This window comes from Acinonyx jubatus, chromosome B1 (genome assembly GCF_027475565.1).
Source record: "Acinonyx jubatus isolate Ajub_Pintada_27869175 chromosome B1, VMU_Ajub_asm_v1.0, whole genome shotgun sequence".
Classification (NCBI taxonomy): domain Eukaryota; kingdom Metazoa; phylum Chordata; class Mammalia; order Carnivora; family Felidae; genus Acinonyx; species Acinonyx jubatus.
The window spans coordinates 151769574-152923006 of record NC_069382.1 but is presented as its reverse complement, the minus strand read 5'-3'; the positions used below and the strand labels follow the sequence as shown (position 1 = coordinate 152923006).

General features: G+C 35.2%; 1 protein-coding gene and 2 long non-coding RNA genes across 31 annotated transcripts; 2 read left to right on the top strand and 1 right to left on the bottom strand.

Annotated features, from left to right (window-relative positions):
- The first annotated feature begins 209246 nt into the window (after positions 1-209246).
- LOC106971650 (uncharacterized) lies at positions 209247-239682 on the top strand. Of its 4 annotated transcripts, XR_008296304.1 has the most exons (7): positions 209247-209900; positions 210221-210371; positions 215252-215345; positions 217227-217451; positions 218036-218106; positions 235973-236047; positions 239413-239682. It is a non-coding gene; the product is annotated as an uncharacterized LOC106971650 (long non-coding RNA). The 4 variants fall into 4 exon arrangements; XR_008296306.1 differs by lacking the exons at positions 235973-236047; positions 239413-239682 and adding an exon at positions 220123-220725 and having other exon boundaries at positions 209249-209900; XR_008296305.1 differs by lacking the exon at positions 217227-217451 and having other exon boundaries at positions 209252-209900.
- A 72995-nt stretch (positions 239683-312677) lies between these two features.
- ADGRL3 (adhesion G protein-coupled receptor L3) lies at positions 312678-1130948 on the top strand. Of its 26 annotated transcripts, XM_053217295.1 has the most exons (29): positions 355325-361702; positions 362612-362643; positions 366050-366130; positions 490487-490555; positions 612887-613131; positions 632564-632767; positions 712266-712479; positions 794332-794441; positions 844944-845744; positions 892829-892909; positions 970638-970940; positions 973010-973113; positions 982310-982495; positions 985504-985542; positions 1002606-1002789; positions 1003709-1003831; positions 1010413-1010621; positions 1011613-1011789; positions 1033728-1033937; positions 1036956-1037176; positions 1048743-1048809; positions 1050873-1050964; positions 1068737-1068769; positions 1075575-1075601; positions 1078167-1078335; positions 1088998-1089123; positions 1096747-1096843; positions 1116138-1116266; positions 1122824-1130948. In XM_053217295.1, exons 5-29 carry the CDS (start codon positions 613077-613079, stop codon positions 1123621-1123623), a joined length of 4761 nt encoding a protein of 1586 aa, XP_053073270.1. In that variant the 5' UTR covers positions 355325-361702; positions 362612-362643; positions 366050-366130; positions 490487-490555; positions 612887-613076; the 3' UTR covers positions 1123624-1130948. The 26 variants fall into 26 exon arrangements, with proteins under 26 accessions (XP_053073272.1, XP_053073278.1, XP_053073269.1 ...); XM_053217297.1 differs by lacking the exons at positions 355325-361702; positions 362612-362643; positions 366050-366130 and adding an exon at positions 312678-313368 and having other exon boundaries at positions 970653-970940; XM_053217303.1 differs by lacking the exons at positions 355325-361702; positions 362612-362643; positions 366050-366130; positions 1116138-1116266 and adding exons at positions 312678-313368; positions 1120893-1120910.
- LOC113598830 (uncharacterized) lies at positions 895224-934497 on the bottom strand. The gene is made up of 4 exons (XR_003419573.2): positions 933906-934497; positions 912990-913100; positions 902651-902862; positions 895224-896025 (listed from the first exon to the last, which is right to left on the bottom strand). It is a non-coding gene; the product is annotated as an uncharacterized LOC113598830 (long non-coding RNA).
- Positions 1130949-1153433: the final 22485 nt, after the last annotated feature.

Sequence of the window (1153433 nt, the reverse complement as noted above, 5' to 3'; positions counted from 1 at the left end):
GTGCACATAAGTGGAGGAGGGCCAGAGAGAGAGGATGACAGAGAGAGTCCCAAGCAAGACTCATGCTGTCAGAGCAGAGACCAACTCAGGGCTCAAACCCATGAACTGTGAGATCATGACCTAAACCAAAATCAAGAGTCAGAGACTTAACCAACTGAGCTACCCAGGTGCTCCTGGAAAAACCCTTATTTAAAAACAAAACAAAACAACAACAACAAAAAAACATTTGAAAGACTTTCACTGCCTGATTTCAAGAATTTCTAAAAAGGTATTATAATCACACTGTGAAATACTGGTATAAGGAGAGAAAAATAATTCAGTAGGCCAAATAAAGTTCAGAAATGGAATTTGCAGAAAGTTCAGAAATGCAATGCAATTCATTGGGGAAATGGAAATCAACAAATGGTACTGAAACAACCGGATAAACATATAAAATGAGATACATAACAGGAGCTACCTCACACTATACACAAAAATTATTTTGAAATTGATCACAGACCTAACCCTGAAAGCTAAAAGTATAAACTCCTTGGTACATTCATGAGAATATCTTAATGGTTATGAAGTAGACCAATATTTCCTTGAAAGGACACTGCAAATCATAGCTATAAAAGTTATAAATTAGGCTTGATCAAAATTAAACACACAAATCTCTCTTGAAGTATAAAATGATACTACTTTGGAAAACTAAAAAAATTTGTCACCGACACTGCACCTTAATAATTTCACTTGAGTATTTACTTCAGAGGAATTAAGGCACCTGCACACATAAAAAGAGTTGCACAAAAATGTTTGTAGCTGCTTTATTCATAACAGTCACAAACTGGCAACTACCCAAATGCCCAGCAAGTGAATAAACGATATATGGTGGCGTATATAGACATTATAATACTACTGAGCAATTTACAACATGAGCTATTAATCCAGCCAATACCATGGAAAAATCTTTAAAATAATTATGCCAAACACAAAAAAGTAATGAATCATCATTGTGCTTGAATTATATATGCAATAAGAAGTCGGAAATGTCTGTGATGTAAATTCTCCTTAATTACAGGTCTACACAAGAGAAGGAGAAGATGACTCTGAAGTAATTGAGAATGTTCTTTCAGATCAGATTATTCAAGTACATTGTTTCTCAACTCTGCAATTATGATGTCATAGAAAGTATTAAAACTGCCGAAAAGAAGAGTAGAGTTATACATTTTGTTGTTGTTATTGCTTTCTCTCAGCATGGCAATACTTGCCAGACTTCTGCAGTGTCTAAAACTAATTCTGCCTCCTGAATGTCATTTAGGGGATGACTCAAGGGACATCTGTGCTGTTCTGCAGTTCTGAGTGCAAACCTGATGGTATTAGAACGTTGGGGAAAGCCAGAGCAGCCCAAAGAATCCTAAGTGTTGAGTTTGGAAGTTTTTGCCTTTCTTGCTGAGATATATATGACTATTAACTCATTTCACCACAATTCATGATTGGGGTGGAGTTTTTGTTGAAGGCAGAGGAAGGTGTGATCTACTTTGGCTCATGAGCCTGTGATTCTCTGGCATAGTTCTTATCACAAACCTAAATTCCAGATGGACAGTGTGACATTTTTATAAAAAGAAATGGCTGCTGAAGTTGGAAATAGAAGTCTCTAGTAAAGTCTTATTTAGTGTGTTCAGATTTGGGCTTAATAGGGGCAGCTCTGTTAGGAATGAAAACATCCTTCATATCTATTGTTTCCAATGTGTTCAGTATGACCTGAACTGGGTGGAGCTAGAGTTGATGTAAATGATTCTAAACTCCAGGGACAAAAGCTAACAAACAGGATCTTTGGATCCTCCCAGAGGGTCCACACAGAACATATTCCTCACTAAGATCGAAACTTTTCCTCGTATTCTGCCTGGTTGTAATAACTCTGAATAGGGATTGGAAGATCAATGGAGACTGTTTCAGGTATATTCTGTGGCTCTTCCTTCTGAGTTCGTCTCCCACTGAGAATCTTAATTACTCTTAATTACAGAAAACTTAGTCTGTCCACCATTCACTGTATTTCCCAATTGAAAAGCTTTATTATGTAAAGCTTCAGAGGAGGCCCACATAATCCGGAAATGTAGGCAATTATGACTCAGCTCTCTAAAACTAAATTCTTGATGGGGAAAAAAAAAAAAAAAACTCCCCTGGAAAGAAATAAGAACCAATGCTGCAGCTACCTATAAAATCTGGGAAAGTATGTTAAGTGGGTGTCCTTACAAGGAGTTAGATGGAAACACAAACTGTGAACACAATGGGGTTTGCTTTTGATTTCCATGTAGTTTTAGCTGTTGCTATTTTTAGCCCCACAGGTACTTGCACAGGTGCTGCATCAAGGAGCAGCTGAACTCGGAGGGGTCCATGGTTTACTAGAGTATATCGGTAAGAGTATATTTCATCAACAGAGCTTAGAAATTTCAAGGGCTTATGACTGTCAGTAGCCATGTTGACATTGCCCAAGATTGCAGAGACAATCGCATCAGTCTTCTGATGCTTCTCTCTGTTGTTCCATGTCCACTATGTCTTGGGAGTGCAAGGCCATTGTCACTGGTGAACGACATTCAAACTGACTTACTGGTTTTCTGCTGGTATTTAGACTTTGGCTTCCCTGTATTATTGCCAAAACACAGGTTTCTTCTATGTGTCCCAGTGTATTCTGATGTTCAAAATGACCTGAACTGGAGAGGTAGAAAAAGTGGGCAAAGAAGTCCATCAGGCTATAAAAGACACTTTTAACTTTATGACAAGGGGCTGCAAAAGTTCATCAACATCATCCTCTTTTTTTATAACTCAATCTAAAAACTTTATTCCTCACCTAATACAACATTCTACAGAGTTTTAATAATTAGAAACCTAGTGCCGTCTCTTACCAGTCTCAAAGCCTCTACCCCCCAGCAAACCTTAACTAAATTTCTACCTGTCCCTCCCCTAATGAAAATGTGACACAAAATGATCATCATTCTCATTCTTTCTGTTTCTCTCCCTTTCTTTCTCGCTTTCTGTATCTCTTACACACCTGCGCAATCCTGTTCAAAAAACTAATATTTTTTCTTGAATATTTGTACTACCGTAGCAGTAGCACCAGCAACATGGTCCTAAAAAAAGGTACATCTAGGAATATACATGTGAACACATCTCAATCATGTCCTTTCACTATGAAAATTAAGATTTTGCTCGGTTTTTGCACTTACAACACCCAATTCCCAGTGGCATTGTTCTGGTTTTCCTCAAAAGGTGGCGGCAAACACAATGCTATCATCCCTTCTATTAACTGCTCAATACTGTGCTGGGCTGACATAGTCCATGAGGGTGGGGATGGGGAATGGTGCCTAATCTTGGCCAGTGTGGATCCCATTACAGGGGATTAGGTTGACACTAATGGGCTTGATTCTGCAGCCTGTTCATCCTGTCTGCCAATAGTCAGAGTGAGCAGCCAGAGAACAGCACATCTGAGTGTCTGTGCCAAGACAACTGCAGGAACTGAGGCTTGCTGCTATCAGAGCCCCCGCAGAATGGAGGCAGAAGGGAATGCGGACAAGAGGAGAGAGGAGGCCAGCAGCAGGGGTCTCAGATTCGCCTGGCATGAAGAAGGGACATAGAATGTCAGGTGACGTGCTCTGCTGTCAGCGCTTCCTGTTTAGGAAGAGTTGATGCTCACTCAAGTGTACCCCTCAGGCTATAAAAGTTGGTTTACGGGAAAGCCCAGGATGATCACAGATTCAATAAATAATGTTTTCTGCTATGCTTAAGAAGAACTGTTTTCTATATTTGGTGTGTTACAGATAGATGGCTTTCATCTTTTTTTTTTTTTTCTTGGCACAAAACCTGACAAAGAGGTAGAATTTGTGCCCCAAATGGAAAGTTTCCTTCCACATGAAATTTCTTTGGTGCCAGCTGGTGCAGCCACAGCTGATATTCACTGCAGGTAATAAGAGCCGATTCTCAGAAGCAAAAACAAGGGACAATTAGGTCCAAAAGCAGTTTCTAAACGTCTAGTCCCTCAAACACACAAAGAGGTCACAGAATCATTGACAATATATGGTCCTTGATTTATTTTGTAAGACAACAAGGGGAGGCTTTTACTCAAAATCAGAGAACCAAGCTAATAGTCTCTTGATTGGAAGATTGGCACTTTCGTTTCTGTTCCTTAGATGTCTCTATATTGTCCCACCTGTTCAACCTTGTTGAGAGAGTTAAAACTAGCACACTGTCATGTTAATATTGCTTCAAATATTAGAAATGATCATTTCTAATCTCTTTAAAATATTTATTACGTGCCAATTACAAAGTGCTTCAAGTTTATTATTTTTGTATTTAATTTCGGACCTAAATATTTGCATATTACTTTAGTCATTTTCTTGAAAGTGCTATACAAATTTGTCAGCCTCTACTCAAATCTTGGTGTCAGTAATTATGCCCATGACACAACACTTTTTTTTCCTTACAATATCGAGGCTACCAGTATTATTCAAGGATAACTGTGTAAGATGAGGCAAAGTACCTAACCTCCAGGGACTAGCAATCCAAATGGGAATTTATGCTAGACTAATGGTTCAAAATATATATGTCTATACACACCTGAATACAGAGAGATGTTAAATACGGCTGAATTTGTAATTCCTACACTTGAGATGAGAAGGAATGAACACAGCCAACAAAAATTTAATGATGTGCCTAGACCCTTTTTTATACGATTTAATTTTCTTAATTATACACACTTAAATATTTACCAATGTAGCAATCCTTATCCCTCAAAATATTTTTAGTTAGATGACTTCCTATTTTTGCCAAAAAACGTATCATGTAAGTAGGGCGAGAATAACTATTTTACTGTTTTAGAAGAAGAAACGTTCAGAAATACATTCAGAAATATCCCTCAGTACCGATTCCTTTTCTAATACTGTAATCTTTTCATCATGTTTTCTTCTGCCCTGAACCCTTATTATCATGTCACTCATTACCCTTCCTGGTCTGCAACCAAGAACCTCACCGGGCAATTCAAGAATATACGAATGTGTGGCTAGAATGAGATCACTATTTAAAAAAGAGGATTTGTTTTGTTTCATTTTTAACCAAAGAGCTGAAATTTGTGCCTTTGGGATCCACATCAGAAGGCCACTTAACTCCTTCTTCCCATAACTCTAAGGGCTCTTTTAGAAACTGAAATATAGCCTGAAATATGCCTTACACATTTTAATTAGCCAGTGATTCAGTCCTTCTTTGTTAGTCACAATCCAGTCCGGATGTAGAAGTCGCATAAGCTATGTGAACAGAGAGAATTTCACATAAATAAGTGCTCACCAGGTATCAGAGAACTGAAAAGGAAAAAAGAAACATGGAGGTTTCAGGAAGTAGTAACTGCAGGAAGCTAGTGCTGACCCAGGGCCCGGAGAAGAAAAGGACAAGGTTGATATTACTAAAGTTTAGAATCTTGGCGAAGGGGCCCAGCGGGACTGTGAATCAGATCTCTGCAAAAGGATCAGGGTTCCAATATTATTGGAGCCTCAGAGGAGGAGGGACCCTAAGGAGTTGGGATTCAGAACTCTGAGAAGGATGTCTTTAATGAGACTGGTTCTGCTATTGCTGGAAAACCTGTAACTCAGAATTGGCTTCTTCAACTGTAGCAAACTGCTGCCTTTAGGTGAAGAGATGTTGCATAGTAATATCCTAAGTCTCTTCCTCCACCTCCAACCCTCTAGTCTCCCTGTGTCACCCCTACTGGCAGAACTTAACAGGAACCAGCTGGGAAAGGAGAAAACCTAGTTTCCAGGGTTTCAGCACCAGCTTTACAAAGCAGAGTATGAAAGGGTGGTTTGGAAGCTGAGAGAAAACAGTTTAGTAATTATCACACATTCAGAGGGCATAAAGAAGTAATATAGATCTTCTGATAGTTTATTTTGCCCGTGTTTATTCTCCCAATTTCACAGAGGGGGGCTCAAATCTGAAGGTGCATGTTTAAGAACACAAAATACTTATTAATGAATTTCAAGTGGTTCTCAAACCTGGTAAAACATTATTAACCCCTGAAGCAGTTTTTCTAAAAAATGCCAGGGCCTACTCTGGACAAATTAAATCAGAATTTTCAAAAGCGGGACCTAGATATTAGTTCCTTTGTTTGTTTTTTTTTTTTTTTTACTTAGAAGGCTATTTTCATGTTCAACCAAAGTTAGAAATTATTGGTAATAGTAGATCAAAAGAAGAAATATAGATTAGCAACAGAAATAAGACCTCAAAAATAAATAATAAATAATTCAACCTCCACAATAAAGAATTCAAAGTGTATACGGTATTATTTTTTTTATCCAACAAATTGGCTGTATTTCTTTTTGATGTAATCTTGTTTTATTTGCTGAATGTTTGAAAACAGATACTCTCATCCATTGAATTAAAAGTTAAAATAATATTTGTGAAAGATGTTTAGTTGTTTGCTTCAGGAGACAAACCTTCATTACATTTGGTCCAGAAATTCTACTTCTAAGAATGCATTCTAAAAATGTCCATTTATTTATTTACTTACAAAATATTACCGAAAGACTACTATGTTCTCAATGCTGTTATAAGATATAGGAACATGGCAGGAGACAGCAATGTCACTACTAATATAGGGTTTGTATTCAAGAAGGCAGAGGCATAAAAAATGCATAAACATATACATAATCAGATAATATAGTACTTTAATGAAAATTAGTTCAAATAATGGGTATAGAATGAAATTACTTTAGATAATAGTCAAGGATGGTTTCTGAGGAGCTGATATTTAGAGTCAAATCCAAACAAATCTGTTATAGTTGAAGTATAGGAAGAAGTTCAATGTGGCCAAACTCAACAAAGGGCAAAAGAGGTGAGAAAGAAAGTCAGAGTTACTCAGGAACCCGTTCAAGTAAAGCCTCAAAGGCCACAATAAGGAGTTTGAACTTTAATTCCAATGAGAAATAATTTGGAGAGTTTTAAGAGCAAAGTGACACAATCTACCTTTGGTTTTAAAATGTCACTCTCAGTTCTTGGCGGGGGGAGGCGGGGGAGAAAGGGGTGGTAGGTACAGAATTAGGATGACTGGTGAGAACAGTATTAAAATTATCCAGGTACAGGCCTTCTGGCTAGTTCAGTCAGGAGAGCATGTGACTGTTGGTCTTGGGGTCATGAGTTGGGCCCCACATAGGGTGTAGAGATTATTAAAAAATAAACAAAAAAATAAAATAAAGTTATCTGGGTGGGAGATGAGAGTGGTTCCAGCTAAGTAGTAGTTATGGAGATGTAATAAGTGGATAAATAGAAAAAATAAATTTGAGGAAAAGGACTGGATAATGAATAAGTAAAAAGGAAAAATACCTAGTTTTTTGTTTTGTCTTGTTTGTTTTAACTAAGATGAGATACTAAGGCAAAAAAAAAAACTTAGGGTGAAAAACTTTTAAATGCTTATTGTAGATTTTGTTTGGGAGCAGATGCCAGCATAATGGCTGGATAAAAGAATCTATCAATGTAGGGAGTAGATTATAAGTATGTATCTGAGGGTCCTTACCAAATAATGGTAATCAGGGATGCTAATAAATGTCCTCACAAGGTCACTCATTGGAAAGTTTTCTTTAATGGAAAACTGAAAATAATATGATAAAGATTAGTGAGGGAATATAGTGTAGATAAAAAGAGAATCAGATTGACTTCTGGTCTACAGCTACCATCACATTTTCTCTACTTAGACAAAGTTAGAGTCGAGTAACACCCTTGGGTGGCTCTGAAGCCACATATATGATTGTGACTAAGAAAGAAATCTATGTGGCTTATTAATGTTCATTCATGATCATATAAAGATTAAACAATGAATGCAGAGACACCCATGATCCGCAGGAAAAAGTTTTCTGTAAACACAACTATACTCCATATACTAATGCATCATAATTAGAAAGATTTTCATTCTTTCCGGCACATCTTGGTTGAAGTTATGATCCAATCAATAGCAGTTAATGTCACACTATTTTGGACTTTAAGTATAAAATATGGGCCCTTCTATTTGTTTATAGTTAGATCTAATTGTTCAATTCTGCCTTCATCTATTACTCTTTATTTGGAATTACTCGTAACAAAAGCTCTCAGATGAAAAGGATTCACTGTGTAAGTGCCAGTGTATATTTCCTGACACCAAGCAACAGACAATAGAGTTCTCACATGTGTTTTTGTTTTTTTGTTTTCTGTTTTTTTTAGCAGCTTGAAACAATGCAAATTTCTTATCTCACCTTTCTTGAAGTCAGAAATCTGGTTTTGGCTTGGCTGCTTTCTCTGCTCCAGGTTTCATAAGACTGAAATCAAAGTGTGGGCCAACGGGGCTCCTTGGAAGACTCTGGGAAGAATCTGCTTCCAAGCTAACTCGGGCTGCTGGTAGTATCCCTTTGCTCATGACTGTTTCTTCACTGGCTGTCAGCTGGGAGTCCACGTCTGTTCCCGGAGGCTACTTACATTCCTTCTAATGCTTTCCATGCAGTCCCTCTCCAGCAGTTGATTGAATTCCTCTCATGCTTCAGAGCTCTCTAATTTCCCTTTCTGACACATATCTGACCGACTTTTTTACCTTTCCCTTCTGCTTTCAACTATTCATGTGATTACATTAGGCCCACCCAGATAATTCAGGTTAATCTCCCTGCTATAAGGTCAGTTGATTTTGTTTTTTAATAATAGTAATGTAATTCACCTTTTTTTTACTTTAAAATTCACACCTGACCTCAAAAGTAAATTACTTACCAATTTGAAACCAATCTAGTCGAAGTAAACTCAATGACTTCTCAATTACACATTTCTAATGATTTTCTTTCAGCACATGCCAGTAGTTAGATAAGATTAACCCACATCTTAATGCTTATATCTGCTTTATTTTTATTATTCATGTGAGATCATTATTATTTAATTATTTTTATATGGATGTCACAGCATAATAATAAATATTATAAAACTCTAATATGGACCTCTTCATCAATGAGCTATTAGGCATACAAGTCTTTTGTGTCTCCTAATGTTTAGTAGGTGTGGAGGTGGAAATAAGTTTGCATACTCTCCCAACACTAACCAGAAACGATTTACGGTAAAATACCTTGTATTAGCCTTATTTCAGTCCAAGTCAGTACTAACTTTTCCCTGATTAAAATATCGTTACAGACTTTTAGAAAACAGTCCTAGGTCACATTTTCCTCCCTCTAAGCACAGACTTCTAAAGAAAATAAAGAGAATATATACCTCTTGCAGAGAAGCAACCTTCAAAATCAATAATGAATTAATAACAACTAGATAGTAATAGAAATAATGAGTAAAGAAATAAAATAAAGCATGACATATCGGAAGCAATTCAGGATGTAAAATAGAATGATGTTTCTTCTGATAGCTTTTTATTCCCCATTTTCCCCAAGATGCCCTAAATTAATCTTAATCTTGGTGAAGACAGTGGGAAAACAAGAAAAGAGAGAAGGACAAAGTGAAAGTTTCTTATATATTTGGTATAGTTTAGATGGCACAGAAACAGGAAAGACGGGACAAATTTCTAATTGTCCTATATTTGGAAACCTTGTGCATTACTGGTGGGAATGTAGATTGGTGCAGCCCCTATAGAAAACAGTATGAAAGTTCCCTCAACAAAATTAAAAATAGAACTACCATATGATCCAGCAATTTCACTTCTATTTATCCAAAGAAAATGAAAACACCAATTTGAAGAGATACATGTGTTCCTGTTTTATTGCAGCATTATCTACACCAGCCAAGATACAGCAGTAACCCAAGTGTCTACTGATACATGAATGGATAAAGAAGATGTGGTATATGTGCGAGTCAATATTACTCAGCCATAAAAATGAATAAAATCTTGCCATTTGTGATAACATTGAGGGACCTAGAGGGCATATATTAAGTGAAATAAATCAGACACGAGGCACCTGGGTGGCTCACTCAGTTAAGCAACCGACTCTTGACTTAATCTCAGGTTATGATCTCACAATTAGTGAGATCAAGTCCCAGATTGGGGCTCCATGCTCACTGTGGAACCTGCTTGGGATTTTCTCTCTCCCTCTCTCTCTATCCCTCCCCTGCTCACTCCTTGGTGTGCACATGCACGTACGCTCTCTCCTAATAAACAAACTTTAAAGAAATTTTAAAAATGAAGTTATCCTCCTTGTTTTTCAAATGAGCTTTTAAAAACACAATAGCTTCATTAAGTAACTTGAGGGATCATGCATTTTACTTTAAGTATCATATTTCCTCTAACTTAAAAACTATCTTTGTAAATGAAAGCATTTGAATTACAAGCAGTAAAAAAGAAAAAAAGAAAGAAAAATGACCTCACTATGTAAATAGAACTATCCCTTTCGTTATATTGGCCCTGCCTCTCTATCACATATCCAATATATGATAGTTTTCCTAGAGATACTTTTACATATTCTTCCACATACTAAATAAAGAATGAAAATTCTGTATCAATTGATTCAGAAAGGAAATATGATACTCTCTTCATTATATTCAAAATATTGAGAGATTATCATTCATGTATATGCACACACTATACACTAACTCTCTGAGCAGCTCAGTCCCACAATTCTGTAAAGTAATTCTTTTTTTAATTTTTTTTAGGTTTATTTATTTAGTTTGAAAGAGAGAGAACGTGCACACAAGTGGGGTAGGGGCAGAGAGAGAAGGGTAAACATATCCCAGGCAGGCTCCACACAGCCGGTGTAGAAGTCAAAATCCGACACTTAACCAGCTGAGCCGCCCAGGTGCCCCTATTAATGGCAATTCTCGTCAATTTTTCTGTAGTTTCGTAAAAATTCTGATTCACCACAGGGTTATGAAAACACTGTCACAGTTCTCTTAATGTAGTGTTAAAAAGTTCTTCATATCTAAAATACCCATAGAATGCAGAAAAAACTGCTTTTGGTGTTTCAGAGCTAATTTCACCAATTCCCAAACAGAATGAAACAGAATGACTGGGGGAAAACAATTCTTCCTTAACTAAGCATCAAACTCTTGATATTAAAAAAAGAGGTGGGGGTGGCACCTGGGTGGCTCAGTTGGTTGAGCTTCTGACTTTGGCTCAGGTCATGAGGTCATGATCTCGCTGTTCGTGAGTTCGAGCCCTGCCTAGGGCTTTGTGCTGAAAGCTCGGAGCCTGGAGCCTGCTTTAGATTCTGTGTCTCCCTCTCTCTGCCCCTTCCCCACTCATGCTCTGTCTCTCAAAGATGAATAAACATTAAAAAAAATTTTTTTAACTTAATAGAAAAAATAAATGACGTTGGTGGGGGTGCTGCCTGGGTGGCTCAATTGGTTAAGGGTCCGCCTCTGGCTCAGGTCATGATCTCATGGGTCATGGTTCAAGTCCCAAGTCAGGCTCTGTGCTGACAGCTCAGAAACTGGAGCCTGCTTCGGATTCTATGTCTCCCTCTCTTTCTGCCCCTCCCCTGCTCATGCTCATCTCTCTCTGTCTCTCAAAAATAAATAACCATTAAAAAATAAAAAGAGAGAGAGTAACAATTTAAGTAAACTTTCAACGCAAGTAAAATATTTATTTTATTCATTCACTTGTTGAACAAAGTCAGTAGTGACTACTGAGGTTTTTTCGGTGCACAATGTTATGGAAAATACAAAATAGAAGAAATGTCCTATTCTCAGTTTAAAATCTGGCTGAAGAATCAAAACAGTGGAACATAAATGAATCAACTGGAAAACAAAACAACTGACACCGTAAAAAATACACATAAATGTGTATGAAATATCAGATAAATTGTGGTTATCGCAGACTGAAATTCAAGATAAAATGATTTGGGGCAGAAGGAAATGTAATATTTATTCATTCATATAACCTACCTCATTAAGTACAATTTTGATGATTGTTGGATTTTTGCTAACCCCGGATAATACCAAACTGAATAGAAAGTAATATCTAATTTATACATGTAAACTAATTCTTTTTTTTAATGTTTATTTATTTTAAAGAGAGAGAGAGAGCAGGAGAGAGGCAGAGAGCAAGGGAGACACAGAATCCTAAACAGACCCCAGGCTCTGAGCAGCCAGCACAGAGCCCAATGCGGGGCTCAAACTCACAGACCATAAAATCATGACCTGAGCCAAAGTCAGATGCTTAACCAACTGAGCTACCCAGGCACCCCTTGAAGATACTTTAAATGAAAGAGATTTGTCTGGCAAAGCCCACTACACATATATAATATGGACTTAGTATGTATAATATATTATATGGAATATATATAATATGTATATAATATGGACTTGATGCCTTCCATTTTTCTGCTGCAAATTCACTACTGATATTATTGGCAATTCTTTCACCTTCTATTTTCCACTGATAAGTTTCCTTGTTTTGCCACCTTGAAATGGTGGCATCAGGAAGACATAACCATTGTTTTATTTGGATGTAATACATCATATTTCCATTGAGATATTTATCCATGGCATTTATTTATGTGTTTATCCATGGGAAATATTTTCACAGAACGTTGGGAAGAAACATTTGGGGGAAACATTTAGCCCCCAGAGCAGAGCTGCAATGAGACAGGCAGAGCCATTTTTCACAATCGCAATGGGAATGTATACCCAGTATATATATGATACTTGGAACACATAAACCTATGCCCAAACCTCCCTCTATTCCCCTCTCTACCCCTGAGCCCCCCAAAACCCTAGCATATTTATCTCTTTTCCCTTCTTCCCGTTTCCAGGATGTATGTTGCTTTCACAATTCTAGCTCAAACATTCCTGTCTCATTTAAGGGCTCAGTACCTAAGCAAATAAAGAGTATAAAAGAGTGAGAATCATAACATACTTGAACCAGTATGCTTTACTAAGCAAAGACGATATTCCTTAATCAGAAGGACTTCTAGTATTTTAACATGATTCAGAACAATTAGAGAATATCTTTATGCAAAGTGGAGATTATGAAAGAGTCGACACTTTATAACTCCTAAGTTATAATTTCAATACAATTTGGGGTTCCTGGGTGGCTCAGTCGGTTAAGCGTCTGACTTGAGCTCAGGTCGTGAGCTCGCAGTTCAAGAGCCCTGCATGGAGCTCTGTGCTGACAACTCAGAGCCTGGAACCTGCTTCATATTCTATGTCTCGCTCTCTCTCTGCCTCTCCCCCACTCATGCTCTGTCTCTCTGTCTCTCAAATATAAATAATAATTTTTTAAATGTTAAAAAAATAAAATAAAGTTAAATACAATTCAGGTTTCATTTTCTCCTCGAACACATTGTTCAGTACTATACACATACTTTCTCCTCATAATTATCTTAATAGCATTTCCTTTTCTCTACTTTACTTTATGGTAAAAATAAATTATGTAATACATATAATATACAAAATATATGTTAATAACTGCTTGTGTTATTGGTAAGGCTTCCAGTCAACAGTGGGCTGTCAGTAGTTAAGTTTGAGGGGAGTAAAATTTTATACGCAGATTTTGACCTGCATTGTTCAAGGATCATAGCCTTCAAAAGGGACCAATTCTGCCAACACCTTGATCTCAGACTTCCAGCCTCCAGCACTGTGAGAAAAGAAATTTCTGTTGTTTAGGCCAGTCAGGTTGCAGAACTTTGTTCATCAGTCCCACAAAACTAATACAGTTGGAAATATTCCCAAAATTGATCTCCTGATTCAGTACAATTCCAATAAATACCCCGGCTGCTTTTTTTTTTCTTTTTCAGAAATTGACAAACAGATCCAAAAAGTTTATACAGCAATTCAAGGAGTACTATATATCCAAAACAATCTTAAGAGGAACAAATTTGTTTCTGGTCTCAAAACATACTACTAAGGCATGCTAATAACAATGTGGTACTGACATAAGAATGAATATATAGACCAATGGAATAGATTGAGAATTCAGAAATAAATCCTTAAATTTTGGCCAGCTAATTGTGACAAAGGTGACAAGATAATTGAAAGGGGAAATACCAGTCTTTTCAACAAATGGTGCTCTGAAAACTGGACATCCGTTTGCAGAAGAATGAAGTTATATCCCTTCCTTAAACCTTATACAAAAATAACTCAAAATGGATCATGGAATCAAAAACAAAAGCTAAAACTATAAAACTATTAGATGAAAACGTAAGAGCAAACCTCACGGATTAGGTAATGGTTTCTCAGATATGACAGCAAAAACACTAATAAGAAAAGATAAATTAGATAAATAAAACTACATAAAAATTTAAAACTTTTGTACTTTTTTTATATTTAATCTTTTCACATGTATACATCTCTCAGATTATTTTTGATCATAGCCAAAAAGTTATTATGCACAAAAATATTTAATTACTCATCCCACCATCACAACATAATTATTTTCATCATAACCTCTAATTTTAGGTTTATCTATATAAGGGAAATTATGATACATGCAAGTCGATATTTTTGTTTTATATTTGCATTTATAGTATGTATTTTTGTCATCATAACAACTGTAATGAAGTGAACAAAGAAACAGAAATAACAGCCTAGTGGTTGGGTCTTTTTAATCATGTATCTGATAAAGGAATTGCATCTACTGTATATAAAGAAACATTGCAACTCAACAATAAAAAGACAAATAACAAATTTAAAAATTGACATTGAATTGACATTTCCCCAAAGAAGATATACCAATGACTAACCGGCATTTAAAAGATGTTTAACATTATTAGTCACCAGGGAGATTATATCAAAACAACAATGACATGCTACTTCACATCTACTAGGATGAAAAGACAGATAAGAACAAGCATTTGCAAGGATGTCAAGAAATTTGGAATCCTCAGACATTGCTGATGGAAATATATAAAGCTGTTGATGTTTTGGAAAACAGTTTTCCAGTTTCTCAAAAAGTTAAACATAGAGTTGCCATATGACCTAGCAATTTTACTCCAAAGTACACACTCAAAAGAATTGAAAACATATGCCAATACAGAAATTTGAACATAAATGTTAATAAGCAGCATTATTCATAATAGCCAAAAGTGCTAAAACAACACAAATTCCTGTCAATCTATGAATAGATAAGTGAAATAGGATATATTCATACAATGAAATATTATTTGGCCTTAAGAAGGAATGCAATTCTCATATTTGCTACAACATGGATGAACCTTGAACACATTGTGATAAATTAAAGAAACCAGACAAAAGGACTATGTATTACATGATTCTACTTATATGAAATGTCCAGAACAGGCAAATCCATAAAGACAGAAACTTAGATTAGCATCTTTTAGGAACCATAAGAAGGGAGGAATGGGGAATGACTGCTAATGTGTGATGGGTTTCTTTTGGGGGTGATGAAAATGCTCTGGAATTAGATGATGATAGTTGTACCACTTCATTAATATTCAACACATGTACATTTTAAAATAATGCAAGTGAATTGTACATTTTAAAATTAATAATTTTAACAATAAATAAACTCTTAAAAAATGCCAGCATTGGGCACTACTCCAGACTCATGAAATCAGAAGTTCTAAAGGTAAGCTGATTGTTAATTATTTTGGCAGCTCTTATATAAAAACAAAAGGTTACAAGTAGTTCACTTCCTCATAGCCAAATGCATAGGACTCCTAGCTCCATAATTACTTTGAGACATTTCTTTTCTATATGAAGATTATTTATTAAGTATTTATTTAAATTCCAGTTAGTTAACATACAGTGTAATATTACCTTCAGGTGTTCGACATAGGGATCCAACACTTCCATACAACACCATGTGCTCGTCACAGCAAGTGCATGCCTTACCCCATCACCTATTTCACCTACTCCCCCCCCCCCACTTCCCCTGTGGTAACCATCAGTTTGTTCTCTATTATTAAAAACCTGTTTCTTGGTTTGCCTCTTTCTTTCTTATTTTTCCTTTGCTTGTTTGTTTTGTTTGTTAAAATCTACACTGAGTGAAATCATATGGTATTTGTCTTTCTCTGACTTATTTCACTTAGCATAATACTCTCTAGCTCCATCCATGTTGTTGCAAATGGCAACATTTCAGCCCAAGTGTCCATCCACTGATTAATGGATAAAGAAGATTTAGTGAGATGTGATGTGATATATATATATATATATATATATATTTCATATATATATTTCACATATATAATTTATATATTATAAATATACTTCATATATTACATATATAATGGAATATTACTCAGCCGTAAAAAAGATTGCTGTTTTCATTTTAAGGGAGAAAAGGCTATAAATGCTCAAAAATGTTCAATTACTCACCATTCCACCATTATAACACAATTATTTTCATTTTAACATTCCTTTCAATCCTTAACCTTTTCCATATAAAGGATGTTATGATACACACAAATTTTTTATGTTTTCATTATTACATGATTATAATGTAATAAAATTAAATAAATTATCCAGTGCTAATTAAGGTAACAATACTTCAATGATAAAGATAATGCTAAAACTAGAATCTCAGTACACACAAATTTTCTTTCTGCTATTGACATTTTTTTTTTTTAAGACTATCTTCCAGAAGTGGGAATTTGGGGCTTTAGCATTTGTATGGTATTCCACTCTGCTTTTCAGAAAAGGTAGCACTAATTTTGTTTTAATGTTCGTTTGTTTATTTTTAGGGGGAGGGAGCAGCAAAGGGAAAGGGAAAGAGAGAATCCCAAGCACTGACACTGCAGAGCCCAATGCAGGGCTTGATCTCACGAACCACGAGATCATGACCTGAGTGGAAAGTGACCCAAGTAGTCACTTAACTGACTGAGCAACCCAGGCACCCCAAGGATGATACTAATTTATGTTGGTGCTTATGTAAAATTTTTTTTCACACTTCACAAGTGTGTCATTTTATTATGGCAATCATTTTTTTTTTGCAAGTTTAATGTTATAACAGTGTTTAAAGGTCAAATCTCTATTCTTGGTTGTGTTGTTGTTGTTTACACAGGAGTGAAGTTAGGCCCTCCTACAGTGTTACTCATCTAGTGCCAGATGATAATATGCAACCACAATAGTAGGTTAATTAAACTAGCAGTACTCCAGAATAATTTTTAATACCATCTGTTTGGGGAATCATCACAGCTGAACCTTCCAACCTACATACTACATTCACAAAACCTTCATTAATGGGCCACATTAAATTTATTTCACAGCCACCCTATGACATTCACAGAGTAGTTCTGAGTAAAATTATAAAAACTGTAAGGATCGATGTATCCTATAAATGATCTCTTCCCACTTAGTGGCCCTCTTTTCTCCTCACTCTATTTTTTATCTTCATTTTTTTATTATCACCAAATAAAACATTTTTTATAACACAAAAAATAATGCAAAAATATATAAATCTTTAAAATCATTTATCCATCCCTGCTATTCAGTCAAACCCCGACTTTATGATAACCAATATTAACAGTCTAGTGTGTATCTTTCAATTGTTTCCTTATGTTCATGCAAGCATATATTGAAATGTTTAACATCTTTTCTTTTTCCTCTATGACTCCTGGGACTCTCATAATCATTCCACAAGTTCCCACTAAAAAATGTCCTCCATTTTTTAAATTTACATGAATGACTAACCACTTAAGATATTAATCTCCCAGTAATAATTATTGTTAACAGGCCAAAAAGCTGTAAATAGAAATTAAATTCTGACAGCATAATTGCAAGCATCAGTCAGTGGAAAAAAGAAGATTGTGGACAGTTGGACTCGTGGAAGGGGCACTATGTAGCCTTCCTAAACCTCAGAAATATCTTTGAGTTCTTAGCCTTTCTTACATGTAAGGCAGTCTTTAAGCAATTCTTATTCGTTCTGGAATAACGATCTGGAAAGTTTCAGTTTACAGAAAGATGTTGATATAATCTCACATTCACATACATACATAGACATGTACCCAGTTACTCTTTCATCCATTGCAGAATATACTAGTCCTTGCATGTTGCTGAAGAGCTATACACGCTCATCAATGAAAAGTGTCTGTTGTTTATGCGTTGACTTTTTATATGAGGACAAACCAGGTGGAAAATAACATGTAATGTATTAAACAATAAAGATGATTATGAAATAATAGAAAATAATGAGGAAAGAATGAGGTAACACAACAGCAATGTTTAGACAACTCCTCTCACCCCAACTGCCCCAGGTAATATGTGGGAGAAAGGAATGCAGGCAATATCTAAGGTTTGCTTTTGTCTGGATCTTTGAAGTTCACACCTGCTTGTTATACCTCTATTCACTGAGCTGTAGAGCTTAATTGAAGCACTTACTGGGATTAGAGAAAATATAAAACTTAACTAGACTACAATATTAATATAAAATATTAAGTTTTCCTGTAATAAAATCAAAATTTCAAAATACCATTGGAAAAAAATACCATAGTTCTAGAAACTGTAACAGAGACAGTTTAAGTATTGAAATAAAATCTTACCAAGTGTCATGGGAACATTGTCAAGAAACTCTCAAGATAGATAATCTCAGAAGAGAAATGATTAACATTTCAAACATTCCTCTAGAAATATTTTTATTTATATTTCTTTGGAGAAGAGAGACTTCATGAGACTAATATTATTGTGCTCACATAAAATCAACATGAATTCTTGACATAAAAGGTAGCTGAGTTCACTTTGGTTATGCATGTTTACATTCTAAATACTGAAGCAACATTTCAGCACTGAGAGTCTATGATTTAATTTTGTGAATTACTTTGTGTATTATTTCTCTAAAATATTATTGGGTGTTTCAATCTTGCATCCATTTTCTTATCTCTCTTGCTTAACACAAACTTATTCTGTTTTAAGGAAACTAGTAGAAATCTTAGTCAAATAGGAAAGCCAAAGATGAAGACAAGAGAAACGGTACAAAAACCCAGGTTTGAGGGATGAAGTAAGATCCAAGACATTAAAAGTGTTCATGAAATTAGCAGCTGAGGATTTTGGAAATAGGTAGGAAGAACACAAACCAGAATAGGGTAATAGTTAATATTGGCGATCCGGAGCATTACAAAAGAGGCAAAAGAAGGATTTTATTGTCTGGCAGCTAACCGCCCTGGGATGGACCTTCAAGGTTAACATAGCTATAAAACTGGATTTCTATGTTAGATTAGGGCACTATTTGTGAATATCCACTATTAGGCTTACTCGACCTAATATTTTACAGTCATTAGCATATTAAAAATTGATCTATTATGTAATCTTTGGAAATGGGACACAAAGTATGTCGTAGAGGTAAAGGTTAGAGCCAGAAGATAAATCAAACATACATAAAGTGAGATATCTAAAATCTGGTACCTGGCAATTCCTGGGGCAGCATAAGGCAATTGGTATCTCAAAGGACAAAATGCAGACATGATTAAAGTTATCTTATACTGAGCATAAATATATATTTTACTCAATGTAGACAATAATAAATTTTCTTGAATATTTTTAGAAGTGAAAATGGTCTTAATAAAAATGTCATCAGATTATAAGAAGAATTAGAGAAAATAATATTTTTAAAACATGAACAAATTTTCTAATATTTTTTTAAATCAGGTATCAGATTTAAATATATCCTCATATTTTCGGAATGTATCATAAAGGTTTTAAATATCATGAATTGTTTTCCAAACAAAACAAATAAAAATATGCAGATAATCTGGTATAATTCTGCCTAAAATTAGTGAGTTCATGATTTGATGAAATATAAAATTCAACTAGAAGATACATGTCCACTGTCTTTATGCACAAAATTATTATGAGCATTAATGCTTCACAGGAGATATAAAAAACCATTATTTCCTGATAAAATATATGTCATTATCTAAATTTTAATTTATTCTGATCCATGGGAGGGAAATGAACACCCAGAGGCCGATGAAGAATTACAACAATTAGAAATGTTAAAGTTTTGACAAGGTTATTAGATTTTAGACAATAATGAATGGACCACTATGATGACAAGTATGATTTGTTTAATTTCTGAAGCAAAATAAATATTAATTATACAGTCCAATTTTTAAAATTGTTAAATATTTCTAGTTTTGATAAGCTAAAAAGCCTGCATATCTGAAATTACAATTTCTTAAGTTTAAAAGATTATTTCAAGAAATTCAGCTGTATAGCCTTTAAGAAAATAAGTTAACAAGAATTGCAGTTTAATACGGTTAATAAATAAACTGTATTTATCATACCAAGGAACTACCTTGTCACGCCTAGGATCAGATCTCAGTGAACTGATCTGAAATACTAAAAAGCAGTTGGTTCTTTTATAAAGGTAAACACTGCCCTTGACACTGCCTTAAGCTATTTGCTTAAAACTCCTTCTCTTCACAGTTAGGTCTAAGTAAGCCATAACTAACCCTTGTTCCCATTATCACAATTAGAGACGTTCCATGTAGTGAAAAGGGCACTGAAAGGAAATATTGGAGAAACACCTCAGTGCAGGTCATTGCTTATTATAAGTTTTCTGTAATGCTTTGGTCACATCACCTAAATCTTCAACTCCGATTGTTTTCATCTCAACAGTGAGTGAATTGGGTAACAGAATCTATTCATATTCTTCTAGCCTAACTGATAATGTACTAACTAATGAAAAATAACTGTGATAGACTGCTACTTGATTTAATACTCTATCATACATTGATGCTCCAATAAATCAACCAAGACAGTTGGTAGTAGATACAGTGTAATGTAAGACGTATGCTTAAACTTTAATAGTTGTTTAGTATATTTTAACTATATTCAACTGTCAGCTTTTGTTAGAAATATATAGCCCTAAACTTTTTTTTTTAATATCTAAGACAGAGGTTAAAAACCAACAGCCAATGAGTTAAACCTCTTTAGCAGTTGATGTCCAGTGTTCCCTGTGCTTAAAAGAAAGAATACATCATTTTTTTTAAGTTAAGAAACCTATGATTTAAAAAATACGGATATCCGAATATCTAATTTCTTTTTTAAAAAATGGAAGATTTAGGAACACTGGTCCGCTCATTAGTGGAGAGAAACAATTGCCTGTTGGTGACTAGCTGGGGCCCTTTGACGGGGAGCCCATTTCAGCCCCCACCCAGTCTCACTTTCTCACTTACTTTGTAGGCTTTTGTTTTTTAAATCTAAATCTATTTCAGAGATTCATCAAAGGACTGAGTTGTGAAAATAAAATGAGACTTGGTCGACAGAGAGCATTTCTTTGGGGAGAGCTATTCTTCAGGATTTTGAGCAGAATTCTTGAAATCAGCAACAGTGACTATTGCTTTTTGCTATTTGACTATACCTTTTGCTATATGCCACCAAGAAACATATCATCCTAGTAGTGTGCCATCAAAATGTCTTCCCCCAAATATGTGCAAACAAAAGGGAGTCTGCCTATTTTTTTAAATTTGTTGGCTAGAATATACACCCAAGCCGCATACAGTTTTGAATTGTAGCTGTAAAAAATTAGCTGCGTGAACAGGAACCAAGAGACAGACTGTGCACTATATTTCCTGCTCATATGTTGTCTCAGCTGTTTTGCACTTTACAGTTTCAGCTGAAGAATGTCCATTTATCACGTAATGCTAATCAGTTATCATTCTACTCTACATTTTGTACAAAACGTTGCTGGGAAGTCTGTTCTGGATTTGATGGATAGCCAGAATGGGACAGCATATAACCAAAAAAGGCATAAATACTCACAGATGTCTGGTCATACAGATGAGTTAAAATCAAAGAAAATTAGAGCTGGGTAAGACAGACGTGATCATAGAGCACATCAGGGGAGCATAAACTTGCTTTTTCTTCACCTTTCTCATCCAAATGGGCTTTCTTCTCATTAAAATAAATATTCAAACCAGAAGGTCTTTCATTTGTTTCCTTAAACTAGTAGGTTTTCCCCCAAAATGTAAACCCTGCATCAAGAAGACAAAAAGCAGAAATCCTTTTTATTACCAAGGACTTCCAAAAGCTGTCCAAATCTAAATTAGAGCATATGGTGCAAACTCCCCCCTCTTATATCCTTCAATATTCCCTACACCACCCCCTCATCCCACTATTGTTCTGGTTTGGGAAATCTGTTTGTATTTTCTTATTCGAGAGCCACTGAATAAAAGTCATTTTTGCTGTGCAAACTAATTGGCTAGCTAAAAATAAAGCAGTAATTTTCTGTTTTCTTATTCCATCAATGGTTTTGTATTTTCGTCAAGCAAAATCTGATTATTACAAATGTTTCTCACATATTAATTTTTATTGTTGAATATTATTATTCTCATATGTTGTTATCTGTGTGTCAGCCTTTTGTTTGTTTATTCCAGTGGTGTCCTTTTCACATTGCTTACCAACCATTACTCTTATAGCCACCTATGAAACTATTCCACTATAACTAGACTCAACCAGATCTTATTTCTGTATGTTTATTACTTTTGTCTATAAAAATAAGTATTGTTGTTTTCTTTCGTATTCCTTTCACGAGTAAAAATTTAAAACTAAAGAATGGCTGTTCTTTATTGTTTTGTTTATTTATTTTTGAGAGAGAGAGAGCCTGCACACACGCGCACACACACATGCATGCACATGTGCGTGTGCGCTTATGCATGGGGGAGGGCCCAAGAGAGAGGGGGACAGATGATCCAAAGCAGGCTCTGTGCTGACAGCAGCGAGCCCCGTTCTGGCTGCCAGCAGCGAGTCCCACGCAGGGCTTGAACTCAAGAACCATGAGATTATGACCTGAGCCAAAGTTGGGGGCTCAACTGACTGAGCCACCCAGGAGCCCAGGAATGGCTATTCTTTACCTAGAAGACAACAGTGGCTTTCTTCTTTGGCATCGTCCTGTCACATTGAGAGACTTCAAAATGCAAGGTAGATAGATTTTATTTGGATATTCTGTCATACAGTTAATTTCAGTTCACCCATAAATACAAAGTTGGCCCTCTTGAAGTTGCATTGTTTTTTTTCCATTGTTTGATTGACTTATAATATTTAACTAAATAGAAGATAACTTTAAAGTACTGCACCAATTTGTCTAACAAATGTCAAAAATGCCAAGATTTCAAATCAAGTGATGACGGCAATCCAAGGAAAAGGTTTGGTGATTAGGGGAGTTCTGCAGATTGAACTCCTCACACTAGATTTTTTAAAGCTTTTTTTTCTTTAAATGTTTTATTTATTTCTGAGACAGAGAGAGACAGAGCATGAGTGGGGGAGGGACAGAGAGAGGGGGACACAGAATCAGAAGCAGGCTCTAGGCTCTGAGCTGTCAGCACAGAGCCCGACGTGGGGCTCAAACTCACAAACAGTGAGATCATGGCCTGAGGTGAAGTCGGACACTTAACCGACTGAGCCACCCAGGCACCCCCTCACACTAGATTTTTAAAGGGCAGTCTGGTAACTTCCGCAGGCCATTAATAAAGACCGAGGTAAGTGTTGTGACAGAGAATTCTCAAAGTAATCACTTCAAATTGATGTCTTCAGAAATAATTTCTAAGAATAGATTTTCTAATATAAATTTCTCTATGTTTTATTTTAAGTGTGAATTGCTAGCAGGAAATTGACTTTAATTTATATGAGTATACTATCTTTCCAAAAACAAACGAGAACATCACATTTTTAAGCAGAAAAAAAGCACCATTCCTCAATTGAAGCAGCCCATTTCTCACATATATAACCACTAATTCTATTTCCATTTTTAATAGAATTGTACAGTTGTTGCCAATACATTTGCTAAATGAGTTAGTAAATAAAAACCAGTCCCCCCTCTTTTAAATTCAAATATCTAAAAAAAGATAAAGGGGAAATTATAAATTATAAAATGCTGACGTCATGTTCTACGTGGCAGTAGCAAACAAGAAACGTAGCAAATGAAAAAGAATCATATAAAAATCTAAAAAAAAATTTAGACTCATCTTTTCAAAATTTAAAATAATCATTTGATGATTTACATATATAACTCTAAGACATAGCCTGCTTCATTTATCCATCTAAAATTTTTATTTATTCAGTACACAAATATTGAGTAACTCATGTCTAATTCACTAACATGTGAAAACATGTTATTAGGACCTAGTATCCTAAAGTCAAGGCAAATTAATTTTAGCTTGATTTAAAGCCACAGAGAATATACCTTATTGTTCCCTGTTTGAGAAAGAATAGGTTTGGAGCAATCAATAATATAAATTCAAGATCAGTATTAATTCACTAGACCTGGATATGTGACCAATAAAGCCTAGCAACACAATTTCTTATGCATAAAGGAGTGCAGTTAACTTCATTTGTCAAAAATTGGAGGAAAAATAGATACCCCCAATGCTTCATAATAATGGTTTTTACTGTTTTGACAAACTTCTTAAATGTATTAATTCATCATTAATTTTGTTCACCAATGTTTATGGGACACCTAAAATATGGCATGTTTCTGTGTTAGCTGTGACAAATAAGTATAAAGATACAACAAACTACAGAGAAAGACAGAAAACAGGCAATGTCAGTATAAAGTGATGAATTAAGGGAGGCATCCCAGAACAGATGGGGGGGAGGGGCTATGCCTAGGGACTTCAGGATTTATCCTGAATGCAATAGGAAGGCACTGAGGGTATATAAGCTAGGAAGAAATTTAATACATTTTGTATTCTTAAAAGATCACTCTTAAAGTTTGAAAAAACGGAAAATCTAATAGAAAAACATAAGACTAATGCAAGAAGACCAGTTGGAAGATTCTTTCCAGAAATAAGATGAAAAAGAATTAGTGTCTGGAACTAAGGCCATGATTATAAGGATGGAAAGAAGTGATTTGATAGGAAGTAAGAGATAGAAAAGATATGCTAAAGTGATCAATTTGATGTTGAGGTCGGTGAAGAGATTAGAACTGGCATTGAGGAATCTGCACATGATTCAAATTCACCATATGCAAGACTCATTCATTTCCATGAATAGTCATCACATATATTTATAATTTCTACCAAATTTCTATACCAAAAATTATCTTACTAATGTGATATATAATTTATTCCTCCTCCCAAATTCAGATATTGGTCTACATTTATGCATTCATTCAGTTATTAACTTGTGAAGCATTTATTAAGAATTTTCTGAGTGTTCCACACTGTATTAAGATAAATAGGACATAACCAGTTGAAAAGAGATAGAAGAATGGAGGGAAAAGCATGAGCAATTGTGACTAGAGGGACCACATGTACAATGAACTAAAATAATGTAGTAGATTAGAACTGAAATTGAAAGGAAATATGATGCAGAAAGGAGCTGCTTGAGAGACCGTACTGAGACCTCTATTCAATACATTAATTACTATTAATCTAAGAAAAACTGGTAAACTTCAAAATTTTAAACAGGAAGAAAAGTAGTCCCATTACTATATTTGTGTTTTGAAAAGGTTATTCTGACTGTGGTGTCAAAAAATGGATTCGGGTTGCTAGGATATAAATAGGAGAGTGCTTTTTTAGGAGATATATTTAATGGTAATTAACAGCAGGATGATGAAATGAAAGATGCAGAGAGAAATAGATGAAGATATTTAGGAGATAAAAGCTACAAAGCTTGGGAAAAATGTAAAAGGAGGACAAGGGGAGTATATAGATTTCTATCTTATTCTGTGGATAAAAGTACCATTCATTGAGTAGGTAACATTAGAAGGGAGGCAATTTCATTTGGGGAAATGAAACTTCACATTTCTAAGGTTCCTTTGAAATCTACAATATGAAAAGTCTTCCAGACAATTGGATATGCATGTGTGTTCCAAATAGATTGGTATGCCAGACCTGAAAAAGGTAAGTGATTCTATTTTCCCTGTACAGGGGAAGATAATGGAGCAGGAATGGAGCAGAAAACAAAGGAAGGTGGAGTTTGTGAAGGGTAAAAAAGTAAGTTTTTAAATAGTTGGATGACTGAATTGGCGAGAGAAATATAATAAGGTTGACAGTCATTGTGGACGTAAGTATCACGCACTTCTAGTGGAATTTGTTTTCACTGGAATTTCTCTTTCCATGCTGGGATATAGACAACATATAGCTGGGTTCATCCATGGTAGGGGAGTTGTCACACAGGTATGGTTTAAAAAAAAAATGAGAAACAAGACATTTGGTATATTTGTAAGAGTACAAATGAAATTATGAACCATGGAATTTAATTTGGATAAGGAGATAAATGAAGAAGAAACCTGACATATTGGGGAAAAAATAGAATTATAAATGTTTTCTCATGATTCTGAGAAAGAGTTAAACTGGCAGTCGTAGAATATGCAAGGTGGAAAAGAGTGAAATCACATACTTAATTGTGAGGATAATGCATGTATAGGTGATGATACGGTTTAAAGTGTGAATGTGGAAGAGAGAAACCAAAGAAAACAAAGAAATGCATAGAGAAAACAGATTATTGGAGGGTGAGACATTGAGGGTGGCTTTGGAATTATTAAAGATGAGAATAAGTCTTGTAAATAAGGAGCTTACATTTTTGCTAAATAAAGAAGAATAATCAGGTCAGAGATTGTCAGTAACCAAGAGAAAAACATGATAGTAGAAGCTTGATTTCCAAAGGTGCAAGCATGAGTAGAAGGGTGTTATGAACTGAATTGTCCCACTCCCGTCACTAATTCATATGCTGAAGCCCTAATTACCAGTACCTCAGGATGTAACTGTATCTGGACATAAGGATGTTAAAGAGACAATTAAGGTTAAATGAGGTCTTTAGAGTAGGTCTTAATTCAATATGACTGGTGTCATAAGAAGCAGCAATTAGGTCACAGATGTCCACAGAGAGAAGATGATATGAAGAACCAGGGAGAAGACAGCCATTAATACGTCAAGGAGAGTGGCCTCAGAAGAAACAACTCTCCTGACACATTGATCTGGCACTTCTAGCCTCCAGAACCATAACAATAAATTTCTGTTGTTTAAGCTGCTCAGTCTGTGTTACTTTGTTATGGCAGCAAAGGAATATAGAAGAATTCAAGGAAGAATGGCCGGGAAGCAGCAATAGAGAGCTGCCAACCCCTATTCTTGGCCTTGAGTTCGTGGAATATCGTAAAAGAAATTACACCCACTTAAAAGAACTACAGAGAAAATTAGTTCTCAATAGGGGAAATGACCCTCAATATGAGTACCTTTCTATTTCCAATAACTAGAACTCAATTCCAAGAAAGAAAGCAATCAAAAGAAATCAAACTCTCCTCGCATGTGAGGTCAGGATATAAGCTGGTGTGCATCAACACTTCTAATAGACACTGCTAAGTACAAACTAAGTAGTTTAATTAAGTGCACTCTTTAGATCAATCCAGATTTAGATAGCCAGTTTAGATAGCAGCTGGTCTGGCATAGAATGAGAGAAAACCAACAATCTCCATCTTTCACATTTCTTCTATTTTCATACTGACTAAATCATGGGATACATTTAAAACAAACAAAAAATGTGTTATACATTCTCAATAAGAATAATGGGAAAGGGAAATAAAAGTGAACGCAGACACACTAATTGACCGGTGGAAAGACAAATTTTCTTAGGGGAAAGGAATTCTTAGATGCCAAGCTAGACAGACATGAAAAGCAAACAATGAAATACCAATTACAAATATTTTTAAAGAAGATTATTAAAAAAGTTAAGATATCTTAATTGTTTTCTTAGACCATGTGCCCAGGATTGAAGATGACTTAATAGAATGTGGAAAGATTTCATAAAGTAAATTGAACTGATTTCCCAAGAGGAAGACAAGATGAAGAAAATATTTAGGCTGTCCTGAAGGAAAGAGTTAATAATTGATGCAGTTGGGGAAACTATTCTTCATGAATGGGTCAATTTCTTTAGATGTGAATATATTTGAAAAAGAAAGCTAGAAAGATCAGATAAGAATACTTCAGAAACCATTTAGTAGTTTCAAAGGAATCAAGTTATTGTACCTGGGAAGGCGGTTCTGCCCTGTGTTTAGGGAAGGTGAAAAGAAAATTCAGGAAAGATTAAATCGACAAAATAAAAAAAAAAAGAAAAGAAAAGAAAAAAAGCCAGATGAAATCTTATAAAGTCTTTTATAAAAATCTATCTCCTGTGTGAAAATGCCACAATCAGGAAGAGGGCAGTGGGAAAGTGTTTCATTCTGTTTTATGTTGTTTGTTTGTTTGTTTGTTTAAATTAACAGATGATTTAGAGAGACCTCCTAGTCCTTGGCTCTTGAAGAAACTGAGGCAAAATATAGAAGAGTATGCTCAGGGAATAAATATCTAAACCTGAAACAAACAAACAAAATAATAAAAAATAAATTTTACCAGCAATATTTGTTCTTCCTGTCAAAAACAGAAAAGAAACATGTGCAATTGAAAAGTAGTTATTTTTTTTTTAATTTGAGCTTTTGGGAGGATTGGGGTTAATCGGGAAAATTGAAGAGTTAAGAAAAGGAACCTTGGCTTTAGAAAGTAAAGGAAGTCGAAAGTGTTTTCCTCATTTCTCTGAAATGACTCATAAAAGATACTATGGCTTGGAAAATTAAAAACTCTGAAAGGAAGCACAATATGTGGAGCAGCCAAAAAAAGGTATTTTTTTCATCCCCTGAGTTGCTGAACATGTAAGTTTAGAAATGTCAATAGCAGCACCTGAAATTCAGATATCTATTAACAATGGCTCTCTCATTCATTCAGTGAGGATCCCAGAAGAAAGTCTTCTCAGAAGGTAGCAGTGATAGTCACTATAGCACAGAACAAAAAAAAAAAAAAAAAAAATAGGGCATCCCATCTGTGTTGAAAAAATACAGACAAAAGCCTAAGTTTGGTCATGTGTGGAATTAAGGCAATTGATGTCAGCGGACTTGACTGCTACAAATGGAGAGTGCCCTATTTACAGTGTAGGTAGAAGCTCTAACACCAGGAAGCGCTGGCAATAAAGCCAGCTTTGGAGTGGGAAAGTGATGCAGAACGGTTTTTATTTCCTATTCACCCATGGGAATTTTGGAACAGTGAAAAAACACAACAGTTTGGAGATGAGAATTTATTCCCTTTCGGAATGGGAGGTTTAGCATATAAACGAGACCTTTGTTGCTGAAAGGGTTAATCGGTATGCACGAATTCAGGGTTTAACAGCTTTGAAATTTAATTTCTCTAATTATGAGGGGAATTTTAATTTTATATTATGATTTGTCTCTGAAAATGTAATAGTGAGGTTTAAGTCATGTTACATGGTATACATTGGATTTATTTCTGGGCTCTCAAGTTTTCTGGGGGAGCAAGACAGGTAGTAGGACTTCAAAAGTTGAAATATTTAATCCAATGGGGGTTAAATGTTCACCTAATATATAATACTTTTTGAATTGATATAATTAGTCTTATTAAGTTCTGTTTCAAAACTTCTGAAAAGTAGACTAGACCTGTTACCCATTTTTGTGTTCTCAATACATATATTTCTTATTTATATTTATATGTATCTATTTGCAACAGGAAAAAAAAATACTGGAAGAGAATGGACATCTTTGAGGATGTGCTTCTCTAGACCTTGGACATTCACTGGTATTTCAACATGGATTATGTGAAATTAAGTAGTCAATATTAAAGTATTTTTATAATCTCAGAAAGACAAGGAAAGGTATGTAGAACAAGTCAATTTATAAAAGGGCAAGAAAACTGAATGTTGGCTAGTCCTCGGTGAAGAAGAAAGAACTAAAAAGGAGATATATGGTGGTGTTAAGAGAAGCTTAACTATTGTTAAGCTTTTATTGTTATTATTATCATTATTATTATTATTATTATTAATTTGCCTATGTCCCAATTTTTCTTGGTAGCTAGGCTTACTATGTAAGTCTTGCAACATTCACAGTAACCCTTAACAAGCCAGAATGAAGAGAATGGACTCCTGGTATGAAAATAATAAGCTGGTATAGCTCTAACCTATATATCCCACACTAGTAGTAAAATTATGTAAATTGATGTCTTGCTCTTGTACCTGTTACTGGAATGGAGTATCCAATTCCTGGCATTTTTCTGATATCCAAAGTTAACACATGTCGCATCTGCAGGCAGTTTCAACAATAAAACAACATCAAGTAATGTAATTACTGCATTAAAAAAAAACTGAAAGAGGGGTGCCTGGGTGGCTCAATCGGTTGAGCGTCTGACTTCTGCTCAGGTCATGATCTCATGGTCTGTGAGTTCGAGCCCCACGTCGTGCTCTGTGCTGACAGCTCAGAGCCTGGAGCCTGCTTCAGATTCTGTGTCTCCCTCTCTTTCTGCCCCTTCCTTGCTCATGCTCTGTCTCTCGCTGTCTCAAAATTAAATAAAAACATTAAAAAAATTTTTTAATAAAAAAAGCCGAAAGATACAATTTAAAATCTTACAAAAGCAAATAAAACGTAAAAAAAAAAAACTGTCCCACCCAATTACTAGCTTCTTCTTACAGTTATGTTCTCCTTCCCTGTTTGTATCTTACTATCAAAAAAGTTCTATATCTAGGGGTTCCTGGGGTGACTCAGTAGGTTAAGCATCCAACTTCGGCTCAGGTCATGATTCGTGTTTTTTGAGTTCCACCCCGCGCATCAGAGTCAGAGCCTGGAGACTGCTTCATATTCTGTCTCCCTCTCTCTCTGCCCCTCCCCTGCTTGCTCTCTCTCTCAAAAATAAACATTAAAAAATTTTAATAAAAAAAGTTATATACCTTAAACTCAAAGCAAACTTAAACTATGTACTTGTAACTAAAAGCTAGCCTTTCACTTCCTGTGACTTCCATATTTTATGCATTTTCCTTTTTTAACAAGTGGCTTTCATTTGTGCTAAATGACTAAAATTAAGCTCTCATTATAAATCACTTGACGTGTGTGTGTGTGTGTGTGTTTAATTTAATGCATACAGTAGTACTGGGTATGTAAGATAAAATATTCTGTTCATCACAAGGCTTTTAAAAGCCACTGGCTCTAGAGTAAATGTTCAATACTTTTGTCTATATGGCAAATAACTTTGACTAGTGTTAATAAATGTTATAAATATCTTCTCATGAACTAGTCTTTAAATCTGCTTTACCATTCTAAATTGTCCAGATATGCAAAGGATTTCTTATTTGGAATATAATACTGGGTAACTATCAAGCTGCCTATGATGTAGCCAAAAAATACAAATAGTTCCACTTACCAAGGCCTCTCTTGAGGATTTTAAAGACCACAATTTGCTGCCTTCTAATTCTGGATTTCTGGCATAAAAATAAGACAACTTTGGAATGGGGGAGGTTTATAATCTATCTGTAAGGCTATTGCCAGAAAATAAAGCATATTCAATTTCATTTAACATTCAAAGTGGCATTGCTTTATGAGAAATTTAGTCTTATGAAATTATATGGCAATGTTTTGTTGAGTTTGAATCCTGTAGGAAGAGATCATTCCACTATACATTCATTTGTCTAATTGAATATTTTCCACTGACAGTCAAACTAAGATTATATTATTTGGCCAACAGCCAGATGTAACTTTTGAAGTATTGTGTCACATTCAGAACCCTCCAAGACTGCACTAAACTTATGAAGCCGAGTCTTGCAAGACTGACATGGGCTCAGGAAATCCACTGCTGAAACTTAATGACCTGTAGTAACTTCTGTGTTCTCAAAATATGAGCTACGTGAGTCTGGACAAAGCTATTTGCTGTATCAGGAAAATATTGTTAGAAGTACATTCCAATAATTAAAAGAAAGTCTGAATTTTTCTCTTAGATGCATATTCCTGAACATACTCATTGTACATACACATATCCATACCCATATTATTGGTGGAGTGTTACATGTGGTGACGTCAAAATATGTGTGTGTGTTTGATTCATCATATATTTTAAAGTATGCGATACACACACACACATATTATATATATATATATATATATATATATATATAAGCATGTACAAGCACAGATAATTCTGGATAGATACACTAGAACACTAGAAATCATTACATAAAAAGTACTCTGAGAAGTGTGACTGGGGAGTTGGGGATTTAAGAGAGAAAATTTCATTTTTCACCATATGCTTCTCTGAACTATTAATTTCATTTTGAGCAGCAATAACAATTTTATAATTGTAAAAGCTAGTTATAAATATTTACATCTGAGATTAAAGAAAAGATGTTATTAATCTTGACTTTAGATAAATATATAATTAATTTTCTATAAAAATCAAGAAAAATTAATTCCCAATAGAAATTTTTGTCATATTTACAGATTTAAACGTGCTCAACAAGAAATTCAGTCTGATTTTTTTTATGTTGCATATACACCCTTAATACAAATGTAGCTCTTTTTCAAAATTTTATTTGAATTTTATAGGCTATTTAACCCAGAGATCACAGACTCACACAAACAGTTAGACATACTGATGACAATGTTCTCCTGCTCTAGCTAATTTAGCCATCTTTTCTAACAGTGACGTAGTTACTTTTGATCAACACTGGAACTTTCATCCCTTGCAGAAGACTCACAAATGAATTAATGAGGGATCTCCAAGATCAAATTATTTTAAGTAGTCTAAGGACTATTACCATAAGAATCTGGCACAAGAGGGATAAATATGGTCTGCATTGGGCTACAACTGGTGAATTCCAGCAATCTCAAATCCTTTCATAAAATACCCTGAAGGGTAGGGTGCAGACAGAAGTCAGAGGGGTGTGCCATTATTTCATGGAATATGCTGTTTGCTTTAAGAGGCCAGTGAAGGACATAAAAATGATTTCCCTTCAGATAATCTGTGAAGAGATTGTCCAAAGTGCAGTGACAAGAACTGAAGAAGTGAGACCTCATGAAGGCAAGGAAACCAGACTCCAGCATGATCCTTTGCCACAAGGTTATAGTCCACCAAAACTCAACCTGGAAACTAACTCTTGTGGTAGACCCCAGAATCTCTGTATCAGGCTGGTAGTTGACTCTGTGATTAGAACATTATTTCCAACTAACAAGACTACAAATTTATGAACTTTCTTTTTTTGTTTTTTCAGAGAATCCCCATATAAACCTTATCTCCCTCCTCACGGTTTCCCCTATTGTTAACATGTACTGTGGTACATTTGTTACAATTGATGAATAAATACTGATACATTATCATTAGCTAAAGTCCACAGTTTACATTAGGATTCACTCTGTGCTGTAGTTTGATGGGTTTTGACAAATGCGTGATGTCATTTATCTACCATTACAATATCATACAGAATAGTTTCACTGCCCTAAAAATCATCTGCGCTGCACTTATCCACTCTCCCCTTCTCCCTCCTTCCTCCAAACCTCTGGCAATCACTGATCTTTTTACTGTATCTGTAGTTTTACTTTCCCCAGAGTGTCAGGCAGTTGGAATCATATCATATGTAACCTTTTTAGACTGGCTTCTTTCCCTCTGCAAATATGCATTTAAGCTTTCTGTGTCTTTTTATGGCTTAATAACTCATTTCGTTTTATCGCCGAATAATATTCAATTGTATGGCTTTGCCACAGTTTGTTTATGCATTCAGTCTTAGAAGGACATCGTGGTTCCTTGCAGATATGTGCACTTTTAATAAGTACAATTATCTTTCTGCCAGCCCTTCTGAGTTTAACTGGTATTTCAAGTGGGTGATCCACAGCTACATTATTCTTTCTTCCTGTCTTTTCTTGGGAAACTGAGTTATAAAAGATGTAGCTTCAGTTTCTCACATCCAATATTGCCTGTGTTTTCATTATCCTTTCTGTTTTTTGGCACCTTCTGAATGAAACGGTATCGCAGGATACACTTGGTGCTCCACAGACCACTTCCTGCATCTTAACACTTTATAGTCTATGCCTGAAATGGGGGTAGATCTGCTCCTAAAAGTATTTTCATGGAAAGAAATAGAATTCCTAATATTACCTTTGGCTTTACAGATTTAGATGCATCATCCATCTATGTTCATGGAAACCATAAAGACGAGTCTTAAACTTGGAGATCTTAAATCAGGAGTGTAGAATTTGGACCCCAAAAGTTCTGGGAGGGAGAAATAGAAAAAAAGAAACAGCATAAACTTCAAGTTTCTCATACAGATCTTAAATAAAAGAAGTTTGGAGCTAATAGCCCTGTGCAGAAAGTGGATCACATGATATTACTTATTTACCCTTTAAGGAATATATATGAAACAAGCACATATTTTAGCACCAGCCAAGTTCCTTAATAGATAAGATTCTTTTTGAAGGTATAGACCATTGTTAATATTGCTCTAGATATTTTATTAATATTAATATTAGTACTAAAATAATATTTACTAATTTTCTATGCAAATTAATTTATTAAGATATTTTTAAATTATTTTCATAAGTAAAGTTATATATTAATAGTAATGTCTTCATATCTGAATATTAAGACATTATTATAACTTTAAGTTTTTGTGTATATCTAACCTCTAATTTGAAATTTCTCACAGGATGATGTCAGAGAATTCATTTAATGAATATTGATGACTTATTTATCCTTTTGGTCTTGCATTTAAAATCTGCCAAGCAAGTAACAATAGCTTATATTTGCAAACTGAAATTTTCCAATTGTCAGGAAATCACAAAAATATTTATCTGTTCATATCTTACTTTTGTATAGTATAACTCAATAATAGGCAATTAGAGACAAAAAAAAAAAAACCCACTACAACACTGGGGAAAGGGCTGTGGTAGGCAGAATACACACCCCCACACACACACACATACACACACACACTCCACCCAAATAAGTGATAAAATCTTAATTCCTTGAACCTATGAACATGATACCTTGTATGGCAGTAGGGACCTTGTAGATGTGATTAAGTTAAGGATCTTGGAAAGGGGAGAGTAGGGATGCCTGGATGGCACAGTTGGCTAAGCATCTAACTTCAGCTCAGGTCATGATCTCAGTTTGTGAGTTTGAGCCTCGTGTAGGGCTCTGTGCTGACAGAGTGGAGCCTGGAGCCTGGAGCCTGCTTCGGATTCTGTGTCTCCTTCTCTCTTTCTGCTCCTACTCCACTCACGCTGTCTCTCTCTCTGAAAAAATAAATAAACAATTTAAAAAAAGAAAAAAAAGGGAGAGTATCCTGGTTTATACAGGTAGGCGCAATAAAATCACAAGAGTCCTTATCGTAGGGAGGCAAAGGGTCATAGTTTAGAAAGGAAGTGTGAAGATGGAATCATAGATGAGAACGATTTGGTCACAAGCCAAGGAATGTAGATAGCTTCTAGAAGCTTCAAAAAGCAAGGAATATATTCTCTAACGTCTCCAGGAGAGCTCAGCAATTAATTTTAGTCCCCAGCAATTAATTTTAGTCCCGTAAGACCCATTTTGAATTCTGGCCACCAGAACCGTAAGATAGTAAACGTGTTATTTTAAGCCACTGAATTTATTGTAATTTGTTATAGCAGAAACAGAAAACTAATAACAAAGAATAACAGCCTCTGCCAGTTATCTCCTTGTTTCCTCTCAGAATCATGGTCTACTCTATTTCTAGCTCTTTTTTCTCCAGCTTCTAAAGAAAGGTAGCCAACTAAAGGATGGGTGGGTGACTAGAGAGTGGGAGAAAGGAAGGATCCAAAGGACTCTACTCTCTGATTAAGGAGAGTTCCCTCCAGGGCATTCCTCCTCTATGATGCTAGCATCTTGCAGGATGGTTCATCCCTATTTATTTAAAATTAGAATTAATAATTCATACAGCCCAGAAAGATGAGATAAGGCACTTATAGATTTGTTTTAGTACTAGTTTATTAGCTGTCATATAATTGTATATATAATTATTTAAAAATCTGTAATTTTAAATAATTTTATAAATTATAAATTATATATATATATAAACGTAAATTATAAAAATTATAATCCCAAAATCAGATGCTTGTGCTACCTAATGTTGGATTTGTATAATTTGTTACTAGTTCTCAGCTCACATTTTAGCTTGAAATTTCCAACGGCCCTTCCCAATTGGAGCTGAGTTTTCACAATCTGGCCCATGCCATCTCCTTTCCATTGTCACACCACCTTTCAACAGACCACATCCTCCTCAAATTTGACTTGGCCACACTATCGGGCTAGCAGTCCACTGAACGTTACCTCAGCTTTCATTCCGGGTGTTCTATTAAGGCGATTGGTCTTAAAAGCTATGACACGTGCAATTTTTTAAAAAGATATAGAGATATTTCTCATATTATACAAGCTGTTAATAAAAGTCTAGAGCAAAATACCCATCAATCTCATAAAATTATGATAAAGTGATGCAAATGTGCCACTAAATGTTTCTTGATATTTTAATAGATAACTATTAAATATGTATTCTAATAGACATTTTAATAGAAAACAATGAAGAGCAACACCAGTTAAATTAAGAGAGCAGTAAGTCTGTAGATGTCAATGAGTTGTCCATGTCCTACATTTTTAAGCTTGTTTGCCCTGATTTTTTAAAATACTAAAAAAAAATTCCTTTGAAGTATCAATAATTTTTGAGTAAATTTTTATTCTAAATATTTTCAGAAATTTTTACAAAGGAAATATTTTACCAATAATACAAATGAAACATTTCTACCATATTTTTCTACCATATAAAAGCATTTTTTAAAAGTTAATATTATTTTATTTTTCTACTCACAAATGACTAATAGCCTTCCCAGATATGAATTAAAATTCTATAATATCTTCATAATATGGAAGAATGCATTAACTCACAGTCCAAATATGTCATCAACACCGTCTCCACTTCCTCTCAAAGTGAACTCGGGTTTCACAGTAGTATACTCTCACAAATTATTTTTTTCCTCCATAAGCCTATATGAATATATTACTTGCAGGCAAAAATAAAAGTAACATTGATCTATATTCAATTTGAGTCCAATTGGAAAAAAACCTCCAGACAAACAGTATTGCACAATTTGCATAGTGCTTTTGGAAAAGCAGCAGGATGTCCAAGTATGATTGAGATTGGTCCCCTAAATCACAAAATTACATCAACTCCAGGAGTTATGGTTACTTTCATCAGAAAGGTGAAAGTTGCCTGCTCAGTCAGATTACTTTCAGCAATATGCCAGAGCTTGTTGGCCATATGTTTCAAGTTGTAAGATGTCCTCTTAGAGTTATGGATGCAGTTTTGCACTCAGGAAAATGACAGATTTCCCTCCCTTGAAGACATTAACTTTAGTCCACTTTGTTCTAACACTGTGTGCAGACAATGAGAATGATATAGTAGTCCCCTGCTTTCTCAATGAATATAATTCAAGATGAGCCTATTGCTACATTCTCACATGGCTCCTCTTTGACCTGATGAATTCCAACTTACTCTCAGCCTTGTTTTCTACCAGTGTTGTCTCACTTATGTCACTCTCTTTCATTTCTTATTCACTCAGTAATAATGAATTATTCATTTGATAAGAAAAAGTATTATTTATTATTATGGCATGGTAGCCATATTAAATATACACTTAAAGTAAATATTAAATATATTTAAATATAAATATAAATTTAAATATAAATACAAGCTTAAAGAGTCAACTAAAAAACACAACTTATAACTGTTCTCATACAGAACACTTTGCACTGATAAAGAAAGTTCAAAATTTGCCAATTTTTTAATATCACAATGTACATTTATATATTAATCCACAGAGGTCTCTTTCTTTCCATCCTAAATGATGAAATTTTTTCTTTAATCCGAATGTACTTATCCTTTACTTACATTTTAGGTCTTTAATTAGTCATCCTTAAACGAATATGCACTTAAAGATTTCTTGACCCCAAGATCATGCCAGCTACCCAATCTTTCTATTCTACTTAAACATCTTTTTTTCTTGCACTATTCTATAAATTTTGCTTCTTTGATTCATGTCAATTAACAAATATATTTTACAAATAAAAAATGAAATTTTATTTCTTTACGAGACTGAAACAAAGATCTATCTCCTTTTCTTTTTCTTTCCATCTTTTATTCAAATATAATTAAAAAATGAAAATTCCATACTAAAGTGTGCAATATAATATTTTAATATGCATATACTCTATTTCTTTTTCTTAAATCATTTCTTTTTATTTATTAGTCCTTATTTTATTCATTTAAAATCATAAACAGCTCAAGAGCACAATCATATAGTGATTTCCCCCAGCAAGTCCTGTGTTTCAGCAGATAGTTAATAAATGGAGTATGACCATGATGAAAAGCAACCTTTAGAAGAAATATTGAGTCATCCTGGAGTATCAATTCATTTTATTCAATAAGTACTGAACACCTACTAGGTGTCAGGCACTGTCAGAGTCATGGTAAATATGGCAGAGAAGATGCCCCGCCATCACAGAGCTTACATTCTTACATTCTTGTTGTAGAAGACAGACAATGAACATAAAATGGATCATATAAAATCATGATGGAAAAAACAGCTCAGAGAGTAATACATGTTAGAAGAACATAAAACAAGATGTTGTGATAGAAAGTGAATGGGATTGGGATGCTACATTAATCTGAGGATGAAAAGATGCTTCTCTGAGAAGATGACAACTAAGCTGAAGCATGAATGATACAAAGATGTCAACTATGCAAAGACCTTGCAGATGAGCATCGAGATAATAAGAAAGCTAATAGAGAGAACCTAAGGCAATGTTTTTATTTTTTTTTTTTTAATTTTAGATAGGGAGGAGAGCATGAGTAGGGGAGAGAGGCAGAGGGAGAGAGAAAACCTTAAGCAGGCTCTACGCTCAGCATGGAACCCCACAGGGAACCCGATCCCAGGACTCTGTGATCATGATCTTAGCCAAAATCAAGAGTTGCTTGCTCAACAAACTGAGACACCTAGGTCCCCCAGCACCGTTTTCAAAACAGCAACCAGGCACAAGGCCAATATACAAAAATCTGTTGCATTTCTATATACTGATATTGAAGCAGCAGAAAGAGAAATTAAGAAAACACTTCCTTTTACAATTTCATCCAAAAAATAAAATACCTAGAAATAATTTAACCAAGGATGTGAAAGACCTGTACTCTGACAACTATAAAATACTGATGAAAGGAACTGAAGATGACACAAATAGAAAGATATCCTATGCTCATGGATAGGAAGAATTAATATTTTTAAAATTTCCACACCATCCAATGCAATCTATAGGTTTAATGCAATCCCTATAAAAATTTCAATGGCAATTTTCACAGAAATAGAATAAATAATCCTAAAATTTGTCCAGAACCACAAAAGACCTCAAATAACCAAAGCAATCTTGAAAAAGAGGAACAAAGCTAGAAGCATCACAATTCCTGATTTCAAACTACATTACAAAGTTATAGCATCAAAACAGACTCATACAATGCAAACTGGTGCGGCCACTCTGGAAAACAGTGTGGAGGTTCCTCAAAAAATTAAAAATAGACCTACCCTATGACCCAGCAGTAGCACTGCTAGGAATTTCCCCAAGGGATACAGGAGTACTGATGCATAGGGGCACTTGTATCCCAATGTTTATAGCAGCACTCTCAACAATAGCCAAATTATGGAAAGAGCCTAAATGTCCATCAACTGATGAATGGATAAAGAAATTGTAGTTTATATACACAATGGAGTACTACGTGGCAATGAGAAAGAATGAAATATGGCCCTTTGTAGCAATGTGGATGGAACTGGAGAGTGTGATGCTAAGTGAAATAAGCCATACAGAGAAAGGCAGATACCATATGTTTTCACCATATGTTATGTGGATCCTGAGAAACTTAACAGAAACCCATGGGGGAGGGGAAGGGAAAAAAAAGAGGTTAGAGTGGGAGAGAGAGCCAAAGCATAAAAGACTCTTAAAAAACTGAAAACAAACTGAGGGTTGATGGGGGTGGGAGGGAGGGGAGGCGAGGTGATGGGCATTGAAGAGGGCATCTTTTGGGATGAGCACTGGGTGTTGTATGGAAACTAATTTGACAACAAATTTCATATAATAAAAAAAATTAATTAAAAAAAAAAGAAAGAGAAAAAAAATCAGCCCACATCTTTGATGAATATGTTAAGCAGCTGCATAAACTCTGATCAACCCACTTCTGATCTCATTATTACAGCAGGAAATAAACCCCTTACTTTGAGCCATTGTTTAAAAAAAAAACAGATTCATACAGTCATAAAAACAGACATAAATCAATGGAACAGAATAGACATCCCACAAGTAAATCCATGCATACATGGCAATTAATTTATAACCAAAAAAAAAAAAAAAAGAATATACATGGAGAAAGGACAGTATCTTCAAGAAGTGGTGTTGGGAAAAGTAGACAGCTACGTACAAAAAATGAAACTGGACCACTATCTTATATCATGCACAAAAATTAACTCAAAATGGAATAAAGACTTGAAAGTGAGACTTTCAACCATAAAACTCTTAGAAGAAAACATAGTAAGCTCCTTAATATCAATCTTGGCAATGATTTTTTTGGATTTGATGTAAAACGCAAGGCAACAGAAGTAAAAAAAGTAAACAAGTGGAACTACATCAAACTAAAAAGCTTCTGCACAGCAAAACAAAACATCAGTAGAATGAAAGGATAACCTACCAAATGGGGGGAAATATTTGCAAATTATATATCTGATAGGGGGTTAATATCCAAAAAATATAAAAACTCATTTGGGGCACCTGGGTGGCTCAGTTGGTTAAGCGTCTAACTTCAGCTCAGGTCATGAGCTCATGGTTCATGAGTTTGAGCCCTGCATCAGGGTCTGTGCTGACAGCTCAGATCCTGGAGCCTGCTTCTGATTCTGTGTCTCCCTGTCTCTCTGCCTCTCCCCTTCTCGTTCTCAGTATCAATCTCTCTCTTTCTCTCTTTCTCTCTCTCTCTCTCTCTCTCTCTCTCTCTCAAAAATGAATAAAAACTTTAAAAAAACTGAATTAAAAATGGACAGAGGATCTGAATAGATATTTTTCCAAAGAAGATATACAGATGACCAACAGGTACATGAAAAGGTGTTCAATCAGCATCGCTAATTATCAGGAAAAGGCAATTAAAATCACAATGAGTTAACACCTCATACCTGTTAGAATGGCTATTACCAGGGGCACTTGCGTGGCTCAGTCAGTTAAGCATTCACCTTCAGCTCAAGTCATGATCTCGCACAACATGGGTTTGAGCCCCACGTCAGACTCTGTGCTGACAGCTCAGACCCTGGAGCCTGCTTTGGATTCTGTGTCTCCATCTCTCTCTGCGCTCCCCTGCTCACACTCTGTCTCTCTCTCAAAAATAAATAAACATTAAAATGTTTTTAAAAGAATGACTCTTACCAAAAATACAAAAGATAAAAAGCATTCATAAAGAAATGGAGAAAAGAAAACCCTTGTGCACTCTTGGTAGGAATGAAAATTGGTGCAGCCACTATGGAAAACACTATGGAGGTTGCTCAAAAAATTAAAAATGGAACCACCATATGATCCAGCAATTCCACTTGTGGATATTTATCTGAGGAAAATGAAAACACTAATTCAAAAAGATATATGCATTATTTACAATAGCATCACTATTTATAATTGCTAAGATATATTAACAACATAAGTGTCCATTGATGGATGAATGATCAACAAAATGTGGAAATCTATTTAGAATACTATTCAGCCAGAAAAAGAAAATGAAATCTTGTCATTTATGACAACATGGATGAAACTTGAGGGTATTATTCTAAATGAGACAACTCCAACAGGGGACAAATACCATATTATCTCACTTATATGTGGACTCTAAAAAAGGTTTTTTTGATTTAAAAAAAAAAGAGCTCATTTATACAAAAACAAAACAAAACAAAAACAGATTGGTGGCTGCCAGAAGTCAGTGGAGGGAAGGGTGTAAGAAAAATGGGTGAAGGGGGCAAAAAGTAAAATCTTCCAGTTATAAAACAAAGAAATCATGGGGAAGTAATGTACAGCATGGTGACTATAGTTAATGATACTGTGTTGCATATTTGAAAGTTGCTAAGATGGTAGATCTTAAAAGTTCTCATAACAGGGCACCTGGGTGACTCGGTTGAGTGTCTGATGTTGGCTCAGGTTATGATCTCATGCTTCACGAGCTTGAGCCCTGTGTCAGGTTCTGGTCTGACAGCTCAGAGCCTGGAGCCTGCTTTGGATTCTGTGTCTCCGTCTCTCTGCTCCTTCCCCACTCATGCTCTGTCTCTTTCTGTTTCAAAAGTAAAATAAACATTAAAAAAATAAAGTTCTCATCACAAAAAAGAAATTAGTGACTATGTATTGCCACAGATGTTTACTAGACTTACTGTGGTGATTATTTCACAATATATACAAATATCAAATCATGTTTTACACTGAAACTGATATAAAGTTATATGTCAATTATAGCTCAATAAAAAAATAAACGCATAAATGAAAGAAAACAGCAGCCAAACAGCTCTCCCTGAAGCCTAGGAGGCAGGGGAAGAGTGACAAAACAGTAATGATTTCACTTACATGTGGAATTTAAGAAACACGACAGGAGAACATAGAGGAAGGGAAAGAAAATTAAGATAAAAACAGAGATGGGGCGCCTGGAAGGCTCAGTTGGTTGAGCGTCCGACTTCAGTTCAGGTCATGATCTCACAGCTCCTGAGTTCAAGCCCCGCGTCAGGCTCTGTGCTGACAGCTCAGAGCCTGGAGCCTGCCTCGGATTCTGTGCCTCCCTCTCTCTGCCCCAACCCACTTGCATTCTGTGTCTGTCTCTCTCAAAAATAAATAAACATTAAAAAATTTGAAAAAAAAAGAGAGGGAGGCAAACCATAAGAGAATCTTAAATACAGAGAACAAACAGAGCATTGCTGGAGGGCAGGTGGGGGGGGGGTGGTGATAAATGAGTGATGGCCATTAAGGAGGGCACTTGTGATGAGCACTGGGTGTTGTATGGAAGTGATGAATCACTGACTTCTGCTCCTGAAACCAATATTGCACTGTATGTTAATTAACTGGAATTTAAATTAAAATAATAAAATAATAGTAAGAGTGGAAGAGTAACTAGGTAGGGCTCCTAAAAAGGCTTACAGTGCATAGTAAACAGTTAGGTTTATTCTACATGTAATAAGAAGCCTTCAATAAAGTGAGGTGACATGACTTGACTTCCTTTAAAAAAATCAATGCTTATTTATTTATTTTGAGAGAGAGAGGCACAAGCAGGGGAGAGGGGCAGAGGGAGAAAGAGAATTCCAAGCAGGCTCCATGCTCAGTGTGGAGCCCAACGTGGGGCTTGATCTCATGAGTGGTGAGATCATGACCTGAGCAGAAATCAAGAGTCAGTCACTTAAGGGACAGAGCTACCCGGGGGTCCCTCGACTCAATTTTTAAAAGGATCACCAGAAAATGAAAGATATTCAGGCAAGATTGAAACAAGCAAGTCAATTAAGAAGTTATTATAACGACCAAAAAGTTTAGTTATAAGAGAGATTGCAAAAAATGGAGACGTACAAATTATATTTCATTGCAATGCTCTTGCAAACTCTAAGTCGTCAGCACTGGGCTATATTACTCTCTACCTTTGAAGACTTTCATCAGTTAATATGTCAGTAATTCCTCTACATCCTAAATGAACCCTTTTTGGTTGTCTTATTTATCCATTTTCTTCCCAGTGAAACAGTGGAATACTTGTGTCATAAAATTATGTTTTAAAACTGCATCATCCTGATATAAGCATTTTGTCCTTTCTATAGATATATGGAGTCAGTTAAATAACAGCAAACCATAGGTTAAGAGCAATTAAAAGGGGAATGCCCTGCTCAGTCTCCGCTTTCAAGTGTGGAACTGCTATCATATCTACCCACATTTTAGAGCTGTGTTTGAGACCTGAGTTTATCTATTTTTAGGTGTGCTTCCATGTATTTCATACACAATTAGAACCCTGACTCTTCCTATTAAGCTAATGTAGTTATTATTAAATAGTCTTTTATAAAAAAGAGTATTTTCTTTTAAATTTGTGTTCTTGGTAAGAAATGGGTCTGAAAGCAAGATGGCGAAAATAGTTTTTTTCATCTAACAAACTGAAGATAATTGTATTGATTTAATGTGGTGACATCAAACTGAGAACAAACTGAGGGCTGACGGGGGGTGGGAGGGAAGGGAGGGTGGGTGATGGGTATTGAAGAGGGCATCTTTTGGGATGAGCACTGGGTGTTGTATGGAAACCATTTTGACATTAAATTTCATATATTAAAAAAAAATGTGGTGACATCATTATGCCTCCAAAACACAGGATTATTGGAGAGAATTCCAGAAGATAGTGGCGTAGGAGGACGCTGGGCTCACCGCGCGACCTGCTGATCACTTAGATTCCACCTACACCTGCCTAAGTAACCCAGAAAACCGCCAGAGGATTAGCAGAACGGAGTCCCCGGAGCCAAGCGCAGACGAGAGGCCCACGGAAGAGGGTAGGAAGGGCGGCGAGGCTGTGCGCGTTCCACGGACTGGCGGGAGGGAGCCGGGGCGGAGGAGCGGCTCGCCGGCCAAGCAGAGCCCCCGAGTCTGGCTTGCAAAAGCGGAGGGGCCTGACAGACTGTGTTCCGACAGCAAGCGCGACTTAGCGTCTGGGAGGTCATAAGTGAACAGCTCTGCTCTGAAAGCGGGAAGGCTGGAGGACAAAGGGAGGGAGAGCTGCTGAATCCCTGGATGACAGAGCTCAGTTTGGTGGGGAACAAAGGCGCTCGCCAGCGCCATCTCCCCCGCCCATCCCCCAGCCAAAATCCCAAAGAGAACCAGTTCCTGCCAGGGAACTTGCTGGCTCCGCGCACACCCAACTCTGTGCTTCTGCGGATCCAAACCTCCGGCAGCGGATCTGACTCCCTCCCGCTGCCACAGGGCCCCTCCTGAAGTGGATCACCTAAGGAGAAGCGAGCTAAGCCTGCCCCTCCTGCCCCCGTGCACCTTGCCTACCCACCCCAGCTAATACGCCAGATCCCCAGCATCACAAGCCTGGCAGTGTGCAAGTAGCCCAGACGGGCCACGCCACCCCACAGTGAATCCCGCCCCTAGGAGAGGGGAAGAGAAGGCACACACCAGTCTGACTGTGGTCCCAGCGGTGGGCTGGGGGCAGACATCAGGTCGGACTGCAGCCCCGCCCACCAACTCCAGTTATACACCACAGCACAGGGGAAGTGCCCTGCAGGTCCTCACCACACCAGGGACTATCCAAAATGACCAAGCGGAAGAATTCCCCTCAGAAGAATCTCCAGGAAATAACAACAGCTAATGAGCTGATCAAAAAGGATTTAAATAATATAACAGAAAGTGAATTTAGAATAATAGTCATAAAATTAATCGCTGGGCTTGAAAACAGTATAGAGGACAGCAGAGAATCTCTTGCTACAGAGATCAAGGGACTAAGGAACAGTCACGAGGAGCTAAAAAACGCTTTAAACGAAATGCAAAACAAAATGGAAACCACCACGGCTCGGATTGAAGAGGCAGAGGAGAGAATAGGTGAACTAGAAGATAAAGTTATGGAAAAAGAGGAAGCTGAGAAAAAGAGAGATAAAAAAATCCAGGAGTATGAGGGGAAAATTAGAGAACTAAGTGATACACTAAAAAGAAATAATATACGCATAATTGGTATCCCAGAGGAGGAAGAGAGAGGGAAAGGTGCTGAAGGGGTACTTGAAGAAATAATAGCTGAGAACTTCCCTGAACTGGGGAAGGAAAAAGGCATTGAAATCCAAGAGGCACAGAGAACTCGCTTCAGACGTAACTTGAATCGATCTTCGGCACGACATATCATAGTGAAACTGGCAAAATACAAGGATAAAGAGAAAATTCTGAAAGCAGCAAGGGGTAAACGTGCCCTCACATATAAAGGGAGACCTATAAGACTCGTGACTGATCTCTCTTTTGAAACTTGTCAGGCCAGAAAGGATTGCCACGAGATTTTCAGTGTGCTAGACAGAAAAAATATGCAGCCGACAACCCTTTATCCAGCAAGTCTGTCATTTAGAATAGAAGGAGAGATAAAGGTCTTCCCAAACAAACAAAAACTGAAGGAATTCGTCACCACTAAACCAGCCCTACAAGAGATCCTAAGGGGGACCCTGTGAGACAAAGTACCAGAGACATCACTACAAGCATAAAACATACAGCCATCACAATGACTCTAAACCCATATCTTTCTATAATAACACTGAATGTAAATGGATTAAATGCGCCAACCAAAAGACATAGGGTATCAGAATGGATAAAAAAACAAGACCCATCTATTTGCTGTCTACAAGAGACTCATTTTAGACCTGAGGACACCTTTAGATTGAGAGTGAGGGGATGGAGAACCATTTATCATGCTACTGGAAGCCAAAAGAAGGCTGGAGTAGCCATACTTATATCAGACAAACTAGACTTTCAATTAAAGGCTGTAACAAGAGATGAAGAAGGACATTATATAATAGTTACAGGGTCTATCCATCAGGAAGAGCTAACAATTATAAATGTCTATGCGCCGAATACCGGAGCCCCCAAATATATAAAAAATTACTCATAAACATAAGCAACCTTATTGAGAAGAATGTGGTAATTGCAGGGGACTTTAATACTCCACTTACAGAAATGGATAGATCATCTAGACACACGGTCAATAAAGAAACAAGGGCCCTGAAGGATACATTGGATCAGATGGACTTGACAGATATATTTAGAACTCTGCATCCCAAAGCAACAGAATATACTTTCTTCTCGAGTGCACATGGAACAATCTCCAAGATAGATCATATACTGGGTCACAAAATGCCCTTCATAAGTTTACAAGAATTGAAATTATACCATGCATACTTTCAGACCACAATGCTATGAAGCTTGAAATCAACCACAGAAAAAAGTCTGGAAAACCTCCAAAAGCATGGAGGTTAAAGAACACCCTACTAACGAATGAGTGGGTCAACCAGGCAATTAGAGAAGAAATTAAAAAATATATGGAAACAAACGAAAATGAAAATACAACAATCCAAACGCTTTGGGACGCAGCGAAGGCAGTCCTGAGAGGAAAATACATTGCAATCCAGGCCTATCTCAAGAAACAAGAAAAATCCCAAATACAAAATCTAACAGCACACCTAAAGGAAATAGAACCAGAACAGCAAAGGCAGCCTAAACCCAGCAGAAGAAGAGAAATAATAAAGATCAGAGCAGAAATAAACAATATAGAATCTAAAAAAACTGTAGAGCAGATCAACGAAACCAAGAGTTGGTTTTTTGAAAAAATAAACAAAATTGACAAACCTCTAGCCAGGCTTCTCAAAAAGAAAAGGGAGATGACCCATATAGATAAAATCATGAATGAAAATGGAATTATTACAACCAATCCTTCAGAGATACAAACAATTATCAGGGAATACTATGAAAAATTATATGCCAACAAATTGGACAACCTGGAAGAAATGGACAAATTCCTGAACACCCACACTCTTCCAAAACTCAATCAGGAGGAAATAGAAAGCTTGAACAGACCAATAACCAGCGAAGAAATTGAATCGGTTATCAAAAATCTCCCAACAAATAAGAGTCCAGGACCAGATGGCTTCCCAGGGGAGTTCTACCAGACGTTTAAAGCAGAGATAATACCTATCCTTCTCAAGCTATTCCAAGAAATAGAAAGGGAAGGAAAACTTCCAGACTCATTCTATGAAGCCTGTATTACTTTGATTCCTAAACCAGACAGAGACCCAGTAAAAAAAGAGAACTACAGGCCAATATCCCTGATGAATATGGATGGAAAAATTCCCAATAAGATACTAGCAAATCGAATTCAACAGCATATAAAAAGAATTATTCACCACGATCAAGTGGGATTCATTCCTGGGATGCAGGGCTGGTTCAACATTAGCAAATCAATCAACGTGATACATCACATTAACAAAAAAAAAGAGAAGAACCATATGATCCTGTCAATCGATGCAGAAAAGGCCTTTGACAAAATCCAGCACCCTTTCTTAATAAAAACCCTTGAGAAAGTCGGGATAGAAGGAACATACTTAAAGATCATAAAAGCCATTTATGAAAAGCCCACAGCTAACATCATCCTCAACGGGGAAAAACTGAGAGCTTTTTCCCTGAGATCAGGAACACGACAGGGATGCCCACTCTCACCGCTGTTGTTTAACATAGTGCTGGAAGTTCTAGCATCAGCAATCAGACAACAAAAGGAAATCAAAGGCATCAAAATCGGCAAAGATGAAGTCAAGCTTTCGCCTTTTGCAGATGACATGATATTATACATGGAAAATCCGATAGACTCCACCAAAAGTCTGCTAGAACTGATACATGAATTCAGCAAAGTTGCAGGATACAAAATCAATGTACAGAAATCAGTTGCATTCTTATACACTAACAATGAAGCAACAGAAAGACAAATAAAGAAACTGATCCCATTCACAATTGCACCAAGAAGCATAAAATACCTAGGAATAAATCTAACCAAAGATGTAAAGGATCTGTATGCTGAAAACTATAGAAAGCTTATGAAGGTAATTGAAGAAGATATAAAGAAATGGAAAGACATTCCCTGCTCATGGATTGGAAGAATAAATATTGTCAAAATGTCAATACTACCCAAAGCTATCTACACATTCAATGCAATCCCAATCAAAATTGCACCAGCATTCTTCTTGAAACTAGAACAAGCAATCCTAAAATTCATATGAAACCACAAAAGGCCCCGAATAGCCAAAGGAATTTTGAAGAAGACCAAAGCAGGAGGCATCACAATCCCAGACTTTAGCCTCTACTATAAAGCTGTAATCATCAAGACAGCATGGTATTGGCACAAAAACAGACACATAGACCAATGGAATAGAATAGAAACCCCAGAACTAGACCCACAAACGTATGGCCAACTCATCTTTGACAAAGCAGGAAAGAACATCCAATGGAAAAAAGACAGTCTCTTTAACAAATGGTGCTGGGAGAACTGGACAGCAACATGCAGAAGGTTGAAACTAGACCACTTTCTCACACCATTCACAAAAATAAACTCAAAATGGATAAAGGACCTGAATGTGAGACAGGAAACCATCAAAACCTTAGAGGAGAAAGCAGGAAAAGACTTCTCTGACCTCAGGCGTAGCAATCTCTTACTCGACACATCCCCAAAGGCAAGGGAATTAAAAGCAAAAGTGAATTACTGGGACCTTATGAAGATAAAAAGCTTCTGCACAGCAAAGGAAACAACCAACAAAACTAAAAGGCAACCAACGGAATGGGAAAAGATATTTGCAAATGACATATCGGACAAAGGGCTAGTATCCTAAATCTATAAAGAGCTCACCAAACTCCACACCCAAAAAACAAAGAACCCAGTGAAGAAATGGGCAGAAAACATGAATAGACACTTCTCTAAAGAAGACATCCAGATGGCCAACAGGCACATGAAAAGATGTTCAGCGTCGCTCCTTATCAGGGAAATACAAATCAAAACCACACTCAGGTATCACCTCACGCCAGTCAGAGTGGCCAAAATGAACAAATCAGGAGACTATAGGTGCTAGAGAGGATGTGGAGAAACGGGAACCCTCTTGCACTGTTGGTGGGAATGCAAATTGGTGCAGCCACACTGGAAAGCAGTGTGGAGGTTCCTCAGAAAATTAAAAATAGACCTACCCTATGACCCAGCAATAGCATTGCTAGGAATTTATCCAAGGGATACAGGAGTACTGATGCATAGGGGCACTTGTACCCCAATGTTCATAGCAGCACTCTCAACAATAGCCAAATTATGGAAAGAGCCTAAATGTCCATCAACTGATGAATGGATAAAGAAATTGTGGTTTATATACACAATGGAATACTATGTGGCAATGAGAAAAAATGAAATATGGCCTTTTGTAGCAACGTGGATGGAACTGGAGAGTGTGATGCTAAGTGAAATAAGCCATACAGAGAAAGACAGATACCATATGGTTTCACTCTTATGTGGATCCTGAGAAACTTAACAGGAACCCATGGGGGAGGGGAAGGAAAAAAAAAAAAAGAGGTTAGAGTGGGAGAGAGCCAAAGCATAAGAGACTGTTAAAAACTGAGAACAAACTGAGGGTTGATGGGGGGTGGGAGGGAGGAGAGGGTGGGTGATGGGTATTGAGGAGGGCACCTTTTGGGATGAGCACTGGGTGTTGTATGGAAACCAATTTGACAATAAATTTCATATATTAAAAAAAGAAAAAAAACGAAAAAAAACCACAGGATTATTAATTTATAGTTTTGTGGAGGAGGAAATCAATTGTTCATATGTAAACACCACCCATAATCTTGAAAATTTTTCAATTTTTTCTCAACCATTTAATTTTCTTCTGAGGTTAGTTTTTTTCTTTGAACTTATTGTTTTAGGGCAAACTGATAAATCAAATATTTGATCTTGAAACTAGCATGAAGTTTCCAACTTTCATTCAAATCATCCAATCTCATAGGACAAGACTGGGGAAAGGAGACAAGCCTGTATAATGCCTAAAGCCAAGACCCTCCCTGACATTCACAGTGATAACTAAACCAAAGGAAATTTCACAGTCCTAGGGATGTGACATTGAGTAGGGTGGTGCATTTGGGAACTAGGGACAAACGAAGAGGAAGGGCCTTTGTAGTGAAGGACAACACAACTGGATTTAGTTACAAAGCCCTAATGAAGGCCAGGAGTCCAGGTGGAGGTCAGTTCTAAGGAGCAGTAATAAATTATATGACAAGATTTCCATGGCTTCCTCCCTACTGCTGCAATAAAGAATTTGTTGCAGCTAAAATTCAAACAAGATTAAAGTATATTTGACCTTCTCTGAGACCCATCATCACCCTATTTTCCCTGTCAGATACTCAGAACTCAAATTCTTTCATCTATCCTTCCTGAGTGTTGACAGATGGGGAGAAGAGACATCCCCCATTCTTAAGTTCCAGTCACATGCAGATCTGGAGGAAAAAAGGACAGTAGCAACTACACAGAACTGCTTTCCAATGTGACAAACACACCAAGAGCCATCATCTGCCTTTGTTTCTGCCCTGAATTTTAATAAACAAAACTAAGAGTTTTGCTCATCCACCATGGTTAGTGTTGTATGCTCATTCTTCTGAAAGAAATGTTAAGAAAGAAAAGTCACAGAATAGGCTAATTTTCTGAATATGCCTTATTTAGAAGGGATTCTGGAATATGTCTGTGACTTGATTTCTGCTTCTAATTCACTCCTGAGTTGAGGGAAGGGGAAACGAATGCTTCAACTTTTCTTTTTCTCTGGTTGATGTCAGTGGGAAAGGAGACTTTATAAATGTCTACGGCAAATTAGTTGCTGACACAATGGTGATGAAAGTTGGTCTTGTTTTATGGCAATACAAAATGAGTTTTTAAAATTACAAAGCCAATATTTACTAATGGTAAGATATAGTACAAAGGTGTATATAATGTTAAATAAACATTCTCTATCTTCCCTATTTCCTTCACATGACCTCCAGTCACATAATGGTAGCCTTTAATAACACCTCCTAGTGTGTTCTTCCAGAATTTTGCTATGCATGGTCAACATATATAGGGATATTTTTCTATTTAAAGAATGATATTCAAAACAATACTTTGAACTTGTATGTTCACTGATAACATTTAAAAACATAAATGCTTCTATTAATTGCCAAATTAAAGGTTGCATTTATTTATAGCTGTATCAAAAGACAATTGTAAAAACTCACAAATTCATTGAAATATAGGTGCTTTCAATATTTAAAACTATTTATAAATTTCTTAAATTAGTAAATAATTGAAAGGAAAAATAAAAGAAATTTGAACTTTTGGCTCAGAAAATAACAAGGAAGAAAAAACAAAAATCCAACCCTTCACTCAAAATATGTCTATATATTGGCAAATTTGGAAATAAGTAACAATATGGAACTTTTAAGAGGAATATTATCTTTACTGGGATTGAAAAATAGTTAAATAGAGATATTGGCTAAATGAAGTGAGGAAAAGCTAATGACTCCATTGGTTAGATTCTCTTAGTCCATAAGTTACTCTCCAGAAATTTAAGTGTTTTGACAGGAGCATAAACTCAGCATCCTGCAGCTGGAACATAGTCCCAGGAGCAAAATTTACACACAGAATTTCTGGCTCACCATCAAGAAAACTTTTATCCAAATAAATCAAAGAAATTACAGTGCTGGAAGGGACAATAGAATTCCCAAAAGAGATATAGCCCATTCCCCTACATCGAGACATTCCATACCTTCCAAAAGCATTTACCTTCCTTGCTTTTAAAAATCACCAGCATCAGTAATTCTCCCATATCTTTGTGTGATGCAGTCCATAACCTCAAACCCTTATGGTTAGAATCGTATGGTTTTCTGGAAGTCTAATTGCAAATTATTTCAGCCATAATTCAGTCAATTCATCCTCCGCTGTTAATGAAAGAGAACGGAACACAACCTCGCAGTTCATTTAGTCTAAGAAGATTATTAGCACGTGTTAGTCTGCAATATTCTCTAGAGAAATATTTTTTCCAGTTTACCATCGTGGACCTAAAAGTTTTAGCAATGGTTTTGTAAAAGCATCTGCATTATTTGCATGTGCTCCGCACAGCTGGGTGAAAACACATTTTTGATCACTGTTCTAGTATCCCTTACATGGCAGGAAGCAGGACAGAGTGTATCAAATGAGAGATCTCATCCTTTCCCGAGCTCTGTTTACTCTGCGGTAGGGAAGAGGTAAAAGTCATTTTGAAATGTTTGTTTGTTGCTGCCCCCGAAGAAATAGGTTTGAAATAAAATAAAACAGCTGAAGAGCCTTCATTCTGAATGGAATGTGGATCTGTTGGTTCCAAAACAAAAATCTTACAGAAGGTCCTTAAAGAGCAGCCAAACAAACCCAGGAGGAAGAAGGCACAGTGGGATAAATGTGTGTTCTGCTAAAGGAAATACATTGAAAAACGGACTTGTAAGTGGGATAAAGCCAAGAAGAAAACAAAGTATTCATGGGTTGATTTCAGGGAATTCAAAGAAATAAACTTTTATGTGAAGTTGTAAATGAGCCATATGAAGGACCAGGGAAATGGAGAAAATGATCAAAGGAAAAAAAAAAGGTACCTAGGATATTAACCTTGCAGAAACAGCCTGTTTGATTTAAAGAACACACGAAAACGATCCAGAAAGCAAAGGCAGAAAATGAAACGGGGACTACAAAGGGCATTGAGATAGAGAATAAAAGGTTTTACAGATAAATAAAGCAGCAATAAGCTTATGAGAGCCATGGTTGCCTCTTAAGAAACCAAAAGACACCTAACTGGGTAATGGAACAGGGAGATAGCATGGGATGAGTTATCCCTCCTTTCTCCATCAGAAAGCAGAAGAAAACAGCTGAAAGTAGATTCATTTCTACCAAAGGCAATGAGATACTAAAAAAAAAAAAAAAAGAAACTGAGTGTAGCTCAAAAACATGTTAAGAAAACCAATTCTTAAGCCAGCTGAAGCTAGAAACCTAAAGAGACTACTAGTGATAGAAGAAGAAATAAATACTTGCATAAGCTGACTAGTCCTGGAAAGCCAAATGTTCAGTGGGTACAGTACAACTTCACATGGGCTAACAATTTTCTTCCATTAAACAGTAATATTTTTAGATACAGTATGAGATGTGTTAGCTGAATGAAATATAATTTCGTTTCTATTTGAAAGAAATGGAAATAAAGAAAAGGTTGATGAAAACATCATTTTTGAAGTATCCACATGACATAGTTTTACTTCAAATTTAGTACACCTCTAACATCTTGCACCACAGCAATGGTATAATCTCATGACAATCTGGAAAAAAAACTTAAATTATCAATATAGTTCTTGTAGAGATATCGTGGAGACATTCTTACCAAATATCTTTGCTAACTGCTTGCTAACATCATTTCTATTCTGCTAAATTGTTTAGAAAATTTCTATAAATATCTGAACACTTTCTGTTCCTCAGCATTCCACTTTAAATTCGCTGCAAAAGTAAAGACAGTCAACATTTTATGTCAGTATGGTGAGTTATATAGAAGCATATTCACACATTCATTCCTGTCAAATGCATACAGATGACCAGAAAGAGTTACGCAGTTAAATCTGAATAGCAATTGCAAAAACAAGAATAGGCAGCTTATATGCACAATCTCTAGTGCACATCTCCACATCCTCAAATTCTCTGTATCTGATGGCATTCATATTGTCCTTCTCATTTTAGAATTAATTTTCTACTTTAAATCCAGTGCTGTGTACAACGCTTGCTAGATCCAGGTCACTGAACCTAGATATGTAAGATTATCTCCATTACTTTGTATCCACCAGAAGGAAGAAAGGGAAAGAAGTTTACAGGTTCTCAAGTTATTACCCCTTTTGTAGATTGAAATTAATTTATCACCTTATTGTTACAACATACAAGTCCAAGAAGGATCTATTACATGGTATTCTCATATTTTAAAAGTGTCACATCAATTGTATTCTCTTCATGACACTATGAGAATACTTCAGATATATACCAGAGTTAACAGAAAACTTGAGGAAATAACTTTAATGTGCTCTTCTGAGTGTCACCTCAACTCTCAGTAGAACATTACCAGAATGAGTGGCTTTTCTTTAGTAATAAGTTTTACAAGCTATAGAGAAAATGTTTTCGATTGCAGCATAATTGTAATAGAAACACAGATAGGAGGACATTAGTTCTTTCATCTGTCAAACATGAATAATTTCACTAAGGCTTAGAAGTGTTGCACTCCAAGAGAAGACCTCTGTTGACCATTCAATCTTATATTATTTCCCATCAGTAAGTGCTCTATTAAGGTAATACGGTTTATACAATCTACACTGCAGCACAGTCTTGATTTTAAATTGATTCAATTGTATAATGCATACATTACCAGCAAAACAAGTATTCCAAAAGGGAAAGACTGATATAATGCAATGCCTTATTGATATAATTAACAACATAAACAATTTGCCCTGCAATATCTAACCATGCAGCTAGAAGAGTCTGAATATATAAACTGATCATCTTCTGTGATGGATGATGAGAATCTGATTTCTGCCAAATACAGCATTAATTTCAGTGCCAAAGTGACACATAGTGCCAATTCTTTAGTAATATTTACTTGACAATTAGCTATCAAGAATATAAAATGGTTGAGGAAGGTGTCTCTTTTTCAGTGAATAGTGTCATTCAGACTTCTCTGAATTTACTTTGCCTTTGAATCAACAAGTTTAACTCCACCTTGTAAATTAAATATCAGAAACGAATTAAGATGTAAGGTATCTTATTCTCATGTCTTTCTAGCCTCAATCAACTTAATAGGATACGACATAAGGCTGACCTTGTCAAATTACTTCAAACTTAGAGAGATGAATTTTTAAAAACAGGGTTTTTTTGCTAAAACTAGTTTATTTGCTATTAGCAAACTATTTAATATCATGGTGAAGAAAAAACAGTAATTTCTCTTGTATCTTTGCAAAGTATATCAGAAATAATACTATCAGTTAAAAAAACAAGGGCAATAGAAATTATCTTATTTTTGTATTAAATTTTACTTCCTTTCACTAGGTTCTAGATTACTCTTAGTTTCTAAAGATATATATTTAACTAAATATGTTATTAATTTTATATAACTGCTACCTTTGTACTGATTCACCCCCAAACAAGCAAAGCAAAGACATTACCACAGTTATCTTTTAAAGCCCATGCATCTTTACAGTGTGAAGAAAATACAGGGTCCAAAATATTTTAGAATCTGCCCAACTGATGTGTTTCACATGGTATGAACCATGTTTACCATGTACTCTGTGAAGATGCCAAATAGTCATGGACTGAACAGAGCAGATATGTTATTTTAATAAGATAAATTCTAAAGAATTCCTGTGATATTTCTAAAATTAAAATCACTCTCAAATGAGAACATCCTCCATTGCCTTTGACATTCCAAAGGCTAAGTTCAATATTTTGCATATGATGCTCAGCATATAAAATTGATGAATAGGAAAGACCATATCTGCTTTTAATACCAGAGGGCAATTATTGTGGAAACTCTGGTTGGATACATAGATAAGACTAAGAGAAAGTAGAGAGACACCTAGGCAGTTTTGAAAACAAATACTGAATAGTAAATACATATACAATTTAAACTAAACCCATAGAAAGTGTCTGGCAATGCTAATGTTTTCCCACAGCTTTGTGGTTAAAAGTATTCATTTAACATAGGTCCAACTTTAAATGCCAAACAAAGAGAGTGACATTGTTTCCAGATGTAGCTTTTAGCAGATCATGTCTTGAGTAATTAAGTGCAGTCAGATCTGAAAAGACTAGTAATTGAAGCAGCATAGAATACAATTTATTGCCAAATAATCCCAGACAGTAGGAAGAAAGTAGAATTAAAGTGCTTCAAACATGAGACTCCATGTTCTTGGAAGCTGATTTTATGCCTTGAAGTAACAACATTCATTTTCTTTTAATATGCAAATGCACACATGCATATGCACACACACGCACACACACACACACACTAAATAAATAATAAATGTATTTGACTTTAAGAGATAAGGGAAGTTCCTGGAAATATGTATCATTCACCCCCATCTTGGGGGCTATCCATTGCTTTAGTTTTACTTCGTTTTTATTTGTTGTACATATATATGATATTATTTAGGGCAGTTAATTGCACACATAATGAAAACTCTTTAGATGCCCAATTAACCCAGCCCTACTTAGTCCAAAGGACAGTTTGACTCCAAACATGAACATCATCAGCTCTTAGCTCTCAGCTCTGATGTGCTCAAAATAGTTTATGCCCATGTATAAACTGAACCATCAGAAATAGGACCTCAATCCATTAAAACGTCAGAAGATCAAGTTCACAGTGAGACGATGGCTACATTTCCAAGTGCAGAGCCTGCATCATTGTCAGAATCTTAGGATTATTTAGGTGAGTTGATTTACTAACATGGCAGCCAACAAGATTTGTGTTCTTGGACATTGATTTATAGATTGATTCATTGTGTGCCACAAACTGTAAATAAGGTCTACTTAGAAACAAAATTTCAAAAAGACCACTTTTCAATATCAAAAAAGCATACAAAAGTCCTCAAATGTATTATTTCTGTTCAGTAATGGATGTGAGAGCTGTAGGCCAAATCTGTTTTAACACATTCTTACTGGACTAAAGTGATGAAAATAGATTTTTCTAATCTTTATAACTGTCATTTCTCACTTTGATGCTTTTGAAAACACAACTGACCATAATATGTATAAGAAAAATTTTCCACTTTATTATACTCTTAATCTTTGCTACATTTTTATAATTAAATACTAATATCTCTCTATAAACTTCTGGGAAATCTAATCTATCAAAGGCCAATGTATTATTTCTTCTTATAGATGTAATGATTTCAGTCCAATTGGGCTGAGTCTATATTCAATTTTTTTTCACATTCAAAAGTATTGGGAAAAGGTTAAATTTTAATTTTTTCCTGGAATTTAAGTTTTGCCTGGTATTGTGGGCAAACCATATGCATTGTTTAAATAATAAATTTGGATTTGAGCATTTTTATATTTGTCTCTTGTACATAAAAGATGAAGAGGTTAATTCATACTTCTCAACACAGTAGCCATTACCTATATATTATGAGTTGAACATTGTAAGCAAAATGTACATGAGTGATATAACAAAAATTATCTATTAGAGTACATTTGTCAAAACTGTTAAGGAATTAAATTATTCATTTAGCAAAGCCTTAATTAAAAATGAAACAGCACCGGTTTTAGGCAAGAAATAGATAGGAGAAACATGATTTGCCCTTTATTTCTAGTATACTTTTGTTTTCATCTAATAGCGTTCCTGCTCTTCTAAGGGAAACCTTTTTCTGTACTTCAGCCTTACAAATGAGCATATGACCTAAGGCTGAGAGAAGACAAATATTCCTTAGGGAGGTTATTGGCTCAAAAAAGGCAGGTAGCCAATGCAGGTGCATCACAATCCTCCTTGGTCCAGTCCACCTAAGATATTCAATAAACTGTTTTTTGTTTGTTTTGTTTTGTTTTGTTTTGTTTCTCCTCATATTACAAGCTTGACAGTATGTAACTCTTGGGGAATGAGAGAATTTTTATCTCATCATGGCAATCAAGAGTGTCCAACAGGTGAGGAGAAAAATGGAACGCTGGTGCTCTTTGAGCCCTGGATCCAGGCATACCAGAATTAAATCAAACACTGATTTATCTCACTATGTGAAACAGTAAATGTCAACTTATTTTCTTTTTGTTAACTAGAATTGGGTTAATTTTTCTTGTAACTGAAAGAATTTTGACTTATACTAATATTAGAATATGTGATATCTAAATATCAGTTCCACATCTTAATTGGACCATCCAAAATTCCTTTTTACTTATGGCTTTGCTGATTACTAAGTTTACTGGGGGCTTCTTTGATATGCTTTTTGGGTGGGATACATTATAAGACAAAAGGAATTCACCCATCCCATAATAATTATTGATTGCTGACCAGAAGCCAAATGAACTACACCAGCGTGGCCTCCAGTTTCAAAGAGCTTACATTCCAGTGAGGAAGATAGACCAAATCAAAAACAAGCAAACAAAAAAAAGTACTAATTTTGTAAGTTTTATGAAGAAAACGTGAAAGAGCATATTTAAAGAGGAAGATCAGCAAAGATCTGTCTGAAACATTCATACGAAGGATGAGCTAAAACTCACCATTTGGAAAGAGGAGGAAAAATATTCCAGGTAAAAGGAATAATGTATGCAAATATCCCAAGGCAGAATAGAGAATGTCTTGTCCCAGAGCAGGAGAAAAATCTACTTGACTGGACACAGTCAGCAAAAGAGAAAACAATAGGAAAGATGATTTTGGAAAGCGAATGAGGGTTCACAAAACAAACCGGATTTTGAGGATCATCATTATTACTTTGGAATATTTTCATTCTTAGTACATTGCAAAATTATTGAAGATGTTTAAGCATGGAATAACATGATTAGATTTATGTTTAATAAAATCACTGCTGACACTGTACAGGTGAATTTCAGTGAGTAAGTGTAGGGATAAATGAGGAAAGTCAGAAAACTGTTACATAATCTAGGTGACAGATGATAGAATAAGGATCCTAGAATAAGGAAATAGTTGTGCTCTATAGGAAATATCTTGAAGATGAAATTAGTAGGATGTGTTGATAGATTGGGATCTTAGAAGACAGGGAAAGGACCTAGATTTCTAACCAATGTAATTATGGGGTTGCTGGTATCATTTACTCCCATAGATAATATGCAGAGGGGAAGATTCGGCGTAAAGAAGTATGTAAGAGAAACACGAGAGTTTTAGACACAGTAACTCGGAAGAGTGTATACTTACACTGATTGCTTACCAGAACCAAGTAAGCTCAATGTTTATGTTATGGTGAGGAAAAGGGATTCCTGAGCGACTCAGTTGGTTAAGCGTCTGACTGTTGATTTCTTTCATTCATGGGATCATGTTCATGGGATCAAGCCCCATGTAAGGGCTCTGTACTGGCAATCCATGTCTCCCTCTCTCTCTGCCTCTCCCTGACTTGTGCATGCACTCTCTCTAAATAAATAAATAAACAAACAAATAAATAAATAAACAAACATTAAAAAAATATTGTGAGGAAGATCAAAACAATACAAACAAAAACAAAAAATGAAATAGCTATGAATTTTGTAAGTTTCATGAGAAAAATTAAAATTTGTAAGAGAATGAGGAGTGGACAGGTATGGTGAGGGTCAAATTGAGAGACTTGGCCTGAAGATATAAATTAGAGAATCATCAGCATGAAGATTATGTTTGACTCTGTTGCACTGAGATCACACTAGAAGAAGGGGAACACGGATCAGAAGAAGGGCATAGAGAATGCAACAAAGAGACACTGAAAGAATAATTACCTTCTCACATGATGGCTAAAGCTATGCACTCAAGTTTCCCTGAGTTTCTGTCTGATAATTGAGAAAATGAGAGTCAAAAAGTAAACTTTTTTGATAGAGCTTCAGTCTATTCAATTGTATTTTCATACTGTTTAATCCTTGCCCAATTAAAAGGTACACCATATGTATTATTTTATTATTTATGCCTCTTTAACATATCAGGTCTAGATGAATAAGGTAGTCATAATTTGTCTAAGAGTTCCCAATGTGTGAGAGATCAAGAACCAAAACAAGAACTCTGACATCACACTCTAATGTATTCATTGCCCAGATTCCATATATTTTTGAGCAGTTTTCTTGCCTCTATTAAAGACAACTAGATAATATCTCAATGAGTAGTATGAAAGTTCACTAAGCCTTTGTGAGATACCACTGGTTGCTTTGGATATTTACTTAGGAATTATTGTGAATCATAGACTTAAAACTGATCGATGGCTTGGTTTCTGAATGTACAATAATTATTTGTGCACTTTTGGAAATATGACCCTTCTCACTGAGTGGGAAAACCACCATATATATATTGCCAGTATTGATTCACACTTACAGAATCTGTGCCCTTCACTTCAAACCATGAAAACTAAGGCACAGAAATATTGCAGACAGGTTTGAGAACGAGATTATATATGTGGTGAGAAATATATTTAACTTTACAATGTGTCACCATTTAAAATATGTATCATTTTAAGCAATACCAAGTTTGAACATAATCTATTTTATATACAAACCTATAATATCTAAGAGCCATTTAGAAGATATAAATACAACTATTATCCCATGTATATTATTATAGGATAAAATTTTTTTTCTTCCTTGAGATCTCTATCTTTCTATATAAGGCCATTACTATAATCACCTTTAGAATAAATAAATAGTAATAACTCGTCTTAAATGCACTAATTTGCTTTAGTGTAGAATTATACCACAAAAGCTTGATAGTAACTTTTAAATTGAATCACACATATTATAATTAATTGGTAGATTCTCATTATAGATAAATCCATAAAACTGAAGCTGAATTAAATTATGTTTTCAGAGAATGCAAAATAAGTTTTTTTGCTCCCATGATGTTGGGTGAGGTTTTTTTAAAGTACATTTTTAAAAGTGAAGCAGAAGATATTTGGGATGAATTTTGAGGATTTCTTATCCACCTTCCCCCTAAAATGAAACTGACAAATGGTAGGCAGTAATTGGCTATTGCTAAATTTGCAAAAAAAAAAAAAAAAAAAAAAAAGTTGATGATGAAAGAAGTTTTCACTCTTAAAAAAGACTTATAGAGAGTTGTGTTTTACTTAGGAAGGTGCCATATGTTATCACTCACTCACTTTTATTGCTGTCTATATTCTCAAAAAGTCAACTGAGACATTCCAATCAAGTACGTGACAATGATTGTATTTTGCACAAACATGTCTATGTTTTGTTTTCTGGTGAGCAAAATTCATAATTGTTTAACTCTCATTACACATCACCCAAAAGCTTTATCAGAGGTTAGATCTGATAAAACATGACAATTGAGTATACTAATATATGATGTCTATTCCTGAGCCAGATTCTGATTAACTAGAGGTAGAAAGGTTCTTTGATATGCATCCTGAGTACAAGACAATGTCAAAGTAAGTTTCTAAGGCAGATTAGATACTGCTATGAACACCAATATAAAATCCATAATGCCTTAAAACATTATAACAGCACACTGTATATTGTTTTTCATTTCATGCTCCTTAAACACTGGACTCATTTTCTGAGTCAATCTTCTTCACTCCTTTATATGCCTTTGGCAGATATTGTTTTTCTTCATGCTATTTACAAGCTGAATTTCCTTGCTTGTCTTTGAGATTCTCAGGTTTCCCACCCCCTTTGGTTTCCCTCTGTCTTATTTTTTTATTATTAAAAAAAAATTGTTGAATCAAGTATATTTGAGCTCGTGTAATAAAATGCCTTAAATATCTTGATCATAAATAGATTGAAACCTAAAATAATATATGAATATATTTTCAATCTATAAATACATTAATAAGGTATACATTTAGGCATTTATTCTAGATAGCATACAAATATATATCTATACATTTTGCCTAATTCATCTTTCTCATCACACTAACAAAGTTTACTTTAAATCTCTTATGCAAAATCCATTTTCTCATTTTAGTCTCATCAAAGTAAGCATTAATTATTTATGCTATGTTAATAATACTAAATTCCACCTATGCCTTTTGTTCCATAGCAGTATTATCTTTGAGAATTTTGGCTCATAACATGGGGTCCATAGGAAAATGCTAGATGCTGCTATAAGAGAGAAGAGTTTGCAGCAATTGGCACTTCAAAGCCAAGATGAAACCTTTTAGGGGCTTATCCAGAGTAGGTACTCAATGAATATATTATTATTATTATTTATTACTATACACACACTTTATGTTTTATAATACTGTGACAGACACAATGCATATTTTCAGAAAAAAAAATCCTTATATGTTATTTCACAAATTTTCGAAACTTTTTTGAAATGTAGAGGCAGATAATCTACCTTATCCTGGTCCTCTATTAATTCTCCTCAAGTGCAGGGACAATATCATAGCCAGAGAAGTATCTCTATCACCTAATCACATGACGAGTTACATGACAGTTCAAAATCAAATAAATAAATTTAATTGAGGATGCTAACACATAGGAAAAATAGTTTTGTCCATGGTCACACTGTTTAAAAAAAGGAGAAAGCCAGAAGGTGATTACAGAAGTGCAGACACCCTACCTTTCTCTCCACTAGACACCCTACCTTTCTCTCCACCCTACCTTTCTCTCCAGTTATTTATCTGTGGGGAATGGGCAGGAAGAATTCATTGCCTAGCATCTGAAAATATATATGTATCTCATGTCAAAACCCAAGAAAAATGTAAAACTGTGTTGTCAACCTAAAAATCCAAAGTTGAATGCTTTTTGTGCTGTTATCTCCTGCTAAATTAAGAATACCTTACCAAGGAAATAATTACTTGTTTGGGGATTTGCTTCAAGTTAATCAATCTGCTCCCAGACTAGCTGGCCAAGGATGTGTCTCTAATTGTGAAGCATGACAACAGTCTTTGACTCTACAGTGGACTGAAACTCTATGGCTGTATTCACATATCCAGTAGGGTCCATGCTACTCCCATTACTCACATATCCAGTAGGGTCCATGCTCCTCCCATTGGCCATCCTGGGACTGTTGAATTAATTAGAAAGTTGAAACACTAAGAATAATCACTCTTTCCATCACTCTTTGAACACACAGCTGTCATCAGGCATTAGAGAATCCACTATCCTATAGTTTATTTTCTTCTTATTCTTTTTGTGACTTCTCATTCATAGAAAATAAAGTTATTTACTGTTTTTCTTGCTCAAATTATACTTCAACTGTTATTGGTTGAAACCTGAAATTGACATTTTTAAGGGCCTAAAATATAGTTCAATCTAAGATGTTTACTTAGTACCTGCTGATTCAACACAAAGATTCACTTCATATCTTTCATACAGTCATTGTTACAAGCATACATCTGAAATTAGACTGCCTGGGTTCAAATTCTGGGTTCCCTACATATCCACTGTGACTTTGAGTAAAGTGCTTGATTTACTATGTGTAAATTTTTTATGTATCAGTTTGTTTTAAAATGAGAATAATAATAGTCTTTACTTCATAGGATTATTTTAAATATTAAATGAGTAAACATTTGTCAAACATTTAGAACAATACCTGGATTAAAAATATTTGTTAACATATGCGTGTGTGTGTGTGTGTGTGCATGCATGTGTGTGTGTGTGTGTGTGTGTGTGTGTATGTGTGTATATGAGAGAGACAGAGAGGGAGAGAGAGGGGGAGAGAGAGAGAGAGAGAGAGAGAAGGAGAAAGAAAAAGAGGTTACATATATACATATAATATGTAATTCATTTCCAGAGATATTAACCCCATTTGATAGATCTAAAATTGATAACTTGACGATGAATCAATTAACCTACTCATTCATCAAATTTATACTGACACTTTAAATTCTAAATACCATGGTTACTAAAATGTTTTTACAGAGTAGTGGTGCAGTTAAGATATGTATTTTTTAAGCTAATTTTATGAAGAATATGAGAAAGAAACACAAAAAAACAAAAAGTAATCTGAACGGCAACTCAGAAAAAAAATATTTTTAATGATGGGTACTGAAATTCATGAACTTTCTACTATCACACAATTGTCAGAATATCTGCCTATCTATATTTGGCACAATCTAAATGATTATTAAACAACACAGAAATCTGAGGGAAAATTGGGCTTCCTGGCAAAGGCCATTTTTGTAAACCATCTCTCTACATGAGAGCAAGGTCAAAGACTAGGAGAAATCATGTGGTGACATCCAAACTGTGATGTTCCAGCTTTTCTTTTCTTTTTCTTTTTTTTTTAGGATTTTCTTTTTAAGTAATCTCTATAGCCAATGTGGGGCTCAAACTCACAACCCCAAGATCAAGAGTTGAACACTCCTGTGACCGAGCCAGCCAGGTGCCCCTCTAGTTTTACTTTTCTGTCTATTCTGATTTATAACTATTAATTGAAATGAGATTTCTAACAATCTACACATTTACAAGCAGTGTTGTAAGGATCGAGTGAACATTTTTATTTAATTTGCCTTGAAGTGATCATTTTGCTCTAATTTATTAAACGATAAGGATGAACTCATATCTATTAGCTTAAAACAATAATAGGCAAGATTCTGGAAGAGTGTGTGGGACAAGAAACGTTGCTGAAACCATTTTTCGGAAACTATTGTCTACCATAGTCTATTCTCTGGTCATAATAATTTACATCCCCTTCATGTGCAAAATACAATGATCCCTTCTTCAAGATTCCACAAAGTCTTATCCCATTATGGTATTAGACTGGACTGAGGTCCAGGATCTCATAATCAAAATCAGTCCAGTTATAGATGAAACTCCTCAGGTATAATTTGTCTAGTACAGCTTCTAGAGAATAATTCTAATTGACCTAAAGGACTGTAATCTGAACAGACAAGTTATCTGTGCTCCACAACACCATGTGTCCCAACACACCATGGTTAGGCAAGCCATAGATCCTTTAGAGTTTTTTCTTTTTTCTTTTTGAGAGGGAGAGAGAGAGAGAGAGAGCGCGCGCAAGTGGGGGAGGGCAAAGAGAGACATGGCAAGAGAGAGAATCCCCATCAGACTCAGAATTATCAGCACAGAACTCTATGCAGAGTTTGAACCTTGAACCATGAGATCATGACCTGAGCCAAAATCAAGAGTCAGATGTTTGACTGAGCCACCCAGGAACCCTTAGATCCTTCTGTTTAAAAAGGAGAAAAATCTAATACACCAAGGTATCACAGGTCCATATAAATTCTGAATTCCATCTGGACACACATTGCCAGAAATGATTCTCCATGGCTCTTGGCTTTGCCTTCGAGGTTTCTTGTAGCTTCTTCTAAGGCATTCTTCATTTGTCATAGGAAAAAAAAATTGTTGGTGTTTGCAAATTAATGTGTTTTTTAGCCTGATTCCTACCTACAGAAGTTTGAGGACCCAAAGACATCTTTTATTTTTTTATTTTAAAAATTTAAAAATTTTTTAAAATATTTATTTACTTTTGAAAGAGAGAGAGACAGAGTGAGAGTGGGCGAGTGGCAGAAAGAGAAGAAGACAGAATCTGAAGCAGGCTTCAGGCTCCGACCTGTCAACACAGAGCCTGATGTGGGGCTCAAATCCTTGAACCCTGAGATCATAACCTGAAAGGAAATCAGAAGTTGGATCCTTAACTAACTGAGCCACCCAGATGCCCCTCAAACCAGCCCATCTTAAACTTACTTATCCTATCCACTCCTTCCTATGGAGGAGTCTTTTCCATAGATTCTTATGGGGGAATCTCCATATCTTGCCCACATTTTCTCCTTGCTCCCTCTGCCTCCAGACAGATCCTATGTGGCTTTCTGTGGTATGGTTGACCCACTCCTTTTACAAACTGTACGTATAACAATGTTTTCAATGACAGCCCTCTTTTGGCCTTGCCATACCTAAATCGTAATAAAATGTATATCTAAAAATCAGTTACATAACAAATCATATCAAAGGTAGTGACTTAGTTTAGCTTATAAATTAGTAGAAGAGCATGTGGGACCAGAATAGTGAGGAAGACATTTCTGAAAAATAAAATCACCCATACGGGTCACAATTTGAGAGAGAGGGGGGAAAAAAAAAACTAAACTAAACCAAATCACATTTCTTTATTTCTCTGTGCTGGTAAGTCTACAAAATAAGCCAAACCAGATATCTGTAATACTGTTAAAATTTGAGTTAGAGTAAATTAATTTAGTTCATGAGACACTCACTCCTCTTGTCACTACTTCATACACTTAATGTTTCCATTCTGGATGTTTTAGGCCACAATTTTGACCTGTACAAACGTGTTATGATTTGTATAGACTAGGAAAACTGCCCCTAGCCACTTACACCCACAAAATGGGTGATGAATAAGTTTAATTTTTTTTATTGAATCTTCCTATCAAATTATTGTCATATTTTATTTTTTAACTACCCCTATAAATTCACAAATACTGATTTATCATCCAACTTTGTAAGAAAACGGGATTCAATATTATGGAGTCTTTCTGATAATTAAAGTTTTCACCTCCAGTACCATCCACTCATTTATTCAACAGCTGAGAATAAACAGTGTATAAACAGTGTTTTTCCTTACAATTTGGTACCTAGGATCTTAGGGATTATCATAGATTTTTATACCAAATTCTAAATTCACATTGAAATTTACATATGTCTGATTTTAAAAATAGTGGTTTGATGCTGTATATTTTAAATTGAATTTAAATTAATTTTTCCTGTTGAGGCTGGGAATTGTATTCTATCTCTTGAAATAATCAAACATCCCCTGGGGGTATTGCAACAGCAATCAATTAAACATTCACAGAATTACTATTCTAATAAAATTCTAATTAGTTTCTATCTCTTCCTGTCTTAAGTGGTTGCTGGTGTTATCAAAGAATTATCTAATAGTTTCGGAGATTTTTATTTTTTCATATACTCAAGAAGAAATATCTGGGGGAAAGCAACGATCTGATTTGGCATATGATACATACTTGAGAATTTTACATTTATAAACTGTTTACTTTCAATAATGAATGTTAGAAATACCCATTTAATTTATAAGATTAGCTTATAAATTTGTAGCTAAGTGAAATAAAATTTAAAAGAAATTCAATAAAGTTGAAAAGAAGGCTTTTTTGTTATTATTTCTCTACTCAAGTCTGAAAAGATGGTAATGCAATACCTAAATGCCAAATTCCTATTTGGAGTGAATAAAAACACCTAAGGAGTCTTGAAAACATTGTAAGAACTCTGAGTTAAGTCTACCTACATACACTTTCTTTCATATAACGAAACTGATCGTCGCTGACCTGTTACTGGAATTTCCTGGTGGTATATGGAAGATTGCATTGCTGTTATTTTGAAGTATACCCCGAAGAGGGGGGAGACTTTTTAAACAACAGAAATCATTAATTTAATGTGTAAAAAATAATAATGTAGGCAGAACATGGAATACTGAACTCTCACCTGCAGAGAGTAAACTGAGAGAACATTCGGTATACCGCAAGTCAAGTCACGCTGAAGAATTTCACACGATGTGAGCTCCATAGAAAATGAGTGCAAATCATGAGAGCTGTGCAGAAAAGTTAACTTACCATGTCAACAGGAGAACATTTGTTCCTTTTATGCAGTATCAGCTTTGCTTCGGGCAATTCAATGCAGAGCAATTGATAAATCAGCATGTATTCAGGCACTGCTTTGAGCGAAGTATTTACATTTTTATTTCTGAAGCGGTCAAATGTAGCCTAATATATTTTAAAAGAAAAATCTCATTTCCACGTGGTTGGAGCATAATAGTTTCCTAATCGGTTAGAAAATTCTAAACTGATGATTAATCTATATTTTGAAACACAAAAGAAACATAATTAATAATAATAATTTCAAATTTTTTCTCTCACATTTTCTTGAAACCCTCCTTTTGTTATGGCTTTCTCGAAACTGCTCTTTCCGCTTACTGGATCTGTACTATTACTCTGCTGCCCTTCTTTTTCTCCACTGAATCTCTTGGCTCACTTACTTCAAATCCTCAAAGGAGGATATCTTTGTTTTATGTTGACATGAATAGGGACACCATTCAGGGAGGCAACTATATACAACAGACATTGTCTTTCAAGCAACCAACAGACAAAATCCAAAGATATTAAATTTACCAAAAGATTCAAAAATCCAACTAGCTTACTAAGTCTCATGATCATGTCAAACGAAGCACTCTTCAGACCCAAAATTAACATCAATCTAGGACTTAAGTCACTTTATATTATGGATTCATAGAATAATGTTCAGCATAAGGAGAAACTATTTCCTAAATTATTTATAAGGAGTCTGCAAAAACTAAAAGCATAGATATAAAACTGAGGATATGCAACTCAAATGTAATCATATAACTAACCTACAGCTGCAAGAACTGGAAAGAAACCAAAATCTTACACCAGAGACGAGATGGCTTTGAAAACAAGCGCAATGGAAGATATTCTACTGGCACGAAACCAACTTACTGCAATAGATAATCTAAAGAAATAACCACTGAGAAGTATGTCTCTACCAAAACTAGAAACAAGCACAAACTTTTGAAGCCAACTATTCCAGATGTCCACCCACAGGCACAGAGCCGCAAAATCAGATGGTATGACCTGAGTGCCAGAGAAAAACCTTAAAAAACACCATGAACAGAAAAAAAAAAGGCAGTTGATCTTAATGCCATACAACAGATGGCAATAAAATGTAGAAACAATTATTTTTCACACCTTGTGCCAAGGTTGGAGAGGAAAGGAGGTAAAAAAACATTCTCATTTGTGGTAAGAAAGTATATTGTTGTCAGGTCAAATCTAGAATATTCTGCGGTCCTTTTCAAAATAGATTACAACACTGAGAACTAAATATTTTAAACCAGATTATACATTTTAATTGAGCAAAATTATATACAATGAGGTCACATTTCTTTTCCTGTAACCAATACATTTATAGGATTTGATGCTGCTTGGAAAACCCTTTCTAAAATGTAACAAGTAACACAATGAGAAGAGAAATGTATGGAATTTACCGTATTAATGGGATAGATGATGGAATTTTTGATCAACATTTTACTTTTTTACTTCATAATTTTCACAACTTATTTATCACTCATCATATGCAGAGCTGAGTACCAAGATTTATGTTTTCCTCATTGTTCACTTCAGGTGGGCAATGCCATAACACAGGTGCAGATGGTGTAAGACTATGGAGGACCAGTTTTAACACCAACTTAGTGTCAGTTGGCAATATGGATTGACAAGAACATACAGCTTATTCATAATGACCCAGATTTAAGGAGTCCATGAAATCATTTAGTAATGCCCAGAGTACTTTGGCACTCGGATACTACCTTCCTCACCGGTTGGTATGAATTCAGAGAAGGCAAACTGATGATGATACTACTCAAAGTAAAATGAGAATAGAAAAGCATATGTATAGAACAAGTGGACGAACACATAATGCAGACCAAAACAAAATGACAAAGCCTTTTATCTGTTGCTTTGATTATGTGCCATTGTTTTCCAATGTATTTTCTAATTAGAGTGTAATAACAGGCAGTACATGAAGTCCTTCCTATGTACCACACACATTGTACGTGTTCTCTTCATGCTCATAAATCTTTCTGGAAGAGTAAACCAATGCTTACTGAGGTAACAAAAATCGACTAAAGCAACACAACCAATAAGCTTCATGACAGAAATTTAAAATTATCTACACGTCTCATTAGTCTAAGGAAAACCCAGGAAAAAGTAAGGAAGCTTCTATATTCCTAACTCCGAAATAATGAATGAGGTTCACTGTGTTCATTCTATCTGCAGCATGTTGTTACAAATCATTAAGACATCCAATGGGAATTATAAATTTCTTCCCAAATATTTTAACAGGTATCAATATCAATGATTTGTTAGGATACACATTATTTCAAAACTGAGTTTTTTCCTTGAACACTTAATTAGGCCAGATGGTTGATTCAAACGGACTGAATTTCTAAGCTACAAGGCAACTAATATTTTTATTATCAAAAGTATTTCTCTGGCAAAATAAACTAATAGTGATGCCCCAGAAATGCTGTATGTGCCACTAAATGGCTTATGAGCAATTTCATGCTGTAATTTTTTTTGTGTTTTTAATATGTCTTTGTTTATTTCATATTTTGACATCTTAAGTAGCTTTGCAGGTGTGAAAATAAAAAATGCCTTATATTACCAGGCAGGTAATATAAATATGTCAATAGGCTGATATCATACAACAAGGAGTGGTAGATACATACATCAAGGTGTAAATAATACTATTCAAGGTATTTTTTAAATCATTATTCAGAGCATTAATAATATAATATAGTGTAATACAATATTCATGCACATACAAACATTTTACACATTCCATTGGAATTAACCTCATTTTACAGGTGTAATATAAATAAAATGACCATGAATTAATTTACTCATTCATAAAATATATATTAAAATTTTACATTCTGAAGTCCATGGTTCCTGAAAACCCATCCAGAAATATGATTATGTCTTACATGAAGCTCCCACAAATAATTTAAGAATCTCAATACTGTACGGAAACTTCATTGATTACTATTTGGGACTTAAAGCATTATGCTTTCATTATATATTCTATATTTTATATAATGCTACAAGCATCATAAGCTCCCCCAAATTGTGACAACGCATTTAAACATTTAATTGATCATCTACTATGGTATTATGCAAAGGATCAAGCATCCGTAGATCCCTGTAATTTATTAACAATAAGGTGATTGATCATAAATATATTCTCTAAAATATAATTTGTTCCAAGAATAGAATGTCAGTAACTCTATTATGGCAATGAACAGAATGTATCAGACAATAATGAATAGCAAATTTTGAATGCTAAGGAAGAAGTAATTATAATCAACTAGTCACGTCCTACTAGGTGCTGTTTTACTATATATTAATTTATAAAGAATTCAGTTCAGAATAGGCAATATAAGGTTAGGAGGATATGATCTCCCTGTTGATAGCTCTAACCAGTAATTGAAGCCTGCTTCATTCTGTACCATCTGTATACTCCATTTGGTCATAGAACATAGAAAGCAGAATCGGACCCTTAAGCATAGATTAATCAATGCTACTCCATGGTCTGTCATAATTCACTGCAGTTACAAATTTATGGGGGAAAACTGGTATAAAATTACTCTTTCAAATAAAATACAAAGAGAAATATAATTTATAAATTTTAAAGAGTAATAGTGTAGAACCATTAGGGCCATTTCTGGCTTGTTAATGTCTGATCTCTAAATTATTGGGATATTTTTTCTGGTGTGTTGATTTTGTGTTTTTACGAAGTAATATTTGTTTTTATTTCCTTCCCCTTTCTTCCTCTATTTCCTCCCTCAGCTTGGATGCCAGACAATGCAATCAAGTCTGTTCATTTTATTAGCTGTGTTGTTGTTGTTGTTGTTGTTGTTGTTGTTTTCCAACTTCTGGTACCAACATCAGCTGTACAACAAAGGAAAATAGAAAAGGTATCTGGGAAATTGGCATTTAATCCCCTCTTTTGGAAAGCTCTCACCTACACCTTCACTATTTCTTACAAGAATAGTCAATTCTCTGCAAAAGCCCAGCACTTTTAACTCCTCACATGTACCCAGGACAGAACAGCTACTAAGTATAGAGTTTTACTTGGGATGTTGTGAGAGACAACTGCTCCCACTTGAGCTATTCAGAGATGACTGCAATTATTAGTGAGCTTGTAGGACTCAAGGAGTTGCAATAATGAAAGCACATTCCATAACAACTCGGAAAGTGAAAATATCAAGGAAATTGTCTTGCTCCCCCGTCCTTTCGAGCCCCTTGGGGATTTTTGGTCAAACACCATTCCTGCTTTAAAACATTCCTCCCACAGACCAATCACCTGGATAATTGCATTTCCACTCTGAAACATGTAAGGGGGAAAAACAACAAAAAAATAACACACAATGACGCATAGTCATTAAAAGAAACATTTTTTATTTGATTTCATATGTACCTTACATATTTCTAAAGGCCTTGGATCTTGAGTTAAACTGCACTGAGCAAGCACCTTTATTATCACCAGTTGTGTGTGTGTGTGTGTGTGTGTGTGTGTGTGTGTGTGTGTTGTCAAGGCACTGAATATGATAAACTCCAGTAGGTAGACTGAAAGGCAAAAAAATGAAATTTCTTTACCTTTTAAGTCTTGGCTGGATAACTATGAATTGAGAATTTATCTTTCCCACCCTAAAGAGGCATAAATAACAGTCCTGACAAGGGGAAAGTACACAAGACACCCCCTCACAGGCTGAATTCCTTTCCAGCAAGGTCTTCTTTGTGATTTTTTCTTTTTAGTCCAGGTGCAAGCTATTACCCTGTTTGTGACAACAAAACATGTGATCTTAGCCTGAATATTTACAAACGAGTACAGGTGGCATTACAAAATAGACTTTGGAATAGATATTAGAAAGCAGAAAAACAGCAGTCTGTCAAAGAGATTTGCTTCTAAATTGTTTTACTTACAGTTACAATTTTTTGTCATTCAAAGACCATATTTTCTGCCTGAAACCATTATCATTATTGTCAACATTATTGTTACATAGTATTATTTACCTTATTATTATGAAAATGTTCACCAAAGCCACCATCAATTGTTTTCATTATATTTACACAGGTAAAAAAGGAGTAACAATGTAATAAAATCTGATATTAAGGCAGACTTTAATGATTAACCCTTTTGCAAGGTTACTGACTTTGAATAGAGCTTTGCTTCCATAAAAATGATCTGGGGATATCAACACAAAAAAAGAGATAAGTATCAGAAAAATGATTTGAAAATGAGGATCAATCAGTAATCTAAATCCCTTTTATATCTCCTTTTATCTCATATTCTTCATCCATTGAACCATATCATAAATGTCATGTATAACAAACTGCCTGATGGTCTCCCTGGCAAATAGTCATTGCACTACAGATACTAGTTTTTTGAAGTCATGTAATTTTTCCCCCCAAAGAGTTATTCACATATATCTAACTTTGGTTTAAAAAAAACAATCAAATGTTCTTTTTTTAAAAAATTAAGAAAGGCCACAAAAAAGGAGACAATGAACATATCTTGGTGTTTTATAGTATTAGATGAAGATTATGTAAAACTGAATGTATAGTTGACCCTTGAACAACACAGGTTTGAACGGTGTGATTCCACTTATATGTGGCCTTCTTTCAATAAATGTATTTTTCTTCCTTATGATTTTCTTAATAGCATTTTCTTTTCTCTATCTTACTTTATTGTAAGAATACAGTATGTAATACATGTAACGTATAAAATATGTGTTAATCGATTGTTCGTATTATCTGTAAGCCTCCCAGTCACTAATAGGAATTAGTAGTTAAGTTTTGGAAAGCCTAACGCTATACTTGGATTTTTGTCTGTGCAGAAGGTCAGTGCCCCTAACTCCCATGTTGTTCAAGGTTCGGCTCTATACTGTCCAACTCTGACCTATAAATTTTTAAAATTTCTTTAGTGTATTGTATAAAATGTGGTTTTTTGAAGTTACAGTTTCTAATGGAAACAGTTTTGGGGTAAACATGTTAGAACACTTCGCTCTTGAATGTTTAAATCAACAGACTATACTACTAAAGATGGTCATATCATAGTTCATAAAACTATTTGTAAAATGAATGAAATAATGTAGATTAGTCCTAGACTCAAAAATTTCTTTTAAATTGTATTTAATTTCTAGCTAAGAGAATTGTTTTTGAAGATACTCCACTATTCCAAGACCATCATGCAACCTTTCAATATATCTTACCTTAAAAAACAACTTGCATTTGAGCAACTTTAAGAAAAATTATTTTTCTTCAAACACTGAAAGAAATCAACACTGCAGAACTCTTTTTATAAAATATTAAGTGAAAATAATTTTTAGGGCCTTGGAGCAAGACTCTTTAAACATAAATTTCCAAATTTTGTTATAGCAAGTAAACACTGAGTTTGAACTCATAAATAAGTAAATTAATTAGTTCAGTAATGTTTTTAAATTTTTGTTTAATGTTTATTTATTTTTGAGAGAAAGAGACAGAGCATGAGTGGGAGAGGAGCAGAGAGAGAGGGAGACCGAGAAATGGAAGCAGGTTCTAGGCTCTGAGCTTTCAGCACAGAGCCTGATGCAGGGCTCGAATCCACTAGTGGTGAGATCATAACCTGAGCCCAAGTCAGGTGCTTAACCAACTGAGCCACCCAGGTGCCCCAGTTCAGTAATGTTTTTAAAGATCAACAGTATTGTTTAATTTTAAAATGTCCTCGGAAGAGTTATTTATTCACTTTTTCACTATTTCTTCATTCTTCTTTTCCATAAAAAATATCTACCAGATTTTTTATATTTCTCCAATTGGTATGCAAAGAAACCTTTCTAAATTCACAGCTATTCAAAATTTTGAAGATCTGCTGAATAATGCAAGATGATAATGTGTTCATGTGTCTTTCTTATGATTTTGAAATATAAATATGAAATATATGGCTCATAACATCCATAAAAATTGAACCCAAATCAGGGGATAAAGAGTGTTAGTAAACTTGGCTAATTAGAAAGATCTTTTTTTCCATGATACTTAAATACAAGGAAAAATGTATTAAATATGTGATATTATAAATCATCTATCCCAAATGAATCTGATGACTAAAACATTGCATTAAAAGCTAAAATCAGAGACTATGACACTTTTTAAAATGTAGGAAGATTCCAACTTATCAAACTATAGTTAGTTCATCTATCAATAAATGAAATAAATCTCATCAGTGTCTCCATAAAGACAAAGACTATGACTTCCACTTAGATTTGTTATGTTTCTTCATTTCATAAATGCATGTGTACTACCCACAATTTTACACAAAACCACCACCACCTTTCACCATCTCTAACTCCCTTCTACCACTATCATTTTAAAAATACTTTAAGATGGGGTGCCTGGGTGGCTTAGTCAGTTAAGCGTCTGACTTTGGGGCAAGTCATAATCTCAACGCTTTGTGGGTTCCAGCCCCATGTGGGGCTCTGTGCAGACAGCTCAGAGCCTAGAAACCTGCTTCGGATTCTGTGTCTCTCTTGTTCTCTGCCCCTCCCCACTCACGTTTGTGTCTCCCTTTCTCAAAAATAAATAAGCATTAAAAAACATATAAAATAAAAATAAAATACTTTAAGAGACTATAACTGTAACAGAATTTTAAAAGAATATCATCAGTTGAAAATATCCACATTATCTGTCATTATTCAAGGATAATTTAAACAGAAGCTAATAGTAGCGTTATATTAATAACAACTAGAGGTATAAAATTATATTAACCCTAGTATATCTCACAAGGGAATTAACATTACTAATTCAATACTTTGGTAATACTGTAAAGATCATTGAATTAATATATGAATTATAAGAAATACTGATTATAATAAAAGTAAATCAACTACTGTTATAATTTTAGATTACTTGTAAAGGATGGGTCTTTTATGATAAATATACCCTTCTGCTATTTAGTAAGTTTAAACACTTCTCAGTTGCCTATTCGATGCCTTCTGCTATAAACTATTCTTATAATAATATTGACAAATTTAAAATAGTCACCATTAAAGTTACTGGCTGGTTGTGAGAATTTATTATGTGAAGTTATTGAATATATGATAATTCATCTATCTTTCAGTATTTTGCTTTATTTCAAAATTCATTTTCTCAGAAACATAAAGAATTTCCCCAATATGCAGAGTTTGGAAATGGAATTAAATATTTTTTTAAAAAAACATGGTAGAAAAATTTCATTATCTCAGTGAATAAACAAGCCATGGTAATAACTTGACATATGCTTGTATTGTTTAAAAAAGAAACAGATGGCAAGAATTTTTAACTCTATTCTTAATTAATGAATAAAAGTAGGAGAGTACATAAAGAGATAAATATTCCTTGATCTCACAAACTAGAAATATAAAACAATGACTGTGTTTTTTACAGATTGTTGAACAGCACATGTTGTGTTCTCGGTTACAGTCCGAGATCGTGCATTTTGTCCCTGTTATATAAGGAAAACCCCTTTCTGAGGTGAGGTGAGAAAACTGACAAATTCTTGAAGGAAGCAATGCTTTGGAAGTATTAAATTTAATCTGAAGAAGAAAATGACCTAAAATGCCTATTTGCCAATTTCTAAATTCATACTCCTACTTGAACAAACTAAAAACATTTCAACAAGGACAATGTATAAAATCTAGCTACAAAGTAAAATTATTTAATGATGTATATATACGTCATCTTCTAAATCAGCAGATTTAATATCAGTTAGCTTTTTGCTGCAAACAAACCAAACTTCGGGGGAACTCAGTGGCTTAAAACAACAACCTTTAGCTCACTATTCTGTAGGTCAGCTAGGACCAGGCACAGCTACGCAGTTCTTTTTATTTCAGCTGGGCTCATTCACATGTCTGCAGACATGAGGTAGTTGTGCTCATGAGGCTTAACTGACTGCTGCATGGAAGACAGGGGAGTCTGGGCAATGGCAATCTTATCATCCGGCAGGTTTTTGTTTCAGCCTTGTTACTGTGGTAGCTGGACAGGTTTTCCAGGGAGGTTCTTGTGTGTAAGGCATCTTGAGGTCTATGCTTAGAAACGGCACAGTCTTGCTTCTGCCACAGCCTCCAGTCCAACAAAAGTAACAGTGCCAACTCAGATTCAAGGAGTGGAGAAATAGACTCCAAAACATAAAAAGCAAGCTACAAAGTCATAGTGCAAGGAGTGTGGTTACAACTACAGAAAATTTTGTGGCCATTTCTTCTGTAAACTACTATGGTAGATTACACATGTTAACCACCCCATAGTGCATGACTGAATAATGAAGAGCAGTAAAAATTCTCCTCAGTAAAGTAACATCTTCATTAACTGGGTATGCTGTAGGTCATAGAAGTTGAAAATAGTTTGTGGTCGTTCTGTACTTATATAGATAGACTGCTTTGACTAAAATGAGTATTTGTTTGCTTTTTCTAATATTGTTATTGCATACCTTTTCTGCTGAATTTCAATTTTCTGAACTTTTAATATAATTCAGTTATTACTGAAGAATATAGTCTTTTATGGGAGCCTGGGTGGTTCAGTCAGTTAAGCATCGAACTTTGGCCCAGGTCAGGATCTCAGGGTTCGTGGGTTCAAGCCCCACGTCAGGCTCTGTGCTGACAGCCCAGAGCCTGGAGGCTACTTTGGATTCTGTGTCTCCTTCCCCCACTTGCACTCTGTCTCTCTGTCTCTCTGTCTGTTTGTCTCTCAAAAATAAATGAAAACATTAAAAAAAGAATATAGTTGTTCAAATTCCTTTTTCAATAAAATTTTCAAACACTTGTTTTATAGTAATTGATCTCATTGAATTATTTCTGGCCTTTAAATAGGTTTTTTTTCAGCCTAATTTTATCAAACTAAAAACATAAAATTAATAAGAGAATTAAAACTGATTTTATGTATATAAGTAAGACAAATTGCTAACAAATATAAGAAGTTTTACATTAAAAACCTTACGTTCAGGCAAGATTTCAACATCTATATTTTCAACTACATTTTCAACATCTATTCTTTTCTCTCTTCAGAATAAGAATGATTTGAATGTCTGTTTTATCCAAATTGCATCTTCATTTCTGCTGATATATTTCTGTAAAATGAAGAGGACTCTGATAATAAGTTTTAAAAAATAACAACTGGAAATCATCCCAAATTAAACATCTGCCCACATGCAACACATCTCAAAGAAGAGGCACAGATCTGTGAAGGCAGAAACAATGCAAAGATAATTAAATATAGAAGTAATTTTCATAGGAGCTTTGAAAATTTGGCTATATATGACAATGTAGACCTCAAAAGTATGATGGTAAATACTTGTTCAAATGCAAATGTGAAATGCTTTAGTTTAGAATGCGTGCAGAATATGGACTTGATTTTGGCTGGCATCCTACTTTGGTAGGTCCACATGGTAAATTAGGTTCAATCTCATAATTGCACTTGCAGTTAGCATACCAGTACAAAAAGGTCAATGCTAGGTTACTGTTCAAGCACAGATAAGTTGCAAGGTTTGATGGTCTCTTAGCCTGCTCCACTGTGAGACGCGATTAAAATTTCCACAGAGCACAGCATTATACAGAGCTCAATCAGAAAAAGGGTAATGCCCCTTTGAGGAGTTAGCTCATTTTCTTTTTATTGGTTGTAATGTGTGTGGTGCCAATCCACTGATTTCATCTTCGTTGCTTTAAAGAGAGGCTCATCTAAGTCAACATATAAATTAAAACGCAACTATGTCTACTGAGTTTTTTTGGATTTTGTCTATAAGAAATTTTAGTTATTAATCTATTTGTTTCATTTCATTGCATTGGTGCCTCACAGCTCCTATACCTGCCTCCTATACCTTAGAGGTGGAAGAAAAAATTTGAGATTTCAAAGAATCTGAAAATTCTCCACAAATGAATCCATTTGAACTTAACTCATATTAGGAGTGACAAGACTATTCACAGTAACTTTTAAGAGATATTATATATGCAGCCTATTAATATCATTCAGAAGTCCTCCCTGGCTACATATAAACAATTTGTGTGTGTGTGTGTACACATCAGCATACAAATCATACAGCATATGCCCGTTATCTTGCTCCTTCACTATAGTTATAGACTCAAGACTTCATCATTACAAATAAAAATCTTCCCTCTAATTTAAGCAACAATGTATTTCACTTACAATATCCGGGCAAAATAATATCTTTCTACTTGATCACTCCATTGAAGAAGTTGGTGGGTTTACATAAGTGAAGAAAAATGGCCTTAACATTAAATAAAACTATCTGAAAAACCCACATAGGAAAGTCAACCTGTGAGTAATCATTGAATATATGATTACTTTTTTTCAAAGAAATTGGAAACGTCAATAGTTAATAACCTTATTCCATGTGAGGGTTCTTATACTCAGAAGTGTGATTTCTCAAAGTACCAAAGAATAGAGCATCAAAATCTCCTGTCTAATCTCTTCACTCAGACTCACTGTAACAACAATTACAGTGATTTACAATTTAATTGTAATTTATCAATTACAATTGATAAAGGTTGCTTTATCAATGTCATCTATGCTTTGCTTTTGGCCAAGGCTCAGACTTACTTTACAGCAACATTACTTAACATAAAATACCAACTCAACAGCATCTTAATAACAAACAAGAGCATATTTAAGACAGAATATGTATTATTTTAGTTTCTAGAAATTATGATAGTCCATATTTTATTTTATTTCTTTTTTCTAAGTTTTACTGAAGTATAATTGACAAATAAAACATAACTTATATTTTAAATATTCATTTTCTCAAACAGGGAATGTTTTTCCAAAACATTTTAGAAACAGGGTCTTTAATGTTGAAATGAACTATATAGATAGTATCTCCTTGACTCTCCCATTCACTCTAGTGTTCCCTGATATATGACCTTTTATGTGTGCTTTTAGAAATCATCTGGGAATAGAAATTTATTATTTCATCTAGGAAGACCATGTAACTTTGTTTCAAGTTCTTATATTGATTTAATCTTCCTCATTTTAAGCCTAACCCACCATTAATAGTTCTGCTGTATGAAACCAGTCAGAATTCTTTATTCCTTTTCCACATGAACTTCTTTCCAAATATTTAGTAGTATATTAACAAGAACAATAATAACCACAATTTACTGAGCACAATGTTCCAGGAATGGTTCTATATGTTTGGTGCATATCTTTTAATGAAAGGCTAACAACAATCCTAAATATTAGACCCAGTTGCTAATGCTGTTTGGAAGATATGGGAAAATAGGGGAAAGATACTGAGGTTATCTACCAAAGGTTAAGTAATTTGCCCAGTGGCACTGGATTAAACCCAAGAAGCTTCTTGCACAGCTCTTCAAGCTAACTATTGTGCTGTAATAATACAGCTCTCATATTATCTTTCCTTCTCAAACAAATACATTTAATTAGGTCACTATATCAAGAATTAGAGCATCCTCACTACCCTTTGTATTTTTCTATTTATAAACTGCAGCTTTTCAAAATTGAATACAATAGGTCAGATGTGGTGTAACTGTGGCAGATCCGTGACGATTGATTTTCCTACTTCACCTAAGGACTATTAATGTAGTATTAATACTAGTATTAAGGTAGTTTAAGCCAGCAAAAGCTTGGGAAGACAATACTAGTAATGTTATTGCTTTAGCGGAGCCAAAGAGAAATACAAAAACTCAAGACTCATTCACACAAACTTTTGCCAATCAGATCTCCCTCTCTTTACTTTGTAGATATAACATTAAACCTACGTACAAAGCTATACATTTATACACAGTAAATTTGTCCCATTCACTTTAACCTGTCAAAAGCCTTTTGAACTCTGTCCTTTCATCCTGTATGTCAACTATCTTTTTAGCATTATATGGTTTATCTTATTGTTGTTATCATCAAACAATTTCTGTTCATCAATATTTCATTTTTGAGCTAAAACAATGTTTTCGGTCTAATGGTCAGCCTAAGGTTACTCAAATATCTTATATTTATTCTCACAAAAGCAGTCAGGCAAAACTTATTAAAACTTAAAATAGTTTTGAAAACTCATTTGCCTTTCAAACATTCACTTTCCATTAAAATTGCAAAGGAATTGCAAAGGAATTACTTGGTAAGGATTCACTTGCTTTCTGACTTATTTACCTATTTTCTTCCAATTTATGAGATTCCTAGATGAAGAACAAACTTTTGCTAGCAGAGAATAAATGTAGTTTCACTTATAAGCAGGAAACTCTTTTTTCACATGTGCTGTAATAGGAAAAACATAAAAGAGAATAAAGTCACCATGATTGGAGAAATTTCGCTTATTTTGTTGTTGCAAACTCTGCAGAATTCCCATTGGCACAGTCATTTTTCTTGAAGTCACTTGGAACTTCGATTGTTTCTACAGCTTCCTTCTGGGATTATTTAAAAATGCATATAAGAAACTTTAAAAAGCAATGGGAAAACAATTTAAACTAATCAGTGTCTTTATTCAGTTAGTATTACATTTCCAAAGTTTTCCTATAATACTTTCAGAAAACACATTCATCCTGGTCCAGTGATAATTCTTGGTATTCACCAGTTAGAGAAAGAAAAAAGTCAAATATACTACAGAAAAATATAGAATAGTGCAGGAAGACCAGGTTTTTATTTTATGTGAACCTGGAACATAGGAATTTCTTATCTGATACAGAGATCTGAAAAATAAGTGAAAATACAAGTTTTAAATTAATGTATACCAAGAGCAATCTATTCTTTGGTAGAAACTAGACTTGTGTAAAGCCTTTAATAATATAATTAAGAATTCAACAACGCCTCTCTATGTAATTCACAGCTCCAAATGTCTACAGCTCTAATTCTGACCTTTCAAAACCCCATTAAGCTATGTAAATACAGTACAAAGAAATGTGTACTGTGCATAAACAGTATTCTAATGTCAACCAGACAAGGACACATTGCCTCACTGTTGTCCCCAGTGCTTATAAGGACACTGTTGAGGCATTAATACATCCTTGCTATTGATTTGTATATGACAGATCTACCATGGGACTCATGTTGTGGCCTTTCTGTTCAATATGTGGTTCGAGGGTGACCCTTACTTATATTATTCTGATATATTAGACACATTGTGATGGTTAATTTTGTGTCACCTTGACTGGGCTAAAGGATGCCTAGATAGCTGTTGAAACATTATTTCTAAGTGTGCTTATGAGGGTGTTTTTGGAAGAAATTAGCCTTTCGTTCAGTAGACTGAATAAAGAGATGTGTCCTCACAAATGTAGGTGGGCATCATTTAATCCATTGAAGGCTGAAGAAACAAAAAAGGTGAAGGGAGAATTTTCTTTTTCTCTTAAGTTGTTGATGCCCATCTTATTCTGCCTTCAGATATTAGAGCCCTTGGATCTCAAGTCTTCAGATTATAAATTATAGATTTTATATTATAGATCAAACTATACCACCAGCTTTCCTGGTTCTTCAGTTTGAAGATAGCAGATTGTGGGATTCCTGGCATCCATACTTGTGCGAGCCCATTCTTATGCTAAATCTCCTCATATATATCTATTTATGTCTTATTGGATCTATTTCTCTGAATAACTCTAGCACAGATACTACAAATACTTTTAGCAGTTCAATGAAAATAATAACAATTAATTTTTTTTGAAAAGAGAAAGAAAATAAAACTTAAGGTCCAGGACCTCATATTAAATATGCGGTAGGAAAGTGCTTTATTAGTTTCCTATGTATATATTTTTTAAAATCCATAATATTCACTATAGAAACTAAGAAAATATAAATCACTTCAATTGCATCAACCATCAAAAATTTTCATTGACATTTTGGTATTTACCTTGCAAAGTATCATGTGTGTATATAGGGTGTGAATGCTTATATGCTTCCAATTATATAAACACATACCTAGGGGCACCTGGGTGGCTCAGTCATTTAAGCATCCGCCTTTGGCTCAGGTCATGATCTCATGGTTCGTGAGTTCAAGCTGCATCAGGTTTGGTGCTGTCAGCTCAGAGCCTGGAGCCTGCTTCAGATTCTGTCTGTCTGTCTGTCTGTCTCTCTCTGCCCCTCCTCCCTCCCCCACTCTCTCTCTGAAATAAATAACAATTAAAATTTTTTTCATTGACATTTGGTATTTACCTTGCAAAGTATCATGTAGGTGTGAATACATAAATGTTTACAATTATATATAAACACATATCTAGAATAAAAAGGAATCAAGCACTGAACACGTTTCAAAACTTTTTTTATTAACAATATATTGGGAACATATTTTATGTCAAGAAATATACTAAAATATCTACTAAAACATCACTTTGATGAATAATCAACATATTATTTTGTGTGTAGTCCAAATAAAACTCCTTCTTACCCATGCCTTAAGGCTTACCATGTTATGTGATGAATTTAAAAGAAGCAAAAGTAGAATTTGTTGAAGTCTTGGCAAAGAATGTAAAGAAAACACCACTTATCCAACTGTATTAGTTTTCAGTCTCTGTGGAACAAATTACTATATATGTAACAACTTAAAACAACACTAACTTATTATCTCATGGTTTCTGTGAGTTAGGACTGTTAGTTAGCTGGGTTCTATGCTCAGGGTCTCCAAAGCTGACATCAAGGTATCAACCAACCTGTGTTCTCATCTGGAAGCTTGACTCAGAAAATACCTGTCTCTGAGCCCACTTTGGTTTTGGCAAAATTTGCCTCCTTGGAGGTATGGGAGGGAGGTCTCTGCCTTCTTGTTAGCTGTTCTGGGGGTTACTCTGAGGTCCTAGAGACCACACATTGTTCCTTGACACATGATCCTCCTGGACAGTTCAACACCTGGTAGGTAATTCATGTCCTCAAGGCCAGGCGGAGTGGTCCTCTCCAACTTCTGTGTTTACCAGCCAGAAAAAAAACTTTTTGCTTTAAAAAAAAACAAAAAAACAAAAAAAAACAACTTACCTTGATTAGGTCAGGGTCAATCTGGAAATGCTTCTTTTTACTGTACAATATAACATAATCAGGAAAGTGATATCTCATATTCTCAGGTCCATATATATTCACAGGGAAGACATAATACAAGGGTAGGGTTGCTGGGTATAATCTGAGAATTCTGACTACTACATCAACATAAATGCGACCAGTAGTTGCTCAATTATTTGGAAATAAGTTTGTATACATATGCAACAAATAAGTTTATATCTGTTTGCAATTTTACCTAAAACAAAAATAATCATATTTATTCACCAACATTTTAATATGCAGGTATATTTATCAACAAATTATGCATATGGGGCACCTGGGTGGCTCAGTCAGTTAAGCATCCAACTCTTGATTTCAGCTTAGGTCATGATCACATTGTCCATGGGTTCAAGTTCCACACTGGGCTCTTCACTGACAGCACCACAAGTGGAGCCTGCTTACAATTCTCTCTTTCTCCCTCTCTCACTGCCCCTCTCCTGTTCATGCTCTCTCTTACTCTCTAAATAAATAAATAAATATAAGTAAATAAAATCACGCATATATCTAGTTTTGAATGCTTTCAAATGGAGAAAAGCTTATGACTCACATTTAAAATTGTAATCAGTATTTCCTTTTTTACCCAGATTTTTTTGAATTTATTATTTATTTTCCAAAAATTAACTGGTAGATCTATATAACAAAAAACATGAATTATACAATCTTGATTTTATAATTAACTTTTTTTTGGCCTGGATGAAAAAAAGCTTCGAAAATATTGCCTAAATGTTTGGAGAGGAAATGGAATTTAGGTTTTACAGTTAAAAAATTGACTTAATTGATAAAAGAGTGCTTTTTAATTATATAACTTAAGTTGGTTGCACATAACATAGTATTATGACCACTGTGATAGATTAAAACAAATATCTCTTCCATCTGGCCAAAGACCTCTAAAAACCTCCATTTCATTTGTTTGTTCCTGGCTCCTTGTCTCCCACTTTCTATTCTTTTCAGTCCTCTGTACTCTGTGACAGCAGTTGAATGATTTTTAGGTGTGTAGTTTCTATTTTACTTTTTTATGGTTTGATCATTTATAAAAACCCTCTTTTTCTTATTTGGTTTCTCCCAGCAGCATACTCTCCTCCTAGGAAACCCTCACCAACTTTGACCCACTACAAATATTTGAGCTTAGTCAATGTCAAATGACTCATTACTTGTTTTTTCTTTTTCTTTTTTCTTTTTTTGAAGAGAACCATTTCCCTAGCTATAGAATATGCAGAAAAGTCTATAAACGAATTTATTATTTATTTATTTATTTATACAATAAATTTATTTTTGTAGCTTTTTTCAGTTACTTATCTAGCTGCACTAATGTTAGTAAGACTCTCCATGTATTTCAACAGCCCAAGAATTCTGAAAACTAGCCATGAAGAATTGCAAGTTCTTACATAGAATTCAATGGGAACAAGCGACTACACGCTCTATAGAATACACCAGAGAATTCTTAGTAATTTCTGTTACTCTCAAGTCTAGTTTTTTATATCTCTACAGATAAAATGGATCTTTCAAATGCAATGGCTTTTGAATCATCTGCATATTAGGAATATAACTAAGTCAACTGTGAATGCAGTACAAGGTATAAAATTGTGTTACTATATGTATTGCAAAAATGAAACTTCAATCAAAACTGTTAGAGAGTCTGAAGAGTAAACTCGGGTATATTTTCCATCAAATTAAAGATGAGGGAAGAGACATATTTTACCTGTGATTTTAAGGCTAAATATATTTATGCCAAGTACCCCAGAAGCAGACCTTGATTTGAGGATCTATATGTAAATGACTTATAAGGAAATGCTCTTGGGGAAACCATTCAAGTGGTAGGGGAAACAAAAGAAGGAAGAACAGACAGGACTTCTGAGCCCCAGTCTCAGAATGGTAGTTTCAAACTGACCCTGCAGAGATATTCTGGAGTATAAGTTGCCCTGGAGTTGCCTGGAGCCAAGGCAAGGAGTCTGGGGCTTGGGTACCCCAGCTCCCATTGGCCATTACTTAAGGAGCCTCATCCAGTTGTTTTGGGCAAAGAGGCCTCTGAAGTGCAAAGGCAGTCCTCCTTAAATGTCTCAAGTTATTGAAAGCAAAAGCAAATAAAAGGGCACCTTCCAAGCACAGAAACATGGTACAAAGGAACGCTAGGGGATCTGGGGAAAGCATGTAAAACCATTCTTATTTCCATTCGAAGATGTAAATTGGCCAATTAAAACATTTTATACGACTAAAATTAGGCATACAGAATGTGAAAAATGTTGCTGAATATACTTTTCCAGTAACTATTTGTCAAACTTGGAATATATACGTATATGGTTTTATTCTCCCTCGTTTTAACAATAACAAAGTCTATATATCTACCAGAGACTCCAAAAGGGAAGATACGATCATAGTATGATTAAACTGAGAAACGCAAATCAGTAATGCTCTCGTGAAAAAAATTGGAATTGATCATTGTGATCTAGGGTCAAAACATTTCAATGCTTAGTTTCAGCTTGAAACTGAAGTACCCGCTGAGGCAACAGCAATACAGCAAACATATTAGATTCAGTATTGGCCAGAGCATTATAAATTTCATTTGCTTATTTATGCCTAAATTTTAAAATTAGTACCGATACTGTGATGAATAATAACACGAGATTTACAACAGGCTGCCCCCAGAACACCTTCCTGGTAATTTAAGTTACACTCTCAGACTTACATGGACCAAATGAACATAGGTAAACTCTGGCTCATTTTGACATCCAGAGCAAATTTGTAAAGGATGTGAGTGTGCGAAGGCATATTTGCATTCAGAAGGAACATACTGAGCCTAGGAATGGACAATTTATCTTAGTTGAAGGGAAAATTCTACGTTAGTAACTTTGGGGGGGGGGTTATGTTTTGGAATTTGTGTTTTCCTTTATTTCCTCTTTCCTCATGATTCCCAATACTCTCCATCCAGTCATCCTGGCCATTCTGTATTCTTCGCCTCAGGGAAGAGCTGTAATTGTGTATAGCAGAGGGTTGTCTCTTTCCCCCTTTTATGATTCCAATGTACAAGCTTTAAGAAACTAGAAAGAACATGACTGGGGGGCGGAAAAAGTTAATGCACAAAATATGGTAAATAAAATGTTGAATAAACGAGTAAAGGATGGATACTCAGTTGTTTTAAAATACAAAATTTGATTAATAAAATTTCAGTACATTACTAAAAAGTCTCAGAATCTATTGTCATTTTTTGTTGGTGTGAGTTCTGAACCTCCTAGCCACATTGTATTTTAAATAAAAAATGACTCAAAGTTTTCTATTTGCTAAAGTGAATACCCTATTTGTGTCATACATTTATATGCATACAAACATGCACACATACCTGTGTGCATGTGCATATTTAAACTTTGTACCCCAGTTAGAGAATACATATTATTCTCAAGTTCACATGAAATAAGGTCACAGATTGGCCATAAATACGTTCTCAACAAATTTCAAAGACTTGTCATAGGGATCACATTCTATAACCATTATGAAATAAGATTGGTGTGATGGTTAATTTTATGTTTCAACTTGCCTGGGCCACTGCGTACCCAGACATTTGGTTAAACATTATTTGAGGTGTATCTGAGAGATATTTCTAGAAAAAATCAACATTTGAATAGGCAGGCTGAATAAATAAAGCAGGCAGCCATCCCTAAAGTGGGTAGGCTTCATCTAACAGAACAAAAGCCTGAATAGAACAAAAGTCTGACCCCATCCCTACCAAAGAAGGATTCCTCCTGGCTGACTGTCTCTAACCTGGGACAGCAAGTTTTTCCTGCCTTCCCACTCAACTGAAACATTAGTTTTCCTGTCTCCTGCCTCCTGATTCACCCTGCAGATCTTGGGACGCGTCAGGCTCCAAAATTGCATGCGCCATACATACATCCGATTGGTTCTGTTAATGTGGAGAATCCTGACAATTAGATATTAATAACAATAAACTACAATTTTAAAAAATTCTTGTATATTTGCAAAATAAGAAATATATGACTAAACAATTCTTGAGTCAAAGAAGAAACCATAGTGAAAACTAAACTATTTAGAATGAAGTGATTCAGGCAATAGCATATATGAAAATTTATTAAATAACTGTGAGGAATTCCCTCTTCCCCGGGCATCAAAATTCATTATGGTGTAAAAACAGCAATTTTGTTTTCCATTTTAATAACCACACTTGAAGCACTTCATATTTCCTCAATAATTGAATACTGGTTTATAACTTCCGTTGCTTTGAAAAAAGGTAATAGTTTGTAACTGTGTTCCTATACTACCTTTTATCCCCTGTGTTGCCCCTGTGCCAGTAGATTGTAAATTGCCTGTTTCATGTATCTGTTTCTCACTAAAATAGGAGCTCAATGGACTGACAGTTAAGATTATTAATTACTCAACTTCTTTGTCATAGCACAGAGCACATAGTAAGAACTAGAAAAAACTCAATGGATTGGTTAGAACTATTTTGAAATTCGAAAAACAAAATATCTATCAGTCCTCTTGAGACAGTTGGGAGAGAAGCAGACCTGTAGAATATACTGAAATCAGTACCAATTTATGGTCTTAAATGGTTACATTCCAAAAGAAAGATATGGAAGATTAATGAAATAAATATCCAAGTTAAGATGTTAGAGAAAGAACAGAGTATATGAAGAGAAAGTAGAAAGAGGAAGATAGTAAAGACAAGAACACAAATAAAAGATCTAAAAGCAAAGATAAAATAAAGCCAAAACTTTGATGGGGGGGGGGGGAAGTATGATATTTGAAGGAATAATATAATATGTAAAAATTGGGAAAGTCTGATTAAGAAAATAGGAGAGAAGTAACCAATAAACAATATCAGGAAAACAAGAGTACATAGATACAGATGCAACAGAGAATACAAAGATAATAAAATGAGACTAACAATTTTGTGTCATTCATTTGAATACTTACATGCAATTACTAGATTCTTATGTAATTAAAACATCAAACTTTACTTAACACTATATCGTCCTCTAACAATTATAGACTCTGAAGCAAAATTCGCACACACACAGACATACCTCTAGCATCATATAGTTTGGGGGGAGGGTTCTATGCAACTTTAAAGAAATATGTCTTTCCATCATTATAAAAGTCTTCCAGAAAGTAAAAAAGTTGACCATTCTCCATTAACTTCAAAAGAGCAAAATCAGAGAATGACAGTAAAGAAAGAAAAACACAGGCCAAGTTGATTCAAAACATAGGTAGAAATTAATTTTCTTAAGCTGATAAACATTTATTACCAAAACCTTACAACAAATATTCTTAGTGGAGAAGTATTAAAATCTTTTACTTTAAAATGACAAACAAGTCAAAGATGCCCATTGATTCATCTATTAATTCATTTACTTACTAAAAACATGTTGATTAAACCTATACTAGGCATTCTTCTAGGCACTTGTGATATAGAAGTGAATAAAACAGATAAAGATACCTGATTTCAAGGAATTTACAGTTTGGCAGAGGAAAATAGAAAATAAACAGTAAATACAATTAATAACAACATAGATGTTAGAATCTGAAAATATTATAAAGATTTATAAATGTTATTTGTTTTTTTTTTAAGTAAGTTTCATGCAAAGCATGGAGCCCAACATGGGGCGAGATTTATAAATGTTAAATATATATGATAAATGTTATAATATGAAATATGAATGAAAATGAGGAAAAGTAAAGCAGATTAAAGAAAATCAGGAGTGGAAGGGTGGAAGGGACGTGTGTGATACAGGTTGTACCATTAAATAGGTAGTCATGCCCTAAATGTGAGACCTGAAACCATTACAATCCTAGAGAACAGAGGCAATAACCTCTTTGTCATTAGCTATCACAACTTCTTGCTAGATATGTTTCCCAAGGCAAGGGAAACAAAAGCAAAACTAAACTATTGGGGCCACATCAAAATAAAAAGCTTTTGCACAGCAAAAGAAACAATCAACAAAACTAAAAGCAACCTACGGAATGGGAGAAGATATTTGCAAACATATGTGGTGAAGGGTTAGTATCCAAAATATATAAAGAACTTATAAAACTCAACACCTGAAAAACAAATAATCCGGTTAAAAAATAGCCAGAAGACATGAATAGGCATTTATCCAAAGATGACATACAGATGGCCAACAGACCCATGAAAAGATGCTCAATAACATCACTCATCATCAGGGAAATACAAATCAAAACTACAATGAGATATCACCTCACAGCTGTCAGAATGGTTGAAATCTACAAGATAAGAAACAACAGGTGCTGGCAAGGATGCAGAGAAAGGGGAACCCTCTTACACTGTTGGTGGGAATGCAACCTGGTGCAGCCATTCTGGAAAACAGTATGGAGTTTCCTCAAAACGTTAAAAATAGAACTACCCTATGATCCAGCAATTTTACCCCTAGGTATTTATCCAAAGAATATAAAAAATACAAAGTACTAATTGAAAGGGATACACGCACCCTATGTTTGTAGCAGCATGATCAAACACTAGCCAAATTATGGAAACAGCCCTAATGTCCATTAACTAGCAAATGGATAAAGAAATATATATATATATATATGTGTATATATATATATATATACACACACACACACACACACACACACACACACACATGCAAAGGAATATTACTTGGCCATAAAAAAGAATGAAATCTTGCCATTTGAATGATGTGAATTGAGCTAGAGAGCATTATGCTAAGCGAAATAGGTCAGAGAAAGACAAATATGTGATTTCACTCATAAGTGGAATTTAATAAACAAAACAAATGAACATAGGGGAAAGAAAGAGGGAGGGGAGGCAAAGAGACTCACAACTATAGAGAACAATTGATGGTTATCAGAGGGGAAATGGGTGGAGAGATGGGTTAAATAAGTGGTGGGGATTAAGGAGAACACTTGTGATGAGCACAGGGTATTGTATGTAATTGTTGAAACACTAAATTGTACCCCTGAAACTAATATTATACTGTATGTTAACTGGAATTAAAATTAAATGTTAAAAAAATAGGTAATCATGATAAGCCTCATTGAGAAAAAGGTATTTGGGAATCATATGAAAGCTATGAGAAAAATGAAACAAACATCTGGATAAAAAGAATTCCTGACAGTGAAACTATTGTAAGACTTTTATGTTTGAGAAATACAAAGAGGCCAGCATGGCCAAAGCAGTATTCTAGACTGGGTTTCCCTGATATTAATCCCATTATCAAGAATTTTGATGCTCCAAATTTATTTGAGAGGTGATCCTGAGAAGCATGCAAAAGGATGGGAGGAATGTAAGGCAGAGAAACAGTGGCTGATAAAAGGTGAGTTGATGAATCTCGATTCTTCTGAGGACTAGCCCAGGATGCATCTTAGAATTACCAGCAAGAGAGAGGGAGGCAAGAATATTTATCCATTAATTTCCATACCTTATAGGTTAAGGGATATGTTGGTTGAAATACCTACCACATAACTGGCACTTCTGCTCTGCCCCTGCAGTGGACTCAGTGGTCTTCTGGCTGCCAGAGTCAGGCAATGGGCAGAGAAACAAGGGTCAAACAAGGCTCAAGACAAACAAATATTTGAAGAAAGATGGTGCTAGTGGGCATTTGAAATAACCATCACCATAGCTATAAATGAAGTCAGAGGTACACTTATGTGGTGTGTGGTGGGGAATCAACAGTGTCTGCTGCAAGCAGCAAAAACAAGGGGAGTGGAGATAAGGCGAGGGGAAGAGGATTAAGGGAAGGGTGATCTTATAGAGCACTGTACCTCTTGTAATGACTTGGCTCTTACTCTATATTCAATGCAGAACCATTAGAGAGTTGTAAAGTCATTCAGCTGTGTTATTGAGGAAAAACTGTGGGTGACAGAATGGGAGCAAAGGTAAGGGCAAACTTTTAGGAAGCCATTAAAGTAATCCTCACAAGAAATAAAGATGGCCTAGGCCAGATTGGTATTGAGCAATAGGAGAGATAAGGTCAGATTCTGGATATTTTGCATAAGGTGAAGGCTTTTTTCTATTTTAAATTGCACTAAAGGTTCTTTACATTAATTAGGACAAGAAAAAGAAAGACCTAAAAATTGGAAAGTAAATAAAAGATTCATCCTATATGATGACTTCACAATCTACATGGAAAATTCAAAATACTCTGGAATCTAATTATTGCAAATAACCATATCTTTGGCAAGATAGATAGTTAAGAGATTGGTACTTTAAAAATCAATTGCATTTCTATATATCAGCAACACATAATTATTTTAAAATACATCCTGTATATTGCCAACTGATGAGATATTTAGGAATATATCCAAAGGAAGATGTGTAAGATCCATGCAAAAAAAAATATATATAACATGGATTGATAGACACTCAAAGGCTATGGAGAAATATCTTGTGTTTATGGACGAAAGCATTAGATTAGGGAAAAGATGTAGAGTTACACCAAATTAATCTACAAAATCAACTCAATCAAATTCTAACAAGAATTTCAAATGCAGATCCTAAAATGTTTGTGGAAGTATAAAAAGAAAGAATAATTGGGACAAAGATACAAGAATAAAGTGAGGGAACTTCTCCTTCCAGATATCAAAACCTGTCACAAAGCGATAGTGTTTGAACATGTAGCGTTTGTGCCGAGAGATAAAAACTAAGCAATGCAACAGGTTAGAGAGCTTGGAACTGGGGAAAATATGAACATAGTATCCAGATTGGGAAGAAAGAAGTAAGAGGGGAGAAAGGAGAAGAAGAGATGTCAATAAATGTTGTGAGCACAATTGGTGAATCCATTTGAAAAAAAAAAGTATTCCTACTTCACACTTATTTAGAATCCATTTCAGGTGGGTTAAAGAATTAAGTGTGGAAAACAACACAGAATCTTTATGCATAAAACTATAGAATAATACCATTCTGATTTAGAATGAGGAAATCATTTTTAAATATGGCCCCTTCACACCATTAAAAAAAAAACCTATTAACTTGACTACTTAAAATCAGTTTGTCAAAAATACATCAAAGAATGTGATGCCATATAGTGCAAGATACTTGTAACACACATAGCTGACAAAGACTTAGTATCCAGAGTAAAGAATGCTTATGTATCATAAGAAAAAGACAAATAGACAAAATAGTCCCATTTCATATCTACTTGCTTAGCAAAATTTTAAAAATCTACAGTTGGAAAGGATATGAATCAATGGAAACACCTATACACTACTCATGAAATGCATGATGGCATTTTTTTTTGAAAACTCAAGCATTCACATACTCTACTAACCAACACTTTGATTCCAGGGTACATTCCAAGAAATGTATACTAAGTATACATTCACATGGATACTAAGACACATGTACAAGGTTTACAGAAGCACTAAAACATTGGGTTCAAAGTAAATGTCCATAAACAAGAGAATAAATTTAAAACTACAGTATTATACTAACACAGTGGCATACTATAGAGCAGGGATAATAAACTATAGCTACATTCAACATCATAGATGAACTATTAAAGCATAATTTGGGGATTAAAAATAAGTTTTAAAAAACTAAAATATATGCAAGTATGATACATTTCTTTAAAGTTAAAAAAAATAAGCAAAACAAAACAGTACTTTATTCAAAGTCTACTGATTTAAATGTTCATTCTATCAAAAAAAAAAAAAACCTTTGCAGAAACAGAATGAAATATTTGTGTCCATTGGCCTACTCAAGTTGACACATAAAATTGGCCACCACGGAAGTATTGCCAATATCATTTTATACATATCACATACATTATATGAAAAAAGCAAATAAAGAAAGAAAATGTGTTGGAGATTAAGGTGAGGGAGGGTACAATAGTTGAAAAGAAAGTGAAAGAAATGAAAGGGATAGTGAGAAGGAGAATTGTTAATGAGATGGGTCTCCGTCTGGGCTACAAAATCAGATGTTATTGGGGAGTATTGAAATTAACCCATGAATTTTAAGAGTTCAATATTTCCAACCCATCACTTAATCTAATATACTGTGTGCAAATTATTAAGCTCTCAGTGCCTCCATTTCCCACACATCAAATGAGAAAAATAGTAATAGGTTTTTTACTTAAGGGATTGAATAATTTGGTTTATTTAAAAGGTGGAAATAGCCAATACTAGGTACATCACTAGTGGGTAATATTCAATTGACCTTTCTACCCGTTAAATCACTTTTAATAAGGAGCAGGAAAATGAATCTACATCTATTTTATTTCATCACAATTTTGGTGTTTCTTTCAAATAATGATAGGGATAGAGGAGTGTATTAATTTTATTATTGTATATTTCATTATTTCTAAAGCCTTTGAGATAATATGCATTTTCTGAAATTTTTACTCAGTGGATAGTGAGCATGATTTTCTTCTGTGCTTGATATGACTGCAAATAGTTTGTGAAGTACTTACACATCAGCATAAACTAGAAACTAGAAAAAATATGTGAAAATATTTTAAGATACCCAGTATTTACGAAAGTTAAGTTTACATTTTTAGTTATATTACTGAATTTAATTCATTTCATAAGATTGATTACAGATATCTCTTTCATTCTATCCACCACTTAGGAAAATACAGCAAAGCTATAATAGTTATTTATCTATTAAAACTGATTTCACAATTAAATCAGGCAATATATATAAAGCCTAAAGAACAGTGCCTGGAATATGGTAAGTGTAAAATGTTACCATTTTAGTAAGATTAGATTTATATTCATACCCATATTCATACAGTATTTATTGTTGTTGTTAAATAGAGGTCTGAAGTGGTATACTTTCTTCATAAACACTATTTTAAGTCTTAGAATAAAAGGAAAGAGAAAAGCTTTTGACTTCCTTCTCAATCTGGTAGAAACCCTTCTACACAGAAAGCATTATGTGCCCACTAGGTGCAGAAAGACAAGGAGAAAGCCATAGTAACATGTTTCATTCTTGTTTGCTATGTGTGGTCATGTTTCTTCTGTTCCTTCTTATATCCTTGACAAAAAAAATAAAGAAGTTATAGCTAATGTGTAGGTAGTCACTTCCCATCACTCCATCTTCCAACAGATGCATATTGCATATGTAACATTATTATAGAAGTTTTGTTTCCTCACTTTATAAAAGAACCTTTTAAAGCCATCACAAAATAATAACCTAAGTATATAACTTTGTATTACTTAAATCCAGGATTCAGAAGGTGAAGATAATTTTTAAGATTTTATTTGAAAATGTGTATATTAAAAAATGTGGAGATAAAAAACTCACTTCTGTGAGTTTACGAAAGTTTACGAAACTTAACTTTCGTAAATACTGGGTATTTCCCCCAGAGAAACCACCAGTCTCAGAAAGAGTAGTCCTTATCCATTGTAAGAATGGTATGAAAAGAGTTTTCTCTCAGTATAAAAATAGTAATTCTACTGCATTATGGGTAATTCAGTCAAGTTATCGACATTAATAAATGGTGCCACCTGTGTGATCCTCTTTTGCTTTTAGAAATTGTTTTGAAATTCCCAATGTCCCTTCAGAGGCCCACTTGATATTTTTCCCCCTACAATGACACTGAGAATAAATTAAGCTGTTAAGAGAAGATTCATAATGAAGCAACAAAACACAAAACAGTTAAGACAAATATTTTATGCTCATTTTATTTCCCTTCATTAGTATTTAAAGGTCAGAAAAACACTTGTAATTTGGGAAAAAAAGAATAAAACATAAATGCTCGTCTCCTCTTGGTTTCACTTGGAAAAATATTAACATTTTTCTGAAATGTAAGCCCAGAAGCAATTAAAAAGAAATACTAATATTCAGGATTAATGTATGACATATTCTTCATTTTCAGTTAAAGAAATCTCGCAGTAAGACTCGCTATAATGCTAAATTAAGAGAATGGTAGGTTTTAATCCTTATTCTTAAACAATCAATCAACGCTCCTTAAAGTATTATTTAGAATTGAGGTACAGAACCTTTTACATGGCCCATAGGATTTGCATTCTAGGTGCTAACTCTTTATTATCTTACTCAAATAAAGGCCATGCAATCTAGGATCATCTAGTTAATCATAGAACTAAGAAGCTCTGATCAAAGTGAAGGTTCTTGTTTAGGTCAGGAAACTAATAATTCCATTACTGATTTTTAAGTTCATACCATGATATTGTTAATCTATTATCCCTTGTAGAACTGAAATCTGTATTTCATTTCATTTGGGGGAAATTTATTGAAGAACTATATCAATTAATACTGCTAAATACTAAATGAGGTCCATTTGAAATGGCCTGTTCCCCATAGCAAACACTGGTATCCCCAAGTTAAAACATATTCCTATAGAAAAGACTAAAATTTTAAACAAGTTTACAAAAATCACATTTACATGCTTCTTCTTTTCTAATGCACTAATTTTAAACTACCAATAATATTCCTGATACTATATTTGATGTAAAAGTTATCTGACAATAAACTACAGAATTCTACTGTGAGGAAAAAGTATACATTCCAAAGATTAACATAAGCATGATAAATTTTATTAACTCACAATCCCTTGGAATTTTCAATAATTTAAGAGGGATTTAAACTGAAGTTTACCTTAGTTTATCTAGCCAATCCTTTTCAGATTCTATAAATGTATGGTATGGACAAAATAGCTAAGGATTTATTTTAAATAATCAAATAAAAGGCCTATTTTCAAGAGTTTCTCAAGCAATTTACATATAAAAATACATTAATTACAATGTTTTCCTAGTTATTCATAAATGAAAGTTCCCATATGGTTTGTACTCAGAAAAATATCAGGCTAGTCAGTTTTTTCAGTTACTCCTGTTTGAGTAATTGTATGCATCTAAAATTAAAACACTATGTTTCCTTTAAATATTGTCTAATTCAATTTTTAATTTATTAAAATCATCTTTACTACCAAGAGGTGTCATTGGAGAGATAGTTATCAAAATAGTAAATAATATTTAATCTTCCTACGAGGACAGCTAAAAAGCAGAAAAATTGTTTTGTCTTTTAAGGACACTGCAGGTCCCATGTATTATTACTTGTTCTATACTGATGATAACTTTTTTTCAGACTTTTTCTCATGTCACTATGTCTCTTAGAAAGAAAACCTTTTTTTTTTTAGTGTTTATTTATTTATTTGGAGAGAGGGAGAGAGAGCATGTGCAGGGGGAGGGGCAGAGAAAGGCAGAGAGAGAGAATCTTAAGGAGGTTTCACGGCCTAGTGTGGAGCCTGACACGAGGCTTGATCTCATGACCATTGATCATAACCATGAGATCATGACCTGAGCCGAAATCAGGAGTCAGACCCTTAACCAACTGAGTCACCCAAGTGCCCTTCTTAGAAAGGAAATCTTAAATCTATTCAATTCAGAGGACACAAAGAACCCATTTGCAAACTTCAGCCATACCTATTGTCAGTGGTTCTTCATAACTACCCTGCGTGATGGTTACCCTGTGTGATGGTTAGTTTTATATGTCAACTTTTCTAGGCCATAGTGCCCAAATATTTTATTCTAGATGTTTCTGTGAAGGTATATTTTGAATGTGATTAAAATTTAAATTAGTAGACTTTATGTCCTCCATAACGTGGGTAGGCTTCATCTAATCAGTTGAAGGCCATAAGAAAAAAATTAACCTCCCCCACGAGAGAGAGGGGCTTCTGCTAGCAGACTGACTTCAGAGTCCAAACTGTAACTCTTCCTTGGGTTTCTAGTGTGTGGGCCTACCCTACAGAGTTTGGACTTATCAGTCTTCAAAACCACTTGAGCCAATTCCTTAAAATCTCTGCGCCTCCCCCACCTTTTTTCTTTCATTTATATACATATATAATATATATTATACAGCAAGAGATAAATACATCTTCATATATCATATAGAGATATTATATAATATATAACATATATACCATATATATAAAAATATATGATATATAGAATGTGTATGTATACACATCTTATTTCTCTTATTAAACATCTGTTTCCCTGGAGAACACTGACTATTACAATCTATAAAATTGGGAAAAACAAACAATTTGGAAAATGTTATTTTACTCTCCTCAGATGTAATTGTTTCAGTTAAAGAAATTATTTGACTATTTTAGATTGTACAGTCCTTCATATAAGAAGTTAATAGCACTGATTTTGACTATTACATATATAATTATTTGTAATTATTTTCAATATATGTAATGTTGAATTTTCATTTTACCCTGTCTTCTATATGGCTTAGCAGTTCTCTCTATAATCAATTCCATGACCACAATGTGAAAAAACAGTGGACTTCAATATTTTTATAATTACAAAATATCAGAAACAACTAAAATATCCAACAATAAGTGGAATGGTTAATTAAAATTTGGTCCTTCTATATGATGAAATATTACTAAATAATTAAAACTAATATTTATAAAATTCTTCATAAACAGAAAAATGTTAATGCACTATAGGTAAAACAGGTGTACTAAGATGTATATGAAGTACACCCTTAACTATAGTTTTAACTGTAAATATAATATATATATGAAATACAACATAAAGGAAATATGTCAAAATGTAAATAAAGGTTATTTCTAGATGGTTGGATTGCATGTTATTATTATTCTATTCCCTTTTATATTTTCCAGTTTTCCATAATAAACCTGTGTTGTTTTAATCATAAGGGAGAAAGTTCTAAGGTTTGAGCAAAGAAGACATTGTGTCCAATTTGCCTGGGTATGCTCTCAGCACAGCAGAGTTTCTAATATTCAGTAAATGTTTTTTTCATGATAAGAAATACATACACCTATGGGTCTTTAATAATATTGGCTATTAATAATTAATCTCTGAATCATGTCTGTTATCAACAGCATTATTCTCCTAGTCAACAGTACTTTATTATTAGGGTTTACTGTTATATGAAAAGGCACACAGAAGAAATCATAGTGGTAGGAGTAACCCTTAAATGGTCCTCCTTCCCCCACCCCCTACCCCCATGATTTCTTTCCCTAATCCACAGGACTGAGAATGGGAATTTGATGAGAAATAATGCCTATGATTATGTTAGGTTACATGGTAAAAGTGATTTTACAGATTTAATGAAGGTTACTAATCAACTGAGTTTTAATCCCAATGGAGATAACTCCATTAAGTCAAACAAAATCTAATCACATCAACCTTTAAAAGCCCAGAGTTTTCTTTAACTGGTAGCAGAAGAAGAAATTCGAGATATTGAAAGCATGAAAAAGACTTGATGTGTGCCATTGCTGATTTGAAGATGGAGGGGGCCACTTGAGAAAAAAAAAATAAGATTGCTTCAAGGAATAGAGGGTAATCCCAGGCGGCACGAAAATGGGGACCTCAGACCTACAATCCACAAGGAACTGGATTCTGCAGATGATCTGAATGAGCTCAAAGTGAATTCTTCCCCAGAGCATACAGGTAAGAGCTCAGACCTGTTGAGACTTTTCATTTCTGCCTTGGAAGACTAAGCAAAGAACCTAGTCGAACTTGTCCAGGCTTTTGACCTATAGACCCATGAGCTAATAAATGCATGTTGTTTTAGGGTACTAAAATTTGTGATAATTTGTTCTAAAGTGATAGAATCCTAATACACTAAAAAATTGTCCTTGTTTTAATGCAGAGGTTCCCAATTTTTATGATGTTTGTCATATGCTATGAGTAAGATTTTTCTGTGGTTATAAGACCCAAATGTGTACAGAATATCATATAAACATGGAGGATTCTTAAATTTTCTCCCACAATATTCGAAGGTACACAGAAAAATATTGTTCCTTTGTTCTCTAAATCTGACCTGATCTTCTGCCAGAGCCCATCTGATATAGAAGAAAACTTATTCCTACCACATAACAGTATTTCAGTTACTTCTGATTTTTATACTTAAAAGTCCAAGTCCCTCACAGAACTCTTTTAAAGTTTTGTGGGGTTCGGGGGGATCTGGGCGGAGGTGGACTGTCAGGTAGATGTTCCATCTTTACATTCTTACCTTTTCACTCTTCTCTTTCTCAAAGTGGGGTATATGTATATCAGGGGGCATACTTTGTTCTTATGACTTCAGAGTAGGATGGGTACTGGAATGCCCTGTGTCCTCCGGCTCCTCTGGTGTCTGAGGAGATTTCTTATCTGTCTGGCTACTGCTCCTTGGGCTAGAATCCCCTGCTGTCATTCATGGCCAGGGCTCTGCAAGGCTGCGTCAAGACCCTAGTGGTGAGCTAGGTCTTACCTGTATGCTCTGACTCATAAGGCCTCACCTCAGCCCTTGCCAATACTGCCAATCTCCTTGTGTCTGTTCCATGTGTTCCATCCAGAACCTAGAAAAGGCTACCCATCCCTAAACCTCTAACCCCTGCAGTAGGGTCATATCCTCTCAAACATTCCCAGTGGGAGCAGGGTCATGCTAGCATTCTGCCCATACCTCATCGTCACTTCAAGCAACTCAGCAAAGCTAAACCACCTCTCTTCTTTAGGCAAGAATGGTGAGTTACAAAATTTAGCTTTGTATGGCCATCTCCTAGAATTCCAGAGATGAATGTAGGCAAGGGTTCCTAACCTTGGCATTCCTTCAACTTATAGAACACATTTTCTCCTATACAAAACAAAGTGTGAAAATGGGATTTTGGGGCCCAGATTCTTCACTCCTTTTCTTACCTGCCTTTCTCCTCCTTTATCTCTCAAAATTCATTCCTTGGGGCCAAAAATGAATGGGCTTTGAGCTCTCTATCTACTGCTTTTACATCATACCTTCTACCATGGGTACCAAGCCAATAAGACTATTCATAAAGATGGAAGTTGTGTCTTCTCTACACTTAAGGACAATTTTCAGGGTAACCTGGGTGGCTCAGTGAGTTAAGCATCTGACTTGACTTCAGCTCAGATCACAATCTCCCTGTTCATGGGATAGAGCCCCACATCAGGCTCTGCCCTGACAGTGAGGAGCCTGCTGGGGATTCTCTTTCTCCCTGCCTTTCTCTCTAAATAAACAAATAAACAAACAAACATTTAAAAGGAAGAGCAGGAAAATTTTCAAAAGTTTGTGCATTGATGTATAGACATTGATATGTTAAGAAAATTTAGAAAATATCCACTCCAAGGTATTCTTTCAAACCTATTTTCTTGTGAATTTTTTTTGATTTTCAGAAATTAAACATTAATTCAATCTTAAACTTTGCATACTGCCACAAATTCCTGATCCCATCTACCCACTGTCTGAAACCAACAGAAGCTTCAGTTTAGCTAGATAAAAGTCCTTATAAATAGAAAGTCAAAAGAGAAAATCAGAATAATATAATCAAAATATCATATATATATGAAACACCATAAAGTTGAAAGCAGTCTCAGTGTAGATAAATCTTTTACTTTTCTCATCTTTGATAGACATTAACTAGTTACCAAAGTTGTAAAAAAAGATTTTACCTGAATCTTACTGTGTCACAGGAGGAAAACCAAATGCTATTTTACTAAATACTGTATTAGATGCTATAATGAGACATCTAGTCTTCACATGGCATTAATGACCTTATCAATAGTAAAATTTAAAGGAATTTTCCATGGGAAAACTTATGATTGGCTCAGGCTATGTCACCATAAAACATAAAAGGTCAACTTGGAAACGTCTTCCTTCTCCAATTTAAAGCAAAAGTAATATTTCCACATACCTGGAACTCTTTAAAACATCCAAGACCACCACTGTGGACAGAAACAATACAGCATCACGAGGGGCACTTCTTCGCTGATTCAATCTTGGCTTGTAACTAAATCCTAGCGTTGGATGAAAGGTAAATGCTTATAAATTAAAATCTGCTGGTTTTGAAAGCTTTCCTCATATATGTAGTATTTATCCAGCTTTCTTATAGAGACTTGGCTGGAAATATAAAGTAAGAAATGATCTTTTCTCTATATTTTCAAGTCTTTTAGTGTAAGAATAAAATAGAAGTATAGGATTGTCCTAATTTATTTTTAATCCTTTCCTGTGATTTATTATGTAGGACACTGGACACTCCCTAGAGAGCTAGAATTCTGCACCACAGCATATTCAACACTGCCATTTATTCATTTAAGTCTATATGTCTGAAATCGCAGTATCTGGTATTACCAGGAAGTTCTCACAGTCATAGAGAGTTTGCTAAATGGAAATTTCACTGTGTGGTCTTTCAGCCGCAGAGAATTCCACTTTCTATAGAGAAATGTCAGTAACAACTTAATTTCCTCCTGTTGTGTGAGCATCTTTTATCAACAAAAATGTTCCCAATAATCACATCACATTTTAGAACGTTGCCTTTGGTTTATACAGGCTGAGGAGTTAAGTGAGAGAAAGAGCAAAGGGAATTCGAAAAAAAATAATTGTGTGGTAAAGAGAGCTCAGTGACTACTAGCTGTGTATGAAAATGAAAAGTGTGCAGATTAACCGATCTGATACCATTTCTATTACTCTCATTTATTAAAGTTATAGCAAACTGTTTACCCTGCTGGTTAGCTCTTGCAAGAGTGACTCTGATCTCATGAATGTCAGCACTTGCTCTCCAGGTTTACTCAGCTTTCAGCACAGACACCTTTCTTGTCCAGCTCTTCAAAGCAAAGAAAAGAAGAAAGAAGAAGGAAAAAATCATCCAGTGGGGGATTACAACATCCTCCACAGGGAATCCCTCCTGAGATCTTCTGGCTGTAAGAATATGTTGAGAAGCAGCTCAGTGTTCCATAATCCATGCCGAATGTGACTGGAACCTTCTGTGCAAGGCAGGCCAAAGGTCACTCTGATGCCAACACAGAGCAGGAAAAAAATGCATATTTTGCATCTCTGTCAAATAGTTATTATCTATAATTTTTTACTGTCAAAACTCTAGTTCATTCTTTCCTAAAGAATTTCACATTTTGCCAGATTAATAACAGCAAGGCAAAATATTTGCCAAAAAGTATGTAGGCAATTATAATTTTGTTATTTCAATCCATGTAAAAAAATAAGTCCCAACCCCAAGAATGGGGGACTAGACTTTGGACTAATGTTCTAGGTAATCCCAGATGTAGATAAATCTCTAGAAAACTTGAGCAATAACTACCTTAAAGCAGAATCTGTGAAACTGTATTCTTATTCCATTCAGTTTGGTTTTTCTAAGTCTACTTCTTCTCAGCCCATTTGAGAGACTGTTTTATTACTAAAGCTTTGTCAGTCTAATGAGAGAGGAACAAAATAATTTCAGACAATGTATATGTATGAGATAAATGTAAGTGATTGGTAAATTGAAAATAGGATTTTTATCCAGTGTATTGAAATGTTACAAATTCTTTTATCTGTTCCTTGTGACCTCTATGTGTTTATTTCTCTGTTCCAACTGTTATTTCCTCACTCCAAACCTGCTTAATCTCTCACATTAAATGTTTCAATAGCTTCCCATTGAGAGAAATAAGAAGCTCTCCTCTCTGCTATTTACTCATTTACCATACCTCTACTCCAGCATCCCATTTAACTTTCTAAATATAGTTGTGATCATGTCACTTCCCTTTTGGAATTTTTACAAATTTTCACTTCATACAAGTCTGTTTTTTGCTTTGTTTTGTTTTTGAGAAAGAAAGAGAGAGAAAGACGCAGAGAGAGAGGGAGAGAGAGAATCCGGAAGCAGACTCCATGCTGTCAGCACAGAGCCCGACACAGGGCTCCATTTCAGGAACCGTGAGATCATGATCTGAGCCGAGATCAAGAGTTGGACGTTAAATTGAGTCACCCAGGCTCCCCCTCATTTCATACAAGTCTAAACAACTCACCATTCAAATACATTTGCAATCTCTGAACTATCCTTTCAGGCTCATCTACTCCTTCACAGTCACCCCCACTTAAAAACTCCTCACACAATTGCTCACTCCTTACCCAGATCCTAGCTTCTTTCATTTAACTTCACACAATCTTTTAAAAGAAGGGTACTTCTATCTCTATAGATAGGGCCTTTACACATACCCTACACCCCTAAAATGTCAGTTATCTTCTCACCCTCTTCCTCTTAGCACAAATGTTATCACAACCCACCCTGACCATACAATGTGTAATGTATTTCTCCCATGATTATGTCCACCTAAAAGATAATTCTTTGTTTGGAGACCCCTATCCCTATAGACTTTGGCCTCCTTAAATCTAGGATCTGGTCTTATTCAAGTTTTTTTTTTTTAATAGGAATTATAGAAATTTTGTAAATGTCCATTGAATAAAAGCATGTAAGTGTCTAGTAAACTAATATCTGCTATTATTTCCTATGGATTTATCCATCCCAAAATATTGATACCATTGATTCATTCTAAGGCAATGTAATCCTCCATTAATACCTGTGATATAATTGCTGATTCTATTGTAATTTCATCGATATAAATAAATTACAATCATACCAGCTGTGGTAAACAGACACCAGGGCTTTACTCAGATCTTATTATTCAATTATAAATGAATTAGGCTGAGATGATACAATACAGAGTCCCAGTTAGCAGCACTTTAGACTTATTTGTGGCAGTATCATATGGCTTTGCCTGAACAACATATTTCACAGGTCCTGAGTAATCATTAAGAACACCCACATGAAACAATGAGAATATATTTTATGGTTTCACATCTAATTCTTTACAAATATAAACCTGATCCTCTAGAGTATTAGCTTTTATAATCTCTAGTAAATTGGAGGAAAACACTTTTTTCACCCTCCTAGAATTGTACACCTAAATATCATCAGTTTATATGCATTTAAAAACATAGAGTTCACCTTATTAATACACAACAATGGCAAGGCAGATGGCAATAATTATTTTGTTTATTAAATAATTAATATGTTGTTTTTTTAAATCATTTTCTTGAGTTAACTTTAATTTATTCAAATTATTTCAAATTTATAACTAAGGATAAGATTCACAATCTTCCTCATTTTCTTACATCTAAAAAACGGATATCATCTGATGTAACTCTAAGGATTTTTCAACATATTAGAAATATTTAATAGGCTATTATAAAAGTGCTTTAGAATGCAAAGATATTGATTAAAAATGACAAATCCTTAAATGCTTACAGAATGACGAAGGATTTAAATTCTAGGAAACACAATATTCAAACAATTAAACATGGATTTTTTTTTCTTTTTCAAGCTTTTATTTAAACTGCAGTTAGTTAATATACAGTGTAATAGTAGTTTCAGGTGTAGAATTTAGTGATTCGTCAATTATATGTAATACTCAGTGCTCACCAAAAGTGCCCTTCTTAATACCCATCACCCACTTAACCCACCCACCCACCCCACCCCCTCCAGCAACCCTCAGTTTGTTCTCTATAGTTAAGAGTCTGTTCTATGGTTTGCCTCTCTCTCTGTTTTCATCTGTGTTCATCTGTTTTGTTTCTTAAATTTCACATATTTTTTTTCTTAAATTCCATGTATGAGTGAAATCATTTATTTGTCTTTCTCTGACTGGCTTATTTGCCTTAGCATAGTAATCTCTAGCTCCATCCACATTGTTGTAAAAGACAAGATTTCATTCTTTTTCACGGCTGAGTAATATTCCATTGTATATCTATAATACATCTTCCTTATCCATTCATCAATCCGTGAATACTTGGGCTCTTTCCATAATTTTGCTATTGTTGATAACGCTCCCATAAAAATCAGGGTGCATGTGTCCCTTAGAATCAGTATTTTTGTATCCTTTAGGTAAATACCTAGTAGTGTATTGCTGGGTCATAAGGTAGTTCTATTTTTAAATTTTGAGGAACCTCCAGACTGGTTTCCAGAGTGGCTGCACCAGTTTGCATTCCCACTAAGAGTGTAAGAGGGTTCCCTTTTCTGTGCATCCTTGACAACATCTTAAACATGGATTTTTTAAAGGCATTTTACAATCTATTTCAATTAACAACTAAAATCAGTGACAAAGAAACATAGCAAACAAAATTATGGTTCTATATTTTTTTTATTTCACTAGGAAGTCTCAACCAATTTTGAAAAACAAACTTCCTGTGTCACCTCTCAAGCAGAACATATTTAAATGATTATTTATTCCTAACCAACCCACAGCTTTTACAGGCCTATTGTATTTTAGTTCCATCCACCTTTGAATGCATTTCATTTTTGTAGTGTAAGGGAAAACATTTTAAATGAGAGGCTTTAAAATAAATGTATGTATTTAAATGTATCTAAATACATGTATATATAAAAATGAAAGAACTCTAAAATCATTATAAGTAATAAATAAACAAAAAGTAAGGAAAGATATCTGAATTTAATCAAAGCAAAAAATACCTTAAGAACAATGATCAGTAGTAAATAAGAGTTTGAACCTTAAACAAAATAAGATGTTAGACATTTCAAATGTGATTAAGCATTATCTATGCATTTGAGAGACCAGTTGTGTGGTCCACCTGTGTTTATTTTTTAAATTTTGTTTTAAATTTAGAGAGAGAGAGAGAGAGAGAGAGAGAGAGAGAGAGCATGCATGAACAGGGGAGAGGGAGAGAGATAGAGAATCTTTTTTGTTTTGTTTTGTTTGAAGTTTATTTTTGAGAGAAAGAGAGCACAAGTGTGAGAGGGGCAGATAGAGAGGAAACAGAGAATCCCAAGCAGGTTTCACACTACACTGTCAGTGCAGAGCCCAACACGGCGCTGGAACTCACGAACTGCGAGATCACGACCTGAGTGAGCCAAAGTCAAGAGCCGGACACTTAATCAGGCACTCCAAGAAAAAGAGAATCTTAAGCTGGCCCCGTCCTCAGCACAGAGCCCAGTGAGGGTCTCAGTCCCATGACCCGGACATCATGACCTAAGCCAAAATCAAGAGTTGGACACTCAACTGACTGAGCTACCCTCAGAGCTGAGCTCAGTCTGATTGAGCTACTCATTCATAAAAGTAAACAAAATCAAATTGTATTATAATTTCCATGAAAAAGAGTATATCTGCCTCAATAATTTTAACAGTTTGAGCAGGCCAACAAGAACCTTTCAAGTCATAGTAAGCTGAGTGGCAGAATTGATTGACTTGGTTATCATAGTTGAACACTTCCTATAGTGCACTTTATTCTTTAACCAATTTCATGTAAATTATATAAGTCTGCATTGTACACTAGAAATACTCTGATGTTTCTAGTATGCTAATATTTCTTATTTATTTCCCTCACAAGTGATTTAAAGAGAGACATTTTTACCAACAAAATTTTTCCAAATTTTTGGTATTGTAATTCAGTAAGACACTCGTTTTATAGATGGATAAAATGAGGGACATGAGCGAGGAACTACTTAACCAGATAAATTTGGTCAACCCTTCTAAATCTGGGAACCAGAATTCTAGGTTAAAGAAAGAGAGGGAAACTGTTAGGGCCAAGGTCAGCATAACAAATGGAAAGAACAGACAGACATATACATAATATGACATATTAATAATTTATATTTTTTGAGAATGAATTAATCCAAGTAATAGATAAGAATGAGAGGAAGCAGGGGCAAGGGGTAACTGAAGGTGTTGGCCTCCGTCATCATTTTGTATCAAAGGAGAGGGAGACAGGTAAGAATCAGATGAGACTACTTCAAAGATATTTCAAGTCTTGTCTTTTAGCGGGTGCAGTCGTTTAAGCCACTGACTCTTGATCTGGGCTCAGGTCATGATCTCAGTTTGAGATCCAGCCCCACATGGGACTCCGGGCAGACAGCAGGGAGCCTGCTTGGAATTCTGTCTCTCCTTAACTGCCCCTCCCCTACGAGGGGCACATGCCCTCTCCCTCCCTCGCTCTCTCAAAATAAATAAACTTAAAAAAGTTCCTTAAAAAATACTTGAATATTTCTAATTTTTTCCCATTTCATACATATATCACCATTGGCAGCACCTATCTCGTTCCTTCCCTGATTATTCCAAGTGTTAAAATATTTGCTTTAGTTTGGTTTCTTTCAGGGTGAACTTCTTTGCATGCTTCTTCTTCATGCAGTCAAGAACACTTTTAAATTAACTCTGTCCCAAGCTGGGATCTTATTCACCTTCACTTGCATGGGTTTGAACGGTCTGTAGTTCCACATTCATAGGATTCTGCCATTCTTGTTTTTAATTACATTCTTAAACTCCATTTCTGACTTATTTTTGAGAACATTTTTGAAAATAATAGCAAATGACTACTCATATAGATCCCCTGTCTAAATTTTTCCTTAAATTAGATTTATACATTTTACTTTAGGATTATATAATGATAATTTATGTGTTACGTGTTCTAATAATAAAATTATATATAAATATATCTATTTTTTTAAGATATACTACATTTTATTAATGAATCCCACAATGAAGCAAATAGACAGGAAATCCCAGTCAAGAAATACTCATTATAAAAATGTCCCCTTAAGAAACAACTATTATGAATGAAAGGAGTTGAAACAAGTGTTGGAAATGAACTGAAATTTGATTGCAGCTTTCCAAAAGGCTCTAGTATATTATTCCCTCCCAATTTCCATATTATTATCTTTTTAGTAATGAAATTAAAGGAAATTAAGAGTATGCTGTTTCTTTACCTTAAACGTCCACTTGAATACTCTCAGCTAGCTTGTTATTTATTATACTTCTTTAATTAAAAATGTAATGACAATAATAATATAAGAAAAATATTCTGAGTCAAAAGATTTGACAAATATTCCTCTACATGACTAAAATTTTACTGTGAAATTTATTATATCTATACTTGAACACACTTATTATTTTCTTCCCATCACGTATATTCATGAATTTTTTAAACAACGATGGAGTTCACCTTTGTGTCTAAAGCTTTTAATCTCAAATCTTCTCAATTTTAAAATGCTAATAATGACAACATGTCAGACACAACAAATTCTCAAATTCAAATTATCTATAACTGAGAAATTATTTGTGCATTGTTACCAAAATTTTACTTTTTATTTTAATATCCCAACATAAAAGATGTTAAAACTTTAATCTCAAACTATAGACATAGAAAATAATAAAAATGTTCATATCATACATAGTTCTGAGAAATATTTATTCAAACAGAAAAATGAAATTCTGCTTTTAAATATAACTATATGTAATCAAGACTTGCACATTTTAGTTAGCTTCTCACAAGCAAACTTCCACTGTACTTGAAACAATACTAAATAGGGATCAATGTTTCAGGGACATTGTTAATAAATAAATGCCTAGATTCCAGCCTGGTAAGAAATTTTTTTTTTAATTTTTTTTAACGTTTATTTATTTTTGAGACAGAGAGAGACAGAGCATGAACGGGGGAGGGTCAGAGAGAGGGAGACACAGAATCTGAAACAGGCTCCAGTCTCTGAGCTGTCAGCACAGAGCCCGATGCGGGGCTTGAACTCACGGACCGTGAGATCATGACCTGAGTTGAAGTCGGACGCTTAACCAACTGAGCCACCCAGGCGCCCCAGAAAATTTTTAAAAGGAGAAATTTTAAAAATTTTTAAAAATTGTTAAAACAAATGTGAAATTATATGCAGACATTGTAAACATTAAATATCCTTTATAGTTGAAAAAGTCTGGAGCAAAATTGGGTGTACATACATATGAATAGTATTTTTAACTTAACCTGCCTCTGGAGACTTTTATACAAGACAGATAACATAATTTAGGACAAACATGGGAAAAAATGGAAAATTTTCCTTCCTGTGTTTTTTTAAAGTTTTTAATTTATTTATTCATTTATTTTGGGAGAGAAAGAGGGCAAGAGCAGGGAAGGGGCAGAGGGAGAGAGAGAGAATCCCAAGCAGGCTCCACACTGTCAGCACAGAGCCTCATGCAGGGCTTGAACCCACAAACCCGTGAGATCCTGACCTGAGCCAAAATTAAGTGCTGGATGCTTAGCTGACTGAGCCATCCAGGTGCCCCTCCTTCCTGTCATTTTTGAAATTAAAAATGCTTTTGTTTTAATTATGTTTTTTAAAAAACAAAAGAATTATGTTACATAGAACATGTAATTTTACTGATGATTCTCATCCATAATTTTGGATGAAATTTGCCTAATATCTGCCTGATTCTGTGATCAAAACTGTTGATCATTGTCTATTGTCAAATTCTTAGACGAGAGTACCCTAACGTTTGGAAGTCAGTAACAATGAGGTTCAAATTAAGGTCATTTAAAATCGAAGCCAAGTAAAAACAGAAGTAACAGCATTAAAAAATTGAGCTGTCATGTATTTACCACTTACTAGGGCACAGACATTGTTCAGAATGTTTTACAAATAAATCTAATTTAAATCTTACAATAATCATGTGAAGTATGTACTATTTTTATTGTCCCAAATTTACAGATGGGGAAACTGGGGCACAGAGATGTTAATTAAATTGGTCTGAGCATACAACTAATGAGTGACTGATTGTAGGTCAGACCTAAGCAGTCTGGCTCTGAGCCTAGACACTATACTATTCAGTTTCTTGTTATGAAAAACTGCAGACATCTAGGAAAAAATAAAAATTGGAGTTTGCATAGGACTATAAACACCAAGCCACATATATTTTATTGCATATCATAAAATCTGCATAGCACTTTATCTCTCCCTCTCTTAAGGCACTTATTTCACTCCATCTAGTATTATAAATATTTTTACATAAATTTTTCCATGTAAGTTTACATTAAGACCCCAAGTTCCTTGACATAAAAACTGGGTCTGATTTTTTTGTATCCTCCAAAATCTCTACTAAAATTTTCTATATCCTTTAAGCATTCATTATTTTTGAATGATAGAACAGAAATCTCTCTCCTTCATTAAGAAACTGGATTTAAAAAATGTAGTTAACGCAATGCATAATACAGGTCTGGATTAAATCTTGCCTTTCCATATAATTCTCTCCATGACCACCCCCTCTCATTAAAAGTAGAAATAGATACCGACTCTCCCAATGACTGGATTCATTTAATAAAAACTGAGCAAAACTGAATATAAAGTTTCAACCTACAGTGATCTAATTTTACATTTTTTATAATTTTAATAACACAACTACTTTATTTAAAATTCAATATACTTGTACTTAATTACTAATTTCCAGTCTTTCTAGTTAAACTGGTAAAATGTTTTAGAAACCATAGAATGTATGCAACCATTGCATTTTTAGCATTTTACCATGTAAAGATAGGGAAAGAACTGAGACCAATAGCAGAGGATGACCTAGATAACAGAGATCAGAAAAACTGAACATGTTGATAATACGGTGGTAAGTTTTTCCAACCTTAAAGGTAACTAGGAAATAATAGGGAGTAGTAACAGAGAAGTAGTAGAAATTAGGGATAAAGATAGAATTGGCATTTAACCTCATTTGAATGGATAGCTGAAGAATTCAATAATGAAAGAAAAATAAATATGAGAGAAAAAATGAGAGAAAAGAGGAAGACAGATCTTGAGGATTAACTGTGCTTCATGGGCAGAGGAGAAGATATGCAAAAGAAAGGAAGATGTGGAGGGGAACTCACTGGCATTTTAGCATAGTTTTGGTGTTTTGTTTGTTTTTGAGTAAAGATCAGTTGTTGATTTTTAATTGAGGTATAGTTGACATAATATTACATTAGTTTCAAGAATAAACCATAATAATTTTATATTTGTATATACTGCAAAATTATCACCACAATAAGTCTAATTAACATGTCATCAAACATAGTTACAGTTCCTCGTGATGAAAACTTGTAAGGTTTACTCCATTAGCAACTTGAAAATATGTTTATAGTATTATCAACTACAGTTGCCACACAGTATTACATTACATTGCAATGACTTATTTATTTATAACTGTAAATTTGTACCTTTTTACTCCCTTCACCCATTTTGTCCAGCCCTAACCCCTGCCTCTGACAATCACCAATCTGTTCTCTGTATCTATAGCATAGGACATTTCAAATACTGTAGATAGTATAATAAGAAGTGAAAAGAAGTCTTCAGTTTTGGTGACTAAACAGTTCTTAGTGACAATAAAATAGTTTTATTTTAATTTGGGGAGCCAAGTATGGTTGATAAAGAATGAAGATTGTATGCATACTGAGAAAGAAAAAAATATATGTATAGATTACATTTGAAAAGAATGAATAGTGATTGAGTGGTGATCTAGAAGTTTACAAAGTTATGATTTAAGTACTAAAAACTGTTGTTAGAACTCCTAACAGAGGGAAAATAATTTTAACTAAAAAAAAAAGCCAAAAAACAAAAATGGAGGTATGAATAGTTTTTGAGGTGAAAGTCACTGTAGTTTTCTGAATATCCCCAACCATTAACCTATGGTATATTTGAATCTGAAACACCTTTAGAAATATCATCTTACATTTATGTAACATTTCATATTTTCCAAACAGATTTCTTGGCCCTCAAAGTGTTGTGATTCTCACAATAACTATATGAGTAAGAAGGATGATTACTGTATCTTTTCAAGTGAGAAAATATGTTCCCTGAGAAATACCATTTGACCCTGTAGACTTAGTGGTATTGCTTGGGCTAGAACTCATTACATTGAATCCTAGAGCTAATGCTGTTTCCATTAAGAGTAACAGGATTCAGGAACAGTTGCCTTCAGAGTTTATAACCAGGACTTGACTTCAAAAACCCAATAACCCAAGTATGTGTAAATGCAAAAAGTTAAGTATCCTTTCACCTCCAGTCTCAAGGGTATGAAGTGGTTCAATAGCAATCATTGGCCATTCGCTTTTCATTCCTTTTTGTTCATTATTTTATCTCACAAAACCATTAGTTGAGTTGATGTGACAATCTCTATTTTAGAGCAAAAGTAAACAGAATGAGTTATTTGTGTATGTTCCCAAAGCAGGGCAGTGACAGAACTGGCATTAGAATTGAAAAATCTCAATCCCTTATCCAGCTTCTTTTAATATGCACCCCTGTTCCTCACAAAATTAGTTCTATTTATTGTAACAGGTTTATTATGTTACAGTGAATATATAAATATATATGTGTACATATATACACATACACATATCAAATTGAATTATGTATTTTCAAGCAACTGGGAGGAACAGAGGTTCATTTTGCCCTCCTAATCATGCAAAACCAAGAACTGAAACAGATTTCCCTTCATTTTGTTACTTAACCAAATGCATCCTGTTCTGAACTTGGCTTTGATGTCCATGATGCTACATAAACTGTTAGATTAGCTAGTGATATACTTCACAGTAAGTGGAAAAAAGCATATAAATATGTTATATCTAAGTAAATAAAAGATAATTACAACTTAGATATCATCCATGATTTCAAAATATAAACAATGTGGGTTCAGATTGTCTGGTTCCTTATCACTACCTGGGAAAAAAATAATGACTGTAAACCTGCAGTACCCATGAAGTTGTAAGAATACATTGTGCAGAGATATCTACTGATTGTGAAATTAACTTCACGGGGAAAAAATGAATGTATATTGCACCAAAGACAGAGGAAGCATAAAATATATAATACTGCATTTACAGGATACATTAAATCTTATTGGATCAGTGATAAATATTTGTGCTTCAGCAGTTTTATTATTTTACAGACTACCTTCCTTGAGAATGTTCACAAAATACATGGATAATTTATTAATCAGTATTTAGATACAGTCATTTTAAATCCAGTAGCATGAAATGTGTGCAAAGCAGCCATTCTTTAAAAAAAACATTTAATTAATGGGACAATTTCCCATTCAAGTTATTTTCTCTGAATAAAGTTCTCTCTATACAGAGACAACATTTATGAAGGCTGGAAGGCCCTTGTTCAGAAAATGTGTACAAATAAAAGTTGTTTTGATATTAATCACATTTTAAAATACATTGATGTACACATTAAATACTGAAAAACAAGTTTTTATTACTTATGACAGTGAGATATTTGCACTTACTTCTTCTGATTCCTTAAGATTTAATTCTTTTATCATTATTATTATTGTTCTTAGTTCTTATCATTTCAGTCAATCAAACTCTACTCAGGTGCTACTGGTTCACAAGAATGTCAAGGAGCTATTTAACTTTCTGCTTCACACTCATACGGTTCATTTGGAATGATGAGAATGTGCTTATTATTTTATGAATGAATTATTCATTACTAAAGACAACACGATCCATGAATACAAGCAAGTAGTATTAATCAAGGAAGACTTATGGCCATAAAGGCATCATATTTAAAATCTTAAGACAAAGAAGAGGAAAATGAAAAATTTTTTAAATGCAATGAGCTGGAAAATGAACCAAAAAAATCCCTATATATCTTGAATTCTTCCTCAAGCATCTTATACAAGTCATGACATCTCACAAATCTCATATTTCTAAGGATTTAAATGCTTATTATGCCTCGATAACTATGTGGCCACTCTATTAACTAGCACCTCAGCCCCCCCAATCTTCAAAATGAATCCAGCTTTCTCATCTCTACTTCAGATTTAATAGACTCCCAAATTGTGATCCTCTTTAAGGCAGATTTTTCCTTACCAAAAAGGCAGAACAATAGCTTGAAATATAATTGGTCCTTGTTATTTAAAGAATCTTCTTCAACTCAAATAATAATATTAAATTATTAAATGGCTGAAGAATTTGAACACTGATATAAGACACTTGGGGTCATATTGATTTTATTTCCAGCCAGGATGATGATGATGATGATGATTACAGCCACAAAGAAACAAGCCATGAAAGCACTATACATATATCTTTTCTTGCGTAATACCAATGAGGTAGGTATTATTATGTATGTTTTCCCATTGAGAAAATAGTGGCTCAGAGAATTATGTAACTTCTTTATTATAGTACCATCAGTGTAAGACTGACTCAATATCTGAACCAAGATCTGTTTAAGTGAACTTGTATTATTTTTAATTTGCTGACCTAGTTTCAAGGGGCCATACTTTAAGATCAAATATAATAAATTAAATAATTGCATTTATCTTTGCTTCCTTCAAAATCCCACCAAAATGTCAGTAAAGGAGGGGGTGGAAAGCATAAACTCAAAAACACAAAAAGAAGAGGAGATAATATATAAAATAAGCAAATATTTGGAAAACAGAAAGCAGATTGAGGGTAATCATATGGCAGCTAGGAAAAAATAAATTTCTGTTAGAAAGCCTTGAGAAGATTAAGGCCAAAATATGAGTTAAGGCTAAAAAATTGATTAAAAACTTTTTTAAAAATTGAAAACGTTAATATTTTCCCCCCCCCAAATCCCTTTTGCTACATTTCCCATTTAGGCAATTACTCTGTCTCCACATAGAAGAGGACTCTAGTTTCAGAGAGATTGAACCTAAAAAAAAATCTAGTCTTGAGAACATGGGCACAGATTAGGGTGGTAGAAAGATGCTATTCTTGAAAAAAGAAGATGAAACATTCATATCTGAAACGGTTAAGTCCCTCTCAGGCCCACCCACCCCTCAAGCTCTCAGAATAGTTCCCAGTTAGTTCAGGCCACACCAACACTACCCAATCTTGCCACAGACAGGGGCTGGAATATTCTTCTTTGTAGTAAGCAACCAGCCCCAGCAAAAGCCCTTCAGTTACTGCATATTGGTTCCTCAAGAAATCACTAGTATTACTCAACCACTCTATGACTTTTCATATATCAATTCATTTGTTTCAAGTCTTTTATCTGATTGTAATAAAGCTGCTTCATCTCTCTTACAGTTGCTGCTTGCATGATACAGCTTTTCCAACCTTTTATTTTCAAGTATTTATATCTTTAAATTTAAATTAAAGTGTGTCTCCTAAAGACAGCATGTAGTTGACTCCTGGCTTTTTTGGTGCAATTCCATACTATCTGACTTGATTACTTAATTCATTCATATTTAATGTTATTGTAAATATAGATATACATTTATTATTTTACATTGTTTTCTATGTGATTCATATCATTTTTGTCCCTCTTTTACTGCCTTCCTTTGTGCTAGTCACTTTCTAGTAACATCTTAATTATTTTAATAATTTTTCATTATATTTTAGAGCTATTTTCTTAGTGATTGCTCTGGAGCTTACACTATCTATATCTATATCTATATCTATATCTATATCTATAGGTATATATGTATATATATATATCTATATATATAGGTATATATGTATATATATCTATATACACATAGGTATATATGTATATATATATCTATATACACATAGGTATATATATATATATATATGATAGATATATATACATATATATGATAGATAAAGAGAGAAATCTTAACTTCCAGAATTTACTTCAGATTTATATTGATTCCAGTGAAATTTAACAACTTTCTCCCTATTTTGTGCTATTATTGTCATACATATTCCTTACATATATGTTACAAACTCTACAATACATTAGTATAATTAGTACATTTTATAATTCTATATCTTAAAGGAAGAAAGAAGAGAAAATATGTAGTTTTGGAACTTGTATATTAATCTTCCTATTTATCATTTCTAATTCTCTTCATTTCTTCCCTGTGCAGTCAAACTACCATATGATGTCATTTCCTTGCTCATATAAAGCTTTGCTCCCACCCATCTCCTTTGTGCTGTTTTTGATAAATATATTACATTTATATATGCTATAAGCTGGACATAATATATATATATAATTATATTATATATTGACATTATATATATTATATATTTTTATGCAACAATTATATATATATATATATTGTCTTATGCAATTACTTTTAAATTGTTTTTTTATAAAGGAGAACAAATATGCAATTATACTGTTATATGTAATTACATAACTGCCTCTACTGATACTTTTTTGTGTGTATGTTGATTTGAATTACTGTAAAGTGTCACTTGCTTTCATCCCAAAGTACTTTCTTTAATATTTTTGTAAGGTTGAATTGCTAGCAACCAAGTCTCTCAGTTTGCTTATCCTGGAATGTCTTTATTTTATCTTAATTTTTGGAAGATAATCTTGCTAAATATGAGATTCTTAGTTGACAGTTTGGTTCTGTTTTTTATATTCATTACTTTGAATATGTTGAGTATGTTGCCCAACTGCCTTCTGGCCTCCACTGTTTTGGATGAAATCATTGGGATTTGCTTATATGCAACAAATTATTTTTCTCTTACCACTTTCAAGGTTTTTTGACATTCAGCATCTTGACTATGATGTATCTGGCTATGATTATCTTTGTGTTTGTTCTACTTAAGATTAGTTAAATTTCTGGATGTATAGCTTATTGTTTTCAGAAAATTTAGGGAAGGTAAGGAGACAGACAGTATCATGGGTGCTATTTTTAAAAGATGGTAAAGAAAGGCCAATCTTCGGATGTGCAGCTTGACCAGACATTAATTAAGCGACTGTAATTACAGCTTGTTCATGTACTCAGAGCTTCTAAACTACTTTGTGGTGTTTCTTAAATAGGAAAAGACAAAGCATGATACCAGATGTATTAGTATTATATTGTTGTGTAAGATACTATCACAAATTTAGTAGCTTAAAATAACATCCTTTAACTAGCTCACAGTTCTCTAGGTCAGAAGGTCTCTAGGCATTGCTCAACTGGGTTCTCTGCTCAAAGTCTCAAAAGACTGAAATCAAGGTATCAGCTAGACTGTGTTCTCATGTACACCTTGACTAAGGAAGAATTCATTACCAATGGTCAAATTGGTGGTTTCGGTGGCTGGCAAAACTCAATTTCTTATGGTTGTACAACTCAAGTTTTTGTTTTCTTATGGACTTAGTTGAAGCCCACTCTTAGCTGCTTGAGACAAACCTCAGATTCTAGCCATGTGGTCCTTTCTACAACAAGGAAGTTTGCTTCTTCAAGTCCAACAGAAAAATCTCTCTCCAGTCTGCAAAGAGGGAGTCTTTTATAACACAAGGGAATTTCATGAGTGACTATATTCTAAACAAAGAAATGACTATCCATATTCACAGGTCCCACTACAGCGAAAGGGAGAGAATTATACATGGTATATACACTGAGTGTGAGAACTTGCTTAGAATTCTGCCTGCAAAACCAAATGTTTCCAGATATTTGAAAAGCCTCTTGTAACAAATTCAGAAAAAGTAGCAGTGATTTAGCAAATAAAAGAAATTAGGAGAAATAGTGACAAATTAGGAAGCAAAAGAAAACCTCCAAAGAAAAATTTATAATCAAATATAGCTTTTCATATTTATATATGTTCATATATAACATGTATGTTACATACCCTATAATTATAATTAATATCCTCAGAGAGAAGAGAATAAAGATATCTTAGAAACTAAAATTGTAGTAAAAAAATTATTCAAAATCAATAGAAACTTTGAAAAGTAAAGGAAATTTTTAAGAAAATAGAACAAAAGAAAAGACAGATATTAAAAGAGAAAAAAAGAAGGGCGCCTGGGTGGCTCAGTGGGTGAAGTGGCCGACTTCGGCTCAGGTCATGATCTCGCGGTCCGTGAGTTCGAGCCCTGTGTCAGGCTCTGTGCTGACAGCTCAGAGCCTGGAGCCTGTTCCAGATTCTGTGTCTCCCTCTCTCTGACCCTCCCCTGTTCATGCTCTGTCTCTCTCTGTCTCAAAAGTAAATAAATGTTAAAAAAAATTTTTTTTTAAAAAAGAGAAAAAAGATAAGAAAATTAGAGGCACAATCCAGGAACCCCAACATCTAAATATTACAATTTCTAGGAAGAAATGAAAAAATTAAAAAGAAATTTAAAAAAGAAATAATAACAGAACATTTCCCTGAATGTAGAAAAAAATGTTTCCAAATTAAAAGGACCCATCCAAAACCCAGTTAAATAAATGAAAATATATTCTCAACAAATCATAGGATTGTGCAAATTTTGGGACTATGTTGACCATCCTAACAGATTCCAGTTATAAAGATAAAAACAATGTCACATGAAATATCTAGTATCAGAATGGCATAGAACCTATCAATAGCAACGCTAGAGACAGAGGACAATGGATGAGTATCTCTAATATTCTCGGGGAAAAATATTTGCAATATAAAATTCTATATCCACTTGAATTATCAGTCATTGGGAAAATAGAATAAAAACTATTTTGACATGTCGTATCTAAAAAGTTATAGCTCTCATGCACCACTTATCAAGAATCTAATATAAGAATCTAATAAGAATAAACCAAAAGAGGAAGAGATGATACCTAGGAATCAGGGTTCAACACTAGAGAAAAAGGAATTCCAAAAATTAAGGCAAAAAGAACTCTCAGAACAGTATCTATATTGCAGCCTAGAGAGCAATCTATATTGTATAGGTAAAGACCTCTAAGAGAGATATGTAAAAAAAAAAAACAAAAACACAAAACAAAAAAAGGTAGATGACCTAATGTGGATACATGGATTGATAGGAGCATTATAGATTTTCCAGAAATCTTGGAGTACATTAGTGACAGGTACACAGAAGACTGCACTCATCACCAAAAACAAACAAATGAAACAAACAAAACTAACTACAGTGGGGGTATGCATAGGGGCCACAGATCATTGTGATAAAGGTTGATCATACTTCACATACTTAACTATTACATACTGTAATCATACTTAACTATGTAGTCCACCTTTAAAATGAATATTAACTAGGGTGCATTTCTTAAAGAAAAGCTTCCTTGTGTTTTAAGAATGAAGTTGTACCTCTCTCACTTAGAGTTACAGTAATTTACCATTATCTTTTTAAAAGCCCAATGCCATTCATCCTCCATGCTGAAACAAGATAATTAATATAAACCCTGTTACACAAAATGCATTGACAAAAGATGGCTCCCTTTCTCTCTTTCTATTCTGTATTAGATTTTGTCACTCTTCTGCTTAATTTCCTGAATGGCTTCCCTTGGTTTTCAGAAACAATTTTCCAGTCTTTGTTTAGCATTCAAAAATCTCTGAGATTTTACCTCCACCTACTTTTAAAGGCTCATTCTGCTCTCTGCTCCCTATCCCCTACACTCACATCTCCAGTCACAGCTCCAGTAGCTGATTTAATTAGGCTTTGGATGGGTCCTTTTAATCATCACTAACTCTGCTTCTCTGTCTATAAAATTCTCACCCTTCCTTCAAGCCTCCATCCAAAATTCAATCATCATAGGTATTTTCCTGAATATTTAGTCCCGAATACCTCCTCCTGTCCCTTCTCCAATGGTTTCTAGCTCAATAAACAATATTGAAATCCAGTTTCCCAAAGTCTAAACCTAAATATTATTCAAGATTCCTTCCTCTCCTCTATACCCCATGTGAAATTAAGGACTAAATTCCATCAATTCTGACAGTATCTCTCCAGATCTCTTTTATATATCTCAACTGCCTGTCTCCATCTCAATTTATGACACTATCAGTTCTCCTCTAGAATATTACAGCATCCTGTGCTTTTATTTCCTTGTCTTGCCTCCTGTTCCAATCCATCACCCATACTGGTACTGGAGGGTTAAAGGGGTTTTATGTTTACTGTTACTTGAGAGAGAAATTTTGAACGGATTATATCTAGTCCTACGGTGGACGTGAAGCAAAGTTTTCCTTTCGTTAATCAACCACCACCAAATTGTTCAAACCTGTATTTTCTGCTCTGACACAGGGCTCAGTTAAAATTGTAAGGGCCTCTGTTTCTGGGTTCTTCTCAAGCAATGGGATAATGGAGTTGCGGGGAAGCAAAAGCTGTGAGGCAAATGCCACTTTGAATTGATGGCAAATGAGCTGCCCAATACAGATTTTAATTCTCTCTGGACAGTTACAAGAGTTGGGCACTGAATCAGCTTCCAAGCAGCTTCCTAGAACTTTGTACCTTTGCTACTCAAAGTGGGGTCCATGGAACCCTAGTAATCTCACTCCTGGTATCTTAGAACAAATGCATATTCCTGGGCTTCATCCCAATCCTACTAAGTTAAAATATGCATTTTAACAATAAATCAGGTGATACATATGTACATTCAAGTTTGAGAAGAAGCTATTCTCTAAAAGAGAAATTTTCTACTAATCCACAGCACCCCACTCCACTCCACCCCTCTTCCAGGAATAAATGTCATTCCTTCTTTTTCAGTTGTCATGGTTTCTTCCTCTATTCTCAGTCTGAATCTTCTCTACTTTCTGGAAGTGGAAAACTCACTCTGCTAGCACACATCTAAATCTTTGTGTCTGGAACTTTGGCCAGAAGCTTCTTTTGAATCCTAGCTTCTGTGCTTCCAGAACCTGTTAGTCATACTCATCAGAGTAATCTGGCAAGGGAAAAGGCCTTTGCGTTGCAGGTGAAAGAATTCTGTTAGTGTTAATGGGAAGCGAAACTCACAGTAAACAACAGTGTAAAATTTTGAAATTAATCCTGATACTGGAATATATTTAAACACAGATATAAGCGTTCTTCTCGACACAATAAAAAGCCTCAGTGGCAACCTGATGCTCTCAAGAAAGAATACATTACCTTCAAAATGGCTTGCCAGGTTATGTTGGACATTTATTATTTTTTGGCCCCAGAAGATTTTCTTCTGATCTTTCTCAGACCAACTATACCTCTTCAACTCTCAGTCCAGGTACTTCAGATAAAGCTGGTTCCATTTTTAGTTCCAGGGGTGGGCATGAAACCTAAACCTGGCCAATCTGAACATGATCAATGTGACTAGATAGTGACAGTCCTATGCCCCAAGCCAATTCAGTAATAATCACAGGACTTTCACTGAAGAAAGGGAGTTGGGCCAGATGACAATTTGCTAGTTTTTGTGGGTCCAGCCACATGCTGTCTCAATTACATTTCCATTTTTGTTTTTGTCTGTTTGTTCATAAACCTTTAAAAGTACAAAAGGCATTCTTAGCCTGCTGGCTGTCTTAGTCATTTCAGGCTGCTATAACAGAATGCCACAGAGTGGGTGGCTCATAAACAACAGAAATTTATTTCTCACAATTCTGATGGCTCTGAGTCCAAGATCAGGGTGCCAACATGGTCAGGGGCTCAAGAAAACACTCTTCTAAGCTGTAGATGGCCATTTTGTTGTTTTATCTTCATGTGGGTGAGAGTGAAAGAGAGCTTTCTGGGGTCTATTTTATAAGCATTAATCCCATTCATGAGAGTTCCACCCTTATAACCTAATCACCCAAAGACTCCACCTCCTAGTACCATAGCATTGGGGGATTAAGATTTCAACATATGAATTTGGGAGATGGGGAACACAAACATCAGTCCATAAAACCAGGCTTACATTAAAAGAATCTAGGTGGGGTACCTGGGTGGCTCAGTCTGAATTCGGTTCAGGTCATGATCTCGCAGTTCATGAGTTCAAGCCCCGTGACAGGCTCTGTGCTGACAGCTCAGAGCCTGGAACCTGGAGCCTGCTTCAGATTTTTGTCCCCCTGTCTCCCTGCTCCTCCCCCACTCAGCTCTGTCTTTCTCTCTTTCTCTCTCTCAAAAATAAATAAACATTTAAAAAATAATAAAAAATAAAAAAAGAATCTAGAATTGATTTGGCCTTCAGGCAATCCCTTGTAAGTGACCAAAACAAAAGAATTGTCTTTTATACTGGAAGGACACAGAAAGAGAAGATCCTGGTTTTGAGTTCAAGCTTCACATTGGGCATAGAGCTTACTTTAAATAGATAAATAAATAGATAGATAGATAGATAGATAAATAAATAAATAAATCTGGATTCATTTAGTAAATGCAACACTTACTTTTTACCATAATTCTAAAATGTTTTCCTTGCTTTGAAATTTAGAGGCTGGAAGGAAACCCCACATATTCCAAGTGTTCATCAACCATACGGTTGGATGTGTTTTTCTTTTTTGTAAAAATCACCCTCGGTGCAATGGAGTGCTGAGGCGACCAAATCAAGGAAGTAGCAGAAAGTTCTACTCTATGATACTCACAAACAAAAGGAGTCAAATCTCACGAATATAATGCACAATTTCAAAACAGAACATTAGCAAGTCAAATTTAATAATGTATTAAAAGAATAAACAATGGGGCACCTGGGTAGGTTAGTTGGTTAAGTGTCTAACTTTGGCTCGCTCATGATCTCACAGTTTGCCGAGTTTGAGCCCCACATTGGGCTCAGAGCCTGCTTGGGATTCTCTCTCTGCTCCTCCCCATTATCTCTCTCTCAAAATAAATAAATAAAATTTAAAAATAATAAGTAATTATTATCTTTTAAACCTTTTTACATTTCAGGGAAAAGAGACATGATGAATAGTCTCTTCAACAAATGGTATTGTGAAAACTGGACAGGTATGTGCAAAAGAATGAAACTAGACCACTTTCTTCATCACACATTGGAAGAGGTAGTATATAATGCAATGGAATATTAGCCATAAAAAGAATGAAATCTTGCCATTTGCAACACCACACATGGATCTAGAGCATATAATGCTAAGTGAAGTAAGTCAGTCAGAGAAAGATAAATACCATATGATTTCAGTCATATGTGAAATTTAAGAAACAAAACAAATGAACAGGGGTGCTTGGGTGGCTCAGTCAGTTAAGCATCTGACTATTGATTTCGGTTCAGGTCATGATCTTACTGGTCCCGAGATTCAGCCCCATGTGGGGCTCTGGGTTGACAGCACAGAGCCTGCTTGGAATTCTCTCTCTCTCCCTCTCCTCCTCTCATCCCGTTCTCTCTCTCTCTCTCTCTCTCTCTCTCTCTCTCTGTCTCTCCCTTTCTCTCTCTCTCTCTCAAATTAAACTTAAAAAATAATGAGGAAAGAAGAAAGAGACAAACAAAAAGACTCTTAACTATAGAGAACAAACTGATGGTTGCCAGAGTGGAGGTGGATGGGGGGAAGGGTGAAATAAGTGAAGGGGATTAAAGTTATACTTACATAATGGGCCCTGAGTAATGTATAGAATTGTTGAATCTCTATATTGTACACCTGAAACTAATATAATCCTGTGTATTAATTATATTTGCATTTTAAAAAAGGAAGAAAAAAGCAAAGAGACATCATGAGGCTACTTCAGAGGATAATTAATTTAAAAATAATTTAATTAAAAATAATTTTTAAAATAAACCAGAATATAAGAAGAAAATAGGAACAGCCCACAGCCAGGCTTCTAAGGGCATAGGACACCTTTTAGGATACTGCTGAAATCACAACCAGGAATTATTGGAAACTGGACTCATACAGAGGACTAAGGATGCTCCTGAGCCCTCACTGTGCTGTCATCCTTTAGCAGCAAGAATCCCCTGCTCATTTCTCCACTGCTTTTTTATTTCATTGACTCAGCTACCCTCTGGCCATGCTTCTACACTTCCTGTGCCTTGACTCTAACTTTCTTACAGTTTCTACTTATCATAGCATCGGTTGCCCATAACTTGTAATAACCAAAAAATGTTTAAAGGCTGGAATATATGACATATATCATGTTCCCAGATGATAAGATTAAATAATATAAAGGTATCAATTCCTGTCAGATATATATTAGTAAATGTAATACATTTGTAATGAAAACACAAGAGATTTTTCTTTTAAAATGCATGCATGTGTGTGTGTGTGCATGAGTGCGTGTGTGTGTACACGTGTTTATTCTGAAGTGTATCTAAAAGAATAGAGTGATATTAACAAAAGTAGTTTGGAAAAATATTAATAAAAATGAGAGAACTCTACCATGAGCTGTTAAAAGATATTTTAAAATTATAATTATGAAAGCAGAGTAGAATTATGGCAAAAAATATTTACAAGGCTATATAGTCTCTAAAAGCATCATCTAGTATCAATTGTGAAAAAGCATTAACATATTATTAATGAAGTATCACAGATCAATAAAGAGATGATGCTAAGAAACAAGTAATGTTGAAAAAACTGGCTGTCAATTAGGGAATGTTCCAAGTGTATCCTCACTTCACCTCAAACGCCAAAATAAATCCTAGCTAGATTAAACTGATAATATAAAAACCTATATAAAACCAGATGTTCACCTTCAATATAGGTAAATAAATGTAAATTAAAACAAAAAATAAATATCATTTTTTACTAATCAAACTAGTAAATATCTTTAGTAATAGTGATTTTTATTTTGGGGATAGGTGCTAGATATAGACACAATGATGGACTGAATTCAAAGTGTAATTATTTACAACTCTTTTTAGAAAGTGACTTTTCAGTATGAATAGAGAGGTTCAAAAAAGTCAGACCCTTTAACCAGAAAATTTCCTTACAAGGAACCAGAAATATGTACAAATATGCACGTACAAAAGTGTCCACTGGTCTACAATTAAACATAGATTTAAAAAAATTTTTAAGGGCACTTGGGTGGCTCAGTGGGTTAAGTGTTGGACTCTTGATTCAGCTTAGGTCATGATCATATGGTTCCTGGGTTTGAGCCTCACATCACGCTCTGCATTGGCAGTGCAGAGCCTGCTTGGGATTCTCTGTCTCCCTCTCTCTCTGCCCCTCCTTTGCTCATGCTCATGCTCTGTCTCTCACACTCACTCTCTCTCTCTTTCTCAAAATAAATAAATAAACATTAAAAAAAATTAGGTCCATACATTCAAATATAAAATATTACTTTACAACAACAGTACAATTCTTTTCTTATGACCAAAGTTATTAATAATTACAGATTTCTTTAAATGCTTACATACTCCTAAAATTTGTAAGTCACTCATAATTAAAATACTATCTTAGCAGAAAAGGATAATTCAAGATAGTTTAGTGTAATAGATTGAGCTTTCAGTTATACCATTTACTAGTTTGGGATTATTATACAAATAATTCTTGCTTTCTGGGCTCTGTTTTCCAGTAAGTAATGAGGGACAGGAGGGGAGAGGCTTAACTCCATGAGGGTTTTGAAGATTATATAAGACGATTATAGATGTTCAATAAATGTTAGCTCTCCTTACACTCTCCCAATTTTTTTCTCCAGAGATATATATCTAATAAAAACGTGTGTGTGTGTGTGTGTGTTTTCCAGTTGAGTTGTACTACTTTATATACCATTGCATAAATCTAGTTTTACTTAGATTAAAGCCCAGTTTTACTCAGGAGACATCTGAGACTAAGAAATATGGTGATTTGTCCGTAGTCACATAAGCACTAAGCAGCATATCTGAGATGAGGAGCCAGGTCTCCTGATTCTCAGTTTATTGCAGAGCACCCATGAAATATCAGTGCCAAAGCTGAGGTAGCCTGTAAATACCTGAATGCCTAAAGGACATCTTCCCACGTTTTAACAATTACCTTCTTGTTTCTGTTATCTGTGAAGCATCCTGACTTGGATGCGTCCCAACTTATTGTCTTAGTTCTGTTTTGTTTTAAATAGGGATTCAATATAAGGCCGGCAATAATAAGGCTTGCTCGCATTTGAAATGCAAGAGTAGATTTTTCTTGACCGTCTAGATTGGCTACCTTTATAAGGAGGAGACTGATGGTAATGGGAAAGAATTTATGCCAAAAAACCTAGCATTTATTTAAAAAACAGTGGGTGAATTGATCCCTACCAACGAAGAGTTAGTTTTAAAAATTGAACAACCCTAGGAATGTATTTGCTGAATATTTTAAAAGACTTTTTATGACCACAAAGATTATTACAACATCATCATCTTTGTATCTGCCTACTCACCTTTAGAAAACAGGGATATGAAACCAGAATAGATTGTGCTTCACTCTGCATGATTGTCCCGAGCTGTGTGGGAGAGCCGTGTGTGTTCTTTCTTGCATATCTTTGTGAAAATACATGATAGTGATCCTGATGGCCTGAGGAGTGGTGGGTGTTGTGCCATGTGGAGTTAGTGGTGTGTTTGTGGGATGGAAAACTGTAGGAGGCTGGTGTGATGTGTCGGGAACATGCATCAGTGTATGAGTTAAGGATGAGTCAAGTGTGTACCTCAAAGACAGCAAAATTTTTCACATGTGCTCAAGTGGGGCAAAATTTATTCTCAGTACACCTTGAATTATATTTGAGCCTGCCCATTGAAAAATTCATGGAATCACTTCCAGTATTATCTTTAGAGTTAAATATAAACCAAAGGTAGCCATGGTAGCACAGAAGGAACTGATTTTCCAAGATATGGAAGCACTCCACTTCTATCACTACCAAGAAAGCAAGCAAATTTCCTAATTTACCTCCCACTTAGAATCAATGCTGGGTTTTAACATACAGAGCACAAAAGAGCTGTGGAAAAATTCAGAATTTAGTAGGGAATTATGTACAAATTAAATGTTTAAAATTTGTTCTTCAAAATAGAATATGCCATGTGACATTTAGGTCAATCAAAAACATGCTTTTAATTATTCATTACTACTAGTAATTCTGCTCTGGTAATTTATTAATCAATGTATTACGCATTAATTGAGATCATATTAATTGTTGCTAGGTATACAAAGCGAACAACATGTTCTTCCAGCCCTGAACCCCTCTCTAAAATCAATGCATTGTCGGGTTTTTTTTTTTATTGCAGCCAGTGGACATTTCTATGCTTCTATTTCACCCAAAATATTAAAATTCTAGTTTGCCATCTGTTTCCACAACAAAACTGCAGATTCTTTAAATGATACTATATTTTTGTCTGTATGCTAATGCTAGTATAACATGTAATACAAGACAGACACTCAATAAATATGGGCAAATTGAGTTCATATAAAGTGAACATGCGATAAATGAGGTATGTAGAAAATATTATGCATGTAGAGAAAAAGGAAAAAGGAAGCAAGAAATTGCCTAAATCACAAAACCTGAGCCTTGATGGGTGAATAGCAGTTTGTAAGATAGGTCTTGTAATTCAAGTCATTTGTCTTCCCAAAGTATTATTGTAGCAATTCCTAACACATCTTGCTCCTATCTACAGAAAGAAGGTATCTGGTGGTAGGCTTTACTGGCTTTCCCAAGGAGATGGTTTCCTAGAAGGTATGGTAGCATTAAATCAACACTGAAGAACAACATAAACAGAATGTAAACTTATTTTTCAGCCATCAGCCACATCAAAGAGATGTTTCGTAACAAAATAAAATTAAAACTTTTTAAACATGGATATCCTAAATGGTGTTTTATTTCATTTTTCATTTAGCAAATATGTATTGTGCAACTACTGTGTCCCAGCCACTTTTTAAGGTCTAATGGGGAGAGAATTTTTCCAAACTTTTTTTTTTTATTATTTTTGAGGGCAGAGACTGTGGGCCTGGGAAGTGACATACCTCATTCAGGATAACAAAGAGGACACATTTTCTCCCAGCTTTTGATAGAAGCATTCTAAAAAATTAGCAAAAATTATTTCCAAACAAAGATAAATCTCTAAGAGAAAATGGATAGATGTTACAAACAAAATATCCTTTAACTTACCAAGATCAGTAGTTAGTTTTCTCTGATTTCCCTAAAAGAAAAAAATTATAACTGAAGTGTCAGAGAATCTCAGCACCCATAAGGTATATCCCCAAGGTATTCCAATAACTAGCCCTTGTTTACAAGGACTCTTCAAAGTGACAATTTAATAAGCATGCCCATAAGAAAAATCCCAAAAGGACATGCATAGGAATTGCCTGTATATACTGGTGTCATCTCAAATCATATAGTAAAACACTGCATGAGGTCCTTTTGAAACCAATATGCAATTAATCCTTATATAAGTCTGAGTTCTGGACCAGTCATGCTGAAGTCTCCTTGATACCTGGCATACGTCCATTTCCAGTTAATACGTATAAGAGTTCTGCCTAGAAAGCCATGCTCCATTACCTTTTGGCAAGTCAGCAAGAGTCGCCCATTTCTACTGTCTCCACCACAGGGGCTGAAAGCCTGGGAACTACATTTCCCAGAATCTCCGGGTTAATTCCCACCAACGCGAGGCATTCCTAGGAGATTTGGAAGGAAGAAGAAAAGCAGAATAGTCTTCACAGAAGTGAGGTTTTGCTGAAGACTCCTGTGAGTTACTCACCTCGGTTCTGAAGCTGTGATTATCACCAAGTAGTTTACTATACTTTCTTAAAACTTCTGAAACAATCCAGAAGCAATGATATAATTTCTCTTTAAAAAAAAATTGATTAAAAAAGATTTATTGAGAACTTATGAGCCAGGTACTGGCAAGGCTCTGTGGTTACAAAGTCAAGTGAACATTTCCCTGCCCCGAAGGAGCTTATTATAATTTTTTATAACTATCTGACTACAACAAAAGACTCAGACCTATGGAGACTGATCTTCTCTCATTTACAGATGGGAAGAAGAGGCAGTGCTGCTTTTGTTTTCACTGAATACTGAATGCAGCAATTTGATCCTGCAAAGCTGCCAAGGCAGTGCCAACTGTCTATGACAGCATATGGGGGTAGACAGACACTCACATACACAGACACAGTGATTTTGTAAGCCTCCTTTATAAGATACCAAACTAAAAATAAAAGTTTTCATCAAGACTATATTTTATCACGTTAAAATAGCCTAATTTGCCAGGCTGGGGAGAAAAGATGCCGAACCACTTCTGGCAGTTTGAAATGTGATCTAAATGTATTAGAGGATGAAATTTCTTTTGCCTCATGTACTCCAGAATCTCCTCACTGACTAGTGTTACAAGTAGCATAAAGAACAGAGTAAGAATGTTTATCATGCTCTTCATTCCTATGTGACTTTACCCACTTCCTCAAATCAGACTAAAGAAGACAATAATGAGGAAATGATGAACAAATCATTTAAGCCAAGTGTCTTTCATATGTAGTTTAAGCCATGATTTTAAAACTCAAGTGTTTATGATCCCAAAATACTTTGAGATGGATTCAGGATGTCAATTTTACTTTAAATTCAAATAGGAGACACAGTTGTTTTCATAAAAGATGAACTAAGATAGCACTACACTTTTGATGCTGTATTTTCACTGAAATCAATGAAGAGGCCAAAAGGAAACAGAATAATTTCCTTTTCATTTTTTATTTTAGTCTGCACATTTCTGTTAATAAAAAACCTTTTACTTCTACCCTTATGACACTACTTAAGTGTGAGTATTATATATGGAATAATTCATTAGGTTAACAAAGAGATTAACAATAATGTATTCAGAGCACTTGATAAAGAAACCAGGGCTCAAAATAATCTCAGCCAATATAAGTCACTGACCTTTTCAGAATATAAACTTTCTCTCTATTCATGGCTCTGTGGGTTCTCCACAGCCTTGCTGTAGCAAAATGTCTGCATTTTCCTTCTTCACCTTGTTAAGAAGGACCAAAACAATTACCTTTTAAATGAAGAGGCAAAGCTATATATACTAGAAATCTCAAACATATCAAGATGAAAATAAGTCATTAACAACAAATTGAAAACTATATACAGAGCAAATAAGGAAGTTCAACTTTAAGTTATCTTAAAAGAAACCTAGTGTTTTGTAGAATAATATTGGTAATATGTGATTACAGTGGAAATATAACCACCAAAGGCTGAAATATAAGAAAATGGAGTCCACTTCATGGCAATGAGATGGTTATAAATAAGGCTACCCTAGCCAATGCCACAAGTGCTCAGGATATTACTTAAAGGAATATCATGATCCTTCCAAGAAAGGCATGTCTTCAGTTTGATCCCTATATAGAAAGGGACATTAAATTGCTTATTACCATGCCTGAACTAGTGAATGAATGAGTGAATGAGTGAATGAGTAAATATAACACTCCCAGTCAATCCAAGAACCCACAGGATACAGAAAATAACAGCAACACAAATGCAGAACAGCAAACTCCAATTACAGAGAGAATCCATTCTTAAGTTAAATAGTCATAGATAGTTTGTAGGAACTGTCACAGGGAAAAATATCCATGGATAATGTTTGATTAAAACTTCATGCTTGAAACAAAATACTATCACAGACAAAAAGTATTCTGAAACCTGAAAATAAGAATCCTAAAATAATAGCAAGGCCAACTCACAGAGAACACTCAGCACTGCTGATTAATACCCTGCCTCCCGTCCTCTGGTGTTCATCAAATGCTTAGAGATTATTTTTTTTAATACAGATTTGTTAACTTGGCAAGTATATTTTGAAGAAAAAACTGCAGATGATTTCTCAGTAACCTCATCGTTACAAAGTCTTTCATTGGGAAGAACTGGAAGTTCATATCACAACCAACAACTATTTTTATTGTTGAATATTTGTACGCTTAGGCTAATGCATCATAAAATGTACAATGTTCTCATTCCAGAGAGAACATTCAATTGTATTTTCCTACTTTCATTTTATAACTGCTTAAGCTGAAAAATTGTTTCAAGTATTGTTTTAAGTAGTTCCTGCAGTGATACAATTCTACCTGACAATTTCAGTTAAAATTCTCACATTTAGAGTGTTAAAATGAGGTGAGCATCATCTCTTAGAGAATTCTGTCTTAGTCTTATTTCTATCTAGGTGTGATATATGTTACTAAAGAAAAAAATGTTTCCACCAGGCTTATAATGTAAGTCTGCTCTTAGGTACAATCCTGTGCATTTATATTTAATCTGTGTAGACAATATAATAGTTTCAATATAGTTTGGGCTGCTGGGACAGAGAGATACAGAAATAAGAGAGAAACTTGTTTCTCTTTTAAGTAATAGCCTAAATAGAAGCACTGGACTCTGTTGCAGAGGTTCTATGATGTCTGGTATCCAGACTTCTGTTGTATTTTCCCAAATCTGCAAAAGCCTTCTTCTGTGTGGTCAAGATTGCTTATGTCCATCCAGTGAAGAGAGAAAAGGAACAATGACAAGATGTCCCTAATATTTAAGGGTACAACCTTGAAGAGACAAGAAAAATTTCTATCCACATTCTATTTAATAAAGACTGGTTACATGCTCATATATGGCTGAAAAAAAGAGCAGAGAAATCTAGTCTTTATTGTGAAAAGCCATGCACAGCCCAAACTCAAGGCTTCTATTCAATGAGAGATGTCTTTGCTTTGGTTGCCCCGAAAACAAATGCTTACACAAAGAGATGATTTTAGATCATTATCTTAGAAACACAAATTTTAAAAATGAGAAAAGAAAGAAGAAAATCCCGGAATCACATAGCAACAATAAGCAGATTACTTCTGTAGGATTATAGTCTTTTAAGTACACTCGGAGAGATGATATGAAACATGCATCAGAATCACTGCACCTGAGGGGCACCTGGGTGGCTCAGTTGGTTAAGCTTCGGATTTCGGCTCAGGTCATGATCTCGTGTTTCATGAGTTCAAGCCCACATTTGGCTCTGTGCTGACAGCTCAGAGCCTGAAGCCTGCTTCGGATTCTGTGTCTCCCACTCTCTTTTCCCCTCCCCTGCTTGTGCTCTCTCTCTGTCTCTCAAAAAATGAATAAATGTTAAAAAAAATTAATAATAAAAAAAAAGAATCACTGCACCTGAGAAAGGGAGCCTGGGGCATTCCTTGAAGACCACTTTCCCATTGGACAAGGTTTCCTCTGAGAATATTCATGACCTTGTACTTCTTGGTTGCCATGTGCTATAGAACAAGCTTGCACCATAACCAGAGAAAGACTTTAGGCAAAGAGGAAAAGAATCCCCACCCTTGGGATAAGAAGGAGAAGCACACAGGGAATTTCATTGCTTCTTTTTTTTTTTAATTTTTTTTAACGTTTATTTATTTTTGAGACAGAGAGAGACAGAGCATGAACGGGGGAGGGTCAGAGAGAGAGGGAGACACAGAATCTGAAACAGGCTCCAAGCTCTGAGCTGTCAGCACAGACCCCGACGCGGGGCTAGAACTCACAGACCGTGAGATCATGACCTCAGCCGAAGGTGGATGCTTAACCGACTGAGCCACCCAGGCGCCCCATGGGAATTTCATTGTTAATGCATGTAATCCCAGGTGGGTCACTGGGATATGGGATGCCACCAATAGCCACAACAGGCAAAACTAGCATTCTTTGTGCTTCATTAAAATGACTTTTTTTAGTCATTTAGAAAGTTTGTCTCTTATCTGTCAATATTACAAGCTTAAAATTATAATATCAAAAGAACAACTCCTGCAAAATTTACATTTTATATGTCTTCTTGTGTAAAAACATATCTCAAAAAATTGTCAAAATACTACAATTTTTAGAACACATTCATATAATTGGCTTGAGTACCTTTTATATGGAGAACCATAATCATATTCTGTTCTGCCTAGTCAAATCCACCTATAATGACAATCATTTTTTAGAGCCAAAACTGCATGCTCTAATAGTTTTGAAAATATAAGACAGGGATGGTTTTTTAAAAGTTAATATTAATTATCCTGTTTCTATTATAGTACTCCCAGAATTCTGAACTGTACACATTAATATTGAGTTGTATTTCCCATCATTATAAAACACTTGAAGACAAGGTATTTGTCTTATTACCTTTCTAATCCTCATGGAGACAAATCTATGCATTGTTTATAATGAGTATTCAGTTAAGGCTTCCTGGAGTGAAAACATTCTCCCATTTTAAACTTCACTCACATCCAGAATAATGAACAAAAAGTCATAAATCCCATGCCGCAAATAGAAGTCACTGGCAGTGAATAATTTAAAAAAAAATAATAGTAAACAATAATAATAGTAACAAATAGAGAAAACAAAATTATTTATACTAGTAATACAATAGAGAACAAGTAATATTAAAAATGCATTTCTTCCTAACTTTTATCACTCAGATCCTACCCTAAAATTAGGACTTGGATGGAATTTGGTTTACTTAAGGACATGATATTCCTGGCCACGTCTTGAGAACAGCATGCAAAGACCAAAGATGTAGATTAATATTTGGTCTGAAATAAATTAGTTACTACCAGAAACTTAAATATCCTCTAGAGAATATAACAATGTATTGTATCAGAATCACAGAAAAAAATATTTTCTGTGAAGAATTCAATCCAAGGTTAAGTCCATCTTGAGCTCTATTCATATTTCATTGTCTAGAATAGCAAAATGACCTTTTAGTCAAGGAAGTAAGAGGACTCCATAGACCTAACACAATATCATATTCAACCTACAGTACCCATAAATTTCAAAATTTTTACATTTGTTTCTATTCCTAAAGTTGGCTATTTTTTTAAATCTTTATTTTTGAGAGTGAGAGAGAAAGAGAGAGAGCAGGGGAGGAACAGAGAGGGAGACACGGAATCCAAAGCAAGCTCCAGGCTCTGAGCTGTCAGCACAGAGCCAGACACGGGGCTTGAACCCATGAGCAGCGAGTGCATGACCTGAGCAAAAGTCAGATGCTTAACGGACTAAGACACCCAGGTGCCTCTAAACTTGGCTATTTTTAAATGTTTTCAATTTAACTCACATCTATTCTGCAATGTCTATAGAAGTATGTTTCAGGCCAGATTCTATATTGGAATCCTCTAAGGAACTTTTCAAAAGTACCTAAAACCTGGCCCCATCCCTAATCAAAATAATCAGAATCTCTTAGGTTGAGATACAGTAATCTTTTCCAAAGACTTTCCAGGTTATTCCAGTGTTGCAGGTATGGTTGAGACCTGTCAAACTGGATGGAAAACAAGTAAATGCCATATTATTAAAGTAACATCATATCTCATTACAACTACATGGTAAAAGCATAAGGATGCTATTATGTGACACAAGAAACTACTAAAGATGGGAATTTAGCATTCAAAATATCCTATGAAAAGGTAAAACACTGAATAAGATAGTGTAATAATAGTTGCTTAAAGAGTAGATCTTCAATTTGTTGATCATTTTCCTTGACTTATCTGTTATCTTACCTCTTCTAGACTGAATTATAAACTACTAACCTGCTTAAAGGATTTTCAACATAAAAGAGGAGCTGCACCATCAAAATGAATGAGGTAATAGTTCTTTTTTTCTTCCAAATTTTTATTTAAATTCTATTCCATTAACATACAATTTAATATTGGTTTCAGGAGTTGAATTTAGTGGGGCTGCTGGGTGGCTCAGTCAGTTAAGCATCCAACTTGGGCTCAGGTCATGATATCGCAGTTTGTGAGTATCTCACAGTCTGTGAGCTCGAGCCCTACACTGGGCTCTGAGCCTGGAGCTCAGAGCCTGGAGCCTGCTTTGGATTCTGTGTCTCCATTTCTCTCTGCTCCTTCTCCACTCACACTCTGTCTCTCTCTCAAAAATGAATAAACATTAAAAAGACTTTTTTTTTAAAAAAAAAGAGTAGAATTTAGTGATTCATCACTTACAGATAACACCCAGTGCTCATAACAAGCGTCCTCCTTAATACCCATCAACCATTTAGCCCATCCCCCACCTACCTCTCCTCCAGCAACCCTCAATCTGTTCTTCATGGTAAAGAGTCTCTTATGGTTTGCTTCACTCTTTTTTTTCCTTTTCCATATGTTCATCTGTTTTGTTTCCTTAGTTCCACATATGAGTGAAATCATATGGTATCTGTCTTTCTCTGACTGAGTTATTTCACTTAGCTTAATACACTCTAGCTCCATCCACATTGTTGCAAGAGGAAATAGTTCTAAACAAATAGTTTTTAGAAGTAATGAAGCAAATTCAATTATAACATACACTTTCCACTTTTTTCAAGAATACTCAAGATTTGGGGCACCTGGCTGGTTCAGTCGGAAGAACATGTGACTCCTGATCCCAGGGTCATGAATTTGAGCCCCACGTTAGATGTAGAGATTATTTAAATTAAGAAGAAAAAGAAGAAGAAGAAGAAGAAGAAGAAGAAGAAGAAGAAGAAGACTCAAGAATTTACCTAAGCAAACTAAAAATGAAACATCAAAATTATAGATGGAAATCTATTTTTTAATTAATTTATTTATTTTGAGAGAGAGAAGAAAATGCTCTCGAGCACATGCATGCATGCTTGAGCAGGGGAGGGGCAGAGAGAGAATCCCAAGCAGGGCTCAAACCCACAAACTGTGAGATAATGACCTGAGCCAAAATCAAGAGTTGGATGCTTAACCAACTGAGCCACCGTGGTGCCCCTATAGATGGAAGTCTTAATTAATATTTGTCTTGTAGATTTTTCTTCTTTCAAAATGAATAATTACATTGACTTATAAATACTAATAATTGTTTATAAACATCTTTTTTTAAATATTTTTATTGTGTATCCATTAAACTCAACTAAAATACATAGGTCTTTTACATGTTTTGAGATTAATCATAACTCTTCATCCTACATGTAGCAATAAATTATCTTCAGGTTCATTTATTTTCAGTTTAGGAAAGGATCCTCAACTTCCTCAACTATGTTGTACATGTGAAGCTACTGTAACATTGTCAAATATACTTCAATAAAAATAATAATAATAACTTCCTCAAGACTACATAGGAATTCTCAACAAAGAGTCTCAACACATTGTTATCAGTAGTAGTTTTGAACCATATTGCAAGTAATGTGTTATTCAGAATAAAATAAAAACAAAATTATGTTAATTTTCAGTTTATTTTCAGTTTTCTAGAACAAAGAACTTCTCACTCAAAGAATTTCTCACTCACACAAAGAATATCTACATTCATAAATTTCTTTCTTACCTCAAAGTCAATATTTTTTTTTATTTTAGAGAAAGAGGGGGGGGGTGGGGGAGAGGGACAGAGGGAGAAAGAGAGAATATTAAGCAGGCTCCACACTCCGCATACAACATGATGCAGGGCTCAATCCTACAACCCTGGCATCATGGCCTGAGCCAAAATCAAGAGTTGGATGCTCAACTGACTGAGCTAACCAGGCACCCCAATATGCTCTTTTGAATAACTGCAAAAATATCACATTTATGACTAGGATGATTAAAATTATGTGTGAGAATGTATCACATAAGAAATTTTCATTTATTGTGGGCATTTTGACAAAACAAAAAACCCAAAAATGTTGAAAAGTTCTAATATAAAGAATCTGTTGTAGATATAAGATCAAAAGCTATAGTTTCTGATAGTCTACTTAGCAATCTTTCTATGTGGACCAGTAAAAGTCTATACATTTTGGTGCAGCATCTTAAACATACCCTTGTAACAGAATGCTAAAATGGAAGCTTTAGGGGCACCTGGGTAACTCAGTCAGCTAAGCATCCAACTTTGGTTCAGATCTTGATCTCACAAACCGTGAGTTCGAGCCCTGCGTTGGGCTCTGTGCCGACAGCTCAGAGCCTGGAGCCTGCTTCGGATTCTGTGTCTCCCTTTCTCTGTCCCTCCCTGCTCACAGTCTGTTTCTCCCTCTCAAAAATAAAATAAAAACATTAAAAAAATTTTTAAATGGAAGTTTCAGCTGAGACCTTAAGATAAGAAGTGTCAAATACCAAAGTGAGATGTCAAACTAAATATAAATCTCAAAGTAGGTGGTGAAGAACCATTTGAATGAGCCTTAAACTCCTCACCAACAGTGAGAATGTAAGAGGGTTTCAAAGTTGTATAGAAAAGAAAATAGTTGTTAAAAAAGATTTTTGAAAAGAGCTTTCAGTTTTCTGTGAGTCAAAAAGAAAAGAAAAAGAAAAAGAAAAGGCCTGGAAGTTGTCCCTCTGTGTGGATTCTGTCCACCATTTCATCATCTGTTTACAATCTGATGATCAAATGTACTGGACAATCTGCCACCAGAGCTCTCCATGCCCACCCCCTAAACAAAGCTTTGAACTTGGATACTCTGTGTTGGACTCAGGGTTTGAAGGAAAGATCTTGCCCCTTCACCAAAGAAAATTAAATTGAATCAGTGGGAAACTTCGCTTTGAGCAGAGGCAGCAGTGCATATGGTACCATAATAAATCCCTATTACATTTTTCCTGTTCAATTGTGTTCTTTATTAGATAATAAAGACCATTTTATTGACTATTCACACCAGCTTTATTTAATGCATAATTTTGATATTCATGTCATCTAGAATATTAATGATTATTTTGAACAGGGTAGGGCTAAGGGCAAAGTCTTGTGGCATAATGTTAAATACATTAAAAATTCTTTCCAGGTTGGCCTTGATATATTAATCATATCCTCTAGGGAAAGCTTTTCAGCTACTATATGTCACTGATCATAACACCTCCTTTTTTTCACATCTTAACATTTCTGAAATCAAATAGTGTCTCATAATTTCTGTTGACCAGGCCATGGTCAATAGTGTAGTTTCACTGCCAGTCCTTGTACTAACATCAAAATGGGCAACATGAAAACTTACAGAATGGTTGACAGCTATTTAGTAGAAAGTTTTGGAGACAATAGTGGAGGACTGTTCTTTTTTTTTTTTCATCAAAAAAAATAATTTACTGACATGTAATATACATACAGGGAAGGGTGCATAATTATATAGCTTGATGAATTTTCATAGAGCAAACACATCTGGATAACCTGTATCCACATTGCATCAGCTCTTTTAACCATCACAACTATTCTATGTGGTATTGGAATCGATCTAAGGGAAGTCAGTTACAAATGGATGAGCTTGAATTTAAACTAATCCACCAAAATCCAGAGTTCTTGGTGACACTCGTAAGCATTATTTAGTGTTGATCCAGACAAATCCATATAATCATTGTCCACCAACCACATGTTATGTTTTTTGTTGCTTCCATTTTTCTACCTAGTGGAGGACTGTTTAATAAGTACTGCATGACCAGTTCTCTTGAAATCATAAAAAACAATACTGTGTGGAAAAACACACACCTCAATGACTAAGCTAAAACATGATTCAGAAGAATCTGAATGTGAAGACATTTTAGAGATAAGCGAAGAATTAATGTCATTTAAATGTTTGTTTTAATACATATATGAGTGATATATGAAAATTTTATGTCAAAAATTTGACTAATGAAACTCTTTCAGGAGCACTTAGCTCAGGTAATGATCTTGTGGTTCATGAGTTCAAGCCCTGCATCAGGCTCTCTGCTGTCAGCACAGAGCCTGCTTCAGATGCTCTGTCTGCCCCTCTCTCAGCCCCTTCTCTGCTCATGTTCTCTCTCTCAAAAATAAATAAATAAACATTAAAAAAACTCAGAAAATATAGTGTAATGCTTCCAGGGAATAAATGCATTTATTTTCTTTCTTCATGTTATATAATGAGGAAACATATAATTAATATGTTAGATTTATAATATAAATATCATATACTAAAATTATTATATTTATTATATCTTATTAATATAATGAAATATAATTATATAAAATTTTAACTAGCAATCAATATAAAATATACTATATAGTTATGTACAATAATATACTCAATTGTTGTTAATTACATTATATATTTTATACATTAAATTTTATAATATGAAGTATTTAATTAATAAATCTAACTTTGACTCTCAAAGAAGTAGGAAAAAAAGGCAAACTAAGTCCAAAGTTATCAAACTTCAGGAAATAATAAAGACCAGAGAAGAAATAAACAAAATACATACAGAAAACTAAAAGAAAAAAAAGAAACTGAGTTGGTCTTTTAAGATCAACAAAAATAATAAAACTGTAGTTAAACTAAGAAAAAAAAGAAGATTCTAATAAATAAAATCAGAAATGAAAGAGACATTACAACTAATACAACAGAAATGAAAAGAATTATGAGAATAGTATGACAACTATATCCTAACAAATTGGATAACTAGAAGAAATGGAAAATATCTAGAAACATCTCATCTATCAAGACTAAACCACAAATAGAAAATCTGAACAGACCAATAACTGATGATAAGATTGAATCAGTAATTAAAAGCCTCCCAAAAAAGAAAAGCCCAGGGCCTGAATCCTTCACTGAAGAGTTCTATCAAACATTTAAAGAATTATTTGCAATTCTTACAAAAATTGTAGAGGAGGGAATACTTTTGAATCCATTTTCTAAGGCTAGCATTACCCTAATACTAAATCCAGAAAAGGATAATTCATGAAAACTATTTGCCAATATCCCTGATAAACATAAGATGCAAAAATCTTCCACAAAATATTAGCAAATTGAATTCAACAGTACATTAAAAGGATCATGAATCTTGATTACGTGGGATTTATCCCTGGAATGTAAGAATGGCTCAACATATGAAAATCAATAAATGTGATACACTATATTAACAGAATGAAAGACAAAAATCATATGATTACCTCAATAGATGAAGAAAAAGTATCTGACAAAATTCAGCAACTTTTCATGATTAAAAACTCTCAACTAGGAATAGAAGACTGTATCAACAAATAAAGGCCATATATGACAAGTAACAGCTAACATCATAGAAGACAATGAAAATCTGCAAGTTTTTTAATAATATCAGGAACAAGACAAGGATGCTCACTCTCATGACTTCTATTCATATTAGTAGTGAAATTGCTAGTTATAGCAATTAGGTAGGAAAAATAATAAAAAGTATCTAAATTTGAAAGGAATAAGTAAAATTACCTGTTTGCAGATGACATGATCTTATATGTAGCAAATCTGAAAGACTCCACAAAACCTATTATAATAATCATATTTAGCAAGGTGTCATGAAACAAAATCATCATACAAAAATTAGTTGCATGTCTGTGCTCAAACAACTAATAATCTTAAGAAGAATTATATCTTTAAATGTTTATTTATTATTGAGAGACAGAAAGAGACAGAGGATGAGCATGGGAGGGTCAAAGAGAGGAGGAGACAGAGAATCCAAAGCAGGCTGCAGGCTCTGAGCTATTAGCACAGAGCCCATCGCGGGGCTCAAACTCACAAACCGTGAGATGATGACATGAGCCGAAGTCAGACACTTAACCAACTGAGCTACCCAGGCACCCCAAGAGGAATTATTTTTAAAGCACATTCACAATAGCATTAAAAAGAATAAAATTTTTAGGTATAAACTTAAATAGGAGACAAAAGATTTATACACTAAAAACTATAAAACATTCCATAAAGAAATTAAAAAAAACACAAATAAATGAAAAGATGTCCTGTGTATGGACTGGAAGACTTAATATTGTTAAAATGTTCATGCTACCCAAAGTGATCTACATACTCAATGCAATTTCTATCATTATCACAATGCCATTTTTCACAAAAATTCAAAAAAAAACATAAAATTCATATATAATCATAAATGACCTCAAATAGGCAAACAATCTTGAGAAAGAGGAACAAAGAGGCAGCACACTTCCTCATTTCAAAACATATTACAATGCCACAGTAATCAAAACAGTATGATACAGGCATAAAAACAGGCATATAGACCAATGGAATAGAAAAGAGAGCTCAGCAGTAAGCCCATACATAGATGGTCAAATGATCTTGAGCATGAGTGACAAAGACAACACAATGGGGAAGAATAATCTCTAACTAATGATGTTGGAAACACTGGCTATCCACATGCAAAAGAATGAAACCAGACATTTACACCACAAGCAAAAATCAACCCAAAATTGAATAAAAATTTAAACACAAGACCTGAAACTATAAAACTCCTACAAGGAAGGAAGAAAAGCTCCACGATACTGATTTTGGCAATAATTTAATGCATATGATACCAACAACACAGGTAACAAAAGCAAATGTAGATAAGTGGGACTACATCAAGCTAAAAATCCTGTACACAACAAAGGAAAAAAGCAATAGAATGAAAGGCAACCTATGGAGTAGGAGAAAATATTTGCAAACCTTATATCTGATAAAGGGTTAATATGTTGAATGTATAAAGAACTCCTACAACTCAGTTGGAAGAACAACAAGAACAAATATGAATTGCTAACGGGTGTTCAACATCACTAATCATCAGGGAAATGCAAATCAAAACTACAATCAGAAGTCACCTCATATCTTTTAAGATGGTTATCATTTATAAAAAATAATAAAGGTTGGCAAGGATGCAGGGAAACTGGAATATTTGTACACTGCTGATGGGAATATAAAATGGTACAGCTGAAATGGAAAACAGTATGGAGGTTCCTCAAAAAATTAAAAGTAGAACTAGGATATGATCCAGAAATCCCACTTCTGAGTGTTTATCCAAGAGAACTGAAAATAGATTCTCCATAAGATATTTGCACTCATTTTTCATTGCAGAATTATTCATAGTAGCCAACAACCTAACTGCCCATTAACAGATGAATGGATAAGAAAATGTAGTGCACATATACAATAGAAGTTATTCAGCCTTTAAAAAGGGAGCAAATGCTTCAATAATCTACAAAATGGATGAATCTTGAGCCAGTCAGTAATGAATAAATACTACATGATTCCATTTATATGAAGTATCTAAAGTGGCCAAACTCACAGAAGCAGAAAGTAGAATGGTGCCTGCCAGGGGCTAGGGGTGGGGAATATATGGAAATGGGGAGTTGCTATTGAATAAGTATAGAATTTTAGTCAAGCAAGATGAAAAATTTCTAGAGATCTGCTGCATAACAATGTGCATATGGTTGATGTTGTCCTACACACTTAAAATTTATTTAGAGGGTAGATTTCATGTTATGTGTTTCTTACCACAATAGTAAATAAATAAATTCTATTGTCTAAATATCCCATCTGTAAAAAATGGGATATGTATATGGGTAAATGTATACAAGGTCAATACATATACATCATAAATTTACTATGAGGGTTAATCATTAACATATGTAGAATGAATGGAACAATAACTGGAATGTTGTTAGATGATATTGTTTCTTTTTACATAAATTCAAAAATAAATAAAATATATTGATTTTTGTTGTTATATAAGTATCCTATTGATGTTTAATAGATATTGAGAATTGATTGACAATTATAAAGTCTAAAGGTAATGAGCCAAGAAGGTACCAACAATGGTATCATTAATTAAACCAACAGTAATATTTCCCAGTGTGGTAGTTGTGTGAAAGTTGTATGATGATATCTGGATAGTGCACTGTTCTTTCGTCATTATTAACCTTTGTTTTTTGAAAGCAACTGGCAAAAGGTTAGTACTATTATTGTTTTCTCATGCATAAACATTGAATTAAATTTGTTTTCTCATACCTAATATCAATTTCTTTAATAACACCCAATAATAAAGTGAGCATATTAATACCATGCAACTGTGCACCACTAACTGAGATTATGTATAAATGCTGAAATATGAGCAAAGATATTTGGATCCTAATACTATGATTTCCCCTACTCACTATATGACCTCAGGCAAATTATTTAAACTTCTCTGGGTTTGTTTTTTTCTCTGAGAGAATGAAGATGGAAAACTGAGGTGTATTCCAGGGCTAATGTTTTTGCCTAACTAACTTGAATACAACTATGCCTTCTTGTTTCTGTTTTGTGGCAAATTTCCATATACTATCACATTCAAAAGATAAAAGTCTAACCCAAAACCACTGAAATATATTCTTATTCAAATTTCTGAAAGACAAAGGGAGATGCGTGAAATGGCATGACACAGAACAATATGCTCTAGATTGTGTCTTTGCTATTTTCTGTTCCCCAATATCCACAATGGCTTGCTCAGGAACTCTCTCCTCTCTCTGACGCTATATTTGATTTCCAAAAATCTTTCCGCCTGAAACAACCTCTACTGTTTCTGCATTTTATTTCATTTGTTATACACTCTCTCTGCATGGATCCACATTCAGCCATATGTTGTATAGATCAACTTAGCCTTTTTAGATTTCAATCAATACTTTTTACCCATTATTGCAATCAGCCCCACAGAGCAAAGTAGGCAAACACTTATAACTTAATTCTTTTCCTTTTATCTGTATGAAATTCTCAAATGTTGCCAAAAATCCTCTGTGTCCCAATTCTGATCCAATCATGCATAACACTGAATATACCCAAGGAATATCCTTGAAAAGAGACTCACAGATTTGGCAGTACCAGTAGTGACATTACTGCCAGACCCAAGATGTGTAATTAATATGGATGACACAATGCTTCTCCTCTTAGGCAAAATGCTGGTTGTTGAGAGCGCATTGCAGATCTTGGCTGAGAAATATAAAATAATAAGTGAGTTAGAATTATACTTTCTTCCATTTGCAGGAGATTCTTACACTGTGTTTTAGGTCCAGAATAAGACACAGTCTTCTCACCAAATTGTCTTTGGAAAGAAGTTGAAAGATTTGTTACCAAATATCACATTAAATAAATTGCCAATAGTCTTAAAAACAATCTTCCTATCATTTTGCCTTCTTTTACTTTTATTTATGTGTTTATCAGAAAATAAGTTGTTTAGTTTTCATTACAGAACAGTCTCTAAGTTAAGAAATCACAATGATATGAAAAAACTGACTAGAATCATGTAATCATATTTCACGGAATAAGACACTGAAATGATACAGAAACCTATATAAAATATAGACTGAGAAGCCTGGGAAGATCACAGAGTGGAAGAATCCTAAGCTCACCTCATTCACAAATACACCTAGGTAACAGCCACATCAGTATAACTGACACAGAAAAGAAAACAAAGCCTATCAGAACATACTCCCCATAATTAATCATACAGAGGAGTCCACACTGAAAATAGTAGGAAGGGCAGAGTCCAAGCTAACCAGCAAGACTAACCACAAATAGGAGGGATACCACAAGCACAGAGAAGGGTGAAGAACAGACCCCACCCCAGACACCTCAGACATAGAGGACCTACACTGGGAAGACAAGTTCCTAAAACATTGGGGTTTGAAAACTGCAGGCGCTTAACTTCCTGAGTTTTTACAATCACTGGGCTTAACACCAGGAACTTTAACAATCTGTAGCCTCAACTCAGAAGAGCCTTAGGGCAATGGGAAACTGAGAGCCTGCCCTTAAGGGTACAGCATACCAAAACAACTCCACCAAGATACGGCATAAAAGCATCAGTTTAAAAAAAGAACCTGGAGGATAGGGAAGATTTATTTACAACTAACCTCAGAACTTGCAAAGAAGTGGCAGAAATCCTTAGGAGACTTTTCCAAGAACGAAAGAGCTGGTGGGCACCATTGCTCTCCCCTGCCCCCCAAACCTACATACTCAGACACCTACAGGAACTAGCATAAACACTCACCATTTAGATTGCTAATGCCATGCACCCCGACCCTATACTCTACTGCAGACTCCCCTCACCAAACTCACCTCACTCTTTAGGAGTTCCTCCAAAGTAGTACTAGATGCCTGTCATTCATCAAGCAGCCCCAGCAGTAGCCAGCACCATTCCAAAGTGACTCTTGCTCTGAGGAGAGAGGAAGATTAACACACACACCAGTACTACTGCAGCCCCAGCACTAGGCTGGAAGACATGTCTGATCTGACCACAGGCTCCCTAACAGACAGCCCTAACAGACTGGAGGCAAACATGTGGCCTGACTGCCAGCCCCACCCACCAGTGAAAGCCTCTCCAGGGACAACGCAAGGAGAACACCCTGCAGTTCAGTGCAACTGCAGTTCCAGCAAACAGGTTGAGGGCAAGCATTTGGTCTGACCAAGACTGGCTCTTAATAGCACAGGGACCAAACCCTGCCCACAACAGACAAAGAAGGCCATTGCAAATGACTGGATTAAAAGGCAAACATGGTTCAACCACGGTAGGGTGCATGCAATACACACAGGAGACACTCATGAAGCACCAGGTTCTGGTGAATGTGGGACTTTGCACTACAGGGCACTACAGGACCTCTTCTTCATAAGGCCATAGCTTCCAAGATCAGGAGACATGGTTGATTTTCCTAATACACAGAAACAGATATAGAGATTTAGACAAAATGAAGAGACAGAGGGATATGTCCCAAATTAAGGAACGTGATAAAATCATATCAAAAGAACTAAATAAAATGGAGATATACAACTACGCTGAGAGAATTCAAAGTAACGGTCACAAGATACTGGACTTGAGAAAAGAGTGGGAGATCTCAGTGAGATGTTTAACAAAGAGAAAATATAAAAAAGAACCAATCTGAGATGAAAACTCAATAACTTAAATAAGAAAAAGATACTACAAGGGATAAATAGTAGACTAGCAGGAGCAGAAAAATGCTTCAATGAGCTAGAAGACAAAGGAATAGAAAACAACCAAGCAGAACAGCAAAAAGAAAAAAGAATAATAAAAAATGACAATAGGTTAAGGGAACTCAGCAACATCATCATGAGATAGAGAAACTGAAAGGGCCTCATGAAAAAACATTGCTTTTTTTTTTCCCATTTCTAGAATCTATTCTTGCTAGGACCTGCACCCCACCATATACATGTCTTACAGTACTGATAATGTGTTTCCTTCTTGTAAAGGTCTAGGTGTTAACAACTTCTCTGGAGTTTTCCAGGACAATACATAACATCTAAGGAGTGAGTTGTCATGTATATTTTTCAAGACCACTGACTCCAGACACCTTGATGCCAAGATCCCTGGCTTCAAGGCATAAAGGATTTACAGAGTACACTTGGGCACTTGCCATGTTTTAGCCAGTTCCTAGATGCCTGAGAGGACATGTACATTAGACTATCTTCCTCAGTAAAACCCCAGACTCCAAGCAAAAATGGAACTCATTCTTTGTTCCCTTTCTGAGTCTCCCAGATATTCTGTCTATATCTGCTCTCTCTACATCTTCAATAAACTATTTTCTCAACTTCCTACCAGCTCACATTTAATTTCCATTCTACATGAATCCAAGGACCCTCTTGGCTGGTCCTATAAGGCACCCCTCTGGGTCCTCACACCCAGTCAGCCTACATCAATCAAGCATAGTAACATTCATATTATAGCGATCCCAGAATAAGAAAGAAAAGGGGATAGAAAATTTATTTCAAGAAATAATAGCTGAAAACTTCCTTAATCTAGGGAAGAAAACAGAAATCTAGATCCAGGAAGCACAAAGAGCCTTTGAGGAAAAAAAAAAAAAAGCAAAACATCAACCAAGGAGGTCCACACCAAGACATATAATAATGAAAATGGCAAAGTAGTGATAGAAAAATTTTAAAGCAGCAAGAGAGAATGGTTACCTACAAAGGAAACCTGAAAAGCCTATCAGCTCATTTTTCAGCTTTGTAAGCCAGAAAGGAGTAGCATGATATATGCAAAGTGCTGAAAGGAAGAAAACTGCAACCAAAAATACTCAACCCAGCAAGGATGTCATGCAGAATAGGAGAGATAAAGAATTTCCCAGGCAAACAAAAATTAAATAAATTCATCACTATATGCCAGTCTTATAAGAGATGCTAAAGAAATTTCTTTGAATGGAAAAGAAATTCACAGATATCTACAAATATAACCAAAGTAGTATATCAATCATTTATAAAACCAGTATGGAGGTTAAAGCACAAATGTAGTAAAATTAATTATATCTATAAAAATCAGTCAAGAGATTCACAAAATAAAAAAATATAAAATATTATATTGTATACATAAAACGTGTGAGGGGAGTAAAGATTTAGTGCTTTAAGAATGGGTTCAAACTTAAGTGACCATCAACTTAATATACACTGCTATGTGCATAGAATGGAATATGTAAACCTAATGGTAACCTCAAATCAAAAACCAGTAGTGGATATGCAAAAGTAAAGAGAAAAGAACCCAAGCATAACATTAGAGAAAGCCATCAACCCACAAGGGAAGAGTGCGAGATAAGAAAGAAACAGAACTACAAACAACCATAAAAAAGTCACAAAATGGCCATAAGCATAGACCTATCAATAATTACTCTGAATGTAAATGGGCTAAATGTTCAAATCAAAAGACACAGAGTGACAGAATGGATAAAAAAAAAAGAAGACGCATCTATATGCTCCCTATAAGAAACTCATTTCAGAACTAAAGACAACACAAAGTTTGGAAGTGAAGGGATGGAAAAAACATTTATCATGCAAATGGAAATGAAAAGAAAGCCAGGGTAGTAATACTTATATTACACAAAATAGACTTTAAAACAAAGACTATAACAAGAGACAAAGAAAGACACCACATAATCACATAATCATAAAGTGAACAATACAACAAAAAGATGTAACAACTCTAAATATTTATGCATCCAACATATGAAAACTCAAATACATAAAGTAGTTAACAAACATAAAGGAAATAACTGACAGTAATACAACAATAGTAGAAAACTTAAACACCTCACTTACATTAATGGATAGGTCATCCAAACAAAAAATCAACAAGGAAACATTGACTTTGAATGAAACACTGGGCTAGATGTATCTAACATATATTCAGAACAGCCGATCCTAAAACAGTAGAATACACAATCTTTCCAGGTGCATATGGAACATTCTCCAGAACAGATCACATGTTAGGCCTCAAAGCAAGTCTCAACAAATTCAAAAAGACTGAAGTCATATCATACATCTTTTCCAATCACAATAGCATGAAACTAGAAATGGGCCACAAGAAAAAATCTGGTAAGAACACAAATACATGGAGGTTAAATAACAACCTTCCAAGCAATGAATAAGTCAACTGCAAAATCAAAGAGGAAATCAAAAAGTTCATGAAGACAAATAAAAATGAAAACACAATGGTCCAAATCTTTGGGATGCAACATAAGTTGTTCTAAAAGGGAAGACGATAGCAATGCAAGCCTCCTTCAAGAAGCAAGAAAAATCTCAAATAAACAACCTGAACTTATACCTAAATTACCTAGAAAAAGAACAAACAAAACTTAAAACTGCAGAAAGAAGGAAATAATAAAGATTAAAGCAGAATAAATTAAATAAACACTTAATAAACAATAGAGCAGATCAATGAAACCAGGGGCTGGTTCTCTGACAACATCCACAATTGATAAACTTTTAGCCAGGCTCATAAAAAGACAGAGAGAGAAAAAAATCAAAAAAATATAATCAGAAATGAAAGAGGAAAAATAATAATCAACACCATAGAAATACAAAATTTATAAGAGAATATTGTAAAAACTATGTCAAAAATTGGACAACAAATTAATGGATAAACTCCTATAAATATCACCTCCTAAAACTGAATAAGGAAGAAAAGGAATTTTTTTTAAATTTTAATGTTTATTTACTTTTTAGACAGAGAGACAGAGCACAAGCCGGGAAGGGGCAGAGAGAGAATGAGACACAGAATCCAAAACAGGCTCCAGGCTCTGAGCTGTCAGCACAGAGCCCAATACAGGGCTCAAACCCACGAACTGTGAGATCATGACCTGAGCCAAAGTCAGATGCTTTAACCGACTGAGCCACCCAGGCACCCCAGAAAAAGAACATTTGAGCAGATCAGTTACTAGCAATGAAATTGAATCAGCAATAAAAAAAATTCCTAAAATACAAAGTCTAAGATCAGATGGTTTCACAGGTGAATGCTACCAAACACTTAAAGGAGAGTTAATGCCTATTCTTCTGAAACTATTCCAAAAAAAAAAAAAAAAGAGAGAGAGAGAGAGAGAGAAAGAGAGAGAGAGAGAAAAGCTTCCAAATTCATTCTGAGGCCAGGATTATTCTCATACCAAAACCAGAGAAAGACACTACAAAAAAGAAAACTACATACCAATATTTCTGATGAACACAGATGTAAAAATCCTCAACAAAATATTAGCAAACTAAACCCAACAATACATTTAAAAAAATCATTGACCATGATCAAGTGGGATTTATTCCAGAAATGCAAAAGTGGTTCAATATTCATAAATCAATCAATGTGATGCATCACATTAACAAAAGAAAGGATTAAAACCATGTGATAATTTCAATAGATGCAGAAAAATTATTTTACAAAGTACAACATCCATTCATGATAAAAATTCTCAAGCAGGTTTAGAGAAACGTTCCTCAATGTAATTAAGGCCACAGTGAACATCTTACTCAATGGTGAAAAACTGAGAGCTTTTGCTCTAAGATCAGGAATAAGACAAGGATATCCACTCTCACCTAAATGTGAAACTTGAAACCATAAAATTCCTGGAAGAGAACACAGGCAGTAATCTCTGAAATCAGCTGTAGAAACATTTATCTAGATATGGCTCCTCTGGCAATGGAAACAAACCAAAATTAAGCTATTGGGCCTATACAAAAATAAAATCTTTTGCACAGTGAAGGAAACCATCAACAAAACAAAGAGACAACCTACTGAATAGAAGATACTTGCAAATGATATATTTGATAAGAGGTTAATATCAAAATTATACAAAGAACTTACTCAACACCAAAATAACAAATAATCCAATTTTAAAAATTGGCAGAAGATCTGATAGACATTTTACCAAAGAAGACATATAGTTCGTTAATAGACACATGGAAAGATGCTCAACATCACTAATCATCAGGGAAATGCAAATCAAAACGACAATGAGATATCATCTCACACCTGTCATAAAAAATAAAGTGTTGGGAGGGTATAAAGAAAAAGGAACCTCATGCACTACTGGTGGGAAAGCAAGCTGGTGCCACCACTGTGGAAAAACAGTATGGAGGTTCCTCAAAAAATTAAATATAGGATTACCATTTTACCAGTGATGCCACAAAGAAAATGAAAATACAAATTTCAGTAATATATATGCACCCCTATGTTTATTGCAGCATTATTTACAAGCGCCAAGGTAAAGTGGCAACTCAAGTGTCCACTGATAGATGAATGGATAGATGAATGAATGAAGAAGTGGTATATATATACACAATGGAATGTTATTTAGCCTTAAAAAAGAATAAGATCTTACCATTTGCAACAACATGGATGCATCTAGAAGGTATAATGCTAAGATACATAAGTCAGTCACAGAAAGACAATACTATATGATTTCACTTAATGTGGAATTTACTAAACCATCAAAAGAAAGAAGGAAGGAAAGGAAGGAAGGAAGGAAGGAAGGAAGGAAGGAAGGAAGGAAGGAAGGAAGGAAGGAAGGAAGGAAAAGAAAGAGACAGAGAGACAAACAAAACAACACTCTTAAAAATACAGAACAAATTGATGGCTGCCACAAGGGAGGTGGATGGATGGATGGGTAAAGGGGATAAAGATTACACTTACCATTATGAGCACTGAGTAATGTATAAGCTTTCGAATCATTATACTGTATACCTGAAAATAATATAACACTGTATGTTAGTTATACTTGAATCTAAAAAAATAAAAATAAGTAAAATAAAATTTAGGTTGAATGACTATGACATAACATTTCACTCTCATTGGTAATCTGGTTAAAAAAATGTACTAGATGTACTACAAGTCGCAAAGATTTTTTCAAGACCTTTGATAGATATAGGCATTATTAATCTTAACTTTGGTTTAATCTGTAAATTTACCATAATTGCTCTTCAATCATTATGCACCTAAAAGTTAGAACATACTTCCAATCAATATTGTTATTCAATAGTTTGTCCTCTGCCAAATTGAGTAAACATATATAAAGTTTTCTAAATTGGATACTATTTTTTATTGTATGCCTACAACTTCAGACTTCCAAAGCAATAACACATACCTTCCTCCTGAAGTGTGGCTTACTAACCAGAAACACACACATGCATACACACACACACACACACACATGATTCAAATACCTATTTCCTGTTATTCCCTGGTAGCAACGCTTTTTTACTCATAATTCTTCTGATTAATTGGATTCCTTACTAGAATTATCTACTAATCAACCAAAAGAAAAATGCCACATAGCTATATCAGCATGTCAGTTCTGATACCCAACACTCCCCCTGGCTCTATTTAAGTGAAACCATTCCATTCACAGCTCCTGATGAGGGGGTAGTCATAGATGGCCATGACTTACTCAATTTGTCTTAGCTCCCTTGTGCTTGAATTAGAAACAGATATTTAATTCAAGTCCAACAATAATCTATAGGCTCACCAGCAACACATGATGTTGGGTGATAAAGCAAGATAAGTGTAATTAAGCTGATTTTCTCTGGCATTTGGGCTTGGAGAAAACTGAGCAATTGATGGAAGCTCCTAAACCTGAACAACTGCACACAGAAGATCAAAAAGTGTCTAAAGACAGGGAAGCTGAATCTGGGAATGAACAATCACAGAGAGCCAAATTCATGAGGACACAGACATTATGAGGTACCAAAAAGTAGAGTGGATACAAGGGAACAAAAACTGAGTCAAAAGCAGAAATAAGGAAAGAGGAATAAATGAGATAATAATTAGATGGAAGATAGAAGCCAGCTACTTAATGACTAGGGAGAAGATATATGCCCTTTGGATTTCTGTAAAAGCATCCTAACTGTAGCTATGCTGTTGTTGTCTTTGCCCACTAACATCCATCCATTCTCCATAAAACTGCTAGTGCAGTCTTTTAAATTATGCATCCTATCACACTTGAATATTTTCCTGAAATCCACCAAGATCTTCCTATTGTATTGAGAATAAAACGTAAGGTCTCATATGATCCACCCAGGTCCTACTCGCCAGCTCATATTATACTACCCTTTCCTCCTGCTCACTGAGCACCTGTACCTAGAATGTTTTGTCTCCAGATCTTTTCTTCAAATATCAGCTCTTCTGAAAGGACTCCCCTAATCACCCACTTTAAGGCATTCTCATGTATTTCCCAACCCCTCCGCTAGTCACTAACCCATCATCTAGTTTTATATTCTTTTCAGCACTACTCACTACCTGCAATTCTTACTTGTTTGTTTTGTTTGTTTGTTTGCTTGCTTACTTTACCACCTGCAATCCTCTTATTTGTTTACAGTTAAGAGCCCTTATTTTTCTCATCCAGGAGAATGTAGACAGAGATCTTGCCTGTATCCCCAGTGATTAGAATTTTGTAGGAACTCAAAATATCTAAGAAAGGAGAGGAGGGAGGGAAGAAAGAAAAAGGGAGAAAGGAAACATGAGGAAGAAGGAAAAAAGCTCTTCTTGAAGAAACCCCAGTGCTCCTTTGAAGTCTTAATCAGACTCTTTCTAGATCTTGTTTTTTCTCCGTGAGTCCTTGTATGTTCGTCGGTTCTCCAGTTCTGCTTTGTCTGTGAGTTGATAGTTCATATTTTCCTAGTAGTGTGATGAACTTGAGCTTTACATTAAACTCTCATATATATAAAATAGCTTGCATAAGTTTCAGTTCCTTCTTAATAAAAGAAGAAAAACCCTTATAGGCCTAGCAGTAATGGCCGAGAAAAACCATATTTAAGGATAAAATGACTCTACCTATTTCTTCACTAATCAAAAAAAAAAAAAAAAGATAAAATGATTAAATTTGTTTTTAGTTTCTATTATCCTGTCACACAAATTATTTCATCTAATTAAGGTTCTCCTTAATAGAAAAATATGTTCATGTTAAAATGTTTATACAGTATAGAAAAGCACAAAGAAAAAGTAAAAAATGTGTCATAACTTTGTCACCCAGTAAAGATCACTGATGTTTTTTGCACACATTTTGTTTGTTTGTTTTTAAGTTTATTTATTTATTTTGAGAGAGAGTGCACATGCAAGTGGGGGAGGAGCAGAATAAGAGGGAGAGAGAATCCTACAGGCTCTGTGCTGTCAGTGCGGAACCTGACTTGGGGCCCAGACCCACAATCCATGAGATCATGAGCTGAGCTGAGATCAAGAGTCAGACGCTCAACTGATTGAGCCACCCAGGCACCACTGTTTGTTTTTTAAAGTTTTTATTCAAATTCCAGGTAATTAACATATAGTGTTTTATTAGTTTCAAGTATACAATATAGCGATTCAGCAATTCCATACACTACCCGGTGTTCATCACAAGTGCACTCCTTATCCCCATAACCTGTTTCACATATTCCCCCACCTACCTCTTCTCTGGTAACCATCAGATCTTTCTCTGCAGTTAAGAGTCTGTTTTGTGATTTGCCTTCTCTCTCTTTGCATGCATTTTAAATAAAAATGAAATCATAACCTATATATTTATAACCTAACCTTTCAGTTACTAACATAGTATCCCCCATCTTTAAATATTCCTCTATACCCTTCCTTTTCATGTTTACAGTTTAAAAATTTTTATACAATATGAATAATTTTATATAGTTTGCCATTTTTTACATTTCAATACATTGGGATTTTCACAAATATAAATAATACTGAGATGAACTTCCATAAAATTAAATTTTATATGTGTCTACAATGTTTCTGTAGGATAAATCAGAGTTATTTTTGCCTTGTATTAATTTTGTCTTCTGAGTCAAAATCATACAATTATAAAATACTAAAAATTTAACAATCAAAATTAAATTGAATTACACTCATTGTTCAGAAAAAAGCAGGAGTGGGACAGAATATATGCAGACAACATAAAATAGTTGGCTTATTTTTTTTTTTTACAATACTGTAGAACAGTGCAGATATAATGACCAGGTTAGATAGGAGAAAGATACTACCTCAAAATATCACAGGAAACATTGGCAGGAACTTAATGAGATTATTTAATTGCTCGGGTCTTTTAAAAACCTACAGTGAGGAAAGATTTATAAAGTGAAGTTGCCAATCATATGATGAATTGACAAAATTCTTGTTTACAATCCTAGATGCCTTTACAGTTTGGCATTAAAAATAGTTTTGGGGCGCCTGGGTGGATCAGTCAGTTAAGTGTCCAACTTCAGTTCATGTCACGACCTCCCAGTTTGTGAGTTCCAGCCTCACATCCCGCTCTGTGATGCTGTCTTTTGGGATTCTCTGTCTCCTTCTCTCTGTCCCTCCCCCACTTATGCGCACTAAATAAATTCTAAAAATAGTCTTATTAAAAACTCTAAACCTTTCCATTGACTTACGATCAGTGTGTGTTACTTTAATTTAAAACTGAGACAAAAAAGAGGAGAATAGATAGAGGAAAGGCTTTCCTTTCCATACATTTTTCAAAGAAGCCTGCAGTTTGAAATCCCCTGGAAGAAGAACTGCCTCATGTATTGAGGAGAAGAGTCTAGGCCGTCTTTAATCAGAGATGACACAAAATCAAGACTTTTCAGGGCAATACCTACAGGAAAGGATAAGTATTCTGACAATGTCATTGTCTGCAAACATCTCCTAATGCCACCAGGTAAAAAACAATCACCATCAGCAGTATCCAATGCTTATTCAGCTAGTCATGGACCTGAATGACCCTTACTCAGATTTCTGCTACAAGATTTACAGAGGTAAAGAAGCTGACATTCAGCTGAAAAAGAAAAGTCACTAAAACAGAAAAGAAATCAAAATAGGATATATGATCACCAATAATCAGTCAATGATATCCAAAGGGCCAAACAGCAGGCAGTAGGTAGTGATCTTTCTACTGACGATTTTGGATCTTGTTATGTGTTATTAAAAGCATTCTTTAGATATGTAGATACTGCATGTGTATAGTTAAATCTCTGGTGTGCTGAAGCTACCCCAACGCTAATATTGACAATCTTTTTCCAAACTGCTTTTTTAGTGACATCACATTGGTAGCTAGGAACTGACCTTGGTGGGATTAGTTACATGGAAATTTCTTTTTTCCTTTTTTTTAGCATAGTGTCAATTGCTAACTTACTCAACACACTACTGGAAACCTAATTGTATTTTTGTGAATTACATACTCAGATTCATAAACTCTCCTGATGGACAAAGTATAAAACAATAAAACAGTCAGTATAAAACAATAAAATAATGTCACAGGCTATGGTAGCCAATGATGTTAGTATTAGGCCCAGAAAGCAAATTTTCAATACAGATCCTTCAATGAGAGCCAAAAGGCAACTTGATTTTGTTTGGCTACATCTCCTGCTGGAATGACAATTTATAAATGCCCTTTTTATAATTAATTTTATTGAGATATCCTCTCCATAAATATCCTCTCCATAAAGGGTACCACCCAATACAGATACCTGAGTTTTAATATATGTTACTCCTGTAACAAACAAGAAAATCAAGATATAAAACATTCCCTTCTCCCCTGAATGCTCCCTTGTTTTCTTTTCAGTCAATAATGACATCACTTCCTACTGCCTGCCCAGGCAACCATAATTCTGATTTCTAACATTATGAATTGGCTTTATCTATTCTAGAACATCACCTAAACAGAATCATACAGTAAGTATATTTTTGTGTTTGACTTCTTCCACTAAAAATAATATTTTGAGATACATCCTTGGGTTTTCCAGTATTTATTTTTCTTTTGTAAATAATCTTTTATTTGGAAATAATTCCAAATGTAGAGAAAATGTACAAGAATTAGAGTAATAACACAAAAAAATGGATACCTCTTACCTAGATTCACTTATTGACAGAATTTGCCTATTTATTTGACATTTATGTATGCACTCTCTCTCTTGTTTTATACATATATAAGATTAACCAATGAACAACATGGAGGTTTGGGAGCACAGTTAGGGGGTGCCAACCCTTTATGAAGTCGAAAATCCAAATATAACTTTTGACTCTTTAAAAACTGAACTATTTAGGCCCTACTGTTGACCAGAAGCCTTACTAATAATATAAACAATCAACACATATTTTGTATATTATATATATTATATACTTTTAAGCTAATGAAAATTATTCAGGAAGTCATAATGAAGAGAAAATACATTTTCAATACTGTAAGTAAAAATATCCATGTATAAATGGGCCCACACAGTTCTAACTTGTACTGTTCAAGGGTCAACTGTATACACACACACACACACACACACATAGACGAATACATATGTATGCACATATTAATATCTCCATACTTACATTTTATACAATATATAAAATTTTTCTCAAACATTTGAGAGGTTACACACATCATGGTTCCTTACCTATATATACTCAGTGGGTTATCTACAACTAAATATTCTCTACAAAATCACATTATATTCAGTAAATTTAACACTGATAAGATCCTCTAATAAAACTATCCCATATTCCAATTTTGTCAATTATGTCCTCTCAAGTATGTCTTTCTCTGCGATCTTTCCCTCCTATTTAAGATCCAGTCTAGAATCAAACTTTCCCCTTTTTTATTGCTGAGAAATATTCCTTTGGATGATGGATTTAAGTTGCTTATTCATTCTTTTGTTCAAGGACATTTGGGTTATTTTAAGTCTAAGGCTGTCATGAATAAAGCTGCTGTTAACATTTTTGTGCACATTCCTGTGAGAACTTATACTATCATTCTCCTGGATAAATAACAGTAAAATTCCTGAGTCAGAGGATAGGAAATGTTTAACTTCGTAAGAAATTGCCACACAGCTTTCTAAAGTAGTTGTACAATTTCACAGGCCTTAAAAAGATCTGATCATTCCAGGTGCTCCATACTTTCATAAACATTTGTCATTGTCAGTCTTCAAGTTTTAACAATCTAGAAAGATGTGAAGCATTATCTCTTTGTGGTTTAATAATTCCCTGATAACAAATCATGTTAAGCATCTTTTCATGTCTTATTGACCATTTTTATACTTTCTGTAATCTGCTCAAGCCTTTTCCCTTTATTTTATTGATGTGTTTTTATTTTTATTAATGATTTATGGAAGTTCTTTATATGTCACTCACAAAAGTCAAATATATGTATTGTGAATGTTTTGATTTTTATTGGAAGGGTATCTTTTGATTAGGAAAAGGTTTTGATTTTGATTAACTACACTTATTTTTATGTTATTTTCCTAAGAAATATTTCCTTAATCTAAGGCCTAGAATTTTTTAAAGTTTTAACTTAATATGACTAGTTCTATGATCTGTCATGAATTAATTTTGGATAATGTTATTCAAAAGAGTCGACATTCTTTTTTCCCCCATACGTATCCAATTGTTTCAGAAATATTTGTTTAAAAGCCTTTCCCTTTCCTCTTGAGATTGCATAAACACATTTAGTTAAAATAATTTGTATATTGTGGATCTATCTCTGTGCTTTTCTTACATTCCATTGATGTACTTGTCTGTGCAAATACCAATATCACACACTCTTGATTATTACATCTTTAAAATAAGTCTTAGAATTAAGTAATATAAGTCTTCTCACTTTGTTCATGTTTAAGATTGTTTTGTTTCTTCTGGGGCCTTTGCATTCTTCTATACATAGTGGCATCAGTTTATTACTCTCTCAGAAGAATCATTTACTAGGAGTATGATTGGGTTTTCATTACATTTACAGCTAAATTTGAGGTAAATTCACATCTTATATAGTGAGTCTTTTTTTATATATTTTTTAATGTTTTATTTATTTTTGAGACAAAGAGAGACAGAGCATGAGTAGGGGAGGGGCAGAGAAAGAGGGAGACACAGAATCCGAAGCAGGCTCCAGGCTCCGAGCTGTCAGCACAGAGCCCGACGCGGGGCCCGAACTCACAACCGGCGTGATCATGACCTGGGCTGAAGACGGACCCTCAACCGATTGAGCCACCCAGGCACCTGAATATAGTGAGTCTTTTAATAGCAAACATGGTATATCTCCCCATTTATTTGTTCTTTAATTCTTCTCTGTAATGTATTGTAATAGTATACAGTACTATTCAGTGTAGCAATGTGCTGTTGCTAGTCTACAGAAATACAATTCTTTTTTTTTTTTTAAGTTTTATTTATTTTGAGAGAGTATAAGTAAGGGAGGGGCAGAGAAAAGGAAGGAAAGGGAAAATCCCAAGCAGGCTCCATAGTCAGCACTGAGCTGCATGTGGGGCTCAGACTTACGAACCATGAGATCATGACCTGAGCCAAGGTTGGACACTTAACTGACTGAGCCATCGATGTGCCCCAATGCAATTCTTTTTTTTTTTTTTTTTTTTATATCATAGGGAGATGCTACATCCAATATTTATGCCCTTCATTTCTTTTTTGAATTACTGGACTGGTAGGACTTTCAGAACAATGTTGAATATAATGGTAAAAGCATATATCCTTGCTTTATTCCTGATCTTAGAGAAAGTGCATTATTGTAGATTATTGTAGATGCCTTTTATCAGATTGATGACATTCTATTCTACTAAATTACTGAGAGTTTTTGCTATCAATAAATGGTAAATTTTATCAAACCTGTTTTGTTTTGGCTGAGGTTTTTGTTTTGTTTTGTTTTGTTTTTTCTGATCATAGTGTCCATGTGATTTTTCTCCTTTATTATATAAATGTAGTGAATTACATTTTATGAATGTAGTTTAATGAGATAAAACTTACTTTTTAAAACTTCACAATATTAAGGGAATAATTCAATTAGTTTGATCAAATATATACAGTCATATATCAGCCACCACAATCATGATACAGAATATTTCTATGATCCCAAAAAGTTATCCTGTGTTCCTCTCCCCTCACTTTAGTCAAACTTCCACCCTTACTTTAGGCTCTGACAATCACTGACTGGTCTACTTTGCGTCACTATGTTTTCAAATTTTTTAGAATTTTGCAAATGGTATCAGATAATATAAAATTTCTGGTGTCAGGAGTTTTCCATTAAAATAATGGTTTTGAGATGGGGCGCCTGGGTAGCTCAGTTGGTTGAGTGACTTCAGCTCAGGTCATGATCTCACGATTCATGCATTCAAACCCCATATCAGACTCACTTGCTGTCAATGCAAAGCCCACTTTGGATCCTCTGCCCCTTCTCTCTGCCCTTCCCTCACTTGCACTCTCTCAAAAATAAATAAATGTTTTTAAAAAATAATGGTTTGAGAAAACACTGTCCTTCCTTATTGAATTGGCATATTTGTCAAAAATCAATTAACTGTGTATTTGTGGGTTTATGCCTTTCCCTTGATCTATGGTATCTTTACACCAGTGTCAAAAGAGTCTAGATGACTATCATTTAGAATTAATCTTAAAGTTATGTAGTTTGGTATAAAATGTTTCAAGTGGTATAAAATATTTCAAAAATATCATGTTTCTATGCATACTCATTTAGGATTATTTTCTTGATGAATTGATTTCCTTATCATTCTGAAATTTCCCTCTGTATCCTTGGCGGTATTCCATGTCCTAATCTATTTTGTCTGATATTAATATGAACACTCCAGATTCCTTCTGCATATATTTTTCTATCATTTAGTTTCATTCAATATTTTCCTTTTCATTTAATCTGTGTCTTTATGTGTAAAAGCGACTTTCTTATAGGTAACAGTTGGATTTTGCTTTTTTCTTATCCTGACAATTTCTGCCTCTTAATTGGATTTATCAATCTATATATATAATGTAATTAATGATGCGAGTGGATTTCAGTTTACAATCCTGATATTACTTTCCTATTTATCCAACTTGAGCTTTGTTCTTTTTATTCTTTGTGTTCTGCCTTCATTTGGATAAACGGAAGACTTAGGTGTCATTTTATCTCCACTATTCTCTTGCTAGTGATACTTCCTTTCTGTTTTGTTTTGTTTTGCTTTGCTTTGCTTTGTTTTTAGTGATGTTCTAGGGTTCTAGTAGTGTTCTAGTTTAATAAACTTGAAACATTATATTTCCATTTTCTTCTCCCATTCTTTGGCTCATATTTTCATAGCTTTTATGTCTACATATGTTATAATCCCCACAATACTTTCTTATTATTTGCACATTAGTCAATTATCTCTTAAAGATTCGAAAATCGGAGCACCTTGGTGGCTCAGTTGGTTAAGGATCCAACTCTTGGTTTCAGCTCAGGTCATGATCTCATGGTTTCATGACTTCGAGCCCTGCATCAGGCTCGATGTTGTCGATGTGGAGCCAGCTTGAGATTCTCTCCCTCTCTCTCTGCTCTCTCTCTCAAAATAAATAAACTTTAAAAAGTAGAAAAAAGTAAAGACTCTAAAATCATTTGGAGATAGTTTTTATATTCATTTTCCTTAACACTATTTTTTTCTCTAGGTCAATTTTTTGGCTGACATTTTTTTTTTCTGATAAATAAAATTCCATAACATTCTTTGGAATGTGTTTCAAATCTTCTAATTTTATTTTGTGTTTACTTTTGAAAGATAATTTCACTGGACATAAAATTCTAGTTACATAGTGTTTTTTTATTTGTTTGTTTTTAGCACTTTAAAGATGCCATTTTGTTGTCTTCTGGCTTCTGTTTTATGACCAGTCAAACATGACTGGTCTTCTTATTGTTCCACTATAGATAATATGGTAATATAGGTATATGGTACATAGGTAATTTGTCCTTTATTCCTCTGACTACTTTCAATTATTTCTCTGTATCTTTGGTCTTCTAAAGGTGACATTACTGTATGTACCTTTCTTTGTATTTATCCTACTTGAGTTTGGCTGAACTTCTTGGATCTGTTATTATTCAAATTTGTGAAATGCTTAACCACAAAGTACTAGCTTATTACCTTAATTTTATGGAATCTTAGTTGTCATCTTTGGTGGTCCTATTTTTATTTTTCTCTTAGTTCAAGTATCTAGCTCTCATCCTGGAATTATTTCTACTCAAAGGCATGTGTCACTGTGTAACCCACTGTAAGATTCCTACTGGCCGTAGCACTTATTACAGCAAAAAGAAAAGCACAGGGAGCCATAAGTGAAGCCTTTCTTTCTACAATGTCCTATCATATCCTTTTACTGATAAGGTCTAATATTGGGCCAGATGGCAAAGAAAAAAAAATTTTTGCAAGTCCAGTTCCAGCATCATAAAGCAGGGCAAAGAAGGATGAATTTTGATAACTAGCACAGATGGTATAATACTTTCTTAATTATTATAAAATAGAAAGAAAAGAAATCACAGTAATTTCATTTTCAATTTCCAGTCACCTGGCAGATCCAATCTCCAGCCTGTATCTCTTCATCCTAGTAAAACTGTTGTTCTCAGTTTAAATTCTATTTACTCATGCATCATACCGAATTGAGAAGTGCCTTGTCAGCCAGTTCCAATATCTAGGTCATCTGTGGATTTATGAGAACCTAGTTGGGATTCAGCGGAAAACCTGAGGTGTTCAGTAAGACCCTCTTACTTGGCAGGGCTTGAACTCCAAACTTTTCACCATCATCCCAGCAACAGCTTCCTAGAAAGTCTCACCAGTACACGAGTGCACAGTATCTTCCCGGGTCTTGCTGATACGCCAATAAACAGTGTAGTGAGTTGCTTCCTAGAACATTTTTCCAGAATCAAAATGGACAGTGACCTAGAGAATTTCCCTGGAACCCCAGTAGGTGTTTTCCCCCTCCCCGACCTTGGTCTGTGACACTTCAGGAAACCTCCTCCATCCAGTATTCCTTCTTACAAAGAGTGAATTTCAGCACTGCTATAGGTAGTATCTCTTTCAGGTTTGTACCTTCCTGTGTATACTCCCTCAACCTTTCACTTGATATTCCAATATTCTCTAGAGCTCTCTTTACCCTCTCTTAGTAGCTAGTCCCATTTTACAAATTAATAATTCTTTTCAAATTACTAGTTTGCTGTCTCCTTGAGGACCTGATGTCTCTAAACAACCTCAATGCAACATGAGTTAAAATGTTTAAAGAACCTTCTCAAATGATTCAGTTAAATTCGATTCCATTTAGGATTTTACCAGCTATGTTTGATGCCTGAAATGTCTATAAATGGAACAACAGTAAGAAATGTAGATTTAGTTATAATGGTAGAATTAGGGAGACATGAGGAAACACTGTTCACCCTAAAGCCTACACTCATTCTTCAAAAGTAGGATCTAAGAAATACAGTGCAGATGTTAATATGTGATGAGCCTGTGAGGGTAAGACATTTGCATTCTAATACGAAGTTTAAAAAAAAAACCTTTATTTCATGTAACTCACCACAGTCTTAAAACATCTGTATATAGTTGAAAATAATATGAGGTCATTTAACAAGAGACAATACAAAACTTAAAATCTCCACCCTATGATAAGTAGGCCTTCTACATGATTACTGATATTTCTTTTCTATGTGAACATGGGTTCAAATTCCTTCAAAGCCCATTGCTCTAAGTACTTGTTTTCTTCCTCACATTCCCTTTTCCAAACAATTCATTTTTTCCTCCTTCTTCACTCTCACTGCTGCTCTTTCTTTATGCTTGCTTGTAGTGGTGTTTGTTTTTCATTGTCAGGTGGAAACCCGGAGCCTGGAAAACTGGTAACTACTGGATTTTGTTTTACCCCCTAAGTACTTGAAGCAATGGATTCCTTTTCCACTGCTGAGAGGCCCTGAAACTTGGGAGGCCCGCTGCTGTTTGCTCTTCTAGAAGCTTATTGACTGTCAGTGACTCTGGGAACCACCTGCTGCGGCTAGGGAATGTGATCTGGCTTCTGCAGTTCCTAGTGAGAAAGTACTCATTTTCTTAATAATAAAGTGTTTCCCTCTAAAATATTATTGAAAAATCATTGCTACTGGCTGCTGCCCTTCTCAGGAAAGGGTGCTTTTCTTTTAGCAAGATACTGACTGATGTAGATAAATAAGCTTGATTTATCATATGGGCTTGCAAACTCTTCTTTACGCTAAGTGATAGCAACTGTTGAGTTAATAAATATTCTAATTGTTAAGCATATAAAGTCATTCCATTCAAATCAACAGGCATTTATGAAGTATCTGGTACATGTTTAGAATCATTTTAAAGCAGTAGTATTCATAATTAAAAAAAACATTAGGCCCTGGAGTCAAACTTTTGGTATTTGAAATTTAACACTTCTATTTACTACATATATATGACAGGCTGCCTTTGTAAGCCCCAAATTCTTCATCTGTAAATCGATATGACAGTATTAGCTACCTCAGAGGAGGAATACATAAGATATATCTCATAGAGTTATTTATAATTTTTATAATTTAAAATATTTTTTAAGTATTGGAGAATTGTGTGAAATTTTTCCTGCCCTCATAAAGTTTGCATGAAGGAAAAAATAAACAATAAAAGAAAATATAAAAGAATAAATCACCAGGTCCTATAAAATAAATTTTCTAAATTACAGCACTACTAACGTATGAAATGAAGATTTGAGAAATAGTCATTTCCTAGAGTTTTCCAAATAACTTTTTTTTTAAGTTGAAAGTGTAGCTTGGCATAAATAAAAGTAGGTTACACAAAAATAATTAAAATCTTTGAATTTTGTTTTATATCCAAAAGTTCCTGGTCTCCATAACAGCATATATGGATTTTAAAAAGTAATAGTCTATCATCTAAAACTCATGAGCCCTCAAAATGATCATTTTGTGCAATATTATGAAAGAAAGAAATAACAAAGTAAGAAAGTCTTGGTCTCTGCTTCCTTAAAGAAGTAGTGTCACTACCTAGTAGCTGAGCAAAACTCCCTAATAGGAAAACATAAAAAATTGGGGCACTTGGTTGGCTCAGTCAGTCAAGGGTCCGACTTTGGCTCAGGTCATGATCTCACAGTTCATGGGTTTGAGCCCAAAATCGGGCTCTGTGCTGACACCTCAGAGCCTAGAGCTTACTTCGGATTCTCTCTCTCTCTCTCTCTCTGTCTCTCTGTCTCTCTCTCTCTCTGCCCCTCGCCTGCTTGTGCTCTCTCTCTCATAAATAAACATTAAAAAAATTTTTAAGTACACTAAATTATATATGGGCTACATATTTGTAAAAGACATTTGTTAAACAATGATAATTTATGTTCTAGTGCTCTGTGCAATGTGTTTTGCTTCATTTTTGTTTTATTTTTATAAGTCTTAGCAGGAATGTCTCCCCTGTGAGCCAATTACCCTAACACTGTTTGCCCCTACCCTTCCCTAAATTTTGGAGAACGGTAAGTTCCCTGCCCAATTGTGGACACTTAGTAAACTAAAGTGAATTGAGAGGAAGCCATGATTCATTTACCCTACCAGTGAAATTGCATTTTTCCTGATGAATTTTTATTAATGACTACCGCTCCTGTTAGGTGACCTTGGAAATGACATAAAATGTATATAGAATAATGCCAGTTCAGAGGTAATTCTGTCACCTGACACCTTCCTGGGGTACAGTTCCTTGAATGTCTTGTGGGAAACTACTCCACCTTTCATACAATTTAAGTAGGACGGCCAAGGACTGGCATAAGACCTAAACCAGAACAATCAAAACCTCTCTCCTGAGTGTTTGTATCTTGAGCAGAATGACATGAGGTAAAACAACAACAATAACAAACACGCAAACATTAAAAAATGGCCTTTTTCCACCATCTAGGTGTGAGCGGTTGACTCCATTCTTGACCATGTCTTTTCACAAGACTTTCAGGATCAAGAGACTGCTGAACAAGCAACAAAATCAGAATCATCCCATTCCCTGATTGATCCAGATAAAAACTAGTAATGAAATCACATAAAGTGACACAAGAAGATGCTGAGGAAGACCTGAGCTGGGTCTGTAAGGAATTGAACACAGGATGGCACAAACATTTATGCTGTATCAAGGTCACTCGCATCTTACCATAACAAGCTCTAAAGGTCACCACTATCTGGACAGTTGGACATGTTTCACTAGGAAAATAATGAATTTTCTCTGTTTCTGCGTTTCTGTGCTAGTAGGTTACTTCGGTAATATGTGAGACCTTTTGTTTGGGGCAAAAAAGAAACCAATTCAAACTTCCCCAAAGAAAGGGATCTAAAGAGACTTTACTGATAGTTGACACTGCCCTAGTTCCTCTCCTGCCAAAAGCTTGGTTGTTCAGATTTTTCTGTCAATTTTGTGAGCTTCTCTGTGTATTTCAACAAGCTACTCTTTTACTTAAATTAGATGAGTCAATTTCAGTTACTAGCAACAAAAAAAATCCCTAACTCAGGAACATTTGTACAAAGAATATTTCTAACATCAAAAGAAAAAGAACACATCCAGACGCTTTTCCAAGTTTTCTAATCCATGTCCAATATAATGCAAACATGACAGAAAAGAATGATTAAATCCTCTTTATGGCTAAATAACAAGTAACATTCCATTGTGTAGATAGACCACATTTTTAGTCATAAATTAGTTTGTAAACATTTATATTGTTTCCACTTTTTGAGCATTATGAATAATGCTGCTGTCAATATTCATATTCAAGTTTTGTGTGGACCTGTTTTCAATTTTCTCAAGCATATACCCAGGAGTGGAATGGCCATGGCATATGGTAATTCTATGTTTAATTTTTTGGGGAACCACCAAACTGTCTTCCAAAATGGCTCTGAGGTCAATTTGAGTAGACAAACCAGTCTCTGAAAATGATGCTTACAAACGAGTTACTACCATGTCAAACTCTCCATGATATATTTGACCCTAAAATACTCCCAGATGACAGCTGTAGTGCTGCTAGAGTGTCTTGGTTCCTTTTTCTGCACCTGTCAGGAGAGGCCCTACTAATGAGAGACTGTTATACCCTATGATTGATCAAGTTCTCAAAAACAATTTTCTCTTCTTCCTGTTATGGGTAGTTCTGAATATTAGATATCTTTTTTCCCCATGGAGTCAAAAAGTACCTAAGTATATATGATTTCAAGTTGAAAAACTGGAGACAGAAATCAGGTATTGGCAGTTTATCCACTTTCACTGGTGTGTGAATTGTTAATATAAATGCAGGAACATAAACATTACTGCAAGTCAAAATGTTTTGATGAACAAGTTTTAGCACCTCAACTTTACAACAATTATAAATAAATGCGTTACATTTTTCTAGACAATGCTAGCATTTGGGTTTTTTTTTAAAACAAGTAAATTTCTTATTGGTGGGTTCTATACGGTATTTATAGCATTTTTATCTTACAGTAGATTCCTTCCATTCATTATATTTTTCTAACTGACTTGTCCTACATGTTTTTAACATTGTCTGTCTTCTGGTTCTATTCCTATTAGTTTGCTATGGTTTCAAGTGTATTAAACCATAAAAAAGACATTAGACAGTATGAGTATATCTTAGGATATTTTTATAACTTTTAACATTATACATTTAAACAATCAGAAAATTAGATTATAAATTGTAATTATATAGTCAATCTGAATTTTACTGAAGTGTATTTAATATTCTCCCTAACCCTAAGAGACAACAAATTATTCTAGCTTCTAATATAACTTCAAGTATAAAGAAATAATTCCCCTAAATATTTTGTTGCTAGATATTTTTGCATATATGCCATATCTAAATTGTGAGCTCCTTGGTTGTGAAGGCTGAGAAGCCAAGATGTAATATGATAAAGAGAGCACAGAGTTGAGTACGGGATTCCAGAATCGGAATCCAGAGTCCGTTTCTTACCACCTGAATAAATGTGGTCACAGACTCAAACCCCCTGCCTCTCATAATGCTCAATGAAATAATGTATGTAATTATACCTCCTGAAAAGATTGTTGGGGAATTGAATAATATGCTATATATAAAAATCATCTCAATGTTCAAAAAGTATGTGTTCTTTTCTTTTTTCTTTTTATAAACCTCAGACCATAGGACAGTTCCTTGCATGGTAAACATTCAACACAAAATGTTGAGGATGGTGTAGTATTCTTATAATTTTTTTAATGTTTATTTATATTTGAGAGAGAGAGAAACATAGCATAAGCAGGGGAGGTACAGACAGAGAAGGAGGCACAGAATCCAAAGCAGGTTCCAGGCTCTGAGCTGGCAGCACAGAGCCTGACACAGGACTCAAAGCCACAAATCATGAGATCATGACCTTAGCCGAAGTCAGACACTTACCCGACTGAGCCACCCAGTCACCTCTGTAGTATTCCTTTATATCACCAGATCTTTAGTAATTATTTTCCCATATATCCTCAAAGATATAGCAAATAGTTGCTCTACTTTACATATATGTGCTGAAACTACTAATGATTAAAGTCAGTGACCATTGTGAAACATACACTACTTCTTAAGAAAGAAAAAAAATACTTATTTCCTCACAAAATGTATAACTGTGATTGTCATTAATCCTGGTCCCTAATATTTCTTACTCTCCTCATAAGAACATGATAGAACTGTACTTCCCTTCCTTCTGGAAGTTAAATATGGCCACGTTTGGCCAGTCAAGTATAAGCAGAAGTGGTTTGAGTCTCTTCCAGGCAAAAGTTTGAAAAGCCAATGTGCAGTCCTCCATGGGCTCTTTCCCTCTGTCCTGACAGTAGCGTTTTGGAAGCAGTGGTTCTCAAGCACTACTTGTGCCATCTTATGGGATGTTTGACAATGTCTAAAGATACCTTTTTGGTTGGCACAAGCTGGAGAGTAGACATCTAGTTACCTGAATCTAGTAAACAGAAGCCAGATCTGCATGAAGTATTCTGCAATGCACAGGACAACCCTAACCTCTCCCTGGGGCAATAAAAATTATTCAGCCCAAATGTCAACAGTGCCACTGTTAAGAAATCCTGGCTTAGAGTAAGAAAGATTTGATGGTAGCTCCTAGCTATCCAGAAATGGGCAGGAAGCATAAGCAAGAAATAAACCTTAACTATTTCAACCCATTAAGAGGTTCAGATTGTGTGTTATCACAGCATAGCCTACCTTTTTCTATGTTTATTTTGCAATTTGAATGAAATGAGAACACAGTGCACTTTCCTGAGTAATGCTTAAATAACTTAGTTCTGGTATTTCTGTACTTAATAAACACTGAATATATGAGTGCTGAGATTAAAATTGAGGTTGAAATTTGTTTAAAATTAAAAATAAATTGATCAATTTAGATTTCAAGATAGGTTAGCTTATCTTTAAAGGGAAGTCATTGTTCATGAGAAGCAACTGTTTTTAATGCCTAATGTCCTTGCTCCAAGAAACCCAACAATCTAGTCAAATGTTTGGGGTTGTGGGTGGAGAAGGTTATTGCAATTTGCTTTTGAAAATAAAACTGCAGGTTACAAGCGTATTGAAAAAAAGTTGAACTTTATATCACTTTTAGTTTAGATCAGGAAGAGAGCCCGAGTCAGAAACCAAATTTGCCAGAACCTTTGGACTAGCCTCCAGAACTGTGAGAAAATAAATTTCTGTTGTTTAAACCACCCAGCCTGTAGTATTTTGTTATGGCAGCCTGAACAGACTGATAAACAATGATGTAAGAAAAAGGAACTAGATCCAGGAAATTCAATCTATAGAGGGAAAAAAAGACCTTAAAGAATTCATGATAGAATAAAGCAAACAGATCCAAAGTAATAATCGAAGAAATAATAGCTAGAAACATTCTTAAGCTAAAAATAAACATTAACTTGAATATTTAAAAGGTTCACCACTTACCAAGGAAAAATAAATGCATACATATATAAAATATTTTAATGAATAAAAAATAATTATGCAAATATCAAGAGAAAAAAGTTACCTACAAAGAAATAAAAAAATGAAACTGCATTCAAGTGTCTACTGTATGACAGTAAGAATGAATTAATCAATACTAAATGACAGTAAGAATGAATTAATTAATGTATGTAGTATTTTGAAGAAAAATTATTGGTACTTAAGAATGTTATATCACAGTCCCTAACATGTTTGTAGGGCATGTACTAATCAAGTTGGGCTCATGTTATAACCAAACACTTCAACATATTAAGATTTATTTCTCACTCACCAGCATTTTTTTTTCTGTGAACCACAGGCAGAAAACGTCTTGGTAATAAAGTTGTGATCTGTTTCCTTTTCTGTTTTCAGTTTGGGTCACGTAAGTTTTGGTTCTCAATTCTGTTTGTGCATTTGAATCACCCAGGAGACTTTTAAAAATACTTGGCCCTACCACATAACAATTAAATAAAAATCTCTGAGGATGAGCCATGGCAACCCTATTCTTTATAGTTCCCTTGGTAATTCTAATGAGCAGCTAGGGTTGAGGACTATTGCCTTAGATCAGTGGTTAGATCAGTGGTCCTCAAATGCTAGCATGTGTCAGTATCATCAGAAGGGCTTATTAAACTCAAAATGTTTGGCCCCACCCCCAGAATTTCTGATTCAGTAGGTCTGGGGTGGTGTTGGAGAATTTCCTCTTCGAACAAATTCCCAGGTGATGCTGATACTGCTGGTTTGAGACCATACTTTGAGAACACTTGCCTTAGACCAAAGAATGGTGCTTTTTGCAGTCCCTTACCAAGGTTTTAAAGAGTCAATCTGCTCTGATATTCTGATATTTTCTACAAAGTCTCCTAAATTTCTAGCCACAGGCTCAGAACCTAAGCACCAATATTTAACACATAATATTTTAGCCATTTGCTGAGGGGGGTCATATCACAAATTCCCAAATTGGCTATTCATTTTGCCTCTAAATTTTTATTATTGCCAATAAAGCCCAATGAACATCCTTAAACATATATCCTATTGCCTTGTGCAAGTGGTCTGCATTCTCCAATATGAAAGCCACCATTCACACATGGCTATTTACATTTAAATTAATTAAAATTAAATCAAATATTCATTTTTTCTGTCACACTACCACATTTCAAGTGCTAAGTAGCTCCATATGGCCATTGCCTACCTTATTAGTACAATAGAACATTTTCATTTTTAAAGAAAGTTCTGTTGGATAATTCTGGTTAAATGTTTGTTTGTTTTATTTTTAACTTGTTTCCTTCACCTGGGTGTGCAGCTAAACACATTTTACAGTCTCTTACTTTGAGAACTGGCCATGTCCCTATTATTTTCCATGAGTTATGAGGGAATAAAATGTCTCTTCTGGGCTAAGCATGGAAGCAATTTGTCCCAAAGGATTGCATGAACAGAGGGCGGGCCCTCTCCTCAAGCCAAGGTGGTACCAGGAAAGTGAGAAATCTGAAGGCCCTGGCACAAGCCTCCTGAGAAAGCCTCCCTGAAACACATTGTGGGATGATGTTCTCTTAGACTCCCGTCAAAACACAGTGTTGCTCAATGCTCTGAGGAAGAGCCAGGGCCCAGGTGGAACAAAGTGTCATGTAAGTATTCATGTACACAGATTGGGGAGCCAAATTAATTCAGTTGAATTCTGGTTCTGCTTCATATTAGTGTGTAACTTAGGAAAGTAAGTGAACACTTTATGCCTCACTTCCCTTCTCTAAAATAGGGTAATACCATTTTATCTTCCCTATAGTGTTGCTTAGATAGAAGAATGAACTACTGCATTGTTAAAACATTTAAAATAGTGCTGGACACATTATTAGACTTAGAAACAAGATTAAAAACAGTCTATGCTAGCAATTGCTAAGAAACAAAAACCAAAAAGGCAGGTCAATATTAAATGATCATGAGTTAGGCATTGGTTACTAACCATAGAAATAATTTTGCACACATTAAATATGATACATAATTATGTATATATAATTATATATGCATACATATAGAGATATAGATAAAATATTCCAGATACCATTCTAGAAAAGAGCAATGAGCAAAACAAAGAAAGCCTTATAATAAGAGAGATCACATTCTAGCATTTTAGTAGGGTTACAGAAAATTCACAAATAATATATAATATCAGGTAAATATAAGCTTATGAAGAAAAAACAACATAAGGTATAGGAGGTGACATTTGAGGAGCAACCTGAAATAAAAGAAGAAAGTCATGTTCAGATCTAGGGATAGAAAGAGCTGAGGAAACAGCAATAGAAAATCCCTGAGGCATTATGAGCTTGAAGTGTTCAGTGAATAGCAGGAAAATCAGTGTGGTCAGAATTAATTGAGTAAGGTGGAGCCCATAACAGAATGAGACTTCACAGATGGTTGTGGTCAAGACAGTAGAGTCTTATGGTCAGGATTTAAATTTTATTTTAAAACAACAATAGGATTGTTTGAGCAGAGAAGTTTCCTTTATCTGATACACAACTTTAAAATAAAATCTACTCTGGCTGCTGAGTCAAGAGTACAAATGGGAGGCTAGTTATGAAGCTTCTGTATATGAAGCATGTAGTCCAGGCATGAGATTATGTTGGCTTAAATCAGAATGATGGCAGTAGAAGTGGTGATAAGTACTCAGATTCAGAAAAAAAAAAAACAAAAACAACTTGGATTTGTGCATAAATCTATGATTTATAAGAGTGTTTGGCCTGAGAATATGGGTGAATCATAGAGCCAGATACTAAGATGTAAGAAGACTCACTGGTTTAGTCTTGTTATATTGGAACTTCCAAAGAAGAGTTTGGGACGCAAGTCTCATGCATAGGAGAAATGTGGGATGTTATATATTTACTGACCTTCATACATATGCTTAAATCTGTGAAAATACATGAGGCCACCTAGGAAGTTAGTGCAGACAGAAAAAAATCTAGCTGCCTGGCATCCAACCAGTTACTTAAGTATTTGCCACCCAGGCCTGGCTAACAAAGGCCTATGACTATTTAGTTTCTAAAGCAAATCCAAGATTTCCCAAACTCATGTAAATGAGGAAAAGAACTTCCAAATTGGTGTTGTCCACAGACAGGAATCTTTCCAATATCCCTCTGAAGAGTCATTATGGAGGACAGAGGTGAGGGGAGCTCCAACCATTTTTGCTTATAGGAAATATGGCTGCTCCCTTATAGAATTCACTCTATAGCCAGGGAGGAAATAATTTAGAGACCATTGTCTACTAGAATAAAATCTGTATCTTGGAGTTCTGATCTCTGCATGTTATATTCCATTTTCCCTGTTTCTAAAAGAGGGGTCTTACTGTATTTGTTTTGTGGTTTTATTTATCAGTTAGCACATAAATGGCCAGGTCATGAGCTGGTACATATAGACCTGATTAAGGAAAGTGAATATAATCCAGAGATTCTAAATGCAGTAACTGAACAATATTTTAGATAGAAGAGAGTAAATGTGTTTTCAGATACTCTTTGTGTCTATCAAAGAATGAAATATAATGAATATTTTTATTAATACCTGTTTGGAACTCCTCTTTTTCCCCCTCCCCCAACTTGTCCTTTTGTGAACTACTTCTTCAATTAAAAGGTATTCTATAACCCACCTGAAAAGGCTTAAAAGGCAGGCATATAATCCAGGTCTAGATTCATTTTGTCTATTCATTTGTCCACAGTGATTGGTCCAAGCCGATTATATGGTATCATATAGTCCAGATTCCTGCCTTGAGTTTTTTGTCTGAAGCAAGTGAAAAGGGTCCTTCCACTTAAGGTCATGGAGTTTTATGAATGTGAATTGGTGGCTAGTAGAAGCCATTGCCTTTCACTCCACATGGAAAAAGGTGTCTGATGTAAAAGGAAATGAAGCCAAGCAGTAGCAATATCAGATGAGAGGAGGCTAGATGGAGCCCCAATGTCATCAGACCTCTGCTTCTGGAGTCTGATATCCCCAGACCTGTTCTCAATCTTGAAGCTCTTTCTTTGAGCCCATGACCTTCCAATTTCATCACATGATGAAAATCCTTGTATAAGCAAGTTTGAGTTGCATTTCCGGAACTTGTAACTAAAAAAATACTCTTGTGGGGCGTCTGGGTGGCTCAGTTGGTTGAGCATCCAACTTCAGCTCAGGTCATGATCTCACGGTCCGTGGGTTCCAGCCCTACATCAGGCTCTGTGCTGACAGCTCAGAGCCTGGAGCCTCCTTCGGATTCTGTGTCTCCCTCTCTCTCTGCCCCACCCATGCTCACACCCTGTCTCTCTCTCTGTCTCAAAAATAAACATTAAAAAATTTTTAAAAATACTCTTGAAAAAGTATTAGTACAGAAACCCATTGTTATCACATTCAGATTGGAAGTTCCCAGGTGAGGATGCTGTATAATTCATATGCCCATGGATCACAAGAACTAGAGAGGTAAGAACGTTAGAGAGACAGGATGCAACATTGATTTCGGAAAACAATCCCTTGATCTTATTCTAAGCCAGTATTCCCCAACTAGTAGTCCCAATATTAGTGGTTTGCTTGAGGTTAAACGATATGCTACCAAAAATTATTTGTATAAGTTTAAACAAAGAAACAAGATTCTTTTCTGTAATATTTTTCAAAGCTTCTAATTGCATTGTAATTCTTGCTGTGGTGTAAGGCAGCCACCGTGCCGTCTATTCAAAGAAAACCGTATCATTTATTAACATCTCCACAGAACACAGTTTGGGAAATACTAGACGAGTTTTATGTTGTAGATAGGGAAAACTGTCCTTAGGAATCTTATTCTTATCGTATTCATTCTGATTTAAAGTCTTAGAAAGAAAGAAGAATGAGGCCAGAAGGAAAATACCATTTTTCCCCTGTGCAAAAACAGTCCCAGATAAGGATGCAAACCAATTCAGCCTAGATACCCAACATCCAGGTTGCTAAATCAAATCACAGAGAAGCAAAGCCCTAAGCCAAATAAACAAATATCTAGTGATGGAGTCACAGTGACTTTGACAGGAAAATCTGGGAGTATTTATGAATAAAAGAAATTTTCTAGTTCCAAAAATGACTGATACGCCTAGATTCAGCAGTCTATGGGTCCTAACTGATAGACATCAACTCTCTGATAAGTAGAAGTTTATTCAAGCTGTTTTAGGTGTTAAGGATCTTCTGATTGCTATATAGTTATGAAATGATAGTGATTTATGAGAGAATTGTGGTATCTTTAGCTTCCAGATTAATCTCAAAATATAAAGGAATCATTTTCAGTTTAAAGATAAACTAAAAACAGATTAAATCCTCTGCTCTCAACTGTTAGGTTTAGTACTAGCCTGAAAGCATGAAGATAGACTAACACCCTTGAAAATCCTTGTGATCAGTCTTCTTCTAAGATAAAATGCACTGGTATTTTGCTAATAATTGATATTCAGGTCATTTTTTTTTCACTTCAGCTCTGGCCAGTTTTTTAAAGTGATGAGTATTATTTGAGAAAAAATAGATGTATGCTTAGAACTTGAAATTGAAGGAATTAAAATTGCTCTAAGGTCCCAACTAATAAAATCCAATTAAAACAAATGTCCATATCAGTAGCTTTGGTGGAAACAAACCTAAAAACTGTCTGTGTATGACTGATATGTATAGGACCATAAAAAAACCTAAGTAGACCTAAGTTATATCTCATGGAAATTGGATTGTAATTTCCAAGTTCAAAAAGTGGAAATCAAATAAATTATTTAGAAAAAGATTTGATGAAAAGAAAGGTAATAGCAGAAGATAGGAAAATTATGTCAAATAACACTCAAGTTTGCAATGTTTAAAAGTACTATGAAAGTAAATCACAAAATATGGTAAATATCATTCATCAGGATTCACTATGGACCAGAAGAACTATACTTCAAATCATGTACTCTATTAGTTCTGAGTTCATGCATAATAAGCCATTTTTGGATTGCCACAATGACTTGCCACATATAACACAACATGGAATAATCTGAATGGAAGACAAAAGCAATTCAGTGACTGGAAATGCTTGTTTCTTATGGTAATTTACCACATTTCCCAGTCCAGGGTATAAAATAGAGACATATTAGCAATAAATTTTACTTACTCTTGCTCTGAGCGGCAGTTTCTCCAATTCTTGGCAGAATTTTTTCCAGTTATATAGGGAATGCCCCAGTAGTTATCTGCATGCATTCATGAGCAATTCTGCTCAGAAACTATGTGACACCTCCATTTGTATATTATTTGTTTTGATTTGCCCCTGGTCATGACTAACATCAAATCTTCCTTCCTGCTGAAAAGTGGGAAGGCACTTCATCACTCCTTTAGGATGTGCTCCATAGCCTGACTTGAGGATTCTTTTTGGGTGCTTTTTGGACAGTGCTTTTATGAGGAGTGGGATGAGAGAAGCAAGACAGAACAGGAGGGTGAAGGGGAAGCTAAGCAAGGATGTGTCTTAGTTGGTGACTACCTTCCTTCTGATCCTATAATTAAGTTCTGAAATTTAAATTTCACCATAAAGGTAGCCCACCTTAAGGCAAGAAGTTTCCCTTTTGAACACTCAATGTCACACAGTCATTGGCCAAGGTCTATTTGTAGGAAGTAGGGGAGGTGGCTTCTGTTTGGCCAATAATTCATATGCCCATGGATCACAGGAACTAGAGAGGTAAGAACATTAGAGAGACAAGATGTGACATTGATTTGGGATAACAATCCTTGATCTTATTCTAAGCCAGTATTCCCCAACTAGTATTCCCAATATTAGTGGTTTGCATGAGGTTAAACGATGAGGCTCTACCCTTTTGGTAGAAAGCGAGAGCAATGAGTTACCATTAGCCAACATTCAGAGCAACAGGAAGATGAGTATATGTGATGCCAAAGGAACCCAGATGAGGCACCAATACCCATTTATTGTATAACTCAGATCCACTTGTTTGTCACATTAAATGTACTTCATCTGAGCATAGCTTTTCTAGGATTCTGGTTAATCTCATTTCCATAACCCTTACAAGAGAAAGGTTAGTGGGATGAACTGCCTCACCTGCTGCTGTACCTGTTCCTAAACCCATAAGCAAAACATCTCCCTCTTCCATTACCCTTTCTACGTTCTCTTGCTCACTTTCTGGTGTTTCTGATTGTCAGAATTTCTTGTTTGCCTTGTGAGATAACCCTTGGTTATCATGCCTTTTTCAAACCATGGTTACTATACTTACCATTCATTTTGTTACAGCTATAGAGATGTCCCAATGTATAGTAGCAACTATGCCTCCTCATGATGATCAGGATCAATTATCCCTGCCAGTATGTTAGAGTCAACATACTCAGAAACAAACATTTCCTTGTTTACTGGTCTCCTAGTTTGAAGTGTACAAAGAAACCAAGTAGTATCTTTAGGTTTAAGTTTGGTGAAAATCTCATTGTGTCCTCTAGTGAGGAATCTCTGGATCCTTCTGCAAATCAGAATCTCAGGATCTATAGAGGCTGAAGTTGCAAAGATGAAAATCTCAAATTCCTAAATGGGTAATGATTAGAAAAGGTGAGCCACTCTTGTTTCCTAGACCTATGTATTCTAACTATTGGATACACAGCTCCATATAGTGTTACCTATTAGTTAATGGCTATTAGTTTCAGACGTCTTTGAGGACAGCACCCAAACAGCTCAGTGATTCATTACCAAACTGATTCTCTCAGCCAGCAGCTTTTAGATGGTGTGCTATGTGGATTCTATGGTTAGAGTTAACCACTACAACTTATTTCTAAAACATACATATATGAAGTCAGGGCAATATTCTACAAAATCCCACATTGTTCGGTCAGATACCATGAGCCCTTAAATAATGTTGTGGAGGGAGGAACTGAAGGGGAAAAAAGCAAACCTGGATCTGGATCTCAGATCAAGCTCAATCAGAAACATTTTCTTTTTCATAATGTGTCAAGAATGACATAAACCACTTGACACCAAGCCACTTAAGTGGTATCCTCAAAGAATTATGCTATGCTGGGAGCTCAATGTCATTCTTTGTTGTGGGCAGCTTGAATGTCCAGCCTTCATGTAAGGGAGCCCATGCTGCCAGGTCCATGCCTCCTTCACTGCCACCATAGGGCACTAGCATTAAGAAGGCCAAGGACAGAATCTGACTGATATCTATTAACTGAGAGATTTTGTCCATCTGGTTCTTCAATTCTTCTTCAGCAGTGGATGCTCTCTGGTGGGCATCAGAATATGATACAAAGCCTCACCCTTTGTGCTTACTCATTTGGGCCCATCCACATGTTTCTTTTCCAGACCTTCTTATCCCTAATCTTCCAATCTTGAACTTTTCAAGGCATTGATTATAAGGTAAGCAATTTGATACTGCTTGTGTGTCTGTATACACATTTTCCTCAGGCCATTTTTCTCTTCACAAAGAGTGGATGGGGTGCTACTCTTCAAAATGCAGTATAGACTTTTAGCCAATGGTAGTTGTATGGTGATATGTTCCTAGTAGTTAGAATACATGCGTCTGGAAACCAAGGTTTAGAAGTTGAAGTGACCCAGATGGAAAATTTGCTTCCAGATATCAAAGAAAGGAGTCACCATACTGGCAATAATTGACCAGTGGTCATGAGCCACTGTTCATTTGCAGCTGCATGCTAGGAACGATGAGGAATATGTTGGGCAATTCTATAGGTAAGGGACCATCTGTGAGATGAAATGAGATAACACATACAGCAACTAGGGAATAAGTGTCTGAACCAGTCAAGAGGAGCTGAGAGAAACACCAACAGCATCTACTACCCCCATTGCTTCCAGCAGTTAGAGAAAAACTGCTTTCCATCAGTTTATCCATTTCTGCCTGGTACGAACTCTGCTGCTAGGTATTGTTGCCATTTTGAGTGCATATTACCATCATGCCTCTTCCAGACAATGCTCTTTCCTGTGATATATCACCACTTCCACAGAGAACTGTCCCATCTGTGAACACTTCCACCTCTCCCTCTGAATGTTATACAACAGCCTCATGCAAACACTGCTGCCTCCTCACAATATACCACCAGTTTTTAAGGAATAACTGATTCTGCTGACATCTATTGCTGCTCTCCACTGCCAATATTATTGATACATGGGAGATCTTGAGAAGCCAAACTCCATTATGATCTTTGGTTACATGGGAGAGAATGTCTCTTGCTTTTTTGTGTCTCTTAGGGAAGAATTTAAACAGCACGGCCATGGTCCCCAGTGTTTTGCATTATGTACTCAGAGCTCTCTTGACTTAGGATTCAAACATGAGTTCATGAAAGGCAGGATAGGGATTAATTTATATGGCAAACCTTTATGAGTATTCTCAGCATCATTCCTTCTATTTGAAAACTGAGGATAACTCCCTCATCTCTTAGGAGATAATTCTTTCCTAGAAGGCTTCTCTGTCATACAAATAAGTTTCTGCAAGCTCCACCTGCTCAGTCTGTCTGTCTGAGATTTCCAGATGTATCTAAATCCCAAAAGTAAATATTGCTTAGGTTTAAGCCAAAAAAGTATATATAATAATTTGGCACATATTTTATACACTCAAGTGTCTTCTAAATCTAATTGTTTCATCTGTCTCCCAAGTCTGGTCAGAAGCCCACTGAAGACTGAGTTTATACCCTGAGCCTCCATGAATTTTCTCAGGCAATGCGATGCCATTAGGCCTCTCTGGGGACTTCAAACAAGGTTTCTCCTCTATGTACCCCAAACTCATTATTGTCTCATCTCCTTCCTAAAACAAATGCATTTCCTACTCTCCTTGTTTTTTCATTATATTCTTATGAACTACATTTTTATCATTTTTATTTAATTTTGTAACAGATGCAGATTACAAACAGCAGCAATGATTCAGAAGCTACCAAAAACAAAACCCAAAGGTTGTAAAACACATGCTGCATATGGTTTATAAACATTTTCATTTCCTAATTGTCTCTGTGAAGATCTGAAATGTTTGAATCATGCTTGAGGTTGATAGTATTCAACAGGCTTAAAATTGTTATTTTTTTAACTGCTTTTCAAATGTAAGATTTGCTATTACCTTATCTATCCATCTATCTAATTTTCATATACAGATGATCTTTATATGTAAATATATAAATTTATAAATAAATAAATAGATATAGATATAGATATAGATATAGATATAGATATAGATATAGATATATAATCTCTACAAACATTAAATCAATAGGGGCTCCTGGGTAGTTCTGTTGGTTAAGCATCCAACTCTTGATTTGGCTCAGGTCATGATCTCATGGTTCATGAGATTGAGCCCCACATCAGGCTCTGTGCTGATAGCATGGAGCCTGCTTGGAATTCTCTCTCTCTCCCTCTCTCTCTGCCCCTCCCCGCTCACACAAATGTGCTCTCTCTCTCTCTCTCTCTCTCAAAATAAATAAGTAAACATTAAAATATTTATAAAAGAAGATTAAGGCAATAATCTTCTATCTATAGATAGAAGATACAGATATCTAACTATATCAAATAGTAAGTAGTAGTCCCTGGAAAATAGACATAATTAATTTTTAGATGACTCTAGGTGTAATACTTCCAGTAATGTGTTTTCAAATGAACAAATACTATAATTTGGTAAGCAACAAAAGGAGCATAGTTTCTGGTATAAAATCTTTGGTTTTTTTTTTCAACGTTTATTTTTATTTTTGGGACAGAGAGAGACAGAGCATGAACGGGGGAGGGTCAGAGAGAGAGGGAGACCCAGAATCGGAAACAGGCTCCAGGCTCCAAGCCATCAGCCCAGAGCCTGACGTGGGGCTCGAACTCACGGACCGCGAGATCGTGACCTGGCTGAAGTCGGACGCTTAACCGACTGCGCCACCCAGGCGCCCCTAAAATCTTTGGTTTTAACTTCATGATATATGGTATTCTTGTGACTCAAAAATTATTAAATATATTAAAAAAAGAAAATAAGGTTAAATAATTTGGACTTACATTTCATCTCTCAACAATTTATTGAAAAAGATCAAAATGTATTTTCCTAGAGAGACATGTCATGAATATTTCTGGGGGAAAATAGATTAGAAAGCTCATGCTATTTTAGCATTTGTTTGAAGTCTGAAAATCTGAGTTCTATTTACAACTCCAATCAACATAATCAGCTAAGACCAAACATTTCGCTTATTCTTCCTGGAGTTTCTATTTGTGTACTATCAAATAATAATTGCTGTGCTGAATTAAAAGAGTAACAGTAAGTTCTTGAAGTAAGTTTGGTACTTTAGAAATGGAGCATGTATTACTGGAGAACGTGTAACATGGTGATATCGAGCATACATTCCACACAGTCAGTCTACCTAAGTTCAAATAACAGCAACAACTGTACAACTTTGAATAAGTTATTTATTGTTTCTCTGCCTCAGTATCGTCATCTACTAAGTAAGGAAACTATTATTACTCCTCAAGTACAGTCATTTTGAGCATTCACAATGTCAAAATCTATAAAGCTTTAGAAGAGTAATTGACACATAGTAAATGTAGTACATGAAATGTTTGTTTAAAAAAACTTTCAGGTAACTGTCAAAAATTTAACATTGCTTAATTTATATAAATGTCTAAGACAACAGAAACAAATCATCATTTTTTAAAAATATAAAATAAATACACCCATAGCAGAAACAAAACAAAAAGTGTACTTTTCTTGTTGTTGTTTATCAGCTAGTAAGCCATCAAGTATAGTGTTTCTGTCTCTGTAGTGGAAAGAATGGGTATACCCAAAGTATATGATTTGACTTAGATTTTTAAAAAATGGTTGAAATGGTGAAAATCAAATCTATATATCTTATCAACATAAATTTAACTTAAAAAGCACCATGGAATTCTCTAGGCTTCCTAAATAACTTCAAAATAGTTCATAGAAAATTTCAAGTTTTAGACATAGAAGAATCTGAAATTTTATTTGCAGCGTAGGGTTTAAAGTATAATTTTCTTGCACCCCTAGTACCAAGTATGTTAATGTGACTCTGTGCTGATAACTAGTATCTAAACATACGTGCTATGTAATTCCAGCATAGTTAACATACAACATTTTATTAGTTTCAGGTGCACAATATAGTGATTCAACAATTATATATTACAATGTACTCTTAAAACCAGTCACCTGGGGTGCCTGGGTGGCTCAGTCAGTTGGGCGTCCGACTTCAGCTCAGGTCATGATCTCACAGTCTGTGAGTTCGAGCCCCGCATCGGGCTCTGTGCTGACAGCTCAGAGCCTGGAGCCTGTTTCAGATTCTGTGTCTCCCTCTCTCTCTGACCCTCCCCCGTTCATGCTCTGTCTCTCTCTGTCTCAAAAATAAATAAACGTTAAAAAAAAAAAAGAGTGACAACTGTTTAAAAGAAAAAAAACCCGTCACCTATTTTACCCATCCCCTCATCTGTCTCTCCTCTTATAACCATCAGTTTGTTCTCTATAGTAAAGGGTCTGTTCTTTGGTTTGTTTCTTTATTTCTTTGTACGTTTTGTTTTTTAAAGTCCACATATGAGAGAAATCTTATGGTGTTTGTCCTTCTGTGACCTACTTCACTTAGCATTATTCTCTCTAGATCCATCCATGTTGCAAATGGTAAGATTTTACTCTTTTCTATGTCTGAGTAATATTCCAGTGTGTGTGTGTGTGTGTGTGTGTGTGTGTGTGTGTGTGTGTGTTGTGTGTGTGTGTGTACCACTTCTTTATCCATTCATCTATCGATGGACACTTGGGCTGTTACCATAATTTGCTTATTGTTAAGTAATGCGGCAATGAACAAGGGGCACATAAATCTTTCAAATAAGTGTTTTTGTTTTTGTTTTTTGATACAAATATCCAGTAGTGGCATTCCTGGATCATATGCTAAGTCTATTTTTACAATTTTTGGAGGAAACTCTACCCTGTTTTCCATAGAGGCTGTATCAGTTTGCATTCCCACCAACAGTACATGCAGGTTCCTTTTTCTCCACATTCTCACCAACACTTACTGTTTCTGGTATTCTGATGTTAGCCACTCACACAGGTGTGGGGTGATATCTCATCATGGTTTTGATTTGTATTTCCCTGATGATGAGTGATGTTGAGCATCTTTTCATATGTCCATTGGCCATGTGAATGTCTTCTTTGGAGAAATGTCTGTTCGTGTCTTCTGACCATTTTTAATTGCATTATTTGTGTTTTGGTGTTAGGTTGTATACATTCTTTGTATATTTTGGATACTAACCTTTTATTGGATATGTCATTTGCAAATATCTTCTCCCATTCAGTAGGTTATCTTTTAGTTTTGTTAATATTTCCTTTTCTGTACAGAAGCATTTTATTTTGATATGGTCCCAGTAGTTTATTTTTGCTTTGTTTCTCCTGCCTCCGGAGACACATCTAGAAAGAAGTTGCTGCGACCAATGTCAGAGACATTATTGCCTGTGCTCTCTTCAAGGATTTTTATGGTTTCACATCTCACATATAGGTCTTTGACCCATCTTGAGTATATTTGTGTGTATGGCATAAGTGGTCCAGTTTCATTCTTTTACATGTAGCTGTCCAGTGTTCCTAACATGTTTGTTGAAGAGACTTTTTCCCGTTGTATATTCTTGCCTCCTTGTCAAAGATTAATTGACCATATACATAATCATGGGTTTATTTCTGGGTTCTCTATTCTGTTCCACAGATATCTGTGTCTACTTTTGTGCCAGTTCCGTGCTGTTTTGATTACCACAACTTTGTAGTTTATCCTGAAATCTGGGATTGGGATACTTCCAGTTTTGTTCGTCTTTTTCAAGACTGCTTAGGCTATTCAGGGTCTTTGGTGGTTCCATACAAATTTGGGGACTTTCTGTTCTAATTCTGTGAAAAATGCTATTGGTATTTTGATAGGGATTGCATTAAAATTGTAGATTTCTTTGGGTAGCATGGACATTTTAACAATATTTGTTCTTCCTATCATTGAGCATGGGATATCTTTCAATTTGTTTGTGATGTGTTCAATTTTTTGCATCGGTGTTTTACAGTTTTCAGAATACATGTCTTTCACTGCCTTGGTTAAGTTTATTCCTAGGTATTTTATTCTTTTTGTTCAATTTTAAAAAGATTTTTTTTTTAATTTCCCTTTCATTGGTGTAGAGAAAGGCAATGGATTGATTTCTGTATATTGATTTTGTATCCTGAGACTTTACTGAATTCATTTATCAGTTCTAGTAGTTTTATAGTAGTGTCTTTAGGGTTTTCTATACAAAGTATCGTGTTATCTGAAAACAGTGAAAGTTTAACTTCTTCCTTAACCATTTGGATTTCATGTATTTTTTTTTCTTTTCTGATTGACTATGTGAGATTTCTAAGATGTCTGCTTAAAGACACATTTTTTTTTCCCTTTTCTACTCTAGTAATGGAGATGTATTGGTGGCTCCTCCAATAGCCATTTTTGTCTATGAGGCTACCTTGGGAATGGAGGTCATTATGCTGTGGCTGGTGGAGCAGAATGTTAGTAGGAGATAGGGGAACTGTCACTTGTGGAACCACCTACCCTGCCTTTAAAACTGCCTACCTGATGTCTTTAATTTTGAGAGAGAAATTAAATTTTGCATTAATTAAACCAATGACATTTTTATGTTTTCCTTATATGCAGCCAAATCTAGTCTTTGAAGAGGCCTACTCCTACAGAAAGAACATAAGCTGATTCGTCTCTTTCCTGTACTCAGTGAAATATGGAAAGATTTGAGATCCATATGGTATAGAGAGGAGCAGGGCAGGGGATATGAAATAAAGCAGGCATTATTCCCCTACTCTGGTCTGAAATCATGTATCTTAGCAAAAAGAAGTATTCTAGTGATCCAGTTCAAGTTACCCAGATTTGCTGCTTTGGAATTTAGGGGAAATGAAATTAGAAAATTTGGTTTTATTCCCTTTCCTTCTCGGGGTGGGTGGTAGGTATTTATATTTCTGGGCTCCTTGTTCATGAAGTCATTTAACATCTTGATGCCCCTTTTCCTCTCCATAGCACCAGTCCCGCCACAATTCCTTGCCTGAAACTGATTGGAGCTTTTGCATCTACTGTCCAGGAAGTGTCTCTAACAGTGTTCATACACCAAAGATGCCACAGCCTCCTTTGGTTATGATATTTGGCCAAAAAGTATTCCTTAATGATGGTAATATGTTATTAGAAAAGGAGCTGGGTGCCTGGATGGCTTAGTTGGTTAAGCATTGGACTCTTGATCTTGGCTCAGGTCATGATCTCATGGATCATGAGATTGAGCCCTGCATTGGGCTCTGCACTGACAGTTTGCAGAGACTCCTTGAGATTCTCTCTCTCTGTCTCTTTCTGCCCCTCCCCCACTCATACACACACACACACACACACACACACACACACACACACTCTGTCTCTTTCTCTCTCTCAAAATAAATAAACTTAAAAAAAAGGAAAGGAGCTAATTTTCAGTATATGTATAGAGTCAAGTTTTAAATAGCTCAGAATTGAGCAAGAAGGTTGAGGACATTTATTTAATTTTATTTTCTTTTTATATGGTGCAGTAACATAATGGGCTAATACTGAACATATCTTAAAGAGCCAATGATTATAACAAGGAGTAGATTTTTATTTAATAATCAAAACTTTGCTGATTTTCTCCACTGAACAAGATTCACCTTAAGTATGTGTTCCCAAGAAATAATTTCTAAAACTTATGTGGGAATTATAGGTCTAATCAAAATGAATAACCGTATTAGGTGAGAATATCTGGAATAAATAGCTTGCCCATTCTCTAAAAACAGTGATTTTAAATATTGCCAATATTGAGCATACATTTGCAGTATGATTTGTCAATTCCTTATCATAAACAATATTTTTATAGTTTTATTTAGCCATAACTAATGTTATAGGATTTCAGAAAGCCCATCAACGAATGGATCTTCTATCACACAAAAGACTGTTTTTGTTTGTCTTTTTTTTCCCTAGGAAAGAAGTAGTAGAAGCTGGAGAGAGAATGTTATTTCAGAGATATGAAAAAGGTCAGGCCTAATAGAGATGTAGTATTCACAGAAAGGATGAAACAGAATCACTCCATGTTCATAATTCAAGAGTTATATAAGTACTCACTGGGCTTAATAGGATATAGAAGTAACCCATTCTGAAAAATAATCTGTAAAAGAGTGGGTCACACATTGGGGAAACTCAAATTCTAATACAAGTGACCAGGAGATAGTCTTGAGGGAGAATAACTGAACTAATTTCCATATTTAAGGCTGAGAGAATATGTTAACCCTAGGGAAATGGTCTGCATAGAGTTTAGAAAGGCCAATCCAAAGAAAAACAGTTGGAATATTTATGTAGTGTTTCTCAAGGAAAATGGAAACTAGATCTGACGAAAGAAAGAGTTCCTTACACTCAATAAAATGCATGCTCAAAAGAGATTGTCATCCTATTTCATTTAAAATGCACTGCCCAAAGAGTTAACAAGCTAATATTACTAAAACAAAGAAGTAGGTGGGAGAAACGCAGCCTTTAACTTAATTTTATCCAAAGGACACACTCTTGCTTTGAATAACCATGTGTAAAAGAGTCATCCACATTAAAAGAAACTAAAAGCAAAATTATGACTAGAAATCAAAAAGATGTTTGGCAGGAGGAGAGTGAGAAAAAGTGTGTAACCACAAAAAGCAGTAACTCAGGGTAGAGAGTAGTATATTTTCAGTACAATCTTATCAGCATCTGTCTTTACCAAATCCTATTTCTATATCTGTCCTGGAGAGAGGAGAGAAATGTAATTCAAAAGATTATGAATGGAGTGCCTTAGATGTAAGAACAACTTACTCTCAAACATATTGGGTCCAGATTCATATATTAGACTATGAGAATTTGAGAGAGAGAGAGAGAGAGAGAGAGCGCGCGAGCGTGAGCGCAGTCATTTCCAAATAAGGACTGGGGAATGGGTTGAGGATATATGCTTTATCATGGCCGGGTAGGTAGAATTTCTCTCGGGAATATCCATTCGAACCTAACATGAAAATATATCACAGCTGCTCTAGCAAGTATTCTGATACTGAAGGGATGTGTGAATATTGTGACCTTCAGATCTCATCATAAATGTCTTAAAATATCATATTAATGATTAATATTTATATATGAGTTAGGGGAGCACGGAACCCATACTAACTAAAAGTCACTGGAGGGCAGAGTCTCATTCAGTCTTCTATTATCATCTGTGGTAGGCCGAATAATGGCTGGAAACTAGGAGTATATTACTTTAATAGCAAAAGGGATTTTGAGATGTAAATATCCTGGACTACAGCAGGTTGGCCCAATCTAATTACGAGTTCTTAAAATTAAGAACCTTTCCTGGCTCAGAAAAATAAAAGATGGAGGAGATGTTTGAAGAGAGGAACTCAACTCATCATTGCTGGCTTTGAAGACTGAAAAAGGAGGAGCCAAAGCATATGGGAGAACTCTAGATGCTGAGAATGGCCCTCAGCTGACAGTCAGCAAGAAGACGAGGATCTCAGTCCTACAACTGCAAGGAACTGAATTCTGGCAACAACTGGAAGCAAGGGAAGATTTTCACCCAAAAGCCTCCAATAAGTAACAGAACCTGTTAACACCTTGATTTTAGCCTAGTGAGACCTGTGTCAGGGTCCTGGCCTACAGAATTGCATGAAAATAACTGTGTTGCTTTAAACCTCTAAGTATGTTGTAACTTGTTATGATAGCGATAGAAAACAAATATCTATCAACAAATAGAAAATAACATTTTGTCTGACATCAGAAGTGTACAATACAAACTTTAATTAAGTATGAGTCATTTTCTCATTAAAGATAAAAGAAAATCTACTCAAGACCTTTTACCTCTCAAACTTAACCAATATTTACCAAAGTGTGTTGCTCAAAACACCACAGCTGACAGATACTTTGTGGTGATGGGTGCGAGTTATAAAATATATTGAAAGAAAGAGACAAAATCCTTATTTGATGATTCATAGTTCACACTAGCATGGTAAAGACTCAAAGAAATCCTACAAAATGAACTTTATAAACTCTATTCAATTTCATGTTTCTCAAACTTCTTTGACCTTTTTTATTCCCATGTTAAAGAAAATATCCTCTGGAAGAAAAATAAGGACAGCAAGACACTGCTATTTGCCTGGCTTGAGCCTCTTTTCTTTATACTACAGGAGAATCAGTAACCTTATTAGTAGAAAGCATAATAAAATGATCAACATATTTAGCAATTATAAAGGCCAAATGGTTAATAATAATACCAAAAGGATAATGTTCTGAAAGAGCAGACTGTAACATGGCAGGTCCATTTATTATTTCAAGAATATCCAACCACAAAATCATTTATCTTTAACTTTTTTTTTTGGTGACAATTTTCTATTTCTTTATATATGTGCAGAAATATTATTATAATGTCAAGAAGTTACTCACTTATAAAAAAAATCCATGCCTTTGATCTCACGATAATATTTTGGCATTAAATCGCATAATTTTAAAAGGTTGAGAATTTTATAACATCTCAAAAGGTGGTAATACTTAACCAAATGCAAGAGAAAATATTTTTTTAAGAGAGAGCCTGCAATCAGGGAGGGGCAGAGGGAGGGAGAGAGAGAATCTCAAGCACACCCCACACCCAACATGGAGCGGGATGCGGGGTTTGACCTCATGACCCTGAGATCATGACCTGAGCTGAAATCAAGAGTTGGAATCTCAAAGCACTCAGGCACCCCAGCAACAGAAAATATTTTAAAAATTTTCCCTATTTCTTTCCAGATGCCTGAGGATTTTTACTAGAAAGAAAAAGGAGTTAAATGATACAGACTCAAAATTTTATACTATTCTTAAAAATTGAAACATTATTTTTGCTTTAACAGTTATTCAACAAGTGGCCTAATGTATCAAACTGGAAATCAGAACTAAAATTTAGTCTCTTCTATGATGTGCTTCTTTACAATAGCCTTGCATTCTTCTAATGGAGGTTAGTATGATGGTAAAACAAAACTTCCAACTATAATTTCTCTCATTATTGGACTCATAGGGATTGATTTTACAATTCTGAATTGCAAAGCAAAAGACTTCTACTGTTCCTAAACTCCAAAGTTCACTTTGACAAGCATATTATAAATGTTCAATCAAATATTAAAAGTCAAGTTTCACTGAAGTCATTGTTACCCAAATCCCAGAATTCCAGAATTTTGAGCCCATAGCAATAATCAAATAGTTAAACACAATTTCAAATAAAAGATCATATATATGTGTATATATATACACATACATACACATATATATGTGTATATATATGTGTATATATGTGCATATATATGTATATATATATGTGTATATGTGTGTGTGTGTGTGTATATATATATGTATATATGTTTTATATTACAACCAAAATGTGACGATAGAACAGTTTTCATTTGTAAGTTGAAATTTTCCATCATGACTACTTCAGTTTTACTAAAGTCTGAAATTTCAGCCCCTCTTCTGACCTTTATTTAAAGTGTTGTCTTTACATACGAAATATATTAATTGTGGCACAATTAATCCATTATTTCAGCCAATATAACAGCTGATATCAACCACTGTAAGTCTGATGTAATCTACATCAATCATGAAAATGAATAAAATGGATGATATTGCCAGAGCCTGGTGTCATGATCAACAACTACTCAAAGACATGGCTGGCTTTGGAGATTTGGATGATCTAAATACTTATGCCTCCAGCCACATGTGAGCTAAAATTAAATTTTAGGAGTAGATTTGGGTGATCTTGAATAGACATTTATTTTAAGGTGAATACCTCCATCTTGTCATTTTGTCTAGTTTACTGTTTTCTTGTGTGTGTGTGTGTGTGTGTGTGTGTGTGTGTGTGTGTGTGTGTTAGGAAAGCCTGGTATATTCCTGCTCCTGAGAGCAGGCTATATTAATGGCTATATTAAGAAGAGGTCCTGTACTGTTTTGCGTCTGGTGATTCAGGAAGTGTTTCAGAATGTGTACTCTGTTGTTGTGTTTTGGCTGCTCCTTTCCTCAGGTTAGTCCTCTGCAGAGTTTCTTCTTGCCTGCAGTGAAGAGTGTTTGGACCATGCAGACAGTTATTTTAAACACCTCAAAAAAATATCGTCTAAGAGACTGGAATAAACAAATATAGAAATAATCCTTTTGACAAATAAAAATTATTAATATAACAGTTTACTTGTCTCTTATAAACTTGATAAAGATGATTTAAGGATATGGAAAGGTATTTGGGATAATCTTTAAACAAGAAAATTCTCCTCTCTCTCAGGTTTATACTCAAAACACACAAATAAACTGAGTCAGATAACTGACTGAGTCATTATGAACATCAAAGTTGAGGGAAACCATTAGACTTGCCCTTCCATCTCTAGACTCTACTCTCTCTAAACAAGGCCGCACTTCTGTGAGACCTAGCTTAGTAACCTTAGACACTATTTTCTGTTTTTCTTACTTGCATGAGAGGTAAAATTAAACTACTTGTTAACCATCAAGCAGGGCTCCTCTAGAACACCATGGAAATTGACTGCAACTGTGTGTGTAAGCCAATCAATATTAGCAGGATGTGGAGGTGGTCTACCAGGTCACTGGTCTACTGACTAGCTCAGGAAGGCTGTAGCAGGAATCTTGGAATGTGTCCTCCCTGATTATGTCAAGGGAGAGTCTGAGGCTTGTTCTACCATACTGGTGGAATGGGGCTAAACTAGGATTTACTATTTGTTGATGCTACTCTTGCATCCCAGCTCCTGATGATGCATGACATAGGAAGGACTAATGATTTCCTAATAAAGATATTTAACAGACCTCAAATTTTCAAGTTAGATTCCTGTCATTGATACATCTGTTTTCTGCCTTTGAAGGTGATGGTCAACAGTAGACTGTAGGGCACCAGTTTCTGTGAGTTTCCCCCCAAGAAATGCTTTCCAAAAGACTTGCTTTTTGTATGTTGGTTCACCATTCACTTTGATGCCTGACTTGCTGCTATATCTGAAGTACTATCACCTTGTCTTTATTTCTTGCAAGCTGCAAGTGCGCAAGTTAGATACCGTTTTATATAGTTAAAATAGAATAAAATTAAGAGAAATTTTTGATGAAAACACAAATCTTGCCAAGAAAACAAATACTGGCAATAGAGGAGAAAGAGCTTAAGATTTTACTGGCAAAGTGTAATTTTAAGAACCTGAAATTTCTCTGAAGAAATATTTAATATTGAGAGCCTTTCATCAGAAAATAGTATATATTCTCTTTTACCAACTAGGAGGCAAAATGATGTAGTCAAAACATCCCTGGATTATAAGTCAATAGACATAGATTGTGGATCTGACTCTGAAAACAAATCAACTATGTAACCTGCAGCAAGTGACATTCTTTCTGAAACTGTTGAAAAGAGACATTATAATAGAATGAGCAAGAACTGACATGGAAAATGAGGAGTATCTAATCCAAATGCATTTTGTAGCTTGAACTCTGAACCAGTAAATAATATGTATTAAAACACTCCTGTATGGTAAAAGATGGGCACCCAAATATTTGCATTTTAAAAGGCCCACCAATTCATAACAATGGTGAAAATGTTTTACCATTAAGAGTTCAATATCTATGTGTCCAGTGCTGAATGAGGAAGTAGATGAGGACTATAATACAAACTTCCCCTGATATAGAGTATATCTAGCAACTTCATACAACAAAATTACTTCGGAATAAATATAATTAGTACATTTTTAGAAACATAAAGGCAATACAGAAAATAGTCACTGCCTCTTCAATTATTAACTACCAAGTTTTGAGAAAATATTTATATGTAAGGAACTTTCAAAATGTGTTCGCTCAAGGGAAACACGATAAGACTATCAGCAGATTGTCCAGCAGAAACTTTGCAGTCCAGAAAGGAGTGGCATGATATATTCAAAGTGCTGAGAGGGGAAAAAAAACAAAAAACAAAACAAAACAAAACAAAAACCCTGCAACTAAGGATATTTTACCCAGCAAGGCTATCATTCAGAATAGAAAGGGAAAGAGTTTTCCAAACAAAAGTTAAAGAAATTCATGACCACTAAACCAGCACTACAATAAATATTAAAGGCGACTTTTTGGGTGGGAAGGAAAGACCATAGCAGCAGTAACAAAAGTAAGAAATACAAAAATAATAAAATTAAGGGTATCTATGAAAATCAATCGAGATTCACAAAGTAAAAGGGACATAAAGTATGACACCATATACCTAAACTGTGGAGTGGAGAAGGAGAAAGCATGAGGTCAAACTTAAGCAATCATCAACTTAATGTAGATTGCTATAAGCATAAGGTATTATATATAAACCTGATGGTAACCACAAATCAAAATCCAGTAATAGATATGCACAAAAAAATAAAGAGAAAGGGATACAAGTATATCACTAAAAAAAAGCCAGCAAACTGTTAGAGAAAAGAGCAAAAGAAAGGAACAGAGAAGAACTACAAAAACAACCATAAAACAAGTAACAAAATGGCAATATGTACATACCTGCCAATAATTACTTTGAATATAAATGGACTAAATGCCCCAATCAAAAGACATAGGGTGACAGGATTAAAAAAAACAAACACTCAACTATATGCTGCCTACAACTCATTTCAAACTTGTGACAAGTGAAGGGATGAAAGTAAAGGCATGGAAACACATTTATCATGCAAATGGAAGTGAAAAGAATGCTGTGGTAGCAATACTTACATCAGAGAAAATAGATTTTAAAATAAAAACTATAGGGGCGCCTCGGTGGCGCAGTCAGTTAAGCGTCCGACTTCAGCCAGGTCACGATCTCGCGGTCCGTGAGTTCGAGCCCCACGTCAGGCTCTGGGCTGATGGCTCAGAGCCTGGAGCCTGTTTCCGATTCTGTGTCTCCCTCTCTCTCTGCCCCTCCCCCGTTCATGCTCTGTCTCTCTCTGTCCCAAAAATAAATAAACGTTGAAAAAAAAATTAAAAATAAAATAAAATAAAAACTATAATAGGAGACAAAAAGGGATACTACATAATCAGAAAGGGAACAATCCAACAAGTAGATATAACAGTCCTAAATGTTTATGCATCCAACCTGATAGCACCCAAATACATAAAGCAGTTAATAACAAACATAAAGGAAATAATTGATAATATAATAATAGTAGAGAACTTTAACACCCAACTTTTATCAATGGATAGATCATGCAAAAAGAAAATCAACAAAGAAGCAGCGGTATGACACATTGGGCCAGAGGGATCTAACAGATATATACAGAACATTCCATCTCAAAGAGCAGAATTCACATTATTTTCAAGTGCACCTGGAACATTCTCCAAGATAGATCATATGTTAGGCCACAAAACAAGTGTCCACAAATTCAAAAAGATTAAATTCATACCATACATCTTTTCAAACCACAAAGCTATGAAACTAGAAATCAACCACAAGAAAAAATCTGGAACCACAAGAAATCAACCACAAGAAAAAATATATGAAGGCTAAATTACATGCTCCTAAGCAATGAATGGGTAAAACAAGATACCAAAAAGGAAATTAAAAAATACATGAAGACAAATGAAAATGAAAACACAGTGGTCCAAAATCTTTCAGATACAGCAAAAGCTGTTCTAAGAGGGAAGTTTATAGTAATATAGGCCTGCCTCAAAAAGTAAGAAAAACCTCAAATAAACATCCTTACACTAAAGGAACTAGAAAGACAAGAACAAAAAAAACCCCAAAGACAGCAGAATGAAGGAAATAGTAAAGATTAGAGCAGAAATAAATGAAATAGAAACTATAAAAAAAAAAAAAAAGAACAGCTCAGTGAAAACAGGAGCTGGTTCTTAGATAAGATCGACAAAATTGATAAACATTTAGCCAGACCCATGAACAAAAAAACAAACAAATGAGGTCTCAAATAAGCAAAATCAGAAATGAAAGAGGAGAAAAAAAAAAAGAAATGAAAGAGGAGAAATAACAACTAACACCTCAGAAATAAAAAGGATTACAAAAACTATGAAAAATTATATGCCCACAAATTGGATAACATGGAAGAAATGAATAAATTCCTAGAAACATATAACCTCCCAAAACTGAATCAGGAAGAAATCAAAATACTGAACAGACCAATTACCAGCAATGAAATTGAATCACTAATTTAAAAACTTCCAACAAACAAAAGTCCAGAACCAGAGGGCTTCACAGGTGAATTCTACCAAACATTTAAATAAACATTAATACCTATTGTATTCAAAAAATAGAAGAGAAAGACAAGCTTCCAAAATTCATTCTATGAGCCCTGAATTACCTTATTACCAAAATAAGATAAAAACACTACAAACAAAGAGGACTGTAGACTAATGTATCTGATGAACATAGATGCAAAAGTCCTCAACAAAATATTAGCAAACTGAATTCAACAATACATTTAAAAATATTCACCATGATCAAGTGGGATTTATTCCTGCGGTGCAAGGGTGGTTCAATATTGACAGATTAATCAATGTGATACATCACATCAACATGTGAAAGAATAAAAACCATATAATTTCAATAGATGCAGAAAAAGCATGTGAAAAAATACAACATCCATTCATGATAAAAACCCTAAACAAGTAGGTTTAGAGAGAACATACCTCAATATAATAAAGGCATATTTGAAAAATATATAACTAACATCATACTCAATGGTAAAAAACTAGGAGTTTTCCCTTAAGGTCAGGAACCAGACAAGGATGTCCACTTTCACCACTTTTATTCAACATAGTACTGGAAATCCTAGCACAGCAGTCAGACAAGAAAAAGAGATAAAATCAGTGAGGAACAAGTTAAACTTTCACTGTTTGCAGGTAACACGATACTTTGTATAGAAAACCCTAAAGACACTACTATAAAACTACTAGAACTGATAAATGAATTCAGTAAAGTCTCAGGATACAAAATCAATATACAGAAATTCATTAAATCCATTGCCTTTCTCTACACCAATGAAAGGGAAATTAAAAAAAAATCTTTTTAAAATTGAACAAAAAGAATAAAATACCTAGGAATAAACTTAACCAAGGCAGTGAAAGACATGTATTCTGAAAACTGTAAAACACCGATGCAAAAAATTGAACACATCACAAACAAATTGAAAGATATCCCATGCTCAATGATAGGAAGAACAAATATTGTTAAAATGTCCATGCTACCCAAAGAAATCTACAATTTTAATGCAATCCCTATCAAAATACCAATAGCATTTTTCACAGAATTAGAACAGAAAGTCCCCAAATTTGTATGGAACCACCAAAGACCCTGAATAGCCTAAGCAGTCTTGAAAAAGACGAACAAAACTGGAAGTATCCCAATCCCAGATTTCAGGATAAACTACAAAGTTGTGGTAATCAAAACAGCACGGAACTGGCACAAAAGTAGACACAGATATCTGTGGAACAGAATAGAGAACCCAGAAATAAACCCATGATTATGTATATGGTCAATTAATCTTTGACAAGGAGGCAAGAATATACAACGGGAAAAAGTCTCTTCAACAAACATGTTAGGAACACTGGACAGCTACATGTAAAAGAATGAAACTGGACCACTTATGCCATACACACAAATATACTCAAGATGGGTCAAAGACCTATATGTGAGATGTGAAACCATAAAAATCCTTGAAGAGAGCACAGGCAATAATGTCTCTGACATTGGTCGCAGCAACTTCTTTCTAGATGTGTCTCCGGAGGCAGGAGAAACAAAGCAAAAATAAACTACTGGGACCATATCAAAATAAAATGCTTCTGTACAGAAAAGGAAATATTAACAAAACTAAAAGATAACCTACTGAATGGGAGAAGATATTTGCAAATGACATATCCAATAAAAGGTTAGTATCCAAAATATACAAAGAATGTATACAACCTAACACCAAAACACAAATAATGCAATTAAAAATGGTCAGAAGACACGAACAGACATTTCTCCAAAGAAGACATTCACATGGCCAATGGACATATGAAAAGATGCTCAACATCACTCATCATCAGGGAAATACAAATCAAAACCATGATGAGATATCACCCCACACCTGTGTGAGTGGCTAACATCAGAATACCAGAAACAGTAAGTGTTGGTGAGAATGTGGAGAAAAAGGAACCTGCATGTACTGTTGGTGGGAATGCAAACTGATACAGCCTCTATGGAAAACAGGGTAGAGTTTCCTCCAAAAATTTTAAAAATAGACTTAGCATATGATCCAGGAATGCCACTACTGGATATTTGTATCAAAAAACAAAAACAAAAACACTTATTTGAAAGATTTATGTGCCCCTTGTTCATTGCCGCATTACTTAACAATAAGCAAATTATGGTAACAGCCCAAGTGTCCATCGATAGATGAATGGATAAAGAAGAAGTGGAATGTATATAAATATATGTGTATACACATATATGTGTGTGCATGTGTGTGTGTGTGTGTATACACAATGGAATATAAAGAGTAAAATGGAATATGAAGAATAAAAACTTACCATTTGCAACAACATGGATGGTTCTAGAGATAATAATGGTAAGTGAAGTAAATCAGTCAGAGGAAGAAAAATACCACATGATTTCACTCATGTGTGGAATTTGCTAAACAAAACAAAGAAAGAAAGAAAGAAAGGAAAGAGACAAACCAAAAACAGACTCGTAACTATAGACAAGAAATTGATGCTTACCAGAAGGGAGGTTAGTAAGGTGATGAATGAAATACGTAAAGGGTATTAATAGTACACTTATCATGATGAGCACTGAGTAATGCACAGAATTGTTGAATCACCGTATTGTACACCTGAAATTAATATAACATTGTATGTTAACTGTTCTGTAACTAAATAGAAGAAGAAAAATAAATAGATAAAATTTCCTCATTCTAAATCTAGTAGCTCTTTAATCTACATGCCATTGTTTTTGTAAAGAACTTGAAGGTGCTTCACACGATTCCTTTCATCCATTACAAAGCTTTAATTTTCAATAAAGGAAAGATGTCCAGATATGAAATAGCCATGTTCATAAATATTAATAAGTATGCCCAAATTCAGGATTTTAAGAAGAAGAAGAACACTCCCTGTAATACCAGTCTTAGTTTGACAATTTTTTTATTTTGTGTTTATTTTGTTTTTCCATCATGCTCTCTTTTAGAAATTTTTTTCTTTCGAGATTTTCCATCTTATTTATTTGGAGATGTATTACTTGGAGTTCTTATAAGTCAATGATTTTAAAACTTTATAAATAATAATAGCAAGGATAATTTATTTTTAGTTTAAGTTAGTAGATTATTTATTTTAATTATTTATGTGACTAATATTGTCACAGACCACTACCTCCCGAGAACTATATCAGGACATCTTATTTTGCTGACATGCTGGATTTTCACACAACTCTTTGTCTTTACTTTTAAACCAAGAAGGTGGAAGATGAATATAGTCAATGGTAATGGTGACAACCAGCATGAGAAGGGAGGATGCCCATGTATATGTGTGTATTCTTACAAATCTTTGTAGTTGTTAGTTATCATCTCCTTTCTCCCTCAGAATCACTCTATTGAACTCCCATTTCTATTATCCTGGCATGTTCACGGATGTTTCACAGACTGAGAAACATTGGGCAACAGTGATATATAGAAACACCAGTGTGGAGAAAAACAAAAACACACCCTGAGGAGGAGGACTACTGTCTTGTCTCGACAAGATGGTGGCAGCATAAACTGGTTCAATGTATCTTTAAAAAAAAAAACAATTCTATCAGAGTTCTAGATGAGTGCTCTGTCTCTGCATGCTATTAGCATATTTTTGACAATCCATGTTAACGCTCCTGAGCTATAGTTAAATGTTAGAAGTTCTAGATCTTTTTATCAAATTACATAGTATTCCATAAGTTTACAAAACATTCTGAAATATATTTTCATATGGAATAATCCGAGTAGCATTTCTCCAGTCTCTTTTTAAGTTAACTTTTTGTCTCAATTGAAGAGTGATAGTTTTACATTGTTTTATCTTTAATAGGAAGGGTATTTTATTCCAGGAAGACAGCTAAGGATGAATCACAGTCTTTTATTTTGGAAGATATGACAATCATCCTAAATTCCTAATTCTGTACAAATAAATAGCAGAGTTCTCAGAAACATATTTATCTCTTTAGAAGTATGAAACTGGTTGAGAGAAAAACAAATACAATTTTTTAAAACTCAGAGTGGGTTCATAACTCAGCATTTTATTTTAACTGAGAGCCTCTTTTCCCTATTTCTTTATTGGTCAACTCATTGGTTCATTTTAAGAAATATTGAGCACATTTGTCTGTACAAAGAACTGTATGAGATGCCAAAAGTAAGAAACAGACTTTATCTTTCAAAATTTTTACAGTCCTCTAGGAAGAAGGACAGTAATACAGAAAACTATAACATAAGATAAAATATGGAAGTACATACTAAAAATATTTCAAAATAATTTTTTAATGTTCATTTATTTTTGAAGGAGAGAGAGACAGAGCATGAGCAGAGAAGGGACAGAGAGAGAGGGAGACAGAATCCAAAGCAGGCTCCAGGCTCTGAGATATCAGCACAAAACCCGGCTCAGGGCTTGAACCCATGAGCCCTGAGATCATGACCTGCACCGAAATCAGATGCTCAACTGACTGAGTCACCCAGGCGCCCCAATACTAAAAATATTTTTAAGTGATACAGAAATGATTAAAGAAAATGGATACATTTACTTGGGTGGAATCATGAAAAAGTAACTGAAATTGTTCTGGAAATGTTGATGTAATTATGTTCTCTATAGATAAGTTGGAGAAAGCTTTCCAAACAGAGAATTGAAGGAGCAAAAGCTCAAAAGCAATAAAGGACTGAGTATTCTTATTCTATTATGGGCCAGACTTTGGGCTTATTACTGGCCCTACAATGATGAATATGAAGGAGTTTCTACATGATGGATTCACAGTCTGTTAACAATCTGAGAAGAGCAAGTAGAGAAGTTTCGTCATTTAGACCAGGACCATCCAATGGAGTGACAAAGTAAAGGATACTGAAAGCCAGGAAAGGAGATTATTTAGCAAAATGATTGTGTGTGTGTGTGTGTGTGTGTGTGTGTGTGTGTGTGTGTGTGCGCGCGCGCGCGCATGTCTGCTTTAAGCATGTGAGACACATAATTATAGTTGTGATTTAGGAAGATTAATTTGCTAGAAATAAATAATGTGGAGTTGGTAGAATGGAAGTAATGAAACCAGAGAGGAGTTTACTTCTGCATATTAAATTCACTTTTTTCTAAGTAAGGTTTTACATTTATCTCTCTCTCTTTTAAGTTTTTATTTCTTGGGTTCTGGCCTTTGTTTTTAAATGGGAGGTACAGGGAAGTAAGCAAGGTCTCTTGCCCTTTCTTCACTCACCACCTGCTTGGGCTTCTCTTATCATATAGCTTACATGGTCTGTCTGTTGCTTCTCACTGTTTATTCCTGCATCCATTGTTTTTTGTTTTTTGTTTTTTTCTGTAATCTCTTTTGTCCATGATGCCAATTCCCAGTACTCAAAAGCTGGTTGAATATATTACTGCCCACTTTCTGATCTTTAAGTTCTTACATGAATGTATGTTTCATTCAGGTTGGCAGTTCAATTTATTATAAGCAGAGCTTATACTGACAGAATCATATATTCAGGTCTTTTCATTTAAAAAATATATAAAAGAGAAGAAATTCTGGTGCCTCCGATAAAAAGGCTGCCCAATTACAAGGTGGGATAGGACCAGATGTACAAGTATAGAGGAAAAGGATCAGGAATCATAGCAGATAAGATGACAATGGGACACCAGTGTAGGACTGTAGTTAAGAAAAGGAACATGATAGTGGGATACATGATAGTAGGATCATAAAATGTAAGAGCCATAAGGTAATCAGCATTAATCAGTCCCTACAGATCTGGGCTTAGCACCAAAAGGAGTGTGATGACAGGGCCTGCCTAAGGCACAATTGCAAGGTAAGTGAATTTGGCTGCAGCAGCTGCTGACCAGTCTTTTCCACACCCTTTTCCATTGCAGTGATGCCCACCCCTTTGGTAAGTTATCAGTCAGCATGCCACCACCCTATGGCCAACCACCCTGGCACTACCTTACATTGCAATATCATCTGGCTCTCTGACTCTCTTTCTACCATCCTCAAAATTTGCAGTCAGGATCCCAGAGCTCTGATAACAGCTTTGGAAAAAGAATGTAGTTGTGTTTTCAAAGGACAGCTTGGAATAAGACTTAAACTCAATGTAATGTGACTCTGCAATGGTGCAATTTCAAACAATATGGCACGTAGTTCAGAGATATATTGGGATGGGAGATACAGTATTTCCCTTAGTAGTGCAGTATATATACATATAGCATAGTAGTATAATATACTACTGGCCTGTAGTATATTTTCTGTAAAACAAGATATTTTACTATTTTCTTACTCTATAAAAATATTTAAACCAAAACCTCATTATGCATGCAACTGTCTACCATAATACATAAATCTGGCACATAATATTTTACAATAGCTTTAGGTAATTAAATGGGTACAAAAACCCATTATTCATTTAATCTCAAGACATATTGCTCTGTACTTTTTCTCACTGAATTTCAATCTATTTGTTTCTGACCAGTTCTTTAAGTTAATAAGGATAATTTAAATTCAGAGTGCACTCTGCAGGTACTGTGCAAACTAACAACCCTATGTTGGGTATTACGAGCAAACTATATATGTATACACCCATATGTCAGTATGTATGTATATGTATTCATATATTCTCCTGTTTGAAATCCAAGTCATTCACTAAAATATTTTAAAACATTAAAACATATTAGAAAGTGGTTGGTCTCACTCATTCCTTTTTTCTATACCAGAAAATAGGACTGTATATATTGAAACTCAAAGCCACATCTCTTGAATTGTCCCTATTTATCTCAGCATATATAAAAGTCTTCAGAACTATATTTTGAAAGTTTTAATCAATATGATGATTCCTAACACATCAAAAGAAAACAGCTGAGGAATAAGTCTTTTAAATCCATGATCTTTTACAGGGAGTTCTATTTAAAGCAAATCATCACAAATAGTGTGCTTTCATCACATTTTCTACTAAACTCAAAATCTGCCTTCTAGATATGCACATTCATTCTTCCACAAATTGTTTATTAATATTTTTATGTACCAGTATAAATAAGACAAAGTCTTTGCTTTTATGACTTCTAAATTCTACTTGAAAGGGAAAGACAATGAAACAAAATAATGACTATCAGATGAGAATGGGTGCTATGAATAAAATAAAACACAGTGACAGGACAGTGAGCACATGATATGATAGCACTTCATATAGGAGGGAAGTAAAGGCCACTTAGAGGAGGTGATCTTTGAGGTGAAACCCGAATTTTGCCATGGATCTAGCTATGCAAAGATCTGAAGGAGAAGCATTCCATGCACAAGGAAGAGCCAACTCCAAGACCCTCAAAAAGGAACAAACTTAGGAGATCTGAAGACTAGAATGTAGACTGATGTAGCCATGGTGTAATGACTGAAGTGGCAAGAAAAAAAGCAATCAGAGAGAAAGGGGTTTGCACCAAACAATGGAATGCTTTTTAGGCCTGTTAAAGAACTCGGGTTTAATTCTAAGTTAAAGCAGAAGCCGGTGAAGAGTGTTAAGCTGGAGAGTGAAATTACTTTTTTTTAAAAGATGGTGTCATTGCTGTGTGAGAGACAGATTGCAGGGGGACAGGAGTATAGAAACAGGGGCTACTGGGAGACTGTAGCAGTTCTTTTTTTTTTTAATGTTTATTTATTTTTGAGAGAGAGATAGTGACAGCACACAAGGGGCAAAGAGAGAGGGAGACAGAGGATGCAAAGCAGGCTCTGCGCTGACAGCAGACAGCCTGAGGTGGGGCTCGAACTAACTAACGTTGAGATCATGACCTGAACAGAAGTCCGACGCTTAACTGACTGAGCCACCCAGGCGCCCTGAGACTGTTGCAGTTCTTAAAGAGAGTGTCTAGGTGGCTCAGACTAGGGTGGTAGTAATTGGGATGGAGAAAAATTCAGGCTATATTTTAGCAGTATAGAAAACAGAATTTGTTTTATATCGGGTTGTGTGACAAGGTAGAGAAAGGAATCAGATTTAACTCTAAATCCCAGTCAAGCAATGGCACTTACTCATACTTGTGACAAAGGTAAAAAATAATTAAAAACTAACTCATATTAAAGTCACTTGTTAAACTAATACTATTGGAAACAAGATTCCTTTCATTTTAATATGATAAAATTCTATTCAAAAATATTTGTTAAGTGCCTACTGTGTGCAAAGCACTTTGGTAAGACTTACAAATCTAATACAAAAGATACCAATCTGTGCCCTCAGTAATTACTAAAAATAGAAGACATATAATTAGCTGGAGAACTAATTTGTAGATAACACTTTCAAATCGAGTAAAACATTTATTAAATGCCTACCGTGAGCACAGCACTGCTAAGAATAAAAGGTGGTTATACACAAATGAAAAAAATGTGCCATCGGCAGCAAGTAATTTAAAAGCTAAATGAAAAACATAATTTCTTCTGGAATTAGCTACCAGAAATTGTAAAATATATATCTATCCATTCTATCTTCAATAAGTTGGGAATCATCATTACATCACTTTGGAGATATATCTCTCTACTTACCAATAGCACATAGCAGTCATATTCCTTTCCTTTCCCCTTTTCATATCACAGCTCAGCAAAACATGTCAAAGGGACTACAGCAATCAGCACATTGTGTTTGTCTTATACTTTGCTTGGCTCATGCTGTTTTAGGTAGAGAGGCTGCACTGCTAAATTAAAAGGCTATGTACTCACAGCAAGTGGGTTCTGATGACCTAAATGATTGGAAGGAGAGTAATTTGCTATGCCATCTGAACTCTGAGTGTGCAGAGCAGAGTTGTGCATGGGGCACAGTTCTGTGCTTTCCTGTGCATTCATGCATTAGGATTTCTCATTCCACATAATTAGTCACTTTATATTAAAATAATTAATAAGAAAAGGTTTTAGGATCTTGCATGTTGCTAATGGTATGTTGCCACCAGCATAAAAATGCTTCAAATATATCTGTGGAATGTGAAATGTTTTCAAATTATCATCAGACATTTTCATGGCTGGGTGGGAGGACAGCAACAAAGGGTTTCAGTTTTACAGAATGACTGAAAGTACGTTATCTGCTACGTATAATTGTAGGTGTTAAATGCCAATAGTCTGTTTTCACTGTGAAGAAACGTTTCGTATTATGTCATAGCCAATGAATGGTATGTTTATATTCATGAGGTTTGTGGCAAAGGTGTGTAGAAATGCTTAAGGAGTGGAAGTCCTACATATGGAAGCAATTGAAGGTCAAAGCCCAGAATCTTACAGGTGAAATCTATTCTCAGGGACTTGGTACAGCTGACTCCTCTCTGAGTTCAAATGAGTACCTAGAGGCTGGATCTGGCCCTCACAGTGATAAAAATAACATGTCCTCACACTTATGATGATAGACACCTGTTATTTAGACAATTTCTACCAATGGCAAAAAAATGAAAAGCAAAAATCCTCATTGCCAGCGCCTCCCTACTCACAGCTGCTTCCTTTCCATACTAATCACAGCAAACAGACACCCATCTCGAAATTGACCAGAGAATGCAAATGGAAATAAAAATCTTCACTAAAGCATCTGAATATGATAGCTGTCTGATGACAGTGCTGAGGAAAAAGGGGAAATTTAAAAGAAGAAACGGAACTGAAATGGAACCAGAAAGAGATAAAGTAAAAGTTTAATATATTTCAAATTAGGAAGTCCATCTTCAGATTTCAGTGCCCTGCGTGGATATGAATATAAAGTAAGAAAAAAATCTGAGCAGGATGTTTATCTTTTTCAAGATGACACCACTGTATTCACTTAACGTTTAGAAGAGCCTATCACGAGAAAGGAGAAATTATTTCTTCTTGTTAGATTGAACTGAGCCTTATGGAAATGATGGCATTTGTCCTGGGTCTTAAATAACCAAAGTCTTGTGCAGGAGAAAGATGGAAGAAAATAATATTGAATTAACAGCCCTTTCCATTCTGTGGACAAGTATGATCAATCCTATTTTGGTGAACGTCTCCACTAGGCCTGGGGAAGCTGCCTTCTAGACTCAAGGTTGTTTTTTTTCCTACCAATAGAACTGATCCAATCCTGACATCCATTGGCCAATTTTCCAGTTGCACTTACTTCTAAGTTATCTAGAGCCGTATCTTGTGGTTTAAGATTGTGCAACTCAGAAGTCCATCTGCATTTTCAACTCTCCTGAAATTGTCCCAGCTGAACTTTAAACAAGGCAGGTGTTCAGATGTTCTGCTGTATTCCACTTTTCACATTGGCCTTGTCCAGCTTATCATAATTTTAAACATTATGGTTTAATGGTGACAGATTGTCTATGTTCTAGGACCAAATTGTTTGCATTGGTCTTGTACTGTCACTTGATATTCACGAAAGTAGAAAGAACCTGGTGTCACAAAAACACAGATGATGAGAGAAAATAACTACCTTATAGATGTTTTGCTTAATATGGGGTTTACTGCATATTTGTGAAGGTAACTCGCAAGCTAGGAAATTCTACACAAATATAAGACAGTAGTTGCAGAAACAGTATGATGCTGTTGGCCTTCCAAAGGATAAACTAACCTTGAGCCAATTTTCTCTCTCATTTTCAATGATGGCATCATTAAACAATACAGATATCTCTATGTGGTGTTCATATGACTCATACCTAAACCCTGCCAACCATGAGTGAAGTTTGGTTGCTGCAACTTCTAAGCACATTCAGCTCATTGAGAACTAACTTACTAAGGTTGTAGTTGATAATATGAACTATTTTAACTGGGCCACTCTCTAACATCAGCAAAGGGAGCAAGAGCTACCTGCTGGTTCTAGTTACAAGCTCACAGAATGTCAAAGGGACCCGAGGGACGATCTGGCTGGCAGGTCCCAACATGCAGCTTCACAAAGTTTCTAAAAATTATGAAAGGAATTGGACATTTTCCATATAATAATAACACACATGGACACAAAAATAAGGTTTTTATTTTAATTATAATTATATATATACTATTGGGGAAAATAATAAATGTATTTTGTGAATTGTTATAAGTAATTATGAACTAATTTAGTAACCATTGTTTTGAAGCAAATAAAGCTACTAATTTTTTTAAAAATCTACTTGTCCCTTGTCTTATCCTCTTACTAATGGAGAATGGATTAGTGGCTAACTAATGGCTAACACTTTGCCATTTCTAAAAAATCAAAGATCGAGAGTTTACTTATTTATATATCCCTTTGAAGATTCTCATTTGGCTAAGGGACAAAGCCCAAACTCTTTATCAGACTGTATAAGACATTCAGTGTCCAAGTCCCAGCCTACCTTTCCAGCAACTTCTTATCAAGCTTCTCATTTTCTTCTCCCACTCATCCACCCACTCTTCTCAACCTCAACTCATACAACACTGCGTGCCTTGCAGCTCTTCAAAAATGCCAGGATATTGCACACTGCCTTGCTTTTGCATACACTGCTGCTTCTGCCACGAGTGTTCTTTCCATCTTTGTTTGCCTACCAAACAAACACCTACTCGTCTTTCAAAATTCAGCTCAAGCATTTACCTTTTCTGAAAAGTTTCCAGATCCCTACCTCCTGGATGTCCACCCCAGTGGAATTCTCACTCTCCCATCCAGGGTGTATATATCATAGTGCATCTCCCATCAAGCACATATCCTCATTTACAAGCCTGCTCTTGCACCCTCACTCCCTTCTACCCGCCTTCCCACCTCTGCCTTGTTCCTTCTGATGGTAAGGAAATTTACCATAATTATCTCAGGATCCCAAATACTAGCACCCTGCCATTCAGCATTTGTGCAAGAAAGGAAAAAAGGGAGGGAGGGAAAGAAGCAAAGCTAGAAAGTCCTGTCAACTCTACTTAAAAATATATTCCATATCTAACAGATATGAATCTAACAGAGCCTGAGCATCTCAGTTGCTACCACCCTCATCCTGGTCACTCTCATCCGCCCTTCTGCAAGTCTTTCTTGTTGGTCTGTCCTCCATACAGCTACCTTTGAAGTGTTCACATTTAACAACAACAGAAAGATCTTCACAATCCATCTTACCTCTCCAATCTCCTGTTGCATGGTACAACAATGTACTTAATTCAGTACCATCCAACCACACTGTTCTTATTCTTTTCTCACCAAGACATCAGAGTTTTCCTGTCTTGGGGCCTTTGCACTTCATGTGTCAAGAATATTCTTCCCCAGATCGTCACATGGCTGTTTCCTTCACGTTATCCAAATACAAGTTCAAATATAACTTGCTAAAAAGAAGTCCTTCCTGACAATCTGGGGTAGCCTCAATCCCAATCCAAAGACTCTTATTGTCTAAATGGAATGCATCACTATCTAAAGTTATCTTTTATTTGTTCAGTTATTTATTGCCCATGTCCCTCACTGGTAGAATAAAGATGAGCTTTGTCTTCTTTAATACTCGGTCCCCATGGCTTAGAACAAGTCAACGTGCATACTCTATGCAGTAAGCACTTAATACACATTTGTTGAAAAGAGAGGGAGAAAACATTATGATGCTGATATAGTCTTTATCTTTTTCTAGTTCACTTATGCTCTCATTTTCCCAGATAACTACTTCATGATATGTCTCTCCTTAAACCTACACTTCCTCTCCAAAACTGCCAGTGTCTTCAACTGCTCCTACCTCTAGGATACATGCCCTATCCTTAACTACTCTGACCTCTGGGAATTGACCCTATAAATTTGCCCAGAGTTTGCCAGTGGCAGTTTTCATCAGGATATCAAAGTGTCGAAGAAAGGGGTCATAATATCTCCCTGCTGCTCCCTTTCTGCTATAGGCTATGGTTCTACCATTTGCTGCATCCTTCCAAATCTATAGCTTACTTACTACTTCCAAATCTATAGCTCCACTTACTACTGTTTTCTCCCCTTTCCACTTTAGGCCTAAGAGTGAAACATCTTTCTGATGGTGTTTGTCTCCTTTGGGTTTTCCTTATATTTTCCAAAACATTAGTAAGGGTCTTGAACAAACTTAGATTCTATTTCCAATGTAGTCCAGACTAATGCATTCATCCCAGGCTGAAAATATTACTTCCAACTTCACTAATAAAATTGGGACACTCAAAAGAAAATTCCTAAGACCCACTCACCATGTCTAATTATCGACCAGCATTTGTTTCAATGTCCTCTACCAACCTGCCTGTGACTGTAGAGCTGCCCATCTGATATTGCCACTAGCCACTTGTGGCCATGGAGCATGTAAATATAGCTAGTATAACTGGAAAACTAAGTAATCTTACTTCAATTTACTTAATATAAATTTAAATTTAAAATTACTCAATTCAGTTATTGGTGATTTTAATTATGTCTGGAACACTTGCACATATATATACATATAAATGTGCTTTCAGTACATTTTTTGAAATCTAAATAACAATCAAGTATTTTTGATAAAAATTTAGTGACCAAATTAAAATGTTCACTATACAAAGTACACACAGGATTTTGAAGATCTTATATAAAACAAAGAATATAAGTTACTCATTAATAATTTTTGTTACTACATATTAAATTGATAATATTTTGAGCATATTAGATAAACAAATATATTAGTTCATCTGTTTATTTTTACTCTTTAAAATGTGACTACTGGAAAAAAAGTGAATTACATGTATGACTCATATTCTCTTTCTATTTGCATAACACTGATCCAGATCTAGTCCCTCCATACCTAATGTAAGTCAGTCTCTCACTCATACCCTAGCTCATCTCTTTTACCTACCTAATCACACCACTTTAGCAATTCCTTCTTCTCTATCCAAAATTATCAAATTCTCCTGTCAACTGGATCCTTCTCATGCACAAGTAGATATGCTGTTTTCCCCCTTCAAAAAACATTCTCTTTACTCCATTTCAACCATTTTGCTACTACACTAGGCACCAAAATTCCCTGAAAGTGTCTGTGTTAATGGTCTCTAATTCCTTTCCTCCCATTCTCTCTTAAACCACTTAACCCCTCCATTGCTGTTTTATTTCTTCCAAGTTTTTATTTAAATTCAAGTTAGTTAACATATAGTGTAGTGTTGATTTCAGGAGTAAAATTTAGTGATTCATCTCTTACATATAACACCCAGTGCTCATCCCAACAAGTGATGGGTGTTCCATCACCCATTTAGACCATCCCCTGCAACCCCATCCCTCCATCAACCCTGTTTGTCCTCTATAGTAAAGAGTCTCCTATGGTTTACCTCCGTCTCTGTTTTTATCTTAGTTTATTTTTCCTTCCCTTCCCCTATGTTCATCTGTTTTGTTTCTTAAATTCCACATATAACTGAAATCATACATTTGTCTTTCTCTGACTTATTTCACTTAGTATAATACACTCTACCTCCAACCACATCATTGCAAATGTCAAGATTTCATTTTTTTGGTGGCTGAGTAATATTCCACTGTATATATCACATCTTCTTTATCCATTCATCAGACATTTGGGCTCTTCCCATAATTTGACTATTGTTCATAGTGCTGCTATAAACATTGGGGTGCATGTGTCCCTTCAAATCAATATTTTTGTATCCTTTGTATAAATACCTAGTAGTATGATTGCTGGGTCATAAGGTAGTTTTATTTTTAACTTTTTGAGGAACCTCCATACTGTTTTCAGAGTGGCTGCACTAGTTTGCATTCCCAAGGACGTAAGAAGGTTCCCCTTTCTCTGCAACCTCACCAACACCTGTTGTTTCCTGAGTTGTTAATTTTAGCCATTCTGACAGGTGTGAGGTGGTATCTCGTGGTTTTTATTTGTATTTCCCTGATGATGAGTGATGCTGAGCATTTTTTCATGTGTCTGTTAGCTTTTATTAAAGTAACCAATTATTTCTATACTGCTTGCCCACTGGCCTATTCCAAGTCCTGATGTTAGTTGATCTACCAAATAAATGTGAAAAATTGGGTAACCCCTTCCTCCTACTATACTTTCATCCTTCTGATTACCATCAGATTATCTTGGTTTCCCTCTGGTATCATATATTGCTTCTTTTTGGTCTTTTTAATTGATCTTTCATCATTTTTCAACCTCTTAATATTGGAGTGGTCCAGGATTCAGTCGTTGGTCTTCTATTTCTCTACCTTCATTCCTTTGGAATTTGACAGCTAGTCTTGTGGCTTTCCATATCTTCTGTTTGCCAATGATTCCAAAATTTGTATCTTGATACCAGAGATTAATCTGAATTCCAAGTTCTATTTCTTACTGCCTACTTGACATTCTGAACTTAATTTTTTCCAAACTGGATTCCAGTCTTTTGGATTCCCATCCTTTGTGTTGCTTTGACCAAAAAATTCAAAGTCATTCTTCATTTCTATCACACAACAGCACAACAGTCAGGAAACCCTACAGGCTCTATCTTCAAAATATACCAAGAATTTGATCACTTTTTACCACCTCTACTTTACCATGTTAATCCAAGCCCCTATTATTTCTTACGGGGATCATTGCAACAGCTCCCTGTTTTCTCTGCTTTATCCTTTGCCCTCAACTGTCTAGTCTCAACACAGCCACCAAGATAAGCATGATAACAAGAAAATCAGATCTTGTCTTCCTTCTGATGAAGAAAACTTAATGATTTTAACATTTTGTTTGGAGTAAAAATCAAACTCTTAACAACAGCCAATGAACCTCTACATGATATGGCTAAGATCACATTTCCCATTGTTGTCCAGTTTTCTCTCTTCAGACACAACAGCTTCCAAGTTCTTTCTAGAGAACACCAGACATGCTCCCATCTTGGGCCTATGTGCCAGCTATTTTCTCTGCCTGGAACAATTTTCCAGATATCCATGTGCTACTTCCCTCACATTTTTCAAGTCTTTACTCAGAATTTACCTTTCCTAGGAAGGATTATCTGCCCCCCCACCACCACTTTAAACTATGACACTCACCCAAATCCTAACCCCCTTATCTTGCTGTTTTGTGTTGTCATCTCCTAGCACTTATCACCTTCTTACATACTATATGTTTGAATTATTTTTATTTCCTACTGCATTAATATGTACACTCCACAAGGTTAGAGATAGTGTAGCTGGCACACAGACTGTTTGTCAAATGATATGATAGCTCAACTTCTTCATTTAGTCTTAATTATTCAATTCTTAAGAGCCGCGTTTTCCAATGCAAATCAGGGGCCTAAGCTCCACTATAAGAAAAAAAAAAAAACACATTCCAGACTCATCCACTTGAAAGTCCTGGTACCCAGAGATCATGGTTTGAAGATGGTGGTGCTTTTTAAGTGCAAGAAGATAGAAGGCAAGTGATCTTATTGAGGAACTGCAGCCTACCAGTTGTCTTGAAGACTGACCAGTTTGCAACAGCAGCTCTTCATGAAGCCTAAGACTTTTACTCTGTAAAAGAGTTAAAAGTGACTTCTGATTTCTTCTCGTAAACAAACAAAATAGAAGCATAAAACTCCCCACCTTGAAAAGTCTGGGTATTATCTGGTCCAATTTCCTCGCACAGATATTCACTAGTAGCACCTGATCTCAGTAGTAGTCTCCCAATTAAGGGCTAGTCCCCTTATCCCACACTGCCTCATCTTATGTGCATGAGTGTCTATCTTTACATGCACAGACAGGGATTTTAAATGCAGATTATTGGTTAACAGACAGAAAACTTGGGTTTTTTTTTTGTTGTTTTATATATATATATATATATATATAATGCAGTTGTGAAGAAACTGCACATTTTCTTCCTGGGAAAAAATAATATTATGCTTCTAAGCAAGCAAGCCCACGTAAGCATATTTTACCTAGAACTTAGTTAAGTATAATATTAACGGTATTTCAGCACCTAACCACCATTTGTAAAAGTACCACTGTGGGAAACTGTGCACAAGGTCTTACTTCGTTGCACTGAATGCACCTCACTGCAAGATCCATAACAAAGAAAACCCCCCTGAAATGTTTCTGTTGTTTCTCCACAGTGAAGGTACATCATGGACAACACCATTGCTAGAGTGGAAGGGGCAGCATTTCTTGATAGTTGGGGAAACAGTCTTTAACAGGTTTGTTGTCAAGGTATCACCATTGACAGAGTAATAATTATTAATATGATTATGATTATTTCAAATGTTTATTTATTTTGAGAGGGAGAGAGCACGAGCGGGGAGGGGCAGAGAGAGGGAGAGAGAGAGAATCCTAAGCGGGCTCCACAAGCTCTCGGCGCAGAGCCTGACACGAGGCTCCATTTCACAAACCGTGAGATCATGAGCTAAGCCGAAACCAACAGTCAGATGCTTAACCGACTGAGCCACCCAGGAGCCCCTTAACTGCTGTTTTCCGTCAACTTTATTACCATTTTGTGTTTAGGAGTCTGCGAAAGAATAGCTTAAGACAATGCAATGGCTGTTCCTACCCGGCGGGGTCTTCAGGGCCATCTCAGTCGCCTTCTCAGCGCTCCAATTGTCCTCAAAGAACTGCTGAATAGGCCCAGAGGGCACTGCACGCCTTCAGGTGAATCTGCAACCTCGGACTGAGTAGCAGTAAATTCGGGAGCTGGAGCAGTTCAGTCACCCTAAAATTCCTCCTTGGTCACAGTCTTTTCAGCAGTGGTCTGCTCTTCCTTTTCTACCTTTTCAGGATCTCCGTAAAAGGAGAGCTGGAGCCTGAGCTCCCGCAAGTGTTCACAGGAGATGGCGCTGTACATGCGCAGAAACTCCGGGACCAGCATGCACCACATCAGTCCCACTAAATGAGCTTTTCCTCTCTCCTTTTCTCTCTCTCTCTCTCTCTCTCTCTCTCTGTATGTCTTTTTTCTCTCTTTTTTTTCTCTCTCTCTCTTTTTTTTTTTTCTTGCAAGAGACAGCAATGCCTGCATAGTGCCAAGAAGAGTCTGGGTTACACAGAGCAAAGGTAAGCAGGTTAACCTGAGACCTCTGTGGGAGCCTGGTATCAGCCCTGGGGTCAGCTACTATCAGAAGTTGCAATTCCAGAAAGCTGCCTGGATCTGGTTAGTGAAGATTCCAGGAACGAAGTGGCCAGCAACAGGAGTGGCTCCAGCAACAGCAGCAACAGCAGCAGCAGCAATTTTTAGCACAGTCACCGGCCAGTATTCCTGGACTGATATGCCACTGACATTAGCCAGGTTTTTCATGGTAACTTCAGGAGTTGCTCCCAGGTTCTCTTCAAATTTCTGATGCAGATGCCATCACTTTCCCTTTTATTCCATTTAGAAGTCAACCCACCTAACTGGATTCCTGCTGCAAGGAATTTGAGGACACCCTCCTCCTTCATTTGCAGAACATCAAGGGCTCCAGGGAGGGTGACGTTTCCCCTTCAACTTACAATGGGAATCCAGAACAATGCCATATGGACTCCTTTCTGGTTAGTGCAGAAATCTGCTCTTTTTATTCAAGGAAGAGAAATACGTACAATATCAACAGGATACAAAATTCCTGAGAAAGGATTGTTTTAGAGCCAAATAGTGCCCTCACTTCACATATGCTGCTACTCAACAAAAATATGTTCTCTAATAGTTTTTTTTTCCATGCTTTCAAAAAGAGGCAATTTCTTAGGAATAGAGTTAAGAATGTAAAAGATATACTGGATCTTTATTTAAGAAGCCATACTAAACTTGACTTGGCTTAATCGAGCTAGCTTACAAAATCCATAGAACAAGAAATGTTTTAATTGCAGACAAATTAACTTGGAACTTCAAGTGTTAAGATATATTTAGCCTATAAAATTTTGTAGCTCCTATAAAAATACTAACTAAAGTAAATCACAATACTAAAAAAAAAGATTCAGGCTTAGTAGATCTATTTACCACAAGATTTTTCACAATCACAATGAAAAGTTGCTATAATTGTCAGGATATATGTAAGAGGCATTTGGTGAGTGGTTAGGTTCTTAGATTTCTCCAATTGATAGGAAAGAATGGTGACAGTAGAAAAGCAGGACACTAGTGTATCATTTGGCTTATTAAAAGAAAAAAATTACTGCTTCTACTTAACTAAGGTGAGTTAGAGGTACTTTCAGAAACAAAACAGAAAACGTAAAGATTATGCTGCTTTGAAAAGATTTCCAAAGAGACTACATGTCTGCAAGATACTTGAAAAAATTAGAAAGAATAGTGAGGAGTTTAATATTATTTATTAGTCATATAGCTTGTGACCAATCACCCTAGTGAGGTTCAACACATGTTGATTCCTAAAGCAACAGTCTTTTCAAAGACTGGACAGCATCTAGTGTTTTTCCTTATCCCAAAAATGTTTATCTAATATATTCTAAGTGCAAGGTATTATTCTAAGTGCTGGGTAATGAACTAACACACTATATCCAGTCCCTGCCCACCATCGCCAAAAAAAATTAAAGAATAGGACATTATTTCTGCTGAGGTTCAACTTAAATACCTAGTGGGCCATATAAGACATGTAAACCAACCATGGTAAAAACAGTATTTGAAAGGTGCCTAATGAGTACAATAAATACTCCTCAATAGATGCTCCAAAGGAAGATGTGGCTAAATGAACAGGGAAAGATTAATGGAGGACAAAATATTAGGCAAAGCATCAATCCCACCATGGTCTTCATCAGCTATGCCCTCTTGTGACATGATGGGGAAATCTTAGGCTTCAGAGTATGAGCTGGCTTGGTTTGAATGCTGGTTCTGGTACCACTACCTGTGAAAGGGTGGTAAACTTCTTATCCTGTGTGAACCTACTTCTTTTAGTAAAGTGGAAGCAAACAATATCCCCATGCCTTTTTCAAATTTCTTTAGGGAAACAACTGTCCTCAGTTGGTTGTTTCTTAGCCCTTCCCAGTCTGGTTTTATTCCACATCTGACCACGGAAATCAGTACTCAATAGGCACCACTTTATTATTATTTTATGATTGTTAAATCCAACTGAGGCCTTTGAACCATTATCTTAATATTTCTGCTGTCTTTGACTCCCTATATGAATCTCCTTAAGATTCTTAAAACTCCTTAAAACTCTTTCCTCTCAGGTCTTAATGGCTCAACACTTGCAGCTATTTTCTTCAGTAGAAGTATTTTTCAAAGTGCAGGTCAAGACTCACTAGTGAACTCAGTGGGTTACCGCCACAAATTTGTGGCGTTTTTTAATAAAATAAAAGAGAATTGACTTGAAAACATCTGATGCATCACACTAATGTTTGGTGACATTTGTTTCATGGTGTGTGTGTGTGTGTGTGTGTGTGTGCACTCACAGGCGTGTAGATGGGTGATTATGCATGTGTATACCTGGCCAAAGTATGAAATGTATTTCTCATTTCAAGTCATGATGAAAATTTTGCAAGCCACGATTCTAGAGCCATTCCTTCTCAGTTTAATTTTCTAGTTCCTAATTTTAAACTCACCTCTTTGATATTGATTCTCTTCTAACTCTGTAAAACCCTTAATTATCTCTTTGCTAGTTCTCTCACCTGAACTTCCCACCCATCTTACCAGCTGGTTTTTTATAGATACCTAAACTCATTATAAATTATTGATTATTTTAACCGAGTGACAAGAAGAAAGTGACATGTTAGCATGCTTAAACTGACAACAGTATGAAAGACAGATTTAAAGAAGAGAGACTGGAAGCAGGACATCAGAAAATTATTGCTGTGATCTAGTTAAAGTGATTAGAGAATGAATACGAGTGAAAGGTTTCTAAGAGAAAACAGTATGTGTAATAGCAATTTCAGAAAGAAATATCTATCTATATATAAAGGTGGTGCATGGCAAATTTGATGCCAAAAATAAAGAATAAGAAGATTAGATTATTTTTCCAATGTTTCCTATCTGAAGATGAAGCAGTTTCAGTAATGATCATCTCCAGGGGCACCTGGGTGGCTCAGTTCAGCGTCTGACTCTGGATTTTGGCTTAGGTCATGATCTCATAGATAGTGAGATGGAGCCCCCCTCGGACTCTTGTGCTGACAGCGCAAAGCCTACTTGGGATTTTCTCTCTCTCTCTCTTTCTCTCTCTCTCTCTCTCTCGCTGTCTCTCTGCCCCTCCCCTGTTTGTGCACACTTGCACCGGAGCGCTCGCTCGCTCTCTCTCTCTCCCCCCCCCAAAATAAATAAATAAACTTTAAAAAACACAGAGTTTTAAAATAATAACAATCTCCAGTGACAATAATATCGTGTTTATTTTACTTTTGCACTAACAGGATACTACAGCTAAGCAGTTAAAAACCTTAAAATCCAGGGCACCTGGATGGCTCATTTGGTTAAGCATCTGACTTCGGCTCAGGTCAGGATCTCACAGTTCATGGTTTTAAGCCCCGCATCTGGCTCTATGCTGACAGCTCAGAGCCTGGAGCCTGCTTCAGATTCTGTGTCTCTCTCTGCTCCTCACCTGCTCACACCCTTTCTCTTCTCTCCCTCTCTCTCTCTCTCTGAAAAATAAATAAACCTCAAAAAAAATTTTAAACACCTTAAAATGTTTCCAGAACTAAGCCCAGTTGGTAACTTAATTTCTTTAAAATGTTGGTTTAATAAACAGTATTTTTAATCAAAAATAAATATATATTCAGCAAATTAGTTCCCCTGAAATTCTAGTGTTGGCTGAACCTCATATCTGTACTTGTATTACAATCAAACATACAAATAGGTCATATTTTTTAATTTTCCCAGTAGTTCTTTGTTTTATAAAAATTATAGTAAAAACAAGATATAGTAAAATCCAAATGTTTGGATTTTAAGTTCTAGATTTATAAGTGAAGAGATTCTTGTCCCAGATGGGTTCCCTTTATGTCACATTAAAATATCTCTTGCTCTTTTCTAGAAATGGTTTAACTTTCAAATTATGTGTCAACAACAACAAAATCTGTTATACTGTTGTATCAGATAATTAGTACCTCATTTTCTCTTCTTCAGCTAAAATTCATAAAATGCCCTCTAACTATATTTTAACAGGGTGAGGACACTCTAATTAGATCAAGACCTCAGCAAAGAAGACAGTTATGGATGACAGTTTGAGGTTTTGCTACTACCCTTCAATGAATCCAGCAACTAAAAAACTAAGGTCTACCTGAAAAGTCAATGAGTGCTTACAAATTCTTGCTTTCATTTTCACACCAGTAAAAGAGCCAATGAGATACTACTTATCTATTGGACTTAAAAATCAGAGGACCCTTCTTTACATCTGATTTTATCATTTGCTACTGATGTGGCCTTGAAGAAATCACTTAAACTTTCTGAGTCTCTTTTTTTTCACTTGTAAATAAAATTAATATATTTTATAATTTATAAGGCACTGACACATAAAGTACCTAAATAATCTTCTTTCAGGTTTTCTGCTGAAAAGCTCTATGAAACAAGCCTAAGGTAAACGAGACAGACCAGCCGTTTAACTACCAGTTACAGTAAGAAAAGTAAGGAAAGAAAAGTCTAAGTCCAGAGAAATGAAAGTGGCTCTTTGTGATAAAGGCAAAGGGAACATGGTCCACACAGTAGCTCAAAGTATGCAAGGTCAATAAATAAGACAGAAGAAGGAGAAGAGGAAGAAAAGAATGAATTTCATACAAATTGATACACTGTAGTAACAGGAAGCTGCATTCAAAAGTGCATAGAAGCACATAAGGATATAATTGGTTTTGCAAATAAGGGGTGCTACCAGGGGCATGGTTTCAAGCTGAATATGTAAGATTGTGTAAACTTATCGGGAATCATTTAGTAAAAACATGAGATTGTCAGTCAAATAGTAGGTAGACATAAAGTAGGAATGCTGTTGTTACATTTGTATCCAAGAAAAATGGCATTACAACACTGCTGATGGAATATTATAAAAGAATCATACAAACTGCATTCATGACTTGTTTCTTTTACTTCAGCTATGTATTGAAAAATGCAGAGTGGAGAATAAGCTGGAGCATAAAATATTCCATTGTCAAAATATCTTATATAACGTAAAATAGCAAAAGCCACAGAGGAAGGGAGTAAACCCAGGTTTGTGTCGGCCTCTCAAAAATAGAAATAACCGTGGGCACCAGGTCCATCATTCCACCAACACACTAGTCCATAGGGCAAGTTACTTTCTGATGGCTAGGTTCCCTCAGGAAACCTTTTTTTTTCCCCCTGAATTCATATCAAACAATCTTATCCCACCACTGATGGGAGGTTGCTAAGCCCTGGGAAATTCTTGGAGGCGATAATTCTACCAGTGTGTCTATGATTCAAAAAAATATATATTCTTTCTATGAAACAAGATGTCTTTTATCAAGCACTGTGAACTATAACTCAAACTTTCTTTCAGTTGAACGTTGAGTGAGCTTGGCTTCAAAGCAAGCATGATGAACAAGAAACATGGCTAGTGGACAAGAGGAGGAAACGAGGACCATATGAGAGAGGTAACTGAAAACAATTGATATTTCTCTAGGGCAAGACTCTGAAGGAGGGCACACTGTATAAAGAATAGTGCCCAAAGAGGCCATGTTTTTTTTTATTTTTTTAAATATTTTATTTACTTTTGACAGAGAGAGAAAGACAGAGCATGAGTGGGGGGAGAAGCAGAGAGAGAGGGAGACACAGAATCTGAAGCAGGCTCCAGGCTCTGAGCTGTCAGCATGGAGCCCGACACAGGGCTTGAACTCACAGACCTTGAGATCATGACCTGAGCTGAAGTCAGATGCTCAACTGACTGAGCCACCCAGGCACCCTGCCATGGTTTGTTTTAATAGCCACTGAAGATGGAGGAACGCCAACCAGACAAGTAAGGGCACAGAGTCAAAGTTCAAAGAAGCAGGAATGACTTGAAATCAGGTGTATAACAAAATCCTGGTATCAGGCTATGGAGTCGTTCAGAAGATACGAAACAGGTAATAACTATATCAGGAATAAGACATAACATATACTATGGCAATACCACAAGTAAATCAAAGTGTTATTTTCTTTTTAGGTAAGTAGTTGAAAAAAGTTACCCCCAGGCACAATTGAGCAAACTGATGAGGTCCATATGGAGAGTATAGATGGGTAAACATCCAGATACGATAAATTCATTTTAGGCATATCGGATCCTGATTGAATAACATCAAAACTATTTCTAGACCCTGTCACATTGGTGGGATGGAAATAACAAATGTGTTCCTGTTATTTGCCAACATGAGTTCAGGAACTAAGCAAGGATGCGTCTTCACATAAAGTGCAAAGAAGTCCACAGCTGAACAGGAGTGGGAGAGGCAGACATCACCACATATGTAACAAAACCTGTCCTTGTTCTGAGTCAACAAGATCTTTCATATCACATAAACCTACATCCAGAGGAAGAGAGAAAGTGATAGGATAAAAAATAGAAAATTCAAGATGTCTATTTTCTCTATATTTTTCCCACTAGAGACTTTTTTCCTAGATGAACTAAGTTTAGCCATTTAGTTTATGTCCCTGAATATATCAAGATCATTCCAGATTTATACTACTGATATTTCTATGTTATATTGTTTCTATTTCTCTTGTTAATGGACTGGGTTTTATTCAGCAATATTTAGAATAAGCAACTTGGGCTTTCAATGTCAGATTCATAGCATTCATACTAAATTAAGCAGTACCTTTTTAAAAATAAAAATGAGTTAAATATTGTTTTCATCTTGTAATTTACAAATTAAAAGCATAAAAGAAGTTAACAAACTTAGGATCATCTTTGAGTCTTGGGTCCTTAAATGGAAACAGCTATGAAATTGTTAGCCTCTAACAGGAATTGCCCACTGTTGATTGTGGTCATCTTCCTGGATTCTTCTCAATTTAATCCTGTTCTTCCCACTTCTTTATCCATGTTCTATTTCATTTCTCTTAACCACATTTGCACCACATTAGTCATTTGGTCTCTACATTTTGATCCTTCACTTATCTTCAAGGATTTTGACAAAGATCACTTAATTCTTCCCTCACCATGGCTCAGTCAGAACATAAGATCATCCTTCTTATGGATTGACTGTTTGTGTACCACCCCACCCCCAACCCTCCCATAATTCAGATGTTGAGGCTCTAGCCACCAGCATGGCTGTACTGTACTCCTGGAGTATAGAAGTAATTAAGGTTAAATGAGGTCATAAAAACTGGGCCCTGATCTGATAGTATTATTGTCCTTTTAAGAAGAGATGGAGAAAGATCACAAGCTTTATCATTCTCTCTCTCTCTCTCTCTCTCTCTCTCTCTCTCTCTCTCTCTCTCCCCCTTTCGCCATCTCCCTCTCTCTCTCTTTCTCTCTCCCTCTCTCTCTCTCTGCCCAGGCTTAGAGGAAAGAACATGAGGGCAAAGTGGCTGTCTGCAAGTCAGGAAGAGACCTCTCAACAGAAACTGACTCTGCCAGAACTTAGTTTGGAACATCTATGCTCCAGAACTGTTGAGAAAATAAATTCCTGTTGTTTAAGCACTCAGTCTACAGTATTTTGTTATGGCAGCCTGAGCCACACCAAGATGTTCCCAATATGCCACTTTTAAGCAAAGGATATGAGTTGGAGGTAAGAATCCACAGACAAAATGCAACTCATAATAATATCAGAAACCATCACTTGTTTGTACTCTCTTTATTACTAAAGGATGCCAAATCTGGGGGAAAGGCAATGCAAAGATGTATAATTAAAAGAGTTTTCCCTCCTTCAACATTGTAGTCCAGAGTTGACACTATTAATAGTGTGATGTTTATCTTTCTGGACATATTTTTGAAAGTCAAGAATTAAAAAGCCAAGTGCATTTCATAGTTTTCTAGTTCCTGCATCTACAAGAATCATTGGAGACACTATTTTACAAAATAGATTTTTGTGATTCACCTTCACGAATTCCGATTTATCAGATCTGGGGTATGATCCCGGAACCTGCATCTAAGCATCCAAGTAATTCTGATGATGTACTTCAAAAAGCACATTTGGTCAAGCACTAATTTAAATATTCTAGCTATTGGTTCTCTGTTTTTATTAATATTACTACATATTTTAATGTTCAGTTTCATGCATTTTTACCATTACTTAAACACATATTCATTTTATGACTTCTTCATAATATATTATTTGTGTAACAGTCTTTAAACATTTATGTTTCCCTTTAGAAAAACAGAAAATCATATTTTAATTGGGCTGTGAAGTTGGATGCAGGCCTACAAGAACTCATAGGAAAAAGGTGTTTCTCTATTTTATTTTCCTTTTTATTAGTTTACAGTCACCAATTACTCGTTTATCCCCACATTTTATGGTTGAACAAATCTGATCCCATAATCTCAAGGCATTCATAAAGACAGAGAGATTAGCAAAATAAAAGACAACCAAATGTGCTTTTTTCTCCTCCAATGAAATGTGAACTAGAGCAACTGAAGCTAATTGTGAACTGCCAGTGATAAAGAAAAAAAACACTAGAAATTTATTTTGTTGATGAGAAATAAACAAACAAGAAACACTCTGCTCCCTTGTAGTTACCATTAACAGTTTTAAAGCAATTAAAAAATAGTCCATTAAAGACTACAGGTGATTTGTAATGTGAGTTGGACATTGTTGTCATTGGGGTCAGTCAAGATAGATTTTCATTCAATTACCTACACATCTTGCCTCCCCAAGGATACTTGAAGGAGTCATCTATACCAAACTCCTCAGTGATTTTCAACTTGAAGTTCATTAGCTCAATGGCAGATTGATGTATTGCACTTAAAATACACTCAAATGTCATCTTTTTAAAAATCTACTAACACAGCCTTACACTATGGAGTTAAATTCAATCACTCAATTTAGCTTTTGGTTCTTTGGAGAAATTACTTTCCTTTATCAAATTCAAGCTGCAAGGCTGCCAGAAAAGGTGTTAATCATGTCATTCGCTACCATTAATGTAAGCTTTGTTTTTATCCAGTTCTCAGCTCACCATCCTTCTGCATCAATTTTTTTCAGCCAGAGTCGTCCACTGTATAATTACTTCCTAAGAGTAACTTATGTGCATTAGGAAGCATATTAAACAATCAATAAATATTTATTAAATGTCAGCCATGTTCCTGAAAGACCTGTGCCCTTTACTCAAAGAATATATCCTCTTATTGGCAAAATATGATTTTGCATACACGGAATTATTAAAGGAGCATAAAATAAAATTAAGTGTTAAATTATGTGGTTCAAAGAACTATATGCTACACAAGTTCAACAATGGAAAGAAGGTCAGAAGATTTAATCTGGGCTCTGAGGAAGGAGCAAGGTTTTTGCATTACGAAAAAACCATTACAAAAAAAAAAATGGTGTGAGCACAGAAAGTGAGCTCAGAAGCAAGGACTGTGGCCAAGGTGAGGTAGAGTGAGCAGTCAGCCTGCCCAGACTGGAAGCTTCATTTATTAGATAATATTCTAAAAAGAATTGCATTCTTGCTTCTTTGAGTTATTCACCTACAGATTTTTCTCTGCACTTCAATTTCAGTCATTTTCTACCATCATTTGATTTGCAGGATACCAGAGAAGACTTTAAACTCAACTTTGATTGTTTAGGCCTATCCCCTCCTTTTTCTTCAAAGGTTGGGAAGTGATGGATTCAACTCAATGTAATTAATCACTGACTGTACTTTATTATAACAGCCAGACATTTGTTAGGACCAAAATGCTGCATTGTTTTAAAGTAGAATCATTCCCTGTGAGAATTATGAATTGGGAACTATAACAAAGAGGAACTTAACTGAGAATATCTTAATCATAACTTAAATGAACTTACCATGGGAAGAATATATATATTATATATATATATTATATATATATATTATATATATGTGTGTGTGTCTATATGTATATATATATATATATATATATATATATGAATATTACATTTGGATTTGACCATCAATTCCTGTTTATCTAGGAAGTTGGAGAATCTCTTGTCTCCAATTTTTTTCACCGTCCTCTTTTTGAAAGGAGGGCTTGATTTATTGTACTTGACTTCTCTGCTCTTCTATTTCTTCTTTGGTGTCATTGTCAGGGTTTGTGGGGACCCTTGACAGTGATACATAGTCTAGTTAACCCACACATTTAGACTTGGTGACCTCCTTCAGAATCCCAGCCATCCCCCTTCCCACCCTCCTTCACAGTCTTATGTATTGTTTTCATTATGTGTATATAAGTGTTTGCTAAAAGTGTCGGTTGCCAATTTAAGCTATTTATTGTCTTCACTGCTTCAGCTGCTGCTGGATTTCTGAACTTAATCTGCCAAGAACTTCCGTGCAACACATGCTCACTGCAGTTTTCAAGTGATTGCCAGTTGCTGAACTCTTTGTACACGTTTGCAATTCATTGTGTTACCCCCTTACTGCTGTTTCTGGCATCTGCTCTGACTGCTGGATTTTTGGTTATGGAGAAGTTCAGCAATTCTCTTTACAAACTCTCTACCCAGTGGGAGGTGCTATTATTTTACTTTGTTTGGAGAAATTAGCTATTCCCCCAGGAAATCAAACAAAACCCTTGTCTTTTATACTTCCCCATTTTCTCACTCTGACTGAAGTTGAAAGGTATTTCACCCAGGGGCTACGAGGAGAGCAGAAACATTTTTTGTTTATTTTATTTTAAACACCAGACTCTCCACTAAATGTGGGTATAAACTCCAACTTCACAGAATTAAGATCTAGCTAATGGCTAATGTTGCCTGAGTACCTAAGTGCCAAATTTGTATGCTAAATATTCTACCCAATTTATTTTAATTAATTTCTACAACAAACCTATAAAATAAGCATCATTATCCCCCCTTATTCAGATAAATAAACTAAAGTTTGAAAGTTAACAAGTTTTCCCAAGTTAACAAAATCTGACATTTAAATATAGGTAGGCAAAGGTAGTAAAGAAACAACTAGATGCCAGTTTGTTTACTTCTGTATTACATTGCTTATCACCCCATCAACAACACTGAGGAAATCAACTTAGAGTGAGATCGTGACCTCCCTGTCCATGACCATTATTTTTTAAAAGGTAGGCAGCTCTCTTAGAGCTTAGGACAAGATGAGAATAATGGACAATGGACTTTACATTATGGGATGTATTATTTAGAAAAGGTACAGCTATTGTTACAAATAGAACCTCACATATAATAGAAGTTCATTATTCATTCACATAACAGTCCAAGGGGAGAGAGTTTAGGTCAGCAGGGTAGTTCCCAATGCTATTATTCAGGCACCAAGACTTACAGGGTTGGTCATTTGTAACATATGGTTTCAAATGTCCTTCTGGTCACCTTTGATTATCACCATTCAAGCCCAAAGAAAAGTGAGAAAGAGCATACAGGGGCATGTCTAGGAGTTTTCATAGCTTGCATCAGCAGTGACACACATTATGCCTACTCATATAGAACGCTGGAACCAACGTGAAGAGCATGGTTTCATGACTACACCTAAATGCAAGGAAAGTTGGGAAACATTGTGTTGTTGGCTGGCCATGTGCCCAGCAATTCTATCCCAATGGAAAAAGGGGGAGTAGGTTATGAGGGACATGGAGTCCTCTCCATCACAATCTACCTCTGTGATCATCAAATATCTGTATGCAGATAAAATAGACTCTATGTCTCCAAGGAGACAACTCACTGCATCCACTCCAAAGTCCAGTATCTCTGGAATGTGAAGTTTCCCCACCAGGGCTCAATGGGTTGTTTTGTTTTGCAGCACAGAGAAGTATCATAAAGGTTATCTTCCCCAAGTCCAGTCAATATACATTCATGAAGCAGGATAACCACAACAAAAATATGTGTTAAAAAAGAAAAAATACATGAAGAAACAGAAACTCTCTTCATTACTGGGAAGAATGCAAAGTAGGAAAGCCACTCTAGAAGACAGTTTGGCAGTTTCTTACAAAAGTAAGCATACTCTTACCACATGACCCAGCAATCGTGATCCCTGGTGTTTATCCAAATGAGCTGAAAACGTATGTCCACATAAAAACCTGCGTATGAATAATTCATAATTGCCAAAACCTGGAAGCAACCAAAATGACCTTCAATAGGTGAATGGCTAAACAGACTGGTACATCTATAAATGGAGTATTATCCAGGAATTTTTTTAAAGGAGCCATCAAGCCATTAAAAGACATGGAAAAACCTTAAATGCAGATTGCTAAGTGAAAAAGAAAGCCATTCTGAAAATGCTACATGCCATATGACTACAACTATATGACATTCTGGAAAAGGCAAAACTGGTGACAGTAAAAAGATTAGTTACCAGGGGCTAGGGCTGGGCCAGGGTGGGTGGAGGTTTGAAAAAGAAGGGAGGCATGAATAGGTGGAGCACAGGAATTTTTAGGACAGTGAAAAAGAAACTATTCTGTGTGATATTAAACTGGTGTCTGCAAGTCATTATATATTCGTCGAAACCCACTGAATGTACATTACAAAGAGTAAGCCCTAATGCACACTATGAAATTTAGTTAATAATGTATTAATATTGGCTCATTGATTATAACAAATGTACCACAGTAATGGAAGAGGTTAATAATAGGTCAAACTGGGGTGTGGAAGGCTTTGGGATGAAGGAACACAGAGGAAATCTCTATACTTTTAGCTGAACTTTTTCTGTAAACCTAAAACTGCTCAAAAAAGAAGTCTATTTTTCTTTCAAAGAGAATACTAGGGAATTCAGCAATCATAGTCCATTAAAACAATGCACTCCTACTGAGCTGGCATTGTATAAAACCTTGACCTGGTAATAGAAAGAATCCCCAGATTAGTTAGGATTCTGCTCTGTGGGAGAATGTACGTGTGTTCCTTGATCATGATATTCAGAGGCTGCTGAATTTGCCTTCTGAGAGATTCCTTCTTCTCTGCCACCCTCCATGGCACATTTGAGATGAACATTGTGTGTATGTCTTCCTTACAGATCAGAAAGTCCAAAGCTTTCTCAGGTGAGGCTTAAGATATCCTTAGCAGTACAAGTGCCTCAAAAATGAAGTAGGTTTTTGGTCTGTTTATTTCCTGTCCCATCCAAGTGTCAGTAGCCCATACTCAAAATAATTTCTTAGAGGTAATCCTTCAGCCTGTTTTTTTTTTTTTTAACTTCCTTGCAGGGTGTGTGTATGTGTGTGTATGTGCGTGTGTGTGTGTGTGTGTGTGTGTACACTTAATGATAGCTACCTTAAGGACATCTAAAATAATTGGGTAAGGAGTGCCTGAGTGGCTCAGTTGGTTGAGCGTCCAACTTCAGCTCAGTTCATGATCTCATGATTTGTGAGTTTGAGCCCCACATTGGGCTCACTGCTGTCAGTGCAGAGCCTGCTTTGGATCCTCTGTCTCCCTCTCTCTCTGCCTCTCCCCTGCTCATGCTCACTCTTTCTCTCTCTCAAAAATAAATCAACATAAAAAATCAATAAAACAGTTTTTAAAAAATAAATAAAAATAAATTAATTAAATAAAATATAGTTGGATGAGAAGATATCACTCTTTATCTGGTTTTTTGTTGGAAGGTTGAATACCTTCATGTAACTTAGACATTTTATTGGGCCTTTGCATTTGAAGCCTTTCTCAATCGTATTTCCTATTAGGGTTTCAGAAAGAAGCAGCTAGCTTCTCCAACCCCGTGAGGCCCTTTATCTGTGAATTTTCTCTCTCCCCGTCAATCTCTGTACACAAACCAGCCAATTCTTACAATATCTTACTTGAAGCAATGAATGGCAGCCAACATGTATAAACATTCTGTCTCTTTTCAACTACTACACCTAAAACTATATGAGCATGTGGTCTGTATTCCAAGTTATAGTTGGAGATGGTTTCCATAAATGCTAATGTTTTGCCATGATATCATATATTTCTCCAACTTTTTAGCCTGTGGCACCACTGCCCAAACATTAACTTCTGGATTGGTTACAATAGGCAAATTGGTTGAAACAAACACCAAAAATTTAGTGGTTTAAGAAATATGTCTTTTTCACATAAAAGTCAGAGTGAGGGTTACAGGCCAACTCTGGCTTTTCTCCATGCAGTCATTCAATTAGTCTGATGGTGACTCTGCCATTTCAACACATCTGAGTTCCAAGATCTCTCTGGTCATTGTCATACTAGTTAGGCAGAAGTAGAAAAGAACATGGCAAAATGTTCTGATAAACCAGGCCTTAAAATAAAACGCACTTCCATTCACATTCCATCAGAGACAACTCAGTCATATGTCAATATCTAACTCTACAGAAAGATGAAGAATGTATTATAGTTGACCAACCAGTTGTCCAACATTTCCAGTCCAGAGGAAAAAGGGAGAATACATTTTAATAGGCAGCAATATTGCACAAATCACAAAGGTCCTTAGCCTCACTGCAGTTAAATTTCATAGGATATTGAACAATTTATACCCCCTCCCAACCATACAGGAGGATGGAAGTCATCTACTTCCATGTCTGCCCACCCAAAGAGTCCTTTCATCAAAGCCAATAAACAATTTCCCTTCCACCTCACTTAAAAGTTTACCTTCTAATTTTCTGTCCCAGAATCTTTCTGTACTCAAGATAGTTGTGGGTGGGAAAGTTAATAATAAAAAAAAATACTCCCTTCCAGGAACAGACAAACATGGCAGAGCATAGTAGGGCATATTACCCTAACCATTTAGGTTCATTATGTGTACAATCAACAGCCATTCCCATGTTGCCCTTGCAGCCTTAGACTTTATACAAGGTCTTGCTGCAACAAGCAAAGATCAGATTTACAGTACATTCAGCCATCTTCTTTCAAAACAAAGTACCTACATCTACAGGAAGAATGAAAATCCATCTACTGGCAAATTGCAGTCCCCATAAAATGAAACTTGTCTTTCAAAAAATAATGATATTCGCAGAAGCATCATCCCTAATATTACACTTACTAGATGTGAGACCCCATTCAAATCGGTTTACTTGTATTACTTTCTTTAATCTTCCCAAATATTATTATCCCTACTTTACTAAGGAGGAAACTGAGGCTAGGAGACTTTCACTAACTTACACAAGCAGAGGCAGATTCAAACATTAGCAAACAGCACACTTAGCTGCATAGTGCAAAATGTTTTTATTCAGGTGAACAATTACATCACATTTTTCCTGAAGAACAATACATTATTCATAAGTGATTCTTGCTTTACATTTATGCAATTAAAGGCCCATTCAGAAGGTTTTCCCAGAGTGAAGGAACAATCAGCTCCAAAGCAGTCTTCAAGTCCTTACCCGTTAAAGAAGCTGCCTGTAGCTTTTTATATGACAGTTTTTACAGCTTCTACCTACCAAGATTTCAGAACACACTGTTAGAAAACCTTGCAACTGTAGAGAGTTGTACGATAGTGATTTTAGCTTCATCCCATGTAATATTTGAGTCATCTAAACCTACTGCTTCTAATTCTACACTTGCCAACCAACATTTTGATTATGACTTGGCTTCCCATGTGGTTCTGCAACAGAGAAGGACTGTGCTGATCAAAAGGATTTTAGAGCAGTTATGATTTCTGTGACAATACTTTCTTATGGCAAATTAATAAGTGGCTTAGATTACAATATGACTTCCCATGCAAATTACGAAGAGAGGAAACTGCAGCAATCATGCAAACTTGGATAGTCTCACCTGCACTAATTAAATTTTTCATTGAAAACCAATAGACCAATATTCTGGGATCTAGGAAAGAGGATTGAATGCACACACAGCAGAAGACCTCACTGGCCATTCTGTTTGGTTCAAAGATATTAGACTAAGAGTAAAAGAAAAGCAAAAAAATAAACAAGAAAAGAAGAGCAATGAGAAGACTGCAAATTAAGTCATCCAAAATTCAAATTGGACACAAATGTCAACAAGGAGAAACTACAGGATTTTAAGGAAAATGAGGATTTGGTCAATTAAAGAGTATATTTTATAATATTACACCACAAGAAAGGAAAGCTTTAGAAGATTATCAATAAGAAAATAATTTACAATTTCCTACATGATTATTATTCAGACTCAGGTGCTAAGAATAAAGAAATTGAATTTAACTGAAATCCGTGCAGGGGAAAAAAATAAAGAAGCAAAGACTAATAATATAAGTTTCATGTTTGAGAGCAATGGAAAAGGGGTGTGCTTCCAACAGTGTTGAAAATGTCAAGTGGGGAAAAAAGGTTCTGTTTTCTGAAAAGTTTTGTCTCCCTGTGTTCAGATATTGAAAAATTTATTCTGACAGATGTCTGTTGAACATCCATTTGAGCCCAGTGCTGTACTAGGCACTGGATAAAATATGAGAAAAATAGAAATGAAGCTTTGAATTCCATAAGAAGCTTTAACTAAGACAGTCTACATGAAGTTTTGATTATTATTGAGTAAATAAGACAGATACACATAGTTTCACGGTAACAAGACTGTAAAATGAGTGATAAAGATTGCAAGCTTCATAGATATTCAAAAAGAAAGACAACAAGGAAGACAAAAGTTGGGAGAAAATTTCATGAAGAAAAAACACTGAATATGGGTCCTTCACAAAAGCTTTCAGTTACCGGTATCTGAAGACACATAAAAAAAGACAGCTAAATTATGTAGCAATTGAAGGAGAAAGCTCTGGAACCATTATACCCTCCTCCCCCACCATAAACAAATAAATAAATAAAATAACATATGTAATTATATATATGTAACTCATGTCAAAATAATTGTGAATTCAAAACTTCTATTACTAAGAAGTAATGATAAATGACTGGAGATTCCAATTAGTTATGTTCTGACAACCCTCCAGGATTAAAAGTTTGCGGATGCTTATACTGGGTGCCACATTTGCTAAGACACGCATGTATGTTTAGAGAATCAAATAAAAACCATAGAGCATTAGTGGTAGAATAGCAGTCTTCCTTGGTATATTTCAGTTGTCTGTCAAAGTGAGACCAACAGAATTATTTAACATTTTAAATTGATTTCCAATATCTAAAAATCAGAATGTCTCAGCTAAATATTCAGATTCTCAGATTGCATATTTTAAAAATCCAAAGATTCAGGAACACTCAATCTGCTTAGTCTCATGTAACCAATTTACTCTTTCATTCATAGAGTGTCCCCTGAGCTCTGACCATGGGCCAGGCACCATTCTATATGCTGAGAATATATTAAAGAACAACAGCCAAAAAAAAAGGGAAGGGTGGTAAAGAAAGAAAAGTTTCCTTGATTTTGTAGAGACCATTTCAGTAGAAGGTACTTGAGCTAAGTAGTAGCTATCATTTTAAACACATAGCATGATGGGCCATCCTACCTCTCTGTGTTCTAATGGGAGACAGAGAGATAGAGAGATACAGAGAAACAGATTTTGGAGAAAAGTTTAAAAAATTAACTCAGTCCTTTAACAAGGAAATAAAATGAAATACTGAGATCCCTTTTATTTTTTTCAACATTTATTTTATTTTGAGAGGTGGGGGAGAGAGAGAGAGAGAGAGAGAGAGAGAGAGAGAGAGAGAGAATCTCAAGCAGTCTCCAGCGTGCAGAGCCCAATGAGGGGCTCAATCCCATGAAATGCAAAATCACAACCTGAGCCGAAATTCAGAGTCGGATGCCAAGCCACCTGAGCCACCCAGGAGTCCCTGAGATCCCTTTTATTTGTATGTATGTATGTATGTATGTATGTATTTATTGGACTTTTGTTTGTTTGTTTTCTTGAGAGAGAGAGAGAGAGAGAGAAGGGAGGGGGCATGGACAGAGGATCCAAAGCAGGCTTTGCACTGAGAGCAGAGAACCCAATGTGGTCTCAAACTCAGGAACCCTGAGATCATGATGTAAGCCAATCTTGACTTAGCCTACTGAGTCATCCAGGCACTCCATCCCTTTTATTTTTAAGCTGCTTAAGTCATTTAGATAGATTTTATGGTTCGCGGAACCCCTAGTTTTGGGAACTGTAGGGTTCACTGATTAAAGTCAAGATCTCCTACCTGTCAAAGATGGGGCCAAATCTGGATCTGAACTTCAGTCTGCTTGTTCTTGTAGTTCGTATAAATACAATCATGCAGGTATATACCCTTCTGTGTCTGGCTTCGATCACTCATCATTATGTTTGCGAAGTTCATCCACATTATTAGTTAGACATGTAGATCATTCACTATTATAGCTACGTAGTTTCCCATTGTATGAATGGAGCCACAATTCATAATCCATGATGGATTGTATTCATGATGGATGTGTGGGTGGGTTCCTGTTTCTGACTATTGAGAATAGTGCTACTAATTGACGGGGTCAAATCTGGATCTGAACTTCAGTCTTATTACAGTTTAAAACCTTCCCAAGAATTTCTACTAGTTCCTGCAACCTATTTTGTCATGGTTTTCTCTGCCCCCATCACACTGCATCCTTGAAAGTTCCATCCCTTGCCTTGAGACATCCTGGAAACAATTCAATCTCTTCATGATTCAATCTCTTCAAGACTTGAATAGAAGGCAAAGGTGGGATGGGATCTGTAATCTCTGCATCAGGAGCTCACTCTGCTGCCTGTAGGCACAATTCTAGGCACTGTGGAGTGGGAAGGAGTCAAAGGCAACCCTAAATGAATGGAAAATGGGCTTAGGGGATGCCCCAGCCTCCCCATCAAACTTATCCTCCAGTGGGACATCTAAGAGTTTCTAAGAGGGCCCACACTGGGGTGGATTCCATAGCAAAACATACTTATTAATGCATCTTTCATTGCATTGTTACCTTCCTTGTCTCATTTCCCCCTTCTTCACATTTGACTATAAAACCACTTCCCAATAAACTACCTTCACCAAAGGCAATATCTCAGATTCTTACATTTACTGTTTTTGTTCCTCTTTTCGTTTGCTATTAATTTCTGTTTTTCTGTTGTTTTTGTTGGGGTGGGATACTGAAACTAAGATGGTGTCCTAAATAGTGGTTATATGCAAGGGTTCATGACCATGACTTTGCAGCAGCTCACTGATTCCTCTTTCCTTCCCTTGCTCATCCTGTCTCTCCTATGCCTTTTTGTAGCGACAAACAAATCGTTTACCCTCTAATTAGCAGAACAGTCCCATTCATATCCTGTAGATTCAGAGTCCTGTTCTATTCACAAATGTTTACTTGGCTTTTTCCAAATAAATGTAGATTCTTTCCTAAGGTGGATTTGAATGCCAATTGTTAATTATTTTTTCCATGTTATTACAAATATTGGTTGCATAAAGATAGAAGGAAACAAAAGAGAATACACAGTTTGAAGCTGGGACTAATGTCTTGAGTTTCAGAAAAGCTTGTAAACTAGAAAAGCTTGTGGGTGATGCAAGGGGAAACCACCAAGTCAGATTTCAAAAACTTTTTTTATTCAAATAGCTGCTAAGTGAAAATGAGTGATAAAGTTAGGATTTAATCCGGAAAAGAACTTACCTGAACACTGACCATAAAGTAGAAAATAACTTAGCTCAGCCTTTCTGTAGATAGAAATGAAGCATAGACAAATGATTGCATGGCTCAAATTACAGGATAAACTAGGCTTCCTAAGGAGAAAAATAAAGGAGACCTTGAAAAATGCTATATGAGCTCATTGAATAAATTCAGACAGTATAGTCCTAATTTACCTGCTTCTTTTTATGCAACAATTGTGAATGGACCTCAAGATTCTTCACATTGGGATAAAAATAAATTTGTTCGTTTTCAATAGCATGCTAGAAATGTTTAAATGCAGAGATTACTGGGAAGGAATGAATTCCTGTTAAAAAAAAAAAAAAGGAAAGTTATGATTCCTCATCCTATAAGTTCACCTCCATTGACTGCCCCCACTACCATTCCTTTCTGGGTGGCAAAAGAACAAAAATGTTCAAACAAGAGATGGGGAAGGAATCTTCCTGAGCACTGTGCTGAGGCTCATTTTTAATTGGGAATTCAGAGTGTAAATGTGGTGTATGGTGAGCAGAGAAAAAGGAGCTACTTTTAAATACAGGACCCACCCACAGATGTCAAAATCAGGAAGAAGAGTACTATCTAAAATGCATTTTATTTATTTGCTCTGAAAGCACTTTTAATGACTATTTGACAAGCAACAATTATCTAGTTATGTCTAGCAACTTTCTGAATTTCATTATGGGAGTAAAAAATGCAATACAAAAAAAGAGTGGATGAGATTTGCTTACCTTCTAGAAGAAAGGTAACTAGGCTTCGGTGCAGATAAACAAAGAGTTACTTTCATGAAAAGAAAACAAAATCAACATCAGTGTGTGCCTGGACAAATTTAATTAATACAGTTTAAAAGGTAGATTTGGAAACTCCGTAAGTATAGCCTAGACACCGATGAGTTTCTTATATATTATGCTAATAATAGAGATGCACTTTGAAAAGTTTGCCAAAACAGAACAAATGTTAAAAACCACCCTTACCTTTTTGGCATATTACCTCCACATTTCTTCCTACAATAAGTTAAAGAAGCCCAGTCCTTGACAGCAGCCACATCTCAATGGCTGACATGACCAGGAAACCATCTATGCAAGACGAATGCTGTGCAAGCAATCTGGAGCATCTCCATCTTTCTTCCCTCATATCCAATCCATTTCCAAAATCCGTCACCTTAATTCCTAAGGATTCTATTTACTTCTCTCCATGTCTACTACCACCACCTATGTCCCAGCTGTTACCATCTCCTACCGGAAATACTGCAGTAGGCTTCCAACTTCCAATATCCTCAACCACGCTCACATCTTCTAACTGCATCTCCATACAATTTCAGAGCAATCTTTTTAAAAATATCAACCTGATTGTTTATCCCCAAATTTAAAATATTTAAAGGCTTTTGAATGCTACATGATGGAAGACAGAATTTCTTCATATAGCCTGCAACTTTTTTGGAGGCCTGTCTCCAAACTATGACACTAGTCACAGCTGGCATTGAATTCTCTTTTACTCACTATTTGCAACTGTTCTGGAGGTAACTTCCAGTTAGAAGAATAAGCCATGCAAACTCTAATCATATTCAGACACTGCTCATTCTAAAGTATCCCCCCTTTTTTTTAATCATCTTAATTGTTATATTTGGGAATGCAGAAAATCCTCAACTTACCATAGTTTGGTGATCCATGCTCAATGCTCCTTCTGGAATTAATTAGGTTCAAAGCATTTGATCAAGAAAGATTTATATAATGTATTAGAAATATTCAATTTTTAACTAAGGGTAAAGAAGGCTTAAAGTGGTAGTTACTCAAATCAAAATAATAATATCTTAGAATTTTAGTCTTTTGTGTTATAAAAGTTTTATATCTATAATAAATAAACTTCAAAAATGTCTAACGAACTTTGAGGTTATAGTAATAGTAAAAAGTCATAAAATTGAGTAACTTACAACACATTTGAAATCACTTTAAACTTCCAATTTATTCAATTTAAAATAAATATATATATATGTCTTATCAATAAAGTTATATCAAGGTAGATAAAAATCTAAATGGTTTAAACACGTTAAAGTCATATTTAAAAATGGTAATATTCTGACTAGAAACAAAACCAAGGTTAAAACACAAAGCAAAACACAACCTGAATGTTCTTGGAGAAAAAAAAAATGCCTTTTGAAATTTGAATTTGCACACTAAGGCAGGCAATCATATACAACATTGGAAAATCAAAGCTATCAAGCAAGAAAAAAGCTTTCCATTTCAAAATAATACTTCAGTATGTAATAGACTTTAAAAGAACACTTTCAGGGTTGTTAGGTCATTTTTGTGTCCTCTCTCAAGGGTTGTTATGTTGTGAGACTCTTTCCCAAAGAAATTCAGATATTTTATTCTTCCTCTATTAGAAGAACAAGGAAGGAAAAAGTCAGATTGGCCTACAACTTTTTCCAGAAACACACCATTACACCCATTCTTTAGTTCCTCTTAAGAATAGAAAGATCTAGAAGTAAATTTCTACTGTTTTTTAATCTAAAGGCATTCTGCATAGTAGATTCTTGCAGCAGAACTTTATTAGATGGTGGAAGTACTGAATGACAGAAAGAATTATCAGCATACTTACAAAACATAAAGTAATGCATTTGTCAATGTTTTTTGGCATTTTTTGTTCAATATAAATAGCAAGATCACAAGTTTGTGTGTTAAAGATAAATTAGATATATGAAATAAAGTGCAACATATATTAAGAAAGAAGATGTGGTATATATATATATATATATATATACACAATGGAGTATTACTGGGCAATCAAAAAAGAATGAAATCTTGTCATTTGCAACTAACGTGGATGGAACTGGAGGGTATTATGCTAAGCGAAATTAGCCAGACAGAGAAAGACAAATATCATATGACTTCATTCATATGAGGACTTTAAGATACAAAACAGATGAACATAAGGGAATGGAAGCAAAAATAATATAAAAACCGGGAGGGGGACAAAACATAAGAGACTCTTAAATATGGAGAACAAACAGGGTTACTGGAGTGGTTGTGGGAGAGGGGATGGGCTAAATGAGTAAGAGGCATTAAGGAATCTACTCCTGAAATCTTTGTTGTACTATATGATAACTAATTTGAATGTAAATTAAAAAAAAAACTAAATAAAAAAAAAAAGAAACAAAGAAAGAAATAGGATGTGAACCACGCCAGGCCAAGAAATAATGCCCTTACTAAATAAAGGCACAACATCTTCGGACTTAGTTAGCATGAACTTTCTTATATAAGCCATATGTAAAAATTGTTTGTATGATAGAAACTAAGAAATAATATTCCTATTAGAGATGTGAAAATTCAATTCAGAGTCAGAAACCATTCTGGTGTTAGCCTGAACTCTATTACATAAGTATATCATTTAAAAATAAACCATTTTCACTCTCTCAGACATTTGGTGTTCCCGTGACTAAGATAGTTTATGCTACCAAAGAGACTTTCTTATTTTGACAGACATAAAGTTAGCTTATGAGCCACCAAAAATGTTTGCATGTGACACTAAACATGTAAGCTTGCCATCAACACACAATGCTTCTTGGCCAAGGCCTTTACCAAAGTGCATAAACAAGTTCATAAGGGTTGATTGTTTTGCTGCTTCAACCGATTTGCCTGCTTGCCATAAAGAGTTCCAAAGTGCAACATCTTGAAGATATTCCTTATATTTAACACCACAGGAAACCACTTTGGCACTCTCAATTTGTTGAGATTTTTTTTTTTTGAAGTGGGGGCACTACATGGTGGAAAAACATGCCGGGGTTGTTTGTTTCCCACAAACAGGCCATCTTGCTGTGAGAAAAGGGAAGCTCCTATCACAAGCTTCTGCAGAAATGCACTGATTGGCACTCTGCTGACTCGTTGATCTTAAGCACAGCCAGCAGAAGCCTGATTGTAATTATACTTGTTCCTGCTCTCTATGTATACATCAGGTGCAGCGGGGCTCTCGGGATGTGCTGTTTAGTATCAAAACCCAACAGGGTTGGAGAGTTCCCCTTTCTCATTCACTGGTAGGCAAGGAAACACATTTAACATGGCTAAGTTGTTTGCAAGCCAAGTCAAACATAGCAGGGCTCATGATCGGAGCCTAGCCAAGTGCTCAGAGTGGGTGGTCAATGCACATTTGTCTAATTTAATTGAATGATCACAGAGAGCTTTAAGCTAAATTGGAGCTTTAAAATTTTTCCATTATAAGCGCCAGTTTTTAACACTAAAATATGGTGGAGGATTCATATTCTCAGAATGTGATTACCGGGGTCTTTCTGAAAATCTCCTGTGGTGTAGGCTAAGATTAGCATATGGGACCAGTATGGTCACAATGGAAACTTCTGCCATAATTTTTTAGCCCTCTTATAAAGGTAATCAGCTATTCAGTATCCTGTTAACAAAACCATTCTCTTTTTCAATTATCCAGTTATTTCTGTTTCTTACAACTGAGAATCTTGACTGATATCAGAGATTCATTAAGAATATTCCCGAATTTGACGCCTTTAGGCAATTAAAACAGAGAAAATAGATTTATGAATTAACACAGAATTGGCAAACATCGTGATATTAAAATATGACATTTCAAAATAATATTTTTAAATGACATCATAACACTAAAAATGTAAAACAAACATAATTTATTTAAAAGTCTTTTAGGGTTATCATTTAGCCTTATACAAAGATAACCATTTTTCAGAGTGCAGAGTGCTCCATAAGCATCTGGGAATAACCGCTCTAGAACAAAGTATATTCCTAACTGCCCTTCTCACCATGCCTCATAAACTACCATTTTATTTCATCTTTATTACCCCCTAATTTGTCTCCTTTTATTCCTTTGTAATGACATTGTAATGGATTTAAATAACATTAGTCTGTGGATAAACTAGGTTGGGAAAAATGGCTTAAAAAGAAAAGGATCCCCAAATCGATCCATAGAGGCAACAAATCTTTATGATAACCCAACTGGCCTTCTTGTTGAAACTGACAAGCTGATCCTAAAATTCATAAGGAAATGGAAGGGACCCAGAATAACCAAAAAATATATATTGACAAAGAACAACGTTGGAGGTTTTCCACTTCCTGACTTCCAAACTTACTAGAAAGCCACAGTAAACAATACTGTGTGGTATTAATATAAGTATATACATATAGATTAACAAAATAAAGTTGATAATTCAGAAATAAACCCATACATTTACAGTCAATTGATTTTCTACAAGGAAATCCAATAAAGAAAGAATAGTTTCTTCAACAAATGGTGCTGGGACAACCACATAGTCACATTCAAAAGAATGAAATTGAACATGTATTTACCACCATATACAAAAATTAACTCAAAATGGGTCAAATACTGAAATGTAAGAGCTAAAACTCTAAAACTCTTAGAGAAAAAAAAACATGGGTGTAAATATTTGTGACCTTGGATTAGGTAATAATTTCCTAAACCAAAACCATAGAAAAAATAAGTTGGATTTCATCACAATTTTAAACTTTCATGCTGCAAAGGATACCACCAGGAAAGAGAAAGACACCCAGAATAGGAGAAAACCTTTGCAAATTATATATATGACAATGGTTTATTATCCAGAACATATAAAAACTATTACAATTCAATAATAGAATGTCAACCCAATTTAAGAATTTAGCAAAGGAATTGAAGAAACGTTTATCCAAATAAGATATACAAATGGCCAAAATACACGTTAAAAGAGACTGAATCTCTTTAGTCATTAGGAAAATGCAAATCGAAACTAAAAAGAGATACACTTCAAACCCACTAGGATGACTACAATCAAAATATCAGACAATAAAAACATTGGTGGGGATGTGGAGAAATTGGAATACACACACCCTGCTGGTGAATATGTAAAATGGTGTGATCCCTTTGGAAAATATTTAGCCAACTGCACAAAAGATTGAATATACAGTTACCATATGACCATTCTGGGAAAGGCAAAACTTTAGGGATGGAAAACAGATCAGTGGAACCAGAGATTGGTAGTAGAGGTAGAACTTTGCCTTCAAGAGTCTGCAGAAGAGAATTTTACAGTGATGGAACTTTTTTACATAGTACTCTGGTGTTAGGTACATGACTCTTGCCTTTGCCAAGACACATAGGATTATTCACAGCGAAGATTGAAGTTTCTAGTTTGCAAATTTTGAAAAATCAACCAGGATGTCAGTTAATTGCAGGATGGAATATAGACTGTGACATAAAAAAATCTTATTAGATTACAAATATAAGGCATAATTTCACTGAAGCTAAAAAAAGTCAACATAAATAACTGTAAAACAGTGTTTTGATTAGATATTAAAGCTAAGGACAAAAAGAACTGTATACAACCACTGTTGTCTTGTTGGTAAATTTGTCTGTCAGGGGCAGTTTAGCAACTCTAAAACTACTTTACATGTATATAGGGTTGAACATATAATTAAATAAATTGTACATAGTGAGACCTAGTTTCTCACTGCCTCACTGAGAAGGAAGTTACAAATAAGCAAGGAAGAAAGGCTATAATGAACTTCATGGTGCTGTTAGTTTCAAAAATATCAGTATGAATTTATTTTTATGTTAATATATATACATACAGGTTCAGTAGATATGTGTATCCATGCATACATACAGGTATTTTCTAACTTTGTCAGCTAAGGACCTAAAAGTTGATATCCAGTAACAATAAGTACATCTCACACCCAGATCTTGGTTTCCAGATACCTAATTCCAAAAAGACTTAGAGATCCTTGAAGAAATGACTTGTTCTAAGGCTGAAATTGAGAAAATACAAGGTGAGCCTGGAGTAGCTTACAGTATAAAAAAAGTAAGAAAAGGCTTGGGGTGCCTGGGTGGCTCAGTTGGTTAAGTGTCTGACTTCAGCTTAGGTCATGACTCTATGATTCATGGGTTCAAGTCCCACATTGGGCTCTGTGCTGAAAGCTCAGAGCTTGGAACCTACTTCTGATTCTGTCTCCCTCTCTCCCTGACCTTTCCCTGATCACACTCTCTCTCTCTCTTTCTCTCAAAAACAAATAAACATTTTTAAAAATTAGAAAAAAGAAAGAAAGTAAGAAAAACCTCAAGAAAAGGAGACTGAGTAGGAGCCCCTGTCTTAGGGGCACAGATGTGAAACAGAAAGAGTTCCCAATAGCCAACCTGAAACGATTTCTGCAATACAATAAATAAGGATCATATTGAATTACAAACCCAAAGAATATAATAAATATTCATACACCCATGCTAATATAAATAATTGAATAAATAAATAAATGAGGAGAAGGAACAAATCTCTTTATGGAAAATTCCAATAACTAAATGTAGAAGGAATGAACAATACACAGGCAGTCCAGTGATGAATGCTAAAGCTAATAAGTAAACCTGTAAGCGAAACAGAATGTTTGCCAAATTTCAAAATATTTCCTCAAAAGTATTTATTAAAAATTGTAATGGTTTTTACCATGTGTCCACAAATGCATTGCTACTTCTCCTTCCAGATAGTGAAGTTTAATTACCTTCCTCTTGAGTCTAGGTTGGCTTTAGTGACTTGCCTGTAACAAGGGAAGTACAGTAACTTTACAGTGGAGAAATTTAGAAGATACCGCCTTAAGCAGTATGTTCGTTTTCTAAGACTATGGTAACCACAGAGTGCCACAAAGTCAGTGGCTTAAAACAACAGAAATGCATACTCTTCCAGTTCTGGAGGTTATCAATCTGAAATCAGTTGCCGGCAGGGCCATGCTTCCTCTGAAGTCTCCAGAAGAGAATTCTTCCTTTTCTCTTCTATGATGGTTACTACCAGTGTTTGGCATTCCTTGGCTTCACTCCAATCTCCGCCTCTGTCTTCCCATGGCTTTATTCACTGTCTGTCTGTGTCTATTGCCAAATTTTCCTCTTAAAAGGATAACAGGCATTGGTTTTAGTGTCCAACCTAATTTGTCTGACTTCATCTTAACTTGATGTAACTGCAAAGAGCTTATTTACAAAAAAGATCACATTTTCAGGTTCCAGGTGGATATGAATTTTGTGAGACACTATTCAACCCAGAACAAGCGATCAAGAATAACACCAACAATAAAAAGTCATATATCTTTCCACTAGATTTATAAGGGCTGATTTAATGTCTTTTTAGAAAATTCCTACATCTTGCCATTAGAGTCTGTTTATCATCTTTTCCATGTGGGTTGTCATTTTCCTGGCTCTTCACATGTTGAATAATTTTGAATTTTACTCTGGGCATTTTGAAAATTGTGTTATGAGACTTCGGGTCTTATTTTAAGTATTACGGATAATGTTGAAGTTTCTATGTTAGCAGGCAATCGACCCCATGGGGTATAGGCTTCAAGAACTGACCAACATTCTATAGGTTTTGGTTTCCTTGTCACTTCAACTTTTAGAGCCTCTACCATGTTATTTGGATCTGTTCTCTGTGTGTTCCACTCATTGCTCAGCCTGGAACTTGAGTGGGGGGTCTATCTCTTAGTTCAGTTCTTAAAGTTGTTAATACACTATTTAGGATTACATCCATGCGTATAGAACTCAGTGGTGAGCCCAACAGTTCATAACAAATTTATGTAGGTTGCTTTTTCAAGCTCCCTCTTCTCCATAAGTTCCCTTGTACTTTCCAATTCCCAAGGACTCTCCTTTTCAGTCCTCCATCCAGAAAGCTGGGGCTATATTTACCTCACTTAGCCACATAATTCTTGCATACAGAGTGGAGTCACGGTAGGGTGGAGAGAGACTCAAAGCTGTAAGGGTTGCTCCCACCTCTTGGGAACACAGTCCTTCTGATTGAAGAGGAAGTTTCCCCTCTCTCATTTTAGGCATCATTGTAGTAGTACTATCACGACTGTTGCTACCAAATTTCCTTCCTGCTCCCTAAACATGAAATAAGGGGCCCCTTCTAGAGATCTCTATATCGTTGCTGATGTCCACTTCTGGATAGCCAATGACTTGAATCCAAACTAGAAATAATGGAAAAAATGGTAAAATCACTACCAGTCCTGAGTCACTAAAAATTATTCTTGTTATTTTCCTTTCAGAATCCTCAAATTGCTGCTTAATCATTATGTCCGAGTTTTATAGTGTCTTAAGCAGGAGAGACAGGGTAAACTATGCTTATTCCATTTACCTGGAATAAGAACCACTATAATGAACAAACTAGAAATAAATACCACTATAATGAACAAACTAGAAATAAATAATAGAAATATATTACGAAAATCTACAAATATTTGGAAGTTAAACAACATATTCTAAATACACAGAGCATTCTAAATGCTTCAAAATACCCTAAAATAGATTTTTAATAAAATGTAAATGAAAATACAACATGTCAAAATTTGAGAAAAGCAGCTAAAGCAGTGCTTAGAGTAAGAACTATGCCATAAATATTCATATTAGAAAAGAAGAGGGCACCTGGGCAGCTCAGTCAGTTTAGTGTCTGACTGTGGCTCAGGTCATGATCTCGTGGTTCATAAGCTCTGAGTCAGGCACCCACATCAGGCTCGCTGCTGTCAGCCTGTCAGCACAGAGCCTGGTTTAGGATCTTCTGTCCCCCTCTCTCTGCCCCTCCCCTGCTTGCACTCTCCCAAAAATAAAAAATATGTATAATTTTTTTAAAATAATTAAAAAAAAGAAAAAAGATATCAAATATAAAAACTAGGTTGTGAAGGGTAGCAGAATATGCCACCCCCAAATACACCACTTTGGCATAGTGATTATTTTGAGCTGTAAGCACATGAAAAACAGTAAATGCATGGAAAGGTTTTCTCTGAATTCCCCTTATCTGCCTAAAGACAGATCCTCCAAAAGGAACTCTATTGTCAGAAATCCCTGCCCTAGGAGATTCATCAACCAGGAAAGATCCACTTCTTACAGGAGGGGAGACTAGAAAGCTGACCCCACATCCAGACAGATTTTGTCAAAAACTATCATAGTTCCCATCTATTCCTCTATGGACCTATTCGCCTTTCCTAAAAATCATTTACCCTCCCCTAAGACACTTCTCTTTTCCCTATTAAGATGGTAGGTATGCCTGAATTCTAAGCCAGCTCTTTGAGTGACTTATATTTTCCTGGTTATTTTCCTTATATACATAAAGTATACAGGTTAAAAACTTGTGTTTATTTTTGGCATGCTAATCTGCTTTTTATTACAGAAATCCCAGCTGAGAACTCGGAAGTGTAGAAAGAAAATTATTTTTCTTCCTTTACTGTTTTCACTCTCAGAAACTGGATACATAAGAGTTGAGTAAAACTAAAGCAAGGGGAAGGAAGGTGATAATAAAGACAAAAGCAGAAATTAATACAACTTAAGAGAGAAGAGAAAACCAGCATAACCAAATGTTTTTTGAAAAGATGTATAAGCCAACTGACTTGTTGCTTGGATCAAGATGATGATAGAGTAGAGATGGTGAGAAATAGTCAGATTCTGGATATGTTTTGATGGTTGAGCCTATAGGGCTTTTGATACATTAGCAGAAGGCTATGAGGAAAAGAATCAGGGATGTCTTCAAGGGTTTGGATCTAAGCCACTAGGAAAATACATTTGCCATACACCAATAAAAGGAAAACAGAAGAAGGAGCAGGTTTAGGAGGTACATCAGTCAAGATATGTTTTTTCTCTGAACATGACAGAGGAAACCATATAAAAATTACTTTAACATTATGTAAGTTTATAGTATAGCTCATGTAAAACAAGTCTGGAGAGAGATAATCAAAATATCATTGGAGATTCAAATTCACATATTTATGCTCTGCTATCCTGGCACATGTTTCTCCTTATCAATTTCAACTGTTATTATTCAGATGAGACCAAATCCAGTAAATATGTGCTCATTCAAGCTGAAAGAAGGAAATTCAGGCTCTCTTTATGGGAACCCTTTCAATTGTGTTAGTTCTCTTTAAGCAGCCACGCTGAAAGTCCCATGTAATAGATCCATTGATATCACATTGGTTAGAGTTAGATGCAGGACAAGCCCTTTTGCAAGAAAGGCTCTAGACAAAGTAATATCTGATACTGGACACTGATCTATTCAACTAAAACCATGGCTCCAGAGGGCACATGCTAAAAATTCTGTGGAATAAGAAGGAGAGGGAGATGGAGATTAGGAAATATACAGAGCCACATGGGGATAAAATATGGCAATGAGAAAATCTTGGAAATTCTGTGATAGATGCACACAGTGATATGACATAATGACATGAAGAACAGTATGAGAAATGTTAGCATTTGTAGTGATCCAAAGGCAGCAATCTAACAATCTAGCCTATTCAAAAAGCCAGTCAGATGGTCACAAACATTTTGAAAGAGAAAATTCAGGTGTTAAAGAACAGGATAGAAGTAAGAAAAAAAAAAAAACAGGCAAAAGAGTTTAAAGGAGAAGACAGAAGACAGAATCTGGAAAAATTATCTGAAAAGGAGCAGCAAAGACTCCACAGAGTGCTTGTAGACCAAGGAATGGAGCGGAAAGGAGAGGGGAACGGTAACTTGTACTAAAAACTTTGGTCATTGTTGCAAATCTAATTTCAATTATAGAACAGCTCCGATATACCATCCATGGTACAGATGGGACACAGTTACATCTTTATCACTAATTACTGGTAACTAACAATTATTGGTAATATTGGTAATTATTAAAGATATTTTGGTCAAGTAATTTAGCATAAGAAAAAAATCATTTCATTTACTTTTTATAGGTAGCATTGGATTTGAGAGTTTTTTCAGCCACCAAGTTTCATTTGGTCACTCTGAATGAATGGTGATACAATTTATATATTAATTATTGCAAAACACTGACAACTATCAACAAAGGCTGTGTTTTTATTAATATATTTTAACAAATAATATAGAAGGGATGTTGTATACATACATGGTAGTTTATTGATTCAATATATTTTTGTTTAGTACATGAGACAGAAAAGGAGTAACATTTTGTTATTTGTATCAATAAAGAATTCTTTCATTGAAGGCACATCTCATCATCCATACCAATGATAAGGGAATTCCTAAGAAGAAATCTATACAAATGTAGAATACAGGATATAGCTGGGCAATCTCCTTTATGGTTATTTCTTATTATTATTTACAAACACCTATATAACAATTGTCCAAAAAAACATTCCCCTTCCTTACTTTTCTTCTTTTCTTTAAGGAATCTTAACCTATGTGAAAAAAAAGAATCCAAAATATTTTACTTGCAACTATATTATTTGACCCAATGTTATAGAAATACTTAAGTTTTCATTGACAGCTTCCTTTCCCTTGTATTGAAACGAAGCTGCTGGAGAAATTATTTCTTGTAGGTTTGAAAATGATTGCAAATATCAACAATTGGTTCAGTAACTACTGGAATTATTGTTTGATTTAAATATAAACTATTTTATTGTTTTAAGTGGATCAAGGATAGTAACAGTTTTATAAGGACAGAGACTTTAAAAGAAATACTTCCACTCTTGTGGCCTAAAAACTGTCTGAATAAACCTCTGATGAAGGAGATTTATCCATAGTTATACAGCCCCTCTATAAATGAAGAATTGAGTCTCCATAATATAGACAAAAGGGAAACATGTAATGAAACTTGAGCAATGTATTAAAAAGGAAACTGCCCTTTAGAGATAATGGATCTATTCTCTACTCCATGCATGAATGCAACTCTCATTAACACTAATGGAAGTTACTCATGAGCATCAAGAAAATATACCTGGTATAACGGATTTCCAAAATGGGTAATGGCATCTAATCTATTCCTAGTATGGTTGCGTCTTTATGTAGCCAAACAAAAGTACCTCTGAAATTTGGGGATAGAGATAAGCATTTAAGTAAAGAACTTTGAAGTATTAAGAAACTCAGAACACAGCAGTACCTTTGCATGTTTTCTTCCCTCTCAAACAGCTTTTTCCTCAGGGTGCCTGGGTTAAGCATCCTACTCTTAATCTCGGCTCAGGACATGATCCCACAATTCGGTTCGTGAGATCAATCCCCACATGTAGAGCTCCACGTCCAGCTCTGAGTTGACAGCGTGGAGCCCACTTGGGATTCTCTCTTTCCCTCTCTCTGCTCCTCCTCTGCTCGCTCTCTCTCTCCTTCTCAAAAATAAATAAATAAACATTAACAAAATAATAAAACTGTCTTTAAAAAAAACTTTTTCCAGTCACAGTGATTTACTTATATTCTGCCACTGCATAGATTTTAGGAGACTGGTTTCAAACAGTGATGTCATCTGATTAAAACATCATAACCTACAGTGCACTACCACGATGCCTGACACAAAATTAGTGCACAGATAAGTTTGGTTGTTTTCCCAATTTCATTTGGATATTCTGTTTTGAAAATTGTCATGATATTAGCTATCAATAATCCAGAAAACTTTTTTTCTCTTCATCAAAGATTCCTGATTAAACATTACCTATTGATGTGTTGGTAGCTTCAGTTAGCTGCCTGAAAATTTTTTACTATAAAAATTTTAAAAATCAGATAATCACAACATTAAAGTAAATGAAAAATTTTTTATTAAGCAAGTTATAGATATAATTTACCTAATTTATTGAAAATAGTCAAGTTAGATATTGATAGAATATTCCAATATACATCAAAATAAAACGAGGGAAGTTCTGTTAACACTTCACCTAAATATCCTCCATGATTTCTGTCAAAAGTGTAATGTAAGTATTGAACACCAGTACTTATGTTCAGAAATACTTAAGGACAGGCTCTCTGTAGATCTGTTCTGTGTTCAACCATAGGACAGAAAAGAGTCCATTGTTTTGAAATCAGTTACTTCACAGTTCATGGTTTTGGTTTCTGTATAAGTAATTAATTCCCCAGTTAATCTAAATGAGTTCTTATCTGTTTCATGTATTGACATTTTAGGAGTTTTCTCTGATCGTTTCTCTGCAATTTTTTCCTACTAAAATTAAGTTTCAGACGGTTGCCAGTCACATTTCTTCTTGTTCAATAATGGGGATTGCTTTTGTTCAACATGTAGATCTTTCTTTCTCTCATTCAATCTTCCTCCCTCTCTCTCTCTGTCTCTCTTCCTCTTTCTTGCCTTTTGCTTTCCTCTTTGTCAACTGTATATAAAACTTAAGCATTTCTCCTCTTCTTTATTATCTAACAGGGTAAAACAAATTAATTTTATTGAAGCTTTCAAGAATCGTGTGCAAGATAGAAACCAAACTGGCTTAATGCTGATATAAACAACTTCATATTTTCCATGATAATCATATATATATATATAAATACACTACTAAATTTTTTTGCAAAAGATTCAAGCCATTACTTCTGAGATCTAAAACTTGAGAAATGAGAGAAAAATAGAGATTTTGACATGGAATGTATAAGCATCATAGATCAAACAAGTAGTAGGGGAAGCTGGAAAGAATAGAATTAGCATGACTGAAAATTTCCTATATGTATGACATTTGAAATATTAAGTAGTACTATCATACATTTAGGATCTCTTTGAATGCAAAGATCCTGAAGCTTAGAGAGATTTAGTAAAATTCCTGAAGACATATACATTATAAATAGTATATGTACATGTGCATACACACATATGGGTATATATATATATATATATATATATATATATCCAAAACTCTTGAATTTTCCACAGCTAGACAAGGCTGCCTCATTAATAAAATGGAATTTTATTTACCCAAAACTCCCTAGCCCCTGAGTAGGTAAGGCAAGCCAACGAATTAGAATGCTTTTGGTCTCCTACAATACTTCTAACTATATGCACCTCTAAACTACATGATCTATACACTAGAAAACAACTTTTATTTATTTGTTTGTTTATTTATTCATTTTTTATTGAGAGAGTGATACAGAGCACACGAATGGGGGAGGGGGAGAGAAAGAGAGAGAGAGAGAGAGAGAGAGAGAATCTCAAAGTAGGCTCCACACCCAGCAAAGAGCCCCATACAGGGCTTAGTCTCTCCACTGTGAGATCATGACCTGAAGCAAAAACAAGAGCCAGTTGTTTAACGTACTAAGCCACCCAGCACCCCCCAAAAAATATCTCATTTTCAAAAGTCTACAGTGGCCCAGTTATTTCATATTTCATATTGCATGTATATTGCTATTAATCCCAAATATAATTTTTTCAAGGGCATGTTTTCCCATTCCAATTCAGAAGAACCCTATTGGTTCCCCCATTTCCTAATATAAAATGAGGATAACCTGCCCTCTACCCTCACACAGTTGTTGAAGAATAAAATTTATGCAAAATCATCTTTTTTGTTGGAGTGAGCTATGTAGCAATTTTTCAGTCCCATTGTTAGGGACTGATCTATTCCAGCTGCTAACTCAGGAAAGGAAAGGTAAGCCCTGGAACGCTGCCAGGGCCAACTGCTCAGACCCAGAGAATCCCAAGGGGGCTGGACAAATCAAAAGCACAGCTCCTGGCTGGTTTTGCCAGCAATGTTGCCAAACCAACTCAGATAAACTCATCACAAGAGAAGCCTATAATTCAGGAGAGGAGGGTTTAGAAAAGAGAAAAGGAGAAATTTATTTCAGGTGCTGGCAGCCAGAGAAAGTGGCAGGCTCAAGCCCCAATAAACGACTGCTCCACCAGCTAAATGGACACCTAGGTTTTATAGAAAGGGTTTGGGGTGGTGGGCAGGGTATGTGAAAGAAGCAAGCAGAAAGCGTGTGATCATGAGTCCATAGGTGTTCAGCCCGGGATCGTGGGCAGGGAAGGGGGTGTGCTGGGTGTGGTCTCCTAGGCATTCTGTTGCTATCAGGACTTTTCTGGTCTGGAGGTTGGAATGTTCCTGTCAATGCAAAACATCTTCATCATGCCTCAAGAAAGTGTTACAGGAAATAAGAACAATGAGTTTCAGTTACAGCACCAGTTAAGTGGTCTTGTCTATTTCTGGTTTTAACTCTTGAGCAAGAGGGCTTATTAACACCATGACCTAAAATAATGCTTTACACATAATAACTCTAAATAAATAATTGAATGGATGATCTTTGACCTCTTGGTTCCACATACAACTCCAAAGAAGAAACACCATAAAAACTATTACCTATTACTATATTATAATTAAAAGAAACCATTTTTAGTGTTCTAAAAACAATATACTTTACACAGGTAACTATCATTCTCTTTACCATTTTCTTTATATACATCTGTTAATTTTGCATTTGAAGGGGCGCGAGGGCATAATACAAAAGCATGGGAAATCCCCAAAAATACTTGTTCAAATCTCCAAAATATTGTTAATAGTATTTATGGTCTTTATGAAAGTTAAATAACTTGTTTGTGCTTCAGTCTCCATAGCTGCAAAACTGGAGCTAAATATTTACCCCCATTGATTTGTTATGATAAAAAGGCACTGTACCTGGTACGTATTACACATAAAATAAGTTATTATTAGTTTATTGTCATCACCATCAACATGTTCAAGCCCATACAATGAAGTTAGAAAGAATTACTTCATAATCTACCATTTATATGTACAATTTACTGAAATGTGTTTTTTTAGGTGTGAACAATATTCGATAATTGATGGGCATTAAGTTCATTAGGGTGCACAAAGCACTAATTGCAGGGAACCAAAAGGATTCCCTAATACAAATGCCTCTCAAAATACAGAATTATTGTAATACCATCTACCGTAGTGTAGTAGTTCTATCAGCACACCATTACATATTTTTTCTCTGCAAAATCTAAATTTGCATACTCAAACGATGAATTTGTGCCCTTAGATGTTTAAACTGAATTTTTTTCTTTTCTTTCCTTATTGCTTTCCTTCATTTTTTCCTTTTTTTTCTTTTATCTTTCTTCCTTTTTTTTCATTTCCAAAAATTTAAACTTCATTCAATATTCCAAGAAAATGAAACATTTTGCTAAATTCCTCCCCTTATTTTGTTATTTTATTCTCTCTTTACCCAAACTCTATTTTTAAATCCCTTTACTTCCAAGAAAGTCTCAAAACTCATTCATTCTAGAGTATAAACATAAAAAGGCCAGATAAGAATTATAGTGATATTTGTGGAAAGGAGAAAGGTGTTATTTTACATTGGTTTAAACTAAAGTACTCATTCAACTAACAAACACCACCAAGTATAAAAAATTGGCCCTCAAAAATCTCACCCACTCATGGCTGGCTCCTGCCGAATTTTCATAACTGCATCTCTACAAAGTCCTAAATTATTGACTCAACACTTAAAGAAAAAGTATAACTGTCAGAAGCAAAATAGAAACACCAAAAGCACAAGAAATCAGTTACATAACTTTTAAAGCACACGTTATGAGTTTATTCCAAACTTTTTGTCAAGGTAGAATATTGAATATTAATAATAGTTAAAAAGACCCTAAATACAATTTTGTGTAAAGATCTAACACAGCTATATCCAAGTGATCCTTCCAAACTTTTTCTCCTTGCTCATATTGTATCTGTATCTCCTAAAAATAAGAATATTAGTTATATTTGCTTAGGAATCAGAAAAGAAAATACTCATCCTTTCATTTTGGTTCATATTTACCAAAGTATTACACCTTCATGTTTATTGTATCAAACCATATTCCAGTTAACACCTTAGCTATGTGCCCTTCAATCTTGGATAGATGTAATGGAATTCTGAGTATGTCTAACAGAATTGCCTTCTAGTCTATTCTCAACCGGCATTATATTACGCCATGTTTCTTTTCAGGTCTGAATAGCTAAACCTTACATTTGATAGATTAAAGCAATGCTTTTTTTTATTATTAAAAACACATACTGAGAAGAATAAACTTAAGAAAGAATAAAGATTGACTCTGTAAATTGGACCATAGAAAGTGCAAACCACAAAAGAGAATGGAGTCACATTAAAATAAGTATAATTTAAAAGTCAAATTTAAATATATGCAGAAAGCATATAAAATTGTGTGTATTTTAGCCATCAAGAACAGACAATATTATTTGCCTCCAAATTCTTAAGTTTCTTTAATGAAATAATATAATGTTTAAAATATGAGGAAAACCACTGTAAAAACTGAGTTGTGTTACTATGGCAACAGAAAACCATTCAACTAGTCTTAGGCACTAACGAAAGTGAAAATGAATCCTTGCTTCATGAGAAATAATTATTAAAGATGGATATGCACGATGCTAGTTACACTTTTGAGTTAAAAAATAGTGCAGTAATATTTAAAAGCATATTTCTTGCATTTCTTATAGGAACATTATGCTCTGAGTCTTTAGAAATAAACTTTTTAAAAATTAAGAAAACATAGCTCTAATTCTGGAGACATGTGATGTCTCTTGGGATAAAGATGGTAGATCAAAACAATTGATTTCATTTTCTGCTTCACTCAACATATATTTATTAGGCTTCTATGTCCTAGCACTGTGATGGGTACTGTGGATAAAATATTGAACAAACAATACAATCCCTATTATCCTGGTTACAAAGTAAAGTAGGAAAGACAGCAATCATTTAATCATATATATATATAGTCATGTGTAATCATAGGATCTTTGCATATGTTGTTTCTGCTGTCAGAAGCAATGGGTGGAAAGGAGGGTAGGAAACAAATTCTTGACATAGAGAGAATGTTTGGTGATTTCTAGAAACTGTTTTAAAAAAATCCGGTAGGGGCCCAAACATACACGACCTTCGAGACCAGTTAAGACTTTGGTATTTAGTCTGAAGGCAATAAAGAACTAGTGAGAGAAACGATTCAGAAAAAAATGAAATAATCATATTTTCATCTCAGAGAAAATTAAATTTCAGTTTTGTTGGGGAAACAATTATCAAAATCTTACAAAACAACAAAAGATTTGTATGTGAATGGCTGAGTTGCATGTCAGTTCCGGCTGCCAGGCTACACTTCAGCTCCCCACCATTTTTTTTCATTTTCAGATTATGCTGAAGGAGCAGCTTCTACTGGCATGTGTTCTTCTCATGGCACAACAAAAAGAGTTCTCGGCAACTGGCAATGTCCTAAAGCCTCTAGCTTTAAAGTGAAACAAGATCTCTTTTGCTCCAATGCCATTGGTTCCCACGAGCCAGATGGCCAAGACTTAAGTAATCTGAAAACCTACTTTATCCACTCAGAGGCATGGTAAACTACACGGCAAGTGGATGGGAGAGGAGATACGTAATTATTAGAGAAGGGAGAGTATGATTAGGAATAATAACACAATCTACTGTAGAGAATATTCTAACTTACCTACATATGTATGTTTAAATATATTCTTGTGACTTTAATAAAAGTATAAGATCATTGAGCAAGGTCATACCATTCTTAATATCACCTTTCTTGTTATTTAAGTATGAGGAGACAGGTGGTAGATCTATCATTAATGAAGCATTTAGAGGAAGTATTCAAGGATGACTACTTCAAGCAATAATTTGAAGACATCCTGCAAAATGTCATAAAATATGTATCTTCTAATAAAACAAAACAAAATTAAAAATCTTCTAGCTAATGGATTTTGAATCTCACATTGTGATTCATATTTGTTGTTTTGTTTTATCTATATCAAGCAATTTACTTTTAAAGGTCCCATGACCAGAATATCAGGGCTTATTCCCAGCTATTTGTGCCCATACATATCACAAATATACACAGTAATATCTCATGTAAATAAACCTTAAAACTTAGCCAACCACTTCCCATAAAGTAGTGCAGTTAATTGATGAACATAGTGAGGGTAATGATTTGGCATTTAAAATCTGAATCATATTTTATTTGAGAATTGATAGTTTAACTTTATTAGAGATAGATAACCAAAATATATGTGCTAAGGTAGTAACTTCATTTTGTACTTTTTAATGAAGGACTTTCTAAAGCCATAAACAATTATCTCTTTGCCACTGAAAACGCTGCCTAATGATCTGGCCTCCTGGAAATTTCACCAATTTTTCTGGAAATTCGAACACCTCCTGCCTGATCAAACTGTACAGGAATTGTAACATTTCTTAAAAAGTATCTTATTAATCCTAATAAATACTAATTTTCATAAGTATTATTTAATGGAAGTTTATATTCATTGGGTTTACCTTTTTAAAAGCCACTCATTTGTAATGTTAGTGTTCTTTTGCTATGTAACAAATTATTACAAATTTAGCTATTTTGAGCCATACAAATTTATTGTCTCACATTTTCCTTGGGTCAGGAATCTAAGTACAGATTAAGTTGGCTCTTGTGCTAAGAGGGTCACCAGGGTGGAATCAAGATGGCAGCCAGGAACTGCAATCCTGGCTATTGGCAGAATCCAGTCTCTTGAGGCTGTAGGGATGGAAGTCTCCATTTTCTAGCTTATTGGAGGTCAGGAACACTCTCAACTCCTAGAAGCTCTCCTGAGGACCTTACCAATCTCCCACCACCCCCTTAAGGCAGTTCACAACATGGTAGTTTGTTTCTTCAAAGACAGCAGGATCTACTGTTTGATTCTTTGTCTTAAGGGTTTGACTGATTATATCAGAATCACTCAGGAAAATCTCCCTTTTAATTAATTCAAAGTCAACTTATTAAGGAGTTTATTTATATATACAGAATTCTTTTTGCAGTATATGGTCACATAATCACAGGAATGATAGTCCATCATATTCACAGGTCCTTCCCACAATCAAGGGGAGGGGATGGAATCCTCAGGGCCATTTTAGAATTCCGCCTACTACACACAGTTATACTTTTTTGGTTGTTGTTGTTGCTTGGACAACTGGCCCTGCTGACTCACTCAACAATCTAAAATTGTAGAAATGAAATTTCAATCCACACAATTCATTAGAAGTACAACTTGACAATCTATACAGCTAGAAGGTCCTTAAAAAAAATGCTCACAATATATACCATGCTGAAAAACCTTTATAATTAAAAACTCACTTCACATAAACACATATTTAAACCTAAAATAATTTTATTATTAACAGTGAGTGAATCAGAGAGGTTTAAAGGGGAAGTAGGATGGGTTCTTTAATCATTTTACTCTCACAAGTTTCTCTAATTCAATCCTTCCCTTTCACTTACTCCCTTTTCTCTAGGGATGACCCTGGGCAAACATCAACACAGAGAATCTCTACTAGCAATTTTATTAATTAGTAAAAACCATAATCCTAGGGTACTCTGGGTTCCTAAAAATTGTGAACTACATTTTTAGTGAACAAGCAAACAAATCAATGAGAGTGAGAAAGAGAAAGGGAGAATATTGGCTGGCAACCTTAAATTTATCCCAACCCAATATAAGTCCTGAAATTTGTATTTTAAACTGAATGCTCAGTAAATTTCAAAAGTTGCATTTATTTCCCTTTGTTTTAAATTCTTAAGGCAGCCTTTATATATTCAAAAAATATGTATATATCTGAACTATTTTTTTTCTTTCATTAGATGTGTATAATAAATTGAATATATGAGGATGGAAGTTGATAAATGTTAAATGATGAAGGAAATTATTACCTTTAAACGTAAGTAGAAAAATCCAAAGGCTAATAAGGGCTTAAAAACCTGGACACCATTGGTGTTGCCATTTATTAGTAAAAAAATATATATCTAATTTCATCATGGTATACATTACAGTATAAATATTTAATTGTTGATCAAAACCACTCAAGGGAGAAATGGGTTTTTAGGTACATTCTTCAGGCAGATATAAAGAAGTGCTCAATTACCCAATTCAGTTAGAACTTGAAATCTGAACACTTTTGAAATTCATGGCCAATTTGAATGGATTGACACTAACCTTCTTATTATTCTGTAATACTTTTTTTATTGTTTATAAACTCCCTTTACTGTTATATATTTTATCCTATCATGAAATAATGATTCAGATTTGAAAATATGGAGATGTAAACCATAAACAATTAGCTTTACCATACTGGATAAGATAAACCTATATATATGTATATATATGAATATGAACAGAGATTATTAATCAAAATATAACTTAAAAATATAAGACCATTCTACCTACCAGACTGGCAAAACTATGAAAAATGTTTGGAAAAATGCACTGAAATTTCACTGTAACACTTTAATCCTAAGAAAAATTTAACAAAAAGCAGACTACCATTCATTTTACCAGAGAAGTTTAAAAGGTAAAGATAATAAAAGGATCTCAATTCTAAGGTGATCTCTTGCTCTGAGCCCTTGGGGACTGTATTACAAAAAGATTTCACAGTATCCCTTTAACCATCAATAAAATGAACAGATATTCAGAAATTTAGGAATTTATTCATAATTCTGAAAGTATCTTTGTCAGCTCTTCCTACAAACCATTTATACATCATTCTACCATTTAAGTTAAGAGAAAAAAATTAAGACAGTACAAAACATAAAATCATCTTAAAATTTTTTTTTATTCTACAAATTTACTTTAGCATAATCGATCTTTTGGGGTGTTCAGTTCAAGAAATTGTAACATGTGTATAAATTCGTGTAACCACCATAATGATCAGGCTTCAGAATAGTTCCATCGCCACCCAAAAAACTTACTAAGCTATTATTTTTAATCACAGCATGCCCTGACCCCTGGAAAATACTGATCTGTACTCCTCACTAGGGCTTTGTCTTTTCCATAATGTCACATACATAAAATACACAGTAGGTGACCTTTAAACGAAATGTGGAATGTTGGACAGGTACAAACAAGAGTAACCACCCCCCCCCAAAAAAAATCTTAATATAATCACATAGAGCTTATTAAAAGTAACTTTGTGGAAATGGAGCTTAGAATTCCTCTCGCAGGCTTAGAACCGAAGACGAAACTAGTCCTATAATATATGAGGTCAGAATGGAAGGATGGAAATGATGCCTTCTGTTACCAGACTAAGACAAGAAAATGTAAAGCTGTCCTCAAATTCACCTCTCAGGAATATTTATCTTTTAGATATGTCCTACAACTTTGGAATTTATTTTAAGCTGGCTGTACGCATTTCCCCCTTTGGAACACGGGGCACAGTATATCCACCTGTTAGGGTCAATTAATTTGTGAAAGAGCTCCAACAGCTTTGAGCAAAGGCTCTTTTCCATTTATTAAGGCATCAGAGAGTTGCCATATGTTAATTGCTAATCCATTTCTCACTTTGAATAGTGAGACAACAAAAAGACATTTTTTGCGCAGCATATTAAATTACTTTTTAAAATAGCAATGGATATTGCTCTATCCATGTGGGATAAACTTTTCCCTAAGAATTTCTCTCTTATTTCTGAACTTGTTTTCTCTATTCCAGTTTTTGGAGACAAAAGTATGGACAAAGTTAAAAAATTCTTTTAGGGGTACCTGACTGGCTCAGTCAGTGGAGCATGAGACTCTTGATTTCCAGGTCATGAGTTCAGGCCCCACATTGGGCCTAGAGCTTACTTTAAAACAAGAATGGGAGGGGTCTTTCAAATGATTTTGATTCATCTTTACAAATCGGTTGAAGTCATGGGTATAATAATTTATAATAAGGAACAACTCCAGGGGTGCCTGGGTGGATCAGTTGGTTAAGCGTCTGACTTCTGCTTATGTCATGATCTCACGGTTCATGGGTTCGAGCCCTACATCATGCTTCTGATTCTGTGACTCCCTTTCTCTCTTCCTGTCCCCTGCTCATGTTCTGTCTCTCAAAAATAAATAAACGGGGGGGAAAAAAGAACAACTCCCTAAATATTGGCTTATGATGAAAATCACATAACATTGTATCAATTAAGATATTGTTTTGTTAGCTAGACCTTTCAAATAGCAAATTATTGGAGCAGACAACATTAAATAAAATCATTGCAACTAGCTGGAGCTGTCACATCTAGAAAGTGATAAAGAAGCTTCCACATTCCCACTTGAATTCACGGTATTTTATTGGTTGTTGGATGGTTTCAATGACCACTTCGAACTCCATAAAAAAGTAAAGGAGAACATTTCCAAAGTGTTTAATTAGCTACATAAGGATCTCTATCCATTACAGATGTATGTTTAAAATAATTCAAGGATTAAAAAAAAGGAATACACATTTATTTGAATTTATACTTCCTATTATCTTCCCATTCCTTAATATAATATAGAACTTCAAAATCCATCAGTCATTATATTTATAAGATGGCGAGAATATCCTGATTCACATACTAAACTTCACTATCTTAGAAGGTTGCAAAGTCTTAACAATGAAAAGTCAATAAATAATAAAATAACAAAGGCTTGTCTTGAAATACTGTTTTTTGTTCACTGCAGATTAGAGAGCTGTCACAGAAAATTACACAAAGATAAAATCTGGTCCGCAATCTGCAAGGCCTTAGGAAACAGCTATTTTCCAAATAAATCTCAAAATATTATTTTTATTTTGTTCTTGAGCACTTCACACTCATGCTGCAGCTGGTTCATTTCTCCACTGAGGACAGTTAGACAATTCCTGTATTTTCCTCTATTGTATATTCTATTCCATAAGCTACTTAAGAAGTCATTGGCCTCCACGAACAACAATAAACATTTATTGAGCCTCAACTATGTGTTAGGTACTTTATTAGTCACACAGCTTAGAACAGAGAGTCACTTCAAAGCAAACATACCCAGTTAGATTTCCTACTTCCTATCTTTCTGAGGACTGTATCTAACCAACCACTTGGAGCAGTCATTCACAAGAAAAAATTTGTTGTTCATCAGTGGATGAATTTTGTGCTCCTGAAAATATGATATAGAAGAGTCAGCATTGCATCTGGGGAGTAGCTAAGGATTAGTCATCTGAGTAAGCAAATAAGGAGAGGACAGGAGTAAGGGCTCTGGCTAGGAGTTTATGGGTCAGAAAGGGAACTTGGTGTGGAATGAGAGTATAACGAAAGAGTACTTGATGTGATCTGGTGGAGAGAAAAGAGGGACCAATGCTATGCAAAAACATGGAGTGTTGTAGATTTACTATGTGCCACTCATTTTGTATTTTCTTTGGCTCTGTGGACACAACAGTTCCTTTTTACTTACCTCATATAACTAATATTTCTCTATCCACCCACCAACAAAATTTGTTCTTAAAGAAATATAACTTCCTTTGCTTCAAATTCTACCCCATTTGTCAAATGCTGGAAAAGAGTCAGCTAAAGATAAGACTCAATGCATTATATATACAGCACCCATAGATCCTGCCACCTTAAGGTCAGCCTTTGCCCTTCCCTTAAAGAAAAAAAAAATAGTGTTTAACCCAACTCTGGAAGTCCCATTCTCCTTTTGAGGATTTAGAATACCAGAAGAGAAACTAAGCAAGAGCCACCTTCTTCAGGGGAAAAAGGGAGAGAGTAAAATTTTAAATGTCTCGTTTTTCTTCTCTGGTTATTTCAGTTTTATCCTTGACTTATTTTTGAGTTTGGATCCTATTAATCTGTCTTTGCATCTAGTCGCTGTAAGCTCATAAAAGCAAATCACAGATGACAGCTAAGCAATGATTCAAAACCCACATCCTTCTCCAAACCCACCTAGCCTGCCTAATTGCACTACATACTCCTGCTTTCGAATTCATGATTCCTTATGGTAACTTCAATAGTCTTCTTCAAACTTCACCCTCCCTCAGCTTGTACACCCACCCACCCAGCTTGTACTGGTTTCCTAATAGACTTCAGCATTTTAGATGCTGGTGAGTCTCTACTACTTTTGGCATTATCTGTGGGCAGCAAATGGTTAACTCAGCAGTCTGAGTTACTTAGAAGTTGCACATTCCAAAACACAAAGGTCTGCCTTTAGATCTGGTCATGGGCAGCTCTTACAAGATAATCTCTGGACACACACACACACACACACACACACCAGTAAAAAAGTGCTTTTTATTAAAAGAAGCAGCAACATGAAGGGCAGACCAAAAATAAATATCCTTAACAGAGTGGCACTTAGGTTTTTTAAAATGAAATCTATGCCTCATTTTTGCTTTGTGTCCCACCCCCTCCTCCTTCCCCACCCAACTGTGGATCCATCTTTAGTTATAAAAGGTCACTTATTGTTGTACGATCATATGCTGCCCTGCCTCTATGTCTCTGGTCATTCTATTGCCTGTGTGTGGAAGATCTATCCTCCTCATTTCTAACTTTTGAAGTCTTACCCTTCAAGACTCAGTTCAAATATAACTTTTTTGATGACACGTGTCACGATCCACCAGTCAGAATCAGTTGTTCACTTTGTGCTGCTTCAGGCGTTCGGCTCACACTTTTATTACGAATTCACATTCTTAGGATTGTTGTTTGTATCTCTGTCCATCAGCTGATTAAAGAACAGGAAAACAAGTGTTTAAATTGTTTTTATATCCTCTAATTTGTGGTGGTGCCCATGAGCAGGTGGGTTTGTAGCCCCCTCTATATCCTTTTCACGCCTCCCAATTCCAACCTATCAATTTATAATCTAAGTAAAAAGCATAATTGTTATCCAAAAACAGTGTCAACATGAGTCTTCTCATCTCACTTTCTCATCAGATTGCAACCAATATACACAAACCATATGAATTTTTTGGAATCACTTCTAATTCTAGTGCTTTGTTCACAAGAAACAGTGTTTCAATTACATGTGATTGAAGGCAAAGGCCACCCAGTCTCTCTTTAACTATTCTCCATTGACCCACAATTAATCAACCTCCTAGTTAGATGGCAAGTTATTGAAAATTAATGTTTTAAGTAACAAATGTTAGTGCAAGACAATAGGATTAAAAATGTATAAGCATAAAAGTGAATTTAATTTGGGTACATTAATAAAATATATAATTTTACATATATGTCTAAATAAATAGAAAGAATTAAATAAATGGGTTATAAGTCGTACACAAAGAAATGACAAAGGCCACTTTTTAAAAAATAGCACATCCATAATCAACATAATTAGTTCTGTGACCATACCTATTGCTGTCTTTTTACAGAACTATGACTACCAGGTCACAACCAAATTTGTCAGCTGAATTCCAGCTGCAAAATTCATGTTTCTCAGAGATATATGAGGGGGAGAAGAAACACGGCCTCGTTTTCAATCCCTAGGTTGAGACCACAGTGTGGGCTGGAAAATGATAAACTTTAACTTTTTAAATGAGCTCGTTTTACGTGGCTATCACTTACAAAGAATAAATGTGAAGCAGTAACCGTGTATTTTCTGATACATTTCAGACTTCAGCCAAAGCTAGAAAGGGTGGCTGTAGCATTACAGAAAAAAATTTCCTGCCTACCAACGCATATTGCATACAGCTGTCTAAAATAATCTCATCAAACTGATACAGAGTATACAGTTACAGATCTTCATAATATAAATATTCACTGTAAGGCAAAAATGATCACATTAGATTTTTAATTTGATTTAAACAATCTATTTTTGCTTTTACTTTCCTATTTTTTCCCAAAAGCTGAAATGTATCCCATGACCTAGTAAAAAACAACATTTTCTAGTACATGTACGATTGGGATTTTATTTTACTTTTTTTTTTTTAAACTTTTAGTTTCAATCCTAAAATTGAAGTGGTATTTTTTTTAATCTTATACCTTTGTTTATTTTTTTTAATCTGAGTTTTTAAAATTTTAAACAATAATGTTCAGTCTTTAAGCACAAAGATGCAAAATACGGCGTTTAAGATCTCCAATGTCAACCCATGTACCTACTATACCTTCCTAGCTGAACTTTCCTCCAAATTGTACAATAGCAAGATGATTTAGTTATGTTGACCTCAGATTGCTGACTAGTTCAAGAACAATGTCTTTCACCCATAAGATGTATTAGTCACAGTACCAAACACTGTATACACTCTAATGTAAATCGACATAGTAACATGATTTAGGGGCACCTAGGTGGTTCAGTCACCAAGCGTTTAACTTTTGTATTTGGCTCAGGTCATGATCTCACAGTTCTTAAGTTCGAGCCCCACATTGGGCTCTGCACTGTCAGTGCAGAGCCTGCTTGGGATTCTCTCTCTCCCTCACTCTGTCCCTCCTGTGTGCGCTCTCTCTTTCTCTCTCTCTCTCTCTCAAAATAAATAAGTAAAAAAAACTAAAAAAAAATAGTAGCTTGATTTAGACACAGATATTTGAGTTCAAATACCAGACCAAACAATAGTCATGTCACCATGGTAAACAACTCGGAACTCTTTGCACCTCCCTTTCTTCATTTGATTTGTGATTTGTGATTTGATGTGTGATTTGATTATAATAGAGTACTTAATTCATGGAGTTTTTATGAGGATTAAATTAGTATCTGAAAAGTGTTACACAACTTGCAAGTGCTCAATAATTGTTAATTGGTGTTTTAGTTCTAGCTCTGTCACCAAATAATGTGGAACACCAGGCAAGTCATTTACTCTTAAGCAAAGATAATAGCACTTTCACGAACTGGTTATTAAGGATGCCACAAGTGCAAAATTTTAGTAATTTATGCATTAACTTAAAAAGATTTTTTTAATATAAGTAATCAATCTTAACGGAAATGAAGTAAACAGAGTTAACAATGTGCTGAAAGAAAGTATAATGGTAACTGGGAGATTTGAGAAGATAAAAAAAGAGAGAGAAAGAGAAGAAAATAAACCAAAACATTGCCTATTCCTGAGCTGGGAACTCGATAAACTCAGAATAGAATGTGTGACATGTACAGACCAAAAGTAAAAAAGTTTAATAAAACACAGAAACCTGGAAAATATTATGAACTTATGATAGGGTAATTATTTTAGAAAATGTAACATGATAAGTACCCAATAAATAATATGAATACATATGTATTCAAAACAATCTTACCATGTATGTATTTTTATCTCCAATTCATTAATTGGGAAACAAGTTCCAAAAATTTAAGTTTTTTACCCAAGATCCACAACACAACTTGAACAATGTTAGAGCTGGAATTCAAACGTAAGTCCTTGCCTATAAAGCCTGTGTTATTTCTAGGGTATTAAACTGCCCCTCAATTCCATGAAATCATATTAGAAGTGTGTCTGAAAGCAATGGCAGAAACTGAGGCTGAAACAGCCAATACATAAAGTGCCAAACATTTTAGAAAGATTATGTCTCTTTTCCATTAAAAAGAAATGAAATGTATGGTTCAGGTGGCCAGACAAATAAGTGGTAATGGTATCATCAATATCCTAAAGGAAGAAGTTGAATAATTAATTAACACTAGAAAAACATTAACAATGCAAGAGTGAAAAGAACTGACATAATCTTCTATAAGGTTGTATAAGGTTGACTTTGTATATTATATTTTATATTACACTATTATATATATATATGTATATATATATATATATATCAACTTGTATAGGGAATTCCAAAAATAGTTCTGCCACGGGCAATTTTAACCTTTCATATTGGCTTTAGAAGCTAACATTACACTTCTTATCCACTGGTGAGAAGCAAATTTAATCTATCATCCTTATGACACTCTGTGTCTTATACTCCCTATACTAGTGAAGATAGGCTTACTTCTTACTTGCTGTAGCCCACAAGTGTCAAAATTTCTGTAGCTTACAACAGAAAACATTTATTGCTCATTGAAAAATACCTAAAATGGGTTTTTCTAATCAGTGGCTGGCTCTCCTTCAAGCTGTGATTTGGGGATCTAGGCCTCTTCCAAATTGTGAATGTCATCTCTGATCTTCATTATTTGGCTTCTGAGATCCACAGACTATGCATCAAGGAAAAGAACAGGGCAAAAATCATACATGGGAGGTTTTGTAGGCCTGACCTAGAACTCTGTAGACTTCATACATTTCCACATTGTGTATATATTCCTTTGGCTAGAATTCATTCACATGGTTATACCTACCTACAAGGGAGGATGAAAAAGGTAGTCTAGTTCTATGCACAGGAAAAAGATTTGGTGACAAACTAGCCAGTCTGTCTACTTGAAGATGATACCTCATTCCAAAGTTCCACATATCTCAATGAATTGAGGTGCATTACAAACGCATCCCTCCTAAGACGCTTGAGTTCTCCCAACATAGATGTGATTTCTGTCATATGTGAGTCATTAAACAAGTTTGTAGGGTTTTTGTTTTGTTTTGTTTTTATATTACTTTTAAAAATTTCATCTTAAAGACAAAATAGGTTAAGAGTGTGATTCAGAAGCCAACATCACAAGTTCAAATTCCAACATGCTTACTTATTAACTTCCTGACCTTGAAAAGTTGCTTTAACTCTCTGAGACTTAGTTTACTTATCAATAAAAGAATACTCATCTTGAAGTACAGGTAAAAGGCTTGATTGGTATAATGTATATAAAGCTCTTAAATGAGTGCCTGACACAGGATGAGGATTCAGTAAATGTTATCAATTATCTTAAATACACATTTATTATCTATTTACAAATCTCATTACTTTTACTAAATCATAAATCTCCTGAGGGCCACCATCATGCCTTACTCATTTGGGACTCTATGTATTCTTTCTATAGTACCTTAGGAATATTAGGCAATCAAATATTTATTGGATCAAGCAAATAATATCTTTTTTAGTTTTTAATACAGGTTTCACACACACCGTCGTTTTCATCTGATGAAAATGATAATATATCAGGATAAAATATATAATGATGTTTCATATTCAGTTGCAAAATATTAAAATATGTTTATAGTTTCCTCATGATTTCACCCAGTTTAGTACAAAAACATCCACTTAAATGTATAGGGTGGTATTTATGATTGAGTTTTACCCTGTGTGCCCTTTATATTAACGTAAACTCTTGAACAGTGACCAAAAATCATTACAGCTTGATGTCTTTTCAGTAGCCAGAATGAAATGAATTGGTCTCAGTCCAATTCCTAGTGGACAAGTGTCTAAATCAAAAAACGCCACCACAATTAGCATTACTTTAGTTAATAGTTTTAACCACTGAGGTCAAGGATAAGCTGAATAATAAAATTTGAACTAATCTTGCAATGCAAATTGTAACTGTTTCCAAAATAAAGGTTAGGTAAGCTTGGACGGTTAGCTGTTAACTAGTTAATTCACAGAATAAAAGGGAGAAAAGTGCTCTAATGAGGCTGACTAGGAAATAATGTAATTTTATGAAACTGAATTTTCTTTAGTGGTCATTCATTTCCACAAACAACTTTACATTTTTTCATGAAAAATTAAATTTCTACCAAAACTAACAAGAATTTTCAACCTACTATTAATCCTGAAAATAAAGTTGAGAATCTAAATATATGCGCATTTATTTCACTCCCAAGTCACAATATAGACAACTCACAGGGAAATTTCTAAAAACAAGGAGAAACACAAATGTTCCCTAAGGTCCGCACAGAAAAGTAGAAGAAAAAAAATTCTTGGCTCCAAGGAACTTCAGCAAAGACTTCCAAGTACAAAGACTAAACATGTTTCTAGTAGCAAAAAGGTAAAAGCTGAATATTCCATCCCTTCATAGAATGATGGGATTTTCTATACTGTAAGGGAATCTAAACATTTTATGTTCACATATAAGATAATTAAGATTATTATAAATTGAGTTTATTTATCCAGAGTTATATAGTGACCTTCACTCTTCACATTGTTCTTAGTGTATGTGCTAACAAAAATCCATATGTATACATGCATGCATGTATGTATGTGTTCGACATTGTTCAAAGACCTGAGAAAAACATCAGTGAATAAAGGAAAACTCCCTGCCTTCATGGAATTTACATTCTAGTGATGGGAAAAGGACAATACATAAGAAATATATTTAATAATGCGATAGTACAAGGTCAAGGAGATCAGTTTGTGAGGTGATGAATTGGTTTGGTAGAACTGCCTTAACAAAGCACCACAGACTGGGTGGCCTACACAGCAGAAATTATTCCTCACAGTTCTGGAGGCTGGAAGTCTGAGATGAAGGATTGGTTTCTTCTGAGAGCCACGAGGAAAGTTTCTCTTGCAGGCCTCTCTGGTCGGCCCTCTACTTCCTGTATCTTGACGATATCTTCCCTCTACGTGTGTATCTGTCCAAATTTCCTCCTCTTAAAAGGATACCAGTCATACTGGATTAGGGCTCACACTAATGACTTCATGTTAACTTAGTTAACTTGTTTAAAGATTCTATATCCAAATACAGTCACACTCTGAGGTACTAGGGGTTATGATTTCAACAGGTAAATTTTAGGAGCTTTCAACTCAGCTCAAAACAGGAAAGGGAGTAAAATTGGCATTATTTAAAATGCCAAGTCACGAAGTTGGGTTTGAATGGAAAGGGGATGTTTGGGCAAAGTCATGGAAGGGATGATTTGTAAAACAAAACAAAAGCTACAACATTTTTGCAATAAAAGTTTGTAATAAAAACCAAAATTTGGCTTTAGCTTGGCTTCAGGAAGGCGTGAAACTCAGAACCCAGAATACCTCCAAGAACTTAGGCCGTCCGCACTCTGTTTATCACTCATCTCTGCTTCTCTGTGGACATCTGCTTCATTCTTTTCCTATCGACCTCCTCTCTCTGCTTGTCAGTCCACATAGTTGTCAAAGGCTCTTCATGGTTTGCAGTTAATACATAGCCTATTTTTAGTTTGTTGTAGAGATGTACTAGCTCTTCCTAAATGCTAATTCTAAATTCCCAGGAAAGAGAGTCCATTTGGCCCAGTCGATTGTGGACAAAGACCTAGGACATGTAGAACAAATATAGCTGCCCAGGATTCTTTTCTGTGGAAGAAAGATGAGGGTACAGCTTGTACCCATAATGTAAATAAATGACTCCAAAATAGTTTGTGACAGACAGGAAAGATTTTCTCCTCAGCTATTAGATACCACTTTTTTTTTCACTTTTATTTATTTATTTTGAGAGAGAAAGAGTATGAACACTTAAGCAAGAGAGGGGCCAAGAGAGACAGAGAGAGTATCCCAAGCAGGCTCCACACTGTTGACATGGAGCCCTACTTGGGGCTCATACCTACAAATTGTGAAATCATGACCTGGGCTGAAGCAAAAAGTCAGCCGCTTAACCGAATGAGCCACCCAGGTGCCCCTAGATACTGCATTTTTTAAAGAAACTTCATTGTTTCAGTTCTTTCTCTTTTTTCTACTCTTATACTTTCTTTATCCCAATTTGCCAATTCTGTGTCAAATCACTCTGAGCATTTCTTCTCTGTTGGGAAAAAATAGAAAGAGCACAGGAAAGGGGGTCATAAAAATAAGGAGAAATCTTAAGTTTCATATTCATACTCTCGTGATCTTAACCAGGCTCCTTTACACCTGGCATATATTAAAGCTCCTATCTCAGTATAGTGTAATTGCTTGTTAAGTAAATCCCCAACTATTTACTCAAAATTCATTAAAAATATATTTATTAATTTTTCACTTTCAGCCAGGCACTCTGATAAGCCAGGGTATCCAATGGAGGGAGAAGGAAGGGGGACCTGATACAGTATCTGCACTTAGAAATTGCTATAGACTGAATGTTTGTGTCCCCACCCCTCAAAAAAATTCATATGTTGAATCATACTCTGAAGCGATATTGTTAGAAGGTGGGGACTTGTTAGAAGCTTGTGAAAGTAGAACTCTTATGAATGGGATTAGTGCCATGATAAAAGAAGCTGAGAAAGCTCCCTCACCCTTCCATCAGGTGAGGTTACAGTGAAAAGAATACCATCAATGAGAAAGCAGGATCTTACCAGACACCAAATCTGCAGGCGCCATGATCTTGGATTTCCCAGGCTCCACAACTGTTAAGAAGCAAATGTTTGTTGTTCATATACCGCCCAGTTAGGATATTTTTTATATCAGCCCAAATGGACTACGGCAGAAATTATTACTATTTGCAGTTCAAATTTTTAATCTTCTTTACTTATCTCAGGAAGTTTGAAGCAGGGTCCTCACATGAAAGTGAAACAGAGACAGTGAAGACAGAGACTGTAAGTTTCTAAAGAACAGGATCTGAATCTTGCTACCTTAAGTGCTCAGGATTTCACATTTTTTAAAAGACTAAGTAATGATCTTCTGTAGAGCATATACCCCGTTCTCATATATTTCATTTATAAGCAACTCTTGAGGGAAATTTCAGACTAGATGGATAACAGAATGATTCTATGACAGACTAGTGGGGGATAAATAAACCAATGTAAAGGTAGGACTGTAACGTAATGTGAGAGAAAAACATTTTGGTTGTCACATACTAATCATATCATAGAATCTTTTAAATCTCAAAAGATGTTCAATCTTCGTTTACCTCTACATGGTTTACCAAAAATGTCATGTATGGTGATGATTTTGTTTTATTTTACCTCTAATTTTATCCTCCAACCTCAACATTTATATCTCTCAAATATTAACAATCCATTAATAGCTATCCCATTTAGGGTTATTAATTAGAATAAAGTTGGCATTTTGACTTCAGAGTTCAGCCTGTTTTCTTGTGATTCTTTAATGCGGTTGACTGCTTGCAAACATTTAAATGATTCCCCTGCCACTTGTCTATGTATTTAAGCAAATAGACTATTACAAGAACAAAGACCTACTTGGTTTTTCTAATTGGACAGAGGATAAAAGAAATCTTTTCCAGCTTTGTTTTATTTCTAAACTCATTTAGCACCAAGTGCATATCCACTTCGACTTTTTTGGAACAGGTTCATTATGAAAATGGTCTAATAATGAGTAGTTGGACCCAGAGTTTTTATACATCCCTAAGTGAACGCAAGCTTGTTTCTCATCATTTCTTTGTTTCAAAATTATGTTCCCTTTCAGCCCACCCTTTCTGGGGTATCTTCCTAAACGTATTCTCTTTTGTACTATGTTTCCTTTGATGTGAATACCTCGTTATATGTAGTAATTTCCATTATAGGTCTACAATATAAATTCATCAACTAATTTCTAGCTGTCTTGTTTTCTTAAATAACTCATTGACAATCTATAATATAGGTGCTTGTTCAAAATCTTATTACTCGTATGAGGGAAATATAAGTAAGTAAGCCTTTAAATAAATAAGAATATAATATATAAATGGTTTGTAAGTCTGAGGTTGAGGAATTCCAAGCCAAAGATGCACATACTTGTTTTTTTGTTTGTTTGTTTGTTTGTTTTGTGTTGTTTCATTTTGTTTTTTAGGGAATGTGACTCCAGGAAGCAGATCTGAGGAGCAGGGACAGAAAACATGGAAGGAGGAAAAATAATGTAAGATTGCAGGACCTTAAAAACTAAAGATTGGGACAACAGAACCTTCACTTCTATGTAAGTAAAACATGTTTTTGTAAAGCCCTTCAGTTGTCTTGTATGGGCTCCCAATTGCTGATGTTTGATTTTCGGGAATTTTACATGTTGGTTTTCAAACCATTGGTAGTTTGAAATTAGCCATGGTGGTGATAATTTATACCACAGAAATCAGCAAACACTCCCTTCAGGGCATTTATTTTTACCCCCAGAACACCACTCATGCATATTTTCATCTATTCTATCAGAGTCCACAGACTAAAGTGACATTTTGCCAATACAGCTTCACTGAAACACAGCTACACCCATTCCATGACTGGGTTTGCACAACACAGTTAGATGTGAGTAGCTGGGACATATATCACATGGCCTGCAAGCCCTAAAATAATTACTATATGCCTCTCTACAGAAAAAATGTTTTCAAGTCCTGTGTTAAATTATGCTGAATGCATTTTCTGCTTTGATATAATAGACCCCTACAGCAAGACTATTCGATTTACTTCTTTGTGTATCAATGTGGTAAGTAGGCTACCTTCACTCTTCCTCAAGTAAGGTTCATCCATATCTGTCCCAATCCTTACGCTTTGCTCTCCCTATGTGGGTATATTTCTTGGCTCCCTAAATTTATCTGACACTTATAGAAAGATTTCAAATTGCAGCAGATTTTAAGGTCCCAGACCCTGGTATAATCACATCTTAGAAAAACAGCATAACAAAATTATCTTTGTGTGTGTGTGTGTGTGTGTGTGTGTGATGGATTTTACTCTTTTTTCCCCCTAGCACTTTATATATATGTTTTGTCCTTTGTATAGATGCTGGCTTAACCCACGAATCCATTTTGGTCTTCTGAGTTTTGTATGATCCAAGGTCCCCACTATATCACCCATTGATTTTAGTATGTCTCTGATCCAGGAGAACCAGGGACAACTTTGATCTTCAAAACAATGACGGTAAGCCTCTTCTTCTTTACTTGTTTTCTAGAACTTTGTTCAACTCTATTTTTCCTCTTTTATTTCTTATGCCCATCATCCCACCACTAAAATAAAATGTCCATAGCTCATACATACCTAAAACAATATATAAAGCTTCTCTCTAAGTCTTGGGTCTTTCCTACATTTCATTATTCTCAAGGAATTTTTTTGAAACGTTATTTAATTCAATATTTGCATAACTACACTTATTTTTAAGGCACAGCTGTTCTTCTCCATACTTAACTGTTTCACTTATTAACTTCTAATCCCAACACTAATCATAATGGCTGATCAGAATTTAATAAAATTCAAAAACATGAGAAAATCCCTGAAGAATTGGATGCCAAATATAACTCCTGCTCATGATTAAAATTCATTTTATTTTTTCAAATAAATTTTGAAATTATCTTGATTCAAAATGCAACCATAAAGGCCAAAACTAAAAACATACCATTTGTTTTTATTTTCTTTTCTAAGATTTGGAATATCAGAAGAGTGTCACCTTCTCATAATTACCAGGAAAAGAAAAAGGGATGAGTTAGTTGTCTTGTTTCCATCATCAAAGCACATTTGAGGTGTCATATTTGTCAAAATCTTGCAAAGAATGAAATCCAGCTTATTCTGTTTAGAATAAGAATAGGATAAAAGTGAAACCTGAATATATTAGGCTAGCTTCAGAATTCTCTCTCTCTCTCTCTCATATCTCTATCTGTTGTCTCTGCTTCCCCTTCTATTGGCTTTATTCTCTACATGTAACAAAAATGATGTAACATCTAACAAAAACTTAGAATGTTTTTAACTTACATATTACCAGTTAGGCATCACAGAGTTTTAAAAAAAGTCTCTTTACCAGTAGCTCAAGAAAATGTGTCCTAAAGGTACTTTGATTGTCCCAGCCAATAAGAGCATATTTGTCTTTTCCTGACCTTACCAGTATGGCCAGAGGAAAATGACATACTGTGACTGGCGGGGACTAGACCACATGCTCTCACCTGTAGTATTTGAGGGAAAGGCAAAAACCTCAAATAATAATGAATTCTCTTCAAAAATACAAACAGCAGGAAAAAGGAAAAGAGGATCATTGTACCTACCAATCTCGTCCCTATGGACTATACACAGCTGCGTGTTCCTAATGTGAAAATGTCCACTATGATGAAGGTATATACTGACATGAAATAAAACTAAAAATTGAGCAATACTGCTATTCTCTTAAAGGGTTTGATTCATTTCAGGTGAAAGAATAATGAGTAAGTGGATGAATGAGTTTACATGGACTTGTCTTCTTTGTCCAACCTGGCCTGCATTCAGAAACTTCAAGGTCAAACTGAACACTTGTCAATTCTTAAAACTGATTTATTAAACTGGGTGTTGAAGTCACTATCTGCCCCACGTTTATCCGCACTCTGAAGCTGCGCCAGTCCCAGAAGAGCTAACAGAGATATCTTAGGCTTGAGAAATAGCCAAATTTGAACTCAACAGCAACATTGTCAGGATCACGAATGTTAAAATTTTTCTTCTAATATCCCTGTAAAGGGAGGAGGTCCTCATTTTAGGGCTTGCTTGAAACTTATGAATCCGTAGATATGGTAATTGTCTTGTTTTCCAATGACTTAAAATCCCAATCACAACAGATTTTTAAGACAATGAAATTTATTATTTAACTTGATCAACATAAAACATTCAATTACTTATTCATTCATTGAAATTTTTTTGCCATGTTACTTTGAACAAATCACAAGTCACCTTTAGAAAGAATATATTCCCCATTCTTCCTCCCATCACCTGAATCTTCACCTCCCATTTTCTCTCCCCATTCTTTCCAAATTCCATACTGAATACTGTGAACTAAATGAATCTATTTCATTGGTAAACACAGCACTCAATTTTAGCATTTATTTTATTAACTTGTAATCGTGTCTGTATGTATGTGCATTTCTCCATTAGATGGCAAATATGTTAATATCATAGACTTATTAATAATTATATGTCTAGCCCCAGGTCCAATGGAAGATTAACAATTATTCAATAAAATAATTCAGGTTATTTCCAAATTTTCAAATGAAAGCACCTGTTTCTGGTGTTTGGTATAAAATTATTTTTAATTTAGAAAGAATTGAAAGCCTTCTGAGGACTCTGAGATTTCTTGGTAATTTTAAGGGCCCTAGAGATTATTTCCTATGATTTCAAATTCAAAATGTAAGACTTCCTTTCGTTGATAGGTGTAAGAAATCATATATCTCTCTCTGTTTAGGATATAAATAAAAATTGTGTGTTCTGTAGATAAAGGCAAAAGTGAGGAGAGAGTAGAGAGAATGGTGAAGAGATGCCTAAGGAATCACATGTATAAACATTTTACATTTGATGGATGTTTACATATCATCATTTTGGAGTCAGTTTGATCCTGTGTGAAGTGAGAAGGAAAGATATTGTTATCTTTACTTAACAAATCAGTAACTGGAAAATTAGAAAGTTAAGGGACTAGGACAAGTTCATGAATCAAGTTAATACATGAGTTCAGCCTGTGATATGGAGCAAGATTATAATTACAGTGAAGTTTTCCAATCTCCTTCACTTATTGCATTACATTGGGCCAGAAACATCATCCCTTTGAGCATCATTTTTCTTCATTTGGGAGTAGGGATTAAATAGCAGCCACCTAATAAAGTCATCATGAGCAAAAGGAAAGAATACCTAGAAATAATTGTTCAATAGGAAGGATGGTTTTACAGCCAGCCTCTTTGGCTGTTCACTCTGACTTCACTATGTAAACCTGCCTGTTTAGAACGTGTTTGCCTAGAAGATGTCAAGCAAAAGTGGAAAATAACTGTATGTTGTACTTGCTAAGATGTAAAAAGAAGGGCATTAGAAAAACCTTTGTCTGCAATTCATTCTGCAGACCAATAAGCAGTGTTACTGCCTGGGAATGGTTTGATTTCCATGGGAGAAAGGGCTTGTGGCTCAAGATGATGAAGTAACCGCAGGGTAAGATGGGAAGAAGGAGAATATATGCACACTGAATACTATTTACCCATGAGACATTTGTAGAGAGGTTGACTGAAATATTACCCAGGACCTATCTTGGCCAATACAAGGAAATTTTTGCAGCCGCATAAAAATCTTCTATATTGAAATGCTGGTTTTAAGGACTAAAACACTAGATTAAAAGACAAACTTGATGTGATCTAATGCTGGTGATATGGTGCATTTTTCACATGTAAGTTGCTTGATATTTACAGACCATTAATATTTAAAACCACAAAGTTGTTCCAGACTTTTATATTAGGTGTGAGAAGAAATTGTGTGTGTGAGCTAAGTGTTGTATGAGCTAAATATTGTGAGGTTTGGGTTAGCAATGTAGACAATTTGTCAAAGTCCTCCCAGATCCATCAATATCACAACTTTCTATTTCATTTAATATTTGATGAATATAGACTTTAATTCATTCTAGTTCTCATTAACCAACAGTACTTCCATTTTAAAAAGAAAATATGGACATTTTAAATGTTTTTTCAAGTTTATTCACATAATTTGCTTGATCTAACTGGAAAATAAAACTTAATGTAGTAAATAAAGCAATCATCCTAATGTTTGTATTTTGATAGCAAGTAAACATGTTATTTACTTGAACAAGAGTATATACCTCTGAACTGAGAGGTAAGATATAATTTCTCACAATATTCCCTAAAGTCAAAGATGATCATTTGGAAGAAAATACAACTGAAGAACAGAAACAGATATTTCTGATATTATTATTTGAAAGACAGTGTTGGGTTCCCACTTCAATCTTGATAATGCAGTAAATTCTAGGATTTATAATGTTCAGATGCTCCTAGAATCTGGGACACATGCAAATCCAATCCGTCACAGATCATGTTCTTTGACCCTTCAGCTTCCCCCCACCAAACATCCCACCTTGTGCAATCCAATCCTTTTGGGCTGCAGAATCTGACACTGTGCAGAGAAAGATGTGAGGAATGGGAGAAAAAAAACCACAAGAAGCCAAATAGATACATGTAATAAATCTGAGGGGCAAAGAGAGAAGTCACATGGGCTAAAGTAGCATGAACAAAGAGGGATATTTTTTGATGTCTGGGTGGTGGAGGTAACTGAAACCCAGAGTAAAGAAGGGATTCTGACTCTGTATTGAGCTTCCATTAGATGGAGCTTTATCACTCAAACACTGGAATTCTTTGGACACATGGATCCAGCCCTTAGAGGGCTATCCAAGATTTCAAAATAATCCTCAGATAAAAATCAGTACGGCTAGGGATTTAGGATGATGATACAATCAAGTTTATGTACCTTATAAAGTTTAAGAGCCATTATGAAGATGACCATACGAAGTCAAGGATGTAAAGTTGAGAAAAATATCTATTTAGAAGTGGATATATGAGCCATAAATCCAAACAGATGTAGCCCCACATAGTCCACTACATTGAGAAAAGAAACCTATTCCCTTAAGAAGTGTCGAAAGTGAGAGGTGCTTTGGGTGGCTCAGTCGGTTGGGCGTCCAACTTCGGCTCAGGTCATGATCTCACAGATGGTGGGTTCAAGCCCCATGTTGGCCTCTGTGCTGACAGCTCAGAGCCTGGAGCCTGTTTCAGATTCTGTGCCTCCCTCTCTCTCTGCCCCTCCCCTGTTCACGCTCTGTCTTTGTCTCAAAAATAAATAAACTCTAAAAAAAAAAGTGTCAAAAGTGAATATAGTCTTTGCTTACCCATTGACAACACATCCACATATCTCCACATTCAGTTTCTTAAGAAATTGGAGTCCTTATTATAAATAAAAAGAGTTCTAAGTTCACCTTGCATGGATGAGTGGCTTCTTCTCATCTCTCTGTGGACAAGACCAAATCTTGTGGGGGGCGTGGGAGGGCAGGTGTGATAACAGAAGACTTAGAATTAAAAGAAACTTTGAAGTTTTTGTTCAAGTTATTTGCCTAAAGAACTTGGAAAACAAGCAAGAAATAACATTTTACAAAGGCAGTTAGATGCTGAATCATAACTGGAATATACTACAGACATTGAGTAGAAAGGTAAAAAAATTACAGGCAGAGAAAAGCCACCATTTTTAATTTGTTTTCAAGCCTTACAATGGGAATTAAAACTGTAAAAACTAGTACTTCTACAAAGACACTAACTCAACTGTAGTAGAACAGGGGTAGGCAACTATGGCTCAGGGACCCACTACACATTTCTTTCTTGTTTTTTAAACCACTCACAAGGGGTGCCTGGGTGGCTCAGTTAAACATCAGCCTTCTGCTCAGATCATGATCTCAAGGTTTGTGAGTTTGAGTCCCACATCGGGTTCTGTGCTGACAGCTCAGAACCTGGAGCCTGCCTCAGATCCTGTCTCCCTCTCCCTCTACCCCTCCCCTGTTTGTATTCTGTCTCTCTCTCTCTCAAAAATAAACATTAAGGGAAAAAAGTTAAGCCATCTATGAAAACAGTTTTTACTTTTTAAGTGGCCAGAAAAAACATCAAAAGAAAAATTATATTTGGTAACATGTGAAAATTATATGAAATTCACATTCCAATGTCCATAGTAATGTTTTATTGTGACATAGTCACACACATTCATTTACACAGTATCTGAGGCTACTTTCATATACAAGGCCAGAGTTGAGAAGCTGGGATAGAGACCAGAGGTGGCCTCAAAATCTAAAATATTTACTACCTGGCTTTTTACAGAAAAAGTTTGCCAACCACTTCACTAGAACAAGTATACAAGAGAATAGAAGACACCTCTGTTCATAAATGTACATTAAAACCAGGGGGAATGTATTCTCTCTCATGTACAAGCTGTATTAACTCTGGCAGTTCCACAAGGGACAGTTGAACAAGATGTTGAGGCTCAGAAGTTAAAATGAAAGCAATATAAAGAATTCATAAGCCCTATTGGAAACCATGGCTCTTTTGAAAATCTCGCAGAATCTTACTGTTGGTAATACAAATCAGAGCTGTAGAGGAAAATGAGGACAAATTAGAAGCTATCAGGAATTCGGATCAACTAAAGAAATTCCAACTTTTGAAAAATGGGATGAATCTGATAAACCAAAAGGGCTTTGTTTGTCTCTGGCTTTAAAAGATGAAAGATCCCAGATGGCAGAAATAAACAAGTTACCTGGTCTTAATCAGTGAACTCCACTAGTTACAGGTTAAGAACGGCCCTAAGAAGAATCACCATGCTTACTTGGATATCCATTCAGAACTCAGCTTGGACAGAACGAACCAGTTACACATTTGCACTGGTTTTCGCAAAGATCTTTCAGTGGTTAACAGCTATTCATATTGTTATAAAGTAAACAAAATTTCTTTCTCAAACTACAGTTGTGTAATACCTGAAAAGTGAGGGAAATAAATCATCAATAAGCCCCCTTCCCCCAACCTAAAATTAGAGAGGCAGGACTATGATGAACACAGTAAGGCTCTTCTTGCTACTCTTTCTGGAGTTTTTGCAGGTAAATTACACAGCACTCACCAAGCCTCCTCCTCCTCTACCCCCAGTAGAAGAGTAAAAAGAAAGGGAGTCAATGCATGATAGATTGTCAATAAAAGGATCATCTGGAAGTCCTATTTAAATATTGGATTTGCCTTTGAAGGCATCTGTGAAGATTGACCAGGGTAAATGTGTTAAAAGGGTGAAAATATTAACTCATAAATTTCCCAGTCTTTGTACCTCATTAACTAAAGAGAACGTACTGTCTCTCTACTTAGTTTCTCTGTGCCATCTTCTCTTTTATGCGGTGTGTCTTTGTCAGAATATTATGATACAGAATCAGATAATAGGCTGAGAGAAAGAAGAAAGAATATATGGAGTAGGAAAAGACCTTTTATGAGACACTAAGATTGTAGTGTCTACATACTATGTAGACACTAAGTCTACATAGTAAAAGTAATTAGAGACTGGAAAATAAAACAAAAAAGGTGTGCATTGATTAGGAGATAGTGAAAAACGTGGTTCATTATTATTTATTTACATTCAGCTACGCTGTGAGGTATTCATTGTAGACAAAGACAGAGTCCAAAGCAATATAGAGTAGGAGAGAACTGGGGAGAGAAGAGAAGAGTTGCAGCATTTAAGTAAGTGTCTGCACATCTATTTGAGTATAACCATAAATACGACACATCTGGAATTCTAAGATTCAGAAAGGTTATAACACACTTCTATCACATAAATCATATATTTAGTAGGTAACTGCTGCGTTAGATCCTTTACCTGGAATAATACTCCCTTCACAGGAGTGAAAAAGATCCATAGCCTAGGTGACCATCCAAAAAATTTCACAGCAATCGGAAGATTGTTGGCTGACCTGCATTCGGCATTCCAGCTCAAGCATTCGTTGCTTTCTGTGTTAGTGTTGACAAATGAAATTATTTTTCTATATCTTTTCCCTCTAATTTGTAAACATATACCTATAAATCCTCACTTTTAAGGTGATACAATGACTATTCACTTCTCTAGAAAAACAAGACTCAATTGTCTCTCTTCTCAAGAATATTTGACAGCATATTTGCCTATTATGCTCTAAAAGGGTGATAAATATAATCAATGCAAAGTGAAATATTTATGTGCACAATTCCATTTCTAATGCATTATCAAAATATCTGTTAACTGCACTTAAATAAAAATTTAAAATATTGTATTTCTTCAACCAGACGAAGAGTATGCCACAAAATCTTTAGAATGCAAAGACTAGCACTTTTGTGTAGCATTTTAATACATTGGTGCAGCAGCCTGACAAAATCCTCTCTAATTAGACCTTCTAGAAGTGAAGAAATAACTTATGCTGAATGATTGAATTTTTTTTTCAAATTGGAAAATATTGTTTTAAAAAGTGTCTTTTAAATATATCCTGCTACTGGATAGTAAGGGTTATTATAAGTGAAAAGCAAACATATCAAAGAGAATGACTTTTGATGAGTGGCAATTACTCCTCCACTGCAAAGAATTATTATGTCAAAGAATCAGCAAAGCAGGATCCACACACACTCATTCAATTCAACGATTATTTACTGAGTGTCTTCTTTATGAAAGGCAATGTGCTAAGCGTTCGGGTGCAAAGATGAGAAAACCACAAGCTAATGTGAAATAAATGTGTCCGTTTCCCCCCTGTGATACCAAATGAGCTATAGAGCTGCACTGAGCTAGTGGAGAGGGCAAAAAAATATGCTGCATGCCACATGCAGGTTTAAGCTGGACTTCAAGGATTGTAATTAGCTGTGATATGGGGGGAATGTAGGGGAAAAGCGAGCAAAAGTAGAAAAGCAGACAGGGTCTGACATAGGGAGTAGAGATGTGAATAGATTAGAAGAACTACTTCCAAAGACACTTCAGAGACTGAATTAATAGGACACAGAGCATTATGGCATAAGACTTGAGTAAGAAAGTCGAGGTTGGAAAGTTCTGTTTCGATATATCTGCTTGCAAAGTTACGTCCTTAAGTGACACTAAAAATCCGGGATAAAAGAAAAGTTTTCTGCATAAGGAAATCAATCCTGTTTTGAATATATATTATATTTGGGGCAACTATAGAACATCCAACTGGAAATATCCAGCAGCTTAATATCCTAGTTTCTGGACATAGGAAAAGCTTCAATCAATTATTTATTCAATAAATAAACATCAAGTAGCTACAATGTATTAGGCACTGTATTGGAAGCAGGAAGTGTAAACAATAATCCACATGAATCCACTCTTTAAAGACTCCCAATCTAATGGTAGAGTTAGACCTGTAAAACACCTGTATTTACAAATCAGTGTGGAACGTGGCCTCTTAAAACAAAAAAGGCTATAGAAGGAAATGGGAAGAGAGGGGAGAAAGAATTCCACCTGAGAAGAAGAGAGGGCTGGTTTCAGGATCAAGGCAGTGCTATGAAAAGGTAGACTCTGTCATCTTGTTCTTTTTGGCCAGCGTTCCTCTTTATAAATCTTGTTACATTCTGCTAGGAACTTCCACAGTGTGCCCCTCCAAGGCAATGTTTCTGCATTTAACATATTTCTACACCCATCTGTATCTGAACATCTGCACCTACCACTTGGAATGAAAGTTTTCTCATAAGACTAAAGTACGTAGCAGGATATTAAAGATATATATTATTTCCACTATAGGGTTTTTCCCTCTTGAATTCCAAAGTTGTCCATACAACTGTCTTTTGGTTATCTTTACTTGGCCTCAGACTTACGATATTCAAAACAAATTTGCTGGTAGCCTTCCATCCCTCTCACCTTGCATGACCCTTGCTTCTCCCTCAAGATTCCTCATCTCAGTAAATGACACCTTTGTTCTTCTGGTTGGAAGAACCAACCAGTCAAAAAAAAAAAATGTTGGAATCTGTTTTTCTCACATCTCCACATCCTCCAGTGGTCTTTCTGATCCTGCCCTGACTCTTGTGGGAGCAGTTAGAGTTGGGTTTTGTTTTTTCTTTTTTTTTTTAATATCCATTCTAGTTTTTCTTCAGTTTTAGCTTTCCAGTCTTCTCAGAGTAAAAGCCAGAACTCTCACTATAAACTATAAGACCCTAAAGACCTTTCTGATTTCTCTCTTGAATAACACCAGGCAGTCACTCACACTTCCCTGAATTTTTTCAAACACAACAGGCATATTCCCATCTCAGGGTCTTTGTGCTTGCTGTTTCCTCTGCATCAAATGTTCTTTCCCCAGACATCCCTGTACTTGTGCTCTCACATCATTTGAAGCTTTCCTGAGTTTCTTGTTTCCGGCAGAACCTACGGTGCTTACGCTATCTAAAATTTTAATCGCATCCTTCAATCTACCCTTAAGTTCAAACATTAGTCACCTGGAACCTGTATCTTGATGACTACAAGAAATCTTGTGCCTTCCACCAGTACTTCTGATACTCCTCATCTTCTTTGACCAGTAGATACCTATCAGTCCAAAAAGTCTTAGGGCTCTTTGACTTATTTCCACTACAAAATACAACCTTTCCCTCTATTCTTTAAATTACTACTCATCTGAGACTTTGAATTGAACATCCTAAGAGCTTAGAAATAACATAAGTCAAAATTCAAAATTAATCCTCAAGTCTGAAAGATCTCCTCGAACTGCATGTCCCTAGTGGTTGTCCTTCCTCTTTGCCCAGATTTGTCTCGATGGTCCTATAACTCACATTTAGTTAAGCTAAACTCCCCTTCTTAAATTCTGTATTTTCTAACTGCCTAAACTCCACATCCAGTCTGAGCCCTCAGATAATATAATAATTATTTGTACAAAGATATCCCTACCTAAAGCAATTCCATTACAAAACAGATTGTTTAGCTTCCCAGCCCGAAATATTTCTTTTGGCTTATTCTCAGTTTGTGTGTCTCTATAGAAAAACAGACTTAAATTTTTTTATTTACCTTACATGTGCATGACTACGAAGATTCTTTTTTTTCAATTTTTTTAACGTTTATTTATTTTTGAGAGAGAGACAGAGTGCGAGCAGGGGAGGGACAGAGAGAGGGAGACACAGTATCTGAGGCAGGCTCCAGTCTCTGAGCTATCCTATCGGTGCAGAGCCTGATGCGGGGCTTGAACTCAGGAGTTGTGAGATCATAACAGAGCAGAAGTTGGATGCTCAACGGACCTAGCCACCCGGGCGCCCCAGCTATGAAATTTCTTAAATGTGTTCACTTCCAGAAACAAGGGAGAGTCCACCACCAAAAATTTACAACCTCTACCCTTAGAGCTATTGAGAAATCAGAAAAATTGGAATTCAGTCCCAAAACAATGTATTAAATAAATTAATGTAAGCACAGCAATGAAAATTGTGGTTGTGTAAAGTGGTAGTAAGCCCTGAGGACTCTACAACTTAGTACCAAGGAGAGTGGGACCATAGATACCCTGAGACATTCAGAAATGCATTCAGGTTCCTGGAATATTGCAGCGCGACACCTAAAACAATTTTTGAAAATAAGTAAACTTTTTTGAGTGCTTATGTTATACAGATATAAACCTCACTGTCCAATGAAAGGTGATAATTTTAAATTTGAGCTGAAGTTGTTTTCTTAAAATTTTCACTTACCAAAACTTTCAGTTAAATAACAATTGCTTTAGGCTACATTTTGAGAATGCATGCTCAAACCTGTGGCCAGTTGCTTTGCTTAAGTGTTTTTGAATCTTCACAGCCCTCCAAGGTGTGTCTTACTTTCCTATTTTTTCAGATGAAGACGGATTTAAAAAAAAAAAAAAAGATTTAATGTCTTTACAGCTTATCTACTATACTACACTACTCCAAAGAGAGCAAATATAATAAACTGTTTACTTCTCTGATCCTTGCATTACCGAAGAATCCCATGAAGTTAAATATAATACAAGGGGGAGCCTGAAGATAATTATTGAGTGCAGACATATTAATTGTGAATATGAGACATTTTTATTATTCATCAATATTTCCCTTACCTTTGTCATTGTGCTTATATATATTTAATAGGCATGTGAACACTAACATTTCATTTTAACAACAGCCTGTCATCTGAATAATCTGCCAATTCCATCAAATGTGTTCTTACATTTATAAAACACAAAAACTATACTTTCTACTCAAATAAATTTAAAATACAATCTGTATTCATGAGGGTAGTTATTATTTAATTCTTACAAAAAGCAAAGAGAAGCTCTCCTTATTTCCACAAAGATTTTTGTGGAGGGTGAGGGGAAGAGGGTTGGATAATTTGAAGATTTTTACATTACAAAGTTCATCCACAACACAAAGATTGAGGAGCTCTGTAAAACAAAATTCAGAATGAAATCTTTCTTGAGATCTGAAGCTAAGAAAGTATCTTTTGTCTTAAGAATGAACTGCCTAAAGTACTTAGACTAGTATGCACAGTTGGTACTTAATAAATACTATTTTAATAATATGCATTGATTTAATGGTTTGTAATGAATTGCAAAAATGAGAATATGGGCATTTTCCACATATATCTGCTTATAACATTGTCACTTAAATGCTTTACATTAAGATTTATAAAACATCTTTAAAAAATGTTTTTCATGTGTGTGAGTGTTGCTTGTATAGTGTGTTAAAGTGCTAATGGGATTAAATAATTAATGTATTGATTTTTGTAATTGCCCAACTGCAAGCAAGCATTTGGCATATTTTCTATGAATAGTTAAATGCACCTAAAAATTAGATACTTATATATAATGTACTTAATTCAACTGAACTAAAAATGGAATTTAATTTTTTTTCATTATTCTTTTTTTTCCAATTTCTTCTCAGATTGATTATATGAATTTTGGAGTGAAATAATGTGTCAACTTGGTTAGGACTAGCTATTTAAAAACTTTAAAAATAATCACACTCAATACCCAGAAAACAAATAATCCAGTGAAGAAATGAGCAAAAGACATGAAGAAACACTACTACAAAGAAGACATCCAGATGGTCAACCAACACATGAAAAATGCTCAACACCCCTCATCATCAGGGAAATATAAAGCAAAACCACAAATGGGATACCCGCTCACACCTGTCAGAATGGCTAATGTTAACAACTCAGGCAAGAATAGATGTTGGTGAGGATGCAGAGAAAGAGGATCTCTTTTGCACTGCTGATGGGACTGCAAACTGATGCAGCCACTCTGGAAAGCAGTATGGAGGTTCCTCAAAAAATTAAAAAAAAAAGAGAGAACTACCCTACGACCAAGCAATTGCACTACTAGGTATTTATCCAAGGGATACGGGTATGTTGTTTTGAAGGGATACATGCACCCCAATGTTTATAGCAGCAGTATCCACAATAGCCAAAGTATGGAAAGAGCTCAAATGTCCATCGATGGATGCATGGATAAAGAAGATGTGGGATATATATACAATGGAGTATTACTCAGCAATCAAAAAGAATGAAATCTTGCCATTTGCAACTATGTGGATGGAACTGGAGGGTATCATGCTAAGTGAAATTAGTCACTCAGAGAAAGACAAATATCATGTGACTTCACTCATATGAGGACTTTAAGATACAAAACAGATGAACATAAGGGAAGGGAAGTGAAAATAATATAAAAACAGGGACGGGGACAAAATATAAGAGACTCTTAAATATGAAGAACAAATGGAGGGTTACTGGAGGGGTTACTGGAGGGTTACTGGGGGGATATGAGCTAAACGGGCAAGGGGCATTAAGGAATCTACTCCTGAAATCATTGTTGCACTATATGATAACTAACTTGAATGTAAATTTAAAAAAAATAAATTTAATTAAAAAAAAGAAAAATCCCAGCCCTTCATGTAAATAAGTGAACAAATGAGCAAAATCTATACATAAAACCTAAAAAAATAATGAAACCTAAATTTCAAAATAAATAAAAAGTTAAAAATTCTAAGGATTCGAAATTTCTAGTTGGTATATGTTACAGGTTGTGGTAGCAATACAAGATTTCCTCCCTCAAAATCTAGAGGAATGCCAGAATTAACATTTCCTTAGTGCAGAGTAACTCCAGAATTTTGCACATTTTCTAAAGAACATTAATTATCCTATTGACTGAGTTTATCCCAGTATGTCATCTTTTTTAAAATAGTTGCCTTCTTTCTAAATACAATTAGAAATATTTTTATTATTTATAGATGCTTCAATTTAATTTGGTGAAACTGAAAAAATGTTCAAAATCCCAGAGTCTCAAAATCCCAACGTGATTTTCATATGTATTTGATTATAAATATTTATTTTAAAATATTATAAATCTCGGGGGGCCTGGGTGGCTCAGTCAGTTAAGTGTCCAACTTCAGCTCCGGTCATGATCTTGTGGTTTATAGGTTCAAGCCCCATGTTGGGTTCTGTGCTGACAGCTCAGAGCCTGGAACCTGTTTCAGATTCTCTGTCTCCTTCTCTCTCTGCCCCTCCCCCACGTGTGCTCTGTGTGTGTCTCTCTCTCTCAAAAATAAAATAAAACATTAAAAAACATTAACCAAAATCTATAAAGAACTTACTAAATTCAACACCCAAAAAACAAATAATCCAGTGAAGAAATGGGCAGAAGACATGAATAAGCCATTTTCTAAAGAAGACATCCAGATGGCTAACAGGCACATGAAAAAATGCTCAATATCACTCATCATCAGTAAAATACAAATCAAAACCACACTGAGGTACCCCCTCACACCAGTCAGAGTAGCTAAAATGAACAACTCAGGAAACAACAGATGTTGGCTAGGATGTGGAGAAACGGGTACCCTCTTGCACTGTTGGTGGGAATACAAACTGGTGCAGCCACTCTGGAAAACAGTGTGGAGGTTCCTCAAAAAATTAAAACTAGAACTACCCTATGACCCAGCAATAGCAGTACTAGGAATTTATCCAAAGGATACAGGAGCCCTGATTCATAGGGGCACATGTACCCCAATATTTATAGTAGTACTTTCATCAATAGCAAAAGTATGGAAAGAGACCAAATGTCCATCAACTGATGAATGATAAAGAAGAGGTGGTTTATATATACAATGGAATACTACTTGGCAATGAGAAAGAATGAAATATTACCATTTGTAGCAACGTGGATGAAACTTGAGGGTATTATGCTAAATGAAATAAGTCAGTCAGAGAAAGACAGATATCATATGTTTTCAATCATATATGGAACTTGACAAACTTAACAGAAGACCATGGGAGAAGGGAAGGGGAAAAAATAGTTTCAAAAAAAGGGGAGGCAAACCATAAGAGACTCTTAAATACAGAGAGCAAACTGAGGGTCGATGTGGGTGGAGGGAGGAAGGGGAAAATGGGTGATGGGCATTGTGAAGGGCACTTGTTGGGGTGAGCACTAGGTGTTGTATGTAGGCAATGAATCAAGGAATCTATTCCCGGAGCCAAGAGCACACTGTATACACTGTATGTTAGCCAAGTTGACAATACATTATATTTTAAAAATTTTGCTAAAAACTCTTTAAAGATATTAAAATCTGTATAAAAATAAATGAATTAAAAACCAACATAACCGCATCTAACAAAACAAACATTCTGATATAGACATTAGCCTGGTCCCTGCACAAGAATGATACACAAATTCATGAAGAGTTCCATATTAAAAAAAAAAGAAAGAAAACAGCATTCTGATATGAGTTATACAGAGCAATTACCAAACCAAGGAACCAAGAGATATCATCTTTGTGAAATCACTTTTTGTTTAGTGAACTGAGATAATATAAAGGATTAAATCATGGCTCGCTATTATCATTGTAGCTAGAAATTTGTAACTCAAGGATTGTAAAGACTTAATGGGGATGTCTATTTTCAAGTGGAATGGAGCAGTTTGCAACACAATGCTCCACCTAGAACAACCAGAAAATCTGGATAAAGTGGAAAGCTCAGAGAGTTGTTTAGGCAGTGAGCATCAAGGTCGATAAATCTCCAAAGACAGAAGAACCTTGAAAAAAGAAGTTTACTATTACGATCGTTTTTCCCCTGGAGTATTTGTCAATCATGAGAAGGGCCTTGAATGTGACAGTATCATTCCTGTGATTTGGTTATGCAAAATGGTATGGTTGACTTTAGGAAAGAGAGATTATCCCTGATGGACCTGATTTAATCAGGTGCACCTTAAAAGGGACCTGGCTGTTCCTGGTGAGAGATTCCAGATGTGAGAGGTAATGAAGGAAATTCTCCTTTGCTGTGTTTGAGAATGGAAAAGGCCACAAAGCAGGGCATAGCAGACAGTCCCTAACAGCTAAGAGTAACCACTGGCTAGCATACATCAAAAAGTTGGGGACCTCAGTATTACAACTACAAAGAACTAGATTCTGCCAACAGCCTGAATGAGTATGAAAACTGATTCTTCCTTATTCAACCTTCCAGGTAAACACACAGCCCAGCTGCCACTTTGGTGTCAGTCCGGTAAAACTGTGAGCAGAGAACTCAATCGTGCCATGCCCAAACATTTGACCTACAGAAATACAACATAATAAGTGGGTGCTGTTATTCATGCTGCTGAATTTGTGATAGTTTGTTATGCAGAAATTCTAAGCAAAGACAGAAGGCTGGAATCTGATATTTATACTGATGAAAAACCCAAAGAACTTCTTTGCAAGAAGAACCTGAACAAGCTTTTGGTGGAAACTTTTGCAAGACTCAGGCCAGTCTCTGTGTGGGGTTGGAGACTACAACCTTAAGTAGAAGACCTCTGAAAAGCTGATCAGATTTTTCAGCAGGTAAGACAGAAGTAAGGTCTAAGAAAATGGAGTGCACTTTCAGTTGAAAATTCTGGAGAAACAGGGGTGGATCAGAAACACACTGGTTTCTGATCACTACAGGACTACAACCAGCCTCTATGCAATAAACTCCCTGTTGGATTAATGAGTCACTCTCTTCAACTAATGGAAAGGGTAAATCCAAGATAACATTATCTGGAATCTCTATATCCATCATTCAGTCAAACATAACTGGTCATGCCAAGTCAGGACCATGTGGTTGAAAACAACAGAAAAACAGTAAGTGATAAAGAAGATCCACCAGTAATTCAAATGTTAGTTACTTAACAAAAAGATTTAAAGTAACTGTTATGAAAATGTTGTAGAAAATAAATGAAAACAGTCACAAGGGTGCCTGGATGGCTCAGTCGGTTAAGCATCTCTGACTTCGGCTCAGGTCATAATCTCATGGTTCCTGAGTTTGAGCCCCTCATCCTCTGTGCTGACAGCTAGAGCCTGGACCTGCTTCTTCTCCTTCTGCCCCTCTCCTGCTCATGCTCTGTCTGTCTCTCTCTTTCTCTCTCAAAACTAAATAAAACATTTTAAAGTTAAAAAACACAAACCACAGTCACAAAAAAATAAAGTGAAGAATTTCATTAGAGAAGAGAGATATAACAAAATATTATTATATGGAAGTTATAAACTGAAAAAATACAATAATTAAAATAAAGCATTATAGCCTTCTATTATTTATGAGAAAATTAGCGTCAGAGTTTTTTGAAATGAAAAAAAAGACCAAATAACCATTACTCAGCCTATGTTGTTTTTAACTAAAAAAGTGTAACATGGACATTACAAAATGACACTTACGGACCAATTTTCAAATTCCTCATGACAAGTGGATCAACAGTTAATAACAGGTTAATAGTTATTTAGATGATTCATGTCCAGATCTATACTTGAGAAGAGTTTAAATTTTTGTTCTTCAAATCTGGCAAATCAAATCTACATTAACCAAGAGAATACCCAATCTTTAACATTAAAGTTACCGGAGTTCTGGAGGCACAAGAACTCCTATATTGGTAACGTTTAGGAAGAAGTCCCAAAAGTTTAAAGCTAATTTCTCTGAGGACTTCCAGTTGGAAAAAAAAAAAAAATTCAAGATTTATTTTGAAAGATACTCCTAATGACTACATTTCAAATTCATAAACCTTGTCACCAGTATCCTATATGAAATGCCTTTAATGAAATTCCCCTCAGAAATGTGAGAAACTTGGGGTACCTGTTTGGCTCCATTGGTTAAGCATCTGATTCTTGATTTCAGCTCCGGTCATGGTCTCACAGTTTGTGAGATTGAGCTCCACGTTGGGCTCCATGCTCACAGCATGGAGTCTGCTTAGGATTCTCACCCCCTCTCTCCCTCTTTCTCTGCCCCCCTCCACTCACACTCTCTGGCAAAATAAATAAATAAACTTTAAAAAGAAAGAAATGTGAGAAACTGAGAAGATTGTTGCCATATCTGGTTCAGAAGGAAACTCAGAAAATGCTTAACAATAAAGAAGCTCTGTGAAAATCATATTCTACTCCATCTAAAGAAACTCTGATCTTCATTTACATATGAGGTATTGATTCTACTTATATGCCAATTGTTTTGTTTGGTTCTTGAATATAACACTGAAGATTTTTTTCTAAATATGTGAATTAACTAAAATGTTTAGGAATACAAGAACAAGCATACAGTAAACTTTTTCTTTTTTCTTCATTTCTACTTTGGAAAATTTTACTTACCCAAAATGGTATCAACTTTCTTTTGAAAGATTGTTTTTTTATTAGTAAAAGCCTACTTGTTGCAGAAGTTTTGAGATATTACACTAATAATGGATATTATCTAGATATAAAATTATTAATGCCCAAATAAAAAGAAAAAATATGATGCAAAATTCCTTATTCTGGTTAAGAAAAATGTATTAATATTTAGTAATCAGAGGACCATAATTTTATTTTTTTCAAAAATCAAAAGCTTTTCTGTGATTATAGTTAACTATATCCCACAAGGTTTGAAACCTATTTTACATAATATAAAATAGTAAAAGCTATCACAATAATAAAATTGAAATCAAATACAAAATCATGTTGGAAATCATAATAACAAATGTAGGCTAGAAATATGTGGGATTATAGTAAATTGCTATGAAATAGTTAGATTATAGATTTATTCATATATATGAAGTATAAACCCTTACCTTTAAAACAAGCCAATATTAACACCTATTATTGAATATTACAGACAAGTCTCCTGAAATGGGGTAAAATGAATTCTTTCTGCCAATGCTTCCTTTTTTAGTAGTCATTAAAATGAAACAAACCTGTAAAACATTTAAGATCTGAGCTTTAGACGTCAATGTGAATTACCTTTTCTGAATTTTGGACCCTTTCAATAATTCAACACGTGTATTTATTTCAAGGTTGGTCAGTATAAAATTTCACACTGGTATGTGAATGGTTTTTATTTCTGAACTGGATCTTAAACTGTGTACTACAGGTGTATGCTAAAAATTACTTAGCAGAGAAAATCATATTGAAGTTTCCAGCTTCCCAGATCTAATTGCTAGATTGAGGAATGACTAACAAACACTAAATAAATGAGAGAATATCCAAGAACTCTTTACCCACATTTATCATGATTAAATATGGTTTATGGTTTATGTAACTCATGTCTGAGATGCCTGGGGCTTGCAGTCCACTTTATTTTGCAGTTGTCAAGGTGAAGAAAGAAATGACATTTTGGTTGGCTTGAGCCCCTGTTCAACACTTGGGTGGAAAAACAGTATTTTCTTGGATTCAGTTTTACATGGAGAATGAATTTTGGAATTGACAGATCTTTGTTCTAATCCTACTCTTGCCCCTTGTTAGTTTTTGGAAGTTAAAGAAGTTACTTTGTTTTAACCTGAGTTTCTTTTATCTGTGAAATAATATCCATGTAGGTAGTCATATAAATATGTATAAATATACATGTGTGTGTATATATATATATACATATGTGTGTGTATATATATATGTGTGTGTGTGTATATATATATATATATATATATATATTTTTTTTTTTTTTAAGTTCTTGGCCCTTAGTAGGCATTCGATAGATGGATAGATGACAGATACTCCTGGGTGGCCTGCCCCTCCACCCACAAGTGTCCTATGCAGTGATTCAAAAGAATTAATAGAAAACAATTTTAACAGTGTATCTGAAATATGTGTAAAATGACTAAAACTAAAATTCAGGTATACTGTGTCTATTGGAATCAAATCCCACAGTGTACATTTCTCATCTTGCTAATATACAAGTGTCATGATAAGTTTCTCAAAGGTTGCTTTCATGGTGAGCCCTCCCAGGCCTTGGTCCTGGATATTACTTTAGCTTAGGCACTCAAGACAATTTTGCCTGGAACACATTTCAGGCTTAGATGAAGGAAGCCTCTGTATTTACTCAGAACGTTCACTGATACCTTTGTTTCCTCCTCCCTGCTCATGAAAATTAGAAAATGTGATGCATCTGTAATGTGCCTCTCCTTGCCAGACACTTTCATCGCAACTGCCTGTCTTCACCTTCCATTCCCTGGGAAAACACCGATTTCCTCCCCCACTCTTTTTTTTCCCCATAAAATGAGGTATATGTGACTTAACAGGTTTCCTGGCCATCTAAAAGTAGAGCGTTCCTATGAAACCTTTCATAAACTGAAATGGCATAAAGTGAAAAAGCAATTACCATTAATTTACATGGAAAAATTTTTGAGCATTCCCAGAGACAAAAAATAACCTCTCTTAGGCTTTTCTGATACCTTAAGACGGGATAAACAAAATCAATCAAGATAAAGCACAGATGCTCACAGAAACAGCTCAAAGCTATTGGGGCTTGATGCTGAGATGTTGAGTGTAGTTCCAGGGAAGGAGCTTGGCTGAGCCACTCTGGCTGCTTGGGGTGCGCGCGCTGGCTCTCTAACAGCTCGCTGCAAACAAACGCTGAAAATTATTTTCCCTTTCCGCCTTATTTCATAAAAGTGAAAATTCTCTTCAGACTTCTTTCCATTTGTGGGAACAGGTACTAACAATGCAGGTCTTTCGTAGACAGGAAGTGGTATAGCACAAACTTTCAAAAAGTTGGGGACACCTGTGTTTTTCTTTGGGTCTGTATCTCCTATTTGAAGCTCATTTTCCAGACTTAGGATCCTTACAAAAGAATTACAGAATTCCTAGGGAACATCATGAATGTACTTATTGAAATAATGCTAAGACCTGTGTTACTGTGCTAAATCTGGCAAAAGGGGATTGAGTTAAAGGGTCAATGCCACCAGTAAAGTTTCCAGAATCAGTCCAGTCTTCCTCTGAACTCTACCCAATAGCAACTTATAACACGTTCAGGTCATATAATACTTGGCTTCATATTACAGTTTTGTAGGTACATGGCTTCAGTTGTTTGTTTTTTAAAGCACCAGGGACCAATATGAGGAAGAAGAAAGAGCGTGAACTTTGGATGTCACACAACCCAAGGTAAAATTTCAGCCTCACAATTACTGGCTTTGTGACCTTAAAATAGCTATCTTAATCTTGACTCAATTGCTCATTTACTGTATGACACGTACCCTCTACGTGTCCTGGTCTCCTCACCTATAAAATGAAGATAACAATATCTACATATATATTTTAATATCGTAGTGTTGTGATGAATAAATCAGGTATTTCATATTGTGATAAGAACAGTTACTGATTACAGTAAAAGCATCAATATTAGCTTTTATAGCAATATTAATAATTATATTACTAAAGTATATTATTAAACTCTCTTAAGTTTTAATTTTCACATGCTCTGACAGGTTTATAGAGATAAACAAGTAAATATATATATGCTATTCCTAAAATGCTTACAGAGTAAGAAAATTTAACTTCTAGTATTTTAAATTTGCTTGAATTAAAAAAAATGTCTTCTTACAAAAAGTAACTCAGGGTTCCTGGGTGGCTCCGTCCGTTAAGCATCCAACTCTTGATTTTGGCTCGGGTCATGATCTCACGGTTCATGGGATCAGTCCCCGGGCCAGGCTCTCTCCCTCTCTGCCCCTCTCCTGCTTCTGTGCATACACATGTATGCGTTGTTCTCTCTCTCTCTCTTTCTCTCAAAATAAATGAATAAGCATTTTAAAAACATAATTCTGGTTTAGTAAAAACAAACCATGCCTTTTCTCTGACATAGTTTTCAAATTTTCTCTATTTTAAGTATAATGAAAGAATATAGTTTATTCCATTTGGACTTGTTCTTCTTCTTTTTTTAAATATTTATTTATTTATTTATTTATTTATTTATTTATTTATTTATTTATTTTGAGAGAGAAAGAACAGGTGCTGAACCTGGAGCCTGCTTAAGATTCTCTGTCCCTGGGGCTCCTGGGTGGTTCAGTCGGTTAAGCATCCGACTTTGGCTCAGGGCAAGATTTTGTGGTTCATTAGTTGGAGCCCTGGATTGGGTGAGCTCAAGCCCTCCTCCCCCTTCCCCGGCCCAGGCTCTGCACCCTCTCTCTGTCTCTCTGCACCTCTTAGGATTCTCTCTCTGCCCCTTGGTCACTAGCATGAATGCACTCTCTCTCTTTCTCTCTCTCTCTCTCTAAAATAAGAAAAAAAAAAGATTCTCTCATTCTCTCTGCCCCTCTCCCCTGCTTGCTCTCTTTCCTCTCTGAAAAAAACTTATTAAAATATGAATTTGCATTCAATTAAATTGAATCATTGTTCTGAAACTTGTGATTTCAAAAGTAGTTACATTTTGTAAATAATTTCCAAAATCTCTTAAGGCACCTTAAAACTTTGGATTAATATTGAATTAATTAATAACCATTAGATACATAATTAATTTGTAAAATAGAATACTGAAAAATCAAAACCATTGATTAATACTCAACACATAAAGTTTATATATTTTATTTATTCTTTCTGTGCTATACAGAGATTGTATCTTGGGGTGATGTTAATGAATGCTCATTTTTGCCACTTCAAGAAAGTGTAAAAGGGATGTGTGACTATCAAAAACTTTATCAAGTATTTATTTTCAAAAACTTTGCAATCTGTTATAATAGTGTAACAGATAGTTCTCTATTCCACTCTTCAACCCACATAGCTTCCTCTGTGAGATAAAAGTTACTTGGGGTGCTTGGGTGGCTAAGTCGGTTGAGCATCTTTGACTCAGGTCATGAACTTGTGCTTCGTGAGTTGGAGCCCAATGTTGGGCTCTGTGCTGACAGCTCAGAGCCTGGAGCCTGCTTTGGATTCTGTGTTTCTCTCTCTGTTCCTGCCCCACTTACACTCTGTCTCTTTCTCTCTCAAAAATAAATAAAGAGTAAAAAAAAATTTTAAAGAAATAGAAGTCACTTTGTTAAAAGTTATAACTGATATGAGTGGTTGAGATCAGGCAATATAGTGAGAATGCAACTTTTTTGGTTTTTTGTGTCTTTTTTTTTTTGTTTGTTTGTAGGGAAAAAGTAATTTGTCCACATCAGGAGTTCTCAAACTTTTTGGTCTTTTCCTACCTTTATGATTGAGGATCCCCCAAGACTTTGTTTATGTGTAGTTACCCATAGTTACCACATTAGAAATAAAAACTGATGATTTTTTTTATTTCTCTGAAGAGAGTAATGATGAATACATTGCATGTTGACAGTAATAATATCTTAAAATAATTATGAAATTAGTTTTTACCTGGTGGATTCCCTAATAGCTATCCTAAAGTAATGTGTCACTTTTAAAATCTGAAAAAGCATAATGAAGAACAAAACTTGTATACAAACTTATTTATCTTGGATTATAATATTTCAATCTGAAGAGAAGCTATGAAATATGTTAAAATTTTAGCAATTTGTTCAATACTGATTCCTTGGTTTACTGACTAATACCTTCACCTACAATATGAAAGGTAATTGTTCACCCTCTGTGTTATCTGCCTACATTGTAAAATTCTGTGATTTAGCAGAAAAATTTTCTGTGCTTTATGCGAACTTTATTATAGCCTTGATTATTTAAATGGGGGGAAAGAAAGAAAAACTAAAGTTATAGCTTATCAAAGAACTAAGGTTCTTTTCAATCCTGTTATCTAAATTTTTAGTGCTATATTATCATTTTAATTAGTCAAACCAAGTATTATTTCTCAGGTACCCATGATCCTATCTAAACCAAATGTCCAAATCTCTCCTGAAACTTTTTTTGATTTCTGCCTTTCAAAACTCAGATCTTAAATGTAAAAAAATAAGATTAAAATTTCAGGATATTTTTATATCTAAAACTATCAGACTGTTTCAAAGGGTCCCTGGAAAACCACAAATATTAGCTCTTTCACTTCTTAAAGGATGCTAGAAGTACCTTAATTATATTAGTTTGATAGTTGCATGGGAAGAATTGTCAAATCAAAACAGACACTCAGACTTCCTTAGGTTAAACTGAGAGTGGTAAAACGTTATTAACATAAATATTCAAGAAAATTCACACTTGATGGGAAGCCTTTAGGCATTTGTTAATGCCCTTGCTTTCAAAATGTTTCAACCTTAGGGAAAACATTGATCAAAGCTCTTAAGAAAGAGTTTTTTCAAGTTTTCCTATATTTCTATTTTTTCAGAATCCTGTTCATGCTTTAATATTAGTCAATAATAATATAATGTCATCACTCATAGTTTTAGTTATTACTTAAAATGTTCATAGGCCACCTTCTTTCATTTGAATATACCATCTTCTAGGCCATTTGTTCTTAAATGATGATACCCATCAAATTTATAAAACTGTAGATGTCATAGGTCCTACTTCAGTGTTTATTTGATATTTTTTTGTATACTCTTGATACATGTGTTTTATTTCAGTATCATTATATATCTCAAGATTTTTTCTTCTACAAAAAAAAATAGACCACTTAAAAAAATAAAACAGTCAATGACATCTTTAAAAACAAACAAAAAAACCCATCAGTCTCCTTCAACAAAGGACAGTCTCAAAGCCTTTTGGAAAAGGACTGTACTTGGGACTTCAGACTATTGACACTTTAGGTAAAAGAATGTTGGATACACGCTTCTGACCTGACACTGTTTAGACCCTCTTTCTTTCTTTCTTTCTTTCTTTCTTTCTTTCTTTCTTTCTTTCTTTCTTTCTTTCTTTCTTTCTTTCCTTTTAATAATTTATTGTCAAGTTAGCTAACATACAGTGTATACAGTGTGCTCTTGGCTTCGGGAGCGGATTCCCATGATTCATCCCTTACATACAACACCCAGTGCTCATCCCAAGTGCCCTCCTCAATGCCTGTCTCCCATTTTCCACAGCCTCCTACCTCTACCTTCATCAACCCTCAGTTTGTTTTCTGTATTTAAGTATCTCTTATGGTTTGTCTCCCTCTCTGTTTGTAACTTATTTTTCCCTCCCTTCCCCTATGGTCTTCCGCTAAGTTTCTCAAGTTCCACATACAAGTGAAAACATATGATATCTGTCTTTCTCTGACTTATTTCACTTAGCATAATACCCTCAAGTTCTATCCACGTCGTTGCAAATGGCAAGATTTCATTCATTTTTATCACCGAGCAGTATTCCATTATATATATATACACACATACACACCACATCTTCTTCACCCATTCATCAGTTGATAGACATTTGGGCTTTTTCCATAATTTGGCTATTTTTTATAGTACTGCTATAAACATTGGGGTGCATGTGCATCTATGAATCAGCACTTCTGTATCCTTTGGATAAATTCCTAGTAGTGCTATTTCTGAGTCGTAGGGTAGTTCTAGTTTTAATTTTTTGAGGAACCTCCACACTGTTTTCAAGAGCTGCTTCACCAGTTTGCACTCCCGTCAATGGCGCAAGAGGGTTCCCGGTTCTCCACATCCTCCACAACATCTGTTGTTTCCCGAGTTGTTCATTTTAGCCACTCTGACCAGAGTGAGGTGGTATCTAGACCACTTTTCAACTGTGCCAGTGGACTATGTCAGCATTTCTAGGACTGTATGAACTGATGAGGGGAATTTTTATGTAATGCTTAAGCAGGGACTATTGTTCTATTTCATGAATATGTAAGAAAGGTTTGTGTGTTTTTTCTATTTGTTAAGCTATCTGAAAACCAGAACAATTCAGTAAACTCTATTTTGGTAAATTGAAATGCAGTCTCTTAAATGATACCTAATTCTCACTGATCACCAAATTGAGAAATTCTTACTACTTCTCCTTACTTTTTATGCAATATAGTTATTTACATAGGTTTGATAAGAAAGTCTTTCTTTTTACCAGATGTTAATAGAACAAAATGATTGTACAACCATAGTCTTATCTTGAGTGTCATATTTGAAAACAATGCTTATTTCATCAGACAGACAAGATGCTTTTGAGAAACAAAGGCTAGCTTTATTGTGAAGACAATGCTTATAGAGCCCTCCTGGGGAAACTGCCTGATGGCTGGTTTTCAGGTCCAGCCTAGCAGGTAGTAAGGAAGGGTACTTCCCATTAGGTCAGGAAAGTTTGGATATTTGGATCACTATGAGAAGACAGAAAAATCACCCAAATTTAGAACTAATTCAGGTGAAATATAGTGGAGGGAATATCATGAGCTTCATTTGGTCACCTTGTGATAGTACGTAACAAAAGCTTTTATAAGTCAAATTTGAACTGACTTATGAAACTTTCCAGAAAGAAGTTAACCTTGTGCTGTTTGTAATGGTTAAATATTATATGGCTCTTGATTTGTAAAAAGTTTAAGAAGGCCTCTGTGGTAAATTCATACTTTTAGTGTACATATACGAATAATCAAGTCAAACCTAGTGAGACCAGACTTATTTCATAATCAAGAAAATCTTTCTTGGGGCTCCTGGGTGGCTCAGTTGGTTTAACATCTGACTTCAGTACAGGTCATGATCTCAGTTTGTGGGTTCGAGTCCATCAGGCTCTCTCTGTTTCTCTCTGTCTCTGCCCTTACAGAGAGAGAGTCTCTCTCTCTCTCTCAAAAATAAATAACTTTTTTTTTTAATTTAAAAAAAGAAAAAAAAGAAAATCTTTCTTTGTGACTATCACAATTTTAAGATAAGCAGAGACTGTCAGGGAAAACTGTGAAAGACTTTCAAAGGTATCAAAAAAAATTGCCAACTGTTTTCAGTAGAAAACTGTGCTGTCTAGGGGCGCCTGGGTGACTCAGTCGGTTGAGCGTCCGACTTCGGGTCAGGTGACAATCTCCTGGTCTGTGAGTTCGAGCCCCGTGTCGGGCTCTGTGCTGACAGCTCAGAGCCTGGAGCCTGCTTTCGATTCTGTGTCTCCCTCTCTCTGCCCCTCCCCAGCTCATGCTCTCTCTCTCTTTCTCCCTGTCAAAAATAAATAAACATTAAAAAAATTAAAAAAAAAAAAGAAAACTGTGTTATCTAGAATACACCCTTCCAGGTTATCTGACTCTATCGGGTTTGTACTATTCATTTTCTTTAACCTATTTTATAATTTTGTAAATTGTAGAATATCAAAATACAGTTGACCCTTGAACAATATGGGTTTGAACTGCATGGGTCCCATTACACAAAGAATTTTTTCAATACATTCAGTATAGTACTATAAATGTGTTTTCTCTTCCTTATAATTTTAATAACATTGCTTTTTTGTTTACTTTATTGTAAGAATAGTGTATATAATATATGTAATGCACAAAATATGTGGTAATCTACTGTTTATGTTATCAGTAAGGCTTCTGGTCAATAGTAGTTAAGTTTTGGGGGGAGTCAAAAGTTATATGTGGATTTTCAACTGCATGAAGTTAGGGATTGTCAGCACCCCTAACTCCTGTGTTGTTCCAAGAGTCAACTGTAATGTGAATAATACTCGAGCATCGAAGTGCAAATTGTGTTTAGTGGATTATTGCTCTGTAGATATTAACCAGTTTGCCAGTTGTACATGTATTAAGCAAATTTATTTGAACATGTACCATAGGCCTTTATGGGTACAGCTCTTTGGATTCTTATGCAAACTGGTAGTAACATCTTACTGGTTCCCTCATTGCTTAGTGATTTATATAGGATTTTTGGCATGTGTTCATTTAAAATATAAGAAGTAGGTTATAAGTAGAATAGTTGAATAAGTAGAAGGAGGGTAAATATATTTGGATACATAGAAAGAAGATAATATACCTTCACAGGTTCAAGATAAAGCATCTTAAATAAAATCAAAAGATTACAAAAAAGATAAAATATATAATTAAGCCTTAATTTTGTACTCATTGATGCTATAAAGACAGAAGCCATTCAATAAAAAGCTTAGATTTTAAACTTGTATGTTGGCACATTTTATATATCTTTATTTTCCATAGGACTGCTTGGCCTACCTCTCAGAAACTACTTTTATGAGCACCATACACACAGTTTCATTGATTTAAATTGGTTAAAAGTCACAACGGTTGCATTTCTGAAGCTGTGTAAAAGTTCTGTCACCTAAAAAATGATATCTCTGAAATGAGAAAAATCAAACTCTATACATTGAGTAGTGCCCCTTGAAGATGGATTTCGAAAAACTGACAATCTTCATCAACCCATAAAATGTCATGTACCTGCTCTTGCCAGTCTCATGACAACAAGGCACCCAATGTAGAGAACATTTATAGTCTTAGGGACTGATAACCCATATTTCATGCAAAAAAGGGTTCAGTGGCAACTAAAATTGGGAAAGAAGATTCCCAATGAAAATTAGCATACTAGAAGTTGTGTGTATTCATAACATTATGTCATGCCTATGAAATCTTAATTAAAACAAAACTTTCCAAACCTATGTGAGGATTTGCCCCTAGAGATACCTATTAACAGCACATGGAATAATATTCCCCACAACAATAGTTTGGGGTATCTGTACTATGTCATAGGTCATATTTTAGGTTCTCACTAAATCCTTAATAAATTCTCTAAAAATTTAGGTATTTTTAATGATAGGTATTATAAATGCTTATAACAGAAGTATAAATATACACAAGAAAAAATTTAAAAAGTCACATGTAATCCCATTATGTAGAAGTCACCACTTTTAAGACTGCTTTTTTTTTGTTTGCATTAGTAAGTACATCTATTTTTATAAAAAAAGGAAAATCATACTGAATGTTCTTTTCTACAGCCTCTACTTTTCATTAGAATATTATAAACATATTTCTAGATGTTAGATATTCTAAAATACTTCTTTTGAAAGGGTCAGAGAGAAGCAAATGGAGAGAGAGAATCATAAGTAGGCTGCATGCCCAGCACTGACCCTGATACAGGGCTTGATCTCATGAACCCAACCATGAGATCATGACCTGAGCTGAAATCAAGAGTCGGACACTTAAATGACAGAGCCACCCAAGCACCCCTCTAAAACACAATTTTTAATGGGTTCATGATATTCTACTTACAAATGTACCATAATTTTATCAGTAAGTATTTAAGTTAGTTTCAGTTTTTCAATATCCTCAATTCTACTGTGGATATCCTCATGGTGATATCTTGGGTACATCTATAATTACTCATTTAGTATAAATTTCTAGTCCAAACATAGTAGATCAAAGAGTATGCAAAATTTTAGTGCTTTTGATCTGTATGCGTTTAGCTTTCAACCTCATTTGGCTCCTCCAAACTGAAGACCTGTATTATTATGTCTATATTTTACTAGCAGCTCTCTTTCTAGTTTTTGAAGATATTTAAAATCATGCCCACGCTCTTCAAACCTTCAACAGTCTTCATCCTCAGCCACCTGACTATATCCTTCTTTGGAGAGAAAATGGAACACACCAGCAAAAAAATGTCTTAACTTCCCTAGCTAAAATAATTCTACTTACTTATATCACCCTCTATCCTTTTCACCTTTCCTCGAATTAAAATATAAATCTTTGTCCCACATATTGGATTGTATTCTTCTGGCTTTCTCAGAAGACGTTCATGTTTGCTCAATTACCTGTTCTCTATTCTACATCATCAGCCTCTCCTATTTCTTCCCAATACATTCCCCCACACCCCCCCCCAAAGAAAACCCCAAAATTCAACACCACAGTCCACCCCAGTTACTAACTTATACTTCTTTTCTCTCCACAAACTTCTTCAAAATGTTGTCTCTACTTCCTGTCTTCATTTCCTTACCTCCACTTACAGCTCATTGCACCATAAGTGTGATTCACCTCCTTCTCTTCCACTGCTGTTGCCAAGGTCACGTTTTCACGTATAATTCTAAAGGAAACTCATCATTTGGTCCTTTTCTTTGCCCTCTCTTCAACACTTAACACTCTTGATTATTCCCTCTTTGAAACATTCATTTTCCTTGTTTTCATGAAATCATACTCTTCTATTTTTCCTCCTACCTTGCAGACTCTCTGATCACTCTCATTTGACAGCTTCCTTTACTCTACCCATGTTTTAAAGTTAGCTATTTCTCGAGTACTGCACCAGGCTCTTTTCTCTTGTCTCCTCTTTTTTGTTTTATTTATTTCCCATACAACATACTGTCTCTAAAATATGTCATCCACACTCACGACTTTGAGTAATCATCGACCTCATCTTTATCCTGTGCCAACAGGATAACTTTATCCTAAGTGACTAACAATTTTCATGTACCACCTATAACTTTAACGAAGTTACTTAAGCTTTCTCAACCTTAGTTGTCCCATCTGTAAAAAGGAATAAAGATTGTACATCTGCCGTGGGTCACACTATAAAGCGCCAGTGAGACAATTTAAATATTTTGGCACAGTACCTGGCAAAAAGCAAGTGCTTAATTGTACCCTTCATTAATAGTAATTCAAATAATTTTAGATTAAAACATCACAAAATTCAAGTAACTTGTAGTAAGAAAGCATTTGGTAAATAGAAAAAATTAAGACCAAAGTAATGAATTGATGTTTATACAAAAGACTGTATTAGTTTACGTGGCACTACCTGCAATAACATATGAACCTAAATTTTTAATGACCAACAAAGTAGAATTTCATTTTTCACTCATTTAAAATACAACAGGTGGGTAGAGGCGTTGCCCATTCATTAATTTATTCGGGTACTCTGATGGATGCAGATTTGGTAAACATACAGTTCACCTTCCAGGATTTTGCAGCTAGTCTTGCCAGATATTTTGCCACTGTATATCTTGGGTCTCCATCTTTCTAGCCTCTTACACAAATTTTCTTGCCATCCACTGACGTCTTACCAAGCTAAGAGATATATCTTTTAGGCTTTTGTTGTTGTTGTTGTTGTTGTTGTTGTTGTTACAGCTCTCCTCACTTCTAAGTACAATTTGGGTAATAGTTCTAGTAACACAGTCTGCCTAAGAGATGAATGCCAAAATCTCAGTGGCTGAACACAGTGAGCATATAAAATTAACATCACTTGTATAGTATCTTTCTCAACTTCTTGCTAAACTGTAAGTCAAGAAACATACATCAATTCTTGCAGTGTAGGTAATTAGTAACAAGCAGCATGACTTGGGTGAAGTTATTTACCTTTTTCCTGTCTGGGGTGGGGGGGCACTTTCTATTGCCACGTATTTTTCAAAGCACTTCATACCTATTAACTTATTTAATAATCACAAGGACCCTCTATTATTGGCCCTGAGTTACAGACAAGTAAACTGAGGCCCAATATATCTACATTCAGAAACACTGTCTTTCTGATGTAAAATGTTACCGATGATCTAAAAGTTAGTATTTGAAACTTCTTAACAAACCTTTTTGGCGGTGGGGAACCTTCACACATCATCACGTGTATCTCATGTGGTTACTTTTTAACAAAAGCCTTCTAATGACACACACTTTGTCACACTCATAGGTTTGGGTAAATGATGAAAGAATAGTAGAAAGTCCGACAAATCTTTAATCACTGCTTTTAAGACGCACACACATTTCTTTCATCTCTGCATAAAGTCAGTGCAGAAGTCAGCATTTCTCAGAAGTTACCCTGGGTCCAGCTGCTGGAGAAGAGCGTAGATCCATGTTAATGTCCCACGCCTTGTGATCAGGATGAAAGGGGCCATTCTAAGGTATCTACTGACTCCTTCCTCCAGCACCTTAGGTTACACCACCTTACGCTTTATGAGATCTGGAAAACACATGGGCATAATGTCTTTATTAAGTTCAGAGAATAATAGAGGAGCCAGAAGGTGATTTAAAGCCCAGAACATAGCATGTTAGGACTCTGGTATTCATCTCAACTGCCAGATTCAAGAATCAGTGAAATGTCAAATCAAGCAGTGACATCTCTGCACTGAGTGAAAGTTGCCACAAACACTTACTATATTGTATTCTCTACCTTGAGATAAAACATTAAATACATATGACATATGTAATACTTTGTGATATCTTGATTTCTGCATGATGCAAGAAAAAGTTCACTTTTTATTACCTATAAATAAAAATAAATACCTAGAATATATTGAATATCTTTCAAATATGTAATAATACTTACATAAAATATTGCTTTAGTAAACTATATATTGTGTATGTAATTCTATATTACTACAGTTGGGCCAGTATGGTTGTCTTTTAAAATTTAATCTTCATGAAACAGAAACTTACGTGTCTTATACACCACCGTATCCTCTAAGACAACTTTGTGCCAGGCACATACATTATATGACAATATTTATACATTTAATAAATACATATGACTGCATATTATTAACAGGTAAATGAGCTATAGAGAGGGTAAGTAATCTATTCAGGTTCACATGCCAGCATACATGTGTTTGAATTCAAGATTATTCCTAAAATAATCCAGTACTACCACCACTATAAAAAAAGGGGCGCCTGGGTGGCTCAGTCGCTTAAGTGGCCGACTTCGGCTCAGGTCATGATCTCACGGTCCGTGAGTTCGAGCCCCGCGTCGGGCTCTGTGCTGACAGCTCAGAGCCTAGAGCCTGTTTACGATTCTGTGTCTCCCTCTCTCTGACCCTCCCCCGTTCATGCTCTGTCTCTTTCTGTCTCAAAAATAAATAAACATTAAAAAAATTTTTTTTTTAAAAATGGGGAAACAGGTGACAGTGACAGCTAGTGCTCTGCAACTCACACAAGTCCCTGGGTCTAACCCTGAAGTGTGCCACTAGGAAACATGTCAGCCACAAAATTTGAATCACTGTCAAGACCCATATCTCTCTCCACTTATATCATAGGTATTTTTGTCTCCAGCATGGACCATGACTCCATAAAGAACAGACTTCATGTCTTATTTGTATTTGTTACTATGGAGCTAGTGTAGTGCCTTGTACATGGTAGAGATCCAGTAAGGTTCTGATGAACTGAATCAGAGAAGGAAAATATGTCAGTGGCACAACTAATTTGTAGAATGGAATATTCTTTTTATTGGATATGGCAGAATGTAAGTATATACATATAAACATATGTAGGTACATGCAGGCAGGCTGACCTAATCTACTATCAACATAGCGTCAAAGTCCAAACCAAACTAAAGGGCTATAAAAGCAATGTTTCCTTCTAACTTTTTAGAGAGATAAAAGAATTTAAATTGAAACCAGATTATCCTGCTGTGTGTTAAAGCTGGCAGTGGTGGGCATGAATCTCAAAGTAGACATAGATGCTGTGTTGTAAAAGAGACATTGAAAGGCAAATAGCAAGGCAAAAGCCAACCAACTAAAATATGGCACAGATAACAGAAACAGCGCAGACAGTGTTTAGCATTAATATAAATACACACCGGCACCTTCTATTAGACTTTCTTAATATCATTAACATGCATATGTGTGTATGTTAAACATGTGTGCATACAGGCGTGTGTGCATACATATACATAGCAACAGACAGATGGACAGAGAGGCTCATATTCAGAATTGGGGCTATCTGGCCAAGGATAACAAGACCTCCTGTGTAGATCTGGCATTCAGAAAGAAGGCTCCAATCTGGGAAAAAGACAGGCTGTAGAAAAAGTTTGACAAAATAAAGAAGTGCTCCATTCCTAAAGGACATGAGATACGAACACATGTTGTCAAGCACAAAAGAGTAAATCAGTTGTCCCAGCTACTCGAAGTTGCATACAAAGCAAGACAGAAATTAGTAACTTAAATTGGAGAAAACAGGGCAGAACCAAATTTGATGCAAAACTGATGAAATGTTTAGTTTTCCCACGTCTCTTTCTATCTCTTTCAGTCTCTTTCCTCATCTTTTTCTCTTTTTCTTACCTCCAAAAAGAAAGGGAGGTCTCTTACAGATTAAGGTCACACATGAGAAAACCGTAACATCATTTAAACAATGACAACAGACAAGTAATGATGGTAACAATAATCATCCCAGACAACGAAGTCTAGGGAAACTATTGCTATTGTGCACAAAACCAAATGCTTATCTTTCAGGCATTCAAAGCAAAAGGGAAATATAATAGGATACATCACTCTCAATAGGTAATAAGGCAGAAAACCAAATTATCAGGAAAGAGATATTTCCCTAGCTCTGAAATCTGAGAAGAAGCATTGCATGGGTCTACACTGGGACTTCTTTGAATCACACAGATAGTATTGTAATAAGTTCTTTCAGGAGGACCAAAAAAAAAAAAGAAGAAGAAGAAGAAGAAGAAGAAGAAGATATAAAGAAACTTTGGATAAGTAATGAATTCATAGAAGTAAGATAGAAAAAAATCAGCAATGCAAGTGAAGATGCGACATATAAGACTAAAGGAGACAGGCAGAAATAAATCATCACAAAAGGTAAAGAAGCACAAAGAATATAAAAGTAGTAGAATCATTTTCACAATTGACCTGGACATGACAAAATACGGATGTAAAAATGATATAAAATTCCATGGACCAGTATCTGTCACTGTAAATGTCTTCATTTTTCTTAGCAATGTATTCATTATTTTCATATAGGTCTCTCTGGCAGATCATTATGATTCAAAATTCTTATTTTAATGTAGTGGCTACTGAATTAAAATTTAAGCTACTTTATAAAAATTCATTATGTTATCTTTCAATATCTTGCCTTAAAAGCATGCTCCATTCCTAAATGTCATATTACTTTGTAGAGCTGATCTTTTGTTCATGTGAGAAAGAATGTAAGTTTTGGTATTAGACAGATTTAGGACTGAATTTCACCCTTTAACTTATTGGCTGTTTGACCTTGAGCGTATTAGTCAGCCCTGGCCTTTTTTAATTTATCATATGAAGTATATAATTCCTATATCTCTAAGTTGTTGTTATTATTAAGTGAGATCATGTATATAATGTCCCCAGCAAGTTTCCAGGCAAGTATTAGAGAAGTAGATAATGGGTCCATCTTCTGCCCTACTCTGACAGGGTTGGGACCCCATATCTTAAGCAGGTATATGAAACAGATACATGTCAGGTAGCAAAAAAGAAACCTTCAAAGGAAAGAATTTCTTAAATATTTATATAATGAAAACAAGCTTAAGAAAATCACCCCATGTCCATAGCTGTTAAATCATTTCACATTCAACAGTTCATTCATTGAATATCAATTCAATATGAAAAGCATCATTCTGGGTGATATATGTACTAAAATAAACTGCTCATGCTTCCCCCAACAGTCTAATGGGGGACAGACATATATACCTAAATATTGACTGTTAGTCAAGTTCCAAGAAAAACAAACAAGACTGCTGCCTGTAGAACAAATGGGAAGTTTCACAGTAGTTCCAGAAAGGGTAAGAAAACCACCATGAAAGTTCCTCATCAGCTGTAAATTAGAATGTTCTTCATATTATTAAATGTATGCAACACTGTAATGGTTTTCGTCTCCCATGAAATAACATTTCCTCTCAAAAAGGTTTTAGTGGCCACATTTTAGCCTAAGAAATTCATAAGTACCAAGATTCTTCAGTAAAAAATAAGCTATATTTTACCCCTGCAAGTTTAACTTCGGTTTTCCCAAATCAAATTGAAGGTCTGATCTCCCCTTTTCTAATAAATACAAATCAAATTTAGTCATTCTCTTATCCTTGCTCTACCACCTGAGACCCACCAATTTTCATGGAGTTTTTTTTTTCTTTTTTTTTCATTAAAATGAATCTCTGTAATATGGCAACCACACTAGTTTAGTTTTATAAAATTATCTTAAGCATTTTCATGACTTATTTCGTTACTTAGAAGATATTTCAATATTATGGTTTATTTCAAGCTAGCAAGATTTTTTCTTATAATTGTTTAAGGAAGTTTTTTTAAGTTCAAAAAAAATGTTCCTCATAGTATTTGTAATAACTTCCAGACAGAGCATAGAACTTTACAGAGCACCAAGAACAGATACAGAAGAGTAACTCCTCTAGCTCACTCCCATGGTTCCCAAGAGTTGTATAAAGTTGGAGTCCTATGGTTAGTTCAAAGATTGCTTAGGCTCTTAAAGAATTATTCTTGAAGTTTTAAGTATTCAAGTGGAAATAACAGTACATTCTAGGTTAGGCCACACAAACCTATTTCACTAAGGGAATGGCAAACTAATGGAAAATCAAAATGATATTTTTAGCCACTTGTATATTCAGCAAATATTTATTGAACATTGCTATATGCCAGGCCCTGTTTTACTTGCTGGGGAAATATCAATTGGTAAAATAGACAAGAGTCCTTGTCCTCCAAAAGCCTACCTTCTGATGGGGAAGCAGTTATAAACCCAGGGCCAAGTTATCCATTATACATGGGGCCTAATGCCCAGGATCCTTCTAGAGGTCCACAAAAATGTTTTAATTGTAATTTCTTTTAAAACCAGAAAAAAATGTGAATATTACAATAATGCATCCACCCTGGATCATATTTTTCTTTATATCAATGCAGCCATAAAATACAATTATAAATATTTTTTTAATGGAGGAAGAGGCCATTAAAGCAAAATTGCCTTGAGACCACAGAAGTCATACTGCAGATTATAATAAACTCAATGAAGAAGTAAATTACATGGTATATTAGAAGGTGAGATGGGGCATCTGGGTGACTGTCAGTTGAGTGTCTTCAGCTCAGATCATGATCTCGCAGTTCCCGAGTTCAAGCCCCGCATCGGGCTCTGTACTGACAGCTGATTCAGAATCTGTGTCTGCTTAGGATTCTGTGTCTCCCTCTCTCTGTCCCTACTGCACTCGCACTCTGTCTCTCACTCTCTCTGTGTCAAAAATAAATAAACATTTTTTTTTAAAAAGGTGAGAAGTTCTATGGAGGGAAAAAATGGTTGGCGATAGAGTGTGGGATAAGGTTGTTTGTAATTTTAAATAGAGTGTTAGAGAAAGCATCACTGAGAAGCAACATTTGTGCACAAATTAGTAGTAGGTTAGGTAAAGAGTGGTGCAGAGATCTCTAGGTGAAAAACATTCTAGGTAAACAGATAAGCAGATGCAAAGCCCTGAGATGGGGGTGTGTCTGGCAAGTGAGGAAGCAACAAGGAGGCTACTATGGCTGCAGGAAAGTGATCTCTAGGAGAGGAGAGGAGTGGAAGATCAGGCCATTCAGGTTTCAGGGGACAGACTGTATAGTGCTTTGCAGGCCACTTCAGGTTTACTCTGAGTGATATAGAGAGTAAGTGGAGGATTTGGGGCACTGCTGTTACGAGTTGAATGCTGATGTTCAAAAGTTATGCTGATGTTCTAGCTCCAGGTACCTGTGAATATGACCTTATTTGGAAATAGGGTCTTTGAAGATCTGATCACATTAAGATGAGGTCATTAGGGTGGGCCCTAATTCAGTATGTCCAGCGTCCTTACAAGAAAAGGAAAAGACAGAGACCCAGGAAGAATGCCATGTGATGACGGAGGTTGAGTTTGGAGCAATGCAGCTGCAGACCAAGAAATGACAAGGATTGATGGCCACCATCAGAAGCTAGGAAGAGGCAAGGAAAGATTTGATTCAGACACTCAGAAGGAGCATAGCTCTGCTGACATCTTGAGCTCCAACTTCTGGCAGAACTGTAAAACAACAAATTTCTGTTGTTTTAAGACACCCATTTTGTGGTACTTTTTTATAGTGACTCTAGAAAACATACAAGCATTTAGTTCTAACAGCATCTCTCCGGCTGAATGCTGAGAACAAACTATAGCGAGGTCAAGGATAGGAATGAGAAGCCTATCTTAGGTCAAGTGTCCTGGGAAGCAGATTCTGAGATAGAGGATTGCAAATAAGAGATGTATCTAGGAGTGCTCTCAGGAAAAATACAGGGTGGGCATGAGGAGGTGGGGGGGGAGGGGCAGGGGAGAAGGACTTAGGAGGAAAAAGTGGAACAGCAGTAGAGCCCTCAGGCACTCCAGTGGGGGCTCACTGAACCTGGGATGGTCCTTCAGAATCATCATGAAATAGGAAATAGGCCTATTATAAATACCCCTGTGAAGGTATTGAATACAGGTTGACCTCTGGGGAGGGAACAAAATCTTGAGTAAGATATCTCCCTTCAGCAGAGAGAGGGAAATACTTGAGGGACTCATTTGTGAACAGCCTACATTCCTCCAGCTGTGCAAATGAATACTTTGGTCCTAGGGAGAAGGACAATGTAAGGTGTTTCATAGCATCCCTGAAAGAGGTTATTACATTATAGAGGAGAGAGTCAAACAGCATGGGAAAACATGGGAAGTAGAGTATACACATGGAATTCTATGTGTGCAGATAGCATAGTTGTGTGTGTGTGTGTGTGTCCTAAGAAGGATCTTCCATTTGAACAGCACTCTACATTTATAATATATTTAATTTGGTAGCCACAATAAACTTGTAGTGTAGGTAGAACAGATATTTTAAAAGTTGCTTTAATGTTTATTTTTGAGAAAGACAGAGCATAAGCAGGGGAGGGGCAGAGCAAGAGAGGGAGAAACAGAATCTGAAGCTGGCTCCAGGCTCTGAGCTGTCAGCACAGAACCTGACGTGGGGCTCGAACTCACAAACTGTGAGATCATGACCTGAGCCGAACTCAGACACTTAACAGACTGAGCCACCCAAGAACCCTGGTAGGACAGATAATTTAATATACAAATTTTACTGATAGGGAAAATAAAGCCTAGAAATATTAAGTGACTTTCCCAGTACAGAGTGAGTCAGTGGTAAGAACAAAACTGAAAATACAGTCTTCTGAATTCACATCCTGAGCTCTTTGTACCATGTCATGTAGCCTAAATATCACTTCAATTATTTGGCAGTGATTGGGCTACACAATTCTCCATATTCTTTCACAATTTTTTTTTATTTCAAAACCACCAAAAGAGTATATGGCAAGAGCTGCATAGTTGCTTATAAACTTACATAGGTTTCTTCCTGGACCCAAAGTTAGAGTATATATGCCAACCTCCTTTACAGTTGGGTGTCACCATATGACTGAGTTCTTGTGAACAGAATCTGAGTGGATATGGTAAGGATCATGCAGGCCCATAAATAAAATGCTAAGAAACCTTCCCTCTTTTTGTTTACCTATAGTCTGTCCAGTACAACCTCAAAAGCTTTGTGTAAAAGGCTTATATATCACCCCCCCGGCTCCACTTTCCATGTTAGAGTCCTGACCCAGGATTATCCCAACCATTATAGAATCAGAAACACAGTATGCATACCTTAGTGTAAGATGTACAGTATAGATTTGGAATGTTATTCCATAACCTTTTATATAATTAATATATCTCACTACAATTTTTTTCAACGTTTTATTTTTATTTTTGAGAGACAAAGAGAGAGACAGAGTGAGAGCAGGGGAGGAGCGGACAAAGAGGGCGGCACAGAATCTGAAATCAGGTTCCAGGCTCTGAGCTGTCAGCACAGAGCCCAATGGAGGGCTTGAACTCACAAACTGTGAGATCATGACTTGAGCTGAAGTTGGATACTTAACCAATTGAGCCGCCCAGGTGTCCACTAATATATCTCATTTAAATCTAATATTAAATAATTTAAGGTAAGAATATACCAAGCTATTAGCATGTATACATTCAATCTCTTCACCATTTGTGAGAGAAATTGGAGGAAAGTTGTTATTCTATTTTTCTAATTGTTAAATCCCTGAGAGAGAGAGAGAGAGAGCGCTTGAAATAATATAAATAAATAAATAAATAAATAAATAAATAATACATACATACATACATACACACATACATACTTCAGATTTATACCATTCCAACTTGAAAACACACCAGATGTGTTTCATCTGGAGGGAAAATTTGCTCATATATAAAAAAATCACAGAAAAGTAATCTGAATATTCAGGCTTAAGTCATGTGGTCATCTGTAACAAATCATGGAGAGAACTATTTACAGTATCCAATTTGGCCTCGATCATGTGCCTTCCCTCTGTAGGCTGGGTATCAAAATGGACAGATCATTACCAATATATAAAGTGAAGAGGAAAAGGACACCCAAGGAAGAGGTATACTATTTCCAGAAGTGTGAGGAGAGAAATGACCAGACAAAACCCACTGATAACTACTTTTGGCTTCATCAAAAAGAAGAATGTAGTACAACACCACTAGGGCTATTTTCCAATTAAGTACAGAAATGCAGCTGGATATGAGGAAAGAAATAGAACCAGGGCCCAGAAAGCCATTCAAAATCTCTCTCTGCGGTTTATCTACATTCCTCTCTGTGAGTGTATTTTATCTTCTCTCTGCAACTTAGCCTTCTCATCTCTTCTGCTGGGTGGAAAAGCAAGTTTAACTGATGATAGAATAGTCTATATCTCTCCTCAAGAGTGAACCACCTCTGATTCTTGAATTAATACGGCAGGAAAAAAGGGTCACACCACAGTTTGGTCATTTACATGGCCAATTCAGAGAAAGAAACAATGACTCTCTGAACCCCAATTCCAATTTCCCTAGGTACAAGACTTGATTAGCTTGGTGATCAAGCAACTTACCTCCACCCTTCCATGATCCAATGAACTGCAGCTGAGGAGGGATCATCTCATTGTGAAAACTTGCTTTTAGGATCTCTACCAATACAGGCAGAGGGGTAGTAAGATAAACTTGTCTAAATGGTATATTCTACTGACTGTTTAGCCTTGAGAAAGTTATTATACGCTATACAGTATCGGAATCTTAGTATTATTATTAATAAAATGGGCCTAATATGTTGCTGGTTTCTTGGGAGGATTAGACCCATCCCATAGCAGGTGATGATCATTACTTAAAAGAAGTTATAGTCTAAAATTAATCGACTGAAAGAATTAGTCATATTTTATTTATTCTGAACAGAAAATGTTATCCCCTGGCTTGATCACTAATTAGATGATTTCCAAGCTCTAATACAATTCTTTAATGCTGATGATTTTTTTAAGTCGATCGAAATCATTAGCCCAGCAACAATAAAAAAATCAAACGTACTTTAAAAGCAAGAGATTTGCTAATGTTGTAAGGCTATTCCAAAGCATGCTATAGTATAAAATGATTTTGAAAGAGTTCAATTTGTTTTGAGCAATGGCTGCCTACCCTAGTCAAGGTGACTAATTTGAATTTGATGGCTCTCATTTAGATGTACAACTTCTATTAATATATAATCTTAATAGAATGATAGATATATTAATATTAATTGGACATAGTTTAATAGATATACCTTATGTATTTGATAGTATATATGATGTAACACTCACCTTGAATTATTTCATTCACCAAACATTTACTGAATATCTACTATGGGCCAAGTACTCTATTGCCAAGTAGACAACAGCCATTATTTTTCCTACCACGTCTCATTTTGCTTTTATAAGAAAAGAAGTGAGGTGTATGATTGAAGCAGATACCAGAAATGAGAAAATCATCTAACTGGGAGTCCTACAAAAATAATGTGACCAACATTCCCAGAAGAATAATGCAATATGTTTTCTATGAGTTCACCTTTCTGGAAAATCCAGTAGGCAATCTTAAGGGGAACCTAATTTCCTAGGTACCAACATAACACAGATTGCATGTTAGCACTATAACAACATGCACTTAGAAAAATCTCCCCTTGAGTACATCTTATCTGAGAATTTATATATAGGTGCAGAAGAAAAAAGAAGTTCTGATTAAGACTAACCATTTTAAAAATCTGACTGCATTCTTCAGGAAATTATTGCACAAAGTCAGGTTTAGGTAGCACGATATAGCAGCATATATGGCCTTGGATAGCTGCTGAGCTTCCTCCACCCTCAGGGATATATTGAGACCCTTTGGGTAGTATAGTCTGAAAAATTCTAGAGAATGATTTTGATTAGCCAAGCTTGGGTCAGCTGCCTTTACTGAACCAATCAACCATGGCCAATCGACAGGACCATATAGTATGGAAAAAGTCACCTCGCATGTAGGAACCATTCTTAGAGAAAGGGAAATAATTATGAGGTAGGTATCTACTCTTGGTGTCTACTATAGTCTTAAGGGAGAGGCTGACGAGCAGAACCCAGCAGAGTGGCAATTTTTTACAAATGAACAAAAAGTCTATTTCCTTCCTTTCGAGAACATGGCAGTCATTATTGATTATCTCTGGTTGACCATGATATTTTCATTTACAAAGTACAAGCATATTTGTCTTCTTAAGAAGGAGGCCTTAAGAAAACAGTGTTTGGTTTTTGAATATCTTCATATTTCTACAATCTAGAATCTAGACACTGTGATGTGCTTCTTTTAAGACAACTGTGTTTGTATATGTGCTGAGTACTTCTGTAAGAGCCAGTGTTCTATTACTAACATTTACAGTATATGGCTGAAAATATTTGGTGTTGAACCTAATTTGCAGCCATGAAAGGTAATTTAATTGTTGGATCTAAGGGAAGGCAATGGGGAAAGTTCCAAGAAGGAGAAGGAGAAGGAGAAGAAGAAGAAGAAGGAGAAGGAGAAGGAGGAGGAGGAGGGGAAGGAGTAAGAAGAAGGAGAAGGTGAAGAAGGTGAAGAAGGTGAAGAAGGAGAAGGAGAAGAAGCAGGAGGAGGAGGAGGAGGGGAAGAAGAAATAGAAGGAGGAGGAGGAGGAGAAGGAGAAGGAGAAGAAGGAAAGAAACAGAAGAAGCATCGTGTTGTTTCTTTCACAGTCCTCCAAAACTGACATGCATGTATGCAAACATTAGCGAAACTATGTCATAGAGTTCTAAGGAGACTCTTTCATTGGGAAGAAAAAAAAAGGATTTGGAAATTTTAGGATTAGTTAGGAGAAGCTGTTTTAAAAAATTATCTAGAGGTACCTGGGTGGCTCAGTCAGTTAAGCATCAGACTCTTGGTTGCAGTTCAGGTCATGGTCTCATGGTTTGTGAATACCAGCCCCCATCTGGCTCTGTGATGACAATGCAGAGCCTGTTTGAGATTTTCTCTCTCTCTCTCTCTCTCTCTCTCTCTCTCTCTCTCTCTCTCGCTGCCTCTCTTTCTGCCCCTCCCTCCTCTCTTTCAAAATAAATAAATGAACTTAAAAGAGTTTAAAAATAGCTAGATCTAGATTTACCTTATCTATATGTATAGATAAGCTTCCAGGTCTTGAAGAATGTAGAATACACAGATCCTCTTATGAGTTGAAAAAGAATAAGGGTAAATTGCTTGAGTCAGGAGAGAAAAGAAGATACCAAATTAGCAGGTCGATATAATCTGGGTAAGATTTTACAGTCTTTTAAATGGCCCTTTGATGTATATTCTAGGGAACAGAGAGCATCACCAGGCACTTCTTAGACTTAAGCTATCCCTTAGGGAAATCAAATAGGTTGATAGTCCATATATTCTAAATTTAAGTCAATATTCTAGTGAACCCAAGGCCTCCTAGAATTCTCATCATGCCATGGCATACTAGGAATCTGAGTACTATGATTTGCTACCTGCTTTGCAGATGTAAGTTAATCCTGATTACCTGGATTTGTCAGTGTGTCTGGGCCCAGTAGCATTTACAATATTAACTGTCCACTGATATTTGATCAGGTATTAGAGAGTATTTTTCTTGATGGCAGAGCTCAGTAATTTCAAATTTTTTGAACGTTTATATCAAGTTGAACCAAAACGTCACTTCATGTGAAGGGGACATTGTCTAGTGTCTGCATTAGCCATTCCGTCGGTTACTGAAAACCTAATGTATGCAAAGCTCTGTTCAGGGTGGTGCACACGGATAAGTTATAGTCTGAGGAAAAGATAAATATGAAAAAATCTGATTTTGAGTTGGGCACATGATTGCCTGAAGTAGTCAATGTTTTCCATTAGCCTTGTAGCTAGCTAAGTGTTACCATCTCAGCATTTCTGAGGATGAAATGAAAGGAGAATGGTGTGTGCAGCTCTAGGAAAAGGTCACGGGTTTGAGTATACCTTTATCTTCCTCCTTTTCTTCTTTGCTTTTGCAATGGAGGCATGATTGCTAGAACTGAAACTGGGAATAAAGGTCATAGGTGGCCACACAAGAAGATAAAGAAGGCATCTACACACAGGATGTTTTGGGGGGCCATAATAACTCTGGATCACCAACTGCTAGACTTTTCACTTGAAAAAGTAATAACCTTCTATCTTGTTTAGGTTGCTGTTATTTTGTGTTTCTGTTGCTTGCAGCAAAAATGAATCCTAACTAAAATAGAATGTATGGGTCATTAAAAAAAAAAATTTTTTTTTTTTTGCTTTAACCAACATTTTTCCCACTAACTAAATACCAATCCAATCAGATAAGAGGGCTTTTACTGAGCATGAAAAAACAAGATCTCTCTGAATATATACATACCTCACATACTCACTCCCCTTACATAACAATTATGACTGAGATGTATATCATTGTAAAAAATCCTTGTCCATACCTCTGTTTATTTCTGTAGAAGTTGTATCTGTAAATAGAAACATTGGATTAATGACATCCATATTTTATAAGTCAGTTGACATATATTTTCAACTTTCTTTCCAGAAAAATGTGTCAATGTATGTTATTAGCATAGGGGCATGCCTGTCTCAACACACTTTTTTTAGAGTTTAGAGTAGGCCCCTGTTACTTTTCAGCTAATTTCCTGGGCAAAACGTGAAACCTGGTAGATCTTGTAATTGCGTAAATTTTTATGTATGGGATTGTTTGTATAGGCAAAGCATCCTTCTCTACATTTATTGGTTATTTATTTGTGTTTACCTATTCTGTGAACAGATTATCTATGTTCTTTTCTTCACGTTCACCCTGTTGGGGATCTTAGTGTATTTATTAATTTGAAAGAATCCTTTGGTCAGCGAGTTTTACTAGTTATTAAAATATGTTCATATTGGTTATCCTATTTCATTGGATATTCAGCTTTTTAAATTTAGGAGAGTTCTTTTACACATGGTAAATATTGACTTTTTTCAACTTTAATAGAGCTAAAGTCAACTGTACCATCATATTCAAAACCCACTCTAGCACACAGCACTACCATGTATAATAGTTATCTTTGCTCAGTCATCATCTTGGATACTATCTTGTCCCTGAGAAAATGTTAAATATAGTTGTGTAGCAAATAAGGCACAGAATTTACTAGATTTTATTTTTCTAGAAGGTTCACCATAGAAAGATATTGGCAAGAGTCATGGATTTCTTGGCAATGGAGTAGGATGCTTTGTGTCTTAAATATAGAAGACTATGCTTATCAGATTGAAGAGGATTTGGAAGCATGAAGTTTGAGCCTAACATACAGGTAGCTGCTATAAAAGCTGCTACCTTGACATTTGATTAAATTGTATAAATATTTAACCTATTCTCTTCCTTTCCATGCTTTTCTTTAACTTATTTTTTACTCACTTCCCCCCCCCCTTTTTTGGTTCTTTCTTCCTCATTTTTTTTTTGTCTATAACTTTATTTGTGATCAATTCTTTGGTGAATACTTTCAATTACTTATTTGACTTAATATGCTTACTTTTCAGTTACTATGTTTCATATTTAATAACTTAATATATATAGTTTTCAGTTAATATATTTTATTTCTTGAAATATTAATTTCCATTTGAAATTTAATTTCTCTCTCATATACCTCCGAAACTGTCAAGATGTGATAAGATTGATTCTAAAAATTGGTCTATAGGTACCATTTACTTATATTTCTGCTGCTACCATTAATAACATTTAATACCTATACCATACCTTTCATTCCCATTTTATTATTTTATTGCTTTTCCACATATATCCATTTAGGAGATGAATTGGGTACTTTCCATTTTGCCTCCTTTACAAATAAGAGCCTCTTGTCACAGCTGGCTAGAGCCTACTATTTCCAAAATTATTTAAGTAACAAGTGACTTCAGATGTCAGTTTATATTTTCTTTATGTAATCGGGGGAGTTCATGGATGCCTTATTTTAGGCAAATTCAAGTAGCCTAATTTAAGTGTGTGAACATCTCAGTCAGAATCCAGCAATATCATGAAAGCCCTCTCCCATTTTTTTAAAGGAATTACAATGCAAAGTACTGTGGATACGTAGTAATCTAAGGTTATACAGATGATTAAAATTTGGAATTTGCATTTAAGGAAGATCCAATAATCTGAGGAGGCATACAGACAAGCTACTCGTTATTTAAAAGAATAAGAAGAAAAAAAAAAAAACAGAATGAAATGGGTGTTATCCTAGATATACCACCAAAGTCCTATAGGAATATAAGAAAAGGGGTGATTATTTTGATTGGGGTTGGTGAGAAAAGGTTTTTTGGAGCATTTGGCACTGGAATTGAGCTTTGAAGAACCCATGAGATTTTGATAGTCACTTGTATTGGGTATGGTCTGTTAATGCTAATGAGGTTTGGGGTTCTTCAGATGTACTGTGGTTGATTATACCTCCGAAGAGCTCTGGACGGGCATTAGACCCTTCTGAATATATACATTCAAATACAATTTGGATATAATGTGCTTGTTGAATGCATATAATAAATCTTACTTTCTCTCATAATTGTAACTCGAATTTACTGGTACAGAAAATAACACCTTAGTCTTTTTAGATCATGAAATTTTAGAGGAGGAAAAGACCTTATAAATTACCCGCTTAACCTTCTATCTTATTTATAAAGAAAGCACAAAGGGGCTCAGTAATTGACCAAGGTCACTCAGTTAACTTGAGAAGGCTTTCCCCACCATCAGAAGGCATTGCTTTGCAATCGGCACCTTTCTATATCCATTATGGTAATTTTTACTGACATTATGAAATAAAATCATGAAATCCCCACGTCCGATTATCAGAGGATACTTTAAAGTCTGCAGTGAACTTGCACGTTGAGGTAAGTTTGAAGAAACATAAAATGGACCAAAGGCAGAAAACGCACCGGGACTAGGTACCTGCATAATGAAAATATGGAATAATCTGCACCTAGAGAAGGAGAAGCTGGCAGGACTTTCATTCTGACGTTTACTCACCTGGGGTGGAGTGGAGGAAAAGAAGAGGGGCGAGAGTGCGAGAGGGGAGGGACAGAGACAGAGAGAAAGAGAGGTAGAGAGAGAGGGGCTGAGGTAGAAGCGTGCCTCAAAGCCGGGAGGAGATGTACCCTTTGTTTGACAAACCCTGAAAGGGAAGCCTCTTGTAGCAGCCCTCTCATTCCCACCTCCAAGCGTTTGCCGAGCTGCTAGGTGGAGTCCGCGCGGCGGAGCCCGAGTGCACTCCAGATCCGGGTTTTACCTGCCACCCCCTTCCCCCCGCGCGAGCCCCCTCCCCAGCTCTCCGCGCTCTTGGCGCTCGCCAGCCCGCGGCTCATTCTGGCCTCGGCTCGGGCCCCGGCTGCGTCCGCCGCGCGCAGGCTGCACGGCCCCGGCGCGCCCGCGCTCCGACCCGCTCTCGGCGCGTCGCCGGGTCTCCTGCTCGCCCGGCACCGCTCGCCCCAGTTCCCGGGAGCGGGGATGCAGATGCTGCCGCTGGTCCGGGTGGGCGCCGCCGCTGCCGCTGCTGGTTTTCCCCGGACTGCTCGTTGCCTCCGCTCCGACAGCTGCCGCTGCCGCCGCCTGTGACTCGCCCCCTCCCCTTTCTTTCTTCTCTTTTTTTGCCTCCGTCCTCTTTCTCCGGGTGTGCGCGCGCGCGGATTGCACGGTTTGCTTTGGCAGGAGCTCGCTCGTGTGTGCGCGTGTGTGAGTGTGCGTGTGTGGAGAGCGCCAGAGCCTTGCTCGCTCTCGGAGAGTCGAAGAAGAGAAAGAACCGAAGAGGCGGCGGCGGCGGCGCGGAGCTCGGGGCCGCGCGATGAAGCTCCCACATGCCCGCAGCTGCCCGGCCCGGCCGGCGAGCTAATCTGCCACCCCCCGGGCTCCGGGCTCCGCGACCCCCGGGACGCAGCCCTCGGCAGCCGGGCGCCCGCTCCGCCCGCGCGCCCCCACCGTGCACTCGGGAAGGAGTTTGCGTGGCCCTCGCTCCGGCTCTCGGCGCAGGTTGCGGGTGCCAGAGGAGACCCTCCGCGGGGAGAAAACCTCGGGAGAAGGAGAAGGGTTTGGCGGAGAAGAAGCCACCCCTGGCTGTCGCGGCTCCCCCTACCTATTCCACTGCTCCCTTTCCCAAGCGGAAAGGGGAGGACGAGGAAGAAGAAGAAAAAGAAAGAGAAGGGGGTGGGGTGGGAGAACTGGATATAAAGATCGGCTGGGGGGATGGTGGAAGATTTTTGGTCTCTCCAGCAGCGTCTTTTCTTGAGCGGCGGCGGCGGCAGCAGCAGCAGCGGCAGCGGCGGCAGCAGCAGCGGGAGGAGAAGCAGCCCCAGCTATGACTGCCGCATGTTAATAGCTGCCGCTTGGGTCTCTCGGCCGCTGCTGGAGACGGAGCCCTACTCCGAAGTTGTGCAACTGTGGACTGGGAGAGACATCTGAACCTTGCTCTCTCTTTGCTCCGTTTTTACCCCCTCGGTGTGTTTGAAGCGAGACAACGTACAGGAAGACAAATCTTTGGTTCTTTCTCCCCCCCTTCCCCTTTCTCCGTGGCTGTGTAGCAGAAGAAAGGGGGAAGGAGAGACTTTTTGTTGTTGTTTCTTTGGCTGGGGTCTCCACCCTCCTGCTGCTTTCTCTGCGCTGTGGTTATCATTCCTTGCGGCGTGTGGTGGGGGTGTCTTCTCCGGGGCCGGCCGGTCTTTTGCCCCGGGCTCCATGGCTGGATTGTGGAAACTGCACTCGGCTGCAGGTTGTTGAGCAACTGATGGGACGATCTCAGGGACCGGCGGTTACGAAAGGTAATTTATTCTTCTCACTCTTCCTAATAGTGGTGGCCCTGGCCCGGCGCAGGCGGCGGCGTCCGCGGGGCGGGCAACCGAGGGGGTGCGGGATTCACGCACACTCACCCACCCACTCACACAGTCGCCCTCACACACTCGCCCGCACGCACACTCATCCGATCGTGATGCGGGGCGGGAAAGGGAGCCTCCTGGCTGGTGGGCGCTGGGGTTTGGCACGGGTTCGAGTTCTTCCAGCAACTGGGCGATTTGGCGGAGGAGAGGGATGAAGGGGAGAGCAGACCCGGCGCATTCGCAGTCCGACACGCTGGGAGTAGGAACTGGAATTTCCACCCCGGGAATTCTCCCTCCACTCTCACCCCAGTGTCATCCCTTGGTGGGGGCTGAAAGCAGACCAGGGGGCGCCTTCACTCCGCTGACCCGGAGCTGGTGCCGTTGGAGGCGGGAGCGGGCTGGAGAGCAGACAGGGACCGGGTGAGAGCTGCGCTCTGGGGTGATGGGGACTGAGGGGCGGCGAGCTCACCGCGATCCTTCCTAGACGCCCGTCTGGAGCATCCATGGTGGCCGCGGTTGCCCAGGTCGCGCCCCTGAGTGGCAGAGCTGCGCTGCCTTTCCGTACCCCGCCCGTGGTGTCCCCTTCACGGCAGTTTGGTTTAGAGCTGCTTGCCCGGGCTTTGTTAGGAGGTTTTGGTTGGAAAACGCTGCTACTTTCGTGGGTGGCCCGGGGCGGCGCGGTGTTGGGAGTGGGCACGGGGCGAGGGACGGCGTTGCACGAATCGGGGCACCGGCGATGCCAGGGCGGGGTGGAAAGAGCACTGGTATCCGCGGTCGGCTGGGTTACAGGTAGGAGGGCGGGCGACCCGGAGCCTCCAGCGGGAGAAGGGGACACTCCGGCTCTGGGGAACGTAGGTGCCTCCGCGCCCCCGCCACTGGTCCCCGGCCGGAGCTCAAGGGCTGAGCGTGCCAGGCCCCCAGTTATAGGTGGGTGTGTGTTCCAGGGGTGGGGGCGACCTCTGCTACCAGGGTCAGTTGGCGGTGGGGTCGGCGTGTGCGTGACAGTGTGCGCGCGTTCCTGCGCGCTCTGGGGATGGCCGGAGGTATTTGTGGGGACGGCAGAGCCGATGCTAGTTGAGCTGATCTTGCTTATCGAAATCGCCTGGGATCCGCTTAACTCGAAAATCTGGTTTGAGGAGGCCGCGAGGCCCCACAGGGGTTGCGAGGAAGCCACACGGTGTCCCCTCTGCCCCTGTGAGGAGCACCTCCGCGAGATGCGTGGCGCGCGTGAGTCTCTGGTGCAGCGCTCGACGCACCCCAGATTGGCCCTGATGAGGACCAAGGGATAGAACAGTCATCTCCGGGGCGCATTCACATAGCCGAGTCCAGCCAGCACAACCCTAGTTCCTGTAATTCTCTGGTCACTTCCCTCAGTCTGATAGAAACCCGCGCTGCTTTATTTACGGCCAGAGATATCCCAGAAATTGGGCGAACTGGAGGTGTGTGAGCCACCTCTGGGTGTCTCCTCCCTGTGCCTGTGTGTGACCCTGCCTGCGGTAGTTGGGGCACATTGTAAACAACCGTGTAAGCACCCCTGCCACAGTCTCCTTTACGGCCGAACCTGCTGGTGTCTGTTGTGTTTACTTTCCTGGGTGGATTACTCATTAGGAAGTATAAGCCTTCTTGCACCTCTGATTTTACATCCTTCCAGCCAGCTGCTGGGGAAATGAGGAGAGGCATAGACTCTGGCAGGAAGGAAAAACTGCCTTCTGGGTTTTGCTCTGAAGTAAATAGGCGGTCTGCTAATTTAGTGTCATATGGGCTATCAACACTAAAGAATGTCGTTGTAGAATCTACAAAGGCACACTTCTTTAGTAATTTTTCACTTGCAGAATGCTCTTCATTTCCCTGTGAGATTAAACAGAATTTAGCTAGATTTCCCTGGTTTGTTTTTCAGTCTGTAATGGTACCAAATGACCCGGAGTTCTGGCGCCCAAGTTGTCTGTTCGTGGATTACAGACAGAATTGTCAGTTCTTTTATAGCATCACCAAGAGGTTTCCAGATAATTTGTGTAGGAGCTAAAAGGATATTTGTGTTGAAATATCTCTCAGCTTTGTTTCCCTCTTTTTTTTTTTTTTTGTCACCAAAGCAAGGGTTAAAAATGTACAAAGATGAATGGTTTTTAAAAAGTTAAAAAGCTAACCTGCTTTTCAGTTTCAGTAATGAAAAGCTACTAAATTCCTTAGTTGTAGATCAGCTCCGACTGCTTTGGTGTTTGGCACAAATGACTGTGTTCTATTTTGTTTTTAAAAGTATAGCACTGTAAATGTAAAAAGGGTACTTATTTTCCAGGTACTCTAATTCTTTCTTTCTCCTTCCTCCCTTCCTCCCTTCCTCCCTCCCTTCCTTCCTTCCTTCCTTCCTTCCTTCCTTCCTTCCTTCCTTCCTCTCTTTCTTTCTTTCTCTCTCTCTTTCTTTCTTTCTTTCTTTCTTTCTTTCTTTCTCTTTCTTTCTTTTGATCTTGACTTCTTGAAAAAGCTTAGGCTTTTGCAAAAAAGAAAAAAAAAGGAATAAAGAATCACTGATGCCTGATTCTGATTAAGTTCTGTTTTTATGCACGATTGCTAGTGGCTGTCATATTCATAGAAAACTTAGAGAATTGTGATTTAATTTATGAGGCTCTAGCTTCATACATTTGTTTGATTTCTAGGGGATATGGTTAAAGTCTTTACACTTGTAAATATTTCTGAAGATTAAGGGACACTTGTCCTGTCATTTCAGAAGATCTAATCGTAATGATTCCCAGCCCTTACACTAGAAGATTTGATCAGATCTGTTCTTTGTTTCCTAGCGGCCTGCGTTTGCTAGCAGTCATACATTCCACAGGTCCTGATGTCATTAGAACCAAGTCTGTCAGTGTATTGTGCTGTCTTTAGCTGAAGGTGAATGTGTCAAAGTGGTGGCAGGCCATTCCATAGCACTTTCATATCACTAAATAGTCAATAACCTGCTCCATTGGTGTGTATGGTGGCCTAGACTATTTCTATACACTTGGGGTGGGAGGAATGATCAGTATAAAGGTTTATGTGAACTATTTAAATATTTTAGTTTGACCTGTTAGGCTGTATCAGGCATCCCTGGCCTGAAGAGTGATAAACCAGCATGTGATTTGCATGATGGGTAAATGCTTTTGATGTCTCATTTTAAGTGGCTTGGTGTGATTATCCTTCAGAGTGAGAGCTCTCCTCAAAAACATGAATGGAAGGTTTTCTTAATGATCTTCTTACAGTTTGGAGATTTAAATATTCCTTTCCACAGGGAATAATAGCAAGTGTGAGACGTACTGGCTCCAGCTACTGTGGCTGGCATTGTTTCTAGTAATTAAGAAAGGCAAATTTTTTATGGTCTTGATTTGTCTTTGATTCTTTGGTGAGCTGTATGTAGCCTAGGAAATCCGAAGTAGGAGATTTAAACATGTTATAAAAGCAAAAAGGTTGAAGTTAGTCAAATAATACAATGCTAAACTGAATTGTTCTTCAGATTTCATTTGGACCACTTTACCTGCTGCTTGAAACTCTCCCTGAAAAGGGTTGCCAAGCAAGAGTGACAGTGACTGTTAGAAGGGGGGCATTTTTGCCCAGAAATCAGTAAGGAAAACTTATTGATTTTTGTATTTAAGAAGAAAGAGCAATTTTTGAGAAATGTGCAGCCTTAATTTAGCATGGTATGGATGGCTAGAGCAGTTGGAATTAGAGGGAGGTGATCTTAAGTTTTGCAAATGGCTGTTTTCCCTTGGATTTCTTAGATTTGCATTACATTCAAATATGAATTTGCTCACATAGGGAGAAACCCTGAAGACAGAGGCTCTATTGTAATTTAGCTTTTGTTTACATTGAAGGACATATTTACACTTAGATTATTATTGCATTTATGTCCTTTCTTTAATGCAAATGAATTTCTTTATCGAAAGTCTATTTTATAATAAAATATAAAGTAGAACATTCAAATGCAAGTAAGGTCCTCCTGACATTTTCCCGTTGTTGTCTCCATTTGTGTGTGTGTGTGTTGTTGTTGTTGTTGTTGTTGTTGTTGTTGATAAATGGGGAGAAAAATCCAGATTTTTCATTCATTGTGATTTTGGTATTGCTGCTTACCGGCCAGTTTGAAAAAGTAGTGTGAGCATGCCCCTAGATAGCGTTTATGAGTCCTAAGATGTGCATATATCCCTTCGAAACTCTTTAATGTCATGCTGACTATCTGTGTGGCCCTATAAAATTAATTCAACTGCATAAGTGGCCATTATAACTTTTTTCTTAGAATTATGAAGTGTGCTCATGCAGTAACAAATACATTAAAAATTAGCCATCTACTCAGAATTAATTGTGATTCTCCATTTGTTTTAGGGCACGGGTGGAAGAAGGAGAGTTCTTTCTACATTTGATCATAGAAGATTCTGTAGATCCTAATAATTTATGTCTTGCTTATGTCTTACTGACATTTAAAACAAGAATTTAGTTCTAGTATTAATGAATTTCTTTATCAGAGTGATTATATGTACACATTTGAAGAAGTTACCATTTGGTCCATATTACTGAAGAATCTAAATGGAATAATATTGGTGGTGATTCTTTTTTTTGTGAACCTTATCTCAGAGATGGAAAATTAAATCCCCCAACTGAATATTTCTTTCTGGTAAAACTTGTGGGTCAGTTATTTTGTAGAGCAGGTTCAGGGGAAGCTCTCTTCAGAGTATGTAAAAAGAAATGGAAAAAGAAAACATTTTTGTAACAATGCTATGATGTTATTTGCCCTTACTCTTATACTTTTTTTTTTTTTTTTGAGAGAGAGAGAGAGAGAGAGAGAGAGAGAGAGAGAGAGGTGGGAGAGAGGAAGACGGAGAGAGGAAGACGGAGAGAGAGAGAGTCTTAAGTAGGCTCCATGCTCAGCACAGAGCCCCATGTGGGGCTCAGTCTCACAACCATGAGATGATGACCTGAGCCAAAATCAAGAGTTGGAGGTTTAACGGACTGAGCCACCCAGGCGCCCCTTACTCTCATACTTTTACAAGTGTACCATGGAGTTTTCCAGAAGGCACATGATCTGTGATGACATCGTTGCTCTGATAGCATATGTCATGCGTGCTTGTGTATTCTTATGTTTTAAATTTTTCTCAGTTTACCTATTAGTACATAAATATTGATAGCTATAATCAACACAATCAAGTTGCTTTAGGTCATCAGTTTTTAAGCATGTGAAAAGGCCCTGGGACCGGAAGGTCTAAGAACCACTGGCGTTGGCTTTTGCAAGATCTGTCTCCTTGTCCTTACAAGTGTCTCTTCATCTGACCATATAAGGAGTCATCTAGGATAAGAAAAAATAAGTAGACTGTTCAAACTTTAAAAAGACACAAGTAGGTTGGATGTTTTATTATTTGACATTTTCAGTATTCTCTTTCCAGTGTAGAAAGCTTGTTTCTCGTTTTTTGGTTCCCAGTTACTGAAATAGAAATTTTAAAGATGCAGGTCTCCAGCCTGATTTGCTGACAGTAGCAGAAGAGTTACTGGGAATACTTAAAATCTGGGCCCTGGGTCTGGATATTCTGATATCTGGAGAGACAGAATGGTGTGGTGGTGAAGAGAAGGGACTCTGTGGTGTCTTTGCCTAGGTTTGATAACTTATTTGGCTTTGGGTCAGATACTGGATCTCTCTATGCCTCAATTTCCTGATATGTTTTTTAATGTTTACTTTGAGAGTGCAAGAGCATCTGAGTGGGAGGGGCAGAGAGAGAGAGAGACAGAGAGAGAGAGAGAGAGAGAGAGAGAGAGGGAATATCCCAAGCAAGTTCTGCACCATTAGTGCAGAGCCCAGTGCGGGGTTCAGTCTTATGAACCCTGGGATCATCACCTGAGCAGAGATCAAAAGCCGGACGCTTAACCAACTGAGCCACCCAAGTGCCCCATTTTCTGATATGTTTTAATTGGTCATAACAGTTGTTCCTGATTCATTGCTTGTTGTGAAGATTTAAAGGGAAAATATATGCAAAGTGCTTAAGAGAGTTCCAGGCACATAATAATGGAGATGCAACTACATGCTGCTGTCATTATTACTATATTTGCTGAGTCTCAGAAGGGTCCCAGAAAACTTTAATCAACTCCCCATGTGATTCAGATATGCAATTATGTTTCACCTCATTGCTTTAGAGTATGTCTGTTAAGTGCTCTTAAATTTGAAAATTTCATATAAAAGATAATCTTGGCTTTATTTTACCCTCCCACTTTAAAAGTCATGAAAAGTTCTGTTTTTGTTTGTGTGTTTTTTTGTTTTTGTTTTTGTTTTTTTTTTTACTTATAGTAAGAACTAATAAAACACCTTTCTTGGCTTAGGCTAAGTTTGAAGTTGGGTGGAGAATGAATACCCAATTAAAACTAGATTTCAAAGACCCTAATTGAATATTTATGTATCTTGGGAATTATTAAGGAGGAAATCACTTTTCTGAAGTGATATCAAGACGACTCACTGCACTCTTAGTCTGTTAATCACTATCCAAACATCACAACAGGCCATTTTCAGTGAAAAGGATCTTTGGGGTAATTATCTAATGTAACTCAGTTTGTTTGTGAATGGTAATATGCCTAATGAGTAAGGGAGGCTCCACATAGAGATTAGTTTTACTAGATGCTAAAGTTTGGTGAACTGTAATACTTTTGAATGACACATCGACATCTATGCAAAAGCTTTAGAGATCTATTATTTATAAATTAAGTACATTTGGGGGGAATATATTCCGTGGCTGGTTTAATTTCTGACCTAGGCCTGCCACTATGAAATTAGTGTTACAGTACTTGTCTTTTCCACTTTGGTTAATGCTGACAAGTGTTGTAGAAACTAAGTTATATTCCTTAGATGGGCATAGCTGGGCACTGTCCCTAATTATGAACTTCTCAGAAATGGCCTTTGGAATGAGAGGCACTTGAATACAATCCCCTTTCCACAATTTTCTAGCTCTATCATCTCTATCTGTAAAATACAGGTAATAAAAGCTACATTGCTGATTTGGGGAGGGGAATAGGAAGTAAACAGAAAAATACCTGACAGTATGAACACTTAATGAATGGTACCTGATACTGTTAGTTACAGTATTATTAGAAATGTCCTTAAGTGCCATTAGTAAGAAAATTTAGCTAAATCAGATATCATTTTTTTAATTGAAGCGTTCTCGATGAACTATGAAAATCAGTAGCATTTTCTTAAGCAGCTGAGAAAGGTTTCAGGGATCTTCTTGGCTTTCCCATGTTCTTTCCTTCTCTCCTTTCTTAACCTTTTGTTCAGTACCTATTTTTTAGTTTTTCCTCCTAATCTTTAAATGTTATACTCTGCTACTAATTCCCCACCAAAAATCATATAATCCTGATAGGAAAATATTTTTGACAGCCACCAAGTGCTGTGCCTGAAGATTGACTTTAAATCATGTATAAAATGAAAGTAGCAATTTAACTTAAGACATTTTAAATTAAACTCCTGATCATCTTTTCTCATGGCATCAGCAGCTCTTTAAGCTTTAACTGCATCAGGATTTTCTACAGTGTTGTAACCAAGTAAAGTCATCATCAACTTCCAAGATTTAAAGATTTCTATAAATTTAAAAGGTTTATAATCCTAAAGTTCCCATCCTCAGAAGATTGCTATAAATGCAGACGGACCCTTAAAATTCAAATCCCAAAATTGCTTTAGAGACCTGAAATATTGAAAGGGTCATAAATAAGTCCACGTTTTAGAAATAACATCTGTATGTCAGTGACAGTTGCCAATAAAAGACATTATTAAGGTGTGTGACTCCTACCTATAATTATCCAGCATTTTTGTTAAAGCGGAAAGAGTGTACCACAACATGGTAGGTGGTGAAAATGAATGGAAAAATAAGCTGAACGTTGGACAGCTGAGTTGCTAAGTTGTACCAGAATCAAGTGTTGTAAAGTATGACTCGAGAAAACGAAAGCCAAGTAGAAACGACACCCCCTTCTGTTTGATCAGCTTGTGTTGCTGTTTATGTGTCCCGCAGAGGCAGAGTGTGTTACTATTCAGGACAGCCCCAGTGGCTCCACAGTAGCCTGAGCCTGTGAGAATAGGGGAGAGACTCAAGCCCAGTTTTTGATGTTCTGCATGGGTGGGTAACCTGAATACTAAAATGCATTCCATTGACAGCTGACCCTGTAAGAAGTTTTTCAACAGTCTCTTGTTTTGTTTTGTTCTATTTTGTTTTGTTTTTTCCCTTTTTCCTTTCCTCAAAGCTCTTCCAAATACTTTTGAATAAGAGTAAATGGTCCTGACTGATGGTCATCTTTTTGTCTGAGATTTTATTGCTGGCAAGAGTGGAAGGGCTCAGCTGGTTTATGTTTATGTCTTCTGTTTTCTTCAAATTTTCAATGTTCTTGATTTGTCAATGACCGATGGTTGTTGTTTGAACCTTGACTCAGAATACTGATCATGACTTCAAGGAGTGGACAAAGAGTCTATTGAGAAATAGTTTTGTGTTAACATGAGGCATGTATGTATCTATAGACTTTCTTCTTTATATTGGCTTTAACTGTTCCGTTGAATTTGTTTATTGAGGTTTAATCATATTATTGAGTATAGTTGACTTTGGAAGAACAGCTCAGACACTGTTTTCTTTTAAAGTAATACACATTTTTTTGAGTTCCAGTTAAAGTTCACTTTAATTTTCAACAATTTCTATGTATGACAGTTAGATATTATTTAAGTCATTCCAGAATGCTGCATATTTTATCACATGTCAGTTGTCCTATGGACCTAAATTCAACATACAAGATTTAGTAAAATGAATGTATTCATTATTTCTCTTTTAATTGCAATGAGACCTCCAGCTAGCTTTAGGCTGAAATGATTAATTTATTGGGAGGTTATTGTGTTTCTTACCTAAAGAATCTTAGGGAAGAATGAAGGCTTATGTAGACATTAGAAAAAAAAAAACAGTACCTTGAATACCACTAGGATTCTGCTCCAGCTGCATACCCCTACCCAAGCTACTCTTTCCTTCTCTCTGCCCACTGGCTCCTTTCCCTTTGACCACAGTTTCAGGTAGATATCAAGCTTTAGATCAATCTACTGTCACCAGATTAGTGGAGTCAGTAAGGTAGTGTAGGTCCTCTACGGACAAATATATAATTTGCTTGAAGAAGGAAAGACTTAGTTAAGAGAGGGATTTTGTGCACCGAAAAAGTCAGTTAAAACCCAAATGAGACAGATTAAACATTAGGAAAATTGGTTAAGAAAACCTTTAAAAATGGTTTTTGTTCTCTTCCTGTAAGTGGCCAGGGTGATTGTGGAAAATGCTTCCCTACTTACTTGACCTAGAAAACTCAACAAACACATGCAAATTGGGGGATTCGAGTCTACAGGTTCAAGAACACCTGTGAAACTGCCTGAGTTGTCAAGGCTATGTATATCTGAAAAGCCACCAAATATTTGAAAGATGTGACTTTACTTAACATATGCTGGTCTGTCCTATGATGGTAGAGTTACCATTATACAATTTCAAACAGGGGCACTGGATACCAGTTTGGTGGTACATAGAGTGCTGGATTTTTGCTACACATGCTTCAAAATGCAGAGGAATACTGACCTTAATGTAGGTGCAGGTTTAAATGTAAATTATTGAGGCATTGAGCATATCCAGGTGAATAGAGTTCCCAAGATGTGCCATCGGACACAGAGCTCATGGTTAAATTATCTCATGTATGAGCTCCACCAGCCACAGTAAAATGGTCCTTACTGAAATGGAAAAAAAAAATTTTCTCTAAGCTACATGGAGAAAAAATTGTCCCAGAAGAAACTGAAGAAACAAAAACTTATGGCATGGGAATAAATACAGTGTAGGGGCACCTGGGTGGCTCAGTTGGTTAAGCATCCAACTCTTGATTTTGGCTCAGGTCATGATTTCACGGTTTCATGAGATAGAGCCCTTCATCGGGCTCAGCGCTAACAGTGTGGAGCCTGCTTGAGATTCTCTCTCTCCTCTCTATCTGCCCCTCTCCCCGCTTATGCTCTCTCTTTCTCCCCCGAAAACAAGCAAATAAACAAACTTAAAAAAAAATACAGCATAAAAGAAATGCAGATAGAAATGAAAGCAGAGGGGCACCCAGGTAGCTCAGTCTGTTGAATACCTGACTGTTGCTTTCAGTTCAGGTTATAATCTTATGCTTCCTGGGTTTGAGCCCCACATAAGGCTCCATGCTGACAGCATGGAGCCTTCTTGGGATTCTTTCTCTCCCTCTCTCTCTGGGCCTCCCCTGTGCATAGTTCATTTTCTCAAAAATAAGTAAAGAATTAAAAAAAGAAGTAAAACCAGAAAAGATGAGTTTGGAGCTATGAATCCACCCATTGAGACATATAATTATTTTACACTTGATAGTATGCTCATTATGACATGTTACCCATGGGAATATATGTTTAGTCAATTAAACCTTATGTTTAGAGCAGAATATTCAAAAGCATATAAAGTAAGACATTTCAGATAATTGAGTTAGGATAACTTTATTAGGTGTCTAAAGAATGCAGTGAAAATATACTTCAACCTATCTAATAATAATGTTATTCACATGACAGGCATTATTGAAAATAATGGATCCATTATTACAAAAACTAGAGTTTGGATAGTATTTAATGTGGACACTTGACCAGCTCAAATAAAATGATGCTTTAGAAGTATTATTTGTAGAAGTTGGGAAACCTCCTAATTTTAGCATTTTTTTTTATTCAAAATGGAAAGTTGTATTGACTTTCCATTTTTAAGTTCCAACTCAATATAAATAGTAATATATGGAGATAATTTGGAAGAATTTTAAAAGATTAGTATAAACTTAATTAGAAGAACTCCCATGTGACTTCATATTGTTGCATATCCTAGAAGAAGAAACAGTACTAAAAATTAGTAGGCTGTCAACATTGTATTTTTCTAAGTTGACATTATTAAGGAAACTTTGTAGGTATTTCTTTTTTTGTGTGCATTTGATTAAATGTGTGATCTTATCATGATGAAATAGCCTGCTGGGCTGCAGACAGTCGTGTTCAGAAATTAAATTTGCATAGAGCCTCTGAAGAGACATTTTTTCAAAAAATTTTTTGAATAGTGGATGATAGTGAGATTTGCAGTGGTGTGTATGTGCATTTTCTTCCTTAAATATAGGGAGTGTTGATACGGAGCAACAACACAAAAGTATTGGGGTATGAAAGAAAGCATTAGGTTTGTAACTGACAAATTAACCTACTTTATTACAAATGAATGAACTATATGTATGAGGGACACGGTATCAATGTCAGAGGATGATCGTCTGTCTGCTTTGTTTCAGTTATCTGGCTGTGTTAACTTCCTTTCCTGCTACTCTGTCTTAGCATGGTAGATGCTATTCTGGAATTTTGGTATTATCCAAGTGTTCATCATGTATGTGTGCTCTTTTGATTCTACTTGGGTGCCCATAATAGCTGAATTTTGATTTCCATTCATTCTTCCCAATGCAGCTCATTCTAAATTCTGAACAATCATATTTTAAAAAGTTTTTTTCCCTGATTATAGTACTTGCTCATGTTGAATACTTGTGAAATATGGAGATACATAAAGTCAAAATAGAAATCACCCAATATATCATAGTGGTATATCTCAATGTTCACAGAGATTATTTCACACATATTTTAGCTTGATTATCCATATATTATATCTATATATTATCTATATTTTATGTGTATGCATGTTTGTTTTAGTAGAATTGAGGTTCACCTATGTATACTGTTTATATAATTCTCTCTAATTTCCCAATGCCATTCCTTTTTTTGAAAGCATAATTTTTAATATTTCATAGTGTGATACACTGATTTATTTAAAGATTTCTGTATTTGTGTGGGTTGTCATATTTTGCTAGGACAAGTAATGTTAAGCTTGGCTCATTTTCTGATGATTTCTATAGCACAGATTCCTTGAAATGCAATTACTAGGACAAAGAGTAAATAATTACTATCTGACTTTTACTGCTTGGTTACAGTGATCCACATGTATGGTTGTTGTCTGTGCATCCACATGCATGGTTGTTGTCCTCCTAACTTTCTGGACATTCTTTCTTAAGAATTGTTAACTCTCGGTTGTGTATAGTTCATACTTACTAACTCTAGGTTGTTATACACAAAGTAAAGTTAGCAACTTGCTGTTCGGTAGTTCGTAAGAATTACTAACTCATCTATATCAATGTGTAAAAGCTGGGGTCAGTAAAATACGAATAAAATAATGAAATTTACTGGCCATTAACATTTTAATAGGACCGTGCCTAATGTCTTTGAATCTAACATAATATTAAAGCAAAACAGTATAATGAAACTGATTTATGAAGAATTAAGAAGTACACCATCCAATTTATGTCCTCATAAACTTTCTTAGTTTTGTTCTCTGCTCTGAATAGACCTCTTATCTCTTGAGTTCATCTAAAACATCAACTTGACAAAGCTGTCCTTTTCCAAACCCATATGGAACAAGAACAGTGGTGGGCTTGGTTTGGACTATTTTAAAATTTAAGCGGAAAAAGTAGAAGTAAATTGTCAGGAACCACATGTAAAGTAAATGAAGGTTGTCCATAAAAAGAGAAAGAGGTCAGTACAGAAAAGTAACTAAGCAGTACAGTGTGGCTTGCCATTAGTAAACATGCACTCAGATTTTGCCAGGTGTAAGTTCAATTAGAGACCTATCCATAAGAATAAGAGTTGGGTACAAAATGTGAGGTGTTCAGAGGCTCTAAGTAAAATGGAAGAGGAAAACAGCAGGTGTGTAATTCAACTTTTAATAATTTTTATAGTCATGACAGTACCTGTTAAGTTTGATTTTAGTAATTCACTCTTTGGTCAAAGGGAGGAACAGTTGTACTTTAAATAGCATCTGTGTGACTTCTGCCTCCAGTCCTAAAGATGTAAATATAAGGTATATTTCTAGCGATCAGATTGGTAACCAATTCTTACTTTACTTTCTATAATGTCTTTAAATCTGCACCAGAACATATTTATAGGATAGAGTTTAAAGCTTGACAAATAAGTGAACGTATAACTGCATGAATGTGCTTTATGGACCTAGAAGAAACAATTGAACATGAAAGCAGTTTTTGAAGTTACGGTTCCAAGATAAATTCAAGTACCACTGTAAATTGCTCTGTACCTGCATATGAAATCATAAAGGCATAGAAAGAATCTTAAAAGATACACCGTAGCACACTTTATTTCCTGAAAGTAAATATTAAATGGCTGTTGATTAGCAACTCCCCATTTGCTAATTAGTGGGCGTAAGGTTTTAGTTATGCAAGACGAGGAAATTCTAGAGATCTGCTACGATATTGTTAACTATAGCAACAATATTGTATCGTACAGTTAACCTGTTAACAGGGTAGATCTCATGTTAAGTGTCTTTACGACCATAAAGTAAAAGTTAAAAGAAATTAACTTGTCAAGGATTGAAGTGACCTGTCTAAAGTGACATGACTGGTTTATAACATATGCTGCTGTTAGTAAGGAATTTCTCGGTCCTGCACTTGAGTGTCCTCATTTCTGATTTTAGGCATGGAGGAGTCACTGTGTAGTTGGATCACACTGGTCCCATAACTTCTTTTGGTCTGTTTCATTTGTAAATTGTGGATAGGCCTAGGGGCTCTTTCTTACGAGAAACATCCACGAGGTAAAATAAAATGGTATAAAGCTCATTAGAATACCTGTGCTTGCAAGTTGCTATTTCAGAAAACTTTATAGGTAGTTGTATTTTTTTAAGAATTTTCTTTCTTTAAAAAAAAATGTTTATTTATTTATTTTGAGAGGGAGAGAGGGCACCTGAGTGGGGGAGGGGCAGAGAGAGAGGTAGTGCAAGAGTGTCTCAAAGCAGGTTCTGCGCTAACAGCACGGGCTGGATCTCATGAACCACGAGATCATAACCTGAGCTCATATCAAGAGTTAGGCACTTAACTGACCGCTCGCCCAGGAGCCCTGGTTTTTTAAGAATTTTCGCCTTACATCCTTAAAGGGCTGAAGAACAAGATTGCATGCGATAATAGTATATTGTAAAACAGTAAAATGTTAGACATTCTGGTTGTGATGGTTTAAAAAGAATTGGACGTAATGAAGATATTTTACATTCTTTAAAACTGTTAACGACTCTAAGAATATTATTTCAAATTTCTCTATATTAAGGATGCTAATTTTTAGCAATAAATCATTTTAAGATTTGATATGGGATTTGATAAAGTTCCTCATATCAGTTTTTTTCCCCTTATGTTTACATATCAAATGAATTCCATATCTAGAGCTTGGGGCCCAAGGTACTATTATCTTATACTAAGGCAATTTCAACATCTCTTTATTTATAAAGCAGAAGTATAATGTTGAATTATTGAATAATCAATGTTCCCCCATCTCCCCCCCCTTTTTAAATACCTGAATTTATTTACATAAAATTATTACACATTTTTTAGGGTTTAAACATTAATGTACATTTAGTTCCCTATTAAATAAATGATCTTTACTGAAAGTAATAAACATACATGAAGAAACAAAGAAAGAGAGTAAACTTGGGACTAACAAATGCATGATTTCCAAACCTCTGTCTTTAAAACCTTGTAAAAGTTACTTAATTTCTCCATGCCTCAGTTTCCTCAGGTTTAAAATGGGGATGAAAACACTTACCTTTAAGAGTTATTGTGGGGGTTGGAGGGAAGGGAGGGTGGATGATGGGCATTGAGGAGGGCACCTGTTGGGATGAGTACTGGGTGTTGTATGGAAACCAATCTGACAATAAATTTCATATAAAAAAAAGTTATTGTGAAGGTTAAATGAGACGATATACGTAAAACATTTAGCACATAGATGGCTTTTATTATTTGTGTTAATTTTTCATCTGTTGTTGAGGTTGGTATCTCCTAAGTGGGTCTGTATAAATTGTTCTGCTTTATTCTGCAGTTTTCAGAAGACCAGCTTCATTAAGGCATTAATTTTGTCATTCACTATATGTATATATGTATACATATATATATATATGTATATATTTGGTTTTTAATTTAATTAAATTTTATTTTTTTAATATGAAATTTATTGTCAAATTGGTTTCCATACAACACCCAGTGCTCATTCCAAAAGGGTGCCCTCCTCAATACCGCACCCACCCTCCTCTCCCTCCCACCCCCCATCAACCCTCAGTTCTCAGTTTTTAAGAATCTCTTATGCTTTTTAAATTTTTTTAAAATGCTTATTTTTGAGAGAAAGAGAGAGAGAGACAGAGTGTAAGTGTGGGAGGGGCAGAGAGAGAAGGAGACACAGAATCCAAAGCAGGCTCCAGGCTTTGAGCTGTCAGCACAGAGCCTGATGTGAGGCTTGAACTCATGAACCATGAAATCATGACCTGAGTTGAAGTTGGACACTTAACTGACTAGAGCCACCCAGACACCCCCACTATGTATGTTTGTTAGCATCAAATGTCTGCAGGATTCTAGCATTTATATGGGGCATAACATGGCAGAAACAGCCTCTGATTTCATAGCACTTGCAAAATCTTGGAAATAAAGGGGCATTAAACAATGCATCTATTATCATGAATTACTTAGTTAAAATTGTGGTAAGTGCTACAAAGAGAGTTACAGCAACAGGATCAGACCTTGTCTATATTGGAGGGTGGGTGGGATCTGGAAAGACTTCCCAGAGCAATTGACATTTGAACTGAGATATGAAGGTTGACTAGGCACCCTAGAGAGTATACTGGTTCACTGCTCCCTTCACATTCTGTCATCAGAAGAGCTCATCACAAACCCACACATGTTCCAGTGGAAGAGATTAATAGAGCTGCATAAAGAAAAGAAAATTGAGCATAGTTGTTTTGATTCGGCAGTAGGGACAACACATCTGAATTTTTCCTTTTACAGACAAAGTAAGCTAACAGAGAGAATATTTTAATACCAGTTGTCTGCCCATAATATTAAATTTCAGGATGATAAAATAAACTATCTGTTGACCATAAAGAATGGGCAGGTAGCATAGATCTGAGATGAGGAGAATACTCAAGATCTATACAGATGTTGAAACCAAGATTTTTTAGTTTAGTTTTGGAGATGTGTGTCTGTGTTTCTGTGCCTGGGAGGTTGTTTTACTCTAGAAGGTTGGTTTCTGTTCATCCTTATCCAATTTCTCCCCATCCTCATTGGCTGCTATCTTTTGTTCCTGAGGAATTCTGTAGAAGTGAGGAACTAGCTTTAGGAATACCAGTACTAACATTTGGTAGTGCTCTGGTTATTATCGCTTCCTTGTCAAAGAATAGCAATTGGCAAATTGCAATTGGCAAATCTGGCAAACAATTGTTAAGAGAAATGTGGAATTGTCATTAACTAAGAAGAGTATACTTTATGTATTATCTCTTCACTTCTAGAATTAAGCTTATTATTTAAAATTTGAAGGCTTCCCACAGTGTTTGAGGAGAAAGCTGATTTTATTGTTATTTAGTACAAATCATTTCATATTAATAAAATAATAGTAAAGCATATTTGAGAAAACATATTAGTTTAAGAGTCTGAGCAAAATGATAAATATGGATTAAGAAAAGTATCTTAGGTGAATAAATTTTTAAAAAATATTTTAATGTTTATTTTTGAGAGAAAGAGCACGCTTGCGGGCCCGCGCATGTGTGGGGGAGGGGCAGAGAAAGGGGGAGACACAGAATCCAAAGTAGGCTCCAGGCTCTGAGCTGTCAGCACAGAGCCTGACGTGGGGCCCGAACTCATGAACGATGAGATCATGACCTGAGCCAAATTCAAATGTTTAACCGGCTTAGCCACACAGGCATCCCTGCAAATAAAATTTTTAATAGAGAAGAAATACTATAGTAAGAAGACAGTAAATTTGGAACAATTAATCGCTTCTCCTCCATTTATCAATGTTAGTTGGGTGCTTCCTATGTGATAAAATTAAATGCAATTGTGATAGAGATGAAAAAAAGGGAAAATACTGAGTTTTATGAGAATATTAGGCTCAGGGATCTCAGCCACTCTAGATAAGAGGGTTTTTCATCCTGCTGAGCTCTGGATTATAAGTAGGAATTGGCCAAGCAGACCACCTTCTTGAAGAAGGCTGTTTCAGTCTGTAGAATAAGAAGGAGCTTGGTTCATGTGAGAGAAATTCAGAGAAGGCCTAGTGGGGGGAACATCAAAGACTGAGAGAGGTAGTGGCATGAAATCTGGCTAGTAAGTAGGAGCCCTGAATTCGCAGTTGTTTTTTAGGTTAAGTATTTTGAATTTTATCCTAGGAGCAATGGGAAGATATTAAAGGCTTTAAGCAGGGCAATAACGATATCAGATTTTCATTTTACAAAGGTCATGTTGGCTCCTCTGTGTAGACATAATTGGGGGAGGCAACAAGAAAAGGTTGTGGAGAGACCAGTTCTATGAGAGTCCATGCTTCTGCTGTACAACTGGGAGGTGTAGGACACAGCCTGCCTTTTTCTGGCATCAGTTGGGTCATGTATAAAGAAGAGATTTGCATTAAGTATGCCTTTTTTATTTTTAAAGTTTTTATTTATTTTTGAGACAGAGAGAGACAGAACATGAGCAGGGAAGGGACAGAGACAGAGGGAGACAGAACCGAAGCAGGCTCCAGGTTCTGAGCTGTCAGCACAGAGCCTGGCGCGGGGCTCGAACTCATGGACTGTGAGATCATGACCTGAGCCGAAGTCAGCCACTCAACTGACTGAGCGAGCCACCCAGGTGCCCCAGTAATAATGCCTTTTGACTCCAATATTCTGTACTCTAATTTGATTGTAAGGACACAGGTGATCTAAGTGATGATGATCAGTGGTTAAATGATCTCATCTAAACTTGTTACTCATTGTACTCCTGTTACTACCTATTGATATACTGGTGTAGTTATAATACTCTATCCCAATTGTTCAATCAGATGTATTTTTACCTGAACGTTAAAATTTCTTCTTTGGAGACCTAAAAGTAGAATTTTTATATGTTTGTATTTTATTTATTTTAAAAATCTTTATGTTTGTTTCTTTTTGAGAGAGAGACAGAACACGAGCAGGGGAGGGGCAGAGAGAGAGGGAAACATTGAATCCGGAGCAGGCTCCAGGCTCTGAGTTGTCAGCACAGAGCCTGATGTGGGACTCGAACTCATGAACCTCAAGGTCATGACCTGAACTGAAGTCAGATGCTTAACTGACTGAGCCATCCAGGCACCCTTAGATGTTTGTATTTTAAATGCTTCATAAAAGTCCTATGTTGGAGCTATAGTTAAGAGGGTTCAAACCACAAAGTTCTTGCATTATAGTTCAAGTAATATATTTATAAATTCTCATTATTGAAGTCATTCAAAGAGATTCCTGTTTTAATGACACATGAAAAGACTATAAGTAGCATATGTTTCTTGCAACTCTGCAGTGGTGTGATAGTCTGAGTGACAAATGCAAAAAATATTAATTGTGTATTATTAAAGAACATTTAAGGCATTTTAGCTTTTATCTTTTTCATTAATAATTTAAATATTTTATTTTTCCCTGTGCCTCTTCTAGTTCTCCTCAGCTCTTTGTTATATGTATTTTATGGCATTTATGACATCGTGCCATGGCTTCTGATTATTCCTTGTTTTGCTTTATACCTCTGTGGAAATATAAATTCATGGAAGGCTGGGGCTGCTTTCAGCTTTTCATAATCTGGAGCACCCGAATATGTAAATGAGGTTTGTGTTTTATGTTCATACGTTTCTTTTTTTAAAGGTGATGATATAGTGTGTAAGATAAAGCATCATACATGAAATGCATCTTGTATGATTAAAAAAATTAAGAGCCCATATTCTAATAACTTGGTTGTGTCTATGAGACTTAGTGATTTAGAACATGCTATAGAGGTGGATGAACTTCAGGCTAAACCTTGGAACTACTGTATGAGAGCAGGGTGACTTTGGGTCACTTTCTGAGCCTTGGTTTCCTCTCTGTATCATTGGGCTAATGATATCTATTTCACAGCAGGATTGTGAGAATTAAATTCATTCATATAATGTAGTGCATTGTCATAAGGTTTGATCATTACATATGAGAGTCAGATGGGAAATAGAGGAACTATCGCCCTTGCTCCATGTAGCAAGAAGGAGTGGAACACAGTGATTCAAGCCATCTTTTCTTTTTCGTTGCTTGCAAACTTTTTGTAAGATTAACATCATATTTCTTATCTGTTGCCTTCAATTTTCATGGCCTTCCATTTGGAATCATTTTGTCGTGTTACTTCATGTACACCATACTATCTTTTATCTCTGACTTATTCTGAAAAGGATGATTATCCAGCAATTTATGAGATACAAATGGAAGCCTGCACACTTGTAGGTGCTGTCAGATAAGAATGCCAGAAATGCCTTTATTACTTATTTCTATCCATTCTGTAGGCATACATACCTAATATAGAGAGACTATAAAATGCAGTTTGTCTGCAGTGTTTCAGGGAGGATTCACCTTCCCCTTTCCCTACTGCACCTTTTCCCCTAAATCATTTATTTTTAGAATTTGAAGAAAATTACTCATTTTAAAAGTGACAGTCTGGGGTGCCTGGGTGGTGCACTTGGTTGAGTGTCTGACTTTTGATTTCAGCTCAAGTCATGATCTCGCCATTCGTGGGTTTGAACTCTGCGTCGGGCTCTGTGTAGAGAGTAGGGAGCCTGCTTGGGATTCTCTATCTCTGCTCCTACCTTGCTCTCTCTCTCTCAAAATAAATAAATAAAGAATACAAGTGACAGTCTAAGAAAATAGTGTTATTGTCACAGGAATAATTCTTTCAGAGGACAGTTTATGAGCTCAGAGTCCTTTATCTTGAACAAACTTCTGTCATGTTGAATGAAATGATCGTTTCATAAACACATATAAGACAATGAGGGATTATAATGAAATAATATTCAGCAAATGTATTGTCACCTTCGAGAAAAAATATACAATTGACATGCATAATTAAAACAGTATAGTTTTCAAAAATATTTTCAAGGCAGGATTCTGAAAGCATTTGCAGATGTGCATGAACTAGGAGTTGGTGCCTTTTATATTTAGCCTGTGAGAACTTGCCCTTTAGGGATAGGTTTGTAATATGATGTCAATATTGTGTCCTCTTGAAGAACTGTTATTTCAGTATAGGATATTCTCTGTTCTCAAATTATAGTATGTAGAGGAGATACAATTTTAAACCTGTGTTGACAGCTGAAAGGACTTTTTAAAAGAACATAGAAAACCTTAGGTTCTTATTCTGGGTAACCAAATTTCTGATTTTACTTATAATCCTAACTGCTCTAAAAGTTAGTTCATAATTTTTCTATGAATTTTTGACTTAATACTTTCTTCTATAACTAAATTGTTTAATTTTTAATTTTTTTCTGAATGTTGTATTAAAAACAACTGTTAAACACAGTGTGACACAGTTAAACGTATTAAAAAAACTTATTTTGAATAATACAGGGTAATTGTAGCAAACCAGATGTTGCTAAGTTCTTATTTAATCAGAGTTAAAAAATATTCACAATATAGTTTTGTCTAGCTGTCAGCTTAGATAAATGAATCCATTTCAATCAGCATGCTCCTAGCGAGAAAAGGAGGCGATATAATAACATTTTTCCAGCTACATTTGTTGAATATAAATATTAATCTTCAATGTGGTTAAAACCATGCTGTGCCAATTCCATCATAACCATAATTGCAGAGAAGCCTTTTAGATTTTTTATTTTTATGAATTTTACTTCTTTTTATCCTTCTGGAGGCACTGAGTTAGATTCTACTTTTCATTTAGATTATATATCCTTGTAGCTTTGTGTTAATCTTATATCATCTTGAGGCTACTTGTTAAGACACTGTTGTGTAGTTTATTCTGCAAACATAATACTATCATATCGTCAAGGTTTTTTTTCTCCCAAACCTACATCTTTATCTTTACCTTTTTTAGAATCCGTTATAATTCATGAGAGAAAGTTAAATACTAATATCTTATATATTCCTTCTTTTGTTTATAGTGTTAGTTAAGAAAGACTGCTTCCAGAGCTGTACTGACTTCTCAGGAAATGGTGCATAAAGTGAGACACTTAAAGGAAAACAAAACCCAGACTAACAAAACAAAATAAAATAAGGCATAAAGCCAAAAAAAAAAAAAAAAAGTTAATTTCAAGCTCCATTAGAAATGCCAGTGAGAAGAATGGCAGGATATCATGATAGGTACAGGGACCAAACTTGTAAGGAATGAATGAGTTTACATATTCTAGTCATCTTATTGTGTAGTCAAGAAAGGTGGAAAGGAGAACTCAGACCAGAAAGTGAATAATTTCCTCTTAAGACAGGATCAACAACATTGCTTTTCTATCGCAATAAAAGTTTTGAAATTTAAATTTATATTGTTTTAGGGGCCTGTACACAAGGGGTTATATAGTAAGATGTTTGATATTATGGTTCTAATTGTTGATTTTTGTCATATGTATGAAAAGCTTGTAGAGAAAATTGCTGGCATAGTAGAAAACCACCATGAGCTGTATAATAATTACTGGAGCTAATTGATTGTTCCAGTTTACGTGGATGTTTGTCTAGGCCGTTTACTGAGGAAATACAGAAAATGAAGATTGAAGTTGGAATTTTATTTCTACCTCTAAGGGTAATTCTTAAGGATGAGTCTCAGATATTTTTTCAAAGTCATGTTCTCTCTCTTATCTTGGTTTTATTCATGTCCTCTTCAGAAAGCAAGTTTTGAAAGGGTTCTTCTTCACGGGTAGATAGGAAGTTGGTTGGAAGCATGTCACAAAATTCTCTTTAGAGAGAAATTAGAATGCTAAGGAAGGAGGGGGGAATCATAGGACTAGTTTTATCTCTTCTTGCTTTGATTATGGAATTTTGAGACAAGAGCAGAGAGCATATTTGACGAGCTGTCTCTTTGCAGCCCTAGATACTACCTAAAATATGAGCAGTGAAAAGACAGTGATGCAAAATTGTCCTTTTATGGATTGCTCATTGGTCTTCTTGCTTCAGTGAATTGAGTGAGGAGTGAAACAATACTCTTAGCTTCTCCTAGAACAGGGTGGTTTTGGATGTAGGTGTAAAACCAGATTGGTGAGTGGTGCTGTCAGTCAAATGCCTGCTTGTGTTTAAGATTTATGTCAACTTGTGGGTGTTTTGCCCACATGCTATGGGGTAACAACCCATATTTGATTTTTATGTTTTCCTATGGTGTGGGGGGTGTGTGTCTGAGTGTTAGTGACTTAATGATTGGGCAAAAGAGGTAGGTCATTTGGAGTTGTCCTTCTTATGTTGGCCAGTTTCTGTCTGCCTCCCTATGCCTTATGAAGCACAATAGAAACAACAATCTAGAAAGCAAGTAATCAGCTTCCCAGGGCAATGTTAACAGATTCCAGACTTTAAATGTATGATTTACGGGAGTTGCCAAACATAACATTCAGAAATCCAAATTCACAAAGTACTAGGTAAGTGTCTTTATATTTGTTAACCTCTCATCTTAATATTTTAATGTCTTGTTTAATTAGTCAATACCTTTTGTACTCATAAAATTTCTATAGTGGTAAATGAAAACTTACATTGATAATAACTTTTTTTAAGTTTATTTTTTATTTTTAAAATTTATATTTATTTTGAGAGAAGGAGAGAAAGAGCATGAAAGTGAGGGAGGGGCAGAGAGAGAGAGGGAAAGAGAGAGAATGAATCCTAAGCAGGCTCTGCACTGTCAGTGGGGAGCCCCATGCTGTGCTTTAACTCATGAACCATGAGATCATGACCTGAGCTGAAATCAAGAGTTGGCCATGTAACCCAGGTGCCCCTTGTTGTGGATACCTGAGTGGGTTCTCAAAGTCAGAGCTGATGGGAATTTCATGCCATTAACTTTCTTTATTATTACTCTTTCTTCCAGCTTTCAGAAAACTTTAATATGTTTATTTTTCATAGGTATAATTTTTTGGGTGAACTTTTAAATATCTAAAATGTGTTTATATGCCTTTATTTGGGTCTTTATTGACATTAAAATATATGTTACATGAATGTGGGAGACACTTTTTTATTCTTTTAAAACTTATTACAATTGTGATTTAGTAGTGGTCAGAAACTTTAAATGTGTGGGTTGACTTTGGTCCACAAATTAGAAGTTCCCAAATTATAGATTTATTGTTTTCTTACTAAAACATTGTGTGTTTGTACTTAGTTGAAGGAGAAAAAAGTGGACTGGGATTTCCAGATTTTCTCTGTTGGGAATAAAGAAAAGTTGTGTTATAAACCTTACTTTTTTTTTTTTTTAAAGTAAGCTCTAAGTCCCACATGGTCTTGAATTCATGACCCTGAGAGCAAGAGTCACATACTCTACTGACTGAGTCAGCCACGTGCCCCAAACCTTCCATTTTTTAAGGCCAGAAAAAAAGTGTATGCTTAAGCAGTGGTGGTGTTTAGAACGCATGAGAAGACGTTAATAATTCATAGTGGTCCCGTAGAGGTGCAGAAATGAACATACAGCTGCTCGCTTTAGGGACCCACCTTGAATCCTCTGCAGACCTGGTCCAGGATCAGCAGCCTGGCTAACTTCAGGGCTGCCCTAGGCTTGTGGTCATTTAGGAATCCTTGGGTGGGCACCTAAGTGAGTAATGGTGGGCTCTGGGGACCTGGGAGCATTATCTCACCGCCTTCTCTGATTAGACAGTGACACGTAATGATTTCTGACACCTTCTGTAAGTCTGGTGGAGCTTGAAACCGTCTGTATACAATGGGGGAGGGTCCTCCTGTTCATTAAACTTGATCTTCAGAATGTGACACCAGCCACCCTTTCCTGCATGATCCCCCAAACATTCTGGAGAATGGGAGGGAAGAGTGTCTCCCTTCCATGGTCTCCAGTCCTATCACTTCTAAGCCAGAATCTGCTTTGTATTTTATCCCTTGGCAAAAGGAGGGGGAAAAAGTCAATGTTATCATTTCACCCCAAGGTTATAACTCCTTCCTGGAATGTAACAACTTGCACTCTGCTGCTTTCAATGCAGCTGCCTGGTGGGATGGAAGGGCAGTCCAGTGATCCCAGGGAGTGGGAACAGCCATGTTCCTTTGGTATGGTGTTGTGACCTGTGCTGTTCCCTGAATGGTACTATGGACTCGTTAGTTCTCAACCGAACCCACCTTCCTGGAGTTTATGGCCCCAGAGTTGAGGGGCTGTGTAAGCCTGAGAATTTTAGAAGCATGTCCAGTTTTATGTAGCTACTGGGTTAGTGCATGGTCTTTCCATTTCTGCCCTTCATATTTCCATACTGACAGGGACATTATCCTTTCTGCCTGATCCTCTTCAACCTCAGTGCTGTCCAGGGGGCATTAACTTAATGCCATTTAACTATCAAGCAATGTGATTCACTTTGCAAGATGTACAAAAATCAGTTTCAATACCATGGTAAAGATTTATCTGTACGAGTAATTACAAATACCACCTTGTTATTTACTTTATTAAGGTACAGATTATTATATTTTGACAGGCATCTGTTTATTAGGCATCTCTGTTTTTACTTCCTTCTACTCTTTTAGTGACATCCAGTTTAATTCTGGAGCTAATCTTACTTCATTCTTAGAAGAAGGTTCATTTTCTTGAGGCTTATCAACAGCCAAAACTGACCTTTCAGTGACAAACTTAGCTCATCATGTTCTTTGGATTTGGTTTTGTATCTGTTTTTTTTTTTTTTTCCTGGCCCATGGTCACAGTGAATATTCCAGTGAATATTTTCCTGGTCTTCTTAATTTTTTTTTTTTTCATCACTGCTCTGTACCTTCTTGTTCTCTGAATCCTTTTCATAAAAACTCTGATGTTCTCATTTTTTCTGTAGCAGCCACTCAGAGTGCTCTCCACCCCTAATCCTTGTCTCCCCAAGAATTACCATTCAGAATTTATGATGACTCATCTTGCCATTACAGGTTAGTCACTTTTGCCAAGCTTAGATTTAGTTCTCTATTGTTCCTCTTCAGTTCAAATATTACCATAAACATTAACATTTCTAAACCCAATTACAATGCTCATGCTTCACATCAGACATTAGCACAAACCTTTCTCCTAGCTTTGTGAGGACTGCCTCAGAATCTATAGTTATCCAATTGGCTGAGATTAATGACTACCTCTTTAAAAGAAAACACCGTTAGTTTATTTTAGCTGTAACTAGACAATCTTTAGAATTTGGAAGAGCAAATAAATCATTTCATTTTGAAGTGTTGGAGACAGAAATCTTTTTTTGTTGTTGTTGACCTGTCTCATTGCTTTCCACAATGTCAGGACTCTCTTGTTTTCTTTGCATGTGTGATTATTTTAACTTCAGGGTCTTTTTTTTAAAATTTTTTTAATGTTTATTTACTTTTGAGAGACTGAGAGAGGCAGAGCATGCATGCGCAGGAGAGGGGCAGAGAGAGAGAGGGAGATACAGAATTTGAAGTAGGCTCCAGGCTCTGAGCTGTCAGCACAGAGCCGCAGGGCTCGAACTCATGAACTATGAGATCATGACCTGAGCCCAAGTCAGATGCTCAACCGACTGAGCCACTCAGGCACCCCAACTTTAGAGTCTTTAGTAGCAGAAGTGAGATTTTGATGTGAAGTGTATAGCAGAACAACATTCATTTTCTGAGACTCTTTTTAGATTCTGGACCATAGGAGAAATGCAAGTACCACTCCTGAGGTGAATAATCTCTGAATTAGGAAGTAGAATATATTTGACCTTTGTGTGTTGGCCTTCCTTTATGGGAAGACGGAAGAATGAAAACTTGGGGAGGTTTTCTGCTTCTACTTCAGATTACCTGGCAGAGTAGTTGAGAGGCACCTCAGGTGGGATTGCGGCATGAAGTTGTACTTTTTTTTTCTTTTTTAATTTTTTTAATGCTTATTTATTTTTGAGGGGGGAGGGGAGAGAGCATGTGCAAGCACAATCGGGGGAGGGGCAGAGAGAAGGAGACCCAGAATCCGAGGCAGGCTCCAGGCTCTGAGCTGCCAGCACAGAGCCGGATACACGGCTTGAACTCAAGAGCTGTGAGATCATGACCTAAGCCCAAGTTGGACGCTTAACCAACTGAGCCACCCAGGCGCCCCTGAAGTTGTACTTTCACCACGCTCTGGAGATGTTTAGGTGTTAGTTTCGAAAAACAAAGCAAAAGCAAAAACAAACAAACAAACAAACAAACCTGATGGAAAATGGGCACTTTACAAAATTCAACTCTTTTCTGCTATCTCCAGAGTTATAAAAAAGGTATATGAAAATGGAACCTCAGTATCTTCACAACTGAGATACTTACAAACTCACCGTGAGGGAGAAACAGAAACAGAAGATATACCCTACTGGGAAATCATAGTTGGCCTTTTTTAGATATTTAGAACTAGATTATTTTACAAACCTGTGCTTTGGGAGTAAGTTCTATATCTCAATGAGCATAAAAGCTTTTGTTTTACATTTTGTGTTCTGGAGCTTACCATTAATTACAGTGCCTAGCACAGAATATGTCCTTCATAAATGCGTGTTACATGAACGAAGGGGTGCAGCTTTGATTTGCCCTCACAAGGATATCTGCAAAGGTGACTTGAGGAATTTTTGCCTTTACTTTTGGCAACATATTTTCCCATAAAGTGTTTCTTATCTCTAAGAATTACATTACAGTCATAATGGAAAAGAGTGATCCGTTTTTTTAATTCTTTCCTGAGCCGAGCCTTGGAATTTTATAACTAATGAAACACAATGTTTTTCTCCACAAGTTCAAATGTAGCACTTAGATTTTCATTTTTTATTCATAGATCTATCTTTGTAAAACCTTTCTTTTGTCAAAAATCAAAGGTTAATAAGCTCTAATTGTTAAACACAGTCAGTAAAAGCTCTGATATGCTGATATTCTAAAGCTTTGAATACTTGAAATGGTCATCATTTGATGTTCTCTGACATCTGGACTACTCAGCAAGCTACTCTAAAATTTTATGTTAAAAGAAATGAGAATGTTCTTAAACGCTTTATTTTAGCTCAATTTGCAACAATAGAGAAAAGCTGTAAAAATAGTACAGAGTCCCCATATACCCCTTAAATGGCTTTTCATAATGTTATCACTTAAATAACTGCTATGGTCTGAATGTGTTCCCCAAAAATTCCTATGTTGAAATCCTAATGCCTGATACGATGGTCTTAGGAGGTGGGGACTTTAGGAGGTTGGTTAGATTGTGAAGGTGGAGCCCTCATTGATAGGTTTGGTGCTCCTATAAAAGAGATGTAACAGAGTTTCCTAGCACCTCTTGCCATGTGAGGACACATGGTCATATATGAACCAGGAAGTCTGACCAAACACCTAACCTGCAATGCCATGATCTCAGACCTTTAGCCTCCAGAACTGTGAGAAATAAATATCTATTGCTTATCAGTTACCCAGTCTCTGGTATTTTGTTGTAGCAGCCCAAAACAGATGAAGAAATAAGCATTAGTGTAATACCATGAACTCAATTCTACAACGCGGATCTTATTCAAATTTCACCAGTTTTTCCACTAATGTAGTAGGGATGTATTTATATGTGGAGGAACTTATAGTTGGAGCTATGTATGCTGAACAGTTATTGCCATTATTTGTTTTTTTTCCAAATAGTGGTGACAGAAGTTTGATCAGCCTCTTTTAATCCATGATGCCATGAGAATGATGTCCCTTTTTTCTTATCCTGAAGTACATATCTGGATGCTATCATACGAGAAAAGGAATACCCTACTAATGTAGGTCTTGTCTAAAAGCAAAGTGGCATGAAATGAACTTTCTGATAGTAGGGAAGCCTATATCATTACTATTTTAGGAAATCATTAAATATTAATGATGTTAACATTTGTTTGCATCCCCATTTAAATGATCTTTTCCAAAATATGATAAATCCTGTATTTCCTAGTGGTTGTGGATGTAGAATCAAGTTAAATATTCTAGTTTGAGGTTAGAACCATAATACTGTAAAAGGTAGGTACTTCATCAATCTCATCAGTCATAATAACCACTATTCTTATGGTAGAAGATAGTAGGTGCTACAGTGTAATTGTTCCAGACTGAAACAGGACTTGAGAGAGATTCTCAATAAAAGGAAAAGCTTTAGAGGGCTGCCCTGTTATCCTCTAGCCTGTATGCCTTGGCCCTGGCCGTCACATTCCCATACATCCTGACCCATACATTCCTCACTCTCATTGGTCATATTAGGCTCCCAGCGGTTTGCCCAGTAAGCTCAGCATTTCATGTGTTTGTGTCTTTGCTTTGGTGCTTATCGAAGCCTTGTTCATCTGTTTATGAATAATGCATAGTTATAGAACGGCCTGTGCCACGTGAGTTTTATAGATGCTGAATTTTTGAATTAAATCTTTCAAATTAATAAAGCAATGGAAACAATTTCTCTGGTCGCCCCATCTAGGCATTATTAGCCTCATAATGTTGTTTTGAGAAAACATGAATTTTTGGCTAGCAGAGATTTGTCTGATTTGAATTAAAAAACATTTTTTTTAATGTTTGTATTTATTTTTGAGGCAGAGCATTGAGCAGGGGCAGAGAGAGAGGGAGACACTGAATCTGAAGCAGGCTTCAGGCTCCGAGCTGTCAGCACAGAGCCCGACGCAGGGATGGAACTCTCAATCACGAGCTCATGACCTGAGCAGAAGTCAGATGCTCATCTGACTGAGCCACCCAGGCACCCCATGTTTGATTTGAATTTTGATGTATTCTCCTCTTTGGCCTTCAGATTAACACTGGGAGTATAGTTGTTGTTTTTTTATAACTTTTTTTTTCACGACCATATGTATAGTCATTTAATTTTGTAAATGGATGAAAAAAAGCCAGGCTAACATCAAAGGACTTTATAAATCAAAAATCTAAAATGTACTTAAAAATAAATATTTCAATATCTGATCTTCAAATGTTTCTAACTGTAAAGACTTAATAATGTTTGGAAGTCAGACTACCCTGAATTTAGGACTTGGCTTTAGCATTTTTAGCCATGCGACATTAGCATGTTCCAGAGTCTGGGGAAAATCAGGGATGCTAAATGGTACATACATCCACAGTATATATCTAAAGACATAATATATCTAAACAGCAGAGTGTTTGGTCCCTAATGAGGATTTAATATTAATTATTATAATCTTTAAAGAAGGCATCATTTTAGGATTTAAATCAGAGTATACTGTATGGAAATAGTTTGAGAGAGTATTAAGGATAAATTAATGGAAGTATCATTAGTTAGAAGTAGACATTAGAAGTTACATTATTAAAACTTATAGTTTTAAGTTACATTATTAGAAGTTAGAAGTTACAGTATTAAAACTTGTATCACATAATTTTGGTATTTTTGCTATTTTCATTTTAGATAAAGAAAAGATTAGTTAATTTATTTTTAAATGAATTTAGAGATTATTATAAATGTACTTGCTTTATCAAAATAGGGCAAGAATGGGCAGATGATCAGGCAACCGTATGAATAATGAAAAGTAGAGAGATGAGAATAAATTAGTAGTATGACAATGAGAAAAGGGGCAAGTTATACAATGGTGACTTTAATACATCTTCCCCTTATTACCATGGTAGTAAAGGTACAACCACAGGAGCATTTTTATTTTGCTAGGCTCCTGGAATAAGAATATTGTTAATCCCAAGTGAAATAATGCATGCAAATATGCTTAAAGAGATTTAACCCAATAGACCTTTATTTATTTATTTTTTTCACACAACCGTGCATCCCGAGGTGAGTGGTCCAAAACTAGTGCAGCAGGTTCATGGTGACAGTAAGACCCGAAACTCCTGTTCTTTTCTGGTCCATTAGCCTCATAATGTGGCTCTGGTATCGTATGTGCCCTGGTGGTCACACCTGGGATACTTTACTTTCAGCCCCTTACATTCCAGGCATTCCTGGAAGCCACGTGCGGAAGGACAAAATGTGGTTGGGAGGGTTTGGAACCAGTATTGGGAGAGGAACACTTTACGAGACAACATTTAGCTTATCTGTCTTTCATCATAAGACGGGCCACCCTACCTGCAAAAATGTCTGGGGAAGCAAGTGACGTTCTCATAATACTTTCTCATCCTGAACAAAATTAAGATTCTGTTATTTGGGAAAAGGGGGGGTGGGTGGTAAGCAACCTGTCCTGTTTACAGAAACCCTTAACAGTTCCTGCACATAGTGAGTTTTCCATGTTCGGTGGCCAGTCTACTGTCGTTATCCTTGTTACAGTATTGGGTGGGACTTCTTTTAAATCATGAAGATTAGTCCCAAAAATTTGATTAAAGTAGAACAGTACTTAGCAGAACTCTCAAATATTGTAAATATCCCTAATGTGGCAGCCCTTCTTTATCATTTCTGAATTTGTAGTGTGGGGTTTATTGCATAAGTTATTAAGAAACTATAATGAGAGATTTTTCCCCCCAAGTCGTTTAAACCTTTTCAATCCCCAGTGTGTTTCTTTTATTTGCATGTTATGTTTACAAAAGATGCATATTACTGTTTATCTCAACCGCCTGTCACATGTGAGTTTTATAGTAGTACAGATTTACTTACCCATTCCACAAAATATTTACTATGCACTAATGAGAAGTCTGTATCTTGATATGACTAATAATATATTGAGGCTTATCGAGCTTGCAGATCAGTGTCAAATATTTTAGTCTTAGGTAAAAGAATACAGATAGCCTCCTGGGGAAGAAGAGCAGGGTGGCTTGGGCCCAGTCAGGCAGGCTTTTGTCCCACGCAGGCATCCAGGCCATACAGGTGTTTATTGTGCCAGACAGGGAAACTGAGGCAAAAGCCCCGTTGTGTGGAGTGGCCTGACACAGTGAAGTTTGTCGGAACGATGTCTGTGAGGAGATGGTCCTAACAGTGTACAGGGCTGGAGCCAAGCACGCCACACAGTTTGTGGCAATAAAACTAAATCTACGTGACTTCTGTGGGTGGAGTTAAGCTGGGCGTACTTGCCGGCTTGTCTGGCAATAGGGTGGGGCAGAAACTGAAGTTAGAAGACATCCTATAATTCCAGGTGAGAGGGTTTGAAGAAGGAAGAGGCCAACAGAAGACTAGTGATTCACACAGGGAAATAATTTGTGGAGGTTGTTGGGAGGGGGTTGAAACAAAAAGCAGTCTCATGGTGTGAGGCCTTTGTTTTCTTTCTTCAGAACACTGTATTTTACAACCTCAATCTCATCTTTCCCTCTTCCCCTGGCTATTTCAGCCTTACCCTTCAGGGCTCCCATTAGACCTTGCATCCCCCAAATCTGGATAAGGTTGTCCATCTCCGCGTTGTCTTAGCAACTGCACTTCCTTTGCCACAGCAATTTAACAGGGCTTTTTGTAACTATCTACTGTTGTTCCCCCCCCTCCTCCTCCCCCCCCCCCCCCCCCCACACACACACATAGTATCTGTGTTCCTTCTTTTATCCTCTGGATCTATCTCACTGTCTGGCACATGGTAAATTATAAATACAAATCAAGCAAAAGTTTCTGTAGCCTGAGACATTTGCATTGTAATTCACAGTACCTGACTGAATGTGTATTTCAGCATATCCCAGTGAAGAGATACTTCGGACTGTGCTGTACTACTCCCATGCCAGAGTGAAACCACTAGCTTGGAATAAGGAAAGGAAGGACACTGTTTGAGAGAAGCATTACTAGATGGATAGATGAGGAAAATTGTAAACATAATGACCTTGTTTTAGTGGCTAACCTCTCAGAGCCCCAATTTCCTAATCTAAAAACAGAAGACTGGTGATATCTTCCACCTAGGATTGGTGTTCGAATTAAATACGATGATGTGTATGAAGCAGCAGAATCAGGCTTGCAATTGTCTAAGCGATCAACTGTTTTGTATGTATTATTTTACTATATTATATTATGTTAAGAGACTGACCCTCAGTTGTCATCAGGGCATTTTGAAAAAAACACAGCCAAAGGAGGCCATGCTGTATTGTGGGACTTTCATCAGTACCATGATTTACCCAAAGTTGTAGTCAATCAGGATGATTTTGTTGCCTCTGTGTCAGCTTGAATGTGGAGAGTGATGATGCCTCAGTAGTTCTGAATGTTGTTCTACTGTTGAATTACGTGCTTGAGTGTTTATTATTACAGACTTTTAAAACAGATTTACTTTATAATTAATATTAAAATTATGAAAAATCATTATTCAGTTTGCCTATGTTAATGAAATGTAAATATTCCCCAATAATAATAATAATAATAATAATAATAATAATGTCTTATATTGCAGTTATTAAGCTTAGGTTTTAAGTTCTTTAAGATGTTTAAATGCTTTCATTTAAATGCTCAGATTTTCTTTAAGTGCTCCCCTCCCTTTATACTGTATACTAATTTTTCTTCTTTCATCCATTTAGTTGTAAGATGTGCTAACTGTTCTTCCCAAGCTATACTGCTAAAATAATGCAATGTTTGTATTTTTTGACCCTGATAGAATATTACCTTTACCATCCAAATGCTTCATTTTATAGAGCCAGAAGTTGAAGTTGTTGGAAGGTTAAAATAACTTATCAGCAGGGCTTCTGGGTGGCTCAGTCTTGGTTAAGTGTCCAGCTTTGGCTCAGGTCATGACCGCATGGTTCGTGCATTCTAGCCCTGCGTGGGCTCTGTGCTGACTGCGTGGAGGCTGCTTGGGATTCTCTCTCTCCTCTCCCTCTCTGCCTCTCCCCACTCACATTTTCTCTGTTTCTCTTAAAATAAATAAATAAACTTAAAAAAATAACTTGCCAACATACTCACACACACTCACAGAGGAACAAGCTGCGATAACGAAGTCAGCACGAAGGCCACTGTCTTTGGCTCAGTTGAGGAGCCTCTGTGGCAGTGATCTCTCTGTTAGGGCAGGCAGACAGCTGTGGAAACTAGAGCTCCTGAGCCCTGGAGAAGGATATTGAGGAGTGTTCTGGGGGTGGTCCCTACAATATATGAGAAGATAGATGAGGTTAGTCCCCATGGTGCTGACCATAGGAATGTTCCAGGGTTACAAGTCTCACTTTCATCATAGATTCCTGTAATGCTTATTAACCAGTCATTAAGAGACAAACAGGTGAATTTAAATTATGTAGTCTGCACTCAACAATTACCCATTTGGGTACCTGTTCAGAACCAGGCATTAGTCTGGTTACTTGGGGTCATAAATAGACAACAGACAAAGATCCCTGCCCTCGTGAAACATTTTTGTAGAGGAGAGAATATATATATTCAATGTGTGTGTGTGTGTGTGTGTGTGTGTGTGTGTGTGTGTGTATAAAGTGCATAGTAAACTTAATAGCTGAGTCAATTCTATTGCCCTTGGAAGGTAATTGGTGTTATAGAGAAACAGCAGAGAAAGATACAGGCATTGGAGTGACAGGTTGGGGGGATTGAAGGCAGGTTGTCACACTAAATAGAAGTTCACGGTAAGTTTCATTGAGAAGATGACATTTGAACAAAGACTTGAAGGATGTGAAAGTATATAAGAAAGTTTAATCCAGATTTCTCTACAGCTTTTAATTGTATAGAAATTAGAAAATGAATACGGAAATGAAAATTATCACTCTACCTCTTGGGTATTGTAATATATAGTCCATAGCTATAGATATGAACCCTGTTCTGTAGGTAAGTAGTAGAATTTCAAGGACCTTTGTTAGGGAAAACTTAATTGACTAATAAGGAACAGGGCAAGTTTTACTGAAAGAATGAAGATGATAAATATAAATGACCTGCTTAGGCTAAGAATTTTATCATCCTCCTTCCACAATGAGAGCAGTCTTTTTGAGAAGAAAATATTTTTTCCTTTTGAAAATTAACGTTTCTTTAGTGTTACAGTAAGTTTATTATATCTTAAAATGTGTTTGGTATAATAGTTACTTAATATATTTTTAACCAGTTTTGGTATCCAGTTGCATAGGAAAGTAGTATGTTATCTGAGTGAATGCAAATTTTGCCTTCAAGGCTCAGCATCACATTTAAATTTTGTCTTGACACTGGAAGTTATAGAATGTCAGAACTGTTTGCTAATAACTATGAGCTCTAGAGCCACATATTCAGTATTCCATCCTAAATAACATTACTATGTTGTTAGTGTAGTTTTTTCTTATGGAGAGCCAAAACTGCTAAGTAATTCAAAAGTCTTGGTATGGCAAAATATGAGCCCGGTTAATAGTGGTGGATGTAGACAGCAAAGTGTCTTAATTTGTGACAGAGAAGAATATTTTAATACCCTTTGCTCAAAATTTTTGCTGTGGTGGAAATTGTGGTTTGGCCCATGCTAAACGGGCAAAGTGAGAATTATCTGTTGACATTTAACTGGGAAGAGAATTTTACAATATCAATAATTATATTCTGGTTTTAACACATATCGTGAATCAGGCCAGTCAACAAAAGAGTTTGTTGAAATTGGTTTGCTGAGGTTGTGTTAGGTGTTGGATCAATGTGGCGCTGATCTGAATATTGTGCTATATGCTGTGACAGAAAGAGTATGAACTTTTGAATAAATTTTGTGTGTGTGTGTATTGGTGTGATTTTGGGAGGAGTCAGAATAAATTCTGAGGATTAGAGTTAGAAAGATAGTAGGTATGAGCCTATTCCTGGGCCTTGACACTCTGGTGAGAAGTTTGGATTTTCCTGCAGTTAGGTGTAGAGTATGGATGGAGAGCTTTAGACTTTGAAGAGAGACCAGTTATACGCTTCTTGGAAAAGTATTAAAGACCCAAGGAAGCAGGAGCCATGGGAATGGTGAGAAGGGTGCTGATGTATGAGGACCTAAGGAAGTAAAAAATTTATTCAGGAATTGATGATTAAATTAGATAGAGGTGGACAGTAAAGCGGAAGACAAGATTGATTTATATATTGCTTACTTATAGTAAGGGGATATAGGGAAGTGTGGTGTCCTTTTATGAAAAATTTGTGGGAAAGTATTGCATTCAGTGTAGGACATTTCTTTCCCTTACACATGAGTATGGGCTGGATATAAGATCTGAAGTGAAGGGGAGAATCTGGGCTAGAGATACAGATTTGGGCATCTTTGAGTGGAGGCTGAGGTCAAGATTATGGATTGAATTACCAGGAAGAATTTAATGTATAAAATGTGGGCATTGAATATGGCCAAGGATAAAGTCATGGGGAAACTCCTAACATTGAAGGATGAAAACTAGAAAAGGGAAACAGGAAGGAATGGCCAAAGAGCTGGGAGGAGAATCCCTTCAGTTTAAAAATGGAAGCAGAGAGAATGTTTCAGAAGGTCTTGCTCAAACGTGATTGGTGACTTTGCCAGAGCAGTTTTAGTGAAAGGTGGTGGTGCCTGAGAGATGACTACAGTTGGTTGGTGACTGAATAAAGGGTGACTAAGAACAGACAGCAAGTTTAAATTACTTCCCCATTTGTTGGGAAAGAAAAGGGAAAATTTGGTGGTGTCCAAAGGAGAATTGTAGACATTTATGAGAGTTTTTTTTTCTTGCTGTCTTGCTCACTTGCACCATGAAGATGTGAGAGGCTAAAATGGTATTGAGTTCAGAAGTGAAAACGTGAGCAAAAGAAGGACTAACAACAAAGCAAGTTCCCAGAAGAGATGGCGGGGGAGGGAGCTCAGCTTGCTCCTTTGCATGTGCAGAAACAGTACCTACCTCATGACTATATCCCAGATAAATGTTCTCATTTATCTGGCCAAGGGCCTGCTAGTAATAGGCACTAAATAAATGTTAGATCCATTCAGCCTCTAAATCCACACTCCAAAAGTCAGCCTTATGGACTTAAAGTTTGCATTCTGTAGATAGGTATTTTTTTTAATGTTTATTTATTTTTGAGAGAGAGAGAGACAGAGTGTGAGCATGAGCAGGGGCAGAGAGAGAGGCAGACACAGCATCAGAAGCAGGCTCCAGGCTCTGAGCTGCCAGCACAGAACCTGAGGCGGGGCTCGAACTCATGAACCATGAAATCATGACCTGAGCTGAAGTCAGAGGCTTAACCGACTGAGCCACCCAGGCACCCCTCAGTAGATACATATTAAATGAAAGTATTCAACTTTTGTTTATGATATTGAAAAAAGTATTGAATTAGTTGATCTCTATGTCTTAATTTGCAACCCAAGCCCCTGATTTGGCTAATTTCTAAATTACCAAATATTTCTGGCACGTCATTGATTGAATAAAGCTTTAAAACTATCAGCTTATAGTTCTGAATGATAGTGCAGTGTGTTAGAGCTTGTGCACCAAGCCTTGCTTACAGAATTGAGAAAGACACAAAGCAAAAATTCCTTAGATAGTGAGATGAGCACAGAATGAATAAAGTCTAGGTGTGTAAAGCCATCTCAAAGTGACTGAATTGCTCCCTGGGCTGAAGCGCTTTGCTAGGGCTGAGTTGAAGTTTTACTAGACTTGAAAGAATGTGTTACTGCAGAGAATTGCTGGTTAACCGTGAATATATGGGAAAGGAATTCTCCCACTGGTGAGACTCACCACTGTGGCCAGATAGATAACTCGACTGGGTATGGAGGTCTTTAAATACTTGAGTCAATTGATTCCTCTTGTTTTGATTCCTTGCTTGACTTTCCCTGAAGTCTGCCTTTAGGGATGGAATGGACTGTTGGATGAGACCTCTAGTATCCTGGTCCCTATGAAGGTTATTTCTCCTTGTAAATTAATAAGTTGACATTCTGTTTATGTATCATCAGTCCCTGTGGGCTTGGATATAGTGAGTCTGCTCTTGACAGATCTTTATTTTATTTTATTTTTTCTGGATATACAGCCTTCATCAGTGTTTCTAAGTATGTGAGATTGAATCCTCACTCACATGCGTCAGTGAGGAAACACCCTGAGCTTTTTCTTTGGTGAACATACCAGCCATTTTTCTACTCTGCATCTTGGAGATAAAAATTTATATCACTCAAAGCTGTTCTTGTTCATTTTTTTTTTTTTGGTATTATATGAAAATAGTCTTTACTACATATGAACGTTATTCTAATAAAGCTTTTTAGGGGTTATACATATGATATAAGATTTTTGTGAGCATGTATCAATATTATGATAAACTATTTTTAATGATTGTTAGCCTTTGTTAGTGGAGGTCAATGTAAGATCTGTAGATTCATGTTGACTACCTTATTAAGTGTAAGAAAAACATGATAAATTAGAGTAATAATTCCTTTGAATTACAGTTGTCACATGAAGTTGTTATGGGAAACATATTTATTTCATAATTCAATAAAGTGAATTAGTGCTAAGTTTCCGTAGTGTGGTATATATCAAAACTCTTTGTCTGCCTGATGAAATCATTATTGTAAATCTGTCCAGGACTATGTTCTTCCTATCTTTTTAGATAAGCAAGTCTATGAATTTGACTTTCTATTTCAGATATTACTACATTAATATCTTTTTGCTGTACACATGAATTTACATATAATTATTTACTCATTTATTTTTCAAAATGAAAGAAAAACCTTACTTTACTCATTTACAGTTGTATTCCATCTTATAGTTTTATATATATTTTATTGTTGTTACTGACTTAGTAAGAAATCATCTAAGTTTATTTTCCTTAAACTGTTTTCTTTTTTTAAAAATTTTTAATATTTTTATTTATTTTTGAGAGAGAGAGAGAGACAGAGCACGAGTGGGGGAGGAGCAGAGAGAGAGGGAGGCATAGAATCTGAAGCAGGCTTCAGGCTCTGAGCTGTCAGCAGAGCCTGACGTGGGGATCAAACCCATGAACTGTGAGATTATGACTTGAGCCGAGGTCAGACACTTAACTGACTGGGCCACCCAGGCTCCCTTTGCCATCTCTTATCTATGCATATATCACAAATTTTAATTCTGTGGGTTGGGCTGTTTAAATATTCTTTGGCTAACTGAACTAGGATAGCTGCATTTTGCTCCACCGAGAGAGAGAAGGCTCCGGTAGTCTCCATTCTTTGACACAGGGAAAAACACCAAACGAGATGGGAGAGATCACCACCAACAAAATCCAGAAGTCTTTTGTCTATGACAACTTCATGAGTGAAGTCGAGAAACATGCTATTTTTCTTTGACCTGAAGTAGAACTTCAGTCTGCGCTTTAGATGTTCTGAATATTGATAAAGATCACAAAAAAGGAATCTTAGGTTAGCTTAAAAAAAAAAACAAAAACAAAAACAGCTGTAAAATAATTAATGCAGCTGGGCTTTTTTGCAGTTATTAGTATTCTGGAAATATCTCACTAAGTTACATTAGCTTTTTGAAAAGTCTGCAACATCTATTTTAAAAATCTGGTCAGTAATCACATCTCTAGTGCATTAAATGTAAAACAAGATCTCTTTAAGAGCCGGATAATACTGTGATATTGCATATAAAAACAATTATGTAGTGAAATGGTTAGGGTGAAATGAGGAAACACAGCGAAATACATCTCTGAGTAACTTTTGTAACAATGTGAATCTGTGTTCCTGAGGCATATAAATTGACACTGGCTCTTTTGCACTCCTGAGTTTGTGCTGAAGGCCTACAACTTTCTCCTTTCAGCTGATTGATTTTGAGTTTTTCAAACTGATTAATGTTTTCATTTGAATGGTAATGCTGACTTTGCAGAAGATGTGATCTTTTAATTAGCAGATGCTGAGATTAGCATTAGAGCTGAACAGTAATTAGCATTTGTTCTTAAAGTACAAGAGCACAGACTGAGTGCTGCAGCAAATAGGGCTCCGTGTTTTCTTCTCATTGCCTCTTTAGATCTTCTTTATGAGAGAGGCTACAAATTATCGATACTCTCAATCACTGTGTCACCAAAAACGTTTCCACAAATTGAAGTTTCACTTAAGAGCAAAGTATTTTCAGTCCCCTTTTACTATATGTGTAAACGTACGGTTGTTTTCAAGGTCTATCCAAATATTTTATACTGGAACATAAACACTAGTGAAAGGGTAAATTCTTATACTGTATGTATGTACATACATACATGTTAAAGCTATCTGTAAAAGTCATGACACTTGGTTTCCAGATTGTGCTGATTTCGGTACCACCCACTCTATTTCCAAAGGTATTTTGAGAATCAACTTAAGATCAATGAGCCCCATCTGGAGACACAGAGTTGCAGAGGTTAAGGATTGGGGTTAAGATGTAGGCAAACCTGGATTCAGATCCTTTCTATGCTACTTCCGAGAGCATATTATTTGATAATTCATTTTTCAGTGTTGTTATCTATAATTTGAAGATTGTAATAGAATTATTATAAAGATTAACACTGGTATTTCATTAAAAGCACCTAGGCTATGTTAATAATAAGTAACTATCACTGTTTTTAAAAACATACTATGTATATTAAGTAATATTCATTCTCATAACCTACCTTTAAAAATATAGAAAAATGATTTATTTATTTTAGCTTAGTTAAACTTAGCAAAGAAAATAATTGACACCTATAGAGTAACTAAATCCCCTTAAAATAAATATGTTCTCTTCTTTCAGACAGACAGGCTTTTTATATTATCTGTGAGCAGCATGTATGTGTGTCTCTACTTCCTCTCCAGAAAGCCCTGTCCTGTTATGTGTACCTATTCTAGTTCTTTTTTTTTAGTTAGGAATTCTTATGGATACATTTAGGTGTATCCATTTTTTTTTTGTTCTTGTTTTTTTGATATAAATGTTTTCTACAACCAATGTCAGAGGGGAAATGTCAAAGCATCAATGATAAAATATTCATATAAATTCAAGTCAGTTTGACCACATATACAATGTTAGGCTACATTTTTAGGTTGAAGGTAGAGACTGGGATGTAAACATGTGGCTGACTGCTTAATATATATCAAATTTCAATGTGATGAGACTTTAGCCAGTAGCATTTAAAGAGGAAAATTATTGCCGATTCCTAGTGCCCAGAGAAACATGGTCCTATAGAGATTCTTTTTTTTTTTTTTTTGGTCTTTTTTAAACTAGTGGTGACATTTAAAATAGCCCTACAGTAAGTGCATTTACATTTGTTACTATGGATGTTACTCTCTCCCAGGAGATATCAAACAGAACTCTTAAACTCTGAGTGAGCAGAATAATTGATGGTCTCTATCTGTATCCTCACTCTTTGCTGCCTACCCACTAAGATACAAAGGCAGAGAAAGAGTAACAAATGAGTCAAAGTAGATTTACAGGAAAACAAAACAAAACAAAGAAGCTGCAGCAAGGTATAATGCTTTATTTCTTTAAGAGTTTAAGTGGTGCTTGAATGTAATGAAATTTTAACATGAAGAAAAAGGAGGAGGATTTTCTTGCAGGGTATCACTTCTATTGAAAGTAGGGAAAACATCTGGATGTCTTCTTTAGAGAAGTGTCTATTCATGTTTTCTGCCCATTTCTGCACTGGATTATTTGTTTTTTGGGTGTGGAGTTATGTGAGAGGGAGGGAGCCAAAACATAAGAGACTCTTAAAAACTGAGAATACACTTGGGGTTGATGGGGGGTGGGAGGGAGGGGAGGGTGGGTGATGGGTACTGAGGAGGGCACCTGTTGGGATGAGCACTGGGTGTTGTATAGAAACCATTTTGACAGTAAATTTCATATAAAATGAATGAATGAATGAATGAATGAATGAATGAATATTTTTAAAAAGTAGGTAAAACAAAATGCGAAACTGAAGTAGAAGGGTTGTTACTTTAGAATTAGAAAATAGTCAAGAAATACATTCTTGAGAAAGAACTGGCTGTTTTAAGTTCATAAACTGATGTCTGTTTACTTGCATTTGTATTTAGTTGAGTGTCAAGAGATAGTAAGGCCATTGAATATTTGGCAAGCACTTTGGTTTAGTTTTCAGACCCAATTAATAGGAGTGTTCCCCCAATTGATCTTCGAAGATCTTTTCTTCTCATCTCTAAGCAGGACCTTCAGTTCCACAACTTTAATACAAAGAAAGGTTCATCTTTCAAATAGAGCTTACTTGGACATGTTTAAAACAGATGTAAAGATCTTTATAATTTTTTAAAAATTCTGTTAGTGCTGAAAGAAAATTTTGTTGAATAGGTGACAATTTTCTATGTTTACTACATATCTTATTAGCAAAATTTAGGAGAGTTCAATGGATATATGGAGCTATGTATAGATATTTTGAGAGGGATATACTCATGAGCTACTGGCAGTGTTTCCATAAATGCTTATTTCTTCTTAATGCATGCCAAAAGATGATTTTTTTTGGTTCATGCATTTACTTGTTTAGTGTAAGTTTCATGAGAAATACATCCATCTTATTCATTATAGTTTTATGCATAGTACTTGCTATAAATATTTGTTGAATGAATTAATGAAGGATTTTGCTGCAACTAATGATAGGTATGATTTTAGTCGATATTAACAGTACTTATTGAGCACTTAACTGTTAGGTCGTTATGTTCATAATTTCATTTAAATCATATAAGTAATGTTCTTTTGTACTTATTTTTACATGAAAATAACTGTATCTCTATGCACACATATTCATACCAAACCTATATGGTAGGATTTATAGTGAGAGTATAAATCTTTGATAATTCCTAGGAATAGTGTAATGAACTATTAACGGAACAAATATAGCGTGTGTTGGGCCTAAAGGGATAGAAATAATTTAGGGATGAGATGAATAAAGGGATAGAATGGTTCAATAAAGATGACAAAGACTTATATGACAGGTTTATAAATGTTTAGGGTAAAGGTTTTGGAAGAGGCTATGTCAAAATAGATATCAAAAGATCTTGAATGACAGGCATAGTGTTAGTATTTCATCTGGAAATTGGATGTCATGTAGATTCTTGAGTGAGGCATCAATATTTTGAAAATACATTATCAATGCCTTTTTTAGCCAGATTAATCTTTAAGTGTCTTGGAAATGCTTTTGAATGAAATTATTTTCATTATTTTTAGGACGCATATTATAAAGAAAAATATTTTTAATTGTGCTTTTTATACCTGATTGTCATAAAATTTGTAAAATTTTAATTAGAAATGTCCTCCCTTCTATCCCTGTCCATTTTTGTTTATTTAAAGTTAATGTATTTATTTTGAGAAGACAGAGACAGCATGACCGAGGGAGGGGCAGAGAGAGAGGGAGAGCTAGAGTGCCATGCAGGCTCCATGCTGCCAGTACAGAGCCTGACGTGGGACTTGAACTAATGAACCCCAAGGCCATGACTGGAGCGGAAACCCAGAGTCAGACTCTTAACTGATTGAGCCACCCCTGTCCATTTTTAACCTGGGACCTTTCTGAGATTTTAGTAAGCAGCGACAGATTTATCACGTGGTTGAAGCATAATGTATTGACTTTTCAAATTGTGTGTGCAAAAATGCAAATTAGATATACCATTTACTCTTAGTATCATTTGTACTCTCTTATTTTGCATAGGAGTGCACTATTAGAGGAAAATATGTTTTATAGTTCATAATGTATCTAAATATTAAAATTTTTTAAATTTGCTGTGGTATGTGGCATGATTTGCATATCAGAACATATCTGATCATGAAGGCCTTGCTCATCTCTCACCTTGCCCCCATTTTTCCCGAGTGACAATCAGTGATGATTTTATTTGCTTGATTTCCCGTTTAATATCTCTTTGTACCAATTATAGCTTCAATGTGGATGAGGATTGTGTTTATTATGTTGCACTGCTCTACCTCCAGTTCCTGCAGAGGACAGGCATGTAGTTGGTGTTGAGTAAATATTTGTTAAATGAGGTGAATAGCTGTCCTCCAGACCGATGAATTTGTGCTTCAGTGTTTTTTGAACACACAGGATTGTTAATTGCCACAAGGAAACCTGTGCATAGCTAGTAGAATGCTTCTGCAGTTTTCCTCTTTATTCTGTTATCTCATACATTGATTTATATTTGAAACAAAGGGCATTTGCATTATTTTAAATATTAAATCTCTTATCTACATGTAAGCATAAAATTAGGATTAATGTGAAATCCCAAGAAAAACCAGGGCCGGGGTTGATCAGTGAGGAGCTTTCAAATGAAACAGTTGCATGCATTTTTCATGAACATTAGAACTAGCAGTGCAGAAAATACATAGAATTCCCAGTGCACAAGTTATCATTGCCTGAAGGCTGTTGGCTAACAGTTTCCCCCAAACTGTTTAGGAATGTACTTTTATTTGTTGGGTAAATAGAATGTATGTGATGATTTCACTTTTGTAGACTGTCGTTCTCTTCCTTCTTCATAAATACGTTCTTTAATTTTAATATTTTAATATTAAGGAATATATGACTTTTGGAATTTAACAGTCATCAAATAGCTCTGTGCAAGGCACTGTTTAAAGGGTATAGCAATAATGGATTGTTTTAGGGTTTAAGGAGTTTATTGTAAGCTATAACCAAACTATAAGGTGCCATGAGAACATTGAGAAAAAACATGTAATTTCAACAAGGGAATCAGTTAAATGTTCACTGAAACAGATGATGTTATATATAAACATTTAAAGATGAGTATAATTTCAGAAACTGGATTAGTAAGAACACTGTGACCCCACTGTGTGTTCGGTGGAGAGAGTTGAATTTCAAACCAAGTGGGAAATCAACACAAGTATCAGGTAGAGATCCAATCATTTACTCTATTATTGTTAGGTCTCAACTAGAAACCATAGTCTGGACCCGCATCAAAAGGTTTTTCAAATACTTCTCCCTTTGAGTTAAACTTATCCACACAAAGAGAGAAAAGAGCCCTAGGTCATGGGCAAATGGTGACTTTTTACACATTTCTCTTGCTAAATTAAAGAATGTAAATGCATGGACTGACTCTGGAGGTCCTCCCTACCATGTAATTTCTGCTTCTCCCAGGGGCGGCAGTGACTAAGAAATGAAGAGGTTCTCTAATGTGTTTTTCTCTTGGGAGTAGAAGTTTCTGCATGAGAGGGCATTGGGGTTCCTCCTAACAGCATATATCTTAATAGAAACTGGCTTAAGTTTTAAATGATATGTACTTATAATATTCAAATAAGGCCTTTTTAGTTCTAATATTGGCTTTTGTTTAAAGGCATCATTGAGTTTCGAAGGAAAATTATTAAATTTCCATTCTAGTTCCTCTTCTTTCAAGGGCCTTTAAAGGGAAATCATGTTTGTATTAGTAGAAATCTTTGGCAAGTAATATTAAAAGGCTATTATGTCTGATTTGTGAATGAAACCCAAGGTTGATTTTAATACCATCATCATAAAATAAGTTAAAGGACATTATTGCACCATGCAATCTAATAAAGCTAACCACACTATTAAGATTGATTTAAATTCAATTTTACTTTACTAATAACATATTTTAATGAAACACTATCCTTGGACTTATTTTTTTTATACTGAAGGTAAATTTGTATTGGCAAATTTAAATACAGTTCATTGATAGAATGCAAAGATTAGGATTATTTGTTGCTATTCGGATCTACCTAACCCTCCCAATCTGTCATATTTTATAGAGCAAATATTTGTGGGTTATGGACTTCAGTGTGAGACCTTTGGCTGTGAAAGTTTATTAGCTGACTCCAGTTACACTGATTTATGTAGTTGTAAATATGATGAAAGGGGAGGGATTCCACATTACTGATCAGAAAACAGATTGGGGATTAGACTCGTATTTCGGGCCATCTTCGCTTTGGGGAGTATTTTCCTTATAAAAATGTTTTAATGATATAAACGCTCACTTGATAGAATAGAAATAAATAAAAGTCCCTTAAACAGAATCATAGAGGAGTTGCAGAACTTTTCTTTCTCCGTGAAGCTTAAATAACTATACAAGTAATAAATAAACATAAAACTGATGTTTCTCTTTCTCTCTTTAAATAGATGCATGCATGTGTAAATATATGAATGGTATACTCTCTTATATTATGTGAGTTTAAATCTGGGACAGTGAGAAAATAAAGCTAGCATTTAATCTTTTAGGGTTATTGTGCAATAACAAAATAAACTCATAAAATAGAGCCAAATAAAACCCATTCTTGGTTTTCTTACTCTGGAACCGATGTATCCTGAGTCGATAATTGGAAACACACAGATGGGATCAGCCTCCATAAAAACACAGACTGGAAGTTGGTAGAATGTATGGACTATGGTGGACATAGAATGATACTGGGGATGTTGTACAGTGTCTGGAGAAGTAGGCAGCCAGATTAATCCTCACCTAAACATTTGCACCTATCACCGTGCTATGACTTCACTGGATGACTTTTGCTCTTTCTGCTTGTCTATTCTTTTATTTCCGCCACTCGTCTTTGCTTACTGTGCCATGTGCTTGGTGTTCTGTTTTTTTTTTTTTTTTAATGTTTACTTATTTGTTTTGAGAGAGTGAGTGGGGTAGGGGCAGAAGGAGAGGGAGAGAGAGAACCCTAGGCAGGCTCAACTCTGTCAGTGTGGAGCCAGATGCAAGGCTCAGTCTCATGAACTGTGAGATCATGCATGACCTGAGCCGAAATCAAGAGCTAGATGCTCAACCGACTGAGCCACCCAGGCGCTTCCCATCCCTTTTTTAAATGAAAGATCGCCTGTATAGAGAAGTGAAGGGTTTGGTAAAAGGGGAAACCTTCCACATAATCCTCTCCTTACCCCCCTACTCTTCTGCAGATACTGGTGTGAATTGGGCTGTGGACCAGTGAGTGGGTAAGGGCAGTGTTTAGGGTCTGGTGAGTGGGTTAGGTCAGAGACAGCATCCTGGGCATTATTTGTCTTTCTTCTCATCCTCTTCTCTCTGAAGCACTTTCAATTTTGCTGTCCTTCTGCTTTCCTTGCCAGACCGTCAAGGACGGCTGAAGAAAAATCAAATAGACTCGTGGATCAGTGCTATTACACGTGTAAGGTGTTTACCCTCGGCAGAAGCTTGAGTACTGCTCCACAAATCCTTTCGCTGCCTCCCAATCAGCTCTCTTTCCCATCTATCATGCTTTTGTATTTGCATGTGCTGTTCTTTTCAGAAATACCTTTGTAAAAAGTTTCTTTTCAGATAAACCCTAGTCATCCTTCAAGACCAGCAGGATGTTACCTCAGTTTATAAAGCCCATCTTCCTCCTTCCCGCCCCTTCCTCCTACCCATCTTCCTATGTCTTGTTGCCAGCAGAGCAAGTCTCTTCCTTTTGTTCATTTTTTAGCACATCACAAATAGTGTTGTTGCCAGTGTTCATACCTTTCTCTCTCACATTAATGTAGGCTGTGTCCATGCTTCATTAATTGTTGTCAACCATGTGCCATGTACTGGGCTAGACATCAGTGCGGGTTTGCTAGGTAAGTAAATGCCCGTGAACATGTTATCGGTCTCAAAATGCAGTCTGCTGGAGAAGCCAGAGTCGTCATAACATTTGTCACAAATCTCTTCCTGTTTATAATTATCATACTTTAAATGTATCACTACATAGGAATAGCATTAAGTGGTACACAGATGGAAGGGTGAGGAAATAGTTCAAAAGGTAATCTAGTTTTCCTTTCAGGTAGGACAATGAAATACCTCCAGGCAGATGCCTGTTTTTGTGGTTTTTGTTTTTGTTTTTGTTTTTAACGGTTTCTTAGGTTCTAGGCTGCCATAATTTCTGCGAGTCATTCCTGCCAGTTTGTTAGCATAGCTATGCTACCACTTGTTTTAACTTTTTCTTTTCCACCTTCACCACCTCTTCCCTTTGCTACTGTCTGCTGCCTCCTACCTACGGCTCTTTTCTACATAAAATCTACAACTCTGTTCGGCTCTCATATTCGTCAGCCACCTGCCAGCTGTTGAGGCAACAGCTGATTTTTGTTATATGGTGAAAGGGCAGGGCCACTGGTTCACAGCTGCCAAGCTTCTGGTTCTTTTCCCTCCCCGCCTTGAAAACCCAAGTCCCTGATTACATAAAATAGCCCAGCTGCTATCTATCTTGTAACAGGTGATCAGGGAAGAGTTTTCTGTAAGATGCTTAATAGTAGGACTAGTCTGGGAGAAGCTAGATGGTGCCTGATAGAACTTCTGTCAAGCATCACGGGTGAGTGTAGTCATTGCTACATTGCCGCACATTTGGGACTCTTAAAGGGTGTTGTGTTTTGAAAAAGTGCAAACCTTCAGGACCTGGCTATTTGCATATGCCCAAAGTTGTCAAGTTTCACCATACTCTGAAACTTAAACAGGCACTTAGGTTGGAACTTAACAGTATTGGCTTTGAAGATCTCCCAGTCAGATACAAATTTTACTTGTTTTCATTTGTCTTATTTTTGTCAGTGTTACTGTTTTAATTGTGTTTTGTCCAGAACAAATGAAGATTCACTATGCTCAAAATAATAGATTTATGTAGCCCTTTTCCTGTGTAACATTTCAATCACAATGAGGTTTTAATAATTTTTTCAGACTGAAAAGTTTTTGTCTATTTATTTACTTATTTTTGGTAAGGGATCAGAATTGGGATGAGTGCTTTTGACTAGGATTACCTATTGTGTGGTCTCAAATTTTATCATGTGCTTATAGGAAAGATGCTCCATTTATAATCTATAGGACAAGACAAATTGAATGCTACTACTAGGCTATCTTGCAGGCAATACTATATGTGAAAATAAAACAATGTGACATGGAGATTTTTTAAAAAATAGTTTTCTATCATTTGGTTTAGTTTCAGATGCCCTTATGAGCACGTTGGCTTTCAGAGAATGATGAAAAGCAATCACTTTTGGTTTTAGCTAAATTTATTTAGTCAGTAAGTTAACATAAATTTATTGGGTTCCAGACACTGAGCTACATCCTGGGGACAGAGAGGTGAAGACAATCCACAACGAATCATCATTGTTTTCTGTATCAATTCAGGGGCACTTTTATAAGTAGAAATGTTGCCTGTATACTCTTTCCTATAGGCAGACCAAGATATATATGGTCATTTGTGCGCTGTAAATTCTAGAAAATATTTAGCTCTTTTCTGAAAGTTCATGCGGGCATTCACTTTTTGGTAATACAAGTTGTAAAACATGGTAGGTTTTTAAATATTGTCTGCACAGTTTGTGATGGGAGTTAAAATATTTCAAATGGCTTATTTTCCACCATATTTCCCACCTATTGCCGTAATTCACAGTTATCTGTTTCCCTGCCTCAGAATGGTATTTAAGTATTGAATCTTTTCAGGCAAATTTCAGTTAGTTGCAGGGGCTTCTGGAGGAATTACAGAAGAATGATTCTGCTATCATTTACATTCTTTATTTTTAATTTTTTTTTTTTTTTTTGAGAGAGAGAGAGACAGAGCATGAGCTGGGGAGAGGCAAGAGAGAGAGGGAGACACAGAATCCGAAGCAGGCTCCAGGCTCTGAGTTGTGAGCACAGAGCCCGACGTGGGGCTTGAGCTCACAAACCACAAGATCATGACCTGAGCTGAAGTCAGGTGCTTAACCCTCTGAGCCACCCACCCAGGTGCCCCTATCATTTGTATTCTATAGAGTTTTATATTTTACTGTGTTTTCACATTAAAAATCAGAGTGTATCCTCTCAACTTTTCTGCAATTTCTTATATAATACAATGATCCTCAAAGATGTCAATAATAGTAATAATAATAATAGTAATAATAATAATAATAATAATAATAGTAATGATAGTTGTCATTTATAGACATAGACAGTACATAGACAAAGTACATAGACTAGTACATAGACAAATATGTACTATATGCATTATAGTAGCCATGGAAGTTATACATTATTAACTTATTTCTACAGTTAAGAAAATTGAAGTTCAGGCCTTCAAATGCCTTTCCTGTTCCCTGGCTACTCAGGATTTGAATCCATATCTGCCTCTAAAACTTTTTCACTGCCTTTCTGCCTTTGTGTCTCTCTTGAATGAGTTAATCGATATCATCCAGCCAGTTATGGCTAGTGCTGCAATATCCAGATCTCGTGGAACATAAACTGGTGCATCATTCATTGACTCCTTATTCATTTGAAAATTAATGTATTGCATGCTGGCTCTGTTCCCATGATTATGTTTCATTGCTCACAGAGCTAATAGCAAAGAAACTGATTTGAATTGTTTATTAGTAAAACTTGAAATAAACATGAAACCATTCACAACGAAGTTAGTTTGATTTATCTTTTAGAGCTATTCTATTTACTGCAGACACCCCCCCCCCACCACCACCACTACCACAAGGAGGGTGTAGTAACTTAGTTTGAATGCCACTTAAAGTTTTAGAGGGGCAAACTGCAATATGTGTGAAATGCAGTGTTGACTCACTGAATCTAAACATTCTCATTTACTTGTCTTTGCTTCTTTAGCAGTTAGAGCCAGTGCTACTGTAGAGTAAATTTTTTTTGTCATTCTTATAGATTCCTGGATTATCTTCTAAAGCAGACCCATGGTGAGTTGTTGAAATGCTTCATTTCACAAAGTTACATATGACTAGGCATGCTCTAAATTGAAAAGTTAAATTACTATTCATGTAACATTTCGTTGCAAGTATTGAGTTTGATTTCCATTACTTACGAAGCAGCTCATCAGTGATTTTATTTCTATTGCCTAGTCCATTTATTGTTTGTTTAAAGTCCTTTAAAAAACACATTTCACTGCTATTTGATAATCAGTTGACTACACCACAAATACGGGGTTAATATTAAAATATTGATTATTTTACCTTTCAGTATAAATTGATTTGCAGTAAAACCCAATCTGACAAGATTTGTTTGTGGATTGATGACCGATGCGCTGCAATGGTTAATAGCTAGAGCATTTAAAATTAGCTATCTTAGATTTGTCTAAAGTACTCTCTTTTCTTTGAGACACTAACAATTTTTCTTTTACCAGCACATCTAATCAATTTCAAAGTGAAGAAAAATAAAGCCTGAGCCAGTTTTGAAAATTATTCCTCCTTGAAGTGTTCTGAGTGCTGGAATTTATTCTACAGTTCCAGCTAAGCAGGCTTCTAGACTGAAAAGAAGGGAATGAATAGTGTCTAAATCTGCTTTAGGAGAGAGCTTGTTTATCGAGCTACACCTCATTTTCCTTTATCTGTCACTGCGTAAATAATAGGTAGAATTTCTTGGTTGGTTGTATTCTACGTGCATAGCATAAAGCTTAGAGTCACTGACTGTAGCATTTCTGATTCTCCCTTAAGCTATCTTTTTCTTGCTAAGCTCCTTTCCCCAACTCACCTCCCTGCCTGCAATATGATCCAAACAGAGTCATACAGTTTAGACAATTATGGCCTTCAGTGCCAATCTTTAAATTTGTACATTAATTCTTGAAGTATAGGTCATTTGCAGGATTAAATAGAAATTACAGTAAACTAGACTATTAGGTATGCATTGATTTTTATAAAGGAGTTTTCAACATTTTGTTTGGCAACGTTTTTCTGGAAAGGTAATAGTAAGGATTTACTGTGTCTAACAGTTTTGTTTGGCAAGGAAACAAACCTTTTTCTGGAAAGGTAATACTAAGGATTTATCAGAATATCCAGCATATTAGGGGTCCAAGTAGTACAGAAGTTTCTTTTTTTTTTTTTTTTGCTGTTTTGGAAAAGAAGTTTATCAGTAGGCAATGAATCACTCTGTTTTGTCTTCATGATCTTCAGAGTCCAAGGCTCCTGCCTCCTTCATCCTGTTGGCTCTAACTTTCATTGTCAGGATCATCTCATGTTACAAGATGGCTGCTAGGGCTCTAGCTATCTCATCTACATTCCATGTTGCAGGAAGGAAGGAAGCAAAACAGGGAGGACAAAAGGAATGCATTTTTCAGCTGAATCTGTAGCCTTCCAGGGAATTCAACACAACACTTACATATATCATTAGCCTGAACTTAATAACATGGCCAACACCTAACTGAAAGAGTAGTTGGTAAACCTAATCACCCTTAACTGGGTGCAATTGCCCCATTAAATAAAATAAAAAAGTTGAAAATGGATTTTATGTTCAGCCAACAATTATGTTCAGCTATTCATTGTCCATATACGTGATAGTTACTTCTCCAATTTTCAGTTTCCTTATCTGTAAAAGGGGAAAGAGTGTCTTCTCTATGGTATTTGTATGAGGGTTAAAGGGAATATCGTACGAATGATACTTTGTCCTGGAACACAGTAAATACCACCATGGTTGTATTCTCCTTCTCATTTCCCTTATCATTATCATAACATTAAAGCAGTAGGAAGTCTCCAGGCTTTATGGACACTTATGACAGGATGATCCACATTAATTTGTGAATTACTTCACTTTTGGGACTAATCTGTGCTTTGTAACTGGTGTCTCTTTGTATTGTCTCTATTCTATAATGCTTTATACAACGTGGTTATTTCTATCTTCATGCCCTATATATAACTCAGAACTGGGGATTAGTCATTCTTTGAAGTGGAAGAAGATTAGCCACAACAGTGATTAATCTATTCTGAAATTTTGGGAACTACAGAGTTCGCTGGAACAATCAATCTATCTAAAGAAGAGCAGAAGCTCTTTAGTGAAGGGCTCTGTATGGGGGTCAGAAAAGTGCCGCCCTGGACAAGTCACATGGTTGTTCTCCTTTTCAAAGGAAGGATTGGATTGGCTAATCTCTGAGGTCCTCCGTTTTTAAAATAATATGACTGTGGGGATCTCATTTTCTTTAGATCTTTTAAGGTCAATTAGGTTCTTGTGGTGTTTGCTTCCTTTTATATGAAGACGGATAGGGAGGGGCTTATCTGGTGGGCTTTAAGGAGCCCTTACAATTTTACACTGTTGATTTTTGCGGTCTAGATGCTAACTTCTTTGTTTTCCTCTCGTGAATTCTAAGAATTACAGATTATTCCAATTTGAATTACTCCAAGTAGATACTCTGAGAATGAAATATAGTCATACTAACATTAATATTCTTTTTATTGCCATTTTAAAATGACTATGAGATTGATTGTACATTATTGTCCTTTATAGTAATACATTTTTGACATGCACTTTATGAAAGGAACTGTACTTGTTTTCCTAGCAAATGACCAGTGCTTTACTAATAAATAACTGACCTATCCCAAATAACTCCAGATAAATACTTGTTCTGGTGTTTGTTAGTTCTGGCTCCTTGGGAAGATTACTTACACTCTCAAAGACTTAGTTTTCTCGTCTGTAGAAATGGGAATATGTATTATACTTGTTTTATCGGTCTATGAGGGAGAGTTAAATACAATCATGAAAACGCAGTGTTGACAGTATATCTGGAGGAAGAGACTATTACAATTATTTTATTAGTAGTACTACTACTTCTGCTATTTTAGAAACAGGCTTAGATCGCCAGCTAATTTAACGAGGGTAATGGTCCATTTATCTATTGCTCTGTAACAGACTGTTCCAAATCTGATGCCATAAAACAACAACCATTTTATTATGACCACAGATTTTGTGGGCAGAATTCTGACAGGGCATCGAGGTGACCGTGTTACCTCTGCAGTCGTCTAGGGCCTCAGTCGGGAGGATTCGGGGTGTCTCAGGTCTGAGGACTGGATCATCTGGAGGCTCCTTCATTCTGGTTTCTGGGCTGTGGTGACTTGAAGTCTGTGTCCAGCTGGACCATTGACCACAGAACGTACACATGGCCGCTCCACGTGGCTTGGACTTCTCCCAGCATGACCGCTGTGTTTGGAGGGGGGACATCCAGAGGCGGAGTGTTCCAAGCAACCAGGGGGAGACTGCATGGCATTTTATGACCTGGCTTTGGAAGCCACATAGCGTCTCTCCTGCCAGATTCTATTAGTTGAAGCACCCACAGGCCCTCCCGGATTCCAGAGGAGGGGACATAAGCCTGTGTCGTTGCAGGGAGGTCAGAGATCTAGGGGTCATCTCCAGTGACTGCTCCTTGTAGAAGAAAGAAAGTTGACGAGGAATAAACATGATTTGGTATGAACATAGTTTCTTGGTAAATAATTCTCCAAAGTAGTGTAACTCTAATCTATTTCCCTCTAATAAGCATTAAACGTTTTCATCAATGGCCTAAAATCACTGTAAATGTAATCTTACCTTTTAATACTGCTAATCTTGGATCTTTACACTCCTAACACTAGGGTAAATCTTCCTTTTAAAAGGTTTAAAAGTCATTGTGGTTGTCAGGCAGGCATACATTATTTTTCTTACACAGAAGTTTTTCTAAGATTTTTATGAAGATGAAATTGCCTGTTTTTAAAACTTAGTACAACTACCAAGTTTACCATAAGTCCAGTATAAATGTTCATTAAATTAGAAAAAAAAAAAAAGCGCTTGTAAACCACTCTTAAAATGCCAAAAGGGGGGCGCCTGGGTGGTGCAGTCGGTTAAGCGTCCGACTTCAGCCAGGTCACGATCTCGCGGTCCGTGAGTTCGAGCCCCGCGTCGGGCTCTGGGCTGATGGCTCAGAGCCTGGAGCCTGTTTCCGATTCTGTGTCTCCCTCTCTCTCTGCCCCTCGCCCGTTCATGCTCTGTCTCTCTCTGTCCCAAAAATAAATAAACCTTGAAAAAAAATGCCAAAAGGAATAATAGGAAGCAAATAATTCTTATGTCAATATAATATTTGCCAATATTGTACCATTATGATTATCACCACAGTATTTTGTCAGAAGATTTGAAAAATGAAAGTGACTTGGATGAATTTGTCTTAAAGGTCAAAATCCATTGTCAACAAAATAGTGACTCAAGTTTTTTAATGGCCGCGGATGAACATTCTTTTTTCTAAGGTCTGTACTTACACTTATGTTTCGGATGTGAATATCTCATTAATTTTCCATACTCATCCATTATCTATTTGGAAGCAACAGCATATCATCAAACTTAGTTCTAATAGCTTACTTGTTCAGATTGTTGCACTTTGGATCATGATTTGTATTCCAGTTGTCTCAAATTAAATGGGCCCTGATAGCTTATTTCAAAACCTGGGATTATAGTACCCAGTGGTTAATGATACTATTGTTACCTTATTAAAAGGAAATATATTTACATCCAAATGACCATACTTTCTTCTGTCTGCTATCAAGACTGCTATATCGTTTGTATTTATAGTGATTTCATACTAGGAGCACTTTGCATTAGTAGGAGTCTAAAAATTCTTTGAATAGCCAGGGTAAAAATGCCTTTTCTTGATGCTTTTTCTCCTCTGAGTGAGGTGAGGAAACAGAGGTTAAAATGTGTCATGCCTATTTTTTTTAGTTACTTATTCTTAGTCTAAGCTGGTTATATGAGCAGTCCTGACAGTTAACTTTGTAAATCATTCAGGAATCTGACTGCTTTCTCAAAACATACCTGGGCCTTTAGGCAGAGTCTACAGGTGATTGCCCCTGGATGTTTGCCTAAAGATGATTTAGAAAATTGGTTGGAAGCTTTGCTGTTCCCCAGCTATCAAAAATTAACCTGCCAGAAATTTGCAGACACGGCAACATTATGTTAATGATTCTGACTCATGCACCAGACTTTTTTTTTTTTTTTTTTAAGCCGGCTTCTCCAAATTCCAAAGATTCAGCATTTATTATTTGGTAATTTACTTTTGCATTTGCACTATGAATAGGACAGTCATTACCAGCCTCCTTGATTGTCTCTAGGGTGTTGGCTTAGTGTATTTATTACAGGTAGGTAACCAGAGTTTTCTTTTCCAGTGGTGAACATGGTTCTCATTTGCTGGGAAAAAAGAGAGGAGAATCTTGAACCAAAGACTGAATGCCAAGAGGGACTGTTGTCTGATTTCCAAACAGGCCAGGGAATATATTGTGCTGTAGGATCCCCTTGTGTATTCATTAAAGCATCCTGACTGGGTCACAGGGGTGAGAGCACAGGGAGCTGAGAGGGGCCTAGCGTGTGACATGTCCACAACTTTGTTTATATATATGTTCAGCTTCGCTCATATATGGGGATATACATGGCTTAGAATATAGTCACAGCCTTTTTGTAAATTTATAAATTACTAAGTTCATTGCTAGGATTATTATGTGCTTTATAATTAAAGTAAGTTTCTAATGCTTTGAAATTTTACGTATAAATTAGTTCATTCTTAAATTGAACCAGATGATCTCCAAAGGCCTTTGTAGCTCTAAATCCCTATGGTTCTGTGATCCTGATTATTTTTCTAATATAAAGCCTCCAATTTTATTTTTTACCTTTACTAAATTCTGAGTGTAAACATTACCCTGATCAAAGTGTTACACAATGAAATAGCATTAGCAGTATTAATGGTTGAGTAAAGGAAAGCTTTCTACTGTTAGCTTTTCCTACTTTAACCACTTCTCAACCTCACTGTGCATTTTTTTTGTCTGCCCAGTTACATTTGTATTTATATTCAGAGTCAGTTTAGTCAGAGTGTGTAAGGATTTAGTGTTCAGTCCCACATTCGCTCCCATCACGTGGGAGTGTGGTCCAGTTCTTTAGAAGTTTGAAAATTCAGAAGCTTTAAAGGGCCAAGCAGAAATCCTTAATGAGTTAGGTATATATTGCTTAAGTGTTGCCAGATTCTCAGATTATCTTTCAAGAAGCCAGAAGCCCAGGTTTTATTGTTAAATACTCCACTTTCTTAGTGCTGTTTGAAATTACTTTAAAACTCCTAAGAAGAAGAAAAAGAAGGAATATGAGTGACTCTGTAAGACCAGGTCTGTTCGTTCTTTAATCTCCATTGTAAAGCCAGGCATGCTGTTCAGCTTCATGCTGATAGATACTCTGTTGTGACTCATTCCCCCAAATAGACTCCTCCCCTTGGGGGATCTCCACTCTTCACTGCTATGTTGTACGAGTGTGAACTTGCCCGGTAACTATAATTATCCCTGGATTTTGACAAAAGTTCCTCAGAGGTAGTTACCATGCCTATTAAATTTCTGAACAACTTTCTTGTCTCCCGAACTAACATCAGGTTCACAGGCATCCCAGATTGATGCTGACCCTCTGGTAATCCACATACTCAAAACTCTCCCTTTATACCGGTCACATTTCTTTCTTGTGGATCATCCTAGAATGTTTTCCCTGTTTTCTGATTTATTCTTTGTCTTTCAGAGTCATCCTGATCTTGACTTAGTGCACATCTCAGCACTAGCAGTCCCCTTCTTACTGTCATTTCATTACTGTCATATGTCCCTTCTTATCGCTGTTAACACTCTTGTACTTTTTACATTAATGTGAAGAATGGAATGGATCATGTACACAAAGTAATTACAAGTGTAACGTAAATATAGTGACCACATATTAGGTTAAAGAACAGGGCTGTGGGCTGGTATTAGAATGACATTACCTGACGGCTGAATCCATTTGTGGTTGGCAGTCAGGGTTGATATAGCCGTTGTTCTTGAACACAGACTTGCTCACTTCTGTGAAATTTTAAAGTGGAAAATTCCCAAGAAAAGAGCTTCTGGTCTGAAGGAGCTCATATGGCACTGAAATTATAGTATACATAGACTGGTGCATTAGAGTCCCTGAAGTGATTGAGCCGGTCCTCTTATGAAATGATTTTTGGGTTCTTCTCTCAAACATCAGTTTGATTTTGTCTGTTTTCCAGTGTATGGACGAGACTGTCATAAGTGATCTTGCCTATTGCCTTGTTGACACCAGTTAAACTCTATCCTCTGCGTTTCCCTGCCATACGTGTCTGATGTGTTCTGAAAGGATGATGTTATAGTCAGATGCCATTTTTGGTTATTTACTGTGAGAGAGATGTGCATTGTTGTCTTATGTTGTCCTGGGGATCTATTAAATGCATTTATTTTTTCACAACAGTGTTATGTAGAGGGGCTGTTATTACTGTTCTACAGTGGGGAAGCCAAAATATAGGAATGGAAATTACTCAGCAGATCACACGGGTGGTAAATTAGTCCTGGGAGGTTGAACACAGAGCTCTTACTTTTAACCACTGCACTCTACTCTTTCTCATTGGTTTCGGATAGCCCATGCTTAGTATTGCCATGCTATAAGGTAAACAATAATCCTTTTCTAGCACCACACACATCATTTCCTAATAAGTTGTTATGGAAGCTTTTAAAAGAATAAAGTAAAACTCTTCTGTCAATATTTTGAAGAATTTACTGTTCCGTTTCACAAACTGAAAATGCATTTGTCTGTCTGCCTGCAGTCTTCTGGCCCCACTCCAATCTTTTAAGCTCCTTCAAAGATTACTGCAGTTGTTGGATCTATGCTGCAAGTTACCTCTAAATAAATAAATAAATAAATAAATAAATAAATAAATAAATAAAACCAAAAAAACCAACACAAAAACAGAAAAACACAAAACTCTGGTCAGGTGGTCCAGGAGATGGGAATACTTCTCCAGCAGGTGAGTGTTTCTCTACATTTTCTTCAGCTTCACTTTTTCTTCCTGACCAGGTTTTCATCTGCTCTTTTCAGTCCAGTGGTCAGTCATTCTCTTTGATAGAGACTTCTGAGACAAAACGAACATTAGTTGTTTGGCTGTCTTTTAATTATCCTTTACTTTTTATACCATTCATCTCAAAATGTGTGCCCTTTCCTTCCTTGTTTGTGATTATTGCATGTTGCTTTAGATTACTGCAGCATTTTCTTTGTCTTTAGCTGGGAGAGAATTTAAAAGTAAATCGGAAGTTATCTTATCTGCAAAGCTGAGTAGACTTTACGAAAACCGCAAGAGTTTTCTCTTAGCTGGGACTGATAATTACCAACATTTTTTTTTTCTTCTGGGTATGAGCCCAGTAAAAGGAATTGACATAAAAAAATTTTTTTTAATGTTTTATTTATTTTTGAGAGAGACAGAGTGTGAGTGGGGAGGGGCAGAAAGAGAGGGAGACACAGAATTTGAAGCAGGCTCCAGGCTCTGAGCTGTCAGCACAGAGCCCGACAGGGGGCTGGAACCTACTAACTGTGAGATCATGACCTGAGCCGAAGTCTGACGGTTAACCCATGAGCCACCCAGGCGCTCCAAGGACTTGACATTTTTAGGAACATCATTTATATCTCCAGAGGGTAGCTTCTTTTGTTTGTTTGTTTTGTGGGAAGAAGAATTGTCAGTTAATGAAGACTGAATCAAACACAGGAAACACATTTTTCCTTTGCCAGTAATTCACTTTATGTTAATTTTTACCTTCCATCAAGTATAATCTGGGAACAAACTGGATTTGTAAACTCGAAGGATGACTGAGGACATCCAGGATAGAATCACATTTTTAAAATGCAAAGCTAGTTAAATTTGTAGTGCATTTGACTATCTGTAGTTATATCCTCTCATTTGTATTTATGGAAAAAGAATCTGTACCTTTGACAGACTAAATTTAATATCTTTACTATTAAAAATCCTAACACTTTTGGGATTCGCTTTCTTACTTTTTTGGGATTGAGGTCTTTTGTACACACACATACAGGTACACTTAAAACTACATTTTAGCATGTATTCAAACATGAAAATTTTAAAACAACATTTCTCAGCTGAACACAAAAGCATACTGAAAAATTCTTAATGTCCATTCCACAAACCTATGACAAATCTTGCCCATAGCTCTTAGCGTCAGTTTCATTGTAAAATATATTGACTGCTTTTACTTTACTTTCCAATATCTTGAATTTCTCAGGATTGAAATGCAGCATTTCTATTAGAGCCATATTCCCAGGTCTACCCCTGACACATTTGCCCTCCTATGAATAATATCATAGTAGTCTGCGATAGATCACAATGTCAAGAAACTGATCTTGGTCCAATTTTTAACTCTGCTGGAAGAAATAACAAATTCCATTTGCTTCCAGATTTTGGAGAGGAGAAAAAAGACAGTTATTGAAAATATAGTTTTAATGTTTACTCATGGTTTCTAATTAGTGCTGTTTATTATTGGTATTTTGTAAGCCATTATAATCTTTGGTAGCAGGTTTATATTGTGTGGGCCAGCAAACCTATTTGCTTACATTTACAGATGAGGTGTGTATTAAAAAAGATCCAAGTTCTTTGAACTTAAATTAGACACATTAAGGTAGGTCAGGAATACTTTAAATGTATATTGTGAGTTCCATTTTAAAACTTGGAGATAAGTATTAAAAGTCAACTAAAAAAACTTACTACTGCTAATATTTTGGTGTGTATGATTTGGTTAGTAGTCTTGAAGTTCAAATCAAAACATTGTAATGTTATGTTATCACTGTTTTCTGTAGTCAGCTTATATGAATTTATAAAAGATTATTTTACTGGATACTATTTGGGGATCCATTTTGCTTAATTAAGGTTGTGTGTGTGTATGTGTGTGTGTGTGTGTGTGTGTGTGTGTATACGTGCACTTTTGAGCAGAAGGCATAGTAGTTTGTGGGGGAAATGTGCATGTGGTCCCAGCTGCCTGTTTTTTCTCTGAGAATAAGAAGAGGTATGTGAGAAGGACATTTTAGCTACTGGTTCCCTGATTCCCCCAGGACTAATTTATTTTTATAAACTTTAGGCTGGGCATTAACATTTCTACCCCATCAAAACTAAATAGTAGTAATCCCAAGGGATCTTACTTCTGAGCGCTGAATGGATTCACGGACCAGGCCCCTTGGTAAATTGCAGTTGGGGTTCCAGTAAAAAAAACAAAACCAAAACAAAAATGAAACAACAACAACAACAACAAAAAACACTTCCTTATTACATCAGAGAATCCACAAATGAAGACACTCTTTGCTATACAAGCCACCATAGTTTTGGTACTGATGATTTATTTTCCATCTATATCAGAATCCTGTCTCCATCCATATTGCTCTTGCAATATTTAAAACTTACCAGGACCTCCTGGGATGTGTAAGCATGTGGCATATGTGACATCATCATAAAATGGCTCATGGGGCCTTAGGGTCAAGATTTTGATCTACTTCTCTAGGATGTGTGACTTTGGGGATGTTACTTTATCTCCCTGATCTCCATCCATATATACAACGGCCATGCAAATAGTACCCGCCTTCTGATTGTTATGTTAAATAACATAAGGCACATAAAGTGCTTAGTTCTGTATCAGGCATACAGTAAGTGCTCAGTTTTTTGAAAGCAATGAATTGTCACTGAGATTCTTGAGATGTTGTCTAACTAGTGGAAGAGTAAACCTCGAGTACTACTATGCATACTCATCCCTTGCAGCCCCCAAACTATAACATGAATACGATTATAAGCAATAGATAAGTTAACGACCTCAGGAGTAATATATCATTCATACATGTCATAAAAATAAAGTAACTCAGTTTTAGGAAATATAATTAGATACCTTTGAATATTGCAAGTGCAATAAAAATAGTCCATATATACTTTGCTTTCTTAAATCCCATATCCAAGATAAGAAGATACTAATGTGGTTTTACCTGTCTTTCCAAGACTTTAAAGCATTCCCAGATTTGCCTCATTAGCTCTTTTTTAAAAATAAAATTTATTGTCAAATTGGCTTACATACAGCACTCAGTGCTCAACCTAACAAGTGTCCTCCTCAATGCCCATCACCCATTTTCCCCTCTCCCCCACCTCCCCATCCACCCTCAGTTTGTTCTTTGCCTCATTAGGTCTTAATATCACTTCAGGCATGCCTCTCCATCAGTTGAGCTTATCTCAAAACTAATTCATGATCTATTCCAATAAAATCTCTGACCAGAATCTTCTCATTGCCACCATATTTAATTATTTTTTAATCAAGACAAATGGCATGACGATTTAATAGAAGACCGTCACTACTCAGAATTGGTGAGGGTTCTTCCTAAACCAAGCAACCAAGCAAAGCAGCCTAGAGTCTTTGCAGTTTTATCTTCATGGTGTTTGTATTGCCTGAAGTCTCACTGAGCTGCAAGTTAGCCTGACAAGCAAGTCTCACCACTGACATGGTGAGAGGAAGGAGGGAAACGGCAGTATTCGCTTTTCATATCTTACTCTTGTACTTCTTTTTTTTTTCTTTGAACATGTTTATATTCTAAAATACTCACTTTCATTGGAAATCTGTGTGATTCTATTATAAAGTGATGCAAATCAATGCAGACTCAAATAGGTTACCAAGATGTATGCCAGTGACATACTAGATTCTCTCTTTTCTACAATTTCAAAAATCATTACTTTATGATTCAATTTAGGAAACATTTGAATAAGTACTTCTTATCTAACACTGTGCTGGAGGCTTCCGGGATTCCTAAGGAAGTATAAAAATCGTTCTTACAATCAAGGAATTTCAAATTTAATTGGTGTTTATGAGATGTGTATGATTAAATGTCAAAATACATGATGAACATACCAGATACTAATCCCATATGAGGTCAGAGTTGGAAAAGATGAGAATAATTCAGATATTTGAAGATGGTTTCACTGAATATTAAACCTGTAAAGATAGGAAACATTTGAAGAATATTTGGAACTAACAATAGTTTGGTTTCTAAACTATATGGATGAGGGATAGATGAAGGCTGTATCTCCTAGCAAAGCATTTAGCCAACAGCTGTTTATAGGAAGAAACACAGGTGCACATTTCTGTCTGTTTTTTCCCTGGGCATTGCTTGATCTACTTGTTAATAAATAATGAAATGACTAGAGACAGTGCAGTGTAGTATAATTTATGTCAGAAGTAGAGTGTGATGGTAAAAACAAAGGCTTTGGTGTAGGTAATGTAGTTTTGAGTCTTATTTTTGATATTTACTGACTTTCTGATTTTGGAAACATTATTTAATGTCACTGAGTATTATTTTTTTTCATCCATAAATGTGTATTTCAGGGTGGCTGTGATATTTAAAAAAGGCGCCTTGGTGGTTTCGTCGGTTAAGTGTCCGACTCTTGAATTTCGGCTCAGGTCATGATCTCATGGTTCATGGGTTCGAGCTCTGCATTGGGCTCTGCTGACAACAGGGAGCCTGCTTGAGATTCTCTCTCTCCCTCTCTCTCTTCCCCTCCCTTGCTCATGCTCTCTCTCTCTCTAAAATAAAATAAACATTAAAAAAAAATAAAAAAACAAAAAAGTAAATGCTTAGCAGTTTCTGTCACATACTACACCTTGACCCAAAATGATTGAACTGTGACCTTATGTAAGAGGCTTGCTTAAGACCTTTGTCATCCGTGCAACCAAATCTAGTCTCTTCATCTGTATTTAGAGAAATATATCAATTTATCAAGGTCTTTTAAAGACTTCAGATAATTGGTGTTTTGTTTTTTTAATTTTTTTTTTTTAACGTTTATTTATTTTTGAGACAGAGACAGAGCATGAACAGGGGAGAGAGGGAGACACAGAATCCGAAACAGGCTCCAGGCTCTGAGCTGTCAGCACAGAGCCCGACGCGGGGCTCGAACTCACAGACCGTGAGATCATGACCTGAGCCGAAGTCAGACGCTTAACCGACCAAGCCACCCAGGCGCCCCTAATTGGTGTTTTGAAGTCAGCCGAAGTGATGTGTGGTGGTGCTGGGGACTACAGATTAGAGATCTTTGTTTTTTCAGGAGGTGGTTTACAAGCACAGTGTTGAATAAAAGAGACACGAGGTTAAAGAATCACAGTAAAGTATGATACAAAAGCATAATATAGTGTTCCAGTGTAGTATTTACAAGGGCTTTGTAACCAGCCAGGGAAGTCAAAGAGCATCTTCTTTGAAATGAAGTAATATCTAAATGGAGTTCTGAACGGCTCTAGGATTTACCATGCAAAATGGGAGGAGAAAAGTCTTTGAGGCAGAAGGAAACACAATGTATGAAGGTCCAAAGGTAAAGAGGATTATTCTTTCAAGCAACTGAGTTCAGTGAGGCTAGATGTTAGACTTCGAGGGGAGATAGAGGACTTAAGGAAAGAGGAGATTGAAGAGGAAAAACAGAGATCCAGGAAGGGTGCAGCCAGCCATGGTTACAAGTTTCCACTTTCAACATTACTACACATTGAAGGAATCAAGATTTCTGTAAAAGAGCCATCTTTAATGTGTAACAGTTATAAAAATTATTTTATTTCTTAGCGGTGCCATAGATTCTGTGAAATCTATGGTCTTTTTATAGCCACCTATGTTGTATGGGTATTTAGCCATCCAGGACTACCCTAATTATACATTTTTCCTTCCTATGTATTATGTGTCTTATTTTTTAATAAGGACCTTTATGAAATTCCATACAGATGCTGAGTATCTGAATTCTTCCTGATAACAGTAACTCTTTCAAGATTAGAAAGTAAGTTCAGTTTGGGGTCACCTTCTCAGGAGTCACCCCTTTCTTCTGTAATGCTAATTCTATTTTATAGCTGTTTCAGTTTTACCAGGAAGAAATATTGACCTCATCATGGCGTTATTTCTAGACTCCAATGTCTTGAAAAAATTTGGGCAACTTTTGCTTTCACATTCTCTGAACGGTCTATTAGTAATCACCGCTGTCAGATGTTCGACTAACCTGAGCTACTTGTTGCCTAGGCCTGAACTTAATTAAAAATCTCTTCCTTGGTTTCTTCCCATGACCTTTATTTTGGGCCCTCGTTTCCTCCTAATCATATTTGTTTCATCAGAGTCAATATTAAGAGCATTTACCTTGATTTAGAAAAGAGGAGGAAAATAGGAGTTGGAAACTTCTGTCTCCTCTGATTTTGTCCTACAAAATTACAATGCCACCTACTCACCAAGAATCGTAGACGCCTTACCTTCTTATTTTTGGATAATGAGGAACCCGTTCATTACCTTGATCCTGTGATGCACTACCACCATTCTCAAAATCTGCTAAAACTCAACCATGAAAGGACATGTCTTTTACAATATATCTGGACAAAGCACCAGCACCTCTGGTCTCAGCGGCAGTGCCAGAGGAGATTTACAAAAGAGTATTCAGATGGATTAGGAACTGTGCATGTTTAGATGAGTTTAGACTCTAGTACCAAGAAGAAAATTTCACATTTGAGATTTCTGAAAAATTTTGAATGTAATCTTGGTATATTTCGTCATTAGGAAGATAATGAATAGCTGAATTTAAAAGTTCAGCAAATGTAAAATCATTGCAGAAACAGTTCATTCCCAAGTTGCTTTATGCTATATTATTTTCTAAGTATAAAATATACAGTTTCATTAACATTATTAACTGTAATAATTGGAATGAGATTTACAATGTGTAAAATATTACTTAATAGAAGTTTTGTAGTAAAGATACCGCTAATTCTCCCAGAAAGAAAGAACTGAAAATAATGTATTAATTCACTTTGTCAGTAAAAAAAAAAAAAATTGAGAGGTGCCTGGATTGGAAGTTTGCTTGGGGTCGTCTCTCTCTGCTGGCAGCACGGAGCCTGACATGGGGCTCGAACGCACTAACCCTGAGATCGTGACCTGAGCCAAAATCAAGAGTCGGACACTCAACCAACTAAGCCACCCAGCCACCCAAAGTAATTATTCTTATAAAAAAAAAAAAGAGCCATTCCTAGGGGAGAGGAACCTAGTGATTGGTTCCTGGTACATTAAAAAAAGACCACAGTAGAGTCTGATCTTTATGGATTTTTAAGTTTAATTCTAGCCCTTCATTGTGCAAGAAGAATAAACACTTCTAAGCTTCTCCCATTTAGATGGCATGTCTTTCTACTGTGAGGTGGCAGAAAAAGCCTTAAATGATACATGGTGCACCCCTAGGCATGTAATGAGGCATTCAGTGCAACGTGATTATGACTATGTTACTTGGTCATTTTAAGTTCTGCCTATCAAAACTGTGGGCACAGATTTCTCAAATGAATCGACAAACGTTCCCAGGGCCAGGGAGACGTAAGTACTGGAATAGTGAGGAACAAACTGGCCATAAAGTGGAAGCGATGGATCAACAGCAAACGTAAAACAGAGAACTTCATAGTTGTGGAGAAAATAGCCTATGTGTATTTAACCATTTCAGGGAGATTTTCTTCATTTGATCCAGGTTTAAATTGAATTTCTTAGAAATAAATGAAAATTATTTTGAGATGAACTTGTTGATATCTTTGATTATCTGTGTAGTGTCTGCATGAAAGAATAAACACATAGATTTCAGGAACTTTCCATAATAGTTACAGATGCAATCAAACTGGCCAATATTGAGAATTACTGCTGCATAAATAATTGTGGTTGGTTTCTAACTTTGATTTTATTCAGTCTAATAACAAGTATTGCTCTATAGATAATTGTTGATGGTCGCAGACACTGATTTCATTCAATTAAGCTAGTAACCTTTTTAAGAAACTGCCTGGGAGAAAGCCAAGAATTCCAGTCAACTGATTTCTAGGGGAACTGAATTGAAATTGTCTTAGCCTAGAAAATGTTCCATGTAGGCCACAGCTGTGTTAATTAACCTTTTCCTTAAGCTACCCTCTACACACAGAACTCCAAATGGGCAGATGTAGCAAAGAACCATGTTATCTGGATTCAGATTTTGCTTAGAGTGATTATAAACTTGGAAAGACATGATGAAATATATTTGAGACGTATAATAAGAGTATGAAGGATGCTGTCTTTATAAATCACTTCAAAATTCTAATTTTCTCTCCCTCTCTTTCTTCCATTCTAAAAATCACTGATGTGTGTATTCAACAAAAGCAAAACCAGTGTGAATTACACAAAGATTTGTTTTCTTTATGTCAAATTATAGATCCATAATGATAAATGTTGTGCCTGGAAGACACTGAAAACCTGGTTAAACATACTTTTACCTAATGAAATGGACAATTATCAGAGTAGTGTAAATTAATCTATGACCAGTACTGCCATTACTGAAATTTTCCTTATCTTTTGTGCTTTCCAGAACAGAAAAGGAAAAAAAAAATACGTTGTATGGAAACCATATACTATGTCTGGGGGAAAGAAAAAAGCTTCTTTAAAAACACCACAGCCTTTGAGTAGGTATCAATACAAGTTTGGAAGGCCAAGGTCTTAGGTCCAACTAACAGTGTCAAAAAAAGGGCATCTTATGTTTCAGGGCTACAGCCAGTCATCTGTAAAGCTGTATTGTTAATCATGTTAGTTAGAGGCAGAAAAGTATTAGTGAAAATTCACAACCATCTGTCTCTACCTGGGAAAGATGGAAAGAAAAATCATAAACCCTTCAAAACGTGCTCATCTGAATGATCAGTAGTGGGTGTTATCTTTATATACAGAATATTAGAACTAATTTTCATTAATTGAATCAACTTGATTAATATTTTTGCATTTCTTGGAACTTAAGACCTACCAAAGAACAACTGGATAAAAACCATTCATGACATTGATACAGATAGTGGGTTTTAATAAGTGAAACTTCATCATTTGCTGATGATCTTTCTTCATCATGTTCACAGTTCAGAAGGTTATTTCCCACATCTCTTTCAATAACTGCCTTTTCCCTGGTTCCTTGGCGGGGCTGGCATGTACGGGACCATTGTAGGCTGTATCTTCCAGGGTTCGTGTCTACCCCTTGATAACACTAGTTGTTCCCTATCTTCCCAGGCTAAACAAAAAGAGAACAGTTAATAAGGTGGCTTTGAATAGTGGCAGAACAATGTAGCAGATATACCATGGGTTATAAACAACCTCTAATCTCTGTGGCCAAAAGCTCCAAGTAATATAAGATAAAAAGTGTAACATAAGGCGTTTTGTTAGGGGAAGAAAAAGGGAGATAATTGGCTAAACTGGACAGGTTTTGAAATTTACTAGCCTTGAACATGATGAAAAGTGCTGAATCAAACTGGCTTTTGAATAAAAGCAATATAACAAACTGTGGAGGTCAGTCAGTTCCAGTAAGTGGGAGGTCCTGGCACACATAATAAGATAATGTGAAAAATTAGCTTCAATCTAAGATTTTTGACCTTCAATACAGTTTCATTTGAACTTAAAAGATTAACTTAAAAAAATAATGATCTTCAAAGTTTGCATTTTGAAATTGATCTTTTCCTTAGTCCTTACAAAAAACACATTCATCAATGCACAGAAATATTTTGGGAAAATTATCCACAGTGGTGTAAAATTAATAAGGAATTCTAACATATTAATTTTTGCATCTTTACTATTTTACATCTTTAAGTCTTGCTATATTTATAGAATTTTATTCAGGCAATTACAATTTGATAACAAACTCAACGGTAGCTTGTACCATTTCAGGTTAGATTTTTATTTTTAGTTTTGTAGTGAGCCGGACAGTGATTTTATTTTCAGAGAGGTGCTCTGGGTCTCTTCCTTCAGGTCTCCTTTAGCCACCTTGCACAACTCTATCCAAAGCGTCTTTTAGACCCTGGACTTGGTTCTTTGTTTTTTGAGCTTTCAGGCTTGGTACTACTTACCACAGAGCTCCATTTTCTAGGTTTTTTCCATGCTTCACTACTGTGTTACCTTTTTCAATGCATTTAGGGATAATTTAGAAAGATTAAATTGTGCTCATACATATTCATAAGGCAGAAAAAAAGAGATGACTTTTATTTGGGGAGACTTTTAGAGAGTAGGAATTCTAGACCCTTAAGAAACATGCCATTCAATTTTAAAATTATTTCTGTTTGAAGAGATTTGTCACATATTGGTTTGATTGACTAAACACCAGTGTTTTTCGATAGAATTTGTGGACGAGGGATGTTCTGCAGCGAATCCTATGTTGAGGTTTGTAGTACATACGTTTTTACAGACTGTTATAAAAATATAGGGATAAGAATTTTTAGGAAGCACTTCTTTTTCCTGATCTAGTTATTTAGAATTTAATGCTTATCTTTATAGAATGAAGGTAGTTTGATATGTATACAAATTTAATCATCCTAAAAAATTTTATGTCTGACTTAAAAATCTTTTGGATCCAAGTGGTAGTAGTCCAGTAAGTAAAGTAAACTATAGACTAATATTAGTGCCTTTGTTCTTTAATAGTAAATTCATAGTAACATTATTGTAGTAAGGCAGTGGAGAATTAGTGTTTAGTATGATATTTTCAGTAATGGAAATGTGCAGGATTATTGCTCATAAATGAATTTTAATTTAGTTTTTTAATATTAGTAGTATTTAGTATATAATGTTGGTATATTAGTAACATATAGTATTTTAGTATTAGTAGTGTTTACTATTCAGTAGTTTTGCAAATATTCTTAATTTTGATGTATTGTGTGTATATATATATAAATATATATATAAACATTTATTAATTTATTTTGAGAGAGAGAGCATGTGTGTGGGGGGGGAGGGGAGGGGCAGAGAGAGAGAGGGAGGGAGAGAGAGAGAATCCCAAACAGGCTCCACACTGTCAGTGCAGAGCATGACACGAGGCTTGATCTCATGAATCCTGAGATCATGACCTGAGCCAAAATCAAGAGTCAGCCATCCAGGTGCCCCAGTGTTTTCCTTAAATATTATAATACTGAGCCTAATAGTAATTTTGGTGCATAAAATGCTATATTTTTAAATATGTTTAAAAGATTTAAGCAGACATAAATAAAATGTATAAATGAAAGCAGCTACAGTTCTAGTTGGAAAACTAAACTTTCAACTCAGTTGGAATATACCTATAATAACTTTTGTAAAAGCAAAATAAACACCTCCTATAATAAATTACTGGCTTGGGATATTTGTGAGTCATCAATCAGCATTTTTGTATTTTCCATGAGGGTCCCAGCTGCAGCTTAGAGTGAATAAAAGCCTCTGTCCCCTCCCCCCCAAAAAGATTTATCTGTTTAAAGTAAGAGTTACATAGAAAGAGTACTTGTAACACCACTGTACCATCACTGATCTCAGAGACTGGCCAACCTGCAGGCACCCTCCTCCCATTTTCCACTGTCACATTAGCCGTGGAGAGTTGAGGAGGCCAAAATTTGATTCATTTGCACCCAGAATGTCCCATTTCCTTATCCTTCTTTTGGTTTTAGCTTACCTAAAATCTACCCTCAGTGTTTCAGCACAGACTAGAAAGATCAAAGTAGGTTATTGTTAGCTTGGTAAATAAGGATGCTGTCCCTCTGTTAATAGCATAGCTCTATAAGAAGAAAAACAGTGTATCTGAAACTAACATTGTGTGTCAACTATACTTCAATGAAAGAAAAAAAGAAAGAAAGAAAGAAAGAAAGAAAGAAAGAAAGAAAGAAAGAAAGAAAAAGAAAAACAAAAGCGCCTTTTCTCTCTCATGTACTGGTAAACAAAAACTTTGAACTGATATTCAGTTAAAAGGCAGACTGTCTATGGACTGAATCTCTGTATCTATTTCAGAGAAGCTATTATATGTCTTAAATTGGAATAGGGTATGGAGTATTTTAGTTATCTGCACTTTTTTATTTCCACAATTTGATTAAAATATTGTAATTGTGCAATAAGTACACATGTATCTTCAAAGAGATGTTGAAAGCTTTAGAGAGGTAAAATCCTAATCAAGTAAGTTTGGGGGAAGTATATGAATATGACCTTAGTTTAAAATCTTGCCAAGGAAAATTTGATAATTCACTTAAAATTTATAAATATAATTTATATATATATATATATATAATTATCAGGTTGGCCAGCATACCATTTTTTATGATCCCATGTAAATGTATGATTGATTTTCTAAAACATATGAATCTACTTTTTAGATAATCTATAAAAAATATTTTGCTTTTATTATGAATCCAATTTATTGACCGATCAAAATGAAAAAAAAAAAAACGTATAGAGAGTTTGGGAGGAAAATATGTATTTTTTTTTTAGTGTTTATTTTTGAAAGAGAACACATATGAGCAGCGGGAGGGTCAGAGAGAGAGGAAGACAGAGGATCAAAGTGGGCTCCACGCTGATGCAGAAAGCCAATGGTAGGCTCAAACCTGTGAACCATGAAATCAAGTTGGACGCTTAACCAACTGAGCCACCCATAAGCCCCAGGGGGGATAATATATCTTGATTAATATTGCTTCAGATCTTCTGAAAGTTATTTGTATTTTGAGTGGGCAAAGTGAACTTCTTAATGTAAAAGTTATAGGCCCAGTATTCCAATTTGAAATAATTCTGGCCTTCCTCTGGTGAATTCATTTTTTCCCTCAGTTCAGATGCAGTAAACTTCATCTCAAGGATAGTTATTCCTTTTACTTTCTGATTAATCTTACTAAATCTACATCTTCTTGGACTCAGCCAATTTTGAGGGAAATTCTGTGGATCGAGGAAGATACTCATATATCTTAATTTCCTATGGAAATGCCCTCTGGAAAGTTTAACATAGAGTTGTTTGTAGTGTACCTTTTTAGTGCTAATAATCTACTCTTAAAGAGAAAGAAATGTCCTTCCTTTTCATTTTATTCCAGTTGTGTGTGACATATTTAAATATGACACATATTTGGAAAAAGACCTTAGGTAAAATTAAATGTTATACCTCTAATATATCACTTATCAATTTGGCAAGAGAATTTTTTTGAGAATCATTGCTACTACACTATTGGAAATATATGGTAAGAGTTTTTCAGATGGCAAAAACTATATTCTATAAGACTAAGGACATTTACTTGGAGTTTGGAGAGGACTCTTGGGAAAACGAATAATTTTGCCAACTCATTAATTATTTGCCCTTTTATAGTTAGAGCTTTAGGAAGTGAATGGTAAGTGATAGTATATCCACTGTTTCCTGGGCATTCAGATAGTAACTTGTTCAATTAAAAATTCGTGTTAGGTCAGACATAATGGATTCCTGTTGTTACTTTAGTATTTATTCAATGAAAGGGATCAATATTTGTGGCCCAAGGGAGCTACACTGATAAGAGACTCTGAAGTAAGTCTCTCTGTTCATTATAAACTTTTGGCTAGTCAGTGCAGTGTCTGCTGTATGACTAATATTAATTAGAACATCAAGGTGGAATGAGAATTCAGACATTCTTTTTCTCCCTTTTTAAAAGCACATATGCTTTATTGGTGCATTTCACATTGTCCTCCCTGTTCTCTTGTGTGTGCTTTTTTGAGAAGGGATTTCTAAACGAATTTGAGAACAATAGGTCTGATTTTGAGAAATTTAACTACATGCACTTGAACTCTGCACAGAGCCTATTTGTTTCCAGTTTGAATAGATTAAATCTTATCATGCTAGTGTGCAGACTGGTTGTACCAGAAAGGTAGGGAAATCATCATTCTTCATTATCATAGTCCCCTTTGCCAAGTTTTAAATGTGTCTGTGTTTAAATTTAATGAAACTGATTTGTGATTTTTCTGAAGCATGGCATTAAATAAAGCCATAATACAATCTATTTTGCTTTGCTACTTCAAGCACTTTCCAAATATGGCCTAATGCTCTATTCAAGTATTAATGTCATTTGCAGAACAAGCTGTCAGATTTGACTGGCTCTAAATTTGGCGAGAGCCATTATCTTAAAAATTATACCAAAATGCAAGTCTTTGCCATTCTTGGGCAAAGCCTTACTCAGACCATCACATTTAATATAATAGATGATTTATTAACTTGCCATTTAACTCATCTGAGTAAAAGATTTAAATGAGATCTATTTGAGAGCTGGCAAGAACTTTTACAAATTATATAGCTCTGCTCCCTTGTTTTACAGATGGATAAACTGAGACCAAAGGAAATTAGGCAGCATGCCCAAGTTAAATATCAAATTTTTGCCAGAAAAACCGGTTCTTCCAACTTGCAGGGTTGTTTTTTTTCTTTCAAAATATTATGTCTAAGAGATTGGTTACTGTGTTTATAAGACAATAATTGTTTAAAATTGTTTATGTAAAGCAATTTGTTTTCAGATACCAATTTGTTTCTAACTATCAGAGTACAAACAATTTAGACCCCTGGAGCTTGCCACAACAGTCACATTTAAAGGTCAGAATATGTAAAGGTTAAATGTTAGAGGCCCAGGAATAATAGTTACAGCTTCTAAGACTAAACTGAAAATTGTAGGCTCCTGAGTGCAGGGACCCTGTTTACTTCTGTATTTTCATAAAAGGCAGTCTTAAGGGTTAAAGTGCTCATAGCATGTTGTTGCATGACAGATTCAATTCTGTAGAGGGTGGGAATTTGAGAGAATTTTACATGATCAGCACCAATATTTCCCACACTGGAATCATATTGTTTGTATTACTTTTCAGTTAATGTTCTTAATAAGAAAAAAAATCTGTTTATGTGAGATTAGATATTCCTGGAAGCATATGTCTGTGTAATTATGAAGGTCCTAAGTAAGCATTTTAAGGAGGGAGTGGCGATTACAGTGGGTTTGCATGTAACACTGCATCAGAGGAAAGACATATACAACGCAAAGGCAGTTGGAGAGGTTGTCAGAAAATTAATGTTATCAGAAGCATGTTTTTATTATCACTGCCAACAAGCAGACGAAATGTAAGAATGGCCAAGAAATGCAGAATGTCCTGAACACCTGCCTCTGAGAAAGTGTTTCCTTAAATATGGAGTCCTTGCTATGTCAGAAACACCCGATTTTCGTTTCATGATTTTCCTGATCAGTTCCCTCATTGACCATAGTTATGTCAACACTTCATTTTGGAAGACCTGATGCTGTGGTTTCCAAATTCTTTTCATACTACAAATATGGGAAATGATAATATTTGTGTGGCACATTCATTCCTAGAAAACTCTGTCTCATAATAAACTGAGGAAACCTGTTGTTAAAGGAAGCGAGAAGAAAGCAGTAGCTTTTAGTAGACATTATTGAACGTCTCTTATATGAGAGGAACATTAAGAGACCTTCTCTTAGAAAACGCTAAAGATAGGTATTAGTGTTCTGGTTTTTTTTTTTTTTTTCCTATAAAATTGGGACGCCTGAGTGGCTCAGTCCACTTCAGCTCAGGTCATGATCTCATAGTTGATGGGTTCGGTCCCGACGTCGGGCTTTACTCTGACAGCTTGGAGCCTGCTTTAGATTTTGTGCCTCCCTCCCTCTCTCTATATCTCTCTGCCCCTCCCCTGCTTGTGCTCCCTCTCTCTCTCTCTCTTTCAAAAGTAAATAGATAAACATTAAAAAAATAATAATAATAATGCTCAGGGAGTTTCAACTGAGAAGTAATGGAACCAGAATTCAAATCCAGATCTTTAGAGTCTAAGTTAGGACTATAAGCTCAAATGCCCTTAGGAGCCAAGAAGGTAAATTGAAATTGTGAAATTTATTATTTGTGGTAAATCTTTGTTCTTCACAATTGTGTTGCATTGAATGTCTAAAGTCCTTGCCTGTCAAGATTTGACAGAATTGAATGCTACCCAGTTTTTCAAAGACCTCATCTCACATGAGTTTATATACTGTGGCATTAGGAGATATAATTACCCAAGGCTCAGAATACAGAGTATTGTTAAGTTTTTTAGTATTTGAGATTTTAAAATAAATGGGAAAAATTTGCAAAATGAAATCTATGCAATGTACATAGAACTTTTATGTACACATTGGTATGAAGTAGGTCTTTATAAGATTGATTTTGTAGCATTTAAGGAAAAAAATAAATTACTAATGGCTCAAATGGGTAAGGAAAATAGAGAAGCCTACTTCTTTTCTGATCTCGGCTGAAGGCAGCTGCGTCCTAGAGCTCACTAATTTACGGAAGAGTATTCACTGCTTTTGGGCGTCAGATTATTCAGAAGCAGCATTCATGGCCAGCCCAGAATTAATGTGTAAGTGACCTTTCTCAGAACTGGGACAGAGGAAAACGTCACTTATCATTGGAAGAGGTAGATTTTTAGATGTCATGAACCTCTCTTCTGTTTGCGCTAAATGGTAGAAGGGTTTCCTTTTCATAGATGTTCATTCTCATTAGAGAATGAATGGATGATATATAGTTCTATCTAATTCTAGATTCTTGCTGTTCATTTGTGTGATGTTTAATGCAAACCAAGAGGGAAGAAAATGATGTGTCTGTTTAACAAAGAACCCTTCAGTATGTATTAAATTTACCATTAGAGGCGAAATACATTGTTGTTTTTTTTTTTTTTTTAAAGTGCTTGATCTTTGTAAGGTACTCAGATAATAGAATGAATTCATAGTCAATTCCATATAATTTGTATATTTGGAGATTATTTAGAACAACTGATTTGTCTAAGTAATGGTGTCTTATAGGACATTAAAACATTTTACTTTCTCATAGAAATCTGTGCTTATGCTAAAGCAGAGCTTTTATAGAATTTTAAAACAAGCTGTGTTTTGAGATACTGACTGTTGAATTTTTGTGTGTCCATTTTTTGGATTTTTCTGACAAACTTAAATTTTTGATGAAAGCAATTTACATTCAAAAACATGAAGTATGTTCAGAAACTGTATGTTTTAAAAATAAGCAAAGGAAGTGAGTCTAAAAAAAGGCAGAGATAGGGTAACATCCTACATTTTTCAAATGAATTTAAAGGTAATTTGTTAGTAAGATTAATGTTGCATTCACATAAATCAAATATCTGTGCAAGCACTGTATTTTATATATTGCAGACTGTAGGGTAGATTTTACTTCTTGAGCATCCTTTTTAAAGGGAAAAAATGCAACCATGATTTTCATTAAGTGGAAAGTGCTCTATTCTAGTGTTTCCCCAGACAGCTAGGGACGCACTGCTGTTAAGAATACTGCTGTGGCCTCGGCGAGGACTCCATGATATGATGCTATACCTAAAACTCGCAGTGCTTCTGCTGTTCAATTGACATGTGAAATATTTAGGAGGAAAATTAAGTCTTGAATGATTTGAATTGTCAATCATATTGAATTCATTTTGATGTTTATGAAAAGGAACCTTCATTTAAAGTAAAAGTTATCAAGATTCTGTGTAATCAAATGCCCATCGAAGAGCATTCAGATTGGTGTGTAAAGTATATTCTACATAGATAATAAGTTGAAGGTAAATAAAATATCCTTTAAACTATTATGTGGAGTGATGTAGTATATTATACTGTAGATTCTAACATCTAACTGGATTTTCTTTCTTCTTCTTGCTAGCTATATGATTTTGGGTAAGTTACTTATACTTTCTTTTTTTTAATTTATTTTAATGTTTATTTATTTTTGACAGAGAGAGAGAGAGACAGAGCATGAGCAGGGGAGGGGCAGAGAGAGAGGGGGTGACAGAATCTGAAGCAGGCTCCAGGCTCTGAGCTGTCAGCACAGAGCCCGATGCGGGGCTCAAACTCACAGACCGTGAGATCATGACCTGAGCCGAAGTCGGATGCTTAACCGACTAAGCCACCCAGGTGCCCCAATTATACTTTCTAAGTCTTGATATTCTCCTTAATAAACAGGGAATAATGATTAAACCTACTTTGTTGTTTTGTTTTGTTTGGGGATAGAATGAAAAGGAGCATGTGAATGCTCAATACAGTTTCTGGCATAAGTGTTAGCTTTCTTATTTTTGTTGTTGCTGTTGTTTTTAAGACAAAGGTACATGTTGACTCACTCAGGACCAGATTTCAGTTTATTGTGTGGAATTTATTTGATTTGGAGTGGAAAATAAATATTTAAGATGACTCTTCCGCTTCTGAAGTTCTCTTTTCCTGAGTATGGTATTTGAAACAAACGGTGTAATGTAGTGCCTTTTTGCACTTGGCAGGGGCACTGTCCTGAATATGGAGAAAACCAGCCTAACGTCTTTACTCCATGCAAGTGTGTGTGGCTTAGTTGCCACTCTTGCCCTGAATATGCCCATCTACGGAGCCATTTCTGCAGAATTGTACAGAGATCCTGTACTTGCCCCACAATAGGCTTGTATAGAAAGGCCTTGTGACATATTTTGTGGCATTTAATTGTTTCCATCTGTTTCTAAGCAATGTTAAAAGACAAAGAGAAAAAGAGAAGTGCACTAGAAAATGGAAGTGTAGTTTTATAAAAGCTGTAGTAAAATTTTTGTCTGTTACCCACCGCCCCCCCCGCAACATGTGGCATGTGAGAATGGATTCCACACTAGTTCAAATTTACTAATTCTGTGTATCATAAAAACATTAAAGCCAGGTTTTAAGGCACATTTTCTCTTACTAATGTCTGTCCCCCCAAATGGAATTTCTGGTGCAGATCTTAATGACACTTTGTTATTTACCTAGTGCACATTTTAATAGGCATTTGGAAAATACTTACTCCCACAAAGATATCTGTCCGTAGGCATAAAGAATGTCATTTTAAGATAAATTGATAGAGTAAATATTAATGGTTAGAAAAATTGCAAAAATTCTGACTTTTTCAATAAATAATCTATTGTCTTCTGCAATCATGGTTATAATAAAGGATGCTAAAATGACCTTCATCTTGTAGGTGAATCTACATGCAACATAATAAATGAGCAAAGAATTAAGAAATCTTAAGTGCATATGTAGCAGTATTAGAGGAAGAAGCCACTGCGATTTGAATAACTTTGGCAAGAGAAAGTTAGCTAAAGTGTGGAAGGCTGAGAAATATTTGATGACAAAGTCCTGGCACGAGTGGTTTTTTTTCCTACCTTTCAACATGAAGAATCCCTAACACTTTAATGAGCAAATATAAAAATGATAAATGTGAACATTATTATATAAACCGCGGGAGAGACTGCCATCTCCAGTATGAAACTGAGGAGTTCCAAATTGTATCCCATTAGTGGAAGACAAGAAGAGAAGAATGTGTTATGAGCTTGAAACTATGTTGGCCCCATGATGCAAACATCCAATTCTCCATGACGCTGAATTTCTGTGAGGGCAGGACAGTTTATGCTGTATTTAGCAACTTGTACTCCCAGTATCTAGCCTAGAACTCCTCAGTTGATGTGCTGAATGAATATTTATCAGAACAAATGTTTAAAAAATAACATGTTTAGGATACATAATGTGTCTTCTTTATGTGTTTCTGTGACTGTCAGAGGTAGAGTGTTGGTAAGTTAAGAACAGCTTAGAAATCAGCTCCTGGCTTTGCACTAATTTTGTGACCTTTGGCAAGTCACTTTCTTTTTCTGGGCTTTACTCTCCTTTCTGGAGAACAGTGGTCTCGAATTGCAATGGAGTACAGTTCCAGCCTTCAGAGTTTATGTAAAGAGGGTAGAGTCAATTTCTGTACTGTTCCCAGACAGTAAATATTGTCCTTATAGCAGGAACAAAGTAGTTCTTCTTTGCTGTCAGGTTTTGTCTGCTGTACTGAACTTCACTCCTTTGTATTATCAGATGACTATCTCCTCTTTGTGCTGTAAGTTTATCTGAGGGTAGGAATCTTACCTTTATCAACTTGGAGTGATGCCTGTGACGTGTGTTTTTTTATACTAGCCCTAACACCTTCTTTAGTAACAAAAAAAAGTACCTTTTAGTAATAACTAAAAAAAAGTACTTCAAGAGCATCAAACTAGTGTGGTAGCCGGAGGGCTTCTGTTTTAATAGGATGTGCATATAGGAGTTTATGTTGATTAGGAGTAACTATTCTGTCACTGTGTTATCCTAAGGGAGCACTGGGTTTCTGGTTCTTTTCTCCAGGAATCTCAGATGTCCTGCGTGATCTATCCAGTCTGCAAAGTTTGTCTCTCCATGTTCTTTAGAAATTTGAAGTAGATTGTTTTAGAAGGAGCATGCATTTTTTAGTTTACCATAGCTCTCACTACTCCACATTGTTTCTGCCCAGCCCACTTGACTCATTTACATAACCTGCCGGGTTCCTGCCGGCCTTTGAGTGTTAACCATGTCTAGACAGGTCAGACTGGGCACTTGGTTACTTACATATCTAAAATAAAAGTGATGTCTGTTGGCCTCAGGGGAGATCCTGCAGAGTCAATTTGTTCTCTTAAAAATAGAAGTAGAACACTAAATACAGATTAAAGAAGTAGGCATTTGTGACTCTGCTTTTTATTTTTTTGAAGCATAAGATCTGAGACTGTAACACAGGTCAAAGACAGATGTTAGGGAAAAGACAATAAGCTGGCATCAGAGTGCATAATAATAAAAGTGTGGGCCAAAAGCAGAAAGATGGGAGAATTATTCTGGCAAAATGAGGAATAGTTACCTGGGGGCAAAGACTTTTAGACAAAGGAAGTTGATTATCCTATTCAGCAAAGCGATCCATTTAAATAAAGGTCTTGCTGCTGGGCCGAGAGGAATATATTATATGTTTTTTCAACATCTTCAGAATGTTGCTGTCCACAACAGAAGACCCCCCCCCCCCGCTCCCCAAGATAACTCTAGAGCTTAACCCTGACCTACCCCATTAAAGGCATGTCATCCACAAGCCTAGATGTTTTTACGCCACTTAACGATTTTCGTCCATACAACTCTTGGGTTCACACATGTAATGGTTGCAGCGCACAGAATGTATTGTTTTCATCTGCTATGCATTAACCTCTTTCTGACTTAAAAGAATAGCGCTCAGTTCTGCTATATGTGCATTTAGTGAATGTCTATTCCCAGTAATCATGATTTTATTCCAGATCTTGACTATACTTTTTCTTCGTTTCTAGCTTTCTGGGCTGTAAAGTATTTTGTTCTCTAGTGGGGTTTACACAGATTTGTTAAAGAATCATTTTGTATTACAGATTTTGGAATCCCTGCTGTTCATTTCTAATTCATTTTAGTCATCTGAGTTGGTAATGTGTAACCGAGCTTCATTTTATGTTGGGTTGCCTGTGTTCCTTAGACAGCCGCCCCCCACCTTCCCACCCCCCACTTTTTTGCAAGCTGGTAAATTAGTAAGAACACAGCTAAAATTTAGAGGGGAAATGTATTTTAATGTTTTTTTTTCTAAAAGATTTTTAAATCTTAGGCCTGTTATTTGACTTTCTTAAATTCTTGTGAACTTCATCTATAATATTGAGGTAATGCCCAATATACATAATGGATATTTTTGTGAAAATCAGATAATTAATGATTGTGAAAGAAAGTGGAAACTTTGAAGTACTAAACAAGTTTAAATTTTTATTTCTTTCTTATTTTCTAGTTATTAGAAAATAAATCCTTCAGGTTTTATGTATTTACTTTCAGAAATAATGTCTGAACTTCCAGCAAGTGTGTTTTGATGGTTTATGGCTACCTATGGGTGGGATTTATACTATATACATTATATTCCCTTTTAAATATTATGAGGGCCAGAGACTTGATTTCATTCTCTGACACTTTTGAAAATACGTCATTTGACCTCTTGAGCCTCAAGTTCCACATTTTGTGGATGATAATATAGGCCTGACCCACTTATACGGACTAGAGTTACGTATGTGAATCTCAGAATAGCACATGAATTAAAGTACTATAGTAAATGGTTGATATTGCTTTATTTTGATGAACGCAGGTGACATATGAAGTACCCAGCATAGGGCATGATCCTAACACCAGTGTTGGTTTTATTTTCCTCTTCTCATTAAATTATGGCATATTTATTTACTTGAAACACTATTTTTTGATCAAAGTTTCAGTTACTTAGATAGAGTCAACATCTAGAGTCACCCTTAGCATAGAATTGACTAGAATCCAGAATCTAGAATCACAAGGATATAGTCGAAAGAATGTTTAAATAGAAGTCTCAAGATCTTGAACCCAGTCCCAGAGCCACACCTAGACAGCTGTGTTGTTGAGAACAACTTACTTAACCTTTGTGGATTCCGCCTCTCTCATTTATAAAAATGGGATAATATGATCTATCCTATATACCAGCAAAGTCTGTTTTGGGGATCAGATAAATTTAGACATGTCAAAATGTATTACAGGTTCTATTGAGCTATAAAAATAAGCGATGCTATTGTTCATATTAGGCCAAGCAATGCAAATATCAGGAGGGGACACTTCAGCAGAAGAAAGCCAGACCTTCATACCTATATAAGAAGCAGTAAGGGCCAAACCCCTGAGGGAAGCCAGCCAAGTATTTATACCTGCTGGGTAAATTCTCAGTCGAAAGGCTTTGTGACTGTGAGCAGTCAACAATTTCCAAAGGACTGGTCAGGAAATTAAGAGAACAGATTAAAGTAAAATTGCATAATGATTCCCCAGGATCTTTAGATTTGAAGTTGTGCCACTGAGACATAGCCGATCCTTTCACTTCTTTGTTTTGTTTTGTTTTAACTTTTTTTAGACAGGTTTGTCTACTTAACGGTGATGGCATGGATCATGTTTATATTCTGAAAAGATGGTCTTTTTCATCTGCCCTTTCTCTTGCCCTCCAACATGGAGCTAAATTTTAAAGTTGTTTTTTTCCTCGGATCAGAAGTCTGGAGTTCTTAGCAAAGACAATTCATTAGCGAGTCACAAATGGAATTTTGGCTTTTCTAAAGCTATTAACACATATGGGATTTCTGGTAGCCTTAAGGGTTGAAAATAAGAAATGATGTCAGTTGCAAAATATCTTAGGGTGCATTGCAGTGATATTTCAAAGGGGAAAAGAAACGATTTATTAGTAGGAGATAGTTTTGAGCACGTATACAAAAAGGGGTAAATAAGAGCACAGTGCAGCATCAATGCCTAGTTTACTCCACAGGTTTTGTATCTCCTGCATACAGACATGCCAATGCTTAATTCATACTGAACAAAACTCCTTTAATAATAAGGTTCTTATGTGAGTACAGTTTAGTGCCTTAAACATGTGATTGTTCCAAATCTGTTCATGATCATAAAAGAAGAATATTTCAGACTCCAGCAGGTTGTGTCTGTCTAGACTGGTTTCAAAAAGGATATTGCATTATTTGATAATGGAAATTGTAAAATTTCAGCTTAGAGGCAGCTCCTTTTAAAATATAGATCTCCTGAGGGGAGCCTGGGTGGCTCAATCGGTTAAGCATCCGACTCTGGATTTTGGCTCACAGTTGTGAGATCCAGCCCTGCGTTGAGCCCCATGTCAGGCTCTGCACTGTCAGCCTGGGATTCTCTCTCGCCCTCTCTGTTCCTCCCCTGCTCACATTCTCTCTGTCTCTCAAAAAATATATATATAAGCTTTAAATATCTATATATCTATATAGATAGATATAGATAGATATAGATATAGATAGATAGATAGATAGATAGATAGATAGATAGATAGAGATATAGATCGATCTATGTGGACTGGGTGTTGAAGCCAAAAAGGTATCACTTCTGAAACTTACCTTACTTGTATGTAACTAAACTGCTCTATCAAAAACTGAGTCTTTGTTGACATTTCGGAATGTTATTTTGTTTTGTGTTCATTAGCTAAAAATGTTTGTTTCCTTGAACAAGAGTCATTTTCTCATAGCAGCCAGCTGACTATCTTCCCATTCATCCATTCAGAATACATTTACTGAGCATCCGATACAAAAAAAAAAAAAAAAAAAAAAAATTAACATGAGAGAATTTTGAGTGTGAGATCAAGGAAATAATTTTTGAATAGATGATATTTAAGCTCAGGACTAAAACATTAGAGCTAGCCCTTCATCTCTATAAGGCTGGATTTTTGATAGGTAAGGTCCCATCTATGACTCTATATGTACATGAGTAATACAATAATCTCCTATGTTTGGCTTTCCCATGTTTTTCCTCAGTTTGAGGACTTTACTGGTTTCTGCTGCTGTTTTTCTTTTCCTCCTTTTCCATCTGTTTTTTGTTTTATTACCCCCTACGCCTCCTCTCCATCCTTGCTTTATGACAAAAACAGTTGGATTTAGGAGATTGATGTCAAATGCGTTGTTCTTACATTGGTTCTTAATAAATATGTGATTATGGCCCAGTTACTTAACCTCTTTTGGCCAAAGTTTCCTCAACTGGAAAATAAGGATAGTTATGTGTTGTAACCACTAGAAGGTGATTAATATTTCAGCATTAAATGTAGTAATACATGTAAAAGGCATCTGAGAAGTATAAAATATGTTGGAAATATATGTTGTGATACATTCACCCCAGGAGGGGCTGATACTATTAGAGGAGATATAAACCCAGTTGATTTATTGCTCTCTAAAATAGTTTAAAGTATTTTTTTAAGGGAAAAGATAAATTAATGGAAGTAAAAGAGGTTTTTGTATAAGGTGTTGTTTCCTGTCCCTAATACACCTAATATACTGTGTTGCTCTGAAATACAGCACTTACTTTGGGAAACATTAGTGGGGATTAAATGTTGGATAATGTTAAATTAAAATCCCCTGTCCAACTTAAATTTTTTTATTATCTGAGATTATTTTTCTGAGAAAATTATTTCAGAGTAGATTGGCTTTCTAAATTAAAAAAAAAACTGTCACCGTTTAATGATTAAGATGGCATCCTATACCTCTTTAAAAGGAGGTAGTTAGCTAGAAAAGTCCATGTAAAGATGTATATTTTAATAGCAAGATATCAGAATCAATTTATATGTCTTACAAAAGGATTAATTAAATATATTGTGATGTATCCACTTGGTGGAATGCTTTGGAACATTTGAAACATTGATGCAAAATGTACACTTATTGACCTGGAAAATAGCTGTAATATTTTACTGAATAAGAAAGATGAGTCACATTATATGACCTATTTTTATAGTAAAACATACTGATAGGTATAATGTAGAAAAAGGTCTGGAATATTGTCTATAAAGATATTATATTTTGATAAGTCTTCTAGTAGTTTCTGATATCCTTAAATTTTTATGTGCCTTTATATCTGTCTAGAATTTTGAAAATTAGCAAATACCACTTTATTATCTGACAAAGCAATAAAGCTATTTTAAGTTTTTTTAAAAAAATCAGATAGGATTATTTGCCTAAACGGGGTACTATTCCAAAGACCAGTAAGATTATGATATTCAAAACTGAATTTTTAGGTATATCCATTGCTGCTATTTTTATTTTTATTTATTTATTTATTTATTTATTTATTTATTTATTTATTTTTTCATTTTTTTTTTAACGTTTTTTATTTATTTTTGAGACAGGGAGAGACAGAGCATGAACAGGGGAGGGTCAGAGAGAGGGAGACACAGAATCTGAAACAGGCTCCAAGCTGTCAGCACAGAGCCCGACGCAGGGCTCGAACTCATGGACCGCGAGATCATGACCTGAGCTGAAGTCGGCCCCTTAACCGACTGAGCCACCCAGGCGCCCCTATTGCTGCTATTTTTAAACTTTTTACCTATAAAGTTCCTTTTTTAAAATGAGTCTGACAATATTTCTCTGAACTAACCTTTTTTCGCCTCAAGAATACTATTTCTTACACATAAAATTATTATTCTAATGAAGAGCTAAACATGTTAAGAGAAGGTACATGTAGTAAAACTTATTAATCATTAAGACTATCTATGGGGAGTCGATTCCTGGATAAAGCATTAAGTTACAAACAGGTATGAAGGAAGGCAGAATCTAGACATCAGAGTCTTTAGGCTGAAGGATCCCCTCCCTTTGATTCCTTCTGTATGTCATAAGGCCAAAGAAGCAAAGGAAAGAGAGAGTGGGGCAAAGTAATTTCATTTTTAGATCTGGGCACATTGGCTGACCTTGACTGAACATTGGTTAGTTGTCCGGTTACAGTTTTGTGTACAACATGCCCTTTCTTTTAAATGACAACACCATAACATTGATTTGGGGGGAAAGTTTAAAGGAAGTATTAGTTTAGAAGAGTACATTTTTTCCCCAAGGCTTAGAAAATTTGTTCAGTTATTGTCAGTATCATCTTTCTAGAGTAACCACTGTGACTGTGTCTTCTGGACTACTTGTTTTGTTTCTCTGTGCTGGAAAGGCACTTGGCTTTTAGTTTCTGGTTCTTCTAACTTTGGGAACCACATCCAGTGGAAAATACAAATTTTTCTTTTTGCTCTCTAGACTTTAGGGTGGGCAGCTGCTTGCCTTCCGAATGTGGAACATTGTAAAAAATATATAATACAATAAAATAAAGTCTCTCCTAATCATTCATTGAGAGGAAGCTTGGGAATTATTTGCATATCTTAAAGTTATAAGTAGCAGGCTTCATGAGTGGTCTTAAAGAATGCCATTTATATGCCTTCATTCTTTCTCTGAACTACTGGTAGCTGATAATAGAATTTTTCATTTAAAGAGGATTTAAAAAAAAGGTAAGTCTCGTAAATTTAAACACTGTGTTTAATGGCTACTTTTGCAAGATCAAAATCTGTACTGGATAATGAGGTTTCATATCACATTTAAAATCCACATTTGGTTTTTTAAATTGATTGGTAATCGTTTTAATATTTGTGTAAGATAGTAAGAGAGTGCAAGTGTCTTTTGCATGTGTGATACTATAGATCGGTGGAAAGTTGGCTTTGGGATATGGGAAGTTAGATTCATAATCCTTTTGAATTCCTAACATTATATGAGTTCTTTGAGTAATTTTTTAGATGATTTGTGGCTGCATTACAGAGATCCTAACACTTGTCTTATTTAGCATGGTAAATTATTTTTTAGTTCCTATACTTATAATCTTTTTTGCCTAACGCATTGCCTAGAATTGTTTATTGTGGGTGAATATTGGTAGCAGATTTAAAATAAATAGCATTGATACAAATGAAAGTATGAAATTCTACAGTAATTCAGATTTGATATTGGTTGTTATACTCACGATTTAAATTTAACAAATAGTTGAAACCTGTTGCCCAGAGGTTACAACTAGTAGTTATTTCATTTATTTTTACTTGGCAGACTCGGAGTTTCTGTTATCCATTGAAAGATTTCAAATATGCAGAACTGCCTCCTACTGAAAAGCACACATTTTCATATTAGATCAAATCTTTTTTTTTTTAAGTTTATTTATTTATTTCGAGGGAGACAGACACAGCACGAGTAGGGGAGGGGCAGAGAGAGAGGGAGAGAGAGAGAATCCCGAGAAGGCTCCACACTGCCAGCACAGAGCCCAGTGAGGGGCTTGAACCCACAAAGCCACAAGATCATGCCCTGACTGAAACCAAGAGTTGGATGCTTAACTGACTCAGCCACCCAGGCGCCCCAAGTCTCTTTTGTGTAATCATGGTCCACCTACTTTTTTTTTAATCTGCACAGTTCCTTAGTGATGTGTTATTATGCCAAAGAGAACAAATATTAAGGAATCACAGCAAAAGATTATTTAGCAAAGTAGCTAATCACACTTTGTTAGGGGTCTTCAGTAAGACTATCAGTAACTGCATCACACAATGTCTAATAGAATTGCAAAAATAAAGGTATCCTCTGTTTTGTTTGCATTTATGTTTTCTTTGCAAGTTGTGACAAACGTATCGCTTGAATGTATTGGGATTATTAGCTTTTGCACTTAGGATAACTATACCTACCATTGGCTTGATGGTTAAAACTTAGCTTCCACAGAAATAGCCCTAAAACCTCAAAGTTTTTAGGGGAACTGTCTTCATTCGTACTCATGAATAGGCCCTTCATGTTCTTCAATTCCTGCTTTTTATTTCTTTACCTTTTCTTTTTCTTTTCTTCCTTTCTTTGTTTCTGTTTGCATCAGTTGCCTCAGGCACTGACAGTTTTCATGAGGTTTGCCCTTGCCTGTACCCTCAACTGTGCTGATCACAAATACTGTCACCCCTGTGGCCTAGAAAACGAGAGATATTGCTCTCCCTGTTTGCAACTAACTTTCAGAAATGGTACAGTTCTCCAAAGTACAGTAGAGATTAGACTCTAGTGGTTCAGACTTTACTGGTAAAGTTCAAGGATAACAAGGGAAAAAAACCCCAAAACAACACTTGGTAATTTACAAATGTTACAGAATCTCAGATCTCAAAGGCTTGCATTTGTCCTCAGGGTCTTCTAGTACCTACCTGTTTCCAAATACCTCGGACAGCTTACTCTCCACCAGGTGGAGTAGTTCTGGCACCTCACTGCCTCTAAATTCTGGCCCACTTTTGAGAGGGACATGTCCAGAGTCCGGAATGTCTTCTGACGTTGAGATGATTCATAGGGTTCAGGTCCATACTCTAGAGAGCTCTCTCCCTTTAGACTCATCAGCTCTATAACCATACCTGTTTGCATCCACAGTCACAAGGCTGTGGTCTTGTCCCCAGTATATAGTTGAACTCAATACATTCTGGATTGTTTATCATTGATAAAATAACCTGCCATCTCAGTCTTTCAGTGGCCTTTAAATTAGTGTGAGATGATGCTTATAGTCTGAAACTCCACATTTCCTGCAAGCATCTGCTTGAACAAGCAATATTTTTTCTGTGATAGCATTCCCCAGAAGTAACAACTCACCCATTGTCCAGAAGTAACAACTCACCATAACTTCATAACACATATAAAGAATATTAACTGATTTAAGAGGTATAACCAACTTCCTTAATCACTGAGACTACTCGCTTTCCTTCTGATATATCTGTATCAGTTTACTCCACTGCTTTTAAGTCTTCTACAAGGAAAAATGGGCAGTTGTTTTCTTCATATTAACCTAACCTAATAGTCTGAAGTCTGCACAGATAGGTACAGAAAATTTTATGGCAAATTTAACTGAAAGCTTAGTGCCTACTCTTTGCCAAGACATCTCACCGCATATCATTTTTGAGCTACATGGGAATGATGGATCCAGAGATACATCTTCTTTCTGTCTAAAACTATGCAGAGTTTTAAAGTTTATTAATCAGTATTTTTGACTACTAAGGAAATTGGAAGTTTATATTTAAAAAGAATATTTTGGTTTAATTACTATGGAAATTTTAGAAACCCACCTCTAATTCCTCTTAACTAAAGTTTGTCTAGCTGTCAAAATAACTGGGGGGGGGGATGTATCCCAAATTTTACATTGGTACATTCATTTATTGTATTGTGCAATGGAAGTCTTCTCCTTAAAAGAATTGTGTATTTTCCTTAAAACACAGAAACAGATGATGAAATTGCATCATACTGGGGTGGAGCAGGGTGGGATATCAAATTGGAAAAGGTATCAGCATATGTTGTGAATTAATAAAGAGATTGTTCATGCTTCCTTTCCTCCCTTCTCTCCTCTCTTCCTCCTTTCTTCATGTCACTTGAACTGTCCTTCCTCTCTTACTTCTCTTCATTTTTTGGTACATTTTACACATGGCTTTGTTTAATCTTTCTACAATAACTTGATGATCTTAGTATACAAAGTATGTATTTTTGAGGTGTTTGGCTATAGGTAGTTGTGTATGGTTTCTGGCAATGAAAGAAGAATAACTTAATCTTGTAGAAAAAGAAAGAAATATGACCTTGGCTTTATTTGGTATAATGCTTTAACCAGCCGGTATAATGCACATAAAAGACCGTATCTCTAGATGTTAATTGTAACAGAAGGTTTTCCCGCCTGTGTTGATTACATCAACCTTAAAAAAAAAAGATTGCAGATTTATCTTCTGAAGTAAAAATACAGAATGTTTGTCAACAAATGGGGGAGAGATATAAATGTTTTTAGTTCTCATTTACAGGATGCTGCATTGCATATATATGTGTATATGTGTGTGTGTGTATATATATATATATGACAGACTAAAGGGTGGATGTGTCTGTTTCTTGTAATTTGCTTATTGCTGGCTAGAAATAGTTATTTTTCTGATCTTAACAAATATGTTTTCTCAAACGTAAGATGTTTATCTGTACTTTTCTCCTGTTTTCTCGGCGATGCACCGAGGTTGCTGATGAATCCATTGACTTGACCCTCATGTATTTAAATTTTCCCTGGGCAGCACTGTTCCACAGTCACACTTTGCAAATTCCAGTGTTAGTGTCTTGCTCAGCGCTGTTCTGTGCCCCTTGGTAAACTCTGTGCTCCAGAGGTAGGAAAGCAGGACAGACATTCATTGTTGTAAACAAAAAAACATGTGTTTTCTAACCTCACTTTTAGCCTGTCCTCGTTTTAGATAGGGGTTTAAAGGAACCCAACTGGGAACATGGCATCATGCTAGAAATTGTTGCAGATTTTGTGAAGTGCGTTGCTCTTCCTGCATTCCAGTGAACTTAAATTCATTTTACATAGGACCAGAGAAGAATAGAGAGGAGATTAGTCCCCTTTAGGAAATTTCTTAAAATTCAGTTGCTTTTTCTTGGCAATTTTGACTTCTGCTTTCCTTTTGCCTTTTCCCATTTCTTTTTTTCTCCAACTCATGCAGAGAACTGCAGAAGGGTGTTTAATTCCCTCAGAATCCTTTAAAAAATGAAACTAGATCTTAAATGTATTAAAATACTTTGATTTATTCTGCTGTAAAGTTAATCCTCTTTGTGGTCAACTATTTCACAGTTTCTTGGCATGGGGATATATAGTGTATTTTTTAAAATACCATTATTTGAAACTTGATTTATCTTTTTGGCATAGATATTTGAACCCACAGAATAGTTCACACGCATCGTAATGCCAAATTCATGTCGTCCTCAGAAAACAATGGAGTTTGTTTTTTGCTTAGAATATAGAGTCACTTGTTTAGTGTTTTTTTTCTTTTTTCAACAATTAAGATTTTCACTTTGTCATGAAAGCTGGTTGGCATTGGCAATGAGAGTTTTAAAGAAGGTTTGATTTTGACAGCCTTTGTTTCTTTTGGAAGTAACATTGAAAAGTTTTGTTTTCTAGAATAGTTTAGAGCATTTGAGATAGTGACAGAAGTCATTAAATGAGAGAAGATAAATTCAGTCTGACACTTCAAGATGGTATCCATGTAACTAAGGCAAATTGGTGAATTACATATGATCACCTGGTGAATTGGGAACTATGCAAACAGTTAAATATAATAATTCAGTCTGACATGAATTTTTCCCTCTATTGTATTTCCAGATAAACTTAGTGGATGGTTGTAAATTCTTAATGTAAATTCATCATATTCATTGATTTTTTTTTTAGCAGTATGTTCTTTCTAGAGGTTCTAATTTGAATAAGATAAGAAAAAGGGTAAAAGAAAAGAAAACAACATGCCCCATAACTATACCCCACCCACACACACACTTTCTAGATGTATAATGTTGGTAATAATATTTCTTTTATTTTTAAAAAAAAATTTTTTTAACGTTTTACTTACTTTTGAGACAGAGATAGACAGAGCATGAACAGGGGAGGGTCAGAGAGAGGGAGACACAGAATCTGAAACAGGCTCCCGGCTCTGAGCTGTCAGCACAGAGCCCGACATGGGGCTCGAACTCACGGACCGCGAGATCATGACCTGAGCCGAAGTCGGCCGCTTAACCGACTGAGCCACCCAGGCGCCCCAATAATATTTCTTTTAAAAGTATAAAATAAATCTTTTTTTAAGTAGAGGTCACTAGTTTTATGTACATTTTCTTTATTTCAAATATTATCCTCTTACTTTTTCATAAATAGGACATTTGTGTTCTTTGACAATTATAAAGGTCAACAGCCACTCTCAAATTATTAAGACGAAAAGCAGCATCCAGTTTTACTTTCACTTAACTCATGTTTAATGATTCAACAGACCTGACAAACCTGGGGACAGCTATAGTAGAAATTTTCAGTATGTAGAGGAGACTATATTCTCTGTATGTCAGTAGAAAATACATTTGCACACACCAAAATAAAAGCAGTCCATATACAAAATATTTAGTTATTGTAGTCATAATGTAGAAGTTGACTAGTACAGAAGTTGCACTTTGATGACCATTTGTCCCCTTGAACATCTTAGGATTTTAGTAACAGTCGTCTACTAACATAATCTTCGGTGCTGTGGTCTTGCACCAAGAGTACGAATATGTTTGATGATGACATTAAGGTGACACATCCTGTTCCAGTATATTGACATTTCCATTTTAATGCATTATACCTGTCTATTGAGGATTACTTTAATGTGCTCTTGAAATATTAAAAAAAATTACCTGAAAAGACAAAAAAGAAACCACAAAAAACCAACTTTAAGGGAGGTAGACAGAGAGACAGAGAGAGACAGAATCTTAAAGCGGCGTTGGATCCCACAACCCTGGGATCATGACCCAAGCTGAAAACAAGAGTCAGATACTCAACCCACTGAGCTACCCTGATGCCCCTGATCTAACATTTTTTAAAGGTATTGTTTATAGCTTTACCTCTTTAGAAGAAATTGATAGTATAGGATTACGGATTAAAATTCTTGGTAACTTGAGAAAAACTTGTTCTCCTTGAGGAATATGTATCTTTTGATATATAACTTTAGTAAGCTATAACAAATTATTTAATATTTGTTAAATGGTTGAGGTAAGATTTGAAATACTGTAGTTAAGCAGTGATGATGAAAATCTGACCTAGATGACTTAATAAAATCTGTGAATGTATTGATGCAACTAATAAGTTGCAATTTTATGTCTGGCTTCAAGCGACAACTTTAAACATGAATCAAGAGGTATGATCAGGACCAGATTCGTCTTTCTCCATTTCTTGGTCCTGCTTCCTCAGTGTTCGCTCTCTAATTTAGTGATTCAAAGATGGTGCCCACAAAGGACTACATGCTTTTTCTTTAAAATTCTGATAAGAAAGAGGAGAGTTGTCTTCCCATACTGTTTTATAAGTGTCTTAGGATTAATGCCATTTGCTCAGACTGGCTTGATTTGGAGAGTATCCCTATCCCAATCCATCTGTATGGCAATGAGGATGGCACGTAGTAATTGGCTGATGTCTAGATGGATGTCAGACCAATTTCCCATTGTTAGGAAATTTGGGGTACTATTTAAAAAGATAATGGATGAGGGGGTGGCAACTAATAGATGTTCATTGTGATACTAAGTGTATTTCATTTTTTTGGAGCTCATGGACATTGAGAATATTGATAGGTTGAGAGGGCTTAGCATACGTTTTTATACTTTTGGACAGTGACATTCACACTCTTCCACTGATTTTTACGATTTTTTGTTGTTGTTGTTAATATGATTTCACCCATCCAGTGTATTGGGAAAAGTTAGTAGAACACTATAACTAGAGCAGAATATAATATAATTCTTTTAGGCCTCCCCTTAACACAGGGCTGCTTTGGAGAGGATCATTTTCTCAGTGTTATGTAGTTAATCGTGTGAGTGGGTTTTGCCGGGAGAAAACCTTGCTCTGTTTTTTCCAGCTGCCATGTCCCTCCCCTCACCAAAGGATGTTTTTACCTGGTCCCTAAGATATATTTATTTCAGCAAGTAAATCATTCTCTTTGATTGAATCATTTAGGGGCTTTTTGCTCTACACACCAGAAGACCAAGCTGGCAGTGGCCGTAAATAAAAGAACACTTGTGGGGCCCCTGGTTGGTTAGGTGTCCGACCCTTGATTTTGGCTCAGGTCATGATCTCTTGGTTTGTGCGATCAAGCCCTGCAGCAGGCTTTATGCTGACAGTGCAGAGTCTGCTTGGGATTCTCTCTCTCTCTCTCTCTCTCTCTCTCTCTGCCCCTTCCCTGCTCACACACACTCTCTCTCTCTCTCTCTCAAAATATGTAAATATGTTTTTAAAAAGGACATTTGCTTACTAAATACGAATTCCAAAATAAAGGGGTACCTGTGGTGGTTTGGCCTTGCAACTGAATCATCAAGGACCAGTCTCTTTTCAACATCCTTGCTATGTAGTTTTGTTAACTCTAGGTAATAGGATGGTTTTCGGATTATCTTGGCATCAGGTCCTGACATAACAGCATTCAAAGATGGAAATGGTGGATTTAACAAATATTTTTCTGAATTCGCCCAGCAAACTGCCTTTCCATATCATTCGCCAGAGCTAGGATATGTAATAATTCCTATCTGTAGGAAGATGATTAAGTAAGTAGGTTTCCAATACCTATAATGGGGATTGTGCCAGGTAGAACGTGACTGAGAATAGTTGGGTGACCAGTGTCTCCAACTACTGCCGAAAGTTAGGAAGAGACAGCTCCTTCTGCTTTGTGTAGACACATGGAAGTAAGAGGCCAGGTCCCCACTGAAGACTTAGTATTGAGATCCACCTTTTCTCATTTAATTCTTGTGCTTTTTCAGTGGTTCTGAATTTTTAGGAGAGTGCCATTTTAATAAAATACTTTATATAATAAAAACTCATCATGCTAAAGTTATTATATTTGTAATTTTCTTCACTCAGGGCACTAATAGTGAAAATACATTGGGTCAAACACGTTGGTTCACTTTTCAAAAAAGCAAAATGAAATTATACACGTATATGCACAATGCACCCATAGAATATTGTATACACCTAGAGATGTGTACATGCTTCTATGTATTATAGAAAGATACATTTTTACAATGTAGCCCAACTGAGGAATTCTTGTAATTTAAAATAACCTCATCATATTTTCCTTTCATTTCCTACTTGTCAAACTTTTCTCCTTTCATGGGCTTAAGTGGGCACCACTTTCTATATCTTTCTATTCCAATTACATGATCAGTGTAATCTATTAGGAAGAAACACTATATGTATATTTTCACCTATGGAAAATATTAGCATCTTCTCAGAGAAATGTTTACATTTCATGCCATGTTTCTGTTTCTCTCAGCGTGTGGCTATTAAAATACTTATCATTATATACCAGACGTAAGTAATTATGACATAGATAATTTTGTTTCATTGGTCACTTCCAACATTAGGAGACTGTTAACATGCTGAATAATAAATTATAGGGATATATATTATGGCAATAATTATCTTTATGACATGGTCATAACTTATACTAAGATATCCATTTAGAGATAAGTTCTAGCATAATAGTTTTTTTTCCTCATGCTATTAGAATCAGAACTTCTAAATCAGTTTTTTCAAACTTTTGAACAAGGCAAATACTTGGATGTTGATATACCAAAGATTGTCTCCATGACTGTTGTTTTTTTTTTTTTTTCAGATTAGATCAATAAAAAAAGAATAAAGGCAAATTTCACAATTCCAATATAATGTTAGGAGATAGTAATAGGGTACTGAAGACAAAATGTCAGGGCTAATAACTCAGCTTACCACTTACGAGCTCAGTGACCTTGGGCCACTTACTTTAGCTCTTTGTTCCTTGGGTTACTTTACTGTTAAATGGTTGTTATGGAGATTAAATGAAATTATCCACACAAGCACTTAGCATAGTGCTTAAAATATGGTAAGCAGTAAGTAACTTACCTCCTGTCACTATCATTTGATTTGTAAGACTTGTAGAATTGGTACTTAGAGTTATATTTTGAAAAATGGAAAACAAACAAAACTTACCTCCCTTTGAATTCCCAAAGTGTTGTGGTTCTTCACGTGTCCATTAAATATTTGATCTACTTATAAAAGGATTTTAACACTCTTAGGCTCCATAATTGTATATGGTCACCAAATTATATTGATTATTACCACGTTTTTGAATGTGCCCATTCTGATCAGCCAGAACGTTTGTAACGTTTACAAAGTTTATCTGAGATTAATTTAGCATAAATGACCTCTTGGAGTTGTCCTTTGTATTATCAGAACACCCAATTTGGCTAACAAAAATTTAAATAGTTAATTATGAAATTCAGTATTCTAATTATATGGCATTGTCATATAATTAAAAGCTTATTGACATATTTTATCTCTCTCATTATTCATCCCATTATCTGTCTATGCACACACACACATACAATGTTAAGGAATATAAGACTATATTTAACTTATTTTTATCCTGGTATGTAATTTTATTTACAATGAATTGGGCCTTGACCAAGTCGACCTTTGATTAATTTCATGTTCCTCAGTTGTAAACCTGTAGCATATTATTATTGTTTTAGCTCCAGAAGTTATATTTCTACATATAAATAATAGAACATATTATAAGCACCACATATTATAAATGAAATGTTTAAGAAATGAATGAGCTCTAAAAAATGATTTAAGAATGCACTGCCTCTTTTCCTTTAAGTCACTTAGAGTCCTAGTAAAAGTACTGATCTTGACTGAAAGAAGTTAGAAATTGGTGAAATAAAGCTCATTGTCCAGGGCATCTGGGTGGCTCAGTTGGTTAAGTGTCTGACTCTTGGTTTAAGGTCAGGTAATGATCTCACAGTTAGTGGTTTTGAGCTCCGCATCAGTCTCAGTGCTGATAGTGTGGAGCCTGCTTGGGATTCCCTCTCTCTCTCTCTCTCTGTCTCTCTCTCTCTCTCTCTCTCTCTGCCCCTCCCCTGCTGATGCTCTCTCTCAAAGAAAAATAAACTTCAAAAAAAATATTAAAAAAAAAAGATCATTACCATACCATTATATTTCCTTGTAAATAGGAATTGTGCTATATATTTTGAATTTCAAAGGCATAGTATTTCATCTGAGTTAATAAATGTGTGTGTGTGCATGCACATATTTGAATAAATGAATGAATGGTTAACTACAGAAGCCACACAATAACTTCTCATGGAAGATGTTTATGTCCTTATACCATTTTCAGTATATTAAAAAAATGGCTACTGTTGAGACAGGAATTTAAAACAGAGACATAATAAGAATAATATAATGACCATTTTCAAAATATTTACGAGAAGATTTTGTTTCTTTTACATCTAATCTGCATTTTTTAGGGTAGGTCTTTATGTTTTATAGTATGATAATTTTTGGTAGTTGGAAATACACTGCTTTGTTGAAAGCATCAGTTTTAAGCTCTGATGTAAAAAAAAAGGTAGTTTTAATTACCATTAATTTTTAAATCATGCAACTGAAAGAGGAAGAGCAAATATTATACCCTTCAGAGTTGAATAAATGAGATGGGAATGGTGTTTCTTCAGTGTCTGTGGACTGGTATAAAGTTTGTGGGGTCAAAAGTATAGAGCCACAATTAATACCAAAGTCAGCACGAACCTCAGTAAATAAACAGGTATAACTTATAGGGAGGCCAAAATCATAATTAAAATGACCCTAAGGTTTACTGAAATATACTCATTTTTCATTACGGTTGAAGTATAAAATATCATTCTGGGAAAGAAAGTAAATTTAATCTAGTTTGTTTATTTCAGTGAGAAAGTCTTCTAAATGTGATGACAAAAAACATAATAACATAGAATAGTGTCTGGGGGTTTTGAGGCTACAGTTATGATACTAGTAACATTTACTATGGCTTATCTGGAAAGCACCGCTAAGATTTGGGAATCAGATTATGGTTTAACTAGATGGCAAGCGTGCACATGTTTGTAATTATCTTTTGTTTATGTAAAAACATGCCTGTGTGTATATGTATAACTGTGTATCCATAATTTGAACATGTAAAAAAAAAACCCCATGAATTTCAAGATAGCCTGCAACATAGTCATTCATGACCATGCTATACATCCCGTGCATGGTGGTGTTAGAGTGAATAACATAACAGAGGGTCTGCTTGGGGGCTTTTCTTTGCTAAATACCAAAGTTAGAGACCAGAGTCAGAGAGAAAGTCCTGAACACTGGAAGGTAGCTGGGAGGCAGGGAATAATCTGGTTTACAAAGGTGGAGAGTTTTAGATGCTTTTTTATGGTCTCTTTCATGCCCATTCTCAAAGTACTCCCCGTCTTCAGATTGCACTGCTGGGAAGGCAAATAGAACCTTCTTGACCAATAAAACCAAGGATAATTTTAACAAAATGTGTACCTGAATGGCTTGACTATGTCATCTGACCCCTAATTTCCTAAGATCGCCTGTCCAATTTGAGGCTCCAGTGGAACAGTACTGGGGGACATCACAGGCTACTCAGGTGAACCATTTTTGTGGCTTTGTTTCCATCCCATCTATAGCTAGTTATCACACACTGAACACCCGCCTCAGCAGAGCAGCCATGAACAAGAAACAGAGTTGGTTAACTGCTGACACACATTATGTAGCAGCTGGAGGTTTTGTGAAGTAGAAGACACCAAAGTCAAACTCAAGTGCTGTAGTATCGAGGGGAAAAGAGCCATGGAGCTGACTCATCAGAAGGAAGAGTGCAGATAATTGGAGTGGAGAGAATAGTTGTGTTCCCTTTTCTTTTTTGTCCTTTAAACCACTATTACCATAGCACTTTGGAAGGGGTCTGCATAAAACATAATTTCTGCTAGGTTTGTATTCAGTATGTTGAATAAAGCCTTCTTGATTTCACCTGTAAGCCATATGATTTAAAGCAGTTGCTCAGACATTTCCAAAATTGATTTATTTCCATTTCTTCATAGTGATGTTAAAACTCTTCCTTTTCCTGTAAATGGAAGTAAATACAGACCTGAGGTACTCAGAATTCAGACTTACGAACTTATTTTACTTGTTATGATATACACAGTTGTGCTGTGTATAATATTAGCAAACACCTTACCTGTGTTTTCTACATCACGACGGTATTTGTTAATCAGAAATTATTAGATTCCAATAAGAATATTCTGATTAATGCTCTATCCATTGATAATCCTTGAAGAAAGTCACTGGATAGAGAAACATTCTGTTTGGTCCCAAATATTTGTTTACTAACTTTTAAATAAGTGAATCTGATTTCAAGTCTGTTAATAATTCAGATCTAAGAAGCAGTAAGCATTGAGGAGGGATCAGCCAATGTGGGATTAATTTTAACTCCTAGTTGTGTTACTAGAGCAAGTAACTAAGTTTCTTTCCACCAGTGTCTCCACTTGTGGATATGAAAAGCTCTCTTGTGGTGTTGAAGAATAAAACAGATAATGACTAGAACATACTGTAATTTATCAATTTCAAGACCTACATTGTATTTATATTTCAGCATATCTGAAATTGGATGCATCATAATAGTCCATGAGTTTAATTGGCAACATATTTTTTCCCTTAACGATACATAAAATTATGTTCTGTCTTATAATCAGAAGCAGCTTATATTTGTTGAAACATGGTTCATAAAGTGGCATATAAAATATATTCTGCCCTTTAATGAGAGGTGTCTTAATCTCTTTGAATATGGGAAAATGTGCACCATAACTCTGTTCGTCCCCTTTCCTTTTCTGTACAGCTAGTATTTGGAGTTATCAGACAATGTCTAATGTTAATGGCTACGTATGTCTCAATCTAGGCTCTTTTTGTGTTTTTCAAATTAAAAAATAGATAAACAATAAACATATTTGTAAATGTACATGTATATATGTGAATATACATGCTTTTTTATTAATAAAATATAGACCTCATAAACATAAAGCAAATAATAAACGTACTGAAATTTTTGTGACTGAACATCAAGTTAATAATTGCTATGATTCTGCTGAATCTATTTTCTTTTTTCTAAAGAGATGATATTTATTTATTTATTTATTTGTTTGCTTACTTTGAGAGGGAGAGAGAATGAGTGCATCAGCTGGGGAGAGGCAGAGAGTGAGAGGGAGAGAGAATCCCAAGCAGGCTCTGCACTGTCAGCACGGAGCCCAGTGTGGGGAACATGAGATCATGACCTGAGCTGAAATCAAGAGTAGGATGCTAAACCTACTGAGCCACTCGGATGCCCACCCCCCCAAATCTATTTTCATACCTCACCAAGTTTCCTGCTAAAGGTTTGATCACCATATAATGCATAAGAGGTTTCAAAAACTAGTTTAATATCTTTTTGGGTTTTTTTGTTGTTGCTTTGACAAATTATGTGATGAGGTAGACTTGTGTCAGAGTGCAGCAATGAAAATCAGACCCAGAACATGGCAGGTTGAGAGTCACAGGAAAAGATAAAGAAGGTAAAGTGATTCTTTACCTTTTTTTTTTTTACACAAATATCTCAGGTTAACTGAAAGTCTGGGGCTGGGAACAAAGACGAACTCAACTGCTCTTTCCTGGCAAATGCCTGCAAACCTAGCCCTGAGGGAGCTTTTGATGCCCCGGTTTGCCTTTCAGCAGGTTTGTAAATTCAGCAGATACATGAAATAAAAATTAGCAGTTGGAAGTTAGTGCGTTGCTTTATATTTTGATAGATAAATTGCTTAAGGATTTAAGATCCATCCACAGTGAGGATGATACATACTGTATTAGAATGAAGGGATTTATTTGGTCTTCTTTTTCCAGAAAACTGAGATTACTTCACATCAAAACAGAGAAAGTGTAAATAGCAAAAGTCTTTATTTGAAACTTCATTTGGAAATTAAGACTCTCATATTTCCAAAATATATTATCATTATAAGGTAAGATTTTGTGTCCCTTTATTTTTGGACGTAAGCAGCTTGCTTTCCACAAAGCAAAACTTGTTGAATTATGTTTATAAAATATTACTTTGTGAAAGTAGCGGAGCTCAAATATATAATTTATATGTCAATTCTTCAACTCATTACTTCAGAGTTACTTTAATTAAATCTATGCAATTACGAACACATTATTATAGTACATTTAGGATACTCATACTATTTGAAAACTATCACCAAGGTATTTCAAAAGGTAATATCACTTTTATAGTAGTTGGTATTCTCTCTATACCTCCTTAAGAAACTATAAACAACATCAAAACAAGAGAACAGTGTATAGCACTGTAATTGAGAATTGCACCACTATCCAAATTATTATTGATTTCTTACTCATAATTATTGAGCCACTTTTTGAATCTGATGTTATCTGTCATACTTTTTGATTGCATAGCTAACAGTTTATTTTTTAAAGCTATTGTTTTGCTTCTTAGATAAGTTGGATAATTTTGATCTGAGTGGCTGTGTTGAAAATCATTACTCAAGAGATCCCAGAGGTGTTTTTGGAAAGGAGAGTCCCTCTCTCTCTCTCTCTCTCTCTCTCTCTCTCTTCTTGGTGTTCCTTTAATTGAATTGAATATACTGCCAACCTAATCAATTTTTAACTTTGGCTCTATGCCTTATATAATATATGCGAAATTGCTTATTTTAAGCCTTTGTCAGTAGAATGGGAATGTTTATATGTACTTTGAAAAGCTGTGGAAAAAACAAAAATATTTAAGTTAATTTCTAATTTATTAACAGTGATGATAAAAATTTGCCACATTTTTCGTTTCTGCCTTGAATTTTTATAAAGCTTTAATTTATTTTTATAAAGCTTTTTTAAGCTTTTAGTTTTTATTCCTAACAAAGGACTTTTCTCCCTTCTTTTTTTAATTTGTGTCATATCCCTTTAATTGACACAAGGGTATCCTGGGGAAAAGGTGGGCTTTTGAGTGTCCTAGAACTCACTGAATTGCCATCTTATTTATTTATTTATTTTTTACCTTAGATTACCCCATTGTCTCATTTCTGATGTAGGGTATGAGAGGACAACTAATTTTTCCTCTACTCTTCTGAGTTCATGGATGAAACCCACGTGATAGAAGACGGGTCAATAAGGGAAAAGCAGAAGTTTATTAAGACATATACATAATTATACCTGGGCAATACCCAGGGAAAAATGAGTAACTCCCTGAGGGGGCTAATTCAGTATTCCGTACCATCTGATTAGAGAAGTTAGAGGGATGTAGGCCTCATAGAGGTGTAAGAGTCTAGGGAAGGCTATCCAAGATGGGCCACTTTGACATAAAGATTATTTTGAGTTAAAAGTAATCAAAACCCAGCAGATGCAGGAAAAGCTCTCTGCCTCCCCCTCAACTGCCTAAATTTACATTGGAAAGGAGAGCCTGTACCAGAAAGAGAGCTATTAATGGAGACTCCCCTTTGCCTGGGAACGTTATCTGCATAACAGGACAACCTTGTTTTTCCAAACATCTCTTTTCACCTTCTTGCTAATAAGCTTTCTCCTCTATGTGTCTTCAGACCCTGCCTCTCTCCTTAGCTCATATAAGCTCATGTTGCCTCATTACCTTTGGAATTTCATGTCTGTGTGAATTCCTGGTACATAGACCTATTACATTTGATTTTTTTCTGTTAGTCTGTCTCATGTCAGTTTCATTCTAAATCCAGCTAGAAGGACCACAGGGCAACGGAAGAGTGAATGACTTTTAGGACAGATGAATGGGCCGATAGAAAAATAGTTGGGAGGTGTGATAGTTTGTGACAAAGTTTGTTAGGGTGTGGTGTCTGTTTTTCACTTCTTCTCTTGTGATAATGGTCAGTCTTCCCTGGTTCACAGAATTCCCCAGGAGGCACAATGAGTTTCTTCTGGAGAATCTGTCTTTAGGTAGATAACTGGAGTTCAGAGAAAGCCTCTCCCTGCATTTGCTGTTTTTCATGGGCCTACAGCTCAAAATAATTAGTATTCCAAAGCAGCATATTTTGGAGTGAGATGTCCTAAACTCCTACAGTCGTATTTTAGGGTGGCATATTCTGCTACCCTTCAAGGGTTTGTTTTAATTATCTCAGGAGATTCTTATGAGGCTTAAATAAGATACCCTCTGGAATGGCACCTTTACCACTGTTTCCTCCACCACCAGAAACCAACATTAATATACTTACCGTTTGTCAGGCTTTCTGTTTTGTGTTTTACTTGGAGAGGCTTGTTAATTCTGTAGATACTCGTTTTACATGTATGGAAACGGAGCTTTAAGAAGAATCGGCACCTCAAGATCACATAGCTAGTACATATTATACCTAAGGATTTCAGTTCTTTTTTAAACATCTTTTTTTTACAATTTATGACACTTTCATTACAAACTAATTTGAGTGTACTTTTTTTTTATGTTTTTAAATTTATTTTGAGAGAGAAAGAGCATACAAGCGGGGCAGAGGCAGAGAGAGAGAGGGAGAGAGAGAATTGGAAGCAGGCTCTGTGCTGTCAGCGCAGAGCCCAATGCAGGGCTCAATCTCATGAACCGTGAAATCATGACCAGAGCTGAAACCAAGAGTAAGACACTTAACCGACAGAGCCACCCAGGTACCCCTGAGTGTATTTTTTTTTTAATGTTTATTTATTTTTGACAGAGACAGAGACAGAATGTGAGTGGGTTAGGGGCAGAGAGAGAGGGAGACACAGAAGCAGAAGCAGGCTCCAGGCTCTGAGCTGTCAGCACAGAGCCCGACCCGGGGCTCGAACTCATGAGCTATGAGATCATGACCTGAGCTAAAGTCGGTCGGCCGCTCAACCGACTGAGCCACCCAGGCGCCCCCCCCCACCCCCCGAGTGTATTTTAATGATTGAATATTCTTGAATTAATCATTAACCTGTCCATGCAAAAGTTATTTAATGATTCCTATTTCTATGTGCTTTTTTTTTTCCTTGCACAAAAGCATGAAGACATTAAGAAAGCTGTCATGAGACTATCATAATAATATTAAGGGGAATAGAATCAGACTAATTCCATTTATATCATGTTAACCAGCCTGCATTTGTGATCCATCTACCTTGGCACACAAGCTGCTTGTTGGATTGTGCTGGTAGAGATAACCCTTAATTCCTGTGTCTCCTGTTTGTGAATCATTTCATTAAACAAAAGCCTTTGAGTCTTCTTTTGTTGCCAAGAACAAATGGTTAGATTTTAGGAACTGTAGCTACTTTTGTTATTCACAAATTCCATAGCCTTTCAAAATTTATCATTCACATTCTCAGCTCTGCACACAATCAGTCATTATGTCAGCAGCTGCCCAGGGAGCCTCACTTCAATTCACTCAGCCAAATAATAACCATCAGGACATTGCTACATTAAAAATAATAATAAAATTAAATCCTTAAATAGCAGAGTTCTTTACCTCTGTAGTTAAAAATTAATTACTTCTATTTAGCAGAAATCCCATTGTACATTTTGACAGGGAGCAATATCTGTGCTGAAAATTAAATTGATTAGATTGATATGTTTTAAAAATAGAAAAGGTTATAAAAGGTTCCATTTCCAAATAAATGACTTCAAATGATTTATTGCAGGCTACCATAACTTAATCAGATGTCAGCTTTTGTTTTTGTAGTTCAGTGAGTGAGCAGTCAAAACTCTGTGACTATTTGAAGAATTATTAATTTTTAAATAATTTTAATGCACAGAATTAGCATGAGTCTTTTCTACATTGGAAACAATAAGCACATTGCCAGATTGAACCTTTAGCCAGCTCTCAAATATGTGATACAGTATATTTGTGATTAAATTAGAAAATAATATTTTAAGTTACAAGTTGAGTGTTCCCCTCCACCCTGCTCCCACACCTTGCCTTTCGTTCCCCCCCCTTTTTTCTATGGCGTTCCATGGCACATCACTGTTCAGAACATTGAAATGACACTCTACATATTGCAATCAAAGCATAAATATAAATACTAGTTTGTACAGCATCATCATGAGCCTGTGTCAGGGACACTTTCATAGAACTCATTTGTGTAGTGTCAGGTTCTCATTATCTTAAATGCCCTTGATCATGTTCTTTTCTACTGATGTCTTAAATGAAAGCCCATGTTTTTATCTGCATCTTCACTTAATTTCCTCTCATTCCAAAAATAAAGGAAATGAGATGAAATGCTGACTCAGGTTGTCAGTTTGCTGGCAATTTTCTTTTAAGTCACATATGGAATTAGAGGCATCAATCTATGCACAATGATGCCACCTTCTGCTGAACACTTGACATCTTTGAAAAGATTTGCTTTACTTTTGGAGTATGGACTTGAACAAATGAGGAGCTTTATATGAATTTGAATTCAGCTTTGACTAGATGAAAAAAGATGCATACATGAACTGACCTGAAGGCTCCTTTTCTTTTTCTTTGATGTACGTGAGGGCTATTGTTAAGAATCTGGATAATCCTCTTATAGGTTTATGTTTTATATTTTCTCAGTTGTTGACAAAAGCTTAATAATTAACAATTCCCTGTTCATTAGCAAATCCAAAATAATAGAGATAATTTCTTAAAAGTTTACCAAGAATATTAAGTTGATAGTAGAAAATGTATATGGTATCCTTTATTATTATTATTATTATTATTATTATTATTAACTTTAGAGTTTTCAATTGTGTTATTTAACATCAAATATTGTGATCCAGGTTTCTTTTTTCAGACAAGCATAGCAGAATGCTGAAAAGTAGATTTTTTCATAGATTTAAGAATATATTTAGCTTACATTTATTAATAATGGATAGGTCATACAATTTTCTTATGTTTATGTTAATGAAAGGAAAAAATGTGTTGAAATTTATCAACTTCTTAAAAGTCATATTCACTGAGTAACTCATTCTCACATACAATGGCTGTGTTCTATCTCGATGTGATCCCATCTTACTGGTGTCATGGCCTTCATTCGGTGTTTCAGTGCAAATGTTTCTAAAGGGTTACTAAGATTTTGCATATACTTTAAAATCTGCCAAACAACTGTACATGCTCTAAATGCATAAAACTTCCAAACATATCTGATACAGGATTAATATGAAACTGGAATGGGCCAGCTTAATGAATGCCAAGCTTAATGTACAATCTATTCTTTGAATAAATCATACAGGAAAATTGCAGAGTGTGTAAATTACATAGCCATCATAAATCAATATCCTTTAGATTGCTCTGCCTTAGATAAGGGGTAGCAGTGCTGAGGCCATGACATCCTTGAAAGTGGATGAGAGGAAAGCAGTTAAAGTGAGAGAGGAACACCCATTAAGGAAAGGAAATGCTCAGAAAATTATTATAAAAGTTGAGTACACAAATTACACATCCCTGGGCAGTGGTTATTTTATGCAGAGTACATGGATGAATGAGAAGGTTCATGCTGGTTTTTAACATTGACTGTTGCAGAACTAAGTTAAGATGTTTGAACTGTTCCTGCAAATTGACCTTAGTGCTTAAGAACGAGTTCTGTAAATCCTAGCATTGTTAGAGTCGTTTCTTAAAAGAGAGTTTGAACTCACTGATGAAGATGTGCATCATGGTCTCTGTTCTAATCTCTACTTGGTATAAGAAAGTTAACTTTCAAGGAGGGCACTGGTAATCTCTTAACTATTGCACTATGGATCATTTCATTGTTTTATTATAAAAACAGGTCTTGCCGTCCATTTTACGTGTGTATTGGCTAAAGGAAAAATATTAGCTAGCAATAAAAAGATCGTGAATTTAAAACAACGCTTTTGAAAATACCGTCTACACCGGCAGAACAAGTTTTGTGTCGAGAAGTGAACACTTTTTAAAAAGCCTTTCACAGGATCATATGAACTGCCAGGAAGTTTTGCCAAACAGATTTTAAGGGGGAAATCAGGCTATCCTAACTGTCCAAATGTTTTCTCACGTTTCAAACAAGCAGCTGCTGGGAGTTCCTGCCAGTAGTAAACCTTTCAGGCCGACTGTGGGCAGCTGCCAATCTTGTGTCAATATTTTAAATTCACTTACAACCATCCGAGCTGGTGTAAAAATTTCTCTTTCCCCCCAAAGGGCCAACAGATAACTGTTTGTTGCTCTTCCTGGTTTTACTCCCCTAGTGGTGAAATAACCAAAGCAGCAATTTTGGTAGAGAAAGAGAGATTTCTTTGAGTATTAGGAGTAAGAACAAATCTCATTCTGTCTGTTGGTGAGGACAAATCTGCAATAATAAAACCAATAATAACGATGGGAGAAATGTAACAACATGTTATCTATGACCAGTTCAGCAGATACCCAGGTAATGAATTTATTTATTTAGTGGTTATCACTAGAGTGTGTGTGTGCATGTGTGTGTGTTTTGTTTGAAAGAAGGAAAGTCCAGACTTTGACCTTCAGAAACATGCAGATCAAGATTGGCAACGGCACGAAATAAATGCCTGGAAATGAGTTTGAAGGTAGTTATTATTAAACGCTGGAGAATAATTATCTGCTTGAGTCTTAGATTACATTATAAAGATTATATCATGATCCGTGCTCTAAAGAAATTTTCTTTGAGGTACTTGAGACTCACCAGTGCATAGTATTACTGCAGACGTAAATTGAGAGGAAACAATTGGCGGAAGGTTGTGCCCGAGACCACATTGGAGGAGTCTGGCTTTCCTGCCGTAGGGGGATTTTATTTCAAAGCTGATAATAGGTAATCGTGGGGAAAGAACGATGAGGGGAAGCGCTGAAGGTATAGTAAGATGAGGGCGATGCGTAAGAGCCACTCATTTGTTGAGAGAGTGAGAATTTGCCCCGAGCTAAAGATAGTACAGTGGAGGCTACTTGCTAGTGGAAGCAGGTGTTTCAAAATCTGTCTGGTAGTTGTGTGTTTTTATCTAACAAATAGGTATTGGGAATTTTTAGTAAAATTTGAACAATATGTGGAACTGTGCATCATTTACTTCTGTTTTGAACAGTCACTGTCTCTCTTTTTCTTCTTTTTAAAAAATTTTTGTTGAGTGCTGGAAACAAATTCCTCCAGTCATGGATATTTAAAAAAAATTTTTTTTAATGTTTATTTATTTTTGAGAGAGGGAGAGAGACAGAGTGCAAGCAGGGGAGGGGAGGGGAAGGGAAGGGAGAGAGGGAGACACAGAATCCGAAGCAGGCTCCAGGCTCTGAGCTGCCAGCAGAGACCCAGGTGGGGCTCGAACCCATCAACTGTGAGATCGTGACCTGAGCCCACGTCAGATAACCGACTGCGCCACCCAGGTGCCCTCAGAGGGCACCAGAGGTTTAATTTCACCTCTAAAGTATGATGGATTTTTTTTATTATTCAGGTTCCACAACTTAATATATATCATAATGCATATTCAAATTTTTAAAATACCATTAAAAATCCTAATTCGTTATTTATGTTAGATTATGACATAGACCTACAAGGTAATGTGATTTTTAAAACCAAACTTTCAGAATCAGTGCAATTAATGCATATAAGACCATCTTTTAAAGTAGTCATTTTGGAAAACTACACATACTAGTGGTGAGGATATTGCTGAATCATTTTTGAAACGTCTCACTGGAATTATCTTTATAATCAGTAATGGATAAGAAAGTAAGTACTACTGTTTTGCCAAAAACTGTATGAACTATTTCTTCCTATCACTTCACACACCTGGCTTGGCTCAAAATGCATTTTGACTTTTCAAAAAAATAAAATCCACTCCCAAGAGACAGCAGTATACTATTAAATATGGTATAGATCTCATTGGTATCCCAAAACATTAGTGATTAATGAATATGAAAATGAGTTCTAACAGAAATGCTGAATTCAAAGAGGAGTCCCAATGTATCTCTTTTTAAATTAATTACAAAAATTGCTGCACTGTATACATTTTTTAAAGGCAATGTATAAAAGGAATCATATTCCTTCGTAAGTATACATGCTAATAAACTTTTTAAAATAAGTTAGATTAGTTTATAATATAAACTCATGTTATTTTCCAGATTTGTAACTTTTCAGTATGGAGATAACACACCAAACATTTGCTTCTTGGGAGAATAGCTTAGATACTAACTGCGTAATAGACTGTCAGAGCCTGGGAGACCGAATGCCTTCTTCAAAAGCCCAGCTTTAGCTTTTCCTAGCTCTGTGGTCTTAAGGGGAAAACAAGGCACCTCATTTTCCTGTAACTCAGTTTCCTCATCTATAAATCAGTCTTGAGGTGCATAGGTGGCTCAGTCAGTCAAACAACCAACTCTTGATTTCTGCTCAGGTCATCATGTCATGACCCATGGTGGGTTCTGTGCTGACAGTGCGGAGTCTGCTTGGGATTCTCTTCTCTCCCTCTTTCTCTGCTCCTCCCTTTCCCTCTTTCTGTCTCTCACAAAATAAATAAATTAAAAAAATAATAGTGTCTTTCTTATAGGTTGTTTTAGAAATTAATAATTTAGTACATGTGAAGTACTTAGAACAGTACCTTGCACATGGAAGATGTTACCTAAGTGTCGACAGTTAGTAAGGAGATACTGATAGATTTGAATATATCCAATCTTTCTTTCTTCCTCTCTAGCGAATTTAATATTAAATGGTCCTGTGATTTTCACCTGAAAGTAGGTGTGACATAAACTGATTATGGGAAAGTACTGTTACAGGACTGAATCTATCATTTTCTTTGATTGATTGCTTGGAGTTTTATACTTTTATACTAAAGACCAATTAATTAGATGTATACTCCTTTTACAGTTCAGGTAGCAGTAGTAAGTGTCTCAAACGTGGGATTTTTAAAGTTAGGACAGCTTTCTTTCTTAGGGTTTTGAAATAAATGATTGTTTTACAAAAATGTTTATTAAGAGAGAGAAAGTGAGTGGGGGAGCGACAGAGAGAGAGAGAGAGAGAGAGAGGGAAGGAGAGAGAGAGAATCCCAAGTGGGCTCCTCGCTGTCAGCACAGAGCCTGATGCAGAGCTCGAACTCATGAACTGTGAGATCATGACCTGAGCTGAAATCAAGAGTCGGATGCTTAACTGACTGAGCCACCCAGACGCCCCAGAAATAAGTGATTCTTAAACATCATGGTGAATTTTATGAATGGTTCCACAGACTACTTTGTATCTATCGTTTGTTTTCCTCATTTAATTCAATAAATACTAAAGAATGCACACTAGTTTTGCATGGTTACATAACCTATGCATCCAACAACAACAACAAAAAAGACATACTAAACCCTGCGGAAATCACAACATAAAGACATGTATTTAAACACAACGCAGACTCTTTGCACTCTTCCCGTCATTATGTTCAGCATTAGTAGATGATAATCGATAGGATGTTTTTTCAAGGGTGTGAACACGTTGGTTCTGTGCCTGGGGTCGCAGCTGTGGCTGCTGTGCACAGATGTGACAGTCTCTCCAGGTAATTGAGAGCTACAATGTTGTTTGTGGAGTGCTGCTGGTAATTGTAGAATGTAGCCCTCCTACTTCGCTCTTCTGCTGCATTTGCAGTAGTAAAGACTCCGTTGTGTGACTGGGTTTGCCTTCAGGTAATCGACTCCATCCTTGTTTCTCATTTTGTAGGGAAATACATTTGATTTTAATCCAACAGTTGTGCAACTCTCAAGGGAACACGCAGTGTACTATTGAGATGGAATCCTCTCCGCGCACTCCAGGTCATGACGGTTCCAGCTTCTTTGTTCGTATTATCGGATAAAGCGATTGAGTACCCCACTCTGCCTTTGGATTATGCCATTGAAAAACCAACTGTTAAATGGCAACAAAACAGTGAGGAGGCCCTTTAAAAAAACAAAAAAAAGTTCTGTTAAGCTTTATACCTGAAGTGTTTTACTTAGTGTATTCCCACTCAGTTTTATAGCATATGAATATTTTTTAGCTTCTGTATGCTTATTATCCCTTTATTATTTTGTTTGTTATAATTTTCAGATTTTCCTTTAGGAGAAGTTAATTGTGTGTATTATGTGTATGTCGTGTGTGTATGTGTGGCTTTCTTATAATAACGTGTGTCTGTGGTTTTCATTGTGTCGGTTTTAATCAGCTCCAAAGGGCCTTGGTGTAACTTCTCCTGGGTGCCTTCTCATTGATTTAAATCTCATTAATGAGTATTGCTAATACAGCGACTGCTTACGGAAATCCCAGAACGTTACGAACCTTTGACAAGGAAGGTCCTTCCCATCTTAAGAGAAGAATCATGATCTGCCAGTCCTAGAAAGGAATCACGTTTGATAATGTAGCACACTGGTGGTAACTCCTGAGTCTTTGCATACTACTGCTCAAATTTAGCAAAGAAAGAGTTCTGGGTTATATTTATAAGTCACTAAATTATGAGACAGGATTGAATTATTCAATTATGAAGATAAGATTGTATTGTTCAAAATTTTAAAAAGCTAGTGTATCTTAGCAATCTTAAACCTTGCGCCTTGCATAAACCATTTGTAAGAATAATTTAAGGCTCTTAATTCGTTGAAACAACAGATGCTGTAAATGATTTTTTTCAACCATTTTACTTTGTCTATAATAAACAAGATATACTTTTGTTAGAATACTTCAGTTTTGAGTATCTTCCTTTGAAAAATGAGTTTTAGGCTACATTTGGGCTTTCAGTCGTAGGACATATATATTAGAATTTCTACATTATTATATCCTAAGAGGACTTAAGTAGCAACTTGTATCTCTTCTAAGGAGAGTTTCAATTTGAAGTACCAAGAACAATGTTACATATGGTATTTTAAAATGGGTTACAGTATCAGTGAGATTTCTGTTTTCATGAGTATGGATAGTTGATGGAGGAAAACACTAGATTTGGGAGGGGCCAGGGCAAACTTTTTCTAAATGGTTAGTTTTTATTCAATTTTAGTGACTGTTACCTTGAGGAAATGTAGATTCACTCTTACCAGGTCTTCTGATTTTTGAAGAGAAGTAGGATATCTAGGTTTCTCTGTGATCTTTACTAGTTTTTAAATATTGCCTACTGTTTCAAACTTTTTTTCTGTGATTATTTAGTAATGGTTCCTGGAAAGAAGATGGACAGTATCTTTTCATAAAGTCTTTTGTTTTTCTAATTCTCAGATTAGCTTGAGTTTAAAAACATTGAGACTTGATTAAAATAAAATAATATGTATACCTCTTAAATGTTCTTTTCAGTCATTCTTGACAACCTTGACATACCTACAACTGTGTAGGTAGCACCTAAAACACAATTTATAACATTCTCAGGATGCCTGGGGGCTCATGATTTCACAGTTTGGAAGTTCAAGCCCTGCATCAATCTCTGTGCCGACAGCATGGAGCCTGCTTGGGGTTCTCACTCTCCCTTTCTCTGCCCCCTCTCTCTCTCTCAAAATAAACTTAAAAGATAAAATTCTAGAAAATGGGGGAAAAAGAAAAGTACGGAAAATTGACTGGAAAAGGGAACTTAGGAAACATTCAGGGGAGTTGAGAATGTTCTTTTTTTTTTTTTTAATGTTTATTTATTTTTGAGAGTGACAGAGACAGATCATGACCTGAACTGAAATCAAGAGTTGGACACTGAACTGACTGAGCCACCCAGGTGCCCCTAGAACTTTATTTTATTTTATTTTATTTTATTTTATTTTATTTTATTTTATTTTATTTTATTTTATTTTTAAATGTTTTTTGATGTTTATTTACTTTTGAGAGAGACAGAGACAGAATGTGAGTGGGTTGGGGCAGAGAGACAGGGAGGCACAGAATCTGAAGCAGGCTGCAGGCTCCGAGCTGTCAGCACAGCCCGACGCGGGGCTCGAACTCACAAGCTGTGAGATCATGACCTGAGCCAAAGTCGGACGCTCAACTGACTGAGCCACCCAGGTGCCCCTAGAACTTTATTTTAAAGGGTATCTGCCTTTATAACAGATAAAGCCCAAAGGCTACAATTTCTATTGTTAGTCTCTTGCTATAAAGCAAAACAAAACAAAACAAAAAAACTCATTCTTTTGGTCAAGTGAAGGAGGAAAGGGAAATAATATTTATTTAACACTAATTCTGTGCTAACCACTTCATATCCATTATTAAATTGCCATATACAAAAAATCTGCAGTTTCTAAAGCATCATTTTTTACATGCAGGAACTGAGGCTCATAATAAAACAATGACTTTACCCAATGTCTAACAATTAGTGGGCAAGACGAGAATGAAAAACCAGAATCATGGTTTTAAAGATTATTTTTCTATTTTTCTATTTTTTCATAAGCCTGGAAATGTAGTTTTTGAAAATTAATATGATAATAAAATGGTTATATATAAGATTACCATATGAGGCTGACAATATCTAAAAGGTGTAAACCATTTATTAATTGCCTAACACCATTCTGAGATATTATTTTCAACATTACATTCAAATTTATGAGGTAATATTGTCATCCCTATTTCACAGATCAGGAAACTCGGGATTAGAGATAGTAAGTGACTTGCCCAAATTCACATATCCAGTGAATCTTGGAGGTGGAATTTAAACAGTGGTCTTTAAAGACTGAGCTCTTTGTAAAACTATTTTACTTGTTTTATTTTTATGTTTTAATGCTACTAATTTTTATTTTGACAAAACTATTTTTGATGAGTTACTCATTTTATAACAAATAAGTTTATGAATTACAGATATCGAATAAGGAATATGACAATGCAAATAATATAGATGTTCATAAACTATGGGAACAATGTGGATGAAAGGATATATATTTTTATATAAACATAATATTTTTTTTAAAGAATCAGAGTACAATTAAGATATATAACATACTGTACTGAAAAGTGAGTTCTATAGTCCAGACACTGGATAATTAGCAATTTAATTTTTTATCCCATTGGTGGAGTGTTTAGTACAAATTAATTGTACCCTTCTGTTTCATTCCTGAATTAATTAGAAATTAAGATCAAACTGTTACTTTTAGAATCATCAAAGCTAATTTAAATAATGTGGATTCAATGAAAAAGCAAGTTTTCCAGCTACATCCCCCCCAAGCTGGTCTTACCTACCTATTTGTAGAGTCAGAAGCTGGAGAATCTAGATCTCCCTGAAAGCTAGCATAACAAGGCTTGTTCTAATGAATTTGGAGTGGGAAGGAAAAGATACTCCTGGGCGTGCAGGTCTGTGCAAAAGGGAAAGGGCCCAGAAAAACGGAGAGGACCCTGGCGTATGAACTCTGCTCTAGTTGAGTACGATTCACTGAAAACTAGCTTTGTACCAGTTTTTCCATTCCTTTGCGGGGAACAACTATGGGATAGAGAGAGCAGGATCTCCTCTCTGACCTGCTCCTAAGTATGGAAAGATTATGGCAGAGCACCAGCACTGCCCAAGATGGTGTCATGAGAAGGAGAGAGAAAGGGGCTCATCTGTGTTCATTGCTGCTTATGGCTTTCATATACCTTGAGGTTTCAATGTAAGTGACCTTAGTGTGTTTGCATATTTATGCTCTAGAATTTTTAAGACTTCGACAGGGGACACTTAACTCTGCTTTAACCCATTCACTCACTTAAGACTGCTGCTGCTAGTGTGTGAATTCAACCTGGCACCATAACTGCATTTGAGATTCACAATAAAATAAAAACCATTAGTGAAGGCATCAGTCAGTAATAAAAATAAGGTCTGCAAAACTTGTACTTTAATTAAAAATGGAGGCTGTTGAAAATGAGAGATTAATGGAGTCATAAAGTAGAAAAATGAAAATGCATATGTAAAACTCAATGGAATAATAGTTCTGAACATTTGCCTTGTCTTAAAAGGGTGTCTGAAATCTTACTCTCATCATTAAATTACAGTTCTGAAGGTCATGAAGCCAAGGAAGGAGAAATTCGCACAATCAACATTATTTAATTGATAAGAGTGTTATAGTTTACTGTCTTATAGTGGAAAGCAATACCATTTTCCCTTTCCATTTTATGTTTCCTTTCTTTATAATAAAAAGTAAAATATTCTTCTGTTATACTTTTGCTGCATATGTAGACACAAGAATACTCCTTCAGAAAATTTCAAGAGATCAGAATTTATTTTGAGTCATGAAAATGCAAAGCTTTAAGTGTTGTTCATTTCTAATTGATTTTCTAGAGGGGGGAAAATATGGAGGAAGAAAGGAACTCATTTCTGTCGATTATTTTTGCGGAAACCTTTTTGAATTCAGTAAAGTAAGACAGTTTGGTCTACTATGTGGTTCAGTATCTCAGGTCAGCACATCTGGTACTCTAATTTGGTCCTGCCACAGTTTTACAGTGGGGACTTAAGTCAAATCATTTACCCCCCCTCCCCTTTTGCATCTACAGATTAAAATATGAAAGAGTCACTGCTGGGATGTGTTACTAGCATCTTATCTACTCATTGTCTATATGTGTAGATTAGCAAGAGATTTGCTTCCACCATAACAGTTCCATATTGCGATGTAGCAGTGATCATTTATCGTGCTAAAAAATTTCGTCATTCTATGCACAGTTTTCTTAATAAATCATGTACACATAGCAATGTCTTTAGATAAGAATGATAATCTCATGCCTTAAAGAGGTTTGAAGGAAAGGGAAGACAGGTTGCTGGTAATTCCCTTAGTTCAGAGTATTGCTTTTTTAGGCATTTATGCCATTGGACCTACAATAGATGGACATTCTCCACAGAAACCTCACTACCACAGTCTTCCACATCCCAAAATGAAAGATCTGATTTGGTTGTCCCATAAATCATCTTTTCAAGAAAGCAAGCTGTTCTTGCAATATGATGGCAGATGGAGCAGCTTTTTACCAGTGGGGGGTTTTGTTCTTTGCTGCCAAGGATATTGAGGAAAGAAAGAATTATGCTAATTTATCTGTTTTTCTCCTTTGCAAGCAACTTTACATATATCAGGAACTCATTTTGGGATCTGAATTATTATTTTTTGGCATTTGGCACAAATTGTGTGCTGAATGTATATATACTGTTTAACCTTTAAACGTTAGATATGAATGCAATATACTGTTAAAGGGTCTTCTGCTTATTGAATTTCAAAAAGTCATGGGAAGGTTAAGGTCTAGAAAACATTCTAGGTAGTCTCACTGCCCAGTTTCTAAGATCATGTGCAGATTATGAGAGCTCTTAGAAAAGTAGAGACCTCCTTTCTCTTGGATAAAACCTAATAAATAGAAGAAAGTTTTTAAAAATGGGCCAACTCTTATTCCAATTAACCATTCGAAGATAATTTATTAAATGACCAGGCTTATGGAAGAATAGAGTGCTGAGGCTCTTTGTAAACTATACCAACAGTGTTGGCTTCTGTACAGATAGTTTTTCCATCTCTCCTGACTATACGACGGCTGCTTAGATGAAGAATCTGCTTTCTCTTTGTGAAGAATACCGATTTTCCATTCTTTGCCAAGGGCATGGGTTATTCCAGGGTGTAGTCAAGTGATCAATCCATCAGGACATATAATTATATCCTTCACTTTGGTGCCTTCAAAGAGAATATCTTGTGAGAATTATTAGTTTTCTCAAGCAGTCACACATGTATTGAAATTGCAAGATCAAATCCAAAATCCTTTGAGCTTTTTTGGAATAAAGATAGCATGTGAAAATGATGAGCATCCTCATTACAATTACTACTTTCTAAGAAATGCTTTTTCCATGCCCTCTAAGATCAGCTTATTTTTTTAAGACTTCCTTTGTTCCCTTTTCTTTCATCTGCTGCTTTTTACTTGTCCCACTTCAGGGGAAGATAATTGAATCACCTCAGGCTGAGTGCTTGTGGACCCTACAAATTTAATGCCTCTAAATAAATTATGCATGTTCCACAGGAGTTAGAAAGAGTGGAATGGGTATATTCTAGTCCAGGTTGTGACTTCAGATGAATAGTTAATATCTTAGCTGTCTTGTATTATTTTGATAGAGAAAGGATAAAGGATATCCAGATCTTAAGTAAGGACATTCTACTTTGTGCCAAATTTCAACTTTAGGTACATTTTCTGTTTTCTGAGCTTCTTACCCTGTTGAATGATGCTGACAAAAACAAAACAAAACACAAAAACAATAAAAAACAAAACGAGAAAACAACTACTATTTCTAGGGTATTATTCAGGATAATGTAGGATATATTGCCGTTAAAAATAAAAGTTTTGATGCAATAAAGATTTGTTTCTTGCTTCTAACTGATACGTATCAGGAGATTTTCTTGGATTACTTCTTCCCTAAATCAAGATTTGTAGACCCACTTTGCTTCCATTTTGTTGTTATTCCTTCTGGAATATATGACTCCTAATCTCACTGTGGTAGTACAAAAAGAGCTAGAAGACGAGAAGCTGTATTTTAAGGGCCATCTCTGCCCACAGTTTATAATGTGGTGAATGAGCTCCATTGTCTGCCCATAGTTAACGCTCCCATCAACTCATTTAACAAAACCTATGCTTTTGCCCTGAGAGCTACTTTCAAACCATATTATGCACACCTAGATACTTTAGGTTTCTTAGTGTTCATAAAACATTAGCAGAGATCTAGAAAGAGAACAAAGCTAAAAGAATGACACTATGAGACTTCAAGATTTACTATAAAAACTGCAGTAATTGAGACAGTAGGGTAATGGTGAAAGAATAGATAATTTTTTTGTTTAAGATAATGGCACAGAAAAGAGTCCACACGTATACCTTCACAAATAAGATCAACTCATGGTCGACAAAGGAGCAAAGGCAACTTAGTGAAGAAAGAGTCTTTTCAACAAATGGTATCGCAACAACCGGCTATCCACATGCAAAACGTACGAAGCAAGAAACACGTTCATCTTTCACACAAAATTAACTCAGTAAATGGATCAAAGACCTAATGCAAAACTCAAAACTGTAAAACTCCTAGAAGACGATGTAGGATAAAGTCTAAGTAAACTTGAGTTTGGTGAAGACTTTTTACACAACAACTAAGACACCATCTGTGAAAGAAAGCACTGGTAAATAGGACTTCATTAAAATTAAAAACTTCTGCTCTGTGAAAGAGACTGTTAAGAGGAATGAAAAGAGAAGTCATTATCTTGGAGAAAATCTACAAAACACCGATCTGATGAAAGATTGGTATCCAGTGTATACAAACAATTCTTAAAGGACATAGGAAGAAAAAACAATGCACTTAAAAAGCGGGCAAAGGATCTGAACAGATAACTTACAAAGGAAGATATGCAGATGGCAAAGAAGCATGTGAAAATAGGCACAGCATCATTGGTCATTAGAAAATGGTAAATGAAAGCAATGAGATACCACCACATAGTTCCTAGCATGATTAAAATCCAAAGCACTGCCACCAGACAATGTTGGCAAGGGTATGGAGCAACCGGAACCCCCATTCATTGCTAGTGAGAATGCATAATGATATAGCCACTTTGGAAGACAGTAGGGCAGGCTTTGTTTCTGGTTTTAAGGGGTTTATTTTTTTTAAAGTTTTATTTATTTACATTTAATAATCTCTACACCCAACCTGGGGCTCAAATTCAGGACCCTACGATCAAGAGTCTCATGCTCTTCCAACTGAGCCAGCCAGGCACCCCAGTATGGCAGTTTTTTAAAAATAATACTCTTGGGGTGCCTGGGTGTCTCAGTCAGTTATGCATCCAACTTTAACTCAGGTCATGATCTCATGGTTCGTGAGTTGGAGCCCTGTGTCAGGCTCTGTGCTGACAGCTCAGAACCTGGACCCTGTTTCGGATTCTGTTTTGGATTCTCTGCCACTCCCCCACTTGCACTCTGTCTCTCTCTCTCTCTCTCAAAAATAAACAAATATTAAAAATATAAATATGAAAACAATACTCTTACATATGACTTAGCAATGATGCTCGTTGGTATTTATCCAAATGAGTTGAAAGCATAGGTCTACATAAAAATCGGTAAATGAAGATTTATAGGAACTTCGTTTATAACTGCCAAAACTTGGAAGATATCCTTCGTTAGGTGCATGGATGCACAAACTGTGGTATATCCAGACAATGGTATATTATTCTGTTATTCATAGATAAAAAGAAATGAGCTATCAGGGCATTAGAAAACATGGGGGAGGGTCTTACATGCATATTTCTCAGTGAAGAAGCTAGTCTGATTCCATACTCTAGATTTCCAACTATGATTTTTTTTTTCTTTTTTGGTGGTGGTGGTGGTGGTGGTGGTTGACAGCTTTATTGCCTTGGAAGTAGGGGCAGGTGCCCAGAAGCTCTTGTGTGGGCAGCTGCCTCTGCCATCACAGGCTTCTGGCTGCTCAGGATGGCGCTGAGTCTGCGAATGGCAGCCATGCATAGATCTGGGCAATACTTCTTGCGGATCATAAGCCTTGTGGATCATAAGCCAGGCATTCTTTTTAATGATCTACTTGTGGGAGGTGGTGGGTTTTCGCCGGCCTCATCTCTACTTCATGACCACCACTACACCTTTGCTATCTGCCCATTGCAGGAGAAGGGGATGTGAGCCTTCCAGGCTATTGGACTCGGTGTTGTATGTCTGCGTGTACCTCTTGATCAGGAAGCTGGAGCTGTTGCAAAACACCATCCATTGCAGGGGGTCAGACATGGTGGCAGTTCCTCTCACTACCATGGCTGGAGACGGAAAGAGCCCAACTATGTGATATTTTTGAAAAGGGAAAATTTGAGAGATAGTAAGAAGATCAATGGTTGCCAAGGACTCATGAGAATGGGAGAAGGAGGGAAAGGTGGAACACAGATGGATTGTATGGCAGTGAAGCTCTTCTGTAGTACAGTGTAATGTTGATATATGTCCCCATAACTTGTTATAATGCATAGAATGCACAGTACACAGAACGAACCGTAACGTGAACTATGGCCTGTATTTAATAATTGATATTTGCTCATTAACTGTAACAAGTATATCACACTAATACAGGATGTACTAGTAGGGGAAACTGCATGTGTTTTGAGGGATGGGGTGAAGTAGTTATAAGGGAACGGTATAGTTTCTGCTCAATTTTTTTTTTGTCAACTTCTCTAAAATAAAGTCAACTGGTTAAAAATAATTTAAATACGACAGTCATTTCTCCTTAATCTAACAGGTGAATGTGTCTTTTTCTTTATTGAGCATGAACCCACCCCTAGCACATACTGACTTTGTGTTTTCTGAGCATATCCACCTTTTGCCTTGTAGTAACCTCTTGGACACTTTAACTTTTCCACTTGCTGGAGGTGAGGACTTTCATATACTGTTAGTTCGTTGCAAAGTGTTAATTTTGCAGCAGATTCTAGTTTATTCAAATCCAGTGGTTCTCAACTGGGGACAGTTTTGCTTTCCAGAAGATATTTGTCAATGTCTGGAAACATTTCTTGGTTGTTATGGTTGAGGTGGGGAGGCAATGTGTACTGTTGGGATCCAGAAAGAAGAGGTCAGGGATGATGCTAAACATTCTGTAAAGCACAGGGCAGCCTCCCATGGCAAAACAAACAAAAAACAAAAACAAAAACAAAGCAAACAAAAGCATTCACTCCCAAATGTCAGTAGTACAATGGTTAAGAAATTCTGCTTAGCCTTAGCATTTTTCACGCTTTGTTGGAAATGAAATCTATTACCTAATCATCTTCATCACTCATTAATTCAGTCATTGGATACTTATTAGGTAGCTACTATAATAAGAACTTGTAATTAATGTTTTTAAGTGCAAATACATACCTGGGGGCTTGATGCAACCTAGGGTATTAGGGGAGTCTACCTAATAAGTTGAGATTTGAAGGGTATGGGATGGTCAAAGTTGTAAGAGAGGCCTGGGGAAGGTGTGCACAGGGAGGAGTGTTCAAAACAGAGCTAACACTTTCTGAGACTGATAAGAATCAGGTCTGCCTTCTCAAGAGGAGGAACTGATCAGTTTTTACCTCACAGGTAGCTTACAGGTGCCTTGTCCCTGGATTCACACCCTTACTTCTGATTTGATATCCGGTCCATGGTTGACTGTGGACAGTATTTGATTCTCTACCCCAATTCCAAGACACAGAATTAATAACTGTGCTTTATAGGTCACTCCAAACCACTCAAGGAATCGAGTAAAAGTTCTAAACTAGCCACAAATACCCTTGTGGTGAGCCTCAGGATATTAGGCAAGGGCTCTGTATAAAGCCATTTTCCATGACGTTAGGGACTGAACCTCCAAAGACAGTGTTAAAAAGTGTTGTTCAATCATGATGAGTACTGACTAATGCATAGAATAGTTGAATCACTATATTGTAAACCTGAAATATATCATACTGTATGTTAACTATACTGGGATTAAAAATTTTTAAAGATAAATAAATTAAAAAGTAATTCAATATAAGCCTAAAAAAAAGTGTAGTTCAGTTAATCCTGAAGGAGGGACTGCGAAGGCAAGAAACCAGGATGGGCTTGGTTGAAGTCTTGGCTATATAGATTTAACAGGACACTTCCTCTTCTTACCAGCAGCTTCTGGAAATCCTGGAAGAAGAGTAAGGACCAAACAACATAATAGGAGCCAGACTTGATTGGCTTTATGGGCCTTTTGACTGCTGTTTCCTAAAATGCCATAAAACCATTTTTAGATTGCTCTCAGTCTTAGTAATGTCCTGAAGATGACACTACTTTTTAGCAAGCACACTGTCCAGTGAACTTATAGAATAAGTGTCTTGTTTCTCCCTATTTTCCAGATACATATCATGTGTAAAAATACAGTTCTGAAGTATCATACTTTACTGTTTCATTTGTAGCTATTTATTGAGAGTATCTATTTTGTGTCTGAACTAAGGCACTGAGACATAACAGTAAGTGAAAATTTATCCCTGCTCTCAGGAAATTTAATTCTATTTGGCAGGGGCTGAGGGGTGGGAGGGATGGACTGTGAAAAAAAATTATAAATAACTTATTGAATAGAATGATTTCAGATAGTGCTAAGTTCAATTAAAATAGTACAAGGTAAAGAAATGTAGAGTGATCTGGGAATGCTCACCTAGGTTCCATTAAGGACTAAGATTTAGAACGAGACCCAAATGATAAGAAGGAAGAAGCCTCTTGAGGAGCTGGAGGGATTGCAAATGCAAGAGCCTTGAAACAAATTTGGTTTACTTCAAAGGGGAAAAGGCCAAACTGGTTGGCATTTAGTATGGCAGGCCAAGTGGGATAAAATATAAAGTTAGAAAGACTAGGTCTGAATTACGTAGGGTCCTAAAATGCCACAGTTAGAAATTTGGATTTTCTTGTACTTTAAAATAAGTTTAGATAGTTAGAAGAAGGAGGAATGGTAGGTCTTACGTTTATATTGTAAAAAATCATTCTGGTTACTACATGGATAATGAACTGGGATAATGAGTTGGGGGTAAGAGTAAAAGGCAGGAATTCAATTACAATGCTTTTGCAATTTTCCAGGTGAAAGATAATGGTAAGTTTCTGGAACTGTTGTAGTGAACTATAAAAAAAAGTTAGTTTGATTCAGGATATGATTTGGAATTATTCCATTTAGTTCTGTGTCATTTTCATGTTTATAGGACTGTTCATCTTGGGATCATTTTAAATATTTGAGTACATTTTTTGTGAACGTATCAAGTGTCTGATGTATAATGTTGTACATCCCTTTCTTTCTCCCTCCCTCTCCCACTGCCCCCTTCCCCCCTCTTTTGAACTATGAAAAGGGAGGTAGACAGTTTTAGGCCATTTCTCTAATGTCTCTTACCCAAGATAAATTTTGTTAAAGATAATTAGTAATTAAATTCCTGACAATACAAAAATTTTAAAGTGTAAATGGATTTGTTTTTAAGTGTTTTTATTAAGGTTTTGAGACTTAACTTTTGGGAGTATTTTATTACCTGGAAAAGTATTAAACCCTGAAACTTGTAGAAATGAAAACACTGTTGACTTCTAAATTCCCTTACAACTCTGAAGTGGCGCCTGAGTGCTCAGTCAATTAAATGTCTGACTTTGGCTCAGGTCATAACCTCATGGTTCCTGAGTTTGAGCCCTGTGTGGGGCTCTGTGCTGACAGCTCGGAGCCTGGAGCCTTCTTCAGATTCTGTGCCTCCCTTCCCCCTTCCCCACTTGCACTCTCTCTCTCTCTCTCTCTCTCTCTCTCTCTCTCTTTCTCTCAAAAATAACTAAACATTTAAAAAATAAAAAAAAAATTAATTCCCTTACAGCTCTGAAAACTGTGGTCACTTTCTGGTTGTATGATTGTTTTGTTATCAACCGTGTGGCTTGAGCTGGAATGTATGGTTTTTAACCACATTAGTGTATTTCTTAGAGCTAAATTCGAGAGGGGATCTGGCAGACTACTCTAAGCTGCTGGTCCCACTAAAGAAGTAGCAATTATTTTAACTTTTTAAAATATATAGCAGATTTGTGGTGAAACCATTTGCAAGTACGCTAGTGGATTGAAGGCACTTTGACCCAAAGATTAATAGGAACCTCGCAAAGGCTTTTGCCGTGTCATTATTCAAAGAGTGGTTAGAGTACATTCATTATGTACTGCCAGGATCCTTAAGGGGTTTATAGGAGGGCTGGAAATGGATCTCTCTACATCAAAAGCTATTAACTTGTTTTTTTCTTCTTGCATAAGGGAGACATTAGTAGGCTTTTCTTTATGCATTGGGTTTGGTACTTTTTTGAAGGGCACAGTAAGTATGAATTGTGAAATGTGAATGCAGATTAGTGGAAAGCGAAGTAGCTTGTTTCCTGGTCATATTTTTTGGTTGCAGAAAGAAAGGCAGAGTGAAGATTGTAGCTTCTCTCCTTATAGAGTATGCAGGGGCTAGATCAGCCACTAACCTGTCACGCTAACAGCGTTAATAGCAAAATATCTTCTGAAAATCGTTTTTCCTCTTCTCCACCCTGACGTAAAACTTTAAAAAGAGAGCTATTATTTGGGGGCATTCTAAAAAGAAGACAAATAGGATATTAGTGAAAATAAATGATTTCTTCAAATTCACTCTACTTTGGAAAAAGATTGTTACAAGCAACACTGGACAAGGAGACCCTGGTTTTGCTAATGGGCCAAATTTTTACCATTTCAGAATTCCAGTTATCCAGCAGCCAGAGGGCCATTGTATTTGCCTTGCTGTCATGTCAAGATTGTTTAGAGGATCAATGGAGATAATGCTCGAGAAGATTTGTGACTCATGAAGTACTGTCATATCACCACAGTGCTTGTGATTTGAGCTATCACTCCTTTCCTGAAGAACTCACAACACACACACTGTGTGCTGCAATGTTGTCACTCTCTTCTGTGGAGTTGTCTCCTGCTAGTTCGCAGAATGGCAAAGATGCTCCGAACAGTCTTCAGGTTAAGTGTCATCAGGGAGCTTTGTCAGGATAGCAGCTTTGCACCACCCGATACACTACACCCGTAGGGCACACCATGCTCTGACCCCGTTATGACACCTCGAAGATTGTCCAAAGATGAAAACTCCTTCGGTTAAATTTTCCTGGTTGTTTTGCTTGGCAAATTTATTATTCCAGAGAATTGAAAATATTCTAAATAGGATTATTATGTTGACAGTCACAATGCTAGTGAAATCTCCTCTTTACTTAGCAATTACTAGTTATCAGATATTTGGCAGATTCTATAAATTACTTCTCTAATTTAATTATGATAGCCGTCTTACATTATTATGTTCCTTTTAGTTAAAAGAAAATGGAAACTTTAGAGATATTAAGTAACCTGTCTAGATGACAACTGGTTAAATGGTGTAATTAAGAACCAGGCTGCCTGGTTTTAAAACAAGCACGAAACTACCTTGCACTTCCTTTCCAGGGTAATTTTTTGGTGAACAATCTAAACAAAATTTTAGATAGAAATGTGGCATTTTTGGAAACTGAAAAAACACCAATCAAAGAAAATGTAATCTTTTAGTTTTGTTTCATTATGGGGAAAGAAAATTTCGGTCCTCTGCAATCACTTGGACTAAATTGCTAAGTAATTTGATAAAAATATGTACAAATATTTCTTTCTGTTGTATATGTCCAAAATATTTAAAATTTTTCTTTACCATTTATTCTGTTAAGAATCTTGGGTATTCTCCCATGTTTATACTTAGGTAAGAAAAGGATGGGAATATCTGGCTAATTCTTGAAAATTGACTTTATTGCATTTTACTGGTTTAGAAAATTTCCCCCCTCTCCCATAGGTTGCATTTGATGAGCAGTTCTGAGCATGCAAAGTGTGTAAAATTTAGAATCAAAGGGTGTAGATTCAATCCCAGTTCACCATTTGTGAGACTCATATATTGAGAATTAGTATATCCCACTGAGTTCAAATTTGGCCATACATAAAATGGGAGTAACTATTAAATTTTTTTTGTAATGTGTTTGAAAGTGCTTTTTAAACTATCAAATGCTATACAAATAATTTAGTTACATCATTAAGTGATAAACTGCAGATCCCCAGCAATTGCATAGGGTAAGGGGTTCCTGTCTGTATAATTCTTTTAAATTTTAAATATGAATGTACCAAAATATGTGCATGTGCTTTGCAGAATTGTTTCTCCTCTGCTATACACTGAATTTGGTCCCCTGCTTCAACTCATGTGTTGAAGCCCTAATCTTGATGTGACTGCATTTGGAGATAGGATTTGTGAAGAAGTAATAAAGGTTAATGAGGCTGTAAGTGTGGGACCCTAATCCTATAGGACAACCGCCCCCATAAGAAGTGAGAGGGACATTAGAGCTCTCTTCTCCATGTGAGGATACAGTGAAAAGTCAGGAAGAGAGTCTCACCAGGAGCCAAATTGGCTAGCATCTTAATTGATTTCCCAGCCTCTGGAACTGTGAGAAATATATTTCTGGTTGAGCCACCCAGTCTGCAGTATTTTATTTATGGCAGCCCAAGGCACATTTTTTGATATACTGATATACCTAAGGATAGTAGTAACAAATAGAACTAGTAGAAAGTCACTAGTAATAAGTTATACACACACACACACACACACACACACACAGAAAGGGAGATTGATTTTTTTTTTTTTTTTGACAGAGAGGGAGTGTATGCATGAGCAGAGCAAGGGCAGAGAGAGAGGGAGAGAGAGAATCCCAAGCAGGCTCCATACATAGCATGGAGCCTGACATGGGGCTCCATCCCAGAACCAGGACCATGAGATCATGACCTGAGCTGAAATCAAGAGATACCCAGCTGACTGAGCTACCCAGGCATTCCACGGAAATTTATGTTAAGGAATTTACACAGGCTGGAGAGTCAGGTTAAGAGTTGATATTGCAGTCTTGAGTCTGAAGGCTGCTTACTCAGGTAGAATTTCTTTGTTGCAGCCTGGAGGTAGAATTCTTTATTCCTTGTGAAACCTTGGTCTTTGCTCTTAGGCCTTCAATTTATTGGAAGGGGCCCTTCCCCCATATTATGAAGGGTAATCTGCTTTATTTAAAGTCAGCAGATTGTAGGGGCTCTTGGGTGGTTCAGTTGATTAAGCGTTCGACTTCAGCTCAGGTCAAGATCTCGTGGTTTGTTAGTTGGACCCCTGCATCAGGCTGTGCGCTGACAGTGCCTGCTTTGGCTCCTCTGTCTCCCTCTCTCTCTGCCCCTCCCCACTCACACTCTCTCTCCTTTTCTCTCAAAAATAAAAAAAAAAACAAACATAAAGTCAACAGATTGTAAATGTTAATCACATCTAAAGAAACACCTTTAGAGTAACATTTACACTGGTGTTAGGCCAAGCAGTTGGTCATTATAGTCCTCCAAGATGACATAAAATTAACCATTACACTGCTGTAACAAATTACTACAAATTTAGTGGCTTAAAATAACACAGACTTATTACATTATAGTCTGGAGGTCAGAAGTTTGGAATGGTTCTCACTGGCATAAAGCCAAGATATTGGCAGGACTGAGTTCCTTTTGGAAGATCTAGAAGAAAATTCTTTTCCTCTCCTTTCCAGTTTCTAGAGTCTGTCCACATTTGGCTCATGGTTTCACCTCTCTGTCTTCAAAGCTAAGTTTTGTTGCCTTTTCCCTGGTTTCCTCTCTTTCACTCCCTTGCTCCCTTTCTAAGGGCTCTTGTAACTACATTGGTCCACTTAGATAATCCTGATAGTCTCCTTGTGTAAATATCTGAAGTTTAGCATCCTTAAATCCATTTGCAACTTTATTTTCCTTTTGCTATGTAACATAAGATATTCACCAGTTCTGGGTTTCAGGGCAGGGACATCTTGGGTGGGGAACCCATTCTTCTGTCGACCTCATTAACCTATCTTTGTGGTCAAAGAAGCATATGCTAATTGTTGTGACTAGAACTTTAAGTGAAACCACCTGAATTGGCAGCCCAGCTCTTCTTCCTTTTAACTGAGCTCCTGGCAGGTGATTTCATTTTGCCCCAGTTTGCTCATCTGTAAATTGAACTCATAGTTTTTGAGAAGATTGCGTTGATACTTGTAAAATACCTAGACGTGTGGTTAGCATGTATCAAGAAATCTACTCATTTGTCTGTTACTTTTTGGTTATAGATTTCAATTTTAGTTGTTTAAGAGAATTAAAAGTAATGTAGGGGTGCCTAGGTGAGTTGGTCGGTTAAACATCCAGCTCTTGATTTCAGTTCAGGTCATGATCTCAGGGTGGGTCGGACCCCGCTTCAGGCTCTGCACTGAGTGTGGAGCCTGCTTGGGATTCTCTCTCTCCCTCTCTTGCTGCTTCTCCCCTGCTCGCACACACCCACTCTCTCTCAAAATAAGTAAATGTCTAAAATAAATAAATAAATAAATAACATAAATTGATTAGGGGGAAGTAGGTAGATCTAATAATGATCAGTTCCACAGCTTTTCTTTAGGTTTTGTGCAACCCAGGATAAATCTCTTTGCCTATTTTACATTATCTTGCAATCCGGAGACACTGTGACATATTCTATATATACACATGTACCTACTAAATAAAAGATATTTCATGCCTGGAAACGAAGCATCACCAGAAAGGTTAATGAATATATATTAAAATAAGTGCTTGAAGGAGGGATTGATTGTGTTCTGATGTTCTTCTGATTTGAAGGAGGATGTGGGAGTTTTAGAAACAGATAGTAAGGTAGGCTTATTATTTTAAAGAATATATAGCCCTATAATGAAACATTAAATCACCTCAGAAAATCAAAAGCAAAACCAGATTTGATTACAAACTCAACTTCAGACATAGGTTTGTGTGTATTGGTAGTTTTTATTGTTGGAAATGAGAAGTAATCTGCCAAATATTTCACCTGTTAGGACCTGGCAGCCTAACACACAAGTATGGAAATAGCACAGATGATATATCATCTTTATACTGAATCTGAAAATATTTACAGAACACTCTGGTGTGCATTTTTTAGATTTAAGATTTTGATAGCAATGGCTGCATATTAAACGTGTTTGCGTTTTTCTGTTTTAGCTCTCACAATTCCTGTCTGTGATAAATGCTGTGAATTTCGTACTTACATTGGCATAGTTAGGGAGAAGCTAAATTTTAACCAAGCACCTGGGTAATATAATCCATTAAACCATACATGAAATAGAATGTTAAATTCTGAAAGTTTCAAATAATAACCTTATTCTCATAGTTCTACTAGAATTTTTATTGTGGGAAACTGACTTTACAGATGAGTTCACTGAAATGCATTCCTTAAAAATAGTGTATACAAAATTTATAACAGATTTTGTACTGTTATTTTTATTTATGTTACAGTGCAATATTTGTATATTAACATATGCTTATATACTAAGGCAGAAGTACTACTGAAGTGTGAGTAGAAATAACTTTTTTAGTAGCTCAATAAAAAAACCATCACTTTGAAAGTTGTATATAAATTCTCATTTGCTTAACTAGCTTTTCCTTTTTTTTTTTTTTCTTTTAACAGATATTTATTTAGCATGTTCCAATACTAATTCTGGGTGTTAAGGACAAGTTAAAGTAGAAAAGATTCTGCCCCTATGCATCTTATATTCTAGCTTTTTCTTTGTTTCCTTTTCTTTTTTTTTTTTTGCTAACAAAATTCTTTATATTTCTTGGTAATTTAATGGTAGTCTTTTGTTACTAGATATATGAAATAAATTATAGGAGTAAAACTATAATAAATTATTATAAAAAGTTAATTTTCAACTACTGTGATCTAGGAGGAGAAGGGGGTCAGTGAGTGAAAATAAATATTGATTACTGACATATTGCAGAGAATTTTGTCCTTTTAGGAATACTAGGACCTGTTACATTGAAAAGTATAACTTCCATATAGGCAATTAAGAAAAAGTATAACTTGCATATAGGAAATTAAGAAACCAGGACCTAGAGAGTTAAATTGTTTGCCTGTGGTTGTACAAGCGAGGAGGAAGCAGGACCCTCAGCTGGGACTGGAAACCAAGTGTATTTCATTCCAACATAAATACTCTTAACCCAAATGAAACCTGACATCTTGGTTTGCAGGTTACCAACTCTCTTGAGTGAGATATTTCTGGTGTTTGTGTGCTGTTAATATGTACTGTTTTAAGAGGAATTTGAAGTCTCTGGCCACATTGCATGTATTATCACACAGAAGGAGTCCTCTGACATCACAACCATTATAACCTATTGGAATCCACATGAAGGTAATAAAACAGACTCATTTGTCTGCATCTCAGTGGGAATTCTAGGAAATCTGGGATTTGCATATAGGTTTCAAATGAGCACTTATTTGAGACTACCGTAGGTAAACATGTATAATTTGTTTCATTGTTGTAGAAAAAAAAATAGATCCTGTATAAACTGTTTTTAATCATGTAATTTAATTTTGAATCTCCATAAGCATGAAATAATTTTCTGTAGTTAAAATTTACTTGTAATCTTTTCTCCTTTATTTTCATATACCTGGAAAATTTTTGTCATTGTAAAAAAAAGTACATTTTGTTAATCTAAAAAAATGCTGCATATATAACAAAATCTTACAGGAAGCGTTTTTGAGTAGCAGCCATTTGCTATGAGCTGGGTGTAAGAGGATGAATTTGCTAATCTTTTTAGCAAGGAGCTAAATATGTGGCAATACATTCACTTTGTTTAAATGTTGTCTGAGACACATGAGGAAGTATGGTCATTTGGTATGTTTTATTAGATATTTTCCATAAACCATAATCATGACTATTTTAAAACTATTATAAAAGTTAGAAATCGAGAAGAATTTAGTTAGCAAACTAGTATTATTTCTAGCAGTAGCTAAAATTACTTATGTGGCAAAATCTACAAACCATTATTAAATAGATTTTATTTAGAAGAACTTAATTCTAATTAAGAATTGTTTTTTGCAACGTTGTTGTATATCCAGCTAGCCAATTATTCCAGTTAGGAATGTAATTAAAAAAAAAGAATTCAGAGTTTGATATCGGAATATATTTAGCCTGAGAATTGTGTGAGTGTTGGTATTGTCCGAGAGTGGTATTTTTTGCCAAACTACTTTTATATTTTATACAATAAGCTCTAAATTTAAACACACATTTAAATTTATGAGCCCAAACTTTGGAAAATATGTAAAACAGAAAGTTGGAGAAATAAGATACAAAAACATTTAATGCTCTCTTTGCACTGAAGGTTATCCACAGAAAGCTATATAGTTAACATAGTATATTTTGCTAAGCACAAGACTATTTAGCCATCCAGCAACAAAGTTTTTGAGTGAAATCTTTAAAAAATACTTTGAGGAGTTTCTCTTTCTCTTTGAGGTTAATGGGGAACAGAACCGTCATTATCAAAATTTGCTACTAAACTATTTCATTGTTGCTTTGAAGATAAAACAACTCCTGTTAAGGGAAAGAATACCAATTTGTATTATAAATTTAAGAATGGTTAGTGGGAAGGCACCTGGGTGGCTCAGGTAGTTGAGCATCCAACTCTTGATTTTGGCTCAGGTTGTGATCCCAGGATCTTGGGATTGAGTCCCACATGGAGCTCCATGCTGAGAATGGAGCCTGCTTCAGATTTTCTCTTTCTCCTGGCCATCTCCCCAGCTTGTATGCTACCTCTCTCTCTCTCTGTCTCTCTCTCTCTCAAAGAATGGTAAATGGGTAATTATACTGAAAAAGCCAGAGTTGTGTTGGAAAATTTTAAATTTCCTTTCTTTGGGGGAGCTTTTGCACTGATGCTTTGGGGTAAATTTTCAACGCAGTGTGTGTTAAGATTGAACCATGTAACTCTCATTGATGTTAATGGGAATCTCTGGGCTAAATCTGCTCATGCTGTGCTGAAAATGTACCCCCTAACGTTTGAGTAGTTTTGGGCTATCATAGATACTAAAATAAAGTTATTATGGTCCACAGTATAAATATATATTTAGATAGTTTTAAGCATATTTATTTGATACAGTGTTATGTGAATTGTTATATAAGAGCTCAAATCTGATACACTGCCTCCTAATATTGAAAATAGTGGTGTTTAATGAACTAAACTATATATTTTACTTCAAACAAGACAGAGATGCTGTGGTTTATTTTGACTTCATTTTATTCCATGCTATGATTCTGAAAAGAAGTCACTATGGGACAAAGTGAAAGCACCCAATGGATTCGTTAATGTAATGCCATATGTTAGGAATATTCTTAGATCTTCCTTCTTTTTCTCCATTGTCCTTTTAAAAAAATTTTTTTTTTAATGTTTATTTTTTTGAGAGAGATAGAGACAGACAGACAGAGTGTTGGTGGGGGAGGGACAGAGAGAGAGGGGGACACAGAATCCGAAGCAGGCGCCAGGCTCTGAGCTGTCAGTACAGAGCCCGATGCAGGGCTCAAACTCACAGACCGCGAGAGCGTGACCTGAGCCTAAGTTGGATGCTTAACTGACTGAGCCACCCAGGTGCCCCTCCATTGTCCTTGTTTTTAACCTAAGTACATCCAAGTCTTCAAAACATATCTAGCATAAGCCATACCTTGAGCTTTATCATCTTCGTTTCTTCATTTTGCTGGTTGAGGCAAAGAACATAAACATCCTTATAAATGTGCTCCTAGTTTGTTTTCTTTTCTATTTTCATACATGTTTTCTCATTCAAGTGCTTTTTCATTGCATTTTTTTTTGAATGCTGGATTTAGAGAAACTCAAACTTATTGGAAAGCTAATTGGTCAGATACTGACTATATTATATTTTGGTTTGGGATAGTATTATTTAGTTATAGATCCTTGTAACTCTGTCAATAGTCAATCAAAAACAACTTTTTTTGATCATTTAAGAATGATAAGAGAACTTTTCTTGTTTCTACTTTCTGGTTAGCAGATTATTCCACGTAAGAAACTTCCTAAATTTTGCTGTGATTACTAGTGTTATCGGCTTCTATACAAAGAGGGTCTCATGGGTTTGGTTTGTTACACTATTGAAATCTCCTGGTCCTCTTCCTGCCTTATTGTGTACTGTTCTTCATAGTCCCTCAAACTGAAAATTGATCTCCAGTCAGTAGTGTCAGTGATTTGACCTGCTCCGTGATCAGTCCTGCTCTGACGATGTGAATGAAATTCATAGAGGGAGACTTGATTACTGTCTCTGTTCGGACTGAACTCGTTGAAAGGGCTGTCAAGCTGCCTGAAATTTGGATGCTTTGGATGTTTGCCATAAAGAATTCTTTGCCCACCAAAGAGCTAAATTGAGCAGAGATGAAGGACTGGTGTGTATAGATTTCTTTTCCCCCTTGCTTCTGAACAACTAGAGGACAGGATACAAATTTAAAAGCTATACCCTTAGCATTTAAGTACAATAACTCCTCTATTCTTGCGTGTCTTCCTGTTGTGGTTGCAAATAACTTTATAAAATTAAATAAGTGATGTACTTGGAAAAAAAAAAAGAGCTGGTTAATAGAAACTCAGATCTTCAACAGTATGGTGTCATAGCTTGTCCCTGGTCTTGAAAGCTTATGATAGTAATGTCAGAGTTTCCTTCCTATAGGGATCAAACCACCCTTTGTTTGAAATGAAAAATCAGTCCTTTGGTCACTTAGACTTTTCTTCCTGTTCTTTCTTTTCTTTTTTTTTGTTTGGATTCTGATTTTAGTGTAGAAATTTGATTTTTTCTCCTGATTTATATAAAAAGAGAGGGATGTTCAATGAAAAGCCAACAATATAGAAAATTCTAGAAATTAATAAAATCACCTGATATTGATACACAAATGGATTTTGTTACATTTATTATTATTTTCTTAATGTTTACTTTTTGAGAGAGAGAGAGAGAGAGAGAGCACGCGAGTGCAGAGAGAGAGGGACACAGAATGAGAAGCAGGCTCCAGGCTCTGAACTGTCAGCACAGAGCCCGACACAGGGCTCAAACTCACAAACTGTGAGATCATGACCTGAGCCAAAGTCAGACACTTAACCAATTGAGCCACCCCGGTGCTGCAAATTTTGTTCAGTTTAGAGCACTGTTCTTCCAGATATCTCTCTCTGCATGTTTATTAAATTGGTGGTATTCCGTAAACTGTTTTTCTTTACTCAACAATATGTCATGACTCTTTTTTAAGATAATATATGTAGGTCTGTGTTCTATCTTTATGGCTGTACAAGATTCAGATATTTAGCTGATTTTCTAATGGTGGACATATGGGGGTATTTCCAGCTTTCTAATACCATAAACAAGGCAGAGGAATAACTATGTCTAATTCATTGTTTTGTGTCAGGATATAGCTATTTAAGCTGTCTGAGCACATAGAGATGGCTTAGAAGGGTATAGATGTACCTCAGAGAACCTAGGGATGTTCAAGTTTGACCTCCTTTAGGGCCTGAAATCAAGAATAAATGAATTGGGGTCACTTTTGGGCACATTTCGTCATCTTCGCTTCTCTTTGGCATCTGTTGGTAGTCTTTGTGTTGGGGTTATTTAGTGGAAGATGATTGTTGCATAACTATATGTCCTCACAACTTGAGATTGATTAACGTTTTCACTTTTATTTCCAAATTCCAAGGAGAGAAACAGTATCTGGTTGGCATTGGTCAAGGGGCTCTTGCTTTCTAATCAGTTAGGTTCAAGGAGGGGAGGAATACCGCAGATAGATGGAGCACATAGTAGGAGCCGTGGAGATAGTAGGTGTGCAGGCTTTCCGAAGAGAGGGAGTAATGATGGAGAGAATGCTTCTGCATGTATTTTTATGTTTGTCTTATTATAACTCTGGGATAAATACCTATATGTAAAATTTCAGGATAAAAGATGCGTATTGCAAATTTTAGCATGTCCAGCCAATTTGATTATCAGAAAAGTTTTTCCAGGAGGCACTCTTTCCAATAGTACCTGCAATAAATGCTCTTTTCCTTGGTGCTTACACCAACAGCCCTTGGTTGCCAGTCTTTTAACTTTGAACCTATATCATAGCCAAAAAAATACTACCAATTATGTTTCTATAACATTTATTTAAGGGGCACATGGTGGTTCAGTCAGTTAAGCATCTGACTCTTGATTTCAGCTCAGATCATGATCTCACAGTTCTTGGGTTCGAGTCTCACATCAGGCTCTGCACTGACATCATGGAGCCTGCTTGGGAATTTTTCTCTCCCCTTCCCTCTGCTCCTCCCCTGCTCATGCACACCCTCTTTCTCTCCTTTCTCTCTGCTCTTCCCCCCACTATGTGCACATATGCACACGCTCTCTCTCTCAAAATAAATAAACATTAAAAAAGTTTGTATGCTTCACTGAGACAGATAGGCACCCTATTTAAATTTCCATAAGTTAATTTTTCTGTGTCACTTTTGGCTCAATTTGTAGGAATTTTTTCTCAGTATTTGGATTATTAATAATTTGTCTATCATTGATTATAAATTATTTTACCACCTAGACTTTCTATCTCATTTATGATGGTTCTGCTATACAGGCATTAAAATGTTTTACTTAGCCCATTATTAAGCATAATGGAATTTTGGGTTTGAGGAATATATATACTACATAAGGCTAACTTTAGCCTTAAGTACTTAACATTGCTAGCTCTAAATTGCAGGTAGGTATACAAAAATGTATATAATTGCTCACAGAATTTAGTAGTCATTTTTCTAACTTGAATGCATATAATTTCAAATTGATCTTTCTTTCCTGGTTTGGGGAACTAGGAACATGGACTTTAAGCCAAAGGTGGGCACATTCATTGTTCTATGGGAGTGGGCCAAGTCTCTTAGACAATGTGGTTTCATTTCATCTACTGTAAAAGAAGACATTTGGAACTGTAATTTCTATAACTGTGTATTGAGTATCTATAATTTATCAGGCTATTTATATGTGCTTTTTATTTATTCAGCGTTTCAACTGCATAAGGTAGGCATTGTTGCCTGCTTTATATGTATGGAGAATCTGAGGTTCAGAGAAATGAACTAAATTTTCTTATCATGCTGTTCGTATATGATAGAACTGAAATGTGAATTTAGTTCTGTCAAAATGTACAACTGTCCTTTCTGTGATTATATCATATATATTATACTATATGATATATAAAAGTGATACAGACCTGTGCTCTATAAACTTGGTTTCTAATTGGGGAAGAGGATGTATTTAATGGATATTTGCCATCCAGGCCAATGATTCTTAACTAGAATAGTACCACCCTTGTAGCATTTGAAAACTCGCAAGAACATTTTCATTTGTCACATTGACTGGGAGTTGCCACTGGCATTTAGTGATTGGGACACAGGAATGTTAAAACATTTTGCAATGCCTTACTTCAGGCTCCTAGAACAAATAATTTTTCCCCACATTTGCTTTTGTGCCCCCATTGAGAGACCCTGTTTTTCCCTGTGATATACATGACGGTAGGGGACATTTCTTCTTGTTGTGTTATGTAACTGCCTAGTAAATGTGCATTGCCTTTAAGTTTTAGTCTTTCATTTCCTGTCCCGAAACCTTTCTAGAATCATAACCACAAATAGGAGCAGACATACTGATTGGGACAGTAGCCTTTACCACCATTTACTGTCTAACCCAGAGTTTCGATACTGGGCGTATTTGTTTGCTAAGAGACCATCCAGAGCCTTCGTGGTGTAATAGATTGTACATCATCATCTGCTCCTGTGATCTGATTTTTGTCTGTCAGAATATTTCACTGATTACTTTCTTGCTCACACTTATCTTCTGTTAACAACGAGCTACCAAGACAACTCTGCTTTCATGCTCTTTTCTGCTATGCTCTCGGGGCTTGTTCCTTTCTCCCATTTTTTTAAAACCTCTGTAGATCTAACCCATTTTTTATTTTTCAGTTCAGGTATATTCTCCTCCTGGAAGCCTCCCCTGAAGCTGGAGGTGTAGGGGTAAACGTTTGTCCTCTACAATTCCAGAACACCCTGTTCATTATGCTTTTAAGGCATTTACCAACTTTCAGTTTCCCGTTCTTGGTTCCCCTCTAGCCTGTAAGCTTCCTAAAGATAAGGAACTATGTTTATTGCAGTAATAAGATTGTATTTTCCCTAAATTGGAGTTTAATGAATGTTTGGACTATTCTTAATGAATATACCAGCAAGGTAAGAACCTTGAGAGTGATTTTGGAGTAAGCTGTCCTTGCACCAATTCTGACTATTCAAACATTGGCTTATGTCTTGGGCTTCTTTTCATTGGAATGAACCTTGTAAAATCTTAGTACGTGTCCTTTTCACAAAAGAGATATTTATATGGCTTTAAATCCATCATGGTTTTCTAAATCTATCATCAAGTTTGGCAGTAGACACATTTTTTTGGCTTAATAAGGCTAAATTTTTATTAAAATTTACTCTCTGCAAAGGCTTTATTCCAAAAAAAAAAAAAATCAAATCATTTGCTTTGAATAAGCAATTTAATCAAAGTAGAAGATAATAACGTATACTTTGCAAGTAAAGTAGGAATAGGAATTACACCCATGAATGGGAGAGAAGCTCAGTTTTATTAGTGACTTCTATTTCTATTTTGAGCTATTATCATAAATTGACTTACAAACAAACTTAGCACTGGATGTTGTATGTAAGTGGTGAATCACTAAATTCTACACCTGAAACTAATATTACACAGTATGTTAACTGGTATTTAAATAAAAACTTGGAAAGAAAAAAAAAGAAAAAAAATAATGTGGACTAAACCTTAAAAAAGAAAAGTTTTAATGGGCCCATGCCACTATTAGGAATGCAAACAGTTAAAATTCAAAAGTATAAGAAATCACTGAGAAATGGAATTTTTGGATAATTAAGTATGCTGATTTAAAGGAGCTTCAAATTTATGAAGTGTGAACTAGTTACCTAAATTTTTCACTTGTATTACAAATATTTCTAAAATGCTTTAGCACATTAATTTTTAAGTAGGGCATTATAGAGATTATATATCCTCTTTGATATGAGATCTTATAGTGCCTAAGGATCATTTTTTGAAATATGAAGTTTCTAATTATAATTGTGGGTTATGAATGAAATTATGTGACATATCTCCTGAGTCCAGGACCTACTCTGGCTACCAGCGTTTTAAGAATAATGGTTTATAATGTACTTTCTGGTGATTTATCTCTTTCTCTTAAAAATTGGTTACAATAAAAATAGAGTTTAACTTAGCTGGGGTTTGTTGGTAATTATGGTTTTAATGTGTCTGTGAAATATAAGCTCTTTTGCTGATCAACGCTAATGACCAAAATGAACTACGGAACATTAGTTCAAATAAGTAAATGGTTAGAGGTTGACAGAATAACTGAAAATGTCACTTAAATTAGTGAAGTGCTCTTTCCTGTTATGATATATATCTGAGTTTGCTTTTAGCTTATAAATAAATATATATACTTATATATGGTAGTAAGGAAAATTGAAGTATTCCACAATTCTCTTAAAATATTCTACTTTTTATATAATTAATTGAAAAGTGGATACATTTCAATGAAAATAAAGCTGCCATCTCACATTTTGTGGATTTTTGTCTTGAGAAAACCCACTATTCTATGTTAGGTCAAGGTTAAAGAATTTATTGTCTTTGATGGCCCTGACCATTGGATTGCTGGCATGGTGAAAATCCATAATGCATTAATGGGTGAACTTCTCACCTATGTGATACTTCTCACAAAGAAGTAAAATGATGAGATTTATTTCTTCTGCTTTGGGGAAATGAGGCAAGGTGCAAGAGTTAAAAAGCTGTCTCCTTACCAATAAACCACAGATAAAAATGGCTGGTTTGAGTCTAAGTCCTAAGCACATGAGAATACTTACTGAAGCTTTTTTTTTTTTTTTTTTTGTAAATGAAAGAGCGTATATAGGGAAATTTTAACTTTGGTGTAAGCATTCTAATATTGCTGACAGAACTATATCTTTGTGATAATTAGCTATGCTCTATAAGGCTTTACCACAGCACTGTAATGACTCAGGGGACATGATTTGAACTCTGGAACTTTTGAATCCTTATAATTAAAAACTAATGGGATTCTACTTTATTCAGTGTTCTATTGTTCAGGGTACAGGTAAAACATCACAAAATATATAGTATAATATCCTGGGAATGTACTAAATTAGAAGTTCCTCAATTTTATTTGAGACTGTCACTTCTATGGTGTTTATTCTGGATATGTTCTTATTTAAACATTGAATTTTATTGAACTTTCTGATCTTAGTATTGCCAAAACATCATTCAATACAAAATTTTATTTGCAAAAATTACATAAGAAATAGTTTCCATTGTTTGCAGATACTTTAAATGTATTCCTTTATCTGAGGATTAGAGTAGTTTTTCTGAAATATTAGGAAGGAAGGAAAGAAGTTCTACCCTTGGAACATTTTGTAAATTGCTTTCCTCTTTCTGGTATAATCAGGAAAGAAACTGAGAAAAATACTCTGTGTTGAAGAGATACTAATTATGTGTAGTAGAGTTTAGAAGGGTGAACGTTGGCATAAAATGAAAGTAAAAGGAAGCATTCTAAAATTAAATACCTAAAGCTTTCAAAGGAGAACACTGTGGTCACTATCGCTAAATGTCCTTTGGGGCAACCTTCTTTTCCTTAAACTGTGACCAGTTTCCATAGGTCTAGAAAATGTGCCTCAGAAGCAGGATTTCCTGAGCCATATTTTGAGACTCTGGAAAACCTTCTGCCTCTGTTGCTAGTTGGGTTTGACCATGTTAATCTGTTTAATTTTGATTAGGAACAATAAACGTAAATATGATTTTATACACTACATAGTTTTTAAAAAACTCTTTGACAAGACCATAAAATAATGTCTTTTTGAATTCTGTCAAGTTAGATTGGTGAGACAGCTTTGTTAGGATTTTTCTATTCACCAAATTGGATTTAGAAAGAGATTTGTCATCCTAATAGGTTAAATGAGGGCAAAATCTGGTCTTAAGTGGTATTCTATTATGACATTGAATAAAATATCCTAAATTCATATAGGAGGCATGCTATTTGCTTCCTCATTAAACACAAAAGAGTGACTATAATCAATGTAAATTTAATTAATAACTTCCTTTTAAAAATACATTTATAAACTATTTATGAAAAATAGAATTATTTACTTTTCCTTGGAAAACTTGCTTAAAAATAATAGGACCAGCTTATTAAAAATTAATGAAGTGTTGGGTTAATAACAGTTATTTATTTTTTATTTGAAGAAAACTTCTTTTAAAAACACTTCATGGAGAATTTATATCCAGGTTGTGAGGATGGGCTTGTCTCATGTAAATAGGGGATACCTAGAAAAGCACTGCTCAATGCATAGATTCCTTTTCATTCTGTTTCATTCTTAAAATTATTCAGCTTTTAAAGACATATCATGACTGTTTAAGATTATCCCTGTAATGAGAAATCACAGCATGCATCTTGAAAAATGGTTCTACTTCATCTTTTCTCATTCATCTCCTAGTGCAAATTATAAATGCATGAGTGCAATGTATGGCTATTCAGGTCAAATTCTCTTTCAGGACTGATGTTCCTGTTATGCAGTTTATCCATCTATTAACATCCTGAAATGTCAAAATCTTCATTTTTTTTTAAGAGTGGAATGTCAGTTTCTTTTTTTTTTTTACTTAGAGCAATTTACCCAGGAAAAAAGAGATTTGACAGTTGCAGCCATTGGGGCAAAGACTGGCTGAAAGGAGTAAATGTTCAAATAAGTATCAGAGTTCCCACAGTTTGTGTATTTCTAGGACAATGCATGAGGTAAAATGGAAGTACAGATAAAAAATATCCATGTATGTGTATAAAACATCTGATTCCCAAATTTCAGTTTTGAGAAATATTTCTTCATTCCTGTAAACACTTTATTTCAAACTCTGAAGGGACTTTTGTGTTCTGACCTGATGTATCATTGATATTGCATGAAGGTAGAGAAGTTTTCAATTAACTATTGTTTACATCTAAATATCTAATGTAAACTGTGATTAAATGTTTTTCCCTGATAATTAGAATTTTATTTATTGTCAGATTAGCAATAAGGAAACCAAGGATATTATGTATATGGAAAATAGGTTGGATAGAAAACAAATATTATAGATACTAGTAATAATAGAAAATATATGATATATTCTATAAGAACTTAATTGTAATATATAAAATGCATAATGTATACAACATCGATCTTCCCTTTAAAACAGTTCAAACGAATGTGTTAATTAACTTAATTGTGGTAATCGTTTCACAATGTACATATCAGATTGTACACCTTAAAAATAAAAATTTGGTGAGTAGTATTTAGATCAGTGCTGGACTACACAAGCTACATTTTCATATTGGCAGTCAAATCTAAACAAAACGCTCCCCCTCAAATCTCTGAAAATTCTCCTTTTGTGAGGAAAGGGTTTGGGATAGCTGTTTTTCTTTTCCATTTCAAAAATGAGTTGGACCTGAGAAATGATTTGTTTGTTATCCCTACTCCACATGGATTGAAAATACCTTCCAACATGCCCATGTTGTAGAATCCAATCAAGTCTATGCAGTCCTGTAAGGTCTGGGAAGCTGAGCCTCTGTTCCTTTCTTTTATTTTAATTCTCTCGTTAGACTCTGCTGACTGAGAAGGTCTGCCAGTTTTAGAGTTTCCCCTCTAAAAGCAGTGTAAGGAGCATGGAAGGTAGCAGGTTATTTTGGTAGCTTGTTTTCCTTGGAGTGAGTGGGTGAGTGCCTGTGTGTGTGTGTGTGTGTGTGTGTGTGTGTGTGTGTGTATTAGGGTGGAAATCGGGCTCATTATGCCTTTCAGTTTATTCGTTTGTTGGTCCCCTGTCAACCTGCCAGCCCTCTCTGTGGGATAACTGCCCTTTGTATAATAATCTGCCAACATTCATGGTGGTTGCATTCACTGTACCCATTCTACTGTGGAACTCCATTACAACTGGGGTTTGAATGCAAAGCTTCATGATATCTGGATATAAACAGTGTGCTGAGCCACAAAGGCATTCTTTGTATTTCTTAGTCTTCTTATAATCCCTAAAAAAATAGCTTTGAAGACAGGATTTTCTGGAAATGGGGAGGCAAATACACGCAAGTTACCCACTCTGTTCCATACTTTCATAATGTGATGTGTTGAGGGAGGAGGGAAGTTCCTAGTTTTAAAACCTGATTCATTTGTTAGGCTAAAGTGGGCTACATTTGAGGCCAATTTCCTACCTGCGGAGGTGTGGGTGAATTGGCCTTTGTTTTCCTGCAGTTACCTTCCTTGGCAGGTGGCCACATTGATTATTCTTGGCTTCTGCTTTAGAAGTGCCTCTCTGATCCTTGTAATCTCCTGCTTTGTCCACCGCAGTCCTTTAGAATTCTTACCCCTGAACTGCATTCTCAAAGGAAGAGGTGCCTTTGACCTCTTTATGGTTATATGGTTACCTCCTTTGAGTCTCCTTGGTTGATTGTCTCCTCTGTGGATGACTGAGGTGCTTTGGAGAATAAAAAAAAATGACAGAATCTTCAGCAGATAAGTGACAATTACAAATTAAACGGGCTTGTTTTCCTTCCCTCCACACCCTCACCCATTACTTTAGAGACAGAATTAAAACCCTGAGTTACGAAGGAAAGTAAGACAATCGGGATGTTACAGCAAGCTAATGAAATACTATGCCTCTGACTTTTATCATTCCCGGCCCCTCCTAGGGAATTTGCAGAGGCTTTGTGAAATTCCAGGTGCTTTCTTCCTTTTTTCCTCTTTTCTGTTTTGTCGAAATTTTGACTTAGATGGAAATGGTGCATTCATTTGTTCTGTACAAAAAAATCTGTGTAAGCTGAGATTTTCAGAGAATTTGTTTGGTTTTCATACAAGAAGTTCAGAAACCATAGCGGAAGGACACTGAGGAAGATTGTCATGTGTGGTATCTAATGTTCTAAATCATTCTCTATGCAGCTCTGTTCATCAACTTGGCTGACTTAACTATGTATTTCTAAATTTGATCACCGGAAGAACACTGTATGTATACACACACACACACACACACACACACACACACACAACTTTTGTATATATTTTTAAATATTGTACAGGTAGCACAATATATTTTCTATTCATCATAAAAACAATTGAATAACTACTAAGTGAAAGTCAGTGTAATAAACTATAATGGGTATTTTACATGAATGTAAATGCCTTACTCTAGTCTTAGGAATTTTAGGTAAGCTAAAAGAATGTAACAGTATTATGAAAGTGTATTTTACATGAAATCTTACCAAGTAATACTGTTTCCCCATGCCAGCAAACTTGACCCATGATCATTCCATGGGTCACACAGGCACTACTGTGATGTGATTAGATTCCTAATCTCTGGCACTGTTCTCATGACTGAGCACTGATGGTAGTATTAGGGAGATTTAAACATTCTCTTCGTAGGCCCACCAATATAGTATTTAAATGCTTTTCTGTCAGACTGACTCCCAACAGTGATTGATCCAAACTTACGCTTCATTCTAGCCTTTGCTCAGGACACTTCATTTCTCAGTACTTCCTATTAAACAATTATAAGAATAGTTGTAACTCATAGATATTTATTTTGAGACTTGGTGAAAACATGTGCACAAGCCCTTAGTACAGCGAGTCATAAATACTCAGCCTTCCATCAGTCTTTTTTTTTTTTATTTTATTTTTTTTAACATTTATTTATTTTTGAGACAGAGAGAGACAGAGCATGAATGGGGGGAGGGCCAGAGAGAGAGGGAGACACAGAATCTGAAGCAGGCTCCAGGCTCTGAGCTGTCAGCACAGAGCCTGATGCGGGGCTCGAACTCACGGACCGTGAGATCGTGACCTGAGCGAAGTCGGACGCTCAACCAACTGAGCCACCCAGGCGCCCCAACCTTCCATCAGTCTTTAGGTGATCAGGAGTGTCAAGGAAACCTAGACACTCTACAGACTTGTTGATTGTGGGTCTCAGCACAGTTTTGTTTAACTTAGATGTTTGTTAAGCTCAACAATGCAGTTAGATCTGTTTCTTTTATACTAAAGGAGATCTGAGAGATTTTTAAGTAAACACCCATGCCACCATCTTTCATTTCAGTAACTGAGAAAATGTATACAGAATAATGAATGAGCTGGTATTGGATTGTTTTATTTGATTCAGATATAAAATACATACCTTCTAGCCTCACTGTACTTTTGATGATTAAGTTATGGTGCCCCAACTCACAGAGGTTGAATTCATTGTTATTGAATAGCATCCATTTGATTATCATTTACACCACGTAAGAGGTTTTTCATATATTTTAAATATTACTGGGAATGTGAACTTTCTTTTATACTACCTTTAAAAAATATTTTTTTCTTTTGAATTTGTTTTAGTGAGAACATATAGCTACACAGATATTTAAATAGTCTTATGACTAAAATTGTCTTGCCCTCTGTATATTAGTATGAATTGGCAGAGATGGTTCCATAGTTTGGAATTGGTTCTGTATGATGATGGAGCCCAGGGGGACAATCTCGGATTTCTAGGTCCTTGGGTTTGTGAAGCTCAGGTTTTTTTGGAACCCGTCTGCTGCCAGCTGGCTTATTCTCAGAGGAGGTACTCTGGCAGGAACTCTTCAGGCAGATAGAAGCCGTCAGTTCGCTCAAATAACTGAAAAACAACATTATTGGAATACTTGTTCGGGATTTATTTTTTTCAACTGGCCGTGGCTGCCATGTAAAGAGGAGCGTGACATGGGGTGGGGTATCTAACTCGGCCTGTTCTGCACTTCCTTAAGTTCTCCATCTGAAGATGAAGTGCTTTACTTTCACACTGTGATGTGGTGATTAGGCTTGTATTTTAGACAGAACATGCATCAGAGCCATCATCACTCAGATTCAAACTAAATTGGACATTCTGCTCTAGGGAATAATTCTGCTCTACTCACATCTGACTGCTTGCTGTTCACCAGAGGGTAGCCCGACTAGCTCTATTAATCCTCATTTGAAAGTCCAGTCCAAAAAATCACCTTCTCGGTAAATCCTTTCTCACCTTCCTCATTCCCACCATATCTTCCATGCTTGTCTTTGTTATAGCAATTAACAACTTCTAATTGTTTTTGTCTCACTTTTGGGGGGCAAGGAGAGTGGGATCGGCATTTATTTCCATACTGTCTCTTTCTGTATAGCTTTATTTTTTTCAAATCCCCAGTTTAAGGTCAGGCACATACTAAGTGCTTAATAAAAGCAGAATGAGTTAATGTGTCATTTGGCTACCTCTTTGTATTGTAGACTTTAATATGGTGTCACTGGTGGTGACTGAACAATATTGCTTTTGTCCAGTTTGACAAAATGCAGTATATACCAGTTCATCTGTCTTACCTTATTTATCTTGCTCTGTCTGGAATATTACTATTCGTCTGGAGAATTATGCTGAACTTTCTCCTTTAAAGACTTTTTTATGAAGTTGTTTTTCACTAGTATTTAGCAACAGAAGCGGTAATAATAATGATACATCAGGAGCCAAAGGACTTTGTTTGTTGTTTTTTATAGGGTTTTTTTTCCTCCTTTGAATTGTGTCTGTGTGCATGGGGGTAGGGTGGGGTGTATGATGCTGGGAGTTATATTAGTTTGAGGAACCATAGTAACTTTGAGGCCAGAAATGGATTTAATAACAATTCTTTTAAAATAGTTTGCTTTTAAAATAGTTTGCTGGGATGTAACTTTGTCAAAATAACATTGATATTTTTAAGATGTATGTATATTTTGTCTTGTTTGGTATAATGAGTGGGGTGTGGGTCTTTTGTTCTTGTTTTATGTAAAACTATTTTATTAAGTATATAACCTATGGAAATCAATGTAATTTTGAGGAATAGCTATATTTCATATTTTCAAAACTATTAATCCATGGAGATATTTGTTAACATGGGAATATTCATATTTTTATTTGGGTAAATTTTATTTGAATAATTATTACTATAAGAATTTATGAATTCTTAGAAAACAGCATACAGGTGTATCAAGTTAAAGTATAAAACTCCAGCCCCTCCTGTTGCCCATAAGTAAATAAGGTAAATGATTTACTATGTATTTTTCTAGACTTTTCTCTGTATATACTGTGTCCTATATGGGATTGTGTATTTATAAATGAGATATTTCTGTGCATAAATATGGCATCTACATATAAAGCACATAAAATATTCATTTAAGAATTAAAACACAGTTGTTATACAGAATGTTCCCTCAGATGTTTTTGTCATTTCAAAACTTATCTTAGAAATATTCCTGTTAGTGTATGTAGGTTTCTTTTATCAGTTTTATAGTAGTCTTTTATAAACAAGATCCACAATTTAGTTATTCAGTCACTTATAGTTGGAGTTCTGGGTTGGTTTAAGTTTTTTCCTACTTTGAATATAAATACGGCAGACATCATGGTCATACCTATTGGTGTCTTGGTGCGATTATTTTGGGAGAGTATAATTGTAAAAGTGGAATTATAGGGGGAATTATGAAATAAATAGTGTTTTGCTAAACATTGCAAACCACTCTAAAATGGAGGTTTTTCTTATACATGCTTATTTTAAAACTAGGATCTTGGTATTTTAGGGCAAATACTTTTATTTCTGATTATAAAATAATGAGTATTCATTGTAGAAGTTTTAGAATTATGAAATGTTAAAGAATAAAAAAAAGGGTTTATATTCCTACCATCTAGAGGCAAGCATTGTTTTCATTGTGATATGTTTACTTCCAATCTGTATTTCCCTATGCATAATTTTTACTCTGTTGATAGCTCACAATTTTATCTTTTAATTTCCTATTTGGCATTATAATGTAGGCATTTATACCTGCATCATTAGAAACATTGAAACACCAATATGCTGATTAGTGGCCATTTTCTCCTTCATATTTCTCTTCTTTTTGTGATAAGCCATATTCTTTTGAGATTCTTGTCTCTGGGCTTTACCACCTTCTTCCTAATTGCTGAAATGATGAATCTAGTCATTTTTTTCACTCAGGAAATCTTCAAGGGTCAGTCTCATCAAGTCCTTAACCTTGTTTTCAGTAACTTCAAACAGCTGTGATTTTAACACGTCTCAATTTTTTCTTTAAATGTTTGTTTATTTTGAGAGAGAGAGTGAGAGAGATCGTGTGCGAGCAGGGAAGGGGCAGAGAGAGAGGGACAAAGAGAATCCCAAGCAGGCTCCATGCTGTCAGTGCAGAGCCTGATCAATCCAAGGAACCATTAGATCACGACCTGAGCCGAAATCAAGAGTCCAGTGCTTAACCGACTGAGCTACCCAGGTGCCCCTTAATACCTCTCAGTTTTGAGGCTTAACCATTTCTTGTTACTTTACCCCTCTGCTGTGATTATCCTATATCTTATCATCACCATGTATTTATTTCAACTTTCATAACCCCAAAAATTAGACCTAACCTTTCTGACTAGTCTCCTTTCCTCTCCTCCCCTTCACCCCTCCTCTCTACTCCCCTCCCCTCCCCTAATACATCAATATGTTTCATGCATTGATATTTTTTTCCTTATCTATGTTAGATCCCATATCGTCATTTTGCTAATAGCCTTGCAACTACACTCAAAAGCCTTGCTCCTTCTCCCTCTATCATACCAGCCTGGCAAGATGTCCTACTATGTGTCATAAGTGATATGTTGGGAGGACCCTGGCCAGGTCTTTGCTCTCTTGCTGACTAGTATTATAACCTTGGCAAGTTACTTCACTAATCTAGGCTATATAAATTGTGATGTTTGGACTAGATCATCATTTTCTAAAATATAATAGATGCTAGACCCAGATGTTACATAAAAAAGGAATCTCACAGTCAAATGAATTTGGCAAACACAGCATATTATTTCCTCTTACAAATTTACAGTGCATAATAACATCTTAAAGTCTGAGAATTCCTATAGGGAGAAAAAACAATTTAACATTGTTTATCCTAGCATTTCTCAACCTATTTGACTATGGAGCCTCATACACTTAATTCATATCTGCAGAACTTGACTTCAGTTAAACACACTTTGGAAGATGCTGGTCCAGATTATCTTTGGCATTATTTATTTTTGATCTTTAATTTCATGATTCTTTAATTTACTTTATATGCTTGTTCAGTCACCAAGAATGTCTAGGATAGATGCACTTCAGTATCTCCATAATTCAGTGAGATGGATTTATGCTATGTATCACCCACAAATAAAATAGTGCATTGACAGTGGTCCTTCTTTAAGAAGACTTTTTTAGAGATCAGCAGTATTTTATATGGTATATCAGAGAGAGAGAGAGAGAGAGAGAGAGAGAGAGAGAGACAATTCCTATGATTTATTAACTACAGCATGGCAAGTAATCCCTTATTCCACAGTCATCACTCAGGGAAAATGAAGGTTTCTTTAAGACCTTCCTTCAAAGTCACTTAAATGAAAAAGATGCATTTTTTTTGAAATGCATGTATATATAAGAATTGCCAATAGTTGCTTTGCATAATCTAGTGATTCTGATAGGTTACTTGAGTAAGTACAAGTTAAACAGATGCACGGATGTACAGGATTGTAAAGTTCAAAGGAAATGCAAACTTGATTAACAAAAGTCACTGTCAGAGACTAATTGTAATTCTGCAGCATATGAATCCTTGAATAATGTCCCCTAAAAGGTCAGCCAAAAGTCCTGCTTCTGTCTACTGTTCCCTTGAAGAGAGTTTTCAAATTTAGGTATTTCCTGGCATCATAAAAGTCAGAGCTATAAAGCATTTTTTTAAAAGTTTCTTTTACAAGTTAAAGCAACATGAAATTCGTGAGAATAATTGTTGAACCTTATTTAGTCATTAAGTAATAAAGAGATTTAGCTTTTAATTAAGTTAACTAAGTGTAGTAGTACATGTGAGTGAGAACTATATAAATTGTATACATCCCTTTTTTGTTTGCTCATTTCATTGTCTTAAATTTATCTTTTGAGAAAATATTTCTAAATTTGACCTTTTTTCATATTGATTTAGCATATTAAAGATTTACACCAATGTTATTAGTTATGCATTTTTAAATAATTATGTTCGTTTTATTATAAATATGGGATATAATTTCCCAAGAGCATAGCAGAAATAATGAATTAGTACTTAGACATTTTTCTAGCTCTAATGATTAAATGATTGCTTCAATAGTGTAATTTTTCAACTCTACATAATTAATGACTCTGAATAAGCAATTAAATTATGTTTAATTTTGATAACTGTTATGATTAAATAATTACATATTTTGTTATTTCTAAAAATTAATTGTTTTATCGGCTGTGATGTTGATTGAGTTCTCATTTAATTTATTGATTTTTGTTTTATAGGAAACATTTCTAAGTCAAACAAAAAGCCCATGTGATAGCATTGGGAAATCTGTTTATTGCATGGCCAGGAATAAAAACTCTGGTCTAAGTACAAGGGCAGTTATTATTAACAGATTCAAGAAATCTACCTAGAGGATCGTCATTATTGATACTTTCTGACAGGAAGTTTTCTGTGGCATACTACACTTTTGTGTGTCTTTTGTCCTCCTATAAAATGCTCAACATTTTATTAATGAGTTGAAGAATGACATCAAATGTAATTTCTCCTTATTTGCAGAGGACACTTACTTGGTAGCAAAATCATACATTTCAGAATAAATTCCAACATTGTTCTCTTCAGGCCATAAAATTTGCATGAGTTGAAGAGGTTCATGGCATCTGATTTCTATGAGTCAAGAAATCATCTGAGAAATTACTATATTGACATGAAGTGGGTTTGGAGCTACTCATGTAGATAAGACTGAGGGGGTTTAATTCATTTGACAGTTCTGATCGAGGGCTTACTGTATGTGTTGCTCGGGTGCTCCTGTACCTGCCAGGGATTTATAGTACCAGCTGAAACAGATATATACAAATGAGTGAAGTTCAATAGTATATTGCATTTCCTATGCATTTGATCCGTCAAAAGTGGCAGGTTTGCGTAAGAAAAGAACCAAAGTTATTTTAACCGTGGGCATCACTTTGGAAGTTTTAGGTTTCAGTTACCTTACCACGGTTTGACATTGTGGTGGTGTCATTAATGAAAATTAATCTTATCCAGAATAAAGCAGTTATGCTTGGTATTGAACAGAAAGAAACTTCAGAATGACAGCCATTCTTAGAGGTCCTAATTATGAAAAATTATGATGGTGAAGAAGTTCCAGATCATATTATATAAAGAAATGTAGAAAAACTGTTTAGCCTGAGAAAGAGTATAAATATTTGGGGGCATGACAACTTTGTATAGATGTCCTTAGATGCCATGATCCGTGCTTTACTATTCTGTGTCCTGTAACTTGTGAGAGTTAATGCAACTTTCAGAGCACCCAAAATTACATATGTGAATGTACAAGAAACTTTAAGCTTTTTCATTGATAGGTGAGACCTCCCTAGATTAGTAATGAGAATTGTTTTTAAATTTTTTATATGCCTTTCATTACATCAAAGTGAAAACTTCCAGCTTTGTAAGGGAAAAAAAAAAAAGGAGAGATAGCTCTTTTTTTTTTTTTTCATTTCCTGCTACCAGGTGGGAAGGTATATTAAATTATATTCCCCCCTCCCCGCCCCCTGCCCCGTGACTAAGTCACTTCCTACAGCTAGAGGAAGGTGCATTAGCTCTTTCAGTCCAACAGATATTGCTTAATGCATTACCAAACAGTAGAGCCCAGTGTGTTATTAATACACTGTTTTGGTTTTCAGTATATAACTCACAACTACTCAGAATGGTGTTTTGAACTATAAGTCCTTCGGTATGATGCCTGACTTCACTAGAAATAAAGCTAGTGCAAATTATGCCTGTGTTTAAACCCCGTGATTCATATTTATTTATTTATTTATTTATTTATTTTTAATTTTTTTTAACGTTTATTTATTTTTGAGACAGAGAGAGACAGAGCATGAACGGGGGAGGGTCAGAGAGAGAGGGAGACACAGCATCTGAAACAGGCTCCAGGCTCCGAGCTGTCAGCACAGAGCCCGATGCAGGGCTCGAACTCATGGACTGTGAGATCGTGACCTGAGCTGAAGTCGGACGCTTAACCGACTGAGCCACCCACGGGCCCCCTGTGATTCCTATTTAAAATCCTAGTGAAAGTAATGACTCCAGTCAAATGAAAGGACCTATGACAGACATTGGCAATTTATTAAGTTAGATACTCAAAGATGTTGCATATTCTGTGAGAAAAAACTGTTGAAGTTTTGTACTGTGCTCAAAACCAGAATCATAAGACAAGGAATTGGCCTGTTGATCAATGCTATCTTTTAAAATGAATCTTGACTTTGTGTATCTTCTATATGGAGAAATTGCATTTATCTTACCATGGTGAAAAAAGTCAGCTTGAGGTACTTTTAAAAGTACTATTAGAAAATTTATATCTTTATTCTGTAGTGATCAAAAGAAGCTGTATTCAGATTGTAATTTTTATTTCTACCTCAATGGATTATTTCTTGTCCATCATTTCTTAAAGACAGACAAGCTGACTTTTTAATGTTTCCCCATCATCTAAAACCAGCAGAGAATACTCTTAGATATTTTTGTACTTTTTCTCAATATGTAAAAAAAGCAAATATTATTGAAAAAATAGAAAATAATGATTACCAAAAAGAAGGCAAAGCAAGTCAAACTTGAAAATTCAGAGATAAGACACTCTTTATTTTCATATTCACATAGGAATGTTTTTAATCAAAATGATCATAATATGGTTATTTTCCAATGCATTTGGCTCTTCATTTTGCATTTATTTGTTATATTGTTTGAAATTGCCAGGAGGGTAATTTTTGAACGTGTATCAGGATACTAATCTTTTTCTTTTTTATTCAAAAAAGCCACAGCTTTCTCTTTTTAACATTCTGTAATTATTCTTCCCTGGGTACTTCAGTGAGATCGTGTAATAAATATTCTTTATTATTATAAAGCAGAGCTGTGGGGAGAAAAAACATGGCATATTCAAACGAGTATCCTGGTAGTACTACCAGAATAAATGTATATTCTTAAAATACATTAACAAAACTTATATTCTCTGAAACGTGGACACATAATTCTCCAATTAAACTTTTACAAGACAGAATTAAGGTTATTTAATGAGCAAAAATAAATTTCTATGATACAGAAAGCTTAAATGTGAGAAAAGGACTAGTCAAAAGTGTAAAATATGGTAGATATAATAATGAATTTTAAAACCTTAGTAAATCATGACTGCCATTTTATTAGACATTGTTTCATAAACTGGAAGACCTGGCAACCTGATAAATCTGCCTTTTAATATTCAGTGGTTAATTTTTTAAATCAATTATTCCTTTGTCTCCCACTGCACCAGTTAGCTAAATTTGTCTTAAGGAATGTCGAAATCTGGCGTAATGGCAAAGTAATAATACAACTGAAAGTAAAAAAAATCTAGACTTAAAAAGTAAAAAACTATTATTTTAAACGTTTTTAATATAATTTCAAAAGGGAATTTTGAACTGAAGTTGAAGAGGTTGGGAATATGGTTATTTAAGATATGTAGATTTAGCTGCCTTAACATATTTATCTTATTTCTATTAGAATTGATTATGGTTGAATGATAAGTAAATACGATTTTTATGATATTCCTAGTTATCATGTATAAAAAAGCAATGCAATTTTTAAATGTAACCAAACATTTTGAATCTTCTGAAATAGTAAAACTTGATAATAAACAGGCTTTTATTTTGCTATTTAAAAATATGTTCCATCCATATGAGGATTCTTTTCCTCCACATTTTTTTTTGTTGTTGTTGTTGTTTTTTGAGAGAGAGGGAGAGAGAGCACACACAGAAGGGGCAGAGAGAGCAAGAGAGAATCCCAAGCAGGCTCCATACTCAGCGTGAGCCCAATGTGGACTCTATCTCAGGACTGTGAGATCACGATCTGAACTGAAATCATGAGTTGACCGTTTAACTGAATGAGCCACCCAGGTGCCCCTCCTTCACAATTTTTAATATTAAAATTTTTTTTAATGTTTATTTAGTTTTGAGAGAGACAGAGCACGAGTGGGGGAGGGGCAGAGAGAGAGAGAGAGACACAGCATCTGAAGCAGGCTCCAGGCTCTGAGCTGTCAGCACAGAGCCCAACTTGGGGCTCAAAGCTGGGGACCGGGAGATCATGACCTGAGCTGAAGTCGGTCGCTCAACCAACTGAGCCACTGAGGCACCCCCACAATTTTTGACATTTAATAAATGTTCTCTGAATAAGAGAAAACAATAGCAATTTTAAAATGTCTCCATTCTACTGAGAACGATTTATGATATAATTTTACTTTTAAAGGTAATTAAGTGTTACTGTTTTTCTTTCAGTAATTATAGAAATTATAACACAGCAATAATCCAGGTTATTTTAACCACAAATCTCTTCTTCCTAAAATGACAAACCACAGTTCTCTATTTTTTTCTCTTTATAAGGTTCACCATATTATAAAACACAGTGTCCCATTATCAACTTTAATCAAGTCCAGACTCCTTGCTGGATCACACAAAAGGCTATAACTGCTTACCTCTTTTGACGTCTGTTAAATAATATTAGTACTTGATTTATAGGTTGCAATGAAGATTGAAGGAAATGATGCTTGCCAAGTACTAGTGCCTTTATTATGTAAAGTAAGCACTCAAAAAAATGTTAGATATCATTATTTTCCATTAAACTGTGGGGTCTGTGAGGCTTTTTTCTTTGTGATATTTATCCATGGCTCATAAAATTGTGCCTTATTTATAGTCCATGTTAAATGAATCAGTAAATGAATGAATCAATGTTTCATAGATGGTATTTTCACACTGTACCTTGCTCCTGCTTATTTTTGAGTTAGCCATCAAAAGCATAAACATTCACTACTTCTTAACATTTATTCTACAAATATGTATTTAGTAATCACTCAGGACCAGATCACTTTCTAAAGTTGTCAATAGGTTAAGATATATTTAGTTATTTTAGAAATTTATTAGTTTGACAGATACATGTTGAGTGCTTAATGCGTATGGACCGGGTATTGTAGAGACGGTTTCAGAACGGGTTCAGGTTGGAAGCAGGGAAACAAGTTGAAATACAATGCTGATAATCAATTAGAGAAAATTATTTGAGGTCCTGACATCCATGAAGCATGAAAACATATGTGTAATAGTTTCAGTTAAGAAAATATACCTGTCATAGTGCTTTTAGGATTTTGAATTCAATACTGAAAAGTAATTATGTAGTAGAGAGTATAATTTTTATGAAAAGATATGCTTCTTCCAAAATACTGTGATGGAGGATTTTCTTTCTTTGTAGGCAAATCTGGATCTTTATAATAACTGTCCTGTCAAAAGTGTAAAATTAAGGGTAGTGATGCAGTGGTCTTTCGGTTATTCCTAATTACTACTTTCATACATTGGGGCACCTAATGATTTGAGTGATATGTTATGAATTGAAAATTTCTGTGCTTGCTAGTTCTCAGACTTACAGCTGAACATGAAAGGAAAGAAACTGAGTCTCTTCATTCATTTGACTCGACAGGTGAAAAATCCCAAGAGAGGAATCTTCTAGGTTTAGCTGCTCTGGCTTAGGGAGACAGGCCCCTCACATTTCCCAGAAGGAGAAGTTGCTGCTGTTCTGGGCAGACAAAGTGGTCCAGGTGGTGTAACTTATCATTAAGATGTGTGCTGTTTTGAATAAGGAAGTAAGTAAGTCTGTGTGTATATATATTTTATGTGTGTGCATATATACCTATATATGTTTATAGTTATATACACACATATATAAACTTATCAAACTCTGCCATTTTACATAGTTTCTTTAAAATGCATTTTAAGTTTATTTTATGGATTGTTCCCACGGAAAACCTGGTGAAAAGCCTATTTAGCCTATTTAGTTATTTAGATATTTGTGTGCATATGGATAAAATATGTATATTCTTGGTTTTATCCCAAGGAGGTAGCTTTTATCTTAATAGGTAGCCTTATCTTTCAAACCATTTTCATATAAATGTGTACATTATTTACCTATGCATTTTCTAATAAATTCTATATAATTTTCTCAATTAGTCATAACTTTGAGGCAAAAGGAAAGCAGCGTGTTTTGTGTTCCCACACGTCATCTTAATGTTTATATGTAGATTGTGATGTTAAATTTGTAGGAAGATAATGGGCAAAGGAGGAATTTGATAGGCATCATTACTGGATATAATTAGTGAGAGTTACAAAATTTAAGTTAGAGATAGAAATGTCAAATTTTGTTTTGCGATACTGATTTGAGATGTTGTAGTTGTATTGAAAGAAATGAAAAACTTTGGGGAAAAAATGGAAAAGTATTTATAATTACATCAACAAAGAGGTCTGAACAAAATGTGTAAATCAAAAATGATCATCAGTTGCCATGGCGGTGGTATATTGATAAACTAGTTGAGGAATAGAAAGCCAAGAGAGTAAAAGATAGGAGGTGGTGATGATATGGCCAACACAGTGATGATTTGAGAAAGTAGATTACAAAGGCTCCTCTCCTCTCACATGTCCCTTCTGCTCCTGCTATATTTCCCAACATAAAGACCTTTCAAAGTTGAGAAGAATACTAAAATAAACTGGAGAGAAGATTAATTAATTGATTAACAATGTTTGAGAATTCCTTTATAAGAAAGGAAAGGGCAGATGCTTCTGGTATAGCCTACTGTTTGTGATGAAAGTATGTACTCAATGAATATTTGTTGATGGGGTTGACTAAAAGGCTAAGGTTCCTGAATGTCTTGTGGTTGTATCATATAAAAGTAATAGATAAGTCACCCTAACCTTGGAGAAAGCAACTTTATCATCTTTTCTTCACTCTGTACTAAACAATCCATTTCTGGAAACATAAACCACAGTGAGATATCACCTCACACTTTTTAGATCGGCTATTATAAAAAAAAGACAAGAAATAACAAATGTTGGTGAGGATGTGCAGAAAAGGGAGCCCTTGTGTGGTGTTGTTAGATATGTATATTGGTGCAGCCAGTATGGAAAACAGTATGGAGAATCCTCAAAAAATTAAAAATAGAACTAGTATATGATCCAGCAATTCCAGTTCTGAGTATTTATCCAAAAAAAATGAAAACAGTAACTCAAAAAGATATATGCATCCCTATGTTTATCACATAGGGATATAAAGCATTATTTATAATAGCTAAGAAAGGAAACAATCTAAAGCGTCCATCAATGGATATATAAAAGAGTAAAGAAAAAGCAAGTTCATAGATACAGAGAATAGATTTGTGGTTGTCAACAGCACAGGGTGGGAAGGAGAAATTGGTGAAGCGAGACAAAGGGTATAAATTTCCAGTTATAAGTAAGTCAAGGAGGGAATGTACAGCATAGTGACTATAGTTAATAATACTGTATTACATATTAAACATTGTTAAGAGTCAATCTTAAATGTTCTCATCAGAAAAGAAAAAATTTGAACTATATAGTGATGATTGTTAACTAGATTTATTGTAATTATTTTGCAATATATACAAATATCCAATCACCATGTTCTATACCTGAAACTAATATAATATTTTATGTCAATTATACCTGAACAAAAAATAAGCTGAGATTAACATTGGAAAGGTGCAACTGAGAAATATTCCACATTGTTAGCATAGCATAATATATAGAGATGTTGAATCACTATATTGCATACCTGAAATTAATATAACTTTTGTGTCAACTATACTCAAAAAAAGAAAATTCCACTATTGGAGGGAGTCTTTCTAGATTAAGAGACCATTAGTAACCATACGTAAGGGGCACTTGGGTGGTTCAGTTGGTTAAATATCTGACTCTTGATTTACATTCAGGTCATGATGTCATGGTTTGTGAGTTCCAGCCCCACATTGGGCTCTACCCAGGCTCTGCGCTGATATGTTGGAGCCTGCTTTGGATTCTGTCTCTCTGCACCTCCCCCACTGGCGCTCGCGTGCGCGCTCTCTCTCTCTCTCTCGCTCTCTCTCAAAATAAATAAAAATAAGCTTTAAAAAAAACATTTAAATACTGGATCTAAACTTTTACTGGATCCTTTTTGAAAAAAATGAACAATAAAACAACAAACTGGATAGTGGGTGATATTAACTAGTTATTAAATCAGGTGTAAAAATAGAATAATGGCTAAATAGAAAATATTTTTAGATATAAGTACCAAAGTATATATGAGTTAAAGGTCATTCTAAGTGTAATGATTTCAAAATACTTTAGCTTCCACTCACCCTCCAAAAGAGATGACAGAGTGAAGGTTTTTAGCAGTTTTTATGTGTAGCTGATGGCTATAAACCCATGCTTTGCATTTTTCTATTTACTTTTCTTGTTGGAATTAATTCTTTTAAAGCAATAAAGGTAACCAGTATTGTTTCCCACTTTCTAATACCACAAGTGGATTTAATAGTCTCATTTTCATTTTCATGGTAGAACACTTACCCAGCCATACTTTGCATTTGTGTTTCTCTTCTTTTCTCTCAGAAATGTGTAGTATATAACTAATTGTAATAACAAATATTTGTTTTTACTGTGTGCCTTGTGTACTGTAAGTGATTGACTTTGTTACCTCTTAATCTTCACAGCCACCCTATGATGCAGGTAATGATTCATTCCCTTTACATGGGGGAGCAAGCTGAGGTGCAGAGAAGTTAAGTGGCTTGCCTTAGGTCTCAAAACCAGTGGAGGATCAGGGATGGAATCCTTGGCAGTCTAGCTGCACTGCTGATGTTTTTAACCACTAAACTATGCTGCTCCTATCAAATAGTTTGTTCTAAATACCTGGAAGTTCTAAGTTAATTACATTACAATATAAAATGGACTTACAGGAACACAATTGTTTAAGGAAAAATTATGTTAAGAGCACTACAAATAATTATAGGAATAAAGGAAGGGTTTATTTGAGAAGAATTTTTAATGGTTGAGGTTGTTTATTCGGGAAATGGGGCACAATGGCATATATTATATACTTCGTATGGAGCCCTCTATTACGCGGAGATAAGACTTTTTTTTTTTTGATGTTGTAGTGACCCAAATAGAATACAGACTTTGAACTCTGACTCAATAAGCTATTGTAACATATATAAAATTTTTAAAATTATTAATCAGGAATGTGAATAATCTGCCCATTACCTCTGGGTTCAGAGAGGCCAGGACAGTGGGTTCTGAAGAAATTAGCATGATTTATTGGTACTTCCAAGTCTTATTCATTTCAATTTATCAGCATGACCTTGCTAAGACTCTTTAAAAAGCTTCTAGTGTTCACCTTGAGTTCTCTGTTCTGCCTTGGTTTGAAGAGTGGTATAGTTTTATGGCCTTTTTTCTCCTTTCAGTTTATATTTGCTGGAGTAGGTCAGTCTCTGGTTTCAACTTTTCCTTCAGTCTCAGTCTGAATTGATCGGAATATTTAAGGTCAGTGGACCAGAATAATTTGTCCTTGGCCCTTTTACTTAAAAGTAGAAATATAAAGCCTAGATTTATTTTATGAAAATAGGAATCTTTTTCATAGTGAAAATAGTGACTTCTTTTCTAAAGCGAATTCTTTTATTGCCTGATGGGTGATATTAGCTGAGATGCAACTAAGGTTTGACATTCTGATCTTAAAATTTGGCAAAATGAAATCTGTTTATTGCTCAAAAATGTGTCAAGTAAAATAAAATACTTTCATCAGCTGTAAACAGATGCCACAACTGTGTGCATTATATTATTAGATTGTTAGTATTGTGTTAATTTTACTTTAAGCCTCTTCTAAGAAGTCTTCCTCTGAGACATGTATTTCACTCTCCAAATATGTATTTGTACCCATAGACTATCTTTTTAAATAGTTTCTCAGTTCTTAAATGATGATAATGCAAGATCCATGCCACAGAAATTGAGCTGGTTCCTGTTATGTATAAGCAGATACTGTATTTGGTTTAAGAGCATTTTGTAGTTCTCAGGTGAAGGTATGTATCAAAATATGAAAACGTCCATTTTACCCATCTTTCTAAAATTGGTGATGTGAAAATTGGGTATTTTTAATTTGTAGAGGGTGTGTAACAGAGCCCTTTGTGGCCATGTCTGTTTAGACAAAGCCTGCCTTGGCTGTCCCAGCAGACCATTGACCCCACTATCTCCTCAAGATATTTATGTATAGGTGGGCTATGTGAGCCTTCTTATGGGAGTTGTGTATCTGGCAGAGAAGACAAGAAGTGGCAGGTTTTCAATAAATGATGATTAAATGTAGGGAGAATACATTATTTTGAGTATAGTCTTTTGGGTGCAGATATAATGTTCATGGTAATATTCAAGTTTTGAAGTAAAATCCTGAATCTATTAGTTAATTTGGTTCCTTTTATTAATTTAAGATTTAGTAATAATAATTACATTTTTGTCAATTTGGTTTCTTTTATTAAAGATTCAGTAATAATAACAATAATAATTTATTAATTATTCTATCCACACAAGTATATATGTGGGTGCTATTTCTGTAGGAAAACATAACACTAGAACATTATTTATAGAATGTGATACTTATGACCAGTGGAGAGAGGAGATTATATGAATCTGACCATAATTTTCTTTCTTTTATTCATGGTAAATTCCTTTTCTTTTTTCTAAAATTTTAAGAACATAAAAGCTTTTGCCCCTGATCAAATTACTTGCCTCTAGTATGTATTTTTATTGTTGTCTAGTTGTGTGATTATAGATTTCTGCATTCCAAAACAATGATATTGGAAGAGAGTGCATTTAAGCCTTAAGAAATATGTTACATAAAATTCTTTCAGAACACTTAGGCTACTTCAAATGCACTGTCTTCTGGTAGTTCATTAGTGAAATGGAACATTGTTTCTGTTAATGCAGTAAAAATGATTCCACATATTAAGAGGAAGAATCCAATATTATTTTTTCCTTAAAGAGGAAAAAATAGTTATGTAACTAATGGCCATCTACAATAGCTTTTTTCATTTCCATAATACTAATCATAGTTTTTATTTCATTTTTGTAAGCATTTTGTAATACTCTAGTGAAGCAAACACAATTCATTCCATGGGATATTCAACAAGGTCATTATATTAAATAGCTTCTTCAGTTTTTGCTTCTTAATTTTCTTTGCTTGGTCTCATTTTAAATGAAAAACAAACATTAAAATTTTCCTTGCAGTTTCTCTCCATAAAGAAAACTTCTTGCAAATCTGTTTTATTATTTACCATCAGCAGGAAAAAGACTCGTGTAAAAAAATAATCAATTAAAATATCATGTCTGTGAAATCCTGTCCTGAAAAAGATTTTTTTGTTTGTTTGTTTGTTTGTTTGTTTGTTTTCTGTTTCACACAACCAGTTGAAACATCAGGTATTTTTACCTCAGTGAACATTTTGAGGCTTTATTTCAACTTACTCCTTGGTATTTGACAGCTTGGTGACACAATACACTGCTTTGTATTTTTTTTTTTTTTCAGTAAAATGTTGGTCATATTATATGTGCAAAGATGATTGAATTAGTCAATTAAGTGACATTAATTTTAAATCCTGTCATTACAAATTCAGTCCATTATCCACTGGCATTAGCAAATTTTCAAGCTTATTTTATCATGTTAATGTGGGACAAGTAATGGTTCATAGCCTTCTTTATCAAGTGATTACATTTTCTGATATTACAGTATAAATGTCCTAAATTAAATTGATTTTTTTAAAGATCAATATGTATTTCAGTTTGTATATTATCATTAAAATAGTTTGGACTAAGAAAAATACTAAAAAAAATTTTTTTACATGTATTTATTTTTGAGAAACAGAATGAGACAAAGAGTGAGCAGGGGAGGGGCAGAGAGAGAAGGAGACACAGAATCTGAAGCAGGCTCCAGGCTCTGAGCAAGCGGTCAGCAGAGAGCCTGACGTGGGGCTCGAACCTACGAACTGTGAGATCATGACCTAAGCCGAAGTTCGATGCTCAACTGATTTGAGCCACCCAAGTGCCCCAAGAAAAAATTTTAAGGGCAAGAATTGCAGTACAATTAGAACTAAATAGTGCAGTAGAATTTTTTGTTAAATTGAATAACATCACATGTTGATATTTTTCCATTATCATTAATGTGTATCTGTGAAGGGATACAAAAAATGAAAATAAGAGCTTTCCACTTATAAGGTCACCAAATTTGAAAAATATTTAATACTATTTTACCATTTTTATATGTGTTTTAAAACAACTATACTGTTATATCTATCTATATCTAAACCTAAATCTATCTATATATCTATATCTATATATCTATATCATGTGTATCTATATCTATCTACCTTGGTTTCTTCTTTTATGTTGTAAGTATTTTTAAGACTTTTACACTTTTTTTCTTAAATTTTTTTTTTCAACGTTTATTTATTTTTGGGACAGAGAGAGACAGAGCATGAACGGGGGAGGGGCAGAGAGAGAGGGAGACACAGAATCGGAAACAGGCTCCAGGCTCTGAGCCATCAGCTCAGAGCCTGACGCAGGGCTCGAACTCACGGACCACGAGGTCGTGACCTGGCTGAAGTCGGACGCTTAACCAACTGCGCCACCCAGGCGTCCCTAGACTTTTACACTTTTTATATCAGGGATCGTTTCATTTAGGCATCAAAAGCCACCTGTGTGTGTGTGGGGGGGGGGTATTTGGCATTCATGACTGGCGAGCCTTTTAAAAATATACAAATATCGCAGTTTTCAGACACATGAAAATTGTCAAAAACCAATTAAACACCTTGATCTCTTTGGGAAGAAAGGCAAGAATCCAGAATTCATGGAGAAAATATTCAATATATACACATTGGAGCATTTCTATGAAAAAAGTTACTCTAACAGAAATTGGAAATAGTCCCTTACACATGACATGTGAAGGAAGTTATAATATTGCCAGTGGTTCAGGTACTGACCTTATAACTAGGGTGATTAAGTACGGGCAGTTTACTTAGCTTTAGTATTCTCCTAGTTATGCACAGGTATGCAGGTGAGAGTTGCTGACGGAAATTTCCTCCTTCCATCCTCTTTTAACCATCCAGCTTTAATCCTGACCATGTTCATGCTGTGGATCAAGAGATCAAGTCTTAGTTTTCTCGTCTTGGTCTTTCAGCAGCCTTCAATACCGGTCATCTCTTCCTTGAAACATTTTTTCTGCTTTTAGGGCACCACTTTCCTTGTATTTTTCTGGCATCTCTCTTAATTTTCTTCAATAGTTTCTCTCTATTGTCCCCAATCTCAGAGATGCCCAGAGCTGTATTTTTGCTACTTTTCTGTTTTCTGCCTATATTCTCTTCTTTGGTGATCTCTTCTAATTTGACATTAAATCTTATCTAAGTGGTGATTCCTCCCCAATTTTCATCTCTGCCCAAACATTTACAACAACTCTGGGCTCACCTACGTAGACACTTTGTGAGACATCTATGCTATGACTTGTAATAAATACCTCCAACTTACTATGTCTAATGCTAAACTTCTGAAAGGTTTTCTGAAGCTTTTATAGCCTCAGAAAATTGCAGTCCCTTCAGCTGCAAATGTAGAAAACATTGACTTCTTTTCCTCTCCCACCTCCTATTCAATTCACAAACAAATCCTGTGGGTTCTCCCTTACAGACATTGAAAATTCCACCTCTTCTCACTGCTTACCCTGTCACTACCTTGTAACTAAAATGCATCCTCACTCACCTGGATTATTGCCTTGTCTTTCTAACTAGTCCACCTGGCCCCTGTAATCTGTTCCCAACACTGTAACCACAATCAATCGTTTTAGAATGTGTCATGAATTGTAGTGTGCCCAAGATTTTCCCGTGGCTTTCTAACCCATGTAATAAAAGACAGTATGAATGATAGCCTACAAAGTTGTACCAAAATAGAGATTTAGCTCCCTGGTAGCTATCTGATCCCTTCCACCATTTTTTTTCCTTTCTCTACTCCAACCTGTTAGTCTCCTTGCTGGTATATAAAATCCTTTCACCTCTTGCCTGAGGGCCTTTGCACTTGTCCCCTCTGCTGAGAATGTTCTTGCTAGAGATAATCCACATACCTTGCTACCTTCATTCCTTTAGGTTTTTTTATTGAAATGTCACTTCTTATTGAAAGTTTCTTTTGTCATACTACCTAAAACTTTTAAATTCTTACACAGTTTTATTATCACTGCACACTATGAAACATACGCTATATTTTATTTAGCATGTTTTGTTATCTAATTCCCTCAAAGTCAGGAATATTTGTTTTGTTCATTGCTTTGTTCCCAGCACCTAGAAAAAATGCTTAGCACATAGGAGAGACTCAATACATTTGTTGAATTAGTTAAGTATTTACTGGACGAATGAATTTTAAATCCCTTAGTACATAATCAGTTCTTAGTATTCACTCTTATCCTGTTGTTATTTTCATTAATGTACATAGTATTATAGATAATACTGATTAATCATTTTCTGCAGTATTGATTTTCTATCTTGATCGGATTTCTATGGGAGAAATATCTTAAAAAATGACCTACTTGTACTCTTGTATCATAGGATGGAGGGTATTTCTTTCAGTCTTTTCAACAAAATGTATGAGAGGTAGGACATAACGGGAGATGCCTGAGGGCGATGCCAGAAGGAAATAGTCTATGCCCCAGGTGGCCTTGGGAGCTAGATAGTGCCATGTTGTGATGTTAAAGATTATAAATATTTCTAAGGCAACTTTGAATATAGTTTACAGTATTTAATCCAACATAAGTGCTATTTATTATGGGTAGGCATCTTAAAAGTGACCAAAATTATTAGAAAGGACGATACATGTGAAATTCCCAAAGAAATTGAGATTATTCAGCCTGAAGAAAAAAGGGCGATGGCAGCCTTCAAGTATATGACAGAGGGCATGGACCAAATAATTTTTATAGCTACCAAAAAGAAAAGAACAAAAGAAATTAAGAAATGGTCTTTAGCCCAAACTTCTTACGAGTTAAGAGCTGCTAAGTAGGAGGATGTGATATTAATAAAATTATCTTCACATGGTAGTTTTTTTAAAAGAAAACCTCTTTGTTGAGAAGCCTCCAGGAACTAAACCCTACGAGGGTTTTGGACATTAGATGGGTAAACATAGCTGCTGGATACAATATATTTCAATGGACTTTTCTCTCTTAGAGTTACGAATAGTGAAGGCTACAACCCTTCAGACATTTAATGCAACAGTTTTGAGGATATGGTTACTTTCAAAGCTCTTCCTCTAGAGGATTAGCAGCATGCAATTGTGTTATTTCATTCTCTAAACAATACTGTGAGGTAAACGCTGTTTTTATATTCATATTACCAGTGAAGAAACTGAGGCTAAGAGGTACTGTAACCCACCAAAGGCCATGAATCGAATATTCTGAAAAGGAGACCCTGGATATGAGCCCTCGTCTCTTCTTTCCAAGAGGCAGTAGAAGGTTGTGTGCTCCGCATGGTATGTTGAGCGCAGCTGCTTGGGTTGAGTACTCAGTGGCCCTTTGACTTCCTGTGACTTTTTAAATGTCATTGGCCTTCATTTCTTATGTTTGTGGAATGGAGGAAACTCTATTATCTATGTCATTTGTGTGGTGATGTGTGTATAAAGCAGTGCCTGGTATATAGCAAGTACTTAGTAAGTGGAAGGGGTCAGAGAAGAATAGCTACATATTCTGAGAAGAGAGAAGGAGCTTTGTTTTGACTGATTGCATGATTTTAAAAAGCTTTATTGAAATATTTGCTTTTGGTTTGAGTCTTGAAATACAAATAGCATTAAGCCAGTCGAAGAAAGTAGAGAGCAAAATGAAGTGGTTAAGAGCATGTGCTTTGGGGTTAAACAGGCTTGATTTGTAGTCCAGGCCCTGCCAATTATGAATAAATTTCTCGCCTTCTATTGCTACATCTTAAAATCAGGGCAGTAATGATAGCTACTTTCATGATGTTGTGAGGATTAGATGAGTCACTGTATGTAAAGGGCTTACAACCAGGCCTAGCGCATAGTAAAACCAGCTACTTTATTGTGAATTTGCCTGTACTTTAGGACAGATACTCTGAGAGCCGTGAACGGTATGAATTGGCAGAGAGTAGTGGGTATATAGGAAACTGACAGATTTCTATAAATTAAAAATTAGAAAAAAATGTAATTAAGAATACTGCAGTGTGATGTTGTTGTTGCTGCTGTTGTTAGAAATAAGCATAGGGGCGCCTGGGTGACTCAGTCGCTTGAACATTTGACTCTTGATTTCAGCTCAGCTCATAATCCCAGGGTCGTGAGATTGAGCCCCATGATGGGCTCTCTGTTGGCTCTGCGTTAAGTGTGGATCCTGCTTGAGATTTCCTCTTTCTTCTTCTCTCTCTGCTCCTACCCCCCCACTATCTCCCTCTCTTTCTCTGAAAATAAATAAGGAAAAAAAGCATACATTATGAAACCTGCATAATTGGTCATAAAATTGAAGAAAGAGATCCAGAAACAGTTAAAGGACTTAGAAAATTAACTGTGTGCGAGCTGAAGTAGAGAAGTTCTCGGAGGAAGGATGTGTTTTCTTTTATGATACAAGTGTATGTTTAAAAATCTCTTTTTATTTTATGTATATAAATCTATGTAAGGAAAATGATTACTTCCTGGACACTTCTGCTATATCTCAGTGTCTATTATTAATGCCTATTTCTCACTTTGTACAGCTATTGACCAATGAAAACCTGATCCTTTTTATATTTTAATTCAGAGCATAACATTTGTCACCAATGCCTCCTGAGTAGCTCTTACCTTTTCCCTGAGTTTAAACTCTGTATTATTGACAAACTGTCTAGCTTGAGGAATTGATATATCTTATTAGAACTTAATATTGAATGTGTTACTATAACAGTGGCTTCTCTCACAGTTTATTGGCATGAGTGGCGTTTGTCGTAACAGTTTTAGAGGAGATGACTGTGATAATCATAATGTAAGACTGGTGATTCCCTTAGAGATGTCCTAGCTTCCCACTCTGGTGAGGGGAATTTTAGGTTGTTTTTTTTCTTTTTTTCTTTTGACAGAAAGAGCATGAGTGGGAGAGGGACAGAGAGAGAGAGAGAGAGAGAGAGAGAGACAGAGAGAGAGAGAGAGAGAAGGAGAGAAGATCCCATGTAGGCACCACACTGTCAGTGCAGAGCCTGACGTGGGGCTCAAACCCACAAGTTGTGAGATCATGACCTGAGCTGAAGTCAGATGCTTAACCTACTGAGCCACCCGGGCGCCCCAAGGGAATTTTCGGTTTCAATTGTTGAAACAATTACCGTGTTTTTGAAATTGTATTCTTGAAAATGGTTATAGTCATTCTTTCTAAGACTATAGGCAAAGTTATTAGCCTAAACATAATTAATGAACTAAATTAACTAAATGATTATAAACTTGCTAAGAAGCAAAAACAAGTATATAATTTCATCTGAAACACTGTGAATTTTTATATCTAAATCTTGTATGATCTTTCTAAATTTTATATCTAAATTGCATATTTACTCCAAGACTTGAAGATTAAACTTCATTGAAGTAATTTCATGAATGATGTAATACAAAATATCGGAAGTGATTATATAATATTCTTCTTTTGCTTATTAATAAAAAATCCAAGATATCTATACTTCATTTTATCAGGTTTCCTGAGACAAAGGCCTCGATTTTAAAAAAAAGATCGATTGAATTGAAAGCTGGTAATATTTAGCTAGTTAGATACACATCAAAACCACAATGAGATTTTTTTTGATATTTGAAGAAGTTTTGCTGTTTGTTGCCAAGAATTTTTCTGGTAGTGTTACTCATCTCTTGAAGTGGCTACAGTTGTGAGCATATTGGTTATGATGCTCAATATGTGTGTCACTTATTTCTGTCTTTTGTGAATATTGTGGATGTATTTTTTCTTATGAATCTGCCACTTAGTAACTCTGTTGTGTTGAGAATATTTTACATTCTTTGTGCTGCAGATTTATCACCTATTGAATGATACTTGTGTTATATGATTTATAAATTATGATTTTAAAAATATGTATGTAAAATATCAACTATAACATTTAATAGGTTAAAACACTTGTCTATTTGCTAAAGACAGTTCTGTGTTTTCAGATGGATGACTTCTTTTAATCTTTTTAACAAACTTTTTTTTAATGTTTATGTACTTTTGAGAGAGAGAGAGAGAGAGAGAGAGACAGAGTGTGAGCAGGGGAGGGCAGAGAGAGAGGGAGACACAGAATCTGAAGCAGGCTCCAGGCTCTGAGCTGTCAGAGCCCGACGTGGGGCTCGAACTCACAGACTGTGAGATCATGACCTGAGCTGAAGTCGGGCGCTTAACCTACTGAGCCACCCAGGTGCCCCTTAATGTTTATTTTTGAGAGAGAGACAGAGTGTAAGCAGGGGAGGGCAGAGAGACAGGGAGACACAGAATCTGAAGCAGGCTCCAGGCTCTGAGCTGTCAGCACAGAACCTGACAGGGGGCTTGAACTCATGAACTGCAAGATCATGACCTGAGCCGAATCTGATGCTTACCTGACTGAGCCACCCAGGCACCCCTCTTTTAATCTTCTTAATAACACTTTAAGATAACTTGCAGTGTTGATTTTACAGATGAACAAACTGAGGCTCAAACACTTTAAGTTCATTGCTGCTAATATCCGAGGTAGAATTTGTAATCAGCACAGCCAGGCTTTATGGGCTGTTTATTATTACATATGTATTTTATATGTTTTATGGATTATTTGTGATAAATAATTGGGGGAGTGGTCAAACTGCTTAGTAATGGAATATCCTGTTATTGTGTGGTAATCATACACAAAATATGAAGTATTGAATATACAAGGCAAGATTTTGTTATGTTCATTTTTCATAAAAGCCTGTTGTGCATCTATGTTGCTATCAGTTCTTTTTTTTAATAGTACTTACCTCATGTTTTTAAATATTTAATTACACAACGTGTTTCCACAGGGCATTAAGTTTGTTAGAAAGCAAGACTTTCATGTTCTTTATTTTTATGCCACACATAATATTGCAATGTCTAGAGTAGAGTAGATTTCAAATAAATGTTGTAGAATGAATGAATGAACAAGTAAGTGAAGCCATTAACACAGATGGAGAATCTGAGGACACTCTAAGTGTGGGTTACCATGTGTACAAACAGTTGGTGTTACAGGTGAGGACAGGACATTTGAGAGATCACCAAAATTCAGAAATAATGGTAAAGTTACTGTAGTGTGATGTGCCATGGCCTTTTCTCTTTAATAGTGTCTCAATGTCATTATCAAGTTTTGAATAGCTGTGTTGTGATTGATATTATAATAGATGTAATAAAGAATAATCCTGCAACTATGTTCTTCAAACTCTTTTAGCAATTATGACGAACCTTACTTTAGCCTTAGGTTGAATTTCTAGAGGGAACATTAAGCAGTAGGATATTTTCTAAATGACCCCCTACCCACCCCCGCCCCCATGTTTATCTGGTAAAGAAAATGGAAGATGAGATGAGATGGGTATTGTTGGCTAACACCATTATGCTCAAGTCATAAAACAATGGCTATGACATTATGACTACCATGCAAATGCTACAGCCTAGGCATCTTCCTAACTAAAGTTGTTCTGAACAGAAACGAAACAAAACAAAGAAAAAAAAGCAGAAAACAAAAAAGGGAGATTGTAATGTTGAGTTTACTTGACTACTTTGGAGATCACAATGCAAAAAAAAAATCTTTAATGCTATCAACTACTCAGAAGCATAACTGGCTTTTCTAAGTTGGAAAATCTAATTTGCTTTAGCTCTGCGGAGCTGCTGAAGGGACCCATACTTTGGGAAATGGAAAGGCATAGAGGAGACTCTCAGCAAACACAGGCTATTTGATGTTCAAGATCATCTAAGCTAAAATACCTCAAAAAGAATCCTATCCACATATTGGAGGCAAGGAAAGTGTGTCGTCTCTGGTGCCATCCCTGCCCTACATTTTCAGGTGGTCCAGGTGTCCTTTGCAGGGATGCTGTTGTGTGTCAGGAACTCTTAGCTTTTGAATCAGCAGAGTTTTGAGGGAGTGCTTTAGGGCCATAAATCTAAAGTTGATTCTGCTTCAAAACTGAAAGCAATTCCAAGAACTCAAGCTCTGCAGCCCAGTATTTCCATTTCTAGCCTAAAATGGATAGAACTGTAGGACACCAATTGGTGTCCTTGGAAGTGGCAAATACTAACCAAAAAAATTAATTTGCCTTATCTTCTGAGTCTCTTCCTAAAATATCGGGAAAAAATTGTCTTTCTGTTTTGTATGGTTAGAACTCTGTATAATGCTTGCAACATGTTCAGTACACAATGAATGTGGATTGATGTGAGTAATGATGACAGGAAGAAAGATGATATTTATAGGACTTAGAAAAGTAATTATCTTAACTCTTCTTTTGAAATTGATTATAATCTTTTTTTTTTTAATTTTAAGTTCCAGTATAGTTAACATCCAGTGTTATATTAGTTTTAGGCATACAATGTAGTGATTCAACACTTCCATACATCATCTGGTGCTTATCAGGACAAGTGCACTCCTTAATCCCCATCACCAATTTCCCCCAACCCCTACCCTCCTCCCCTCTGGTAACCATGTTTGTTCTCTATAGTTGAGAGTCTATTTCTTGGTTTCTTTCCCTTTCTCTGTCTCTCTCTCTCACTCTCTCCCTCTCTCTCACCCTCTGCCTCTCCACCCACCCCGTCTCTCTCTCCCCTCCTCCCTCCCTCCTTTTCTCTTTTGCTTTTTATTCTTTTGTGATTGTGAAGCTCATTCACTTTCTCAACAAATAAGACTATTTATTAGATAACTGATTTGAACTAGGGCTCACAGCTTACAATTTGATGATAGCAATTTCATGATATGCTAGCTACCCTGAAAAATAGGGTAGTAGTATTAGGGAGGAAATTAAGACATTTAATTTAATTTAATTATTTATTTATATTAAAATTTTGTACTGTTTATTTTTTAGAGAGAGAGAGACAGAGTGTGAGCGGGGCGCAGGTGGAGAGAGAGAGAGACAGAGAAAGAGAAAGAGAGAATCTGAAGCAGGCTCCAGGCTCTGAGCTGTCAGCACAGAGCCCGACACAGGGCTGGAACCAACAAACCGTGAGATCATGACCTGAGCTGAAATCGGATGCTTAACCAACTGAGCCACCTAGACAGCCCGAAGACATTTTGTTTTTTAAGAAGACATAATGGTGTTTTTGTTGCTTTATTTTAAAACAACCCTTTTCCTGGGGCTCCTGGGTGGCTCAGTCGGTTCAACGTCCGACTTCGGCTCAGGTCATGATCTCGCAGTTCGTGGGTTCAAGCCCCACGTCAGGCTCTGTGCTGACATTCAGAGCCTGGAGCCTGTTCCCAATTCTGTGTCTCCCTCTCTCTCTGCCCCTCCCCTGCTCACATTCTGTCTCTCTCTCTTAAAAATAAACATTTAAAAAGATAAAACAACCCTTTTCCTTACAATATGTATAGAGTCAAAGGTTCTAGTTGTGTAGAAAGCCACACTTTTATGGATTTAAGTGGCAATAATTAGGCTAGTTTTACCATCAGCTGCATAAACATCAGTGTCTGTTGACCCACTGTAAAGGCACAAGTGGAATGCAGCCTGGCACGCTGCTGTCTGTGCTGAGTTTTAATAGTGCATCTGTAAGATTTTTCCCAGTGGAAAATAACAGGATGTCGCCTTGTAATTTTTTTTACTACTGTATAATAAAATATAGCCATAATAAATAGCATCTAAACAAATAAAGCAGATTTGGACTCAATCCATTTTGCCTTCATCACTTAGTATGGCCCAAGCTTTTAAGTAGTTGTGTACCCTAAATTGGCTTAATTGGATCAAGTTGCATTTGACTTTCTTTGCCTGCAGTGAAGTAGAGAAAGGTTTTCGTTTTATTTGCTATTTAATATTTAGGTAATATTTTCAGTATATTTGCTTGTGTACTCCATTGTGCTATTAACACAGTTTGTCCAGATTGTAATCTAAATCGTGCTTTGATTAAGTTAGTTGACCTCTTAAGCTTATTGCTGTTGTTTTGTGACTGTTGCTATTATTATTCTTATCCTTAATGTTGATAATTAAATATTTTCAAACCAAGAGTGCTGTACGTTATTAAGAATTTGCACAATTGGCTGTAAGTGTTCTGGCAGCAGGAATAATGTTTAATTCAGTTTTGTGACTATTAGCTAACCCAACTCCAGGTTTACTGTGGCTTTCTTTGCCGGATTGATTATTGAATGAAAATGGCTATAAATAGTTTTCTTTACTTGAAATCTAAGTATATATATATATAGTTTTTTATGCATTTTAAACTTTCATCCATTTTAAACAAATATAATTTAAATTGAAATACAGAATGTAAAAGCAGTTGCCTATTATTAGGGATTTTGTGAAGCAATAGAAGAAAGAAATTGATTTTACAGGTGAAAAATTATTTCAGCCAAGTTTTGAAACCTCTTTTCTGCCACTCTCCTGGAAATATCTTATTCTTCTTTGGTCATGATTTTTGGCAGTAATAACCATAGCATGCTATTCTGATAGTCATAATAGGTGTATAATCATGTAAGAGAAGATGGAGATATGACTGTGTTTTCTATAAAACATGGTCATTTAGCTTTAAATAGTATTTGAAGGAATAAGAAACACATTTATTTTCATTTATAGTTATAGGTCAAGTCATATTTGTGTATTTTATCCTGTATGAATCTGAGAAATTAACTTTATTTGTTAAGAGGGAAAGTGGCACGAATAGAAACATTTTTCTTAGGGCCCCTGTGTGGCTCAGTCGGTTAAGCGTCTCACTTCACTTCATGATCTCACAGTTTGTGAGTTCGTGCCCTGCATTGGGCTCTGTGCTGACAGCTCAGAGACTGGAGCCTGCTTCAGATCCTGTGCCTCTCTCTCTGCCCCTCCCCTGCTTACACTCTATCTTTCTTTCTCTCAAAATAAAGTTAAAAAAAAACCATTTTTCTTATTTTAACTATTAATGTTTCCTTTATATCTTCTGCATGTATACTTCAAAGTAAATTGGTCCTACTCAGTAGCCATGTAAACTATAATTTAGTACTAAATTTAAAAAAAAAACTTACTATTTTAATTCACCTAAGAAATTTCCCTTGTGTTAAATTCTTGTTATTCTGAAAAATACTGTTCTAATTGGATAGGCCTTACTTTAAAAAAATTGTTGAATGCTTGCAGGCAACATTTTTTATTTTTAAAAGTCCTATGAAGAAATATGTTCAACCTACCGCCTCCCCCCCCCCAAAAAAAGGCAACTAATTAAAAAAATATATAGTATACACTGGAACGATTGATATGGATTTACCCCATCATGGATATGTGATATCAAATTTATATGTGGGTTAATATACTCTTCTTTATATCTATGTATATATAGATATAAATAAAACAAATATGCTTAAAAAGTAATGTCCTCAAGAGAGGTGGATAAATTCACAAAAACATACACATATCCTTTATACTTTATCAAAGCTGTTAACTTTTGTCTTATTATGCCAGCATAATTGGACCTTATTGATTGATGTTTAGTTTGAGTTGTACATGAGTAAAACTTCAGTTAAATAGAGTCTTGCTTCGGGTGGTGGCCTCTTTCGGTACAGAAAAATTCCTGAAAAATCGAGGCAAACATCCACTCAATTAACGTGACAGAACTCCAGATGTTTGACAGTTTGAATAAGACTGTTTCCACAGTTCTTTCTAGGTACTTTTCAGTTTTCCTCAGATCTTAAGGTATTTGTGGTGGTTGTTAAGTCTGTTTGCTGCTTCTGCTTCTGATTTCTCTTTGTTAGAATACTGGAGAACATAAAGAATAAGTTTTGACTGAAGGCCTCTCTGTGAGTCAAGTTCACTGGATTTTCGTGCATTGTGAGATTTTTTTTTCTTTTTTCTTTTAAATATATTTCCAGATTTAGGGCTGTGTGTTAAATTGGTCTGATTTCCAGATGGTGGAGTCTCAGATAAGGTGCTTATTACTGTGTAATGTAGAGCATACCATTTTAAAGATTTCAGTACTGAAGATTTTCTGCTTGAAATCTTACACGAAGTGGGGAAATAAAGTTTCATGTAATGAACTATGGGCAATGCAAGAATGGGACAGAAAAAAGAGGAGAAAGCAGCGTAGCAATGCAATGGAAATCTGATATTTGATATGTAAACTAATCCCTTTTAGTTCTCCAGCTAGATTTTTTTTTCACTTGCTCCGAAACATTTCTTTACTTCTTCTTTCTGCTTTTTGATCCCACACCCTGCCCCCTGCACAGTTGGAAAGCCCCCAAGAGACTTTAGCAGAGGTCATTTCTCAGAAGCTTTTTAAACTTTGATTTACATCTATTGATTTTTTTTTTTTTTTTTTTTTTTTAATGACCAGAGGAATGAGAATTTTTGGAAGAAGCTTATCTGAGATTCAGTGTCTGGCTTGGCAATCCAAACTTTCTTAAACCTTTGAGAACACTTCATTAGACACTAGGTTCTCATCGTTAGTAATACTTAGGATTCTGGCATACTGGATTTTCCTTGGAATTGAGATCAGGTGACAGGGATTGAGAAATGGGAGATAACAATCATTTTTCTAGAAATGAAAGAAACTGTATAAATCTATAAAAATTCAATCATGAGTCTGTAGAAAATATTCAGTAGCACATAGGCACAATAACTTGTTTTTAGGCTATTTTCACTACATATAATAGTTTGAGATTAAGCTGTTTTATTTGTCTAGGTTTGCCACGAAGGGGAAGTACATTTTTGTGAACTAAGAACCTGATAATTAAGGATAGGATAATGTTTAAAGTAAAAGATGTTTTCATGTATCAGAATTGTTGTTTCTAGGCATTTTTGAAGTTCCCTGTTTAAATTTTGAACATGCGATAAAACACAACAAGATATAAGTAAAAAGGCAGATTTCAGTGTGTTCTACCAATAAATGATTATTTAAAAGGATGGAATGTAGGCACATTTTATTGTAAATGAAAATAGCATCATAGCTTCTTATTATAGAATTTGGAAACTTTCATTAGGATGCGAATGTGTTATGTGCAATTATAGTTATAACATAGGCACTTTTGAGGGGTAAAAACTCAGATTACATTGAATGATTGCTTTGTATATTGATAACATGGAAGCTGTTTCTCAAGCAGAGAAAGAAGACAATATGTTGCTGAGGAAATAATGTTCCTGGAAACCCACCAAGTCTTCTTAGAGCAGTGGCTGCATAGTCCTTACATAATATAAGCTAAAGCATCAGTTGTTTCATTCCTAGGCTAAACTCTGAGAAAGAGGTGTTTGTAGGTATGAAAGCTTTGCATTAGTTTTGGATAGCTGGTAATGAATAATGTCCCTGCCTTTTTGTATCTTTATAAGCTGAAGGAGTACAGAAAAAAACCACATTCCTGGAAGAATTACTATTCAAGGGTACTACCTTAGTCAAAACCTGTTGGGATGAGAGTTTTGGTTATGGATGCCATGGACTTCTGATAAATTGATTGGTTAATCAGGACATTGCCATTTCTGTGAGGGAAGAAACAATCTCCATCTAGGTGAATTGAAACTAAAGGAAATAAGTAAAAGGACTAATCTCTGAATTTGATCTTAATAAATAAAAAACTCTCTTCTATGAAGGCAAGGTCTTTGTATATACTGCTCTAATGCTTGATATTACCCAGTGGCAGGGTATATGGTAGACATTAATTAAGCATACTTCTTTTCCCTTCCCTATCCTGTCTTACCCTACTTTATCCTATGTTGTCTTATTCTAGGCTATCTTCTGTTCTCCTCTCTATGTATGTATGATGGCAGACTGTCACTATAATAAATGTTTTCCCTTATCTTGCATTAATTATAACTTCTTTTGATAGTCATCAAAATAAAAGGTAAAAAGGTTAGCCTTTTATAAGTGAAAATGTGTGTAATGTATGATTAAGCTTTCAAGATTATTTCTTGTTTTGGATTATCTGTGGTCCTTTCCCTCAGTTAATAAACTATTAGTTGTCGATGTAGTGCACATTTTTAATATCATTTATACTTTTGTTTGCTGTTCCAGAAAATATTAATTGTATTTTTCAGTGAGAAGGAGGGTTGTGAGTAATTTATTCTAATTATCATGTTAAAGATGAAGATACTAAGGGCTAGAAAAGGTAAGGGATTTTAATAACAATAAGCAGTAGGAATGTTTTCATATTACAGTTGATATTCTGATCACTGTCACACATTCTTTCCTTTCATTCTTCCCTTCTTTTTGCTTAGTTTGCATTTAGTTTGCTCTTCTTCTCTTTCTTCTCAGATGTTTCAAGCTATGAATTTACTTTTAAGCACTGCTTTAGCTGCATCCCATTAAATTATGGTATACTCTGCTTTAGTTTTCCTCAGTTGAAAACTATTTTCTAATTTCTCTTGTGATTTTTTTGCATAAGGTACTTATAAATGTTTTTTTTTAATTTCCAAATATTTGGGGATTTCTAAAAAAAATTAAAATTTACTCTGGTTTGGTCATACAGTTTACTTTGTATAATTTCTGTTCTTTTAAATTCATTAAGGTTTGTTTTATGACCTAAGTGTCTAGCTGGAGGTTGGGGTGAGAAATAACAGAATTTCCAGGCAAAAATACTACAGGATCCCCACAGTTCTTACCAAAAGAAGAGTAATTTTTCTGGCAAAAACGCTTAATTTATTGGATGACTGGCCAGTTCCATAATCCCGAAACAAACTGTTTTTGTCAATGTTGTCCAGTTTTATTATCGATTTAAAATTACAACCAAGATACCTTCCTTATTACAATGGCTTGCATTCATGGGGGCAGAAAATGATTTTATATGAAAATTTGACCCATTGAGGACTAGGCTTTGTACTCTTGATTTAAAATGCACCAGAAGTTTACAGATGTGTTTGTGCTCTAAGTCTTGAGGCTAATTTCTTTAGAGGATGAGACCTTCACACACTATTAGCATAGTATTCAAAGTATAAGTATAGTCGGCTAAGCTTCCGACTTTGGCTCAGTTCATGATCTCACAGTTTCTGATTTTGAGCCCCGCGTCAGGCTCTGTGCTGACAGCTGAGAACCTGGAACCTGCTTCTGATTCTCTCTCCTCTCCCCTCCCCTCCCCTCCTCTCCCCCTCCCTCACTCATGCTCTCTCTCTCTCTCAAAAATAAATAAACATTTAAAAAAATTATAAGTGTAGAGAACTACACAGCATCCTTGGTGCATGAACAAACCACTCTATTTGGAATAATCTGTCTGAGGAACCAGTCAGCAACCTCAGCTGGCTGATGCAGAAATTCTGTCTGGTAAAGTAGAGTAGTGTCAAAAAGGTGTTCGTAATAGAAAAGAATGTACTCATCTTGTAGAGGGTCTTGAAAACCAGACCCTGTGAAAAACAATAGGATGTTTTGTGGATCAATGTGCAGAAATCATCATGGGGAAAATGAGGTCTCAGATTATTCTGGCAGCTGTTTGCAAGGTAGATAAAACAGGGATAAAATGGCACTATAAGAAATAACAAGTTGTGGGGCGCCTGGGTGGCTCAGTAGGTTGAGCGTCCGACTTCAGCTCAGGTCATGATCTCATGGTCCGGTCCGTGAGTTCAAGCCCTGCATCAGGCTCTGTGCTGACCGCTCAGAGCCTGGAGCCTGTTTCGGATTTTGTGTCTCCCTCTCTCTCTGACCCTCCCCTGTTCATGCTCTGTCTCTTTCTGTCTCAAAAATAAATAAATGTTAAAAAAAATAAAAAAAAAAAAGAAATAAGTTGCTGTTTTAGTATTCCAAGTATGAGGGCCAGTGGTGACCACATGTTGGCAGGAGGTCAAACTAAGTGTAAAATGCTTTGGGATCTTGCCTTAGCACCATTACCTTATAACCATGATAATCTTTATCAGTGGCACATTTGGAAATAGAGATGAAAGCCAAATTTGAACAGTCTCCTGAGAACATAATGTGGTGGTACATGCTAATAGTTATTGATATGGACTGAAAGTAGAAGATATTTGAAGATGACTCAGACTAATAGGTTGGGAGATGGAAACTGGGTAGTTGGAAAATAACATCACAGCTAGAGAGACAGCACTGGAAAATCTAGTAATGGAGGTGGAATGTCATAAGTGTAGTTAATGTGTCTATATACAGTTTGACTCCTATTTTCTTATTTAACTTCCAAGTAATTTGAAATGATAGATATAAGGCTATATACCTCTTTTTACAGATAATAAAATTGTGACATCTAGTATTTAACTGTCCTAAAAATGATTTAAGGACTCTCATAGACAAAAAAAAATATATATTACCTTATAAGTAGTTTACTAATTCACTTTATTTTTTTTTATTCTCAGTTCTCACTGATCTTTTAAAACATTTTAGTGTCATCTTAGGCTGCAAACCATCTTTTACCTGACATTAGAATGATCTTTTTAAAGTGTGTTTGTACCCATGAGTTATTCATTGCTTCCTGAACCTTTATTGGACAGTTCAGTGGGAGATGTCACATAAATATAATTAATGCCACACAGACCAAGATAATAAAATATATTTTCATCTCAATTCCAGACTAATTTTTACTTGGATTTCCTGGAATCTTATTTAAATATTAGAATGTGAAGGTGCCTTCAAACCATAATCAGTGTTCTGAAATTCTGAGATGATTATTTCGTAAAGAATGCATTTAAGAAAGCCTGTTGTTTTTCATTGCAAGCATCCTCTTATCAAATATGGACAATAATAATCAGCACAATGCTATTTGAGAAGCTGGAGGGTATAGACTGAATTTGGATTAGTTGTATTCAAATTCTGGCTTTGACACTCAGTGTCTCAGAATATTTATTTGTGAAATAAACAAGGAAGTGTTCATACTAACCTCAGGAATTTTATAAAGGTGAAGACATAAAGTGTTTGAAACCTTAAAAAAATTAAGGTTAAATAGGAACATAGAATCTTCAAAAACATCAAGTGTTTAAAATTTTAAAATGTTACTAAAAGTGTTTGGAGAGTATAAAGTTTGTTTCTTTCTCATTCTGTTCCCATTCCTCAGCCACAATGTAAATATAAACTCTTTGAGGGCTAGTTTTGTCTGTTCAGTTCACTCCTGAATCTACAGCACCTAGAACTGTGCCTGGGTACTGGGTATAATATTTGATGAAGTAGTGGATGAATGGGTGAATGAATGAATGTTGTTCTACTTTTTAAACTTGCTATCTCAGAATTAGAAAATTTGCCTTGAACATTTATCTTTATTATGTATTCCCCTTTTTTAGTTAGTAATCAAATCCTTACCATTTTATTTTCCATTTTTGCTGTCTTACATATGTGCTTCATAACAAAGTTTTATCTAAAGTATGCATTAATTTAATTTTTAATTTTTAATTAAAGCTATCTAATATTCAGATATTTCAGATATTTCAGATAATTTGCAAAGCATAGAGTGAATTTCAATAACTGCTGGTGAATTTCTTTTTATGTCACTTTTGAATGGTGATGAAAATATAAAAATATAAACACACCAAATTTTCTATCCTTCCTGAGTGCTTTCCTTCGAAGTAGTCACATTGCTCAAAAATGATTCTAGTAGTTCCTTTTAAAATCCCTTTTAGGGGTGCTTGGTGGTTTAGTTTAGTTGAGTTTCTGACTCTTGATTTTGGCTCAAGTCATGATCTCATGATTTGTGACACTCAGCCCACATTGGGGTCTGTGCTGACAACACAGAGCCTCCTTGGAATTCTCTCTCTCCCTCTTTCTCTGCCCCTCCCCTGCTTGCATTCTCTATCTCTCTCCCTTGCTCCATCCCTCAAAGTGAATAGACATTAAGAAATAAAAATAAAAATCTTTTAGATCACGTTTACTTATTGAAAAAGAAATTTATCCTAACACTTCATGCTGATGGAACAGTATCATTTGATATGATTTGATATGACCTCTTCCTCCCTTCCTTTTGGTTTTCACTTCCCTTCAGACATGCACTCCCCTTTTCCTTTTCTGCGATTTACCTCAGTCCTGGTCTCCTTCATAATAGGAAGCTGTGACCCTGCGTAACTTTGTTCTTCTGTCCGAGTTGTCTACTAATTCTTAAATGCCTAAAGCGATATAACTGAATGAAGCACTGAGACAGTTAGAGCCAAACTGTAAATTAAAGAATCTCTGATCTTATGAACAAAAAGAAAATGGACCTATAAAGATAGTTATGCAGACAAACTCAAAGACACATATAATGGTGCATTTTTGTTCTTGGTCTCAATTTATATGAGGCCAATACAGACAGTTTCCAATAAATACTTAGAATTTTTTTTTTGTTTGTTTTAACTAAAATGAAAATACTTTGTTTACCCAGTCAGCATTTTTGAGGCCCTGTTAAATGCTTAGTTCTTTAGGAAGGGGTAATATCAACTGAAGAGGTAGTCACAGCCTCTGTTCTCAAGCAGTTGTAGGGGTTCAGCCAAATAGAAGAATGTAAAAAGTGGTATAGGATCATCAGGGAACATAGGACTGGTTCTGTCTGTGGTTGAGTGGGTTTGGTGCTGTTGGGGAGAAAGAACTTCATGGAATAAGTCATGTTTGGATTTCAGAATGTATTTCATTATTGGGGGAAACAAAATGTAAAGCTTGAGGATATTTCTAGGAGAGCCTGTGCTGCCATTACCCATGATCAGATGTAGAACATTAGTTAAGATTGGATGGAAAAAAAAAAACCAGGAAAAAAATACCTTACGTGTACAGCCAAGAATTGACTAAAACAATTGCTTGCATTTGCCTGTTCAAGTAGTCAAGTGTGCCATTCAAATATGGAATGAATTACTCTTATGGTATAAAACCTCACTAATTGGACAAATATGGGTGGGTATTCACTAGGAAAATATAATCTGAAATCCTCAAACAAAATATAATGCTTTTGTTAGTGAATATATTTACCACTAATTTGTTTTCTTACATATCTGATGGTAATCAATAGTGATTCTATGAAGAGCTTAATTTTAATTTTATGCTAATGAGTTTCTCCACATATCTAATTTCTTCTCCATTTGGGGACAAGATTATAGAATACATGTTAGATTTTGTCATTGTTTTGGCACATATATGATTACGTAGGCTTTTGCTAATAGCATATTACTACTAATAGCATAATAAATGCTAAGTATCATAGTAATTAACTAATGCAGCTGATGCTCATATAAAGCACTTAAATGGACTCACTAGAAGGTTCAGACTTTGATATGACCAGTGCAGAACCATTAGAAAATATTGAAATCCCAAAGAAAATACTATGAAAGACACTGCTCCTTTTTTTAAAATAAAATGTTTGCCATATTGATATTAGTTTAATAATAAAAGGAATAGAAACATTATGATGATTTAAAGAAAAATAAAGACTAAAAAAATCCCTTTAAACCTACCACTTAAGACTTATTTTTTTGTTTATTCCTTTCTATTTTTAAAATCTGAATTTGTTTAAATTATTATAATCACAGTCTCTGTGTATATACATAAATTCACAGAGCATGTATTTGTATATACTGATTAAGTGGCAAGATACTTGTCTCTCGTTTTTTTTTCCACAGCAGTTCTAATGATAAAAGTGATTAAATATATCCCAGGATCTTATTAAAAGTGTCTGTTGCAAAAAAACAAAAACAAAAACAAAAACCCAGAAAATTCTTAGAAATCATAGAATTTATTTTATTTTTTATGGTCTTTTAAAATTTTTTTTTAAATGTGTATGTATTTTTGAGGGAGAGAGACAGAGTGTGGGTGGGGGAGGGGCAGAGAGAGAGAGGGAGAAACAGAATCTGAAGCAGGCTCCAGGCTCTGTGCTGTCAGCACAGAGCCCAACACAGGACTCAAATCACAAACCGTGATATCATGGCGTGAGCTTAAGTTGGATGCTCAACCAACTGAGCCACCCAGGTGCCCTTTTTATGATCATTTTTTTAAATTTTATTTAAATTTTACTTAGGTAACATACAGTGCAATATTGATTTCAGGAGTAGAATTTAATGAATCACTTACATACAACACCCAGTGCCCATTACAAGTGCCCATCACCCATCTAGTACATCCCCTAACTGACTCCCTCCATCAAACCTCAGTTTCTTCTCTGTCCTTAAGAGTCTCTTGTTGTTTATTTCCCTCTCTGCTCTTTTCTCCCACTCTTTTTCCCATATGTTCATCTGTTTTGTTTCTTAAATTCCACATGAGTGAAATCATATGATATTTGTCTTTCTCTGATTGACTTATTTTGCTTATCTTAATCGATTATAGCTCCATGCACGTTTTTGCAAATGGCAAGAAGAAATCAGAGAACTTATTATAAAATCTTACATCTTCTTTTAATTAGGAAAATGTTTAAATTCCAATACCTACCAAATTCATTAATTATTCCCAATGTACATTACAGGAGATTAGATGGTTGAGGAAGATCTGTCACAGGTGAATTGAATTTCGTTTTTATACCTTGGCTCTGCTGCTATACCCCAAACATTGTGGGGGGAAAATACACTTGACCAACAATAAGAAATACATAAGTATACTCAAATAGTCCTACAAAAATAACCATAAAGTAGTACATTTTTGTCTAATCATGTACTGTATTTTTTTTTACAGGAATGTTTAAATGTTCAGTAAATTGGAGGAAAAGAACATGGACTTTTAGCTACTGAAGAGAAAATTAAGGTAACTATTGGATTATTTTTTGCCAATCATAATTGTTAGTCATTTCAGTGTATTTCAGTGAATGTTTACATTCAAGTTAATGTATGTTTTTATGAGGTTCATATTAAAAACTGTTTAATGAGCTGCTTAAATGGAACTTTATATATTTTTTGCAAAATAGATTGACATTTCTTGTGGACAAATATGTAAGTAATGTAGTTCAAAATATTTGCCATTGTGAGGAAGTATACTCTAGCTCTATGAAAAATAAATGTGCTATTAAAAATAATTTGTTACATATATTAATAACATAAATGATCTGCATCTTATTTAGCAAATCATTTGAAGACAAATAGGCCTTTATATTTTTTTTCAATATATGAAATTTATTGTCAAATGGGTTTCCGTACAACACCCAGTGCTCATCCCAAAAGGTGCCCTCCTCAATACCCATCACCCACCCTCCCCGCCCTCCCACCCCCCATCAGCCCTCAGTTTGTTCTCAGTTTTCAAGAGTCTCTTATGCTTTGGCTCTCTCCCACTCTAACCTCTTTTTTCTTTTTCCTTCCCCTCCCCCATGGGTTTCTGTTGAGTTTCTCAGGATCCACATAAGAATGAAAACATATGGTATCTGTCTTTCTCTGTATGGCTTATTTCACTAAGCATCACACTCTCCAGTTCCATCCACGTTGCTACAAAGGGCCATATTTCATTCTTTCTCATTGCCACGTAGTACTCCATTGTGTATAAACCACAATTTCTTTATCCATTCATCAGTTGATGTACATTTAGGTTCTTTCCATAATTTGGCTATTGTTGAGAGTGCTGCTATAAACATTGGGGTACAAGTGCTCCTATGCATCAGTACTCCTGTATCCCTTGGGTAAATTCCTTGCAGTGCTACTGCTGGGTCATAGGGTAGGTCTATTTTTAATTTTTTGAGGAACCTCCACACTGTTTTCCAGAGTGGCTGCACCAATTTGCATTCCCACCAACAGTGCAAGAGGGTTCCCGTTTCTCCACATCCTCTCCAGCATCTATAGTCTCCTGATTTGTTCATTTTGGCCACTCTGACTGGCGTGAGGTGATATCTGAGTGTGGTTTTGATTTGTATTTCCCTGATGAGGAGTGACATTGAGCATCTTTTCATGTGCCTGTTGGCCATCCGGATGTCTTCTTTAGAGAAGTGTCTATTCGTGTTTTCTGTAGGCCTTGATATTAATCAACCAAGAGTAAAATTGGAATTTCCTTTCTTCTTGAAGTTACCAAAGTACATTTCTGTAAGGTGACTTTGTAATACCTAGAACATAAATTATTATAAAAACACAACTTAAAAGTAGAAATACCAATTTTCTTACTCACATTAAATCATGTTCATTTTAAGTTGTTGATATAATTGGATTGATTATAAATTATTAAAAATTATTTTCAGAGATTCTGTACTTTTTACTTTAAGAGTACTGAGTGTTTTAAGATATGATATTGTACTCACCATTGTAGACCTTAATTTTTCCAATTAGTATTCCTTCCTTTAGATATTCTTGCCTCAATTTCTTTGCCACAGATTTCTTCAGCATATATATTCACATAGGCAAACATCATTTTCTGTTTCCCACAGTAGATATGATTGAATCTACTTTATTTGTATTTACTAGCTTATCTATACATTAACATATAAATTTTGCAGGCATTCTTTTACTATCTTGAATAGGAAATGTGGTTTTGCTACTTAGTGAAATTAGCCAAAAACAGGCTGATTCAGTCATCTTTTTAAAAATTCAGCCATGCAAGACTTAGTTGTGCTTGTTCTGGATATACTAAATTCTGGTGGGAAAGATAAGAAACTATGAGATTACTGTATTCATTTCACAAAAGTCCCTGACAAACTGTTAAGGAAACAGAGTTGGGAGCAAGTCACTTTTGCTGGAGGCCCTTGAAATCTTCATGGAAGTTATGAAGTCACTGAGGGGTTGTTGGAGCAGGGAAAGTGAGGTCATGCATTCCAAGCCAACAGAATAGCTTATGAAAGTGTACATAAAGGAGCAAGGCATGGCCAGTGAAAGACTGATATTTCTAATGTTGCTGAAGGATTACTCACGCAGTGGGACAATGTTAGGAGATGAGCAGGTTTGCAGGACTAGAGCTTAATTTTCCAGCTGAGGTGTCTCTAGAGTGCTTAAGGGTATTCGTAGGGTTGTGAGGAGAACGTTTCATAACCTCTTCTTGATACTTATTTTCATTAAGAAATGTAGGAAAGGGGCTCCTGGATGGTTCAGTTGGTTAAGCAACCAACTCTTGATTTCAGCTCAGGTCATGATCTCAAAGTTTTGGAAGTTTGAGCCCCATGTCAGGCTCTGCACTGACAGAATGGAGCCTGTTGGGGATTCTCTCTATCTTCCTCTCTCTCTGCCCCTCCCCCATTCCTACTCTCTCTTAAGCTCAAAAATAAATAAACTTTAAAAAAAGGTATAAGAAATAATTGAGACATTATAATATTTAACATAATGACTGCTACAGGCACCCATATATGAAGTTTCTAGAAGATTCATAGGGATTTTTTACAGTGTTAACTGATTGACAGGGTTTGCTTCATTGTTTTTTAATTGTGATATAATTTGCATCCCATAAATTCATTCTTTTAAAAGGTGTACAATTCGGCATTTTTTGGGAAATTCATGAAGATGTGTAACTATCACCAGCATCTAATCCAGAATGTTTTTATCTTTCCTGAAAAACACTTTATAACCCATGAGCAGTTACTCACTGTTGCCTGCTTGCTGTGTCATGGCCACAGATTTACCATAAAAAATGGAATCGTAAAATATGTGGCTTTTTGTATGTGCCCTCTTCATTTAACGTAATGTCAACTTTTACCGTTGTTATATAAATCAGAACACAATTTCATATCTGAATAATATTCCATTATTTGGGTATACCAGATTTTGTTCATCCATTTATTAGTTGTTAGACTTTGTTTTGTTTTTCCTATTTTTTGGCTATTATGAACAATGGCTGCTATGAATATACACAAGGTTTTATGTAGACATATGTGTTCATTTCTCTTGGGTATATACTGGGGATGGAATTGCTGGGTAACGTGGTAACTGAGTGTTTTAACTTTTGAGGAACTTCCAAACTGCTTTCCAAAGGGGCTGCACCATTTTACATTTCCCACCAGTCATGTGTGCCAGTTTTACCATATCCTTGCCAAAAGTTATTGTTATTTTGATTACAGCCATCCTTACGGAAAGCAGATGTTATCTCATGGGATTTTGATGGCAGTGATTGTTTCTAAGAATATGTTAGTGTACTGATTTGATATTATATGTGTTTGGATAAGTGTGTTAATTGAATTAATGTCAATCTTTAAAGTTTACTGTTTTTTGATAGAGAGTGTGTGTGCACACCTACATGTGGGAGAGGGACAGAGAGAGAGGGAGAAAGAATCCCAAGCAGGCTCTGCACAAATAGTGGGGCTTGATTCCACAACCGGTGAGATCATGACTTGAGCCTAAACACCGGAGTCAGACGCTTAAATGACTGAGCCACGCAGGCGCCTCAAATTAATGTTAATTTTTAACTACACAACTCATATTTAAACAGTTGATTTTACAGTGTTAAATACAAATTACAAATTACAAAATACAAATTACAAATTGAAGACTATTTGATTAATACATGCCTGAGTAAACAACAGCAACAATAACAAAAAACTGCACAGCTGATGTTTTCCCTCCTCCTCTTATAGGATATTTTTCAGATTCATTATTTAATATAAACATTAGTAATCTACTTAGATTTATTAAGGATAGTTTAAAACTTAAAATAATCAAGATAATCAAAATCAGATCATCATCATCATTATTATAAGATAACTAAAAATAATCAAAACCATGAAATAGGGATTTGTCTCTTAGATCCTAAGTGATTAAACTTGTCTTAAGGACAAATTTTGTTTTGAGTATAAGTTATTGGCAGAGCACAGCAACGTTAATACGAGACTTAATGACATCTGAAGCACAGATAACCAGGTTTTTCAGCAATGTTTAAAGTCATGTTCTGTTTAGTCATTTGCAAAGTTTCACTGAACATTGATAAATGTTTAGATGCTTTATTTGAAATTCCTGTAGAGGATGAATCAAATCATTGCAAAAAGCCTAGAACTTCCTGCTGTGGTCAAAATGGCTGAAATCACACATGAAAAATTATATGGGAAGAATAAAAATGTATTACATTCTCAGTAAATACTGTTGCAAGACAGCATTATGCATACTGCTTTTGTCAAACAAAATATTCAAACAAATTATGTTGTATGAAAGATTCACCTTAAAGTATATATATTTCCATATCAATTTATGATCAGTTTATGCCACTTTAGGATATTTGCTAAATAATTTTAAAAAATCAGGATTATTTATGTATAATTCATGTGTAGTAAAATTGCTCTTTTCAATGTACAATTTTTCTGTTTTGATAAACACGTAAAGCTGTGTTTATCTTGACACCAAAATCAAGATCAAGTACGTTTCTGTCATCCCTGGAAGTCCTCTTGTGCCCCTCTGTAGGTCCCACCTCCTACCACTATCAGCCCTGGGAACCTTTAGATTTATTCTTTTTTAGTAATGAAATAAAAAACCACTTGTGAGATGAAGCGGAGCAAAGAGGTCAAAATTTGAAGAGAGACACTATGGATGACTTTGGAGGTATTACTTACTCTCTCTGTACTTCAGTTTCCTCATTGGTAATATGGGGTTAATAAAATTATGTACTACATGTCATTTAAAATAGAGCTAGGTATATCTAAGCACTTACAAACACTAAGCACTTGTAAAATAAACTACAGTTTTTTGAGCCTTGAAGGACATACTGGAAAGGTCAACAGTACGGCACCTCTCGGAATGGATTTAACACCAAAGTGTCAAATTGAAGTTTTCAAAATAATAAACTAATTAAAAATAAGGACCGTTCAGAAACCTCACCCTCAGGAAACTTTTTTAAGTTTATTTATTGTCAGAGAGAGAGAGAGAGAGAGAGAATGCACAAGCCGGGAAGAGGCAGAGAGAAAATCCCAAGCAGCCTTCACACTGTCCGTGCAGAGCCGGACATAAGGCTGGAACCCACAAACTATGAGATCATGACCTGAGCTGAAATCCAGGGTCAGATGCTCAACCGACTGAGCCAACCAGGCACTCCATCACTCTCGGGAAATTTTGCTTAATAGCTCCATTCTTCCTGTTCCTTAGGCATAAATCCTTGGAGTGAATCTCAGGTTTTCTTTTGCATGCATTGCACATCTATCAGCAGATACTGTCTGACTACTTCTGAACCTCTCCTTGGATATTACTTTGGTTCAGATCACAGTCCCCTCTTGCCTAAAGAATTACAACATCCTTCACTTTTCCTTGCTACATCATTTTCAGTGTTCAGAACTCAGAGCCCTGGTCTACCTTCAGTCTCCTCTGCATTCCAGCTACCCTGGCTTCATTACCATTTGTTGAACACACAGGCTGTTCTACTTGGGAGACTTCGCATATTGCTTCCTCTGCCAATCGTCATTCTCCCCATGCTTATTTCCTAGGCTGTAACTATCCTCTATTAGGGCAGCCTTCCCTGAATATCCTGCTTTACTTTTCTCCAGATCACATATTACCACATGACAGAAAAATTTGTTTGTTATCTCTTCCCATTAGTTAATATATTCTAAATATTTTCTCCTGAGAGCATCCTTTTAATTTCTATTTAAAAAATTTTTTTAATGTTCATTTATTTTTGAGAGAGAGAGTGAGAGAGCATGGGGGAGGGACAGAGAGAGAGGGAGACAGAATCTGAAGCAGGCTCCAGGGTCTGAGCTGACACGCGGCTCTGGGCTCGAACTCACAAACCACAAGACAGTGACCAGAGCTGAAGTTGGTCGCTTAACCGACCGAGCCACCCAGGCGCCCCATTCTTAATGTCTGTTTTTAAGTGTCTTTTATATTGGGTAACTGGCCTTATTTGTGGATTTGGACATTAGAAAGGTAACTCAGGAGGCAATGTGGGTGACTGTGGCCATAGGCAGGAGGATTATCTGGGAAATACCAGGTGAGGCATAATGAAGACCTGGTTTAAGGCAACAACCCTGGGGACTGAGTAGTAGTAATATGTTTGAGACTATTTAGAAGGTAAGTTGGCAGGTCTTAATGACTGCATTTCAGTCGTGAGAGTTGAAGTCTCGGAATGTTTCTCAAGTTTGAAATGGCAACCCCATGGCTTAATGGTGCCATATACTAAACTTTAGGGAGCAGAGTTCTTTGTGTTTTGTTTTGTTTTACAAAAATAATGTTCTTTTACAGAAATAATATCCAGAACTAGATGTTTATTTTTATCTCCAGATAGGAGTGATCTCTACTCATATAACACTTGAACTGAGGGTCATTAATTATTGTCTCATTTCTTTACCATTTGTTTATAGAAATTAAAAAAAAAAGTTTTGGTTTGCCATGAGATTACATTTTCTAATTAATTTGAAAACCAGTCAGAAAGTGCAGGATGTAAGAACTGGCCATGGGCAGAGTAAAAACACATTAATTATTCAGATAGTCTTCCCTGCTTATTCCATTCTTGGAGATATAGTGGCTGTCAGAATCTGTCAGCTGTAGAGTTAGTGCCCTTCAGAATTTACATGCATAAATGGTGACCTTTGGAAATTTGCATAAAGATAAGTCTAGCATTCAAATGATAGCTGCCAGTCAGTTGAGCAAAGCAAAAGTTGTTAGCCACTGCTTAAACCACAGAATGGGCCATGAAGCAGTAGACAGCAAATGGATTATATATAAAACAATGGTAGTACATTTTTCATCAAAAATGAAAATAAAGCCTTTTTAATAGAGTTTTACAAAGACTAAATAAATTATAACCAAAAATTTAGTGTCTTTGGATGAGTAGTTTCGGTAGCCGTAGCTTTATTCACTAAACATTTTTTTAACTTTTTATATTTTGAAATGACTAAACTTAAATTTTAATCATTTAAAATGTTAGATTTTATGTAGTAAAGTAGATGTATACTAATTACAGAAAATTTAGTAAATATGACAAAGAGAGAATATTAATACGATCCAAAACCTCACAGCCAGAGGAAGCCATGGTTTACATTTTAGTGTAAATTCTTAGTTGCCTTTTAAATAAACAAATATACATGCACATATATGAGGATACAAAAATGTTTAAGTAATCTTTGCTGTCATCATACTACATTTTACTTATAAGTACTACAGAGATACATGCATGTTTATATAAGTCTTTTTGTATATAAGTGATTGTTCCCTCAAATAGATTTTCAGTAGTAGAATTCTAGGTCCTAATGTATGACTCTTTTTTTAAAACTTTTGATAGGTATTGTTAAAATTGCTTTTCAACTTTTACTTTCATAAGATCTTAGTTTGCTTGTTGTTGTTAGTTTGCCAGTTTCCTCACCTTCCTTTAATCATTTTTAAGTGTTATATTTTAAACGTCTGGTAAGAGCTTGCCATTTAGGAAATTAAAACGTATATGAAGCAGAAAAATAATTATGACTTAAAAATTCATTTTTTCTTTGATTATTGTTACAAATGTCAATTTCTGTATAAAATAACATGTCCTCACTTACCTCCCCAACAACCTACACAGAAAACACTTAAATTTTAGAACGGTGTTCAATTCCTAAAACTAGTAGAAAAAAATAATAAAAACAGAATTTTAAAACTTTGAGCATTCAAGAAAATTATACATAAATTTTCTGATAAGAGGGACTGATGATCAGAGCAAACACAGTTCATTCTTCATCTCCTGTAATTTTTTTGTAGTATGTCTTTACCTGTTTTAAACACCGTGCCTTTTCCTGCTGTGGCAAACAAGGCAATGAACACCATAATTTTTGAAAATACCTGGACATGTCCTTTAACTCAATACTTTAAAGATAAAACTAAAAGACTAGTTGACAGTAAACAGTATTGATGGGTATACAGCTGTTTCCTTATATAGTTAACCTTGAATATGGGTGATATATGGAAAGTACTAGTCCAGTCAAAACTCTAAGAGGATTATGATGTTCACGTTCCATTATTTCTTATTTTAATGAGTAAATCCTGAATTAGCAGTGGCCTAGACAGAATCCTGTGTCCTGAATCTTGTACTTGAACAGATCTTCATTTTAGACTGTTCACTACTGACTTTAATACATGGTGTATTAAATAAGATACAATAAAAAAGGTATTAAGATGATTCAAAAGAGATTGCTCATTTCTGCCTGAATCAGGGGTGCTATAAATATATATATTATATTGTATTTTTATTATATTATTTTATTTTATATATTTATTATATAATATATATAATAATATAAATATGTATATATATTTAACGTCTATTTATTTTTGAGAGAGGGAGAGAGAGTGTAAGCAGGGATGGGGCAGAGAGGGAGACACAGAATCCGAAGCAGGAAGCAGGCCCCAGGCTCTGAGCTGTCAGCACAGAGCCTGATGCGTGGCTCAAACTCACCACTAGCTTATGACCTGAGCCAAAGTCGGACGTTTAACTGACTAAGACACCCAGGTGCCCCAGGGGTGCTATATTGAATAGAGAGAGATCTGCTCTGTGCTACTAATATTTATAGGTTGGAATTTTATGCCACAGCTAAAAGCGAAAAACACTTCATTATGGGCTATTGAATTTTTTTTGCAGAAGAATGATTTGTTGATAATTTTTAAAATTAGGTATATACCTTTATATTTTTGATTGAGTATATATGTTTAAAATTACCCATTGTAAATATTTGAGGAATTTTAAAAAATGTATACACACATGCAGCTGTGACTATTATTTATCTCTGTATCTATCTCTGCTTATAGGTTTTTGTTTTTATTTATTTTTTTGTATGCTGTTCTTTGAGATTTAAGACTTGTGTAGAATTGTGCCTTCATCACTACAAGTATGGTACAAATAGTTTTATCACCTAAAAATTTCTTGTGCTGCCCCTTCTTAGTCATTCGCTGCCTCTGTCCGTTACCCATAGCAACCACTAATCTGTTCTTTATTCCATAGTACTTCAATCCATATTTTTAGCTTTTTCAGAATGTCATATAAATGAATCATACAGTGAGTAGTCTTTTGAGACCGACTTCTTTCACTTATCATAATGTCTTTGAGATTCATTCTTGTTTTTTGAATATATCAAGAATTCATTTCTTCTTTCCGGCTGGGCAGTATTCTACTGAATGGTTGTCTCACAGTTCATTTATCTGTCCACCTGTTGAAGAACACTTGGGTTGTTTCAGTTTTTAGTGAAAATAATGCTAGTATAAACATTCATATGTTGTGTGTGTATGTGTGTACACAAATTTTCATTTCTCTAAGGTAAATACCTACGAGTTGGATTGTTCGGTCACCTGGTAAGTGCATGTATATGCTTTTTAAATTATTTCTGTGTTTTATTTTGTCTTATTGGATTTTGTTCCTGTTTCTATCTTGTTTCTATTTTAAGTGCAATTGTTATTACTTAAATCAGTGTTGTACAGAAACTTGTCTTCTTCAAGTGCTAAGTTATTAATTTTGTAACACTAGTCCGATTACGTCAAGACCTGTTTTTATTGGTCTCTGAATTTAAGTAGGAAAAATGATGTGCTCCAAATAGAAAATGCTACTTTTATGATTTTTCCTTCCATGATAATTTTTACTTTTCTTTAGGAGTGTGTCTTGTTTTCTTTAGTAAATTATCCCTAAACAACTAACCACAAAAAAATAAAGCTTGGGCGCCTGGGTGGCTCAGTCGGTTAAGCATCCAACTTCGGCTCAGGTCATGATATCACACTCCACGAGTTCGAGTCCCGTATTGGGCCCTGTGCTGACAGCTCAGAGCCTGGAGCTTGCCTCAGATTCTGTGTCTCCCTCTATCTGACCCTCCCCGTTCACGCTCTGCCTTTCTCTGTCTCAAAATAAATAAACATTAAAAAATTGTTTTTAAAAATCTTAAATATTTCTGCACTGGATGCAATATTCAGTTCTTTTATTCTAAGTAAAGCTTATGTGCTTTTTACATAGAAAAGACCCTCACAAGAAAATGGTTTATAGTAAGTATTTAGAAATACTAGAAACTAAATATGAATTTTCACATTGTATATTAAGGATAGGAACCAAGTAGCCACTAAAAGTCATCATAAAAATTTTTAGTAATTATAGCAGACTGGATCAATATGTCAGAACACAGTTTCTATATGTATCCAGACCCCTTGAGTTACACACATTTTACAAATATGGTTCCTATTAGGAAGAACTCTGGATCAGGTTACCTTTACTGTAGGTCTGGTCTTGCCATTAACTTGCTATGAGACCCAGGGAACATCACATAATCTCTCTGGATTGTAGTATTCTCATTTGTCCAATTAGTGAGGGCAGCACTGGATTATCCATAAAGGACCTTCTTGCTTTACAAAAAATAGGATGCTGCAATTCTGTGATGGTCTTGGATCATTGAGTAGAAAAAGTCATTTTGTGTGTGTGTTAATGTACTTTGTCATTTGGCAAGGATATGTACAATACATTTTTAAAAACTTTAAAAAATATGTACGATTTTGAAAAACAGTTTTGGTGTTTTGAAAAAATCAACTGACTATTCCAGAAAGCTTGAATATTATACAATTATTAATTTCCCTACTGAGTTTTCACAAGTTTAATAATATGAAAAACTCTGGATTTTGTTTTATATTGAGTAAATATGAGTTAATGTAAGTTCATGTTCCTAGTTTTTAGTATTACATGACTATTTTATTGGAACCGTATTTGAAATTTTTCCAGATTTAATTAGAACTCCCCTTAATTATGAAACTTAGGTTTCATAATAAATTCTCAGTTTTTCAGAGTAAATATGCATTTTCTGAAACAATTTAAAGCTTAGATACTCACAAACAGGGGAGATTGATTAAAAACATCAACTTTGGCTGCATATGCTTAATGCAGAATAACTACTACTTCACAAAGTAATATATTTCCGTTTGTTTGTTTGCTTGTTTATTTATTTAAATAAAGAGAGATGGAGAGAATGACCAGGGGAGGGGCAGAGAAAGAGGGGGACAGAGGATCTAAAGTGGGCTCTGTGCTGACAGCAGACAGCCTGATGCGGGGCTCAAATCCCTGAACTGTAGGTCATTACCTAAGCTAAAGTTGGCTGCTTAACCAACCGAACCACCCAGTTGCTCCTGAAGTGACATATTTCAAAGGCTAAGGAATGTCATAAATCCTTAAGAGGAATGAAGATTAAAGCACATTACTTTTAATTTCTTTTTAAAGTCACTTATTTCATATATATTATATTAGTATCTGGTGTGTGTAAGACCTCTGCTGTGTTCTGGAGTGATAATGCTCTCCTAACTTAAAGGAAATAGGAAGTCCAGTTGGGGATACAGAAACATGTACAACTAGCTACTTTACAATATCCCAAGTACTATAGTAGAAGCATGAGAAAAAGGAAGGAAGTGCTGGTTGCATATGAGAAGGATTTTATTACTGGAGAACAGATAATGGCCACTCTAAGTGATGGTCATCACAAAACCAGAGTATTCATTAGGGAATAGGAAATACTGTGTTCTGGAGGAATATAATTTTTCAGAGTGATAGTGTTAGGTAGAGATACTTAAGAGGAAATTTAAGGACGTAGGAAGAGGCCCTTTTTATATTATGTATTTACTAGAGATCTAATTTTAAAGTATTATTGTAATACTGTTGTTTGAAAGAACACGTGTCTTGGAAGTATGAGCGATGCATTAAAGGTAGGATAAAACAATCAGATAAAAAACATTGCATGGGAGTACAAGTGCCAGCTACGGTATTCTGCAAACTGTTGGCAAATAGCAGAGCTCTCAGCATTGATGAAAGTTCAAATGATGAACTCCCTTCACTGCACTTTAACATAAGCCTTTGAAATATATATACCTTTAGAACTTATTTAACCCAAGGGGGCCACATTTTTCCTTCTTTAAAACATAAATTTTATACTTAAATAAACCTTTCTTTTATATCTTTTCAATCCATCTAATATACAGTCTATGTATTTTTTTTTTTTTTCCTGAGTCCTAAAATGTGTTAGTGGAAGAGAATTTAATTGCTTTTGCAAAAAGAAAGAAACAAATAAATTGGATTTCTTAGTTTGGCTTAGTGCTGCCTTCAATGTTCTGAGAACAATAATGCAATTAGCTAAAATGTTTATCCACAGAATTTAATTCCTGGGGAGTAACTTCTCAAATTGCCTCTTACAAGTGTAATGGAAGCAAGCAGTTGTTTTCTGGCTTTGTTGCCAAAAATTGTGAATGGCTAGATTTTTATAAAACTTGGTGGTGATGCATGTGTAATCATATAAAGTCTCCATTGTAAATTTGAAGAAACTGAATTTTGTAGACAAACACTTTTGTTACATTGTGTCTCAGAGTTCCCAGCCATGAGTGAAGAAATCCTCAGTGTTATTAACTATTCTACACATTAAGTTTTTAATAGGTTTCTTTTTCATTTCAATTTAATTTCATCCCTGATTAAATGCACTGAATTAACAATGGTTTTGGATTGTCAGTTTATGGATAATCTAGTGATAAGTTGTTGAAAATGGAAGTTTGACATTTATTCTGGGCATATATAAATATCCAAAGAAAATAGATGCTTTTGATTACTATACATTTGTCGGTAAATATTTTAGCTGCAATTCCCTCTGATACCACCTTTGAAAAGCATTGCTAATAGGAAAAGAGCAGAGGAAGTGTATTATAAAACCTTTGCTGAGTATATAGCTTCTGAAAAATTATCCTTGGGCAAACGGCTATACAGATCATTCTAATAACTCTGCTTCTGTACTGTGTTATTTCAGGTGCTTTCTAGCTTTACTGGACTATTTCTTAACCATGGGTAAAGCATACTAGTAGACAATAAATATAATAAAAATATGAAGATTATAATAGGCTATTAAATCCACTCAGCAAAATACCACAACAAATAAAAGCTTTCATTGAAAAAATAGCCAATTGCAACCCATTTGAAATAGATAAGAAAATGGTAAGATAGCAGATGTTTTGACTGGCACAGACTTCAGTAGAATGCCAGGCAATAAATTTAATACTGTAAAACACTTTGGAAAACATTGATATGGAGGAGAATAGCTCAACTATTCGTTTAGAAAAAGTAACACTAATAGGTATTTTTATTCCATTTTCTGAGAGCGCACATTGTGCTAATGCTAATACACAAACAGGGAATAATGAACTAATGGAGTCTTCACCAAACTGTATTCACCATAAATTGAAGACCACATGTGAATGGAGATCCATTTTTCAAATTGCGTTTACTATAGCTTGTTTTAGGTAAAAAGGAAAAAGCTTTATTTGTGAAGTTATCCCTCGATTGTGCATTTCACCCAAGTAATTGACACATTCTCTGTACATACAAGGTATCCGGTAACAAAATTCTTTAAACTTTAGCTGTAGCAGAAAATGAACTTTAACAAAGTTTAAAATTAATACAATAATATTACATTTTTCACATTATGTATAGTCATGTTTAATATATTTAAAATACAAATTCAATTATTAATGTTGGCCCATTTCTGCCATTAATGTTGTTAAAGATTTTAATTTACCCTCCTTGATAATGCCCTGGATCAACCAAACTTTGGTATTTTAAAACTTTTCTGTGAATATACTTATATCAAGTTATAATAAACACATTTGTCATGTCGATCTAGAAGGAGAGATTCTTGTTTTGACTTAGATTGGAAAACTATTGCCAATTTGATGGATTTGAACTGAGTTTTTGAGTATTTTATCATTCAAAGGGCTTTGATCTCTGAGAACATGTAGTATGGGTAAAAATCAAGAGTAACCAGCACACTTTTGACTTTCCCAGTCACTGCCTTCTCTGTCACAACCAAATAACTCATCCAAGAGGAAAGCCTTTATTGTTGTTATATTAACATAAAATGTACTTACTATAAATCCATGTACTTCCCATGAATAAATTCATGTACAAGTTGACCCAATAACATACATTCAGATAGTGCTTTGACTTTTTTTTTTTAACTTCTCATATTCAAATTCTTATCACTGGTTATCTGTTGTGTCTTACGCACTAGGAAACATAAGTTCATGTAACTTATTTAATCATTTATTAAACTTTTGTAAGGAAGATATCGTTACTATTACTAAGAGGAATGGAGATTTGATTTAGTAAAATAAAGATTTATATTTCATTAGTAGTTTTCAATATAATTGTTAAAATCATAAAACAATATATATCAATAATACAATTTCTAGTTCATTTTTATAAAAAAAGTCATCAAATCATTACATCATCACATAGTAATTATTGCAAAATTAGATAAAGTTATGACTATTAAGCACAGGCTTTTTTTTTTTAACTTTATTTTGGGAGAGAGAGAGAGAGAGAGAGAGAGAGAGAAATGTCAGGCAGGCTTCGCACTGTCAGCACAGAGCCGGACACAGTGCTGGGACCCAGGGCTTGAACCACCAACCATGAGATCATGACCTCAGCCAAGACCAAGGTTTGGCTGCCCAACTGACTGAGCCCCCCAGACGCCCCAGCACAAGCTTTTTCTTTCTTGCATGTTAATACAGCCTCTGTTTTATTTTATTTTTTCCCCTCTATAACACTTTGCTTTCTTCTCACAAACATCTTTGAATTTCAAAAAAATTTTACAAAAGAAATTAAGTAACAGGACAAATGTAAGTGATGCAGATTTGCCTTCCGTTGCTGCGGTCTGGTTAGCATTAGATACTCATAGTCAAAAAGATATCCAGAAGGGAAATAGGGCAAATGTGAGGATATGAAAATATGAGAGCACATGATTTCCACAGGTCCTGATTTTTAAAACCCCTTCAGAGACTACCTTAGTTCCCCAGAGAATTGTGTTTTTTTTTACAGCATCTTTCTTCTACCCCTCGATTTCTAGATAGCTCATACCTATGTCTTGACCAGCTTTTCCTTGCTCTTTTGCACCGCAGAGTTAGAATGGCAGTGTTTCTAATGCTCGTTGAGACTACGCCTGTTTTGATCCCTGTATTTTCTAACTGCTACATATAAGTACCTGTCTTGGGAAAATGTGAATAACCACAAGAGCTCCTAATCTCCCACAGAAAATTCGAAGATAGTAATTGGTCTTTTCAGGCTCCTAAGTGGTATATTGGATCTCTTCAAGAATTCTTTTTTTTTTCAAAGAAGTTATTTTAAAGTATATATTAAAGATTCTACTTCTCCTCTGCATTTTACTCCAAAGATGGTTGTAGAAATGGAATGTATGATTAAGAAATTGGTCAGTGGAGTACCATACCACACACATATTTTGAAAACGGAAGTAAATCTGGACTTTGTAAGTCGATGCTGTGATGAAATTTCTGGAGTAAATCATTCTTCACAATATTTTAGAAGTCTTTGTCACATCCACCAGCCTACCCTCTGAATGATGAAATAACAGGGATGTTAGTTTTGATGTATTTTACCTTGAGAAAAAGAAATCACTGAACAATGTTTTACAGAAAATAAAATCCTGAAAATTTGTCAGTGTCCTTTGTGATATGTCTAGGTATTAATTAATATTAAGGAACAGTTGAAGTGTGATAAACAAAGTAATTTATTAAAGAAGAAACAGCCTTTGAAACTCTAAAGATAGAAAATATGATGGTTTTAGCTTTGAATTTTGGATTTTGATTGATTGAAAATACCCATCTTATTAGGTCTAATAAAAGTAGACCTTTTATTAGATATCATGGGGGCGATAATTATTAGCCTATAAATATATTAACAACAAATGGCACCAGAGTTCAATTTGAATAATGTAATTTTTCATCGAGATAAGTTACTTTATCTTTTTTTCTCATCTTTTAGCACTTAAATACATGGCAAAGAATTTTATATTTAAAGTCTTCATCCAGACTTGTTTAGCAAGTTTAATTTGTGATAATCCTATCTATAAACATTAACTGATTCACTATTATGTAGTAAAATAATGTCTCTTTTTATACCTTTCTGGCTGACCACTCTACCTTTTGGGCTTCCTCTGTACTTTTATCCTCCAACTTCACCCTGATATAGAACACTTTTTTTTTTTTTTCATTTATGTGTTTGACTTGCTTGGTAAACTCTTGAAATATGAAATGACATATTTCAAAGAATCTTTCAAAATCTAATATTGATTTCAATAACTGAATCAGATTTGATGTAGAGAACATGTAAATAAAGGAATATGCCCTTTCTTCTCCTCTTCTCTTTTGCATATGTTTTTTTTTTTTTTTCCTTCCATAACTGTCTCCCTAACCTCTGTCTCCCTCTGCACATTTCCCCACCGGTCCTTTTCTCTCTTTGATTCTTTTTTACAGAAAAGGAAAGAATAACTTATACTAGGGTAACTTGAATTTATTCACATATTCTAATGAGAAATAAAAGTTCTGAATGGACCATTTATAGGACAGGACAATCCCTTACTTGTAAGTAGAGAGTATCCGGAAATAGAAATTGTCTACAGTCAGACATTAATAAAATTATTATTTATTCAAATGTCAAAATGGTATTTGAAATAAAACATTGCTTACTAAATAGATCTTTGCTAATAAATAACATTAAATGGACTGTGTGTAACTAGTGAATAGAGATGATTTTTTAAAATATTTTTCATTGGTAAAGGGCACTGCCGACTAGTTTAGCACTGACTTTGTGCATTTTATGGCTAAGATGTAATATTAAAAGCAGATTATTTCCAGTATAAAATCAAAATTTTAAATATCATAAATCATATATTAGACAATAATATAATAACAAAATTATTAATTTATCCCTGTTTCATCTTTTGGATCAATTCCATTAATTTTCAAGATCTATTTTACAAAGACTACATGTACTTTATATTTTTAAGGTATTTAGATTTGAAATAAAAAGTAGAAAAATGTCAGCTAATAATGGAAACGTCACGCTTTTGTAGTAAATGAATAAAAATGCTAAATGAATACTTCAGCCAGCTAGTACTGGTTCCATTACTGGATATATTAAGGATATCATTTAACTTCTAAGGGCCTCAATTTCTACTTTAAAATTTAAGAACATTGCACTTAATGAGCAAGGTATCCTCCTGACACTAAATGTTTAATATTTAAAATCTTCCCTCCTGCTGTGTAAACTCAAACTCTTTCCTTTGGTATTTTAGGAGTGGGGAGGAATGTCATTCATGTTTGCTCTTATATATGATAAGGTAGACAAGAAGCTCAGTCAGAATGACAGAGTATAATTTCCAAATTTAAAATGTTGTGTTGACTACTGCAATAAATTTATGCTTAGTTTTAAGCACAGGCGATGAGAACCAGAGCATATGATTAGCGCAAGTGTGCCCCTGAGACAATATAATTTTCTGCAAATCAAAATAATCAGCAAGAGAGCATATATGTCCTTACTGGAGTCCTGAGAATTTATCAGTTTCTATTAGCGTATTCCTAAAAAAAAAAAAAAAAAAAAAAAAAAAAGAAAAGATCCAGTTGGATTTTTAAATGTCCAATAAATAAAAAGGTTTTGCGTATGTAGTATCTTAATGATTAATATATCTAGAAGGGTTAATTCCATGTTGAGGAGAGCATTGTAATAATTACAGAAATGAATATAATTATTCCATGTGGATTTGAGGGATTAAAATGTCATGTAGTGTTTTATTGCCTTCGTATATTAGACCATTATAAAAAGCTTTTGTTCCAGTTGAACAGGCAAGCGAAATAGAGAATTTAAAAAGTTCTTACACTATGTAAGAAGAAAATGATACACTTTATTTTCTAGAGGAGAGTGGAAAGTCAACTAGAAATAATTCCTCTGTTTCAACCCGACATTTTGTCAAAGAGAACCATCACTATATATTGTCCACGAGATGCTCTGTGAATAACTGGCGATGTGAGGCTAGAGTAGTCAGAGCTTCAGAGCTTCAGAGCTCTTTATTCCCTCCAAACCAGTTATTGTGCTGCTAATTAGAATTGGATATTGGTAGTAGTGGAAATGAGGGAGACTATCAATGTTACTTTGTGTTAAATTTTAATCACACAAGTTAGGACATTCAGAATTATGGTTTCCATGGTGACTACAACACTGAGCCCTGTGTGAAGGCATTACAGTGGGGGTCTTTGATTAAAAGAAAGTAAACCAGAAGTGAAACAAAATGCTCCATATGTGCAGCTAAAGTTACCAAAAAAAAAGAAGAAAGAAAAAAAAAAGGGAAAAAAAGGTCCAGCTCCCTTGTCCTTAATTATATTTGCTTAATAGTATGTCACGTGTTTGTGCAGTACACTGAAAGGTCTGTTGTGATTCTCATGGGGCTTCTGTATTTTCATTAGGTTTCAAATGATTATTTTTATAGCACCTTTTGCATTTTTTAATGTATTCAATTTATTTTCATTTTTAAAATATCTGCAGAATCTGACTTTAGGGCCCTCATGATAATTCATATGGAAAAGAATTTTTTTCACTGGAAAACTTTTAAAATGCATAGAGTTGTAGTACTGGGTTTTTGCTTATAATCTTTCATTTTGAATATTTAGATTAAGACGCTATTTAAAGTTCCATTTTTATGAAGTTAATTTCATCATCAACATGAAAAGAATCCCAAGCAAGAAATGAGACTAATTCAGTACATGTAGAGCATTGGATCATAAAATGATTGTAAGAGTAAAAAGTAATTGAAGACACTGGTCACTAAGGGTAAAATGTGTTTGGAGAAGATTTTTTTGAAGAATATATTTTACTCAAGAATGGGGAGTAGGGGATTGGTGAAAATGGGTGATAGGCATTGAGGAGGGCACTTGTTGGGATGAGCACTGGGTGTTTTATGTAAGCGACGAATCATGGGAATCTACTCCTGAAGCCGAGAGTACACCATGTGCACTGTATGTTAGCTAACTTGATAATATATTTTAAAAAAAGAAGAAGAAGAATGGGAATAATTAAGCTGTTCTGTTAAATTCCTATCTCATTTGGGGTAGAAATGTAGTATTTAGTATATATGTTTCATACAATTCAAAAATATATATACATAAACATGAGTGAGAAATGTTTGTGCTGTAGGAACAACTGAGACCTGCTCAGATAAGGAATTTTTCATGTACTGTAGCAATGCTCTATTGAGCATCTATAATGGGCTTGTTATAAGTTTGTCATTATATAAGATACGTTTCAAGGAGCATATGAGCTAGCGACATTTTTGCTGAGAATAAGTAAAGGTAAAGACAAAATTTTTTTCTGTTTTCATTTCTAAGTATAGAAAGTGCTGATCGATAGCTCAGAAACTTGTAACATATATTCAAATAAGATTACATAGATTGTTTCTCTATTAATACTTAGTCATGGATGAATGCCAATGGGTCATACTTTAAAATCAAACACCATTTTATAGACCATTTGTCTGTTGCAGAGGTCAGCAAACTTTCTAGAAAGGGCCAGGTAGTAAACATTTTAGGCTTTGCAGGAGATGTGGTTTCTGTGCTTACTGCTGAACTCTGCTATTGCAGAGCAAAGGCAGCTATAGTCAGTGCATTAAAAAATGAGCAGAGCTATGTTCTAATAAGAGTTCAATAGACATTGGCATTTGAGGTTCATATAACTTACACATGTCCTGAAATATTTTTTTTAATTTTTTCCAACTATTATAAAATGTGAAAACAAAAACAAAAACATTCTTAGCTGTGGGACATACAAAAGCAGTGTGGCAGATTAATCTCTTGTTTTTTTAAAACCCTGTTTTTCTCTTTTGATTTTTGTTTTGTGTTGTTTTGGGTAGAGGCTATTTGTTTATTGACATTCAAAGTGTGTTGTTTACCTGAATGATAAAAATTAGTAAACACTAAATACTATGCATTCAAAATTATATTTTAAAATTCTATATAGTTCACATCGATCATTTGAATATTTGATGATCCCTTCTATTTTGAAACAATTGTTTAACATCATCTAAGTGGGTTTCATAGGCTTAATTAATAGCACACTTTTCACACGTGAGTGTGAGTTTTAATCAAATTGAGAGCTAGACAAGAATTTGGGTAGATTGAGGTCAAAATGTTAATAAGGGGTTGGAGAACATAGCTTACACAGATGGCTGCCGTGGGCTCCCTAATACTCCATCCCAGAATTAAGCACTTTCATGCTCATCGGGATACATATAATTCTCTCCGTGTAGGGTGATGCCAAACACACCTGAATCTGTGCTTTGCTTGTGTGTGCCTAACTGCCCACAGAGGAGAGAGGGAAAGAAAAGACCCGGGTATGCCATGTTCCTTTCCTAAACTCATCGGTTAGAGAAGTCATTCTTTCCTTCTAGCAGAATGAATCAAGTCTGGCAAATGCCTGAGAGTTATATTGAATGCTGTTATTTGTCTCGAAAAAATGAATTTAGGGGAAAGAGGTTTGTTTGTTTGTTTTCTCCTATCTTTCATCGTTCATTCGCATCTTATTATTTACCTACTGTATTTGGTCAGGTTGCCCTATCAAAATACCATAGTCTGAGGTGGCTTAAACAACAAAAATTTATTTTCTCACAGTTCTGAAGGCTAGAAGTCCCATCTCAAAGTGCCTGTCTGTTTGGTTACTGGAGACACCTCTCTTCCTGGCTTGCAGATAACTGCCTTCTTACTCTATCCTCACATGGCCTTTCCTCCGTACGTGTGCATGGAGAGAGAAATAGAGGCAGTGAGCTCTCTGGTTTCTCTTTTTATAGGGACACTAATCCTGTTGGATCGGGGCTTCATCCTTATGACCTTATTTGAAGTTATTTACTTCTGTAAATGTCCCATCTCCAAATATAATCACCTTGGGGTTTAGGGCTTCAATGTATGAATTTCAGAAGGACACATTTCCGTCCGTAATACCGACTCTTTACCAGCTTTTGTTCTAGTAGAGATAGATCAATCAGTTGATCACTAAGTTCCTGGTACTATGTTATTTACATCATATTGGCAGAGACAGACGCTACACAAATAATTTCATGAACTGATGTGTAATTGCAAACTGAAATAAGTTCTTTGAGGAAAGGAACAGTATTTTTGAGAACATTATAGTAATAAAGAATACATATGTAATGCATAATAAAAAAAGCTAACTTAGCCTGATAAGTTCATAGAAGGCCTCATGGGGCCTGGGAATGTTCCAGAAAAAAGCAGCTTGTGAAAAAAAATCCCCCTTAACTACAGGGAGCATGTTTCTGTAGTCTTTCCTACAGTTCAGATACTGTGAGAGGAATAGTACCTTGAACTTTTCCAACTGCAACTTACTTTGTGGTCTGCAGAAATACAGGATTGAGTCCACAGTCTATAAAAATTATTTAGTTGAATTTGAAACGACTTACCTGAAAAAGTTTAGAACCATATTTGACACTTCTTTATTCTCACATTTATAAGTATATTTTTCCTTAACTTTTAATTTAAGACTTCATTTTTTCTGAGTAGTTTTAAATTTACAACAAAATTGAGAGGGTGATAGAGATTTCCCATATACCCCATTCCTCCACACATACATAGAGGCCTCCCTGATATAAATATAAAGCTGCCAGAGTGGTACATTTTTTTAAACCAAGTGTTATCCAGTCAGAGTCTGCTTTATGTGAATGAAGGTCTCGGCGCTTGGATTTCTCAAGAGAAGATTTCTGTGGGGATTTGCCACTGGAATAAAGGCAGCCAGAAAGAAAGTAGCAAGCACTAAACAGTTTATTATCTCTCAAGGTGGGAGAGCTGGGGACATGTTCCTCCAGGTACAATCGGCCTCTCAATTGTTTTGGGATTGCATATTATTGGGTCTCTTTGGTCTGGGATGTGCTGTGACTTATAGTGGGGTGATCTCCAATGGACACGGTTTCCAATTACTTGGGAGACTCCTCCCATGGGTTGGGAGTGGCCCTCCAAGGTTTATACCAAAACTGTCACAACAGCCTTTCTCCATGGGGACAAGGGTATACCTGCAATGCAAATGTATTATAAAGAGTCTAGAGGTTACGCTGGGGCAGAGGTGGAAGAGAAGAGTGCATGTTACTCCTGTCTTATGATCTGTCAATCACAAGGTTTTGCAAGCCTTAAAGTCAGGATGTTGTTCCCCCAGGCTTCTGATGTGTAGCTTATTTATCACCATCCTTGCCTCAGGCTCATGTCTCTATCATTTCCCTTCCAGGACTTGGGACTCTGACTGGAAGTGTTCTTTCCATTGCTCATGTCTAGCTTCTGTGTAACACAAGGATGGACCTACATTGACACATTATAACTACCCAATATGCATAGTTTATCTTAAGATTCACTCTTGGTGTTGTGGGTTTTCATTGTTACAAAATCATACAAATAATATTGCTATCCTAAAGAAGTTTCTGTGCTCCACCTATTCATTTCTCCCCCAACCCACCCCTTGAAACCACTGATCTTTTGTTTCTGTGGATTGGAAGAATGTTTTTTATTTTTTTAAAAATTTGAGTAAAATTGGCATACGATATTACGTTAATTTCAGTTATGCAACATAGTGATTCAGCAGTACTATATGTTATGCTATGTTCACCACAAGTATAGCTATCATCCTTCACCATACAACACTATCAAAATATCATCGACTGTATTTAATGTGTGGTACCTATTATCCCTGTGACTTACTCATTCCATAACTAGAAGCCTGTATCTCCCACTCTTCACCCATTTTGCCCATCCACCACCCCCCCACCCCACCAAAATAATCAGTTCTCTATATTTATAGGTTTGATTGTGCTTCTTCTTTTTGTTTTTTAGATTCCACATATGAGTGAAATCATATGATAGTTGTCCTTCTGTGTCTTATTTCTTAGTGTAATAAGTGGACCTGTAGGTCTATCCAGGTTGCCATAAATGGCAAAAAGACTCATCATTTTTATGGCTGAGTAATATTCCATTCGCACACACACACACATACACATACACACACATGTACACACACACCCCTTCCCTACATCATCTTTATTTATCTGTTGATGGTAACTTGGACTGCTTCCATACCTTGGCTATGGCAAATCATGCTGTAGTAAACACAAGGGCGCATATATGTTTTCAAATTAGTGTTTTCATTTTCTTTGGGTATATACCCAGTAGTGGAATTGCTACAAGATATAGTGAAGACCTGTGCTCTGAAAACTATAAAGCACTGATGAAAGAGATTGAAGATGACACAAACAAAAGGAAAGATATTCCATGCTCATGGATTGAAAGAACTAATAATGTTAAAAGGTCCATACTACTGACAGCAACCTATAGATTCAAAGCAATCCCTATGAACATACCAACAACATTTTTGATAGAACTAGAACAAATAATACTAAAATTTATATGGAACAAAAGACCCCAAATACCTCAAGCAATCTTGAGAAAGAAGAACAAAGTTCAAGGTATCACAATTCCAGATTTCAAGATATACTACAGAGATTGTGGGAAACTGACCACTACATGCAAAAGAATGAAACTAAACATTCAGAAAAATAAACTCAAAATGGATTAAGGATCTAAATATGAGACCTGAAAAATAGAACTCCTGGGAAAGAACCTAGTAATTTCTTTGACATTGGCTGTAGCAACATTTTTCTATGTATGTCTCATAAACCAAAGGAAACAAAAGCAGAAATATTCTTTTGGGACTACATCAAAATAAAAAGTTTGTCTATAGTGAAATAAACCATTAACAAAGCAAAAAGTCATCCTACTGAATGGGAGAAGATATTTGCAAATGATATATCCAATCAGGAGTTAATATCCAAAAAAATACAAGGAATTGATAACCAGCACCAAAAAAAAAAAATCTGATTGAAAATGGGGCAAATGACCTAAATAAATATTTTTTCCAAAGAAGAAATACAGATGGCCAAAAACCATATGAAAAGATGCTCAACATCACTCATCATCAGGGAAATGCAAACCAAAACCACAGTAAGCTATCACCTGACCACCTGTGAGAATGGCTAGAATCAAAAAGGTAAGAAATAGGAGCGCCTGGCTAGCTCAGTCCATACAGCATGCAACTCTTGATTTTGGGGTTTTGAGTTCAAGTCCCATGTTGGGCATAGATATTACCTTAAAAAATAAAAAAAAAATGATAAGAAATAACAAGTGTAGGTGAGGATGTAGAGAAAAAGGAACTCTCACACACTGTTGATGGGAATGTCAATTGGTACAGGTATTGTGGAAAGCAATATGGAGGTTCCTCAAAAAATTGAAATGGCTTTAATATTTGTTAATATTGAGGATGCCTCAACTGAGTGTTACTGCTAAGCAGTGGAAACATTTTTCAATCCATCAATTTTTTATCACCACCCAGAATGAAAAATAAAAATTTTCATACTGTAAAAAGGTACTACTTATGTTTACTTTGTCCTTTGTAAAAAATGTCTGGTTAATATCAAAGGGGAAAATCTATTCATGTTTTGAATTATCAAGTCAAAAGTATCAGAATCATGATAAAAATGTATTAAATAAAAACCTTTTTTTCCTTTTTAGAACTCTAGTAGGTTAGTATCATCCTAATATTGAAAAGAATGTTTAAAACCATTTGTAATATTCATGAGAGTAACAGAGAGAATGATGGAATGTATCTAGACAACTGAGATGCAAATAAAGTTGTGGTGACTGTGCTTACATTGCACTCCATTGACCAGAAGTTTTTACTAGCCCTTTCCCAGGTCTGATCTTGGGAAGTTTTCATGGTAGCTACTTCTGTCTTTGAAAAGAAATGGAAATAATTGAAGAAGGAATGTAGATGTCAAGAGTCTTTGGAACCACTGCCCCTTGGCTTATTATGGAGAATACAAAAATAGTGGCAGATTAAGAAACAATCATGATTTTACAGAGAATAATGCTTGCATTCAGAAAAGAGACATAAAATTATGGGTTTGACAATTTTTTCCATGTATATTAGGAACTCAGTCTTAATTATGCTTGATATTATAGTAACTATTTACATTTCTTATGTGAAGGGCACAGTTCTAGAAGACATACTATTTGTATATTCCTAGCACTGATTCCTAATTGTACTAGTAGAATCTATGTAGTCCAGATACGTATCTGTAGTAATATCCAAAGGGATTCTTTGAGATTTGCAGTGACAATAAAAACTTTTGTTAAGACTGATTGCAGCATTCCTCTGGCATGAAGACAGTCTATTAAGTTGAATAGAATAATACACTGTATTCTGGTACATATTATTTATTTCAGTTGATTCAAATCCCCCATAATCTTGAACTAAAAACATATATATGTATATGTTTATGTATATATGTATGTGTATATATATACATACATAAATCGTATATATGTATATATACATACATACATAAAACATATATATGTATATATATAAACATATGTAAACATATTTATATTTAAATTTATGGGCAAAAATTAATACTATAAGACATAGATTTTTTTATTTACGGATCCAAAATGGAATTTAAATTTAGACCCTAACTTTACTAAATTGTTGTGTTGAGAGGCTTCTTTGTATTAAATGCAAAACATGTTTTTCACATTGCCAAATGCTAAGCTTTCTAAATAATTAACATTGCTCAGTGTCGTGGTCAACCACAGCAGAAGAAGAAAGCATTTTGATCTGTATAATTCAACATCTGGTTGTCACTGTAATGCTAAGCCTACCAGAAATACTCTTGCCAGATGTGACTTATGGTTGCATTATATTTTATTTAGTTCAGCAAAATGTATTTGAAGTCAGAAATCTTACCAGGAATAAACAAACCTCAAACAGGTTAAATATAATAGTTAATCCTTTTATTTCCTTTCTTTATATCTCATGAAGCCCATTTATTCACTGAAATAGTAAAAACATTCCTAATGAGAATAGTTAACATTTATTGTGAAAGCCCTGGACAACTGTTATTTACTTATATATATTTACTTGTTTAGTTTTAACACCAACTCTCTGAGAACAAATTCTATTTGTTTTTCATGGTATAGATGAGAAAACTGAGCAGAAATAATTTGTGAATGGTCGTCCAGTTACCATGCGGGAAAGCCAAGCTTTGAATTGAAACTGAGAACGAAATGCTGCACAATGCAGTCTCCATCTATGTTGCTCTGGTTTGTGGTGTAATTTTTGACCCTGCCTAAAAGAATAACTTGAATGGCTGAATTTCACAGGTCAAATAACTTAATTCTTGTGATATTTAAGAAAGGACAACAGTAATATGTATTACTGTATTACTATAGTAATAGTAATCCCTATGAATTACTAGTGCATTTTAAACATTCTATATATTATTAAGGGAGATAAATAAGGCAATATTTTATTAAGATTCTTTCTCTGGTGAACACACAGAATTTTTTACTGTGTTTTAAATCATAATATATTCTATGTATGTATTCTATATATTCTAATAAATCTGTATTGATAAATCACATTATTTTTTAAAAGTTATTTTCTTTTTAAAAAAAATAATATTTTTTTCAGAGAGAGAGACAGAGCACAAGTGGGGGAGAGGCAGAGAGACAGGGAGACACAGAGTCTGAACCAGGCTCCAGGCTCTGAACTGCCAGCACAGAGGCTGATGTGGAGCTCGAACCCATGAACCACAAGATCAGGACCTGAGCTGAAGTTAGATGCTTAACGAACTGAGCCACCCAGGTGCCCCTAAAAAAAGTTATTTTCATGTTTGTATTGCTTTAAGGTCTTTTTTCTTATTTCAAGTTTCTTGTTTATTAAAATTCAACAGGATAGGTAATGTGGCTGTTAAATCAGTGGAATTATCAACCCTTTGCAATATTACATTCACATTCATATTTGGAGAGGCAAGGGGAGTTCAAACACTTTTAACTATACATAATGTGTTTGTAGAAGAAAATATTCTTGCAACTCATTTGATATTCCACGTTAGTGAAAATATAAAACACAGTATTGTTCTTTAATAGGTGAGCTTATCTCCTATAATAGCTAAATGATGTCATTGATATTTCCTTTAGCTAATAACAGTATGCTGTATGCAACAAATCATTTCATGGAATGAAGTATCATAAAGTAGACCATGCGGTTTCATATTACAACTCAGATTTTTAAATAACAAAATAGAATGTTATGGATGTTATTTAGTCTGATTTGTATTGGTTTTATTTTATTCCTATGGCATTGTAAGCTAGGTAAGTAATTATATAAGTAATTCAGCAGGATTTGTGTACTTTGGTTTCAGTGATAAAATTTATGTTCATTGGCTAAATCTGATACAATGAAACCTTATAATTGTTACAATTTTGCAGAATATTGCAATATTTGCAAAAATAATTTGAAGTATTTTTTTTACAACCAGAAGCCATGATTAGAGCCACATGGAAAAACTTACATTAAAGAATTAAACCAAATAATATCCTTAAATAATAACCTGCTTTCATATTGCAGAAGTAGGTATGTCATTAGTTTTTCACATATTAATTTTCTCTTTGCTCAAATCAATTATGAAAGAATAGTTCTAGCCCTTTAAGATTTGGACAAAGTCTGAAAGTGTAATACAATAAATATAATAGTTAATCCTTTTATTTCCTTTCTTTATATCTCATGAAGCCCTCAAACTTCCTTTAAGGCTCCCACAACCTTTCTTTATTCCTGACTTGTTGATGGTGTCTTAAGAGTTGTCCACAAGAAAAAGGAAACCGGCAGCTGTGTAAATCAATTTTTAGTTTACATTGTATCTTGTTTTACCTTCCAAATGAAGCTCTATTACAACAGCTTCTCTGTCATCTTATAGAACATCTTGAAGGATTGGTAAAAGGCAATAGAGATTCATATCCCAAGAGAGGAAGGAGGCTGGATTAGCTCATATGTAATGGACATACTATACCATTAATTTCACAAATGTCTATTTAAATCTATAAGAATTCTTTGGCTTCTGGCTTGCATTCTCAGTATAAATGTATTCTATAACTGAATGAATGAATTCACTTGAGAATGAGTGAATAAATAAATAAAGGGATTCTTTTGTTAATCACAGACTCAAAATTATACAATAATTTTCCATAACACTATGTAGACAATATCTATGAGGAATGTATCTGGAAAAATAACCACCAAATATGCAGGATAGTGAGTCTGCATTGTATTTTGGAATAGGTAGTAGGGATGGGGGAAGGAGGGAGAAGGAAAGGAAAATAAGATACAAAAAGGTTAAAATCAAGAGCCCCAGTACTGTTTGCAAAATGGATGTAGGATTCTCTGAGATGTTTTACAAAATTTAACATCTAGTAAGGGTTTTTCTGTTCTTTTTTTTTTTTTTTTTAAGATCACATTAAATTGACTATTATACTCTCCTGTACGCTTTCTTTTTGTGGAGATTTTCCCTTCCTTTTGCCTACAATGAATTCCAAATGTGCCAAACTTATTAGCTTGTCCCTTATTTCTCCTACTGGGCCCCAGTTGGCCAATGAAAAGGCTATTTTAAACTACTGACCCTGCACCTGGGTATTTGCAGCCCATGGGGGTATTAGCTGCTGTCCATTTTTTCCCTGCTCTGCTGCTTATAAAGATTTGCCTGGTTGCAGTCTGTACAGAGATTAATTTGATCATTCCTTGCTTATGAGAATAGGTTACCAGAAGCCTCACATTTATTTTCCAGCTCTTAATGATATGGAGGACTGACTTTGGACTGAAGCATGGTTTTCTGTCTTAAGCCTTGTGAAAAGTCCTCTACTTACCAGTATTTAACTTGGAAATTGATTTTTAACTTAGATTACTTTATATAAAGTATAAAAACATCAATAATGATGCATTTTAAAATTCTTAAAACTAGTATGTATGGTTTTCGAGTGAGGTTCAAATCTAAATATTGTGATAGCCCGATTTTGTTTTAATTCTGTAAGAAAACACGGGAGTTTTTATGATGCCAAAGTGTTTGTATTGCCTCTTGCTATATCTAACATGCTATTAAGCTTATTTATGAGACTTTTTTAGTTTATTTATTTTGGGGGGTGGGGGGGAGCATGTGTGTGGGAGGGGCAGAGAGAGGGAGAGAGAAAATCCCAAGCAGGCTCTGCACAGACAATGTAGGAGGCCCACATTGGGCTCGAACCCACGAGATCATGACCTGACCTGAAACCAAGAGTTGGGCTATCAACCCACTGAGCCAGCCAGGCGCCCCTTATTTATGAGTTGTTTAAAGATATTATTATAGATTAATTTAAAAGTCAGCCATAAAAAAAAAAGCTGTTGATCCTTCAGCTTAAATATATTGACTTAAAGTCTAAGTAATAAAATTTCCTGTATTTGTCTTTTTGACCCTTAATAGGTCATAAGAACAGTGATTTCAGCTGTAAAATTCTGACAGTGGCATTTTCTATTTATAGACTGGGTCTGCCTGGTTCATGAACTGCTTTTCCTCTTATCTTTGTTTGTTTGTTTCAATTTTTGTTTGAATTTTTGTTTTGTTTCAATTGTTTCAATTTTTGTTTTTTTCTTTAAATTCTAGTTAGTTATCATATAGTGTAATATTGGTTTCAGGAGTAGAATTTAGTGATTTATCACTTACATATAATACCCAGTGCTTATCACAAGTGCCCTCCTTAATACCTATCCCACATTTAGCCCATGCCCCACCCATTTTCCCTCCTTCACCCCTCAGTTCTCTATAGTTAAGAGTCTCTTATAATATGCCTTTCTCTCTTTTTTCCCCTTCTCCTAATGTTTATCTGTTTTGTTTCTTAAATTCTACATATGAGCGAAGTCGTATGGTATTGGTCCTTCTCTGATTGACTTATTTTGTTTCACATAATACACTCTAGCTCCATCCATGTCATTGCAAATGGCAAGATTTCATTCTTTTTGATGGCTGAGTACTATTTCATTGTATATATATGTACCACATCTTCTTTATCCATTCATCAGTTGATGGACATTTGGGCTCTTTCCATAACTTCACTATTGTAGATAATGCTGCTGTAAACATCGGGGTGCATATATCCCTTCAAATCAGTATTTTTCTATCCGTTGGGTAAATACCTAATAGTGCAATTGCTGGATTGTAAGGTAGTTTTATTTTTAACTTTCTGAGGAATCTGCATACTGTTCTCCAGAGTGGCTGCACCAATTTGTATTCCCATCAACGATGCAAGAGGGTTCCCCTTTCTCTGCATCCTTGCCAACACCTGTTGTTTCTTCTGTTGTTGATTTTAGCCATTCTGACAGGTGTGAAGTGATACTTTATTATAGTTTGGATTTGTATTTCCCGATGATAGATTCAGCAAAGTTGCAGGATAAAAAATCAATGTACAGAAATCTGTTGCATTTCTGTATACCGATAATGAAGCAGCAGAAAGAGAAATCAAGAATTGATCCCATTTACAGTTGCACCAAAAACAGTAAGAATAAACCTAATCAAAAAGGTAAAAGAGCTGTACCCTGAAAACAATAGAACATTGATGAAACAAATTAAAGATGACACAAAGAAATGAAAAAAATTCCATGCTTATGGATTGGAAGAAAAAAATATTGTTAAAATGTGTACATACACTCCCCAAGGGAATCTACCCATTTAAAGCAATCCCTATCAAAATACAAATAGGTATTTTCACAGAGCTAGAACAAACAATCCTAAAATTTGTGTGGATCCATAGAAAACCCAAAATACCAAATACCAAACTTGAAAAAGAAAGGCAAAGCTGGAGGCATCACAATTTTAGACTTCAAGTTATATTACAGAACTGTAATCATCAACACAGTATGGTACTAGCACAAAATAGACACATAGATCAATGGAAGAGGATAGAAAACCCAGAAATGGACCCAATATATGGTCAATTGATGTTTGACAAAACAGGAAACACTGTAGCATCTGAGGTGTTTTTTTTTTTAATTTTTCTCTCTATGGTTCAAATTGGGCAATTCTGTGGTTGTTTCCTAAAGTTAACTGATTATTTTCTCCTTCCTATCCATTTGGCACTTGAGCTTATGGATTGAGTTTTTAACTTTGGTTATTGTATTTTTCTGCTCAAAATTTTCTATTTAGGGACACCGAGGTGGCTCAGCCCAGTAAGCATCCAACTTTGGCTCAGGTCATGATCTCATGGTTAGTGATTTTGAGCCCCCATGTCAGGCTCTGTGCTGACAGCTTGGAGCCTGGAGCCTGCTTCAGATTCTGTGTCTCCCCCTCTCTGTGCCCCTTCACTGCTCACACTCTGTCTCCCACTCTCAAAAAAATAAAACATTAATTTTTTTTTAAATTCCATTTAGATCTTTTCATCTTATGTTGTTTATGAGACTTTGTATTTCTTTGCTAGAATTGCCTTTTATCATTTGTTTCAGGTATTTTTATAATTGCTCATTGGAACTTTTTTGTGATCGTTGTCTTAAAATCAGATAATTCCAACATCTCTGTCATCTCAGCATTGACATTATTCAATTTTTTAAATTCGGTTTGAGATCTTACTGGTTATTCAAGTGAGGAATGATTTTCAGTTGAAAATTAGACATTTTATGTATTATGTTATGAAGCTGTGAATTTTATTTAAGTCTTCTATTTTAGCTGATTGGTTTGGTCACTGCCCCAACTGGTGAGGTTGAGTGTTGCCTTGCTCGGTAAGATACCATAGAGTTAGAAGTCCAAATTCCCCAATTAGCCACCATTAAACCAGAAAGGGAGCTTCTTACTACTGTTGGGTGGAGCTGGGATTCCCAGTTCTCACTAGTCCTCTATGGATGGGCCCCTACTTGGGAGGATTAATAGTGTTTTGTTACTATTCCCTGTGTGGCCTCCCATGACACCAAAGAGCAGTGGAGCCTCTGTACCTGTGAGCAGTGGTGAAGGCCTGTCTGTACTTCACCTCTGCTCAACCTACCCTGTAAGTGGGGCCTCATTACTGTTGGTTGGCAGTGAATATCCGGGTTCTCCCTGTAATCTTTACTGGTAGTATGGAGTTGGGTAATCATTGCTATTGCCAAGAGGGATCAAAGTCCAAACTTCTCACTGGGCCTTGTCTGATACCACCACTGTTGGGTGGGCGGCATTGAGGTGCTTTGTTATAACCTGGTGGAGGTAGGGCTATCAGCTTTTCTTGACCTTTGGTGGCATGGATAGTGGTGGGGCTACAGTGTTTTGTTTTTGTTTTTTGTTTTTTTTTCTGCATTGTTTGCCTGGGGTAAAGTGGTTTTTGTTAAAAGTTTTCTGAATTATTATGCTGCCTCTTTTCCTACAGCAAGTTTTAGTTGGACTTTTTTTGCCCATACCTGTTGGCGTTTTCAGGTTATCAGCTTCTTGTGTTCCAAGTCTGGGTTATAGAAGTTCAAACAAACAACAGGGAGGTCACCGCCACATTGTTTTTGAATCTGTAGGTCTCTAAATCATTTGCCTTATTCTTGCCACTCCTCATAGTCTTCTGGTGTTTGTTTTATGTGTAATGTTTTTAGTTTTACTTAGCTAGAGAAATAGAAAAAAAGTAAAATACATGTATACCTTCTTTCTTGGATCAGTATTCTCTTTACCTTATTTTTAAAGTTTATTTATTTATTTTGAGAGAGAGAGAGAGAGAGTGTGTGAGCCTGTGTGAGTAGGGGAGGGTCAGAGAGGGAGAGAATGCCCAATATGGGGCTCCATCTCATGAACCTTGAGATTATGACCTGAGCCAAAATCAAGAGTCAGACGCTTAATGGACTGAGCCACCCAGCACCCCTAACTTGTTTTTAGTAAGAACAATTCCAGATACCATTCTGATTTCAGAAAATATCAATTTGAATATATTTACTAATATCTGTAGATTCAGGGTTAAGGAGAGTGAATGGGTTATTGCTAATTTTTACTATTAATGAAAATTATTAAGATGACATGTTTTACTGATAAGTATCTTTGTGCATGAAAGACAGATTATTACTAAATTTTGTCTGAATAGATGGTTCCATCTATTAAGATACCAAGTAATAACTTAACAGTTATTAACCTAATGTTCGTTATACCAATCCACACCTTTGCCATTATTTTTTCATTAACTTTCACATTTTTACATAAACTTTACGTTGTTTTAATTTTATTTAATTATCTTATTCCTTCTCTTGAATTGGCAGTATTTTTTCTTCTTTAGTGATCCAGACTAATTCATTCATTTGACAAATTAATTCTTTAGACATTTTCTGTATGACAAATAAAAAAAAATCATATTCACCCTTTGTTTATTCACAGTTAATAATGGGTTGGCCTAAGTATGAGAAATTACTGTAGTTTTGCTTTTGTTAATAGGAAACTATATTTAAGTCTTATTTCCTTCTTTTACTTTATTCTTTCCTTTATATTGGGTTCTGGACCCTTGGAATAACAAGCCAAACAAGAACCAAACTTATTGACCTGGTGTATCTTGTGTCTTACTGATTTCAGATCAACTTATTAAAATTATGCATTTTCAAATAACTTCTGCATAATTGATAGCTATGTATGATTTTCCTACAGTTATTGTGAACGTTTATGTCTAGAGGTTCTGTTTTCAATTTTAGGTTAAACCATATTGTTGAGACTTGAATTCCTAATGTCACTGGGAAACAGGTCAGGAAATTATTTCGGAAGTCACTCTTTCACAGAAAGCAGAAAGCATTGCATAGAAATGGCAGGCCCCTGGGAGCTAACTTACCTGATAGAAGGGTAATAATAGTAAAACAAAAGCTTCCACCTGCCTCTGGTTGGGCCTAGTTAAAATCTATAATAAAGTTTCATAAACTCTTCAGTGAAAAATGCTTCACAAATATAAGAAAACGTCCCTTGCATGTTATTTAAACAGGAACTGCTAAGAATATTCTTTCTACCACTCAGTGTATGTTAATTATTTTGAGCATTGGAGCTGATAATTTTGCTTATTCTTTTATATGGTAAGTACATACTGCTCTTATTCCCAGAGAAGACTTTTATTTACTTGAATCTTTTATTCACCTCTTCTGGTAAAGAGATGAGTTATTTAAAGTAACATAATAAAAATGAGTATTTCCAACAATTGTATTGTTATGCTTGGGGTTTTTTTTTTTTTTTTTTTGCTTAACTGTCTCATTATTGGTTAACCAGTGTTTTTGCAGTTGTATTAAGGGAAAGAGAAGAGCGGAGATAGACAAAATACGAGCGTGGTTTGTTTTTTGCAATAATATATTAAATGAAAGAGTTATAGTTCTGTTTTTTTTCTGTTTTTTTTTCTTCTGGTTATAGGAGTTGGTATTTGTCATATAAAAATGTGTTTTTTTACTTAGTTGTTTATAAAAGGCAAAATTTGGTAAAGTTTAAAAATATAAAAATTTTCAGTTGTACTCATCAAATTAATATTAATAAAGTTTTTAGATTTATATTATCATTTCAGCCTAAACTCTCCAACCTTTTATGGCAATCCTAAGTAAATACAATACTTACTTAATCTATATCATAGCTTTCTGGTTGTTCTAAAAATATTTGACAATAATGTGCAACCAGTATTCTAAGTTGGCTTCTAAATTGTATCTGAATGGAAAGAGATGCTATATTTTTATACCTATTTCCTAGTTTTTTTCATTGACTTTAGAAAATATTTATTTTTAATAAAGAAATAAATAAATTTTAATAAATAAATAAATATTTTTAATATTTTTAGTAAGAATAGTCTTGAATAAAAAGACTAGAAACTTCAAAACTAGGTTTTTTGAAGCATATTAGTGGATGCTAACTAAACTTATTGTGATCATCATTTTCAAATTTATTCATATATCAAAACATTATGTTGTATACTCTAATACAAAATTATGTCAATTATATGTCCAAAAAAGTGGAAAAAATTTTATTAAAAGTCCTATACCAAGCAATTGACAGTTATATTAGCTTGCCTTTCATGTATTGATAATTAATTCATTCTTGAAGAATGTTATTTATTTATAAATAATTGCCTTACTTGTTTCTTTATTATTTCTAGTGGATTTTGTTTTGTTTTCATACAGAACTAAAGAGTTATTGAGGAAAGACAAAATGTGTTTCCATTGTAGTGTATCCCAAACAATTTTTGCAGAACACTTAATAATCATGGAAGCTCCAAATTTAGAAATTTATTACATAAAGGCCACAACAATGTTAAAAGTTTTATCACCTAGCACATCGTTTACCTGAGGTTGAGATCCTGTTCTTTAATGTTTGTTTATTTTTGAGAGAGAAAGAGTGAGAGAGAGAGCATGAGCAGGGGAGGAACACACAGAGAGAGAGAGAGAGAGAGAGAGAGAATCCCAAGCAGGCTCCACACTGTCAGCTTAGAGCCCAATGCTGGGCTCAAACTCATGAACCATGAGATCATAATTTGAGTCAAGGTTGGATACTCAACCAATTGAGCCACTTGGGTGCCCCAAGAAATGCTGTTTTTATAAAGATAACCTTCTAATGAGTAGCAGTAATAAACCAAACATAAATTTGGTTGTTAGTTGATCTCATTTTCCTCTATTTTTTGTAACTACTACTTCCTTTCACCAATAACTTCTTATTCCTCTCCTTTTTCTCTTCTTCATCCTTCTCATGAAAAACAAAACAAAATAAACTATTTATTTAACTAAAGTGCTTTTTCCCCTCTTTTTTTTTTTATGTAGCATATATCTTTGGCTTTTCAGATAATCTACTTGATAGAACCAGGGACATACATTTGAATAATATGGCATGACATTTCCCGAAGTAGAAAATCTAGATGAGGACATTTCTGCCATGTTCTGACATCAACTTATCATTCTTTCTTTTTGCTATTATTCCAATAAGGCATTGTAGAATTTAGTAGTAGTCTTGCCTTTTGAAGACTATTTCTTCCCTTCATTGGTCTCTTCTGTGGTTTAAACATCCATCAAAACTCCTTCATATTCATTGTTAAGAAGTTTAAGTTATTACAGAATGGAATTTTGAGATTATAACAAGGACTGATTTTTGCGTCCTTTTCTGTATGTGTTCATTTTTATAATAAGCTAAATATGTGAAATATGATACTGTATTTATAACGTGTTGATTTGAAATTATTGTTAGTATATTTTCAAAACCATAATAGTGACATGTCTGTATCAATTTTGGCTGAAGACCTATCATAGAAATTTTTTAAAACAAGTACATTTTTAGTAAAAGCTAAAACTTTGAGTGTTTTTAATATTTCTACATCTATTAGAATAAACCAATTAACCTTTAAATTTCTTTCAAAAAGCCATTGAACTTACTCCTCCCCCCCAAATTAAGGAATAATGACATCAGAAACTTAGTTTCCTCAAATGATTTCATTTAATTCAGTTCCAATTTGTCATAAAGAAAAGAAGATGGTTGAACACTAAATTAGATCAGAATGTGTAGTAATAATATTTAGAAAAATATTTTTGCCTACATGTTTGAATCTTAATGTAAATGACTTAGAAAAGTGGTAACAAAGTATGGGCTGTGGATTTATATGGTGTGCTCACTGCTGGCTTCCAGTGTGTGACAAGGCAAGGGAAACGTTTTTGGGAAACTTTTATAGCAATTTGTTATTTGTCTTACTATCCAAAATCATGAGCAGTGGACTTGTTTTGCTTCTGAGAGGTGGTATATTTTATGAAAGAATTGGTTTATGATAGATTGCATTAAAAAAAGGGTATCCTTCAGCACAGATAGTCTATAAGGCGCTACTTTAGAAAATAATCCTATTGTTTGGTTTAATTGTTTTCTGTATGGTTATTTCTGGGATAATTTAGAAAAGTCTCCCTTAATGTTAATTAAAATGATAATAGATGTTTAAAAATAGTTAAGCCAAGGGCGCCTGGGTGGCTCAGTCGGTTGAGCCTCCAACTTCAGCTCAGGTTATGATCTCGCGGTTTGGGAGTTGGAGCCAACTCCCAACTGGGGCTCTGTGCTGACAGCTCCGGTCCTGGAGTCTGCTTGGATTCTGTGTCTCCCTCTCTCTCTGCCCCTCCCCCGCTCATGCTCTGCCTCTCTCTCTGTCAAAAATAAACAAACATTAAAAATAAAATAAAATAAAAATAGTTAAGCCAAATTCCTTTTTTTTTGTTTTCACTTTAGAGGACGTGTGTATAAATATAACGGAGCATCCAATTTTGTGCTTAAATCGGGTCCATACTCCATAAATGAGGCGTATGGATTATGAACTTTGGTGAGGGAGATAGTTTTGGGGGGAAATTTTGACTGCTGAGTAGTAAGTCAAGGGGGATCATGTTGATTGTATGTTGGTGGTAGTGCAGTGAATGCTTTCAAGAGCATTTATTGAAACTTTTTTAAAAAAGAGACAGATTTTAGGCAAATATATCAATTAGCTGTTGAGTTTGGTCCAAATTGCTTGAAGATAGGATTTTTTATTTCTCCTAAGATGAGTCATTCAGACACAGGGTATGGAGGCTGATATGGTTTCATAGAAATAAGCTTTTCTTTTGTTCTTACATGTGACCTTCCTTCTCATGCTTGCAAATGGTCATTGGAGTGCCAGTCACCATGGTTTGGCTGCAAAAGGAGAAGGAGAAGAGGCAAAAGGCACCTTTCATCTAAGACTGCCATTCATTTTGGAGATTATCTAGGCATTGCACTCAACAACTTACTCCCATTTCATTAGAAAAAAATGATGCTTTGTATTCTTGCTTATCTGAAAGAGTGGAAGTGTAATTTCTCTTTAAGATGAGCGCAGGGCTTCTGCTGAAAGAAATGAGAGTTCTGTTAGTAAGGAGGAACTAGAGAATGGGTATTGGGTAATCACCCAGCAGTCTCTGCCATAGCAATTGTTTGATATTATGGATTTGAGCATGCTTCAAATTCTGAACATCTGACCTGCTTTTGTCTTCAAATAAGACTTCAAGACTTCAGATAAGACACTTTTTTTTTCTTTTTTTGGTCTTGCTAAGTGTTTTATTCTTTGATAAAATGATAGATTGATAAATTCTGCAAAAGAAAACACTTTGGTTTAAAACAGATCATTTGAATAGTGAAACAGTATTCTGTTCAGAAAATTAATATGGCCCAATCTTTGTTTGGTTCACTTTCCAGTAAAACGTTCTATTCATTCAGTTAATATGTGTTAATTAAAGTAATATGGTTCAGTACTTAATTTTATTAGCTGTGGTGAATATTCATACTTCTGAGGGGAGTGTAGGTAGCATAAAGTAAAATTTAAAGGCTCTAATACATAGGAAGCAAAAAGTATATTAATTTAATTCCTATATTATTACATTATTGACTATAAATAGAAATCCTGTATCATACATATGAATAGTTTCCTTATTTAAGGTGTGGTCTTATGGTGTTTGTTGGCTTTATAGTTCTCAAAATTCATAGCTTAGATAATAATTATTGTGTTTAGAATGTAGGTATAAGTCAAGCTGGTAGAGTTTTTAGAATGATTATGACTATATTGATTTTTGTATTTTCAGAGAACTAAAATATAATTAAATATTTTAAATAATATTTTTTTTCTTTTTTTTTTTTTTACAACTTTAGATCCAAATGGGTATGACTACACAGTTAAAAATGTTAAGGTCCACATTTCTATTCTCTTCTCTTTTTTTTTTTTTCTGTTATGATCTCTTTTACATTAGGGGACTTTGCTATGTGAATGTGCAATAGATTTACTAATCAGTAATTTTAAAACATTTTTGGCTTCTTTAAATACACATTGTTTGGTGTTTCTTCACAGGTATTTTTATCATGGCAAACTCTAGAATAATAATAAATATTTCACTGGACAAAAGTGTAAACATTAGTTCAGAATCTCATTTTGTGGATCAAGAAACAAAAGCATAGAGGAATCAAGGGTCATACCCAAGGTCAAAACAGGCACTTATTTAGTAAGGTGAATTTGAACTTCATTTTTCAAATATTTCTTTTTCTATCACCTGTGTCAAAAAAAAAAAGAAATTTGTGTACCAGGTAAAAAAATCCCACACTACTTATTTTAGAACGCTATTGGAAGACCTATATTCAAATTTTAGCTTCGTCTCTTAAGAACTGCATAACCTAGGGTAAAATACTTGTCTGTTATCAGTTTTCTATAAAACTGGCAAATGCCATCTTATTAACAAATTAACACAATTGCTGTGAAGATCAAATGAGATGCATGTGAAAAACACTAGATGTCTAATAATAGTGTCAACAAGAAGAATCATTTATAATTCTATGGCAGTATATTATTGCTCTAGTGCCTTATTCATTTGACCTGCTTATTTTTCCTACATTGTATGCAGAGGAAGAATGAAAAATATTTCTATATGCTGTGATGCTGAGTACAAGTAGGAAAATTTACCCTATGATTTCAAAACAATTTTATTTTGTATTTATTTTACAAATTAATTAAAATTAGTTTATAGTAAATATGATTTATAGTATCAAATAACTCAGTATTAGGAACATTAGTAAAGTCATCTGATTCTACATAGTTCCACAGGTATGATTGATAATCATGAGTCAAAATACCTTGATGGTACTGATTTTAGTATCTATTCTCAAGAAAACAAAAACATAGGGGCACCTGGGTGGCTCAGTTGGTTAAGTGTCCAACTTCAGCTCAGGTCATGATCTCACGGTTTGTGAGTTCGAGCCCCACATCAGGCTCTGTGCTGATACCTGGAGCCTAGAGCCTGCTTCGGATTCTGTGTCTTCCTCCCTCTCTGTCTGCCCCTCCCCTGCTCATGCTCCATCTCTCTCTGTCTTTCAAAAATAAATAAATGTTAAAAAATTAAAAAAAAAAGAAAGCAAAAACATAACTTGCTGGTATGTATATTTGTAGCCAAATACCACTCACAATTTTATAATTAGATAGGGATTTTTTTTTTTTTTAGTCATCATTAACTTGTTCCATCATCTTTCTTGGTCTTGAAAATACCTGTTTATCCTTCAACGTCCCAGTGAGAAACCACCACCTTTGAGAATCTTTTCCTGCCTGATCTTTTAATTTGTATAACTTAAAAAAAAAGAATTCTAGTGTAGTTAACATACAATGTTATGTTAGTTTCGGGCATGTTATATAGTAATCCACCAATACCATATATTACTCAGTGCTCATCAAGATGAATATAATCTTAATGTCCTTCACCTAAATGTACTCCTCACCCCTTAATTTACATAACTTTGATAACTTGTACAAGGAGATACTAGAAAATTTGTCCCAACAAAGGCAAATGTAGTGTGCTATTGTTTTGTATATTCATGTCTTTCCATATTTGAAGGAGAACAATCATCAGGTGTGTGTGTGTGTGTGTGTGTGTGTGTGTGTGTGTGTGTGTCTTGGGAGTCTTCATAATCTTTCATTTAAATTAACTATTAGAATTAAAATGGATCTATAACCCTTCTATGCAAATATTTATTTCAGTATCTCTAGAAAAATAACCAACCAGAATACCTTTAAAATGTCTGCCTTAAAACATTCTTAGGTATTTGGCTTATTCTAAGTAAGAAATGAGGTTTTTTGATTTCTAGTTTATTTGATTTCTCATCATGTATTTTCAACTAAGATTGTGACAAATATATGTTATTACTATACTTATCAATATGTACTAACATATTCACAAACATATCATGTTTATGCATAAACACAGATAAGATAAAATGGAAGTATTACGGAGCATCTTATTTATACTTGGTTATATTATATACTATGGTTTCCAAGATACTTTCTATAAACATGAAACAAGAGAAAACAAAATTAGTCTCTGTTATTTTTATGTGGCATATGCAAATGAATATTTCATGCTAATTTAAATGCTTTAGAATATCTAAGTCATTGATACTGTAAAGTTTAATAAAGTGTAGAAGGGGTATCACACTGTCTTACTGGTTAATAGTAATCTGCCAACACAGTTTTCACTTGCATAAAATTTTTCATTATGTGATTTTATTTTTTATGAATAGTTTAGGATTTCATATTTTCTTAATATCAGAATGATGCATAAAGGAACATTATATGCACATTAAGTATATAGACTTAAGAATAGATAGGTAGATGGGGTGCCTGGGTGGCTCAGTCGGTTGAGAATCCATCTTCAGCTCAAGTTATGATCTCACATTTGGGGGTTTGTGCCCCGCGTCAGGCTTTGTGCTGACAGTTAAGATCCTGGAGCCTGCTTTGGATTCTGTGTCTCCCTCACTGCCCCTCCCCTGCTCGTGCTATCTCTTCTGTCTCTCAAAAAATAAAATAAAATAAAACATGGGACACCTGGGTGGCTCAATCGGTTAAGCATCCAACTTCTGCTCACATCATGATCTCACGGTTTGTTGAGTTTGAGCCCGGCATCACGCTCTGTGCTGACAGCTCAGAGCCTGGAGCCTGCTTCCTGCTTCAGATTCTGTGTCTCCCTCTCTCTCTCTGCCACCCCCCCCTCACACTAGGTCTCTCTCTCTCTCTCTCTCTCAAAAATAAATAAAGATTAAAAGAAATAAATAAAATAAGACAAAACATTAAAAAATTTTTTTAAAGATCAGGTAGAAATTATGAGTTGCTATCTTGATTTGGCCAAAAAAAGTAAGTTAAGCAGATAACAGAAAAACTAACAATTTTCACAGTGAAATTTTAAGAGAAATGTAGATAAGACAAATTAATTTTTAGTCTTAATATAGTCTTAATATTAATATTAATATAGTATTAAATTTAGTCTTAATATTAATATTTAGTCTTAATATTTATTTTTTAGTCTTAATATTAGTCTTAATAATATTAATTTTAGCCCTACTATTGCTGAGAACTCTAAGAGGACTACATTTTATGAGTTTTGACATTAATTTTGGTGTGAGGGGTTAAAATTTTTTTGAAATTGAGAACTAATGGGAGTTTTGAGGTAAAACAATCTATAGCTTGTCTGAATCAGTTACTCCATAAATTTTACAATTTGACTTATCTGGCTCACATAGTATTTTGTATGGTAGGAGTGGAAGATTCTAAGGAGTCAGGTGTTAGAGTTGAGAGGCAACTATTCCAGTAAAACTATTAGAAAGGCAATGATCATTTCAGTTAAGAAACAGAATTGTTAAGATTCTGATAGGCAGAGGGAGAAGAGGAGGGGATGAGACTCAGGGAATAGCATGAGCAAAGTAAGAGGCCATGAACCTCCATGGCATTTCAGGGAATGTGAATCTAGTGTGGAGAGGTTAACAAGACATAAGCTGGAAGATATATTGTAGGTGAATTTTGAGAGTGATTGAATGCTATAGTCATATGAAGCCTACTCACACTTGATGAAAACATAGGCAGAGTCCATTTCAAATAGACCTGCCTGGCAGTAGTGTGGAAGATAAGTTAGGAGCCAAGCTTCACAAGAACTTTCAACTTCTAGAATTATAGAAATAAAAGGAAGGAGATGGTGAAAGGGGGTATTTTGTAGTTGGTTTAAAAGAATTCCTATGATTAGGTGAGGGTGAAGAATGTGGAAGAGGAAAGTCTCCGACATTGTAACAGGATTTGTAGCAGGGAAGAATGGAAGGCCAGTGATGCAATTGTAATAGACTGAAACCACGGGGACTCTAAGAGTTGGGGTTACTAGGAGAGGGTAATGGTTGTAGGATATTTAAGTTTTGTAAGACTTGCTGAAAATCTTGGTTGTGTCTGTTGTTCATGATGCAGTTGGAAATGCATTGTTTTGGAACTTAGAAGCAAGACCAGTGTTAACTTAAGAGTTGGGCAGGGCGCCTGGGTGACTTGGTTGAGTGTCCAACTTTGGCTCAGGTCATAATCTCGCAGTTCATGAGTTTGTGCCCTATGTCAGGCTCTGTGCTGACAGCTCAGAACCTGGAGACTGCTTCGGATTCTGTGTCTCCCTTTCTCTCTGCACCACCCCCAGACCTTGCTTGTACCCTCTCTCTCTCTCTCTCTCTCTCTCTCAAAAATAAATAAACATTAAAAAAAGATAAGAGTTGGGCACAATGTATATATAGTAGCAGTAAACCAAAGAAGGATTGTAGACTAAGAGCATGTTTAAAAATGCGACTTCGATGAACACTTCCATTTAAAAAAGTAATAGAAGATGAGGTGTCAGTGAAGGAAGTTGAGAAGGATTAATATTAAGTAGAGATTAGAAGGAAACACAGAAGGGATGGACAATGTTACAGGAGATACTACTGAAGACAGTTTTCAGAAAAACACTGGTGCCAATTGTTACAAAAGTTAGGTCTGGAAAGGAGCTGCTTCATGAACACACAGTTCCTATTTACTTACTTGGGAGCATAGGAAATAAAGGGAATTGAACCTTGACAATTTTAAACTGAGACTGAGCAAAGGAAATTGTGTTGCCCAAAGAAGTACTCCTAGTAAATGGCAGTGTAAAGACTCACATCCGTATCCAAGGAAACATAATCCTAATTTTTTTTCCGTTGTGTTATGTTGCCTTTCTAAAGAAGGAAATATGGGTAGAAAGCGAGCTGAAAAGTTAAAGGTGAAGATGAATCAAGCATACATTAAATAAATTGGGAGAGAGAGAAGGCACTTCGGCTGTAATCTTAATGATTATGTGGGTTAATAGATCATATATCTTTCAGTATATTCCAAGGTAACTTCATAATAGATATAATAGAAATGGATTTTATCCTTGCTGTTGTTGAAAGCTGGGAAAAATGACTTTGGAGTTTGATCAGCTTTTCCCTTTTATCTTTGAAAATAAGAGGTTGCTCTGTAAATTCTCTTGTACCCATTAAAAGTCAAAGGCCAATAAATGGTTAAAGACAGTTACTGTTTTGTAGGCAGTATGATTTAAGAAATTAGGGCAATAGCTTTGCCTATGTATTGGATGTTCAGAGACTCAAGTTATCATAAATTACAGTTCAGAAATATGAATTGGAAATAGTCATTTTAATTAGGAAGATACACTTGGAAATGAAGTAATTTTTTTAAGGTAATTTCCTTGGTGAGTGTTTTACTGATCACTTGAATTTATTTACCACACAGACGTCACAATAAAATAGGTATTTATGGGGTAGTTTTTAATTAGAAATAATGGCTTGTAGAGTTGAAGTGATGAATCATTTTATCCATATATTGGCTGAAGTGGCTGTGGTGAAAGATGATCCCATCGATAGCTTTGGAGTATCCTAACTGAACGCTTTGTCTTCTGAAACACAACAAAAACTGTCTAACATTTCAGTTGATATTCAAAAGCTCGACATCAACAGTGCGATATAAAGATAATCAAAATATTAACCTATCTTTAGAAACAAATAGGTAATTTTGCCTTTCATCATAACTGAAGCACTGTATAAATTAATAGAAAAATAAGTTATATGGCTACATATTTCTAAATGTAAATGGGATTGGAAGGGAATCAACCAACCTTTTCAAATTTATGAGCATGAGTGCAGTAGTCTAGTTGATGAGATGGCTTTGCAGGTATGAAGGATATGTCATTCAGAAGGACACATTGATTCGGGTTAGTTCTTTTCTGTTTGTTTGCATTTAATTATGTCTTAAAAGGATTGGTATAGAGAATAAAATATACATGAACTAGCACTTCTGATTTATAAAAAGTATACCAATGACATTTCAATTTAGAGTACAACCTCTGTAAGGAGAATAAGACTGTGTACATGCAACATGCATTAACAATATTGAATTCAAATGAAAATTTATTCCTATTTCTCATTCTTTTAGCCAAGTTATTTTATTCCTACTGAAATGTACATTTTAACATTGCTTGTACTTAAAACCCACAATCAATAAAACTGAGATATGAAAATACAACTTGAAAAATTTATATGCTGAATTTCATTCTTTTCTCATTCCTTATAAAGGTGGTATTTCTCAGTGTCCCTTAGATAATACAGAATTAAGAAATTGGATCTAACACTAACTCCCTATGCATATTAAGCTTTTCTTGCGAACACACCCCATATCTGATATGTTGATATCAGAATGTATTTCACTCAGTATTTTGTCATTGAGGATAGCGGAGGTTTGGTGACAACATTAAAACATTAAAACCAGGAGCTCAGGAAAGCCTCCAGATGCTTATTAAAATAATAATGAGCCTTAAACAGTTGTTTCATACTCAGTGTCTTTGATGTTCAAATAATCATTGATTGCTCATATCCATTCTCCTTCCATAAGTCTTGGCCTTTTCCCAAAAGTTTAAGCCATGCCAGTGTGCGATGAACTGACTCTCTAAATTTAAATTACTTGCCATTGTAATCACTATTATCATTGGTTGCGACCAAAGAAAAGAGGTGGATTGGGATGCAGCCTCTGTATGGTTTCTGCCGTTTTAATTTTAAACAGTCTGTCTTTGTGAGGAATCTGAGGTAAATTGCATGGACCATGAAACAGGATCTTTAAGGTGCTTTAAACAGTCCCTCTATAAAACAGGACCAATAGATATGAGGACCATCTGGCATCAGCATCTGTCCCCCTTCCCCACATTGGTTGCTCTCATTGGAGAGTAGAAGCTGCTTCCTTTGTCAGGGGAAGTGGTTATCTCTTCAGAGGCCACTCAAGGGAAGATGGCCTACTGAGGTAGAGGACAACTGTTTTTCCTGAGTGCTCAGTCTTAGGCAACTGGACCTGCTTGCTACCACTTCTAACAAGTTTCATGGACATTAAACTGTTGTAATTTTTTTTGTGTGGTGCACAGAGAGCAGACCTAAATATCAGCAAAATGAACTGGAAAAGGACAGATTTCTGTTGTACATCGTATCAGAAGTGTTTGGAATAAAACGAAAACCAGAAAATCTAGAACAAAGGCATTATAAGTTATTGTTGATATCAATTCTACCTTATCATGTACTTGTCTAATAGAATCTTATAATATTTTAAAAATAATTTAAGCCCTTAGTAAAATATATTATCAGTAAACTGTCTAAGTAACTATGGATAAGTTAATAATTGCTTTTCAGCTTTAGTTTCCTTATAGTAAAATGGGGATAAAAGTAGTTACTTCAGAGTTTTGGTATGGTCATTGAATCAACATGAGTGTTCAAAAGTGTTGTAGCAGGATGTAAGTTAAATATTTGCTATTACTTTTAAATCATTAATAATAGCACGGTGAACCTACTGGGCCTTCTTGTAGCCTTTTGCAGAATCACTTTCTTTGCTTGGCATATGTAAACCAATGAATTTCTCCCCTAAAGAATTAGTTCAAGACCAGATTCTTGATATTGGATTATTTTGAGATATAATTGAAATCGTACTGCTACATTTATGATTCTGTGATTATCATACATTTTTATTTGTGATAATTCTAAAGCTAAAAAAGTGGGCTCTTTTAAGTCAAGTTATGTCACATTAACCTGGTTGTGACAGTTTTGCCATGATATATTTCTTCTGTGCTTGTCCATTTTTAATGCATTTCATATCTATGTATTTCCCATCATGCAAATAAGAGTATAAGTCAGCCTTTAACTTTTAAAAGGCAACAGAAATCTGATCAGTAACGAGTATATTGGACTCTCTACCAATCCTAAATTAGTGTTGCAAGTGTCTCATTATTTATATTGTAATATTTTTCTTATGCTTGGTGTCTTTGGTGTTTCTGGTGCTTCATTTTGGCGTATAGTTACTAATTTCTTAAAGCACAAGATAAGCACCCTATAAAAGCAGTAGTCCTTGTAAGTGCTATTTTAGCATTTAGATGTAGATGCAAAATGTGTGGAATAGAGAAATGACATGATTATTTTCCTACATTCTAAGGACTCCTGTGTTTCATCTATACCACTTATACCTTGTATTTTCAGCGTCTCTTATGTGTATTTGTATCACTGCATTCTGGGCTCATTATATATAAAGACTGCATCTGGTGTGTTATTCCCCTTTCAATTGTCAGCCCACAGATAGCTTGTCACTTAGTAGGAATCTAATAAAAGTTTGTTAAATTAGTCAATATGTACACATTGGATAAGATGTTTAGATATTGCATTAGATGGTGAAATGTTTACAAAAGCATGACTTTTGATAATTTGATAATTTCATGGTTGTGAATATTTTTCAAATTATCAGGTCACCTCAGTGGCCTGTGTGATAACTTCTGTGTTGCAAAGTATGCTGGATAATTCCGTCTCATCTTACTTAAGTCTCAATATTAAATGTCTCACTTGTTCCTTTTTTTCTTTTTTTAATGTGATGAGCCAAGTTATGTCTCTTGTATTTCCTTTTCAGTTGTAAGTAATGCCATCTGATTATCCTCCTTTACCTGTTAGTAAATACCGAGTTTACCCTTTTGCTTTTCTTCCTACTTGAACTCTTACGTATGTTTTGTGAGTACCGACTCTATGCCACTGACTCACAAAATTTATGGACTTTTCTTCTGAGCTACAGACTCATATATTCCCGCTGCCTACTTGACATTTCAACTCGGATGTCTCATCATCTTCTCAAAGTTAACATTTGAAAAAAGATTTTTTAAAATTTCTCTCTGCCTTCCAAAAGCTGTTGCACCTACCAATCTTCCCCATTTTGTTAAATAAGACTTTCATCATGCGAAAAACTTGGGAATTTTTCTTGATGCTTCTGTCTTATCCCAGAAGCTACTCCTCCATCGGGTCCTATTAAGTAGACCTCCCAAAATATGTCTTCTATAGATTCAATGTTCATTTTATTCCTATATACCACTAACTTAGTACAAGCCACTTATACTTTTCTGATTCAGTCTCCTTATTAAAATATTAGCTTCTTATGGGCAGGGATTAGATATGTTTGGGTTTTTGTCATTTTTTTTAAGCAATTAGATCAGCACCTGGTCCAGAGGTATCACAAGATATTTGTGGAATGAATGGGCTCTTTGGGGTTTCCTGGAGGAACATCTAATACAATCACTGATAAATGATACCTTGATGATGACGTCTACCATAGCCAAGGTAGCAAGATTTGCTGACAAATCCTGTGTTAATGGACCCTGATATTATTTGGGGTAAATTCAGACGACCTTATTAATGAAGTCTTTCTGGAACTTTGACACTGAGATAAGTTTTGATAGAAGGAGTCGTGATTAAGATGAAAGCAGTGTTGCAAATACAATGTTTGTGCATGTCTTTAATTCCAAATATATGTTATCTAACTATAAAATTCCATGTATCCAAATAGTAATAAAATGATATTCTGATTTTAATCCTTTGTTTCTAAAGTCAGAATAGATAATGAACACAGAGAAGTTTTTTTTTTCTTTAACATCAATGAAAGCTTAATGATTATCTTGAATCCTGCTTTTTAAAACTTCTCAAATTTGAGATGTAGTAGTTTTGAATCAAGAAGTGTACTTAATGCTACTGCATTTAATGAATATTTAACTTCTTATTCATTGAGTAATTTCAAAATTAACTAAAGTTCTTCAGCTATGCCAGTTTTAGAGGTTTTGATTAGAGTTGATTTTAAAACATACAGCTTGGTTTAACTGATATAAATTGTAAAAATTGAGATTTGTAAAACTGAAGAGGTCTATTCTAATTTTTGAAACCAAATGGACTTTGCAAATATTTTCAAATATTAATTATTATAATTCACTTTTATAAAACTGATTCATATGGTAGTATGGACACAGATTTAAAGATATCAGTTTCTATGAGACAGTTTTCAAACATAAAATTGTAGAAAACAGAATTCATAATTCCATTTATTATAGATGATGAATTAAAAGCAAAGTAACCCACATTTTTAAATGGCAGAACAATTTTGCTTTGCTGTATATGTTGAAAATATTTTATCAGTAATACATATGGTTATATATGATTACAATATTTTGGTGAATTTTTATGAGTTGACCGTTTAAATTTTATATCCTTTTTGCAGATAGAACTATTTTTTTTTAGAACTATTGGTTTTTTATGGAGGTTGTAGTCCCTAAAATTAACGTTGCATCATTGACTTTGCCAATTATATAATTTTCTTTCATGATTGAAGTGTTGTTCATTGTTTGAAAAGGAGTTCATACCCCCTAATAAGAAGGAAAAATAACAGCATATATAAAGAGTCAAAGTAGGGGGTCTCTTTATAATCCTATGCTTAAATTTCAACTTCTGCCAGACATTTATGGATTCTTCATAAGTTCTTAAGTTGTACACATTACTATGTTTCTTGATGAATGTATATATGCTCATTTTCAATGTGAAATTAGAAAGGTTGGTTTAGGTTTAGACCTGGAAAGTTATTTTGTCTGTATTCTATTGTCTATATACTGTCTCATTCTGAAATATGTATTAAAGTTCATTAATTCTTACCATCTCCTCTGATCAACACATAATCCAAATGTTTATCTCTTACCTGGACAAATGTTTTAGCCTCCTGTCCAGTCTTTCACTTCCTCTGTTGTCCCCAGACAGTCCATTCTCCATAAAATAGCCAGTGAAATCATCCCAAAGGGTAAATCAAATCTCATCACTTTCCTGCTTAGAACTTTCAAATTAGAAATAGCTAATTAGAAAACAACAACAATAGGGGCACCTGGGTGGCTCAGTTTGTTAAGCATCCGACTTCAACTCAGGTCTTGATCTCACTGTTCGTGAGTTGGAGCCCCACATCCGACTCTGTGCTGACAGCTTGGAGCCTGGAGCCTGCTTTGGATTCTGTGTCTCCCTCTTTCTCTGTTTCTCTCCCACTCATACTCTTTTTCTCTCTCTCTAAAAAATAAATAAACATTTAAAAGAATTAAAACAAAAGAAAACAACAACAATTAGCTAATTCGTTATTTTGAGAATTCCAAATTAAAGTTATCATTGAGATATTAATCTTCCTTGTGTCGGTTTTATTTATTTGTTAGAAGTCATTTTTGTAATAGTCACCATTACAAAATTTTAAAGATCTCAAGATAATCATTTTTAATACCAGACTAAGTCAGATATTTTTAAGAATATTTCAGGATTCATATTAAAAAACTTTGGAACACTGGACCAGTTAATACTCCTTTCCATGTTGGCCTAGCCAAGCATGTCCTATGTATTACAGATTTCCCTTTGCAGGCTATTCTTATATCTAAACTGTACTCTATATGTATGTGTTGCAGTTTGTGTATTGTAAAATGTTGATCTATTCTTGGGCTATTTATTTATTTATTTATTTATTTATTTTAAACTTTATTTAGTTTTAAGAGAGAGAGAGAGAGTGTGTATGAGCGGGGGAGGAACAGAGAGAGAGGGAGACACAGAATCCGAAGTAGGCTCCAGACTCTGGGCTGTCAGCACAGAGCCTTATGCAGGGCCCAAACTCACAAACCATGAGATCATGACCTGAGCCAAAGTCAACTGCTTCACTGACTGAGCCACCCAGGCGCCCCAAGAACCATTTATTTTTAAAGAGGTTGTAAAACTTTGTTGTTTACATAGAATATAGAAGATGTCTTTACTAGATCAGAAAAATTCAATAGGGAAAATTAGATGGGAGAGAAGCTCAATAAGTATTTGAAAATACTCTTATTTACATTTGTGACATTCTTATATGAAAAAAATGCGCTTTGCATCTGCTTACACATGAATATGGATCTATACCAGCTTCATAGTATTTGTTATTTACGAGTGCCTCCATTTAAAAAAAAAATTAATGTTTATCTCTGAGAGAGAGAGAAGTGGGGGAAGGGGAGAGAGAGAGAGAGAAGGAGGGAGACAGAGAATCTGAAGCAGGCTCCAGGCTCTGAGCTGTCAGCACAGAGTCTGATGTGGGGCTCGAACCCATGAACCATGAGATCATGACCTGAGCCGAAGTCAGATGCCTTACTGACTGAGCTACCCAGATGCCCCATGAGTGCCTCCATTTTAATAAGGACAAGGAAATTGAGTGTTTGTGTACATATATGTGTTGTGTATGAATTCTTGTGCATCTGCTCTTTTGATCATATATGTGTAAACTCATATTCCAAGGTTTTTCATGTATATTGATGAATACACATACTGTTGTAATTATTGGATGTTGGTGGTAGGTCACTTAAGGGACAGAGTTACAGTTATTTTTTTAGGAACAGATAATAGTACAGTCTGTCAAGTTGAGACAAAATGAGAGAATGTGTCCATTTTATGAACATTTTCATCCTTTTGAGTTCTAGTGTGTTTTCTTTCCCCTACTCATCACCTTCTGTCTCTCGTGATTTTTAATCTTATTTTCTTAAAATACAAAAACTGAAAAGGAACCTCTTAATCTTATAGAATCTAGCATATTTAAAAATATGTACAAAAAGTTAAAGTACACATACTTCCTAATACAAAATATATGTAAATTCTGAACCTTTCATAATAAATACTTTTTATAATTTTGGGATTTATTTTAATAATTAAATTAGTATGTAAGTGTTTACAGACCTGGGGTACTCTGAATAACTTCATTAGTATGAAAGGACAAAAAGAGTTAATTTCATTTTACATATAATCAAGAGTAAGAGATGATGGGTACTGAATAAAGTTTATGATTTCAAATGTGAGTTGCTCATGTATAATGCAGTACTCTTGTCAGTACTGGTTAGTACATCCTCTTTATCTTCTAGGTCTTATCAGCTTTAGAATTTGTTGTTTGGAAGAATTAGAGGCAACAACTCTAATTCATTTTTTGCTTCTCTTTAAAATTTAAAGTATTTCCAAATTTTGACTCATTTTTGGAATAAACATTTATGGACATGCAATTTGATCAGTACCCCACCCTAAAAGAACATGATCAGTGCCCAGATCACTTCTTATATGCATAAGGTCGTTCTTATTCTTATGTGTTCATTGACTTATGCAGTCCATGAGCAAGTTACTGATGTCACTCTATTTTTATGTATTCCTGCTTGTGATGCATATCTAGCTGGACAGTTTCTTCTCTCAAAGAGTGCATCCTTTAGTAGATTATAGCTGATTTGGGAAGAGTGACTTATAAATATAAGATGTATGTACAAGGGACATTGCTGAAATATATAGGAGAACAATTAAATCTGCCAGTATTCACAAGGAAGCAAGTTGTAGGAAAATATGAGATGTAGCTTTGGTGGCTGTTCATTGCAGGTAGAGAAAATATATTAAAAGGCACAGTGGGGTAAAACAGTATGATGTTCCCCAAAGTTAAAGTATAGCAATAGATAGTCTTCCTATAATTGTCAAGATCAGGTGTCTGAAAACTCTAGTGGTAAGATTTATAGATGAGAAAATTAATACCTCATATAAAATGAACGATGGGATCCAAAGCCATTGTCCATCTACAGAGACTGTTAGAAAAATGTATCTAAATATGTAATACTTGGCATAGAAGAGAAAGGTCTAGGCTGGATACAGGGATCGATCAGCATATATAGATAATAGAAAAAAAATGTGTGATTACTTGAAATTTCCAGGAGCCTTGAACTTAACAGATCTTTAGCACTTACCAACTTTGTTTGTTTCTCTGTTTTTTTTTATACTTAGTACCCTGAGACTTATTTCTTTTATAACTGAAGTCTGTACCTCTTAATCATCTCTACCTATTTCACCATCCCCTTAAGCTCCCTCCTGTTTTTTTTAATCTGTAAATATCTGAAGATAGCACATAATGCTGAACTAAATAATTTTGATAGGAACCTAAAAGTCAGAAAATAGAAGATGGATTTATAAAAATATTATTACATATGAATATAGAAAAATCATATTAGAGGTAAAGAAACTAATGGGCAGTAGACCACTGATTCCCAAACTCAAATTTTGGTATGTTACAATTAAATTCTTTTCAAGGATTTGATAAGGTGAGTATACTACTATATGGAACATATGCAACATACTGAATGCTTTAAAAATCTTTGGAACATATGCTAAAAGTATGAAGACATCCTAAAAACCATCCATGTCCTCTTTATGACTGCTAAGTTTGTTAAGTAGTGGTCTTTAATGTAGCATAATATTACTGGCAATAAGGCAACAAGATGCTTTGCATTGTTTTCCTGTCAATGGCAATAAACTTGACAACTCTTTTTTTTTTTTTTTTTTTTCTGTATTCTTAACCTACTCATCTCATCCATCATGTTTTCTTCTCCATTTGCTCGGTAATAGTTTTATATGTGTGTTTTCCTATTGCCCCTGCTATTTGAGCTTCTGTTAAAGCTGTCACCTTCTAATTGTTGTGAATTTTCTCTTTTGCTTTTAAACCACATACTGGTCTCAGAATCTTCTCGTAAAATATCACTTTCATCATATCATTCTCCTCAGAAATATTGAATTACTAACGGATGCAGATGAAAGTCCATGAACAAGCTTCTTCGCAAGCAAACCTCCTTTCAGTAGAAGTTTCCCTTCCTATAAGGGACCAGCTCAGACAAGCTTAGTCCAGAATCCGTTCATGCTGTTTTCCCTGCTTGGAACTCTTGTCATCCTTCTCCATCCCTTGCCAAAACATGCCCTCATTGTCAATACTGTTCTTCTCCACTGGATATTAGTGGCCCTTTTCTCAGAATTCTTGTGACACATGTTTATATATGGAACTTAATCTTTAATGTTGTTAACAGATTTCCGTGATCGACTTCTTAGGCCTCTGTACCGTGTTTTCCCCAGCTACCTGGAAAACTCCATAGGGGCTGACAACATACCTTGTACTGCCTGGAATTCCTTATACCCAACATTGTGGTACCCATTGTCTTTTGCAAGCATTTTTCTGATGGAATGATAAGTCAAATGTGCTCCCAGTGAGGTGATGAATATGAATATGACAGAGTGGAAAAAGTTATGAATATTTTAATACCCTTCTTAGAAATTTGCATGCTAAAATGCATACAAAAATATAAAACTGTCCGTAAGTATTGAAATCACTCTGTCACTTTCACATTAATCTATTTAATTCCCTTCATGGTACTAAGTATTATCAGAAGAGGATCTATTGTCTGTCTATCTACCTCTCTATTATGTTGAATTTTTCTCTATTTGATATATAGGCTAGGTTCCATACGAGACTCTTTTGTCTTTATTGTGTCCTCAGCATCAGCATAGTATCTGGAACTTAATAAATATTAGTTGAATTAATTGATTAGCTAAGCAAAAATATGCAATGTTAATACCCTAAGGTCGACCCTACAGGTTATGTTACTCTCATTTACTGGATTTTAAATTAAAGGAATGATATTGAGCTAAAAATTATATAGCAAAATCAAAATGCTTGTGAAAATATCAGCAATTTATAATATTCTGTTCAATTAAAACTTGCTGATTTGGACTACATCTCATAAGGAAGCTTCTCTGTAAATCTCTGACATCTATTAACTCTGAGATCACTATACTTAGAAAATATTGGAAGAGTAAAATAGACCGTAGGAGGTTTAAAGACAGTGTTTGATAAGAGCAACGATATATTCTTAGTTTGCCCTTCTGTGGAGATCTAGTCTTAAGTAATGATTGAGAGTGACCCTTATAAATCAGAGGCGACATTTTTCTTGCTAAGGAAAGAGATATAAATATATTGGATGAATTTTTTTTTCTTTAAACAGCTTTCGTATTTTTCTTACGAAGATGACAGAAGTATAAATTTAAGGGCGCCTTGGTGGCTCTGTCGGTTAAGTGTCTGACTCCGTCAGTTAAGCACCTGACTTAGACTCAGGTCATGATCTCGCTGTTCGTGAGTTTGAGCCTTGAGTAGGGCTCTGTGCTGACAGCTCAGAGCCTGGAGCCTGCTATGGATTCTCTGTCTCCCTCTCTCTCTGCCCCTCCCCCACTTGTGCTCGCTCTCTCTCTCTCTCTCTCTCTCTCTCAGAAATAAACATTTAAAAACGTATAAATTTGAGAAAAAATATTCTACCTTTACTGTTTCTCCTACACTTATCTTGTACCTTTGACCCCTTCTTTCTATTTCATCCTTTTTTTTCCCCTTGCACAACACACATGGGTATACAATGTTTAATATGTCTACTTGTAATATGCAGTAAAATTATTGCAATTTTAGCTATTCCCTTCAATGATGTATCAGTCCTATACTTCTTTTAATATAAAGTTTATGGTCCTTGCATTTAGATTTTTTTTCACAGTTCATTTGGAGACTGACAAAGGTTAGAAAAGAGGACTTCGTAATTGGGCTGCTCAAGTCATGTAACAGGTGATACAAGCCTATTTATAAAACACCATCTGTTGTCTCATAGGACTTCTCAGATTTATCAGCCATGTTCAGTAGATTCCTTATAGTTTGTGAGTAGGTTTTCTTAAGAGAGCACAATGAGGGTGATTTTATAAGAACCTAACACCTGCAGATGGTAGAAGTGGAATTACTATTTGAAAGGTCGAGATGGAAATACATATAATGTAACACAGTATGTTGTTGACCAGCGATGTTCTACTCGTTTCTCCTGTCATGATTTGTATTGTGCTACATTATCCCTATTGTCATCGTTCCTCACCTTTTTCTTTTCCTAATATTAGTGGAGATGATCATGAGGATGACAATGGCAGCAGAACAATAATAGAATTACAGTTAACCTACTGAGGTCCTAATATATAATCAGTCATGTGCTGTGTAAGTTAAACATTTTGCATTTCATCTTCACAACATTCTAAGACTTAGAGAGGTTATATTAGTCGTTCAACATTGTGTAAATAAATAGTAGGACCAATGGCTGATTTAGGTCTCTTCAAGTGACTCCCTCAAATTTATTTTTTCCTGTTGTTCCTCTTCTTTTTGTATTTCCTCTCTGCTCTATTCTTGCTGTATCAATTTTCATTTCTTTGCAGATAGGTCTTAAAATTGATATCTGTTATTCAATCCCTGTCTTCTGACTTCCAACCTGTATCTCCAAATGCCTGACCAATGCCTCTACCTGAAAATGCCCTCGAAATTTCATTGCCTCCCTACCAATATTTACCCCGTATTCTTCTTGATTACTATTCTTGTTATCCTTTTAAAATATCCAGACTTAACATTCTTTTTGTCTCTATTCTCTCTTTCGATTGCTATCTACACCTAGGAGGCACATAATGTTGATTTTTATCCTGTTTGCTAGTTTGCTTTATTTTTCTATATCTGCAGCATCCCTCAGATGCATAAAATTCTTTTATACATCATTACTATTCAGCGTGTTCTAAAGCCTGCAAATAGCCCTACAAATTATCCTTACATGTTACTGCTGAATAATCTTTCTGAAATTATTGTAAAGACTCTTTTTATCCTGTAACAATCTTCATTGCCTACACATTTTACAAAAAGAATTAGAGGGCACGCTTGCCATCTTGGTATTCGCCATCACCATAATTGCATGTCAACAAGTATTGGTTACATCCAGAAATCTCCTTCACAAATCATAAACTTAAATCAAGCTAGACAACTTTTCATTACTTTTTAATATGTTCAAGTCCTTGCTCATGGCTCTTTTACCTCCCTGAAATGTCCTATCCTCCATACCATCCTCTTATTAACTGCCTTCCTGAATTCCATCAATCCCTGGTTCTGTTTAGATAACTTTTTCCAATGGGAAATAATCTTTTCCATGAATGAACAGGCCATACTTGATTCAGCTTTCCGTTTTCCATTGTAGATGTTCAATAAACTTTTATTGATTTGAACAAGCTTCATCTAAATTCTAATCTTGGCTACCAAGATATAATTTCATAGCTCTTAGTTCATATGAAGTACTATATTTGCTGGAATCATATTGATTCTGATTATGAGCAATTGGTTGGATATGCTTTTTCTATAGTATTACCACATTTGACTAGATGGTACGGTTCAAGATGTTCATATTATTCTTATTTAAATCTTGAGAAGATTTTTATGCTACCCAATGAATATTTTGAGCAATGGATTCAATTACTGGAATAATTTGAATTCCAGGGAGCAAATAGCTATCTTCACCAAAGCTACAAATACTTTTATTCCTTATCGAATAATACTCAGTTCATTAAAACATATTAATTCGATTATTTTGAGTTTGAGAAAACATTTGGAACACTTAGTCTGTATGTTACACTGCATGCCTTAGAAACAAATAAGACCCCTTGGCAGTACTTAAAATAGAATACCAGGCATTAACAAACAAAAATACCTTGATGTTAACTATAATGTTAGTTCAAATAAAATATTCGGGAAATAGGAGAGTTGGTTATTTTGCATGGGACGGTTATACCTGAATTAAATATCGAAGCATAAGTCTGAGTATAGGAAAGATACTACAAGTAAAGGGAGGAGTATTAGATGATTTTAGGAGGTGTGAATGTGTGTTCTGCTAGGGAAGAGTGAGTGGAGTGGGTGAGTGTCAGATACTTGGGAAAAACGATGAGAGGTTAGGCTTAAAAATAGGCTAGTATAACTAAAAGAGCCATTGGGTCCTTGTAAGCAGAGAGATGACACAATCATATTTATGACATTGCCAATCTTAGATTAGAGAGGCAGAACTGAGAGGGAGATCATTGAGCAACTGTATCCAGTAATCTAGGAGAGAATATCACACTTGGAGTGGGATAGGGAATAATGATGGAAGGAGGCAAGTGTGAAAGGGAAGAGAAAATCGTATTTAACTGATTGTGGGTTTAAAGGAGAGGGTCACTTAGATGATCATCTCAAACATTAGGTAGGTGATAATGCTACTAATTTAATAAAGCAGGAGAATTTGGGAGAGGGAACAAGCATAATGGATTTGTCTTAAGCTTATTAAATTCTTAGGCTTTTATCTACATTCCTTGAAGTCAAAACACAATTATTTTAATAATATATACTTGAAACACACACACACACACACACACACAACATAACCATCTACTTCAGATCTCCATTCCCAAGCATGGAAGGTCTATTTGTTTGTTTATTTTTTTAATGACTAGACAGAAGAAATGTAAAACATTCTTGTTCAAGACTGCTTAGGATATTTTTTGACTGAAATTCATTTTTGTCATAAATTATATTTAATGTGTCTTGTAAACATAAAATGGACTGGCTGTCTATAGCATTTTTAAAAAGAAGTTGAAACGGTCAGATACAAAACCATTTTATTCTAAATCTAGTGTACTGATTCTGACCTTTCTCTTGCCAAATTCAGCCAGCTTTGTATCAATGAAGTCACCCAGCTTCCTCAACTAAAGGCCACTTACTCTTTGTTTTTTTGCAACACAGTCTGTTTACCAGCAAATGAAGTAATTTCCAAATCCCATTGCAGCATACACAGCTATGTTCTTTATAAATATTCTATTTTTAAATGTTAAATGAAGATTTACAGGAACATATACTCTAAACAATATTTCAGTACTTGTTATTTAATCTTACTTAAAATATAATGGGTTTCTTTCTTTCAAACTAATTGAAGCCATATTGTTTTATCATTAACAAAGACGCTATTTATTATTTCTGCTCATTTGTAAATTTTTATTATCAAAGGAAGCCCTTAAAAATGTCCGAATAAAGTTAGCATACAAGATAGCCAACATTTAATTTTTTTTATCTTTCTTGAAATTTGAAGACATCACTAACCATATGTTATGTGTACTTGCTGTGATGGTTTTCCTTTACTCCAGTCCGGTGGTTTGGGAGTAATACACAAATTCATAACATATTTTGGCTTTCTGTACCTCACTGAAGAATCGCATATCAGTTTTTCAAAGGAAGAATAAGATAGAGATAAGCCATAACTAACTTCAAATATCAAAACTTTTTATTGTTATTCACTGAGTGTGATGGTGAGTACAAGGACAAATTCTATAAATTATGTGAAATTTATATGAAAAGCTCATTAATTCACTAACAGAAGATTAGATGGTTTCATTTTCAGTGGGTATCACTTTAAAAACATTGCACGTATATTTGATTCTCATTCCTGAGTCAGGGTGTGCTATTAGGTGAAAAATAATGATAGGAATTTATATTATCTAATGTCAGCAAAGGGACTATATTTGCTGGAATAAAAAGGCACTTCTTGTTCACAATATCAAATCAGTTCTATACATTTAAAATCAAAACATTTCGGCATGTGATGCCATTCTATTTTTGAAGGTATATTTGTACTATTCCTCACTTGGTATATTAGCTTAATGTAATTAATTCCTTGGATGAGCAACTTCTAAGAATATTGGAGCTCTGTCTATGGTCATAGGCCCTTAATACCATCCTCCCAAATCTGTCACTTCTTGAATCTCCAGCTTTGTCTCCTGTCCAGACTCTTGGATTGGCCAGTGGACCTCCCCACTCCCAACACAAACCATATTTGATGAATGCTATTTGTCTTGATATTTGGACCCCACCTCTGACTTGAGCTCACTTTACCTCAACCTGCATTTTGTTTCCTTACTCCAGTTTGTGTATGCCTGCTCTCTGATGTTTATCTCTTTCCTAATCTAATAAATTCCAGAGATCTTGTTTTGGGCACTACATCTTTCTATTTGGTGAATCTTGCATTCTTTTCATCATTTACTTTTGTCATTTGATCTTTTATTACAGATATCCCTTTGTGTCACTATTTCTCCATTCATTCAACCTTCACTTTGTTTCTTATAATACAGTATTGGCTCTCACCCACCCCCAGTGTGACCTGTATTGTCATAGATCATACCATGGTCATAAGCTAATCATGAACCAGATTTTATAGTTTTCTTTCCCTCCATAATCCATGGATCCTTAGAATAAACATTTTGATCAGATTTCTTGAACCTGAGAGGTGGGGTTGATAACTGACAAACTATTAAAACATGATGTTTTGATCATCATCAAATGATGATATTCCATATGGGATATCTTTTCATGTTTTAGATTCTGGATCTTGAAAGAAAACCTAGGCCCTAGTACATTCTTGATCCTGGCAGGGCTGCCTATAGGAAAAGATATATTCTGCATGTCCTGTCTAGGATAGTTGGAGGAAATATAGATGAGCATACTGAAAGTCACAGAAGATTTATCACCTATAAAGGCAAGGGTAATCTTGTTTTTGTTCAATCCCCACAATTTTGCTTAGTGGCATACATAGAATTGTAATATGTATTGTTTGAAATCACTAAAGGTATGTTGATAAAATCTTCCCCTGCTTCTTTCTCTGTTGTAAACAGCCAGGTGTGTATTTATTTAAGTTCTTATAGGTGTAGGATAGAACAAAAAATGTATTTGCTAGCAAATTATTAGCAATTGCAAAACTGAAAAAAAAAAAACAACTATTAAGAAGAAGTGGACAAAGGGACAATAATGAGAGATAAATACTTGGGAAATAATTCTAAGCAGGCTACTGGTTAACAGTGAGCCTGTTTGGGGAATTGGGGCAAGTTATTTTACCTCTCTGCGCCTCAGTTTCTGTCCTTATTTGTGGAGTGAAGACAGTAAAAGTACTTCATAGATTCTTGTGAGGTTTAAATGACAAAATGTATACAAAGTGCTTGGGACAATTAGCATATGAATCATTTGGTCAGTGGTACACATTACATCCTGTGGACTTTAAATTATTAGGTTGAAATTTGATTCACATATATATCATTAATAGCCTTAAAAGACAAAAGTGGCAGTAGAAGTTGTGTTCAGGGAAGTTGAAATTGGGCAGTGCCTTTCTTTTGCTAATTACTGAGGGTAGTTGGGGTTTTGTAGGTCAACATAATAAACTGAAGTGTTCACTTAATCACTTAGGTTTTTTTTTATTTTTTATTAAAGCTAGATTTTTCAGCTCACTTTGATCAATAAGCAAGATAAGTAAGGAAGTTTGATAAGTAAGAAACCTTGATTAATCACTTTTAGACTTTGGAGTGATATGGTTTGAATATTTCAGATGAGAAGATAATGTACATGTGGGGGAAAAAATAATCCACTGTTTTTCCGGTCTTTTTGAGTTCTTGACCACAGGTACCATATAATCTGACCATATAATCTGTAGAATATATAGTTTGCTAAGAATAATGGGGTATGGATGGATATGCTGCCTGTACTTTGCCTAAAATGGAACAGAAAGAAGGCATTTAAAAGCTTAAAGGATAATATTATTTTTGAGTTTTTCTTTCTCTCTGCTGGTGTTCCATTTGATTTTTCTCATAACAGTACAGTTTCAAAGGCTATAAACAAAATAATCACATGACATTTTTGGACAACATTTTTCATGTGTACTGCTTTCTAATATTTACAAGGTTGTCATGTACAGATGTACAGGTTGTTTACTGTCCAAGTCAAAGAGGCCAATGAAGCCTGAAACCCACACTCTGCTTATATTTATGAAGGCGTATACTCTAGTAGGGGGTAAGTATGCATGGATGGGAGTCTTTATTGAATGAATTTGCACAAACTAATCCTATAGGCTAATAGCAGCCCTGAATATCTGGGTCTAATGTTCATCTAATGTACAATGACAGTAAGCATTAGATAATATAATTACATTCTCTATCATAGATGTATTATGTCCTAGAGTTATTCAACGGTAGTTATAATTATTCTACAGAGATACTTTTACAAAAGAATATGACCCACCCTACACTCATCTTTTAATTATTCAGAACAAACTCTTTCTGGACATTTCATTATTCTTTTTATTAACTTAAACAAATGAAGATTGACTGTGCAATTTTAGTCATGACTTGAATTCATTATTGTAACTTAAACCTGGAGTTGAAGGTTGAGATCACTTTATCTCTCTATATTGCTCTAGATTAATAAGATATTCACACAAATAATGATAAAGGCCCTTGTAGATTGTTAAGAGAAAAAGTCAGATTATATGGGGTTAACGAGTGATGTGATTGTGAGAAAATGGAAATTATTCATATGTGGTTTCTTTATATACAAGGGTAGAAAAAGGAATTTAGTCAAATATGAAAAATACAAAGTAATCAATTTTTAAGTTCAAACTTTCTAGAGGGAGTAGCAATCCTATAGCATCCCTTACCCTAGTTGTGGATATATTGATTCCAGCCTTTTTATATACCCTCACTGGAGTTCTTATTCTGGCTCACTACTTGGTGGGTGTGTGTTTACTTTGTGCCTTGGTTTTCCAAAATACAAAACAAGAGTGATAATTGTAGGGGCCGTATACACTTTTGTGAGGTTTAAATATCATAAAACACATAAATAAGAACACAGGCACCTCGATGGGTCATTCAGTTAAGTGTCTGACTTCGGATCAGGTCATGACCTCATGGTCCGTGGGTTCCAGGCCCGTGTCGGGCTCTGTGCTGACATCTCAAAGCCTGGAGCCTGCTTCAGATTCAGTGTCTCCCTCTCTCTCTGCCCCTCCCCTGTTTGCACTTTGTCTCTCTATATCAAAAATAAACATTAAAAAAAAGTTAACAAAAAAAGAACAATGCTGGTCAAAATATGAACTGTTATTTTTATTTTTGTAATTATTTTTTAACTACTTTTATCATAAGCTATTTAGTCTTTCATCTCTAAATTCAAATCAATGCTTATTTTAATATTATTTCTATTTCCTATAATAATATGAGAGTAATATGTATATTTTTCCATCTTAGTGTTTACATTCAATTAAATTTTAATTTGAAAGTTTTAAGAGTTTTAAAAAATAAATGGATTAGGGGCGTCTGGATGGTTCAGTCTGTTAGGCATCTGACTTCGGCTCAGGTCATGATCTCACAGTTCGGGGTTCGAGCCTCGCGTCGGCCTCTGTGCTGATGGCTCAGAGCCTGGAGCCTGCTTCGGATTCTGTGTCTCCCTCTCTCTCTCTGCCTCTCCCCCACTCACACTCTGTGTGTCTCTCTCTCTCAAAAATAAACAAACATTAAAAAAATTTTTTTAAATAAATAACAAATGGATTAATGTGTGACAATTAACTGCTCCAAGAATTCATTCTTTCAAAGGAAATTATTACATTATCGCTACTTTCACAATCATCAGTTAGTTATTTATAATGACGTATATTCTACTAGTGCAGGATTATTTTTTGGTCTTATATTTTTAGAGATTTTGTAAAGCTATATCAAAATGAATATTTTTTAGAGATCTAGTGGTTAATTATTTAATTTCAATTAATCAATTAATATTGCCTAAAATTACATAAATATTAAAAAACATAAATATCCTGGAGTACCTGGCTGGCTCAGTCAGTTAAGTATCCAGCTTGGGCTCAGGTCATGATCTCATGGTTTGTGAGTTCAAGCCCCACATCAGGCTCTATGCTGATAGTGCAGAGCCTACTTGGGATTCTGTTTCTCTCTGTCCCTCTCCCTTTCCACTCCTATCCCACTTGTGCTGTCTCTGTCTCTCTCTCAGAACAAATAAATAAACTTTAGAAAAAAACATAAATATTCTATTCAGTGCAACCTTTGATTATACATATACCACATATTTCATGGGCGAGACTGCAGACACAAGTTTCTTTCAGTTTTAAGCCTTTACTATTCTTCCTAGACCCAACAGACTTGTTATTGACAAGCCATAAAACCAAAAATCTAAATAAGGCAGTTATTATTATTTTGGATTAGAATGTCACACTGCTTTTTCTAACAGACCTGCCTAGAAAAACACTATTATATCCTTTTTCTTGTAAGATTTTACATTTTCTAATATAATTATTAAGTATATTGGAGAAACACAGGTTGCCATGGATTAGTATTAATTATATTTACTGAAGGTGTTTAATATAAACATTTTATTTTTGTTGGTTTCTGGAGTCCTTATTTAGTCAGGTAAAAATTAGATACTCCCCCCCCCCAAAAAAAAATCAACTAAAGAAATTACATTACCCTGTTCTCTAGATGATGATAATTTGTGATGTGAGTAACTAAGGCCAAATTAGAGAATGTTACATAGATAGAATGTTATGTTCATTGTCCAAACTGGGTGTCTCAGTAGTGTGATTTGGGGCAAATCATAGGACTTTATTTGGTCTAGTTATTCTTTGAATACATAGAGTTTTCTAATCGACACAGAGCCCATTTACATGAAATATAATTATTTATATATTTTGGTTTAAGACTATTATGTTAATTATTTCTATTTTCCCTTTCTGTTTTTTTTCTTCTCTCAGCTTCTTTTAAATGCAATTATTTGTTATTGAAATCGAGGCTAAATAAAGTGACCTGATGGACAATAAAAGTGTTGATTATATAAGTACCTATGGAGTTGCACAATTATAAGATTAAAGTTTGATGAAATTATTTAAAATTTAATCTCAAGGTATAAATAGTTGAAAAGAAATTTAGTGACCACTTTGTAAGCTCTTACTGTTTACTAACTATTGCATTTATTATCTACTTTAATAGTTTAAATCTTTTTAAAGGGATAAATTTAGTACAAGAATAGTCAGACAATTATTAGAATTAAGTGGTGTGACTTCGGCTCAGGTCGGTCACAAGCAGGTCACAAACAGACCCTTGTAGATTTTTACATGACCTGAATATATGATAAAATTGACACTCGTGTGTGTGTGTGTGTGTGTGTGTGTGTGTAATAAGTATTTAAGAACTACTCCTCTAATAATTTGTTAGACATTTCTGTAAAAATGTATTGACCCCCTTTCATACCGTATGGCTAATGAATTATATAGATGGTTTAAAGATATAAATATAAAAGATATAATATTTTAATTAACAAAATGGGCCAAATACTACTTGCCTCTGAATGGTGAAGGATTTTATAAGCTTATGAAAGTTCACATGAAATGAAAAATGTCACAAAGATGTACAAACACGGTGCTGAATGTCATTTCAACAGTTTCTAGATTGATGGATAGAGTAGCTCAGATACTATCAAGGTAAATAAAAGAGTTTACTTATCTAAGAAATTAAAAACAAATGAAAAACTTAGAGCATTCTGCAAATATGGCGTAGAGATGAGAAATATTTTCTATTATAAATGGACATTCAAACTTTGAGCTCCAGTTCCTGACCAAAGGTCAGAGGTGCAGAAAATATTATCTGATTGCATGATGCTTACATTATGTCTTCCGAAAGCCTAAATGTAAACTTCAGGCGCTCTTTCTCTGTATGTATACGTAGTTTATATGTTTGAATTAGCCCAACACATAGCCTATTCAGGACAGATTCTGGATATTACATCAACTGGTTAGCAACCTCCCTTAATCTTTTCTGATCTCAATGAAACAAGAATAGGGCTCAGTTTCCCAGAAGTCACCAGGAAGGTATGGTAGCAAGCAGACTGGCTACAATAGACTAAGGTTAATATATACTGAACTCTGATTTTATATTACTTTATTTCCAAAGCCCTTGTCTTCTACCTACACAAAAGAAATCACTAGTAGTAATGATGTTGTATAGATTGTCCAGCTTCCCCCTCTTTAGTAGTAGTTTCCCCAGTTGCCTGGAGTGTGGCTGCATTAGGCTAACAGCTGAATCTCTCTGCAGGAATTTCTCTCAGGCAGGCTGTTGCCCTGTTCAAGGTTATATCTCTGTCCTACGAAAGTCTTCCTCCAATGAGTGGTCAATGCTGTGGTACCCAGACCCTCTCCAGTGCCTCATTCCATGACAGCCCTCAAGGGCCATCTTGCCTTGCAGTCTCCTGGGGAATAGGCTGAATCCTTTCCCCTTATCACAGTTCTGCCTTGTCTTCCCAGATCTACTTCCTCACTCTTGCCTGTTGTTCCCAGTAACCTCCCTACAAAAATATCTCCATCTCAGAGTCTGCTTTCCAGGGAATCTGACCTAGATCAATAGTCACATTCAGGATAATATTCCAGAGTTTGCAGATATTATCTCAGTTTTTGTTGATTCCTGGAAGAGGGAGACAGTTTTTCTTTTGTTGAACTCGTGATGGTAATGTTTGGGACTCTTTTAACTGTACCTTGCTTGGTGTTTGAAAGCATCCTTGACACCTCATAAACCATTAACAGGGTTTTAAGGCACAAAATATGTAAGTCTAATCCTGTATTTTTCTCATTATCTCTAACATTGCAGGCAAGTCTAGTGAATGTGATATGTTCACAATCCATTTTGAGATTTGGAGCATTTTTGGCATGCAAGATCTCATGATGTGCTGTCTTTAGAAACAGAATAAGCAAATGAGACAACTCTTATTTCACAAAATACCTGCAGTATGCCAGCATATAAAATAGATTGACAATTTAATTTTTTTTGATAGAGAATCTCAAGCTGGCTTCACTCCAGAGTCAGATGTGGGGCTCGATCCCAGGACCATGAGATCATGACCTGAACAAAAATCAGGAGTGGGATGCTTAACTGAATGAGCCACCCATGCGCCCTAGATTGGCAATTTATAAAGGATTTATTATTGTTTTCCTGAGTTTTTAAAATCTATTATATAGATTACTTAGGAAATATTCGTCATAAGTCTCATTTTCCAGTAGCTCAGAAAGACATGCATAAATCATATTATTAGAAATTATATACTACGTTATAATTAAATAATAAAGGCCATAACTACTTTTGTAGTTCAGAAGACTCATAGTGTAATTGGGAAAAATTCATAGAAGAGAAGAGACTAGCTCTGCGGTGAAAGATTTGGTAACAGCAATGCAAGAACGTTCTGAGTAAGGTCTGATAAAATGGAAGTAGGTTACGAAAGCTTTAGAATATTAGTCTGAGGACATTGCAATTTATTTTGTAGGTAGTATGAAGTTTTAAAGGATTTAAGAGATAAATAGCATGAAAATATATTACAGGTTAAAAAGTGATATATAAGATGAATTTGTACAGGAAGAGAACAGTGGAAAGACCATTTGGGAAGCAATGTCAAAGTAGGACAGGGGTCTACTTGATTATCATATTCTTAATCACGTTATTCAAAAAATTTACACATATGTTTATGTTTTATATCCATTGGATTGATTCCTGGGGGTAACTATTGACTTGGATTAGTTTATATTATCAGATAACTTTTAGACAGTTAGATATTGGCCTGTTGAGTCACAAAATAATCATTTTAGTTTGTAATGGATACCATATTGACGAAAATCAGAAAAATCACTGAAATCCACAGATTAAATATATTGCTTTCTTCTTATCTACATTGCCTCTAAGTTTATCGCAGGAGAAAATAAATTGATTTGGAAGTATTTATACTTTACAAAGCCATGTTGGTTCTACCTGGTACTTCATGCTTGGGCAGATAATTGAAATTTGATTTGAATTCACAGGTACACATCAATCTTTAATTTATAATTATTGTCCATTTCTTATATAAAGACATAGTTTTACCTCTGCCACACTGATTGAGGGACTTCTGTTAGCCTTCATTAACCCCTTCATCTTATTTAAAAAAACATAATAGGACACCTGGGTGGCTCAGTTGGTTGGGCAACCGACTTGGGTTCAGGTCATGATCTCACAGTTTGTGAGTTCGAGCACTGCATTGGGCTCTGTGCTGACAGCTCAGAGCCTGGAGCCTACTTCAGATTCTGTGTCACCCCTCTCTCCACCCCTCCCTTGCTCACGCTCTGTGTCTCTCTGTCTCTCAATAATAAATAAACATTAAAAAAAATTTTTTTTAAAAACATTATAATAGGTAGAAGCACTAGGGATAGTATCTAAAAGTTGCATAAGTACCTGCACACACACATGCACTATATATATGTGGATAAAGTATGCATAAGTAAAGATATATATATATATAGATATAGATATAGATATAGATATATGGAACATTTTATATATACACGTAGATATATATACAAGTAAAGATGTATACATATATATACATATATATCTCAAAATATCTGTATATCTCTGTTTACTTGAATTGCTTTCAAATTGCTGTCATTGTTCATTTGTTAATTTTAATTGAATTAGTATGCGTTTCCACATAGCCAGTATTTCAAAATTGAACAAATTATTTATTATCTGCATTTATATTTTCTTGTTATAGACTCTATAAACTTCACATTTGCTGAGAACATTACCTATTTCCCATAGAGTTGATAGAAGTAAATAGTATCGCTTTTCAAACTAACAGAAGTGTGATTCCAAACCAGGCTTGTATCTTCCTCATTCCTAGCTACTTCACTTAATTGTAAATAAAAATATTATTAAAAGTATGTAATTTATGTAAGCACAGATCATTTTATGTTACAGAGGTTTAAGAGGTAACTGAAAAAGTAAAAAGCCTGAAGTATAAAGTTAACAGAACTAAAAATTAACTCAAACTGATCATATCACTTTATTTTTAGATTTGTTAAAGAAAAAAAGCTTATGTTATATTGAATACTAGTCAAGAGTTTTACAAAGAAGTAGCAAAACTATGAACAATCTATGTCTATATAATCTATATCTGTATATATAATTAATTTTTTTAACATTTACTCATTTTTGAGAAACAGAGACAGAGTGTGAGTGGGAGAGGGGCAGAGAGAGAGGGAGACACAGAATCTGAGGTGGGCTCCAGGCTCTGAGCTATCAGCACAGAGCCCGATGCAGGACTTGAACTCACAGATGGTGAGATCATGACCTGAGTCGAAGTCGGATGCTCAACCAACTAAGCCACCCAGGCCCCCTGTAAATTTTTATTTTCAATCCTTTATTCCTCTGTCCTCTCCCTGGAGGGCAGAAATGTTGCTAGACATAAAGAAAATATTCATGATTGGAGTATTATTATTGGATATTTTTTGGCATTTAAGGCTAGATAAAGACAAAGGCTACTTTCTCTGATTTATCATAAATTCTGATTTCTAGAATGACCATAATTCTAATAAAATGGCAAAAATAAAAAGTGTATTTTAAAATTCGTAACCAGAACATAAATAAACTGACCTGCTTTGAGGATCACATATAGGTGACTTCATTTCACTTAAGACCTCCATGTTCACCCAATGGTAGTTGTGAATGGCTGACTCTTGAGGTAATGCTGTGGGCAGAGGGGCAATGGTCAGGCGCATTATTCCTTTATAATGGTTTGCTATTTTTCCTAGCTTTACCTAAAATCAAAGGAATACATTTAAATTTTTTTTTTATGTTTGTTTATTTTTGAGAGACAGAGTATTGGGGGGGAGGGGCAGACACAGAATCCGAAGCAGGCTCCAGGCTCTGAGCTGACAGCAGAGAGCCCAATGCGGGGCTCGAACCCATGAACTGTGAGATCACGACCCAAGTCCAAGTCAGACACTTAAGCGACTAAGCCACCCAGGCACCCCACAAAGGAATACATTTTACACTCTGTTTTTTTTCTGAGCTGTCCATTATCTTTAATTTTGTATATACAACACCATGGTAGCTAATATTTTGATTGGGAATACAAAGTTGTTAATGCTTACAGTTTTTAGTACAATATTTTAATCGACAATTCTGTGATTTGGCACTAATAAAAAATTCTTGAGAAAGTTACTTCTGGGATTTAAAATTGCTCTTAAGGAGAGTAACAGCTTTCTCCTTGCAATTTATAGATCATTTTAGAATAGCAGCTGATACGTAGACATTAAAAATATTTTGAAGTTTGTGGTAGTGAAAAATTCATTATTTTTACATTTTTTCTGGTGAAGAAAGTACTTTGGCATGAAAAGACCTCAAAACCCATGTCTAGACATATCAATTTTAAATAGCAATTTATCGTGAAGAACAATTAAAATAAGATATTCCTGAAAAGGGGATGAATATGCAAGATAATACAGTTTAAATTCATATACAGTTTGTAAGAAACATTTATAAAGGAGAAGTAAATGTAGTGTTGTTAAAAGAGAATGTATGTGGTTGAGTCTGGTTTCAAATCCTGGCTCTCCTAGCTATTTGATGAGTGGCCTTGGGCCAGTCACTTATATTCTTTGTTCCTCAGCTTACTTACATTAAGGATACTTCGTAATGGTGTTGTGAATGTTAAATGAGCTAATGTATATGTAACCTGCTTAAGAAAGGGCATGCCAGGAAGGAAAGCTTCAGCTATCATGGTGGCCTGTCTTTGAACTACAGTTCTTTCCGCAGCTCTGAATAGCATGAAGTTTTAATTAAACAACCGCCATGACTAAGGTTCACCTTAACTTAGCCTTGGACAAGAAGTGAAGAAAATTTGTGCCTCTGCTTTCTGAATACTGGTTTCACTGAGAAAGAGAGAAAGAAAAAAGGTATCTTTAGTAAAAATAAGTGCTTTTGGCTTTTCTTCCTTTTCCTTCCTCCCTCCCTTCCTTCCTTCCTTCCTTCCTTCCTTCCTTCCTTCCTTCCTTCCTTCCTTCCTTCCTTCCTTCCTTCTTTCCTTCCTTCCTTCCTTTCTTCCTTTCTTCCTTTATTTATTTTCTTAAGTTGTTTTCAGTCCTACCTTTCTTTTAGGATAATATTCAGATAACTTATAACATGACACAAGTGCTTTGCATTCTTAAATTTACTTCAGAAGAAAGATTTATTTTTCAAACAAAACAATGAGAATGTATGCAAATAGGATGAGTATTTTTTTGGTGAAAATATGATATATTAATACAGTGTGCTGGAGTGTGAAGAGCATGATTTATAACCCTAGATAGTTAATATGAATAAATCAAACATTACAATAGTGAGCTTATTTAGAGATTTAGAACACCTTATTTTGCTTATAGTCAGAATTTGAAGGAACAAGTGGTAGGTTTCTGTTTGTGTTCAAGTCTCTGTGTGTGTGTGTGTGTGTGTGTGTGTGTGTACATATATGAATATACATACACATATATGGTCTTTAGACTTTTGTCTGTGTAGACTCATATACAGATACTTTCTTTAAATCACAAACTAGACAATCATACAAATATTTGATAGGACAGAATGGAAGATATTTTTTTCTTCTGAGAGGAGAAGAAATGAGAGGAGTATCTATCTTTGGATTTCCTTTTGTTTAGAGCTCACATTACTTGGAAGGCATGAATGCCATTCACATTAGAAATCCTTTCTCGGGACACCTGGGTGGCTCAGTCTGTTCGTGTCTGACTTCGGCTCAGGTCATGATCTCACAGTCTGTGAGTTCGAGCCCCACATCAGGCTCTGTGCTGACAGCTCAGAGCCTGGACTGCTTCAGATTCTTTGTCTCCCTCTCTGCCCCTCCCCTGCTCACGTCCTGTCTCTCTCTCTCTCTCTCAAAAGTAAATAAACATTAAAAAATGAAAAATCCTTTCTCACTACAGATTAGACAGGAGAAATTTCATTATGTGGCTAGTAATATATTTTACGTTTGTTATAGCAAAAGCAAAGAACAAAGAAAAACCCCAAACAAAAAAACTCTCAAAAAAACACATTATAATCTTTTTTTTTTAAAGATTTTAAGTAATCTTCTACACCCAATGTGGGTTTCGAACTCACAACCCTGAGTCTGAGCCAGTCAGGTGCCCCCCCCCAGTTTACAATCTTAGAACTAAGTTTTTGTGTGTCTCCTTTTTGTGTACCTAAATAAAATAATGAAAAAAAAATGTGGTGGCTTGGGACATGAAAACTTTTAGATTTGAAACCTTTCAAAGAGGTTATTTCCTAATTCATGATGACTCTTTATTTTAAAAGTTTATTTTATTTATTTCGAGAGAGAACGTGAGTCTGTGAACAGTGGAGGGGCAGAGAGCGAGAGAGAGAGAGAGAGAGAGAGAGAGAGAGAGAGAGAGAGAATCCCAAGCAGGTTCTGCGCATGAAGTGCAGAGCCCAACAGGGGGCTCATTCTCATGAACGGTGATATCATGACCTAAGCCAAAATCAAGAGTCTGACGCTTAACCCACTGAGCTATCCAGATGCGCCTAATGATGACTCTTGAAGTAGGAAGAAGATCACGTGAAGGTTGGAGGAGTGCACAAGGCAGTGGGAAAGCAACTAAAAAAGTGAAAAAAGAAAATCATAATTTTGGAATATTTCTGTAGTTGGAAATGTTTTCCTATGATAAGGGTTACAGATAGGACACTTAAAACTAGAAAAAGTTAGAATATGTGAGAGCTTAGCAACATCATGAGGCTGGATGTTGAGGGCACATGACTCTAAATAATTCATTCATGTATTTTCCAATTTTCCTTAGCATCAGCCTTTTACTAGGCCATGAAATTGTAGGTGTGAAAAAATCCCAGAAAACATTGTTCTGCTTGAATTCATATTTGATTAGTGGGAAATAGACAAATATTTTTAAGTATAATAAATCACATTGTTATATATTAATAGTCTACAGCGATTTTACTCTGCTTCACCCTACTTTATTCCATCCCATCCCCAAACATCCCCAAACATCTCATCTCTTCTTATGCCATCCCATTTTATTGTATTCTATTCCATTCTACTTCATTCTATTCTTTACTTGATTCTGAATTAAGGAAAAATATTTTCAGTTAATACTCTACTAAAAAACCACATTCTTTTATATCAGTGAAGTATTTGAAATTAAATAAACCTGTTACTTTACAATTATATATAAAGCACTTTTGATCTATAACAATGTAGAGATGCGTGTTTAGTTATTTGTTCAACGACAGCAAAAAAACTTTTCACATAAGTGCCAGGAATTCCGTTTGTTTCATTCTCTTGGCCTCTACCAAGTTGTCTATTCATTCTTCATATTACTGATAATACACCAGATATTTGAAAAAAATATTATAAAACAAACATGAAAGGTGCTTAATGACCGAGCTACTTAACTGGTCTCTATTCCATAACTACTGTCTGTCGTGGCTGTGCAACTTAGGCAGATGAAATGTAAAGTAAAACAGCCCCTGGAGTTTTGGGAACAAATAAGGACAAACAAAATAATATGTGGTTCAGATAAAACTGTGTAGGGATACCTTTGGTTTTAGAAGAGGTAAATAGGACTTTTGAAATGAGGTGTATTGAGGTGGGTCTGAAAATATGTAGAAAAAGTTATCAGAAGGAAAAGTTGGGATTTCCCATCTTTTCATTTATTCATTAAAATTTAGTCATACAAATTTTATTATATGGTAAGATTCAGGGAGTTATATAATTCAATTTCTCTTATAAATTTCCTTTTGATGTTTTCCTCCCAACGAATAGCATTTATTATCTTGAGAAAAATATGTATACCCATGATTTTCCTTCTGATTATAGTCTTTATGGACCAGAATACATGTACAGTTTATGTCTTTTACTTAAATTAATATGTCATGGGGCATTCTTCCTGCTCTTAACTATTTTTAGAATGTGAGTCAGTGGCTGTTTCCACTGTTTGAAAACAAACAAAAACAGTGTCCTTTTATTAAATCACAGTTTGAAAATATAAATTTTCCCACTTTAATAATATTTTTCCAGGAGCACCTGGGTGGCTCAGTCAGTTAAGGGTCCTACTTGGGTTCAGGTCATGATCTTACGGTCCATGGGTTCGAGCCCCACGTAGGGCTCTGTGCTGACAGCTTAGAGCCTGGAGCCTGCTTCCGGTTATGTGTTTCCCTCTCTCTCTGCCTCTTGCCCCCCCCCCCATGCTCTGTCTTTCTCTGTCTCTCAAAAATAAAATAAACATTAAAAAATAATATTTTTCTAGATATAGAGTTATTTACTAGTTTAAAAAGTTAATTCTAGATATAGAGTTATTCACTAGTTTAAAAAGTTAATATTTTTCTAGATACAGAGTTATTTACTAGTTCAAAAAGTTAGGGATGCTTGGTATTTATTCTTTCACTTGGTAGTCTTTCTGCTTAACTTGGAAGATTATGGGAAATTGATTATTAAACATGAAGTAATAAAAGTTAAAGTTATTTTTATTAAATTACTTACCTACCTATACGTTAAGAAAAATGGGAGAGATTTTTAAAATTTAGAAATCTATCCATTAACTTCTTTTCTCTGAATACAATTTTGGTAACAGAATTCTCAGCTTAAATCATGTAACAGTCATGTTCTGCGGTAGCTAACTTTGAAAACCTCTGTTAAAATGCAAATTACATACTGTTGAATAATGGGAATTTAATCAAATTAATGGGGTTTTAATTTACATTTTTAATCCCTTCTGACTTTTTTCTTGCTCTTTGTGACTGATCAGATTCAGTATATTATTCTAGAATGAGTGCTGAACTGGCAATTAAGATTCATGTGTGTTTCCTTTGAAGGTCTGCTACTACATGCATGAATTTCAGGAAAGTCATTTAACATTTCTTATTTAACTGACTTGTAAAATGATTAGATTGGACAAGGTTAGAGTTTCTTAGCTACTTCTGAATGCCTTGAGTTTCTGTATAAAATCATGCACATGCACACACACATACACACACACATTCATACACATACGTGTGTGTGTGTGTGTGTGTGTGTGTGTGTGTGCTGTTGATTTTTGTCCTGAAGTTCCTAGTCTCCAAAAATAAATAAAAAACCACTGGGTTTTAAGGTCTTGCAAATACAGAATTTAGTCTTTTGGGAGGTCTTCAAATATAATGAAATGCTTTTTGCCACAAATTTGTCAACATGCTTTGTCAATGAGTTTACATATTTATAGACTGTAATTATCCAAAGCTAGATTGCATATGATAGTATTTCTTGTTTTTGTCATAATAGGGTGCTTTACACTATAAATTGAGACCACTTCTATTTGACTTGCATATGTTTCTTGGGAAGTGAATATCATTAAGTAGATATGTCCATAGATATGGTGTTTTAATTCATAAAAATATGTTGAAACAATTGTTAAATATCCTTAGTTCACTTATATTAACTCAATTTTTCCTTAATTTTTCTGAACTAAAAGAAAGTTTTTGCTTGATAATCAAAGAGACTTATGAAAAAGTAATAAATAAAACCTTTATTAGTAATTTTTGCTCAGAATTCATATAATTTGGGGACTAGAAATATCACCTCCAGTGACAGTTCTTTATATACTAAATATGTACTAGATATATGATTTATAAATTTATTTAAGACATGAACCTGATCTAATAATATTGCTGTCGACTTCCAGATGGTGATATGTGTTAGGAGAAAAGAATTAGGGAATGTAATAGAATAGGTAAATTCCTGAAATTTGATCTTCGATACCCATTTATTCCATCTCTTAAATAGGACAATATAATGCCATCTTGCTAAGAAACTGAATTTGCAAGGGCTTTATTTCCTTTTCAGAATTTTGTTATCTCTAAACATTTTTTTAGATACTTTGTTTTTTGAAATAGTGAAATTGCAATGTGATTTGTATGACACTAGGGTTTCAGAATTTCAGTTCTATTTAGTTTTGTAATTCCTGTGTATCACATTTTATTTTAATGGATTTACTACGTTTAAAATATCACCTGGCACAAAAACAGACACATAGACCAATGGAATAGAATAGAAACCCCAGAACTAGACCCACAAACGTATGGCCAACTCATCTTTGACAAAGCAGGAAAGAACATCCAATGGAAAAAAGACAGTCTCTTTAACAAATGGTGCTGGGAGAACTGGACAGCAACATGCAGAAGGTTGAAACTAGACCACTTTCTCACACCATTCACAAAAATAAACTCAAAATGGATGAAGGACCTGAATGTGAGACAGGAAACCATCAAAACCTTAGAGGAGAAAGCAGGAAAAGACCTCTCTGACCTCAGCCGTAGCAATCTCTTACTCGACACATCCCCAAAGGCAAGGGAATTAAAAGCAAAAGTGAATTACTGGGACCTTATGAAGATAAAAAGCTTCTGCACAGCAAAGGAAACAACCAACAAAACTAAAAGGCAACCAACGGAATGGGAAAAGATATTTGCAAATGACATATCGGACAAAGGGCTAGTATCCAAAATCTATAAAGAGCTCACCAAACTCCACACCTGAAAAACAAATAACCCAGTGAAGAAATGGGCAGAAAACATGAATAGACACTTCTCTAAAGAAGACATCCGGATGGCCAACAGGCACATGAAAAGATGTTCAGCGTCACTCCTTATCAGGGAAATACAAATCAAAACCACACTCAGGTATCACCTCACGCCAGTCAGAGTGGCCAAAATGAACAAATCAGGAGACTATAGATGCTGGAGAGGATGTGGAGAAACGGGAACCCTCTTGCACTGTTGGTGGGAATGCAAATTGGTGCAGCTGCACTGGAAAGCAGTGTGGAGGTTCCTCAGAAAATTAAAAATAGACCTACCCTATGACCCAGCAATAGCACTGCTAGGAATTTATCCAAGGGATACAGGAGTACTGATGCATAGGGGCACCCTAATGTTCATAGCAGCACTCTCAACAATAGCCAAATTATGGAAAGAGCCTAAATGTCCATCAACTGATGAATGGATAAAGAAATTGTGGTTTATATACACAATGGAGTACTACGTGGCAATGAGAAAGAATGAAATATGGCCTTTTGTAGCAACGTGGATGGAACTGGAGAGTGTGATGCTAAGTGAAATAAGCCATACAGAGAAAGACAGATACCATATGTTTTCACTCTTATGTGGATCCTGAGAAACTTAACAGGAACCCATGGGGGAGGGGAAGGAAAAAAAAAAAAAAAGAAGTTAGAGTGGGAGAGAGCCAAAGCATAAGAGACTGTTAAAAACTGAGAACAAACTGAGGGTTGATGGGGGGTGGGAGGGAGGAGAGGGTGGGTGATGGGTATTGAGGAGGGCACCTTTTGGGATGAGCACTGGGTGTTGTATGGAAACCAATTTGACAATAAATTTCATATATTAAAAAAAAAATTTGGAACAAAGTAGTTAGATACTCTCATATTAAAATTAAACACAAGAAATTGCATCAATAAAAAAAAAAAGAAATTAAGATGATAAAAAATCAAAGGAAGAAAATAAATGATGTTAATGTTTATTAAAGCTCCAAAAGTACATATAAATATATTAGTAGTATGTGCTTTTTCATCATTAGTTTGGATTGTGGAAATAAAAAATATCAGATGCCATTCAAAGATGAGTTTAATATTTGTTCTTAGCTATCAGTGCAGATATATCTATATATACCTATATCTATATCTATATAGATATATATCTCAGCTAGATATATTAGCTTTTATCTCCTTTTCGTATTTCATCAAAAGTTCAAAAATTCTTTCATGACAAATGAGTTTTAACAAACTAATAATTAAGCTCCTCATAATTGGTATAACTTATTCTGTTTGTATTTCTCATTTTTCTTAAAATTATTTAACTAATATTCAATAAAATACTAGCATTTTCTACTTTGAAAGTAGAAATATTGAAAGTAATGTTAAATGCATATAATTTCCCAATTTTTAATTTCTCTTCAGGATAGAGAAACCATCTTCATTTGATATGTTGTCTTTTTTCTAAGAAGATAGAAATATAATTTAATATCATCAGTGTTTAATTATGGATAAATACGATCAATTTGAAGGTGGTCTTAATTTGAAACTTACAGTAATTTGTGTTTTCAGAAGATCTGTCTGTGTGATTTCTGATAATATTATTTAACTTTTGTGTAGAACCTGATTTTCTGATTCAAAAAGAAAGTAAATATTTTTTGGAAAAAATAAACACGCTAGGGATGCCTGGGTGGCGCAGTCGGTTAAGCGTCCGACTTCAGCCAGTCACGATCTCGTGGTCCGGGAGTTCGAGCCCCGCGTCAGGCTCTGGGCTGATGGCTCAGAGCCTGGAGCCTGTTTCCGATTCTGTGTCTCCCTCTCTCTCTGCCCCTCCCCCGTTCATGCTCTGTCTCCCTCTGTCCCAAAAATAAATAAACGTTGAAAAAAAAAATTAAAAAAAAATAAACATGCTATTTATGAATAAAAACATACGTTCTGTGATACATATCAAGAATGAAAGCACATTTATTTTGCATTGGATAATTTAACAAACTAAATAGAAGATATAAAGAAAATTTCCAAAAGGACTAAAATACCATTGTACGTAACATGATGTAGATTGCACATGTAAGCTGTTTATTTAAAAAATCCAATTAGATTAAATTAAAAACTCAAAAAAAAAATAAAATATCACCAATAAGATATTTGTTCAAAAACATGTTAATGTTTTATGACATAATTGGTGTTAATATATTTTAGGGGTTCTGTTGAATATTAAAAACAACAATAAGACTTAAAGAGTAGATATTTTCTTCATATTCTATTAAATAATGTAGAGGGGAAAAACAAAAAAAAGCATATGCTCACGTTTTCAAAATATATAGTAGAATTTTTTTGTACAGACATTGCATTTTAAGCTATTCTTGTATTTCCATTTATTATTTAGTCAGCAAATGTTTAATGATATCTGATTAAATACTCTTTTAGGTTCTTGGTTTATATATGGCAGTAGAAAAAATACTTTACTGGAATGCATATTCTACTGGGATAGGATAAGCAAAACATTAGAAATAAAATAATATGCATTCATTGAAAAACGATATGGAGGAAAATATGTTACAGAGCCCTGCCTGTGAGTTATAAATGTGCAATTACTAAACTGAATGGATGAACTTTATATTATAGCCAGAAATGAATTTTATTTTATCATATTTAGGTCATTTTTCTAGTTCTATGAATTATCTTTATAAATTTGTCATACTAGGAGTGCCAGGTGGCTCAGTCAGTTAAGTGTCCGACTCTTGGTTTAGGCTCAGGTCATGATCTCATGGTTTGTGAGTCCAAGCCCCTCATAGGGCTCTGTGCTGACAGCATGGAGCCTGCTTAGGATTCTCTCTCCCTCTCTCTGACCCTCCCCTATCCACACCCTCCCTCTCTCACATAATAAATAAACTTAAAAAAATAAAAATAAATAAATTTGTCATATTAAATATTAAGGACACATTTTATTGTTAAATTTTAAGTCCATTCTCATTCATGACACTAAATTTTTATGCACTTATCTTAAGAACCAGTAAGGACTTAAAAAATTATGAGAATCTGATTTATTTCTGATCCCTAAGTCACCAACACAGATCTTGGTAGCTACCATATTGAATGGATATATATAAACATTGTGCTGTAACAAATGGAACTCAGGCTGGAACAATGGTAAACCTCAAAATTACAGGCAGTTCCAGTTCTGTGCCTTTATCTGTTGTGAATCAACTCACAGTTGAATCTTTTCTCTGCCCCGAGAGACTGCCTTGTGTTAATTTAAACCAAAAGAAAAAAAAAAGTAATTACAAAATCAGATTAACAAAAGCATCATCAATGTCTATGCATTTATTATTAACTGTATGGGATATGATAAAAATATAATATTTATAGATGCCATTAAGTAGCATCTTATTATAAAATTTATACTTGACCTTTTATTTTAATTGTCCTTTAGGAACCATTGCATGCGTACATGGAGATAGGAAGAAATATGCTGTCATCAAGTGTTTCTAATTTGGGCCTAACTTAAAAATAGACCAGTAAATTATTGTCTAGGTGTTGTGATCTTCAGGGTGCCAGAAAGCCCTTGGATCCTCTAACCTTTTACTATTATTTACTAAAACATAATTGGCAAGGGATATGATGACACCAAAGAGATGAAAAGTTTGTCACATTTGGGCCTTATCAGAGCTGCTTAAATGGCCCATTGCTCTGATGCTTGCTTTTTTCCCTTCTTCAGGGCGTTCAGTGGGAAAAAATATATAAACCTTGGTTTTTATAGAGCTCATATTGTTCCAGAGGTGACAGAGTTTAAATTTAAAGTGAACATAGAAGGACATGATAAAGGAGCAGTCATAGCCCCTCTTAATTTCCCGTTGATCCTATGTATGGTGACAGGGGAGGGGAAAGGGTGTGTACAATGACCAGCGATACTCAGGATACGCTTATACTGAAAAAGTACACGTTGTAATCTGAAATTCACATTTCACCTAGCGCCCTTATGTTTTACCTTAATGTGACAAAGCCTAGTTTAGGGGCACAGCACTCCAAAACTTCATTAAAAAGAAAAGACGATGAGAACATGATAAATGCGATAAAATGGTGCTTTACTTTGAAAAAGACTTTTGGTTGATTATGGTAACGGGTGTCAGCTTATGAGTTATTGTATGAGTGTTATCTAAAATTTGATGGAAAGTTTAGTCACTAGTTGTAGATGGTCATCACTAATACACAATAAACTAAAGTCACTAGTAGACATTGGAAGATGTGTTCGTGCATTTTGTGTATTCTCCTGCAGCTCGGGTCAGTTGTGTACAGCCATTTTCCTAAAGGGCCAAGAGATGGTCTGTTTTATACTCACCTCTAACCTAGAAGCACAAAAGCAGTCATGGACTATACATAAAAGCAAAGACAAGGCTCCAATAAAGCTTTATTTACAAAAACAGACTACTTGCTTGTTTTGCTTAGGTTTGCAGACCCTTGACTTAGGGTTTCTTGCCTACAAAATCTCACAGAAGCAAATGCAGACATTGTATTATGCTCAGATAGTTTCCCAAAGACATCAATTGTATTAGAACAAATTATGTTTTCAAAACACATCTTTATACTTCATTCCTAAGTTTGGCATGTTAGGATGAGCATGCGTGGAAATACAGAAGAGAGTGAAACTTAAATGAGTCATTAATGCCTGTCCTGGAAATATAGGTAAGCAAGACTGTTAGCTAGAACATGTTAAATCAGATTCACTTTTGTTGCCAAAACATTTTTATGTTTTAAATTTAACCTTTCGTCTGTACTCTTTATCTATATGATATTTAAAAATATCCATTTACTTAAGAGATCTTTGTAACACCTTTTGCATTTAATTTAGACTTTTGGAAAACATGTTAACTAAAGTTCTAAAATCAAAACATTTAAAATATATTTCTGGGGCACCTGGGTAGCTCAGTCGGTTAAGCACCTGACTCATGACTTCAGCTAGATCATGATCTCATGGTTCATGAGATCAAGCCCCATGTCCCACTCTCCACTGACAGCATGGAGCCTGCTTGGGATTCTCTCTCTCTGTCTCTCTGTCTCTCTGTCTCTCTCTCTCTTTCTGCCTTCCCCCACTCGGGCTCTCTCTCTTTCTGCCTTCCCCCACTCGGGCTCTCTCTCTTTCTCTCAGAATAAACTTAAAAAAATAAAATATATTTCTATTATTTTAAAGTAACATCTAACTGATACTACAATTCCTAAAGAGTCTGCATTATTATGTAATACACATTTTAATATTAGAATAAGGAGTATGCTTTGCATGTAACTGATAATGAAGGTATTCTTTTTTGACTGATTGATTTGAAATTGCTTTAAATTTAGATGGAGCCTTCATTATGTGTCCTCTAGAAAACCTTCACATTTGAATCAAACACACACATGCTTTGCTACTTACTCTAATGCAGACAACTGATTTGTATTTATGGTATATGTAATTAGTGAATGCTTCATGCAGTACAATAGGCACAGTAGTCCACAGAACAACATAACTGTTCCTCTGATATTAATATGTTCTGAATCTCAGGTTGAACCAAAAGGCTTTGGGGTGTCCTTCTTAAATGTACTTTATAAGTTGTTGTGCTCAACTGATTTGGGAAAATACCTTTAAATAAGTTTTAAAATATTGGGCCTTTTTTAGAAGACACATGTAGACATTACAAAAATTTAATTAATGCTACATTTAAAAGTATTTTAGGGGTGCCTGGGTGGCTTTGTGGGTTACACGTCAACTCTTGCTTTCTGCTCTGCTCACAATCTCATGGTTTGTGAGTTAGAGCCCTGTGTCAGGCTCTACACTGACAGTGTGGAGCCTGCTTGGGATTCTCTCTCCTTCTCTCTCTGCCCCCCCCCGCCCAATAGCTCTCTGCATCTTTCTCAAAATAAATAAAAATAAACTTAAAATAAAAATAAAATATTTTATATATGGGGGCGCCTGGGTGGATCAGTTGGTTTAGCATCTGACTTTGGCTCCTGTCATGATCTCACAGTTCCTGAGTTCAAGCCCCACATCAGACTCACTGCTGTCAGTGTAGAGCCCACTTCAGATCCTCCATCCCCCTTTCTCTCTGCACATTCCCCACTCATGCTCTCTCTCTAAAAAATAGATGAACATTACAAGGTGCCTGGGTGGCTCAGTCAGTTAAACACCTGACTTCAGCTCAGATCATGATCTTGTGATCTGTGAGTTTGAGTCCCGCATCAGGCTCCATGCTGACAGCTCAGAGCCTGGAGCCTGCTTCGGATTCTGTGTCTCCCTCTTTCTCTGTCTCTCCCTCACTCACTATCTCCATCTCTCTCTCAAAAATAATAGACATTAAAAAAATTAAAAATAAACAAACATTTAAATAAAATATTTTATGTATCAATAAAAATATCAATTAAAAAGCATCTGCGAGTACGCATATATGTATGCAAATATAAAAATACAGGAATTTGCCAAGTCTTCAAATATATTTGATTTAATAGTAATATTTATCTGATTTAAAGTTAGTATAACATGTCCAGAGGAAGATGGGAAGATTTTTATGAAATAATTTTGAGAAGTTCTTTAATAGTATAAATACAATGTACAAATAGCCACATTTTTGTTATAAGCTCTAACACAATACATATAATTATGTTTAAATATAACAAATATAATTGCAAAGACATATGCTTGCTCATTTTATATATAACCTAGATGAATTTTTATTGTGTTTTATTAAAAGAAAATCAAATACTATACTTTCTACTTATATGTCCTTTTCTTTAAAGATTTTTTTTTTTTTTAAGTAAGCTCTAGGTCCAGTATGGGGTTTGAATTCAGGACTCTGAGAGCAAGAATCACATGGTCTACCAAATAATCCAGCCAGGTGCCCCTCTATTTATATTTCTTATAATTTTAAAATTAAGTGTTCGAAAATATCTAATAATTATTTGAATACGAGGCATTTCTAACTGCCAAATGATTTGCCCAAAATCGATTGGTAAGTTTGTCCAACATGATTGTAGAAAGTAACATCATACCTTGTTTTGGTTTCTTGGGCTGGCTCTTGAGTGGAAAAATAATATACAGGAGTTTTACATGGGAAACACTTTAGTTATATAATCAAAATACAATGAAACTTGCAGAGTCATTTTTTTTCTTTTTAAAAACTTTTCATATTTGAAATATAGTTGCTATACATTGTTATATTAGTTTCAGGTGTACCACATATGATTCAACAATTCTATATATTATATAATACCACAATAGCCCCCACAATACCAGTGTAGCCCCCATCTGTTACCATACAGTGTTCTTTTCATCCCTGTGACTATTCATATCTGGGAGTTTGTATCTCTTTTTTAATTTATTTTTTCAATCTGATTTTTTCTTTTTTTATTTAAATCCAAGTTAGTTAACATATAGTGTAACAATGGTTCAGGAGCAGAATTTAGTGATTTATCACTTACATATAACACCCAATGCTCATCCCAACTAGTGTCCTTCTCAGTACCCATCATGCGTTTAGCCCATCCCCCTACACCCCTCCCAGCAACCCTCAGTTTGTTCTCTGTTTTTAAGAGTCTCTTGTGGTTTGCCTCCGTTTTTATCTTATGCAAAATAAAATTTTTATGAATATTTAATGTGAAAAATTGAAGGGTTTTGAAGTTGATAGTAACATTTAAAATAATTTCTACTAACTGATTCATTTTAATCTTATTTCCATGTTATCTCATACATTAACTAGTAACAGAAAACAAAGCATTGGGGAAATTAGTCATCTCTAAAATTACTATAGAATGAATTTTAACTCATCATCATATTATTTTTTATTAGAAAGATAGTTTTTAAAAATCCCTAAACATTTTATATCATTGGTATTTCATATGGGTACCAAGAATAAAAGGCCTACTGGATAAATTCCATTATAGAAGTTATAGTTGGTCTAGTTTGATGGGTATTAAGAAAGACACTCATTGGGATGAGCACTGGGTGTTATATGTAAGTGATGAATCACTAAATTTTGCTCCTGAAATCGTTATTACACTATATCTTAACTGAATAAAAAAATTAAATAAAGATTTAAATAAAAAAAAAAGAAACAAAAAGATCAGATTGAAACAATAAGTTAAAAAAAAAAAAAGACGTACAACCTTCCAGACCAACGAGGGGCAGATACATAAATACGATCATGCATGAGTGCATTTTACATCATATTATTTATGCTTTTAAGTTGCCAAGGAATGGGCTCAGTATTACTTAGGAATTAAATATTCTCGAGAGATTTTAAGTTTCATATGATTTGTTTTGTTCTCTGCTCTGTCCCAGAGACTTAGAATGTCTGGTATAGAGTAGGCATTGAATAGATGTTTGTTGAACGAACGATGCTTTTCCATGTTTATTAAACCAAGGGTTTGACTGAAACAACAATATTGGAAAAATGCATCATTTAAAAATTAATAGGCGCTCCTGGGTGGCTTAGTTGGTTAAGTGTCTGACTTGAGCTCAGGTCATGATCTCATCGTTCATGGATTCGAGCCCCGCATCAGGCTCTGTGCTGATAACTCAGAGCCTGGAGCCTGCTTCAGATTATGTCTCCCTCCCTCTCTGCTCCTCCCCTGCTCACGCTCTGTCTCTCAAAAATGAATAAGTGTTAAAAAAAATTTAAAAGTTAATAAAATAAATTTTATATAGACTTCATTTTTTGAGAGATGGAGAGTGTGTGCATGCATGTGGGGGAAGAGCAGAGAGAGAGAGAGAGAGAGAGAGAGCGAGAAAGAAAAGATAGAGAATCCCAAGCAGGCTCCATGCTCAGGGTGAAGCCTGATGGCAGGGTTTGATCTCATAACTCTGAGATCATGACCTGAGCCAAAACCAAGAGCTTAACCGACTGAGCCACCCCATCACCCGAAGAAAATAAATTTTAAATCAAACAAATCCCAGCTTGAATGTGAGCTTCGGTGATTTTAGACAAGCTCCTTGTGTCTTTTTGATCCTAATGGTCACTTTAATAAATGTGCTAATATTTAAATTGCAAAGTTATCACAATGACTGAATGCAAAAAGTGTATTTAAGGGACTTAAAATGATGCATAAAAAATAGGAACCACACATTTTAAAGGTAACTCTTTTAACACTATACATATGGATTGATTTATTCATCAACCATATGATAATTACCTGCCATACCAAGCTTTGGTTTAGGTCCTGTGGATGCAGACATGAATAAGACACAGCCTGGAGGGGTTCAAAGTCAAGGAGAAGAAAGAGTTATATAAATAAATAATTATAATACTAAATTTTTAATGCTTATAATAGAGATACAGACATTAAAGTGTTAGTGGGGACATTCATTTTATCTTAGATATGTTTTGTTTTAACCTCTCATCTATCAGTGTCAAAGCTTGATAGCTGCCTAAGGACCTGAATGTATTGCTATTACATTTGACTTCCATTCTCTACTCTTAAAATTATTTTTATGGTATGGTAGACAATACATTTAAGGAATTTAGTGCTTAGCATACATTTAGTTAAAGAAATCCAGTGTCTGCTAATCTATAAATAACTGCTGAATGAATGAACAAATTAATGAGTTTGATTGTATTTCACATTGGACACATATATGTAAATGAAGACTGAAGTAGATATACTTGGAGAATAATTTCTTTTAAAAAATGTGTCAATGAAAGGCACTCATATAAAGTTGAAACACTCTGGAATAGAAGTGATCTCTAGTTTCCTTAGAACAGTTTATGTGAGGGGCGCCTGGGTGGCTCAGTCCGTTAAGCGTCTGACTTCGGCTCAGGTCATGATCTCACGGTCCGTGAGTTCGAGCCCGCATCAGGCTTTGTGCTGACAGCTCAGAGCCTGGAGCCTGTTTCAGATTCTGTGTCTCCCTCTCTCTCTGACCCTCCCCTGTTCATGCTGTCTCTCCCTGTCTCAAAAATAAATAAACATTAAAAAAAATTAAAAAAAAAAAAAAGAACAGTTTATGTGAGTATAGCTGGGTCACCTCCTAATTATTTGGCACCTCATTATCCCATTTGTAAACTTTGCAGATTCTACTTTCCCTCAATAATTTCCCCTTTTCATTTAAAAACAAAATGGGGAACTTGGGTGGCTCAGTCAGCTAAGCATACGACTTCACCTCAGGTCATGATCTCATGGTTCGTGGGTTTGAGTCCTGTGTTGGGCTCTATGTGGACAGCTGGAGCCTGGAGCCTGCTTCAGATTCTGTGTCTTCCTCTCTCTGTCCCTCCTCCGTTCGTGCTCTTTCTCTCTCTCTCAAAAATTAATAAACATTAATTTTTTTTACTTAATTCTCATTCTCTCATGTATATTTTTAATTTTTGAAACTTTGGAAATATTTATATATATTCACATATATGCACTTCTCTATTCATAACTATGGCTGTATGCCCTGTTTTTCTTTTTAATCACTGAGCTGATATGCACACCAGGGAGGAATATTGTAATCATTGCAAAAAAAAAAAAATTGTTCTTGGTACTTAATAGTCTTTTGTCAAAGAAAGGATAAATTAGACCCTGGTTAAGACAAATTTACCATGATATCTCAGATAATAGGTTAAAAGGGACATGGTGAAGAACACAAATGTCCAGAGAAGAGAATGCATGTTATTCTGTGTTGCGGGGATGAATTGGAGAAAGGACATGTGATTTACCACGTGTTAGTCAATAATGTAGTATGAGGCAAATGATAATATTTGGAATAGAGAATTTTGGAATAATTTAACTGGTCAAAATGCCTCTTTCATAGGAGGAAGCTAGAACTTTAGAAACAAAGCAACAAAAAAACATTGCTATCCAAATTATTGGATACCAATATTACATTGCTATCCAAAGCACACACAATTGATGTCGTTTTGTCCTCTAAACTCTAGCAATCCATAATTATTTACTTCAATATATTTGCTAAATGTAATATAAAAAGTGAAGGTACAATCTGAATTCTTTGATAAATTGTGCAATTAATAATCAAAATAAGGATTACAAATATTCCTCTAAAGAGAGATGACACATTCTGGAATATGTATTGGTACTCTACATGTTCTTGTTTTAACTCAAACATAAGTTCTCTGAGTATAATCAAGTTTGGGGAAAACTTATACTGAACATTTTATAGGAATGTGTCAGTTTCCTAAGTGAAACTGTGAACTGCAGAAATCTATTTTTCATTGATTGATTTATTTTATGTGTCAGATGGTACTTTTATCCAGAATTTGAAATTTTGTACAATTCTTAACCAAGAGGTTTGGGGTGGGGGCCGCAGGGTGGACCTTCCCCTGGTTGGGGGAAGATGAGATTGATGAGAGGGGATTGATGAGATCACTCATGTTTAGCGACCTAGTAACATGTTTATAACCTTATTAAAGTTTTTTGGCATTAGCTTCTAATGATCTAATTGCCTATCCTTTTAATTTTTGAAATATCTAAAATCAGCCTCCATTGGATATTTATTTCAAGATGACACATTTAGTTATATAAAAAATTATCACTGAGGCATTTTTTATAGAATAAAAAATATACTCTGGTTTTAAAAATATAATTATATGATCTTATGTAAATTTTTACTTGTCTTAGAATGTTTCCTGATATAAAGAGCTAAAACAATATTACTGAAACTATTTCCTTTTTTATTTTCCAGCTTTTTGTAGTACTAAATGTTAGTGAACACTTGATCTATAGTCCTTTTGACTAGTTTATAAGCCTTGGTGGTATTGTCTGGGTATCAGTAAACTTATCTCTTTATTCTAGTTGTGAGAACTTGCAAACATATCCTTTGGAAGAATTCATTTCTGAGACATTTGATTTCCTATTTCAGATAGCATTTAAACAAGTGAAATAAAAAAAAGGAAAGTTAAACCCTTATTGCTGAAGAATAGTAACCCCTTGAGTTTTGATGTTTCTAATAAATATCGGGTGTGCTGGAAACATTGCCAAGTACTGTTGACTCTTTAGCAACGTGGGGTTAAAGGTGCTGATCCCTCACACAGTCAAAAATCCAAGTATAACTTTTGACTCCCCAAAATCTTAATAATAGCCTGCCATTGACTAAAAGACTTACTGATAAAAATTGATTAACACATATTTTGTGATATATATATATACATATATATATATATACCCACATATATGTATACACACATACATATATATAATGTTTATATATATAATGGTTATATATTCTTACAATAAAGTAAGCTAGAGAAAAGAAAATATTAAGAAAATCATAAGAGAAAATACATTTATAATACTATACAGTATTTATTGAAAAATAATGTGTGTAAGTGGACATGTGTGTTTCAAACCTGTGTTTTTCAGGAGTCAACTGTGATTCCTTATTAGAACAAATGGATTTAGGAGTTTTCATGGAACTGAGATTCTTTCTTGACAAACTAAATGATAATCACATTGATTTTTCTCCTCATTAATGATGTTTTTCATTAATAGTTGATATTTTTCCTTCTAAATATTTTGACAGTTTCATTATAATTCTGTATGTCTTTCAAGATATTTCCAGATTTTAATGATAATTGGTTTATGTCTTGAGGAAACTTTAAAATGGCAGCATTGAATATTGATGCATAAGTCCCAAATATATCAAATTATGCCTTTTTTTCTTTGAAACATCTACTGTCCTCATAAAATAATGCTTTGTAAAAGTCCACATATAACACTTCTATGCTACGTACAATGTACAATAATTTCATTTTAAGCGATTCCACATACATGAATTTAAGTTCTGCCACATTCATGCACATATTGCTTTCCTTTCCTTGTGTGCTAGGGAAGCAATAAATAGCCAGGCTCTAACAGGCTTTCCCCTGTAGTCTTTATAGTTAGAAAAATCATTTTAGGCTAACAGCTCTCTAAATCATTGCAACACGTATTGCAACAGGTGCTGCAAAGGAATTAAATGTAAAAGGAAATAAAACAAAGTAAAAATCATTGTTGAAACACTGTTACCATTGGCGTAATTTCTTCCATCCCTTTTCCTGAACCCCTACCCATAGAGCTGCCACCATCCCTGAAGCAAGGGTCATGTAACTTTTTGTGAAACCATGTCTGTGTTTTATTGCCAGGCATATAAATACCAGGTAGCTTGCTTTTAGCAATTGTTTTCCTGACTTTCTGGCTTTGGTGAGTCATTAAGAGTGCAGCTGGAAAACCAGTGCTGGACGGCCAGTGAGGGATCGCTTTTCAACAGGTCTGCTTTTGTCAAGTCCACCTGAAGGGAACTGTTTCTCCCTAAGTCTTTTCCAGAATGTCCTAAATATTCTGTGATCTACAAGATGATTAGCGTTTTAGATAACATTTTACTTTATCAAAACCTTAATCTCAACTGAGTTAAAAATTCCTTCCCTTTGTCCAAAATAATAGTGTCTTTTGAATCTGCATGTTGCAAATAGTGGAGACAACACTGAGACTCTTGCAGTAGAGGCTGGAAATAGGACTAGGATAATTATTAACAACTGTGAGAAGCCATTGTTTCTTGTTTAATGGACTTAGTAATAAAGGCTTTGTTACAGTGGCTGGCATAAAGAGAGTGAGTGGTATTTAGCAGAGCCTCCACTGCAGATTCAACTGGAGAAAAAAAGCTTCCCTACTTGAGTCATTGACTATCAGCACAACTACCCTTTTGTACTTATATTGCTCCTTTTTCTTAAATAATAGGTAAAATGAAAAAAGAAATAAAAAGCAAAATAGGGTACTAATTAAATTCGTCCATCTTGAGCCAGACTCAGAGTTTTAGACTGTATGTTCTACTTGCCTGGGCTATGTCCTATACCTTTGTCCTAACTCCAGGAAGCATTAGAGTATTGGATTTTTTTTTTTCTGTACTTAAATGGGAGGTCTGACCACCATGACATTTAATTGACTCCTGTTCAACCTTCAGTTTTTAGAAAGGTTTAGAGTTCAGGCTCTGGAGTCACCCCTTCCTTGTTCGAATCCTTTTTTTTTTTTTTTTACCACTATGTGACTTTGTGAACAGTGATACCTTCTTGGATAATTATTTAATTGTTCTGTACTTCAGCTTCCTCATCAGTAAAAGAAATGATAATAATAGTGTGTAACTTAAAGAATTACTATGAGGATTAAATGAATTAACCTTTGCACGTAGTAGGTGTTCAGTATGGGGAAAATTTTGCTAAGTAATGACCTCTATATGTAAGCTCTCACAGCCCCATGGATTTCTCTTTAGAAGCATTGGTCAGAGTTGCAGTTTATTAGTGACTCTTTTGAGATTGACTTGGATAGAAAAGGGGATAAATAGATTTGGCCATGTGAATCTTCCAAGTTCTAAGTGTTGTCCATTTTCAAGACAATTTATAGTTTACAGCGTGAGAATATTATGCAAAATTCAAGTGCCAAGAGAATGTGTATTATAGAAATTCATTTAAGGTATAGTTTTGGAGGATTTGTTTGAAAAGTCAAATATAACTCCAAGGCTTCTAACTGTATATGCCTAGGATGGAAAAGGAAACAGTATGTTTTTATCATGATAAGAATTAATTTAATTGTTTCCTTTCTGTTAAAAAAAATACTCTAAAGCAGTGGGTATGCTTTCTACCAGCTGGATGCTTTATTTTTCATTATGGATTATTTATACTAATTAGATAAGGCTAATTTAAATTCAGCTTTACCCTTCTGATCACATTTTTTTTAATGTTTATTTTTGAGAGAGAGACAGAGTGTGAGCAGGGGAGGGGCAGAGAGAGAAAGGGAGACACAGAATCCAAAGCAGGGCTCCAGGCTCTGAGCTGTCAGCACAGAGCCCAATGTGGGGCTCAAATTCACGGACCAGGAGATCATGACCTGAGCTTAAGTTAGGCACTTAACTGACTGAGCCACCCAGGTGCCCCTCACATTTAGATATTATAGTAAGATTCTAGGCGGAGGAAAGCTGTTCATATAATCAGAAAAAAAATGTGATTTTTATAAGGGACTGGGGAGGAAAATCTTGATCCCAGATAATTTCTGAGACAGATCCATGTTTAAAAACAGAATATGTTGAATTTTATGATCCTGAAATTGATGCTCTTAAAATTATTAGGGAATCCCATGCCTTTTAGAGAGTCTTTCTATAGTCCCAGGGTAGGCACACCTGAGTTTAAAGAACTTTGTATTAAAACCCTTAATAAATAATTGAAAGTAACAATAGAACCACTAAAACTGGGCAGCTCTTATCTGATTGACAAAAACATTTTGCTAATAGTGACTTTTGGAATTGCAGAAGTAGTCAATATAGGTATTGCTGACAGAGTTTTTGCTAAATCTGAACATTTTTGTAAGATTTTAATACCTGTTTTAAAGGTCTCAAATGTTAAGATCACAAATAACAACAGGAAACTACTAGATCTGTATGAGAAGCAATAAATCTGTTAGCACAAAGTGGAAGATTATGGTTGGCTTTGAGTATTAACTTCAGTGTTTTTTTGTATATCCTTTGTCTGCTATTATGTTTAAGACATTGCTTATGGGATATTGGTTAATAGAAACAGACGGTCCATGTGATAGTTTTGGAAGGATGAAGAAGTTGAACTGTGCAAACTGGTTTGGGCTAAAGCGGTATTTAAACTATTCCAGTAGTCTCAGGATAAGATGTTGTATTGGTTATCTTTGCTGCATGAAAAAAAAAAAGTACTCTGAAACTACCATCTTGAAGCAAATGTCACCTGAAAATATATATGGATAATGAATCTGAGTGCTATTTAGCTGAGTGACCCTGGTTCTGTGTCTCTAATGAGGGTGCAGTCAAGCTGTTGGCCAGGGCTGGAGTCTTACCTGAACGCTCAACTGGAAGAGAATCCATCTTCAGGCTCACTTATGTGTGTCACTGTATAGGACTGGATTATGACATGGTGGCTGAATTCCCCCAAAGTGAGTCATGCAATAGTGCCTAACATGGAAGCCATCTATTATCTAGGAAGTGACATCCGATCATTTCTGCCATATACTTTTTGTTTGTTAGCAGTGAGTGAATAAGTCCACTCCAGCCTCAATGAGAGGTGTGGATACCCGCAGGCAAGAATCGCTGGGGTCCACCTTAAGGCTGCTTACTACAGATATTAAAACCTGAGGCTCATATTTGGTAGAAACAGAAAGATCTGTATTAAGATAACTATTGATAAATTTAGGAGCGTTATCTCTAAATTTTAACCATGGCTTTATGTCTTACTCAAGGTAAAACCTTGAGAGAACTTCTTTAGGTTTCCAATTTGTAAAGTGAGGTACTGGGCTCAACTATACTTACGTTTCTTTATTATTTGGTGTTATTTCATTATATTCCTTGCATCTGATTGAAATTTAGGAGCTAGGGAATCTGATTGGAGATAAGGGTCTTCAGAGCTACAAATGAGTTAAGTTGATTGAAAACTATTTAGAGACCATTGGATTTTACAATTGTAATAAGGCCAGTAGGGTTTTTTTGTTTTGTTTTTTTTGTGTGTGTGTTTTTGTTTTTTGGGTTTTTTTTTTTTTTTGAGAATTTTTCAGTGAGTGAAGGAGACAGAAACAGGACTGAAAATAATTAGAGATTCAAGATTCAAATAATTAGAGATTCAAGTGGCTGAGATGTACCAGAATCAACATTTATTGGTCACTAGGATGAAAATTTTGGCAGTGAAAGGAAAAAGACACCTATTCACGTGTGTTTGAGGGTGTGTGTCTTTTTTATTCTTTTAAAGCATGAGAGACATTCATGCATTTCTGAGAAAGATAGAGACCAGGGATTTAAAAAAAGAAAAAGTATGAGTCATATTCACCTTTGTACCCTAGGTACTTTGTACAGGGCCTGGTGCAAAGCCAACACGGGGCAAGGGTCACTGGTAAATGAACGGAAGCAGCTTTCCTTCTTCGGTCATCGGAGGCAGAACATACACAATATACGTTCACAGCAGGTTCTAGATTGTGACTGCCTGACTGAATCCTGGCTCCAGTCCTTTATCAGTTTGGCGACATGTATTTGTGTAAGTTTTTGAAAGTTTTTGTGGCTCAGCTTTGCCATGGGATAATTCCAGACTGCACAGAAAATAAATGAAGGAAAACAATGACAAAGACAAACCCAAAACATATATCATGCTTATAATATGGCATAAGACATGCTAGGAGCTTAATATGTATTAGCCCTTATTATTAACTAGTTTTATTTAGGGAATAAAAACGATTTTCAGGCATTTTCTTTCTGACTTCACCAACTCTAATTTCTCTGTTATCTGGAACATTAATCATGGGCTTGTTGTGTTACAATTTAGTGAAGCAGATATTTATTGACCTTCTATAAGATGTGAGGCCTTGTGCTAGTTGATGGGATCATAAAAATGAGTAAAACATGACCTTATCCTTTTGGGCCTTGTTGTCCAGGAGGAGATATACACATATGAACAAATGAGACTGATAGAATTTTGAGTAGGTATTTTAAGGAATTGTCAGGGAAACCTTTGCAGTGGAGAAATACATGAATATTACTAAAATGGGGCTTATTTTCTGATGGGAAGAGATTAACTAATGGATTAACAATATAGATGATTAGGGAACTCGCCTGAGTCTCTACCTTTACCATATTGGCAGCAGATAGAACATTGTACAAGAGGAAGTTTTGATGTACAATAAGAGATTGTAAGACAATCTTGCAAAGATTGTAAGACTATAAAATGTAGCCTGGGCATTTAGTTACAAATATTTTGTGTGAATCACTTCTAAATAAGGAAAATAGAAGAATGTGAAAAAGGTCCCATCACCTTTTGTGAATGATGGTGAAAAATAACAATTTGAATCGTTTTAGAAAATTTTTATTCCAGTATAGGTAACATACTCAATAACACTTTCTTTTGCCTCCCTACTAGATGAGGTTCTCAAAGTTAAGTACGTGTAGACAAACAAGTTTCACTAGGTGTTTTAATAGTACTTTTAGGATATTGAGATTATTCATTGATCTAAAGTGGCATCATTGTTGCCTTAAAATGTTGATTTTTTTTTTAAAGAGGGAACTGTTAAAACATTCATTTGGCTAACAAGAAGGAACAGTGAGAACACTTTAAATAGCAAAATGAATCCTCCAAAATGAGAAATGTCTTTGTTGTACTCCTTTCATAATTTATTTTCACCCTAAATTAGAATGAATATGTTAATTTCATCAGCATCATGATAGACTTTATTAAGAGGAAAAGACCTATATATCTCAAAGCTTTAGCTCTAAGGAATTACCTCATTAGTATAGAAAGCATAAATATATTTCACTTTAGTGTTATTATATTTCACCTGTTTGTCCAAATGCAGTGTATCTCTTCCAAAGATAAATCATTTTCTCCCACAAGATTTGGTTGCTTGTTAAATTAATATAAATTACTGTCCAACTCTCATTAAATCACTGTTTCCCAATTGCAAAAAGTTACGTTTTTAATTTAAAATGATTAATCTCTCACCAAGGAATGTGTACACATCATAACAATGAATTAAACTATTTTAGACTAATCTAAAACTATTTTATAATGTGGAGGGAAAATACAAAATAAATGTCTTCTCACTGTGTTCCAATTGAACATTCTGAACAGAGTTTTCATAAGCTAGGGAATTTTCTTACGGTGCTTGCTTATCATTGATTTGTTCTTTAGTAGCATTTATTGTGTGCCATAGCGTCCTTAATTCTCTGTGTAAAAATATGATGGTATTTGTTTCAATCATACAATTTATAAACATATTTTGTTAGAACCTGAAGAGGATGGAATAAGTTGTAATACCATTGACAAAACTACTGTTAGCCCAGCAGAGAGAGAAGGAAAATGCTTCATTCTGGTTGAATTCAGAGCTCATTTCTGAAAGTGACAAAGACTTACAGTTTCTCTCCTGAGAGTCGCACTTAGTCCCCATGGTACTATATCTTTCTTGAAGTTTATAAGAAACAGTTAGTACTAATGGCAAGAAATTTTCTCTAAAGGTGTATTTTAAAGGTGGATTTGGGAAATGTTAGCAAAGCCACTCTGATTTTTTGAAACAATGATGAATTATGACTACCAAGTGTAGGTCTTGATTAATATTCATAAAATATATCTTACATTTTCTTTGTTTTGTCAAAATACCTGCCAAGATCTTGCATTAAATGCTACGACTGTAGAGATTCCTGAGGAGCTTTGATAGTACCTCAAAGATTTAAACTTCAATTCGAGAATTTTAAATCAGGGATAAATGAAACTTCTAAATTCTATTACCTCAGTAGATTTATAGACTATGTGCATTTAGTGTTGAAATCTATAGGCATCATCTTATTCATTGTGAAGCAAATCTGTAGATCATATACTGATGAAAAATAAGGATGACATTTAATTTTAAAAAGCTTCATGATACTACACAAACATTTTAGTTGAAAATTTAGACTTGACTCTTAAAGTATAAAGCAGCATCTGGAGAAGTGTGGGTGAATTAGCAACATTACAATTTGTGTTGGGCCTTGTGCCCTTTTCTGGCTGTGCTTAGTTTGGGTCATAAGAGTTCTCATATTTATCATTGTATCTGTAAGTAAGGTTTTCTGTTGCACAATAGACATACTCTTTTATCTTATGGCTAATTCCTTTCTAAATGAAGTATTCTTTCTACATTTTCTTATCATAATTGATTATTCAACAAATATTCTTGCACATTATTACATATTCTTATTGGCAGGGCTCTTCTGTCCTGCTTCCCACTGGAAAAAAAAATTGAACTTAGTTCATGTGACAACACTGAAGAAAAATATACAAAAATAAATGAAAATATATTGCACCAAATCTTACTCTTTATGATTTGACAAAGCATTTTTCAGACAGAAATATGTTTGATACATAATTGTTAAACATCTGTATTTCATAGCTTTTAAGTAATTATTTGTTCAATACATGTAAAGTAACATGAACTATAGCTGGGACATCCATACAGATAAAATAAAACCACAAAGGTACCAAGGAAATTAATGAAATTTCCCGTTATTATGTTAGAATACTCATGGCCAAAATTTTTTATCTGGCAATATGGTCAAGCTTTGGTGTGGTGATCATTTCTGTTTTATTATTACTAAGCTGTGATTACATTTACTTTAAAAGACATAGTGATACTTCATTTAAAAAAAGAAATGATTAGGGGCGCCTGGGTGGCTCAGTTGGTTGAGTGTCCAACTTCAGCCCAGGTCACCATCCCGTGCTTCGTGGGCTGGAGCCCTGCGTTGGGCTCTGTGCTGACAGCTCAGAGCCTGGAGCCTGCTTCCGATTCTGCATCTCCCTCTCTCTCTGCCCCTCCCCCACTCTGCCTCTCTGTCTCCCCAAAATAAATAAACATTAAAAAATTCTTTAATAAAAAAAGAAATAAAAAAAGTTCCAATCAAAAATTATTAAAAAAAAGAAGATTTAACCAAAAGACTCCTCTTCCCGTTTGTTTGTTTGTTTGTAAAGCTATTAATGATTCAAGAACCAATAAATTCTCTAGACAAACATGCTTGGTACAACAATGTGTGGAATCAAGAATTCGAACTAAACTCTTCAGTTCCTTGGAAACAGAAAGTTACTTCCCAACTACATTTTACATCATCTTCAGCTTAGGGCAATTGATAGTATATCCCAGTAGTAAGAAATGTGTATAGGGAAAGGACTCAGAGAGCTTAGGGAAGTCGTATATAACATTATCTCCTCCTTCCTTGGTTTAAAGGATTTGAGAAACTGTGGATAATTCAAAATGTGTCCTGGAGTGTATTTTGAGGTTGGAGTCAGTGCATTCTGCCATAATATTATGATACTTCCTTATCTTTATTATTTTAAAAATTAATTCTTTTGGCATAAAATAGGTTTTTACTACAGAATTCATGAAAACAATAATCAGTTTTCGATGTTTAATGCATTACATTTGTCTTTAAAAAAAAAAGCTTGAAATGGATGATTTTAACAGTTTTCCTAAGTTCTAACACACCATAATTACCCAAATATGGACTTTATACTTTTTATATATATTAAACCATTTTATTTAATTTCTCCATAAAATATCTCAAGAGTCACATGTTTCATTTTTATTTCCTTATAAATTTGCTTGAAGAATAGAACATAAAATAATAATCACTTCATTTGGAACAGAATCTCCAAAAGCCAATAAAAAGTTGATCTATGTCAGAGTAATTTTTATGGGTATCTAGGATGAACTCTGTGCTAAAAGGATTAATGCTACATTTCTTTTTAGACAATTGTGTTTCTTCTGTTTAATTTTAAAATACTCAACTTCACATTGAAGTATGTGTTTGTATAAAAGCATCTGCATTATCACAGGGTGATTCTGGTAATAGTGTTAGTGAACCTTTTCTTTCTTGGCTGAACATTGTGAGTCAACATAGCAAAAAGAAAGAAAAAAAAGAAACATAGTGGGGTCATGTCTGAGAGTAGCTAATGGATGTTTTTGGTTTAATGATGTCTGAAATGTATTTTTTAATGCTCTTTAGAATTCAAAGAAACTTTTCCATTACATTAACTGTTTTAATCACTGGGAATACTGATGTTCTCCAGACTGCCAATCACTTTTCTTTTTGGCCTCTGCTGTATGTTTTCATGTCTGAATTTAAAAACTGGGAATCCAGTATGAAACAATTTATCTCTGTTTGAGATAAAGATCATCATTGTTTTATACTTATTTCTTGGATTTAGATAAGAAAGATATTTTATAGTTTGATATTTACTGGCAGTATTCAACATATTTGTGCATAACTATTGATTTGTAATAATACATTCTCTTCTAAGAAACATTTTTTAAAGTTTACTTACTTTGAAAGAGAGAGAGAACACAAGTGTGGGAGGAGGAGAGAGAGAGGGAGGGAGAGAGACAGGCTCCATGCTGTCAGTGCAGAGCCCCATGCGGGGCTCAGACTCACAAATCATGAGATCATGACCTGAGCTGAAATCACGAGTCAGATGCCTAACCCACTGAGCCACCCAGGTGCCCGGGGTCTATCAAAATTTTAAATGTGCATATGTGTGCTTGTTTTAAATATGTTTATATGAAATAAAAGCACATTTTATTTCAGATAATATGTTTTCATGGTGAATAAAAAAAATGTTGATATACGCTAAAACATTTTTCTTTATGTAGCATAGGTCATATATGAATGACATTCAACATATTTTTGTTTGATTTGTAGACATCTAAACTGATAAGGATTTCCTGTTCTTCTCTTCCTTTTATTTTAGATATTGGTTGTTAGCAGGTCAACTCTAGACAAAATTATCAATAAGGTGCATTTTTGACATTTTAATTTCCAATCCATTTTTTTTACACTAGACTCCCAGCCAGATCCAAGTTTTCCTTTCTGTTACAAGAAAATTAATATTAATAAGCAAATTATCCCTGAGTATAAATCAACTACCCATGGTAGATATTTTACATATTTAAAAAAGGACTTTGTGATAAGATACTTGGACATTTATAAACTTTATGTATGTGGAACACATGTACACATACTCCAAGGTAGAAAAACATATACTCAAAATATACTTGGTTAATATTATCTACCTAACTCCCTATGGAGTTCCTTGGGGAAAAATACATTTGGGCCATAAGACATTTCTTGGATTGGTAAAAATATAAAATGGAGGGTATCAACCTCTCTGAAAGGAGAAATAAAATAGCTCATAAAGGGAGCTATTCTTTGGAAACCTTTCTAAAAGTATTTTTTATTATAAGTAAATGTAAAGAAGTTTAGCAAATTAGAGAAAATGTAAGTCATAAACTGTTTATTAAGCTCAGCCTTGGGAAAAACACCCAGGTGCATATGTCTAGATTAATGTGATAAAAGAAATTTGAAGGATAAAAATATAGTGTAAATTCACTGGAAAGATGTACATCAAAGGTGTAATGAGCATACAGGGTTTACATGATATTTTAAAATGTATAATCCATATTCATATTACTTTTAATGATATTATTTCTACTTTTTAAAATTAACATTGTTATATTCCAAGGATATGAATTTTTTAATTGAGAATATAATTGACCTACATTATTATGTCAGTTTTAGATGTATAACAATGATTTGCATATATTGTGAAATGATCACTACAGTAAGTCCAATTAGTATCTGTCACCATACATAGTTACAGAATGTATTTCTTGTGACGAAATTTGCAATTAGGGATTATTAATTGTAGTCACCATGCTGTGCATTACATCCGCACGACTTATTTATTCTATAACTGGAAGTTTGTACCTTTTGATTCCCTTTACTTATTTTTCCCCTTCCCCCTGCCTCTGGCAACAACCAATCTATTTACTCCGTGTTTGATTTTTTTTTTTTAACGCCATATGTAAGTGAGATCACACAGTACTTGTCTTTCCCTGTCTAACTTATTTCACTTGGCATAATGCCATCAAGGGTTTATCCATGTTGTCACAAATAACAAGAAATTTATTCTTTTTTTTTTTTAATGGATAGATCATATTCCATTGTATATATATGTCACATTTTCTTTATCCATTCATCCATCAGTGGATACTTAGGTTGTTTCCATAACTTGAATATTGTAAATACTGCAATGAACATGGGGGTGCATATATCTTTTTGAGGTAGTGGTTTAGTTTTCTTTGGATAAATGCCCAGAAGTGGAATTGCTGGATCATATAATAGTTCTATTTTTAATTTTTTGAGGAACCTCCATACTGTTTTCCATAGTGGCTGCACCTATTTACATTCTCACCAGTAGTGCACAAAGGTTCCCTTTCCTCTACATCCTCACCAACACTTATTTCTTGCCTTTTTGGTAGTAGCCATTCTAACATGAGTGAGGGGATATCTCATTGTGGTTTTGATTTGCATTTTTAGATACTAACCCCTTATCAGATTTATGATTTGTAAATATTTTCTCCTATTCAGTAGGTTGCCTTATCACTTGTTGATCGTTTTCTTTGCTGTATTGAAGCTTTTTAGGTTGATGTGGTCCCGCTTGTCTATATTTGCTTTTGTTTTGCTTTTGGTGTGAAATTTTAATAATCATCACCAACACTGATGCCAAGGAACTACCACCTTTTCTTTCTTCTAGTATGTTTATGGTTAGAGGTCTTGCATTCAAGTCTTTAATCTATTTTGATTTAATTTTTGTGTATGGTGTAAGATAGAGGTCAGTTTCGTTCTTTTGTGTGTTGCCATCTATTTTCCCAACACCACTTATTAAAGAAATTGTCCTTTTTCCATTGTAAATTTTTGGCTCCTTTGTCACAAACCAATGGACCTTATGTGCATGGGTTTATTTCTGAGCTTCTTATTCTGTTCCTTTGTGTTCCTTTTATGCAAATTCTGTGCTGTTTTGATTATTATAGCTTTGAAATATAGTTTGAAATCAGGGTGGGTGGTGCCTTCAGCCTTGTTCTTCTTTCTCAAGATTGCTTTGGCTAATTGATATCTTCTGTGGTTCCATTCAAGTTTTAGAATTGCGTGTTCTAGCTCTGTAAAAAATGTCATTGGGATATTTATAGACATTGCATTGAATCTGTAGATTGTTTTGGGTAGTATGGACATTTTAACAAAATTAATTCTTCCAATCCATGAGCACAGATACCTTTCCATTTATTTGTGTCTTCTCGAATTTCTTTCCTCACTGTCTTACAGTTTTCAGTGTACCAGCCTTTCACCTCCTTGGTTAAATTTATTTCTAGATTTTTTTTTCATGAAATTGTAAATGGGATTGTTTTCTTAATTTCTTTTTTTGGTAATTCATTGTTAGCGTATAGTAATGACATATATGTCTGTATATCAATTTTGTTTCCTGCAACCTTACTGAATACATTTATTCTAGTGTTTCGGTGGAATGTTTAGGGTTTTCTATATATTGTGTCATGTCATTTGCAAATAGTGACAGTTTTACTTATTCCTTTCCAATTTGGATGGCATCTGTCTATCTATCATCTATCTATCTATCCTGCCTAATTGCTCTGGCTAGGACTTCCAATACTATGTTGCATCAAAGTGGTGAGAGTGGACATCTTTGTCTTGTTCCTGATCTTAGGGAAAAAGCTGTCAACTTATCATCATTGAGTATGATGTTAACTGTGGACTTGCCGTGTTTGGGCTTTATTATGGTAGCATACATTCCCTCTATACCCACTTTATTGAGAGTTTTTATCATAAATGGATGCTCATTTTCATCAAATGCTTTTTCTGCATCTAATGAGATGAGCATATGATGATCATTTTATTAGTGCAGTGTATCACACTGATTGATATGTATAGGTTGTGCCATCTTTGCATCCCTGGAATAAACGCCACTTGACCATGGTGTATGATCCTTTTAATGTATTGTTGAATTTTGTCTCCTAATATTTTGTTGAGAATTTTCACATCTATGTTCATCAGGAATTCTGGCCTGTAATTTTCCTTTCTTGTGGTGTCTTTGTCTGGTTTTGGTTATCAGGGTAATTAATGCTGGCCTCATAAAATGAGTTTACATGTATTCCCTCCTTGTCTAATTTTTAAAAGAGTTTGAAAAGTGTTGGTATCAATTCTTTTGTTGTATAATTGATCACTGAAACTGTCTACTTGTGGACTTTCATTTCTAGGGAGTATTTAAATTATTGATTCTATCTTCTTAGTAGTAATTTGTCCTGGTTTTCTCTTTCTTCATGATTCAGTCTTAGAAGATTACATATTATATTTCTAGGAATTTATTCATTTTTCTAGGTTGTCAGATTTGTTGGCATATAATTGTCCCTAGTGGTCTCTTATGATCCTTTGTATTTCTGTGATAGCAATGTCTCCTCTTTCATTTCTGATTTTATTTATTCAAGCCTTCTTTTTTTCATGGTGAGTCTAGTTAAAGGTTTATGAAATTTGTTTATCTTTCCAAAAAACCAGCTCTTGGTTTCATTGATCTTTTCTACGTTCTTTTCAGTCTCTATTTCATTTATGTCTTCTCTAATCTTAATTATTTTCTTCCTTCTATTAACTTTGGGATTCATTTGTTCTTCTTAGTTCCTTGAGGTGTACAGAATTCTTACTATTAAATTATAATCAATTCCTCTAAAAGATAGAGTTGATTACTGAACAGTGTATAATGGTGAATATTAATATTTTTATATAATTATAAAATTAAAATGTCCCTAACACACCTCTAGTAATATGCTGGCTGTGGTAATGAACAATCATTTATTTCAGACACCTAGGGTCTCATATTATATAATTGTCAATGACCTAATCAATATGCTATGATACACTCGGTGGTGTGACCAAATCAAATGAAAGGATTTCATGCATTTTTTTTTCATTTTGACTAAAATGACCCAGTAATAATAAAGTTTTATTTGCATAATAAATAATTTAAAAAATAACAAGAAGGAGGCAAAATAAAGGTACAGTAACGCCCTCAAAATAATGTGTACTGTTGATGATGCCATGAAGTGACCTCAGTCACCCCGGGTGTAATGAGGGAGGTTGAAACTTTAAATGACTTTAAAAAATCAAACTTTAAAAGACCAACAAGACTCACCACAAACATACATGTTCTTCATGTGGACAAAACTGATACAGTTTGTTAGGATAAAAAAAAATACAAACATGAAAAGATAATGAAAGGCCATTAAATAAAATTAATTAATGAAAATGTTTATGTTAGGAATAATTGGGACTTTATATATTAACTAGGTACTTTTATTAAGATCATGGGTTTGAGATAAATTGTATGTATCTGTGTATTATTTGAACACAACATTAAAATATACATTTTTATTAAAGATAAAAATACATTAGGGATGTCTAGGTGGCTCAGTCACTTAAGTGTCGAGCTCTTGATTTCAGTTCAGGTCATGATCTCACAGTCGTGGGATTGAGCCCCTCATGAGCTCTGCACTAGGCATGGACCCTGCTTAAGATTCTTTCTCTCCTTCCTCCACTCATGCACATGTACTCACTCTCTCTCTCTCTCTCTCTCTCTCTCTCTCTCACTCTCTCTCTCTTTCTCTCTCAAAAAATAATAATGGGGGCGCCTGGATGGCTCAGTCGGTTAAGTGTCCGACTTTGGCTCAAGTCATGATCTCGTGGCTTGTGAGTTCAAGCCCCGTGTTGGGCTCTGTGCTGACAGCTGAGGGCCTGGAGACTGCTTTGGATTCTCTGTGTGTGTCTCTCTCTCTGCCCCTCCCCCACTCATGCTCTGTCTCTCTCTGTCTCTCTTTGTCTCTCTCTCTCTCTCAAAAATAAACATTAAATAATAATAATAATAATAATAATAATAATAATGATGATGATGATGATGACAGGGGCGCCTGGGTGGCTCAGTTGTTGAAAGTCTTGACTTCAGCTCAGGTCATGATCTCACTACTCATGAGTTCGAGCCCGCGTCGGGCTCTGTGCTGACAGATCAGAACCTGGAGCCTGCTTCCGATTCTCTCTCTCTCTGCCCCTCTCCCACCTGCACTCTGTCTCTCTTTCTCAAGTATAAACATTACAAATTTTTAAAAATTAATAATAATAATACAAACAAATATAGAGAAAAGAGAAAGAGGGTCACTTATCAGAAGACCACCACTTTAGTTGACTAAATAATCTTATGCTTTCACACAGAAAAGTAATGATCTTTCCTTTTTTTCAAACATTTTTAGAATATAAAAAGTAAAGGATTTGTACTGTTTTTAAATTATGTCACCTTCATGCATAGCATTAAAAAAAATCTATAGTAAATCTTCATAAAAGCAATACTGTGTTTTCTTCCTGAATACAATTGTCCTGACATATTTCAGGGAACACCTTATTTTTTAAAATCACTAAAAAATCAATGTCTAAAATGCAAAGTGAAAATGATCTTTAGGTTGCTTTTAACTGTATCTTATTCAATAATCACAGACATGCTGGCAAAAGCAAACCATAAAGCATAGATATACGCTGATTCTAAAACAGGTAAAAGACAGGTTTTTAATTATTCTAATTAACAAAATTTTTTAACTCTTGAAAAATTCATACACATATTATTATTAAATTAAGAAATGTTTTTAACATAAAGATATTTCAACGTTTTTCATAATAGAGAATAATCTATTTTGACTCTTTACCTGCTATCCTATCACTGTGAAATAAATAGTGAGAATATTTAAACAAAATGTTAGTTAAAAATGATCCAGATTATCATACATATACATATAATATTCTTCCAGCTTGACTATCTCTGATGGATTTTCCATCATAGTCAATCCGTGTTCCCCTACTTTATATCTAGCTAGAGCCAAGTGTTAAACAATGACACTATATATCTTTTTGTACAATTTGCCAATTTTGCTACTTTAGAACCTAGGTGCTCTGAATTGTCCTTGTAAAATCACCCTTCTGCAGAGAAAGGACTGAACAAAGAAATGATTCATGTACTGAAACATCAATGTGACTCTTAAATCGCATAACTCAAAGGTATTTTTACCGAAGAGGAAAAAAAGCCTTTTTGTGGGGACCCAAGCAGTGGTATCTTTAAGTAAATAGAAGCCATTAAGCTAATTTAGGTGTCTTAATTATTAAGAAAGTAAAATTTTTGAAAACTGATGTCTCACAGGCATATATTATAAGCCATAATCTTTATTAAAATAATTTTGGACGGTCACTTTTATGCTTCTCTTTTTCAAGTTTTCATTTCTTATGCATTTCAGTGTCTTTACTTAGATTGGGTTGCTATTTGGCCTAAATTAATTTAAATATAACTTGGGGATAATTATATAAGATATCTTATTACCTAATGGGAAATTTAAAAAAAAGTCATCCTTTAAAATTCTACCTTGCTTAAATCAGTGAGATGATTTCATTGAAGTTTCTAGTTTTTGAACACTTTGAAAAGTACAGAGGATGCAGTGTAAATTATTATAGGTACGGTATGTATGTCACTTTTATGGTTAGCTCATTTGTTTTCACATTTCTTAATCAGGCTGCTCTTTTTCAAGTGTTGTTCTTCCCATTAACCAAGACTTTTTGTTTGTTTTTGTTCCAGTTGTCTTAACTAAGTCACTATTTTTAATCGAGTTTATTTCTTGTTACATCAGAAAATATATTATTTGTGTAGATACCTTTAGGAATCATCCAGTGTAATTTTTAAATGACAACTGTTTGAAATTATTTAATTTGAGGTGCCATTTATTTTCACTGTTTTTTTTGTTTAATGTTTGTTTATTTTTGAGACAGAGAGAGACAGAGCATGAATGGGGGAGGGTCAGAGAGAGAGGGAGACACAGAATCTGAAGCAGGCTCCAGGCTCTGAGCTGTCAGCACAGAGCCTGACGCGGGGCTCGAACTCACAGACTGTGAGATCATGACCTGAACCGAAACCGGAAGCTCAACCGACTGAGCCACCCAGGCGCCCCTTATTTTCACTGTTAAGTATACCAGATATACACTGAAATGTAGTAGTTGACTAATGACAGCTTTTAATGATTCATAAACATTCTCTTGTAGTAGTTTATTAAAACCACAATAATTTTGAGTTGCCACATTTATTGGATAAAAATATGAATGAATGGTATACTAAAATTATATGCCCTTGTGTATAGTTATGTGTATGTTTATATAAATATATATTTCAACATATGAATGAGTAAATATGTACATTAATAAAGAAGTATCATACATTCTCTTATAAAGCTCTTTAATTATGGAAATCTAAACAGGATCTGACTTGGAAGTTACCTCTTTTCTTTTTTTTCCTTTTTTTTTCTTTTGATTTTTTTTTTTTCTTTCCATACAACCCTTTACTTACTTATCCTCAGACCTAATTTGGTGCTTTTTCCTTTTTCCTTATTCTATTTAATGTTAGTTTCTACAGTGATAGGACAAACAGAAGTAAGAGGAATGGAGCAAAAGGAGAGTTTCATTCTGATTTCTTCTTTTTACTCATTTGCTGTTGGCCTACTAATTAAAGTTAAGGAGGTATTTTTGATGGGCTTTTTAATACTGAAAGCTGGAATGCCAATATCTCCATGTTACAGTTGTTTTATATATTAGAGTAAAATGAAATAATATGTGTAAAATGCTGTCACTGTGTTAACACCTGTTAAGAACCCCTAAAGAACAGCTTTATGATGACGATTATTTCTACAAAATTATATGCATTTTAGTATAAATGTTGTTTACTTTAGTTTTTGTTTGTTTGTTTGTTTGTTTTTCCCTTCCCCATGAAGAATATATTTTGAGATCCAAGGAGCTGTCTTAAAGGTTAACTTTGATTGTCGCTCCTGGGTGGCTCTGTTGGTAAAGCGTCTGACTTGGGCTCAGGTCATGATCTCGCAGTTTGTGAGTTTGAGCCCTGTTTCAGGCTCTCTGCTGTCAGCACAGAGCCCAGTTCAGATCCTGTGTTCCACGCCCCCCCCCCACCCCGTCCCTCCCCCATGTGTGCACTCGCTCGCTCTCTCTCAAAAATAAACAAACATTTTAATAAAAGTTAACTTTGTAGAAAGGCCTGTTTTACAAGTTGGTAGCTACCTATAAATGCTAATTATCAAAGCATTACTATAAAAATGTACTGATGCATTCATATTTTTTTAATCTGTGTCTTAGGGTCATGCTAAACCTTACTGTGGTAGCTATTGCTTTTAAGACCATACGTATGTATTTAAATAAACTTCTAGTCAGGCTAAAGTTACAGCAGAAATATTGCATCATATGCTACAACCTTAGAAACTCTCCTTTGGCAGTAATGGTCCCTGACTCCCTTTGGGTATTTTAGGCACTGATACTCCATAATGGGCCATTAAGGAAAATGTTTAATTTGAGACTTATCCAGGTGTACCCTACTGAGATGAGATAATTTCAAAACATGTGTATTTTCTGTCCTGCCTGGTTGCCACTGATATACTAACTACAAGGAATGAAATATGGAAAAGCTCTTTTGGAATACTTTGTGAATCACAAAACACAATACATTTCTCTCATAATCTCAAGAAGTATATTTAAAACATAGATACCCTTTTTATTTAAGATGGTTCTAACAGAATTATTTTTAGACCTTGTCTGATACACATTTTTTAAATGTCCACTCTTGTATTATTTTCTTATTAATACTTGTTTTAAACTGCTTTTGAAAAGGAGACTTAATGAATTTTTTTTTCAATGTGAAATATCGTGTTTAAAGTCAAAATATTTGTATGAAAGAGATGAATGGAACTGACCAGTCATGATAACTAAGCCACAGTGAAACTGTGATGTAGTCCGCTAGCTCATAATGAAATTTAACTTCCCCCTGCATTCCTCTCGGTTTTGGAAAGTCTTCAAAGAAAGTGTGAGTAGATGTGTATTTTTCCTTATCTGCCTGAAGGAATTGGAATAGAATGATTTTGACATTACTACTTCATTTCTTATAACTTCGTTATTGTAGACTTTAAGTCCGTTTCTTTGTGGCTAGAATTGTATTCAAAGAAATAGTGTTAAGAATAAGATGTTTTCTAGCTCAGCCCTGAAGCCATTGATGTGGCTTGATACAATTCTGGTCACCTAATTTGACGTTTAAAATTCATTGTTCCCAGCTATGGAAATAGCTTTTTAACAAATCTCAACTGTAGTGCTATTTGCATTGAAGATATTTTTTTTTAATTTTTACAGGAGAAAATGTGACTATGGCAGTTTTAAATCAAACTCTGGAACTTTAATTATAACACAAACTTACACTAGATGTATTATATTATCATGGTTTTCAATCTTGAAGTACTCAGGTAATTTTAGTTATAAAATTGCCAACAAGAAAACAACAGAAGACAGTACTAATCTAGCCCAATCATAAAGCCTCTGTAGATAATAAAAATCCAACAAATGTTAGAAACATTTGAGATTAGTTTGACTGATCACTTGTCAATTTGAAACTTGCCATTAGAATAATTATGATAAAGTCACAACAATTCTACTTTGAAGATCTATCTGCTTTTTTCGGTAAGAATCAGAATAATCTCGGTTCCCTTTTTGGAAAAAAATACTTCAGTAATTAAATAGTCATGCTGATTGGAATGAGATTGATAGGTTTTGAAGTATCCAACATTTTATTTGGGAGATATCTTTTTATTTTATTTTTCTGATTGTTTTCATCTTTTTGTATCATTTAAGAAGCACTTTGTTGGCACCTAAGAACCTCCAAAATCATCATTCCTGGCTTGCTCTCCTAATGAAGTCTGTGGTCTTACCCCATACCCAAACCAAGCATGAATAAAATGGGTCATTACTGTCTATTCAAATGTACCAGACATACAGCATGCTAGGTAGGAGTTATTTAAAAGTGAAGTTAATGAAGGCTTTTTGTTGATTGCATGATTCTCTCAATCTGAAGCTTGTTTGAATATATCAGTGTATGTCTATATCCTAAATCTTCATCTTATTTCCTACAACTCCTAAATTAAATGCTACCCAAACCTAGCTAAAAGCACCTTACGTTTATGTAAAGTGCTGCCTTAGCACAGGAATCTATAACAAAAATACCATAGACTGGGTGTCTAATAAACAACAGAAATTTATTTTTCACGGTTCTGGAGACTGGAAGTTCAAGATCAGGGTGCCAGTATGGTTGGGTTCTGGTGAGAGTTCAGTTCCCTGGTGATAGACAGCTGTGTTCTTTCTGTAACTTCACATGGTGGAAAGGGCCAGAAAGTTCTCTGGACTTTGTTTTATAAAGGCACTAATCCCATCCATGAGGGCTCTGCTCTTGTGACCTAATTATTCACCAAAGGCCCCTCCTACAATTACCATCACATTGGGCATTAGTATTCAACATATGAACTTTGGACGGGGGTAGTGACATAAACATTCAGTTTGTACTAGTACTGCTTTGGAATCAGTGGTCAATAGAAGTGGTATGAGACGGTAGAATCAAGTGAATGGAAGCACACACTATGGATCGAGACTGTTCAGGTGTAAATCTGGGCTTGTTTATTTTTAGCTATATGACCTCAGCAAGCTCTTTACACTCTTAGCCCCTCTGTTTCCTCGTTTCCTCATTTGTCAAGTAGGAATAACAATAGTCCCTTTCTGGGGGTGCCTGGGTGGCTCAGTCAGTTAAGCTTCCGACTTGAGCTCTTGTCATGATCTCAGTTTGTGAGTTGAGCTCCATGTCTGAGCCCCACATCAGGCTCTGTGCTGACAGCTCAGAGCCTGGAGTCTGCCTCAGATTCTGTTTCCCTCTCTGCCCTTCCCCTGCTCATTCTCTCTGACCCCCCCATCTCTCTCTCTCCCTGTCTCAAAAACAAATAAAACATTTAAAAAATGAAAAAAAAATATTAGTCCCTTTCTTTAGAGTTTCTATAGGAATAACCATAATGCTTATATTTAAAATCAATTAAATGATTGATATATTAATATGTGAAGAGCTCTTAGGACAGTGCCTGGGTATGTAAGGGCTCAATAGCTGTTTACTGTTGTTATAAAGAAGATTATCTTGCCTACTGCACTTTAGATTTTGAAATAGATTCACAGGCTCCTATTAGAAATGAAATTAGACTTATTGATTCAGACTAACATTGATAATAAAAAGTTGAGATTTTATGAGCATAGATGACTCTTGAGAAACGTGGGTTTGAACTGCATGGGTCCATTTATACATGGATTTTTCCCCCCAATAAATACAGTACAATACTATAAATGTATTTTCTCTCCTTAGGATTTTCTTTTTTTAATTAAAAAAAAATGTTTTCCTTTTTTTTTTAAGTTTATTTATTTTTGAGAGAGAGAGAGAGAGCAGGGGAGGGGCAGAGAGAGGGAGATAGAGAGAATACCAAGCAGGCTCTGCACTGACAACACAGAGCCAGATCTGGGATTCAGAATCAAAAACCGTGAAATCATGACCTGAGCTGAAACAGAGTTGGACATTTAACCGACTGAACCACCCAGGTACCCCTAATTTTTTTTTATTAGAGAGCATGAGTTGGGGGAGAGGGACGGTGGGGGGGGGGGTGGGGAGTGGGAGGGAGAGAGAGAGAGAATGAGAAAGAGAGGGAATCTTAAGCAGGCTCCGTGCTCAGCCTGGAGCCCAACGCGAGTTCAATCCCAGGACCCTGTGATTGTGACCTGAGCCGAAATCAAGAGTTGGACGCTCAACAGACTGAGCCACACAAGTGCCCCCCTTATGATTTTCTTAATATTTTCTTTTTTCTAGCTTTATTCTAAAATACAGTATATAATACATATAGCATACAAAAATGTGTGCTAATCAACTATGTTATTGGTAACTATTTATTAGTTAAGTTTTGGGGAAGCCAAAAGTTATACCCGGATTTTTAACTGCACGGAGTTGGTTCCCTCAACCCCTGCATTGTGTAAAGATCAACTGTATTTTTATTCTTGAAGAGTGAAGTAAAGGATCTATTGACAAATCAGATGTATGGAAAGAATATGAGATCCATTTCCTAATTTCATCTCATTTAAAGCAGTTGAATTGTTTTCCAAACTAATTGCATTAACATAATTATTTCTACTTACCTTAATTTCAAACTTACTTTATTTCCTATTGCATGTATCAGTAGAAGTAAATATTCTCTTATTCAAAGCCTGTTGGAAACAGACTTCAGTCAAATGCTTTGTAGGATCTTGGGGAAGAGGTTAACTCAAGGACACTTTGCAAGAAAATGATCCTGTGTAAAACATCAATCTGTTTCATGGTTAAATGATATGCTGCCCTAAAGCCAAAAATAGCCATGTTCATTAAATCCAAATTTGTTCCTAAACATTAATAGACACTTATTAGATTATAACATTATCTGAAAGACAATTACATGGGACTTTTACTCTAGAGAACTTTCCTATTAAAATTAGCTTCCTGGATTACTTGTTTTCTAACGTAGCATCAAACTGTATTTGTATAAGCAGATAGGTGTTGTACTTAAGCAATGAAAAAAGTCATTTGCTAGTTTTTCAGACAGTTTGTTGAGATTTAGCATTTCCTTGCTTGAAAAGTGTTGTAAGTGACCTTTAAAAAAACACTAACTGAATACAAAGAGGTCTTTCTTTGCTCCGACCTCTCTGAAACTTGTGGAGGGAGGGATAGGGAAGAAATGAAGGAAGAACGCAGACTTGAGTGAAAATTCTAGGAAAATGCAGTTGTATTCCTAAACTACTCTTCCTACTTCTAATTTGATTTAACTTTTTTTTCTGTATCTTCTGTGCCCATCCTTCATTTTTTCCCTCAGTTTCCCATCCTGATTTCTTTTTCTTCCCACCCCGAGAAACATATAACTGATATTTATACAACTTGAAAATGTGTTGTCTTGACTTTCTTCAAATAATCTTTATTTTAAGTCACAGTTCTAGGCTTCTAGGTCACTGTGGACTCCTACCATACTAACTCTGAAAAATGTTGTCATTGACATGGCTAGCCTAAGGTAGTTTTTCTTTCCTCTCCATTTTCTTCTATAGACCACTACCAATTTAATCTTCTAAAAGCATAGTGTTTCAGTGTATCTTCTGATTCTATCCATTCTCCCACTTAACCCCTCACAAACTCCTATCAAGTGTTCTTCTGTACTATTTACCACCAGATGTAATTTCATTTACCATTTTTAACCCTACTTTTGAGCATAAAACTTACGTTAAATGAGAAGAAAGATTTTTCTATGTATTAAATGCCTACTCTTGCCAGGAATCTTTATAGGTACTATATATATTTACTTAAACCTTATAACCACCTGGTGGAATATGTATTAATTTCAGATGTGAACATTAGGGTATAGAAAATTGAGGTAATCTGCCTATGGTCATACAGCTTACAACTTGGAGAAGATTTAACACTTTTTCTCATTCCAAAGTTCATGTTGTACCTTTCATTCTTGCTGCTTCTGATGGTTCTGTCTTATGCAATATCTAATACTTGAAGACAGGAGCTTAGTATTTTTTTTAAAAAAAAAGCAGAAATAAAGGATTAAGAGGGGTACCTGAATGGCTCAGTTAGGCTCGGATCCCCTGTCTCCGTCTCTCTTCCCATCCCCTGCTCATGCTGTCTCTCTCTCTCAAAAATAAATAAACATTAAAAAAAGGAAGGAGAGGGGCGCCTGGGTGGCTCAGTTGGCTAAGCGTCCGACTTGAGCTCAGGTCACGATCTCGCGGTCCGTGAGTTCGAGCCCTGCGTTGGGCTCTGGGCTGATGGCTCAGAGCCTGGAGCCTGCTTCCAATTCTGTGTCTCCCTCTCTCTCTGCCCCTCCCCCGTTCATGCTCTGTCTCTCTCTGTCTCAAAAATAAATAAACGTTAAAAAAATTAAAAAAAAAAAAAAGGAAGGATTAAGAAAAATATAGCTATATCCACATCTAGGCCAAGGCATATACATACGTAATATGTTTGAATTTCTTCCAGGTTGTGTTGGATCTGAATGTGTTATAAAATAAACATCTATAAAGATAAATAGTACAGTTAGAGTTTGTCATTTGGAGGTAATGCATTGCCAAATGGATAGCAGTACCATTGTATCTAAAAGTGTTGTGATTCTCTGGAATCAATATTTGATCTCAAATAGTGTAATAGCCACTAAGAAGTGTTAGGGAAGTTTGGAACCCTGACAAAGCATCGTATTATGAAAATGCAAAGATGGCATTATCTTTGTATGGTGTCATGTTGGGTACTGTATAAATACTAGTTAGTTCATTAATTTAATGATTCATATGATATCTCTATTTAGGTTAATACCTCTATTAACTCAAGCTCTTTATTTCAAACCAGAGATCATTTACACAAATTAAACTCAGAACAAAATGTTCAAGCATTCAGGAGCAATATAGAGGATTCTAAACATTTTTGGAAAATATTCACAATAAATATTTACTCTCATTCTCTCTCCAAAGATAGTACTTGCAGTGATTTTTATGTATTTATGTTATGTTTGCCTTTCAATGCATTGCAAAATGATATTTAAATATTACAAAAATACACAGGTGAAAACTGACCAAATTGGATTCAAATTCCTTTGTGAAGCTTTCAAATCTTTTCTTCTGCTCCTCCAACAGGTTGTGTATTTATTTTCTGCAGCTCCTCCTTACTCAGTAGACCTGACAGACAGAGACCTGGCCGTTCTGTAATATGCTGTCTTCTATCATCTTTACCTTTTTCACAGCAACCCTTAACCCACAACGTTCATCCTTCAGTCACTGTTTAGTGAAATCTCACTCATTTCCTCATATTCTAGCACAATTACCATTTTCTTCTAGAAGGTCTTCCAGATCTTCCAAGCTGGATTATTTCCTCTATTTTTTTAAAACTCTTGTCTTTATTATATTTGAATTTGTATTTCATTATTTGTATTTCCTTTGTTATCTCTTCCTGTAGCCCTCCTGCAGTGTTCTCTTCCTGCTCTTCCTTTTCTTCCTCTCCTTTCTATAATGCATGTGTATGTGGATATCTCATAAATATATATATATATATATATATATATATATATATATATATGTATATGTATGTGCAGGGCTTAAACTCATGTGTGTGTGTATATATATATGTGTATATATATATATATATATATATATACACATATATATATACACACACACACACACATATATATACATATATATATATATGAGACATATCTCCTATGACCAAAAAAAAGTTTACATTCTTTGTATTCACTGAAGATCTCTTGGTACATACTACTAAAGGAACACATGTGTGGGTAGATTGAATTCAATATTTCTTGAAAATATTAAAAAATTTTGGGATGAGCACTGGGTGTTGTATGGAAACCAATTTGACAATAAATTTCCTATATTAAAAAAATAATAAAGAAAGAAAGAAAAAAATATTAAACAAGATGGTTGTATTATCTCTCCTCTGAATCTCCAAAGGGATCAAGTACTAGTTAAGATAGTATTTATTACTAAAATGTTCAGCTCCCTATTGCTACTAAGTAGGCATGATAGTTAAATACTTTTTTATAAATTTTGATGCAAATAATTTGGTCACTCAGACGCAATTAAGGTATGTAGTTGAATATTTACCTTGTTCCATTTGTTTTTATCAGAGGCTCAATTTTATGTGATTCCAAAAGTGAATTCATACATAAGAATTTTATATTCTTCACATCTCCATTCTTCTTCCTTATCTGAAACCTTTGTCTCCTTCCAATGCCTTCTTCAGTGGAAAGGAAGAACATCTTCTCAGTACCAATATTGATCCCTGTATCATTTATCATTGTTTCAAAATTTATTGGGTACCTAGTACTTGGCCCAATACTAGACAGAATATAAAGGAAGAAGACAGGGAAGTTCTGCCAGAAAAGTTGTTTAATTGCATTTTGAAGGATGAGTGAAGTTATAAAAAAGAGGATGGAGGCTTGGAGATGAGAAAACAGCACATTAAAGAGTCTGCAAGTGCCCTTGTATGGCTAAAGCACAGGGTCATCTATGAAACTGAGTAGGACTAACCAAGTATCAGTAGAATGTGTATGATTCGTCTGCATGACCATCACCATTTTCTTCTTGTGTGTTTTTGTTTGTTTGTTTTAATCTATGGAAACTTTTTTTTTTTAATTTTTAAGTTTTTATTTTAATTCCAATGAGTTCACAGCGTTCTATTAGTTTCAGGTGTACAATACAGTTAATTTAACACTTCCATAAATCACCCAGTGCTCATCACCAGTGCATTCCTTAATTCCACCACCGTTTTAACCCATCCCCCCATCTCCCTAGTTAAATACTTGTTAATAGTTACTTAATACAACGTTGTTGGTTTTTTTCTCCATCAATAAAGAAAGAAAAGATCCTTAAACTTATTGCAATGCTTTTGTTTTCAGAGTCAAAATGTTAAAGTGTTTAATTAAAAAAAAAATTTAACGTTTTATTTATTTTTGAGACAGAGAGAGACAGAGCATGAACGGGGGAGGGGCAGAGAGAGAGGGAGACACAGAATCGGAAGCAGGCTCCAGGCTCTGAGCCATCAGCCCAGAGCCCGACGCGGGGCTCGAACTCACGGACTGCGAGATCCTGACCTGAGCTGAAGTCAGCCGCTTAACCGACTCAGCCACCCAGGCGCCCCTAAAGTGTTTAATTTTTTAAACACAAATATTTTTAAAATACTTTTAAATAATTTTTAAAAACAAACAAATGCGAGGACCAAAGTAATAGTATAGTCACCTGCACTCTCTCAGTTAAGAAGTAATAGATATAATTCTTTTAGCAAACACCAAGAAAACTTTAAATGAAACACAATATGTATAGATTTCATAAACTGCCAATTACAGCTGACATTAAAATAATAAGATCATTAAGGGGTGCCTTTGTGGCTCAGTCAGTTACGCGTAGGACTCTTGATTTCTGCTCAGATCATGATCTCACAGTTCTTCAGTTTGAGCCCTGCATTAGACTCTGTGTTGACAATATGGAGTGTGCTTGGGATTCTCTCTCTCTGCCCCTCCCCTGCTTGTGTGCTCACGCGCTCTCTTTCTCTCTCTGTCTCAAATAAATAAATTAAAAAAAATACATATTTACTCAGTCTAAACTCCTTTAAAATTCTTTTTACTTCTACCTAGTGATGATCGCACCAAACGTTTTAATATTTTATAGGATTGTGGTGGGAGGAAGCTATCTTATAATCTAATAGCTTGTCTTGCTAACCTGCTTCTTTACCTTAAGAGTTAACTATTTCATAGAATGTCCATTCACATCAGGAGTCATCCATGTAAAACTACTTTTGGAAAGACACTTTTGGGAGAAAAGGTCGTCTGTCATTTCATAGGACATGGACTATGAAACATTGCTGTATATGTACTTATGATTATGCAGCACTGGTAAATCATAGAAATCTTGCAATCTTAGATTTGAATAAAGCCTCTCATATAAGCATCTGTGCCACACTAAACAATTTAGGTGAAATATATTTTCCAGTCTTATTAAATTAATATTTGTCAAAAACACTTGTCTTTTTTGGGCTACAATTGGTAGATCTTATTTATAAATGTAGTGAGCTATGTGCACATAAATCAGATTACATAGATGCTTTGTAATGGATATTTACTTGTTAAGGTAGTGACAAATGATAGAATACCTAGGTTAATCACATTTATATTTATATTATTTTTCATAGGTTACCATATGTCAGTTGTATATAACAAAAAAGATAATTTATGGAGAAGGATTGTGGTAAATATTTGATTTGTTAATGAATGTAATTTCAAATCATTCAAATTTCCTAATCCAGGTACTAACCCTGGAAGAATTATAGATAATACCGAAGTGATATTTGTAAACACTTCTAAAGTAAGGGTTTTTTGGTGCCTAGGTGGCTCAGTCACTTAAGCTTCCGACTTCAGCTCAGGTCATGATCTCATGATTTGTGAGTTTGAGGATCACATCAGGCTCTCTGCTGTCAGCACAGAGCCCACTTTGGATCCTCTGTCCCTCTCTGTCTCTTTGCCCCTTCTCTGTTCATTCTGTCTCTTTCTCAAAAATAAATAAATAAATGCAAAAAAAAAATCTCAAAAAAAAAGTAAGGGTTTTTTGTTTTCCTTTGAGTTAATAGATATGATTTCCCTATATGAAATAAGGAAAAACAAACCATGTTATATAGGAAACTCCTGTATTATAATTAGCAATGGGGCTATAGGTCTATAAACCAATTAATTAATTATTAAAATAGAGCTACGTGCTGTTGGTGGGAATGCAAATTGGTGCAGCCGCTCTGGAAAGCAGTGTGGAGGTTCCTCAGAAATTTAAAAATAGACCTACCCTATGACCCAGCAATAGCAGTGCTAGGAATTTATCCAAGGGATACAGGAGTACTGATGCATAGGGGCACTTTTACCCCACTTTATACATCTGGCGTGCACTAAACATGTAAAAAGATTGACCTCTGAAAAAGATTTACATGGCAAAAAGAAGCAAATAGGCAAAGTAAAATATGGATTAATTGAAATTTATAAAGTTCATATGGACTAAAGTTCATAGTTAGCAAAACTTGTGATAAATGAACATTTATTACTTGGGAAAATGTACAAATAATACAAAAAGGATATAGTATCTTCAATAGATTATTATTTTGAGGTTAATAATAAAATGCAATTTTCCTTGGAAAAAGATTGAGAGAGTAAATTATCTTACAGAAATGTGATTAAGAGTAGCTAAAATGTTGGGGTGCCAGGGTGGCTCAGTTGGTTAAGTGTCAGATTCTTGCTTGTGGCTCAGGTCATGATTCCAGGGTCGTGGAATCGAGCCCTGTGTCCAATTCCGCACTGAGAGAGAAGACTACTTAAGATCCTCTCTCTCCCTCTGCCCCTCTCCCCACTCACACATACTTTCTCTCTCTCTCTTAAAAAAAAAAAAAAAAAAAAAAAGAGTAGCTCAAAGGAAGGTAATAATTCCAAGATAAATAGTATTTGGAGTGTAGAAAGGAAGTGAATATACAACAAAAATTAAAGCTTCCAAATATGATTTAAGAAGGACATATCAGGGGCACCTGGGTGGTTCAGTCGGTTGAGCGTCTAACTTCGGCTCAGGTCATGATCTCATGGTCCGTGAGTTCCAGCCCCGCGTCGGGCTCTGTGCTGATGGCTCAGAGCCTGGAGCCTGTTTCCAATTCTGTGTCTCCCTCTCTCTCTGCCCCTCCCCCATTCATGCTCTGTCTCTCTCTGTCTCAAAAATAAATAAACGTTAAAAAAAATTAAAAAAAAAAGGACATATCAAAAACTTAAACAGGGAAAACAAATTATGACACTACAATTTAAGGTGAGAATTTGCCCAAAGTAAAATCAATGTTTTAAATTTAAAAGAACTTTTGTTTCAGCAATAACAAGAAAAGTTCAAATAACTTTCAGAGTGTAAGTGTATTGGATATGAGGGCAGGTTAGTCTAAATCTAACAAATAAGGGATGATCTGTGTAGTTTATGACAGAAGGCTTTGGTTACATAAAACATTTGTATAATATCTTTCCATTTTGTGATTTTTTTTTAACTTTTAATGGAACATCAGTCACATAACACAGTTTCATAATTATAATCTTAAATATTAATGATTAATGATTTGTATAGGATAGCAGGCAAAACTGTCATAATTGGTAATCTTTGATAAAAATTAGAAATGCCACCTTTTATGAATAATTTTTAAAACATTAGTGTGTTGGTTTATTATTGGAAATTAGTGTCATAAATAGTATATCTTAAATGAGAGAAACACTGAAAATTCTCCTTTATGAAACCTCACATTACTTTAGTGTGCATTGTTCAGCTATAGAATTCTCAAGGAGAGTGTGGATACCCAGATACCGGTGCTATTAGTCATCAAACTTGGAAGTGAGAGGGGTGGAGATCAGGTGTTTCCTTAATCCCTCAATTTTGAAGGAATAAAGGAAACAAAGGAAGTTGGTGAATGACAGACACACACTAACAGACATGCATGATCAGTGATAATCTCTGTCACGCGGTATTTTGCGTTATCTGTAAACCTCACAACCAATTTGCAAGGTGAATATTGTTCTCTCTTTTATACTTGCAGTAACTGAGATTCAGAGAGGTATTCAATCTTGCCTTAACACCAGAATATTAGGTCAGCATAATTTTTTTTAATTGAAGTATAGTTGAGACACAATGTTACATTAGTTCCGGGTGCAAAGCATATTGGTTGAATAAGTCTATATGTGAGGCTCTGCTCATCCAAGTATATCTACCATGTATCGCCATACAATACTATGCCGATACTATTGACGATATTGACGATATTGACGATATATACTGTGACTTATTCATTCCATTACTGGAGGCCTATATCTCTCACTGCCTTTTGCCCATTCTGCCTATTACCACTCCCTCCCTCTGGCAACCTTAATTTTATGTCAAGTATAATTTTAAATACCTTGCATTTACAAAAGAACATCTGACAGCTTTTCACTTTGTGTTCCTAGAACATCTCACATAACACATATCACATTCTGCACAGCGTTATAATTATTGGTAAATATACCTTTTAGCATTTATATTTTACTGTCAGTGGTTGTAAAAGGGCTACTACATCTTAGACTTGTAGCCACACTCTTCCCCCTTGACCCACAGTGTTAGCACAGTGTGTGGTACATAGAGAAGGCAAAAGAAATTTATTGTAGGTGGAACTGCATTTTGAAATTGGTTAAATGCTTTATATCAATAGTGAGTCTTTTTTATGTGTAATTTTCTTGTTATATGTGACTTAATGAGTCTTCAGTGCCTTTTCTTGGTTTTTCATCTCTGTGTGTGTTTGAAGAGCTTTGTTTCAGAGATGTCTTAAGTGGAAATCCCTTTTGTATGAAACTGATTGTTTTGGTAGTTAATAACATAAATTAGAAAACAAAATATCCCAGAAAGTTTCCTATTTTTTTTCACTGTTAGTAGGCAAGCAGTAATGGTTTGTCTTTCTATAGGTTATGAGCAATCTTGTCTTTCAAAGTATCTATTAAAATTTATATGGTTTGGGGCGCCTGGGTGGCTCAGTCAGTTGAGCCTCCGACTGCAGCTCAGGTCATGATCTCACCATCTGTGAGTTAGAGCCCCTCGTCAGGCTCTGTGCTGACAGCTCAGAGCCTGGAGCCTGCTTCAGATTCTGTGTCTCCCCCTCTCTCTGACCCTCCCGCATTCATGCTCTGTCTCTCTCTGTCTCAAAAATAAATAATCATTAAAAAAAATTTTAAAAAAATTATATGGTTTGATTATTGCAATTTTATTATATATGCCCCCATATTAGCACATTATTTTGGAGGTAATATTTTGGGTGAATGATAGGTGGGAGGTGTTACTGGATTGTGAGGACGTTACCCTCTTTAAATAATAGCTTCTATTCTCAATTTCTTTCCTCACCTCTGTTTACCCGATAATCATGAAAACAAATTCCTATGCTCAAATACAATGAAAAATATCTGAGTAGATGTGGTTTCATGTCCCGCTATGATATCTTAAAACAAATCATTATTATAAATAATATGCATTTTCTTATCTTTTCTATAAAGTAACTTTCTCCCACTGTTTTATCATTGTGGAAATATATAACATGAAATAAACTATTCTGATTTCCACTAAAACAAGAATTCACAATAGTAATACTCATATTTCACTATGGAAATAATTTTCCCTGTTCCTCCGAAGGATACCATGTTACAATTAGTATGGTTTCCTTTTTAAACATGTCTTCACTTTTCTCTTTGCCCCTCTATGTCTACCTAATATATCCATGCTGTTCCAGGTTCTCCACTCTTCACAATCAAATGACATATTTAAGGGGCGCCTGGGTGGCTCAGTCGGTGAAGCATCTGACTTCAGCTTAGGTCATGATCTTGTGGTTCGTGAGTTCGAGGCCCGTGTCAGGCTCTGTGCTAACAGCTCAGAGCCTGGAGCCTGCTTCAGATTCTGTCTCCCTCTCTATCTGCCCCTCCCCCACTCATTCCCTCTCTCTCAAAAATAAATAAACATTTAAAAAATTAAAAAAAAAACATATTTAAGAAAGGCCTAAATCTTTTTGGGAAACTTGCTACATTGGCCCCTTCCTTTGCACAATTAATACCCCTATTATCCTCTTACATTTTCTTGTTTATTTCTACTATAGAGAGAGCAAAGAACACTGGTGTTGGAATCAGACATTTGGTTTGGAATTCTTGTTGCATAACATTTTTTATTTTCTTCCTCAGTAAACATGAAATCATATTATCTGCTTTACAGATTTGTATGGAGAATTAAAGCAGATAATTGTATAATATCCAGAACATTTCTTGATATATGATAGGCACTAAAATAATTAATTAATAAAATAAATAATTAATAATTAAAATAATTAATAAAATAAATAAGAATATAATTTATTCTCTTCTTTATCTTGTAACTTCCTTTCCTGTGTTCTGTTTTTCCCATGAGTGTAAGTTGTGAGAAAAATTGTTCTCCTTCATCTGCATTCTCAGTATCTGCCAGAGTTAGTATTTAGTATATATTTTTCAAGTAATGAATAAATAATTTGCCTAGTGGCTACCCACGGTTATTTCCAGTGGCAAAGTAGTTCTGTGTATATTTATGTGTTTGTGTGTCTTTGTGCATACATGCATCTAATGCCAATTTTTGACACTGGTATATTCAATGGACTTAGAGGAAAGAAAAGAAAAGACATAGTAACTAAATGTTGAGAATAAGGAAGTATTGTTTACTTGGTGGTATATCAGTCAGTTTTAGTATCCATTTGTGAGTGCCCATTAATTATCACATGTATATTAAATAATGTTTTAAGTTAGCAATTTTTTTCAAAAGTTATTCTTTGAAAGCGTTACACACATAGCAATTAAGAATAAGTTCTGAATGATTTCTTTGTCAGAGTGTGAATAGGAGAAGGAACGAAAATATTTCACATGCTTCCCTTTCCACATACCTTCTCTTTTCTCTCAACCACTTCTTTTCTCATCAATCCTATTTGTCAAAGTAAAATATTATTGGACTGTCTCCTGTGAGCTTCATTTTCTTACAATGTGTCTGTGAGATGAAACTTTTTTTTTAATCTTTGTGTTCAGATTTAGTGTTCTTGGAGCCTGTCTATACCATAGTGAGTCAAAACATTTTTGAGCCAAATTATTGAATGGTCTTGCTTCTTAATACATACATGTTAAAAGGATGAATAGGATAATGTTGAAAACTAATGAGATGTATAATAATCTGAACACATACACTTATGTTCTAGACACTGTTCTGGGCAGTAAATATTTTTACATATATAATTAAAGATTCCAAATTTTAGCTCATTAAATGTTCATATAGGCATATGAATCAACTAGGGAAGTGAGGCACTGAGGGTTTAAATGACTTGCTCGAGCAAGGTCACAGTACTGGTAGAGCTAATAATTGAAATTGGGTGGTCTTGCTCCAGAATCTGTGCTCTTAAGTGCCATGCTATAAGTAACAATGCCAGAAATTCACATAAATCTGTGTAGTTTTGCCTTATAACTAAGGCAAATATTTCAGAAATGTTTGGAATTTATTTCATCGGAATGAGATTTATCAATACAGGCTTCAGTAAACTATCTCTATTTTATATAACCCTTTCTGGAAAACTTTTAAATTTATAAGCCCAAAATATGAAATTGTTTTAAATATTGGGTTTGAAATGCGAACTCCTTTCCTGATAGAAATAAATTTCATTATATGGAGATTTCTATAGGGCTTTCTAGAAGAGAGAGAGAGAGAGAGGAGAACGACCCAGTTTGTACTGATTGATCCGTTTTAAAGGTGCTGACTGTGAAAAACGTCTTCAAAATTTGGGTCACACTCTTTCGGTATTTTTACTTCTTCAGATAAATCTGTGCAGTCTTTAAGAGAAGGCAGCTCTATCAGTTTGGTTCAGTAAAATAACTTTCTTAATGCTTAAAGTTTTTAATGTCTTCCATACATATTTAAAACTTTTAAGCAAGATTCCACATCTTAAATTGTAAGATCCTGAAGAATCATTTCCATGTTTTGTTCAGTGTCCTATCCTGTGTTCCTAGCCCAGTGCTTTGTATTTCAGTGGATATTCAGTAAACCTCCTTTGAATGAATTAGCTATATTTAAGCATAAGTACTTAACATAAATCTAAGATCTTCATGGATTAATGTACAAAGATGTTTTGGAAAATAATATAGTTAATATTTAGAATGATTTCTGAATTGAATATCAGGGACTAGAATGAAAGTAAGACTCATACATGTAACTTTTATTTGTTAACTTGTAGTATATGGTGATCAATGAATCTTATGGTAATGGTAATGAATGAATTTTTTGCTTTATTATTCTAATGTTAGTAAAAAAATAGGTTTGTGGAAAATTTTTATGTAAAATAAACCCCAACTCTATACATACTAACAAATTACACAAATCAATTGCTAATTCATTATGGTACAAATTGATATAGCATATTGATATTAATTTTTCCAGCGAGACTGAATTATTTCTTTCAGTCAGTTTGGAACCAGGGAAATAAACTCTGTGGTGATATATGCATAAATAGTGTCCTGCAGGTTACTTCCTCATTTTTATATATGACGCCTTAATAAATTAGAATGAAGGGAGGGAGGTATACAGATGTTCAAGTCAGCAAATGAACTTTCAAGGAATTAAGATGAGAATATGTGTTTTGATAATCCATTTTGTTTTCTTGTTTGCAGGATTCAAATTTGGGATACTGGTGTTTCTGTTTTTGAGGATTTTTTTTTTTTGAGGGAAAGTTGTTTTTTTTTTTTTTTTTTTTTTTTAAATCATCGGTCTTGGAATACAGAAGAGGAACCAGAAATACACTCATTTTGTTTCACGCTGGGAACACTCAGTTTTGAGGCACTCACGCCCGAGTTCACAGCCATGTGGCCATCACAGCTACTAGTCTTTATGATGCTCATAGCACCGATCATTCAAGGTAAGACCTTTACTTAGATTTTTGTGCGAAGCTTCATGTTGTCCCTATTTGCACTGGATCCTTTCTTATAAATCTTTGCTCCATGATTTAGCAGCTTTTGCCTGCATAAATAGAAGTAAATTAAATTAAAAAGGCCATAATATGTACCATGAGCTGCAATAAATACAACTTTGAGTTTCATTTCTGAAAGTAGCTTTTGAAATGTATTTTTTAAAGAATTATTGCATGTTTTACTATTTGTTTTTACCACACTTGTGGAAAATCAGCTGAATTGTTAACTATATCATTTATTCTGAATTTTTTGGCCTTCCTATTTTTGTAATTACAATACTTTTTAATTTAATAAGTATGTATATTTGAAAGAAAACACCCCAAAATCTGCTTTCTTACACCAAGTAATCGTTTGTTTCTGAGTGTTTACTACTGTGTTCAGTCTTTAATATACAGAATGCAAACTAAACCTCTCATTTAACCAAAAATTGTTTCTTTCATATACCTTTTAATGCAAAGAAAGAAAAAAAATGCCAAAATGATATGAACATATGATGAAAGATAATTTTACGGAAGAAAACTGATCACCTTATAAAAAACTGTATATTTTGTTCATTTAGACATTTTGGTATTTGTAACACAAATGTGATAGTTAAATGATCCATCATTGCAAATTTTGTGAAAGATAATTATTTAATAAATAAGAGAAACTCTATACGGCTTAGTAGAATATTCACTGAATCTTTCTAAAAACTGGCAGAGTCTACATACATATGTAGCTTATTGACAATTTAAAGTCTTCTACTAATTATCACTGGTTTTGCACTAAGATGAAAATGGTATAACATAAGTCACTCTCTCATACATTAATGGCAATTATAGCAAAGAAAGGGACACAGCTGTATTTACCACTGCTTAGGAGGTCTCAGAATAGTATAATGTAGCAAGCACCTGAAATCAATTTTTAGCCTCTTTAGCTCACTTTTGGTTTTTAATTGACTACAAATATCTGTTGTAGTTTATCAGGGATGCAATTCTGAATTTGGCACATATTCTTGTGTCAACCTGAATTACATTCTGCCGTCACTATAAAAACTGGATAAGATACCTTCTGTGTCTTTTGACATTTTTTCCCCTAAAGTTTCCCTGGTTTAGCACATGTTTTCTAGAGTAATCGCTACAATGTAAGGTAGTGCTTTATTAAAGACATGAAAGTAAACCTGTACAACCATCTAGTTTTAAATGATGCAAATTCATCAAAAATTTCAAAATGTTTCTTTAATCCATATACTGATGGAGAACTTACATTCACATAATTGAGTACATATATCATTTTGTGGTAAGGGACAATAAAAGAATTCTGTCCCTTTAAACAATTGTTTTTCTAATTATCTGTATATCTAAAGATTATTCTAATTGGGTTTTTTGGTGTTATAAAGATGCCTCACTCATAAAGTCATTTTGAGGATTAAATGAATAGCATGTGTAGAGAATCTAGCACAGTGCATGACAAGTATTCAGTGTTTGAACATGTTAATTTTCTTCATCATACTATCTGCCTCACTAGTTTATTTTTGTTCTCATTGTAACAACTGGAAATTAGCTAACCATAAGAGCTATTTCATTTGATGTTGATAATCAGAAAAAAACAAAAAACAAAACTCTTTCACTCTCTCTATATGTATACATAAAATTCATATTTAAAAAGTCAGTCTAAAGTTATACTTGGTTAGGGGAAGGTAGATTAAAAATAGCAGAAATAGACATTGTAAGAGGCTCTCTTTTCAGAGGTGAAATTTCTGATTTCTAGAAACTGATACCCACTATGTATTTCAGTTGGCCCCAAACATGGCTGAGCCATAGATCATGGGACTTGGATTTGGACCTGTCTCACCCCGCTCCCCACCACCACACACACACACCCATTCACACACTCATCCTCTCTCTGAGTAACTCTGAAAAGTATTTAAAAACTCCTAATAGAGCAAATAGAAAATTGACCTGGTATATAAAATATGTTGGGCTAAAACTGAAGTAATCCTTTCCGCTGCATGTGAACTACTTTATATTATCTTGACTTTGAGCCATATTATGCTACATAATATAGAAGCTTTCTATTTATAAACTTTATCCTTATTACCTTGAATAGGAATTTTAAACCTTCACACCTGAAAAAATGCAAGTCAGTTTTGTCTGTCTTCTATAGAAGGCCTTCTCCACTGCTTTTGTGATGCCATTTCTGACTTGTAAATAAAGGGCTTCTTCATATGAACAGCCTTTTGGAACCCAGATTGCTTATAAATATGGGAATGCACTTTGATCAGTGTTGATATTAGAAGATAGACTTTTTTTTTCTTTTTAGAATCCCTACCAATCCTGTCTTAAAGGAATACCACATAACTTGGAAATTTAGACAGCTGAGTTAAAATGAGTTAAAATGATGTCACAGTTACAGAAGGACCTACTCTTGTTTCTGAAACATCCCCTGGTAGCATCTCTTTGCCTACTGCTATTGAGATGTCCAGCTTCATTTGCTACTCCTGACCATAGAGAATTAAGTTATCTGGGTATGACCTGAATTGCTTTTTTCTCCACAGCAAATAATAATGATGGCTACTGATTTCATAGCCATGAACTTTAGATGTATTGATACAATTAATCCTCACAACATTCTCATGGGTTTAATATATTTACTATTACAGTAAAACCTTGGTTTGCAAGTATAACTCATTCTGGAAACTTGCTTGTAATCCAAAGTACTCGTATATCAAAGCGAATTTCAAGAACCATTGGCTCAGTTGTGATCATGTGACGTGAGATGTCATGTGCTACTCATATTGCAAGACATCGTTCTTTTTTCAAGTTAAAATTTATTAGAAATGTTTGCTCATCTTGCAGAACACTCACAGAACAAGTCATTCACAATCCAAGGTTTTACTGTATTATCATTATCATTTTTTTACAGTAAAAACATTGACATACTGAATGGTAAAGGAACTTGACTGAAGTTATACAACTATTATGAGACCTAGATGGGATTTGAAATGAAGGACCTGGCTTCTTGAGCTCTGGCCTTACTGCCAGTAGTTAATCAATTACTATGAAGGCCTTTCTTCCCTGCAGAGCAAACCATCTCAATTCTTCTGATCATTTGGGAGAAGGTGAGGCAGACATGCAGATCCCCTGCCTCTTCCATGTTCTGGGCACAGGCAGATGGGGCTTTGGAAGTCTCACAGACCTGTGATGAAATTTCAGCTCTGCCAGCTACTAGTTCTGTAACCGTGTTACTTGGTAAACTTGTTGACAAATATCCATTATCACCCAATGTGAGCCAGAAAACTGGGCTAGCTACTAAAAATATGGTAGTAAACAAAAGATTTTAATTCTTCCCTCAAGGAGCTAACAGCAACTTAAAAATTTGTAAGCCTGCTTTTTATCTGCAAGCTTGAACATTTATTCCCTCAGAGTTATTTTAGAAAATAGAATAATATCTATGTATAGCTTCTAATGTAGTACTTGGCTTTGGTAAATCTTTCTTATATTTTTCTATTCCTAACTACCTTGAAATGGAGCTAACACTCTGAGAATTAGATAAGAATTCCAAATTATCTTCATCTTACTGTGAGAATTGAAATACACTTTTTTTTGGTACTTGAACCTCTCCATTTAAGTTTTTCCAGTATATTCTCGGTACTAGTTTCTAAACAAATTCTCAAGCTGGTATGCATGAAGGTTTAGTATATAATTGTCTATATATAATAACGTATTATAGTAGATGATTGTATATAGTTGCAGTGGTGGTACTACATAACTGGTAATATATAATTGTTGGTGGTGCATTTTGTGCCTGATTTCCACATGGGTAAAATTAGAAAGTAAGCTAAAGAATAAATCTGAAAAGTGTTTACGTTAGTTTTTGATATAGGAAAACAAAATTAATCAGTACATCCACACTGTATATGTATATATACACAATTTTTAAGGTAGGAAATGTCTCTGGTTCTGTGTTTATCTGTTCATATTTTTTGTCTCTGTGTACCTCTGTATTTCTCTTTTTTTCTGTTTTCCATGACTGTGCCCCTTTCCTGTACAGCCATAAACCCTTATCTATAATGCAGTGAGACCTGGCAGAAGTAAAAAGAAACCACTAAAGCAGATGGCCAGTTTTTTGCTGTTAACTAATGTAGTGTAGCATGAAGATAAAGGATTTTTTGTTGTTGTTGTTGTTCTATTGATGTGGTTGGGAGCAAGGGACAAGAAGGGAGTTGGAGAACAATAATCTGATAATAACCTGGGCACTAGGGCTTATTATGATTGGCAGTAAAGGAATACCAATGTCCAGTGTGATACATGGGCTAAGAGATCTGGTACCCAAGCCACAATGGATTGAGAAGGTGGTTGGGGTGCTCAGATATTTTAACCGTATCTCCTCTTGATTAAATTGTACTTATAAACTGCATCACAATTGAAAAGATAGAAAACAGGATAATTGGAACTTCCTCTGGGTAGAGGGGAACAATATATTTATGGTACCTCTGCATGCAAAATGAGGCTTAAAAAAATCCTTCTCTAACCACCATATGCATATTTTTTCTGACAGTCTATTTTTTAAAGTTGCATGTGTATTTATATATTTGTGGACTTTATAGGCTGTTTTTTATTATGTTCAAGGAATTAATTATAATAATCAGCTATTAAGAGCAAAACTGTTGATCATACCCATATATATTTAGTACTATATTTTTATGTAATTTGCATTTTATTATTAATCTGATTTTTACAGTTATAATACTGTTTAATGTGTCAGTGATTTAAAATAATATGCACATTTCTTAACTTCTAATAAAATATAAAGCTTGAGAAAATATAAAAATACATTTCACTGCATAGCATCTTGCCATATAATTCTCTTTATGAAGTCATATTTTATTGATTGTGAAAAAGTCAGCTTGACTTCTAAGCTCTGCTTAACTTTGTTATTTTTAGAAATTAATCATCCTTGGAATGTTTATAATGTTTGCCAGCCTAGATAATTTGTAATACTCCCAGTAATGCCACTATGTTTATGGTCAAGTATGTTATACAGAAAAAAAGTCTTTGTCATGGTCATGATATATGAGGCTACTGTGGAACACATCCAACACCATCTGCATTACCCACTTGGTACTGAATTTCAAAATATATATTTTGTAAGTTAACTGCAACCTCTAATATCACAATATAAATCACAAGTATACATAGATGATAGCTTTCTTTTATAAGAACGTGTTCAGAAACCTTCCCTACCTACTCGGTATGCAGGTTAGTTATTGGAAAAGAACTTTTGCCTTTGCACTTGCAAAATGTGTTATATGTGAATTATATGGTACTGATACTCTATGAGTAACATGTATTTACTGTGAGAGCGAAATAGCATTTTCCTATCTTCAGATTTTAGGTCAGACTGTTTGGGGGTGGTTAGGATCATATCTTATTTTTTATATTTCTTGGCCTTGGGGTTGACCAGGACTGCAATAGGGTAGTTGTACTCTTGGTGTAGAGTGAATTAAAAAACAATTGGATTACATAACTTATAAATATCTACTTATTTTCCTCTTGTTTGCATTGCTAATTACTTTCATTCTCAATGTAAGAATAAGTGTTTTCACATGTATAATTTCATGTGAGTAGCTATAATACATATTTCATGCATTTACTTCCTCCATTCTGATTGCTAAATGGTTCTTTAATGACCACTCAAAAAATTGAAATGCAGTAGTTGAAAGAGTCTCATTGATTTGTTATGTAAATAAAAGACAATATATTGTATTATGATCTATTTTAATTTGGCAGTTTAGAATAAGACCTTGTTGAAAAATAGGCTCATTCATTCTCTACTTGTTTTTGAGTTTTTTTTTTTTAATGTTTATTTATTTTTGAGACAGAGAGAGACAGAGTGCAAGTGGGGGAGGGGCAGAGAGAGAGGGAGACACAGAATCTGAAACAGGCTCCAGGCTCTGAGCTGTCAGCACAGAGCCCGACACGGGGCTCGAACCCACGAACCGTGAGATCATGACCTGAGCTGAAGTCGGACGCTCAACCGACTGAGCCACCCAGGCAGGCGCCCCTGGTTTTGAGTTTTTAACTGATAAATTGAAAACAAGTAACTTACATTTTGTTAATAATTACATTTTGTTTTATTTCTATACTTGCCCTATATTGTTATCATAGCAGGAATTAGGTCCTTTCAATATAGAAAATTGTCTTCCTATTAAAAAAAAAATCTATCTGAAATGAAACATTTGACCAAATAAGCTAGGGTAGTTAAGGATTTGCCAGAAAAATTTGATAGTTGTATTTACAGAAGTAATAGATATGAATCTTTGTATAAAACAGGCTCTCACAATGACATTTGTTAAGCTTTAGGTGTTTATTTCATCTATACACACTATAGTTTGTGGTGATTTGAATGCCCTAAAGTCAAGGTTATAGCTTACTGGTAAAGTACAAGCACATAGTCTCATATATCTCTTTGTTTGTCATTGCCAGTGTCATCTACTTTATTGTCAAAGTAACTCTCCTCATACAAATTTAACTTAGAAAGCAAAAATCCAATAATTCCATGACCCAATGATATAATAAATATTAATGTTTATTAGATTTTCCGTGTAGTCGTGTATGTGTATATATTTTTTAAAATTGGAATGTTAGAAATGAAATTTGTCTTTCATTTTTATTTAACCTTAAAATGTAGATATTTCTGTATTGTATTTAAATTTAAAAACATATATCATATGTAGGAGCCATCGGTTACCTAACCATATACTGATAGCTCAAAAGTGAAGGTCATTGACATATTGCCATTATAAATAGCACTATAAAGGAACACATCTGTACATAAAATTTGACTATATCTTTGTATCCCTAGAAAAAAATCTCTTGAGAAATAGAGAGTGAAAAAAAAAAAAGACTTCTTTTTAGGTTCATTAAGAACTATCTTAAGTCAATGTTAATAAATTATCAATGCAACCTTGCTTGTTATTAATGCAGTTGTTTAGAACAATTCCACAAGTTTTGGCTACTGTAATAATGAACAATACAAATGAGAATAAACATTCAAATGTTAAGATATTATTTGCCGGGTATGATGATGTATTCAGAAAATTCTAAAAAGAAAAACTTTCTCAGAATAATGAGAACATTTACAGTTCAGATATATGATTCTCATATTCATAAATGATTTGAGTCAAAGCAGCAATGAAATGTATGACTTACTTAGGAAATATCATAGGAGGAAATACATAGAACTTATGAAAAGAAATGTCTAAAACTTTACTGGGAGTTATAAAAGAGAACATTGTAGGGGCACCTGGTTGGCTCAGTCGGTTCAGCGTTCGACGTCAGCTCAGGTCATGATCTCACAGTTTGTGGGTTCGAGCCCCACGTCAGGCCTGTGCTGACAGCTCAGAGCCTGGAGGCTGCTTCAGATTCTGTCTCTCCCTCTCTCTCTCTCTGCCCCTCCCCCACTCACACTCTGTCTCTCTCTCAAAATATAAATAAATGTTTAAAAATTTAAAAAATATATTTAAAGAGAATATGCAACATACTATGTTCCTGAATGAAAAGACTGAGTACAACAACAGTAACGAATATTGCCAAATTATTTTGTATAGATTTTTGCACTACTATATTCAAAGTACCAATATGAGCTTTTCTATGTAGAAATTCAACAGAATTATTCTAAAACCTATATTGAATATTAAATAAGAAAACTAGTAAAAATGAAAAAGAATAATAAGGCACTTGCCCAAGTGACCATAAAAATATATATTGTACAAATACAGTAATTAAAGATAAAAATCTCAAAATTAGGCAAAGTGATCAACTGTAAAAATGATCCATAAAATAGCACTGCAGTTTATATGTCTGTATGGCAATGTGGTATGAAGGACTCCTCAGAAAATCAATTGTCTAGTACTAAAATAGGGATCAAACCAATTGTGTGTGTGTGTGTGTGTGTGTGTGTGTGTGTGTGTGTGTTTGTGTGTGTGTGTGTGTTTCAAAGTATATATTATGAAATTTCTGGAGAAAGTCCTCTTTGAGTTATCTACTTTAATCTCCTTTTTTGAACACCATATTAAATAGTACAAAGTAGGCTGCAGTCACAGCAGATTCCTAAATTAATAAAGGTTTCCAGAGAATGTTTCCTTGTTCACCAAACATTCCAAAGCAGGTAAGTGTTTCTGATCAGGGCATGAGTATATGGTGGGAAATGGTAATAGATGTCATTCTTTTGCTCTCACAGTTATACATAGAACCGGTCTAATATCGTGAAGCTTCCAAAGTCATTCTGAGGGTCATTGCCTTTCCGGTCTGCAGGGAGGAGCAAGGAGCACTGTGGAGATTCTAATCGAAAATTTTCATGGATATGCTTGGAAGTAGTGCACATTACTTCTGCATCCATTTCCATTAAATAAAACTCCATAGCTACACCTATAAAGGGGTCTGAAAGGTATAGTCCTCTTGAGATAAAGGAAGCTATGTATAAAAGATACCATGTAGCTTTAACAAAGAAAAGTGGATCTAATGCACTAATATAGTTTTTAAATGTATAAATGGAGGGATTTTTTTACAGCTTTATTGATACATTTAATATATCATAAAACTCACCCATGTAAAGTATGTGGTTCAGAAGATTTTATTGTATGCATAGGTGCGCAGCCATCAACACGGTCAATTTTAAAACATTATCAGTCCTTCAGAAAGAAACCCCATACCCATTAGTGGTCACACCTGGTTTCCCCTTTCCCAGTCCCTGGAAACCACTAATCTACTTTATGTTTCTATAGATTTGCCTATTCTGGACTTTTTGTATAGGTAGAATTGTATCATTTTTGATCTTTTGTGACTTGATTATTTCACTTAACATAGCATTTTAAAAATTTATGCTTATCATAGCATGTATCAGTAATTGATTCTTTTTCATTGCCAAATAATATTCCTTTGTGGCAACATACTACATTGTATTTATCAGTTAATAGAAATGTGGATGATTCCTACTTTTTGGCTATTCTGCATAATGCTGTTATGAAAATTCCTGCACAAGTTTTTGCACGGACCTGTTTTTACTTCTCTTGGGTACACGTAGGAGTGAAATTGCTGAGTCACATAATAGCATTCTGAATACTGCTAAACTGTTTTCCAGAGTGATTTCACAATTACACAATCCAAACAATATGAAGCGTCTCATTTTACCACATTGTCACCACACTTGCTATTATCGGCTGTCTTTACTTTAGTCATCCTAGTGAAGATGAAATTGTGTCTCATTGTAGTTTTGATTTGTGTATCTTTAATGCATAATGATGTTGAGCTTCTATTCATGTGCTCTTTGGTTGTGTGTATATCTGACCTGGAGAAATATTCAATCATTTCTTAATGACTTTTTATTATGAAGTTCTGAGTGTTCTTTATCGAAATACCTTTTATTAGAAAAGAACAGAGAATATTGTTAGAATATATTTAGATTTAAGAGTTCTTTTGACTGCATAGTCTAAGAGAAGCTTTTTGCCTGGATTTACCCACTTAAATCTCATCTATTTTATATTCACTAGGAAATCATATACCGTTTATCTAGCCTCATGCCTCCTCCCTTTTACTTACATATTTAATTTCTAGAAATAGTGTACTAATTCAGATTTTTATTATGACAAAAACTAGTAATTGACAGTGATTGAAATTTCACTCTAATATGTGAATTATATAGCAGTGACTTCTATACAAAACATCAAGGTAATTAATTGGATTCTTCTGGTAGTATCCAATTACTCTTGCCTAAGAACATGATAAAGAACATTAACCTTTAATCCTGGTGACCAAAAGTGTTTCTGTTTTTGGTCTAGTCTGAATTCTAGTCTTTCCATATTTTGGAAATCCTCTTATTTATATATTTTTGTATTTTCACTCAAATAATACTGTAAATATTGAATCTTTCATTTCATTTCCATAGATACTTTTTCTCTAATATGTTCTGCAAACTACTGGATGCTTCTTAATCTCAAGAAAGTTATGCAATTCATTATTCTATCAAATCTGCATATTGTATAATAGTGACTTTTGGAGCCACTCACATCACAGCTTTATTTTTTTTAAAGTAATCTCCACACCCATTGTGGGGTTCAAACTCATGACCCCGAGATCAAGAGTCAGATGCTCTACCAACTGAGCCAGCTTGGCACCTCCTGGACCCACTCACACTGGAGCGTTAAACAAACAAAGATGAGAATCAGAAGAAAACCTGAGATTTTATATGGCAACAATCCTAACAAATTTGCACTATTTCAGCATACTAGGCTTATCTGAAATGTTACTATTTGAGAAGAAAAGATGAGGAGAAAGCTAAATAAAGATAATGCATGATTTATAAAGGTTGCTATGGAATAGCTCCTGCAGTTTTAAGGGACCATGAATGGAGGAAGATGTCAACATATTTAGAAGTAATATTTATGTGAAGCCAGAAACTGAAGTTTACAATATTGTCCAATCTAAGCTGCTTTTAGAATCCTAATTTGCATGCCCCTATTGAATGAAAAGAAAGATTTCAAAACTTAGAGTCTAATTGCAATTCTGTGACTTCCAAGGTATGTGATCTTAACTAATGTGATTCACAGTTTCCTTATTTGTCAAAGGGATAATTAGGCCTACTTTGTTATAGTATGAGGATCAAGTAAAATAATGTATAGAAAAGCCCTAACACAAAGCCTCACACATTTAATCCTGGGAGAATGTGGTCATTAAAACATACCTTTTGGAATTAGAATTTAAAAAACAAATGACCTGGATAGTAAGCAAAATTTAAAGTCCAACACCATCTTGGGGTCACTTACTTTCCATAGTGTTTTTCAAAGACTGCATTGTGTATTTTTAATCCCCAAATGTGACAGTTTCTCTAATTATGAGCCTACACATTTGTACACACATTCTATCTTTATATTCAGGACTCATCCACTGGACTGTAACTAAGTCTTTAATGAGTTACTAATGAACATCTTAAGCTTAGATCAGCATTTAAAAAAATGTTAAAGAGTGTTGAAAAGCTATTCCGAGCGCAAGCCTGTTGCTTTTAATTAGACTATACACCCCCAAAAAAATGTCCTGTCTTCACTATTCATCCAAGGTTGAAAGAAATTGAATAGTGAGTGACAGATATACTCTGACTTTGGTATTATTAGTTTAATGTTAAGGGGGATAAGTACAATGAGCTAAATCAGAGAAATTATTATCTTGATTAAATGCAAAGGTAAAAATAATATGTAAAACCAAAATAGCATTTTACAGTGATTGAATTTTTTCTCCCCTCTACTCAGATGACTTTGAAACATTATTGTTGTTGTTGCATTAGAGGATAACAGATGACGTGAGGAACAAAATGCAGATACGATTAGATCATGTAGATCATGTAGACAACCCCCCCTCAAAAAAAAAAAAAACAAGCCTTATATATTCATAAAAAGAATGAACAGTTGGCTTTTACCTATTACCGCTTCTCACCAATCTGTTGGAGGTACCATGAAAGCAGTAATCATAGACTCAACCTGAATTAGATCAGGACTATTCTTTTCTGTAGCTCTTGTGACAAATCAACAATGGTGGCAACTATTTTGCAACGACCCTTTCTTTTCCCTTTTGATAGTGAAGTTGGTGAAACCATGCAAACTTTAAGGGCACATGATTTAATAATGAAGACAGATAATACATAAAATTCAAAGCAGCAGGCTAGTATGATGCTATCCCTCTGGGGAATGCTGCACATTGGGCTAAAAGGGAGCTTTTCAGATTAGTCACAATAGCTCAGGACAGTGGCAATAGCTGTGATAGCCTACATGTTTTATAGTTTACAGGCTATTGTTAGGACACAGGTTGGATGTCATGCCTCTGCACTGAGATAAAAACCACTGTGTCAATTTTTAAGCATAGGTGTCCAATAATAATCATACTCCATGTAAATACAACCAAGCATAATAAAATAGATCATTTTTTTTTCAACGTTTTTATTTATTTTTGGGACAGAGAGAGACAGAGCATGAACGGGGGAGGGGCAGAGAGAGAGGGAGACACAGAATCAGAAGCAGGCTCCAGGCTCTGAGCTGTCAGCACAGAGCCCGACAGGGGCTCACACTCACGGAACGTGAGATCGTGACCTGGCTGAAGTCGGCGCTTAACCGACTGCGCCACCCAGGCGCCCCTAAAATAGATCATTTTAACATGCTAGCCTGTTACTGTATCTGCTTTCTTGTTAACCAGCATTTAGACATTCATTCTGTGTGTGTGTTGAGGAGGGATGGTGGGGGTAAAAACCTCTTAGGACCAAAAAAAAAAACATAGGTAAAAATTTTTCACTCTTCTCAACCATCTTCAGAGATACCAGTTATGATTAACTTAAGATAGGAAGAACTCACTAACAAGATAGATTTCTGTCAAAATATATGTTTTTTTCATTTTTAATTTAATTTTTTTAACTTACATCCAAATTGGTTAGCATATAGTGCAACAATGATTTCAGGAGTAGATTCCTTAGTGCCTCTTACCCATTTAGCCCATCCCCCCTCCCACAACCACTCCAGTAACCCTCAGTTTGTTCTCCATATTTATGAGTCTCTTCTGTTTTGTCCCCCTCCCTGTTTTTATATTATTTTTGTTTCCCTTCCCTTATGTTCATCTCTTTTGTCTCTTAAAGTCCTCAAACGAGTGAAATCATATGATTTTTGTCTTTCTCTGACTGACTCATTTCACTTAGCATAATACCCTCCAGGTACATCCATGTAATTGCAAATGGCAAGATTTCATTCTTTTTTGATTGCTGAGTAATACTCCATTGTATATATATACCACATCTTCTTTATCCATTCATCCATCGATAGATATTTGGGCTCTTTCCGTACTTTGGCTATTGTTGATAGCACTGCTATAAACATTGGGGTGCATGTTTCCTTTCGAAACAGCACGCCTGTATCCTGTGGATGAATGCCTAGTAGTGCAATTGCTGGGTCGTAGCATAGTTCTATTTTTAGTTTTTTGAGGAACCTCCATACAGTTTTCCAGAGTGGCTGCACCAGCTTGCATTCCCAAAATACATGTGGCCTTCAATGGTTTTTCCCACACACCAAGTATCATTGGCACTGATTCAGGGAAAGTGCCCCATTACTAGTGTTTTAAAGATTTGTAAGGAAGGAAATTATTGACTTTACAACATTCTGAAAGCATCGCTTCCATACCATTAAAGTTTTAGTATACTTTAACAGGGAAGTAGACACAAGGAAATTAAAAGAAAATCAGTATTTTCTGAATTATAAATTCCAGAGTTTTATTTTTGTGCCATGAATTTAAATCCGTTTGTATTATGTTTACAAAAAAGCAGACATTTTTAGTTAGAGAAGAAAGTGTATTGGTTATTACTCCTCTGATGAATAAGATATATAATACACATTCAATCTGAATGAAAATAATGTCTTCATGTCAGAAGCTGCGTTTTTAAAATAAATTTATATCCCCAGAAACTTTACTCTGTGCTTACTCATTTTAGCCAATACTTGAGGTATTTACACCACAGTATTACAATCTAGGTGGCCGTTCTAATGAACGAAACACAGTTTTCCCCACTGTATTTAGCTTTATTCATAATCAAGTGTTTGACTCTCCCACTATTTTCAGAATATCATCCAGCTTTTATATCATGATTGTTCAGTCTTCTAGTGACAGTTTAGCCAGAATATATTTTATTTTACTGTAATAAGCTATGTTGTAGAGAAAAATAACCCTACTTGGAGGGAAATTGCTTACCCACATAGGGCGTACCAACACTTCATGAAGCATTTCGGTCTGGAGAAGTCTATTGAGTTAAATTGAGTAATATCCAGGTATACTATGAAAGTTGCTTCATCATACACAGGTGGGTAATTCATCACTACAGAACCATTTTCTTTTGAGAACCGGAACTGAAACAGATTTTTCTCTGTGTTGGAACTTCCATGTTGTAATTTCTACCTGGTGGCTTCCTTGTCAGTTGCTTGAATTGAAACTTTTGACTATTGTTAGAGATTACTACCCAGCCTATAAAGAAATTATGCAGCTGTCACATACACCTTAGGGAGAAATCAACAAAGAAGTAATCTTCTTATATGGCCAAAATGAAGGTGCTGAGGGAAAGGTAGAGCCTTTCAGTATGCATAAGGAAGCAGAATTGGAAAAATGCCTTTACCGACAAGAAAAGGAATGAAAGCAATAGTCTGTGTGTCTGTCTCTCCCTCTCTCTCTCTTTCCCTCTCTTTCTCTCCACTCCCTCCCTTCCACACTTCCCTACCCCTCCCTCTCTCCTCATTATGTATATTGCACTGAATTTGGATTAGACATTCCTTATCACTCAACCATTTGTTGTAAGTATTTCAGTATAAATTCTAGCATTTACATAGCACTTTGCAGTTAGCTGAACACTTATGCACACAGTAGCTCAATGAATACTTACAATCATCCAGTGAATCACAGGTAGTAGTATCAGTAATAAGATGAAAAAATAGATTCAGAGCCATCAATCTAATGATGCAGTGACATTTCAAATAGTTGTTAGAAGAGAAACTCAAAAATTTCCTAAACATCTCATGGAGGCTTCTTCCCATGACATTTTAATAACCTACTGAGCATTTGCCTTATTTTGTAGAACTATGATTTAAATGAGAAATAAACAACTTATGGAAGAATGAGCTAGAATATTATAAAACAAGTAAAATTTTTAAGTTTAATTTAAGGAAGAAAACAATATTGTGTTTATGTAAACCTAGAGATAATAGTGAAAGGTAAAATTGAACAGTGGGTTAGGGTCATAGTTGTAATTATAGTACTGTTAAACTCTTACGAGGCTCATAATTAGCTAATTATTTTAAAAATATGGTAAAATATTGTTCCCAAAGACAAAATAACTTGTGAGAAAAATCATTAGTATATGAAAGTGAAATCACTAGTAACTCTGATAAATATGCTCTGGTGGGGTTTTGTTGTTACCATTTCTCTCACCTTAGAAATATCTTAGCATTACAGTTCATGGTTTTGTCTACATCCCATGGTCATTATTATGATCAATAGATGTTTTGGGGGTAGAAGCTGAATCATTGACTAAATTACAAAATTATTCATAAAAGGAGAACAAGAAAACAGAAACAGTTGAAATTGGTTAGAAATAATTCTTATTTAGTATTTTTATTATTTATAAGTCAGTATTGATCTCAAAGTATATCTCATTAAAATATGATTTTTTATATTTATTTCAATTTAAAGCTCCACAGATATGAAAATTCTGGTACTGCCATCATATATACTTAACATCTGATGTGCTTATTATTTTTCCTTTTTTTACCACTTGCCTTAGGTTCACCCTGAACTGTTATTCAGGAGCTTTGATGCTGTGATGGCTTTTGATATTTGGAGACTAACATAAACATGGGAGAAATATTTTGGTCATTTCAGTACATTCTGAAATATTTTCATATTTCATGTCTTCCCCCTAGGAAAACAAAATCAAAGTGTTTACATAGTAAAAAATCTGAGTATGAATTGATTATGTAGATAATTTGGATATGGCAATGACTCATATTACTTATAAATATTAAATATTATCTATGATTAAAGCAATTCAAATTTGTAAAATATGAGTGAATCTCTCTGTTTTAAAAATAAGAAGTCTTGGGATATCTGGGTGGCTCAGTTGGTTAAGCGTCTGACTTTGGCTTGGGTCATGATCTTGGGGTTCATGGATTCAAGCCCTGTGTCAGGCTCTGGCCTGTCAGCCCAGAGCCTGGAGCCTATTTCAGATTCTGAGTCTCTCTCTCTCTCTCTCTCTCTCTCTCTCTCTCTCTCTCTCGGCTCCTCCCCTACTTGTGCTCTGTCTCTCCCTCTCTCAAAAATAAATTAACATTAAAAAAATTAAAAATATGAAGTCTTAATCAGATATGCAAGTTTTAAAGGGAATAAGATGAAGTCTGTCTCTCTCTCTTTCTCTCTCTTTCTGAAGAAGGTTAGAAAGAAAGAACAACAAGATATATTGGCCTTATCATTACCTCCTGTCCCCAAACCAAAATTACCTTTGAGACATCTTTGTGTACATAAACAGAGTTTGAAAATGTGGTCTCAAATGGAGATGGGAGGGGAATAGGGTGAGAGGGATGTACATGTATGCTTCTAAATTATCTTCCCCCTTAGTAATCTTGACAAGAGAAGAGACATTTAGAATGTAAAGGTCTCCTCAAATATGCTTGAAGACAAGTACCTTCCAGGAACAACTTGATGTGTTTTGCACAGCCATTGGTGTAGAATTTAGACAAGTGGTTGGAGAATGCCAGGGTATAGATATCACCTTTCTTGACATGAGGAAGAACTTATTGTTTCAGGTAGAATTGGGTGCCCCAAGGACAGACCGAGCTTCTGATCACTGCCTCTTCGCATGAAATTTGGGAGTTTTTTAAACAGGCATGCTCCAAGGATTATTAGCTAGCATTTGATTTGCATGATTCTTTCCAGACTTCAGATCCTGTGCTTCTAATGGAATACCAGACTTATAAACTCTGATGTTTATCTCAGAGACTTATTTTTATAATAGCTTCAGAAAGACAAATTAGATTTATATTTATAACTCAAATAAATATTTCCCCAGAAGTCATACAATATTTTAACAGTAACATATACAATATTTTAAAACAAAAGTTCAGATTTTGGCTGTGTTCTGTTAGACCTTGACCATGTGGGCAGTGTAATAGCTACTTCACTTTTGCTACACTGATAGGTGATGCTGGATTCCTTTTATAGAGATGATGAAGTTAAAGGAGAGTCAGATCTGCAGATACATAAAATACTCCAGTTTCATAGAGCAAATCAGAGTCTAATTTCCTTCAACTTAACAAAGTCAAGTTAACTTTCCAATATTTTGTATTCCTCAGTCTCACTCCATGAAATCATTTAAATCTCTAATACAAACCTGTTCCTTCTAGGTCCCTAGATTTTGCTTTCTAGTGAGTTTGAGAATGTTCTTTTTTCTTGTTTAAGTGTATATTCTTTCCTTTAATACAGATCATATTATATTTTTCAGCTGATGATGGTTTCACCTTTTATGCATTTTAAACATGTGTTATTCTCTGCTTACTGTAGAGATTGACCTTTTTTGAAATAATCTCTAGTTGAGTAGAGGTCACTATTGCCAAGTCTTTTTCCCTATCCTGCCTTATTCTTCCTTCCCAGGGACTTCATTCAGTATGAGCTCATGATCTAGGTGTTGCTTACCTCTCTGATCTCATTCCAAACCATTCTTCTCCCAGCCCACTGCACATAGATTCATTGGCCATTGTGTTATTCCTTGAATAAACTGTGGTGGTTCCAACTCGAGGAATTGTGATAGCCTCGAATGTTCTTTACTCCTGATTTTGTTGTGACTAGCAAATTACAGTCTCACTGAGATCTCAGTTTAAACTTTACTCCCACAGATAAGTCCTCCATAAAACCCTAAGCAGAGTAGCCTTTACATATTTTCCGATTTAAACTTTCTGTAGATGACTTACATTTATAGCACTTAAAAATTGCCTGTTGGTATATTCTTTTTCTCCTATACCAGAATGGATGATTCATTAAAATAGGTACATGGTCTGTTTTGCTCACCAGCATCTTCCAGCACCTAGAAAAAGACCTGGCACATAATGCAAACTTAATAAATATTTGTTGAATGAACAAATAAGTGCATGCTCCATCACTCCAAGTGTTCTTATCTGTTAAATTGCCTGAGGGCGAAATCTTTCAACTCTATTATAACCAAAGCTTTTAGGAAAATGTAGCTTTATCATCTGTTGCTCATTTCCTTCCATAATACAGTTTATAAAGATTTAGGGGAAACATGCCTGTATGTATTCACGTAAAAAATAATTTAAAATTAGTCACATTTTGGGCAATGAGGGCAGGATATTTAGAAGTCAAAAGATCAGAAAATAACATCATTGGAATTAAACATTAAAGGAGATAGAGATTTTGATTTTCACAACTTTTTTGGTCTTGAAACTTGTTACCTTCTTTGACACCTTTTTCATTTACACAATCTATCAAAATAGCATTGAGATTACCTTTTGCCCAGATATTTTAGTACTTATCCATTATGAGAATAAATAAAAGGGCAATGGTAAACTTAGTTATATTCGAGACTAGTTATATTCAGAACTATTTTTTTTTATCATAGATGGATTGTTTGACAAATTTCTTAGTATCATTTTTGTTTTCTGTAAGGGCCATATAGTTCCTGTGATTTGGGAGAGAACATGTATTTCATTCTTAATTTGCAAATTTTATATGTCAAGAAATTATAGTTCTACTTTATAAATTTATAGGATTAGAAAGATGATTATAAAATTCTCTTGCATTATTGAATTTCCTACTTTCTCTCCTGACTGCTGAATGATAGCCATATAGCATTATTAATGTGTTTTTAAATATGCATGTTTGTAAAAAATAATTGTGTCAAGCAAAATCTTTTTCCTTGTAAACTCTTTTCCTCTCTGTCAGTGGGGGCATTTTCATTATCATTCGTGTTTATCACACTAGTTGGAATTAGTGTAGAAAAATGTGTATTTCCTGTACCAATTCACCAGCAAAATAAAATCCTGTACTTAAATAGCTCTGTTTTTCATAGCATACAGTGTATTACTGTTTTGTGAATTATTAAAAAAATCCTATGTTTACAATTTTATTTTTTCATTATTGTCTTGGTCTTCCATATTGATTCATTTATGTAACATGTACCATCTGTCAGTAGAATCACTGTGTATTTAAATGGCAAAAATGTTTGTATCTCCTTTTCACCTTAATGTTCATCACAGATCTTAATACAGTCTTTCAAAAACTATTAAATGATCTGAAACATATAAAACAATCCATGTAAATGTAACAACACAACACACAAAACAAAATTAATAAAGAATAAATAAATACCTCTCGTAACTTTTGACACCCATTATCTTATCAAGCTTTTTGCGTGTACTCAGTTCACTAACATTTTTATTTATACTTGCAGATATTAGTACCTATAGATTTACAGCAGAACACTGTGAATCTATAAAATATAAAATGTATATTTTCTCAAGTAGCTTTCTCTTGAAAATTGTGTCTAATTTTCCAATCATTGTCAGGGATTAGGATGAGGTGTTTGGCTTATTTAAGATCGTGATTAGCTAGGACAGAACTGCACAGTCCATATCACGGTAGGGACCAGGGGATGTGTTCTCCTCAGCTCCAGGGTTATCTGAGCGGGTCCTGGGGTGGCTGGAGTCCAGGGACTATGGCCCGCAGCAGAGAGCAGCCTTGGGAATAGTCTCTAGCCGGGCTTCTTTGCAGCCAGCCTGAGCTGAGCGGAGTCTGATGGTGCGCCCTGCGGTCCCCGCAGGTGGCAAGCACAGTGAGCGACATCCAGCCCTCGCTGCCCCACTGCGACATGCTGAGCGCAGCCCAGGAGGCGCTCTGCCACCCAGACATCTCCTTCAGCAGCCAGCAGCCGAGCGTGCCACTGCTCATCGTGGACAAGGGCCCCGTGGAGCTACCAGAGGAGTTCGTGGTCCAGGTGCCCAAGGAGCCCAGAGTGCAGCCCAAGGTGCGGCCAGCGGTGGGGAAAGGGGGCTGGGGGTGGCTGGGCAGGGACTCCTAGAGGGCTCGGCCCCAGGCGGTGCCCCAAATGTGTCTTTTCATTTATTGACTATCTGCATCCACTCACTGTGGCTGATTTAATGGACTTCGTGGTCTCCTAGCAGTTTTTTAACACTGCATGCTTGTTTGACATTAGAGACTCATCATTACGTCAAAATGTTTGACTTTAAATTTTTGAATGGGTTTGAACTCTCTTTGCATTATCACAGGAAATTTAAAATTACTTTTAGTGACAATTTCAACTACTGTAAAATGTGATGGTTGTAAAAGATAAGTTTTAACATTTCTGATCATCTGCTTGTCTGAAGAAAACAATTCTCATCAATGGAAACTAGCAAGATTTTGAGGAGAGTATGATGAAAATATCTTGGTTGGGGATTATACATAGTCATTTGAAGCATAAAATCTGATAGAAAAGTGACAGTTATAGAAGCAACCTGATTTTATTAAAAATGTTGAGAGTACTTTATAACACTGTCTTTGCAGCTGGCAAGTGCAGTGAATGACATCCATCCTTTGAAGGTCTAGTGAGAAATATTATACAATATTTGCACAAAATTCAATACTATTCTTTCCCCCAATACTTATCTTATCTGTATGTAATACTTAGGCAGTGTAATTCTTTTGGCTCACTAAACTCCATACAGTCACTTTTATCCCTCTTAGGTCCTTCAGGTAATATCATAAATAGAATATGTAATATATATTTATATAATATATGTGATATATTTTTATATATACAGTACATATTCATATGTAATATATGTTCATACTTATTCATTTATGATATTTATACAAATAGATAAATTTATTAAATACAATATGTATATATTTCACATATTGTATTTATAATATATATTATATTTATAATTTTCTTTGTGTAGTACAACATGAAAAAGGCTGGGAAGCATTGGACTGGTAGAACCATGAATATCAAGTCTTTTCCTAAAACAGTGTCACCTCTCCTACCCCTTAATTTCTTCAAGTGGATATTCATACAAAACTACTGGTAAAGGAAGGTAAAATACCAGTGTATTAGCTGAGCTTATCTTCTTAACCCTGTTAACAGTATTCTCTAGTAAAATGAGTTAGAATACTTTGTTTTTGGTTCAGGGACCAAGGGAATTGTATCATAAACTCATCTTAGATTTAATAGACTTGTGAAAATTAAATCTAACTCTTTAATTACTACAGCCACATAGAAAAAATGACTTGGCATTCACGGTGGGTCTGTCCATTCAGTTATATCGTTCAATCAATGTTCTAGAATCTTTCCATTCGGATGAACATTTCTTCCTTGGTGTTGATGATTAGTGACGGATGATTGTCTATGCTTCTTCTACAAAAGTGTGTAAAATTGACTCAACTATGTTCAAAAAATTGAAAGAAAGTGTAGTAAATATTCTTTAAAAACATTTTTTTCTGCTGTTTTGTGTTACCATTTCAAACCTGAAATTGTCTCAATTGGATGCAGTCACATTTTTCTCAGAATGTTCTTTAACAATCTCAAAGTTTTCCTCATGATGCCCTGGATTTGTATTGTAAAATGATTATATAAAATTAATATTTTTTAATTTACTCCAATGCACATAACACTCATCATAATTTCTAGCAGTAGTGAAGAAGGAATCCAGAAATGAAGTTTAATTTTTCAGTAAATGTTATAAATGTTTAAATCAGGAACTAACATTAACATATACACACACTTGCTGGCAATTCAATTTTGAGAAGAAAAAAATTGCAGAATATCAGAATAGTTTTTCCTAGAGAACTTTTACTAAGAAGTTGGCTGATTTTATTTTTATTTTTTTTAATTTTCTTTACTTTTTAAAGTTTATTTACTTTGAGACAGAGAGCACGAGTAGGGGAGAGGCAGAGAAAGAGAGAGAGGGCGGGGTTGGGGGGCAAGGAATCCCAGGCAGGCTTCATGCCGTCAGTGCAGATCCTGACACGGGACTGCATCCTACAAACCATGAGATCATGAGCTGAGCTGAAACTAAGAGTTAAATACTTAACCAACTGAGTCACCCAGGTGCCCCTAGAAATTGGCCAACTTTAAATGTTCCCCAACACTTATAGCTTATAAGATTTTTCTTTGATATTAGCTTTTTCCTTTTGCGACATATATAGCAGGTTACAGTGTAGTAATGAGTTTTAAATCATGCTTTTCTATCAACTTATGAATAAGAAAATTTCATCATATTTTGCTTTAGACAGAAAAGAAAGTAAGGGTATAAGGCAAACTTCATGTGATCTCCTAAATGGAGATTGAGGTAAATGTCATGTGATTTTAAAAAGGAGACTGCGGAATCATGTTAACCCGTTATAATGATACAGTGTGTTTTGAAAGTTGCCTTGTGCAAAAGTAATTTTATCATCTAAACAAAGAGTAACTGAAGGTCATCTTGTAGTGCTACCTATGGAAATAATAAAGAAAAATGAGTAAATATTACAGGGGCATAATCTTTCCTGATATAGAAGATAATACATAGAGCTAGGGCAGGTATTAAAAATGAAACTGAAATAAGAAATACCGTATTTCTTTGAGCTTGAAAAGTTGAAAAGACAGGGAAGAAGGCAAACAAGAAAATGTCAACCTTCCCTTGCTCCCCTCCTCTGCCTTTCTCAAAATACAAGCAACAGTCTGTTACAGAAACAAGATACTCTACGGTACAGAACACTCAGAAATAAATATAAATAATAAAGACTGATATTAATGTGACTTTAATTGAAAAATCAAACTAATATTCCTTTTAAAAATTGCTAACCTCTGTATTTTTTATTTTTTTAACGTTTATTTATTTTTGAGAGAGAGAGCGTGAGTGGGGTTGGGGCAGAGAGAGAGGGAGACACAGAATCTGAAGCAGGCTCCAGGCTCCGAGCTGTCAGCACAGAGCTCGATGGGGGACTCAAACTCATGAACCATGAGATCATGACCTGAGCTGAAGTCAGACGCTTAACAGACTGAGCCACCGAGGTGCCGAGGTGCCCCGTAACCTCTGTATTTTTTCTATAGGTAGCCACAGAAGCAAGTAGAAACCCAACAAAAGCAGCCTTGACAACGTAAAAACAAAAGCAAAACAATAGCAACAAAACTCCCCAAAACCTTTTTATTGGTTAAAAATTAAACTTTGTCCTTGTTAAAATTTTATATTCATTTGACTCAGAATGGCTAATAACAGTTCTTAAGAGTTAACGAGTGTTTGGATTCCTAGGAATTAGGACTTCACAGTAGAGCAGCAAAGCATGAAGTGTTTAAAAACACTGTTCTCAGAAGACATGTTTCTCTTCAGAGTATTAAGGCAGAAGGAAGTCGAGGGCAGATTGCCCAGTTAATGACTAGATATCAAGACTTTTCCTTGAAGGCAAAGGAATGTTAATGTGTTTTTTATCAACATTTTCTTGCTTTAATTGTGATTTTCATGCAGGTGCATAAAAAGTTCATTGAGATAATATATAAATAACCCTCCTCCAAGCCATGCATGTAGTGTGCAGAGTTCACAGAAGGGTCCACTCGGAGCACAGCTAAACCGTTTCAGTCCTGACAAGTGATGAAAACTCTACCCTGTGCTCATTTTAAAATTTACCTTTTGCAAGAGCCAAGATGCTTTTACAAGGGACTTGTGTATTCTATCAGTTCTTTTGGAGAATCACATCAAACTCTACCATCATTTTCTTTTCTCATTTTCCCCACTCTTAGGCTTGTATGTTTATAAAGGGGAATGCTTTTATGATAATTATAAGCAAGTAGAAAAGTCCATTTTATTGTTTTGTTACTTTAAGCAAAAGCCAACCTTTAAAATTAGCCTGAATTATTAAATGCTGGGTGTTCCATCATTCATTCTTGCCCTTATTATTATTATTTTTTAATGACACTGGATTGAGTGTAAATGATGCTGGCTACTGCACTAAGTGCTAGGAAGACACAGATGGGAAACCCACAAACTTTGCTCCTGCAGTGAGTATTGAGAGACAATAAGAGGGTACAGTATGGCAAATGCTTGCTAGAGGGTACTTCTCCCCTGCAATCAAAGAGGCAAGAACCAGGCGTCTGGGTGGCTCCCTTAGTTGAGTGCTTGACTTCGGCTCAGGTCATTATCTCACAGCTCGGAGAGTTCCAGCCCTGCATCGAGCTCTGTGCTGACAGCTCAGAACCTGGAGCCGGCTTCAGATTCTGTGTCTCCCTCCCACTCTGCCCCTCCCCTGCTTGCACACTGTCTGTCTGTCTCTCTCTCTCTCTCTCTCAAAAATAAATTAAAAACATTAAAAAAAAGAGAGGCAAGACCCTTGTGTGTAAAATGGTAATAAACACAAGATTTGACCGGCACATATTTGAGGGGGAATGTTAAATGTAGGAGCAGAAATTCTATGGAGAAGTGGTTAAAGATCTGATCAGAATGGCCTGATATAACATTATGCAGAGTTTAGAATGTTTCTGATGGCAGGGAGGGAACAATTAAATTAACCTTAGACAAATTAAGCAAAGACTGACCTGCTGCTGCATTTGAACAATGAACTAGAGGCTTCAAGACTGGAGATAGGAAAGTTATTCTATTACAAGTAAGAAATAATGGTGGACCTGATTCCAGGAGTGAGTGACATTAGTGGCAATGAGGATCAATTGGCAGGAGTTAGAGATTAATGGAACTTGGGACTAGGCCAGAGAGAAAACTCAGAGGACAAACAGGTTTTTGGCTCAAAAGCCAGAAAGCATGATGGGGCCCTGGGTGGCTCAGTCGGTTAAGTGTCCAACTTCAGCTCAGGTCATGATCTCGTGGTTCATGATTTCGAGCCCCATGTCAGGCTCTATGCTATGGGAAGCCTTCTTGGGATTCTCTCTCTCTCTCTTTCTCTCTGCCCATTCCCCACTTGTGCATGTATACTCTCTCAAAATAAATAAGCTTAATAAGCTTATGGGCTCCCCACTGCAAGGGTTGCTGGAAAGTCCTGAGGATCTCTACACGTATCCATGTTGGATCATCTCAGCCGATTATGGAGGTTGATTGCTGCTCTGCGCCTCTGGTCATTTTATAAAGGGCACCCCCCTGGCTGCCACCCACTCCGTCCCCTCTGTAGTGTGCCCAAAGTAAGACACACCTACACCTGTGTACAAAATGATTGTACCACTTAGATATGAAAGACAAGATGTGGGTGCCTGGTGGCTCAGTCAGGTTAAGTGTCCGACTTTGGCTCAGGTCATGATCTCATGGCTTGTGAGTTCGAACCCTGCATGGGGCTCTGTGTTGCTTGGAGCCTGGAGCCTGCTTCAGATTCTGTGATTCTGTGTCTCCCTCTCTCTCTCCATCCCTCCCCTGCTCACACTCTGTCTCTCTCTGTCTGAAAAATAAGTACACTTAAAAATAAGATGAAACAGAGAATGTTGGTAAGGAATGATCGTGTTATCCAAACACTTACAAGTAACTTCTTCAACATACTCCTTTGAATAGAAACCTAAATTTTGGCCCCAAATTTAAGAACTCATAGCTTCATTACAATATACAAATCTGAAAACAAACAAACAAAAAAGGATAATTAAAAATGCTATTTGTTGAGCCTAAGTGATTCTCATTGAAAAGGAACAAAAAAAGTTATTATCATTCTTTGTTAGGCATTCAGTTTTGGCTTAGGTATGATAAGATAGTCTGTAACAAAAGAGCATCTCCTAGGATTTTTATTTATCCTTCCTTCTGCTTTCCAGTAATACATCCTTCCTTCTGCTCTAGTGGAGCCAAGATTAGATCTGATTTTAAACTGTCCTGTGTTCCCATGAAACAGCTGACAGAATTCTTACCATATATGTGCGTCTGCAATATGTACTCCTTATTGCTACGGTGAGGAAGCAGGTTAAACAGTTAGAAGAGGTGATCTGCAGGCCTAGATGTATTTGACATTCATTCAGTTCTCAGTACAATGTTCCATGTCAAAACTTGGAAGAATACAGGAGACTAATCTCCTATTTATACTAACAGTGTAACATGACACACAGTTTAATAAAATAATAACAATATAATCTCCATGTGCCTTTTGAGAGTATATCAAAAATGAATCTTGAATTATGCTCTTGCCTAATTAAAACTGATTATTAAAATAGCATATCCTTTGATGACATTGTAAAGTGGTGATATTTCGTAAAGAAATGTCTAATATTCTCACTGGTTAAGAGTGCAGAAAATCAAAGCTTCATTAAAAAAAGATAACTTTTAAAGTCATAAATCTGAGAACAAAGTTGCAGAGCTCACCTAATTGTACATGCAACGGTGTTATAACAAACTGATAGAGGCAGGGAAAGAGTAGCAAAAGCTCATTTGTTGGGTTACCTGTGACAAAATGATTTGGGAATGGAGTCAATTCTTTTATATACCATGAACTCACCAACATGTTAGGGCAAATCAATGGACATTGGAGTAAATGAGGAATGGGGAGAGGTAAATGTGAGATGCTTTAATACCCGTGGGCCAGAACACATACACCCAGTAAGTAACATTAGTAGGCAGCACATTTCCTCTTATCTCAGACCAGACATTTCCACACATGTCTTTTCTTCAGCCTCATGGAAGTTCTGTCAAATTACCAGACAAAACATGCCCCCCCCCATCTTTACAAATGATATTATCTTTGCTGGTTGGAATGTCCTCTGCCACCTGAGTCCTCTTCAGCTCAGCTAAAAGTTCGATGTAGGGTCGAATTGAATTGATTTTCCTTCATATTCACCCATCTCTAGCCCTATTCTTGACATAACAATTCCTATCCTTCTCCCCATTCTCAGCTAGGATGTTCTGAAAGTTGTTCATGGGCATGTGGTAAACCATTTCTCTTTCTACTGGTTTTTATGTTTTCATTTACTATAACTGATGATCATTGGAAAATCTGAGACTTTGTCACCCTTGCTATGTTTATATTAGTGTTACTTATATTGACTTTGATAAGTTATCCTTTTGGCATGTTCTCATAATCTGACTCCCCATACTCCCAAATTTTTGGCAAAGCTGGTTCTAATTTTGTTATTACATTATAGTCTGATGCATGTAGGTAAAGTCTAGGAATTCATGGGGAGGTAGGGGATGAAGGAACTTGTCACAGAAGAACAGAGAGTAATATTGCTACAGTGACAGAAAACCCTGTTTTACAAGCTCAGCCTTTTGGATGTAATTGTTACTGCAAGAGAACGGTATAATGTGGCCTTCAAAGTGCTGTGTTAGCTTCTTGTTTCATATGACAATATAATATTATTTCAGATAAAAGACCCTGTTCACTTGTATTTGTCTTTCAGTGAGGTTTGCTACTTTAGACAAAATGTCAGATCTAATTGATGTACAAAATATATTATTGGCTCATCACTCTTTAGAATTCTTATATGCATTTAGGGCCATATTATATTTTTATGTGGGCAGAAGGGTAATAGGCCTCTAGGGAAATAGAGCTAAAAATAAAATAATAAACCTCACATCCCTAAACATGATTTCAAAGCATTTCTTTAGGAGTTTCTTTTCCAAATGTTCTAAATACCAGAATGATGAATCCAATTGCAAATAAATGTGTTAGTGAGTTAGGCCTTCAAGTATTTAAAGGAAAATAGGATAAATTCTTTGTTTCTGTTGGTATAAACTATATTTTCCCTTTCCGTCTCAGTAGTATGTAAATAGCTTTTCAAAATGCTTATAGAAATTATATTTTTCACCATTAGGTTTTTCTTATCACAAAGAATATGAATAATGGGAAGTAGATGTTAATCTTTGACTATTAGGCAAAACAAGGTTTTGTTCCTTTGATTTAGTTAGGAATGTATTGCACACTGTTTCATTAATTCATTAATTGAGTATCTGCCGTGTGCTAATAATTGTATGTATGTCCCAAGGAGCAAATTTGACACTACTAATGACAGATACTTTTCAGAATAAATTAGTCAATTACTAGTAAATCCCTTCCTTTTTCTTCTGTTTTTTTTCCCCCAACTCAATGTATGTGGTAAAAGAGATCAGGGTACCTCAGATACAGAGAGGAAACTTCCATTGTATTTATAGAAGTCTTAACCCTAAATTAAGATGAAAGGGAAGGGCATGACAGGTACTGTGCATAGAACATCATACTTTCATAGATCAGCTTATGCCTGGGTTTTTAGATACTGAATGTCTCATATTGTCTCCAGTCCAGAAATATAGAAACTTAGCCAGGCACTCTGTTCTTTCTTTCATATATATGGTTACTTAAGTTGAGGACTTTTCCCTCCCAACTGTTACTTCCTAAGAATCAATTTCTTTTTCTTGGTTATTAGAAATATCTTTAATTCTTCACTATTTTGCTTTTACTGCTACAGACAGATAGTAGTATGGAATTATCATTAATGCATGAACTTTGGGTTCATTCCTAGCTTTATGTTTTATTAGCAGTCTTAAAACCAAGTTCAAGAACTTATGTTTAAAAAAAATCTTCGTTATCTTTTCTGTATAGTGTGATAATAAAAGTACGTACATTGTTGTTGTAATGACTAAGTATCATATATAAATATATTAAATATGATTAAGCCTATAGTCCTTGAGACCTAGTAAGTGTTACCTACTACTATTTACCATTTCTTTGGCTCTTTGTTTTGTAATAATTATGTCAGAGATATGTAATGGAAGATCCATGAAGAACTTTCAATGAATTTGTTTAGTCCTTGTCAATATTTCTGTTTAGATTGAGGAAGAGACAAAGTAATTCTCAAAATACTGGCTCTGTTTTTTGGGCACCTTATGGGTTGATAGCTTGGATAACTGAACATTGAGTATAAATGTTTAGAAGAGAAACTAACTCAACTTAATTCACACACTTTGTGCCTGTAATGTACATAGAACCCTCTGTCAGGCAGTTCCTTTCCTCCAGGATTGCCAGTCCATTGCTGGAGACAGAGCCAATAGGCAATCCAGTATGCATTTGAGTAGGATTTGGTCAAAGGTAGTGTTCTGCAAGTGCTATAGTATTTTAAAGAAGGAGGAAATGGCATTCCTGCTGTGACATAAGGATGGAAGAGAAGGGAGGATGGGCAAAGCATTGTTAGATAATGTGGTATTTAAACTGACTCGTGAAAACCCCTACCATCATTTGCAAGCATAGGTAGGAGGTGTTGGATGATGGGGTGTGTTCCGAAGTATTGAATTATGTGAACAAAATTTTAGTTGGTGAAAATTATATCAATTTTAGCAAATAGTGAATAGTTTAACCAACAATACAGACATGAAGAAAGAAGTATTGGGACAGGAAGTTTGAAGGGTAGATTGTAGCCATCTTGTAGGGGGTCTTAAATGTCAGGGTGAGACTTTGTCCATAATTTTGTCCGCAGTTGAGATTCTTTAGAAGCTCTTGATCAGAGTTGCAGTGTAGAGACTATCAGAATTATGTGCTAAAATTTAGGATAGAGAGAGAGACTTGAAAGTGGAAGAACAGGTAGGTTGTTGCCGTAGGGCAGAAGGTAATGAGTATCTGAACTGGGGAGATAGCAATGGGGATGGAAAGAGAAGGAACAAAGTGAGAGATGCATGGAGACTGAATCTGCAGTGCTTGGCTATTGGCTAATTGGATGTAGGAAGTGAGGATGAGGGAAGAATCAAAGATGCCTAGGTGACTGGGTGGTACCATTTACAGAATTAGGATGTAAGAGGAAGCTTTGGTTTTCAGGGAAAAAGTGGCGAGCCTAATCTTAGAGGTTTTAAACTAGAGGTATAAAAGGTGAGACAAACTCTCGCATATGAATCTATATATCAAGAGAAAAGTTATTGCTAGCAATAAAGTTAGGAGTTTTCAACATAAAGGTGATAATTAAGGCCATGGGGGTTTATGAGATTATCCAAAGCAGTGATGATAGTAGGCAATTAGAGATCCTGGGGATACATGTACATTTAGGAAAGAGAATTACAAGCCATTGAAAGGGATCAAATCACGGGTTGACACAATTGGTAAATTGAAGGGAAGTCCCAAACTTTTTTTTTATGGTTTGCCCCTCTGGCAGCCTCTGCTAATGTTAATCCACAGAAAGGTCATATGTACATAATGATGACAGAGCATGTGCTAAATGGATAAAAATAAATGAAAGTATTTTTGATTCTCAGTGATAAATTGATATCTCTGTGATATTTCTTAACTTCATGCCCTATATATAAGTAGAGCAAATCATAGAGGATTGGGTTTCTAAGTATATATGATGGAATTAAGGAAATATGACCAAGGTTAGTGATTTTCTCCCTTTTTGGGATTGCATTTCCCTGTTCCTTTTTGATTGCTGGTTAATTTTAATACATTTAATAATAAATTTAATATATTTCATTTAGTTCAAAGTAGTGCTGGAGTGAAAGCACCCAGGGCTGCCTGGGTGGCACAGTCAAGCTAATCATTGATGTGATTTTGGCTCAGGTCATGATCTCACAGTTGTGAGATGAAGTCCCATGTAGGGGACTCCACCTTGGGCATTGACCCTGCTTCAGCTTCTCTCTCTCCCTCTCCCTCTGACCCTCCCCTGCTCGCTCTCTTTCAAAAAAAAAAAAAAGTAGTAAAAATTAAAAAAAAATTATTCCTGGTATGTTATAATGCTGCTTGAGATGAACACAAGAACACAAATATTTTTGGATCACACTTATAAATTAATAATTAAACTAAATATCATATATTGTAATACATTTTAAATGAATGAATCTAAATATTTTAAATGTCGCCTACGGCCAAAAAAACAAAACAAAACAAAAAAGGTGAAGACTTATTTAAATATTTAAAACATTTTGGGGTGCCTGGGTAGCTCAGTCGGTTAAGCCTCTGACTTCAGCTCAGGTCATGATCTCATGGTTTGTGAGTTTGAGCCCCGCATCGGGATCTGGGCTGACAGCTCCGAGCCTGGAGCCTGCTTCAGATTCTGTGTCTTCCTGTCTCTCTGCCCCTCCCCTGCTCACAGTCTGTCTATCTGGCATGCTCTCTCTCTCTCACAAATAAATAAACGTTAAAAAAAAATAAATACTTAAATCATTTTGAATTTAAGAATTATACTATGGCGGGGTGCCTGGGTGGCTCAGTTGGTAGAGCGACCGACTTCAGCTCAGGTCATGATCTCACAGCTCGTGGGTTCGAGCCCCGCGTTGGGCTCTGTGCTGACAGCTCGGAACCTGGAGCCTGCTTCTGATTCTGTGTCTCCCTCTCTCTCTGCCCCTAACCCACTCGCATTCTGTCTCTGTCTCTCTCAAAAGTAAATAAACATTAAAAAAAATTTTTTTTAAATTATACTATGGCAAAAATATTTGTCATTAATGACATGTTTATCAAAACTAGGCTTGAAATATGGAAAATAAAATTAACATTATTTCCAGTGCATTTTCTGAGACACAAAAATATTTATATCCTCCTTCATTTCTATGTTAAAAAGTAAATACCTTAAGAATTTTATTTTTTAAAATTTTAGGAATCCAAAAAGATTGACTTCTCAATTTTCTTTGAAACTGTTGACCTTCTTAAAGTAATTTATTCCCACAGTTTCACGTCTGGAAAAAAAATTACCATTTTGTTCATCTGATATTTATAAATTTGATTTCACCCAGTTTAAGTAATGTAATTACTTATAACAAATGAAAAAAATATGATTATTTATAAGGGGAAGATATTCTAGCAGAATTACCTGAACAGCATATGAAGATATGTATTTTGTTGGTTTATTTCTTATCTATATTATATTTTTCCCATTATACAAATCTGTTTACTATCTTAAACACCTACTACAACATAGTAGTATTGAATAACTATTTGTGTGAGATCTGTTTTTGCATTTCTCAACAGTATTAGTTGACATACATATTACATAAGTGCATCTCCATAAGCTTACATATAATTATTACATGTGTGAAATTTAAGCGAAGTTGAAATGGTTAGGTAACCCATGGATAGAACTCTAGATTATATATACATTCTGTTAAAACCTTTATTTGTGTTGTGTTGTAGTTAGACAATGTAGAGTTTTTATGAGATATTGCCATAAATCTAAAGAAAGTTATTATTAATTGAAAATGTCAAGCCTTGTTTTGTTTTTGTTTTTCATGCTGTATAAGGTATTTACTTGTTTTCCCATTTAAGATTGTGATGGAGACTTTGAGTTGGGAGGCGACGTGACAGGGGACAACATAGGGATTTTGTAAGAGCTTCAGTAATCTCATTTTTCTGGGCCCTGCCTAATTGAACAGCTTAATCTCTTACAGTTCTTCCTCATACCCATGGCACGTCTAACTCTTGTTGGTTTGGGTTGTCTCATTGCCATGTCTTTCTCTTCCTCTCTTGCCTTTCTAACTAGTCATATTTTACTTCATAGCATTCGGGATAAGAGTGTCATTTAGTGATAAAGAGGATAGTTTCTTGGGCCAGAATTCCTGGCATTCAATCTGGACTCCTCTACTTGCTAGATGTCTAACCTCTCCAAGCTTCTCTTACTTTTCAATTAGGAATAATAACAACAATAACTCATTGTGTGTTGTATTAAATAGTTAATCTGCATCACCTAGAAAATGTTATGGCGTCAGTAAGTAATATGTCCATGAGCCTATTTTTCCCTTCTTCTCTTTCATTCTGTTCTGTATTGTCTGGTGTCACTTCCTCTGGGAAGCTTTCCTTGATCCCTGGAGGCCATGGTATGACAACACTATCGTACCTTGTCTGTTGACTCCTGTTTTCCTCCTTGGACCCTGTTTAATAACAGAGGCTGTGTACTTTCACCTTTATATCCCAAGCACTCAAAATCGAGCATGATCTGTGAAAGGCACTCATGTTTGTTGAATGAGTAAATAAATTAATGAGATTTTGGAGATATGTTCTGTTGTATGGGAATTTATATCAATAAATGATAACCTGGTCGTAAACTACCAGGGAACAGAGGGCATGGAACTTAAAGGCTCACAGACCAAGAAGATGACAAGATTCTGGAACCATGTGGTTCATTCATTCTGTAGTGGGAAGCCAAGGACAAAGCTATAGAGTTGGTGTACACAGTTAGTATAGGGTTCCATGGGATTGACTGAAGCATCACACATTAATTGTGTTTTATACAGTGTTGCAGTATCCATGTCATCAGCTATTTCTCCTGATGTTGTGGTTACAAAGACCAGATAAAGAAGGAAGCTCAATAGTTTCAGGTGCCTGGAGGGAACACTGGCTTATCTTGTTGGAGAGGTGCAAGTACTTGCATACCTGACCACCCTGTAGCTCACCATTCAGTGTTTTATGCTGCTGTAGCTTCTATCAGTTTCTCAAGCAGAGAACACACAGGGTTGGAGAGAGGCCATAATGGATGTCCTCAAGGGAAGAATTTTGTTTTGTTTTGTTTTACCTTCCTGACCCCATGCAAATGCGCCTGGGCTGGGCTGGGGGCCGTGCCTCTCTGCCCTGCGCCCCCACCTGGACGTCCTCCTCCCTCCTGGTCCGACGCTTCGTCCCCACCTCCTCCCCCACAGGCAGCATCTCTCCATTACTTCCCCTCATGGGCCAGGCCAGGCCGGGTCCCCCTTCTGGGCTCTGCGCCACCATACCCCCTCCCACCCCGCGGGGCTGGGCTTCATGGGTATCAAGCTTCGTGGTTTTTTACGAAGGATCTCGAACCCCACCTAGGAGCTTGCCCCACCCTCCCAGGGGCTCTACCCTCAGCCCTCAGCCCACCAACCCCAGGGGCCACAATGGCTGGACCAACCCAGGGCCAGGGCACCTGGGCCTCTCTCCTTTCCCAGCTGCTGGGGAGGGGACAGGAGGCCTTCCCTTGCCACACCTGTGGCTGTTTCCACATCCGCTTGAGTATCCTGTTAATGTAGAGGTGATGTGATCTGGGGTTTATGAATATTTTAGTTTTATGGCCTTCACATCCCATTCTAGTAACACTTATTTGTTCCATTCTTGTTATTGAAGTTTAATAGACCCACATTCCATTAATTCTATATTACTGTCTATTCTCAATACATTTTGTGAATTCTGCCAATGTCTCCCAAATTACTTGCCTATATATTATGTTTATGTAAGAAATAACTTTTATCTGTACTGTTTGCTTCTTGCCTCTATGGCAGATTGACTATTTTCAATTAAAACAGCAAATACACATTGTGTGTGTTATAGTGAGGATGACCATATGCCCTGGTTTTCCCAGAGTAACGTGTTGTCCTGCAGGAATCCCTAGGAGTGTCCACTTTCATTTTCCAAAGTATCCTTATTTGAGTGATAATGTATATAGTCACCTTAGTATTAATCTACCATCTGCTACTTTGTAGAACTATGTAAATTGAGGTAAATTATATAATACCCCGTCTATAAAATTTGCAGGTTGGCTATTATTTGTAAAGTCCTTGCCAAATCTAAAATTCCTGGATGCTTATGGAAAAGAAAAATAAAGCTTTTACTTCTTGAGTCTATTTGTAGGACTACAACCCTGAAGACAAGTCCATTTTTCCAATTAAAAATGGATCTAAATGCAATTTGAATATAAATGCATGCATTAACTACTTTGAAATGTGCAAAATTACACTTTTAATTTATACTTGGGGCAAAATATTTGAGACACTCTGACCATAGACTTTGAAGTTGAAAAACTAAAAGCACTTTCATTATTTCTTTAAAAATGGAGTATATTAAATAAAAGGCTTTGAAATCATTATGTGGTTTTAAAAATATTTTATGGCTGTGAGTTCAACATATGCTTATATATTCCTTATCTGTACATTGAATTAAATAGTTGGCAAGGAATACTGGTTTCTGAAGAAAGTAATGATTTTACTTTCCAATTTGAAAAATTTCCATGCGTTCATGAGCCAGTTCTATAGGAATTTTGAGAATAATGGGAATTAAAGTAGATCAGATCTTTAGCAACAGATTTGGATATCACCTACAGAGAGAAAAATCAAATAAATGTGTGAATTGTCCCAGAAGGGTTAGTATAGATGTAGAAGGGAGGTGAAGAGAATTTGGATAGCATTTCTGACTCTTTTTGCTGGTTTGTTGTTCCCTGGGTCTTTCAAGGTTCACACTAAAAATACCGTATAGTAACTGGGTTTGCTCCCTCTTCAAAAAAAAAATCTCAGATTATATAGATATATGAATTGTTTCATTTTAATACAACACTTTTTTTTTTCAGTTTTTGTCATAGCTAGAAAATTCCATGACTTAACATGGAATTTTATCTAAGTTTGGTGAACAGACACTGGGGGGAGATTTGCCTTTTGGAATTCTGCACGTACGTTGTTATTCTAGTTTGAAGTGAATGGGGGTCTCCCCATTCATTATTCAAGTTTTCCTGCATCCCTGCTTAGGTGATCTGATACTACTGAAAAAAATGGTACTACCAGCCTGCTGTGGTAATGTGAAAATATCAAGAGATTTGATGGATGATTAAATGACTTGAGTTTGGCAGAAACTTCCTCATTTTGTAGGTGTATGGAGAAGGAAGAATGATGGCAGTATATTGATCTGTGCATTATTGGCAGTTTCTAGGAATTAGTATAAGTGTAGATGGCAACGCTTGGCACTTAAATGTGTTAGGGAACTCATCACACTGTCGTATTATAGTTGTGTGTATATGCACCTTTTCCTCCTACTTGATTATAAAATTCTTGAAATAGGGGTGCCTGGATGGCTTAGTTGGTTAAGCGTTCAACTTTGGCTCAGGTTGTGATCTCACGGTTCGTGGGTTCGAGCCTCACATCAGCTCAGAGTGTGGAGCCTGCTTTGGATTCTGTGCCTCCCTCTCTCTGACCCTCCTCCCCAGCTTATGCTCTTTCTCATAAATAAACATTAAAATAAATTTTAAAAATAAAATAATTGAGATACAGAACTGTGTTTTATTTATGATGTATTTGCTAGGGTTCTTAATATCATCTGTGGCTCATGATATTCACTGGATAAATAGTTCTTTAATGGTATATTAATTTAAATGCAAATAGCAAAATATTTGTGATCTGTAGACCACCACCTATGAAAGCAAGGAATAGCTGATAAAATATTGTCATGTTTGTATGGCATATCACTGAGAGTCTCTTAAGCAAAGAATAAGAAAAGAAAAGAAAATGAGAATGTATATTTGCATACATGTTCTTTCACAAACCTGAATCTCAGTAAAATAATTAGATGCTTTGCTCTCATCCTTCCCCTACAGGAGACAAGTTTTGCTCCTAGTCTAACTTAACATTGTACTAACAGGCTGCAGTCCAGATTTCGGTTGTTTGCTTCTGGGCTTGGTGAAGCTGCTCACTAATTCCCTTAGGGCTGCTGGGGAGTTGGGGGAGGTGGGGAGGACAGGTGAGTGCCTTGCATCATTCTGTGACAGCCTCAGGGGTTCATTCAAAAACCTTAGTGGCTTGCTGTGGTGAGAGCAATGAACAACCCTCCAGTTGGAAAGACATTATAATTAAACCATTTCATTTCCTTCATTCAGCAAGCATTTACTGTGAATGTACCGTGTATAAATAAATGACTCTGTTTAGATAAATCAGAGAAATCTGGAGATTTAACCCCTACTTGGGAAGAAATTATAAACCAATAGATTAAATGAAGCAGAAAAGAGAGCAACCCCAATTTAAATCCTTGTTGAAGGATATGGGATGCTTTCTGGAATGGAAGTCTCATGTGTGATGAGTTTTCTAATTTTTTTAAATATTAATTTATTTTTGAGGGAGAGAGTGTGTGAACAGAGGACAGAGGATCCGAAGCAGGCTCTGTGCTGACAGCAGAGAGCCTAATGCAGGGCTCAAACTCACCAACCGTGAAATCGTGACCTGAGCCAGAGTTGGACACTTAACTGACTGAGGCACCCAGGTGCCCTGTTTCCTAATTTTTTAATGGTACACCTTATATTTCCTCATGTCAGCATGACCTTTTCTTTAGTGATTTCTGAGAAAAGCAGACAGTTCTTTTTATCCTTCAGTATAATTTTGTTAGTTAGCCTGTGGTAGTATTATTTCCACCTCCCATAACCCAACTTAAAATACATATAATATAGCATCTGTGTTTCAAATGAAGGTGTTGTGTTTTCTGCTACATGTGTATAAAATATGAAAAGGATCATTTTGGCTGAGTAAATTACTTATTTTATTCCATTCAGTCTGTTTTTTAATACTAAGTAGCTAACAAGCTAAAACAAAATATTTGGCAGAGTTGATGATCTCTTCCCTTAAGAGAGATCTTGGAATCAGAAGATGTGCCTCAATTTATCTGAAGGTCACCAGTTTCCACCCAGTGTGTGAGGCAGGACATACTCACAGCTGCATCGAAACAGGAAAAGTCTTGCCTCTATAGCCATGACAGCTCTTTGCTTTATCTTTGAAGTTAGAATAAAAGCTTACATGACTTGGAGTGGGAAAAAAAAGTTTATCAGCAAGATCATTAATAACTTGGGACTCAGCTTTTCAAGTTACAATTAGATGCTCAACAGCTGTGACCTTCAAGAGCTGCTCATTATTGTTGGTCCTCATTGTTCACTCCCACTCTAGAGCTCTCTTCAGAAATAGTTTCTCTGACATCATTGACCCCGGGGGTCAGAGTGAGAAATGAGTCTTCAAGCACTCATTTGTAAGTCTTGTTTCTGTGGGATGCTGTGTGTGTGTGTGTGTGTGTGTGTGTGTGTGTGTGTGTGTGTGCGCGCGCGCGCGCGCGCGCGTATGTGTGTAATTCAGCCAATAGGTAATGCTTCATTGTAATCCAGCTGTTTGGTCCCATCCCAATTAGGATGATGTCTGTTATATGAAGGGGCACCCCTGGGAGTAGTGAGAAGATTTAGTGGCCTCAAAAACTGAGTAAAACTGATGGTAACACAGGCTCTGTTTTATTTAGATGTTTAAAAAAAAAAAGGTCTCAATGCACATGCTTGCCAAACTCTGTCATGCACTGTGTAGCATCTCAACGGATCAGCAGGGATTTTAAACGTGCTGTGTGCTTGCCATACACTGCAACCCAAAGAGAAAGTGGGGATTAGAGAAACTGTAGTGAAGTATGAAATGAAAGCCCAGCTGGAGAAGGAGGACTGGATTATGTTCAGCTTCTTTGCCTCAGTTCCTTTGGATATTAAGAACATGGGGCTCTTAGGAGAAAGGGATTTGCTTCCTCGAGGTGCAGTGCATAATCCCTGTATTTTGAAAGGAGTCTTAATTAGGGAAAAGCCATCTGTTGTAAAACAAAGAATAAGCAAACCTACAGGAGGGTTGATAGCATTTGTTATTGATAAGGACTTTTCAGGCCAATTAAAGCTCAGAGTTAAATTTAGTCGTCTTTGGGGAGTCTTGTGGGTAAAATACATCGATGATGAACTTTTGAACATGCAGCCTTGGTAGTTTCAATCTAAGATCTCGAACATATGAAGTTTTTATGAGGTAGCAAATGGGATCTCGAGATAAGCCAAGGGCGCTGGTTCTGACTCATTTTCTTCCAGAACTTGTAATCCAAGACAGCACCTCTGACCTGTGTGTTTCTGAGTTCTCATCTGCGAAATGATGGGACTAGCTTAGACTCAGATAATAAGTAAAATTCGTGGGAAGCTACAATTACTGGGATTGTAATCTCTCTGAGACCATTTGCATCCTCTGTCACCTTCATTCTGTCTTCCCTAGTTTCACTTTTTAGTTTTAGTGACTAAAAGAACCATTGAATAAAATCTAAATAGATTTTGGAGGGCTCTTCCTTTGTTCTCCAGCATTAGCCTCTCTGTCACAACACTGTTATTTGCTTGCTGTGTCTAATGGCAGATGGTTAGGTTATCTATTTTCTATTTTTGAAAAGTCCATATTTATGAATTTTCCAATATTATGATTTCTAAAGCATAGCTCTTCCTTCAAGTGTCTGATAAGTTCCTGAAAAAATAATTTATTAATGATGAGTTTGAAACTATTGTTGATACTTTTAGCAAAGAAAAAAAAACAGATGAATAGGAACAACACCAATAGTAATAGCTTATTTATTAAAAATATACTGCATACCAGGTATTTTTTAAAAGCACATACATGGATTAACTTATTTAATCTTTATAACCAACCTATAAGGTAGGCACCATTACTGTTCCTTTAACAAATATGTTGAAGCATAAAGCAATTAAATGGCTTGTTCAAAGTAATGGCAGAGTTAGGATTTGAACTCAGGCAATGTGCCACCAAGTCTAAAATCTTCATTTCTATACCACATTTTCAAACATTAATACTGGACGAATACAATAGACTTTCTTCAAGCAACCTAAGATTTTCATATGTTTTAGACTTTAGAATTACTAAACACATTCCTAAAACTGGATTAAATATAGCAGATTCTTGAGGGACAAGATTTGAGACTACAGCACAGTTGTCAAGTTGAATTTATTGTGCTTGAGGATTAATTAGATCTTAATGGGTTGATGTTTCAAAGGAACACTTTAAAAAGAGATTAAATGTGTGCCTATTGGAAATCTACCATTGCTTACTACAACCAATTAGTGACAGAAAGGGCCATCCTTGGGTATAGAAAAGGAGTTAAAATATAAAACATTAATTTCACTAGACTTTTATCAAAGGTTAAATTTGATGTAGGAAATATTCCCACAAAGAAGAAGAAAAACAAAAACAAGAACTGCCACACACCTTTAGTCACAACCTAATTAGGATCAGTTGGACTGAGCCAAGGAGATAATGACCCAGAGGCTTGATAAGCAGAAAGCACTAAGACATTGTTATTGGAGGCAGGGTAAGAGGGGCATTCTAAAGTTCACAGAAATTGCTGGCAGCCTGGAGAGCCATTGGAAACCAAAGGTCCAGGGCAGGATGGGCAGAAGGAGTTCATGCCCCAGCAGCACAAAAAGGACTGAAGTAGCTTGATTGCTCAGTTTTGGCTGTCTTTATTTGTTTCACCCCTGGCAAAAGTTCATCCTGAGAGAACCTGGCCAGCAGGTGAGAATAACTGAAAACAGCTGGCTGTTAGTGAGGGCAGGGGTACAGCAGATGCTATTTTCTGGTAGATGCTTTTTTTTTCCCCCTGACAGCTGGGCAAATCGCATATAGTTTACTCTTTTAGCCAGACATTGTAATGGTTCTTTCTATAATCCCATGCCCACAAGGCTGCCATTTTTATATCCTTCAAGGCTGATGTGTCTCAGGAAATATAAACAGAGAAAGGATTGGAAATGAATTACTGATATTCTTCTACTCTTAAAGTTGATTTGCTCCTATCTCATAGCTAAGCTTCCAAAGTCATTATGATGGGAAAACTGTCATTGCAAAGCCAGACGGTATGAAATGTGAGTGCCATTCAGCTGGATTACCTGGAGAGCCATGCTTCTGTACATTTCCAGAGAGAACTGTCTGCAAAAAAGAACTAGATGATTATCCAAAATTCCTTTGTGGCTACAAGTGTGGCCTTCCTTTCTCTCTTATCAAAACAGACAACCTGTAAAGAAAGACAACCAACCAGGCACATGGATGGGTTGAGCCTCAGATATATATACACCAGTATTTCAGTAGCAGAAGTGGTTGAATTTCTGAAACCACGTTAAATGTTTTGGTCTATCCATACCTGTGACTGTATTTGTTGACATGGTCCTATGGGGTTGTAGCAAATTCATCCAAACTTTGACAAACCTTGATAACTAGAAATGGTCCAAGAGAGTTCACTTTCTTTTTGTTTTTTGGTTTTTTTTCTGATAGTTTTTATTTTTTTACGATATTTTATTTTTAAGCAATATCTACACCCAACAGGAGCTCAAACTTACAACCCTGAGATCAAGAGTCGCATTTTCCACCAACTGAGCCGGGCACCTCTGATAATTTTTGATAGAAGTAAATTATACAGACTTTTATATAAATAAAGATGACTACATGAAAATAATATTTGAATCTGAATACTCTCATAATGTTTAAGTTACAACATTTCAGATATTTCCCATCCACTTATTTACAAATGAGGAAATTATAGCCCAGGAGTTTTAATTAACTTCTCTGTAGGTAATGGGCTGACCCAGTTATGAATCCTAGTTGCATTTCTAATCCAGTTTTACAATTTATTTATTGTGTACATATATACATTTTGAAGTCAGATATTTACATTTTCTTTTTTAGTTCAAACAAAAACAGTTTTGAGGAATCTTAGTATGTCTAAGAATTTCCATTATTTCTGGAAAGTGAAAACATTTATCTTCATGAGAGAATATTGGAAAACAGGAAAAATTTAAACAAATCATATATCAGCCTGCTAAAGACAGCCACTATGAAGGCTTTTACATATTTTCTATCCTTTTATCTGTGCATCCACTTATTTTCATTCAATTGTGATTATACTATAATGTTTACCTTTCCTTTTTTCAACCAAAATTTTGAAAACATACTCTTAGAAAGTGTTTACAATAATTGCATTTGCATAATATTCCATTAAAAGATAGAATAATTTACTTTGGTGCTATTTTGTGTGTGTGTGTGTCATTTCATTTTAACTAGGAGATTTTTGGGTAATAAAAACACATATTATAGATGTGACATTGTGTTTTCTAATCATTTCCTTATCTCAAGTTCTCTCCTCAGTCCACTTGAACCTGCATTGTTTGCTCCCACGACCCTCAGACTGCTTTTATTAAGTTCACTAAATGTTTTCATTTTGCCAGATCCATTGATGGTTTCCTCTATCCTTATCTTAATTCACTTCTCAGCATCATTTGAGACAGCTGACAATTCCCCATTCCCTCCTTCCCTTTTTGCTACTTCTTCTGTTTTACGACCTCAAGCACACTGAATTTTGTTTCGTTCATTCTTCTTTGGGTGTCATACTTATTATCATCACTCTTCCTAATTTGTTCAGTCTTTATTTTTACTATTTTTTATCTTTCCCTATGGTAGGCAGAATAATGGTCACCTAAAGATGTCTGTATTCTAACCCTTGGAACCTGTGAATATTTTACCTTACTTGGCAAAAAGGACTTTGCAGGTGTGATTAAGTTAAGAACCTAGAGGTAGAAAGAGTATTCTGGATTATACAAATCAGTTTAACAGAATCTTAAGGATCCTTGAAAGTGGAAGTTAGGAGGTAAAAGGAATCAGAGGGAAATGGAAGAAAGGCACAAAGATGTAACATTTGCGTTTTTATAGGTATGTCTCCTCAGGCAAGAGAAACAAAAGCAAAAATAAACTGTTGAGACTACCCCAAAATAAAAATCTTTTACACAGTGAAGGAAGCCATTAACACAATAAAAAGGCAGCCTACTGAATGGGAAAAGATACTGGCAAATAATATATTTAATAAGGGATTAATACCCAAAATTTATGAATAACTTATATAACTGAACAAAACAGAAACCCAATAATAATCTGATTAAAATGTGCAGAGGATCTGAATAGACATTTTTCCAAAGAAGACATGTAGTGGCCAACTGACACATGAAACTATACTTGACATCACTCATCACCAGGAAATGCAAATCAAAACCACAGTGAGATATCACCTTAAACCAGTCAGAATGACTAGAATCAAAAACATAAGAAATAATAAGTGTTGACAAGGATACGGAGATATGAGAACACTCCTGCATTGTTGGTAGGAATGTAAATTGGTGCAGCCACTGTGGAAAACAATATGGAGGTACCTCAGGAATTAAAACAATAATTCCACTACTGGATATTTACCCCCAAAAACCAAGAATACAAATTTGAAATGATATATGCATCCCTGTGTTTACCACAGCATTATTTACAGTAGCCAAGATATGGAAGCAACCCAAGTGTCTTACAATTGACAAATGGATAAAGGAGTGATGCGTGTACACAAACACACACACAATGGACTATTACTCATTTAAAAAATGAGATTATACTATTGGGTATAATGCTAAATGAAAGAAGCAGAGGGAGAAAGACAAATACCATATGATTTCCCTTATGTGGAATATAAAAAAAATAATAATAATAAGCAAAGATGCAAACAAATAAACAGATTCTTACATACAGAGAACAAACCACCAGAGAGGAGGTGTGGGGGGAAGGGTTAAAACAGATGAAGGGTATTAAAAGGTGCAAACTTCCAGTTATAAAATAAGTTATAAAATAACTAAGTCACAGAGATGAAAAATACAGCATAGGGAATATAGTTTATAACATTGTAATTGCATTGTATGGTGACCCACAGTGACTATACCTACCATCATGAGCACTAAGTAATGCACACAACTGTTGAATCATGTTGTACAGCCGAAACTAACAGTGTATGTTAATTATATTTCAACAACAACAAAAAAAGTGGAAGTAGGAGGCAAAAATAGAGGGATAGAGAAGGAAGCACAAAGATGCAGCATTTGCTAGCTTTGAGGATGAAGAAAGGGGCCTTTAGAAGCTAGATTTCTCCCCTAAAGACCTGAGAAAGGAGCACAGTGAGAATCACATCTGTTCTCACCTACACAACCGTAAGATAATACAATTTGTGTTGTTGTGAGCCTCTTAATACATGGTGATTTGTTACTGCAGCAATAGAAAAATAATACATATTTTTCATCTTCCCTTTCTCAAGATCTTTTTCCTTCCCCACTGTAGTCCAGTGTATCTCATGTATATTCCTCCAGTCATGCTTTCAAAGTTTACTTATATATACATGTAACCGAAAGAAAGAAAGAAAGAAAGAAAGAAAGAAAGAAAGAAAGAAAGAAAATAAATGTTTTCTAGATAGTATTGTGCTATTCATCTTATCTGTTTATTCCTTCTTTCACTCAGAGCCATTCTTGAACTCTGTCCATACCGCTGGTTGAAGGGTTGGAAAATGTTTCCATTTTTCCCATCTAGTTTCTTTGGTTGGTCTAATAATTAAATTGACATAACAAAGATTAACAGGAGAAAAAAAGAAGTTTAAGTTATACGTATGGGAGGCCCTTAAAACTATGAGACCCAAAGACATTTAGGCAATTGAGGTTTATATGCCATCCTGAGGTAAGGGATGGAATATTGGCCTGGGGCTTCAAAGGGGAGGAGGGAAATTCACAAGAAGATAAAGAAAAGCAGATGTTTGGTAATCAGATGTTTTCCCTGACAGGCAGATAAGTCTTTCCGATAAAAAAAGTTATCTCTGGTAATATCTCTTCTTCTGGGCCAGGTCTATCTAAATTCTTTTAGGCAGTTAAGGGAGAGATAAAAGTTTACACAAGTAGGTAACTTCACTAAACCCTGATAGATTGCTCTTCAGAATCAAGGCAACAGTTTTCACTTGAACAAACAGGTCTGGAGAGCTTTCTTTTCCTTTCTGAAGCTTCATGGTAGAAGCCAGCTTTCTGATTTTTGTCTACCTGATAGACATGAAGTAGTATCTCATTGTTTTAGTTTGCATTTTTTCGGATTGCTTTTGAGATGGATTATACTCCTTCAGTACTACTAATTAAATATTTGGATAGTTTCTTCTGTAAAATGACTCTTTATAGTCCCTGCCTCCACAGTAAGCCTTTGCCATTTTCAGTTGTTTAAATATCTTCTTCCTCTCTCTTGCTCTTTACGTATGTTTGGACAGAAATTTTTCAATGAGGTATAGTCAGAACATTTCATTTTCCCCTGTTAATTTGCGATTTGCAGGTGTTTCAGAAACCATTCCTCACCCAATATCATAGTTTACCTTTCACTCTTCGAATTGCACTTAGAATTCAAATGAATTAACTCGAATTTTTTATGAGTTAGAAATACAGCACTTTTTAGATGAAGTGAGTCATTTTTTTGCAGTACACATTGTCAAATAATGTAAGCTGTCTCTAGTGGTTTGTGATGTTCCTCCTATATGACAAATTCCCATAAACTAATAGCCTTTTTGTTCTGTCTCACTGGTTCATTAACCTGTAGCTAATCCAGTATATCGCTATGACTTCGGAATATTGCTTAACACCTGCAGGAACAAGTTCCTTCTTTTTACTGTTCTTTTTCACAATTGGCTTAAAATATTTGAAAACAGATTGTCAGATTCTTCCCAAAATTGATGATTGGATTTTGACTGGAAATTTGTTGAATTGAGATTGATTGTGTGAAGTTCATAAGGGAATCCTACCAATGTTCAATTTTAAAAATTGAGAAATCATAGATTTTTCTATTTCCTTTCCCTTTTTCCTTTCCACATTGCCTTTAACATTTGTGGGGACTGGAACAGTTTAAATGGAATCCTGCATCTCATATGTCATAGTTAAAAGTTATAAATCAGGCTGTCACTGTGATTTCTCAGGTTATCATCCTTCAATCTGGAGGCTAAAGGAGTTTTTCCCTCCTGGGGCCCACCTTGATAAACCTGAAGGTAGTTCTGCTCTGCTTGGGAGGAAAATCCACCCTGAGGCAGGACTAACAAAATCAAACTCTAAGGAGAAAAGGGTGGGCATGGCCTCTTCTCCATATCTCATTTTTCCAACTCAGGATTTCCAGGCAGTTCTAGGCTTTTCTAAGCAGAGTGTGGGGAGAGAGGGAACTGTGCTCAGACATTGACTCCAGGTGATGGCAGATTGATGACTTTAAACAAAAGCAGCCACACCATCCTCTGATTTTCTGTACCATCTATGGATTTTTAATCCATGCTTGCCTTCCACCCTTCCCCCCACCTCACCAGCTAGTCTCACACTCTCTTCTTGTGCTCTGTGGTCAGTTCAGTGCTTGGGTCTCTCTCTTTCATTATCCTTGGATACCGAGCTTTCAGAAATCTTTCTTATGACCTAAAAAGGAGTAGAAATGAGTTTCTATGAATGCGATATGTGGGTCTTCTTAATCTGGTCTAAAATCAGAGGTGCTGCACTTCAATCCCTCATCAATAAGTCCTGTCAATCTACCATCAAAACATCATTGCAAGGAGTATCTTCTTTTTGAAGCCCTCATTATCTCTCCCTTAGACTTTCACAGTGACTTCTATCTTTCTGGGTCCTCCCTTCCTATTCGCAGATGCTTGAAATCAATTCTCCAGACCACTGAAAGGGAACATTTTCAAAGACAATAAGTCATACCTCTCTCTTGATTTCAACCTTTCCCATGATTTTTTTTTTTAATTCTTTCAATGAAATAAAAATTCCCTGCATTGGCTTATAAAGCCCTTAGCAGCTATGTCCCTGTTTATGTCTGCAGCCTCGTTTATATCACTATATCCACACTAAGTGCAGGAGTCAGCTAGCAATGAACTGTGAGAACCACTTGTTAAATTTGCAGATATTTGGCATACAGTTGTTAAAACCAACTTTTACAAATAGTATATAATCCTACAATTAAGTAAACTGCATTACAAGCAAATGAAATACATTCTCAGAGCTCATTACTTTCTAATCATTTTACCACCTTTTCCTGTTATCTGTGCTCTTGTTTTGTGTGTGTATGTGTGTGTGTTTATTCATTATGTTAAATGTGTATGATGGAAATACTGTATAATTATTTGCTCCTGTATAACTCTTTCCAACTTCATATACAGTGAAGCCATGTTGGTAGCTTGGAATTAACTCTACAGGGAATATTTATATCATTGATATTGGTAAACATTATACATCAGGCTTTACTTACTGTTTTGATGATTGTCTAAACAGAAGACATCGTTGGAGAAAACTTTATTAATGCAGAGTAAACTTCACAGTGGGTTGTGCCTAGCCAGTTACATTTTTATTTTATTTTTTAAAATTTACATCCAAATAAGTTAGCATATAGTGCAACAATGATTTCAGGAGTAGATTCCTTAATGCCCCTTACCCATTTAGCCCATCCCCCTCCCACACCCTCCTCCAGCAACCCTCAGTTTGTTCTCCATATTTATGAGTCTCTTCTGTTTTGTCCCCCTCCCTGTTTTTATATTATTTTTGTTTCCCTTCCCTTATGTTCATCTGTTTTGTCTCGTAAAGTCCTCATATGAGTGAAGTCATATGATACTTGTCTTTCTCTGACTAATTTCACTTAGCATAATACCCTCCAGTTCCATCCACGTAGTTGCAAATGGCAAGATTTCATTCTTTTTGAATGCTGAGTAAAACTCCATTGTATGTGCTGGGCATCTTTTGTATCAGTAACATACTTAAGGTATGTTTTTATATACACACATGTATATTACTAGAAAGCAGTTGTTAAACATTTATCAGCACATTGCTGTACTGCTCTTACCCTTTAAACTGGCTATGCTGTTCTTGGTTTTTTGCTTTTTCTGTTTTCAGCAGACTTTACTCTCACTTTGGACCTTTCCATTAGATATGCCCTCTGCCTAGGTTGTTCTTCCTGGTTATTTTTGCATGGGTATTTCCTCTGCAATCCTCAGTTTGTTACTTTTCTAGAGACCTTCTCTGGCAAAAAAGCAAGATAGTCTATTGCATCATTCTATTTTAATTCACTGCAGAAGACTAGATCGTAGTAGTAGTAGTAGTAGTATTTATTGTTGCTATTTGTTATCTTCCTCCCAAATTTTACCCTGCTCCTCTTGGGTGTAAGAGACCATGGGATTTGTAAGAGACCATGAAAGGTAAGAGACCACATGTGTTGTCTGACTTAGTAACTGCTGCTTTCACACGATCTTAAACAATATCTAGCATTTGTTAAACACTAGGAAATATTTTTAACTAATCAGAATAATTAAAACTAGATAGATCCTGAATCTGATTGTTAATAAATAATGTGGCTATTGAAGAAGTTGGCCAATATTTTCTTCCAGCAATATAGTGATGCAAACTTAAACTTAGCCATAAATTTTTATGTTTAAATGCAGTTCTCTGTGTTTTTTTTCCCCTCTTTTTTATCATAGAAGTTTACATTTAAAGATTGCCGTTTGGTTTTTAAATTACATGTAAAATACTCAAATATGGCAATCTGTGACAAATCTAATATTGTTTTGACTTGAGAATAATTGTAGGGTATAATTTCATCATATCAAAACGGTATGGGAAGAAATAAAAGTATTTACCTTTCTGGCAAAACAGCAACACCATGAAATAAACCATTTGAAGGGTTATTCTGTTTTGGGCTGTAGAAACTGTATATATTTGTTGTGGAAGAAATCAACTACACAGGAAACTCTTCCTGGGCTTTAAGTACATGAGATATGTTTGCTTCATTTTCTTCATACAGTATCTTCATTTTTGCAGACAATATTTTTGATCAAAATAATTGTACTTTGGGATTCAGTTGAGGTCTAGAAAGTTAAGTAGATTCATGGAAGTAGACTGTTTTCCTTTTGTGGTTTTTAGGATGAGAGGACTAATTGGCACGTGCTAAAAAAGACTACTGTTCATAATGACAGAATCACCGTGATAAATTAAAATAATTCACCTCTCTTAGAAAAGATAATTTTTAAATTTGTGTAGTTTCTTAGAAAGAGGCATGCCTTGCTTGTAATTACTTGTAGTAATTCAGAGATGTATGCATGCATGTGTATGTGTTCTATTTGGATGTAACAATAAAATATTATGGGAATACAGATTATTTCACTGTCATATAATCTTTGTTGATTCATTTTATGGAGCAACAGACAACATTTTTTAGATACTTTGCTATGGTGAGTGGTAAATCAGTGATACTTGCAGTAGTCAAGGGATAACAAAGGAAGGAATATAAATTTGATTCCAGATGTATTCCTACTTGTAAGGCTAATTGATTTTGAGAGGTTGGCTAATGCTTAGTTTTAGAGCCATGATATATTTATTAATTTATGGGCCATTAATCTTGGGAGCTGGCCAACTAAGTAGTTGCCCTGTTAAATAATGACGCAATAAATCCAGGTAATTCCTAAATATTTCACTATTTACATTATAAATTGAACTAGTCACAAGATTTTCAGTTCTCTTGTCAGCTTGTGTGTGAGAGTGACTAGGCACTTGTAAATTTTCACTTTGAAGATATTTATCACATTCTAGCAATGCTGTCCTTTTCTATTAGGATCTCATCTGTTAGTAGGTTGTTGCTAAACACTTGATCCAAGGGTCACTGGGTCACTGTGCATAATCCTTCTAGATTAAACTAAGGATTCTGAGGCTATTTCTCCAGCACAAGGCCTTGACACAAGTGTAGCTATGCAGTCATTCTTCAAAATTGGTGTTCATATGGACACTATGGACATCTTAATGTTAAGTATTTTGGTTATTTTTCCTTATTTTGCTTTTATCATATATCAAAAATAAGAGTTATAATTCTAGAGGAGACTGAAGGACTTGGTAACTGAGGAAGGCCACAGCACTGTATTCATATGAGGTAGGGTTAGCATGTATGCAGTCTGTGAGTGCATTTATAGTATATATTCATGTCAAACAAATATACTCATGCCTGGATTACTGCAAGGAATCACTGAAAGAAACAATGATGAGGAGTAACTAAAACATGAGAACATGATTTTTTAAAACCTATGTTGGCCATCACAGAAAGAAAATAGTTTGTAATATTCTGAAAATGCTGAATTTATAGAGATACTACATGGAACTACATATTGTGTATGCATTGTTTATACACTTTGTATATACACTGTATACACATTGTATATGCACTTATACAGGTATATATATTTACACACCCACATATTATATAATATGTTATTATGTAACTGTAAAATTAATCTAATCATACATATAGATGCACAGGTGGAAGAATAATTTTCCCTCTACCCTTCTGAGTGATTGGCTGAGGCCTCCTGTAATAAAAGGCAGATTAACAAGAGAATGACAAAAAGAAGTTTATTAACATATACATCTCATTTACACATGGGAGATACACAGGGAAACAGGAACAACTCATTGTGGCCTAAGCCACCACCTAAAATACCATTCCCAGCTAAATACAAAATAAACATGTAGGAGGTCAACTATGGGAGCTTACCAACAAAAGCAAGATAAACAAAGGTAAATTTTGTTATGCAGATTTAAGTTAGTGCTTTGATAAGATTCTCTTGTTATTTAATCATCCATCTATTCCTGGTAAATGAAGATTTTCTTCATTAATGTAAATATCCCTTACAAAAGAGGAACTTCTCTGCTTTCAGAGCTTCCTCCATATCTTCTATTTCTCAAAATAATCTGCTCAAAATAGCCATTATGCCAAAGAGACATATTTGGGGTGCAATATTCTGGAATATTGCCAACCCACTAAGGGAGAAACGAAACCACCATTTTTGTTAGATGGATTAAATTATTTAACACCATGAATTTTGGGGATAATTATTTTAAATGTTTATGATACATATTGATTAGAAATACAGAATAAATGATTGTCTAGGGAATAGATGCAATAAATATAGGAGCAGCAGCTTAGTAACATTAAAAGGTTCGTACACGTCCTTACTCATTAATTCATTTAACCAAACTCAATGCAATTTGAATGCACCTGCTACAGTATCATTCATTATAATCTTGTCTCTCAGAATATATTACCAATTGCTTTCTTAACTTTCTAATCTGTAGTTTAGGTAACTAGTTACAAATATTTGATTCAGACCTTGTAATTTAAAAGTATTTTTTATTAAAAAAAACGCAAAGGCAAACCAACAAAAAAGGAAATCCTTAAAAGATTACTAAACTTTGCATCACAGGGTAGTACTACCGAACTGAATCATATTTTCCTTTTAATCTGTGGAAGGCTTGTGTCACTTGTCTTTGTTATACAAAGGGCATAAATATATTATTAGACCTTGTATGCGCCTCCCCCCAATTCCTTTTCTGTCTAGCTTCTTCCTCTGTTTTGTTTGTTCTTCATATTCTATCCTATATTCAAGCCCTATCTATTTCTATAAATATTTATGAAGAGTCTGTGGGGGGAGGAAAACATTTTACCTTACCCTTCTAGGTTCTTTTGGCTGGTTTATTAATTAAATTGACCTACAACAGATTAACAGGAGAAAAACAAATTTAATTGTCTATGTACAGGAGTCCCACAAAGACATGAGAGGCTTTAAAGCAGTCAGACAATTGAGGCTTATGTGCCATCCTGCACTAAGGAGAAGGGGTTAGGAGTCTGGGGTTTCAAAGGGAAGAGAGACCATTCACAGGTAGATGGGAAGAGTAAATGTTTGGTTAACAAATGTTTGTCATGCCAGGCAGACACAATGGGACACAGAGTGGAATTTGAACAAATATGAGCTTCTCAGCTTTCTGCAGCTTACCACCCCCTAACCCATACTCATTGTATTATTGCTACTTAGCCCATACTATTTGTAGTTATCGCTGGTGACAGTGCCCTTCCTGGACCAGGCCCTCTACTTAAATTCTCAGAAGCATTTAAGGGGGAGGTAGAAAACTCTTCCTGAGTTTTTTGGGCCTTGATTGTTTTCAGCTCAAAATAATCCACATGCCAAACTGGCACATTTTGGGAAAGCTTATCCTGAACCTCTTCAAGTCTACAGTGTATCCAATGCCATGTCAAGCTCTGGGAAACAAAGATTAATCTGTCTCTATTTCTCTCTCTGTCTCTGTCTCTATAACTCTATGTCTTTCAATCTTTGCCTAATAGGGGGAAGCAATAATAAGTATTTTTAATTTGATTTATTTATTGATGATGGTTATAAGCAATTTTGTAACTACACTAAGGTGAGTTAATTCCCTGGTAAGTCACAGGTAAAGACTATACTAGGTACAGTTGTCACAAAAAAGAAAATTTATTTGCAGCAAATAAAGAGATCATGGGGAATAATGTCCAAAGCTGTAATTCTCTGAGCAGGAGCGAGTGGGTTCCTTATATTTAGGGTCAGGATGAATATTCAGAAAAGGGACTTTTGTCGTCATAGGTGGGGGGGGCATAAAGTTGCCTATGTGTATTCAGGAAACATGTCTAATACATGCATCCTATGTTATGTTAATGAGGTTTGTGCTCCTAATTGGACAGAGATTTTTAGCATTATAATGAGGCAGAGGCAGCTATGGGACACTCCATTGTCCATCTGTGCAGGTGTGAGTTGGTGTTCAAGCTCAAACTGGTCTAGACCAGTAGGAGTTCTTCCTGTTTTTTGCTTCTAAAAGATAAAGTTAACCTTCCTGTGAAAAGGAAACAGGGTTAGTGGGAGTCTTGCTTAGTGACAATTTCAATGCATGTTTAAGGTCATTGGTTTATTGCACCTGTGCCATTTATAGTATAAGCTGCCTTCAGTCATTTTTGGAAATGGGTATAGGTGGGGCACCTGGATGGCTCAGCCATGGTTCCACATCAGGCTCTATGCTGACAGCTCAGAGCCTGGAGCATGTTTCAGATTCTGTGTCTCCCTCTCTCTCTGCCCCTCCCATGCTCATGCTCTGTCTCTCTCTCTCAAAAATAAATATTAAAAAAAAAAAAAAAAAAGAAATGGATGTAGGTTATGGGTGCATATTTCACATTGGGATATGTTACTATGTTCCCTGGACAGGTCTCTCTTAATCAAAGTGTATATAAATGTGCTGTGATGGACATGAAACAGCTTTTACTCCTGTGTTTTCTCACCCTCCTTTAGTTTGAAATTCCAAAGCCAAAGAAAGCATGTCTGTTCACATAAGCATTTCTGTACTTACGACATATAACCCAGATCAAAAATAATAATAAAAATAAGCATAAATAAGTTTTCAGTGCAATAGACAAAATGGAAAACATATTTTTATGCAGAAGAGAAAAGGAGTTTTTAGCTGGATAAAATAACACAACTATTAATTATGCTCCCATAAACATACGGTATGTCCCAGAATGCTAAATAAAGAAAACCAAACAGTGTAAATTATTTAGCATTAAAATAGATTTGACCTCTCCAATTGATTACACAACTGGTTGGTACTGTGATTTTTGAACCATTATTTAATATTTTCTCCATATGGACTTATTGATTATTGGTGACCTTACAATATAATAAAAGGAATGATTATTTAGCTAAAAAGAATAATTGTGGGCATAAAAGGAAATTGCAATCATTCTAATTTATTGAGTGTTTTTCTTTCAAGTGCTTAGCCTGTTGTTCTAAACATCTCACCAGTGGAAGTATTTGGTTAATCAGTGGCTAGGCAACAGGATGTTTTCTAGACTTGGTGGAAATTTTCTAAACTTCTCAATTAACTTCTACAATTGACATCTTTGGGTTTTCAGATTTTCAAGCTCAAAGTAGAGTTAACAGCCCATTTTAAATTAGCTTATGCAAATTAAGAGCATTTGAGCTGAAGCAATCAGAATTTGCATATCAATGTTATGTGGAATTTTCTTTAAATTAGTACTGGGGCATTGCCTCTACTTGATGGAGGACTGAAGAGAATGTTTTTGAGTGAAAGCTGTTCAAAGAAAAAAAAAGTCAATTTTGTCAATCTTTGTTTTAGGAATTCATTGTAATCCTCATTAATTCATAAGATTATTAAGATATAGTTTTAGCCTTCCCCAATTTGGAATGAAAGGTCTTTAATGAGAATCTCAAAGTTCTATTAGTTATAGACTTTAACTGCAAATTAGACTTGGAACGTTTTTTACATTTTAAAAATTTGATCCTATTTGATTTGAAGGGGCAGAAAAAAATTTCCTTCTTCCTTTCTAGATCCTTTGGCTGGTGAAATTAAATTGAAATAAAACAGATTAATAGAAGTAAAACAAATTTGTATGTACAAGAACTCTATAAAAATATGAGGCCCAAAATGCAGATTCAGGTAATTGAAACCTCTATAACATCCTGAGCTAAAGGAAGGGGTAGGAGTCTAGGGATACAAACAGGGGAAAAAGCCATTTGCAGGAAGACAAGAGGGGATGAATTGGAAACAAAGTTTGACCTATTATCTCTGGTAATAGCCCTCTTCCTGGGAAGGTCCCTCTTTCCAATATAAATTTAGACAGTTGAGGGGGTAGGTAAAGAGCTTTTTCTTAATCTGTAGTGCCTTAAAAATAATGAGTCTAAATAATCATTTTGCCAAGGAGACATATATTGGGATGAAAAAAGTTGGTTCCTTTTGGTCCCACCTTTAAAACTTGAAATAAGAAGTTTCAAATTTTTGTTTGTTTGTTTGTTTGTTTGTTTGTTTTTGAGAAAGAGAAACAGAATGTGAGTGAGGGGAGGGCAGAGAGAGAGGGAGACACAGAATCTGAGGCAGGCTCCAGGCTCTGTTAGCACAGAGCCTGATGCAGGGCTTGAACTCACAAACTGTGAGATCATGACCTGAGCTGAAGTCAGATGCTTAACCGACTGAGCTACCCAGGTGCCCCTGAAATAAGAAGTTTCATAATCCAGAAGCTAAATTGGTAGATTGCTCCATATCCTATAAACTACTTTTGGTCTGAAGAATAGGTCAGCACAATGAAACATTTTGTGTCTTATTTTGGGAGATGGCCTTGCAGGTGGGCTCCCAAAATTAGGTTTATATTATCAAGCAGTTAACATAAGGCATTTATATGGAAACAAAAGAAAAACAAAGATTGAATAGTTGGAACAAATTATAAGTCCAGTGTTTGAATCCTGAGAGTTGCCAGTCAAGAAGATTTATAGATGTCAGACTCAAAGCATTTTAAGATGGAATGAGAGCAGACAGTGGTAATCTGCTAGATTTTCCTTGTTTGCGGTTTGAATTCTCCTGGTGATCTTTCTGAGTGGCCACAGAGCAACAGGCACAAAGACTGTCCACATATAAGCTATTGTGGTGATTTTTCTGAAACTTCTACCAAATTGGCTAGCTCCAGTTTGCAGGGCTTCAAGAAAAGGGGCAGCTTTAGTTCTCAATGATTCCACATCAAAGGGAGAAAATTGGAAATGTTAATTTAGAGATTTACAGTCAGATAAGGAAACTAGATGAATTTAGGATCCAGTCCAGTTTATAAGTAAATAATAAAACCTCAAGGACAGTTAACAACTAGAATCTGATACCCACAAGTGTGTATTATAATTTTTACTGAAACATAATGTTTGTCTCTAAAATCACCCTCATTTCTACTGAAGATAACCGAATTAATATTACTTTTTTGGAAAATAATTTTTAATTCATTAAATTTGACTTGATCATTTATGTAAGTGCAGCAAAAATAGTGACTGATCATACAAGCTCTTTTAACTCTGCTATACCGAAACTTTTAATCAGGAGGAGATAGGGCTTCTAAAAAGTCTCTTGAGATCAGGAGGCCAGGCAATGGCCTTGCCATCAGACTTACCCTGGAATATCTATAGATTTGGTAAATTACTCTTTTCTCCAGGTCCCCAAAACATTCTGAGATTCCTGCACCTACCAGGAAGTGATCTTTATTACTCATCTGGTTAGGGTGTTGGGAACTGTGTAAGAAAGTTACCAGGCTGGTTTTTCCTCCCTGACTCCCGAAAGGCTTTATTGGCTTCATAAAGTCAATCTAGTTCCTTAAAACTATCTGGCATATCTGATTCTATGTATATTTTCAAATATGACATTCCAGTCAAAGCCTTGATAATATAACCAGTTTCTGTTTGTGTCTTGTTAGCAAGAAGACCGATACTTATTGAACATAGGCAAATAAATATATTGTCACAAAAAATAAGAGTACTCACTCACCACAAGTTTCTAAATTCTGAAAGGATCAGGTAAGGAGAAAATTGGTTTCATTCTTGTTCACAAAGATATACTTGTTCTAAAGTTATATGTAGCTTAAGAGAAAAAAAAGTCCTAAATCTGGAAAAATAAACATGAAAGAACCAGCAATGTTTCAAACAAAAAGTCATAAAAAATTATAATCAATCATCATTAATTTATTCAGTCCCGTGTAATTAATTCTTGCTGATCTTGATCTGTTGTTAGCAGTTTCATGAATCCAATTTTTCTATTAGAAAATTTTAAAATTGTTACCCAGTTCAATGGTATGATCTTAAATTATCAGAAATCTGTACTAAAAGTTCTTTCCATGAATCTCAAAAATGATAAAGCACTTTTACAAAAGCATCAGAGTAAAAAAACTGTAAATGAGAAAAGAATTCAGAGTGGCCATGATTAAAGATCTGCTGAGTTCATTTTAATACATTTGACAAAGAATTTTGCTTATTTCTGTGACATCCAACATTTTAAGATAGTAACTAGAATTATGACTGATAACATTATACCAGGACACATTAGTTTTCCAGGACTTTTGTAAAATTCTTAGAATACTTACATTAGTAACCTATATTCACACAAATATAATCTAAGAAGGTTTAGCATCACTTGTTGGATAATGCCTCCCACATAATTTCACATATCAAGTAAGCCTAATTAGTGTAACATCTCTTTTTATAAACAGAACAAATCTTTTTAGATGTTTCAGGGACCCTCTTGAAAATCCTAAAGTTAGTTCCATGTTCAAAAGACTTTATTTAGAATTTAATTTGGAGAAATTTGTCAAAAATATCAAAAGATCGGGACACTTGACTAAGTGAAGACCACAGACCATTATGAAACAATATTTGATTATCTAATTAACCAAAGTGATCTCAGTGACAAATTCAAATTGTTACATAGTTGTAAGCAAAACTTACTCTTTTAATACTGACAAGGCTCAATTTTCTTAAGTAATCAAAGGCCTGTTTAAGACCATAGGAAATTATTTTGGTAAGAAACAAAATCTTTGCTTTTTAGACAGATTACTTAAAAAGTAAAGGAAAACCTTTCACAACATCTTAGTATCAGGAATGGACCAACAGTAGAGGAAATCTTTGTCCTTTTAGCAGTTAAAAGAAAATTGTTTTAGCTTTATGTTAAATACACTACTAATTTTAAAGGTTAATTTTTTATAACCCAATAAACTCATTCAATTTTAGCCCACTTGATTACACATGTAAGATTCTCTCTTCTTCTCTCTTCCATACTTTCTATTTAAATTTGTCCTTTATTCTTCCCTTTCCCATTTTTGAAATAACCACTTTTACTTTAGGACAAATTTAGTTTCTTTTCTCTTAACAAAAAGATATCCTTATTTCATACCTTTTTTTTTTCACCCAAAGACACATCCGAGTTATCTTGTATATAGATTCCCTTTTTATTTCTAATAGTTTTAATCACATGTATTAGAATCTTAACTCTTATAAACCTTAATTTCTAACAAAACTGAAGAAAAAAGTAAGCAGTTGTAAACTGTTATACCAGCAGCCTTTTGATTGGCAAAGTTTTTAATACATATCACAATTTTTAGATATACGTACTTCCTTATAGTATCATCTTTTAATGGGGCACAAGGTATATATACTAATAGGCTCAAATGTTTTTCATTTCTCTGTAAGAAGCAAGCCCAAAGTAGATATATTTATGTTCAGTAATTAGTAATTAATGTTTCACTATTTTATTTCATTTTCTAATAATCTACATATTTGATGAATTTCTCTCATTTCACTCAGCAAAACTCTTAACATTTCAAGTTACCAAAAACTAGTTTGGAAGCTATTTTTAAGTATGCCTCCCATAAAATGTAATTATACTAAAAAGTTCACCAAAAGTCTTATCCCACTTATGTCTACCTAAATCACTTTCTCCCAACAACTATGTTTAGATGACACACAAAACCTACATGAGACATTAGACAAAGTCAGCTATCATCCTAAGCTATTTTTCTTGCTAACAAAATTTGAAGGAGATAAAACATGAACTTATTTGGCTAGTAAACCAGGCAGAATAAAAATTGTATGTCTGTATTATGTTCAATGTTGATAAATCTAGAGATATGTTTGTTTTAATTAAAACAATGAACTTTAACTTTAGTAACTAATATTTTTTTCCAGACCACATGAACCTGAAAAGCATTTCCTTTAGTTTCTGAGAACTCTAGGAATAATTAATTTGTAAGTGCTTAATTTTAAGCTAATTAAATAGAGCTCTTTAAAAATTAATTTTACTCTTTCTTTCAAAACAAATAAAAAAAATAATTAAAAAAAAAAAGGGCACCTGTATGGTGGTGCCTGTATGGATGCTTGGTTAAGCATCCAGCTCTTGATCTTGGCTCAGGTCATATCTTGCATATTGTGGGTTCCAGCCCCACAATAGGCTCTGCGTGGATGGTGTGGAGCCTGCTTTGGATTCTGCTCTCCTTCTCTCTGCCCCTCCCCCGCTTATGCACATGCTTTCTCTCTGTCTCTCAAAATAAACAAATAAACAAAAAAATAATTTAGAAATCAGGCTCCTAGATGGCTCAGTCGGTTGAGTGTCAACTTCGGCTCAGGTCGTGATCTCACAGTCTGTGAGTTCGAGCTCCATGTTGGGCTCTGTGCTGACAGCTCAGAGCCTGGAGCCTGCTTCGGATTCTGTGTTTCCCTCTCTCTCTGCTCCTCCCCTGCTCATGAGCTCCCCACGCTCATGCAAAAATAAATAAACATTAAAAAATTTTTTTTAATTTAGAAATTAATTTTGGCGATACCATTCAGAAGTAGAAACATGTCACATATCTATAATATACATATATAGACACTCATAAATTTAGAAAGAGATATAAACATCTTACAGTTTCAAAATTTTAGCCATGAGACAGTTATAATAATGCAGAACTTGGGGTACCTGGGTGGCTCAGTCAGTTAAGTGACTGACTTCATCTCAGATCATGATGTCATGGTTCACGAGTTTGAGCCCACATCAGTCTCTAGTATCAGTAGAGCCTGCTTTGATCCTCTGTCTCCCTCTCTCTCTACCCTTCTCTGTGCGCGCGCGCTCTTTCTCTCTCTCACAAAAATAAACATTTTTATTAAATAATGCAGAACTCACTATTTTATACAGTGAGAGAAGACAAGTTTAATCCAAACTTTGTTTCTGGCAGATGGAATAAATTAAGGTTACCTATTTAGATAGTTGAGGTTTTTGCTAATATTTGTGAAGACATTTAAGATTTTCTTTAACCCAGCTTTCCATCTGATGCTAATTCCTTTCTAAATTTGGTAGGATCTTCTGAATGTCAAGGGGAAAGGGCTTTATAATTTAAAAAAATCTGCTGCTGTCCAAGGGACATGAGTTCTTTTGGTGAGGCTGTGGGATATATCTACAAAAGACATTGCATAAGAAAGCCTGAAGGTCCCAGAGCTCTGGAAAGTAGTAGTTGTAAGAAATAGCAATGTGAGCCTTAGTGCCTATCTCAGGTATTTCTGGTATTTAGCATGTATGTGAGTAACCTTCATACCCTGGGCCTGGAAATCAGGTTGTGATATGCCCGGATTCGAGAGACCCCCCGAAAACAAACCACCAGAGTCCAGAGTCAAAGCCAAGCGGCAAAGGTCGTTTATTGCAGGTTCGAACCTGGTCCTCCGCGCACTCGTTGCCGGTAACGCAAGAGGCCCCGAGCAAGGATCTTACAGCTTCTTTTATAGACAGGCACAAACAAGTTAGGGATTTTTTTGAGGTTACAGAGTTGTTATAGGCTGACATTTAAATTTGAATGCTCAGCAGAACTTGATTGGTTCCCGCCTTTATTTCAAACCATTCAGCAGAACTTGATTGGTTCCCGCCTTTATGTCAGACTACTTAGGACCGGGCGCGCCCTGGCTGGTTTCGGGAAAGGCGGGGGAAGGGAAAGATCTTTTCTTTGCAGTTGTGAGTACACCTGGTAATTTTTCTCTTAGCCTGTCAGTTGAAGTGCTCTTTGTGAATCTTCTAAGAAAAGGGAAGCTGAAACAGGCATATGGGACTGGATTTTGAGAAGGGGGACTTACATTGGATGTGAACATTAATTTTTGTTTAAATTCTAATTTCTGTTCTTTCACCTTGTTAAGGGAGTCCCTAAGGCTTGCCATTATACTCGTGTGTGTGTGTGTGTGTGTGTTAATTTGGTGTTAACATAGGTACCAATAAATAATTGTTTTCTTTTAAATGTAGTCACTTCACAGGATCCATTGTCTATGTTGCAGGATTTTTTTTTACCTCAATACCCAGGTTTTGTTGTCTCCCCAATTTGAAGAATGAAGAGGTGGACATAAAATGAGCAGAAGATAAAAGCTTATTAGAGTGTAAGATTAGAAAGTAAGAATAGTATGAAAATTTTCTTTGCAGAGAGGGATATATGAAAGTGAATGCTCTGACTATAGGCAAGTGTCTTTGTTTTATAAGGTTCTGGTAACAACCCCCCTCCTTTCCCCTTGTTCCTTCTCAGTTTCTACCTTTATTGACGGGATAACTCTGGGTACTGGTTGTCCATTCCTGATGGGCTTCTTTTGTATGAGGGGTGGCTATTCCAGACCTTTCCTTGTGGGTCATACGTTTTAAGGTCCACTACTTATTTTGAGTTGTCTTTTGTCAAATTCCTAAGGGAAACCTGAGGGGAAGTGGGTGGTGTCTGTTCCATTCTTAAGAGGAATCTTAAGCCTGAGGGGGTTTTCTGTGGTCAGTGGCTCAGGCATTGTTCCAAAATATGTGTTTTCCCCACACAGGGACCTGGGTCCTAACTTTTCCCTCTCCACCCATTTTATCTTGTCTTTCCCTGTCATATCTGGACATTGACAAGAAGGGTCTTGTGTTAATGTCAGTGACTCAAACAATTAAACCTTTTCATGGTTCAACCATGTCCATGTGTGTAAGAGGTATCCTAAAGGGGAGTAAAAAAGATGCAGTTGTCACAAAATCCAGAAATTTCACTTTCAGAATTAGCCTAAGATAGAAAAGAACTTCATTGTCACAGGCATTAAGAATTGTATAGTGAAAATGGTGTCTCTGGTCTCCCATGATAATACAGGATTCCTCTAATCACAGACCTGCTAATCTGTGATACCAGGCAGGTGCTATGGAATGGGAATTTTCCAGCACTAACAAGATAAGAAGGTTGAAATGACAAGACCCCTTATGATGAATTCCTTTGAGAGCTGGCACAATTGAGAAAGAGAGTGTACTTGAGATTTCGTGTCTCAGGGCCTCTGTAGAGTTGATTGGCGACCGAGATGCATGCCAGTACATGCACCTTCTGGCTAGTGGAGACCAGAGAGAATATTCTCACTGACCACAAAGCCTAGCTTGCTAGATTTAGAAAAAGATAAAAAGGAAAACCTCATCTGTTCATTCGTTCTCTTTCTTTTCTTTTCTTTTCTTTTCTTTTCTTACCTTTTTTTTTTTTATTCACTTAAAAAAAAAGGAGACCCAAGATTTGGGTCTCTTGGAGCCAAACTAATACCTGAGAGGGATGTGCTGCTGGGTGGGAATTGTGAGATGTTTTAAAGAGTACTTTACTGCACGGACATTTTCTTGGGGTTGGTGGATGACCTAGTCTCAATCTCATTTCATGACCAATTTTTCTTAACATGGGATTCTTTGAGTTAGGTGGTGAGTGCCATAATAGCTTTTAAGTGCTCAGCCTCTGCCTATCAGTTTTCTGCCTTTGGCTTCCAAGATGTCCCTTAGCAACAGCCTTTATCTAATTTGCACATTAACCCACAGCAAAGTTTATCTAAACAGGTGCTGGTCTGGTGACAACAGCTCCAATAATAGGCTTATAGGTTTACATGCCTGTGTTCTACACTGTGGTTTTCCTTCTAATGAGAGACATCAGACCTACAAAGCAAAATGGTGACCATCGTCAGAAGGAAAAAGATCAGTGAAAACAGGAGTACACAAAACAAATCTTTATCAGAGTTGTTGTACCCAAGAAACTAGTTCCACAATTTTTTTTTTGTTCCTGCTAATCTCCATTAGAAAAGGAAAATGGGGGATGTATAGGACTCTCACTTCCCCTGGACCTTGCAGGCAGAGGTCCAGGAAACTGCTGTGGTAAGAATTCTTACTTACCTCCTGCCAGCTTTGTGTTAGGAGTCCCAGGATCTTTGGGCTGCAGTAGCCTCAGAGTGAGCAGTGTCTAGTCGGTGAAGTTAGTCCCTTCCTGGTCACCTACTGTAGGGACAGAAAAATTTTCCATTTTTCACTTCTAGGGTTGTTTGCTGCTCTAATTAAATTGATATAACACAGGTTAATGGGGGGAAAAACAAATTAGACACATACAGGAGCCCCATACAAATATAAGACCCAAAGTGTAGCCACCAACTGAAGTTTCTACAATATGCTGAGCTAAGGAAAGGATACGGGTCTAGGGACACAAGGGGTCATAAGGTCATTCACTGGAAAGGGAAACAAGATGTTTGGAAAACAGAGGTTAGTTACCCTGTTAAACAGATAAGAGTCTTAGGGTAGAAGGTATTTCTGGGAATAGCTCTCTGGTACAGGCCCCCTTTCCAATGTAAATTTAGGCAATTGAGGGGGAGGTAAAGAGCTTTTTCTGAATCTGTAGTTTCTTAAAAATAATGAGCCTAAAATAATTCTTATGCCATAGAAACGTATATTGGGGTGACGAATTCTGCTCTACTTTAACTTACAAAAATTTCTCTCCTAAATTTAGTTGTTTAGTTCTCTCATTTATATTGATATTTTCTACAAGGAGTTTCCTAACCACCATTTGTGTGTGTGTGTGTGTGTGTGTGTGTGTGTGTGTGTGTGTGTGAAAGAGCGGTGGGATGAGAGAGAGAGGGAGAGAGCGTGCGAGCGAGAAAGGGAGAGAGAAGAAAATTAATTTTGTATCTAAATGTATAAAATACTGTTACTGGGCACACTGACTTAAATTTATGCCAGTGTAGAGGAGGCAAAACTTTGCTCTCTTAGATTCAGAAGTTGGAACCTCTGAATTCAGCTGGCAAAAGACAAGATTAGCAGGAGAAAAGGTTTATTTCATATGCACATGGGGTATAACAGAAACAAAGTGACAACCTCAAGGAGTGAATTAGACCTGGGGCTAATATAGCATTTTAACAAAGCAAGAAAAAGTGTGGCGAAGACCCCAGGTAAAAGAAAAGGGTGTTCAGACTTCTGGGGTAGGGGTAGTTGGGGTAAGGTGAATAGAAATGTAGGTAAGGAGGGTCCTTTATGAAAAGGCGTGTTATGCAGAGTCCAGTAATCCCAGGTGATAACAGTTGTTTCCAGAGTTCTCTTCTTCCTACAGTGGGAGAGGAGGATACCTTTACAAATGGAAATTTCCTTTACAGATGTAAATTTCCTTGACAAAAGGGAAATTTAGTCCCTGCTTTTTATGTGGAAAGTAGGAGGGCAGAGAGCTCCTCCTGTGTTTGCTATGTCTTAATTGCCTCAACTCAAAATAATTCTTATGCCACTGTGGCATATTTGGGGGTGATGCATGCTGATGCCTTTCATTTGCTTTAGAATTTCATTAAATGTCCACTAAGAGAACGGTCTCCCAATTTATGTAGCCATGTTTTAATTTTAATGAATTGTATGTCTTTATTTCCCAGGTAAAAAGTAGCAGGCATCTTTGTCTTGGTGAATGCAAGACATATGAAGTGGTTTAAAAATAAATAAATATAATCAAGATTCTACACATTCTGCCTTTTTTCAATAAACATTGAGTACCGCTGCTGCAGGAGTTGTTTTAGATGGCAGAGAACACAGAGTGGGATAGGGGTGAGCAAGGGGCAGAATATTCTGCTCCCATGAGAAGGCATTCTAGGGAAATGCCTAGCGGACAGAGGGATAAAAAAGTTGAAAGTATGGTTTAAAAATATGGTAATTATATTGATGAAGTTTTGGGATGCTGGTGGGGTTCAGGAGGTCTTGAACTGATGGCCAAGAAAAAATTCTTGAAGATGTCTTTGGTACAAAAAGGTGATTTTATTAAAGCACAGGGACAGGACCCTTGGGCAGAAAGAGCTGCTTTGTAAGTGTAGGGGGTAACAGTGTTACGGAATCTGGGAGATAAAGTCCAGAGGTAGTTTCCAGACAGACTTTCACACTCTAAAGACTTACTAGTAGCCTAGCTATTGTCAAGCTAAGGTTGTTTTTATTTCTAGCAAAACATTAAGGCAGTAGGGAGTTTCTGGACTTTAGGCCATTCATGGGATTGCCTTTTTCTGGTAAACTGGTGTTATCAGTTTAACCATCTCTTTTTTGTCCTCTCCCGTTTTTTGGGTAGCCAAGAGTGTTCAAGGAATATGACACTTGTCCCACATGGGAGGGGGGTGTGCTTAGCCTGCACTTTGCCTTCATCTTGCCCCATGTTCCCTCATTAATGATGAGGTTTTGGGGTGATGGTGAGGTTTCAGAGCTGACGGCCAAGAAGGAATTCTTGAAGATGTCTTTGGTGCAAAAAAGTGATTTTATTAAAGCACTGGGACAGGACCCATGGGCAGGAAGAGCTGCACGGGGGTTGTGAAGAGTGACTCCTTATATACTGTGGGCCTGGGGCAAATAAAGTCAAGAGGAGGTTTCTTAAAGGAATTTTCCATATGTTAAAGACTCACAGGTTACTGGAGACATAGCTATTTTCAGGGTAAGGTTGTTTTTCCCTCTGGCGAAGCATTAACATTAAGACCATAGGGAGTTCCTGGAGAAACATTTTACTCTGCCTGCCTCAAGTGTTTGTCAATGGGCTGCAGGTTATAAAGAAATTTAATTGTACCTGTGATTTCTTTCTTGCCATTGTTCCCCACATCACTATGTGATGTTGGAACTCCAGGACACTGAGTCTATAGGTTTCTGGATATTAGGTTATTGATAAGATTGCCTCTTTCTTGTAATTTACTAAGATATTTGTAAACTGATGGAGACTCTATCAGTTTAACCATTTGTTTTCTGTCCTTCCCTTTGTCCTTGCATAGCCGGGAATGTCCAAGGACTATCACACATATTTCACCTGCGGGGATGGTGTGCTAGCTTGTACTTTGCCCTCCGCCTGCCTTATGCTCCCTCATCATAAGTGCTGTGGAGAAGAATAGGAGAAGAATAGGTTAGGGGAGAGGGATTGCAGAAATATGGGGAGGTTGCAAGTATAAAGTATATAAACAGAGTATCTCACTGAAAAAGTGACTTCTGAGCAATGGCATATCTTGGTGTTGCAGGATTTTTTTTTTTTTACCTTAATACCCAGAGTTTTTGTTTAGCCACTTCAAAGAATGAAGAGGTAGACACAATAAAATGAGCAGCAGGCAAAAGTTTATTAGAGATAATTTCATAAAGTAAGAATAGCATGAAACCTCTCTGTATAGAAAGGGAACAATCCAAAGTTAATACCCACAGACTATAGGCAAGGGTCCTTGTTTTATAGGGTTTTTGTTGGCCCCCTTTCCTTCTCCCTTGTTTCTTTTTGTAGTCTACCCTTATTGGCTAAGTAACTCTAAATGCTGTCATTCCTTTTTGTTTGGCTTGTTTCTGTTGTATGAGGGGTAGTCTATGGCCATACCGTTCCTAGTGGATCATACGTTTTATGGTCTACTTATTTTTAGTCCGGTCTATTGTCAAATTCCTAAGGGAAACCTGAGCGAGAGTAGATAGTGTCTATTACATTTTTAAGAAGAACTTTACACCTGAGGAAGTTTGCTGTGGTCAGGTACTCCCAGCATTGTTCCAAAATATGTGTTTTTCCCCACCTAGGGACCTCAGGTCCTAACCTTTTCCTCTCTACCTATTTTATCCTATCTTTCTCCTATCATTTTGGGAAAGAACATTCTAGGCAGAAGAAATAAGAAGTAAAAAAAGGCTGTGAGCCTGGAGTGTGGGGGACAGCAAGGAGATTGGTGTGACTAACGCATACTGAGCAATGAGATGGGTACTGAGCAATGGGAGAGTTTTGGAGGTAGGAGTGGTTGTGTGTCAGGGAGATTAGATAGGGCAGAGTAAAGGCTTTGGATCTGAGGCAAATGAGAGCACTTTGAGCAGAGCAATCACATGATTTGATTTTCTCGTTTCTAAGGATTCTTCTGCCCTCTGTATAGAGCATCTATTGCAGTGGGAAAGGACGGTCCTTAGGTTGAATTTAAGAGTTTTTAGTTTAAGAATTAAAGGTTTTGCTAAACTCCTTGAGCTGGACTCAACAAACAAAGATTCCTACAGGGCCAGGAGATCATGTGAAATAGTAAAGCTAAGTGTTGAAAGCAGCTGGGGATTAAGATGAAAAACAGCAGTAGGTAGGTAAGCCTCAGTGATGAAGATTCCAGGGAGTTGTGAAGGCTAGGTAGGTCGGTTTGAGGGAGGCCAGTTTGGAGAGGAAGTCATTGGTCACCTTCAGTTTTACAGTGTAGTAACCTGGGCCCAAGCATTGCTAGGCCTTTATATTTTTTAAGAGAAGCCAAAATGGGAATTTTTTTGTGGTTGTTGAATCTCCTTATTGTTAGATGTATGGACACTAATATATTTAAAGCACTCTGCGGTCCATTACTGTCGGGGTGATTAAAGCAGTTCTGACGGTAGGATTTACCAGAAAGCTTCCAGTTTGCATTTTCTAATCTACCGCAGGATAAAGCAGATAGTTTCAACACTGAAATAAGAAGTAAAATGAAAAGAAAGGGAGAGAGATCAGTCTCTAAATTTAGATCTTTTCAGGTGAAAGCCTCATCAAAATTTTCTTCTCAAAAATATTTAGTCATAATCCGATAGTATGACCTAAATTAAAGCATTTTGTCTCAATGATTTTTAATACGCTATCAGATTAAAATGATTCTTCACACATATACATTCTAGAATACTTCATTCTTAAATAGCAGGAACACTCATACACATATATAATCTAAAACAGATTTCCATTATGTATCCTTAGTGGATGCATGGTACAGTTGTTTTTATTACAAACATGTCATTGATTCACAGACGTCAGGCACCAGGAATTGCTGGAGCTCGTAGACTCACTATGTGGTTTTAGTAAAAATAAAGCAGTAAAAGTCGATAACCCATTTATTATCAATGTGTACCCTCCACAGAATTGGGCATTTTAATGACGGCACTGCCTGTTCCCGTGGACAGAGCTGCCTTACAGTGTCATTTATAAGTCATTACTTGTAAAATTCTCCAGCAGGCTGACTGCCTGTCTTTCACTCTATAAGGCTAAAGTGCTTTAGGTGTCTAGAGTTGGAATTAATAAGAGCACTCCAATCTAACCTTAGGAATCTTTCAAAGGGTGTAGTTTATTTAGTATAGAAGTGTATACGTTGGTCATTTTACCTTAAGTCATTGAACAGATTTTCAGGGTTTTTTTTCAATTTTTAATTAAAAAAAATACAACATTTATTAAGGAACTATGATTAAGTGCAGCAATTTTTCATGAGAAAGGAATAACAGGTTACTTGGATAAGAATATTTACAAAACTGTTGTTATAATATGGATCTTTACCTTAAAACCTTGTGTAGGACTTATGGGTGAAACAGCAATTTTGATATGTGGCTTGTGAAATATGATTTAAAAAGCATCCAGAGTTTTGGGAATGTCAGAATATATATCTGGCATGTTAGTGCCTCTATTGAGTTAGTTCAAAATTCAAAGTTACTGATTTATATTCTGTTCTATAACAATATCTTGGATTTTCTGGCTACAAAAATCTGAATACAGTTGAATGGAGGTTTTGATAGAATTGAAATACTTTTCAATCATTTTTCTTACATGTTCCTGGCTTCCTTGTAGACTTTTCCAGTGTGCGTTGGATGCCTATTTTATTTTATTTTTTTATTTTTTTTAATTTACGTTTGTTTATTTTTGAGAGAGAGAGAGACAGAGTGCAAGTGGGGGAGGGGCAGAGAGAGGGAGACACAGAATCTGAAGCAGGGTCCAGGATCTGAGCTGTCAGCACAGAGCCCAACGTGGGGCTTGAACTCACACACTGTGAGATCATGACCTGAGCGAAGCCGGACGCCTAACCAACTAAGCCACCCAGGCGCCCCCCCCCATCTTTTTTTTTTTTTTTCTAATTTATTTTTTATTTTTTATTTTTGTATTATTGGATGCCTATTTTAGAGGCTGAGTAAGAAAAGATAGCATGCTGACATGTACATTTAGCCCTTTGGTAAACCTGTAACCCATAATGTTGCTCCTGGTGCTACTGTCTTTTAGGGATTGTGATGGTAGTGATTATGATAAGTAAGGAGCTAAGATAGAACTCCCTGTTTTTCAAGAACTCTTGTAGGATTCCTCCCATGGGACCATTTTATTATAAAGCAAGATCCTGTTAAGGTCCTGGTAGAAATGGGTACCTTTTTCTAGGTCACGAAGAACATATTTGACATATCCAAATCTTTTTTAAGGTTTTGTAGTGACTGACTTAAACTTTCTGAGTCTTCTTTTCCCATTGGTAAATGTAGATTATAATACCCTTTGGGTTATATAAGAATGAAAGAAGCCTACTGTGTGTAAATGATCATTGCATTGAGGTTTAAATAAAAATAGTGCTCAGCACAGGTACTGGTGAAGAATGAGGGCTTAGTCATACTTAGGCATTATTATTATCACCACATATTGTCCTATGTGAAGAATAAATGAGAAAGATACAATACATTCAGTGCTGTGTTTGGCACAGAGGAAGCTGTCTGTGTGGGCACTCCTTGATTATCATCATCATCACCATCATCGCCATCCCTAACCACTGTCACTTTCTCACTACCTAAAATTCCAAATGTTATTCTTTGAATGATAAATAAAATGATTTGTAGATAAATGGATCCATGGCTATGAACTCTTTTTCAGTCCGCTTCATTTTTTGCATGATAACTTGAATGTCTTCTGTGAGCTGCCCTCCCTTTGCCAATATAAGCTGCTTTTGTTTATGGCCTGGCTGGATATTTAAATAAAAATTAGAAAATGAAAAAAAGTTTAAAAATAGAAGCTTGGATTGTACCCACCATGGCATTTAGTATGATTAGACTGGATTTGGCTCTTACTTGTACACTAATAGTCAGTGCATCTGACACATTGGCAGTAGGTTTTTCCAGCACAAATGTTCATGCTTTATAATATTTTGTGCTTAGTGTGTGGACATATTTGTTATGTGTTACTTTTTTTTCTGGCAGTACCATAAGGGGATGAAAGTGTGACTAAAAATGTAGGAAACAAGAAAAGCAAGAGTAAAATATTTGTGCCTTTTTCCCAATTTGCTTATGTCCATATTCATGTGCATAATTTGGTGACCTAAAGAGGAAATAATAAAGTATTTATGCACAATCACAATCACGTTATTTTTTTAGTCTAGCGTTATGCATATTTTATGGAACAAAATTAGTTTTGAAGGAATAGAATATGAAACTCAGTTCACTTAGTGCTCTGTGAGCATGCCGTATTCATTCATGTGTATTCACTCGACATGGAATCTTCTTCTTTCTCTTTGATGCTTAACTATCCCCCTCTGATTCACATGACAAACTTTTAATTATCTTTGAAGATACAGCTTCAAGACTCAATACTTCCTAAAGAAGCCCTCCTGTGCTATGACTCCTTCCCTGGCCAGACAACATTAGAGATACCTTGCTGCTCCCGTGGCCTACCCTGCCAGGCTCTATTATGGCATTTGCCCTATTATATTGCTATTGATTATTTGTCTAGAAACAAACTAGAAGTACAAACTGGGGAGAAATGCTGGATGTGTCTTTGTGTTGTTATTTTAAATCGCTGGTGCTTAGTATGGTGACTAGCTTGTCATTTGCAATAAATTCTTGTTTGTTTTATGAGATAATGAATGTAATAATGTAATAGTTAATAGGGTGTCTCTTATCTATCTAGAAATCACTTGGTACATAACATCATTCTTGTATATTTCAAAGTAGAAGTTGTAAAAACTAATGGCAATCTGATTATACTTGACCTGTAAGTTACCAAGAGAATCTCAATTTCCAAGGGTCAAATTATTATATCCTGAAATTGTGATGATTGTGATTGTCTTTTGGGAAATGGTGGGATAATCTGAGTACCTAAAATAATTATGGTGACCACATGCTTTTGGAGGTCACTAAGTGGGGAGGGATAGAGAAACCCAGTACTACCAAATTGGCTCAGTTCTCCAAATCCCATTGAAATTCTTTTTAACCTTAATTTAAAGTATGGGTGTGCCTTATTAATAATATTGATCAGTACTTACTATAAACTCTCACAACAAATTTTTTGCCATCCGGGGAAAATTAATTCTGCCATTGAAGACTCATTTCTACTAGGATGCATGTTGAATCACTTATTTGGTAGTAGATAAAAGAGAAACTAATTCTGCTTATCTTCCATTATTTAACAATGCCATTTTAACATAATTTTGAAAGAACATTTCCAATTCTCTGGTTTAGGAAAATTGTTGATAAAGTAATGCATGTTTTGGAAGATGATAGACCTTCTAATTATCAAGATGCAGTTACTTCAACCTGTATCTCATTTGTAATCTCATTTAACTCTAGGTACATTAGGTTTCCTAACACCTCTGCTGCAGGAAGAAAAATGACTGATTTACTGCTTTTTTAAAACAGATGATTCAGAAGTCTGGGAAAGGAGGAAACAGAAGTCTCTTCAGGGTATTTGACCTAACTCTAGAAGAATTTTTGAATACCTGAAATTTCCACAGCCTTATGCTAAGTAAATACTGGTCAAGTTCTTGTAGGAAAGGCAAATATTCTCTGCATGTGTTTCTCTCTATTATGAAACACACTAACTGTTGTTCTATTTCTATTTCATGGAAACTTATAAATTATAACCAATAAATTTCATTAAAAATCTATCTATATATATGAATTATTATTTTAATTCTCACTTTAGAGAATTTAATTCTTGACTTTGGAAACTATTTTTAGCTGGAAGATCCCATTTAGTGATATATATATATATATATATATATATATATATATGGCATAATGTTTATTCTTATCATGCCATCTATCCTATGGTTTGCTAATTCTAAACACAGCCTTGCCTGAGTGAATTTATTACTCATAAGATGGCCCTAGCTCTATATTAGTGTTTTAAGTAGACTTAAAATTTATATTTAAATCATATTTACTCACATATTATTTTGGACTACTAATGATGATAGAGGATAATAACTCTTGCTGAACTGACAATATATTGGAACTAAACTTGTTATTTCCTCAATGTGCTTTGATTGGGAGTCTATTAATATTAGCTGTAATACTGCTAAAATGACCCTCTTTTCCCCCCAATTTGTTTGACTTTGTATGGAATTACAAACTGTTTTCTTGAGTTTTATAATTTCTAATTCATAGTTTTGAGGGGGAAAAGTCTAAAAGTCTATTGATTCTTAGAAAAGAAAGATGAGAGAATTTGCCCAAGAACTATAGGAAGTCTGTTAGTTTGTTAGGGCTCCTGTAAAAAGCACCTCCCACTGGTGGCTCAAACAACAGAAATTTATTTTCCCACAGTTTCATAGGCCACAGGTTCCAGATCAAGGTGTTCACAGGGTTGGTTTCCTCTAATGTCTGTGATGGAAGGGTCTGTTCTGGGCCTCTCTTCTTGGCTTACACATGACTGTCTTCTCCCTGTTTCTTATGCAATCTTTCCTCTATGCATGTCCCTGTGTTCAGATTTCCTCTTAGAAGGACATCAGTTGTACTCGATTAAGCCCTATCCTAATAATCTCATTTTAACTTGTTTATCTTTTTAAAGATCTTGTCTCCAAATAAGGTCACATTCTGAAATACTGGAGGTTAGGACTTTAACTTAGGAATTTTGGCAGGAGACACAATTCAACACATAATAGGAAAGTTGAATTTTAGTAAAACAAAACAAAAAAAAATAACTGATTTTCTCTTTTCCCAGTAGGGCTATACCTGCTATTTTAAGGTGTTTTTTACAATATAAATGTTTTCTCTTGGTATCTGTGGTATATTAGAGGAAATTTACAAAATATGTTTTGGCATAGGACTCAATAGTTTTAATATGTCTGGTGAAGATAAGATAGGTAGGATTCCTAAGTACAATTAAGTATTAAATATAACATGCAATAGTTTATACAGGAAAGTTTAACTTTACTTAGACAATGTTTTTAAAAAATAATTTAGTGTAAAATTTGTGCCATTTTTACTGTCACTAGCAATACATGTGTACCCATTTTATTCCCTTTGATTGTTAAAATTAAATTTTTTTTCTTTGATGAAAGCTGATCTATTTGCTCAACAAAAATACAATATCCTAATTTAGATAACATGGACCTGCCCATATTGTATCATCAATCACCTACTCAACTTGGACTCTAAGCTTAAAGAACATTATTAATCACTTACTTTACTTTCCATGTTTAATGATAAGGAAATAGATGCCTGAAGCAGAGAAGGGACTTGCCAAATGCTATGCAATTAGTAGAAAATAGAGGGCAAGAACCCAGAAATTATAGAATAAAAATTCAACTAATTTTACAACTTTAAATGACCTTTGATTTTATCAACTCTGTAATTTTCCAGATGAGGGAACTAAGGCTCAGAGAAGTTAAATAATTTGTCAAAGTCATACAGTTAGTTCAGTTGTAGAGTAAATATTAAAATGCAAGTTTAACTGGTATACTAGTTTCTAACTCAATTCAAGCAAGTTCAGTGTCAAGGAATGTTTTATGGGCCTTTAGGTAGCCTGATCTTCATCATCCCATCCCCCAGATAACACTTGCTAAAGTGTTTAGACACACTTACTAAAAATATTTAAGCAAATGCATACATAAATGGGAAAAATAGGCAGAGTATTTGCAATCTTCAGACTGTTTAGTCACAGCTTAATTTGTAGTACTATTTGAGTAAGTAGCTGCTTATTAGGAAGAAAAACTACATTAAAGTTTAAGGATGAGACCTTCTGTCTTTCCATCATCTAAACATCTAGCTAGATTGCTGCTCCTTAGCCCCTTCTGGTGCTTTCTACCGAATTCACTGATGTCTTTGGTATACCATTCGCATCAGGGCAGGAAGTCAATTAAGTCTAATTACTAATTTGTTTTGTTGTGGTTTTTCCAGTTATCATGGCACTTTATATATTTCCTCAGTACATTTTCATGTGTCTTTTAATCTACCAAGTTATATTATTAGTGTATTATCTAACTTTATTTGAAATCTTTCTTCTCTTTCAATATATAATTATTTCCTTTCATTTTTAATCTTCTGGCATGGCCTCACACCAAAAATCTATAAACGTTTTTAAGCTTTCTTAGCAAGACATGCTGAAACAAACAAGAGAATAGACAAAGTAAAATAATAATGGTGATAGTTTCCAAAAGTGTATACCATATACCCTATTCTCTTATACATTTTCTCCAACTCATACTGATAAATTTGTAACTGAATATATTCTTTATCTTTAGTGGATCCAAATTCATGTTTTCCTTTCTTTCCTCCTATTCTATAGAACCAGTTCTTGATCAGTAGATGAAAGGCATTGTGAAATAAATCCTAACATTCATATCTGAGGCTATAAGGAATTAAGCAATTATACATTGATCATATATTTAAGAAGTAATGAAGTCAAAATTCTATTACAGAGAATTTCTACCCTCTGTATATTAGCCCCACTCTAATGTACTAAAGCAAAGGGGTTAGCTAAATGTCTTATGCCGGAGTCCAGCTCCAGCAGGTCCAGGGTTCCCAAAGGATGAACGGCGTTGGCCAAAAAGTGAAAATAACCAAAACTAAAATAAAAAACTAAAATAAAAACAAAAAATAAAAATGGACACAGACAACACCAGTGTGTTGAACTGGCCAGTTTATTGTAGTAAACGTGGCATTATATATGCTAGTGATTTCCTTGTAGCATACATCATCTATGTTTTCTGGCATTACCCAATTCTAAAATTGTTCCTTTGTGTCATCACCCAATAAGGAATAACATGTGTGTTTTCTCATAACGTTCCCTCCTGCCCTTTGCTTATTGATTAGTTTCTGTTATTGTTTTTATTATATATCTATGTTTATCTATAATCTATAAAGTATTTGCTTTGCTGTTTTCATGAAAGGTCATTTATCTCTCAACACCTCAAGTGGAACAGTTACAGGGACATGACCTCTTAGTTGTTTCCCTGAACCATTCATGGTTTTGAAGAACAAAAGTGTTTGCCTGGGTCTGAGGTGCCAGGAGGGGGCCAAGAGGGCCTTAGAAACCCATGCCTCATACATTCTCAGAGACACAATGAACCTAGGAACAAATGAACCATTCTGTACCTTAACCGACTAGGTTCAATCATCATCTGGAATGCTTCCTGGGGGCCAAGTGGGCCCAGGGGTTAGAGTGACCTGCGTCCATAGATACACTCCTTAGTTACTGGAGTGGGGCTTTCAGATCCATATGTCTCTCTTTTGTTGGCCGCCTTTGCTGGCAAATGTATGAGGCTATCCTTTCTGTAAGTGGAGGAGTCTCCATAGGGATGGCAAGGACTAAACGTAAGGCCGCACAATTTCTTGTGGAACCTTATTTTCTTTCCTAATGGTTCTTTTCCCAGGGGGCCTGTTGAAGGCAATTCCCCAACAGACAATACCCCAGGTAGTCTTAAAGCCGAATTACCTAAAAGCGAGAGTACAAGAAGCTTCAGTGTCGGTGGGCCGCCTTGCAGTCACCAGTCCGTCCGCAGCCCGGGCTTTGCCACTCAGGCTGGGATAGCTTGGCTTCCGGCAGTCTTAGTCTTCTTGGGCTGCTATAACAGATATACCATAGATTGGGCGATTTATAAACAACAGAAATTAATATTTTACAGATCTGGAAGCTTAGAGGTCCAAGATTAAGGTGCTGACAGATTTGTTGTCTGATGAGGGCCTGCTTCCTGGTTCATAGCCATCTTTTTGCTGTATTCTCACATGGTGAAATGAGAAGGAATGCTTTTGGTGTCTTTTTTTCTTTAAATTAAAAAAAAAATTTTTTTTTAACGTTTATTTACTTTTGAGACAGAGAGAGACAGAGCATGAAGGGGGGAGGGTCAAAGATTGAGAGGGAGCACAGAATCTGAAACAGGCTCCAGGCTCTGAGCTGTCAGCACAGATCCCTACGTGGGGCTCAAACTCACGAGCCGTGAGATCATGACCTGAGGCGAAGTCGGACGCTTAACCTACTGAGCCACCCAGGCGCCCCTTTTGGTGTCTTTTTTATTAGGGCAGTAATCCTATTCATAAGGGGTCTGCCCTCATGACCCAATCACCTTCCAAAGACTACCAAATGCAATCATATTGGGGATTAAGAATCAACATATAATTCTGGGGGGACGCAAAAATTCAGTCTATAAATTAAAGTTAATGGCCGTTTTTAGTCTTTATCACTGAAAATTTTTCATGAACTGATATTGATTGCTGGTTCCTTCATGATCCTTTTTATTCCATTTGATTCCGTGAAGCATAATGATCGTTCTCCTCTTATTTCTTTAATTTCCCTTTCTTTATCTTTCACTATTTCTTCTTCTATTTTTAGCTTGTTCACCAAAATCATTTTCATCTTTCAGATAATCCTCATCTATGTTATTATCTTCTAGAAGATGTTTTTCAATCTATGGGTTATGACTGATGATTGAGTTACAAAATTAATGTATTGAGACTAGAATTATTTTAATGAACTACAATAGAATTGAATGAACCTTATATAGTGGGTATTGGTTGGAGAGACTTTTCTTTCCATTGTTCATTTGTGTGTATGAGGTTTGTATTGGGTTAAAGATAAAAATGTATTTATTACTATAGGATCATCGTTAAAAAAAGTTTCTGAAACACTCCTCTGTTTAGATTTTCTATTTGGCATTAAAAAATAATAGCTTTATTTAGATATAGTTCACATACTATAAAATTTATCCTTGTAAGTATACAATTCAGTGGTTTTGGTATGTTCACAGAATTGTGCAAGCCTCATCACAATTTAGAAATTAGAATATTTTCATCATTCCACAAAGAAAAACTGTAATTATTAGCCATCACTCACCCCTTTCCCTGAAACTCCCAAGCCCTAGGCAACCACTAATCCACTGTCTCTATAGATATGCCTATCTGGATATTTCATATAAATAGAATAATATGATATGTTCTGTTGTGTGACTGGTTTTACTTGATGAAATGTTTTTAAATTTCATATATGTTATGGCATGCGTCAGTACTTAAGGTTTTTTTCCTTCATTTTAATTTGTCTATCAAAGTCCAAGTCACATAGTATAAAATTAACTATTTAAAATTACACACTTATGTGACATTTAACATATTGGCAGTGAGGTGTAGCAACCACATATATCAAGTTCTAAAACATTGTTGCTGAAAGATATTCCATTGTATGAATATACCATATTTTGTTTATCCATCAATTGATGGGCATTTGGGTAGTTTCCATTTTTGGCTATTACAAATATTGCTACTATGAACATTTCTATACAACTTTTTGTTGGCAATCTTTCTTAACTTATGGACTTTGCATATCATTTGTAATTTAGATAACCATCATTTATATTTCCCCAAGACTGATTTATATATGTGCTTCAGATTTAAGTGCTAAATATTTCATTAAACCTTTTTATATGTGAAAGTCTTATCTTTAAACATATTTGTCTCTATCCCCACTGACTTGAATACTCATGACTTTCCCTTTTTCTGCTGCTAATATAGCCATCTCTATCAATTTTGATAGCATCTTATCCTTTCTTCCCACATCCTAAAAGAGAACAAAATTTGGACTAATTTTCACAAGTTTTTTCGAGTCCCATCCTCTATTTTCATTACTAACATCATCATTTTCTTATCTGGGTGATTACACTTATTGTCTTATTATTCTTTCTACCATTTTTTTTAATCTCTAAATTCTCTCAAGTCCATCTTGCTCTTCTCATGCAGATTATTCTTCCTAATATGCAGTTATGTACCAAATCAAGACTTGCCTCAGAGATAGCAATGCCACCTCTTTGAAACACCTCCCTACCTGCCCTCATAGTCTATGCTCCCTTCATCCTGAGTGTATTGATTGGTATTGGTACCCTTAGCTGGGAACACATGAGGTGCTCACTTGGGCCTGCATTACTTGTAGTGAGTGCCCATAGACATTTCTGCCACAGGGGTCAGTGCTGTGGCTGAACTGGCCCTTGTGGTTCTTACTATGATCCCAGGACACACTTCAGAAACAAGAAAACAAAACAAAAAAAACTATCTGGCAACTTTGAGGAACAAGATTGATTACTCATAGGTCCTAGAGGGTACACAGCATACCCGAGGGCCATACAGGTAGGCTGCAGGTAGAAAGAAAGAGCATTGGCCTGGGTCTCTGCCTCTATTTGGGTCTAAGGGTGGGTGTCTATGGTTTTGTTGTTTCACTCTTTATTGGCCAATATAAAGCATAGGAATGGGAAATAGAACTCTGGAAGGGATAAGGAGGGTCTCTCCAGTACTTATTTATCTGGGCTACCCAGGGTTTTCTGAAAAAGAAAACGTCACGACTGTGGGTGGCTTAGGCTTGTTTGTTTTGCTAGTAGCTGTGCCATACAGCTGGCAATGTTTATTCAAGACGGATGTTTTTTGAAATGGATGTCTCAGCAATCAAAAGTTTAATGACAGGCACTTGTACTACAATCAAAAAGCTTAATGTCAGGAACTTACACTATGGTCTGTTATGTTTTTCACCATAACACTTACAACTAATTGACACAACATGAATTTATGGCTCATTTTTTTTCTCCTCCACTCAGAAATTAAACTCCATGAAGGTGGAGATTTTTGTCTGTTTATCCCTGTGCTCCAGCTCTTTGAACTATCAGCAGGGGCTCAATAATTATTTGTTGAATGAAGTAAAAACCAAACCTTGTGCTCTGTTCAACACAACCTAATATATATTTTCACTGGTAAAATATATCATTTCTTGTCTTTTACCTATAGCTATAGCAAATATGACAAATTTCTTGCCATTTCCTGAATAAACCTATATTTTCTTACTGTTTGTTTAAGTGAAACCAAACGGAGAAATGGGTGAGCATGGAAGAGACTGAGGCTGAGGATTAGAAGGAGGGTTGATCAAAAAGGTTCTGAAATCAAGAGTATCTCAAAAGATGTCTTTAGGTAGTGAAGACACAGAAAAGGACACAAGATTTGGTCTGAGGAAAATCATAAAATCCAAAGAAGATTTACACTGAACTGGAGAATGCAGACAGAAGAAACTACATATGCAGATATCAAGGCAATTAGTGGGCTCAGGCCAGAGGAACATGGATGTTTAGGACAGCATGGAGGCAGATAGTTATTTTACTGGATGCTCTTAGAAACCCCAGATGGCTCTCTATGCTTTTATACCATTCCATCTACTAGGAATGATTTTGTATGCATTTCTTAAATACACTTAAAGCCCTAGCAGTATCAAAACAGACTAGATACGCAACTTTGATTGAGCACTTACTATGTGCCTGGCACTATGGTAGACGATTGATTTAATTCCTATGAAGGAGGTTCAAATTATTATCTTCATTTAATACAGAAGAAAACTTAAAAACTTTGAGAAAGTTGCTCATGAATAAATAGCTTTTGGATAAGAACCATAACATTTATATTCATTACATTCATATTCATCTCCCCGAGAATAAAGCTTATTTCTTGGCATATAATAAGACTCAACAGCTGTTTGTTGAATGAATGGTTGAATAGATAGATAAATAAATTGTATTAACTTACAAATAATAAGAGGTTTACATCAGATGATTTTTCCCAAAATGAACTGTTTGCGTGTTTTTGAAGATTTTTAATAATATTTGTTAGGGAGTTTTCGGAAATTCTGTTGGCTTCTTTTAAATCCTTTTTCTTGGCAAAACCTGCTTTAAGAGATTTAATGTTATGGTAAACAAGACCATAAACTATACAAAACACTATAATCATGCAATTCATCACTTTTTTAGAAGTGCAAACATTATTCCAGCGGGCCTACAGTTCCTCTACTGAACCAGTTCATAGGACCATAAGTACAGAAGAGACTTTAACTCTGTCTTGTGTAGTTATTCCTCCTTCGGTCATCTTTTTGCTTCACTGAAAACCACCATTTATTCAACTTCCCATGGTCTTCTATTTTGCTCTGTGAATCAATTTATAGCTCAATCTGCTCTTGAACTCAGAAGTTAAAATTCTTAGTTTACCCAGATGTAATTTGAGAAAAGAAGCACAATTTTATATGTATATATTTTTTAATAGAGCAATTTATGAGACAGTATGAATTATCTCAGAGACTACAGATGAACATATTCTTTAATACATATTTCGAAAAGCACATTATCCAATCATAGGAAATTTAAACCATGTAACTGGTGGTGTTTATGGCAATGTGGTATCTCAAAAACCTATAAATTAAGTAATATACCAGCAGCTTGTGATTAATAAAACCTTACTTACTTATGTCGCAATCCATTTTCCCCATAAATAGCACCGCATTAATTTATGTCATGTGCAATTACTGCAGAGATTTATAATTATTGCAGATGTGAAAGTTCCATGTGTTTTCAAGGTCCCATTCTGTGATATGACCTCATCTTTGAGACCACCCAAAGAACAAAATGCTTTTGGTACTTTGAATCTCCAAGCATCTTTATGTAAATGATCATCTTTTGCCAAAAATTCATATTTTTTTTATGTGCCAAATTCTTAGTGCATTTCTGAAATAAGATTTATGGGTCTTCTGAGTGAAATCATGGGCCCAATGTGACAGTTATTTATTAGTGCAGAAAACTAGAGATGTAAAGACATTTATTTATTCAATAAAAATTGAGCACCCACTGCATGCTAAGCAGTGTTAGGTATTAGGATCCAGCAGGATCTGTTCTGTCATATTTGAAAATATAATTCCATAAAATAAATATGATGTATGGTATTACTTGTATTGGCCCTAATATTTTATACTCTTGAATTTTCAGGAAAGATTCAGATTTGCTCTAAGTTTTTGTGTTTTTTTTTCTCCAAATAAGAGCTATTAATTAGTTAAATTGGATTTAATTTTTATTTTAGTACACACTTTAAATATATTTGCATTAATCTTAGTCATGGCTCCCTGAATAGAAAACATTTTAATTTCATTGTCAAACTTTCAAGTGCCTAAACATATTTCATGCACAGTCGATAGACATTTAATGCACATTGAGTAAGAGTGACTGAGTGAACATATATATGATTTCTGCTTCTTTCCATCTCCCCATTCTCTTTCAGGAAAACCTCTATATCCATTATATGATGTAAGGGATTTTTTTTTCCCTAAATTGACATTCATGTCGTATTTAATTATATGTCTGTGAATAGAAGTCAAACGGTTCTCACTTTCTCATCAATTTATGAACTAGAATAGGATCTCTTTTTTGGAGAGACTTTGAAAGAAGAGGCTGTTCAATTAAAACTGATGAATATAAAAAAACAACTTTAAAGAAACCTCTACTGGCTTGCATTAAACATGTATCTATAAAAAAACTGCTACATTGTATTCATTATGCTATGGGCTTGGACAGATATAAAACATAACCAGACAAAAGCATGTTAACTGTAGAAAACTAGGTATTTTCCTCATTTTATTATGGAATGATAGTTAATTTTTTTTTATAACCAAGGATCTCTTTTTCTTAAAAGTTTATGTGGGAGAAGAAAAAACACATCATTGGCCAAGTAAGTTTAAAAACAAGAAAAAATTAAGAACACTGAAAAAACACATTTATGGTTATTTTTTACTTGTTTGTTTAAAGTGAAATATGTTCATTCTTAAAGCAAGTGACCTCTGTGATTCAGCCTAACTCTGTTTTATGACTAAGACATATACTGGCAGCTGGTCACCTTAAAAGCATACTTGAAATCAAAATAAGAGAAAGAATATGGCTCTGTCAGATTTAAACCATCAGTAGTAGTAAGAAAATAGGTTAAAACTGCACATTTTCATAAAGCAAATATATGCATGTATGTGAGTATGTGATTTGTGATTCTTCTACATAAAAAACAAGCATAAGTGGGATAAATGCAATGAGGTATATACTTGTCATTCATAAATATTTGTCAGTGTATCAATTTAGAAATTTAGTAATTAAGTTGAAATTTTAGTTTTAAAATATTAAAGTTGGCAAAATGCCTTCTGGACTCACTTTATCAATTTGATGGACAAGTTAGTTAAAAAAAATCTTCAAACAGAAGCCTTTTGAAAAATAAGGAAATATATCAATAAGAGTCAACATTAAATGAGGATGTTGGAAATACTAGAGGATATCCAAATGAAAAATGAATATGAAATAGTTGATCGGCAAGATATAATTAAAGTTCAGTTTAGTGAATGCAATATGGTTGACAGGAAAATGTGTCAACTTAAGAAATAATTTCAGATTTATGTACTTATGATAATATATTTATGTCTTGGAGTTGAGCAAATTTCTAGGTATTAAAATGATTCATTAAAAATAACTTTCATTTTACCTTGTAATCCTGAAATAATAATTTGGGGACTTATTAAAATCTGTAAGATATCTTTGTTCACATAAATCTTTTAGAAATAGCGTAGCAAACTTGTTTTAGACTACCTCAGTATATAATTTATTATTAATATTAGAAGGCACCTCTATATTATTTATTAAAGGTTACATCTTTTCATAGCTACTTTCTTAAGAATATTTACGACATTCTATGCCAATTAGATCAAATGTTTGAAAATCTACTTATAAATGAGCATATTCTTTTTATCATGTTTCTTTAAATATTCTTACAAAGTGATATGGTTTGATTGAAGTAGGAAAATAAATGCAATGTATCTCTTCATTTATCCTTTTTTTTGGTATGAAGTGCAGAAAGCCATTTGTGACTGTAATTATCCTTTCTGCTCTCTCCTTCAACAACTACTTGATTCAAGTAAATGTCTTTTCATAATAATACATTTTCAGCCTCCTCTACTAAGGGTTTGAGCAAGTATAATAATATGTACATCATAGAGATCTCAGAAAAGAAATAAGAAGGCAAAATTTTATTTGAAGAAATAATAGCTGAAAACTTTCCCAATCTGGGGAAGGAAACAGATATTCACATCTGGAAGCCACAGTGATCCACCCCGCCCCCAAAAATTCTGCCTGAGGAGGTCCACAGACACATAATAATCAAAATGGCAAAAAGTAGTGATTAAAAAAAAAAGACATACAAAGGAAACCCCATGAGACTATCAGCAGAAACTTTGCATGCCAGAAGGGAGTGGCATAATATGTTTAAAGTTCTGAAAGGGAAAAAAAAAAATCTGCAGCCTAGAGTCCTCTATCCAGCAAGGCTGTCATTTCAGAATAGAAAGAGAAAGAGTTTCTTAGACAAACAAAATCCAAAGGAGTTTATAACCACTGAACCATCCCTGAAAGAAGTATTAAATGGGACTCTTTGAGTGGAAAGGAAAGACCATAAGGGAGAGTATTGAAAGTAAAAAACATAAAGGCAGTAAAAATAAATACTTCTACAAAAAATAAGTCAAGGGATTTATAAAATAAAAAGATGTAAAATAAGACAGCACATACCTAAAATGTTGCCAGGGAAAGGAATAAAGAAAAGGTTTAAACTTAAGCAGCCATCAACTTAATATAGACTGATATATACAGAAGATGTTACATGGAAAGCTACCTAATGGTAACTGCAAATCAAAAAACAGTAATAGATATTCAAAGAAAAAAAGGAGAAAGGAATCCAAATATATCACTCAAGAAGACCAATAAACCATCAAAGAGAGCAAGAGAAAAAAGATCAGAAAATCTGTAGGAACAACCACAAAACAAATAACAAAATCTCAATAAATACATATTTATCAATAATTACTTTAAATGTAAATGGACTAAATGCTCCAAACAAATAATATAGGGCAATAAAGTAGATAAAAAGAACAAGATTCCTCTATCTGTATGCTGCCTAGAAAAGGTGTATTTCAGACCTAAAGACACCTGTATATTGAAAGTGAGAGTATGGGAGGCACCTGGGTGTGTCAGTTGGTTAAGGATCTGACTTCTGCTCAGGGCCTGAAATGACCATTGGTGAGTTCAAGCCCTGCATCAGGCTCTGCACTATTAGTGCCTGGGATCCTCTCTCTCTCTGTTTCTTCCCCACTTGCATACATGTTCTCTCTCTCAAAATAAATTAAAAAAAAAAGTGAGGTTATGGGGAAACATTTACCATGCAGATGGACCTCAATAGAAATCAGGTAGAAATACTTACATTAGACAAAATGGACTTTAAAATACAGACTATAACAAAAGACAAGTGCACTGTATAATAATAAAGGGTACAATCTAACAAAAGGATATAACACTGTAAATATTTATGTACCCAACATGGAAGCACCCAAATACATAACACAATTAATAATAAACATAAAGGAAATAACTGATAATAATAAAATAATAGTGGACTTTAACACTCTACTTACATCTATGGACAGATCATTCAAACAGAAGAGCAACAAGGAAACAGTGGCTTTGAATGACACACTGGACCAGATGGATTTAACAGATAGAACATTCTATCCTAATACAGCAGAATACTCATTTTTTTTCAAGTGCACATGGAACATTTCCCAGAATACATCACATAATAAACCTCAAATCAAGTCTCAACAAATAAAAAAAAAAATCAAAGTCATACCATGCATTTTTCCTGACCAAAATTCTATGCAAGTAGAAATCTACCATAAGAAAAAATCTGGAAAGAGCACAAATACATAAAGGTTAAATAACATGATACTAACCAATGGGTCAACCAAGAAATTAAAGAAGAAATTAAAAATTACATGGAAACAAATGAAAATGAAAGCACAACAATCCAAAACCAATGGGATGCAGCAAAAGCAGTTTTATAAGGGAAGATTATAGCAACACAGACCTACCTCAAGAAACAAGAACAATCTCAAATAAACAACCTAACCTTACACCTAAAAGAAGTAGGAAAAAAGAACCCAAATCCAGCAGAAGGAAGGAAATATATATATTTGGAGAGAGAGAGAAAACAATGAGACAAGAACCTGCTTCTTTGTAAAGACCAACAAAATTGATAAAACTCTAGCACAATTCATTAAAAAGAGAGTGAGAGAGAGAGGACTCAACAAAAATGATAACAACCAATACCATGGAAATACAAACAATTATAACAGAATATTATGAAAACCTATATGCCAACAAATTATACATCTTAAAAGAAATGGATAAATTCCTAGAAACTTATAACCTAACAAAAACCAAAGTGGGAAAAAATAGTAAATTTGAACAGACGGAATACCAGCAAAGAGTTTGACTCAGTAGTCAAAAAACTCCCCAAAAGCAAAAATCTAGGAACAGATAGCTTCACAGGCAAATTCTACCAAACATTTTAAGAGTTAATACATATTCATATCAAACTATTCCAGAAATTATAAAAGGGACAAAAACTTCCTAATTCATTCTATGAGGCCAATATCACTCTGATACCAAAACCAGATAATGAAACCACAAAAAAAAAAAAGAAAGAACGAAAGACAACTATGGGCCAACATCTCTCATGAGTAGAGATGCGAAAATCCTGAATAAAATATTACCTAATTGAATCCACAATACATTAAAAAAAATCATACATCATGATCGAGTGGGATTTATTCCTGGTATGCAAAAGGGCGGTTCAATATTCACAAAACAATCAATGTGATCTGTCACATCAATAAGAGAAATAATAAAAACCATATGATCATTTCAATAGACACAGAACAAGTATTTGATAAAGTACTACCTCCATTTATGATAAAAACCCTCTGCAAATTATGTCTAGAGGGAACATATCTCAACATAATAAATTTAAGTTTCTTGAAGACTCTCCTGTGTGGGATGCCTGGGTGGCTTAGTCAGTTAAACTCTTGGTTTTGGCTCAGGTTATGATCTCATGGTTCATGAGATTGAGCTCCACATCAGGCTCTGTGCTGACAGCATGGAGCTAGCTTGGGATTCATATCCTCTCTGTCTCTCTGTCTCTTTCTCTCTCAAAAAAAAATGTAGGTATCACAATTTCAAATTTTAAGTTATATTACAAAGTAGAAGTAATTGAAACAGTTTGTTACTGTAATAAAAATACACATAGATTAATAGAATAGAACAGAAAACCCAGAAAGAAATCCACAATTATATGGTCAGTAACTCTTCAACAAAGGAGGACTGAATACACAATAAGAAAAAGACTGTCTCTTAAATAAATGGTATTGGGAAAACTGGACAGCCACATGCAGAAGAATGAAGCTAGACCATTTTCTTTCACCATACACAAAAATATACTAAAAATGGATTAAAGAGCTAAATGTGAGACATGAAACCATAAAAATCCTTGATGAGAACACAAGAAGTAATCTGTCTGACATTACCCATAGCAATGTTTTTCTAGAAATGTCTTCTGAGGCAAGGGGAATAAAAGGAAAAATACTACAGGGACACCTGGGTGGCTCAGTTGGTTAAGTGTTCGACTTTGGTTCAGGTCGTGATCTCTCAGATAATGAGTTCAAGCCCCATGTTGGGCTCTGTGCTGACAGCTCAGAACCTGGAGCCTGCTTCAGATTCTATGTCTCCCTCTCTCTCTGCCACTTCCCTGCTAACACTGTCTCTCTTTCAAAAATAAACATTAAAAAAAAATTTAAAGCAAAATACTTTTTCAAAATAAAAAGTTTCTGCACAGCAGTTGAAACAATCAACAAAACTAAAAAGCAACCTACTGAATGGGAGAAGATATTTTCAAATGACATATCTGATAAAAGGTTAGTATCCAAAAACACGTAAAGAATGGCTACAACTCAATGCCCCCAAAACAAATAATCTAATTTAAAAAACTGGAAGAAGACACGAACAGACATTTTTCCTAAGAGGACATTCAGATGGCCAACAGATGAAAAGTTGCTCAACATCACTCATCATCAGGAAAATGCAAATCAACACTACAGTGATATATTGCCTCATACCTATCAGAATGGCTAAGATAAAAATCACAGGAAGCAACAAGTAGTGTCAAGGATAGGGAGAAAAAGGAACTGTTGCACTCTTGATGGGAATGCAAACTGGTACAGCTACTGTGGAAAACAGCATAGAGGTTCTTCAAAAAATTAAAAATAAAGTTCCCTTGATCCAGGAATCACACTACTGGGTATTTACCAAACAAACAAACAAACACCATAAAAAAAACATGAATTCAAAGGGATACATGCATCCCTGTGTTTATTGTAACATTATATAAAATAGCTAAACTATAGAAGCAGGCAAAGTGTCTATTGATAGAAGAATGGATAAAGAAGAAGTGATACACACACACACACACACACACACACACACACACACACACACAGAGTGGGATATTATTTAGCCATAAAAATGAATGACATCTTGTCATTTGCAACAACGTAGCTGGAGGTGGAGAGTATACTGCTAAGCAAAATAAGTCAGTTAGATAAAGACAAATATCATATGACCTCATTCATATGTGAAATCAAAAAAAAAAAAACAAAACTAATGAGCAAAGAAAGAAAAAAGAGGGACACAAACCAAGAAACAGACTCTTAACTATAGAGAACAAAATGATGGTTACCAGAGGGAAAGTGGGTGAGGAGATAGGGGAAATAGGGGGTGGGAGTTAAAGAGTACGCTTATCGGGGCACCTGGGTGGCTCCGTCGGTTAAACATCCAACTTCGGCTCAGGTCATGATATCATGGTTCATGAGTTCAAGCACCGCATAGGGCTCTGTGCTGACAGTTTAGATCCTGGAGTCTGCTTAGAATTCTGTGTTTCCCGCTCTCTCTGCTCCTCTCCTACTCATGCTCTGTGTCTCACTCTCCTTCAAAAATAAAAAAAAAGAAATAAAAATAAACATAAACCATTAAAGAGTACACTTAATGAATTAAAAAATTAAAGAAAAAGAGTTTGAGCAAGACTTAATGATGTAATTCATTTTGAATAACAGAGCATTATGAGATTTTGAACTTGTGCTTTAGTAATTTTGAAAATTCTCTTGTGAAAATCATTTTGGACACTCTGAACTCTCTTAGGTACACCAGAGACAGACATGTTGTTCAAGCTAGCATTTGGTGACACTGCTATTTTCTCTCAGAGTATCACATTTTGTTCTATTTCTCCATCATGGTTCGCATGGTTATTTGGGGACTTAATTATTTGTGTATTTATTTAATGTTTATCCCTTGCCCCCATCTATATGGCAAATTCCATGAGGTCATGAATCAATGTTTTATTGACCATTGAATACCCACAATCTGGAACAGTGTCTGACACTGTCCTAGTGCCCAATTTATGTCTGTTGAATGAGTAAATGAAGTTAATCATTGATGTGGAGAATTGATATTGATCATTGAGGCATAACAGAATGTGTTTCTCAACCATCACTTTGAAAATGCCTGTTTAGTTCACAATTTATTTGTCTAATGATTTGAGGAAACATTGGGGAGGATGTTTGTGACTTTGACTTTAACCTATTTCAAGAAACTTGCTTTTGTCCCTGAAGATGTATTCTATAAAGAATTTTTATTAATTTTTTTTTGTATGTGGGAAAATATGCTTTACAAACCTCAATGGTATATTTTGTGGTTGAGATGAACAAATATACAAGTGTGCTCTGTATGCCCTATGTCATTTCATGACAGTTTTCTTACGGATACAAATAATCCTTGGTCTAGCTTTTATCACGTATTTCCTGTGATTTTTTTTTTTTTCAAATGTGGTTTGGAAGTCAGTTTATAAGGCTTTAGAATCTTAAGTGTGTGAGCAGCTTTTCTGCCTTTCAGGATATTTGTGTTGTTTTTATGGTTGTTAAAAAGAAGATAAAAATGTGTGTATCCAGAGTGTTTCTGGTGGCTTTGCCTCAAAATGGTGGCAGGTGAGAATTCATTTTTGAACTAGCCCAAAGAGATTTCACTTTCACTTAAAAGATCTTCACTTATTGTCCAGAATTATCCAGTTTGTGCTGTTTTTGTTTGTTTGTTTGTTTGTTGTTTTGTTTTGTTTGTTTTGCCTAGCATCTGTAGTTTCATTCTGGCTAGGCTTTTTCTCATCCTGTTTTCTTTCTGTTTTGGATAGAAAATTGTCATCGGTGTTTATGAAAAAAAAATTAGCTGGCTACCCTTCTTATCCCACAGTTTGAGTATTTGGCAAGGATCTGGACGTTTTATAGGTTGAGAGATTGGGTTGGTTAATACATTTCCTCATTTACTGATATTATTAAATATTTAGAGATTCCCAGTCTTTAAGACAGGATTTACTTTTACTATTCAGTGTGAGTCAACTTCTTAATGAAAATCTATTTGCTTGAAAACATTGCTAATAAATATTTTCACTGGCAATAAAATAAAGGATAAACATTTCATTCTGTAAGCAGCACAGTTAATTTTCAAATACTTATTCCCAACAAATACATTCCAGTGGCATGAATGTAACTTTTAGCTGCTCTAAACAGATGATCCAGATCTTTGGTTAGAAAATGTAACAGTGTTGAGCTAACAGATTTGGTCAGGCTCTTTATGGCTAGGTATAATGTTCTACTTCCAGGTGGACTGCATAGGTACTAACAGTTCAACACTGGGTGAGTGGATATAATAAATAAATAAATTAAATAAATAAATAAATAAATAAATAAATAAATAAATAAATAAATAAATAAAAATAAATAAAAGCTGTTATAGAGCTGTGGGTGAATGATTTACATAAAAACTGTTGTATGTTTTTCGGTGTTGAAGATTACCCAAGAGGTTATTACCAGGGCTCTTCTGCAGAAGATTTATGCTGCTGTGTTAGAAAGAAATGCCTTAGTATTACTCCTCTTTAGGATAAAACAAAAAATTATAAGCTACTGAAATCTCTATCCTTTCGGGTGAATTGTGTGTGGTGGGATGGGGAGGAGGGAGCCAGTGGAAGTGCTGCCTATGTATTTCTGAATGGTGTGTGCTGTGACCTAGAGCATTTATTCACTGTTTAGGAATTCTTTCCTTCAGAATTAAATTTTGCTCCGTTTTAATCTGTGACATCACTGTTCATTCAAAATTTCATGTTTACCCTTCACTAAATTTCTTACGCATTTCTTCTGTCAGAATCTGTATTACTACAGATTTCCTTGGTTGTAATATAAGAATAACATGAACTTTGGGGTGCCTGACTGGCTCAGTCAGTTAAGTGTCCGACCTCAGCCCCTGTCATGATCTCACAGTTCGTGGGTTTGAGTCCCGTGTCAGGCTCTGTGCTAACAGCTCAGAGCCTGGAGCCTGCTTCGGATTCTGTGTCTCCGTCTGTCTCTGCCTCACCCCGGCTCTCTCTCTGTCTCTCAAAAATAAATAAACATAAAAAAATAAAAAATAATAAGATAAACTTTAGGTTTGTTGACTTGAAATAAAGAACATTACCTATTTATATGCTGCAGTGAAAGTAAAATACTACATTTGAAAATTAATGCCACATTTTAAAATTAAGTAATGATTTTCCATCTTACTGCAGTTTTTACACAAAGAAATTTTCATATTAATTTTTGTGATATAATATCAAAGTGTTAGGAAAGAATTTCTTAGAATTGTCAGAATAGTAAAAGTAATAATATGCTATTATGTTTTATGCTATTTAAAATAAAACAAACAAAAAACCTTGCTAGGCACAATAAATAGAATATTTACATTTTATATTCAGGAATTAGACTTCATGTCACTAAAACAGTGAGAATCTGTGAACTTTGTATTACTGATTATTAGGGTGATATTCTCCTATTGCCTTATGTGTTTCCTAGGAGAAGCCCCCTTCCTTTGTTTTCTCTGTGTGGCACACAAGGAGAGTCATTGCATCTGTTACCTACATAAGTTTCTAGCCCATCCCTCCCATCCTTACCATTTTTGGCTAAGCTGCAGTTTCCTCGTGTACTAAATAGGGATGATAATATTGCCAAGCCTTTATTGTTTGGTTTTGAAATGCAATGATACTTTTAAAGCACCAGCACATGGAAAGCACTTGATAAATGTCAGCAATTATCATCATCATCTCACCCTCATCACAACATCTTCCTCATTAATTGCACACTCTGTTATCTTTCTTTCTACTATCTCGTATCTTTTACTGTTTGAATAATCTATTGGCTAATGCTTTTTAAGATTAATTATATTAATATAGTTATGATATCATATTACACTGTAATCTAACACTGCTCTATATAATTTGGACTGTATTCTGAATCTGATTTTAATGCTCTTTCTGATTTGACCACTGCTTAGTTCTGCCATCTGCTTCTGATTCCCTTGTGAATGTATCTTCTTTCTAACCCAGCTTTGTTGATATATAATTGACATATAATAGTGTGTAAGTTTAAAGTGTATAGTGCATTGACTGATGTACTTACGTGTGTAAAATGATTACCACAATAGGATTAGTTAATATCTTCATCTCCTCACATAATTGCCATTTATTTTTCTGGTAAGAACATTTAAAATCTACCCCAGCAACCTTTAAGTCATAATACAGAATTGTGAACTATAATCACTGTGTTGTACACTAGATCCTAAGAAGTTACTCATCTTAAGATTGGACGCTTATGGATTTTGACCTCCGTCCTCCTATTTCCTTCATTCCCAGCCTCTGGCAACCACTGTTCACCTCCCTGTTTCTATGAGTTTGGCTTTTTTGATTTCACATATAAGTGTGATCTTTGTCTTTTTTCTGTCTGACTTATTTCACTTAGCACAATATACTCAAGATCTATCCATGTTATCACACATGGAGGGATTTCCTTCTTTTACATGACTGAATAATAATTCATTATGTATGTATATATGCCACACCTTCTTTATCCATCTGTCCATCAGTAGACACTTAGATTGTTTTCATGTATTGGCTATTGAGAATAATGCTGCAGTGAACAAGGAGGTGCAGATCTTTGTTTGAAATCCTCTCAGAACTCTGAATACCTCTTTCTTTACTCAGAATTTTGATCTGTATGGAATATTTTGTTATTTCTCCTCCTGTATTCACATATTGTTTCATCTTTAATGTCCGACTCAAGTTTGCTGCCTTCAAGAAATCTTTTTTAAGCACCCAAGCACATACTTATCATTCCGTTATTTTTTAATGGGTTCTACATAATTCATTGTGCTTTATGATGTTTTAAGCCTTGCATAGGTGTGTGCATTCTCTAACTACAAGCTTCTGGAGTTCTCTGGAGACACTTAGGAAGATTCTCAGTACTTTTGCTCTAAATCCTCTGCCCCATCTGTCCTCCTTGCTCCAGACTTTTACTCTTCTGGTCTTGGTGTCATTATCCTGTAACCTTTTGTTTTTAGTAATCATGGATACCATCTCTTGGTTTTTGTGACTTGCTACACTCACATTGTTAATCTGTGTTTTCCAGATTGTTTTCCAGCCATATTGATGAATAAAATTTCTGAAATTATAACATTTTATATATCACAATTATCCATATATATGGATCCATATTTAGGGGTATGATACGTGTGTATATGTTATATATATATACATATATATATGTATATATATATGTATATATATGTGTGTGTATAGACATGTGTGTATAGACATGTATATAGACATATATAAAGATATATATACAAAGATATAGATGTATATAAAGATATAAAGATACACATATACACACACATATATATTATATTTTATTATATTATATTATATTCTAATATATAATATTAGTATGAAGAGATTTATTGTGAGGGATTGACTCATGTAATTATGGAGGCTGAGAAGCCCCGCATGACTTAGTGTTTGCAAGCTAGAGGCACAGAAAAGCCAGTGGCATAATTCCAGTCCAACTTGTAGGCTTGAGAACCAGGGAAAGCAATGGTGTAAGTCTCAGTCTGAGTTCAGACGCCTGAATCTGGAGAGCCACTAAGTGTGCATCCTGGTCTATGTCTAAAGGCCTGAGAACCAGAAGCATCGATGTCAGAGGGTTGGAGAACATGGATATACCAGTTCAAGCAGAGAACAAATTCATACTTCTGCTTTTTTGTTCTATTTGAGCCCTCAGAAGATTAGATGATAATCCACCTAAATTGGTAAGGGTGATCTTCTTTATTAACATACTTTATCAAATGCTCTTTTCCAGAGACATCCTTACAGACACACCCAGAAATGATATGTTACCAGTTACCTGGGCATCTTGTAGCCTAGTCAAGTTGACACATAAAATTAACCATCACACACGTGAATTTTCATCATTTTCTTGATTTTATGTGGTAACTCTGAAGCTCCTTCTACCAGATTTTTGGAATCCCATTCTGTGCAGAACCACTCCTTGGTCTGAGATAATCCCCAGTGTGGAGGAAGAATTTAAACAACACCCATGCCTTATGGTTAATAACTCCCAGTGGCCACATTGTAGGTGATCAGTATGCATTGAGAATTACATTAGCATATCTTCTTTATTTTTTTTTTAATTGTGTAATTCTTTTCACTGAGTTTTTATTTATCTTGAAATTATAAATTGTACTCTTAAGAACGTATTGAACAGCCAGTTTTGAGTTTTTGACATTTAGAAAAAGATTGGAATAATTGTTATAGGTGAAATTTGACACAGTTTTAGAAATTTTATCCCTCATGAATATAATTGGAAGATAGTGTGGAATATAATTTTATTGAATGTTGAAAAGTCATAACAAGTAGATATGAATTCATTTATTCAAACGGCTGCTAAATTTTTAGACATTCTCTGTGTGGACAATTTCACTTGAAGACCACCATGTTGTATATGTATCCTCAAAAAGCACAATTAATGTTACCCTCATGCTAAAGCTCCTTAAGTCAAAAGAATAGCTTGACATTCATTAACTGTTTTATAATATTCCACTCAGTAGTACTTTTTTTTCATGTAATTTCAGAAATTTTAAATTTCATGTTTTTTGGGGGGTTTGTTGATTTATTTATTTTATTTATTTCGCTTTGTTTTGTATTTTCCATTCAGACCATAATTGCCTTTGGTTATTTCTTTAGTTTGTTTTTAATTAGTTTTGTTTATTTATTTTTGAGAGAGAGAGAGAGAGAGAGTGAGCAGGGGAGGGGCAGAGAGACAGGGAGACACAGAATCTGAAGCAGGCTCCGGGTTCTGAGCTGTCAGCATTGAGCCAAAGTCAGATGCTTAACTGACTGAGCCACCTAGGCACCCCAGGTTATTTCTTCAGTTTTAATTGTCACTGTGAAACACTTAATTAAATACTATAATATTTAAATTATATGTGTTTTTTGCTGAAATAAATATGTTGAAATTCAGTGTATTCGAAATATATATATTGTAGTGGAGATATATATTTTATATATATATATATATTTATATATATAATATATATATGATATCTTCTTTATCCATTGATCAGTCGATAGACATTTGGGCTCTTTCCATAATTTGGCTATTGTTAATTATGCTGCTATCAACATTCTGCCCCCTGCTGCGAATCAGTATTTTTGTATTCTTTGGATAAATACCTAATACTACAATTGGGTCATAGGGTCGTTCTATTTTTAACTTTTTGAGACACCTGTATACTGTTTTTCAGAGTGACTGTACCAGTTTGCATTCCCACCAACAGTGTACGAGGGTTCCCCTTTCGCCACATCCTTGCCAACAGCAGATGTACTTTTAAAGAAAGTACATGATAGGTTGATATTTCATTGGGTTTCAAATGTTATTTTTTGCTGCCAAATATTTCAGACTTGACTTTCAGAGCACATTTGTTAAAACTTGGATAAGTGTGCTGGCATGTAAAATGGTACAGAGAAAATACACATACTTAAGAAAATTATGTCATAGGTTCTCATGAAACTTAAAATTGGACGTATTTGCTTTGGGGCAGCATGTAAGTAATGATGTTTTATTTTTGTTTTTTTTTAAGTCATTGGTGATAAGTAGAAACTAACCCACTTTCAGATAGTTGTTTCCCTCTCCACAATTAAGAAACACCTTTAAAATCATTAACTGTGATTTACAAATAGTTTTACTTTTTTTCTTATAAGAGACCGATCTCTTTCCTTTTTTAAAGTTTTCAAAAGAGCTCCCCCCACCCCATGATTATTGACATACAGGGGAAAAAATGTTCTTAGCACCTAGTAATAATCATTTTTAAGTGCTGAAAACTGTATGTGTGTGTATACACATTTATTTGTATATTTTTTCATATAAATTAAATTATAAATAAAATTATATATGTATATATATTCAATCTGGTGGTCTAAGTGATCATTTGAGCAAAGGGATGGTAATATTAGACTTTCTGTGTGGGTCATTCATCATATTTTTCTTTTATTGATTTGATAATTCTTCAATATCTGTCTACTGGTTTCAGGGTCCACCTTTTAAACATTTCTTCAGTGGCTTGAAACAATAAGCATTTAGCATCTGCTCTGGTTTTTTAGGTTAGGAATATGGGAGTAGTTTACTTAGTTGATTCTGGCTCAGTGTCTCTCATAGAGTTGTATTTCCTCAAAAACAGGATTTCTGGTATTTGGAGGACCAACCTGCCTTGCTTGGCTGTCCTCTCCATTGACCTCTCCATTGGGCTGGTCCAGTGTTCTCAAGATGTGGTGACTGGCTTTGCACAAAATGAGTGATCAAGAGAGAGCCTCAGGCTGCAGTATCTTGTTAATGAACTACTTTTGGAAATCACACACTCATTTCTACCACATCATGTCCATTAGAAGTGAGTGCCTAAGTAGTGTCTTTTCAAATGAAAAGGGAATAAAAATGGAGAACTGTCCAAGAATTGTCAACATATTTGAAAACTGCCATATGGACCTCTTTAAGAAAATCTGTATTTCCCTCCCTAGGTTATTTTATCTACTGCTCTGATTTCAGATACTACCTTACAATTTTCAAATTTATAAAGATCTCCTTTCTGAGTCATTAACCTGTATTCAACTTCCTACCAGATTCTGTTCATGACACGATAATCTAGCCATTTGCTTATGCCAGAAGCATGGTAGTTATTTGTGTTACCCTCCCTTTTATTCTTCTTGTTCAGCCAATCACCCAATCATGCAGTTTTCTTTTTGTTCCTAAATATAGATCAAATATGTTCTCTGTCATTATTCATTGAAAGCAATCATCTTGTCCTTACTGCCACAAAATAGCCTTCTATTTTGCATTCTCCTATCCATTCTTAAAAAAAATTATTTGGTAGATTTAATTCTATTTCAATACACAGGATTTGGGTTAAACAAAGCACAAAGGTAAAGGAATGGAAGATAAACACAAACATAAGCTGTTTTGCTAATATTTTTATATTCATAACAAACATAGAGCAGGCTGAAGATTTCAGTCTCTGCTAAATGCAGATTAGGCTACAGGCTTTATTTTTTTGAATGGGTTCTTAAGTATGTGGAATAATTCATGGAAAATCCAACCAGATTTAAATAGGGCATTGAAGACTTGACCTGGGGAAATGCACACGTGCTTGTGCACGCATGCGCATGCAAACACACACACACACACACACACACACACACACACACAGATTCATCTGTCCTATAAGTAAGTTTCCTTATCCTCAAAGCAGTGGTAGGTAAGTGGTAGGCAGCTTAGTCTGTTTAATCAGATTCTTCCTTGAATAGATCCACAGAGCCTCTCTCTGTGGGACTCTTCTCCTCCTTAGTGGCTATGGATATTCCAACTTCTGCAGCCATCCCCTTCTTCTCTATAGCTACCCAGTACACCACTTCATGTCCTTACCATAATTTTAGCCTGTATTCTACTTCTGAACCCAATTAATAGTTGAAAATTTTTTATGTTATTCTGACTTCTTAAATTCACCACATTTAAAACATAATTGATTACACCGGGTTATGCTGTCACTCAACTAACTGGCTGCTTGCCTCTGTGTCTGTGTTTAGCCTTATTCTTATTGACAGATATCCTGTGCCCTAAAATCCTATGTCTCAAGTAACATTCCCTTCTTTGAAAGCTCGCCTCTAAAACCCTAAGGTCCTCCTAGCAGGTCTCTGAGCCCCGTACTTGGTTGGGATCCATAAAGAATCATTTGACTAGTATTTGGCCACCAGCTTTTACTCTCTGCCTTCACCTCCACCTCCCGTCCCTAGACCGGTGTCTTTGTTATTACCATCCACAGTTCACCAAGGACTTAGGGCATTTTGAGTCAAATGTCACCAAGAGGGCTTAACAGTAGAAGAGAGAGGCCAAAGAGAGAAAGAAGAGGTTTCAACAACAGAGTGCTTGAGGCCTCAGAAAAACAAAACATGAAGTAGTTTGTGCTGCAAACAAGTGAGCAAGAAGAGGGGGTTTCTTCTCTTGTTATTTAATCCCTGGCCAGGAGCACTTTTCATTAGGTGTGTGTTTGCCATGGAACGCGGGCAGTTGCTGAGTTTCTGGCCATCTTAGAGGAGAAGATTAATTTCATCCATGACTCCTTAGTTCTGTGGTCAGTGGGTAGTTCCATAGTATATACTACATAGTACCCGGTTATCAGATTTTACATCTGAAATTTTTCCAGTTTATTCAGCTAATACCTATTACACATCAAATTATAATACTCTATTTTTTGTTATAACAGATTAACAAATGGAATAAAAGTGAGAAGGAGTTCTAGAATATGCCTTCTTTGCCTCACATTATTTTTCCACAGCCACTTCACAATGCCCAATGTAACATTACTCCGATACAGTATGTAATAGATGATTTCACGGACTCTCCTGCATTTGAATTGTTGACATTTTCCATGTCTTAATCTTTAGGGAAAATCTGTCTCTTGTTAGCACGGTAACTGAATGGTTAAAAAACAAGAAACAACACAACTTTTAACTTAAAGCATATTTTTCCCCCATTGGACTTTCGTTGCTGATTAAAGCATTTAGCAACATAATTAAAAGTAATTTAAATAGTTAATTAGATAATGTTATAGTTTCCAGTAATACATTCCTTTAAACAAAGCATCCATCATTTAGGAGTGCAGTTTATCACTAGGTTACTGATACAAATGCAATTATATGTTAAATGGAAGAAAGCATCCACAAATCAACTCTGGCTCTCTGTAAAAATTGCCATATATATATATCACTTTTGCATAATTCTTACAGGGTCAAAAGAGATACATGGAAAATCTTGGCCTCCACATTTTAGTTGACTTTGCAACTGTCTAGTGTCTGGTTCTAAATCATATTTTTGACAGTTGAGAACCAGAATAAAGCTATGTCTACATACACATGTTTTGACAAAAATTGATGAATTTAATTAACCAAATTGTCCACTTAGTCAAACAGATGCTTTGACTGTATGATTTGCTTATTTGTTTTGTTTCCTTGTTAAATTAGCTTGTTTTTTTTTAACTTAATTTAACTTAATTGTTTAAGTTAAAATATAGCCAGATCAATTCAATGTTTGGAAGCAGTTTCAATGGTATTTTTTAAATAGTTATACTGAAGTTAAGAAACAAATTGCCTTTTAGCAAATGCTAAAAAATTTACTGGAAATTCTGATTTCAAAACGTTTTATTAAAAACAAAAAATAAAAACACCAAAGAAACAAAAACAACCTCTATGATCCTATTTAAATTGACCAAATCAGGAAACTGGATTGCCAAAATTGGAATATTTTTATCATTCAATGATTCCATTACTTAAAATACTAAGTACAGTAATGAAAATATCTTTATCCTTGAAAATAGAATCTCATTATTAAAAAGGACTTCATGTTTTAACAGCCATCTAATTTCAGAGTGATAGATAAACAAGGATATTTTATTTTAGAAACAATAGAAATGCATTGTCTCTCTATTGTGGGAATATCCTGTCAAAATTTTGGCTCAAGACCAAATGTTAAAAATAATGTTACAACCAACCTCTAATTATGTTAACTCTCCCATGAATGCTGTGGATGTGCTAGATTCTTGTGTGTGTGTGCGTGTGTGTGTGTGTGCGCGCGCGCGCGCGTGAGAGAGAGAGAGAGAGAGAGAGGACACAAAGGAGATGTTGAATGACAACCAGAATGGAATTACCTGTGTGTGCTTCTTGAGAACTTTAAGTGACCTGCTCACAAGTTATACATGGGGTGTATGGTACAGTTATAGCTTTTCCAAAACTTTATAGAAATGAGGTAAAAACTAATGTCATTCTCAATTTTGAAATAATAGTTATGGTTTCACAAACCGAATATTTCCTCTAAGTTTCAAGTGAAAATATTTATAGAATAAAATTTCTCTCTTACCCACCTCTACTCTATTTTCACTTCTTTGTTCCTCTCCTCCCTTCCTTTCCTTTCACATTTCATGCTTAGTAAGAGAGCCACAATAAAAGTTGCATATATTTATTTAAATACATATTTTTATATATGTACACATTAGTGAATTAATAAAATATTAATGCATATTTATACTTCCAATTTATTTCCATAATTAAATCTCTTATGTAGAAATCAACTTATTAGATAGTTGGTAAACACTTAATTGAGAATTTCATTTCTATGCTTTTAAAAGAAAACCTGAGTTATTACAATTAAACATTTGACTTTCTTCCAATAATATACTGATTATGTTCACAATCTGGGAGTGGGAAACTTAAACTTGACATGAAAAGATGGGTAACTCCCTGTATAAAGATGAAATATATATGTTCAGCAAACATCTAAAATCAAACAACAAACTAAAAGAACATATTTGCCACCAATATAAAGGATATTTTTAAAATTTTCTTGCTATAAAAAGAACTTTTACAATAGCAAACCGTGTATAAATATAAGCAAACAATTCATAAATAAAAGGAATATGAAGGATTGACAAACATGAAAATATGTTTCATTGTACAAATAGAATACTGAAAAAATTTAAAAAGGACACTGTATCATTCTTTGTCTACGGCATCGGCAAAATTTAAGGGAATTGGTAATATGTAATTTTGAAATGAAAAGTGATCCTGGTAGAGCTGTGCATATTTATTAAGTTTTTTGGATATCTAGTTGTTGACATTTGCCAAACTTGAAATTTATTTCCCTCTTGATCCACCAATTTCATTTATGGTATAAAAATATACTATAAAATATATTGGGATAACTATATATTTTTCTAAAATACTATAGCTAAGGTATACAGATATGTTTATGCTTTTTTGCAGTATTATGACTAAAACAGTCGAACATTCCCAAATGCCCATCAACATAAGATCAATTGTATAATGTTTATAGGTATATATAATGCAGCCATTAAAACTGAGGGCTACAATACACAGATGAAAAGAGATATCCATTAAATTAATAAATAGATAAAGGTATCAGACAACATGTGTAGTGTGTTATACCTGAATAAAATGTAAAAAGGAGTAGGAGGAACCTTACAATGTCTATTTGTTTTTTCTGTAGAAAATTCTAGTAGGAGAGTCATCACAGTTCTATCTCTTGACAGTGGTGGTGGGGGCTGGGGAAAGTGTGTGGAGGGAGCTGAAGGAAAATTTATTTTTTCTCCATACAAATCTCTATTTTCTTGTAGAACACTTATTATCCCTACAATTAAATCATAAAGTGCACTGATTATGTTAATTATTACTGAAAAATGAAAACTGTTTTAAAGTTGAAATAGAATACTTAAGACGATATGACTCAACAAAAATGCAATTTTGGGGTAATACTTTCTATAAAATAAAACAAAACACATGCATGTTACCCCTGAGATTTACCTGAGAATCTTTCTCTACAAACTGGATAATATTTTTGAGTGGGGGAGAGGGGGGTAATATTTCTTTATAGTCTTTATTTCATATAACAGCCAAAATTTTAGAAAATCCAGAGGGTTTTTTTCCCCCATGTATACGAAAACTGTATTAGATAGTATTTTTAAGAAATATCTGTTATTCTTAGATTTTTAAAAATAAAGTTATTGAAGTGAGAAATATTCTATTTTTGTTAAAATTGTTAATTGCGCCCAGTTTGTGTTTTTGGTGTTAGTTTATCTCAAACACTGGATAGGCAAACACGTGTACTTCTCCTTTGTGCATAATAAAGACGACTTACATTTCTTCTTCCTCCTTCCTGTAGCTTTCAGCCGTGCCCCAATTCCGATGGCTGTGGTCCGCAGAGAGCTCTCCTGTGAGAGCTACCCCATTGAGCTCCGCTGTCCAGGAACAGATGTCATCATGATAGAAAGTGCCAACTATGGGAGGACTGATGACAAAATTTGTGACTCTGACCCTGCTCAGATGGAGAATATACGATGCTATCTGCCAGATGCCTATAAGATTATGTCCCAAAGGTATGATACTTCTAATAATCTTTTTCTTGGATGCATTTAATGTAAGCTCTCAGCCTGCATCTGTGTGACCTATTGACCTTAAGTAAGAACACAAATAGTATGTGTGTTTTAGAATCATTTGAACTACTTTTTCCATATCAAATTAGTTCCCCATATTACTAAAATGCTAGTATTAGAAATTGCAAATGGCATTTGGACGTTATTAAAATTTATTAGATTAGTTATTAAGTTGCCTGGTCTACTCTGAGTGCTTTGGAACTGGGATGATTAGATGAGAAACTAAATTTATTTTTCACAGTTTTCAAAAACAGACTTTTATGTAATTTTCTCTAGAAGCTACAGAAAAATTATTTTAATGCTAATAAATATTTCCTTTCAGTGTAGGAAAAAGAATAAAAATTAATAAGCAACTTTTATAGCCATTAATCAAAATGTAGTAAAAGGCTATTGATTCATGACTTTTTTGGCCTTGAAAACAATGAAAAATTATTTCTTTATTATTTAGTTTACGTAATTCATTTAAACGAATCAAAATATTACCATATTCAAATAAGGTAAGTTAAGGTATCATACGATATCACTGGAAAAGGAAAAGAAGGTCTTCAATTCTGCAGAGACTGGTCAATAGGAATCCATACTGTAAAAGGTTTAAATTCTACTAAAATTATTTGATAAATTGGCTAAATATTACATATCTTACAAATAGTTGTTTGCTATTACTATGATTTCTCAGAAATTAGTGAAGTCATTAATTTACTATAAGCATTCATACCTTCTGACTATATGTTCACAGAGTAATTTTTAAATAATCAAATGACCTATCTAGTGAATTTTTTTCATAATTTTTCTATTTAGACACTTCTTCCATTATTTCAAGTGTTCTTAAAATATAGGGGAAATCATAACATATGTAAAAATAAACAAATTTAAGTACATAAAAACAAAATCAACAACTTTAACCTTTTGTCTTCTCGATGCTTCAAATTCTGATGTCTATGTGTGTGATTAATAAATTGGTAGAATATCTATCTTATTTTCTATAAATTACTGTTATATAGGTTATTAATTGAAATTACAATATGCCAGGTTTTTGACCAAAGCATCTGTATTACACTTGAAGGATAATGGTCTCTCTGAGCAAATCTGAGGGCTTTTGTTTGTTTCTAAAACCTAAGTCATGATAAGGTGAGTATTAGTGAGAAATACAATTTTAAATTAGGGATTCCTCTTGATATAAGTTCATTTGGTTTCATTTGGTTCTTCATGTGTTTCTCTCTCATTGTGGATCTCTTCTTGTTATACATTTGACTTGCCTCCAACTATAATTAAATTTTCTGATGATCTGCTTAAAAAAGTTGAATTATCATTGTGCGCAAGGTGGTAACAGGTCTGTCCTGCCTGGTTTTCCATGAGTAGAATGAATGGGCACTGTGACTAAATTGTTATTTTATTTGTTTCTGTCAGAACAACATACAAAAATGGATTCTTTGAATCCATTTGAAGTGTGGGTTGAGGAGGAGATTCTGCTTTTCAGTGGTTATTAGCTTTTGATTTCAATGTAGCAGAAGCATTAACTTCACTAGCTCTTTGATCTCTTTATGATTTTCATTGAAAATGTTTTAATCCTTTTATTGATATTATTAATGGCTCCCAAAATAAGCCCTTAATCTTATAATTATTGCAAAAAATAGTTACAATGGATCCTCTCAAGTGGCTGAATTAGATGGGATGTGTCTGGAAAGTGACAAATCTGCAGAGTGAAATGGCTTTAAGCACCCTGAGTGAGTCATTTGTGGAAGCCCCCCTGGTGGTTTCTCAAAGTGAGAATTGTCAGCTGAAATAACTGTGGTTGATTTTGTGTGGAGGCAAGTTCCTTGGTTGTATCTTGACTATTAAATGTACTACATTTACACTTGGCCAAAATAAATGCTTTTGACTCTTGGATAGATGAAATTAGGTTCCATCTTGCAAGTGCCCAAGAGATGAGATGGCCATGTCTGTTTAAGCTGCTTTATAATTAATGAGCTTTCACTGTCATGCCAGTGACAGCATGTTAAATAATGCTAATAATTTCTAATTATGATATGGATGTATCATATTCATAATGATATGTACAGTTTAAATAATGCATTTGAAACTAAAATTATGAGGAAACTTTTTCTAAAAAATATCTTAGATAATTATGTTTTCTCTCATTTAAATTTCTAGAAAGGCATTATATTGGTGTCTAAACATTTTTAAGCATGTCTCTAGATTGGAGGATTATTATTACAAAATGTGAAAGGTTTTTGTGTATCCTTGCATAACCTTGTTAAAAAGGTTTTGTAACTTACTTCAGCCTCATGAATTAGCTGGATGTCACAGGCAAGGACAGGCATGAAATATTATCCATGTAGATGTTTGAATACACATTGAACAAATACATACATAAAATTGTTACTTTTATGTATGTATTTATAACAATAACTGTTAGTTATTTTGATTTCCATGTTTTTCCCCAGGAAAACTATGCAGTCTGCTATCTGCTCCAGGAGAGCCAGATTCCTCACTGCTTTTCAGATTACACCTTGTGTAAATCCAAGTGTGTTCTTATACCATTTTGCCTTCATCCTCTCTGAAAGTTCTGTGCTTTTACCTCTTCTTTCATTATCCTACTTAGAAGACCTCTTAAACTGTCAGAGCACATTTCTTTATCCTTCTTGGAACTTCTAATCTCACTTGCTATTATCTACATCCTTCTTTATTGTATCTAAACATTAATAAACCCATATTATCACATCCTAGACAATTGCCTTGTCTAAAGTAAATTGTAGGCTTCTAGAGGGCAGACTTTCTGTTGGTTTTACCTAAAACTAACTTTTTATGTTTAATGCTATGTAAATGAATAAGTAAATCTGCTCTCCAATTGTGTGATGCCACTTGGAAGCTTTCTTATTTCTGAATGATTTTGTTTCTTTTTGTGTTACATTTACACACTTCAGTGAGTTTTAAAAAATGGTATATACAGCTTTAGGATCTAAATGTGAAAATGATTGTTGGCAACTGATAACTGCAGAAATTTTACATTTTGAATTCAGCTGATGTTTCATGCTATCTTCAGTTATTAATAGATGTATTTCCATTTTTAACTCCACTAACACTTGAAAATACACAACATGAAGTTCACCATGACAGCTTTGGAGTTTGGTGGATAAATAAGCTGGGCATGGTCCCTGCCCACAAAACTATAGCTCTTTGGCAGATAAAAGTAAACAGCTAGATTGTTTGCTCAATATTTTATTTTTATCTCATTTACATTTATTGAGGAGTTCAAAAAAAGGAAAGCTCTTTCAGTTAGATAATATTAAGGAATGTTCATTGAAGAGAGAATGTTAAGCTGATCCTTGAAGGATGGCAGCATTGGTGGAACCAGAAGAGACCAAAGTGATAGTAGATATATAAAATATGAGTGCCTGGGCACCAAAAAAGAACATGAGGAAACAGATTCCCTTCAATAACACTTCATCCATCCTGTTCTGCCTTGGCTTCAAAAGCTTATTGGTGTTTGTTGGGCCCTATTAATCTCTCTAAAGCTTCCCCAAATGTCCCAGTACTTGAGGCCAGCTCCCCACCAACCTCCCCATAGATGTGGTGCACATGCTTTTAAGAAATCTTGATCATTCAGGGGCGTGTGGGTGGCTCAGTTGGTTAAGGGTCCGACTTGGGCTCAGGTCATGATCTTGAGGCTCCTGAGTTTGAGCTCTATATCAGGCTCTGTGCTGACAGCTCGGAGCCTGGAGCCTGCTTCGGATTCTGTGTCTCCCTCTCTCTCTGCCCCTCCCCCGCTCATGCTGTGTCTCTCTCTCTCAGAAATAAATAAATAATCTTTAAAAACAAAAAGGATGGGGCGCCTGGGTGGCGCAGTCGGTTAAGCGTCCGACTTCAGCCAGGTCACGATCTCGCGGTCCGTGAGTTCGAGCCCCGCGTCGGGCTCTGGGCTGATGGCTCGGAGCCTGGAGCCTGTTTCCGATTCTGTGTCTCCCTCTCTCTCTGCCCCTCCCCGTTCATGCTCTGTCTCTCTCTGTCTCAAAAATAAATAAAAAAAAACGTTGAAAAAAAATTAAAAACAAAAAGGAAATCTTGATAATATGATGATAAACTAACTTTATGCTATCTATCCCCTTGTCAATACAAAGTCCTATTGGAGTTATTCTTTATAGTTGGACATAAATTCCATCTAAATGTGGGAAGTTTGAATATTGTATGACATGCTCATCCCAACTCTTTGGACACATATTTTGAGTATGTGGTATACAGTCTTACTTTATGTAGAATTGCTTACACTTTTCAAATTGAAAAGGCATTTGCAAACAGGTATACATGTGTACATAGTGTATATTTATCGAGGTATAATATACATATGGGAAAGTGCACAGATCATAAATATATACAACTTAATGAATTTTCACAAACCCAGCTCATCTAAACAACAACCAGCTGAAGACACAGAACATTAACAGCACCTCCGATGTAGCCCTTTCTGCTCTGCACCAGCCATACTCCACATCCCTGTGTTTTGCTGCTACTTAAATCAGTTTTGCCCATTTTATAATTTAAGTAAATGAATTCATGTAGTTTATGATTTTTGATGTCTGGCTTCTCTCATTCCTTGCATTCATTTTTATATATAACTTTACTGAAGCATTTTTACACATTGTATAATTCACTCATTTCAAGTGTATGATTTTTAAAGTAAATTTACCACTTTACCAAGTGATTCGATATCATCATAAATCAGTTTTAGAATGTTTCCATCACCACATTGAGAGTCTGATGCCCATGTGATAATCCCCATCTCCCTCCTACCCCATGCAATGACTAAGGTATATTCTGTCTGTATGTCTGTTCTTTTGTGTGTGTGTGTGTGTGTGTGTGTGTGTGTGTGTGTGTGTATTCTTAAAAAAAATTAATGTTTACTTATTTTTGAAAGAGAGAGAAAGAGAGAGACAGAGTGTGAGTAAGGGAGGGGCAGAGAGAGGGGGACACAGACCTGAAACAGGCTCCAGGCTGTCAGCACAGAGCCTGACGTGGGGCTTGAACTCACCAACAGTGAGATCATGACCTGAGTCGAAATCAGACGCTTAAGCAGCTGAGCCATCCTGGTGTCTCTATATATGTCTATTCTTAATGCATTATGTTTCAATCTAAAAAGTGAATATTTGAAATCAAGTGAGACTTAGTGGGCATTTCAGTGGGGACAAATCAAAGAAATAGCAGTTATTTTTGGAGGCATGGATATAAATATGTTGCTTGTATTCTGCATTCTCTTGGAATCAAAGATCATAATCTAGCCATTTAACAAATACCCTCTAGAGTTTTCTACCAAGTAGAAATGTTAAATATATACAGTAGGATGATTTTTTTTTCTATTTCAATGAGTGATCTAGGTTTTACTTTTCATCTTCTACCAGCATTTTAGCAAGATTACATTTTCACATGTCATAGTCACATCAGGAACATGAAAAAAAAAAGTCAGGGAAGGAGTGAGGAAGGGAAGAAGGGAGAGGGAGAAAGCTGTTTCTCACCTTTCTGAAAAAGTTATATTTCAGTTTATATCAGTACCACTGCAGGGGATTTTACAGCTTACAAAAAGATCTTGGCTTTTGTTGTATTCTATCCTGGTGAAGTTAAGAACTCTTTCAATAGCAGTCAAAGAAGAAATGTCAGTGGCAGTTTTTATGTGTACGTAACTGAGTAAATGTTCTGCAATAACTGTGTATACATACATGAGTTTTTCAATTGAGTATTCTCCTTTGCTCCTTTCACCAAATTATTACATTATATCTTGCATTTTTCTTCTGAATTATAACAGATCAAAAATAATCCCTCATATCAGGGACTTTTCCATTGAATGCACATTCAATGCAGTAAAAAGAACTGTTGAGTATAGAAACTATAATATATAACTCATTGCCTTAAGGATTACTTTTTGTGTGCATGTTTAGTAAAAAAAAAAAAAGTAAATGAAGGAAGGAAGAAAGGTAATTATCAAATCCCAAATGTAGAGAATATGGAGAAGTTGGGAAATTCCTTTCTGGAAGCCATTTACCTCCTTTTTAATATTTCAGCCTATTTCAATTCTGAGAATATATTTTGGGAATGTCCTACTAAAATGCTTTCTAGTACTTCTTGCTATTCACATTTAATTTTGAATGAAATTATGTTATGAAATTTGAATGAATTATGTTTGAAATTTAAGAGTTTAGTAAATGATGAAAATATTTCAGGATTGGTTAAGATAAAAGCTAAAGGGAGTTATGTTGTCTGTCTGTTACTGGCCATGGGGAATGTTAACCCCTTGTGCAGTCATTCCCAAAGTGTGGTTCATGGCAATCTGGAATTCCTGAGCTCTTTGCAGGGATTTCTGGAGGGCCAAAACTATTTTTATAACAAGACTGACTTATTATTTGCCTTTTTTATTGTATTAGACCTCATGCCAAAGCAGTGCTAGGTAAAACCGATGCCATCTTAGCAGGGATAAAGACAGTAGCGGTAACGTGCTTTTAAAAATTTCTCAGTTTTAATTGCTAATATGACACATAATAATATAACTCATATAAACCAATAGTCTTTGAGAATCTTAATAATTCTATGATTTAAAGAGTGACAAAGGGTAGGAGAATTGATACTCAGCAAGTATTTTTTTCACTTCCACTTATGGCTGAAAATTAGTTATATTTTGTCTTCATTATTTTTACATTGCATAATACTCAATGTATTTGTTTTAAAATCATCTAGAGTTTTTTTCATGAACGAATTATTATTTTTTAAATCTTTATTTATGAGAGAGAGAGAGAAAGAGAGTGAGAGCGAGTGTCGCAAGGACAGAGAGAGAGAAGGAGAGAGAGAATCCCAAACAGGATCCACACTGTCAACACAGAGCCTGACACAGGGCTCAAACTCACAAACCGTGAGATCGTGACCTGAGCAAAAATCAAGAGCCAGATACTTAACCTACTAAGCCACCCAGGCACCCCTCATGAGCTAATTATTATTTATATTGAAGTATAGTTGACATATAATATTATGTTAGTTCCCAGGTGTACCACATCGTTATTCAATCATCCTATACATTATGAAATGCTCACCACACTAAGTGGACGAACCATCTGCTACCAAAGTCATTACAATATTATTGACTATATTTCTGTTGCATATTTGATTTATAAAGTATAATATTTTTTAAATATATATACTGAATGAGCACCTTAATTGTTTCCCCACCTCCAGCTCTTTAGATATTTTTACACTTTGTGGTCAGTCTGAAGAACTTGACATCTTGTGGAAAATATTTAGACGATATCACCATGGAAAAAAGGATAAAAAGTTTCTGAAAAGGAGAGTATATAGGGTATAAACACTCTAGTAATTATCTTTAGTATAGCTTAAGTTTATAAGGGAAAGAACGAAGCAGATTATGAACATAAATTCTGTCACTGATTTATTGGATACCGCAGGACTCTGGAGAAAACTAAGTGGTAGTGATATTTAGCAGCCATTCAATATGATACTTCAGTTGCTCTGTCATTAGTAATTTTAAAGATTGCTGAGGCTACTGAGGGAGTGAGTCTCCAAGTATTTTGACTACCTTTTAGGTTTCATTTTCCTGAGGAGACTGAGGAACATGGAGTTTAAAAAGTCACCTAAAATTATTTACTATATAATGGCGTAAGCATGGCTGCTCTCTTTGGGTATGTAGCCCATGATTTTTTTTTTTTACTGTTTTTTTTCTTCTTCGAAGATTCTAAAAATAATTTTTGTTATCAGAAAAATTCTTTTCATTTCTCAGGACATCAGAAGAAGCCAGTGAAAGTTTCAAATCCATCCACAATTTATAAACTCAATTAATCTGTTGGTTAAAGAAGAGTAAAGTTTTAATAAGAAGCCAACCTTACAAAATTGATCGATATAGCCATTGAGTTAGATTTTTAGGAAAATATCCTTTCCTTGCCTGCTGATTATTCAGGAATTTTACCTTTAGCTGTAGTTTTAATATTCAGGGTATGATGTGCTTGTATAAATAGGAAATACATTCACTTGTTACTGGTGATAATGATACTTATTTACTTTTATTGTGTGCTTTGTATTTGCCATGAACTCTGGTAAAGAATTCACCTTTCATTAGTTCATTAATATTTCCCCGTAACACTAAGAGATAACCATTATTATCATTCCTATTGTACCAGTGAGGTACTTAAAGCACATAGAAATTTTCTTGATGACGAATTTATTTTAAGCCAATGTACTGTCTTGCTTGAGAGATTTGAGGCTTTGTTTATTGTCGCAAGGGTGATAAAATGATAAAGTATCAAAAAAAGTTAAGAACTGTGCTCCTGATCATGATCATGATGATAAGAAAAGAAACTCATTTTCTCTCATGCAAACATTCAATCAAACTTTGGAATTGGTTTGGCTCTGGTTTTATTAATATCCAATTACAGCTGTACACACATTTTTTATTATTAAAGTCTTGGGTAGAAATAATTTAATAATTGTGAATCTGAAATCCTCCAGACTCTAAACCTCTTTTTTATTTGAATCAATTGTGCTTATAAAGTGTTTTAGGTAATGTAGTGCTTCTTGGGAAAACAAGCATTGATAGAACAGAGCTGATTGTATTACCAATGCTAAATATTTCTAGCTATAAAAATATAAAGCGAGATTTTTTGAGAAGTTCCTATAAGCCAGACAATGTTCTAAGCACTGTGTGTGAATTAACCAATTTAATTCTTCTCCTGTGAAATGGATACTGTTGGCTTCTTCACTGATGGAAGAACTAAGGCATAGAGAGTTTAATTAACATCCAAAAGGTACATAGTTTCCTATAAAGCTGTCTTTTTTAACCTAGGCAATCCAGCTCCAAAATTCAGGATAAATATTGCAATCCATCACCTTCTGTGCTTTGTCTAAAATGTGCACTATTTTTGGGTGCCTTGGTGGCTCAGTGGGTTAAGTATCCATTTTTTGATGTTGGCTTAGGGTCATGATCTCATGGTTTGTGAGATCAAGTACTGAGTTGGGCTATTGCTGAGTGTGGAGACTGCTTGAGATTTCTCCCCCCACTTCTCTCCCCCCCGCCCCCTCCCACTCATACCACTCTCTCACAATATAAATAAACATAAAAAAGTTAAATAAATAAAATGTGTACTATTTTTAATAAAATAGACTAAATGAAAAAACAGTTGTGAACCAGTCGCTAGAACTGAAAAGAAAATATACATGTGTGTGCATGTTTGTGTGTGTGTGTGTGCGCACACACACGTGCATGTTCATCCCACACACACACATATGCTATTAGAGGTTGGTTATCTTTTACACATCCAAATAATGAAAACATGGCATGGAACTTATTAAATCATGTGGCATTTATTTATTTTCTGCCTTAGGATAAATTTTCAGGCAAAAACACTTAAGTACTTGTAATGAAAATGTTCAGTTAAAAAAAATCTGTGAGATAAGATTTTGTTTTTAACATTTTTGATTTCATGGTGACACAATTATCTATAGCAATACTTCACTAAAAATGTACATATTGTTTATAATGGGTATTAAATAGAAATTTGTATGGTTCATGAAAATAAAGGAAAATGAATGTCACTTCATATATAAACTATGGAAGAGGGCAGGCTCATGAGTTAGAAAACTAAATACATTACATGAGTACTTTGAAATACTTGCAAATGAGAAAATGTATCATGCCAGCCTTTCTTAATTAAACTTGAATATAAGGAACAGAATGCTTTAAAATTTCCAATGTTTTGTATAATGAGATTTTAGATGGCATAAATGTTTACAAAGCTTTTGCTAATAAGTCATAAAGACGAAATCGGATCTTTATTTTTACTACACTATAGTTACTTTGTCTTGTTATATAATCAGTTTATGCCTGTTTAATATTTCTGTTTTATTTTTCATATCCTCTAAAAATTCAGTTATGCTAAAAATATTGCTAAATTTGACTCCACGAATATTCTGGCCATAAGCTTTAGTTGATTCATTGTTTCTTTACTGTTAAGAATATTATCAAATACAGCTAAATGTGAAAAAAACTACAAAAAATATAGTTAGTAAATCATTCTTGGTAATACATTGTGAATCTTCCTGTTATGTGCTGATGTGAGAGTACTTTAACTCCGAAAGAAATGTTATTTCCCAAGTTGTTGCATAATAACTAAATCCCTAATATTTGTTAATGTGAAAATTGCATTAATTGATGGTTTCCATAAAACTAGATATTTACCTTATCACGTGTATATCAGAAATATATTTATTTGTGATTGTTTACCAAATGGCAAAAGCAAAATATGTTTTTCATGTGTATGGAGTAATTTCGATAGACAAATATATGTGTGTGTGTTTTGGCATGAAAAGACTTGAAGTCTTTCCAAAATGCCGTTACCCATAACTGTTAGTACCATCAACCTTATGAAAATAAACATTTGGAGCTATTTCTTAGACTTATTAGTGTATTGAGGAAGTAAATGTTTCAAAACGAATAGAAGTCTACAGGAAGATTGCAATAAAAAGAGGAAAACATACTTCAGAAGTAATAAAAAAGGCAAGAAGCAATGGGTGTTACACAAGGAGGAAACTAGATGGCTATGGGTTTGAAGGTGAGTAGATAATTGAAATGAGGAGAACCTTTTCAGTTAAAATTATTGATATTGTTAATTGATTCAGATACACTTTGAGGTTCCCAACCTTTACCACTGATCATCTGAACAAGTCTGGATATTTTACATTTAATTAATCTACTTCTGAAGATTTGAATTTACTTATCAAATATAGTATATTAATGCTTTGCAAAAGATTCATGACAGGCCTCTATCAATATGAGCATCTTATCAAACATAGTATTCTAATATTATTTCCTCTTTTGGTAGCATTGACTTGTTTCATAATAATAGGAATTTTTATTTTCTTTTTAGAATTATACTTGTGAAACCCACCAAAGCCTGGCCTCAGGCAACACATCCTTCAGGCATGTTACCTGTGTACTTTTGATATATGTTTATATCTATGTATTTTTAACTTATATACTAAACTCTATTATATTTCTCTACCCAGACCACAAATATTTTTCTTTTCATTATGGTAGAAAAATATCTATGACCAGTTTCATCACTTACGACCTTCTAGAATGTGGGAATTATTTCTCTGTAGGTATTTTAGAAATTAGGGTCAGAAAACTGTACTCCTTTTTCACAGATTAGTCTCTGCAAAATTTGTCCTAATAAAAGGCCTTTCACCTTTCCAAGGAATTCAAGTATATCATCCTTGCCTGAGGAGATAGGCTTCTGAATTACTTTCCAACTTCATTTCTAAAGAAAATGTAGAGTCCTTCAAATGACTTTACATTTAATTATTTCCTCCAATAGCATTTCCCTGCTGTGACATAAAAAAAAAAATCTGCAACTATAACAACAAACATTATGTGTGGTATAATATTTCAATGAAAGTCATGGAAGTGGAAAGGAATAAATTAATAAGAGCAGGACAAGCTCACATGGATATTGGAATGAGATATGAGCCTCCTTCTGCAAACTAACCAAAAATGTGTCTCAGTGAACGTTGTGAGGTGCAAACACATATCAAAAGTGTTACACGTTAGTGCACACAAAGGAAAAGGTAATCCTTCCTGCGATGTGGTTGGATGCATATGGGATCGCTGTAAATGTATTACGAAAGCATGTCAGCAGAAAATGATAACGAAGCTGCAGCATAAAATCTTATCTCCTAGATTCTTTTACTCTGTTGTGTCACAATTTCTTGCAGAAAATAATTGAAGAAAATGTTGTTTTGATGGGGATGGCATGAGCTCAGTGTATCCTTAAGAGGCGCAACTCTGAAAGTAGTAGGCCGAGCCTGCCGACATGCTTGTGCCTATGCGCGCATGCGCACGCGCACGTGTACACACACACACACACACACACACACACACACACACACACGACACAACTAATGAGATATAAATGTATAGGGTATTTATGATGTGTATTGCTAAGATGCGGATGAATTTCAAGAAAAATACCATATATTTACCCTGGAATCAAATATTTAAATTATTATCTCATGGTTTAAGATATCAGGTTTACTTTTTCTCTCATTTATTAAGAAGTAAAGGAATAGGTTTCTGATCCATTTATTTTATTCTTATGTTTGAAAATATTTATATTTTTGTTAGGAAGAGCATACACAATTATTTTACTATTGACAGTATTGATGCTCACACAGGCAAAGTGGTCCAAGGTTAAATGTGACCCTGTGCTTTTATTTTAATTATATAAATATGTTTTCAGAATTAGTTTCTTTGGAAAGCAGAATAATTGGTATTTGATATTATAAAATATTCTTATTTGTTGGCAATATAGAAAACTTAGCTGAAATCATTAGACTTCACAATTTAAAAATATGTTTTTCTAATTATAACAGGAAACACATTGGAAAGGGAATATTCAACAATTGTCTAGAGGCTATTTAAGAAAAACAATGTCTCTTGGAGCTCCAAAATTGTTCTGGTTTTGCGAGGATGTTTAGTAACTACCCCCTATTCTTCAGATATTTATGCCTCATCTTATCTGTTTGGCGCATGCACTTTAAAATCTTTGCAGTAGACTTTGGTTTGAAACCCAAGCCCTGCGTCTTACTACATGTTGTCTCACTGAGCAGTTTAGAAGTAAACTACTTACCTGGAAGACTCATAATGAAGACAGTAAAATCTATGTTTTTCCACATGTGTAGCAGCACTGTGCTAATGTGGTTTTTATTTACTATTCCTGGAGATACGTGGCTTTACATTATTCTCTATTGTTGAATAAGAGGTGCCATTCTGGATTTTGATGTTTGTTTTCGAAAGAGAAGTGTTGAAAGAATTCCTGTCTCAGAAAAAATCTCCCCAGTATGACTTCAACAATACATCAGTTTTATATTATAAAGATGGATGTCATGATGTATTTACATGTGTAAATATTTTTCTTGGTCTACTTATTTTTAATTCTTTTATTTTATGACTTATGGGTAAAAAGTTCTGATTCTGGGAAAATCCATAAAGCACATTAAGTTTACCTTTGAAAGTCAAACAAGTTTTTATTGGGGCGCTCTCATTTCTTTAACTCCTGGGACCTCAGGTCTCATGTCTCTCGTCTGTACAATCTGTCTTTTCCACCCCACTTCTTCGGCTTCGTAGTCCTAAGTAAGAATGTCATCACCGTCTTACTTTAAAGTTGTCTTTGGACCTATGAATGATTCCAGTCTCAGGCAAAACACATGCCTAAAAATGAGGAAAGAATGCTCATCCAAGGTACATCTGTTATGTTCTTGCCAGAAAATGAGAGAAATGGTTGTTGGGGAGATAATCAAAACTCCCCATTCCCTCATCCAAAGATAATTTGTTATTGTATTTGAAACATCGCAACAGCGTTCACCCTTTAGTAGAAATAACAATGCTAGGCATCATCCTGTAGATTACACACATAACCAGTGCTATTAGCATCTCTCCAGAGTGTTTGCCTTACACTTAGGAGTTCATCTACACAGCAGCAAGAGGCTGTGTTTGGAGCTGTGAAAATGTCACTAGATTGGTAGGAATGTGGCTTGGAAGTGTCTCCACAGATCATTCCTTTAGGTTCGAGATTGAATAATCAAGTTTTATAAATTTTCTCTGTTTTCTTTAAGTAAGATAGGTCCCAAACAATAATCTTCATAGATTTTTAGAGAAAAGGAGGTCTTATCCTTGTGAATTTTGTCTCACCAGTATCATGCCATTCTGCCAGTGTTGTTGAAAACATCTTGATAGACCACATAAGGAACAGTCACCCACATACTGTTTACATTAGTAATTAACAGAGAATTTTAGGAGAGATTATAGGCATTGTCACCACTCCAACATTTTCCTCTTAATGAAATAACAGGCACAGTGGGAAGCCAACTGCATTTTTAAACCCAGCAGGTCAAATTGTGGAACAGAAACTATTAAGTGTTACAAGGGTTTGAATACAAAGTGTGCTACTAGTAAAAATGATAAGAAGTACTCTTGCAAGGAGATGCTTCTTGGACAACCCAGTCTAGGAGTTTAGAAAACTTTAGGGTTCTCTCGAAATATATATTACCACACATTTTCTAGTACAGCTGGACAATGTGTAGGCTAACAAGCCACAAAGCCTAAATAGGATCAGAATTCTCCTTGTGAAGACCCTCCTCCATAAGACTAGAGAAAAAAATATTTAAGTAGGCTCTTTTACATAAGCTCATGGATCTGGGAATAGTGTACCCATCTCTCAGCATTCAGAATCTTTTCAGAAAGAAAAAATTAACAAGAAACAGAAGTTCTTTGAAAACCCAAACTTACTCCCTTTCCTCTTAGTTACCCTCCCCCCCCCGCCCTTTTTCCTTCTGTCATTCAGTGTAATGGCACCATGGCTAAGCATGATTCTAATCCCAGTCAAAGCACATTCCTAAAAATAAAGGAAGAATGGTTACCAAAAGTAAATCTGTATGTTCTTGACAGAAAATGAGATAAATAGATGCTGGAGAGATCATGAAAATTCTCCATCCTGTACTCCAAAGGCAAGTCAGTGTTTTAAACAGAATATCACAAAATGGTTTACCTTTTACTACAAATAACAATGCCAATGGAAGCCTCAGACCCTCAGAGTGTTTAAGGTCTCTTCAGTACCAGTTCCCCCCACAAAAACCAAACCAAACTAATAAAAGAAGGCAAACATTTTCCCCACGTTAGTATTTCAGCGTTGAAAGAAAGAAAACCACTGCCTTAGTTTTAGTCTTGCAGCAATTAGAGCATTGGATGCTCCACCATCTGACAGAGATTCTGCAGGAAAGAAGAAATGTTTGGTACTAATTAAATTTAAATTTCAAGTTTAGTTTTGTTACAAGGTGGAATCTCAGTCTTTTGCAAATTCTCCCTCTCTTTCCATCACTGGTCTGTGGAGACTAACATGGAAGCTTTGGGCTGGGACTCTCCCCTGAACATGAGCCAGTGCTTCTGAGCTGAGACCTGGACACGTGTCTGTGTTGCACCTGCCCTCCACTTCAGGTTGTGGAGGTCAAGCTAATGAAAGAAACTGGGTGTGGGATCATGGACCAGACTTTATAACAACACAGCTTTTAAAATCACTTAATGTTTTAGTGAATGGCATTTTCCCTCTGAAATAAAGTGTCCAAAAAGTTAAAAAGAGAAATATCATCATAGTTTGCTCATCGGAATGAAATAACCATGAATTCTATTCTGAATTTTTTCAGATGTTTAAATTGCATATTATGTGACAGCACAAAAAAAGTCTTAAAACAATGTAAAATCTCAAATGATCCTTTCTTCCCCTTCCTCTAGTTCAAATTGCACTTGGAAACTCGATAAAACAATTCCATATGTTCTACTATAGAAGTAATTACTGCAGTTTTACGGAGTCCTAACATCTTTTGTTTACACCTAGTAAATGAACCATTGTTAGATATCCCACAGCACATGGTATGATTCATTTCTAACAGAAAAAGTATATGTATATGTATATATCTAACATATACATACACCTATATACACACATATATACATATATTGCTATTAACAGTAATTATCACATTAAAATTATTTTCTATTTAACTATGAATTAAAAAATTGTAAGTTAATATTATAGACACATGAGGTCTATTAATCTACAAAAAAATAGAACATTTTCATTATAGGAACAAACCACCATGCACTAAAATGGAAATTAAAAGTTAATTCCATTTTTTTAAGTTTATTTAGTTTGAGAGAAAGAGCACAGGGGAGGGACAGAGAGAAAGAGGGAGAGAGAGAATCTCAAGCAGGCTCTATGCCATCAGCACAGAGCCCGATGCAAGTCTCAAACTTACTGTGAGATCGTGACCTGACCCAATAGCAAGAGTTGGGTGCTTAACCGATTGAGCCACCCAGATGCCCCAATTATTCCATTTTTTGGAAGCCTTTAAACTTGTCTCATCATGAAAAGACACGAAAGTAGAGAGTCAGATATTAGAGGAAAGAAAAACATGTTTCTATCCAAAGCTCTGGTCCTAAAAGAATGTTACTGAGTATCGACCTCCAAGGTGTCAGCCTTGGTATCTGGCCAAGGTTCTAAGCCAGAAAGGGAGAAAGGTCATGTGGGTTTCTTCACACTAAGGAGAGGATAGAAAAGAGTGCTATATATAGGGCAGGACCAGAGAGGCAGCTTCAGTTTGCTGTGTGTGTCTGGCCTGGGACTAGTGTCCACAAGAGCCAGTCTTCTGCTTGTCATCCTTCACCATTTGCCATTTCCCCTCTAAGGGATTTTAAATCACTTTGATGTCAGGCTGAAGTAAACAACCTGCAGGGTTTACATTTATCATAAAGGTAAAATGATACCTACCAAACCAAAGTACAGTTACTTGGATTATCTGTTACTTGGGTAACCAGATGTTCACAAAAGATTGGGTCAAAAGACTAGTTTATTGAAGGCATTTCACTTCCTCCTACCACCTGAATAGGATTTTGTCTAGATTTTCCTTATTCTTTTGCCTTAACTGTGATCTGTTATGGCAACGTGCTTTGCTTGTAAAACATAAAGGACAAAGTATCCACCAAAGTGGAGGAAAAAATAAAAGAGAGAAAAGAAAAGAAGGAAGTACATTTTGCAGAATTTCGATCTTCAAAAAGTAATCTTTTTTCACCTTTTATGTGTATGTATTGGGTGAAGAAGACTATTATGTTTTGTGAGAGAGAACTTGACCTTTACTCAGAAATAACAGTAGCAACTGAGTATCTGCAACAATACTGAATAGGTAATGTGGTGCTACGTCTTAGAAGCATCAAGCTACTCCACTTGAATAGGTCATCATAAATGCAAGAATGTGCACTCTCTTTAGTAATTACATATTCTATATTAACACTGTGATGGACATGTAGTGCTACTTGTAGTCTGGAGATACAGTTAAATTATGAATAGTTTAGGATCCTTGATTTCAAACTGAAAGTAAGAAAAACCTAAAGGCTATTGTTTTGTTTTGTCAATAAAATCACTTTGCTTTAAAAAGTTCAAGTTTCACTTTTCAAACATCTGGCAAATATCCAGAGTTTTTGTATTGCATAGACATTTATTAAGAGCTTATGTATGTGAGATGAGTATTGAAAACTGATGCTGAGCAAGTCCAGGCTTGATAGCACAAATTGACTCAAATTAACAATAGAGATAAGCTGTTACTAAAGATGCTTCCACATAAGCTGCTGGGTCAGGAATCATGCTAAATGCCAGGAACTTTAACATGACAAAAAGAGTTCCTCACTATAAGGGTGCTTAATGGGGGTTGGGGGGAGGGTTGCATAAACAATTACATCAACTCAATGTGGCCCATGCAGTGAGAGTGATGTGGATAACTTAAGGACTAAAATCAGGGGTCCTAGGGTAGCCTGAGGTGGACTGGGAAACACAGAGGATGAAATCTGAGCTAAGTCTTAGGGTGTATAGGAGACAGGCATCAGAAGGACATTGGAGACTAAGGGGCTAGCATGGACATGGGGAGAAGTATGGAATTGCATAGATGCTGTTCAGTGACACTGGAAGTTAAAGTATAAATCAGAGTGTAGTAAAAGATGAGGCATATAGAGGCAAATAATGGCCTTGACCATTATTTTCAGAGTATTAGATTTTATAATGACTTTAATCACTTGCTAGGGCTGCCATAACAAAATGCCACAGACTGGGCGACTTAGACGACAGAAATTTATTTTCTCGTAGTTCTGGAAGTGAGAAGTCCAAGATCCAAGTGTTGGGAGGTTGGCTTTCTCCTGAGGCCTCTGTCCTTGGCTTTCAGATGGCTTCTGTGCGTCCTCACATGGCCTTACCACCGTGCACGTGCATCCCAGGGGTCTCTTCCTCTTCTTATAAGGACACTTGTTCTATTGGATTAGGGCTGTCCCCTCTGACATCATTTAATCTTAATTACTTCTTTAAAATCCAAATCCATATACATTGGAGATTGGCGCCTGCACATGAATTGGTAGGGATACAGGTCTGTCCATAACAAGCTTGAAGAGGCACCACTGAAAGATTTTAAGTGAAGAAGTGAAATAAAATCCTGCGTTAGAAAAATTTGTGTCTAGGTGCATAATGAGGATAGATTTGAAGGGGAAAAAGAATGCAGGCCTGAGGACCAGTTAGAAACATGTAACAAGTTGTCCAGATATGAGACTGTTCTTGGCAATTGTGGAATGAATGGAGAAAGACTGAGTCCAGAGAAATCCATCATTAATTGGAAGCGGAGTGTGAGAGAAGGAATAAATGAAAAGATAAATCTCAAGCTTCTGTCTTAGGAAAATAGATGGTGGTACTACCACAGGAGAACAGGCCTACAAGAAAAGGGATTAAGTACCCATATAGCCTATACAACTGGATCCCTCAATGTACACACAGCTTTGCCTTTTTGATCTTGTCCCTTTGCTCCTTCGGATCCCACCATGATGGTGTCCTTGAACATGACAGACACAAACCCCTTAATGATGCTATTCGTTCTTTCATTGATCAAGTTAACAACACATTGTTCCCATTAACTTAATGTGAAATGCTGTAGACAATTTCAGACGTATATACAGAGAAATAGAAAAACATGTAAGTACAGCCAGCATTATAAAATAAACTGAGAAAGAAAACACAAAAATTCTAAAACAATCACACAAAAACTGAGGCAAATATTAGAAATGTAGAAGGGAAAACATAACATTTTGCAAACTCATTCAACTTGTGTTTATTTATTTATATATTGAAGTATAAAGATAAATTCTGATGGCTTTAGGGGGACTAATGATAAGAATTGTGTGAAACTGAAGATATGTGCACTGTTTAGAAAGTTTGCTATGTTGGAGTGCTACCCATGTGCAGTTAGATTTTTTTTTTAATTATTATTAACGAGAAGCCAGAAATTGGATTTTTATGAAAATCTCCTAAATTCTTACATTTGCACATTTAAAGAATGCATTGTAGTTCAAACAAGTTAAATTTGAAGGAGAGATTCAACTTGTATTTTACTGCTAATATTACTGTAATTTACTGAATCTGAGGATAAAAATATGAATTATTATGAATGATTGTTACTTTAAGAAGTCAATGAATAGGGCTCCATTTAATTTTTTAACTTAAAGTGCAGTTCAGCCATTCGGGGGTCTTAATTAGTATAAGCAATCTCTCAAGTTCAACAGACAATCTCAGAATTTGTTTCAGTTTACTTTGAAAATCATAGTATGCAGTTATACTCCAGGGTTATTTTGGATAGTGGTGGTGGAAGGAGGAGGTGGAGACCATCGGGGTATAACTTTGCAGCACATACTGGAGTCCTGTCAAAACTAGGTCCTCATAATTGCATTTGGTCAGAGCCAGATACTAAAGTAATAAATTATTATAGCCATATTAGAAATTGTTTTCCCTCAGACATGATGTCATTAGAAATGGTATGCTTTCACTTATTTGTAATTTGAGAAGATGTTGCTTAAGTAAATCAAATGAACCGGGGCAAATGATCTTTGATTTTTCTTAGTTGAAAAATATAGAAATATAACCGTGACTTTCAAAATATGACTTATTCAGGCACCAGACATCCGAGATTTGTTACTTAGCTATTCTTTTATTTATTTCATGCTCTTGCTGGCCTTTTCACATACTTTACCTCATGCGAACAAGGAGATTGTATGAGTGAGAAAGAGGTGAACTTTTCATCCATTAGTTTCATCTTTTAAACATGTGCCTGTTTTATTTTTATGGGCATAGTCTTTTATGGGAAACACTACAAGGTCATAGGTATATGGAATTTATCGTGCCTTTTATTTATACTATTAATTGGGAATGTTCTATATGATTGATGTATACGACAGCATAAAGGTATGAGATTAGAAATGCACCTGAGGGTATTGCTAGTAGCATCCAATCAGCTCAATCATGTGAGAGTGTTTTTGAAACAAGGTTATTATGTTTTTGGGAAAATTAATATTTCACTGACTGTGAATTATTTGGAATTTCTTAAGATTAAGTTGATAGGTAATAATTGTGTGTGTGTGTGTGTGTGTGTGTGTGTGCACTCGCGCGCGCGCGCGTGCGCGCTAAAATTGTTTCTTTTGTTTTTTTTACAGTTTAGCATTCTGTTAGAATGTATGATAATGCTTATTTGTTTGTGTTTATGTAGATAAGCCTTATCAACTGTGAAGCTATTAACTGCATAGAGGAAGTCACAGCAGGAATAAGGCAGGGAAATCATTGCCAACAATTTCTTATTGGTTAGTCCATTTGCCAATTTTACATGGAAAAAGATATCTGAGTTCCAAACTGTTTGATGTTGAGATTAATTAAAATTTACTCATCAGTATTCCCAGAGAAATATAGGCCCATGTGTTACCCTTCACCTTCTGAAATAATAAATTCTATCTGTGCAGACATGTGCGAATATATAATTAATAAGCAAAGTACAATATGCTGTATATACTATTTTGGACTACACCCTAAAGACTATTTTAAAACCTTTATTAGGTTTCATAAAGTCATTTATGAGTAAGAATGTGTCTGATTAATTTTCATGGCTATTAATATTTAATAGTTTAGCTCTTAAAATTGAAGACATAAACATGGTTCATGGTAGAAAGACCCAAAATATTTAGGATTCATTTTTGAAGAATTGTTTCATGCCTTAATTGATATTATTTAGTTCAGCTTCTCTGTATTTCAATAGTTTAGAATTCTTCTTCCTGCATTTCCTTTCCTGTATTTATATGTGCAGTCCTGATTATGCAATTCAGCTGCACCTAATATTGTTATGTCTTAATCCTTTCTTCCCTGGGGTATGCCCCGTGTTATTTTCAAATGTGTAACATTGTGATAACAAATTTATCAAATTAGGACCCTCCAGCTTCTGATCTGAATTTAAAAAATGGCCCATGAGTAGTTGGTTTTCATATACAGAATAAAATGGGCATAAATTATCCATGATTTCTTTTGCTGCTTTCAATAAACTCCCTCCAAAAAATAAATTGAAATGAAACAAATATATAATAGTTACCAAAGGTGTGTCACATGTAGGATGATATGTATTTTTATCTAAACAGAGACACTTTTGAAAGCGAAGGTGGGTGGTGTTCGTAATTACGTCAAGATTATAGATGTGTACAGGAGAGACCTGGCCTAAATGGCATGTGAATTCTAGCCACCAGAATTAATTATATCTTTATGAGCACTTCATGTTAAAATAAGGGAAGTGATACCTATGCCTCTTTCATAAATGGAAACTATTTCATTTTTAATGTAAAGGAATCTATGATGCAAACATTTAATATATAGGCTTATTGACTAATTTAGTACTCTTCTTTGAGATAGTTGCCACATTCCTGAAAGCCATTCTTAATTCTAACCTTACATGAGTAATGCATTGTTTCTTCATCTCTCATGGGTTCTATTTCCAAAGATTGCCCAGGGGCAAGTCAGCAAGCTACAGTTTAGAAGATGTGTAATTTCAAATTTAGACATGATAGGTCACCTTCTTACAGCAGGACTGATCCTTAAAGGATGTGATGGACAGAGAAAAATTACTTCCAACTTAAGGTACATACAGCCTAATCTTTTGGTAGCATAAATGATCTAGCAGATTAAAAGAATAATCATAGTCTAAATATTTAAGGGAAGTCCTTTAGAAATAACTTCACAGAGATTATAGTGAGATGGTCAACAGATCAAATTTTTTGCTGATTTTTAGTAAGGATATAGGCAAACGTTCACATGTTCAGTTTATTCTTCTAGCATGTTATCTGCTTGTTAGTGGTAAGAAAAAAGGAAAAAAAAATGTTTTAATCAGGGGAGCAGAACATTACATTAATACATTGAAAGTGACAGTCTTTTTTTATTTCTCTTAAGTTAGAAATTCATTTCCTAGAGGTCAAAAAGACAAATAATGACTAATGTATAGAGTAATATATAGAATTCTTGAATCGTATTGTATACCTACAACTAAAATAACACTGCATATTAATCATACTTCAATAAGAAAAAAATGTAAATAAATACTGAAGGGATAGTGAGGTAAAGAGTATTTGCATATAATTAGCATTAGTAATTTGACTAAAAAGTGACAACTACTTATCAAAATCTTTTCATATTCTTAGGCATAGGTAAAATATTCTTGTTGTTGTTATTGTTGTTCACTTCAAGTCTGTTATGTTAAAATGCCAATATACGTAGAACCATTCTGTATCAGGGAGGTTCAAGACACTTTCATAGGTAAACCCTGGAATTTTAGTGGCTAAACTCACAGAAGTGTATTTCTTGTCCATGTAAGACTTCACAGTTGATGCTTTGGCAGGTAATTTTCTTTCATATGGTTATCAAAGAACCTGGATTCCTTTAACTTGTGATTTCCTTGTTCCCAATGGCCTGGGAGTCCCCTGCCTGTTGGCAGGGCAGACATGGGCTAGATGCTGAGGGTCCCTTAACAGCTCCCGGAAACCCTGGCCTTGGAAAGGTCACCCATTCGCTTCCAATCACAATCCTCTGGCAAGAACTAGTCACATAGCCACTCCTGATAAACGTGTTCAGTTCTATGGTTTCTTTGAGCGGCCACTCCCCACATTTTGGAATAAACAACACAATTTTTCTTTCTTTCTTTATTTATTTTTTATTTATTTTTTTTTAGTAACCAGCTGTCTCTACCATAGTAACTGTGGTAAATTTAATTTGATAGTGAAAGTCCATTTGAAAGATGAGTATTAACAAGCCCTCAGAGTAGTACTTCTACGGAGGTGAGCTGGGCCTCTGAAGGGAAAAAAATACCTTCGGTGAATACCCTTTTTACATTTGGAATTAATACCATATACATATTTTTAAAATATTTATTTATTTATTTTGAGAGAGAAAAAGAGAGCACGAGTGGGGAAAGGGCAGAAAGAGAAAATCCCAAGCAGGCTCCACACCGTCATCACAGAGCCCAATGCAGGGCTTGAACTCACAAAAGGTGAGATCATGACCCGAGCCAAAGTTAGACGCTTAATCGACTGAGCCACCCAGGCGCCCCAAGATTTTGACTGTATTTTTAAATTTGTAAGTGTAAATTTAATGGAAAGGAATCTTAGTAATTGATAACTCATCTACCCTGCTGTTTTAGCATAAACCATGTACATTTCCTATTCACTTAGCACATTACAAGATGGAAATTTGATCATTTAAAGAGAATAAAAGTTGAAAACATGAGAAAGGGTTTGCTTAATTTGCCTGTTGGAAAAAGTTCATACTAATTTACAAGCTGAAAGAAAAAAAAAACCCTTTATTCTCATCAGATTGAAATGCAACCATTTTAAGCATATGATGAATACAAGAACTTTAGAAACAAAAGCAAATATTGCATAATACATGGCATGATTTTGATATCATTTTGTCTTTCTGCCATAAAGTTATTGTGAATTGTATCAAATAAAGCATTTACTGGTGGGAAGCTTGCTCTCTTCACCTTTGAAAACTTTCCAGGTGATACAGCCTGCTAAAAAGACTCATTAGAAATCAGAAACAATAGCCAAAGGCACCCCAGACTGTAGTAGTGAAGAGTGATGGTCCATTCCTGTGTTTTGTCCTGAAAATATATACCCTTACTTATTTGTTGGATCAACCAAAAATATGAAGTTTTTTAAAGTAGTTTCTAAAGAGTTCACCTATGGCAATAATCTTCTCCTTGCTTTCAATGACCTCTGGTAGATATTGTAACACACCTTGAAAGACAATGTAAAGGTACTTTTACAAAGCCCTTAAAGGGGAGCCTGGGTGGTTCAGTTGATTAAGTGTCTGTCTCGGCTCAGATCATGAAATCATGGTTTGTGAGTTTGAGACCTGCTTGGGATTCTGTCTCTCCCTCTGCTCCCCTGCTCTTTCTCTCTCTCTCTACTCCTCTGCTGCTCTCGTTTGCTCTCTGTCTCAGTCTCTCTCAAAAATAAACTTAAAAAAGAATAATAAAAATAAAAAGCCCCTAAATACAAGCATCAGTTTCTTTTTTTATTAATGGGAAAATGGATTACGTTGCTGTCTACAAAAAGGTTACAGATTTTGGCTTTTGCAACCTAGTAGGCAAAGTAACAAGCCATTTATAGATTTCACCTCCCTGAGCACTGCTGAATCATTCATTGTTAAATACATGGATGTCTGAAATGTGAAATAGCGTGCTCGCCACTTTAGCCAGTTTGAGCATAAGATTGGTAGCCCCACATGAGGTTTTAAGACATGTAGACCCCAGGGCATGACTGGGAGCTGCTGTCTACTTCAAGGGAGAAAGGGAAAAAGACATTCTTAAGCTTCTTTATATATTAGGGTGTATTCATTTTTCTCTTCTTTTTTTTTCAATCATTCCAATTCACTCAATCATCCCATTTCATATTGATATGAAATGATATGATGTGATATGATATGATAGTCCCTATCATCATGGAGCTGGAGTAACTTAAACATGTTAAAGGAATAGATTGCCTCTTAAAATTAAATAATCATATTTTGTGCCTTGCATGGCCTTGAAGACTTAATATGATGTGAACCCTCAACTCCTGTCTGACTTCATCTCCCACCATATTCCCCCATTTTCACCAAATTCTGCCCACACATTTAGGGTCCTGGATATGTTCCTTCATTATTTGTTCTTTATATTAGGTGGAGGAAGCTTTGAAGACAATGTAAATGAGAACATAATTTTTATGTGTCTTGTTTTGAATATTTTATTATGAAGGATGATATATTTCAGGTCTAGGTGTACAATTCCGGGTTCATCTGGAAATTTTCACTGATGTTTCTAAGAACTGTTATATATTTAAAAAACCGGCCAGGAGTGTGTCCTACTTCCATGTTGCAGTAGTAGATTTAATGGTAACAACGGTAGTACAATGTTAAATGAATTAGATAAACTGAGATGCAAATGTAGGAAGTTACCGTGTACAAAAATGAACCCTGTGACAGCCACATCACAGCTAGATACAGTTGAGTGCAAGATTCCAGCTGTAAAGAAAGACGTGTCAAATTCCTAAACGGTATGTATCAGAATCATCCGTGTGAATTTGTCCAAAAGTTAGTAACAAGAATGCCTTATGGATAATGATCAACTTTTAATAGACTTGAAAAAAGAAGTATTTTATAACAAAGAAAATAAAATACGTAGAGCTCAAGAAAATACTACAAAGTAAAAAGGTACTGCTGCTCGTTGTATTTGCGATATTCACAGTCACCAACCAGCACAGAAGTTGAAAGTTGTCACTAAAAAACCCTCAAAGGCTGCCAGCATACTACTCAATACACTCCTTTCACTAATAGCATTATGCATGCTTACATTGAGAATGATCTCAAAAAAATTGAATTTATCCCAAGTGGCGAACTTCAGAAGGATCTCTTTCCAAACTTTGTAGCATGCAGTTAAGAAAGTGATTGATCTTGTTAAACAACTGCTGTTGTCTGCTATGAGGCAGCTGATGCTTAAGGTCACTGCTTATTCTGTGTGCCATTCATCCCTACTGCGAAAACTTTCACTGCAGGGTGTGAGCAATCAGTCGGGATCCTGATGACTAAAATATAAAGGCGAGTCTCTGATAGTTTCAACAAGCCACACTGGATTTGAAGCACCTTTTAGCATAGTAATCACCCTATTGCTAACAGAATTAAGGTAAATTTGTCAAGTCTAATAGAGAAAAAAAATCCAGGGTGCCAAGAAAGGACATATTGCACATGGCATGATGCTCACTTAATTTAGTCTCTGCTTAAACTCACCTCATAAAAGAATTCTTCCTTAACTTCCCTAAAATAGCAATTCCTCTACCCCACACACATCATCAGACACACTTCTCATTCTGTCTCCTTCTCCTGATTTAATTTAGACATGACTACCAGTCAATGTAATCTATTTAATTTTTTTTTCTTCAGTTTTTTTCTTCAGAATATCAGCTCTGTAAGGATAGGGACTTTGTTTTTTTGCTCACGGTGAGATACCAGTGTTTAAAATATTGGAATATAAGAGACATTTAAAAAAATTTTATTTGAGAGAGAAAACACGTGTGTGCATACATGTGCAAGTAGGGGAGGGGCAGAGAGAGAGGGGGAGAGAGACAGACTGCTGAGCAGGCTCCATGCTGTCAGCACACAACTCCATGCCAGGCTCAATCCCATGAATCATGAGATCATGACCTGAGCTGAAATCAAGAGTTGGATGCTTAACTGACTGAGCCACCCAGGTGCCCCAAAGACATTTAAAAATAAATGTTTTTTTTTGAATGGTGTGGATAAGAAGGAATGTACAGTATTGTTCTTCTTTCTCACTGGAACCAAAGTAAGGAAATTTCTATAAGCAATGTAATAATATAGAAAATGTTTTATAAGTAAACTTTTATAATGAAAAGGAAGCTATTCATTTATAGGAGAATGATAAGGGGAAAAAGGTGCAGTTTGAAAGGGAATAAAAACTAACATGAGGCATGTATAAGGATGAAGATATTATGAAATCTGTTATCTTGAATTATGACTGCTAAAACTTGTTTGTAATAATTATTAAATTATCTTTAATGTGCCTGACATTGCATTAGACATTAGGCATAAAAAGATTAGTAGAACACATGTCTTGCCCTTCAGGTATACAGTCTAGAGAGGGTTGAAAACAAGTAAAAAAATATTTAATACTGTGTGTGCTAAAATGGAAGCTAGTACAAGACTCTCTGGGAACAAAGTAGGAATAGCCTTGTAATGTAAAGGGAAAACTTTGAGCAAGAGGTACTATTTCAATTGAATGTTGAAATATGAATAGGGTTGTGTTGGTTGGTTAGACAGAAAGACAAAAAGGAGCAAAGATGTGAGAAAGAATTTGTGTATTCTGGTCGGAATCATGTATGTGTTATGCGACAAAATAGCAGAAGACTCTGATGGAAAAAGAGAAAGGGAGAGAATTATGGTTTTGAATACCAGATTAGAGAATGCATTTTTGTTTTGTTCTCTAGGTGATAGGAAGCTGGCAAAGAATTTTAAGCTGAGGACTATAACTTGAACAGGCTTGGGTTTTTAAAAAATTGTTTCTATGGCCAGAATGTGGAGAGAGACAATATGACAAGGTAGGAGATGGATATTTCAGCTCTCCAGTATGTCCCAAAGTTTCAATCAAACACTGGTTTTAGGTGGTGTCCATGGAGAGTTTGTGAAAAAGGATTGCACAATGTGCCATGTTTTAGAAATATTAAGTCAAGCAAAGATAAACAGGTTTATTATTTGTATTATTGTTAGTGCTGTTCTATTATTATTATAGAACTTGTGAGAAAATTCAGTATGTTTATGTCTATCATGCATCTCTAAGATGGGGGACGTGTTGTATGGTATTTTCCAAACATCATGACCACAGATCATCTACAGTCCCTCCTCTTGTCAACTGCCACCTGCCAAATTTTCTATGACATTCTTTTGAATTTTCCCTAGGGCTACCATTTAAGCTGAATTTCTCAGCTAGGCTTTTGTGAGAAAATTAAGTCCTGTAGAAATTTATTTGAGTGAGTCTTGGAAATTCTTCGAAGCGTGATCCATGGGTAATACCATTCTTAGATGCATAAGAGAGAAGCTATTTGCTTACATACACTGAATGTCCCTGGACATCAGAGAAACGATGGGAGATAATAAATTATGAGGGCTTGAGCTAAGAGCAATAGTAGTGTCAATAAAGTGATTGTCTGATACAATTTAGTGACTCATTTTGTTGTTGTGAATTTATGACTTCTGTTGAAAGCTGTTTTCATAGATTTTCTTTATTGAAAATACATAAATACACTAAAAAGAACCTCAAACACACATATATATATATATTTGAATTTATCAGTCTGATATTTTTCTTCATAATTATATGCCATCAAGGCAGAATTTGTTCAAAATTTTTTGAAGACACCTTGATATAAAGAACAAATTTATTCTATAGAAAATATGTGGAGAGAGTTTATAACTCAGAGTCTGAAAATACACATTTCAATAAAACTGGCTATTTTATTTAATCACAGGAAGGACATTGGAAATACAGTAAAGATCACACTGAGAATTACGAGGGAATTAGACACGAATAAAATGCTTCAAAAGATAATTATTTTAAGAGGTTGGTGATAGGAAGGAAAAGGTGGACTTGAATAAGTTATTTAATCAGAATGATTAGTAGTTACATAATTACTGCAACTTAGGGATACATTGGAAACCAAAACGTTATTAGAAATAAAAGTTTTTAAAAGCAGTGTGTTATTAAAAATATGAAAATGTGCATGGTGGATGCCTAAAACTCACCCAGTTAACATTTTAAAGTATAATTTAAGGACATTTTTATTTTTATTTTGAGAATGAAAGCTATTGAATAGTTCAGTGGGCAAAACAATTTCATCACTACTGGAGATTGATTTTTACTTCAGTAATCAAGAGAAAAGAATTTAAATTTTGCTGTCCTGAATAGATGTCGTATAGAATTATAAGCAATATGAAGAGAAGGCTTGTTTTTCACAAACAGCAGATTTCTTTCTTTTTTTTTTTTTGAAGCAGTGCTATTTTACCAGTTGGATAAATTGTCTCTATCCAACTATTGACTACAACCTCCCACATTGACAAGGATTTCGTTTATAATTTTGATTGATTCCTGGAATAGGAAAGGCTGTATTTCTCATACCAATTTGTGACTTTCACTTCTGTTCTCCATACTATACCATGTGACTAATGATAATGACTAAGCTTTTATGTGATAAATAAGTTATATTCACTCATGTTGGTGTCCAAAATTTTTTAAAAAATATTAATTTGGATGGATTTTTACTATTTAAACATGATTCTATACTTTCTGATTCCTTCGGAAAATAAAATCTTTAAGATACATCAGATATTATTTTCATTGGGGGCGCCTGGGTGGCGCAGTCGGTTAAGCGTCCGTCTTCAGCCAGGTCACGATCTCGAGGTCCGTGAGTTAGAGCCCCGCGTCGGGCTCTGGGCGGATGGCTCAGAGCCTGGAGCCTGTTTCCGATTCTGTGTCTCCCTCTCTCTCTGCCCCTCCCCCGTTCATGCTCTGTCTCCCTCTGTCCCAAAAATAAATAAAAACGCTGAAGAAAAAATTAAAAAAAAAAGATACATCAGATATTTCTTATGTTTACTACATTTCAGGAAACTCTGGAGTTGCACAAGTACTTTCATAGACATAGTATTAATTGATTTTGAATCCTAAGGGATTTGGTTACAAAATGCAGATAGTCTGTGTTGTTCATTAGAATGAGATTTCTTTTTATTTTATTTATTCTGAGGAAGAGAGACGGAGAGGGAGTGGATGCAGACATACGTGCACACATGAGCAGGGGAGGTGCAGAGAGCGAGAGGGAGAGAGAATCCTGAGCAGGGTCCATACTGACAGCCCAGGGCCTGACATGGGCTCGATCTCACAAACCTGTGAGATCATGACCTGAGCCAAAATCAAGAGTCAGAGGCTCAACCAACTGAGCCACCCAGGAGCCCCAGAATGGGATATTTTAAATATTTTGAATATGTGAAAATATAACCTTACACTTAAACAGCATAGCATTTTTATTTAATATGTTTATCAGTTTTGATGTGTATGTAACTCATGACAAATGTAGGCCTTCAGAATTTTTGGAGATTGATTGAATATATTCATATTTTCATTTTTTTCCCCTTCTCTCTTCATTTTAACCTGTTACACCATATACATTTTTTTAAATTTCAAAACCCAAAGCACTTACTTTCACTAAGCCATTTCGTGAGCACTTTCTTTCAAGATCTTTAATTTCTCCCATTATTCTTGATGATCACTGACCGGTTCTTCCACCTCTCACTTTTTTCTGCAATTACTGTGAGGGCTTCCTTTAAGGCCAGCACCTCCGCTCCTCAATAAGAAAGAGCTTTCTCCTACAAAGCGGCTCCATGTTTAGAACAGGCAAGTAAGAGGCAGCAAATACTTCAACATCGGCCTCAACTCAAGTCACGTCAGTGCTTCTTTAAAATTTTTTTTTCAATGTTTATTTATTTTTGGGACAGAGAGAGACAGAGCATGAACGGGGGAGGGGCAGAGAGAGAGGGAGACACAGAATCGGAAACAGGCTCCAGGCTCTGAGCCATCAGCCCAAAGCCTGACGCGGGGCTCGAACTCACGGACCGCGAGATCGTGACCTGGCTGAAGTCGGACGCTTAACCGACTGCGCCACCCAGGCGCCCCTCGTCAGTGCTTCTTAATAACAGCTCTACTTTGTATTTCTTGAACTGGGAATCTTATTGACATAGCTTGAATTCTGGAAGGCAGCTATGCTCACCACTATACCACCAACACTGCACAGCAACATAGCTGGAACTCTGAAGACACGCTTGGAATCTCCTTATCACAGAAGAGACCTCAACCTGCTCAGTATTTTTGTTTTTAATAAATTCTAATTGAATCATCTGCCTACATCTATGACCTACCTAGGGTCTCTCTGACTGCTCTGTATCAGCCAAATCTGAGATCTCAGGCTAGTAAATTCAGCTCAGTAACATAGATTCAATATCTACTATTTAAAAATATTGAATGCCTGACTGAATATTAGAGTTTCAGTGACAATGAGACCTCTTCCTGCTTTTGAAGACTAAAATCTAGTGAGGGGAAAAAAGGTTCATTACTGGATAATTTCAATATTGTAAGCCCTGGAATTGAGGTGTGATCGGGTTCTATTGGAATCCAGTAAGAAATTATTGGACCAATCTTGAAATTGAAAGATATCTTCCTGAGAAAAATTCTATCTTGGAAAAATAAGCAAAATAGGAAGGTATTTCTAATAGCAGAAGCCCAGAGATGTGAAACAGAATGAATATGAGAAAAAACTGTGGTTTACATTTTTTAAATAAAAACAGTTGTTTTTTAAAATTTTTTTTTAACATTTTTTATTTATTTTTGAGAGACAAATTGCATGGGGTTGGCTGGGGGGTGCAGGGAGGGAAGGAGACATAGAATCCAAAGAAGGCTCCATGCTCTGAGCTGTCAGCACAGAGCTCGGACGAGCTCAAACCCATGAACTGTGAGATCATGACCTGAGCCAAAGTCGGTTGCTTAACTGACTAAACCACCCAGGCACCCACAGTTGTATATTTTTAATAATTGTTGCAAAATATTTTTTATCCTGTTGAATTTTAGGCAAACTAAGATAGTGCCTAAAATTATTCTATCAGCTGTTCCTATTTAACAATTTGCCCCCAAACTTGGGATCTTAAAACAATAAGCATTTATCAAATCTACAGTTCTGTTTGTTAGCTGTGTAGGTCTTCTGAGATGATCTGGGCCTGCTAGGCTGGGGCTTGATGGCCCAGGATGGCTCTCCCCATATATCTAGTGGTTGGCAGAGTGATTTGTTTGGTTACTGGAGGGATCAAATAGGGCTGCTTGTCTGAGCTTTCCTTAGTCTCTGATTTCCAGAGTTTCTTTTTATTTTTTTTTATTTTTGGAAGAGTGCAAGACGGAAAGGGGCAGATAGAGGGCTGCCCCAGATCTGAAGCAGGCTCTGAGTTGTCAGCACAGAGCCTGACGTGGGGCTTGAACTGAAGAACTGTGAGATCATGACCTGAGCTGAAGTTGCATGCTCAACTGATTGAAGCACCCAGGTGCCCCCGATTTCCAGGCTTCTTTATACAGTGATTGTTTTAAAGTTCCAAAGAGCTGCAAGCCAGAGAAAAGCCCAATGCACAAGCATGTCTCAAATCCTTGCCCTAGTCATTTTTTTTTTTTTTTTTTAATGAACCATTAGGCAAAGCAGTCTTATGGCCAATTCCAGAGACAATTTGTGGAGAAAGGAACTCTACCTTTTTAAGGGAGTAGTTACAGTTCAGTTTACAAAAAGATAATTTATACAAGGAGAGGAAAACTCTCTGGCTGGCTTTGCAATCTACCAGTCACACTGTAGGCTTTATAAAGTTTTATGATCTTTTTCTTTCTTTCATTGTATTGCTTTCACATTGAGAAGCACATTCCAACTTGCCTTGGGGCCAATAATTAGTTATAAATTAGAACAAGAAGGGCCAGTCTGTTTGCTTTTGTTACTAATAACTGAATACATGTTACGTCCTAGTACATCTCCTCTGTCCTTTCTACTTAGCCTCTTTATTGTAATCTTCCATAAACAAATTACCCAAAATACCTTTTTTCTCTAAAAAATCAAAGGCAAGAAAATAATTATTTTCTTTGAAAGGAGATATTGAAATTATTTTTTAAACGACATTTCTGTGCTACTCAGATCCATATTTGAAATATTCTGGTTTCAACAGCTTGATCACTAGGCTTTTGTAGAAGGTGTTACAGATTTATTTTTCTGTCATGCTTTTGGATTGATAGCAACTTTTATAATATTTTTGATCCAGTTTTTCCTTAGGGTCCAAGGTACTCCTGGTTAGTAACTGAAACTTCCGAGGATGCTCACTGCTGCTTTTGGGCCACCAGGGTGCCATTCAGAGCAGTTCACACTTAGAAATTCAAGGGGCTGAACTTAGCTCATATTTTTCTTTCTTTCTTTACTCAAAATATACCAACTGTTTCAAGAGAAACACATAATTTACATTTGGGGGAAGGCAAATTTAATTTCTGAAGGGAACTGCTGACTAAGCAAAAATTCACTGGTACTCATCTTAGTAAGAACAAATAGTTAAAATTTTGTCTGCATTAAGTTTCTGATGAACTTGAAACCAGGGTTAGGGTTAGGAAGAATAGAGCAGTGAAAAGAAATAGAAAGAACAGAGCAGAGTAAAATTATAACTGAAAAGTACTTAAAAGCTTTCTTAAATAATTCAGGATTCTTCTTTTCATATTTTAAGAAGTATATGCACATATTTATATAAAAGTTTGTATTTATACATTTAATTTAGTAAATAACAAATTTAAATATATGTAAATTAAATAAGGGCAGCTTTAGGATTTTTCTTAATACAGAGCATGAAGAAAAACACTTCCCAGTAAATGTAGCCTGTTTAACTCAGAAAACTAATGTCTCTACCTTCTGAAACCCATACTAAACTGAGAGTAAAGGGTTTTTTTAAGACATAAATTCTACAACAATGGGAAGGATGATAAAGGAAACAATAGCTAGAGGATTTGGGAAGCTTGAAAGTAGATGGGTGAGCATACCTGAGAAGTTTCAGTTCTAAAATTGTTATGCCCAGAATTCGTGATCCCCAAAGACCACCAGGGAGCCAAGTCCGATGCAAAAGCAAAGAGCCTTTATTCGAGCTAGCTCGAGCTCAATCCCCTACCTGCACCGATGCAGGGGTGAGATACCAGGGAGAGAGAGCGAGTTTCAAAAGCACAAAGGTTTTATAGGGGTCTAGGGGCAGTTGGTGAGGTAATGGCTGTGGCCTCAGCTGATTGGCTGGGGAAGGGTCGGAGTCCTGTTAAGCAGGTCGCTGGGCGTGTTTTGATCAGGAAGTTTGAACGGGTGAGCGGGAGGTTACTCAAGGGGAGGAGGCGTGGTCTAGGTGAAGGACACAGAACAAGATGGAGTCGGCCGGCGTAGGCCCACCCTTTCAAAATGACATTGTGGGGAACCTAAAACTAACTGCATCTGCAGGGATTGATAGTACCAGGTCCTTCTGGCGATGGACAATAAAATTAAAATAAAGTTACTTAATAAGCCAGACTCTCAGAGAAGTCCGGGTACTTGAATCCACACAAGTGTCTCTTAGATGCCTTTTGTTCGCTTTCCCTCATCTCTTTTGCAGTAGTAGACAAAGAAACAGTTGAGTTGACTGATTCCCAACTCTGGTGCATTGTGTATGTCATGTAAATTATGACGTGCTTTAAAATAATTCAATTTAGTAACTCTTGTGATTTTTTGGGTTTATTGTTTTTGTTTTTGTTTCTGTGTTTCTCTTCCTTTTTGCTTTCTTTTTGTTTTAAACAAGAAAGTCTCCTTAGGACTCTGGAGAAGTTCCCTTATCCCAAGAGTTGTACATTTATACTGAATACTCTTCTGGTTTGATTTAATTTTGACTAATGCTTTTTTAACCTTTTCCCACATATTGTCTTACTTTTTCCTAGCTGCTTCTTTACCTATATTCCTTCTGTATTATATAATTTATTTTAACAACATGGATCGATTGAAGCCTGAAGATTATAATGAAATTATCACAGATTAAGTTCTTGTCTGGAGTTGAACAATAGCAATGATGATAAACGCATAGTAATAACTGATCATTTCTAAGAAAGATGTTGTACCCCCTGCTTTTTCCCCAGTGGACCTCACCTCACGATGTAGTGAGCTCCCCAGAAATGTTAGCATTTGTAGTTTTGAAAGTACGTTTCATGATGTTAGTAACACTTAATGGGAAAAAAATTGCTAATTTTCATTTTTTTTCATTTCATTTTTTTTAATGTTGGGATTTTATCATTTGTGTTCCTTTCCTCTTCCCTCAACTTTTAAAAAAAATATTACACTCAACATTAATAAAATCTTTGTACGTGTATTAATCATTCCCAGTATAACCAACATTACTCTTTTTACTTAATAGTTGCTTAGTTCTTCCAAGCAGCTAATTTTCCTTTCACTTACTGTCACCAAGATTAATTAATCTGAGTACAACGAGGCAATTTTTAGGGTTTTGTTTGTGGTTTTAATTTTTGCTGTGAGGAGTCTCTGCGTGGCTCAGTCAGTTGAGTGTCTGACTTCAGCTCAGGTCATGATCTCAAGGTTCCCGAGTTTGAGCCCCACATCGGGCTCTGTGCTGACAGCTCAGAGCCTGGAGCCTGCTTCAGGACTCTGTGTCTCCCTCTCTCTCTGCCCCTCCCCCACTTGTGCTCTGTCTCTTTTATCAAAAATAAATAAAAAATTAAAAAAAAAGTATTTCTAATTTTTGCTGTGAAATTTAAAATTAAATAAAAAGAATTATACCTCCCCTTTCCTGCCTTAAAAGGGGAAAAAGCCAATTACTCTCTACCTCTAGAATTTATTAAGTGAAGACTAAGGGTGGAAAAAATTGCTGTTTTCATCTATGTCTGTATTTATAAGCAAAATTTCAGTCAGACAGTTAGACCACAGTGCTAATTCATCAAGAGGTCCTTACATGTGTGTGGCTGCTGTTGGTATATTTATCTTAAAATGATGTCGCTTTCAGTGTTTTCTGAGAGTTTACAGAGCCAAGTTTGAGGCATGTGTACAAAACAAAGAAGACTTTGGGACTGCATGTCTTTTAAACGTTGCAAAATAAGAAGATAGTCTTTTTAACAAAAATTATGTACAACCATTGACCTGACATCAGTGAGCCAGATCTCTTGATTTTAATTTAAAACTTTGTGTTAAACCTTCCATATTCAGATTGGGGATATTCCGTTAAACGAAGATAATATTAATCCAAACCAAAATTGATATTAGTATTATGGCCGTCAGATTTAAGAAAAAAAAAAAAAAGTCCATGTAATTTCCTCCCTGGATGTTACAAAGGACTCCTATCTTCTCACCATTAGCTTCCATTTCCCCAAAGGTTTTCTCGCAAATCAGTCTGATCTGTTAAGGTATCATCTTATTTTATTTTAAAAGTTTGTTTATTTATCTATATTGAGAGAGAGAGAGAGAGAGAGCATGCAGGAAGGGCACAGAAAGAGGCAGAGAATGAATCCCAAGCAGGCTCTGTACTACCAGCATGGAGCCTGATGTGCGGCTCAAACTCACAAACCATGAGATCATGGTCTCATGACCATGAGAGCCGAAAATGAAGAGTCGGACGCTTAACCGACTGAGCCTCCCAGGAGCCCAAGGTATCTTTTTATACATGTGGTGGGATAATGGTAATGAAAGTAACACTAATAATGATAAAATGATGATGATGGTGGTGGTGATGGTGGTAGGGTGATCATGGAGAAGGATAGTTAACATTTATCGTTTGCTGTGCCTGACATTCTGGTATGCACGTTACGTTATTATTATCTCATTCAATCCTCACAAGGATTAGATAAAATTTTGCTTCCATTAAAAAAAAAACAAAACAAAAAAACTGGACCAGAGAGAGTTTAAAATGTTCCCTAGAGTCACACAGCTAGTAAGCAGTGCAGTGCAGTCAAGCTAGTCCTTTACTGGAACCCACTCTATCTGTGGTAGTCTTTTTCCCCTTTTCCTCCTCCACAGTGACAAGTTTGGTCACCTAAAGTACCTATGATGCCATTCTTCTGAGGAAGACTCAAGCAAAAGTGGAGAAAACCAGCTGGTTAGTCTGCAGTTTTTTCATCTCAGAAGGAAAAATAAAAATGAAAAAAAAAATTAGTATCTTACCATGGTCATGTTAGTAGGCTAGTAAATAGGTAAGGATTTGGAAAGCTAACATGGAATTGTTGCCTGCTTAACAAATTAATGCTCCTTCCCACACAGGAGCCTGGAGTAGCATCTGAAATTTGAGGAAATGACCCAGTCTCCTGTTCTTCAAACCTTACTCTGCTGTTCCATTTTGTCTTTGCCACCTGTCTTCCTCTCCAAACTTAAGATCCTGAGTTGTTCTTCCCTGATGCAGTGGTATCCATTCACACCTTTCTGATAAATTTAGTCCTTACACAGCCATGTCCTCATTTTCCAAGAGACTATTCCGATCAATATGCCTTGGTCCTTTCAAAAGTGGATAAAACAAAGGCAAAAAGTAACTTGAAATAAAGAAAAAAGAAGAGGGATTATGTTCAAGCAGGTCCGTGTGGTCACAACCCTATAATTTGAAAAGACTTTAATATGAGTGAATCAGCAACACAAAATACTGTATTATCTTCTTTTATGAGGTTTGAATTTAAGAAATACTCCTAGATTTCTCCAAAGATAATACACATTTATCTTTCAGGTACTGATACAGTCTCTTTCATCATTCCCTGTGCTCACCATTAATGAGTATTCATCTTGTCCCTGATCTTAATTCTTGCAGCAAATATTTACTGTGTTCCTGGTATGTGTTAGGCACTGTTCTAAGTGATAGGGAGAACATAGTCTCTATTAAAGAAGACAATCAAATAATAACTCCAACAAGTATATTATTAGTCTGATGTAAGTGCTCTGAAAGATAGGAGCACTATTCTGTAAGTGTTTAACAAAGGAATCTAAGCTAGTTTAGGGAGTAAGGGCATGTATGGGAAATCACCCTTAAAGAGAAATGAACTGAAATACAGGAGAAGAGTCATTGGTGTGTGGTGTTCACATAGGAATAGCATTTAAAGAAGAGGAAATAGTATGGCTAAAGGCTCTTTTAAGGAACTTAAAGACTACTTTCCAGTGTGTGACTGGGGCTCAGAGTGCAAGGTGGTGAATGAGTACACAGTGATATTAGAGATGCAAGAATGTGTCATATCACGCAAGGTCTTACTGGCCACATTATAGCATTTTGGTATAAACCTAAAAACATTAAAGATTTGTTGAATGGATCTAAGCAGTGGTGCAAATGAATCTGTTAGGTTTGCATTTTGGAAGGATCTCGCTTCAGAGTGGAGTTTGATGGGAGGCTATCCAGGTTGAAGTCAGAAAACAGCTCTTATTAGGGTGCCTGGGTGGCTCAATCAGTTGGGCATCAGTTTCTTGATTTCAGCTCAGGTCATTATCTCATGGATCATGGAATTGAGCCCTGCATCAGGCTCTGCACTGACAGCACAGAACCTGCTTGGCATTCTGTCTCTCCCCCAACCCCTCTCTGCCCATCCTTCTCTCTCTCTCTCTCTCTCTCTCTCTCTGTCTCTTTGTCACAATATAAAAAACTTAAGAAGAAGACAGCTCTTACTGATTAGAGTCTAAAGGAAGGGCAATAAGCAGTTGGACAAATAGTAATGGAGAGGATATAGGATATGAGGCTTTGAGAAATGTTCAGGATGACTTCTGTTTGTTGTTGTTGTTTGCTTGTTTGTTTATTTTGGCTTATATTGCTCAGTAGATAATAGTAAAGAGGAAAAATTAGAAGACAGGGTTTGGGCAGAAGATTGATTCAGCAAATATTTATTGAGTGCTTACTCAAGCTCTACCCATCCTGAGTTTCTTGAAAAAATTAAACGCTAAATGCCTCATAAAGCATTTGTTGTATATAATGAATTACTATTTTTCTGTATATCTAGAGTAAAACTAATCTTGTACCTTCCTTGGAAGAAGTTGAGAAGATAGCCAATCAAGTCATTTTGCATAAGTTCTTTTTTTTTTTTTCCAATGTTTATTTTTGAGAGAAACAGAGAGACAGAGACAGAGTGCAAGTGAGGGAGGTGCAGAGAGAGACCCACACACACAGAATCCAAAGCAGGCTCCAGGCTCTGAGCTGTCAACACAGAGCCAGACACGGGGCTCGAACCACAAATGGTGAGATCATGACATGAGCCGAAGTCGGATGCTTAACTGACTGAGCCACCCAGGTATCACTACATAAGGTTTAATTATCTTGCAGAACTTCAGCTGAGAAAGACTGAGTTGTTCCATGCTGCATAGCATTCTACCTATGTTCTGAACATAATGAATCAGAGATGTCGTTAAGCATTTGATATGAAGAAAAATCATTCCCATGACAAGATTAACTACAGCAACTTAATTTTATCTAATAGTTAGGATACCTCCCAAGCAGCTTACATATTTTATTATAGGCAGTTAAGAAATACATTTTAAAAACTTATAAAACATCTTTTAAAAATTACACTATAGTAGTAGCTATGTATCATTAATGTACCCTTTGTCAGATACTTTAGAGCTAAATTTTTGTCTTCTACTAAAAAATGCAAATGTGATACACTTGCAATTCTTTTTGAAGTATGCATAGCTTATTATTTTTGAAGTACAAAACTAGAAAGTTTTTGGAAAATTTCTTAGATGGTGATAAAGATCCCAAGAGAGCCTTAAATGTAGAAAATGAGATGTAGGAAGTGAAACAGTGCCACCTGACTTTGACCCTAGGTGTAATTACATTAAGGTATAAAGTATTGTTTTTCATCTGTTTAATATTTATTTAGTGTGTGGTATATGCCAAGCAGTGTTCATGGCACTGGGAGAAATCAATGAACAAACCAGATAAAATATGTTTTGGGGATGGTATAGGCCAAGTTGTTCTACATATAAGGTGTTCAGAAAAGCCCTTCTTTTTTTTTTTTTTTTTTTTTACGTTTATTTTATCTTTTTGAGACAGAGAGAGACAGAGCATGAACGGGGGAGGGTCAGAGAGAGGGAGACACAGAATCTGAAACAGGCTCCAGGCTCTGAGCTGTCAGCACAGAGCCCGACGCGGGGCTCGAACTCACAGACCGCAAGATCATGACCTGAGCTGAAGTCGGCCGTTTAACCGACCGAGCCACCCAGGCACCCCCAGAAAAGCCCTTCTTAAAAAATCATAAGCAAGATCGTATTTGTCACAAAAAGTACATCAACTTAATTTATAAACTTCAAGTAATTTCGTGATAATGTTTTGTTCTTTTTGGATAGTAATTTTGAGTGCTAAATGGAATAAAGCCTATGTATATATTAATTGCTTTATAGATTCCTACATATTACACTGTTGATTTAAAATGGTACAAAAATGCTATGTGTATATATCAACCCAAACCCAGATGTTTTCTACTCTTTAATTTGAATATTTTTGAATTAGAAAATAGATCAGTTGTTTCCTCTCAGACCTTGTAGTCTTAACGAGAAGTCAGGCAGAACAAGATGTGTAATACAAGGCTAAGAACGTGGATAGGATTAACACAGAGTGATAGGAGATCACACTGGTGAAGCATGTGATTCAACACAGTGTGGTGAAGAACACTTCACAGAGAAGATATCAGCTACTTGAAGGCAAAATAAAGCCAAATAAAGGCGTGGCTGTGGGCATGCTATGCATATCGTTAAAACTGGTGTTTTTTTAACAGTAAATACATAAAGGAAAGATGCTGCATTGATTGACAGTATTTTCTTTTGCTCCATGCTTTATTCTTTGGCTGTGTACCATTGAACAAGGATCAAGCAGTTCTGCAAGTGTGTTAACTATTTATTAAGTAGAAATCTAAGTATTTGTAGTTAAATGCCATTGACTTATATTTTCTCAGCATTTTACAGCTTAGAATATGCTGGCATGGTCTTTTATTTGGTCTTCATATCTAGTAAGAAAACTATAGATAGAGATATTAAATAATTTCTCAGGGTTTATTTTTATACAATTTAATGATTTATTCAGAAATCTTACTTTGATAGTGATTAAATGAATGTGTTACGCAGAATAACTTTTTCTCTTTGTGTCTTGAGCTCTATTTCCTTTTCTTTCAATGCCCATATATTTGGATGAAGCCACTTATCAACCACTTTGGTTTATATTCTCATATAATTCATAATTCAGCATATTTCTTCAAACATAAAAGCTAGGTAAAAAACAGACAGGAGTTATTGACTATATGCTATTTACATTCTCTTCAAACTTCTTAAAAAGGCTATTTTTTTTTCCCCTTTGGACCTCTCTTATATTATCCTGCTAGTATTTTCTACCTTCTGGCAAGGTTGAAGTAGTAAAATTTTTTCTTCCTCAAGAGGGATCAAGAGCAACAACAGTATAATTAATCATTAATTAAAAATTATATTTTAGCTCTAATGATATGTTTTCTTATTTATGCTTACAAATCACCTCCTTTTTAAATTGCACTTTCTGTTACCTTTATGAACAAAAACACTAGAAGTAGTTTGGTCTGATGGAAGAACACAGGCTTTAAAGGTGTATGTGCCTAAGTTGCCTAACAATTTTTCTTTATCAGTAAAATTGCCTTATTTTAATCTTCCTGGTTTTTACTCTCCTCATCTCTAAAATGGAAATAATATCAAATATATAGCTTTTTAAAAAATTTAGTGAAATATCATATACTAGTCACCCTGCAATGTATCTGTCATAAAAGATAGCGTACAATTATATTTCCTTTTGACTTCTTGTCCTCCTTTCTTAAATTCATTGGGCGCCATTATATTTGACCACCTAAAACAATCATATGCTGCATCAGTTCATGATTTTAATCTAGATATTGCTCTTTTCCAGATAAATTAGAAAAACCTTCTACTCTGGGTTGCTTCTGATTAATTTTCATAATTTTTAGTATCGTTTCCCTCACATATCAGGAGGTATTGCAATTCTGCTGTGCTGCAGAATTTTGCATCTCGATCTCTATTCATTTTGCCTTATTTTCTACTTATAGCTTATGACAAATAAAACCCCTCTTTTCTGAAATGTTCACATATTTTCCTTCAGAGCTGGTGCATTGATCACTATTAACAACAGATATTACCTCAGTATATTGGATTACAATAGCAGACTGCATTTTACAAAGTAGAATGAGTCATGCTTCAAAAGGGGCAGTTCCCTCAGCCCACCCTGCCTGTGTATAGTGCCTTAATTTTCCAATCATTTATACCTTTTTTGCATTATTTTTTTAATAGGAACACATTACTTTAATGATTATCTTTGAGTCATTGTCATATCTTTTGTGATTGGGTATGATAGGGATTAAAGAGAAGAAAGGAAATGAGGAAACAAGGGCATAATGCTGGGAGCAAGGCTGAATAACAGCGACTTTTGGACCAAACTGGTGCATATTACATGGAAGCCCTTCTTGGAATTAATTATATGGTAGAAAGATGTATACAGTATACTAATAATGGCAATAATAGTAGCTAATACCCACATAACATGGCTATTGTGAGGCTTGCTATCAATTTAATTAATTCTGTAACAACCCTTAAATATGAGTACAATTACTGTGTGATACTACTTTATGAGAAAACTAGCACAGAGAGGTTAACTCACTTGGACAGTTATCACACAGCCATCAAGTGCTGAAACCTGGATACCAAGCTAAGCAGGTGTGGTCCCATAGTCTCTCTGCTCATAACCATGACCCCACACTGCCAATCTGATGAGACTGCCCCAACCTACTGCTAATAATGTGGTGACTTAGTAATCAGTAGGATGAAAATAATACATGTTTCAGATTCTTGGACAAAGTAAAGGAGTTCTTGGGGAATATTGAGTATTTATAATGTGGCTTACTCACAATGAAAGCAATTGCATTTAACATTGTACATCTCACTGATGATAACTTTAATTATAAATGAAGGGTAAGAGTTTAAATCACAGTTTGACAGCTTTACCTGCCTAATGAGAAAGTTTGGATGTGGTTCCACAGGCTTAAAGACAGTTGATTCTTTTTTTTTTTTTTTTTTTTTTTTTTTTTTTTACAGACTGTCCTTTCCATTTTCTTGTTGTTGTTCTTCTTGTTGTTGAGGTTTTGAAGGCAGTATTTATTTCTCAAAGAGATGTCTGTAAAGTTAAGGAACTGCTTTGCCGAAACTCAACTTTTCTTACTTCAAAATAAAGTTGAGGGACAGGCCTGTTTAAGAATCTTAGTATCAAAGTAAATAAAATTAGATGTTGTTCTTTTTGACAGTATATAAAACCCCCAGAGAGTAGGTGCTGCCAGGACATGGTAGTGATACTTTCTGTTTACATGGCACCTCTTTCCTACAAAGCAAATACAGCTTTGCCTGCATGAGAGCCTCTAAGTCTCTGGAATGTGAGATCTTGTGACCTCACTCCACTAACAAATCAATGCTGAGAAGACCAGTGAGACTTTGGTGAGAATGATATGACTTGCAGATCAGTAAGGTGTGAATGAGTGCAACTTACCTTATGCAGTGGAGACTCACTTTAGGAACCTTTTTGCCTTAAAACTGCTTTGGAGGAAAAAAAAAAGATTCATTTTTCATTTTCTGAAGGGACAACTTGTAAGTCACTAGCAACGAATAATAATGATAGTTATAGGCATAAATGATAGCTTATCCCTACAAATGATAAATAATGATAGCTTGTGGGGATAAATGTATATCTCCATGTCAACCTGATAAGGTTAGTTATTTCTGCCCCCTCCCTTATTTATGAGCTTATATTTGAATTTTAACACATACGTGTTTTAACTTTATTCAGAGCCATCAGTTATTAGCACTGAAGCTCTATTAGATGTTTTTCTTCTATTTCTAAGAAAATCTAAATAATTTGGATTTATCAAAAAAATCACAATACAGACTTCCAGAATCAGAGTCATTTTCACTGAACATGTGTCCTAATTGTATCCATGTGTTGGCATGATAGTCTGTAGAGACTAATTCTAATCAATTCTGTCTAAACATTCTGTATTTCCCATCAATTACTATGCTAAGTTGTTGACAGAATTCCTGCCAATCTGTGGGCATATGCCTCCCAGTACTGCCATTTTAACACCCCGGAGTGAGAGCAACGTGACAGATTTCTTCATCTGTGTATTTTGCACACCCACCTTGTTTAAACGTGAAATATTAATCCTGTGAAATCAGTACTTAAAGGATGTTGTACTTTGCATGGCTTTCAGGGTGTTGTATAGATTTGAACAGTTTTCTGAACTGAATTGGCTATTAAATTATTGTAATATGTTTATACACATGTTATATTTCAGGCATATGTTAACTCTCCTAACTAATATAATGTGACTTAAAGGTGAAGTAATTTTTTTTCACTAATGACATTATTAGAATTTCATATATGTCCTGTTATACATGACATTTCTGTTTTAATCATAGGTCTTTTAACTGCAGACAATGGGATCTGAGTAAACAATCTATTGGTTAAAAAGGAATTTTTTTTTTGGAAAAATACTGTGCTGTCAACTGACTTCACATTGTACTATAATAAAGAATTATAAAGGGGTACCTGAGTGGCTTAGTCAGTTGAGTGTCTGACTTTGGCTCATGCCACTATATCATGGTTTGTGAGTTTGAGCCCCGCATTGGGCTCTGTGCTAATAGCTTGGAGCCTAGAACCTGCTTTGGATTCTGTGTCTCTCTCTCTGTGCCTCTCTCCCACTCATGCTCTGTCTCTCTTTCTCTCTCTCAAAAATGAAAATAAATAAACATTAACAAAATTAAGAAAACAAGGAATTATAAAGACATCAGGAACCCAAGAGTTACATTTCTTTCCATATTCTCCCCACTCTCTTTCTCCCCCTTACTTTCTCTGTCTTTCTTTTTCCACTCTATTTTTCTCATTGTTAAAAGTTTGGTTTTTTTTTGGGGGGGGGGTTGTTTTTGTTTTTGTTTTTTTTTTTTTACAGCTAATATATGTGCATGGCTAAAAAGTCCCATAGAAGTCATGCAGTTTAAAAGACCAAACAAGGCTGGCTAGCCAAATACCTAGGAACAAACCTACCTAGGTTAGATTATAAATCTCAGCCAGAAAGTAGATATATGAATACATGCAAAGTGCATATATAGATATGGAGCCTTTTTATGGACGGGGATGTTGACAGTAGTTCTGAAAGATGAAGTAGGCAGACACACTGCCTATCGCTTAGACGAGATTGTATCAGTTAGATGAGATTGTAGTTTGGTCAGTAAGCTATAGCTTACTGAAAAAAGGATAATTTTTCCTTCACAGGCCCTCTTCCTAGTCTCCATAATTCTGAGTGCTACATAAATATTTACTGCATGATTAAATAATTGAACTAATAGAAGTCAGACACAACCATCAGAATCTCAATTTACATCAATAATTCCATTTTTTTCCATCTCCTAAGCTAAACACCGTGGCAGTTATCTTTGACTAGTCCTTCTCTCTAATGCTCTTTTATAACACTCTTAGAGGTTTTTCTTGTAGTTATTGTCATTTCTTTACCAAACTTAATGAATTTACACTTTTCTAGGCATTTCCAATGATATCTCCCTAATTCTGATTTCATCTATCTCAGCACTTTCTAAATTCAGTTTGGTGGAATTGTCATATCCACCAAGATATTAATGAGTGTTGAGCAAAAAAAAAAAAAAAAAAAAAAAGAAAAGAAAACATTTCTAAGGTCAAATTAATTTGGTCAAGCTGCATATTCTATCACTCCTTGGAGATTCACAGTGTACATTAGTGCTCTGAGAAGTTCTACAATAAAGAAACCTGTTTAATGTTGATTATCCCAGCATTGCTTTAAAGCGTTTGACCAATGAATCCTTTTATCATGGAATATCTATTGTTATCTCATGAGACTCATGTTCTGTAGATCAATGTTTGGAAAACGCTGAGGTCGACCATTAGAAGGGATTCTTAACTGCTTTCTCTTTGTTTATTATCTTTCTGAGCCTCTGCATTCTACACGTTGCATTAAAATAATCATGAAATAGCACTATGTATTAGGCATATAGAAAATGGTTACTAAACCTCTGTGCACTAGACTACCTAGAGGAAGAACACGAGTTTAATTAAAATCAAATCATTTGCTAAAATATAACATATGTTAGTTACTTTTAAAATAAACAAGTTAATTTCAAAAAGCGTAAAAACTATTATATACATACGTATATCAGGAAGGTGTCTATGAGAGAACTATGAAACAAAATATCTATACAGCTTTTATAACACACATCAATTCCAAGGGAATAATTGCTGATAGTTAGGATAAGTCAAACCATATTAATTTTGATCATTCATTCCTTAATTTTTATTTGCCTATATCTTCATATATGATTTTTATTTAAAATGACAATACCAGGAAATGTTTTCCATTTTTAAATTGCTGTCCCCCAAAATATTTCACTTTGTGTACTAGAAATTTTAAGGCCATAAATAATTTTTATAAGTTCAAGAAAATGTCTATATAAATATTATGAAAGTCACATTAAGAGTGAGAATATGTTATTGAGTCTTTAAATCTCCATGAGGATTAGCTTGTTCTTTTAAGTTAATGAAAGGAAGCAATAGTCATCATCAAAGCATATATTGTTTAAAAATCAATGAGAGAACTGCCCTCTGTGTTGCTCTTTCTACTTTCAATTTTTTTCCCCCTCTGCCTAGAAGCTTAGAAAGAGTCTTTGTTCAGCCTTTAGATGTAGAGTCTGGTGTCATGCCTGTTAAGTCCATGATAAAAATGATCTAGATACTGGTCCTTGATGTTTTATATCAGGAAGCTAATTATTGTCTCCCTTTTCAGAGCCTCATTACCCCCAAACAACTTCTCTGTTCTCATGCTTATTTTATTTCTCTTGCCAAGGATAATTGCACATAGTTCTTATTACTTTCCTTAAAAGTGTAAATATAAATTATCAGTACATTGTTACTATTGGCTGAGGTAAATGACCTCTCTGGTTTTCCAGAATGTTTTTCACCTTAGTTGATCTACCATTTATGGGTGACATTGATGTACTATATACGAGTTTATGTTATTGACATTTTAAAAGGCTCATTACGTTTTTTGGGGTTTTGTTTTTGTTTTTGTTTTTGTTTTTAGAAAATAACAGTGATAACTTTTAAAGTTTGGAGCTTCCCAGTAATAACAGTGATGTTCACCTCTTACAGGTTTTCAGGTGTGCCTGCACATGTATTATTTTATTTGGTCCTTGCAGTAACCCTGTGAAGATTATAGATATTATTATTATTACATATAACTGAGGAAGAAATTGCATATTGGAGAATCAATTACATTGTGTACTCACACACATAGTAACTTTTGGAGTGGGACTCCAAAGCTAGTTTTCTTAGTCCTTTATTCCTGATTTAGTAACTTGATTAAACCGGATTCATACTGCAGTTTTGGGTTTTATAGGATGGGAAATTACTTGGCATACACACTTAGGCTTAACAGCTATTTCATATACAGTTCTAAGTTTATCTTTTATGTTCCTCTTTCTAGTGAATAAAATGGAAAAAAAAATAAAATGAATGGAATCTCAATACTAATATTGATTGCAAATCACTTCTCAGTTGCAATACTCTGTAAGCATATGATTTCCCATCTTCTAACAGCACAGAAAAGAAACAAGTTCTAGTGTTCTGGGAAGTTAAAAGTCTATCAGTCCGGAATTCCTTATGGAGTCAGACCATCCGGGTTTAAATTCACCCCTTTTAAGCTCTGTAACCTTGCCCAAGTTACTTAAGACTCATCTTTCTTGCCTGTAAAGGGGGCAGCAGTAAGTATTTTCCCTATAGAGTGGTTCTGAAAATTAAATGGCATAATATCTGTAATGCTGTCAATACAGTGTGTTTACTTAGTGAACACTTGGTAATGTTAGCTATGAAAAAAAAAATAGAATGAAAACTTCAAACAATATAGTGACCCCTGGAACATGAAAACACACAGCCAGGAAGAAAAGAGAAAAGTGAGGGGAACAGGGAAATGAGAAAGGATAATTAAATATAACTGTGGTGAGGCTGCTGTTTCTATTTAGGATGTAGAATTTTGCAAGAGAACATCCTTCCCAACCTAACCATAAAAATAAGCCAAGTAAACAACAAGATCAGTTATTTTAGCCCATCAAAGAGCCAGGCCCAAAGCAGTTGAATAAATTAAAATCCAAGATTTGACAAACCCCTCCTAGGATGTATAGTACCCATGGCTGCTTTCAATTTTGAGATGTGGGAGGAAGAAGTCACTATAGATGCAGTTAAAAAAAAAATAGCACAGCTGAACTTTGAAATTTTTAAATGCCAAGTGTAGGCAGGTCTAGGAGTTTAGAATTCCTAGGAGTCAAAGATACAAGGAGAATGTTTACTTACTCCCTTTCTCTTTTCCATCAGTCATCACTGGGAGCTCATGAAAGACATTGGGGCAAGAGCAAGGGAACTGAAAGGGCACCGGATGAGTTGCAGGCACGCTAAGTGGCAGAGTGCGGAGAATGAGAACTAATATAACGCTTTGCAGTCTGGGCCTTCCGTTGAACAAGTGACAGAGAGATTGCCCCCATCTGAGATGCATACACACAAGGCTGGACCTTAAACTGAGTGCTGTTGGGAAAGGGCTAGGAGAGCTGAGATTTCCCATGCAGCCTGCTAGTGGTTGAGGGCAAGGGGAAAACAAAGGACCCACAGGGGTCTCCCCTGGGTGAGTCAGTGTGTGTCTTCCATTAGGGGAGGGAGCGGAGAGTTGAGAGAGAAGTCTTCTCAGTCACACATGGCACAGAGCCAGTTAAATGAAGATGGGGCAGAGGTGGCTGCCAGTACCCTGAAGGCAGAGGTAGGAACTGAGAGAAACCCCATAGGCACTCTGGGCCTTAGCACAAGTACCAGAAAGGGGCCATGTCTCCCAGGGGTAGGGAAAGGAGAATTGAAATACACCTCTGAGGCATCCAAAGACAAAGTACAACAGCAACGGAAAAAGATACTTAGACTCCAAGTCCTGATAAAGAAAAGTTTTGTATTTTGCTCTCATAATTTAAGCCAGTGGTGAACTGAATTTAATTGAAAGGACAAAAGGGTCCAAACCCATTTTATTAGTTTGAGCTATGCCAGAACAGACAGCTAGAAACTGAGTGGCTTAAAGAACAGAAATGTATTTTCTCATGATTTTGGAAACTATAAGTCCTAGATCAAGGTGTCAGCAGAGTTGGTTTCTTCTGAAGCCTTCTGCCTTGCCTTGTAGATGGCTGTCTTCCCCCTCTGTCTTCACGTGGTCTTCCTTTTGTGTGTTGATGTGTATAGATTTCCTTTGCCTGTAAGGACACCAGTCATATTGGATTAGGGCCCACCTTAATGACACCATATGACCTTGGTTACCTCTTTAAAGACCCTATGTTCAACCACTCTGAGTGGTAGTGGGGATTACCTCAACCTAGGAATTTTGAGGTGACACAGTTGAAGTCATAATAATCTATCTACGCTATACACTAGCTTGACTCAACCAGCTATACTAACAACCAGCCCAAACAAGAGATATACACTTCCTGTCTAAATATTATTCACCTCAGTCTTTATTGTTCTTTTGCACACAAGGTTACAATCAGAAAATCACAATACACAAAAAAGCAAGAAAATGTGCTGCCCTGCCAACAGAGCAGTCTTTGGCAGGACCAGATCCAGACATGGTCAAGATATTGCAGTTATTAGATGGGATTTTGAAATACCTATAAGAGGGGCGCCTGGGTGGCTCAGTTGGGCGGCTGACTTCCGCTCAGGTCATGATCTAGCAGCTCATGGGTTCGAGTCCCGCGTCAGGCTTTGTGCTGACAGCTTGGAGTCTGGAGCCTGCTTCAGATTCTGTGTTGTGTCTCCCTCTCTCTGCCCCTCTCCTGCGCGCGCTTTCTCCCTCTCTCTCTCTCTCTCTCTCTCTCTCAAAAATGAATAAACATTAAAAACATTTTTAAAGAAAATAAAAAAATACCTATGATAAATGTATTGAGGAACTTATTTAAAAAGATAGACCACATATATGAACAGATGGGGAATTTCAGCAGAGATATAGACACTGAAAAAGAATCAAATGTAAATGCCAGAAATGAAAACTACTACATTGGAGATGAATAATTCTTTTCATGGACTTAACAGTAATCTGACACCTGAAGGATAATATCAGTGAACATAGCCAAACACAAGACAATAAAAATTTTCTAACTTGAAACACAGGGAGAACTATTACAGAGTAACTGATTTCTGTACGATTATCTTTAAATTGGAATCCTAAGAGGAAAAGAGAAAAAGAATGGAAAAAAAATACTTGAGTAGTAACTAGTACTTTTCCAAAATTCATGAAAAACATTGACCCACAGATCAAGAAGTCAGGTAACTTCAAGCAGGGTAAACACAAAGAAAGACATATCTAGGCATGACTTAAAGAAACTCTGAAAATCAAAGATAAAGAAAACTTGTGAATGCAACCACAGAAAAAGGACACATCAAATATAAGGCAAGTGATATGAATGATCTTTTGTTACTCATCCAATGCAGTGGAAGCCATGAAATAATAGAATAGACCTATCTGTTAACCTAGAATTAATATTCCACAAACAATATTTTTCAAAAAATAAGGTGACATGACATGAAGAAATTTTTCTAAATTAAAAAAAAAAAAGGTAAATTTTTCTCTAAGAGTAGTCCACTACAAGATATGCTTAAAAAAAAAAAAAAAGATTGTTCAGTTCAGGGAACGATACCAGTTATGTATCTGTAATCTTCTAGGTGAAGAACACCTCAAAGATTCATATGTCAATAAATATAAAAAGGAACTTATTATTATATATGGATATAGAGAGAGGCACATACAGGAATATCTCTACATATATATGCATGCATATTTTTATACAATAAAATATATACACATATTATTAATCTTGTTAAAGACATTCTCTGATTAACAAAAAAGAAAAGCAACCTAATAAGTTTATAGCATATATAGAAGTAAAATACAAAGTAAGTAAAATATAAGTAAATAAAATAACACAAATGATGGGAGGGTGATTATTGGAAATATACTATTGTAGGTTTCTTATATTTCTTATGAACTAATTGAATATTTTTTGCAAGTACACTGGGATGAGTTCAGCATATGTGTAGTAATGTTTTAAGCAACAACTGAAGTCAACGCAGAGAGGCATTGTTCTAAGTTGAATTCTGTCCCCTCCTCTCAAATTCATGTGTTTAAGTCTTAACCCAGTACCCCACAAGGTGACTTTGTTGGGACATAGCATTATTGCAGATGTAATTAGTTAAGATGAGGTCATGCTGGAGGATCATGGAACCCTAATTCAGTGTGACTGGTATCCTTATATAAAGGAGAAATTTGAACACAAACACAGGAAGAATGCCAAGCAGAGATGAAGACAGAGATCAGAATGATGTTTCAATAAGCCAGGAAACACCAGTGATTGTCCGCAAATCACCAGAAGCCACGAGGAAGGCATAGAACAGATTTTTCACAACATTCAGAAGAAAACAGTTTTACTGACACCTTGGTCTCGGACTTCTAGCCCCCAGAACTGTGAGACAATTAGTTTCTATTGGTTAAGCCACCAGTTTGTAGTACTTTGTTACAGCAGCCCTAGCAAACGAATGCAGGCACAAATGAAAAGTCAGTAAAGATAAGAGGGAATAAATACTGAAAAGACTGGATTTACCCATGCCCAAGACAAGGCAGAAAAGAGGACAGAGAGACAAAACACATATTGGATGAAATGAACTCAAACACCTGGATAGTAGAATTAAATCCAAATATTATAATGAATGCATAGAATATAGTCTGATTAAATAGTCCGATTAAAAGGCAGAAATTGTCAGACTGGATAACTGGTTGCCATTTTCTCATAAAAATTAACATGCATCAACTTAATGACCCAGTAAATCCAATCCTAAGTATTTATCTGGGAAAACAGATATCCAAAAAAATAGAAGATGTTCATGCTAGTTTTACTGATAGTGGCCCCAAACAGGAAATGGCCTGTAATAGTTCATCCATTGGAGATTGGATAAACTGTTGCATATCCCTACAATATGAGATTACTCACCAATATAAAAGAAATTACTGATACATGCCACAAAATTAATAACTCTCCAAAACATAGTTGAGTGAAATAAGCCAGACACCACAAAGTATATACTGTAAGATTTCTTGGTAATAGAAATCAGGTTTTTTTGTGTGCCAGCCAAGTGGGGATCCAGTAGGAAGGCATGTGAGGGAACTGGTATAAAGGGAATATCCTATGCTTCACAGTGGTTTGGGTTAGATGAATCTAGGCGTTTGTCAAAAGTGATTGAAATACATTTAAGATCTCTTCATTGTATTTATGTAACTCGGAAAATAAATGGGAGGGCTGCCTGGGTGGCTCAGTTGGTGAAACATCCAACTTCACCTTAGGTCATCATACCATGGTTCATGAGTTTGAGTCCCTCATTGGGCTCTGTGCTGACAGTGCGGAGCCTGCTTGGGATTCCCTCTCTCTGCTTCTCTCTCTCCCTCTCCCTCTCTCTCAAAATAAATAAACTAAAAAAAAAAAGGAAAGAAATTGGAATAAAGAACACCCTCACATTTCCTTATTCTGGCATATAGTTTTTGGGGTTTTGTTGTTGTTTTGGAGTTTATCATTAGTGGGCTAATGTACACTATGTTTTAATCTAGTAGTATTTTACTGCTATAAATTATATTACTGTTTATACTCTGAGTTTTAGTTTACAAAGTATTTTACATACATAGTATTTTATTCAGGCTTCAAAACTACTCTGAGTTAAACAGGAAAGGCTCAGTATGATTTTCTTTTCTTTATAGAGGGAATAATGCCACTCATGTTTATTTACTCAGAATCATTGAGGCAATCAGTGGCCAAGATTCTTAAATAATGGTATTTTGACTCTGACTCACTTCAGTAAATTTCGTCCACTAAAAGCTCAGTAGTATGTAAATTTAGTCCCCCCCCCGCCCCTGCTTCCTCACTTAACTTGCTTGTTCTTCTGTCTAATTTACGTACAGGAGCTCTCTTTGAGCTTCCAGGGGCAAAAGGCTTGGTGACTTTTTGAACTGACCATCTGCCCTAAGCTGGTTACATGGCACCTACATGTCCCTCAATGAAAACCTACTTATTGAAAGCAACCAGGACACCAGAGACAAGACTGGGCCTATTTCCTATGTATATGCCCTAGGTCCCGAAGTAGACAATACGCCAACTCGAAGTTATCTTTATGCTCTAAAGTAGAAAACCCATTTTTTAAACTGTATTTTTCTGCCATCTCCTTTGCCCTACTTCCCCAAGGCTGTTAATGTGTGTTATGATGATTATTAAAAGACATTAGGTCTTTACAACATTCTTAAGAGGAGGATAAGACTTGGGAATGAAGTTTAATGTATTATGTGAATAATTTACTCCCTTAATAATAAAATGATCGTGCACAATTTTTTTTTAATTAGAAGAACTCTCTCCAAAAATAGAATTAAACATTACTGCTGCGTTCTGTAATTGGTTATCAAAACTTACATCCTGATGAGATTTCAAAAAGGACATTCAAGAGTTACATTCGCAACTCAACATAGAAAAGGGTGAATATAAATTAAAATCTCTCTGGAAAGTAGGTTTGTCATCTAAAATAGGACTGATTCATTAGGGGAATTTATTTTACTCAATTAATAAAACATATTATAATCTCCTCCTGAAGACTCTACTGAAGCAAGTCTAAACTGAAGTAGCAGAGAGGTCATAAAATCTCATTAAAAAGGATTTTAAAATCGTAGTCTCAGTAGTGGGTAAAATTAAAGAGAATGAGCCCTCACATATTTCTCATTCAGAATTATGTGTTCATAACCCTAATTTTTAAACTTCAGTTACATACCCCATATTAAATCCTAATTAATATTGACCATCTTTTCAAATCATTTTAGTATCCATCTAGATTTCTACTGAGTCCTTCATATTACAGATTACGTGGAAAAACAGTTGAGACCGTCTATATTTCAAAAAGGCTAACCAATACTCACACTCATTAAAGGAGAACGGAATTGTCTGAATAAATGACTTCTGACTTTCCTGCGACAGCTGGGATCTGGGGAGCAGTTCAGAGTATAATATCCTTATCTCCCTAAGCAAGGAGTGTTCAGAATAGTTAACACCTCTTGCTACTTTGAGCAGACTAACTACTCAGAATCATTTAAACTGCTGTGGCCAAATAATCAGATTAGATCATGCTGCTGCCAGCCAAAGCTATTAAAACAGAATATGGCAAGAGGAATTAATTGAATATACCTTTATTTTGAATAGAACAAAGCAAGACAAAAGTAATTAAATACTAATACTATGTTTTTAGCAGGTGTCATCTTTTGAGAATAAGGTACAGAACAGATCATTCTGACACCGACAACATCCATTGGAGACCATCTTTGCCTTCTGTGAACTGAAGTGAGAAACTTAATGTTGCCTTGCAGAAGATTCCTATATACATACATGGTTAGGCATAATTGCCTTTTTAGGTCATTATCTGGGATTTTGTGAGCAAAATATTGTGTATTCTCCATGTGTATTCTCCATGTCCATATTTGTGACACATTTCCATCATCATTTTTGATTTGTCAATATCCATCTTTTCTCCATAGAATTAATCCTATGAGTGTCTGTCTATCTATCTATCTATCTATCTATCTATCTATCTATCTATCTATCATGGTGATCCCTGGCTCAGGACTTGCCACATATTTAACACTCAGGTATTTGTGTATAACACTTTTTTTTAAGGAAATCTGGGGGCGACTGGGTGGCTCAGTCATTTAAGCATCTAACTCTTAATTTCGGCTCAGGTCATGATCTCATGGTTTGTGAGTTCAAACCCTACATCAGGTTCCACACTGATTGTACGGAGCTTGCTTGGGATTCTCTCTCTCCCTCTCTCTGTCTCTTTCTTTCTCCCTCAAAATAAATAAACTTAAAAAAAAGAAATATTGTTGACTTCTACGACTTCATACTTAGAAAGAGACCTATTTTTAGTATTCTTTATACATATTGATCAGTGGGTCAAATTGTTATTCCTGAGCTACACTTGGATGGGCTCTTTATATTCTTTTAAACAAAAATGCTTTGTGTTTCTATGTTAAATTTATTTTCCTTTGTGAATTAAATAGAGTTTGAGAGAATGAGATTCTGTTTAATTTTCTCCAAATACTCCGTATTCTGGATTAAATGATACATCTTTCAAAATTTGTTGACTTTATTATTTTGTTAAAACAGTTTTAGGGTTACAACAAAGGTGAGAAGAAGTTAGATTTCCCTTAAACCCCTTCCTCTACATATGCATAGCCACTCCAGTTCTTCATCAGAATCATATATTTTTTTACCAAAGAACTTACATTGACACATCATATTAATACTTAATCCATAGTATACTTAAGCATTCACTTTTGCTGTTGCATACCAGATCTGTGGATCTGGAAAAAAATATAAGGAAACATCCATCATTATAATACTATACAGAATATTTTCACTTCCCTAAAAACGCTCTGTGTTCTGCCTGTTCACCCCTGCCACTGACCTTCACAATTATTGATCTTTTTTTTTTATGTCCATAGTTGTACCTTTCCCCAAATGTTATATAGTTAGAATCCTAGTGTATAATCTATTAGATTGTCTTCTTTCACATTTAAGTTCCCTCCATGTCTTTTCATGGCTTGATAGCTTTCTCTCTCTCTCTCTCTCTCTCTCTCTCTCTCTCTCTCTCTCTCCCCCCACCCTTTTTTTTTTAAGATCTGAATAATTAATATCTGTTGTCTGGATATACATGGCTTATTTATCCATTCACCTATTGAAGACCATCTTGGCAATTATGAATACAGCTCCTATAAACATTTGTAGACATGAGTTTCAGCTCCTTTGCATAAATACCAAGTGTAATTGCTGAATTTTATGGTAAGAGTATGTTTAGTTTTATAAGAAGCCACCAAACTGTCTTCCAAAGTGATTGTACCATTTTACATTCCCACCGGCAATGCAGGAGAGTTTCTGTTGCTCTGCATCCTTGTTTGCACTTAGCGCTGTCAGAGTTCTACGTTTTGGACGTTCTAATAGCTGTGTAATAGTATCTTGTTTTAATTTGCATTCCACATAACATATAGGGCAGGACATCTTTTCATGTGCTAATTTGCCATCTGTATATCTTCTTTGGCAAAACGTCTGTTAAGATCTTTGACCCTTTTTTTAATTGTGTTGTTTTCTCATTGTTGTATTTTAGAAGTTCTTTGTATACTTTGGATACTTTTTTTTTAATATTTATTGTTGAGAGAGAGACACATACAGAGCGTGAGCAGGGGAGGAGCAGAGAGAGACAGAGAGAGAGAGAGAGAGAGACAGAGAGACAGAGAGAGAGATACAGAATCTGAAGCAGGCTCCAGGCCCTGAGCTGTCAGCACAGAGCCTGATGTGGGGCTCAAACCGTGAGATCATGACCTGAGCCAAAGTCGGATGCTTAACTTACTGAGCCACCCAGGAGCCCATTGAATGATAGTTCTTATGAGATATATCTTTTGCAAATTTTCTTCTAGTCTCTAGACTGTCTTCTCATTATCTTTACATTATCTTTTGCAGAGCAGAAGTTTTAAATCTTTTATATTTAATCTAGGGTTTTAGTGAGTACCTTTTAATAGTTGAGGAATGAAATCTGCATATAGTTCTTCAATTGATAACAATCTTACAGAGTGCGTTTCTGTTCAGCTATGTTGGAATGACACACATTCCTTTCTTAAGTGACTAAAACAGTCAAGTTAAGGATTCGTCTCCATTGTCATTTTTATCAGTAACAGGTAGCAAGTTTTGTATTAGAAATTTTTTTTTGGTTTTTGTTTTAGGTTTTAAAAAAGTCTTTCCCAGTGCTTAACAATCTTCTTTCTAGTCTGTGAAGCTAAATGTCTAATAAGCTACGTTTCTATTCTCTAATTAGAGGAGAAAGAACAGTCTACAATATGAAACATTATTGCCTTTCACTAATGAACAGGGAAGAAAAATAGCAAATTGGCATTCATGTAGTCGCTGCTACGTGCCAGACGTTGTTAGGCACCTTACATATATCATTTCAATTACTTCTCATCTAATCTGGTCATTTAGATATTGTTCCAATTTTATTGACAAGGAAATTGAGGGCTAATGGAACTGGTAATTTTTAAAAATGGTCTTACACCTTTAAAAGTACTAGGTACATCATAAGAACAGTTTCCTATGACTTCATTCTTCCCTTTCTAGTATTCCATATGCTATCTTTCCCTCTTTTAAGTTCTTTAAATCATAGAAATAATATTCCCCAACACCAAATCCTAATCCTTAAAAGGAACCACTTTAGCAGTCATATTTTCATACTACACATGTTTATTTCATACTACACATATCCCCTTCTACATATAAAGGGATCTTGCTATGTATATTGCTCTGCAATTAGGTATTTGAAATTAAAAATACATTTTGGAAGTGCATGTTAATAAATATTGTGCTATCTTGTTATCTGTGGATGTGCAATCACTTATTTATTAATGAAAAAATCAAGTTCATAAGTTTTTATACTATGATAACAAGATATGCATCCCTGTAGTATTCAGTATTTTATTAATAATATGCAGATCTATAATTAATTCATCCCTAGTAGCAGCAACATCTAAATTTGCCAAATAAAAAATTTAGGGCTGTAGTTTTCTCTTTATTCTCAGAATATGTTTATCTTTTATGCCTTCAGTCCTCAGTGAATTTATAGGTTGAACTTTGCTTTGCCTTTTTATACTATCCTTTGTTTTCTAGAGGTCTTTTATTTCTTATGCTAGATTTATAGTTTATTTATGTACTTTGTCGAAGGGTTTAGCGTTCTGTCACATTGTTTCATTTTAAAGATCTATACTTTTTGTAAAAATTTATTTAGCACTTAAGAAGACATAGAGTCTTTTCGAGGCTAATCCTAAAGATTGATTGTCTTATGATTTTACATCCTTGGTTGTTTAAGGTGAAAATTTTAGAGAGAGTCCAATCCCCTTATAGATGAGAAGATTTTCATGTATCTGTCGCACTGATTGTTCCTCAACCTATGAGGAGCAAAGTCAGGATGAGAACAAAGCACCTTTGGTGCAGTTTCTATGTAAATTATTAGCTCTACAAAATACTCACCTAGTGTATGTGTGTGTCTTTATGCATACGAGCGCGCATCTCAGTTTTCTTTCCTGTTATAGTGATCCTTCATATTTTAGGAGGGAATTGTGATTCTTGTTACACTAGAAGTGACAAAAATTTACTGATCTAGTCTTGTCTAGCCTTCACTGTGACCATTTTCAGGATGGACAATTGGAGTTAGAACTATAATCCACTGTGTGAATGGAAGAGTCTTGTGACCCAGGTAACAGAGATATCTATACATCTATATGTATCTATCTATATCTCTACATATCTATATATATAAAGTAAGCATCTGGCAGTGTGGAAGTAGAGAAGCAGTTTAGGGCAACTGAATCTACCTAGGAAAATATCAGCTTTAAAAAATTTTTTTTTAATGTTTATTTATTTTGAGAGAGAGAGAGAGAGAGCTCATGTGCATGAGCAGGAGAGGGCCAGAAAGAGGGAGACAGAGGATCTGAGCAGGCTCAGTGCAGTGAGCACAGAGCTCTATGCAGAGCTCAGACTCATGACCCATGAGATCATGACCTGAACCAAAATCAAGAGTTGGCCGCTTAACTGACTGAGCTGTCCAGGAGCCCCAAAATATCAGCTTTTAGTATGTGGCTTGAACAATAGTAAATGTTGTCATATATCTTCTTATGTTATCAGGATGTACCATGCAAATTCATTAAGCAGGACAATCACTAAAATAAAATACCATTTTATAAACTATAATCAAAATTAAACTTTGAACAATTCTCAAATATTTAATACTTTTTAAAAAGTAGATTGTAATTGTTGTCAATACATACTTAGTAACATTAGAAAAAAATGTATCGAATAGAAACATAGATAAAGCTTCCAAAGACTTTATCTGGTTCAATATTCAATCATTATTATTAGTACTCTTATATTGGCTAAAGTTTTTCCATTGTATATTTTTTGTGATGATATATTACTAAAACTTAAATAGTAAATTTCAATTTTATTGTTTTTGTCACAAGTTTTATTTAAAAAGCTGAATACTAGCTTTCATGTTTTATTATTTTTTTTTATATTGTTTATATATTTTTATATTTTTATTTTTTATATATAAAAATGTATTTTTATATTTTTATATTGTCTTTTTAATATGTTTTCTAGGGTTTTTTTTTACATATTTTTTTAATACTATGACCTAGATCATCATGAATTGGAGAGGAATAGCTTGACTATCTGCTACAAGGTCATGATAGAGATCATCCTTCACCTTAACCATAGTACATAAAGTAATTTAAATAAAATACAATATTAAAATAATGAAAGTTAATATGGTTCCTATATTTATATGTGAAGTAAGAGTGAGTTGGCAAAATCCATGCTTATTTTGGACAGTGAGTGATAAATAATTTTAGAAACTTAATTTTTGAATATCTTTTTGATTGCCTACTTAAGTAAAACAAAAAGGAGTAATAGAAAAATACAGCCAAGGATCAGTGGAGGGACAAAGACATTTATTTAAATAATATGATCACCTCATCGTTGTGTTCCTTGGACAAAATGAATTATTTTTTTTCTGCTAATTTGATAGTTTTAAAATGTTGGGAGGAAAGGTTTTAGTTTATGGAGGCACTTTCCATATGAGAATGAGGTTAGAAATCTTAGCAAATCATTAATGGTCCATTAGAAAACAGATCCTTTTTGGATCATATTGCAAGGGTAATTACAGTCCCCAAACAATGCAAGTGGAGTGATGAAAATGGGTAAGTGTGCACAATGAAAATAAATCCTTGATATTTACACTGTTTCCAAAATTACTAAAATATCACTAAATATATTTATAACTGTGTTTTAAATAAGTTAAAAATCACTAAATTGCTTAAATTTCTGTGTCTTTAACTGCTACATGAGAGCACTTCTTATATACAAAAGCCTTATCCAACAAAGGCATTTTTGAAAACACATTTCAAGTGATAATGCTTTTAGGATTTGGAATGAGAACTCTTCAGAGAGACTAGTATTTCTTGTGGGGAGGGCTAAAACATTTATTGGAGTAATATTTTTCAAAATAAATTACTTTTTAAGATAAGTTTTTAAATAATTTAAAAAAATAAAAATTTATTTAATTTTTTTAAATGCTTATTAACTCAAAGAAGAGGTAATTAGATTAAGTATATATGTATATATGTATGTATTTTAGCCAATCTTTCTGACAGAGTTTGTATATGCATATTAATAAAGAATGTCTTTAATGCCCTATAACGAAACTGGAAAATTTATAAGAGAAAACAATTTGTTTTCTATGTTTTATCACGTATCCATGGGATGGCCCATAGTATAGATAATTTCATCAGAATATTGCAAAATACTGAAGTTTTTTTTTTCTTTTAGATGCCAATGTATGAATGGAATGCGTAGCTATATAATTAAAGTGGGGTAATTTTTTGTGTGTTATTTAATGATAGAATGCATAAGATTTTAATAACTTTTTCACCTTAATTTTTACCTGGTCTAAAAGTTAAAGATCACTATTATTATTGAAATAAAAAATGACTGATTAAACAAAGCAAGGGACAGCAGGCAAAAGGCCCTCCTTCCAAATAGGCCTGTCGTAACACAACTTACTTATTTGTGTCTCTGTGAAGCCTTTCTTTCTGCAATGGTAACATGTCATCTGGCTTGAAGGAAAGTCAACTATTGAAGATTCCATTGCAAGGAGCTCAATCAAGCCTAACTTAAAATGACTCACAAAGAAATTACTCCTTTAACTGAAAAACCCCTGGTTTAATTGACTTTAGGTCTGTCTTCATCCGGGAGCTCTTAGGATACATCAGAAGTCTGTCTTTCTCCACTTCTCTTATCCTTTGTGTTGGGCATCCTTTTAAAGGTATCAGCACATTGGCACACAGCAGTGCCAGGCTTATGTGCTTGATCTTTTAATTTCAGTTTTAGATCAAAATTAAACTTTGAAAAATTCTCAAATATTTAATACTTTTTTTTTAATAATCTTAAAGAGTATTTAATTTAATACTCTTTTTTTTTCCAGGGTTTTCAGCAAAAATTCCAAGTTTGGACATTATTGCCTAATCATTGTAACCAGGGAGATGAATTAGGTGGGCATGGTAGACATGCCCAAATGGGTTGAGAATATGGGCAAATGATTCTACAGAACATACAGAACAAAATCCAGATGCTCTTATAGGGATAGGTGCTAGGTGAGCAAATAGATGTCAGCGACATTCAATTAACATGAAAAGTTGTTCTAGAGAAATTTCAATAATGCACTAAATCCATATACTTAGGATTTTCTACAGTAATGGTAAAATTGTGCATTTCTCAGATTATGTACATCCTGGTAGTTAGTTTTCAAAATTGAAACTTTCAATAAATTTTTGTTTTTTATGTCCTTGATAATGAAAATTTTTGTAATCTATGTGACTTTTTTTATTAAGAAAAAATTTATATCTGAACTTTTTCTTAGTACCAAAATTTCCCAAAATCACTATAAAATTTCTGAAAATCATTATAAAATGTAAATAAAAATATGATGTGATTTTTATATTAAGTTCAATTCTCTTACTATTACCTATGTGCTGAGTTTTAAGTATTTTCAGATGAATATATACAATTTTAATACACTGTAGGATAAATCATTGACTTGCAAATTAAATAGTAAAATGATTTTTACACCTTTGTACGTAGAATTCTATTCCATGTCATGTTCTCTTATTTCCTGAAATAGAAATGATTCTATAATTTGTATTGTATAGTAATAAGACCTGAGTCTACTTTAAAGAAAACTTTATTCTTTAATTGTTGCATATGTGAGTATACAGAGAGAGATGGGAAGGAAACAATGTTTTAAGGATGTAGTTCTCCAAGAAACATGATTTTTCTTTTTATTTTTTTAATGTTTATTTTTGAGAGAGAGAGAGAGCAAGCAGGGGAGGGGCAGAGAAAAAGAGAGACACAATCTGAAGCAGGCTCCAGGCTCTGAGCTGTCAGCACAGAGTGTGATGCAGGGCTTGGACCCACAAACTGATAGATCATGACCTGAGCCAAAGTTGGATGCTTAACCGGCTAAGCCCCCCAGGCGCCCGCCCCCAAGAGTCATGTTCTTTCTAAGTCAGCTGGCTTTTACTATTATTTGTTGTATGGCTCTTATCATCAGTACCATTGATACCTAAAAGAAAGTGTCTTTTTTGTGAGCAGGAATGTACTTACACATACTATATGACTTGCCTCTTTTAATTGACATGGGAACCCCCTGAGGTGTGGGTGCAATCTGTATTACACAAATGAGGAATTTGAGGCTTAGAGACATTAAGTAACTTATGTAAATTATAATATAATAATAGCTGATATTGATGGACCCAAGATTCTTTTTCAACTATGACTAATTTTAAGCAAGTGTTTTTAACTTATGCAAGGATGGCTTCTTACCTCTGTTATGTAACTTAAAAATCAATATAATAAAAGCACTTATACACATATAAAATCTTTGCTAGCAAATATTTTATGATTGCATGTAATAGTATTTCCTCATGCTTACAATTGAGTCAGTATTAACCAAGATAAACTAAAATAAAAAACAGGGAAACATCTTTAAAATATACCTTTACATGAGGAAAAAATTAGCCTCAACTTTGTGTTGCTTTTATGCAAATACCTGTCTTTCCTATTTAGCATTTTTGGCTCAAGACTGAGGTGGTGGTTATTAGCAACTGACACCTTCACTTTTCTTTAGTTTTATGGATTCATTCAAAACCTTTTCCAATCAGCGATTTCTGTACGCTGACTATTGAAGTAAATTGTGGTATAAAATGGAAACTAAGACCTCTGAATGAGACAAATTCTCAAATAAGACTTATTTTACTTTTCTTCTTATGGAATGCTAAATATTCAGTTAACTTTAATTCAATTAAAACAAATACAGTGTTATAATTTTACATTTTGAGCAAAAACATGTATTTCCTTTGGATTACTGTGATTCTAGATATATTTGGAATATATTTTACTCATTGATATGAAAAAAACCCTGCTTCCTTGTCAAAGTTGAAATTCAGGATTGGTGACTGACTTAGTCCCATCTGTTTGATTTTCTCCAGTGGCTTTGGATGCACTTTTGCAATCGTATGTTTTTGTTGTTGAAATAAAGCATTAAATGTTCACTTTATTGCCAAAGGGGCATTCATTATTTTAGTGAGGCAGACTTTCCGTCTTTCACCACCTTTCTTTTGATGCCATCGCTTACATGTATAACTGTAAGACAATATCTTAAAATGTTTTTAAAAGATTAATATGAATCATTAAGTTAGTTTTTCTTTACGAATTAAACTTATATGTGACCATTTGCCAGCGGGGGGAAAAAAACTTTCAATAAAGTTATATGAATTGGTTGAAACATACAAAAAATGTACTCAGGTACACTTTATTTCATTTGCTGCATGCATCAACTCAGCAAGACCTTGCGGATTAGAATAAGTATTCACTGAAACGTATATACCATAATTTTGGAATCTAAATCTGTGAACTGCATGTTATGAATGACTGTATAAATGAGTTATTTGGTTCCTTGGTGAAACACAAGTCAAGAAAAAGTTTTTTATTTTTTAACATTTCGTCTTACCATTTTGTAAATTTTGGCAAGTTGAGATGTGGTAGTTGCATGCCACTTTCCTAGAGTAGTCCCACACTAATGTCAAGAAAAGTCATTGTACTCTCTAAATGGAGAGTTGAAACAGTACATTTCCTAGGTTTATCCACCTTCTCACCCAGCGTGTACTGTCGTACTTGCTAGTTGACTGTTTGTCCACGTCCATTCAGACATTTCAGGTCCAGTTAGCCATTGCAGCTACTTAATTTTTATTCCCTTCTGTTTTCTATCTTTGCTAAACTTCTACTGGGTTTCTAAGTTGGAGTGCTATTAATGGCAGTCTCCCAGTATTATTTTCCCTTAGCAAAAGCAGCAAACAAATCGGTTAGTTTGCATACACTTGCCAAAAGTCTGTCCTTTTGATACTTTTTATTTGTAAAATGTGTTTACTTATCAAGTGGGTTAAAATGCTTGAAATGTGGTAACCAATAAAAAACATATGTGTTTTTTTTCTCCTTTGCTCCTGTCCATTCTTGTACTTTGCTTTTAGGCTTCTCCATTTTCTTTCCATCATTTTTATGTAACTTGCTTCCAGCCGAGAAGCCAAGAGAGCGGCTTTCACTCAAGCTGACGCAAGTATCCTATTGCTCTATAATTAGACCATAGGGATTGCTGCAGAAAGAAACAACCACCTATTCCTTGCCTTTAGGGACTGTCTGTCATCTCCGCAATGCACTCAAACATCATAACCCTCAAGAGCTAAATCTACAGATATTTATATATGCCTTAGGTAAATAAAAGTTGGTTCATAATTGCATATGTCCAAAAATATATTGCTAACCAATGGTAACTCAAATCAATATCTGATGATAGGAGAATTTTATTCACATAGGTATTGTTCTCTCTAGAGACTCATTTCTTTAAAACGTAGTGTAAAAAATCCCATTTAACACAAGACTGAAGAAACCAGGTTCTCCTTTTCATTCTGTAGCAGACTACTTAAACCATGTCTTGTAATTGCTTTTCTGAGAAATTCGAGTCTTTCTGGCTAATTTGGAAATGGTTCTTTCTTTGGAGAAAGCACAGACAACAGCAAAATGTGATTACATAAATGTGTGTGTGGTTTATTGGAAATTGGAAATCAGACTATCTATTAAAAAACCAAAGGATGAATACCTAAGTTCTTGATTTTGACATCTGAGATTTAGGTTTATATCTTAATCTCTTTGGGGACAATAAACATCGAAGAGCAAGGGACAGGAGTCTGTTTAACAGAGTGCTGTCATTTGCCACTCTGCCACATTATAGTACAATATAGCCGAGGAGTGATTTCTTGCTGAGGGCTACAGGAAGTTTATCAGCAGCCATTCAGAGCTCCTATTGTGTACGTATCAACACAGAACCAGTACTCTGTCACTTTCTAATGTAGATCTACTGTAACTTATGCCCCCACATGTATTCTCTGTCTTAGTGTGTTGCACCACCAGCCTTTCTGTTTCCAAAGCCTAGAATATTCCTTGGTTCCTGCCTCCTTTTAATTCCTGGCATTCCTAACGATTAGGAACACCTTCTAATTTTACTCTCTTGAATACTTCTTCAGTTCACCCATTTTCTCCATTTCTGTTATGAGATCCCTATGTGTGTAGGCCTATCCTCCACAGATTCATTGTCTACAGAAATCACAGATTAACCTATATCAAAAGCAATAAGAGTTTATTAATTCCTTGTTTATAACATTCCGTGTTATAAACACATGGTTAAATGATTCCACTTAACCAAATAAATCAAGTCTAGACTCATTTAATAAGCACCTGGACAACATTTACATAAATCACATGGATTCTCAAAGCCTGGGTTTCTCACTTAATGCATGTACACATCTCCATTAGGGTCATTGTAAAGATTGCATGCAATATTATACCTAAAGCACTTTGCACAGTGCTGAACACAGAGAAGCAATCAATACATGTTAGCTACTGTCATGAACATGTTATACAAAATCGCTATATCTGAACCTCTGGTCACCTTTCTAACCTTTCTCTTGTCAGCCTTTTTTCTATTCCAAGAGCACCAAATGGCTTCTAGATCTCTACATTACCATGCTGTTTCAATTCCCTTTCTGTTTTTATTTGCCTGAAATTCTTTTTCTAGTCTCATTAATTTAACCGAGGTGAGCGCTCTTAGCACTCAGTTCTGGTGTCACCTTCTCCAGGTAACCTGCCCTAATCCCCTTTATTCTGTCCATGTTAACTATCTGTTATGAGTTTTCTAGGGCTGCCATAACAAAATACCACACACCAGGTGGCTTAAAACAATGACATGTATTCTCTCACAGTTCTGCAAGACAGAGATGCTGAGAAATCAGCAGGGGATGCTGCCTCTGAGACTCTGGATAGAATTATTCTTTTCCTTGGGGTGCCTGGGTGGCTCAGTAGAGTAAGCCTCTGACTCTTGATTTCAGCTCAGGTCATGATCTCGAGAGCTCAAGCCTTGCATGGGGCTGTGCATTGACAGCACAGATTCTACTTGGGATTCTCTCTCTCTCTCTCTCTCTCTCTCTCTCTCTCTCTGTCTCTCTCTCTGCCCCTCCCCTGCTTTCTCGCTCTCTCTCAAAATAAATAAATAAACATCAAAAAGAGAAAAAAAGAATTATTCTTTGCCTCTTCCTAGCTTCTGCTGGTGGTTGTCAGGCCTTGGTGCTCCTTGGTTTGCAGCTACATCAGTCTAATCTGTGCCTCTGTCATAAGTTTTTGTTCTCCCAAGGTGTCTCTATTTGTGTACACATTTCCCCCTCCTAGAAGGACACTATCACATTGGATTAAGGACCCACCCCGCCCCACCCCATCTGACTTCCTCTTACCTGATTATGTCTGCAGCAAGGCTAATTCCAAATAAGGTCATGTTGTGAGAGACTGGGGGTTAGCAATTAAACATATCTTTTGGGGGGACACATTTCAACCTAGAATAGTGACTGTATGTCACCCAGTGTCACTGTGATATACTTGTACATACATATATCTATCATTGCACTTAATTCATTGTATGTTAATAACCTGTTGAGGTGTGTATCTCTTCTGGTAGATTTCAAGGTCTTTAGAGCATGAGCCATATCCAATCTATCTTTATCTTTTAGCACAGGCACATAGTAGGCTTTCAATACATGTCAATTAAATGAACAAAACATCATTCACCATTTAAAAAACAGGTCTTGTAATACAAAAGATTACAAGGATTGATAATGTCACATAATGCTTAACAACCTGATTTCTATATTCCTGTTGTTGCAAAGAGAAAGGAAGTAGGAATACCTTGGATCAGGAACAAAGAGAATTTAGTTATTTTCCCAGGGTCCTATATATGTCATGTTTGAATTTTCACCTGGAGGAAATGAATAAAGGGTCATCACTATCAAGTGAAGATTTTGAGAAAAGGTGAAGAAGCAGTATTGAAGCTGGTTAGGAGGGGATCCTGGAGATGAGGGAAACACACACAGGGTTCAAGGCTGATTGGATATTAGGAGGTAGGGAGGAGAAAGGGATTCAGGAAGTATTGTTGGCTGAATCTGTTGAAAACCTTATCAAATGCCAGGTATTATGCTATAGATACTGGAACCTAAACTTTCCAGACTTCAGTAGAATGATATTTTTTGATCAACACAAGAGGCTTTACATGTCTTTCTGTGTGTTAAGTGTGTATCAGTGAGGCCTCTATTGAAGTGACTATACCTTGTAATTATAAAATATTTACATTTCCCTCACTGTTCCCCACTTTTAGTACCTTTGATGTAGGGAAGTAAAGCTGTGCTACATTTGTTTTACACATGAGTAGAGTAAAACTCAGAAGGATAAATGATTTGCTTCTATATTTATTAAAACCGGTCTTTTCAGAATCTTTCTTAAAGTAAAGCATATATGTAATTTTAACCTTACTTTTTTTTTTTTTTTTTACTATATACATATATCCCATTTTACTAACTACTAAAACTCGACAGATATTTCTTAATCATTATGTATCTTCGGGGATAGAGCTACCGTCCCGTAAAGTCAAAAAATACTATATGTATTTGGAGATGAACATGGTTTTAAAGTGGAGCACAATTGTCCCAAACTAAATGGTTTTCTATTTTTGTCTCTGTTAATCAAGAGCATTTTAATGAAGCTGTTCATGAATAAAATCTGATGGCATAGTGATGTAAAGGTCACCATGTATTAATTTTAGTTCATGGCAATCCGGTGTGAAGGAAGAAAACTGAGGCACATAGTACTAAGTGGCTTCTTTCTACTAACATTTCTAAATTGAACCCAGGTGATCAAAAGTGAGACCACGAGGCTTGAGGTGGTTTTATTTTACTTGGAATTCCAAATGAAATACTTACGAGAGGCTTTTTCTCTGTTTTTCTCTCTTTTTTTAGAAAAGGTTATTTTATTTTTTGCCTTTTTAATTGTTTAACTCTATGTTTAGAGTTATTATGTTATTAATTCTCTGTAATTAACTGTCATCCATCCTCAATTCAGTAACCCAACCTTTGTTGAGTGCCTACACCATCTCAGGTTCTGTGCTGTGTTTTCCTATACATTATTGCTCTGAAGCTCAAAATAATCATAGATTGTAATTACAAATAAGCAGAAATTGAGGCCCTGAGAGGCTATGTATCTTGTCTTGATTTTTGCAATAGTGTAAGTTCAAATGTAGGTTCTGAGTTTAATTCTAGGGCACTTTCTATATCACGAGGGGTATGTAACCATTTTAAGTATCTTAGTATTATTTCGCATTCAAGCATTGTCAATAACCTCAATACTTGGTATATTTTGCATATTTTCCAAATATGTATATAATCCATTGTGAATTATACAATATAAATCCATTTAACAATAGCAAAGATAAAACAATCACTTTGATTACAGACTTTTTCAATCAAAAATCAATCAATCAATCAAACTGCAGCTACTATTCTGTACTAGAATCATATTTTTCTTAGAAAAGGAGGGACTATATTTTCTTTTTTTAAAAAAGGACTCTTGGGGTACCTGGGTGGCTCACTTGGTGAAGTGTCCAACTTCGGCCCAGGTCATGATCTTAGGGTTCGTGAGTTCTAGCCCCTCGTCGGGCTCTGTGCTGACATCTCAGACGGGAGTCTGCTTCTGATTCTGTGTCTCCCTCTCTCTCTGCCCCTCCCCCACTGGTGCTCTGTCTCTCAAAAATAAATAAAAACATTAAAAACATTAAAAATAAATAAAAATAGAAAAGGACTCTTTCTTGAAAAGATTTCTTTACATTAGAGCATTCTCCTAATTTATGTGTTAGAATATATGTGAATAACGAATCTAGTGCATGAGAGGCACATAGTAAGTATTCATAAAAAACCTTAGTTTTTATTGTGTGTTTGCTAGTTGCCAAGAGTACTTATGAAACTTTGTTTCTCTAAAGGAAACAATCTTGAAAGAATAATGTAATGACTATTGAATAATATCAATATTCATTGAAAAAATATAGATATTGATTGGTATTTTAGCTCTGTTTTAGGGTAGAGGGTAATGATTGTGTGCATTTCATTATAAGTTTTTCTACAATGGTGCATTAGGCATTCTATTACATATTTATATTTCATATTTGTGATTTCATAATCACAAAGGAAACTAATGAAATATAAAAGTGTTTAATTTTGTTTTTGTTCAGTAATGCAAAGTTCTTTCACTTGAAGCTCAAATTGTATATTTGAGATATTCAGTAAATTATCTATCTTTCTATCTACCTATCTCTTCCAAATATAGGAAGAATGTCAAGCATTGAAAATGGCAACCAAGAAAATAAATACATTATATTTACCTAACGGTTGCTTATTCTCTTTAAAAAATAGCTTGTGATACTAGATTTCCCCTTTTTCTCTTTCACCGCAAACCTTAAATTGTTGGTGGCTTTCTCAATCATGCATATATTATGCAGCATGTGTCTCAGATAATTCATTGTGTTGTGTTGAGTAAGTATCACAACTCCACTTGGATATAATTCTCTAAGTTATGGAACAGGTCCACAAGTCTGAAAAAAACACATATGAAACACTCCTGAAGACATTGTCTGTTCTCATGATAAGATGTCATAATTGTCGTCACTCATTCTAAGGTAGATTAACATTGTTCTCTTAAAGCCTTTAGCAACCATCACAGAGATGTAAATGATATGTACTAGCTTGCTGGGTATTTGGCAGCGTTGATTTCCATTGTGCCAGAGTTCCTAGGTGACTTACATCTTTTAATTTTCTCTAGAAAAAGGCTATATCTCATCTCAATATAAAAAAAAATAATTGTAATGCTTTAGAGATAGATGTGCAGTAAGTCTCAGAGAAACTTTTGGGGAAATTTGCAAAAAAATAACTTATATGAAAGCTGCATTGTTATAGGTGTTATTACGTAAAATTTTAAGAGTTGAAAGTTATCTAAGAATGTGAAGTAGTTAATATGGATAATCCTGAAAGAGTTATCATTGCCTTTAAATTTTAAATATGCTTTGAAGTGATCATGAAATAACAAATGTTCATCTTGTTTTAAAAGGGAGAAAAAGTACTATGGACCAAGAAATAACAATTATCCTACATGTCAGTGATAATCACTGTTGCTACAAGTCCTTCAGAGTTATTCTCTACATTTACACATACATACACCTATAAAACTATTTTTTAATGTTTTCATTTTAAATTTTAACGTAGAAGATTTTTTTCAGGTTAGTAAAGGAAGAGTTACTTCATCATTTCTTTCTTTTTTTTAAGCTTTTATTTAAATTCCAGTTAGGTAATAATATACAGAGTACTGTTAGCTTCAGGTGAACAATACAGTGATTCAACAGTCCCATACATCACCCAATGCTCATTACAAGTGCCCTCCTTAATCCCCACCACCTATTTAACCCATCTCCCGACCCTCCTCCCTTCTGCTAACCATCAGTTTGTTCTCTATAGATAAGTGTCTGTTTCTTGATTTGCTTCTCTCTCTCTCTTCCTCTCCTCCCCTCACTTTGCTCATTTGTTTTGCTACTTACATTCCATGTATGAGTGAAATCATATGGTATTTGTGTTTCTCTGATTGACTTATTCTAGCTCCATCCATGTTACTAAAAATGGCAAGATTCCATTTCCATTCCTCAGTTTCTCTTTCTGCTGCTTCATTATTGGTATATAGAAACACAACAGATTTCTGTACACTGATTTTATGTCCTGTGACTTTACTGAGTCTGTTTATCATTCCTAGCAGTTTTTTGGTGGAGTCTGTTAGGTTTTCTATATATAGTATCGTGTAATCTGCAAATAGTGAAAGTTTTACTAGTTCCTTGTCTATTTGGATGCCTTCTATTTCTTTTTGTTCTCTGATTGCTGTAACTAAGACTTCCACTACTATGTTGAATAAAAGTGGTGAGAGTGGACATCCCTGTCTTGTTTCTGATCGTAGAGGAAAAACTCTCAGGTTTTCCCCATTAAGGATGATATTAGCTATGGGTTCTTCATAGATGGTCTTTATTTGTTGAGGTATGTTCACTGTAAACTAATGTGATGTATCCATTGATTGATTTGCAAATAACGAACCACCTCTGCAACCTAGGAATAAATCCCACTTAATTGTAGTGAATATTTTTTTAAATATATTGTTGAATTTGGTTTGCTAATATTATGTTGAGGATATTTCATTTATGTTCATCAGAGATATTGGCCTGTAGTTCTCTATTTTTGTTGTGTCTTTATCTAGTTTTGATATTAGGGTAATGCTGGCCTCATCATTTTTCATGGCTGTCTATCATCCAATAATAGAGATGCATTTTAATGTATTTATCCAGACTCTATACATCACAGTATTTATCCATATTCCTTCAAAGTAAAATGCTGTGTTTAAATTTGAAAAATACTTTCTTATATGTCTCTTCTTTTTAGTAATTGTGCTATAAACTTTATAATATCTTAAATATGGGGTGTTTTCACTAGAGAAAGAAACTGAGAGAATGGATGCTGTTGTTTGCTTTCCAAAAATCCATTCTCTAACCACTCCCCCCTTCTTCCTCACTAGCAAAATGTTGATTTGTTCATTTTCCTGTAAAGAGTGCAGTCCTTCAGAGAATCCTGTGTGCCCCTCTGGCCCTGTGATGATGAACCTTCTTCACTGGGCAAACCAGTCATGTGGATTTCATTTCTCTTGTGTGACCCTTTTAAGCACAGGCATGCTGACATACGCATAGGCATTGGTTACTTTTGGCTAATGTTCTGTAAGGATGGTGCTGAGTGGTTTATGTATAGAACATCCTTACTTTTAAAATAAAACAGAAGATAGGACTTACTTTTTTCAAGATTGTATCATCTCTGTGTAACACCTGCAGATGCAAGTGGTCATCTTAGGACCGTAAGACAAAATCCAACAGAATGTCATAGAATTCAAGCCACGGTGATGCCTGTTAAATCTCCGAATTAACCAAGTTGTAACAAACCATATTCTAATTTTTAATACGTTAGATGTCACAAGCCTTATTTTGAAGCCACTTTTATTTATGTTTGCTATTTTTTTTTCAGCCTAAAGCATTCTGATACAAAGAAATGTCATAGCATTTCTCTTGTATTTATAGCTTTCTGGTGATACCATAAGTCAAAGCAGGTAAGAAAGAGATATGCTTGACATGTATCTCTATCTATGCTTGACATGTATGTCTATCTGAGGTCACGAGTGGAATTAATAAAGTAAGCCTAAGAAGCCCTGCTGCCAGAATGAGAGATGAAACATCTAAGGGGAGAGGAACTCATGAAAATTATTGGTCTTCAATCACTGGCAGGTGTGGGCTTTCTTTCTTAGTTACTGTGTACCATGTCTGTTACACTATCTTTACAAATTATGAAGACAACTAAAATTATTTTTATGTAATATAAAAAAAACCACTATTGAACTCTTCAAAAATTTATATATAAGGACAGAGTTAAACAGAAAACATCATTTCTCTCTGCTGTGTATTCCTGCTTTGGAAGTCTTGTTTTTAATATATAAATGTTGTGTATACTATTGGCATGCATACATATGCACACATTCACACACACAGGTTTTCATTTGCTTTCATTTAGCACTTTATTAAAAGCAAATGTGAGGAAGCCAAAGGCATTGTTCTCAGCTCATCTTGTTCCTTTTATAGGCTTTCAGGTTAACTCACTTCAGTATCCAATGTTACTAAAATTCCTTTTTTCTTTGCAATTCTCTTTCTGAAGTTTTATTTTATATATTTTTATTTTTCTCATGTATAAACAGTTTGATTTAGAAATGCCACATATTGAAAAGAAAAAAAAAAAAGATTTAACTATATGTCTCAGGATAACATTCCTTGTCTTAGCCCAGTCATGCAGACAAGACCTTTTTGTGGCTCATGGAGGAAAAGAATGCCTTGCAAAAGTTTGAGGAAGTATAATGAAGTAAGTCTGTCTCTGACTTAAAAAGAAAAAAAAAAGAGAAAGTACAATAACATAAGTAGTCTTGGAAAAAATATATAGAAGTATCCTAACTAGCTCTCAGTAAAGTGGACATTGTCTTCACTTAAGAGAAACATGCGTATAATATATAGGCATATAAAGTATTGTTCCTTTTTAGTTAGGAGAAAATGAGCAATACCACTATTTGGTGTACGTTCAGATAATGAATGCAGACACACACTGATTTATTTGGTAACCATACATTCAGGTAAAGAATGTTCAGCTCTGAAATGCTGTCCTACATAGGTGGTAATACACTAATACACATGCAATGCTACTTATTTTTAACTGAAAAGGCCCTTTATAATTTTATATTGTTATAGCATTCCCATTGTTATAACATTCAGCTACAAGAAGATTATAGCTTAGAAGTCATTGGTACAGAACGGGACTCAAATGTTTTTCCAAGCAATGTTTGTGAATATGTTAATTTTAAAAGCATTACTTCCATTTATTATGGATGTATGCCTCTATGAATTGTACTCATGTGTCTGACATAGCTAATCATTTTATTTTTGGAATGGGCTCCATAAATATTCTATGGATGTTGACTGATGATTATGGTAATTTGTTCTTTCAAATATTACCCAGAAATATGTAGAACATTGGGAAATTGGACTTCCTTATAAGATTACCACATTTTCAAATGTATTTCTATATTTTTAGAGTATTATTAAATCAATTTGAAAAATTCCCAGGAATAAGCCCTTAAGGTTCATAAGTTTGTAAATTTGTATTGTAGGAAGAGAATCTGAAAAGGCTTCTATTTTTTAAATTGCTACTGGTAAAGTTTAGAACATAAGAAAGCAATATCTTTTCGTGTAGTAGAAAATTATTATTTTAAATTGGGTTTTGTCAAAATAAAATTATTTCAGTCCATAAACATGAAATAGTCAGTTTTTAATTTGTTGATAGAATGGCATAGTAACACAGAAACATAAATACAGTTTAATATGAACCAATGGGCTTCATTAATAATTTCTTAGTGTTTTTTGATACTTCATATTTTATAAGGTTTTATATAGGTCCAAAGTCAAACTACATTCCAATTTCTGTAAAATACTTTAAAAGTTTGCCTTTGTCAAGTAATATAGTTTAGTTTCCCACATCTATTGCAACAGGATTTATGCACTGAGAATTTCTTGGTGATCAAAGAAAACAAACGTATAATATGATATCTTTTAGCCAAATTATACTAAAAACATTTATTTGTACTGGGAGAAAATATATGTAAGTGGAGGCCTATTCATTCTTTTAATAAATAAAACTGTTCCTTATGGAGACAATGAACACTAACTTAGCTATGCTCTACTGCAGTGACATGCATCTTATGTAAGACTTCTTGAAGGTGATCACCTCAGGAGAGAGTTTTCAATATGTCTTTTTACTTAAGTGCTGGCAGGCAATATGCTGAACTGGCATTCTAATCCTTATAATTTAAGAATATTTCTTTATGTGGATAAAGGAACTTTCCATAAGTGATGATATTCAGGCTCTTGAGATAGGCAGATTATCTTAAATGTAATCACAAGGGTCTTTATAGGAAGCCAAAAGGTCAAAGAGGGAGGAAGATCATGTCATGTCAAAGTGAGAAAAGGTAATGTGATGTGGGGCCCAAGCCAAAGAATGAGGGGACAGCCTCTAGAAACTAGAAAAAAAAACCAAGGAAACAGGTTCTTTCTAGAAACTGGAAAAAAAACAAGGAAACGGATTCTCTTCAGAACCTCCATAGGGCACCAACCTTGCCAACAGCTTGATTTTAAACATATAAGACTCATTTTGGACTTCTGATCTGCAGACCTACAAGAGAATAGATTTGCATTGTTTTTAAGTCACTAAATTTGTTATAGATTGTCCCAGAAGCAACAAGAAGACTAATACAGTATCCTAGTTTCTATGCTCCTCACTAATCACTTTGATCTTGTTTTCACTTGCTTGTGTCAGATTACCTTTTTCTAATATAAAGGAATGTTTGTGAAATTCGATGTAAAGGAATGTAGAAAATGAGAGACTTGAGGTTAGGCAGTTACCTTGCGAAGTGCATACAATGTCAACTTGTGTTCTATGAGATCTTGCATTATTTTTAGTTTATAATTTAGAATAAATTCCTCAAAAATGAAAACACCAAATTAGGGGCCTTATCACTTTCCTTACTTCTTAAATTGCCACTTAACTCAGCCTCTGGTCACACCCTAGTTGTGAGAATGAGACCAACCCAAAGAACTGACATAGAAGTTCAAAGGCACAATTCCTTGTTGTGGGAAGAGGTGCATTTGCCTTCTGTTTGTCACTTCCTAGTTGCAGGATTTTAGATAAGTTATCTAAGCCTGCTGGGCTTCAGTTTTCTCATGTGAAAAATGGGGTGAAAAATAACTGATTCAAATTATTATAAAAATATAAATAAAATACAAAATAGGCAACATGAGATACATATAATATTTAAATATATAAAAATTAAATGAAATTGTAATACATAAGGGGTGCCTGGGTGGCTCAGTCGGTTAAGTATCCAACTTCGACTCAGGTCATGATCTCTCATTTCTTGGGTTTGAGCCTGGCATCCAGCTCTGTGCTGACAGCTCAGAGCCTGGAGCCTGCTTGGGATTCTGTGTCTGCCTATCTCCGCCCACTCCTGTTCACGCTCTGTCTCTACCTCTATCTCTCTCAACATTAAGTAAACATTAATTTTTTTTTTTTAAAGAAATTGTAACATATAAAAAAAAAGTAGACAGCATTGCCAAACTGTTTTGTAAATGCTTAAGTGTATGGCTACAATGTAAGAATTAATTTTTTTATTTATTTTGAGAGAGAGAGAGAAAAGAGACAGAGGCAGAGAAAGAGAGGGAGAGAGAGAGGATCCCAAGCAGGCTCCACACTGCTAGTGCATGGCCTGATGTGGGGCTTGAACCCACAAACAGTGAGACCATGACCTGATCCTAAATCAAGAGTTGGATGATGCTTAACCAACTGAGCCATCCAGGCACCCCAGAATTAATTCTTTTTTTTTTTTAATGATAATGATTGATTTCTTTCTCTCAGACTACTTAGTTCTCTTACCATTTGAGATCTAGATGATTTCTTTATGACATGTATATATTCATATTCTGCCATGAAATAGTTGCCTTCTCATTTCCAGGCCTCTAAGTTCAAAATGAATGCCAGATCAGCAGGTCCCTGAGTGACAGGCAGTGGAAAATAAAGAATGTGTAAGAGTTGTTCTGTTGATTGACATTGAGCAAAATATTGTTGATGCTCACACATTAATCTGTGCATTTTTATATTGGTACATTCTATCATGAGCATTTAAAAAATTGAGTTAGTTGATTACCTAAACTGTTTTCAGATGTTAAACATTAAAGTATTATGATGGTGGTGTTTTGTTTTGTTTTTGGCATAAACCTATCTCTAAAATATTTTCCTCTTAGAGAATAGTGTCTTATATGATTCAAACACTGATCTGCCATATTTTAGATACTGAGAAATACTTGGGTCTACTAAGTGTATGTGTGTTTCTTCACATACATGCTTTTATATAAATGCCGTTTGAAAAGCGATAATGTAAATTCAAATGACTAATTTTGCTAACAAAAAGACACAAAGCACTTAGTTTTCCACTATCATAGCTTATCATTGCAGTGATTTTCAGTGGAGTTTTACACATTTAACACTTACATGGGTGAGGCATCATGTGAAAAGTTTCTTAACATTCCCGGGAATGGCTTGTTTGCACACACTGGTTTAAATTTTTTTTTTAGTGTTTTTATTTATTTTTGAGACAGAGAGAGACAGAGCATGAGCAGGGGAGGGGCAGAGAGAGAGGGAGACACAGAATCCGAAGCAGGCTCCAGGCTCTGAGCTGTCAGCACAGAGCCCGAGGACATGGGGCTTGAACTCACAGACCATGAGATCATGACCTAAGCCGAAGTTGGCCGCTCAACCGACTGAGCCACCAAGGCACCCCTGTACACACTGATTTTAGAGTGTAATAAGAATATGTGGTTGAAGTGATTATTAATGGAGAACACCAGTGGATTAAACCCCCAGTACATAAATACAAAATTTTACGTCAATTACTAGAGCTGTAGAAGCAACTAATACCATCCTTGTATCTGTTATATTAGGAGTTTTAAGAAATATAGTTAAGGATCATGTTTATATGCTTAACCTATAAATATGTTGTAACCAAACACGAGACAATAGCCACTGATTTTTTTTATTAAAAAAATTTTTTTAATGTTTATTTATTTTTGAGAGAGAGAAAGAGAGACAGAGAGAGAGACGAACAGAGAGAGAGAGAGAGAAAGTGGGGAAGGGGCAGAGAGAGAGAGAGGAAGACACAGAATCCAAAGCAGGCTCCAGGTTTTGAGCTGTCAGTACAGAGCCTGATGCGGGGCTCGAACTCACCAACCCGTAAAATCATGACCTGAGCCGAAGTTGGTTGCTTAACCAACTGAGCCACCCAGGCACCCCAATAGCTGCTAATTTTTATCTGGGGTATTGAAGTTAAAACAAAGATAAATTTATTGTATTTAACAGAAAATAGGCTAATTAATTTATTTTATATATGATAAGACCTTATCTGAATAGGTGATATGCACATAAACTCAGCAATATCATTTTCACTATATGCTGCCCTAGGTTGTAGCAAATAGAGGAATTTTTTTTCCCCAGAGATGACTTCTTCATATCACACTTAACTAATTTTGTTCCTGTACTATTCTTAACCATATCTGAATGAATCAGTAAACTGTGAATGATCTGAATGAATTAGTAAACTGTGATGATTTTGTATCCTGTTGCTAGCCCTGGAATTATGTATGTCTTCCCTGGCAGTCATCATAACATACTATTTTAAATTAAACAATATTGCTTTAAGATTACTGCTAATAACAGCATCCAACATATTAAATAACATTTACTAAATAAACCTGATCAGTAGATGGCACCTTGAAGGTTTATATGTGGGTTGAATTAAAAGGACGTGATGTTGTTCTTTTCTTTTGGAAACGTCTGAATAAATATTCATTCATCCTTTGTTCCTCCTATGCTCAGAGATTGATCTTTCCAGTCGCTACATACCAATTTGGATTGCAGGGGCCTGGTTGTGTAATGTTAATTTGAATTCGGGATCTCCTTGGAATGCCTGATGCACATCACGACCAAAGGAATCCTGGCCCACTTAGATATTTTACGCCTGGTCTGTACCTCATCGGATCATCACAAGTACTCCTGAGAACCTATCAGTGAATTAAGTCAGTTTCCCAAAGTGACCATGAAATGCATGACTCACAGTCTCAGAAGACAGCAGTCCCATGGTCTTCGGGTCACTGTTCAGTGACCATGATTTGAATTCTGAGAATCTGAAAAGTCATTTAACATTTTCAAACCTATTCCCTCCTCTGTGAAATTGGAGGTAATAATATTCATCTGATAAAAGAAGTGACAAGTAGGATTTGTGTGACTATGCTTTCCAAGTTTGAAAGGTTACACAGATATAGGGCGTTGTTACTCTACATTTTGGACTTAGTATGTCCTAGGTAAAGTAATTTATGTGTAACTAATGATCTGGCTTACAGTTTTGATTTTTTTTAAATGGGAATCTACTTTTCTCCTGTTTCTACTCTAAACCCAAATAGTTTATCTGCTTTTTTGTGTGCTATCTCACTTGTACTCTAAGTTCCTCTCAAAAGACCCAGTGTTTTGGAATGAAGTATTATTAACCTATCCTGAAACAAATGGCTAATGTTAGTCATGATAATAGTTGTGCTATGACAACCAAAAGTATACTTTGTGCATATATATGGTACTTCACACTTTTTCCTAATGAATTTTTATAAGCATAGCAACTTTGTGCAGCAATTAAATAACTGGCTCCATGTTATGTATGTGAAAAGTGAAACACCGAGGGATTCTGAGAATTCTGTCAGTGCCATCTGCTTATACTTTACTGTCTTCTCTTAGCAACTTTCAAGTGTACAGTATAGGATTATTAACTAGAGTCCCAGAACTGTACCCTGTATCCCATGACTTAATTATTTTATGACTGGAAGTGTATAACTTTTGACCCCCTCCAGCCATTTATCCTCAAAACTATTTTTGGAGTGGATTTTTTTTTTTAACCGCATAGACTTTCTGATGAAAAAATATTGAAACTTTTATCACTGTAAATAAGCCTTAATACTTTCTAAGATTATGATGTTTTCTCTGTGAATATTAGTGGATTAGGATGCTTTAACCATATTATGGCAGTCTTTTCTCATCCTTTATTGTGGGTTATAGAAGTATCTTTAATATCAGGAATAGTGAAAATCATTTTTTAATTTATATTTATATTAAAAGTAAACAATGAAAAAATCTGAGTTTAAAGCACATGAGAACATTTGATTATTTCACATTTATCATCTTTAATATTTTAGAATGAATTTACTTTATTTTTTATAACTATAAAAGTACTCTCACTGGTGTAAACTGTTCATTGTTCAATAATCTTTAATCAAAGGTATAATTAATTTCATTTTAATTTATAGTAACTGATGTCATACAAAAAGAGAGGACGGGGGGCACCTGGATGGCTCAGCTGGTTAAGGCTCCGACTTCAGCTTAGGTCACGATCTCATGGTTTGTGGGTTTGAGCCCCATGTCAGGCTCTGAGCTGACAGCTCTGACCCTGGAGCCTGCCTCAGATTCTGTGTCTCCCTCTCTCTCTCTGCCCCTCCCCCATCTGCACTCTGTGTGTGTGTGTGTGTGTGTGTGTATGTGTGTGTGTGTGCGCCTTTCTCTCTCTCATAAATAAATAAACATTAAAAAAAATTTAAAACAGAAGACAGAACCATTAAATTTCTGTTTTTGAAGTGTAGTTGGTCTTCAAGCAATCAATGTTATACAAAAATAATATTCTGGAGATTGTCTACCTGTCTCCCTGATTTTTAAGAATCTTATAAAGAACATTTAATATAATGCAATATAATATACTAATAAATACTAATAAAGTATGTAATTATTTTGAAAAGTTAATGTTGTAAAGCCTTGTTGTTTGATCCAGAACAATGATGATAATGACTGCAAATATATTATTGCTATAGCATGTTTTTATTTATATACCTCCTCAATATACTATCTCATTAATTAGAAGGCTTACTTGGCTTATTTTTACAGCAAATGGTCACTTATTTTAATTTTCTTAAATATGCATACATAAATTATATTTTTATAACTTAAATAATAAGTAGTTTGAATACTGTTTGGTGTGCATGTCTAGATAGATAAGTGGATAGGTGGATTAGAATAGTGTTCATATTATATTTTTTAATTGAGACTCTTCAAACATAACCATGTGAAATCTCTTATTCAAGACCACTTTCTGTGCAACAAACACTTCCATAGTTATAAATTTTAACTTTTATGCCCTACTCATAAATAGGACATAAAGTAGTAGGGAATAGAGTAGTAATCTGTCTTTTGATATAAAACATTGATTAAATAATAAAACATATGTAGTTGCCCTTCTGTATCTGAGAATTAGAAGAACAGACACAACTTCTAAATGAATTTTATTATATCAGGTGTAGAAATCAGAATGAAAGATTGATAATAGGATGTAAAACAAGAGTAGACCAAGAAAGCCGATGATTTAATAACTGCAGATCAGAAATACTACATTTACAAAATATTTACATCTCATTGAATTTTATGATGTATACTTCTTTCATTGTTAACTATTACTACTTCAAATGCAATCTCGATGATAACTTTCTTTAACAAATTACATAAATAACTAAGTTTATATAGCTGCTCCTTTTATAAACATCTGAGATAGATTTATGAGTTTTTTTCCAGGTGTGATATGAAAATTGTATGCCTTAACTGCAAAGAAACATGTATTTTGACCTTGAGACATCTCCTTCGAAAACATTTTCTTTGTAAAAGGGAAGTACTCCAATTTTTTAAAGTCTGAGTACACTAAAATGGCAAGGTGTCTCCTTGCCTCTTATGTGTGAGGCCAGCCACATTTACATTACCGTTATTACAGGTTCTCTGGTAATCATCCTTAGACATTAAATCTACACAAGAGAACATTAGGGACATGTTGTTCCTCAGGATTAACTATCATGCTAAATTGCATAAAAAGTATAGAATATTGGCTTTTATTAATCTTCCACTGAAAGCACAGAATATATTTTTCACCTTACAACATTCACTAATGAATCAATTTTAATTTAGGTACTAAGAAAAATCCTCATTAAGGCCAACAAATGGTAGCCTCAAGCAAACCCAAGGTATTTTCACAGTAAATCAGAATGAGTTGTTCCTTCGGTGCTCCCTTATTCCGCCAGTATGCAAACAATGATTCAGCACTATTGGTCATTTCATAGAATAAAGCATATCTTCAAGTAGATATAACAGAAAATTCTAGCCGTGAGGTAGTATATTTCTGAGATGAATAAACAAGAACATAAGACAGGATAACTGTAGAATGCCTCATCCTGTACACTTAGTGACAATATAATAGTTGGAAAACATTATTTTTCTATAGAAAAATGTACCTATCAATAAATTACCGAACGTAGACAATTTCTGAGTAAAATTTACCTTAGCAAAGCCACTCCAAATCAAAGAATCAATTTCATTATATGTATACGTACCCATGATTAAATCTGGGTAGCCCAGATTTGTTTAGCCGAGTTGCCACAAAGGATGCCTAGTGTATATTTCTATTTTAGTAGTGGTTTTTGATTATTCTCTTTGGGGATTCAAAGTTATTTTAACTTATAGGATATTGATATTTGTGAACAGCCATCTGTGAGGTTAGTGTAATTATTTGGCCAAACACAAGGAACATGAGAATCAGTTCATAGAAATGGCTTTACTTATGGTGTTAGTAATATATTAATTGATATAAATTAAATTTTAAGAGATTTTAATTCTCAAATATTAAATTTTTATTGATTTAGCTTTGGCCAAAGCATTTCCACATTATATTTTGACTGCCTTTAAAATGGATGTCATGATAATCATTGAATGTATTTTACAAATTTCTGATAAAACTCTGTGGTTATATTTTTTCAATTTTTTTTTAACGACAGTGAGTGATTCCTACCAAACAGTTATTTGTATTCACGTTGGTGCCGTCCTAAGAACCAGTTAGTGTTGCTTAAGCAGTATTTAATTTCTAACTCAATGTTGCACTGTGTTCACTGAAAGATCAAATTCGTTAGTATGAGTAAACTGAATGAGTTGATTTTTATTTCTAGGTTTGTTTTTTTTTCTTGAGTATACTACAGATATTTCCTTCCAAAGTCTAAAACTCTAAATTGAGCAAAACCATACTTAAATTTTTATAACAAGAAGCAAAATAAATTCAGCACTGGTATTAATCATGATTTCACTTCCCATAAGTTTATTATTTCTTCTTTTTTATTTTTTTGATTTCAGGTGCAATAACAGAACACAGTGCGCAGTGGTGGCAGGTCCTGATGTTTTTCCAGACCCGTGTCCAGGAACCTATAAATACCTTGAAGTGCAGTATGAATGTGTCCCTTACAGTATGTATATTCCTGTACTTTTCTTGTGAAAAGACATTAAGCATTGTTTTGCGTGCATTGACCAAATATTCTCTATGAAAGTGTAAGAAGTATTACATACATTTTTTTTAAAGACTTAAGTTTTCAGGATCATAAATCCTCCCACCATTGGAAGAATTAGATGTTGCCTGAATGATCCTGAAGTATTCATTTTGACTATACATTTCTGTATATCCATACTTATTCTAAACCTTTTCTTAATGCAAGAATATAAAACGTTTAGAAAAGTGTTAAGAGAAAAAAAAGGAGACTGCCTCCCTCTAGGTCTAAGCAAACAAGCAATGAATATGAATAATATCTTGCATATTATATTATATAAGTATTATATATATAATATAATATATGGCTGTCTATATGATATAATATATATTATTATACTTACATTAGTGGTATAGAAATTGATAAATTTTGAACTTTGTAGAAGTTGTATTATCTAATCTATAAGTGCTGTCAACATTTGGTGGACTAGAAATATATTCATCCAGAAGGAATAAACTGAAAAGATATTACAAAAGTTACATGAGCTAAAGCACTCTTCAGAATTTATCTTTTGCAGCCTCAAGAAGTTTGTCTTTGCAGCTTTTAAGTCAGATATGGTATATGCCAACATCATTTTTTTTCTTCAGGAGTAATGAAGGATCAAACAATCAAAACTGGAACATTTTTTTCTGACTTTCCACCCAAAGGAAGAATCACCATTTCATAAAAATATTTTTGATCTGGCAGTTAATTGTTCATGGGATTCTTTAGTAAAGATTGCCTAGGAAATCCTACATTCTCATATTAGATAATCAGTTCATCCACAAAGTTCAAAACACCTGGGATCACAAGTAAATCCCAGGTTCCAACTTCCTTTGACATCTCAGAAGGAAAGTACCTGAGGATCAACAAGTTTGTTGTGCTAAGAGATAGTTGTCAGCTTGCCGCATTTCTGCTCATTTAAGAAGCAACACATTACTCCTAAGCTGTAAGTGTGCATAATCCAATAATAGAGAGCAAATTGGCCAGCAAGAAATGAATTGAAATTTTAAAATAATGAAAGCAATCAAGAGAGAATTTCATTTTTGCTTTATTTTCAGTGTGATTGATTAGAGAAAGTTTATCTAGTGATGTTTTATAAGCTAATTTTCCTTGTTATGAAAACAGCATGAGTGCATAGGTTTTGTTGAAATCTCAACTGAATTTATGCTTTGTATATATTGTTATCTCTAGGGACCCTTCTATGAAAGTATAAAGCTCTTCCTGACCAGTTATTGTTCATTAGGGAAATTTTAAAAAAGAACATTTGTAGTCCTTTTTGGAACTTTGACAATTATATTTGGATTATATAGTAAGATCTTTGTGAATTATATAGAATAGCTGTTTCCAAAGGCATTTTATAAAAATATACCATAAGGAATACCTCATTTTTAAAGACAGTTTGAGGAAACTTTCAATCATATTTTTGAAACGTGAAAGCTGAAGTAGAAACTGTCAAGCTAGATTTTTTCACAATTTTTAAATATTAAAGAATTTCACAGCTGTCTCTTCAATTTTCTGTATTTCTTCAGAATTTCTTTGAGGATAGTTCCTCCAAAATCCTCTGCCAAACGTATCTTGAAAAATCATTACTTAAATCATTTCAATATAAATAAGAATTTGTTCATATGCTTTTGCATAGAAGGAGTGTGGTTTACTACACATTTCCCTTCTCTCTTACAAATCTTCAGAGATAAACAATTTGATTCCTGAATATCCTATCTATACAGGTTTCTGATAATCCTAAAAATTTACTGGTTGTCTAGTAAGGATGTGCATTATATTAAGATATTTTTCTGATTGTTTCATTAAATAAGAATTATAAACTTAGGTGCAGCCACTCGCCAGTTTATATACTGGCTTGATTTATACGGTGTAGCATGATTGTGTTTGTTTAAATTATCTTCAGTTAAAAGTGCAATGTACAAATGGGAATTCACTTAGTAAATTTAAAGTGATTTTATAGGAAAAAATGCAAAAGAATATATAAACCGTGAAATAAAGTGTAGTGACTTATTTGAAAGGGAGGTTTATTTAGTAGAAAAACGACCAGAGATCAGGGAGCGTGGGTTCAGAGTATGGTCTGGTTACTTAACGAAAAGCATTAGTCCTTCAGCTGAGAAGCTATTAAAATTTTCTGGATCTCACCTTGTAGATCTATTCCCTGATCTGTAGTAAGTTGTGATTTAGACCAACCCTAAGCTCTTTTTTCTTATCTGTAGCATAAAATACACAGACTTTTTCAATGTAAAAAAAAAATCACTTACTTAAAATAGCTACCATTTTTTGGCACTTACTACATCTCATTTACTACATGGGTTAAATGTTTACATACATTATTTTATTAAGTTCTCACAATATCCTCCTCCCTGTTTGGTATGAGTATTGCTATTCTGAAGAAGAAACTGAAGCACAATAGGATAAGCTAACATTTCATGTAAAACAAAGAATAGCTGGATAATAACTGAGCCAAGAGTGGAGCCTGTCTCAAGTACCTGTTCTTAAGGACTCAGCTTTGGTTCTCCCCATAGAGTTTCCCATTGATAGTTTCATGAGTTATTTAATCTCATTCAGTATTTAACCATTATAATTGTTACCAGTACAGCAATGGCACACGATGAAAACAAATGCTTCAAGAGCCTAGAATTTTTTTGTTAGTTCTTTTGCTACTTACTTTTAAGAGGTTTTAATGCCTTTCTTCAAGCCGCTGAATCACTGCAAACTTCCATTTCCTCAAACACCTAACAAAGCATAATGGCAAAAACTAGTTTGTGCTGTTAAAATGTCACCCACAATTTGGAATGAGGCTCTTATCTAAGTAGTACCTTAAGAAGAAGTTATTTAAACCACTTGTATGATAAGAGAAATCCTAGTACTTAATATGCTTATTGAAATATCCCTAATGTATGATTAGAAGGTAAACTTCAGATGTAGGATTCATTATTAGTATTTTAAAACTTTCTACTTGAACAACTGAATAAACAAATTATGGTAGGTTCTATTTGTTATACAATTCAGTAATATCCATTTTCATTTTTAATTTAAGACAAAAAACTTCACTGTATATAAGCGATGCGTTTGGTATTTATGAATGTTTTCTTCTTAATATTAACCCATGGAAAAAATGTTAGTATTGGTATTTTCTTTTTTTATATATGTCCTGTGTGTGTGTTCCCATGGTAATATTGATTTTTAAGATGATATTTCCCCATGGAAAAACATAGAAAGAATGAAAATATAGTGTTATGCCCAGAATTCGTGATCCCCAAAGACCACTAGGGAGCCGAGTCCGATGCAAAAGCAAAGAGCCTTTATTCGAGCTAGCTCGAGCTCAATCCCCTACCTGCACCGACGACGCAGCGGTGAGATACCAGGGAAAGAGAGCGAGTTTCAAAAGGACAAAGGTTTTATTGGGGCCTAGGGGCAGTTGGTGAGGTAATGGCTGTGGCCTCAGCCGATTGGCTGGGGAAGGGTCCTGGGGAAGGGTCCGAGTCCTGTTAGGCAGGTGAGGGGGGGTTACTCAAGGGGAGGAGGTGTGGTCAAGGTGAAGGACACAGAACAAGATGGAGTCGGCTGGCGTAGGCCCGCCCTTTCAATAGAAAGGAATATAGGAAAAATTATGTGGGAAAGCGTATAAATATTAATGATATATAAGCATATTACAGGTAATATAGATAAAAATTCAGCAAAATTCTTTGTATCACACAAGGAATGTGGAGTTAAAATATCTAAAGTGAGCTTGCAATAAATTTTGCATAGAGTTTTAGGAGTCAGTAAATAGGTATATGGTTAAACAATGACAGTTCTAGAAGAGCCTTAACCTGAATCAAATGGTATGACTTTTTTTCTTTTCTTTCTTTCTTTCTTTCTTTCTTTCTTTCTTTCTTTCTTTCTTTCTTTTTTAGATGCTGATGGGAAAGAAAATGAGAAAAAAATAGTGATTATAAACAATTTTGTGAGACCACTTTCTTAGAGTGTCTTGTCAACTTTTCTGAATCACTAAAGTTATATTTAATTTTTTCTAAATCTCAATTTCTCCCTCCAGTCTGTATTTTCTTATTTCGGCTCACAAATACCCTGTTTGTCACCAAATTTGGGACAGATGAAATCAATACTTTTCTCTGTTCTTGTCACACCTTAGTTCCAGTGTGACTTTTCTTTTGAGGTTTTTCTTCCTTAGTGATTTTTTTTTCTTCTCCCGGGAGATGACCCAGATATTCCAGAGGTTAAACCTCTGCATTTACCGGGGCCACACTTTTGCTCTCCAGCCCCCTTCTTGCCTCACTTCCATCCCTTTTGGCCTGATTGGGGATGGAAATTGTGGCATCTTCCAGTAGAGTTACCCTTGTTTAGCAGGTTTACAGGGAAGATTTGTGTTAGGGAGAAAACAATAAAACAACTAACCACCTACGTAGAGTATTTTTTCTGAACAAAGAATCTTTACTTTGTATCCTGCTGACAATTTGTCTTTCTTCCAAGGCATACAATTTCACGCACATTACACTCACAAAGTGCTTGTCTTCTCTCACAAGCCAGCTTTTCTCTTCAGTTCTTTGTCTCTTCCTTTTAGGAATACAAAGCACTTATTAGTTATTCTAGCAATCTTCTCTCATGGTGGATTTTCTTAGGAAATGGGGGGAGGAGGAAGCACACGATTTGGAGAGCTATTAGAAATGAGTGTTTGATTAAACCAATCATGTTATAGCACTTGCAGGCTTTCTCACCATACACATTAGCCATCTGAAGAGTTATTTGTGATCGTCTATGGAAAGACAAGCAAAATGTATCTTGTTGGAAAATCAGTATTTACAAATAATTTCATAATCTGTTAGTTTCATCTCTTTTACTGTAAGAAAAAGTGCTGTACTTTTCTTCAGCATTTGAAACAGACCAATTCTTTAATTATAAATAACTAAATATATTTTTGCAACTAATGGTCTAATCAGTTCCTTTTTAATATATGCATTCTTTGATTCTTATTATGTAAAAAATACAGATTTTAAAGATCATGTGCGGAGGGGCACCTAGGTGGCTCAGTCAGTTAAGCACCTGACTCATGATTTCAGCTCAGGTCATATCTCAAAATTTGTGGGTTCTTGCACCACATTGGGCTCTGAGGCTGAAAGCATGGAGCCTAATTAGGATTTTCTCTCTCTCCCTCTCTCTCTCTTTCTCTGCCCCTTTCTTACTTGCATGTTCTCTCTCCTGCGCTCAAAAATGAATAAAGTTTTAAAAAAATTTTAAAACTCATGTGCTGAAATTAACCCATATGTTTAATTTTTAAGATATCACAGAAATGTCAAGATATAATTTGAATAACAATGTTTCACCACCTTTTTGAGTTTCTGACCTATAGGAGACATTCAAGAAATATGTATTAAATGATTGAAGAAAAAAGAAAATTTAGTCAAAATGGCTCCTTCTATTTATTGCTCTAATGATAAATTCAAGAAGCTCTTATCTACAGAAAATACCTTATTAGTTCAGAGGGAAGATCTATGGCAAAAATATAGATTATATGAATTTTAGTTCTTCCAAATTGGTGATTGTATTCCTCAAGAATGCTAATAGCAACCCATTTGTTTTTCACATTATTCTTCTCTATGCCTCCATGCAACATAGCAAGTATTGTCCCGTAAATATTATTCCATCTGTAAGAGCAGTTATCTAAATTCTCTTTTTTAGAATGATATTTGTAACAAAAGCAACCAAATTCTTCCTTTCTTTGTTTTTCTCCTTTTGCTCCCCCCCCCAGTTTATTTCTTTCTCTTTCAAATAGTTTTTCTTTATTTCACAATATCTTGTACCTAACAGATAATCCATAAATTGTGTGCTGATAGTTAATTTAAGTTCTGCTTATATGCCTAAAGTATTATATACCTATAAAAATTGCCCTCGTTGGTACAAAACAAGAAACTTAGATGGACTGTACTTTCTTGGAGGTCCTAATCCTAAACTCTCTCATACCTCTGTCTATCTGCTCATATGTTTATGGAAATTATTCTCAACTAAATGATGTCATTTGCTTTGAAGACCTCCCACTTATCTGTCGTCACTCAACATCTGTGATATACCTGGCATTGCTGCATATTAGCATAGAAAGCTCTGAAAAAAGATTCTGCGCTCAAAGAATTTAGTCCGGTGGGGCTCAAGGTCCCCAAAGTTACAATGTCATTAGTTCAGCAAAGCAAAGGAGCATTTCACATTAGCAGTGTACAGAGAAGGCACGCCCTTCCCATGGCGGCTAGTATGGGATGGGGATGGGTATTTTCCGGGAAGGTTTTCTAGAGGAGATGACCCTTGATCTGAGTCTTAAAGAATGAGTAGACTCCAGTGAGAAGGACAGTCGTTTGTTTCTTTGTTTTAATTTTTTTTTAACATTTATTTATTTTTGACCCAGAGAGACAGGGCATGAGCGGGGTAGGGGCAGAGAGAGAAGGAGACACAGAATCCGAAGCGGGCTCCAGGCCCTGAGCTGTCAGCACAGAGCCTGACGCGGGGCTCAAACTCACAGACTGTGAGATCATGACCTGAGCCGAAGTCGGACGTTCAACCGACTGAGCCACCCAGGCGCCCCGACAGTCGTTTTTAACAGATGGGACAATGTAAGATAAGAAACTGTATGGTGAATGTAAAACCAAAAGTGTTTGGTGTTTTCATAAAATACAGAACATAACAGTGACAGGAGATGAACCTGTCAATTGGCAGGTGGGAATCATGACCTCTGTGTATGCTGTGATCCCTGTGAGACCTAATACTTATTGCAGTGTGGATCACAGAAAAGACAGTAAAACTATTTCTGAAGGCAATTAACTGATATGTTAATAAGACATGCTTGCAAATCTTTAAAAAAACAGTTTTGACTGGTTTAAGTTAAAAAATTTTGGGGGGGGGGTGGTGGGGGATACAAAGTAGCAGTTCCAGAATCAGGTAACAACCAGGTCCAGAAAAATAAGATCCCATGAGCCACAGAACAAGAACTGGTGGAGAGTCTCTTAAGGGCTCTATTATGTTCAGATGAATAAGTTCCAAAAATGTTTCATCTGGTGTAATTCCTGTAGTGATCTAGGTTGGGACATTAAGACTGCATGACATCTAGTATCAAGGTGGTGTTTTCATACAAAGACAGTGGGGCTGGAAAAGAGCCTAAATGTGATCAGGAGGACCAGATCCCTCCGTAGAATCGGGTGCAAACCTGTCCTGTAGTGGCTCTGGGCCAGCTTCAGCCTGCAGAGGGATTCCATAAGCCTCTCAAACCCCGGAAAGACAGATTTAACATAAAGTCTGCAGCAATACTGGACCTGCATTTCCTTGGGCAATGATAGACTGAAGCTGGCTGCTCCCTCTTAAATAAGGGGCAGCTGGGTGGCTCAGTTGATTAAGTGTCGGACTTTGGCTCAGGTCACGATCTCATGGTCTATGAGTTCGAGCCCCATGTCGGGCTCTGTGCCAACAGCTCAGAGCCTGAAGTTTGCTTCCGATTCTGTGCCTCCCTCTCTCTCCCTGCCATGCTCTGTCTCTCAAAAATAATAAATGCTAAAAATTTTTTAAACATAAATAGGGTCTGTTCTTCTCTATTTGTTGTATTATCCAGCATTTATTGTATTTTACGTGGTTCACTATAATCACTTAAAATGTCTCCTGGCTTCTGAAGATACTTAAATTTTGTAACTCTTGTTCTAGAGTTTGGATATTTCTGAAGATACTTAAATTTTGCAATTCTTATTCTAGAGTTTGGATATAATCAGTGCTAATACATGTAAAAGCACTCTAAATTGTTACTATATTTCTTAATTTTCAAAAGATAGTAAGTTCTTATACCAAGAATAATTCTACCAACAGAAGGTTTTTGGTGCTCAATATGGGTCCGTCCTTATGTTAGGTGCTGGGGAAAAATAGATTTCGTCCCTGTGAAGCTGGCAGGCTTGGGGGATAAGGCAAATAAATAACACATGAACCAGTACATACAATCATCAAAGATAGCAATAAAATGCAAGAAGAAAATAAACATGACTGTATGATAGAGAGCAGTGAAAGGATCAGCTTATTATGTAAGGTGTGGTAACAGACTTCTCTGAAAGACCTGAAGAATGGGGATAGGACAATCAGACAAAGAGCCTGGGAAAGAACTTCCAATGCAGGGAGAGCAGCAGCAATGAAGACTGCCAGGTGGGGAAGAGGTCAGGCAGCTCTCATACCTGATAGAAAGTCGGTGTGACAACAGTCCAGTCAAGATGGAGGCCAGTGACTTGGAGAGCTACAAGCCTGCAATTAATATTGTTAATAACATTGCTAGTGAAACAGAAATTTCTTTGAAGATTCTAGGATTTATTAAGAATCAAAGTATGCTGAGTGAAATTAAATAAACTGGCATTCTCTTTAAAGGATATATTGTGAAACATATTGCATGATTCTACAGTAACATAAAGGTAAACTTTCATCAAATAAGCCAAAGGTCACATGGCATCAATACTGAGGTAAGCTTTGTATATAGTTATAGTAGATTAATAATATGTAAATGTATGCTTAGATGCTGATTATAAGGGACCAAGATAAATTGAGGGTATTAAAGAATTAATTGCAATGCCAGAATTAGGAAAAGATTTGGTTTAGGAAGTACAATGTTATATAGACATAAATAAACTTTGAGAGGTTAGCTTAAGTATGTTCATTTGCTTTATTTGAAATAGTAAAATTATAGAGTTTGTGCACTTAAACTTAATTCAAATAAATTTTTATAAGGTGCTCTAATTGAATTGCATAAACATGTAGGATTAAAAAAGACACGGAATATAACATTTTGTTTTTAAAATATACTGCATATGGGGAGAAAACTAGTGAAAACATGTGAAGGTAAGGCTATTTTCCAAAGTGTTTATTGCTAAAAAAGGGTTTGTAGCAAACATCATGATGTATTTTACCTGTGGAGTTAGTTGTCCAGGTATTTTTTTTCTAAATACATGTAAAATCAAAAATACTATAAAAGCTCCTAGTTATTTTTTTTTTGTATTTTAATCATTAATTTTATGAAGCTAGAAAAATTGAATCAATTGGTTTGAAAGTATTTCATTCAAATATTAAAATTTCAACACAATATCTCATTAAAATGTTAAAGTGTTGATGCTCCTGGGTGGCTCAGTCTGTTAAGTCTCTGACTCTTGATCTCAGCTTGGGTCTTGATGTTAGGGTCATGAGGTCAAGTCCCACACTGGGCTTCGTGCTTGGCCTGGAGCCCACTTAAATTAAAACAAAAATAATAAAGTGATAAAGGGAAAATATATGTAAATTTTAATAGTTTTACTTTTGAGAAACTTCTCAAATGGTAGGATATCACAGTTCCTATGAATGCTGTAAACATTTTTAATTGCTTAATAATTTTATAAAACCCTTCTGTAAGCCCAAAGACTTTTTAACAATTAAATTCTTATATGGCAGACTCAATAATGATGCCACCCCAAAAATCTATATCCTCATCCCTAGAACCTGTGAATATTTACCTTAAATGACAAAAGGGGCATTGTAGAGGTGATTAGATTAACAATCTTGAGTTAGGGAGATTATATTAGATTATCCCAAGTAGATTGACTGTAATCACAAATGTCCTTATAAGAAGGAGGCAATGTTAGAAGCAGGGATATATGACAACAGAAGCAGAGTGAAGTACATGAAGATACAGAAAGGGGTCACTAGTCAAGTAATGCAGGTGGCCTCTGTGAAGCTGGAGAGAACAAGGAAATAATTTTTCCCCTAGAGCCTCCAGGATGAACGTAATTCTGCTACCCTCTTTTTTTTAAAGTTTATTTATTAATTTTGAGAGAGACAGAGAGCATGAGGTGGGGAGGGGCAGAGAGAGAGAGAGAGAGAGAGAGAGAGAGAGAGAATCTGAAGCAGGCTCCATGCTGTCAGTGCAGAGTCCGAGGTGGTGCTCAAACTCACGAACTGTGAGATCGTGACCAGAGTAGAAACCAAGAGTCAGATGCTTTAACTAGCTGAGCCACCCAAGTGCCCCTCTGCCACCCTCTTAATTGTAGCCCTTAAGACCCACACCGGACTTCTGACGTAAGTGTTTGAAACTACTACATTTGTGGTAATTTGTTACAACAGCAGTAGAATACCAATAAAACTTATTATAATATTATCTTTTCCCTAAAATTATTAAATTGTTTTTTTAATTGTTGTTTACTTAGGATGTGGACTAACAAAGACATAGTTTTTCTTTCTAAGTAAAGATTATCGTATTTTTCTCATATTTTTATTTTTTATTTTTTAATGTTTATTTTTGACAGAGAGAGAGAGAGAGAGAGAGAGAGAGAGTGGGTGAGGGGGGAGAGAGAGAGAGAGAGAGAGAGAGAGAGAGAGACAGAGGATCTGAAGCAGACTCTACACTAACAGCAGAGAGCCCAATGCAGGGCTCAAACTCACAAATCATGACATCATGACCTAAGCCAAAGTTGAATGCTTAACTGAGTCACCCAGGTGCCCCTCTCATGATACTTTTAAAGAAAACCATTTAAACTTTCTGTAATAGACTTGCTAGATGTAGGATATGCAGCACATCATTATAGACAGAAATCATGTTACTTCTTTTTATAAATGTATCAAACGCTAGGCAATCCCAAGTCAAGTTGGTATTTAGTATAATTAATTTTGCTATGTTACACATATCTACTATTTATGTGAGGCAGCAAAAAAATGAATTCAGTAAATAAGGAGTTGATTGTGAATATATGAACTACATAAATAGTATGAATAAATGTAGTGAGTTTCCATGTAAATTTTCTTGTATCTTTAAAGAGGAATTTCTCGCAATAACTGACTTATAATACTTGAATTAAACCCATATATATGGCCTTCCAAGTCTGTTCTGTATGTATTAATATAATTTAGTTTTACCAACATTTAATGAAAACCTAGTTATCTTCAAAATATTGCACAGTGTTCAAATGCCTCCAATAATAATGCCTTCAAATATGAGTGGTTCCTAACTTCCAAGAACCCATAATCTCCTCATCATTCTGTCCTCCTTCAAGTAATCACATCAATGTAGAATCAAAGACTGGGAAGGAAACTCAATACCATTTAGTTTTTATTAATATGTATTATAAACATATTATCTTCTTTCTATGCTTATTGCTTTTCAGCTTCAATTAGAACAGAAACCAGGGCAGAATAGAATAGTAAGTGATACGGAAGAAAAAGAAGTGGCTGTTTCTAAGTGCATCTCTATGGCAAAGACATATTACCTCTACTCTTTATCAGTTCCTACCACATTTTCCCTGTCTTCGCATTACCAAGTTCTCTGAAGCATTGGAGAATATAACATAGTGGTTAAGAATGAGAGCCTTAGAATTTACGTTCTGATTTTGTCAATTACTAGCTATGTCCTAATGACGTTGTTTTACTGCTCTGTGAACAAAACCCTTCACAGAGAAAATAGGGATGATAATCAACTTACAGAGTTTCTGTGAAACTTAAAATTAAAATGAAATATATGTTAAAAGCTTTGTACAGTGACAGCCACATTAGAAATGCCCAGTATATCGTAGCTATTCAGTTTAATATGCCTGTTGCCTCTCAGCCATTTTCAAAGTCTTTTGACAATCAGTACCATCATGCACTGCGGCTTGAAATTATTTAATGCTGTTAACTTATCCCAGGATTTGGGGAGCCCCAGGCATTGTAGAGTTACATCTTTCTCTAGTTCTTTGGACTACTGGTATAATTTTCCCAGACTTCTGTCTTAATTCTCCATTTTTCGTTTCAGATCACCTCTGGATTTTGAGTCCTTCTCAGAGCTCGATCAGGGCATCTGGCATATGATTTAGATTTTAAACCAGTTCTTTCTTATGGGGATATTCTTTTTAATCCCAAAGTGATAACTAAGACCTGCCAAGCAACTTTTCTGAATCCACATTCAGCCCACTGGGTTTCTGTGAGTTCTTTTATCACCTAAATTTCAGGCTCTGCACCTCTTTGGATTTGACTGCTGGTACTGGCAATTGCATAAATCACACCAAGCTTGCCGTGGAGTTTGGGCATAGTATCTTTTATTTTCATACTTTTATCATTGGTGTTAGCTTTTACTACCAATTAATTTATCTCCAGCCCTATTTCTTCTCATAGACAGCAAGAGGTAAGGATGTATCAATGTACTCAAATGTGTCCAGATGGATCCTGACTACATTCATTTATTTCATTCAACAAATATTGGTTGAGCCTCTATTATATGAGTCTTCACATACTGTCTCTAGGTAATAACAGTGGAATTCAATTTTAAAGCAATCTAAACCCATCTTTAATTTTTTTTTTTTATGGGTGAAGAAACTGAGACTCAGAATAAGTAAAATAATCAATGTTTATGTAGTTAGAATTTACTGGCTCTTGATTGTCAGTCAAGTTCTTTTTCCATCATGCTACTCTATTTTTTTTTTATTTCAGGTAGTCTTTCTGTAGCTTAGAGATGGAAGGAGTGAGTAAGCTTACCTTCAAAAATATAAATGATCTAAATATATCATTTTTAAATGAAATTTGGCAGTCTAACCCAGTTCTTCATTTTAATTCAAATTCTTCCAGAAAATTTTTAGAATTCACAATGGTCCTAATGTGACTGCTTGATTATTTGGTTTTTGTTTGCCTTCAATATAGCCCATAACTAACACAATTAATAATGGCATGCTGAGATATCAAAAAATCCAACTTTCTCCATATTATAAAAGGATAGTCTTTTCTGCGGAAGGAGCTAGATTTGAAGCTGCATGGCATTCCTCATAAATTTATTTCAAAATCACCTCCAGAAAGCCCCTGAGTAAACATTTTTAGAGAAGGTTGGCTTTCCAGTTTGCTTTAATGTTTGCTATATACCAAATAACTACACACTAACCATTTGCTTTTTGAAAGCCTTCAAATAGGCATCCAAAGTTGTGTGACAAATGTTTTCTTGTCTTAGTTTTTAGAACAGTTTGAAATAAGTTCAGTGCTCAGTAATAGTGAAATTTCATAGATGTCAAAAACTATACAGTTAAATGCGTGCGCACACACACACACACACACACACACACACACGCACACACACAGCTAATGGGATTATAGAAGAATTAATCTCTCCCCAAAAACCAGAACATAAGGTTTCCTTTACTATTATTTTCCTTGACTTATTGTTCCCTTTCCTGTTCTCCTGACCTCTTAGAGAACTCATTGAGTTAAGTTCATCAAGATAACAGGAAAGTCTCAGGAGGGAGATCATATTCAACTTTGTTGGAAACAAAATGCATTTATTCCTACAACAATGAATCCATTTTATTTCTTCTGGATTCATTCTGATTGCCCAAGTGGCAGTAGAACTGGTAACTGCCTACTTGTCTGTATCAAAGTCTAATAGAAGGCGGTTTTTTTTTTTATGGCAGTATTTTGGTCTTATTCTAATCTTTTATTTACCAAGAGATACCTAATAAAGCATAATTTAAAAAAAAACTTCCAGGTAAAAGAATATTATTGGGTATATTTACGAGGCAGAGCTCTAAGAATTCCCCATCCCTTCTTTATCATGAACTCTCTAACACTCATATTAAATGGGTTCAAATACCAAGCTTGAATCTCCTAAATTATGAATAACTGGCCTGCAGCAGATGACTTGTTTTACTCTTTTTAAGAATGAGTGATAAGTGTAAAGCAAGAAACATATGTTATTCTGTGAAGCAAGAAACGTATGTTATTCTGTCTTTAGGACTCAGCAATCCTCATTTATCAATATTTGCCCCTCAATTTGTGAGGAGCCCTGATTCTAATATAAAATCCAAGAGTTTGTGATGAGTTATATTAGTTGATTGGATACCAGCTGCTGCTCCTCGTGAGAATAAGATGATATTTTCTAAAATGATGAAATACCTTATCTTTATCCCTAGGCAGTATCTTGAACACCAGTAGGAGCTGTTCACTAAAAATCCTACTTATCATAGGTTCTAACTGTTGAAAATCCAGAGTTGATAGGAACTAACATGGGAAGACCATGATTGTCATTTTATTTAACTTACATAGTGGAAGGCCAGGACTTATTTTTAATTCTATGTTGGATATTAGGGTGAAGAGTCTAATTATTTACTAGACATCTCCAAATGAATCTAATGCTTTTGAAATGTGATTTATATCTTCAGTCCAAACACTTCAAGGTTACTTTTACTTAAAATAAGTGATATACACGGTAGAATTAAAGTAGAGTAAAACGTTGGATTGTGAGTAACTTGGTCTACAAGTGTTCCGCGAGATGACATTTCTAATAAATTTTAACTTGATAAACGAGCGATGTCTTGCAATACGAGTAGTGCGTGATGCAGAATGTCACATGATCACAACTGAGCCAATGGTTATTGAAATTTGTTTTGGTATACAAGTGCTTTGGATTACAAGCATGTTTCTGGAATGAATTATTCTTGCCAACTAATGTTTCACTGTAGTTTCCAGCACACAATTAGCACTTAATAGGAGTTTGCTATTGTTATTTTAATGTCTTCCCTACCATATAGATATTTAGCTTATTGTTGAAAACACTGTGCCATAAAACTCTGAATACCAAGATATAAAAAATATTGTACCCTCCCAATATGAGCTTTTGAGATTATCTGGGTGTGTTTTTAAGAGTTAAAATTCTGACATTGACTAGTATTCATCTATCTTTGAATCCTTTTAGTAGATTATAGACTTGTACAGAGACTCTGATCTAATTTTATATTAGTGGTGGTTGCTAGGTAACTCTCTGATGCAAATTAATCATTAAACATTTAGCAGCTCATTCCTGATTGGAGTGGAAACAGGAATGACTTAGAGGCTGACAACCCAGGAAACAACTGATTGAAAAAAGAATATATTGAGGTGTTTAATAAAAACAGACTATAACTCCTCAACTTAATTTCTTCCTCTTTGTCATAATCAAAAAGGAAAGAAAAATTTCGAAAGAAAAATAAGAGCTTTTTTTCTGATAGTAGATACGGTTCACTGAGCTAGTACCAAGTGTCAATATTACATTAAATACTTTGTGTAAAATATCATTTTTTTCTCACAGCAATTTGTTTATTTAGGTGGTACAATTCCCATTTAAAAATAAGAGTGTGGGGTGAGTTGCCTGTATGGGTCAGTTGGTTGAGCATCCCACTTTGATTCAGGTCATGATCTCACAGTTCATGAAGCTCTCTGCTGTCAGTGTGGAGCCCACTTTGGATCCTCTGTCTCCCTCTCTCTCTGTCCCTACCCTGTTCACTCACACATGCTCTCTGTCTGTCTGTCTGTCTGTCTCTCTCTCTGTCTCAAAAATAAACATTTAAAAATAATTTTAAAAAAATAAAAATAAGGGTGGTACCTCAGTGGCTCAGCCGGTTAAGCGTTAAGTATTTTACTTCCCTCTATTCTGGTGCCTAAAAAGTAGGCTTGTGCTTGACTTTAAATGACTTTTCATCAAGAAGTAAGAATCACTGTTTGGAACCTAGCGTTAGAACAAGTTGGGAGAAAAACTGCAGTTGGTGAGTGGAATGGTCGTTATCGCTTAGTCTGTAACTCTTGTCCTGAATTGGATATTATTTATAGCATTCTGTTGCTGTTAATAGTTGAGATTTTGCACTAGTTTTCTAGTGTTACTATATTGAAGTACCACAAACATGGTGGCTTAAAACAACACAGGTTTATTCTCTTACAGGTACAGAGGTCAGAAGTCTAAAATCAGGGTACTGACAGGGCTGCTTTTCTTCTGGAGGTGGCAGGGGAAAACCTGTTGCCTTGTCTTTTCCATCTTCCAAAACCTACTGGCATTTGATGACACGTGGCCTCTTCTTCCATCTTCAGAGCACATCGCTCCAACCTGTACTTCTGTCCTCACATCTCTTTGACATCGACTCTCTTGCCTCCCTCGCATAAGGACCCTTGTGATTAGATTGGGCCCGCCTGAGTGATTCAGGATCCTCTCATCTCAAATCTTTAAATTAATCACATTTGAAAAAGACCAAACCATGTTTCTGCCTCGAAAGTTAAACATTCACAGGTTCTGAGGATTAGGGTGTGGACATCGGGTGGGGAGAACATTAATTCAGACCACCACAAGTTTGTTTTAGTTAAGTACAGATGTTTATTTTTAAAACTTTAATTCAGTACAGAACACATGTGAAACTCTTTTTGACCTACAGTGTTGTATTAATTCCAGGTGTACAATACAGTGATGCAGCCATTCCATACAACACCTGGTGCTCTTCACAAGTGCACTCCTTAATCGCTATTACCTATCTCACCCATACTCCCACTTCTCCCTTCCCTCTGGTAACCATCAGTTTGTTCTCTATAGTTAAGAGTCTGTTTCTTGGTTTCTCTCTCTATTTTTTCCCTTTGCTCATTTGTTTTTTTTTTCTTAAATTCCACACGTGAGTGAAATCATACGGTCTTTGTCTTTCTCTGATTGGTTTACTTAGCATTATACTCTCTAGAGCCATCCATTTTGTTGCAAATGGCAAATTTTTATTCTTTTTTATGGCTGAATAATATTCTATATATATCAATATAGGTACCTATATACATATATAGATATATAGATATTACTTCTTTATCCATCCATTCATCGATAGATGGACACTTGGGCTACTTCCATATCTTGCCTATTGTAAAATAATGCTGCTATGGGGGCAGGTGGGTGACTCAATTGAGCATCCAACTCTTGATTTTGGCTCAGGTCATGATACCAGGGTCATGGGATAAAACCCCACCCACCTCTGCCTCAGACTCTGTGCTGAGGATGGAGCCTGCTTGAGAGATTCTGTCTCTCTCTCTCTCCCTCTGCCCCTCCCCCTTGCTTGTGGACTCTCTTTCCCTCCCTAAAATAAAAAAAAAAAATAAAGAAAGAATAAAATTATCCTCCTATAAACATAGGGGTGCATGTATCCTTTTGAATTAGTGTTTTTGTATTGGTTGGGTAAATATCCAGTAGTGCAATTGCTGGATCACAGGGTAGTTCTATTTTTAGCTTTTTGAGGAACCTCCATACTGTGTCCCATAGTGGCTGCACCAGTTTGCATTCTCACCAATGATGCACAAGAGTTCCTTTTTCTCCACATCCTCATCAACACTTGCTGTTTTTTGTGTTGTTGATTTTAGCCATTCTGACAAATGTGAGGTGATACCTCATTGTGGTTTTTGTTTGCATTTCCCTGATGGTAAGTGATGATGAAAATCTTTTCATGTGTCTGTTGGCCATCTGCATGCCATTCTTGGAGAAATGTCTGTTTTCTGTTTCTCAATAATCAAGTATACCTGATTATCAAGTATCTGTGATCACAGACTACTCATATAATATCTAGGAGGAAGTGGACTTGTGCAGTCCATACTGATTTCAGACTGGTGGATAAAATTGAAGCCAAGCCACTTGCCTTTTGATCCTACAATATAATGCCTTTTTGTCTTTCTGGTTACCTGAATAATAAATAAGCAAATAATGAAAATGCTACAATAACCACGTATGAAGAAGAAAGTAAAGTTTACTTGAGTTTCGACCACTGGACATAAATTCAACTAATCTTGTAATAACCATTCTTTTAGGCATCACTTCATGCATACATACACACAATGCGTTTCAAGGAAGGATAAATATTTATACGTACACCCATGTGTATGTATGTGTATATACATGTATACACACACCTAGTGTATATTCTTAATAGTTCTCTATATACTCAGATGTCCTTTGGAGACTTTTGCATGAATACTGATTTAAGTAGGTCTGTGTGTGTATATTTACAAAAACAGATCATGTTATATACATCTTGCTTTTCTCACTATATATGTCTCACTATATGATGCGTTATGAAGTTCCCCCTAAGTCAGCTGGAATAATTTTATTTAATTCTTTTTAAGGTCTTTAGGACAGTTCATGGTTTGATGTAGAGAGTGTATTTAGGCATTCCCCTATTGGTGGAAATTATTATTATTATTATTATTATTATTATTATTGCTTCTTTATATCATAGGGTGATGTTAAAATCTTTACTAGTAAGGTTATCTTGATGTGCTAGAATCATGTGTTTTATCTTACTTTTCAAACAGTATTGAGATATTTGCCATTTGACACAAGAGAACTTGTCTGCTGACCAGAGTTAATGGTTCAAGCTATAGAGTAAAGCCGAGCGGGATTGAAACCATGACCTTAACTTCTCCAGCAAAGTGACTGACCCAATACTACTGACAGTTTCTAGCCTTTGCTGATGTTTGAGGCATGTGTTTTATGTACCTGTACAGTCATTTGATTTGGAGAATTGTCATTACATAAACTGTGGGAGTGCCTCATAACATCTGTCACAGGTAGTACAGATCGCTTAATGAAAACATGTACCAAAGGAGAAGCAAAATAACTTTGAACTACTCAAAAAAAGGAGGGACTGTGACACATATGAACTAATTTCCGTAGTGGCAGCAAAGCTGGACATTTTGTTTTTATTTTTTACCTCAATGACACACTTTAAGCATTTAGTAGTCACCTCCTTGCAGTCTTTTGCCTCCCTGAATTTACTGATAATGTTTTATCAAAAAATCATTTGAAACTTTCTTTTGGGTCAGACTTCATTTTTCACAGAAGTCATCTTTATCTCTGCAGTGGTTGTGACCATGTATTGCCTCCTCCTTTACTAAATTCTTCCTCGGACTTACGTGAAAATATCTTCTACATAATATCTAGTTGCATTCTCTCATTTCTCTTTCTTAGTTCTTTTTGGCATTTCTTTCTTTCCCTCTTCTCTGTACTTTCTTTCTTTCCCTTCTATTTCTCAGACTCCATATAAAAAACTATAAAATCACAGTACTGGTTGTTGGAGTTTTATATATGTTCTACCTGACCATTGGTCATTCAGTCTTTCTAACTCTCTCATTGATAGTGTCAGTATGTCTTTAAATTTTGAAGAACCCCTCTCCTGTTCAATCTCATATTACAATTATTGTACTTAGTTGGATTTTTATACTCTGAAGAATTCAATGGTTCTGCTCCTTCAATAAACGTGTGGTGGGTAGCTTCAGTGTGTTCCTGACTGGCATGGAAACGTTTGAATTTTTACCACGAATATTACTATTGCTTTGTAATAATCCCTTTATGTCCCTAAACTATTGTATAATGTCATTTTCTGTAAAGCTTCCCCATGTGGAAGTAATTTAGTACTCGGGGGGAAAATGCCAAAATCCATGACCAGAAGTACTTAACGTTAAGGGCAGTTTTTGTTGTTGTTTTCTTCTTAGCTTTGTAGGGCTTAATGCTCTTTGCTTTTATGAAAAGAAAAGCAATAATTGGAAAAATAACACAAAGGATGTCCTTTTGTTTCACACCATTGTATTATCATGCTTTCACTCACTGTTAACACTGTTTATTTAAGTTTCCTACATAAAATAACCAGATTATACTTTTAACTGTCATGTTCACTCTTCTAAAGCTTCGAAGCAAGTGGGTAACTTTAGTCCCACCAAAATTTATTCTGTGTTTTCATATGTGTTTTAGACAAACTGAAGATTTAGCACACTAGAATTGTAACTGGCGTGCCTAAAGCTTGTAATGTTAGACCCTTAAACTCAGTATTATTAAATCACCAAGAAGTTTCAAAGTGGTAGAATCAAGATTATGTAAAGTCTGACATTAAGCTGTCACATCAGAGTAATTTGATTTTAAGTCTGGTTCCACCACCTCCATTAGTAATCACATCCCTGACAGAGACAAAGTTCATCCAATATGAGTTCTCATTGTGGATGAGGTATTGATGTTTTCATGTTACTTTGGTCAGTCAATAAGGTTAAAAGGATAAAGTTTATTTAGTTTTCAACATTGCCTTCTTGAAGTCAAATGTCTATTTAATTAAATTTTCCAATATTTGGCAAGAAAAGACTGGTCGTGTCAGCTTTCTTCAGCTTGATATTAAATAGCATCTTGTGAAATTTAGTAAAGACTATATACAGTAATATGGAACAGATATACTGTGAGTCTATTTAAGAGAACATTAAAAAGTCCAAATTCTTCGTCAAGGTGGTTAATGATTTCTAATAGTCTCCCAGTGCTGAAAGTTTGAAATATATCTGCAGGTCTTACATATTATATTTATTGTCTAACTGGTTTATGATAATCCGTATACTCTGTTTCTTCAAATATTGGGCATTTTTGTATATGTGTGTATATATTATGTAATTCTCAAAATTATTTCTGAAGCAAGCAACTGAAAATGATTTCAAAACAGCATGTCTTCCACATTTTACTTGTAATCCAGCACCTATCATATAATGATCTCATTTTTTTGCCGTGCCTTATCGAAAAATTTATAGTCACTTTCTTAATATTCTGACTATATGTCTAAAGAAGAAACAATTAGAAATTTAATTTATGAAAAACTTGGTCACATTTGAGGTGTGAATATTCTGTTTACTCAATAAGGTTATGTTTTTGGTTTACTCAAAAAGTTACAAAATTTGCACAATAGTTTAATCTTGTATGCAATTAATATAGGCATCACGCTAAGGAATCATCATAGAACAATGAATACAATGGAAGAGATTCTTGCCCTTAAGATGTTGTCTTTGTAGGGTAGCAAATGGTCATTAAATATAGTCAGTAACTACATTTGTAATACATATTACAAAGGAAGGCTCTAGCAAAATGTTTGGTGGTACATTTTTGAGGGTTAAATTTCTTAATTAAATTTATTTCCAAATCAACATCTGACTTTGAATCCACAAAGTCAGGGGACATATCCTATTCCAAGAAGCAGTTGGCCTCCTAGGACAAGATTTTAGCCATCTGAATTTTACCAATTACCTGCAGGTGATACTTAACCTTCATGGTCATTTTCCTTCCATAAGAAATAGTAGGCCAACTGTGATTTTAATTATCTACTTTCTTTCTTTTTAACCACTGTTATCATGGATTTAAGTGATAATTCATTAATGTAATTATTTAGGGAACTTGTCCAACGAGGTTCTGTTTTAATTGTACTTGTAACACATGCTATATTTTTAAATTACACCTAATACAGAAGAAAAGTTTTCTCATATACCTTCTATAAATATTTATTAAATGCCTTTGGTATGAATAATAAGTGATATGTCCCTCAAGTCCCACGTGGTCAGGAACTATATATTTCTTGTCCGTGAGGGGGCATGGAAAATTTCAGTGAACCATCACAGCACCCTGTACAAGAAGCAGAGGTGTTTTCAAGAAAACTGTATCACCTGGATTTCTGTCCATTTCTAAATTCTCCAAGAGCTGGCCTAAGAATTGTACCATAGTTTGGTTCTACTTAAGAGACTTTGCTGTGTCTTTGAACTTGAGCCAGTGCCCTCTTTGGAAACCCATAAGGCAGGTACAAAGCTTCTGCTCCAAGTCGTCTTCAGAGGGCCTGTGCTATTACATGGAGCCTCACTTACCTATTCTGAAAGTAGCTTGTTACATTTGCTGTTTGACCACAGAGACATTTCTGCCACATGCAGCCCAGGAGAGATCACTCGACTGTAGCAGAGCAGTGTGATCTATATCATCATCTCTCAGGTATGGAGGGATGTTTAGAATAAGTAAATGCTGTTCAAGGTGCTTCCCACAATTGAAAATTAGGATTTGTAGAAGAGAGCATTACTCATGTTAGTTTTGTCTGTTGGGTTTCTGATTCTTCCTTTGATATGCTAGTACCCAAACAGACTTGTTATATGTAGTTATACAGTTTTAATGATTGTAAAATTTATGATTCATTAAAAAAATCACTTACTGAGCTTGAGTGCTATATGCTAGACATTGGGCGAAAAGCTGAGCCCCAAAGTGAAAAACAGTTGGTCTCTGGCCTTGCAGAGTGGAAAAGAGATTATACTCATTCAAGTTCTTTTGACATTCTCAAATACTTATTTTGAAAATGTTCTTAATTACACATTAAATACATTATATGCATAAGTTTTAGTAGAATGTGAGTTTTTCTTAGGAAAAATGTGTGATGAAGTGTGTTCGAGAATCATTTTGGAGAGTGCGTCTTCATCCAGTCACAGTGTATTTTGATCTTTGATTCCAGCCCCTGCTTATAAACTGAGATAATTGCATATTACATAGACTTCCAGAAAATCCACTTTAAAATTATATCTTATGTAAATGGCAGAGTATTCTTACGCGATGGGTGGCATTATTTAATCCAGTTAAAATTACTTTCTTTTTTAACTCTGGAGCTTTGACTTAAATTAGTTTATCTTGAGGCTTCAGCATCTCACTTAAACCATTAGTGTGCTTCTTCCTCCAGGGACTGCCATTTATACTTTCCCAATCAGAATGTAATCCTATCATAAATGGTAATAATACTTTCTACTTGGTAACATCTTTCATCCAAATAAGTCTTGAGCACTTCCAATATGACCTTGTTCATGTTTGCAATGTTACATCCGTGAGACATAGCCACAAGCTGAGAAGGAGTCTTTCAGATTTACAGAGGGAAAAAGGAGATGAAGGAGAAAAGCTCAGTTTTCCAAAAGCGATTTTAAGACAGCATTCTGATTATAATGTAATGAACATTTAAAAATGAGGAAAAAAACTGGAAGGAGTAAGCTGAATATCAGATGTACTGCAAAAGAGTGTATGATGTTTTGAGAAATTTTTTTTTCTAATCAATTCTAACATTTAATTTTTTTATCATTTTTTAAGTAATAATTTATTAGCTGGCTACTCTGTGTCCTGTGGTATTATGCACAAAGTGCAGCAGGAAACAAAATATAATCAGGAGAGGTTAGAGAGGAGGACATAGGATTGATTCAGATCCTATAGGTGCTGTGAGCTAGAGAACAGGTTTTAGACTTGATTTAAGTTTATTGAAGGGCTTAAAGCAGGCTTGGGATTTAAAAATTCATTCTCAGTCAAATTGTGATATAGAGTATTTAAGAGTACGAACATAGAAAACCCATTAGGACTTTAATTTCTAACATTGTATACTGGTTGTTGTTGCTTTTATCACTTAACCACATGCTAAATGATTCCTAAACAGATAATAGTCACTTCTAGAAATCTATTCAATTATATAGGAATAAGTAATGTGAAATGTATTGAATTTTCTAATAAAATATGCTATTGCATTCATTCAGGAGCTACTTGAAAATTGCTTAATTTAAAAGAAAGTATTATGGATAAATCATGTTTACAAGAAGTTACAGTCTGATAGGAAAGTGCTCAGATACCTGTCATGTGGGCTAGATATGGTATTGTAGGAGTTCTGAAAATAAAACCATTACTTTAGTGAGAAGTGACTCTCTCTACCATTGAGAGAGGAAGAGGTTATATATGAATCAATTCATGAAACATACATAAATAAATTCACATACTGTGTCAGTTACTTTCCAGACACTATGGAAAGCGATTTAAGAGGAAATAGGTGACGGGGAGTAAGAGTACAATTATCTTGATGAGCACTGAGTAGTATATGGAGCTATCAAATTACTACATTGTACACCCAAAACTAATATAACAATGTATGTTAACTACACTGGAATTAAAGGGGAAAAGGAACATATAAATGTGAATAAGACAATGTTTCTATATTCAGAGTGCTTATGGTCTATCAAAATAAGTAAGTAATTTCATAAAACACTTGAATTAGTAGACATAATGCCCTGAGTGCCACCAAATGGCAATATTAAAGAAGAAATTTAACAGGACTAGAGAACCCAAGGAAAATTTATATTAGAGAATAATAGAATATAAAATACCAAGTTTTGACTGAAGAGAGGACAAATCTTCCTTTTAAATATCAATTTAAAAGAGACAAAAGTATTGCCAGAACACTTTTAGGAAATACTACGTCAGTTACATTCACACACCTTAGATTTTGGAAAGAATGGGTAGGTGAATGAATCAGTAAATGAGTGCCACAATCTAAATGCTGAGTAATTCCACCTGAGCCAAGGCACCAATGACAGTCACGAAAAGGAATGAGACTGGGGTGAGGTGGAAAGAAAATTTGACAGAAACTAAGTCTTCTTTTTTTAAATTTTTTTTAACGTTTATTTATTTTTGAGACAGAGAGAGCATGAACGGGGGAGGGGCAGAGAGAGAGGGAGACACAGAATCAGAAACAGGCTCCAGGCTCTGAGCCATCAGCCCAGAGCCCGACGCGGGGCTCGAACTCACGGACCATGAGATTGTGACCTGAGCTGAAGTCCCAACGCCTAACCGACTGAGCCACCCAGGTGCCCCAGAAACTAACAAAGTCTTGAATGTGGTAAAAAAGTAAAGAACTGAGTTTTGAGCTGTAGTGATCGTGCAAGTGCTAATACCAATATTTACAATAGGAAATCAAGAAATGTTGATTTGTAGAGTTCAGTGATTTGGGGTTTAAAGGAAGTCTTAAATACATTAAGTTTGAGGTGCCAGTGACGTCTACAGTGTTTCACAGTGATGACAGCCTGAAGGGTCAGAATAGAGCTTGGCTTAGGAAAGAAAAATAATAGCTAATAATAAGTATTTGAGATGTTTTTGCCTGAAACCTAATTTAATTCTCAAAACTTGTTGAGCAAATAGTACTGAAATCCAAGGTCATACAGCTACTACATAGACTTGAGATTTGAATTCCTTCAGAGTCAATACACTGAACCACACCTCTGTGCTGCTGCTCAGGAAGGACTAAACATCCTAGAATCATTGGTATAAACGTACAAGTGAAATTTCGAGGGTGATGGGACTGTCTGAAAATAACCAAAAAAAAAAAAGGTAGACAACAAAATATGGAAAATTTAATGAGCTGGAGAACAAAAACAAACTGAAGATGTATATGGAGGAGGTATGTCAAAGTTGAAACCAGTTAATCCAAAATCTAGGAAAGAACCTAATGTCACAAAAACCAGGAGAAAGAAGTTTAAAGAGAAAGAAGTACATTACTTTATAGAATTCTGTAGAGCAGCATTTCTCAAAGTACATTCTATGGAACATAAACCATGCTGGACATTGGAGGGAGACAGGATTCTACCCATCCTTAAATAAGTTTATAGGACGCAAAATAATAAGCTCTCACTACCCTCTTTCCCTTCATCTTCTAGAACCACAAATGCAAATTAGGACATTAAAGGCAAGGGGAAATAATTAAAGGAAGTTATTAACCCAATGGTAGCTTAGAGGCATCTTCCTTTTAAAAAAAATTTTAAGGGTGTCTGGATGGCTCAGTCAGTTGAGCATCTGACTCTTGATTTCTGCTTAGATCGAGGTCTCGAGGTTGTGAAAGCCCCTTGCGTTGGGCTCTGCACTGGGCATAGATCCTGCTTAAGATTCTCTCTCTCTCCCTTTCCCCCTACCCCTCTCCCCGGCTTGTGCTGTCTGTTTCTCTCTCTAAAATTAAATAAAATTGAAAACAAATTAACCTAGAGAATACATATTTGAAAATATTTTTATAAAAGGATCATGTTTGGTGATAGAACAAGGATTCCAATAGAGAGAAGCTCTTTAGTTATTAAGATACGAGGAATGTTCAAAGGGGCTGGGGTGATATGAGATAAAAGAATAGTTTAAATCTGAGCATGAGGATTAGGGATAAACAAATGAAGAAAACTCACAAAACAGGAATTGTGGAATTAGAACAAAAGGGTAAAGCCAGTAGTCTGGTGATTGAGTGTTAAAATCTCCCTGGAGCCGGGTCAGTTACAAAGCCCACTTACTGGAGGGGACTTGGGATGTGGAAAGAGTGGTAGTAATACCAGCCCTGACAGACTTCCTCCTGCTAATCGTTCCGGTTTCTTTTTTCATGGTTTCTGGATCCCATTCCTTTCCAGTTTCATTCTTTGGTCTTGTCCACTTGATGGATGTTGCTCTCAAAATATGTTGCTCAGAACTGAAAACAGTACTGCAGTTGTCTTTTCTAAGGCACTGTGTGTTTTATCTCCTTTGACAACATGATCAGAGGGCTTGTTCCCTTTGAATTTCAGTCAATTGTATTCAATTTATATGAATTTTAAAAATTCTTCTAGTAATTATACAACTTTTATACATGAATGAAACACCTTTTTAAGGTTATTTTATAACTTTACTTTAGAATTTGCATTTACATTTTATTACTATCAGCCCTTTATTCTTGCCTGGCATTTAAAGGACTTTTTCAAATATTCATTCTGAATTCCTTTTTATTAGAGCTCCTAGCTTTGTGTGAACAGATTTTACTTTTATGTCTTTGATTTCATCAAATGAATATTAATATTAAAATGATCAGTATGAAGGACAGAGGTTTGCTGAAAGCCACAAGAAATAATTGTGCAACTTTAACTTACCCAGGAATCTCTTTGGCTACAATTATTGTGCCCAACCCCTTGGGTGTCCCTTTGAATCCTCTTAAATCAGTCATTCCTATTGTTTTTGTTGCTGTTGTTGTTTGGTTCTTGTTTGTTTGTTTTGTTTTATGTCTATGTTCTAGCCACTTATGTATCAGAGTGAACTTTGTCAAAACTGTTTAGAGTCCAGTAAAATATTTATACCTGAGTTTTCTGATTTTCTATCTATAAAGAAAGTTGTACTGATTTGATACAGTTTGTAAGTGATTCCATTTTCATGTTTAGGTATTTAGGAGCCATTTCCTCATTCATGCTAGAATCTTGATTTGCCTTAACTCAATATCACTAATATGTTTCTCTAAACATACATTTCCTTCTTTGTACGAAAGGCACCTGTCTGTCTTGTTTCCCCACAACTTGACTTTGTGTTTTATTACTTCATTTGTGAAGTAGTTTTATCATAGTGGCTTTGGATTCTTGAGTAATTTGCCCAAATTTTTTGTGCCCCAGTTTCCTCATCAGTAGTATGGGGATAATGATACTATCTATGGTATAAAATTGTTGGGAGAACTAGATTAATTGAAATGCTTAGAATGTACCTTACACAAAGTAAATGCTCAACAAATATTGCTTTTAATTTTTTCGGTACACTAATCTTGACTAAGAAACATGACCCATTTCCGACCCTAGTGTGAAAATGCTTTGGGGAACTGTAAATGGTTTAATAAATACAAAAGTTCCCTTCAGTTACTAAGTCTGAGGAGTGTAAGGGTTTTTCTGGGAACCTAGTATTTAATTATTTTTACACACACAGCATGTGGGATACATCTATCCAGTTTAAAATATGTAATGATGCAGGGTTTTGCTTATCCATCCAACATCTGAAAACACAAACATTCTGAGTTTGAAGTTAAAATGCCAGGTATTATTAGAAAGACAGGATCTGGTATTGGGAAAAATGGATCAATTTATAAAAGTGGTAGACATCAAGACTGTTATTTCTATTGTTAGGGAGAGCAAATTAGGACGGTCTTGCTGGGCAAGAGTCAGAGAGACAGACGAAATGGGTGCTAAAAAAAGACCAAACCCTGTCACCAGAGAATCTATATCCCCTTCCTCCACCAGACTATATGATGCTCCTTTATGATATGTCTCTTCTCTTGTTTGCTTTGATGTTTATTTTAGCCATTTTCCTTTTGACAAAGAAAGGTTTGTTTGGAAGCCAGGATGGACGAAAGATGAGGAATAGTATCGGTGCCCTAGGAGGAGGGAGGAGTCAATTGCCATTGAGGACCCAGAATCACCTGCTCCAAAAGTGCTGAGCGGGGTACTCTTTCTTTGGGGCAGCTCCAGTGCTCTGTAGAAGACCTAATGTGTAACAGTTTTGAAATCTAATTACCGGTGCTTCATGGGGCAACACCATTACTGGCTGAAGGATTTTAATGGGACCATAAAAATTATAATTGCTGAAGAAGGTCAGGTTGGCCCAGGCTCTGTTATTTGATATCACGGCAAATCGATGATTGATTGAAAAAAATGTACCAGTCTCTCCACTTGCCAATCGGTAAACATTTTCACATGACGTACCTTTCTGTGAGTACTAATACTTGCAAAGACAAGTGAAATACAGACTGACAGTTTTGATTTAAAAAAAATAAATGGCAGTTTTTAAATTTCTTTTTAAGGTATTGATATTATTGTCTTTTCAACGGATTTTAAAGGCGTGTGCTTGACCTTGATTTTCTTAAGGCTACGTTGCTTTAACCCTGTTCAAGCATGTGGACATCTTTAGGTGCCTAATCAGAGCTTAGAAATTCTTTGAAGCACGTACAAATAAGTGTACTGAGAATCTTTTTAAGCAAATGAAAACTAATTATGGGTAAGAAATGAAAACCCAGAGTTTCATGTGCTTCTCTCTCTTTATGTGTATCCCAGCACGTACTCTGTGGTATGTAAGATCATCCACTGTTCTGAGACCCCCTGATGATAGGCCCATATGTGCGCACATACCTGAGGTAAGCCTAACAGGACCCCGTTAACAGGCACCATGGAGGGCTTACCTCACCATGTCACTGCTCGCATTGCTTTGTTTCAAACTCAGTGTGGGTCACCCTGTTTTATTTTTACTCTTTCCCTTCTTTTGTGGCTATAGTGTGCGATTTAAGTTTTCTTCAGAATGCTGCTTTCCACTTACCCAAATTTCAGATACTCCCTTCTGAAATTCAAGTTTCATGGGTCATTTGGCACAGTTATTGGCTTATTTCCAAGCTTGCCATCTCCCTTTTGTTTAGTATTGCTGACATTTTCATGTTTATTCATAAAAAATATCATGTGAATTTACACTGGCACTGGGAGAAGGTAGCGTCTGTGCCAACAATAAGTGTCATTTGGGATGTAGAGGGATTCAGAGCTATAATAAATTGTCTCATTCTACGTACAGTAAAATGTATCACAGTCATAAATCTTACCTTTCAAATGCATTTCTTTAATTGCAGTTGCTGGGTGCTTTTTTTTTTTTTCTCTATCACTACCAAAAAAAACTTGAGTATTCTTAATATTTTAAAGGGAGGATTAAAACATGTTTCTACAGGTACTTTTTTTTTCCCCTAAGTTATTGGTTGTTTACATTCTTCAGGCCTCAGATTTCCTTTTAATGCAAAATTTCCAAGTTGAAAATCCAGACTTTCTCAGATGTATTTTTTTAAGTAGAAATAGGAAAATTCAAGAAAAATTCAGAGAAATACATGATGATGTTTTTTACTTATATTTTTTTCAGTTATAAATGAAAATTGATGAGATTTTTAAAAGATTTTCTATCTATTCCATTCTTAACAATTCTTGAATTTTGTTTAAGCCCTACTTTACCCATAGACATTTCATAGAGTCATAATTGATCTTGATATTACACCCTTCTGACCATTTGTATCACATTCATAAATTTAGCCTATTATCTTAGCCCAGTTTATACTTTACATGGTACTTTATTTCCTATTTAAATGTTATTGATTTGTCCCATGTATTTAATGTTCTACTTATTCAACGAGGAGGAATCATGTCTTTTTCAAACAAACAACAATAGTAATAATAATACCTGGTAGTTACCAGGTGTTTACTCTATGCCAGGCTCTGTTTAAGCTTCATAAATAGCTGGAGAGGTAGAGAATTTTATTATACTTTTTTTTTTTTATCCAGGAAACTGAAGCACAGAAACATTACGTAACTCCTCCAATGATACACAGCTATGCAGTGGTAGTGGCAGGATTTGACCTCATTTGAAACTATGTGACTCAAAGCCTATTCTCTCAACTACTGCACTACCCTGCCAAAGAAAATAAACCATCCAATGAATTATTTGTTGAGTAAATTATTTTTTCATAGATCAGTCTGAATTCTGCCAGTAATGATTAGTATAACCATTGTTAATGATTGCAAATCAAATGACTGCCTTATTCAAGGTGTTAATACTTGGGCATATGGAGCTACACATAATTGTATAGGATTTAGGTAGGCAAATACTTCTAATTTCCTAGAGTGACTTGTGAGTCCCAGTGACCTTTGTCAGGATGTGGGCATGCTATTCCCTAGGCAACAGTTACTTGAAGAAGCATAAGGTTTTGCTATAGCCAAGTTGGTTTTGCTATGGTTGAAGCTTTGAAATAATTAACAGAAAACAAGCTTATTATTTCTTAAACTGAATTTGGTTAATGGAAGCTACTCTTACAGATGTTTAAACATGAGATGGGTATTTCATCTTATCCACATATCTAAACAATGGCATTAAAAGCAGTTCTGGGGACACCCGGGTGACTCAGTTGGTTAAGTGTCTGACTTCAGGTCATGATCTCACAGTTCCTGGGTTCGAGCCCCGCCCCACGTCAGGCTCTGTGCTGGCAGCTCAGTGCCTGGAGCCTGCTTCAGATTCTGTGTCTCCTTCTTTCTCTGTCCCTCCCCCACTCACAATCTATCTTTCAAAAATAAATAAACATTAAGAAAAAAAAAAAGCAGTTCTGAATTCAGTGGCTACGTGGTACATTTGCCCTAGCCTTTGGAGTTAAAGGCTCTGTGAAATTCTATATTTCTGTATTTATAAAAGAAATATTTTTAATAACTTTATTCAGAAACAATAGTGTGATATTGTGTGATATTTACACAAAGAAAAGCCAATGGGGTCAGTGGTGAGGAACAGCCATTGATCCAGTCTTAAACTTTAAAATAGCCTTAAATTTATTGATGGGGAGGCCCTGGCCTTCTATGGCCTGTCTTCGTAATGTCCCTTTACTCTTCTGGAGGCCCTAGCCTGCAGTATTCCAGGTATCTGCCCACAGGAGCCATTGCCTTTATCCTGGATGGCTGATCCATTAATTTGTCTGCCCAGGTAGCAGGCCAACAGGTCTAATTCCAAAAGAATTATATTGAGTAAGGGTATTATAGATTATGCTTAGAGTATACCTCAGTGGTTGTGAACTTGTGTATATTTAAAACACATCCAAATACCAGAATCTTGGTGGTTCTCTTGAGTGCATTAAATTTCATTCACAAATATAGCACTGTATATTCATTTAGTGTGCTGGCCTGTCAACATAACTATTTGCTGACCTATTACACTTACATAATTGTGAAGCAAGTTTCGTACATTTCAAGTAAATATTACTGATTTGGGTTTTTGTTTATTTTGTTTTATTTTGGTGTTGGCTATACTTTGAATAAGTTGTGCCCCACATGTTACCACATGATTCCACTCAATTTAACACCCCATGCAACAGATATAATACTTCTTATTAATGTATTAATGATATATTCTGCACATTGATCAAAATGTGACAGCACAGTATGTGAAGGAGTTGTGATATATAATGAGTTATATAGACTTCTGTCAACTGTGTAGGAAAGTTACCAAAAGGTTGATATTGTCCTAGGTAAAGACCAATCCCATTATTTCAATGACCTATTAGACACATAATTTTCTTTTTTTTTAATTTTTTAAATGTTCATTATTTTTGAGAGAGAGAGAGAGAGAGAGAGACAGATTGCGAGCAGGGGAGGGGCAAAGAGAGAGAGAGGAAGACACAGAATTTGAAGCAGTCTCCAGGCTCTGAGCTGTCAGCACAGAGCCCAACGTGGGGCTCAAACTCACGGACCGCGAGATAATGACCTGAGCCGAAGTTGGACGCTTAACCGACTGAGCCACCCAAGCCCCCCTAGACATAATTTTCTTAATACAGCTCCTCTTATATCAGAGATTGCTTTTTCATAACACACCTAGTGTAGCATGATTGTCAGTAATCACAATGTGATCAAATATTATTTGGTATTTTATTAGAAGAATGTATTTCACGGCACCATTTATAGATGATGTTTCATCTGCAATGTCGAGTTCCTTCTACATAAAGAGTAGACAATATTCGCTGGTGCTTCCTTCAGTTCTTTCTGTGCATTATTAAAGTTAGGATCCATTTGGCAATAGGGTATGCTGCAAACCTAACAGTGCTGTCTCAAAACATATGCCTCAGATATTTTGCTGTAATTATAAAACTAATAGATGTCACTGTTTCAGTAAGTCAATTAGAATACTCCTGGCTTGGAACAGTATCAGGGAAAAACATTTTTGACAGTTTTAGGAATCCTTGCACATAAAATTACATTAAATGTTTGCATTTGATTCTATCCTGTGTTATATCCATAAATAGCAGCATATCATTTTAGTTAGAGTATAGGTTTTGAAATCATACAGATCTGGGTTGAAATCCCAAGCCTGTCAACTGGGAGCTATGTGTCCTTGGACCATTCTGCTCATGAGCCCCAGATCCCTCAACCCCAATATGAAGTTATAACTACAAAACAAATAAATGAGAACTTATATGTAAAATATTTAACCCAGTGCCAAGTATATAGTAATCAATCACTCAACTCAATGGAATTTAAAAAATTAATGTGTGTAATTTACTACAGTGTATCTCAATTCTTGCAAGTTTTTATTTACAGTTATCTAGGGGGAGGAAAAAAATTATTTTTCCTACTACTCGTTTAGTTTCTCTGGGTGGGGACCTATATGGTGGATTGATAAGACAGATTAAAAAGAGAAAAACACACAAATTTAATATAAGTTCTATATGGCAATAGAATCTTTATAAGGAAATGATGACCTTATGAAATGTTAAACCTGAGTTTTTATACTAGGTTTGACAAAGAGCAGAAAGTTGTGGGAAAACAGGATAAACTAAAAGGGTATGAGTGAAGGGTAATAAACTGGAGGAAATTTAGGCCTGTTCTTTTGGATTCCTCTTGACATCCTTCTGTCTTCAGAGATAAGGATGCTCCTTTTTTCTGGTTACAGAGAGGGCACCTCTTATAAGAGGGCCTTATGACCTGCTTCAGGTAATAAGGGGAAGGTTAGAGAGTCCTTCTTGCACCTGTTGTTTCACACAAGCTTTCAGCTTAAAATCTTTAATATGTCAAGGTGCCATATTTAAGGAAGGATATTCTCATCCCATTCATGGTCCTTACTGTTACATGGCTGATGTCATATGAGCGTACTTGTCACCTATTTAAATTCAAGAGCTGACTGCCATCTGCATAGAGACAAATGAAGCCTTTTTCTTTTCTGTGATTTTAGTTCCTTTTGTCTCTTGATATAGCACTATGTGTACACTTAAGTTCTGCATTTCTGCATTGAAATGTGTTGTTTTAAAATTAAGATTATCCTTTGTGACAGAAATGACTGTCATATGCTTTCAAGATTGTCTATCAGTTAAACTCAGATATCTGAGTTGCATAACACCCAGATACTTGGAAAATTATGGGGACTGATGTTGCAACTATTTCTAAGTATCTTCCTTATTAAAAAGTACTGATATATACATATAATGATAAGACTTTATTATTATTTAAGTATGCAAATATGAATGCCTATTACCATATCACTAACTTGATTCTGGAGTCTATTTTTACATTCATGCACCTAGCGTTGTTTTATATTAATTATATCAGTAGTTAATCATTGTTTTTGCTTCTTCCCTCCAATGAGAAAATATTTTGGAGCCAATTATGCTTCTGTGATGAGGACTGAGTATGCCCCCCCCCTTTTTTTGGTATGTTCTCCCTTAGTCTAGAAATTAATTTTTATTAACTCATCATTATGTTCGTTACATCAATAAATCAGCAAGTATTTATTGTGTACCCAGTGTTCACCAAAGCAGCATTTTGTTGTCTTTAAATTGCTTATAAATATCTCAGTTACTTGCTAATTCACTGTGTAGATTAATTGACCTTGATCTAGTTATAGATTTAAATTATGTTCTCCTGGAATCTTAAAAGTTTCAAGGGCTCACTTTTCCAGACATAAGTTAGTAAATGAAAGTATATAAGTTAAAATTGCAAGCATGCCTATCTCTTTCATACTCTCTATTCAAGAATCCTGCTAGTGTTGCACTGTGTGTTAACTAGCTGGTCTATGTTGTATTTTAAAAGGCCAAAGAAGTAAGGCTCTAGAAAAAGAGCTATGGTTTTTATGTGGTAAGTATTTCAATAATTTCTTATGATGGAGGCCTATCTAAACACATTTTCTCTTACCAGAATAGGAAGGGCAATCTAAGGGCTTCATTTAACTGAACATTATTATAGCATAAAAGTAATAGAAAATAATTATTATTTCTGCTGAAGTTCCACTTGTCAGTTGAGCTTTAGCTGCTTGTGAACTCAAGAGTCATGATCTAAGTGATTTATCTTCTTTCTCCATTCCCAACATTGACATGAGAATAGACAGAATCAGCTACAAGTTCTGTTTTTCCTCTTTCTGTGCCTGTAGCAGTAGCTCTGTGGAATGTGTATGATTTCGACCGTTAGCTACAATCTTTTTCTGAACTTGCACTCTTAACTGTATGTAACTGGAAAGGCTGTTACAAAAATGAGCTAGAAATATTGCAGTAGTATTTTTTTTTTAACCTAGAGAAAAAGTGAAGAAAAACTGCTATGTTAAAACAAATTTTTGTGGTATCCAAAATCGAAATGATACTAATTAATGTAAAATGGGCATTATGAAAAAAAGTTCAAGATTAAGGTAGGTACTGTTTTGCTTACATATGTGCATATGTGTGCACACACACACACACACACACACACACACACATATTTTGCAAGTATTTAATGGCCCTGAATTCACATAGACAATATATAGTTGACTAAGCTAAGGGAGAAGATTCATTAGACCTGCTGGCTCCTCCAAATGCATAAATTTAACTTAGACATGATGTGCAGATATCAGTTCTTCAGTAGTCGTAGGAACTACATTGATACTCTTAGCAGATGCCTCTGGCATACATAGTATTCCCTTGGCTCAACTCTGTTTTCACCCAGACCCAAAGTGAACTATTTTGTTGGCACTCAGGCCTATCCCAGTTACCTAATTGTCAACTCAAATGCCTCCTACTTGTCTTTCAGCATTCTGCCATAAGACTTCCTGAGGACCAGTAGTTTGCTCAGCTAGCACCCATCTGCTTATGTGCAGGGAAGTTCATGCCAGTGAAGATTGTTTTCAGTCACTGGCAGAAAAGGCCTGTGCATCATTACCCCAGTTTTATATTTTTCAGAGATCTGGGCAGAATTGGGTCCTCCTTGCCAACAGTGGCAACTTCAATAATAACACATATTGTAGCTTTTCTTCTTTTTTCATCTCTCTCTCCCTGTTGCTTAACACTTAGTTCCTGGGATCACCTCCCAAATAAACTACCTGCCTACCTGCATCAAGGTCCTTACCTTGTCCTCTACTTTCTGGGGATTCCAAATGAGAGTATTATGCCATATAGGAACATTTGAATTGATTATGTTTGAATAACTCCAAACATTTGTAGGCATAATCAATCCATAAGTATTTGCCAACCATTTAGTTATTTAGTGTTGTTAGGAAAATATCACACAGCCTTTTGTGAATCTGGTTTGGCAAAACGTTAATCTTATTACCACCTCTTTTAACATTTAACATACTGTCTACCTTCTTGGAAAGCAACTGTCATCTTGTTGGTGAAGTAACACTTACATGTTTGAAACAGTTGGCCGATACTATGAGAATCTGTGCCTTTCTGCCATTTTACTGATTACTGAATTTCTTGGTAGCACACTAATTGGAGTGATGTCTTACTCCAGAAGTCTCAAGGTGATCAATTGCAGCAGAACTTTCTACCTAAAGCTTATCTTTCAAAAGCAGGCTCTCTTGAAAGGTATGGTTCACATAGGAAGTTGTGAAAAACTTTGTAGAAGAGGAGGGATTTTACCCAATTTTAGGTAACTGTGTTGGAGACTGTGAAAGTCAGTATCAAATTAGCGGTATGTGCAAGGGCACAGATGTAGGAGAATCATTATGTTTCATCCAAAAGAGATGTTAGGGAGAAAGTAGTCCTATAACCAACTTGCTTTTTCTTGTGTAAAAATGGAAGTTTATGTGCAAAAAAAATAGTATATAAAAATGAAAGCAAGGCATCCATTCACACACAGCTTTTCAGAGGGAAAATAAAATGTGTCATAACAAAAATGCTGGCATATATTTACTTAGATATCTTGGACTTGTAGGTGTGTAAAAGATGTAGTATAGCTATTTTACATTTGTGTACATGATCTGGCTTGATGAATATCAATATTTTTCTTCCATTGTATTATCACAACCAAGGATAAAGTAATTATCACAGAACTGGGAGAAAACAGGTTGTATTATCCCATGCACCTATTCTAACTTTTGCATGTTTGACTACCTGGTCAGAATGGTGGTGGACGATCAATTACATAAACCATGTCTACAACCATCTTCTGTGGGAGAAAAGGGACCGGAAAAAGCAAGAATTTGTTTGTCTTCAGAGTAAACAAAACAAAACAAAACAAACAAACAAAAAGACCAAAAAAAAAAAAAAACCCTCTCCCTCTACAATACTGTCAAGAGAAGTGCTGACTATTTCAAACATTTTGTTTACCCTTCCATTATGAGTTTAAGACTATGGACTGAATTTGCTTTAAATTTTATTTGTCCAAATGCAAATAAACTAAGTTTGTTAATGACCCGTTTTTTTCTGGTGGTAGCGTTAAGAAAGGCATCAAACGTCATAAAATTAAACCAATTAGCTTCAACTGTCTTGCTTCTTTCTCTAGTGAAGCAGTCATATGGCTCTAGAAACGATAAATAAAATCTTTTAAAGTCTTAATATACCCTTCATTGGCCCTTTCTGAATATTCCCAAGTACATATCAGAAATATAGATCTGGTCCTATTAAACTGCCATTTATTAATATTAACAAAGCAGCATTGCTGCCAGAAGCAAAAGCAGAAAAACAATTTATCTCTCTGCCTTCTTGAAGTGTGCAAGATAAATATGTACCAATTTAAATGAAAGTGAACATCAGTAAACTAGACAGATTTATTGAGTTAGCTTGTAGCAAAATGAGCTTGTTCCGTTTTCACATACTTTTTCTGGTAGTAAATGTTTTAATCTATTGATGCCATGGAGAAATGCTACATTAGCTATAAAACAGAGAGAGGGCACCGTTCAGTGACAGGACCAATAATATGTATAGAGCAGTAAACACTTTGCAAGTATTTAATGGTCCTGAATTCAAATAGACAATATATAGTTGACTAAGCTGAGGGAGAAGATTCATTAGACCTGCTGGCTTCTCCAAATGCATAAATTTAACTTAGACATGATGTGCAGACATCAGTTCTTCAGTAGTTGTAGAAACTACATTTGATTTCAAAAAGAAGGAAAACCCATTCTCATAGGCTGCTGCACACCAGAATTTTATATTCTCTTTTTCCTTTGATGGTATAAGCTCTTGATTCTTACTGTTGTTGTGAAGGATTTATTATTTCCCATCTCACATCTCTCCTCTCTAAAACTGGTAGACACAATAGAGCATAGAACCTCACCATGATCTGATGAACCCATGTTACACATGTAACAAGTGAGCTGATATTCAGGGAAGACTTGTGAGTTAAGACACCATTGTTTGGGATGAAAAAATACCATGTGAGAAATCTAAGAAACGTAAAACTTACCTCCATACTCTATTTCCAAATGTATATGTCATTTGCTTAAAAGTAGATACCAGGGGCTCCTGGGTGGCTCAGTCAGTGAAACTTCTGACTCTTGATTTTGGCTGAGGTCATGACCTCATGGTCTGTGGTGAGATGGAGCCCCATGTCAGGCTGTTTGTTGAGCATGGAGCCTGCTTAAGATTCTCCCTCCCTCTCCCTCTGCCCCTCTCTCCCACTGACATGCTCTTTCTCTCTTAAAAGAATGATAATAAAATAAAATAAAGTAAAAGCAAAGTAGAATAAAAGTAGATACCAGATTCGGAGGTCACGTAGTTTTTCGATAAGTGGCAAATCAGCCAAAATTCACAACTTGAGATTTCATGCAAAATATCATACTTTGAATCTACTTTTCAAACTTTGTTAAGTTTGAAATAGTGTATCGCACCATTGTGTTACTTCATTTTCTGGGTGAGAAAAATTAGTCAATATAAAATGACCAGTAATCTTCTTGGGAGACTATGCAGACCATCCAATGAGCATAAATCTTACAGCCAAGATTATCTTTTTTCAAATCCTAGTTCTGTTTCTTACTAGATTTGTGACCTTAAGATTTGTTAATTAATTTCTCTATCCCATACTTTTTTCATCTATAAAATGGTGACAATATATACTTACCTTAAAGAGCTGTTTTGATAATTAAATGAGTTAATAGTGTTTTCACACAGTAAACATTCAACAACTGTTAGCTATTGTCGTAAATGCTTGTTTCAAATTATGCATTTATTCATTCATATTTAAAAATGCCCAAAATTGCAAGCTATTTTATTTTCAGTATTCATTATTGTAAAATGTAGCACAATGGAACAGAGTATAGTAGTTTTTTTGTTTTGTTTTGTTTTAGTAATTAGATATTAAGCTAAAAATCACATGGATTTATTAATCCTCATATTTAGAAAATATTCACTTCAGCATAGCAGTTACACAATCCACATCTACATTTTATTTTAAAATTTCGTTTCCCTTTATTTTGCCTTTGGTAATATGAGTAAAGTTATACCACTTATTCAAAAGCATCAAAGGTAAGAGATGTACTGATTCAACGAATTCAAACTATTTACTGAATAGCTTCCACATTCCAGGTACTATTCTGGATGGTGGGACACAGCAGTGAAGAAAATGGAGAGAGTCCTTGAATATGTACAACTAACTTTCTAGTAGATAAACAGAGTATGTCACAGTGTGAGGGTTTCTAAGGAGATATATTTTCTATCTGAAATGTGTTTGTATTTAATGTTGTACTTTTTAAAATAATGACCTAATACAGTAGACATAATAATAGTACTTACATAAATACTTCATAATCATTGTATATACTTCATGTTGCGCCTACACATAAGAAATTAAAATTTTACTAAATACCAACTGCAGTTGACTAGATATCAATTGCTTTCTTATTTAATTTTGTCTCCAAGGAAGGTTATTTCACTAAAAAGTAAACAACAACAATAGACACTAATAATATTATACCACTGATAGTGCCTTACGTGGTGCTCTAACCAGCAAATTCATTCTTACGATCCTTTACAGGGAGCTGCTTCTACAAACAGTTGGAGGCTAGTTAGTTTAAACAGACAGTGAAGTATGTTGCCACCAGTCCAATAGGAAAATAAATACGTAATGACTTGTTTCATTCCCTAAAACTCTGTTTTTCCTCTCAACTGACACATTTCAGTAAAATAAACAAAAAGTGCATTCAGTGAATTACTGAACAGATGTTGTTTGAGTGTTATAAAGAATGGGAGGGAAAACACACTTTGTTGTCTGTTTAATTTAATTTTAGATTTAATATCTTAGCTTTGGGTATTGTACTGCATTACATACATTTGGGGGCTGTCTGCTCATTTTGCTACCTCACTTTGACCTAGCTAATGCACAACTCTTGTTTAAGGAATCTTCATTCCTTCTGTCACTGTCTTTCAAAGGAAGGACGTAAGTCCATAAGGAAACCAGATTGTGAAGAATCTGCCCTCTTTCTCAGGAGCACACAGTTCCTGGGTCAAATATTATAACATTGTTGAGCTAGACCCCATTGTGAATGTTTTCCACTGCAAGTATGAAATAAGTAGAAATTGTTTACTACACAATTTACTATGTTTGGCTGGGCCAGGGGCATCTTGACACAGAATTGTCACAGATACACTATGATGGACCCTGAAGAATTAAAGAAACAGGAAACTCCTATGAGGAAACTGCTACTTCTACAGTTTTCTAAGCTCCAAAATTAATAAAACATGTTTTTTTCCCTTCAATTAGGAAAAAAAGTAGCAAACGATTTTATGTATGCCACTTTCCTTTTTGGCACATTTAATCCTTCTACCCCTGCGTTTGTTTCACCTCTGCAGACATTATTGATTTAAGTCAAACACTGGCCCCTCACTTTACAGTGACCAACTGTGCCTTGTGAGTCTGGAATCTGACTCTGCCCTAAAAGATATCCAAAGAAAGCCTCGTCTGAAAACAGATCTTAACTAGATGGTTCTGAGAAGTTCTTTAGCAAAAAATCAGTATAATAATTTTTTTCAATATGCATTATTGCTAGTTATTAATACTAACTTTAAAAAACTTTTTGTTTCTTTGTTGAAATCACAATCAGATATTGTCACTGACAGCAGGACATCAAAAACGGTATTTTCTATACCCATTAAATATAACTTAATGGGTAGAGCAGGGCTGGCACTTAGAAAGTAATAGAGGTAGGTGAGAACTCTATTCCCTCGCTCAGTTAATGAAATTATTCAACGATAACAAATAATGCAAGTACCATGTACTTGTAAGATAGTGGTTTAGCACTTGGTTTCTGATATCAGAGGCCTGGCATTGGATCCTGGTCTGTCATGTTAATTTATCTGTATCATGGTTTCTTTTTTTCCAATATTGAAGTAGTAATACTGTCTACTTTATGGCAGCAATGTAATTGTTAAGTGGATAATACGTGTAAATTATTTAAAACCATAAGCTAGTAAACAGTAAGCACTCAATTAATATTAGTTATCCTCATTATTTTTGCCCTAATCCCTTTCTTATTAGCCAAAGAGCAAAGCATAGAGGTTAAGCGTGTAGGCTTAGAAGTTCAAATACCACCTCTACCAATTGCTAGTTAATGGCCTCTGTACTCAGTCTCCCCATCTGTATAATGGTGACTATAATCTCAACAGAGTTGTTGTGAAGATTGCATAAGATGATATAGATAATATATTTGGCAAATAGGCTGCTATAGTATAAATGCTAAGTAAATAGCATTATTTACTATTTTACTAATATTAAAACTTATTGTTTTAATATTAAGGAGAAACTTCACAGAGATTACAAAATCATCCTAGCAATTGATTGTAGAATAAATATTTTGCAATGTGCAGTTATATAGGTAGCTAAAGACATAATGGACTCCACTGTAGAGGGATAAGATGTTCTACCTATGGAGAATTTTTGTGCCTTCTTAGCAGAAATGAAAGACACGCTTTGCTATCTGTAAGATTTGTCTTCTTCTCTTTTGTTGATATCATTGAAAAAACCATACAAAGTTTATATTTGGAGCCATTTGCCTGTGGTTTTAAAAGCATGTCAGTGCCAACATTTATTTACCACCACTTATAACAGGACAGTGAAATCTAACCCAGTAATGCCTGGTGTATGATATAGACTATTCTGCCTTCAAGAACCTCCAAATGCTTCCAGGAGAAGGCAAAAATATCGGGTGCCAAGAGAATGGTAAATGAGACAGCATAATTGAAATGAACTAGAATAGATATTGGCAAGCAGTGTCCATGGGATAAACATCCATTGGATTGTCTTTCTACTAGCCCATGAGCTAAGTATACCTTTTACACTTTTTAATTAAGAGATGTTAAAAAAAAAAAAAAAGACGACGACAATGGTGATGACAGCAGCTATGCAGTGCAGCCTGTATGTGTCTCTCAAAGTGTCACATACTATCTGGCCCTTTGCAGAAAAGGTTTGCCAATCCTCAGACTAGAACATTATTGACACCTCCCTCCCCACAAACTAAGCTGAAATCACACATTTATTCAACATGGGACTGCTAAATAAAGCAGTAATCATGAAGGAAGAGCTTCGAACCTACTGTAGAATTTGGCTTAACTAGAAATAGGAGAAGATGTGAGGCATTCTGAACAAGGGCAACAGAGTGAGAGAAAGTTGAAAAATATATGGAAGTGTGGAGTATATGAAATAAGAATGAATAAACCATTATAAAGAATATGATTAGGCTATAGGATTAATAAGACATAGAAATGGAAAAATCCTGTGTGTGCTCTCTCTCAAAAAATTAATAAATAAAATAAAGTAAAAAAAAAAAGTAAAGTAACTTGATTTCTTTCAGTTTCTGATCTTTCTCATCAGTAAAATTAGAGCAGTCATTCCTGCCCTCACAATACATAAAATTGTGAAACAAATAAAAAAAATTACATTATGTATTAATTTGTTTTTAATACTATTAAGAGTTTAAAAGTAAATTGTGATTTGGGGCTAATATCTAATTCTCTGGCTTCATTTGTTTTTTTATTTGTAACATATTGGCTGAGAATAAATGACATCTAAAAGAATTCAGCCCCCAAACCACAGTAATTACAACATATTTACTAAGTATGTAGGATTAGATTAGATGAATTTTAAAGATCTCATTTATTGCATCTCCAGAGCTGGATGCATAGAACCTAGTAACAGGAATCAGTCAAAAATATATTTCTCAGGAACAAATGGATGACATTTTACACAAGAAGTTAGAACAGTTTGTAGTCAAACTGTTGTTTTATTTTTAACTACAACTTCTCTTAACGATGCCCTCTCTCTGCTACTCCTATTTTTGTATGTTTTTTATCTCTTTACACAAGTTCCTCTGCAAGCATTTAAAAATAGCTTATTGTTGGTAAATAAGTACACTGAAAATCACCAATTGTTAGACTGCAATTTTTCCTGAGGCAGAGATCAGTTCCTTGTCTGTAACATGTTCGTAAAAGAACCACCAAATCCACAAAGTTTCTCTGAGGATTAAATAAGAAGATCCTCAGGAAAACTATTCACATAGTTACACACTCAGTAAGTTAGGTGTTATGATTATAATTACATGTCTCTGTATTCGAAGCTCTAAAGGTCTTGCAAATAACAAGTACATTCAGTGGACCTAATATAAATATACATTATAGTCTTACACACTCTGAGGGTACTCTGCCTTTGTTTCTTGTTCAGCAACTTTAAATGCCATGCTGTTGTTACACACTGGTAACAGGTCATTATGATGGGGGTACATCATTGATGAACCAAATGTAATGTTGTCTTTACTACCAATAATATTTTAGAAAAATTATTATTTTTACTAGAAGCTTTTTCTGATATATTCTCCAAAGAGCCTACTAATAGCTCCGTTTTCTTTTAAAAGGCTAAATTAGCAGGAAGATTTTACAGATCCATCAAAAGGATGGCAAGTTAATACAAAATAAAAAGTAGTTTCAGTTTCTGCACCCTCTATTGATATTGTATTTAAGTGTTTGAATTAGAATGTGGCTACTGAAAGCATCTTGTAAATTATTGACATTTTCAATCTACATACTCCAAGATGAAATTCATTAGAAGGTAATAATTTTGGAAACACATTATATAAAGCCATTGTAATACAGAGGTGCTTGGGCAGCACTTTTATTCACCAGTGCACGGCTATTACTTGAAAAACATAATTTAGAAGCTGAGCTGCAGAGATTACCCATGTCTTTTCATTAAATAAAGGATTAGCACCTTGTTTATTGAAAGAGACAGATGTCTGTCAGAATTTTTGATATGAAGTATACCAAAATTAATGAACTTTACAGGTCTTTTTTATTTCTATTTACTGAAGTGCTTCTGTATTTTATTGGTGTATGTGAAATAGAAAAAGAGAATTTTCTCTGTTTCAGAATAATGAGAATTAACAGGACATGAGGTATTCAGCGCATTTTTGTTTCTGGTGATAAGAAACATCTTGTTTCCTTGGGCAAGAAATGAGGAAACTTTTTTTTTTAGAAAATTATTATTATTTTGTCTTCTTTGGAGAGGCTTTGCATCAGTAGTCTCAGGGTTAAAAGCCCTGAAAAATATGACATGCAGTCTCATTCCCTGAAAATACTACAGTACAACTCATCATTGCATGGAGGCTTAAGAAACACTAATTGAGCTTTTCTTACGTGCTGCATATTGGAGATGCAACAATGGATAAGATCACTTGTATTTGAATTTCAACTCTACCACTCACTAATCAGAGAGCAGTGCCTCTTTGAGACAGATGGAAGGGACCTGTTTCTTCATTTAAAAAGTTAAGATAAAGAGAATATCTACTTCATAAGGTTTCTCAGAGATGATTGAATGAGTACTGTATGAAAAACTTCAGGGCAATATATGGCACATGGTACATGCTTAGCGAATGTTCTTGTAACAGAGTGCTTACCCTCAGGAAGATTCCATTTGTGTTAAATATATCCTCCAAAGTGCACTCTCACATGAATTTCTTGACAGAAAGGAAATGGAGAGCAAGAATGCAACAAACACTTTCATTGAGTTTACAGGTAGTGAGAGCCAGTGTTTATTACACAAATGACAGACTCTTCCATCTGTCAAGGTTGTTCTTAGTCAACTCCTTTAACCCTTGAGTTTTTGTTGAATCATCTTTGATGTAGGAATAACAAATACCACATCACAGTGTTGTTTGAAGAACTAAATCAAGTGATTCGTATGAAAACATTTTGTTAAAGTATAGAGTGGTATAGAAGTGAAAGTATTATTGTAAACTTCTGATTATTCACTTATAGATGGCCTTTTTTATAGATGATACACCAGCAAATTTTCATCCAAGACTGATTTTTTATTACTCACTTAGTTTCCTTTATTGCTGTCTCCTTCACTGCCCAGCTGGCCAGTGATAAGGGTATTTTAATAGTCCAAGCCAAATGTAACCAAGAAAATAATGCTGTTTAAAATAATAATAAATTTAAATGATAAAAAAGGTACTTATAATTTTTAATGTTGTATAACTATCTCTTGTTCCCCATAAACATTTTTATTTGTATGTTACAGAAATATAGAGGCATCATTGGATTATATAACATGGATGGAAAATATCTAGTACGACTTACAGTTTAAAATAAAAGAAAATTTAACCTATATTAGAATTAGATACAATTTCATAGTTCTTAGTTATGACAATTTAGTTCTAACAATTTTTAGCACGCAACAATTTTATTTCTCTGTAATTTGCAATGCAATTTGGAAAAGACTGGCAATGCGTGCATATGCTCTCTCATCCATACCTTTTCTAATTAAAAAATGCAATTCAAAAGTACTGCATATGGTATAGATATGGATAGAACTAATAACATCTTATTTTTTCTAAACAATAACATGGCTATTGGCTATATATTATTTCTCTTTTATGAACTGTTGGGAAATAAAGAGAAAATTTACTAGTCTTTTTTTCTTTCCTGTTTCTGCCTTTTATACAGAATAAAATTACCCTTAGTTTGAATTTGTCATTTACTCTAACCACAGGATATAGCTTACAACATTAAGTTTGACAAAGGACAACAATGAAATCACTTTGAGGAAATATATAAACATATTTGCAGAGGCTGAATGGACAATAAAAATAGTTTGGGGATTAAAAGTGAAGAGAGAAAAAAAGAGAGTAACTAGTTCCACAGAGGATTGGAAATGAACAGTGACACTATAATGCCAGAATTCAGGATATTGGACCAGACCAAAAGACAGGAGGTACTGAAGAAGGCTGAACACAGATCTCACCGTACGATTCATTTATTTATGATCTCATTACAGAGAGGAGAGAAGGGAGTATTTTTGGTCTGTGTTTTTAGATCATTACAGGCTGTTTTATAGCAACACTTTGTTCTCTCCGATATAATTCTCAAGACTATTCGTATAGTTTTTCTTATTTCCCTTTTTTTCCCTCCAGTTTTACACTTAATTAGTTGGAGATACATATTGCACATGAATTGCACCTTCCTCCACATCCATTAAAATACAAAGGCATTGTACACATAATACATTGCACATATGATTATATATAGCAAATCTGGATTCTTTTCACCATTTTTTTCTTTTTACTACATGCTTAAAACGTTAAGAAGCAGAATTAATCACCTCTATTTGGATTATATATTAATTCAGCAGCTATTCACTGAGTACTTATGCACCAGGCATTATGAAGGATATAGTGTCAAGGGTGTTAACTTGTGTCCATACAGTTTGTTTGTTTGTTTGTTTGTTTCCCCAGGGGAAAGAAGCTTCTAGAGTCAGAACCACATGATGGACAGTGACTGGCTAATCCTCAATCTTACTAAGCTTTTCAGTGACAAATTATGTTTGCCTTGCCAATTTTTGTTAAAGGGAATATGATTTGTGTATGCTTGTTTCTACTTAAATTATAGGATTGTTTTACTAGAGTCTTGAAAATAGCAAATAAATGATAAATGAGCTACAGCCAGTCATGACATAGGCAAGAACACAATAATTTTCTCCAAAATGAAACTGCCTAATAAATCTTAATTTTGAGTAACCAGCAAGTAACAGAAGCACGCTTTACTTAAGCTGCAGCTTATACCAATTCTTAGACTGAGACCAGAGCATTAAAATTTTACCTAATGACAATTGAGAAGATAGAAGTAAAAGGTCTTTAAAAATAACAATATCCAGGGATGCCTGGGTGGCTCAGTTGGCTGAGCATCTGACGTTGGCTCAGGTCATGATCTAACAGCTTGTGGTTTCGAGCCCTGCATCAGGCTCTATGCTGACAGCTCAGAGCCTGGAGCCTGCTTTAGATTCTGTGTCTCCATCTCTCTCTGCCTTCTCCCTCGCTCATACTCTGTCTCTCTCTCAGAAATAAATAACCATTAAAATTTTTAAAAATAATAACAATATCCATTAAATTGTAAGATAGTATTTACAGGATAACAAATATCACTTGATCTTAACCAAAAGGCAGAGAAGCGATGAGAATAACAAATATCAATACTTTTGATCACATATCCCACCTTCCTCATTTAGTAGTTGTTGAAAAGAGAAATACTAGTTGCCAAGAAGTTAGGGTAACTGTGCTTTAGAATAATATGAAGAGTTTTATGTAAAATAAAACTCAAGTTGTATGAGTATACATTTGATGTTTCAGAATATAAACCTTCTATATACAGTTCTCAAAGGATATATATTTAGATGTATTTCAAGGAACAAAATTAGTTCTAGAAATTCTTTTGTAACCTAGTTGTTGAAAAAAATGTCAACTTTAGTGTGACTTCCCACTTCCAACCTCCATTTTCATTGTAATGTGCCTTGAGTCCAAACTTTTGAGACTATTGATTGAATAATTTCTTAAGGTGCTTAGTTATGCTTCTTCTAGTTGTCAGTCTGAACCCAAATTTGTTAGTATTCTAGTCAGAGCATGAAGTGCATGTCTTAAGAGTTTAACTGATATGTAGTGAGGCATATAGTCCAATGAACACTGCAGTCATTCAATAAAGTTTGAACATAATGATAAATTGTAAGAGTATAGAATTGCTAAAAGAGTCCTAGAAATACTATTAAAATAAGATTTGTATATTAATGAGATAAGGAATCTTTTTAAAAAACTACATTTGCAACTTCTTAAGCATAACTTTTGGCATATACTAGCTTTGCGTTCTAACACATGTTAACATTGAGCTTTCAAAAAAGTGAATGGGGAGAAATGAATGTGATTTTGACAACAGAAGACAACAGCTTAGGTCAAAGCACAAAATCTCACCTAAATGCAATTACCCAAACAGTATTTCTCCTGTGTTTTGAAACTTCCTTAGAGTTTTATTTATTGTGCAATACTATTTTGGTTTATCCATTCTGTTGAAAGTTTTTTAGACATCTATCATTTGCAATCTGTGATTTTTAAGTTTGTGTTATGAACCCATCCCCCCTCCAACTCTTCCTCTTGTTTTTTGTTGGTCCTTTTTTCTTCTTTTTGTGATTTGGGCAAATTGTCTCTAATGAGAGAAATGTTCATAAGATAAACAAGATGCTGCTTGATCAGTTACATGAATGCTACAATTTCTCAGAATTTTCCCTGACCTGAATTGGTCAGTACCTTAAAAATAATAATGGGATCTAATTTGAAAGATGCATAGCCATAACACGGTTGAGGATCTGAATTTATTCTTACAAGAGTATGTTGATTCAGTTAAGAATTTCAGAAAAGGCCAGAACAGGTGGCTCATGATTTATGTCAACCCTCTGATAACAGATTTTTCTGAAAGATATTTTTCCATAATATCAAATATTGATGAGTGGGAGGGAGAGAAAGTTTCTTCAATAAAGATTCTGAATCCATTATTTAGTGTGAGGGAATTCCGTGTTAATGTGTACCACATGAGGTTTATTTCTCATAAAACTGACATGGAAAATCTTAGGCCTTATGAAACAAGTTACAGAGTAGTTTCTTCTGAAGAGATCAATCCTTGAGATGGGTAAAAAGCAAGACTATTATGTTAAATGGTGATATAAACTATAATATTTTATAAATGAGGCAAGTCAAACTATTTGAAAGCTTTATATGTATAATTACCTTCCTAACTTTAAAAGGGAAATATTGGTGTTCTTATTATGAATCTTAATTTCCTATGTCTATAGTTTGGAATTGTATGTTGTGTTTTTTTGTTTTTTGTTTTTTGTTTTTTTCAATCTTAGCTTGATTAACTTTTGCCTTACATTTTCCAAGTCTGTACTATATTTTTTTTAAGTTTATAATATGGTTGCTTTTTTAACAAATAATTTTACTAGGGAAATGTTTTTTTAAAAAAACATTATGTTCAAAAAGCAAGTGTGAATGAAATAAATTATTAACTTTCAGTTTGGAAGAGGTGAATAAAAAGTGCTTGGCCAATACCGTACCATTAATCTATTCTCTTTTCTCCTTTCTCTCTGTACTTCTCTCTCTCCAATAGAAGTGGAACAAAAAGGTAATTAAATACCTTTCATAAATTATATACTATTTATAGGCTAAGTTATTTAACAGTTTAACATTTAGTTAAAATAATTTTGTATTAATTCTTATCGATTTTATGAAAATTTATTTACTACTTCTGCTGCTCAACTTCACTTTAATCTGTTGTGATGACCAGTGCTGGTTTGATCCTTTTATCCTAAAACAGTTTAATCATGTAAAAATTTCAACCGTGCATTTTCTTCCTCTTTACTTTTAAATAAGTAGTTAGAAATCCGGTAGATGGTGATGGATAGTGAATACTTTAGATCTGTTTTTATTTCTCTACTAGATAATTTTCCATAGCTCTGGTGTGATTTTCCCCATTCCTTTAATTTTTAACTACTTGGGGAAAAGGGGAGATAGTTTTCTGAAATGCCTTATAATAAATTAATTTAGTTACCATGGGCTGATTATTAACAAACCTAAAGTTTATATGCAATGGTGACACAATGCCTATCCAATTCTTTATAATTATAGCCATCATATTAGAATCCTGTGAAATTCTTCTAATCATCAACTTTATTATTGAGTATAAATTGATGATGGCCCTCTATCTTTGCTATGGAAGATTTTGGTAGCCAACTTTGCCCTGAAACTTTTCATTTCTACAAAAGTAAAACTTTGGGCACTTTAATAATATACTTTCCTTTTTAATAACCTGCACATCCTAGCTGAGTTTTATCTTAGATTGTTTTCCATTGGATCCAGGCTTATAGTTGCTGTTGAACACCTAATCACTAATAACAAGAGAATAATACTTTAATCATTAAAATATGGGTCAACATCCAAATTCCTTATGCTTTCTTAATTGCTCTATCCAATACAGTTCTAATCACTTCAAACAGAACAGTGGACTGCATGATTATTTTTCAGTGTGTTTTCTTTGCAAAAAATACTAGAGCAGTGTTTCCCATAGCAGGTTCAACAGAACACTACACTTTAAACAGGTTCTGTGGAAGGGGGCTCCACGATCAAATTAGTTTGTGAAATTTGCTCACCCCCCCCCCCCCCCGCTCACTTCTGCCTTGGAGATTCGCTAATGCACTAAAGTTATTCAAGTCTCTGCCACAATTCTATTTAATATGATATTTCTTAAACATATGGCTAAGGATCCCTGTTTTCTTTCTGTGTAATATCCACTTGAAACAGGTGCTTCAAGGACCACTCTCTGGGAAACATTGCTTTATGGTCCCTTCATTACAAGCCAGCCAAAACTTCTTACCACTATTCACAGAATGCGCTACTGAATCATACTAAAAATCAAATGAATCAGATAATTCCTGCCCATTTTCGATCTGAAGTATGAGCAGCAAAATATTGTAGCAAGTAATCTTGTTTTTTAATGTTCTTCTCATGTAACAGTAAAAGGTACATGTTTTTAAGTTCCAATACTACTGTATTTAACAGGACATTTTTAACTGATTAAAATCTAGATCTTGGGTTCTTCTCTGTAACCTTTCATCTTTTCTTCTTATTCCTTCTTTCCTTTCTTTTTCTTCCTTTCTCTTTTTCCTCCCAGTATCCATCCATCATTCATTTTTAATTGTATGGGTTGCATGCTCTGTGTGTGCTATAGAAGCTTTAAGAGTTTTTTTGCTAGAAGATTCAGTGGCCTGTACTACAGGGCTTTGCTTTTCCTTTATTATTATACTTATTTACTATTGGATTTATATTTATTTCTTAATGATAAATTATTGAATGGCTAATATCAGAGTGAAATCAATATACATATATTTAAATTCCAAATAAGATAAGTAAAAATATTCTATATACACCTTTGTATTTGTAAAATACATAGACGTACATCACATCTATATATGTCTATCCAAAAATATTGTATAACATGTTTACAAAGGTAAAAATCAAAGGAAAACACAACTACTCATGGAGAGGCCACATTTTTCAGCAGATGAAATCAAAATGATTTTGAACAAAAGTCAAAATCAATATGTAAGACGGTTTGCATACTCAGAAGAATGCAGCAAAATAATTAAGTGGTGGTGGGTATCTCTTGTTAGAAGTACAGTCCATTTGGTAAAAACTAAGAATATGTGACAATATTAAAATTAATATATTTATTATTTTAATTCTTTCCCTTCCAACAGTTTTTCTTTGCCCTGGACTACTAAAAGGAGTATACCAGAGTGAACATTTGTTTGAATCTGACCACCAGTCTGGGGCATGGTGCAAAGACCCTCTGCAGGCTTCTGACAAGATTTATTATATGCCCTGGACTCCCTACAGAACTGATACCCTGACTGAGTACTCATCCAAGGATGACTTCATTGCTGGAAGGCCAACTACAACCTACAAGCTCCCTCACAGGGTGGATGGCACAGGATTTGTAGTGTATGATGGAGCTTTGTTTTTCAACAAAGAACGCACCAGGAACATAGTAAAGTTTGATTTGCGGACTAGGATAAAGAGTGGAGAGGCTATCATAGCAAATGCCAATTACCATGATACCTCTCCTTACCGATGGGGAGGCAAATCTGACATAGACCTGGCAGTGGATGAAAATGGGCTCTGGGTGATCTATGCAACAGAACAAAACAATGGTAAAATTGTCATTAGTCAATTGAACCCTTATACTCTACGGATTGAAGGGACATGGGATACTGCATATGATAAAAGATCAGCTTCCAACGCATTTATGATTTGCGGGATTCTGTATGTGGTCAAATCTGTATATGAGGATGATGACAATGAGGCCACAGGGAATAAGATTGACTACATTTATAACACTGACCAAAGTAAGGATAGTTTGGTGGATGTACCATTTCCCAATTCATACCAGTACATAGCGGCTGTGGATTACAACCCCAGGGACAACCTTCTTTATGTTTGGAACAACTATCACGTCGTGAAATATTCTTTGGATTTTGGACCTCTGGATAGTCGATCAGGTAAGTTTGACTTTTGATGATACTCAAGGGGGAAATATTTATAGTTTGTTTTCAATAAGTTTCTTGTACATATGATTAGACTACCTTTATTGTCTGCCTTCTGGCCTATGTACCTGCAAATTGTTCATTGTCTTTTCGTCTAAAAATGTTGTCATTAATCACTTTCAGCTGTTAAAAAAAGGTATAAGAAACTTTCTCTTCTTTGTGTAGCTTAGTCTCCAATCTTAAGCCCTTCTTTGAAGGACATTTTTATTATCAGCTGGTCAGCTCTTTGTGTAGGGAAGTGCACAAAAACTTTGCTAAAATAGAATGCCATCCTGTCTAATTAATTGTGACATGCCCTCTCCACTTGGAAAAATGTCAAGGGCTGCCTTGATATGATGCTTCGGGAGCCCTACGCCAATATATTCACTTTGCAGACAGCTTTGTATATGACCACTCCTATTGGGAACATTGTCAGTTCGAGTGTAGATATGTCTGAGTGTACCTAATTGGACGTATACAGAAAAATGTTTATAACTGGTAAATAGAGGAAAAACAGACCTCAATTTTGTAAGAAACAACAATGCAAAACACTATTTTGAACAAACCACAAATAGTTTTTAATTTCAATTATTTGAAACTGTCTTTTTCCTCTCTAGGACATACTGTTTCCTTTTAATATTGTCTAAAGATAGTGACAAATTGCTCTATTATCTTAAACTTTTATGTATATAACTGAAAAGAATTATCTTAGTTTAGAGATTCAATTATTTTAACTACCAATAATGCTCTTCTTCATGATAAAGTGTACTGGAAAACTAAGGTACAGGTATCTGAATTTTGATAGTAATATAGCAGTTCATAGATTATATTCTTTCAGTGCTTACATGTTAATATTACTTATTTTCTGCATTGCTTTTACCATGCTTTTACTAGCATGCCATTCTGCTTCCTAACTATTTCATTATATACATATCTTCTTACACAAATAGATTCTAAGTTCCATATGGCCAGTGACCTTTACCCATCCTTTATATATATATATATATATATATATATATATATATATATATATATTACACTAGTATATATGTGGCACTAGTATATATGTGGCATATATAAAATAAAGGGTTAGTAACTCTTTGTTGAATAAGTGGATGAATGAATGAATGAATGAATGAATGAATAGCTTTCCACTTCTTATTCTGATAGAATGAGAAATTAGTTGGCCTTTTCTCTAATCTGAAAGGCCTTGGTCAGAGTGACAGCAATTCTTTCCATAGCCAGCAATGCTGGTATTATATTGAACTACCTCTTATGGAAGGAGAAGCCTAAATATGCAATAGCAACAAAAGCAACTTCTCCTTACTAAATCCTCAAAAAATCTCCTAGACCTAGTACAGTACCTGGCTCACCACTGTATAGGTAAGTTTTTTTTCAATTCAAGACACCCTTCAGTTGAAAACCTAAGCAAGAATCAACCATCTGCAGTACTCTGAGAAAATATTTTTTTCATAGCTGTGATATTCTTAAATTAAAATTTATATCTTGTTAGTGAAAACGCTCTGTATGGTTCTTAGCCTTTTCTGACGTTTAAATTACATTAGGACGTAATTTCTAATTGCCTCCAAAGAAATAATAATTCATATTTTGTGGTTAATCAGTGAAGAAGGGATGGTAACGTACTTCAAATTTTATTTATAGCAAAGATTATACATTATTTTTATATAGAATAATGAATAGGTTATATTTAATTAGCATTCTAGATTTAGATTTGATGAATTGAATCAATTTCTTAGCTTTCTAACTTATCCTTAAAGAGCAAGGTGATACCAGAGTCTCATTTTAGATGCATGACACAAAGATTTTTCTAATGTACAGTAATAAACTCATATGTGTGTATACATATATAGGATAAGTCTTTGTAATTGTCGACATAAGGAAAAGTACACTATTTCATTTGATGTTATGTGTCTGTCTCTTTATGGGAGTTAAAATATGAACTATTTTGCCCAAACGTACTAGTATTCAGGTTTGTTAAAAGGATGATATTAAAGTGGTAAACATTGAGAAATGATAAAGTTCAGCTTTTGAAACAAATTCCTAACTTATGCCAGGAGATTCAGTTTTCTCTCTTTTTATAAGACAATAAAGGCCTTGTCTGATTTGCAGTGAGTAAGATTCCATCTATGAAGACCTTGTCTGTTTTGCAACGAGTACGATTTCATCTGTATTAAATTTGTAAATATAATCGCAAGAAATATTATCAATTTCCATGCATGAATGCTGAAATTGAAAAGCTAGTATTTTGGTGTGGACTTACTGCAGTTTAAAGGTGAAAGAATAACTGTTAGAAGTAAATTTTATGCATCGTCGGTGTGGATGTGAGAATTTCAATTAGCATTGATAGAGGCTGTTTGTCTCACTCCTCACAGACAGTTTCAGGTGGGTGTTTTTCTTTAGTAAATTAGGCTGACATTTTTCAAAGAAATTGCCTGTAGTAAATTCTTACTATGGATCTTCTTACATGTTTATGTACAGAAGCCAACTTCCCATGAATATGTTAGGGTCAAGAAGTCTAATTCTGAGTTTGTAATCTGAAGCGTGTTTGCTGTTGCCATCTGTTGGAAGCAGACTATTTTTGCTCTAAATCAATGAAAATTCACACTTCTGAAGCTTTTATGCAAAGGGGTATCTGTGCTCTACTTCTACTAAATATCACTTTTCTATACATTGAAAGATCTGGGTATTAGAAGTTAAGGGGCAAACATGTTCCTCTTGTATATATAGCAATCCTTGGGTGAAACGTCCACACAAGTAGCATGCAGCTCTGTACAAGCCTGGGAGTCTGAAGGACTTGGGCTTGAATTCTGCCTGTGGTGTTGACTGTGGACACATTGCTCAGCCTCTTGGTCTGGGTTTTCTCAACTATAACATGGAAAAAATAACACCTACCTCTGGAAATTATTGTTAGATTTTAATGAGACGATCTATGCAATGACCATCAAACAGCTGCACACCAACCCTACAAAAATCATTTCCAGCCACATTTTCTAAATGAGGAAACTAAGTCACTATAACTCATATTACTCAAAACCTGCCCAGTGATTGAAGGGCAGCTCAACTCCAGATTCATGCTCCCTCCTGTGACACTTGTCGTGGAAAGTATGTTTCCTGAGGCTGTGTCGCCAGATTTGTTCCTCTGGTGGAAGCGACCTCAGTATCCCCACAGGCCAGGCACTCTCTAGATGCAAATCTAATCTGTCATTCTCACTGTAAGATTGCTGTAGATGTGTGCTCTAAAAAGTTGTATCTGTTCTTCAACCATGAAATCAGATGCATTTTCTTTTTTAACAAGAGTCCTTTTTAAAATTTTGAAATGGTAAACTTTAAGGAAGAATATCAAGGAAAATGGTGTCTCAGAAATATCCTAAAAAGTAGCTTCAGAAGTCATTTCACTTTGCTCCCTTACTTTTCCCAGCACCCATTCTCAAAGGGCTAATCCTGCTGCCTTTCATTAGGGACATTTGTTTGTATTCTTTTTCAAATGAAACCATCTTGGGAATGGTGGTAGGTGAAACAGGTTGTTTTCAACCATAGCCATTTAAATTAATTAATTTTATTTTTTAAACTTGTCTTTCAAATGCCCAGTTGTTAATTTTAAGTGAAGTTTCTCCCTGAAAAGTGCTTTAATGGGCCTATTCTTCTGGACAAAGTTTTAAAATGCTTCAAACTTGTTCTCCTTTCTGCCTAAAAACATTTTCAAAACTGTCATCATTTATTCTGCATTATATTAATGCAAGTTTGCCAGCATTTTCTGTAGTTTTCCAGCATGAATGTAGTGGAAAATGAGTCCGTATTTATTCATATTGCTATTCACATAATTTATACCTGCACATTTTGTAAAAACAATTTTTAATAATAGAGTTCTGCCTCAAATGGTAAAGAACATACAAATGCAAAGAATTTCCAGCTTATAAAAAGCTTTTGTTCCAGAACTAATGAGATTTTGATTCACATTGAAATAATCTTGCTGATATAGCTTCAGTCACTTTGGTTTACAGGTCTTTATAGAGTGCCTGGTAAATAAATAGGAGGTGCTCTGCCAAGATTTGTTGAATGATTTAGGAAATACAAGAATGCATTAAAATACATATTAATATTCAGAATATTATGAAAATAAGAATATTAGTCCTAAAATTTGTTAAATTAGATTACATGTATGCATGGGGTGTCTGGGTGGCTCACTCAGTTAAGCCCCCGACTTTGGCTCAGGTCATGATCTCATGGTCTGCAAGTTCGAGCCCCGCGTCGGGCTCTGTGCTGACAGCTCAGAGCCTGGAGCCTGCTTCAGATTCTGTGTCTCCCTCTCTCTCTGCCCTCTCCCATTCGTGCACTCTCTGTCCCTCAAATATAAACATTAAAACATTAAAAAAAAAAGATTACATGTATGCAGGGGCGCTTGGCTGGCTCAGTGAAGTGTCTGGCTCTTGATTTCAGCTCAGGTCATGATCACCGGTTGGTAGGTTCGAGCCCTGGTTCTGCACTGACCGCTCAGCGCCCACTTGGGATTCTCTCTCTCCCTTTTTCTGTGCCCTTCGCACAGACTCTCTCTCTCTGTCTCTCTCTAAATAGACTTAAAAAGGAAAAATTGCACATATGCCTCTCAGGTTGTCATCTTCACTCTTTGCTGCACTCTCCTATAATCTAGAAGTTTTATGAGTCATCCCAGTTATTCCCCACCCCCACCTGCACCCAGCTTCTTCCCTTCTTCACGAAGATTATATTGAGCTTTGGTAACCTAAAGGAAGTTGAGCAGGTGTTAAGGAGAAGTGCCAAAGCACATTAACACCTAATGCGCTTTCTTTCAGAAGTAATTAGAAGAAATTAAAGTCACTAGTCTTAGAAGAGGGAAGAAAGTGAGCAACTGTTCAATGACTTTCACATTCAGAACGTATTCTCAAATTTTTCAGTTGACGAGTTCCAGGATTTTCTTCAACTCAGAGAAAATGGAACGTGTGGCATATTCAGAAATGAGTAATAATCATGCTCTGTTCAAAATACATTTTGTCTGAACAGCTGAATCAGTTCGGGGCACCTGTATCAGAAATGCTTGTAAGCATTAGCACCTGAGTATAAAGGAAATGCACAAGTGAATGCAAAAGTGCTTTCTCTGTTCTTTTCTGAGCAGAAAACCAAACCTAGAGCTATCAGATCTAGAAATTTCTTCAGATGCACTTTTAACTAAGCCTTTATCCTTCCTATCTTATAAAATTCAATATGAACTATACATTCCTCACTGCTTTCAGTTAGCTGTTTTGTAAGATAGACGTTAAAACCCTCCAAACAATACTAAGCTGTTTCACAGGTTATTTGAATGATTCTCAGGTTGGCATTATAAATAATTCTAGAACTACCTGAATCCTGATACATGCAGTGTGGGGGAATCAGTGGCATCACTTCCCTTTAGCTGTTATAAGTGACATATAGACTGACTTTAACTCTTTAGTTCTTTGTCACAAACCGCCTTGTGCTAGTCCATTATTCATTAATGACTGGCAGTGGAACGTGGGACCTTTTTGTTGGCTTTTCCAGTTTGCTTCTAAACTGTCCACAGAACATCTATACTTCCCTTGTCAAATATACAGATGTTTTCCAGTATTTTCTACTAAAGAAGGAGGGAGTAGATTTAGGTTGACAGTAAGAATAGGCAGAGAAGCTCACTTCCAAAAATTTCCTAAAATCAGCATGCCTAACACATCTCAAAGTCTACTGGTTGAGATTTAGTGAAATACATCAAACAATCAGTATGAACGACAGAATAATAAAGACATGTAGTTACTGTCTTATGCCTGTTCTTCTGCTTCCCTAACACAATCCATATTTTCTTGAAAGCCATTTCAGATTATGTAAATGTATCCATTCTTATATATGCTGAGGATAATAGAATCTAAAACAGCAACAAAAAGCCTACACATAACAGTTTAACAATGCAGATAAGGTGAACCTTCTGTCCTTATAATATGCTAATTAGGTGCATTTGTGTCTCCAGTAAAAGCTGTGACTATGTAGTGATGAATAAGAACTTTAAACACACATGACACCTCGTTAAAATGTAATTTTCACATCATATATCTGAGCCCTTTACTTTGACAGCTGAGTAATGTGAGTGCTGGGCAGAGAATCTTGAGCATTTTGAAACTGTCACGTGTTTAATAGGTAGCTGAATTCGCTTCCTGAACGGTTTAGTTAAATATGATGCACCCTAATCACAAAACAGAGCCTGAAAGTAGTGTGATCTTAAATCAAACTTGTCCTGAGCCTCTGGGTTATGATTACTTCACAGTTCCACTTGAGATGCCACATTGTCTCTAAAGTTTAATTTACATCTATCTTAGTAACTGAGTGAACTTTACAAAAAGAAAAAATAGTCAGCTACTTGTTGCTAATTTCATCCCAGTCTGTATTTTTATGCATCAGCTGTTTCCCTGTCTGCAGAGGAGCCCCCCTTCTTCCTCTCAATGCTGCTTCATTGCCTGTAGTGACAGCTGCTGCCTGAAGGGCGTTGCTGCTGGTGATTTTTCAGGGAGCACAGCCAAAACTTGCAAAATCTGCAAGAGCTATTCTGCTGCCGTTTCACACCAGCCGAATTCTCTTGTGTTTGTTTTTACTTTTCTTGTATTTTTCTGTCTTCATAATTGAAGGTTAAACCCTTTCAGAATGACACCTTTTGCTTCTCAGGCTCTGAATATCAAATCACAGTCCTGTACAAAGCAAAACTTGACCTGCCTTTCTACAGCCGATGAGTCCAGTGTTAGCCATTAGTCTGATGTGTAGAAGATAAGATGCCGAGGATAAAAAGGTTCACAGATGATACTAACTTATTATATTTTTTTCCCTACAGAGTGATGTCCCTGATAAATGTAGCATTATTAGAAGTGTAATCAAAATCATTTCTCCATGTAACACACAGTCATAAAAAGATGACTTGTGAATAAGCTTCCCACTCACACCAGCTGTCCCTTCTGTAGCCATTTCACTGCTCGTTAGCACGTCCAGCAGAGGGCAGACAGGTGGAAGTGAAATAGTTTCGTTATTAGCACATCTCCTCAGGGTTGGTGATAGTGACTAAAATGAGATTTCTGATTATCCAAAGGTTCCGCTTCAGAATGCTCTGCTTCCGTCCACAGTGCCACGGATACATGAGAATTGATTTTGTTATAAAGCGAAGTCTGACATTTGCTTTATTTCTTTGTGTTTTGTTTTGTTTTGTTTTCAAATTTTAGATAATGTTCAAGTACTTGAGAATAGAGTGACAATCAAAAGTACGAATATAAGGACCAAGGTATTTCCTTCTTAATGGCTTTTCCATCAGGAAGCCTAATTCTCAAATTATAGTGATTAATGACCAAATAATTTAAGATACATAAATGATAGGTAAAATATATGCTGTATAATTTTTGGGAAGAAACATGTCAGATTTTCCTGAAAACAAGTGGAGAACATTTCCCTTTTATTTGCTTAATAAGAACTCTGCCTGTTTCTCGTTATTCTCTTCAGTAGTACAAATTCATGGGCAAACTTTTTGCATCCACATATCTCAGGTAAGATACAAATTAAAATTATCCAGTCCTTTCTCTCCAAAGTGTCTTGTGATGGAAATATTTTAGCCTTAAAATTTAGATTTATAGAAATAATGTTAGAAAAAACAATTCTACCAAAAATACACAAGCATGAATGAAGTGTTAGGTATTGGTTGATTTCATGACTTAAAATGATCTTTTATGCTGTTTTTTTGAAAAAATAAGAAATGTCTTTGAAGAAACTATTTCCTTTAAGAAAAAAAGAAAATGGCACTTTTATTTGGAAACCTGTATTTAATAGAAATATAAAACGGACTGATTTTTAAAACAGTAAACTTTTCAAAATCTATAATAAGATTGCCATATAGCAGACATGTTTACATATTAAACAAAATATTTAGGGTTTTATATTTTATAGAGAAGCCCACCAAGAGACATAAGTGGTAATCGTTTGGGGAAAGGAAGCTTGAAAGTGGAATTGGAAATACTAAGAAAAAGCCAGAGATGAAATTCATCCACAAAATCTGACCTGCTGTAGAAAGCAGAAGCAGGAGGTCAAAACTGGGTTTAAGTCAGAAGACCAATAATTGATTGGCCCTTCTTTCCTCCCTTCCTTCCTCCCTCCCTCCTTCCCTCCCTCCCTCCCTCCCTCCCTTCCTCCCTTCCTTCCTTCCTTCCTTCCTTCCTTCCTTCCTTCCTTCCTTCCTTCCTTCCTTCCTTCCCTCCCAGCCTCTCTCTCAGGAAACAGGTCTTTAAGTATAGTTGAGGCCAGGCATTGTGCTATGCTCTGTGGCTACAACTATGAACTATGACCCTATCCTCACAGAGACTACAGAATATTAAAAACAAATTAAAAGAAATAGAAAAGGGGGTGTCAAAAAATAGTAGCATCACCTACTATTTACTGAATGTTCTCCTTTCTTGCCATTTACTTAAATTATCAAATGTAACCCAAACAAAAATCATGCAAAGAAAGCACCATCTTCGTTTCCAGATGAAGAGATTGAGGGTCAGAGAAGGGCAATAACACGAACATCACATACATGGTCCAGGGTTGCGGTTAGAATCCTAGTCTGTCTGACTTTCTGCTATGTCCTTTAGCATCTGGCAGTGATTGAAAGGAATACAGGTACCACAGCTAAGGAGCAAGGCAGAAGGCAGGGAGGCATAGGAGCAAGGCAGAAGGCAGGGAGGCATAGGAGCAAGGCAGAAGGCAGGGAGGCAATATACATGTACTAGAAGGTAAGTAAAGCAGCTAAGCTGAAGTAGAAATGCAAGGCAGCAAGGACGCACTGACCTTCAGTTAGAGTAAGGACAAGAGACAGCAACTGGTACCGTAGGGGACTGTCATCCCCACCAAATTGCACTAGGTTTCACACACACACTTTCGCCCTTAAAAAAATGGTCTGAGGTACAGGTGAGGAAACTAAGTCTCAGAAACATAGTCACCTGGCCAGGGAATCCTGTAATGTAGATTTCAAAGAAGCTCAGGTTTATTTGACTGAATCATGGAGCCACAACATCTTATATTTACAATGGAAAAAATTATAATGCACACAAGTATCCAATAAAATGTGATATAATGGTGCATGGATATGGTGTGGGAGATATGTATGTGTGTTCTTGGAAATGCTTGAGGAAACAGATGTAATTATTGGAATATTGGAAGAATTAGAAATTTTTGCAGAAATTCTGAGCAATTAGAAGGTCCACATGGAGATTTGGGCTTTTATTAGATTTAATTAGATTTTTTATTAGATTTTTATTAGATTTATTTTTATTTTATTAGATTTATTTTTTATTAGATTTAATTCTAGTTAACATATATTATTATTTCAATTTTTATCATTTAGATGTATGGCTAGCACAACTTTTATGTTTTCTATAAGTAAGATTGGCAAAATGGTGAAAAGCAAAATGAAGGAAGAAAGAAGTCAGGGAAGAGAGAAATAAAAGGGAAATAAATATTTTTTGTTTCCTAAAAATGAATGTACAAGAGGGGCTTCTGGGTGGCTTCAGGTCAGGTTATGATCTCATGGTTCATGAGTTCTAGTCCCGCATAGGGCTCTGTGCTGACATCTCAGAGCCGGGAGCCTGCTTCAGATTATCCCTCTGTCTCTCTGCCCCTCCCTTGTTCATGCTCTGTCTCTCTGTCTCTCTCTCTTTCTCTCAAAAATAAAATAAACATGAAAATTTTTCTAAATGGGCAGGAAATGAATGAGTTCCCTTTTCTCAAAGGGAAGGTGATGAAAGAACATGCCTTTAAAAATGTTAAAAAGCTATTTCCAAGATTGATTTAATTACCTTAAGTGGTTAAAGATAAAATAAAGGACCAAGTATGGAATGCTTATACCTCTATGGTTGGAATGTAAATTGTCATAACCATTTTGGAGAGCATCTTGGCAATATCTGGTAAAGCCCTTATTTAAATGATAGGCTTATTTTGTATGTTAGCATATCTATTTCTAGGTTTCCTCCCTAGAGAAACTTTCATACTTATATGAAGACAGGCTTGTACAAAGGTGCTCGTTATAGCGCCATATAAAATAACATAAAAGTGAATTATACCAGACCATCCCTCATTCCGTGTAAGGGTACAGGGCATGGTAGGAAAGGATGACAGAGAGGCTTGCGTGCAGTTGCACAGGTGTATAATAAGCAACTGGAACAGAAGGCATGAATGTGACAGCTATCTGGCTGGCACCAGAGACTTTAAAAGCCCTGGTCAGTGTGGATGGCAGAGTCCCACTACCATCCACACTGACCAGGTAATGTGATCACTCCTCCCTTAGAACCTGATACATCAAATCAACTGTTGGTACCTATGAAATGGTAAGTCAGAAAAAATCTTCAAGTGGCATTTCCCCTTTCTAGTCATATAGCCCCATGTCGCTTTAATAACTCAAAGAAGCCAGGATTATAATTTCCCCAGAGCACCAAAATCCTTTACCTCCTTCTTTGAAATCATTACACTTTTAGTAAAAGAAGCCCTCTCTTGTCAGAAAAGTAAATTTTCACTCTGGAATTTTAATCATGCATGACCCATAGTAGCTATCATGTGTTGCAACTATTGAATGTATTGAGCAATTCTTGAGAATTTAATTTCTTCAAAATTATTTTTATATCACCTTCAGTGAATTTTTTTTCCTAAATATGAATGTGTTAACTTGCCATGCATTCTGGATTCCCATGATAGCTTTTAGTATGACCATACTTTTTAAGTTTTTAGGAACATGGCGGAGTATGTCAGTGGATGAACAGGACTCCTGAACATGTTCCAGAGTTAAGAATTTAAAATACCACAACGCAGGTTCAAGTACCCATTTTTGTAAGCATGAAAAGCTAAAATTGTCTAACCCAAACAGTGAACAGGAAGATTTATATATGAATGAAGATGAGGGTTTTAGCTCTCTGGTTTAATGAAAAAGATAAACCAATCAAAAGAGATGTGCCATAAAATGTTGAACTTCAAGACAAAATTCACATAAAGAATATAAAACTATTAATCTAGTGAAGTTGCATTATACATTAAAGTATGAAAGTAAAAATTAAAGAGAAGCAATTGATTTTTGAAACTCCTTTATAGTTTATAAAATACAGTGAATCTTTAACATACATATCCCTATAGAGTACAGATATAATATGACATATTATTATGCAGTGTATATTCTACATACTAAAAAGTACATTTACAAAGTATATTTTATAGTATTTTAATTGCCTAACATAACTTCTTGAATTAATGTCAGTTAAATGTATCTGTGATGCAACTCTTCTATATTAACAGAGTCCCATAGTTATTTCTGTGTAATTTTTTTCTCTGAGAACTTTCCCCCTAAACAATACATCTATTCTTCTTGAATATATTGACTTTTACTTTCCAATTAAGCTTCCATATAATTATCGTATCATTTATTAAAATATCTTAACAAGGCAACTAAGGAGGTTATATGGTATAAGGATATTTAATATGAGAAATGTTCATTATGTACTTCTAAAGTTGTTGATGTTGTTGTTTTAAGCAGGTTTAAATGATTTGGAATTTAGATCAGTATACTTTTTTCTACTTCTGTTTATATTTGAAAATTTCTATAAAAAGCTTTAAAAATGATTTATGAGGACAAGCCTTTTAGTAGTCCTAGTAGTAGTATGTATTTTAATAAGCATATAATTCAGAATTTTAGTGGTGGTTAAGCTCTAAATTATTCAGGTTTGAGCTTTTTTGGGTTTTACCAAATTTCTTTAGTGAATATGTTCAGTCTTTCAAGTAGTGAAATACATTTCTGAAAACTGATCCACATGAATAGAATACCAATAATCTATTTAGAATTCTATGAGGGAATGTAAGAAGGCCTTCTAATTGTGTCAGGATAGTTACTCAACTAATTAGCACCCCCTGGTGACTAGGACACAAATAAGAAAATGCCAAAGTCGTACCGACAGAGCAAAACTAAAAGAGAGAAGACCTAATCTATTGTTAGTTTTTTTGGTATTTTCTTTTTTTTTTCTTTGCTAAAGAAGAAAAACGTGTAGTTATTCTTGGACATTCCTAGAAACTTTGCCTCTCCCCCTTGGTTACAGAGCCCTACAAAACTATGTAACCCAGATTGAATCTAGTCTCGTACAGAAATATGGAATAACAGAGTAGGTTGATCTCTCCAGAGACCTTAGAAATAGTTCCAATGTTTCATCACATTATTTGGTCTAGTGATTTTGACTTTTAAACAGTTAAAACCAGCAGCTTTCACCAGTTGCTTATAAGAATAAACACTGAAAAAGGAAAAAAAAAACAGAAAAAGAAAACTAAGCTTTGTTAAACAACAAAAATTCATTCAAGTGATATTTTAAGATCTACTTGGTTTTATTGAACAATTTATGAATTGGGCAGCAAGCCATCTAGGAAGTAGAAAGGAGCACTAGGAGCTGTACAAAATGGAAGGCTTTATAGGCTAGAAGGGGAAGGATTAAGGAAAGAACAGTTTACCTCATCTTCGTTTGGGGGATAGAGAGGGTCCATGTGGCAGATTATTTTATTGGTGCTAATTAGAAACTTCTAGACTAACTGGTTAAGACTACATGCCCACAGAAAGTTGAAATTGGAATTGGGTTAAGTATTAAACCCTGGTTTAGTGATGTGGGTTTAGCACAAGTGACTCCATTTTGAGTCTGTCATTTCTTTTTAATAGCTTAACTATGCCAACATTGAATATGAATGAAAGGAGAGTCAGCTATTCTAATCAGAATTGACAAGTCTTTTTTCTTTTAGCTTTGACAGTGAAACAGGTAAATTCACCCACCAGGAAGAGTCAATATTATTTGTTTTATGTATACAACTATGCCCTTTTTATGCCCATCCTCATATTTCCTAGGAAAGGGTACTTAAGTATGTTCTTTGAACATTGACTTTTAGCTTTCAAAACAAGATTATTCAATGAATATTTTTGATGAGAGAAAAGCACTAATAGTTATTTTCATGGTATAATGATATTAAAAATTATTGTAGAGAAAGTGTTAGAATGTTATATCACAATTTTGTGTAATTATTTTGGGAGGCAAGTAATTTTGTTCTAGTAATCAGTGGGTTTAAATATTTTGGTTTACTGGAAGCTTCTTTATATTTCTTTGTATGATAAAACTTCACTCTGCAAATCAGTTATAAGTAACTGATACCTAAGTTATATGGGGTAATAGATCTCAAAGTGTGGTCTAAGGAACTTGTTACAGATGCAGATTGTCAGATTGCATCCCAGGTTAACTCTGGAGATGAATCCCAGTAATCTATTTTTAACAACCTGCTAAATTTGAGAATTACTGCGTGTGCCATAACCCCTACAAGGTTAGTATATACTATAGAGTGTAATAAACATATTAAACAGGTGCTTTGTTTTGTTTTTTAGAATTTATGTGACTGTTTTGTTGATTACCTTTAAATTAGTGTTTCCCCATCTCTTATCTAATGACTACTGGAAAGAGGCCATATAACTCACTGCTGAGGGAAACATGTTAAAATGCAGGTTTCCTGTCTGTTTCCCACCCCATCATTGATTCAGTATATGAAATGAGGCCCAGGGATAGGGTTTTTTAGAGGTGGTTCCAGGTTTGGAAAAGAATCACTCCTCTAGATTCCCTAATGGTTAAACAGAATTTATATCTTCGCACAAATATTGTCTTAATGCATTAAGAACCTGTAGAGCAAATATATACTAACTACCCCCTCTCTGGGCTAAGGCTACTCTGGAAGTAAAATGTATCACTTTGCTTTATTAAATGAGCCTCTTTTGTGTCCTCATAGAATTACTACCTGTGTGGTTGACAGAAAAGAACAGCAGCCTGACACAGGCTGGACACGTCCCCTCTCAAGCTTGTCCTGGCAAAAGCAAGGTGCCATTCATCTTCACCTTGAATAGATGGAATAAATTAACATGGTGAGAACAACAGTAAGACTCTAGGCAATCAGGCAGTGCTTTGCAACCACTCATGGTCTGTTTGTGGGTTGGGAAAGCAAAACAAAACAAAACAAGTGAAAAATGAGCAGCAAAATAAATTAGTCCTGTCACTATAGTTGAAGGAATGTAGTAAGCAGTAGAATCCTATCCTCACCATGAACAGAACCTCACACTTCTATATTTTAATTTAAGGCAAAGGTTTCTTTCATATTCAAAAGTAGGAGTTGGTAGAATTCCGAACCTTTCATTTATGTTTGTAATTTTCCACATGTACTAACACATAGTCTGTGGCACATGATGGTTTCTTCTTCTGTCCATTTCCACTGACTTTCCTAAACATGGACAGAGGAAGAGGTGTGAGGGGTTTGGAAATGCTGTGCTGCTGCCTGACTCTAATCACTCTTTCTGACTGTGGTCATTTATTCTGGCTGTTCAGGGCTGCCGTGAATGGCCCTCAGCTTTGCCAGCTGAGATCTGAGTAAGTGCAGAGAATGTGCCCATCCTGAATCAGGCTGATGTGTAAACTTTGGGCCAGCCCATGCTGCTCTGACTTTTTTCCTTTAAGACAGAAATATCTGGTGGCTTTGACCCAGTAAGATTCTAAACTTTAAAAGCCATTTTTAGACGTGAATCTGTTGAATTAAATATTCTGATATGTTGGGGCGCCTGGGTGGCGCAGTCGGTTAAGCGTCCGACTTCAGCCAGGTCACGATCTCGCGGTCCGGGAGTTCGAGCCCCGCGTCAGGCTCTGGGCTGATGGCTCGGAGCCTGGAGCCTGTTTCCGATTCTGTGTCTCCCTCTCTCTCTGCCCCTCCCCCGTTCATGCTCTGTCTCTCTCTGTCCCAAAAATAAATAAACGTTGAAAAAAAAAATTCTTTAAAAATATTCTGATATGCTAAAGGATACTCAAAATTTTGTATCTCTTTTTCATTTTTCAATTAAAATTGTGCAAGGGGGTGCTATCTCACTTAATGAAGCAACTATTTTTAAGAGAAGCTTTTCTTTATGTTAGATTTTCCTGTCACCTATTTTTATACATATCATCAGAATTATCCCTGGAAATATTTGGCTTAGTGGCTAGGGTGAGTAGGAGTTCTTTGTTCTAAAGATCTTTTGTTTAGTTTCCTTTAATTCTATTAATTTTATGCCAACTCTCCCCCCAATTTAAAGCTAAAAATGCAGTCATTCGTTCTCATTGTGTGAAGTTTGATTTATTTGTTTAGACTGTATTCTGATTAGGATGTAAGGTAATTCTGCTATTATCCCTAATTAAAGGAATGTGAAATAGGGGTGCTTGGGTGGCTCAGTCTGTTAAGCATCTGACGTCAGCTTAGGTCATGAACTCATGGTTCACGAGTTCAAGTCCCATGTCGGGCTCTGTGCTGACAGCTCAGAGCCTGGAGCCTGCTTCGGATTCTGGGTCTCCCTCTCTCTCTGCCCCTCCCCTGCTCATGCTCTGTCTCTCTTTCTCTCAAAAGTAAATAAACATTAAAAAAAATAAAAGAATGTGAAATAGTAAAAGCAATAAAATGATGTTAAAGCCTCACATAAATGTAGGTTTTTTTCTAAACTGTAGGAGAAAGGAAAATCTAAAAGGTGGATCAGTTTCTTGTTTCACTATTAGTCATCGTGATTACTTATTTTAGATACTAAATATATTTGCTCTGAGATAATTTGGAGGGCTTTTAGATTTCCTTAATTTACATAATAAAGCTAAAATTTTTTTATATACTGTGCTATTCACAAATACTTGCTGAATTCTTAATTTTGTGTCTAGCTCTGTACTCAAGATCTTAAATGAATAAGAATGAATATGTGATGGAATTGATTCTTTTAAATTCTGAAGCTATTCTTTTGAGCCTCCAAGTGGACTGATTATATTTTCTTTGAAATGGGATGAGCAGGGCATAGTTATCATGTGGCAGAGTATCGATGAGTGCCAGAGGCAGAGATGCGATGCTGATGCATCCTGAATTTGTGAGCACTCTCTTATTTTGACATGCTGGTACTAAATTCCTTTCTTCTTTCCATTAATGAGAAGGAATAATATTCCCTGATTCAGTCTGCAGCACTTGGCTATTATTTGCTGAGCTGTATAAACAACGAGCAGCTGTATCATTGTTTATATTCCATGATTTTGTTTATTCATTTAAAACATTTTATGACAGTAGTGTGGCGGGGCAGCCTGCTTATGGTAATGAAGAAGTTAATTAGCAATATTGAGCAAGACTTCAAGAGATGAGTTTTAATAAGTAGTGCTAAAAATATTACAGTAGTCATCCACAGATACACATAATAAGCCTCAGACAAATGAGGAAAACAGTCAGATTACAAGAAAAATTAGGTTAGAATCCTTTGCTTTCAGTTTCAAAAGAATAGTACAGATAAACACATACTCATTCATGTCTGAAGACAGTGACTGCCATTCCCCTGTTCTGTTTGTTTTTCCGTAACATAAAGCTACTACATGGGTAGAAAAGGGAAGATTACTTTAACAAAAAATAAGCAGTTATCTTTTAATAACGAATTCACTCCGATAGAAGAAGACTCTGCCAGTAAAGAAGTCAGACAGCTTACCAAGAATCCTGGAATTCTGTGAGCTCTCCAGCCCAGAAATATTGATAGACATAGTCTGAGTGTGTTAGTCTGCTTCATGTTAGAGCCAAAGAAATCTTAATTCAAACACCAGGAAATCCATAACTGGAAAGAATCCCATAGTTACTGCTGATATTTTCCTCTAATTATAAGTGACTTTGATGCATCATAAGCCCACTTAAGAACTCTGGATTTTGATAAGAGAACTATTCCCAGGCTCCATTGACTAGACCTGGTGTTATCAGAAATTCATTTTTTGTTGGCTATGCATTAGAGTGTCATGTAGTATTTGATATAATGATATGAAAATGCTCATACTGGAGTATGTTGATACAGCATCAATTTTGCCTAAGGGCCAAACAGAGGTTAAACTTATATTTCTTGGCATTAATAACTAAGCAGATACTATGACTGATTTTGTGAATGCATTATGATTACGGCAGGTGATGTTGCTTTACTTTATTCTTTTTTCGTGCCACCATCAGCAGTGTCTCCTCTCCAGGCCATGCTGAATGGGTGATTAAGTATTCCCATAGACTGGAGAGGTTACTTTTAATCAGAAAAGGGATTTCTTTTCTTATTTATAAATGTCCTATATATGGACTTCATATGAATAAGAAGTGCCAAAAGTTATTAAATCGAAGGGAAGTTAGATTGGTGATAGGAGATATTTTAAAAATAGATAGTTCCAGGAAATTGTATATAAAGCCTGCCAATGAAGAATCTTTGTTAGATGAGTCATGACCATACTCAAAAATATTTGATTTCATTTGTTCATCATTTAGTGAATATCTGTTGTGTGCGAAATGCATCCCTGAATGTCGTGGGAGGTGACATAAGAGCGTGGGCCCCATAGATGAGAAACTTATAATTTAGTTAGGGAGATAGCACACTTGAATAAAGTCTAGGCATGGCAAGTAACCAAATTTTGTATTATTTTTTTAATAAAGCCTACCAAATTAATATAATAAATCTTGGTAAAATAATACATCTTGCAAGATTGATCAGAGTCTGCCTAGACTGTGGTCTTCCGGGCATGTTGACAAGCTTTGTCATTGGTCAATATTTTAAATCAATAGCTTTGATGAAGATATAGAAGATGTGACAATTTGCAATGCTGGATGGCAGATTATAGGGAAAGAATATTCTAACAGACCAGATAATAAAATCAGGAATCAAATGGGTATGGACAGACTTTATCAAGGACCTAGAACGAAAAAGTTAAAATCTAACACAGATAAACGTAAAGTCCTCTGTTGAGGTTTGTTTGCTATATAATTCCAAAATGAGAAGATTTTGCTAGACAGTTGTTCAATAGGGGAAGGGGAGTGAGGAGGGGAACTTCAGTCATTTTCAGCCAACAAATAGTTGACTTAACTCTTTGCCAGTCATTGCATAATATACTGGGGATGCAAGGCCTTGAACAGTCCTCGCAACAGTCAGTCAGTAACCAGCTTACAGGATTTGAAGAACCACAGATTAAATTTGTATCAGTATTTTGTGCTATGACATGGTAAAGATGAAATCAGTCTTCAACAGTGTTGATATGGATGACGACAATGACAACGAAGATAAAGCACTTAGAATAATGGATAAAATTTTATGTTTTCCCCATTTGGTCAGACCATTTCCTAAGATATGGTTCCTAAGAACTTGGTTCAGAACTTTTGGGCACCAGATTTTAAGCTCAATGCCATCTAATGGAAGACATCTCCATTATTTTATATTCTGGGAACTATGATACATTTGATGAAAGTTTGAATGATTGGAATATTTAGCTAAAGTCTATGAAATCTGATTGCCTGGGTTTGAAAATGGCTCCTTCACTTACTAGTTGTGTGACTTTGGACAATTTACTTGGTCTCTCTTGCCTCAGTACCCTCTTATATAAAATGGGAATTGTAATAGTACTTACCTCTCAGCTTTGTTGAGGAGAAGTGAGTTAATATATATATGTATGTGAGTTATAATGAATATAACATGGTGACATACAAGGGTTAACTGCATAAATGGCTAGATAGATACGTGGATGGAGAGTGAAATTATTGATAAATAAATAAGGGGGCTTAGGAGGGAAAGAAAAAGGTGTCTTCAAATATCTGAAGAGAACTCTGTGGATGTGAAAGTATTTATACTCCATTCTTTTTACAGGCAGCATTAGCAAGTGGTTCAAAACCATAGGGTGAGGATTAATATTCTTCTCTAAAACATAATTTAATTAAAAAGATAATTCAGCCAATTTTAACTCTACAATGCTCTCCTCCTTCCTAAATGTTGGTCACTTCCAAAATGATGCAGAATCTGCAAAATTAGCTTCAACAAGTCTGCAACATGAGACCTTCACACGAAGTAGGTGACAGTGTTTTTAGGGTCTGAACAAACTTCAGAAATATTATATTTTTTAGTTTTTTTAAAATGTTTTTATTTATTTTTGAGACAGAGAGAGACAGAGCATGAGCAGAGAGAGAGGGAGACCCAGAATCCGAAGCAGGCTCCAGGCTCTGAGCTGTCGGCACAGAGCCTGACGCGGGGCTCAAACTCACGGACTGTGAGATCATGACCTGAGCCGAAGTCAGATGCTTAACCAACTGAGCCACCCAGGTGCCCCAACTTCAGAAATATTATTAACTCCTAACATGGAAACAAAATATATTCTTAATAATGTTTTGGAATCTAACTGAGTATTAGCCATGTTGAGTCATGACTTCCCATTAACTGATAACAGAACTGACTTAGAGAGGTTACCAGAAGCCATAGAATCTGTTCCAGGAGCTTTTCTGCCAGAGATTCTCAGAATAAATTCAAATAATATTCTTGGTCTCTCTTTTTCTTTTTCTTCAACCAAATAAAATCTCATCAATGCAGTGCTCCTACTAACATTATCAGAGATTTCTTATGGTAACTGGTCATACTGCAGTGACTTCATCCTTCTCATACTGCTTGATTATTCTTAATGGCTTAAGTGTAACCTCTCTTGTTAACATTAATTTAATGAAAATGCTAACATTTTCAAAGTAAAACCCTGGTCATGAAGAAACAGTGGAGCTTTTAAAATGATATTTTAAAAAAATTACTTCCTTAAAAGGGAATTGCTTTTTTTTTAATATATGAAATTTATTGTCAACTTGGTTTCCATACAACACCCAGTGCGCATCCCAAAAGGTGCCCTCCTCAATACCCATCACCCACCCTCCCCTCCCTCCCACCCCCCCATCAGCCCTCAGTTTGTTCTCAGTTTTTAAGAGTCTCTTATGCTTTGGCTCTCTCCCACTCTAACCTCTTTTTTTTCTTCCCCTCCCCCAGGGGTTTCTGTTAAGTTTCTCAGGATCCACATAAGAGTGAAAACATATGGTATCTGTCTTTCTCTGTATGGCTTATTTCACTTAGCATCACACTCTCCAGTTCTATCCACATTGCTACAAAGGGCCATATTTCATTCTTTCTCATTGCCACGTAGTACTGCATTGTGTATATAAACCACAATTTCTTTATCCATTCATCAGTTGATGGACATTTAGGCTCTTTCCACAATTTGGCTATTGTTGAGATTGCTGCTATAAACATTGGGGTACAAGTGTCCCTATGCATCAGCAGTCCTGTATCCCTTGGGTAAATTCCTAGCAGTGCTATTGCTGGGTCATAGGGTAGGTCTATTTTTAATTTTTTGAGGAACCTCCACACTGTTTTCCAGAGTGGCTGCACCAATTTGCATTCCCACCAACAGTGCAAGAGGGTTCCCATTTCTCCACATCCTCTCCAGCATCCATAGTCTCCTGACTTGTTCATTTTGGCCACTCTGACTGGCGTGAGGTGATATCTGAGTGTGGTTTTGATTTGTATTTAAAAGGGAATTGCTTTTTTCTCCTGGTATGCTAAGTCTACGATATTTTTAGGCGATCCATAAGTAATCCAGAAAAATAAGAGTGTTGCCACATCTAGTGACACTGGCTCGGTGATATTAGATGTGTAGTGTTATATAATTGGACAATGGAAGATTTCCCTTAGAAACTTGAAGGCTACATATCTAAGATAGTGATATATTCTTATATTTACTTGCTGAACAATTTTTACAGCTTCATCTGTAGAATTGTTAATTTTGTGTCTCCACTGATATGTATCTACATTAATGCTAATAGAAATTCATTCATTGTTGTTTTCAAAAGCACCCATTTCTTCTTATTAGAATGTGTAAGGTTTGGAATGTGATTGGTAAGCAGTTTTTAGCATTTAGTATATAGTTCTTTTATTCTTCTTCCTAAAGTTCAAGCATCCATTCATGGATTCATTCATTCTGTTTTGAGTGAGGTTATTTGGTGGGCATCGTGTCTGGATTTAACATATATAAAAGTACGATTCTTGCCAAAAATGAATGCAGTCCAGTTCAGGACACAGACTTTAAATGAATAACCAAATGGAGAAAGGATAGGAGAAGTATTTATAAAATGATGAAATAGTACTGAAAAAAGTAAAAGGTGTGAGAGAGCAAGGAGAGGGAAAAAAAAAGATATTTGATAAGGCACCCTTACTTTGGTTACTATTGCCTTTAGCCAACCAAGTATTATATTCCATATATATATATATATATATGTATATATATATATATATATATATATATATATATACTTGTTTGTTTTTACCTTTTAACATATCACCTACCTGAAAAGGACATCATCATGTTGGAGAGTGGGAACATTGAATTTTTAAAAAAATGATTTTTTTTGTTTTCCCACAGACAACCTTATAAATTAATAGGATAATTTTTGATCATTATTGATAAAAGCAAATATTTTACTGAATATCAATATTTAGTAAATATTGATATATACTCATGTTAAAAAAGAGAATCTGGCAGTGAATTTGAATTAAATAATATTTTGTCAGATCATATCTAGCACTGTGTTCTTTGAAAATCTTATTGTTATGTTCTTTATAATATTATGAACTAATACCTTAAATAGCGTTTTGAGGGATTTCAGTATTAGTTTATACCTGTGAAGAGAAATAACAATCCAATGGAATTTAATATCTAAAGCAAACCCATTACAAATAATTCTAGGGGTGCCTGGGTGGCTCAGTCAGTTAAGCATCTGACTCTTGATTTTGGCTCAGGTCATGATCTTATAGTTGTGAGATCAAGATCTGCACCGGGCTCCGTGCTGAGTGTGGAGCCTGCTTGGGATTCTTTCTCCCTCTCTTTCTGCCCCTCCCCCACTTACCCTCTCTCCTCTCTCCCACTCAAAATAAACAGATGCACATTTTATTAAAAAAATCTGTTTTTCTTACAGTCTACAAGAATTGTAAAATTGTAAATTGCCAGAATTTCTTATGAGATATGTTATTTTCTTTATTTTATTTAGACTCTACCTTCTTTTAAAAATGTCTTTTCCTTTTTTTTTAATGACAGAATAAATTATACATAGTAAACAAAAGTCACCCATTTTGGTGTAGGTTTCTGACAATTTTGGAAAATACAGTCATGAATTCAGATGAAGATATAGAATAGTTTCTATATCTACCAGAATGAAGATATAGAATAGTTTCCCCCAAATCCAGAAAAAGTTAAGATGGCTTACATTGGTACTTAAAACAGAATGAGAGCACATAAATTAAAACTGAAAAAGACTAAGAAAAATAAAGAAAATAATGTAAAGAAGTAATGATGCTAAAAATGCATACTACATAACCTGATATCTGGCCACAATTGTGACAATAAGGATCCATTTCTAGAAATGAGAATATGAGCTTTTAAATATATATACATTTAAGTATATATATAGTATAATATAAATATAATATTTTAATAAATATATAACATATTTATAATATATAAATATATAACATATTTATAAAATGATATAAATGTATATATTTAAATATATATATAAATTTAAAATTTATAAATAAGTTTCTAAATAAAATGTATATATAATTATATATGTAACTGCATGTATGTGTGTTTATACATAATTATGAAATACTAGAGTTGACAAAACAATGAGCTATTATTATATCCATCTTCTTTCCCTATACTGAAATACCTGCTGTAAATGTCCATGGTTATCCTTTTTCTGCCTTGTGTGATGTGGGTTCCACTTTTAAGATTGGATTCCACTGTAGAGAACTGACTTCATTGTTCCAGCATAGTAAGTTCTTCCCACTTCCCTTTGGAGCTGGATGCAATAAATCAGCATTTTAAAAATATAGAATGGCCCATCACAAACTTAATAATTGCCCCTGTCTCCTCTTTTCTTCTCCAGTCTGAACATCCTTAGTATTCCACCATGTATCTTTATGACATGGTTCCCAAGACTTCTTATCTCTCTCTCTTTTTTTTAATCTCCATTCTCAAACTAGGCCCAACATAGACCTATAATGTGATCATTGTAGAGGTTGTTTGACAATCAACAGTAACCACTAAAATTTCTTGAGCTTTTCAATTAACTGTGACGTTTTATTTTTCCCATTTTACAAATAAAGAAACTGGGAATTATAAGATTTAACTCTATCTCCATGATCACATAGCTAGTAAGTCTAGTAGCCAAGATTTTAATCTACATCTGACTTTGTTCAGAATACTAAACCATTTTAACATAGAAAAAAAGGTATATTAAAGTTAAACATTTGCATCCTTTTGTTGATTCATGATGAGTTTATGGTTAAGAAAACCAACTACAACTTTCCAAAATATGATTTCTTTCTATGAAATATCAAACTATGTTTCCTCCAGATATGTATATGTATATATATATGTATATGTATATATATATGTATATGTGTATATATGTATATTACATATTTTAAAACTTCAGTCAAATTATGGGACCTTATATGAAGTCAGTTCTTCACTTTTAAAGTTTAAGCAGAGAATAGGAATCATTTAATGAATTTTAATATAGAAGCTTAGAAATGTATCCATTTATGGCATAAACACATGCATTAAAATGGTGCTATTTATACTGTTCACTTTTTATTTTCAGGATATTTTTCTTAAAATAAATATACCTTAGATTTTAGAACAGACCTATTATTGTAATAAAAAGTATATATTTTCTGAATTTATATTTTCTGGGCATAGTTTTCACAAAATGATTCAAGTAAAAAATATGGATATAAGGTCTTTATCAAGTCTTTATTAATAAAAGAAGAAACTCTCAGAAAGCAGAAATGTCCTGTGTGCGTTTTATATGACACCCTTAAAAACAGACCAATTAATTATCGAATTTGCTGAGGAAAACAATTGCTTTATGGTTTGATAAAGGAAGATCTCAGATTCGTTCCTGATTTTATCAAAAATGTTGGCAATTATATAACATTTAAAAGTTTATTTCTTCATAGTTTAAAATGTATTACTGTTTGTTTAGTTTTTCTAATTATGCATGGGATATTATTGCTACATAATAGCAATACTAAGCTTCTTTTTAATTGACAAGTTTGAATTTTAAGTATTTAATTGGTCCTTCATAATAAAAATGACTGATAGTCCACTTTCAAAGAATTCTCTAAGGGGTGAAATAAGTCTTCATTACCAGCAAGATGTAATTAATTTTTAATTATTTTCATTTTTTCCAAAGTATGTTCATACACTAGAACATACATTATGTAACTCAACTGCTGAAGGTTTTGAAGGTACTGAAAAAGTGTTGCATAATTAAAACTGGAATATACAATGTAAATTGCAAATGCATAAATGAGCCATGCCCTTTTCTCAGCACCTATCATTAAAAATAGAATGAAAGTTTTCCTATTTGAATCCCTCAGAAAATGAGTCATCCTGAATAGATAAGTTTTCCATCTAAATGAGAATTTTAAGCACTACAACATTTAAGATACATTTTAATCATTTTGGAATGATCCTTTCTAAAATCTTTACATGACACTTTTTTTTTTCCTTAGCAAAGTTAACTCAGTTTAACTTTTAACTTTTTCTTGGTCACTCCAGATCATTGTGCTTGTAGGTTTTGACCTGTCCTGTATATTTCATATTTAAATTTCTCATTTAAAAATAAATAGGTTATTTTCTTTACTGTGACATTGTTTACTCATAACTTAAAACGAATATTCATTATAAACATTTATAATTCTAAATTAAACTCTGGGAATATCACACAGCTCTTCTGACAATAGCTGGGCTCTACATCTATTTATGTAATCATATTATTTGGATTACACTGAAATGCATTTGCCATATTATTTAAAATCATCAAAAACAGAAGGTAGAATAGTGTTGACACAGGAAAAACACTTCACTTGCATCCATTCTCTTCAAATTTTAGAAAACTAGATTTATTTATTTATTTACTTTTAATCACATATTCTTGGAATCCCCCTTTCTACTCCCATTGTATTAGTTCAACGACTGGTTCTCTATTCAGGTGGGAGGTGGGAGGGATTAGTGTATTATAATCACCTCAATACACATCAAGAGTCTGAAACCCCTTCATCCTTCAGAGTTGTACCTGTTGACAATGGCTGCTATTATGTGTCACTGTTTCTGATGGAAGTGTGTCTCCTTTAAGTATTTGAAGGGTGAAAAGTGAAACTATCCCAGGCTCCCAGCCTCACTTGCCTATCCTCTTGACAACAACTAATTAACGTCCCAGTTTCTAGTCTCCAACACTCCTCTCCACCTTACTTTCCACTCTCAGATTGTCCTGTGTTACCACTACCAAATATTTCCTAAACTCAAAACAATAATTTAAATCCTGTAGTTTATTTTCTTGACTCCCTATTGTTCTATGAAAAACCCTATGAAGTCTATCATAAGAAATATGACCTCAATTCAGTCTATACCAAAAACAATGTGCAGTCATAATGTCATCTAATTTCATATTATAAATGAGAATGCATTCTGTATACTTGATGTTTAAAAAAGAAAACTAATAATTTAAGTTTAAACTTAAAAAATAGATTTTGAATACATTAAAGAGCTTGAGAAGGTAGAATAAATTCCTAATAGTATATATAACGATCAGCATATTCAATCATAGGTAATCTGTTTTACACAAAAGGATGCTAGGTGCCATCTTCATGATGCCATAACTTACTTTACAGACACAGTCATAGTTGATAACATTATATTGCCTTAAGAGAACCACCCAGATCATATTTCTTTTATGTGGTTAAAAGAGTCTTAAACTTGGGACCTAGTTTCATTGACAATACTCACACAAAATGTCATTTTGCTATTTCCTCTACTTATAAACTTGTTTGTGGGAAAGGGGATCACTTGTTACCCAAACATTAGTCAGGGGATAATTTTGTCCTCACAAAGTAAGCACGTAAGTGGATGAATTATTGCACCATGGTGTCCTTAGTATTTTTTCCACTGTAGGAGCTTGTGCAGTGGAACTGTACTTTACTAACATATTCAAAACAGGAAGGAAATTCTGCTTATAATACTTTCTGAAAAGACCAAATCGGTTGGTTTAAGCCAATTATTCTAAAAAAGAACACCTGTCTCTTCTTAAATAATGAGTGTGATGTTTTCCTGTGAATTAGGTTTAAAAGATGATGATAATCTGAATAGCCGTGATTCATTTCTGGTTATCTGTTTCTCACAATTTGAAACAAATAAAAACTTCCTGTTATTGAGTTTCCTGGAAAGGAAAGACGAGTGATTGTTCACTATTGCCCGTGGAGATATTCTTAGTGAAGAGGAACTCAAATATACTTGGCAATGATTGACTGCCTCGAAGAATAGAGTAGCAGAGTTATAAGAAGCACTTGCTCATTTGTAAGTCACAGAGCTCAAATGAAGTAAACTGTTAGGTGATGGCTCCTTCAATTTTCTGTCATGTTTGCTTGTGAACTAATGACCATTTTCGGCATAGATCTTAACTGCAAATTATTCTAGGAAAGTCACTTATTGCTATTGCTTTCACAGTTACTTCCACATAAATAACTTAATATCTCTTAACCTCTTTTCATGCCTAAGCAGCTCAGAAAAATTCCTGAGCAATAAATGCATCTACGTGAATAATTTTGTCAGGCCACTGTTGAGAAATTGAAGAGCTATTCATTGGATTTTTCTGTATATCAAATAGGGACAGTAATAACTAGTTTCTAAAAAATGAAAAGAATCAGTTTGAGCTCACCCTAGATTGAAAAAAGAACAGATCAAGAATGATTAGTGAGTGACTACTGACTAGAATTCTTGAGGTGCATTCCTTCAGTTCATACGTGACCCTGAAGAAATCATTTGAGGAGTTCTCTAGGAGTTCAAATGATTTCTTCAGGGTCACGTATGAACTGAAGGAATGAACTATGAACTATGGCTAAAAGGTATATATATTATGCAAACTTTGAAAATAAAATATATAATGAAAATTAGTTACTTGCCAGTGTACCAACTACTCTCTTCAAAGGAATACTTTTCAGCTATTCCTGGGGGTTCCATTGTTTCTTAGAGGTGTACTGAATTCAGAGAGAAACCCAAAGAAACTTACTTTTTGAAAAAGGATTATTATTATTTTTTAATTTCACTCCCCCAAACAGTTATTCTGCAACCATTTTGGAAAAGACTGCCATCATCTGATCCTGCTTATGGCTCTTATCTCATAACTCCTAGTAGTTTGCACCCCAACACAATGGACTGTTGTGTTCCCTGTGCTATTGCGTGCAAATGAATCTTTCCACAGGGTGTTACCTTGATGCTGCTTTCCTCATTCAAGAGGCAAGCTCCTCAGGACTTTTTAAGATTGTGATGATCTTACCATTTATCACCCACATTGGAACATTTGAGAAAAAAAAAGGGGAGCCAACCAAACAGGAAGTCTGAATGTGGGTGTCAGTAGGATCTTATGGTCACGTTACTTGAAAGCCATCTGGAGCCTTATCTCTTCTGTGGTGGTTTCACCCAAAACAGGGATGCTTGTTTCCTATTTTTGTTGCTGTTGTACCTCTTATGGCAATTAACACATTGTAAATTTACTGTCTGGATACATGCCTGTCTCTCCCACTAGAAGGGATCTTTTAGGAAAGGTTCTTATGCCATAATCATTCTGAATCTTCGTCATACTTTCTTCACAGTTTTTTTCCACCCCAAAATATTTAAGGGACTTCCTCCTGTCATCAGTGTCTGTGCCTCATTACCAGAATAATTCTTGGTGGAGATGGGGAGGTGTCTCTCCCTGAATTAAAGATGAAGGGATCACATCAGAAACTGAAGTCTCAGGGTGCCTGGGTGGCTCAGTCACTTAAGCGCCCGACTCTTGATTTCTACTCAGATCATGATCTCATGGTTTGTGAATTCAAGCCCCCCCATCAGGCTCTGAGCTGACAGCACAGAGCCTGTTTGGGAGTCTCTCTCTTTCTCCCTCTGTCTCTGCCTCCTACTCCACTCACTCATGTGTGCACCCTCTCTCTCTCTTTCTCTCTCTCTCAAAATAAGTAAACTTTAAAATAAAGGAAAGAAACTGAAGTCAGAGGTCTTATGAAATTTGAAAATGCCTTGAAGGTGATTCTGAAGGAGATGTGGCTAGATAATCATTGGCTTAACAAATTATATGGAATTAATAAATGTTTGTTGATGAATTAATAAAAGAGGTACCTATTCCAAAAATTAAATTAAATTTATTATGACAGAAAAAGGTTTACTACTTTCACTTTTACCTCATTTTTTTTTCATGCTAAATCTAAACGCTACCCCCCATTTTTGTGTTTGTAGTTGTATTTAGTTTTGTTGTTTTAGTTAGCTGTGTTAGTTTCATTTTGTTGTGGTTTAGGTTTATTGTGTAGTTATGTGCCACATACAATTTTAAATTTTTCCTTAGAATAGTTTAAAAATTGATGGGTCTCATTCTAACAAATAGAAACAGATTTCTAAAACAAAAACAGGAAAAAAAGAGCAGTTTTTGACCCTTCTATATTTCAGGTTTTATAATTAAACAATGTGATTTCATGGTCGAGCTGTTTTCCCCTTTTTTGAAGGTCAGCATTTATAGCCTTTGCTTTTGTTTTTTCTTCTCTTAAACTGGCTTTCCCTTTGCTTCTCAAACACAGCACCCCTTTGCTTCTTCAAAGAATTAAAGAGATTTCTCAAAAGGCTTTGCCTTTTTTTCTTTACGTGACTAATTCAAATAAAATTTGGTGATACTTTCCTTCTTTCAGCTCTCTGGTGGCTTTGCATCCACAGAGAAGTTAAGGAAGGTAAATTTATAATGTAAGAAAATCAGAGGTTTGGTTAAACTCTCGTATCCAAATTGGATATTCAGACTTTATGACACATGATGACTAATGTTTCAAAATAATTACTTAATTTTAGATGAATATGGACATTAAGTAACCTTCAAAAGGGTATTCTAAATCAAAGTCCTTAGTATTTATTTGGGAGGTTCTGTTTTCTCTGAAATTGCCACAGATTTGAGGTAGAATATGTGGGGGAAAAGAACAAACAAATATAATTTAAACTGAGACTTAGTGTCCTCATTGGTTAAGCATGGATAACAATAGCAACCAACTCAAATTTATTATTAGGATAAACATGAGATTATAAAATACTTAACAGAATTTAGCAGAGTTATATATTCAACAAATATCATCAATGTTATCATTATCCTCATTGTTTTTTCATTATCCTCATTTTCATATTACCTTTATAACAGTTTGTCTTTATTTTTATTTATTTATTTTGCGAGAGAGAGAGAGTACGTGAGCAGGGGAGGGACAGAGAGAGAGGGAGAGAGACAGAGGAAAATCCCAAGTAAGCTTCCTGCTGTCAGCACAGAGCCCCATATGGGCTCAAACTCACAAACCATGTAATCATGACAGGAGCCGATATCAAGAGTCAGATGCCCAACCAACTGAGCCACTCAGGCACCCCTGTAACAGTTTGTCTTTATACAAACCAATTGATAAACCAAGAAAAAGTCTCCACGTTTAACCAAATGTTCATGCTGTTGGGGGGAAAAACCATAAATACATATTCCTTTTTAGTTTAAATTTGACTATCATGTACATGAATTCCCAATTCTTAATAGATGGATTAATTTTCTCTTTCATGTTCAACTTGCACATCAGGGGCCATATCATTATTAATGTTAAATAATTAATGTATTGTCATTCTTGTTAGCTATTTTATTTTTATACCTACCTCTTGTGGCCCTCTTTGTGACTTTAGAGTAGTCACTAGATCACTCCTATGTATTAACATAGGAAAGCATAGTCTTCTATTACATTTGGCAAGTAGAAGGGTTAGGAAGATCAAAGAATGCCTAGAAAATGTATCTCAGTCTTTATTATTCACACTGTTTCATTTTCACCTTTGTACCTTTTGGACAAAATTTGGAGCATACATTTTATGAAGCAACTAACCCCCACTCTCTTGTCTTCTGTTGTACTGATTAGCAATAAAATAGCAAGAGAGACAGTCAACAGTTACTAGTTTTAAAATTTTCTCAGAGCTAAAATCATGCCAAATAACATTGGAAATTTTTTATCATTTCTGACTCCCATAGTTTGTGATAGTCCATTATGACAAAATTGAACAAACTGTAGGTACACACAATGCAGCACCCACAATACTTTGTATGTGTGTGTGAGTTTATGTGTATATATGTCTCTGAATGGAGATCTTTTTTTTTCAATATATGAAATTTATTGTTAAATTGGTTTCCATACAACACCCAGTGCTCATCCCAAAAGGTCCCCTCCTCAATACTCATCACCCACCCTCCCCTCCCTCCCACCCCCCCATCAATCCTCAGTTTGTTCTCAGTTTTTAAGAGTCTCTTATGCTTTGATGGAGATCTTTGATGTAGGACTCCATTAAGTGAAGCTGCATGAAACAAAATGATCCAAACTGTTTTTGCCAAATGATTCCTGGCAAAAATGATATTGTATATTTGCCTCTGCCTTATTTAGCATATTTCTTTAACCAGAGAAGGAACACTGTTGAAAGTTTCTAACGAGTTTAGAATATCAGAGATTTCCGCATTAGCAGTTACAGGTGGCCCAAGAAGAATTACTGCTTCCTTTACTGTTAATGTGAATGCTTAGAATGTCAGTAGCAAGAACATAGCTACAATTATATCAAGTCCTCTGCTTAGCATATTTCCTATATTGGCTTCTTGAGTATTCACAGTAATTCAAAGACAGGGATTAGCAAACTTTTTCTATAAAGGCCCAGATAGTTAATATTTTAGATTTTGCAGATTATACCTGGTCTCTAGTGCTGCTGGTACTGTTGGTGGCCCTCTTCCTCCATCGTCCCCTTCTCCTTCTACTTATTTTTCTTCATCTAACCCTTTAAAAATTGAGAAACAATTTTAGAACACAGATCATGCGAAATCTGGCATGGGCCAAATTTGGCCCGTGGACTATAGTTGGCTGTCCCCTCGTCTATGAAATATCCATCACTATTCTACCGTGTTACAGATGGAGACGTGGAACCTTTCAGAGGCTAACCAATCTGCTCGGTGTTCCTCACTTAAAGACAGTGCTTTGATCCTCAGCTAAGAATATCAACTCCAAATACCATCTCCTAATCACCAACTTAAGAAAACAAAACAAAACAACAACAACAAAACAACCTGTGCTCAAAGGGATTTGATTAGCTGTGTTGGTATTGTTTGTCTCAGAGGAAACATGTGTGAGATAATGATGATATAAACAAGGATAATGACAGTCGTTCAACATTTAGGTGCTTCTGTAGAAGGCACACTGCTTAGTATATATGTCTTAAAAAAAAAAACAAAAAAAACACCTTACCACAATACTGTGAAACAGGATTATTATTGTTTGATTTTTACGGATGAAGAAACTGACACTAAAAGATGAGTATGACTAAGGCCACTGAGTCTGTAAGTGATGTAACTACATGAAAACATGCAGGCCGTGTGTCTCTAAAGTCCTGTGTTCTTAACCATGACATGACACTGCTTCACCATGGAAGCTTATGTGTTCTAGAATATGTGACTTTGATTCGGGTTTGTGAAACCTATCTCAGCTCAGCCTTGTAAGGTCCAGCCAAGACTAAGCTTCTTAACAATTTAGTAACAATGAGCAAAGGAATAAAACAGAAACAGGCTCTGTGTGTGTGTGTGTGTGTGTGTGTGTGTGTGTGAGAATGTGTGTGTGTAATCTTGAACTTGGTATTGTTACTTTTTAAATATTTTCATTTCTATGATAATTACAGTTTTTATAGATAACTGTAAATGCCCTACTGCCTCTAAATTATGCTAATAGTGCTTCCAAGACTTTGAGTGTAAAGCTAAATTCTAACTTTTTCAAATTCCTTTGATTAAGACTGCAAACATAAAAGTAGGATAAATCTGTCAAAAATGAACAATTTTCACAAAGAGTTCAAATTTTTCAGCTGACAGCATTTTAGCACACAGAGGGGAGTTGTCAAAATTTCACTACAGGCAGTTTCATTCTATAGAATGATATATTTTAGAGTTTATTGAAAAGAATTAGGTGGTAAATTTTGCTCTCATCATCCTAAGAGAATACCCATATCCTTTTATTTCTTGATGTGCGAATCTGGTCTTATTATGCTTGGGTCATTCTTATCTCCCTTTTGTAAGGCTATGCATATAATACTTTTGTGTGGAATTTTCTGAAACAAGGTAACTTGGGGCATATGTTGATCTCATTCAACTAACTGACCATGCTGGCAGCTCCTGCTGGGCTATCTTCTTGAGAGATTTTCCCCCAGGCCACATGGATAGATAAAAAGAAAGGAGAGATTTTGACTTAATTGTGGCGGAAATGAGTGTCTCCCTGTCTCTTTTCTTAAAAACACCAGTTAATTTCACAAATCTTATATATATTCTTGTAAAAACCTCCTCTGGTTCTTCATTATCTTGCCTCATTCTATCATTATACATATAAAGAAATTTGAACACTGTTCCTGTAATAAATATATTTGAATTTTTTTTTACTCTTCTCTGAAGTAAGTTGAGGTACATTTAATTTACCTTGACTGGTATCCAAAGGTCTCATTCTAATCTTCCCATAAATTTCCCTTCTCTAAGTTTTACTTACTTGGAAGCTGACAGGAAAAATGCCTGATGGGCATCATTTGAGAGTAACACATGATGAGTAGCTTTTACTTTGAGATCTGTTTCATCATACTCCTGCACTGGTAGCATTTATTCACTCCAATCCAGGCTGCTACTTTTCATATTTTGGACCCTTCCTTGGGAGGGGAGGTGGTTATAGAGGAGGTGTTACCGTTTTGTTGCTCTCCATTTATGAACCTTGTTTCAGGTACCTTTAACATGCTTTACCATTCTTCTTTTTGAGTTAGTATTACTTGATGTTTTCTGATCTATCAGCAGGGAGGACAGGAAAATTTAACATTTTATGTTTTTCTTAGCATGCTGGGTTAGTCTTTGAAGCAGAACTTTAAAAACATAAGCACAGCAGGCCAGCTTCCTGGCTCTGTACTCTGGAGAACAAACCTCTTTGTTGTAAATACCCTGGTCTATACTTTTCCTCTTGCCACTTGCTTCTGTGGCTCTAGAAGCAAATTTTCACCTGCTAGTTTTCCTTTGAAGTAATTTTAATATCACTTTTCAGGCACCATAGCCCTTTCTCCTGAAAAGAGAAATTCAGTCTTTCCTTTAATGGCATCAACTATTTTCAGTTCCATTACATACAGATAAATAATAGAAATATGGTGTCACTTTATCCAGGCTTTTCACAGTTTTTCATAATGATGTAATTGCCATTTACATAATAATTATTTTACTGGGGAAAATAAGATCAATAAAAGTACATCAGTAGATGTTTGGTAGAATAGATATTAACTCTTCTTTAGATGTTTGGTAAAAGACTATTTTTTAAAGGATCTACTTTACATAAATACACTAAATTAAAGTCTATATTTGGGGAATTAGTATGTGTGTCCTTTGGTAAAGATCTTTTCAGAAACCCCTTGAATGTTTTCTGTGAGAAATGAGCAGGCTGAGAAAGTTAATGGAGTTATCAAATTTGTAACATTTCTCAAGGAAGCAAAGTTAGTTGCACTGCGAATTTGTCTCCAGTTTTGAAAGAAATTTTCCTGGAGCTTTACCCTTTGCCTTATTTATGATTAGAAGTATAACAAAGTTAATAGTTGTCTTAATTTCTTTTAGGTCATTAATATGAAGTTTCTCCAGAAATGAATTGAGTTCTTATAGTGTCTGAAACATCCAAGTGGGTCCTAGGATGACAGAGAAGGCATGGAAACTGTAGTTCCTATGCTTCCAACCTTCATAGAGTTTTATATCTGAATTGTCCTCTGTAAAGTCTTTACTAAATGTGTACATTTAGGAGCTCCTAGGTGGCTCAGTCAGTTAAGCATCGACTCTTTTTTTTGGCTCAGATCATGATCTTCCGGTTCATGGGCTTAAGCCCCATGTCAGTCCCTGTGCTGGCAGTGTGGAGCCTGCCTGGGATTCTCTCTCTCTCTCTCTCTCTCTCCTTTCTGCCCCCCCCCCACTCACGCTCTCTCTCGCTCTCAAAATAAATAAGATTAAAATAATAAAAGTTTTAAAAGATGTGTACATTTAGACTGCTGTTCCAATTAAGAGTGATTAGAAAAGTGAAAGGCTGTTGCCTTTTTGTTGCTTATAAAACTATAGCAAATGTTAAAATAGGTTTAAGAAATCCTAGAATAATGTGAAAGTAGCCTAGATGTTTGTGCGCATATATGTGAACATAAATATAATTATAAATGTAGACACATACATTCCATTTACAGTTGTTCATGTGGTACACAATTTCTGGAGAGCACACATTTTTAACCATCATAATAGAAAAATAAGTATAAAGCTTATTTCACTCTTTTTGTTTTTTTGGAATTTGATACCTAGGCTGCATATTAAAAAAAGTTAAATAATTGGTATCTTCTTTTGACATTGTTTTGATAGGTGAATTGAATTATAAGTAAAAATATAGATTCGAGAAATTCATGGACTATGCCCTTTATGTAGTATTTAACCATAGGTAAAATATCAAAAAACCACCTCATCTTTTTTTTTCTCTCTCTCACTTCAAAAGCACTTTGTAATATGGCCAATCATATTCCCAAATATTAGAAGAGAATTAGGAGAGTTAACATAACAAATAACTTTAGTCTTACAGAGTTCTTGCATCGTTTTTGTGATCATTCCTCTGCCAGCCATTTATTTGCAATCATTAAGTTATTACATTGACTTCTGAAATGTTCTACTTCTGATTAAAAGATATCATGAAGGGGCGCCTGGGTGGCGCGGTCGGTTAAGCGTCCGACTTCAGCCAGGTCACCATCTCGTGGTCCGTGAGTTCGAGCCCCGTGTCGGGCTCTGGGCTGATGGCTCAGAGCCTGGAGCCTGTTTCCGATTCTGTGTCTCCCTCTCTCTCTGCCCCTCCCCTGTTCATGCTCTGTCTCTCTCTGTCCCAAAAATAAATAAACGTTGAAAAAAAAATTTAAAAGATATCATGAAATCTGTGCCATTGGTGACATTTTAGATCATGGTGCATTCTTAAAATGCAATGTAGGGATCGATATACATTAAAAAAATTATGGTTAAACAATTGAAGCTCTAAACTACCTTTTAGAACAGGCTTAACAAAATGCAGAATATCAGTGTGCTTTAATAGGCAACAATTCAAATATATATATATGTATATGTATACACACACACACACACACACACATATATATATATATGATCATGTGAGCATATGTGTGTATGTGCAGGTATGTGTTATAAAGATATTGAATAACTCCACAAAGATATACAAAATACTGGAAAGAGATATTGCCTGTGGGAAGTCAGCAGGTGGGTTAGATGCTATCATTTTGTCCCAGTTGAATATGTATCATGTACATATAATATCTATTCAAATAACTAGTACATTGAATAACAGGAGTTTTTAGAATTAAAATAAATGCCAGTTCTTAAGTTCTATATTGGAACAAATCACCACATACTTTGAAGCTTTAACAATGCAAATTTATCATCTTATATTTTTCTAGAACAAAAGTTCAATACGAGTCTCACCAGGCTAAAATCAGTTCTCTCTGTAGACTCTGGGAAGGATCCTTGTCTGTTTAAGGTTCTAGAAATAACCATCATTCTTTGGTTCTGGTCCACATCCTCTGTCTTCTAAGCCATCAATGACTTGCCTTGTCTCTCTTGCAATATATCCCTCTTATTCCTCTGCCTCCCTTTTCCACTTTCAAGCACTCACATCGTTAGGTAGGATAATCTCCCATTTCAACCTTAATCATGTCTGCAAAATCATTATGGCACTTAAGATAACACAGACACAGATTCTGAGGATTAAGAAGTGGGCATCTTTAGGGGGACCATTATTCTACCCCACATAAGCTATAAGCAAAGTATCTGAAGTGACTGTAATTCAGACACTCAGAATTAAATCAGAGTTGCTCTGGCAGTGAAGGAGGCTTAGGAACACCTTTTTTATGTCCTTTGTTAATTAACCAACTGGAATTATTGATCCCTAAGTTCTTGCTAACATCACAGTTCTCCTGATTAGGTTTGCCTACGTTACTCAAAATCTTTTCTAATCTAGTTTATCATAGCTGCCCACCCTGAACACACATACCCTCAATTCTATAGACCTGAATATTAACCTCTTGGATAGTAAAACATTTTCTTCTTACTTTACCATATCCAAACATGAACTCAGTACAATGATGACAAAAAAAAAAAAAAACAGCAAAGATGTGAGTGTGGGTATAATTTGGAGAGGAGGGGATTGAAGTCCACTTGAAGTCTTTTTTTTCCAGTTTTTGGAAATCAGAATGATTCAAAGAGATCTGCATTACTGAACCCTAGCCCTGTTGAAGGCGTCCATTTAAAAGAAAAAAAAAAGAGCCAGGAGAGGGCTAATATACCTACATTCCTGTTGAGGAGAATTTGATGTTTTGCTCATCGTCTAAGAAAAGTAATTTTATAATCCTGATTATTCTGTGATTTAGTCTTTTAGTAATATCAACACTTAAATTTAGGTAGTCTAGAAATAGAGAACTAAAAATTTCTAATGTTTCATAAATTATAGTATATTTGTCTTCTCTCTCCACCCCCGTTGGTATATTTATAGGATGTGAAGGCAGTGAGTTATAGAGTAAGAACATGGTCTCTGGATTTGAAACCTGATTCCCACACACACTATTGTGTAACCTTTGAAAATACACTTAACCTTACTGAGCTTTAGATTTCACGTTTTTAAAATAGGAAACAATATTTGGCTCGCCGGGTGCTTCTTAGTATTAGGCTCTTAGAAAATAACCATTTTTATTAACACGACCTTCAGTTTTAATGTATTCATTCCCATTTATTTTTGGAGGATTATAAAAAACTAGAAATTCAGGGAAGATAAATGCCCCGATTTTTTTGGTTTATTGTTATAATGCTTGCGACAATAGGTTTTTGAGGTTTCATGGAATAATTTTTGAAGTGGTGCTTCCAGAATTCGATGTTTGTCATTTAACTACCAAATCTATTTTTCATGCTTGTGAAAGAGAGAAATATATGTGTGTGGTTTTGTCAAATACATTTCCCTTTATATTTGTGAGCTCCTGAAATTCATCATTAATATAAAGCATTCCTCAGGCCAACACAATTTCAACACTAGGACCAATGAGATATTTTGCAGGCCAGCAGAATTTGTTACTTTCAGATTGTTGATTTCTTCCAGACAGTTGCTTTCCTGAATTTGACATTAAATTGATTTTTCATAATATAACTTCTTAATTTAGGTATCATAATGATCTTATGGTTGTTTCTAAAAAGGCCTTATGTTTATAGATACATACTCAAATAATGTACAAGTGAAATTATATGATGTTTGGGATTTGCTTCAAAACATTCTGGAATGAGGAAGGGGGCATTGAGGGACAGAGAGGAAATCATATAGGCCCTGAATTGACCATTGTTAAAACTGGGTAATAGGGATATATTATTTATTCTTTTTGGGGGGTACATTTCTGAAAATGTTTATTATTTTAAAATCATCTTTTTTTTTGCCTGCTTCCACCTTTTTTCCCTGTCCCCTATCCCTCTAAGTCACATGATCTGTAAGCATCCACGCGTAATGTTACTTCTCCTTCTTCAACGCCTGACATTGTGTCCTCCAGGTACTGTTTTTTGTTACTTCAGTTACCTCAGTTAGATGCTTCTCTCGGATCTCTATCTAAGTATGTATCTTGCTTCACTATTGTTGTTTAATCCACATCTAAACTTAAATTTCTTTCGTGGAGGGGTATTATCTTGCTTATATGGTATGGTTAAGATTGGCCACTACAGGAAGTGAGTCCTGAAAAATCATTTGCTGAATGAAATGCACACATGTACACACAAACAAGAAAGTTACTTTTGCTTCAGATTACTCCATCTGTTTTCTGTGTGCAAGTAATATCCACTGAGGAGAAGGCCATCAGTGACCTTTGTGCCTCCATCAATGACTTTATATCTTCAATAAGTCAAGCATGTTGTGATTTCTTTGCTACCTCATATTTTACTAAATTCACTGAGAATAAGTATGAATAATAAGATAAAGGGGGAAAGGGAAGTCAGTATAAAAAGATAAGTATCAAATTGGCGACTTTACAGCTCTTTTCTTTGATGATTACTTTTGATTGGTGTTTACGTCTTTACCTTAAAGCTGACTTTATAAATGCCAGATGGTTACAGTCAGACTGGGATTTGAAGACAAAAAAGAGCAAGCTGTTATAATGCTAGGCACACCCAATTTTCCATCAGCACAAACAACATATTGACCTCTGATATTTTTTATCAGTAGCTGAGATTATTTTCAACAAGAAACTAAACTTTTTTTTTTTTTTTTTTTTTTTTTACCATTGAGAAGACTTAGCTACTTTCAGAGGATTTGAAAAACTTAGAAAAAGTCCATATGCCATTCTTAACTGGAGTTTAGTAAGTAGATTCCCACATTCCGCATGAAATCATTATTATCATAGGACAGAGAGATTCAGAGATGTAACCTGCTATCATCCTAAAGGTTGTAAAAGGAAAATGATAATATTATTTCAAACTTCAAGAGCAAAAAATGTGAGATCTATTTTATTGTTTTTTAAGGAGGGGGAATGTCATGCCTCTAGAGGAAATAATCAAGTTTAGCAGTTGAAAATTTAAAGCAAACAAACAAAAGACATGAAATCTGCCTAGAGGGCCATATACTACTAAACTTGTTTACACTACTATATGGAAAATGAGAAAAATTTGAATTGAAAGATGATGTAACTAGAGAAACCAATGGGGACTTTATGGTGGTAAGTGTGTTTTTGCTTTAGGAAGAAAGTTGTGTTCATTTCCAAATTATACCCATATTTTATTTATGTCTTCTTTTCTTCTTCAGTCATTGGTGATAGTATTAATATGTTTATCAATATGTGTACAATTTGAAATACAAAAGCATGGGGAAAAAGCATCTGATACAGTGCATTGTGTTATTTTATTCTTCATTATTAATATTAGATTTGGGCCCTTATCTGTACTTTTATCTTTTAACAGTTTCCTATCAGAGTTAGATATTGTAACTTTTCTCTTGAACTCTTCAAATGCTATTCGTGGAAATCACATCAGGCCTTCCTTGATCATCTGTTTAAAATTGCAGCTTGCCTCTGCTGCTCTAGATCCCCTTTAGTGTGTTCTGTTTCCATTGCCCCATCTTGTACATAAAGTATCATTGATGTATTACTGATTGTATTAATTGCTTACTCTCTGTCTCCCCTTACATAAGAATATGCATTAGCCCTTAATTTGTTGTATAACGTATGCCAAGTATCTAGAAAGGCATTTGTCACATATCAGGTACTCAACTAATATTGGCTGATAAATTAATTATATAATGAATTTGTAATAATAATAATAGCTAAAAATTTTAAGTACTATGTACCAAGCACTGTTCTAATTACTACATATGCATAAGTTCATTTAACCTTCAAAACACCCCTATAAGTAAGTGCTATTATAATCCCCATTATACACATGAGAAGCACATAGAAGTTAAACAACTTGATAGTTCCTGGCTGATTAGTTATATGGCTAATGGTTAAATGGTTAAAAAGTGGCAGAGTCCAGATACCAACATAGGTAGTTCTGTTCCCAGGACATGATCTTATTTTTATACTAAACAGCCTTTGGTTTTTAGATATGGCCTTACAGGGGAAAAATGTATGTAGTTTCATAATAAATAAATAATTAATGTCTTAACACATCTGAAAGATCATGCCCCACATGCCTTGAAAATAATGGCTTACTAAATAAAGCTTCAGAGTTAAAAGACAGTGAGGGTATGTTTATTTTTTTCTTCAGGCTAGCTGTAAAGCATCCCTTTCTTACCATCCTCTTGACAACTACCACCTTGATTTGACTTTTGAAAGTCCCCAACTTCTCAAGGTGTCAGTTTCCTCATTCTAAAATGTGGGTTGGGGCTATAAGCTATCAAATATCTTTCTCCCTCCAAATTCTGTGGTTCTAAAAATGTATTTCTGTGCTCTGATGTACAAGTAAAGTATTGACCAGTAGAAAAAAAAAAGCTTTTCTCTTCCTAATGCTAGTCAAGCCTTTCCTATATTTGAAATTGGTAGAAATTGAACAGGATTCCTCAATAAAATAGAAATTAGATGAAAGCTGAAAAAGAGATGGAAAATAAAACATTAATGGCTTTTCCAGAATCCATAAGCTACCCAACAATTTCCCTATTGCCATTGTTTTCCTTGACTCCTTAGCAATAAATCATGAAGCTTTTTTTTCTCTCTCCCTTTTAATTCTTTTATGAAACCTATCATTCAGTATTGTTTATTCCCTTGGTAAATACTTTGTAGGAACTTACGGTAAAATGACAGGTGAATAGCAGCACCAGGAAACTCCTCTAAATTGCATTAATCCTATAATATAAATGTGTGAAATTTAAATCCCATGGCACAAAATAATTAAGTAAAAGGGTATATAGATAAATCTTAACCTGGGAATATATTACATATAAGAAACAAAGATCACAGAAAATAACTAAGCTTGGTTATCAGTGTATCTACCTTGAAGGAACTAGAAGGTCAAAGTCAATAACTAATAAATCCAACAATAGCCATCAAAAAAGTTCAATGAAAGTTATTAAGAAAATTTTAAAATTTCATTTATGTGGGGAAAATAGAATGATTAAACAATGAAATATTATAACCAAAATACAAACATTTTCAAAAATTATCTTATTCCAACTTACTTAAAGACAATTCAAACAAATGGAGATCCATTTAAAAGAAAGTGAAGACAAAATATTTTAAAAGTTTATCCTCCAAATTAGAGAATTAGTGCAATTCTGATCAAAATCTCAATATGATTCTTTGAGTTTAAAATCCAAAAAAAATAAAATAAAATAAAATTCAGGAGAAAAAAGTAAATAAATCTATATCTTTTTAATTTGGAAAAGTAAGGGAAAAATTGGAGCAGTGGTTTCACACTTGGATATATAAAGCTTCTGTTACAAGAACAAGACCAGTCTAGTGTAAGATAGTAGAGCATGGTAAAGAAAGTGATAAATGAGAAGGCAGGTTTGTTCCCTGTCTAAAATATTTTAGTCAAATCTTTAAAACCAGTATTCATTTGCCTTGCTTTTTATCTTCCTATGCTCTTTTGAATTGATCACATTTTTATTTTATTTTAGTATTACTATTTTTTAAATTTATATCCAAGTTAGCATATAGTGCAATAATGATTTCAGGAGTAGATTCAGTGATTCATCCCCCATATACAACACCCAGTGCTCATCCCAACAAGTGTCTTCCTTAATGCCCCATTGCCCATTTAGCCCATCCCCCATCCACAACCCCTCCAACAACCCTCAATTTGTTCTCTATACTGAAGAGTCTCTAATGTTTTGTCCCCTCCCTGTTTTTATATTATTTTTGCTTCCCTTCCATTATGTTCATCTGTTTTGTATCCTAAAATCCACATATTAGTGAAGTCATATGATATTTGTCTTTCTCTGACTGACTAATTTTGCTTAGCATAATACCTTCTAGTTCCATCCATGTAGTTGCAAATGGCAAGATTTCATTCTTTTTTGATCGCCGAGTAATACTCCATTGTGTGTGTGTGTGTGTGTGTGTGTGTGTGTGTGTGTCTTTATCCATTCATCTGTAATGGATGTTTAGGCTCTTTGCATACTTTGGCTATTGTTGACAGTGCTGCTATAAACACTGGGGTACATGTGCCCCTTCAAAACAGCACACCTGTATCCCTTGGATAAATACCTAGTAGTTCAATTTCTGGGTCGTAGGGTAGTTCTATTTTTAATTTTTTGAAGAACCTCCACACTTTTTAGCAGAGTGGCTGCACCAGTTTGCATTCCCACCAGCAGTGCAAAAGTGATCCTCTTTCTCTGCGTCCTCACCAACATCTGTTGTTGCCTGAGTTGGTAATGTTAGCCATTCTGACAGGGGGGAGGTGGTATCTCATTGTGGTTTTGATTTGTATTTCCCTGATGATGAGTGATGTTGAGCATTTTTTCGTGTGCAGTTGGCCATCTGGATGTCTTCTTTGGCAAAGCGCCTATTCGTGTCTTTTGCCCATTTCTTCGCTGGATTATTTGTTTTTTGGGTGTTGAGTTTGAGAAGTTCTTTATAGATTTTGGATACTAACCCTTTATCTGATATGTCATTTGCAAATATCTTCTCCCATTCATTAAGTTGCCTTTTAGTTTTGCTGATTGTTTCCTTCACCTTGCAGAAGTTTTTATTTGATGAGGTCCCAATAGTTCATTTTTTCCTTTTGTTTCCCTTGCCTCTGGAGACATGTTGAGTAAGAAGTTGCTGCGACTGAGGTCAAAGAGGTTTTTACCTGCTTTCTCCTCTAGGATTTTGATGACTCCCTGTCTTCTGTTTAGGCTCTTCGTCCGTTTTCAGTTTATTTTTGTGAATAGTGTAAGTAAGTGGTCCAGGTTCAATCTTTTGTATATCACAGTCTAGTTTTCCCAACACCATTTGCTGAAGAGACTGTCTTTGTTCCATTGGATATTCTTTCCTGCTTTGTCAAAGATTAGTTGGCCATACATTTTGGGTCCATTTCTGAGTTCTCTATTCTGTTCCATTGATCTAAGTATCTGTTTTTGTGCCAGTATCATATTGTCTTAATGATTACAGCTTTGTAATACATCCTGAAGTCTGGAATTGTGATGCCTCCAGCTTTGGTTTTCTTTTTCAGGATTGCTTTGACTATTTGGGTTTTTTTCTGGTTCCATAAAAATTTTATCATTGTTTGTTCTAGCTCTTTGAAGAATGCTGATGTTATTTTGATATGTAGATTGCTTTGGGTAGTATTGACATTTTAACAAAATTTCTTCTTCCAATCCATGAACATGGAGTATTTTTTTCACTTTTTATATCTTTTTCAGTTTCTTTCATAAGCTTTCTATAGTTTTCAGTGTATAGATTTTTCACCTCTTTGGTTAGATTTATTCCTAGGTATTTTATGCTTTTTGGTATAATTGTAAATGGGATCTATTCCTTGATTTCTCTTTCTGCTGCTTCATTATTGGTGTATAGAAATGCAACCGATTTCTGTGCTTTGATTTTATGTCCTACAACTTAGTTGAATTCATGGAACAGTTCTAGCAGTTTTTTGGGTTTTTTTGCTTTTTTTTTTTTGGTGGAATCTTTTGGGCTTTCCATGTAGAGTATCATGTTGTCTGCAAGGAGTGAAAGTTTGACTTTCTCCTTGCTGATTTGGATGCCTTTTATTTCATTTTGTTGTCTAATTGCTGAGGCTAGGACTTCCGATACCATGTTGGATAACCGTAGTGAAAGTGGACATCCCTGTTGTGTTCCTGACCTTAGGGGAAAATCTCTCAGTTTTTCCCCATTGAGGATGATATTAGCGGTAGGTCTTTCATGTAAGGCTTTTATGATCCTTTTATCTCTACTTTCTTGAGTTTTTTGTTTTTGTTTTTATCAATAAAGGATGCTGTATTTTTCAAATGCTTTCTCTGCATCTATTGAGAGGACCATGTGGTTCTTGTCCTTTATTTTATTAAAGTGATGTATCATGTTGATTGATTTGCAGATATTTAACCAGTTCTGCATTCCAGGTATAAATCCCACTTGATCGTGGTGAGTAATTATTTTGTGTATTGTTGGATCCAGTTGGCTAGTTGAGAATTTTTGCATCTGTGTTCATCAGGGAAACTGGTCTGCCTGCAGTTTTCCTTTTTAGTGGGGTCTTTGTCTGGTTTTGGAATCAAGGTAATGCTGGCCTCATAAAATGAGCTTGGAAGTTTTCCTTCTATTTCTATTTTTTTGGAACAGCTTCAAAAGAATAGGTGTTAACTCTTCTTTAAATGTTTGATAGCATTCCTCTGGAAAGCTGTCCAGCTCTGGATTCTTGTTTTTTATGAGATTTTTGGTTTTCACATTTTTGGTTGAATATTCTTTGCCATAATATCTAGGAGGAAGATACATGGAAGTTACTTATTGTTTTAACCACAGTTGTTTATTATTATTATTATTATTATTATTATTATTTTACAGTAATTCTTAATGAGGGGATAGATCTTTGGTAGTCATTGGGTTGTTTGTTTTTTACAAACTGTAACTTCTCATGTTGTGCAATGCTGTCCCTGATGAGAAGTAATTACCTCCCTGAGAGTCATTGCCTTAGTTAAGCACAGATTAGAATAGGTTTTATAACTTTTTATGTATATTTGTGGAGACAAATGCATGAGTATCATTGATCTAAAGTGAAGCAGAAATCTTTCTTTCAGTATTTGGTTTATGTAGTTAATCAACAGCAACCTCCAAAATTTCTGGATTTTGTTCTATGGATCAGAAATCTCAATCACCAAATTGAAGTCTATTGCTGCCTTTCTGCCATTCCTCTAAGGCTGAGAGCCCCTGTCAATTCCTGCCACTGTGGCTCTTCCCGCCACAACTCAGCCACAGATTGCTAGAGTTCTCATTGGAGAGAGAATGGAAATTACGGCAAACCAAGTTCAGGAGTTGACTGTCAATATCCTCATTCCACTCTGCTGCCTCTTTGATATTCCAACCCCCTTAGGGATATACACAGTGAGATCTCGTGCTACCTGAAGTATCCCTGTTGAGCACTCTTGAAGTTACATGCTTATCCCAAAAACAGAGGCAAATGTGACATTTAAAGGGACTTTTTACTTCAAATTGAATGTAGGGGTGACAGTTGCACAAGCAGTTACTTGTCAGAGTTTAATCACTAAAATCTATAGACTTTCTCCCCAGGTTTAGTATACTGAGACCTTCTTTGAGAAAAATATTCTGATTTACTTCAAAACACTTCAGATTTAGAGTCAAAATACTACTGGCCTTGCAATTTACTAGCTGTGTGTGCTTGAGCAAGTTACTCCATTTCCTCTGCTTGTTCCTTTGATTTTAAAATATGAATATATTGACATAATACCTACCTTTAATTCCCATAGTGACATGGTTGCATAAATGGAGATGATGTCTGTGTGAATACATGATACTTATTATACGTGGTGAAAGTCATGTTCCTTGCTTAGACATGAAATCAATATTATTTTATATGCTGAGATTATCTTGAATCAACATAATGTAAAAGATGCTTATTTTTATTTACATGATCAATAAAGTTTCAAACCAGTTCATTTGTAATGACACAGGACCTTAAAAATAAAAAGTGATTTTGCAATCAAGTGTGCAAATAAGGTAAACATTAGGCATTTTTATAATTAAGATAATGTGAAGTTTTTAATAAGCTGTATTACACATGGACTGCTACCAGTGCACAGTCACTGTCTTACTTCTTTTATAACAGTGCCTTTAGTATTCCACTGAAACGTGGCCAGTGAATGTACAATATTCTTAGTTACTATTATGAGGGGCTCTGTATATTACGTCTCCACTGTGTCTGCCGTTAGCTAGAAAAATGCTGGGAGGAACAGCAGCTTCTATCAACAGGGAGCCATATTAATTATTTGAAATGTGCCTCATAAGAGGAATCAGCAGAGTTTATTACAAGTCGAATATTACTTGAAACGGGAAGGTTACTCTAACTGTTATCATAATCTATGTATCATTAACTTTCCTTGTTTAGGAAAAGAGATTAACAACCCCGTAAATGGCTATAGTAAATGTGTAAAATATAACTGCATATTCCCATTGTAGAAGGAAAGTGGTGGGTCTTCCACTCATACCCAAACCTTTTTTAGAAATAGCTTTAAAAAGTAGCTTTAGCAATTGGACTGACTCTGTGATCGTGCTTTCTTACCTCACGATTCTAATTGCTTACAGAATCATCAGTATGCAACGAGTAGCTACTTTGAACATTAGAAAAATTTTTAGTTTTTAAGCTAGCAATTTTTTCAATCAGCATCTTGGCCTTCAAATCAACACCTTAACTCGTAAGACAGAAAGTATATTACAAATATGTTTGTGAGCTGGCAGAATGTTTTACAAGGAATAGAAAATGAATTCATCTGCCTAGTTTTTTTTTAAACATTTATTTATTACTTTTGAGAGATAGAAAGAGACAGAGCACAAGGAGAGGTGGGGCAGAGAGACAGGAAGATACAGCAGTAGGCTCCAGGGTCTGAGTTGTCAACAACAGAGCTGGACATGGGGCTCGAACCCACAAAATGTGAGATCATGACCTGAAGTTGGACGCTCAACCGACTGAATAACCCAGGTGCCACAATCTGCCTACTTTTTATATCATGGCTAAGTATTGTTTTTTCCCAAAAATACACATAGCACGAAGGGGTACTTTTCTTCAAATAACAGAAGTAAATTATAAAAAAATAAAATACAAATGAACTAGTTATAAAGTTATCTAAGTAAGTGCTATCAGAGTGTTATTTGACATCGATGCCAGTCTGAAGACTGTATATTACTGGTCTGCAATGAAATAAGTGCGTAAATTGAGAATAAGTCTTTAGAAACAGGGCAGATTGACAGATTACGTATTGTCTGTTTAATAACAATAAAAAATGTGGACTTGTTTTTTCATGTCTTTTTTCCTTCCATTTTATTATTTTTTTGTAAATCATTTATGTTGTATTTTTAAAAGTGTCATTCCACAATGGGTCTGTAATCCAATAATAGGAAACAAATGGTAGTTTAAGAAGGACTGATATGGGGCGCCTGGGTGGCTCAGTCGGTTGGGCGGCCAACTTCGGCTCAGGTCATGATCTCCCCGTCTGTGAGTTCGAGCCCCGCGTCAGGCTCTGTGCTGACCGCTCAGAGCCTGGAGCCTGTTTCGGATTCTGTGTCTCCCTCTCTCTCTGACCCTACCCTGTTCATGCTTTGTCTCTCTCTGTCTCAAAAATAAACGTTTAAAAAAAAAAAAGGACTGATGTGATTGGTTGGTGTTTGGATGATGCATAATGCTCCTGTGTTTGAATAGATCTGTCGACACAGTTTGATGACAGTTAATTCAGTGTGAAGAAAGATAATGTGATATCACACAAATCAAATATATATATGTATAAAGGCGTAACTTCAATGTCTTCTTAATATTTATTTTTGGGTCAACAGGGCAGGCACATCATGGGCAGGTGTCATACATCTCTCCTCCAATTCACCTGGACTCTGAGCTAGAAAGACCCCCTGTGAGAGGTGAGTTGTTTATTATTATTATTACTATTACTATGGTTATTATTATTTAAAGAAAAAGAAACTATTTGTTATTTTGACGGAGACAATTAATTAAATTATAGATAGTTATAAATATGTATTTTGCAATACAGTACCTGTTTAAAAAGCGGGGGGAGGGGATTGTATATAAAGAATTTGAGAACAGAAAGAGCAAATCTTATTCGTAAAGTATGAAATACCGTTCTGAGAAATATTCATAAAACAAAATAAGAAATAGAGCTATATTGTGATTCAACTAGTGGAGGACTAGTTGAAAACTAACCTAGATTTAGAGATCACCAGATAACCATTACTTTTTTTTTTACTAAAACTTTCTTCTACTTGTTTTAAAAGAAATTAAGATGCTTTAAACTAAGTCATATTGACATTTATTTCCTTGCAACATAATATTTTATATTTTATTATGTTTTAAAAAATCATTATGGCATTAATATGATCATTTAGTTTTTAAAATGTATGTTAAAATTACATTTTTTAAATTGATACCATCAGTTTAAAGATTTTTAAAAATGACCAGCCATACAAAATAAAAATTAAAAATAACATTTGTTTTCCCATATCTAAATACAGAATTTTTATACTTTTAAATAAATATTATTATTTTCAACATGTATTATAATGTTCAAAGTTGATGAAATTGATATAGACTTTTTTTTTTTATAAATACCAAATATTCTGAGGTTAATTTGGTTTTTCAGATTTAAGTGATTCAGGATATTTTCTTATACCTTCAACAGTATCAATCACTTGATACAATAAAAGTCATTAGGTCTGCCTTTTATGAGCAAGTTTTCTATACATGTTTTTTCCTCTGCCAGGAATCTCTTACCTTTTCTTTTCTGCCCAGTTAGTTTCTGCCAGTGTTTGAAGGCTCTGCTTTATCTTCAGTTCCTCTGTAAAGGCTTCCTTGGCTGTGCACTAGGGAGAAGGGAGTGTATCTGTTCTCTGAATATCCCCTGTGCTTGCCTCAGTTATTACATTTAAGACATCCGTGTCTTATTTTTCAGCATGCATATTTCCCTTTCTCTTCTGTAAGGTCCTCAAGGACAGAACGTGTCATAATTATTATTTCTTCTCCAGCCACTGCTCTATGCTTTGGACATAGGAGGAACTTATACACTGATTTTTAAGTAACTGAAAGTGAAGGTGACAACCTAGGTTCTGAAGGATGCATCCTCCTTTTTCAAGAAGAAAAGGAAGAAGGGATGATAATGGAGTTCCATGAAATGGAAGCAGAATGAAACAAAACACAAAATTGTGAAAGTTGTGACATTTTAAAGAAATGTGCTTGGTGCACAGTAAAATGAGAGCAGTTCTCAAGGAAGAAACTGAAAAGATGTGGGAAGGCAGATTGGGAAGCATTCTGTATCACATGGCAAGGTTATATTTTATCCTGGAAAAAAAAGGTTACGGAATACTTTTTTTTAAGTTTATTTATTTATTTTGAGGGAGACAGAGAGAGTGAGCAGGGGAGAGGGAGAGAGAGAATCCAAGCAGGCTCCATGCTCTCAGTGCAGAGCCCAAAGGGGGGCTCAAATCGACGAACCATGAGATCATGACCATAGCCAAAACCAAGAGTCAAATGCTTAACTGAATGAGCCACCCAGGCACCCCTGCAATACTTTTAATTTTTAAAAATTTTTTTCTAAAACAAAATGAAAATAAAAATTGTTTTTCTAAATTAGTGAGGTTTTGCGTTATGACACTACGTTCTTGGTATAAGAAAAAGATCTCTGAAGCCAGTGTAGATAAGAAGAGATTAACAGAGGGGAGGGAGTTTCAGTCATCCGGGTAAAAGATTACTGGGAAATTAGAAACGTGTCTGCTACTATGGCAAGGTCTTCAGTTCCTCTGTCAGGGCTTCCTTGGCTATGCACTAGGGAGAAGGGAGTGTATCTGTTCTCTGAATGTCCCCTGTGCTTGCCTCAGTTATTACATTTAAGACATCCGTGTCTTATTTTTCAGCATGCATATTTTATACTGAAGAGACATAGCATTTGAGTGAACAGACTTAGGGAAAAGGAGCAGAAATGCCTCTAAATTAATATGGATTAACTGCTTGGATGCTTAAGACATAATCCTTCATCATGAGGAATAGATGAATTTTAAATTGGTGCATTGTTTTAGACATGTTAATCCTTAGTAGAATATTGTCCCTACCAAAGATGGAGGTCCATTTATGCAAGTTGTTGACTTTAATATAATTCATTTCTTCTGACATCCCAGTCTGATTTGGGAAGAGTATGGTAAAATCAGGCGTAGGGTAGTATAACAGTACACTCCAAAATGTAGTAGTTTAAAACAGGAAACATTTATTATAGTTCGCACACTTACTTGAGTTGTGTGTGTGCTAACTTGGCTGTTAGATGTTAGAAGTTAGATGTTTAGGAGCTAGCAAGTTGGTTGGTTTTATAGGGGAAGGAACTCAGTCACATGCTTGATAGTCACCTTAATGTCATCTGGGATGATGGCCGTATGGCTGTCATCAGGAAGCAGTCTAGCACAGGCTCATTCTCATTATGACAGGATTCCCAACAATAGGCAGACAAGTCCCAAAGATCAAGTATTTTTCAAGACTCTGCTTGTATCATGTTTGTTATGTCTCATTGGCCAAAGTAAGTCACATAGCCAATCCCAGACATAAAAAGGGAGAAAAAGACTCTATATTTTGATTGGGAAGCCACAATCCAAAGGACCATGGATATAGACAAGAGGGGAACTGGGATCATTTCAGACTACCATAGCAAAGCTGAAAAGGGTAAAATGAGTTTAGAATGAAATAAGACAAACATTGGTAAAATGAAGGGATTTAGAGGCAATTAACTTAAACATGGGAGTTCCAGACATTTTATCATTAGTTTCCTCAACTACTAGGCAGAAGATCAGAAATAACAACTTTACAGTGTCTTTGTGAGGATTAGGGATAATATAGAATAGAATTTGTCATGTGGTAGGCCCTAGATAAAAAATGTGGCTTTTACTATGTACTTTTGTGGTCACTTCTATAGCATATGGGAGGAAGTTGGAGTTTGAAGCCAGGCAAACCTGTAAGACCTTAGGCAGCTTCTGTCTGTCATCTGTAAAACAAGGATAATAATGTCACCTGAGCCAAGTTCATTAGGGTAATTACATAAAATAATAAGTATCAAGTTCCTGGCAAATACTTGACATAAACTAGACCCTGAAGGGTTAGAAGGTAGGTAGGCATTATTAAAAGTTACCCCTTAAAATGGCATGGTCTTGGGGTGCCTGTGTCTGGCTCTTGATTTCAGCTCAGGTCTTATCTCACGGTTCGTGCGTTCAAACCCTACATTGGGCTCTGTGCTGACAGCTTGGGATTCCCTTTCTCCCTCTCTCTCTGCCTCTCTCTCTCAACATAAACTAAATAAACTTTTTAAAAAAAATAAATAAAATAAAATGACATCATCTTGGTCAAAATAGTGATGGTATTGACCTGGTAAAGAATGAATTACTAGAATCCAACACTCATCTCTGCTGCTCTCTCCCTCAAATCGCACTCTTAGAATGACTGTCTTGGTAACTTCTAGTTCTCTTAGCGTTCCTTTCCATGCATTGACCCAGAGCCATTCCTAGACTGTTCTGTGATTAATACAATTACAGTTAAGAGTTATTAGCTCATGTGCCACAATACTGCAGTATTCAAAAGAGGACACTTCAATAGGTAAATAAAGAGATTTGAATAAATCACCATAACACTGAAAAAAATCTTGGCCTTTTAAAAAAAACTATCTCGTAATTCATTTAAAAACAAATATTAATAATGGGATCGAGTTGCCATAGTAACGCCATTACTTTGGAGCCACAACATATTTCCCTTCAACTTTCAGCCATCACCCCCCTTCATTTGTTATTTTTAATTAACTATATACTGTTATTTGTACTTTGTATGCAGTCAAATTATATAAATGAACTCTAGATATGTCTATTACTGTCTATATCTAATACAGAGAGAATTTCTCAGGTATATTCTAGGTTTTTATAAGAATTTATACAATAAGATATCAGGTTCTTTAAATAATATGGAATTCTAGCTCCAATACTTGGATTTTTTTATGTGAGATATATAAAAATATCCTTTGAAGTATCTAAAAACTGACATTACCTAACCTGCTTTCCTTTTTCTATTTTTCTACTACTATAATTATATATGTATTGAGAATATAAGACATTTGTGTTGATATTTCTAAGTCTCTCTATATTCTGTGTCTCTATATTATCTTATTTTCCCTTCCTATACCAATTTCCACTAGTCTACCTGCATGTTGATGTCTTAGGACTTATTGCTTTATATATTAATTCTTTATGTATTTTGTAGGCTTATGTTTTTATAAGGAACTCATATTTAATTTTCTGACATTCATTAAAGTAGCCATATAAAACAGCAATGTCTCAGGGCGCCTGGGTGGCTCAGTCGGTTAAGCATCTGACTTCGGCTCAGATCATGATCTCGCGGTCCGTGGGTTCAAGCCCCACATTGGGCTCTGTGCTGACCGCTCAGAGCCTGGAGCCTGTTTCAGATTCTGTGTCTCTGACCCTCCCCCGTTCATGCTCTGTCTCTCTCTGTCTCAAAAATAAATAAACTTTAACAAAAATTTAAAAAAAAATAAAATAAAACAGCAATGTTTAAAATGTTATTACTATGGTTACCAATATTAACACAAGGGACTCTTCAATAGAAAATGTTAACTACCTAACACTCAGAAACACATCAGATTGCTTCAGATATCTTGTCATTTTATTCTGTTCTCATCTGAAATATTTTGAATTAGTTGGTACTTTTTTATGTATATATAGTGATTGTGCTCTGAGTATTTGAGATAGTGAGCTAATAATTGGTAACTTTGGAATTGTGTTGTAAATAATATTCTGAAAAATAATTAAATAATTATATCTCAGGGGTGCCTGGGTGGCTCAGTCGGCTATGCATCCAACTCTTGATTTCAGCTCAGATCATGATCTCACAGTTAGTGAGATCGACCCCCACATCAGAGCTTGGGATTCTCTCTCTCTCTCTCTCTGCTCCTCCTCCCCTCTCTCTGAAAATAGATGAACATTTAAAAAAGTAATAATGGGATACCTAGGGGTCTCAGTCAGTTGAGCATCCGACTCTTGATTTTGTCCCATGTCATGATCTCACAGTTTTGTGAGTTTGAATCCCATGTCACTGACAGTGCAGAGCCTGCTTGAGATTCTCTCTCTCTGCCCATCCCCAGCTCGCACTCTTTCTGCCTCTCTCAAAATAAATAAATAAACTTAAAAAAATAAAAATAAACCAATAATAATAATTATTATATGTCAAAAATCACATTTTTATCATATTTTCTTTTTTTATTCCCTCAAGTTCTTTATCACCTGTGAATCATTTTGATTTTAATCCACGTGTCACTATTTTCCCTCCTTTCGGTTGTCTTGATTTCTTTCAGCTTTCTATCATTTTTTAGGAAAAAAATATGACATTCATGCATTTGTTTGTCGTAATATGTTTCTTTTTTAGTATTGTGCATTTTAATTCTGACCAACATGCTCTTAGTAACCATAGGAAAATGTACTAGCAAGTTACTAAATAGCCTTGAATAAAATGTAATCTACATTTCAAAATAGCAGGAGTTTATAAATTCTGTGGAATTTACCCACAGATTAGCAAATTTGAGAGATTCTGTTCTTTAAGTCTAATGTGATCATACGTGGCATTTGGTTACATAATTTATGCCTGTGATGGCTTTATCTGCATTCTTCAATTTACAGATTTTATTACTGAATAGGGGTGTAAATTCCAATAGTTTACTAGTGCATTAATGTCACAATATATTACAAGGTAATTAACCAGAGCTGCCACTATAAATAGAAAAATTGTCACAGCCCTCACTATAAACTACTTAATAAAAATAAGATCCTGAATCAGCATTCACCACTGTAGTAATTTTTCTTGCCATATGTCTCATTAATCAGGACTTAAAAAAAATAGGCTCATCTAGAAGCACTATTATTTTTAAACCTTTCATTATTAAAACAAGTTTGTTATAATTTCTAGTAAATTTAATGGGATTGATTATATGTTTCTGAATGCAAATATGTTCTACATGCTTTTGAGACATGTTTCCCCATTTTTTATACTATAATTGGGAATGAAAAACTACTTCAGTGGTTTGTAGCAGATTTGTGAATAAACGCATTGGAGTTCTTAGCAAGATTCATTAAGAGTTGCAGTTCTGGAAAAAAAAAACAAAAACAAACCAAGTTGCAGTTCTGAAGGTCATGTGTCCTCTCCAACTGTGCTTTGTCCCTGACCTTTTGTTTACATCCCTAGTACTCATAATGCAAAACCTCTTACCCCAGAGTGTGTCTGTATTACGGGCAGAATGACTCAATGAAGTGCTTGGGTGGGAGTTTGTTTGGAAGCTGAATCAGAATCCTATCAGCAGAGGTGTCTATTATTTGAGATTCAGATACACCAGTTGAGGCATGCCCTGGAGTTGAGACTTTATTGTTTTGTTTTTGATGTTGTTTTGCTTCATTGTTTTCCTGTATAATTGTGTGAGAGCCTTAGCAATTATAGAACCCAACCTAGGAATTCTTCATAACATCACTAGCAGTTCAAGTTAGATAAATTCCTGTCATGAACTAAGAAAAGACATTCTTTTCTGAAAAAGTCTGAGTGATACTTTTAATGTTCTACTGTATAGAAAGTTTGACAGTTACTGGTACTCTCCACCTTCCAATACAGTGAACAACTAGTAATAAAACTGGTGAAACCAGTATGTTTAGTTTGTATAATCTTTCTTTAGGTAAGATCTTATATTTAATTAGAAGCCTAATGTCAAATAAGCTAAAATATTTGGGTAATTGGGAGATTACATCTATTTTTTTTTAATTTGCTATAATAGAGTAATATAAATATGGTTCAATTGGCACATAATCAATGAACTAGAATAATGCCAGGCATTAAGTTTCATGTGCAAATGGAATTACATTCAGCAAATCCACGTTGAAAATATTTTTTAAAGTTCAAAATAAACAGATGGTCCTGCCTGGTGCATCTATATTAAAATTAGGCTATAGCCAAAGATTTAGCATCACACATTAGAGACATTAGCGCACGATATTGTCTAGTGGAATGTAAAAACATTTGAGATTGATTAAAATAAAATAAGAACAAGACATCTGGCATTCTTATTGAGGAGACTCCAGGCCTATTTTTTAGTATTCTTCGTGTGGTGTTTTTTTTCTAACTTATCTTGTTAGCAGACATTATATAGTAGAACATAATTTCCTAGTTTTATCCACCCTTAACCCAAGGGAATAAACATGAAACTTGCATATAACAGATTGCTTTGACCACGTTAAATAACGTGCTTTTCCCTCACTTGTAAATGCCAAACGTTTTTTTGTACTGTGTGTTAAAGTACACTGCGAATACCTACAATATAGAGCTTGTGAATGGTAAACATCATTCCCATTTATGAAGTATGTGTCTTGTGTCAGACACAGGAAAAAGTATTTTACTTGCGTTTTCTCATTTAAGTCTTACAAGGACACTATCGCTTTTTCATTCAGACTTACTCGTCATCATCATCGTATTTCTAGAGTCATGTATACTCCCGTAACACTTTATGGTAATAATTGAATTGGGTTGGATTTAATTGAAATTAAATTCTAAATAGTAAAATATACTTTTTATTCAATATTGTTAGGGATAAGTGTGTGTTTTATAAATTATAACATACTTTGCAAATATAAGTTATTATTTAAAAGCCAACATTTATCATTTGAAACAACTTAGCACAATCCTGCAGGCCCTTGTGGTACATAATTCATATATTGAGAATAATTATTCCAGGGAGTAGTGTGACCTGGTAGATTTTTGCAGTAGGTTCTTGGTCATCTTGTTCTGGTAGTTTCTCAATAAGCCTGCATGAGAAGGGAGATAGAGATTGTTTGGATTCTACTTCCACACTGGCTCATGGAATGATATTCTTAGTACTCAAAAGGTATTAAATAGAGGCTTGATATCGTTGTGATCTGAACATCCTCCTTCAGGTTCAGTGTGGCTGGTGGCAGATCCAGTGGTAATGATCCTTGACTCGAATGTGATGTTTCCTCCATGGAGCCTGTTGCTCAGGGAATGGAAAGTCTCTGGAACTAGGATGTGTGTCTAAGCAGCTGTGACCAGGGTTCAGTTCCTTGAATTTCATACTTCCCTACCTGACGCCCCTCCCCAGCTCCCTGTTTTCCCTCCTAAGATTGCTCACTAGCCCAGCCCTCCTATGATCGCTCCTATGGATTCCAGGACTGACCTATCTTTGTTTTATTTGGCTTTTATTCTCATTCAAAAAGATGAGAGTGTAGCTGCTTTATCTTGTTCAGAGAGAAAATATTTAGCGTTTTCTGAGTGTCACAACTTCTTATTGCTAGTCAGTAATAATGATGGTAATAATAATAATAATAAACATTTATTATTCAAATTAACTTTTAAAAATCATACAAACTGAAAATTATCCATATGTCCTCCTCTCTCCCAATTCCCATAGAAAACCAATCATAATATTTTTCTGAATATTCCAGTAGATACCATCTTTTTTGAGTGGACATGGTTAGAACATTTAATATTTACACATAACATTTGTGCCTGGCTGTATTTGAAGCAAATGATATGGATCATTATTTCATTAATTTCCTGAATCTCGTGAAGCAGGTAGTATTCTTGTTGTAATTTTGTGAATGAAAAAACTGAGCCGTAGAGAGATTTTTTTTTTAACTTCATAAAGGTCAGATTAAGTATTACACATTGGAACCAGGTTCAAGCCCAGGCATCTATAAAAATTCTGCTCTGTCAGTTTTTCATTTATACAAAAGGAACTATGACTTAATTTCCAAAACAACATACTTTAGCCAGTAATTAGTAATGAAACATATTACCACAAAGGATGGGGTGGGGGGGGGGGTCTAACTATCCACAGTATGGTATTTTAAAGAAAAATCCTCACCCAACTCTATTAGTCATCTTAAGATCAGAATATGGCACAAAAGTTGTTTGTGTGTCTGTTGTCTTCTTCAATAAAGTAGAATATCTTTGTTCTAATGTTACACTGTTCCTTTTTGCTCTTTTCATAAAATATCTTTCTGTTTCTCTCAAAAGAAATATTTGAAATCATACCATAAAACAAGAAATCAGACATTGTGATAAAATGTTATTTTTGTAGTTTTAAATATTCTCTCCCACAAATGCTTCTTATTATTTATGAAAATAATTTTATACCAGTATACTAAAAATAATTGTCTTATTGCCTGGAGGAGACAGCTAGCTGACAGTTGTGTTGACTGCTACTACCAAAGCCCGGCGTGGGACAAGGAGGAGGTTTTGACTTCCAGATGGAAGAGTCACCCTTATTGCCACCTACTGAATGTTCACGGCTGCAGGGTTTCCAATTTTTTGGTGTACTCATGCACATGATCCTGCCCTTCCGGAGTATCTTCTTTAATATAACAATTCTTACTTTACAATAGATGTAAAAGACAACATGATAAAATTTATATATGATAAGTCCTTAAATTTTAAAATACCTTTTACTCTGAGTCAGTTGCCTAAGATTAGGTAAGATCTCTTTTCTCTAGATACATCTGGATCCCTAGACAGTAAGGACAGTAAGCGTTGGGACTGTTAAGGACGCAACATCCACTTACATATCACTAGTCAGCAAATGAGGATCTTGTTTCTTCCGCTGCTAAAAGGCACATTCTTCTCTATTGAAAGCGTTGACTTTGGCTATTATTCATCCTGTAACACCCCAAAGAGTATTACCTTCACACGAAGAGGCACTTATCTCCCCCAGTGTGTACTAAGAAGTACTTTTCTCTGTTAGTTGTATCTCTGCGTCCAGCAATTATTTTCAGTCCTTGAGTTCAGGGGGAAAAAAAAAAAAAAAGACAATTTCCCTCACTGGAGCAGATGCTCCTGTTAAGTTTGGCATCACATTCTCCTAGATGGAATTACATGGAAGTATACAGCTTAAATATTAATGCTTGTTAATCTGATAAATCCACCCCGGTTGCTAACTATATGATCACAGAAAAACTTGTATAGCCACAGCAACAACCTGTTTCCCAAGATTGTTTAAGTATCAAATAACAAATATGATATTATATGTGAAACTGACCCATACCCTATAAAATGCTATGTAAATATTGCTTAATATAATTTAGAAGCAATCTTTATCGTTCCAGTCTAAGACTCAGTATGGCTCAGACATGGTGAGATCAAGAAAATAAGTCCTCAAGATGGTTTGCAATGTTCTTATCCTCCTCAAATCCTACTGGCTTAATTATGATGTAGTTTTACATTAAAAATAACCATATTTTTTTTCTGTAAATATCTATGCCTTTAATTTCAAACACGTATCAGACAAGAAAACTATATGTTAGCTTTTCTCTGTGCCCCTCTGAAAGACTAACTTTCCTTCAGTACTGACCAAATATTTTCTATGTGGTTGCATCTTATGCATGGGTTAGATTCTGAAGTTAGTGAGCAAGGTCAAAACAAAAACAAAAATATAACCCACCTTCAAACATCCTCTAAATTATCCATAAAATACAATATATCCAACAGTGAGTTATTCCTCGATATCAGGAAATGTGAAAATAGAAATACCTAAAACCTCCTTTGGCTGTGGCGATGCGTGGTGAACAGTGTGGGGAGACAGAGAACTGAGGGAACACTGTCCCTATCCTCCTGTCACTCTGGACCATGCTGTCATTGATTAAAATGCTAAGTGGATTTTCCCCCAAATTCTTTCTGAATGCATATCGTTGAATTTAAGTCAGATGAATTTTGATGTGACAGTACTATACTGACTGCCAACTATTTGCCATGCATTTTACAGGGGACTGGCAATACAGCCCACATGGGCTTTACCGTGTATCGGAGAAAGTCAACAATAGATCAATTATGTAATGACATAATCAAGGGGTGTATGGGTGGCTCAGTCGGTTAAGCATCCGACTTCATCTCAGGTAATGATCTCATGGTTCATGGTTTCGAGCCCCATGTCAGGCTCTGTGCTGACAGCTCAGAGCCAGGAGCCTGCTTCAGATTGTGTGTCTCCCTCTCTCTGCCCTCCCCCACTCGTGCTCGGCCTCGCTCTCAAAAGTAAAATAAACATTAAAAAAATCAGAAGAAGAAAAAAAGAAAAGAAAAACCACTCAGCTGAACTGTGAAGAATGAAAGTGATTGTGTATTGAGTTGTATCAGTTCTTTATATATTTTGGATACTAACTCTTTATCAGAGATGTCATTTGAAAATACCTTCTCCCATTCAGTAGGTTGCCATTTAATTTTGGTGATTGTTTTCTTCGCTGTGCTGCTTTTTATTTTGATGTAGTTCCAATGATTTATTTTTGCTTTTGTTTCCCTTGCCTCAGGAGACATAATCTAGAAAAATGTTGCTGCAGGCTATGTCGGATTGCTTTCTATGCTCTCTTCAGGGATTTTTATGGTTTTAGGTCTCACATTTAGGTCGTTTATCCATTTTGACTTTATATTTGTATAAGTGTAAAAAGTGAAAGAAGTGGTCCAGTTTCATTCTTTCCTATGTTGCTGTCCAGTTTTCCCAACACCATTTGTTGAAGAGACGATCTTTTCCCCGTTATGCATTTATTCCTCCTTTGTTGAAGATTAAGTGACCATATAATCGTTGGTGTATTTCTGGGTTTTCTGGTCTATTCCATTGATCTATGTTATCTGGTTTTTGCCAATACCATGCTGTTTTAATTACTACCACTTTGTAGTAAAACTTAATATCTGGAATGGTGATACCTCCGGTTTTTTTTTTTTTCAAGATTACTTTGGCTGTTTGAGATCTTTTGTGGTTCCATACAAATTTTAGGATTGTTTGATCTAGTTCTGTGAAAAATGTTGTTGGTATTTTCATAGGGATTGCATTAAATCCATAGATCACTTTGAGTGTATAGACATTTTAACAGTATTTGTTCTTCTAACCCATGATCATGGAATGACTTTCCATTTCTTTGCATTGTCTTGAATTTTTTCATCAATGTTATATAGTTTTCAGAGTACAGGTGTTTCACTTTTTTGGTTAAGTTCATTCCTAGATTTTGTTTGGTTGTTTGTTTTTGGTGCAAGTATAAATTGGATTTTCTTAATTTCAATTTCTGCTGCTTCAGTGTATAGGAATGTAGCAGATTTCTGTACATTGATTTTGTATCCTGCAACTTTACCAAATTTATTTATCAGTTCTAGGTTTTTGATAAAGTCTTTAGGATTTTCATATATATAGCATCATGTCATCTGCAAATAGACTTTTATTCCTTCTTTGTTAATTTGGGTGCCTTTTATATTTCTTTATGTTGTCTAATTGCTGTGCCTGGGACTTCCAGTGCGATGTTGAGTAAATGTGATGAGAGAGGGCATCCTTGTCTTGCTCCTGACATTAAGGGAAAAGCTTTCATTTTTTCACCATTGACTATGATGTTGGATGTGGGTTTTTCATATGAGACCTTTATTATGTTGAGGTATGTACCCTTTAGACCTTCTTTGCAGAGGGTTTTTATCATGAAGGATGTTGTACTTTGTCAAGTGTTTTTTCTGCATCTATTGAAAGGATTTAATGGTTTTTATCTTTTTTTCTTATTGATGTGACATATCATGTTGATTGTTTTGTGAATTTTAAACCACGCTTGCATCCTGGGAAAAAATCCCACTTGATGGTGGTGTATGATTTTTTTAAATATATTATTGGATTCAGCTTGCTAATATTTTGTTGAGGACTTTTGCATCTATATTCATAAAATATGTTTGCCCATAGTTCTCTTTTTTTGTAGTGTCTTTATTAGGCTTTGGTATCATGTGTCTTTATCTGACTTTGGTATCAGTGCGATACTGGTTTCATAGAATGAATTTAGAAGATAGATAGATAGATAGATAGATAGATAGATAGATAGATATAGATATATATATAGATATAGATATATGAATAGTTTGAGAAGAATAGGTATTAACTCTTCTTCAGATGTTTGGTAGAGGGGCACCTGGGTGGCTTAGTCAGTCGAGTGTCCAACTCTTAATTTCAGCTTAGGTCATGATCCCAGAGTCGTGGGATACAGCCCTGCATCAGGTTCTGTGCTGAGCATGGGGCCTGCTTAACATTCTCTCTCTCTCCCTCTGTCCCTATCCCCCACTCATGTGTGTTCTTTCTCTCTCTAAAATTTTTTTAAAAAGTTAAATGTTTGGTAGAATTTGTCTGTGAAGCGATCTGGTCCTGGACTTTTGTTTTTGGAGAGTTTCTTGATTACTTATTCAATTTCATTACTAGTAATCAGTCTGTTCAAATTTACTATTTCTTCCTGCTTTAGTTTTGGTGTTATATATCTCTAGGAATTTAATCATTTCTACTAAGTTGTCCAGTTTGTTGGCATGGAGGTTTTCATAGTATTCTGTTACAATTGTTTCTATTTCTGTGGTGTTTGTTGTTATTTCTCCACTTTCATTAGTGATTTTGTTTATTTGGGTCCTCTCTCTTTCCAAATAATTCAATTAAAAGTAGGCAGAAGACATGGACAGACATTTCTCCAAAGAAGACATACAGATGTCCAACAGACATATGAAAAGATGCTCAGTGTCCCTCAACATTAGGGAAATGCAAATAAAAACTGCAATGAGATAGTAACTCACACCTGTCAGATTGGCTAAAACCAAAAACACAAGAAACAAGTGTTGTCAAAAACGTGGAGAAAAAACCCTCTTATAATGTTGGTGGGAATGCAAACTGGTGCAACCAATGTAAAAAACAGTATGGAGGTTCTTCAAAAAATTAAAAATGGAATTCTCTATGATCCAGTAATTGCATGGTTGAATATCCAAAAAATACAAAAACACAAATTCAAAGACATACACACATTCCTGTTTATTGCAGCACTGTTTACAATAGCCAAGCTATGAAAGTATCCCAAATGTCTATCAATACATGGATAAAGATGTGGTGGTGGTGGTGTGTGTGTCTGTGTGTTTGTGTGTGTATAATGGGATATTATTCAGCCATTGAAAAAAATAAAATAGTGCCATTTGCAATAACATGGATAGAGCTAGAGAGTATAATGCTAAGTGAAATAAGTCAGAGAGAGAAATACCTTATGATCTCATTCATTTGTGGAATTTAAGAAACAAAACAAGCAAGCAAAGGACAAAAGAGAGAGAGAAAGAGAGAGAGGCAAACCAAGAAACAGATTCTTCAATATAGAGAACAAAATGATAGTTACCAGAAGGAAGGTGGCTGGAGGGATGGGGAACTATGGGATGGAGATGAAAGAGTACACTTACCATGATGAAAGAAAGAAAATAAAAATATAACATGATTTAAAACAAACAAACAAACAAACAAACAAAAGAACATGAGTCGGCCACACCTGAAGTTGAAGGATGGTATGATCAGGGCCCTGAACTGGAATAGTCATGGTATGTTAATTCATTTGTTCGCTAAGCAAATACTGATTAGGGCCTCATATATGCCAGGCTTTGATGGAATTGTGCAGTTTACAAATCTGTCAAGACTTGGCTTTTCATTAAGCATACACTCTAGACAGGGGAGAGAAGTTAAAATGAACAAAAATTAAACAGATAAATGCACATGATACTTCTGGAACATAGCGAGATGAGCAACTGGAGATATAGACAGAGTACTTACATAGGGTTCAGATCAGGCACTTTTTTTTGTTTCCAAAGATAAAAACAAAGATGGACAGTAGTTAAAACAGTATAAAAACACATTTTTTCCCCAGAACTATTGCAATGGGAGAAAAGAAACCTAGGTATATAGTGGGCATCAACTTCAAATACAGCATGGACAAGTGGGCATGCATAGCCAAGGAACAGGGTAGAAAATCCCTGTATAGAAAATTGTTAAGAGGAAATGTCAGGGGCCAGAGGGACTCTGGAAGCAACTTGATAGGATTCGTGCTAAAGACAGGCCAGAGTGATCAGACATCACCAAGGGGTTGGTAGAGGATGAGGAACATGATCAGATACAGAGGGTGATCAGATATGGAGAGAATGGGGGGTTGTAGCTGACATGACTTAGTAGGGTTCTTGCTGTAACTGGATTTTACAAGGAAGTGCACAGAGGGTCATAAGAGAAGGTTCAGGTGTCTAATTAAAGTTTGGTCAAGCAGAGAATTTTTGTCAGCCTAGTAGGTCTTGAAAGGAGCTGAGTTGTTGTTGTTGTTGTTTTTCTGTTTTGTTTTTTTTTTCATGGGGGGTGGAGGGGCAGAGAGAGAAGGAGAGAGAGAACCCCAAGCAGGCTACACCTGCACCTTCATCAGGAACCATGAGATCATGACATGAGCCAAAATCAAGAATTGGATGCTTAACTGACTGAGTCACCCAGTTGCCCCAAGAGCTAGGGTTTTAAGATTGCTGAGGGGTTTAAAAACCTCTGAAGGTTTTTTACACAGAGTACTACATAATCTGATTTCAATTTTTAAAAGATGATTCTAGGTGGAAAGTAGCTTAAAGAGAGATAAATCCAATCATATTGGTATGGCTTTTCCTTAAAATTTCATTTACAGAATTCCCTCTTGCCACTTAAATTCTCTGAAGATTCTCTTCCCTTCTGTCCCTTCCATTTTCCACATTACTAGCCTAAGATAATGTGTGACTTCTCTTCTGTGATTAAGAAATAGCAGAAGGATTTGGAAACAGGCAAATTCACATTGCTGTGGGACCATGTGCTGAGCCCTTTGGAAGCAGGACCTGATAGAACACTTGCCTGGATTCCAATAAATGCCCAAGCGAGGGGTTATAGTCCCTGCAGGGAAGAAGAGCACTTACTAATACATAAGCAATGAAAAGACTACATTTGCTAGACCCATAAGGATCATATTCTCATGCTACACACAGAATACTGATTCTGTTAAAACAAGCATCATTTGAGACTCTTGGCTGGTGATTGGGAGGCTGTTAATCTGTTGGTCAGGTTAGTCTGAATTGCCTCTGGAACTAGACACAATTGTGTCCACAATTGATGTGGTATGAACTGCGAAGAACGAAACTGGCAAAAGGGCTTATAGCTCAGATTGTAGTAGATTTTTATGTGTACTAAGCCTAGCATTTCTAAGTGTCCTATAGACATTGGGAAACTACAAAGGACATAAGCATAGAAGGCATAATTTGCATAGAAATGTTGATTAAAATGCGTAGGATGGATTGGGAGCAGAGAGATTAGTAAGTTATTTCAAGAAAGGTTTCTTGAAAGTGCGAAATAAAAAACAGTAGCAATAGGAAGAATACACAACAGATTCCTAGACATTGTAGTTAAAGCATAATAAGACTTGGTGATTGGATACGAGAGAGAAATAAGAGATAATTATTTGATTTCCAGTTTGGATAATTTGGGTGGATATTGATGGTGTCCTGGAAGACAGAGGTAATTCATATCCAAACTAAAGATCACCCATTATCAATTTTTGGAAATACATGTAACATAAAATATGATTGGAAATTGTTTCCTTTCAGTGTATGGGAGATGTAAAAAACATAATTTCAAGGGTATCTGAGACCTTTAGCCTTTTACAAGTAATTGAATTGGCCCTTTGGTCACCAGGTGGTTAGTTATCACAAGATGTAATTTATTTAGAAAAGTATGACTAGTGGATTTATGTGATACTGAGTCTGATAAAGTTCTTTCCTGGAACCTGAAAGGCATGCCTGCCAGACTTTATTTAGGTTTTAATGAATGAATAAATGAAGCCAAGGCTATAGAGCGAAAACCACCTCTGGTTACCAAATGGTCCATGCCTTTCCTTTGTTTCACTATTTTGAAGGATTTTACTTCTTCATTTCAAATGTGTGTGTTCATTTGAGAGGGGTGCCTCAGGGCACACTTGTTTGTTGGTTAGATAAAACCATTCTTGAAGATAGAACAAAGAACATACAGGCTGCACAGCAAGAGTATAAAACTCAGAACACCAGATGGAAAATGTCTTAGCTTTGTACTTGTGATTTCTTAAAAAGAAGAGAGGTAAACATTCACATTTTGCTTCTGTTGTTTTTTTTTTTTTCTGTTACATAAAAATGTGACGTTGAAATGTTAGAAAAAAATGGACTTAGAAGCAAACCCTCAGAGTTTTAAAATCACCTCCCCTAAGAAAGATTTGTAGTATTATTTTTCTTTGTAAAATCTACCCAGCTAAAATATTTTCTGATGAGCTTAAATGCATATGAACTACTGCTCTGGAGAATTTCTTAATTGAGTACTTCATTTTGGACTTTATTGAAATGTGTACTTTGAAAACATTGGTGAAATTTGCCATTTCCCACCTGGCACCAGCAACAGCTGGAGCCTGGACCGTGTTCAATGGCCTACACTCATGCAGCACTAATCTAAAGCAAATGCCACATTAAAAACTACCTCCCTGCCCCTTCTGTTAAACGTACCTCAGGTAAAAGGAAGAGCAGAATATTTTATTTGAGTTTGCCTTTCTCCTCTTTCCATTCCTACTTCTCTAAGACTATTATGAGTGGTCATGCTCTTAACTTTGAAATATTTATAGGAAAAAGATTCGTTTTAAATGAGCAGATGGGCCAGTTCTAAGACAAGCTGCTGTATTAATAAACATGTGTGGTGCTTTATCAGCAAAGGAGCCTATTTTGACATTTCTTCTGGATGATTTGTATAGCCTATCACTATCACACCTGGTGCAGGGACAATAAATGGGCACTTAATAGTCAAGCAGTGTGCGAACACCTTCCATTATAACTTCATTATGTCAGATATAATCATCTATTACTGAATGTCAGGCACTTAATTTATGATCAGTTGCCCTATGGAATTAGTGGCCATACAAATGAATGGTCCATTCATGTCACTTTCACTGTAAATTTCCTTCTCCTAATGCTGGCCCCTTTTGCAAACACATTTAAATAATTCGATACCCTTTTGGGGTTTTAGAATACAAAACTATTTGTTTATATTTAGCAAATTTGAGAAAAGAGCAAATGTGAATCACATATGATATAAAATTCCGTATGTGAATGTACCAATCTGTCCAAAATAATAGTGCAGTTTTTCAGTTTTCTTTACTAAGGAACTTTAGTTTGATTTTGGTAAAGTGACAGTGCTTTAGGGAAGAAACAAACAAACAAACTTCTCCCTAGAGATCTGTTGTGCAACGATGTGCATATAGTTAACAATTTTGTAGTATACGTTTAAAATTTGGTTAAGAGTCAATTTTTATATGTGCTCTTTAACACAATTAAAAAACTTTTCCGCTGGACAGCGTAAACAAGTATATGTTCACAGGTGGTACTGTCATCAAACAGGCTGATATATACAGGACAGATAGTGAAAAGAAAAGAGAAGCATAGGTTTATGAGAGGGAAGCTGAGAGAAAGAGCAAAGGAACTACTTTGTAGGATTTTAACATCAGTGCTCCCGGGGCACCTGGCTGGCTCAGTTGGTTGAGCAGTTGACTCTTGATTTTGGCTCAGGTCATGATCCTAGAGCTGTGGGATTGAGCCCCGTGTCAGACTCTGTGCTGAGCATGGAGCCTGGTTGTGATTCTCTCTCTCTCTCTCTCTCTCTCTCTCTCTCTCTGCTCCTTTCCCCTGCTCACACTCGCTCTCTATAAAATAAAAATAAAAGCAAAATCAGTGTTCTGTACTATCATCTTCAGAATCTTCTGGTCCTTTTCTTTGAATGTGAGAACATACAGTCTATGTGTATGTGTCTATTTTCAAGATCACTCTTAGAACTTCAGTTCTTGTTAAGATTCCTGATGAATTATTATCTATGAAAAAGTTCCCTTTAGAGATTTCTCAACTCCTGTATAATGATATTAGCACTGGGGTGGTGGTAAGACCCACTATTTGGGGGGAAAATCTCAAGAACTATTTAACAATCAGTAATACTATTGGACCTACCAGATTAGAAGGAAACAGTGTTACAGATAGGAAAATATTAACAGACTGATAATAGAGTTGGATGGTGTGAGAATGAATCTACATTTACTACCAACACCATACCAGGATTATTTTTTTTACTATATGAACTTCAGCCAGATCTGCCAAAAAGAAGCTTCTGCCTATGTCATAATATTATGGACCTGGCTGTCTTCCACTCAGTTCTGGCTTTCAGGGTGATGAATGGTACCACTTGCACTGGAAGCTTGTGGCTGAAGACTGACTTCTTCCATGGAGTCAGAAGCTTAAAGGAATCATGTATTTAGAATGTTTGTCTTACACAACTGAAAGATGTCATCAAGAAGAAATAAGGGGAAAATGCTATAGGTGGTATATAACACTGAATTCATTTCTAATATCCTAAGGAATTTCAAAGCTCTGGTACTGTGAAAGAATGAAATTGCACTAATAAATTTGTATTTGGCATTGACCTAACTGCCTCTGATTTCTACTCTGTAGATGCCAGTGGTCAAGAGACCCATGAGTCTATAGACTATCCCATTGACTTGAATGACTGTAAAGTGTAAAGCTCAGTAAGATACTCAGGTTACAGGAGATGATCTTTTAATGACCAACCCAGAAAATATTGTTCAGATTTATTTGGTGAAAAATCACACTAAGGTGACTTAAAGTTACTCTAGCTGAGACTCTTTAGGGATGCAAACTCCCCAGATGAATGGATCAAGACGGCACTCATTTACAGATCTGAACTCTTGGGCAAGTGTAAGCAGAATCAGGGGGGAGCTGGCAGCCAGTCGCATTTGGCTAGCAAAATATTCCAAACCCTGCAGAGTAAGCTTCACATAGAAGAGCTCTGAGCCAGTTCAAGCACTAGACACTGACTAGACCTCAGTGCCTGTTCTAAACCACCAGTCTGGTACTTGGCAGGGACCTCTGGTGAATTACTGTCCTTTCTCCCATTATCTTACATCTATTTTTTCTCACGGCTTTATTGGATCTGCCACATCAGATATCTAGCTTGTTCATCTGGAACCTTATTGGAAAACTTGTTTTTTTATAATCACTTGACTGGTTTAGAATCATTGTTTTTCTTACCTTTCTGAGCATCAGCTTTATGTAGAGGCACATATAGTTTCTGCGGTGTCTGCAGGCAAGACCTTGATTGTTCTTCTGTGTAAAGTGAAAACCATTAAGGGATATTACCATCTAGAAAATAAAAGAAAAAATACACATTTATTTGTAAACATACCCTCAAATTCATTTTATTTGTTACTGGTTTTGCCAAGACTGAATTGGGAATAGAAGCATATATCATGTTATATAAGTGGTAGGAAAAATATGGGTTCCACTGAGATTTTGTTTGGAAACTAGCATAATTCTTGCAAGGGCACTTGGTTCATACTAAAATTGTGCAGTGGTAAATACTGCCTTTTTGTTCTACCTATGTTTATGGTATTTGAAAACGATGTGAGTAGTTTCAGTTATCATAGACCCTGATATTGGGCTTAACCCCTGCTAAGTGATAAAGCAAATGCAAGAAAATGTACTTTAAAATATTTTAAGTGTTTAATAAGAGAAGATGTTATTATTAAAGGTGAAAATCTTTTTAATTTTTTTTTCTTTAATGAAACAGCACAGAGTGGAAAATACCATAGCAGTCATTTGCAATCAGCAACATGGAAGAAACCTGTGGTCCAATTATACAGTTGACCCTCGAACAACACAGGGGTTAGGGCCACCAACCCTCCCCCACCCCCCCAGTCAAGTATCCACATGTAACTTTTGACTTCCCCAAAATTGAACTACTAATCATCTACTATTGACTAGAAACCTTACCAATAATGTAAAAAATTAACTCATATTTTGTGTATGTATTATATAGTATATTCTTAAAGTAAGTTAGAGAAAAGAAAATGTGACTAAGAAAGTCATAAGGAAAATACATTTACAGTACTGTATCAAAAAAAATCTGTATATCACTAGAGCTATGTAGTTCAAATCCATTGTTCAAGGGTCAACTATAATTTTTTTAGGGTGTGTATGGTCACAATGAAAAGACTATAAATAATGATATTTACATATCTTACCTTGAACACTAGTCATCCAATAAATTTTTGATGAATTTAATAGCAAACTTTGAGATATAGCATCTCTTTTAACCTATAGAGCAACTAAATGTAAATTACCTTCAGTTCAGTAAGAAATGGAGTAATTCCAAAATGTAAGCAGCTTTCTTTTCCCTCTTGGGTATAATTAGGACCATTATTGTAATCATATCCATTAAACTGCTGGGATTTGGGAATAATGGATTTCTTTGCAGAAATTGATTAAATAATATCTAAAGAAAAATGCCATAATTGAGAATTTATACTTTTACTATTGATTTATTCTTTTTTATGTTTCATATAGGTTAAGTGACTTGATCTGTTTATTTTCTAGAGTAGAAAAACTATTCATACATTAAAGTTTCAAAATCCTGTGATCCCTGAGAAAAATGTTTTATAACAAGGTTCTATCAAACTATATAAACTCATTGTTGTATGTGCTGTTCAAATCGTATCTGCTACACAAAAATTTGGACCTTGGCATCATTAAAGTCATAGAGCCAAGTGGAAACCATTTAAGTGCATCGTTTCCTTTATAAAATCCACTGGAGTTTTTCTTTTTCTTGTATGATTTGGAGTAGTGCTACATGTTTAAATCATTAGTGTTACATGATTAAATGAAACTTTATAGTCTTTTGTTCCTTTTACCAATCAGATCCTGAATGTGTGATATTCAGGACATTGTTCATTTCTAAAACTATATGAATCTGAAGTACCATAATTTAAAGTCAAGAGAAATGTAAAACCCAAATGTCTTCCGTATGCTAATATTTTTCCTTGAATAACAATGTTATTCATGAATGCTTATTATAGCACTTATTAACATTTTGCTTTGAAACAACAGTATTTATTATGAAACAAATTCACTTCTGTGGAACTTTTCTAATACATTCTCAATTAGAAAAAAAAGGTAATGATTTCCATTTATTCGGTCATGTGAAATCTTTGCCTTTATAAACATGTAATTTAAAATATGACTTTCACTCAGCTTCTGTCCAACTGTAACTATAGGAGTAACACTGAATAATAGAAGAAAAATTGAAATCCAAGACTTAGGAAACATCATTAGAAATGTCATTAGCAAATAAAATAAGAACCAGAAAGGTCACCACTGGCTGAATGGCAATTTTAAGCCTGGTACAGTGTTTGGTGCTTCATTTGGTTATATCTAATTCTCATGGAAACTTGGGAAAGTAGGTATCATCATCTTCATTATACAAATAAGAAACTGAGGCTTAGAGAAGATGAGGTCGCTTATCCAGAACTATTAAGTGTTAGAGCCACGACTCTGGAAAAGATTGTAAACAGTAATACTGTTTTTGTAGTGAGTAAAAGATATGACAAAAGTAGCAAAATACTAGTATGTCTTAGGAAACAACCTAAAAATTAAAATTAAGATAGCCTCTAAACAGCCAAGATCACACACACTGTTATCAGTAATTATGCCTTATTTCCCAGAGACAGGATTTCAGGGGGATGGCCTTGCATTGTTATTTCAGAGTTAAAAGAAGTGAGTTGAATTCCATTTGTCAGATACTTATATGCAGTCAGGAGTAAGGTTTAGAACTGTGTTGTTTGTTGTGGTTGTTGATAAAGTTTGTTTCTCATCAGATTCTCATTACAATGGGTCACATTACCCAGACCCCAAGCTGAAACTAAATATAAACCACATTGTGATGATTTTTAATAATAATTACACTTTCTGGATTTCATCACAGGGGGAAAGAAGTGTTCATGAACCAATTTGACCATCTCATTATATATAAAGATAAATATCAAATTTAAAATGAAGAAACCTCGTGAGTAGTTCTGAAAATGCAGAGCTATTTTAAGAGTGTGTTTACAGTGGTTTGAAATGACTTACCCGAAGCAATGTAAACCTAGCTCTATAAAAAAGGAAACTTAGAAATAAACAGGAAATTTTTATAGAATTTTTCATGGTGGTGAAGCATTTGTGTTATTGAGGATTCTGTTTAATATAAGATTGTCAAGCAGGTAAAACTCAAGACCATTCTCCTATTTGTTGAAACTTCAAATTTTATTTACATGCAGTAAACTAAAACTGCATAGGAACATGTAAAATTGAGTTAATTTGGTTAACTATAGATAAAGATATCCAATATATAAATATGTATATCAATCACATCTTAAGTAGAAAAATTGAAAAATCATCAGCTGTATTATGTTAATGACTGAAATCTTATCACAAGAAAAACTATGACTTCTCTGGTTGAAAGTGAAAAAGGTCTGTGTCCTTTATCTTTAAGAGTAAGACTGAAGATGCTGATTCATTTGATTACTTCCTTTTGTTATATTTTATTGTAGAAGAGATAAAAGGATTCGTTCAATCTAATGAGAACTAAATGGCTCTGTCTATTAACTCTCATTCATTTCTATGTCTAAGTGCCTAAAGCAGATGGAAACAATCTTTTTAAAAATCTGAGTTGAATCCTAGTGAGACTAACACAAAAGTGATCTTCACCATCACTTAATATGAAGAGTTGTGTTGAGAGAGGGATTTTCTTTAAAGAAACGTGGTAAGTAGGGTGTGGTGGGGGAGTGGAGCAGGAAGAAGGTGTGTGCTACAGTATTGAAAACTCTCATACTTTTGTGGTAGTTTTAAAATGTGTGCTGCTACCCACGGTATTCTTGGTTTTTATATGACTAAAGTTCGTAGTTATACTGTGGTACTTGAATTAACTAATGAGAAAAATTATTCTCATGGTAACTTTTTCATTGCCATAGTGTATCTGGTTCTTTTAGTTAGTTGGTTGCTTTTGATTCAGTTATAGGCTCTGGAGATAAAACATGAAAGATTATAGTCTGCCAAAAAAAAAAAAGGCAAATCTAGGTTCTCATGTAATATCATAGAATGATGTTACCTTTTTTATTTAAAGGAATTAACTTTTAACTAGTGGTGTCATTTAGTTTTCACAAACACACATGAAATGATATAAATTTCTATTTACATAGGTGAAAAGATAAACTGAGGCATTATTTTTTTAAAAAAATAAGAGTTTACTTAAGCAACACTCAGTTCGAATCAGGCAGCATCTAATCGAGCAGATCGAAAGGAACACCAAGGAGCTATACAAAATGACAGATTTTTATGAGCGGAAGGGAAAAGGAACAAGAAAATTACACAGTAGTTCCCCCAGCAGATGCTTAAAACCATGGGTAGTAGGAAACACTATGTGTACTATATTTTTCCTATACATACCTGTGGTAAAGGTTAATGTATAAATTAGACACAGTAAAAGATTAACAGCAACTAATAATAAAATAGAACAAGGGCACCTGGGTAGCTCAGTTGGTTAAGCATCCGATTTTGGCTCAGGTCATGATTGCACCGTTCATGGGTTGGAGCCCCACATCAGGCTCCTCACTGACAGTGCAGAGTCTGCTGGGGATTCTCTCTCTTCCTCTCTCTGCCCCTCCCCCACTTGATTCTCTCTCTTTCTCTTTCTCTCTCTATCTCTCTCACTCTCTCTCTCTGTTTCTCACAAAATAAAAAAACTTTAAAAATATAGAACATGTATAACATACTGTAATAAAAGTTATATAAATGTGGTCTGTCTTTCAAAATATCTTATTGTACTTTACTCACCCTGCTTATGATGGTGTGAGATGATAAAATGGCTACCTGATGACAGAAAGTGAGGTGAATGAGGTAGGCATTGTGATGTGGTATTAGGCTACTACTGACTTTCAGATAGTGGTTCTGAAAGAGGATCATCTGCTTCTGACCCACAGTTGACTATGAATAACTGAAACTGCACAAAGAGAAAATGCAGGTAAGGGGAGGGGACTGCTATTCTAGGGGGAAGAAAAAACAGGTTGGATACTGCAAGGTTACTTTCCTTACAGGGGATGGTAGGGGCCTATCAGACCTATCAGACCACATACCTAACTAGTGCTGACCAAGCCACTTCCTGTTTCACCAGTTCAAGGTTCCATTTCTGGGAGAGCCAAAACTGTAATTAAGTCTTGGTTTGGTAATATGAGGCTTAGCAAAACGACTCAATTTGGGGCCTGTTGTCTTGCGTTTTAACAGATTAGGGAAAGGGAAGGTCTAACAGTTCGTGAGTGGTAATAACACATCTGGAGTATACCCTTTTGGGAGTCTAAGTGTGAGCTCACTCTTCTAAATCATTCAGCATCTCCACATAGGGCCTTTAACTGGCCAAACATGAATGAACTTCTCTATTTTCACTTTTCTCTTTTTCAGTGTTTATTTTACTAGTTACTGTGCTGGGGCCTTTGGGAGGTTATGATAAAGGTGTTTGCTGTTATTTGTTAGTTTTCCCACTGTCCCCTCTTGAAATGAGAATTTTCCCCTAAAAGAATGAGTCAGATAATTTGGGAAATAGCCCAAGTTCATGAGTTTGCATCTGAATTTGGAAGAAGGAAAGGGTTAAAAGAATTACTGCTAAATATGATACTTAAGACAAAGTTTCCCTCTTCATTGATAGGACCAGAAGTTGTTTGCGGTTTGTTTGTTTGTTTGTTTGTTTGGGTTTAAATTTTATCTTTTAGAATTGTTTCCTTCCCTCTGTCCTCTTTTTCTATTCCAAGTCTAATGAAGACTTCCTCCTTGAACTTCCTCTAATCTCTAGGGACAGTAATAACTAAATTCCAGGTGTCTGTTACCAGTGTAAACTAAAAATTTACATTGGATAGGTTTTTAAAGTCAAATATCTGACATTCTTCTGAAAGACAAGCCATTAGCTGGCCTGCCAGCCCTGGCCCTGCCCCTTGTCTTTCTTCACCTCTTACTTTCTATATTCTAGGTCTTTCTCCTTTTTCTGTCTCTCATTTTGCCTAATCAAAAACAACCATGACAACACTAAAAATCCTAGTTTAAACCTTGAATATTTGAAAATTCAAAGTATGAAATTCCTTAGGCATAACTAAAAATTACTGGTTCCCACCAGGACTTTCCAGTAAGCTGGAGGCTCACTTATATATTTGCATATAAATTATGTAGTTTCTTAAATTTCCATATACATCCTTAGGCCTTACAAATATTCTCAGGTGATTTTCAAGTCAAAATCACAGTAGCTTGTGCCATTAAAGAAATTCGTTTTGAAGTGTCTATTTTCCATACCTTTTCGGCTAACTGCTCATTGTAATTGACCTAAAACTTTACATCAGCACCACATAGTTGAAGAGATTTTGAAAATGGAAATGAGAACAAGAAGTTAAAGAAGGTATAAGGGCAGAAAAACTTTCCCTTCTCCCCTTCTGGATTTATTGGCTGATTTCATCAATAGTTTGATATAAGACAGATTAACAAGAGAAAAGCAAATTCAATCTTACTTGTACGGGAACCCCAAAGATATGAAACTCAAGGGCAAATCAGTCAGTTGAGGCTTATATACCTCCTGAACTAAGGATTGAGCTGGAGGCCTGCGACTTCAATGGGGAGAGGGTAATTCACAAGGTGATGAGAAGAGTCTGTGTTTATTAATTAGATGTTTGTCTTGCCAAACAGAAAGGTCTTTCGTATAAAAAATTACCTCTGGTATTAGCCTTCTTTCTGGACAGGCCCCCTATCTAAATTCTATTAGGTACTCAAAGGAGAGGTGCAAGGTTTTCTTGAGTCTGCTAGGTCTTGACTGACTTAAACTGGAAATAATCCACGTGCCAAAGTGGCACATTTTGGGGTGGCAAATTCTGCCTCCCTGTAAGGGCAAGACAGATTTGTTTCAAAGAATATGTCACACAAGAAGGACACAGTGTTTTTGAGGAGAAGGAACACAGCCATGAAATAATTCAACCCATGAGATAATTTCAAAATTGTAGAATGGAAGAAAAATTTTTGTCGCATAGAGTAAAATAAATTACCATGAGGAGAAATGATTTCCATTGCTGCATGCCTGTATGAATACTGAAGTTAAGTGTAGGTGCCTGATGTTTTCTTAAAAGTTTTTAATTCCTTGCTGCCTAAACTTCACTCTTACCTTGGCACACGTTGTTATTGTAGTAAGTACTTGTAGTGGGAGGGTGTGGGGCATGGGGAGAAGCAGGCATACATAGAGATAGATGACTGAAATTGGGCTTGAGTCAGTTGTAAGAGCCAGGAAAGTTGACGCTGTGGGTATTTTGCAATCATTTGTTTAATTAGCTGAAACTCCTAAGGGAAAATTTTATGAAATGGCAAACTCCCAAAGCCAAATTTAAATCTGTATTTCTATGTGTGCAGAATTTCATAACACAGAGATGTAAAAAAGGTACTAGTGAAAAGCACTGTATAGTTGAGACCTTTAAATACCAAAAGCAGTATCTTACAGAGAAATGTGAAAATAAATTACATAAGTTAAAATATTATTCATATGAGAGAACTAAGGTAAAGGTTTACAGATGGCTAAGAAAATCGTATTTTGGCTAGGAGCGTTTTTTAAAATTCCCTCCATTCTCCCCCACCCTGTTTTTGTTTCCTGTGAATTTTTCTACCTAGTTAAGTATATAATCAAGTTTATATTCTGTTATTGTCTAATGGATTTTTTGATCTACAAGATATCTACTTTTTAAACAACTAAAGGGATATCTCTAAAAGCTGTAAGTCTTCATCATTCTGCTTTGGTACGTTCAAAGGTTAGATTTAAGTGACTGGTTGATTGAAAAGGCCAGTGAGCTGGGTTTCTTTTACACTTGGTTACGCAGGCACAAAGACACTTGTGGACTTTCTCCTGCAGGAGAAAAAAAGCATCTGGCCAAAGAGCCATCTTCTCAGGTATATGCGGTTCAAAAAAAAAAAACCTACCATATCATTTAGAAAACCAAAACCTTATTAATGTATTGATTTCAGATGAATGAAATCCATCAATTTTATCATAATCCTAAGACTAGAGGATGAGTCTATATAAACTCTACTCAAAAGCAGCTTGGGTTTTGTATGAGGATGCATCATTTGCTGTTTTCAGTAGCTGATGACTTTGGTATCATTTTCTTAAATAGATCAGTTAAATAGATGCTTCTCATCAGGATTGCATGTGGTCTGCACTGAAGATGTAGTTTATACATTGGAGATTGGAAACAGGTGTTCCAGTGCTGATCCTAAAAGGGCTATTATAAATTGCTTTCAGTAGTAGGCTATGAGGAAATATGTGCAAGAAAAGAAAAAGAGCAACTTACAATTCTTATAATAATGACCCCCTCTGTACAAGTATTGAGTGATTTAAATGGACAAGGGGAATAAAGAGAACCAGGGGAGTAAATCTTTCAAAATGTGGGTCTAGGTGGGAAGGGTGTAATAGAACAGAGACAGAGAAACAGATTTACCTTTCATGCTATAAAATGGTTTAATTTCTTTCACTTTTAGAAAGTGGGTCAAAGTCAATGTTGTTTCTTAATTTGTAGATACAAACTTATAGAGATGCAAAATCCATGTAGCACAGACACCTAGCTAGATGCCCACTAGTATCTGTTTGCCCTTTCTTCTATGATAACGGAGACTTCATTTTTAGCCGGACTCCTGACTACTGGGAGTAAAGAGATTTTGTCTTGCAGCTAAGGTATGTCTTAACCAATAACACATAAATGGAAATGATATGTGCAACTTTCTGGAACTGTTCTTGAATAAAGGTGTCATTCTCCCTCCCTTTTTTATTCGTCCTATGGGCTGGTTGCAGTATGCTACAGCAGCCATTATGGATCACAAAATAGACCCTTATGTATTAAGGAAAAGTAAAGAACATGATAGAAGATGCCTGCGCCCATACCAGCTCAGAAACCTGTTTTAAGAGAGAGAAATAAAATGATCCCTCGCATTAGCCATTTGTTATGTTGGATTTTCTGTCACTAACAGAGAAACTTCATCTTTTATACTGTAGCATAAGATCCAATAACAGTTTCACGAGTAGACTGTGCCTATATCATGTTTACGAGGATCTCTGCCTCTCAAAAATGCATAACAAATGTGAAAACTGTATATATTTTTGTGTTTTCTATTTCATCTTTGTTTCCTTTATTCTTGTGCTAGTTTTACTGATAGCAGTCGCTGTCAGTAAAACAAAAGTAGCAGTCAAAAGAGGTTTGAGAATAAAAATTAACTATATATATTTACTTTTTTTTTCCTCTCTAAATTAGGAAAAGACTGTCTAAAAGTGAGTGCTGGCATTAAACTCACTGTTGTGTGGTTTGAACTGCTTTAAATACTGCCATTAATGTAGCCTTCATATCTATTCCAACTACCTTTGCCTTTTTGCAAACTCTCTTCAGTTCGTGTTATTCCAACAGACTCAAACCGCACTCACTGCTTTTGGACTGTTTTCTTTCCCTTCTCTGACCAGCTTCCTCTTTCTCTCATGCTACCATGTATTTATCTCTCTTTAACACTTAACCACACACTGTGCAATTATTGTTGACATGTCAGCCAAAGACAACTGAACTGTTTGTTCCTGCAGGGGATTTGTGTGTCTAGACTAATGGTCACACAGTAGCAGCCCATTAAAAATTAGGAGAGAAAAAGGAATGACAGACAGTAGGAAAGAAGGAAGAGATTTTTCTTTAAGAAAGCCAGCTTTCCACTTTATATTTATTTTAAAATTTTTATGTGGATAAGCGCAGTCATCGAATACATTCTAATATGTATGACAAACAGCTTTATTATAATTTTGTGTTTTGGTATTTTCTTTGCATTTTAATTTTCTTTGAGGCATAAAATCTCTTGGAACACCACCTTACCTCTTCCTTTTTGGACAATCAAGAGCCTATTCGTGAAAAGTGGTCAGGTCTCTCATTATCTTTCTCTCTTCTCTTTTATTAACAATTATCACTCCGCTGTGCACTGTTTAGTAACCCAGAATTGGCTCAGTAGTATTATGAACCTTTAATGATAAAAATCAGTAGCTTCCTGGGAAATATGGCAATTTGGGGGAAAATCGGAAGAGATTAGAGGGATCTAGTAACATATTTAAACTGAGACAATGTAGATATTTACATGATGGCAGGTAAACCAACTCTTGTCAGCAATTGTCTCCACCAGTACTATTCTATTGATGTGTAGTCTTAAGTATGCTTTCACAGCATTTATTGGCATAACATTTTTTTATCCTTTATTCTTTGTGAAATTTTATATTTACATAAAGTCTTACTTTTTAATTAAAAACATATACATGCTTCAGGGCACCTGGGGGACTCAGTCAGTTAAGCATCCGACTTGAGCTCAGGTCATGATTTCATGGTTCATGAGTTTGAGCCCCGCGTCAGGCTCTCTGCTGACACCTCAGAGCCTGGAGCCTGCTTCAGATTCTGTGTCTCCCTCTCTTCTGCCCTTCCCTGCTCTCTCTCTCTCTCTCTCTCTCTCTCTCTCTCTCTCTCAAGTAAACAAACATTAAACAATTAAAAAAACAATACACATACTCATGTAAAGCATATTAAAAAAAAGAATAAAATTCAAAATTACTTGTATACCCATTTCCCAGAAGTTACTGATATTATTATCTTATTTTATAGCTACCTAGCCTTCTGTTCTATTTATACAGGGAACACTATTTGTACATTCTGCTTTGCAACCTATTTTGTCAACTTCAAAATAGGTCATGGAAAAACTGTCCACATCAATAAATGTTTTTCTACAAAATTATTCATGTTGTTATAATATTTTATTTGTAGGGGTATAATATAATGTATTCAACCAATCTAATATTATGGGACACAGGATAATTCCAATTAGTTCATGTTATAAATAGCACTGCCATAAATATTATTGCAAACTGCATGATTATATTTTTTGTAAATATCCATGATTGTGTCCTTAGACAAAATTTTTAAGTAATGAAATGTCTAAATTAAACAATAGCAAAATGGCATAATACCTTTTTAAATGTTCATTGATAATTGTTTTGCAGAAATATAATACCAATTTATAATCTAAGCAGCTCTGTATGGGGAAGCAGACAGAGCTTTACCCAGAATCTTACCAACTCTGTAGAACCATTAAAAAAAAAAAAAGTTTGCCAACTCAAGGGGGAGGTACTGTGTGTGTGTGTGTGTGTGTGTGTGTGTGTGTGTGTGTGTGTGTATGGTATGAAAGTTGATATTACACTTTTTTTGTGAAGATTTGTTACATTTTTATCATAGAATTCTGTTGCTTAAAAGTCCCAAGTCAAGGGGTTGCCTGGGTGGCTCAGTCAGTGGAGCATGCATGCACCTCTTGATCTTGGAGTTGTAGGTTCCAGCCCCACATTGGGTATAGTGCTTACTAAAAATAAAATCTTAAAAGAAAAGTCCCAAGTAGGAATTTATATTAAATGAAAATAAATAAATATAAGTAAATATATATGTGTATGTATATATATATATATATATATACATACACATATATATTTAAACAGTGATAGAAGAAAGGCAGAATGTTCTAATGTTTTAATTAAGTCCTATATCTAAAATTTTATCTTATAAAACCAGTCCTATTTTTGGTACTGAGTTATAGTAGTTCTTATTTTTAATTCTGAAACCATGTGTATTAGTTTCCTAGGGCTGCCGTAACAAAGCACTCTATATTTTAATGGCTTCAAACAATAGAAATTTATTCTCTCCATAATTTTGAAGGCTAGAAGTTCAAAGTCAAAGTAACAGCTGGACCATGATCTTTCCAAAGTCTTTAGGAAGAGATCCTTCCTTGCTTCTTCAAGCTTCTGGTAGCCTCAAGAGTTCCTTGGCTTGTATCAGTGTAGTTCCCATTTCTGCCTCCATCTTCACATGGCTACCTTTCCTCTGTCTGTCTTTGCACACCAGGATATGGGTTTATGGCCCACCCAACTTCAGTTTGACCATATCTTAACTTGATTGTATCTGACAGGATGCTATTTTGTACACTTATAGGTACCAACTTTAAGACTTTAACCAAGCTCTTTTTGGAAGACACATTTCAAACCATAATACCATGTATCCAATTTTTTTTTCGATATATTATAACTAGTTTTGGGAATGAGATAATAGTTTTTACTCCTATGTTGATAATTTTAATAGTATTACCTCATGCAAGGAGAAACTAATTAAATGATAATACTTTTTAAAAGCTTAATTTAGCATCCTATGACTACTGTTTCAACAATTCTCCTGCATACAAATAAGAGAAAAATCAAAATACATTGAGGATTTTCTGAGACATGCTACTGATGTCACAGGCATCTAGATCATGGCAGAAGGTGGTGAAGAGAGCTCCAGTGTATTCATATTTCTGTCCATATCACTAAAGGTCTGCTTTATGTAACTGTCTAAATAGTTCATAATTACTGAATCGGCTTGGATAAAGAGGAAGTATAGTATAAACATTCTAGTAAGTTAAGCTCTTAGCAATACACAGTGAAGTTTATGATGGTAATAACCAGTTTTCTTCTAGTGAAATCTTAGCCACTGTTTTAAAAATATTATTCATTTTAAATTGGTCTGGATTCCTTGTTTCTGCTGTAAGTTCTATTGATTATTTTGTTTTGTTTTTATTATTTTTTTTCATTTCTCACAAAAAGATGAAAATGTATGTCACTTTCTTTATTAAGGCCCTTACTACAATTTGTGAAAATCCCATTCTGCCCATAGAAATGCTCAAATTTCACTTTAAATTCAATATTTTTTTTAAGATTGCATTACCAATGAAGTATTGCTTCCTTAGGGCACAAACTTCTAAATGCTGACTGCTCTCTTTATTACCAAGCTTCGCTTAGTGCTGAAGCTCTCTGTATCATTAAGATAGATTCCAATGTGTTTTCTACTTTTCTGTGATGACAGTGATGTTTTATATAATTTTTGTGAGATGCGGTTCAAACACTGGATCCCCCTTCATTCAATGAGCAAAAGCTGGCATGTCAGCTGCTATGTAACCCCAATAAACAGTCTCTGTGCAGCACTTTTGGAAGGTTTTCTTATCCATTTTACATAGAAGTTATATGTAGCCTTTAGAGATAGTTCTGTATCTTCTGTTCCTTGTCTCTGATTTTAATTCTCTTTGGGTTAAATTTCCAATTCTTTCTCATAGATATTATATTCGTTTAATATCTAAATGCCAGCTGTGACTTCATTTCTTACAAACAAAGAGAAAATGCAATCAACATAACTAAACACATTTAGTTTATTCTTAATTTGAGGACTGCTTAAAATATTTTCATATTCCAGTAAACATTGCCTTGGGTATTTTAAGTATAAACACATTACATGTAAACAATGCTTTTGCAAAGCAGACTGACTTAAAAATATCCACTTGAGTTGTATGGCATAATATAGCATATTCAGGCAGATTTTCAGCATTATTGTATTTTCCTACTTTCTCCTTTTGTGGACATCAGAATCTGAACTCCTGATAGATATGTACTGTCATCTGATACAGGTCTGGATGAAAATGGTGAGCAGAGGAACTCCTTAATTCAGAACATTGTGATGGTCAGTTCACATTCGCTAATATTTGTTGAGGACACACCATGGGCCTTATGCACTCTGCTAAGCACCTCGTGTTTGTTTCTCCTTTTATACTCATAATAGTTCTGAGCTATTTTTTCTTCCATTTTATATGTATAGACACTAAATCCTAGAAGAATTAAGTAATCAAATGTCTTGTTCTAGTTTTAAATGCTATTATTCCATTTAACACAAACTTATCAGCAGTGAAATAAAAACACTAGAATGGGTTCTGCTATGACTTTAGCTTCTCGTACCATCCTTAGTGAGATGACAAAGTTAACTTGACTAACTAAATACTCCACATCCATTTTAGATCCTTTGCCTAATTTTGTTCTAGGCCAAAGATTTTCAGACTGTGACAGAAAAAAGCATATTGCTAACGACAGATAAAATGTCAGCATAACAGCACTGGTTCTCTGGAATCTCTCTAGACACGTTTTGTTTGTTTGTTTTCCCTCAGCATTTTACCCTTAAAGTGGATAATCTATTTGGGTTAGGTCTGTGACTTCTTTATAGCAGCATTAAATATCTTCCATGTCACAAAAGATTGTAATTAAGTGAAAAATATAGTGCAACAAAGGGGAAAAGACAAAAAAATAACTTTAGATAAAGCAAATTTATAAATCACTTACTATGAAGATATACTACTACTGAAAATTCTGTCCTCGGGCACCTGGGTGGTTCAGTCAGTTAAACAACAGACTCTTGGTTTCTGCTCAGGTCATGATCTCAGGGTTCATTCCTGGGATTGAGTCCCAGCATCTGGCTCTGTGCCTACACCTCAGAGACTGCTTGGGAATCTCTCCTCTCTCTCTGTCCCTCCCCCTGCTTATGCATGCATTCTATAAATAAACAAACAAACAAACAAACAAACACTTAAAAAGGAAATTCTATCCCCAAATGGAATCATCTCCCCCAAGGCATTACCTTACTGGAAAAAAAAACCCAAACAAACCACGTTTCTTAATAATGCAAGTGAACTAAAAAGTGAGTCAATGGCATTTTTAATCATTCAGCGTAAAAAAGGAAATTTGAATTAAATAGTTCATATCTATTACTCTAAAAGATGTAATTCTATCTTGTGTATCTACTATTTTTATCACATATATTGTTTTAATATCCAAGTTTTATTTATTTTTAAATACAGTGATTTATATAAAACTCATATTATGCAGAAAAATTATGAAAATCCCTAGTAGTCACTTAAGTGAGTAGGTATGTATAGCTCAGAAAGAGATATGTATTCATTTCAGGAGCATTTATTAAGTACCTATAGTGTGAATAACAAATTAAGGTTCTTGGTTTCACACATTTGAGTGTCATTTGTAGGGGACAGTTATACAGAGTAACTCTGGTAGAGATTTTGTTAAGAATATCACTATGGGGCACCTGGGTGGCTCAGTCGGTTAAGTGTCCAACTGTGCATTTCTGCTCAGGTCATGATCTCATGGTTTGTGGGATCCAGCCCCATGTTGGACTCTGCGTTGACAGAACAGAGCCTGTTTGGGATTCTCTCTCTCTGCCCCTCCCCCACTCACGTGTACTCTCTTTCTCTCAAAATAAATAAACTTAGGGGGGGAAAAAGGATATCACTCTAAACTGGTGTTCCCTGAAATTATATTTTGAAGATTGTTTTCCTTTTTGAGATATTATATAGAATCAACTTCTTCAATGATATGTGAAATAATTTATGTGTTTTGGGTAGAAAATAATGGATGCAATAGATTTACCTTTTAGATCTAAATGACATTGTCACCATACAACATAGTGAAGACTTGTTTTGCCATACACCTAGAAAAAAAGATCAGCATAACTTTCAGTTCGTCCAGAACTGATTATGTAGTTACGTATGTATTTATGGAGAAAAAAAGGTCATAGTTAAAATATATATTGTTAGTGTTTAAGTTTTTCTGAAACAATTTAAAGTTTAGGTCTTAAAGTTTACATGTTGGGAAGCTTCCAGGATGAAAAATAACAAATTTGAGGGTGGTCATATTATTGTTTTCATTTCCTTGTTAGAACAGATTTTTTTTTAAGATTAAAAAACTGGAAGTTTGTCTTTCTAAACTCTGCCTAGTTAGCATAGATATTACATTGATGCATCGTTTAGTATCATAAAAAACCTGTTTTTGGAGTACAGATGTCATAGTTTATTTAGTCTGCTTAGTACATTTAGTTAGAATGTGTACAATTAAATATGGAAAATCTTTGAATCAAGTCTCAAAATGTTTGGAACTGCTGGGAAGGTATATTTTTCCACAAAAGAATCCAGTTTTAGAATTCAACTTCCTGCTTTTTAAAAATGCATTTAACTCCCTTCTTTTGATCATCACCAGCTATTGGCTATGGAAGAAACTTCTTTTGTGCCCTAGAAGTGTGTCCCCATCTGCACCTTATCCTTCTCTGCGCTCCTTGGTTAGCACAATATCTATAGTCTGGACTCTTGGGGGCAAAATTTAATACTCTGGTTCTCACTGATTGCCTCAAGCAATTAATATGTTTTTAAAAGAAATGTAAACCTGTAGAATAAATGTAAACCAGTATCTATTTAAGATGGTTTTCACATTTTAATATGCATAAGAATTATCTGGTATGGAGATTCCAGTACCCATCTCAGAGGTTCTGATTCTTTAGGTTTGTGATGGTGAAAGAGAATTTGCTTTGTTAACAAACATTTTAGGAATTTTTTTTTTTATAATCAAAGCCCATTTATTCCTCTGATCCTGACCCTAACACTACTACTGCTATTGCCGACTCATGTTACTAATATTTATTAACTATGGGGCATGTGCCAGGTAGCACTGTGTGCACTTTTTTTTAAGTACCCTTTTTTTACATTGTTAGAGCAACTTTATTCAGTAGGCACTATTTGTCTCCGTTTTGCAGGCAAAGCATAACTGAAGCCCAGAGAATATAACTTGTCCCAAATTGCAAAGCTAATAAGTGAATTTATGGAAATCCCTTGCCTTAAAGTTTTCAATATTTATTTAACAAGTATTAATGCCCTCAAGTGGTTTTCACAAAATGAGTGAAGCAAACAAAAGCAATAAACCAGACCGAACTAACATAGTCGTAATACATGTGCAGTCTAATATCTACTGAACAATGAGTTAATGTCTCTCACTAGAATGGCAGTGATTTTTAATGCAAGCTTGGAACAAACATCCTCTTAATCACCCTCGCACTTTTCCCCTTAGGAAAATGGTCTAAGTCAAGATTGCACCTTCATGGTAATAACCCCTTTTCTACAGTCAGTGATGACCACAGCCACCAACAGTCCTCACAGACTTTTGCCTGTTCTTAAGTAACTTTAAGAAATGCACTGCGGATTGTTTTAAATCCACCTCTGTGCTCCAGCCTTGTTTCTTAATCTGTTACTATGCTTGGCACAACTCACCCAAATAATGCTATCAATTACAGGCCCTAAAGTCCCTAAAGGAGACTTCTTGTACCCGTAAAACTTAACCAAGTAAATATATGTATACACAAAAAAGGGATAAGAAACACAAGATTGACCAGTTTTTACTTTTGCCAAGTAAGGATAATAATTATATATATTCTTATATATGTGAGTATGTATATATAAGTATGCAAGTGTATATATATGTACATATGTATGTATATATACTTACATATGTATACATTTGTATATATGTGTATATATATATACATGTGTTATATATATATGTGTGTGTGTGTGTGTGTGTATATATATATATATATATATATATATATATATATATATATATAAAGAATATATTAGAACCTGTACTGGACCTTTTCTTACTGGGGAAAGGGAGAATAAAGGTCACAATCTCAGAATAAGGATGTTGTTTTGAGTTCTGGTAAAAATTGAAATGGATTGGTATGTGTTCCTGGGCTGGCATTTGGGAACCACTGTTCTAGGCAGTTAGCTATGCGGTCTTTTCAAAAGCTTCCTTAGGATTTACTCCCTGCTTTTATATTTATTTATAAAATGGCCTCCTTCAAATTCTCAGAGTTTGGAAGCATGCAGTATTTTAACATTCCATTTAAAGTTTTTGTAGCATCATAACTGCATCATAACTGCCCAATCTCCTAAGTGGCTAACGATCCATATCCCATGATCGTGCTTTTTCCTTTTTAATTTCTGTGAAAAAAAGTATCCCTAGTATTTCTCTCTCAGTTTGCTACTTCCTTCTTTTAACTAAAAATATATTTAGAATGCTACCAGTGCCTAATATTATGTTTAAAAAAAGTTCTCAGTTGTAATTTGAAAATAATAACAATAGTTTGTAGTTCTTTGGTTTGTTTTTGTTTTTCTTATTACTGAATTGAAGGCACTAAAAAAAGAAAGTCTTAATGGAACTTAATGGGACTGAATGCTGTATCCTTAATAAATATTGTCATTTATTTAAGGTCTGTTTACATATTGTTTGTATGTGGTGTTTTCTGATACTAACTGGGTTTACAGCAATTCAATTCAGTTCTGATACTAACTCCCAGAATAAGAGCAGACCACACAGGTTTGAGACTCAGGCCATGCACACTGTCCACGCCTCTGACGCCAGGCACAAGTGGGTGCCCAGGCTACTTCTGCCCAGCTGACTACAAGTTCAGTTTCAGTAGTTAGGTAAAACTAAGCTCATACAGCTTTGAACTCAAGAAAATTCTCCAGTTATGACCACAGCTTTAATATAAGGGCACACCTCAAGAACAGCCAAATGGAAGTATTTTATAAGGCAGTGTATGGGGAGGGGGTGGGGTTCCTCCCTCTCTGAGTGTACAACTCTCCTGGCATATCACTGTGTTTACTAACCCAGAAGCTCTCGAATCCTGTTGTTCAAGAGTTTTTACAACCCAGTTTCCAGACCCTGCTCCCCTCCCAGGAGGTTGGTGGATGAGACTAAAACATCCACTCTAATCATGTATTCGGTCTTTCTGTTAACCAGCTTCCTCCTGAAGCTATCTTGGGTATCCACCCTGAGTCACCTCATTAGCACAAACTCAGGTATGCTAGAAAGATTTTTAATGCATAATAAAAGACACTCTATCCGCTTGAAAAATTCCAAGGGTTTTCAGAGCTCTGTGCCAGTTACTGAGGACAAGACCAATTTTTTTTTTCATGCCACCATTTGATTTCTGAGGAGAGTGGAATATTATTACTCTATTTTTATCTCCCAAACCATCAGTAATCTTTCACAGTGTGAAGCAAACAAAAGCAATAAACCAGACTGAACTACTGCCCCGTCATTTGCTAATTTTCTTATATTTTACTACACAATTTCAGTTTTGGCTTCAGCATAATGACTATGAAAATACTTGGAAGAATTTAAATACACTCTCTGTCTATAAAGTATTATCATTACTTTAATTATGTTAAAATGCATTTTTCTCCTACAGACACTACAGAAGCACGTTTTGTCCTCTGCCTCTGACCCACCTACTGAAGCAGTTTCTCTTTACATGATTTGCGTTCCTACACTGATATTTATATGTATTTGAGATTTATTCTTATTTTCCAGTATCCTCAATCATAGTCTCAAGGGATAGGTTCGTTTATAAAACTCAACAAGAAAGAGCCAGATGTGGGAAGTATGACCTATAATGAACACAGTTGTTTTTATTTATAGACCCTTCTGAGGCCTGTATTTAGTAGATCTATTGCTTGACATTGAAAATATATCTAACTTTTTGGGTAGTGATGGGTGTTGATGCATTATAATTATCATTTTCAGATATGGTTTGGTATATTTTCTAAGAAATCTTCTATCTTTGCATATTTAAGCCATTATATCTGGGAATTTATTGCCTCTTTATTTGTAGAAGTATGTATGTATGTGAATATTGTATTCATATTCATTAGAAGGAGTGATTGCTTTGTAATGGAGGACATCCAGAGATTTTACTGGTCCATACCTTCCTCACAAAATTGAAGTCAAAGTAAAAAATAAAAGAAACCATCCAGCACCCACGTCTTGGTTTCTAACAGAATTCTCCAATAAAAGGAACTAGGATGGGTGTTGTACGGAAGCCAATTTGACAATAAATTTCATATTTAAAAAAAAGGGGGAACTAGGCTCCTTGGAAATATGTCTGAGTCTGGGGCTGGGCAGAAAATATGAAAATGAGCCTGGAGAATCTTGTAGTACTAGAGAGTAAGGAAGTGCTCAACAAATAAAATGATGGGAATATGCCAAAGAGAAGAAAGCAGCCAACCCAAAACAGTTTTCATAGCCAAAACGGAAACAATTTGTGCAACAGATTAAATAACATAGCATTGGATTACATCACAGAGTATAAAATAAATATCTATGAGTCCATACTGATACAAGTGAACCACTGAATAAATAAAGAAATGGACAGGAGAAACAAATCTCCTGTGGAAAAGAATTTCAAATTCCAATTTATGTAGATACTCCCTCCTCAATGAGATGGAGCTTAATTGTCACAGTTTTAGTGTGAGTCACACCTAATAACTTGCTACCAAAAAATACAATATGAAAGAAAAACAACAACAACAAACAGGAAGTAAGTTTAAAGGGGGAGAAACTTGGGTAACACTACCTCACTCAGATGATCAAAGCTAACACCATCATCGATAAAACATGTTAATAGTATAGACACTTGATATGATGTAATTATCAATGATGATGTTAGCACTGATCATTGTTAACATCTGTAAGAACAAGGAAAGGGTGGAAAAGTGTCACAGTCCAGAAGAAGCCAAGGAGATATGACAAGTAATGTAATGTGATTTCCTGGATGGGATCCTAGAACAGAAAAAAGACATTAGAGAAAAACTAATGAAATTCAAATGAACTATGGAGTTTATATTTAATAATAATTTATTAATACTGGTGGGAGTTTTTAAAGCATAGTTGACATATAACATCATATGACTTTCAGGTGTACAACAGAATTGTTGAATACTTGTATACTACTGATAGCATAATCTACTTAACATCTTCAGTTTGTATGCGTTACTGCTTGTGACGAGTTTACAATTGTGGTGTAAGACGTTAAAAATAGGGGAAACTGAGTGCTACGTATATAGGAATCCGGTGCGAAAACCTGGTTCTTCTTATTGTATAATAAAAAGGTAATTAAAGAGAAAATAAGTAAAATTACAGGACCAAAGTTTCACATTTCGAGAATTGACTAAGTTTTTGTATGATTCAATACTTTCCGGAAGCATTCAAATCCAGAAGAAAAAAAAACTGAAAAGTGTATGGTATTTGCTTGCTTTCAACAGATAAGAGTTCTGATATAAAAGACCTTGTTTAGTGAGTGAACTATCAATAAAGAATGTAGAAATAGCAATAGGGAATATTAATAAAGATTATTTTTTACTTTCAAGAAATTTCCTGGGACTATTGAAAATACCATGACAGATTTACATATCAGCAACTTGTTACCAATAACATAGACAAATGGCCCACATTGGGACTTAATAATCCATTTTAAGTAATCTGAGGTAGCTCTGTGAGGATTATGAGCTATCAATGAAGAAAAGAATACTTACCGAATTGTCATCTGAAAGGTGATAGATGCAGTTCCCTTCATTTTTTCAGCCAACATTTCTCTAATGCCTACTAATTGCTATGTCTTGGGATACAAACTTAGTCCCTAATGTCAAGGAGGTTATAATGTAGTAAAGGACAATGAGCATATAGTCAATAAGAGCAATTAAGTAAGTTAGTTGTCTGGGTGCATTGAAAGCATTGAAGGAGTCCTCAATTCTAGAGATCAGGGATAGCTGAAAAGGCTTTGCAGAAGAGATGGTCCCAATGCGTAGGTATATTTCACCATGCCAATAGATCTGGGAAACCAGAGGCATAGACATAATCCAGAAGCAGTAGGTCACACTTAGGCAACGTTAGTGTTTGAGAATTCCTCAGTCATTCTGGAAGCAGAATTTGTATAAGAGAAAGGTTCTAGAAAAGAAAATCCTGGAAATGCATGCATACTCCAGTTATAATGGAGCTTATAAGCCTAGCTAGAGTTTTAAATAAGGTAATAATGTGATCAAGTCATTCTAGCAGCTGTTCATCAAGGACAATGAGGGTGCCTTGCCTATTGGAGTGTCTTGGAACTATATTTTATCTCACTTCCACCCAAACACTACTAATTTCCTCCACTATGATGAAATAATACACCTCAGAGTATTGTTACAACAACCCTTAAGTGTGATGGGATAGGAAGTTGAGAACAACTTTAGAGGGAGATGAGATTGTAGACAACTGAGAAAGTGTTGAATGACTTTTAATAGCCCATGTGAGAGGTCTGAATTAAGGCTTTAGCAATAATGATAGAGAGGAAGAGAAATGCAAGAAACTTCAATGAGGCAGAATCTCTTGGAACTTGATCCATGATAAATGCTAAGAGTAAAGATGTCTCAAATGACTTCATTATTGAAAGGGACAGACTTTGACTTGTGAGGAAAGATAATTCAGTTTTAACATAGTGAGTCTGAGCTATCTATGGGATGCAGAGATACCATGCCCAAAGGGCAGTAAATAAAATGATCTAGAGCTGCTGCTGGGCAAACTTCTACTATAAAGAAGCAGGTGTTAAATATTTTCATCATTAAAGGATGTATAAGGTCTCTGTCACAGCTACTGAGTGCTGTTTTAATAGGTGGGAAGCAGCAATGGAAATATGTAAACAGAGGAGTGTGGCTGCATTCTACTATAACTTTATGAATGCTAAAATCTAAATTTTATATTGTTTTCACATGTCTTGAAATATTATTTTTTTCCAACTATTAAAAAACGGGAAAATTATTTACAGACTGTACAAAAACAGCCAGTGGACAGATTTGACCCAAGGTCCTTAATTGGCTGACCCCTGACCTACAAAGAAATGTGTTTGTAGGGATAGGAATGGTTTTGTTATCAGCATAGAAGGAAACATCTCAAGTGATGGTTGTGAATACCAGCTCACCTAGGAACTGATGGAGGAAAGAGTATGGCTGAGACATGGCTAAGGAACCACCAGAATTTAAGAGATGAGTCAATAAAAGAGATTTGGGAAGTAAAACAAATCCTGTTTTGTAATGGATAATCCCGTAATTATTTTATAAATATATTAACTATATAAAATATTTACTATTCCATCAGCATTTCTTGCCTCACCCTTTTGTGTATTTTTCAGTGCTTAATGCACCACCTGCAATAGAGGTATTTAAAAAACGTCTATGGCATGGATGGTTAGATTGTGATGCCTTATTTAGAATTGTTTAACACCTGAAGTTGGGCGCTGTTTTTTTTTTTTTGTTTTTTGTTTTTCCCCTGCCTACCTACAGAAGCACAAAAGAAACTAAAATTCTTGTCATCTTTGAAATAATTTTCAGATCAAATTAGTACTGTGTTAAATGTTTTTGTTCATTTTTTGTAATTTTGTGGTGTTTAAAAGTGATTAAGTCCCTAATCATGAAGTAAGTTTTAGTAAACCAAACTCTATATTTTCTCAACACTATTTTCCTCTTTCTAGTTTTTAAGTTGTTGAAAAGCATGAAACAAAAACTTAGTGCAGTTTCGTAAAAGTAGAGGAAATTCAAAGGTCAAAAAATTTTAAAACAGGGGCGCCTGGGTGGCTCAGTTGGTTAAGCGGCCGACTTCGGCTCAGGTCATGATCTCGCGGTCCGTGAGTTCGAGCCCCGCGTTGGGCTCTGTGCTGACAGCTCAGAGCCTGGAGCCTGTTTCAGGCTCTGTGTCTCCCTCTCTCTGACCCTCCCCTGTTCGTGCTGTGTCTCTCCCTGTCTCAAAAATAAATGAAACGTTAAAAAAAATTTTTAAATTTTAAAACATTCTTAGAAAATATTGGGGTGCCTGGGTGGTCAGTTGGTTAAGCATCTGACTTCGGCTCAGGTCATGATCTGGCAGTTCATGAGTTCTAGCCCCGCATTGGGCTCTGTGCTGACAGCCTGCAGCCTGGAGCCTGCTTCAGATTCTGCGTCTCCCTCTCTCTGCCCCTTCCCTGCTCATGTTCTGTCTCTCTCTCAAAAACAAATCAACATTAATTTTTTTTAATTTTTTTAAACATGTATTTATAATTTTGTTCTGATTAAGTTCTGGGACATAGCTGTGATTAGGGATCTGTGATAATCATCTATTTCTACAGTATGTAGCATGACAGTGCCATTATTTGCAGTCAAGAGGGAACCACTAAACACGGCCAGTTATCTCATCAGTGAAACCAATTTTAAGGGAGGCAAGTTAGTGCCTGATCATTTATGTTAAAAAAGTAACATTATCTTTTTCTGATGCTTGTCTCAGTTGGAAAAATATGGTCTCATTTGCTTTTATGTTAATAAAATAACAGCATACTAAAAGAAAATGGATATCTTTCAAAGTGGAAATCTTTATAATTACCTTGAAAAATAGAAATTTAAGGTGCATATCTATGTTTGTGGTTTTGAAACAAATCTTCTAACTACTGGATATACTTCAGAATTACTTGCAGAGAGTTTTGATTCAGTAGGATTGAGTCAGCAGGGCATTTAATTTCTTTTTTTTTTGATACAGAAGGATTTTATAATGTAAATTGCAAATATCATGAAACAATGCATATCAAATATCAATGCTGCATTTTAAAATCAGTCGGTCAGAGAAAGACAAACATCATATGACTTCACTCATATGTGGAATTGAAGATATAAAACAGATGAACATAAGGGAAGGGAAGCAAAAATAATATAAAAACAGAGAGGGAGACAAACCATAAGAGCCTCTTAAATACAGACAACAAACTGAGGGTTGCCGGCGGGGTGTTGGGTAAGGAGGACGGGCTAAAGGGGCGAGGGACATTAAAGAGGGCACTTGGGATGAGCACTGGGTGTTATATGTAAGTGACGAATCACTAAATTCTATTCTGAAATCATTATTATACTATATGTTAACTAACTCACTTGGGTTTAAGTTAAAAAAATAATAAATAATAAAAAAGAGTCTCTTATGGATTGCCTCCCTCTCTGTTTTTATCTTATTTTTTGCTTCCCTCTCCCTATGTTCATCTGTTTTGTTTCTTAAATTCCACATATGAGTGAAATCATGTGGTATTTGTCTTTTCTCTGACTGCTCCCTAGGGGCCTTCTAACCATGCAGCTTAAAGTTAAGAAACACAATCGTGGGGTATAGGGGGTGTGGTGGGTGTGCTGGGTATGTTGTCGTATTTGTGCATGTGTGTGTGTGTTGTTATGATGTGTGTGTATGTGTGTGTGATGTGTTTTTAGGATGCTGTGTATTGTGTGTGTGTGTGTACATGCACTTCTGTATTCCTTCTCCGTGTCTGCGGTGGGACAACTAACCCATTCTCTCCTTTCTTTTGTCTTTTTCCATAACAATATGGAGATAAACTTAAGCCCTTTTACTTCCTCGCATTGTCCAAAATCATATTATCAGGGTTGGGATGAAATGTGGAATTATTTGCGTTACTGATCAGAAAACGAACAAATTTGCCCACAAGCAGAGATAGGATAACAGCAGCTGCCAGCTAATCTTTTTATCTCTCTGAATCTGGGTGGAGCAGAGACTTTTACGATGCTGGCATTGACACAGTGCTCTGATGCCAATACCTGGGCCCCTTTGTTGATGCCAGCATCATGCCAATCTTCTCATCCGCTCCACTCCATCTGCGGAACCTCCCCTGGGTGCTACGCTCAGAGTTGCCACTGAAATGCTCCACTGCAGGGCAATCGTCTCTCAGAGCTCCTTCATGTTATTAATAGCCACCAGGAGAGTGCCTGTCATGTGGCAACTACTCTTTTGGGAACTTTATATTTTCTCGTTTAGTGATCACCGCAATATTACAAGGTAGTTGTTATCATCACTATCACCATCATCATCATCCTTCTATTACAAGTAAGAAAACTAAGTGTCAGCAAGTGGAAAGTAACTTACACAGCAATAGAAAGCGATAGAGCCAAGATAAGAACTATATTTGGTCTAATCCTTAGTTCTTTGCTTTCTTCCCTGAGCCAAGCTGCCAAATATTACTCTGTTAAATCACTCATCACATTGTATCGAATTGGACAGCATGTCTACATATGAAATATTAAAATCTATTTCCTAGTGTAGTGAGCATGTAGGGAGGGTGCTGCTTTGTGCCAGAAGACACAATTTTGGAATAGGAGAGGTATAGAAAGGCAGTTATGTGCTCTTGCTTTTTTTTTTTTAATTTTTTAAAAATCTTTATTTATTTTTGAGAGAGAGACTCTGTGAACAGGGGAGGAGCAGAGAGAGAGGGAATCAGAGAATGCAAAGCAGGATCCAGGCTCTGAGCTGCCAGCACAGAGCCCGACGCGGGGGCTCAAACCCACGAACCGTGAGATCATGACCTGAGCTGAAGTCAGACACACAACTGACTGAGCCTCCCAGGCACCCCAGTTATGTCCTGTTTTTTTCAAAAAAACACAGGTCCAGGAGTGCCTGGGTGGCTCAGTTCAGGTCATGACCTCACAGTTCATGAGATTGAGCCCCACATTGAGCTGCCCACTGTCAGCACAGAGCCTGCTTCAGATCCTCTGTACCCCTTGCTCTCTGTCCCTCCCCTGTGCACTTTCTCTCTCAAAAATAAATATTCAAAAAAATAAGTCCAGTTAAGAAAACTGGTTTCAGGATTACCAGGTAAGGACTGGGGAAAGATGATTGTTAAAAGCAAGATTTGGGAATGAAGCACATATTTGAATTCAGAATCCGGTGCCAAGAAGATGTCCCCTTGAGTGTGAAATGGGGATAATAGCATCACAGGGTGTTGGGAAGAGCACATAAAATAGTATAGGTTATTGATTTAGGGTAATGCCTAGTGAATAGCCAGTGCTTTTAATGTTTAAAGAAGTATTCTGATAGAGTAGAGTGCTGGATTCCATTAAATCAAAGCTTCAAAGGGTGGGAAGATTAAATGCAATAGCGAAGCAGCATGCTTGAGCAAAGTCTTCACAGAACCAAGTCTAAACAGAAACAAGGACGCTACCTTTTTGAGTAGATGGGATTGTGGTTACTTATTGGTGCATAACAGACCACCCCAAATAGAGTAGCATAAGCTTTCATTTTATTCTGCCCATGAATTCTGAGGTCAGCACTTCACCCAGAGCATGGTCGAGTTGATTTGCTTTTGCCCCATGATATTTGTGGTCCCAGCTGAGAAGACCTGAACAGTAGAGGTGACTTGAATGACTGAGGTGGAATAATCTAGAAACTTCTCCATTCACATGGCTACTGCTGGGGCTTGCTTACTTGAAGGCCAAACACACTATTGGAAGCTGACAACTGGAGCATCCATCTACATATGGTGTTTCCATGTGGAAGTGACTTCTCTCAGCATGGGTTTTGCTTTCTGAAAGAAAGTGTCCCAATTAAGGCACTCAACACGTGTCCCAAAAGAACGGTAGAAACCTCATAAGCTTTTCTGACCTTGACCTGCAAGTCATATAAAATCACTTCAGGAACATTTTCTTGGTGCAAGGCAGTTATTAGGGACAGATAGCTGAGACTCAAGGAAGGTGAATTAGACTCTTTTTTTGATGGGGAAATGGCAAGGAAGTGGCCAACCCTCTACGTTTCCCCAGGTCTGAGAAGGAGTTACCATGACATAATTCTTTCAGTTTTAAAAAAGGAAAGTCCCAGAAAACCAGTACAGTTTGATTTCTCTGTGGCAAGATCACATTCAAAAGAGCTTGGGAGGAAGATATTGTTGCTCAAAATACGTCTGCACCAAAGATGGAAACTATGGAGTAGAGCCGTAACTATGTCAAGCCAGGGTCTGGATCAGCCAACCAATGGCATTGGCTTGTTTCAGCTAGCCTGACCCACTTTTTACTAGAGTTGTTTGTTGGCATTGTCAAATGTGGGTTAAAAGAGGAGACCGGCCTATGATGATAAGATACTGAGTAATCTGGCCCTGGGTGAGAACAAAGCCTACTCTTGTCTGCTCACACATGGCCTTGGTGTTACGGGTAGCCCCACTGCCAACACTACCCTGGGGAAACCACTGCTCCAAGTCTTTGCATGTACTGATCCTCTTGTTCTTCACAGCCAGCGCAATCCAGAGTACGGTCCCTGGACCAGTAGCATCAGCCTCCCCTCGGAGCCTGTTAGAACTGCAAATTCACATACTATATCCCAGACTGACTAAATCAGAAGCACTGGGAGGTGACCCAGGACGCTGTGTTTAGACAGCTCTCTAGGCAATTCTTGTGTTTGCTGAAGTTTGAGAAAGTTTGCTCCAACACAAGTACTGGGGTAGTGTTACTCATCCCAGGATGAGTAGGAGGTGGGAGGAGGTTTTAAATCACCCTGAATTCGGCTTCCTAGGTTTCGTCACCAAAATTATCCTGTCTCAGTAGATTGGGGATATAGTGGCATAGACGTCTTTTAGGCAAGCGAGGTAAAGTGGATATTTTATGTTGATAGCAGTACACACACAAGCACACACTTACGTACACATGTAATTACTTTATTTTCAAGCATTATTTAACCCAAGTCTTACAAATATATCACATTAGTTGTAGGAGGAATTAAGATATTTTGTTAACTTCAGGGCAGTAATTCATTATTTTCAATAAAGACACAAAACCTCACTGCCAGCATGAGGACACAGTTTAAACAATTGAAAACATACAAGCATCACTTCATAAACATCTGTTTTTATGTGGCATAGTTGTAGAAAAGACTGATTTTTACCTATAAATTATTTTAATTACACTCTAACAGGTGTTTGCAATGAAATGCAGTTATCCATGTGAAGCTTTGGTCAGCATCGATTATTCTGAACACTTAGCTCTGCAAGGAAAGTGTTGTTGTGTTGACAAAATTTATTATAAAGTACATTGTATATGACTAGTAGTTAGGCTCTCATCAAAACCTTGAAAATAGTATCAACATATTTAAGTGAAAGATGGTGAACACTTAGCTGGTACAGGAAGGAGCTGTATCTACGTATCTCATCCTTGAAAATTCAGTTACTGAGGGGTGGCTGGGTGGCTCAGTCAGTTAAGCGTCTGACTCTTGACTTCTGCCGAGGTCATGATCTCATGGTCATGAGATCAAACTCTGAGTTGGGCTCTGTGCTGAGCAGGGAACCTGCTTGGGATTCTCTCTATCCCTCTCTCTTTCTCTGTCTCTCTCTGCCCCTCCAGATGCACACACACACACTCTCTCTCCCTCAAAATAAATACATAAACATTAAAAACAAGTTCAGTTACTGAATTAAAGTCTTCAGTGTAAAAACTTTTAAAAAATCCATTTCAAATCAATTTACTCATGAATGATTGTCATGTATTCTAATTTATCAGTAAATTGGCAAGTGATATTGGAAATTGATCTAGACAGATAACTTCTCTAATCCAATAACAATTTCCCCACTAAATTCAAGCTATCAGAGCAAGAAGGCAAGCTAACTAGTTTTCTCTTCAGTGCAAAAGGCCTTTCTTGAGTCTCAGTAAATATTGGCATGTCTGACGTAAAATCTTGGTTCTGTATCTCACATTTGATTTGGACATTTTCAAAGCCCCAGAGTATTAGATACTTATGTTAAATCAAGCTCATTCACCAGAAAGCCAAGCTTTTAGATGTTATTGTGACCATCACTTACTGCCTAAAACACATGCAGAAACTAGTAATTCTGGCTTTAGAAGGGCAGAATTTTGATCTTCTATTTCCTTTTATTTGCAGTTAGAATAACTTTATACGGGTGAGGCACCAAATAAAGCTAAAGTCACCAGCAGAAACTGGAGCAAAAAATGGAATCTTTAAACAAGATTCTTTTGAATCTTGTATTGAGCTGACTGAAAAAAAAATGTTACATTTATTGAACTGAGAGGCTTCTGTGAATAGTGTCACAGAGAGACATAAAAGGAACAGGTTGGAAAAACATAAAATTGTGAATCTGTTGAACTAAAATGCAATAATCAGAAACATAGTATTTATATACTATTATTGTTTCATTTAATTGTACTTTGTGGTTTTGTTTAGCAGACATACACTGTCACATGTTTACTACTTTGATCCAGAATGGCCTAAATATCTAAATGATAATGCAGAAAGCATTATAAGCCTATTTTTAGGCTGTTAGGTTAGAATAGAAAAGATATTTTTTAAAGGAATATAGAAGATATTACTTATATATAAATGTAATTTGCTAAATATTTTACCTATATCTCACCGAATGAGTTTGATTTAAACTCGGCATAAACTATGAAAAAATTTTTTTTGATCTTAAAAACAAAATGAATATTTCAGGTAAGAAACTTGAAACCATCCAAGGGAAAACAAAACAAAATAGAATTGAATGAATTTGTTTCTTCAGGGCTTTAGTTTAACTCCTTCGTACCCTGATATCACTTCACCCAGGATGCAGATTCCCAGTATATCTATTTGGGTCTAGCTTGATTCACAGACCCACTTCTGGTCCAGGGAAGGGGAGGGCATCTTCAGTGGCATTTTAGAAGTTTGTAGGCACATAGGCTGGATGGACAGTTTGTCAAAGCAAAATAGAGTGCTTACCCAAGAAGAGGGAAGCAAAGTCAACAAATATTCAACACAGAAAGCAAAGCAGGACTTTGTTTTTATTAATCATACTAATGTAGGATAATTTTTTACTCATCTGACACTTTTCCACTTCAGATTAACAGGTAAATTTGTCAAGTATCCCTGAAACAACACACACACACACACACACACACACACACACACACACACACACATTTTATTTAATGGCAAAAATTAGTCCAATAAGATAGATTATGCCCCTTTTTTCTCCCTCTGGCCTACTTCTCAACTCCCTTTTGTCAACCTCAACACTTTGGGCATATGCCTATTTTTCATTTTGACACCTGGGGTGGGATATTTCTTTGTTCTAATGGGCTGTCTTGAACATTGTGGGAGATCCTTGGCCTCTATTCACTGGATGTCATCCCTCCCAGTTCTTATAATCAAAAATATCTCTAAATATTGCCATTGTCCCTATGGAGACCTGCTGATCTCCTAGACTATATTTGAGGATAATCTCTTTTTTTCCCTAATGAAAATAAATAATAAATTTGCTAATATATTTTAGCTATTTAAAATAACTTTCACACAGAGGAAGGTTGGTCAAGGCATAAATAGCAACATTTATTTTTATAATGGTTATTTCTTGGTGTGGTTTTTGTTTTGATTTGCTTTTTGACATATCATTGGTATTATGAATGATTATTTTAATAGTCTATTTTCTTTAGACCAGAGTATCTGAGATATGTTGGTTGTCTAGTAACTAAAAGAAGTTAGCAATTGCCTCCTATCCCCATTCTACAATCAGAGCTACTTAAAAAAACACAAATACACAACAACAAAGAGCCCCTAAATATCAGGTCATAGTAGCTTCAAAATATTATTAGGCTTTTGCCTCCTATCAACTTGGAGTTGGTAGTACCTGGGACAAGATTTTTAAAACAGCATGGATGTCTGAAAGGCTGTGGTTCAGCATTTCAATCTACCAAAATAATCAACTGACTGCAATCAGCACATTAAATAAAGATTCTGAGTCCAATCGTAAAACACATTTATTCTAATTCTACCATATGCTTCCCCTGCCCTTATAGCCACCTTTGCTTCATGATCATAATTTTTAGTTCTAAGAACAATCCAATTTTAAAATTTCAATGTATAGTTCCATATGTAGCAAAATTTCTGAACTTCATTTGCAATAAAATTTCTTCAAAACTTACCCCTCTCCTCAGTGATGTAGGTGGGATGCTTGCCATGCAAAATGGGTGCTTAGAGGCTTTCTCTCCATTTTGTTCACTTAATGCTTCCACTTCTCTCCTGTTGGCGCCTGGATGGTTAAGTGTGGGAGGGGAGAAGGGGAGAGGGGCTAAGGCACAGGAAAAGTCTTGTCAAAATAGCTTTCTCTTAGGAAGATGCATAAAGATGAATCTCTGGCTTGGGCAGATTTTTGATAGCCAAATGGCCCCATTGAAAAATACTTGACTGTGCTTCATGTGAAAATGAATGATTTTCAGCTGTTGACCACTTACATTTCCTCCTTTTGCCCCTGGGAATCTAGATACCACTTTTCACCTCCAAAAAGTCACCTTGTGCTTCAAGGACAGCCCCCATCCCTTCTTGGTCCCTGATAAACTCATGTAGCCTTGTTTTCATCTTTAGAGTAGAATTATAGCTAATTCCTTGTGCATCCTGGTCTTTCTTTCTCCTCTTTGTCCCCAGACTCTGGAGCACACATACTGAGCTCCCATATATCCTTTCTCATTAGGTTTAATCAAAGGGAAAACAAATAAGTTAGTCTTGATGGTGGAGTATCTCACCATGCTTGCTGTAGTATGTTCTTCATGTTCATTACTTAGGATTGTCTGCAGTCTTTAATGACATCAGATTGGTCTTCTCTGGAGCTGGTGACTGAACATGGATGTTCTCCATGTGAGGAGAAAGTCAGATGCTATTGATATTGGCTCAAAGCTACTCTATTCTCTTCTTCTTGTCAACAGTGAGTCAGGAAAACACTCAGATTTCAAAATGTCTCCAAGCTTTCAACTATGCCTTCGGAAGCTTCATAATTAAGGAACTCCCTATACTCGACTCTTTTCACTGAAGACTCTCCCCTTTCTGGCATTAACTAAACTGCATATCTCCCCTGAGCATGCCCTCAAGCCCTCTTGGAGGGAAGATTATTTTCTCACTTCTGGTGTAGTTCTATTTTAGGGATTAAAGGTAGTGTCACAAGTCCTCCCAAGTGCTTGTTAAATAACAAAACCAAATAAAAGAAAAACTCCTCTGCTCATGTGAAGCTTAAGGCATTTAGCTGTACTGTGAGAGTCAACTATAGGCACAGCAGAGATTATGTACAGACGGTGTAAGTATCATACTGACTGTGTTGCCAGCTTCTCTTGGTTACAACACAGAAAATTCTTTAACACTTGGCCTTCAAATTCTGTCTTTTTTAATGTTAAAAAAAACAAAAAAACAGAAAAGGGATTATATTAGCCCATATCTGTTTTCTTTAACAGATATGCTAAGGAATATTTGCATTATTACGGGTTAGATTAAACCAAACAGAAACCTGCATCTAAATGGAAATATTTTTTGAGATATTCATATTAACACCCAGTAGTAAGTTAAGGAATTAAACTTAAGAGGAAAAGAGGAGGAAGACTATCGTGAAGGGTGGAGAGACAGGAGGTGGAGAAGGGAAGCCTGTGAGAGGGTTTTAAGGCAGGTAAAATGTGATCAGGAACTTAGCAAGGTAGTAAGGGGTGAAAGGAGCAAATTTCACCCAGTTAAGTAGAGAACACCCACCTTAGGAGTCAGACAGACCTTGTTTTGATTCCCTGCAATATTTCTAAGGTAGTTTTTTTTTTTTTTTTTTTTTTTTTTTTTTATTTCGAGAGAGTACGAGTTGGAGAGGGACAGAGAACGAGGGAGGGAGAGAGAATCCCAAGCAGAGTCTGTGCTACCAGTGCAGAGCCCGACGCGGGGCTCAAACCCACGAAACTGTGAGATCATGACCTGAGCCAAAACCAAGAGTGGGTCACTTAACTGTCTGAGCCACCCAAGAACCCCTCTAAGTAGTTGTTTTTGATAGTTACTGACATTGCCTTTCCAAAAGGTTGCCATATTTTTTCCCCCAAAACATTACCAAACAAATGAATTTAAATGAAGTTGATTTTAAGGAGGAGCTAATGGCGTCTAACATCAAATAATGTATACATTCTTTAAAGGAGGTGCTTGGGGCGCCTGGGTGGCTCAGTCGGTGAAGCGTCTGACTTCGGCCCAGGTCATGATCTCGTGGTCTGTGGGTTTGAGCCCCGCATCGGGCTCTGTGCTGACAGCTCAGAGCCTGGAGCCTGCTTTGGCTTCTGTGTCTCCCTCTTTCTCTGACCCTCCCCTGTTCATGCTCTCTGTCTCAAAAATAAATAAATGTTAAAAAAAAATTTTAAAAATAAATAAATAAATAAATAAATAAATAAATAAATAAATAAATAAAGTAGGTGTTATAAAATGCAGCTTGATTCATGCATTCATGGTATGGCGTCTTTTAAGCAGCACATTAAACTGCTAAATTTGTCCAATGTTTATAATAAAATGTGAAAAGAGTTTGGGTTTGCTCTTTGAAGTTGTTCTAGTGGGAAAAAACAGTATTGCTTGCTAATTTTTTTTGAAGTTCCTTAAATAACTTTTATCTTAGAGTTTTACTAAATACATGTGGAGTACTTGATGAGAGATAATGGATTTTTGCCTTCATGATAAAGGTGAATTTATATCTTTTCTTATTTAGGGGAAATATCACTTAACTGAAATGTTGCCATTGTACATTATTTTTAATTCCTAAGTGTCATATTATGCAGGTTTACAGAAAAGGACAATCTTTTATTTAGGTTAGTTAAATATATAAAAGTAAGAATGATATTGTTGTTGCTGTAGAGTTTTCTCATTCAGTATTAGGGTAATAAGTGATATACACATGATTTAAATAAGTTACAGTATTGGTATGACAAATGTAATATTCTTGATAACATTGCTATATAAAGTCATACCTATAAATATACTCATGTATTTAATTCCCAGTGAAAGAGTTTGGGATAAAATCAAAGAATATAAGATAGCCCATAGAGAATAATATGAACAGCAGAGATTTTTTCTCCATTGACTACTTACCATATCTACATAATTCAATCCAGAAATGTAAACTATACCTTTTAGCATGTATTTAGATGTTTATAATAATTAGGCACGTATTGTTGGGTCTTGTACTTTTTTTTTCTTTTTTTCTTCTTAGATTTTGTATAAACTCTTAGGTATATCTGTGTAGGTTATATATTTATCACTATATCCTTTGCACTTTTCAAAGTGGCAATAATCAGGAGGCCACTTTCTCACACCGTGTTTGCATTTTTTCATCTCTTCTCTAATATGCAGTAGGAATATGCATCACTTTGTATAAATATATGGATTTCTTTCATAAAATTCTCTTGTAATATATTTCCTTAAGTGGCACCATAAAGAGAAAGGATTGTATTGTGTTTTTTTTTCCATTCTGTGTATGTTATCGTTTATTATCTAGCTTGAAAATTTATAATATCCTATTTTAATCCTATTTACTTATAGAAAATTCAGCTTAGCTAATGTTTTAGATTTGCACACATAACAAAAAAATGTGAATTGAGACATATATGTTCCCAGGTACAAGGGAATGTGTTTGCTTTTGTTTACAAATGAATAAAATATGTCTTCCATTTATAAATGTCCTAGAAATATGAAGGCAATTCAGTGATTAAGACTTTCATCAAGATTCTCTAGCTCTTCACATATTTTCCATCCTTTTCTTTCCCTTTAGGCTTCAGGAAATCTTAAATTCCAGTTCTGATTCTTTTAAACACCAAGAGATTTCTCTCTTTTCCTGCCTCCTTCTCTCCTCATTAACTTCATCTGTCCTCACATGTATTGCTAGCACATTTGAACAGATAATTACCAGATCTACACATCTAACCCAAACCTATTCTGAGCTCTGGTTGTGAATTTCCAATTCAGCATTTGACATCTCTGTTTCAATAACAAACTAATAATAGGAATGCATTTTAAAATGTACACTATCTTTTCCATTACTAGTGCTGTTGTGACCTTATTTTCTTTTAACTCTACTGTTTATTATAATCACCTTTACACTCTTCTTTCTACCTCTTCTTCCTTTTTTCCCCTTATATTCCACATTTTGTAGCGAAATTAATTTTCCTAAAACAGAACTTCCTTCTCTTTTCCTAAGCCTCCACAGAATCTTTCACTTCTAATTTAGTTGGCAATTAAAATCCCTAGCAAGACATTCAAGATACTGGAAAGTATCCCTTCAACCCACTTTCATAACTTCGCAACCTAAATTTAAATCCTTTCACTGGTACCATTAATCATCAGAGTACTACCAATAATTTGAGATCCATTCGAAATGTCCTTCTTTAACTTATCCAGCATTACTAAGAGCCAATTATATAGCAGGCACTGAGAGATTCAAAATGAAAGAAAGGCAAACAAACAAAAACATACCTCCTGTTCTTGGGAAACTCTTTGCACTCATGTGAGATTTAAAATTATGCAATTCTATGGGTGTCTCAGCCAGTGAATAACTGACTTTGGCTCAGGTCATGATCTCCCAGCTCATGAGTTCAAGCCCCGTGTGGGGCTCTCTGCTGTCCGTGCAAAGCCCGCTTTGGATCCTCTATCCTTCCCTCTCTCTGCCACTCCCCTACTTGTGCACAACTGTGTATGCTCTCTCTTTCTCTCTCTCCTCTCTCTCTCTCAAAAATAAATAAACACTTAAAAAACAAAGTCACACAATTCTATAACTGTTGACAGCATGAATGGAAGTTGAGTTGCTTTGAATGATGAGTCAGACACAAGAATTTAAGGACGAAGCAATTCAATGGGAAAAGGATAGTAGTCTTCTCAACAAATAGCGCAAACACAATTGGATATCCATATGCCAATGAATGGAGTTGGACCCATACCTTACCATACACAAAAATGAACTCAAAATTGATCTTAAACATAAGAGCTAAAACATGTTAAGTAATGATAACAGCTAAAGGGAAATGCCAGCAAGGAAGAGAGAGGTGTGTGGCAATTCTAGAGAATGTGTCCAGAAAGGCCCTCACTGAGATGATACTTGATCTGAAGGAGGAATGGGCAGAGAGCAAATCAGAAGCTTCAGCCCAGCTGGTGATAGGAGCAAGCTATTTTCTTGCTCTATCAGGCACAGGGATGTTGTATCTTGTGTGTTTGTGGCACCTGTGCTTTCGTCCACACCAGTTCAGTCACCTCTGCCTCCTGCCACAGCACACTGTCTTCATGACTGGGGCATCTCTGTGTTGCTCTCCTGTCTCAAAAGAAAAAAAAGAACGGAAGAGAGGGAGAGAGGGAAGGAGAAAGGAAGGACGGAAGGAAGGAAGGAAGGAAGAAAGGAAGGAAGGAAGGAAGGAGGGAAAGGACCCACGTTTTAATTTATATAATAACACTAAGAGGTAGTAGGTATTGTGATTATTATTTTCCAGGAAAAAAAATAATAGTATCTCACTATTTTTTAAATGTTTATTTATTTTTGAGAAAGAGAGAGAGAGGGTGGGAGGGGCAGAGAGAAAGAGAGAGAGAGAAAGGGAGAGAATCCCAGTTAGGATCTGCACTTTTAGCATCAGAGCCCAGTGCAGGGCTCGAACTCAGGAACTGTGAGATCATGACCTTAGCTGAAGTCAGAAGCTTTAACAACTGAGCCACGCAGGTACCCCCACATTAATTTTTTTAAATATTTATTTATTTTTTAGGAGGGGGGGGAGGGACAGAGAGAGAGAGGGAGACCGAATCCTAAGCAGGCTCCACACTGTCAGCACAGAGCCCAACACAGGGCTCAAACTCACTAACTGTTCGATCATGACCTGAGCCTAAATCAAGAGTCAGATGTTTAACCGACTTAACTGGGACACCCAGGTACCCTATATCTCACATTTATTGAGTGCCTACTGTATGCAGGGCAGTCATGTCAGTTGAAATGCTAGATTCTCATATCTACAATGATATTTAATCCTTACAACAATTCAGTTGAGAATATGTGGGAACAACAGTGAAATTTCCTGAAGAACATGCAGGTAAATGAAATAAACTGACCAATTTGAACTAGCTAGTAAAATTCATACATTTTTTTAAATAATTAACTTCCTCTGTAAAGAAATTACGAGGTGAGATCACTCTTAATTACAACTAAAATAATTTAGGAATAATTTCTGGGACCTACGTGACAGTTTATTTTTTATATTTTTTTAATGTTTTTATTTATTTATTTATTTATTTATTTATTTATTAATTTTTAAGAGAGAGAGAGAGAGCGCAAGTAGGGGAGGGGCAGAGAGAGTGGGAGACACAGAATCTGAAGTAGGCTCCAGGCTCTGAGCTATCAGCACAGAGCCCAACACAAGGCCTGAACTCGTGAACTGCAAGATCATGACCTGAGCCGAAGTCAGAGGCTTAAACGACTAAACCACCCAGGCACCCCATAAATGGCAGTTTAAATACAGTAAACATAAACCAAATAATCTCATTAAAACCTGTCTAGATAAAACCTGTATGACAACCACAAACTGGGTCACCTGTAGCAAAGTGTATGTAATACAGAACCAAATGTAAAGAACAGAATTTGGCAGAATATTTTTTTTAATTTTTTTTTTAATTTTTTTTTTAATTTATTTTTTTGGGGACAGAGAGAGACAGAGCATGAACGGGGGAGGGGCAGAGAGAAAGGGAGACACAGAATCGGAAACAGGCTCCAGGCTCCGAGCCATCAGCCCAGAGCCCGATGCGAGGCTCGAACTCCCGAACCGCGAGATCGTGACCTGGCTGAAGTCGGACGCTTAACCGACTGCGCCACCCAGGTGCCCCCAGAATATTTTTTTAAGCTAAAACTGTGAAACTGTTGTAAGAAAACAGTAATAAATCTTCATAAACTTGGGTAAGGCAGTAGTTTCTTAGCTATGGCAACAAAAGCACAAGTAATACAGAAAAAATAGGTATATCGGACTTCACCAAAATGTAAAACAATTGTGCTGCAAAAGGTACTGTCGAGAAAGTGAAAAGACAACTCACAGAGCTGGAGAAATTATTTGCAGATTATATGACTGATAAGAAATGTGTCTTCAGAATATATAAAGGATTCTTACCACTCTATAAGAAAATACCAATAGCTCAATTAAAAATCGGGCGTAGTTCTCTTAAAACAATATACAAATGTCTGGTAAGCACAAAAAGATTGTCAACATTATCAACCGTCAAGGAAATAGAAATCAAAACTATAATGGGATACCACTTGGTAACCATTGGATAGGCTGTATTCAAAAGACAGATAACTCTAAGTGTTGAAAAGGATATGGAGAAGTTGGAGCACTCTTGCACTGCTGGTGGGATTATAAAATGGTGCAGCCACCTTGGAAAAGAGTCTGAAAGATCCTTAAGTGATTAAACATAGAGCTATATATGACCCAGCAACTGATCTTTAGGTATAAAACCAAGAAAAATTAAAACATTTGTCCACGTTGAAAAGTGTACTCAAACAAAAAGTAGAAACAAGCCAAATGTCCGTCAACAGATGCATGGTAAATAAAATGTGGTATATTCATAAATAGAATATTATTCACCACTAAAAACAATGAAGTACTGATTTCTGATATAACATGGACAGACCTTGAAAACATTATGCTACATGAGGTAAACCAGTCACAATTCTGTTTCTATGAAGTGTCAGGAATAGGCACATCTGTAGAGGTAGAAGGCAGACAAGTTGTTTCCTAGAGCTATGTATGGGGTAGGGGAAAATGGAGAGTGACTTCTAATGGGTATGGGCTTTCCTTTTCAGGCTGAAATTGTTCTAAAATAGATCGTGGTGATAGATACACACTTCAATGAATATTCTAAAAACCATTGTATTGTATACTTCAAATGGCGTAGTTATAGGGTATATGAATTACATCTCAAGAAAGCTGTTACTTTTTAAAAGTTAAAGCAAGAAGGATGCAGAGAGTCATGTTCCTTTTACCTGCCATCCCCTCTGTATGCAATGAGCTTTCCTTGTTATCTGTGTGGCTCACTGCTTCATCGCCTTCAAATGTCTCCTTTCAGTTAGGCCTGCTTTGGTCACCAATAAATTTCAAAATGTTCTCCTTTGCATGTATTACTGTCTAATATGCAGCTGTTTTACTTATCTTATTTATTATTTTCCAAGCAAAAGGGAAGAACTTTTGCTTGTTGATTTTATTGTTTTATCTCTAGTCTCTAGAAAATGCCTGGCATGTAGTGCATATTCAGTACATATTTGTTCACATAAAAAAAGTGACAGATACACCCAAATCTCAAGCAACCTGGTATGTTTGGGCATTACCAATGGTTCTCAAATAGCTGGATCAGACGGGTGTAGTGATAAATAAGGCTGTGGAGGGAAGAAGCCCTGAGACTGAGGATCTGTTACAGACACACGAAGGAGTTCAATCTTAGACGCTATAAATAAGAGAGAACCATGGAAGGGAGGGGAGCAAGGGAATGAGGTGATCATTGTTCCTTGTGTTGCCTTCTTGAAGGCAGGCAACTGTGTGTCTTTTAAAATTTTTTCTCTCTCTGTATGTCTCTCTCTTTCTCTCCCCCCTTTCTCTTTCACTCAATCTCTGTCTTTCTTTCAAGTAAGAGAGTGTCTCTGAAACTATTTTTTATTTTCCTACCCTATCCGTAATAGTTTATATGATCATGTACTTAGAAGGAAAGGTGACACTGAAGATATATGATGGGTAGCATGATTTACATATGTTTATTTACTATTTTCATTTGGACTTTTTTCCCATGGCCTCAATCAGACTTTTATTTAAATCTATTCACAAGTCAGTTTCTAGTCTCAATGTTAACTTTATTAAAAAAGAAATAGAAATTCAGGCAAGAGAAAACATTTTATCTTCCAGAAAAAAACAAACAACAACAAAGAGAGTATTTTTCCAATTTAACTTTGTTTACCACACTACTTAGATTTTCCCACTAAAATTGGGGCAACTTAACCAGTGACCATGGGCAAGGTGAGAAAAGTAGTAATTTTCTTTGTTTCGTCTTGAAATTATTACATCGTCCAAAGAATGCACACAAAGTGATCAGAGTTTATTTTATGCTCTTAGAGCAAAATCTGTTTATCAACCCATAAGGAAATTACAAGCTCTGCTTTCAGTTCTTTGTTTAAAATGCACTGTAGTGCAGTATGATTTGCATGTTAATGATGTGAAGCCGACTGTATAATAAATGGGAAGGGGAAGATATAAAATAGTTTCAGAGAGCTGGTTTGTGTGTTTTTCATGATTTCTTCCTTAAATGTTTAACTTGAGAACACATCTACGAGGTATGTTTATGTGAAAGGTAATAATTTGTGATCGTTGAATGGAGCGGCAATGAAGCAACAAGTGTCATCCTCAGATATCTCACTCAGAAAGCAACTGGACACGAGAGGCATTTGAACATCTTTGGAAGGCAGACACACTGTAACAAACAAGAGGCGGGCAGAGTTCATTCTGTGTAGTGTAATCTCTGAAATCAGAAAACATGAAGCAGTCCTAATTTCTCTCTCATTAACTCCTTCCCCACCCCCATTCTTGAGTGCATTCAGGCATGCAATTGGGATGCTTCGTATTTTGTGGTTTTTGTTGGTTTCCCGTTATGTTGTTATGTATGTCCTCATTAAGTAAAACAGCAAAATGAAATCAATTTTTAAATATTAATGTGTGATTTGTGGAAGCGTGTCTTAGGCACATTGAATTACTGAAATTGAAAAGGCAGAATTGGTGTTTTTGAAACCCATTCAACTTCCTTTTATTTACAGCCTTGGAGCCATTTCTCAGGTTGAGAAGCAACCATGGAGCCATTTCATGTGTAGATTAATTTGTATTTAAAATATCCTAAAACCATTATCAGCATGCAGTAGCCCTCTCATTGAACAAATACAGATTAGAGGTAAATGAAGAAATTCCTGTATATCAGTAGTTCTCAAACAGAGCTAATTTTATCCCAAAAGGACATTTGGCAATTTCTAGAGATATTCTTGATTGTCACAACTGGAGGTATAATGAGCACTACCAGTATCTAGTGCATAAAGGCCAGGGATGTTGCTACACATTCTACAATGCACAGGAAAACACGCCATATACACACTCACATAACAAGGAATTGTATATCCTAAAATGTCAATAGTACCAAGGTTGGGAATTCTTGCTGTAAATAAAGATATGAAGCCAAATCACATCCTAATTCATAAAAACTGGGAAAAGAGTTAGGGCTTGTATTATCTACTGGTCTATAACAATGCTGCTACAAATGTAGTGGCCTAAAACATGCTTATGTATTATCTCAGATATTCTGTGGTCAAGAGTCCAGACCCAGCTTTGGTGAGTCTTCTATAAGTCTGCAATAATAGTGCCACCCAGGGATGAGTTCTCATTTGAATACTGGACTGTGAAATAATCTATTCCCAAGAGCATGTGGTCATGGGCAGTATTATATACTCTGGGACCTCAGTTTCTTGCTATCCTCAGCTCCTTGTCCTCTGACTCTCTCTAAAGGCAGCTCACAACATGGCAGCTTACTTTTTCAAAGCCAAAATGATAAGTTTTTTTCATAAGGCAGGCAATATATAATGTAAATGATGTACATGATCACATACATTTCACCAACTTTGCCATATTCTATGGGGTAGCAGCAAGTACAGATCTCACGCACACTCAAGAGTAAGGAATTACACCAAAGTATGAACACCAGTAGGTACTGATCATGGGGCCACTTAACAGTTTATCATAGGGAATCTATATATTCTGTTTGTTTTTGCATTTTAAAAATGTTGCTATTTCTGTATTACAAAGCTCTAGTCATCAAGACAGTATGGTATTGGCACAAAAAGAGACACATGGACCAATGGTATAGAATAGAGAACCTAGAAATGGATCCACAGATATATGGCCAAATAATCTTCGACAAAGCAGGAAAGAATATCCAATGGAAAAAAGACAGTCTCTTTAGCAAATGGTGATGGGAGAACTGGACAGCAACATGCAGGAGAATGAAACTGGACATTTTCAAATACCATACACAAAAATAAAATCAAAATGAGTGAAAGACCTAAATGTAAGATAGGAAACTATCAAAATCCTACAGGAGAAAACAGACAGCAACCTCTTTGGCCTTGATCCACAACAACTTTTTACTTGACATAGGCAAGGGAAATAAAAGCAAAAATGAACTATTGGGACCTCATCAAGATAAAAAGTTTCGGCACAGCAAAGGAAAAAGTCAACAAAACTAAAAGGCAACTGACAGGATGGGAGAAGATATATGCAAATGACATGTTGGATAAAGGGGTAGTATCCAAAATCTATAAAGAGCTCACCAAACTCCACACCCGAAAAACAAATAATCCAGTGAACAAATGGGCAGAGGGCATGAATAGACACTTTTCCAAAGAAGGCATGCAGATGGCAATCAGACACATAAAAAGATGCTCAACATCACTCATCATCAGGGAAATACAAATCAAAACCACATTGAGATAACACCTCAGATCAGTCAGAGTGGCTTTAATTAACAACTTAGGAAACAACAGATGTTGGTGAGCATGTGCAGAAAGGGGAACCCTCTTGCAGTGTTGGTGGGAATGCAAACTGGTACAGCCACTCTGGAAAACAGTGTGGAGGTTCATCAAAAAAATGAAAAATGGAATTACCCTGCAACCCAGCAATAGCACTTCTAGGAATTTATCCAAAGGGGACAGGAGTGCCGATTCAAAGGAGCATATGCACCCCAATGTTTATAGCAGCACTGTCAACAATAGTCAAAGTATGGAGAGAGCCCAAATATCCATCAACTGATGAATGGATAAAGAAGATGTAGTATGTATACATAATGGAATACTACTCGGCAATGAAAAAAAATGAAATCTTGCCACTTGCAACGCTGTGGATGGAACTGTAAGGTATTATGCTAAGTGGAGTAAGTCAGTCAAAGGAAGACAGATATCATGTGATTTCACTCATATGTGTAATTTGAAAAACTTAACAGATGACCATAAGGGATGGGAAGGAAAAATAAGATACAAATAGGGAAGCAAACTATAAGAGACTCTTAAATACAGAGAACAAACTGAGGATTGATGGGGGGTAGGGGATTGAGGGGGGTGGGGAAAATGGGTGATGGACATTGAGGAAGGCACTTGTTGGGATGAGCACTGGGTGTTGTGCGTAAGTGATGAATCACGGGAATCTACCCCTGAAGCCAAGACTACACTGTATGTTAAACTAACTTGACAATTGAAAAAAAAAAAGTTGCTATCCATTAAAAGTTAATTGGCTAAATGTAAGATACTTGACGGTAAAATACACATATTGTCATTCAGGGAACTAAAAGGGAGATCACAGATGACTGTCACATGGTGACTATCACTGCTACTTTTTTCACATGTGTAGAATATTTGAAATAATCAAAGTGCTCTTTCTATAATCAACTCACAAAATCGCCTAGTTTATTTGTTCCTCTCTTTCTGTAGATCTATATTTTGTCACTTTTACCTTGCCTACTTCTCTGTTGGTTTCATTTTCTTTCTCTGTATTAAGAATCTTCACATCATTTGGTGGTTGGTGGTGGGGGTTTTGGGGAGCAGAAAGGCCGTCTTGGGTCCATTACTGCTAGTGAGTCATGAAGATCGTTCTGTGTTTAAAATACATAACTGTAAAAAAGTAAAAATAAAAAAATATTTCCATAAATTTCCATAAATTAAATTTAGCTTGTTATAATAAATATGTTGTAATGAATTTTGTTTACTGGACACTTGCTGGGGAACGTTACCTGTTTGCTTTTACTTTAAATGTGTGCTGCATCTTTATTCTTTGTATGCAGCTATGTCTCCTTTTGTCTTTAAGCCATATTTATTTCTACATTGTTGGAAATTAATGCTAGTGATGAGAATGTAATACTACAAAGGTTGTAGTATTATAGAGATTCATTGTTAAGCAGTGAGGTGCAAATATTAATGAATAAGAATTTTATGATTACATTGAATCTTTTATCCATTTGTGTCCTCTTAAGATGTGTAAATAAGTATTGTTCTTTTCAGATACCATTTGATGTACTAAATATGCTATAAGACATATTCTGGGATATTTAATATATATGTGATGACCAATAAAGTTGTATTATCATAGGTACCAAGTGTGCTTTTCACTTTCATAGGAGAATTCAGAATTTCCAGTTTATATCATTTGTGTTTATAATGCATAATTTTAGGGGATGTGGAAATTATACAAATAGATTTTTTTGTTTCCTTCATATGATTTCCTTTTATGTTCGCACCATTTGCTTATCTTCAATGGATATTCGCAAGTACACAAAACATTTATTAAGCACCTATTATGTGCCAGGAACTCTACTGGATGTAGAATATTGCATTATCATTCATAAGTCTACTTTGCCAGATTTTTCAAACTAATGCTTCAAAGAGAACTAAAACTCTCTATATAAAGCCTGTCTGTAGTCAGACCGGTACAGCCATGTACCAATGCCATCTTGGTTTAGAGATTTGCCCAAAGTGTCATAGCTAGAATGTATAGGAGCTAGCACCTATAGGCAGATGTCTCTTCATGTGGCTCTATGTAGCTAGTGGTGTGATTAATGATCACTCTCAGAAAGAATGCAATCTTAAATTCTTGTTGTGAATTTGTATCCTAAAAATAATAAACATATGTTGAATACAAGTATGAGTAGTCTAAAATAACAACTTCATTATTTTTTTCCCGTTTCTGCTTACAATTACTTTAAATCAGTTACCAAAAGGATTAGTGATTTAACTAAGTAAAGGGAGTGGGACACGGGATGGAAGAATACATTCTAAAACTGAGCATAGAGTGTTCCAGAAAGACATTCGCATCATTGAAGATGAGAAGGGGCCTTTCTGGGGACACAGGAAATAAATCCAGGATGGTTAGAAGAGAGAGAGAGAGCAAAGGCAGGGAGGCTTAAGTGGTGACTGGAGAGGTAGGCGAGCTGAGGATTAGTGGGCTTTTTAGGTCATGTTTAAAGATTTTGACTTTATAGTATGATCAGTTGGGAGCTTTTAAAGAGCAACAGCATCAGATTTGCATTTTTCAAAGATCACTCCAGGTACAAGGTGAAAGATAGATTATAGGTATTCATTTGATGATGTCGGGAGATGACTTCACTACTGATAGCTGCAACTACCTGGGTGGCCCTCAAGAACATTATCCTTAGTGGAAAAAGTCAATCTCAAAAGGTGTCATGCTTATAATTCTATTTATGTAACATTCTTGAAAGAATGAAACTATAGAGATGGAGAATAGATAAGTGGTTGCCAGGAGATAGCTATGGGGAGGGTGGGGGCGGATTTGAATACAAGGAGTTGGCACAAGGCAACTCTTTTGTGTGATGGAACAGTTCTGCTTCTTGAATGTGACAGTGGTTATACAAATCTATACCTGAGATAAAATCTCATAGAACATAAGCATGCACACATAAATGAATGCAGGTAAAACTCTCTATATAAAGCCTGTCTGTAGTCAGACCGGTACAGCCATGTACCAATGCCATTTCCTGGCTTTGATATTATACTGTAGCTATATAAAATCGTGTCATTGAGGGAAGCTGAAGGAAGGGGTTGTTCTTACTATTTTTGCTACTTCCTATGAGTCTATACTTATTTCAAAATAAAAAGTTTCATTTTTAAGACTATTAGAACAGACTTTTTAAAGAACGGGAACAGTGATGAAGAATAAGTAAAGCAATGTTCTCAGCACATCAGTGATCAAATTTGCAAGTCCTGTTACGAATATTTTGCAGTGAATCAAGGGAGTTGATGATAAAGTACATTTATTGGACAAATACTAATTGAGCCTCTCCTCTGTGTCAAGTCGCTGAGGATGGTGGTCAAGCAAAACAGCAACAGTCTGTCTTCATGGGGCCTTTGGGCTACTTGGCCTGCAGAGAGTGTTACACAAATTCTGACACTCTTCTATGTTAAGATCAGGTTGTATTTCCAAGAGATCAGACTCCAGGCAGAATTTTATCACTTGTGGACTCCTAAATTATATGGACCGTCTACAATTTTGATTCCAAAATAGCGTGATTTTGTTCATATTATATATTTCAATATTGACTTAAAATGGTTCTTTTCTTTCAAGCCCCCCATTTTACTTTCAAAGCTAAATACTAATTTTTTTAAATGTTTTGAAATATCTTTTATGCTCCCAAATCTGATCATCTTAAAATTTGAAATACCACAGAGCAGGCACATGATTTTGAAGTAATTTTTTCTTTATTTATATTATTTTTTGTCTTAAAAAATAATTTCCCATTGGAGCACAACTAACTATCTCAGTTGTCTTTTCCAAAGCTGGGTTGGATAAAGTGGGTGGTAAATTACTACGGGGGTTTTAAATGTCATTCAGGGACTGAGGTGAAAAAGATAAGCTTTATGATTTTATTTCAAGCTGGCCTATCTTCTCTGTTATAGACATGCAAAAAGTATTTCACCTTCATAAGTTAGATGGCTGTTGATAATTCTCCTGAAAGAAAGTTGATGGCATCTTGGGATAACCTGAATTTGATTATAATAATGTTATATTATTACTGAAGGTCTATCCTGTGTCAGTATTATCAAAGTAAACATAGAGATCCACATTGTTAAAGATAAGGAAGTTTTGACTTTCTGGAGGATTAATTTGCCCAAAGCCAAATAACTAGTGATGATGATCTAATATTTGAACCTAAAATCAATGCTTTTTCCAGGATACCACTGCCTTTTACTGTATTATTAATACAGTAAATGCACTGTTTTATGAAGTTTTTGAGGTTTCTTCATAGATCTCTGAAAATGAACATAATTCTTTTCAAGAAGAAAAGTATCCATTTTATTTACCTTTTTTCCCTAGCAGTTTGGAATATATGTATGATGTGCATGTATTTGTGCAGATACATGTATATTTTCTTTCTCTGTTTTAATAGAAAAACCTGAGAATCATCATCCTGTGGGCAGGTTCCCCCTAAGCAATTTGCTTCTCTGACCTACTTATCACTACCTATGGAGTGCACGACTCCATCCTCTTAAATAATGATAATAACCAGGAGAAAGCAAAATCGGGAGGTTTTATTACTCTATTAATTTGGAAGGTGATGGGTAGGCATGGTTGGCATGATGGTTGAATGAAAAATAGTTTGGTGCATAAATGAGTGAGGAGAAGCTGCTAAATTCTCAACGTGAGGACTAGTTGAAACATTTGCTTTAGATGCCCTGAATTCTGTTCCTCAGTCTATAACAGAAAATACCTTGGCCTAATCATTCAGTTGCCTAATTCTCAGTTCAACAGGGCTATTTTTACCCTTTCCTTTGTTAAAAAGCAAAATTTAACTGAGGTAAAAGATCTAATTGGTTTTATTCAGTGATTTCATGAGTTGGGCAGCACACCGTCTAGGAAGGGGCTATACAAAGTGGAAGGTTTTTGTAGACAGAATGGAACAGGAAAAGGAAATTTCTGGCAAAAAGTGGAATATTTTAAGCAAGGTGACCTTCCTATGGGGAACAGAAAGAGTCTATCAGGGCAGGTTAGTCATTAGCGCTGACCATGTATTTCCAGACTAACTGGTTAAAGGTTACATTCCTGGGAGCGGCTATAACTGCAGTTAGGTTAAGTTTTAAGTCTTGGTTTGCTGACTTGGGACTTAGCACAATGGACTCCATTTTGAGTATATTGCCTTTTTGTTTAAGACATTTATTTTCAAGAGAAGTAATTATAAATTAATAGCATCTATTTAAATATTTAAGTTTCTTGAGTCTATATAGTTTCTGACAGTTGTAGTTTGGCGTTTGAATATTGTGTGTGTAAAAATTTGAAACTGTTGTATATCAAATCTTACAAAATGTAATCTGGAGTAGCAGATTAAATTATTTAATCCAACTTTTTCAAAATGTCAATGTAATTCAGATATAGTAGTATATATACATAGATCTTCAGAAAATTCTTTTCAAAATAAAGCATAGATATTTATTCCCACTCACCTAACATGCATGAGTGAGTACTCAATATATCCCAAGTAGTATATTTGCATGGAAACAAAATAGAATGTCAAATTTCCCTGTACTCAGGAAGAATTGTAGAGTTTAATTGTGATTTTGGCAGATAGACTTAATTCATATATCAAGTCTCTAATCTATATGTTGATTAGTAAGTCATTTAGAAGGCTATCCAATATGGTTGTGGTTGCATTTGAAATTAATCATTTATATGCCAATTACACAGCGGCCTTCCTTTTTATTATTTAAATTATGTGAAAAAATGGACTGTTTCCTGGACTCACCAGTATGAGAGAAATGATGGGCATGGTGAAGAGCCACCCTTTGATTTTCTACAATTGATGATAAAATTAGATTGCCCAACCTGTAAACTCCTTGAAGAGAGGGACCATGTTTTATGCAAACTCATATGCCCATTCTAGCAGCTAGTTGGAACTCCTATTCATGGCACTCTCAGGTTAGATGAAAAATCAATGCTAGAGTTTTTTGGAGGGGGGGTGGGTTAAGAAATATTTCAAGGTACTTAAATAGCAATGTAATATCCTTTATTTTTCCAGACCGTAAACATAAACAAAAACAAATAACCAAGAACAGTAGCTATCCCATAGTAGAGGCTTACGTTTTATCAGTTTCTTAGAAACTTGTGCAAAGGTAACAAGGACAAGGATGTATATATTTTTCAAACATCTGCAATAGATCAAAATTACTAAAATTGCATTCCTTAAAAAAAAATCTTGACGCGTAAATGATGAATGCTTCTTCCCTGTTCACTTGAATATTTCATTTCCAAATACAGAGGATAATTTTGTTTTTCTTGAATTTATTTTAACTTTATGCTTATAAATAAATCATGCATAACCCTTCTTGAATTTCGGTATCACTTTATCTTTGTAGGTAAACTACAATTCACAAGTTAATAATAAAACATATGTCACTGCAAATCTCAGGCAATAACTCCAGTAACTGGATAATAATGATGTCAAATCTGGGGGAATAAAACAATACTGAGGCTAGAAGTAAGGAATTATTCTAAATCCTAACAGCAATTCAACTACTTCCCCTTCTTGAATGTTTTACTGGTCGTTGAGAAATCAGCAAACTCAAACCCACTTGAACTGATTTCCCCAGTTTGTTTGCATGGTTTTGTCACCACCAGAGTTTACTTAATATTCTCATAAATTAAAACTTCTAGAAGGTTTACAGTAAAGAGCGCACTGAGATGCCTCTGTTGATTATAACTCAGGAGCCCTCAGGAATATTTTTATACAGTATGAGATCAATATGTTTATGTGGTTGTTTTAAGTTTAAATAAATGATAATAATTGAATGGAGCTGGAGAAGAATTCACATGAGAAGGACTAACTCTCCTTTTGTTAAATCAGTTCAATTCAGTCAACAATTATTGAAGGCCTACTATGTGTCAATGAGGATCATCGTATCCAGACCCAAAAGCCATCACCTCCTCTATTAGACCCCGTGCTCTCGTGGGTATATAATGGATCCCCACAGCATGCTGGTCGTTATCATCGTCACCAGCGCCTCAGATGTATGGCCACATAAACACTTGTTCTTCCTACTCCTGCTCTTCGCCCATTCAGTTACTCTTAACCACGGCAGTGTAAGCAAACCTAAGTCAGATCGTGTCACTGCTCTGCTCGGAACCTTCCAGTGAATTTCCACACCAGATAAATACCAAAGTCCTCACCATACCTATAAATTCCTATGTGCTACAGTCCCCACCACCTTTCTGGTCTCATTTCATAGTTGTTTTCCCTCACACACATTCCTCCAGCCACACTGGCCACCTCACTGTGCCTAGGCCTTTAGAGAGGCTGACTCCTCTAACTGGCAGGCCCCCTGTTATTCCTGATTCTCAGTCCGCCACTTGTCACCTTAACAACAAGTCCATGCCTGACACCCAATTAAAACTTGTAATTGCCCTCTCCCAGCACTTTCTGTTATTTTCCCCTGCTTTGTCTGTTATTTTTATCCTTAGTACTTTTTAATATAATATACTGTATATTTGAATTTTTTGTCCTGTTTATCTCTCCCAGTAAGATGTAAGCTTCATGAGGACAGAGATTTTTACTTTTTTTGTTTTTATTGTTCACTTCTATGTCCCCAGCATTTAGAATAGCACTTGGCACATAGTAAGCAATCAGTAATTTTTGGTTGAAGCAAGGAATAAGTAAAAATATTATTACTGATAGTAAATATTTATTAATGTATTATTCACTGTCATTTAGTTTGCTATGTACTTTAAATCCATACTGCCATTTTTTTCTCAAATAAGTATATTTTTTTCTCAAATAAGTATATATATTACCTCCATCTAAGTGAAAAAAAAACTAAGGCACAGAGAGTATTATAATTTGTTCAAAGTCACATCTCTCTTAAATGATTGAGTATTTAAGTGTGTTAAAAGAAGACATTTCTGTTATTATAGTGTTTTACCAACTTTAAGATTCTCATGATTTCACCTTTTAATATTTCATAAGCTAGAGTGCACCTAACAATTGAAGACATGTCAGAGTTTAATTAGAGATTTTTTTATAAGTGGCACAAAGAATAATTGATGATGTTGTACATTCCACAAAATGCAGTATATTAAAATCTTCTTGAGGGTGGTACTCTTTGCTTTGCCTCTGAATCTTTGGTGCCCAGCACAATGTGTAATATGAGACAAACACTACCAAATGTATACCAAATGAAAAATATAGTTGGTGTATTTCTCTTCTATTTCCTATCATTTTCAGTAGCGTTTTCTGTAAAAGCCTCTTAGAGGGGGCATCATGAGAGCAAGGAACATGATAACTGTATTCAACATTGTATTCCCAATACAACTCCTGTCACATGATAGTTGATTAATAAATATGGATGGAATGAATTTATCTTGTAATTCCTAGAACTGAACTCTCTTATAGGCACATAATGTATGCCATATATAATACTTAAAAAAAAAAGGACTTTAAACCTCTGTCAGATAACATAGATACACAAAGGTTTGGGAGTGAAACTATTTGTATTTAAATGCTGGCTTTATCACTTATGGACTATGTGAAGCTAGGAAATTCACAAAACCTCTCTGTACTTCCATTTTGCATGTAAAGCGTTAGCACACTGCCTGGTATATAATATATGCTCAAAGAAAGCCAACTATTATTTCACATTATTATTTGCTGCTTGTTTATTATCTACTTGAATGCTGAGCAATGTATTAAATTTTGTGGATTCTACAGTTTTTTTCTCAGCCAGTCCTGAATCTTTAGGAGAATTAGAAATGATAAACAGAAATTAGCTCAAAGATGATTACTTCCTCTATTCTTAACAGCAGAGGGCAGGCTGCTTTCTTGTGGATCAAGTTTAGGCTCTCAATGTTCCCTCCAGGTTAGTATGGTTAAGAGTGAGGTCTCTCTAACCATGCCTCAGTTGTTTTTCTATTCTTCTACTTATGAACTTTTAACCTTTGAGAAATTACTGAATCTGTTGGTGCTTCAGTTTCACCATCTGTACAATGAAGGTAATTAATTGTACCTCCTCACAGATTTGTTGTCAGAATTAAATGGGCCAATTCCTGTAAAGTGCTCAGAATAGTGCCTGATCCAATAATAAGAGTTCATTAAGTACCCAAGAGGTCTGAACCATAGTAATACCATTAAAAGTACATGTGAGTGGTGTTTGGGACAAATTAATTTCCACATTCATTAAGAATTTTTACATATGTGTTTCTGTTATTAAATTTTGTCTGCGTGGTTAACACCACCACCATCCTAATGAAAAGGGAAGGATTTTGATGGACTTGGCTTGGACTTTGATGGACTGACTCCTGGTTCTGTCACTGGACAGTCTATAAGCTTGGGAGAATTACTTAATTTGACTTCTTTCATCTCTGAAATGAAGGTAAATATATCTACCCAAAGATTGTTAGGAGCACTAAATCAGAACACATATAAAGTATTCCACATAGTTCCTGGCATAGTAGGGCTCAATATGTAGCAGATAATTTTAATAGGTTGCTCTAAATCCCATATTTTAGCTCACTATTTTACATAATAAGTATATTACAAATTCATGTTTAATTAGAACAGATATTTTCCTCTATTTGCAATAAGAATGATAGGCTATGAAAAAATCAGAAAATGTAAGTAGATTAAATTACAAAAATAAATATTCCTTCACATGGCTGATAATTTGTGGAATTTCACTATCTTAAGAGGCCATTGAGCCAAATATAATGAATGGATTCTGAAGAGAATTGGATAATTTCATGACAGATAAAACTGATGTTTCTCTTTAAAAACTAGGTATAATCAAATCAGCTGCCACCAACTGATATCCATGGAGACCAGGCAGAATTTCTTTCTACCCAGAGCACTACACAAATAACCAAAAGCCTCTTGGAGTATTGTTATAGTTTTAGTTTTCTTATTTCCTATATCAAACCCTTGGGAAGATTTCTTCAATAACTGACCTTGGATTTAAATAAATACTTGGAGGGTGGGGAGAAGGAAATGTTTCTGTAGTTAGCCAAATGTTATATGTTGGAATGAAGTTAACACAGATTAGAAAAGGGAAAACCATGAAGGGGGATACATATCTTAGAGAAGAAAGGAAAAAATAAAGGCGAATCAGAAAGAAAGTTCATGCACTTTATGAGTAGAAGGTAAACATTTCTTCTACTGTGAAGTTTAATCTTCTGTTTTAAATTTTATAGTTTTTTAGAAGATGCCTGTATTACTCTGCTAGGGCTACCATAACAAAATATCACAGACTAGGTGACTTAAACAACAGACATTCATTTCCTCACTGTTCTGGCAACTGAAAGTCCAGGATCAAGGTACTGGTAAGTTGGTTTCTCCTGAGGTCTTACTCCTTCACTTGGAGATGGCTACCTTCTCACATGGCCTTTATAGAAAGTAAATCAGTTTCCTCTAATTCCTCCATGTTTTTATAATAAGCTATCAAAATGAGCATTCTGTGAGCATGTCTCCTCCTCCACAGGAGGAGTATCTCCTTCCTCCACATTTAGTAGTATCTCTTCCTCCACATTTAAGGACAACGGTGCTATTGGATTAGGGCCACACACTTATGACCTCATTGAACCTTAATTATCTTTTTTAAAGGCTCTGTCTCCAAATGTAGTTATAAGTGAGTTAGGGCTTCAATGTACGACTTTGGGGGGAAAAATTAACAATGTCCATCCCAAATAATAAATATGGTTTGTGATTAAGAGTAGTAATGTCTTTTTTAGAATCATTGTATTTACTTAAGTCCCTTCTTAAAGCATATGATAGACTGATGGTTGTGGAATGCATGAAACAATTCAGAATGTCATTTTGATAGCTTATTATAAAAACATGGAGGAATTAGAGGAAACTGATTTACTTTCTATATGTATAATTATGATTCACTTACCATTTGAGCCTATGTTTTCTCATTTGTAATACAAGGAATTCATAGTTATAATTATTCTGCAATGAATTCAATCAGATAATAGAGATAAAGAAGGACATTGAAAAATGTAAAGCACCGTACAAATATTGGTTATTTTCACTGTTTTCCATGAGTGTACTCCACAAACTATAACCTGTAGTAATATTCAAAATAATATTTATTCCTTTCAAGGAAATTGAAGGAGACATAAATTAAACAAAAGAAACCAAAATGTAAGCATGAAATAGACCATGGGCAATATATTTCAGTAAACAGGAGAATTGAAATTTTCCTCTGGAAATAGGTTAAGTATGAGGGAAATTATTAATGTGGAGTTTAGTTACTTTTATGAAAATGCTAAGCTGCATAAGTACAATAAACACAATAGCAATGACAAAACAGTAACGAAAATTACCCAAGCTTGATAAAGTGTTACATGCAGATAGTCACTCGCACTTATTTTCTTTTATATTCTTTTAAACTTTCCCTGATACACAACCACACGAGGCACTTAACATAATTTTATTAAAGTAGCTACATTATCAGGTAAGACTCGATAACAGAATCTAGTGAAAAAGCGTCATATCATTTCTTCCTTACTGGAAGATAGAAAAATACAAACTCCTGTGGCTTACGGTATGGGCTGGAACTTGGCCAAAGTGTGCTGCTATGACTCTTCAGTGATTCTACATCTTTTTTTTTTTTTTTTTTTTTTACAGTATCTAGCAATAAGACAGGTTCTTTCTTGGGCACTGGTGATGACATGTATATCACTAATACTTATTCTGCCGAAGGATGGCATTGAACAAAACTCTTGAGAGTCTTACATGGCAGTAAATGGAATAGAAGGGTTGGGGAATCAGGAACAGCTTTTAAATCTGACTTTTATTCTGCTAAAAGTCAAATGATATGAAATGGCCCTGCTTGTATACATCTCTCTGCAGCACAGTTCCAAGGAAATAAGTTCTATATCGATTCCGAATATTAGTATGTCTGTATTAAACTGAGTCCTTGCGATGTACTGCATAACAAATCAAAGTTTTAAAAAATCTCTTTTATCGGTATCATTGCTTCACAAGAGTGTATTCAATTTAAATATGAATGTTGTGAGATAGAGTCAATTTGGGGAAGAAGAGTTCTTGCTCCTTTTCATTTGAGTTATCTGGTAATTTTTTTAATGATAGCATTAAAATGCATTTATAAAATAACTTTTTTAGCCTATCAACTATAAGGACTCTTAATGACCCCATTTGTTATTTCCCTCTATTTATCTTTTTTTCCTTTTTTGTGTGACATTGCAGAACTGGACTCTCCCCTGCCTCTTTGACCTATCCCTGATAGCCATCTATTTTGACTAAGACCTAATTTATTGTAAGTCAGACAAAAAGCTAAAAGCTGAGGAAGTAATCGTGTATAAAACATATTAGTATATAACCTCATCTTGGTTCTTTGAAAAGGTCCTTTGGTGGAGATGGCATCCAAGCAATCCCCAAAGGCTAAACAGAAATTAGCCAGGTGGAAATGGGAGCAGGAACACCTGCAGCATGTGCAAAAGCCCTGAGGCAGAAAGAACAGGGTGCAGTTGGGGAATTACTGGTAATTTTGTATGGGTTAATAGTAGAGCTGAAAGATGAAGAAGCATTACAAATGAGCTAGAGAAATAAACTCATGAAGGGCTTAAGGCACGAAGAAAAGGAGTCCAATCTGTGTTTAGAGGGCAGACAGAAATGATTTAAGGGATTTTAATCTGGGGAGTAACACATTTCAATTTATACCCTACAAGATGCCTCTGGCAAAAGGTAGAAAATTATTTCAATGGGATAATTTTAGAGAAAAATGATGAACATTGGTTTCCATTATGCTGTGCTATTGTTAACTACCTTTTGGTGTGATACTGTAGTCTTTAAAAATCTGAAATCCCAATGCTTTAAGTAGGATATATATATTAAATCTATGCTAAAAGACAAATCTATTCAAAATTGGCAAGTCCAGAGTCACAGCAGACAAGCATCTTGTGATAATGTGTCATCATTCCTCTCCTATGATTTGTGTGATTGAGACAATAGGCTGGTCCATGTTTTCACTACATGGGGTATTGTGCAGTTTTATCAGGACAAAAATGTTTGCAAAACGAATCTCCTCCCTCATAGAGCATTGTATGCTAATTAAAATATCTAAATGAAAAGAAATTCACTCATTTAGAAAGCATTCTGGAGTATCTATGTAATTCTCAAGAAACTACAAATGAGACATGGCATTTTTTAAGTTGAAGGAGCCAGAAAAAATACTTGGAGTTAACTTTTAACTATTGCCTTACTATTTTATCAAGTAATATAAAGTTAAGAAGAATTTTTCCATCAGCCAGAAAAATTTGCACAAAAAGTTTCTTGTATCCCAGCCATGACACCACTGACATGTTATTTTTAAGACTAATACTTAATATTATTAAGAACAATATTATTTAATTTTAATATTAATTTATTTTAATAATATAATGTTAAATAATATTTAATTTCAAGTTATTAATATTTCTTAGTTTTATTTTTCTTTTTGAGTATTTCAATAAATTTAAATGCAAACAACATACATTAGAATCACATTTCTACTATTTATAATTTTAAGAATTCAACTTTAGTTATGTTGCTAAATTTTATATTTGAGTTGTGTTAAATTGTGTCAATTTTATTTTATGAGTTCTGAATTTTGCTTTTGCAAAAATAGATACTGAAATACCAGTATTGCCATTCTGTTCTAGTATTGCTTTCACTGGCAAAAAGGTTAAAAGGCTATTGTATTCATCCACTGATGATGGTGGGGTGAATGCAGATAGTGGTGATTGGGGAGAGAGAAAAGTAAAAAAATGAGACAGAATCAACAAGACTTGGCAGTTTGGGGAATATGGTATAAATGAAAGAAGAGGAAAAAAGATACCCTCTCTTCCTTTATGAATTTTGAGTCAATGAATTTATGAACATTACATTCACATAGAGAGAAAACACAAGAGAAAGAAAGAAAGCTGCAAAGAGGAACAGAACAGGCAGGACAGCTAGAAAAATAGCATCACGTCAGAAAATGCTACAATTTCAGTGATTAAATGTTCAGGAAATCCATACCCCCTTCCCACCGCCATCTCTGCTTTGTTTGGGGAAGCTTTATACGTACTAAATGCACTGTGATGGATGTGGCTTCTCTTCTGGGATAGCAGAGTCAAGTTGATGACATGTTAAAGACGGCAGACAATGAATGACAAACATCTGGAGGCTTAGCACAGGACTCCCTGAGTTCCATAACTCTGAGCTACTTTGAATCTGGTTAGAGCCGGTGTCCCTAGGTTTATTGCAAGTAAGTGAGGTTAAGCATAGTTTCTAACCTTACAGTTAGGAATGCAATGTATGTACGTGGAGGACTGGCATACTCTTGCATTCCTATGATGGAAATGTGAATATATTTTCCCAGAAAGGTGACTCTCTGCAGTGATTATTTCCATAGTATTGTTAGAACATTCCTTTGAGTACTTCATAGGCTTAATAACCTATTAACATCTGGTCAAGGAGCCTTATTAGTTTTATTTGGAATTTGGCATACATACTAGACTTTAAAAAATCTAGTTAGACAATAATTAATGGCACAACTGATTGGAAACCACTTATACTTCACACAGTTTTGTTAAGATGGGTCAGTTCTAAGAGCATTGGTAGATCGTCAAGTTAAAGAGACTCTACTCAGAATTGTCTTTTCTCTTTTAGCTTGAGAGCACTTTAATTTTTGAGGCCCTTTTTTTCCAATCCTTTCCCCCTAATTGCTTCATCTTTAGAAACTCATGTTATACTTAATGTGAAAAGTCTAGTTTAGGTAGCTTTCTCCCATTCTATGTACCAGGTTTGAATATTCTAAGGTGAGGGCTTTAAGTATTAATCCTCTAATTGTTACAAAGGCTTGAAACATTAAGAAGCTTACTAAAGAGTTGAATTATGCTGTTAACTTTTTTTTCTGTGATTCGAGCTGAGTAGAACCATGAGCAAGCCTTCATTTGTCACTGGTCAGCTGGCCGTCATCATCCTGAAGTGCCACTTCGATACCTTGGCACTGGCTTATTTTTCCCATGTGGAGGGCTCTTGGAATTTTCAAATGAAAATGGTTTCTGAAGTATGAGGACACCTTGAGGTGATGAGCAAGCAATGTAGGTCTTTTCTTTTGAATTTTATTTCAGAAATCTCTACCACAGGACCTCTTGGTATGGGAAGTACCACCACCAGTACCACCCTGCGGACCACAACTTGGAGCCCAGGCAGGAGTACTACCCCCTCAGTGTCAGGAAGAAGAAACCGGAGTACCAGCACCCCATCTCCAGTTGTGGAGGTGCTTGACGACATTACCACACATCTGCCATCAGCAGCGTCCCAAATCCCAGCCCTGGAAGAGAGCTGTGAAGCCGTGGAAGCCCGAGAAATCATGTGGTTTAAGACCCGTCAAGGACAGATGGCAAAGCAGCCGTGCCCTGCAGGAACTATAGGTAAGTGTGTCCTAGAGCCAAGCTAAAGAAAGGTATTCTGTTACTTTAGCTTGCTTTTCTCCCAATTGTTTCTTTAGTGTTTTTGTTTGTTTGTCACTACATATTTTTGTTAGTTCACTTGAATTCTGAACTCAGCTGAATGACGATTTCAAGCAGTGTATTTTCAGAGTTTGAAAATACATTCTGAAGAAGTCACTGGTGAGGATTTGGTGGGGATACACGTGAGGTCAGTATTTTCGCCCACGGGGGGAGGTCCCTGGGTGGAGTTGCAGTTAGGCTGTGCATGTCCTGGCTACTCCTGAAGGCCAGCCCTTCTGTGCAGCAGCCCGGAGCGAATCAATGGATTGGAAGGGAGTTAGTTCTCGTCCTTGGCACCGACCATCAACTGTTGATTGCAGAAAATGGGGTCAAGGACTTTTACATTAGAAGATGATCATTGAAACTACCTAAAATTTAACAGAAGAGGAAGTTTGACTCTCCTTTTCATAAGTCATCATAGCCATCCCTTAACAGTCAAGGGCTCTTCACATAGACAGGAGTCAGACTCCCACTACTCAATATCCACTAGAAAGAGCAAGCTTCATTGTTTCCTCTGAGAGACAGTTAAGAGCTAAATAGTTCTACTCTACTTCCCCCCCTTTTTTTTACTGTTGCGATTCATAACATCCCCCAATGGTAACCATATTATTATTTACAATCGTTAAGCCAGAAAATGCCTGGCTGTCACATACATTGATCTTCATAAAGCTAATACTTGATACACTAAATAAAATGTGCCCTATTCCATAAAATATGTAAAGAAAGCAAATATACAATAGATGTCACTGTACTAACAATAGTGACTACGCCTTTGGGTGTTATTGATCTGGTTGCTTCAAACAGGTTTCTCTTAGAACTGTTCCAGTGGGGATATAGCATTCTGAATTCTATAGTATATGAAGTGGTAGAAAGACCAAAAAGAATATTGACTTTTACACAAGTGCACATTTAATTTTTTTTCAGCAAAGTGTTTAAAAATATTCTGAAATATTTTTTCCCTTTAGGAAAGGGTGCAATTCAGTTGTGTTACTGAAATCAGTGTGATTCCAACAGTTTGAAACCTTGCCTCTTAGCACTGTCCCCTTCGTTCTGGGCCTCATTTCCTTCATTTCTAAACGAGAAATAATAACAGCCCCCCCCACCACCACCCCGTCAAATGTTTGTTGTGAAGGTTAGTGAAGTACTTTATTTGAAAGCAGTTTGAAAGCACGACAGAAATATGTCACCATTGTTCTGTGAAAATTGGGAGAGAGATTTAAAGGAAGCCTTCTAGAGCCCTCCCAGGTGAATGTCCCTATGCTGAAATCTTATTTTTAACCTTTTCTTTGTCTCCTTTGCTGTTTAGACCCACACATGCTGTCACTTGAATTTTTGCGATAGTGTCCCCCAAACCTTCACATCTCCCCCTCAAATTCATCCTTTCTGCTGCTGCCACAGTTATCTTACTAAAACCTTAATCAGCTCATTTCTCTCCTCTGCTTAATGTTCATTGATTTTCCAGCACCCACAGGTGGCAGACCAGGCAGTTTATGATCTCACTATGCCTGCCTTTCCAAGCCCATTACATATAACTCTCCTGTACAGTAGACCTCAATTTAAAACATTTGAGATTTCCCAAGGACAACATATCTTCTCTGCACCTGGAGTGCCCTTTCCTACCTAGTCTTCCTGAAAAACCTGCAAACTGATTCCTTTAAGACTCAACTGCTACCTTGCCTTGTGTGAAAACCCACACGATAAGCCCCATGGTGGCAGGCACCGCATCTATCTCACTTATGAAATTGTCCTCTGTAACTGGTGTAGTTGCCAGCAAGTGCTTTAAAAATATTGAACGTTTTTGTTTGGTTGGTTGCATTTCTCCAGTGTCCGTTGTCTGCCAGGCTCTGGATGTGGTGTTTCAATAAACATTAGCTTAGCTTAATGATCTCCATTTTGCCTGTGTTCATATTTAAACATAACATGGATATAAAGTCATTGTAAGAAACATGGTTTGAGTATTTAAAGCAGACGTTTTTCTCTTATTGTTCTAGGAGTGTCAACATATCTATGCCTGGCTCCTGATGGAATCTGGGATCCCCAAGGACCAGATCTTAGCAACTGTTCTTCTCCTTGGGTCAACCAAATAACACAAAAGGTAAATCACGTGACTGACAAGGAAGGTTTTCCCAAACTTAGATCCTCTGCTGTTGACTCTAGCTGGTGCAGACAAACTGGTTAAGATCTTTTTTTAATTAATGTGGAAATATTCTTCCATTATATTTTTATTTAAGATTTAATGACACCCTTTGATATGCGATGAGCTAATCTAGAATTTTGTTGTTCTTAAAGGGCAAATCCATGAACTTCCTCTAAAGCAGGCAGTATTGCTTATGATAATTTTATTAATAATAAAATTTTTATGGTATTTTGAACTATAGGTATAAAAGTCCAAGAGGTGTTATAAATCAAGCAAGCAAAACATCTAGCATACATGCATATGGATTTTCCTGTGAAAATAACAATTACCAAAAAAAGTCTACCTTTGGAATCTTAAGCTATTTGATAAATGTTCTGTAACCTAATCATTTATCAGTGTTAAAAGTATATGTACGTGTGACAAAATCTTGCAGACTCAAATTTTCAGGGCTTATTTGGTTGCAATATGTTGAACATTTTTATTATTAATGCACTGTGGGGCTTTGAATTGATTTCATTACAAACAGAGACCAGATGTGCATTTATGCCAAAAGGGCTATGGGATGAATCCTTATTATAGCAATTTGTGTGGATTTATGCACTCCTAAAATGAAGAGTCCTTCTATGGCACATTAGCTATGCTGAGGAATTTCTGAAAGAGATTTTTTCCTGAGAAATATTACGAATGATGGCTTTTCTAAAAGCCTGTCTGTGCCATTTGCCCTTTTCTCTATTTGTTTTTAACCAGGCTGATCCTCAGTAATATACTGAATAATAATCCATAAATATCTACCCAGTAGATTATTTAGCAGATGAGCCATAACTATCTATTTACCCTAAATCATGGAGAACAGTGGTTATATTGACTCTAGTTACCCTCTTACATATGCATCTCCACACTTGTTGCTATTCATAATGATGCTTCTCCAATTTCAGCACTGTTCCTGCCACAGTTTTTATGTCCTTTGATTTTATTACAGTGTAGCTCAGACCCCAGGGCAAATAACTCTTGCTGGATGTGATCAGATTAAGAGATCAGTAGCATATCTCCTTACATTAGCAACTTTTAAAAAATACTCCCTACATACTTAGCCCAGGGGTTGATATTAATTCAGTAATAATTCATCTAGAAAGCTGAGTGTTTTCATGATAATTCCTGAATATGGTTAGACTATTTCATTGCAGGAATTACTGGGTGACTTTAACTGATAATGATGCTTAATTCTTTTCTTTCCTCTGCAGACCTCCTAATCTTATGACAAAAGAGATAATTCTTTGCAAAGACCAGACAGCTGTTGCCCATTTGATTTATGGATGGGTGGTTTTTTTTTTTTAATATAACAAATATGTTCCATTATTCTGGAGCAATTCTGTTTAATCCTGTAGAGTCTGTAAAATTGTGTAAGATTATAATTATAGTAAGATTATAGAATTTAGGCAATGAGAATTTATAATAATACCTTCACTGCAGTTTTCATAAGTTTATAAAATCTTCAAAAGTATAACAGGAGGCTTTGGAGTAGTCTGAATCAGATTATATAAGTAGCCCAATGTCAGTGTTGGAGCTGGGGTTTTAGCTGGGTCTACTTTTATTAAGATATCACACATAGCCACAACACTGGTTAAACTAAACTGCACAGAATTCCTGCCTTTACATCACACTTACTTCCCTAGTCTCTCTTCACTTTTGTCCACCCTTTTACCTGGTGTGCCCCTCATACCTCCAAATATTTATGCTATCCGTTGAATATAAAGGGTAGTTGAACAGGTTTCTTTACCATAAAACTCCAACACTTTTAAATATTAACATTGTAAACCTCCAAGAGAGAATTTGTGTGCAGTGTTCACTGAGCGATTTGTCCGTATTATCTCCCTAACTCTCCAAAGCATCTTTCACAGAATTCATACTTCTGCTCATTTCCTCCCTCAGTACCTGAGTCCCAACAACAGATAGAACATGGGAAAAGGATTTGTTTCTAGCAGTATTGGGGGAGCAAAGGTGAACTGCGAGGGATTGAGCAAGAACCCAGTGCTAGTAACAGAGGTGGAGCTATTCCCAACCCCAGGCCCACTGTTGCTGGATAAAAGGAGTGACAAAAAATTGGAAGCGGATGTCTTTGAGAAGAAAGATGGCCTACAGACAAGAGACTCAGCCTAGCCCCAGGCAACTTTTCAGAAGAAGACCAAAGGGAAATAAATACACTGACCTCACTCTCCCTCCTCCTTCCATTCCCTTGCCCACCCTCCCCATTGGACAAGCCCAGTGGAAGCCAGAGAAGAGAGGCACTCTGAATAACATCCTTCTGAGTTCACCCTCTAGGGCAGAGAGGAAGATGGAGGAGGATGGAAAGTGGCCTTGACCCAGGAAGTGGCCTTTTCCCCTTTTTCTAGTGGATTTTTTTATGTCATGTTGAAAAATGAAAGTGAAAGAGTTATCTTTCATGGTTCATTCCTTCTCTCTTCCCCCTTTTGTAGTCTTGTGAACTTCAAACTTTTAAAATAAAGGAACATTTTTGACCCCCAATGACAGCACAGATGAGAAAAGAAAGGAGGGAGTGATTCAGTATAAACAGTGTATTCAATGTCCCCATCTTCGTGAGCTCCTGAGTGAATGCATCGTAGCCTGTGAGGCACCTCCCTTATGACTGTACAGTGCTTCTCAGGGAATTCCTGAGGGCTTTCAAGGAAAGAACACTTCTGGATCACAGTCTCATCATCTATACCACAGGGAGGACTATTCTTTTCATTATCACTAACACTATCCACCCACTGTGTGTCCGGCACCCCTGTAGACAGCAAGTATACACAAGTACATGCATCAGGATGCTTACTTTAGTTTGAAAATGCAAACTATATTTTCATGTTTGCTAAGAAATGAGTTATGCACACACACCTCTGCCCCCCCCCACCCCTGCAGTCAGGCCAGAAGGGAGAAAACAGGCAAATAATTTTGATGGCTTCTGATCCATGAATGAATTCAGGCCACTTCCATACTGGTGAAATTATAGATTAAATTTTGTGTGGTGATAAAGTGTAGCTTATATTTTATTAGCGAAAATGTAAGCCTTTGAAGTCAGAATTTCATGAAGAAATTTGTTACAAATGAGCAAGAATACTTTCATAATGATGAGGTTTAATAAAAGCATAATATGTACAGAAAGAGCAAGGCAAAAATTTGTGCACAACGTGGCCTTTACTCCAGCAGCAATAGAGAGGGAGGTGGGAGAGAGAGGGAGAGAGAAAAATTGGTAGGTAGGTGGATAGATAGATGAGTCAATGGTCAGATGGGTGGGCGGGTGGATGGATGGATGGATGGATGGATGGATGGATGGATGGATGGACAGAAGGAAAGGCAGGTTCAAAGATAAATAGATGAGTGGATAGAAAAATAGATTAGTCTTCAAATTAATTTTTTTTAATATTTTCAAGCTTTTCTTGACAGCAAGCAGATTGGTTCAGAGCTCAGCCTCTTCACACATATGTAGCAAAGTATCGTATTTTCTCGCCATAATGACTGCTTACTAAAATACAGTTTCTCACTTCAGCTTGATCTCTAGGTTAGACTCAGATTCTCCAAAAGGAGTTTATATTTTCTGTGTTGCATACCTTTAAAGAGCTGATTGCACTTTACACTCCCTCCAGTCAATTTAAAATTCTTTGAAATTACAGTTTTGAATAGCTTTCATGTTTCTTTGCATGTGAAGTGAAGTAAGCTTCCTCCTTCATTGCCTAGTTCAACTATTATATGGAAAAGAAATGACTGAATTGTCACTGGAAAATAGTCTTTCTGTTTCTAACAAACTGAAGAGTCTTGTCTTTTGTTTGTTCACAAGCTACTGACAGATTTTGAGATAAGTAGAGTTCTCCCTGCGTTTTCTAATGAAGGATGTGAATACCTAGAATTTTTGCTATTTAATTGTATAAGATAAGCCAGTTGCCTGCCTTGGAAGAAAAAGTCGAATCCTGTCACCCAGATTTTAATTTCTCCATTCTTTTAATCTCCATAGAGATTCTGTAAATTGCTTCTTAATTTTATCAGAGATTGGTAGGGTTTCTAGGACTTCAGGCTTATTTAACCTACTTTCAATTGTAAGATAGAAGCATTTAATTGTCTCTATACCTACTTGACTCTGATTTACAGCAAAATAGCATAAGTAGATCTTTCAAAGAAATGATAGCTATATACTTAAACACTATGAGAAACTCCTTCATGAATTGGTTTGGCACCCGATTAATGTTTGATGTAATAAATCTCATAAAACGTCAAAGCTTATTTCAAAGCAAATTGTTTTTACATGTGTCAAAATTTGACATGTAAATAGTATCCATCTCTGTCATAATTATCCTCAACTAAAGCTGCAGGGTTTGCCTTCCCTTATTCAAGTCCTGAATATAATCCCACCATTTCAATACAGGTATTAATTTACTAATCCTCACAGAACTCGTAAGATTTCTCAGTGTATGTGCTTATTGCTGAGAAATAACTTCAGTAGAATTTAGTGAAAGAAATGTTAGAGACAGACATTTTCATTAGGTCTGTAAGCTAGGATATACAGAATAACATTATTTCAACCCTGCCTCTGTGCAGAAGCTTGAGGCAGATTCAAGATATGCATGTATTTGTTGTATAGAAATGAGATACTTGTGGTCCGTGACTACTGGGGTGAGAGAAGTAAATAGGGCCATCAGGACAGGGGAGTAACCTCTGGCTGCCACTGGAAAGAATATGGTCTTTCCATATTCCATATTCCATATGGAATATGGTCTTTCCATATTCCAAATTCTTGGAATTTCCATATTCCAAGAATATGGTGAAAGCCTTATCTGGAAAGGCAACTTTTGAACTGAGTGGTGAATGTTGAGGTCATAATGGCTGTTGGAGAATCCAGTTAATGGCATTACCATGGAGTGCCTCTCTTCCCTTCTCCTCCCCTCAGAGAGTAGGCCTGTCAGTGTACTTATAAGTCTCTCCCAAATCAGGCCACTTTCCACTGTTCTCCACTGCTGCTACCCTAACCCACAACAGCTTCTGCTGCTGTAGCCTCTTGGCAAGTACCCTGTCATTCATTCATTCACTCCTGAACCCTCTAATACATTCCCCTGCGTTTGATTTCAAACACAACTCTGATTAGATCACTCCTGTTTAGAATTATTAGTACCTTCCCTTGATCTTAGCATGATCCACAAAATCTTCATCATGACTTATGAAGGGGACAACTTAATCTGCCCCTTGCTCACTTCTCTGGCCACCTAAATTCCAGTTATAGCACCCCTTGTGCAGTTCCCCTAGGACCCCATATCCCTCCCTCCTGAAAGCGTCGTCTCTGCCTAGAGGCCCTCACCTATATCCTAACCCAATCCTTTCTTTTCCTCACACGAAACATTCCTCCACGTCACACGAAACATTTTTCCTTAGAAAAGCATTTCCTAAATTATTCCCTAACTTCATACAGTCGATTAAAAGGCCCTTAAACTTGGATTCTGTATTGCACTCCACAAAATTAAAATTAAACAATTTTGTAGCTAATTTATAAAGAGTTCTTTCCACTGCTAGTAGGTAAGCTCCTTTTTATTGGGAACCATTTTATTTAGTATTGTAGCCTCAGACTTTAGCATAATGCCATTAGAAATTCAAATTTTAGTTAAAAAAGCAAGTGAACATGTAGAGTGAATAACTGTTGAAATTATAGAGATATTCATCCTATTTTTAAAGCAAGATACAGTACATATTTACCTCATAGACAATACAATTTATACTGCGTAGGTATCAATATTGAGTTCTGAAGGTGGAAAAGTGTGCTTTTCCTTTCTGTTGTACCTACAGTATCCTGTCTTCCCAAACCATGGTTGTTATAGTTGTTTACTTTGGATGCCTTCCCACCCCATTTCCAGATGTTTTCTACCCCTCTACTAATATTCCCATAATACCTCATATACAATCCTGTTATTAAAATTGTCTCGTTGGGGCACCTGGGTGGCTCAGTCTGTTTAGCATCCAACTTCGGCTCAGGTCATGTTCTCACGGTTTGTGGATTTGAGCCCTGCATTGGGCTCTGTGCTGACAGCTCAGAGCCTGGAGCCTGCTTCGGATTCTGTGTCTCCCTATTTCTCTCTGCCCCTCCCTTGCTCGTGCTCTCTCTCTCTCTCTCTCACAAATAAATAAATAAACATAAGAAATAAAATAAAATTGCATCATTGCATTAATGTTATTTACTTGTATGCCTCTAACCCCAGATGCCTCTCAAACTTTGTTCAACACAGACCATTTAAGTAAATCAAAAGACTCTAGAGGTCCATCTGCCCTGACCATTCTCATAGAAAAACTAATACATGTCAATAAAGAAATAGAAGAAAACAATATAACAACCAACAAAGGTACAGAACAATTGTACAGGGGTGCTTGAGTGGCTCAGTGTCCAACTCTCGGTTTCTGCCCAGGTCATAATCTCAATTTTGTGACTTCAAGCCCCGCACTGGGCTCTGTGCTGACAGTGCAGAGCCTGCTTGGGATTCTCTCTCTCTTCCTCTCTCTCTGTCCCTCCCCCATTCACACTGTCTCTCTCTCTCTCTCTCTCTCTCTCTCTCTCAAAATAAATTTAAAAAAAAATTTAAAAAGAACAACTGTACAACAGTGATTAACAAAGTAAAACCATAGAATTCTACAAATATATTCATTATTAGAGGAATAGCATAGATAGAAACTACAACAAATGCCAGCCCACTCTGTATCATGTGTTGATTAAAAGAACATCCTCTTGGAAAATTATGGGAATTCCAACCACTGGATGTTCATAGGCACACTAAGAGTTTTTCAAAGTTACCAAGCACTTGTATCATGTGCACCATTCAATAAGTCTGAATGGAATACTGAATTTGAAATCTTTGCGAATACCTAGCTTCTCACTGATTTAAATTAACGAATACTAAATTTTGTAAATCACCTATTGATTATTAGATTACCAGTAAACAGCCTTACATTGTATATAAAATTAAAATGTATGAATTACAACCACATTTATTTCACTCTGAGACCACTTGAAAATACTTTCATGACAGTCAGTGGGCCATGAATGCTACTTTGATCCACATTGAATTTGTTATGTACTTATCCTTGAACCCTGTAATATGCTCCATTTGGTTACAGGTATCTAGCTATGTAGGTCTTGACCATATTTTACAAATTTATTAAAGTTAGTGCGGGTGTTTACAATTGTAAGGATTTCTAAAAAACACTGGTTATATATAATAACTACTTTAACCATTCTTCTTGTAAAATTTAAACATTACAGAAAAGGATTTTTCCTTTGATTCCCATCTTTCAGACTTCGTGCTTAAATATATGTAAAATAAACACATAAAAATATCATGTTTTATGTATTGTATTTCTTCTTCATAGATAGCATGTTTATATGCTACTTACATTTTGTATTTTTATTTCAAGTAGCATGCTAATAGATATTAGCATAAATAAATACTTTTTTATACTTGCATTTATTTTAACTCAGCATTGCATGTTGAAATTTGATGTTAATGATATTGATCTCCTTTAAACTTTTAAACCATAGTACAATATTCCGTGATATTTATATACATGAGCAGTTTTCTGCAGGTCATAATCCATTTTGTTTTGTATTTTAAACAAGCTAGAATAAACATCTTTGAATATTTCTCTTTTACATCTGTGGGATTATTTGTTATGGTTGATAGTGATAAGAGAAATCCCTCAGTTATATAGTCTTTGCATTACAAAATTTAATGGACATTGGTAATTAATTCTACGTGGGGCCTATACAAATATATATGCCCAGGAGCTGTTTCCGAGGGTGAGAGACATTTCCACAAATCCTTCCCAACATTGTGTTACTATACTTGCTTCGTTTCAATTTGGATCTTTAAATATACTTGAGGATATGATTATTAATGATATAGATGTTCCGATAACCCTAACTTATTTGTTTCTTAATAGTCAATCCTGCTATAAATATTTATTGAGCATCCCTGAGGAGATAGTGTTAACTTACATGACTAAGAGTCTTAGTCTTGCTCCTTATAGCCTGAATACCTGCTAGAAGATGACCTTACAGAAAGGACTTTTCTCTGTGTGACCCTAAGTTTTATATAGGACTGTGCTAAAAAAAAAAAAAAGTTTCCGGGGCGCCTGGGTGGCTCCATCGGTTGGGCGACCGACTTTGGCTCAGGTCATGACCTCGCAGTTTGTGAGTTCTAGCCCCGGGTCGGGCTCTGTGCTGACAGCTGGGAGCCTGGAGCCTGCTTCGGATTCTGTGTCCCTCTCTCTCTCTCTGCCTCTCCCCCACTCATGCTCTGTGTCTCTCTGCTTCTCAATAATAAATAAACGTAAAAAAAATTTATAAAAAAAAAAGTTTCCTAAACATGACACTATTATACATTTAACTTGTAATACTGTAAGATATCCCTATCTTCTTATTACCCAAAGCTATCAAATTTGTTCATGTGAACATGGGTTATTAGTATCTGTCTTTTTAAATAACATCTTTGGGGTATTGACAGTTTGATATATGTTTATAGAATATAGTTGAAAAATAAGCATGTAGCTTCAGAAAAGGAAGATGCTAGGAACAGCAGTAATTTGCCACCTAGTGCAGTGGGAACAAAATCTCATATTTAGTTAAGAAGAAAATGAAGACCCTTTGAAAAACAGGGATTGTATTTGGGACAAATTTTTAGAGTTTAGCATCAGTCCGTATACATTGTGTATTAAGCGCTAAATTAGGCACAATGGAAACTTTGTGCTTGTCTCTTAGAACTTAGAATATGGTTGGGGATTCACAACTGCATCATCACAACTCATCAGCATCCAATTTAGAAACTCACAGAGAAAATCATAGGGCAAACCTTAGATGTGACCACTCAAATGGATAATTAGGGTGAGAACAATTTTTAGAAGACTCCTCAAAGGGGACTTTCCTAAAGATATGAATTTCAAGTTAGGTATTGTGGGAAAAGATGGATTAGTAGGAAAACCTGAGACTATCTTTCAGGTGAAGCCGGAGTTAAATAACTATGTCTTGGCTTGATGATTATAATTCCCATGCAAAAACAATTGTTCACAGAGACCAATAAAATCCCTTACTTAAGATCTCTTTCCTTTTTATTCTGTTTTCAAAAAACCGCAGTTGAAATCTGGAGAGACAGCTGCCAACATAGCTAGAGAGCTGGCTGAACAAACAAGAAATCATTTGAATGCTGGAGACATCACCTACTCAGTCCGTGCCATGGACCAGCTGGTAGGGCTCCTAGATGTACAACTCCGGAACTTGACCCCAGGTGGAAAAGATAGTGCTGCACGGAGTTTGAACAAGGTAAGGACTTCAGTTATATATTTTTAAAGCTGTAGTAGGATCAGTGAGCCTTCCTTGGTTAATTTCTCTCTATAAAATTCGTTCGTTCTAAAGAGCATCACTAGTTACATTCAGTCTGCTTCACTATTTGATTATTAATGATGGCCCACCCTATTTGGCCTCTAAAGACACAATAAATGATAATCTCTCTCTTTACAAAAAATGTAAATTTTTTGAATTTACAATTCTATTTTCTTTAGTGTTTACTGTTTTGAATGCTAAATTCTGGCAAGGTCAATACGAGTAAATGTGATTTATTTGCTTCTTTTCTTCCTTTTAAACTTTTATTTTAAAATAATTACAATAAAACAAATGTCTAATTGCTATAAACAAAAGTCTAATAAGTATAAATTTAGAAAATAACAACAATGAGAAAGGATATTAGCAATTCATTAAAGATGTTTTAAAAATGAAATGACTTAATCTAATTAATATTATACTTAAAAACTCATGAGGCAAGTAATTAGGTTTTAATTTGTATTTCCTTTTGATATTTAAATTACCCAGATTTTACTTCACTATGTTAACACTTAGAAGGTTTAATTGTATTTCAGCAAATCTGAATAATGAAAATAATATATTTTTAAATTTCAGAGAAGATACATTTTATATATTCTTATTGATACTTATAAATATACAATATATTTATATACATTATATAAACATATACAAGCATTTTATGTTTATTGCATATAACCTATACACCATATAAGCACTTAACTTACATAACTATGTAAAATATATTTTACATATTTATAAGGAATATAATTTATTACTTATAAAATCACATGGTGAAATAACTCCATGATCAAAAACAAACTAGAATTGCTACCATCAAATGACATAAGTTCCCTAAAAGATATTTGTGCAGGAGAAGTGATCAATTATGGAAACTGGATTTTAAGGCCTTGAATGTCTGATAGTCCTACTACTGTATAAAGCAAGAATTTGGCAGTAACAGACTAAAGTCCTCAATGGAATTCACTAAATGAACATTCCCCTTTAGCATGACAAATGACTTCTGAGTGGTTTTTTAATATGTTAAGTTCTTTTGTGTCTTATTAGACTAAAGTCTCACTGATAAAGATGGAAGAAATTTTTCCAATAATGATGGTTGGATATAGGAAAGCCTACTATTTCATCTGGCAAATACAGTTTTTCCTGCAGTTTCATCCTCAGAAAACAGATTCTGTTTTATCTAGTAGATATAAATTATTATTAGAGGTTTGTTTTTTTTTGTTCATGCTGAATATAAAGGAGTTATTTTTGTCACTTATACCCCTGACAGAATCACAACCAAGTCCCTGATAAAATGTAATCCACAGCGGCCTATGTAATCTGGGCATGCTGTGATTTTAATGTGTTATTACCCAGGCTGACTGGATGCTATTAATGAATATTGCCGCCAGCTATTGTTATCCTAATGTACTGGAGGTAGTAATTTCTATTAATGTTACAGATCCATAACATTACTTGTTATAGCAATACTTTGTATCTTTATTTAAAAATGATGTTGATGTCTGACAATATCAGGTAAAGCTGGCAATTAATGTCACATTCTAACTGGCTACAGCTAATCAGCTTGCCTACTCTGAATATCAAATAACTACATAATGGGCAAATTTCCATTTGTGAAGCTTTTTAATGCTTTCTTTTGTTTCCCATTTGGCTCTTTTCAGTTGTTTATATAATGTGGTTTGTCATATGTTAATTTGCATGATGGGGTAAGGAGATGGGAGGGCAAAGGTTATTCACATGCTTGCTGGCTTGCTCTCATATCCTGTGGTTCCCACTGTTCCCCGAAGCAGTTATAACCCATCAGATTTGCAAAGTCAACTTGGTACAAATCAATTGAACTCCACATTGAAATTCTGAAGGGTTTAGAGTCCTGCAACACCAAGATGCGAGTCAGTGATCCAAATGACAGCGCTGGCAATTTACTTGCACTCATTCCTCACTTAATTCTGTAGAGGAGTAACTGCAGTGTGCTCTTTGAAGAATGCATGAATTAAAGTTGGGACAGTATTAGCCACACAAAAGGCATCAGAGTAACTGCTTCTTAAACCTGGGTAATTTTCTCCTTCAACAATCAAGGCTACTGAAGGGAAAAAAAAAATAGGGAAGTGGAAGAAAATCATAATCGAATTTATAAAATTTTGTGTCATTTATTTAAACAGGGCAATTAAACTTATTAATTATTCATTCCATCATCAGAAAAAAAAATGTTTGGGATTGAATATGAGTTGTTGTTAACCTTTTGCCCAGAAAAACATCACTCAGTATGCAAACAAATAAAAACAGGCTTCTTATCCCACAGAAGTTTCTAAAATGTATAATTTTTTTTGGTCAAAACTGTGAAAAGAAATTATTCAAGAAATAAAAGCAGTGATAAGTCAGAAGATGAATCACATTCTTCTAATCAGAAGTTACTTATCTGTTGGTATCTTTCCCTTGGAATCAAATAACCATAATGAATGGACATTTCTATTTTTCCGATAAACAGAATTTTTTGTGTTTGAACATACGGTTTGTGGTGCATATTAACCATCTCTATAATCTCTAAACCACAAACAATGTGGGTTCCAAAGTTTTGATATAACTTCCTTAACTTCATGTCTTCATTTGTGGCCCGTGAATTAACCGCTAACCTGATGTGAAATGAATCATTTCAAATAACTGAAGTGTAATGATTACTAATTTCTACTACATTTATTCCCAGATTTCCTCCCATCATTAACAACTTTATACCATACAGTTTCCACCTGGCTTATTCTGAAAGGGCGTTGGCGACTGTCTTTCAAGCCATGGCTTACATTTTGCTGCTGCTTAGCTTTCATTCTCCTCTAGAAAGTAGTGCACAACAGAATAAGGTGTTTTGTGTAGATGCGTTCTTTTATTTTTCTTGTTTTCTTCTATCACTAACTTGTTTTTTCTATTCTGTGTTTAATCTGCTGTCTTAATGGATTCAGCTTCAGAAAAGAGAGCGCTCTTGCAGAGCCTATGTCCAGGTACTTTCTGCGTTTTTATAAATGTGTTAAGTTGTTGAATTGTCTCTGTTGGTGATAGCATTGATGGGCATCTGATAGCAAAACGATAACGTACCCTATTGAGCTAAAGGGATTTAAAGGGAGGGCATGAAGGGTGGGGACAGAAAGACATATGAAAGGGTATGTGCTGAAAAGAAATCTGGCAGTGCCCATGCTCTTTCATCCAAGATGAACACAGACCAACAAGGAGGTGTAACTTGGAATGTGAGAATTTTGATCATAACTGAAAGGTGAGTTGGGTGCAATACGTAAATCTCTAATTTCTTCATAGAGGTGTGTGTGTGTGTGAAAGCATTTCATTAATACACTGGGCCAGCTAATATTTGAGTAGTAAATCATTCAGAAATTACATTTAATCAACCATATAAGACAACGAATAGTCCAGAATACTTGGAACATCGTGCTTCTGTACCAAAATATTCCACCCACATGGTGACTGTCTTACCTTCCCACCCATTATGAACATTTTAGTCCTGATATAAATATAATTTTTCTCCAGCTAACATGTTGCAATTTGTTTCTAAGCAGGGTAGAAACCATTACTTTGTTTATGGGGTCTGTGTGAAAAGAATGGCAGAAACAACTTTATAGTTATTTTTACAAGACAGGAAGGCAGTGTAGAGGTTTGAAAATTTTTTTTTTTCCTTTTTCCCCTCTAGGTTCTTTGGCTGGTCTAATAATTAAATTGACATAAGACAGATTAACAGGAGAAAAAAAAACAACTTTAATTCCAGATGCACAGGAACCCCCAAAGACATGAACTGGAAGGCAGTCAGGCAATTGAATGTTATTCTAAACTAAGGAATGGGATAAGGACCTGAGGCTTTAAAAAAGAGGGACAATAATTTACATCAAAAAAATATTAGAAAGATAAGCTTTTAATGTGCATTTTACTGTATAAATTTATGAATCTTTGAATGTAAGGAACATTCAGCTGTTTTTTTTGTTTTTTCCATATATATATATATATATAAACATGTATCTTATATATATATAAACATATACTTATATATATTCTATATATAAGATATATATATCTTATATATATATATATTCTATATATGATATATATATATATATCTTATATATATATATTCCCTTAAGATATATCTCCTGTCCTCTTAATATGTATAATAGGTAGAGAAATTGAAGTATTCTTCAGCAATGAAAGCTGAAGATCATTTTTTAGCAATTTTAGGATTGTTTTTGATTGCAATCTATGCTATCCCTTTAATAGGGCCTTGGAGATAATTAGCCTTTTGGTATTTAAATCTGTGAAATGCATGGTCATTCAAACATGAATCTCTGATGGAAAATTAATAGCACAGTTTATTCAATTGCTGATTTCCTGGTGTTATAATTGCCTGGCTATGAATAAATGTTTCAGTTATTGACTAAACATCTGATAAGGCCAAATACAAACAGAATATTTGTGAAGTAGAAATGCTCTGCTCACTAAGACATGGCATTACTTCTATTCATTTTAACATAGATAGATCACTCTATGAAATTCTAGGGTAAATAACACTTTAAACTTTATTTGAATTTTAAAGACTTGTTTTATGTTCCCTATTGTTTCTAGGTTTGGAGCACTTTCTGAGCTATGTATACGATAGATTTAAAATACACTAGAAGTGCTTTATGCATTAAATTTGAAAAAAAATGTAGCTGTTTAAACATGAGATTCTTTAAAAATGTGGCCTTTACATCGGTGTAAACAATGATTCTTCTAGGTTTGACTTTGACCATCAAATCCATTTAGCTTTTAATTGTTTAGAGGTACTGTGTCTATTCTATGATTTATCTAGATCAGTCTTTTACTTCTTTATACTTCCTACATTTGTTTATTAAACATAAAAAGCACAGTAAAAACTGAACTATCATCTGGCAGCCATGATAACTGAATACTGTTCTGTAGGTGAATAATTGAAAGGTGATTGCTTTGATTTTTTTAAATAATATGCGAATCTCCTAATACTCAGTATGCTTGTACCTCAAAAAATTTAACAAAAACAAACAAAAAAATTGGGTCCAGTATTTTTTTCATTTAGTTTTAATATAGATTACACTAAAGTCTTTGTTCACTACCAAGAGATAGAAACTGATACAAGTCATAGTAAAAAAAAAAAAATCATTATCATGTCTGGGGCAAAATAGATACCTTCATTCAAGAAGAGAGTGTTAAGTATTATGCCAAGAAAGAGAAGTAAGTCTTGTGTTACATCTGTAACACGTACTGTGATGTCCTATATTAATAAAAGGTACCTTAAAAATGAAAATGAGTTCACTGAGATCTGGAGAGATGAGATGATTGGCCCAAGGTCAACCACTAGCACCGAAAGCACTAATGCTGTTGTCCTAACGTGTCTGTAATGTTTTTGCAACATGAACAGTGATTTATTGTTGAGAATAAATGCATTTATCAGGCACTAATTCTGTGGCCATCACTGTGTGGAGCAGTTTGCATAAATTCTTATTTAATATTCACAACAATCTTTTGATATAATTATAAGAGAGAGAGAGCAGGAGAGGGATAGAGGAAAAGGAATAGAGAGAGAATCCCAAGCAGGCTCCACACTGTCAGAGCAGAGCCTGATGTGGAGCTCAAACTCATGCACTGTGAGTTCATGTCCTGGATTGAAATCGAGAGTCAGATGTTTAACCTACTGAGCCACACAGGCACCCCAATTATTGCTATTTTTAACTTAGAGTAGAGAAAATGAGACCCAGGGAGAAAATTAAGTGACTTTAACAAGATCGTACCATAGTAATGAAGGGGGTCCTGAATTCAAAGCTTGTACTTCCTGATTCTGAAGCTCATGTTCCAAATCCCTAAGATATGGCTATTCCAGAACTGACTTCATTATTTGGTGTTAGGAGTCATGATAGATCTACCGGTTTACATTTACTGATTTATTTTATTTTATCTCAGGGATGATATAGAATAAAATAGTTTTATTTTCCTTCTTGTTTGAGGTTCAGTTCACATGGCTGTTTGGTAATAATTTTGTACTGCTAAGTTCAAATACACACATAACTTGCTTTGAGGTCCTTTTGTTTTCAGAGGACACTGTGATCAAAAAATCATCATATTAAGAAAGGAAAAAGCAAATAGAAAATACGGTAACGCTGTGTTAAAGGAGGAACTGTAAAACTGTTTTCCAAAGTGACTGCGCCCTTTTACACTTCCAACCAGCAATACATGAAGGTTTCACTTCCTTCACATCCTCGGCAACACTTGTTATTTTCTGTCTTTTTTGAGTATAGTCATTCTAGTACAGGTGGATTGCAAAAGTCCTTAACTCCAGTCATGGAATGGGGGCTTGGGTGGGTGTGGGAGTGTGGTACGTGAACCAGTGAAAAGTCATATGACTCCAAAGACACATCCGTGGTTTTCATGAGACTCTGGGAGTACAGGTTGACCTCAAACCACTCAAGAACTGCTTTCATGTTGTATAAATGAAACCAGAACTTAGATTTTCATTTTTTTCTCAATTGTCAATCCTGTGCCCAGTTTTTAAATAGTAATGTTTGTTAGCATTGTTCTCTTCTTTAGAAGGAAATATTAAGAAATACTGGCATTCATTTTTCACAGTTTTAAAAGCAGGACATTTTCCTAGCTAAGCATTATATATATTTAAAAAATTTATCAGCCATTCTTTTTGTTCTCTAGATCTCAGAGGCAGCACATATGCCCTGTAGATTCTGCAGTTGACCTTGCTTAATGCATAATATAAGAACATACAGTTATGGATATGAATCTTTTGAGTCATCCTTTGGAAGCTGCTATTACCTGCACAGTCAGGCTGAGAACTGATTGGAAAAAATTGGTAGATAGATGCAAATGAACACACACACAGTTTTCTTCCTTCCTTCCTACCTTCCTTCCTTTCTCCTTCTCCTTCTTCCTCTTCCTCTTCTCCTTCTCCTTCTCTTTCCCATTCTCCTTCTTTTTCTTCCAAGGCAGATGGTTTGTGTTCTTTAAAGCTTACAAAGAATTTGAAACACACTTTTAATTTTAATTCACGACTATGATTTGCTCATTACGGATTTGTTAATTTAGTTTGTTTGTTTTGCCTTAATTATCCACTAGATATCTCTGGGCTAGGCACCAGCAGTGCCAAAACAATGTCTGTCTCCGACTATGGAAAAGTACCACATAATAATTAACAACAAAAACATTCATGAGTTAATAGTTGAGCACATGAGCCCAATAACCTTATCAGCACTGGGATACAGCAACGCACATAACAGGCAAAATCCTGCTGTGATATTTCTAGGGGCAGAATATAAACAATACAGTAAGTATGTGAAAAATATGGCCTATGAGATGATGATAAATACTAAGGAGAAAAAGAAATGCATCACCAAGTTGATATTTGAGCAAAACTCTGAAGGAGGTGAGGGAGTGAACTATGCAGATACACGGGGAAAAGCACTCTTGTAGAGAGACAGAAAATTTCTGAGGTAGAAACATGCCTGTGGTATTCCAGGAGGCCAGTGCAACTGGTGCATTGTAATTTTACATTTTTTTTAATGTTTATTTTTTTGAGAGAGAGAAAGAGTGAGACAGAGTACAAGCAGGGGAGGGGCAGAGAGAGAGAGGGAGACACAGAATCTGAAGCAGGCTCCAGGCTTGGAGCTGTCAGCACAGAGCCCAAGGCGGGGCTTGAACCCACAAACCTGAGCCGAAGTGGGATGCTTAATGGACTGTAACTGGTGCACTGTAAAAGAGAAGAGGGTAAAAGAGGTAGCAAGGGCTCAGATGTGACAGACCATCATAAGGATGCTGGCTTTTATTCAGAGAGACACAGTAAACCACTGTAGGTTTCAGAGCAGAGTGATGACGTGACCTAATGGGTTTTAAAAGTAAAGAATAGATTATTGGAGGAAAACTAAAGCCTGAAACAGGGTGACCAAGCACAATAGGGTCAAATAGACTCATTTGAGTCTCACTGAGACTCACTGAGTGTGAGATGCTGAGATAATTACTCAGGTTCAGGATTTCTTTTTAAGTGTACCAAACAGGATTTGCTAAGGGATCATATGTGACATGTCAGAGAAAGGGGTCAAAATGACAAAAAGTTTTGCCTGAGCTTCTGGAAGGATGAAGTCACTATTTATTGAGACAGTCTGTCTGTGACCAACTTGGGACCAGAACAAAAAGCACTTCACTTTGGGGCATGTCAACTTTGAGATTCCCGTTAGTTGCGCAATGCAGATGTTAAATATGCAGTTAGTTATATAAGCATGCAGTTCGGCTGAGAGATCAGGCTAGAAATCATCATTTGGCAATGTTTCACTTCAAGTGGCATTTACAGCCAACGTGCTAGATGAATACATCAACACAATGAGTGTAGAGAGAAGAGGAAAGAATCTAGGACAGAGCCCCAGGATACTGCCATACTCTAAGAGGTCAGGGAGAAAAGAAACCAACAAGAGAGGCTGAAGAGCAGCCTTGAGGAACAAGGGAAACCTGCAGAGCATGGCATTCAGGAATCCACTCCAGTTCGTATTTCACAGAGGAGGTAATAATGTCAATGTCTGAATCTGCTCAGAAATGCTGACACAGGTTTTCAAGGATAAAAGTAATGTCAACTGTTGATTAATTGAAAAAAATTCCAAAGCCCATATATCTATATTATTATGTGTACTTTCTGATTTTTTTTTTTTTACCTATTCCTTTCATTCTTTTGTCTCCAATGCAGACTTTCTTGTGAACCTAAGTTGCCACTTGCGTCTTGGACAAAGTGCAAATTGAATTATGCCCGTTTTACTTGTCTGCCTTTGGTGCATGAGACAGGAAGGATTCTAACCTCCATTTATACTGCTAGGAAGAAATTAATGAGTATTTTCAAGTTCCTTGTTTGGTCACTTAATTGGCTGTGTGACAAAGAGCTCCGTGGTGCATGTCAAACAACTTTCAGAGTCCTCTAATGATTTGTGCTTTGCTTGACTTGTGATACTATTCTGTGTGGCCTGTCAGGCTGGATATCCTTGTTAAAGTGGCTAGAATAAATTGGCTAGTGGTGTGCATACAATGTAGTATATTAACTACAGCAACAGGGAGTACTTTTAGCAGCTCTTTCAAGAGATTTCGATGTTTGCCCATAAGCATCAAAGCCAACCCAAACTTTCATTTAATATAATTAAAAGGACATCTGAAAGTAGTTTGAATCACAGCAGGTTCTTGAGGTTTGGTAACCCTTTGTTAAAACCCTGTGAACTTAATATATTTCACAGCTTGATAAATCTGCACTTGATTTGTGTCAGTAAGAGAGAAAATATAAATCTGCACCCTGCGTGTTTCTGGTGCCCTGAACCTATTGCTGAAAAACATTGAGATCAAAGAAAGTGACTTCCATCGACAAAACCAGAGTAGTTTTCTTCAGAGAAAGAACTTGTAAGAATTCTCCCCTGTAAGTTGTAGTTATTAAATGCTGTGAGAAAGCAGTCGTTGAATCAAAAGACAGTGAAACAGCATGTAATGTAGCAGAGTAAATTATACAGGTTATCATTTAAAACATGGACAGGTCACTTCATCTATCTCATAATTAAAAAACCTCCAAATGACAGATGTTAATTATGGAGATCCTACTTTGACGTGCATAGAACATCATTCTGGGGAAATCTCTCAAAATTCCTGTGGTGAATGTGTCAGGTCAAGCAGTGATGGCTGCTTTACAGTCATTTCCGACTCTTCCATTTTGCACATTCCTATAAATAAACAAAATGTTCCAGCTGCTCTTTGTATATACATGGTTTATGAATGCTTCAGGAAGTAATTCTTATGAGGGTCAAAAAACCCCTTCTGTTTTTAAATAAAATATTTTCATCTGAAACAAAAACATTTTCCCACTTCTTTTCACCAAGTTGTATTCTCTCTTATAATTTTCTGACCAAAGCCTGGGTCATTAATTAATTGTTAATTTAACGTTCTTTCTAATGCATCATTGCATTCTGAAGGGTTTACTTTCAGAAAAGTTTTAAATACATAGGCTATATAAATATTATTTCTGTGCAAAAAAAAAGGATAGACATCAGTTTACTTTGTTATTTCTTTAATATCTCTATGATCACATAGCTAACCAGAAGGAAAAAGATATTAAAAATAGCATTACAGATTTAAGACCCTACTTTCTGAAGCTATCATTACCTTTTCTGATGCAGGTCAGAAAAGAAATGGAAGTTTTAAGGTGTAATTTGCAGTAAAGTAGTTGCCTGATGGCTTGGAACCAAACAAATGATTTTTTAGTACTGCTCCCTACAGAGTTATAATTTTGATATTTTCCCTTATCTAATATATTAATTTTATACAGCTCGTAGTATCACAAACTTTACTATGGTGACTTAAACAAACCAGGGTTTTATTCATATGCATAAAAAAGAAATGCAGAACAGGGTTAGCATGAAAATTCCACATCAGAGACCAAGACTTCATCTGTTTTTCTGTTCTATTATCTTTAAAACATGCGCTTCCATCCTCAAAATGAGACAATGGCAGGGGTGCCAAAGTGGCTCAGTCGGTTAAGCATCAGACTCTTGGTTTTGGCTCAGGTTAAGATCTCACAGTTCGTGAGTTCAAGCTCTACATTGGTCTGTGTGCTGTTAGTGTGGAGCCTGCTCGGGCTTCTCTCTCACTCCCCCTTTCTCTCTCTGGCCCTCCCTACTTATACTTTCTCTCTCTCAAAATAAATAAAAGAAAAAATGAGACGATGGCTACTTAGGTTCCAGTCATCACTTCATGCTAATCTCTAAACAGGAAGATCTCCCCATCATCTCCCCAGGCATTCAGCTCTTTATAGCAATCACTATTATCAGCCTCTTAAAAATCCTACCAGAGAAGACTATTTTTATTCTTATCCATGTTTTTGTGATCAATTTTATTTTTATCAATCTGTCATACAATCACAAAACCGTGTTGTTCTCTCTGCCTACATTAAGGATTTTGGGGTTAGCTTGTGGCAGAACCATGCAATGGGGCAGCATTCTTCCACTGAAAGGAATGAATGTGTAGAGATTGCATCATGGTTTACGTCAACAAAACAACTTAACCCTTCATCAGTAAGAAATGGGTTGAATAAACTGCTACACCAAATAATGGAATACTCTTTAGCTATGGAAGAAATGAGGTAGATCTTGCATTGATTTAGAAAGGTAGGTGTGGTATATTAGAGGCAAAAAACAAATAACAGCATACTTGTAGTGATCACATTTGTTGGTATATACATGTAAATATTTGTAAGTCTGGAAGGATCCATGACAGTTAGAGTGATTTCTTTTTCTGGTGAGGTTGGTGGTGTTATCCCATAAACCATCTTTCAGGTTTTAATTTATATACTTCTGTATTAAAAAATACATTACAAGTGTATACTTTTAAATTTTTTATTAATATACATTATTTTATATATTTAGATGCCCTACTTCAAAGTGAAATTTCATATAACTGAACCGATTTTTCCCTCAAAAACAGCTTCTCTGGGTGTTTTTTCTCTTTATTTTATAACCATTCTACCAGTTCTCATAAAAATATCTAGAGTCATTATTATTTCAAGAAGAAGGGCTTTTTGGATGTTTTTATGGTTGAATTCATTTTGAAACCAGTAGAAACTCTTCTCCCTTCTGTGATACAACACTCTTCTGGCTCCTTTTTCTTCATCTCAGGTGTTGACAGTTCTTTCTACATTTTCTCTATCATTAATGTTTCTGGGCCATCAATTCTTCCTCTACTCAGTTTATCTGGGTAATGTCGGATGTACCAATGGCTTGTTTCTTACTTAAATTTATGTTGCCTAAACCTGTATGTCAAGAATGGATGTTTAAGTGAGCTGCAGCTGAGGGAGGTAAGAACATGCCCCAGATGTGCCACTTGGGCATACTGATTATTTGAAAGCAACAAACATACTAAAATAACCCTTATCTTCCATTAGATTCCCCTATATATTTCCTAGTCAGTTTCCTACAATATACTGTTCCTGAAAGCTTAAACTCTTTTCCTTTATCTTGTCACTTCTTTACAAATATATTGTCCTTTTGTATAAAAAATCATCTAAGCTCTCAGTCCTAACTGCTTCTTTAAATCTTTTTTCCTATGTAAGTTCCTATATGCACATAAAAATATTAAATAAAATTTGTATACTTGTCTTTGGTTTATCTTATGTCAGCTTAATTGTCAGCTCCCATTACAGAACCTAAGAGATTGGAGTTGAGGAAAGATTTTTCCTCCCTTACCAGGCCTCTGTAGACCTTTTAAATTGATGCTATTCAAGTACATAGCATTCAAAATAGGGAAACCAAGAATTCATTATGTTCAATGCCCTCTGCATTTTAATAGACAAAGCTTTGCTTCTCTTTTAAATCTCTACTTTTCTTCATCCCCATAGCCAGAATGCATGGATTTGAACCCTGGTTCTGCCCTATGTTAGCTAATTAACCTTAAGCAAGTTACTCAAGTTCTCTCAGTCTGTTTTCTCACCACAAGATGAGGATAATAATCACTTTTACCTCCTTGGGTTATTGTCAAAGTCAAAGGAGCTGATGCATAAAGCATTCAGATCAGAGTTTGGAACATGCTCAATAAATATTAACCATTATAATTTACATCACTCCTCTACTTGAAATTTTTCAGTGACTTCTTGTTGTCTTTAGGAAGAATTGCATACATGCTTTGCAAACATCTTTGAAAACTTGCCTTCACTTACTATCTTGTCATGGAACTCTCAGCACTCTTTGCTCTGCCATAGGACATCTTTTCAGTTCCTTGGAGGTGCTTGTTCTCTTTCACCTCCAGACCTATATGTACATGCTCTACCTTTTGCCTGTTTGGTCCATGTTGAATTTAAACTTGGAATTGTACTTCACGGAGCCTTTCGATACTTCACGGAGCCTTTTTGTACTTGTGTAATTAACTGCCCTCACTATATTGTCATCACTTTTAAGGACAGGAGAACATCTGACTTTCTTGCAGCATCTCAAATGAAGGTACTTAGTTAATATTTGGTGAATAAATGTTGAATTAGCAAGACGTTTGAATCAAGTTTATAGCTCTATTTACCTCCTATAACACAATATAGATTTGACAGCATTCAATCATTTAATTCTAAATTAGATTTTTAAATAGTACAATAAATTACAGTTTGCTAAAAGCAATACATTTTTAAGCAACAAGGGATGTCTTAAAGAGGCAGTCTTTTCTATGAAATTTTAGTTTCATCTTGTTCTACTGTTAAGGGCTCTTATTACTATATTAAGGTCAGTTGTGTTATATAATCTAATTTTAATTAAGACTTGAAAATGCCAACACTTCACTGTAATATAAAAGGGAATTCAGAGAATAGTACTTTTATATGCTTAATAATATTAAATGACAGTGATTGTAAAAAGAACCTTAGGTTTATTGATCAGATGTGTAAATATCAGTCACTCAACTTGACTTCTAAAAAAAAAAAAATCCAGCAAGTTCAAAACTGTTTTTGAAGACTCCTCTAACATTTGACCTTTAAAAATTTGATTTGAATCAATATATAAAGGTAGATTAGAATACAATGTGCCCTATTCAGCAACAATTTTAAACTTTTGCTCTATTTTATTTTATTCCCAACTGATAACTTTCATATCAACAAGTCAAAAATGAAGAATTAAAGAAAGTTTAATTTTTAAAAGTATAAATCAGTATAAACTATATTATGTATTATATATGTAATTATATATTGTATGTTTTATAATATATGTCATATATTATATAATATTATATACATACATATATATAGTTAGCAGGGGATAGGAGCAATGAACACATTTAATTCTCTTTGTCTGCATATCCTGAGATTTATACATGAAGAAAAATATTTAAACATAACTGTATATATAATACATGAGAATAAAATAGCAATGTTCAGCATAATGATTACAGTATATATTGGCAAAGAAATACTATATTCAGGAGAACACATCAAAAAACAAAGATATGGAAGTAAAGAGTAAAATAAAATTTCAGATTACTGGAGAGTTTGTCAAAAGTTTGTCAGCAATTTATTACCTTAACTTTATGCACTAAGAGGGAATAATTGCTCTTAACTTTGTAATGGGCTGCCTAATGATAATTTGCATATTTATAAATGTTTGTTCTACTGTAATACAAAATAACTTTTAAAAATAATGAGTAAACTTAATACAGAATTCCTTTTCTATTCTGTTTTTTTTGGGGGGGGGCAGGAGGCATCTTCATAATTCTGCTTCCAATTCATCCTTTGATATGTTTTCAGAGAAAATTTTCTAAAAATAGATATCTAAACATATAGCTCCTTTGTTAAAAATACTTAGTGGCTTAATATTTTCTATGCAGTAAAGCCCAAACTTCTATCATACTGAATGAAGACCTTCTAAGATCTGACTTGTACCTGCCATTTCTCCCATCACACTCACCTTGTCTCACTCTCTTTCCAGACACCACACACTTTCCTCATCCCAAACTCAACACATTCCCTGCCTCCCTACCGCTTTAGTTTTGTTCTAATCATTAACTTGCTTATTATGTTCTTTAGCCTCAAATTTCCTCATCATAATCAAGGAAAGTTTATTCATCTTTTAGTCTCTAACTCAAAATCAAACACCTTCTGGGATCTTTTCTTGTTCTTCCTGTGTAAGAATTCATTACTTTTTGTCCCATATGCTGTGAGTTTTTAGCTCTATTTTGTGCTTACCTTCTGCCTTGGAGTGTAGACAAACTGAAGGCTGACTCTATGTTTTTCTTCTCTTTCCTAACCTCTTCCAACAGTGACTTCCCTAGTTGTTTGCATATCATACATACTTAATAGGACCTCATTGCATTACATTGAAAGTGCACTTTTGTATACTTAAAAACATTTTGGAAAGCTGTTTTGTAGAATATATTGTTGTTATGCATAGTGGATTGCATTTACTACAATAACCTGGGGTTCTGCTTTTCTCCTTTTGAACTCTGAACTCTGATTGTCTTCTTAATTCTCTCTAATTCAGCCTGTCTTCCTTCCAAATCATGTGATGATATCTGAGCACTTTATACCCTCAGAACACCTCTTGGGAGACATGGCAAAAAGTTATAGAACTAGATGTTTTCATTTTCCTATTATATATAAGGTCATTAATGATTTTGCTCAATGAGCACTTAGTGAGTACCTAAAATATCTCAAGGCACTAAAATTTACTTTGGGAAAACACCAGTGAACACAGTCTCTCGCTATGAACATTGTAATCTAGTGAGAAAGCCAGACCACAAGTATGGATAGTTATAGTCAAGGTGAATAAGTACTAAAATGGGAACCCATTATGACATTGAATCTCTAAATGGTAAGGATACAGATAATATTGGCTAGTTCCTAGGGTTTTTTTCCTTTGTACTTACGTATCTTTTGCTCTTATAAAACCAATACCTTCAGAGATTATTTTTTCCTGCTAGCATGAAAATGGAGAAAACTCACTTAAGTTTGAATCTTCACTGGATGGCAGTCATTCAGCAAAAAGTTATTGAACACTTCTATGCCACACAGTTTTGGCACTTCTAAATGACATAGAGTTGCTGCCTTCATGAGGCGTACCTTTTCTTGAGTGAGAGATCTAAATTAGTCATGTGGATAAGTAACTAAGATAAATATTTTATATACTTTAGGTAATGATACATGATACAGAGAAAACAAAACAGATAACAGATTTACAGGTAGGGGGATTCTCCCTAGGTATGCTGATAATGGAAGAACTCTTTGTACTTGAGCTAAAACCTAAAAAGAGCTTATGATTAAAAAGCCTATCTTCAGACAAATGCAATGGTGGTAAAGTAATATATCTTTTTACAAAGCATTCATTCTATTTGGATCTTTGGTGGTTTTCAAGTGAAGAGAGAGGGGTCACTAAGTTCTCCAGGTGATTTTGCTTTCCTAGTTTGAGATTTACTCCCCACTCTTGAGTAAGAAGTGCCATTGACATGTTTCTCATCACTGACGTTAGACTATTTCACAAGCATGAACTCTTGGAATAATGACAAAAGTTGTTACTAGAGAGATATATAGCTGGTTTTCCCCCAAATTTTTCACAGTAGTTATAGCAATTAAGTAAATGCTTCCTTTTGAAATAGTATGATCATACACTTCATAACATTTTTTAGCAAACATACTACAATTATATGCTATGAGTAAAACTAGTCAAATGAATTTGTTTAAGATCTGAATTTTATGATTGGTGGTCCAATAATGGTGTGTAATGCAAATGTGTATCCAGAAGGATATGGGATGCCCATGATCCTGGGGTGAGTTCAAGTGACTTTTACACTTTCTAATTTATTTTTGATTTTTAGACACAGTCAAAAGTCACTTTAGAGTCTATCCATAAACTATACAACTGTATAATAAGAGTTATATCTAATAGTCAAAAGCCCCTGACTACCCCTCATGTTGGAACATAATGAGATTTACTTTCTTGTGTTGTTCTCACTTTGTTGACTGGTTAGAAAACATAAATATGTTCAAAGACACACGGAAATTTAGTGACTATTAGAATGTAAATTTCCAGTGCTGTCGCCTATCCAGTTTCTAGTGTTTTACAAAAAATAATAAAGTGAGTTAGCATTTTGTTTCTGACAAGTACATTTTTTATTAAATTTACTTTTCTGAATTTTAGATTATTTCAGTCTGTACCTGTCAAAACCATTAGGTGATTTTTTTTCCTCCCAGATCAAATCATATTTTTGAGAATATAAATTTAAGATAAATGCAAGACCAAGCATATTTTCTTCCAAACTTATCATATAAATTTTAGATTAGAAAAATATAGCAGAAAAAGAGAAATCGGTGAGAGCTGTTGGACATTAAGTGATGTCCCAGTACCTTACTTTAATCAAATTTATTGTACATTCCCTATTTAATTTTGGTTCTAAGCATAGGTAAGCTCATTTCCTTGTAACCAAATAAAATGAAAGTCAATATGTTTGTAAGGAGATGTTGTTGAACTGATGAAAGCAATGCAAATAACTAGTTTGACCAAACACACACACACACACACACACACACACACACACACACACTGACCTCATGTCATCATTTGTGGATAAAATATACAAATGCAGAAATGTATAAGGAAAACAAAATATAGATATTCTTTTGTCACTGAAGAGTTGTGACTATTTAATTGGCATCATTAAACTGGTAACAGGGACATATCAGCAAACTTTGGAAAGTTTAAACACTGTATTACACTAGCAGAAAACAGGACAGTTTTTTTCAAACCTCTAAAATACACATTATGAATTATTTAATACACATGTTCCTGTACTCTCCTATTCTTCACAGCTTAAGGTGGCATAGTCTTACAGCAGTTAAGTAGTGAAACAGTTTATGAAGATTGCATTGTAGAAGTTATTCCCTACAGATCTCACTTCAGAACGGATATTTTGTAATTATCAGATAGGACATGTGCTTCATTCAGTGAACACCCCCCTCCTCCCAAACTGGATTTGGATATCCAATGAAAGTCAATGTAAGATTATACCTTAAGCACGTGTTATGAGCCAGGCAACATAAATGCATTTATATTGCCAAGCAATATAAAATGGTTATATCATCATCTCTAATTTACAGATGAGATACAGACAAGTTAAGTAACTTGCTCAACATCACACAGCTAGTAAGTGGCACAGTCCAGGTACAAACTCAGGAGATGTGGTTCCAAATCCCATACTCCAGTTTTACCACTACAGGATTCTGTCTCCCAATCCTTGTGTTGCCATTTCCTTAAATTTACACTTAAGCAGTCACAATAGATGCTTTTTAAAGAAGAATGAATAAATATTAGATTTGTGTCTTAACCCATCCAGGTTTTAGGACTATATGTTATGTCTCCCACTTCTACAGTAAACTTGGAAATCATTTGGGCTGTAATAGAAAGCTTCCTTAAAGATTATAACTTATTTGGGAAGTTGCAATGGTACTTAAAATTTGTAACTATAAAAAACACTGCACTACATACATTTTTTGGGTGCAAAACGAAGATAAATTAGTAAGGGGTGCCTTTGGTTTGTTACCCATTCAAACATGGTATTTTACCTAAAGCAGTCTGTTGTAAATGGGTAGCCTTTAGAACATTTTCAGAGTTGACTACAGTTATTTGTTTTTCTTGTTTTTATTGTCTTTTTTCCTCCTTTTGCATTTTTTGAAATTAAAAAAAAATAAAAACAATAAAGGGTGGGGCAGAAATACTGCATTTATCCTTAGTAAAATTTTCCCTGAGGTAAGGTTTAAATTAATCAGTGTAAGATTGTTAAATAATGTTAAAATGGCTGCTCCTTAAAGAGCAGGCATACTTTCTGTTGCATGTGGGGTTTTCAGAGCATTTCCAATGAGTTCAAAGGATCATCTAATCACAGAAAGAATACTGCTTTGCACTTGAGAGATCGAGGTTCTCTGGCTTCTGAAGACACCTAAACTTTTTTTGTTCATTTATTTCCTATGTGGCACCTCCTTTTTGGCATATCCTGTTGGCATTATCCCTATGGAGGACGTCCTGAAAAGCAGATCGTTTTGTTGTGATCGGAAATGCTTTTGTCTGACTTCTAGGTCATGCTTTAAACTCAGAACACATGACAAAACTAAATGACAGAACTATGTCAAAACGCCCAGTCATTAAACTCATGAGAGATTTTTTTGGTGTTCTTTTGCTAGTTTTTTTGTTTTAAATGATGCAAAATATTCAAGTTGTGAGTGGGACTATTTGAAATAAACGTCCAGTGATGTTGCTTTTTGGCCAGAACTTGGAATCGCGGGGGAAAAATATCAAGAAAAAACAACTCTTATCAAAAGGCAAATTAGTTTTTGAAGCTGGTGTTAATTGGCAGCCAAGGTGTTTCATTATGAAGCTGAATTTTTAACAGTTGTTACTTGGTTACTATGAAAACACCAGCCAGAAGAAAACACTGCAGTGTAATGGATATTTCTTCAATCTCTCCTAATCCTTCTTCCAGTGTGTCAGTAACGTGAGCTTGTTTTAAAACACCCATGCGCTCTGTAGAAAGTGCCTGTGTTGGCCGTTTATTCAAGTTTATTTCACGATTAGATACATATTTCATAATCAACGGTATCAGGGATGATCACTTTAAAACTGCAGGTTTTATATTTTTCTATTTTGCAATTCTCCGTTTGAGTGAAACCTTAGGAAGACCTTATTGGGAGAACTTTTTTTTTTTTCCTTTGTAACCTAGAGCATAAAGCTAACCATGGGAAATATATAAATTGTAACTAGGGAGATGATTCTTTTGGATGAAGCAATGAGAACTCTGGTGCTTTATCTCTGTGGGTACCTACTGCTGGTATTTTTAAAAGGAAAACACCTAAGGGCTACAGGTAGCAATTTCCAACTGTTTACTCCCCTCCCTAACAGTAAACAGCATGAAGAAGGTTTTTCTTCACACATAACATATCCAAAGCCCCTGGGAGTATGTATGCTTTGATATATTTTTTTTCCCATTCTGACATTTTATACCAGCTGGTTAAGAAAAAAATTTCTTTGCTCAGTGAGTCCTCAACCTATAGGCAACTAATTCTTATATTGTCCTGTCTATAGTCATCCCTTTCATCTGTTGTATTCAGCATGTAGTTTTATGGTGATGTATAGAAAAAAAATCTTTTTTTTTTCCTGTGGGTAATATGATAAAAGTGTTGGTTTCAATTACATGCCAACAGTTCCCCAGCCAAATAATTTAATTATGTGATTATAGTCTTATTGAAGCCTTTGCTATTGATTCTAAGAAGCAAGCACAGATCTATTTGTTGTCCTTCAAAACAAAAGCTGATTTTTCTCTTGCCTTGCAGTCTCAGCTAGGGTTTTAACAGAAAAAAAAAATAATGAATGCTTCTGCTGCAGCATGTCACAGGGGAGGCTGGGACAATACTGAACTCATGCACACCGCTGATCCTTGCTTGCTGAGCAACATGTACACCTGGATTTCTGACAGCTCTGTGAGTTCACTAGAGACCTCTGTCATTCTGTTCATCCTCTTGTAGGCAATGGTCGAGACAGTTAACAACCTCCTCCAGCCACAAGCCTCAAATGCATGGAGAGACCTGACTACAAGTGATCAACTACGTGCAGCGACCATGTTGCTTGACACTGTGGAGGAAAGCGCTTTTGTGCTGGCTGATAACCTTTTGAAGACTGACATTGTCAGGGAGAACACAGACAATATTCGTAAGTGGCCTTTGTTATACAGAAGGGCCAGAGACCCTTGTACAGCAGAAGATAGAAAAGAAAAAAAATTATGTGGTAGCCCAGATATTATGAGTGATTTTTATTTCAGTGGAGATCAGTGATTCTTTTCTATAATTGGAAGGATATCACCTGCCATTGGCTTAAAAGGGTCCTCATAATCAGGTATGTTATCCTCCTTAGGACATTCCAATATTGGATATATTAACCTGAGATAAATCACAGTGAGGTCCTTTGCTTTGTATGTCTGAATGTATCTATGCATGTATTTGTGCTATTTAAAGTTTTATCCTCCTAATACAGTGCTTATGTGTCACTTCAGTTATAATAAGAATGTCTCTGAATTATATACTATAAAGAAATCAGTCATTTAAGTGAAGGTGATAAAACCATTTTTTGTAATTGTGTTATTGGCTCATAAGGAGTGTAAATCTATTTTTATTGTGCATAAGGATGTAGCTGACAGTTTTATTTCAGAAGATTTGATAAAGCTGTTTCAAGCTTATTAGATTTAAAGACACATCAATTTTGATATCATAGTGCAGCTTTAGATTATAAAAATATTTTTACTTAATTCACAAGATAAAGATACATTTTGAAAATAAACTTGATGTAAATGACGAAGTATAAGGATTTGAGCTTGAATTTTAAATTTTAGGCTTTATAATTGATACATTTGTATTCTTATTTACCTGATTTTAATAGCTTGGTTTGCTTTACTTTAAAATACTAAAGAAATACTTTCTAAATGAAACATTGAAGTACCATAAATTTTGACTGCTATAAATTAATAGAACATTAATTCCAGTGTTTTGATTTCAGAAATATTTTAGTGATTTAGGAAATCATCTTAGCTTTGGTGCATTTCTCAGTGAAGACTGATAACTCTTTCCATTAACAGAATTGGAAGTTGCAAGGCTGAGCACAGAAGGAAACTTAGAAGACCTAAAATTTCCAGAAAACATGGGTCATGGAAGCACTATCCAGCTTTCCGCAAATACTCTAAAACAAAATGGTCGAAACGGTAGGTTAGCCTTTGTTTGTTAAGCATGATGAAATTGAACTTATCATCAATGCCTTGTTTCTTGGCTTGGGAGTTTATATCTGCTATCCAAAAGCTCTCCTCTCATTCAACTATTGTCTTTCTCCTCTTATCTTCTGCACCAGCAACACTGCAATGTACGTATCCACAAAATTCTCAGTCAGATTTGGAAATTGTTCTGTTCCTTTTCAGTTGGAGTAAAATGTCAGACACTTGAAACTGAGGAGAATTAATGACCAACAAAATCCAGATATCTGACTTTTTTCTTCAAGGGAGTAACTCCCCCCGAGTTGACAGATTTAGTTTATAAAATTTTTAATGGAAATTTTAATTCTAATTTTAAAATCATATGTCTTTTTTTCCTTATTCACTTATTTTTGAAAGTGTTTCTATGATTTTTCTTTGCAACACATACAGAAAATTTAACTGTGAGAAGATGACTTTGGGGGTGCCTGGGTGGCTCAGTCAGTTGAGCCTCCAACTCCGGCTCCAGTTCATGATCTCACAGTCTATCAGCGCAGAGCCTATTTCAGATCTTCTGTCTCCCTCTCTCTGCCCCTCCCCCGCTCACTCTAACTAAACAAACAAACAAACAAACTTAAAAAAAATGACCTCAAGAAAAGGAATTGGTAAATATAGGTCAGTTTAATACTAGAGTAAATTCACTGAATGTAATTAGAATTAAACTCATTGAGAACTAAACTGTGAAAAAAAATTTAAATATAAAATAAACCCAGAGAAAATATGTCTCAAGTGTCACTAGTATTAAATTTTAAAATCATCCTTTTCACTACTATTAAATTTTTAAAAACATTCATTTTCTTTTTTTTAAGTTTATTGATTTATTTTGAGAGAGACAGAGACAGTGTGAGTGTGCGAAGGGCTGAAAGGGAGGGAGAGAGAGAGTCCCAAGCAGTCTCCTCCACACTGTCAGTGCAGAGCCCAACATGGGGCTCGAACCCACAAAACTCTGAGATCATGACCTGAGCAGAAACCAAGACTCCATCGCTTAACCGACTGAGCCACCCAGGCACCCCTAAAAACCATTCTTTTTACAAACTAAGTGAGATCCTCTGACCTATTAGGTGATAATGGGAAGATGGCCTCAGGTTGTAGCAACCAACTCAGAGCTGGTGTTTCATAGTGTCGGGTGAGGGGTTAAAAAAAAAAAAAAGAATAATACCAAGAAAAACAAAATATGGCTGTTGTCAGCTGAACACAATTATTTTTTAAGTGTTGGAAATGTTATAAGACTAAGCACATAAATTGTTCTATTGCTAATCTATGTGAATTTTGAGGCAGCAATCAGATTTTCTGTGGAGCAAAGTCATATTTCTACATTAGCTTTCTAACTGGTTTCCCTCCCTCCACTCTTTCCACCCCCCAATAGGATATCCTGTTGACAAAGGGATCTTCCTGAAATGTAAATCTGACCAGTTCTCTTCCAGTTACACTCAGAATGAAATCAGATAATTTCACTAGGACACCATGGGCTCATCCCCTTTTTCCTGCCTCATCTGTCCCATTTTATGTCTGCTGTCTATGATCCAGTCTATTCTTGATTCTTTTTTTTAATTGAGATATAAGTGACATATAACTTTATATAAGTTTCAGGTACACAATACAATGATTCGATATTTGTATATAGTGTGAAACTATCACAACAATAAGTATAGTTTAATAAGTATATTTATCACCACATATAGTTACATTTTTTCTTGTGATGAGAACTTCTAAGATTTACCCTCTTAGCTACTTTCAAAATATAAAATACAGTATTATTCACCGTGGGCACAATGCTATATATCCCCATGAAGACATTTATTTTATAGCTTGAAGTTTGTACTTTTTGACCTTTTCACCCATTTTGCCTACCCACCAACCCCCTGCCTGTGGCAACCACCAGTCTGTTCTCTGTTTCTATGAATTTACTTTGTTTGTTTTGTTATTTTTAAGATTCCACCTATATGTGAGATCATACAGTATTTGTCTTTCCCTATCTGACATATTTTATCACAAATGACAAGATTTCATTCTTTTTAATGGCTGAATAATATTTCATTTTCTTTACCCATTCATTCATCAATGGACACTTAGGTTGTTTACATGTCTTAGCTCTTATAAATAATGCTGCAATGAATGTGGAGTACAGAGATCTTTTTGAGTTAGTGTTTTTGTTTGCTTCAGGTAAAAGCCCAGAAGTGTAATTACTGGATCATATGGTAGATCTATTTTTCATTGGCGGGGGGGTGGGGAGGGGGCTTCCATAGTGTTTTCCATAATGGCTGCACCAATTTATATCCCCACCAACAGTGCACAAGGATTCTCTTGTCTAGTCGTGATTCTGTTTTTTGAATACCAAGAGTATTTCTGTGTATGATTTTTGCATTTTGATTTTCTTCCTAGAATGCAATTTATACATTTTTTTACTTAGAAGCTTCTCTATCATTTACTGCTCAGTATAAATCTTGCCTCTTTAGGAAGGGAAGTTTTTCTCTGTCTCCCTGAGGGTCTACCACTCTTTCCTTTTTTAAAATTTAATTTTTTTTTCAAATTTTAATTCAAATTCTAGTTAGTTAGCATACAGTGAAATATTGGTTTCAAGAGTAGAATTCAGTGGTGCATTGCTTACATATAACACCCAGTGCTCATCATAACAAGTGGCACCCTCCTTAAAACCCATCACCCACCTATCACATCCCCCCCCCTACCTCCCTCCATCAACCCTGTTTGTTTTCTATCATTAAGAGTCTCTTATGATTTGTTTCCCTTGCTCGCTCTCTCTCGTTTTTTTCTCTCCCTTATATTTATCTGTTTTCTTTTATTTTTTATTTTATTATTTTTTAATGTTTATTTATTCTTGAGGGAGAGAGAGACAGAGTGTGAGTGGGAGAGGGGCAGAGAGAGAGGGAGACACAGAATCTGTAGCAGGCTTCAGGCTCCAGGCCTGAGCGAGAGCTCAGAGATCATGACCTGATCTGACATTGGATGCTTAACTGACTGAGCCACCCAGGTTCCCCTGTTTTATTTTTTAATTTCCACATGTGAGTGAAATCATATGGTATTTGTCTTTCTCTGACTTATTTTGCTTGGCATAATACATTCAAGCTCCATCCATGTCATTGCAAATGGCAAGATTTCATTCTTTTTGATGGCTGGGTAATATTCCATCAAATTATAGCTGGGTAATATACACATACATATATACATACCACATCTTTTTTATCCACTTATCATTTGGGCATTTTGGCATTACTTTTTCATAATTGCTCTTTTCCTATTAACCATTTTATGCCAATACGTCTTCATAGCAGTTATTCACTTACTATTCATAGTAGTTATTCACTTACTATGCATAGCAGTTATTCACTTACTATTATATGAAACTTTATTATTATTCTTTTTAAGTTACCCATCTATCATCTGACTTGCCCTCTAGACAGTAAGCTCCATGAGAACAGGGACCTTTTTCTTACCTGTTCACTGATGTAACCCTAGTGCTTGGCACATGGATAAACTTCTAAGAATTTATCAAGTAAGTGTGTGAGCTTTCAGATATAAAGCTAATGACAATTAAAATATGACTATATCAGGGGATACCTGGGTGGCTCAGTCAGTTAAGTGTCTGACTTCGGGTCAGGTCATGATCTAGCGATTTGTGAGTTCAAGTCCTGTGTCCAGCTCTGCGCTGACAGCTCAGAGCCTGGAGCCTGCTTTAGATTCTGTGTCTCGCCTTCTCTCTGCTCCTCCCATGCTCATGCTGTGTCTGTGTTTCTCAATAATAAATAAACATTAAACAAATTTTTTAAAAATATGACTATAGTAGTCATATTATGTTTTGTGCTCATTTATTTACTAAAGTAATGTGTGCATGTGAGTGTGTGTGCGTGTGTGTGTGTGTGTTTGCATGTTTTAGGTCACATTTAAGCACTAATTTTGGAGTGGAGAATCTGTAACAATTATATGTGACCAAATGCATTGGTAAAACAAGGCAAATGTGCATATGACACTGGCCCACAGGTGGAAATTGATAGGAATTATCAGCCAGTTAAATACCAGTTAAAATAAAAGTTGTTACTGTCAACAAGAAAAATACATAGATGCTCTTAAGTATAGCCTTGCAAAATTTAGTATTTTTGTTTTGGATCTAGAGAAAACTAAAATTTAATGCTGTGTTATGACAGACCGGAAGTATTTAATGAATTACTGTTGTTTGCTAAATACTGGGTTAACAGATATGGGTTGGAAGTTAAGAATTCCCCTTTTCTTTATGGAGCTCTTGTCATAATCTCTTTGCTGAATTACTGAAAGGATAATAGGTATTTCATGGAATCAGAGAATGCTAGAGAATCAGGCCCAGAAAACATACAAGAGCAAGGAGGCTGACAGCAGTCTGTATCATCACACAGAATCATTGCTGTGAGATGTCACTGCTGCCACAGGTGACGCACAAGTGAAGGCTGTGTGCTGCTCCACTCCTGCTTCCTTGTGTCACCAGCTCCTCATCCAAAGTCAGAGACTAGTGCATCTGATGGAAGGCATCTAGCTGAGTTGCCCAGGGTAACCTCTTTGCAAGACAGGCTGGGAAAATAGATATACATCCATTTTGTGTCTATAAATCCCTAATAGTAGAGAAGTTTCCAAACATGGGAGCACAGTGTAGATGTTGCACAGCCTTCTCCTTCCTCAAAAGAAATATATTAAAATTTATTTGTTTTTATTCTCACTTGACTCTAAGATTCAGGGATAAGGATGGAGATACCCTCATCTTAGTAACCACAGTAGTCAGGATAGTGCCTGGCACTTGGTGAACTGATATGAATTCATACTGGAAGGAAGACGTAGGGATTGATTTATTTTAAGAAACAAATCCATATGGGGTTACCTGGGTGGCTCAGTCAGTTAAGCATTGAACTCTTGATTTCAGCTCAGATCATGATCTCAGTGTTCATGATATCAAGCCCCACATCGGGCCCTGCGCTGACAGCACAGAGCCTGCTGAATTCTCTCTCTTCCTCTCTCTCTGTTGCATGCTTGTCCCTTGTTTGCATGCACGCTCTCTCTCAAAAATAAACATACAAAAAAGAAAATGATACGATAAAAAATATGTTAAAAGAAGGTTCATTTTACAGAAGATTGCATGGAAAGAAATAGTCATAAGGGAAAAGATGAGGTGGAAGGATGTATGGAGAAAGTGACCTTGAAAGAACATGGTAATTGAACTTTAAGACAGATAAGGATTTTGAATTCTTGTTTGTTTTATTGCAATTGAAATAAAATTTACATACAATAAAATGCACATAGCTTAAGTATGCAGCTTGATGAATTTGATAATTGTATTTCTTCTGTAATATTATATAAAATAAGATACAAATCTCTTCTATTACCTAGAAATTATTACCCCTTTCCAGTCTTCTTACCCTTTCTCCCCATCTGATTAAACTACTCTCTTCTCACTCTTGTCTCTATAGACAGATTTTGCCTGTTCTTAGACTTCATACAACTGGAATCAGAATATACTCTTTTCTGTCTGTATTCTTTAAGTGAACGTAATATTTCGGGGATTCTGTCATCATGCTCTAATAATAGTTTGTTCTTTGCTCTATCAGCCATTCTTTATTGATGCATAGTATAATGCATTATATTAATATTCCATCATTTATTTGTCTATTGATATATTTTTGTGTTATTTCCACCGGGGGAGTATTATGAATAAGAATGCTATTAACAATCTTATACAAGTTTTTTTTTCTTTGCCGATATATGTTTTCACTTATCTAGAAGGGGTAGATGTTTGACTTTGTAAGAAATCACCATTTTCCAAATAGTTGAAGCATTTTTCGTTTGCCTCAGCAGTGGCCAGGAGCTCCAGTTGTTCTACATCTTTATAAATATTAGTGTGATCAGTCATTTTGATTTTTAAAATTCCAGTGGGTATCAAATGGTATCTAAATGTGCTCCTTCATTTTTATTTCAATAATTATTAATGATGTTGATAATGTTTCATGATTTTTCTAACATATATGTTTACGTCTTTTGCCACTTTCATGCGTTATTTATTCTTTTTTTGTTGATCAGCAGAAATGCTATAGAGAGTCATGAGTTTCATATATATTATTGTTAATACTATATTTTGATAGACACATTTTTAAATTTCACAAAGTACAGTTTACCACTTTTTTTCTTCTATGGTTAATATTTTTGGGTCTATCCAAGTCATCCTTGCCTACTCCAAGATCACAAAGATCCTACATTTTGTTCCAGAGACTTCATGGTTTTTATGTTGAGGTCTATGATCTGTCTTTAAGTTTTGAGTATGGAGTGAGGTAGGGATTGGCATTCATCTTTTGAAATACCAAAATGTAATTTTTTTCAGCATCATTTGACATTTCTTTTCTCATGAATGACTTGGCACTATAGTTAAAATGAATGTTTAATTTTGTTGTAAATAAGTACTGTGTGGATTTGATTATCACATAATTAGCACTATCTAAGTTAAATGGGATGTACGAAATAATCAGAGTTTCTTCCCAACTTATAATTCACATTTACATTTTTTTCAGGAGAAATTAGAGTGGCCTTTGTCCTGTATAACAACTTGGGTCCTTATTTGTCCACGGAGAATGCCAGCATGAAGTTGGGAACAGAGGCTATGTCCACCAATCATTCTGTTATTGTCAATTCCCCTGTTATTACAGCAGCAATAAACAAAGAGTTCAGCAATAAAGTTTATTTAGCTGATCCTGTGGTGTTCACTGTTAAACATATTAAGGTAAGAAAATGGCATGTTAAATTTAGCTGTGTGCATTATTTGTATTTGTTACAGCATGAATATGAAGTATATTAATTTTCCCTCAATTTTTTTCTTATTATTCAACAGGTAAGCAATTCATTGTGTATAAAATGATAGTGGTGATTTTTTTTTTCAGAAATGAAGGAGGATAGTAATTCTTTAACGTGTAAATGCTTCTGGTAAAAATATTTGTAGATGGATTTATGTGTCTCCATAATTAAAAAGAGCTGGCAATACATTTAGTGGAATTGGGCATGACTTCATATATGATGTTACAAGTAATTATGTCTTTGTACATAGGTATATTTTTATGTATGTAGAAAGATTATATTGTAAATTGAACAAAGATTTCTGAAGACCATGTTTTCAGAAGTTGATTGTTTAAATTCTTTATAATGTACACTACTTTGAAATTAGTGGAAGGCATTCCGAGACATTGATACTAGTATTCCATCAATATTAATTTTTTAAAAAGTAAACTTACCTCTACTCAGAGGAAATAAACAACATATATTCAAATTTGCTTAGGCTTGATGAGGCCCACTTACTTTAAAAACACTGGTATACATATGTTTTCACTCTTATGTGGATCCTGAGAAACTTAACAGAAAACCTTGGGGGAGGGGAAGGAAAATAAAAAGAGGTTAGAGTGGGAGAGAGCCAAAGCATAAGAGACTCTTAAAAACTGAGAACAAACTGAGGGTTGATGGGGGGTGGGAGGAAGGGGAGGGTGGGTGATGGGTATTGAAGAGGGCATCTTTTGGGATGAGCACTGGGTGTTGTATGGAAACCAATTTGACAATAAATTTCATATATTAAAAAAAAAGAAAAAAACCAAAAAACACTGGTATACATCTCCATAAAAGTTGGAACAGAGGATGAACTTGTGTTAAATGTAAAGAAAAATGCCTATCTAATTTACGTGATCATAAAGTACTTATTGGCTTTATTGATTTTTTTTTCCCTGTAGCAGTCCGAGGAGAATTTCAACCCTAACTGTTCATTTTGGAGCTATTCCAAGCGCACAATGACAGGTTACTGGTCAACACAAGGCTGTCGGCTCCTAACAACAAATAAGACACATACTACATGCTCTTGTAACCACTTAACCAATTTTGCAGTACTGATGGCACATGTGGAAGTTAAGGTAAGATATATACCATAAAATAAAGATGTCTAAGCATATGGTCAGGATACCATTGTAAAAAGCCCTAATTCCACAGACCAGTCTTACTCAAAGATTTTCCACTTTTCTAGTAATTCTATTCAGAAACTCTCTGTGGTTCAACCCATATCCTCCTGGATGATTCAAAGAAGTCTTTTTTTGTTCTATTATCAACATAGTTTATAAAATTGAAGTTCACTTATAAAATAAAATTGTGCTTATAAAATTCCCCTTAGTCTCATCTGCTCTTACTTTGTATGAATAAATGAGATCTCATGAACAAAACAAACTAGGACCCCCAGGATCTGATAGGTTGGAAACTAACAAGCTATGCATAGGATTAAATATGCCAAATGACTCTTGGGAAAACAGCCATTAGCACAATAAAAAATGCCTGGCAATGCAAAGGGCTTAGCAAATTCTAATATAATGCAGTGAGTTTTGTCCATTCGAGAAAACCCTATTCTAAGGAAAAATCCAGGCGATAGGTAGTTTCCAAAGTCAAAAACATAGCTAAGTTGGCTGTCTCAGTCTCCTCCCGGCATGATGTTGGCTGCCATAGGAAACATGAAGAGGATTTAATTTCAGATATACTTAGGACATAAAAATACAAAGAGTTTATTAGCTTGGTTATAGAGATTGATGGGTTAGTACCAAGAAAGTATATACTTACAGTTTCTCTTCTCATCTCCCTGATGTCAATAAAAAGAGAGGAAGGATTACTCTCCAACATGTTTTCAAAGATAAAAACTGTGGCAAAGGTCTTATCTACTTGATGTCATTTTTCCAAATGATTTCATCCAAAATATTCTTTGACACTGTTGAATTTAGAGATAGTATAGATATCCCAGAAGGAGACCCAATCCAAACCCTGTTAGCATCCTGAAAGTAAATTACCTTAGCTGTGTCAGCACAGTTGAAATTTTGATCTTTAAAGGACTACATGCGCTATTTTGTCAGAATGTCACAAATTGATCTAGTTTAAGCAAGACTGGCTATACCAACAAATGTTAGATTTAAACCTGAAATGTGTGAGTGTGGCTCTGGGATTCTATTTGTCCATTTAGGGAATAGGTTCAAACACAAAATGGATCTTATTTGAAACAATAAAAAAATATCATTTTTTGTTCAAGGCTTTGTATAGCAACATCTCCTCAATCCATTATGCAAGAATTCGGACGATGACAATTATTGTAGGTCAACAAGAGATAATATAAATGCAAAATATTTTCCCTTAGCTGTTAGTCAGACACCCTAGATGTCTTGGTTTTCAGTACCATAGTCTCATGATTGCCAGTCAGCGTCATTTTGATCTCACAGCATGCTTTTGGCACTTGAAAAACAGAAAACAAGCAGTTTGAACAACACTACAAGTCCCAAAGAAATACACTAACCAAACTTACATTAGACTAATTTCTAAAATAGAACACCAATTTATCTGTGCACAGTGAGAAATACAGCAGCCAGTTGGAATAGATATTTGTTGTTCGCTTGTCCGTCACTTTCTAACTCCACAGGAAAATATATGAAGGAAACGAAATTACATTGGGTAGTTTTGTTTGATGAGCTTGGGAAGAGAGCAAGAGGAATTGAGTAATCTCATAGCAGTTGCCGTTAAGCTGTGGTACCCTGATGCATGGGTACCCCGATTCCTTCCAGACTCCACATGTGCACCATACATGCTGCCCTTACCTATCATTTATGTTATCTTTGCTGTTTATATGGAACTTTTTTTTTAAATCAACATTTTGAACACTTAAGTAAAGGTATTGACATGTTGGCTGCTACACAGGAAGCTCCCAGTAATTGTAAGTTCCTCATTCCCATCTGCCAGAGATAATTTTTGCTCCAGCATTCCACGGAAGCTTCTGGCCGTCAAGAAACTCACATTTTTGATGGGGAGAGGGAAGTAGGCAAGGGAAGAGAAGTGAAGGTGCAGTCATAATTTTGATAAGTATTGTAAATGAGATTTCCACTGTGATTTCATAATGCAAAGGAAGGTCATTTATTAAGGCAGGGCTGCTCAGAAAAGGTTTATCAAAAAATGATTCTGTTCGGAAGGATGAGTAGGATGTATTTAGTAAGGCAACGTGAGGAGAATTTGCACTGACCGCATTCTTGCAACACTTTCTTCACTTTACCTTGGGTATACCCCTCCCTCTTGTTTCTTTCCTTCCTCAGTGGCTGGTCCTTCTTAGATTCCTTTGCTGGTCCCTCCTCATCTCTGTGACCTCTCATTGCTTCTCTGGCCCAAGTGGAATCTTAGATCTAGAATAGGCATTATCTGTTCTTTGTCCCTAGATGATCTCCTATACTCATATGGCTCTAAACATCGTATGATTCCCAGACTTCTATCTCCATTTTTTAACTCCAGACTCCTAGATTCAGCTGCTGACTTATTATATCCACTTAGGCTTCTAATAAGTGTCTCCATTCTAGAACTACACTTCTGTGTAGTTCTGCCCTTCCTGGTGTTCAAGCCCTAAGCCATGCACCATCCTTGATTTGTTTCTTTTCTTTGTTCATACCACACACCCACCCTATGAGCATACCCTGCAAGATCCAGGATCTGACAGATTCTCAGCATCTTTATCACTATCACCTAGGTTCCAGCCACTGTCATCTATCCTTCTGATTCTAGTTACAGACCCTTCATTGGTCTCCCTGCTTCCCTCCATGCCCCCTCTTAAATTTATTCTCAGTATAGTTGCCAGAGGGGTACTCTTAAAATGAGTCAGACCTCACTCTTGTCTGATTCATTCTCAAAAATCAGTTCTGTAATCCCTTCAAAATGCAAATCATGTACTTCATATCTTTGGTTGAATTTGAATGACTCCTTATCTCAATAAGAGCAAATCCCAAATTCTGGTCTCTTTAGCATCTCTTGACCTTTTTTCCTACTACTGTGCCTCTTGCTCACTTGGCTTCACAGACCTCCTTGCCTTCCACAAACACATCAGGTATTATTAGTTAGACCTGAAAGTCCGCCCCCTCCTCTTACCCCCCAAACAGCCACATAGCCAACTTCCTCAACTCCTTTAAGTCTCTATTTCACTGTCACCTTTTAAAGAGGCTCACCCTGTCCACACTATTTAAAATTTCAGATTACCCTACCCGCCCCCCACCAAATACTCTGAGGAATAAATAAGGCAAAACAGTTCACTGACCTACACTTTGTAGTTTATCAAGTCGTAATTTATCAAGGGAAAGAAGGGCTAACACTGATTTTTGAATGGGGTGGTAAGAGAGATTTCATATTATTTTTTTTCTTGAGAGAGTGGGGCAGAGTCAAAGTGAGAGAGTGAGAGAGAGTGTTAAGCAGCCTCCATGCCCAGCTTACCCAAATTGGAGCCCTACAGGGGACTCAATCTCACCACCGAGGGGCTAGATCTCACAGCTGTGAGATAATGATCTTAGCCAAAATCAAGAGTTGGACGCTTAACTGACTGAGCCACCCAGGCACCCCGATTTTGTATTTTTAAAGAAGAAACAGTCAACTGAGTAAGTCTGAAGATCTAATTGGCCTTAATAAGCGATTCATGAATCAGGTAGTGTCCCATCTAACAAGTAGAGAGGAAATCTGATGATTTGTACAAAATACAAGGCTTTTATAGGAGAGGAGAGGACACGGAAGCTATTAGCAAAATAAAGTAAAGGACTGTTTCAGGCAAGGTCACCTTCCCTTGGGGGAAGGGCATGGATCTATTCAGGTGTAATGACCTCACCTTTGGGGGTGGGGGGTGGGGGTGGTATAGGGCCTATGTGAGAGATTACCTCATGGGTACTAGCCAGAAAATTCCTGACTGGCTAAGAGTTACATTTCTTAGGGTAGGTTGAAACTGCAATTGGGGTTAGGTATTAAGCCCCAGTTTGGTGATTTAGCCTAAGTGATGCCATTTGGGGGTCTGTGGTTTCTTCAACAATAGCTGGGTCAATTGAGGCAGGTTAAAAAAGGAAGGAGCTGCTTCTACCATAGGGTGGCAATCTTGCTGGTTAATTATTTGTGAGTTTGCTTCTATTATCTATTGTCTATTCTTTAATAAGATTGTAATAAATGCTTTAAAATAAGGTTGACCATTTATATCACCTCTAGCTCCTTCCTCAACTCACATTGTAATTCTTTGAGAGATTAAAAAAAACAAAAAACCAAAAACAAAACCTTCTGGGGCACCTGGGTGGCTCAGTTGATTGAGTGTCAACTTCAGCTCAGGTCACAGACTCATGGTTGGAGCTCACATGGAGCTCGCTGCTGTCTGTGCAGAGCCTGCTTTGGATCTTCTGTCTCCCTCTCTCTCTGCCCCTTCCCCACTTGGGGGAGGCTCTCTCTCTCAAAAATATATAAATGTTGAAAATAAATAAAGAATAACAAAAAATTAAAAAAAAAACTTTTTCCTGTCAGTTCAACTCAATATTGATTTTTATTATTTTTAAAAGTCTTTACTTTCCTTAGTTTGATGTTTGCATCTCTTTCTTCTTCTGTGTTTTGTGTATTGTCCCCACCCCAGCTTCACTCCAGTCCAAGTATAAGCATTGATTTTGCTGTTTGAAATCATTGCATTTATTTCTTTATTTGGTAGTGATTCAAAATAGTGACAATTTAGAAAACTTTAGTGTCATATCATAGATTCTGTGTCAAATATTTTATAGTTAAACTTTTACTAGGCTCGAAGAAAATAGATAGTTTTATGTTGCAAGTTTCAACGGTTGCTCCTGAAGGAAAGTACTTATTTTTTTAAAGAGTATTTTTATTTATTCTTTAAATGCCAAAATAAAAATTATTTTGAATTTAAGCAATGATTTTATTAGTGAAAAATAAAATGCTTAGTTTATGATATTTAAGGTTATATACTTCTATTACCAAATTTTTATGCTCATTTGTTAAATTTTACCATATAAATTTTTTTATTTTTTTAATTTTACCACTCAATATAGGGTGATGGGACTGAGGGAGCGGTAGAGATTAAAAATCATAATTGGCATATAGTACTTTAAACTATGTGTTTATTTAAAGAAAAAAAACCTAGAAGCTGACAGGTTGAATACCTTCCAAATACAGGATATTCCACAAAAAAGAAAATGGTCAAACATGTAAGACTTTGTTATATTACTTATCTTGAATAGTAACTTTATATTAAAAAATTGACAACCTTTTTGGAACCAAGAATTATTCTTGGATTTTCGTAGTGAACCATTTTATAATGATGTATTTCCTTCATAGGTTTATTAAAATTTGAAATTATTTCTTGACTAGTATGCTGTTTTATTGTCTACCTGTCTCACTATACACTAGTGTGGTATTAAGGGCAGAGAGATGAAAGAGTCAGCCATGCAGATCATCTGGGGAAACACTGTTCCAGGTACATGGGACAAGAACAATATCCCGAACCAAGGGTGATTCTGATGTGTTTGAGGAGCTTCAAGAAGAACAGTGTAGTGGGAGTGGAAAGAGTAAGAGAGAAAGTGCGTTAGTGGAAAAAGCCAAAGGGTCTAGAATGGAAGGTTTTATAGGACCTCAGAATGAATTTGGGTGCAGGTTTTACTCAAAGTACAATGGAAAGCTGCAGGAGAGTTTTGAGCATATGTTATATAAGTAATATATTAAATGGCTTATATCTACAAGTTTGAAATACATACGAAACTTCAGCCATACCCAGACCTTAAATGTTATATATACTTCCTTAAAGTGTGGGTTAGTTTTTACACTGAGAAATATATACTTTGCAAGATAGCTTATCTCCGTGTCTCTTTTAGCTCCTCTGAATTTTAAGTTCCTTGAAATCAGTTACTATATTTAGTCTGAAGTCCAACTTACCTAGAACTAAGTCTGTACCAATTTGTGATTTTCTAGAACTCATTACATTTTTGTCTAGGCATTAATTTGTCTAAGTTAATTTGTCCAAGAAGCAACACATCCCTTTTAGTTAATAAAAGAACGACAGCACCACCTTCCTCAGTGACCTACACCCCTCCCTCTGTACCAGACACTTGCAAACACACATCCTTTAATTTCCTAGGTCAGAGAGAATATTTACGATTTCACATCACTGTGATCAGTAGGCAAGGGAGATATTTCAAAATATGAGTGAGTGTGAAGGGAGAATTTTCTTCTCACCACCATGGCTCCCAGAGTACCACATGACCTCAACTCTAATGCTCCTTTGCATAAATAAGGAATGAAGAGTGCTGTCTCCCTGTCACTTCCCTCTAATCTACACTGGATCACCAATTGCCTACAGTCTTTTTCGTGTGACTTCTGATGAAGTTGCTCTAAAAGGGGGAAATTATTAGAAGAGGAAAGTTTTATGGATTCTTCCCTCTATCTCTGTACAGGATAGGGAGGAAAAGAAGAAAGGTAACCTATCTGGTGATAGCAAGGAGGATGCTTTTTTGCATATGCGTTTGAAAAGAGGAATTGGCAACTGGCCAGTGTCAAACTTCTTAAGTTTGTGAAAGGAGCAGGTACATCCAAAATTAGCTATTTATTGGGGCGCCTGGGTGGCTCAGTCGGTTAAGCATCCGACTTCCGCTCGGGTCATGATCTCAAGGTCTGTGAGTTCCAGCCCCACATCTGGCTCTGTGCTGACAGCTCGGAGCCTGGAGCCTGTTTCGGATTCTGTGTCTCCCTCTTTCTCTCTCCTCCCCCGCTTATACTCTGTCTCTCTCTTCTCAAAAATAAATAAACGTTAAAAAATTTTTTTAAATAAAAAAAACAAAATTAGCTATTTATAGAGAGAGAACAGCTGAAATTATGGATTTGAAGAAAAATAAACCATTAAAAATTCTTCTGTCTTTTTTAAGTTTATTTATTTATTTTGAGAGAAAGAACACAAGAGGGGGAGGGGCAGACAGAGAGGGAGAGAGAGAATGCCATCAGCACAGAGCCCAACATGGGGCTCTAACACAGGAACCCGGATCATTACCTGAGCCAAGATCAAGAATTGGACACTTAACAGACTGAACCACTCAGGTGCCCTTGTTAAAAATTCTTCTATCACTTTTTTCACTAGTCTTTTTATAGAACTTTTATTAAAGAGTGAAGGGGACTTGGGTGGCTCAGTCAGATAAATGTCTGACTCTTGATCTCAGCCCAGTCATTTTCTCATGGTTTGTGGGATGGAGCCCTATACCAGGCTCTGTGCTGAGCCTGAAGCCTGCTTGGGATTTCCTCTCTTTCCCTCTCTCTTTGTTCCTTCCCTCATTCTCTCTCTCTCTCTCTCTCTCTCTTAAATAAATAAATGTTTTTTAAAAGTTGAAAGAATGATACAATAAACAACAAATATACAATAAATTTATACACCATTTTTCTGAATTTACATTTAAATTTTTGCCACATTTGACTCTGACTTTTATGTGTATGTATGCATATATATTTAGCAGTATTGTTTAATTTTTCAAAAGTAAATTACTGACTTTATAATACTTACTTCCTAAGTCTTCCAGCATACATGTTTTAAGAACACAGACATTCTGTCTGTGCCATAAATGCACACAGGAAATTCAACATTGATAAAGTACTACCCTCTAGTACAGAAGCCATTACAATTTTTTCCAATACTTCTAATAATGTCCTTTATAGCCTTTGATTTTCCATGTAGGTCCCAATTAAGAATCACACTTTGCCTTTAATTGCCACATCTATTTAGCCTTATTTAATGTAGAAGTTTTCCTACCTGTTTTTGTCTTTCAGGAAAAGAACATTTCGTAGAATCCAGGCCATTTGTCCTGTAGGATGTTCCACAATTTCAATCTTTCTGATTATTTTCTCATAATTAGATTTGGGTTAAACATTTTTGGCAAGAAAACCCTGTGGGCAATGCTATATATCCTTCCTCTTGCATCAAGAGGCCCCTTATTAGAACATTGAATAGGACGTTGAACTTTTTGTAACTAAGAGGAATCTGTTGAAATATATTTGAAAACTTGATTTTATTAATCTCATTTTAAAAATTGTAATGTGTTTACTGTACCCTTTGTTTGTTTCTCAAGTAGTTGATGATTGTCTTTGTGAGAGGCAAAGCTTATAGTCTAATTAGTAATACAGATAAGTAATCACTAAAATCAGAATTTTGTGAGAAGTGTCTTATCATTGTGGTACAGAATGCTATGGAAACACATCAGAACAAGCTTTAACTTGTCCTTGAAGTGTCAAGGAATATGTTCTAGATGAAGGCACATAACTGTTTAAGCAAAATGAGAGAGACAGGGTTGAAGTGGCATGAAATGAGCCTAGGTTTTTGTGGTTTTAAAGTATATTTTTTCAGTAAAATTTGTATTTTTAAGAGTACTAATAACGCTCTCTCTGTTTTAGTTCTGGGTTGTAGTGGAATTTTTAAGTAGAAAAGAGACCTGTGGTCTTCTCATACCCAGAGTGGATCCTCATACTTACAATTTTTAGGTTCTTTATCATCTTTAGTAAATAAGCTTGACGAAGAATAGGAACTGGAGATTCATCTGCAGTTCTAGTGAGAAATATTTTATAAGAAATAAGTAATGAAGGTGTGCCTGGGTGGCTCAGTTTGTTAAGTGTCCCACATGGTCTCACAGTTCGTGTGTTCAAGCCCCACATCAGGCTCTGTGTTGACAGTTCAGAGCCTGGAGCCTGCCTCACATTCTGTGTCTCTCTCTCTCTGCCCCTCCCCCCCCCAAAGATAAATAAACATAAAAAAAAGATAAGTAATAAAGTTTATGGAGATTCCAAAGCTGGAGATTGGGTGAGGACTTCCCCTCTCAGAAAGGGCACCATATCCTATAATGATAGGGATGGATATCATGTCTCTAATGTCTACATGCATTGTTTCATTTAGCTCACAACACCACAATAGGTATTATCATCATAATTTATTTGCCCACTTTATGATCTGAAGAGAACTTAGAACGAGAATTAAAAATCAGGAGACTTAGAGTCATGATTCCCGTTCAAAGGAAATTGCTTCTTGTTCTCAGGCAAATCATTTGAACTTCCTGTTCCTATTATTAAATCAGTTACATAAGACTAGTAATTTTTTCTAACATTATCTCAGGATTATTTTAGGGATTGAATAAAAAAATATTAAAATCATGTTGAGAATTATAAACTTTACTGAAAAGTTTTTTAAGCTTATTTATTATTTTTTTTAATTTTTTTTCAACGTTTATTTATTTTTGGGACAGAGAGAGACAGAGCATGAATGGGGGAGGGGCAGAGAGAGAGGGAGACACAGAATCGGAAACAGGCTCCAGGCTCTGAGCCATCAGCCCAGAGCCCGACGCGGGGCTCGAACTCCCGGACCGCGAGATCGTGACCTGGCTGAAGTCGGACACTTAACCAACTGCGCCACCCAGGCGCCCCATAAGTTTATTTATTTATTGAGAGAGAGAGAACCAGCAGGGGAAGGGCAGAGAGAGAGGGGGACAGAGGATCCGAAGTGGGCTCCATGCCGACAGCCAGAGGGCCAGCAGAGAGCTAGCAGAGAGTCTGATGTGGGGCTTGAACTCATGAACTGTGAGGCCATGACCTGTGCCAAAGTCAGACGCTTAGCCAACTGAGACACCCAGATGCCCCACTTAAAATATTTTTTAATTCACTATATGCTTGCCTGACCTCCAAACCCTTGAGCTCTTGAGCCTGGGAATACTTAGCTGTCAAGACCCAAATATTTAGTTTTATTTCTAATAAATTATAATGATTTTTATAGACCCCTGCACAGCTAAGTTTTCCCTAAAAAAGAGAAGAGTGTAGGCCAGTGCTTTGCATCAATTTTTGAAGTGACAGATTCTTTTTTTTACAATGAAATAGCCAATACCAGATCTGCAGCAAGATATTATCATAACTGCATATAACTTTCCAGCCCTTCAAAGTGTTGGTTAGACAGACATTGTCAATTCCTGCACTATCAGCACTCCCAAATTCCACCTAAGTGAAATTATAAATCAATACTAATACAATCAATACATAATCTTTTTTATTGATTGTGTCTCTTCTTCATTCGTGCAACAATTTTTGGCACTGACTAACTGAAAGAATTATTTTTTTAATTATTTTAAATATAATGACTTTACTTACACAATTTTCCCATGCTTAAGGAGGTATAATCAACCAACCAAGCAAATAAACTAAGCATAAAAACCTTCTCCATTCTAATGTCCTAAAAATATCCTCAATTGCTTATACTGTTCTTCATTAGAACTAGTTGATGTGTTTACTAACTGTATTCTATTTGTTCCAGATCACAAAATTTTACTTTCTTTTCTAACATTGAGACTATTCAGCGATTGTTCTTCTTTTTGCCTAGCCTATTTCATTCCATTGTGTGTAGTAAATAAAGTGATAAAGCTAGAGAACTATTGGACTCCAGAGGAATTAGGCTAGGTTTTCCAGAATAGTTATTTATATAGCTTTCTAAGGTAGGCAACTAGGTCTACTTGTATAAATGAGATTTGAAAAGCATTTGAACAAAGATATGGCTGAACTGAACCACTTTTCCTAACTTGTTATAGACAATTCAAAGAATTGCCAGTTTACTACATGTATCCTTATAGTGTAAGCATTACTATTTAAAGGTTTTCTATGGTCGCTTGCTTACTGATTTAACTACCAGTTCATAGAACTTTTAAGATGTTAATTTTGTAAAATTTAATGTTAGCTCAAGTTATTGTCTATAGGCCTGTGTGGTAATTGTCCCCAGGGTTATTATCTGGAAGACCCCTATTCTGTTTAAAATGCAATAAATTTATTCATGAGAGTGGAAAAAAGAAAGCCTAGTTACTATCCCGTTTTTCTTTCTCCTGAAATTGCTTTAGTTAAGAAAATCAAATGGAAATGGAATAATGGAGTAAAAATAAGAGGTGTGCACGTGTGTGTGTATCTGAGTGTTTATATCTACATTCTGTTTTATTTAGTACCTGAAGTATAGCAGGCATACAAGGAATATTCTTAGCTTGAATCTACCAAAATTTTAGTAGAAATTTAGGGTTTGGTGTAGTTTCTATCTGTATGGTTTTCATAATCTAGTTATGCAAAATTACTTTCTCTTTTAAACCTAAGTTGATTTGTTTCTATTTTAAAACTTTTCTTTCTTATTGTGGTGAATTTATCTTTGCTTACATGCGGAAGGAAATTACTGGATGAGAAGAATGATACATATATAACAATGAACATATCTGCGTAATTCAAGTCTGGCTATTCCATTGTTTCCTTTCATTGTTCTTCAGCTCCTCTATGATATTCCATATCATCTATCCCCTTTAAGATGTAGTTTCAAAAATTGTGTGTGTGTGTGTGTGTTTGTGTGTGTGTGTGTGTGTGTGTGTGTTAATGGAAACAATCTTAGTAGAGATTACCCATTTTGTATGAGAATTAGGAAATTTGCTGAATAATCACTGGCAAACCGTGTTAATAAAACTGTTAGATTTAATCATTGCATTCAAAGGATATTTTAAGGAAGTTTTTACCTTTGAAAGCCTGGCCCTGTCCATTTCTAAGGAACTTAGTAAAATTGGTCAGAAAAGGAATATGGGAGAGGATCTGTGGTTCTCTCCACTGTTGGTGAAGTTGTTAAGAGCATAGAGTAGTTGGCCACCAGAGTGAGCAACTTTTTGGAGAGCTCGTTGGGAAACAGCACTACCAGATCAAAAATATACTTAATATTTAATGAGTAATTATGTACATCTGTGTTATTGCTACTGAATAATGACATTAATAGTTTTTAACACTAATTAATAGTAGGGCTAATAAGTGTGAAAAACTATAAAACATTTTTATATGTGTCTTTCTGTCCTCTGATACTGTGAATTTTATTGGATATTTAAATTTTGGGACTATGTTATTGTGTATTTTTAAGATATGTAAGTGTGAGACTTCAAAAAGTACATAATTAAACAGATATGACTCATATTTTTTTAATTTTTTTATGTTTATTTTTGAGAGAGAAAGACACACATACAGAGTGTGAGTGGGGATGGGCAGAGAGAGGAGGAGACACAGCACAGAGCCTGACGCGGGGCTCAGAACCACAAACCGTGAGATCATGACCTGAATTGAAGTCGATGTTAACCGTCTGAGTCACCCAGGCACTCCCTTAAAAAAATTATATTTACTTTTGAGAGAGAGAGAGATTACTCATATTTAATAGAAATAGCTCTGACATGTTTCTTTCTTTTTCTGTCTTTTTTTTTTTTTGAGAATTAAAATTGAATAAAGTCAGAAGTAAAATTCACTTTGACCTATGGTTCTGCTCTTACCAAGCCCATATTACATACATTCCTAGTATTATGTTTTATCCAATGTGATGACATCAAACTAAATATCTTCTCAACAGAAATGTTGAGCCTAGGGGTGCCTGACTGAGTTGATAGAGCATAAAACTCTTGATCTCGGGGTTATGAGTTCAAGCCCCACATTGGGTGTAGAGATTACTTAAAAATAAAACCTTCAAGAAAAATATTGACCATAGAATACAAAGGATTTTATTTAATATCTTTACCTAATAGGTTTTCAGACTTGTAGGAATTAGTTCTCATCTCTCTAAATATGCCCTTCCACTTTGTATCTAGAAGCTTCTTTTGGTAGACCAGCTGTTTGTCAATCAGTTCTTTTGCATCTGTGAATTCATCTCTGTGTCCAAAATATTCATCATTTTTAAACACTTCCAAGCACACTGGTTGTTAAATAATGTAAAACGCTATCAAGGATAATGGTTTTAAAGCAGTGAGGTGACTTTACTTTATGAAATCAAGATTGGTTTCCAAATAATAATAAAGGTTTTAATAAAGGAATGAGAAAGTCCTGTTTAACTTGATTGCCCTTTCTGGTGACTTTTTTTTTTTTTTTGGAAAATCTTAAATCCCCAATAATGTTTTCTCTGTATGGGATTTTGTCCTAACCTACACAGAAATTCATGCAACTCAAATGGAGTCAGTCTATCTTTTTCTCGGTTCCTTATAGCTTTTTCAGAGTTCAGTAGCTTTGGAGAAACATCATAAAAATTTGTTTTATTATAATCTTTTTCTTCATTCTTATCTGTCATATAAGACATTCTTAGGGAATGTCATTAGGGAAATTAGGGAAAGACATTCTTCTTGTCCCACACTTTGAAAATATGATTTTATAGAAGGCCAATATTCTCACGTCTTCTCTATGGCCAGCAGCAATGATATCCATCTTGTAGGTACATGTCTTAGGAGACTGTCTCCTTCCCTTTCTAGAAAATTTTAAAAAAAAGAAGAAAAGGAAAAAAAAAAACACCTATGCCCATTTTGAGGGAACTGAAAAATGACCAAAAAGTTTCATTATGAAACTTCATTATCATAGTAAGCAAACCACATCTCCTTATAGCTACCTTGTGTACAAGGTATACAGGACATTTAGTAGGTAAGAAGTTTATAGGCTGGATTGACTTTTCCAAAATTTACATTTGTACTGTCTATTGAATATGCACATAGATGCGCAAAGTCTATTTTGTGCCTGGACAACGTGTCAACAATCTTTTGTTTTATGTCTTCTGAAGTTCCATTAAAACTTTTATAGAAATCAAGGAAATGATTTCAAACTCCATGTTTCAGGACACCTGGGTGGCTCAGTCAGTTAAGTGTCCCGCTCTTGATTTGGGCTCAGGTCATGATCTCACAATTAGGGAGTTCAAGCCCTGCATTGTGCTTGTCAGCACAGAGCCTTCTTGGACTTTTCTCTCTTCTTTTCTCTCTGCCCCTCCCCTCTCACACAGGTTCTCTCTCTCTCTCTCTCTCTCTCTCTCTCTCTCTCAAAAATAAACATTAAAAAAAAAGAATGTTCAAACCCCATGTTTCAAATCAAAATACCTAAGAGCTAGGGGAAACATATTTTGTTGCCATGATTCAATATATCACCTGATATACTAGAGAAAGTATGGTCATTGGTTAAGATCTGACAGAATCAGCTCTACACTATGAAGGGACAAAACATTGGCTATCCAAATTTTCCCTTTTGTTTTCTCACAGCACTGCAATGTGCAATCTCCAAGTCAGGAACAAAACAATAATGGGAACAAACAGTAATGAATGTTTATTCTTATGGTATACTCCAATGCATTCAATGAATGTTCATTTCAACTGAGCATTCCTGTCTTTTTTGGGGGGAGATTAAAAAAAAAACTTTTGGTTTTATAAAAACTTTCCTGCCTCATCCTAAACTTGTGAGATTCAACCTCCATATCCACATTCATACAACCTTCTCTCTCATGTGTAGTCCCAAATTTATTTCTGCATATTGTACGAAATGCTCTACTTTGCTTACTTCTCCAATATGGTTTCATGAATTCTTCCATGTGTCTTTAAAATAGCACAGTTGTTTGGCCTGTTTTAGTATTGTCATCTTATTATATTATTGTCATTCTCAGTTTCAGTAATGAATTGTTAGAAACATGGTCACAATATTTACAGTGTTAAGACTTGAAGTAGCACAAAGCACCATACAAATCAATCCATACAAAGCAATGGATACATACAAATGGATACATACCAAAATCAATCCAAAGTCAAAGAGGAAGACATGATCACAAGCAGTGAAGCTGTTATCACTCAGAGGGATGCAACATTGGATGATCCGATACTGGGAAGTGCAAATAACGGATGCCAACATCAAGAGTCAGGGTGAAAAACAGCAGGAGTCGCTAAAGAAAATGGGTAATCAATGCTACATGAATTTGACACTGCAGATAGTATAGCTTCCAGCCTGTGTTCAGCCAGACTATCATACAGATTTTATAATTTTCTCCCAAACTTCTGAAGCATCTCTAAAGGCTGAGATCCTTTCATGAAGGATCTTTCCCAGCATTCGAAAACATAAAGCTAGGATAGTCCTGAGCAAACCTCGACAGTTACTTACCCTACCACTAATCCTTTCTCTGTTGCATACTAGGTGAATCATCTGGAGTAAATTACTTGTTCTTTGTGCTTCAGTTCCTTCATCTATAACTTGGAGATAATAATAATATCACATCATAATGTTTTATGTGATTGCATATCCTAATAAAACAAATATGCACTTCTAACACAGTATGACATTTTAAAAGTTATGTTTTGGCTATCGTTATCATCATCACCTTACTTTACTTAGAAACACTAAGGATGGAATTTTCTGTCTGCCTAGCTTCATTCCCTACCCTCATCCCAGATACTTATAAAATCTTCTTTCTTATTTACTGCTCAGTCATTTCATTGCCTTTGAAAAGTTCTAACTCATCACTAACCTATTATTGGTTCATCAACTTTAATCTACCCTTTTTAACCTATTACTGTGTTTAACTCAGCGCCAGTAAGATACTTACTTAGTTCCTACATTTTCTACTATCTTCTTTTCTGTTTCCTTATTTTATGGTGGTTGTAAATTTGGCTCACCAAATATGGTGAATTAAATATTTTTTTTAATTCAAAGCAAGAAAATGTCAAATAACTTTGAGGCTGCTATGCTACACTTTTGAAACCAAGATTTGCTGAATAAGTTCCATTGAATCCAAAGGACAGTTGGTTATGTATGTTTTTGTGTGCTCTTAGGTGCCAGTATTTCTCTCTTAGCAGTAAACGCCTGAAAATATTTAAATTGTTTTTTTTTCAATGTAATACAAATCTGAAAAATTTTGCTGATTTTTTGGTTAATTTACTGTGAAAATATTAAATGTGGTTATGTTGTTCGTCTCACTTACTCAACTTTGACCTTCATCTTCTTCCACAAGGAAATCCTAATTTCCTGAGTGCATTGAACCCTTTATTTTTGCAAGCATTTGCAGAGTGAACTGTGTCTGATGACCTGTCTCCCAAGAGTTAGAGCAATGCTAGGAACTGATTTACACAGTTTACACAACATTCATCAGAAAATAGCCTTTTGTAACCTTACTGGCCTTATGCTTTTGTGATACATTAATAGCAAAGCAAGTGCTCATATTTTTGCAAAAAAGAAAGAAAGAAAATTTATTTTAGTATGTTCCAAATATTTCAGAAAGAGATAATGTTTAAGAGGCAATTTAAAAAATCATATTATTATGCTTTAACAAATCTGACTGAACATTTAAATGATACATTATTATGCAGAAAGTTAAACAGGTTCTTGATAATTACTGGCCCAGAATTAATAATTATATGGAATGATTGTTCAAGTAGTGTCTAGAAAATATAACTTTCTGAAATTATGATAAAAGAAAAACCATCCGGAGGGTTTACAAATTAATTCACATAGTTCATGTCCCATCTGGAAACACTTATGCAGTTAAAATGAAAAACATTTCACAATCTATTTCTCCATCTTGTTTGTTGACTTGCCTTTTGGACAATAAAGTTAGAAACATCAAGACTTCCACCAAAGGTCTTAGTGTACTCAGATTAATTAATTTAAAATCATGAGACGAAAGTCATGTTTTCCTTTTCCATAAATTTGGATTTAGTTTCATTAAATGTACCTGTTTGTATCTTTGAGTATTTTACATTGACAGAGTGTCTTCCACAAAACATCATTGTTTAGGGCATTTTTTTTCCCCAAATTTGACACTCACCCTTTTGTGACATTTGTGTTACTCTCTAAGCTCTCCATGGTGATAGGCAAAGCAAATTCACTGAGACAAACAGAAAACAGAAAATCACAAACTTTGTGTAGATTTGACGAAATGTTTGGCATTTCAAATATGAATAGAAATGTCATAGAAAACCTGAAAAACAAATATTGTTTTAATAAAAATTTCTTTCTAGAGAGTATAGAACCATTTCATTTTCCAAAAGTATCTTCTTTCTGGAATATCATTCTGGGAATCATTCTGTCATTCTGCTTGAAGATTTCCTTTCACACCTCTCCATCTTCTCTTAAGAAGTTAATCTCCTTGAATCTTTTGATTTTTTGTCTTAAAAAAATTTTTTGTGAGTTTTTCAAGAATTCTTCCCAACAGATTATAGTAACCTATGTATGGTCAGACTCTGGGTGGGGGGGGGGGGGTGGGGATTAGGTATATATCTCCCATTGCTACTTTGTCTTTTTGTTATAGGTTAAAGAAGAATATAAAGGTGAAATTGAGCACCTTTGTGTTATATTATGTAAAAGTTATAAACACATTTGTGCAATAGTGTATGTAGAATTCAGATTCTAAAGTTAAAATCTGCCTCCTTCAGATAATGCAGGCACTTTGTGACCTTAATTCATCAATAGCACAAATATAATTAACATAAAATAAACTGGCAATGTTACAAAGTGAACTTAGGTAATTCATCAGTTGGTTGGAATAATGTTTTGTGTCCAATGTTTAATGTTAGTTAAAATAACATTAACATTTATTCTTGTCACAGTTATTATTTTTCTGATCCAACTCTTATCATTCATACAGACTTTTGATTATTTAAATGAAGGCTGCTGTCAAACAAGAAAATAATCCAGACTATTTTCAAATTAAAAAAGGAAATAAGAGGGGCACGCACTTGGGTGGCTCAGTCGGTTAGGTGTCCTACTTCAGCTCAGGTCATGATCTCACAGTTTGTGAGTTCAAGCCCCACATCAGGCTCTGTGCTGATGGCTGGGAGCCTGGAGCCTGCTTTGGATTCTGTGTCTCCCTTTCTCTCTGCCCCTCCCTGGCTCACTCTCTGTCTCTCTCTCTCAAAAATAAATAAACATTAAAAAAAAATTAAAAAAGGAAATAAGAAACATTGACTTTCTTGCTTTCATATATATTATCTTAATTACTTATCACAAGACACTAAAGCCTCAGTCATTTTATCTCTATGTGTATGGGGCTTTTGATATTCAAAAGGTTAAGTAGTTTGTTCAAGGTAACAATTGTGAAATTAGAGTGGCAGGGTTAAATCCATGCCTTTAGACCCTAGGACTTATTTCTGAAGTCTTCTTGCTTCGCTGCATAGTTTGGCCTCCATTGTCGTAATTAATGTAACACTTTGACGTTTCAACATATCTTAAAATATTATGGTGTAACATCCTTCTCATTCTTCAGCTCTAATTTTCTTTATCTTTTAGTTAAGATTTTAGAGTGTGTGATTTAAAAACCAAAGAGTTCCAAAGATTGTGCAATGGACAGCATGATACAAATTTTAGTTTATAATTTAAATCCATTCTAGAAGATGGGGATAATTAGAGAGTCATTCAATCAACATATTAATTGTGCATCCACTCTATGGTATATAATTTTGTGTTATACCTGTGGATACAATTGGGATTAGAAAGATAAAACAATTTATTCTCTTGGAGTATAATTTCTAGAGGGAGACACAGACAGTAGACAAGCAATATTAACAAAATATATACTGTAGATAAGTGCTGATGAGAAAAATAATGCAGGAAAAGTAATAGAGAAAGAGTCAGAATGGGGAAAATGTGGTTGCAATTTCAGATATGGTGACTCAGAAAAACTATGAGAAGGTACCATTTGAAAGAGGGACTGAAAGAGGTATCAAGCAAGCCATGCAGCTGCCTTTTGGAAGAGCATTCCAGGCAAAGGGAACAGCAAATGCAAAGATTCTGAGCCTGGAATGTCTTTGACATATTCAAAGAATGGAGCAGGACAACTCGGTGGAATTAACTGAATGAAGGGGAGAATAGGAAATGGTGCCATGGAGATGCTGATGTTATAGTGCCTTGCAGACCTTTGAAAGACTGGTTTTTACTGTCATTGAGATAGAAGACATTGGATGCCCTTCATCAATGAGTCATATCATCTGAATTATATTTAAAAATAATCTCTCTTCCCTGTTGTATATAGAGGGAAGAGGGGTGAGGATCAAAGTGGGGAGATCAGTTAGGGGGCTACTAAAAAATGGATGGCTCCAACCACTTTGGTGTAGTTGAAGTGATGGGCATATACCAGCTTTAGAAGGCAGAGCCCACAAGATGTCCTGGTGGATAAAGTGTGGCATGTGAAAGAGAGGAATCAACGTGACTCATAGAATGTTGTTGTTGTTGTTTACTGAAATGGGAAAACAGAGGGAAGAAAAGTTTGTTTACAGGGTGGAGGGAGAAACAGGATATGATGAGGATCTCAGTTTTTAACATGTAATACTTGAAACCTTTTTAAGCATTCAGTGGAGATTAAAGGGATGTTAAACCTATACTGATATAGGTAATTCAGCTCTAAGGCATTTGGTCTAAGCAGAGTGCGATTATCATCATCATTCAAAAACAAATATTTATTAAGGATTTTTCATTTGTCAAACCTAGTAGTACTACATGTTGGGTTAAAACATTAATAAGATATTAGATTAATAAGATTTCAAGGCACATAATGTTATGTATAGTACATGTTATAGGTGATTGAGTTATATAGTGCTCACAAACACCAAACCTTGGAAATAAGAATACTTGATCGATCATCATAGTGTTACACCATGCCTAAGAGTTTTATTCAATTGGCCATCCTCTTGAAGGGGATGTGGTTTTTTTCATAGCTTGGCCTTCTGAAAGTTCTGTTATGGTATGCTATGATAAAGAAGGCTATACTTACAGCTTTTATTGGCATTTAATATCCATTGTTCTTTTCCTTTCATCTTATTTATAAAATTCAAGTGGTGAGTTGTATCCTGAAGGGCGCTGCTATCACAGTATAGTAAGCACAGGGTGGTTGGTGTTGATGATTTCTGAGCTAGACACTAATACCTGAAAGGTGAATTAATCACTAGACTTTTTTTGTTCTGTCTTTGAGTGTAATGTACTTTTTCTACTGATGTTTTGACATCTGGTATTCTTCTCTTAATAACTCTGCATGGGGTTTTTGATGGACTTATGAAGGCACTGAGAAAAGTAAATACATTTCTAATAATGCAACTACCCAGACAAAGGCAGGAGTTTTTTGGTTTCTTTCTCTTTCTTTCTTTCTTCCTTCCTTCCTTCCTTCCTTTCTTTCTTTCTTTCTTTCTTTCTTTCTTTCTTTCTTTCCTTCTTTCTTTCTCTCTCTCTGTCTCTCTCTCTCTCTCTCTCTCTCTGTCTCTCTCTCTCTCTCTCTCTCTCTCTCTCTCTTGTTAGTGTTTTAGGTCTTTAGGATACATTTGAGAATGTATTATACCTGCCATCTTTCCCATTATAGAAGCCTGCTGTGCTGAACATTGGTGCTTGATACTCAAACACAGCATCTTTCCTTTGAGTCAAAGAAGAGAGCAAATAGCCCTCTGTTCAGGGAACCGGGTAGCACTAACCACTCTCCACATTCAAATAGTAAAAGTAATTTAAGCTATCTGAGACCCAACACTATGTTAGTAGTGTCCCCTGGAGAACAAAGCAGTTAAAGCAAAATTTCATGTAGTTTTCTTTTCATGATTTCAGCTCCTTCCGAGAAATATACCTAGAGTTATGCAGGAATATTTCAAAACGGTTTCATTGACAGTGTGCTAGCAGAGTTCTGTATCAAATAACAACTGTGAAGTCTCATCTGGCAATCTGAGAAGAGCTATGATTTAGGTTACAGCATAGGGACTCACTTGTAAGAGTTTTCATATTCAGAGTAATCTTTGTATGACGTTTGTAAAAAACCTAAAAGTATGAAGTTTGAATAGACACAAGTAATACTGGAAAACCTGGATATTTATGTATTTTGAAAGTGAGTTAACAGTGTGGAAGACAACCAAATGTAGTAACCTCCATCCTAAAATAACAAGCAACGTGTATGATCTACACAGTGGAAAAAGATGTCAATTAGAAATGCATTTCTTTGTTTTTAACTAAAAAATTTCCCATCCTCATATTACACTTGCACTGCTTATGCACATATCCATAAAAATCGAAGTCACTGTTTTTTTTGTCCTTTAAAATTTTGTATGAATGGCATCATACAGATCCCTTTGCCACTTACATTTTTAAAAAATCTAATGTTAGGTTTTTGAGAAGTCCTACTTATGGAAGTTAGGTCTTCAGGGCTTTTCCAGAAACCTGTGAAGAAAAGAGGCATTGACAGTCATGGACAATTTCTGAACTCTGCTCCAATACCTTGGCATGCTGCTGTGTTGGGCCACTATATATTCTAATGCTTCACAGAAGTGTTTTGGGTAGAGTCAATCTACCATAGGGAAGGAATAGAGTCTGGAATCTTGGAACAAGGACAGAAATGAGATAGTACAAAGAACAAGGAACATGGATGGTATGGAACTCTCAAGATTATTTTAACAGAACCAAAAAAAAAATTGCAGTTTTAGTACAGAAGCTTTTATGAGCTTTTTCTTTTTCTTAGCTCTATCTGTATTATGCTGCTATGGGGTATAGTAATACTGAATGCTTATTTTCCATCTATGTATAACAGGCTCTGTTCATGCAAACCCTTCAAGGATCAAGCTTCCTGATCTCCTTAAGCCATTCAATATGAATATAAATCCAGTGTATATCCTCACTCTTTTAGATCTTCCACTAAATAAATGGTGCGCATATGTGGCTGTTCATCAGAATTAACTGGGAATCTTTATAAAAATACATACTTTTATGAACTCAACCTTGGAAATTTTAATAAAGAACCTACAGAACAGAGGAATTGTATTTTTTTATTAAAAAATCCCTTGGTGATTGAAAAAGCATTTCAGTTGAGACACCACTTCCTTAAGCATATAGCTTAATTTTTTAAATAGAGTATTCCCTAGTGGGAGTTGTCAAAGAATTAACCTAAAAAAGTGATATGAGTTGAAAAAATAAAATTTTCCCTGAAATCTTAGGCCAGAATTAAGTTAGGTTGCTTCAACCATTTGCATCCTAAAAGCATATTTAATCAAGAAAGGTACAAACACTACTGACATCCCTGAATAGCAAACTGATTTAAACCTCAGAAAATATAAAATCTTCTACCTGTGGACTAGAAAACCTGAACAATTAAGTTATCTTATTCATTGTGTGTGCATAGGATATTTAGTGTATTATGATAATCATGCTTCATGAATCCAGGCCCTCATAAGACTTCACAATCTGTTATGCATAAGTGCAACTTATGGCTTTTCTGTTGTATTTCCAGCACAGTGATGCGGTCCATGACCTTCTTCTGGATGTGATCACGTGGGTTGGAATTTTGCTGTCCCTTGTTTGTCTCCTGATTTGCATCTTCACATTTTGCTTTTTCCGTGGGCTCCAGAGTGACCGTAACACCATCCACAAGAACCTCTGCATCAGCCTTTTTGTAGCTGAACTGCTCTTCCTGATTGGGATCAACCGAACGGACCAACCAGTAAGCAGCTTCCACTGATGTTAGGAAAAAATGTCTCCATCTCCAGCTTTCTAATATCCAAAATATTCTTGTTTGAAAGTATCCTCTCTTCTAGTTGTCTAAGATAATTGTTAATTTTCAGATCTTACTCAGTTTCCCTTTTTCATACCCCATTGTTGTAAAGAGGCAGTGAATGTTAGGGATGTATGAATGTGCATTTCTTGAGAAATTCTGTTCGTAACCTTGCAATTCTAAGGAACTGTATCTCCTCATTAGTTTGTATGTGTGGGTGTTTGTTTCATTCTGTTTTTATCAGAGCAGAATATTGATGAATGTTAAATAAAATCATGTGGGGAATTGAAGAATATCTCTCCTGATAGATACAATTGTTATTTTTGAAAGTTTATCATATACTCTTTTTTTTTAAGTTTATTTATTTATTTATTTTAGTAATCTTTACACCCAGTGTGGGGCTCCAACCCACAACCCTGATAAGAGTTGTATGCTTTCCTGACTGAGCCAGCCAGGTGCCCCCATCATATACTTAAAAAAAAAAATCAGTTTATATCATATTAAAAACTTCATGTATAAAATGAGTTTTTTTAATTGACCTATTTGGAAAATAGTTTAAACAGTAGGTCATTTTTAGAATTTATAAGCTCTTCCCAAATTTTGTTTGACACACATTTGTGCAAGTTCTGTTTTTACATCTTTAATGCCAGCTTTGTACTTTACTACTATGTTCAGTCATCAGAAAATGAAAGAGAGGAAGGAAAGAAGTAGGAAAAGTAAAAGGGGGAAACGAACTGCACCAGCCAACTGTTTGAGGTGAAACCAAACAGAAAACGTGAATAACAGATAGTATCTAATTATTCAACAGACTCTATGCCTGCTTATACTTTTTGTGAGGCCCGTTCTATTTACTTAGGATTCATGCACATAGCGCAAGTTTGCTTCATGACTAAACTGCAATTGAGAAAAAAAACTTCCATTTTTTTAGAGATGTGTAGGCATAATAAATAATTCATTCCCTTAATGCTGTTCTCTGGTATGTGTCCATAAGTATGGAGTACTTTACAATAAAAATGCAGTTGGATTCATGTTTGTGATTACACATTCATGATTAATGGCTGTAAAGGGTACAATTATGGTGATTTTACTTTTAATTGGTTATCATACACAAATGTGACAGCTTTTCCCATAAATGCATACATATGAATAAGCAATCAAAGTGCACATTGCTTTCCCAAAAGAGTTAAGTCTTCTGATAACAAAAATTAATAGTTGAGGTTCTAACTCTAAAAAGCAAGAAATGGAAAACTGTGCTATTTCCAAGAAGAAATCATTTCATTCTCTTGTTAACCTGCAATTCAAATGCTGTGTGATTTCTTTTCATTTAGAAACCTTATTCATACTTTTGTTTCCTAACGTACATATGGTATGACAAACTTCACCACACGTTGTGTGCTGCACAAACTAACTTCTGACAAGTAGCCTAGAGAACAAAGATTGATATGAAAAAGTTGAGTAGAGTGCATCTTAGCCCAACTTGTCTTTCTTCTTGTTGCTGGATAAGTGTCCTCTTCCTGCCTTTTCTACGGTGAGTAGGCTCGGCTTTGTCTCTAGCCTGGTGACGTGAGACATCCTCATCGCCATCTCTCTTACTTGGTGAAACTGACTTGGCCTTTGTCTCTGTCTCAAGGATCATACTTATCATTGAATCTGTAATAATCTGATGATTTCTATAAATTTGTTGCCTTTTTTTAGTAGGAGCTATAGATTTTTAACTAGAATTTCTTAAATTAAAAATAAAGACTGCTGCTTCCCCAAGGAGTGAGAATTCCAGAACTCACATAAGAAAATGAATATATGGTCAGCTGAAACTCGTAGTGCCTTAGAGAATATGCCAAAGTAGGGGCTGGCTGTCTTCTAGGCCAACATTTTTTATAACAAAAAAAAAAAAAATAAGGAAAGAAAGAAAGAAAGAGAAAGAAAGAAAGAAAGAAAAAGGAAGAAATAGAGGGAAAGAAAGTACTCTGGAGCCTTCTATTTTATTTTATTTTAAACCTACTTTTATACTTTTTAGTATGAACTTCCCAATGCCACCTTAAATCCTTTCTGAAATCAAGCAGGGAAGAAATAAACAAGCAAATAATAATAATGAATTGGTGATCCCATCACAAAATACTATAATTATTTTATTTTTATTTTTTAATCGTTATTTATTTTGAGAGAGACAGCAAGCATGAGCAGGGGAGGAGCAGACAGAGAGGGAGAGAGAGAATCCCAAGCAGGCCCCATGCCATCAGCACAGAGCCCGCTGCAGGGTTGCAACCTAGGAACTAGGAGATGGTGACCTGAGCTGAGACTGAGTCAGATGCTCAACCAACTGAGCCATCCAGGCGCCCCTCGTTTTGAATTTTAAGAGCTTTTATTCTCCTTGGTTTTAATGTTTCTCTTTCATTTACAATTGAAGAATTTAATATGTTAGAACACCCATGATTAAGGCCAAGAAAAATAATTCATAGTTATATTTTTAAAACTTTAATCTCAGAAATAATTATCAATAACTAGGCTCTTATTAGAACTTTTTCCTAAATTTTATTATTTTTCCTTATAATACTATGCTGTCATCTGTAAGACATTATTAGTAGAATGTTAAATATAGTTTTGAAAGGTAGGTTATACTTAATTAGGTTTTAATATCTGAAATTTAAGAATCTTATTTAGGTTATTTTTTGACAGACCTATTGTATTACCGCAGTCTTGATAAAATTTTTTTTAAGTTTATTTTTATTCACTTTGAGAGAGAGAGAGAGAGAGACAGGATCCCAAGCAGGCTCCATGCCATCAGCACAGAGCCCACTGCGGAGCTCAAACTCACAAACCATGAGATCATGACCTGAGCCGAAATCAAGAATCAGACGTTTAACTGACTGAGCCACCCGGGCGCCCTGATAAATATTTGTTTTGATGTTATGGTAGTTGGTGATATTTCGTTTGGTTGTCATTCAAATCATTTGTTCTCTTTCCTCCTAGATTGCCTGTGCAGTTTTTGCTGCCCTACTACATTTCTTCTTCTTGGCGGCCTTCACCTGGATGTTCCTGGAGGGAGTGCAACTCTATATCATGCTGGTGGAGGTTTTTGAGAGTGAGCATTCACGGAGGAAATACTTTTACCTGGTTGGCTATGGGATGCCTGCGCTCATAGTGGCTGTGTCCGCGGCGGTAGACTACAGGAGTTATGGAACAGATAAAGTGTGAGTTTATGTTTTCTTTCCTTTTTCTTTTTCTTTTCTCTTTTGAAATCTAGTTGAAATAAATGCCTTGTATTTTCTTGGAAGCTAAGGTCTTTATATCACCTCATAGCAATAGATGTTTGAACTGGAGAAGCAAATGGGAGTAATTCAATTCATGAGTATACTTTTGTTATGAGGTAGAAAGAGGAAAAACCTTGAGATTCAGTATGATTCTGTTAGAAAAGAACTTAATTGTCCCACAACTACATCATACACTTGAGTAATTATAAGAAGATGATTTTTAATATCTTTCAGAGCATTGAGACATTTGTCAAATGTAGAACTAGCTATGTCAGAAACTGTGTATTCAGAGGACAGTGTAGTCCCTGATATTAATGGCTTCTGTTCTTCCTTACCTGTCAGTTCTAGTTACCGGAAATAAATTTATATCATTAACAGAAAGAGAGACAATAGGAACAGGGGCAGCTTGTATTTTTCCCTTTTTTTTTCCCTAGGTGAGTATTGGGTCATAGAGATGAATTTTGGTTTCAGTGTGCATTCAAATTGGTGAGACATACATGTAGAGATGTCCAACATACTGGAAAGGAACTCAGTGAAAAATATTTTTGTAATCCACATCAATATAACAGTTGGAACCCTGAGCATGAATGAAAGTTTCAATAGTAAAACATTAGAAAGAAGACCAAGATAGATCTCTGATGAATACCCACATTTAGGACATAGATTGAGGCGGAAAAATAAAAATAGAGAAAGGCGAGAGGTGACCAGAGCCTTGAAAGAGAATCATGAGGAAAATGAGAAGGCAGTTTCAGGATGGTGTTTCAGAACACCATCTGTAGTGTTCTATATCAAAGATAATTCAAGTAGGATAAGCACTGAGGAAAAATGATTTGTCCTTTGCAACAATTATTTTGCTAGTGCTGGAAGCAGAAACCAAATTGGAAGATTCAAAGAGAGAAGTCAATAGCAAGATAGTAGAGTTTTCAAGTATTACCTGCACCCTGAAAAAGTTTGAGAAATAATGAAAGGATTAACTCATGATAACAGTAGTGAAGAAGAATTTTTAAAAATAAAGTCCGAAGAATGTCTAGGGTGGGAAGAATCAAGTTGATAGGAGGAGACTACTAGAGAGAAAATATCTTATGCTTCATTTGTATTTAATATAGAGAGAGGCTGAATGAAAAGGAAAGGTCCTGGGGGATAGAAAGGCATAAGATTGTACATAAGATTAGGAAAACCTTATTTAATAATGAAAGTGGCATTGGAATTCATGTGGTCCAAGACATTAATTTTACAGATGAAAAAAAAATCAAAGATCAGTTAATTAATTGCCTGGCCCATGATGCTAGAGCTAGTTAGTGGCAGATGTGTGTGATAAAACAGGTCAGATTTATTTCCACTAAACTAGGATGTTTTGGGAAGAGTAAAATGACCCCTCTCTTCTGAGATGAGTATGAAGGAAAGAAAAGATAAGATAAATTTCGAAGTGGAAGAACTTTTCCATCAAGCAGAAGAACCTGACTTCAGCTGAGTGAATAGGTGAGGTCATTTGGAGAGGACAGGAGATTTGAAAAGCCTTGAAATGAGCACTATGGAAAATGTGTTAAGGAGCCAATTAGACATTAATAAGATTTCCAAGCAGTAGTGAAGGCTCAGATGAGGTTAGATAACATCAATTTGTACAGAAGTTAATAAGCCAAATTTCATGACTTGCCACCAGCAATCAGCAGCCTGAATATGCTGGCAATAAAGCAGCTCACTTCCCAGAAGAGAGAATTCATAAGGAGAGAAGACAAGCAGAAGTGTTACTGGGAGCACAGTTAAAGTGGAATACATGTCTGTTCCGAGGCACGAACACTGTGATTGAAAGAAGACTGTCTCACTTCTGTTGATTGTCCCCCCCTCCTCCCCTGCCCGGAGTACGGTGAAGGCTATATGAGGCCATTTGTCTAAATACAACAATAATAATTTCTTAATCTGACCTTTATGAATTGTGGTCAAGTCTGAGTTCATTTTGTGGATCCCAGTGACCACTGTAGAACAAATTAGGATTGAAGACATTAAAAATGTTTGCCTCTAAAGACCTCTTAGGGGTGGGGGGATTAAATCAAAAGTTTGTTGTTGTTGTTGTTGTTGTTTTTAATAACACCTTTATTGATATAATCCACATACCATAAAATTCACTCTTTCAAAGTGTATGCTTCAGTAGATTTTAGTACATTCACAGTTATACACCCATCACCACCATCTAATTTTACAACGTTTTCATCAACTTAAAAAGGAACTCTCTAGCAGTCACTACACTTAGGTCATCGGATTTTATACTTTAATTAATGTACATCCCCTCTCAGATATTAAATTGAATGATATGTAATTATTTGTGACCTTATAGCATTCGAATATTCTTCTCAATAATTTCATTTTACTCTCTTGCAGTTCCTGATTTGCTTTTATTTTATTTATTTTTTTCTTTTTAGATATTTCCAAATTTTCCTGTTACTAAACTGACTCAGACTTGCTTGCTTTGTGTTTTAGTCATTTATTTTGAGACAGATGTCATTTTCTGGATAGTAGGAATCTATCTTTTCTTAGAATCAATAATATGTAAGTCTCTTGTGACTGTTCAATCTTTGGCCATCATTGCTTTAATTTCCTGCACCATAACTGGAAGCTCTCATTTACTGACATTATTACTGTGTGGGAATAGAGGCTAATTTACTTCCCAGGCACTGATTTAAAATAAGCCTTGATAATAGTTCGGTTCCACAATTATGATTTTTCCCAACACAAAGAGCAACAAAGCAGATATAGAGAAAAGGAAGGATAGATGAAAGAGGGAGAGAGGAGAATAAGGAAAATTGCTTAAAATTCTATCATAGGCAGGCATAGAGCATTTGGTGGCTCTTTTGTGCATCTTAAATACATTGTCCACAGAGAGACCTTCAGAATACATGGAAAAAAAATGTTTAACTTCTACCGATTGGGAATTCATCCAACCCAGTGTCTATTTTGCCCATTGAAGAAGCAGGTGTGGAGAAAGAAACATTATTCAGTCATTTGTATTTACTTGAGAAGCTGAAATGAACAGATCATGTTTTCTATCAGGTGTTTAATCAAGATATCTTCTCAAAGAAAAATCTAAGCGATGAATTTTTACACAACTCGAAGGATTTCTATGTATAGAATTATATATCTTGTTCCTTATTATCAAATCTGTCTTTGTTGTTCCAGTTTCTGTTACTATTGTTCATTGCTTTTATTTGACTTTGGATGGCATTCCTGACTCCCTGTTCATCTCCTCTTTTTTTCATGTAAATCTACTATCTCAATTGCACTGTTCCTTTTGTTTGTCTGTTTACCAGCGGCCCCTTCTTATATGCTACATTGACTTTTTTTTTAATACAAATCCAGTCTTAAATAAATTGGAATTAGCCAGAATTCAGAACATATTATCAGCCACTTTCTGTAAATTCTTATTAAGCTCAATACATTGAATTTTTATGTCTAGGAAATCTATTTCACTTATTATTGGAACTTTATTATTATTATTAAGTTTTTACTCCTCAGTTTCAACCACTCAGAGTACATCTAGAATAAAACCATTGAATATATATTATGGTAATCCAAATAATAATAAACCTTTTTCCCTTTTCTCTCCTCTTAATGTACTTATATTTTACTATACTGCCAATGAGATTTTATCTCTGAAAACTTTAATAATAATAATAATAATAATAATAGTAGTAGTAATAATTGCTTACATTTCTAAAAAGTAGAGAAGCATATCAATGGGAGATAAAATCAGAGATAAAATTACTTTTATAGGTTAAATAAATGTTATTTTGATGCAGATAGTGGTAACTATCATATTTCATCTGGCTGATGCGTTATGATGTGTTTTTCTATGAAATGTTGTTAGGGTTGTTGATTACTAAACACATACACACAAAACACACATAATTTGTTTTTGAGAAGTTGCTTAGTTTGCCATCAATTTACAATGCTTGTAAGATAATTTTATTATTATTTTCTGATATCATTTAGTGAAATCTTTTTAATCTGTGCTGACAGTATTCTCGAGAATGTACTTAGAATTACATTTAGTCACAATAATTGGACATTCAAAAAATGAGTTTAGAAGATCAGTATAGTCATTTAAAAAAATAAGTAACTCTCAGCTGGTGGACTACATTCTAAATTGTACCGTTAACAATGGGCATTTATTCAATTTTATCTCTGTTGTTGTTTCTTCTCTTAGTCTCTCTTATACTCTTATCCGTATGCACGTTCAGTGACGTCATCCAATAAATGATACTGTCAGACAATAAAGGCTGGCATTGACTTAACGATAATTTAAACAGGGCTGATTTGGAATTTTTGTGCTAGATACTTTTATTTTATGACCTGAAACTAGTTCATGTAAATTTTAATTACCTCAATATTACCAAAAAAATGCAAACCATTTTAACAGTTAAATTTTCTTTAAAGAGAAAATCACATTTATAGTTTATACCACTTTCCTCACAATCAAATAATATAAGAGAAAGGAGTGGTTAACATGATGGGTAGATGGGAAAAGGATTGGGAGCAGGTTCCAGGAGGAGGGAGGGCTTGGAACCGAGTAAAGCCCAAAAAATAGTCCAAGATTTAAAACGTGGGCTTGAGTATTTGTAAGGGGTTTCCGAAATATGTCAATTAGGTCATAAACATTTATAGTGAATCAGAACATCATTGAGTACTAGAAGCATAACCAAGGTCTTAAAAATAATTGAAATCAAATTTTATGATCTGAAAATTATTATAAATCATCTATTAAGTCTTATATTTGTCTCCTAACTCAATAGTTTAAGAACAACTCTAAAAGAGGTAGTCTCCCCTGTGCTGGTTAAAAACCCCCACCCCCAGTTTTTTATTTTCACTTCATTAGTCAACCCATGTAATCATTTGGGTAGAAAAGTGAGTATTGATTTTTTTTAATTGTTTTTCAATGTTTATTTATTTTTGAGAGAGACAGACCATGAGTGGGGGAGGGGCAGAGAGAGCCAGAGACACAGAATTTGAAGCCGGTTCTAGGCTCCAAGCTGTCAGCACAGAACCTGACACTGGGCTTGAACTCATGAGCTGTGAGATCGTGACCTGAGCTGAAGTCAGATGCTTAACCAACTGAGCCACCCAGGCACCCCTAAAAATGTTTTTTAATATTTATTTTTGAGAGACAGAGCACGAGTGGGGGAGGGGCAGAGAGATGGAGACAGAATCCGAAGCAGGCTGCAGGCTCTGAGCTGTCAGCACAGACCTGACTCAGGGCTTGAACTCATGAACTGAGAGATCATGACCTGAGCCGAAGTTGGACGCTTAACCAACTGAGCCCCTTGATATTTTTTAAATACTAGATTATAATATTATTAAACAAGGAGCCCAGCTAAATAACATTGAATTGGATGGGGACTCCTGGCCGGCTCAGTGGGTAGAGCATGTGACTCAGATCTTAGGGCCTTGAGCTCCAGCCCCACCTCAGGGGCTGTAGCTATGGACAGGTCACTTAGATTTCCAGAGTTTCATTCTCCAATCTATAATTCCAATCAATAAGCACCTTGCAAAACTATTACAAAGTTTGAGAATATGTGTTTTTGTATATATGATTAAATAGATATGTATATGTGTATGTGTATGAATATATATATATATCTTTTTTAAATTTATAATAAATAAATGTTTATTTCTGAGAGAGTGTGAGCAGGGGAGAGGCAGAGAGGGAGAGGGGGACAGAAGACCCAAAGTGGATTCTTCACTGACAGCAGAGAGCCCAATGTGGGGCTCGAACTTAGAAAGTGCGAGATCATGACCCGAGCCAAAGTCGGATGCTTAACTGAGCCACCTAGCGCCCCTATATATAAGTAAGCATATATGTAAAGTATCTGGTATATATAAGCATTTATTGAATTAGAAATATTATTATTACTGGTACTATTATTTGTCTGATACAAATAAAGAAATACAGATTTTATGATTAGCAACATTGTTCTAATTTAGTACAATAAATTGTATTAAAAGCATCCGTTTATAGAGTAGTAATTACAATTCTTATGTTGTTGCCTCAATTAACTTAAGCAATGTGGGACCATGGGAAATATTCCAACAGTTAGTAATAATAAATTAAAGCTTTCCTAACCTTTGTAGTCCACCCTAAAAGTGTGGGATGTATTTTGCTGATGAAGTAGTGAAACATTTATCTTTCAAGTAACATACTGGGGACATGAAGATAATATAACCTGCATTTCATCTATGAGATCTAGTGCTGAATTCTGCGATCCCAATCTGTAGGTGAACCACAAATGCTAGTCTTGACTACCATGGTCACACTCCATTCCTGCATCACTCTGCCAATATTTTTTCCAGTTCATATACTTGCTCACAAAGTATTTCAAGATTAGATGCATGAGTGTGCTATGATGAAAATGGCATTAAAAAATCTGAACAGGGCGGGGCAACTGGGTGGCTCAGTCGGTTGAGCGTCTGACTTCAGCTCAGGTCATGGTCTCGCAGTTCGTGGGTTCAAACCCCACGTTGGGCTCTGTGCTGACAGCTCAGAGCCTGGAGCCTGTTTCAGATTCTGTGTCTCCCTCTCTCTCTGACCTTCCCCCATTCATGCTCTGTCTCTCTCTATCTCAAAAATAAATAAACGTTAAAAAAATCTGAACAGGGGTAAAAAAAGTCTTAACAAGGGCGCCTGGGTGGCTTCAGTCAGTTAAACATCTGGCTCTTGATTTCAACTCAGGTCATGATCTCACAGTTCATGAATTAGAGCCCCACATCAGGCTCTGCACTGACAGTATGAAACCTGCCTGGGATTCTCTCTCTCTCTCTCTCTCTCAAAATAAATAATCTTAAAAAAAATCTTAAAAGACATACTATGCACTGAGTTTAGAACCAAAGTTATTATGCTTGAAGTATATATTTGCCCCTTTTCCCCCTCACTTCCTTTTTTTCTTGCCCCAATTCTCTTTATTCCTTCTTTTCTCTCTCAATCTTGCCAGATATTTGTAGTACAAATATAAAGAGATCTGCATATGTTACAGAGAAAAGAAATATTATGTATTATACAAACTCTCATAAACAACCTGATATAATTAAGCCTTGTAAGTTTTATGGTCTAGTAGTAGCCAAATATTGTTTATTGGCTACATTTAATACTCACCAAGGATGGTTCAGTCTGCAATTTGGAGTCGAGTAGAAGTGAAGAAAACACCATTGTTAACTTATGTTGTTTCAGACCCTGGAGAATAGTCAGATATCTAGTTGGATAAGAGTAAATTAAATAGGCAACAAAATATAATGTCCCAGAGCATATTAATGACACTATATTAAACATGCTAACTTGACATAAGGAAGTAGATTCTGATAATGTTACTGAAATCTAAAAGCACTGTAAAACAAATGTTTTAGGTGGCACTTAATATACGTTGGGTAATTAACTTACCAGTTTTCTAAATACAGAATCAGACATTTTCTAAAATGACTAATGATAATAAAATGGTAATTTAATACTAGAAGAAAATAAGCTTTAGAAGTATGTTTTGTCTATTTCTCTTGTCTTGTTTTGAGAAATTAATTTGTTTTATTATTTCTGTGTATACATGAAGGTGATAAAGGCTGGGTTGATAATTGACATTTTTATGGAAGACTGTTCTGATATCAACACTTTATTATTTAATTTGCAATATGATTTCTTAACATTTTAGAAGAGAATAATTCTGCAATATGCCAGTTCTTTTGAATATTTAATCAGTAAACTTGTATTAATATAGTAAGACTTCATCAAATATATTCTGGTTTTACAATTTGAAAAATGCTACAAAAAGATAATTTTTATGACTTCTTTGTATTAGACAAATGGGAAAAAGTCAAGGTTTATGATATATGACAAGCGCTCCTTTGAATTCCAAAATATATCTGATCTCACAATATTTTTCAACATGACTTCAAATAAGCATGTAGTGAGGTCAGAATGTACTTGCTTTTTCAACTGCAAGCCATCTCTTTTGTACTGGTATAAACATCCTTTATAAATTATATTCATATGACTGAATTTCATTAGAAAAAGAAATTGACATATCTTAAAAATTAGCAAGAATGGTCTATTAACATTAATGGCTTCACAAATTAAATATTGCTTAGTGGATGAAGGCAATTTTCAGATAAATCATATTCTTCAATAACAGGTCTGTCTAGCCATTTGCAAGCTGGACTTTATTGTGCTTCATGAAGTAAGTTGTTCCTCTCACATTTGTCTCCTCTTAACCTGAGCATTTTCACTATAGCCACATCACACTGAATGGCCTAGACTTCTTGAGTACCATGACATGGGATATATGTGTCCATGCATGTAATAAACACCTGACATAATACTCTCCTTTACCTTAAAGCCAGGTGAATTCTTTCAACATTGGCACAGGGAACTCGGGGCAGGAATCATTCAAACTTTTAAGTTAGTTAATGGGAAAGAGAGAAAGCTTTGAGAAAACCAGCATGTGGCCAAAAACAACAGCAGGTGTGGCCATATGGCAATCGAATTAGAAAAGGGATTTTTGCCACACTGCCTTCCAGAAGATAGTCAAGCCCAGAGAGTGCTCAAGAAGGGATGATTTACTCAGTACATTTTAAGTGTTTCATATTGCCTCTTTCACTGATCCTCTCCAAAGGGAATTTAAATCTATTACACCAAATAGATATTGTTGCATTTTCTTAAAAAATAAAAAAATAATAATTTCTAAAGTAATTTCAGTTCCACATTTAAAGATCATTATGCCAAAAGCATGTTTATTTCCAAATAAAGCATTTGCTGAGACTGTTTTCCAAAAAGTAAAGCTTTGTAAGGCTAAAACTTAATGGCATTATTTCATTTTAACAACACATTTGGTAAGATGATTTAAAAATTTTAAATTCCCTACCTAGTCCAAAGCACTCTGTAATAACATAATTTAAATTATCCTTATAAGAATCCTTAACCTGTAGAGTAACATTTTTTCAGAAGTTCTTGAAGCACATTTTCTTTTAAAAAGAATTTGAAGATGTGTTTTATGTCTTAAATTAGCTCTCAAAAACACATTTGACCTACAAAACAACAAGAGCTATACTATTAACAGTCATTACAAAATTTATTAGTATTGTATCATGTTATAATTTCAGCAGCATTCTTGGACTCTGTGTGTGTGTGTGTGTGTGTGTGTGTGTGTGTGTGTGTGTTCTAATATGGGAAAATGTCCATGCTTTGTCTTTTATTGTTCTTATCTTGAGGTCTTGAAGGAAAATATGGTCTTTGATGAGAACCAAGAGAGATTCATGAATACTTCCTCTGTTCTGGTCTTCCCCCTCCACACACACACACCTGTATTAGGGTGAGAGCAAACTACCCTGTGGTCAGCATGAAGATAATATTCATATTTCAAACCTGAATTTTCTGGTTTGATTCTGCTTGTTGGCACCACCATACATTTATTTTCCATGACCACAGTTTTTGGACAACACACCAACAAAAAGATAACTAATTAAGCAAGCTAAGAGCTGGCAGTTTAAGTGTTTATTGTTTCCATGATAGCATTTTTTCAAGTAGGATTGTTATGTTTATCTTGAATATAGAAAAAAATATCCATCTATGTAAAAAAATATGAACTTGTAGTCAGTTTCTTTTTGGAGGGCAAATATTAAACTTCTGTTGAAATTACATATATTTAACTTAGTAGAAGAAAGCTGGATTTTTGTTGTTTTAAAATTGATCTTTTCAGAGTATATGGTTATTTTTAATTTGCTTAAAAATTTAGGATTTAACCTTTTTTAAAAAATTAAGTTATGGAAAAGTCAAAAGAAAAACAGTAAACATCACTGCCTCAATCACTCAGATGTTAGACTGTTGTATTTTGGCATGTTGTTTCCAGTAATTATTAAAATAAAACATATGGTTAAGCCCTTTGGTCCACTTTTAGTCCTCCTACTCTCATATTAGAGGCAAACACTAATATGAGTTTGATTTTTTCCCTTTCAATTAAATAAAATTACTTATATGTGTGTGTATATCTGTCAAAAATATAAGTAATATTTTAACTATACACTTGACACTTGAAGAGCTCTGAGTGCTGACCCCTGTGCGGTCCAAATCTGCATATAACTTTTGATCCCCCCCAAACGTAACTACTAATAGCTTATTGTTGACCAGACAGAAGCCGTACCGATAATATCAATAGTCAATTAGCACATATTTTATATGTTATATATATGATACACTGTGTTCTTACAATAAAGTAAACTAGAGGAAAGGAAATGTTATTAAGAAAATCCCAAGGAAGAGAAAGTACATTTACAGGACTGTACTGTATTTATCAAAAAATAATCCACATGGAAGTGGACCCACACACTTCAAAACTATGTTGTTCAAGGGTGAACTGCATGTTCAAAGGTGTAAGGCATTTGTTGTTATGATCTCTCTTGTTGACATATGAAAATCCACCTCCTCCCTTTTACCTGTTTTATAACATTTCCTCATATGAATAGAAAACATTTGATTGATCCATTCCTCTACCGATGGACATTGATAAGTTCCTTTCTTCATACCTTCTCTGGTAGCCCATTATTGCTGAGATTTAAGTAACATTTTCATAATAATCAAATACTTATCTACTTTGGACTTGCAGTTTTAGACTACTTAGCAAACCACTCTTGAATATTTTCCACTGGAGGTGTTTTCTTTTTTGATTATTCTTCAAATATAGCAAAATGGCAAATAATTCAAGATATGATTTTTAACATCAAATGTAATTTGTTCAAAATTTACATTAATCTTTCTCATAACTAGTCACTTCCATTTTGTCTTCCTGTCATCCTGAAGAATGAAAATGTAATTTCCCAGAGGCTTTAAGAATTGGGGGAGTATTAAATGTGACTGAAATTAAGTGATTAATAATTTACTTTTGGGTCATGAATCAACTTCACGGGATGCTAAGGATCATTTGCAACCCCAGAAGCATTGGCAGTAACAATGCACTTTTTCAGACTCAAGAACTCTCAAAGGTTGGCTGCCCAACCTAATTAAACTTCAATCTTCTGATACCAAATTTATTTCTTCTTTGTACTGAATTTCCTCAGATCTTCTTGACAGGAAAATGTCACTTTGCCTGACAGCTGATAGACAGGTTATGTAGCACCATAATTGGAGAGAAAAGGATAGCTTAAAGCTACTCGATTTAATGGCTATGTGTATGGCTTTTTCTCTCTTTCGTTTCTTTCTTTTTTTTTTTTTTTTAAGGGTCCTATGACAGACACAAAAGGACTTAGCAAATAGGCCTAGTGCCATTTTTTCCCTGCTTCCTCCAGGGGTAATTATCTTACTCCATCAATAGTGCTGTCAGAAATTGGGCACATAATTCAGCATTTAAATGAACAAGCAATGTAATATTTCCTGTCTCCCAGTGGGATGCTTTGCAGTTCACATTCTTCTCTGTCACTCTCTCACTTTTGATGTATGTCCCATACCCAGTCCTTAATCCCTTCTCTCCCTTGTGTTTCATTGCAGATGTTGGCTCCGACTTGACACCTACTTCATTTGGAGCTTTATAGGACCAGCGACCTTGATAATTATGGTAAGAACTCCTCACTAACTATGTGTCTCCCAGGTCAAAAAATAAAATTTCTATGATCTGGCCATCTTTAATTTACATAGGTGAATTTGGGAAAAGCATCTACTTTTTGACCCTATATGACTCAAGCAATTAGACACTCATTAGAGTCTACTTTTATATTGTAAAAAATGTAATCAACACTGTTGGAGTAGAAAACATGCCTTTGCAAATATTTATGCAGTACCATAGTTCCTTAGGAGCCCGATCCAACATAATCTATTTGGCTTTGTAGGATTTTGAACAGCAATGACTTCACGTTTCACAACAGTATATTTCCTGTCTTTCATTTACATAATTTGAACTATGAATGAAATCAGAAATTGGAAATATGGCAATATACCTTACTATTCCTTCCAGTTTCGTTTTTTATATAAATCTCAAAAACTTTAAAATTCAGAAGGATTTCACTTAAGAATGGCACAAATAAGTTACACAAGTGTTTGGAATCATACTTCTTTTTGTATTTTTAGATGCATAATATCTTGATTTCAAATATGAATTATTTATTGTAATTTAGTTTCTATTTTTGGCGTTATTTATATACCCATCATTTTATAATACAAAGTCATTCTCCAAATAAAATGGCCTCTTGATTCTGAATAAGATATAGATCTCCAATTCATTATCTGAAATCCTTTGAAGCAGGCATATTTTAGAATTCAGAAAGTTTTCAAACGTCAGAAAGACAATATGGTACATGTACTGCATATTAGATAGAATTCCTAGTAGAGAATAAACAGTTGCCCAAAGCAAACACATCAATGAATATCAACAGTAGGGACGAGGCAGGACTCTAAAACCAAACGGTAATAATTCAGCAGAAAAAAAAATGGGAAAGTAAAAGGAAATGGAATAAAGATAGAAGAACCCTATGTCAGTACAAGTTCAGTTTTCCCACCAAATAGATTTAGTTAAGGTTAGGCTTTTTGGCCACTCAATTAATTTTTTAATACTCTCACTTTTCAGACTTTTTGGATTTGATAAAGGATTGTAGAATTGTATTATTGAGAGAACTTCAGTAGGGCTTATAATTGGATTTTCCTCGACCCCACCAATCCTAAATTTTGGAACATATTAAAACAAACCAGGTCACAAAGGGCAGTTCAATATATTTTCTATAGTTTGTATATATGTAATATGTGGAATTTACACTGGAACTTTTTGTTTTGTTTTGCTTTAAGTTCTGTCCTCTCTCTGGTGATTCTAGTGATATAACGGTATCATTGAGTGTTTTCTGGACTTTAATCCTAGTTTGTTGTAGCATTAGAATTTACCACCATTTTATAATCCTTTTGATCTAGCTCTTCAAAAATATATTTTTGATTTTAGTATTTATGTTTTTGGAATGTAACATTTCAAAATATATCCCCAAATAGTAAATTTGGGGCTGTGTTCACAAAATATATCCCCAAACAGTAAATTTGGGGCCACGTTCAGAGGACAGAAATAATAACACACCTGGAATAATTTTTTTTTGTTTTTTATTTTTTTTAATGTTTATTTATTTTGAGAGAGACAGAGACAGAGAGACAGAAGACAGAGTACGTGCGCATGCACAAGCAGGATAGGGGCAGAGACAAAGGGAGAGAGAGGAATCCCAAGCAGGTTCCATGCTGTCAGCATAGAGCCTGACATGGAGCTTGAACTCACCAACCAAGAAATCGTGACCTGACCAGAAATCAAGAGTTGGAACTTTAACCAACTGAGCCACCCAGATGCCCATTTTTTTCCAACATATACCTGGCTTTGAGTTGTTTTACAATTTCCACAGCATCATTCCAACTGCTGCTGATTTTTTATTTGTATGTATTTTGGCATAATGGTGCTTTGTAACTCATTGGTATCCCAACTCCCTAAAGTGGCTTCTTGCCTTTGCTAAAATACTAGGCAATCATCTATGATCCAATTCCTTTATAAGTATAGTGAGAGCTAATTTCCCAGAACAACTCATCTGTTATGGAGAATAGACTTACTTTTTTTTTTTATTCCAGTTATGCTACATAACAGTACCTTTTACATTACAGCTTAATGTAATCTTCCTTGGGATTGCTTTATATAAAATGTTTCATCATACTGCCATTCTGAAACCTGAATCAGGCTGCCTTGATAATATCAAGTAAGTGATTTTTCTTTTTGTTTTCTTTAGCCATCCTAAGTTTGGTACTCTAAATTATCCCTACTTTTAATTCTATTGAAATCTTGTGACAGAATGATGAGGATCGATGTGTTGTCTTTGCTGAATAAGATCATTTATTGACTACTGAGATGACCTGATCTGCCTGAAAATAAGTATAATGAAGCTTTGTCTTCAAAAAAACTTTTTCCCAAAACTCTGATTTTCAACATGAGAAGCTCTTAAAATGTACATTTATTATTTTTTTCCTGAGCCAATACAAAGTTTCTGTATCTGGATAGACTGTTATTTCTTGGAGCAGTAACCACATCAGTTACCAACACCCCATCTCCCCCTTCAGAGCAATGTGAAGAGAGTAGAATGGTGACCCTGTGAGCAGCACAAGGGAGATTTTACACCACAGGAGAAGAATCCCAAGATTATTAATCTGGGCAATTGTAGAGGAGCTGTTATGAAGCTGGCCCCCCTCTCCTTCTGAGAGAGGAAGAGAAAACCCAACTCCCCATGGAAACTCCTATGGTATATAAATATATAGCTCCAGGCTTTAACCCCTTTGAAATGCTAACGCTTCCCTCTTGGGAGGCAAAGCACTCCAGAAGTCTCTCTATCTACTCAGCCATCTTTTAACTTCCAAGGTTTGTCCTTTAATCCAAATTCTATTTCTCTATGCTCAGAAAGCCCTTGCCATGCAGAGATATGAAAATATTCACATTCCTTTCCACACTAATAGTACTTCTTTATATATATACAAAAGAAGCTAATTTACATTTTCTGAAAAGAAAAATAGTTTCTCAGTATAACCAAAATTTTTATGTTGTCCCTTCAGAGGCTGGGACACTTGAGAGAGATTGTAATGGGGAGATGTACATTAGTCATTAATATATGTTACATATTAAATTGTAATTGTATATAATTTGCCTCTGCTATGTATTAACCTGGCTAAATGTTTTTATTTAAATGAATGTACTTTCAGACGTTTCATGAGGTCACCTGTGACTTTTGAACATTCTCCTCGAACTACCTCAGATAGCAGCTATGTCACCCATTTTTCATCTACATTTAGTGCCTGACACAGTTTCTTGCCCATAGTAGGCCTTTAATGAATGTTATAGAATAAAGCAATACATTAAAGACTTTAGTGACAAAAGTGTATTGACACTAAGTGGTTGATTTTGTTGAAGGAATCATCTGTTTAAATTTACTGAAAAGGATAGCTAAGAAATTAGAGAAATAATATAATGGAGCAAAATAAGAATTATCTACAATGAGTAGTAGACCTTTGTAGTTCGTAATGTTACTTAGTTGTGATAATAGTCATTACTTTCTTGAATTATGTACAATTAGACTGCCCTTCTAAACTGTAGTATTCGTTCCTTGGACTGTCTGTTCCTGATGAAATTGAATTTAGATAAATAAGTAAGTAAATAAATAAATAAATAAATAGGCTTATAAAATAAGTTTTCTTTGCCGTATCATACTTTTATTACTTTAGTGTAAATGATAACTTCTTTGTCTCTTTTATTTTATGGTATAAAGCAAACTGCAAGTAATACTTTATTACCATTTATGTTGTATTTAAAGTACTATCAAAAGTGAATACTTTGGTATCTATGTAACAGCTTTTACAACATAAAAAAATCAGCAAAAAAAGGTCTTGTGCTTATTATAGTCACATATTTTAAAAGACCAATTTGTTCTGTAATTATTCATATATATTTCTTCAGGTGATATGGGTCAAGTTTTATGATGTTATTGCTTAAAAAAACAAACACACAAATGGCAATAATTACATGAATGACATTGATGGCATTAAGCTTTATATTACAAAGCAAAGTAAAGCCTTAAATGAGAATATCTTGATTTAAGTTCTGTCCAAGCTGCTTTATAGTTTATAGCCTTTGGAAAATTTATCTAACCTTGTGAAGCCTTCCTGTCCTTTTATTTTTTTTTTTTAATTTTTTTTAACCTTTATTTATTTTTGAGACAGAGGGAGACAGAGCATGAATGGGGGAGGGTCAGAGAGAGGGAGACACAGAATCGGAAACAGGCTCCAGGCTCTGAGCCATCAGCCCAGAGCCCGACGCGGGGCTCAAACTCACGGACCGCGAGATCGTGACCTGGCTGAAGTCGGACGCTTAACCGGCTGCGCCACCCAGGCGCCCCCTTCCTGTCCTTTTAAAATGAGTACAATAATGGGGCACCTGGCTGGCTCAGTCAGTAGACATGTGACTCTTGATCTCAAGGTTGTGACTTCAAGTCCCACATTGGACGCAGAGCTTACTTATAAATAAATAAATAAATAAATAACCTACTTGTAAAAATAAAAATAAGACAAAATGGGTATAATAATGAAACATAGCCAACCATCAAATGAGCAGAGGAATATATATACAAGCCTTTGATGATTTTTTCTAAAGAGTCAATAAGGCAAGAAGAGAAATTAAGTAGTTATTAGAAGGGATAGTTTTGAGATGGAAAAAACAGGGTATGGACGTGCTGATGGAGAAGAACAGTAATAGAGTGGTTAGAAACATAAGAAAGGGAATCATTGTTATAGCTGCGACTTGAGGAATTGTAGAGAATGAGATCCAGAATAGTGGTCAACCAATTCTACTCTATTAGATTACATGAAGGATGCTTTTCTACCTAGGTAAGAGAAGAAAGGGTGTTCTTTTCCACTGAGACTGGATGAAATAAGTAATATATATGATGTAGATATGGTGGAGAAGCAGGGCAGGGCAGTAAACTGAGGAATTTCTGCCCACTCTCCTCTATCAAGGAGGAAAGAAGGCCATTTGCAGGACACAGGGGCATGTGGGAGAGGGAAAATAAGAAAGCAATCTCAAGAAAATATTCCTTAAACTTCCCAGAATCTGAAGGACATTTCATTTTATTTAAAATATATTAACTATTTAAGAAGTACTTGTAAAAAAATCAACAGGGCATAATTGGTAAGGAAAGAAGAATTTTAAAAAGGTAATAATGATTTTATCACTAGGGAAAGCACAAAGCCTGTCATCCTTTTTATTTTGAAAAATTCACAAGGATCTGTATAATAATGTATTTTTAAATATTACAGGTGATATGAGAGTATTTATTTGTAAATAAATTTTATAAATTTGTAAATTTATCTGGATAATCTTTTTTTCAGTATATAAGACAGGGTATAAAATTTAATAATGTTTTCTTGGGTTATTTTGTATTTTTGTAAAATGATTAAGATGAGCCACTTTATTAAGATTGTTCACTTTATTGAGGACAAAAAGCCAACATATAAGACCTTTCAAAAGTCAACATCTTTCTAAAACCATTCATTCAATTATCAAATATTTACTGCCTTCATTATGCATGTTCTTTCACACATAGATCTCTCCTTTATCTAAAATGTGTTTGCTTCTCCCCGTATTCACTGCCACCATTTAGTTAGTTAGTTAGTTAGTTTTAATTTATTTCTGAGAGAGAGAGAGAGAGACAGAGAGAGAGACAGAGAGAGACAGAGAGAGACAAAGCATGAGCAAGGGAGGAGCAGAGAGAGACAGAGACACAGAATTGAAAGCAGGCTCCAGGCTCTGAGCTCTCAACTGAGAGCCCAAGGCTGGCCTCCAACTCATATGAGATCATGACTTGAACCACTTAACTAACTGAGCCACCTGGGCACCCCTGCCACCATTTTTTAAAAATCACCATCAATTTCTGCAGAACCACTGCAGTGGTATTGTAATATCTCTCCTTGTATTGATTCTTGCTGCCACCTTCAGCTGAAACGATCTCTTTAAAAGCAAATCCCGCTATGCAACTCCCTTGGGTAAAACTCTTCAGTGGCTTCCTGTTACTCTCACACAAAAGTCCAGACTCCCTACCCCACCCTACAAAACCTTCCTGGTCTAGTCGCTTCTTTCTTTCTTTAACCTCTTGTTTTGTTTTGTTTGTAATTACTTATGCATTTATTTTTGAGAGAGAAAGACTGAGCAGGAGAGGGGCAGAGAGAGAGGGAGAGAGAGGGACTGAACCACAAGCAGGCCCTGAACTATCAGTGCAGAGCCTGATGAGGGCCTTGATCTCACAAACGGTGAGATCATGACCTGAGCCAAAATCAAGAGTCTGATGCTTAACTGTCTGAGCAACCAAGGTGTCCCTGGCCTCTTGTTAAGCCATTTGCCCCTCTGGCACTCTGGATGTACTCTCTTTTGCTTCAGGTTTTAACTCTGCCGTTTCCCTTCCCTAACACTTTCTTCTCCCTAACACTATGCCTGGCTGACTTCCAATTTACCTTAATTAATTTAATTTTTTTTAAATAATTTAATTATATTTTAAATCAAAATTTATTTCATCGTCAGTAAAATAAGCACATTTTTGTGTTAGTTTAGAGAATTCATTTGGCTGGCTCATTACTATATTAATGTTATACTCTGTAAAAAATAATAGAGTGAATTACTATAGGTAACAGGATTACTGAGGAACTGAGGTATGCCAATTCTCAGATTTCTAAATAAGTAATTAAAATTTAAAACTACATTTCTATTTACTGCTTGCTTACTTGTCTTTTGTCTCTTTTTCATCAAAATAGGTAATCATTTGAAAAAAAAAGTAATTCCAGTCTTTATAAGTTTCTGGTTGAGTTTCTGACAAGTTGAAATTGCAGCTTATAGTAATCATAGCAAAAATCTAATTTTAAATACATACATATGTGTAAATATGAATAAAATAATTATTGAATTATTACCAGCACAAAGTCAACTTCCACTGTTGCTGAAGTATAATGATGTGTAAAACTATTTTTTTTTATTTTTAAAAATGTTTATTTATTTATTTTGAAAGAGAGAGAGCATGTGCATGAGTGCACAAGCGGTGGGGGGGGTGGTGGTGGAGAGAGAGAAGGGGAGAGAGAATCCCAAGCAGGCTCCGCACAGTCATCCTCACAGAGTCCAACATGGGCTCCATCTCAGGAACTGTGAGATCATGACCCGAGCTTATATCAAGAGTTGAACACTTAACCGACTGAGCCACCCAGGAGCCCCCTAAAACTTTACTTCTTGAGGAGCATTTATAGCACTCTTGACAATTACCCTCAAAATAAAAATGTATTGTTTACATGGTTATCAACTATTTCTTCTATTATTGGTTTAATAACATCACAGGTACTTTAAAGACTAAAAAGTCATAGTAGAGGCTTTTAGGCCTAAGAAAGAAAATCAGTGCCTGTATGGAGGGACAAGGAGTCAACTTAAGCTTCTCTTTCTTGTGTTTGTCCCTTTGCCCTTTCCCATATATAGAATTTGGCTTCGAGACTTCCAGTTTTGGCTTAGTCATGTTTTCTGATTTCTGGTCTCTTCTCTTACCTTAGGTTTAGCAGGAGTGGTGGGTTGGCAAACATATTGTCACATGGTTTAAAGAAATACTTTCACTTTTCTTCCTTCTTCCCTGTGCTCTAATTGCTAAGGGAAGACAATAATAGAGGGGAGCGATGACTTCAGTGTCAGACACACTTGGGTTTGATTCTCTATTCAGTCTTGTAACGGTTATATTACCTTGTAAGTTTCATCATGGCTCTCCTCTGAATTGGGCATAATTGTATCTACTTTGTAGAGCTTTGAGATAATTAAATATAATTATATGTATAATGCATACATCACATAATTTGTGCCCATACATAATGGTATGATTATTTTTAACTATAATGTAGAAATACACTGCTTCCTTTGGCTCTTTGTGTTTTCCATGGTGAAATCTGCTCAACTTCATATCAAAATCCTGTTAGAATTTGACTGCCTAGAATTTGTTTACCATGGGGTATCATTAAGAATGTTGTTAAGGATGGCTTTTTAAAAAAAAAAAACCCAAACTTATTCTATTATGAAAGAATTGGCTATAGGAGTAAAATGTTCATTTAACTATTAAATAGTAAATTTTATAGTTAGTCCTGAAGAAAAAAAAGTATGCTCAGTGAGTTTGGACACCTGTCATACATAAAGAAATCTAAGAAGGCTCTAAATAACTTAAGGGCTGAATAATAATTTTTAAAAAGTTATACCTCACCAGTGTCAGTAATTACTTATTCTGTTCCTTAAAGGTAACTTTCACTTTGAGGACTATGTTTCTAGATGTTGCTGGAAACAGTTAACTCAGAATTACATTCAGCTTGAATGTAATATGTTACATTATTACCTTATTACTAGTATTACATTATTACTTTATGGAGTTAGGGTGTAGGGTTCTGTAAATAGAAGACAGAAGAGCAAATTGACTTGATCTTGAAAAATGCAACAATATCACCAGAATATTTTAAGGCTTTAAGTTTTCTCCTTATGTTAATACATTAAGATGGCTATATATGTATATGTAGCTAGAAGAGAGAGGGTATGTAGGAGAAAGGAGAGAGAGCCAGCCGCCTTTTCAAACAGCAGGTATCATCTTTATACTGTGGTCAGAGCAATATCCTAAAAAGAGTTCGAACCTTTATGATGGTAGTAAGTCTAGTTCTGAGTTGTGTTTAGTAAAAATATTGATCCATTTCAAAGTTTCCAGATGAGTTTTTATGAAAATGTTTTCAATACTTTCTCATTTTTCTCTAAATATTAGCTAGTGATATAAAAATGTTGAAATATTAAGTTTTTTACAAGGAAGGTCAGTATAGTCCATATAGTCCATGAAGACTTAAAAAAATAGCTTATATCTCCAAGCAATTGATTTTATTCATAGTTTACCTTTCACCACGGATGCTGCTAAATTCCAATGAAAATTTTACCAATTTCTAAGTATTTTAAATATTTAGAGATGTGGTTTTTAAAAACTGTCACCTCTCTTATAAAAAGATTACTGGGTCAGCACACTATAGTAAAGATGTGTTTCACCAAATCTTTTTTTTTTTTTTTAATCAGGTAAACCTGCTCATTCCCATATATCCCATAAGCACTCATTCTAGAAAGAGTAGAAATAGTCATTGATTTATTTTATTGATTATAATAAGATACAATAATGTTCAAGAAAATTCTGAAAGGTATATCATCTATCTGTTATTTCATTTTTCCCAGTCTTCCTCCACTTCCTTGGTCTGTGGTTAAAGATCCCTGGAAATGCATCATAACATTATCATAAATGATCCAGGTGTTTCTGAAGAGTAATAGTCTAAAAAACACTGTGTGCAGTTCTGTGTATTGATATAACACCACTAGATTTGTTTCCAACAGGCTAAGGTAGTAAGTAGCCATTAGTCTTTTACTGAGTAAGTTAATTTCCACAGTAAAAGCATTTCACAATTACTTATCTGGAAAATGAATTTCAGCCACAGATTCACAAAGGTATGCATTCTGCAAGTGTTGTTGCCAGTCTCATAGAATCATGCATTTTAAAGTTTTCTGAAATGTAAAAGTGTTTCTCTCTCTCTTTTTTTTTCTTAAGTTTTTTTTTCATTGAAGTGTATTTAAATCCCCATATGATCTTTCTAGAAGCCAGGTGGTTTATGCATCACTGTTTTATACACTGGGAGAGCTGACATTTGAGGAAAATAATTTGAAGCATGACTGTCGTAGGCACACTGGAACTGTTCTGCATTATACTTAAGATCAAATAATAGTTTCACTTTTCCCTAAAATAATCACATAAAATTTATATCAAATTTAGGAGAGTCAGTTACAGTCTAAGGATGAGAAAGCCTGAAAGGCTGCCTACCTAAGGGAAAAATAGTTCTTCTTTGTAGTAAAAAACATAAAAATTAGCAGTTTTTTTTGTTTTTTATATGTGACTTATACTGAGATTTCCTTTGTATCCTACATGAGGTGTGCAGTCAGAATTTGGAAAAGCTTGGGAAATGGAATTTTTTTATGAAACCAACATTTCTGAAGTCAATAAGATTCATTTTCCCCAAAAGTAGTTAAGTGCAAATTTTCATAAGAGTGGAAGAAGTCTGAGTGAAAATTATAAGTAAATAACATTAGTATTCCATCTTATTCACAGATTTTATTTAATTTTTATATAGGAACTTTTATTTGATCTTTATTTTTAAATTTTTCATTAGTTTATTTAATAAATCAGAAGTACTAAAATTTTGGATTTATTTTGAAGACAAACAATTTGTGAATTTATTTTATATAGGCTATAAGAGAAAGGAGTGGATTGTGATTTCAAAGTTTATTGCTTGGGGTACTGGAAGGGTGAGTTGTTATTACTAAGATGTGGAAAACTGTAGGAAAAATACATGAGGTGTCAGTCAAGAGAGGTTTTTTCAACAACATAACTTTGAAAGACTGAATATCTCAGTGTCGATGTGGAGTAGGTCGTTGGAGCAATGACAATGAACCCTGGAGATTTCAGTTTGGATTCATCACTGTGTAGGTCTGTTTTATTTTATGTTTGCATGCAGTGGTTTTATATTTTATTGTGTTTATTTTATTTAAAAAAATTTACAGTCATTTGTTTTTGAGAGACAGAGAGAGACAGAGCACAAGTGGGGAAGAGGCAGAGAGAGAAGGAGACAGAATCTGAAGCAGGCTCCAGGCTCCGAGCTGTCCGCACAGAGCCTGACATGGGGTTCGAACTCACAAACTGTGAGATCATGACCTGAGCCGAAGTCGGATGCTCAACCGACTGAGCCACCCAGGCCCCCCAATTGTGTTTAGTATTGATTTCACTTTCTGTATATTTATTATTTTCCATAATGCCAAATAATCCTTTTTTGTTTGTCACAGCGATACATCTCCTTTAAAAATTAAGCAGAGTGAAATGATTTGAAAAAAAAAAGCAGAAAAATAGTAAAAGTGGTATGTGATAAGTATGTGGTATATATATATATATATATATATATATATATATATATATATATATATACTTTTTTCCAAATCATTTAATGTAATATTTAATCTAAATAATAATTTGATATCATTAATATAATATTTTTTTTCAAATCATATAATATTCTATATATATAAAAGTGGTATGTGATGGTTTAATAAGATAGTGATATTCTAGTCACACTGGTTTCCCTCACTAGTCACTAGAACGTATGTTTCTGTTAGGATAGCTCCTGCCGTAAGTATCAAATGCTGACCCATATTGTGGTCTAAATTATGACACTGATGATTTATGGGCCCAAACAATCCAGAACTAGATGGTTCCAGAGTCAGTTCAGTAGCTCATTGATGTTAGTCAGGACTAAGCTCCATCTATCCTTCCCACAAACAGCTTCCCTGTGGCCACTCCTCAGACCTAGAAGTGTGGGTACTGGCTGCAATCTTAGGAAAATTGGTCAAGGTGGATTTTTTTAAAAATCTATATGATACTGGATAAAATAAAGGGATATTGGGTAAAATAAAATAAGAACACCAATGACTATAAATAACCCTGTGTCACTAACTTTTAGACGTATTAGAAATTCTGAGCCTACAAAATAGATTTAGAAAAAGCATCCAGTGGAAGAGGAAGAGGACTAGAGGTTCTGGAAGCTAGGTGAATCAAGCCTTTCAGTTGAGGTGGGAACTTAACCATTATCACTGGACCACCTGGAGATCCCTGTGCATTTGACAAAAGCTGTTTTAGCAAAGTGATTGACAATGCCTTATTAGAGTGGATTGAGGGGAGAAAAGGAAGAGAGGAGTTAAAAATGACATGTAAACACAACTCTTTTGGATCTTTTTCTGTAAATAAGAGCCAAGATATGTAGTAGTTGAAGGAAAATGTAAGATCAAGGGAGTTTTGTGTTTTATCCATTGGTTAATTTTCAGCATGATAGAGATTACAGCCTCTTCCTTTTAATCTGGTAAGAATGGACAGGTAGTTGATGTTGGCAAGAGGGGAGAATTGTGTGGTTTCTAAATTTGAGTAGGCAGGGGGATGGGATCTATGTGTACAGTGAAGGTTCGTCTTATATAAGAAGGAGTATAGACAAAACAGTTCTTCCTTTATATGATAAAATTATGACTGAGTTCTGTTAACTTACTGGCCAGCAGATGTTTTCCTTTAAAGTAATGTAGTAAACTATCATGAGTCATACGTAGTAAGTACCCATTATGCCTAGAAGTAATCGTCTACCTGGGAAGAAAGTTATATAACATTGAAAACTATAACATTATTCTAAGATTATTTTAATCCTCTACTTCCCTATTTATGTATTAACATGAATATTAATATATATACTTGTTATAAACTTAAAATTCTGTGTCTCCTTCTCTCTCTCCTTCCCCTGGTTGTGTTCTCTCTCTCTCTAACATAAAGAAATAAACATTTAAAAAAAAAAAAGACGCATAAGGGGGAGGGACTGAGTTGGCAGCAGTGTAAAACTTGCGTGGCTTCTCTGGAGTCTACCTTCCAGCCCTTCCAAAGTGTTCAACCCAGAAGCTCCTTGAACTGCAGCATCTGTTAGGGGTTTTAGTGGAGGTTTCATTACAAAGATGTGATTGATCAAATCATTGGCCAATAATGATAGAACTCAATTTCTGGGCCCCCACCCTTTACTAGGGGTGCAGTTGTAGGTAGGAGTGGGGGTGAAAGTTCCAAGCCTCTAATCACGGCTTTTTCTCCAGACCTGTCCCTTCTGCTCACCTCCACTCTTTCCTATTCTCTCTGCCCACCTCCATCATTCATTAGCATACAAAAGACACTGTTATCACTCAAGAGATTTCACGGGTTTGAGAAAGTCTGCCCCAGGAACAAAGGCCAAATATTTATTTTTTTGTTATACCACAGCAATCTTGATTTTTTGAAGTTAGTATGGTGAATATTATAGTACTCATGCAAAATTTTCCTTGAAAATGGCTTGCCCTACATTATGTCCATAAACATATTAGTGATAGAACAGCCTAAGAATGTCATTTTTCTGAGTTATCCTATATTTCTAACTTCTGAAAAAGTTTCCAAAAATCAAGTCTAATTTTCTATTAATATGCTACTGTGTGTATAGCTACATAATGAAAATTTAATCAAATCTTATGAAAATGAGAACATTTAATTACTGTAAAATTCATTTGTCTCCAAATAGTGTTTTAAATTGCTTTATATATATCATTTAAAAATTAATGTAAGAATCTAGTTACAATTTGGGGATAATTTTTTCTTAAGTTTATTTGTTTTAAGAGACAGAGAGTGCACTCAAATTGAGGAGGAGCAGAGAAGGGGAGAGGCAGAGAGAGAGAGAAAAGCAAGCAGGCTCCGCTCTGTCAGTGTGGAGTCCAATGCAGGGCTTGAACTCATGAAATGCGAGATCATGACCTGAGCCAAAGTCAGACTAAGCCACCCAGGCACCTCTGGGGATAAAAAACTTTTAACCTCTATGTCTATATTTTTTGTTCATTTAAAAATATAATTGCTCTTTATTTTCCTTGAATTTTAAACATTTGAATAAAGGTTAAAAATATTTAGCAATATCTTGTTTAATTTTTTTTTAAGTTCATTTCTTTATTTTGAGAGAGAGAGTACATGAGCAGGGGAATGACAGAGAGAGGGAGAGAGAGAGAATCCCAAGCAGGCTTTGCAGTCAGCACAGAGCCTGATGCTGGGCTCTAACTCACGACGTGAAATCATGCCCTGAGCCAAAATCCAGAGTCAGACGCTTCACTGACTGAACCATTCAGGCACCCGATATTTTGTTTAATTCTATTTTGTAAAATGAACTCGTATGTACTATGGGTAAAACTCACAAACATGATTTCATTTACTTTTAATACATTATTTTAATGTAGTTTCAGCTTATAAACAATTATATAAGGAATGAGTAAATTTGGAATTGTAGATTCCAAATGTAAATGAAAGCATTTGAATCACTTTTGATTACTTCCAAGCAGATCATTGTTTTTCAATACAAAAGCCAATTTTTACCCAGTCGTTATTTAAGGGATAGTTCTTTAAAGTATTATGTAGAAGATATGAGTACTTCCAAAGGCTGAATGAAGTACACAAGAAATCTCACTTGTATCATAATTTTTGGGCTTTTAAAAGTTTGTTTTGGTTACTGTAATCAGAACTAACTGGAAATACTTTTTTTTTTCCTAACAGAGCTTTCTTTAAAATGACACAAATTATTTTAAATTGTAATTTTTATTTAGTTCGGTGACTATATATAAATTTGTCTGAAAATTTAACAAAATTTACTGATTTTGAAAATGTGTCGTGGGAAACTTTGAATAAGTAATATTGGGCTGAAAGACTGTTAGCTTCTAAGTCCAAATCAACACATTTCAAATGCTTCCTGAAGATATTTAAAGTAAAATATTGTAGGCAATATTAAGTTAAATACTATGGTGTATTTTCAGTCACATACTGTAAGTAAAAATTTAGTCATAGATTCCACTACTCCCTGGTTCTGCCCCTAAATCAACTGTAATTGCTGTACTTGATCAGATAGCACTTTGAGATTTTATGTGTTGTTTCTATTTGAAATTTTGTGCAAAATAATAAGACAATTAGTTAACTTGTTGAAGTTTTACTGTGTGCTAGGCACAATTCTAAGTCCTTCTCATGTGTAAATTTAAACTTTGCAATAAACCTTCTAAGTTTCTAAGAGGGTAATTAACTCACCTTTGGATCTCATAACTAGTTAGTGCCAGAACTAGGATTTCAACAGATTGTCAGACCTGAGGGTCCATTTCCTTAACCATTACTGTATATTCCTTGTTAGATCACATTGCACATCTATAAATAAATTGCGTTTAATTTTAAAAGAGATGATTTTCTTTTCAGTAAGCATCATTTTATATTGAGTATGTGCTTATGAAACTTTAAATCTAGTGATTGGATTACATGATCACTAAGGGCCCCATCTTTAAAAACCTGTGATTCTATTAGTATTTTAAGTTATGGACCGTAAAATCATGCAAGGAAAATGCAATTATCAGGATTTTTAATGGCACAGCAGTCCTGTCAGGATTAGAAATAGAGATTTCAGAGTTACTGTTATTTAGGGTGAATTACTGAATAAAACCACCTAAGAAGAATGTTGTTCTGGGAAAGGTGATTCAGAAAGTATAGTCAACAAGGTAAATGTAATAACATTATGTCATGGAAGCCCCAGAATAGAAGGAAGTGGTCAACCGTAGAATATTTCTGAGTGGGCAAATATGATAATATGGAAAAAATTAACAATGGTTCTGTCAATGACAGGGGCACTGTGGAATTTTGTGGGGAAAGATGCCTAAAGAGAGTAGCTTTTAAGAAAATGACAAGTGAGCAAGTATGGATTACTTGATAAATTTTTCAGTAAAAGATAATGCTTAAGATTCTTTGAGAGTCTGGAGAGTGTCTGAGATCTAGGAAGAAGGTATTTTTGTTTCTTCAAAGTAAAGAATATTAGAGTATGTTTCCTGGTGAGAATGAGCCAATAGAGAAGACATTGATGAAGCAGGAGAGAGCACAATCACTCCAGAAGCACAGTTCTTTAGAAGCATCTGGATGAGCAGATATGTTGGCTTTATAAGAACAAAGACACTTCTTTCATTATAATAGGAGGAAAGATAGTGTGTGGGGGTGCTGTTGAAGACAGTTGATTGATTAGTGTTGGAAGATGGGAACATTCTGTCAGTATTCTAGGTAGAGTTCTCCCAGAAGCAGACTCTGAATCAAGGATTCAGTCAAACAATTTATTTAGGAAGTGCTTTCAGAAGAAATCAGTAAGAAAGTAAGGGGAAGCAGTATAGGTAAGAGGGAGAAGCGTGCAAGGTTGTCATTTTGGGTGAAGTCTCAGACTGACCCAGATGCCAAAGGGAGCACTGGAGTGTAAATTATACTTTGCAACTTTCCAACCTTGAGGCAAAGGAGCTGGTGTTGTATAATTTCACACCTGTTAGTAATTGATCACAGGCTCCCTGTGTGGTGTGAATGGAATGTAAACTCCCAGGTACTTCTGACTCTGTGGCATAATAGCTCTCATGCCCAAAGACAGTCATCCGTAGGTCACAGGGGTAAGCCTTTAGCAGCTGAGCATGGAGCAGCTAGAGGATAGATTCAGGAGCTCTACAAGAGGTTGTGAAGTCTGCACAGTGCACCAGTGTGTTTGCAAATGTCAGGTTGCTTTCATTTTTTTTTCAAGCAAATAGGTGACAATATTCAACTGAGAGCTTAGGATGACAAGAAAGTTTGACACTGAAGGAAGATGGAGAGTAGAAAAACATATATGCTAGGAAAGAATAGTTGGCATGTCAGCCATTGTTAAGTGTCACTGTTGTGTTGTCATGAACTTAGCATGTCTTAAGTAATCATGGTTGTGTGTTTTTTGTTTTGTTTCTTCCTGTTTTTTTTTTTTTGGTTGTGTTTTTATTTTTTCCCCCCAACATGCCTGCCTATCCAAAGCTGGGGTTTCTTAGAATCATTAAAGGTGAAAGAGGAGGTAAGAAAGTAAGAAGTCGTAGGATCAAGGTTAGCCATGGAGGAAAGTATGAACACAAAGGGAGTGATTTAAAGCGAAAAAGTGAAGAGTAGGAAAAATGGGAGGTCTGAAGTGGTAATAAACATCTGATAGTAAAAACCTCAAAGGAGCTGGGAGTTTGGAGGAGAAATCATGGTCTCACCATGGCACTTCTACTGCCAAAAGGTTGTGAGAGAACAAATATTTGAGTTTGTGTGGTCTTCAGGGAAAGTGCTGTCCTCAGGGGACAATTTCACTTAAAGCATGAAGGTTATAGAAACACCTAGAGATGAAGTTTAGTATAGAGGGGGATTGGTTGATATTTGACTGTGAGTTCCAAAGGATAGGATAGAATGTGGGGAGAGGAAGAGAAATGGTGGAAAGCTGGATTGGATTAACAGATATACCCCCCCCCAAAAAATAAATGGAAGTAATAAGCCTGTAACCATTTTCTGTTGTCCAAATTCATTACTTACTATCTTTTTGCGGGCAGTTAACATCTTGAGCAATAGAGTCCCTATCCAGTATCAACTGGTGATAGATAAGTCCCTGGATGGGTGACAATGCTGCTTACACTCTGCCTTTAGATAAATACATATTCTCCCCAAATTCTAGAAAATACTGAGATACATAAGTCTTAAGAATCACAGCTCAAACTACTTAAATATATTCCAAATTATAAAAGGAGACAAAAATGCTCTATGATTAAAGAAAATAAATAAATGATCACTGATTGGCAAATTAATCATCACAAGGGTTTGTAGACTACACAGATGGACTGAAAGTCTTACCAACATAGTCTGAGTGCATTTCAGTTTCCCCTAATTGCAGGGGTGTACCTCTCATTTAAGTAAAAACAACAATAAGGGAATAAGATAATAACAACTCTTTCAGACTTCAACTTTTCTCATTTTCCTATTTCCAGGAGTGCTTTCTTACAGGAGTGTTACCGTGTTTTAAAATGATAATTTTTTTCTTTACCTCATTTTAAAAAGTGGTGAAAGCATATAAATTGTAGTTACTTTAAATAAAGGATTATGTATTAAATCATTGAATGTGTAATTAAAATGTGCAGACAGTATTGTAGGATGTTGTGTCTTGAGCTTCTCAGTCTGCACTTGAAAATTTCCTAATCTAATTTTCTCTTGACTGAGTCCCAATTGTTGGATTTTTCCACTACATACAATTATGTATTTTAAATAAGGTCTGTCATCAAAGTCTCTGGACTTTTATAAATGTGCTATTTGAGCATGCATTTTAGAATACTCTGGAATGTTTTCTGTGGACGTTAATATTTTCAATCAGATCCTTCAATGTGCTAATAGAAAAGTCCTCTCAGTTCCAGAACTGAAGATTGATAGTTTAAGGTTGTAATTTAAAACTGCTTAATTATGAGATCAAAAAAAAAAAAAAAACAAAAACAAAAAAAAACCAAGCCTTGAGCATAGAAGGTAATGTTATCAGCAAAAGTATTGACATCATTGGATAGTAATATATTACTTCTACCAAGATGTAAGTCAAAAATGGCATTTTTCTGCCTTCTTTGAATTTGCCACATTCTATTCAATTAGCTGCACAAAGGTTTCTAAAATTGCCAGATCTTCCATTCAGTAACTTTCATTAGTACAATATAATGAAACAGCACATATGTAACATCTTTAGTAATACTCAGAGGAACCCTATTAGTAGAATATTTATGCCCATTTGTTCCTGCTAAATTTTCTATTTTTTAATGTTTTTATTATTTATTTTTGAGAGACAGAGACAGAGAGAGAGAGAGACAAAGCCTGCGTGGGGGAGGGGCACAGAGAGAGGGAGACATGGAATCCTAAGCAGGTTCCAGGCTCTGAGCTGGGGCTCAAACTCATGAACCGAGAGATCATGACCTGAGCTGAAGTTGAATGCTGACCCAACTGAGCCACCCAGGCACCCCTGTTTTTTTGTTTTTGTTTTTGTTATAACAAGTTTTAATGTTTTCCTATTTTTCCTATTATCTTTCCTGTACACTTTTTCTTTCACTTGCTGATACACAATTTGAATGCTTTTGCCATTGTTATGTCTCTGCCCAGTGGGTCCTGTCTTTATTAATTTGTCTTTGTTACAAAGAGATACATACTTTTAAACAGTTACCTTTTCCCTCTACAGTGTGTGCCTTTGTAGTCTTTGGAGGACATTTGGAATTCTTTCTCTAGTGAGCCAAATTTCCAACATCATTTGCTAAATAATCCATCTTTTCCCATCAGATTTGTGCTGCCACACTATCCTGTATCAAAGCTTTGTTTCTGTGCTCTCTCTTCTGTTCCATGGAGTACACTTTGTTCCTCTACTAGCACCATGTTATTACCAGAACTTGCTTAATATCTGTTCTAGTCAGACTTCCCATTTTGATTGTGTCTTTCAGAATTGCCTTAGCTACTCATAGACTTTTATTAGTCTTCCACATATTTTCCAGAATTAGCTTTTAAATTCTTGTAATGTATTCCTTACCCTTCTGAGATAAATCGTAATTGATCATGATGTTTATGTACCATTAGATGTTGCTATTTAATAGCTTATTTAGGATTTTTATGTAAAGTTCTTAAGTAAAACATTGTTATAATTTGTTTTTTATTCTCTTAAACTTTCCTTACTTGCTAAGTTATAGTAGTCTCATAAAGTTTTTCTTCTTTTCTTTTTAGGCCTAACCTATGCAAGAAAAGAATTATTTATTACTTGAATATTAGATAGAATTTATTTGTAAAATGTTTTGGGGGGCTTTAAGAATTTTTGGAAGTAGCAACAGATAGATAATTGCTCATGTGTACGTATGCATATTTTATTAGTAATTGACTTCTAATTTGATTTCATTATCATCAGAGAATACCTTCTGATTAATATTGATTCTTAGTACTTTATTGAGGCTGCCCTTTGGCCTGAAATGTGATTGAGTTAAAATTTGTTAACTTTGCTATTTGGAGCTTTTTATATATCTACAAAATTGGATTTACTTATTATATTGCTTAATTTTTTTCTTCATTGACATAATTTCAAGATTAGATTCCCAGTAACAAATTTAATTGTAAATAACAACATCTTATTAAAAGTAGGATGTAGTAGAAATCTTGGATCATTAATTAGGCCTACTCACTGTCCAAGGAATTAGTTCTTATGCCCTATCTGTGTGGGGGCAACTTCTTCAAATTCTTTACCAACAGACCTTCACTGTTCCTATGAATGAAAAATTCAAGAATTCAGAGTGCTTTTCAATAGCTTATACCAGCTGATAACCTAAGAGCCATAGGCTATTCTTTCCTTGGTTCCATTTAACCCTGAAAAGATCCTAGCAAGATTATTTTACTCATTGTGGTGGTGAGTAAACTAAAGCTTATGAAGGTTACCTTACTTGTCCACAATTAAATAAAACTTGTCTGCTTTCTGTTGTATTTCAGTGCCTCCCTTGGTTCCATTTATTGGAATCTTTAGTAAGTACAGACATGTTTTAAATACTCGGTTGTGCTTTTTTTTTATGTTTTAGTTGTTCTTACAAGCAGTTTATAATAAGGTGTTTATTCACAGAAGGGGTATGATGAATGTTTCTATCACAAGTTGTTGCAACAAGAGGTGATGATACCATATGGCATGAGAAAGAGTATAATAGCAATTCAACTTGTCAAAACACATTTGGCATGAATACAAAAAAAGTTATTAATTCCCTGAGTTATTTTACTTAACTTAAAAGTTTGTGCATCTTCTAAGTTGAAAAAAAGAAATCCTGAAAGTATGTAGTATATTCTTTAAAGAACTTCATCTCCTTGCATTGCAATGACCAAATTTTACCAGCCCAGTAATCACATGTTGTGAAGAAACAGAAAATTCTAAAACTCTGTGGGAGTCTAAAAAACACTGGCCCTCAGACAATGAACAGTAAACATTTTAATTTTTTAATTACAATCTCTTAATGAGTTTTTATGAACATTTCACATGTGATTTTATGTCTTTTATTCTGTATATTCAAATGATTTCATTTAATGGACATTGTGGTTCCTCAGTGCACTTTTCGACACTGAGGATACACCATGTTTATGAATTAAATTTAGCTTTCTCATCTAATTCAGAGAACTCTGGGATTTGACTTTAATGTTCATTAGGAATCCAGATATACCCCATTTCAAATAAGAATGTAAAAATTCACAGCATTTACTATGCCCAAAGAAAATTTTCAATGAAACATTGTATAAACTGAGGCTTTTTAAAGGTAAAACCAAGGATCATTTCAAAAAGAGTCAGTGACTCCCTTTTCCCCTTTGGATTTCTACTTAATATATGAATTTCCAAAACACTTAAAAGGAAACCTAATGCAGCACTGTGTTTGTATTTTTCCCTTGACCCCTTTTTTGAAGTCAGAAGGTCAGTATACAGCAGTAATTATAATAGCAAATATTTATATGGTACTTTTGTAAATTAAAATTTTGTAAATTTGCATATTTTTGTGTGTGTTGAAGACTGCCAACGAAGCCCTTTTATTTAATATACACAACATGGGGGAAAAATGGGGAAAAAATTTGTGTATTCATCCATATTTCACAGATGAGGAATGTGAGGATCAGAGAAGTTAAATAATTAGCCCAAGTTTGCAGAGTTAGTAAAAGTCTCAGCTGGCTTTCAAACTCAGGCCAAGATGGTTCACAAATCCAAGCTTTCAGTTACTATGATATACAGGTATCCCCCTATTTTCAAAAGTTTTTGCTAATCTATTTTGTTTTTGCAAAAGGCCTACATTGGTAGCTATTTTTGCTAATTGAAAAAATCTGAACAGGATATTCGTTTTATGGAAAAAAAAAAAGGTGAAAAGCAAAACTAGAGCTCAGTGTTTGTTGTGCAGCAAGCTGTTATAAAAACAGTGCACATCCTGAGCAACAAGAGCGGTGCTGCCAAGCTCCTTCCCTGGGAACTACGCTCAGCATCTCAGCATCAAGTCACCATAGCTTTGAATTGTATCTGTGAGCATCTGTGCTTTGTCTCAGTTTATGTTGTGCATCTGTTAGCAAGATGTGTTGTAAGGGATCAGAAAAACCTAAGAGAGAGACACGTGGCTAAGTCAGTCAGAAGAGCATGCAACTCTTGATCTCGGGATGGTGAATTCAAGCCCCACACGGGATGTAGATATTGCTTAAAAAAATAAGTAAACTTTAGGGAAAAAAAGACAAGTCCAAGAGAGATTACTTTTGGGGTGTAGGAACACTCAAAAAATTTACATATAAATTAATGTAACTCCTTCATTGCTTTAGACCATCTGAGTTTATGACAGGTTTCATAGGATAGTGGGAAAAACCTACCTATACTATCTTCTATACATTAAAATTAATACATTATCATAGGGCGATATTATTTGCTTTCAACATAAGATTCCAAAATTTGATATCTTATTTGCATGAATCATAAATGACCATAAATGACCAAGTCCTTTTTTATAAACCTGGTAGATGGAGACACTGAATTGTAATAAAATTGTAGCTATGTACAATATATGCTCATTATTCATTCTCGTAATTGATATCCTTAATTTCTTTCATATATAAATTAATTCTTTAACCATATTATATTGGGTTGTAAAAATTTGCATAACATTGAGTTGTAAAGATAATATAATTAAAGTTTTATCAGTCATTGATTTAATATTTATTGATCCTGATTTATTATACTCAATTCTGCTTAATTTCAGACTTACCCAATTCATCAGCAGTGTGAAATCTGTGATTAAAAATTTAATATTGGTGTATGCTTTATTATAGGAACATTGATTCATGGGAATGAAAGTGTTCATGATATATTCTAAGCTATTTATTTTATTTATTTGGTTCATTTCATTCTCCTCTTAATAAATTTTGTATGAACAAAATGTAGCAGTATAGCTTTTAATAGTAATACTGTCATTGCAATAAAATCCATAGTTGAAATACAATCATCTTCTCTGCCGTTGATAATTTCTACATTGATGTTATATGACTTTCATATTTTTCTAAGAATTTTTAATGTCTTTAATACTTAGTGATTTAAACATATGACCATAATGAAACATTTTTCATATTTTACTCAGAAATGTTGAATTATATTCTAAATGACTTTTCTTTAATTTTCCTGTAGTGGTTAAGAGAGAGAAATGAATATAATTCTCGGATAGTATAGTCCTGATATATAAAATACATTTGAAAGAAATATAAAACAGTCACGATTTTGTCCTGTTACTAATTGATTAAGCATTTTTAACAGAGTGAGGTAGAAACATGACATATTTAGATTTTGCTCTGATCACTACTCTTTGAGTCATGCTATCTTAAATATTCCTTAACCACTGGGTAGCAGATCTCTAAATGCTGTCTTAGATGTGGCTACTTGACCAGGCTATTCTGGTGTTTAAATGTCTGATCAATTTAAAACTCGAAAAATATATCCCATTTAAAACATTCCCATTGTCTGCTAAGATTTGTTGCTGGGGAATTAGTACAAGTAAAGGTGTTACTTTCCTTTTTCTTTCCACTGCTTCCTGTAGTCTGTGAACATTATAGTCCTAAAAGACCTTGTCTCTATGATTCCAGTTGTAAAGACTGGGGAACCCCGGATTGGTAGTTTGGCAAACCAGTGTCTCAAAGATTACTTCTACCTGAAGTCCATTAGTGTGGGTTGTTGCCAGATCCTTTTAGAATGTGGGTAACTGAATCCTTCTTAGTCCTCAGTTGGGAACTGATTAAAGAACAGTAGAAAACCTGCTTATCATACAGACACAGAAGTATTTGTTAGCTTTTTATTTTTTCTTCAATGAAGAATGAAGAATACACTTTATATAAGATACATATTTATATAAGAAATTCACTGACAATACCTTTCTCATTGCTATGGTAACCTAAACCAAATTCAAGGGGAAATGTCTTTATGCCTTTGATACAATTAGTTTCACACCAGAGAAAGTAAATTTAGCTGCATACTGAATGTGGAAATATTGAGATACTAATCAGGATATCTATCTACACTTTGATAGCTCTCTTTCTCACTATTAAACACACAGTTCAATTACCAACAACAATTAGCAAACGACCCAATTCCAGAGGATCCCAGAATGCATTCATCTTTTTTTTTTTTTATGTTTATTTATTTGGGGAGAGAGGGTGTGAGCAGGGAAGGGACAAAGAGAGAAGTGGGGGGCAGGATCTGAAGCAGGCTCCATGCTGACAAGAGAGAGCCCTGTGTGGGGCTCTAACTCAGGAACTGTGAGATCATGAACTGAGTCGAAGTTGGCCGCTTAACCAACTGAGTCACCCAAGCAACCCAGAATGCATTCATCCTGATAGGATGAGTGGGATGAATGTTGATGCTATCTACAATTCTGCCTGAGCCATTCATTTTCCTTTACCTGCTGTGACTTAATGATCAGATCTTTGGGCATGGGGATTAAATTCTCAAATACACCTCCCATCACTCCATCTTCCTTCACACCAGACATTACCCATCCCACTACTTAAAACAACAACAACAACAAAAATTCTATATGTGAATATAATAGAAGGGAAAGTTCTAAAGTATTTAACTAATCTATCTTCCTTATATCTTGAATTTTAGATATTTCCTTCAAAAAATATCTCCCAAAACAATGTTCTCTTTTGAACTCTTAAAATTGAGAAAAAATATCCTACAATTAACTTGACTCATTCACATTATTTCTATCCTTTCATTACCCGTCTATACTGATATTCTGTATTATGAATCTTTATATCACAGTATTAGTATGTATCAGTTAATATTTTGGCTAAGAAATCAGTCCTCTTGAAGATGTATTCTGAGTTGTTTCCATGGGGCTAGATTTTAATAGCCCTTTTGTGGGCTTTGAAATTGTTATAGAATACATAAATATATGCATAATTAATATCAATCTGTGCGAAGACCCATAAAAATTTGATTCTGATATTGATTCTAATGATCACAGTTTAAGATAATTTTATGACATTAATATTTAAAGCTTTTAATTTTAGATGTTAGTTGAATAAAATAATAAACTAAAATGTTTGGCAAAAAAATATATTTGTTAAAGAAAGGAGGGTTTCTTTTTGTTTCTTAAAATTTGTATGTACAAGACATTTTACTTCATTTTCAGAAAGTCACCACTTAGAAATTATAAGGTAACCTGAAAATTCCTGTTAACATCTGCTAAGAGCATGTTAGGCCTTTGTGTCCATGTTTTTATAAAATCTTAAGATAACCGCACTGAAATTGTTTTCGTCATACAGCATGGAATGAGACTTTATTTCAATAGACTTTCATTGGTAAATCAGAATGAAAATTATTGAGCTTTAGAGACTAGTTTTGTAGATAAATAAAAAGATGAATCAATAGCATACAGTTTTGCCGCCATAAATGGTGGCAACATTACGATCAATTTAACTTGAATTTAGTAGAAAGACACTATTAAACTAGATCCTCTAAGCCAACAGAATATCTGACAAAATGATGGAAAGCGGTGGAATATATGAATGCAGTGGGAATGCATATAATGGGATAAGTCTCATAGTATTATGTTCTATAACATTTCAATATTAACCTAAGTACAAGATTTTCTTTGTAGGAACAGTTTACAACTATTAAAAACAATCAATTCTAAGAAATTCTTCACTCTTTACCTTTCACATATCCATGGCATTATTTAAATATCACTTGGAATTCCATTTTCTGGCTTAAAACCTTCTAGAATGTCTTAGTCCAGCAATGTCCAATAGAAATTTCTGTGAACACAGAAATGTTCTAAAACTGCACTGTTCAATATGGCAGCTACTGAAGCTTTTGAGTGCTTATAATCTGACTAGTGTGACTAAGGAATTGAATTTTAAGCTTTATTTCATTTTAAAGAATTTAAATTTAAATAAACCCATGTGGCCAGTAGTCACCATATTAGACCGCACAGTTAGTCATTCCCTGCTCCATTTACAAACTTATTTCCGCCGCATCTATTTTACTGCATAATATTGCTCCTGAAATGTCCTCAAGTGAATTTGACTACTCAACGTCTATTATTTGGTGTTTTATTCTTTGGGTGAGAGATTCTATATTTTCAGTGTGACTTTACTCGAGCTTTAAATAGTCTAATGGTAACAATATATTTACTGTACACAATACATACCAGGCACCATTCTGAGAACTTTATATATAATATATAATTCCATAATTACAAGAAACCTATGTATGATTATTACCATTTCATAGATATATAAACTGACACAACCACAGGTTAGTTAATTTTTGCCTGAGATCAAATAACTGGTTAAGTGGCTGATCTAGGATTAATTTCCAAACAAACTGGCTTTAAATCCCAGGATCTTACCCCATTCTTTATTCTGTCATCATTTTGGAGAAGCGAGGTTTCCCATCAGTTGTTCTCTTTAATCAAAAATGGATCACAGTTGGGGCCCAAGGGCTTTATTTGTGTATGCGTAATATTGGAAACGATTGCCCCTAGCATGAGAAAAGAGCAGAGAGTTTCTCTTTTCTATTCTGTCACAATTCACTGAACAGACTGTTTACAAAAGGATGATCTGAAATGTTCCCTAACTTAATCTTTACTAATTTGGCACTGGGATCTTACTTTATCAGAATGATACAAAACAAATTAGTTAACATAAGTGATCATGAACGGGTGCTGTATGTTTGCTCCTATTACTAGAAAAAAATTATTCAGATTTTTTCTTAATACACTAACAGAAAGAATTTTAAAGTGGTCAGGATTGATTATTTTCAAAGGGCTATAGTGTTCAGTTTTATCTCAGATCAATCATCTGCAAGTTAAAATTACTTAGAAATGTGCTGTCCATAATTAAGTAATCTTACCTACTAATATTACAGAATAAGGATACCTTTAGGTGACAAGGAGTCTGTCATTCTAAGTATGCCCCCAAGCCTTTTCCAGATTGCTCATAAGATTTCTCATTCTCTAGAGAAATGCAATCTCTAAGAAATAAATGTCTATGTCAAGTCACAAGTAATATGAGCACATGATGAAAAAATGGAATTTTTTAGTCTCATAAGGGCTATTGCAGTATTGTAAAATTGATTTTATTCCTTGTTATGTAAGTTCTCATGGTCATTTTAGGATTTACCTTCTGGATACAGAGGGAAGGCTACGATGCCTTGTAGGGAGGTGGGGTACAGAAGCCTTTGGGGACCAGGAGAATATTTTTCATATGAAATCTTTGTCATAAAATGCTAATGTTGGTGTTCTTGTCTTTATGTCTATGCATTCTTTAGCTATGAGGATAACAGACCCTTCATCAAGTAAGAATGACCTGAATGGCTGATAAATTCCATTTATCAGTGTGGTCCCATGAACCAGCTGTCAGATCAGTACTGAAAAATCATTAGAGCTTCTGTCATTCACATTGAGGCAGAAAAGCAAACTGTGCAGGAAAATAATCAGGCATACAACTTGTATGCAGAATAAATATGCTGCAGGTGTATTGCCAAAAACAAATTCTGCTTCACCTCTTTTAATTGGATATCACCTGAAATCAGTGCCACAGTAATAGCAACTTCATGTGGTACAGACTTGTTTCGCTTTTCGTAGCTTTCTCCTTTCATTGTGACGTGTTCCTCTGTGCTGCATATGTCGTCATTTCTGTTGTTTGTTTGGACATCACTCATCTAAAATTATTTTGTGATTTAGCGGGGTACCTTCAAAATGACCTTACGAGTATGAAACTACCCGATTGCATTGGTTATTACTGGATTTCTCTTTTAAATATCCAAAAAGGAAAAAAATGCCTCCTTCAAAAATTCAATTTTACATATGCAAATTTACCTCTTTTAATTTTGACACATGCCATTGGATTAATGATCTAATTGTTTATGAATATACCTTTTAAATTTCTGACACAAAGCTACAAGTCTGTACTAATCTGATAAGAGTAAACATAAATGTTGATATTTGGGCTCTTTTCTTTTGTACATTTTAAAATTACGTGTCCTGCCACAATAAACTTGATTGGCAACCAAGGAGTGACCTTACTGTAGACTTTCAGTTTGTTCTTCTGGTGAAGAGTCCTTTGTTTTCATTTTCTCCAATGACATTTCACTTACTTCTTCATGCTCTTGCTTATTTTTTTCTTTAGAAATTGGGCTCATTGCAGTTTTATATTATTAACTCTTGGGCCCATCATGTGTTTACAAGTAGATACTAGCTAACTTGAGGATTTTATCCTATACTTGTATTTCTAAATTTAAATAGCAATTTTGCCTTGATTTAATGGTATTCTTTCCATTTTTTCCTTTTTCCAATGTCTGTAAGAAGAAGCTGAGGTCTTTACCTTGAAAGTTCCCATATTTTTAATCTAGTTATAGAATAAAATATTAATATCTAAGATGTTTTCTAATTCATATAAGCAAACATTCCACATACAATGGCAAACCTCCTGTAGGGATTCTTTATTCAATAATGTTAATGTTTTAAATTGAACATGTTAAATTTAGTGGATATTTAAATATGGAATATAGTAGCTGATGGTTGTTGAAGGAAAATAGTAAATATTCATGATTATTTTAACAAGACTTTAATATTAATTGACTACTTTGGGACCATATCTTTCTTAAGATGTAGTTCTCTCTGAAAACTTTACTCAACCCAGCTTCAGATTATAGTAAATACATGTGTTTTCTTTTTAACCCCTTCATGTTGCAAAGTTTCAATCCCGATAAACATTTCTTCCTTAGACAATGCAAGTGGAGGAGTGTAGTCTGATGAAAAGAAATATTAGTTTACTCTGTTCAAATGAAGTGTGTTGGGAAAGGAAAGGGTGGTTTCATGAGGATATAGAAATCTAGACTGGTTTGGTCCTATTCTCCCATACACTTAGAGAGGAGTTGAAAAGGATTCCATTTTCACATATTGAATTCCCATCTATTGGAAAGATTCATTCTACATTGATAGTAAGTACATAACACATGGCCACGAATATATGGACTTATGTCATCCATTGATTACTATTGCGAATGGCAGCTGGAGGAAACTAAGGGAATGGAGAGTGAGAATTGTCTTCCATTCTAGCCTACTTTGTTCATACCGCTCCATCCCATTCTCAGCTCCATCTTCTCCTTCGAATTTATAGACCCTTCAAAGAGATGAAGGTGCCCTGAGCTTTTAAGATTCTTTTCAACAAAGCTGCCAGTTGCCTGATTTTCTAAGTCTAGTCCAGCTTAACCTAGAAGACAGCAATCCAAAGGCAAAGTAGATTGCAATGCAGAGTGGAACGATTTTTCCCACCCGCTGTATCACATTTGTTTTACATAACTATAGAAACAGACAAATAGAGCTCTTAAAATTCATATATATATTCCATATACTGGCTCCTGCTAATATGAGCTCTGTTTTTGTCAGTAATACTAAAATTTTTATGGAAAAAGAGGAAATTTGGAAAAATGGGGTAAAAGCGTATCGGATGAAGCACTAATGGAGAGAGTCCAATCAAACAAATGTTATCATAACAATGAGGCCAGTGGAAACTAACATAGCTTTATAGACTTTTTCCCCCTTGCCATTCACCATAATTACATCTCCATATCATTTGCATATGTGCTGCAAATACATGAATAATTGAATAGTACAAATCTGCTTTTGCTCAAACGAATTTCTGTGTTCATAACATTTTCATTCATGTATATCTCCTCAAATTTGAAAACTTGTAGTCCCCATTAAAATCTTAAAGTACTTACACCACCTGTCTTACATTTTCTGTCAATAAAACTTACCGTAACATTTTTTTCAGTGTCAGTATTGTTGATATTATATGATTGTGTTAATTACCGACCGATCATTTCATAACCTTTAATTTTCTTTTCTCTCTACAGGTCATGGGTTATAGGTGCAATAGCTCTTCTCTGCCTGTTAGGATTGACCTGGGCCTTTGGACTCATGTATATTAATGAAAGCACAGTCATCATGGCGTATCTCTTCACCATTTTCAATTCTCTACAGGGAATGTTTATATTCATTTTCCATTGTGTCCTACAAAAGAAGGTAAGCAAAAATTCTCTGTTCAAGAATAAATGGCATATGTATCTCATAACAAACCAACCATAATATAAATCATTCTTGATATTTTGGCCTCTAAGAAATGAATATATTACTTTATTAATTTTATTTTTACAATAGTAAAAATAAAAGACACAAAATAAATGCGTAATAGTTAGTGAATGTATTTAACTGCAAAAAAAATCAAAATATTTTCTGATTTGGACAATGAATAAAAATGTATTCTTGTAGGCTTGACCTTATAGCCTTTAATATTGTTATTGTCAGACGCATGGAATTTGTGTATTGGAAATAGCTTTCTAAGATGTTATGGAGCTGTGAGATGGTGTATATGGCATAAGAAATATGTTTTTTCTGTTTTTATTTAAAAAACAGTTCGCATATACTGGAAAATATAAATGTTTAACATTTTATAATAATATTTGTTTCCTAAATGAATAATGAAGTACTAAGTAAATGTCTGTGTACTTCTTTTCTTTAAAACCTATTTTATAAAATCTATGAGTTGGATGATTAGAATGCAATATTTAATTTTTTATGCTGGTCTATTTTTGTGATTTTTCACATTTACAATGACTTAAAATATTCATTTTCAAAGTTAATTTTAGCCCCTAAATACTTTCATTGCATTTTTTAGAAATCTCAAGATTGATTTTCTCATCTTATACTTTTTAACTCTATTAAAAATGTGGTCATTATAGTTCCAATCACATAGACCCCTGAGCCAAGACTGTCTGGGTCTAAATCCTAGTTTTTCTACTTAAAAGCTTATGTGACTGTGGGCAAGTTAATTAACCTTCTCATGCCCCAGTTTCTTCATGTATAACATGAAGGTAATAAAAATAATTATGAGATATTGAGAGGTGGCTCTGAAAATGAAATGTCAAAATGTGAAAATATTTTCTAAGGAAGAAATAACACCACCTAAAATTTTTCTTTGGAAAACAACAAAAAAATAAATAAAAAGTAAATATATCAATGTCTATGAATTTTGGTTTGAGAGACTGATGGGATCTTAGACAAAACTTGAGAGGGTGTCTGCTTGTCAATATGAGTCCAGTTGTCTTCTGTTTCAGTTGTATGTGGTGGTATGGATCAAAAAATGTGTTGACATAATCATAAATAATTATAAATTAGTATAATTATAAATTATATATTATAATTATAAATTATAAATAATTATATTTATAAATAACACATAAATGTGTTGACATAATCATAAATAATGACATAATTATAAATAACACATAAATGTGTTGACATGATCATAAATACTGCGAGAATAGTAATGATGACTCAGACCTATAAATGTAGCTTACAGAAAAGTAGAGGTTATCAGGGAGTGGATGGATTCTAACCTAATGGATTAGAATTAATGTAGAAAAGAGGTTGTATTAGAATGGATGATCCTCCCAAATACTTAGTATACACACCCCTAAAATTGCAGTTGCTTAATTCAGTAAATATTTATTTTTATTCTTATGGCCCAGTTGATGGTGGTCCCTCATGGAGGGATGTAGGCTGATGAAATCTCAACCAACATTAATATATGATTTCCACAGTCAGTTTGAATATTGGCATCAAGTAGGTAGTCTGAGTAAGAGGTGATCTTGTGTAAAAGGTCTGAAAGAGGCTTACTTCACTTGTACTCACCATCCATCAGATAACACCCTGTCAATGGTACCACCTAAACTACAAGGAAGACTGGAAAATATAGTCTAGCTTTTTTACCTCAGGAAGATGAGGAATTAGGTATTGTAAACAGCTAGCAGTCTACCTACTCTTTGAGTATAAAGAGTAGGACATGTAAATGATGCATAGGAATAGAGATGGAAAAAAGGAAGTGTCCGATGAGAAGAATGAGTATAAAGATGATACGCTAAATTAAAGATAGGAGAAAATGTCTAGAAGTAGACAACAGCCAGTATTATAAAACATTTCAGAGAAGTCAGAGAGACTAAGCACTTGGGAAAAATTTCTACATTTTGATAGAAGAAGGTCATAACTGATTGTCACAAGAAATATATGTAAAAAGATGGGAGCAAAATCAGGAGATTAAGGAAAGGGTAGCATTTGTCTGTGTAAATAAGGGAATATTGAGCCTTGAGCCATCATAAGCAGTTATAACATCCTCAAATATAGTGAAACAGATTTACCTATTATTTTTATTTTATGTATTAGCTAGGAATTTGGGCTAGTAAAATTAAAAGTTTGAATGTTATATAGAAATTTTCTTTAGAGCAGAGAATACTTTTTGTACTGTATATATTAATTATTTTGATGTTGAGTATTTTTTATTGGCCAGTATCTATTAGGGTTTTCCCAATAATTATTTTTATTTCTCTCATCTTACAAATATACATACTGGTATAGGTAAGAATTGCATTTGGTATCCAGGAAGAGATATTAAACCTCAGAATCCAAAAACAAGTCTAGAATTTTTAGTACATTTAACATAAGTGAAATTTTAAAAAATATATGTGATCAAACTCAATTTTGTGATTCATTAGAACATAGTTTAGCAAACAGCTCATGGGCCTAAACTGTCCAGCTGCCTTTTAATTTTTATAGCCAGTTAGCCAAGAATGGTTTTTATGTTTTTAAATGGTTACATTTAAAATTTAAAATAAGTACATAAGCAGCATCTTTACTTGCCTCTTTGTAGACAAAGCCTGAATATTGACTATCTGGCCCTTCATGAAAAAATTTACCAATCCCTGACTTAGAAGCTTTCTTTTATGCTTTATAATAACAAGTAATAAGCATATTATTTTTTCATTCATTTTTATGTTTTGAATTTTAAATTTTGATGGCATTTTTATTGGGTATCAAGAACATGACCCAACATCACAGAATATAGAAAAGGAATTGTTTACCTTTCTCCCTACAAAAACAAAAAACAAAACAAAAAACAGGTAATTTTGTTCGAAATTGCAGAAATATCTTAGGAGATTTTTCTTCTATTCCTTTATTTAAATTGACATATTAATGAGATATAAATATTGTGCAAGTTTAAGGCATACAGTGTGTTAATTTGATACACATATATTGCGAAATGACTGGCACTATAGTGTTATCTAATACTTCCATCAACTCACAGGATTACCATTTCTATTTTGTGGTGAGAACATTTAAGATATTTCAAGTATATAATACACGTTTGTTAACTATAATTATCATCCTGTACATCAGATCCACAGAACTTATTCATCTTATAGCTGGAAGTTTGTACTCTAACCAAAACCTTCCCATTTCCTCCAGCCGCAACCTTTGGTAACCATGATTCTACTCTGTTTCTATGAGTGCAGCTTTTTTAGATTCCACATATAAGTGATATCATACAATATTTGTCTTTCCCCATCTGACTTATTTCACTTAACACGATGCCCTCAAGATCTATCCATGTTGTCACAAATGGCAGGATTTTCTTCTTTGGTTGCTGAACAATATTCCGTTGTTTGTATGTACCACATCATTTTTATCTATTCACCCGTTGATGAACACTTGGGTTGTTTACGTGTCTTGGCTATTGTGAATAATGCCACAATCAACATGGGAGTGTAGATATCTCTTTGAGATCCTGATTTTATTTCCTGTGGATATATACCCAGAAGTGAGATTGCTGGATCATATGCTGGTTCTGTTTTTATTTTTTTTTATTTTTTAAATATGTGAAATTTATTGTCAAATTAGTTTCCATACAACACCCAGTGCTCATCCCAACAGGTGCCCCCTCAATACCCACCACCCATCCTCCCCTCCCTCCCACCCCCCATCAGCCCTCAGTTTGCTCTCAGTTTTTAAGAGTCTCTTATGCTTTGGCTCTCTCCCACTCTAACCTCTTTTTTTTGCCTTTCCCCTCCCCCATGGGTTTCTGTTAAGTTTCTCAGGATCCACCTAAGACTGAACACATATGGTATCTGTCTTTCTCTGTATGGCTTATTTCACTTAGCATCACACTCTCCAGTTCCATCCACGTTGCTACAAAGGGCCATATTTCATTCTTTCTCATTGCCACTTAGTACTCCATTGTGTATAGAAACAATAATGTCTTTATCCATTCATCAGTTGATGGACATTTAGGCTTTTTCCACAATTTGGCTATTGTTGAGAGTGCTGCTATAAACATTGGGGTACAAGTGCCCCTATGCATCAGTACTCCTGTATCCCCTGGGTAAATTCCTAGCAGTGCTACTGCTGGGTCATAGGGTAGGTCTATTTTTAATTTTTTGAGGAACCTCCACACTGTTTTCCAGAGTAGCTGCACCAATTTGCATTCCCACCAACAGTGCAAGAGGGTTCCTGTTTCTCCACATCCTCGCCAGCATCTATAGTCTCCTGATTTGTTCATTTTGGCAACTCTGACTGTCATGAGGTGATAGTTGAGTGTGGTTTTGATTTGTATTTCCCTGATGAGGAGTGACGTTGAGCATCTTTTCATGTGCCTGTTGGCCATCCGGATGTCTTCTTTTTTTTTTTTTAATTTTTTTCCAATGTTTATTTTTGAGAGAAAGGTAGAAGAGCATGAATGGGGGAGAGGCAGAGAGAGAGGGAAACACAGACTCTGAAGCAGGCTCCAGGCTCCTAGCTATCAGCACAGAGCCTGACGTGGGGCTCGAACCCACGAACTGTGAGATCATGACCCGAGCCAAAGTCAGACATTTAACCGACTGAGCCACCCAGGCATCCCCGGATGTCTTCTTTAGAGAAGTGTCTATTCATGTTTTCTGCCCATTTCTTCACTGGATTATTTGTTTTTCGGGTGTGGAGTTTGGTGAGCTCTTTATAGATTTTGGATACTAGCCCTTTGTCCGATATGTCATTTGCAAATATCTTTTCCCATTCCGTTGGTTGCCTTTTACTTTTGTTGATTGTTTCCTTTGCAATGGAAAGCTTTTTATCTTCATGAGGTCCCAATAGTTCATTTTTGCTTTTAATTCCCTTGCCTTTGGGGATGTGTCAAGTAAGAAATTGCTACGGCTGAGGTCAGAGAGGTCTTTTCCTGTTTTCTCCTCTAGGGTTTTGACGGTTTCCTGTCTCACATTCAGGTTCTTTATCCATTTTGAGTTTATTTTTGTGAATGGTGTGAGAAAGTGGTCTAGTTTCAACCTTCTGCATGTTGCTGTCCAGTTCTCCCAGCACCATTTGTTAAAGAGACTGTCTTTTTTCCATTGGATGTTCTTTCCTGCTTTGTCAAAGGTTAGTTGGCCATACGTTTGTGGGTCTAGTTCTGGGGTTTCTATTCTATTCCATTGGTCTTTGTGTCTGTTTTTGTGCCAATACCATGCTGTCTTGATGATGACAGCTTTGTAGTAGAGGCTAAAGTCTGGGATTGTGATGCCTCCTGCTTTGGTCTACTTCTTCAGAATTACTTGGGTTATTCGGGGCCTTTTGTGGTTCCATATGAATTTTAGGATTGCTTGTTCTAGCTTCAAGAAGAATGCTGGTGCAATTTTGATTGGGATTGCATTGAATGTGTAAGATAGCTTTGGGTAGTATTGACATTTTGACAATATTTATTCTTCCAATACATGAGCACGGAATGTTTTTCCATTTCTTTATATCTTCTTCAATTTCCTTCATATGCTTTCTATAGTTTTCAGCATACAGATCTTTTACATCTTTGGTTAGATTTATTCCTAGGTATTTTATGCTTCTGGGTGCAATTGTGAATGGGATCAGTTTCTTTATTTGTCTTTCTGTTGCTTCATTATTAGTGTATAAGAATGCAACTGATTTCTGTACATTGATTTTGTATCCTGCAACTTTGCTGAATTCATGTATCAGTTCTAGCAGACTTTTGGTGGAGTCTATCGGATTTTCCATGTATAATACCATGTCATCTGCCAAAAGTGAAGGCTTAACTTCATCTTTGCCAATTTTGATGCCTTGATTTCCTTTTGTTGTCTGATTGCTGATGCTAGAACTTCCAACACTATGTTAAACAACAGCGGTGAGAATGGACATCCCTGTCGTGTTCCTGATCTTAGGGAAAAAGCTCTCAGTTTTTCCCCATTGAGGATGATGTTAGCTGTGGGCTTTTCATAAATGGCTTTTATGATGTTTAAGTATGTTCCTTCTATCCCAACTTTCTCGAGGGTTTCTATTAAGAAAGGATGCTGAATTTTGTCGAATGCTTTTTCTGCATCAATTGCTGGTTCTGTTTTTAATTTTATAAGGAAACTCCATACTGTTTCCCATAATGGCTGTACCAATTTACAATCCCACCAACAGTGCACAGGGACTCTCTTCTGTCCACATCCTCACCAATACTTACTATCTCTTGTCTTCTTTTCTTTTTCTCTTGTCTTCTTGATGATAGCCATTCTAACAGGTGTGAAGTGATATTTCATTGTGGTTTTGATTTGCATTTCCTTGAGCAGTGCTGTTGAGCATCTTTTCATGTGGGTCATTTGTATGTCTTCTTAAGAAAAATGTCTATTCATTTACTCTCTTCATTTTTTTAAATGTTTTATATTTATTGAGAGAGAGAGAGAGCAGGGGGGATTCAGAGAGAGAGGGAGAATCCCACGCAGGCTCTGCACTGTCAGTGTGAAGACCAATGTAGAGCTCGATCTCACCGTGAAAGGATCACCTGAGCTGAAATCAAGAGTCAAGGTTTAACTGACTGAGCCACCCAAGTGCTCCTCTTCTGTTCATTTTTAATTAGATTGTTTGGTGTTTTGCCATTGTGTGTTAAAAGTTCTTGATATATTTTGGATTTGAACCCCTTAGAGAAATAGGATTTGCAAATATTTTCCTCTTTTCTGTAGAGTGCCCTTTCATTTTGTTGATTTTTTTTTTTTTTTGCTATGCAGAAGCTTTTTAGTTTGATGTAGTCCCACTTATTTTTGCTCTGTTGCTTGTTCTTTTGATGTCATGTCCAAGAAATCATTGCCAGCACCAATTTCCAGGAACTTTTCTATTTTCTTTTAGGAATTTTATGGTTACAGGTCATATGTTTAAGTCCTTAATTTACTTTGAGTTAAATTTTGTGAGTGGTGTAAGATAGGGCCCAGTTTCATTCTTCTGCATGTTTAGTTTTCCCTAAACTATATATTGGAGAGTTTGTCTTTTTCCCCACCAAATATTCTTGGCTTCATTGTAAAATATTAGTTGACAGTAAATGGAAGCATTTATTTTAGGGCTAATTCTGGTCTCTTGGCTTATACCAACACCATACTGTATTGATTACTGTAGCTTTGTAATATAGTTTGAAGGCAAGAAGTGTGATGCCTCCAGCTATGTTCTTTCTCAGAATTACTTTCTGTGTGTGTGAGTGTGTGTGAGTGTGTGTGTGAGTGTGTGGTTCTGTACACATTTTAGAATTGTTTTTATCTGTATCTGTGAAAAAAAACATTGGAATTTGGAGAGATTGCATTGAATCTATAGAGGTCTTTGGGCAGTATGGACATTTTAACAATCTTAATTCTCTTAAGTTTCTCTTAAGCCATTTGATTGAATTCAATAATATACCCATACTGATGTAGTTGTCATAGGCTTTGATTAGAGAAATATGAAATATTCCATTGTTGAAATATTTTGGCTTATAGGGTTATTTGTTGATTGATTCAACTCATTAACAAAAATCAAACTTTGAGTTATCAGTCCTATTCTGAGTGTGGATTGCATGATATTACTGATACCAGTAATACTGGAGACATTAAAGTTGTTACTTTTTCTTTTGTTATACACTCAATTATGTGATAAATCTAGGAGGGTATCATATTACATTATTTCTGATCTGAGAGTGTATTGGTAAGATATAGTTTCTTTCCCATCTTCTTTATCCTAGAACAATATTAGTAAAATAAGATATATTGATTGGAATAAGAGGAATATCATGTGAATTAGTGGATTAGAATACGGATATGATCGAACAATCAAATAATTTTTATTTTAATCCAAAGGAAAATCTGTCATAGAAACAGCCCATGTTATTTTATTTTTTCTCTTTTTAAAACACATGCTTAGTGTTTCTAATCTAATAGCAGAAAAATAAAGTCAAGTCAGTAAAGATTCAGTAAGTATTATACCTGAATATGGAACTTGACATCACTAGATATCTTGATTTGCTGGTTATTTATATAATCAGTTCAGAACATATAACCTTTGTTGAAAAATATAAATAGTTCATGATGAATTCCTATGGCTTATACACTATTGCTGCCTTTGTACCAGGAAAGGGAGTGGTTCCTTTCTCTCTTTCTTTCTCTATCTCTATCTCCTAAAATATTTGTTTAGATTTAAATCACTTCATTAAAAAAACACTTTCTTTTCTAAAAAGAAAAATATCCTTGTTGAGTACTTTAGGAAAAACAAAGTGGGATGTAGGTTATGATCAAAATTTAGGTTCTTGGAGATACTTTATTAACTCAGGACTCATATTAAACTATAATTGATAGTGCTTACCTTTGGGTGGAGATTATTTTAAGTTTCTCAAATTCTAACTAAAGCATCTGACCTTATTTTTTCTAGATACAGAGAAAGGGATAATTTAATAGATTACTTTAATAATAATGTTAATATACTAATATTAGAAATGTGGCCTCTTAGAAGGAACTTTCTGATCGTAAAGCACCTATGAGAAGTGGATTTTTTCACATAAGGCACATATTGCTTAATCTTTTCAGTCTTTCAGTTTATTTTCATTGCTTAACTTTTTCAGTGCTCTTATCTGTTCAATGTAGGTAATAATTATTCCCCAGAGTCATTTTGAGGGCGGGACCTAGCACAATTTCTAGTAAATAGCAATTAAAAATCAGAAGCTTCTTGGGGCACCTGGGTGCTCCAACTCTTGATTTCAGCTCAGATCATGATCCCATGGACCTGGGATCAAGCCCCATGTGTGATTCTGCACTGAGTGTGGAGCCTGCTTAAGATTCTCTCTCTCTCTCTCTCTCTCTCTCTCTCTCTCTCTCTCTCTCCCCCTCTGCCCCACTGATGCACTCTCTCTCTCTCTCTGTCTCTCTCTAAAATAAAATTTTAAAAAATTTAGAAGCTTCTTCATTCCATACTCCCCAGTTCACATATATCTTGGATACACACACAAGTGGGTACAGACATTTCTTTTAAAAAGTAACAAAATATGAATTGGCTTTTAAACACTGAATAAAACGAATCATTTCTAATTAATGATAAATGTAGCATAGAAGAGATTGAAAAACATATCAATATAATTTCAAGTGTATTAAAGAATGTAATGTTGGCATCCCGGGTCAGAGAAAGTCCTCAAAGTTGCTCACACTGTTCACAACACCTGGAATGCCTTTCTCTCTCTTGTCTGTCCTTTCTTTCAACCTCGTCCAACCTGACAGATTCCAACTTGTCTTTTGAAGGTTCTCTCAAAAGTCCTCTTCTCTGAGAAGTCTTCCTTGGGGCTCCGACCTACTGTCAGCAGGCACTTCTCCTCCATGCTTTGATTCACCTGTCTCCGTATTGTTGTTCTGGTCACAGAATAAACATTTAATAAATGTGAAGTCTTCAAACAATTCTGAATCTATTCTATCTCTGATTCGGCTATATCTTTCATAGAAGGAGCTTTCCAATATTAAGATGTAATGTTTCAGTTTTGAATGCTAATATTAATGTATGATCCACATTCCTTTTTTTTTTTTGCTTTTGCTTCTAAATAACATCCCTTAGAAAAGTGTATAACGTCGCTTTAAATAAAATTACATTGGCATATGACATTGTCATAAATTATGGAACGGATGAACTCATGTGAATTCAATAGATAAAGAGCTAAGAATAACTATATATACAGCATTATTTCATAATGAACACAAATTTGGAATGTAGAACCAATAAAATGTCCCAGAATGTGTTTTTAGTTGATGAACACAGAGTAAGGGAGTATTTTTGTTGTAGATAGTGGAAGGATGATTTAGGGCAGTTACTGTTTTATTTTTGTATGTCTTGTTTAATTAAGTAGGCAGTAATAAAAATTTTGAACATGATAAAAGTTTTCCCAGAAACTGTTCATAGGTCTTCCTGCTGGAAAACATCCACTAAAAAATGTTTATCTCCTGTTTTTCCTATGATTTTATACTACAAGCAGGATTAAGAATTTAATAAAGAAGAGCAAACTGTAATTATTCAGGAGAACTATTATGAGGGCATAAATTTAAATTATTTTGAATTTTATATTCTAAAGTTTATAAATTTGACCTCTTTTAAGAGAAATGAAAGAAACAAGGAAATTCCTTTCTCCTGTGTTTAGGCATTCCTTTCCTCTCTCCCTCTGTCCCTCCCCTCTTCTCTCTGTAGCTTTTTCATTCAGTTTCTCTTTAAAGAACAATTGCACCAATAGGCTACTTCAAATCAAATTTATGAAGCTAAAAATAAGGTCGTAAAAAGTCTTACATTTTTATTCTTCGAACTAAGAGGTAGTATCATTATGGCATGATTGGGCATGTGCGTGTGCATGAGTGCATGTTTTAAAAGGCTCCAGTTATGCAAAATTTCAAGCTTGATGACTTGAGTATCATTTTATATTGGAAAATATATGCTGAACAGACTTTCTTGTATCTGAAAGGGCAAGGAAATAATTATATTAATTATCTAAAAATAAAACATACATTTTATACCACAGTTCCCAGCTGAAATGAATTACTTGCTAACAGAAGTTAATGTTTAATTGGCTAGGTACGAAAAGAGTATGGGAAATGCCTGCGGACGCATTGTTGTAGTGGCAAAAGTACAGAGAGTTCCATTGGCTCAGGGAAAACATCTGGTTCTCGAACTCCTGGACGCTACTCCACGGGCTCACAGGTAACTAGCATTTGTTAATTAAAATGAGATCTCTCTTACCTATATTCTGTTACGCGTTGCTGTCCTCGATCAGAACTATCTTCTATCCCAAGTGTTTAATACATCCAGTTTGTTGTTGTTGCTGTTGCTGTTGTTTTAGTGTCTCACATAAGAACAATGATGACAAAAATTTAAGAAGCCACATTGCAATAAAATTATGAAACTTAGGGTCTCCGTTTGCATGATAGTTAATGATTTTAGATTATTCCTAGTTGAATGAATACAGATGGTGAGGAAAGGAATTTGGCACTTTCCCCAAAATTCTAAGAAAGGGATATTTTATATATATGATTCTTAAGTGAATTACCTCTTTTAACCAGGAGAGTAATTCTCTATCACATACTGAAAATATGTACTTATTAAGTGGTATGTTTAGTAAAAACAGCCCTAATTCATATTGTATTTATCATGTGGTGATAAGTTGAATACAGTTCAAAGCTGTGAAGGATACATTAACAGCAGCATTGGCTTAACTGGTCTACCTGTTGCCCTTGGCCGTCCAGCACTCCAGGTAGCAGCTGCATTGACTGTCATCTGGGAAGCTGTAAACTTTTGAGTAACCTGACTGACATTTTTCCCATGCCACAATTTGAGTCCAAAGATTATTATATAGAAATTTCAGCAACTCCAGGATGCTAAAATGAGCCAATCAAATAAGACCGGATTGGGGTGCTTTGCTGGCTCAGTCAGTAAAGCATGAAACTCTTGATCACAGGATTGTGAGTTCAAGTCTCACACTGGGCATGTAGCCTAACTAAGTAAAATGATAAAAATAAAAAAAATAAAATAAATGCCAAGATTATGTGGGCCATGGGTGAGTTTGAGTTCAGACTAGCAGACTAATATTTTGGAGATTTCCTGATCCAGTGGGAAAAGCAATCATGTTTTCAGGGTAGTCTATTTTTTTTTTTCTAAAGAAGGCTTAAATGTAAATTGATAAAGTTGTAAATCAGGAACTTAGTTTTTCTTAACCCTTTCAGCTCAACCTGTGGATCTTAATTTTTTTGTAAATTTGGTAATTTTATATGAAATAAGAAAGATCACTTTAGGTGTTCTTTGTTTAATGCTTGATTGTCTTGTAAACTTAACAGATTAAATTTACCAACAATTCCATTTTTGTGCTTAGAAAATTAAATATCCTTGGACTGCCTGGGTGGCTCAGTCAGTTAAGCTTCCAAATCTTGATTTCAACCTAGCTCATGATTTCACAGTTCCTGAGATTGAGCCCCATGTTGGGCTCTGTGCTAACAGCACAGAGCCTGCTTGGGATTCTCTCTCCCACTCTTTCTGCCCCTCTCCCACTTATGCTTTCTCTCTTCCTCTCTCAAAAGAAATAAACATTAAAAAATAAAGAAAATTAAGTATCATTGACCTTTAAATATCATTTACAAATTTAATATGTCTGATTCATATGTCAGATTGGATAATTATGTACACCTAAGTAGCACTGGAATGACTCTTAATTATAAATGAAAGATAATGCACAATATTTTCATAAAGAAATACTTTCTTCAAACTGATGGAGTTCTCTTTTATGAGTAAAACCACATATTTAATATCAATCTAACATTTGTAACTAAACATTTAAAAGTAACGTGTAACTGTCAAACCTACCCAACTATTAACACTTAAATTAATAACCACAAATTATCGTAATATCGTGAAGCCTCTCCCTACATATAATACACAATCATTAACAGTTTGAATTTTTTTTTATTTCTATACCTTACTGAGGTTACAAAGTTGCAAATTTGGGGGAAACAGATGTATCAATTTAGGTGGGCTGAGATTTCTGAGTGTAGGACTACCAAATACATCAGCCAATTAGAAATCTGAAGTCTCCAGGCACTTGGGTGGCTCAGTCGGTTAAGCGTCCAACTCTTTATTTTGGTTCAGGTCATGATCTCATGGTTTGTGAAATCAAGCACTGCATTGGGCTCTATCCGTGCTGTCAGTGTGGAGCTTGCTTGGGATTCTCTCTCTCTCTAGCTCTCTCTCTCTCTCTGCCCCTCCCCCACTCACTCCCTCTCTGTCTCTATCAAAATAAATAAATAAACGTTTAATAATCTGAAGTCTCACATAATTTTAGGGGTACACGTGGATGATGCTTCTAGCATGAGGCTCTTCTCCACACCTTTACTTTCACACCAATAATCCTTACCTCCCTTTTTATAATAATCTTTTCCACAACTTTGAAATTGACATTGCTTAGATCCTGTGTGCCATCTAGCTTGATTAGTTCCTACATGCTTTTCATATAACTCAGTTCATCAGCCACCATCTTGTGACATTTGACAAATGTCACTAATGAAACAATCCAACTTGAAAGTTTCATGTATTATGTTACAACAGAGTTGTGTAATGTTTAGCAATACTTTTAAGGTCAAAGAGCAATGCAGGTTAACAGAATAACCATAAATTTGCTGTGTGGTAGCCCATGGTTAGAAGTCTCGCCTTGGCATGTATCATCCATGACCAAAAACAAGTTACTAATGTCACTGACCCTCAGGTTTTTCATCTATAGAGCGGTGGTAATAATACTTATTTGTTAGTTGTTAGGAAGGTTGAGGTAATGTATTCAAAACACTTAAATTGTGAGTACTCAATAAATCGGAGCAGCTATCCCTTACTAGTGTCATTATTACAGAATAGAATATCAGATATATATTTCAAAGCTGTATCATATTTTTTCTTCACTATTATATTTCTGATATCACAATTCTAGTCCTCCAAAAGAAAAAACCTTACATTGTTTCCTTATGCTGACTATAATACTAATTCTGATTAACTGACCATCCAACCCTACATAAGGTAATAGTTATTTAAATCATCTTTTCAAGTAAAAATGATAAATGTATTTCATATAAACTGTGACCTTCCATAGTCTAAACTACTCATGGATATTTAGGTAAAATCTTGGGACTACGGATGCTTTATCCATGTCAGAAAACTTGTAAAATAGCAATCCCTATATGTATGTATGTGTGTGTATATATATATATATATATATATATATATATATATATATATATGTTATTTTTTTACTAAAAAATATTGAATGTCCTGTATTTAATGGCAGGACAGTCTTCTAAGCTCTCAAGTCACAGTGGTTAAAAGACAAATACCTTCCCCTGTGATCTAGAGCTTTCATTCTAATTGTGGAAGATAGAAAACTTATTAAAAAATAAACCAACAGAAAATACCAGATTATAAAAGCTGGTAGAGAGCCAAGTATGGTGATTTGATACAGAAATTCCAGGTGGCTACTTGGATTAAGTGCTGGAAAAAGACTATTTTGGAGGATGATATTGACACCAAGATTCTGAATGACAGGAAGGAAATTCAGGGGAAGAGAATTCCAGGTGAGAGAACATCTAATGCAAAGCCCTTAAGGTAGAGGAGACAGGCAAACTCAGGAATGGAAAGAATGTCATTGACTAAATTGGGTGAAAGTGAATAGGAGATAAGTCAAAGGAGAAGGCTAGACATGGATCAGTAATTGTTTGTAAGAGTACGAAAATTTAGATTTTATTTTGAATACTTTAGAAAGCCAGTGAGATGATTTAGAACAGGAAGTGGCAGGAGATCATCCAGGTATGACAAAGATCACGTGGCTTCCATGTAGGTAGTGGAGGGGCATTGACTGGCAAGACTAAAAAGTGAAAGCCCTCTCTACCTGTTGCTCCCCCTACCTACATGTTGCTAATAAACACTTACAAAAGCTCTGTAGTACCCAAATCACACAAACAGATATTCACACCATATGTATAGAATTGGTTTGTGTTTCTATGTGTTTATAAAAACTATGGACTAAGGTATTATCCTTCATCTTTGACCTTTCTTTAATCTGTCATTTGTTTTCTATTTGTTTTGACTTTTTAGGTATATTTATATTTATCACATGAATTTGAAACATAAACCGTGTATGTAATGTCTATTAAATGATGAAGCATCATAATAAAATGAATACCTGTGAACATCCAACTCAGAAATTGAACATTTTCCATATATGTTGCCTTCTCGAAACCTCTTTTGAATTAGTTCCTGTGCCTCCAACCAGAGAAGACTTCTGTTCTTCATTCCCTTGATGTATTCTAATAGTTTCTCCCCCTCCAAAAAAGATGTTTGGTGTTACTTTTTAAAATCTTTTTTCTGGGGCGCCTGGGTGGCGCAGTCGGTTAAGCGTCCGACTTCAGCCAGGTCACGATCTCGTGGTCCATGAGTTCGAGCCCCGCGTCAGGCTCTGGGCTGATGGCTCGGAGCCTGGAGCCTGTTTCCGGTTCTGTGTCTCCCTCTCTCTCTGCCCCTCCCCCGTTCATGCTCTGTCTCTCTCTGTCCCAAAAATAAATAAAAACGTTGAAGAAAAAAAAATTTAAAATCTTTTTTCTAAGTGGTATATTACTATATGTTGTCTTCTGTGACTTGCTCTTTTCACCCCCACATTATCCTAGTTCATTCCATAAACATTTAAGTGTTGTCTCTGTGCTATATAATGTATACTTTTCCTCTGCCTGCAATATTTCACCTTTTTCTCCTAGATCAGGAGCCAGTTGAATGGATTCAAATGTTGGTTTTGTCATTTATTAGGCCCGTGACATTGGACATGCTAATTAAATTCTGAACCTCAATTTTCTAATCACTAAGAGTACTTGCCTCAAGGAACTCTTGTGTGATTTCAATGAGTGAATAAATGAAAAACACATAGTATATAACCTAGAATTCTAGGTTCTAATTCTAATTCCATAGACTGACTTAAAATACATATTTTACATATAAATACATATTTTACATATGCATACATATAATCTTTATCTTGTACCACATAGTATTTCAGGGTGGTGATACATCAATAAACAAAAAAGACACAATTTCTGTTTTTTGATAGTCTCAGATCTAATTCAGACATTAGATGTTAAATATTGGACATTACATATAAATATAAGAAATAAATACATTGTAGTTATAGGTCATGTTGTATAACATAATAATGACTATGGGGGGGAAAGCAGGGCTAGGTGGGTGGAATACAATTCTAAATAGGGTGATCAAGTTAGGTCCGTTCAAGGAGAAAATATTTGAGCAAAAATTTAAAGAGAAGAAGGAGTTATCCATACGTGTATCTGGGGGAAGAACACTTCAGGCCGAGGAAGCAATTGTACCAAGCCTGAGGCAGAAGCATACTTAGCTTGTTAAGGAATGGCAAGAGAACCAGTGTGGGTACTCAGGTTGGGGAGACTAACAGAAGCTGAGATAATGGGGTAGCTCATACAAATGTCGCCTACCAACAATCATAACTTCATTAAATCTGTTAAGAAATCACTTCTTCAGTGCAGTGCTCACAGACTTCCCAGCCAAGGATGTATCCTCTCATGTGCACTGAAACATTTTGTTTAATTATGTAGTATAACAAACATTAACAAGAGTATACAAAAGATAAGTGTATGCACAGTGGTTTAGTACCTCTCCCCAGGTTAAATATTAGAATGTTGGGAGTGCCTCAGAAACCCTTTGGACCTTTCTCCATCATTCACCTCAAACATATCCACCATCTTAATTTTTCACGTATTTTGTTTTGCATGTGTGCGATACTTATTCACAGGACATCATCCAGCACATATTCTCTTCTATTTTCTTCCTTTCCTCAGGCATCTATGTTGCTGCAGGAAGCTATGTTGATTTTCTATTTTTCTTATTCTGTATCGTTCTATACATCCATTCTACCACTGTCAGTCATTCGGGTTTGTAGTCTTCAGCTATAATAATTAATGGTTCTGTGGAGATTTTTGGGCACATTGTTTACTTTGGCATTTATTTTTCTGGTAATTTGTTGTATCTATCACTTACTAACCTAGTAGTTCCACAAAGATAAAGATATTTTTTGTTTGCCTTTTCCCTTTGTATTTTCTGGAGTAACATTTGGTATGCAGTAGAGGGTAATTAATATTTTTAATTTTTTTTATTGTTTATTATTGGGGGGGGGGGAGAGACATAAAGCAAGCAGGGAAGTGGCAGAGAGAGAGGGAGACACAGAATAGGAAGCAGGCTCCAGGCTCTGAGCTCTCAGCACAGAGCCCAACGTGGGACTCTAACTCACAAGATCATGACCTGAGCTGTAGTTTGCCGCCCAACTGACTGAGCCACCCAGGTGCCCCCTAATTAATATTTTTAATTAATTAAATGACAAATAGAAACAAATGTGAGAGAATTGTCCCCAGTATTTCAGTTTGAAGTTTTTAAGTATGTTTCAATAGAAAGTGTTTAAGTGCTGAGGATCTATAATCCTGCACCAGTTTTCTTATTCTTTTCTTTCTTTCTTTCTGTCTTTCTTTCTTTCTCTCTCTCTCTCTCTCTCTCTCTCTCTCTCTCTCTCTCTCTAAGTAGGCATGAGCTTGAAATCATGACCTTGAAATCAAGAGTCAAGTGCTCTACTCAGTGAGCCACTCAGGCACCTCTCTTATTCTTTTATTTACTAGTTTTGTTCTGTGTGTGTGTGTGTGTGTGTGTGTGTGTGTGTGTGTGTGTGTCTGGTGTCTATGTGTGTTTCTTTGTGTGTGGTTGCTGACCTATAAAACAATATACACAATGTAGAAATGCCCCAAGATTTATAAAACCAATTGTCTAATATTTTAAGTTTAGGTACTCCTCTTATTCACGGTGTTCAAATGTATTCGGAACATAACCCATTTGTGAGCTTGGTTTTACCACTACCATGACTAGGAGTAATAGTTCTTAAAACTATTCATCCTTGGAAAAACTGAAAATGTTTTGTTTCCTCATCACAGGATTGTTGATACTTTTTTGATCCCTAACTCAATAAAATAGCAAAACAATAAAGTAGAAAAAAATCCACCTCCCAATAATAGACAAATATTACACTGCTTCAGTTATCTGGCACTTAGAAAACTGAATTTGAGAATATAAATAATGATGTAAGAATTTTCAGTTCTCTATAAATTACCTACTGTGAAGAAATGAATAGGGTGAACTGACTTCCTTTATCTCCTTTGAGAGAAAGAAAAGTCAAAATCATATATAACCTGTGAAATTACACTGATCTTACAAAATTTATGGAAAATATTGAGTTTAGTCACATTTTAATAATACACTATTCTTTTCTTACTAACCTTTTTCTTTCTTGCAAGTTTCTGAATTCTTGAACTAAATCTTTTGTTAATAAAACTGACAATTTAATACATATTTAAATATCCATTCCCATAAAAGTTACAATGAAAATAATTGTTTCATTCTGGAAACTAAAATTATTAAAATTCTAACTGTCTAGAGGACACTTCCATATACCTTCAACATGTTTCAATTGGTATAGTACATTACATTTATTGCTTTTTCAGTTACAATTATTTTTGGTATAAGCATTTCGGAATACACTTAATGAGAACCAGTTATTGTCATTAATTTAGTTTCTGATATTCTTATGCTACCATACTGCAAGCATGTAAAAGTTACACATTTGCCAGATGCCGGACCAAAGGTCTCGTATAACTACGACAGAAAGAAACAGAACGATTTGTGTGAAACTTCACTGCCTGGTGAGTTCATTTCCTTTTGTGCCTTTACCCCATCCAGAGCCGAATTCGTAGAATGTGGAATGACACGGTCCGAAAGCAGTCAGAGTCTTCCTTCATTACTGGAGACATAAACAGTTCAGCGTCACTCAACAGAGGTAAGTAGAAATGATTTTTCCTATTTAGTACGTTTGTGATTACTCTATGAAGTTCTTAAATGCATTGTTTTTTTTTTTTTCTTTTTTTTTTCTTTTTGGAACTTCTGGACCTTGTTCCAAGTGATAGGAATATTGCAAGGATATAAAACCTGGCTGAGTGTAGCAGTGTGTTCCATTATTCATAAGCCTTTTTTTTTTTTTTTTGAATCCTGAGTTTTCAGGAAATCTTTTCTGAAAGGAAGTTAGAAAATGAGAACTTTCCTTTTCTAGTCATCTGCCACTTTAATAAACTGGTGAGCTGTCAGGCCTCATTGGAAGCAGTGAAAATGGGCAATTATGTGGCTATATAGTCTGCTAAGCATCATAGAGTTCCACATTGTCCCAGGCATAGAGCAATTTCATAGTCTTTGTGGAAGTAAAAATATACTGTCTAATACATATTTGAGACAACCTGTATATTTGGGGTAAAAATCGCATCTGATCATAGTATCTACAAACTTATCCAGCATATTTAAAGATCTAGGGGAAAAAATATATATACATATATTATGATTTGTGTGTGTGTGTGTGTGTGTGTGTGTGTGTGTGTGTGTGTGTGTATGTGCTTCTGGTTATCATGTGCATAGGGCATCAATTTAGACTTTGAAGTGAAGTTTCCTTAAGCTACTATTTTGTTTGTGGTTGATTTTTTTTATTCTTCTCTGTCTTTCCGTCTCCCTCTTTCCCTCCTTCCCTCCCTCTTATTCAGTGTATGTGTGTGTTGGGGGCGGGGGTGATTAGAATTAAATCAACTCCAGTCAAAATGAGTAAATGCTATGTTTGTCTAGAGCTAAAGGACACTGTAGACATTTCTGGGGAATACTTAGACTATAGTTTTATCTGGAAAGGTGGAATTTGCATAAGCCTATTCCAGTCACAGTGTCCTAACAGATATTTTTGATACATATATTAAGTATATATTGAGTACAACATTGTTTTTTTCCTTATCCCCGAACTAGGATTATTAGTTGATTTTAAACCTGCTTCTGTTAGCTTTTTGTTACATTAAATGCTACTTAGAAACAAACAGTTAACAATCATGGGTTATGATTCAGAAAAATTTAGATCCTGGTGCGGCTCTTAATTACTTTTACTCAATTAATTTGCATCTTATTTACATAAAAGAAGTTGGGACTAATAGTGTCCAAGTTGAACCTGATACAGGGACCCATGTTATATGTAATCTTAATATGTTATTTGGGGCAGTGATATAACAACTGTAACCTAATAATGATATTACATTTTCTCTGTCACTTCTGCCTGAGTAGGAATAGTGAGTGCAATTATTCCTCCAAAAAATACCTTTTTGTATTTTGTTTCTTTATTAATCTGTTTTTATTTGCTAGATTTTGATTTACATAGTCTCATCTAAATATTCTTTTTCAAGTTTTATTTTAATGGCTAGTTTGTGAAAATTTATTTTAATATGAATACTCTAACTTAAGACATGCTTTCAAATCATACAATGCAGATTACTTACAGATGCCTTCAACATTTAGGAACTAATTTGCTTTCATAGTTAGAGACTTTGTTTATTGCCTAATCCCACAGATGGAAAATTTACAGTATGTTACTAGAAAGAAAGCTACCCTTATGAATAGGATTTATTATTAGAAGTATCTTGCATCTAATGATCACAGTAACCATAGAACAATTGTTGTTTCAACAAAAGATGAGATCATGTATTCTAATGATGTACTGTTTATTTGCCTACCGTGAAGATGGTTAAAATATGTAAAATTATGATGTTGTCTAGCATTATGATCTAAATTTATATAAAGATTGTAAGGTATGTGACTTTACTAAAAATTGTTTTAAATGGACACGTTTTCATGACCTTGATTTTCAGGTCAATCACGAATAACATTCTGTACCTTTTTAGTCCCTTCTAACGAATTTCATCAACTTGGAATATGTAATTATGTGGATGACTGGGTCAGTTTGAAGTATATTTAAAGGAAATAATATTTTATACTGACCGACCATATGTTTAAATCTGGTTGCAAAATCTTTAGTTTTAAAAGTATTTCTTAAAGTTACTCTTGAAGAATGGTATAAAATTTCTTGTGACACCAAATAAGTTATTCTAATGTTGACTTTGGGGAGGGGGTTAAATTGAATTTATGATTTGAAGTGTGTCCAGCCAGTGATCTCTTCCTTCAGGATATATATTCTTCCTTTCACTCAGTGACTTTAATGGTGGTAGACATCAGAGTGATCTTCTTGATTTCCCACATTAATTCCCCATTCCCCCAAGTCAGAAACTCATTTTATTCTCATCTCATTATTTTTTTGTCTTAGATGCCTGGAGTACTTTAAAATTTTATTTCTTCATAGTATATCTCTGAAGATCGTCTTTAACCTCCTTCTTTAATCTTGTCTTATTTCCCAGGGTCCTATCTTCCCTGCATTCAGGCGTGTGTATCATATTTAGGTAGGTGGAATCCAAGATTCACCTTTCCAGATAAACCCTTCAGTCACCTCAGCAACATAATTGTTCACCATTATTTAATCAAAAGATTATATTCTCTATTAAATAAAAATTCTAGGCACTGCATCTTTGCATCTTCATATATTCTAACTTCCCATTCATTCTTAGTTTCTTCTTACCAGCTGGCAATTTTTTGTTAATTTAAACCCCATTTTCCTTTCTTTCCAAGCCAGTTATATTAAATTTCTTGTCTTTAGAACAGTTCTGGCCCTTGAAAACTACAAGAAGTTGTCTAAAAGCTAGTCCTATTTTTTACTTTAGGTTTTCTTTCGTATTCATACCACTGCTCAATTCATCAAAAGAATAATTATTTTATAATTCTGTATGTCTTACCATCTATTCTTCCAAACAGGAATTCATCATTATCATCTTTGGGATCCATTAAGAATAAAACATCTACCATGCAGTACAGAACTCTTTCTCAAGGGTTTTTATTTTTTCAAACCATCTTTAATATTCTGTTCTTGCACCAACTTGTTATATCCTATGTATCAGATGACCTGCCTAGATTTTCCAGTGTGATCAACTTGATTACCGTTGGGATTTTATTCCTTAGAATCATGCAAAACCTTGGAAGATTTATTGATAATTTTCAGTTCATGTAATCATTCTTATATATTCTCTTTGGAATTTTGTTATTTGGTCACCTCATCTCTTTAAAACCTTCCATTACATTTGTCCTTTGAATATGTATACTCATGAAGGGGTTTTTGCAAAGGTTCCCTGTGCATTTTAAGATATATTTTCTGCTTCTGACTTGTTTGCTACAATGCTACTCACTCATAAATTAAGAATTCCTTGAGGCCGGTACCCCAGGGCAACTATCAAGTTAATTTCCCTGATGCCACTGCCTACACAGTTTGAAGGAGCTTTCAAGAGCATTAATGTGGTAGTTGAGTATAAAAAGTTTTAAAGAAGTTTAACTCTGATCTAACTCAAGATTTTACAAATGCCACAGGAGGGTTCATTTATTTGTTCATTTAAATATTTACTATTTGTTCATATCTTGAAGTCAGGCCTCAATCCCTGAGCCTCCCCCAGGTGTATTAGAAATTTCACCCAACTTTCCAGTAGCTCCAACTTCCCAATAGTGGTAGAAACAATATGTAGCTAGAGTAATCTTCTACTCATATCTCCTACCCACAATCTCTACTGGCCAAACCTTGCCCTGAATGAGTTAGACCATCAATGCCTCTGAAACTTGAGTTCAATCATAAAATGAAGCATTTCTGAGAAATTGCTCTGCTAGTTCAGTTAATGGTTAAACATTTCGTCTCTTTTTATAGATCTGTATAGAAATTAGGGTATTTTCTGAAATTAGATTTTATTAGGCTTTATCTCATTGTGAATAATATAATTGCATTCCCCATTTTCTTTTTATTTCATTAGTTGAGTTGACATCAGAAATTTCAGTTTAAAATCTAGTTTTGCTAGATAGCTGCTACCAATATGATGTTGTATGAATTATGACAAGTGTCCCATGCCCACCCCTCCTCAGCTGTGGAGTTATTACAAAAATGTAACCCATTGTAGTGGCAGGATTAGCAAAAAGGCATTTCTTCTTTTGAAACGATAGCATGACTGGCAAAGGTGGATTTTTATTTCCCCCTACCTCCCACCCTCTGTCTTATCAACCTCCCACAGAAATTAATGCAATTTAGATTTTTACACATGGAGATCTGACTGGTAAAGCTAGATTTATTTAAGCCAAATCTATGTATTGTATGACTGAAAACTGTCTCTTTTGTAGATGTCCAGCACTTATTTATTAATGTTGATGGGATTCTCCATTCAAGGTTCAGATTCATATTAATCGACACATGCATTCTCAGTAAATTTATGTAATCAGTACAATTATGATGGACTATGATGATCTTTTCATCAATTTTAGGGGTAAATCTTGGCTCTCAGTGGCACAACGACCTACTGAAAGGCATTACCTGTTAGGGACATTGTTGATACAAAGGGGGAAAGCATCATCAAATAGACATTTGCAAATTGTTGACTTACTCATTGTAGTTTTCATAGTAGTTTTGAGAATGGGGTTTCAATCCGGTGACGTTTGGTAAATTGCTTATTTTCTCAGTGTCTATGCAATAAGGATATAAATAGCACCCTCTTCACAGGGACCTTGACAGGACCAAGTGAGCTTACATATGTTAATTCCTTACTACAGTGCCTGGAACACAAGTACTATTATCATTATTTTATTCAGAAGTTCACTTATATCTTCTAACAATTGAAAACTGATCCTTGTCAGTGCTCTGAGATAATTAGATATTAAAATTCATCATTCACTACTGAAGGTTTTCTTTCCCCTTTTTTTTTTCTAGTAATAGGTAGTCGGAATACAGTAGTTACCTGAATGCCAAGTAAAAGAAATAATAATTTATCTAAAGTGGTGCTACCCTTGAGGCTAAAAAAAAGAGATAAACTAATAAAACTGAATTGTCTATTCTAAATTAGAAGTTAAATGCACATTACATCTGCCTGGTTGTGCTTTCCACTTTTGATTTGTAACCATATTTTAGCATTGAAGCAATAAAGGTAAAATATTTCTTCTCCCTATCTTAGATAATAAAATAAGCAAACACTGTCTTCTCTTTCCTCCAAGCCCCATCCTGCCCTTCAGAAGCTTAGAGAACACTAGTTCAATTCAAACAGTCCTCCTAAATAACCAGTGGTGTAGCAGAGCAGGGATGTGACTCATTCCCATTTTAAAACTCATGTCTTCTCAGAGCCTGTATTGTCTTTCCCGGGAGGTTGGTCACTGAGGCAGAAGAAACTTCACAATAAATCACCTGTCACCTCATTAATATTCAGGCTTTTCAACTTATTTTGCTTTTGTGTTTTTAAAGAAAAATGCAAATGAAGAAGTGTAAGTGGTGTTTCACAGCAATTAATGATTTCTATAAATTAAAGCGTACTAGGGTGAAACCCTCATACTCATTCACTGCACTTTATTAATGTCAGTAAATAAAATTTGGCTTATATGCATAAAATTTGTCATATTTCTCAAAAGCCTTGCTGCTTTGAAGGATTATAAAATTGTTTGTAAACATTAACCAGATCCTGCTATAACTTGACATCTATTTGAGGAATTTGCAAAAGAGTTAAATGATGTGCATAGCTAATAAATCAGAGTAGAACCTGTATAACAAATTACTTTTTGTTATGAATAAGCATTATGGTATTATGAGTACAAATATAAGTATATATGACATGGATAAAGTTTTCATATGAAATTCACATTACATTTATATCTAGTATTTTTTGACATTTACATTCTTCATTTGTAAATGAGGCAACATTGCTTCCTGTGTTAATTCCTTTCTTTTATACATGTCATCAATAAACACATAATCAGAAAATGTACAAAAAATAAGGAAATCTTCTGTGTTAGGAAAATCAGTTTAATAACACAAAAGTAAAATAGTTACAGGTTGTAAAAGTGAAATGCTATGTCAAATAGATAAGTAAACAATGCTGTTAGTATCTTGATTCCGAACTCAAGGAGACCAAATAACTTTCAGAATAAATTCTCCATTACAAAATTAAGTATATTAAATATTGATTTCTACACAATTGGGGCAAATGTTCTTGCTATAAATTGTTGGTAGGAACTGAAAAAGAAGACTTTTAAAATGCTTGTCCAGTGAGTCCTTCTTATGCTTTGCTTTTAAATTTGTCTCTTTGATGTAAATCATTTCAATCGTAGCCATCCAGCCTCTCACAATGAACTCTACAGTAGCAAAAATGGTTTGTATTTTACTACTACTACAACTACTACTACTATTATTATTATTGTAGCTTTTATAGATCCCTTCACAAAGAGAATTCTCTGTGTAGATTCTTTTTTATTATGGTTTATTATCTGACTGCCTTATATATAGTTCGCACGATCTCTTATCTCTTTATTTCTTTTAAAGCTTATTTATTTATTTTGAGAGAGAGAGAGAGAGAGAGAATGACAGAGGGGAAAGGGGCAGAGAGAGAGGAAGAGAGAAAATCCCAAGCAGGCTCAGCACTGTCAGCACAGAGCCCAACGCAGGGCTCAAACTCAAGAACCGTGAGATCATGACCTGAGCCAAAATCAAGAGTCAGATGCTTAATTGACTGGGCCATCCCCGTGCCCCCCTCATACCTCTTTACTATTAGTCAAACAAGCTGCGGTGAAATACCATACCTTGATAGTTTCTAAATGTAACACTATAAAACATTTCCACTGATTTTTGAAATATTACTGTTGTTTCGTCGCTGAAGATATAATTTTTCAAAAAATATATATTTTGAACAACTAAACACACATACTCAACTTCTCTTCCGAAATTGCTGGTATTCTTTTTTCTAATAGAACACAGTATGGCTCTTTATAGTTTTGGTCAACTTGGGATTTCTCTTTTAATGTGTACAGCTACAAATTTGCCTATTGTACACTATTCATTATTCATCCATTGTCTTTATTTCCATGAAGAAGCCAGGTTTGTGAAATGATTCCTAAAGGACGCAATCTAGATCCCAAACAAGATCTATCTGAGCACGAAACCCTATTCATGACAACAAAAATTTTCACTCTTTTCTTATTATGACAGTTTTTCATGAAGCTTGCTAAGATTAGAATAAAGATATTTTCCAAGAATGTATTTCAAAGTGATTTTTATCACTTCACATGGAAATAAGATATTCTTAAAACCACAAGTTATAACATCTTTATTTCTTAACTTCCTTCATGTACCATTGATTTCCTTCTACTTTATTTTGCTCTAAGTATAGTTGTTTAGTGTGGTTTCAGCCTATTCATTTAGTGAAAGAAAAGCTTTAAAACACTGTAAATATATGGAGAAATGGGTTGGCCATACTTTCCAAAACTATTTGGTATGGAATATGCTGATTTGCTATGCATTATTGTCCTAGTTTTAGGATTTAGGTTGCAAGAAGATTTTTATAATCATTCTTTTCTTTCCTGGAAGGCCTCAAGGTATTTTACTGGCAGAATCCTTTATCTTTAATTTTTTATGTTTCAGTAAAAGGATGAGTGAACATTTTGGTCAGGGAACAATTTTGTTAAAAAATCAGGTAAATAGCTTCTGCCTATAATGATTTAGTATTAAAACCAACCAAAGATATAACTTTCCCCAGCTATTTATACTTCTGAATTTGATATTGTCCTTTGTCAGGACAATGTGAAAATGCCTAGAACAAGTAGAAAATCTGTTTGAGTTAACTTCAAAAAGACACTGATGATGTATAAATTAAACTATTTTATGTGCTAATTCCAGTTTTCACAAAAACTATGGAATGTCTTAAAATTTAAAAACAAAACCTGACTGTACCTCTCATCTGGAAAAATGTTTCTACTGGATTATAAACATAAAGGTTCTGATGATATAATGTAGTTTATAGCATCCAAAGTTAATTAACAAAGCCATTACTTGTTCAAATTATTTTTCTAAGAAATAGATTGTATTAACTTATATATGCTACTTTCAAAGTAATTAGAGATTAATTCAATTACATGAAAAATTAAATTGTGGAAGAGGGTTAGCCAAAGAGAGCTCTCATTAGAAAAAGATACTTATGGGGCACCTGGGTGGCTTAGTCAGTTAAGGATCTGACTCTTGACTTTAAGTCAGGTCATGATCTCATGGTTCATGAGTTTGAGCCCCACATTGGACTCTGCACTGACAGCACAGAGCCTGCTTGGAATTCTCTGTCTCTTCTCTATATGCCCATCCCCCATTTGTTTGTTTTCTCTTTCTCTCTCTCTCAAAAAAAAAAAAAAAACACTAAAAAAAGGAAAAAAAGAAAGATATAGTACTTAAATTGTCGTTACCAATAATTGTGTAGTATCTGATTAAAATAGCTTCTATTTTATTGAACTACATTACATACAGAAGCATACACTTTACATAGCTCAACCTTATATACTGCATGTCATTTGAAAGTAAGTGTTTATCTGATAGGTTCTCCTATGATTTTCCTAATAGTCTTTCTTCATAATTTATCATTATAAGGAATGTGGGTGCTTCAAAAACTAAGATAAGTTACCCATCAATTCATAGAAAGTAATTTATAACCCTGGAAAATCATTGGAGAATTAAGAAAGATTTGAGAGGATACACAGATTGAAAGAAGATAGTTAATCTTGATGTAGACAAATGGAAACAATGTAAGTTTCCTGAAACAGCCTCATTTCTAAGAAGGACAAAATTATGATTATATGATGAAATAGGCCTTCTCTGCACGTTATTAAGAATCTCTTTGTTCATAGATACCTTGTTTGAATTTACTTTTCTCAGACATGTTTTTAAAATGTTGGTTCTAAATTTAATATTCAAGTTTTAGCCAGGATAGACTTTCTGCATGTAAGCTATACAATTTGTTCAATATAGGAAAGTATGTCAATAGAGTACAGAGCATTATACAAAAAGTCAGATTTTTTTCACATTGGTAAATCATTTCCTATTGTTAAGTAGTTACTATATTTTCCTTTTTTTCTGAAGTGTGTTTTATTAAATGAAAATGCACAAGCTGTGTGTGATTTACAAATAAATATAGCTGTGGAATTGGCTACATACCATTAACAGATATCAAGAGATAATCTGACGTAGAGAAAATGAATTAAATATAGTGTGAATGACAAAGATAAATACTCTTATGCTAAATGCCTTTGATTTACTAAAAAGAACTGTAATTTACCGCTATTTTGCCTGTGGTTAAGCAAACTCAGCTGGTTATCTTTAGGCTTAGTATTTTTTGTTTTCAGTACTATGGAATGTATTCAAAAATGTCCAAATGTATTCAACACGTCCCAATTTAACAGCACACAGGAAGATATGCCTTTGACTACAAAGGATGAGTTTTAGAGGTGAATGACTGAATAGTATAGGTTCATCATTTCCGTTACAGATTAACTACTTACACTGTTGTGCAGCCAAGATTCACCAAGAATTCTAAGTTCCAATTCTACCATATTTGTCTTGAGCTGTCAGAAAACCTAAGATCTTTGAGAAGCTTTGCTTTCAGCTAATTATGTAAAATTATTATATATAATTATGATATGTAATGCAATATATATTATATAAAATATAAATATATAATACAAAAAATTAAACTTCAAAGCTATATATATGTATATATATATACACTTTAGATTTTAGATTAAAGAAGGAGTTCTTAAAAACAAAATAACAAAGATTATGAACTATAACAAAAAGTAATGTTCTTGCCTCAAAATGTAAACAGTATTCATAACAGTAAGATATTGGGAGAAAGAGTAAACAACATATAACACACAAAATGTTATGCCTACATTGTATAAAGAATGTCTATAAACCAATATATACAGGCAACAGATAAGAACGGGCAATTCACAGAATGGGAGACCCTTATGGCCAATAAACATGAAAAATGACCCCATCTCTTTGGTAATCAGGAAAGTGCAAAGCATAATAGTAATATGAGATATCATGTGATACTTGTATGAAATTGGCAAAAATATCAGGCTTACAGTACTAAGTCCTAGTAAGAATCTGAGAAATTTAATTTCTCATGGAAGTGTAAAGTGATACAAATACATTTGACAGAATTTTGGCAATATGTTCTAAATTGAAATGTGAGCAATATATGGCCCAGTAACTTGACTTCTAAGTATTTATTGTAGAAAAAACCATGCATCTGGACAAGAAGACCTATATAATGTCAGCTAGCGCAAAATAAAGACAAATAGACAAGGTAATGTCTAGGGTTCCCACATCTAAATCTTTGAACTTCTATATTACAATAGAACAACACCTCTACATTCAGAATATTTAATTTCGTATTGAACTAACAATAACCCAAATCTGTACTTTGGAGAAAACATATCATTGAAGTCCATGTTAATAGATTCCCAGTGAATGAATTTTCTATTAAAAAAAGCTGAGGTATCTCCAAACCATTTGAAAGAAATTTAATAGGCAGGTTGATTAAAATTTAATAGCAAACTTGTTGGCTATTAAAAGTGCACAGTGTGATAAATCAAGATGTCAGCTCTTCAATTTCTGACCTCAGAAAAAAATGATGAAGGTTTCTTGGCTTTCAATAAAATATTTCTTCTTTGACACTTTGTAATTTCATTAATTACTTGAATAAAAACAGTACAAAATATAAAATTATGGTTTCTGTGGTTTTTAAAATTATTTTATATAATTTTTAAGGATAGCATGCAGATTCTTTTAGTTTTGTTAATGATTATAAACAACTTGGTCTTGATTTATATGGCTGTTCCTATTTTATAAAATAAGCCTTTAAAGTTGAACTTACCATTTTTGCACTGTCTGTAGATTGTGTGTGCATGTTGATATTTCATTGTTACACAGAAAAAGAAAAAACAGGAAACTTAAATACTTAAAATAGACAATGCCTATTCAATCAGTTTTCCATAGATGTGAAGTCTCTTTTATCGATTTACTTTCATTTTTGTTTCTTTGTGTTATATAAATTAACACATGAATATGAAAATTAAATAATTGACAATTACAGAAAAGTAATGCACTCCTATAAGGCTCCTAATAAAATGTTATCAAAACATGTTTTTGGGGTGCACCTGCATGGCTCAGTCAGTTGCACATCTGACTTTGTCTCAGGTCACGATCTCGCAGTAGGTGAGTTCAAGTCCCACATCGGGCTTGCTGCTGTTAGCCTGTTAGCACAAAGCCTGCTTTGGATCCTCTGTCCTCCTCTCTCTGCCCCTCCACCCCTTGCAAAAATAAATAAACATTAAAAAAAACATAATTTTGGGAGAGGATGCTACAAATATTCAAACATCACTGTTTAAATATGTTTAAATAAAATCACCAGAGTCAGGTGTGACCTTGAACAGATTATGAATGTCTTTGGACCTGTTTCTTTATGTAGTGAATGATGGTAGTAGATTAAATAATGTTAAAACCTTATTCACTTCTAAATTCTGAGTTATAACTTTCTTCCATTATGTTATACTGCAATTCATCGGGTAATACTTACATACATAAGATGTGTGTGGGGTCCTTCTGATTCATTTTTCCCAGTTTTCGTGTTTATATTAAAGTTAACTCACTAGGTGGCGCCTGGGTGGCTCGGTCGGTTAAGCGTCTGACTTTGGCTCAGGTCATGATCTCACGGTCCGTGAGTTCGAGCCCCGCGTCTGGCTCTGTGCTGACCGCTCAGAGCCTGGAGCCTGTTTCAGATTCTGTGTCTCCCTCTCTCTCTGCCCCTCCCCTGTTCATGCTCTGTCTCTCTCTGTCTCAAAAATAAATAAACGTTAAAAAATTTTAAAATAAAGTTAACTCACTAAAGAAAAAGACTTACCTTTTTTATTTTTTCTTTCTTTATTTATTTTTTCTTTATGCCAGTTTTCTTAGCTCTTTGAAAAGGAAATCAAAGCCATAGGACCCTTTCACCAGAAAGAAAAGCAGTCATGTGTGGGTGCCCAACTGGCTTCACAAACATGCACCTAAACCATTTTACATACAATTTTAAGGGGGTCACAACTTGAGTAGATATCATCTCCTGGTAAAAGACCCTTTGTTTAACACTCGAGTTAGTATTATAACTCTGTAGAAAATACTGTCACTAGTGAAGCTATTTTTTACTTGAACAAAATGAAGCCTCCGTGATGGGCCAAAATTATGTTCTGAAGACAGAAGCACAGAGGCGTTATCCAGTAGTAACTTTGCTTTATTTATAACTCCAATTCATATGCATTAGTCAATCCATGTCATGGAAATGACTTCATAAAACAAAAAATATGTCGAATCAAGGGAGAGAGAACCATGAGGGGATGGAATGGAGGACAAAACATATTAAAGAAGAAAGAATGATCCAGGTGAAACTGTTTGATTGAAATACAACAAACAAAAAATTTATCATCCTATATATTCATAAATAACAAGAATTTGAAAATTAGACATGTTGGTATGAGACTCTCAGGAATGGGATATTCAGTCGGTTCGTTAGAACACCAGGGTCTAGAATTATACACCTTTGCTTGTCCAATAAGACAAATAAAAACGAAAGTACATTTAAAAAAAAAAAGCGAGGGGCAGAGCAGAGTGACAATTCAAGTTATTTTAAGAGCTTTTCAGCATACTGTGGTTAGCCTGCTGTCAAGAAGAAACGTTTGAAAATGTTTCTGAATGATAGGATATGGATTCAAGTGGGATTCAACTGTCATCTTTTCTCAGATCTTTTTTTCACTTCACACTTTCAAAGCCTGCAGCTCTACCTTCAGTTTTCAGGCCTCAATTACGTGTATCACACTGAACTGGCCTAGACAGTGCTGTCGTTCAAGGCCTGCCCGTGTCAAAACACCTATGTTATTTTCATAAGGAAAAAAAAATACAACACTTTTGTGGTAAACCTGTGCATTTGAAAAGGGTGTACTCATTATTATCCCATTCAAATTTCACTCATTCAAAAACTTTTATGTCTATCTCTATCTTCAGGTATAAATAAAGTAAAAAAGACTCTTCTTAAAAATGGCTATGATTTTACACTTTGTGTTGTTCGGTAGGTTTAGGATCTGACTTTCAAATAATTGTCAGAAAAACGTCCCCGTGTTTTTCAGTATGGAATATGAAAATCCCTTTTTGCTTTGTATCATGCTTTTACTAGAAATAAAGATCTCTTGGTTGGCTCTCTGTTGACAGTTTTGTTGACGATTCACATATATTGAAATTCAACTTAATTCCTTTTCCATGGTTTTATTAAAGACCTAACCCTTGTTTCTGACAGCAAATAGGCAGTTTTGACTAGACTGTACCCAGGATTTAGTGTGTCAGGTAATTAAGAAACAACTATTCTTATATTACTGCTTTGAGATTTTTACCTTGAGCTTTTTTTTTTACCCAATTTGAGCTTTTTATTTTAAGTCACAGTAGGTTGTGCTGAGTTTTCCCCCCCTCTTGTCATATCATCTGCAGCTAGTATTCAACTAGCAATTTGTATTTCCAAATAATTATATGAGTGTTTTTTTCCTGCTTTAAATATACCTGGTATAGTGTTAGAAGGAAATAAATCACATTAGGAATTAGACAATTGGCACTTGTAAAAAATTTACTCAAATTATAAAACTGCTCATAATTGATAAAATGACTTGTGTTAGTTTGTTACATTAAAGATGCCATAGATTTCACATGGGCTTTTTTTTCATTATTTAAGCAAGTATTTACCAAGCTCTGGGAACTATTCTAGACCCTTGGCATAGAGCGGTAATAAAACCCAGTGTATTCCTTGTTTTTCTGGCGTTTACATTCCAATGAAATTTGTACATAAACATTCTTTTCCCATATGTAGTGTTGTAACTATCTTCTCTACCCAGCAACGTCAGCTTATTTGTGTCTTCAACCCGACTAACCAGTAAGCTTAACTTTTCAGCTGAAAAACAGTGACAGATGGTCTGTAAACACCGATCTTCTTGGAAGTCTGCAGCAATTTCATAGCTATTAGAAGGGAAGTTTACAAATCAGAAGTTAGTTGGAAGGAAGAGGAAGAGACAGGATGGACAGTACCTTGGAAAATAGAATCGGAATTCAAAGTGACCTGGGTAAATTGGGGAAACAGCCAGAAGCAAACAGAATAGGCTTCAGCTAAGACAAGTGAAATGTAGTGCAGCTATGGAAAAAGACAAATGCGACTTTGTACACAAAAGACCCAAGAAGACAGGTTCTGTACAAGTTTTTAGTTAAGAGATCTAGGCATTGGCAACAAGCCAGCGTTTTTGACACAGGGCCACCTTTCAAAGGTATAATTGAAATGCATAAATGTGAGCATGGACTGTAGGAACCGTGCGAAAACACCTTATCACACTTGTTTGGAATGGCAACAGGAAAAACGGCCTCTTGCAAGATTTGAGTGTCCATAAAATGATGGAAAACGATTGCCTTCTAACACTAGGGAATCAAACCACAGACAACTGGTTACTCAAACATATCCCTCATTCTTTCAAACCAGCAAACCCATAAAGCTTATCCACAACTTCATACTCTGTAAAACTCTAATGATCAAATTTGATATCCTATTCCTCAGTTCCTGTTACTGAGCCCTCACTTATATTTTAACTCAATTTTTAGGATTAAAGTCAGTTATAGTGACACTGATTAATTTGATTTCAAATGGGGCATAAGATGTAAAAAGGTGAGTCATCATAAAAAAGCAACTTTAACCAGTGATCCTTCTTCTATCAGGAAAAAGTCTCTTAATACCAAGGATAAAGAAGAAAATGTATTTTGTTGGAAAGTTCTAGATTATTTTTATCAGTATTTGTGTGGTTTTAGATTTAAAAGCAGGTGGATCTTAATTATGACTGTATGTCACTCATTGTGACTATAGATCTGTACCTGATCTGGGTTACACCTGGATTTGAGGAAGCTACCTTCCAAAGCCACGTGGCTGGGACTGAATATTGTTCCATTTAGTCAACATTGTATCACTCCATGGCTGTATACCAATAGCATTTCTGTTATTGTTGCTGGACTTTCCAGATTAGCAAGAATTGACAAATAAAAAAAACTCAGTCTTCCTACATTAGTAATTTCACTAATAAGAGTGTCTTTAGGTATATTCAAAAGTTAGAACACACTTAGCAAAACTAAAAACAACTTTATGCTAGGAAAGCTATAACCAGATGGCCTATCTATCAAAAATTTTGATAGCATCATTAGAATTCAATTACAGAACTCCATTTTTGTGTGATTAAATTGTTTATCCTTATATTTTTAACTTTTAAATAAACTGAATGACAGCCAGAAAAAAATATTGAGTCACATGCTTTTTGCTTATGTTTGGTTCTTCCTAACTCAATTGTTTCCTTATTTTAAATCACAGAGCATATTCTTTTACATTGGTATAGAAAAATATATATACATATAGAGAGAGACAGATATGACAAAGGAATATTTTCTTTGGCAATCTACGTGAAGCAAGTGGGCAGAAGTAGCATGCAATCTTCCCAGCTTGTTTGTTTTTTAATTAGTTCAAATTAAGAAATATGTAGTAATGAAGGAAAATATATAGAAATACAGATATAGGGCACCTGGGTGGCTCAGTTGGTAAAGCATCTGACTCTCGGTTTTGGCTCAGGGCATGATCTCGCGATTTGAGTTCAAGCCCCACATTGAGTTCTGCACTGATAGTGTGGAGCTTGCTTGGGATACTGTGTCTCCCTCTCTTTCTGCCACTCCTCTGCTCGCACTTTGTGTCTCTCCGTCTCTCAAAAATAAATAAACATTTAAAAAAAGAAGAAGAAGAAGAAATACAGATAGATGCTCCGGCCATAAAGATCTAACCCTTATTTGATCTATGAGGGAAAATAAGAATTTTAGCAATTTTATATATTTAGGGTTTTTACCCTAGTTCATTTTAAGTTGTTTACACCTTTCATTTTCTGTTAAAATTCTTAGAGTAATTTTAGAAAGTAATTATTTGTATTGGAAGGCTAGAATTGTAATTGTATTGTAACTTGAAGGCTAGAATAATAAACATTAGTAGCAGGTGCAATTTACAGGTAGTTTGCTTTTTTAAAATGTTGTGCAGGCCAAATCTGGTCTCTAACAATCATAAATTTGTGTAACATCAACGATACACATGTTTAAGATGTATAGTATTCTGTTTCTTATCTGAATGGCACGATAGCCAACTCTTTGTAGTTTTTCTTGCTGGTATTCTATATATTTATCAGTGGGAAGTGACATCCTGATTGATCCATTGTACGATAAAGTGGAGATCTGCCGTCTCACTCTGTTAAAAACATTTAAATGTATATGTTGTACAATTTCAGCAAATACTCATCGAGCATTTAATAAGTGGAAAATTTTGTGCTACTTCTGTGCTAGTTCTGTGTGGAATGTGTAGGATGCAAACACATGGCTTATTTCCTGAAAGAATTGTAACCTTCCAGTTTTATAAATCCGACAAGCTATATTGTACTTTAAATCTAGAGATGTTCACTTACCCAATTTTGAGGTTAAAATATCTGTTATTTGGGGTGTCTGGCTGTCTCAGTTGGTAGAGCATGCGACTCTTGATCATGAGTTTAACCCCCACATCGGGTATAGAGCTTACTTAAAAAAATAGATAAGTGTTACTTGATTGATAATTTGCTATATAACAAAGAACTATGATTTTGAGAAAAAATAAAATAAAACTACCATGGCCAAGTTTTTTCTTCTCGTTTTTTTGCATTTTCTATGAATAAATAAACATTTTTGTTTCATTCAATATAGATTACTTATTATTTTGCGATAATTGTAGATTTACTTACAGTTATAAGAAATAGTGAAGAGATTGTGTTCCTTGTACCCAGTGTTCTTCAATAATACCTTGTAAAACTATACTACAAAATCACGCCAGAATATTGACCGATATCCAGCAGTCTTGTTCAGATGTCTTCAATATTACTTATATTTCATTGTATTTGTGTGTGTGTGTGTGTGTGTGTGTGTGTGTGTGTGTGTGTTTGTGTGTTTAGTTCAGTGCAGTTCTATCTATCAAGACTCGGTTTGTGTTATACCAGCATAGCCTACATACAGAATAGCTCCATAGCCACAGGGAAGCCTCATGTTCCCCGTGTATGACCATTTCCACTTCCCTCCCCCTTGCATCTTTAACCCTGTCAACCACTAACCTGTTCTCCATTTCTATCATTTTGTCATTTCAAGAATCTTATGTATATCTATATGGAAATATATTATTTATATATATATGGAATCATTTAGTACATAACCTTTTGGATTGTCTTTTTTACTCTGTATTATTATCTAGAGATTCATCCAGTTTGTTGTATCAATAATTGTTCTTTTTTTATTAATGAATAGTGTTTCCTGGTAAGGATGTGCCACAGATTGCTTAACCATTCACCAGGTGAAGGATATCTGGGCTGTTTCCATTTTGGACTATTATAAATAAGGCTGCATGAACATTCATGTATAGGTTTTTATGTGAACATAAATCTCCATTTTATCTGGGATGAATGTCCAAGAGTACAATTGCTGGGTGGTATGGTAATTGAATGGTTACTTTTATAACTATTTTCCAGAGTAGCTATACTATTTGACATTCCTCCAGCAAAGTAGGAAAGATCCAGTTTTCTTCACCCTTGCCAGCATTTAATGTTGTCACCATTTAAATTTTAAGTGTGTAGTGATATCACATTGGTTTCTTTAATAATTTTTTTTAAAGTTTATTTATTTTGAGAGAGAAAGAGACCCAGCACGAGTGGGGGAGTGGCAGAGAGAGATGGACAGAGAGTTCCAAGCAGGCTCCACATTGTCAGTGCAGAACTCGACACAGGGCTCAAACTCATAAACTGTGAGATCATGACCTGAGTCGAGATCCAGTCAGATGCTAAAACAACTGCACCAGCCAGGCTCCCCACATTGTGGTTTTAATCTGCATTTTCTTAATAGCTAATAGCAATTCTTTGCATGGTCTTGTTTGCCACCTGTATATCCTTTGCTGTAAAATGTCTTTTTATGTCTTTGGCCCATTTTCTAAATGGATTGGGTTTTTTGTTGTTGTTGTTGTTAGTTTTTTGCTTTGGGTTGTTTGGGTGTTTGTCTGTTTGTTTGTTTTTACTGTTGACTTTTAAGAGTTCTTCCTGTATTCCAGATACTAACTTTTTCTTGGATTGCAAATATTTGTAAATTTGTTTGCAAATATTTTCTCCTGGTCTACTGATTGTATTTTCATTCTCTAATGTATATACTGAGTTAACAAATACTTGTGTTCAATCTGACTATCCTCATACAATTTGTATTTTCCTCTCCTCAGTCACATTTTCTTTCTTTATCATCTAACATAAACATGCATTCTGCCTATCATTTTTTACACATGGCCTAATTATGTTTAATAAAACTATTCCTCTGATATTTTGCTTTTTTTTTTGGTTAAACAATTTTGGAGGTTGGAGGTTGCAACTCATACTAATGATATATTAGGCACTAGGTACATCTATTTACAAAGAGTTGAAATAATTTAGCTTTCTTACTTTATGTGCCAAAGTTCAAACAACCAGTTGGAAAATGGAAAATGGAATTATATGTATGCTGGATATTATGAAGTCAATACTTTATTTGAAATATTTAAAATAATATCCATATGATTATTAGATTTGTAAAATCACCTAATTAGTATGCTTACTACGGTGTACTAACAAGAGTGATTATATCTTATTTTGATGTAAGGGATTCCTTTTCTTAGAATTTTAAGAAATGTCAAATTCTTCTGTTGTGTCCACAACTGCTCTCCAAATGTGTGTTTTAATGTAAATGTTGCCTTTTATTCTTTTTTACTTTCATTGAAAACAACCCAACGGTTTCTGTGAATGAGGGAATGTTTTGTTTACTTTGGCTTTTCTTTCCGTGTTTTAAACTTTTTTTTTCAGCTTTTGTTTTGTGTTTTGTTTATATGGAAGACTATATTTTGCTTTCATTTCTTTATCTTTTATTTTTAGCAAGCATGGGAGTATACTCTTGCTTATACTTTGGGAAAGAGAACACCCTATATATGGCTTAATCAACATCGTAAACCATTTTCTTTCTTTCCCATTGACTCTTGGATATGTGCATTATTGGAAACATGTGTGCTTTAGTGGCATATATTTTTGAGTCTAATTAGCTGCCTGCCTGTAATCAGGACTATATCAACTGTTGTCATTCTAAATGTTTCCTTTCTTTTTTTCAAACACATTTGCCTGATTGACCTTTTTTTTTTTTTTTTCTCTGTCTTTCTATGGGGCTGCTCCAGGAGCCATGGCTAATCATCTTATAAGCAATGCTCTGCTTCGTCCGCATGGTACTAACAATCCCTATAATACATTGCTTGGGGAACCGGCGGTCTGTAACAACCCTTCTGTCAGCATGTACAACGCACAAGGTGTGCTGGAGTTTATCTTAATTTTTTCAAGTGAGAGTCCCATTTTATGTAGCTTTTATGGCCACATTCTATTTTGCGTTCTTTCCACTGCCTTTTCTTTCTTTTGGAAGCAGACACACAGACTCCCTTTGCCTTCCACCCCTCTTGGTGCTTTTATTTTCCATTTTCCTTAGGTTTCCTTTAGTAACAAATGGTTTCCCTCCTTCTGATAAACAAATGCTTAATTCACCAATACGTGTTTGTTTCTCTGTAATGTTATAAAATGTATTGTGTCGTGTCAGTGCTTGTCTTGTTGTTGATCGATTTCTATATTAAACACCTATGTATGTATTTTGAGAAATGAGAATTTGCCTAAGGTAAGTAAAATAAAGACTTGATTCGATAGTCTTCATGGTATAAGATCAAGAAAGTAATCTTTGTTATGCCATGAAGAATACTCTAGGTGCAAGGCATCAGTGCTGTTGAAAGCACTTAGATCAGCTCCATGGAAAATTACATTGAGCTAAGCCATGGAGAAAAGATCCATTCCGTTTGCTATTGAACTGAACAATACCAAGTTAGGTTCCACACTAGCCTGCCATTGCCTGTGTGAGTGACTCAGGACAGTCGGGACTTTTTTTCCTGCTGTGGCTACGTGTGAAAAACAAAGCTTTGGGATACGGTTCTTCTGAATGATATGAAAATTTAATTACTTTAAATGATATAAAATTTTAATTACATCCCAAACAAGCATAAATCTCTTTAAAACCACTTACAATATGAGTGTTTGGACAGGCATTACCTTCTCTAAGAATAAAGATGTACTGGGGCACAAGAAATTAAAACAATTCATATCATTTGGAAGAAACCACAGGAAAAAAATTAGTCAAATAAAACTTTCCTAAAAGAAAAGTCCTAGTTAGGGATCCACTTATGTAATATTATATCTGAAAGAAAATTCACTATAACAAAGAGACTTAAAAGTGGTTGTTTGAAGTTGGATGTGACAGATTAGCAGTATATTAACTTTCCTAGGCAATTCTGAATAAAATTTCTATTATTCTTTATGGGAATCTCTGTGTTTTCTTTTCCTTCTCAGTCAGAGATAAAAGATTAGTGGCATGAGTGTGTAAAACTTGGTGTGAGTGGCCATCCCATGAAAGTTTGCTTGTTGCAGAACTGAAATTGGGTGTCTAAAACCTTCTGAGTTTCCCAGATACCTTGCCAGGGACAAAGGATGATTTTAAATTATTTCAAAAATTCTGAAGTCAGTAATACAGAGTGACTTCAGGAATATGCTCAAACTGTATCTCAGTAGGATGAAGTAATTAGCGAATTTTTGAATTATCAAGTTTCAGAAGGCCTGCATGTCTAAGAATCAGACTTTGAGAATCAAAAGCAGGGATAGAGCTCACGAATTCTCTTCACCACATTGCTGACATTCTGTCAGCCTGTGCCCAATTCCTTTAATGGGACCCTTCTCCCCTCAGGATTTCATACATTCAATTGTTGAAATGCTCCATTTGTTATGTATATTTTTTCCTTCCACTGAGCTGAAATTTGCCTCTGACCATGATGCTTTGATTTGCCTTCTAGAGCAAGGAAGAGCAAAGTATTCTGCTTTCTGTGTCAATCCTTTTAAATACTTTGAAAGCAATTGATCTAGCTTCTTTGAGTCCTCCATTTCCCCAGTAAAACCACCCCAGTGCCATCAATACGAGATAGTTTCTGGGTCCTTCCTGGTGGTTCCCTCTCTAAATTGTCTCTCCTCTGTCAATGTCCCTATTTTATTGTGGCCCTCAGTGAAGTGTACATAACACTTGTATATTTCACAACATAACAAATGTGGCTTAACAGAACAAGTCAGCAGACCTTATACAGGCTTGGGTTTTTTTGTTTTTTTGTTTTTTAAATTAGATTAAGTTACAGATAATTGTGTCATTATAAACATTTTGCAATGTGCTGACATCTTAGTAAGTTTTCAGTGATGTTAAGTGAAGATTTATATCATATCTGCAAATTAAATCTATTCTACATTATTCACTTTATGCAAAGAGTTGGAAAAACACTGAAAATTGTTTTACTTATTGAATATTGTTTCAGAACATGTAAAAATTTAGACCACATTTTGTTTAGCATTTTTGATTATTCAGATATAATTTCTAATGTCTTATGTAACAAAAAACTAACAATTATTAATCTATATGTCTTCCCTAATTCAATATCTGCTTTCTTGTCCTGTTTTATTTTTACTGGAATCATAAATTAGGCGATTTTTCTAAGGATGGAACACTATTGTAAACACTATCAAAGTGAAATTCTGTAGATGCAAATTTAAAGTAATACCATATACATATAAGGTTTTATTCCTGTGGAATTTATTACTGGATATTGCTATTACGATGATCAATAAATACACAAATGATGCTTCTGAATGGGTTTATTGTTTTTCCCAGTAAATTAAATAAATACTACTGACTTTTCTTAAAAACAAGAGCAAATAATTTTATTAATGTTTCTCAGAGTCAGAGGTGAAATTATTTAATGGCTTAATGTTTTAATATTTTTTAAGATATTAAACTATGGTAGTGCTTAAAATCATTCTTTTTACCACTGACCCCAAATAAATCTTAGTGATTGTCATATTGCTACTAATCTTATGCTTTCAGATGAATGCACTTAATATTCTTACTGGCAAGGGGAAATCTTACATGAAATATAGGTGGCTCGGTATGTACTGGAGTGGTTTATGTTGAAGTACCACTTGGTTCTGTTGTATTGGGTCCTCTAATTCAGTTGCACTAAGACCATCCAAGCAAAGGAGCATTCAGATATAAGTATCCATATTTGTTTGTAATGCCTTTATTTAAAATATGTAGAGATGTGTTCATAGAGTTACTGAAGCATATAGAGTTAGGAATAAAGATGAATAATATGCTTTTATTATATCGGATTGAGATTCTATCTGTGGACATTTTTGAAAACTTCATGCATTGTATTTCTGGACCATTATATTCTTATCAGGATTAGAAAATTCAATTTTTGCAAGATAAATCTTGTTATAGATTAACCTATCAAGACAGCATATAGAGCCAAAGTCATGATTTCACAAAAGAATTTACATTTTAAAGTAACTAATTCTACCATAGAACTTAAAGAAAGACATACCCTTAGGACAGGATATAATGAAGAATACATGATAGGTGGTAAGAATACAAGATTATATTATAAAATATGTAAATAAATGTTCTATGATGGCTTCAAAGCCTAAGGCAGGTGGAAGAGCTAGATAGTAGGGCACAGAGGAAATCTGCAAGATTTTCTTTTTGATTTCAATTCTTCCACTGTTAGCAGGGTGGAGTTAGATAAGGTTCAGCCTATTTTGGCTGGAGTTCCCTCATCTCTGAGAAGCAGGAATTGAGCTTCAGTTATCTCTCATAGGCTTTCCAGTTCTAAAATTCTGTCATTTAAGGAAGGAGCCATAATGAGCTTACAAACGATTTGCATCTGTTAGTATACTGTTTTGGCTCTTTATTTCAAATTATTTTTTCTAAAGCTATTTTGAAACTTTATTAAGAGAACCTTCCTCTCCATCTTGAAATAAAGTCAGTCTTTTTTCTGAAAAGCAAATCAACTTTTAAGTGCAAAAACCATCTCTTAAAGGAATGGTGAAATTCTAACAAGCTGGAATCTCCTGAAACGACCTACCCCAATGAATTTCCAGGTTTTGATTTTAGGATGATTTAACCTTCCTGTAAACAAAATCAGCAAGAGCCGTCCTTCATGACCTGATTAAAATAGGAGTGTTTTTTAAAAAATAATTTTGCCAGGATTGTTTTTTAAAGGATCAGTTCTAAAAATGTTTGATTGCATGATTGTGCAAGAATCCAGAAGAAAACCGGACACTGATGGTGGTATTTTTCTTCCCCTCCTGTTGTCTTGATACAGAATAACAGTTGGATTTAACCATTTTCTTTTTTCAAAGTTACACGACTTTTGAATATGAGCTCCAGAAATGACAGTTCTGATCAGTATTATTCACAAATGATAAGAAGCATTTGGATAGTTATAATGGGGGAAATATAACCTTTTTACGTGGAAAAAAAAGATTCATAAAGGAAAAAAGACACAAATATGGAAACCTACAACTGTGTTTTTTTTCTCTGTGTACATGCTAAAGATTTTATTTATAATTTTACTGAAAAATTTTAAAATTAAATAACATTTCTTAGAAGCAGGTATGTTCAAACATACATACACATAAATATATGCAATATTGAAATGCAGTTGTGGGAATCGTCATGGCTTGCCTTCAAATCTTTACTCTCCTTGGTTGGTGTGATAATCTTAACTTTAAAATAGATGTGTTTTTGTTTAAAATTTGTTATAAACTGTAGAAACGCTTATTAAAGACTCATTTTATTAGCATGTGTTAAGGGGGGGTTCTTATTTTCTGACTAACATTTCAGTATTTTTAATTATGATAAACCATGTAACACAGACTCATGAATTTGGGGGCAGTGGAAATTATTTCCTTTGACTCTTTTTTCTGCATATCATCAATTTGCTTTTTACTCATGTTTCTTCTACTGTCGCTGTAAGCTTACTTGTTGTTTTTTCTTTCCTTTTCTTCATGCTGTCGTTTAGAGCCCTACAGAGAGACAAGTATGGGAGTAAAGCTAAACATTGCATATCAAATGTAATTTTTTTTAGTTCACTTTTATTGCATCACATATAGATGATGTAGTTATTAAAAACAGTTCATCTCACAATTTAAAAACTAAAGAGCCTATGAATCGACTTATATAAATTTACGTTAATAGAGATTAGACGCTTTTGTTGTCTGATTCTTTTACTGTGTCACATAATCAACATAGTTGTTAAGTCTCATGTAATGTTTGTGTGAGTTAAATTGTTTTTAAATTAAGCATTTATTTTTGCTAAGTAATTCATAAGCTTTTATTTTTTATTACTACATTCCATCATACACATATATGTCACATGCAGCATATCCACTTTATTTTACTATGGTTGTTTCCAACCTGTACCTAATGCATTGACAACAGAAGTAATACACACGTTTCAATGCATCAGTCACTCAGCCATAACCATCATGCATACCATGGCAGCCTCCACAGCAGCAATCACCCATCACATATGGCCCTTTAAAGAACATTTACTTTTATTTTTCTTAACATTGTGGATTTGTCTACAAGATATCTTATAACATGAAAATAAATCGCTTCACCCTATGTCTGTGATGGCTGCTTTTTAATGAATTTTATGCATTGCTGTCTTTAGAAACTGTTACTTGAATACAGAGTATGCAGCAAAAGTCCATATATAAATTGATACATTTGGGACACTTTATTTAAACCAGCAAAGAAGGAGTTCAGTTTTGATAAACATAACTGCATCACAGATATAGAATGAATGTTATATTTTCACAAGTTAGCAGTGTATTGAGAAGTTTAATAGAATTCTTCAATTAATTGTTCTGTAAAGAAATATCCTTTCTTACTTATGAGTATTGGTTAAATGTTTGTGTTTTATTTTCTTTCGTGGTTGCATTTGAACTGATTTTGGAACTATTATAGATTCTTGGATTTCTGTTCATTCAAGAGAATGCAAAAACCTTGAAGAAGCATGTGGTTAAATTTTATTTCACTGCAACTATTTCTTCCCAGAATAAAATGTTCAATCTCTTTTAAATTCAAAGTTTAATATGCACACAAAGTCATCACTCATTATGACATGGAATCTTTAATACTGACACTATGTTTTTAGGAATCAGATACCTGTGTCTTTACACATTCTTTTGTAGTATTACCTAATGACCCTAAACAATCACTAGTGGGTTAATATGTAGAAAATGATATTAGAAAGTAAATCTAAATATTTTTGTTTTGAAAGTTCCTAGATGCATATTATTTTGATGTGCCATTTATTTGACTAAGCATTATTTCATGACTACATCATTTTGACAAATTTAACATAATCCTTTTGTGGTTTTGTGTGTAGGAATTATGTTTAATCTTGCAAAATTATATATCAAATTATTAGAAGCTGCTTGATTCTTTCACTTTTGACCAGAATATTCAAAGTACCACACATGAATTATGTTAATATTATGCCTATTTTAATGTTAAAACAACATGTAAAATTAAAGGTAATGAATTATTAAATTGACTTTGATGTGTATAAATTGAAAGCTATGAATGATTACACCAAAATTTTGCGTTATTTTTTTTCTAAGTTATAACCAAATATGTTTCAAATAGTGTCAGGCAATGTTTGTGTGGAAACTACAAATTTATAGGTTTTTTAAATTGTTATTTTAAAGAATTATTTTAGATACTTTTCCATTTATAAGGTTCCTATCAATTGTCCCCAAGTGTATATAAAAATGTGTACATATAGACTTAATAGTATGTTTTGTTTCCAAACACTTTATAATTAATTAAACGTGCTAGCAATTTATACATACTTCATAGTCGGATGTTTCTGCCTTTGTGTTTGTGTGTGTGTTCTGTGGCCAAATGGATGTAAATGTCATAGTGTTTTGTAATCTTTTTCAGAGGGGCTTCTGAACAATGCCAGGGATACAAGTGTCATGGATACTCTACCACTGAATGGTAACCATGGCAATAGTTACAGCATTGCCAGTGGCGAATACCTGAGCAACTGTGTGCAAATCATAGACCGTGGCTATAACCACAATGAGACCGCCCTAGAGAAAAAGATTCTGAAGGAACTCACTTCCAACTATATCCCGTCTTACCTGAACAACCACGAGCGCTCCAGTGAACAGAACAGGAATCTGATGAACAAGCTGGTGAATAACCTTGGCAGTGGGAGTGAAGATGATGCCATTGTCCTGGATGACGCCACCTCCTTCAACCACGAGGAGAGTTTGGGCCTGGAACTCATTCATGAGGAATCTGATGCTCCTTTGCTTCCCCCAAGAGTCTACTCCACAGAGAACCACCAGCCACACCATTACACCAGAAGGCGGCTCCCCCAAGACCACAGTGAGAGTTTTTTCCCTTTGCTAACCAACGAGCACACAGAAGATCTCCAGTCACCCCATAGGGACTCTCTGTACACCAGCATGCCAGCACTGGCTGGTGTGCCTGCCACAGAGAGCGTTACCACCAGCACCCAGACCGAACCCCCACCGGCCAAATGTGGTGATGCCGAAGATGTTTACTACAAAAGCATGCCAAACCTAGGCTCCAGAAACCACGTCCATCAGCTGCACACCTACTATCAGCTAGGTCGCGGTAGCAGTGATGGATTTATAGTTCCTCCAAACAAAGATGGGACCCCTCCAGAGGGAAGTTCAAAAGGACCAGCTCATTTGGTCACTAGTCTATAGAAGATGACACAGAAATTGAAACCAACAAAACTGCTAACACCTGGTTGACTGTTCTGAATTGATATAAGCAGTGGTAATAATGTGTGTACTCCTAAATCTTTATGCTGTTCTTGAAAGACAAACACAAACTTTCAGACTTTTTTTTTTTTTTTTAACTGGGATTTTTAGGTCAGCCCAGGGGAGAAAGATAACTGCTGAAATTCCCCTGTGCCCTCTCCTTTCTTGTCTTTTCCCCCTCAGATGGAGACTTCATTATGTTAATGAACGAGATATGAAGAAAATGGCGCTCATTGTGGCCTTGTTGAATTATGTTGTGTTTGTTCTAACATCTCTGATGCTCTGTTACTATAATTACAAGGACCTGATTTTTAAAAGGCCAGAACAGTTGTTTGACATTAGTAACAATGCTGCATCTAGATTGGAGTGCTGCACAAACAAACATAAAAACAAAGCAAAACTGTATCACATAGTGGTTTTTAGTCACTCACAACCTGAATTGACCACAGTGGGAATAGCTGTGGAATACAAAATAAAACAACAAATTAATAATGAAATGGAGGGGAATTCTAGAATTATATGCTAAATGCATATTTTATGATTTGCTGTATTAACTGATGATAAAACTAATGGCAGAAAAAAAATTGAACAATTTCTATGTAATGTACAGATACTAGCATTGCACATATAGTCAGCTTTCTGTTCCTCCAGAATTTGAGTCCTGTTAATGTAGTGGAAAAAAAGAGATATTTTTTCTTTTTCTTTCGTGCTGGTCTTGCAAGTTTGTCTGCCAGTAAGAGAGCAAAGTTTCCTTCCTTCCTTCCTTCCTTCTTTTCTTTCTTCCTTCATTTTCTTTGCTTTTTCTTCTCTTCTTCCTTTCTTCTTTTTTTCTTTCCTTTTATTTTTCCTTTATTTTTTCTTTAAAATTTCACCTGGCAAAATAAATAAATAAATAAATAAATGAAACTATCACTTTATAAGAATCATTTTCTAGTAATGCAAACAAATTATTTTTTACAAAAAAATAAAATAAATAAAATTAGACTTCCTTCCCTCACTATATATCTTTATTCAGTCAGAATATTTCCAAGAGCATTTTTGCAGATTAGAGCAGGACGAACTTTTATGTTTACAGTATACATCTGTTGTAATGCAAAGTATATTTGGCAAGCAGTTCATCACCAAGACAGTAGCTATGATTCTAGAAGTCAAGAGGCGTCAATAGAACTAGTGGGGCTTCTGCATGTGAAAAAAAAAACGGTATCCCATAGGCATTAAAGTGCTGAATGCTCAGTCTGATCCCCAAGTGGGCACCCGCACTACCAATTTTTAAAGGAAATTCACTCCCTTGTAGTAAGAAATGAAAGGTCAAGTTATTTTGAAGTGATTTTTTTTAAACTCTTCTGTTTATTAACAGGAAAATTTATTTATTTGACAGGATTTTAAGTAATGTAGGAATACAAGAGGTAAATTAGCAGCACATATAATTTTTTTTTAAATTTATGATCCATTTTGTATGGTCTCAAAGTTGGATGACCTCATTACTAATATTTGTTGTAAAAGTGAAACTTGTTTGCCAACCAATAAACAACTGATTGAGATTTAGAAGATATTGTTTTGATGTATGTACTATATGATGAATTATTCTTTTCATTTTTCTCGTCTTTCCTTCTGTTTTCATTATATATACTTAGCTAATCGATTACTCTATGGCCCAAATGAGCCATGCAATAGAAATCAGATCTGCCTAGAAGAATAACCTAAGCACAAAATTTTACCATTTTTGCAGACAAAGTAAACCAGAAAAATGGGATGGGCATGTTTATGTTGAATGAAATAAGATGCATAACTTACTTTTAAGCAGGTTAATATCAGCTACTATGTGCTTATTTTATAAGCAGCAGCCATCATGCTTACTATAAAAACCAGCTTCAATCAGAGATTTATGTATTGAATTGAAGAGGGGGTGAGTCACTTATTTTCCTTTCCTGTAAGTTCTATTTTGATGTCAGAAATTTAAAGTCATTCAGTTGGCTCAAAGCTGCCAGTTTAATGGCAAAGAGAATATCCATTTTATAAAGATAGTAGAAGACATTTTTATGCTAATTTTTCTTGCCCCATATATGAAACAAAGTCCTTTCAAAGAAACTTTCTAGATCTCCAATTACTGAAGAACCTTTACCAGCAGTGTCTAAACATAGAGTCCCTTCTAGAGCAAAGCTAGAATGAATTTGCCAAATTGTAATTTATCTTGTAGTGTATGATATTTTGGTGACTTCTTTTTTCCCCCCCAAATCTGAACACCACCCACCTATTAATTAATTTCTTAAATTAAGATGAGATGGAATAGTTTATGGAATAACCAGTAATCTCTATATAGTTTAAGAATATATGACAAAAGAAAGAATTCTGTGCTGGGCCAGACTACATCATAATCTTAATATTCACCTCAGAATATTTTATGCATCATTCCTTTTTAAGTCTCTAGAATTGTTCTTGAGTTGCAGGAGAACCTCAAGCTTTAATGGTAATTAGGTTTTCACATCCCACACTGTGGCAATATTAGCACCTGAAAGGTGGTTTGCCTATCTGTTGCATAGAATACATCTGGTAATGAAAAAGCCCCTTTTAGACAACTTGTCTAAAGTTGGCCTGTGGATTATGAGCGCTTATGCTTGTTTCGCCAATTCAGCAGAGATCTATATGAAAGCAGCTCGTCAGTAAGAAGCTAGTTTCACAGAACAATGGGGAAACTACCTCAAGTCAGCTTGCTGAGGCTGCCAATTCTGATTTTCTGATATTGCTACCTCCCTGCCCGCTATCTTTTATGTGTCATTACATGGAATTTGAAACAGGTAGCCTCCCCAGCTTTACACAGACCAACTGAAGAAAATCACTTGAATACATAACTGGTGCGGAAGGACATTTAGGACTGTCAGTTACTACCAAGCCCTTGCATAAAGATGAAAGGGTGAGATGTTTGAATTCGAATACATCACAATTGATGTGCTATCAGAGAGACAAGATCCCAAAGACTTTTACAGAAAGAGATTGTTCCCTCAAGTTTTATGTGACTATACTGAAACAAAACAGTAGATATAGGAGCTAATTATGTGTACATTTCAATAGAAATTTGTGTATATCTAACATGTATTCATTTAGTCCTTTTTATACTAGCAAGGCTTGAGTTCCTAAACTTGACTTTTTTTCACATGTATTTTCATGCATAGCTATTGATAAATTAATAATTTTTAAAAAGTTTATTGTTTTTTTACCACCTTTGGTTGACTATACTTCAATACCCTGTGCCATTCATGACTTACTTATCTGCCTACTTCTGATATGCTTATTTGAAATTCTATAAAAAACTAAATTTTCATCAAGCAGACGGACTGTACCTACATAGCACATCATTTGGGTAGCTGGAAGTAAAAGTTATGCCAATAAAACAAACCAATTATTATTTCCTAGTAAAATAATATTTTTGTAATATTTTACTCTCGAGCTTTTTTTTTTTTCTTTTGAGGTCTATCTCCCAAGGTACTTTGCAGGACACTAGCTAACAGATCTCATGTCTAGTTGACTCACAGAATGTTGGATTGTTGCACAGCCCATGTTCCTAACTGATAATATCTATGGAGAAAACTACATTTTGTGAAGGAAAAATAGATTTGAATTTCAATTTAAGTTTTTGAACATCCCTCAAGTTCCACTCTATTAAAAGTAAAAAATACTATAGTTGAATAATAAATTGCCATGCTTAAATAATCATGACAAAAAAGAACTTGCATGAGAACAATTATGTCAAAGTGAAAATAATCAGGAAACTGTATTAATAAAATGTAGATAATGGAAATATCCTTAACTTCCTATCAGGCAAATTCACAAAGACTCAAAACTAAAGTGTAGTTTATGATATATACTTTTAAAATCCCCATTAACCTAAAAATGTCAACATATTGTTAAAAGATCTTTAAGATTTAGTGTTTTTAAAAAATTAATTTAGTTGGTGTGACGAAACTTTTCATGGTAATAGAGATAAACATATAAGAGAATTAGTAATAGTCATATAGAACCCATGGACTTAATTTTAGCCAGTATCTTCAGCTTTTTGCCCCACACATGTTCCAATCCATTGACAAAGGTTTACTTAGTTTAAAAAATGACATTAAAAACTTTTAAAGACTGACTTTCTGCAGTATAGAGAACAAAAGGGAGAGGAAAACCAGTTTCTGGGTTGTCTAAAGATAAACTCAGACTAATCAATAATCAGCTCCTATTAGTTAAAGAAACATTTGTTTTCAGAAGTTGTGCGTTAGTATTATACCAAAGTGCTACTGCTTGAGGTGTTTTAGAAAAAACAAAAACACTACAGAACTACTATACTACTACAAATTTAGAGAGAGAAAGAAAGAAACCCAGACTCTAATTTGATTTTGAGCAATTCTAAACATATTGACAAGAATGTCCTTTCTTCTGTTACAAAACTATTGGAGATAAAATAACAATATGTACGATCTTCCTAGTATATTGTAGTACCAAGGTATTAAGATTTGATGAGTTCATGTTTAGTGGTTCATAATTATAACTCACAACATAAACAATTACTATGCATTTCTAAAAATACTTTACATACAACCTCTGTTAGATTTCTGCACATTAATAAATTAGGAACATGGGAGCACAAGAGTGAAACAGCAACATTAGAAAATAGCTTATGGAAGCATTTTTGTGCAAATGAATTCTACGTGGAAAGCTTCTTTGAGCTCATAAAATAGATTTGATGGATCCCAACCAGAAATTCAAGTTTGTAATCAGCAAATACATACTTCTGAAGCCATCTGAAAAATATTGATAAATATCTAAATTTTCATTTCTAAATTAAAATGTTGGTAGCTGCTTCTTTCCTGCTTAGGCCATAAGAGGAATCTTTCCTATTTTCTAATTAACCTGATTAGTTTCTACTTCACTTTTGCTTTAAAAGGGAAATCAATCTTTAACTTTCACCTATACACTTACTTACATACTTTGATTCCTTTTATTTACAGCTTGCAGAAGAAATAGCTTGTTTACAATATTGCAAACTTTGTGATTTTTGCAATATAACAGGTAGTTACTATAGTTTTGCATATTTTCATTTTCAATAAACTTATTGCCCTACCCTCTTTACAAAAATTAAAAGCACGTCTCCAACATCCAGGACCTGTAGGTTATTATTCAAATGTCTTCGTTTCAGCTATCTTTTGATGTTTCTTTCTCTCTCTTAATAGTATGTCACACAAACTTTTTTCATTTCACTTGTGTCCCATCAGAGTATTTCAAAAGTAAAGGCAAACTATGGTTTTTAAGAAGGCACGTGAAAGGAGAACTTTGATTTATAATGAAGAAGTTGAGGAAGACTACACAAGGGAAAACCCTCTGTTGGGATAAGCAAGTCTTTTCCATCACAATATGAACAGAAGAAGGGCAGATCCAAGTTGGCATACTTATGGTGAGGCAGCAGGACCTAAATTCGAGTTCAAAAGAAAAAAAAAATTCCAGGAAAAAATAATGAAATTGTTTAGAGTGGTAAAAACTTAACAGTGTAACAAGTGCTACTGGTGTGTTAAAACAAAAATTGAAGTATACCATATGATAATTTTATCCTGCTGTTTACACAGGAAACTCTAAACACGTTCAGCACTCCTTAGATATTTCTTGTCTAGCCACACCTTGTCTCAAGGACACATGAATATTTTATAAATGTTTCTTAAATATAAGTATTTTGCCTCAATTCACTTTCACTCTCTAATCTGCTTATTCTATTGTATGCCAACACAGTTAATGCTACCAGTAGCTATGCACCTTTTAGAGCTTTATTATGAATCTTTCTAATAAACATTCAATTAATATTAAATTGGAATTACGTACATTGTGCAAAATAATCTGTAACCAAGCAATATTCATATTACAGGCTAATTTATTATATATATGAATATTACATTGAGACTGAACAAATAATTACACAGCTGAAAATATTACTCTCAAGTCCTTTCTCTCTTCAATTATTGTAGTCAATTTGTAAAATTCTGCAGACAGTTGTATGACATGTATCAAAGTACTCCATAATCCAAATGTGTCTAAAAGTATTCCCAATGCTTCTTTCATTCTAGAATGCTAAAGAAAAGAGCTTGAAAGAAGAGGAAAGGAAAGCCGACTCCTAAGGATCTAATTTAGATTAACATTGCCATTCAGAATGAGTGATTTTAAAATGAGAATGTTCCACTCTGTGATCTGAGGTTATTAAAATTTTACAGTTAGTCCAATATTGGAGGATTTTAAATTTAAAAAGAGTTAAGTCTGTCTCAATGGCCCAAGACTGCAGAATTTCACACTACATTGGCAAGTAAATGTGTTTGAAATCCATACCTGAAGTAGCTTTTTAAAGGTTAAAAATTCCCTGATTCTTCTGAAGGTAAAACTGGTAAATGATCCTGGCTTCAAGATGAAATGGACTGGTTGACTTCAAAAAGTGTTTGGCAAATATCAAGAATGTCATCAACCCTTTAATAGTAGGTAGAGGTCTTTGGGGATACAGAATACAGTGACTAGAACACAATGTCCTCTTCTGCTGACCACTGCCTCATGTTGGAGAGCATTTTTAATGCCTTGAATTTCAAGTTGTCACAATGTCTTATGTTTTAAATACCATCATGAATCAAGAAAGATGAGGAAAAAAACATTTAAAGTTGGTTTTCATGCCTCATTTCAGAATAAAGATTTCCTTTACCATTCTAAGTAATAAAAATGATGTGTCTTGAAACAGCTGTAGACAATCAGAATGTGTTCATTTATAAACAATTCTTTGTATATTCTAACACTATTCTTTGCCTATGACCTCCAAAATCAGTAAGTGTAGAAAGAGTCAGCTGGATTTCCTTTCATTTGGCTTCTGTAAATGCATTGGAAGTAGAAGGATAATCTGGGACATTTTTCCACACTGTTTTCCCACTTGCCAATCATTAAATCTAATTCAAAATATATCTTTTTTTTAAAATGATAGTTTATTTTTAAAAATAACAACTAATTAAGTTATTTCTCATTGATAGGAACGATTTCTCTTTTTAGGAACAAGAATATAGCTATCGCAGGCTCTGGTCTCTTACCATTCTCATATATTTACATGTGGAATTAATCTTATCATATACACCTACCAGGTTTCTATCTATTGGATTTTTTTCCCTTGTACAACCTTTCCAACCTCTTTTTTTTTTTTCTTAAATGCTCTGTACAATCACATGTAAAATCATGAGCTACAAACCTCAATAAAAAATGTCAGTAAACAATAAGTGATGTAGTCACTGTTATTATATGGGAGTACCAAAACTTTGGTTTTGGGACAGTTTTTCAGACTGCAGGATAATTGAAACATAGACTCCTAATATATTTCCTTGCTATCCCTACACCCTGCCACCCTTCTCTTCACACATCCAAAGTAAAATGCAAGGGCTTTTATTCTTTTTTTCTCTTTTAATTTTTTCAGAGAGCTGCCACCACCCAAGGTATCTATGAGGTTATTTGTTCTTTCCAGAAAAGATAGGAAGTTAAATTAAGAACTGCGTGCCCTTAAAGTCTGCCGATACTGAGATGTAATCAAATGTAGTCATATCTGTCCCCTGATCTTATTTCTCCCCACCTCAAACTAGGGTATTGTTGGGTAGAAGTAAGGACAGTCAGTCACTGATGACTTTGGTGCACAGAAGACTACAGAGGTCTGTGCTGTGACATGCTTTTCCTCTTTTGAATAAAGGGCCCTATCAATATTAGTATATGTTACGGATCACAAAGATAGACATTATATAATCATCATTTTGTAGTGTCAGGGATTCTGATTATTTAGTTTACTAACACTGAGCATCAGAAAAATGAACAAAATATCAGCTGGGAAAATCTAATCCAGATATTTCTCCCTTATAATGTTAAAAATACATTTTCATAAGAGATATTTTGAAAAGAAATTAAGAGGAATCCTCAGATACTGAGTGCCCAGGATGTGCCTGGTACTTTGCATTGCTTCATTTAATCTCTCTAATAATACAGTGAAATGGATTTTTATTCATGCTCACTTTACAGAGGACATTGAAATTCAGATCTCACAGTCATAGAGCTAGTGAGTTTTGAAACACACTCTCGCAGTCTAAAGTACATTTTGATTTTTTTTACAATGTTATACTGTATCAACTAAATGATTCGTTGAAAAAAAATTAACCCAACCCTTTTCATTTAAATAAGAAGCCGGGGTAACAGACAGCCAAGGAATCATTGAAAACATACAGAACCTACTTTTAAGACACTCAAAGTTTATGTAAACTCCATTTTACTTGGCAGACTGAGGTTTCACCAATTCTTTATCTTTGAACAAATTACTTTCCTAAGCTCATTTCTAAAGTAAATATAATATCTGAAAAAATAAAACAATGTAAATACAATATCTATTTTGTATGTGATATATATGTGTAAAAGTGTATTACATATATAGCGTGATATATATGTATCACCATATATATATATATATGCTGTACTTGGTGCACATGAAACCCTTATTTAGAAAATTCTGAAACACATTCTAAGTTAGTACTAGTATCTTGTTGTTTGTATTCTTACACCCTCACCCCCAATACACATAATGGATAAAGAATAGTACTATACACCCACATCAAATTCTAGTGAAAGGTTCACACTGATCTATAGGATTATTTCATCCCTTATCAAAGCAGCATAATAACTGCACGTTTCTTTGTCTTTATGTATGCAATTTCTCAGTATTTAATCTTTATAAAATGGTTTTAACAGCTGTACTTCTAGTGATCAAATACACCATTTTATAATCTGTTTTCAAATGGTCTTATTTGATGGAAAAAAATGGTTCTAAGTTTAATTAAATTTGGGAGATGCCAGATTAAGCAAAGTAAAATAGATATTTTTTTTAATTGCAGACTTCAGAGAACACACTGCAAAGAGTACTATATATTGTGCTCTTTCGTAAAACTATCTGGCCCTGAAATCCTCAAGGAACCTGAAGAGCAATGCATTGAGCACTATTAACCCATGGAACTCAGTTTGTGATACACCACCCAAAATATTTTTCTTACAACTGAGTTTTTTTTCCCTAAGTAATTTATGTTAATGAAATACTGGAGGTGTGACGCCCTCCAATATTAATTTATAACTTTATAACTCATGATAAGATAATGTTATAGTAACATTATTTCCGCTAATGTCTGGTCCCAATCTTTAGGTGGAGGAAGAACAATTCATGAAATGAGTCCTGCTGTAAGAATTCTGCCCTAACCATTGACTCCCTTCCTTTTAGCATAGTCCCCTATCTTCTAATGCTACCTGTCCATTTGGCTACAGCAACTGGAGACAGAGTTCATTCTCAACAACTGTGATTCTCATTTATAAAGTGCACATGAATAACAGAATCTTGTTAAAATGCAAATTTGGGGAGCATGTGGGTGGCTCAGTCAGTTAAGTGTTCGACTTGGGCTTCAGTCATGATCTGCCCTGTCGGGCTCTGTGCTGACAACTCAGATCCTGGAGCTTGCTTCGGATTGTGTCTCCTCTCTCTCTCTCTCTCTCTCTGCCCTCCCCCATTCGTGCTCTGTCTCTCTGTCTCAAAAATAATAAATAAACATTAAAAAAATAATGCAAATTTTGATTTGTGTTACTCCGGTAGTCTGGGGTTTCAATCTCAAACAAGTGCTCACACATTTGCGTGGCCACTCCTCCCAATACCAAGGTTTTCGACTGTCTCGTTCTGTTTCTTCCCCAGTAACACATTATGCCTTAGGGTATTTTTCCCCTGTTTTTTTTGGATACTAAGGGATATATTATAGAAAAGGGGAAACGAGTTTCTCTTTGTGGACAATCAAGAAAGTTCTCCATTTTACCAAAAAAAAAATCTATTAATATTTTGGAAAATATATATGGAGTGGATTCTCAAAGTAGGTTATGGATATAGTAGAACTGAAGCAGAAGCCATTACTGTTCTACTCCATCATTTTGGGTCCAAAATAACATGGAAAAATGGGGAGACTGTGTGTGTGTGTTTCTGTGTTTGTGTCTATATGTAATTGCATGTATATGTAAAAGACATATATGTAGCAATTGCCTATAAGAAAGATCTTAGCAAAGTGGAATTTTCCTCATTAACATTATATATAACACACTAGAAATATTAGAAAAATTTAAACTAATTTTTTGAGTATGTAAAAGAGTTCATTGTTGCAGTTAGAGATACTTGCTGGTCTTCTATTTGTATGTAGAGTGGGAAATAGTCACACAGGTAGATGCAGCAAAAATTGAAAAGTTAAAGAATGCCCAGAAAGTTACATCATCTTGAATTTTATAGATAAATCCGTTTCTAAAAATAGTTATAATTATGTGTTTCATTACAATACTAAAAAGTTTCTTGTTTATTGACAGTGACGAATCTTGTCTCAGTATAATATCTAATGAGGTGAAAGTCAGCTCACTGTTTTCTACTTACTTGGGATGCTTTACCTAGGATTCACTCCCAGTCACAGGATCAGAAAATATTAATATCTATCCCAAAGTATCAAGAATGTTAGGCTCTGAAGATGTTATGTATAAATTGAAATAAAAGATCTTGTCTATATTGGTAATTGTGTGTTAAGTGTGTTAAAGTCAAATACACCATGGTATTAAACACAAATGCCTGGATAATTATGAATTAGATTATAATGAACATGATCTTCAGATAATCACGATTCTTTAAAAAGCAAGAACCCTGTCTGATCTCCAAAATAATAATTCTCCTTATATTTCCAAATGGTGAAAATATCTCACTAAATCTCATTATTATTTTTATTTTGATATTCATGCTTTGCTTATATAAGATATGAGAATATGTATTTTATACTTAGTATATACTGTTGATTCTACCAATTAAGTCATGGTCTAGAAATTCACAGTTATTTTTAAATGTGGGGGGGCATTGTGGAAAGGTAAAGTGAATTAAAATATAAGCTTTATACGTCCTAAAGCTAGTAATTTCTCACATTCTTAGAAAGTCTTTAGCACAGTGGTGATTGTCACAATTTCATTGTAACTGATGAAAACAGAATTCCATTAATTCTGTTAATGCAGAAAAACCTACCAAGAAGAAATAGGAAAGTGAAAAAAGAATATAAACTTTCTTTTTAAGCTTGGTCTTTTGTTTTAAAATTTTAAGTATAGCATGTTATTTTTCTATAATGTACAATTTTTAAATTAATGTGTTTACAGTTGTAAATTAAGTACATAGTTTCTGTAGTTTATAAGTTGCCTAAAAGGTTAAAAATAATAACTAATAACATTTGGCTTTAAAAATTCAAATTGGAGTAATATCTAAGATTGAGGACTCAAGACTAATTCAAATCCCTGTGTAAACACAACTAATTCAATGTTATATTTTATTCACTTATTTTGAAAACAGAATGATATTAGCTTATTTTGCTATGTTTATATGTTAGTATGAGGGTCAATAAAATAGTTCAGTGTTTCCCAGCTCCGGCTTCAATTAGAATCACCTAGAGTATATTTAAAAAACAAATAGCCCATGTCTCACTCCATATCAATTTAATCAGAATCTCTAGGGATGGTGCCCAGGTATAAGTTAATTTTAAAAGCTCACAGGTGATTTAATGTGCAGTTTGGGCTAAGAATCGCAGAGTTAACTGTTTAATAAATATTGGATAAGTATCTGCGTTAATCATGTTTAAATATTACACAACTTTTCTTTTTTTTTTTTGAAGCAGGGAAGATGTATGGGAAAGACCAAAATAGTAAACTTCTTATCCTCAGATGAATCTAGTTAATCACCTAAATATGGTTTTCCTCCCAATTTATGAAGATGGATAACATATCGTTCAAATAAAATTCAGCTAGATTATTAATCATATATTTCATTATTTAATGAACGGAAGAAAAATTCTTATTCAAAATATCTGGGTTCCTATCAATAGTTTCAAAGTCCATAAATATTATTATAGCAGAAAAAAAGTCAGTTATTAATTTTACATCAGGCAAAATTCACAGACACATATCAGGAATTGTTTACATGGATCAAAAGCTTCTTCAAGATTTCTCTGAATATTTGACTGTTATCAGACCATATATATACACGTGGTATTCAGCACAGTGTCACAGCTATCCCAAAATATCCTTGTTAAAGTGAATTCTAAATTCCCTAGATACTTAACACATAACGTTCATGGATAGAGTAACAGAGTGTCAAATAAGTTTTTATTCTCTTGGCAACTGATAAAATGCCTGCTTGGAGCACTGTCTTCAATAGGCTTTACCCAAAATTAGTAAGAAAGAATTCGATGATGGATTATTTGTATCTGTTACAATCAGGGAAGGGGACCAGAGGGGAAATGATCCAATTCACGTGCAATTTATATGCCCTCCCTGGGAGAGAAGCTGTGAATACAAATATCAGATGTTCCTATTTTAGAAGAACCTAGAGCCCTAACTCCTTTTTAAGAAACTTGTTATTCTTGCATGTAGTTGACATAACAATTACACTAGTTATAGTAATTTCAGGTGTGCCACATACTGATTTGACACTTGAATGTGTGTCTCAATGCTCACCGCGGTAAGCATACTCACCAAACAGCATTAGTATAATATTGACTATATTGCCTGCGCTGTACTTGTCATTGCCATGACTTATTTATTTTATAACTGGAAGTTGGGATCTCTTAATCCCCTTCACCGATTTTGCCCATGCTCCACCCCTTCTTTATGACGACAGCTACTTCAGTTACGCAATAATAGAAAATAGTGCACAAGGGAAGAAGAAAAGTTATTTACATCATTTATTCCACTTCTTCCACATGTTTGTTTTATGCTATCCACTGGGTTAAGTTTAGAATGATTTTCTATCCCATTATTTTTCACAAAGCCATACCTGAGCTCTTCTCTGCTCTAGCCGGTCATCACCTCCAGCTGACCACATCCCTGACCAGGCTCCCTCACATTCGGCCTAAATTCCATCCAGTTCTCATAGAAATGTGGAAGCCTTTTTCTCTTTTATAATCTTTCCTACATATCAATCTCAGTCTGCCTCTTATGTTTAATCTTAGCCTTACTCTTTTCCCCCATTTGTTTCTGTGTTTTGTAAAGGTCATTTACATATTGATGTTTCTCTGCTCCATGAATCAGCATCTTCTCCTAGCCTTGAGATCAACTCACCAGCCAGGACTTGTTCCCCTTCTTTCTAATTTTTAATATATTTTTTACTGTTCGTACATTTTTGAGAGAGAGACAGAGACAGAGACAGAGTGTGAGCAGGGCAGAAGCAGAGAGAGAGGGAGACACAATCCGAAGCAGGCTCCAGGCTCTGAGATGTCAGCACAGAGACCGATGCGGGGCTCGAACCCACAAGCCATGAGATCATGACCTGAGCCAAAGTCGGATGTGTAACCGACTGAGCCACTCAGGCGCCCCTGTTTCCCTGCTTTCTAAGCTACTCATTTATTTATTTATTTTCCATGTACAGTGTAAATTCACAGAATTGCAGATGTGAAACAACCCTTGAAATCATTTAATTCAATCCCTTTACTTCACAGGTGAGTACACTGAGGACTACAGAGAACATGTGATTGTTCAATATCATACCTCATTCACACTGGAGCTAATTCTTGGATCAGAATTTCCTGATCAGTTCATTTCTTATCTTTTCTTCATATTTTCCTGGCTAAGTCCTCCTACTGCAATATGTCTGCCTCACATGTGATCTAGTTTCTCTTCTCTTACTAGAGTATTTTTTGAGATACTTTGTCTCTATATTTTAATGTTTATTTATATATAGGAGAGAGAGAGAGAGAGAGAGAGTGCAAGCAGGGGAGGGGCAGAGAGAGAGAGGGAGACACAGAATCGAGGCAGGCTCCAGGCTCCGAGCTGTCAGCACAGAACCCAAGGCGGGGCTCAATCTCACGGACCTTGAGATCATGACCTGTGTCGAAGTGGAACGCTTAACCTACCGAGTCACCCAGGCGCCCCTGAGAGCCTTTGGTTTTAAATAAAGAACCATAATTCAAACTTAGTTAAGCTAAACAAATAAAAACATAAAATACCTTTAATGAGATTTATTGACTCACCTTAATCGGGGAAGGAAAAGGTGAGGCAAGGGCTAATTGGAAACTAGACAATGAACACAAAGACTTTCCCTGTGTCTGATTTCTCTGTTTTTCCTTGTTTTCCCTATGAGCCAGCTTGATTTTTTTCCCACTAAGAGTCAGTATTTTATGGTGGTCGAGTGCCCAGGCTTTGAATACAGACTGCCTGGGTTGAAAGCATCCTTCTCCATTTTCTAGTTTTGTGACTAGAAAGTTCCTCTCTGTATCTCAATTCCCTCCTCTGTAAAATAGGGATAATGATAAAATCTACTGAATAGGGTTTTTGGAATAATGGAGTTAAAATCATGAGTTACTGGAGTGTTTAGGACAGTGCTTGACACAAAATAAATCTTAAGAATTGTTCCCTATTCTTATTGTACTAACAGGCCAATCTCTTTTTATAGACAGAGTCATGTTTGGTAGAAGCTTTGGATTTTCAATCAAATAGCTCCATGGAAATATATAAAGGCTCTGATTAGAAAAATCCAAGGATTGTGGTGCCTGGGTGGCTCAGTTGGTTAAGCATCCAACTCTTGATTTCAGCTCAGGTCATGATCTCAGGGTCCTGAGATGGAGCCCCATGTCAGACTCCATGCTGGGCATGGGGCCCACTTGAGATTCTCTCTCGCCCTCTACCTCTGCCCCTCCCCTGCTCTCTCTCTCTCTAAAAAGAAAAAAAAGGAAAAATCCAAGGAAAGGGGGACCTGGCTGGCTTAGGCAGTAGAGCACACTACTCTTGATCTCAGGGTTGTGGGTTTAAACCCCACGTTGGCTGTAGAGTCTACTTAAAATGAAAAGAAAAAAGAAAATTTAAAAAAGAAAAGAAAAGAATAGAAAGGAAAAGAAAAGCCTGAGGAAGGATTTAGATTCACCATGGTTGGTTTACTCCTTACCCTGGACCAGTTTTTGCCTGAGGGATTGACTACCATAATATAGGCACAGCCTAAGTTACTGGTTACATCTCCAACTAGGGCAGCAAAGTCCTACCAGAAGCTGATGTGAGGGGGAAGCTGGACAAAGACACCTAGGCTACTATCAGTTGTCACAATGCTACAGCTTGCCTGGTCCATCTGAGAAATGTAAACTTCATTCTTTCATATCTATATTATGCTTCATATCCAACTGACCTCTGTTATCTTTATTCAGTTCCATTTCTATCTCACCAGTGTAATGCTAATTAAAAACAACTATTAAACTCACAATTCAATTGCAATTACAAAGCTGCATATTTATGTTGATTACAATTAATTTCTATCTTCTCCTTAATAAACTTGAATTGTAAACATTTGAAAATCAGAAATGAATAGTTTTTCTATGGACTCTTCTCTTATACCGAGGTCCTGAATTTCACTCTGTAAGTTTGGAAATTTGAAGTAGAGAAATACTACTTTTTCTAAACACGCACGTGTCCTTGAAAAGGTAATTAAATTGGTTTTGATGAAAGCTCTTCCTGAAAAAAAGGGTAGAAATAAAAATGCTATTAGGTTTAATCCAGGATTAGCAAGAGATAGCCAGAAAAGCTAGTATTCTCACCAAGCTTGAAGGCTAAGAGCTGAGGGATACACCCCACCACCATATATATGTCTAAATAAAATAACAGTTTAAAAGAATGCTGCTACCAGTTAGAAATAATCTTTGAGATAACATTGTGGGGATTTTTCCAAAGATACACTTTGTAATGAAGCATTTTTAAAAATATGGATTGCTTATCTTATCTAACAAGCACACACACACACACACACACGCATACACACACACGCAACTGTTAGAAAGAAAAATAAGTTAAAAAATATTATATATATATATATATATATATATGCAATTCTAGTAAAGAAACCGAAATCTTAGCATTCCCTCCCCCCACTTTCACAAATACTTGAGGAAGAACATGTATGCAGTGTATTTCGTGACTCAAGGGAAAGATCCAACGTCTTGTATAATGCCATAGGATTTCCAGCACTACCCAAAGAATGTCAGAAGTGAAAAACAATTACAGTTCTGCCTCTTTTGCTCAATGAGCCTTATGTGTGTAGAGTTGTGTTTTATTTATTAGAAGCTTCAGTTTTATTCTAAGTGGAAGTGGTTGAGTTCTTGTGAATAAACAAAGTAGAAGAAGTGCTACTAAATTTTGATTTTTCTTTTGAAGCATTTCCAGCATTTCCATAGACAGAAGGAAAAACTAATTGAGTGGCCTCAATAAAAAGATAGATTGAAATGTTCCAAATGTGAGATGCAGACACTTGGACATACATCAGAAGAAATTACTTATTATTTCCAGTAGATTTAATTTAAAACAAACTACAGGGGAGACCATCATAAGGAAATGATACGAATCTTTAATTAGAATAATTAAAGACTAATTGTGATTTAATTACACATACGATTAAATTTTGCCAAGTTTAAAAACAAAATTCAGTTGAATGGTAATGCTTTATTGAAGGTTTGCTAGATTTAAAAGCCTAGATTTTGGAATTGTGGAATCTGATTGCTGAAAGGGGGCTATTCCTTTGTCTATGTATATGGGCTTTATGTTAGAGCAGTTGCATACTTTAAGGACACTAAAATTTTTAAGGTGATAGGATGATCAACCATTTCTCATTATCCTACATAAATGCAAACAACATACAAAACCAACATATACTTTCACTAGGAATAGCACCTTCAAGAACAAACCAAAATACTGAGGATTAAATCACATTTGGGGCTTATATAGTCTCATGCCCAAAGTGTTTGAAAATGCTTTTAAGAGAAGGGAGAGCTTAAGAGGATTATAACTCTTAAGACTATTGTAACAAAGCTTACTGTGCTACAAATAAATCTTGATGTGACTGTTACAGAAAATAGGTGCTGTAAAGGCCATCCTTTAGAGGGAAAATATAAGCTGTCTATGCAAATAATAAAACCCTATTGAATAAATGAGCTGAAGCTCTGATGGTTCCAGAGTTTTAGTATGCTATTCGGCAATTATATCCCTATTGAGATTTAATTATCCCATTAGATATTTATTTACTACTACATATTAAGTTACCGTATACCATTAGAGTCAGTAGACTAATAAATACATAACTACTGCTAGATAGAAACAGCTTAGCCAAATAATTATTTCCAATTATTTCACAAACATTTAACATTATACCTAGAACAATGCCTTGTCCATAGCAGGCATCCTCTTAGTTCATTTCTCGTTTTTTTGTTTTTTGTTTTCCTAAATGAGAAGATAGATGGCCTGACCTGCATTTTATTTGGCTGGTATTATCTGTCTTCCTTTGTAATATATACCTATAGCGATCAACTTAGAACTTTAACCTGAACCCCAAACTACATTAAGCAGGTTTGGGGAAGAAAAGTAACAGAGAAATGAAAGAATGTGGAGGGTCGCTGGCAAGTAACAGGTTTTATTCTTTCTTTCTCTCTTTTTCTTTCTTTCTTTCTTTCTTTCTTTCTTTCTTTCTTTCTTTCTTTCTCTTTCTTCTTTTTTTCTTTCTTTTTTAAATACATCCTCCTAGGGTTATTTTCTCTGCCAAAATCTACCATAGCTTGGCAACAGAGTGTTTACTGTGTTGAAAACTGAGACACAAAGCACTAGAGATAAAACCTTTGGATAACTATTTCCGTTTTGTAGTTATTCAAAAGAAAAGAAAAAATGATCTACTGAGCTCAAAGGTTAGTGGTTCCCCTGTAAATTGATGTTTATATTACACCTCTTATTCAAAGAGTTTAGAAGAAGTTATCAGCCTTCAAAATGATCTCTATCATGATGACATTTCCACAGCAAGGAAGCATACTGGAAGGAAGTTACTTGAAGACTTAGGTCAGTGTTTCCCAAACTACTTTAATAAACTTCTGTTTTGAGACATTGTGGGGGTGTGGGAGGGGGGAATGTAATGGGTAGGGGGAACTCTGTGGGTCAAGGCAATTCAGGAAGACCAAATTAAAATAAACATATTTCTTAACCACAAAATCCACAAAAGCTTTAATATAGTAACCTTCATTGTGAGTCTCCTCCAAGAAAGCATAAACTGAATATTTATTAAGAGGACAGGATATAAAAGAAGGAAACAAAATTAGAACAAACATTAGTCATCCATTACTAAGTCCATGATCCATTGACGTCTAAACTTAGTTCTCGATAAGCAGGATTTCAGTTGTGCTCTATTTTACACATCAAGTGTTGGAGGCAGAATAAACTCACTCTTTGGTGAACAAACAATTCTGTGTTACCTACCCAGTCATCACTGCTCCTTTTGGAGAGGAAGGATGGATATTTGTAGGGGATAAACAAAGTATGGCCTGCAGCTGTTACTGGAACGCAGTCATGCCCACTCCTTTTGTGGCATCAATGGCTGTTTTTGAGTGACAGTGCCGAGATGCATAGCTTCAGAAAGACCTCATGGCTGACAAACCTAACATATTTAGTATCTGGCTCTTAAAAAAAAAAAAAAAAGGTGGGAAGAGTGGTGGTTAGGGGCACACACTTCACAACCAAAAATCGATCTTCAAATCTTGGCTCACATTTGACTTTACGCAAGTTACTTAATCCTTCAGTGCCTCAATTTCCTCATTTGCAAAACAAATAATTTTATCTACTCCATAGGGTTGTTACAAAAACTAAGCAAATTAATGTATGAAAAGCACTTAGAACTTGTGATACACATTTGTGCCTGACACACATAAAATGTAAAGGATTAAACTATTATTATTATTACCAATAGGACCTGATGTTATAGTACAGTTGCAATTTGTCCAGCTAAAAATCTCTATTACCTACCCTTTTGTATAGCTACAGGTGATAAATGAGACACAGGTAGAAATCGTTAATGTTGCTTCTAGGAAGTTTCCTTATTTCTTTATTTTTTTAAATATAATTTATTGTCAAATTCACTATCATACAGTGTGTAAAGTGTGCTCTTGGTTTTGGGAGTAGATTCCCATGGTTCATCGCTTACATACAATACCCAGTGTTCATCCCAAGTGCCCTCCTCAATGCCAATCACCCATTTTCCCCTCTCCCCCACCCCCCCATCAACCCTCAGTTTGCTCTCTGTATTTAAGAGTCTCTTATGGTTTTCCACCCTCCCTCTCTGTTTGCAACTATTTTTCCCCTTCCCTTCCCCATGGTTTTCTGTTAAGTTTCTCAAGATCCACATATGAGTGAAAACATATGGTATCTGTCTTTCTCTGACTGATTTATTTCACTTAGCATAATACCCTCCAGTTCCATCCACACTGCTGTAAATGGCATGATTTCATTCTTTCTCATTACCAAGTAGTATTCCATCGTATATATAAACCACATCTTCTTTATCCATTCATCAGTTGATGGACATTTAGGCTCTTTCCATAATTTGGTTATTGTTGAAAGCACTGCTATAAATATTGGGGTACATGTGCCCCTATGAATCAGCACTTCTGTATCCTTTGGATAAATTTTGGGAAGTTTCTTTAAAGGGGGTTGCCTCAGCGAGGCAGTGTGTTTGTTCTTTACCCTTCTTTCCCTATTTCTTTTTTCTTGCTGGAATATAACCATAATGGTTAGAACTCTAGCAGCCATCTTGGACCATTAGGTCACCTTGAAAAAGAAAGAGCTATGCTAAAAATGGCAAAGCAGAGAGACTGATGGAGCCTAGGTCCCTGCTGACTGTGCAGCTCCTGTATGGCCCTGAATTGTCCACCTTCAGACCTATATTTTAACGTGATCAATAATAAATCACCATATTGTTTTAGTCATTGTTATTTAGACTTTTCTGTCACATGCAACCAGCCATAATTCCTAACTGATAGAGTAGTAAGTCAGTTAAACTTGTTTTCTTTTTTTGACCGAAATAGGAAGAGGGCATGTTAATGCCATTTTTTTAAAAGGCAAAAGCAGGCAGATTAATACAATTAGCTGAGGATTTTTGGCATTTGGTCCTTGCCTACCCAAGAAATATTTGGAAATAATGCAGGATGCTTCCGAAGATGATGATGGAGAGGGTGCCAGAGACCCCAGACACAAACCAATCATGCCATTTTTTTTAAACATAAAAGTGACAGGGCTTTACATTTCAACGTTAAACTGCAGCTTGCATCAAGGTCTCACTGTAGACTGTTTAAGAGAGGACCATTCCATTTAATTCTAATCTCTTCATGGAGTATGTATTACTGTGGGGAAAATCTCAGCTATCAGTTAGCTGCAGCACAGCATGATTTCTCATGCCTAGCCAGCAGTTATCAGAAGAGTTCCCTCTCAAGGTTGTAATCATTACGAAAACGGCAATGAAGTAGTTAGTCAAAAGACACTAAAGTATCCTTCAATTAAAACCCAGTAGCAACACAAATCGTTCTTTTCTTTCTTGACTCATGTAGAAAAGCTGTCTATACCAACACTTGATCACTCAATTAGAAACCAGCCCTAGAGAAGGCCTAGCAGGGGCCATAGTCGCAAACACACCATGAGGAGGCATTTGACAAATGGTGTAGTATCCTTTTAGGGGGCTGATGGCCACATAGGTAATTTAGCTTTTCTCCTGATAAGGCCATGCCATTTTACTGGAAGTCTTGAGTAAGATGGACCTCTCTGTTCATGTAACACATGACACACCATGACTGGCATGATATAATCACTTATAGATGATAAATATTTACCTTTTGGTAAAACCACTTGGTAAAACATTGCTTAGGGAGGCATTTCTGGATGTATCTACCTTCTCCATCTTTTGTCCATATGCACATAACTCTGTTATGAGAATTAAGAGGAGCAAGCAGGAAGAGTATAATTAGATGTAGTAGCAGGTGAGACTAGTCCTAGCAAGTGGTTACCAGGAAAAATAGTGAAGATTATTAGAGGTAAACACCCAAGTATTTAAAAATGACTCAACGTTTGATTTGATAGCTTCTTAAAGAGATGACTGCCAGCTGACGGGCAGGCCAATGTTTTCTTTTTCTTGGAAATGGTCAGACTTCCAAATTATATGAAGACAGTTGTAGATGTCTTTTTATAAATATTTTTGTATGGAAACAATACAAACTTATAAATCACAACAATATAGCTACACAAGCAAAATCCTCAAAGCTAGGGTTACAAAACCACAAAAATCATCTGATGGCCTCTCCCATCTCATCAGCAACTGAAAGTAAATCTATACTAAGACCTACAAGGCCCTACATGATGAACTACATGCAGCACCCTCTGCATTCAGCTCCTACTACTCTCCCCTCGCCCAGTCCTCTCGGCCACACTTCTCTGCGCCGCTAGTCCTCAAGGACAGAAGATGTGCTCCTGCTAATGGAACTTGCAATTGCTGTTCTCTCTACTGCGGTGCTCTTTCCCAACCAAATCCCCATAGTTGCTTCACACACTTCCTCAGTGAGGCTTGTGCTAGCAAACCTATCGAAAAATCCAGCAATCTCCCCCTACTACTCTCTTTCTTGACTTTTTCTTATCACATAACATTTTCACTTATTTATCTGGCATAGACTTTGTCCCTCCACGTTCTATTTTCAAGAGGATTGTGATTTATGTCTGTGTTATTCCTTGTTCCCAGTTCCTGGAATAGCACACGACACAGGGCAGGCCTATATGAATATATGTTGAATGGATGAGTAGATGAATGGATAAGCAATAAAAAAAAATTTTTAAATAGCATTTCATAAAATTTGTCACAGGTATCAATTTGGTGTATATTCTTCTAAAACCTTTCTGGGGATGTGCCAATGTGTATATACTTACAGACATGTGTATGTCTGTCTTCATGCGTATATATATATGTATATGTACATATACATATATATTTTTTTTCATCTTTCATATGTATATATACATATACATATATTTTTTTTCATCTTTTTAAAATGGTTATTTTGAGAGAGAGAGAGCTCACACGTGTGTGAGTGTGGGAGGAGTAAAGAGAGAGAGGGAGACAGAGAATCCCAAGCAGGTTCCATGCTGTCTGTGCAGAGCTGGATGCAGGGCTTGAACCCATGAATTGTGAGATCATGACCTGAGCCAAAATCAAGGGTCAGATGCTCAACTGACTGAGCCACCCAGGCGTCCCTCAGTTTTTATAATAGTAGGTTTTTCAACCAGGTTCAACCTTCAATTTAAGTTAATTCTAGACTTCTGGTGTCCTTTCTACATATATTCTTTATACTTTTGTTAGCATATCTGTAGATAAACTTCTAGAAGTAAAATTGCCAAGTCAGAAGTGTGTGCAGTTTTAACTTATTATGGAACATATTTAACATATAATAAAATAGATAAATATAACCCCCCATATATTTACCGACCATCTTCAAACATTATCAAAAATTGGTCAGTGTTGTTTCATTTATATTCCTATCCATGTCGTCCTCTCCGATTTCATTTTGAAGGAAATCATCTTTATAATTTACATTCCTTTTTATGAAACAATTCAACCATTTCATTCATACATATTTCAATATGTATTTCTAAGAGATGATGACGGTTTTAACTTAAATGTAGCTGATACCATTTGCTCTTTTTTAAATTAAAAATAATTCTTTTAAAATCCTAAAATATCTAGTCAGCGTTTATATTTTCAACTGCCAATTGTTTTACAGTTTGGATCAGGAACCAGATATAGTTCATGGATTAGATCTCTCAAGTTTTATGTTGTTGTTGTTGTTTTCTTGCCTTGTGTGCGTGTGTGTGTGTGTACCTTAAAGAAATCATGTTGTTTGCTTTGTGGTGTTTACAACAATCTGGATTTTGCTTGATATATCATTGTGGTGTCTTTGCAATATTCCTTCATTCTCTGAATGTCTTCTACAACAATATAGTTGAATCCAGAAACTTCAGTGGATTCAGGTAAAATAGTTTTGGCAAGACTTTCATAGGTGATATTTTATGCCATCAGGAAGCAAATAATGTCTGGTTATCTCTCTTTATAAGGTATTAGTAGCCACTGATAATCACATCAATATTCATCTCAATATATTTCCAGTCATTTTCATTGCCTGAGGCTAATTTCTCAGTGGATTTCTCAAGGAAGATTCATTTTAAGCAATATTTGCTGAATTCATAGATTTTCAAAAAGTTTGTGACAAAAGTCATAAATGCTGGAAAGACAATCTGGCTGAAAAAAATTATTGACTCACATTTGCTTTTTTGAGTATGTAAAATATAAATATGTTATCCTTGGTCTTTTGGCATAAAATGCTGCTATTAAAAATCTGATGACATTCTGATTTTCTTTTCCTCATAGGTAACTTGGTATTTTTGCCTTAATGTTCACAGAGTTATTTTTTCATTTTTTCTTCAAATATCTGTAACAATATTAAAATACGTTCTCAAAGTTGGCAATTATGGTTCAAGTTTTCCAGTATGCATACCTTTCCAATATGGTTATTTCCTGAATTATAATTTTTAATATTTTTCTATTTCTTGGTATTGATATTCTTGTTTGGAGACCTCTGTTATACATATTTTAGAGTTTTCCTTCCACTTCATTTTATTGAATTCCTATTCTAGATATATTGGAGCTTATTTTCCCATTTTAAAAAGTGTGCCTTCCCAGGGCACCTGGGTGGCTCAGTTGGTCAAGCAGCTGACTCCAGCTCAGGTCATGATCTCACAGTTTGTGGGTTGGAGCCCAGCATCAGGCTCTGTACTGACAGCTCAGAGCCTGGAACCTGCTTTAGATTCTGTGTCTCTCTGCCCCTCCCCTGCTTGCACTCTGTCTCTCTCCCTCTCAAAAATAAATAAACATTAAAAAAATAATAAAAAGTCTGCCTTTCCCTCAAAATTTCTTATTGATTTTCTCACTTTTTTGTTTGTACAATTTTCCTTTTTCCTTTGTATTTCTTTTAAGATTTTCTGAGTTTAGTAGCCCACCTGTTTTTTATAATTATTTTTATTACTGAATTTATATTTCCTTTAATTTGTAATTTTTTCTGAGTTCAGTCACCTTATATGAACTTTTAAAATTCTAATCTATATTGTTCTAACTTCTTTTATTTAACTATTTTCTTAATTCATTTGAAATTTTTAGTTAATAATTTTCATCTCTTTTGAGCATTTCTGGCCTACTTTCATGTCTGTAGGTGGTTTTTTACTCCACTTTCTTTTGTTACTTCCAAAAACTTTGTATAGGCTTCAAACCAATTACTTTCTGTGGCCTGTTTCTTATGTGAAATTGCTTTTCCCAAACTGTTAGAAGGAGAGGTGTGTCAGAACACCTTTTCTAGCTTCTTAGTTCCAGGGCTCCTTCTTATTTTCATGAGATGTTGAAAAATATGATTTTACTCCTGAAACCACTACTACACTATTTGTTAACCTGCCTGGATTTAAATGAAATTAAAAAAAAAATAGGGCCCCTGGGTGGCTCAGTGGGTTAAGCATCTGAGTCTTAAATTCATCTCAGGTTATGATTTCACAGTTCATGGGTTTGGGCCCCACATTGGGCTCTGCACTGACAGTCCAGAACCTGCCTGGGATTCTCTCTCTCTCTCTCTCTCTCTCTCTCTCTCTCTCTCCTTCTCTCTCTCTCTACCCCTCCCCTGCTCTCAAACTGTCAAAATAAATAAATAAATAAAAATTAAAAAAAATAGGATTTTATACTCTCTGAACTGTCCCCATCTGGACATACTCTTTTTTCACCTATGTTGTCTCTGTCTTGCTCACCTTGGATTCTACTCCCAACAATTTCTTCTCATTGTGGAACTCTGTCCAGGATGGAAGTTTCCACTGGTTAGTTTTGAGTGTTTATGGAAACCAGACTGTTCCATCCTGTGAGACTGTTGTGGAACTCAGGCACCAGGAATCAGATTGTGCAAAAAGCTTGTCTGTGTTCAGTTGTGCTTTCTAGTGAGACCCTGTTGGAATTTGGGGTTTCTTCTTTCAGGTCATTCAGATGCCCATTTCCTTCATTCTTATCCCTCCTATAGGTGCTATGCATTGCAAGTTTATGGTGACAGGTGGTTCATCTCCATAGAGAGCCCAAAGAGATACTATCTCATCATTTTGACTCTAGTTGCCTGTTGTGAGGCCTTGGTTTTGCTATCTTAGTTTCTCTGTCTCTTTTTCTGGTGGAATTTTGGAAAATACAACATTATGCTACCACAACCATGTCTTTAGTATTTTCTAGAAGAGTGGGTGTGTAGATTTTTAATTTTGATAGTGGCAAATTTTCCTCAGTAAAGTCTACTTCATTCTACTCTTACATAAAGATTATGAGAGTTTGTTATCTGACAACCTGGCTAACATTAGATATCATCATTAGTTTTTATCTTTGGTGGCCTATGAATGAACAGCTGTGCAACCCTGTTTTAGGTTACTTTTCATGAATGAACTTAAAAAAGAAGAAGTAATTTGAGGTCTTTTCATGGTTGTATTAAGCAAATCATGTATATTTTCCTGTGAAATAATGCTTTACATCCTTTGAACATCTTTCTAACAGATTGTATTCTTTTACTATTTAGCATAGTAACAAATTAGGTCATTTTTTTTTTCTGTTTAAACAAATTAGGTTACTTTTTTTCTGTTTTTTTTTTCATTTAAAATTATTATCTTTATAATATATTTTAATATCTATAAAGACTATGTCTCTCTTGACACATTTTCATTTGTTTTTCGTTCTATCAGATTAAATTTTAGGGGTAATTTTCACTTTCTAAGGAAATAATTGACTTGCGTGAGGTCATATAATGGTGTGGGCAGAGGCAGCATTTGGAATTAATTTTGCTGGTGGTTCCAAAATGTATGTTCTATCTGCACCGTTCTTTTTTAAAAATCCAGTTGCTTTCATTCAGCAAGAAAAACAAACATGTGCCATGGTCTGTGTGCTGCATTCTGTGCTACCTGCTTAGTCTACAAAGAGAAATTACTTTGTTTCTGGACTTGAGAGCTCATTGCCTAATATCCTATGGTTATCCTTTTTTATTGCCAATTTTCCTCCAGAAAAATCATACATAAATCTTTATAAAGCCTTTTAAACCCACAGAAGTAGTAATTTTTAATAGCATAAATACATCAGTTGGGCACAGAGACAGTTTTTGAAATAATTTTTGTTTGGATTCATTTTTATGGGAGAAAAATACTTAAAAAGGAATAAAAAGGAGGTTTATATCTTTAAAAAAACAGGGTAGGTATAATCTCTTTTACAAAATGGTTGCTGCTGGAGTTTATACATAAAGACTCCTCACTGACATTCCCAATTCACTTTTAAAGATTATTTGATATATTGGAAAACATGGCTCAGGTTTCAAGTCCTTCTTCTTTACATTGGTTGTTTATAGCTGCATACAATACAACTCTGAAAATTAGTGGCTTAAAACCACAATATTTATTATTTCACTTTCAGTCCATCAGCTGTCCAAGCGAGGTTAGGCTAGGTGTTTTGGCTCAAGTTGCAATCAATCAAGATATCAGCCAAGATCCTCATCATCATCATAAAGTCCAACTAAGACTGCACTTCCAAGTTTGCTCACCGGCTTGCTGGCAAATTCAGGGCCTCAGTTTCTCACTCGTTGTTGGTCAGAGTCTGCCCTCAGTTCCTTGCCCTTTAGACCTCTCTCTAGCACACTTCACAGCCTGGCAGCTTGCTTCATCAGAACAAACAAGCAAGAAGAAAAGTGGAAGGTGAGCTGGCAATGGCCGTCAGATTTTAATCTAGTGTTAGTAGTACCATCCTATCACCTTCGCTGGATTCACTTCCTTGGAAGCAGATCACTAGGTTCATGCCACAGACAGGTAGAGGGAATCATAAAAGGACTGGAATAACAGGAGGCAGGAATCATTATAGGCCAACTTAGAAGTCTGCCTACAACTCTCTGGCATCATTCTGCAACCTTGGCTTATCTATACAATAGAGAGTGCCAGAAGAAAAGAAGCATTTATAAATCATTATCAGTAAAATTATATCTAGAGATGCAGGGGATAAAATTATGTCAATATTTTCTTTTTAGTATTTTTAGTAATATTTTTACTCTTACTGATAAGCTAACATTTACTAAACCTAACTGTATGGCCAATGCCAGACTAAAACGTCGTTCGTGTTTATGTCATTTGCTATTCACATAAGATTACTAGCACAGTCTTATGAGTTAGGTGATACTATTTCCTTCGTGTTGTATTTGAGAATCTAAGTAACTTGTCCCAAGTCCTACAACTAGTAAAAAATATCTGGCCTGTCTTCAACTCCATGACTACGTCATAAACAAAACATTTTGATTTTTTTTAAGTCTTTGTTTAAATATCGCGATGCTTGCTATTTCATTGCTAGGGACTAATTTTGAGGCAAATATCATCTTCTAGGTAAGACATTTCAGTGCCTAAAAAACCCAGCCAGCTACGGGTTAAAGTCCGCATAAACATCATGCAGTAAGGCTTTGCTGCATAGGAATTTTATAAGCCTGCAGCAGCTATTACCCTGAACTGTGAAAAAACCTGGACAGAAACAAACCGTTTGCAAATAATTGTACTGACATTCCTACTTCATTACTTTTAATAGAACTTAGTTTGCGGTGCCCAGGACAGGATGCATGCGCACTACCTTCAGGAGGAAGACGTGTCAGATGTCCTTATTCTCAGTTGAATGAAATGCTTTTGGCAGGAGGTCACTTTGCAGCATGAAGGACATAGTCACTTAACTAAGGCACCAGCCTTAATTAAAATAAAATAATTTTTTACATGTTTTCAGATGGAGGAGACTGGGTGGCTCAGACACTTAAGCATCTGATTTCAGCTCAGATCATGATCTCACGGGCTCGTGAGTTCAAGTCCCACATCAGGCTTTTGCTGTCAGCGCAGAGCCCATTTAGGATCCTTTGTCCCCCTCTCTTTCTGCCCCTCCTCTGCTTGTGCTGTTTGTCTCTCTCAAAACAAATAAATTGACTTTAAAATACAATAAAGAATAACAAAAAAATGAAATGGTTTCGGATGATCTTGTGCATCCAGCCTAGCTATAGATAAAAGAGATTAGATAATAGAAAATAGTTACATAATGGCACTCTCTGTGCAAATTTGGTTGTTAATTCCAATCTATATCCAGAATCTACTAGATAACCCACTCTTTTAAACTCTGAGGAAGAATAAAGCCTGAGTGAGACAAGCAGGTGTGTTGTTGAATACTTTTACATTCAATGAGTAATGAGATTGAGAAAACTTGAAAACATTTTATTTGGGAACAAAACTAAACAGTTTAACTTAGTACTCAGGTTTCTTTGTCTAAGTGAACTTCATGGCCACGAAACTAGTCCATTTTCTGTACCATGACTCTTCAATTAGCCCTTCAAGTCACTTTATTAAATGAGCATCTGCTGAAAATAGGTTGTGTATCACTGCTAATTCCCTCATTCTTTCAACTACTGATTGCATATTCTCCACTAGATGGATGGCAATAGAGTGGCCATGGAATTTGGGAGGGTAGTTCAGCTAAAGTGAGAAGTACTCTAGGTGTAGAAAGATATGTTTGCATAATTTATAGAGCCACTGTCCTGAATATTAATTCTCGTTTGCCATATTGGTGTCAGAATGCCTTCCAGAAGACCTCAGACTGTACATCTTGCTGACTTAGCTGACATCATAGCACAGAACTTATGACCCTGACACTGAATTGCCACATGAACTTTTCCTACAATACCTGGCACCAAATATTTGTGTGAAGTGGAGGAAAAATGAGTTTTGAAAAGTATGAATGCAGGAATTTAGCTGTGGAAAATTCTTCTAATCAAAGAGGTTTGAAATTGTCAGCATAAGATTTGGTTCTTCTTTTTCTTCCCACCCCCCCCCCTTTTTTTTTTTTTTGGTTCTTCTTGATGCTTGGTTAGAATAGAAGCTCTATCCTGGCAGGTGTATATTCAATAATTCACATGTACAATTATAAATATACACTTTAAAATATTATATGACACAGTAGACTCTATCAGACCTCCTGTGTTTTATAGGACACAAGCCTGTAAGCATGCTACAAATAAGCACACCATTGTGTTCAATCTTACGTTTTATGCATCTCAACATAAAGGACCACATCTTAGAATATCTGATGCATCTTGTCCTTTATGTTTCAGATGACATGGCTTATATTAAAAATATATATATATTTTCTGCTAAAGTGACCACAAACACTAGTATCTATAAATATGCCATACAATGAGGCTATCAAAAATAATTTGGTTAATGAATACATAATTCTTTAATATATTTCTCTGCACAGGAAAATTTTAAATGCCCTGAAATTTCCCAGCTCACGTATGAAACAAATTTAGAGTTTTTCCTAATTTTTATTGAAATCCTTAATAAACTGACATATTACTAGTGATAAGTCATAAAGTTGATACATTTTCTATGCCCTGAACATTAAAAACAAATCTCAACCATGTTGAAAATATTGGAAGTATCTTTCTTTTCTGTTTACTGAAAATTTTCCAAAATTGTTATTATGAGAAGCCATAAAAAAGTATGCAGCCCCAAGATCTAGGCAAATACTATTATGTAGTTGTGACCACAAGGAAGTATTTGTTTTGGCTTCTGCTGTTTGTAGTATTTATCAGCTTTTTAAAACTTGTAATTTGTTATGATTTCTTTTCTCATTCTAAACGAATATTATATGTTGTACCTAATTTGTTATTATTCTTTCTTTCTTTTTCTTAGAGAGAGAAATTAAATAAACGTCTGGCCCTTTACAAAGCCCGGATTTGTTTCTATCT

Coding starts and splice junctions, on each gene's coding strand:
- ADGRL3 (XM_053217294.1), top strand. CDS start 613,077: ATGTGGCCATCACAGCTACTAGTCTTTATGATGCTCATAGCACCGATC. Junction 1,033,938..1,036,955: donor TCAACCGAACGGACCAACCA/GTAAGCAGCTTC, acceptor CTTTCCTCCTAG/ATTGCCTGTGCAGTTTTTGC. Junction 1,089,124..1,096,746: donor GCTACTCCACGGGCTCACAG/GTAACTAGCATT, acceptor TACCCCATCCAG/AGCCGAATTCGTAGAATGTG.